The sequence below is a fragment of the Bubalus kerabau genome, chromosome 13, assembly GCF_029407905.1.
Source record: "Bubalus kerabau isolate K-KA32 ecotype Philippines breed swamp buffalo chromosome 13, PCC_UOA_SB_1v2, whole genome shotgun sequence".
Classification (NCBI taxonomy): domain Eukaryota; kingdom Metazoa; phylum Chordata; class Mammalia; order Artiodactyla; family Bovidae; genus Bubalus; species Bubalus kerabau.
Genome location: NC_073636.1, coordinates 32533374 through 33592500, shown reverse-complemented (window position 1 = coordinate 33592500; position 1059127 = coordinate 32533374). Strand labels below are relative to the sequence as shown.

The window sequence follows — 1059127 nt, the reverse complement described above, 5'->3', positions numbered from 1 at the left end:
AAAATAATGATGATTAAAAGTTGACCTGGCATGAATACTGTAACCCTTTTACATTATTTACAGTATTCAGAGCAGCTTAGTGACTAGCCATGGTGGGTTCTATCAATTCTGTCCACTTGAAAAGCTGTGGAAGAACTTATAAGCAAAAGAAACATTCTACAGAGAACTCCTTCCATCCAAAGTTGGAATAAAAGGTGCAAGTATTATAAGCTCTTATTATACAAAGAAAATGATGTCCCAGTTATAGATGCAATATTCACTATATGCCATTTAGTTCAAATTCTCAGCAGTTTGGAATTACAACATTTATCTGTTTAGTTCTTACAAAAATAAGGCATTCTCATCTATACGTTTTTAACATACATAAGGAAAAGAGCAAAAAACTTAGGGAATTCTCTGGCAGTCCAGTGGTTACGAGTGTGCACTTTCACTGCTGTGACTCGGGTTCAATCCCTGGTCAGGGAACTAAGATCTCACAAGTCACAAGGCATGGCCAAGAACAAACAAAAAACCCCCCAGAGAACCAGAAGGAAAAACACAAAGAAATAAGTAGCGAGCAGTGCCAGAGAACTTAAGTTAGACCTCTTATTTTCAAACAGCCCGAGCTTCGGTAACCACTCACCGTGGCACGGCATCTGCAGAGGATGACGACGGGACCTTGGAGACTTGACAGTTTGCTGCAGCAGCCAGCTTTAAGGCAGACGATGGGACAGCACTTAAAGTCCTAGGTATGTGTCGTGCATTTATGGGGGTGATAGAGTTTACAGTGGCAACTGATGAAGGTACAGTCAATCGAATGTTGTTCCCAATCAGAACCTGAGTTGTGGCGGAGTTGGCAGCGGTCGCCGGGTGACCCGGCGCACTGTGGGAACCCGCAGTCTGGGTCACGCTTGCAGGCTGCAGCAAAGCCGGCCCTGCCGTCGACGGACTCGTGTGGACAAGTGCTGTGGGTGTAGTACTACTGAGGTGTAAGCCCTTGTACACTCCTAGGGAAAAGGAAAGACGCAGCTGAACAACCGCAACTTTGCTTTTGGTTTATTACTGAAGTACGTCACAAAAACAATCTCGATTGCTGACATGTCTCTCTCCCTACCTGAGGCTGGAAGGACGCCGTTCACCCCAATTCCAAGCACCACATCCTCCTTCATCTTGAATCCCATCAGTTGTTCCGATGTCACCAAAGCAGAAGCAGCAAATTGAGCACTAGCAGAATCCAAAGTCTTGGACACAAAACCCTACAAAGGAAAACACAGAGCAGAGCTAATCAGCACCACTTAGTTTCCAACGAGTATTAAAGCTACACAGCTATATGCCAAAATCAGTCTGCATACAAACGAAAGTGGCAAACCACTGAAATATCTTCATATCTTCTTGACAGTCATAAATTTGATTAATGTTCAAGTCATCTTGTAACCCGAGGATTATAAATTTAAAAAATAAATTCTTTTTTGCTGTACATCGCATTTTGGACCTAGTTCCCAGGGACTGAACCAACACTCCCTGCCTTGGAAGGTGGAGTCTTAACCACTGGACTGTCAGGGAAGTCCCAAGGATTATGGATTTTGATCTTATGTGACAATATATAACATGGAATTACCAAAATAAACCTTTAAAATGTGGAAATGGTAAACCTCCAACACAAAGTGTTAGACAAGAAACACACTAGTAAAACATTTCAGTGATTTGCAATGAATCAATGCATGAATAAATTCATATAATGAATAAGTGCGTAGGCAAAATTTCCTTCACCAAACTTACACACATACATACACAACCAAAGGCAGCCAAGGGACAGTAACAGAACTACCCCTTTAGAACAGAAGAAACAAAACATCGATCACATCCTAACTCAGCCTAGAGATTAAGAAGCCCCTTGAATTTTTTAAATGACATTTTCCTCTCAGATGTCTAGAGACACAAATCTCAGCCTTCCGTTAAGTTCTATAAATGTGCTTAAATGGCCAATATTTATCATGCTTTAGGTTCAAAAGTGATTTCTTTTAATAGTAAAAGAAGTTATTTTAACATAATTTTTAATACATTTTAAGAAGAATTAAAAGTTCTCCAGATAATGAGCTGGGTGGGGCTGTAAGTTAAAGAGGTACATTCACAGACTACAAGATCAGGCTTGAAGACAGGGTCTCCATCTCATTTGACTGCGCTTTTAGGTTTTACTTTTTTACAGTAGGAAGCAGAGGGTGATAGCTTCTATACTCACCTGTAATGTTGTTTCTAAACCCTGTATAGAGTGGCTATGATGTGGATTCAGGCGAAAGCCACTTTTCTGCTGGTTAGATGCAAGGTTCTATGACAACAGTTGGTAATTAGAGATGAACTCTGGTGGGAAACAATGAGGGATAATCATAAGACAGACAAATCCCTCACCTGTGGCATGGTGGTGGAGGAATTACTCGTTGCTTGCTGTTGCTGAATTTGTGCAAGCTGCTGTTTCTGCATGAGTGCCAGCTGCTGTTGATGTTGCTGGTATTGTTCGGCTGTAAATGCTGAACATAAAGCGAGAGAACACTTTATAGAAATGCACAGCTATCACACGCAACTTACAATATATGAAAACAAATTTAAGCATTTAAAAAAATTTGTGCAAAATGAAAGCATTTGAGCATCCTGTTAAAGATCACTTCTGAATGAGAATTTCAGCATTTTTACAACCACGCTTGACAAGAGTGGCTTGAGTTTAAAGAGAAATAAAGTGAAACTTTGAGTTGCACATACCAAAGAGAAGTGCTCACTTCCCAAGCTCTGAAACCATTCTTTTTTGGTAAGCTGTGACACTTGTGCTAGACAGTGTAAAAGGTAATACCAGCTTTTTTCAACCGCATGTTGGAAATTCAGCTTTGCACTGAGCTTAAGAAGAGATCCAATAATTACCATCTGGTGTCTTTATTTATTCATACTACTGTCCTAATCCATTCAGATGATCTCCAGCAATTCTGTGCAGAAATACTAGCTGATCTACATAGTTCTGAATTTTAGTCATTACAAACATTTCCTCCATATGAAATATAAGGTTGTTGGTTTATTACCTTTTTTTTTTTTTTTTTAAAAAAGAACCCATCCTTTAAGTTTAACAGGAAGAAAAGAGGCTCCAAAGGTTAATTAATTTTCCCCACCCAATTAACCCACCTGGAAAAAATCCAGTCAATAAGAACGGAGTTGTTTATGTTGGCTTACTGTACAGAATGATGTCTGAGGAAAGACACTGTGTTATGCTACTTATGTTTGTCTATGGAGAGCTCAGTTCTAAAAAAAACAAACAAAAAAATGTTCATTTATTACCCCCCCAAAAAGTGTGTGCAGTTTTTAAAAAGGAAAACCTTTTTCTTTTTTTTTTTTGCCAATTAAAAAAAAAAAAAAGAAAAAAACGTACATACAATCACAACATCTGACTTTAAGGCTTCTTTAAGAAGCCTGTGGTGTTTGGGTAAGAATTATTTCAGAACAGAAAAAAAAGGGTTAGCATGCATCCTCAGTCACTAGGGAATCTATAAACCATGCACATTCCCTCAATCTAAGGTTTAATGTCTTCAAAATACTGTCAACTGATTTGTCATCTTTAAAGATGTTTTGATAATTTATTTAGAATATTACATCATCAAATTTTGCAATTTTCACTTATAACTCATGAGAATCTTTATCCTCTGGGGCAGAGTTTCTGCCTAGGACAACTAGAAAATACTTAGCTAGAAGTTAGGTAGACATTCTACCATATTTTAAACAAATCAGAAAATTGTGACATAATATTTCAGAAAACCTCTGAAGTTGCTAGTACTTACACAGACTTTTATACTTGAGCTGAACTAATTCCCTGGGTTACAAAGGCAAAAAATCATTTGTTGGAAAAACTCTACCATTCATTTTCCTATGTTTGGTGTTACAAATCTGTTTAGTTGATATATGTCCTTTGATGAGTTTCTTCTCCTTGTTATGTAGTCAGTCATACTGGATTCTTTTGCGACCCCATGGACTGTGTCCACAGGACCCCATGGGCTGTGTCCCCAGGCTCCTGTGTCCACAGGATTTCCCAGGCAAGAATACTGGAGTGGGTTGCCATTTCCTTATCTAGGGGATCTTCCCGGCCCAGAGACTGAACCCATTATCTCCTGATTGGCAGGTGGATTCTTCACAACTGAGCCACTAGGGAAGCCCTGTTTTTCTTCCTACTATGTTGGTAATCCTCAGATCTGAACTCTGCAGGAAAAATTCTTTTTTTATTGATAAATACATTTTTTAATTGATAAAAAGGATAATCCATAAATAGTGACATAAAAGCAAGTTTCTGTCAAAATGACCATTTCCATATAACAGAAATAAGTTAAATCAGAACTTAAAAAAATTTTTTTAAAAATAAGGCTGCCTTGAAACAGATTATAATTAACATAATATTTATCTTTATGCTTAAAAAATTTCATAAAAAGAAACTGCTTAATGCCAAAAAGACAATTTAAGTACTGCTAATATGTTTTTGCAACTTTTACTTTAATTTCCTAAGCTTGAGTGAGTTGCCTAAATCTTGAATTTCCTGGTAGGAGATGCTTAATAAACTTGAAAAAAAAAAAAAAAAGACCATAACTGGAAGGTCACGTCATTACACACCTAAAAAACAATAATTTAGCACTCACCGTAGAATAGATCTGTGTTTAGAACTCCATTTATATGAATGAAAATATTCTTTTGCAGAACTTTGCTGGTGTTTGTGACTTAAAATTAGCAATATTGAGTTAAAATCAGCAATACTGAGTTAAAATCAATTTCAATAAAGGTTCCAAATATTTTACCCTATTTAAATCAACGTTTCAGTCCTCAGTCTCTGAGGGTTTTGTGAATTTCATTTTTTAAACAACTGTTAACTTCCTAATACAGATCTAGAAATTTAAAAAAATGCAACTAACACTTTAGATCACTAACACTCACTGTGATTTTAGATCCCTGTTAGCTATTTCTTACATAGCTCTATAATCCAGAGTGTAGTTATAAAAATTTCCCTGGACATTCTGATATATTCTAGAAGAAATGCAGAGTAACATACGTCAGAAGTGATGGTAGTAAAAAAACATGGGTCTAGGGGCCAAGAGATCCTGATTTTTCTTTCATTCTCAGCTCTATCATAATTAGCTGAGTACACCTAAGGAAATTACTTAATCTTCTGGAGCTCAGTATGTTTATCTAAAATATACAAGTACTAAATCAGGTGATCATTAAAGTCCTTTTCAAGATATAACATGCTAAAGGGTTTTAGACTTCTTCTGAAAAATAACAATTCCAATCCAAAAGGCTGTATGAATGAGTAAGGAAAGCTTGGACAAAGGTCAGGTAATAACTGGGCAAATAAAAGCTGAACTGGGTTTCACATTGTTCCTTACACAGGAAACTAAGATGACCTTGGATGCCATTATAATTCAAAGCCTAATCAAATTCTAAGTGAAAATAAACCAAAATGACCATATTTCCCTAAACCTCTATCTAAAGGTTTTAGGTGGTATGTCTACCTCTAGATATGGTGTGGTAGTCAAGTTTACAATCCACACGAAGAGGGACAAGCTGGTCTGGTGAACAGATCACCAAACCTAGAATCAGAATCATTTCACAGAACCAAAGAATGTTAGATCAGGAGGGTTTCTTGGTGATTTCCTCTATAACCTCATAATAAAGATGAAGAAACTTTCATCTGAGATCACAAGGATTTTAGTAGTGGAAACTGCTAAACTACCCCGAAACCAATGAGATTTTAAATATAGAAAGAAATAGACAAAAGTTTGTTTTAGATTTAATATCATTTACAAAAAACAATCAGACGTTTTATGTAGCAACAGTGTGCATCATGCTTGCAGAGCCCAGAAACCACCACCATTTGGGTAGGTTCTAAGAATTCTCTCAGGGTAGGAATTTAGATGAAATAATCTAAAACTTCATGAATGCACTTCTTATGCAAAGAACTATCATGTGCCAGGTATACCAGCCCTGGAACAGTCTGGCATTCAGGCTGCTGGTCTTTAAGTCACATTCCTATAGCTGGAGCAGATCAATGGAATAATCGGGGGAGGTATGGGGAGAGTGACAGATAATTTCAAAAAGGAAACAATTTTAAAATTTGAAAATTCAGTCTGAGGTGATGGATTCTAGGTTACCAGAATATACACTGTGTTTTAAAAACAAACAAACAAACCCAAACATCTATTTTAAAAGATACTCATCAATTAGAAATTTCTTTGAGCAATATAAAGCAGAAAATTATTTTAATGCAAGAAAGAGAGGTCACTTTAAAGAAATAAACATATCTGAAATGACTCCACACAGTATTACAATATGACCCCTTAATCAGTAAGCTTGAATTTATAGTATGGAGGTCACAAGCACTTATCAGTTATCTAAAATACCCAATCTGAAAACAAAAATTTGTTGTAATTCATTTGGTAACAAACTACAACCAAACCTGAATTCATCTGGCTGCAAACGTCTTGAACACGAGATTCTTTGTGGTCAAACCTGCCACTGAGTGTGACTATTCTCGCGCTTCACTACACAACTGTAGGACTGTTAATGTATTTTACTATGGGCACCACCCTAGACTCTGCTGAGCAAGTAATTCTGAATTTTGAAACATATTTGGATAAGGATAAGGTTCTACAAACTTAAAAAATCTAGCAATGAAAACATTCAGTATTCAAATCTAGTTACTGTCCTACAATAAGATTAAAATTTTACGCTAACTAATAAGGGCCTACTACTGCACAGCACAGAAAACTCTACTCAACACTCCATAATGACCTATATGGGAAAAGAATCTAAAAAAGAGTAGATAGATGTATTCATATATGTATAACATTGTTTGCTGTACAGCAGAAACTAACACAACACTGTAAATCAACTATACTCCAATGGAAATCTAAAAAAAATTTTTTAATGCTACAAATAGAAGTAAACTGTGCTGCTGAGTAAGCTACAGATATGGAGACTTAGAAACTATCAATCTAGCTACAAATTTCCCATTGACTTACGAAAATAAATCTATCCTGCAGATATGGGAGTTTAGAAAAATGACTTAAAATGCTGATAAAATTTCACTGAGAAATAGGAATTCAAATCATGAATATATAATGGTGGTTTAAAAATCACTTTTCTATTTTCAGTCTTTCTGAATTAGAGTCCTTCCTAATTATGAAAAAAGGTATTAATCTGAATCCGTTATCCCTTCAAACACATGCAAATGAACAGTCATGTAACCAACAGTAAGTTTTCAAAGATTGTTTTTTTTCCTTTCGTCTGCACCTCATGGCGTGTGGGATCTTAGTGCTCTGGCAGGGACTGAACCTCAGCAGTGAGAAAGTGTCAAGTCCTAATCACTGGGCTGCCAGCGAATTCCTCAAAGACATTTTTGTAGATGAAAATATTAGAAAAATATTCTTGAAAATTGTCTAAATCACATTTTTTACTAAAGACTTTAAAATACACAATTTATCCTTAAGTACTAAAATCTAGTCCTAGAAGTTCTAACATGGTGTCACCCTGCTGTACCGTATTCAGAAGACCAAGCACTCTAGCACCTGACTACCCATCTGGCTGCACAGCTATGCAAAGTGGTGAGGACCGGGAAGCAAGCAAAAGACTCTGACGCTTGCCTACAGAAGCTGTGTGCTGGAGCGCACGCCCTGTGCTGAGAACGATGGGCTTCAGATGCCATCATGCAGTTCCTATTTGGAAGTGAGAAGAGGCACTTCTAGAGGATTATTTAGAAAAGGGGTAATCAGTCCAGAGGGCATTACTCTGTCACAGCACACATATAAATATTAATATTTAAAACAATGATAGAATAATAAAAAGTGGCTAAACTGATACCCACGTATTTGGCTTAAAATAGCAGGCAAGTGTATCAGCTGACTCGTATGTCACATAATGACTGGGTAAGGTCTAAAGTCAGTGTGGTAAATATTAACCCTAAAAAAACTCGTTTAGCAAGTAACATGATGAGTCCATCTCCTTCTTTCAGTAAGTCCAACACAGCCAGTTTTTCCTCTGGCATCAGACTAGATCAGAGTTTCTGTGGCTGAATTCCAGACAGAGTAGTTACGTTTGCATTTAGGGGCTATGACAAATGAAAAAAAAAAACTTCTTTAAAACTACATCAAACGAGATGAGATCTTAACAGAGGCTGAGGTAGCAATGCAGGCACTGATGCTGCAGAAGGAGCCGTAACAGACTCACTTCCCTCATTCCCAGAGTGGCTCACGCTTCTAGTTCAACTGTACTTAGAATCCTCTGTAACAGCTGAACTGCTAAAGGTTTTTTTTCTCCAGGGGAATTAAATGAAGTTAAAGGTACACATGACATGAGTTCACTGTTATATACTTAACAGCAAAAAGCTTTAGGTTTCTGGAATATTCACAAACATGAAAGAATAAAGTGTTACCCTAAAGCAATTCTGTAAGTATACAGAAAGATCTAGGAAATTTATGGGAAAACTGAGAATTAAGTGCAAGAGAAAACAAATGATAAACCCACCCATTTAATCTGATCACATATATAGGGGGAAGGAAATAATGGAAAAGAAAATTACACAGTTATTAAAGATTTTTTCAGCTAAATTTTCAGTAATACTACTGTTCCATATTCATCTTTTAACATTCATTGGCAAACATAAATCAAGTAAGTGTTACACTATCAATGCTCACTTAAGTAGTATAGCAAAACAATTTATGTGAAAAAGATCATATAAGATCCTTAGGATAGTTATACAACTTAAAGAAGTGGAGAAGATAAGAAATTGGTCCAACAAGCCAGTTTTCTACATCTAGTCCCAAAGAATTTTAAACAACTTAATCTTTATCAGGGAAGCATAAGTTTATACTATTAAAATCTCTACACTCATACCATATAAGACCTTCATGCTGAAAAATCCTTTTGACTTTTAAGACTATAAAAGCAGAGAGAAACTGAATCTTCATGATATAGACTCCAAAATTAATGGGATTGCAAGTAATCTGTTAGGTAGGCCTCAGAATAATTTAGATTATCTTCTACTTGATTTCTGAAATGGGTTTATATTTCTTATGAGCTGAAAGACTTCCCTTTCATAGAAGTACTTTATTACTAATCACAAAGAATATTAATTTATGGAACCTTTTCTGAAGGTAATGAGGCACATTTTCATGTTTCTTAGGTTTAACCATAGCCTTACCAGATAATTAGGGGGACAGATTAAATTATCTTTATTAGCCCTTTCAAAATCTGTATTTAAATTATCTTTATAAATATCTGCAGTAACAACTTTAACAGTGAATTTCTATAATCTACATGCCTCAAACAACTGGCATTTGCTTTAAAATAGAAAACTAAAATTTGGGGAATATTTTAAGTAGATGGCATTTATATTAGACCCATTTCACAGTGTAGGCATAATGCTAAAGTACATATTACCTGAAATGTTTCCAAATTATTAGAATAATCCTTAAACTTAGATGTCCTAAGTCCTTAAATGTCCTTAAAGTTAGTGTCCCTCTTATAAATTATTCTGAATTACTGTGTCAGCAGAGAAAGAGTGCCTATCTATCAAGTTGCTGGCTTACTTTAAAGCAGTCTAGTAAAAGCCCAGAGAAGTATCCACTATCAATTTACGGTCCATTTTCTTTCCATATTATTTGAAAATATAATAGCTGACTCTTGGTGGTTCACGAAGTGCAACAGGAAACAAATGCCATACATTATAAACAGCACTAAAATTCTTGGGTGTGCAGAAATGTTTAAATGAAGACACATGCACAATTGGGATTCAAATAAATTCTTAAACCTAGATTTTAAAAAAATATATTTTAAGAGAAGGGGACTTTTAGCTGTAAGAATAACAGACCACATATTCCCAAAACTGATGAACCCGAGGCTTCTACAGAGACGCACATCAAAACGAATGAACGTACCAAAGTGTGCTGAACCGCTGCTGCTTTTGCTTTGCGTAGAGGTACTGCATGTCTGGGTCCCGGGTTGTGCTGTGCCTGTTCGATTTACACTCCTATACAGTTTTCGACAGGAGAGTTCATCATTGTCACTGTCATGTAGGGATGGTGTCCGAGGCCTAAAATGCCGCCATCTACATGATTTGATATTGACGAGTATCTGACTGAGGTCTTTAGAGAAAGATTTGTCCGAGGTATTTGTTTCTGAGGTATTGGCAGACTGATTGACTGGAGAATGTTGTGGTGAGGAAAGCATGTCCAGATCCAGATGGCGAAACACGCCGTCGTAGTCTGAGTGCGCTCTGTCCAGTAAGACCCTGATAAAAATCAGTCAGAAAATGTATGTAGAACAGCTATTCAGAATTTACACAAGAGTTTTTTTTCTCTCCCCTCCCCAAGTCCCTCAAAGCCATCTCATAGCAAATATTTAAAAGCTATAAATTTGATTATTTCAGTATTTGGCTCCGTAGGCTAAACTCTCAATTTCTGTTAAGGTTCTTTCACTTTTTAATGGTTCGATTAGAGAAGAAAGTACTCCACCTTGAAGAATAAAGTAAGCTATCCAACTTACAACAGAAAGCCTTCTAACAATATGTTACTGTCACCATACAAGATAATTTGATCTTTCACTTCCATTACAAAGCACCAAAACATTTATGAAGCATTGCTAACGTATCTGTTCCTTAAGCAAAAAAAAATTTTTTTGAGGGAGTAGGTACGAGAAAAACAATAAAAGTATGTGATCTTTGGATATTTTACACTATTAAAATTTCTTACAGACAAAATATTTGAAGTCACCACTCGAGAGGATTTATTTTTACTTTATTTATATAAACTTTATAAATGAATCCATCTTAAAATGCTAACACTAACTAATGCTAGTATAGAATAAAATATAGCCAACATAGAGAACTTTCACTACTAATGATGAGGTTGAAAAAGCACTCAATAAAATGTGTCTTAACTGGATAATTCTAAACTGATGAAGTGATAACAACTGCAATTAAGATCAAAAATGAAAGAAACATGTGTAAGTCATTAATTTACTGTAAATCAGACCCTTAGGTTTCTTCCTGAAGGCAGCTTGATCTGTTTTGCCTTTTAATTTTTTTTCACTAATACCACACGAGTCTTTCTTTTCCTTCGCTTTCATGTGTTTGGCAATCCCTCCCCTCCCCACACAACTTCTCACCTAAAGACCTCCAGAGCATCAAGGACTCCATCAGGTCTAGACAAAGGCAGGTGTCCTGACAAGCTGAGGTCAAGATCAGGTCCCGCATGGAGCCAGGAGCCTTTCCTCTGATGAGTTAACTCAGTGTACTAGTTATACGACATTTCTTAGCCTATTTAATCCTTTTTCTCAGTATCTCCCAGAATGCCTAAAATAATTTTGGGTAATTTCTTTAATGTCATATGGGCTTCCCTAATAGCTCAGTTGGTAAAGAATCCACCTGCAATGCAGGAGACCCCGGTTCGATCCCTGGGTTGGGAAGATCTGCTGGAGAAGGGATAGGCTACCCACTCCACTATTCTTGGGCTTCCCTTGTGGCTCAGCTGGTAAAGAATCTGCCTGTAATGCAGGAGACCAGGGTTTGATCCCTGGGTTGGGAAGATCCTCCAGAGAAGGGAAAGGTTACCCACTCCAGTTTTTCTGGCCTGGAGAATTCCATGGACTGTATAGTCCATGGGGTCACAAAGAGTCGGACATGACATTTTTTTAATGTCATAGAATTTACATAATCATGATGTACACTTGTTTTCATCTACCTCTGAGGACGGATATCTGAGGTTTTCAATTTTGAGAAGAAAAGCAGATCCATTAGGGAACCACTAGTTATGCATTAAAAGCTACTGTTGTGTAACAGGTAACAAAGTGGCCAAGTATCTTAGTCAAAAAAAAAAAAACACAACAAAAAACAGTTAAGAGCAGGTGGGAACAAATGAGCTCTTTGGAAGGATCACCTCATTTTAAACTTTCCATCACCCACATCTAAGACATCCCTCTGCTAGGAGCAGAGATGCCTCACCTTCCACCGCGCCCAACCCGTCTTCGTGCAAATCCGATGCACCGCTGGGGCACAGTCAGGGTGGTCAGGCAGTATCGGTATCGCACATCCCCTATTCCTCCGTTGCTAGGACTAGTCCAAGGCCAGTTGCCAGTTTGGTCTAAGTGAGGCTTAAAAAGAAAAATCCGAATTGTTATTTATTTTTTGTCAACTAAAGGTAAACTGCTTGTTATTTACAAAGACAATCCACACTTACAGCATAGTACTGACAGCCTGCTTTCCTTCGGAAAGCAAAAGGGCCATCGGGATCATTCTCTTCCTCAGCTTCTGAAGAACCAGACAGAACCTTTAAATAAAAGGTAGTGCGTCAGATTGTGTGCCTTCCTATGTTCCTCATCTTGTTCACAGAAAATCCTTGCACTCACCTGGGAGAGAGGCTCTTCGTCCGAGCTGGGGAAGTCATACTGGTTCAGGTCTTTAGCGTTGAAAACCGGCAGCGTGGTGGGGCTGGCCTGTTGAGGAGCAGCAGCAGCAGACGAAGGTAAGACTTTGGGCTTCTTTTCATATTTACGTTTAGGTCGGATAAGATCGGCCTTATCTTGCTGCAATAGTCATGAATTAAACACCAGAAATCACGGTCAACAAACTCAAAGTTTGGGGGAAGTTTTAAAATAAGTTTACTGCTAACATGGACTCATAGGAGTTATAAGACTCTTACGTTTTGTCATTTTCTAATGTAAGTCTTAGAGGTCGTTCTCTGTGAAAACATGAATATGTTCCTACAACCTAAACATGATCATAAAATACTTTGTTTCTATTAAAGTAAAAGAAGAGAAGTTCTCCTGAAATCCTTTAACTACAATTAGTATTTACTGCTGGCTTCTGTATCTTTTTCTTAACTTTCTACAAAAATTCCAGGAGAGAATTTTTTAAAAGGAACTTTTAGTTAGTCTTCATCCTAAAGAATTAACAAATCAACACTGGGAAAGTAATAATGAAAACATATACACAAAGCAAACTTCAGATAACTGTTAACATAGTGAAAACAAATCCATAGTACTGAGGTATTAAAAAAATAAAGAGTAGTAAAGACTTGCTAGCTCTACAATGAAAGCAAATGGTGAGCAGTTTTAGAGGATAAAGATATGAAAGCACTAAAGCGGGAAACAACTCAGGGATAAAATACATAGGCACGAGTGATGAATACAGTTGCACATTAGAAATACACATGGCAGGTGAGGGCAGAGGTGAGGAGAGATATGAATTTGAGGTGGAGGCAACAGGCAAGGAAGATCAGAGGCAAAAGTGGTATTTGGTAGGAAGAAACGGATCATGGCGAGTATAATGTTTGTGTAAATATGCTAAGTATTTATATCAAGCTTTATGAGGTTTATAGCATTATGGTTTTTAAAGAAAAGTTAATGAAACTATAAGGTATCTCTCTTTACAATTTCTACTGCTATAGGCCAGTCTTAAATCAAAAGCTGGCTTTCATGGTAGGGTTTATAAACAAATTTCTCCTTTTTACTCTGATTCTAATGATAAAAATCAAAAACATTCTGATCACCTTATTAACTTTAAATTCCTTCACGTCCATCGCCTCCTGGTGTTTGAACTGACTGCTGTTGGCGATGGGGATGAGGGGGATGGTGTATGTGGGCTTCACTGGCTGCCTCTGAGCCATGACCTCAGACATGATCTCCCCACTGTAGTCACCCAAATTATACCTGAAATGGTATGAAAAGGTTTACAGAGTTAGTTCTTGTAAGCACTTACCGTCATGATGACTAATAACTAACCCAGATATTAACTATAAACCCTGATGAAACTTAAGGTAAGATTACAGGTAAACTACCTGATGAATGTTTATTAAAAGTAAAGATTACATAGTTCCTATTGCTTCTTTCTTTTACTTTTTGGCTTATGGCTTTATCATGCCACCATTAATAGATAACCATGGCGGGGGAGAGGGGGATTTAATTTTAACATAGCAATTTTGGTGACAGATTTGGTGGAGATGTTGAAATTCATGCCTGAAATGGTACTGAGGAACTTTCTGCTAATTTGAGTTGCCTGTGCCATAAAACTAATTTTTCTGAAATGAATCATAAGAAATTGAATAGTGATTTCCTTTGGGAATAGGGACCTGGAAACAGGGGAGTGTAGCCTGAAGTTTTCACTGTGCTTCTGCTGAAGGATTGTGTGTGTGTATTTCGTCGCTCAGTCATGTCCAACTCTTTAGCAACTCCATGAACTGTAGCCTGCCAGGCTCCTCTGTCCATGGGATTTTTCAGGCAACAATACTGGAGTAGAATGCCATGCCCTCCTTCAGGTGATCTTCCCAACCCAGGGATCAAACCCGCGTCTCCTGCACTGCAGGTGGATTCTTTACTGCTGAGCCACCGGGGAAGCCACACTGAAGGATTATCTAGGTATTAAGAATACGGGCCTTTCCCCCATCCCTGTTTTATACTTTTCTGTTAAAAAAAATCTCAGCATGTGTTAAGAAAAAATTCAGTATCATTTAGTAAACAAAATAAAAACTTTAGAAGTGACAAATGTTCTCTCCCTCGCAGCTCTGCACTAACTCAAGTTAAGTCTAAAAGAAAATGATTTTGAAATGGAAGTATCCTGCATAACAATTTTACTGAACCCAGTCACTTTAAAAGTGAAACCAGAGAGAGGAAGGCATGTAGAATTACACAAAGTACATCAACACCACATATTTCAGCAGTCTCTAACTATTATTAAAAGAATGTATTTCTGGAGTTACAGAAAACTGCTTAGGAAATAAATGACCTCTACACAAAATTTCTAATGGTGCCATGCTTCTCATGCTATTAAAACATACTTTACCTCTTTTCCATAATTTCCAGTGTTAAGTGCAATAGCTCTCTTTTACTCTTTTCTCTTCTTTTTATCATCTCTAGAATAGTAACAGCCCGGCTTAGGTCTCGACGCAGCTTAAGCATTTTTTCATAAGAGGCTTCATCATTTTTGCGATTCTGCAAGTATGAATTTGCTTGTTTAATGTCAGTAAGCATTTCTGAGTATAGCTGGTGACATATAAGAGTATATATATATTTGAAAGGTGAGATTAGAATTTAAACACACTGAAAGGGAACATGGATCACCGGGAAATCAATTTTGAATATGGTTTTTAATGAAACAACATAAAGATATATCATTATTAACTCAGTAATGAATTTTAAGGCAGATTCATTTTAAATTAATATTTTTCATTATAAAATGTAGAAAGTCTGTCTAAATACAAAACAGGTTTCTGATGCTGAGGCATTTATAACTATAAATAAATTTTCTTACATCAGAAAAATTACAAAAAAATCTCCCCAGGTTTCCTTACTTTCCGCGTCTGCATTTTTTCAGTTCGTCTTCTAAAAGCCACGTAAGGATCATTTGTGCTCGAACCATCTCGCTTCTCTTGTTTTACTGATGGGATAAGAGACGGACCTCGACAGTTTTTTCTCTTTTTAATCCAGTATTCATAAACTTCTCTAATTAATTCATCGTCTTCTTTTAGCAGTAGTTTGGCTTCCTGCAGACTGACTGGCTAAATGTAAAATCATTATGTCATTTTCATATAATACAAAGAAAAGGTTCAAAAGTACTTCTAATTTAAATGACAATCATCAGAATAACAGTATTAACAATAGCAAATATGCTGAGTACCTTGTACATGTCAGATAACGAGCTAGACGTTTTATGTAAATTATTGTATTTAATTTTCACAACAATCCTCTAATGTTTTTCATCTTTATTTTACACACTGGGAAACAGACACACACAGAAATTGAGACCTTATGCTGAAGGTTATATAGGCTAGAAATGGACAGAGATATGAATACAAGCTTGTCCAGAGCCTGCTCACTTACCCTCTTTCCACTGTTTTCACAGAAAGAGATATATACACACACACACACACACACACACACACACACACACATTCATTATATATACAATGAAGCTGTACCTGCTGACCACTGCCTTTTTCTAGACGGTCAATCATCTCCTCAAACTGCAATGGGCAGATGTCCATTTTCTTCTTCAGTTTATTCACAAATACTTCATCTTCAGAATCCAAATCATAATCGGGCTGCTCAGCATCCAAACTAAAAGCTGACAGAAGAAACCACACGCGATCATTTACCGTGTGGAAACACGGACAGAAACCTCTCACTGATATCTGGGTTATCTCTAGGGAAACAGGGAAGATTTTTAAAAAGATTTTAGTTTTCAGACTTGAAAACAATCTAAGCTTCCTGCATTTAAAGTTTAAGAAAGAAGACCATCTTTATTGTTAAAAGTGATAAAAGACTGCCTGTGACCTGTGACCCCATCCCACACAAAGCAAACTAGAAGCCCACTAGTAAAAACAGAAAGAGATTGTTAAATGCGCAGGGTTGAACTGAACAAAAATTATGTAGCTCAAAAATGATAAAATATCAGCAATTTCATGGGATTTAATACCATAATAGAAGGATAAGGGTTTTAAGTAAGATTGTTTCTAGAATGCTTAAGTCCTATTTTTTCTAGAATGCTTAAGTCCTATTTTGTAAATTATTGAACCGCTTCACTGACAGCTCGGGGGTGGTATTTGAAGTTGAAGTGTTAGCCATGGCCAATAAGGGTAACAGCTGTCACTCAGTGCGCTCATTCCTGCCGAGGTTTGTTCCCTCATGAGAATCACTGTCATAGTGAGAGAAATGGGAAGTTTTCCTTTCAAGGAAAATTTCCCTTTCAAAATTTGTCAAGATTTGGAAAAAAAAAAAAAAAAAGGGCAAGAACCTTTGCTTTACACAATACTGTCAAATGTTGTTCAATTACTTTGCAAAATTAAACTAGTTTGATAATAATGTAAGTAAAATATTAAGAAGCTTGATACCAAAATCTGTCTCATACCTTTTCCTTCCCTTAACAGTTCCTCCCAAGTTCCCACCACCTTCAAACCCACAACCGTGCAATTGTATGAGGCCCTTTCTGACAGGCCTCGCTAGTTGCATCTGCACATTATGACCCAGCAACATCAAATTCCGTTTGTTTCAAACAGCAGGTCCTCTCTCCCTGTCTTCAGGCCTTTACATTAGCTCTTTCCTGCCTGGTCCACCAGGCAAACAACTCATCTTTACAAAACCCAACCTGACATCAACTCCTGTGGAATCCTTTCTGGACTGCCCCCCACCCAATAAGTGGTTCCTAACTATTTTATCTTTTTTAGAAGTTACAAACCCTCTCTCCCCCAAAAAACATGGTGTAAACATATAGTATTTTACATAAGTTATAAGCAGAAAATTCAAATGTCCTTAAAACAGCTTGTGGCACTACGGTTAAAAAATTCCTGTCCTAGATCACTCCCCTTCTTTTGTACTACTGTTACACATACTTAACAATCTTATTTGCTAAACATTCAAATATGCTCAATTTTCTTGAGCGGAGGGATTGTATCTCATTTATTTCTGTCACACTGAACACTCAACTCCTCAGTCCTTACCAGGGTCTCACATCTAGAGGCACACAATGCTCATCTGTTTCTCATAAGTGGTGATAATTTTGGTCACCAGTCAAGAAACTGCCCAATATTCCACTGTGTTATCTCTGGCCCATGCCCTCCTCCACCATCTCGTAACTAATAAGCAGTTTGTGGGGAGAGCTTAAGACCATGCAAATACCCTGCTCCTCATAAAAATTTCCTCTTAGGTACACACATTGGTGATTCTTATGTGAGTCAGCCTCGATAATGTAACTGCAAAAATGATTTTCTGGGTTTCTTTGAATTATTATTCAAAAAAACTTTTATTTTGTATTGGGGTATACAGCCGATGTGATAGTTTCAAGTGGACAGCAAAGGGACTCAGCCACACATATACATGTATCCATTCTCCCCCGAACTCCCCTCCCATCCAGGCCACCATAAAACACTGAGCAGAGCTCTTTGTGCTATACAGCAGGATCTTGTTGGTTATCCATTTTAAATATAGCAGTGTGTACATGTCCATCCCAAACTTCCTAACATCCTTTACTCCACCATTCTCTTCGACATAGCACCATTCTGCTCTTGGCTGGCATTCTCTACTGTAAAACCGTGAGACTAATCTTCTCTACCACTTAGCACTTTGTTTATTACCAGTATGGAACTCAGGAATTTTTACTTTTACAATGGTTCACAATTCATTACTGTACTCAACTATTCCATTGCTTAAAACGTCCCCAAACTAGCCAGCAGAAACTCCGATGTCCTCCTGTGATATGCCTCTACCATTTTTGTGAGTTCTTAATTTCTGGCATAACAAGATGTTCAGGTTTATCTTGACTTACCCTCCCCCAGCCCTGGGATCAGCCATCTTTCCACATATTCTTGGTCCTATTTAGTGGTTACAGACCAGGGACTAGGTGTTAGATGTGCTTATTGCTACTGAATATTTTTGCTTCTTGGCTTTACCAGTGGACAGAACCAGAAATGCACAGATCTTTACACACACACACACACATTCAAATACACAAGAAGACTGCCTTTTAAGAGAGACTTCCTTTGAGGATAAGCAAGAGAATCTTGAGACTCAAATTTGAGGGGGAGGGAGGGGAGATTTGTTCCTGCCTATTCAGGTCAGAACTGTTTTGTCCTTTCTTACAGAATGAATAGGAAAGGAGAAGTCCTAGTTGTACAATCTCAGTTCAGTCGCTCAGTTGTGTCTGACTCTTTGCAACCCCATGGACTGCAGCATGCCAGGCCTCCCTCTCTATTACCAACTCCCGGAGTTCACCCAAACTCATGTCCATTGAGTCGGTGATGCCATCTAACCATCTCATCCTCTGTCGTCCCCTTCTCCTCCTGCCCTCAATCTTCCCCAGCATCAGGGTCTTTTGCAAGGAGTCAGTTCTTCACATCAGGTGGCCAAACTATTGGAGATTCAGCTTCAGCATCAGTCCTTCCAATGGAATATTCAGGACTGATCTCCTTTAGGATAGACTAGTTGGATCTCCTTGCAGTCCAAGGGACTCTCAAGAGTCTTCTCCAACACCACAGTTCAAAAGCATCAATTCTTTGGCGCTCAGCTTTTTCTATAGTCCAACTCTCACATCCATACATGACCACTGGAAAAACCATAGCCTTGACTAGATGGACCTTTGTTGGCACAGTAATGTCTCTGCTTTTTAATATGCTGTCTAGGTTGGCCATAACTTTCCTTCCAAGGAATAAGCGTCTTTTCATTTCATGGCTGCAATCACCATCTGAAGTGATTTTGGACATGTAGAAGCTTCCAGATCACCAATCAAAAGAGAAACAACATTAAGACCCCTTGGACCAGGAGATGTTGAACACCACTCTCAAACAGCTGAGGAAGTATTAACAGTTTGGAACTAAAGCAGGGATAATGGTTTTAAAACAGGTTTCTTCCTTCAGTGCTCTGATAGGATAAAAGGGAGAAAAGTACTATCTCTTTCCTAAACCTATTAAAGACAAGAATAACATTGAAGATTTTCCAAATAAATGTTCAATGAAATGTTAACAGATAATATGTAAAGAATACATCTGAAAAATGCTGGTTAAAATAAACTTTCCTTTTTAATTGCAAGGTTCCCAGAGCCTACAGAGTAATATGTATTGTAACTCTGGGGTAGAGAGGGAAATATAACATGCAATCATTCTCAAATGTTTCTAATCACTACTTTTTAAGGCAATACTATCATCTTGAAAACTCCAAGGAATAGTCTGTGTAAACATTAGCTTAAGAGTTTTATAAAACAGAAATTATAAGAATTGAAATGAACCAGTCTATATACATAATTTGATACAATGTACCCTTCATAAGCAATGCATTAGACTACCTGGCATTCAATGTTCAATTGCAACTTTGCAGAAATTTGTAATATAACTAGCCTTTTCTTGTGTATTGTAATATAAAAGTCAATACCAATTTTTAAAAAATTAACATCACTTTTACACAATCTCTTCCAGAAAATAAGAGGAAACACTACCTAACTTGTTTTATGAGGCCAATATTACTCTGATACCAAAACCTGACAAGACAAAGCACACATTCACAAAAAGATTAACAATATCTTTCACAAATTTAGATGGAAAACTTCTCAATAAAATCCCACCCAACAATGTATGGAAAACACACACACACACATACCCCCCACAGCCAAATGTGATTTATTCTAGGTATGCAAGGCTGGTTCAGTATTTGACAACCAACCAAGGAAACCCATCACATCAGAGAATAAAGAAGGCAGGAAAATCACATGACCTTATTAACTGATGCAGAAAAAGCAGCTGACAAATTCAATAGTCAGGATAAAAACTCCCAGTACACTAGGAACAGAGAACTTTCTAAACCCCCTTCAGGTGACATAATGCTTAACGGTGAAAGACTAAACTTTTTTCCCTTAAGATCAGGAACAAGGCAAGGATATCTGCTCTCAACACTGTATTCAAGTTCTAACCATTATACTAAGGCAAGAAAGAGAAATTAATAACATACAGGTTGGAAAGGGAAAGCAAAACCATTTCTATTTGCAGACTACAACATGATTTTTTTCCACTTAGAAAATCCCAAAGAACCTGCAAACATCTTCTAGAACTAACATGCAATTTCAGTTAAGGCCACAGGACATATGCTCAGCATACAACTGAACTGCATTTCTGCATACTGACAATAAACAGGTGGAAAGAAAAATCAAAAGTGCAATACCATTTTCAATTGTGTCAAAGAAAACAGGTATATAAAAAAAAAAGTACTAAAACACCATGGATCTTCATGATGAAAATTATAAAGTGTCAACTAAAGAAATCAAAGGCCTAAATACCTGGAGAGTCATATTGTGGTCATGGACTAGAAGACTCAACACAGAAAAGATGTCAGTTCTCCCTACAATGATCTATAGATTTAAATGCAATTCGTATCAAAATCACAGCAAGTTTCTTCGCAGACACAAACTTATTCTAGTGGTATTTTTAGGGAAATATTTACAGGGAAAAGCCCTAGAATGCCCAACACAATCTTGAAAAAAAAAAAAAAAAAAAAGGAGGAAGCATTTCCCCAATGTTAAGGATTATCATATAGCTGCAGTAATCGAGACAGTGGTACTATCTTGGGATAAACACAGGGATCAGTGGAGTAGAATACAGAACCCACAAATAGAGCCACATCAATATGCATAATTGATTCTTGTTGAAGAAACAAAAACAATCAATAGAGGAGGGATCATTTTTCAATAAACAGTGTTGGAGCAATTAGATGCCCAGAGTGGGGAGTGGGGGTACACACCGTGACCTAAACGTCACAGTCAAAATAGATCACACACTTAAATGGACAACTATGAAACTTCTAGAACAGGTCATAGGAAACCATCTTTGGACCCTGGGCAAAACAAAGACTATTCTTGGAGTTGATACTAAATGGATCTAACCAAAATTAAAAACTTCTACTCTGTGGAAAACTGTTAAGAGAATGAAAAGACAAATTATATACCGGGAAAAAATATTTCCAAATCACGTATGACAAAGACTTCTGTCTACAATATATAAACAAACAAAATACTCAAAACTTAACATCAAAATACTCTCATTAGAAAATAAGTAAGACACGCACAATCTTCACCAAAAAGGATATGTAGATGGCATAAAACACATGAAAAGATGTTTAACATATTAGTCATTTAGAGAAAAACAAATTTAAAGTACAGTGAGACATCACTGTATACCTACTAGAATGGCTAAAATTAAAAAGTGATAACCTCAAATGCTGACAAGGATAAAGGAGAAACTGGATCCCACATACACAGCTGATGATACCGCAAACAGGCATAGCCTTCTGAGATACAGAGTAGACATTCTTGTCAAACTAAAACTGGATGACCCAGCAACTACACTTATAGGCATTTAACCCAGATAAGTAAAGATTTATGTTCACTCAAAAATCTGTACATAAACGTTCACAGCAGCTTTATTTGAAATAGTCAAAATCTGGAAACGACCCAGTCTCTCTCTGAGTGAGCAATGCAACCTGCTGCAGAGCATGTTATGGAAGACTGCTCAGGAAGAGAAAGGAACGAACTACTGATACATGCAACAGCTTGAATGAACGTCAAGGAGGCTATGCTAAGAGGATAGAGTCAGTCTCAAAAGGATATACATTCATAATTCCATTCACGTTACCTTCATCAACAAACATAATTACAAAGATGGACAACAGATGAGTGGTTGCCAGAGGCTAGGAGTGCATTTAAAGGAGCAATAAGGTGGAGTCTTGTGATGGTATAACTGAGTATCTTAATTGTGGTGGTGAATATACAAGGCTTTACATATTCTGTGAATCTACAGTCATGTAAGACAATGTTAAAAGAAACTCAAAGTCAGCTAACACTCATTTGGCTGACAGTGTTTATAAACTTTCCAATGTAACATGTCTTTCTAAATTTGTACTGATGAAAAATATTTTTTCCCCAAATAATTTACAATTCTGCTTCCATTTTATTACTGTTATTTGATTACAATGTCAGCAGTCAATGCCTTTTTAAATATAGTACCCTGACTTTTCTGACCACAATTTAACCCACAAGCTACCAATAAAATGGAATTTGTGAATTCTGGTCATCAATAGAAAAGCACCTATTTGTAAAACAAGCATTCGAAGCTTTTTTTCTGATAGTAATGATAATGTAAATTGAGTAATGTAATTTTATCTTGCTCCATCCTGCTTTAACCTGATAGCATATATTCATGAAATAATACAGCCAGTGGCTGTGGAATGCAGTGTGGTCCTGGTTAACATATACAGCAAGGATCCATTCTGGAATTTCACACTGACATGACTTTCCAGAGAATTAAGGTTTTAGGTCCTATTATTGGTAAACTTTGTTTGGAATGTCTGTGTTTTATATGTAATTAAACACGAGTAGGCAAGAAAAACACACGCCATTTGTTTGGTTTACTTCAAAGTAACCTTTAATAAACTGGAAAAAATTTTTTTCTAAAGAAAAAATTTTTTTCCTAATGAGTACAAGCTGGAGGTAAAGGTGAAAAAACATCGCAAGTTAAAAACATCAAATGCTAACACAGAACTGGTAAGAGTCAATATGGGCATGTTTACCTGTGGTTTTCATTATGTAAGAAATAGTTTTTAAAAAATGCTTAGAACCCAGGACAAAAATTAGACCATATGGAGAAAATGATAAATGAGTTAGAAAAGTAGATAATAAGCAAGAAACTAGGTAAAGCTAGTTGCTCTATGTCCACAGAGAGAACAATACAAACAAAACAGATTTATACTGTTCTGTAAAAAGTTTAGACAGGCCCCTGGAAAAAGCTCTTGATCATAAAGACAAGACAAAAATGAAAGCGGTTAACACCTTTTCCTTAGCAACCCTGCAATTACACGTTTAGTGGTCCACAACATGGGGACCAAATGAATGAAATAAATTCACCTAAGTTTACAAGCTCTCAGCAGTTCATCATCAAATGTGATTAAGCTATCAAAGGGTCATTTCCACTGAAGACCTCTATCAGTACCAAGTGACACAAGTTACCAATTAAAACACGAAATTTTAAAAAAAAAAAAAAAAAAAAAAAAAAATCATGAGAATTCCCTGGGGGTCCAGTGGACTCCATGCTTTCACTGCCAAGGGCCCAGGTTTGATCCCTGGTCAGGGAACTAAGATGCCATGAACTTATGGGGCTTGGCCAAGAAAGAAAAAAACAGAAACACAGATGGGGCTGGCAAACTATGGCCTGTGGGCCAATACTGGACTGACACATGTTTTTGTCAAGAGAGTTTCACTGGAACACAGTCATGCCCATTTGTTTAAGTACTGTCTATTGTTGCTTTTGTCTGTAACTGCAGAGTAAAATAGCTGTGACGGAGACTGAATGACCCACAAAGTTTAAAACACAATCTGACCCTTTACAGAAAAGGTTTGTTGACTTCTGACTTCTACTAAGAAATTCTTTAAGGCAATTAGTATTACTATTTCTGAACAGTAAGAAAATGATTTCTACATCTAAAGGTATACTCTTTATCCTACTCATCTACAGTAGCAGAAGATGCCATGTTGAGATTAAGCTAAAATAAAAATCTAGGCTGAAACTGTGTTCTTTCTTGTCAGGCGGGAATCTCAAGCACAAGTGTAAAAGGTGAAAATGGCTCTGATAACTCTCAAGCTGATGCTGGTCAATGAAGGGGCCCCCAACAGATAAACATAAAAATCTGTTGAGATATGTAAGAACACAGTACAAGATACAGTCATCAAGAGAGTAATCACTTACGCTGTATGTGAATGAGCTGCTTTGGCATCTTGAATTCCCCAGGATATATAGACTCATAGTAAGCGATGTTACTTTCTGCTTCTGGGACTGGTATAACCATGTTATCCCTCTTCTCGCCATACACCTGCTGTGCTGAAATAGCCCGCTGAAGATGGTGTTCCTAGAAAGAGGGAGAAACAGGTACATTTACACATTAAAAAACGAGCAATCAGAACATACAGCCTTATGAAGAAGTTTCTTGTTTATTTATTTTTAAAGTAGAGGGATTTTTAGTGGCCTTGTAAGGATGCTAACAATATAGTTGTGGTGAAAAGATTTTGAGTATAAACAAGAAGATCTGGTTAGATACACTGTGTATTTCAATTTAAGAAAAGGCACTGCACTGAAATTGAGGATTAAATTATATAAGATTAAAAAAAAGGCTGACCAAAGCTGTTACTTAAAGTTTGCACTTTGCAGATGAATTTTTTTTTTAAAGGGGTAAAACATTTGAACTTATTGTATACAGAAAGCAGGCTATGTATAAAAAATATTTTATGGATTATAATCACTTATTCATACAGTGCTTCAGAAGAAGGGTACAGATTATTTTCTCCATTTTTAGTTGATGAAACTGACACAGATTCAAACCTGGTCTTCTGTCCCAAGGAATACCCTTTCTTATGAATTTCCAGAGCCCTTTTTGGACGGTAGTAAAGTACAGGGACTGAAAGCACAGGCTGCAGGGTCTGTGACTCCTGGCAAGACACTTCATTCCTCTAAGTCTGTTTCCTCCAGTAAAAGAAAAATCGAATCTTACAGGGTTGGTTGGGAAGATTTAAGTAATATAAATGTGCATTAGATGTTCAGTATAATGCCTGGCACCTAACAGGTGCTCAAAATGAGCTTCGGTTGAGTTGCCACACAGGAAGATTTTTTTACCAGCTGCCATAAAAGTACCTGTTCTCATCCACCCCTATCATCACTGAATTCTGGTAAACATTTCATTAAATTAAAACTAGTTTTAAAAATACTAGTTTTTAAAATATTTATATACAAGTTCAGGGATGAAAAACATTCCAACAGTATGAAGACAAAAATTTCAGTCTCCATCAGTAGCCTCTGGTAATTTTATGTATACGTAGATTTCAATTCACAGCTAGGAGTCTTCTGAGCGACCTGACATACCCTGACATATCCCCTTGACATATCCTGGAGATTGTTCCATACTGATACTTTTACTACAATTTGTGCAACAGCAGAAGTGCATTTCACTCTGTGGATGTGGAATACACACTCCATTAGTTACTTAACCAGACATTAACTGATAAGAGAAAAAAACAAAACCAAACCAAACCAAACCTGGAAACCACCTAACGCCTATCCTTCTCCCTGAATGCTGCAAACCCAACCCTGTACTATGATATATAGGAGATACCTATGTGGGCCCACGAGAGCCTCTGTAGGACAAGGAGAGATGCAAGTGCTCAGAGGGTACATGAGGTGACAACACCTATTCTGACCATTCTGTGTAGGAATCCTTAACATCTCTCTTCAATTTTAAAATCACCCATCTTGTTATTTTTGGTTAATTTCTTTACAGTGAGTTTTTCTTCCCTTGAGTGTTGCCATTTGCTCACTTTCAAAAGGCCTGCTTTCCCTTTTCTCATTGATGTTTAAATAGGTGGATTATTTTCCTTTTCAATATTAAGGAAATTAGCCCCTGCGTAATAAAATTGACAAATATTTTCCTGAAGTTTGACTGGTCATTTTAATTTTTTTCCTTGTAAGAAAGTTTCACTAGTCAAATTTATCAACATTTTCCTTGATGACTCTGTTATCCTTAATAACAGGTATAAATTGTACAGTTGCAAACACTGGTATGTAAACAAACCCTTTCCTTTTTATAATGCATTTGATCTCTGATTCTTGTGGCTCTTGGGAGCTGGTGGAAGCAGTGTGCAGGGGGCAAGAGGGGGGACCGGGAACAGGCTGTGGTCCCAGTGCACTGGCCCTGGAAGCCTGAGACGCAGGTGGGGAGCTGGTCACAGGCGTGCCCTTCCCCTCTCAGATACCCTCTCACGGCAAGAGCAATTTTGTGACCCATGCCCCCCCTCTACTTACACCAAACTCAAGGAGGGAGTGAGGGAGCAAGGCGCGTTATTCTTAATTTGCACTTTGTTCTTAATCAGTTAGCACGTCTCTGTGTAGGTGAACATGTGAGAGATGGTTGACCTATTTTTTGTATGTAAGGAGAGAGAGCAAGCCACTATCCTAATGTCTAGCATAAAATCATCTATTTCCCTTAATGACTAAAAAATGTCCCTTTATAACTTCCTCTTGCATTTGAGAGTATTTCCAAGCTCTTCCTCCTTATTCTATTCAAATGCCTCCTATGTCACTATTTAACGTGTTTTTTAAAAGCGCAGCCTCAGACTATTTATTAACTAGTGCTTTTTAAACACTAAATTCACTCCTCGCAATTCTTTTTCAAAAATTTCCGGGCTATTTATTTTTCTAGATGAACCACAATGAAATTTACTTTCTCAGCGTGAGATGGGACCACTAAGGCCTTTAGATGTTTTGCAGTGTGGTGGTGAAGAACAGGATTTGTATCAGGAGTGCTCTGGACTTGTATGTCAGCTCCACGGTCTACCAGTTCTAGGACTTTGGGGCTTGGGACAAGATAGTTATACCAGTAAGTTTTATTACCTCTAAGTGTACACTGTGTATCTATCATAGGGGACTGTGGTCAAGATAAAACGCCTGAGACATACTAATGTACCTTTCACTACTAGAGAAGTTGAAGTTTCCCATATGCTTGTTAATATTTATATTCTCCCTAGTGTTAACAGCTTTCTGTAGAAAGACTTTTCCTGATGTTCATATCCATTTTTCTATAATTGTGAAATCAAATTTTTGTTTCTCAATATTATAGTAAATACTGCTTTAAAAAAAACCTTACACATGGTTTTTGTTTTATAAAATATTTGACACAATTTCCTCATGCTTCCCTGGTGGCTCAAGTGGTAAAGAATCCACATACAATGCGGAAGACCTGGGTCTGATCCCTGGGATGCGAAGATCCCCTGGAGATCTTCCTCATGAGGAACTTCATAAGGACTCAAGGTATGTGTAATATACAACAAATAGGTTATGGTTTTCTAAGCCTGAAAAACCTCAATAACTGGGATGTAACTATAACTTTAAACTTTCCTATTTACTGTCACCCTGTGTATGTACAAGGACTTGAGGATTGAAGGGGGCCACACACAGGTGCCAGTGTGGCCAGAGTGTGGTGAGGGGCACACAGGGTGGTCAGCATCAAATCATGCAGAGTCATGGGCATGTTAAAAATTCATCCTTGTACTAAGAGCAATAGTGTCTGAAGGGTTTTCAGTTCAGTTCAGTTCAGTCGCTCAGTCGTGTCCAACTCTGCGACCCCATGGATCGCAGCACACCAGGCCTCCCTGTCCATCACCAACTCCCGGAGTTCACTCAGACTCATGTCCATCAAGTCAGTGATGTCATCCAGCCATCTCATCCTCTGTTGTCCCCTTCTCCTCCTGCCCCCAATCCCTCCCAGCATCAGAGTCTTTTCCCATGAGTCAACTCTTCGCATGAGGTGGCCAAAGTACTGGACTTGCAGCTTTAGCATCATTCCTTCCAAAGAAATCCCAGGGCTGATCTCCTTTAGGATGGACTGGTTGGATCTCCTTGCAGTCCAAGGGACTCTCAAGAGTCTTCTCCAACACCACAGTCCAAAAGCATCAATTCTTAGGCGCTCAGCTTTCTTCACAGTCCAACTCTCGCATCCATACATGACCAGTGGAAAAACCATAGCCTTGACTAGACGGACCTTTGTTGGCAAAGTAATGTCTCTGCTTTTGAATATGCTATCTAGGTTGGTCATAACTTTCCTTCCAAGGAGTAAGCGTCTTTTAATTTCATGGCTGCAGTCACCATCTGAAGGGTTTTAGTTCTTATCTAAAAAAATAGATCAATTTCTATAAAGCAGAATATGTGCAGCCTTTAAGTGGTTTAGAGTTAATATTTCAGTTCAGTTCAGTTGCTCAGTTGTGTCTGACTCTTTGCAACCCCATGAACTATAGCACACCAGGCCTCCCTGTCCATCACCAACTCCAGGAGTTTATTCAAACGCATGTCCATTGAGTCAGTGATGCCATTCAACCATCTCATCCTCTGTCGTCCCCTTCTCCTCCTGCCTTCAATCTTTCCCAGCATCAGGGTCTTTTCCCATAAGGGCAGGTCTTTGCATCAGGTGGCCAAAGTATTGGAGTTTCAGCTTCAGCATCAGTCCTTCCAATGAATATTCAGGATTGATTTCCTTTAGGATGGGCTGGTTGGATCTCCTTGCAGTCCAAGGGACTCTCAAAAGTCTTCTCCAACACCACAGTTCAAAAGCTTCAATTCTTCGGTGCTCAGCTTTCTCTATAGTCCAACTCTCACATCCATACATGACCACTGGAAAAATCATAGCCTTGACTAGACAGACCTTTGTTGGCAAAGTAATGTCTCTGCTTTTTAATGTGCTGTCTAGGTTGGTCATAACTTTTCTTCCAAGGAGTAAGCGTCTTTTAATTTCATGGCTGCAGTCACCATCTGCAGTGATTTTGGAGCCCAAAAAAATAAAGTCTGACACTGTTTCCACTGTTTCCCCATCTATTTGCCATGAAGTGATGGGACTGGATACCATGATCTTGGTTTTCTGAACGCTGAGTTTTAAGCCAACTTTTTCACGCTCCTCTTTCACTTTCATCAAGAGGCTCTTTAGTTCTTAGCTTTCTGCCATAAGGATGGTGTCATCTGCATATCTGAGGTTATTGATATTTCTCCCGGCAATCTTAGATTCCAGCCTGTGCTTCATTAAGCTCAGCGTGTCTCATGATGTACTCTGCATGTAAGATAAATAAGCAGGGTGACAATATACAGCCTTGACATATTCCTTTTCCTATCTGGAACCAGCCTGTTGTTCCAATGTCCAGTTCTAACTGTTGCTTCCTGACCTGCGTACAGATTTCTCAAGAGGCAGGTCAGGTGGTCTGGTATTCCCATCTCTTTAAGTATTTTCCAGAGTTTGTTATGATCCACCCAGTCAAAGGCTTTGGCATAGTCAGTAAAGCAGAAATAGATGTTTTTCTGGAACTCTCTTGCTTTTTTGATGATCCAGTGGATTTGATCTCTGGTTCCTCTGCCTTTTCTAAATCCAGCTTGAACAACTGGAAGTTCAGGGTTCATGTACTGTTGACGCCTGGTTTGGAGGATTTTGAGCATTACTGTACTAGCGTGTGAGATGAGTGCAATTGTGCAGTAGTTTGAGCATTCTTTGGCATTGCCTTTCTTTGGGATTGGCATGAAAACTGACCTTTTCCCGTCCTGTGGCCACTGCTGAATTTCCCAAATTTGCTGGCATATTGAGTGCAGCACTTTCACAGCATCATCTTCTAGGAATTTCAAGAGCTCAACCTGAATTCCATCACCTCCACTAGCTTAGAGAGTAATATTTAATGAGATGGAAAAATCCATCAACTTATTAAGTAAAAAGAGATCTGAAAATTGTATGTTCAGGATATTTGTCTTTAATCTTTTTTAAAAGAAAAAGACATAATTGAATGTACACAACTATAGCAAAAAGTTTCCAAGTAGCTGAGCACAATCCTCTCTACACTCTTTTATCTGTCTACCTGCTGTGTCTCCCGTGGCCTTTACTGTCCTCTGATGTCACATACTTGGCTTGTTTGCTGGTGTCACCACTTCCTTCCCATCCCAAACTAAGCATCATGAGGGCAGGGATTTTTGTCTATTTTGTTCACTGCTAAACAGCCACCCCAAAATAGTGCCAGGCACAATGCACGGCGCTTAAATATGTACTGAATAAACAAATATGTATGTAGGTATCTGTGAATATACAAAAACACAAAGAGCACAAAGGTGCAAGCATGCACACATTCCCGTCAAATTTCAAAGTATGTACACCAGTTAACAGATCACCTCCAGGTGATACAATTTTGAAACACTTCTATCATTTTATTTTCCTTATTTTCTAAAATTCTTTTTAGTTCTTTTTGACACGCACACAAAAATTGGGTACATCTCACTACATGATTTTCTAAAACAAACGTAATTTCTAAAAGATACAATTTATTTAGTTCAGCAAAACCCTTCCCATTTAAGTCAAGTTTAGTTCAAGAGTAAAAATTATACTTGTAGGCAAAGAAAGTTATTCTTAAAACCCCAAACTATATATACTTATTTCTAAGGGAAAAAAACCCACTAAATTATATTAAAGTAACACTTCAATTTTAAGTTAAAATGAAATTTTTGCTTTGAGTAGGAAGATGTATTATAATAAAATAGTGAAGTCAAGCAGCACATGAGATAAATTAGAATAAGATGAGCTGTGAATCCAATAATTACAAATTGAATGCTCTGACTAAATATCTAAGATGATCCTATCCTAAATTACAATTATATAAAAAGTCAGATGTTCCTGGAAGATAGTATCTATCAAATGAAACTTTTAAATACATCTACCTGCAGCACTGAGTAAGCCAGCCTGTCCCAACTGTGTTCACTGGAATACTTAATTTCAGATTATCAACAGGTAGTCTAATAAAGAGTCTGACAGTTTAAAAAAGAGATAGAACGAACACTGGATTTTTAAACTCTAGGAATGAAAGTTTTAAACATGTTAATGTAAACTGGTTGCTCATGAGGGAGGGTTCAGTGGTACCAAATTTACGACCACAGAATCATTGTTTCAGAATCTATTAATAGTTCATGAAGAGCTTCTGTAATACAGTGTGGGAAATGCTGGTTCAGGACAACAACTAGAAATACAGAGCAGAACAGCAGGGCTGGAGTCTGCTCATTAATTTAGTCTGTATTTACTAAGTGCCAACTGTGTGCTTGGCCTGAGAGCACAGTGGTAAATAAAACAGACGTGGTTCCTGACATTGTAATAGGGATGACAGATAGCAATAAAACAGTCCTAGGAAAAACTGCAAAGTGTAATAAGTGCTATGAAGGAAAAGTACAATGAGTTATGGGAAATATAAATAAGAAAGGGATTTCAAGGAGAGTATCATTTTCACTAGCGAAAAGTGACATGTAAGCCAAAATCTGTAAGAACAGGAGTTAAAAGATCATTTTAAGAAAAGGAAATAGCTGTGTTTGAAGACCATTTACTAGTCTGGCACCTTAGGAGGTGCCTGAAACTTTAATATAAAGTTTCTTTATATTAAAGAATATTTTACATATTAGGCTCAGTTTCAGAGTTAATCACCAAAGCACCAAGAACAATTGCAATTTTTCATGAAATAACAGAGGCACACCTCTCAAATCTGATCTTACAGGGAAAAAAGTAAATACAATTAAATAATCTAAAGAACTTTTTAATATTCAATCTTATACAAAATGGAATCAGATAAATTGTAACTTATGATTAAGCATGCTACTTTAAAAGTTTCTCACACTGCAAGTAATTATAGATAACGTTTTCTATCTATAGCAATGTGAACAATGAAAAGGAGGATCAGAAAAGACTGAACAATAATCTTTGTGTCTCCATGAACCCTGCAATCATGGGCTCCAAATATCCACTTTTGTTACCTCTGCTCACCGAGGGCATTGGAAGAGTGTGGGACTTCCTCCCAAGTCCAGCAGGTCACTCTGCTACTTATTTTTTTATTTGTAATATGTAATATTCCCCCTCTAACAATGTTTTTTTCTTTTACTTCCCTTGTTATTTTTGCTTACCCCTAGAAAATTTTTGCCTTTTCAGGTGGCTTTTAATAGTCTTTTGATAAATGCATTGGCAGTACAGGCATATCACATATTTGAGGCATCAGAAATATCATTTTCATTGAGTCAGTTGAGAGTGACAGCGGCTATCTGCAGATAAGATCCACCCGAAGGGAAGCACTATACTGTGTCTGCAACATCCATTCTGTGCCTTTGTTCACTGGGATGGACCACCATTCACCATGTTTCACCCCAAGCCCCTCAAATTTCCTCTTGTTCTTCAAAACCTGGTTTAAAAGGACCTTTCTTCTGCCTCCTGTAGTACTACATTCTCTACCTAAGAAATTGTGCTGTAATCATTTATTCATTTACACACTGATCTCCAAAATGTGAGCTGCTTAGATAGATGCTAGTCTAACTACCTTTATATTTTTTCCTTTAAAAGATGTATTCTCTTGTACTATTGGGGACCTCAATTCTTTAAAGAATGAGAACTAAATTACCTTTGTAATTTACTTAGCATCTAGAACTATATTTTGCTTTACTGCAGGCACTCAATATTTTACTCAATATTTTATAAAATATTATAGAAAAATGAAGATAAGTCTAAATTGGAAAAGGTATTTCTATCTGCTCTATAGGAAGTTCTAATAAATATTACCAAGCCAGAAACAATTATTCAAGGTTACACTGTGCAAATACCTATGCAAAGATTTAATTATATTCATTATTTATTTAAGCAAATAATGGCTTTAACAGTTAGCCGTAACAATTAAGACCACATTTATACCTTTTAGATTACTGAATTAAAAACAGCTTATTAAAAACAACAATATTGTGTAAGACTCCTTATGGGGACGTAAGTGATGACTCATTTGTAAGAAGCCACTTAAGAAGTTTAAACCCCTGATTATTTATGCATGGAGAGCCAGGCCCTTTTGCTGCCGGAGAGCTGAATCACTTTCTCTCCTGTCTCCTAGTGACATTTTGAAGAACCAGCCAGCAATGCCTAGGGCTCCAGCAGGGGCTCCTAGTTCCTGCATCCAAACACCCAGTTCCTGCCTGGCTCATTACAGCCTCCTGACTGATTTCTCTACTTTCGTCTGTCTTCATGGGAATAAAGAAACTAATAGTTAAAAATAGGTAAGTCAGGCCATGCCATACTTCCATCAAAATATTCCAATTATTCCCCACCCTCACTCAGAAAAAGAGCCAAAGTTCTTAAAACTGCTTACAAGGTCCAGTAGGATTGGCATTCCCCTTTCCTTGCTGCTCTCAGGCATTATGCTCCTCTTCACTCAATCTGCTCTCGTCAAACTGGATTCCTTACTCTTTGTCAAACTTATAAGAAATTAGCTTGCTTCCTCAATTTCAACTCCTGATTCAAAAGTCCCCTTTGTAGACAATTCTTTACCAGCTCTCCCACTCTGCACCCTCCAGAATGGCTATAACCGAAAAGGCTGACAACATCGTACAATCATAAGGATGAGGAACAACTTCAACTGCACACATGATCAGTGAGAAAAAGGGGCGCCAGATCTCATGAAACAAAACACACACATTCCACATGGCTCAGCCATCCCACTCTGAGGTATTCACCCAGGAGAAATGAAAACAAGACCACAAAAAGACCTGAATCAGAATTTCATGGGTTTTATTCACAAGAGCCTCAAAATGGAAACAGCCCAAGTATATCCATCCTCAGGAGGACTGGTGCACAAACTGTGGTTTAGTAACACAACAGAGGACCACTCAGCAACAAAGAGGAATAAACCACATACCCACAACTCAAGTAAGCTTCAAAAACACTAGGGTGAAGGGAAATAGCTTTGCACAAGAGTCCATACTCTTAGTCCATTTATGTGATGTTTAAAAACAAGCAAAATTAATCTTTGGTACAAAGAAAACAAAAACAAAAAACCTAGTAGCTGCTTCTGACGCGTGGAGGCAAGGATTGAATGGGGAAGGGAATGAAAGAGCTTTCTGTGATGATGGTAAGGCTCCATGTCTTCATGGGGGTTGGGTTATACAACCATAAGAATTTGTTACAATCCAGCTAACATACACTAAGTATTTGTGAATTTCTTTTCATGTAGATTTTACCTCAAAAGAAAAAAAAAGTCAATAAATACTGAACTCTAATGAATTATATGTATGCTGAAATATTTAGGGACACGTGCACTGATGCCTATAATTGACTTCAAAATGCCTTAAAAGATAAGAAGGACTGACTGACGGAGAGATAGCAAGTAGAGTAAAATGTTAATGGTGGAATCCAGCTACTGGGAATATGGGTGGTCACTATAAAATTCTTGAAACCTCACTGTATGTTTGAAATTTTTCATAATAAAATGTTACAAAAGTATGGAATCTCTTCCCTCTCCCCTCAATCCTACTGTATTCCCCGGCTCTGCTGTATTTTCCTGGATAGCACCTGCTTCCTCATAGACTACTGAATTTACTTATTGTTTTATTCATTATCTGTCTCTTCTTCCCAGAATATAAGACCCACAAAGGTAGGAATTTTTTGCTTTGTTTACCCCAAATCCAGAATTGTGCCTAACACATACAAGTAAACAGTAAATATTTGTTGAATAAATGAGCCAGTGAAATTACACCAGTTATTCAACGTCCACAAACTGTTCTGGTTTGAGACAGGTATTTCATTAAAAAAAAAAAAAATTTAAATTTCATAAAAGCAAAAACATAAAAAAGACAAATGCACTTTGCTTTTGTACTTAGAATACTCAGGATAAACAGTTAAAATAGCTGAAGACAGATTAGACTATTTGGCAAGAAAAAGAGCAGTTCGATACTTACATTTTCTACAGGAAATGAATGGTAAAAGATTCTCAGTCTATATTACTCTCCGCTTCTCCCAACTACTGTACTCTGAAATTAGTTTTACTTCTAGACAATGAAACAGTAAAAGAAGACCTTTGCTGAGGTACAGGTGAAACACTCCAGTCTTGTTATTTCTCTTCAGTGTGAAGTATCTGTCAATTTAGTATTTCCCTTATCCCTTATTTGTACCCCTGATATCCCTTTATGGATGCAAGCTGTCAGTAGCGTCCTTGTTAAAAGCAGGCCTACCTGATGCGGTGTTTGGTCATGTGAAAGGGAAGGGACTGAAATTAGTCTTTTTCTACTCTCATAAAGGTTACAATCTCATCAGAATGTTCCCCTAAATACTAAATTTTAAAAAGCTCAAAAGGCTCTGGGTTTTGTGTCAAACTTTATGCTGAGGATTTCTATACCTCCAATGCACCCCCAGAGAACCAGTAATCTGCTGTTATTTAAAATCTTTTTATCACACATTCAAGTAAAATACAAAGATTAGCACCCTAAAACAACAGTACTGAATAAACTGAACATCCAGTTCAAACTGATCTAAAACGAAACATGCTTATATAACCTAACACAAGCAAGGCTTGGTCCTTAGCCCTTTACATACTCGCTCCTGCAACTTCATCCACAATCACGGCTTTAACTACCATTTCTATGCTGATGACAAATTCAGAATCTTCCTCTTTAGCCCATATTTCTGTTGAACATTAGGCACATGTATAAAGACCTCTTATTACAAGTTCACTGATATATCCCATGTAACATCAACTCCCCACCTGCCAACTCTCCCAATCTGTCCCTCCTTGTGTACTATTAATTTCTGTGAATCACACCATCATACATCCAGTCACCCAGGAAGTCTTTATTTTTCCAGCTCCCTTTTGCTACCTATGTCCCTGTTTTCAAATCAGGCACCAGATCCTATCAATTTCTTCTTCATCTTATGTCTAGAAGTCTTTTAGTGCTTTCTCATCCCACTGTCACAGCCAGGCTGCAGTCAGCCTTCTTACCTCCAGCATCATACTACTGTCCACTTCCCTCTGTGGCTACTGCCAGTGGTCTTTCTAAAAGAGGAACAGGGCTTCCCTGGTTGTCCACACATTCACACTTAATCATTGGCTTTCTGTTGCCTTTATGATCTTGGCAAGGCAAATGGAGTCCTTTATGACTGAGCTCTAGCTAATTTTGCCAGTCTAACACCTTACCACACTCTACCCTGAATGTCCACATTCCAGCCACAGGGAGTGTCTAACAGAACTTTCCAATTACACCTATATGTGACACCTCGCACCCCATCTTTCAGTTCAGTTCAGGTGCTCAGTTGTGTCCGACTCTGTGACCCCATGGACTGCAGCAAGCTGGGCTTCCCTGTCCATCACCACCCCTGTCTTTAAGTCCACCCAAATCTATCATTTCTTCATAATTCTACTAGGATATCTCTTTTAGAGAGTCTTTGAAAACAGGTATATGACACTATCACGACGGTAACATACAAAAGAGGTACAGGTGATTTTCTAAATATCTATTCAATTAATATGTTTATTGGAAACCAAACAACTCTGAATCCAGAAAAAAATTTCCTGACAGGAGTTTCAGCCCTAAGCTACCTGCCTCACATATACCAGAAAGGAAGGGCATAGCAGGCAGGAAAGCACACCAAGACCAAGGTCAGGAAGAAGATACTCCACTCTCAAGAGGACGTAGGTTCCCCAAATTGCTTATTAGCTGCAAGGGAAAAGTAGCAACCATACAGTGGGGAAACCAGGCCACACCCTGACTGGACGACCAGAATGAACAGCACCAACGAGAGGCAAACAATATTACATGCCTCCAGAGGTGATACCGTGAGAATACAGCATCCCTTATACAATGTGCTAGCAACACCTGAATCTAATGGAGAACACAACACCTGAATCTAATAGAGAAAATATCAGACAAACCCAAAATGGGATCACTCTATTAAAAAAAAAAAAATCAAAGGGTCTCTAATCTTCAAAAATGTCTACATCACAAAAGGTGAAACACTTGTTAAAATATTTAAGGGTAAAGAGCCATGATATAAGCAACTAACTTCAAAAAAATCTGCGTGTGTGTGGAAAAAATTCTGTGTGTCGGGTGGGTGGGTGGGTGGGTGTGGGTGTGGGTGTCGGGTGGGTGGGTGTGTGTAAGACAAAAAGGGTGTGTGGAAAAACAGACAAAGCAAATGAGACACAATGTTAACAATAAGTGTACATGGATGTACTCCTCTTTTTCTTGCAACTTTGCTCTAACTTTGAACTCCTTTCCAAATACAGCTGATCCCTGAACAATTTGGGGGTCAGGAGCATCAATTAAATTCCCCATCAACTGAAAATCCAGGTATAACTTTGAGAAAAAATAATCATTGAAAAAAAATTTTTTTAATTAAAAAGAAAAGAAAATTAGAGTATAACTTTACAGTGGGCCCCCTGCATCCAGGGTTCTGCATCCATGGATTCAACTAACCACAGATCTATAGTGGTGTCATATTTATAGAAAAAAATTCACATTATGAGTAGACTCATACAGTTCAAACCTAAGCTGTTCCCGGGTCAACTATAATAACTGTTTCCTTTAAACTAAGAGCAAAAGGAAATTGGGTGGGAGGGCTGGGAAGTAGACTCTATAAGCAAGAGTAAGAGATGTAAGTTCTTCCAGAATTGCTGCCAAGTAACTGCATGAACTCCTAAGTCAGTGACACCGGGACAAGCCTCAGAGTACGATTTTCTGAATAATGGTTCTAGGGACATAACTAGGTGTTACATGATTAAACAATTTGCTAATAGACAGCAACAGACAAGGCTAACGGTTTCTTTACTGTTAGAGAAGAATCCGAGGATTCTCGGTGGTTTCACATTTGCCAAAATGCATCATGATTTTCCAAATGAATAAATCCAGCAGTCAACATTTCCTAACTACGCACTGACTGTTGTTAGTGTGATTTATATAAATGTTTGGTGGGACCAAGTTTTTACTTTTCAGTAATAAAAAGGTAAATATTAAAATAATGTTACAAGGTTTAACTGGGGTATACAAAAAACAGTGTCTTCTACAATAATGGATTTCATCAGTTTGGGGAAATATAGCCTCCTGGTTCCAGTGTTCAACTCATAGTGAGCTGGTTTTTTACTAAGTTTATTTTTAAAAAGGAGGGCTGTGTTAAGACTACGAAATCTCTGGCAACAGAGCTCCCTTTTACAGACAGTAATACAGATGAGGGATTGGCACATTGTTCCCTGAGGGGCAAATCTGGCTCACCACCTGTTTTTGTAAATGGTTTATTAGAACACAGTCAAACTGGGTCATTTACATATCACCCATGGCTGCTTTTGTTCAACAATAGCAGAGTGGGTGTGACAGAGACTGTAAGGCCTGAGAAGCCTAAAATATTTACTATCTGACTGGTTATGAAAAGTTTGCAGATTCTTGATCTGTGCTGTTTAATTTTCAAGATGCAGCAGTCTGGTGGATCACTGGCACACACAAAGCTTACTCTACCATTTACATGGTGAAAATGACAGAAGAGGGAAGTTCATTAAAAATTAGACCCCGAATCAGATACTTAATCTTCATTCTGAAAGCATATTATTTTCCTTTTCTATGTAATTGCTTTACAGTGTTGTGTTAGTTTCTGCTGGACTATAACATGCTCTAAATATACATATATCCCTGCCCTCTTAAGCAGCCCCACCTTCCCTGCTTCTAGGTCATCGCAGAGCCCTGGGCCGAGCTCCATGTGCTGCACAGCAGTGCCCCATTGGCCGTCTGTTTTACACCTGGTGAAATGCGCATGTTAACGCTACTCTCAATTCACCCTCTGACCCCTCACCCTCACCCTCGCCACCACCCCACCATGCACACACATCTTCTCTGCTTCTGTGCTTCTACTCCTGCCCTGCACACAGGCTCATCCGTACCATTTTTCCAGATTTCATATAATGTTAATATACAATATTTGTTCTTCTGACTTATGAAGGCATATTATTATATCAGTTAACACCTATTTCACAGGGAAAGTGAGGCTCAGTAAGGTAAATCACTTGCTCAAAATGGTGGAAGTAGGATTTGGACTGAGGTCTGACTCCAGAACCCCATCATCTTTCTACTGTAGTTTAATTCCTCCTTGTTGTCTTGCCTTTTCCATGAATGACTGAGTTCTGGCTGGTACTCAGGGGAGGACTCAGAATACTAACAGAGAAGCAGAAAGGACTTTAATCAGCTGAAGAAATGAGTGACAGCATCGTGGGGACTAGGATTATTCGGAAGCTACAACTGGGTAAGTCAAGGAAGGTGAAGGTGAAGTCGCTCAGTCATGTCCGATTCTCTGCGACCCCATGGACTGTAGCCTACCAGGCTTCTCCGTCCATGGGATTCTCCAGGCAAGAATACTGGAGTGGTTTACCATTTCCTTCTCCAGGGGATCTTCCCAACCCAGGGATCGAACCCGGGTCTCGCGCATTGGAGGCAGACACTTTAACCTCTGAGCCACCAGGGAAGCCCAAGTCAAGGAAGGAAGGGCACATTTCCTCACTTCTCTTACTCTTCCAAGTACTGTGCTAGATGAAAGCTCATCTAGTGACTTAACTACTAACAACACCCAGGCACCTGAATATGCAGGATGGGGCCTCTGCTTCCTTGTGCAGCTCACTACTCTTCATCATGCACAGGTGCAGAGGCTCACAGCAAAGGGGAGAGCGTACTCTTCTCTAAGAAGTACTGCATTATCTTGTTGAGTGGGCAATAGAAAAACACTACCATCTGTTACTTCTTCCCCTGGACTTGCAACACTTTGTTTACCTCCGACACTCCATTTACCAAATGTGGAGCCAAAATAATCTTCCTATAGAAATAATGAGTATTATGAGTTTCCCTCAAAGAAGGGAATCGACTTTCAATTAAAAGCAAATTATAAAGGAACCATTTGGCTTTAGAAGTACTGCATTTAGGTACATTTAATCTACTATAAAATAGTCAGAGGACAGATATCAAATGACTTACCACTCCAAGGAGGCTAAGGACTCTGTGTGATAAACTAATAAGGCTGAAACAGAGCCACAAACTCAGATTACATTTGACCATCCCCTGTTCTATCAAAAATAACAGGTTTATCTATTGTACTTTCCTACCAGTAAATGTTGCAACCAAGACTTGGCTGTTGACACATTGCTTTTATTAATACTTTTATCCCATCAAAAATTTAAAATTTTAAACAGCCTCAGACATAGAAGACAAACTTATGGTTACCAAACGGGACAGTGGGGAGGGGAGAGGCAAATTAGGACTTTGGGATTAACATATACACACTACTATGTATACACAGTAAGGTCCTACTGTATACAAGAGGGAATTATATACAATATCTTACATAATCTGTAATGGAAAAGAACCTGAAAAAGAATGTGTGTGTGTGTGTATGTGTGTGTTTGTGTGTGTGTATATATATATATAAAAATAAACAATCACTTTGCAATATACCTGAAACTAATATACATGTAAATTAACTATACTTCAATTTTTTTAAATGGTTAAAAAAATACAAATATATATAAAACTTTAGGGCTTGTATGAATGCATTTTTAAGGTAACAGGAAAATACTATAACACGGTTAGTTTGGGAAGAAGTGATAGTACATACATTGTACTTATTCACTTATGACCAAACCTAAAAATAATCTTAAAAAATTTTCTTCCTTTTCTTAAATAAAATCAAGTCTCTTGGTTTTACTAAAGCCATAAAACTCCCATGTAATTTCTGCAGTTATGCCTTCTGGAGTGGCTAAAAAAAGAAGGGTCTCTGATAATCTTAAAACATTCTTATTTATGTTTGTTTAAAAAAACACATTGTTTATTTCCCTCACTTACACTCACTCTTTAAGAAACAAACACACTGATAGAGAAAAATAAACATTTCATAATTTCAAATCATTCTAATTAATCTGTTATTTGGTGCCATAAAATATCAATATTTTCTTATATAAAATGTACTGTACAGAAAAATAAATTCTGACTTTATTGGAAGAGCCTGTTGGGTTCCCCTGGCAGTTCAGTTCCCTGGACTCAGTGCTTTCATTGCCTGGCGCGGGGAGGTGGGGTGGCACTCTAGCTCAGCCCCTGGTTGGGGAACTGTGATCCTATAAAGCCATGCAGTGTGGCCAAAAAAAGAGATACTGCATCAGATAAAAAGACATACTATTTAACAGCACACATTTTTATATGTCAGAAGCTGGATTAGGATTCCAATTCTCAGTTCAGTTGCTCAGTCGTATCCCACTCTTTGCGACCCCGTGGACAAATACAGCATGCCAAGCTTCCCTGTCCATCACCAACTCCCAGATCTTGCTCAAACTCATGTCCATTGAGTCGGTGATGCCATCCAACCAGCTCATCCTCTGTCGTCCCCTTCTCCTCCTGCCTTCAATCTTTCCCAGCATCAGGGTCTTTTCCAGTGAGTCAGTTCTTCACATCAGGTAGCCAAAATATTGCAGTTTCAGCATCAGATGTTCCAATGAATATTCAGGACTGATTTTCTTTAGGATGGACTGGTTTCATCTGCTTGTGGCTTAACATCTCTAAATCCTAATTTCCTTACTAGTGAAATGAGGTAACTGCCATTACAAGCATAAAATAAGAAATGCAGGTAAACCTCTTAGTACAATACCCAGCACACTTACTATATTAGCTCACTGTAATATAAATAATGAAACAAATTTAACCCTTTTTCCTACTAATAAAGGGCAGAAGAAGCTACCTAATTTACCAGATTGCACTGAGGATTAAATGAAGTTATAACCATAAAGCTCTGGGGCATTATTACTATATAAGGCTAATTATAATAATTTAAATTACTAAATTTCCTTCGCAGGAAAGTTATGACCAACCTAGACAGCATATTAAAAAGCAGAGACATTACTTTGCCAACAAGGGTCCGTCTAGTCAAGGCTATGTTTTTTCCAGTAGTCATGTATGGATGTGAGAGTTGGACTATAAAGAAAGCTGAGCGTCAAAGAATTGAAGCTTTTGAACTCCAACTGGGGTTGGAGAAGACTCTTGAGAGTCCCTTGGGCTGCAAGGAGATCCAACCAGTCCATCCTAAAGGAAATCAGTCCTGAATATTTATTGGAAGGACTGATGCTGAAGCTGAAATTCCAATACTCTGGCCACCTGATGTGAAGAACCGACTCATTGGAAAAGACCCTGGTGCTGGGAAAGATTGAAGGCGGGAGAAGAAGGGGACGACAGAGGATGAGACGGTTGGATGGCATCACAGACTCAATGGACATGAGTTTGGGTAAACTCCGGGAGTTGGTGATGGACAGGGAGGCCTGGCGTGCTGCAGTCCATGGGGTTGCAAAGAGTTGGACACAACTAAGCGACTGAAATGAACTGAAATTATTAATAGAAATTGTTTATTGTAGCTATATATATGAATCAGTAACTTAATAGGACTAACTCAAAAATTTACTCTGTTTTCTTAAAAGAAATCCTTTCTCCCACTAATCCTACAAAAAAAAAAAAAATTTCAAACCTCCAGTTAATTTTTTTTTGGGGGGGCCACACCAAGAGGTTTGTGGGATATCTTAGTTCCCTGACCATGGATGGAACCCAGGTCTCCTGCTGTGGAAGCTCAGAATCTTAACCACTGGACCACCAGGGAAGTCCCATCCGGGTAATTTTTCCTGGTAGACTGTCACTGTTGACAAAACAATCCTAACCTCTGAAGATAATCAAATCTCACCTGAGGACTTAAGGACTTTATACAACAAATTTAGGTACCACACTACAGTAACCATAGTCAGTCACTTTTTCAGCTTTTACAAAATAATGAGATCTCTCCACACACAAAAGAAGAAAATGCATTGTAGTCTATAAGGAAGCCTCTTTCTCACAAGTAAAATCAATGTAATTCATTTCAAAGATTACCTATACTACCCACTGTGTCCCACAATGGATATGAGATAAACTCCCTGGACATTTAACATCTTTTAATGCTACCTGAAACAAATCTCTTTCTTTTTCCTACTGAAATGAAAGAAAAATACTTAACCACTTTTATTCAAGGAGGAAGGATACATGGTTGCAAATCTTGAACATACTTAACAGCACTTTCAGGTCTAATCTTAACACAATTATTATCGCTTTTGTTGGTAAGTAAGAGAAAGGAAAGTATATTCCTTCTTGGCAGAGGTCTTTAGGTATTACACAAATTCTCATTATTTCACAGCTGAAAAAAATGAACTAACTAAATACAGCTTCCAGATAATATTTAAGACAAATTCCTACAAAAATAAGTAAACCATGCTAAAAAAGTTTGTATCACTCCAGGAGTTATATTAAAATTGGTCAGAATGAAAGGTTGATTCCTCTACACATAAACAAGAATAAGCAATGTACTTTCATGACCTCAACTTCAAAGACGCAAACTGTGGCAGACATAGGTAGTCCTTTTTTTTTAAACTCTATAAAAGGCAAAAAGTTGGCTTAAAACTCAACATTCAGAAAACTAAGATCATGGCATCTGGTCCCATCACTTCATGGCAAACAGATGGGGAAACAGTGAAAGACTATTTTTTTGGGCTCCAAAATCACTGCAGATGGTGACTGCAGCCATGAAATTAAAAGACACTTGCTCCTTGGAAGAAAAGCTATGACAAACCTAGACAGCACATTAAAAAGCAGAGACATTACTTTGCCAACAAAGGTCCGTCTAGTCAAAGCTATGGTTTGTCCAGTAGTCATGTATGGATGTGAGAGATGGACTGTAAAGAAGGTGGAGTGCTGAATAATTGAAGCTTCTGAACTGCGGTACTGGAGAAGACTCTTGAGAGTCCCTTGGACTGCAAAGAGATCCAACCAGTCAATCCTAAACGAAATCAATCCTGAATATTCATTGGAAGGACTGATGCTGAAGCTAAAACTCCAATACTTTGGCCACCTGATGCAAAGAATCAACTCGTTGGAAAAGACCATGATGCTGGGAAAGACTGAAGGCGGGAGGAGAAGGGGACGGCAGAGGATGAGATGGTTGGATGGTATCACCAACAAGATACACAAGAGTTCGGGTAGGCTCCAGCAGTTGGTGATGGAGAGGTAAGCCTGGTGTGCTGCAGTCCAAAGAGTCGGACACGACTGAGCAACTGAACTGAAAAAAGGCAAATTATCTTGCCAGTAGTAAATGGCACCAGAGGACCGGTGTGCACCTGAAATTAATTAGCAATTTGTTTATTTCAATCAGAGCATGACAAGCAAAACATGCCTTCTAGTGAGATATTTGTATTATAATTTGATGAATATGGTCAGAATGCAAAACTTCCTTTTTAAAAGAGTGAAGGACAGACTAGACCTTACGCTCAGAAAAGATACAACGGGGCCAGCTGGAGTTACAGCTTTGTCTTCACAAATGTCTTCTAAACATGGAGCCAGCGCGCTGCCAAAAATGCAGGGAGTTATAGGACATAATCTGTAATACATAATCCTTTTATTTTCAAAGATAACTACCGAACGTGTAACAGCCTTTAGTTTTGGACATCAAGTCGTTTCTGGCTGCCTCCCGAGGTACACAGTATGATCATGCTTTCTGGCCCTCCTGTACGTGCTGGGGCTAGGTGACTAATTCTGGCTATTGAGTTGTGAGTCAAAGTGACTTACGCTACTTCTGGTCCAGAGTATTTAACTACTGGTGGAAGATGCAAATTTTTCACAGCACTCCTCCCACTTGTCACCATGTTTAAGATGTCTGTGCATCAGCCTGGTTTCCCAGCTGACCCATGATAAAATGGGACACAAAAAAGAACTAAACTTTGAAGCTGTTTGTATACACATCATAACCTGGGTATCCTGACTGACGTAAACTGGTCTCAAAAGTGGGGTACTGTTATAACATAAAGACTAAAATATGTGCCATTAGCTTGGGAGTCAGGAAGCAGGGAAACTTCTCAGACGCTGGAAAGGTGGTGCTCCTTAGTAAACAGTACAAATATTTGGTAAAAGTCAAGTTATCATAGCTTGCAAAGCAGATCATTTAATTAATAAGCCTGTTCTAGGCTTTCCTGATGGCTCAGTGGTTATGAATCTGCCTGCCAATGAAGGAGATGGGGTTTTTTCCCCCCTGGGCCAGGAAGATCCCCTGGAGAAGGAAATGGCAATCCACCTCAGTATTCCTGCCTGGGAAATCCCATGGACAGAAGAGCCTGGTGGGCCACAATCCATGGGGTGACAAAAGAGTTGGACTTGACTTAGCAGTTAAACAACAACTCTAGGGAAAGAGGTTAAAAAACCTGGACATTAAAATGGTGAGTTGGTTGCTCTGGGTTTGGTATTACACTAAACAAATAAATTAAAAAACCTGACTAGTTTGTAAGCAGGAATGAAAGAGAAGAGACCAAAATTTTGAGAAATTGCAGTGTTTGAAGAGTGCTTCTCAACTCAAACAGTAAATCAAAAAATCAAGAGAAGGCCTTTGATTAACAAAAAGAGGGTAAGGTTCAAAGCAAGGTATGGCCCTGATGTGTGAAAAAGTTAAACTGTTAGTCGCTCAGCTGTGTCCAACTGTTTGCAACCCCACGGACTGTAGCCTGCCAGACTCCTCTGTCCAGGGAATTCTCTAGATATCCACAGTTAAAACATGAATGGATTAGAGTCTCAGAGCAGAGACCTAGTTAAAACTGGACACACAGGCAATGCTTTCAGTTGAACAAAATGCTCAGAGGAGAAAGACAGAGACAGACACTAAGGATGTGGCCCTTCCAGCAAAAGCAACAGGTTTCTGGGATTGACATTCAGGGGACAGAGACACCAGTAAAGACCCGAGAGGACAGGCCATCTTGCACACTGAGCTAAACGAAACATTACAAGCCTACAAGCTGCGCTGCCAACAAGCAAGCAAAAATGACGAGCCCAGATTAAAAATCAACGATTCAAAAGTACAATCAGGTCTCCTACCGTCCATGGGCAGGAAGCAGGCTTTGAAGCACTTTGGCCCCCAAAGGGCTTACTTTCCAGTATCTACTTCAGAGGAGGCTGAAGTAGATCTACTTCAGGGAAGATGATGGAAAGAAAGGAAGTCTCCCCAGATGTCAATGCCAAGAGCCACACAAGCCAACGGACTGGAAGCCACTCTAGGAGCTGCACTTGGCACCTGAACAAGCACATTCCCCACATACAGCGGAAGAAGAGGCTTATAAAGCCAGCTAGGTGGGACTCTAGGGATCAGGAACTGCTGTGTTTCCATTATCCAAAGGGGGGCGTTACTGTGGGGATCATGTATCTGTTATTCTCACGTACACTGGATGTGTGTGTGTGTGGCGGGGGGAGGGGGTGCAGACCATCTTTTCACTCACAGACCTCCAGGCCAAGGGGAAGCACATCCAAGCCTGATCTACAGAACTGTAGGACACCTGTCTAGCCGGGACTTTCCAGCCGGGCTCACGGAGGAAGAGATGAGTATATCTTGTCTGTGGGAAGGAGAGTGATCCAAATATTTGGTTGGCCAGAAGGGCAGATCTCTCATGACTGTTGTTTGCCAAATCATTTTGTTCTTTGCCATCTGGTCATATGGTAGGACTGCATTTCCTGGCCAACCATATGGTTAGAAGGAGCCATGTAACTTGTTCTGGCCAACGAGTTGTGAGTTGAGGTGACGCAGAACTTCACGTCTGGCTTCTGACCAGAGCATATGAATAACTGATACAAGATACGAGACCTCCCAGAGCTCTTTCCTCCAGCATGGTGTCCAGCAATATTGGGAATGGAGGCTGTCTTTGTCAGCTGGATCCTGGAAAGAGGGCACACAGAACAGGACCCCTAAATCAACCCAGGAGACAGTGCAGAGTTACAGTCCATCTCTGTAATAACGCCACTGAGACTTCACGGCACTGTCTGATAAATGGAGGCAACCCCTACCACCACTGAACATGAGTCAGAGGCAAGCTTACCGATCAACTAGTTCAAGTTCCTTCTACAAATGATAAACAGGAGATCTACAGTTAAGTCACAGATTTTAAGTGCCTTGCCTGGTCACACAGTAATTACACGGCAGAAGAATTTGACGGAACCATTATTTATTGTTGTTCAGTCACTAAGTTGTATCCAAATCTTTCATGACCCCATGGACTGTAGCCCTCCAAGCTCCTTTGTCCATGGGATTTCCTAGGCAGAAATACTGGAGTGGGTTGCCAATTCCTGACCCAGGGATCAAACCAATGTCTCCTGCATTGCAGGTAGATTCTTTACCACTGAGCCACCAGGGAAGCCAGAACCATCATGATCCTCAAGTAATTCTAAATTACAATGTGAGTTATATTCCTAATCTCTAAACACAGCTCTGGATAGACTCCACTATAAACATATGAATAAGTTAGTAACATGCCAATCCATTCATACACTCAACAAATAATGGTGGCATTAAGCTCCAACACTGAAGGTATCCTGAGCTCAGAGTCAGGAGCTACAGACTAATCAAGGATCTGCATGGTGGCCTCGAAGTTTACAAAAGGGTTGCTGTGAATGATACTATGTAACACATAACATGTAGCATGTAACAGAACTACCCTACTGGGTAGACAGCTAAGGAAGTGACCTTGAATTTAGATCTGAGGGATCAGTGGGATTACTAAACCCATTATAGAGGAATAATGTTTCAGTACCTGAGAATAAATGAGAAGTGATCCTATGGCTGGAGTGAACTGGAAGGCTCTGTAAGGACAAAACGGAGCCAAGGACCACATTTCACAAGGCCTTAAAGATAAGCCACTTTCAGAGCAATGAAAACCCCTCATAGGGTGTTAGCAGGAAGTGACACAGGAAGATTCCAGTTTACAAAGGACCACTGACTCAGTTAAGAATATTGGGAAGGGAGTACTGTGGTCTTGGGAAAACTTTTTAGGGAGTTACTGAAGTGTAGGCAAGAGATGTTAGCAGCCTGAATTAGAAGCAGCATTGAAGATGATGGGCTTCTCTGGTGGCTCAGCTGGTAAAGAATCCACCTGCAATGCAGGAGACCCTAGTTCGATTCCTGGGTTGGGAAGATCCCCTGGAGAAGGGATAGGCTATCCACTCCAGTATTCTTGGGCTTCCCTTGAGCTCAGTTGGTAATGAATCCACCTCCAATACGAGAGACCTGGGTTTGATCCCTGAGCTGAGAAGATCCCCTGGAGAACGGGAACAACTACCCACTCCAGTATTCTGGCCTGGAGAATTCCACGGAGTCCAAGGGGTCGCAGAGTCAGACACGACTGAGCGACTTTCACTCACTTCACATTGACGATGATAACGTCAGCTATTTAGGAAATTAAATATCACTACTACAACTGGAATTTTTATTCAAAATAATTTAAACTCTTGCTAACCTATCTGACCTTTCATCCTAGTTCTCTAATTTCTCCACTCTGATTCACAATAAATTCAAACACATTAAACTTAGTCAAATAATACCAATATGATAAGGCTAGCATAACATACTTATATCACCAACAGGTCCCAGAAACACTTCTAAAAGATACACACATTCCATTATTTCCCAAATAAGGCAGGCTAATTAGTGAAAACTTTCTAGACCAGAATCTTAGAAGTCACAGATTTTAAAAATTCAAATGTAAGATTTAATCCAGGAAGGATTTTAAATGGCTGGGCGCAGAAAAAGGGACATTATAGTTCTAAAATCGGCTTCTTGCTAGTAATAAAATGTGTAAGGCATCCTCAAGAAATAAGAGCTTTAGATATGAGAAAGAATTAATAAGGTTCAACTGAGAAATTTTATAGGGGGAAAAACCTAGTCCTAAAAATAGTAAGATTAGGGAAAAAATATTAACTCTATCATTCAGACAATAATTCTATATTCTGTTCGTCTTCAAGAAAAACAGAACAGGAGACTTCCCCGGCAGCGCAGTGGACAGGAGCCCACCTGCCAATGCAGGGGACACAGGTGTGACCCCCGGTCCAGGAAGACTCCACACAACACAGAGCAACGAAGCCCGTGCACCACCACCACCGAGCCTGTGCTCTAGCGCCCACACTGCAACTACTGAAGCCTGAAGGCTCCAGGGCCTGCAAGCCACAGTTGAGGAGCTCCTGTGCTGCAACTACTGAACCCCACGGGCCTGGAGCCCGCGCTCTGCAACGAGAGAAGCCACTGCAGTGAAAAGCCCATGCAGCACAACCGGAGAGGAGCCTCTGCCCACCACTACCATAGAAAGCTTACATGCGGCAACCAAGACCCAGTGCAGCCAAAATAAATAAAACAAACAAAACAACTTAACAAAAATGTTTCATCACTACAAAAAGACAGGAGGAATTTCTGAAGTATATTCCACAAAATCACAGTATAAAAGTTCAGACAAGAAAGTAGAACTCACAGATGTTTTAAACTGATGTACAGAAAAACATAAGACAAAGGAATCAAGGAATACATTTTTATGGAATTGATTCTATGATATTTCCTGGCATACAGAAAAAAAAGCTTTTCTATTTTATTGGAATTGCATTACAAAGGAAAAATTCACCGAGGCAAAAAAATTCATACAGAATTTTCACATCTAACAACAAGATATCACTATGATAGATGACAAAGGAAATTCAGAGAAGGTAATAAGATAATTGCTACCAAAATTTTGGTTCTCAAGACACTTTCAGATCTGAGATAAAGAATTGTAATGTAAAAACTTTAGAGTAAAATAATTTTGATTTTTGCAAGATTCTACCTATCTTTACTTCAAATAGAGGGAAGAAAAAAAGATGACTTTTCAGGAACTCAATGTTAGAAGTTGGCTCACATGGTTTTATTAAACTCTGAGTGATAACACACAAAATATCCAAAGTAAAAATAGATACAGAGACTTAAAAAGATTGCCTCAGATTAGGGTTTATTTACCATATGAACTATAAGTTCCTTAAACAAAAAGACATGTCTGTGGACCCCATAATTAGCATTATACTTCATAAGCCTAAGTTTACAAATATTTGATACATCAACACAATATAAAACGAGTACTTTTAGCAGATATTTCACAAAATTTACTTTTGGAAAGGCCATGACAATTTCTCTAGCTTAAAATTTTGGATCATTAGAATGTCTCATTGGAGAAGGAAATGGCAACCCACTCCAGTATTCTTGCCTAGAGAATCCCAGGGATGAAGGAGCCTGGTGGGCTGCCGTCTAAGGGGGTGCACAGAGTCAGACACGACTGAAGCAACTTAACAGCAGCAGAATGTCTCGTGTCCTCTTGATCTTAAGAGAAAAATACCAAAACCATAACTTAAATCCTACTTTTATTAGCCTACTCCAAAAGCTCAAAGGCAGTTAAGGCGGGTATCTGACTATCATTTTAGAATGTAAATAATCATAAAGTACCTGGATTTTTTCCAGAACTATATAAACATAAATTAAGGAAACATTTCTGCCAGAGGATATTAAGTTTTTGAGATACAATACTGTTTCTTCTTTCCAGGGGCTTCAAGTGCAGTGAAAGAAACATATAAGTGAATTTGCTTTCTAAAATTCCAGGTGACATCACTTAGGAAGGGTGAGTCAAGAGGGCTTCATAAAGCTGAATAAATATGGGGCCAGGAAAGGTATGTGGGGGTCAAGAGGCGCAGTGTGAGCAAAGGCAGGCATGCGGACCTCAGAGAACGTGGAGCACAGTATCCTGAGCAGCAGTCTCCAAGTTGCCCCGATGCACGTCCCCCTGACCCCACATGGGGCCAGCGCTGGTCTGTGTGACCCACAGCATGTGGCACAGTGCTGGCAGTCACCTCCAGGACAGGGTGATAAGATGGCAGATTCTTTCTGGGGCTCTCCTACCGACCTTGGCACACTTTCTTTTGGATCATCGGCTCTGGGAGGAGCCAGGTGTCAGGGCCTGGGTGATGACTGCAACCTCTAATAGGTTCTGCAGAGGATGAGCCAGAGCCACCTGGTAAAGTTGCTCCTAGATTCCAGACCCTCAGAAACCTAGATCAGTGTTTGCTTTTGTAAACGGCTAAATTCTGGATCAGCAGTTATGCAGCAACAGACAGTGAACACATGTGTTGGTACTGAGTGTCCTCATGAGTAACACAAATCTAAATTGTTGAAAGGGTCTGGCATCAGACCACGGTCTTCGAGGACAGTGTTAGTGAAGCTGCTGCTAATAAAAGGCCCACGGGGTTTCACAAGGTGAGGTGAACGTTACTAGAAACCAGGTGATTTAGCTAAGGAGGTTTCCACCAGAGAGCTCAAAGTGCTGCCTTGTTCTCCTGCTACATACAGCTGAAAAGGAGAGAGAGAAGAGATAAACTAAATGAAGAACAGTTAAGAGCGAGCCAGGATTGGATGGTTTGGACTGTTTGCAGTCTCCCCAGACTGCAAACAGTGCTCCTATTCAGAAATGGATTCTGAGTCAAGATCAAATGCAGGGCACTGACAGAAAAACATGCTCTAAACACTACGATGAGGGAGCGACTATACAATATTTTGTTAAGGCCTCAGAAAGATCAAAGATGCTGTCTTAGAGTACCATTTGGGCCAGACAAAACACTGCTAAACAGAACTGTGCGCTTCAAAGATTCTCTCAACCAACAAGGCTTTTAGGAAGCTTAAGGGTGTTTTCTCGCAGCAGGAGCTCAAGGCAGACAAAGGCTTATCTCAAAGAAGTTCATGGGTGCGACCTTCAATCAATGGAACAGACTCCAGTGAAATTCATATAAGATCCACAAAAGTTTTTAAAATAATTATAAACACAGAAACATTACCAGCTTGACTTAATGGAAACAAGAGACAATACAAAATGAAAAAAGGCCGTTAAGAGTCCTAAAATTTTGGTAGGAAGCAAGTTAAGAAAACTCAGTAGCAAACAAACATGTTTTATCTTCAGGATAAACAAAGGGTGAACCAAATGCCCCAAGGGCAAAACTGAGAGCATGAATCATACCCAGGAGCTGGCATTCAAGCAAGGAATTACCATCATCTGCCTGACGGGATTACAACAATGCTGAGGACCAGAGACTCCTGGTGCTTGCCAGCCCTACCCTCTGCCTCCCCTTGAATAGTGACATTCTGTACCCCAAGTCTGACCCAATACTGTAGACTGGTGGTGGCAGAGGGCGGGGGGCAGATGGCTCTCTAGCAGTGCAGGCTGAGAGGGATTTGTACTTGAGACACTGAAAAAATTACATTTGAGAAGCTCAACTGTACCTGAAACCAATCTGGATGAGATCCTTATACTGTAATGGGACGAGACTTTGGGGACTTTGGGAGCAATAATATTCTGCATGTGGTCAGCTGTGGCAGCCAGCCTCCAATGACCCCTGCCTACACTTTCCAGGGTTGGTCTGTGACCAACAGCATGAGACACAAGTGATGGTGTGTAACTTCCAAAATTAGGTCACAGAGGACTGTGCTCTCTCTCGGGTCCCCTCTCTCCATGGGAAGCCTGCTACAGCCCTGACCAACAGCTTTACTGGGACTCTATGAAAGACCCCAGGCCAGCATCACCTACATGAGCTGCTCCTAAGATTCCCAGTCCTCAGACACTGTCGGTTTGGAAGTAATCTGTTATGCAGCAGTAACCACTCCAGGGCTGAAGGAGGGGAAAGAAAACTGGAAATGCAGACAGTGGTCAGAACACGCAGGGCCCAGGGAACCCCGCTAAAAGGTTTCTGCATCTTATTCTATCAGAAAAAGGAACAATTTAAGAATTTTAGACAGTGAAATGACAACCAGACTCACATTTAAAAACACCACCTTGACAACCTTCGGCGGGTGTAAATTTGAAAACTAGAGTAGGGAGACCAGCTAAAGAGCAATTACAAACCCTTCAGAATTAAAAGATATCCTAATCTTTTAACAGATTTTCTTAGATTCAAATGCATGGATGTACGTAAAGGAGCCTCAAAATCTGTGGAGCAAAGACAACTACATGCAGTATCCTATGACAAACCATGATGGAAAAGAATATATTAAAAAAGAATGTGTGTGTATATATACACAAAACCCAGTCACTTTGCTGTACAGCAGAAATGAACACAACACTGTAAATCAATGATGCTTCAGTAAAAAACTGGTAAAAAGTAAAATGTCTAAACATTTTTAAAAATGAACCACAAGCATCCCCATGACTTTCCAGAATGTTCTGAGGGTGAGCAAATGGCAATGTTGAGAGGCACTGCAGAGGTGGGAGAGTTCTCAGACATTCAGTAACAACAGTTAAGGCCCATCTCCCGGGTCCTGAAACAAGTGTGCTAAACAGAAGAACTGTTTTTCAGCTATTTTTACACAACCATGCAGCAAGAGTGACAGGCCTCGAAGCTCATCCAGCACCGGCATCTACCCAGAGGGCCAACCCCTCCTTGGGCTCTAACCCTATCTCTAGTTGCAGAAGGGCATTTTCAAAACAGTCTTTATTTGACTGCATTGGGTCTTAGTTGCAGCACGCGAGACTGTTGTGGCACGCAGGATCTATTCAGAGTTCCCTGACTGGGGCTGGAACCTGGGCCCCCTGCCTTGGGAGTGCAGTCTTAGCCACTGGACCACCAGGGAAGTCCCTGCAGGAAGGTATTTTGTGCATCTGATGTTGGCTGGATAAAGCCCATCATTGTTCACATCCATTACCAACCGAGTTCAAGACTTAGCAGCATCACTCTAGCTCTTACCACCATTTTCAGCTAACGTCCCCTCATCTAACCCAATCTTCCCCACACTCCCAAACTTCGACTCTGTTCTCTAGAATTAAGATTTATTGGTAGGTAAATGCTTTACAGTCTCAAGTTCTCTCAACTTTCCCTCCTCTTCTAGCCCTATTTTTAGGCTGAAGCCCTTCCAAGCAGAAGCTGCTTATCTCCCCATGTCCCACACATGCATAGATGGGTAAAGGTCCTCCTTGCCTCCCATTGCCTCTCTGCCGTCCTTGCAGAAACCGTAACCCCTCAGATGTTCACACCATCACTCCTCCTTCCCGGAATAGCCGCATCCACCCTGTGCTGTCACAGAGCTCAGGGTCTTCTTCTCAACCACTCCCACCTCGGGCATCATCCTTAGGGATGGATGATACACCTATCATGACCCTCTCACCCTCAGTGACTTACTTATCCTCTATGCCCTCTCAGTCCCTGTTCCTGTGGTTGTTACCTCCAGACCTGCCTTAACCAGTAACTGTGATACCTCTGAAATCTAAGTTCAAGCATCTCACTCTAACTGCCACCGTCCTGACTTACGTCTCACTCATTCCAGAATGCCTCCTCCCTGTTCCAGGGCATCCTGCACCAGCTCCCTGAGGTCTTCTTCCCTCATCCCCCAGTTCAGACCCCATGTCTATTGTACTCGTCTATCTCACATACACGGGTAATCTCCTCATCCCTCTTTTCCCCTCCTTTGTACTTGTGGGGCAAACCTCAACTGTAGAAGAACCTTATTATATACCTACTTTAGTCTTGAACTCGAGTTGAATATCTGAATTATATGCCCAAGTGAGTGGACTGGTCTCAATTTAAATTATCACAAATACTGAGCTCCCAGCTGATTCATCAGTCTTGTTACATTTCTCTAGTAAGTGAGCATCTCACACTCACCTTTGTCTCACAGGCTCCCTCACTCTGAGGTGATGAGCTCACCTCATACATCATAAAGAAAAAAGAATCATAGGAAAAACACCCCCATCCTCCTACTGCCAATGCTCAAACCGGTGTACCACATCCTTTCTTACTTCTAAAAGGAAAAAGTACTTCTGCTCTAATCAGTGACCAATCCCTCCAAGAAATTAATCCAGGGAAAGACAGTAAACAGTTTTTATGAACAAAGCCCTTGAGCACAAAAGGAAATAGGAGTATCTGATTCTTTTTAAAGACATCAGTCCAACTATTATATTAGTTCTAATAACTTAGCTGTTTTAACATTTTTGTTCACTAATTCTATTATCTGGGTTACTTCTACACCTCTTTTTGTTGACTACTCCTTAGCTATTAGCTTTTCCAGCTTCTTTGCATATCTGGTGGTTTTCTTTTCAATGGACACCAAACATTTATTTTATGCTGTAGGATCTTCTAGTATTCCTTTAAGCACTGTGGGGCTTTCTTCTGGGACACAGTTATCTGAAATTAGTTGGCTCTTTTTGAGGATAGTGTTTGGTCTTTATTAGGGTGAGCGCAGAACAGTTTAGTCTAGAGCTCACTTGGCCCTGCTACTAAGGGAACAGCCCTCTGGGAACTTGTATCGGACGCCCCCTGCATTAGATCTTTTCCACTCTGGTCAGTGAGGACCCAACTCCCTGCCCCATGTGAGGTCCCAGGAACGTCCCTCCTCCCTTCCAGCTGCTTCCCCGCAGACAGGCTCAGATCACTTTTCAGCTGGAGAGCCCAGGGACTTCTCTGTAGACCTTTTCCTGTGGCCTGGGAACTCTTGAGGGAGTGGCCAGTGCAATGGAGGACTCAGCTTTGCTTCCCTGGTTTCTGTCCACTGGAACTTTGGAACTCACTTTTTAAAAAATCATTTGTTGATTTCCCCATCCCCTCCCCAGCCATTTTTTCAGCTCCTCTCATAGCAGAACTATTCCAAGGAGTCATCCAAACTTGCAATGACCCTTTACCTTACAGTATTTCTTCTGTCCCAATCACAGTTTCCTTCCCACCACACTGTCAAGATAGGCCAATGGCATGTATCAGGTTAAATGGTCACTTTCCCCTCACTCATCTTCTCAGTGGCCATAGTTGACAAATGTCCTGCCTTCTTGAGACAGCTTTAGACTCACTTTCTTCCTAATTCTCTAAGAGCTTCTCCTCTGAGCCTCAACTCAGTTTTAAGAAACACCCACATCCCAAAGGCTTTCAGATTGATAGTACAGCCCATGATGTCTGAATTGTACCTGCAGTGTAGACTGCTCTACAGCGTTACATTCTTGCACAGGCAACTAAATATGAATAAGAGGCACTGCAAACTGAGTAACTCCATCCTTCACACACCCTCCCTCTTGCATTTTTCCCTCCCTCAGTAAGCCACCTAATCACCCATCCACCCAGCTGCTCAAGGTAAAAATCAGGGATTACGACAGAGAATGAGATGGTTGGATGGCATCACAGACTCAACGGACAGGAGTCTGAGTAAACTCTGGGAGCTGGCAATGGACAGGGAGGCCTGGTGTGCTGCAGTCCATGGGGTTGCAAAGAGTCAGACACAACTGAGTGACTGAACTGAACTGAATCCTTGATTCTGTTTCTCCATCTAGTATATCCTGATCTGTCAGCCAAGCTCTGCTGGTTCTACCTTCAAAAATGTGCCTCTAGTCCATCTATGTCTCTTCTTTCCTACCACCACCTAGGTCAGAGCCACTCTTGCCCAGAACGACTGATTCTGCACACGACAGTGACAATAACCTTGAAAAACAGAATTCAGATCACGTCCTGCCTTGTCTGAAACTCTCTAGAGGCTTATTACTTCATTTCAAAACAATCCAAACTCCGTGTGAAGTGAAGTGAAGTTGCACAGTCGTGTCCGGCTCTTTGTGACCCATGGACTGAAGCACAGGCTCCTCCGTCCATGGGCTTTTCCAAGCAAGAGTACTGGAGTGGGTGGCCATTGCCTTCTCCAGAGGATCTTCCCCACCCAGGGATCGAACTCAGGTCTCCTGCCTTGTAGGCAGACGCTTTACCGTCTGAGCCACCAGGGAAGTATAGTCGCCTGTAATAACTCACCAGAAATGGGCCCGACTGCCTCTGGGCCCTTGGCTCACACTCCTCAACCCTCTCCACATTGCCCCCACTGCACTGGCCGTGTGTGCCCTGCGCCTCAGGTCTGCCTGGAGTGTTCTCCTTCAGATCTTCAGAGGGCTGGCTCCTCCCTCGTCAAGTTTCGGGGCCCATTCTTTGACCCTCTCACGCACAGAATTCTCCTCCTTCCACCAGAAACTCTGTACTGTCTTGATCCACTGCCACTTTTATTCATTTGCTTTTTGTCTGTGTCTTCCTATTAGAATTCAGTCATTCAATTAAACAAAGACTAGACACTTACTATGCGCCAGGCATGATTTCAGGTGCTGAAAATACATCCATGAATAAAGCAGACACAAAGTCCCACCCTCACAGAGCCTGCACGCTAAAACACAAGATCCATGAGAAAGAGAACTGTTTGTTCACTGTCGGATCCACAGGACCTGGAACAGTCCTGGGCTCACTGTAAGCACACAATAAATATTTGCACTCTGCAAAGTAAATGAAAATGGATTTATCTATATTTTCTTAAGTCTTTGTACAATATACTTCAAAAAAGCCGTATTTATATTTTCTTTCCCTTTCAGACTCTATTACTCTATAGTAATTACTTTTACAGTAAAAGCATGAATTTGAAACCATCAATACAAAATTCTGCCTCTAATTTCAAATTCTCGTAACAGTAAAAGTGTTCTGCACTCACTTATATTACGTCCTTTAAAACACAAGCTTTCTAAACTACACTGGAACTAATTACCCATGTACACAGACTACTTTTACTTCTGTATAAACTGTTTATGTGTGCAAATGAAGCCATCAACTAATTTTAAAAATTAATGGTTATTATAAAATGCATATGGAAACGGATCTAGTGCAGGGATAGTGTAATATACCCATTATCACAGGAAACTATCAGAGCCCTACTTCATCTTGCAGTTAAGAAAACCCAGGTGCACGAGAGCACACAAACTCAAGAGTACATATACATACACATGTGCACACAGCAGGAAGCGGGATGAGGCCTTAGGTCTAATAACTCCCAGTCTGATGCTTTCTCCAATTAATAATTACCTAAACTTAAAGACACAGCTTTCTGTACCATACAACTCTCTAGGGACAGGCGACACTTCTACACTAGACAATTCTAAAAACAAAGACTGTACAAATGTAAGTAGTTTTGAACAGCAACAGAAAGCAAGGCCACAATGAGTATTCAGTCAATATTTGGTAGCAGTGCAGTGTGTGTTTATAGCATCCTCACATACACCATCTGACTCTCCTGAGAGCCACCTCCCTCAGGAAGTAGGTCAGGAGAGGTTGGCGCACGAAGAGACTGAAATTCATCCTGGAAGGTTAAGCAACTTGTCAAAGGCCACAAATGTCAAAGTGCATCCTTCTCAGAGGATATACAACTGGTACTTGTGATTCTCTGATAATCAAAACAATTCATCCCAGTATAGAAAAAGATCTGAACCTATATTAAATCGACCACAGAACATTTTCAACCTCAGCTTATCTTTCCCCTGGACTTATTCTTAAGGCTGAGTCATATTTCTTCAGCTAGTACTTACTATACTGAAGGAAATTCAACCAAAATGATTTGCTTTAATAGCCTGCTGCAAAATTCCAAAACTCTCACCAGGAATATCCAAAGTTGAATCAACTGTTTAAAGATAATCTCTATAACAACACATAAATGAAGGGCTTTATCTTTTAAAGAAATGATTATATCTCTATTAATTAAAGAGAAAACAGATTATGGGTCACAGTAGATTTATTAACTATGAATTTTATTTTTGGTTTTCATCTACCTACAGTGAGGCTGGTGGATGAAATACAGTTCATATATTTAAAGGTGCAAAGTCAGGTATCTGCTGTTTAAAATGCTGCAATTTCTCAAAATCATTACCTACAGTCAAAGAGTCCTTAATAAACTTGATCAAGATAACTCCAAGTAATTCACTGAAAGTAGTTGAAATAAGTTGTCTAAAGCATCTGAATCACTTGTTTTCCTGGTGCTGTCCCCCCAAATTGATATATCCAGTTGTTGCAATATATTAATGTAAGTCACACCTTAAGGGTTCAAAAGCTTACTTTAAAAGACACAATCTAGTTCAGCCTGCATATTTCATCCTTTCAATACTGCTTCTGTACTTAGAGACTCAGAATTCATTTCATTCCCAAGTTACAATACAAAATTCTCATTTCCTTGTGGGTTGTCTTCTTTTAAGAAACAGAATCACAAACCACACTATCATTCCATGACATAAAACATTATCCTGTGCTTTAAAATTATGTTTTAACCAACTGCTGATAACAAATACCCTTTTCAGAAAAACTGAACCACAAAGTCAAGAATCCACACCTTCATATATATCAAATAGAACTCTTGCCATTACATACCTATACATCCTCTAATACTTTACCATTACTACTACTACAGACTATGATGTAGTAAAACCTAATCTGTTTTAGATAAAATATTAGGAATGGCTAGTTTAATATTTAATCTTGGCAACAAATTTATGAACCTGATTATTATTCCTTATTTAAAAGATTTAAGCTCTCCTTTGGTTAGCTGGTACTTTAAGTGCTGTTGAGTAACAGAAAGGGTAATAGTTCTGTATAAACTTCATTACAGGTCACAAGCACCCACCAAACAGCATTAGATGCACAAGCCCATTAGTTTTCAGTCTTGTTTTGTGAGAAAATGAAGTCTGATTACAAATGATACTAATCCAAAATCCTAAATATCAAACCGCACACTGAAACAAGAGCTAATATTAACACTTTAGGCACCACGTCTGACAGTTTTCAAGAGGCTCCTTTTGAAGGTAGGAGTCCTCAATCCTCCTACGTTGCTGATTCAAAAATATCTTGGGCAGGACAGAAAGCTGAAACTAGACTTTATTACTGCTTCTCAGTTACCTTTGATTTTAACTGATTATTTGCTACTTAATGGAAAAACCCCAAATATTCTCAATTCCTTTCTAATTCAAACTAGCTGTAAAAATTAAGCTTTGCTTTTGGTGCAATTGAGATTTCAAATATTTCACTTCCAATGCAGTGCACAGAATAAAGGAATCTAGATTCAGGACTAAGAAATTTTGGTTTTCAAAATTTTAAAGGAAAATAGGATTCTTAAAAAATGAGAAATCGAACTTTTAAACTTATCACAGTGATTTGTTTTTATAAAACAGAAAAACTATAGATTTTTAAATAAAGTTTTGAAAATGTAGTGCTTGACTACTTTTCCTCTTAAGAAAGATACGTACCTACGCCCAATTTAACCCCTAATTAAAAACAAAAAATACCTACCTGGCTACTTCATAAACTTGATTTTAATAACATTGTATACTGGGCCAGTAAGAACAGTTTGAAGAAAGAAAAGATAGGTGTCTGAGACTATTTTGTCTGGTGAGAACCCTACTAAAACTAAGTGTTGGCCTGTGATGGCTGGATCTTACTTCTAACAGTCCCAAAGGTGGCTGTGTAGGACAACAACAAGGCGAGATCACTATTAACATCTTAATTACATCACACATCTTACCAGAACCAGTCTTGGTGACAGAAGAGAGTTTAAGCCTCCACCCTTACAGTAAGAGTCACAGAGTCTGGCATCCCAGTGGGGGAAGAAAAAAACTACTATAGGAACCAAGCAGTTCCACTGTGCTGAGCATCACTTTAAAACCTCCTTTTTCAGAATGTCCTTTGTGAAATGAGAAGTATCCATAAAGGAGAATTTTAACAATGGAAAGCTCCAATTTGAACCAAAATAAGTCAACTTTTTAATAAAAACATTCTATAGTACTGATACCTTGGAAAAACTATCCTTTCATTTAAAGGTAAAGCCATAGCACTAAGTAGTATACAACATTTCTTACTTAGAAGATGATAAACTTAAAATGTTATAAAAATTACAATGGTGCAACCTCTGGCCCTGCTATTTAAATTTCTGTCCCTTTTAACCCCAAAGAGACTTATTTCATATTTAGAGCTGACAGTCTATTGATTTCCTATGGTTTGAAAATTGTTATTCATTAAACCAAAGCCCTTATCAACTGTTAACTTTTTGATGTAACAAGTTACAAGGTATCACATTATACCAATTCAGACAATAAATCTCCAGCATCTATGATTCAGTCAAGTCCTTTAATCCACTGCTGCTGCTGCTAAGTCGCTTCAGTCATGTCCGACCCTGTGCGACCCCATAATTATTTCTCAATCTTCATCAAAAAAAAAAGGGCTAAACAACTAAGTTCTAAAGTTGAGTAAAATTCATGTTTGGAGGGGACCTTCTACTTAAAAGTTGTTTTTTAAAAACTAAGAGATATGCCTTATTAAGGCAGTGCATTCAGCTTATAATGTAAAAATTAAATGAAAATACGTGTTATTTTCCGTGTTTAGACCTAGCATTTCCGTCACATTTACCACAGAAACAAAATACGTTAACAATTACCACGTATGGTCCACACAATTTTCTTAAGGTGACACACACACAAAACTATTCTCATCTAATTCTGTCCCATCTTTCGTGATCAACTCCTGACCCTAACTAACATGTCAATCAGAGGCAGATGTTTGTTTTAATCTTTTGTCTTTATAAGAAGCATATCCTTCTTTAGCGAATTATCAAAAGGACTGTTTTTCTAAGGCTAACTCAATATTCAGTTACCTTTATTTGTGCTTAGTATACGTTTTCAATATCAACATTCTACTTTTAATACTGTGATTTGAGCTATACAGCCTCCTCTGGCCGGTATGAACCGCAGGACTGGAGAGCAGCTGTTCCACCTGGGACTGTTTACATTCTTCTATTCAGTATTTATTCCTGAGGTCTCCGTTTCACTGGTCATAGTTTTGGTTGGATGTGAAGTGAAACAAATTCTAAACGGATGATAGGAGAAGGTAGTCTGAGGGGGAAAAAAACTCCTTAAAAATATGGACTCTACATGTTAGAAAATAATAAACGTCAAAATTCTTTCAGTGAATGAAAATTATCTGTAAAAATTTAATAAGCCTTGGTACTTCAGCTGGGCTCAGCTCTGATTTCAGGCTGTGGCTCTTGAGACAGTCCAAAGTGTTCAAAGAAGCCAGACCAGTATGTTTCTAAAGTGTACTGTGTAGTGCTGTTTTTATCAAAGCTCTGCAGTTCCTTGGGGGCAAAACAATAGCTACAACTTAATTTCCAGGTCAGTCTTAACACTGACACCCCCATCTTGAAAGCATTATTTGTAAAACTTAAGAAACAAAAATAAAACCAAAAGACAAGATTCTGCAGTCACAAGTACTTTAATTTTTAAAAACAAATCACTTATTTAAAAATAAACAAACGGCACCATTCTACTCTCAAAGTTGGTAACAAGTAAAAGAAATTAGGAGATTCTGTCTCACAGGTAACGTGCTCCGAGTCAGGACTAGACAATCTCAACTACTACACACGCTAAGGACACTGCTCTCCGAAGGAAGAGTCAACTGTCACAACTCTTTGACTTTAAAAGGTTGAACAACCCAAACAGTTTCAACAGCTTTATTTTCAAAATCAACAGTACAGAGCAAAATTTCTACATTAAAAAAATTCCGTACAGTACCAAATAGAGGTATTACAGTATAGTTTTCCACCACAAAATTGTAGTACCAATCCAGCGACTCCTCGACTTCTTGAACTGTCAACACACTGCCCCCTGTTTAAGTGGCTGTACCTGAAAACCAAGGTATGCAATTCCTTAGAAGGCATCGAATGACACCGACAAGGATCTGGGGGAAACGAGACGAAGTCTTGTGTCTGAGCCCAACTTCCACGACCAAGGACAGCCACAGCTACGACACAGTGTCTGGGGGCTGTCAACATTTAAACACTGAAGCCCACCCATGGAAAACATCTCCCGGGTAAGGTTTCACTCCACTTGAGTTCGGTGAGGATAAGAAAGAACCCTTTTTCTAAACGGAGGTCTGTTAACATCTACTTAGACTGGGTCTTGTCTCCCGTAGGTTGAGAAACCAGCAATCAGGCGAACTTAGTTTTATTAGGTAAAGAAATAATAAAGTTACACAGGCTTTAGAATAGCCACGGAGTTCCCTTCAGAATCTGCAACATGTTCTCAAGGATCAAAGAAAAAGTCAGGAGGAGCAGGAGTTGACAACCCTCCGATTAAGTAGGACTCGGAGAAATGGATGCAAAAGTCCCAGAAAGAGGACGAAGGACGCAGGTCGGCTCTGGGCTGGCTCGCCGGCCCCGACCTTCCGCTGCAGGACGCCCGCCGCCCCCGCCCGGCCTCTCGGCGGGTCCACGTGGGCCGCGTAGCCCCGCCACCCTGCGGGCCGCCGAGAGAGCACGGCCACCCGAGCGCCCGGAACCTGCGCTCCCGGCGCCGGCGGCGCGCGAAGGCCGAGCCGGCCCCAGAGCGCCACCCAGCGGTCCGCCGACAGGCCTGCAGGCAGGGCCTCCGCGGCCCGGCCGCCGCACCCCCCGCCGCCCGCCCGCTCCCTCTCCGGATGCACAAGGCCCAGCCCAAGCGCTCCGACCACAAAATGGCTGCCGGCAGCCTCGTCACGTGACCCCTTTGTGCCTTTCGGGCGCCCGAACTCCGCGGGCCCCGGGTCCGAGGGGCCAGGGTCGGCGGGTGGCCCGACAGGAGGCCTCGCCGGGCCGCGGCGGCCGGGGGTCGAGGCCGGGGGCCCCAGGGTAAAGGCCCGGCCGGCGACGGGAGTCGGCGGCGGAGAGAAGATGGCGGCCATTTTGTGTGGGTCTGCGCTCCGCCGCCGCCGCAGGCAGCGGAGGGAGCGGGGCCCGGCGGCGGGTCGGACAGGGGAGTTAACACGTACCGACTCCTCTTCCTTCTCCATTCCGGTGGGCATCTGCGGCACGGCCCGGTTTATCGAGGCGTATTCGTGCAGGTCGGGCAGATCCTCACAGCGGAAAACCGGCAGCGGCTTCGAGGCGTCTAGCGCCCGCGCCCGAAACGACAGTTTACTCATCTCAGGCGCAGCAGATACCTCTCCGCTCTGGGGAAACGGCCCCGGCCAGCGGGATCATGGAGAACCGGGGGTTCGGTCCCCACTCGCCCACCGCTGCCGGGGACTGGAGGGGCGGAGCGCGGAGCCCGCCGTCCGGGCACTCAGAGCCGCCTGGAGGTGGGAGGCCGAGACGCTCCGCTCCTCTCTCGCTCGCTCTCCTCAATACGCCATGGCCAACATGGCGGACATTAAAACTCCACTGTGCGCTCTTCAGCCAACCCCAGCCATTCCCCACACTGCATCGCGCAGCGGCGCGGGCACGCGGGGGGGGGGGGGGGACCCGCGGGCTCGAGGCCGGGCGCCGGCACGGAGCGCGCGTCCCGCCAACCCCCGGCGCCCGGCCCCGCTCCCCCGCGCCCGGCAGCTCGGCCCCCGCCCCCGCGGTCACGGGCGGACCGGCCGGGTCTGGGCGGCGCGCGGGGCACTCGGACGCCGGGGACCACGGCCGGCCTCCCGCCCTGCGCGCCCGCCGTCCCGCGCTCGCTCCCGCCGGCGCAGTTGGCTGACAGGCGAGGGTGCAGCGAAGCTACAGCCCCCACCGCGCGCCGACTCTCGGCGCGGCGGCGGCCCCGGGCACCTGTCAGCGCTGGCGGCCGGGCCCTGGATGAGGGAGCGGGCGCCCCCAGCCCCTGCCGGCGCGGCGTCTCAAGTTTTATAACGAAACTACAGACGCCATTCGGGCCGGAATGCTACTCTGAGTGAACTTTTTAACCGGCCATTATCTTTACGTGTAAGGAAACTCTGGACGGTATTTGATCGTCTCCGCTTGGATCCTGGGTCAGTTCCCATCATTGCGCTCAGTGTAAACAGGAGGCGTCCTACATCTGCGCCAACTAGGGTTTTGGTGGCTTTATTTTTTCACCCTGCATTTTTATCGACCCACAGTCAAGTTTATTGTCATCGAAGCAAAGGGAATAATAATTAATCGGGCACCGTAACCCTTAGGGAAAAAACATAAAAGCAAGACCTAGTTCACATTTTGAGAGCCGGATGATTTTTCTGCACTGGGAGAAAATGTTGCTTCAACGTAACCATGGGTTGACACTTATTTTTACCTTTACCTTATTTAACCATAGGTTGACACTTGTCCTCTGAAAAACTTTTTACAATTATTGAAGACTTATAGCACTCCTGCCAACCCCCCCTCCCCCCAAATTTAGAAAAACTATTAGAAGAGTATTTAGATGGATGTAATGACTACCATGTGGTTTATATTACACACGAAAATGAGTATCCAGAGAGCCCTCTCCAGCAGAATATTTGAAAAACCCGAAAGACTGTTGCGGTGGGTTTAATAGGTTTGGCAGCAAAAATTCAAATATTCACCGAGATCCAAAACTGCTCTGTACCTCCGCTTTTCTCCCCAGGGGACACATAATAAAAATAATCACTTCTTAAATACTGGGTTGGATGGGAACTGTTATTAGCTTAAGGCACAGAAGCAAGGTGCTATCTTTCAGTCTGGTTTAGCTACCACCTGGATGGGGTGGGGAGAAGGAAAGGAGAAAACGGGATTGCAGTTCTCCAAAATTATCATCAAACTCAAATACTGACAGCTCACTTCTGTGTAGCAGACATTCACCTGCAAGTCCTGTACTAAGAGGATGCATTTACTGAAACATTTTTTTGAGACCTCAGGGGCCCTCTGAGTACCTGCTAATTATTCAGTGGGGCTTCCCTGATGGCTCAGTGGTAAAGAACTGGAGTGCTAATGCACGGGACTTGGGTTGGATCCCTGGGTGGGGAAGATCCCCCTAAGAAGGAAATGTCAACCCATTCCAGTATTCTTGCCTCAGAAAGCCCATGGACAGAGGAGCCTGGCAGGCTACAGTCCACTGGGGTCTCAAAAAAACTGGATAAGACTTCGTGACTAAACAACAAAAACAAAGGATAATTACTCAGCACCCACAGGACTCCCAGAGGAGCTTAGTGGTTGGAGCAGGACTCATAGATGGAAGCTGCCACACCTGAAGTAAGTGTGAGGATGAAAGCTCAGGCTATTTGGGACCAGGCAGCAGTGGCACCCAATCCATGGGGAGCGGCTCTAATGAAAACATTCGGGAAGGATTTTTGGAGGAGGTAATATCAAGGTAAAAACTATGTAGGTTAAGTATGGGTGAAGGGTTGCAAAAAAGAAGAGAAGAAAGGTATCTTGGACCAGGTGAGCAGTTCATGGGAAGACCCAGAGCCCAGGGAGGGTGTGTCACACTCGGATCCTCACCACACCATGGACCATGACAGCTACTTAGCCACGTTTAACAATTCTGAAAATACTGGCTGAATATTTATTTGTATGGTAGGTCTCGCCAGGCTACATACTGTATTTCTGAAAATCCTTGCAGAATTCAGTTGATTTAGGAACCTAGAACTAAAATAGTCTTGTCATGACTGAAGCACCAAGAAAATGAATAAAACAACAGTCTATAGGGACTCCCTGGTGGTCCAGAGGCTAAGACTCCATGCTCCCAATGCAGGGGGCGGGGTTCGATCCCTGACCAGGGAACTAGATCCTGAATGCTGCTACTAAGAGTTTGCAGGCTGCAACTAAAGATCCTGAGTACCACAACTATGGCCCAGTAGAGCCAAATAAATAAATAGATAGATATTAAAAATAATAACAGCCCATAGATAACATTTTCTATATCCTACAATAGATCCTGCAACTCACTCCAGTATTCTTGCCTGGGAAATTTGTGAACAGAGGAGCCTGACAGGCTATATAGGGTCACAAAGAGTTGGACACAACTTAGCAGCTAAACAACACAAACAATAATGGGCACTATACAACTAAGTTCCTTGTCCAATAGAAATTCTAGACTCACACTTCATGGAGGGTTCAGAGAGATCCTTGCAAATTAAGCTTGCCTTTTGCAGGTGGTCTGCCTGCCAGGAGACATTTTTTTTCTGCCACTGATCCCCATTCAGCTCAATGCCCTGGATTTCTGACTTGCAGATCTTACTTGGTTCCCAAAGACCCACAGATTGCAGTCCCAAACCTCTTAGATTCAGTTCACTACCCTCCCTCCTATGGGGCAGGGAGTGTGGCAGTAAAGGCTCCAGTTTAATTTTCCTCAGCATCCTTTATCCAACCAAAAAGTCACCTGCAAGAATGACTAATCCTGCCCTGCCTTTCACTTTTTCTACTCCCAGCCAAAACTTCCTATTCTCCCCCTAAGTATCCCCAACAACAGTGATACGAAATTCTCCATCTTGCAAAAGATACATACTACTAACATGAAGCTGTATATATGAGCCTTTACCCACAGGGAAACTTTGGGTTGGGAAGGAATTTGCAGTATTTAATACAGTTTTGGATTGATGCCACAAATATTTATTATATAACTAGGCAACACACAGTACCATCATTGCAGAGGCTATAAATACAGTACTGATAAAGGGATGTCCACTTAACAAAATGACCAGGACCAGGCTGATTGTGACATGTAGTGCTCTGGGAGTTCAGAAGGAAAGCAGTCTAGGTGTGTTGATCAGACATTATGGAGCAAACAGCCCATTATTTGGTTCTGAAGGGTGACTACTATTCCAACTGGTAATGGGAACGAAATGGTAGAAGAAAAGGTCTTCATAGAAGAGGGCAACTCTATGGACAGAAAATGGGGAGGAGGCAACCAGCAGGCATGTGTGAAGATGAGAAGGTTGCCCTGGCCAGGGTTCAGAAGGAGATGACAACAGCCCAGGTGTGAGATAAAACTGTCAAGAACCTGGGCAGAAGGAGTAGGAGTAGAAAGGACAGAGACGTATTTTAATGGCAATAATAATCACATACTATCATCACCTTGAAACTTGATTAATTTCGATTGGTTTCAAATATAGAACGTCTGGGACTTCCCTGGTGGTCCAGTGGCTAAGTCTCCATGCTCCCAAAGCAGGGGCCCTGCGTTTGATCCCTGGTTGGGGAACTAGATCCCACATGTTGCAACTAAAGTGCCTGTGCACTGTAACTAAGACCCAGAGCAGCCAAGTAAATAAATGAAAGAATATTAAAAAAAAAAAAATACAGAATATCTGCTTAAACAACAATCGAGAATGTGTCAAATGCTATAGCTCTGATGCTGTACTTTGCTGTATACAATAAACCTGAAATACAGCTCCTTTTATTAGTTTACACCCAATATGAGCCCAAGTCTTAGTATTTCTTTGAAACTGCATCTAGGATTTGCATCCTTATTTCCATTCCCATTGTTTTCACCATCATCTCAGCTCTCATCACTTCCCACCTAGAAACAACCTCCAGTCCAAGTCCTCCTTCAGTCACTCATTCCTTCAATAAGCCTTGGTGAAGCTTCTACTTCATAGGAATCTGCGCTGTGCTCTCCTACCATTGCCTGGTGGGGATCAGCAGTGGCTGGTGGAGGCTGTGGTTCCCTGGGGCTGTGTAGATACAGTACACAGCTTACTGTGTAGATACAGTACAGACTGCCCTTCAGGGATTCGCAGTACCCTGCATGCATGCGTGCTCAGTCATTTCAGTCATGTCCAACTCTTTGCAACCTATGGACTGTAGCCTGCCAGGCTCCTCTGTCCATGGGATTCTCCAGGCAAGAATACTGGAGTGGGTTGCTGTGCCCTCCTCCAGTGGATCTTCCCGACCCAGGAACTGAACCCATATCTCCTGTGTCTTCTGCACTGTAGGCAGGTTCTTTACTCACTGAGCTACCTGGGAAGCATGCCCCCAAATCAAGGTGGCTAAAACCCCACTTCCGCCTGTGTCCTCCCTTCCCCAAGTCATTTATTCGTCTTGCTCATTAGAGCCATTTGTGGGGGGGCATGGTTGCCGAGGCCTCATAATTTTGCCTCACTCTCCAACATTATTTCTCCTTAGCGCTTAAGACCAACAAGCTCTTCACTCTGGCTGGTCCGTCTCATCACCGTCTTTAGAAATCAGCCAAGTCTTTCCTGACTCCAGATTTTCCTTTATTCCTTTCTCTCTGTTCAATCAGTAAGAACAGTAACTACCATTTATTGAACATTTACTATGTGTCAGGCCGTGCAAAAGTACATTTTAAATGCGTCATCTCCCTTAATTCTCAATATCTATGAAGTGCATCCTGTTAGAAAGGTTGCACGTTCTGCCTGTGATTACAAAGCTGGTGAGAGATAATGCTGAGTCCAGAATCTCTGGGTTCTGATTCCACATTGGAGCCTCAGAAACCAGATTAACTGAAGTGAAGAGTGAACTGAGAGTGAGCTTGGGTCAGGAGAAAGAAAGGAAGGATGTGTGTGTGTGTGTGTGTGTGTGTGTGTGTGTGGCTTTTCAGGTCATCACTTTTGTTGTTCTTGAAGATGGGAAAGATGTAAAGCAAAGAATCATGTAAATAGATTAACAGCAAAGAATCATGTAAATAGATTAACTTTAGCATGGTCTTCCTCTGAGAAAGGAGGGAAGGAAGGCAAGAATGGATAGTAATCCAATGAAGTTAAATTCTCATTGATGGGACAGTAAGATTAAAAAAAAAAATCATGATTTCAGTTTGCAAGCTGGAGTCCAGATTCTTCTTCCTTTCAAGCATTCAACAAATCTTTTCTGGATGTTTACTGAGAGCTAGACAAAGCTGAGAGCTAAGAATAAAGTAAGATACTGTGTATTTACTTTGGGAAATGTGAAATTAATTTCTTTAAGATGTGTAATGCACAATGCTCTCAACATTAAAAATGATACAGTGCTTCAATTGAGAGCACTGTGCCAAAGGACTAAAAACATTTTCATCTGCAATAATAATTTTCCTTCCCTTTCTTTTTATTTCATAATAAGCTATATAAAGAAATGGCAGCAAGTAATTCTTCCAACATAACATTTAGGAAAATAAAAAAGAGAAGCCTTTTATGATGTGCTGTATGTTGGAAAGCAAATGTTGCAATTAAACAGCAGCATTTTTAATAGGTTGTCACAGGAACAATATCTGAATGGCTGATTTCTCTACAGAATTGATTTATGCATGAAATTCTCTATATAATATTTAAGAACAATATCTTGTAGAAAATAGGATAGTTCAGAATACATCCAGAAACAGTCTGCCTCTACCTTAAAAGAATAAAAGGCAAATTATTAACCCTAGCAAACTACAGCAGGACAGACTCAAAATTATTTCAGTTTAACTGTGTCTCCAATATATATGACTAAAACCAAACAAGTCTGTCTGAGAATGAATTAGAATTTTATAAAATCCACAGAATGGTTTCAGCATTTCTACTGGGGTTAGAAAAAAAAAAGAAGACAATGAAATATGATACATCTTATTGTGTAACATAAAATCCTAAATTTATAGAAAACCTATTCCTAGCACAGCAAGGATTTTGCCAAAATTTAGACCACCATCCCAGGTGCCCTGAATCCAATCTTTGCTTCACCACCCTAGGTGCGCAGCTGAGGAGTCCTCTATGGCAGCATTTTAACGAGGACACCACTAGATGAAGCTGGGGAAGTGGCCACTGTGTGTGTTAGCTGCTTAGTCGTGTCCAACTCTTTGCGACCCCACGGACTGTAGCCTACCAGACTCCTATGCCCATGGAATTCTCCAGGCAAGAATACTGGAGTGGGTTGCCATTTTCTTCTCCAGGGAAATTTCCCAATCCTGCATTGTAGGCAGATTCTTTACTGTTTGAGCCACCAGTGGCAGGAGGCATAAATAGGAAATCATCTGGAACTTAAAAATTTAGTACTTGAGAAGAATGTCATATATATTAACTTTCTAGAAGAATAAAAGTCCATCTTAGAAAATTAGAAAATTTGAAAAAATTAAACCACATATACTAAAAAATTTTAGTAGTATTTCTCTAAACTGGAATTTGATAAATTATTGTTTATGTTATTGAATCCAATGACTGGCACTTACTGACAGACACTGTCTGTAGCCTGGGTGTAGGTCCAAGTTTGTAAAGGGCAGAAGGAAAAAAATGAGAGAGAGAGGGGACAGGGAAACATAGGCACCTCTGTGCCTTACAGCCTTGAGCCTGTAAAACATACTAGTTGAGTGTGATCAGTAATAGTATAAATGGTACATGAGGGGTGAAGGGGTGAAACTTAAACAAGAGAAAAAACTGCTCATGAAGTAGAAATTTGTGCTGAAACATTAAGTGAAAGTTACCAGTGGGTGGTAGACAAAGAAAGATGGACAGGGATGCGGACATTTAAGAGACAGACTGTGTGAATTCTCAATGCTCCCATGACCCAAGAAAGGAAATTACTTCTATTAATATAGTCCCCTGAAACATTAGTGAAATAAACATTTTACTTTCACTGGATGTATTCTTCTTTCCCATACATCGAGTGACACTGTCAATTGCTTAGATAAGCACCCTGGTGCATCCAGAGAAAGGAAGGGAAAGTGAGTGATTTCAAAGCTGAGGAGGGAGGTGACAGGTGTGAAGAATGATTCATGGAGCAAGGAGAAGGGGCTGGGGACGGGAGCCCCAGGGAACACTGACAACTGGGAGACAGCGGAGGAAGAAGAGCAAAGGAGGTGGGAAGAAGCCAGGTAGCCATTCAAGGAGGGGATCTATGAGGAGAAACCAAAAGAATGAGGATGTCCTTGGAGACAGAGCAACCCTGATTTCTATCAGATAGCGTGGGCAGGAAATTCACTCTGGTGAGCCGAGACAACGGTCGGAGTCACAGGCTGAGCCGTGCCTGAAACATGTTAATCATTTACCAGGCAAGTCAAGCCAGGTCAAGTTTTGAAGTGCCCTCTTGTGAGACTTTTCTACGTACTTGCTCACAGGAGAGAGAGCGCCTGGAGGGCAAAAAAAAAAAATCAGGTTCTGGGACACATCATCAGCACCTCCCATGTTATATATTAGGAGAAAATTAATTGCATTATGTCTCCAGTCTTCACAAAATCCTGGTATCAAGAAGAAGTAAACCATATCTTCCATCTTTAAAATTGCAGAAACTAAGAAACAAAAGCCCAATTGGACTTAAGTGAGTTACTGAGCAAGGTATATACAGCACATCTAGATCTTAAAATTTCTTCCGAATTAGGCTTGACAAACACTAGACTCATCAGCCATAAACAACTCAAGGACACTGTGGTAGCGCATACATTTGGACACATATTTTGACTTTAATAGATTTATTAATAAAGCCTGTTAACTTTTTTGGTGTTTTTATTCCTTCCAGTCTTTCATGGCTTTGTCTTTCACTTTCTTGTTTTATAACATTGGAATAATATTGTCTATTATCTTGTAATCCTCACTTCTCAATATAATTTGAGATAGTCCCACTTCATTCAATATTCTTCCCAGCTGTTAGCTTAGTGTTTTTCAGAAGTATGTTTCAAAAATCACTAATCTGAGAAATTATGTTCTGAGATGAGAGTTCCATAAAGAGTTCCATATAAAACCAGTAAGTGAGGGAAATAACTGCCTCTTTAAAATACATAGAGGCTCACAATGTACAGGCTCAAAGAAGTCTTGCAGAAATACTGATGCTTAGAACAGTATTTTCTAAAGTTATCTCACCTTGCAACCCTTTACCATGTACTATCAATTACTACCTTTCGTTTTATAAAAGTACACCTTGGGACTTTCCTGGTGGCTAAATGGATAAGAATCCGCCTGCCAGTGAAGAGGACATGGGTGTGATCCCTGGTCTGGGAAGATCCTACATACCACGGAGCAACTAGGCCTGCACACCACAATCTAGAGCCCATGCACCCCAGAGCCCATGCTCCGCAACAAGAGAAGCCGCCACGATGAGAAGCCTGCGCACCACAACTAGAGAGTAGCCCCTGCTCGATGCAACTAGAGAAAACCCGTGTGCAGTAACAAAGACTCAGCGCAGCCAAAGATAAAATAAAACTTCGAAAACGGTATTAAAAGAAAACGCACACCTTGGGAAATTCTAACCTAGGCAATTCAAGGAAATAGAAGTTTTTTCTGATCAAGCTAATTACTTAGGAAGTCTGACATGAACTTTGAAAAAACATAAAGTTCTTATAAATGTAAAAATGTATTTGTATTACCACTTCTTAAGATTTTTATCCTGCTAAAAACAGTGCAAGTAAGACAGGCACTAGAATTGTGCTCGGAGAAGGCAATGGCACCCCACTCTAGTACTCTTGCCTGGAGAATCCCTTGGACGGAGGAGCTTGGTGGGCCGCAGTCCATGGGGTCACTAAGAGTCGGACAGGACAGAGCAACTTCACTTTCACGCATTGGAGAAGGAAATGGCAACCCACTCCAGTGTTCTTGCCTGAAGAATCCCAGGGACGGGGTAGCCTGGTGGGCTGCCGTCTATGGGGTTGCACAGAGTCAGACACGACTGAAGGGACTTAGAATTGTGCAGGTTGCTATACTTTGGCAATGCATTTGGTGTTTGATACTAAATTAACTGAAATGCTTAGCTACATTTCTTTCTAAAAGTTTTTCTACTAAAAAGAACATAGGGAACTTAGATTCAGAGATGTTTTTTTACTCTAATTTAAGGAGAAGGAAATGGCAACCCACTCCGGTGTTCTTGCCTGGAGAATCCCAGGGACGGGGGAGCCTGGTGGCTGCGGTCTATGGGGTCACACAGAGTCAGACACGACTGAAGTGACTTAGCAGCAGCAGCAAGCTCTTGGAACTGCAGTTTCTTCATCCATAAAATGGGACTCCTAACACAATGTATCACCTAGGTTGTTATATTGATTCAATGAAATCATTAGCAAAGAATTTAGCATGGACCTGACACAAAAGTCATGCTCATTACACATGAGCTATTTTTTTAAAGGATATTTTTTTATTTTCTTCCTGTTAATAGGTCATTTTACTTTTCTGAGCTTTATTTTTGTACACTTAGTATAAAACATAACAGTGATTGTAAAGGTTTCAACACTCTTGGCTAAAGAAACAAAACTAAGAAATCCTCAAATGAAACCAGAAACCAAGATACATATATAAAATAATCTATGTAAACTATTATACCCATCTTCTAGAATCTTTCGGTTTTGTTTCTATGTATGAGTTTTGTTTTTTATGTTGAAATCTACAAGGAGCTCTGCAGTACCCACCCCTCCCCTCCCCCTACCCCGGTGCCCCCTCACTGACAACTGATTCACCAGGCTGTTGCCCAGTGATGGCTTAATCTCCAAATCTGGTCAAGCAAGCTCTCCAGGGGGTCAGGGCCTCTCTGTACAGGTTGCTACTGTTTCTCTCAGGGTGAGTGCTTTGTGTAAAAAGAGAGTCCAATGATAAACAACATTTTGCATTCAAAGTAGCAACATAGCATAGTGAGATACAGCATTAACTACTGGAGGGAACATTGGCTTCCACATTGAAAGATCCAGATGCTAATCTCAGGCCTACCCCTTACCAGCAGCATGCTAAGTCACTTCAGTCGTGTCCGACTCTGTGCGACCCCATAGACGGCAGCCCACCAGGCTCCCCCGTCCCTGGGATTCTCCAGGCAAGAACACTGGAGTGGGTTGCCATTTCCTTCTCCAATGCATGGAAGTGAAAAGTGAAAGTGAAGTCGCTCAGTCATGTCTGACTTAGCGACCCCATGGACTGCAGCCTACCAGGCTGCTCCATCCATGGGATTTTCCAGGCAAGAGTACTGGAGTGGGGTGCCCCACGAGCAGCATACGCCTACAGAAATGATTTCATCATGGGGCCTGCTTGGTCTGGCTTCCCAGGTGGCACAGTAGTAAAGAATCTGCCTGCCAGTGCAGGAGATGCAAGAGACTTGGGTTCGTTCTGTGGGTCAGGAACATTCCCTGGAGGAGGAAATGGCAACCCACTCCAGTATTCTCGCCTGGAGAATTAATGGACAGAGCCACAAACAGTCAAACATGACTGAGTGATATGACATGCTTGGTCTAAAGAATACTTTTTCTCCTCCTTCTTAGGCCAATATGAAGAACAAACATATGGTTTAAAAAAAAAACAAACTTTGATAACTGCAAAGTATTTTTTTTAATTTCCCACACAAATATACTAGGGAAGACTATATTATTTTATTTCAATTTCACCCTAGTGGTCAGGAAGGGCATACATATATTTGCTCCCAAGTAATACACTGAAACAGAAGATCCCTCAGCTGTTCAAATCATGCAGTTGATCACAGAAGATTTCATTCCTAGTCTAAGGCCCTTTAAGCACTTCCTTAAAAAGGAAATATTTACGGCAACACCAAAATTCACCCATTTTACCTATTTTCAGTAGTCTTTTTCTTTCACCCCCTTTAATTTATCTTGCCATATTTCTTCAACTATTTGGAGAGTGTGTCTAGTACAATATAAAATTTTAAGAAATGTATGGTAAGTTTGAATTATTTCGAGATAAGCAGGAGCTTTAAGAAAAATTGTTAAAAGAGTGTAATACAGTGGTTAGAAGTGCTGGCTCCAGAGTCAGACATGATTTGGGTTTGAATCTCAACTCTGATCTTTTCTAGCTCTGTGAACCTGAATAAAAATTTTAATTTCTACCTCTAATACTGAGATAATACATACTTCCAAGTATTGTTGTGAATAGATAAATAAGCCACATAACTAAAGTTACTGACTTCTTACCTTGGCCCGGGTGCTTTACATGTATGATCTCCCTTGTTCTTGTTGTTAGTCCCTAAGTCATGTTCCACTCTTTTGTGACCCCATGTACTATAGCCCACCAGACCGCTCTGTCCATGGAATTTCCCACTCAAGATCTCCAGGGGATCTTCCTGACCCGGGGATCAAACCCATATCTCCTGCTTGACAGGCAGATTCTTTACCACTGAGCCACCAGGGAAGCACGATCTCATTGAATCCCTATAAAATCTTACAAAATGGCTCCAATGCCTCCCCTTATGGTGAGATTTCAAAAAGTGTTTGATATTATTTCATCAAAAAGTCTGAGTATTGTTCTTAAAGATTAAGAAACAGTTTCCAGTTGAGGGTGGAAAACTGGTTGCCCAAGTACGGTGACCGAGGTCCTGATCACCTTCATTTTAACATAAACACTACACCGGGTTTATCCTATCTGTTCAGTCCTCCTTTCTGTTGAACAAAAACATACAAAACCCAAATCTTAAAAAGAAAGAAATACTATCTGAATTAAAGAGTGTTCCCTCTTGAATATTTTTTCTCACACACTTCTTCACATCAGGCTTTTATGGGACACTTTTGCATGTTTCTCCAGCATCTACCTACCCTTCTTCCATCTTTACAGAATCCTCTTTGCCTTTATTTTCTTGGGTGGTTTCATAATCTGTGCTCCCCCGCCCCCCTCCGCCGCCTCAAATAACTAAACTTTCATGTTGTCCTTGAAAAACAATGGTTCCTCAGCATTATTTTTTTTTAACAATATTCTGTATAGTGGCCTTTCTTAACTCTTCATGGGAATAACAAAACAATTGTAAATATAGAGAAAATATATAAAATTAGAAAAAATATAAATTAGACTTAATTTTGTGATAATATTGCTTCTATTATGTGAGTTTTTAAGGTTACTTTTAAAAGCAAAGAAGTTATTAAGCTCTGTTACATTTTTATAATCATCATCAATGAATTACAAAAATAATTCATGCTAGGCTGTCTCATCTGTATTACACAGTTACTTATGAGCATTTTAATTTAGAAGCTGGAGGTTCTAATCCTGGCTTTGCCACCAACTAGCTGTGTGATCTTGATTTTAATCTCCCTGGACTTCAGTATCTTCAACTTTGAAAAGGAGGACTAAGACTTAATGATCCTTTCCAAAACTTACAACTCTCAAATTGGATGATTATCTCCCCATTTCTATTGTTGGTAGGAAAAAATGAGGATACATGAAATTTTCTAAATGGAAAAAACTAACAAAAGAAAATTAGAGACATGAGATTTTTCGGAAACTATGTCTTCAGTGTTTCCTGACTACGTATTTACACAGTCTAGAAGGCCCTTGAGAAGACTGAGAGCAAATAAAGTCCTAGAAGATATACCTTACGGAGAGTAATTTCAGTGAGTGGGTCAAGATGTTATACTGTGGGATTCCCCTGGTGGTCCATTGGCTAAGACTCCACATTCCCAATGCAGGGTGCCTGGGTTCAATTCCTAGTTGGGGAACTAGATCCCACATGCCATAGAAAAGAGTTTGTATGCTAACTAAAGATCCCGCATGCCACAACTAAGACCCAGTTATATTATGTTATACTATATATGTTATACTATAATTAGTAATAATTGATGATCAAGCAAAAAGTAGTCTTGTCATTGTTTTTAGTATAGTTGCTAAGTTGTAACCGACTCTTTGCCACCCCATGGACTGTAGCCCACCAGACTCCTCTGTCCATGGGATTTCCCAAGCAAGAATACTGGAGTGGGTTGCTATTTCCTTTTCCAGGGGATCTCCCAACCCAGGAATCAAACCCACATCTTCTACGTTGGCAGGCAGGTTCTTTAGCAATGAGCCACCTGGGAAGCCCTAGTCTTGCACTGTATGTTCAAATGTGAGCTGAGAAATCCACGTAGCATACAAATATAAAAACTGAAATATAAAAACCATTAAAACTGAAAAATAAAGATTCATAATTAATATGAAAAAAGATACAAACTGAAACAAAAGCTAAAGCAGAAATGGTCAAAATAATTAAGTCTGGTAATCAAAGACTGTGTGGACAAGAACAAACTTCTTAAAGAGATGGGAATACCAGACCACCTCACCTGCTTCTCAGAAACCTGTACGTAGGTCAAGAAGCAACAGTTAGAACAGGGCATGGAACAACAGACTGGTTCCAAATCAGGAAAGGAGTACATCGAGACTGGAAATTATCACCCTGCTTATTTAACTTCTATGCAGAGTACATCATGCAAAATGCTGGGCTGGATGAAGCTCAAGCTGGAATCAAGATTGCAGGGAGAAATATCAATAACCTCAGATATGCAGATGACACCATTCTAATGGCAGAAAGTGAAGAGGAGCTAAAGAGCCTCTTGATGAAGGTGAAAGAGGAGAGTGAAAAAGCTGACTTAAAATGCAACATTCATAAAAGTAAGATCATGGTACTCAGTTCCATCACTTCATGGCAAATAGATGGGGGGGGGGGGGATGGAAAAAGTGATAGACTTTATTTTCTTGGGCTCCAAAATCACTGCGGACAGTGACTGCAGCCATGAAATTAAGACACTTGCTCCTTGGAAGAACTATGTCCAATCTAGACAGGATATTAAAAAGCAGAGACATCACTTTGCCTACAAAGATCCATATAGTGAAAACTATAGTTTTTCCAGTAGTCATGTACAGATGTGAGAGTTGGACCATAAAAAAGGCTGAGTGCAAAAGAATTGATGCTTTTGAATTCTGGTGCTGGAGAAGAATATTGAGAGTCCCTTGAACAGCAAGGTCAAACCAGTTCAATCCTAAATGAAATCATCCCTGACTATTGACTGGAAAGACTGATGCTGCAGCTGAAGCTCCAATACTTTGGCCACCTGATGCAAAGAGCTGACTCATTGGCAAAGACCCTGATGCTAGGAAAGATTGAGGGCCGGAGGAGAAGGGGGCAACAGAGTATGAGATGGTTGGATGGCATCACCAACTCAATGGACCTGAATTCGAGCAAACTCAAGGAGAAAGTGAAGGACAGGGAAGCCTGGTGTCCTGCAGTCCATGGGGTCGCAAAGAGTTGGACACCACAGAGTGACTGAACAACAAAATAAAAAATCTGCAACTAGGCTAATATTCTCACTGGAAAAGTGCAGACAATTTCTATGTAATAAACTAAGAAAACAACACAGTATTATTATCCAAGCACTGAGAGAAAATACCAAATAGCAACAAGAAGAACAATAATAGTAACAATTTAACCAATTTAACAATTTGAAAGTATGATGAAAGTACAAAGAGTACCTTTAAATCTTACATCAAAAAACTAGGTTATGTGTGAGGACTTCCCTGGTGGTTCCTTGACTAAGACTCTGCGCTCCCAACGCAGGGGGTCCGGGTTTTCAATCCCTGGTCAGGGAACTAGATCCCATATGCTGCAGCTAAAGACCCAGTGTAGCCAATGAATAAATAAATAATTTTTTAAAAGATTAAAAAAAAAGGTTATGTGTGGGATGAATTGGGAAATTGAAATTGACATATCACACTCTGTATAAAACAGATAAATAATGAGAACCTGCTGTATATCACAGGGACCTCTACTCAGTGCTCTGTGGTGACCTAAATGGGAAGGCAATCCAAAAAAGAGGGATATTAAAAAAAAAAAAAGAGGGGCAGAAGGAGAAGAGGGCATCAGAGGATGAGATGGCTGGACGGCATCACTGATGCAATGAACATGAACTTGGGCAAACTCCAGGAGATGGTGAGGGACAGGGAATTTGGCGTGCTGCGTTCCTGGGGTTGCAAAGAATTGGAACCGACTGGGTGACCGAACAACAACATGTGTATGTATAAGTGATTCACTTTGCTGTATAGCAGAAGCTAATACAACACTATAAAGCAACTAGAATAAATATGAAAAAAAAAAAACAAAAAACAGGCTTTACCTAGTATAAGTTTTTCTGACATTGTTTCATTTATTGGGCCCTATCTCTGTGCAAGCATTGTATTATGAACCATGGGAGACACAAAAGAAAAAAATGTTATTGCTCTTAATGAACTTAATTCCTATAAAAGCAAATAGGGTGGTATGTCTTGTGTGTGTATTCTGGGATATCCTGTTTTGAAAGGAACATTTAAAATAATTTTATATCATTTTATTTTCAGATTTACAAATGATTTGAATAAAATATACAGGAAATGTGTCATAAATTTACTTCACAAAGTAGTTTATTTTCATCTCTTTTCATGATACTTAACTAATTTTCAGGTTAACTATCTTAAACCAAAAGTTTATTCTTCATTTCAGATTTTCCATAATAAAGTTGGAAATCAGTATTTAACAATCATGCAATAGTCAGCCATCAATTTATGTGGCTATTCATTTAAAAACTCTATAAATAACACATGCTGAAGAGGATGTAGAGAAAAGGGAACCCTCCTACACTGTCGGTGGGAATGTAAGTTGGTGTAGCCACTGTTTGAGAACAGTATGGAGGTTTCTCAAACATCTAAAAATAGGATTACCATATGATCCTGCAATCCCATTCCTGGGCATATATCCAGGGAAAACTCTAATTCAAAAGAATATATGTAACCCTATGTTCATAGCAGCACTATCTACAATAGCCAGGATGTGGAAGCAACCTAAATGTCCATCAATAGAGGAATGGATAAAGAAGATGTGGTGCATATATATATATACAATGGAATATTGCTGCTACTGCTAAGTCACTTCAGTCGTGTCCGACTCTGTGCGACCCCATAGACGGCAGCCCACCAGGCTCCCCCATCCCTGGGATTCTCCAGGCAAGAACACTGGAGTGGGTTGCCATTTCCTTCTCCAATGCATGAAAGTGAAAAAGTGAAAGTGAAGTTGCTCAGTCGTGTCTGACTCTTCGAGACCCCATGGACTCCAGCCTACCAGGCTCCTCCATCCATGGAATTTACAATGGAATATTACTTAGCCATAAAAAAGAACGAAATGCCATTTGCAATGACATGGATGTAACTAGAGTTTCTCATACTAAGTCAGTCAGAAAGACAAATACCATATGCTATCACTTATATGTGGAATTCAAAATATGACAAATGAACCTATTTTTGCAATAGAAACATACGTAGAGAACAGACTTGTGATTGCCAAGGGGGGAGCGGATTGGCAGAAGGATGAAAGGAGAGTTTGGGTTTAGCAGATGTAGACTGTTTTATATAGAATGGATAAACAACAACATACACTGTATAGCAGAGAACTATATTCAATATCCAATGATAAACCATAATGGAAAAGAATATTTGAAAAAGAATATATATATATATATATGGAAATGGAATCACTTTGCTTTACAACAGAAATTAACACAACATTGTAAATCAACTATATTGTACTTCAATAAAAAATTTTGTTAAGTAATTTCTGTGGCTATTAAGGTGACAAGTAAAAGGTGTTAAGGCTGTACATGGAAAGAAGCATACATGACAAGGTGAACTGAGGGAGCGAAGAGCAGCACATGAAGGACCTACCCAGGGATCATGACCTCTTAAATGCGTACAATGGACAATGAGAGGATCATGAAGGAACAGAGAGGGAATGTTCCTCCTGCAGCGTGTGAAGCTGTGTGATGCCATCTTCCTCACACACTTGAGAGAGAGAGGGATTCTTGTTGAGTGCAATGGAGCATTTGCAGTGGTAAATTCCAGAGCTGAAAAAGAATGTACCTGGAAATTCCAATTTTCCATTTTTGGGGGGCCCACGCCATATGGCATGTGGGATCATAGTTCCCTGACCAGGGATGGAACCCAAGCCCCTTGCACTGGTAGCACGGAATTTTAACCCCTGGCCCACTGGGGAAGTCCTTCCAATTTTCCATTCTTAATATCACCAACCATTGGAATTTTAAGAAAGGTTAGTATGAGGTGAATTATGCCAGGAAAATGTTATGAAATTTAGTGTGGTTATTCCTGAATTTAAGATATAATAGAAAAAAATAGTTTTTTAAATAAAATTTTTGTAGTCCTGAAAATCCGAAATTTGAAATTCCACATGTTTGGCATGTAAAATAGAATGTACATTAAAATTTCTATTCCTTATTTAACTCAAATTTTATTCTCCAGATTTCCCCCACTGTATCACTAGTTCCTTTAATGTAGTATAGCTGAACAAGTGTGCTTCCAAAAAAATGCAAAGTCTTAAAGAGTCTTATAAAGGCATGTTTCCAATTGAAATGTATACTTTAAAAAAATTATATATTTGGCTGTACCACGTCTTACTTGCAGCATGTGGGATCTAGTTCCCTGACCAGGGATTCTTCAAACCCAGGCCTCCTGCATTGGGAGCACAGAATCAATGCCACTGGACCACCAGGGAAGTCCCAAAATGTATACTTTTACATTCTATACAAAATTCTGAGTTCTTATGCATTTGAAAGGAAATAATACAGCGATTCTTTACCAGCTGAGCTACAAAGGAAGCCCAAATAATATATAGACAACTGTCTATGTTTATGCTCTCAAATGAACAGCAATGTCATTCTGCCACTAGCCAGCCTGTTATTTTTCTTCTCTTCTCTTTAAATTTCTATTCATTTGGGGGAAAAGAACACTCAGTTATTATCAATAGAAGTAGCCTTATAAACTCACAGTTGTCAAGAAATAGTAAACAAGCAAATAAATCCCTTATGCACTCTTTCAGCTCTTCAGTGCTCTTATGCTGCCCCCTGCCGCCCAGCGTCCACACTTCACTGAAAACTGTCCCAAACTTTAAACCTTTTTCACTCTTCCATCAAAACTTAATCTGGTTAGAGATCTATACCACTGGAGTTTTCCTCTACTGGGCTAATGGGTAAACAGATGTCTATTAACAAAGAGGTAGTTCCTTCCTATTTATCCCATCACCATTTCCAGGGCATTTACGTTTTTGAACTGATGTCTAATGGGTAATGACCGACATCCTGATTCCCAAGTCCTCCCTGCGCTGGTTCCAAGGTACCATCAGAGGTCCCTGCCCTACCCCTCAGCCTCTAGCTCCCACACATCACAGCTTACTCTCTGCCCACACTGGACTTCCAGCTGGTATTCCTAGTGCCATGGTGTTTTGTTTCCTCTTTGCTTGTGTTCTCACTACTTTCTTTACTTGAATGTCTCCTCTCAATTTCTACCTGTTGAAAGCCCACCCACCTACCAAGCTCTGGTCAAAAGTACTTGCTCCATGAAGTTTCCTCCAACCCCCAAATGCTTCGCTTCCGTTCTCCCTTTAATCGTTTCAGACTCTGTCCAATATAGTTGTTGTTTTAATGTAGTAGAAGCTCAATAAGGATTTATTTAACAAGTGAAGAGCAGTTAACAGAGGAACCTTAATTCTTGGAGCAACTGATTTATCGACTTCATAAAGGACATGGGGGGGATGATGAGAGCCTCTCTAATACTGCAACAACTTTATATACCAGAGTGAGGTGAACGTTTTAATTTCCATCACAGAATGTAAGGGCAGTTCTGATCCCTGAAATCAGAGGTATCTGTGAAAAAATGAACTTAGTGCCTTTGTCATGTCAGGCATTACTCTAGGTGCTTTAAATGCAAATCTCATAGCAGTCAGGTGGGTAGGTAAGATCACTTTGATTCACAGAAGAGGAAACTGGGGGTCTGGACAATTAAGTAACTGTCCAAAGGTTATAGGCATAATAAAGAGCTGATCAAGGAATTCAGATCTGTCAAAGCTGGGTATTTAGGGACTTCCCCAGTGGGGAAGTGGTGATCCCGTGGTTAAGACTGCGCTTCCACTGCAGGGGGCATGGGTTCAATCCCTATTTGGGGAACTAAGATCCTGCATGCCCAGTGAAAACATAAGAAATGTGTATTTAAAATGTTCCTGTGATGTCTTCAACAGAAATGTGTATGGAGAGGCTTCAAGTGAGCTATCTGGAAGTTTAAAAAAAAAAAAAAAACTGTTAAAAGAATTGCCTTAGAAATTGTGACCACATAGACAAAAGCCAAGAGAGAGATTCAGTGTCAATTAATTATCCATTAATATCTGCAAGAGCTGATTGTCTTACAAGGCATAACGTAAAGGACTGTAGTAGTCTGCCAAGTTCAAAGGTCTATCAAGGACAGTTATATAATATTCTAAAAGATTAAGAAATGCAGAATCCAAATACTTGTCAGTAGATGTAGCCACTTGTGTGGGGACCAACAATTCTAACTTGACTGAAAAAAAGGTAAAGATATGACAATATCTCAGGAAAATAGGCTTTGAGAATACTTTTTTTTTTTGATACAGTGAACATAAATAGGTTCATTATGTCACAGTGTCTCAGGGATCTAATTGTGTTGTAATCAAAACTTGTGCTCATCAAGAAACTTCAGTAGACAAAAAAAATAAACTGGAGAAGGCAACACTCTAATTTTTTGGTAGGATATAACTCTTTTCTTAGTAGGTAAGAATCTTTTAACTTCATAAAGAGTTATAATAAGTACAGAAATGTTTTTAAATCGATGTAATTGTTGTTTCACATTTGGAGTAAGAGGTCAGCTTAGTACACTTTTAAATAGAATTCCTTTTTATATGCAGCATTGAAACATTAAAGAGAACTTAAGAATCACCATATTTAAAAGTTAAATGTATGAGGGGCTCCCCTAGTGATCCAGCAGTTAAGAATCTGCCTTCCAATGCAGGGGAGTTGGGTTCGATCCCTGGTTGGGGAACTAGGATCCCGCATGCCACAGGCAACTAAGCCCACGTGCTGCAACCAAGACACAGTGTAGCCAAAATTTTAAAAATAAATAAATAAACTTAAAAGTTAAATTTGTGAGATGGATAAGACCTTCTTAACTTCTTGAAAATGCCTGCTAAAGTACCAAAGTAAGCAATCGGATGTAGTAAAGGTAAAATGTATATAAAAAGTTGGGAGGTTTTTAATTAAATAATGCCATAAATGAGACCAAGTTTTAAAGGACCATGATATCTAAAATTTGCAAGATTTGTGAGGTAAATTTAAAAACATAAGGAAGAACTACCTTTGGGTATGTAACTTCAATACATTTCATATTATTTTTAAATAACTTGATTTCAGAATAGTCTTTCAATATACAAGACTTACTCTTGAGGGCATCAGGTAACTTATAATTGAAGAGTGGCAGCTGGACTGCTTTTCTTCCAGCTGAAGTTGGTATTCATTAAGCAGTCAGCACATGTGGACAGAACTGGTTTAACTGTCCAATTATTCTTTGAATCTGAATCTTCCTCTCTTCCTAGATGACTGTAGCTTTTGAAAGACTGAGATGAGAAGTAGCAACACTATCTACTAGTAGCCCCAATATCTGGCTTAGAGGCTTTGTTCCAGGGTCACTCAGCAATCCTCAACTCCAGCAGCATGTTAGAACCCCACGGAGTGTTTTTAGAAAATACTTATGCTCAGATTCCACCGAGATCAGCTAGAACCTCTGAGGATAGGGCACAGACATTTAATTTATAAGTTTTTGGGTGATTCTAAGTGCAGCCTCTTGATGAAAGTGAAAGAGGAGAGTCAAAAAGTTGGCTTAAAGCTCAACATTCAGAAAACTAAGACCATGCCATCTGGTCCCATCACTTCATGGGAAATAGATGGGGAAACAGTGGAAACAGTGTCAGACTTTATTTTTTGGGGCTCCAAAATCACTACAGATGGTGACTGCAGCCATGAAATTAAAAGACGCTTACTCCTTGGAAGGAAAGTTATGACCAACCTAGATAGCATATTCAAAAGCAGAGATATTACTTTGCCAACAAAGGTCTGTCTAGTCAAGGCTATGGTTTTTCCAGCAGTCGTGTATGGATGTGAGAGTTGGACTGTGAAGAAGGCTGAGCACTGAAGAATTGATGCTTTTGAACTGTGGTGTTGGAGAAGACTCTTGAGAGTCCCTTGAACTGCAAGGAGATCCAACCAGTCCATCCTAAAGGAGACCAGTCCTGGGTGTTCATTGGACGGAATGATGCTGAGGCTGAAATTCCAATACTTTGGCCACGTCATGCGAAGAGTTGAGTCATTGGAAAAGACCCTGATGCTGGGAGGGATTGAGGGCAGGAGGAGAAGGGGACGACAGAGGATGAGACAGCTGGATGGCATCACCGACTCGATGCACACGAGTTTGGGTGAACTCTGGGAGTTGGTGATGGACAGGGAGGCCTGCTGCTGCTGAGTCGCTGCAATTCATGGGGTCGCAAAGAGTCGGACACGACTGAGTGACTGAACTGAACTGAACTGAAGTACAGACAGAGTTAAGAAGCACTGGTCCACAGTGTGAGCCTACTGTGGTCTGAAGTTCCAATAGAATTTTCTGCGATTATGGACACTGCTATAGACTGAATGTTTATATCCCCCAACCTCCAAATGCATACACTGAAATCCTAGTCCCAGATGTGATGGTATTTGGAGGTGGGTTTTTTTGGGGGTAATTAGGTCATGAGGGTGGAGCCCTCATTAAAGGGATTAGCACCCTTGCCTGCCGTCTATGGGGTCGCACAGAGTCAGACACGACTGAAGCGACTTAGTAGCAGCAGCAGTAAAAGAGATCCTAGAGAGCTCCCTTACCCCATCCACTGTGTGAGGACACAGCTACAAACCAAGAAGTGGACCTTCACTAGACACAGAATTTGCTGGTATCTTGATCTTGGTGAAGAATCCACCTACAATGCAGGAGATCTGTGTTTGATCCCTGAGTCAGGAAGATTCCCTGGAGGAGGGAATGGCTACACACTCCAGTATTTTTGCCTGGAGAATTCCATGGACAGAGGAGCCTGGTGGGCTGCAGTCCATGGGGTTGCAAAGAGTGAGACACGACTGAGCAACTAACACTTTTTATTTTCACTTGATCTTAGATTTCCTAGCTTCTAGAACTGTGAGAAATAAATTTCAGTTGTATATAAGCCACCCAGTTTATGGTATTCTGTTACAGCAACCTGAACAACTAAGAAGCGTTCCACAAATTAGTTGTCCAATATGGTAACCAACAGCCAGGTGTAGCTACTGAATGTTTCATTTTAATTAATTCAAATTTAAACTTACATAGCCACAAATGGCTAGTGACTGCCATCCTGGACAGCACAGTTCTGGCAGATTTAGACCATTTTAAATGAGCTGAGTCTATTATTACCTAGGTGCTGAGTGATGTTTTATGATATGGATGAAAACAGCCCAGACCTGCCTCTTCGAGTACTTCATTCTAGCTTTTTGATGGGGTCTCCACGGGATGAAAGGATAACTCAAAGCTTATTCAGGCTTCTGAGAATGCTAAGGACATTGAATTCACTGATTTTTTTTTTTTTTTTTTTACTGATTTATGTTGGAGGTTTGTTTCTTAGACTTTATACTTTAGTGAAAAATGAGCAAAACTAAATTTTTTAAGTCTCAAAGCAGTGAAGCAATTAAACTCTTGGCTCCTTGGCACTTGAGAGTGTTTTTCAGTTGGAGGTTGTGACCTCTGTCTTAAGAGGATGGAGAGTTTCCAGTGGATTGGGGCAGTAGCCTGAGTTTCAGAGCTAAATATAGGTCACTGGCATGATGGCCTCTTTTTCCCAGTCTCATCAAAACCGTGTCGTTTTAATGAACATGGGGCTTTAGTGGGTGGTGGGATAAAATCTTGAGAAAACCCAGCAAGATGATGAGATACAGAAGTCTTTTTCATATGTAACTTGCTACTGAGCACAACTCAGTTCTGTTTTTACTTGCTTTTAAAAATAATTTGTAAATTATAGATTACTATTTAAAAAAAAAGCTAAAAATACACACAAATATGAGTTGCTGGAAAAATAATCTCAAATGTGATGCTCATGCTGAAACATAAGATGATTCCTCCTTCAAGTCATTGCTCTACTCTCAAGGAGGCTATCCTGACCACCTATTCAATCCTGCACATGTGTTTACTCATATATTTGCTAATTATTAAATTATATCCTTTAAAGTTTGGCATATTTCAAAGCCAAAATATTTTCCATGGCAGGTACCCTCTGATTCTCTAGAGCAAAGTCTCAAACGGTGATCCTCTGACCAGCAGCATCAGCAGCATCTGGAGGCTTCAACTTCTTAGGCCCCACCCCAGATCCACTGATCCAGGAACTTGAGGTATGGGCCCAGCCACCTGTATGTTAGGTTGTGCACACTCAAGTTTGAGGTCCACTGATCTAGGCTACATTGAATCCCCCAAAAATGTCCCAGAGGGGTAAACTTCCCTATATCCCAAGGATGGAAAAGGTGGAAACATCTTGTACATAAATGTACCTTGTAAGTTATGAAACAGAAGCCAATATTCTCTTTTGACCTAGTGTTATGAATCATGAATTTACTCACTTCAACAAAGCTTTCCTGCATCTTTATTCTCTGATCTTTTTTTTTTCTTTTCCTGATAGAATTGCAACTTCTTTTTTTTTTTATTTTAGAAATGTAACTTCTAAAAGAATTTTGGCGCTGCTCCTGAAGAGATGATATATGGTGCATGTATCTTCAGAAAATCTGACATACAAAAATTCAGATGTGTACAACTGATAATGTAGGTAAGCATTGCTCATGTCAAGAAAAGATTATTAGACTTTTAAATTATTCAACAGAGGACTCATTTAAATAGGAATATCATACAGTTTATTTAAAATATGCCAATCTGGGGACTTCCCTGCTGGTCCATGGGCTGAAACTCTGTGCTCCCAATGCAGGAGGTCCAGTTTGAGTCCCTGGTCAGGGAGTTAAATCCTATATGCCACAACTAGGACCTGGCACAACCAGATAAATAAATAAATATTTACTATATGCCAATCTACAGAAGATAAATTTAGAAATATCCAATGTGACAGTTAGAAGTCCGGTTCTGATTTCAGACTTCCCGGGTTCAAACTCCGGCTTTTTCATTAACTGTAACCTGGGCCAAACCTCTCTAAGCTTAGTTTGCTCATTTATAAAATGGGTATAATAATTATTCTATCTCCAAAGTTTGTTTGAGGATTTAAGGAGCTAGTTAATACACGTAGCATTTATCCTAAAGGCTGGAACATAGAAAGCTCTTATTAAATGCTTACTTTTCTAAATTAGCAGCATCCATGACCAGTCTGGTTTCTATGAAAACAGATTTTATCACTGAAGAATGTTTTTACAAAGCAGTTAAAGTTTACACAAAGCAAATGGGAGCTAGCCACACTGAGTACTGGAAACTAGGCAGGCATTCACCTTTTTAAGAGCGCCTCCCTAGCTAAACCAATTAGGGTAACGTCAATCTCCGAGACAGGGTTTAGGCATGAGCATTTCCTACAAACCTGGTCAAAGAACTGTAAGAAGCAGTTTGCTGTGGGCCTCTGGGAAAGATTTCTTTCCCTTCTAAGAAGATGCTTAAGAGAAACTCTGGAAATTACAGTATCAGGATATGATGCTTGGAGATGCAGCAGCCATCTTGTGACTATGAGGAAAGACACTGCTGACATTATGGCAATGTAAAAGAATGGAAACTAGCAAGGAACTTGATAACATTGTTGAGCTATGGAACCAGACTAGAAATGGCCTGACTCTTCATTATTAATTTAGTGGAAATAAAGGGTCCTCATTTTTTTTTACACAGGATCCTATGTTAGTACAAAAGCAAACTATATGATATAATACATTTAGATAGTATTTTAATTGGCTGTATGATAAAATAATATGCTGACTTCATTCTGGAGGTCATCTTAAAGCACACACAGAGAATTCTTAACGAATCGTTCCTTCCCTTCCAATTCATCTGTATATAACTGCAGTCTTACTTTCCTGGCTCCATATCTGATGTGCTTCACTAATTAACCATTAACTACATGTTTAATTATATTACCTTAATAAATTAAAATACAAATCGTTATTATAAAAATGTTTGTCATGTAAATACCCTTAGAACTATTTCAGACAATTAAAAAAAATGTTTTTATTCTAATGTAATCCTTTAACACTTAAATTCCCTGCTTCATTTCACAATTGTTATAGACATTGACATTTATTTCATGAGAATGAGAGCAAAATGTACAAAATGAGGCTTTACACATTAAAGAAAAAAAAAGTTTTCATTAAATGGACCTGACAAGGACACACCCAAAATTCCTACTACCAGAATGATCCTCTCCTCTTCTCAAGCAAATTACTTAATATTTTATTTTTCACTTTGCAGTAGTAATTTGCATTAGCTAACCATCTACGTAAACAGCATCTATTAGGGCTATATCTAAAATCTGAGGGCTATTTTCCCTTCAATGTCCCAAATAATGGTCCTTCAATAGAAGAACAGAAGGAGACTTGTTAAACCCTATATAGATTTATTTTTTTTTAAAAAAAGCTTTACCCCAGAAATATTATTTCACCCTTATTCTCAGATGGGGACCTCCCACATCTAAGATCTTAGATTTAAGAATTTTTAAAATGTTGAACCATATTGGACTGTAAACTCCCTGAGGGCAGGAATCCTTGCCTCTTTGTCTTAATACTGTATCCCAGCATTTTAGCATAGTAGCATGTAACAGAAGGAAAATATAAAACAAACCTCTAAATAGAAATAAATGTTGAATAAGTCAAGTATAAAGGCCATTCCTTTCATCTTTTTCTTAAAGAAATCATTATCTTTGTTTTCCTTCCCTTTAGAGTTTCCATTTGAGAATCTTTTCGGAAAGATAAAAAACAAAGTCATAACACAAACACCCATTTGATCTCTTGTCTTCCCCTGTCTTTTCCTTTGCAAAACATGTAATGATATGTCTGAGGAAAAGAAGAGGTAAGCACACACAAAAAGAGGGTGGAATTAGAAATAGACACAATTTCAAGTCTGTCTTCCACTTGGTTTTCAGAGAGCAAAATTTTTAGCTAATTTTCCTTCTCCTAAAAAAGTTTATTCCATGTTATATTAGATTGGTTCTGGCTAATGTTTTCAGCATTTTATGATGTCATCTTTATATCACTGTAAATGTTTCTTCTCTTTGTTACTGCATTTCCCCTAATAGGTTTGCTGACCTGAAGATTTTCCCAATCTTTAGCAATACTAATGAACACAAATGAATAAATTAGGAAATCATCTGGATTCACTACATTAAGTCTTAATAAAATGTTCAATTTATTTCCATTATTGACCAAACTCATAGTTTCAAGTTCATATTTAGGAGGTTTATTGTTTAGAATTTGATTTACACATCTTCTGTTTCTTTGGCATCATTTATTTCTTTTTTCTGCAAACTGGTTTTTGGCCATTTCACTACTCATTGACCCCTCCCCTCCATCAGAGGGATGAAGCAGGGTGAGAAAAAATGATAATGATATTTTAACATAGTCAGTGTTGCTCCTTTCTACTGTCTCTGATAAAAAGGTGTGCCAGAAAAAAATAAGTGTGTAATTGTTGACTGAAATAACATTTCAAGATTAAAAAAAATTCTTTATTGTTCATGATCTAGCAACTGTTACTATGAAAAACTGAGTTAGTTCCCTACATACTACATTTAATAAATAAGATTTTTTAGGATAAAACATAGTTTATTATAATCATTCTAATCATAATCTCACCAAACTCATAAACTAAATGCCTACAAAATGTTGTCAATAAAAAAATGTCTGAAGAATCAAGAGTGAAAATGAAGCACAAGGTGGATTTAAAAATGGAGAATAATATAAAACAATGAATTGTTTTTGCCTCACAGATTTAAACCTCCTTATTTAGTGATGTAAGAGTCATAGATAGAAGAATAGCTTTAACATAAATATCTATGGAAGATTTTAAAAAGTGAAGATGCAACTATAATGGTTACTCATAATCAATGATGTAATAGTCGATGATATAGGAGAACAAAGAACATTGCATAGCTACATATGGACTTCACAGAATCAGTTTGTTTTTAAAAGGGGGGCTTCATTAGACAAATATTTTTAGTTTTCACAAATTCAATGAACAAAGTCACCAGCTGAATAACAGAATATTTTAGCAATAAACATATTGGGAAGTATATTTTATTCAGTAGATTAACTTCAGAGAACTAAACTCTCCAGCACAATCAGAGGGTTAGAGAATATATTTACACCTGCAGTATTTCACTCTATAAATAATCTATAATGTCAAAACCAATCTTGATGGGAAGATTGAAATTTTATGATGAGATAAAATGTTACAGTGAATGTTTTCAAATTTTTATAGCAGAGTATAAACAATATATAGGCATAATTTATCATTATTTTTTAAGTTCAAGGAAAGGATTCAACACTGATAAGTAAATATGAGACACAAAAATCAGAAATACTATTCCTAGTCATTTTCACACATTCTTTTACTTGAAAATTTTAATGATTAGTGAAATGAGCATTTACATATTTCAAGTGAAAAAAAGATACTTTATAACTCCAAAAATGTTTACTCTCTAAAGAAATCATCTATTCAATCATATGAAAAGGTGGCCTAGGATACTATCTCACTTGTTTTTGTTTTACTTAGCAAAATAATTTGTTTTACAGTACAATTGCTGATTTTTTTCCTATGTTCTTTTTCAACTAAGGACATACTTACTATCTTCATAAATATCTAAAATTTTCACAGAGATCAGTAAAAACTATGTCATATCGTAATACACATTTTTGTTCTTAGGAGGCTTTGGGCCTAAAATCCTATATTCTCTAATCAGATAACTCTTAACAAGAACAAAGATGGAAAAGATTTACCCTGCACTTAGATATATGAATACCAATATTTTAAAAGTTAAAAGCAGTTGTATCCATATTCTTAAAAAATTAGCTCAATCTAAAAATATTTGCCCAAGGATATACATAAATTCAACTGAAGTATCACTTCAAAATAAAACAAACAACAATGTAAGCATTATTATATGTCAAACTCCTAGAAAATCCCCAGGAGAAACTTAGAATAGTTATTTAAGAAATCCCTAGGTTCAAAATGAAATTCAACTTTTACAACATTCAGTGAACTAAAACTCAAAACATTTTGTTAAATTAAAGATGTTGGATGGATGATATTGTAATAGAAGAAAAATACAAAATGTTCCTGAGGAAAGAAAGGATAAACAGACAGCTTATTATTGAAAAAAATTGTGATCTATAGATGATCAGATCAGATAATACACAACTGCAAACTGCACGCTTGGCCTGCTGCTCCCTGACGGGTTATGACGACGTGTCTCTTCTCACCCATAGTTCACAGTTCACAGAAAACAGTAAAACAATACAACTGAATAATTTCCTTCGACCAAATCAAACTTTCTTTAAGGAAATAAAGAGAGAAGATAATAGATCAAATGTTGCCCCACCTCTTTTTTTTTTTTCCTCCTTTTTTCTTTTAGTGAAACTGACATAAATTGTTGAGGAGAGCTACAGCGCCACCAACACAGATCAATGCAAAACAAAAAAGATCTCCCACCGTGTGCAAATAGAAAAAAAAAAAAATTAGAAAAATGCCAAAAATTACAAAATGTCTCCCAAATGTACCTTTCTGGAGAAAAACAAGCTAGATCTGCAAAGATTATCTAATGAGGAGCCTCAGGGAACTACTAACATGGAATACAAGTTTAGATCTGATCAGCAAATAAAAGATCCACTATTTAGTAACAGCCATAACTTAATATAAACCCGGTTATGTCAATCTCCACGTTCATTATACCAAGGGCAGCTTTTCTGTAGTTTGTATCTAAGCAATCCATCAAGAAAACTACAATAGGCCCATTTCACACCAAACCAAACTACATCTATAGTTTGCCTGCTGATCATTTAGTCCTGGACAAATTAGGTAATACATAATTTTTATAAAGAGGATATGCACATATTTGGCATTACCAACATTGCTGGCACAAAACAAGTCCATCTTGAGATAGCTGAGTTCCCTTTAGCTCATTGTAATTAAAGTATAATTTATAAATATTTTGCTTTAATCATGAGGTTAAAAAAATTTTTTTTTTCTTTTGGTAAAAATTAACCAGATAAGATTAGGTGGAAATGTGCAGAGATCAAAGCTAAAGAAAAACACCAAGACTGGTTTTGTGAGAAGAAACACAATGAAAATCCTTTTTTAGCTGGCGGCTCAGTCAAAGATGTAATGGCATAAATGTTGTAAAATGACAAACTTACCATTAGTGGAGGCAAAGAAGAAGCCAGTTCTGGAAAAAGAATTGTAACAATATAGGCTGGATACTTGTGTCCCTAGAAACAACAGCCTCCAGGCAGCGTATGGATCTTCCAACATCTTTAAAATATCTGGTAAAGAAAAAGTCAGACTTTCTTCCATTATCGGTGGCTGCATGGGGTGGCTTCCCCAGGATCTGTGGGCGTTTGGGAAAAAAATCGGAGAAATATCCACGAAGATTAAAAGCAGAGGAGGCAGCGGCAGCCAGAAGACTCTGGGGTTAACAACTTTGCGATGGCAAGCAGGCGGGCTCTGATTGGCTGGGCGGCCAGCGTCCCTACAGTCTGCACTATCCCCCGCTACCCCCGCCTCCTGCAGCTCGGAAAAAAATGCAGTGTGAGTGCCATTTTACACTGGGCTTTTAAAAACACAGCCACCCAAACGACAAAGTCTGAAGCTCGCTACCAAGTGACACTGCAAAACAATAGCGCCCACGACTGCCCGCGCTAGCTCGAGAAAATGCCCCCTTTGATGTCTCCAGCCACATTCTTTATTTCTTGCAATTTTTTTTTTTTTTTTTAAGGACGAGCACGCTTTTCTTAAGCAGCTTGTCATTCACCAACGTCGTGGTCTTCTTTGGATACCAGCGTGGCCAGTGAAAAATGATCCCCATCAAAACATTTTTTTAAATTGAACATCCCAAAGGTACCTAGAGAAGCCTTGCACCGAATTCACGTCGTCTCCAGGTCAGGGAGCTTTCACTCCTTGAAAAAAAAAAAAAAATTAGAATGGGTTAGCACTACTACTTCCTCTTGTTCAGAAAATACAAATAAAATAATGATTTTAGCGGCTACGTTACAAACAATAGGCATGCGTACTTTTTTCTCCTTCTTAAAAAATTGTTTCAGAAACCTTTGCTGACTGATAGAATCCTACCAGCCTGCCTTACAAACAAAATGGCTGTGGTACTGAGTTTTTTTGGATCCTCCCACTGTGGCTCCTCCAGGCCTCCAGGAAGTGGTAAAAATCCAAAATAAATACAGTACTAAAAGTACATTGTCCAGGCTGAACTCGGGTGAAGCCTTGGATGGGGGGATGTCTTTAAAATGTGCTGCTTTTTATTAGTTTTTTTTTTAATTGTTTTGAAAAGAACATCAATCACTAGAGATTTACTTGACTGTAATTTGAACTTCCTGTTTTACATATTTATAAGGTCTTTCACCTATCTTGGCAGGCTTTCAAATTAAGTGGGCTGGGAAATTTGATGCTCTGTGTCTAGTTGTGAGCTGAGTCAGGTATTTGGTGGTTGCAACTGGGCTTTTAAATAAAAACGAAGTCGAAAACTTAAAAAAAAAGGATGAACGTTAAATGAACGCTACAGTATGATTGATTGCAAATGTAAAGCCACAAATGTCAGCAAATATGGAAATATGTCAAATACCGCATACATGTGTTAATTGAACACATTCAGTATAAAATTCTTTGCCAGAGAAATTTCTGGTGAGCCAAGGGTAGTACAGGGTTTAAAGAAATCGAGTGAAGAAAGCAGCGAGCAAGTGCCTGTGTTCGACAAACCCTCCCCAACAGCCGCCCTCCGCCCCACCCCCCGCCTCTCCCCACGGTCTGGTATTTCTTCGGGTTTGGCGTTTTATAGGTAACATTCTTAGAAGACAGCTATAGCTAGGGTAACCATATAATTTATTGTTTAAATCGGGACATTTTTTGAGAGTGAATGTTTTATTTTGTAATCTCATCAGTAGTTACCTGATGAGAGCACATTTCAATGACGTGATTATAATTAGGAAAACATCCTTAAGAAGTCATCTAATGAAGAGAGTAGACTAAAATTCTTGATACTGTTTTAAGCAGTTTTCCTTGCAACAGAAAAAAATACCTAGGGGTCATTTTCATTATCTACCATCTTATCTTACCACCTCCCCAGCCCTGAGTTTTTCTCTCCCAACACTTCCCCCATCCTTATATATACACGAAGATTCATATATGTATAAATACATATAGTTATGTATCCATATATGCATATATGGGTGGGCATATACATATATACTTTTATTATCTATAGATTAGAATATTCTGTGCGTTTTCCATAATATGCATATTTTAAGTTATATACTTTCCTACCACAGAATTTTCTTCAGAATTTTCGAGACCATATTCATGATATGCGTGATTTGAACAACTTTTGTTTTGGTAAAGGTAAAATGTAGAGTGAGATGTTTTGGAAAAATTATCACTGAAAGACATTGGGTAAATAATTCTCACATTGTTTATTCAAATAGCTCTTGAGATTTTGGGATTCCCTGGTGACTCAGATGGTAAAGCGTCTGCCGACAATGCCGGAGACGCGGGTTCGATCCCTGGGTCAGGAAAACGCCCTGGAGAAGGAAATGGTAACCCACTTCAGTATTCTTGCCCGGGAAATCCCACGGACAGAGGAGCCTGGTGGGCTATAGTCCATGGGGTCGCAAAGAGTCGGACACGACTGAGTGACTTCACTTTCACTTGAGATCTTAGCGTGTACTAGGCATGATGCTCCTTGCTACATACACATTAATGGACAAGCACGAAGTTTCTCTCCTTCATGAAGCTCACAGTCTTGTGGAAAGACAGAGAAACAAGCAAGTAATAGCAAATTATATAAAAATAAATTTTTATAATTTTCAAATATTTTTTTTATAATTTAAAAACCTATACTTGGAAATTAATAATTGCCACCAAGAAATAAAGTGCAGTCTTCCAGAATAACAGGGAGGGAAAGACATAGAGAAGGGGGTAAGAAAGGTTATTTCTAAGCACATGGCATTGGTGCTAGACTTGAAGGATGAGAAGGGGCTAAAGTTGAAAAATAGGAGAGAAAGAGCAGACTAGGAAGTGGTTGTAGCAAGTGCAAAGGCCCTGAGGCAGAATGAGACTTGGAGTATTCTAGGAAGTAAAATGAAGCCAATAGCCCTGCAGCATATTGAGAGAAAGGGAAAATGACATCAAAAGCCAGATATGTAGTGACTTGCTACCGAAGTTTGAAAATTACAGAAGGAGTGAATTTTATTCAGAGAGTAAAATGCTGGAATTTGAGTTTGGAGGTTTCAGTGATGGTAAAATTCAAAGAAGTTGTGGTGAAATGGAGAAGAAAATCCATGCTAGTAATAATTTTGAACTTCAGTTCAGTTCAGTTCAGTTGCTCAGTCATGTCCGACTTTTTGCGACCCCATGAATTGCTGCACGCCAGGCTTCCCTGTCCATCACCAACTCCCAGAGTTCACTCAAACTCACGTCCATCGAGTTGATGATTCCATCCAGCCATCTCATCCTCTGTCGTCCCCTTCTCCTCCTGCCCCCAATCCCTCCCAGCATCAGAGTCGTTTCCAATGAGTCACCTCTTCGCATGAGGTGGCCGAAGTACTGGAGTTTCAGCTTTAGCATCATTCCTTCCAAAGAACACCCAGGACTGATCTCCTTTAGAATGGACTGGTTGGATCTCCTTGCAGTCCAAGGGACTCTCAAGAGTCTTCTCCAACACCACAGTTCAAAAGCATCAATTCTTCAGCACTCAGCTTTCTTAACAATCCAACTCTCACATCCATACATGACCACTGGAAAAACCATAGCCTTGACTAGATGGACCTTTGTTGGCAAAGTAATGTCTCTGCTTTTGAATATGCTGTCTAGGTTGGTCATAACTTTCCTTCCAAGGAGTAAGCATCTTTTAATTTCATGGTTGCAATCACCATCTGCAGTGATTTTGGAGCCCCAAAAAATAAAGTCTGACACTGTTTCCACTGTTTCCCCATCTATTTCCCATGAAGTGATGGGACCAGATGGCATGGTCTTAGTTTTCTGAATGTTGAGCTTTAAGCCAACTTTTTGACTCTCCTCTTTCACTTTCATCAAGAGGCTTTTTAGTTCCTCTTCACTTTCTACCATAAGGGTGGTGTCATCTGCATATCTGAGGTTATTGATACTTACATAGCTGCAAAAACAAATGAACAAGCAACAACAAAACAGAGAATTCCCTGGTGGTTCAGTGGTTAGGACTCCACACTTCCACTGCAGGGGACCTGGATTCAATCTCTGGTTGGGGAACTAAGATTCCACAAGACATGTGACCTGGTCAAAAAAAAAAAAATCCCCCAAAACCATAGCTGCATCACAGTGTTTTGGTATTGCATTTTAAAAAATTATATTTCATCTGCATTGGGACAGCATTGATTATGGCTCAGTGCATACATAAATATGAGTGAGAAACAAATATCTAAGACCATAACATTACTAACAGAATCAAAAGGAAGAATTCAGGCAACTGTTTGTTTTAGTTTTGTGCTTCTCTCCAGTAGTGTCAATTCTGGTATTTTTTATTCAAAGAACTTCACATCATATCAGTTGAACAAAGCTCAATTAACACTTTTTTTTTTTAAACAAATGAGGCAAAGCATTATTAAAGCTAGAATTTAAATCATATAACTGGAATATAAATAGTGTTTTTTTTTTAAATTTACTGATTGTTAGCAAACCAAATCCTATGTACACATGAGCAGAAATAGTATGTTCAATTTCTTAGATTCTAAGACTTAGAAAAAGCAAGTCAAATCAATGTAAGTAATCCTTTAAATGAGCTTCCATAGTTTGGGAAACTCTAAACAAATCAAATTGTGAACCAATTAGGTAATGCAAATTTTAAGATCTTTACCACTCAGAACGTATGGGGAAGAAAAATATGTTTTGGAATTCAGATTTTTTACAATAATTTAAAAATAATAACATGATGCATTATCATAATCACCCCATAATCAAGTATAATAATACATTGTACTGAAATACATGACCAGTTATACTAAATGGAGTAAAGACAAACCGTAAGTATCCCCATATCATTTTGGGTCAGCTTTTGTCACCAAACTGACTGCAACTTTTGAGGACGCCTTCAGTTTTCAAAGATTTGGAGAATTCATAATTGTGAATGAGGGATTGTGCAACCATGGGCTTTAATCCCATTTTAGTTCGTTCATTTTTTAAATCTATCTATTTATTTGTTTAACTCAGGGCTTTTTCAGGGAAAGCATGGAGTCCTAACTGCTGGACTACCAGGGAATTCCTTTTTATGTTGTATTGTTGTTTGTTTGTTTTTCTAGCTATGAAAACTCAAAATTAGCGTGGAGTTTCTTCTCCACTTCACCACAGCTTCTCTGGATCTTACCATCACTGAAACCTCCAGGCTCTCAAGTTTCCTCGTTACACTGCGTGGAGGCTACTCCCTAGTTGCGGTGCTCGGGCTTCTCATTGTGGTGGCTTCTCTTGTTGCAGAGCATGGACTCTGTAAGGCAGTCTTCAATAGTTGTGGTGCATGGGCTTAGTTGTGTAATATTCCTGGACCAGGGATTGAACTCGTGTCCCCTGCATTGGCAGGCGAATTCTTAGCCACTGGACCACTAGGGAAGTCCTCCAGTTGTTTCTTAAAAATATATTCTTAGCTTAAAACAAAGCTTATAATCCTAATGACTATAAACAGAGTTACAAAACAATAAAGTCCTACTGTATAGCACATGAAACTATATTCAATAAAAATAAAGGAATAAACAAAGTTACAATTTGGAAATGGCCAGATTTCCATATGTGGGCTCTAATAAATGAATATACATGGTACTAACAAATTTTTTTCACAGCATCATCTTTCAGGATTTGAAATAGCTCCACTGGAATTCCATCACCTCCACTAGCTTTGTTAGTAGTGATGCTTTCTAAGGCCCTCTTGACTTCACATTCCAGGATGTCTGGCTCTAGGTCAGTGATCATACCATCGTAATTATCTTGGTCATGAAGATCTTTTTTGTACAGTTCTTCTATGTATTCTTGCCACCTCTTCTTAATATCTTCTGCTTCTGTTAGGTCCATACCATTTCTGCCCTTTATCGAGCCCATTTTTGCATGAAATATTCCCTTGGTATCACTAATTTTCTTGAAGAGATCTCTAGTCTTTCCCATTCTGTTGTTTTCCTCTATTTCTTTGCATTGATCGCTGAGGAAGGCTTTCTTATCTCTCCTTGCTATTCTTTGGAACTCTGCATTCAGATGCTTTTATCTTTCCTTTTCTCCTTTGCTTTTCACTTCTCTTCTTTTCACAGCTATTTGTAAGGCCTCCCCAGACAGCCATTTTGCTTTTTTGCATTTCTTTTCCATGGTCCGTCTAGTCAAGGCTATGGTTTTTCCAGTGGTCATGTATGGATGTGAGAGTTGGACTGTGAAGAAAGCTGAGCGCCGAAGAATTGATGCTTTTGAACTGTGGTGTTGGAGAAGACTCTTGAGAGTCCCTTGGACTGCAAGGAGATCCAACCAGTCCATTCTAAAGGAGATCAGTCCGGGGTGTTCTTTGGAAGGATGCTAAAGCTGAAACTCCAATACTTTGGCCACCTCATGCGAAGAGGTGACTCATTGGAAACGACTCTGATACTGGGAGGGATTAGGGGCAGGAGGAGAAGGGGACGACAGAGGATGAGATGGCTGGATGGCATCACCGACTCGATGGATGTGAGTTTGAGTGAATTCCGGGAGTTGGTGATGGACAGGGAGGCCTGGCGTGCTGTGATTCATGGGGTCGCAAAGAGTCGGACACGACTGAGCGACTGAACTGAACCGAACTGAACTGAAGAAATTTTTTTAGTTATTTGTGTGGTCTTGGACAAACCCTTTAAATTTTACCCTTACAACTTTCCCCATATTTTTCTTCTGAAGAATAGTGAAGTTTACCATTAATTAGATTTTTTGGGGCAAAATATTTTCAAGCATCAACTCACCAGATTTTTTTCTTTCCCAAATGCTCAACTATTTGGCAGAAACGCTAAGAGTGTTTACTTCAGATCTCTTTACCCGTTGTGGGATGTCTTTAGATTACTTTCATTCACTGTAGGCCAAGTGGCATTTTCAAGGAGTCATTCCCAGGAGCAGTTTGTGACCTTCAGTGTGGCTGATACTGCTTGCTGACTAACCAGTATCCATCTTTCCTTAGTCCACTTAAAAAAAAAAGGCACAACTTCAGAGTTGTGAGTTAAGTTTTATTTGGGGCAAAATGAGGACTGCAGCCTGGGAGACAGCACCTCAGATAGCTCTGAGAAACTGTTCCAAGGAGGCAGGAGGGGGAAAGTCATTATAAATGTGATTTTGGTGAGGGGGGAATACTTATAATCAAGCACATATTTTTGCAGAAGTTTTCTGCTAGTATCATGAAGTTTTCTGCTAGTCATGAGGAATAGTCATCACCATGAAGGATTTTTAGTGGTTTTCTAGATACGAGGAGATATAGGAATTGGACTCATAAAATCAGCTCCTGAAAATATCTAACTATCTGAAGACCTGTCCTGCCAGTTCCTCCCCTCCCTCCCTTCCTCCCCCTATCCCCTCAAGCGAAGAGTGCCTCATTTCTGATCTTTACCCTGAACTCCTTTCAGGAGGTATTGGAGGTCAGCAGCTGCAGCAGCATGTGATTTAATCCTTGTAGAGGTAGATGGCAAGTGCCCATGGCAAGTGCCAATTTGTAGTTGGCACTTCCTAATAAAATTGGATTTTATATTGGGTTTGCCCCCTAGATGATCTAGGTTTCCCACATAGGTTTAAACAATGAGGTTTACACTCCAGTGTTCTTGCCTGGAGAATCCCATGGACGGAGAAGCCTGGTAGGCTGCAGTCCACGGGGTCGCACAGAGTCGGACACGACTGAAGCGACTTAGCAGCAGCAGCAGCAGCAGCAGCGGCAGTGATATAGGAAACCCAAGTGATCAGTTTAAAGCCACCCCCTGAAGAAGAGTCTAATGGATAACACCATTAGTAGGATTCAAATATAGTTGCTACTATAAAAATCATCATGTAATTTTTCACTTGCTTTAATTTTTTAAAAAATGTGTAAGGGTCCTCTGCAGTTTGAAATCTTATTCTGTGTTTTTGGCATTAATTAAATAGCTATTTAGAATAATTTAGTCTGCAAAATCCCTGTCTTGGTGAGAGTTATGCATGGTGTTTAAAAAAAATGTGGGAGGGGAATCTACCAACACTTAATAAAACGACATGCTCTTTTTAAAAAAAAAAAAAAACAACGAGGTTTAATCAGAGGTCCTTTGGTCAAGGAAGCTTGTGAAGGGGGCTGACTCAGCGGGAGGTGCCTTTTGCTCCTCACCTTCGCCCTCTTTTGCTGGGAGTGTGGTCGCCACACCTGGGTGGAGTCAGGAGCTCTGTTTTGACAACAGGGAGGAGAGCTCAAGGCTATGAGTAGCTGAACAGAAAAAAGAAAGCTAGGCTCTGTGGAGCCACCCTACCATGTGGATCTTTTTTTACATGAGAGAAAAAAAATTAGAAAACAACTAATTTGTTTTGAAGCACTGTTTTGTGGGGTCTCTTCCTCATAACTAAATGCAGTTCCTAGTACAAGAGTAATCTTCATTTTCTCTGTTAAATTCAGCTATTTTTCTTTTTTTCATTTTTGGCCTTCCAATATGTGGGATCTTATTTCCCCAGCCAGGCTTGATACCCGTGCCCAAGCAGAGGAAGCGTGGAGTTTTAACTACTGAACCACCAGAGAAGTCTCTAAATTCACTTTTTTTAAAAATGGTATTTATTTATTAATTTTTGGCTATCCTGGGTCCTGCCAACAAAGGTCCGTCTAGTCAAAGCTATGATTTTTCTGGTAGTCATGTATGGATGTGAAGGTTGGACTATAAAGAAAGCTGAGTGCCAAAGAATTGATGCTTTTGAACTGTGGTGTTGGAGAAGACTCTTGAGAGTCCCTTGGACTGCAAGGAGATCCAACCAGTCCATCCCAAAGGGAATCAGTCCTGAACATTCATGGGAAGGACTGATGCTGAAGCTGAAACTCCAATACTTTGGCCACCTGGTGCAAAGAACTGACTCACTGGAAAAGACCCTGATGCTGGGAAACATTGAAGGTGGGTTGAGAAGGGAACAACAGAGGATGAGATGGTTGGATGGCATCACTGAGTGAACTCCAGGAGTTGGTGATGGACAGGGAGGCTTGGTGTGCTGCAGTCCATGGGGTCACAGAGTCGGACATGACTGAGTGACTGAACTGAACTGAACTGAACTGTCCTGGGTCTTCGTTGCTGCTCACAAGTTTTTTCTAGGTATGGCGAGCAAGTGCTATTCTTCATTGTGGTGCTCAAGTTTCTCATTGCAGTGACTTCTCACCGTAGTGACTTCTTGGGGTGGGGGGCTGGGTGCGGGGTGCGGAGCTCCAGTAGTTGTGGCTCCCAGGGTTAGTTGCTCCATGGGACGTGGAATTTTCCTGAACCAGGGATCGAATGCTTATCCCCTGCATTGGCAGGTGGATTCTTAACCACTGGTCCACCAGGGAAGTCCTATCTACTTTTTAATTGCTTTGTAATACTAGGCTGAGAAGAGGAATGAGGAGCTTTATGGAAGGCAAGAAATTTGACTTAGTCTAGGCTGTGATTACCGGAGAAGGCAATGGCACCCCACTCCCTTGGTACCACTTGCCTAGAAAATCCCATGGATGGAAGAGCCTGGTAGGCTGCAGTCCATGGGGTCGCTAAGAGTCGGACACAACTGAGCAACTTCACTTTCACTTTTCACTTTCATGCATTGGAGAAGGAAATGGCAACCCACTCCAGTGTTCTTGCCTGGAGAATCCCAGGGACGGGGGAGCCTGGTGGGCTGCTTTCTGTGGGGTTGCACAGAGTTGGACAAGGCTGAAGCGACTTAGCAGCAGCAGCAGCAGGCTATGATTACATAGATATGAGATATGAACTTATACAAAGGTAGTGAAGGTGATGTAATTCCAGCTGAGCTATTTCAAATCCTAAAAGATGGTGCTGTTAAAGTGCTGCACCCAATATGCTAGTCAATTTGGAAAACTCAGCAGTGGCCACAGGACTGGAAAACTTCAGTTTTCATTCCAATCCCAAGAAGGGCAATGCCAAAGAATGTTGAAACTACTGCACAATTGCACTCATCTCACATGCTAGCAAGATAATGCTCAAAATCCTTCAAGCCTGGCTTCAACATTACATGAACTGAGAACTTCCAGATGTACAAGCTGGATTTAGAAAAGGCAGAGGAACCAGAGATCAAATTGCCGACATCCATTGGATCATAGAAAAACCAAGGGAATTCCAGAAAAATATGTACTTCTGCTTCATTGACAATACTAAAGCCTTTGACTGTGTGGATCACAAAAAACTGTGGAAAATTCTTAAGGTGATAGGAACGCCAGACCACCTTACCTTCTTCCTGAGAAACCTGTATACAGGTCAAGAAGCAGCAGTTAGAACTGGACATGAAACAACTGGTTCAAAATTGGGAAAGGAGTATGTCAAGGCTATATATTGTCACACTGCTTATTTAACTTCTAGTCAGAGTACATCATGCAAAATTGATGGAGCACAAGATGGAATCAAGATTGCCAGGAGAAATATCAATAACCTCAGATACGCAGATGATACCACCCTTATGGCAGAAAGTGAAGAGGAACTAAAGAACCTCTTGATAAAGGTGAAAGAGGAGAGTGAAAAAGCTGACTTAAAGCTCAACATTAAAAAAACTAAGACCATGGCATGCAGTCCCATCAACTTCATGGCAAACAGATTGGGAAACAATGGAAACAGTGACAGACTTAATTTTCTTGGACTCCAAAATCATTGAGAACAGTTACTGCAGCCATGAAATTAAACGATGCTTGCTCCTTGGAAGAAAAACTATGACAAACCTAGAGAGAATAGACATTACTTTGCTGACAAAGGTCCATATAGTCAAAGCTGTGGTTTTCCCAGTAGTCATGTACAGATGTGAGAGTTGAACCATAAAGAAAGTTGAGCACTGAAGAATTGATGCTTTTGGATTGTGGTGTTGGAGAAGACTCTTGACAATCCCTTGGACAGCAAAGAGATCAAACCAGTCGATCCTAAAGAAAATCAACCCTGAATATTCACTGGTGCTGAAGCTGAAAACTTTGGCCTACTGATGTGAAGAACTGACTCATTAGAAAAGAACCTGATGGTGGGAAAAATTGAGGGCAGGAGGAGAAGAGGATGTGATGGTTAGATGGCATCACTGACTCAATGAACATGAGTTTGAGCAAATTCCAGGAGCTGGTGAAGGACAGGGAAGCCTGATGTGCTACAGTCCATGGGGCCACAGAGTCAGACATGACTGAGCTACTGAATAGCAACAAATGTATTACAGTGAGCATATCAGGAGGCTCAAGTTCCACTGGAAGTTGAACATTCCGCCCTCCTGGGCCTAATCGATTCTAATCAGGTTTTGTTGTATTCAGCTTTTCTCAATGGCTGTGTCATTCTTTAAGGGTTGTACCATGCTCTCTTCCCTTCTGTCTCAATGGGATCTCATCATCTGAATATAGACAATGTTAAAGAGTTGCACAGATACAATTCTTTTAAAAAATATTCAATAATCTCCTTGATCTATATCCTAAGACAACTACTCATTTCTCTCATTTAAAAATGGTTCTCTTAATGTCTCTACATGTTTCTCCATGATCATGTTGCTGACACAGTGTTCTAGAACCACATATACCATCACTATTCACTCTCTGAATATTCTGTTTGAGAGCAATATGTATGTGTCCATCAGCAGCAGCCATATTCATTTTATGAACCCTTAGTCTTGGCTCACTCAACTTTCTTATTCCTATATGACTTATCAGAATTCTGGCCTATTGTGAACCTAGCGAAATGATTAAACAGCAAAACCTTAGGTTGGAGATTTTTTGGTAGTATGATATTGGAAGTATCAGCAAAAATACAACAAATGAATTTTTCGTCTAGTATTCAATATGAAAGTTATTCTTTTTGCTATTAAAAAGTTGGACTATATAGAACTCCTTCCCTTCCAAGACCACCTCACCAACCTCAGACTGCAGGGTAGTGATGAAAAAAATTACACATTGACACAGACCATACTGCTTAAAATCTTAGCATTGTTTATCATCAGAGAAATGCAAATCAAAAACACAATGAAATATCACTTCACATCCGTCAGACTTGTTATCATCAAGTAATCTACAAGTAACAAATATTGGCGAGGATATGGAGAAAAGGGAACCTTTGTATACTGTTGGTGGGAATGTAAATTGGTGCAGACACCATGGAGAACAGTATGGAGGTTTTTTCAAAAAATTTAAAATAGAACTACCATATGAATGGTATACTATGTATACCCAGCAATTCCACTCCTAATTATATATCCCCCCACAATGAAAACACCACTTCAAAAATAAACATGCACCCTGACGTTCACAGCAGCACTATTTACAGTAGCCAAGAGACAGAAACAACTGTGTCCATGGATAGTGAATGGATAAAGAAGATGTGACGTACATAAAATAGAATATTGCTGTGCAGTGCTCAGTCACTCAGTCATGTCTGATTCTTTACGACCCCGTGGCTTATAGCCCACCATGCTCCTCTGTCCATGGATTTTTCAGGCAAGAGTACTAGAGTGGGTTGCCATTTCCTCCTCTAGGGGATCTTCCCGACTGAGGGATTGAACCCAAGTCTATGTGTCTCCTACATTGGGAGGCAATTTCTTTAGTACTGAACCACCTGGGAAGCCCAGAGTGGAATATTCAGTTCAGTTCAGTCGTTCAGTCGTGTCCAACTCTTTGTGACCCCATGAATTGCAGCACGCCAGGCCTCCCTGTCCATCACCAACTCCTGAAGTTCACCCAAACTCATGTGCATCGAGTTGGTGATGCCATCCAGCCATCTCATCCTCTGTCGTCCCCTTCTCCTCCTGCCCCCAATCCCTCCCAGCATCAGAGTCTTTTCCAGTGAGTCAACTCTTCGCATGAGGTGGCCAAAGTATTGGAGTTTCAGCTTTAGCATCAGTCCTTCCAAAGAACACCCAGGACTGATCTCCTTTAGAATGGACTGGTTGGATCTCCTTGCAGTCCAAGGGACTCTCAAGAGTCTTCTCCAACACCACAGTTCAAAAGCATCAATTCTTCAGTGCTCAGCTTTCTTCACAGTCCAACTCTTACATCCATACATGACCACTGGAAAAACCATAGTCTTGAGTAGTGGAATATTACTTAGCTATAAAAAAGGAAATTCTGTCATTTGCAGCAACATGGATGGACCTAGAGAATATAATGCTTAATGAAATAAGTTAGACAGAATGTATGAGATCACTTATATGTGGAATCTAAAATTTTTTTTTAATGAATGAATATAACTAAACAGAAATGGACTCACAGATATAGAGAACACACTAGTGGTTATTGTGGAGAGAGGGAAGGAGGAGGGGTAAGATAGAGGTAAGGGATTAGGAGACACAAACTGCTGTGTATAAATTAGATAAGCAATAAGGATATGTTGTACAGCACAGGGAAATACAGCCATTATTTTTTAATAACTTTAAATTGAGTATAATCTATAAAAGTGTTGAATCATCATGTTGTACACCTGAAACTAAAATAATATTGTAAATCAACTATAGTTTTAAAAAATGAGTTTTACTAGAAGTATTTCCAAAAAGCGAGAGCATTCCAGAAAAAAACATACTTCTGCTTTACTGATTACGCCAAAGCTTCTGACTGTGTGGATCACAACAAATTGCAGTAGATTCTTAAAGAGATGGGAATACCAGACCACCTGAACTGCCTCCTGAGAAATATTTATGCAGGTCAGGAAGCAACAGTTAGAACTGGACATGGAACAACAGACTGGTTCCAAATAGGGAAAGGAGTATGTCAAGGCTGCATATTGTCACCCTGCTTATTTAACTTCTAGGCAGAGTACATCATGTAAAATGCCAGGCTGGATGGCGCACAAGCTGGAATCAAGATTTCCGGGAGAAATATCAATAACCTCAGATATGCAGATGACACCACCCTTATGGCAGAAAGTGAAGAAGAACTAAAGAGCCTCCTGATGAAAATGAAAGAGGAAAGTGAAAAAGTTGGCTTGAACTCAACATTCAGAAAATTAAGATCATGGCATCCTGTCCCATCACTTCATAGCAAATAGATGGGGAAACAATGGAAACAGTGAGAGACTTTATCTTTTGGGGCTCCAAAATAACTGCAGATGGTGACTGCAGCCATGAAATTAAAAGATGCTTGCTCCTTGGAAGAAAAGCTATGACCAACCTAGACAGCATATTAAAAAGCAGAGACATTACTTTGCCAACAAAGGTCTGTCTATTCAAAGCTATGGTTTTTCCAGTAGTCATGTATGGATGTGAGAGTTGGACTATAAATAAAGCTGACCTCCGAAGAATTGATGCTTTTAAACCGTGATGTTGGAGAAGACTCTTGAGACTCCCTTGGATTGCAAGGAGATCCAAGCAGTCTATCCTAAAGGAAATCAGTCCTGAATATTCATTGGAAGGACTGATGCTGAAGCTGAAACTCCAATACTTTGGCCACCTGATGCGAAGAACTGACTCACTGGAAAAGACCCTGATGCTGGGAAAGATTGAAGGCAGGAGAAGGGGACAACAGAGGATGAAATGGTTGGATGGCATCACTGACTCAATGGACGTGAGTTTGGGTAAACTCCAGGAGTTGGTGATGGACAGGGAAGCCTGGTGTGCTAGGGGTCGCAAAGAGTCGGACACGACTGAGTGACCGAACTGAATTGAACTGGCAAGAATTTCTGCATCGTATAGATTTGTGAGGTCAAAAAGGAACTGGAATAGCTATAGGGATAGAAACACAATTGATAAAGACTTAATTAAATTATGAACCTGAACAATCATACAAAGAGAGGCCAGAATTTTCTGTGTAAGAGATCATTAAAGTTTTCATACAAGGAAGACTATGTACTGGTATGGAACATGAATTATTATTTAAATAAAAAGAGCCAGCAAATAATTCAGGCCTAGGATGGCAAAGGAAGAGGAATTTAATAGGATCGAATTATAAATTATTTCCCTAGCTACATCTAGCTAAGAATTCTTATAATTCCTTAGTGTGGAGGGAGTTGGGTTGATGTTAATGACAGAATCTACACAGGTGGTTTATTTATTTTAATATTTAGCCAGTTATGCTTAATGAATTCTATTGTCTATATTGTATTGCATTAAAAGAACATGATAGGAATTGTTGTAATTTAGATTTGGGGACTGAAGAGCTCTCAACTGACAATTGCATTCAAAATTCTGGTGCTCAGTGTAGGTGGTTAAGAGAAGCAGTACCTCTTACAGAAAATGTGTTTTATAAGGCTTATTGCTGTCTGGTTGGGTTAACATCTTCAGGGGCTTAACCCTGGGAAGCAGGGGGCCTTGATTTTGCTAATTAAGTGTAAGTAGCAAAAGAGAAACAGTCCTTGCAAAGCTGGATTGCTGGTGTGATAATTGATTTCTACCTTTTGACCACTGAAAGAATCATTATTTGACATATATGTGTGATAAATATTTATATGTATATGTTTATACTCTACACACTATTATCCAATGTCAAATCTAGCTTTCAGATTTTCTTATTGATAAAAATAATTTTCTAAGTGACCTTTACTCCTGCATATTATTCTCTTCTATTAATACTATATTTATTTTCTTGTGGCACCCTGAAAGAGTGTGGATGGTAAAAGTAATATAAACTCAATACCAGCCATTTGGAAAAAATGGAAATTTGTCATGAAAATCACAGTAACCACTGTAGTCCCACTTCTTTGGAACTCTTTCCAATGTCTTTCCTTGTACTTCATTTTGTGTTGGCAAACTTTCAGAATCAAGAGTGCCAAGTCAGAGATCCCTATTATGTAACTGAAAAAGTATATATAATAGCAGTCACAAAAATAACTCAGATGGAAATTATTACATAATTAACACAATGGCACCCTCCTTTGATAAAGGGCAGAGATTTTGCAAGAGGCTTAGGAAGACTGTCCCTTCTATAGTTCTAAATCATTTGTCAAATCACAAGTACAGACTACTTTAAATGAAATCATCAGCTTGCTTTTTTGCTTCCTAATCATTTCTTAGATTATCTGAGCTGAATGAATGGGGTTACATGGGAATGAACACTGAATAGAGTGGTAACTTTGGGGCATGAAAGACTTGGAAAATGGGAAAATAGCCAATGGGCAAAAATGGCAATGGGATACTCCAAGGGGATGAGGGAGAAGAAATGTCAGGAGAGGGAACTGGGGCATAAAATAATATGGAATGATGCCAAATAGGGTGATCAGATAATTTAGATTAAAACCCAGAACATTTTCAAGAGTGAAAATGTCACTGTTAATTGCACTGGGACAACAGGTTGGATTCGGAGAAGGCAATGGCACCCACTCCAGTACTCTTGCCTGGAAAAGCCCATGGACGGAGGAGCCTGGTGGGCTGCAGTCCATGGGGCTGTGAAGAGTTGGACACGACTGAATGATTTCACTTTCACTTTTCACTTTTTCATGCATTGGAGAAGGAAATGGCAACCCACTCCAGTGTTCTTGCCTGGAGAATCCCAGGGACGGCGGAGCCTGATGGGCTGCTGTCTATTGGGTCTCACAGAGTCGGACACGACTGAAGTGACTTAGCAGCAGCAGCAGCAACAGGTTAGATTATACAGGATAAACAAGGAAATATGGTCATTTTATGTAAACTTAAAAAAAAAAGAAACAAACCTACAGCCCTGTTGGCAGCCAACAGTTTGCTTTTTACCAAATACATGACAAGTTTGATATTAGTATCCTTAAATTTTTGATCCCTCATCATTGACTGCTTTTCTGTTTTCACAAGCAAAAGGAAGGCCAGGTGGATCCTCACTGAGGGTTCTTTAAAGAGATTGATTACCTAGGAGTCAGTGTGAAAGGTTTTTGAACCCAAGATCAGGTTTCCGTCATCATAAAAGTGAGTTAAAGTCACTCTCTTTTAGGATCCAGGCTTCACTCTCAGAACTGCTAGTGAAGATCTATGCTATTGGCTCTTTGTTTTATGGTAATTCTAAGCTAGAAGCTAGTGTGGTGGATTCCGTCTTGTCCTATCTGTAGTGACTGTCACGTTATATTCAGTGTCGTGCTACAAGTCTTAAAATGTAAGGTCCACTGAAAGATATCTTAAGCTGCTTGTATTTTCAAATCAGTTTGCTGGGTTCGTTGTGCATATTTGGAAACCAATCCATCAAACCTCAGTCTGCAAACTGTTAACTTAAGGGATACACACACCAGGAAATAAGACTAAATTCATTTCTATTTTGAACCAGCCCTGAAGTGGTGCTTCTGGACCAGCTTTCATCTTGGGAAGGTGAATAATAAGGGCTGAACCCTTGTGGCTCAGCTAGTAAAGAATCTGCCTGCAATGAGGGAGACCTGGGTTCAATCCCTGGGTTGGGAAGATCCCCTGGAGAAGGGAAAGGCTACCCATTCCAGTATTCTGGCCAGGACAACTGCATGGACTGTATAGTCCATGGGGTCACAAAGAGTTGGACATGACTGAGCGATTTGCACTTCACTTGCACTTTAACAGGAATAGGATTTCAATCTTTACAGAGAGGTCCTCAGGTCACTTGCCTTTTTAGGAACACTCTGTGGTAGGATATCTCATTGAGAGCTGCAATCCTTCAGGCTTGGTACTCCTGAGCAGAGTACGATGCTGCAATTTGCTGTTGCCAAAAGAACCCCAAGAGCCCTAGGTCCCTCGGTGCTCCTTGGGCCACCATGCAGCATTCGGTACTATGGTGCATGTGTGCTTAGTCACTTAGTTGTGTCTGGCTCCTTGAGACTCCGTGGACTGTAGCCCACCAGGCTCCTTTGTCCCTGGGATTCTCCAGATGAGAATATTAAAGTGGGTTGCTATTCCCTTCTCCAGGGGATCTTCCTGACCCAGGGATTGAACCTGGGTCTCCTGTATTGCAGGTGGATTCTTTACCGTCTGAGCCACCAGGGAAGCCCCAGTTGGTATCAATAGAAGAGATTTTTTTGTAATCATATCTCTTCCTGCTGTTCCTCTCTTTCCACAGTGGTCTGTATCAAAACAGGGCTCACTTGGGACTTCCCTGGTGGTCCAGTGGCTAAGACTCCACACTCCCCAATGCAGGGGGCCTGGGTTCCATCCCTGGTCAGGGAACTAGATCCCACATGCTGTAACTAAGAGTTAGAATGTGCAACTAAAGATCCTGCACGCCACAATTGAGACCCAGTGCAGCCTGCTAAATAAATATTAAAAAAAAATAGGACTCAGTCTAGCTGGACTCACTACTCTAGATGCCCCTAAGAGCCGTGGGAGAAAGGGTTGGAACCCTGAAGAAGTGTGGATGGTACTGGGAGACTTCCTACTCTGAGTAGCAGGAGGGATGCTCCGGTACTGTGTGTCTGTCAACAGACTGAGATAGGTTTGAACCTCAGATTACAGAGAAGTCATCTGCTCACCTGCTTTGTAAAGAATATTCCAAAGAGCAATTTCTTGAAGTAGAGATTCTGATGCCTGTGAGCTCTCTGTGAGGATTTCTAAATTTTGCACTTTCATTTCAATAATAATTTAAAAGATAATATAAGCACATATTGGATCATATAAACAATTTCTCTGTATCCAAGCCTGGAGGACTACAATCCATGGGGGTGGCAAGAGTTGGACATGACTTAGCAACTAAACCACCACCCTGCAAGTTTAGTCTTGGGTTTGTGTTTATAATTGAGTCAGCACCGAGCAGTTCTGTTCTAATCAGGGAGCTAATGAGAAAGAACCAAAGCTGACTTAATATGCAAGTGATGCATTTATGCCAAGCGAAGGGCACATAATATCACAACAGGATGTAGGAACAAGTGGTTTACAGTGATTTGAATGAAAAAAAAATGATAGGGAGTTGTCATTTCACAGTACCTGGCCGTCACCTGTCATTCAAGTTACAACCAGAGATGACTGTAACAGTAACATCTGTCACATGAAATTAAACTTTTATTTTATTTACTTTTACATTTTAAAAATATTTATTCATTTTTGGATGTGGTGGGTCTTAGTTGAGGCATGTGGGTTCTTTCATTGTGGTGTGTGGGCTCCAGAGTGCTTGGGCTTTGTAGTTTGTGGCAGGAGCTAAGTTGCTCCATGTGGGGGATCTTAGTTTCCTGACCAGGGATTGAACCCCCTATATTGGAAGGTGGATTCTTAATCCCTGGACCACCAGGGAAGTCCCCCTAAACTTTCATTTTAAAACTTCCTGATTTTATTGCTTGGCTTATATTCACTGTACAAACTGGTATTTTTTGCGGTCACATAGCCCTGTAAGTAGGAGTTGCTATCTAGTTGCATGTGAGGACCAGGATCTTTATTTATTTTAATATAAATTAATTTATTTTAATTGGAGGCTAATTACTTTACAATATTGTGTTGGTTTTGCCATATATCGACATGAATCCACCACAGGTGTACACATGTTCCCCATTCTGAACCCCCCTCCCACCTTCCTCCCCATCCCATCCCTCTGGGTCATCCCAGTGCACCAGCCCCTAGTGTCCTGTATCATGCATCGAACCTGGACTGGCGATTCATTTCACATATATATTATACATGTTTCAATGCCATTCTCCCTAATCATCCCACCATCACCCTCTCCCACAGAGTCCAAAAGACTGTTCTATACATCTGTGTCTCTTTTGCTGTCTCGCATACAGGGTTATCATTACCATCTTTCTAAATTCCATATATATGCTTTAATATACTGTATTGGTGTTTTTCTTTCTGGCTTACTTCACTCTGTACAATAGGCTCCAGTTGCATCCACCTCATTAGAAGTGATTCAAATGTATTCTTTTTAATGGCTGAGTAATACTCCATTGTGTATATGTACCACAGCTTTCTTATCCATTCGTCTGCTGATGGACATCTAGGTTACTTCCATGTCCTGGCTATTATAAACAGTGCTGTGATAAACACTGGGGTATATGTGTCTCTTTCAGTTCTGGTTTCCTTGGTGTGTATGCCCAGCAGTGGGATTGCTGGGTCATGGGCTTGATAAAGGACAGAAATGGTATGGACCTAAAAGAAGCAGAAGATATTAAGAAGAGGTGGCAAGAATACACAGAAGAACTGTACAAAAAAGATCTTCACGACCCAGATAATCACGATGGTGTGATCACTGACCTAGAACCAGACATCCTGGAATGTGAAGTCAAGTGGGCCTTAGAAAGCATCACTACAAACAAAGCTAGTGGAGGTGATGGAATTCCAGTGGAGCTATTTCAAATCCTGAAAGATGATGCTGTGAAAGTGCTGCACTCAATATGCCAGCAAATTTGGAAAACTCAGCAGTGGCCACAGGACTGGAAAAGGTCAGTTTTCATTCCAATCCCAAAGAAAGGCAATGCCAAAGAATGCTCAAACTACCGCACAATTGCACTCATCTCACACGCTACTAAAGTAATGCTCAAAATTCTCCAAGCCAGGCTGCAGCAATACGTGAACCGTGAACTTCCTGATGTTCAAGCTGGTTTTAGAAAAGGCAGAGGAACCAGAGATCAAATTGCCAACATCCGCTGGATCATGGAAAAAGCAAGAGAGTTCCAGAAAAACATCTATTTCTGCTTTATTGACTATGCCAAAGCCTTTGACTGTGTGGATCACAATAAACTGTGGACAATTCTTCAAGAGATGGGAATACCAGACAATCTGACCTGCCTCTTGAGAAATCTGTATGCAGGTCAGGAAGCAACAGTTAGAACTGGACATGGAACAACAGACTGGTTCCAAATAGGAAAAGGAGTACGTCAAGGCTGTATATTGTCACCCTGTTTATTTAACTTATATGCAGAGTACATCATGGGAAACGCTGGGCTGGAAGAAGCACAAGCTGGAATCAAGATTTCCGGGAGAAATATCAATAACCTCAGATATGCAGATGACACCACCCTTATGGCAGAAGGTGAAGAGGAACTAAAAAGCCTCTTGATGAAAATGAAAGCAGAGAGTGAAAAAGTTGGCTTAAAGCTCAACATTCAGAAAACGAAGATCATGGCATCCGGTCCCATCACTTCATGGGAAATAGATGGGGAAACAGTGGAAACAGTGTCAGACTTTATTTTTCTGGGCTCCAAAATCACTGCAGATGGTGATTGCAGCCATGAAATTAAAAGACGCTTACTCCTTGGAAGAAAAGTTGTGACCAACCTAGATAGCATATCGGAGAAGGCAATGGCACCCCACTCCAGTACTCTTGCCTGGAAAATCCCATGGATAGAGGAGCCTGGTAGGCTGCAGTCCATGGGGTCGCTAAGAGTCGGGCACGACTGAGTGACTTCACTTTCACTTTTCACTTCCAGGCATTGAAGAAGGAAATGGCAACCCACTCCAATGTTCTTGCCTGGAGAATCCCAGGGACGGCCGAGCCTGGTGGGCTGCCGTCTATGGGGTCGTACAGAGTCAGACATGACTGAAGTGACTTAGCAGCAGATAGCATATTCAAAAACTGGGACATTACTTTGCCAACAAAGGTCCGTCTAGTCAAGGCTATGGTTTTTCCTGTGGTCATGTATGGATGTGAGAGTTGGACTGTGAAGAAAGCTGACCACTGAAGAATTGATGCTTTTGAAGTGTGGTGTTGGAGAAGACTCTTGAGAGTCCCTTGGACTGCAAGGAGATCCAATCAGTCCATTCTGAAGGAGATCAGCCCTGGGATTTCTTTGGAAGGAATGATGCTAAAGCTGAAACTCCAGTACTTTGGCCACTTCATGCGAAGAGTTGACTCATTGGAAAAGACTCTGATGCTGGGAGGGATTGGGGGCAGGAGGAGAAGGGGACGACAGAGGATGAGATGGCTGGATGGCATCACTGACTCGATGGACGTGAGTCTGAGTGGACTCCGGGAGTTGGTGATGGACAGGGAGGCCTGGCGTGCTGCGATTCATGGGGTCGCAAAGAGTTGGACACGACTGACTGACTGAACTGAACTGAATTGAAGGCAGTTCTATTTCCAGTTTTTTAAGGGATCTCCACACTGTTCTCCATAGTGGCTGTACTAGTTTGCATTCCCACCAACAGTGGAAGAGGGTTCCCTTTTCTCCACACCCTCTCCAGCATTTATTGCTTGTAGACTTTTGGATTGCAGCCATTCTGACTGGCGTGAAGTGGTACCTCATTGTGGTTTTGATTTGCATTTCTCTGATAATGAGTGATGTTGAGCATCTTTTCATGTGTTTGTTAGCCATCTGTATGTCTTCTTTGGAGAAATGTCTGTTTAGTTCTTTGGCCCATTATTTGATTGGGTCGTTTATTTTTCTGGAATTGAGCTGCAGGAGTTGCTTGTATATTTTTGAGATTAATTGTCAGTTGCTTCATTTGCTATTAGTTTCTCCCATTCTCAAGGCTGTCTTTTCACCTTGCTTATATTTTTTCCCCTCATGGTGAATAAAGGAATATTTGTTGTGCAGAAGCTTTTAATTTTAATTAGAGGACAAGGATCTTTAAAGAGCATGAACTTGGGGACCAAATTTCCAGGTATCAGTCATAGCTCTGAGTAACTTTGGAAATGTTCCTCCTTTTTGTGCCCCAGTTTCATCTCCAGTATTCTTGCCTGGAAAATCCCATGGACGGAGGAACCTGGTAGGCTACAGTCTATGGGGTTGCAAAGAGTCGGACGTGACTGAGTGACTTCACTTTCTTTCACTTTCTTCATCTGAATAGGCATAATGATAACATCTACTATTATCTTGAGGAGTAATTGAATACATGTAAATTATTAGTATAGTGCCTGGGCCTGCTAGGTATTCCTGTGGTAAAATAATTTAGCTCATTAGCTAAATTAGCATGCTAAGTGATGTAGGTCAGAAAGAGAAAGACAAATAACAGATGATATGACTCATATGTGGAATCTAAAATATGAAGTTGTCTATGAAACAGAAGCAGACTTACGGACATAAAGAACAGACTTGTGGTTGCCAAAGGGGAGGGGTGGAGGAGGAATGGACTGGGAGTTTGGGATTAGCAGATGCAAGCTGTTATATATAGGATGGATAAACAAGGTCCCACTGTATAGCACGGGGAACTATATTCAGTGTCTTGTGATAAATCATAATGGAAAAGAATATTTGAACAATGTATATGTAACTGAATCACTTTGCTGTACAGCCAAAATTAAAACAACATTGAATATCAACTATATTTCAGCAAAATAAATTAAAAAATGATTTAGCTCAGAAATAAGTAAAGATATAACTGTGTGAGAAATCTCTTCTGTTAGATAAATTAAGGTATATCAAATAATAAGTAACATTTACATAGTTTATCATGTTTATAAGAAAAAACTTTTTCAAATCCTGGGTTGAGAGGATTCCCTAGAGAAGGCAATGGTGGCCTACTTCAGTACTCTTGCCTGGGAAATCCCAAGCACAGAGGAGCCTACCAGGCTTCAGGGCATGAGGTCGCAGAGTAGGACATGACTGAACACACACGCACATTCTACTTAGGCTTCAACATCTACCCTGGAAACTAGATATTTTGTTGCTGTTATTATAAAGATGAGGAAACTAAAGCTTGAACAGTTGAAGTGATATACCCTGAAAAACATGTTTGCTATGAGCATTTGATCGGAGAATGCAATGGCACCCCACTCCAGTACTCTTGCCTGGAAAATCCCATGGATGGGGGAGCCTGGAAGGCTGCAGTCCATGGGGTCACTGAGGGTCAGACACGACTGAGTGACTTCACTTTCACTTTTCACTTTTATGCATTGGAGAAGGAAATGGCAACCCACTCCAGTGTTCTTGCCTGGATAATCCCAGGGACGGGGGAGCCTTGTGGGCTGCCATCTACGGGGTCACACAGAGTCGGACACGACTGAAGTGACTTAGCAGCATGAGCATTTGATATTTTCTCCCCTCATGGTGAATAAAGGAATATTTTATAACTGAACATTTTTCCCATTTTCTTTTGGGTTACTAGGAGGCCCAGAGCTAATTTTGTAGCTCATACATGTTAGTACTTGTGTAGTACTTATTGGTCTGGACAGCTATGTTAGATTTTCTGTCCTGCTCTTGATTTTTCTATTCTAATTTGCATTTTCTCTGATTCTGAAAATGTATGCCTCGTTTTATTATTTGGAATTCTGTCTAATCTGACTTATATACGTTTTGGAAAACTTTGAGCCATAAATAAATAAATTGATTCGTGATTGCATGACTAGTAACATTTAGATCTTGACGTGTGCTCTTTTGACTTTGTGGGAAGTCACATTTATTTAGCATCTAGTATGTCCTGGTACTTTAAATGCAGAATTGTATGCAGTCCCCACATTAGCTGGTGTGAAGTAGCTTAGTTGCTGCTGTCTTTATTTTCAGAGGAAGATACTGAAGCTTATAAAAGTATTAAGACTTTCCCAAGGTTAATAAATGTTCTAATTTCTGATTCTGTAAATGGTTAACAACTTAAACAAAAGCATGTCCTTCCTCTTCTAAAGCCAGATCTTTGTATCCATCTCCCCACCCTTTCCTCTCCCCCACAGCACCCCTTGCCCTTCCCACCTCCCCCCCCTCCACCACCATGTGGCTTTTCCTATTATGGCTTTGCCAAGAACAAAATTGCCATTCCAACTATCTGCCACTTAAGCTATTTATCATTTTTTAGTTAAAATAATACTTAGTATTACAGCAGGAACACAAATATTTGGCAAAGATGGTCCTCAGCTTACAGTATCCTTAGTAGACTTTCCGGGTTTCTTTGTGCCATTGTTGTGCACTTGCCCAGGACGCCTTCTAGAAAGAGACTGAATAAAGGGAAACTCAGAGATTGGTGTTCCAAGGGTGAGCTGGCACGCAAACCTATGTACGCTTCCTGATCCTGGCCAACTTGCCTGTTTCTTTTTTTTTCTTTAAGATTTATCTATTGGCTCTGGTGGGTCTTTGCAGCTGCGCTCAGACTTTCTCTAGTTGCAGTGAGTGGGGACTGCTCTTCCTTCCGGTGCATAGGCTTCCCATTGCGGTGGCTTCTCTTGTGGAGCTTGATCTCTAAGGCACTCGGGCTCAGCAGCTGTGGGGCATGGGCTTAGTTGCTCTGAGGCATGTAGGATCTCCCTGGACCAAGGATTGAACCCATGTCCCCTGCATTGGTAGGTGGATTCTTAACCACTGGACCACCAAGGAAGATCTTCCTGTTTCTTTAGTTAGTTAGTGTTAGTTGCTCAGTCGTGCCTGACTCTTTGCGACCCCATGGACAGCAGCCCACCAGGCTCCTCTGTCCATGAGATTTTCCAGCAAGGATACTGGAGTGGGTTGCCATTTCCTTCTCCAGGGGATCTTCCCAACCCAGGGATTGAACCTGGGTCTCCTGCACTGCAGGCAGATTCTTTATCGACTGAGCTACAAGGGAAGCAGGGCTTAAAGACTATCACACAGATTGGCTACTGTCAATAGATGCCCTGGCGATTCAAAACTGCTTCTCTTAATCGCTAGCCAGCAACAAGTGTGGTGAAGTCCTATGTTGATGGGATTAAGGTTGAATGGAAAGTTTCTTGCCATTGTGACCTAGATCTATGTCACAGGAAGTGCTGGAAGCATCATTAGGTGTCGGTTGTCCAGAGACTAGAGTGGATGACAGTAGAATCTCAATATCTCAGCCAAAATTATACACCAGTCTATATGGTGTTTTCCAGATAGTGGGGTTTCACAGACTTCAGTCATTTGATTACCACAATTTTTGCTTATCCTCATGTCACCTTCACTTTGTATGCTGTGCTGTGCTTAGTCGCTCAGTCATGTCTGACTCTTTGCGACTTCATGGACTGTAACCCTCCAGGCTCCTCTGTCCTTGGGGATTCCAGGCACAAATACTGGAGGGGGTTGCCATTTCCTTCTCCAGGGGATCTTCCCAACCCAGGGATTGGACCCAGGTCTCCCGCATTGCAGGTGGATTCTTTACTGTCTGAGCCACAGGGAAACCCAAGAATACTGGAGTGGGCAGCCTATCCCTTCTCCAGGGGAACTTCATGACCCAGAAATTACACAGGGGCCGCCTGCATTGCATGCAGATTATTTACCAGCTGAGCCACCAGGGAAGCCCCATCTTTATTATACATACATACACATATCACTCAGTCATGTCCTGCTTTTTGTGATCCCACGGACTATAGCCCACCACGCTCCTCTGTCCATGGAATTCTCCAGGCAGGAATACTGGAGTGGGTTGCTATTCCCTTCTCCAGAGTATCTTTCCAACCCAGGGATTGAACCCAGGTCTCCTGCATTGCAGGTGGACTCTACTGTCTGAGACACCAGGGATGTATATCTTTACTGTAATTTATTTCAGTGTTCTTCAACGACAGTTTTACTTATATACATTATTTTAAAAGGAAACTTTTAGTTGCTGCCATTAATGAGAAAACAGTTTCACTTACTATAATAGAAGATCATCTTAGAACTAATACAATAACAACCAGACTATCCTATCAAATTCTTTGCAGACACAGGGATTGGGAATTAGGAGGTCTGTCATTTATTTATTTTTTTTTAATTATTCTTTTGCTTTTGTTTTTATTTTTTATTGGAGTATAGTTGATTTAAAATTTTGTGTTAGTTTCTGCTGTCATTTATTTCTAACAGTCACATAAACTACTATGTAAACTATTAAACAGCATGCAAGAACTCTAACTTCTTGTCCCATCCCTTTCCCCATTTGAAAAAGCTTCAAAGCCATTTACCTTTTTCATCATAGGCCATTATCCATGAGGAAAAGCAGAGAGTTCCCTTTGCCAATTGCAAGATGTAACTGGAGACTGTAGGGCATTAGGCTGTGGAGGGAAGGGACTAATAGAGCTTTGAAACCACAAGGAAGGAATCAGTAGCTGACACAGTGCTGAGACAAGAGGGTACCAAGTGAACCCTACTTGCAGATTTTGTGTAGTAGGACCTGTAAAGAAAAGCAAAAACAGTGTCAGTTTAGAACAAAGGGCTTAGAAGCTGTTCAAAGGAGGAGAAATATCACAGCAGTAGAGAAATTTAAAATGGAAGAAGAAAAGATGATAAATGTTCTCAGCGGTAAACATGAAAAGTCCTGATTCCTAAGCAAAATTCTGCTTCCAATGATCATTCCAGATTAATTTCTTGATTTTGGAAATATACACATATCCTGAAGGGTTTCTTTACATTTTTATGGGCTTATAAAATACTACATGAGTTGCTTAGATGGTAGCTACACTTGTGGATGTTATTTTTGTCACTGGAAATGCATGTAGATCATATTCTAAATATAATTTGTTCTTCAATAAAATTCAAATAAATTGTCTATTGCCCAAATATAGGGATTATTTTATGAGAGCCCTGATTAAAATGCCATTGGGAATGAGTTTCAGGCATATTCATTCAATGATTCAGCTGCCAAGAATGAAAGCACATAACTTGGTTAAACCTTGGATAACTTGCCATGGAAGAGGAAAGCTGTGATTGATTTTGGAAGAAATATATGGAGAAAAAATGAAAACTGCTAGTTAGATATTATAACAATTCTATGAACGGGGTTGAGAATAAGGAATATTTGTAAATTATTGTAAAAGAGAAAAAGCTGCAAAGATGACACAACAGCGACGGAAAGCATTAGAAAAACGTTTAACCAGTTGAGCAAGATTTGAGTGTGATGATAATAATGTTGAGAATAAGTGGAATAAGCCATCACCCGTGAGTACTTTATTACAGAGCAGTGCTGCTGTGAGTATTTCAGCAGCTGCATACCTCCATTAAGTGTGGATCTTGGGAACAGTTAAGTACATGTTACCTTAAGATTAAATTGCTTCCTAGAAAGCCAAATGACAGTTCAAAAACTTTCCTGTGATTAGCGTTTTTTGAATCCTGCGGCAAAGAAAGAGATGAAGAAGTAAATCCTATTTCTCTCTTTTATTTTATTTCATCTTACTTTTGGCTGTGCTGGGTCTTCGTGGCCGTTCTGAGCCTTCACAGCTGTGCACAGGCTTTCTCTAGTTGCAGCGAGCGAGGGCTACACTCTTGTTATGGAGGGTGGGCTTCTCATTGCAGTGACTTCTTTTGTTGCGGAGCATAAGCTGTAGGGCATGTGAGCTCAGTAGTTATGGTTCCTGGGCTTAGTTGCCTGCAGCAAGTGGAATTTTCCCAGATCAGGGATTGGGATGTGCCCTGCATTGGCAGGCGGATTCTTAACTACTGGACCACCAGGGAAGTCCCCATTTCTCTTTTTCCTTCTCTCCAGAGCAACAAAAATCCAGTGTTTCCCTATCAATTTACATCCCATAGCTATGAATGTGATCATAGACTCATGTCATTTTGAAGGGGCAGAGAATCTCTTGGGGAATGTGGGGGCTTTCAAAAACATCTGCCTCTTCACACTAAAAGATGGAATATGAGCTCAGGATCTCAGTATGATTGAATTTAGTCTTAAATTCAACATTTTCAAGATGATAGTTGACTTTTCCTGCCTTCTGGAGGTGTCCACCTTTCATGATTGGTTGTCACCACCTCCTCAGGATGAGTAGCCTTGATGTTGAGTAGGTTCTCCATCACATATTAACAGTTTTGACTTGGGAAAGTTTTCTCAAAAATATGGGTATAAGCTTGGAGGCTCCTCACTTCCAAAAGTTCTCTAACATAGAATCGTATGCACTTGGTGTTAGAGAAATCTAAGTCAAATATATAAAGCTAAGTCTTGTCAGAGCAAACTGGCATCGGGACAGATGAGAAGACTTCTACCATAGCCACGGTCATAAAAAATTCTGACTTTTCCTGGATATGTTAGCAAGTGACCTATGAATGGCCTTTTGTCTCTAAAAACTTGTGGATCTAAAAACTTGTGATCCTTAAGGATCATTGGTGTTTCACTCAAGGAGACTTTTGGGTCATACTTATTTTATTGAATTTGACATATATTCTAAAAAGTATACAAATTTAAGAGTATATCTTGATGAAATTTTACAAAATGAATAGGACCCAGATCAAGAAACAGGATACTGTTAGAATTTTAGAAATCCCCCTTATGCCCACTTTCAGTTACTCCCCAACAAGTAACAACTATCCTTATTTCTAACACCAAACACTGGTTTTGCCTATGTTAGAACCTTTATATAAACCAAATTATACAATATATACTTTCATGTTCAATTATGTTTGTGAGATTCATTCATGTTGTTGCATATTACTCATTGCTGAATAATATTCCATTCTGGAATAGATCACAATTTATTTATCAGTTCTACTGTTGGCGGACAGATGGACACCATTTTGATCACTTGCTGAACAGACTTGGCCCAGAAATTTGACTTCTGAACTTAAAGGAAAGATTTCTAAAGTTGTCTTAGATGTGATATTGTTGAGGAAGGCTTAGATGAAAGATAAGTTGTTAGCTAAGGAGGGATCCAGATTATCATCAGGGTTTGCTAGGTCTTCTTTAAGAAGTGAGGAATATTATTCATATATTGGAATTGAGGTCTTCCAAGCATAATCAAATATTCATACTCACACAAGTTTGTAAGGTAATTTCCTATCTTTCCTCAAATGAAATTATGCATGCTTTAGAATTCTGTAAATTGCAGAGTCTGTTATCCATCATCATTACCCTGAAAAAGCCAGAAACCATCACTATTTATGCCTAAAAAGAATACCAAGATCTCTTCTAGGGAGGATGAAGGCCTGATAACCTTTTTTTTCACTTTAAAAATTTTTTATTATTTATTTATTTTTGTTGAAGTATAGTTGATGTGCAGTATTATACAAGTTACAGGTATATGATATAGTGATTCACAATTTTTAAAGGTTACACTCTTTTGATAACTAATCTCATCATCATTTCTTTCCCTGTGAAAGGTCCAACTCTTATCATTCTTTTGCAGAAAAACTGAATAAATCAATGTATTTTTCTCATTTGGTTACACTGTTGACCCATTTTCTCTCATGGTATAAACTCAAGATGTTGAGTGATTTTCTACCATTTTGCCCTCCTTTTATTCTACCTGGGTTTCTAGTTTTGAAATTTAAATTTCAAAGTTCTGTTTTCCATACATGGCCCTGATACTTTGATTAAGTTTGAGTCTGAAATTTTGTTCTATGCTGATCTCCTCTGGGTCTTTATTTTTTAATTTTTTCTTTCAATGCTCATAGCAACTGTATTTACCTTGGTTCTAAGCCCTGATAACTCTAATTTATAAAGGTATTGTTGTCTTTATATTTAGTCTCCAAAAGCCTGGGCTTTCATTATAAAAGCTTTCATGGGGGCAGGATGGTCTCCGGCATCATGTACAGGCTTCTTTTAATACAGCTATGGGGCTTCCTTGGTGGTTCAGTGGTAAAAAAAAAAAAAAAAAATCTGCCTGCCAATGCAGGAGACACGAGTTCGATGCCTGCTCTGGGAAGATCCCACATGCCGAGGAGCAACTAAGCCCCTGCGCTACAACCACTGAACCTGTGCTCTATATCTGGGAGCCACAACTCCTGAAGCCTGCGTGCCCTAGAGCCTGTGCTCTGCAGGAAGAGAAGCCACTGCAATGGGAAGCACGAGCCCCGCAACAAACAGTACCCCCCACTTGCCACAACCAGAGAAAAGCCCATGCAACAACAAAGCCCCAACACAGCCATAAAAAAAAAAAAATTAAAAAAAAAAACCAGCTCTAGTGACAGGGTGATTGATCATGGATGAGCACGTGAGTCTGAATTAGGAGAAATGTAACTGTGGAGGATTCATTATGGCTGAGCCACCAGGGAAGCCCAGTTAACACCCTCAACCATAATATCAGTGTTTACAGAAAAGCCTCCGTAGTTCCCCTTGACACGGTTAGTGAACAGAAGCTTTGTGTGGCTATGAGAAGCACAGACAGTTGACTACTCATCAGACTTCATTTCTCTTCCTATTAGGCACTGGGAAACAGTACTGAACACTTCCCCTTAAGTAAGCCTTTGGTTTTTTTTTTTTTTTTTAACAATCTGTAAGTGAGAAGACTTGAGGCAGAATTAGAGCCTCCTTTCCTCCCTTCATCCCTTCCCTCTGATTAGATCACCCTTTCTACCCATTCTTCTCCCTTATGGAGTCCCTGGAGGGCCAGGAGGCAGCTGGTATGGCAGACAGATCAATTACACACAGGGACATCGAGCCAACAAATACATACAATTTCTTACTGTTGGAGAAGGGATTTACAAGTACGGAAGGAGAGAGGCTGAAGAGAACCCCAAGGCACTGGATCAGAACTGGAAGTATTGGATATTTGAAATAATAAGTTCAAAAAATAGATACCCTGAGAGGTAGAGAAATACAGTTGTTTGTGGAGTCTATATGTTCGTGTGTCTGTAGGTACACATGCATTTATTTCATGGCTTGAGTCTCTGTTGTAGAAACAACAGCCCGGTAGAAATAAATGTTCTGAGTGCCCAGATCTTGGTTTTCAAATATCAACATCCACTGAAAGGAACCAAAACTTGTAAACGGTTGGCTCCAGGGTTGAAGTGGAGGAAGTACAAGATGATAGTAGGTCACCTGTTGCTCGAGAAAGTGAGGAAATACACAAGGAATTGTGGACACTTGTCAAAGGACAGAGAAGCCAGCTTGAAGGGGGTCTCTACTGGCCAAATCTGGGTCATTTTGAGAATCAAAGTAAGTAGTGATGGTAACACATTGTTGTTGTTTGTTGTTTAGTCACTAAGTCATATCCGATTCTTTACAACCCCATGGACTCTAGCTCGCCAGTCTCCTCTGTCCATGGGATTTCCCAGTCAATAATACTGGAGTGGGTTGCCATTTCCTTCTCCAAGGGATCTTCCCAACCCAGGGCTTGAACCCTCATCTCTTGTGTCTTCTGCATTGACAGGCAGATTCATTACTGCTGTGCCACCAGGGAAGCCCAGTAATAGATGACAAAACATTAAATAAAATAGGAATTCACAGGACTTCCCTGGTGGTCCAGTGGCTAAGACTCCATGCTCCCAATGCAGGGGACCTGGGTTCAATCCCTGGTCAGGGAACTAGATCCCACATGCCCCAACTAAAGATCCTGTGCCCAGTAACAAAGATCCCATGTGCTGCAGCCAAGACTCTGCACAGCCAAAGAAATTAAAATAAAAAAAGAAAGGAATTACTTGTCCATAGACAGGTGAATAAGTATACAGGGAGAAGGGAAAACTTTTCCATAGAGCAGAATGTTAAATTTTCTTTTTTATTTTTTTAATTTTATTTTATTTTTAAACTTTACATAATTGTATTAGTTTTGCCAAATATCAAAATGAATCCACCACAGGTATACATGTGTTCCCCATCCTGAACCCTCCTCCCTCCTCCCTCCCCATTCCATCCCTCTGGGTCATCCCAGTGCACCAGCCCCAAGCATCCAGTATCGTGCATCGAACCTGGACTGGCAACTCATTTCATACATGATATTTTACATGTTTCAATGCCATTCTCCCAAATCTTCCCACCCTCTCCCTCTCTCACAGAGTCCATAAGACTGTTCTATACATCAGTGTCTCTTTTGCTGTCTCGTACACAGGGTTATTGTTACCATCTTTCTAAATTCCATATATATGTGTTAGTATACTGTATTGGTGTTTTTCTTTCTGGCTTACTTCACTCTGTATAATAGATGTCCATCAGCAGATGAATGGATAAGAAAGCTGTGGTACATATACACAATGGAGTATTACTCAGCCATTAAATTTTCTATAAATCTGAAATTATTTCCAAAAAGGTAACTATGCACTATAAGCAAACAGTGTTTCTAACACAGAGTTCCAAAATTTTACAGTTTAAAAAAGACAACAAAGTGAGCATCAGTAGGATTCCAAGAAACACAGTGGCAGGAAAATAGCTCCTGGATGAGATAAAGGGGCATATTTTATTTTTTCAGAAGTGGGAGTCTTTATTCCCTTTGGATTGAGAGGTCCCAGAAAAGACTCTTCCCGTGCAGCCTCCCAACGAACACCACTCATAGCAAGAAAAATGTTTTTGTTTATTTTTTTTCAGTTGGTGTTGTTTAGTTGCTAAGTTGTGTCTCACTCTTTGCAACTCCATGAACTGTAACCCCGCCTGGCTTCTCTGTCCATGGGATTTCCCAGGCAAGAGTACTGGAGTGGGTTGCCATTTCCTTCTCCGGGACATCGTCCCGAACCAGGGATCGAACTTGCATCTCCTGTATTGGCAGGCAGAATTTTTTTACCATTGAGCCTCTGGGAAGGGCTATATTACCATTTCCTTTAGACAAATGAAGGAAAAGGCAAAATAAACATTGAGCTACTTATTTCTTAGGAAATGAGAAGTTGTTGGGCTCCAAGTTGAAAAAAGCAGAAGAGAGAGAAAAAGAGACAGAAAAACAGAGAGCGGAGTTGCTGCTGCTGCTGCTGCTGCTGCTAAGTTGCTTCAGTCGTGTCCGACTCTGTGTGACCCCACCAGGCTTCCCCGTCCTTGGGATTCTCCAGGCAACAACACTGGAGTGGGTTGCCATTTCCTTCTCCAATGCATCAAAGTGAAAAGTGAAAGTGAAGTCGCTTAGTCGTGTCCAACTCTAGCAACCCCATGGACTGCAGCCTACCAGGCTCCTCCATCCATGGGATTTTCCAGGCAAAATCCTGGAGTGGGGTGCCATTGCCTTCTCCGAGGGGAAACCTATTTCTTGTTTGTGCCCTGAGGTATAAATATGAAGTCCGTATTAGTTACAAGTCCTTCTGAATATGGGTTTGGACCACTGGGGTTAAGGTGGTAGCTAGAAGAAGCCTTCTGTCTCACCACTGGCAGGAGGCTCAGTTTGGTGCTATGAGTTGCTGGAAAGAGGAAGACAAGCATGAGCTTCAAGCTGGTGGTGGCCCAGTGCCTGTGGACTGCACACTGTCAGGCAGAGGTCCACTGCCTGGTGTGTAAATGCAGGCAAACTCTCGTCCCTGTTTATCGCCCCAGCCCCACTCTCTCCATGTTAGGCGCCAGCTGCCCTGGATGACTTGCATTCTAGAATATGACTAGAGGAATCAGGCTCCCTGACTTCAGACTATCCTACAAAGTTACAGTAATCAAGACAGTATGGTACTGGCACAAAAACCGAAATACAGATTAATGAAACAGGATAGGAAGCCCAGAGATAAACCTATGCACCTATAGTCACCTAATCCATGACAAAGGAGGCAAGAATATACAGTGGAGAAAAGACGGCCTCTTCAATAAGTGTTGCTGGGAAAACAGGACAGCCGTATGTAAAAGAATGAGATCAGAATACTCCCTAACATCATACACAAAAATAAGCTCAAAATGGATAAAGACCTAAATGTAAGGCCAGACACTATGAAACTCTTACAGGGAAACAAAGGGAGAACATTCTTTGACATAAATGGCAGCTAGATCTCTTTTGATCCACCTCCTAAAGTAATGAAAAAAAGAATATGATATATCGTCGTCACTTCTTCAGAAGGTAGCATTCTTGTCTTACCCTTCTCAGTATCTAAAATCCTCTCCTTGAACCTTCCTGCTGGCCAGGACTTCCAGAATAAAGAGTTACTGCATGCCTCAGTGTGTTTTTGAATAATATTTGCTCTGTCTTGTTTATTGCCAAGGGCCACCATCCATCTCAACAGATTGCGCTCGTTCTATTGACCGTGACCATAGCACTGAGATACTCGCTTGCCAGGCTGTGAGCTCACGTGGAACCCCGCACCTCTTATGGTACTTCTCATACCTTCAATTATTTAATGTGCATCTTTTCCTTGAGCTCTACGAAAGCAATGACTGTCTTGTTTACTACTCTGTGTTTAGGCTCAGCACAATGCCTGGGAATGATAGGTTTTCAGTAAATCCAGTTTTGACCAAATTTTCTAGACCTAAGTAGGAGTCTGTTCCTACACTGTCCCACATTGTTGGTGGTTTAGCTCCAAATGCCAACCTTTTCCAGTCTGCTCTGCCACCTGGAGAAACTGTGACTTACTTGGCTGTGTTCTGTGGTTGGATAGTGACAAAGACGGCATCAGAGATCAGATTTTGATTACCCGAACCATTACTCTAGTTTCAAAACAAGACTTCTGGAAAGTAACCCTGTGATTCTTTTTAAGGTTGCAAAGGATGTTTGCCAAGAGATTCAGTCTGATCAAAAGGAGTTTAAGCTCCTCGATGGCTCAGCAGGTAAAGAACCCGCCTGCCTTTCAGGAGACACAGGAGATGCGGGTTCAACCCCTGGGTTGGGAAGATCCCCTGGAGAAGGAAATGGCAACCCCCTCTGGTATTCTTGCCTGGAAAAATCGCATGAACAAAGGAGCCTGGCAGGCTACAGTCCATGGGATCGCAGAGAGTCAGACATTACTGAGCAACCAAGCGCAGCACAGCACTGTGTTCGTAGTTAATAAGACTGTATTATATACTTGAAGTTTTCCAAGAGAATAATCTTAAATGTTTTTACCACAAAAAAGAAATGGCAGTTATGTGACCTGATGGACGTGTTAGTTAAAGCTATGGCAATAATTACAGTGGAGTGTATAAGGGTATCAATTCAATAGATTGTGCATCTTAAAGTTACACACTGTTATATGTCAATTATATCTCAAGAAAGCCGGGAAAAAATACTATAACTGTTGCTGTGCAGCAAGGAAACATTAAACATAAAAATCTATAAAAATCATCATCAATATATTTAAAAAATGTATCTATTCTGCTGATGAGTTAGAAAAGGGTATGCGATGGCTTTGAAATAATGAATAAGTTACTAGGCTGTGATGTATGAACGTTCAGTGCTTTCATCTTCACTAGATGCTTTTGGCAGAGACTGATACTTATATGAGAAGGGACATATAATATGCTTTCAGGCTGGTATTTCAGTCTATAGTGTTTATAGTTCCTTTTAGTAATATAGAAGGTAAATGTGATTGGCAGGGAAAGTATAATCACAGCCAGAGGATGCTTTAAATAAGAAAAATATATATACATAAAAACAGTTAATGGAGGACTTCCCTGGCAATCCAGTGGTTAAGACTCCTCCTTCCTAATGCAGGGGTTGAGGGTTCAGTCCCTGGTCAGGGAACTAAGATCCCACATGCTGGAGTGGCCAAAATAAAATAAAATTAAAGTTAAACAGTTAATGGAGTAAAATCTGTTTGTAGTTACACTGCCTGGAAGACTTCTACGTAAAGCATATTTTCAGAGCCAGTTTTACAAAGTATTATAGATTAATTATTATTCATAAAATATTTACTCTACCCCTCTCCATCCGTTGACTTTACTCTCTTGCCGTTGGACTTGGTCAAAAGTCTTCCACTGGCTGATTCAATATGGTGAAGGTCATAGCCTGCCAGTTCCGAGTACAAGTTAAGAAATGCTATGGTTACTGTTCTTCCATTTGGGCGCCTACCATCTGCCACGCTCTAGGTAATCATTGGTCATTTAGCCTGAGTTCTAGAATAAGAAAGGCACTGCTGCTGCTGCTAAGTCGCTTCAGTCATGTCCGACTCTGTGCGACCCCATAGACGGCAGCCCACCAGGCTCCCCCGTCCCTGGGATTCTCCAGGCAAGAACACTGGAGTGGGTTGCCATTTCCTTCTCCAATGCATGAAAGTGAAAAGTGAAAGTGAAGTTGCTCAGTCATGTCCAACTCTTAGTGACCGCAAGGACTGCAGCCTGCCAGGCTCCTCCGTCCATGGGCACAACTGATCCCAACCTTCAGCCTGGAGCTAAGTCTGATAACTTAGTCAAATGTATCTGAACCAGAACTGACTTGTGGACCTGAGAGTGAGAAATGAGTGTTTGTGATTGTAAGCCACTGAGACTTGGGGGTTGTCTGTGATGCAGCATTATCACAGCAAAACTTGAGGAATACATTTCCTCAAACTTAACAGTATCTTTTCTTTCTTTTTAGTTTTGGCTGTGCTGGGTCTTCATTGCAGGCTTTCTCTAGTTGCAGCTGGTGGAAGCTACTCTCGAATTGCAGTACTTGGGCTTCTCATTGCAGTGACCTCTCTCGTTGCGAAGCATGGGCTGTTGGGCCTGTGGGCTCAGGAGCTGGGCTGCACCTGCCTAGTTGCCCTGCAGCACGTGGGATCTTCCCAGACCAGGGATTGAATCTGTGTCCCCTGCACCAGCAGGTGGATTCTTAACCACTGGATTACCAGGGAAGTCCCCAGAGTATCTTTTCTATTTTTACTAAAAACAAAAAAGAAAACCAACCAACCAACCAACAAAAAACCCCCAGAGGACTTGTTCCCTTTGTTAGTTCTTCTTTAAATTCACACATGACCTATAAAATATTAGTCAGTCTTCATGCAGGATACTGTTGGCCCCTCCAAAAGCACGCTCCATTCTCTCCCACCCTTACAGGCTCTGTGCTTTAAGAGGCTTAAGGTCAGGCTTGGCCAACAGGGAGCTTTGACAGAAGAGCAGAAGGAGGGGCTTCCCTGGTGGTTCAGTAGTTAAGACTTCACCTTCCAACGCAAGGGGTGTGGGTTCAAACCCTGGTCTGGGAGCTAAGATCCTACATGCCTCGTGGATGAAAAAACCAAAACATTAAAAAAAAAAAAAAAGAAGGGATAGTGTAACAAATTCAATAAAGACTTTAAAAATGGTCCACATCAAAAAAAAAAAAAAAAGGGGGGGTGGGGTGGGGGCAGAAGGAACAGAGAGTGGGAGTGGAAATATTTAATTCCTGAACGTCCTCCCTGTTGGGCCGCTGCAGTCTGGCTGCATCCAGGGGTCAAAAGTCATAGCCTCATCCAGGCTGCCCTCTCTGTCTGCATCTCAGTCATAGGTCACTCCTTTTGTCCATGCGGGCCTTTGGGTGGTGAGATTCTGGTCACTAGCCCCAAGGTCCCGCACCGCCCCTGTGGTTTCCCTGTAGCCTGCCTCACCTCCACACGAAGCCCCTTCAACCTCCGTCAAACGGCTCAGTCTGAGTGCCATCTGTTTCCTGCTGTGATCTGGACCATACACATTCCTTGGTTAAATTTTATAAAACGTATTTACTAAGTGGCAGAAGTTCAGTTTAATTTGGCATTCTGACTGGCATGCTTTATACCAAAAAGAAACTGAAGCCTGCCTATGTGAGAACTGTGCGTGGGTTCCCAGCCTTATTTTATTCTCCCCTGGAGACTCATTTTGTACTTGCTTAGGCTCATTTCCAGGGCACTCTTTTCTGTCAGGCACCTTGATTTTTACTCCCAGCTTCAAAGTTTTATGCTAATTAAGAAAATCATAGATTTTTCCCTGTAATTCTCTCCATAAATGCTAGACTAACTTGACTTTTCAACTTCTTCTCAGGATTCAGTACATGAGAAAGAGAAGTGAAAAGAGAGTGGAAAAGGGAGAATAATTCTTCTCTTAACTCTGTAAGAGAATTAGTTTCATTGTAATGACTTTTTTTCCCCAGTAATAGGCAATCCTGTTCTCCTAGGCTGCTGATCAGCTGTGAGAACTTAGGGAGCATATTCATTCTTTCTATACCCCAATTTTTTCAGGACAGTATGTCCAAGTGAGGACTTTAGAGTATCTATTTTCAGGTTTACTGTGTGAATTTAATACAATGGATGTAGAAGGACTTAGCAGTAATGAGCCTGTGTTGGGACCCAAGAAATGTCCATATATTTTTTCTTCCAACTGCATACTTAAAAGTAATGCATTCCACGTGCTTTTCAGGTTTACTCAGTCCTTCTGCAATTGGTTTTCAGGAAGTCTGGGTACTTGGTGAACTTCCTTTTCTTTTTTTCCTTACTTAAAAATTTTTTTTAATTGTGGAAAAATACACAACATCAACAATTACCCTTTTAAACATTTTTAAGAAAAGAGGTTCAGTACTGTAAAGTATATTCACATTGTTTTACAACCAATCTCCAGAACCGTTTCATCTCGCAAGTCTGAAATTCTATACCAATTAAATAACAATTGCCCATATGCCTCTTCCCCAGCTCCTGGCAACTATGACTATACTTCCCTCCTGCCAAGTCATAGTTTTGTTTGTTTTTTTTTTCTCATCAGAGTTTTTTTTTTTTTAATTGAACTATAGTTGATTTAGAATGTTGTATTAGTTTCAGGTGTACAGCATAGTGATTCAGTTATAGTACATAACCGAATATATATCTTTTTACATACATACACACACATATACATATGGTTACTTTGGTAACCATAAATTTGCTTTCTTTTTTTTAATTTTTAAAAATTAAAAAAATTTTGTCCACACTCCCCCCCAACATGTGACATATTAGTTCCTGGACCAGGAATTGAACCCATACGCCCTGCAGTGGAAGCATGGAGTCTTGACCACTGGACTTCCAGGAAGTCCAAAGTTTGTTTTCTACGTCTGTGGGTCTATTTCTGTTTTGTAAATAAATTCATTTTTATTTTTTTTTTGTTTTTGGATTCTACATACAAGCAATATCCTGTGATATTTACACTCTACTTTCTGTTTCTGTAAATGTGACTATTCTAGATATCTTAGATAAGTGAAATCATGGAGTTTTTCTTTTTCTTCCTCTGGCTTATTTCACTTACAATAATGTCCTCAAGTCTCATCCATGTTGTAGCATGTGTTGGAACTTCCTTTGGTGAGCTTCCGCTTAAAAATGAATTTTCTAATAAATACCAAAATCCCTGGGTGTCATTTAATGTTACATTTCTCTATGTGTCGAAGTTGCCCCAGCACTGCATATTACTATGGTGAAACTGCAAAAGTTGTAATCTATTCTTAGAAAGTATCCTCTAGTCACTAGTATTCTCCTTATGAATATCCCCCTTTGTTTGATCAATGTCCACATGGGGATATTTATTACCTTGAATCAGCCAGCATTCTCTCCTCTGTCAGCCCCCTTGTTCAGAATTGTTTTATGAAGTTTAATGAGCAAAAAGGAATGCTGTACAAAAGCATATCTCACACCTTAACCATGTAGACCCTCCATTGATTGGGGAATTCCTGAGCAATTTTAATTTAAAATGTGCCTTTTCCACACCCATTCCTCCTGCGACTAGATTCCTTTCCAGGCTCCACTTCAAGCCTGGCTTTCCATGTTCTTTCTTCCTGTTTGGAATGCACAGCTTCCCAGAGTTCCTGGAACTCTTCTGAACGTAGTGATTAGGGTCTCCTCTAAGGCCTTTGCTGAATGTAGATGCCACTGCTCACTGCCCCAGAGCCCGCTCCAGGGAATCAGGCACAAGGCAGGCTTGGTGGTTAGCAGAAAATATTCTCTGAGTCAACCTACAGCAACTATTATTCAATCTTTTGGCTGTTGGAATGATTTCTTTTCTCCCTCTGTCCCATGAGGTAGTGGAGATGGGGTGTGGGGGAGGGGGGTAACCCAGCTATGAAGAACACCCCAAATAGGGTCAACATTGGCCCCCTCTCCCAGTTTTACTGGGATATATTCATTGAATATAACCTTGTATTAGTTTAGGATGTCGAACATAATGATTTGAAAAATATACATATAGTGAAATGATTACCACAGTAAATTTAGTTAGCATCCATCACCTCACATGATCACAATTTTTCCCCTTTTAAGATGAGAACTTTTAGGATTTACTCTCTTAGCAATTTTCAAATATAAAACAGTGTCATTAACTTTACTCACCATGCTGTACATTACATCCCCAGAACGTATCTTATAACTAGAAGTTTGTACCATTTGACCACCTTCTCCTATGCCCCACCTCCACCTCATGCCTCTAAACCACCTGTTTCTACGAGTTGGGCTTTTTAAGGTTCTACATATAGATGAGATTGTACAGTATTTGTCTTTCTCCATCCTCCAAAATCACTGCAGATGGTGACTGCAGCCATGAAATTAAAAGACACTCCTTGGAAGGAAAGTTATGACCACCCTAGACAGCATATTAAAAAGCAGGGACATTACTTTGCCAACAAAGGTCTGTCTAGTCAAGGCTATGGTTTTTCCAATAGTCATGTATGGATGTGAGAGTTGGACTATAAAGAAAGCTGAGCACCAAAGAATTGATGCTTTTGAACCATGGTGTTGGAGAAAACTCTTAAGAGTCCCTTGGACAGCAAGGATATCCGACCAGTCCATCCTAAAGAAAACTGAACTCATTTTAAGGTCCGTCTAGTCAAAGCTTTGGTTTTTCCAGTAGTCATGTATGGATATGAGAGATGGAAACTGACACCGAAGAATTGATGCTTTTGAACTGCAGTGTTGGAAAAGACTCTTGAGAGTCCCTTGGACAGCAAGGATATCCAACCAGTCCATCCTAAAGAAAATCAGTCCTGAATATTCATTGGAAGGACTGATGCTTAAACTGGAACGCCGATACTTTGGCCACCTGATGTGAAGAACTGACTCATTTGAAAAGACCCTGATGCTGGGAAAGATTGAAGGCAAGAGGAGAAGGGGACAACAGAGAATGAGATGGTTGGATGGTATCACTGACTCAATGGACATGAGTTTGAGTAAGGTCCGGGAGTTGCTGATGGACAGGGAAGCCTGGCATGCTGCAGTCCATGGGGTCGCAAAGAGTCGGACACGACTGAGCAACTGAACTGAACTGAATGCCCTTAAGATTTGTTAATGTTGTCACAAATGGCAGGATTTCCCTTTTTTTTTAAATAGCTGAAAAATAATCGATATATATATATATCTCTCACATTTCGCTTATCTATTCATCTGCTGATGGACACTTTGGTTGTTTCTAATGTCTTGGCTGTTGTGAACAGTGCTGCTATGAACATAGGGGTGCATATATAATGTCTCTTTGAGATAGTGATTTCGTTTCCTTAAGACATATACCTAGAAGTAGGATTGCTGGATCGTATGGTACTTCTATTCTTAACTTTTTCAGGAACCTTCAAGCTGTCTTCCACAGTGACTATATCAGTTTACATTCCCACCAGTAACACACAAATTTTCCTTTTCTCCACATCCTTACCAATACTTGTTACCATTTATCTTTTTGATGACAGTTGTTCTAACAGCTGTGAGGTCATATCTCATTGATTTTTGTTCAATTTTTGTTCAATTTTTGTCATACTGAGCATTTTTCCTGTACCTTTTGGCCATTTGTATATCTTTGTTGGAAAAATGTCTATTCGGTTTTTGATCAGATTGTTCTTCTTGTATGTTGGAGTTGTATGAGTTCCTTCTATATATTTGGATATTAACTTCTTATCAGATATGTGCTTTGCAAATATTTTTTCCTTTTATATCTTTTCATTTTGTTGATTGTTTGCTGTGATCCCACTTTTTTTTTTTAAGATTTTTTTGATATGGACCCTTTTTTAAAAGTCTTTATTGAATTTGTTACAATAGCGTTTCTGTTTTATGTTTTGGCTTTTTGGCTGTGAGGCATGTGGGATCTTAGCTCCCCAACCAGGGATTGAACCCAAACTCCTTGCACTGGAAGGTCAAGTCTCAACCACTGGACTGCCAGGGAAGTCCTCCACTTTTTTATTTTCATTTTTATTGCCTTTGCTTTTGGTGTCATATCCAAAACCATCACCAAGACAGATGTCACAGGAGTTCCATGGTTTCAGGTCTTACATTTAAGTCTTTCATCCATTTTGAATTTAGGGGGAATGATGATCCAGCTGTAGAGAATTTTCCAAGTGGGGCCAACATTGCTTGTTGAAATATACCCAATATCTCTTATCATAGCTTTTCTTTGAAACATTTGCCAGTTTTAAAAGTTCATTTATTTATAAAAAATATTTCATGTTAGTGACCTTCAACCCTGGCTCTCTATCATATCCCTACTTTTTGTTTACTTTTAGGCATACCACAGAAGGTATTTTCCTCCTCCAGAAATATTTACCAAGTTCCATTCTATAGCTTTCACGTCTGTTAAAATTCATCTAAAACTCAACTACTTCAAGGATCTTTCCCTGATTAAAAGGTATTGCTCCCTATAGTAATCTATTTACAAGGAGGTGCATTACAGTTTATACAAGAGAATGATTCCTGAGACACTTGCAAATTACTTTCTTTATAGATACAGTATTTTAATGCACAGGCAAGTTCTGTGCTTACAAGAACTCTAGTTATTGCTCTATAATGAAAATAAATACCCTTTCAATTTCTCTGTTGTGTAAGAATGTATACATATGTATGTGTGTGTGTGTGTGTGTGTATATATATATATATATCTTAAATACAAGTGTTTGTATGCATGTATAGTCTTGAAGTTAATTATGCGTGTGCATGTGTGTTCAGTGTGTCTGACTCTTTGTGACCCCATGGACAGAGGAGCCTGAAGGGCTTTTGCCTTTTGCATCTCCTGCATTGGAGATTCTTTACCACTGAGCCACCAGGGAAGCCTGAAGTTAATTATGTGTGTCTGTGCTTAGTCGCTCAGTCACTTCCAACTCTTTGCAACCCCACGGACTGCAGCACGCCAGGCTTCCCTGTCCTTCACTATCTCCTGGAATTTGCTCAAGCTCATGTTCATTGAGTCAGTGATGCCATCCAACCTTGTATTTAATGCTCTTGAGATAAACTACCTGCCTTGTGACTATTTTGGTTGTGATGGGTGGTTAAGTGCAAGGACTCTACTACTTAAAAAAAAATTATTTATGTATTTGTCTGCGTTGGGTCTTAGCTGCAGCCACCCTGGCTCTCTAGTTGTAGCACAAGGGCTTAGTTGCCCTGCAGCCTGTAGGATCTTATTAATAGTTCCTGAACCAGGGATTGAACCCGAATTCCCTGCTTTGGAAGGTGGATTCCTAACCACTGGACCACCAAGGAAGTCCCTCTACTACCTTTTTGTGTTCCTCAGAAGCAGATGGCATACTGCTCAGGCTACAGCGGACAGCTAATTCCACAAATTTTTTGTTAACAATTGATTTTAATTTGGATTTCTAATTATGACTGGGGACCAGAGACTTATTTTCTACTTGTTTTTAAAGCATCTTTATTGAAATATAATTGAAATAGAGTAAGTTGCTATAAAGTACATACTTTAATGTTTTCATACACACATATATATACACACATCAATTATATCACAGTTAAGACAAGCAATATAAGCATTACTCAAAAAGTTTTCTGTGCCTCTTTGATTTTTTAAAATTAACTTTCTTGGAATCACTTTTATAAAAAAATATATATATATATTTGACTGCACCAGGTCTTAGTTGCTGCTTGCAGGATCTAATTCTCTGACCAAGAATCAAACCTTGGCCCCCTGCACTGAAAGTGCAGAGTCTTAGCCATTGGACCACCAGAGAAGTCCCTGTGCCTCTTTTGAATAGCCCTTTCCTCTCCTTTTTGCCCTTTACCCCACCCCCAGGGAAGTACTTATCTGTCTTCTGAAACTGCAGAGTTTTCTAGAATTTTCTATAAATGGATCACACAGTATGTGATGTTTTTGTCTAGCTTTTTTTCCCCACACGGCATTCAGAAGTAAAGTTACCCTCCCCCCCGCAAAAAAGAAGTAAAATTACTATAAATATTCATGTACAAATTTTCATTTCTCTTAAGTGTATACCAACATGTAGAATGGCCGGGTTGTACGGTACATATGTGTAACTTCTTAAGAAACTGTCAAAAGCTGGGTCTACTTCCCTACGGGCATCATATGAATATTTGTTATTCTACATCCATACTCACGCTTGGTATCAGCAATCTTTTTAGTTTTAGATATTTTAAATGTACGGGTCTTGATTTGCATTTTCTTTTTTTAAAATTCAAATCCCTTTCTTTTTCTTTTTAAATATTTATTTATTTGGTTCCACCAGGTCTTAGTTGCAGTATGTGGGATCTCGTTCCCTGACTGAGGATCGAATTTAGGCTTCCTGCATTGGGAGCATGGGGTCTTAGCCACTGGATCACCAGGACGTCCCTTGATTTACATTTTTTAATGACTGATAACTTCAAGTGCTTGGCAGCCATCCATGTATCTTTGCTGAAGTGTCTGTTCAAATCTTTTGCTGATTTTTTTTAGTGGATTGTGTGTTTATTATCAAGCTATGAGAGTTTTTGTATATTCTGGGTACAGGTTCTTTATCAGGCATGTATGTTTTCTTGCTCTGTGGCTAATCTTCTCATTTTTCTTGACTTTTTCAGGAGCAGAAGATCTAAATTTTCATGAAGTTCAATTTACTAATTTTTTGTTTTATGGTTATGCTTTTAAGGCAGTGTCTGAGAAATCTTTGTTTAACCCAAGCTTACATAGATTTTTCTTCCATATTTTGTTCTTGAAATTTTATAGTTTTAAGTTCCATTTAGCTCTATGACCCATTTAAATTTTATATGGTGGGGGTATGGATCAACGTGGGGCTTCCCATGTGGCTCAGTGGTAAAGAATCCACCTGCCAATTCAAGAGACACAGGAGTCAAGGATTTGATCTGTGGGTCTGGAAGATTCCCTGGAGGAGGAAATGGCAACCCACTCCAGTATTCTTGCTTGGAAAATTCCATGGACAGAGGAGCCTGGTGGGCTACAGTCCATGGGGTCACAAAGAGTCAGACATGACTGACACACTCACACAGACACACACACAGACACAGGCGTGCATGCGCACGTGCGCACGCACACACACACACACACACACATCCCTGTAATAGGAAGACAAAAATTTTTTTAAATGTTTATTTTTCCCCAGACTAAATCTTTTACTTTAATTGAGAGTGTGCCATTTTAGAGTAACATTCTTAAAAATTCATAATGTCTCTGGCTTAATTTGCTTCTCCATAAGTTGACGCTTTAATGTTTTGAAATGACCTCATAGATATTTTTACCATTTAATTTGAAGGCTATTGGGTTACATATTCTGAATTTATCTTTATACAATATGACCTCAGAAAAGATGTTGCTATAGATATATAGATATAATATTTCCATTTTCCCATTCGTAGTTTCACTTACACTGTATAAAACCAAATTATCATGTAGCACATTTGAACATATTCATATCTGAATGTCTATATATAAATAAATGTTAAAGGTATTAACTCATATAACTTCTTTTCTTGGCAGACATGCTGAAAGCATGTGATTACTTCAAAATATTTAAGCAAGGAAAATTAAGGGATACCCAGCTAGAGTTGCTGATTAAAATTTATATTTGTTTTTTGAGATCCACATGTTTTTATTTTCTGAAAATTTTTTTCCTTCCAGTTTTATTGGGATATAATTGACTCACAGCACTGGATAAGCTTAAAGTGTACAGGATAATGATTTGGTTTACATACATCATGAAATGATTACCCCAATCAGTTTAGTGAACATTGCTCGGCTCTTCCCACCAGTGAGCAGGACTAGCCCCTGAGCCACCTCAGCCCTGCCCACCAGCAGGCCAGCACCAACAATGAGACATCTTGGACACCTCAGCCAGTAATCTCAGGATACACCCTGGTTCACCAGCTTTTGAGCTGTGTCAGGAATTAGCCCCACCCATTTTAGAACTAACACCCAAAAAAGATGTCCTTTTCATTATAGGGGACTGCAATGCAAAAGTAGGAAGTCAAGAAACACCTGGAGTAACAGGCAAATTTGGCCTTGGAATACGGAATGAAGCAGGGCAAAGACTGATAGAGTTTTGCCAAAAAATGCACTGGTCATAACACACACCCTCTTCCAACAACACAAGAGAAGACTCTATATATGGACATCACCAGATGGTCAACACCGAAATCAGATTGATTATATTCTTTGCAGCCAAAGATGGAGAAGCTCTATACAGTCAGCAAAAACAAGACCAGGAGCTGACTGTGGCTCAGACCATGAACTCCTTATTGCCAAATTCAGACTTAAATAGAAGAAAGTAGGGAAAACCACTAGACCATTCAGGTATGACCTAAATCAAATCCCTTATGATTATACAGTGGAAGTGAGAAATAGATTTAAGGGCCTAGATCGGATAGAGTGCCTGATGAACTATGGAATGAGGTTCGTGACATTGTACAGGAGACAGGGATCAAGACCATCCTCATGGAAAAGAAATGAAAAAAAGCAAAATGGCTGTCTGGGGAGGGCTTACAAATAGCTGTGAAAAGAAGAGAGGCGAAAAGCAAAGGAGAAAAGGAAAGATATAAACATCTGAATGCAGAGTTCCAAAGAATAGCAAGAAGAGATAAGAAAGCTTTCCTCAGCGATCAATGCAAAGAAATAGAGGAAAAAAACAGAATGGGAAAGACTAGAGATCTCTTCAAGAAAATCAGAGATACCAAAGGAACACTTCATGCAAAGATGGGCTCGATAAAGGACAGAAATGGTATGGACCTAACAGAAGCAGAAGATATTAAGAAGAGGTGGCAAGAATACACAGAAGAACTGTACAAAAAAGATCTTCACGACCAATCACGATGGTGTGATCACTGACCTAGAGCCAGACATCCTGGAATGTGAAGTCAAGCGGGCCTTAGAAAGCATCACTACGAACAAAGCTAGTGGAGGTGATAGAATTCCAGTTGAGCTATTCCAAATCCTGAAAGATGATGCTGTGAAAGTGCTGCACTCAATATGCCAGCAAATTTGGAAAACTCAGCAGTGGCCACAGGACTGGAAAAGGTCATTTTTCATTCCAATCCCAAAGAAAGGCAATGCCAAAGAATGCTAAACTACTGCAGAATTGCACTCATCTCACACACTACTAAGGTAATGCTCAAAATTCTCCAAGCCAGGCTTCAGCAATATGTGAACTGTGAACTTCCTGATGTTCAAGCTGGTTTTAGAAAAGGCAGAGGAACCAGAGATCAAATTGCCAACATCTGCTGGATCATGGAAAAAGCAAGAGAGTTCCAGAAAAACATCTATTTCTGCTTTATTGACTATGCCAAAGCCTTTGACTGTTGTGGATCACAATAAACTGTGGAAAATTCTGAAAGAGATGGGAATACCAGACCACCTGATCTGCCTCTTGAAAAATCTGTATGCAGGTCAAGAAGCAACAGTTAGAACTGGACATGGAACAACAGACTGGTTCCAAATAGGAAAAGGAGTACGTCAAGGCTGTATATTGTCACCCTGCTTATTTAACTTATATGCAGAGTACATCATGAGAAATGGTGGGCTGGAAGAAACACAAGCTGGAATCAAGATTGCCGGGAGAAATATCAATCACCTCAGATATGCAGATGACACCACCCTTATGGCAGAAAGTGAAGAGGAACTCAAAAGCCTCTTGATGAAAGTGAAAGTGGAGAGTGAAAAAGTTGGCTTAAGGCTCAACATTCAGAAAACAAAGATCATGGCATCCGGTCCCATCACTTCATGGGAAATAGATGGGGAAACAGTGGAAACAGTGTCAGACTTTATTTTTTTGGGCTCCAAAATCACTGCAGATGGTGACTGCAGCCATGAAATTAAAAGACACTTACTCCTTGCAAGGAAAGTTATGATCAACCTAGACAGCATATTTAAAAGCAGAGACATTACTTTGCCAACAAAGGCTCGTCTAGTCAAGGCTATGGTTTTTCCTGTGGTCATGCATGGATGTGCGAGTTGGACTGGGAAGAAGGCTGAGCGCCGAAGAATTGATGCTTTTGAACTGTGGTGTTGGAGAAGACTCTTGAGAGTCTCTTGGACTGCAGGGAGATCCAACCAGTCCATTCTGAAGGAGATCAGCCCTGGGATTTCTTTGGAAGGAATGATGCTAAAGCTGAAGCTCCAGTACTTTGGCCACCTCATGTGAAGAGTTGACTCATTGGAAAAGACTCTGATGCTGGGAGGGATTGGGGGCAGGAGGAGAAGGGGACGACAGAGGATGAGATGGCTGGATGGCATCACTGACTTGATGGACGTGAGTCTGAGTGAACTCCGGGAGTTGGTGATGGACAGGGAGGCCTGGTGTGCTGCAATTCATGGGGTCGCAAAGAGTCGGACACGACTGAGCGACTGATCTGATCTGATCGGATCAGCAGGCTGAAGCTAGATTTGGGGATCCTGGCCCCACAGCTCCACTCCCCAGAATCTATCGGGTAAGAATGATTTTATATTTTATTTTTACTTATTGGGCTGCACCAGGTCCTAGTTGCGGCATGTGGGATCCTTAGTTATAGTATGTGAACCCTTAGCTGTGGCATGTGGGATCTAGTTCCCTGAGCAGGGATTGAAACCCAGGCCCCCCTGCTTTGGGAGTGTAGTGTCTTAGCCACTGGATCATCAAGGAAGTCCTAGAGAATGTTTTTAAATAGGGAAAGTAGTATGATTTTATTTGAATTTTAGAAAAAGTGCCCGAAAGGAAGTAAGGATTTAGGATGGATGGAGAGTATGTGTGTAGAGACAAGTTAGAAGTATTTTTAAGGTAACAGATGTCAGACAGGTGCTAGTCTGAGCTGAATTAGCAATCCCAGTGGGGTTAAAGAAGAGGGAATAAAATGTAGACTGAGAAGATCTTGGTAAAGATCAGATGTAGGATATGAGAACATGGGAAGATTTAAGTATCGTTCCTGCACTTTGGCTTGTTTGCCTAGATAGATTAGAAGCAAGAGCAGATTTAGATTTAAATTTAGATTTAGAACTGCAAAATTGGAAGTAGAGTATCTAGATGAAGATGTCTAGTAGGTAATTGTATTTACAGGCTTTTTTATGTCTTACAATCATTTTTGTATTATGTGGTAGATCTGTATAAACAAATGTAGCCATATTTAGTGCTATAATTAAAAAAATTTTTTAATTGGAGTATAGTTTCTTTAGAGTGTTGTGTTAGTTTCTGCTGTGCAACAAAGTGAATCAGTTATATGTATACATATATCCCCTCTTATTTGGATATCCTTCCCATTTAGGTCACTACAGAGCATTGAGTAGACTTCCCTATGCTATACAGTAGATTATCATTAGTTTTCTATTTTATACATAGCATCAATAGTGTATATATGTCAATCCCAATCTCTCAATCCATCCCACCCTCCCTTCCCTACCTTGATGTCCATATGTTTATTCTCTACGTGTTTCTGCTTTGTAAATAGGTTCATCTGTACTGAATAGATTCTACATATATGCATTAATATATGGTATTTGTTTTTCTCTTCCTGACTTACTTCATTCTTGTGACAGCCTCTAGGTTCATTCACGTCTCTGCAAATAACACAATTTCATTCCTTTTTATGACTGAGTGAAAAGGTTTGTAATTCATGATACATGGCTAAGAGAGCTCAGTATCTCAGTCATGTCTGACTCTTTGTGACACCATGGACTGTAGCCCACCTGGCTCCTCTGTCCATGGGATTCTCCAGGCAAGAATACTGGAGTGGGTTGCCATGCCCTCCTCCAGAGGATCTTCCCAACCCAGGGATTGAACTGGCATTTCTGGCATCTCCTTCATTGGCAGGTGGAGATATCTGGGATTCCCACATGGCTAAGATAGAAGTATAAACTTGTGACTATTAGGGTCTATGTAAAGTTTTAGGAAATCTGAGAATGAAATAACTCTAAGGAAATGAGCTGAGTGAGAAGAAGGAGAATAAGGAATCCTAGACATTTTTTTTGGTATTTAAAAAGTTGGATGAGGAAGTGGGAAAAATAAAAAAAAAGAAATACAAATAAAAGAAGAAGCAGTCTTAGAGGAAGGAGGAGACAGAGGAAATCATGTTTTAGTAACTAAAGAAAGAAAGCTTTAGCAGAGAGGGAATGATTTAAGTATGGTTCAGTTAAGCTCAAGTATGATGAATAAAAAATGTTCATCAGGTTATTGAAGACTCTGGTAAGAGTTGTAGTGGAATTGTGGGGTCAGAAGCTAGATTATAGTGAGTTGAAAGTACATGTCAGGGAAGGAAATCAAGATGGTAAATATAGATTATTCTTTGGGTTATAAAATAAAAAAGGTGAAGTATGAACTGGAGGAAAACTGAAGTTGGAAAGGAAGGCGTGTGCTAAGTTGAGAAATTTCCTGAAGGGAAAGAATGAGTAAATTGTCAATCTTTAGACTCTAGAGTCAGAAATAATTATGTTGAAATAGTCCTCTGTCATTTACTGTTTATATAATGCTGAGGAAATTATAAATCAGCAAGTTATCATGATTTCACAGTTTCCTTATTTGTAATATGGGGTTAACAATAATAACAGACGGGCATAGGTCCTAGTTTTGTGAAACCTTGAAGTTCATACAATTTAGGGGGGTCTTTTAAAGAAAAGGTATACAAAATAAAAGATCAGATAATGCTTTGAATGACTTGTGCAATTGAATGCTTCGAAGATTAAGGTTCATTAGCCTTACAGTCTGAGAAGGCAATGGCACCCCACTCCAGTACTCTTGCCTGGAAAATCCCATGGATGGAGGAGCCTGGTGGGCTGCAGTCCATGGGGTTGCTAAGAGTCAGACACGACTGAGCGACTTGACTTTCACTTTTCACTTTCATGCATTGGAGAAGGAAATGGCAACCCACTCCAGTGTTCTTGCCTAGAGAATCCCAGGGACGGGGGAGCCTGGTGGGCTGCCGTCTCTGGGGTCGCACAGAGTCGGACACGACTGAAGTGACTTAGCAGCAGCAGCAGCCTTACAATAAATATGCCACTGTTCATAAAGCTTAATCTCAGAGGATTAAAGGCTATAATGAAGCAGACCATAGTCTAATGCTTGGTACACAGAAAAGACTCAATAAATGTTGCTGTGACTATTATTTGAACCTGTTTATAGACTGATGGGTAGAATCTCTTGAGAGAGAGAGTGTGAAGATACAGGAGAAAGAGAGAGGCAGGGAGGGAGAAAGAGAGAGGCAGGGAGGAAGAAAGAGCGAGCAAGAGATCATTGATGAAGTCAGATCCAGGTGGAAATGAGATGTTAGAAAATAGAGATGGGGAAGAGAATAATGTTTCAGACGGCATAAGTTCTTAGTTTGATGAGAAGGAGGTTACAGATATGCACAAATAAAGCTTTTAGGTGTATAGGTATTCTTGATTCAAGAAACATGATTTATTACCTCTGTTTTACCAATAGGTTAGAGGCAAAATCACCTGTTGTACATAGAAGAATCTAGGTTGATGACATGTTGCTTTTAAGAGCACCTGGATTGGTTTCTTGTTGCTGCCTTAATGAATTGCCACCAATATAGTGGCTTAAGACAGCACAAATTTATTTTGTGGTCTGCAGGTCAGAAGTCTGAAATGGGTTTGCAGGACTGTGTTCCTTCTGGGGGCTCAGGGGAGAATCTGTTCATTGTCTTTTCCAGCTTCTGGAGGCCACCTGCATCCCTTGGTTTGTGGCCACATCACTCTGACCTCTGCTTCCATCATCATATCACCTTGTCTGATTCTGACCCTACAGCATACCCTTATGATTACACTGGGGGCCTCCTCTTAATCCAGGACAATCTCCCCATTTTAAGGGTCCTTAACTTAACCTCACCTGAAAAATCCCTTTGCCATTCACAGGTTCCAGAGGACATGGACATCTTTGTGAGGGGGAGAGGGGGCTATTATTCAACCTACCATATCATCTCGCCATTTCCTGGTGGCTCAGATGGTAAAGAGGAGAAGGCAATGGCACCCCACTCCAGTACTCTTGCCTGGAAAATCCCATGGACGGAGGGGCCTGGTAGGCTGCAGTCCATGGGGTCGCTAAGAGTTGGACACGACTGAGCGACTTCACTTTTACTTTTCACTTTCCTGCATTGGATAAGGAAATGGCAACCCACTCCAGTGTTCTTGCCTGGAGAATCCCAGGGATGGGGGAGCCTGGTGGGCTGCCATCTATGGGGTCACACAGGGTCGGACATGACTGAAGTGACTTAGCAGCAGCAGCAGCAGATGGTAAAGAATATACCTGCAATGCAGGAGATCCAGGTTCAACCCTGGGTTGGGAAGATCCCCTGAAGAAAGGAATGGCAACCCACTCCAGTATTCTTGCCTGGGAAATCACATGGACAGAGGAGCCTGGCTATCTACAGTCCATGGGGTCGCAAAGAGTTGGACACGACTGAAGCGACTACCACACACACAGGATAGAACTGCAGTTTCAGAACAAACATGCACCACAAGTATAAACTTTTGGAAGATAACAATTAATGCATAAGGCTCCCCAAGGAAGGAAGTAGTTCCAGACAACTCTAGAAAAGAGCCAAATTCAAACAGTAATGAATCGCGTCTATGATTTATCTAAGTTAATAGGTAAAGAGGCAGAAATATGGGTGTAGATACTGGTAGGTCCATAGAAAGTTGAAATTTATTCTTGATTCTTCTCCCTGCCCTCACACATCTGCCTAGTCACTGCTGCTGCTGCTAAGTCGCTTCAGTCGTGTCCGACCCTGTGCGACCCCATAGATGGCAGCCCACCAGGCTCCCCCATCCCTGGGATTCTCTAGGCAAGAACACTGGAGTGGGTTGCCATTTCCTTATCCAATGCATGAAAGTGAAAAAGTCAAAGTGAAGTCGCTTAGTCGTGTCCGACTCTTAGCGACCCCATGGACTGCAGCCTACCAGGCTCCTCCGTCCATGGGATTTTCCAGGCAAGAGTACTGGAGTGGGGTGCCACAACCTAGTCACTAGGTCCTGCTAAATTCCACGTCTGAATGTCTTTCACATCTACCCAGCTCTTTCTGACCTCATTCCCTGGATTATTGGAACTGCATTCAGATAGATTTTTCTGCCTCCATTCTTGTACCAGTTTTAGTCCTTTTTCCACAATCATCGGACGTGATCTTTTAAAGATGTGATGTGAATCTGAGCCTGTTACTCTTCTGCTTTGAATCTCTTTAATGACTTGACATTGGCCTTAGGATAAAGTTCTTCCTTGCTTATCAGAGCTAATAGGAATCTTCGAAAGTAGGGTCTGGACCCTCTCTCCAAACTACACTCTTGCAGGACTTTCCTAACAGTCCAGTGGTTAACACTCTGCCCTTCCAGTGCAGGGGGTGTGAGTTTGATTCCTGGTTGTGGAACTAAGATCCCAATGTCACAGGGTGTGACTCCCCTCCCCCCCCCAGAAAAAGCAAAACCAGAAACAACTATACTCTCGCCACTCAACCCCTCATATACTACATACCAAGTCTGCCCGAGACAGTTCCTTCTGGCTGGAACATTCTGATTTTGGTTCCTTTTCCTCTCCTTCCCCAGTGCTCCCCGCCTCTTCTGCCTGGCTAACTCCAAGTCAACCTTCTGGTTTTAACGTAACTATCTCTTCTGGGAGCCCACTTCTCCTTTCTGAAAGGCTTTTATGTTCTTTGATTCCATTTTAGATTAGATTAAATGAAATTTTCTTGCCATTTCCTCTTCCATGTACCCCATGTTTCCCTAGTTTGTAACATTCATCATATTTGTAACTGCTTATCAATTTTCTCTGCTTCCAAAATAGACTGAACATTATGGAGGGGTTTGACTGTCTATTCTCTAGCTGCTATACCTACATACCTAATGCAAGATTTGTTGCTTATATTTATATTTATTTGTTTTATAAGTTGCTAAATAAATATTTGCTGGATATGAACTGTAAATTATACTTAGTTATCCAATTATTTACCTATCAATATAGGGCCTAATGGGCTTCCCATCTGGCACTAGTTTGTAAAGAATCCTCTTGGCAATGCAGGATATGTAAGAGACTTTGGGTTTGATCCCTGGGTCGGGAAGATCCCCTGGAGGAGAGCATGGCAACCCACTCTAGTATTCTTGCCCAGAGAATCCCATGGACAGAGGAGCCTGGCAGGTACAGTCCATGGGGTTGCAAAGAGTTGGACATGACCGAAGCGACTTAGCACACATGCATGCATAAGGCCTAATATGTGCTAGGCACTGCCTTGAGGATGGAGCTACAAAGGTAAAACTGATGTGGAACGTGATGTCAGTATTCATCATAGTTCAACTTGTATTTTGGGTAGTTATTTAAGTGCCTCTATGTCTGCCACTGTGACCACTTATCTCACGTGCCCCCAAATATTATTATTATTATTATACTTCCAGGCCTAGGGCGGCTGAAGACAAAATTTGGCTAACATCTGTCCACTAAGTTGTTCAGTGCATCCAGGCTGTGATTGATGTAAGCTGTACTGCTGCTTGGGCAATACTGTCAAACTTTATTGTCTTGGAATTATCAACGATGCCAAGCCCAGGGGGACCATCACAAATCTAAGGAAGTGCTCTCAGGACTCATACCCGAGATGGAGCGCCTCCTGGAGGCATGCACACTGGCATGCACGCTAGGGGCCTCCCTTGCCTGGTCTGAATCCTGTTTCTGGGGGTCAAGATCTCTTGAGTACTACTCTGACCTTGTTGGCTACAAGGTGATTCTGGTTATTTCTATGCTTTGTTCTGTGTGTGAGTGTGTGCTCAGTCATGTCTGACTTTTTGCAATGCCATGGCCTGCCAGGCTCCTCTGTATGTGGAATTTTTCAGACAAGAATACTGGAGTGGGTGGCCATTTCCTTCTCCAGGGAATCTTCCTGACCCAAGGATCAAACGCAAGTCTCCTGTATCTCCTGCATTGGCAGGTGGGTTCTTTACCATTAGGGCCACCTGGGAAGCTTTTGTTGTAGAAACTTGATGAATTCAGATTCTACATGTAGGGTGGTCTAAGGATCCATTTTAATATGTGTTTATAGAGGTTAGTCTCCTGATAGGGCTTCCCTGGTAGCTCAACTGGTAAAGAATCTGGCTGCAATGCAGGAGACCCAGATAAGTTGAGACTGATAGATTCCCAGCCTTCTCTAGACCTTTTCCCCCTAATCCTCTCATGCCTTCTTTAATAAATTAAATATTGGGAAATAGGGTTTTTATGAGTTTTTTCTGGGGGGGTAATTAAAGGCAAGCCTCAGAGCATCACAAACCGAGATTAAGATCATAAGGTTATATCTAAGACTTTTTTTTTCTGCTCTCCCCACAGTAAGGGCCATATCACCCCATAGAACACAGAGTCCAAATGACCCTTTTATGGGTATATTCCTATAGGGGTCTTCTTTTGCTTAGACAATATGTATTTATTATTTCAACTCTAGATTTGTAATATGGACCAGTTTTAGAGCACCAAGAGACCTCTTCATCAACATAACTGTCACTTCAATAATGTCTAGCCTACAGAAAGACAAAATATCACATATGAAATCTAAAAAAATAGCACAGATGAATTTATTTACAAAAGAGAAGCAGATTCACAGACAAACTATGGTTACCAAAATGGAAATGTGTTGGTCGCTCAGTCATGTCAGACTCTTGCGACCCCATGGACTGTAGCCTGCCAGGCTCCTCTGTCCATGGAATTCTCCAGGCAAAAATCCTGGAGTGGGTTGCCATGCCCTTCTCCAGGGGATCTTCCTGACCCAGGGATCGAATCTGGGTCTCCTGCATTGCAGACAGATTCTCTATCGTCTGAGCCACTAGCAGAATGGGGGAGGGATACATTTGGAGTATGAGATGCACACTACCATATATAAAATAAACAGTAAGTATTCACTGCTTAACACAGAGAACTATATTCAATTTTTTGTAGTAAACTATAAAAAAAAAAATGTCCAGCCAAGGACTGTCTAAATGTCCTCAGCACTGTTGACGTGTGCTGAACTAGTGAACTAATATCCAGCAAATATATGCTGATAAGCACTTTCTTTCTCCAGTTTACAGAGCTATCCATCCATTTATTCATCTACTCCTTCAATATTCGAGTGTTTCTTATGTGTTAGGCACTCAGTATGCAACAGTGAGGTAAAAGTCTGCACCTTCTCCGAGTTTACAATCTAGTTTAACTTGTTCCTTCCTTTTTCTTATCTCCTAGATACTGATACCAAAGGTAACTGGTGCTGTGGTCACCATCTGAGGCTGCAAAAATTCTTTTGGAAAGGCCTGGTCTAGACATTTTCCTGATCACTTTCAGGTGACTTAGCCACAGAAGAAGTCCATAAATTTATGGAAGAAATATGCCAGGGTGGGAAGAATAGGTATTGGCTTTAGAAGCCAGGTGGTGATGGTCTTTATCCTGATGTTCTCAATCATCGTTAGAGTGTGTATTATACTTCTAAAAACATCTCTGTCTAAGATTTCAAGAGAAAAAGATTTAGGAAAAAATTTCCCTACAGTTCAGTGTTAATGACCACTGGATGTGTTTCAAAGAACACTGTCTCCAGACAGAAGAATTATTTCTAGTTTCCTATTTAAGGATAGGAAACTATGTCTTTCGTTAGGTCCCTTGTCCCTTTGAATTTTTTCACCTCTAACACAAAGATTACACCAAAGGTCTCATGGGCTTTAAAGGAGAAATCAACTCCCATACCGGGAACTGTTAGCCTTCCTTATTCAACTAACTGTAAAAACTATCTGTGTGTTTTGAAGTTTCACCTGAGGATATAAAGATATTAAAACACCATGAACCCAGCTTTAAAAAATTTGAATAATGTTGTTTATCTACAACTGAGATTAGGCCAGCAATCCTAAGAGAGGGAAGGACATTTCATAAAACTCAAAGGGTGCCTGAAGGGTTCAAGCAAACTCTGGTTTAATTCTTTCTTTGGAGGTTCAGTATTAGTTCAGTTGCTCAGTCATGTCTGACTCTTTGCAACCCCATGAACTGCAGCACGCCAGGCCTCCCTGTCCATCACCAACTCCTGGAGTCCACCCAAACCCATGTCTATTGAGTCGGTGATGCCATCCAACCATCTTATCCTCTGTCATCCCCTTCTCCTCCTGCCCTCAATCTTTCCCAGCATCAGGGTCTTTTCAAATGAGTCAGCTCTTTGCATCAGGTGGCCAAAGTATTGGAGTTTCTGCTTCAACATCAGTCCTTCCAGTGAACACCCAGGACTGATCTCCTTTAGGATGGACTGGTTGGATCTCCTTGCAGTCCAAGGGACTCTCAAGAGTCCTCTCCAATACCACAGTTCAAAAGCATCAATTCTTTGGCACTCAGCTTTCTTTATAGTCCACTCTCACATCCATACATGACTACTGGAAAAACCATAGCCTTGACTAGACGGACCTTTGTTGACAAAGTAATGTCTCTGCTTTTCAATATGCTGTCTACCGGTTGGTCATAACTTTCCTTCCAAGGAGTAAGCGTCTTTTAATTTCATGGCTGCAATCACCACCTGCAGTGATTTTGGAGCCCAGAAAAATAAAGTCAGCCACTGTTTCCCCATTTATTTGCCATGAAATGATGGGACCAGATGCCATGATCTTCGTTTTCTGAATGTTGAGCTTTAAGCCAACTTTTTCACTCTCCTCTTTCACTTTCATCAAGAGGCTCTTAAGTTCTTCACTTTCTGCCATAAGGGTGGTGTCACCTACATTTCTGAGGTTATTAATATTCCTCCCGGCAATCTTGATTCCAGCTTGTGCTTCCTCCAGCCTAGCGTTTCTCATGATGTGCTCTGCATATAAGTTAAATAAGCAGGGTGACAATATACAGCCTTGACATACTCCTTTAGCTAGTTGTTAACTAATTGAAAAAGTGAAAGTGTTAGTCGCTCAGTCGTGTCCGACTCTTTGGGACTCCATGGACCGTACCCCACCAGGCTCCTCAGTCCATGGAATTCTCCAGGCCAGAATACTGGAGTGGTTGCCATTTCCTTCTCCGTGGAATCTTACCACCTGGATTCAACCCAGGTGTACCTGCATGCCCACCACCCCGGCCCCCGCCTTTTTTAATCAGATCAGTACGACTCAACCCTTCCCAATTGGCACCCAGCTCTCTCCTGCCAGGTCTACAGAGAGCTCCACCAGTTTGCGGGCCGGAGGCAGCGCCTCCTCCAACCTCTTAAGGGGCGCCCGCCCAGGCCAGCCGCACCTGGACGCAACGCGGGTGGAGCTGGGACACTCTGGAGGCGTGACGTAGCGGTCATTTACGGCTGCTGATTGGTGGGCGGGGAAGGAGGGGCGGGTCACGTCGCCGGAACTGACGCATGCCGGAACCCGCTCTCTGCAGAGCAACCTGGGCTGCGCGTTTCGAAGTTGATGCCCCCGTGGTTTTGCACATCTCTGTGCAGTTGACAGCGGATTCACTCCTCACGATTCCCCGCTCACCCCGCGCCACGTGATTGGCATTGCCTCGCAGTGGTGTCCGTGAGCGTCGCTGAAGAAGTCCCGGGACGGGTTCGGTGGAGGTGAAGCCGCTCCAAGCTGGTCCAGCTCTAGAAGGCGTGGAAGTTCCTCCGCGTTTACTTTAACTGGGCGTGAGCCTCTCTCTTTTCTTTGGCATCGGATGGTCCTGGCACGTCGTGGGTGGTGTTCATTGCCCAGACGTTCATTGCAATTTGGACAGAGAAAAACCACCGTTTTCTGTCATTTCTCCTAGAGTAGAACTCAAGCAGTAGGAAAATGTCTGTTTTCCCTAAAATATCTTTGAGACTTGAAGTTGAAAACTATCTTAAAGCGGGCTTTATGAATAAGGAGGTAGGTCAGATAAATATATTAGGTGCTGTTTTCAGACATTCCAATATTTACACACTAGAGGGATAGGAAAAAAACCTAAAAGGCAATTAAATGTTTACAGCTGTTGTTTCTTATTACTAGCCTTTCCCAATGCATTAATATAATATGCTGATGTCTTTCTGCAGGTATGTAATGAATCCTTCCTGAGCTAAGAGATGTATGGAGTGTATTTTTTTTTTTTAAACATCTCAGAATGGGAAAGGAAGGAGGAGGAAAAGAGCTGTTGTGTGCCTGGAGACAGGTGTCGGGGACTGAAGGGGTTACAGGGGTGAGCAAGCAAAGATCCGTGTCCTCTGAGAATTATACGTCCTATAGGGAAGAAACACCTGTGTTCTTACAGCGCCTGCTCCGTACTCAGGTGGAAGGTATACTGTCATTCAGCGAGTGCTTGTTAAATGCCACTGGTTGTGCTAGGTGGTTTGCAGACCTTTAACTTGTGTGTGTGCTCAGTCATGTCCAACTCTTTGGGACCTCATTGACTGCAGCCTACCAGTCTCCTCTGTCCAGGCAAAAATACTGAAATGGATTGCCGTTTCCTACTCCAGAGGATCTTCCCAACCCAGGGGTTGAACCCACATCTTCTGCAGCTCTTTGCATTGGCAGGTGAATTCTTTACCGCTGAGCCACCTGGGAAACTCTACATCCTAATCTTAGCAGTCTTTTTTTGATATATATTTCATCCCCATTTTTACAGGTGAGAGAGCTGAGGGTCCAAAGAGTTGTGTTCCTGAATCAAATCTACATTGCTGTCATGGTCCTAATGTTGAAATCTGAAGGGAAAGAGCTTAGGTGTTAGTACAGTGGGAAAAGGAATCGATTTGGAACCCCAAGCCCCGTGGTTTGCATCTCAGTACGTTTTTACATCTCTGAAACTTGCTTTCCTCATCTGTGAAGTTGGAGGACATTTAACAGCACTAAATTTTCAGGGTTAAGGTATTAGTCATAAGGGTGAGCACCTGGCATTGTAGGTCCTCAACAAGTGTTCCTTCTGCGTGCTGCTGGCAGCCTTGAGCACAGAAGTCCTCAGTGAATGTTGATTGATTGCCAGGCTCATGCTCTCTGCCTTACCATCCTGCTTGTAGGCAACTTTGTATTTTCCAAATATTTGGTGTTGTATTCAAAGTAAAGCTGCACAAATGTTAATCATTTTCAAAGATGTTGGTGAAGCCATGACTTCTAGGTTAGATTTCTATGTTTTTATTCCCAAAGATTATGTTAAAGAGCATCACAGTATGGAAAGATAAAATATTCTCCTTTTTCTCTAAATATTTTATTTATTTGGCTGCTTTGGGTCTTAGCTGCAGCATTTGGGTCTTTTAGTTGCAGCATGTGGAATCTAGTTTCCAGACTAGGTATTGAACCCAGGCCCCCTGCATTGGGAGCTCAAACTCTTACCTATTGGACCACCAGGGAAGTCCCTGAGGAAATATCTTCTTGATTCCAAAGAACTTTAGGGAGGGTGTTAAGAGAAATAGAGGCAGTTTTCTCCCCCCAGAATTTTTGAAATGATTAACATTGTTTTATAAAAGAAGATTCAAATGTCTTTGACACACCAGTTCTTTTTCAAACATACTAACAGGATTTTACAAAAAGAAAAACTATCCCTATGTAATAAGTATCGAAAGTAGTGAAATATTCGGTTAAAAAAACATAAACACTGAGAAAGTGCTAATATTTTTAGGTTAGTGGATTATTAGGCTGGCAAGTGGTTTATGAAGATTCTGTGAGGCAGGGGATAGTCAAAGATGACAAAAAGTGGTGAAATACATGTCTTGAAGGCTTCAGTTAATTACAAGGAAACTTGGTCATTTGAGTCTTCATAACTCTTATTTCTGACAGGTATCTTGCTGGGTTTTTTTAGACAGTATCTGCTTATTACTTTTAATAATAACGTGCATGTTTGTTCAGTCATGTCTTGACTTTTTGTGACTCCATGGACTGTAGCCCACCAGGCTCCTCTGTCCATGGGATTCTCCAGGCAAGAATACTGGAGTGGGTTACCATTTCCTTCTGCAGGGGATCTTCCCAACCCAGGGATCAAACCTGCATCTCCTGTGTCTATTGCATTGGGAGGCGGATTCTTTACCACTACGCCACCTGGGAAGCCTAACATGTAGTATTACCATATTAAAAAAACTGATGTTGTGGGAGATTGTTGGGTGACAGTATCAGGTGTTACATTTTCTTAAAATACTGTTTACTGTTTTAAAAGGTTGCTAGCCAATTCGCTCTAGGATATGAGGTTAGCAGGGAACTAATTCTACAGAAGTGATGTAACAGTTAATATTTGTATAAATAAGTAGAATGAAATCCTGAATTTGTGTGAATAAATGTAGCAGATATGTTCAAAATGTTAATAATGCTTTGAGGTTGAGGTAGTGATTTTCTAATCCCTTTTCATCAGGTGTTTCAGTAGGTGTTTATTAGCATAACCCTGTGAAAAATCACCATAACCTTAGTGTTCTCAACATGTAAACAGAAAAGTGAAATGGAGCGTGATTGTGGAATGATGTTTCATCAGTTGGAACAAATGTATATGCATATATCTTAATATTTTTAATTTGTATTATGAAAGTGAAACAGTAACTTGTTCTTTTCTTCTTTTCAGATTCTGTCGGCTTTAGGTAAACAAGAAGCAGAAAGGAGGTTTGAAACTCTGTTACATAACTTGTCTCACCCTCCGTCATTCACCACGGTCAGAGTAAATACGCATCTAGCCTCAGTACAACATGTGAAAAATCTGTTATTTGATGAGCTTCAGAAGGTTGGTGCAGATTTTTGTCGTTATGTGCAGAAGGAGATTTCTCCAGCTTACGCCATGTTGCTCCTAACATCCTGTGAACGAAGCACTATAACAAGTTTACAAATAAGGAAATTGAGGATCACGAATGTTGTTTGAGGTTATATGGTGCGTGCTAATGCTAGAACTTGAACATAATACTTGTGATTCTGAATTTATTTAGTAACTGGATATGTTACTCAACCCCTCCGGGCCTCTCTTGTTTCGCTATCTTCATCCTTAAAATGCTGAGAGGTCTGTTCTAACCCAAAAAGTTTGTGCTGTGGTTGTAAGCAGCTTATAACGATCACGAGGGCAGATCATAAGCTGAAGTGAGCCCAGAGGTCAGGCGGTGCCTACTGATTACCTGTACAATTGTATTTTTAATTTTAATATAATAACAATATAATTTATTGGGGTACAGTTGCTTTATAGTGTTGTGTTTGTTTCTTCTGTACAGCGAAATGAATCGGCCATGCATATACATATATCCCCTCTTCCTTGGGTTTCCTTCCCGTTTAGGTCATCAAAGAGCATTGGGTAGAGTTCCCTGTGCTGTACAGTAGGTTCTCATCAGTTATCTATTTTATACATCATATCAGTAACGTATGTATGTCTATCCCAGTCTCCCAGTTCCTCCCACTTTCCCCCTTGGTGTCCATACGTTTGTTCTCTACGTCTGTGTCTGTTTCTGGTTTGCAAATAGTTTCATCTGTACCATTTTTCTGGATTCCACATTTATGTGTAATTACATGGTATTTTCCTGCTTCTGACTTATTTCACTCTGTATGATAGTCTCTAGGTCCATCCACATCTCTGCAAATGATAGTTTCTTTGCTAATTAAATATAATTTAATAAAAGGAAATTAAATAGCATAAAGAATGTATTTAAAAATAAGATAATGCAGACTTTTTTGGTTCAACTAATAAAATAGTTTTCATATAATACTCATTTTCTCTAAGTGACAACGGATTGTAAAATGCATAAGAGGTCTGTTCTAACCCAAATTGTTAAAGTTTCAAATAGATAATATTTGAATTTTCTTGTTTATATTGTCTTAATTGCTTTCAAAATTTGTACATTTTGTAAGTGGAATAAGTCAGAGAAAGACAAATACTACATGATATCACTTATATGTGGAGTCCGAAAAAATACAACAAATTAGTGAATATAACAGAAAAGAAACAGAGTCACAGATAGAACAACTAGAGGTCACCAGCGGAGGCAGGCTCTGTAGGGGTGGGGGAGGTAAGTTAGGTGTAAGATATGCCCAAGGATGTACTGTATAACACAGAGTATAATTAATATTTTACAGTAAGTGTAAGTGAAAAATAACCTTTGAAAATTATTTTAAAAAAATACCAGAAAGAAAACCCCAGAGCTGTGCATTGTGTGTTTCATACACTGTGCACTGAGATTTGCCCCCCAGGAAATGTAAGGTGGAGGAAAACAAGGTGCCTGACGCGGGGCAGTTTTAGTTATTCCGTTTTGCAGTTGTTATTACATCCTTCTAACAAATGACCACAGAAGGGTGTCAGCAGGCCTATTTCTACCTAAGTACCTAAATGAAAAGGAAAGAGATAAGCATAGTTAAAAGACTCCCGTTTGTATATCATAGTAGGCTGTGTTGTCAGTTTCCTCTGGATAGAACGTTCCGAAATTTTCAGAGCATCTTCACTGGTATTGATTCTTTTTATTTTATTGAAGTGTTGTCTGTGCTGTGCAGCAGAGTGACTCAGTTATATATATATACGCACACGCATAATCTTTTTCACTTGCTTTTGTTACAGTTTATCACAGGATGTTGAATATAGTTCCCTGTGCTATACATTACGGCCTTGTTGTTTGATTCATTTGTTTTTTGTCTTTAATATCACCACATCAGTGAAATGTTTATCATACTGTCTTTAAGAACAGTTCTGTAAACTTCAAGTTGTGAGGAGATGACCATGATGTAAGAAGAATCAGCTATAGTTTCTGTCTGTATGAAACCAGAACTTAGTATAATAATTATGTAAAACTTGGAGAAAGGTTATTCTGAATTTTAATGAGTGATAATTTTATTGACCGTATGAGGCATACAGTGTGAACAGTTCCTCTAAGCAGCTAAGATTATTACTTTTATATAGCCATGTGTATAGATTTTCAGCTTGAATAAAGGAAGCTGTTCTGTGCAAAACTCAGGCAGATCCAGGTGGTTTTCTTTTCTCGAAAATTATTCCTAGAGCTTAGATAACCTAGGATCCCAGTCTGATAGAAAGAAAGCTCAGGTGTTGTGTCTAAAACAAGGCAGATGAAATCATTCTGGGCTTTGAGTCCCTTTCTGTAAAGGTTGAGATGAGACTGAGAAAGTGGGGCTGTGGGCAGTAAGTAAGGACCTGGTGGTTGAGTCTTGCCTCTTGCTACCAGGAAAGGGGACTCAAAGGAGGTTTTAGATCACAGATGTTCGCTTTCCATGTCCCAAAGCTCACATGTATCCCGAAGGCATATCCTGAATGTTATACAAGCGGGTGCTTTGTCTCCAGATTTCTCTGGGTCACATATTGAAATTTCATCTTTTAAAATTTCATTTGACTAGTGAGGATGTGGAGAAGCTGGAACCTGTCTCCACTGGTGGGAAAGTCAAGTGGTCTGGCATCTTTGGAAAAGTCTGTGGTCTCTTAAAAAGCTAAACATAAACTTACTGTACAACCCAGCAATTCCACTCCTATATCTATCCAAGAGAAGTGGAAACATATGTCCATGCAGAGACTTGGACATGAATATTTTTAGCAGCATTGTTTGTAATAACCAAAAGAGGGAGACTGTCCAAATGTTCATTGACTGGTGAATAGAAAAACAAAACATGGTTAAGTTCACAGCATGGAACGGAACTCAGCAATGAAGGTGATGAACTAATACATGCTACCACGTGGGTGAACCTCAGAAACACCTCAGTGAGTGCAAGAAGCCAGGCACAAGACCCCCTGTAGTATGTGATCCTATTTGTATGAAATGTCTAGAAAAGGCAGCTTCTAGAGAAAGAAGTAGGTTAGTGGTTGCCTGGGGTTGTGGCTCGAACAGGGATTGACTGCAGATGGACGTGAAAAATCTGTGTGTGGTGATGGATAGGACCTAAAACTGAATTCTAGTGATGGTTGCACAATTCCATAAATTTACTAAAAAAAAAAAATCATTGAATTGTGCATTTCATATGGATATATTTTATGGTATGTAAAGTAAACCTCAATAAGGCTGTTTTAAAAAGGGCACAGGGTAGAAACAAACAGAAAAAGAGGCCTGTGGTATGTTTGGTTAAAAAAGTGTGTGGTATTTTTATGAAAGTTAGGCACACGTGGTTTTATGAAAGTTTTACTTCTGTATTGTTTTAATATCTGCTAGAAAAGGAGAGAAGGAAAATCTTGGCCCGAGCAGGGTTGATCTCTGTGTAGAATATCTCTGTCGTGTGGAGAGAGTGTAGTGCTTCCGAAGCAAAACAAAAACAAATGACAAAATTCCTTATCTTCTCCTTGCAAGGATCATAGTCTAGACACTGTAAGGCAGCAGTCCCCAACCTTTTTGGCACCAGGGTCTGGTTTTTCCAGTCTCCCAGTTGAAGACAGTTTTTCCGTGGACCAAGGGAGGGGGATGGTTTTGGAATGATTCGAGTGCATTACATTTATTATGCACTGTATTTCTATTATTGTTTCATCAGCTCCACCTCAGATCATCCTGGAGGTTGGGCACTCCTGCTAGGGTATCAGACAATGAGAGAACACGAGGAAGAGAGGGGGAAAAACACAGAGGTTTGTTTGAATGAGTTCACCCTCAAGATGTCTTCCTATGCTTTTGGGTATGGTTAGTTCAAAATTCCCTTTGCTCAGAGGAAGCAGAACTCAGAAGAGCTGTTGACTTGGTAGAAATACAGTCTGATTTACAAAATCTGAGGAATTTTTGTTCTCTTTCCTTTCCAACTTAGAAATAGGTTGATTTTGGGTTTTCGATAGCTAGTGTATTGATACTACAGTGCAGCACAAGTATCTGTTATTGTTACTGCTTTGGTGCAGTATGTGAAGATGTATGAGTCTAATCAGTGGCATGCACAGCAGAGACTTGTTTTCCAGTATTTGTGTGTGGCCCTCTGATAGACACAGAGTCCTTGCTCTCCATTCCCCTCTTTTATGGGGAGTGTCCAGTTGTCTTCTGTCTGTAGCCATGGTGTGCTGGTACATACCAAACAACCCCCTTTCTAGGAAAAATAATGCTGGTTTGTAGTGTTTGCTGTTTTTTGTGGTGTAAATGCTCCCACTCTGGTCAGTTTCAAGCTGCCAGCATGACTATTGACTTGGCAAGAGATGCACAGTGTTGGCTCCCATGAGACTGCTGCTGCTGCTAAGTCGCTTCAGTTGTGTCTGACTCTGTGTGACCCTGTAGATGGCAGCCCACCAGGCTCCTCTGTCCCTGGGATTCTCCAGGCAAGAATACTGGAGTGGGTTGTCATTTTCTTCTCCCATGCATGCATGCTAAGTCACTTCAGTCGTGTCCGACTCTGTGCGACCCTATGGACAGCAGCCCACCAGGCTCCTCTGTCCACAGGATTCTCCAGGCAAGAATACTGGAGTGGGTTGTCATTTTCTTCTCCCATGCATGCATGCTAAGTCACTTCAGTCGTGTCCGACTCTGTGCGACCCTATGGACAGCAGCCCACCAGGCTCCTCTGTCCACAGGATTCTCTAGGCAAGAATACTGGAGTGGGTTGCCATTTCCTTCTCCATACCCATGAGACTGGGAGTTGGCCTTAGCATCTATGCTGCTGGCCCTGCACCTGTTTCTAGTCTGAAGGCCAAGTATGGTGGAGGATACTGAATATATTCAGCCTTTGCCAGGAAGCATCATCAAAACTGACGTGGCAGGACTTCCCTAGTGGTCCAGTGGTTAAGACTCTGTGCTTCCACTACAGGGGGCACGGGTTCAATCCCTGGTAGGGGAACTAAAATCTCACATGCCACGGTGTAACCAAAAACAGACAGACAAGCAAACAAAAAACTGACATGGCATTCAGTGTTGATAATATGTAATACACAGCATTTAAAAATCTCAGTCTTTAATGTCCTATTCATGCAACTCTATACTGGATATGTGTTTTCAAAGTAGGTCACTTAAGGTCAACATGGTTTGTGTTTACAGAGTCAAACTAAACAAAATTGTGCCTTTCACTTGTAAAGAAGTCAAGAAACTTGAGAATCAAATTATAGAGAAAATGTTGTTTTGAAGTCTTTGTTTTTTTTTTTTTTTTTTGTAGTATCCCATGGAAAAAAATGAAAATAATCCTAAATCAAACTTTATGCTCTGTTAGGTAATAATAATGAAAAGCTCTGTAATTTGAAATTTACCCAGTGTGTTGATTGCTTTGTAATCCTCTGTGTTTATTTTCAACAGCAGTTTAATGGATTAAGTTTTCCTGTTCTTCAACATCCAGATCTTCAGGATGTCTTACTTATTCCTGTTATTGGACCTAGGTTTGTAACTATTTCATTTTCAAATTGTATTCTTATAAATAAAAATTTGTCACAGGTTCTTTTTTGTGCTGTTTGGTGATAGTACTAAGTTTCTCTATTAGTAACTTTATTTAGATAGGAATTCACAAACTTGATAAATGCTGACTAGATTGTCTGTCATGGAAAATACTACAAAAGAACACTGGGAATGGACTCTGCTATCTTGAGAGGAATGCATATTAGTTCCATTTAGTGGTGATTGATTTTTTTCATTCTGTAAGACATTTGTTTACTTGCATATCATAAGAGATTCCACTGCTGAATTAAAAATTTTTGGAGCTACAACAGAAATACAAAGCAACAGTGTTTCTTATTTTCATAACTGATATATTTGTAAAATTTTATTAATTCACGATGATGTTAAATTACTGTATTCTCTGAGTAGAACGGGCTACCATGGTAGCTCAGCTGGTAAAGAATCCTCCTGCGGTAGACCCCAGTTCTATCCCTGGGTCGAGAAGATCCCCTGGAGAAGGGATAGGCTACCTACTCCAGTATTCTTGGGCTTCCCTGGTGGCTCAGACCGTGAAGAATCGGCCTGCAATGCGGGAGACCTGGGTTTGATCCCTTGGTTCGGAAGAACCCCTGGAGAAGGGAATGGCAACCCACTCCAGTATTCTTGCCTGGAGAATCTCCATGGACATAGGAGCCTTGCGGGCTAAAGTCCATGGGGTCGCGAAGAGTTGGACACGACTGAGCAACTAAGCACAGCTAAATAGAAGAGATACTGTGTTTGGAAGGCATGTGTTTAAAAAAGGAAAAAAAAAATAATAGGCTTTTATATTATAATGGGAATTCTGTTCCCAAAGAGCATTTTAAAATCCCTAATTGTGATAAAAAAATTTTAATACCCCTAAGAGTAGTAATAAACACAAAAATGTTCATTTTGTTAAAGCTTTAAAGTATTGATAATTTAGTGGTCAACAGTAGAGCAATGGTTTTTGGTTTATCCATTCAGTGGAATATTATACAGCCTTTAATGTTGGAGAATTATATGTACAAATAAATGATGATCTTTACAATTAATGAAATACCCAAAGCATATACTATGTAGGATAATCACATTTCTTTTGCAATTAAATATTACAGATTTATGTATATTTATTTATACACAGAAAAAAGCCTGGAGGGTATAATATACCCAACTGTTAACAGGGATTAATTCTGAGTGCTTAACTCTGAGGACGTTGGGAAAAACTAGGTAAGAATAGCAATGGCACCCCACTTGCCTGGAAAATCCCATGGACGGAGGAGCCTGGTAGGCTGCAGTCCATGGGGTAGGCTGCAGTCCATGGGGTCGCTAAGAGTTGGACATGACTGAGCGACTTCACTTTCACTTTTTACTTTCATGCATTGGAGAAGGAAATGGCAACCCACTCCGGTGTTCTTGCCTGGAGAATCCCAGGGACCGGGGAGCCTGGTGGGCTGCCATCTATGGGGTCGCACAGAGTCGGACACGACTGAAGTGACTTAGCGGCAGCAGGTAAGAAGAGGCTCTAATTGTAACATTTCTGGTTTATTTTATTTTTCTGTAAACACGTATTACTTTTGCAGTTAAAAATTGAGTCTGTAAACTCCTTATTGTATATTTTTGTTAAGAGGAACATTGCATTAGTGAATGGAGGAGTCTTAAGTGTGCTGAGTTTTGCTAAATTCATACAACTATATAGTCAGGACTCACTCCCATCAAGATATACACCATTTCCATCACCAGAAAATTCTCTGCATTCTGCCCCTCATACTAGGTAACCACTGTTCTGATTTCTCTCATTCCTATTTACTTTTAAACCAACTAGTTACTATAGTTGATCAGTCACAGGTCTTCTGAGATCTGCGATTCATTTTGGAATACACTGGACGTCATTCCACGATGCCCATAGTTTTCCATAATCTGTGTAACTCTATTTCATTCTTCTTACTGGCTTCATAGTAATCCTTTCATCCTATTCTTTGTAGTGAGTAAGCTACTCATTAAAACATTAGTGAACTGTGTAACACAGACGGTGAGTTACAGGAAAGCACTAAGAAATCTTTTAGGATTGTGGATTCATATACCTACCTTTGATTTCTGAAAGGAGCATGTCAGCTGTTTTTTGTCTTTTAAATTCATCACCAGTTTTATTAGGTATCTTTTGACTTTCTACTATGAAAAATGAAGAAATTCTTATAGCTGCCCTAAAACTTCCACCAACCAGTTTTTATTTACTGTTAGTTTTTTTTTTTTTAACATTATAAAGCTTTGTAACATTTTTTATTCAATTCAGGTGAATGCAGTATTTGACTTGCAATAACAGTAGTTTATTTCTGAGTTCGTTATCTTGACTGATTGGATATTGTCATTTAGCATAGGGGTCCCCAACCTTCTGGATCTAATGCCTGCTGATCTGAGGCGAAACTGATGTAATAATAATAGAAATAAAGTTCACAATAAAAGTAATGCATTTGAATCATCCCCAAACCATCGACACCTCCCCCCCCCCGGCCCGGCCATGGACGAGTTATCTCCATGAAGCCAGTCCCTGGTGCTAAGAAGGTTGGGGACCCCTGATTTAGCAGGTCTGCAGCACCTGCTTCTCTTCTCCCAGGTACGTTTCTTGTATCCTCTCTTTACATTCTCACTTGAGAATTGCTTGTTGCCTTTATATTTATTTTAAATATTTATTTATGGCTGCGTTGGGTCGTAGTTGTGTCACACAGGCTTCTCTCTAGTTGTAGCACCTGCGTCTCAGAGTGCGTGGGTTCAGTATTTGTGATTCACAGGTTTAGTTGTCCCACATCATGTGGAATCTTAGTTTTTCGACCAGGGATTGAACCTGTGTCACCTGCATTGCAAAGTGGATTCCTAACCACTGACTGAACTACATGGGAAGTCTTTTTGTTTTTGCCTTTATGTGTAAGTAAGAACTTGGTTCTTAAACCAACTAGTTACTATAGTTGATCAGTCACAGGTCTTCTGAGATCTGCGATTCATTTTGGAATACACTGGACGTCATTCCACGATGCCCATAGTTTTCCATAATCTATGTAACTCTATTTCATTCTTCTTACTGGCTTCATAATAATCCTTTCATCCTATTCTTTGTAGTGAGTAAGCTACTCATTAAAACATTAGTGAACTGTGTAACACAGATGGTGAGTTACAGGAAAGCACTGAGAAATCTATATGTAGTCGTTTCAGGTCACATGTTATTTCCCTTAGAACTGTGTAGACACTGCTTCCACAATCTTGTGGCCTCATGTGTTGCTGTGAAAAAAATCTGAGGCCAAAAATATTTTCCCTTTTGCAACAAAGTCTTGATCTTTCACTTGGAGATCTATGAGACTCTTAGGCATTGGACTGTAGAAACTTGGCTGGGGGATCCCTTGATTTTGGTTATTCTCTTAATTTTGATTGAAACACAGTGGGAATTTTCAATGATAAGTCTTCTGGTAGTTTTTTGAAGATTTTTCCATTACATACCTTTGCCTTCTGTGTTAGGAGGACACTAATACTCTGTATGTTGGATTTCCAGTGAGAATATTCCCCATGTTGGGCTCTCCTAGACAGCCCAGGGTCAGTAATGAGCTGGAAGCACTCCCCAAAACTCAGCATCTAGTCAAGGATTTATTGGCAAGGATTTATTGCACGAAAGGGGTACAAAAACCATGCCAGCAAAGGGAAAAGGTGTATGGGGTAGAGTCAGGAGGAAACCAGGCATGAGCTTCCAAAAAGTTGCTCCCCATGGAGTTAACCAGGATGGGCTTCATTCTTTCAGCAGTCAGTTTTGACGTGAGTAAAACTGTTTGTGAGGGCAGCCCATTAGAGCCTCATCACCCAAGGTTTCAGTTGGCAGGCCCCCTCTGCCTGGCATGTGCCAAATTCCAGACTCCCAAAAGGAAAGCAGGTGTTCCGAATGACCACACTGCTCGTACAAACAGTAGCTGACTGTTATTAGAGCTGGTTTTATATCAGTGCTGGGAACTGTTTCCCAGTCAAGTTTTCAGATGCCAGCCAAGGGCCACCTTCTAAGCAGGCTTCTTTCAGAATAGCTGTCTCAAGTCTGTTTCCCAGTCAAGTTTTCAGATGCCAGCCAAGGGCCACCTTCTAAGTAGGCTTCTTTCAGAATAGCTGTCTCAAATCTATTACGTTAGCTCTTTAATTTCAGGAGATTTACGATCCTTTACTTGCTGAGCTAAGCTAGTTTGCTTTTCTTCTTTTTTATCTTGTTGTTGTTCTCTCTTTTTAAAGGTTCTTTTTAGTTTCTTTGGCTTTTTTTTAGGCTTCCCTGGTGACTCAGATGGTAAAGAATGTGCCTGCAATGCAGGAGACCTGGGTTTGATCCCTGGGTTGGGAAGATCCCCTGGAGAAGGGAATGGCAACCCACTCCAGTATTCTTGCCTGGAGAATCCCATGGACTGAGAAGCCTGGCGGGCTATAGTCCACAGGGTCGCGAAGAATCAGACATGACTGAGTGACTAACACACAACCCATTTTCTTTGAAACTATAGAGAGGTTATTTGAGATTTTGCTCTTTTTTGGTCTGTACAATTTGTTTTGCCTTTGGTTTATTATAGCTTTGTTTAATGCTACACACATCCCTTGGTGTTCATGGGCGATTGGACCCCCTCCCCCCCAACAAATACCAATATCCACAGTTGCTCAAGTCTTATATAAAATGGTATAGTATTTGCATATAACTTATGCACATCCTTAGCATACTTTAAATAATTTCTAGATTACTTGCAATACCTAATACTATGTGAACAGCAAATTCAAGTTTTGCCTTCTGGAACTTTCTGGAATTAAATTTTTTTTTTCCTGTCTGTGACTAGTTGAATCCACAGATGCAGAACCTGAGGGAGGGCCATCTGTACCTATGCATCTGTCCCACGTTGAATGAATACGCGAATGAAAACATTTACATAGAGTCACCTGGTCTGCACTTTGGGTCAAGCGTGTAACCGGATAACTCATCAGATGTGTTTTCTGAAAACACTTTCTCCACATCTTTTCTAGTGGCTTATCTCTAGTTCTGGTGAGCTGAGCTGATGAAGGCTTTGCTGTGAGGGTCGGGGGAGGGGGGTCTAGCTCATAGCTGTCTCGTTGGGGCTTTAACTTTTGGTTATGCTTAGTGAGCTCAGGGGAGGAGTCACAGCATTGATGGCACTTTGCTTTCTTCCCTTCACTTCAGGAGAGTTGATCCAGGTTTGTTAGAGAAAACTTGTCTGCTTGTGCCACTTCTGCCAGTCCACTTCCTCTTGCGGCTTTATCCGTAGGGAATGGGACTGACATGACATACGCAGACCTTGCTTTTTTCTGCCTGACCTTTGGTCCTGTTTCTGAGTAATGAATAATTGTTTGGGTATCCAAGAGCCTTTCCTTTTCAGAAACAGTCATACCCTATTGAGGAATTGGATTTGATCCAGCTTTCATTGTGTCAGCTAATTACTCTTCACTTGCATCTTAGCTGCTGCTTAGATTTCTTGCAAATGGAATTTTCTTTCAAATTTTTCTTCCCCCATTTTTGTGAGCTTTAGAAAAAGGAATATATGTGTACTTTTACTTGTTGACAAATTTTTTTTACTAGAAGCTCAACATTTCACAGAGATTTAGGATATCAAAATGTAGGTTAAACTATTTAAAGAGAGAACAATTCAAAAAGTAAATCTCACCATAAAATTCAGGTTCCTTCATTTTATTTAACATGATATTTAATTTACTGAGCAAATATATGTATATATATAATAATTTTTTTAAGTTTTTAAATTTATTTCAGTATTGCTTCTGTTTTTTTTTAATGTTTTGATTTTTCAGCACCAAGGCATCTGGGATCTTAGCTTTCCAACCAGGGATCAGACTTGTACCCCCTGCATTGGAAGGTGAAGTCCTAAGCACTGGACTGCCAGGAAAGTCTTGATCAAATATATTTTAATGTTAGGAAGGTTTTACCAATGGTAATTAGATTGAAGTAAAGTGGTACTGCTGAAGTTGATGGTATCAATGTCAACTATATTGAAAAACTTAAGAGAGAAAATTGAATGCCAGTCTTCTCTTGATCCAAAGTATTTTTCATTTTTTTAATTGAAATATAGTTGACTTACGGTGGGATGTTAGTTTCAGGTGTATAGCAGAGTACTTCAGTTATATATTCCTTTTCAGATTCTTTTCCCTTAAAGGTTTTTACAAAATATTTGGTTTAGTTCCCTGTGCTATACAATAGGTCCTTGTTGATTATTTATATTATATATATAAGTGTGTCTATGTTAATCCCAAACTCCTAATTTATCCCCCCATATAAGAGTATCTTTTTAAAATGTTTATTGTTGTATAGTTGATTTACAATGTTGTGTTAGTTTCTGCTGTACTGGACAGTGAATCAGTTATACATACACATATATTCACTCTTTTTTTAGATTTTTTTCCATTTCGGTCGTTACACAGTATTGGGTAGAGTTCCCTGTGCTACAGAGTAGGTCCTTATTATTAATAGTTATCTCTTTAACTTATAATAGTGTGTATATGACGGTCCCACTCTCCTGATTTATCCCTCTCTTGCAGTAGCCATAAGTTTGTTTTCTGCATCCATACAAGAGTATTTTAAACACCGTACCCCAACCATTTTTTAAAGACTGCATTTAAATCAGTGGAATTTTTTAGGCCAATATTCAATTTGTAATTTTTAAGAATCTCTTTATATTGTCTGTTGGTATTCTTTCCTTTTAGATAAAAATCTATTTCTAGCAGGTCAGAAAATTAACTTTCCCTAATAATTGAGTGTATAATTCAGTAGCAGAAATACCTTGAGATACAAATGAGATTGAGTTGGCCTTTCTCTTCCAGCCGTTCCATTTCCGTTTCTCATAGTTGCCTTGCTACCAGCGTTAGCACTTTGGTTTTCAATGACTGTTGTATGTATGAAATCATAGGGTGAATACAATGGGATATTCATGTAATTGCTCAAAGACTGCTTGGTTCAATTGGTTGACATGCAAATGAGATTTCATGATCGTGTGATATCTCAAAATTATATTCTGCAAATGAGATATCAGATTCAGTTCAGTTCAGCTGCTCAGTCGTGTCCGACTCTTTGTGACCCCATGACCTGCAGCACGCCAGGCCTCCCTATCTATCACCAACTCCCAGAGTGCACCCAACCATGTCCATCGAGTCAGTGATGCTGTCCAACCATCTCATCCTCTGTCATCCCCTTCTCCTCCTGCCCTCAATCTTTCCCAGCATCAGGGTCTTTTCAAATGAGTCGGCTCTTCGCATCATCAGGTAGCCAAAGTATTGGAGTTTCCGCTTCAACATCAGTCCTTCCAATGAACACCCAGGACTGATCTTTAGGATGGACCGGTTGGATCTCCTTGCAGTCCAAGGGACTCTCGAGAGTCTTCTCCAACACCACAGTTCAAAAGCATCAGTACTTCGGCACTGAGCTTTCCTGACAGTCCAACTCTCACATCCATACACGACCACTGGAAAAACCACAGCCTTGACTAGATGGACCTCTGTTGACAAAGTAATGTCTCTGCTTTTTAATATGCTGTCTAGGTTGGTCATAACTTAACTTCCAAGGAGTAAGTGTCTTTTAATTTCGTGGTTGCAATCACCATCTGCAGTGATTTTGGAGCCCAGAAAAATAAAGTCTGACACTGTTTCCACTGTTTCCCCATCTATTTGCCATGAAGTGATGGGACTGGATGCCATGATCTTAGTTTTCTGAATGTTGAGCTTTAAGCCAACTTTTTCACTCTCCTCTTTCACTCTCATCAAGAGGCTCTTTAGTTCTTCACTTTCTGCCATAAGGGTAGTGTCATCTGCATATCTGAGGTTATTGATATTTCTCCCAGCAATCTTGATTCCAGCTTGTGCTTCCTCCAGCCCATCGTTTCTCATGATGTACTCTGCATAAAAGTTAAATAAGCAGGGTGACAATATACAGCCTTGACTTACTCCTTTTCCTATTTGGAATCATTCTGTTGTTCCATGTCCAGTTCTAAGTGTTGCTTCCTGACCTGTATACAGGTTTCTCAAGAGGCAGGTCAGGTGGTCTGGTATTCCCATCTCTTTCAGAATTGTCCACAGTTTATTGTGATCCACACAGTCAAAGGCTTTGGCATAGTCAATAAAGCAGAAATAGATATTTTTCTGGAACTCTCTTGCTTTTTCGATGATCCAGTGGATGTTGGCAATTTGATCTCTGGTTCCTCTGCCTTTTCTAAAACCAGCTTGGGGGGGGGAGGGGACACACACACACACACAAAAAAAAAATAAAACCAGCTTGAACATCAGGAAGTTCATGATTCACATATTGCTGAAGCCTGGCTTGGAGAATTTTGAACGTTACTTTCCTAGCATGTGAGATGAGTGCAATTGTGCAGTAGTTTGAGCATTCTTTGGCATTGCCTTTCTTTGGGATTGGAATGAAAACTGACCTTTTCCAGTCTTGTGACCGCTGCTGAGTTTTCCAAATTTGCTGGCATATTGAGTACAGCACTTTCACAGCATCATCTTTCAGGATTTGAAATGGCTCAACTGGTATGCTATCACCTCCACTAGCTTTGTTCGTAGTAACGCTTTCTAAGGCCCACTTGACTTCACATTCCAGGATATCTGGCTCTGCTGCTGCTGCTGCTAAGTCGCTTTAGTTGTGTCTGACTCTGTGCGACCCCATAGACGGCAGCCCACCAGGCTCCCCTGTCCCTGGGATTCTCCAGGCAAGAACACTGGAGTGCATTGCCATTTCCTTCTCCAGTGCATGAAAGTGAAAGTGAAGTTGCTCAGTCATGTCTGACTCTTCACGACCCCATGGACTGCAGCCCACCAGGCTCCTCCGTCCATGGGATTTTCCAGGCAAGAGTACTGGAGTGGGGTGCCATCGCCTTCTCCGTGTCTGGCTCTAGGTGAGTGATTACACCTTCGTGATTATCTTGGTCATGAAGATCTTTTTTGTACAGTTCTTCTGTGTATTCTTGCCACCTCTTCTTAATATCTTCTGCTTCTGTTAGGTCCATACCATTTCTGTCCTTTATCGAGCCCATCTTTGCATGAAATGTTCCCTTGGAACTTCCAGATGTTCAAGCTGGTTTTATTTTTTATTTATTTATTTTTTGTGTCCCCCCCCCCGCCCCCTCCAAGCTGGTTTTAGAAAAGGCAGAGGAACCAGAGATCAAATTGCCAACATCCACTGGATCATCGAAAAAGCAAGAGAGTTCCAGAAAAATATCTATTTCTGCTTTATTTTCCTTGGAATCTCTCATTTTATTGAAGCGATCTCTAGTCTGTCCCATTCTGTTGTTTTCCTCTATTTCTTTGCATTGATCGCTGAGGAAGGCTTTCTTATCTCTCCTTGCTGTTCTTTGGAACTCTGCATTCAAATGGGTATAGCTTTCCTTTTCTCCTTTGCTTTTCACTTCCCTTCTTTTCACAGCTATTTGTAAGGCCTCCCCAGACAGCCATTTTGCTTTTTTGCATTTCTTTTTCTTGGGGATGGTCTTGATCCCTGTCTCCTGTACAGTGTCACGAACCTCCGTCCATAGTTCATCAGGCACTCCGTCTATCCGTTCTAGTCCCTTAAATCTGTTTCTCACTTCCACTGTATAGTCATAAGTGATTTGATTTAGGTCATACCTTAATGGTCTAGTGGTTTTCTCCACTTTCTTCAATTTCAGTCTGAATTTGGCAATAAGGAGTTCATGATCCGAGCCACAGTCAGCTCCCAGTCTTTTTTTGCTGACTGTATAGAGCTTCTCCATCTTTGGCTGCAAAGAATATGATCAATCTGATTTTGGTGTCAACCATCTGGTGATGTCCATGTGTAGAGTCTTCTCTTGTGTTGTTGAAAGAGGGTGTTTGCTATGACCAGTGCGTTTTCTTGGCAGAACCCTGTTAGCCTTTGCCTTGCTTCATTCTGTACTCCAAGGCCAAATTTGCCAGTTACTCCAGGTGTTTCTTGACTTCCTACTTTTGCATTCCAGTCCCCTATAATGAAAAGGACATCTTTTTTAGGTATTAGCTCTAGAAGGTCTTGTAGGTCTTCATAGAACTGTTCAGCTTCTTCAGCATTACTGGTTGGGGCATAGACTTGGATTACCGTGATATTGAATGGTTTGCCTTGGAAACGAACAGAGATCATTCTTTCGTTTTTGAGATTGCATCCAAGTACTGCATTTTGGACTCTTTTGTTGACTATGATGGCTACTCCATTTCTTCTAAGGGATTTGTGTCCACAGTAGTAGATATAATGGTCATCTGAGATAAATTCACCCATTCCAGTCCATCTTAGTTCATTGATTCTTAGAATGTCGATGTTCACTCTTGTCATCTCCTGTTTGACCACTTCCAACAACGGCAACCCACTCCAGTACTCTTGCCTGGAAAATCCCATGGACGGAGGAGCCTGGTGGGCTGCAGTCCATGGGGTTGCTAGGAGTTGGACGCGACTGAGCGACTTCATTTCACTTTTCACTTTCATGCATTGGAGAAGGAAATGGCAGCCCACTCCAGTGTTCTTGCTTGGAGAATCCCAGGGACGGAGGAGCCTGGTGGGCTGCCGTCTACGGGGTCGCACAGAGTTGGACACGACTGAAGCGACTTAGCAGCAGCAGCAGCAGCAATTTGCCTTGATTCATGGACCTAACATTCCAGGTTCCTATGCAATATGGCTCTTTACAGCATCGAACCCTGCTTCCATCAGCAGTCCCATGCACAACTGGTGGTGTTTTTGCTTTGGCTCCATCCCTTCATTTTTTCTCGAGTTATTTCTCCACTGATCTCCAGTAGCATATTGGGCACCTACCGATCTGGGGAGTTCATCTATCAGTGTCTTATCTTTTTTTCTTTTCATACTGTTCATGGGGTTCTTGAGGCAAGAATACTGAAGTGGTTTGCCATTCCCTTCTCCAGCGACCACATTCTGTCAGACTTCTCCTCCATGACCCAGCCATCGGCATGGCTTAGTTTCATTGAGTTAGACAAGGCTGTGTTCCGAGTGATCAGATTGGCTCGTTGTCTGTGATTGGGGTTTCCGTCTGTCTGCCCTCTGATCCCCTCTCAGTGCCTACCATCTTACTTGGGTTTGTCTTGCCTTGGATGGTGGTGTCTCTTCATGGCTGCTCCAGCAAAGTGCAGCCGCTGCTCCTTACCTGTGATGCGGGGTTATAAGATATCAGATTATATGTATACAGATGAGATATCATGATTGTGTGATATCTCAAAATTATATTATCTTCCTTTTATTGTAGGGTTGCTAATATATGCAGTTAAATACATGCCAAGTAATAAGTGTATTTTTTATATGCTTTTTAGTGGGTCATTCTCATAATCTTGACCGTCTCTTTAGTGGGTCTTTAATTCGTAGGCATCTCATTTTTAGCTGTTTTAATTAGTTTTCTCTTATTCTAAGCACCTTCTTACTATTTTTCTCCAGTCATTATTACTGTATTCTTGGAAAATCATCTTTCTTTAATGCTATTGCTTCACTCTTTTGTTTAAAAACATTTTAATAAAAATCAAGCTTTTAGTATTTTTTTATGGCCCTACATCGACTTTTATATTTCTCACTAAAACTTCAGCAGTGCTGATTTGCACCTTGACACTTGCATATATATACAATCTCACGTTCTTATACAGTTAGTACTTGTGTTGAAAGATTCCTGAAGACCACTCCCAGCTCAGTGATTCTCTTGGAGGACTCAGAGGATTCCACATGTAGTCATACTTGTGACCATGGTTTATTACAGTGAAAGAATCTGAAGCAAAATCAACAAAATAACAGCTGCCTGGGATGAAGTCTAGGGAAAACCATTTGTAAACTGCAGAGTCTTTTTCCGGTGGAGTCATGCAGTGTGCAGTTAACTCCCCCGGCAACAAGGATGACAATGCATGTGTGAGATGTCACCGTCCAGGAAAGCACCTTAGAGACAGGCATCCAGGGTTTTCTTTTAGGGCTGGTTGTGTGGGCACCTCGTGCCTGGTAGGTACCCAAATTCTGGCCTCCCAGAAGGAAAGTCAATGTCCACCATAAACCATATTATTTGTTTACAAATTGTTACAGATAATATAGGAACATTGAGCTACCCTTGGTGATGGCCAGGGAGGCCTGGCGTGCTGCAATCTATGGGGTTGCAAAGAGTCGGACATGACTAAGCAACTGAACTGAACTGAATCAGTTAAGAGTGGGAACTCCTCTGAGATGCTCTAAGGATCTCCATCCTTGAACTCCAAGAACTCCAAGAACTCCATCCAAGAACTCCAGGATGCTAGCCAAGGATCAGCCTCATCACCAGGCCTTCCAAAGGAAGGATAGTAGTTCTTTTTCACTGTGGTTTTTTGTGTTTTTATTTTTGGATGTGCTGGGTCTCGAACTGAGGCATGTGGGCTTAGTTGCCCTGCAACATGTGTGATCTTAGTTCCCTGACCAGGGATTGAACTCATGTGGATTCTTAACTACTGGACCACCAAGGAAGTCCCTGGCCTGCTATGTTAATGCTCTTCCCCATAGTCTCCCATTTTCTCCTTTCAATGAAATGGTTATTCTCATAAAAACTTTCTGATTAACATTACAGAGTTCCATTTCACAAAATATTTTTTGAAGATTGAGGGGCAGAAGGAGAAGGGGACAACAGAGGATGAGATAGTTGGATGGCATCACTGACTTAGTGGACATGAGTTTGGGTGGACTCCAGGAGTTGGTGATGGACAGGGAGGCCTGGCGTGCTGTGGTTCATGGGGTTGCAAAGAGTCAGACATGACTGAGCAACTGAACTGAACTGTGTGTGAGAACCAAAGATACTATACAGATGGGTGAAACATAGTCTAAAAGCAGGTGAATATTGGTACAAGTCAAACTGCAGTAGATTCCTGGGGAGGGATATGAATTAAGTACCATCCAAGCAGAGAAGAGGAAGAGCTGAATGCAAAGAAGTGGGGAAAGATTTTCTCCAAAGAGATGTTATTTCCGTTGAGCCTTGTAGGTGAGTGTGAAGGAGGTAGATGAGATAAAGTAGGCAAGGGTACACAAGGTAGAGAGAAAGTACATGCAAAGGTACAGAGGTGTGAAAATATATGGTGGTTTGTGACAAAAGTGGCTGGGCATCTATCAGTTTTCAAAAAGGTTGGTGGAAGAAGATGTTGAAGTTAGCAGAGGTAGAGTGAAATGTGAAGGATTCATTTTAAATTAGATTAATTTTTATTGGCGTATAGCTTTACAATGCTATGCTATTAATAGTTTCTGTTGTGCAGGAGAGTGAATCAGCTGCATTTATATACATATCATATATATGTATGATATGTATTGCCAATAAGATCATCTATACCATTTTTCTAGATTCTACGTATATGTGTTCATATACAGCATTTGTTTTTCTCTTTCTGACTTCACTCTGTATGACAGTCTCTAGTCCATCTACATCTCTACAAATGACCCAAGCTCATTCTGTTTTATGGCTGAGTAATAATTTTATTGGATATATGTGCCACATCTTTATTCATTCCTCTGTTGATGGACATTTAAGTTGTTTTCATGTCCTGGCTGTTGTAAATAGCACTACAGTGAACATTGGGGTACATGTGTCTTTTTGAAGGATTATTTTTTAAAACTAAGAAATGTTTTATTTTTTTGCACAGAATATAGGAGCCAAATAACTTTTATTACAGTCATGATTTTAGAAATATAATACTGGTAGTAGCATAAAGCTTTTTTTTCCAAACTGCATGTAGACCTTTACTCAGTAGGTTGTGAAATTTGGTTTAACTGGTTGTTTATAGTTTTTTTTTTAAGGAATAGGGATTTTATTATATAATATCCTGGAGTGTACATGGTAAGGTGTTTCGTGAAACATTTGCTATAAATGTAAGTGTGGATAGGCACACATGTGTACTGGGATGCCGTTCAAGTGTGTTTCTCACATTGGATTGCAGCCAAAAAAGCCTGAAAACACTTTTTTCAAAAGATGAATTGCAAGCCTGGAGCCGAGTTAGGGAGCTATTTTAGTCTTATCTCCAGCAGTATGGTGAACTAGATAACTTGAGAATGTTTCTGCTACTTAGGCCTAGGAACACTGAACAAAAAATAGGTCATAACATGCATAACAGAATGATTAAGGACCTTAGTGAGATACTCAGGGGTTAGAATGAAGGGTAACTGAAAATTGAGCAGTAAGTGCGTGAGCTAAGATTAAGGGTTGAGGGGTTTGAGGGAGAAGGTGCTTGGTCCCCTGAACTTAGTGGCGTTGGTTTTAACAATAGGCTGTTAGTGCTAAGAGGTGAGAACCATCCAGAAGTCAGTGCAGGGCAGTAATTAGGAGTTGGAGCTCTCTTGCCATGGAGCCTGGGTTGAGGGGAAAAAATCTATGAGATGCACAACTGCGGTTCCATACCTGTAAGGGTTTGGAGTTCAGATTGATACTACCCATGTGGTCTTGACACCTGTGGTTTGGGAAATTGCCATAAGAATTGGATCCTAAGCCAGTTCTTGAGGTGCTTGGCAAAAGCACTGCAGAGTGGCACCTGTCAGCCCAGGCCATGCTTCTTTCTTATAGTTAGAAGCTATACTGGAAATCAAACTACCATGAGTGAGAACCAGCATATGCAACAGACTGAGGGATTAGATTCCCCCAGAACTGTAGCCAGCCTGTGTGTACTCAGTCATGGCTGACTCTCTGCGACTCCATGGACTGTAGCCCCCGCCATGCTCCTCTGTCCTTGGAATCTTCCATGCAGGGATACTGGAGTGGGGTGGCCATTTCCTACTCCAGGGATTGAACCCACATCTCTTGCATCTCTTCCATTGGCAGGTGGATTCTTTACCAGCTGTGCCACCTGGGAAGCCCAGAATGTAGCAAAGAGAGCTAATTGGTAGGCACTATAAAATTAGTCTCCTTGAAAATGATTAAAAGAAAAAGGGAGAATCTAAAAGACCCTAAGAGGGGAAAAAAAAAAAAGAATTTAAAAAGAATTTCTAGACATTAAAATTTCATTAAAATGAAAAAGTCATTCAGTGAGTTAAACTCTAGACTCAACAGATGAGAGAATTAGTGAACTAGAAGATGGCTTATGGCATATCACCTAGAATACAGCAGGTAAAGGAGGTGTAAAGCAGTAGGAGATATGAAACTGAGTCATGAGAACAAGAATGAAAAGGTACTACTGTTCCTAATGAATCCCAGGTGTAGAGATTAGAAATAATGTGGGAGAGACAGTATTCAAAAATATAATGAATTTTTCAGAATTGATGAAAGTCAGATTTAAGAAATACAGTATCTGAAGGCAGAAGTAAAGATAAATACATGACTAGGTGCTTCAGAATGAATCTGAAGAACACCAAAGACATCAGGAGGATCTGAAAGCAACCAAAGATAAAACACAGAAGTTAGATCACTGGATAAAACAGTATCCAGTGACCAAATGATGCAAGTCTGATATCGGGGGTGGAAGGGCCTGGGAGATGTGTCAGAGAATTAGAGGAGGCATCGTTTGGTAACTCAGTGAATGTTGAGTTAGAAGTTGTAGGAGGAGATTCAAGATGATGCCAGGATTTGTGTTCTGGCTGCTCAGGTAGATAACGTCATTTTGACTGGAAACACAGGAGGATGAAGCTTTGGGCTGTTTCCAAGGATTTGAGGAGTGGATCAGGGAATCATAACATTGTTTAGGACTTGTTGAGTGTGAAGTAGCTGTAGGACGTCTATGCACAGCTGTCTGCAGATAATCAGTCTAGAAAGGCTGATCATTAGGTATGTGGGTTCACAGTGAGGTCCAGCTGTATAGCACAGGGAGCTATAGTCAATATCCAGTGATAAACTACAATGGAAAAGAATATGAAAAAGAATAGCTGGGTCACATTGTGGTACAGCAGAGATTAACATAACTTTATAAACAACTATACTTCAATATGGAGAAGGCAGTGGCACCCCACTCCAGTACTCTTGCCTGGAAAATCCCATGGGCGGAGGGCCTGGTGGACTGCAGTCCATGGGGTCACTAAGAGTCGGACCTGACTGAGCGACTTCCCTTTCACTTTTCACTTTCATGCATTGGAGAAGGAAATGGCAACCCACTCCAGTGTTCTAGCCTGGATAATCCCAGGGACGGGGGAGCCTGGTGGGCTGCCGTCTGTGGGGTCGCACAGAGTCAGACATGACTGAAGCGACTTAGCAGCAGCAGCATACTTCAATAAAATAAAGAATATGTAGGTTATCTTTGTAAGTGGTCACTGAAACCATGAGATTGCCAAGGTTTGGGATACAAAGTGAGAAGAGATGATGGCATGTTTGAGAACCTGGAGAAATGAACCTCGTCCAGAAATAGCTGGAGAATGAGCAGTGAGTGTGTGGGACCTGGAAGGAAGAGGATAAATCTGAGAAGCTTACTGAGATTTGATCAGTTGGAGATCTTGAAAAGAAAATGCACTTAATTCTTTGAATTCGCTTAAAATGCACTTAAAAATGCAAGGAGTTAGGACCATACATATGACATGTTGCCAACCAGGGAACCCCATCAGAAGTGCAGTACTTGAGATGTTTATTTGGGGCTCATCACATAGGTACCCCCGACCTTTGAGAAAGTCTGCTCTGAGTGTTAGAAGTGATACCAGGCTTCAGTGTTTCAAGGGATGGATGGGAAGTGAGAAATTGGAGAACACTGAAGAAAGTTGGATAGCAGAGGAAGAAAAGAAAATAACTTACTGTGCACCAGTCTACCACTTCAGAAATGTCTTTGCATTTCTCACTTGTTGTCTGTTTTAGTCTTTGAAGACAGAAACGTTATTGCTCTTCTCTCCTAATGCTATTATGAAGCATCAGTGCTTGTTAAATGATGAAGCATTTTTTTTTTCCTTTGGCGTTGTGGTTTTAATCTACATAGAGCTTCATTGGATTAGAATATAAACACTTGATCATGTCCCTTCTAACACAGAAGGCATCAGAGCTGGTGATGACAGACATCAGGCTGGGCCCCGAGGGCTGCCCTGGCCTGTTCTACCCTGTGTGTCATTTCCTGTGACCTCAGTCCTGCCTTAGTTTTTGTTTTTTAATTGAGGTATAGTTGATATAAGTTATAGTATACAGTGTAGTGATTCACAATTTTTAAAGGTTATGCTCCATTTATAGTTATAAAATATTGGCTATACCATAAAAAAAGAATGAAATAATACCATTTGCAGCAACATGGATGGACCTAGAGATGATCATACTAAGTGAAGTCAGTCAGAGAAAGATGAATACCACATGAAACCACTTGTACATGGAATCCAAAAAAAAACAAAAAAGATACAAATGAATTTATTTACAGAATGGAAGTAGACTCAGACATAAAAAATAAATTTGTAGTTACCAAAGGGGACAGGTGAGGATGTGGGATAAGTTAGCAATATGGGTTGAACAGACACTGCTGCTGCTAAGTCACTTCAGTCGTGTCCGACTCTGTGCAACCCCATAGACGGCAGCCCACCAGGCTCCCCGTCCCTGGGATTCTCCAGGCAAGAACACTGGAGTGCGTTGCCATTTCCTTCTTCAATGCATGAAAGTGAAAAGTGAAAGTGAAGTCACTCAGTCGTGTCCGATTCTTCGTGACCCCATGGACTGCAGCCCACCAGGCTCCTCCGTCCATGGGATTTTTCCAGGCAAGAGTACTGGAGTGGGGTGCCACTGCCTTCTCCAGAACAGACACTACTATATTTGAAATAGATAAGCAACAAGGTTCTGTTGTATAGCATAGGGAACTATATTCAATATATTGTAATAACCTATAAGGGAAAAGAATATGGAAAAGTGTGTGTGTGTGTGTGTGTATATATATATATATGTATGTATGTATGTATAACTGAACCACTTTGCTGTATACTTGAAACTTACTCAGCATTGTAAATTAACTATTTCAGTATAGAAAAAAAATTGGTTATATTCCCTGTATCATAGACTCTGGTAGGTTATTTTAAATAATTAAATAATTTAAATAATTTAATTTAATTAAAATTAAATTTAATTAAATAATTAAATAATTAAATAATTAAAATAATAGTTTGTACCTCTTAATCCCCGACTCCTGTCTTGCCCCTCCCAATCTCCCTCTCCCCACTAATTTGTTCCGTGTATCTGTAAGTCGGTTTCTTTCTTGTATTTATTAGTTGTATTTGATGAAGCAATTTTTGATGCCACTTACTACCTTGCACCAAGATTTTCGTCTCAAGTGCCCATCCTCTTTGTAATTTAAAAAAAAAAAACCAAAACCCAAGCTTTATTATTTATTTTTGGCTGCACCGTGTCTTTGTTGCTGCCTGTGGGCTTTCTCTAGTTGTGGCCAGCAGGGACTCCTCTCCGGCTGTGTGTGTGCTTCTCATGGTGGTGGCTTCTCTTGTTGCAGAGCACGTGCTCTAGGGCATGTGGGTTTGGTAGTTGTGGCACAAGGGCTTAAGTTGCCCCAGGCATGTGGAATCTTCCCGGATCAGGGATTGAACCCACATCCCCTATGTTGGCAGGTGGAGTCTCAACCACTGGACCACCAGGGAAGTCCTTCTTTGTAGTTTTTAAGAAATTATTTCTTGTGTATTTATCTTCTTTCTTCCAACTTTTCCTCATTTATTCATTTGGAATAATGAAGACTAAAGAGGTTATTAATTTAGGGTTAGTTTGAAACCCTGAAAAGGCTGGTTGGCGTTGGAGATGCATCGTTCTTTACACTTTAACTCCTTTTGCTTCTGTAGGAAGAATATAAAACAGCAGCCTTGTGAAGTTGTTGTTGGAGCCCAGTGTGGCAATGCTGTGTTACGAGGAGCCCATGTCTATGTCCCTGGAATCGTATCAGCCTCAAAATGTGAGTATAATGTTCAGGTTTCTCTGTAAAACAGCCGCTAACATTTATGTGTATCATCAAATTGAAAATTCATTAAATCCTCACTCAGATACATTTCAAATTTGCTTTAACAAAGAACTTTGCCAAGTTGTGCATTTAGTATAGCCCGTTGAGGTGTGTATCTGAGAAGGAGTAACAAATCAGGCATCCGTATGTGGGTTTTCTGCCCATTTCTTTTATTCCCTTTGAGGACATCTGTGATGATGTTAGAGGATCATGATTCATGAAAAGAGTGGAAGATGTCAGTGAAATTTTGTTTTCCATTCTTTACTCAATTGTGCTGAAAGCTCAGGCTGCTGAACTGTCGTTTGCAGGGGAAACATTCCAAGTCTGGAATCTTAATATTGGGATGAAACTGAGTATTTTTAATTTACTCTTTTAAGGAATGTTAGATTTGGGGAAAATAATTGAAATAGAAGATACCTTTCCTTTTCTGCTCAGCTAAAGGCTTCCAACTGAGGTTGGATGTTTGCTGTTTTTTTTTCTCGACCCTCGCAAGGCATGTGGGATATTAGTTCCCAGATTGGGGGTTGAACAGGTGTCCCTTGTATTAGGAGTCTTAACCACTGGACAGCCAGGGAAGTCCCTGAGGTTGGATGTTTTGAAGACTATTCTGCATCTTTGTTTTCCTAGGGAAAAAAATAGATTTATTGTTGTCAAACATTGGAAAGTAAACAGTTGTATTTTCTGTCAGAAGTTATAGTGAGACCATGAGCCAGGTTAGACTGCTTCGTGTCCACTACTGATGCCCCTAGGCTTCTCCAGTCTTAAAGCTTGAAGACTTTTCACGGTTCTGCCAAAGAACAGTTATGTCAGTGTAATATGACTTTCTTCTTTTCTCTAGTTATGAAAGGTGGAGATGATGTTTCCGTATACTCTGACATTAAAGGCAAATGTAAGAAAGGAGCCAAAGAATTTGATGGAACAAAAATATTTCTTGGAAATGGGATTTCTGAACTAAGCCGCAAAGAGATCTTCAGTGGGCTGCCTGAACTGAAGTATGTCAGCAACTGTTGTTTTGGGGAAAATAAGCATCCTTTTTGTGGTTTAAAGAAAATGTAAAAATATGTATAATTGCATTATATGACTAATTTTTTTTGTTACAAGTTCAATTGGAAAATACTTGTTTAGCACATTCTGCCATTTTTTGGGTGGGGGGAAATATGCTTTTAGTTAAAAGCATAAATGCTCAGATTAAGGAGTCTCTTAAGTTGAAAAGTTTTGCATCTTTGATAACATTATTTATCTTGATAAAGGATGAGTTAGATGGCCTCTCCAGATCTTTTTTAACAGTCTGTGTGAGAAAAGCTTATAGTTTTAATATTAAAAAGAAAAAAAAATTTTAACTAAAAAATGTACCAGAAAGCCAGTACTGATGTGAATACTTGTGGTTAAAAATTAACGTTTGGATTTACTCACACCTCACTTTTATTATTTTTTTAATTTAAAAAATGTATTTACTTATTCCCACGCTGGGTCTTCGTTGTGGTGCCCAGGCTTCTCTTGTTGAGGAGCCCCGGCTCTCGGCGCAGGGGCTTCAGCAGTTGTAGCCTCGGGCTGCAGAGCACAGGCTCCGTAGATGTGGTGCCCGGGCTTAGTTGCTCTGCGGCATGTGGGATCTTCTCAGATCAGGGATCGAATCTGTGTCCCCAGCATTGGCAGGTGGTTTCTTATCCACTGGGCCACCAGGGAAATCCTGCTCACCTTAATTAAAACAAGTTAGTGTAAAATCATCTCTGGTTGCTACAAGTGAAAGTGAAAGTCACTCAGTCACGTCCAACTCTTTGCAACCCCATGGACTATACAGTCCATGGAATTCTCCAGGCCAGAATACTGGAGTGGGTAGCCTTTCCCTTCTCCAGGGGATCTTCCCAACCCAGGGATCGAACCCATGTCTCCCACATTACAGGGGGATTCTTTCCTAGCTGAGCCACCAGGGAAGCCCAAGAATACTGGAGTGGGTAGCCTATCCCTGCCAGCGGATCTTCCCGACCCAGAAATCGAACCAGGGTCTCCTGCATTGCAGGTGGATTCTTTACCAGCAGGCGCTAAGCAAATTAAATCTGTGTATAATCCAGTTTCTTATAATTTTTAAAATCGAAATACAGTTGATTTACAGTGTTGTGTTCATTTCTACTATACAGCAAAGTGACTCAGATATACATATGTACATATTCTTTTTTATATTCTTTTCCATTATGTTTATTACAGGATATTGAATGTAGTTCCCTATGCTATACAGAAGGACCTTGCTGTTTATCCATCCTGTATATAAAACTTATATCTCTTAATCCTAAACTCCCAATCCACCTCTTGCCCCAACTCCCTCTTGGAAACCACAAGTCTGTGAGTCGTTTCTGTTTTGTAGGTAGGTTCATTTGTGTCTTTATTATTGCTTAGTGTTTTCAGGCTGTTTCAGAAATTCTGTAGACAGCTCTGGTTCTACAAAGTTGACAGCTAATGGAGACACACTGAAAGCTGTGAATTTATTCAGCTAAAAGAGAGCCACTTACCTGATTCCTGGGACAGTTTTTCATATTTCAGCAATTTGAATTTATAGTTGATGTTAATTCTTCTAAAGACATAGGCTATTCCCTCCATCTAGAGGTGGCAGTACTTTCCAGATGACCAAGAACAAATAAATTCTTCATCTTGGAAGTGCTTCTGAATATGAAGATTATGCATACATCTATGTGTTAATCTTTGGGTCTGTAATAGGGAGTTGATAGTTTGACTGCTTCCTTTAGTTTGTTATAGGCGGTACACATTTCATCTTCTTATTTGATGTGGTGGTTCCAGTAATTGGGTCCACAGACTTCTGAGTACTGTTCTCTTTGTTGATCGGAGTAGAATGTAGCCATCTTTCAAGAAACTGTTGATTTTTAGAAAAAATTCTTAATTTTTTTTGGAGTATAAGAATATTTACAATGTTGCATTAGTTATAAATGTACAGAAATGTGATTTAGTTCATATATCTATTTTTTGGATTATTTTCCCATATAGATTATTACAGAGTATTCAGTAGAGTTCCTTATACTCTATAGTAGGTCCTTGTGGATTATCTGTTTTATACATAGTTCAGTTCAGTCGCTCAGTTGTGTCCGACTCTTTGTGACCCCATGAACTGCAGCACGCCAGGCCTCCCTGTCCATCACCAACTCCCGGAGTCCACCCAAACCTGTGTCCATTGAGTCAGTGATGCCATCCAACCATCTCATCCTCTGTTGTCCCCTTCTCCTCCTGCCCCCAATCTTTCCCAGCATCAGGGTCTTTTCAAATGAGTCAGCACTTCAGGTGGCCAAAGTATTGGAGTTTCTGCTTCAACATCAGTCCTTCCAATGAATACCCAGGACTGATCTCCTTTAGGATGGACTGGTTGGATCCCTTTGCAGTCCAAGGGACTCTCAAGAGTCGTCTTCAACACCACAGTTCAAAAGCATCAATACTTTGGCACTCAGCTTTCTTTATAGTCCAACTCTCATATCCATACATGACTACTGGAAAAACCATAGCCTTGACTAGACAGACATCTGTTGACAAAGTAATGTCTCTGCTTTTTAATATGCTGTTTAGGTTGGTCATAACTTTCCTTCCAAGGAGTAAGTGACTTTTAATTTCATGGCTGCAGTCACCATCTGCAGTGATTTTGGAGCCCAGAAAAATAAAGTCAGCCACTGTTTCCCCATCTATTTGCCATGAAGTGATGGGACCACATGCCATGATCTTAGTTTTCTGAATGTTGAGTTTCATGCCAACTTTTTCACTCTCTTTCACTTTCATCAAGAGGCTCTTTAGTTGTTTTTCACTCTCTGCCATAAAGGTGGTGTCATCTGCATATCTGAGGTTATTGCTATTTGTCCCCGCAGTCTTGATTCCAGCTTGTTAATTCCAGCCTCCAATCTGTCCCTCCCTGTTGTTCTTCTCCCTGGTAACCATATTTGATCTCTAAGTCTGTAAGTCTGTTTCTGTTTTGTAAAAATGTTCATTTGTATCATTTTTTTTTTTTTTAGATTCTGCATATAAGTGATAACATATGATATTTGTCTTTTGTCTGACTTACTTAGTATGATAATCTCTAGGTTCATTCATGTTCTTGCAAGTAGCATTATTTCATTCCTTTTTATGACTAATATTCCATTACACACACACACCCCCCCCACATCTTTATCCATTTCTCTGTCGATGGACATTTAGGTGCTTCCATGTCTTGACTGTTGTGAACTGTGCTGCAATAGATATGGGGATGCATGTATCTTTTCAAAATATGATTTTCTTCAGATATTATGCCCAGGAATGGGATTTTTGGATCACATGGTGGCTCTATTTTTAGTTTGTTTTTTTAAGAATTTTTATTTTGTATTGGGGTATAGCTGATTAACAATGTTGTGATGGTTTCAGGTGAACAACAGAGGGACTCAGCCATGGATATACATGTATCCATTCTCCCCCAGACCCTGCCTCCCATTCAGGCTGCCACTTAACACTGAGCAGAGTTCTGTGTGATACTCAATAGGTCCTTGTGGTTATCCTTTTTAAATGTGTACATGACCACCAATCTCCCTAACTATCCCTCCCCGCCCAGCAACCATAAGTTCATTTTTTAAGTCTGTGAGTCTCTTTCTGTTTTGTATCTTTTTTTTTTTAGATTCTACATAAAAGACATGCATATGGTAATTCTTCTTCTCTGTCCGACTTCACTCAGTATGACACGCTCTAGGTCTATCCATGTTGCTTCAAATGGCATTATTTCATTCTTTTTAATGGCTGAGTAATATTCCATTGTATATATGTAACACATTTTCTTTATCAGTTCTTCTGTTGATGGACATTTAGGTTGCTTCCATGTCTTGGTTATTGTAAACAGTGCTGCAGTGAACATTATTGAGCATGTATCTTTTTGAAATATGATTTTCTTCGGATATATGCTCAGGAGTGGGATCGCTTTATGCGGTGGCTCTATTTTTAGTTTTTTAAGGAACCTCCATACTGTTCTCCAAATTGCACCAACTTACATTCCCACCAACAGTGTAGGTAGGAGGGTTCCCTTTTTTCCTCACCCTCTACAGCATTTATTGTTTGTAGACTTTTTGATAATGACCATTCTGACCTGTGTGAGGTGATAACTCATTGTAGTTTTGATTTGCAGTTCTGAAATAATTAGTGATGTTGAACGTATTCTTATGAGCTACTTGGCCATCCGCATGTCATTGGAGAAATGTCTGTTTAGATCTTTCCATTTTTTGATTGGGTTGTTTGATTTTTTGATATAGAACTACATGAGCTGTTTGTATACTTTGGAGATTAGTTGCATCTTTTTCTCCCATTTTGTTGGTTGTTTTTTTGTTTTGTTTATGGTTTCCTATGCTGTGCAAAAACTTTTGGATTTATTTAGGTCCAATTTGTTTATTTTTGTTTTATTTTCTTTACTCTAGATGGTGGATTCAAAAAACTGTTGCTGTGATTTATGTAAAAGAGTATTCTGCCTATGTTTTTCTCTATAGAGTTTTGTAGTATCCAGCCTTACCTTTAGGTCTTTAATCTGTTTTGAGTTTATTTTTGTATATGGTGTTAAATATATTCTAATTTCATTCTTTTACATGCTGCTGTCCAGTTTTCTCAGAACCACTTATTGAAAAGACTGTCTTTTCCCCATTATGTATAGTCTTGCCTCCTTTGTCATAGATTAATTGACCATAGGTGTTTGGATTCATTTCTGGACTTTATGCCCTGTTCCATTGATCTGTAAGTCTGCCTTTGTGCCAGTACGAGACTGTTTGGATGACTGTAGCTTTGTAGTATAGCTTGAAGCCAGGGTGTCTGATTCCTCTGGTTCTGTTTTTCTTTCTCAAGATTGCTTTGGCTCTTCAGGGTCTTTTGTGTTTTCTGCACAGATTTTAAAAATATATATATTTATTTACTTACATATTTATTTGGCTCACCAGGTCTTAGTTATGGCATTCAGGTTCTAGTTCCCTGACAAGGGATTGAACCTAGGCTCCCTGCATTGGGAGCATGGAGTCTTAGCCACTGGACCATCAGGGAAGTCCCTGCATACAAATTTAAAAAATTTATTGTTCTAGTTCTTTGAAAAGGAATTGCATTGAACCTGTAGATTGCCTTTGGTAGTTATTTGGAAAATATGTTGAAAATATTTCGAACCCAAGAACGTGGTATATCTTTCCATCTGTTAGTGTCATCTTCGATTTCTTTCATCAGTGTCTTACAGGTTTCAGAGTACAGGTCTTTTGCCTCCTTCAGTTCAGTTCAGTTCTGTCGCTCAGTTGTGTCCGACTCTTTGCGACCATCGCAGCATGCCAGGCCTCCCTGTCCATCACCAACTCCCGGAGTTCACTCAGACTCACGTCCATCGAGTCAGAGATGCCATCCAGCCATCTCATCCTCTGTCGTCCCCTTCTCCTCCTGCCCCCAATAGTTTATTCCTAGGTATTTTATTCTTTTTGATGCAGTGGTAAATGGGATCATTTCCTTCTCTTTATGATCTTTTGTTTTTGGTGCATAGGAATGTAAGAGATTTCTGTATATTTATTTGGTACCCTGTAACCTTACTGAATTCATTGATAAGCTCTAATAGTTTTTGGTAGCATCTTTAGGATTTTCTGTGTATAGTATTATGTCATCTGCAGTAATAGTTTTCTTTTCCAATCTGGATTCCTTTTATTTCTTTTTGTTCTCTGATTGCCATGGCTAGGACTTCGAAAACTGTGTTGAGTAAAAGTGATGAGTGGGACATCCTTGTCTTGTTCCTAATCTTAGAGGAAATGAATTCAGCTTTTCATCATTGAGAACGATGTTAGCTGGAGGTTTGTCACGTGTGACCTTTGTTATGTTGAAGTATGTTCCCTCTGTGCCTACTTTCTGAAGAGTTTTCATCACAAATGGGTGTTGAATTTTGTCAAAACCTTTTCTGCATCTACAGAGACAATCATGGTTTTTATTCAGTTTGTTAATGTGTGTGTCACACTTATTTACAAAAAAAAATCCTTGCATTCCTGGGATAAATCCCACTTGATCATGGTGTACGATCCTTTTAATGTATTGTTGCATTTGGTTTGCTAGTATTTTGTTCAGGATTTGTGTATCTATGTTTATCAGTGATATTGGCCTGTAATTTTCCTTTTTTGTGTGGAATCTTTGGTTTTGGTATCAGGGTGACAGTGGCCTCAGAGAAGTTTGGGAGGGTGCCTTCCTCTGTAATTTTTGGAAATAATTTCATAAGGATAGGTGTTAACTCTTTTCTAAACATTTGATAAAATTCACCTATGTAACCTTTTAGTCCTGGACTTTGTTTTTTGGAAGTTTTTCTTTTTTTAATTTTTGCCTGTGCTGGGTCTTCACCACTGTGTGTGGGTTTTCTCTTGTTGCAAAGAATGGGGCCACTCTCTAGTTGCAGTGCACGGGTTTCTTGTTGCAGTGGCGTCTCTTGTTGTGGAACACAGGCTCTAGGCACTCTGGCTTCAGTAGTTTTGGCTTGCTGGCCTTAGGGTGTGTGGGCTTCAGTAGTTGTGGCGCAGGGGCTCATTAGTTGTGGCTTGCAGGCCCTAGAGCATGCAGGCTTTAGTTGCTATGGCTTGTAGGCTCTAGGGCATGGACTCAGTATTTGTGGCAGATGGGCTTAGTTGCTCCGTGGCATGTGAAATCTTCCCAGATCAGGGATTGAACCTCTGCATTGGCGGACGGATTCTCATCCATTGTGCCAGTAGGGAAGTCCCGTTGGGAGTGTTTTAATCACAGTTTCAGTTTCGTTACTTGTGACTGGTCCTTTCTCATATTTTCTATTTCTTCCTGGTTCAGTTTTGGGAGAGTGTTCATTTCTAAGAATTTGTTCATTTCTTCCAGGTTGTTCATTTTATTGGCATATAGCTGTTTGTAGTAGTCTCTTGTGATACTTTGTATTTCTGTGGTCTCCATTGCAACTTCCGCTTTTTCATTTCTAATTTTATTGATCTGAGCTTTTTTCCTCTGTTTCTTGATAAATCTGGCTAAAGGTTTTTCGATTTTGTTCATCTTTTCAAACATACGTTTATCTTTTCGTTTCATTGATCTTTTCTGTTGTTCATTTCCATTTCATGTATTTCTGCTCTGATCTTTATGATTTTCTCTTTGATTTCTTCAGTGATCCACTGGTGGTTTAGTAGCGTATTGTTTAGCTGCTGTGTGTGTCTGTGTTTTTTTCCTTGTAATTTATTTCTAATCTCATAGTATTGTGGTTGGAAAAGATGCTTGATATGATTTGAATTTTCTTACATTTTCCCAGGCTTGATTTGTGGCCCGAGATGTGATCTATCTTGGAGAATATTCATGTGCACTTAAAAAGAAGGTGTATTCTGCTAGTTTCAGATAGAATCTGCTATGAACATAAATAAGTCCATCTGGTCTAATGTGTCAATTAAGGCCTATTTTTTCTTATTTTCTGTGTGGATGACCTATCTATTGATGAAATCTGTGTTAGAGTCTCCCAGTATTGTTGTGTTATTGTCAGTTTCTTCTTTAATGGCTGTTAGCATTTGCCTTAAATTTTGAGGTGCTCCTATGTTGGATGCGTGTATATTTACAATTGTTACATCTTCTTGGATTGATCCCTTGATTATTATGTAATGTCCTTGTTACTTGTAATAATTTTTATTTTAAAGTCTATTTTGTCTGACATTAGTGTTGCTACTCCAGCTTTTTTTTTGATTTCCATTTTTGTGGAATACTTTTTTTTTCCATCCCCTTACTTTTAGTCTATGTGAGTCCCTAAATCTGAAGTGGTTCTCTTATAGGCTGCATATATATGAATTTTGTTCTTGTATCCATTCACCCAGTCTCTGTCTTTTGGTTGGAACATTTAATCCAGTTACATTTAAGATAATGATTGATATGTATATATTTTTATTTCCATTCTGCTAATTGTTTTGGATTTGTTTTTGTAGGTCTTTTTCTTTCCCTTCTTCTTTTGTTCTCTTCTGTTGTGATTTGATGACCAAGTCTTTAGTGTATGTTTTGATTGCTTTTTCTTTTGTGTGTGTGTATATGCAATAGAAAATTTTTGGTTTGTGTTTCCCATGAGGTTTTGATACAGCAGTTTATATGTATTTACAAGATTGTTTTAAGTTGCTGATCTCCTAATTTCCAGTGGATTGTCAATATCCTGCATTTTACTCTTCTCACAGTTGCTGGTTTTGACGTCATATTTGTGTATGGATTATTTCCTACCTTTACTGGTGAGCTTTCCCATTCACAATTTTCTTGTTTCTAGGGTGGCCTTGTCTTTTCCCTCCAGAGAAGTTCCTTTGACATTTGTTGTAAAGCTGGTTTGGGGGTGCTGAATTCTCTTAGCTTTTGCTTGTCTGTGAAGCTTTTGATTTCTCTGTTGAATCTGAATGAGAGCCTTGCTGAGTAGAGTATTCTTGTAGTAAGATTTTCCTTTCATTGCTTTAAATGTATTATGCAGAAGCCCTCTGGCCTGCAGAGTTTCTGCTGAATAATCTGACAATCTTATGGGAAAACCCTTATCTTTTATTTGTTGCTTTTCCCTTGTTGATTTTAGTGTTTTCTTTGTTTTTAATTTTTGTCAGTTTGATTAATACACATCTTGGCTTTTCCTCCTTGGATTTATCCAGTGTGGTATTCTGCACTTCCTGGACTTAGGTGACTGTTTCCTTTCCCATGTTAGGGAATTTTCAGTTTTTATCTCTTCAAATATTTTCTCAGGCCCTTTCTCTCTTTTCTTTCTGAGATCCCTGTAATGTGAATGTTGGTGCTTTTTGATGTTGTCCCAGAGGTCTCTAGACTGCCCACATTTCTTTTCATTCTTTTTTCTATATTCTGTTCCACAGCAGTGCTTTCCAGCATTCTGTCTTCCAGTTCATTTATCTGTTATTTGTCCTCGTTTATTCTGCTATTGATTCCTTCTAGTGCATTTTTCATTTCAGTTATTATATTTCCAATGCTGTTTGTTGTTTAAATCTTCCAGGTGTTTATTAAACATTTCTTGTATCTTTTTGCTCTGTGCCTCCATGCTTTTTTGAGATCTTGGATCATCTTTACTGTCATTTCTGCAAATTCTTTTTCTGTCTCCTCTTCACTTAGCTGTTTTCCTGGTGTTTTATCTCATTGCTTCGTCTGGAACGTATTTGTCTGCTGTCTCATTTTATCTAACTTTCTGTTTTCTGTTACACAGACTGCAGGATTATAGTTCCTCTTTCTTCTGGTGTCTGCCCCTAGGTGGGTGCGGCTGGTCTAAGGGGCTTGTGCAGACTTCCTGGTGGGAGGGACTGGTGCCTGCCCACTGCTGGGTGGAACTGGGTCTTGTCCCTCTGGTGGGCAGGGCTTTTCAAGGGGTATGTGTTCAGGAAGACTTTGAAGTGTGGTGATGAGTGGGACTGTGTTTTTGCCCTGTTGGTTGGTTGGCCTGAGCTTCCCAACACTAGATCCTAAGGGATGTATTGGGCGGGACTGGGCCTTGGTGTCAATGAATACTCCCCAGCACCCCTGCCACCAGTGTCCTTGTCCCCACAGTGAGCTACAGGTGCCCCTCGCCTCCCCAGGAGACCCTCCAAGACCAGCAGGTAGGTCTGGCCCAGGCTCCTATGAGGTCACTCCTTTTCCAGCTGGGTCCCAGGGTACATGAGACCTGTGTGCCCTCTGAGAATGGCATTTGTTTCCCCCAGTCCTGTGACAGTCCTGTGATCAAGCCCTGCTGGCCTTCAAAGCCAAATGCTCTGGGGTCTCATCCCCCTGATGCCAGACCCCCCGCCTGAGGAGCCTGACATGGGCTTGGAACTCACTCCTGGGAGAACCTCTGTGATCCTGTTATTTTCCAGTTTCTGGGTCATCCATCCATGTGGTCATCCATCCATCCGGGTACAGGGTTTGATTACATTATGAGTGCATTCCCTTCTGCAATCTTGTTGTGGCCTCTTCTTTGTCTTTGGAAGTTGAACATCTTATTGGTGGGTTCTGGTTCTGGTTTGTTGATGGTTGTTCAGTATTCAGTTGTGATTTTGGTGTTTTCGTGAGAGGAGGTGAGCTCAGGTCCTTCTGTTCCACCATCTTGTCAGGAAATCAAGAAGCTGTTGATTTTTAAACTCAGCTTTCTGTTAGGATTTCTTTGTCTGCCTATGTGAAAAACATGCTTCTACAACAAAGAAATGCTGCATTTATATACTGCTTATATTCTTTTTAAACTTTAGAACCAACTTCACTAATAGTATATTTGAACATTCAGTTAGTGAATTTGTGTCCATTGGTTTCTCGAATGCAAGTTGTGTTGAATCATCCATAGGCTCAGATTGATTAATATACCAACAGATTGTTTATTCTATGAGATCTTATATTTTGCATTATTATATGGAGGTACATTGTACAGAAATAGTTTAAAGGGAAAGAGTAAACTCATACATGAGCAATAACTGGCTAAAATTATTCTTTTTCATGTTATTTTCAATTAAATACTATACAGATGGATACTTTTTTGCTGGTAGGTGTGGTCAGGAGGAGATAGTCAAAGGGGAACCAGATCCTGAAGTACAGGTGGGACCTGAGGTAGGATGGCAAGTATATGTTAGTTTCAGTATCTTCCAGAGGACTGGAGTCCTACAGGTCAGAGTCATTTGAATTACAGAGGAGTGATCATTCAGAGCATGCAGTACCGGTCTAGACTTTGGGGGTTGGGGCAAGGTGTTGATCAAGGTAAGTGCCCAGTTGTCTCAAGGAAGAACTGACTTTTGAATATGAGGCAGTGATGTTTCAAGTCTTTGTATTTTCTGCTAAGGGGAAGGAACCATTTAATTTAAAAGTGGTTTGATTTAATCCTGATTGGAGCAAGGACGAGACTTTTAACTCTGAGTGAAGGTGCAGATTTGGAGAAACCAAGTGTTAAACAGATGAGTGAGGGTAAAGGCACGGGGTGAAGAAGAAAAGGAGTTAACCTTTGTTTTCAGACCCACCGCAGTGACAGTCATGAATATCTACTGAAATTATGTCACTCTTACAGGGCAGCATAAACTTACTCTGCTGTGGCATAAGAAGAAATACATAGGGAATTACCTGGCAGTCCAGTGGTTTGGATTCCATGCTTCTTCCATTGCAGAGGCCTGGGTTTGCTCCCTGGTACGGGAACTAAGATCCTGGGAACTAAGTGCCACTCAGTTCAGTTCAGTTCAATTGTTCAGTCGTGTCCGACTCTTTGAGACCCCATGAACCGCAGCATGCCAGGCCTCCCTGTCCAGCACCAACTCCCAGAGTCCACCCAAACCCATTCCATCGAGTCCATGATGCCATCCAACCATCTCATCCTCTGTCGTCCCCTTCTCCTCCTGCCCCCAATCTTTCCCAGCATCAGGGTCTTTTCCAATGAGTCAGCTCTTCGCATCAGGTGGCCAAAGTATTGGAGTATCAGCTTCAACATCAGTCCCTCCAATGAACACCCAGGACTGATCTCCTTTAGGATGGACGGGTTGGATCTCCTTGCAGTCCAAGAGACTCTCAAGAGTCTTCTCCAACACCACAATTCGAAAGCAACAATTCTGCTCTCAGCTTTCTTTATAGTCCAACTCTCACATCCATACATGACCACTGGAAAAACCATAGCCTTGACTAGATGGACCTTTGCTGGCAAAGTAATGTCTCTGCTTTTGAATATGCTGTCTAGGTTGGTCATAACTTTCCTTCCAAGGAGTAAGCGTCTTTTAGTTTCATGGCTGCAGTCACCATCTGCAGTGATTTTGGAGCCCAGAAAAATAAAGTCTGACACTGTTTCCACTGTTTCCCCATCTATTTCCCATGAAGTGATGCGACCAGATGCCATGATCTTAGTTTTCTGAATGTTAAGCTTTAAGCCAACTTTTTCACTCTCCTCTTTCACTTTCATCAAGAGGCTCTTTAGTTCTTCTTCACTTTCTGTCATAAGGGTATGCACTTTCTGCATATCTGAGGTTATTGATATTTCTCCTGGCAATCTTGATTCCAGCTTGTGTTTCCTCCAGCCCAGCGTTTCTCATGATGTACTCTGCATATAAGTTAAATAAGCAGGGTGACAATATACAGCCTTGATGTACTCCTTTTTCTATTTGGAACCAGTCTGTTGTTCATGTCCAGTTCTAACTGTTGCTTCCTCACCTGTATATAGGTTTCTCAAGAGGCAGGTCAGGTAGTCCCATCTCTTGCCATCTCTTTCAGAATTTCCACAGTTTTTTGTGATCCACACAGTCAAAGGCTTTGGCATAGTCAATAAAGCAGAAATAGATGTTTTTCTGGAACTCTTTTGCTTTTTCAGTGATCCAGTGGATGTTGGCAATTTGATCTCTGGTTCCTCTGCCTTTTCTAAAACCAGCTTGAACATCTGGAAGTTCCCGGTTAATGTATTGCTGAAGCCTGGCTTGGAGAATTTTGAGCATTACTTTACTAGCATGTGAGATAGGTGCAATTGTGTGGTAGTTTGAGCATTCTTTGGCATTGCCTTTCTTTGGGATTGGAATGAAAGCTGACCTTTCTAGTCCTGTGGCCACTGCTGAGTTTTCCAAATTTGCTGACATATTGAGTGCAGCACTTTGACAGCATCATCTTTTAGGGTCTGAAATAGCTCAACTGGATTCCATCACCTCCACTAGTTTTGTTTGTAGTGATGCTTCCTAAGGCCCACCTGACTTCGCATTCCAGGATGTCCGGCTCTAGGTGAGTGTGAGTGATCACACCTTCGTGATAATCTGGGTCGTGAAGATCTTTTTTGTACAGTTCTTTTGTGTATTCTTGCCACCTCTTCTTAATATCTTCTGCTTCTGTTAGGTCCATACCATTTCTGTCCTTTATCGAGCCCATCTTTGTATGAAATGTTCCCTTGATATCTCTAATTTTCCTGAAGAGATCTCTAGTCTTTCTCATTCTGTTGTTTTCCTCTATTTCTTTGCATTGATTGCTGAGGAAGGCTTTCTTATCTCTCCTTGCTATTCTTTGGAACTCTGCATTCAAATGGGTATATCTTTCCTTTTCTTCTTTGCTTTTCACTTCCCTTCTTTTCACAGCTATTTGTAAGGCCTCCTCAGACAGCCATTTTGCTTTTTTGCATTTCTTTTTCTTGGGGATGGTCTCAATCCCTGTCTCCTGTACAATATCACGAACCTCATTCCATAGTTCATCAGGCACTCTGTCTTTCTGATTTAGTCCCTTAAATCTATTTCTCACTTTCACTGTATAGTCATAAGGGATTTGATTTAGTTCATACCTGAATGGTCTAGTGGTTTCCCCTACTTTGGTTTCCCCCAAATCTAAGTCTGAATTTGGCAATAAGGAGTTTATGATCTGAGCCACAGTCTGTTCCCGATCTTGTTTTTGCTGACCGTATAGAGCTTCTCCATCTTTGGCTGCAAAGGATATAATCAGTCTGATTTCGGTGTCGACCATCTGGTGATATCCATGTGTAGAGTCTTCTCTTGTGTTGTTGGAAGAGGGTGTTTGCTATGACCAGTGCGTTCTCTTGGCAGAACTCTATTAGCCTTTGCTCTGCTTCATTCTGTACTCCAAGGCCAAATTTGCCAGTTACTCCAGGTGTTTCCTGACTTCCTACTTTTGCATTCCAGTCCCCTATAATGAAAAGGGCATCTTTTTTGGGTGTTAGCTCTAGAAGGTCTTGTAGGTCTTCATAGAACCGTTAAACTTCAGCTTCTTCAGTGTTACTGATCAGGGCATAGACTTGGGTTACTGTGATATTGAATGGTTTGCCTTGGAAACGAACAGAGGTCATTCTGTCGTTTTTGAGATTGCATTCAAGTACTTCATTTCGGACTCTTTTTTTGACTATGATGGCCACTCCATTTCTACTGGGGGATTCCTGCCCGCAGTAGTAGATATAATGGTCATCTGAGTTAAATTCACCCATTCCAGTCCATCTTAGTTTGCTGATTCCTAGAATGTTGACATTCACTCTTGCCATCTCCTGTTTGACCACTTCCAATTTGCCTTGATTTGTGGACCTAACATTCCAGGTTCCTATGCAATATTGCTCTTTACAGCCTCGAATCTTGCTTTTATCACCAGTCCCACCCACAACTGGGTGTTGTTTTTGCTTTGGCTCCATCCCTCCATTCTTTCTGTAGTTATTTCTCCGCTGATCTCCAGTAGCATATTGGGCACCTACTGACCTGGGGAGTTCATCTTTTAATGTCCTATCTTTTTGCCTTTTCATACCGTTCATGGGGTTCTCGAGGCAAGAATACTGAAGAGGTTTGCCATTCCCTTCTCCCGTAGACCACATTCTGTCAGACCTCTCCACCATGAGCCGTCTGTCTTGGGTGGCCCCACATGGCATGGCTCAGTTTCATTGAGTTAGAGAAAGAAGGCCGTGGTCTGTGTGATCAGATTGGATAGTTGTTCACGTGCCACTGGAAGTTGCCAAAAAAAAAAAGTAGTATATAAAAAATTTGATCTTTGTCCCACGTTCCTGACCACTTGCTCCTAAAACCTGTGGAATCTTAGGAGTGATAAGAGTGTTTTTGTATCCCCTCCAGACAGCTGTATCCCCTTAAAGAATGGGGGCTGTTTGCCAAAGCAGCTAAGTGTGTGATTAGAAGGTTGGCACTTACAAGTGCCTTTGCTGTATCTCTGGGGAAGAAAAAGGGACTGAAGATTGAACTAAGCACCAGTGACCAGTGATTTAATTGGTCTAGTGTATGTAATGAAACTGGGCTTCCCGAGTCGCTCAGTGGTAAAGAATCGCCTGCCAGTGCAGGAGACATGGGTTCGATCCCTGGGTTGGGAAGATCCGCTGGAGAGGGAAAGGGCAACTCACTCCAGTTTTCTTGCCTGGGAAATCCCATGGACAGAGAAGCCTGGCGGGCTGCAGTTCATGGAGCTGCAAAAGAGTTGGGCCAATTGAGCAGCTACACAACAACAACAGTGTGATGAAGTCTCCCTAAAAACCAGTGAAGGACAGGGCTTGGACACTTTCCAGGTTGGTGAACACATCCAGGTGCTGAGAGGGCGGTGCTCCGTGCCCCCTCCCGTAACTTGCCCCGCATCCCTTTTGTTTGGTTGTATCCTTCATAATCAACTGGTAATCATAAATACACTATTCTCCGGAGTTCTGTGAGTCCTTCTGGTGGACTGTTGACGCCGAGGCGAGAGTCTGGTGACCTCCCCGTTCACAGCCAGGTGGCAGCCTGGGCAGTGCAGTTGGCACCCGGCTTGGGTCCAGTCTTGTTGGACTGAACCTGTGGATTCTGACGATGACCCCGGGCCGTGTGTCAGAAGGCAACTGAATTGTAGGTTATCCACCTGGTGTCTAGAGCAATTGAGAGTTGCTGGGTGTGAGAAAGAACCCCACACATTTGTTGTCAGAAGTGTTGTGAGGAGAATTAGCCCACCTGCCTACAGCAAGTAGGGTCCTCACCATCTGTGTAGGTGCTTCTCTGCCCAGACCAGTTCATAAGCTCTGAGCTCATCTCCCTGCTGTGTCTATAGGTTCTGGTCTTGTTCTCCCACCCTGGACTCTCTTCTCTGCTTGTACCCTTGAACTCATTCAAATCCTGATTCTTTTTTAATTTTTTATTTATTTTTGGCTGTGTTGGCTCTTTGTTTTTGCTGGATGGGCTTTTCTCTAGTTGCAGTGAGCATGGGCTGCTCTCTAGTTGCAATATGCAGGCTTCTCATTGCAGTGTCTTCTCTTGCTGTGGAGCACGGGTTCTAGGGCATGAGGGCTTCAGTAGTTGTGGCATGTGGGCTCAGGAGTTGCAGCTCCCGGGCTCTAGAGCACAAGCTCAGGGATCTTTCCTGATCAGGGATTGAACCTGGGTCCCCTGCATTGGCAGGCAGATTCTTTACCACTGAGCCACTGGAGAAGCCCCATGTCCTGATTCTTGTCTTTGCTTTTATGATCAGACCGTGCTTCCTTCTGTGGCCTCTAATCCTTGGAACAGCATGTCGTTTCCCCGTGTTCTCTCTCCCTCTGGTGTGGCCTGTGGACCTGGCCATGCTTGGCTTTTCTCAAACAGTATACTCATGTGCTCTGGAGAGACTCTGAGAATCTTTCTGACTGCGATACCTGTTTTGGTGGATCACTTTCCCCTGTGCTGTCCTGGTTCCTGGCCATTCCTTCTGTGGTCAGTTCCACCGCCACTCACAGTAGGGACAGAGCGGGTAAAGGTCAGCCCATGGATTGTGTCAGCACTGGGCAGTTACTCTCTAAAGAGTTGAGAGGGAAGCAGGGAGGCACGTTTGTAATGGCTTACCACCAGTGTGATTCTTACATAGATTTTTATTTTTCATACAAATACTGAGCATAGTGGCTGGCCAAATGAAGCTTTCACAAAATGTTTATTGAATCGAAAGGGCAATAACAGTGGTCATAAATCTCCTACCAAAGATGAGAAAGCATCAGTGAGTAAAGACTCAGAGGGTCTTTGCTTTTTAGTCTATTCACATCTCTGAATGCAGTGGTACCTAATGTGTCTTTATCCTTTTTAGTGCTCCCAGTGGCCTTCTCTATTGTGGGTAAAAATCCAGAAATAATCCACAGGAATACTCTTAAGTATCTTGTGCTGAATAGAAAATGGTTTTTAAAAGGTGGAACATCTTATATTTGACATACCAGTTGAGTGTATTCCTAGAAGTGGAGTTTGTCTTGTTCAGTCTCTGAGTCATGTCTGACTCTCTGCGGCCCTGTGGACTGCAGCATGCCGGGTTTCCCTGTCCTTCCCTGTCTCCTGGAGCTTGCTCAAACGCGTGCCCATTGAGTTGGTGATGCCATTTGATTAGACTGTTTAATTTACACTGAGTAATATTAGATTTCCATTTTTCAGAGGTGTGGGCGTAAGAATGACAGAGCCGGTGTATCTCAGCCCTTCATTTGATAATGTCCTGCCCAACTACTTGTTTTTACAGGTAAGTGTTTGTAAAAACAAATATTTAGTGACATTGAAATATCCTTCAGTGAATTATTTGAAATCTAAGGATTTGTTCTGTTTCTGTTAACTTTTTTTTTTTTGTAGTGTATTTGTATATTTTCTGATCTACCTTTGGTAGCAAGAAAAAGCTGAGATTTTCAACTACGTTTTCTCCCTTCCTTTGCCCAACAATGTTTTAATAGCTTATTGTAATGATTGCTTTCCATCTCAGCATATAAATCCTTAAATAATGCATGCATTTGCTATACATATTAGTGTTTCACGTGTGACAGTGAGATTCAAATGGTTTACTATTAGCAGATTTTGGTCAGATGGTTATCAATTGCTGCGATATAACAATTTGCGTTATCTAGTTTATGATGTACTTTCATATACAGTAACTGATATGATTTGTTACAATCTACTGGTTAGGTAGCAGCATTTATCATTACTGTTGTTATTATTTCCAATATAAGATGGAGAAAAGGAAAGATACAACAATATAAGTGTAGAGTTCCAAAGAATAGCAAGGAGAGATAAGAAAGCCTTCCTCCGAGATCAATGCAAAGAAATAGAGGAAAACAGTAGAATGGGAAAGACTAGAGATTTCTTCAAGAAAGTTAGAGATACCAAGGGAACATTTCATGCAAAGATGAGCTCGATAAAGGACAGAAATGGCATGGACCTAACAGAAGCAGAAGATATTAAGAGGAGGTGGCAAGAATACACAGAAGAACTGTACAAAAAAGATCTTCATGACCCAGATAATCATGATGGTGTGATCACCCACCTAGAGCCAGACATCCTGGCATGCGAAGTCAGGTGGGCCTTAGGAAGCATCACTACGAACAAAGCTAGTGGAGGTGATGGAATTCCAGTTGAGGTATTCCAAATCCTGAAAGATGATGCTTTAAACTGCTGCACTCAATATGCTAGCAAATTTGGAAAACTCAGCAGTAGCCACAGGACTGGAAAAGGTCAGTTTTCATTCCAGTCCCAAAGAAAGGCAATGCCAAAGAATGTTCAATCTACCGCACAATTGTACTCATCTCACATGATAGTAAAGCAATGCTCAAAATTCTCCAAGCCAGGCTTCAGCAATACGTGTACTGTGAACTTGCAGATGTTCAAGGTGGATTTAGAAAAGGCAGAGGAACCAGAGATCAAATTGCCAACATCCGTTGGATGATCAAAAAAGCAAGAGAGTTCCAGAAAAATATCTATTTCTGCTTTATTGACTATTTCAAAGCTTTTGACTGTGTGGATCATAACAGACTCTGGAAAATTCTGAAAGAGATGGGAATACCAGACCACCTGACCTGCCTCTTAAGAAACCTGTATGCAGGTCAGGAAGCAACAGTTAGAACTGGACATGGACAACAGACTGGTTCCAAATAGGAAAAAGAGTACGTCAAGGCTGTATATTGTCACCCTGCTTATTTAACTTACATGCAGAGTACATCATGAGAAACTCTGGGCTGGAAGAAGCACAAGCTGGAATCAAGATTTCCGGGAGAAATATCAATAACCTCAGATATGCAGATGACACCACCCTTATGGCAGAAAGTGAAGAAGAACCAAAGAGCCTCTTGATGAAAGTGAAAGTGGAGAGTGAAAAAGTTGGCTTAAAGCTCAACATTCAGAAAACTAAGATCATGGCATCTGGTCCCATCACTTCATGGGAAATAGATGGGGAAACAGTGGAAACAGCAGGTGACTTTATTTTGGGGGGCTCCAAAATCACTGCAGATGGTGACTGCAGCCATGAAATTAAAAGACGCTTACTCCTTAGAAGAAAAGTTACAACCAACCTAGACAGCATATTAAAAAGCAGAGACATTACTTTGTCAACAGAGGTCCGTCTAGTCAAAACTTTGGTTTTTCCAGTGGTCATGTATGGATGTGAGAGTTGGAATCTAAAGAAAACTGAGCGCCGAAGAATTGATGCTTTTGAACTGTGGTGTTGGAGAAGACTCTTGAGAGTCCCTTAAACTACAAGGAGATCCAGCCAGTCCATCCTAAAGGAGATCAGTCCTGAATATTCATTGGAAGGACTGGTGCTGAAGCTGAAACTCTAATACTTTGGCTACCTGATGCGAAGAACTGACTCATTGGAAAAGACCCTGATGCTGGGAAAGATTGAAGGCGGGAGGAGAAGGGGATGACAGAGGATGAGATGGTTGAATGGCATCACTGACTCAGTGGACATGAGTTTGATTAAATTCCGGGAGTTGGTGATGGACAGGGAGGCCTGGTGTGCTGCAGTCCATGGTGTTGCAAAGAGTCGGACATGACTGAACTACTGAACTGAACTGAACTGAAAGAAGTCAAGTAGAGATCAGATCAGATCAGATCAGTCGCTCAGTCGTCTCCGACTCTTTTCGACCCCATGAATCACAGCACGCCAGGCCTCCCTGTCCATCACCAACTCCCGGAGCTCACCCAGACTCAAGTCCATCGAGTCAGTGATGCCATCCAGCATCTCATCCTCTGTCGTCCCCTTCTCCTCCTGCCCCCAATCCCTCCCAGCATCAGAGTCTTTTCCAATGAGTCAACTCTTTGCATGAGGTGGCCAAAGTACTGGAGTTTCAGCTTTAGCATCATTCCTTCCAAAGAAATCCCAGGGCTGATCTCCTTCAGAATGGACTGGTTGGATCTCCTTGCAGTCCAAGGGACTCTCAAGAGTCTTCTCCAACACCACAGTTCAAAAGCATCAATTCTTCAGCGCTCAGCCTCCTTCACAGTCCAACTCTCACATCCATACGTGACCACAGGAAAAGCCATAGCCTTGACTAGATGGACCTTTGTTGGCAAAGTAATGTCTCTGCTTTTGAATATGCTATCTAGGTTGGTCATAACTTTCCTTCCAAGGAGTAAGAGTCTTTTAATTTCATGGCTGCAGTCACCATCTGTAGTGATTTTGGAGCCCAGAAAAATAAAGTCTGACACTGTTTCCACTGTTTCCCCATCTATTTCCCATGAAGTGATGGGACCAGATGCCATGATCTTTGTTTTCTGAATGTTGAGCTTTAAGCCAACTTTTTCACTCTCCACTTTCACTTTCATCAAGAGACTTTTGAGTTCCTCTTCACTTTCTGCCATAAGGGTGGTGTCATCTGCATATCTGAGGTTATTGATATTTCTCCCTGAAATCTTGAATCCAGTTTGTGCTTCATTCAGGCTGGCATTTCACATGATGTACTCTGCATATAAGTTAAATAAGCAGGGTGACAATATACAGCCTTGACGTACTCCTTTTCCTATTTGGAACCAGTCTGTTGTTCCATGTCCAGTTCTAACTGTTGCTTCCTGACCTGCATACAGGTTTCTCAAGAGGCAGGTCAGGTGGTCTGGTATTTCCATCTCTTGAAGAATTGTCCACAGTTTATTGTGATCCACACAGTCAAAAAGGCTTTGGCATAGTCAATAAAGCAGAAATAGATGTCTTTCTGGAACTCTCTTGCTTTTACCATGATCCAGCGGATGTTGGGAATTTGATCTCTGGTTCCTCTGCCTTTTCTAAAACCAGCTTGAACATCAGGAAGTTCACGGTTCACGTATTGCTGCAGCCTGGCTTGGAGAATTTTGAGCATTACTTTATTAGTGTGTGAGATGAGTGCAATTGTGCGGTAGTTTGAGCATTCTTTGGCATTGCCTTTCTTTGGGACTGGGATGAAAACTGACCTTTTCCAGTCCTGTGGCCACTGCTGAGTTTTCCAAATTTGCTGGCATATTGAGTGCAGCACTTTCACAGCATCATCTTTCAGGATTTGGAATAGCTCCACTGGAATTCCATCACCTCCACTAGCTTTGTTTGTAGTGATGCTTTCTAAGGCCCGCTTGACTTCACATTCCAGGATGTCTGGCTCTAGGTCAGTGATCACACCATCGTGATTATCTGGGTCGTGAAGATCTTTTTTGTACAGTTCTTCTGTGTATTCTTGCCATCTCTTCTTAATATCTTCTGCTTCTGTTAGGTCCATACCATTTCTGTCCTTTATCGAGCTCATCTTTGAATGAAATGTTCCTTTGGTATCTCTGATTTTCTTGAAGAGATCCCTAGTCTTTCCCATTCTGTTGTTTTCCTCTATTTCTTTGCATTGATTGCTGAAGAAGGCTTTCTTATCTCTTCTTGCTATTCTTTGGAACTCTGCATTCAGATGCTTATATCTTTCCTTTTCTCCTTTGCTTTTCGCTTCTCTTCTTTTCACAGCTATTTGTAAGGCCTCCCCAGATAGGCATTTTGCTTTTTTGCATTTCTTTTCCATGGGGATGGTCTTGATCCCTATCTCCTGTACAGTGTCACGAACCTCATTCCATAGTTCATCAGGCACTCTATCTATCAGATCTAGGCCCTTAAATCTATTTCTCACTTCCACTGTATAATCATAAGGGATTTGATTTAGGTCATACCTGAATGGTTTAGTGGTTTTCCCTACTTTCTTCTATTTAAGCCTGAATTTGGCAATAAGGAGTTCATGGTCTGAGCCACAGTCAGCTCCTGGTCTTGTTTTTGCTGACTGTATAGAGCTTCTCCATCTTTGGCTGCAAAGAATATAATCAATCTGATTTCGGTGTTGACCGTCTGGTGATGTCCATGTATAGAGTCTTCTCTTGTGTTGTTGGAAGAGGGTGTTTGTTATGACCAGTGCATTTTCTTGGCAAAACTCTATCAGTCTTTGCCCTGCTTCATTCCGTATTCCAAGGCCAAAATTGCCTGTTACTCCAGGTGTTTCTTGACTTCCTATTTTTGCATTCCAGTCCCCTATAATGAAAAGGACATCTCTTTTGGGTGTTAGTTCTAAAAGGTCTTGTAGGTCTTCATAGAACCGTTCAACTTCAGCTTCTTCAGCGTTACTGGTTGGGGCATAGACTTGGATTACTGTGATATTGAATGGTTTGCCTTGGAAACGAACAGAGGTCATTCTGTCGTTTTTGAGATTGCATCCAAGTACTGCATTTCGGACTCTTTTGTTGACCATGATGGCCACTGCATTTCTACTGGGGGATTCCTGCCCGCAGTAGTAGATATAATGGTCATCTGAGTTAAATTCACCCATTCCAGTCCGTTTCAGTTTGCTGATTCCTAGAATGTCGACGTTCACTCTTGCCATCTCTTGTTTGACCACTTCCAATTTGCCTTGATTCATGGACCTGACATTCCAGGTTCCTATGCAATATTGCTTTTTACAGCATTGGACCTTGCTTCTATCACCAGTCCCATCCACAACTGGGTGTTGTTTTTGCTTTGGCTCCATCCCTTCATTCTTTCTGGAGTTATTTCTCCACTGATCTCCAGTAGCATACTGGGCACCTATTGACCTGGGGAGTTCCTTTTTCAGTATCCTATCATTTGCCTTTTCATACTGTTCATGGGGTTCTCAAGGCAAGAATACTGAAGTGGTTTGCCATTCCCTTCTCCAGTGGACCACATTCTGTCAGATCTCTCCACCATGACCTGCCCGTCTTGGGTTGCCCATGGGCATGGCTTAGTTTCATTGAGTTAGACAAGGCTGTGGTCTTAGTATGATTAGATTGACTAGTTTTCTGTGAGTATGGTTTCAGTGTGTTTGCCCTCTGATGCCCTCTTGCAACACCTACCCTCTTACTTGGGTTTCTCTTACCTTGGGTGTTGGGTATCTCTTCACTGCTGCTCCAGCAGAGCACAGCCATTACTCCTTACCTTGGACGAGGGGTATCTCCTCACCGCCGCCCTTCCTGACCTTCAACGTGGGATAGCTCCTCTAGGCTCTCCTGCGCCCGCACAGCCACGGCTCCTTGGACGTGGGGTTGGTCCTCCCGGCCACCGGCCCTGGCCTCGGTCGTTGGGTTGCTCCTCCCCACCGCTGCCCTTGGCCTCGGGTTTAGGGGCGTGGGATAGCTCCTCCCACCCGTCGCCCCTGGCCTCCGGCTTAGGGGCATGGGGTAGCTCCTCCCGCCCGCTGCCCCTGGCCTCGGGCTTGGGGCGTGGGGTATCTCCTCTTGGCCACTGCCCCGACCTCGGACGTGGGGTAACTCCTTTCGTCACCGCCCCTGACCTCGGACGCAGGGTAACTCCTCTCGTCACCGCTCCTGACCTTGGATGCTAGGTATCTCCTCTCGGCCGACCCCCCTGACCTCGGACGCGGGGTAGCTCCTTTCGGCTGTTCCTGCGCCGTCGCGGTCTGGTACTCTCAGCCACTGCCCCTGACCTCGGACGTGGGGTAACTCCTCTTGGCCGCTGCCCTTCGGGCATGGGGTCCTCCTGGCTTCTGCCCCTGACTTCGGACATGGGGTGGCTCCTCTCAGCCGCACTTTGGTGCGCCCGTCGGAGCCACCACAGAAACATTTTATGGATTTGCATGTATCTCTGTTAGATAAATGAAAATGATTCCTGAAAAGTTTAAGATGGCCACCAACTTAAGGCAGTGGTATTTGTAACACATAGAACAGGTCATTTAGTAGTGTGTCAGATTTTGGCTTTTTTCTTACACTTGTACTTAAAATGTGAGTGCTCTCTTGTTTGAAATAATTTTTACTAAAACCTAAAATAAGAAGAAGCTACACAAGGACTAAAATTCTATTGAGATGACCACGATTTTAAGACCTTTCAGTGAACAAGCAAAAATCGCTGGAGGTGAAATGGAGAAGGCAGTAAAGAAAGAATCACTTTGTGCCTGCTTCTATTTCCCCACTGCCTTCCAGTGCCTTTACCACCCCCGCTTTTTTTTAACAATTAAAAAAATTTTTATTTTTGGCTGTGTTGAGTTTTCTTTGCTGTGTGGGCTTTTCTCTAGTTGTGGTGAGTGAGGGCTACTCTCTAGTTGTGGTGTGCGGGCTTCTCATTGTGGTGGCTTCTCTTGTTGTGGGGCACAGGCTCCAGGTGCACAGGCTTCAGGAGTTGTTGCACATGGGCTTAGTCTCTGTGGCACATGGAGTCTTCCCATACCAGGGATTGAACCCGTGTCCCCTGGATTGGCAGTGAATTCCTATCCACTGTGCCACCAGGGAAGTCCTTAGAGCCTTTAAATACCATCGTGTTAACAAGGAATTTATTTCAAACCACAGTCTGTATAGACCAGTTTCTATGTAGCTGTATTTTTTAAAAGCTAAAAAATGTTCGGCTGTTGCTGAAAGGCACAGATGTCAATCAGTTCATCAGAAATACCTTAAGCGTCGTCTGAACTCCTTTGCTCCTGATGTTCCTTTCAGATCACGACAAAAGTAAAAATGTAAAAGGTTTCCCTAGACCCAGATATCGAATGTTCCTTAGGATCCATCTCATCAAGCAGGCAGTGGACAAATTTATTTGCTTTCTTTCCTATCCATTGATTCAACATTAAAAAAAAAAATTACTCCCCAAGTGGTGTCCTGTGATGTAACGTGTTAGAAATGTAAACATTGATCTTTCCGTTCAGGTCTTTATATTTTGTGAGCAGCAGGTTCACTCCTGGTGTCTTCGACATCATTGGTTTAGCCCATCCAATAGAATTCTTTGTTGGGAACAAGATTGACAAAATGAGCAAGATGATTGGACATGGCATAAAAAGCTGAAATTGCAGCTATATCCCAGGTACCTTCTTGGTTGAGGCTGTGCACCTGCAGCTTTTTGAAACGGTCATCTGTTACATCATCAGCTTGGGAAATAGCGAACACCCATTCCAGCATTGCCTTTTCCTGGGCAGGGAGGTCAGACTTTGTCTAGTTAACGCAGACCTGGTCAGAGAGCGCTGGCTTCTTCAAGAAGACCCTTTACTGGGCACTGTGGATGACCACGCTATGTGACCATGTTGGCTAGGCTGATCACCCAAATGAGAGCTCCCTGTCAGCTTTGCTGCGCTGGTCTGTTTCCTTTTTCAGGTGGCATTGTAATAAGCAAAAAAGCTCTGAATTTCAGTGGCCGGTGAAACAGCACTTTAGATACGTTTGGTAAAAATCCTGTCATCAGCCGCACGACACTGAAGCTGCAGAGCGCTGACATGTGCGTTGGTCTTAATACTCGGTATACGCCCATCTGTGCACAGAGAGAAGGAGAGCTTGCTTGTCTGTGTCTCCTTCCTCACCATTGGTTTTCTCTTTTGAAGGGGTGATCTTGGATTCACTTGAGCACTGTAACCCTCTCAAGTTTCTGAGTACCTGTGAATCGATGTGTTTCAGCGTAAGAATGAATGGAAACCTTTGAACTTAAAAAATAGCACACATGTTGGATTTCCCTGGTGGTCCAGTGGTTATGACTTCATGCTCACAGAGTAGGGGGTACAGATCCAATCCCTGGATGCCTCATGGTGTGGCCTGAAACACTAAAAAAATGAATAAATAAAAAATAGCCCTATGTTTCTTAACCTCTAATTTTTTTTCCTGCCAAGCAATTTTTAAAATAAATGATTATGTAATGTTATTCTATCATACTGAAGACTGACCCGTCATCCTCCAGTCTTTATATAATGAATACTAATAATGTGTTAATAATTTAATAAAAATTTATACCTATAGATGGAGATATTTTTGGCTTATGTAATCTTTCATAATATATTTGTGAGTGCTGACCAGAAATAGCTAAAATGTTTTCACTTTCTGTTGCTGAAGTGTGGTCATGGTGGGGAGATAGGAACCCAGATATGCCTTTAAGAGGCATCAGTGGCATAAAACGAAGATTCTTAGGTCGGAATTAGCAAAGCACCTCATATGGCAAGGTTTTGTACACTTTCTGGGTAAAGATACAAAGCTGTGGCGGATTCATTTTGATATTTGGCAAATCTAATACAGTTATGTTAAGTTTAAAAATAAAATAAAATTAAAAAAAAAAAAAAAAAAGATACAAAGCTTTTTCACACTTATAAGACATCTCTTGCCTTCAGAATGTTGAGAACCACTGAATTGAAAAAGGACAGGGTGCATTTTTTGGTGAATTGGTTGGGGAAATGCATCGTGTGTGTGTGTGTGTGTGTGTGTGTCTGTGTGTGTTTGTGTGTATGGATGCCTTGTGAGATCACAAGATACTCTGGGAAATTGAGAATTTTCTGACACTGGTATATTTACAATAAAAATACTCTTGGCTGAGGATGTTGTACTGGGTTACCTCCGGTAATCTCTTCTTAAAATTATTTGTTTTTTCATGGCTGCTCTGGGTCTTTGTTACTGAGCATGAGCTTTATCTCATTGTGGTGTGGGGGCTACTGTTCAGCTGCAGTGTGCCGGTTTAGTTGCTCTGCGGCAAGTGGGATCTTCCTGGACCAGGGATCGAACCTATGTCCTCAGCATTGGCAGGCAGATTCTTAAGCACAGAAGTCCCTCCAGTAATCTCTACGTTCTCTGTTTCTGAAATTTAAAGTGATCTAGAGTCACTGACAGCCGATCATTTTATTTTTTCCTTATAGAATTTGCCATCTGCTGTAGTAAGCCATGTTCTGGATCCTCAGCCTGGAGAGAAGATTCTAGATTTGTGTGCAGCACCCGGAGGCAAAACAACACACATTGCAGCACTGATGCACGATCAGGTGAGGCCGTCCGTGCAGAGCTGCCCATGGTGTCACTGTCACGAAAGAGAAGTCTGTCCTTGGGCAACTGTAGCTCGGATTTTACTGCTTTTTCTTTCATGTGCATATTTGCTTGTGGCTTTGTAACCACTCTGTGCTTCAGCTGAGATTCTTCAGCTCAAGAAAAGTTTGCGAGTTGACGTTACCTTTCCTGTTTGTTTCAAATTCCGTAAAACCAGATGGTTCCTAAAATATACATGCTAGTAGCTTCAGTTACAATAGCTTTATTTCTTCAAAAAATTATTTTATATTGGAGTGTAGCTGATTAATAATGTGATAGTTTCAGGTGGACAGCAAAGGGATCTAAAATGAGGCAATGAACTTATAGCTTTCTTGATCAAGAGTCAGATTTTAATTGATTGCTGGACTGATTTTAAAAAAGACTTATCCTTACGATGAGTAGTGGGGTACACCAATAAACCAGAGTGACCAAAATGTCCTTCTTCATGGAGCTTACACTCCAGTAAAGGGACACAGATAACAAATGAGTAGAAGATAAGGCATGTGTAATTGTGGTGAGGGCTGCGGTGAAACACAAAGGGAGGGCCCTGGGGCTTGGGAATATGGCGAGACGGGAGAGTGAGTTTGCAGTTTCATGTGGGTAGCAAGGGAGAGCCGCCCTGGGAAGGTGGTATTTGGGGAAGATTTACAGGTGGGAAGGATGTTCCAGTGAGAGGAAATCATAAGGGTGAATGCGCTGAGGCTGGAGGCCGTCTTGACTTTTGGGGGGAACCTGAAGTAGTTTTGCTGTGTGGACTAAGTGATGAGGGAGAGAATCAGAGAGATGGGGTCAGGCCCGAGGCATTTTGGTGGAGGAGCTTTGCCAGGGTCTGAGGGGACTTTACACCTGCTCCAGAGATGGGAGCTTGCTTCTTACATTGGCCAAGGCCTCAGACAAGCTGTAAGAGGGAGCAATAGATGCAGAGAGACCACTTAGGAGACAGTAAGTCAGGGGACATCACAGAGCGGGTGAGAAGCTGGGCAGGTTCTGGCTATATTTTCAAGCTGGAGCTGTTAGGAGTTGTTGGTGGGTTGGACGTGGGTTGTGAAATGAGAGAGTAACCGAGGGTGACTCCTTAGGTTTTTGGCCAGAGAACCTAGAGAGACGGAGCTGCTGGATTGGGAGGACTCTGCGAGGAGTGCATTTGGCAGGGAAAAATCAGCCATGTTGTTGTTCAGTTGCTTAGTCGTGTCTAGCTCTTTGCGACCCCATGGACTGCAGCACATCAGGCTTCCCTGTCCGTCACTATCTCCTGAAGTTTGCTCAAATTCAGTTAGTGATGCCATCCAGACGTCGCATCCTCTGTTGTTCCCTTCTCCTCCTGCATTCAGTCTTTCCCAGCATCAGGGTCTTTTCCAGTGAATTGGCTCTTCATATCAAGTGGCCTTCGGCTATAGCATCAGCTTTGTTTAAAAGCAGCCACACAGCCTGGGTGGCTTACGGCTTACTCCTGAGTCCATTCTGGAGTCTGTGTGATTCAGTTGATCCCAGCCTGCCTGGCTCTAGCACTGGGTCAGTGATGGGTTAGCCAGAGGTTCTGATGACCTTGATGGGCTCACCCACTTGGGTTGGATGGCATTGGCTCAGCTGAGGCCACTGGAGTGTCTTGCTTCTGGTCCCTGCATCTCTCAGCTTCCTGTGGGACCAGGGTGTTCGCCCAGCAGAGGGCAGTAGTGATGGTCAGCAGTGGCAGAGGACAACGCAGAACCAGGATGCTGCTGGAGTGCTTTTCGCATCTCTGCCTACATCACCTTTGCTGTCATCCTATTGGCCAGTGGAAACCACGTGGCTGAGACCAGCTGGGACCAGCCGAGTGTTGCAAGGTCAACAGCAGAGGATGAGAATATGTGAAGACTTAAAAAATTGGGGCTGTTTAGGCAATGTCCCCGTGGGCCAGCACCCCTGGAACCTGAATAGAAATAACTGAGTCAGAATTGAATCCCAGATTTCATTACTGCTTTTGATTTGTTGTCATTGTTGATTTGTTTTAATGTAGTTAATCGGACTCTGTGTAAGTGTAGCCTCCTGGCTCACACTTCTGTAAAAGCAGCCTTCAGCCAGCATACTTTCTCCTTCATTGTAGTTACACTGGAACCTTATTCTGGTGGTTTTTGCCTACTTTTCCAGTTCCACTTGCTTGAAATGGTTTTCCTGTCCATCACGGTATTAATTGGAACTGTGCCGACTGCTCAACCTGGTGTCACCTCCAGGAGCATGATCAGAAAATCTTCAGTACTGTATAGTCTATGCAGTCGGTGCATATGTCACACAAGAAGGGAAAAAAAGAAAAATACAATGAAGAGTTTGTGTCACTATCTCTGCAGAACCATTTCACAGAGTGTTTTAAAATATGTGAATATCACAGTTCAGTTCAGTTGCTCAGTCACGTCCGACTCTTTGCAACCTCATGGACCGCAGCACGCCAGGCTTCCCTGTCCATCACCAACTCCCGGAGCTTGCTCAAACTCATGTCCATCGAGTCAGTGATGCCATCCAGCCATCTCATCCTCTGTCGTCCCCTTCTCCCGCCTTCAATCTTTCCCAGCATCAGGGTCTTTTCAAATGAGCCAGTTCTTGGCATCAGGTGGCCAAAGTATTGGAGCTTCAGCATCAGTCCTTCCAATGAATATTCAGGACCGGTTTCCTTTAGGATGGACTGGTTGGATCTCCTTGCAGTCCAAGGGACTCTTGAGAGTCTTCTCTAACACCACAGTTCAAAAGCTTCAATTCTTCAGCGCTCAGCCTTCTTTATGGTCCAACTCATCACATACATGACTTCTGGAAAAACCATAGCTTTGACTATGAATATCACAGCCTGTTCAGAAAACTGTAGCCTCTTCTCTTTAATGACTTTTTTAAAAGATTTTTTTTTTGATATGGACCATTTTTAAAGTATTGAATTTTTGCAGTATTATTTCTGTTTTTTCATGTTTTCTTTTTTTGGCTGCGTTGCTCCATGTGTGATCTTAGCTCCCCAGCTGGGGATCAAACCCGCCCCGCCCTGCCTTGGAACATGAAGTCTTAACCACTGGACTGCCAGGGAAGTCCCTATTGACTTTGACTTAAAGTGGTTCCATGTAAAATTATTTTTGAACTATTTTTTATAGTTCAGAACATTTTGCTGTGATACAGGATTATATTTTTCTGTCTTTAGTTGTCAGAATTCACATGAATTTTTGTTACGTGTACATAGCTCAGAAGGTACTGGGATAAAGGCTGGATTTTACAAGTAACATTCGTTTGCATCTCAGAGTTCTAGAAGGCAAATGTCTCAGAAAAACATGCTCTTCCAGAGGTGAGCAGGGCATATCAAATTGGTGATATTTTAATATTTATCTCAAATGGATATTTTAAAGTTTCTTTGTGTGATAAGTCGCTTCATTCGTGTCTGAGTCTGTGACCCCATGGGCTGTAGCCCGCCAGGCTCCTCAGTCAAGAACACTGTAGTGGGTTGCCATGCTCTCCTCCAGGGGATCATCCAGACCCGGGGATTGAACCCATGTCTCCTACATCTGTCTCCTGCATTGGCAGGCAAGTTCTTTACCACCAGCACCACCTGGGAGAAGATTGCTAACACTGCTGTTCAGTTTTGAGTTCTGTGGAGTAAAAGTAGATGGGCATTATAAGAAAATTATCTGGCAAGATTGTGTTCTTTAAAAGGAAATGCTTAATAGGTAGTCGATGTAAAGTTAGTATACATTTGGATGATGAATTCACCTTTAAAACTGGGGGAAACAGGAAAGTGGGGAAGAGTATAATCATGAGATTTTTTCTTTGATAATTTTCATGATTCCTTTGTATTTGCACTTTTTTATGTTTCTTTTTTTTCTTTTTTTTTTTTTTTAGGGAGAAGTGATAGCACTGGATAAAATACCCAAAAAAGTAGAAAAAATAAAGCAGAATGCATTATTGTTAGGATTGAATTCCATCCGGGCATTTTGCTTCGATGGAACAAAGGCCCTTAAACTTGATATGGTTAAGGACACAGACGGTGAGTTAAATTTTATCTTTCAAAGGCTTCTGTAATTGGCATTTACAGTCAGATTTTGCTGCCTTTGTGCCATCCCCTAAATATCCATAGGGCCTTGAAACTGTGTCGTGGGTCTAAGATATTTTGGCATAATAGATGTCTTTTTTGCTTTTCATCTCATCTTTGAATATCCGGTTTTAAATACAGAATCAAACCTCCAAGACTTGGTCAAACTCTTTGTTCTTAGCCTGTTTGTTTTAGTTTCGTATTACAGCTCAGGAAGTTGAGATTCTGTATAAGCCTTTCAGTTATATGATTCTTCGTGTTTCATTTTTCTTGAGGAATTGGTGATATGTAGAACTAGAAAGGAAAAACTGCAATGATTCTTGTTCTGGAATAAAATATTGCATTGGTTAAATCACTCTATTTCTCTATCTTTGTTTCTATTTAGACTTTATTTCATAAATTACTCAAGGAGTTTGCGTATTTTAATCAATTATGGGCGTTGTTTTCCTGGAATGTTTATTGATTAGATGCTGTTCGATTCATGTGATTTATAAAAAGCAATTTTTTAATTGGAGGATAATTGCTTTACAATTTGGTGTTTCTGCTGTACAACACTGTGAATCAGCTGTATGTATACACGTATCCCCTCCCTCCAGAGCCTCCCTCCCACCCCCACATCCCACCCCTCTAGGTCACTACAGAGCACCGGGCTCCCAGTGTTATGCAGAAACTGCCGCTAGCTGTCTGTTTTACGCATGGTAGTGTATATATGTCAGTACTACTTTCTCAATTTGTTTCATTCTCTCCTTCCCCTGCTGTGTGCACAAGTGTGTTCTCTACGTCTGTCTCTGCCTCTCCTGCAAATAGGTCATCAGTACCATTTATCTACTTTCCATATATATGTGTTAATGAATGATATTTGTTTTTCTCATTTACTTCACTCTGTGTGACAGACTCTAGGTTCATCTGCATCACTGCACATGACCCAGTTGGGTCACTTTTTATGCCCGAGTAATATTCCATTGATACATGTATCACATCTTCATGTGTTCGTCTGTCTGTAGACATCTAGGTTGCTTCCATGTCCTGGCCACTGTAAATAGGGCTGCAGTGAATGTTGGGGCACATGTGTCTTTTTGAATTACGGTTTTCTCAGGGCATGTGCCCAGTAGTGGGATTGCTGGGTCACATGGTAGTTCTATTTTGAGTGTTTTACAGAACCTTCATACTGTTCTTTGTGGTGGTTGTATCAGTTTACATTCCCACCAACAGTAAAAGAGGGTTCCCTTTTATCCACACCCTCTCCAGTATTTATTATTTGTAGATTGTTTGATGATAGCCATTCTGACTGGTGTGTGGAGATAACTCCTTGTAGTTTGATTTGCATTTCTTTAATAAGGAGGGATGTTGAGCATCTTTTTTTTTTTTTTGAGCATCTTTTTATGTGTTTGTTGACCATCTATATGTCTTTGGAGAAATATCTGTTTTGGTCTTCCACCCATTTTTTGATTGAGTTGTTTGTTATTTTGATATTGAGCTTCATGAACTGCTTCTATGTTTTGGAGATTAATCCTTTGTCTCTTGTTTCATTTGCAATTATTTTCGCACAATCTGAGGGTTGTCTTTGTGTCCTGTTTATGGTTTCCTTTTCTGTGCAGGGGCTTTTAAGTTTTGGTCCCATTTGTTTATTTTTATTTCAGTTACCCTAGAAGGTGGGTCAGAGAGGATCTTGATGCCATTTATGTCGAAGAATGTTCCTCCTGTTTTCCTCTAAGAGCTTTATAGTGTCATATCTTACTATAGGTCGTGGGTCTTATTTTACGTCTTTACTCCATTTTGAGTTTATTTTTGTGTCTGGTGTTAGAAAGTGTTCTGGTTTTATACTTTTACATGTAATGTGAAAGTGAAGTTGCTCAGTCGTGTCTGACTCTTTGCAACCCCATGGACTGTAGCCTTCCAGGCTCCTCCCTCCATGGGATTCTCCAGGCAAGAATACTGGAGTGGGTTGCCATTTCCTTCTCCAGGGGATCTTCCCGACCCAGGGATCGAACCCGGGTTTCCTGCATTCCAGGAAGACGCTTTAACCTCTGAGCCACCAGGGAAGCCCTGTAGCTGTCCAGTTTTCCAAGCACCTCTTATTGAAGAGACTGTCTTTTCTCCATTGTATATTCTTGCTTGATTCATGTGACTTAAAAATTTTTATTTTATATTGGAGTATAGGTGATTAACAACATGTTCGTTTCAGGTGTACAGCAAAGTGGTTGTTGTATATATCAGTTCAGTTCAGTTGCTCAGTTGTGTTCAACTCCTTGCGACCCCATGGACTGCAGCACACCAGGCCTCCCTGTCCATCACCAGCTCCTGGAGTTTACTCAAACTCATGTCCATTGAGTTGGTGATGCCATCCAGCCGTCTCACCCTCTGTCATCCCCTTTTCCTCTTGCCTTCAATCTTTCCCAGCTTCAGGGTCTTTTCAAATGAATCAGTTCTTCACATCAGGTGGCCAAAGTATTGGAGTTCAGCCTCAGCATCAGATGTATGTATACATGTATCTATTCTTCTCCAGTTTAGGTTATTACAGAGTATTGAGCAGAGCTCCTTGTGCTATCCAGTAGGCTCTTGTTCGTTATCTAATTTGAATATAGCATTGTGTGTATGTCAATCCCAAACTCCCAGTCGATCCCTCCTCCACACCCTTTCCCTTTAGCAATCATAAATTTGTTCTCTAAGTCTGTGAGTCTGTTTCTGTTTTGTAAATGAGTTCATTTGTATTGTTGTTTTGGATTCTGCATATAAGTAATGTCATAGGATATTTATCTTTGTCCGATTTGAGTTCATGGCATTATTTAGTTGTTTTTAATGGCTGAGTAAATACTCCATTGTATATGTACACCACATCTTCTTTATCCGTTCATCAGTCAGTGGACATTTAGATTGGTTCCATGTATTTGCTGTTGTAAATGGTGCTGAACATTGGGTGCATGTATCCTTTTGAACCATGTTTTTCTCTGGATATAGGTCCAGAAGTAGGGTTGCTGGATTATATGGTAGCTGTGTTTTTAGTTTTTTAAGGAACCTCCATACTGTTCTCCATAGTGGCTGTACCAGTACATTCCCACCAACAGTGTAGGAAGGTTCCTTTACCTCCACACCCTCTCCACCATTTATTGTTGGCCATTTATTGATGATGGCCACTCTGACTGGTGTGAGGTGATATCTTATTATAGTTTTGATTTGCATTTCTCTAATAATTAGTTATATTGAGCATCTTTTCCTGTGCCTCTTGGCCATCTGTGTGTCTCCTTGGATAAATGTTTTTTTTAGAGTTTTTTTTCCCATTTCTTGATTAAGTTTTTTTTTTTTTTTTGGATATTGAGTCATATGGCCTGTTTGTAAATTTTGGAGATTAATCCCTTGTTGGTCACGTGGTTTGCAGACATTTTCTCCCATTCTGTGGGTTGCCTTTGGTTTATGGTTTGCTTTGCTATACAGAATCTTCTGAGTTTAACTAGGTCCCATTTGTTTGCTTTCTTTTTCCATTACTCTAGGAGATGGATTGAAAAAGATATTGCTGTGATTTGTATCAGATAGTGTTCTGCCTATGTTTTTCTCTAACAGTTTTATATTATCCAGTCTAACATTTAGGTCTTTAATCCATTCTGAGTTTATTTTTGTGTATGATGATAAAGAATGTTCTTTAATTTCATTTTTTTACATGTAGCCGTCCCATTTTATCAGCACTATTTATGGAAGAGGCCACCCTTTCTCCATTGTATAGACTTTCTTCCTTTGCTGTAGATTAATTGCCCATAGATACATAGGTTTATTTCTTGGCTTTCTGCCTGTTCCACTGATCTGTATTTCTTTGTTAAATGCTGCTGCTGCTGCTAAGTCGCTTCAGTCATGTCCGACTCTGTGCGACCCCAGAGATGGCAGCCCACCAGGCTCCCCCGTCCCTGGGATTCTCCAGGCAAGAACACTGGAGTGGATTGCCATTTCCTTCTCCAATGCATGAAAGTGAAAGTGAAGTCGCTCAGTCGTGTCTGACTCTTAGTGACCCCATGGACTACAGCCTACCAGGCTCCTCCATGCATGGGGTTTTCCAGGCAAGAGTGCTGGAGTGGGTGCCACTGCCTTCTCCCATGTTAAATGCTAGTACCATACTATTCTGATCACTATAGCTTTGTAGTATAGACTGAAGTCAGGGAGCCTGATTCCTCTAGCTCTGTTTTTCTTTCTCAAGATTGCTTTGGCTGTTTGGGGCCTTTTGTGTTTCCATACAAATTTTAAGATTTTTTTCTCTAATTCTGTAGAAAATACCATTGGTAATTTGCATTAAATCTACATATTGCTTTGGGTAGTATAGTCATTTTGACAATATTGATCTTCCAATTGGAGAACATGGTATATCTTTGCATCTGTTTGTGTCGTCTTTTCTCTAGTTGCAGAGAGCGAGGGCTGCTCTTCATTGCAGTGCACTAATTCTCCTGATGGTGGTTTCTTTGTGGCAGAGGATGGGCGTTGGCTCAGTAGTTGTGGCTCAGTTGGCCCCTGGCATGGGGAATCTTCCTGGACCAGGAAGTTGAACCCGTGTCCCCTGCATTATGCTATGCTAAGTCACTTCAGTCGTGTCCGACTCTGTGCAACCCCATAGACGGCAGCCCATCAGGCTCTGCCATCCCTGGGATTCTCCAGGCAAGAACACTGGAGTGGGTTGCCATTTCCTTCTCCAGTGCATGAAAGTGAAAAGTGAAAGTGAAGTCGCTCAGTCATGTCCGACTCTTAGCGACCCCATGGACTGCAGCCTACTAGGCTCCTCCATCCATGGGATTTTCCAGGCAAGAGTACTGGAGTGGGGTGCCATTGCCTTCTCCAAATTAGCAGGTGGATTCTTAACCACTAAACCACCAGGAAAGCCCATGTTGGAAATTTTGGAATTGGGAATTATGAGTCTTTCAAGTTAGTTCATCTGCAGTTTCTTCTTTGCTAATCTGGATGCCTTTTGTTCCATTTCATTGCCTCATTGCCCTTTCTAGAACCTTAGTACAATGCTGAATAGAAGTGGTGACAGGGATCCTCCATATCTGGTTCCTGATTAGTCTTTTTTCAGGTGGCTTAAAACTGTAGGTTTCTCATAGTCAGCCTTTATCAGGTTGAGAAATTTACTACTATTTCTGGTTTGTTGGATATTTAAAATCATGAAATGGTGTTGGATTTTGTCAGATGCTTTTTCTGTATCTTACTCACATGATTGTGTGGTTTTTTGACCTTTATTCGATTACTTTTCAGATTTTTGAATCAACCTTTCATTCCTGAGATAAATCCCACTTGGGCATAGTGTATAATCTTTTTCATATATTGTTGGATTGAGTTTGCTTGTATTTCATTGAGAATATTTGTGTCTATGTTTGTAAGAGATACTGGTCTGTGGTTTCTTTCTTGGAATATCTTTGTCAGGTTTTGGTGTCTCTGGTCATAGAATGAGTTGGAAATTATGCTTTTCTCTTATGTTTTTGAAAGAATTTTTGAAGACTTGGTATTTAAGTTCGATGGATTCATCAGTGAAGTCATCTGGGCCTGGGCTTTTCTTTGTGGGATTTAAAAAAAATGTTTCAGTCTCTGCTTATTATGGGTTTATTCACATTTTCTCTTTCTTGTATCAATTTCAGTAGTTTGTGTATCTTTTTAGTAATTTGCCCATTTAAGTTATTTATATAGTTTATTGGAGAAGGAAATGGCAACCCACTCCAGTATTCTAAAATTCCATAGACAAGAGGAACCTGGCAGGCTGCAGTCCATGGGGCCACAAAGAGTCAGACACAACTGAGCAATTAAACAGCAACAGTACAGTTCATAGTATTCCTTTATAATCAATTTTACTTCTTTAAGACCAGGAGCAGTGTCCCCCTTTAATTACCGATTTTAGTATTTTGAATCTTCTTTCTTGGTCCGTCTAGCTAAAGTTTTGTCAATATTGTTGATGTTTTTCAAAGAGCCAACTTTCAGTTTTGTTGAATCTCTCATTTTTCTTTTCTCTGTTACATTAATTTCCACTCTAATTTTTATTGTTTTCTTTTTTTTTTTTCTGCTTTGTTTTTGCTTTGCTCATCTTTTTTCAGTGTCTTAAGAATGGAAGGACTGAGTTGTTGGTTTGAGATTTTTTAATGTAGGTATTTATAGTTATAATTGTCCCTCTGAACATTGTTTCACCACTTCCTGTAAGATTTAGTATGTTGTGTTTTCATTCACATCAGAGCATTTTATGATCTATACCTGTCATTTCTTTGACCTATGGTTATTTAGGAGCATGTTTTAAAATTTTCACGTCCTTGAAATTTCCTAAATTTCATTCTATTAATAATTTTATTTTCATTTCGTTTCAGTGGGAGAACAAATATTGTATGAGTTTAACCTTTGTTAAATTTGTTGAGCTTTGTAGTATGGCCTTGCCTATGGTTTGTCCTAGAAAATGATCCCTGTGCACTGGAGAGGAGTATGTATTCTACTGTTACATAGAGTTTTCTGTGGGAAAACCTTTCTGGTAGGTCTAGTTGGTCTATAATGTTGAAAGTGTTCTCTTTCCTTTTTGGTCTGTGCTTCTTTGGTCTTTTCATTAGTAGTGGTTCTGTTTTTAATTTTTTTTGAGGAACCTTTATACTGTTTCCCATCATGGTTGCATGAGTTTACATTCCTACCAACAGTGTAGGAGGGTTCCCTTTTCTCCACATCCTTGCCAACATTTGTTATTTGTTGTCTTTTTAACTATAGCCATTCTTCCCTGTGGCTCAGTAGTAAAGAATCCACCTGCAATACTGGAGACTTAAGTTCAGTCCCTGGGTTGGGAGGATCCCCTGGAGAAAGGAATGGCAACTCACTCCAATATTCTTGCCTGGAGAATCCCATGGACAGAGGAGTGTGGTGGGCTACAGTCTATGGGGTTGCAAAGAGTTGGACATGACTGAAGCAGCTGAACATACATGCATTCTGATAGATGTGAGGTGGTATCTCATTGTAGTTTTTATTTGTGTTTGCCTGATGATTTGTGATGTTGAACATCTCTTCATGTGTCTGTTGGCTATCTGTTTGTCGTTGGAAAAATGCCTGTTCAGGTTCTCTGCTCATTTAAAAGAAAAAGACTTATTTATTTATTTTTGCCCACACTAGGTCTTCATTACTGCATGCAGGCTTTTTCAGTTGGGGTGAATGGGGGCTACTCTTAGTTGTGGTATGCAGGCTTCTCATTGTGGTGGCTTCTCTTGTTGTAGAGCACAGAGTCTAGGGTTTGTGGGCTTCAGTAGTTGTGGCTCATGGGCTCTAGAGTACTGGCTCGTGGTTGTGGTGCATGGGCTTAGTTGCTCTGCAGCATGTGGGATCGTCCTGGATCAGGGTTCAAATCTGTGTCCCCTGCATTGGCAGGTGGGTTCTTAACCATCAGATCACCAGGGAAGTCCTCTGCTCAATTTTTTAATTGAGTAGCTTTTGGTTTTTTGATACTGAGTTTTATGAGTTCATTGTGTACTTTGGATTTTAACCTTTATGAGACAGCTCGTTTACTCCAATGAAGGTGTCTTTTCATTTTGTTGGTAGTTTTTTCTGTGCCAGTAGCTTTTAGGTTTGATTAGGTCCCATTGGTTTACTTTTGCTTTTGTTTTCCTTGGCTGAGGTGAAACAAAATTGCTAAGATTTCTATAAGAGTATACTACCTATGTTCTCTAAGAGGAGTTTTGTGGTTTCTGATCATACATTTAGGACTTTTATCCACTTTGAGTTTTTAAAAAAAATATACAGCATGAGAAAATGTTCTAACTTCATTCTTTTGCATGTTGTTGTCCAGTTTTCCCAAAGTCATTTATTGAAAACTTTCTTTTACTTCCTCTGTATATTTTAGCCTTCTTTGCCATAGGTTCATTGACTGTAAGTGCACGGGTTTATTTCTGGATTCTCCACAAAGTTTAGGAGAGAGGCTCCCTGGAGCCAGGATTCAAAACGCCAAGGAAAAGGGTGTTACCTAGTTGCTACTCAGGATTCAGAGCAGGTGATCTCAGGTAGCTGGAACTTGCCGCTTGAGGTGGGGGCTCTATCCGCTTTGTGATACTTCAGGGAAAAAGCTGGAAACTAGCTGCTGAGGCAAAGGGCTGTGCCTGGGGTTGTTTAGACAGAAACAACAACCCTTCGGGAAGGATCGTCTCCTGTCCTCCACCCCTCTTATTGTCCATCCTCTATCCACCTTCATTGCTTCTCTGCCTCCTGTTGGTGAATCTTGAAATCAGCAGGCAAAGAAGTATCGTAGTTCAGAGTTCCCACCTCAGCATCACACAGCAGAGTAGAAATGGGTTAACTTGGAGCTCAGGAAAATAGAGCTTAATTACGAGCATATTTGGAGCAGAACTTGAAATAGGTTCTAATATCTGTACAAATTTAGCATATGATAAAATTAGCATTTCAAACCCAGAGGGAAGAGTAAATTTGTCAATAAATAGTTCTGAGATGATTTTTTTTTGCACAGTGTGGGGAAAGGATTATACACAAAAGTAACTTCAACATGGATTAAAGCTTACTGTCAGGAATTAAGCTGGGATGGTAACAAGAAGCACATATAGATGAACATTTATTTGATTTCATAAGGGGGAAGATTTTGAAGCATGAAAGCAAACATAGAACTCAGCAAAGAAAAAGAGAAATTTAATGCCTAACATTTATGTATGTTTAAAAACCTATGGCAGATGGCAGATTGTGGGGAATATTTGTAAAATATTTGAGAAAGGTGAGATTAATATCCTTGATGTGCAAAGAGCTCTTCTAAACAAATCAGTGAGAAAAAGGTAACTTCCAGTAGAAAGGCAACAAAGACAGTGTGACCATATAATGGGGGGATTATAAAAGGTCTATAACATAATTACACTCATGCTATTGGTAGTATAAATTGGCATATCTTTCAAGAGGATTTTATCAGTGTGTATTAACACATTATTGACCAGGGAATTTTTGTAGAAACTAATGCCTGTGGCCAGCAATTTGTTAAGTTTCTGGTCAATCACATTCAGGTAACAAAAGATGTATTAATAAGTCTTTGGTCAATAAGTTGTTAAAAATTTTAAAAATAAAATTTTAAAATAAATTTTAAAAATGCTTACCTTGATAAGATATTTCTTTGGAGGCAATTGATAAGAAAGCAAGGATGGTTGTAGATAGAGAAAAGTTAAATTGATAAGAGCTTGTGTCTAATAGCTTTGCAGTCAGAGAAAAGCAGAAGGTTCTCTTGAGATGTGACTTGAAACATTGCAGTGGGTGCTGTAGGAAATCAGCTAACTTAGTGTAAAATCAGTTAGCAATAATATCTTACAGTTAGGTAGCATAAGCAGACCCATTTGGTTTCATGACTTTCTCCAGTAACACTAAACAGATGAGAAGTTGGAGTGGAGAAAGTTATGTAAGTGAATGCAAAGGGAAACCCGTGGGAGATCGGATTTGGGGATGTGTAGACTTGTTCTAGAGCACAGCCTTGTTCATGGCTACAGTAGTGAGGAGACCGAGGAATTGTAGAACTGGTATGTTTGGCTAGAACCTGAAAGGTACCCTCTCTTTCTGGGGCTGTCTGGAGTAAGATTTCTTAAGAAAATATCAGCCCTTAGAATGACTAGAATTAATTTCAGGTCCTAGCTCTGATGAAGTGTGGCTTCTGACATTGAGGATGCTAAGTCTCGCTTGATTAAACCTTGGCTTGTGCTATATCAGTTTATTCAATAATAATGACGTCTTTAACCTTTTTTTACATGTAAATCAATCAGCTTAACCAGCTACTTGGTTGAATGGAGAAATTGTTTCTCATTACTTTCTATTCTAGATTATGATATTAAATTCCTGATGATTGCATCTGCCTCAGGAGTTTTCTGTGTTAATAGGGCAGAGAGCAAATGAGTTTTTAAAGAAAAAAAAAAAAACTTTTACGGGAGGACTTCCATGGTAGCTCAGCTGGTAAAGAATCTGCCTGCAATTCAGGAGATCCCGATTTGATTCCTGGATCAGAAAGATCCCCTGGAGAAGGGATAGGCACCCACTCTAGTATTCTTGGGCTTCTCTGTTGGCTTAGATGGTAAAAAATCTGCCTGCAGTGTGGGAGACCTGGGTTTGACTCCTGGGTCAAGAAGACCCATGCCTGGAGGAGGGCATAGCAACCCACTCCAGTATTTTTGCCTAGAGAGTCCCCATGAACAGAGGAGCCTGGAGGGCTACAGTCCATGGGGTTGCATAGAGTCGGATACCACTGAGCGACTAGGCATAGCACACACATAGTTCCTTTCCAAGGTTGCATTAGTTTTAGGTGTACAGCAGAGTGATTCAGTTATGCAAATACATATACCCAACCTTTTTAAAGATTTTTTTTCCCATATAGGGCATTACAGAGTACTGAGTTCCCTGTGCTGCACAGTAGCACCTTGTTAGTTAGCAATATAAACAGTAGTATGTATATGTCAATACCACTCTCCCAATTTATCCCTCCTACCTTATCCCCTAGTAACTTTGAGTTTGTTTTCTTTCACTTCTGTAACACTACTTGTGTTTTGTAACTAAGTTCATTAGTACTCTTTTTTTTTTTTTTTTTTCAGATCCCATGTATAAGCAATATCATATTTGTCTTTCTGGGTCTAACTTATTACTTCACTCAGTATGACAATCTCTAGGCCCATTCATGTAAATGGCATAATTTTGTTCTTTTTTATGGCTGAGTAATATTCCATTGCATATAGGTACCACATCTTGATCCATTCCTCTGTTGATGAACATTTAGGTTGCTTCCATGTCTTGGCTTTTGTAAAGAGTGCTGTGATGACATTGAGGTGGTGCCTGTACCTTTTGGATTATGGTTTTCTGTGGATATATGCAGATGAGTGGGATTGCTGGGTCATATGGTGCTTCTATTTTTAGTCTTTTAAGGAACCTCCATACTGTTCTCAGTATTGGCTGTACCAATTTACATTCCCACCAACAGGGAAGAGGGTGTCCCTTTTTTCCATTCCTTCTGCAGCATTTATTGTTTGTAGATTTTTTTTATGATGGGCATTCAGACTGGTTTGAAGTGACACCTCACTGCAGTTTTGATTTGTGTTTCTCTAATAATGAGTGAGCCATGTTGACCATCTTTTTGGCCATTGTATGTCTTCTTTGGAGAAATGTCTTTTTAGGTCTTCTGCTCATATTTTAGTTGGGTTGTTTGTTTTTTTAATATTGAGCTACATGAGCTGTTTGTATAGTTTGGCAATTAATCCTTTGTCAGTTGCTTCGTTTGCAAATATTGTCTCCCATTATAAGGGCTGTGTTTTGTTTATGGTTTCCTTTGGTATGCAAAAGCTTTTAAGTTTATTTAGGTCCCACTTGTTTATTTTTGTTTTTATTTTCATTACTCTAGGAGGTGGATTGAAAAAGATATTGCTGCAATTTATGTCAAAGAGTGTTCTGCCTATGTTTTCCTCTACAAGTTTTATAGTGCCTGGCCTTACATTAAGGTCTTGAATCCATTTTGAGTTTATTTTTGTGTCTGATATTAGGGAAGTGTTCTAACTTCGTTCTTTTACATGTAAGTGGCTAGTTTTCCCAGCACCACTAATTGAAGGGGCTGTCTTTTCTTCATTGTATACTCTTGCCTCTTTTGTTACAGATTAGGTGACCATAGGTGTGTGGGTTTAGCGCCAGACTTTCTGTCTTTTTCCATTGATTTGTATTTCAGGTTTTTGTTCCAGTATCATACTGTTTTGATGACTATAGCTTTGTAGTATAGTCTGAAGCCAGGGCCTTCCTGCTGTTTTTCTTTCTGAAGATTGCTTTGGCTATTCAGGGTCTTTTTTGTTTTTATACAGATTGTAACATTTTTTGTTCTAGTTCTGTGAAAAATGTCATTGGTAATTTGATAGGAATTGCATTAAGTCTGGGGGTTGCTTTGGGTAATATAGTCATTTTCACAGTATTGATTCTTCCAATCCAAGAACATGGTATATGTTTTCATTTGTTTGTGTCATCTCTGATTTTGTTTATCAGTATCTTATAGTTTCTGAGTACTGGTCTTCTGCTTCGTTAGGTAGAAGTATTCCTAGGTATTTTATTCTTTTTGATGTGCTGGTAAGTGGGATTGTGTCCTTAATGTCTATTTCTGATCTTTCATTGTTAGTGTATAAGAATGCAAGAGATTTCTTTTGTGTGTGTGTGAGACGTACACGCTGCTGTATTTATTCGTTTTTGGCTGCACTGGGTCTTCATGGCTGCACGTGGGCTCTGTGTAATCGCCGAGAGCAGGGGCTGCTCTCCGTTGCAGCGCACAGGCGACTCTTGTGGCGGCTTCCCTTGTGGAGCACGGGCGCTAGGCGTGTGGGCGTCAGTAGTTGCGGTGTGCAGACTAGTTGCAGCTTGCTGGCCCGAGAGCATGGGTCTTCACTAGTTGTGGTGGACGGGCTTAGCTGTTCTGTAGCGTGTGGAGTCTTCCCAGACCAGGGATCAAACCCGTGTCCCCTGCATTGGCAGGCGGCTTCTTATCCTCTGTGCCACAAAGGAAGTCCAAGAATGCAAGAGATTTCTGTGTATTACTTTGGTATCCTGCAGCTTTACTGAATTCATTGATGAGCTCTGGTAGCTTTCTGGTGGGACCTTTAGGATTTTTTACGTATAGTATCATGTCATCTGCAGTGTCAGTCATACTTCTTTTCCAAAATGGATTCTTTGTATTTCTTTTTCCTCTCTGCTTGCAATGGCTAGGACTTCCAAAACTATGTTGAATAATAGTGGCGAGGGTGGACGTCTTTGTTTTGTTCCTGATCTTAGTGGAATGCTTTCAGGTTTTTACCATTGAGTATGATGTTTGTTGTGGGTTTGTCATATATGATTGTTCTCATGTTGAGATATGTTCCCTCTGTGCCCACCTTCTGGAGAGTTTTTCTCATAAATGAGTGTTGAATTTTGTTGAAAGCTTTTTCTGTATCTATAGAGATGATCATATGGTTTTATTCTTTAATTTTTTAATGTTATATATCACACTGACTGATCTGTGGATATTGACAAGTCCTTATTTCCCTGGGATAAATCCCACTTGATCATGGTGTATGGTCTTTTTACTGTGTTGCTGGATTTGATTTGCTAATATTTTGTTGAGGATTTTTGCGTCAGTATTCATCAGTGATAACTGGCCTGTAATCGTCTCTTTTCATGGTATCTTTGTCTGAAGGGGAGAAGGAAATGGCAACCCACTCCAGTGTTCTTGCCTGGAAAATCCCATGGACAGAGAAGCCTAACCAGCTACAGTCCATGAGGTTGCAATGAGTCAGACACAACTGAGCGACTTTTACACATTCTGCTTTCAGGTGGCTCAGATGATAAAGAATCCACCTGCCAATGCAGGAGACCCAGGTTCCATCCCTGGATCAAGAAGGTCCTCTGGAGAAGGAAATGGCTGCCCACTCCAGTATTCTTGCCTGGAAAACCCCACGGGCAGTGGAGCCTGGTGGACTACAGTCCATGAGGTCGCAAAGAGTTGGACACAACTAAGTGACTAACACTTGTCTAATGGTGGCCTCACAGACTGAGCCTAGAAAGTGTTCCTTCCTCTGCAGTTTTTTGGAAGATTTTCAGAAGGAGCGATGTCAGCTGTTCTCTAAATATTCAATAGAATTCACCTATGAAGCCATCTGGTTCTGGACTTTTTTGTTTGTTGGAAGATTTCTAATTATACTTTCCATTTCATTACTTGCGATTGGTCTGTTCTTATTTTCTGCCTCTTCCTGGTTCAGTCTTGGACCCATGGCTGCTACAGCCAGACCCGTCCCAGCTGCAGGAGCAGTTTTGGATGTTTTGTAGGTGCTGAGTTTAGGAAGCTGTCCACAGAGATGTGACTTGGCAGTTTGAGCAGCTGTGAGGAGGGATTTCAGCTCTTCTTCTTACTCACACAGCCCCTGAGGTTCAGCTGTGGTTTCAGCCCGTCTTTTGGGGAAATGTCTTAGGGGAGCTATTCGTGCCCTCCTGGGATGCCGTGGGCAGGTCCTAGCACTGATAGGTTTCCCAGTATGTATGTGGGGGGGAGTGGTATTTGCATCCTTATAGAACAGCGGGGTGGGTTCTGGCACCCACTGATGGGTTTCCTAGTTGCAGAAGCTTTCTGTGCCACCCCCACCCCCCAGGACAGCGTAGAAAGATCCTGGAGCCCTCTGGTGGAATTCCTAGCATGCTGGCGCTGTCTGTGCCCTTCCACAAATATGTTTATAATTTTCTTTACAGGAGAACCTCCATTCTTACCAGAATCGTTTGACCGAGTTCTTCTCGATGCTCCCTGCAGTGGAATGGGACAGAGGCCAAACATGGCATGTACTTGGACTTTGAAAGAAGTGATGTCCTACCAACCATTACAGCGAAAACTCTTCACTGTGGTATGTGATGCTACTTTGTTGTGGAAGAAAGGTGACCTAGTTTGATATTTTAAAGACTTAGAGCAGTTTTCATAGCAGCATTATTCACAGTAATTAAAATGTGGGAAAAACCCATATGTCCATCAGTAGATGAATGGATAAGTAAAATGTGGTTTGTACAAACAATGACATTTTAGCCAGCCTTGGAAAGGAATGAAATTCTGATGCATGCTACAACATGGATGAATTTTGAACATATTATGCTGAATTATATAAGCCAGACACAAAAGGACCAAATGGTGTGTGTGATTCATTTATATAGTGTCTAGAAAAGGCAAATTCATAGAGACAGAAAGTAGAATCTAGGTTGCCGGAGGCTGAAGGAGCAGGAGGACGAATCGGGAGTTAATGTTTCATGGTTCAGAGTTTCAGTTTGGAAGAGTTCAGGCGATGGATAACGGTGATGGTTGTACAACAGTGTGAATATATTAATACTTAATGCCATTGAATTTTACACTTTAAAATGGCTAAAGTGGTAAGTTTTATACATACCACACACAGAGCACCAGAGACCTAGTCTTCCTTTACATCGACTCACTCTCTCATCGCAGGCAGTAGTAGAATGTCTTCTCTGAGACATTGAATGAATTTGAAACATTCTGCTTTACCTTAAAAGTAGAGGGTTGTTAACATCAAGTTACTAACTGATGTAAAACATTTGGATATAAAGTAAAGTACTCCTGAGTCTTCCCTGGTAGTCCAGTGGTTAAGACTGTGCTCACACTGCGGGGCGGCACGGGTTCGATCTCTGAATGGGGAATTACGATTCCTTATGTCGTGTGGGCATGGCAAAATAATTAGATAAATAGGTAAATAGCTTTTAATAGACTTCCTAATCATCTTAGTGAATTAAAGGTGGGAAGTCCAACAGAGGTGAACTCATTCATGAAACTGGGACGTGACAGCATCCAGTGTAGGATGTAGAAGGACCAGGCCAACTCAGCAAGTCAGACTGGTCTCCAGGGTGTTTCACAGGAGGCCCTGATAAAACACGTGAGAATTTCTCTCAGCCTTGCAAACATGATTTCATGGATTTCCCAGGATGCAGACAGCATTGGATCGAAGACAGTCCCGCCATTTCCTCTCAGCTCTCTAATTATAAACATACAAGCTATAGCAACAGCGGATGTGCTCCGACGAGTCCCTCTCTGGAGTTGTCTTTGAGTGCCTTTCTCTTCAGCACTCTTGGTGTCTCCTTTCCTACCCAAAAGTGGCACTGGGAGTGAATTGTTTCAGCTTTTTCTTCTATACGGTCTTGAGAGAACGCATCCTGGAAGTTGAAACAGCAAGCAGAGAAGAAGAAGCTTTGCTTATAGCTACAACCCACTTTGACGTTTGGGTAAAATTTTGCTGCTCCTGTTGTTTAGTTGCTAAGTCATGTATGACTCTTTGCGACCCCATGGACTATAGGCTGCCAGACTCCTCTGTCCATGGGATTTCCCAGGCAGGAACACTGGAGTGAGTAGCCGTTTCCTTCCCCAGGGGATCTTCTTGACCCAGGGATCAGACCCGTGTCTCTTGCATTGGCAAGCAGATTCTTGACTGCTGAGCCACCAGGGAAGGCCAAGGATAAAAAATTAGGACCCTGCTTTAAGAGACTTGGCTTTTTGTTTGTTTCAGCTCATTTAGGCATTTTAAGAGGCCATTGGGAGGAGTGTATTGGTCTTAGTGACAAGGAGCCCCTGACCATGTGCAAGAGAGAGTAAAATCCAGCACATGAGCCTCTGGGTGAGGGTGGGAGTTGAGACTGTGGATACGGTGCCTCTGCATCAGTTACTCTGGATACCTGGGTTTCATGACTGAGAAATGGGGAGGATGCCTCCACCTGATGGGGTTGCCTCACTGGAGACCGTAACCATTCCTCTGGCAGTGATAAGATTTGTTGAGAAAAGCCATGTAATATGCTCAAATAGCAGCTGGCAAAGTTTAAATTTTGATCAGTCTACTATGGTTAAGAGATATTAGTATATGCTTTATTTTTTTAAGATTTTCATTAACATTTTTAAAAATTTTCATTAACATTTTTTAAAAATTTAGGGATTTGAAAAAAGCTTTCATTATTTGGGGCAGGCTCATTTTCATATTACACTTGATTTCGTGAACAAATACTTACTGGGCAGCTCCTGTGTGCTAGTTCTAGGTGCTGATGATGTGATAGTTAACCCTTGCCCTTTTACATGAGGTTTCTTTTCTTTTTTTCCAACTAAAGTAATTTATTTGTTCTTTTGGTACATAGAAGGCATAATTGTAGACAAGTTTTGATACATAAGAAAACCCATCTGTCCACCTCTGTTTGCTAAATGAATCATCACAGTAATTTTTACAATTTTTAACACAATACAGTTTCCTTGGACTGAAGCAATCGCAAGAACACATTGGTACTGGTCTGTTAGAGCTTACATGGGGTTTCTATTCTAACTGGTACTGTGCTTTGCAAGTCGCTTCAGTTGTGTCCGACTCTTTGCAACACCATGGAGTAGAGCCTGCCAGGCTTCTCTGTCCATGGGATTCTCCAGGCAAGAATACTGGAGTGGGTTGCCGTGCCCTCCTCCAGGGGATCTTCCTGACCCAAGGATCGAATCTGCATCTCTTACATCTCCTGCATTGGCAGGCAGGTTCTTGACCAATAGTGCTACCTGCATTTCTAACTGGGGAGGAATATAAACAGAGAGATGAGTAAGTGATTTTGTGTATCCAAGGTGTGACCCTATGGAGCAAACTGAAGAGAGGAGCTGGTGGGGGGGCACCCAAAGTGGAAGCAGAGAGACATGGATGATGCGCAGGGAGCAAGCCCTGCAGGGAAGGAACAGGCTCTCTGGGCTGCTGCAGAGGTCCTGAGTCAGGGGTGCCGCACCAGCCAGAACTGCAGAGGCTGGTGGGGCTCAGGCAGGACAAGCCAGGCACACAGAGGGGAAGGCTGCAAGGGGCTGCTGTACATACGTCGGGAGGGCCACTCTGAGGCTGTGAGCTTTGACTCCAAGTGATGACAAGGAATACTGGAAGGGTTTTTTGTTCTGTTGGCCGTCCCTTGAGGCATGCATGGTTTCAGTTCCTGACCAGGGATTGAACCCGGGCCCCAGCTGTGAAAGTGCAGAGTCCTAGGCCACCAGGGAACAACCCAGGGAAGGGTTTTGAACTGAGAAGAGGCAGTTTTAAAAGCACCACTTGGGTTGCTGTGTTGAGAATAGATGGGAGGAGGGCAGGGAACAAAGCAGGTGGGAAACAGTTGGAATAATCCAGGTAAAAAAAAATCATGAAACTAGGAGCAGAATGGCAGCAGTGGGAGTCGTGAGACTCCTGGGTCTGTTCTGAAGCTAGAGGCAAGAGGATTTACTGGACGGACAGGAACGTGAGGGAAAGAGGCGTAAAAGATGATCCAGGGTTGGGGCCTGTACCCCAGGAAGGATGGGGGGATCCTTCTCCGGGAGGCTTCAGAGGAAGGTAGGTGTTCAGTGTGGGATGGGAAAAATATTGAGAAAGCAGTTGAATATATGGGAACAGAAATCAAAAAGGAGTCTCACCTAAAAATGGTGAATTTTCAGCATAAAAATGGTATCTAAACCCATGAACGGAGAAGGCAGTGGCACCCCACTCCAGTACTCTTGCCTGGAAAATCCCATGGACGGAGGAGCCTGGAAGGCTGCAGTCCAAGGGGTCGCTGAGGGTCGGACACAACTGAGCGACTTCACTTTCACTTTTCACTTTCATGCATCGGAGAAGGAAATGGCAACCCACTCCAGTGTTCTTGCCTGGAGAATCCCAGGGACGGGGGAGCCTGGTGGGCTGCCGTCTCTGGGGTTGCACAGAGTTGGACACGACTGAAGTGACTTAGCGGTAGCAGCAAACCTATGAAACTGAATGATCATATTTGGGAAAAGTCTTGGTCCAGATGGGCTGAAACAGCTCTGAACTAATGAAATGCATCTGGTCTGGAACATTTTTTTTTTTCAATAATCGTATTTTTCTTTGGATACTTTTTATTTTGCCTTGTGGTATAGCCAGTTAACAATGTTGTGATGGTTTCAGGTGCACAGCAAAGGGACTCAGCCATCCATACAGATGTATCCATTCTTTCCTAGACTCCCCTCCCATCCTGGCTGCCATATAACATTGAGCAGAGTTCCCTGTGCTGTACAGTAGGTCCTTGTTGATTATTTACATATATAGTTGTTTAGTTGCTCAGTCATGTCCAACTCTTTACCGACCCCACGGACTGTATCCTGCCAGGCTCCTCTGTCCATGGGATTTCTCAGGTGAGAATACTGGGGCCGGTTGCCATTTCCTTCTCCAGGGGATCTTCCTGACCCAGGGATCTAATCCGTGCCTTCTGCCTTGGCAGGTGGATTCTTTACCACTGTGCTACCTGGGAAACCCATCTTATGTATAGTTGTGTGTGTATATTAATCCTGGTCATTCAGTCAGTTCAGTCGCTCAGTTGTGTCTTATGCTTTACGACCCCATGGACTGCAGCACGCCAGGCTTCCTTGTCCTTCACAAACTCCCAGAGCTCGCTCAAACTCATGTCCATGGAGTCGGTGATGCCATCCAACCGTCTTATCCTCTGTCATCCTTTTCTCCTCCTACCTTTAATCTTTCCCAGCATCAGGGTCTTTTCCAAGGTGTTAATCCAAACTCCTAATTTATCCCTCCCTTCCACCTTTCCCTGGTGGTTCAGAGGTTAAAGTGTCTGCCTGCAATGCAGGAGACCTAAGTTTGATCCCTGGGTTGGGAAGGTCTCCTGGAGAAGGAAATGGCAACCCACTCCAGTATTCTTGCCTGGAGAATCCCATGGACGGAGGAGCCTGATGGGCTACAGTCCACGGGGTCACAAAGAGTTGGACATGACTGAGCGACTTCACTTCACTTCACTTTCCACCTTTCCCCTTTGTAACTGTGTTTGTTTGTGAAATCTGACTTGTGTATATGTGCCACACCTTCTTTATCCATTGCTCTGCTGATGTTGCCTCTGTGCCTTGGCTATTGTAAATAGCGCTGCTATGAACATGGGAGTGCATGTGTCCTTTTTCATTTTGTGTTGGAGTACAGTTGATTTACAATGTTGTGCTTCAGGTGTACAGAAAAGTGAATCAGTTATACATGTATCTACTATTTTCCATATTCTTTCCCCATGTAAGTTATTGCAGAATATTGATAGGGTTCCTGTGCTATATGGTAGTCCCTGGCTGATTATGTATTATATATAGTAATATGTATATGTTAATTCCGCCTCCTAGTATATTCCTCCCTGCTGCCTTTCCCCTTTGGTAATCGGAGATTTGCTTTTGAAGTCTGTGAGTCTGTTTCTGTTTTTACGTAAATTCCTTTGTATCATTTTTTTGGATTCCACACATAACTGATGTCATACGACATTTGCCTTTCTCTGTCGGGCTTATTTCATTTAGTATTGTGGGTGAGCTCAGTATAGCTTCAGGCGTCCTGTCTGCTGATGGGTGGTGAGTCTGTGTGATCCTGTCTTGCTGGTGGTTTGGTTGGAGATGTTCCAACACTCTAGGCTGTTGGGCAGGGCCAGGTCTTGGTGCTAAAAGACCTCCTGGAGAGCTTACGCCAATCGGTATTCCCTGGGGTCTCTGCCACCAGTGACTCTGCTCCCACAGGGAGCCACAGCAACCCCCGCCTCCCCAGGAGACCCTCCACAACCCACAGGTGGGTCCGGCCGAGGCTCCTGTGGAGGCACTGCTTTGCGCTGGGTCCCAGTGCACCTGAAATCTGCGTGTGCCCTCCCGGACTGAAGTCTCTGTTTTCCCCCGTCCCGTGGAGATCCTGCATTCAAGCCTTGCTGGCTTTCAAAGCAGATATCCTGGGGGTTGCTCCTCTCGATGCCAGACCCTCAGGCTGGGGAGCCTGACGTGATGCTCAAAACTTTCACTCTGTGGGAAACCTCTGCGATATAATTATTTTCTAGTTAGTGGGTCCCCCACCAGTGGGTATGGGATTTATGTTGCGAAAGCGCCCCTCCTGCCGTCTCGCTGTGGCCTCCTCCTCGTCTTTGAAAGCAGACTCTCTTTACTGGTAGGTTCCAGTCCTTTCATGTTGGCAGTGGTTCGGCAGTTTGTTGTGGTTTTGGTGTTTTTGTGAGAAGAGAGGTCAGGTCCGTCTACTCCTCTGTGTTGTCTGGAATCGAGGGGGTGGATGCTTGCTGCCTGTTTCCTCAGTACGTGCTGGCCCTGGTTCCCTCGTTCCGGGTGTGCAGGTGTGGTGGCCACTGCTTGTTCCCGGGATAGCAGGGGAGTGACAGTGCCCGCTTGCAGGTCTTTCGGCGGTGGCAGTGGCCTGGGCCTGCCTGTGAAGCCCACAGTGGTGTTGGTGGCACACGCCCACCCCCAGAGCCTGTGTGACCATTGTCCTGTTGCCTCGGAACAGGCATGGGGTAGGCAGCTCTTATGGTTTCTCTGCCTCTCTCCTTGGGTGCCCCCCGCCGACGACAGTGCCTTGCCTCTCTGTCAGGCCCTGGCTGCTGCTGCGCGAAGCCTCACTTGCCACAATGCCGCCTCTTCAAGCTGTCCCCATGCAGCCAACCCTGGGCTTCTCCCTGGGACTGTCTCCAAAGCCCGAGCTTCTGCACCCAGTCTCCACCTGAACTGACAGACGGACATCTCAAACTGAGGAGCACGGGCTGGAGGTGCCAGCCTTCTGAGCGGGCCACTCCTCTGGGTGCTGCAGACTGGATGGGTTCTTCCACCGCCAGTGAGGGGACTTGCCAGGGCACAGGAATCTCTCCTCCTCCATTCACAGCTCTCTCCCTAGGGTGCAGGGCCCGTCCTGATTCCATTCTCTTGCCTTTTCCTTTTGCCCAGTTATGTGGAGGTTTTCTTGTCCCTTCAGAAGGCTGAGGTCTTCTGCCAGCGTTCAGTAGATGTCCTGTGCAAATTATTCCACTTCTGGATGTTATTTTGCATGTGCATTTCAACTGTGTGCTTGCTCTCCTGACGCCCGTGGTCTGACCGCTCTTGTCCTCAGGCGGTGGCGCTGCTGAAGCCGGGGGGCGTGCTGGTGTACAGCACGTGCACTGTCACCCTGGCAGAAAATGAGGAGCAGGTTGCCTGGGCCCTCGAGACGTTTCCCGGCCTTCAGCTTCAGCACCAGGTGAGGCCCATGGCAGCTCTCTCCAGGTGATCCAGTAGGTCACGGAAACGTAAGTGTGGTGATGAACCCAGAGAGTTACATGAAGGGATACGTCATGTAAAACTCCTGAAACAAATCTTGTGGCGCTCAGGGCGGTTTTTCCGATGAAAGCCGTTCCAGATGGTCCCGGAACATCTGGAATTTTCACATCCTGATCCAGGATTTCCAGGCCTTTACTCTTACTGACCAGAGATGTGTTAATACGTATTTTGTTATCCAAATGTTATTGACTGGAGACGAATTAGTATTCACTTACATAACGAATTGCCAGCCACAGGTGTTAATTTCTGCAAAAATCCCCCAGTCAGTAATGTGTTTAAATGACCATAGAACTCAGTGGATTTTTGATACATGTTTGACTTGTGGCTCTTGTTCATGTTATTTGGAATTTTGTTTCTAAAACCCTTTTCCCCTCTCTCAGTCCTGTATTTTTCTGGTTTGGGGAAATGGTGAGCATTTTTCTCATGACATATCAAAGCCCAAACAGGCTTTAATAACCAGGATTCAAAAGACTAGCCACACAGGGGAAGATAGTGCAGGTTTATCTCTTCCTTTGGTTTCTTAGATACGATATAGAACATTTTAAAAACTCCCTTGCACTTTCTTTTACTTAGCACTGCCTTTTAGTTCAGGTTTTTATTAAAATATATTTATGACTAGATTTTTCTGCCCATGATGTTTGAGACTAGGTTTAAATCTGTAGTGATGCTCACATTAATTCAGATACATTGGATGTTTAACTTCAGACTTTCTAGGACAGAATTCTAGTAAGTAATTGGATACGTAACTAGAAAGCAATCTGGAGATGCTTTCTAGACTCAAAAATTAAGATAATTACATTGGGATGAAAAGACTTGAGAATTCACTCCAATTTTGTGTGTGTGTGAGTGTATGCATATATATTCAATGTATACCACAAGAGATGGAACCCCACCATGCGTTAGTAGACAGTAGGTTTTCTGATATAAGCCTAAGAAAATGTATCTTCAGTAACATAAACATTTATCTGTGAAACGGTGCCTTAAGTTAGGCTTGTGCAATTTTTGGAGTAGCAGTTTGCACAGACCACTCAGTTCCTTATGATTCTTTATTCTTCTAATCAGCGCAGCCTTCATTTTCTCATCTCTTTAAATACTCTAGTACATTTAAAAAACAAAAAAAGAGAAATTTTTATCATCCCATTGGTATGGACCAGAGAGAGGCCTCCTGTCAGGTGCCTCCTGTCAGCTTTGGGAGGGTCTGACAAATAAAGCTGAATTTTCATCTCGTGATTATGCCCATGAGTATGTCAGGCCCACTGACATACTGAGTGCCCACTGTATGTCAGGCATGATATCACCTTATTTTAAAATACTGAGTATTTTATCTGTTTGGTAGATGAGGAAACAGGTAAGTTATTGTTCTAAAGTCACACAGCTAAGATGTGCAGAGCTGCACCTGGAATCCATGTGTTGCTGACTGGTGCTCAGGCCTTCTGCATGTTGTGGTCCTTGATGAGCATAAAGCCCATCCTAGGAGTTCAGTCATCAAGTGACTGCTCTTACCATTATCCTACTTTATTATACAGAAAAGCAGCATGTCCGTTTCTCTCTCTCTCACACACACACACACACAAAGGTATTTACTTATTTTTCTGTTTCTGGAATTGGTGGTAGTTACAACTCAGTTTGTCTTTTAACATAAATGGTGCACAGGCACTCTTAATAACACGAGGATGTCCATCTGTGTTTATTCTTCTCCTGAGCAGGACCCACAGGTGGGAGGAGAAGGGATGCTTGGAGCTGGCCTGTCACCTGAACAGTTGAAACGGCTGCAGCGATTCGATCCCTCTGCAATGCGGTCACTGGACCGTGACATTGGTTCTCTGAGAGACGCCAGCATAGAAGACCTGGTTTGGCTGGCAAATAAGGATTGTATAGGTTTTTTCATAGCAAAATTTGTAAAATGCAAAAGCACACAGTAGGAGGATCTTTAGAAATGAAGATTCCAAACGTGTGCCTGGTGGTTATTATTTTTTTTTAAACCAAACTCTCATCAAACCATGTGATTGATGTCATGGTTGCTGGAGAAAGAGAAAAGGCTGCCAGCTGTTCCACCAGTAATCAAGAGACTCTGCTTCACAGAGAAAGAAACTGGAGGGTTGGGGTGGTAGTGGGGTGTGTGTTGAGATTATATTTTGCGTTTTTAAGAAAATTTTTCCTTTATGGATTTAGAGTATAAAGAAAAGGAGGTGCCTGTCGATGTCTGGAACGTATTTTCATTTGGGGTCTTTGTTTTAATTTGTAAAGAATGCAAGTCATTTTTAATGTTAAAATGAGTGGATTTAACAAAAGGAGTAAAATTAGCAGTATTTAATTTGGTTATAAAACATGTTTTCTGTTACTGAGTTCCTAAGTATGAGTTCCTTCAGAATTCAGGGTGTGTAGTCCGTAACTTATTATCATGTACCAGGAACCAAGCTGAGGGTTTCACTTGACTTCTTCTGTTACTGTTTGGTATATCAGCCCCTCTTCAGATGAGTTCTGGATCACTCCCAAGTGACAGTCACCCTTCACTGTGTTTTCTTTTTCCTTCATGTTTTAAACTAAAAACTAAAATGAATTTTAACTCTGTAGATTAAAAATGAGACTATTATAGAATTTGGGTACCTTTCATCATCTAATGGAAGATACAGATTATTAGAGGTATGATTGGTGAGAAAGAGAAAACCATCTTGTGAGAGCTGGGAAGTGGCCAGGCCTTAGTGTTTTCCTGCCAACTCCATAGAACACCAACCCCAGACCATGCAGCTGTGACTAGGATAGATCAAGATAAAACAAGACTACTTCACCATCAAATCTGAAATCACCCAAACCACAGAGGTGACCAGACATCTCCCACAGTGGCCGGTATATGTGGACTGTCTTTGGCAAATGACTGTAACTGTGGGCTCGCTTCATCCCATATGCTTTTTAGATACGGTCTATTAAAATACCCACCATGGGTTAAAAGGTGTCTCATGTCATGTTAAATGGATCTGTTTTGTTAATTTGAATCACCTCAAAATTCCTGAGCCTTTGGGCATTTAAAGTGGATACCTAATAGTTTTTTTCCCCTCCCTGCCTTTCACAGGTCTCCACTGGGCTTCGTTGGTGGCTCAGTGGTAAAGAATCTGCCTGCCAATGCAGGAAATGCAGGTTTGATTCTTGGGTTGGGAAGATCTCCTCGAGAAGAAAATTGGCAACCCACTTAAGTATTCTTGACTGGGAGATTCCATGGATAGAGGAGCCTGGTGGGCTACAGTCCATGGGGTTGCAAAAGAGTTGGACGTGACTTAGGAACTAAACAACAGCAGCAAAGGGTCTACATTAGGAATTTCTCGAAACTCTTCTTGTGTAGTGAAGAGTGCAAGGTCTCAGATCAGGTGAGATCTTCAGAGGCCTCTGCTCTGAGCGAGCATTTCTTCACACTCTTTTCTGCAGCTGGGCCGTCTCTGCACCCCTTGGACTTCTGACTCCTCCTGTCCCAGCACTTGACACATCACCCTAGGGAACAAGGCATGTCCTTGACACCTGCCCCCAGGAAGGCAGGAACCTTGTCCTTTCTGTACAGCTTCAGAGCAGATCACTGTTACTCCCTTATTGAAGGAGGGAAAAACCACACCAAGTGCCCTAAGATTCACTATGTAACTGACTTCTTTCCATCCCTCATTCTGCCTCACACCCAGCAGGTGTCATCTGTCTAAAGGAAACACTGTTGACCTGTGTACTTGTTTCCAGGGCTCGGCATACCCCTGGAACTTTCAGTGTGATTTTAAAACACAGAAAGGCCATCCCTTCTCGTGCTCTCTGCAGAACCTTAGGTGCTAGGCTGGGATGGAAATGGTCGGGAAGGAGCCTCGCAGCAAACATGAGAAGTTTTGATTAATACCAGCAAACACCAAAATATAAACAGTACAGGCAAAACAGAAGAAAAAATTTGCATGTTGAAAACAGTAATGGCAGATAAGAAATAGGATTAACATTTGTTCCTTTAACAGACATTTTCCAGTGGTTTCTTTAAAAAAAAAAAACAACAACAACAAATTGGAACACAAAACACATTCAATCCTAAGGAACACAGACATTTAAGAAAAAATATGATAGATGGAAGAAAGGGAAGTGTGGAGGAGAACGAATACATTTTTTTTTAAACATATTTAATGTTGTCATAGTTATTTCTGAAACAGAAGCATTTTAATTCCACAGTGAGTACATTTTACTTCAAAACCGTGTATCACATTTTAAGTAGTAAAGTACAAATACTTAAAAATGTAACTTAGCCACAATTCAACCACTGACCCAGAGACATGTAATTACCTGTGTCTCCACCAGAGTGACTCTTGACCTGTTAACAAGATTGGACCAGCAGCAGCATGTCATTGAGCCAAGGACAAGGATTAAAATGAAGATCTGATGATGGATCAGTTTAAAAGGGAAAAAATAAAATTCAACATCAGAGGCAAGAATTGCTGAACACGTAAGGATAAAGGTGAGAGGAAGCTGACGTTGCTGTGCTCAGACCCCCGGAGACCTTTGACCTGCTGGAAGCTGGCACTTGTCAGCCGTCGTGGGGAGGGGACTGCAGCCCATGACCTCCCCGCCCCTGGAAGATGAGCCGCGTGAGGGAAGTACAGGTAAGTGTTCAACATACTTTCACCTGTAAGAATCACTCCTGAAATGGCAATTAATACTACTAATAGTAAACAGTGCAGAAGCCAGCTCTTTATTTGTTTGAATGACTTTAAACCAGGCTTGTTGAACAGTTTGGTGTAGCTGACAGTGAAGGTTTGACATGAATGCAGAGCAGACCATGTTCAAATGTGGCATTGTCCCGAAGTACAGGATCACTAAGACGGCCTACATTTAGCAGCACCTTTTTGTAACAGTAACTTAAATGAGCAGTAGAGAGAGAGCAGAGGGAAAACCGAAATGGGTTTGACAAGGAAAAAAAAAAAAAAACACCACAGAACTATTCAGAACATTTCCAGCATTTTCTAGGTTAACTACAAAAATCATGATTCTACAACCGAGTTGGTTAAGCTGAAACCTTTGCTGTGTGAAAAGACTTAGAATTTTACATTCTATGAGTCAGTAAATATCCCACTGTCCTTGGGATTGTTTCTTCATTTACATATTTCGCACACACCGTTTACACATACACCCACTATACAGTCTTCACAGATAGATGCGCTTATGTCAGATCCTACACTAGAGGTTTCCGAGGAACACTCTGATTTGGACTAATGTGTTTCACAGTAAAGTGAGAAACGAAAGGTCCAGGTACAAAATTTTTAAAAATGGAATCCGTTAATGTAGTTCTTTGAAAGGGATTAATGGTAGCAGCAAAAAAGATACATACCAGTTATACCTCTAGAATTTAAATATTCCAAAATCATGAACTGGGATGTAACTTTGTATAGGAAAGGTTGGGGGCCGGTGATTAGTGGACATCTTACTGTAATGGAAAGTTGACTGGAAGTATTTTATAAAAGTAACTTTAATTGGAACATGGTTTCCCAATGATGTGACTAATTTACACTGAAAATTTATATATTATGACTAGTGTTTTTATATTCAATAAAGGTATGAGTACAGAGCTAATTAACAGATTGAGGGAAATGGTTCCTCTATTATCTGATAAAACACTATATGTATAATTCATTTTTATAACTCTTGAGTTTTCTTTGGGGGAGGAAAATAAGGAATTAAACATGAGACAGTTTTACTTGTAAAGGTCCAAGGATATTTGGCAAGAACCTGGAATAACCAAAGAAGCGAAATAAAAATAGCCTTATTTAACAAAATAAGAATTTTTAATGTCCAGGTCTGAAGGTAGGCAATCATAGGAGTTTTCCAGGAACAGACTTCAAGTGCCAGGTCCGTGCACACCTAATACTGTCTTACCTGTCCATGCATTACTGGACAGATGGACACATAAGAGAGGCAGAGCAGGTTTCAGCCTCAGCGTGACAGCCAGCTCGCAGGCTGCCGACAACGTGTCCCTGACACCACGCTCAGCATCTTCTGGCTTCTCCTTCAGGGCAGGTGTCCCACGCAGGAAAACCTCAACATCTTTGTTCACTTCAGGTCACCTCATTTTGCCCTGATTTCTTCTGAAGAGCAGAAACTTTGGTTTTAAGAAGCACTTCTAGGTTTTGACGGACAGTGAAAGTGTCGGAGTGGGTGGGGGAGATGGGGATGGAACGGGAGGCGATGGATTGAGGAGATAAGAGGGGAACAGCCAGTGGGGCGGGAGGAATCAGGGTCTCTGATTTTCCCCTGAAATTATTCTACAAGCTGTGTAAACGTTTCTCCCTACGACAGACACTCGAACACACGAGAGATCAGACATTTCCAGTGGAACACTCACAGTTAAAAGCGGCCCGTATTTTTCCTCTCCAGGGGCACGACCAAGGAGCCAGCAGGTGGGAGCTCTCTGAGCGAGTCTCCTTTGGCAGCGAGCTCCCCGCTACGCCCCCTGGCGGCTCCGGCAGCAGCATAGTGAACGGCGGAGCCAGGTGGGTGTGCGCCGGTGGCCCAGGCTGGATGCTTCTTGCGTCTTCCACCCTCACACCCTCCACTTGCTCGCACATGCTCACCCCCAGACCCACACGGGTTCCAGCTCCTAGACTCCAGTGCTGTGACCTCAGACACGAGCTACGCAGGACGTGGTCGTCACAATCAGTGTGAACTGCACGGAGTAGAACAACCCTTGGAGTTTGGTTATATATTTCCCATAATTTATGGTCAGAAATGATAAACTTACAAGGATGGTGAAACATTCAGAAATCAAGCCTTTTCAAGTCAAGCAGCCACACGTATTTACAGTATGTACAGACTCTAGTGAACGGGGATGGGCGTCGAGTTGATGCTATTACAAATTTCCTGAAGGTGGGCTTTTCTAGTCCCTGTAATTCATAAAGCAGGTCTGCTGACTTGGCATTAAGACTCTAAAATAGTGTGATCAAACTGATATATATATATATATTATATATAATATATATAATTATCGTAAGAAGGTGTTTGCAGAAATAACATTTACAAACTGTCTATACAGTACACAATACTAGTACATAGAAAATAGATTCTGACTTTATGATCCCCTTTGTGTAAGGCAAGACTGAATCTGTCCCCAAATTTAGTCAGCCGGAGGTACAAGCAAGAAACAGTGGTCCATGGATGAATATGCAAATCAAGTGCCTACATATTAAAAAATCGGCAAGAATCAGGAAACTCCACTTTTTATCTGGGCCAGTTCTAGCCCACTGGATACATCAACCACATTTTCGAAAACATCAGCTATGCTTCTTAAAATACCAACGCCACTCAGACGGCAACAGATTTGTTCGAGTGGCAGCTACCCCAGACCGGGTTCTAGGTTCCGTAGACAGAGGCCTGCAGCCTTTCCAGGCCAATTGATAGAGCACTTACAAAAGAAAAAAAAAAGTGTATTAATACTCTATTTCATGCTATTGCTCTCCAAGCAACAGCAGTACAAAATATACAAGACAAATCACATGATTGCAGTGTAGACCCCCTTCCCCCCAAGATCGATGTGGGTGGGTGGTGGGTATACAAGACTTAAAAAAAAAAACAACAACACAAAAGGGCAGGAGAGTCATTGGCGGATGTAAGCATCCCTGTTCCAGTCCGCAGCCTCGTTGCGTCTCCGGGACGCCCCTTCCCCATCCTTGTCACAGTAGCGATCCTTGGATTTGTGGCGGCTCCGCTGTTTGTTGCACTCGTTGTGGTCCTGCTCTCGGTCCGGGTCCCTGGAGCGGTGCCGAGTCTCCCTGTGTCTGTGCTCACCGCCCCCGTGGGGCTCCTCTCGGTGGTTGTGGTCACGGTGGGGGGCGTAGTGGTCCGCGTGTTCGTGCGAGTACTCTTCCTTGGGCTCCACGTAGGCGGAGTCGCGACTCTCCTGCGTCTCCGAGTCCAGGGTGTCCTGCCTGGAGAGGCCTCGGCTGGTGCCACTGCGATGGTTGTGGTGCTGGGTGGAGGAACGATGCTGGGCTTTCTTGACTGGTTCCGGACACTGTTCTTCTTCAGCTTGGGAAGCAGAGCGGCCCGGAGCCCCACGATCCGTCCTCTGATCCCCTTGAGAACCCTGAAGACAGAGGAGCAAATACAGGAGAACCCCTGTCACAAAGGCAAGTCCTTTTAAGTCCAGTCCCTTTGCGCTGTCCTAGGCGCTTACAAATTAACATCAAATCCAATATAATATAAATGCTGAGATCTGTCTACACCTGGGTGAACACTGAGCCACACCTCTGCTCAGAGACAGATAGGAAGATAAATTCTGGGAATGTGGGCTTTAAGTAAAAAAAAAAAAAGATAAACAGTCAGATACTTAAATGGCACTTAATGAGACCAGCCCTAGCATAAGATAGTCACCTGTATCAAATTATTAATACAACCCTCCATGCTCCTCTATGAAGGGTCACGAGATGCAACCCTTAGGAGAGCCCCATGAGGTTGGTGCCATTAGATGCCTGAGGCACAGGGCCCGGGAGGGATTTGAACCCAGGCAGTCTTGAGTCCACAGTCTGTGCGGCCGGCCTGTAGAAAGTTTCTCCTCTCTTCCTGTCTTAATAGAGTTAGTGGTCTGTGGTAACCTAGAGCAGGGGATGATGGGAGGGCAGTCCAAGAGGAAGGGGATAGAGCTGATAGACATATAGCTGTTCCACTTCCTTGTAGGAGAAACCCATACAACCCTGGAAAGCAACTCTACACCAATTAAAAAAAGAATATGGGGAGAGGGGATTTACATTCACAGAATGCTGTTTACACTGCTTTTCTCACAGCTCTCTCAGGAGAGAGCTGCCCGATGGGAACAAACGCTGCGTTGGCACCCTGGGCGTGGACGAGGGCTCTGCTTACCTGTGAGTTGGAGGCTAGCGTGGGGCTGACGGGCAGGGTGGAGGTGGCTAAAGTGCGGCTGAGAAGGGGGTTGGGGAGACTGCTGCTGGGAGGGTGGGTGGCCTTCCAGTAGGCCTCCAGGTAGTCGGCCAGGTGTTCACAGGCGTCCTCGAGCTGGTTCTCATCCAGGATCACATCAAACAGCTCCTGCAGGGGCAGACATTACAGATGGCACCCAGACAGCAGCCCCCAACTCCCCCCCACCTTAGAGGAGAAAGCAGGGAGCCCCTTGGTCTCTGCTTGCTGCCTGACTCCTCCACACACTGTCCTCTGGAGTCAGCTTACAAGCATTGGTCCTCCTCTGGTACGTGTTGACACACGTGTATCAGTAGTATCAATGACTAGGAAGTGGACAGGTGTAGTAACAGTTGTTAAGGGCATGATAGAAAATTTGCTAATAGTGAAAAAAAGGAATTGGCCCTACGTTAGAAGAGAGATGTAAAAAAGACTGTAAGCCAAACAGTATAGGAAGAAGTCTGACAGAGACTGTGAAAAGCTGAATCTTGGAAATAGCTGCGGCAAGGGAAGGACATGAGGAAGCCAAAGCCACTTAGAAGGTAGGTTGGGAGGTAGGCAACATATGCATACGTATAGCTGGTTCACTTTGCTGTACAGTGAAAACCAACACGTAATTATCTTCTCATTAAAAAAAAAAAAAAAGCCAAAACAAAACTCAGAAGCGTAGTGTCCCAAAGCATGGTATGCACAACAGGGATTCAAGGTAGGAATGGGTTCAGGTGTCAGAATCTGCTTACTGACTGGTTTGGAAATTGGTGTCTACATGGTTTCAGATCAATTTCATAGATGGTGATAAAGAGCCAGCAACTTGCTCCCAGATTAGAAGTGAATAATAAACCAACCCCAAATAGATCCACCTTTCCAACCAAAGTTCTGAAACAACTGTGTTTCATTTACGATACTATGGACGTGTTAGATGTTAACAAAGCGACATCCCCATGGAACATACTGTAGCCGTTTGCAAGCCACGACCATGACCTAGACACGTGCTCATGGCAAGAGGTAGCCAGTTCTCCATTTTGGGAAGAAGCCCGCTGCTAATGGAGAGGGTTCTCTTCTGGACAAGTGTTTACCTAGTCTGTCTGGTTTTTCTTAACAGAAAGCGGGGCTGATGACTTCAAGTGGATTATACTGAACAGAGAGACTTACTGGAGGACACTGAGCTAGCTTATCTGCCGCCACCATCTGGACATTGAGGTGCTTCGCTTGAGATTTCCCTCGAGACTTTATTAACCTCTGTAAAACCTGCAAAAGACGAGGTTTTTAAACAGGAGTGTCTGTACTCAGGTAGACAACAAGGTTCATTATTCACTCTTTTCTCTGGGACCTTTTTCATACAGCACTCATGGTTTACTAGGCAAGAAAACAATATCTAAGATGATCTGGAAAATTAATACATCTCGGTGGCAAGCTTCAAAAACCACCAGGATGGGTATTATTCTGAACCTTTTTATGTGAACTAGAATATTTACATACTAGACATTAAAACTGAGAAATTCATTTAAGAATGACCAATAAACCTCTTGCATGTTAACTTACATCACTTATTTTGATAAAAATAGCTAAATTGTTTTTGCAAATTTCTCTACAACCTGACTTCACAGAAGATAACCCATGTTTCCTCTTTCTACATTTAATCTGCCACAGTACATTACTTTGAAATACGTGAAGAAAATCCAGCCTCTTCCAGATACATAATTCAGAAGAGAAGGACTATTTTAGTAACCTTTTCAGATAATTGTGGATATTCTTCTTTGATATTACAGTAAACAAGTGGTAGCTTTTTAAAGATTAGCTGCCATGTAACATCTGAAACCCTACTCTATTAAATTCCATTGATTTGTCCTGAAATTTGAATGGCATGTCATTGGTTCTTTCCAATAAAAATGGTGTTCTAAGATGATTCCACTAATCACACCAGTACTTGTCCTCAAATAACTGACTTTGAGTATGCAGCTGAAGAACTTGACGTGTACCTCCCATTTTGTTATGTAGAATATTAAAAAGGCTGGTAGCACCTTTTTGAAGAGTCAAAATTTAATTAATAAACAATTTTGCTACTTCAAAGTACCACAAATAACATTTTATTGATAAAATATTAAAATAACAAATAGGATATTTTTGGCTTAAATAAAATATATTCTTAAAACTAATATCACCAGTTTTTGTATTTTTAGTGTGGACACCAGAAATTGTAAGAGTTAATGATGGTAAAATCTTAATTCCTAGCACAGTTAACTTATTAATATTCAGACATTTCACGAGAATCCATCTAAAATCATAGGCAAAAGAGGCATCTTCTCATCTAACTTAAAGGTTGCCAGTAAAAAAACACCTTATTCTGACCTAGTCTGGGAAATAGATTTATATTTTAGTAATGCCTTTAGACAAGAGCAAGGATCTCCTGTCAAAATACATACCAGGAACTACTGTATCCAGTGTTTTCAAACTCCACTAAGAAAGTGGCAGTAGATGGATTTTCATTAGGACATTAAGTGAAACTCATGGTGAGGAAGAATGCCGCTGGTGCTGGTGTGGCCTTGCTTCCTGCTTCGACATTCCCACCACTTCTTTTGCACCATCAGTACAAAGGTCAGGCCAGTGGAAGAGGAGGACAATGAGGATTATCAGGGAAATGACCCTCTAGGTCCCCTGAAAGTGTCTCCAAGCCTCCCCGACCATAGGCCACACTTTGGAAATCATTGTTCTCAGCCACGAAACTTATCACTCTCTGCTTATATGAATCTTAACACTTCTCATCTACCACATCTCTCTTCAAATCCTTAGTGATGGATAAAGCAGCAGCCTGTTCTGAAAGCAGACTATAAGCACACATTTTAGTAAAGTTTCACTGCAGAACAAACGGTAACAGCCCTGCTTACCTTAGGAGAAGAAATCTTGACATACACTATAATAGGGGCCAGAGAGGTTTTACTGAGCTGGGCTGGGTGATTGATCGTGTCCGCGTCAAGGACCACCAGTTGCAGTGTTCTTGCAAGTTCAAAAATCCTTTCGATTTCACTCTGAACTTCCGCTGTAAAAGGTGAAGCAGAACTTGATTACTTAAAAGTTCAGCATTTCTAGACCAGATTGAGAGAAAGTAAAATGGTTACTCAGGCAGGTGAGCTGTGGTTGATGTCTACAGGTAAGAGGGCTGATAATAGGCATCGTTTGCAAAGAGCCATTCCTTCACAACACCTTGAGAATTTAGGAATTCCTCTCTCAACCAGTTATGAAATTTATTTCTAGTTTACCATGATGTCTGTGAGAGTCAAACTTTTTGGCTTTCTGTGCTTATTTGTTTTGGGGGCTATAAAACGTCACTCCATGGAGTCATTTTATTAAAATGTTGTAAAACAGAAACATGAGGAGAGCTCTTCCTTGTATGTGTTTCTGACCACTCAAGCCTAGCAGCCCATCACCAGCCTTCCTGTCACTGCATGGGCTTACCTGCGTTTACATGCCACCTCTTGGTATGGAGTCTAGAGATGTATATAGGCAAGCTGAACTATAGCAGGAAACAGATTTTCAGAATGTCTACGACAAACCTAGCCAGAAACACACTTCGTGTATTTTCCACCAACAAAAAGACGGTCCTGTAACATTCATGCTTTAAAAGGGCAGTTATGTATTGGAGGCAGCACCTCAGATATATAATCTGTCAGACTTACAGAAAAACATAAAAAAATTTACTTGAATGCCAAAGTATTTTCATTCAGTTCATCTATTTCTCCATTCTCTCTCTTGAGTGTAAAAAGGGCTGTCCTAGAATATTTTCTCTGATGATGGATATATACTGTATCACTGCTATGGAACACCTGAAATGTAATTAATGTGAATAACAAATTTTTGAGATTCAGATAAAAGTTAGATAGCCAGGAACTACGTTTCTAAATATCACAGATCTGTAAAGGATAATATGTAGTTTTCACTGCCCACTACAATCATGAAGGGCCAATCCCATGAGATGCCTGGACCTACAGGATACCATTTAGTTCTTCTTGTGCATTTGCATCCATGCAGAAGATTCCTGGAGGTAATTTTAACTTGTGTATTATTCCAGAAAAGGCAAGCCACTAGTCATCTGCCTCTTACCACCACTAAGAGTCCTTTTGTTTACCTGGATGTCTTTAAAATGCCCCAAACCACTAGTGATACGAGCTTTAAAGTAATATTTGGTCACATTACCACTCATGACACAGTTTTGCTAAAAGAAAAAAAACCTATTAAGCTTCTCAATAGACAAGTTTATAAGAAATACAGAGAACAGACAGTTGTGTAAACTACACCAGTGTAATGTAGTTAGCAAAATTCAGTCTCTGAATACCCTGCAGGATAAGTAGGATAACTGACCTAGTTTCTTAAAAAAATTACAAGGAGATAAAAGATATATGGAAAACAGGATTAAGAGATTCAAGAACCTAAGAACCAATCACAATGTGTGAAGTTTATTTGGATCCTGATTCAAACAAATAGTAATTTATATATTTTATGATGCAGAAGTGAATAAAATGCTTATGTGTATATATATATATGTGCGTGTGTATATAAAATGTATGTGTTTGTATCTATATAGTATATGACAGCTGGGAAATGATACATGGCTGAGTGGCAACCTGATGATACCAGGGGGTTATTACTAAGGTACAGTAGGGACTTCCCAGGTGGTCCAGTGATTCGGACTCCATGCTGCCAGTGCAGAGGCCCAGGTTTGATCCTGGTCGGGGAACTAGATCTTGAGTGCAGCAACTAAAACCTGGTGCAGCCAAATAAATATTAAAGAAGAGGTACAACAATGGCATTATGGTTTAAATAAAAGGGGTCTCCACTGTTCAGAAACACACACTGAAATATTTATAGATAATATAAGTATCTTGGATTAACTTCAAAGTAAATGGGTGAAACTAGGTAACAAGTGCCTGGGCTTTCTTACTGCATACTGTTCATATATATTTCTTTCAATCATTCCTTTTGTAACTATGTTCTAAAACATTACTAATACAGTTATTTGCTCTCTTCTCTTGCTTCTTACATTTTTTATTCCAATTATAACCTTGCTTCTCTGTGCCCTGTGTTTTCACAAGCCACTGATCACCAGTAGTAAAGTTCCAGTCTAAGTTTATTATAAGCATTAAGAAATCTGATTAGTTTACAGCTGACATCATACTCAGTGGAAATGCTAGAAGCTTTTCCTCTGAGATTAGGAACCACACAAGGATGTGCACTCCCACCACTTCTTTCAACATTGTATTGAAAGGCGTAACCAGAGCAAGTAGGCAGGAAACAAAACCAAGGCATACAGATTGGAAAGGAAGTAAAACTCTCTCTGTTTGTAGCTGACATGATGAGAGAGAGAGAGAGATAAGACTCTACCAAAAGACTGTTAGAACTAATAAATGAATTAAACTGCAGGATATAAAATTAGTATGCAGTACAGCTCAGTGGAATAAGATGAGTCTCTCTCTCTCTCTCTCACACACACACAATCCTGCCATTTGCAACAAGACTAATGGACCTTATCAGCTTTATGCTAAGTAAAATAAGAGACAAATATATAATCTTACTGAAATGTGGAACTGAAAAAAAAGCAACAAGTTCATAGATACAGATAACGGGGTGATGGAGGGTGATCAAAAGTTCAGTTAAGTCCCAAGATTGTAACTGGAGTTAGTGATACTATTTGAAAGTTGCTAACAGAGTGGATCTCAAGGGTTCTCCTCACAAGAAGAAATCTGTAACTACATAAACTTGTAAGTAATCTTTCTGTGATCGTTACACAGTATATACATGTGTCAAACCATGCTGTAGACCTGTCAGTTACATTTCATTAGAAATTTGATCACAAAGATTTTCATCTGTGTATCAGTTAATTACCGCTATTGACACAGTCACAAGAGTCCCATGCCTTAAAAATAACTTGTTTTTTAGAGGTTTGAGCACTATTAAAAAAATCATTATGAATGTAATTCATTGTCTAGTCCCCACGTCGTGTCCGACTCTGCAACCCCATGGGCTGGAGCCGGCCAGGCTCCTCTGTCCGTGGGCTTCGCCAGGCAAGAATATAAATGCAGTACTTGTTATTAAATCTGGGTAACAGATAAACACAAAATAATCCATTATCTTATTATATATCCAAAAATTATTTATGTCAATAGCTTAATATATGTATCATGGACATGTGTGTATATATGCATATATTCTAGTATTCTTAGATACACAGATACCTTCCACTTTTTAAATTAAGGTGGAAAATGAGATATTCTTTAAAAACTTAAAAAGATTTTTTTAGAAACCCAATGCAACATATTTGTAAATAAACCTTATAAAAAGATGACCAGTAAATTCTGAAGAAAATGCTTTTAACTTCCAAGTACAAAATGATGCTTTCAAAGAAATGTGCCCATACTAGTAGGTGGGCACACCAGTATGTACTCTCTGATGGGGTACATCATGCTGAGAATTTGTTTCAAAAAAGAAATGTCAGTGCTGCTGATGTTCATTTCTGAAACTGAAAAGCCTTATTTATCTGTCCAGATCCCAATCTCTTACACCTACTGAATTTAAACTTGCTGCTGATACTATGAAAAACAGTATAGATGGTCTGCAAAAAAGAGTTGCCATATGATCCAGCAATCCCATCCCTGGGCATATATTCAAACAAAACTGTAATTCAAAAAGATATGTGCACCCTTATATTCATATCAGCACTATTCACAATAGCCAACACATGGAAACAACCTAAATGTCTGTCAACATGAGCAGATAAAGAAGATGTGCATATACACAATGGAATACTGCTCAGCTGGACTCTGTGGGAGAGGGGTGGGGGGATGATTTAGGAGAATGGCATTGAAACATGTATAATATCATATAAGAAATGAATCGCCAGTCCAGGTTCGATGCCGGATACAGGAAGCTTGGGGCTGGTACACTGGGATGACCCAGAGGGATGGTATGGGGAGGGAAGAGGGAGGGTGGTTCAGGATGGGAAACACGTGTACACCCGTGGTGGATTCATGTTGATGTATGGCAAAATCAGTACAATATTGTAAAGTAATTAGCCTCTAATTAAATTTAAATTTAAAAAATAAAAAAGGTAAAAAGAGTAACGCCATTTGCAGCAACATGAATGGACCTAGAGACGATCATACTAAGCGAAGTCAGAAAGAGACAAATACCATATGATACTCCTTACACGTGGAATCTAAAATGTGACACGAACTTATCTATGAAACAGAAATGGACTCAGAGGGCAGACTGTCAGTAATGTAATAGTAGTTCCAATGCCATTTCATAATCACTAAACACAGATTTTTCATTTTGGCAACTTCTTTACTTAGCCTGAGAAAGGAAATCTGTTAAAGCCCTCTGTCAGCCCCGTCTCCTTTCCCCAGACCCAGGAAGGTTTTGCCTCAGGGCACCGACTTCCCAGGCACCAACATGGCTTCTTAATCCAGCTGTGTGATCCTTGGGTAACAAGGCTTAATTTCTCAGAGCCCCTAAGTATTCTTTTCTGAAACATGGAAATGAGGACTAAGTTTATCAATGTGCAAAATATTTATTTTGGTGCCTGCCTATAGGAAATGCTTAATAAATGTCAAATATTGCTTTGTGCCAACCTGCTAAGATGTATCACACTGTGTTTTGATGATATGACTGAAAACTTTTCCAACAGGCAGTGAACTGATAGGAAGACTGGCAATAATACATACTTACTTTGATTCTTTTCCTCAGGACAGTGCTTAGGACATACCTGGGACTCAAAAATTGTGTTGAAAGAATGAGTTAAAAAGGCAAAGAAAAAATATAATCATTGTGTGTGTGTGTATGTATGTATGTATATATATATAATGTAACAAATATTTGACTTTTAAAAAATTGTTTTTAATTAGAGGATAATTGATTTACAATGTTGGCTTCTGCTATACAACAGTGTGCATCATCGCACATCATTATCATTATACGTATGTTTATACCCCTTGCTTTTGGACCCCACCATCCCACCCCTCTAGGTCATCACAGTGCACTGAGCTGAGCTCCCTGTGCTGTGCAGCAATCTCCTGCCAGCTGTTTTACGCCTGGTAGTGTACATGTGTCAATGCTGTTCTCTCCATTTGTCCCACCCTCTCCTTCACCCACTGTGTCAAGTCTCTTCTCTGCATCTGTGGCTCTATTCCTGTAGGTTCATCAGTACCATTTTTCTAGATTCTGTATATCTGACAATATACAATGTGTTTTCTCTTTATATTTGCCTTTTTAGTTGACTATACATATATTAGAAGCTGCTGTTGTAGAAAAAAATGCATTAAATCTTCAAAAACATTAATCGTGAACTTGGCAGCCAAACTGTATATAGGTGAAGTACTCCCTTTGTGTGGAGATAATGTGTAGCTGGGCCATCAGAGCAATGTTGTGGAATTTAAAGTGTTAATTCCTTAAGATAGACATGGCTATGCCTGTAATGATTAATTAGATCAGGAGGAGGGAGGAAGTGAGATTCAGAAGATCAATAGGCCCATAAATTTTTTTCCTAAGAGAAGGCAGATGGTCAAGTAAAAGTAATCACATCACGCACAGCTCAGTGGAGGAAATCCTGGACTGGTACTCCGGATGCCCAGGGTCTAGCCTTAGTTTTAATCCTTAGTGCCTTACCTACACCATACGGATCCCTTCCCTTTCTGTGGTCCTTAGGTCCTTCACTGCACAGTGGTGACAAGATGGGTAGTTCTCAAACCCTAGCACGCACAGCAGAGTCACCTGGCAGGCTTGTTGAAACAGACTGCAGGGCCCTGCCTCCAGAGTTGCTGACTTCATAGGTCCGGTGGGGCCTGAGAAGGTGCATTCCTAACTGATGCTCCCAGTAGTGATGCTGTTGATGTGGAGGCCACACCTGAGGACCAGTGAGCGAGACGCATGCTCAGGTGTGCCACCCCAGTTCCACAGCCCCTGGTGTTACCAGCATAAGGGATGAGTTTCTCTTTAATTGACGCTCTTCCCGAGACAACTGTACATTCACAGCAGTTGTAAGAAATGACAGCTCCCAGTGCACTCTATTACCTAGTTTTCCTCATGGGAACGACCTGCAAAACTATAGTGCAACATCACAACCAGGATACTCCATCTTCCTCAGATTGCCTGAGTTTTATGTACTCATCTGTGTGTGTATGTGTACTGAGTTCTATGCAGTTTTATCCCATGTGTAGCTTCCTGTATCCATCACCATAGTCCAGAGACACAGCAGGTCCATCAGGATAAGGAAGAAGAGACCAACTTTTAACAAGTTATCTCAGCTGACTGTTCCACTGGGCTAAAAACATCTACCAAGCTGTAAACATTTTTGTCTGACCACCTGGTTGCTAATATACAAAGTGAATGAATGCCTCTTCTCCCATGCATTGTCTGTTACAACTACAGCCAAATGCCAACTACATCTAGAAACATCTATTTCTGCTTTATTGACTATGCCAAAGCCTTTGACAGTGTGGATCACAATAAACTGTGGAAAATTCTGAAAGAGATGGGAATACCAGACCACCTGACCTGCCTCTTGAGAAACCTGTATGCAGGTCAGGAAGCAACAGTTAGAACTGGACATGGAACAACAGACTGGTTCCAAATAAGAAAAGGAGTATGTCAAGGCTGTATATTGTCACCCTGCTTATTTAACTTATATGCAGAGTATATCATGAGAAATGCTGGGCTGGAGGAAGCACAAGCTGGAATCAAGATTGCTGGGAGAAATATCAATAACTTCAGATATGCAGATGACACCACCCTTATGGCAGAAAGTGAAGAAGAACTAAAGGGCCTCTTGATGAAAGAGGAGAGTGAAAAAGTTGGCTTAAAGTTCAACATTCAGAAAACTAAGATCATGGCATCCGGTCCCATCACTTCATAGGAAATAGATGGGGAAACAGTGGCTGACTTTATTTTGGGGGGCTCCAAATTCACTGCAGATGGTGACTGCAGCCATGAAATTAAAAGATGCGTACTCCTTGGAAGGAAAGTTATGACCAACCTAGACAGCATATTCAAAAGCAGAGACATTACTTTGTCAACAAAGGTCCGTCTAGTCAAGGCTATGGTTTTTCCAGTGGTCATGCATGGATGTGAGAGTTGGACTGTAAAGAAAGCTGAGTGCCGAAGAATTGATGCTTTTGAGCTGTGGTGTTGGAGAAGACTCTTGAGAGTCCCTTGGACTGCAAGGAGATCCAACCAGTCCATCCCAGAGGAGATCAGTCCTGGGTGTTCATTGGAAGGACTGATGCTGAAGCTGAAACTCCAATACTTTGGCCACCTGATGCGAAGAGTTGACTCATTGGAAAAGACCCTGATGCTGGGAGGGACTGGGGGCAGGAGGAGAAGGGGACGACAGAGGATGAGATGGTTGGATGGCATCACCGACTCAATGGACACGGGTTTGGGTGGACTCCGGGAGTTGGTGATGGACAGGGAGGCCTGGCGTGCTGCGGTTCATGGGATCGCAGAGAGTTGGACACGACTGAGCGACTGAACTGAACTGAACTACATTTAGCTTCACTTCCTTTACTCTTATTTGCTCGTATTTTCCTACTTTCAGTACATAGTTTTTGCTATTGTGTGACAGAAATAGGCCCCATGAAGCACAGTTGTGTATAAATGTGTGCAAAGATGTAGCTTATTCTCCTAAATTGACTTGTTCCTAGAAAACTGCTTGGGGTAAAACCAAACCCCAGTTGCAGATAGTATAAAGCTGGGCAGGTTAAAGACACTAAGGTGAATTACTTTATAAAGCAATAGTTAATTATCTAAGTTTATTATTTTTAAAAGTTTGGATTTGGAATTGGCAAATAACTGTATTACAAGAGCCTTTACTATTTTAATTCAAATAGTGTTTTTAGTTCTATAATGTATAGAAGTACATATTTGTGTGCACAGCTAATACACATATTTTAACTTATGATGCCTGACCAATATTACAGCTGAGAAAAAAAGAGAACTTTTTATGAGCCCATATAAAGACATCCATACATGCACAGAAGTCCTATACCACTCCGAAAATCTGATGATGTACATAAAGCTGCAAAATTTTCATGGTTTTTTCCTTCATGCCATATGGTGGCATTTTAATATAATCAACTCCAAATGCAACATACCATACTTTTGTTTATGTAATGAAAGTTTTCTAAAAGCTCAAGTATAAAGTAAATTTTTACCTATTATATCCTCAATGTACTGGATCGTTCATCCTTTCTTAAATAATTGCTGCAATTGATCTCATCTATTAAGTTTGAGGTCAGTTTTCTCAAATTTAGTTTTTACTAAATGTATACAAGAAAGAGATGCTTTTAAAATAAACTACCCCCACACCCTGCATTCAGCCCTACCTGCCCTTGGGCTCAAAGCACTTCCAGGATAATAAATAATGGTTGAAAAAAATTCTTAGGCATCCTCTCTGGCCCCAAACTTTCCTCTAGCATACAGTCTCCAGCTGTTTTACAAACACTACAACATTAGCACTGATTTAATTTGACCTAGATCTTTGAAATGCTAATATTCTTAAAAAAAAAAAAAAAAGGCAACATTACAGAGAACCCATTGTGCAGACTGAGAAGAATGTGCTACATAGAAATTGGTTTGTTTTTTAATTTATCTATTTACTTAGTGGGCTTCCCAGGTGGCACAGTTGGTAAAGAATCTGCCTGCCAGTGCAGAAGATGTGAGAGACGTGGGTTCGATCCCTGGAGTAGGAAATGGCAACCCACTCCAGTATTGTTGCCTGGAAAATTCTATGGACAGAGGAGCCTGGCCAGGGCTACAGTCCATGGGGTCACAGGGACTCGGACATGACTGAGCACATGCTGGCTATGTACTTACTAGTTACTAAAATTTTCAGTTCTAGCATATATTTCTTCTATAAAATCTAAATTAATATATACTTTAATGAGTAAAAGAATTATATAAACTATGCACTGTTTGAAAAATTAGAAATAAAACTAATAACAGCAGCCACCATTAACTGATCTGCTACACATGCCACGAACTACTTCATGTGCTTCTCACAATAATCCTAGTAGGTATCTTAGTAGTATCACCATTTTAGAGATGGGAAATGGATACAAAGACTAAATAATTGCCAGGATAAAAACAGTAAGAAGAATCGGAAAGATCTAAGAAAAGCAAGAAGAATTAAATAAAGATGGCGACATTTACAAATCAGAAGAAATGGTAGCATTTAGAACTATGCACAATCTTAATGCGTGTCTACACATGTACATATAGTTACATACCTGGAGTACTATAGGACCAGTTTTATACAAAGGAAGAATATCTTTTCTATAGGCTCCACATCACACCCATAACGTATTATTCAACATGTTTTATTGGTGGGGGGAGGGGGAAATCCGCTGATCATTCTCTTACCACTAAATTTTTTCTCTGTAAAATCACCTATTTCTTGCTGTACCCTAGGAAAAACTAAAAATCCTTGAAAGGCAAAACACACATAACATACTCCCCTTCTTTCAAAGCTACAGACAGCGCATGTGCACGGTGCGTTTCCTAGGTGACCAGACGACCTGTGTGCCTGTGTGGATTCCCACCCATCCTCAGGGTGGGCTCTGGTCCCAGGCCATCTTCCACGTGGTCTAAGGACTCTGCGCTCTGAATCCCCCTGCTTTGTTTGAGCAGAAACAAACCTGTCTAAGGATGGACATTCCCTGTCAGCAAAGTCAGTGCATTTGGCCAACCTTGTCGTTTCTGACCTTTCTGTAGCATGTGGGACATGAAACCTTCTCACTCCTCAGTGGGATCCATCTTTTCCATGGTTTCCTGTCCCTCTGTGCTCCCTATGCAGGTGCGGGCCCGGGGTTCGATCCCTGGTCAGGGAACTAGATCCCACATGTTGCAACCAGAGATCCCATGTCACAACTAAGACTCAATGCAGCCACATAAGTAAATAAATATTAAAAACATTTTTTAGAGAGAGACTTTTGCAGGCACTCAGGACACCATGTGCATGGCGGCAGAACACTGGAGCCCCCAACGCCCACAAGCTGAAGTTGTGCCCTCTGGTTTCACCTCTCGTGCTGTAAATATAGATGTTCTTTTTGTGATCTATCACATTCTTCTCATTTTTGTGCCTTTTAAAACAGCTTCCACGTGTAGGGTTGAAGTACTGTCTAGTGTTTCTAAAGGCAAGAAGGCGTAAGTGTTTCTTACGGAGAAAAATCTTTGATAAGCTTTATCCAGACATGATTTATAGAGCTGATAGTTGTGAGTTACATGTTAGGGGATCAACTATCTATCAAATAATGTGTGTGTGTGTTAGTTGCTGAGTTGTCTGACTCTTTACAACCCCATGGACTGTAGCACACCAGGCTCCTCTGTCCATGGAATTCTCCAGGCAAGAATAGTGGAGTGGGTTGCCATTCCCTTCTCCAGAGGATCTTCCCAACCCAGGGATTGAACCCAAGGTTATCCAGTAAGGAGTCTTCAAATAGAAAAATGATGCAACCAGGTGATGTGCAGGTCAGTGGATGAAAATGTGGGGACCAGGGGCTTGTAGGAACCTAAGCCTGCATTTCCGCTGAATTCACGAATTCAGTATTTGCTGTGACTTCATAGACTATGACACCTGTGAATACTGAGAGTCCACTGTGTGTTAAGCCCTTCCTCTCTGGGAAGTTCTAGCTTCGTGTCTAGTTTCCCGCTGGATATCTGGATGTCCCACAGTATTGCAAATCCAGCATGTGCACAAATGGAGCTGTCGTCTTTCTCATCCCCCTCCCCAGACTCCTGCCCTCCATGACTTCCTCATCCTGAGCCCCTTATCCCCAGAATAATACCATCTTCCTCAAAGCAAATACGCAGGAATCATCCTGGGGTTTTCTCCTTCATGTTCTCCATCCAGTAGAGAAATCCTGACTGTCTCACCTCTGGATTCCCGCCAGTCTTCTCCTTCTCTCTGTCACTAATTTACAGCCTCTCTTATTCTCTAACCTGAATGACGACAAGTCCCCTAGGTGACCTCCTGTCCAAGTCTTTGCCACACCCCAGCTCTGCTGAAGGGATACTTCGAAAGGCACCACTTAAAAGAAATTGCAGTATAGGTGCTGTGAAAAGTGAAAGGGAAGTGGAAGTGTCAGTTGCTTAGTCGTGTCTGACTCTTTGCGACCTCATGGACTGTAGCCTGCCAGGCTCTTCTGTCCTTGGGATTCTCCAGGCCAGAATACTGGAATGGGTAGCCATTCCCTTCTCCAGGGCATCTTCCCGACGCAGGGATCGAACCCGGGTCTCCTGCATTTCAGGCAGATTCTTTACTGTCGGGTTGCAAAGAGATGGGGAACATGAAGGAGAAGACTCTAGGACAATTACGGCATTATATAAGGTGCTCAGATGTACAACAGGGTGATTCAAGATTATATTCCATTTATAGTTATAAAATACTGGTTCTACGGGCTTGCCAGGAAGTCCAGTGACTAAGACCCCATGCTCCCAATGCAGGGGGCCTGGGTTTGATCCCTGGTTGGGGGATCAGATCCCACATGCTACAAGTAAAGATCTTGCATGCCATAACCAAGACTGAAGATCCAGCGTGCCACAGCTAAGACCCAGTGCAGCCCAATAAATGAATATTTGAATGTTAGCTCTGTTTCCCATGTTGTACAGTACATCCTTGTAGCTTATTTTATGCCTAATGGTTTGTACCTCAGTCTCCTCCCCTTATCTTGCCTCTGCCCTCTGCCCTCTTCCCACTGGGAACTGGTCTGTTTTCTGTATCCCATCAGCCTGTAGAGGCGCCGATTTTAGTACGTACCTACTCATCTACAGAATGTACTATTTCTCTCTGAAGCTGTTTCAGCAGAACAACAGAATCCTAATTTCCCTCTCCCCTCTCTCCTGCTTGTTCCTTTTCCCTTCTCCACATTTGTCATCAGAGATCCTTCTGCAATGCTAGTCACCTTGTGCCACCCCTCTGCTTCCATGCCTCTTCCTATCACATCCGCAGTTAAAGGCCCGAGAGTGCGACCCAGTCAGGCCCTCGACCACCTCTCTGATCTCACACCCTCATCATTCCACTCCAGTCACACCGGCTGTCCTGCTCCCCCTTCAGCCCACTGGACATGCTCCTGCCTCAGGACTCCCCTCTGCCTAGAACTTCTCTCTTCTCTCGGGTAGCTGCCAGGATAAAGAATTCATAACACAAATGATTCTGCTAAAAGCTCACCTCCTCGGAGAGGCCTCTCCTGACTTCCTCATATAAAATCACGCCCTCGTCCTCAGCCTACTCTCCACCTGTTGGCCTGTGTCTTTTTCCAGGACTCATCAACCACTGACACCGAGTGTTAACTGTCTGCAGCCACATCTAGTAGCTTCTGTCCGTATCTTCCCTGTGAAACGTGAGCAGGAAGATGTGCTGTCCTTCACATGTATGTCCTCATGCTCACCCCCCTCGTTTCACGGGGAAGATACAGACAGAAGCCCTCAACACAGGGGGCCCGGGTTCAATCCCTGGTCCAAGAACAAGATCCTGTGTGCTGCACTAAGAATTTCCATGAAAGATTTTGCATGCCATAATGAAGACTGAAGATTCCTCATGCCATAACTAAGACCCAGCGCAGCCCAGTAAACAAATATTAAAAAAAACCTAATAGTAAGTTACATGTGTAACAGCCATTAATGCCAAATAGATGGAATAGTTGCCAAAGCCATTTCATTTGATCAGATTAGTACTTGACAATAAACAGGATTCAAACACAAACCTGCAGATGTGTTAACTAAAATCTCCAAATTGTTTTTACAAATGAAACAAAAATGTTGACACTGATATAATTACTGATACAATCCAAGTATGAAGGGAGTTGGGGTTATAGCCATCGTTTATGGAAGTCGTACTATGTTTAATCTTTCCAGTAATTCCACAAGGTAGCTAATATCATCTCTTTCTCTCGTTTTTTGGGTTTAGATGAAGAAATGACACCATATCCAAGTCCGTGAGTCCTTGTCCTTTGAAATAAAAGACTTTTTTGCTTTAGTCTCCCAGGCCTCCCTGAGTCTCAAAAAGCTGACTTAAGAGTTAATAATTGGGCAAAAAATGGGCAGAAGCCCTAAATAGACATTTCTCCAAGGAAGACATAAAGATGGCCAAGAGGCACATGAAAAGATGCTCAACATGAGTCATTATGAGACTAATGCAAATCAAAACTAAAATGAAGTATCAACTCACACCAGTCAAAATGGCTATCATCAAAAAACCCACAAACAATAAATGCTGTAGAGGGTGTGGAGAGAAGGGAACCCTCCTACACTGTTGGTGGGAATGTAAATTGGTGCAGCCACTATGGAGAACAGCAAGGAGATTCCTTTAAAAACTAATAGAGCTACCATATGACCCTGCAGTCCCGTTTCTGGACACATATGTGGAGATAAAGATAGTCCAAAAGAATACATGCACCTCAGTATTCACTGCAGCACTGCTTACAACAGCCGAGACATGGAAGCAACCTAAATGTCCATCCACAGAGGAATGGATCAAGAAAATGTGGCACAGATATACAATGGAATATTACTCAGTCATTAAAAAGAATGAAATAATGTCATTTGTAGCAACATGGATAGACCTAGAGATTGTCATACTGAGTGAAGTAAGTCAGAGAAGGAGAAATATTGTATGACATCCCTTATATGTGGAATCTTCAGTGATACATAGAAACTTATTTACAAAAGAGACTCACAGAGAACAAATTTATGGGTGCCAGGAGGAAGAATCAGGAGAAGGGATAGTTAGGGAGTTTGGGATCGACATGTACACACTGCTGTATTTAAAATGGAAAGCCAACAAGGTCCTACTATATAGCATGCGGAACTCTGCTCAGTGTAATGTGGCAGCCTCATGGGAGGGGAGTTTGGGAAAGAATGGATACATGTATATTTACGGCTGAGTTCCTTTGCTTTCCACCTGAAACTATCACAACATTGTTTTTTTTTTAAAAGTTAATGATTGAGAAATGTGAAAATGTAGAATCAAAGAATAGCTGTTGGGCTGGGAAACTAGTAACAATTTAGACTATAAAGCAGCCACATAGCAGAAACAACAAACTCCCAGTTCTTGAAAGATATAAAGGCTGGATACACATTTCTGAATTGTTTTTACAGGAAGCAGACCCCCACCAGATGAAAACTGCTGACCGTAAGAACAGAGAAGCTAGACTGATTGAAACCAGAAGGTTGATGATGCTTGAGACGTCACCTTGATGCCAACCAATCCTAGAACTGTGCACGAGCTGATCTTCTCCCCTGCAGCCCCTCCCTCACACTGCCTTTAAAGCCCCTTCCCTGGAGCCATCAGGGAGTTCAGAGCATTTGAACATGAGCTGCCTGTTCTCCTTGTTTGGCAGCTGCAGTACATGCTGCACTCTCCCTCACCACAACCCTGCATCAGCAGACTGGCTTCCCTGCATGCAGGTGAGCAGAGCCGAGTTTGATTCAGTAACAGAAACTGAGCCTTAAAGAGATTAATGACTTTGCTTGTGACAACACTGTTGTCAAAGCGAGGAGTTTATTTAGAGTCTATAGACACCAAAGCTCAGGTTCGTGAAAACAGACACCATCCAAAACATTCATGCTGACAGCCTGTGGAATTTTCAACTCAAAAACTTTCACAACAAATCCTTCATACCCTGAAATCACTAAGACAGTAGCAGTGGCTGCTGGTGAGCCCTGTCTCTTCTGCCTGTGCACTCTGGCACACGGAATTACCATCTAGTCAGATCTGCTCACTGGTGGCCTCAGCAAAAACGGTTTCAATGGCTTCAGCTCCTCGGCGATGGACACTTACCTAGGCTTGACCTCGTGTTGGATCTTTCTATTATTGCATGCTTACTGGGATTGTTTAAGACAGAGCGTTTGGCCAGTGAGATGTCGGCGGTGACCCTTGTGATGGAAATCCTGTTGGCGAAAAAGCAACAGAAGATCTGAGGTTATTCACTGAATAAAAGGGGACAGAAATGCATACCCCAAACTCATCCAAGTATGATACATGAAGTGTGAAAGTTACTCAGTCGTGTGTGTCTGACTCTTTGCGACCTCATGGACTATACAGTCCATGGAATTATCCAAGCCAGAATACTGGAGTGGGTAGCCTTTCCATTCTCCAGGGGATCTTCCCAACCCAGGGATTGAACCCAGGTCTCCCACATTGTGGGTGGATTCTTTTACTAGCTGAGCCACAATATAGACCATATTTTCAACCAAGAAATGTTAGGGCACTTAATCATTCATTTTTCTCTTTAAACTTTTTATTTATTTTCTGTTGGGGTATAGCTGATCATTCATTTTAATTCTGTACCTAACTCAGCATGTATCGGTTGCTTACCAAGTGCCAGGCATGTCCTCAGCATTATCTCATTACCCGGATTAACTCATTAAATCATTCTAAAAACTTCAGTGGAGAGGATATTCTCCCACTTTTGTTGATGCAAAAAAAAAAAAAAAATGAGTCATGGGTAGATTGTTTACCTAAGGCTATATTGTTCCTAAAAATGATGAAGCTGCAATTTGAACCTAGAACTCCCGAGAGCCTATATTCTTAGCCCCTATGCTGTAATCCCTCCTGTTAAGTATGGTGCTGTGATCGGCATGAGGAATAAAAAGAACAAGACAAACAAGATCTTCTCTAAGACAGCCGAGCCGCACAGATGGGTCATAAATAAGAAATTAATAAAGTAGTACAGGTTAAGAGGACTGTTCTGAAGAAGACCCAGAGGGTGTTGTGACAGACAATCACGAGTCGAGGAGTGGGCAGTCATTTCAAATAGGGTAGACATGGGGACAACAACATTTGGGAGCTGGGCAGAGTAAATGACTTAGGCTGGAGACTGGGCTGAACGGACAAGCCAGCAGCAGGGAAAACGTGGAGTAAGACAGCTCATCAGGCCTCTGAAGAAGAAGGTGAAGGGGGCACCAAAAATAAGAGATTTGGTTAAAAGTCTGTTCCACAGTTCGACCCCTCCACCTCCCCTTTATTACATCAAGCCATAAGGTGGCCGTCCTTTTCCTGTGTGGTTTAAGACCACTGACTGGTCTAGTCTCTCCAGGAAGTAAAATAGGGCATCTGGCCAGGGGGTGCTACAGAGAGCAGGGACAGAGAGAAGAAAAGGATTCGAAACGTTGAGCCCCCAGTCCTCTTCCTCATCCTAGAATTTTGGTAGCCAAGGGTATATCCCCTAGGTGTCAGAATGGAAGATTCTTCTCTGGGGGAATCTGACCAACAAATAGAAAAGACCCAAAGAAAAGACTTTGGGGGTTTCCCATGGAGACTGCCCAGTGGGGCTGTCCTACAGGGAACACTGTGTCTTACGTGCACAGAATCTCCAGTTGATTATTTGATGTTCTGTTATTATACTTGAGCACACCAGTCATCCCTGGGCATCTCAGGAGAACTCCTCACATGAGAGACCAAGACAAACAGAAAAACCACCTATGACTAATGCCCAAAGCTGAATGCTAAGAGATGATTATACCTACGAAACTAGAACAAAATTCTATTTAAAGACTCAGACTAAGAAAGCATTTTTGGAGATTAAAAATATAACAGTAGAAATGAAAATTCAAAAGAGGGGCTGGAAGACCAAGTTAAGGAGATCTTCTAAAGAGTAAAACTGAAAAGACAAAGAGATGGAAAATAGGAGAATAAAGGCATAAAAACTACAGAATTACCCAGGAAGTTCAACTTCCAATAATAAGAGCTCCAGGAAAAAGAGAACAAGGAAAACACAAGAGAGGAAAGTTAAAAAAAAAATAGAATTAAGAGTCTGATTTTCCAAATGGAAAGGGGGAGCCCAGCAGAAAGGTTGAAACTTCCACATCAAGACATGTTCTTGTAAATGTCATGACACTGGGGACAAAGAAAAGCCTAAAAGCTTCCAGAGGAAAAGGTGGGTCCCCTACAAAGGGTCAGGAATGGAAATGCTTGCTTTTCTCAACAGCAACAACAGTTGACACAACACTATAGATCAACCACACTTCAATAAAAAATATTAAGATTGGAACCCCCCCCAAAAAAAACCCCAAAACACATAACAATGGAGACAGAAGGCAATCGAGCAAAAATCCTTACAAATTCTGGGCGGGGGACAGGGAATTATTCCAATCAGAATCCCATAACCATTTTAACCATTTATCAGTTAAATAAGAGGGCTGATTAAAGGCATTTTAAAAGACATTCAGGGTCTCAAAAGTTTAAATGTCCTCTTTCTAAAGAAACTGTCAGAGGATATTGTTGACAAAAATGATGGAGGTGAATCTTGACAGTGATCAGCTGATCTAGGGAAAAGGGGTTCACACCCCCAAAAAGGTGGTGATAGGCATAATGAGGAGAGCTGTCTCATAGTGACATATATGCACTCAACACAGAGACAAACCACCCAGGCCGGGGCAGGACAGGACATTCCTGGAGAGAGGTTCAGGAAGCCACAGCCGAGGGACACCTGGATGTGTATGAATCTATTGTGAGGAACTTGAAACAACCAGGGGAAGAGCGTGGGGCTGGACTGGCACCAACTATATAGAAAATTAAGCATGTGTGAAAAGCAAAATTATTCATCTCATAGATGCCACAAAGAAAACACATCAGAAAAAGTAATGCGAATATATGACATGGCTCATTGAAATCTTAATAATGCATCCAAAATATAGAACCAGCCAAAATTATGATGTAACTGTTGGGAGAGTGAAGGATGAGATGGATGCAGGTGTGTAGATATGAGAGACACAAACAGGAGGAATATGCATGAGGCAGCTAAATAGTCTTCATCGGAGCAAGTCCAGAGAGAATGCCTAATGGTGAATGAAGCCTGTGATGTAGAGGCAAGGAGTGAAAACTGAAAGAGTTAAAAGTTGTTGCCTCTGGAGAGCAGGACATTCGGTAAAGTGTGGAAAGGGAATTACTGGCTTTTGCAAAATAAAATAAAATAAAACTCTTTTGATTTATATACTGTAACCTTTACTGTGTACAGTTTCCTGAATTTGGACCAATTCATAAAGTCCTGTCTCCACCATCACATTCATGGCATGGAACAGTTCCATTAGCTTCCTGACCCCACCCCTGTCAATCATGGGCTGTTTTCTATCCCTATGGTTTTGCCTTTTCCAGAACATCACTGTGGCCTCTTGAGCTGAGCATAAGGGATCTGAGATTCACTCATGATGTTGTATCAATAGTTTATTCCTTTTTATTGTGGAGTAGGACACCTATTTACAAAAATTAAGTGTATTTGATTAGGTTTTTTGTATATGAGGACAATTTTACTTTACATGGAAAAAGCAATTACCAGAAAAGTAATATTAAACCCAGCCACTAATATTAAACACAGTTTCATTTTGACTTCCCAAGGCATTCACAAGTTGAGTTCAGATGACAGGTGTTCAGCAATTGTTTAAAAATGTCTTTATTTATTTGGGGGTTGGGGTGGTAGAGTAGAGTGATGTAACGATATTCCTTTCAGCGCCTGCATGGCATGGAGGGTATCGGTCATTCCACGCAGACTTATGAAGTGCCTACTAGGTGGAAATCTTCATTCGGAGCACTATTATGGAACTCAGATTCTTGTGGGGTGGAGGGAGGCAGGGATATAGACAAAGTCTGATGTCAGGTGGCATTAAATGCCATCAAAAAAACAGTGCAGGACAAAGGAATGAAGTTGGGTCATTTGTAGAGATGTTGATGGACCTAGAGTCTGTCATACAAAGTGAAGGAAGTCAGAAAGAGAAAAAGCAAATATTGTATATTAAAGCATGTATGTGGAATATAGAAAAAAGTACAGATGAACCTAGTTCCAGGGCAGGAACAGAGACGCAAACGTAGAGAACGGATGTGCAGACACAGGGGGAATGGGAGGGTGGGATGAACTGGGAGATTAGGTTTGACATAAATATACCACGTGGAAAATAGAGGGCTACTGGGAAGCTGCTGTCTAGCACAAGGAGCTCAGCTCAGCGCTCTGTGATGACCTGGAGGGGTGGGGCGGGAAAGGCTCAAAAGGGAGGGGCACACGCACACATACACGCGCGCACACACACACACACACACAGCTGATTCATGCTATCATACAGCAGAAACTAACAGAACATTGTAAAGCAAGTATCCTCCAATAAGAAAATAATGCATGACAATAAGGACATATGGGGATACTGTGGGTAGGGTTTTGTATGCAGAGGAGGAGTCAGGACCTGAAGTGCTGGGCATTAAACCAGGACCCCTGAGTGGGACCCAAGGCCTGCCGAGGACCAGGATCTAAAGAGCCCTGGACACTCACTGGGAGACAGGCTGCCCCGAGAGAGACGCCCTGGGGATACAGTGGTGACGAGACACACAAAACCAGGCCAGAAGCCCCTCACAGTCAGCCTGGGGGGATTCAGCCAGGGGACAGGATTTTCTTTAATGATCCAACTTCCTTTCTGCCACCCAGGCTTTGTTTTATCCGCACATGGTATTACTTGGCTGGGCTTCCACTGCCCTGCTTGTGTGATTTGCTCTATAGGCTGCAGGAGGAGAGCTACTGTCCTGCTGCAACTCCTTAAGTGATGCTTCTGGAATCGTCATTGCTTGAGGTTCCACCAAAAAACAGACCCTGAAAATCCTAAAGGCAAAAGTCTGGGGACAATTCAGTGTAGAGGAGTGGTCCTCAACACTTGCAGTGTATCAAAGCTGCCTGAGAAGACTTTACAGTTAAATCAAGTCCCATCCTAGACACTGGGCTTCACTTAATCACAGGTGGGATACAAGTCCATGACTTTTTTTAATTAAAATGCCACATGGGTTGCAGGATCCTAGCTCCCTGACCAGAGATGGAATCCTTGTGCCCTGCGGTGGAAGTGCAGAGTTCTAGCACTGAACCACGAAAAAGTGAAAGTGTGAAAGTATCAGTTGCTCAGTCGTGTCTGACTCTTTGTGACCCCATGGACTGTAGCCCGCAGGCTCCTCTGTCCATGGAATTCTCCAGGCAAGAATACTGGAGTGGGTAGCCGTTCCCTTCTCCAGATCTTCCCTACCCAGGCATTGAACCTGAGTCTCCTGCATTGCAGGTGGATTCTTTACTGTCTGAGCCACTAGGGAACTGCCAGGACATCTCCTAAGTTTGCTACATTTTAAAACCTCTGCTGGTTTTAAATCGGCAGCCAGGGTAGACAACCACAGGTTCAGAAGAACCTGCTGCACATCTAAGTACATTTTCCACATGACAAAGTGATGTAATGTTTCCCAGCATTGATTTCCAGTAAGACTCCTTAGCACAGGGTTCACCACGGACCCCTCCCTACAGAATTCAGTACACATGTCAAATGCTTCTGTGAGAAGACCTGACATTTTCAGAATCGCTGGAGAGGACAATTGAATTCATCACTGATGGTGGCTTTTCTTTCTTGCCCCCAATGTCCTTGTTAATTTACCTGTCATTGTCCTACTAAGTGAATAGGAAGATTGCTTTGTTCACGGGGTGACACGGTTGTTTAGGGTGGATCTGACTGAAATGGGCTTGTCCAGTGCACATAAGAGAAAGGACAATGACTCATCATCTCTTCTCTGACATGACACACTTAAGGCTATTTTAGCAATGAAGGTCTTGATTCTGACAACTCTCCAGGGCATCAACACATGAACCTAACTGGATTTTAGAACAAAAAATAATTCCTATCAAGAATCTTTTTATCCCCAATCCTTCCTTTCATATTTTCTCAGCCTCTTGGGCTTTACATTTTTTTTAAAAAAATATATACTTTGTTGAGTTTTCCCTGGTGATCCAGTGGTTAAGACTTCACCGTTTCAATGCAGGGGATGTGGGTTCGATCCCTGATCAGGGAACTGGGATCCCACATGCTGTGTGGCATGGCCAAAAAAAGTATTTTGCTTAATAGATAACACAGGAGTGATTAATTTTCCCCTCCTATAACTGCATATCTATTTAGGATTAGCCACACTCATACTTGTTATGAATTTCCACCCTCTATGGCTGTCTGGCCGACCAGAAGCAGACAGTGTGTGATTTACTAACTCTGGATGTCTTGCCTTGAGTGAAAGAGTTAACGTTTTGCATGACTTTTTTTTGAAATTCTGCTTTACAGACCCTATTCCTTCCTCTGAAAGTGAAAGTGAAAGTTGCTCATTCGTGTCCAACTCTTTTCAACCCCATGGACTATATAGTCCATGGAATTCTCTGGGCCAGAATACTGGAGTGGGTAGCCGTTCCCTTCTCCAGGGGATCTTCCCAACCCAGGGATCAAACCCAGGTCTCCCACATTGTAGGCAGATTCTTTACCAGCTGTGCCACAAAGAAAGCCCAAGAATACTGGAGTGGGGAGCCTATTGCTTCTCCAGTGTATCTTCCTGACCCAGGAATTGAACCAGGGTCTGCTGCTTGCAGGTGGATTCTTTACCGACTGAGCTAACAGGGAAGCCCCTTCTTTCCTCTGAGGATTTTTAATTGGTGATCACAGGCCTATAGTGGTGAATTCCAGTTTTAAGAGTTCAGAGGAACCATGGCAGGTCCATTCATAAAGCCACATGGCAACTACTTTGGGCCAGAAACAGAAGACTGATACAACACTGAAAATACTGTCTTTGTTTCTTAAATGAAATCAATCTGGATGGCTAACACTGTAGAACATGGGTCCATGATGCACCCTGTAGCTGGAGTCTATCTTCCAAGTTCAAAACTTAACTCAGGTTGAAATAGAGGTCAGGGAACCCATCTCATTCCCCCATCTTTGGCATTTAGAAAAGAGTAGTGGGTTAACTCAGTCAGAGAGAGTGAAGTGCCTGGTCTAGCAGAATTTTCTGGGTAAGTAGGTTCATGTAGACAATTCTAAATGGTGATAAATGACAAAGTCAAGAACACAGAAGTGAAAGCTACATGGGCCCAATTAGAGGTTGGACCAGAGCCTAGACCAAGCTGAAGGCCCAAACATCAAGCTGTGATTCCCAGCATGAAATAAATTATATTTTATAAAGCCATGCAAAGCAAAACTATCTACTGAGGAACATCTGATTAGGAAGACTCTGATTCTAAAGTCTTTGTTTTCTTAATTTTGGCTGTGCTGGGTCTTCATTGTGGGGCACAGGCTTCTTTTTGAGTGTGGCATGCAGGCTTAGTTGCCTCGTGGCATGTAGGATCTTAGTTCCCTGACCAGGGACTGAACCTGCGTCCCTTGCACTGAAAGGATGATTCTTAACCACTGAACCACCAGGGAAGTCTCGTGAAGGCTTTTTTGAAACACAGATTCTAGTTTTCATTTTCTGTCTCTTTCAGTACTTTGCTTTCAGTTCCACTACTATTCCAGTAGTCATGTATGGATGTGAGAGTTGGACTATAAAGAAGGCTGAGCTCTGAAGAATTGATGCTTTCCAACTGTGGTGCTAGAGAAGACTTGAGAATTCCTTAAACAGCAAGAAGATCAAACCAGTCAATCCTAAAGGAAATCAATCCAGGATATTCATTGGAAGGACTGATGCTATAGCTGAAGCTTCAATACTTTGGCCACCTGATGCAAAAACTGACTCATTGGAAAAGACCCTGATGCTGGGAAAGACTGAGGGCAGGAGGAGAAGGGGGCAGCAGAGGATGAGATGGTTGGATGGCATCACTGACTCAATGGACATGAGCTTGAGCAAACTCTGGTGGTTGATGAAGGACAAGGAAGTCTGGTGTGCTACAGTCCATGGGGTCACAAAGGGTCAGAAAAGACTTTGCAACGGAATTGAACTAACAATATCCTGCTATAAAAGCTCCCCTCTTTGCCCTGCCTCCCCTACTGATTCTGGCTGTGGAATAGATCTTGGTCCTTGTCTTTGAAGAAACAGTTCAACAAAGAGACAAAATTTATTGGAAGCACAGTATGTATGGAAAGCCCATGGGGGAACCTGGAGTAAGCTTGCACAATAGAAGGTTGCTTATTGGGGCAGTTTTCCAGGTTGTCTCTGGCTAATCATCTCGCTTGTGCCCAACTCTGGTCTTTCAAAGGGCAGCAGGATGCCAGCTTCAGGTGTTCAGCCTGGAGCCTATCTAACTCCTACCTCATGACCAGAAGTCAATATAAACATGAAACAGTCATGAAAGCTGGTGTGTTCAAGGAAGAAAGTGAGAGATTTAAAAGAACAGTGAAATCTACAGATTCCATTTACTGCACTTGTATTGCCAGAGAGGAAAAGGAAAGGAATGTGGAGAAGAGAGGCACCCAGTGTGTCTCATGAAAAATACAGAAATACACCCTAGCTCTGTCTGCTCCCAGGTTCCCAATAACCTATGCTTAGTTTACATTTGGAAGCTTCCAATTTAGATTCCAATCCTATCTTTGATGCTTCCGAAGTTGGCTGAAACGTTACTATGGTGCCTACTGGTTATTTGATTCAAGGCTGCCATTCAATACACCCCCAGTAAACTCTATGAAGCCAAGGCCCTTGTCTGATTTTGCTCCTCACAATGCCTGGCTCAGCAGAGAAGGGGAAGGCCTGTGACAGCTGTGTGGGTGGAGATGGGGAATGGGATCCAGCACCAGGTAGAGGGTTGGCCATCGCTCACAGTAACAGGAGAAAAGGCAGAACATTCAGGCAAATAAGCAAGGGGGATGGGTGTGCGGCTGGTGGGAACACCTGGATAGTCTCCTCTGCTTGCTTCGTTTGCTCAAAGCAACAGGAAGCCAGTTCACCAGGAAGCTCGAGAGGAGAAGGGTTTGATGAGAAAGGAGATTCTGTGAAAGCCTTTTAGAAGAGTAGAAAAGTAGATGGAAGAGGCACACAGAACATGACTCCTGGGCAGCACTGAGGGCCAGCTCGTCGTGAATTCAGGGGGAGACTCGTCAGCAGGGGTGTGACCAAATTCAGCTACAGACGCAGGTGTAGGAACGGAGAGCTGAGGTTGTGTGGAGTAAGTATGATAAATATGTACTGAATCAGATCGAACTGAATGGAACTTACATCCTGTCACCACAGAGGCTTGAGAAGCCAGTGTTCTCTTAGGATCCACCCGCCTGTCCCACCCAGCTTTCAGTTTCATCATCTTTAAGGAAAAGATCCACAAAACCCAGAATTCTGAAATACTCACCGCCCTTCGAATCTGTGTTTTAAAAAATCGAACAGTGCTTTTTGCATCATATCTGTGACCTGCAATTGAGCAAGCAATAAGACATGAAAAAAACATTACTAATTATGATAAAACAGTCTTATTCCTATTAATGTTAAAAATCCAGCCTTCCCATTGGGAAAAAGTAGCATGTGAGGGTCGCTCCCTTTTTCTGTGGCTGAGCTTTGATGTATTAACAATGAAAAAAGACAAAGTTCCCCAAACTCACTCTTGGAGGGACTAACAACATTGCAAGGGGCCTCCATCATTCTCCATTTGACACTCTCTCCCCAGACTGAGTCAACTGTGGCATGCATACAACTCCAAGGCAACAGCCAAGGAAACAAAACAGAACAGAACTGCAGCAATGCACCCGGTGGCTTGAAAACAACGTGCTTTGCTGCCACCAGCTTTTTTCCCAGTTCAAGAGTCAGGAGAGGGAGGTGTGCAAGATCAGGTCAGCATGCAAGGTCAAGGATGCGCCAGAGGGCAGCTACCTACCTCATACCCCTTCAGAGAGGGGCCCACCAGGACCACAGGTCGCATAGAAGGGACCACATCATACGGAGGGGTGTGCTCTGTCTGCAGAGAGAGGAGACGCCTTCAGATGGTTAAAAGGCAGAGGGAACTCAAATATATAAGGCACAAACTGTTCTTTCTCAACTCTGTGATACCAGGCACTAACTTCCGAGACACTGCTATTCTTTTTGCACTGGCTTCTTTTTCTAAATAAACCCAACCCAAGACTGGGTGGTTTTATTTCCTTCATGTTTCAAAGTGACTGAGTTGTCTACAGTTTTCTGGCTCTCCTCAAATGCTCCTGATGTTCCTAATGCAGGAGGGGCTGCTTTTGAAAAACTAGTTAGAACAGACAAAAACATGCCTCATGCAGGAGAGGTGCTTTTAAAAGCTTGACTGGAGGTTAATACTGCTTTTCAGATGCATTTGAGTTTTCCCAAGAGTGGAATGATCAGACCTCATGTGGTTAATGACAAAGAAAAGAAAGGTCTTTGGGTCTTAGATGTTGGTCTTACCTGGATAAAACCTTGGTCTTTTGTGACCAAATACTCGACAGTTTCTATTTTGCTGTGAGAGTTTGGAGGAGCCTGCATGCTTGTTTCAGTAAATGGAATCATGATCACTCTTCACAGCTAATGGATTTATATGTTTAGATTTTTGGTTTCTATCCTTTGGAACTTAAACACTTACAATGTCAGGTTTATGGGTCTTGGAGGGAAGCTGCTTCTGATGCGTTAAAATGCCCGAGCAGGCCTCCATGGCCTCACAAGTCTCACTGTCCTCCTGCAGTTCTCATGTGCTTCTCAAGAACTGGTTAGGAGGTGTTGCTGTTACATAACTAACTCATTCCCTCCCACAAGAATTTCTTTCTTTTTTAGAAGAGCAGGGGGAGGACCTAACTTTGTAGCCATTTCTAAAACTTGCAACAATTTTCAGCTCTTCTGCTTCTAATACCGTAATGACAAGAAAGATTTTCCCCCAAATTAGATAACTTATTTGTTTAAAGATCTTAAAATTGGCTATTTTAATAGAAGAAAATGTTAAAGTGACTGGGGAAAAAAATGACTTCTTTAATGTAGAAGACAGAACTATGGCCTAAGACACAGATAGACAAATCACGCTGGCAGGAGTCTTCCTGCACTGAGGAGTGTCTGAAAAATACATATATGTTAAGAATCACCCAGACCAAAAGAAAAATCTTCTCTGAACTACTGGAAGAATTTAGTCAATGTATTGCAAGTGTGAATGCCATTTTTGCATCAGGCTGTCGTTCAAGAACACATTACTGTTGCTTAAGATGGCCCTTTACCAACTTTCTGACTTGGATCGAATTTACTTTGCTTGGGGCATGGCGAGGGGATGAAAAAGCATTTCAAATTCAAAAGTTTCCACTGGATTTTTGCCCATTGTCATGGACAATAAAGACATGACTGTGACTGTGCTGTCTCAAAGCTTTCTCTAGTGCTCAGAATGAATTTTAATAGATACAATCAAGGTAGAATACATTTTTAAACAGAAAAACAAACCAACCAACCAACAAACCCAAGACAAACAATACAGCGACAGCACAAATGCCACACAAGCATCACTCTGAAAGCAAAACCTAAAACATGGAAACAATCTTACTGCTTCTCAGGTTGGTTTTTTTTTTTTTTGGTTTTGAAAAGTCTGTATTGAAGCTGACCACATCATTAATAACATAAGAAGAATGAATACCAGTGCCGAAGGCATCATAAGCATATTCATGAGATTATGACATGAAATTAATCCAGCAAAATTATTCAGTTATTGCATTTATACCACCTGGGATCAGATGGAAAATATTTAGAAGCCAAGTCCTTATAACTATGCGGTCTAAGAATACCTTTTCCATCATTATAATTAGGAATATCAGTTGCATGCATTTTAGCTTCCAAGAAATTTTATTTCAAGTCTTTAAATATTCAGTGGCCCAGGATTAGATGGGTCTTGGGTTCCTATGATTTGTGACTGCCAACTATTAATAGCAATGCTGCTAATCAATCAGCTTCTTCATCAGTAGGGTAGCTACAGAAATTACCTTATTTGATGGAATATTGGAACTTTATACCCTATGAATCAGGACACCATCCTTTTTTATCTATCCTCTCCTGCTAAGTGTAATTTGTTGAAATTATTTAGTGGAAGAATTACAATAAACATTTTTCATGTTTTGGAATTTAGGAGTCCGCAAACTTCAGAAAAACCTATCAATAAACACGGTTTTCATTCATGTTCCTGTAGGGTAAAGCTCGGAGCAGCTGAGCAATGCTGAATTTTTAGGTTTCTGCTGCTCTGAACCCTGTTAAGTCACCTGGCTCTAAGTTTTAGCGGCGACAAGAAGAAAGGACCGAGAAATGGACCCACTGTCGTGGATGGATAGTTGGCTGTGGCTTTCGGTGGTCACACAAAAATCCAGGGTTTTAATTTTTGCTTGGAGTATCTCGGTCTTCCACAATGAAAGCAAACACAGTTTATTTTTTAAAACAAAACAAAACATAGTTCAGCATCTGACACCTCACTGATGACTCAGTTCCTCCACAGGGCAGAATCCTACTGTACAGAAGAGAAGGGCTCAGGGTGTGGAGAGCTGGAGGCAGAGGAGGTTCGACTCCATGCCCACGTATGTCGTGAGAGGTTGTGCTGGACTTGCTGACATTAGAAAGAATGACTCTAAAGACAGCACAGCACAACAGGCGGTGGACAGTGGTATATAAAAGAAAGAAAGGAGTGGGGATTGTGGACGGGGAGATTATCCTTAAAAAATAATGCTTCAGAGCTACAAAATGTGCTTGGAAGAAACAGATTTTGGAGTCAAGAGAGCTCAGCAGTACCCTAGCTTCCAGTCAGGGAACCAAGAGGATCACTGGGTAGCATCTTGGTTGGCCAGTGGCAAAGGCTCTACGCATAGCCACCGTGTCACCGTCCGATGGGTGGGATGCTGAGATCTGAGTGACGGAGGAGGCAAGAACATGGGGAGAGGATTTATATATGACAATAGGAAGAACTCACAGTAAACCGCCAAAACAAGCCTGCAGTTTTCCACTGGTCTTGTTCATCTGCAGATTTTGCACCTAGTGGATTAGAAGTTTAAATAACTGACTAAATTAAAAATTGAAGAATTGAAAAAAAAAATTTTTTTTTTTAGTACAAGCTATGTATCTGGATATCATAAATCAGAATCTAATAATGGTTTTTCATATGCTTGATTATCAGTTAAATTTCTGGAGGAAAGAAAGTGATAGAGACAGAAGCATGCACGAGAGAGGTGCATTACAAATGGAGTCTTCAGCATTGGACGTTCTTAGAATGTTGGAACGAATGCCCTTGGTGGTAGCTGTTATTCCATCAAAAAGGCTAGGTACTGTAATGGTGCTTCCACAGGTCACTCACTGAATTTAGCTGGTCTGAATGGACTCAATTAGCTGCTTGATACATTCTTTTCTTAGGACAGAAATGATCGTGTTGAATGTTAACTGTGGGACTGAATGCTAATGATGCCAGGGGCAGGATAAACACAGCTTATGTCAATGTGAACTTACCGATTTCTGCTTCTGCTTAGCTACAGCAGCATGGAAAAGAAACAAAGAATAACAAAGCATGCATGTTATTGGCTTTATCAAGGACGCAGACAGTCCACAGGACTAGAAATGTGACGCAGTGCAGTTGAGCGCGTGGACAGACGCAAGCTTGGAAGTTCATGTTACCTTCTTAAAGAAGGGCATTCTTTTCTCTTTGGAGTGGGGTGACGTTACACTGTTTGCACTGGGTTTAGGGGAGCGGTGGTTTGCTGGAATATCATTGTCTTCTGCATCTAAGCCAGTAGCATCTATGTCTATAGCTATATACAGACAAACAATTCAAAAATCATCAGGTAGACGGGAGAGGAAAAATTGGTTATCAAAAAAATAAAATGAAAAGCAAACAAAACTAATCACAGTCAAAGATCTATCACACAGCGCTAAGCACAGTCAACAAAGTAAAGTTTCAAGGTCAAACACATAAAGAATGTTATCAAATTAAAGATCCTCTCATAATATCTGTGTGCTTGGATACATTGGTTTCATGCTCAATCTATAAGATTTTGTTTTTTAGAGAAACAAGTTTTTTAATTTGTAGTTTCAAATATAATATTGATATTTTCCAAATCAGCTGTCAGGACAGAAAACCTTCAATTCTTCCCATAGCTTAAACCAGCTTTCAGATAATCAGCAACCTTGATCACTTTATGCTTCCAATTTCTTCTTGAGCTTGGTTGAACATAAGGGCAGTGTGAAATGGTTCACTGAAATTATAAAAGGCATGTGAGGGACAGAGAGAACAGAAAATCCTAAATCCAGTGACATAAAGAAGTTATACACAAGACAAATGACTCCAGAGGGTCCCAGGATGGACCAGATGGAAATGATTTCACCATGATCTGGGCAATCTTGAGGTAGGTCTGATGGAAAACTAATTAGAAGCCACTGGATGTGATGACCTCCAAATGAGTCTTATACAATGGCCTAAATAGCCTCCTGATGATTTTATATAAATTCACTGGATTTACATGAGAGGCAGCAGCAGAAGGGCAGTAAAACCCAAGGGATTATACCACTGATCTCCTCATCTGGAGAATGAGGGGTTTAGGTCTGTGGTTTGACATGCTTTTACCTTTTAAACTCCTTGGCTCTGAAAACAGAGCACTGAAAAATTAACATCTTCAATGAAAAAGATTCATCATCTCCTTATGAGGTTTATACAATGCATCCACATGCAATCACTACAGAATTTGATCCATGGTAGAAACCAGAGCTGGAAAGTATTTGCATAATCAACGGCAACTCTCTTATTTCTCAAGACTGAAAAGATAAATTCTCAGAGTTGAAGGGACTTGTTTTTGGCAAAAGCTCAGTATCTACTTCTGCCTCTGTGGCGCTATATGCTCCACCAGGCTGCCTCTCCAGCTGAGATCCTGCAACGATCCTGGTGCTCTCATCCAGTTCCCTAAGCTTCCCGAGTGGGGTCATGTCCTCAAGAGTCAGGATTCAGGAAGACATTATGGAGTTGAGCCCACTGGAAAATTATTCTGTCCTTTGGATGGGATCAAGTAGAAGAAGAAAAGAAGAAATCAACTTGTCCCAGGAAAACCTCATATTATGTATGTCACTCTCTCTTTTCATGTCATTCTCTTAATATAAACCACAGTCCATTCAGATTTAAGGACCAAATTACTCTTGTGAAAGGACAGACAGCTTGGTGTTTCAACACCGTAGCTTCCATGCCCTGTGAAACACTGGCTGCCCTGGCTCACGACAGGCGCCGTGAACCTTTCCAAATGACCGGAGATCATCCAAAAGCCGTCACGTTATTTTTCAATGTTGAAGTTATTATGGATGTTAGATGATTCACTCAGCCTTTCAAAAATGAGCTGTCTTGTTGAATTGTTCCTCTTTATTTGATTAGGTCGAAATACTGGGATGGAGCAAACACCTGGCAGTTAGCACAGTGTTGCAAATACCAGCTCTTGCGTGCATGAAGCTGAGGTCGGGTGCTCTTTCTCCATGAGTCACAATGGTCTGCATTAGTTCCTGGTAGGTAGTTAGATATGCCCAGTAAATATGTCTTTCTCTTTATCCCATCTGTGCTTTTGGATAAGCTCTAGGATCAGCATGTGTTGTACAACAGAAACATTATGAAACATGCCCAGTGATTTGAACTAATGCTGACGTGTATACCACCCAATGAGGCTCTTCCTTGAATCTCAGTTTAGGGAGCATGTTATTCGTGTCTTCCTGCATAAGATGGAGAGGATGTGGGTCAGGTTTTCATTAGTCCCACAGTACAGTGGTCTCCCGCATTTGGGGACCAGGAACCAGTTTTGTGGAAGATAATTTTTCCATGGACCTGGTCGGGGGAATGGTCTGGGGATAATTCAAGGGCACTGCATTTATTGTGCACTTTATTTCTATTTTGTGGTAATCTCAAGATATTATGTCTTGACTTTAGGGGTTAGGGTTCACACTCCTATGAGAATCTAATGCCGCTGCTGATCTAACAGGTGGAGCTCAGGTTGTAACGTGAGTGACAGGAAGTAGCTGTAAATACAGATGAAGCTTCGCTGGCTAGCCTGCCGCTCACCTCCTGCAGTACAGCCCAGTTCCTAACTGACTAGGAATCCCTGCTATAGTACGTCTTAATCCAAATCAAGGGCTTCTCAGGTGGCTCAGTGGTAAAGAATCCACTTGCCAATGCAGGAGACACAGGTTCCATCCCTGGGTCAGGAAGATCCAGAGAAGGATCTTCCTTCCTGGAGAAGGAAATGGCAACCCGCTCTAGTGTTCTTGCCTGGGAAATCCCATGGATGGAGAAATCTGATGGGCTACAGTCCATGAGGTCACAAGAGAGTCTGACACAACTTAGCAACTAAACAACAACCACCCAAATCAGTTTCCCTTTTGGTGGTCAATTCCAATATGCTCTACCTTTCTAATCTGTTATTGGACTTATAAAGACTACATTCAAGGGACAGTACCCTTGACAGTCTCTCTGAAATTAAGGATACTCAGTGGTCTTTCAGAGTTGACAGGACCTTGGGATGGTAAAGTTCAGGAACTGAATTTTATGATTGGTCCTTTGGGTTTTTTATTTAAAGGAAGAGTGACAATGCATAAAAAGTTGAGCTGAGCCATAGACCAGATGTTTGGCTACACCCACCCACACATCCGCCCCCCTCCCCACACCCCCACCCCCACCCCCACCCCCACACATCCTGAGTCAGGTTTGCAATTTACCTGCATTTGGACATAAGGGCTCAAAATCCCACACTGAAGACTTCACAGTTTTCTAGTCCTGACTTTGGTTAACTTAGATCTAAAAGCATCTACATTTGTCCTGAGACACAGAATTCTAAATCATTTGGCTACTTTCAAAACACATTCAAGAAATTTACTAAAACTTGAGAAGCATGTTTGACTCTTTAAATGAGTCTATATACTTTAATAGGCTCAGATGGTTCTTATTCTGAGAGGTGTGAGATGCTCCTTTTACATTTCATGCTTGCATCAGCATACCTTGGCAAACATTAGTATTTACTTGGGAAAACTGTCTCCTTTAAAAGTGGTTTATTTTTGTCCTCTTCATGAGCATGCTTTAGTTTTAAAAATTATTTTGCTTTTGGCAGAGAGCCGTGGAAATGTTTTTTGAACTCTAAATTCAAATGTAATCTTAGACAGTTGGGTCGAGTTGAGTGATGTGCTAGGGTTGCACACACATGTAGGTATAAAGTATGCTTTGTGCAACCAGCTACTACCTCGTTCCCCAGGGGTGAGGTGGAAATTTTTTACTTTTTCTTTTTACGTTCATTTGTTTTCGGCTGTGCTGGATCTTTGTTGCTGTGGCCTGGGTTTCCTCTAGTTGTGGAGTGCAGGGGCTGCTCTCTAGCTGTGGTGTGCAGGCTTCTCACTGTGGTGGCCTCTCTTGCCGTGGAGCACGGGCTCTCGGTGCATGGGCTCCCGGAGTTGCGGCTTGCAGGCTCCGTAGTTATGGTGCGTGTGCTTAGTAGACCCGGAGCATGTGGGATCTTCCCAGACCCGGGATCAAATCCACGTCCCCTGCATTGGCAGGTGGATTCTTAACCACCGGACCACCACAGAAGTCTGAGGTGGAAATTTTTCCTTTCCCAAATCCTGGAGACCCTCCAATTATATTTACTTGGGGCAAGTGCTTCTATTCTTTGGTCTTATAATGGGTAAGCTTACTTGTAGACAGGGCCTTGGGAAACAAAAAATGATGATTAATCATTGGAGGCCAATCCACATTTGATAGGTTCAACAGGTTTCCCTGGAACCTCTCTATAGAAGATTGGGGGAACTGCTCTGTAGAATTTTCTTAGGTTTTCCTATTAGGTAAATTGTAGTATTGATACAAAAACACAGCCGGAGCCTAAGGTACTTATTAGGGCTTCACTGGTGGCTCACGGGTAGAGAATCCACCTGCCAATGGGGGAGATGCAGGAGACATGGGTTCAATCTCTGGGTCGGGAAGATCCAACTGAGAAGGAAACGGCAACCTGCTCCGGTATTCTTGCCTGGGAAATCCCATGGACAGAGAGGCCTGGAAGGTTACATTCCATGGGGTCGCAAAGAGTCAGACACGACTTGAGAGACTGAGCACTCACATGCCTACAATGTATCTATTACATATTTTGTAGGTGGTTAATATTTCTAGTTCACTTAGTCACAGGGTGGTTTGCACTTGGTATTCAAAAAAATGATTCCAAATTATAAAACTGTCTCTGTATAAAACTTGGGTGAAGTTAAAAATCTCTTTCTTTTCTTTACACTGTTTTTTTTTTTTAACCAAATAAAAATGTCAGCACTTGCACATTGTAAGGTGATGATGATGAAGAGATTGTTTTTCAAAAATTATCCATGTCTTAAAGAATATAATTTGTACTTTTCTCTTTTTAAAATTGAAGTATAGTTGATTTAACATATCATGTTAATTTCTCCCATGTAGCAAAGTGATTCCATAATACATTCTTTTTTATATTCTTTTCCATTATGGGTTCTCACAGGATATTGAATAAAAAGTCATCTTTATTATATGAAACTCTTAATTGAACTTGATGTTCAGGAATGACTAACGGGCATGGCAGTATTCTCCAGTTTTCCTGCCTGGAGAATCTCATGGACAGAGTTCATAGGATTGCAAAGAGTTGGACATGACTGAAGCAACTTAACACATACGCACATAACATCCAGCTACAGAAATGAAATGTTACTTTCGAAACACACTCACTTATTCTTCAAAATGCATGTTGTTAGCTCTCATTATATTGCCAAGATGATGAGAAGGCTACATTTCAATTAAAGGAAACAGAAAACTTCTGGGCTGACAGAAGTGGGGCTGCCAATCTGAGGGCAGGGATGCTGTTTAACACAAGGAACTGGCATTTTCCTATTTCAGGACCTAGTGACAGTTCTCAGGAGTCTCTGAGACAGTTTTGAAGACACAGAGGAAGAGAATAAGGTTTTCACTATAATCACTGCAACTCCACCCATTTGAGGGGTAGAGAGAAGCTTCCTTTCCATTGGGCACTCAGGGACTATCTAATCACCACCAATCAGGGGAAGACAACCTCACATCATACCTAAAGGGCTCTGATGTTTCATTTCAAACATACTATTTTACTTAACTTAGAATTATAGCTAGCTGTAAGTACTCGACTTTGGAAATCAATATACATTCTAAAACAATTGATTTCTTATTGTGCTCAGACTTTGCTCACTTAACAAATCCTCCAGTTTTAACTAAGAAGCTGGGATGGGTCTATGAAAGCTGCCAACATCGGGGAACAAGGTACAATCATCAGTAACAAGGGGGACCCTTAAGACCTGGCAGTCACGGTGCAATTATACTGTTCCTTCATTTCTCCACAGGGGCAGAATTCTCTGTCTTTGACCTCTTCCCACTTCTAGCTTCCTAGAAATCACCCAAAGGCTCCACTGGCCCATCCTTACCATCTTCCTCTGACTCTCAATTGCATCTCTTAGCAAACTAAGACTCCGATCATAAATTTTCACCTAATTCAACCCATTTGTCTCCTGTTGATACAGAACTCCAAGTTCAACACAGAATGGTAGAGTTGCCAGGCTGAGCAAATACAAATTCAGTTAATGAATTGCAGATAGACAAGGAATCATTTTTCAAGTATGTCTTGAACAATACTGACTTATACTAAAATAATCAGAAATTCACATTCTTCTTCAGGGCTTTGGGAAGAAAACAGTCATTACTCTTCCTGGAAGCGTTTCCATCTTTTGTTCAGTGTCTCTGTACGTCTTCTCCATGTTCCACGGAGCTTCCTGGGTAGAGTTCACGTCAGACCCATCAATCCATCATCACTTCATCCTTCTTTCTTCACTTTTCTAAACTTTTTAATCCTTCTCTTTTAATTTAACACTAGGGCCAACACCTCCCATGGCACTCTGATTGATGGTGAATGTTCATTCATCTACAGACCATGACAGTGTACCAGGGACCACCGTGTAGAGGGGACTAGAAAGTTAAATCTGCTCATCATCTTCTAAACCGTGAACACACTGACACCATGTCTGGGTTTTTTTTCAAAGGCAGAAAGTTGCCCATGTTGTTCCTAATGCCATTCTCATTTCTGCTCCCTCTGAACATCTTGAGGGTTAACGAGTGACTTGGTCTATGGAAACTCACACAACTAGGTAAGACGGAGAAAAGCATGAAATGCAGTATGCACTGTTCAGCACTTACTACCTACTTACCAGATGATGGAGGTGTAGATTTTCTGGAACTAGGTACTATGTCACCCAAACTGGATGATGAATTTCCTCCTGATTTACTGGAGTAAAGCAAAAGTTTATATTACAACTGACACTTATTTCAGAGATGAAGACATTTGTACTGCTCAATAAACATGATTACTCATTATGTTTTTATTGAACTTTAAATCTGCCTTGCCTCCAAGGAGGCAAAGAGTAATTTCCCAGTGGGTTCCTGAAGTGCTTGAAACATCTGTGTCAAGGTCTCTTGTTTCAGATTCAAGGCTTAATTTGAAAAGGCCCTGAGAGACTGAGGAAAACTAGGGTGCCTGCTGCACCCATCAAACTCTGCCAGGATCGCAAATAGATTAAGAGCAAAGATTTCCTTTGTTTCTCATTTTCAAGACTCTCGGAAGCAATGCATAGAGCCCGCAGGCTAACACCCAAACTTGTTTCTTTTTCATTGGGTTCCTGCTCCTTTTTCTTGTACACCAGAAGCAGCTTGCTTCTTTTTTGTGTACCAAGATGTACAGTACTCAAGTGTTCATGAGCAATCTATTAAAAAAAAAACAAAACCCAACAACACAGCAATAATAAAATTTGCCAACCTCTAAAACAGTGGTCCTCAACCTTTTTGGCATCAAGGACCAGTTTTGTGGAAGACAATTTTTCCAAGGAACAGAGGGTGTGGATTGGTTTTGGATAATTCAAGTGTGTTACATTTACTGAGTTCTTTGAGCAGGAGGTGGAGCTCAGGAGGTAATTCAAGTGATGGGGAGTGGCTGTAAACATAGGTGAAATTTTACTTGTGTGCAGCTCACCTTCTGCTATGGGACCTGGCTCCTGACTGGCCAGGGACTGGTACTGGTTCATGGCTTGGGGGTTGGGGATCCCTTCTCTAAAAGATACTTGAGAGAGCATGACAGTGTTCCATGATTTAACTCTCAGAGTATACCTTGAACATTTCTCAAACATGGCTAACATGGAGGGTTCAACTTGGCTCATTTAGGAATGATCTGAACTTCAGAACTACCAAATTCTGAAGTTTGATCTGAGACATGCTTTAGTGTCTTAAAAGCTTTGGAGTTAATATAAGATCAGTGGCATTGATGTTTTTACCAGTGATCTGCATGCAAAATGATACACTTCATGACCCCCTCACAGAGGTGGATGGAAAGGAATATTTTAAAAGAGTGACATGGAATGTCAGCAAGACAATCTTATGGCCAAACGTTTATTATCATTGCCAAGCCCAGGTCTAGTGGACATAATCTGCTACAGTGTCTATGTATCCAAGGGTGAGATTTTGTAAATATTTATATATGTTTAATATTTTATGAATATTCAGAAGAAAATATAAATTCCACTAAAATACCAGTGACAGGCTGAATTTTGTTGCTACCATCCTGGCATTTTAATGTGTAAAAAAGACAAACATCAAAAGCTTTAAGCAACCACCAGAAGGCCTCTGTGGCTTTTTAAGGTTCTTAAAAGATACGCTAGCATGTTTAACAAGGACACCAGACACCATGTAAAAGTAGTAAAAAAGTGGTATTTAGAGAAGCCATTTTTGGCAGTTATTTAAAAATACCCATTAGCAAGACCAAAACATTTTCTTCCAGAAGTTTTTTTTCCCCCTAAACTATTAAGTCTTTGAATTTATTTTACATTTCTTTGAATTTTCATAACAAAGTATTATTTGAGTTGTGTAAAACTGTGACAAACAGTGCAAAGAGTCAAAATGTTCAGAATGCAAATTTGCCCTTCACGTTTAATTCCATAAAAATGTCATGTTCTTGAGCCAGGCTCCAATTCTACTGCTTTTGATTTCTGCTGATTTTTTTTTTTCACCTACAAATCTGAGTTTTATAATACTGCTGAATTCTAGCTATGCCCTCAAAACAAAAAGTATATTTAAAATGTTTGGAGACAAATGTAAAAACCTCTGAATAGGAAAACAAGAAAACAATATTTTCACCTACTTAGGCAAAAAAAGAGAAAAAAAAAAAAAATACTAGTGAATGAAGATGGATGTTCCAAACCACAAAGCATCTTATATTTGACCTGTGTGTAGGCACTCAAAAAAAATTCTTGCTGACACTAAAATATGGTCTTTGACAAAGGATTTTTTGTCCTCATAGAAACAGATAATACATAAACTTCAGGAAACAAAAGCTTAGTGATTTGCATTAAAGAAAAGACTTGCCTATATCATATCCTCTCACTGGAAGAAGCATATCGTGTTCCTGTACTTGTCTGCAAGGGGGTCATTTTCACCTTTACTCCATATTCGAGGAGCCCTTCTAATGATTCTTGTGAGGGGCAAACAGCCTTAGGACTCCTAGGAAAAAAGACCATTTGGCCCCAGCTTATTACATAACTCATCTAATTGCTATCTGCAAGGACAATTTTAACTGCTTTCTTACCGAGTTTCTCTTTAAGTGTTAAGCAGTGGGTAGAACTGAAAATTGAGTTTCTTAAGTGAAAGTGAAACTCAGAGACCACAAGAGCTGGTCCTTGCTGGTCTCTGAGACTGTCATTTCAAAAACATCTTCCTACCATGCCAGGCAGCTCCGGATACTGGGATTAGTCACCACGATTGCTTGATGCCAGAGTATTTTCAGCAAGATTAGGGCTTCAGAATTTCCTCTGCACTAAAGCCTGAATTTAATACTCTATGACCTTAGCTCTTTTCTTTTCTTCATGGTAACACTTAATTTGATTCTCTCTTGAAGAGGATGAAAATGAGAGGCTGGGTGATGTTTTTAAAATACAGGATTTGTAATGCTCTCAGTAAACTGTATCACCAGTCTGAACTAAAAGAGCCCAAGAGTAATAAAATACTAGTGAATGGAGATGGATGTTCCAAACCACAAAGCATCTTCTATTTGACTTGTTTGTGGGCGCTCAAAAGAAATTCTTGGTGATACTAAAATATGGTCATTGACAATGGATTTCGCATCATTATAGAAACGAATACAATGTAAGTTTTCTAACACAAAATAAAGATTGGAGATTACAGCAACCAACGGTTCATGAATGATTGTACAGTCTGAACTCTGACACGAACACTTGATGTTTGTCTCCTACCTGGAGTAGAATTTCCCTTGCTTGGCTCTCTGTTCATGCTGTAGCCTCATGTTTTCTAGCTTGACTGGACTTGGAATGAATCCGATTTCACAGCCTTCTTTAACCAATCGCCCTATCCACCAGTCATTGTTAAATTTCTAAACAGAAAATCAAAATTGTTCAGATCAGCGCACAGAAGTTAAATGAATCTTCACATCCTTTATCTTCCCGGTTAACATTTTTCAGGGGAGAGAAGTATTATGACAATTACAGAGAACTCTGCCTCAAATATCACAAGTCAAGAAAACCTGTAGGTTCAGGTGTTGAGTATGCTAAAAATGAAGTATTTTCAGGATGCTCAACAATCCGTCTCTGGCTTGACTCTGCCTTCACTTTCCTCACCGTGAGATTTTCTGAATTCCATTGCAGCTGCTGGCACCACGAGGAGGGTAAGCTCTTCCTATTCAAAGATTAACAGCTCTTCCTGACAAGAGACCATTAGGAACTACGGAATGCTACAGAATGTCTTCCTCTTGTATAATCAGAGTAGTTAGAAGTATTATGAGTGAAAAATACTGACATTCACCTGAAATATCTGATGTCAGAGCAAATTGTATCTTTGTTGCAAACAGGTTTATAATGACCACAATCTGGTGTTCACAAATGATTTCTCGACTTATGTGAATGTTGGTAATTTCTCTCTTGTGTCTGGAATATTTATCCTATACCTTTAGGATCTGGTTTGATGTCCCTCAAATGAATAGTATTTTTCAAGCCCATTCTTGAACATTTCTGTCAACTACAAACTGGCACTGGCACTTGCCATCTGCCTCTGCAAGGATTAAATCATGTGCTGTTGCAGCCACTGACCTTCAACACTCCCTGAAAGGAGTTCAGGGTGGAGGACAGAAATGAGGCACTCTGTGCTTTGAAAAAACTGGCAGAACAGGTCTTCAGAGAGATATTTTCAGGAGCTGATTTTATGAGCCTAATCTTACATCTCCTCATATCTAGGAAAGCACTAAAGCTCTTCCTGATGATAACTGCTCCTCATGACCAGCAGAAACCTTCTGCAAAAATACGTGCTTAATTGCATGTACTCCTCCTTCACCAAAAGCACATAGATACTGGCCTTCTCCCCTGCCTCTTTGGAGCAGTTTCTCAGAGCTATCCAAGGTGCTGTCTCCTGGGCTACAGTCCTCATTTTGGCCCAAACAAAACTTAATTCGTAACTCTTATGTTGTGCTTTTTTTTTTCTTTTTTAAAGTCAGCATTTCAAAGAAGAAAATCCATTCTGTTTTTCTTTTCTTTCTCTAAGGATCAGCCCTTGGGATGGGAGCCTGGATTCACCTAACTTTCTGTTGTAAAGTGAAAGTTAAGGCTTGTTGTACTTCTGAGAATTTTTTCTGTTTTTCCTTCCTAGCCAAGGGACTTCCTTCCCTGGTGGCTCAGATGGTAAAGAATCTGCCTGCGATGCAGGAGACCCAGGTTCAATCCCTGGGTTGGGAAGATCCCCCGGAGAAGGGAATGGCTACCCACTCCAGTATTCCTGCCTGGAGAATCCCATGAACAGAAGAGCCTGGTGGGCTACAGTCCAATGGGGTCACAAACAGTCAGATACGACTGAGCGACTGACACTTAAACTTTTAATTTTTCCTAGCTGAATAGAAATAACACTCTTTTGAAAAGTTAAAGAAATGGTAGGCTCTATATTCTCTAGGCTCTTTCAGTGGCAGTCATCACCTCTTTCACTCATAGCCTTTAGTGCCTGAGCAGTTACATTGACAAATGCTCCCTAGGACACACTGTTCCCTAGATGGAAGTGTTCCAATGGTAAATTCCTACAGGTTCAAGAAAGTCTCACGCTCACAGCCTGAGAACATTATGGAGGGGAAATCTCTGGCAGAGCGGGCTTTGATAAATGTTGACTCAAAATAAACCTTAATTAAGAGTGAATTTTTTCCAATTTACAGACTGAGTCATTGTTAACAGAAAGTGGAGGCTTTTGGCATGGTGGAAAAGGGATGTTCCTGATATCTATTTCTTGTCTCATTGGCTCTAATTCCATCCATTTCTCCTTCCCCTATAGCATTTCACCACCAAAGAAGGAGAAAGTGCACCAGCGGCCTGAGTTTAGACCTTGTTAGCACAGAGAAGAGACCGTGAATTCTAGATACTATTATTAAACTCTCCCCAGATGCTTAAACTTGGGACATGAGCGGCAAATGACACATGGTCAAGGTTAAACATTAAAAGAAAAAGTACAGGTTAAGTATAAAAAAAGGATCATCTACTCCAGTGGTTCTCGATTTCTGGGTCACAGAGCCCAGGGGAGCCTTGAGGTTATTCCAAGAAGCCTGTGACTTTTTTCTTCTTTAAAAAGATTATATTTATTTTGGAAAAGGTTGAGAGGCACTGATTTCATGTGTATGTTATATAATCACGGCTGTACACGTGCTATTTCATAGTAATGAGAAGAAGTGATATTTCAAGGTAAAAAAAAAAAATCATGCAGCTAGAAATTGCAGTTACTCTCCTTACTTCCTTAACATGCAGAAAATCTTTTGCTTCAAATGAGATGGCCATGCCTGGCACGGGAACATCGTCTTCGTGGGCTGCACTGTAGCTGACATTTGTCCGAACTGCAAATGCAACGGGCTTTGTCTAAAATGGAAAAGGGGGAAAAAATAAAAAAAGAAACAAGTGTTCCTTCTCTTCCCCCCTCAAAATACAAACATACGCGCAATAATGGTTGTCTCAGTTGTTGTTTTTCTTCGATTTGGTTCTTTATGACAAAACACCCTCTTAGTATTTCCAACATGGGAAACCTTTGGGCGCTCAGCCACATACACCCATTTCTGAACTAGAAAAAGGCCATTGTACTTTATGAAAGCACTCCAAGCAATGAAAGTAAAGATGAACTACTGAAATATGTGTTTACAACATAAAAACTTGTAACAAATGGAAATCAGGAAACATACATGAGGTTGAAATGCCAAGTTCTTGTGTTTCAGTGAAAAAGACTTGGCCACTGCCATATCCACCCCCAAATCTACTTTAATTAATAATAGAAGATGGAACTTCCCTAGTGCCCCAGTGGTTAAGAATCCATCTTCCAATGTAAGGGACTCTGGTTTGATCCCCGGTTAGGGAACTAAGATCCTACATGCCATAGGGCAACTAAGCCCTCATACCGCAACTAAGACCCAATGCAGCCAAAAATTAAAAAAAAATTTTTTTTTAATGACATAATTCCAAAACATACTATGTTTTGCATGAAAAAAGAACCAAGGAATATATCTTATAACTATTAAAAACTATATTCATGGCTGCTGGGTATCATGAAAGCAATGACTTTCTCTTCTAATATTTGTCCTCCTTGAGTTTTCTCAGTCACTAAAGATGATAACATTTAATAAGTTATTTTTCATTATTTGATGCTTTGCAAATTTACAGATGCATTTTGTCCTCTATCAAGCAATACTTGCTTAATCACAAGGTTAAAAAAAAAAAAGGTAAACTCAGAAATAGTGAAAAGAGGTATTGCTCTAACTAGCACTGGGTTTCTTTCACAATGTGGGCAAGTGGATTTCTTCTGAGCTGTTGCTCCCTACTCAAAGAGCTCTTCATCAGGACTGCTCATGAAAGATGAGGGGGAACTGGAATAGAAAGAATCCATCTTCACTTCTGAATTTTCCATAGTTAATCTGTTCTAGCTGACTACTGTCTGGGTGAGGACTGAGTTTAGAAGAGCCATGGTTACATAGATTTATCCACAATATGCAGAAAGGAGGTCCAGGTCCTAGACAAAGGCACAGTAGACAGGAAGGGGACTGAAAGGCATGAAATCCGATTCGTGACATCCTTTACGAATTTTAATAATAGAAGAGGGCTGTTCCTCCTATGGAAATATGAACTTTAAAGAAGAACAGTAAAAGTTGCCTAATAGTTCTACCACTGAAACACAATCCTGGTTTTTTTTTTTAATTATTTATTTTTACTGGGAGGACAACTGCTTCACAATGTTGTGTTGGTTTCTGCTGTACAACAGCTGGAATCAGCCATAGGTATACATATGTCTGCTCCCTCCTGAGCCTCCCTCTCTCCCCACCCACCCCTCTAGGTCATTGCAGAGCACTGAGCTGAGCTTCCTGTGCTAAACAGCAGCTTCTCACTAGCTAGCTATCTTACACATGGTAGTGTATATATGTCAATGTGTGACAATGTGAACGGTATTTCAGGGGAAAAATGGAAATATCATTTTAAATAATATATAAATTTGTTTCCCATCAGATCAGATAAGCCAGTCGCTCAGTCGTGTCTGACTCTTTGCGACCCCATGAATCGCAGCACGCCAGGCCTCCCTGTCCATCACCAACTCCCGGAGTTCACTGAGACTCACGTCCATCGAGTCAGTGATGCCATCCAGCCATCTCATCCTCTGTCCCCCATAGCTATAACCATAATGTACCTAATTCATAACCAATTCTTAAAGTAACATAGTAGTTTTTCATGTGATACACTTCTTTTTACTCTACCATTTGAAAAATCACCTCGATAATTCAACCCCTTTTTCGATGTTTAGGTTTAGAGGTTTTTTCATTATGATAAATATTCTGCTTTGAAAAATCTTTGTACAAAAAGCCTTTTTCTATTTAGGATTCTCTCCTTGGGATAGATTCCCAGAGGTAGCATGAGTAAGCCATGAGTTATCAAGACCTTTTAAAATTCTATTCCAAACTACTGTCCAAATGGGCTCTGCCATTTTAAACTGCAATATATGTTGGTGCCCTTTTCCCTAAGATGCAGTTTTAATTAGACTCAGTTTTACTACTAGAAATAGGATTTTCTTGAGTATAATCAATCCACTATTGGAGAGAGTTTCTGATCCCTAAAATATAAATCCAAGATTTTTTTTTTTTTAATGACACAATCTCTCATCTCTCTCAGGGACTTCTTAAAAATTTCTTGGAGGATACAGAATTTAAGTGTAGCGCGTACACACACACACACACACACACACAAAACACATATATTTAAACCACTGGAAGACCTAAATTTTAAATGTACAACTCTGCCAGGAGCCGGTGAAGCATTCCACTCGTGACAAAGGTCATGAGGAAGGAGGCTTGGCATAGGCAAAGGCGGGATCGAGCCTCAGGAGTCCCCCTGGATATTCTCGAGCATCTACCCCCAAAAAACCAGAGTCTGCCTACTTTATTGCTTTGTGCTCTCACCTCTGACTTTACTGGGGGCTGTTCCCCACCACCATCTCGCTCTCTCTGTCAAAGAGTTAACTTACAGCTCCAATTAATAAAGTTCCTGGGCAATTAGGAGTGTTTAAATCCAAACCCCTCAGATAGCTCTCTAACTCGCCTGACAAGTTTACCCAGACTCAAGAGCATGGGAAGCTTAAGATATTCAAATAGCTTAGAGCCTCTCAGAGAGTTAGAAACTGTCAGAATAAAACTAGTAAAAGATTTCATTGATGAGCCAATGCTTGTTGCCAAGTTTTCACATCCCCTGAATTGTATCCTTGAATGTGTATTAATTAATATAGTTGGTATGTAGAAAAAATAAGTAGTGGCCTTGGTGTTAGTAACTTCAGACCCTTAAGGTAATAAATTCTTTCCTTTGTTGTAAACCCATTACACATCCGCCCTATAGGAATGCAATTTTATCTTCGGAAGATGGTGCCAAACCTTAAAATAATTACTCTTAGAGAAAATAAGTCTTTGTTGATAAATCTTTGTGTAAATCACCTAAACCATTTGTATACAATAAATTTGCAGGAAAGAAACCCTGGTTTTTGATAAGGATCAAAGCCTGCTGACTTTGCATCCCCTATTATCCTCTGTGTGTAACTTAGGGTATATAAGCCCCTGTTGAAAATAAAGCTATGGGCCTTGCTCACCAACGCTTGGTCTCCCCATGTCATTTTTCTCCTCAATTTCCAACTGAGTCTCCATCTGGAGTGCGGATATCCTCTGCGACCATGTATTTGCCTGGGCTTCTAAGACCCACTCAAGAAGGTGTCTAAGGTGGGGCACCTTCTGCTGTTCGAGAGGGCGCCTGCGGCCTCCGTGGTCAGAGCTAACATGGTGTCACGGGTTATATTGATTTTCCACGTAAACCAAGCTACTCAGCTTCTTTTCTCCACTGAATTTTCCTACTGAGCTATCCTCATTCTATTATTCTTTATATCTTTGATGAATAAATAAATAAATAGTCACCGACGCTGTCTCCCCTTTGAATACCCTGGATCAGCCGGGGCTGGACCCTGGCACAACTCTATATAGGATCCCATGAAAATCTCTTCTCTTTTTCCCAATGACCAACTTTTCAGACACTGGAGTGGTAGGAAGAGGGAACACTGAGAAAAGAAAAATAAAGAGGTGGTGAAGGTTAGCCTATAATAACCAGGACAACAAATGATGATTTTATGTTCTTAGATTAAGATTACAGTTCAGAGTGTGACTCCCCACCTGGCTCACCTCCTACAACCAACCATGCTTCCCTTAGATAAGGAGCTTTACACAGCAAGCTATATAGGAGCCCAGCTGGCAGGTTCAGGGGATGGACTGTGGGCAGTTCTGAGGCCACAGGACTTGATTTTCCCCACAGCCTAAAGAAGCTCCATTGGCATCTTAGAAGCCTGGCCCATGGAAGCCCCTAAACGCTGGTCAGAGATATGTTTTACGTTTATAGCGGGAGCAATTATTATTTTTTCATAGTCTTCTAGAATCACTAGACCTAAGGCTGTCAGAAAATAATTATTGTTAAATAGGAGATCATTAACTAAAAAATCTCTTTGGATCCAGCAATTCCACTTCTGGGCATATATCCAAAGAAAACAAAACAACTACGTCAAAGAGATATCTAGACTCCTAGGTTCATAGCAGCATCATTTACAATAGTCAAGACATGGAAACATCCTAAGTGTCCACCAACAGATGAATGGATAATAGAGATGTGAGATATACATGCACACACGCAGGAATACTATTCAGCCATGAGAAAGAAGGAAATCCTGCCATTTGCAACAACATGGATGGACTTGGAGAGCATTAGGCTAAGTGAAATAAGAGAAAGACGGTCTGCTCTCACTTACATGTGGAAGCTCAAAAACAAAACAAAACCCCCTAATCTCTGGTCATGAAGTAGGAAAAACAAATTATCACAAATTTATGGCTTTCTTTTGAGCTTGCCTCCCAAACAATAACTTAATGAATTAAGAGTGAAGCTAATCCTTTTAATGGCTACAACAATGTTTACATACAGTTAATTAAAAATGTGCTAATGATGGAATATCTACTGTTAAAAAGCAAAATGAAATTCACTCAAATAAGAATAAAAATAGAATTCTGATAATAATTAACAGTAACTTGAATTGTCAGGCATCAATTTCTTCATTTCTTAATAATTTCTTAATGCATTTTATTAATGTAAATAGCAAATTATGTTTTTCCATTTTCATTCAGAGACCATTAATAGTTAATAACATATAAGGGAAATCCATAGCTTGTTTTCGAGTCTACAATGGATTTTTCTTAAATATGAAGGGCTTCCAATTTGAAGTATTTTTAAAAGAAATTGAAAAGTGTAAAGAATTTAAATGACCCAGATGTCTATTATAAGAGACTGCAGAAAAGAGAGCTTAAAATTTTAATGAGTTTCTGATCCATTTTCCTGTACATAATAATTTCCTATAAAACTTGCTATGCTTTTCTATGATTTTAAATGACTCAAGTAGGACTCTAACCATTGAGTCTTACAATGGAATTACTCAGACAAAGATATGGTGAGGTACTTTCAGAAATAAGATCAGAGCTTTCTGCTTTATTAATACTTACCTATCATTGATCTTTTTAAAAATCTTTGGTAATTTATTATAAAGTATCAAGGGTAGTCTGAGAATTCTTTAATAGCAAATGAAAGCAAACCACAGTGATAAAAAGAATGTAACAACCATTTATGTATCCTGATAACTGAACACTGAATCAGACTGAATAAGCAAATAATCACAGATTTGTCATAAAATAAAATTTACATATGTAGTTAACTGATTTGAGAAATTCAAGTTTCCTATCTAAAATGGATTAATTTAATGAATATTTATTAAGTACATGCTTACTATCACATGTTCTTACCCTCACAAAGTTTAACCTATATTCCAGTAGAGGAGATATCATAAACAAGATAGTTGATGATTTCAAATAAGGAATAAAGTAAAACAAAGTTATATGAATAGAGTGGCCATGAGCAGAAGATGGACTGGCCGTGTGAAATGAGGTATTTAGGGAAAGCCTCTTTTGAGTTTTCAATTATCTCTTTATCCACCCACCCACGCATCTATCCATCCACCCACCCACCTATCTGTTCATCCATCCATCATTTATGTGCCAGGCACTGTTTTGGACAGTTGGATAACATCAATGACCAACAGAAACTAAGATTCCCTGCCCTCTAAGGGCTTACATTCCAGAGGGGGAGAGGCAGATTATAAATAATAGACATAATAATCAAATAAAGTATATAACCTGTTAGAGACAAATTCTGTGGAAAACATGGTAGGGAAAGCCAGGGTGCCAGGTGACGGGGCAGGGACAATTTTCCATGGTAGTATACGTAGCCTGCCTTGAAGAGGTAACGTTTGGACAGAAGCATGAAGAGGTAAGAGAATGCAGGTGCCTGAACTCCAGGCAGAGGGAAGAGCCAGTGCAGAGGCCCTAATGCGGGAGCAGGTCAGAGGAGCTCGGACAGGACAAGGAGCTCAGAGTGGCTGAGTGGAGGGGACCAGGGAAGCTAACAAAAGATGAGGTCAGAGCTCTCAGGTGATACCTGACTGTGTAGCTCAGAGTCAAGACACGTGGCTTTTATTCTAAGTGAGATGAAAATCACTGGAGGGCTGTCAGCAGAGGAGTGATGTAGTCTGACATGTTAAAAGGACTGTGATGGCTACTGAACTGAAAAGAAGATTTTGGGGACTTTGAATTAAAAACAGGGGAATCAGTTGGAGATGCTCACAGTAACTCACGTGGAGAGATGATGGTGGTTAAATCAGAGCAGCAGCAATAGAAATGGTATAAAAAAAAAAGTCCAATTCTGGATATGTTTTCAAAGTAGAATCAACTAAATCTGCTGATAGATTTGATAAGGGTGAGAAAGAGAGCCGACAATGATGCCAAAGGCTTTGGGTCTGAGCTGTGAGAAGGATGATGTACTCATCAGGTGATGCACAGGGGAGGGCTAAGTGCACAGGAGGCAAAAATAAAAAAGTTTACATCTCCTTTAAATCGAAGTATAGTTGATTTACAACATTATATCAGTTTCAAGTGTGCAATTAGTGATTCAATATTTTTATAGATTATACCAAAGTTTTACATGTTTTGAATGTGTAAAGCTTGAGATGATATGAAACATCCAAGTAGAATTTGGAAGAGGGCTCAAGGTCTGAAAGTTTGACAGAAAGATCTGGGCTAAAGATACAAGGTGGCAGGGACTTCTCTGTCAGTCCAGTCATTAAGACTCTGTGTTTCCACTAAAAGGAGCATGAGTTCAAGCCGTGCTCAGGGAACTAAGATCCTCCATGTAGCATGGTCAAAAGAAAAAGAATAGATATAAGTTGGTAAGTCTGGATGACAGTGCCAAGGAAATCAACATAAGTGAGGGCACTCCAACTACAAAAGTGCCTCAGCTTCCAGAGTGAAGAACAACTGCAGAGTGGAGAATGACTCCTGGTTTCCAGGAGGTAAGTGTCTCGAGGAGCAGGAAGTGGTCAACTGGGTCAGATACTGCTCATCAGTCAAATACTGAAGGCTGGCACCTGCCACATGGATTCACAACCTGGAGGTCGTTGTTGACAAGAGCCCACTCAGCTGCTTGCTGGAGATAAAGTCATATTGGAGTTAAAAGAGATTAAAAGGAAAGGAACTGGATACAGTAAGTATAGACAATTCTTTTAAGGACTTTTTCAATAAAGGGAAGAAATAAATGGGGTGACTGGTGGTAGGAAAAGTGAGTCAAGTTTTTTTTTTTTTTTTTTTCCATTTAAAGTAGGAGAAATAACAAATATCAATACTGATGGGAATGAGTCAGTAGAGAGGGAGAAAAAAAAATGTGACGATCTATGAACCAGAGGACAGAAGTGCTAGAACGTTGTTTTCGCTTTGACAGAGGAGGCAGTGAGATCCAGTGTGTAAGTGGAGGACAGGCCCCCAACAGAGGCAAGGGGGCAGCATGAACAAGGGCAAATTCTGGCCACAGAGGTGATGCGATGTCCTCCTCTAATTGTTTCCATTTCCCAGTGGAACAGGAAGATGGGAGTAAAGACAGGGCAGAAGGTATTGGAGGTTTTAGAAGAGAAGAAAAAACTCAGTGAAGTAATCCAGAGTGTGGAAGACTAAATGAACAAGGGCAGTAACTATGGTGGGACCGTCAAGCAGGACTAAAGCCCACTTGAGAGTCAAGGTCATGGATTTATAGGAAGCTAGCCATGCCATGTGGGAATGTCATGAGCATCATCACAGAGATAACAGATTAAAACCACTGCCCTCAGTTTTAAAAGATCATGGCCTTAATGACCTACTGCATAGCACAGAGAACTCTGCTCTATGTTATGTGGCAGCCTGGATGCGAGGGGAGTTTGGGGGAGACTAGACACATGTATATGTATGGCTGAGTCCCTGTACTGTCCCCCTGAAACTATCACAACACTGTTAACTGGCTATACTCCAATATAAAATAAAAAGTTAAAAGAAGATAATGGCCTTAAAACTACCATTCCCCATCTTGTTTTGAATTTTCTACAGCAATTTCATAGATGTGTCTATTACAGTATATATACAAATAAAGTTCATACATTTGGGAACATTTTAACCTACTTTCCTGAGATGATCTTTCAACTAGGTTATAACCCTTTTCAGGCAAATGATTTATATTCCTATTTATTTTTTATGCCAGCCTCCAAGCCTTTACCAAAGGGCTAGGTATACATTAATAATGGTTAAAGGACTGAACTAAAGGATTGATTCCTTTCTGTTAGAGGAATCAATCATCAGGAGCTTATCCAGCACCTACTCAAGGCAAAGTTCTGTTATCACGGCTCCAGGGCCCACAAAAATCGAATGGATGAATCATTATGGAACTAAGGTTGGTCTCATTAGGATTTTGTTTTAAATGATTAATATGCATATATGTAAGTGCAAGTGTACATATATGTTTATGAAATTGAAAATAGCTATATTAACTAAGAATCAAGCAAAGAAGCAAATGTTTGAAACAAAATGTGAAATAGTATCTCCTTAAACACCACTGAAATGAGTTACAATCCTGATATAAGTTAAATTTATTTATAAAGCAAAGATAAGGAATATCTGATTTTTCCCTTTTTCATAGATGATTAAAAAGTAGATAAGCTCTTGCAAACGTGTTTTGGGGAGTGAATAATGGTAATCCTTAAAATATTATATTCACCTGAAAAAACTGAATTGAAATACATTATTTCTGAATGCTGAAATCAGGCAGTACTCAAAGTTACAAAATCAATGTGCATGGTGAAGATCAGAATAATAATGATATATGGATCTATCTTTCTAGGTAGGAAGACATATAGCACCTTTCCCATTTGTTTATCAGAGAGCTCATCACTTTGGATCTGAGGTCATATAAAAGATTTAATTACCAGTCACCAGGAAAAGCAACCATCCAATAGATAAACTTACCAAAGGAGAAAGTGAAAGTGAAGTTGCTCAGTCGTGTCTGACTCTGCGACCCCATGGACTGTAGCCTACCACGCTCCTCCATCCATGGGATTTTCCAGGCAAGAGTACTGGAGTGGGTTGCTATTTCCTTCTCCAGGGGATCTTCCCAATCCAGGGATCGAACCCAGGTCTGCTGCATTGTAGGCAGACACTTTACCATCTGAGCCACCAGGGAAGTCATCAAAGGAGAAATTCTATACAAAGAAGAGAGAGAATATCTGCAATTTTGGTGCAGTCTGCCATCATTCAGTATTAGTAAAGCCTTCTCTGGACTTCCCCGGTAGAGCAGTAGGTAAGAATCCACCTGCCAATGCAGAAGACACGGTCCGGGATGAATCCACATGCCACGGGGCAACTAAGTCTCATGCCACAACTACTGAGCCAGTGCTCTAGAGCTGGGGAGCCACAGCTACTGAGCCCACGCACCACAACTACTGAAGCTTGCTCGCCCTTTAGCCTGTGATCTGTAAAAAGACAAGCTACAACCATGAGAAGCCCAGGCACCACAACTAGAGAGTAGCTCCCGCCTGCCCCCCCAGAGAAAAACCTGCGTGCAGCAATGAAGACCCAGTGCAGCCATAAAAATAAAACTCCACTTTCAATAACAGTGTACTGGCTGCATTTTCCCCGTGGAGCTGTCTCTCCCGAGAATGGCATCTTCAAAAGGCACTGCAGCTCCTCCAGGTCACTGGGGAAGAAACCAATATGGCGACAAAGTGCTGCACTTTATTTATTCTGGGTTATAAAATAGCTGTCTCCCAGCCTGAGAAGAAAGGTGAAGTCGTTTTCAAATAAGTCAACCGCTTAAGAAGAACAGAACTGTCTGTATTCAATTTTACTATTGATTAGTCTTACCAAGCAGGAGAACTGTAGTTCTTAAGTTATTTAGAATCTCATGGTATAAATTCAGGAGCAGGCAAGTTTTATTTTAGGCATGTTGTACAAAAAAAAAAAAAAAGAAAAAGAAAAAACTAAAATGCCTCAATTTGTTTTTTCTTCAGTTGTTATGGACTCAATGTTTGCTTAGAGATGGTCATAAGGGTGTGGCCCTAATCCGATGGGACTGCTATCCTTAGAGGAGAAAGAGGAGACCCCAGAGGCCTCAGAGGAAAGGCCATGTGAAGACACAGGGAGAAAGTGGCCGCCTATAAGCCAAAGTGAGAGGCCTCACCAGAAACAGTCTGTGATCAGAACTCTGAGAATACCCATTTCTGCTGTTGAAGCCATGCAGACAATGCCATTTTGTTACGGGAGCCCAAAAGACTAAACAGCTACCTTAAGCAAATCAATATGGGGGGGTCTATATTGCTAGTGAAATACACAAGTTTAATCTACATTATTTTAATATCAAAGTCATTTGCAACCAAAGATTACTTCGTTAACCAAAATCCCTATATACTTTTCAGAGAAAATCAGGAAAATGTCAAGTCAATCAAAATTCACTGCTTGGGACTTCCCTGGTGGTCCAGTGAAGAATATGCCTTGCAACACAGGGTACGTGGGTTCAGTCCCTGGTCGGGGAACGGAGACCCCACACGCCATGGAGCGACTAAGCCCACGCACCACAACTACTGAGCCTGTGTGCCACAACGTGAGAGTCCGTGCACCGCAAGGAAAGACCCTGCATGATGCCACGAAGATTCCATGCGCTGCAACTAAGACCCAGACCAGCCAAACAGATAAACACTAAAAAAAAATTCACTCCTTTTTTTCTAACACATCTTAGCATCTATTTTGTTTAAAATCCAACACCGCAAACTTCACAGGGCAGGATGCTACAGGATACAGGGTTCCTTCCTTAAGCCCATTGAGATCCTAGCTAGGAAACTTGTGTCTACAGCAGACCCAGCAGCTTCAGCTAAGGCAGCTGATAAGAGGCTGGGTTCAAACATACCTGTTCACTCTCTTTAGCTCTTGGTTGGCTACATTTTTGGTACAGCTGCTACCTCCAACTCCCGAATAACAACCTGACATTTCCATTCATTCTCTTTGCTTACCTGTTAAAATTTCACCCATGTGGCTGTTCCAATTTTTAGTTGGTTTTCCCTAATTTATACTATTTCTATTTTTCTGAAAAAGTAAAAACTTAAAAAACAAAATAAAAAGTGTGGTGGTGGAAGACCATCTCGACAGGGACTGAGCACAATGCTCTATGAAACACCTCAGTCCACAATGGGCAGCTCAGAATCATCCAGAATCTCTAACTCCAAGTGTTTTTTTTTTTTTTTTAATGTGTCGCCACCATGGTTCTCCTTACTATTTTTATTCCACGACAAGGAAAGGACTGAAAGAATTAAGAAGAATCAACAGGGGTATCCCTTCCAAACTACTGCTTTGCATTTAAAACTGTTATAAAAATGTCTATTCTGTACTGATTTAGAAAATTATACACTACAAAGAATACCCAAGGGAGCATTCTAAACAAGTACAAGGAAAGCCTTTACAAAGTACAGGCTGACAAATAGGGAGAGACACATTATATTTTTGTTTTAATTCTGTAATCTTCACTTTCTTCTTCCCTCCAACAGCTGCGATTTCAGTTAAGGCCACACAGTTCTAGGGATCCAAACTTAGGCAAGTCTGTTGTGTACTGACTTTGTTATTGTTTATTTCACACTGAGTGTTCTGTTTTTCTTCAATAGAAAAAAAAAAAAGAAAACAACCTTCAAAAAACCAGAGCAGAGTATCTCCAGGACCAAAACCAAATGTTTTGGCAGGGAATGAATCAGTGCAGAGAGCTGTGGGTGGCAAGTTCTGAACATGAGACCGTGTCTGGTCACTCTCTGGACACTTTAAAAATGTATGTTGCTACCCGTACTTATTGGTGTAAGATTTTCCCAAGCTTTGTGACTAACTAGCACTGTGCTGGAGAGGGTAGAACAGCATCCTGAAGGGATCCAAATTGAAAGAAGGCAGAAAGCAGCTTAAAGGGTGAATATTCTTCTAAGCATGACAAACGCTGAATATTAACTGGGTTGTATTTTTAGATGCAAAGTTATAATTTGAACACCTACCATTAAACTCTGACAATATCTATGTTACAGGATAAACTGAGGCATATAAAAATTTCCAAGGTTTTAAAATTATTTATTTATTTTTGCCTCACTGTGCACAACGTGGGATCTTAGTTTTGCTGATCAGGAATTGAATCCTCATCCCCTGCAGTGGAAATGCAGTCTTAACCACCAGATCACCAGGGAAATTCCTCAAGGCTTTATTTGAGCAAACATCGAAACAAATCAGGCAGCACCAAACCAAAAGTGTTGAGGGGCATTCCAACCAACAGGAGCTAGGCGTTCATAGAGAAAATACAGTAGCAAAACAAGGAAATCATGTGATTGGCTACAGCTTTAGTGTTGTGTTGTTTGGGAAAACCCAGTTGGCAGTTTGTGATTGATTGTACTTAAATTTTATTTTCTGGGTGAGCATGCACTTAGAAGTACAAGGCTCTGGCTTAGGTGTGCTTACCGAGGTTATCAAGTCATTAGAGACACTCGCCTAATGGCCTCCTGGTTTAATTACTTTAACACTTGTAGTTACTCTAAAGATTGTTGGTAATGGCATCTCAAAGATCTGCTCAAGACATTTTCAGTCAAGTCGGGGATATATCCAACTTCCCCATGACTTTCTGTGAGTCAAGGTTTCAGAGAAAGCAGATGGTTACTGGGTACAAATAATGTATTAACTGTGACTTACTTGAGCATATCCATGGCAATAGAAAGATATGGCTTAGCTTGGTAAACAGACTTATTTTCTCAAATATTATTAGACCACAATAACTAAGAGATGCTTAATTCATTGTGTACTTACTACATAGAAACAACTGAGTTTAAAAGCCTTTTAATCTCCATGAAAATCTTATACTCGTGAGTCTAATCAGTAAGAATCCAGGATTCAAATCAAGGTATTTTGGGGCTACAAAAGCAGATGTTCTTATGGACACTGTATTGTTATCAAGACAGACTACAGCCTCTTCTGTAACACCTTCATTTTCATTTATTTCTACTCATTCTTAAATTTTCCCACAATTCCTATTACATGTCATAATATCTCATGACAATACTGTACATGTGACTTATTTCATAACTTCTCATAAAGTTTCACTTATTCATATTTGCACCTACTTTTCAAATAATTTAAATTCAGTGTTCTTTCATTACAGCCTTTACACTTGTTTATAGTTTTTCATTGAAATTCTTATCCCCCACCAAATATACCCAACTGAACTGTTCCTTTAAAAAATCTTACTGCAAAATAGTGAATCAGAGAAAGAAAAGGTCATCTATAATTCAATCGCTTAACATTTTAGAGATGATACACAAGCTTTTTAGAAAACAAAAATACTAGTATGTCTCCAGTAGTCCCTTTGATTCGGGCACTCTTCCCACTCAGGAAGGCTCCACTCTCATGACCTTATCACCTCCCAAAGGCCTGCCTCTTAATAACTTCACTCAGCGGGGCTAGGATTTCAACATATAAATTTGGGGTCAGAGGACAAGAACAGTCTATTGCACACATCTAAAGTATTGGGCTTCCTTTGTGGCTCAGCTGCTAAAGAATCTGCCTGCAATGTGGGAGACCTGGGTTCGATCCCTGGGTTAGGAAGATCCCCTGGAGAAGGGAAAGGCTACCCACTCCAATATTCTGGCCTGGAGAATTCCTTGGACTGTATAGTCCATGGGGTCAGACACAACTGAATGTCTTTCACATGATGACATGAAAGTATTCTATCCTGGGAGGAGAGTTTGGGGAGAATGAATATATATATGGCTGGGTCCCTTTGCTCTCCACCTAAAACTATCACAACATTGCTAATCAGCTATACTCCAATATAAAATAAAAAGTTTAAAAAATTTAAAATAAACAAGTAAAAAAATATTCTATCCTTAATTATTTCTTTACATACATTTTTTAGATCAAAGGGCATTTATATCTGCAAAGATGTGATACATATTAACAAATTTTCCTCCAGAAGGATGTGCTAATTCTCTTGTCCACCAACAGGGTATAAGATTACTAATTGTCTCTTAACCCTGACCATAGATCCTAAGCTCTAGGAATCTAGATGATATTGCTCGGTTACTTCAGTTTTGTCTGACTCTTTGTGACCCCAAGGACTGTAGCCCACCAGACTCCTCTGTCCATGGAATTTCCCAGGCAAGAATACTGGAATGGGTTTCCATGCCCTCCTCCAGGGGATCTTCCTGATCCAGGGACTGAACTTGTGTCTTCTGCACTGCAGGCAGATTCTTTACTGCTGAGCCACTGGGAAAGCCCTCTAGATGATATGCTAGTGATATAAAAATTCTGAATTCTGTTATCTGCAGCTGAGCTGGGCTTCCCTGGTAGCTCGGCTGGTAAAGAATCCACCTGCAATGTAGGAGACCCCAGTTCGATTCCTGGGTCAGGAAGATCCACTGGAGAAGGGATAGGTATTCTTGAGAATATTCCAGTATTCTTGAGTTTCCCTGGTGGCTCAGCTGGTAAAGAATCTGCCTGCAATGTGGGACACTTGGGTTCGATCCATGGGTCAGGAAGACCCCCTGGAGAAGGGAATGTCTACCCCCTCCAGTATTCTGGCCTAGAGAACTCCAGGGACTGTATAATCCATGGGGTCGCAAAGAGTCAGCTACTTACATTTAGTAGAATTAGCTCACTAATCAAATTGTTTCCTCTTTAATTGATTGTATAGTTATTGAGTTCCTCTGAATGCAATATGTCCTCTTTATGGGAGCTCAAGAGAGAAAGTTTTTGCTCTATGAAGTTGATACCCTGGCAGAAGAGAAATAGTGAAGCAAAAATATTATTCATGGCATTGTGATATGTTTTAGAAAGGAGTTGCATTATATGTGATGGTGCATACCGTAGTCAGTGTTTAAATAGAAGGACTTATTCTAGAGAGTCAAGGAGAATCAGCCTTTCAGTAATCAGATTGGTAACAAAAAGAGAAAAAAAAAAAATCTCACACCTCTAATACTTAAAATACAAATTAAAGGGAACCTCCCTGGTAGTCCAGTGGTTAATACTTCGAGTTCCAAGGCATGGGGTGTGGGTTCAATCCCTGGTTGGGGAGCTAGGAGCTGGTCAAATAAACCAGAACATAAAACAGAAACAATACTGTAACAAATTCAATAAAGACTTTAAAAATGGTCCACATCAAAAAATCTTTAAAAAATGCAAATTAAAAAATGAACTGTGATCGTCAAATAATTGGAGTGATTTTTTCCCCTAACAAAGCAGATACAAACTTATGCAAAGTAGTTGTGACACCTTCAAGAAGGTATTCTTGGAAAATAAAATGTATGTTTATTCCAGGGTTTCTTCCACTGTTTGAAATTATTTAAAATTCAGTTTCTGAAAGCGTCAACAAAGTCAAATGTGTACTATTCTGAATGCTCTAAATACTGATAAGTCATTTTCCTTTGAGGACAAGTTAGTTTATCTGGAATAGCCCAGAGTCATTCAAAGCCAAGTTTAATGGATCATGATCAACCTGGGAGGTAAACTTGTAAAATTAAAAACATTGCTCGACTCTTAAAGTGATGAGCTGTATTCCTCATGTACTTCCAGTGTTGCCTTGAAGGACAGTCCTAAATAATTTGTCAATGCCTTTTGAGAGAGTTAGTCCCTACCATGGGGTAGGGACTGAAGTTTTCTTAATTATTTATGGTTCTCAAAAGTTGTCTTCTTGGAATTTTTCACTGGGCCGACCCAGAGGGATGGTATGGGGAGGGAGGAGGGAGGAGGGTTCAGGATGGGGAACACATGTATACCTGTGGCGGATTCATTTCGATATTTGGCAAAACTAACACAATATCGTAAAGTTTAAAAATAAAATAAAATTAAAAAAAAAAAAAGAATTTCAGGTATGCCTACAGAAATTTCTCACACAGGGCATCATAGACTCTCTGGTTATTTGTGTTTACTCCTGGCAGAATAAAATCAGGTAAAGGGTTTCAGTGGAGAAGGCAATGGCAACCCACTCCAGTACTCTTGCCTGGAAAATCCCATGGATGGAGGAGCCTGGTAGGCTGCAGTCCATGAGGTTGCTAAGAGTCGGACACAACTGAGCGACTTCACTTTCACTTTTCATTTTCACACATTGGAGAAGGAAATGGCAACCCACTCCAGTGTTCTTGCCTGGAGAATCCCAGAGACAGGGGAGCCTGGTGGGCTGCTGTCTATGGGGTCGCACAGAGTCGGACACGACTGAAGCAGCTTAGCAGCAGCAGCAGCAGCAAAGGGTTTCAGGAATAGATAAATATATATAAAGATCTCCAGCTATATCTATACCATTATCTATCCATCCAACAAAATTAAATCTTTTTACTTTCAAAAAGAAATGCTAAAAATTAAAACATTTTAAGCATCCAAGTAGCCCTAGATTTATAGGATTTTTTTCCCCTTCCCACATGTAATAGAAGAATTTGGAAGAAATGAATTACAATGTACATACTTCCTCCTGTATATCTTAGTCATTTTATTTAAATTCAGGTGTTCTAGGTTTCCCATAATTGTTCAGGCTATGAGTAATTTGCAGTGCACCCATGGAGGGAGCAGATTCCACATCTTCAATCCCATACCTCTAATATTTAAAATACAAGTTAAAAAATGAACTGTGATCCTCAAATGATCTGAGTACTTTTTTTTTTCTAATCAAGTATATATAAACTTATTCAAGTTAGTTGTGACACCTTCAAGAAGATATTCTTGGAAACAAAGTACATTTATTCCAGGGTTCCTTCCACGTGTGAAATTATTTAAAATTCAATTTTTGAAAGTGTCAACAAAATAAAAACATACAGCATGTGGTATACCTTAAATATTGATAATTCATTTTCCTTTGAGGACAAGTTAGTTTATCTAGAATAGTCCAGAGTCATTCAAAGCCAAGAGAATTTGAAGAGAGTTTTCTTTTCCAAGTACCCCCTTAAATAAAAAGCTCAGCTTTATCAACAATAGCTACGGATAGTCCTGTGTGTGTGAAAGTCGCTCAGTCCTGTCCGACTCTTTGCAACCCCATGGACTATACAGTCCATGGAATTCTCTGGGCCAGAATAGTGGAGTGGGAAGTCTTTCTCTTCTCCAGGGGATCTTCCCAATCCAGGGATTGAACCCAGGTCTCCCGCATTGCAGGTGGATTCTTTACCAGCTGAGCCATGAGGATAGTCCTAGAGAGAACTTTTAATCTAGATCTTTTTATAGACAACAAAAGAATTAAGAAAAATGGAACCTCCATTATGGAATGAAAAATATGCCCAACATATCTTGTTGCAACAGAAGCATGATTATATGTAAGAAAATTACAAATCACTCCAAAATTGTTGTGGATGGTGACTGTAGCCACAAAATTAAAAGACGTTCGCTCCTTGGAAGAAAAGCTAGAGAGCATATTAAAAAGCAAAGCCATCACTTTGCTGACATGGGTCTGTAGAGTCAAAGCTTTGGTTTTTCCAGTAGTCATGTATCGATGTGAAAGCTGGACCATAAAGAAGGCTTAGCACTGAAGAATTGATACTTCTGAATTACGGTGCTGGAAAAGACTCTGGAGAGCCCCTTGTACTGCAAGGAGATCAAATCCATCAATCTTAAAGGAAATCGGCCCTATTCATTGGAAGGACTGATGCTGAAGCTTCAATACTTCGGCCACCTGGTACAAAGAGCTGACTCACTAGAAAAAACCTGAATGCTGGGAAAGACTGAGGGCAGGAGGAGAAGGGGACAACAGAGGATGAGATGGTTGGATGGCATCACCGACTCGAGGGACATGAGTTTGAGCAAACTCTAGGAAGATAGTGAAGGACAGGGAAGACTGGTGTGTAGTCCATGGGGTTGCAAAGAGTCAGACACAACGGAGCAACTGAACAACAACAAATTACAAATGGTGCATTTCAGGGTTTTATACCAATTTCCACTTATTCTTTCTATGGGTGAGTGGCTCAGAAATCTATACAGTATAACACAACACCTCCTTTTCTCCCAAGTCTAGGCGAAACTGATACATCTCTGCCCAGGATGGCAGCTTCTGTTGTTTGTCTCTAAGACCCCTTAATACAATAGCAGCCTGTCTGCAATTGTCTGAAGTTTGCTATAAATATACACTTAAGAAAGTTTATCCAAAAATTTGTTTTTTTCTAGGGTTCTCTCTTAAAAAACAATACAACCTTATGCCAATTATTCAGAAACCAGAGAATGTTTTTCTTTTCTACTGTGTGGTCCTTATCGCTTCTTTTTCTCTGTGCTCTTCCCATATTGAGGTCTGCCTCAAGCTTAAAAATAGCCTGGATTGTCACGTTGATGTTTGGTAGAAATCAACACAATATTGTAAAGCAACTATTAAAAATAAATGAATTTAAAAAGTAACCTGGTTTGTATCCATATTCTGTTCTTGGTGAAAGAGGAGCTTCCCAAGTGGGTCACACATGGATTAACATGGAGCTCGCCATCACTGGGCTCCCTCCTAACAGCCTCCCCTTATAAGAGCATCAAGAAAATCTCCTACTCGTAAATTTCATGATCTAAATCAAGTGGCTGTGCTAATGGGCCACCTATTTTTCACTGTATACATTTCAAATATCTTAATGGACACATTAAAATATATCCAACAATCTCACTCATGGGCATGCATCCAGAGAAAACAGTAATTTGAAAAGATACATGCAACCCTATGTTCATAACAGCACTATATACAACAGCCAAGACATGGAAGCACCAAAACGTCCATTGACAGATGTATGAAGAGGATGTGGGTGTGTGTGTGTGTGTGTGTGTGTGTGTGTGTGTGTGTGTATAAAACAGAATATCAGTCAGTAAAAAGAATGAAATAATGCCATTTGTAGCAACATGGATGAACCTAGAGATTATCACACTAAGTGACATAAGTCAGAGACAAATACCCTGATATCATTTATATGTGGAATCTAAAAAAAAAAAATGATACAAATGAAATTATTTACAAAACAGGAACAGACTCACAGACTTTGAAAACAAACTTATGGTTACCAAAGGGGAAAGGTTGCAGGGAGGGATAATTTAGGAGTTTGGGATTATCATATATCCAGTACTATATATATAATAGATAATCAACAAGGACCTACTGTTTAGCACAAGAGAACTTGACTCAATATTCTACAATAACCTATGTGGGAATCTGAAAAAGAATCAGTTCAGTTCAGTCTCTCAGTCGTGTCTGACTCTTTGTGACCCCATGAACCACAGCACACCAGGCCTCTCTGTCCATCACCAACTCCCAGAGTTCACCCAAACCCATGTCCATTGAGTCCGTGATGCCATCCAACCATCTTATCCTCTGTCATCCCCTTCTCCTCCCATCCTCAATCTTTCCCAGCATCAGGGTCTTTTCAAATGAGTCAGCTCTCCGCATCAGGTGGCCAAAGTATTGGAGTTTCAGCTTCAGCATCAGTCTTTCCAATGCACACCCAGGACTGATCTCCTTTAGGATGGATTGGTTGGATCTCCTTGCAGTTCAAGGGACTCTCAAGTCTCCTCCAACACCACAGGTCAAAAGCATCAATTCTTCAGCGCCCAGCTTTCTTTATAGTCCAACTCTCACATCCACACATGACTACTGGAAAAACCATAGCCTTGACTAGATGGACCTTTCTAACTGAATCAGTTTACTGATTAAGACGTGGTGATTAGGTTTAGAAAAGTTGATGGCTCTTTTTTATGCAAAAAACAACTTTTTGCATAAATTTGCCGAAGTGTATATTTATTGTGAACTTCAGACAATTGCAGACAGGCTGCTATTGTATTAAGGGGCCTTACAGACAAACAGAAGTTGTCATCCTGGGCAGATATGTATCAGCTAAGCCTAGACTTGTAACTAACACTTGAAACTAACACAACATTGTAAATTAACTACACCCCAATATAAAGTAAAAAATAAATTAAAACAAAAAATATCTTCAACAAGTTCTAGAGAACATTAGAATTGGAAACCATCTGAAAAGGAATATTGAGATCACAAAATTCCTAATAATACTGAGCTATGGTTCATTAAAGGTCAGGCCTCTTCCCAGTGGTTCTGTGGGAAACAAGACATAGTCATTATATTACAGGGAAAGCCTGGACAGTCCATCCTTGCCATGAATGGTATGTGTGACCCAGTGCCCATCAACTTTTCTAAACCTAACCCCCACGTCTTAAAACAGTAAGACTGGCTTATCTGGGAGCTGGGAGGCAGGGTCAGGGGAAATACCAGTGAAATGCTTCTTGAGCCAAAGATCAATAATTGCTGGTTTAATTAATCAAGGACCTACTGTATAGCACAGGGAACTCTACTCAATACTCTGTAATAACCTATATGGGGAAAGAATTTGACAAAGTGTTGATATATGTGTGTGTATAACTGAATTACTTTACTATTCACCTGAAACTAACATTGTAAATCAACTAAACTCCAACGTAAAATAAACATTAAAAAAATTACAGCCCTACTCCTAGAATGCGGTCCAGGGCTGAGCAGGCACCACAACACTGAGCAGGCATCACTAGGTTACCAAAGCAACAGTGAGCCTGATCTTTCAAAGCGCAAACTGGAGGTTTCCCTGTTGCTTCCCAGCTACAAGCTCATCCCTGCACCGCCCCCCTTCCCCCAACCAGGCTTCGTCTCTTGGGAAAGCCGGACAGTCCTGAGTAACAGGGCATGAAGGAGGAAAATGGGGTGAGCTGGCATCTTCACTTTTGTACAGCTTGATCACGCTGCCTCAGTTCATGAACCTGACTAAGCCCCTGGCCTGGTTCCAGGAACCTATGACAGAACAGAGTCCCCAGTTCCTGGATGTCACCCTGCCTCTCTGTCCCTCGCGTCCTTGTATGTGAGGTAATAGATTTGTGGGTGCCTCTGAATTCTAACACGAGCTGATCCTTCAAGCTGTGGCCAGGTCTAGATTCACAAGGTTCCCCTCCCTCACCGTGAGAGCCCATTCCTTTCCCCAAAGTATCATTCTATATGTTCCAAAGGCCCTTTTTCTAGGTGAGAAATTTCAGTGAAATATGCTGAAACATAACATTTCATCATCTTGATGTTGAAAGCTAAAACAGCCTTTCATGAGCCTCATTTCCATGCTTCTCACTTTCAAAATGAAAAAGATGAAGCCCAGCAACTTGGGGTCTCTTTCAAGGTCATGGACGGTGGCGTGGCAGGAAGCAGCATCTGAGGTCCGAGCCCCTTGTCCAGTGACACCCTGGCTCAGGCTATGACACATCAAAAACACAGGAGAAACTTTCAGAGATGATTTTTAATTTGCCAAGGCAGTTTGCCATTGGTATTGTACAGTCAGCAAAAGACAAGTGTTTTGAAGCAGCAGGAACAATTGAAAAGTCAATCTCCTTCCTCACTCTGGCTAATTAAAGCAGGCGGCATTAATTCTCGGTGTGGCTGTGTAACTGACAGGAAGCAGCACACTTTGCTGGCACCACTTCCTGACACACCAGCGCACCAGATGAGTACTGATGGATGGCTTCAGACACTACTAAGTCCAGAGTCTGTTCCTAGGAAAATGCTCCGCATGCGTCATTAAGGCTATTTTAAGGCTTGCTGTCTTGAGCTGAATGTACGCTGGCGCTGGTGACTCTGAATTTACATGCGATTTCATTGAGGGAAGAAACAGCATCATATTATTTTCAGGGTTCGGTGGTAGCAATATCTCAAAAAAAAGAAGTGGTCGCAAATCTGCAGACTTACGAGATATTACATCTATAAATTCACTTTTTCCCAGAGATCTCAATTACAATTTTATTTGGGTGAATTTAAGTGTAATCTCTATTCTGTATGAATTACACAGTTGCAATCATATCTTAAGTCAAATTTTATATGCTGCTTTCACTTATGAGTGGTTTTCCCGCTATGCATGTAACAAGCTTAATATTCAATCACTATATAATATTTAACAACATGGATGCATTATTAATATAACCACTTACTTTAACCATTTCAGTTATTTCCATTGTTCACTATTATAAACACTCCTGTAAGATGTACAGAGCATGCAACAAAGATTGCACAAAACATTATCCAGAAGACACCCCTTAATAGTCCTCTAAAATCCATACTCTGAACAGCAATGTTACACCTATAAATTCTTTAAACAACTCCAATATTGCCCTTATATTTAATAACTTACTAACTTAAACTGGAATACTGCTGTCCCCAGCATGCATTTATTTCCACTGCAGATGTATCAGACCATAGTATACCAAAGAGAATGTCCTGTTTGTGATACTTTTTTAAAAAAAAAAGGGTTCCGGGCCCCACCTGAAAAGTATTGCACTTAAATGCCAGCAGGTGGAGCCAAACCACAGATTTTTTTTTTTTTTTTTTTAATCACCATGATTGACACACATCTTCAATTAAGAATCACTGATTCCTAGAACACAATGCAAATTTTCCTTTATCTCATTAACAACTCCTCATACTCAGGAATTGGAATCTCCACTTGAAGAGAGTGTATTCTATGGCGGTGATGCTTGAATTTTGTTTTGCATCAGATTCAGTTGCTGGGGGTGGGGCTTAGTAATAACACAAATGGCCAGTCTGATCCAAATCTAAAACGCTGCATTTTTATTTAGGACTTCCCTGGTTGTCTGGTGGTTAAGACTCGGTGCTTCCACTGCAGAAGGCACAGGTTTGTTCCCTGGCCAGGGAAGTTCTGCATACTGTGTGGTGTGGCCAAAATACAACACCCTCCCCCTGCCCCCCCCCCCCCATGCATTTTTAACAAAGCTATACAGAATACTCAGAAATACAGAGTTGAAGAATTAAAACCTTCTGGAAGATTTTCTAAAAGGCCACATGGTTTCTAAAAATTGAGCTGAAAATAGTAAACCAAGAAGTTATTAAGAAGATGTAACTGTCAGACACAATTTGAAACCAGACCTAATTGACACCAAGGCACTAAAGCTCTTGTATCAACTCCCTACACCTTCCCACAGTGTTAACATGAGGTTGGGGAAGTGGCTGACAGCATGGAAGCAAGCGGGGAGGGCAGATGGAATGGAAGGATGGATCAAGTGTCACAGAAATTGAAATTCCCTATTCAGAAATGCAGAGAAGGCAATGGCAACCCACTCCAGTACTCTTGCCGGGAAGGTCCCATGGATGGAGGAACCTGGTAGGCTGCAGTCCACGGGATCACTAGGAGTCACTTTTCACTTTCATGCATTGGAGAAGGAAATGGCAACCCACTCCAGTATTCTCGCCTGGAGAATCCCAGGGACGGGAGAGCCGGGTGGGCTGCTGTCTCTGGGGTCGCAGAGTCGGACATGACTGAAGCGACTTAGCAGCAGCAGCAGCAGCGTTTAGAAATGACTCAGATGGTCAATCATGGGGTTTAAGAAGATAGAAAGGGAAATGAAGGAAGGTATGTTCCACCAAAGAAAATTTAGGAACCTAGACTTCTAAAGTGCATCTGAAAAAGAATAGATATATGTGTATGTATAACTGAATCACTTTGCTGTATATTTGAAACTAACACAAAATTATAAATCAACTATACTACAATATAAAATAAAAATTAAAAAATACAAAAAAAGTAAAAAGAAAAAAGTATATCTGAGATCAAAGAGCTGATGGAGGGAACTCCCTGGCAGTCCAGTGGTTAAGACTCCATGCTTCCACTTCAGGGGGCATGGGTTTGATCCCTGGTCAGGGAACTAAGATCCCTCATGCCGAATGGTGTTGCCAAAGGAAAAAAAAAAAAGCTGATGTAGCTGATGGGTTTGAAGCAGCCATACAGACACAAGACTGTAGCTAAACAGGGAGATACTGGGTTTAACACATCTGCGGTGGGGGTGCAAATCTCTACTTTACAGAAAGCAGTGGTGGAGGTACTCCAAAGGCAGTTAAGCAGAAAACAAATGTGTCGTGCGTCATGATGCTGATGGCTTGGGCATGACGTCTGTAGAGGAACTGAAATGCCTAAGACATCTTTCCAAGTTCCTCTTTTACTACACACATCTCTTCCCCCAGCCATTTCTTCTGTGCCTCCAGTGAATTACAGATTTCAAGATCCCTTCTGAGTCAGAATGTCAACAGCTTTTGGTGTGTAAATGAAGTATAATTACTTCTACTTTGCATATGAAGAAAATCAGAGGGCAGGCCTCAAATCGCATGACTCTATGTGGCAAAGACTGGACTCTAACCCATAATTCCAACTGCACTGCACCATAATTTCTGCTAACTAGTGCTCCAGAGGAAGTGGAAAATCCAGAGGCTTAAACTAAGGGCAGTTTAGTAAAGACCGGAGGCACCCAGAAAATAACTTCCTTTCGTAGAGCAAACAGAATTCCTATTCTAGGGCTACTTAATTTTCTTTATACTTGATGACTACATGCCAATAGAGATCTCTGTGTTATTTAAAAATGCAAGGGACTTCCTTGGTGGTCCAGTGGCTGAGACTCCATACTCCCAATGCAGAGGACCTGGGTTCAATCCCTGGTCAAGGAACTAGGTCCCGGGTGCTGCAACTAAGAGTTTGCATGCCATAATTAGAGCTCCCACACGCTGCAAATAAAGATCCTGCGTGCTGCAAATAAACAAGATCCTGAAGACTCCATGTGCCACAACTAAGACCTGACACAGCCAAATAAATATTTAAAAAAATGCAATGTTGTAACCTCTCTTCAGGGCTCAACTTGTACCTGGTAAATTCATTCATTCCTCTATTTACTCATGCAGTGAACACTTTTCGGTGGTGGAGGGGGGTGGGGGGGGACACTCACAACATTCTAGGTACTATATGGGGCAGGAGGGATTCAAAGATAAACAAGAGAAAACCTATTGTTTCCATGAGTCAGAATCTCCAAGGAGAGACAGACATGCCAGCAACTGCACTGCATCCCAGGTACTTCAGCAGAGGCAAAGAGAAAGAACAGAAATGTTAGGGTTGCCAAGGAGGGACTCATCAACTGCCTGGCGAGGGGTGCAGGCGCATAGAAAAGCTCCATTAGGTGAAGCCACCTGAATGGGGTGAGAAGTCAAATAAACAGACCTTCAGGTTCCTAGTTGCTGCTGTTGGATGGAATAAATGATTCCCCAACCACTCTTATTAAGCTCACCAGATTTCCCCTCAGAAACCCTGTAGCATTTACTATGTATGTTACTTCATAAGGAGTTGACACTGACCTTTTTATAATGCTCTGTATCTTCTATGCAGGTCTTATCTTACACACCAAACAGTAAAGTTGTAGAGGCAGAAACCTCCTCTTATTATCATTGTGTTTCCAATGCCTGCCATAGGCTGGGCACTCAGTGAATATTTCTTGACCTCAAGGTTAGATTTTATGCTCCCAGAGAACACAGATGGTCTTCAAGGGGATCTTCCCGACCTAGGTGTTGAACCCAGGTCTCCCGCATTGCAGGCATATTCTTTACCATCTGAGCCACCAGGGAAGTCCAAATCATCTAACATTGAAGTTTAAATACGAGTGCTGACCATCATCCGTAAAGACTTGATGTCTGTGACACAGGAGATGGCAATGTGAATTTGTCATTTCAATAGAATGGCTTTAGGATGGATGATCTGGGACTCTCAAAAAAATGATAATGACTTTTTATATTATCTCACTTAAAACATTAACATTTGCAACAACATGAATGGACCTTGAAGGCATTATGAGAAATGAAATAAATCAGAGAGAAAAAGATAAATACTGTATGCTATTACTCATATGTGGAATCTAAACAAAGAACCGCCCCCCAAAAACAAACTCATAGAAAAACAGATTAGACTTGTGGTTATCAGAGGTGGGGGGTGGGGAAGGGGAATTGTAGGAAGGTGGTCAAAAGGTACAAACTTTTGCTTATAAAATAAGTAACTACAAGGGATGTAACGTATAACCTGAGGACTATTGCTAACACTGCTGTATGAGATACAGGTAAATTGTTAAGAGAATAGATCCTAAGAGTTCTCTTCACAAAGAGAACAGTTTATTTTCCCCTTTCTTTTCTTTTTATTGTTTCTGTATGAGAAAATGGACGTTAGCTGAACTTATGTGGTAATCATTTCACAACATATATCAATGAAATCATCATGCTATATGCCTTAAAAAAAAGTTAAGTCAGAATTATTTGGACATTACATGAATTTCACATTTTGTTTAGATTTATTTAAACCTGTGGTGCTTCCTTGGTCAGGCTTCCCTGGTGGCTCAGCAGTAAAGAATCCTCTTACCAATGCAGGGCATGTGAGATTGATCCCTGGGTTCGGGGAGATCCCCTTGAAAAGGAAATGGCAGCCCACTCCAGTATTCTTGCCTGGGAAATCCCATGGACAGAGGAGCCTGCTGAGCTATAGACCATGGTGTCGAGAAGAGTCGGACACAGCGACTTAACAACAACAAAACCTGTGGCCCAGTTTATGAACGTGTGTTTCTAATAGTTGGTCTAGAAGTTGTCCTACCACCAGTGAACCAGACTTTTTAGATGAAGATTGTGCTGGCTTAGTTGCTCAGTTATGTCAGACTCTTTGAGACCCCATGGACTGTAGCCCACCAGGCTCCTCTGTCCACAGGGTTCTCCAGGCAAGAATACTGGAGTGGGTTGCCATGCCCTCCACCAGGGGATCTCCCCAACCCAGGGATCAAACACAGGTCTCCCGCATTGCAGGCCGATTCTTTACCAGATGAGCCACCAGGGAAACCCAGGGAAGATTATCACATTAAAGAGGTCCATTAAAGTAAGAGTCTCTTATTCCTTCAGCAATTGTTGATACCCATGATAGATGATCAAATTAAGTGGTTACAAAGAATCTGGTTTTCTTCCTTCTGCCAAAATTCCAAGATAGAATCTTCCATGTGGGACTTTGATACAATTCAAAAATTAACAGCCATACTCATAAAATCAAGCCCATTGGGAGTATAGGTAAAACTGTTAGTCTCTCAGTCATGTTTGATCTTTGCAACCCATGGACTGTAGCTCACCAGGCTCCTCTGTCCACAGAATTCTCCAGGCAAGAATACTGGAGTGGGTTGCCATTCCCTTCTCCAGGGGATCTTCCTGACCCAGGGATCAAACCTGGGTCTCCTGCATTGCAGGCAGATTCTTTACCATCTGAGCCACCAGGAAAGCCCTTATAGGTAAAAGAGATGAAAACAGACCCCACTTTTAGTGCCTAGATGTTACAATCATTCTGACGGCTAAAAGGTTTCGTGTGCTACTCTGAGATTCTTGGCTTTGTGCACCAAAACTGGAATGTCAGATAAGCCATCCCCCGGGACAGGAGGTGTAACTGTATTTGTTTGTCAAGTGTTGTCACTCTCCTCCTAGGTCTCGATAATTGAAGATTGTTGAGTGCCAAAATGTTCAGCAGCAAAACCCTTATAAAGAAAGGGGACCTATGTACTTATCTTTGTGAATAACAAGCCTGAAAAGGTACAGGGGACATGGTGTTTCATTTTGCATGTATCCTGGGGAGGAGACAGCCAGGGGTAAATGGAGGGGCCAGGCAGCTGGAAGGAGACAAGACATGCAGACTTAGATCTGAAGGAAGAAACACAGGGAAGATACAAGGAGTCAATCAGAGGCTCAGAAGCAGAACTAACACGGTTCTTTTCTCATCTGTACAATTTCCCCAGGGGATTTCATCCACTTCCGTGGCTTCAGGTATAAACTGTAATGTTGATTCTTATATCTATATATTCAGCCCTGAAAGCTTGGTTTTATTTGTCTATATCCAATTGCCTCAAGAATATCCATCAGCTTATCCACAGTTCAGCGGGTCCAAGAATCAAGTCATCGAGTCAAAACCTTCAGAACTTCCCCATTTTCTTTCTTAGATTGCTTCCTCTTAGTTCTTTCCCACTGGCTTACTGCAGTGTGACAGTCCTACCTGTTGCTGCTGCTGCTGCTGCTAAGTTGCTGCAGTCGTGTCTGACTCTGTGCGACCCCATAGACGGCAGCCCGCCAGGCTCCCCCGTCCCTGGGATTCTCTAGGTAAGAACACTAGAGTGGGTTGCCATTTCCTTCTCCAATGCATGAAAGTGAAAAGTGAAAGTGAAGTCGCTCAGTCGTGTCTGACTCTTAGCAACCCCATGGACTGCAGCCCACCAGGCTCCTCCGTCCATGGGATTTTCCAGGCAAGAGTACTGGAGTGGGGTGCCATCGCTTTCTCTGGTCCTACCTGTTAAATATATATAAATATATATATGTAATGTATTCCTGGGGATGACAGAGGATGAGATGGTTGGATGGCATCACCAACTCAATGGACATGAGTTTGAGCAAGCTTCGGGAGATGGTGAAGGACAGGGAAGCCTGGTGTGTTGCAGTTCATGGGGTCGCAAAGAGTTAGACACGACTGAGCGACTGAACACCAACAACTTCCTCTCCTATTTCAGTGTCCCTGCTGAAATACAGATTTCGCCAATTTTCTCTAATTTTTCTTTTCTTTAAGATTTTTTTTTTTTTTTTTTTTTTGATCTTTTTAAAAGGGACTATTGACCTGGACCATTTTTAAAGTCTTTATTGAATTTGTTACAATATTGCTTCAGTTTAAAAAAATTTTTTTTTCTTTTTTTGGCACTTAACCTCTCCCCTCCCCACCCCTCACTGGTCCAGACTTTACCCCTCAGAATCGCAGCAACCCCAACAAATGGCTCCAAGGAGTTAAGGCAAGTGGGATCTTAACTCCTCGACCAAGGATAGAACCTTTATCCCTTGCCTTAGAAGCCCAAGTCTTAACCACTGGATTACCAGAGGTTAAGTAAAGAATTTAAAAAAATAAAAAAGTAAAGAATTTTACTTCTTTAACAAGCTGGAAAGGAGCAAGAGTAGGACAGAACCCAGATGTGAGATGACAGTGGTTTGGATTTGTGTGGCAGTGGTAAAGCTGGGTACATTTTGGAGGTGGAAATAAGAGGACTTATTGGTGGCTGAGACCATTCCTTAGATGGAGAACCTGAGAAAGGAATACATTGGGCCACAGTGGTAGGCAATCAAGTTGACTTTGACACCTGTGTGGACAGGTAAGTGGAAATGCTCTAGACAAAGTTGGAAATATCAACTGGAATTCAGAGTGGAGTGAAAAGAAAGAGCCAAGTTCTGTGCTGTAGAATTCCAACTCTGGGAGGCTCAGAAGAGAGGTAGGAGCCCACCCTAACACTCGCCCCACCCACCAAAAATACTCTCGAGGGATGGCCCAAAAAACATGGTGTCACAGAAGCCCAGAGCAGGCATTTCAAGTTGGAGGGTGATCAACCATGTGGAGTGCTGCTGACAGCCTGAGAACGGTAGCACAAAGCTTATGACTTCTTTGACGACACAGAGATTGTTGACTGGGCTTGGAGCCATTTGTTGGGGTTGCTGCGATTCTGAGGGGTAAAGTCTGGACCAGTGAGGGGTGGGGAGGGGAGAGGTTAAGTGCAAATGATTCGTCTGGGAAGTAGGGTGGAGATATGAACCTGTAGCTGGAGGACATGCGACGCAGGGTTTGGGGGCTTTTAGGATGGACACCTCCATACTATGTCATATATGAATGGTCCAGTAGAGAGGAAAGACTGGATGCTGTAGGAAAGAGATGATGACTGGAGGCAGGAAGTTCTTGGAAGGGGAGAAACTAAGCAAGAGGATTCCCACAGCAGGAGACATGCCTCTTCTATTCTCACATGAAGGGAGGAAGAAAACATGGATACAGATGAAGACTGGTGGTGGTAGGATGATTGTGGCACCATCCGCAAACTTGTGTTTTCTCAGTGGGGTGTGCAGTGAGGAGTGATGAACTGAATCAGTGAAAAGTATTCAAAAAATAACTAAAAGTGAAGGAGGATAAGAAGACTGAGGGGAGAGGAAAGGAGGGAAAATTATCTCGGATTAAATGAAAATGAACTATCTTGCTTAAATTAATAAATAGCTGGTGGGGCCTCCCTGGTGGCTCAGCGGTAGGGAATCCTCCTGCCAATGCAGGAGGCATGGGTTTGATCCCCAGTGCAGGAGATCACACATTGCATGGAGCAACTAAGCCTGTGTGCCGCAACGATTGAGCCTGTGCTCTAGAGCCTGGGCGCCACAACTACTGAGCCGGTGTGTCGCAACTGCTGACGCCTGTGCTACACAATAGAAGCAAGCATGATGAGAATCCTGTGCACTGCGACTAGAGAGTGTCTCCTGACACCCACGAAGCAACAAAGACCCAGCACTGCCCAAACAAACAAACAAACCGTCTCATTTGTTGTCTTACGGGCAGCAAAGAGAACTATTCCTACTTTCATATGTCCTCATAGTTTTCCACTGTGACTCCTCTGTCCCAGGATGCTCAGACATCCTGCAAGTTCTGGAAAAACTTGCCATCAAGAGGAGCTGGGAATCTCACACTACTGACTTCCGCTAGAGAGAAGAAATGGATGAGTTCTGGACCATGAGGGTGGAGGGGTATTTCTGGAATAAGTAAACATCCCAGATGGAAAAAAGAAAAAAAAGAAACCTGAGCCTTAAGTCCAGGAAGATTTCAGTACTCTGAGACAGCTATGCCTAAACTCCCTCCTGGGTAGTAACACTGGCTAGACTGAGGCCACTGGTTTTTCCCTACCCACACTATCTAAGGAGTTCCAGCCTTTGGCAGATGTATGTTGCTCAGTCACCAAGTCATGTCTGACTCTGTGACCCCATGGACAGCAGCATGCCAGGCTCCCCTGTCCCTCACCATCTCCTGAAGTTTCCCCAAGTTCATGTCCAATGAATTGGTGATGCCATCCAACCATTTCACCCTCTGTCACCCCTTTCTCCTTCTGCCTTCAATATTTCCTAGCATTAGGGTCTTTTCCAATGAGTTGGCTGTTCGCATCAGGTGGCCAGAAGTATATGGCCCCCAGATAGAGACCTTTATCAATACGCTGCAAACAAAGGACATACAGTCTGAAGATCTAATTTATCTAAATAGAATCAAGGGGGAAAAAACATGGACACTGAATTCAAAGGGAACTAGACAGGGGAAATGATCTCAAACAACGAGTAAAATTAAAAAGGAGTCAATCCAGGCAGGAGTATGTCCATAGACACAAAATCATTCTGGACAAAGGTCAGAAGACACGGCTGTACCATCCCTACTGCCCTGAGGACTGCGGTTTGCAGAAATGAGGGTCACTGAAGAAGGGACGCTGGGTTGGGAAATAACAACCCCAGGGATCCCATCTCAGGAGAGGGTTTCAACACATGGTCCTCTGCCGAAAACAGAATTTTACCCCAAATGATGGCTCAACCTCGATACAACTCAACCCCACACAAGTGTACATCAGAACTCCCACAGGGGAAAAAAAGATGAATAATTTGAAATACTCCTACAGGTATTAAAAAAAAATAAGTCCTATTTAAACATCAGAGCTGTGACTGTACAGCAATGAAGATGGGAAAGCCTTCCATCAGAACTAATTTCTACCCAACCTCTGAGAAGTCATCACTGAGACAAAGACTGAAAATGTGGAAGCAGAGTCCAGTCCATTAGGCTAGAAGTAGATGTCCAGTTCTTCCCAATCTGCTTTATGTTAATATTTTGAGAGCCACAAACAGAGAAGTAAAACGTGAATTAACATAAGACTCCAGTGGGATGAACTAAGACAGTAGCAGTGACATATATATACTACCATGTATAAAACAAATAGCTAGTGGGAAGCTGCTGTATACACACACACACACACACACAGGCATGATAAAATGTGATTTTCTTAAAAGAACCCCTGAATATCTTAGTATTCTGCGTTTACAAAATGCTGGAAAGTAAGAACTGCCCAGTTTTATCATGCACACTGTCTAGAATATTATGGATATTAAAGAAATTAATTTATTTTCTCCAGGCCAGGGACATCAATTTTTTAAAAGTCTCTATTAAATTCGTTACAATGCTGATTCTGTTTTATGTTTTGGTTTTTTGGCCACGAGGCATGCGGGATCTTAGCTCCCTGACCAGGGTCTGAACCCAGGCCCTTCTGCATTGGAGGGTGAAGTCTTAACAATTGGACCGCCAGGGAAGTCCCTGGATATTTTAAATTAGGAATAAATGGATAACAAAATTAAGTGGAGAAAAGATTATGGGCTATGTTGGTGAATTTCGGCATTGACTACATCATGAAACACTGCCCAGGTGAAGAGTTTTCGGCTCCTAACTGGCAGCATCACTGCATGGTCCTTCAAAACCTGAAGGATTTGGTGTTTCACAGAGGTGATCTGTCAGTGAGGGCCACCCTCCTCCAAGTAAAATAGTCAGAGTCCAGAAAAAAACATGTCCAGGTGGATGATCTGGGCCACTTCTTTCCTCTAAGAACTGTTCCAGAGGAAGGTGACATTTCTGCAGAAGGAACAGCCCATCAGTTAGGGTGGGGGGTTGTGGATAGGATTAGGGTTAGCTGGGAGGGGCAAATGACAATTCATCTCAAGTTCCTAATGCTATCAGTGTATGTGACATTTTTGTATCCACAAGCGCAGTTGTAAATTTCAGGGCAATTAGCCCTCTTTTTTTCTTTGGCTTTTTTACAAAAGCCAAGAACTATAGATTTAAAAAAAAAAAAAGTCATATAAATTCATAAAGAGAATCAGTCCTCAATGCTGAGTAACTACTATCAAGAGCAAAATATTTTAAAGAGCTTAGTAGAAGTTTGCCTTCTTAACTTGCTTCATACTAGCATGAGTAGACCATGAATTAGTTGGTGATCAAAGTTAGGATGACAATAAAAAATAAAAATCTTGATTTTATAAGTCATAACACCTATTTTTAGTCTTATATAGGACATTTCTTAAAATTCTGTTTATTAATTTTACTTTAAGGAACAAAATACGTCTACTGAAGAGCTTCCAAATGACACTGTTGGGATAAATCATTTGTTTGTATCCAATAAGTGTCATCTGTATACAATAAAACAGACAAGATTCCCATCTTTGTGGAGTTTATACACGAATCAATACATGGCGAAATTCACTACATGTCAATCAATTGTGGAACATGAAAGTGAATCAGGATAAAGTTTTCACATGTTTTCTAGACTGACACAGTATTTGTTTTGTTAAATATATTTTCCCAATAGGAGCTCAATATTTTATCTTGAATTGCTACTGTCTAGGAGGATATGAATTTGCTTGCAACTGAACACTTTAAAGAACTTTTTAAACTTAAACGTTTGCGCAGCTTCAAATGCTTATATACATTTAAAGGGAATATTTCATAAATGCAAGAAAGTTACAGAATTGGTAAAATGGTTCCCTTTGGCATCATTAAAATATTTCAAAAATAGTTTGCTGACTTAAGTGAAATGCATTTGTAGTCTAAGAATGGTGATTATCTAAACCAATTAGCCATGTTGAGAACAATATAATCAACTAAAAATAAGCTGATTTTTATTTTTAGTTCTTCAAACATTTCCCCCTAATCTTCTTTTACTCTATAAAGAAGCTGCTGAAAAAGAACATTATTCTATCAAGGGAAGCTGGTACATACTTAAATTTAAATTAAAAAGTACTATTACCTAGCAGCAGCTTAAAATGAAGTATTACATTGTGTAGGAGGAAGTCAATTTATGCCATATAGTATAAGGTAATAGCCTAAGTTTTCTGAATATAATTAATAGTGTTTCCTTTAAAAGTTCCTGGAAGTATATTGTACATCTTTGTTCATAGCAGCATTATTTACAATAGCCTAAAAATATACAGAAATAACCCAACTGTCCACTGACAGATGAAAGGATAAACAAAATGTGGTAGATACACACAATGGAATATTATTCAGCTTTAGAAAGGAAGGAATGACTTTGCTGGTGGTCCAGTGGTTAAGACTCTGTGCTTCCACTGCTGGGGAGCATGGGTTCAAGCCCTGGTTGGGAACTGAAATTCCACATGCCTTGTGACTTTGCCAAAAAAAAAAAAAAAAAAAGAAATTCTGACACATGATCCAACATGGATGAGTCCTGAGGACATTACGTTAAGTGCAATGTGCTGGTCACAAAAGAGTAAACGCTGTATGATTCCACTTACATGAGGTACCCAGAACAGCCAAATTTATAGAAACAGAAAAGAGAATGGTGATTGTGGGGGGGATGAGGGGAGGAGTGTGGAGAGTCAGCGTTTACTGGGTACAGGGTTTTAGCTGGAGAACATGAGAAAGTTCTGGATGGTGGTGATGGTTGTATAACCATGTGAATATATTAACAACACTGAACAGTATACTTAAAATGGTTAAAAACATTAATTTTGTTATACATATTTGTATATTTTACCACAATAAAAAACTGCACCCCCTCCAACATTATACAAAAATGAAAAAAAGAAACTTCTTTTTTGGGGCCATGCCACATAACTTGTGGGATCTTAGTTCCCTAACCAGGGATCGAATTCGTGCTCCCTACAGTGGAAGCATGAAGCCCTAACCACTGGACAACCAGGGAATCTCGCCCCCTCCCCACTACCCTGTACCCCCCCCTCAAAAAAAAAATACTCCTTAGAGGTGAGTTATCATGTTAATAATCTGTTAATGTGCAAGCAAGGGGAAAATTTTCCTAAGGGACAAACTGTCTATATGTTCATCCAAACAACTGTCATCCAATATCGTTTCTCATTTGTTAGTTAAGTGCTCAAGTAACAAGTGAAATTCACATAACATCCATTTATTTGGTGCAGTCAAGATGACATGTGTCTAGTGGGTCCATGCATACAGCGGTAAGCCATCTCAAGGACTGGAACACTGGTTGTATAAAAACAAGCTAAATCTTAAATGAACTCAGGAGGTAACTCGATACAATACCAAAGGAGGACTGAAATAGGGTGACAACCACCAATTCAAGCCCTGCTAGGACTCAGAGTAAGGGGTGTTCACCTTGTTTTGAAGTTAGTATGATAGGATTTGTTATATATGTAAGCCCAGATCTGTACACAGAATATGCCTAATAATAGAAGGCAGAGGTTGGGGCCTTCCTACTGAAGAAAACAGTAGGAAGGCTGTAAGCCCATGAAAGGGGACAGGCAGCTAAAGGGAACAGATGTTAAGAAAAAGGAACAGATTAGATCTTAGAGGTTGCTCTTGGAAAGAATAATGAAAAAGAAAAGCTTCAGTACAGAGTGACATGGGTCAGCCACTTAATGAGTTTAGCTGTCTGCAGGGAATACTACAGATTGGCAGGAAGTTCCTTAAGGGCGATGCATCATCCAAGGGATGATTTACATTAATCTGTCAAGAAAATGGGCTTCCCGGGTAGCTCAAACCATAAAGAATCTGCCTGCAATTTGGAAGACCTAGGTTCAATCCCTGGGTTGGGAAGATGCCCTGGAGAAGGAAATGGCAACCCACTCCTGTATGCTTGCCTGGAGAATCCCATGGACAGAGGAAAGTGAAGATGGCACTAAACAGATGAGGAAGAAGAACTGGGAAGAAGGAAGCTGATGAAGTGGGATACGGAATAAAAGTCAAGGATATAGGACCCCTCCTACACTGTGGATGGGAATCTAAGTTGGTGCAGCCACACTATGGACAACTGTATGAAGCTTCCTCAGAAAACTAAAAACAGAATTACCATATGATCCAGCAATCCCACTACTGGGCATATATCCAGATAAAATAATTCAAAAACATACATTCACCCTTATGTTCATAGCAGCACTATTCACAGTAGCCAAGACATGGAAGCAACCTAAATACCCATCAACAGATAAATGGATAAAGGAGATGCGGTACATATACACAGTGGAATACTACTAAGCCATGAAAAGGACAAAATAATGCGATTTGCAGCAACATGGATGCAACTAGAGATTATCATACTAAGTGAAGTAAGTCAGAAGGAGAAATCACATACCATATGATATCACTTATATGTGGAATCTAAACTATGGCACAAATGAACCTATCTCTGAAACAAAAACATTCACAGACATCGAGAACAGACTTATGGTTGCCAAGGGGGCAGGGAAGTTGGGGGAGGGATGTATCAGAAGTCTGGGGTTAGCAGATGCAAACTATTATATATAGAATGGATGAACAAGGGTCTACTGTATAGCACAGGGACCTATATTCAATATCCTGTGATAAACCGTAATGGAAAAGAATATAAAAAAGAATATATACATATGTATAACTGAGTCACTCTGCTATACAGCAGAAATTAACATGTTTCTTCAATAATAAAGAACACAACTGTACTTCAATAAAAGATAAAGGTAAAAACAAGCTAAGGATGTATACATACGTAAAACGAGGAAATATCTTGTCTCTTGTATAGCTGCAAAAACACTCCTTGGTATAAATAGGAACATCAACTTTAAAGGCACTAAATGTCACCCTTGCTGAGCATCCTTCATGGACCATCAGGCTAAGTCACGCCTCATTTCACTGCACATCAGGAAAGCTCCTTTTCACTTGGCTAATGAAAAGAAATCCTGCTAAAAGGACAGAATTAGAAGCCTGCCACTTTTAGGGGTTATGCCTTTCTTATTATGATAGTGAAGCAAAATCCCAATGTACTTCTCCAAAGTAACAGCTGGAATACAAACACGATTAAACCATCTAACCAACCTTAATGCAGTAACCTTCTTAAAATTCCTGATAGATAAGCTAGTGGAAAGTGTTGAGTGAGATATAATTTGCCCTTGGGCTAACTTCCATGATAAAAACTCCTCCCCCAGCTTTCTCCACATCACTTCTATACACTCTTTACTCTCCAAGGAATAGCCACCTGGTATTTACCTGTTTTAATGAACAGAACTGTTGCAAACAGAATTCACCTCCAACCATAGCAGCGGTAGGGTATAAGCCAGACTACTCACTCTTTTTCTGGACATGTTTTCTAATCTCCATGAACTTTGCACACACAGCTCTCCTACCCATAATTCTCCCAGGTAATCTGAGCAGCACTCATTTACCTAATCATTTAATTACCGTTTCTAAATCATTTCTTAGACACCACCTAAATCATCTTCCCAATATATCACCAAGGACTCAGAATCAACCAGCCCCCACATGTTCCTTTCCAAACTGTGTAATGATTACTGTACATTTGTCTGTCACATTTCCCCCTAAAAATACAAGTTCCTCTGCTGCATTCTTTAATGCTCTCGACCATACATTGGTGGATATTATTACATAAACTCCTGCTATGATTTTAATGGTGAGTTTTCACTCAATGAGCACATATATCACATTAAAAATTTTTTTATCACTTTTTCCTCCAAGTGAAAAAAAAAAAAAAAAACTTAAGAAAAAATACAGTACCCAGTCCATTTGACATTTAAAGAGCAAGTACTACAAAGACATATTAACTGCATTTTTTTTTATCAAAACTTGGACTTCTGATCTATATTAAATGGTTTAATACATGCATTTTCAATGGGAGAAATTTCATCCCCATCCCCAAGTGGGTAAGAATTTGCTCTTAGAAGATGACAAAGGTTACTCTTTTTATGTAAAAAGCATAGGTCTACATAGAATACATAAACAGATACACAGAGAAGATGGTGGTTAGCAAAATACTGTCTAGAAAACATTTCCCCTTAAGGGGGTAATAATAAAAAAAAAAAGAGGTTGAAAAACATGGTTTTGATGTAAAGATGATGAGAAATTAAATGGTAATACTGTAACCTCCAATCTAGTTATTTAATCTAGTTTTAGATCTTTGAAACTTCTAGACAACACTTCCTCTCAGAAACTTCCTCTCATTCCTAAGTATGTGGTACTGTTTCTCCAGGATATTCCTAGGATGTAGGATCCTTCCCACATCATCCCACCATTGTGCTGTATTATCATTGCCCACTAGACCATCCCTTCAATCCTGTTTACTTCAAGAGAAGGGAGATTATGAAGACAGTCTACTGAAAGAAAGGGCTTTCCTGGGCTTTTCCAGGGCTCAGCCCTGGAAGAACAGTGACAAACAAGTGACTTTAGAGCACTGGTCTCCTGGCACTCACATCCTACCAAGACAGACAGGAGAGAAACACACAAGATCCATAAGCTATTTTGTTACAGTTCTGCGGAGGAAACAAACAGAGTGGGATGACAGTGACGGAGATAAAATACATTACAGAACATCTCACATGCTAGTAAAGTAATGCTCAAAAGTCTCTAAGCCAGGCTTCAGCAATATGTGAACCGTGAACTTCCTGATGTTCAAGCTGGTTTTAGAAAAGGCAGAGGAACCAGAGATCAAATTGCCAACATCTGCTGGGTCATAGAAAAAGCAAGAGAGTTCCAGAAAAGCATCTATTTCTGCTTTATTGACTATGCCAAAGCCTTTGACTGTGTGGATCACAATCAACTGTGGAAAATTTTGAAAGAGATGGGAATACCAGACCACCTGACCTGCCTCTTGAGAAATTTGTATGCAGGTCAGGAAGCAACAGTTAGAACTGGACATGGAACAACAGACTGGTTCCAAATAGGAAAAGGAGTTCGTCAAGGCTGTATATTGTCACCATGTTTATTTAACTTATATGCAGAGTACATCATGAGAAACGCTGGACTGGAAGAAGCACAAGCTGGAATCAAGATTGCCGGGAGAAATATCAATAACCTCAGATATGCAGATGACACCACCCTTATGGCAGAAAGTGAAGAGGAACTCAAAAGCCTCTTGATGAAAGTGAAAGTGGAGAGTGAAAAAGTTGGCTTAAAGCTTAACATTCAGAAAACGAAGATCATGGCATCTATTTTCATGGGAAATAGATAGGGAAACAGTGGAAATAGTGTCAGACTTTATTTTTCTGGGCTCCAAAATCACTACAGATGGTGACTGCAGCCATCAAATTAAAAGACACTTACTCCTTGGAAGGCAAGTTATGACCAACCTAGATAGCATATTCAAAAGCAGAGACATTACTTTGCCAACAAAGGAACGTCTAGTCAAGGCTATGGTTTTTCCTGCGGTCACGTATGGTTGTGAGAGTTGGACTGTGAAGAAGGCTGAGCGCCGAAGAATTGATGCTTTTGAACTGTGGTGTTGGAGAAGACTCTTGAGAGTCCCTTGGACTGCAAGGAGATCCAACCAGTCCATTCTGAAGGAGATGAGCCCTGGGATTTCTTTGGAAGGAATGATCTAAAGCTGAAACTTCAGTACTTTGGCCACCTCATGCGAAGAGTTGACTCATTGGAAAAGACTCTGATGCTGGGAGGGATTGAGGGCAAGAGGAGAAGGGGACGACAGAGGATGAGATGGCTGGATGGTATCTCTGATTCGATGGACATGAGTCTGAGTGAACTCCAGGAGTTGGTGATGGACAGGGAGGCCTGGCGTGCTGCGATTCATGGGGTCGCAAAGAGTCAGACATGACTGAGCGACGGATCTGATCTGATCTGATTCTACTGCAGGGGACCTTGGAGATCTTCCTTAGCTCAATATTTTGGGACCAAGACCTAAGGTCTTAGTTGGACCTTTGTTGGACCGAAGGCAAAGGTAGAGAATAAAATGTTGGCAATTACTACCCACACTAAGAGTAGCAGACATTTGCCTTACTGTGAGCACTGTTCTTCCAGGAGTCTCACGTGACCCTGTGAGATATGGCACATTTATTAGTCCTGCTTTAGAGACGAAGAAACAGGATTACAGCAGAGACACAGCGGAATGGCTAAGACCATGGACTCTGGCATCACACCATCTTCTCTGACTGCTGACTCACTGGCTGTGACTTTGGGCAAGTTACTTCACCGCTCTGTTCCTGTTTCTTCACCTGTAAGATACGGATAATAGTATATCTGACTCATGTAATCATCAGAGTGGAGGATGTGAGAGAGTCAGCTGTGTGATGCAGAGGAGAAGATTCCAAGCCCGAGGGACAGAGTTTGGGAGGCAGACTGTGGAGGCAGCAAAGGGAGACGGCTCATGGGGACGCTGGTGTGGGGAAGTGAGAGGAATGCATGTTGGGCAGTCAGGCCAACGGAAGCCTTGGAAACCATGGTGAGGAGCTCTCTTTGAGCAGTGAAAAGTCCTGGTAGAATTCGTGCCGAGCCATTGATGTTTCTCCAGAACTATGAGAAAAAAGTCTGTTGTTTATAAGCCACCCGGACTATGGTATTCTGTTGTTGTTGCTGTTTAGTCACTAACCTGTGTCCAACTCTGTGCAACCCCATGGACTGTAGCAGCTAGGCTCCTCTGTCCGCGGGACTTCCCAGGCAAGAATACTGGAGCAGGTTGCCATTTCTTTCTCCAGGGAATCCTCCCGACCCAAGGATTGAACCTACACCTCATGCATTGGCAGGCAGATTCTTCACTGCTGAGCCGCCCAGGGACACCTCTATGATACTGTTCAGTTCAGTTCAGTCGTGTCTGACCCTTTGCGACCCCATGGACTGCAGCATGCCAGGCCTCCCTGTCCATCGCCAACTCCCGGAGTTTACTCAAACTCATGTTCATTGAGTCGGTGATGCTATCCAACCATCTCATCCTCTGTCGTTCCCTTCTCCTTCTGCCTTCAGTCTTTCCCAGCATCAGGGTCTTTTCAAATGAGTCAGTACTGTTACAGGAGCCCAAAGAGACAAAGATACAATGGCTAGAATGGGAGCATTGGTGAAAAAAGATGTTTATGTGGAGGGATTGGTGATGGGAAGCGGCGGTAAAGCCAGATGTGAGTTTGGACCACCTTTTTTACCCTGGTGACCTGAATTTATACAAGTGCTAAAAAGGAGCAGGTAAGGATCGTTCTTGCGCTATTTGGCTCCCTCCTGCTTATGTCGAAATGCTCTCATGACAGGAAGTGAGGAGGAGCACCTAGATCTTGGGGTTCCCTTGCCACCCACACTATCTCCAGCTGCAACCCTGGGTGAGCTACCTCATCACGTGACTCATCACAGTCTCCATGTATTCTTTCCCAATAATCACTAAAAGCACTAGTTTTAAGGTGAGGAGGTAAAATGTATCCAAAAGAAAAAAAAAATCCAACAAGAGGGGACTTCCCTGGTGGTCCAGTGGTTAAGAATCTGCTTTGCAATGCAGGGGATGTGGGTTCGATCCCTGGTCAGGGAACTAAGATTCCACATGCTGCAGGGCAACTAAGTCTGTGCCACAAGCACTGAGCTTGTACAACTAGAGAATCTGTGAACCGCAATGAAAGATCCTGCATGATGCAACAAAGATCCTGTGTGCTGCAGCTAAGACCAGATGCAGCTAAATAAATAAAGAAATATTAAAAGAAATCCAACAAAAAAATGAGAGAACCGAGATGGTGGAAGGATGCTCTCAGTCCCGTTGAACATGTTGCTGGCCCTACAGGGTAGGAAGAGCATTTTCTTCATTCAAACCACGTGATTCAGTATTGCTGGACTTTCTAAAATTAATTAAAAGACTTATTTTTATTTATTTGGCTGCGCTGGGTCTTAGTTGCAGGGCATGGACTGTTTTTTTTTTTTCTTCAGTTGCAACACACAGGATTAGTTCCTTGACCAGGGATTGAACCCGGCCCCCACTGCATTGGGAGTGTGGAGTCTTAGCCACTGGACCACCAGGGAAGTCCCTGGACTTTTATCTTTTAAAGAAGAGATATAAAGAGAAATGTAGCACATTTGCGTTTGTTGTAAATCAATCATTCCTTAGGATTGCTGGAGTTGTGTGTTAACAGTCCAGTTCTGGAGTTTACAGACTTAACTTGAGAAGGACATAGACCCAGAAATAGACAGAGAAAACAACAAATCCTTTTATACCAAAGAGAAATGAGGTCACTGAGTGGATGAAATGCATTCTGCCTAATGCCCCCGCCCTGCCCTTCTATTCTGGTGGGAAGGGGGTCTTTTGAGGGCTCTGAGTCTGTACTATGAGCCATTCTGTCTCATCCTGCCTCCTGCTGCAAAACCTGGCAGAGTGCAACACCGCGAGGGGCCTCTTTTCTACTCTGACGGCATATGTACTTCAATCGTGTTCAAGGAACTGCAGCTCTGGGATAATCCAGTAAGATGGAGCACAGCCCCTAGGATGCACTCCAAGGCCAGTCCCTGGGAGGACAGTCTCCTCATTGGGCACTGGCTCCCGGGGAAGCGACCTGGCAGAGGGGTGATGGAAAATCAAAATGCCAGGTCAGCTTGGTGAGAGCCTGTCAAGCTCCCCAGAGACTGTGCCTGGATTCCTTTCCTGGCTTCACCATTTACTAGTTGTGTGAACTTGGCAGACTCCTTCATTTCTCATGACCTCATTTCTTTAACTGTAAAATGGGGTAACAGTACCAACGTCACAGAGTCCCTGTGAGGATGAAAGGAGTTGGTACATGCCAAGTGCTGGGGAAGGGCTTGCTAGTCTCCTTAGATCCCCTCTGACTCTGCCTTAGCTGAAACACTAACTCAGCTTGATTACATAAATTCCCTCATGACTGTGTGTAATAAAGGCTGCGTGTTCTCTTACTCTTTTTAGCCAAATGAACTTGGTGGACACAGTAGGGGGTAAAGGGAGAGTGGGATGAATTAGAAGAGTAGGACTGACATATATACACTACCATGTGTGAAATCCCTGGGGAAGGGCATGGAAGCCACTCCAGAATTCTTGCCTGGAGAATCCCCATGGACAGAGGAGCCTGGCGGGCTACAGTTCATGGGATCCTAAGAATCAGACATGACTGAACGACTAAGCACAGCACAGCACATGTGTGAAACAGATAGACAGTGGGAAGCCCCTGTATAGCACAGGCAGCTCAGTGATGCTCTGTGATGACCCAGAGGGGTGGGATGAGGCGGTGGGTAGGAGGTCAGTCTAAGAGAGAGGGTGTGTATATATATACACACATATGGCTAATTCACCTTGTTGTACAGCAGAAAAGTAACAAACATTGCAAAGCAATTGTATTCCAGAAATAAAATAAAATAAGAATGAGCTCATATGGTCTTTGCTGCCCCTGATACAATTCCTAGACCACAGGACCCCACAGTCATAGCCTATCTAATATAAGAGACATCCCTTTCGCACGTGGCCATTGTAGAGACCAGAATGCTGCTACTGCTAAGTCGCTTCAGTAGTGTCCGACTCTGTGCGACCCCATAGATGGCAGCTCACCAGGCTCCCCTGTCCCTGGGATTCTCCAGGCAAGAACACTGGAGTGGGTTGACATTTCCTTCTCCAATGCAAGAAAGTGAAAAGTGAAAGTGAAGTCGCTCAGTTTTGTCTGATCCTCAGCAACCCCATGGACTGCAGCCTACCAGGCTCCTCCATCCATGGGATTTTCCAGGCAAAAGTACTGGAGTGGGGTGCCATTGCCTTCTCCGAGAGACCAGAATACGCCACCCCAAATATGCCATACTGGCATAAGGACTCTTTTAGAGCTGGAGGCATATGAGAATCAAGAGATGCAGAAACATACTTTGTTGTAGCTTCCTTTAAGTGATTAAAGGTAGAAACTTTGGATAAATAGGGACTGTCATAAGTCACTTCTTCTAGGGAGGCTTTATGGCCAAGAAGATGATGGGAAGTTGGTGCCAAAAGGACTTTTCCCAACAAACCTTACTTCATTGTTTTTCCCCATCTATTCACCTTCCCACAACTTGGGAATAAATTCATCCTAGAAACTCAAACTCCTTTTCTTCTGTCTTGTCCTTTCTCTGAACATCTATTGTCCTTTTCTTAAGATGCTATTGCAGCCCGAGTTCTAACCATTCCTTGAAGTCACTCACTCTTCATTGAGGTTTCCCTGGTGTGATGTATGCTGCCCATGTTAATCAACTGTTTTTCTCTTGTGATTTTGTCTTTTGTCAACCTAACATTACAGGGCCCAAGTGGGACAACCTGGGAGAGTAGAAGGAATGAGAATTTCCCTCCCCTACAAAGAATTTTCCTTCCTTGATGGTTTCAGTACTGGATTCAGAGCATTTTCTTCTGTCTTGTCCTTTTTTTTTTTTTTTTTTTTTGATGTGGTCTATTTTTAAGGTCTTTATTGAATTTGTTACAATATTCCTTCCTTTTTTTCCTTTGTTTTGATTTTTTGATCACAAGGTATGTGGGATCCTAACTCTCCAACCAGGGATTGAATCCACATCCCCTGCCCTGGAAGGCGAAGTCCCAATCATTGAACTTCAAGGAAAGCCCCTATTCTATCCATCTTCACTGCTGTTAGGGAAATTAAAATGGAGAAACTCTTGTTCAGGCTTCAGAGACAAGAAAGCAGAGCAGCCTCTGACCTTGCTTCTGACCTGCCTGGACACTGCCCTGATGATGTGTCTGCTGGCCAGAGGTCTGGCCAACCATGCTTGGGGTTTAACAAAAATCCTGTGACTCACAAGATAAAACAAACAGCACTGTAAAAAGGTTAAAGTGAAATTAGAGCTGCATTTTTACTCACAAATGATAATATAATCAGTTTATATTATCTGCAATAATATAAGCAGGATTATATTATTATAATAATTATATTATAATTAGGATTATAAGCAGGAACCCCCCAAACTGCAATTTAACGTCTAGCCCGTCAGATAGATGCACTGTCCGGGACCTTTTCCCCACTGGGACTTCCCAGCACCGTTTGAATCTGGATGTTAGTTGGCCCAGTTCAGTGCTATATGTGCTATTACTCTCCTCTAATGCTTCTATTTCTCTTTTCTTTTAATGACTATATATCGAAAGTAAGTTAGATAATTCTCTATCAAGTATTTAAAGTGTTTATTTGTGCATAACAAGTGGTTTCTTCTGTTAACGAATCCTTTGAACCTGAGACGAAAATTAAAACTTGGGGCAAAACAATCGTCAAAACTTCAGTATCCCCAGTCACAACTGGCTGGCTTCCATCGTATTCTTCAATTCCAGAAACTGCCATCACTGTTCTATCCTGTTTCAAAATTTTATGTGCCTTTATCCACTGTTTCTTCTTTCACTTCTGGTCATTTTCTCATAAACAGGTGTCTTTTCTCTTTCAAGGCTCACCTTCGATCGGCAACCTGGGTTCTGCACTCTCCCTTCTCTAGAGCAGAGGCTCTCAGATTGTGGTCCCCAGATCGACAGCATCAGGAACACATGGGAACTTGTTGGATATGTCAGTGGGTTCCGATATGTCAATGGGTTCGCAGATCTACTGGACCCAAAACTCTAGGCATAGGGTGGAGTGGTCTGTATTTTGTTAAACACTTTTTTTTTTTTTTTAACATGGACTACACTTTAAAGCCTTTAGTGAATTTGTTACAACACTGTTTCTGTTTTATGTTTTTTTTTTTGGCCGCAAGGCAAGTGGGATCTTAGCTCCCAACTAGGGACTGAAGCTACACCCACTACACTGGAAGGCAAAGTCTCAACCTTTGGTCTGCCAAGGAAGTCCTGGGACAGTCTGTGTTTTAACAAGACATCTAGAGATTCTGATGCAGGCCAAAATTTAAAAACTACTGATCCAGGAATTTAGTGGTGAAGCTAATATTTCCCTATCTCCCATTGATCCCTCTTTTCTTCTACTTCATCTTTTGCTTAATCCTTAAAGGAAAGTCTGAGTCCTACTTTCCCTAAAACTTACATTCAATATTTATTTCATTGATAACTTTCTCAGTACAAGGAATAAAATATACTTTGCCATCATGCTTTCTCTTTAAGTCGCTCCAAGATCTCCTAAACAGGGCTTTCATGTCTTATCACATTTTATTCAAACTATTCTTTTCAAGGTCAGTAACTTATCTTCCAAATCTTGAAAGTCCCATCCTTATTTCCTAGAAGAGTAAGATCCCAATTCTCCTTCTGACCAAGCCTTTCTTGGTCTCTGTTGCCATTTCTCTCTCTTCTATCTCACAGATATCCCAGAAAGTTTTCTCTTCTGAACTGATCTCACCTTGGTGGGTTCAATGATCATCTCTAGATGATAACTCCAAATTTATCTTTCTACCCAAACCTATTTTAGCGGAAGTTCCAAGAAATATGCACGCTTCTAGATGTTTCCAACTTGCATGGGCTCTGGCATCTCAAATTTAACACCTCCTATGTCAATGTTATTCTTTTAATCCAATCAAATTCTCACTTCAATTTCCAAGTTTTTATTAATCATGTCATCGTTCTCCAAATATAGCAGTGTGTGTGTTAGTTGCTCAGTCATGTCTGACTCTATGCCACTCCATGGACTGTAGCCTGCCAGGCTCCTCTGTCCACGGAATTCTCCAGGCAAGAATACTGGAGTGGGTTGACATTCCCTTCTCCAGGGGATCTTCCCAACCCAGGGATGGAACCCAGGCTTATTTATTAAGAAAATGAAAAAAGAATTTCTAAAAAGTTCTGCATTTTCAGAAACATAATTATTTTGGGATATAGGTCAAGCATAGTAAAACACGTCCCCAAACAATGTTTCGGAAAATGCAGGATTTTTTAGAAATTCATTTTTTAAAAAGATGTTTTTGTGGACAAATAAGTTTAGGGACTGGGACAAGGCCATCTTCTTTAAGGACAGTCACAGTGTATATTAGACAATTAGAGGTTTTTGAGAAATGTATAAATACAGAAGAAACCACCACACAGAGTTGCAACTTGATTTGGGCAAGACCATAATTTCTTTGGTGATGCTAAGTAACGTCATGGAGAACATCTACCAGTACACATTCAGGAGCACCATCTTTATTCTGGCTCATCTCAGCCCCTTACATCTGATGATTAGTCCAGGCTGGTTACCTTTCCTTGCAGAGATCTCATTCCCAGTCCCACGGTCCCCTCTCCACACAAGGTCCCTGCAACTTCTTGCCCAAGCATTGCAACGCTTTCATCTCACCTTCATCCTCTTGAACTTTTCTTTAATTGCTTTTTAACATGAACATTTTTAAAGTCTTTATTGAATTTGTTTCAATATCGCTTCTGTTTTATGTTTTGGTTTTTGGCCAAGAGGCATGTGGGATCTTAGTTCCCCAACCAAAGACTAAACTTGTACCTCCTGCACTGGAAGATAAAGGGAGGTTCCAGGGATCACCCTGCACATTGCCTGGATCACTAGGCAAGTTCCCAATCCTCTTGAACATTCCATGCAGCCTGATTTTTTGAGGTCCGATTACTTGGCTTCAAGTAAAGCTTAGGTCATTTCGCTCCTTGGTTCAATATCGTCTCTAAAGAATAATTGTCATCATAAAGAAAGTAACATTTAAGGTCCTCTCTAACCCAGGATAACCTCTATTTGCCATCCCTTTCTCTCCCTCCATTCTTCAGCTCCCTGTATTTCATCTCATATGGACACTGACCTTCACCTTTCCTCACATCCATGCTCTGGACCACACTCTTCTCCTGCTGTTTCATGAGAAGTTCTCCCAAAACATCGTGGCTTCTCAAATATGACTTCTTCTCTCCAGTTCAGCAACAACACCACCATTTCCAGGAAGGTTCTTGATGTCCCCAGTTATCAACTGTCACCACTCCTAAAATCCCATAGTGCTGTGCTCACCTCACTTGCTGTATCTGGTCTACGGTCTTCAGAATAAGACATGGTAAGGACATTTCAACCCTTTCTCATGCATATTTATCTCACCAGTACCTTGATCAGAGAGCACTAGAAATAACTGAATAAGGATCAAATCACATTGATCTGTACACAGAAAAGGAAAGGAATGCTCTTAAATTCGAAACCAATGACACTGGAAACTCTTTTAGCAAAAGAACATGGGTGATGGAAAAGAAAACTCTCTATGTTCTTCCCTCAAGTGCAAGCCTCTTTTAAATACTAAGTGCTGCAATTTCGTTAAATTGAGGCTCTGTGGCTAGCTGTAAATACCCTAGTTCAAGATAAACTATCAGACACAGCAATTTGCACCAGTTCTCAGAATGCCAGCTGCTAGACAATGTCCTCTGTTGTCCCTGAGGGGGATCAGATGGGGTCAGTTTCCCAGTGAAACCTGATATGGAACTGAGAAAAAGAGAATAACATTAAAGGACTTGTTGTTGTTTAGTCTCTATGTCATGTCTGACTCTCTGCAACCCCACGGACTACAGCCTGCCAGGCTCCTCTCTCCAGGGGATTGCCCAGGGAAGGATACTCAAGTGGGTTGCCATTCCCTTCTCCAGAGGATCTTCTGGGCCCAGGGATCAAACCTGGATATCCTGTATTGGCAGGTGGATTTTTTTTTTTTAAACCACTGAGCCACCTGGGAAGCTCTTCTCCTTATTACACAAGACGTTTCTATTAAAGAGACCAGGATCAACTCAATGTTATATAACCAACAAACTACAGGTCCTAGGGTAAAAACAAAACCCCAAACTCTGAATGACTAGTTCAACAATGGTTTTGAATCTTTCCAAAATATAAAGGTCAAACTAGGGAAACTTAGTCAAAGGGTTAGACAAAAGTCCAAAAAAAGCCTGTTCCTTTTGGTCTGTTTCTCACCACATCATTGTTTACACTTGTGCTCTGAATTTATGATTCCAACTGCAGTGAGTTTTCACCAATACTTCAGCCAGTTTATTTGTCACTTTATCCTCTAAGTACATATTTACTTACATATTTACATGTTACCTAATCCTCTAAATATATGTATATTTACAAATATATCTGTTATATAAGATGGACATATGATATATATTTTATATGTATGTATCTGTATCTATCTATATATGAATTGATGAAATAAAAGAACAGGAAACTAACATTTACTGAATTCTCACAACTGTTGTCAAGTAGTTATTATTGTAGAGTCCAGAAATCCACAGCAGCATAGCAGGGTAGGTTAAATACATTAACCCTGAGAATAATCAGGTGGATTCAAATTCTGCTTAGGTACTAGCTGTATGATTTTGAGCAAGTTACTTAACGGTCTCCCTTGAGAAAACAAGAATACCAATTGTACCAATTTCCTGGAGTTGCAACAAGTATTAAATAAGGTAATATCTTTAAAGTACTTAGAACAATACTTGGCACTTGTTAAGATCTTTATATAAATATTTGTTGCACAGAAAACACAACTGATGCAGGAACTTGGTTGAGAACTCACAGCTGGGTAAGTCAGCAAGTCTGAATTTTCACCCAGGTCTTGCTGAGTCTTTTCATGCCACTGTCCTCTGGAGAAAGTACCGCTTATAAATTAACCCAGGGAAAAACACAAGACTCTAGTCACCATCCTCTGTGCAGTGGCCTGTTATGAGTTGAACTATGTCTCTCAAGATTCACGTTGCAGCCCTCACCTCAGAACATGACCCGATTTGGAGGCAGAGTCTTTACAAAGGGAATCCAGTTAAAATGAGGTCATTATTGTGGGCGCTGATTCAATACAACTGGTGTCCTTATAAAAAGGGGGAAATTTAAACACACAGACTCACAAAGAGAGAAGACGATGTGTAGAGAAACAGAAAGAAGACTTATCTGTCTACAAGGAAAAGAGAGAGGTCTGGAACAGATCCCTTCCTCCCAGTCATCTGCAGGAAGCCCCCCAGCTTCTGCCCCTGGTTCAGCCACCCTAGACATCTCTGCTTGTAAGGACACCAGTCATACTGAATTAGGACTTAGGGCCTAGGTCCTAACTTATTTTTTTAAAGGCCCCATCTCCTAATACTGTCACATTCAGATATATATTGACGTTAGGGCATCTACATAGGAATTTGGGTGTAGGGGGTGTACCATTCAGTCTAGAACGCAGGCTGTGGGTACCCAAAGACTCGAAGAGAGAAACACGAGTCATTCCCCACCACTGTTCATTTTACTGAAAGACTTGTGAGCAAATGTTAAATACTTTAACTGCTAAGTATCTAAAATATTTCTCTTAAATCACATTTTGAAGTAAAGGTAAATTTTACATGGGGTTTTACTTCTTTATTAAAATTTTAAAAATATTTAATTGAAGTATAGTCATTTACAATGCTCTGTTAATTTCTACTGTACAGCAAAGTGACTCACATATACATATATACACACATATATATACACACACACACACCTTTTTTAACATCTTCTTTTCCATTATGATTTATCACAGGATATTGAATACAGTTCCTTGTGCTATACAGTAGGACCTTGTAGTTTATCCATCCTGTATGTAATAGCTTACATCTGCTAATCCCAAACTCCCACTCCATTCTTTCTCAACCACCTCCCCTTGGCAACCACCAGTTTGTTCTCTATGTCTCTGAGCCTGTTTCTGTTTTACAGATAGGTTCATATTTTAGATTTGTATTATAATTTAGATTCCACATATAAGTGAGATATTATATAGTATTTGTCTCTTTCTAATTTATCTTAGTATGATAATCTCTACTTGCATCCATGTTGCTGCAAATGGCATTTAAATTATATTTTTTTTTATTGAAGTATAGTTGATTTACAATGTTGTATTAGTTTCAGATGTATAGCAAAGTGATATATATATATAAATATCCCTGAAGTTGCACAAACTGAATATACTTAAGCTTTTTAATATTCTTCAGTATTGTCACCTTCATCCTAGGCACAAGAAAACTGAGTCTCACATTACCTCACTGAGCTAAAAGGAGGAGCCACATTCAAACCAGGAGTGTCTGCCACCAAGGGCAGGCCCTTTGGCTCCCTCACATTGGCTCTGTCCACTCATCTCACTGAGAGGACTGGTTTTCCAATCATGGAATGTTCTAGAAGGAATTAGGAAGTGCCTAGCTTGAAGGTACTTAGAAAATAAAGTCACAATTGCTAGGAGTCAGCAAATGCTGATGAACAACAAGCCTCATTAAGCAAGTCTTATTCTCTTTTTGAATGGTTACTCAATTGGTAGGTCAAGAAGCAAGGTAAACAAAGCTGTCTGGACAATGAATTAACTACTTGACTGTCCTGCCTTCACACTTCTCCCAGTTCCACAGGCTTTCCACAAAACAGCCAGTGCTTCACTTGCTCTTCTGTTTTCCTCTCTCCCCTTCTCCTCCCTCCCTTTTTCTCTCCCTCCCTTCCTCACATCCTTCCTTCCAATGTACAATTTAAATCAAATTACGTCCACTTCTTGCCCAACACCTTCCACTGGGCCCTCCAATACTCAGAGCAAAGTGCAAACTCTTCCCCATGGTCTTTGAGTCCCCATGTGACCTGTGACCTGCCTTCCCTTCTCTGAGCTCAGATGTGCTGGTTTCCAGCTGGACCCAGGAGGTAATTCTGAACTAGTGCCTGTCATCCCCTCTGCCCAGAACTCTACCCTCCAGATACCGGCATGTGCACACTCTAACCCCATCCAGGTCCCTATTCAAGTGCCACCCACTCAGAGAAGCCATTTTTGATCATTCCCCAAACTCTGGATCCTCCTGCCTCTTAAAATTTGGTTTTTAGCATGTTCTACTATGGAGTTGGGAGGCTGGGGGCGGCGGGGGAGGCATCAGATTATACCTTGAAGGGGGTCAGAATATGCTCCAAAATAAGCCTCTTTGCCAGAAGGATTATTTTGAGATGAAGGCAATTCAGCATCAGTAGACACAGTAAGGTTTGGTTTTCTGCTCTCCCCTTATCTGCCCAAGTTCGGGGTGTACTTTTTCCTCATGAGGTGTCTTCCTCTCTCAAACCAGGAACAGAAGGGAAACTCATTCGCAGAGGTGGGCACTTGGCCCCAAGCTGAGTCTACACAAACAAACCTGACTAAAATAGCCCTTATCTTCCACTGGTGTGCCCTATATAGTTCCGATTCACTTTCTATTTTGTTTGGGGCCCGAACTTCCTTTCCTTTGTTGAAAATGGTACACAAGCCCTTAGGTCTAACCAATTCTTTGAGTTTCACTTATTTTCTGTGAACTCTCATGCATGTGACATTAATAAAACTGGATGCCTTTTCTCCTGTTAGTCTGTCTGATGCTAGTTTAACTTGCAGGTCCCCAGAGGATAACTCTAAGAGGGTACAGGAAAAGCTTTTCCTCCCCAATAACCTTCACTTCATCACCATTCCTTGCGCCTTCTGAGTCCATTTGATTTAGCGCTTGACTAGATCACAATGAAAGTACTTAATTCAATGTGTGCTCTACTTTGGAAGAGCTGTATTTATAGCACGTTCAGATAGGAACAATCAGCAGAAGGGCACAAAAACATATCGTATGAGGACTTAGGGATCTTTAGCCCAGAAGATAATAGGTCTTAAGGAGGAGGTGATCATATACTTCACAGGCCCAAGGAACAAAGTACTGGCACCAAAGAGTTAATGTTAAAGCAAGACAGACTGCACTGTACATAAACCAGGGCTTTCCAACAGAGCTGTTGGCATTGGGCACCAGCTCCTGGGCCAAGAGGAGAAGACACAGCCTTTTGGAAAGAGGTAGGGCAGGACAGCAGATGGATAACTGGCCTGGATCACTACTGAGGGTGGACAGTGTAAACACAAGCAGCACACAGGTGGTCTGGAAAGGCGGGGTCTCAACTAACCCCCATTCCCACCAATCTGGCATCAGGTTCCTCATCACTAAAGCAAGGTGGATATTTTTTTTAAACTACTAAAATTTACTTCATTTTTAAAAATGTAAGTATTTATTTTGGGGGGCATTTGTAGTTTATTATGTTTTATTTATTTTTACATATACATGTATCTATTCTTTTTTCGTTTAGGTTATGACAGGATATTGAGCAGAATTCCCTGAGTGATATGGTAGGTCCTTGTTGGTTATCTATTTTCTTTAAAAACATTTTTTTTTAACTTTTTTTTTGTATTGAGGTATAGTTATGGCACCCAACTCCAGTACTCTTGCCTGGAAAATCCATGGATGGAGGAGCCTGGTAGGCTGCAGTCCATGGGGTCGCACAGAGTCAGACACGACTGAGCGACTTCACTTTCACTTTTCACTTTCATGCATTGGAGAAGGAAATGTCAACCCACTCCAGTGTTCTTGCCTGGAGAATCCCAGGGACGGGGTAGCCTGGTGGGCTGCCGTCTATGGGGTCGCACAGAGTCGGACATGACTGAAGCGACTTAGCAGCAGCAGCATAGTTGCTTAACAATGTGGTGATCGCTTCAGGTGAGCAGTGAAGGGACTCAGCCATACATATACATGTACCCATTCTTTCTCAGTTATCTATTTTAAATATAGCAGTGTATACATGTCAATCCCAAATTCCCAATATATTCCTCCCTCTCTTCCCCCATAACCTTAAATTTATTCTCTAAGTCTGTGAGCCTACTTCTGCTTTGTAAATAAGTTCATTTAAATCATGTTTAAAATTAGATTCCACAAATGAGCAATATCATATGATATTTGCCTTTCTCTGTCTGACTTACTTCACTTAACACTCTGTAAGTCCATCCATGTTGCTGCATATGGCATGATTTGATTCTATTTTATGGCTGAGTAATACTCTACTGTATATATGTGCCACATCTTCTTTATCTGTTTATCTGCCGATGGACAATTAGATTGCTTCTATGTCTTGGCTATTTTGGGGTGCATGTATCCTTTCAAATCATGTTTTTATCCAGATACATGCCTTGGAGTGGGATTGCTGGATCATATGGAAGCTCTATTTCAGTGGCTAGCAAACTCAGTTCCTCAATAGCTCATACAACAATAAAACAATAAACAACCCAACTGGAAAACAGGCATAAGACCTAAATAGAGATATCTCCAAAGAAGAAATACAGATGCCCAATAGACACATGAAAAGATGCTCAATCCTGCTAATTATTAGAGAAATGCAAACCCAAACCACAATAAGGTACCACCTACACTGGTCAGAATGGTCATCATTAAAAAGTCTATAAATAACAAATGTTGGAGAGAGTGTGGATAAAAAGAAACCCTCCTACACTGTTGGTGGGAATGTAAGTTGGTGCAGCCATTATGGAAAATAGTATGTAGGCTTCTCAGAAAACTAAAGATATCATTACCATATGATCCAGCAGTCCCACCTGTGGGAATATAACCAGACAAAATAATTTAAAAAGATGCATGCATCCCTATGTTCACCGCAGCACTGTTTACAATAGCCAAGACATGGAAGCAACCTAAATGTCCATCAACAGATGAAAGAATAAAGAAGATGTGGTTAATACATACAATGGAATACTACTCAGCCATAAAAAAGAACAAACTAATGCCATTTGCAGCAACATGAAGCAACTAGTGATTATTACACTAAGTGAAGTAAATAAGAGAAAGACAAATATCATATGATATCATTTACATGTGGAACCTAAACTATGACACAAATCAACTTATCTATGAAACAGAAACAGACTTATGAACACAGAAAACAGACTTGTGGTTGCCAAGGGGGAGGAGATTGGGGCAGAAATGAGTGGGAAGTTTGAGTTAGCAGATGTAAGCTCTTTTACATAGGATGGATAAAGAAAAAGGTCCCACAAGGTCTAACACACACAGGGGACTATATTCAATATCCTGTGATAAACCATAATGGAAAAGAATATATTAAAAAAGAATATGTGTGTGTGTGTATAAAACTGAATCACTTTGCTGTACAGAAGAAATTAACACAACATTGTAAAACAATTATACTTCAATAAAAAATAAAAAATGATAACAGTATTGCAAAACAGAGTCTGCACCTCCACGCCAATGCTCAGAGGAGAGCCACTCAGTGGATGTTAGATTGTGACAAACATGAGAAATTAATCTTTACCGTGTTAGACCAATGAGATTTCTATGATAATTTGTTAGAGCAGGTAGCATTACTTGTCCCGCTGGAAATGTCTATGAAAATTTTAGTTTTACACAATACTATTTAAATACCACATCATATATAAACTAATACAAAACAAATATTCCTCTTTCCAAACCCTTGTTCAGATTTCATAAATCAACCTTCTATAAGGCTTACACATGTCTCATGATTATCAGTGGAGACACAGACCCTTCTTACTCCTTCCCAGAGGAAATATCCATCCAAGTGTTTGGAAACAGTACTTTTTGGAATCTTTAGTTCACCATAGTCCATATTTATCACTGTGAGGTCATAGTCCCAGAAATTAATATTAAATTTCTATTTAAAATTTTAAGTTCAATTTATCAGGTGACTTATATAAATACCCCCCAATAAGACTCAGGCCAATGTACCTTCAGCAAACAATGTCTTGTTACTCAAAATACAGTAATTAAGGATGTGCTCGGGTTTCTCTGGTGGCTCAATGGTAAAGAATTTACCTGCCAATGCAGGAGACATAGGCTCAATCCCTGGTTTGGGAAGATCCCACATGCTGCAGAGCAACTAAGCCCAGGCACCACAACTACTGAGGTCTGCAAGCCTACAGTCCGTGCTCTACAACAAGAGAAGCCTGAGCACTGCAACCAGAGAAAAAGCCGGAGCAGCAATGAAGATTCAGCACAGCCAAAAAATAAATATATATAAAAATTTAAAAAAGTGCTCCCTGTACCAGAAGTGTTACTGAGGGTTCAAATATAAGGTGACACTCTCTTTCCTGAGGGAATTTTGGAGGAAAACGCTTCATTTTATATCCAGGGTATACGGGGCAATCTTTGGCAAATTTATATTTCTGAACATTTATTTTTGCAAATTTTCTTTCCAAGTGCATATGGAAAAAATAAACACAATTTATTCTTGTTTGGTTGTATAAGCTCATTTGGTTCTTGGCATCTACATGGAGTGGGAACCTGGTAACATCTTGTATGTATAAGAATCTCTGAGTATTTTGTCAGGTGCCTTTGTGTTGAGCAAATACCAAGCATGCTCTGCAAGCAACAGTACTTCTGATTATAAAGCCATATATGTTAGAGAGAACTCATTCACACATGTATATGGTCTAAGTAGCCCTTTCAAGGGCCAACTATTATCCACAAATCTTGGTCTAATTTTTCTTTACTGGTAGAGGGCAGGCAATGATGAAGAGAAACAAAACAGCACTGTTCTGGCTGGCAGATTAGGTTTTATTTATTAGTTAGACTCTGCTTTGTTCACCATGAATAAATTATTGCTGAAGGTTCACATTTATACTTTCCTACTAAAATTGCTGGCTTAGCAAAGTATGCTTGAAATGGTTTCTAAGATCTTGTTCAAATTTGAAATTAAGCTGACATTTCTCAACTTATCTACCAAAGAAGGGAAAACTTAATTAGTAGGCTAACTATTAATGAACAGACAATGTCAATTAATTCACTATGTGTGTTCTACTCTTCTTTTACTAAAGCTGGGTTAAAAATTTTCAAGGTAGTACCTAACTCTTATCCTTTGGAACATTCTTCATAGAAGGTAAAATATTCATTTTCATTTTGAAATACTCTGTTAACCTTACTGATTCACTAAAAATGATCTAAGAACACTCTAGATTTTTATGCTGCTTAAAAGGTTATTCTACAGTCAAGGCTTATAGGACAATGGCTAATATTCTGGGCTCACTGATGCTATGGTTCTCCAAATAGGATCAGAATTTGTGGGGCTCCTGGGATTTCTTCGGAAGGAATGATGCTAAAGCTGAAACTCCAGTACTTTGGCCACCTCATGCGAAGAGTTGACTCATTGGAAAAGACTCTGATGCTGGGAGGGATTGAGGGCAAGAGGAGAAGGGGACGACAGAGGATGAGATGGCTGGATGGCATCTCTGACTCGATGGACGTGAGTCTGAGTGAACTCCGGGAGTTGGTGACGGACAGGGAGGCCTGGCGTGCTGTGATTCATGGGGTCGCAAAGAGTCGGACACGACTGAGCGACTGATCTGATCTGATCTGAGGTAGAGCTCAGTGCTTTTGAGGTGTGTCTGCAGCACATACACAGATATGTACACAGAAAAACAGCACTTCAGGAGTGATAAATCTATTGACAATTTTTGGTGAAAATAGTCAAAGATTTATTAGGTCATTATTTCATAGCTTTATATCTGTCAAAGACTGAGACAAAGGGTATAATTGGGTAGGGCTTTGGGAAATTCATGAAATAGCAAGGCCCCTACCCTCATAGAAATGACCCTTCATGCAGATGCTCTAGTGTCACACTGGGTAGATTTTCATGGGTTTTAAATAAAATTGTTAGGGGAAATAGTGACTGAAACTACCTACTCTGACTAGGGACAACAATAACCATTTGCATGAGTTATTTTATGACAAGAGTTCCTGGTAAGGAACATGGAACTAACAAGCCACCATCAACTGGAAGAATTTGGAAGTCAAAAGGAGACTCCAATCCATCTGTCCTACCAACCTCCCAGAATCCTCCTCACTGGAATCCATCTTGGCTGAGCCATGCATGTGCCATCCGGAAGGACCCTGAGTCAGAATAACTAGCCAGAGACAACTAAGAAACTAATCCCATCACCATAAGAACTGAGACTGGGAGCCACATGGCAGAGCAGTTCCCCTGGGTTTCCTGACTCTCCTGTTCTCCACCTGGGCACCCCTTTCCAATAAAGTCTCTTGCTTTGTCAGCATATGTGCCTCCTTGAACAATTCATTTCAGACTGTTAGACAGGAACCAACTCTCAGGCCCTGAAGGGGGTCCCCCTTCCTGCAACAAAATGTTGTGTTGGATTATCTGTTGCCTGTTTGGCTCTGTGCCATTCCCCATACTCTCCCATACATCAAAGGGCATGGATGCCTGGGAATTACATTTATAGAACTTCTGCCAGCAAGAAACCCAGCTGGATTTCCTCAAAGAAAGGCACTTGTGTGAGATGCAGGAAGCAGGAGAGAAGCCATAATATTGCTCTATCATCAGCCATCAAGAGGTTTTCCAGTAAAATAGGTCAGCAGTTCTCAAAGTATGGTTCAAGAAACGCTAAAAGTTGCTGAGATCTTCTTGGGGGTCCACATGTTGAAAGTATTTTTATAACCACAATGAGCAATTTCTTAATTCCCCTAAAGCTATTAGTAAACCTGAGAACTGGTAGTTTTCTCTGACTTCATTTCTTTAGTTCCTTTACATTTTGTAAATTTCTAATTCCCTGTCCTAGATTCCTCCCTCTATGAAATATTTAAAGTGGTTTTTGTTTTCTTGACCAAACCATAATAGGATTGAACTGATGTTCAATATATGACACAATGGATTTATTTTTAATAAATCTTTAAAAATCATATGAAGTAGGAAATCTTTTCCTCACCTCCATCTCTACTCCCACTATGAATTAGAAGAATCTCCTCTCAAAACATTTCCTATTAAAACTGATGGTCAAAACGCTCAGTTTGTTCTGTTTTAAAATGGCTATTCTATATTAAACATGCTACGTGCCTTTCAGAGAAAGCTCAAAATTAACTTAAAAGCTTTACAGGCAGGCAATTCTACCAGAGTTCTTGTTGAAATGGACATTTTGTTCTAACCCAATACTTACATTCTGAGTTGTTCTATGCTACTTAAAAAAAAAACTCCATCTGATTAAAGACAATAGTTTTGATTGTGGAGAAAAAACTTAAGGCTAGAAAGTGCCAAATTCACCATAACATATTTATTCTTCCCAGGGGGTATTTATATAAGTCTAAAAGTTCATCTCCAAATATCACTCAGTTCAGTTCAGTCGCTCAGTCATGTCCGACTCTTTGCGACCCCATGAATCGCAGCACGCCAGGCCTCCCTGTCCATCACCAACTCCCGGAGTTCACTCAGACTCACATCCATCGAGTCCGTGATGCCATCCAGCCATCTCATCCTCTGCCGTCCCCTTCTCCTCCTGCCCCCAATCCCTCCCAGCATCAGAGTCTTTTCCAATGACTCAACTCTTCACATGAGGTGGCCAAAGTACTGGAGTTTTAGCTTTAGATCATTCCTTCCAAAGAAATCCCAGGGCTCATCTCCTTCAGAATGGACTGGTTGGATCTCCTTGCAGTCCAAGGGACTCTCAAGAGTCTTCTCCAACACCACAGGTCAAAAGCATCAATTCTTCGGCACTCAGCCTTCTTCACAGTCCAACTCTCACATCCATACATGACTACTGGAAAAACCATAGCCTTGACTAGATGGACCTTTGTTGGCAAAGTAATGTCTCTGCTTTTGAATAGGCTATCTAGGTTGGTCATAACTTTCCTTCCAAGGAGTAAAAGCGTCTTTTAATTTCATGGCTGTAGTCACCATCTGCAGTGATTTTGGAGCCCAAAAAAATAAAGTCTGACACTGTTTCCCCACCTATTTCCCATGAAGTGATGGGACTGGATGTCAGATCATCATCTGATTACATCTGTCATTTGCACAAGGAAGGGTTTTTCTTGGCTTATCAATACCAGTCAGCCTCAGCATATACAGATTCTTAGACATTCTTACCACTCTTGACCCATTTTCTGATTAACCAACCCAATTTAAGCAAAGCTGTTGAGCTGTGAAAACAACAGCTATATTGGGGGGTGGGGAGTTGGTCTTGATAATCACAACAATACTATCAAGAGATCAAGAGGAATCTGCACAATGTAGACCTTGATGCCTCATTCATCACATGGTTTCCACCAAAACTGAATTACAAGAAATGCTGGGTAACTTTACAAAATAGAAACTAGTTATTGGGGTCTCTTATCCAGTTACTACAGGGAGGGAACACAGCCCCAGATTGGATTAAAGATTTACTGAGCATGGCCTTGCCCACCAGAGCAAGACCCAGTTTTCCCCACAGCCAGTCCCTCCCATCAGGAAGCTTGCACAAGCCTCTTATCCTCATTCATCAGAAGTCAGACAAAATGAAAACCGCAATCACAGAAAAATAATCAAAATGATCACATGGATCACAGCTTTGTGTAATTTAATGAAACTATGAGGCATGCCATGTAGGGCCACCCAAGACAGACGGGTCGTGGTGGAGAATTCCAATAAAACATGGTCCACTGGAGAAGAGAATGCAAATCATATCTCGTCCCATCCCTTCATGGCAAATAGATGGGAAAAAAATGGAAAATGTGACAGACTTTATTTTCCTGGGCTCCAGAATCACTGCAGATGGTGACTACAGCCATGAGATTAAATGACACTTGCTCCTTGGAAGAAAAGCTATGACAAACCTAGACAGCATATTAAAAAGCAGAAACATCACCTTGCCAACAAAGGTTTGTATCATCAAAGCTATGGTTTTTCCAGTAGTCATGTATGGATGTGAGAGTTGGACCATAAAGAAGTCTGAGTGCTGAAGAATTGATGCTTTTGAACTGTGGTGCTGGGGAAGACTCTTGAGAGTCCCTTGGATACCAAGGAGATTAAACCAGTCAATCCTAAAGGATATCAACCCTGAATACTCATTGGAAGGACTGATGCTGAAGCTCCAATAATTTAGCCACCTGATGCAAAGAACTGACTCATTGGAAAAGACCCTGATGCTGGGAAAGATTGAGCGCACGAGGAGAAGGGAGCAATGGAGGATGAGATCATTGGATCACATCATCAACTCAATGGACATGAGTTTTAGCAAACTCTGGAAGATAGTGAAAGACAGGGAAGCCTGGCGTGCTGCAGTTCATGGGGTCATAAAGGGTCGGACACAACTGAATGACTGAACAAAAACATCCAGTTATATTAAACTATTTTCTGTTCTTACAACAAATATTCCTCTCTTCTGTCTTTGGGAGCATGATGACCCCCTTGCATAAAATATACTATCTAGATCATCTCTCTATCTTCAGCATTGCACACTGCCTACTAACAAATAGGTTCTCAAATAAATACAGAAATACATATATGTGTATGTGTTTGTATACATACATATTTTAATAAATAAATAGTATTACCTAAAATGTTACACCCTAATGAGATTCAACAAACAAGCAAGCACAGCATCATGTAGCCTAAAAGGAAGATATGCTTATAGATAGGATTAGGAAGGGGCTGACACAAGTCATCTATCTTTCGTTTCAATGGTGTTAAACATTTATTTTGGTTGGATTACCTATTGCTTTGAAATATAACACCAAATGAGTTTCTGTTTCCAAATTGTTTTTGAAAACTTATTTTTGTATTTTTATTTTTATCGGTAGTATTGAAGCATAAGTAGTGCACATGTGCACACACACAAAGTACAGTTTGGTAACTTAGCTTTTGTAATTAATTAATTAACTTAATTTTTGTAACTAATTTTTAAACTTTTGTAACTATATGGAACTACCACAATCAATCAAAACATGTCTCAGGGTATCAGAGGGGATGAGAAGAAAGGATAACAAAGGAGCAAGAAGAAAACTTTTAGGGGTGACAAATATGATTAATGTCATATTTAAATTTTAAATCTTATTTCAAATAGAATATATGTGGTATTTTTGTTCAATCTGTGTCTAGTTTCAGAGTCAAGGGAAAGTCTTAGAGAGTAGAAGATTTAAACAAGTTTTTGGAAGATTAAAACAAGTTTTCATTTATTTTTTCACAAGGCTTAGAATCACATTACAATTTCTAAAATGAATCTGGGGAGGGTAGTTTAGTCATTAAGTTATGTCCAACTCTTGCAACCCCATGGACTATAGCCCACCAAGCTCCTCTGTCCATGGGATTTCCCAGACAAGAATATTGGAGCAGGTTGCCATTTCCTTCTCCAGGGGATCTTCCTGACCCAGGGATCAAATCCAGGTCTCCTGCATTGCAGGTGGTCTTACTGACTGAGCCACAATGGAAGTGCAAAATGAATCTATTCTTCCTTAAAAAGATAATAATGATCTTGTATCAGATATAGGTTCATAGAAAGGACATGAAAGGGGTTAACAAAAAAATCCTTGGAGCTTATCCATTTTGTTTCTTGACTTTTATCAGAAGCGTGGACAGTAGTTTTGCCTTGGTTAATTTCCTTGATTTTTTGGCCCTTTCAAGGAGCAAAATATTGCTATTTATTTGTCAAACTTTTAAGCAAAGGGAAAAACATGGTTAGCTCTGTACTTGTCATATTATGGGTTATCAGAAGGAAAGCCTGTGTTTAAGTTGATATTTTCACTAACTTCACTGAAGTGTTTTCCTGATTTAAATAGAATATATTCGCTCTTAGAAGGAATAACCATAGTAAAAGGCCAAATAAGTTTTTTAGGTAGTGATGGGAAATTTAGAAAAAATAATTCAGGGCCTACTCTAGGCATCAGGAGAGAAGCAGATTCATTCTCTTTCCACAGACAAATGTAAATGGATGGGGAAGGCAAACAAGATATTGATTGTAAGCTGTTAAAAGCATATAAAGTCTCAGAAAAGGACACGTCTGCATATAAATAGAACTACACAAGCATCTGACTAAACCCAGATATAAATTATTAAGAAATTATCTACTTCAATCCTCCATTTGGTTAACATGTGAAATATAAATTTATAAATTCTTTTCCTGATAAAGAAGAATTGAATACATATGTACTTATCACACTTCTCCCAGCTCATTTATGGACCAGAATCCCATCTACTCTTTTTGCTCATTTCCTTTTGAAAACATGTCTCAACTCACAGTACAGTCCCAACACTTCACACTGCCCAGTCCCAGTTGAGACACTGAACTCTAATAAAATACTTTCAGAAGGTGACCAGCAATCACTGGACTTCTCCAGTGGCTCAGACGATTAAAAGTGCCTGCAGTGAGGGAGACCTGGGTTTAGTCCCTGGGTTGGGAAGATCCCCTGGAGAAGGAAATGGCAACCCACTCCAGTATTCTTGCCTGGAAAATCCCATGGACAGAGGAGCCTGGTGGGCTATAGTCCATGGGGTCGCAAAGAGTTGGACATGAGTGAACGTGTCCGGCAATCCACTAAAAAAATTCCTTACATGTAAATGCTCTGTGCTACTATGAAGCTCTAAGGTATGTTTATATGGATAAGTCTGACTCAATTTTATCATTTTATCTAATATTTTTTATGGGGACCATTTTTTGAAAGTCTATATTAAATTTGTTACAATATTGTTTCTGTTTTATGTTTTGGCTTCTTGGCCTTGAGGTATATGGGATGTTAGTTCCCCAACCGGTGATTGAACCTGTGTCCCCTGCATTGGCAGGTGGATTTTTAAACTAATGGGCCACCAGGGAAGTCCCAGTCTTATCATTTTAGAGGATCTCATATTAATCTTGGCCTACTTAAGAAGCAGTTTCTTTTTCCCTTTTATTTTGCGTACTATGACCCTTTTTAAAACATCTCAATTTTCTGTCTAACTTGGTAGGTAAATACGTATAAAATGAGTAGAGGATTTTACCAAAATCCAAATGCAATAATGTAGCTTTTCTCCCAAGCCTGACAAGAAGGCAAATGACATTTTGGACAGCCATTTCTTTAAAGAATAGCTAACAATGTTAAATTAATTATTGTTTTTGAACCTGTCAGAGATCATGGTTGAGAATTTTCCGGGCTAGGTAAAATACTCAAATCTTCTGATTTTAAGAGGTATGAGGAATCCCAAACAGAATTAAAAAAAAAAAAAAAAGGAAATCTGCATCTTGACAAAGCATACTGACATTGCAGAACACCAGAGAGAAGATCTCAGAGCAGCTTGGAGAAAAAGAAAGTGTATACATTCACGCTGAGAACTGACTTCTCAACAGCCAGAAGCCACAAAATGGTAAAATTCACCATCCCAGTGCTAGGAAAAAATATCAACCTAAATTGTTTTTAAGCAAAACTATCTCTCATCAATGAGTTTCCTTTTTTTGTCAGAAAAAAGAGACTTTCTCACCAAGAATGTTTTCATGGAAGAAACTAACAATGGTATCAGAAAGAATCCTTCATACTTGAAGGAAATGGTGAACAAAGGCAGGAATCATGAAATGGATAAATCAAAACAAATACAGAATTGATTTTAAAAGATAAGTAGTAATAATAATAATACTATCTATCATGTAGGATTAAAAAAAGCAGATAAGGTGAAATTATTAGCAGAAATATGTCAGAGAGGAGTTATCAGGCTTAAAAGTTCAAAAGTGAAAGTCAAAGTCTCTCAGTCATGTCCAACTCTTTGCGACCCCATGGACTATACGATCCATGGAATTCTCCAGGCCAGAATACTGGAGAGGGTAGCCTTTTCCTTCTCCAGGGGATCTTCCCAACCCAGGGATTGAACCCATGTCTCCCGCATTGCAACTGGATTCTTTACCAGCTGAGCCACAAGGGAAGCCCTAGAAGTTCTAAAGTCCCTATATTGTCCAAAAGGAAGGTTAAATTACTGATTAACTTCAGATTATTGTAAGAATTCACGCTGAAATTTCCAAGGTGCCAGTAAAAAACAGAAGTATAATGTATAACCTCCAAGTTAGTAAAGAGTAAAAACAGATTTAATTCAATCATCTCATATTAAGATGGGAAATAAAATAGAAATCTGTAACATACTAGAGGCACAAGGGCTTCCCAGATGGCTCAGTGGTAAAGAATCCATCTGCCAAGGTAGGAGATGGGCATTTGATCCCTGGGTCAGGAAGATCCCCTAGAGAAGGAAATGGCAACCCACTCCAGTTTTTCTGGTATGGAGAATCCCACGGATAGAGGAGCCTGGCGGGCTATAGTCCATGGGGTCACAAAGAATCCAGACATGACTTAGAGACTAAGCAGCAACAACAACAGATGTGATGCACAAAGGGAGATTGTGGTGCAAAATAAGAACAAGTATGTATAATCTTAATCAAAGGAAGATGATGAATTGCTATATTTTAAAAAGAAAAAAACTGTCATATTGAACCAAATAAATAGAATTGAGCCATGACTCATTTGAAACAGACCTAAAATCAAAGAACAGAGAAAGGTCAACAGTAAGATAACCTATACACATTTGGGAATTAGCACATTTCTCGATAATTCACAGCTGAAATAAGGAATCAAAATTAAAACACTTAAAACTGAACAATAATGAAATCCTATATGTCAAAATTTATAGACTAAAGGAAATATGGCTCTTCAATAGAAATGTAAAAGGCATATGTGATTAACAGAGAGGAAGAGAAATAATGACCTATGTGTCTGACTTGAATGAAAAAGAAAAAAGAAATCAGAAGGAATTTTTAATAGGGAGGATTAATAAAACAGAAAACAGAATTAAAAACTAAATTTTAGTCTTGGGAATTATTAATCAAATGGATAAATATTAATGAAAGTAATCAAGTAAAAAACTGAAAGGGAAAAAGGAAATGTAATATAGATACTACTGAGATTAAATAAGATAAACAGAATACTATGAATAAGTTTATGACTAAAAAGTCTTAAAACAGATGAAGTGGAAACAGAATTTAAAAGTTTTCTTTTTTAAGAAAAGAGAGATTACTTTTAACTAGAAAGATATTCTAAAGAATTGGAATCAATTGTTAAAAAAAATCTTCCCATCAAAAAACAAAAACCACAGCATGTATAGGAATTTTCCTAATGAGTTCTAGAAAATATTCAAGGAAAAAATGTTGAAACAGCATAAATACTCCCAGGGAAGAGAATTTAAAAAAAAAAAAAAAAACACAAAAAAACCTAACAAACCAATTTTACAAGAGTAACAAACTTCAATTTCAAATCACGTTAACAGTACAAAATAGGGGTATCTCCCCTGCAACCACACACACACACACACACACACACACATCTTAGACAGTTAAATCCAGCAAAATATCAAAGCAGGTTGTTTATCCCAATATGTAAAGTCAGTTTAACGTAGAAAATCTATTAATATAATTAACTACAATGAGACATTTAAAGCAAAAATCATATGATGATTACCTTAAAAGATGCAAAAAGGGGCATTTGAAAAAATTCAGTATCAGTTCCTGATTTTTTTTTTAACTCAACAAATTAGAACCAGAAGAAAACTTCCTGTTAAAGTCATCTATAGAAAACCCACATCAAATATTTTGCCTAAGAGTAAATTAAAAGCATTCTCTTTAAAAACTCCAACCCGTATGCCTACTATTACCATGGACAACCAACACTGCAGTGGATGGACTAGTCAGTACAATAAGATGAGAAAAAAAAATCGATAAGTTAAAAGGATTGGGGAGAAAGAAATGGAATTATCTTTATTCATGTGGTAAGACTGCTCTATCTATGTCTGACAGAAAACCCAAGAATCTACAGAAAATTTATTAGCAGTTATCAATTGCTTAGAAAGACTGATGAATATAAAGATTTTTCATAAAAAATCAACTCCATTTCTATACATTAGCAAACAAAAACTATGACTTGAGAGAGAGAGAGGGGAAGGAAAAAAGTGAGACAAAGGGACTTTAATAATGAGTAAAGAAAAAAAAGATACTTAGGAACAAATACAAAAAGGGTAAGCATAACCTTTATGGACAAAATAATAAAACATTCAAGAACTGAATTAATGGAGAGATGTTTCATATGCATGGATAAGATGACTCAATATTGCAATAAAGGCATTTTACCCTAAATTAAACCACACACTTAAATGAAATTCTAAATCTCAGTTAGGTTTGTATTTTTTTCTTTGTTTTTCAATTGAATTTCATACACATGTTATCTAAAATTTATATAGAAAAGTCCAAGAATATCCAACTCTGTCCTGAAGAATACATTGGGTTGACTTGTCCAATATTTAACAGTACAGTAATTAAGTAGTATAAGACTAACACAGGAAAAAGAGTCCAGAAACAGACCTACTCATATATTGAAAACCGATTTGTGACTGAGCAGGCATTTCAGACCAGCAGAGAGAGAGATCACACTATTCAAAAAACAGCTCTGGAACGAACAGATGCCTTAAATGAAATAAAGTCCCTATCTCATGTTATATACAACAATTAATTTCAGAAAACTACAGCAATTAAATATGCCAAGACAAAAGTTTTTAAATGTTAGAAATAAAGTTAGAAGAATTCTTTAGGCGCTCAGGATAGAGAAGTAATGGATGAGGACACAGAGAGGGCTGGCGGCACGATCACATGATCAGCAGACCACGCCAGACCAGAGCACATGGCTGCGGAAAGAAAGTGAACCTCTCAATGGAATCCTAAATCTTTGATAGGAAAATATCTCCTCCTGGGAACATTTAATATGTCATTTGTTTTTCCAAGAAGCCAGAAAGATGACAGGAGATTTCTGTCTAATCAAAGAAAAAAAGAACAATTAGGCAACGGAGAGCCAGAGCCTAATGTTCTGTAACCTGCAGGTAGGGTCCCTTCCACCTAGCTAATCAGTGTCCTGGTTATCCCATACCAACAGATAATCTAAGCAAAGAATGGGTTGGTGGTGGTTTTGGTTGCTAAGTTGTATCTGACCTTTGCAACCCCATAGACTAGCCCACCAGGCTCCTCTGTCCATAGGATTTCCCAGGCAGGAATACTAGAGTGGGTTGCCATTTCCTTCTCGAGATCTTCCTGACCCATGGATTGAACCCCTGTCTCCTGCACTTCAGTCAGATTCTTTATTGCTGAGCCACCAGGGAAGCCCTAAGCAAGAATAAACAGGAACAAATACGAAGATATTTTCTGGAAGCTAACACAAGATAAAGCAAGTCAGAAATTCACAGATCAGTAAACCAACCCAGGAAGATTCACTATCTTCCTGTGAAACTTGAAAGGACCTTTCAGTTGTGTGCCCCTTCCTACAGGTTACTGGAAAATATGAAACAAAACAGCATTGAAATCGCTCATCATTGACAACTGTTTAAACCAGAACATCCTTTACAGCTATACAGCACATAAAGTATTTAGAGTATTGTATATCTGCCCAACCTCTGCTTCCACACTAGACTAAACACTATAGCTGAAATGAGAATTCCGAGAAGAATGTATGTGGTCATTGCCTCAAGTATCTGGGAGCAAAGGAAAACACTTCCCAGAATTAGGACCATATCCCACGGTTTTGGGGACTTCCCTGGTAGCTCAGACCATAGAGACTCTGTCTGCAATGCAGGAGACCAGGGTTCAATCCTTGGGTCGGGAAGACACCCTGGAGTAGGGCATGGCAACCCACTCCAGTATTCTTGCCTGGGAAATCCCATGGACAGAGGAGTCCCGTGGGCAACAGTCCATGGGGTTGCGAAGAGTCAGACACAACTGAGTGACTAACACTACTACTATGCCCATAGTTTTTAGGATTGTCCAGGTGGCGAATTGGTAAAGAATCTGCCTGCCAATGAACAAGACTCGCAAGAGACACCAGTCTGATCCCTGGGTGGGGAAGATCCCCTGGAGGAGGAAATGGCAACTCACTCCAGTATTCCTGCCTGTGGAAATCCCATGGACAGGGCAGCCTGGCGGGCTACCACCCATGGGCTAGCAAAAGAGTTGGACACGACTGAGCACAGTGCCCCTCACTGCCCACCATCCACTCATGGTTTTTAAGGCATCAGACATTCTAACTGGAGGAAGACTAGGATTCTTAACAAAGGGTCTTCTTGTACTTTGTAAACTCGTAGGGTACATGGATTTGTTTCAGGGGTCTGTGAAGGCCACTATCAATGTCCTCATTCATAAATGGGCTAAGCCTTGTCATCCCTTTCTCAGGGTGTAGCTGCAAGGGCCAAGCAAAGTAACACACTGAGGATTTCAACACTGAGACACGGAATAAACATGAGCCGCTATTGCTGATGGTATGTGAGCTGACTGTTTCTCTGGAAAAGCCTCAAAGATTTCATCATATATTCAAGGGCATTCACAATCCAGAAAAGAGGAAGCAACTGTTTTTTAAAAATCCTTGATCTTCTGTACAACACAAGGAACCCTACTCAATATTCTGTGAAAACCTATATGAGAAAATAATCTAAAGAAGAAAGAATATATGTACACACATAACTGAATCACTTTGCTGTACATGAGAAACTAACACAACATTGTAAAGAGACTGACTATACTCCAATAAAATTAAAATATTAAGAAAACAATAAAAATCCTGAAAAAGTTTCCATATTGATGATGTTACAATAAACATTTTTTTTCAGCTAAGGAAATACCATATATATTTCAGGGAAATATAAGAAATTACTTCAAGACCTAAGATTATAAGGTACCCTGTTTTTCTAACTCAAATGGATAGTTTTTCTCAAAGAGTGACTGACCTTTATTAATATCAATCATTTTATTTTATTTAAAAATTAAAAAAAAATCTTTTGGGTGAACACAGGGAGCTCAGCTTGGTGCTCTGTGACCTAGAGGTGTGGGAATGGGGGGATGAGAGAGAGGCTCAAGAGAAAGGATATATGTATACTTAGGACTGGGGTCGCACAGTCAGACATGACTGAAGCAACTTAGCAGCAGCAGCAGGACCCATTCACTTTGTTGTACTTTAGAAACTAATGCAATGTTGTAAAGCAACTATACCCTCCCCCTCCTCCCTCCCCCACACAGAAAAAGCTCCAGGCAGTTCATAAACCTTAGCATACAGTTCTGAGAAGCTGTGGAAGCTGGGCTCCAGGGAATCAACTTGTCTCTTTCATTTTCGATTGAGGAGGTGAACAAGATTATACTGTATGTTCCTGTGGGGTTACTAGTTAAATGTCCTCTTAAATGAACTCCTGATAATCAGGGACCAAGGCTTAATCACTTTATATCCTCTAGCATCACCCATATTACAAGGGAGGTAACTGAATACTAGTGTGTCAAATGAATAATGCATTCACTTTGCATCTGGAGATTTCTGTCTATTTAAGGGATTTTTTTCTATTCCATTGTATATATCCATTAGAGGACTATCACACAAGTTAGACTACTTAAACTCACAGACTTAAGCTAGTAGCGTATGCCAATGATCCGCTATAATTCTGCATGGATGTGTGTGACATCAAATTGCCTTGTAAATCAACTTGTCCCTTGACTTTCATATGCAAGGAACATAGGTTGACTCAAACATACGGTTACAGTGGATCTAACAAGTACTTGATTCAAAGATGACCACGGTTCCTCTAAGAAGATAAAAGGAAGAGTTAAAGTGTTTAAAATCCAGGGAATGGATCTGGAAAGCAGAAAGACTGGACCACTTGACTGATGACTGACTACTGACATTTTTGCTTCCCTCCTGCCAAACACACTTCCTGGTCCCATTTTGGGAGGGTAGGGTAAGCAGAGTATTAGTCTCAGTCTTCAAGAACTTTTTTTTTTTAAAGCAACAAGTGTTAATCCTGCAAATATCAGTAGAAAGAACTATTAGTAGGGAAGCACTAGAACAAAAATAACTTTCACAGCTACTGGTATCTTCCATTTTTTTCAAGACAGGATTTAGTTAAAATAAACTAACACTTTCTCAAGCCACTAAAGTTTCCTCAAAACCATCACTAAGGCAGTTTCCTAGTTTTTCTTGACAACACATTCTCATCTCTCTTGAGTCAATTATAACATCTAATGTCACATTTTTGGATGCTATAATTTTTAGACCATTCTTTCACCATTTTTTTTTATCTTAGCAGGAAACAACACTTATGAAATCTCTTTTCAAATAGTTTCATTGTAATTTCAATCTTCTCTCCTTTGCCCCACTTAAAATGTTTCTTTAGCATTCTCCACCCAACCTGTTTCCTAGATGTTTGATTGTGTGCGCTCAGTCACTTCAGTCGTGTCCAACTCTGTGTGACCCTAAGGTCTGTAGCCTGCCAGGCTCCTCTGTCCATGGGATTCTCCAGGCAAGTATACTGGAGTTACTTGTCACGCCCTCCTCCAGGGGATCTTGTGGACCCAGGGATTGAACCTGTGTCTCTTATGCCTCCTGCATTGGCAGGCAGGTTCTTTACCACTAGCACCACCTGGGAAGCCCTTAGTTTTCCATTTCTCTAAAGGAAGACCCCAGTCAAAATTTTTTAGGTAATTCCATTTGGATCTCCATTTAACCAAGAATACAGTATACAACATATCCTGAATGCTACTTCTTTGGTTAGATTCAAGACATTTTAGCTCAAAATTTTTGTTTAAAGGATATTAAAAAGGTAAAAAAGCACCCATTCCAAATCAGTGGCATAAATATCATAAACTAAACTTAAAATGCAGGGGAAAAGAAGATATTTTGCTTGTAAACTCTAATTGTACTTACCTAGATACAATAGCAAAGGAAAAAAAAAAAAGCAGAGGTGGTGTTTTTCCTTTTAAACTTGTTTTAACAGTTGCCATGCTTTTTTTCTTGCTTTCATTATTTAAGATAACAAGTTGATCCCTTTAACTCCTCCAGAGCATGAAGCAAAGAGGCAACGTTAGTGCATTCTCGGTTTATATCTTTCTAAGAAGGGCTCACTGATTAGGTGAACATAGGAAAGACTCTTACAAAAGAGAAGCCTGGGGGCTTCCCTGGTGGCATCCCCCAGCCAATGCTGGAGACACGGGTTTGACCCCTGCTCTGGGAAGATCCCACATGCAGTGGAGCAACTATGCCGTGAGCCACGACTGGGCCTGTGCTCTAGAGCCCAGGGGGTGCATCTACTGAGCCCATGTGCCGCAACTACTGAAGTCTGTGCCCTAAAGCCCTTGCTCCTCCGCAAAGAGAATCCACTGCAATACGAAACCCACGCACTGCAACTAGAGCAGCTCTCGTTCGCCCCAAGTGGAGAAATGCCCGCACGGCAACAAAGACCCAGCACAGCCCAAAATAAATAAATAAAAATCATGTATAATAGGGAGAGAATCTTGGGTCCTTGTACTAATTCCACCACTAACAGCTCAATGAGCTTGGGCAAGACTCTTCAATGTCTTGAAGAGACATTGCCTTAATTTCCTCCTTCTTAAAACGGGGAACTCTGCCCTGCCCACTGAGTAGTTGCAAAGACCAAGCAAAGTAATACTTTGGGATATTGGAGATTTCAACACTAACACAACATATAAACATAAGCTACTGTTGGCTGATGGAAAAGTTTAACAGCATCATTTAAAAAAAAAAGTCCAAGACACACAAAAAATTTTTTATAGCATTATTCACAGTAGATAAGAGGAGAAAGCAGCCTACAACAGATCCCTCAGCATATAAATGGATGAAGAAAATGTGGTCTGTTTATTTGGTCTTAAAAAAGAAGGAAATTGTGTCACATGTTACAACATGGATAAGCCTTGAGGACATGATGCTGAGTAAAAGAAACCAGTCAGAAAAGGATAAATATTGTGGGACTTCTCTGGTGGTCCAGTGGTTAAGAATCTACCTCCCAATGCAGGGGTTGTGGGTTTGATCCCTGGTCAGGGAACTAAGATCCCACAGGCCGTAGGGCTACTGAGATCCAACAAAGCCAAATAAATAATAATTTTTTTTTTTTAAAGGACCAATACTGTATGATCCCATTTACACAAGATACCTCAGGTAGTCACAATCAAGGAAAGAGAAAGTAGAATGATGGTTTCCAGGACTTCTCTGGTGATCTAGTGGCCAAGACTCTAAGCTCCCAATGCCGGGTTGGATACCTGGTCAGGGGACTAAAGATCCTATGTGCTGCAATGAACACTGAAGACCCTGCAAGCCACAACTAAGACCCGGAGCAGCCAAATTAGAAAAAAAAAAAAGAAAGGTAGTTTGGTTGCCAGGGGCGGTAGGGAGGTAGAAAGAGGTGTTGGTCAACAGGTAGACAGTTTCAGGTGTGTAAGATGTGAAAGTTCTAGAAATACTATATAACGGAATATGGCCAACATGACTGAGCAGTACATACACTTGAAAATGGTAAAGAGAATTAAAAAGAAAAACACTTCAGTGCATTGATCGTTCAAGGTAAATTGGAATTAGATGGTATTTAAGCAAAATTAAGCCAAATAACGGCCTTTGTCGAGATCTGCAGTTAGCAGTCAATCTTGATAACCTTAAAAAAGGACATCACTGGTTAGCAAAGGTCTATCCCTGAAGAGACATCCACTGCACTGTGGGGGCCCCAGTAACCCCTATTTCTGGTCTCCAGCCCTCCTCCACCCCAGCCATATTTCCATCCACCTGCTCCCCATCCCTACAGGGTCTGGCTCACTGTTGCTGCTGTTATTTGCTCAGCTATGTCCGACTCTTTGCAACCCCAGGGACTATAGCCCACCAGGCTCCTCTGTCCATGGGATTTTCCAGGCCAGAATACTGAAGTGGGTTGCCATTTCCTTTTCCAGGGGATCTTCCTGACCCAGGATTGAACCTGTGTCTCCTGCTTGGCAGATGCAATCTTTACCACTGAGCCACCTGGGAAGCTCTCACAGTGACATGCATGTTTGGCATCATCATTAATCAGCCCATGAGTTTCTTGAGGGAGAAACCACATCGAACAGATCTCTGATATCCCTTCTTCTAGCTCCTAGCTCAAAAGCACAAAACCACCCATCAAATGTTTGCTAATTGAACAAATTCTGCTCTTTCACAGTTTTCAACATCTTTCACTTAGCTCTTGGTAGGGCAAAAGCTCAAGAGCAGAGAGACGTTGTCTATTTTAAGTGTTTAAAGGTCTTTGTGTTGTTCCCCGTTCATATATGATAGAGAGAAAAAGAGAAGAATCATGTATTTATAGCTATGTTTATAAAGATATCACAAAGATGTTCAGTTACAGCTCTTGACAAAAAAGAACGCTTGAGCAGCAAAGTTTATAATAATCCTTTCCCAATCCATTTATGGTTTTGAAACTGCCAGAAGTCTGTATTATGTTAACAGTCTTTATAAGGGTTCTTACACCAGAGTGCAGTTTGAATGTGGGCAAACCTCAGATTCCTAGAACTTCCATTAATAAAAACCATAAATCCACTGGAACAGAGTGTTGAATTCGAGTATCAGGTTCTCTTTTAAATATGTAACTCTTATCCATAAGAAACTTAAAACTCACTCCTGGGTAGACTGCCAAGATAAATATAACCATAAAGAAAGAAGGAACGGCATGTAATTTTATTCCTAAAATACTCAAGTGTTACTCAGGAAAGAGCCCATGAGAAGAGCAAGAGAGCATCGTTTGTTAACTTGCTCTTGATAACAGAGGCAGGAGTCTGCAACCATGAGATGAAGAAGCTTGTCCTTACAGTGTCCTTACACAGCATGAACACGTGTTTAGTTGCTCAGTCATGTCTACTTTTTGTGACCCCAAGGACTGTAGCCCGTCAGGCTCCTCTGCCCATGGGATTTTCCCGGCAAGAATACTGGAGAGGGTTGCTATTTCTTTTCCCAGGGGATCTTCCTGACCCAGGGATCAAACCTGCATATCCTGCACTGGCAGAGGGATTCTTTACCACTGAGGCATCAGGGAAGCCCAAGCCACTCAGTTGTGTCCAATCCTTTGTGACCCCATGGACTGTAACCTGCTAGGCTTCTCTGTCCATGGAATTCTCCAGGCAAGAATACTGGAGTGGGTAGCCATTCCCTTCTCCAGAGGATCTTCCTGACCCAGGGACTGAAGTCTGGTCTCCCACGTTGCAGGCAGATTCTTTACCATCTGAACCACCAGGGAAGCCCCTTTAAGAAACATAGAGCCTCTGCCTTTACTTTCAAGGGGCTTACAGTCTAGTGCTGGGGACAGGACACCACCTCAGTCCTGGGGATGGACAGGGGCTTAACTGGACCTCGTCGATGAGCTGTGAAGATCATGTGATAGTGCAAATGTTACACGGGGCAGCAGCCAGTACAGATGTGTTACTAAGGACCCACTACCGAGCCAGAACAACTCCAATATGGTAGCAACCAAGTAACAGAGCAGGGCCCTACAGGGCCTTTCCAGGACAGATTCTCCACCCCATGTCCTCCGTCTGCCTCTCATCTGTAGAAAAACTTGAGCCAGAGACTAATCAGAGACATGAGAAAATGTAGATACAAAGGGAAATGGTCAAAAAGACAAAATAATAAATAGTTTCATCATTAAACAAAGACAAGGACATTTAGTTCCTCGTCAGGAGCTATGGATAATATTCTGAGCCATATCCTTTGAGCTGTTTGGCAGAGAATGAAATGCCCACCAGGCGGAAGAAGTTAACTACATGATGACCAGACTACAGCCCTGATATGAACTACTCCGTCTTGCATAATTCTGAGAACTGACCTCAAGGAAACGGGAACAGAACCACTCTGGAACTGAAGATTAACTTTACTTAGAACAATCAAGATGACACTGATCAGACCACTATATGACCAATTTCAAGATGACTGTCAGAGTTGACTCTGCGGTTCTGCATGTAGCTCCCTTCCTCTGCTTATGCGCAGCCCTGCAACTCTCCTTTAAAATCCCCTGCCTCCTGATCAGCAAGGAAGAGTTGGTTTTTTAAGACGTGAGTCCACTTTCTTCTCAGGATTGCCAGCTTCCTCAGTAAAGCTATCTTTCCTTTAACCCAACACTTGTCTCTTAGTGGATTCTTGAGTGACGAGCAGCCAAATCTGAGTTTGGTAACATCCATATACAATGGCATATGGTGACCTCGCACAACTGAAAGGGGAATGAAATGAGGAGTTGCATCACTTCTAATACAGATACCCCACTAGACACTGATGTTGAAGGCAGGAGGAGGAGCTGCCTGTGCCCATCCCAGTCCCCTGCCTGGGAACTCTGCACTGGGCAGGCACCAGCTCATGCAGTTATCACTGAAACCAAGAGCATCACAATTAACTTATCAAAAGGTCAAGCAGTCTATGCAGAGATGGAATCCAAACCCAGGTTTCCTTGAGTTGAGTAATTGTGAGAGACCACATGACCCACAGCAACTAAAATATCTCTTATCTGACCCTTTACAGAAAAAAACCCTGGTGATGCCTGGACTAAGTCTATGGGTTTGGGAGGATGACATTAACACCGACAGAAATTTTTTAAAATGCAGAAAAGAAAAGGTTTGAAAGAAAAAATTGGGGAGCTAAATTTTAAATAGCTGAATTGATAGAGATCCCAAAAAAGGGAGATGTGAGATACTAACACTAGGGAGAGAGGTCAGAGGCAGAGGTACAGAATTAAAGAATGAAAGTGATGATGAACCAGTGTGAAGGATGAGATGGTAAAAGGAAAGATGGAAGTGATGTAAAGCTTGTTACAGAGGTAAAATTCTATATTGAAAGAAGAAATTACACAGAAATCCCAATATGTCAAAAAAAAATTAATAACAGAGTTGCTTCAGCTGAATCCAGGAGGAATGCACCAGAGCACAAGCTGCTAGGTAGCCCTCTGCCTCTGCTGTGGCTCCTGAGGAATTCACTGGTTTGAAAACCAAAGTCATGCCTCCAAAGATAAAAGCCAGTAGGTCAATGGAATTCTACTCAGCTATTAAAAAAATGAAGTAATGCCATTTGCAGCAACAAAGATGAAACTAGAGATGATCATACTAAGTGAAGTAAGTTAGAAAGAGAATGACAAATACTATACCATATCACTTATATGTGGAATCTAAACCACAACACAAATGAACCTATTTATGAAACAGAAACAAAATCAGGGCCATAGGGAATAAACTGGTGGTTGCCAAGGTGGGGGTGGGAGAGGGTAGGAGTGAGAGTTTAGAGTTAGCATATGCAAACTATTATATATAGGCTGGATAAACAATAAAGTTCTACTGTATAGCATAGTGAACTATATTCAATATACTGTGCTAAACCATAATGGAAAAGAATATGAAAAAGAATGTGTGTGTATATATAGCTATATAATATATATCTATGTATAACTGAGTCACTTTACTGTACAGTGGAACTTAACATTGTAAGTCAATTACACTTCAAATAAAAAATGAATTTTTAAAAAGTCAGAAGGTCAAGGTTGTTTCATTTGGTGGAACAAATTTCCAGACTTCAGTGGAGGGAAACAGTGAAAGAGATTGAAAAGTAAGAAGAGGTAATAGAAATAGGCTTGTGTTGTAACCAGGACCTGTCATTTCAAATAAGACTTAGTAGAGATGGAAAAAAAAAAAAGGCAAGGCTTACAAAGAAGTCCAGGGACCAGTTAATAAGAGGTCAGTGAACATCGCTAGAGACCATCAATAAAGAGAGACAGAAATTGGTTTCAAGGAAGTGGGGAAGAAATGACAGAAGAGGAAGTGAGAGCTAATGCTGGTATAGTTCAGGTTGGCACTAACAGGAAGGGAGAGATGTGGATGGGAGGAAGTCAGGGTTGTCAAAAGGTAGGGAGACATTTGTTCTTCCAGAGGGAAGGGAGAAAAAAAGAAGAGTGTGGCAGACAGTTTGCTGAAATTGGCTTTAACAATTACCCACCAGAATCCATGGCCCTGGGCATTCCCTCCCACACCCACTACAGGCTGAGAGTTTGAGCCAGAGGGTATTAGCACACAGGAAACAAGAAGAGACTCGAATATTGCACTCTGGGAGCTGTTCTCTCTTTCTGTGCTTGTAACCCTGAGAACACTGGGAGGAGGAGCCAGCCAGCCTGCTGGCGATGGGAGATCACCCAGAGGAGGAGGAGCAGCCCAACCTGACAGCTGCCAACCTACAGACACAGGCAAGAGGCCATCCCAGATCAGCCGGTCACCAGCTCACCTGCCAGCCAGCCAGTAATGCACAGAAGATCATTGTGACCTAAGCCACTGAATGGAGAGTAGTTTGTCCTGATGTAAAAGATAGTAAAGGAATTGATACTGTCTGTGTTACATGATCATAACTGCTCTGTTCAGTCACTCAGTCGTGTCTGACTCTTCGCGACCCCATGGACTGCAGCATGCCAGGCTTCCCTGTCCATCACCAATTCCTGAAGCCTCATGTCTCATGTCCATCGAGTCAGTGGTGCCATCCAATCACCTCATCCTCTGTTGTCCCCTTCTCCTCTTGCCTTCAACCTTACCCAGCATCAGGGATTTACTTGTATCTAGATAACTGCTCTCGGAGAAGGCAATGGCATCCCACTCCAGTACTCTTGCCTGGAAAATCCCATGGATGGAGGAGCCTGGTAGGTTGCAGTCCATGGGGTCGCTAAGAGTCGGACACGACTGAGTGACTTCCCTTTCACTTTTCACTTTCATGCATTGGAGAAGGAAATGGCAACCCACTCCAGTGTTCTTGCCTGGAGAATCCCAGGGACGGGGAGCCTGGTGGGCTTCCGTCTATGGGGTCACACAGAGTCGGACACGACTGAAGCGACTTAGCAGCAGCAGCAGCAGCAGATAACTGCTCTAGAGGATTTAAAAATGCTCTAGGATGAAGAGCTTTCCTTTTTCCTTTTCGAGCTTTCCAATTGTTTACAATGAACAGTAATCACTCAATAAGTGTCATTATTACTGCGTTATTACTATTATTGTCAACTAACATTTGAGATGAGTGGAATTATAGCACCAACATATATGATTGTACCTACCTACTCATATTTATGAGCTACACAGAAGCCTATCAGGTCCATGGGGCTTTCACACACTTTTTCTTTCTTACAGCCTAACCTAATTTATATTTGAACAACAAACTAACTCACGATGTTGGAAATTAGACATATTTTGCCAATTTTCTAGCACTATTTGGAAGGTAATTGCTATGAGTAAAAGAGGGCTGACAGTTTTTCAACGCAAAAATTAAGAGACAGTACTAAAGTGAGCAGTGGGAAAATAATCTGAGTCTAAAATATTTTCCAAAGAATGTCTTCCATACTTTATGTTTTTGATGATGAGACCTCTCTGCTGTATTTTATTTTGTACCAATTAAATGCGTTTTTTCCCCCTATGTGGAGTCATCTACTCTAATACCTGCCACATGGTCTTTGAATTCTGTCCAATAGTGGGTTTGCCACTATTGGACACACTTCTGTGTCCAATATCTTGTGGGTTTAAGAAACTATGTGATATAGGCATACACACATCTCTCCTACCTCCCACATGCGTTTCTCACTAAGATACATTTTTAGAAACATGTCTAATGTTTTTTGAAATAAAAATTCATCTTCGGGTTGAAGGTGAATGAACACATTCCTGTTGATTCATTCTTCTGAAAAGGCCAGGTAGGAGATATTTCCAACTGGATAGGATTCTCCCACTGTCTAAGGCATTTATAAACTAAGGTAATATGAAAAACATTTTTCTTCTGTTATAGTATGCTTATTGATAAATACTAAGATTAAAAACCTGGTGAATTGAACAAATGCTTCCTCCTGAAACTATTTTTTTTTCCGGTGTGTGAAAAAAGTCTAAACCCATAGCTTTAGGACAGCAAATGAGATGGAAGTAGACAAAACCTTAGAATATAGAAAACAAGAGGCAGTGGCAACTAGCAAAATAGAAAGAGGAAGAATTAAAGAGACCAGGGACTCCTCTGGGGACACTGACCAGATGAAGAGAAACTCCCTCCCACCACTACCCTATAAAAAACTAGCAGTCAAGAAGCTTTACCATCAGTCTGAAAGCTTCCACTCAGCTTTATATCTTGCTTTTAACTATGAATGTGCTTTGCGTACTCAGTTGCTCAGTCGTGTCTGACTCTTTACGACCCCATGGACTGCAGCCTATGACCCCATGGACTGCAGGCTCCTCTGCCCATGGAATTTTCCAGGCAAGAATACTGGAGCAGATTACCATTTCCTCTCCAAGGATCTTCTCAACCCAGGGATCAAACCTGCATCTCTTGTGTCCCCTGCATTGGCAGGCAGGATTCTTTACCACTGTGCCACCTGGGAAACCCTTAACTATGAATGGATAATCCAAAATCAAACTTTTGAAGAAAATCTCCAGATACATAAATAAAATCCAATCAAAAGTTTAAAAAAACACATTACATAAAACCTAAAAGAAATCTTAAGAGATATAAGAGAAAATATTATAGCCATAGAATAAGGAGGACAAGAAGCTATAAAAGGAGAAATGACAGGAAAGCTGTTGGGAATTAGAAATTTTCAAAAACAAAAAATTCAGTAAGTATGTTAAAGGTGGAGAAAAACTCAGAACAAAAAGACTGAAAGGATAGTAAGAAAAAAAAATGAATAGGGAAGAAAACCCAAACCAGACATCTGACAAATGAGAGAACCAGAAAAAGGAAAGCAGGGAAAGAAATGATCAAAAACAAATAAACAAATAACACACTTTCCAGAAGTGAAGAGACTGGCCCTTCACAATGAATATTCATATGAAATGCTGCTCACCAGGAATAACAAGCTTCACATCAAGTCCAAATTTCAAACAGCTCTCAAAGTATTAGAGAAAATCATGTAGAAATCGCACTCAGAGACAGAATGACACTGGCAATCACAACAGCAGTGCTGGATGCCAGAGGAAAACAAAACAATGTCTCGAAAATTCTGGGGGAAAATGCTTTTCATATATGAATATTATACCCAGCCAAAGCAGTAATTAAATAGGAGACTACAACAAAGACATCTTCAAGTTGGCAAGATCTCAGAAAAGTAATCCTTCCTCTAGAAGGTTCCATGTTTTCTGACTGCCAAGCCTTTCCTAATGTTGGCCATTCTTCACATTGCTTATCAAGTTTTCCTTCTTGTCCACTCCCCAGTTTCTACTTTACAACCTAAACTGCATCTATCCATATTGGAAGGTATAGTTTAAAGCCATCACCACCCCCAAGAAGAATTTTCTGTTCCTGCCAGCTGGGGGCAGTCTGTCTGGAGACCGAAATACTTCTACTCTGCTTCTGACTAGCGTGGTTTAAGGCCACAACTTTTCTCCCTGAACAAATATTAGAAGCCTTCTGCAGAGATATTTTGCTTATCTGTCTGTTTTTTCCTTATGGTTCTGGCCTTTCAATGCCTCTTCTACCCATCAACTGTGACTAATACACTTCAATACAATAGATATTTACTGGTAAGAGAACAATTGACTTAAAATTTCACATTAATTCATTTATCTAAGCATACCACACCAAACCTATTTCATTTCTGCCTCAGTGCCTTCCACATCCAGATTTCTCAACTCAGAATCTCTGCACAGAGGAAAGATCATTTTGAGGGAAGTGAAAGGGAAAAGAAAAAAAAAAACCTTTCAATAAAAAAATGATGATTTTAGAACCCAGCAATGTCCATGCAAAATTTTTACATGAATGTTCATAACGGCATTATTCAGTTCAGTTCAGTCACTCAGTCAAGTCCAACTCTTTGCAACCCCATGGACTGCAGAATGCCAGGCCTCCCTGTCCATCACCAACTCCCAGTTTAATTAAACTCATGTCCATTGAGTCAGTGATGCTATCCAACCATCTCATCCTCTGTCGTCCCCTTCTCTTCCCACCTTCAATCTTTCCCAGCATCAGGGTCTTTTCCAATGAGTCAGTTCTTCACATCAGGTGGCCAAAGTATTGGAGCTTCAGCTTGAACATTAGTCCTTCCAATGAACACTCAGGACTGATCTCCTTTAGGATGGGCTGGTTGGATCTCCTTGCAGTCCAAGCGACTCTTAAGGGTCTTTTCCAACACCACAGTTTAAAAGCATCAATTCTTTGGCGCTCAGCTTTCTTTATAGTCCAACTCTCACATCCATACATGACTACTGGAAAAACCATAGCCTTGACTAGACAGACCTTTGTTGACAAAGTAATGTCGCTGCTTTTTAATATGCTGTCTAGGTTGGTCATAACTAATCTCATGGCTGCAGTCACCATCTGCAGTGATTTTGGAGCCCCCCAAAATAAAGTCAGCCACTGTTTCCATTGTTTTCCCATCTATTTGCCATGAAGTGATGGGACTGGATGCCATGATCTTCGTTTTCTGAATGTTGAGCTTAAGCCAACTTTTTCACTCTCCTCTTTCACTTTCATCAAGAATCTCTTTAGTTCCTCTTCATTTTCTGTCATAAGGATGGTGTCATCTGCATCTAAAGTTATTGATATTTCTCCCAGCAATCTTGATTTCAGCTTGTGCTTCATCCAGCCCAGCATTTCTCATGATGTACTCTGCATATAAGTTAAATAAGCAGGGTGATAATATACAGCCTTGACATACTCCTTTTCCTATTTGGAACCAGTCTGTTGTTCCATGGCCAGTTCTAACTGTTGCTTCCTGACCTGCATACAGATTTCTCAAGAGGCAGGTCAGCTGGTCTGGTATTCCCATCTCTTGAAGAATTTTCCACAGTTTATTGTGATCCACACAGTCAAAAGCTTTGGCATAGTCAATAAAGCAGAAATAGATGTTTTTCTGGAACTCTCTTGCTTTTTCAATGATCCAGCAGATGTTGGCAATTTGATCTCTGGTTCCTCTGTCTTTTCTAAAACCAGCTTGAACATCTGGAAGTTCACAGTTCACATATTGCTGAAGCCTGGCTTGGAGAATTTTGAGCATTACTCCACTAGTGTGTGAGATGAGTACAATTGTGTGGTAGTTTGAGCATTTTTTGGCATTGCCTTTCTTTGGGATTGGAATGAAAACTGACCTTTTCCAGTTCTTGCTTAAAGATGGAAACAACCCAAATGTCCACCAACTGATAAACAAGTAAATAAAATGTGATAAATGCATACAATGGAATATTACTTGTCAAGGAAAAGGAATGGAGTGCTGATACATGCGAAAACAGGAATAAATGCTGAAAATGTTACTTAAATGAAAGTAGCCAATCATGACAGATCTCCTATTGCATGATTTCATTTATATGCAGTAACCAGAACCAACAAATCTATGGAGACAGGAAACTGAATAGTGGTTGCCTAGGGCTGAGGTGGGTGGGAAGAACAGCATGTGACTGCTAATTTACAACATGAGATTTCTTAGGGGGACAATGAAAATGTTCTTAAGTTGACTACAGTAATGGTTGCAACACTAAATATTCTAAAATCCATGGAATTGTACATTTTATTTTTTATTTACTATTTCAAAGATTTTTTTTTGGTGTGGACCATTTTTTTTTTCTTTTTTTTTTTAAATTTTATTTTATTTTTAAACTTTACATAATTGTATTAGTTTTGCCAAATATCAAAATGAATCCGCCACAGGTATACACGTGCTCCCCATCCTGAACCCTCCTCCCTCCCCACACCATCCCCCTGGGTCGTCCCAGTGCACCAGCCCCAAGCATCCAGCATCGTGCATCGAACCTGGACTGGCAACTCGTTTCACACATGATATTTTACATGTTTCAATGCCATTCTCCCAAATCTTCCCACCCTCTCCCTCTCCCACAGAGTCCATAAGACTGTTCTATACATCAGTGTCTCTTTTGCTGTCTCGTACACAGGGTTATTGTTACCATCTTTCTAAATTCCATATATATGCGTTAGTATACTGTATTGGTGTTTTTCTTTCTGGCTTACTTCACTCTGTATAATAGGCTCCAGTTTCATCCACCTCATTAGAACTGATTCAAATGTATTCTTTTTAATGGCTGAGTAATACTCCATTGTGTATATGTACCATAGCTTTCTTATCCATTCATCTGCTGATGGACATCTAGGTTGCTTCCATGTCCTGGCTATTATAAACAGTGCTGCGATGAACATTGGGGTACACGTGTCTCTTTCCCTTCTGGTTTCCTCAGTGTGTATGCCCAGCAGTGGGATTGCTGGATCACTTGGCTACAATATTGCTTCTGTTTTATATTTTGGTTTTTTGGCCACAAGGCATGTGGGGTCTTAGCTCTTTGCCGGGGATCGAACCTGTACCCTCTGCTCTGAAAGGTGAAGTCAATCACAGGACCACCAGTGAAGTCTCCAAAACGTTACACTTTAAATGAGTGAATTATATCTCAGTAAAGCTGTTCTACTAAAAAGATCAATGTGGGAATAAATTAAGCTCCTATATTATTTGCCTTTAAGGCAATATCAAAAAGGACCAGATTTAATAGGGCAGGCTCTTCAAAGTACAGAGAACCTGAACAAGATCGAAATGTGCATGTGGGATCAGAAAACATCAAGTTAAAGAACAAGGTCATGTGAGTTATTTGCCTCAAAATAAATATTGAATCTGTTCACTGTAGAGTTTACTAGTTTAAGAGAAGCTGTAACAAAGCAGTAGTGAAAAGTACTGGGGTTTATGCAAAGCACAGAGGGCCAGGTTATATAATCCTATGTAGGTCAGTTAATTTCAAAAGCTATTTTCTCTAGTTTCATTACTTGTCAATCACCTTATTTCATGGGCGTATTCTTAAGGCAATTAATGGATAATATATTTCATATTTACAGAGTGCCAGGGTCTGAAAATACCACTGAGGTTTATTTCAGGCACTTGCACAGGCTTTTTTTTTTAGTTCGTCTGTCTTTATTATGATTCCATGATTGTTTCTGGTTGAAAGATCAGTATTTTTGATACTGCACACACTTATGGCAAGTGATCTGCAGGGTAGGTGAGTTAAAAGCACCAAGATACAAAGGCTTTCTACTTGAAGGATGTTATAATAGGCACAAAATAAATGTAAAAAACATTTGCGTCTTTCAAAATGCTTGGAAAAAGTGCTTAAAATTATCTTAAAAGTAAACAATGATTTCATATATTTTTGAACTTTAAGGTTTCATTTTGAAATAGATCCCGCAAAGTCATGGTGATATATTGGAGGAGGAAAATAGATTAAAAACAGCCCAATGAATGACCCATGTATGATCCTTTTTTTTGTATACCTTCTTCAAAGAGATCAGAATTAAGAAATCAGACCTACCAAACCATGATTTTAACCAGAAGTACACTTAAATCCTACTCTTTGTTTCTTCTTTCAGAACATATTCAAATTCTCATTCACTTTAGTGTAACTCATATATTTGAATCCAGAGGTTTAAGATAATTGGCCTAATTTTAAAGAATAAAAATGAATGTAAGTTGTTTTCATTAAACATAGGATATAGCCCTTCAATTATTTTGCTTTTGTTTTAAATTCTTTTCATTTTCTTTCATCTTCTACTTCTCTTGTATCTATAAATGTTTTAGTCTGTATGACAAGTAACACAAATCTGGCTTGATTAAAGAAAACATTATGATCCATACTGGGTTGAAAGATACTAAAAAGTTCTGCCATATAACACAGGGAGCCCAACCCGCCTCTGTGATGACCTAGAGAGGTGGGATGGGGGCAGTGGGTGGGAGGCTCAAGAGGGTGGGAATATACTTATGGCTGATTCGAGTTGTTTTATGGCAGAAACAAACACAACATTGTAGAGCAATTATTTTCCAATTAAGACAAAAAAAAAGTTCTATGCAGCTGTGTCACTGAACTCAGGACTTAAATAGCAGTGAGAGACAAAAATGCACCAACAGATAACTAAAGACTTTGTGGTTGATGAAAAGCAAACCTACAAGACACTGGATTGTATGATGATGGGATATGAGCCGGAGAAACTGTTTAATTTTAGCATGTGAAAAATCACATGAATAAACAAGTGCAAATAGAACACTCTTATTTCTGGAATACAAACTGTTATTTAGTTTTTTTTCCTTGACTTTATTTTTTTTTTTTCCTTTGGCACCCTGGTGCAAAATATAGAATGCAGAATTAAGATTCTAAATTGCATCATATATTAGCTACAAGACAAATTTGGGGCAATTAACTTCATTGGTTGTACATTCATTAATTTCAACTTGGTAATTTTTCTATTGCAGTAGAACATTTACCAAGAAACCTATCCTTTTAATAATTTTTAAATGAAGAGCAGAACTGTTGCCTGTACTATATTCTAGACACAATGGTGTACAAGAGATCTCTAGGACTTATTCATCTTATATAACTGAAACTTTCTATCTGCGGAATCTCCCCATTTCCTCCTCCTCCAGTCCCTGGAAACCATCATTCTGCCCTCTGCTTCTAGGAGTTTGACTACTTTATTATTCTTTTATTAAAATTTTTTTTTTAAATTGGAGGATAGTTGCTTTACAATGTGTTGGTTTCTTCTGTACAACAACGGGAATCAGACAGAATTATATATATATATACACACACACACACAAATATCCCCTCCCTTCTGAGCCTTCCTCCTTGACTACTTTAATATCTCCTATCAGTGGAATCATAAAGCGTCTGTCCTTCTGTGATCAGCTGATTTCACTTAGCATATGTCCACCACTCTCACCCATATTGTCACATCATAATGTTTTAAATGGTTAACTTCAGCAGAGCAGATTGTTTGTGGCAACGGGGCCACACCTTGCTTTATCAGTTTTCTGCTTCTGCCCTTTATGAGTCCTCTTGCAGTCAAGACTGTCACACCTGGAGATGACTTCCCTGCCCGCTGAGGTGAGAACACGGTTTTGATGTCCAGAAGTACTTTTTTTTTTTTTTTAAGTCAAGGTCTCCTGGCAGCTCCTCTGCAAACTACTATGGCAGCTGGGCTAGAGGTCATGAATATTACATAAGGGCAGTCCATGTATTCAAACCAGCATCTCCAAGCCATGATTCCCATAGCAACACACAGAGATTTTACTCATCTTGGAGACGAAGCAGCCAGCAGAAGTATTCTAATGTTACCCTGGATTTTTTTTTTTTTTTTTTAGCAAGATCAACACTTACTCTTTTTTCAAAGCAGTGATTTTTTTTCAAAAGAAAACCAATGACCTCGTTAAAATAGGTTCATTTAAAAATTACCAAGTATCACACACACCAAGGCCCTTTGAACTTGAACAACAGCAGTCTATGCTTTAGAAATAGCTGCTATTTGAACCACTGCAGGGGAGAAAGAATCCAAATCATGGCAATGTGTGAAATGAAACAGTCTCAGCTAAATTCTGTACTTCTATGTTTCATATCTGGTTTCCAGTCCCCCTTCCACTTAATTATCACAGGATAGAGAAGAAAGAGCTCCAAAGGGAGGGACATCTTTAATTAATAAAATCCTTTCTTGCTTTCTTTCTGAAAAGCATAATGCAATCCATTTTTTTTTAATATAAGAAAAATACCATTATAAAACACCTAAGGAGTAAAAGTGAGGGGAAAGATTGTTCAAGTCTAAGAGAATAAACATCAGCTTGAAGAAAGTTTGTTTTTCTAAGCAGAGAAATGGTTTCCTGAAAAAACAAAACAAAACAAAGTAAATCCTTTTCCTATTAGAAGCCAGTTTTTCCTCTTTGTATATTCAGGGATCATTTTTCTGCATCTAAATAAACCATCCACCCATGGAAACAAGTTGCTTGGACTATAAAACAACATAAAAGGCAAGACCACTCATGTATTACACTGCCTTTTTCTACCAAGGGAAGACAATACATTCCACATCCTGTACCTCTTTACAGCCAATCAAGGAAGCAGGGTAACAGACCAGATGTACATTTCAGAAGGAATTTCCGCAGGTGGCCCACCATGGACTCAGCACAATGGACAAAGAGCTTGGCAGAGAAGGAAGGGTTTTACCTTTGCTTTTTCCAACTGGGCCTGGGCCTGTCGCTCTGCTTCTCTGCGCACTGCCTCCCGATCTTCCTCCAAAGAAACATCTGAATCGGATGGACGGCTGGTGTAGGAGTCTGCCGAACCCTGGAGAGGAAAATGGACATTTTAAAAGAGATTCCGTCTATGATGCTGGCCACAGAAAAGTCTCACTGACACTGCAGTTAGCTTTCTAGATTGTGCTGTCCATTCCTGAAAAGAGGAATAAAAATAATCCATTTTGGTGGCAAACCAGCTACACACATCCAGCTTTGGTTTGCAGACCACTCACTAGGAGAGTTACGCCGTCCAAGTTATTGATACCCTTCCTTCCTAAGTCTTATGGTCCAATTAGGAGCCTTTGTGGAAACCAGAACAAGTTCTCTCATCATTAGACCGACTGTGGTGCAGTGCAGTGAAGGACACACACACCGTTTTCAAGGAGAGCTTCAAGAACAGTCCACAGCTACATTGAGAATTTACAATTAGGAAGAAGATAGGCTAAAAAAACAACAACAACAAACATAAAGTCAAGGGAGTTATCAACTTGAACTCTCTGACACGCCACTACCATAGATGACCCTCTCTTTGATCTTAAGCATCCTTTGGTACCTCTGTATTCACCCAATGCCTCCTCTGACAAAATTGTAAGGCAACAGCTGCCAGCTTCCCTCAATCTTTAAGCAACATCTTTTTCAATCCCTTTAAGTGGATATTTCATCAAAGGCGTCTACGGGAAAACACCTGCCCGGGGGGAGCTCCTAGGGAGATAAACCACCGCAGAGGAAAGGGAGCTAGAGGATTAGAGGACTCTCTTCCGCTCCCTCTTTCGCAATCAGCATCATATTACTAATCACAGGAGCCCCAGACAGCCCTCACTTGTACCAGCGACAGAAACAACGACAAAATAACGTCTCCCCTCTACGAAAGCCCTGAAGCTTACACAGATATCCGAATTCTTCAGCCTTCCTCCCTTGGCGCGTTTCAGAAGCCTGATCCAGGTGGCCTTCATCAGCCAGACAGCGCCTTTCCCGTCCGCAGCTGCAGCCGCGGGCACCGATCCTCAGTGCGCGCTGAGCCCCGCAGAAACCCTGCTCGGTTCCCATCCATGCTCTGGGCAAACCCCCGCTTCTCCGTCCCTTTCTGCCTCCGGGGCTTTCACTTCCTACCCCGGAGGACTCCAATCCAAAGAGATTCTTATTTTCCCATCCCAGTGGGGAGGGGAAACAAACACTTGGATGCTTTCGATTGCTTTAAAGATAACACTTCAAGCGCATCCAAAGACAGGCATCAACTCGTCCTAAACTTCACGCATCTTATGACCCTTTCATCTTCCCTGTTCTTGCATTGTTCAAAGACATTAGTTGTGAGAGAACCTTAAGGGGAGAGGAAAAAAAAAAAAAAAAAAACAACCAACCAACCTAGTGCAAAACGTATGCAGTGACATTTGCAAGTGCAAAGTTCAAGGCTTATCTTCAGAGATCTGGAGGGGGAGGGCGGAGGACGCGCTCACCGCACTGGGCATGCTCCGTCTGTAGCCTTTTTACGCAGACGCTCACATCACCCGGTTAGTCTGTCAAATTGCCATTTTGCATCTGAAGTGTAAACAGCTGGAAAGGGCTTTTTGATTCTATAGTAACAGGCACCTGGGATGTTTGACATGCTTCTATTTCAGATGAAACGTCTCAAAGATGAAACCTGTACTCTCCCTTTTTCTTTTCCTCTTAACGATATCTTTCCATTAATCTGCTGCGGAAAGTATATCCTATGCCATAGGACAATTCATACATAATACATATGATATATGATATTGTTGGGCAATCGAAATCAAATCATGCTCATCCATTCAATATAAAGCCGCTCTTGATGGCTCCATTTCCTAAACAAAATGCAAGAGAGAGATTTGCTCGCTGAAATAGGACTTGAAAGTAACCACACCGCTAAGCAATGAATTTAACGGAGCTCAAAGTGACTTTGAACCGCTTCTCCAACTGAGCAACTACCCTTCCAAATAAAGTCACTGGGATAAATAACCATGTGAATTGCTATCACAGCAATTAGGAACAAATGTAAAAGCTTGGTTGATTTATTAGCTGGAGTTAATATTTATAGAACCATTTAGTCCAAACTCTTCTTATAAATAAAGTGACTGAGGCTTGGGAAAGAATCATACTTATTCATTTCCAATATTAATGGGATTACTTTTTTGAAAGTTTATGAAGAAGTACACACTTCCAGGTTTCCTAAAGTAAACATAAAATTCTATCACTGCATTCTAAACTATGTTTTGTTTGGGGGGGGCAATTATTTTGTAAAGTCTCGTGCAAATGAAAGAAAGCATTCTTAAGAAAATCTTCCTTACTTTTCCCCTCCCTCCTTCCACCCCACCACCCTCTCCCTTCTCCCCATCCCTATTCCTTTCATTTCTAGGTTAAGACCAATCTTCATGACTTAAATAGAAAATACAGGAGAGGCTCTAGAATAAACACTGTAGATCAAATGCACCCTCACTGTGGTATCATAACATAAATTAATAGATTACTTATATTTTTATTAAGTGAATATAAAATGCATGGGACACAGAAAATGCATTGCAATTTTTTGGTTCTTGTAAAATTCACAGGGTGATGGGAGTTTTTCTACACCAACACACATGCTAGGGTAATCCTAATTTTCTCAGAGGGGTTCCTATAGCAGGAATTGTTTTGTCCCTCAGTCATGTCTGACTCTTTTGTGACTATATGGACTGTAGCCCACCGGGCTCCTCTGTCCATGGGATTTCCCACGCCAGAATACTGGAGTTGGTTGCCATTTCCTTCTCCAGGGGATCTTCCTGACCCAGAGATCGAAGCTGTGTCTCCTGGATTGCAGGGTCTTTTTTTTTTTTTTTTTTTTAAACATGGCGCCATCGGGAATGCCCACAGCAGGACTAGCATAGTAGAAAATTACCAGGAAGCACAATTATATCCCATAAAGGACATTAGGCCCCCCACACGGTCAGGTCATACCTCAGGGAGGATACAAATTTCTCCTATTAACAAGCCCATAATGAGAGGAAGAGTGTAACACACACACACACACACACACACACACAATTGTGTGTGATCTTATTCCACTATGAACAAAGATTTAAAAATCCTTTGCTTATAATCAGATGACGCTTTTAATTACATAGTCATTTTGAGACCTGTTACCAGGTTGAAATAAGTAAGCAGCGTAAAATACCCTCTGCATTGAGTTTTGGCAATGATCTTTTGAATATCTGCAACAATATATTAACCTCTGACCACTTTACAATGTGAGCTGTGACTTGAACTGATGTCCTCGTGGCTTTCATTCTTTGGATCTGTGAAGTATGCTGCTGCTGCTAAGTCACTTCAGTCGGGTCCGACTCTGTGTGACCCCAGAGACGGCAGCCCACCAGGCTCCCCCATCCCTGGGATTCTCCAGGCAAGAACACTGGAGTGGGTTGCCATTTCCTTCTCCAATGCATGAAAGTGAAAAGTGAAAATGAAGTCGCTCAGTCGTGTCCGACTCTTAGCGACCCCATGGACTGCAGCCTGCCAGGCTCCCCCGTCCATGGGATTTTCCAGGCAAGAGTACTGCAGTGGGGTGCCATTGCCTACACTTTCAAAATATTTTTAATTATAGAAGTTACATGTATCCATCGTAGAATGAAGAGAGACACAAATAATCTCTGCCTGAAATTTGCCCACCCAAAAAGCCTCACTATTAAATGGTAGCGTAGTTTAGCCTCCAGAGTTCTTGCATTTTCAAAAGTCACCCTCCCAACGTGTGCCTTACAATTAATCTCCTTCCTTTAGGAAGTGTTGATTTATGCAGTTAGAAGTGGTGTATCTAATTAAGCTTTTGCCTTTGGGACCATAAGGACTTTCTGGGTCATTCTGCCTTCTGTCAGGAAGAGCTGGCGGTCATTTTCGTAAATCCAAATGAGGTTCATCACAAGCTGTACCCCTGATCTCTTGGGTTCCTTAAGTACGATTAGTTGAACTTCTGTAATATTTGCCCTGGCAGGTACATCTCAGAGTTCCTTTTCTATATCTTAATATTCTCATTCCTCATCATACAGTTCCAAAATGCAACCTGCTCCTAATATCTAACAATAGCTCATCTGAGATCACTTACTTATCTCCTCAGGACCTTTACTCCAAATGTGCATTCTTTACTTACAGGAAACGTTAGTTAATTGGATTAATTGATGCTTCTATTTATTCTTCAGTTTCTGTTGTTTTCCAATTTATGTCAAATATTTGCACACAAAGCATTGCCTTTTTCCTTTAACACATTTTCTTGGATTTAAAAGTTGGCTTTTTTCATGCTGCACTCTACTGTTTTGATCATATGTCTATTTCCATGTCTATTTTCACATCTTTCTTGAGTGCTCTTGTACTTCCTCTTTTAAAACCAAAAGGGTAAGAGTCGTTAGTCTATTGAGGAATGGCTTCCTGGATCCCAAGTGGGTCATCTATTCCTGTAGGAAATCTTCATATGAAGCCTAAAGCAATGCTCCTGGGCAAAATCAAATTCCTTATAGTATCCCGAGGTTACCTTGATTGTAGACCGAAGTGCGTCCCATCTCAGACACTCAAGATTTCAAATGTACAGGACTCACATATAGGACAATGCTAAGTCAGTGGCACAGTGGACTTCAATTGCTTCCCCCTGATCTTCTGTGGCAGCAGCACTTTTTGGCACCAGGGACTGGTTTCGCAGAAGCAAGTTCTCCATGGACTGAGGGCAGGATGGTTTGGGGATGATTCAAGGGCTTTCCTGGTGGCTCAGGTGGTAAAGAATCTGTCTATAATGCAGGAGACCTGCGTTTGATCCCTGGGTCGGGAAGATCCCCTGGAAAAGAGAATGGCTATCCACTCCAGTATTCTTGCCCGGAGAATTCCATGGACAGAGGAGCCTTGTGGGCTACAATCCATGGAGTTGCAAACAGTCAGACATAACTGAACAATTAACACTTTCACTTCCAAGTGCATTACCTTTATTGTGCACTTTATTCCTATTATTATTATATCAGCTTCATCTCAGACCATCAGGCATTAGATCCTGGAAGCTGGGAACCCCTGTTCTATGGCACAGATAGACAATCCATTTCCTTATTGATCAGGCCAACTTTTAGGGAAAAAAAGCAGAATGGGATAGACTTCCAAGGACAAAGACTAAGACGAAAAGGGTTCTTCTGTCTTGTATCATATGTTTGTCTTGGCTGGGGGAGATGATTCTTTCATTTCTCATACTGTCATCTCTTTTCATAGTTTTAGAAAAACTAACTTTTTCCCTGTGAAGTCATCTGAATGTCTCTAAGAAAATGAACTGCTGACCTCTGCTTTGTTGGTTTCTTTAGGAACAAAACCATAAATTGCCTATTGATAATCAGAGTTCTTGACTCAAAGTTCAAAAATGACACAAGTTATTGAGATGAAGCCCATTTTCATTAATATTGTTTACTTCGGTTTGCCAATGTCAAAAGTTACTATTCAAAACCATTCAGTCATGAAAGTCTCAGATGTGACTGGCCTGCCATTTGGATAAACTTGAAAATAGTGTCAGAGGTGATGGTAATAAATCTATGCAAGTTCAATCTGTTATGACTAAGTATCAGCTAAAATATTAGCTTCAATTTTCTCAGGAGCACAGGAAAATTTGTAAACTCTGTATAAGTTTCATAAGTACTGGTGAAGACATTATAGTTTGCCCCCAAACAAAACAAAACACCAAAACACCCACCACAAGCTTTTATTCAGTACTTAATACTTTGGGACAATAAGTCCTATAACGGTAAGTTAAATGCTAGGAATATGACCTTGTTCCCATGATGAAGCCTGACATTCTAGTGAAGAAGGTCAATTAAAATAATTACAGGGAGAAAACAGTGAACAGGCTGAGATGAGAGAATGATGGTGGGAAGATATGACTTTAATTGGGAAGATAAGATAATCATAAGAGATGATATTTAAGTTGAAATACCCCAAAAGATAAAGAAAAAACAAGTCAGCCTTGGGATGTGCTGGGAAAAGCAATATAGGAGAGGGAATGGCATATGCTAAGGCCCTGAGGACAAGGAATGAAGCACGATCAGGGACGCTAATGTGCTATTCTGCTGGTGTGTTTATTTAAGCTTCCTCCTCTTTCTCTCTCTGTAGGTAATACATGTGGAATGTGTACTCTGGGAATCTCTTCATTTATGTGGCATGACCTTGCAGAAAAACTTCTTACACAAGTTTGATTTTCTAAATTAGAAGTGGCATTTAAGTTGTCAGTAAATTCCACATTATGGGGAAAATCAAGTCTTCTAAGGTTTAAAGGGAATTCTCTCATTTTCTTCCTTCTAAATTAAGGGCTATCTCATAAAGGCTAATGTCAGGATGTTTTTGAGACTCTTCTATATTATGTGAATTCAAGCAGTCAATTTATTAAGGTTAGACAATGTAGACAAGTGATAATAACAATTGCTATTTAAAAAAAAAAATCTTTTAGCCTCACCATGGGGCATGTGAGATCTTAGTTCCCCAATCAGGGATCGAACCCATGCCCCCTGCATGGGCAGTGCAGAATCTTAACCAATGGGCCATCAGGGGATGCACATAACTGCTAATCTTGAATGAATGCCTATGCTGTACTAGGCACTGTGTGGATTTGCCAATATTACATAATTTAATCATTAATTTTTCTCCATTTTTCACTGATGAAAAAACTTTAGCATAGAGAAGTTACCTGAGAGAGGTTACAAAGCTAAAAACTGACGGAGATAGGGGTCAACCTTTAGCAATCTAAATTTAAGTTCCATATATGCAATCAGTTCAGAAAATTAAAAGCCAGAACAGATCCTAACATGCAACTCATCTTTCTGTTAATCAAAAATACATTTTTAAAAATTCTTTAAAAAGTTGAAGTATAGTTGATTTACAATGTTGTGTTAGTTTCAAGTGTGTAGTAAAGTGATTCACTTATATATTTTATGTTTATATGTATGTGTATATATATAGGGTTCTCAGGTGGTGCTATGGTAAAGAATCCACCTGCCAATGCAGGAGACAAGAGATGCGGGTTCCATCCCTGGGTCAGGAAGATCCCCTGGAGAAGGGAATGGCAATCCACTTCAGTATTCCTGCCTGTAAAATCCTATGGACAGAGGAGCCTGGTGGGCTACAGTCCATGGGGTCGCAAAGAGTCAGACATGACTGAGCACAAATATGTGGGTATATATTTGTGTTTGTGTGTGGGTGTGTGTATATGTGTGTGTGTGCATATATATTCTTTTCAGATTCTTTTCCGATACAGGTTATTACAAGATATTGAATATAGTTTCCTGTGCTATAGAAAACATGTTTCTGTCTGCCAGGCACACACATAACCATTTCTAAAGGTCCTAATTTGTCATGACGACTTTCAAGTTCTTAGCTCTATCTTTGCTGAACCTGGCACTCTCCCCACTCCCTTTCTCCCCTTCCCTTCTCCCCTCCCTTCTGACACACTCTCCCCCTCCAACCACTTCACACACACACCTTCACAGATTCTCCAATTTTATCTTCCCAAAGGCACAATGAAGGTGCAATGAAACAGATAATTTCTCATTCATCAGTGTAACACAATTTTGTGACAATGTGCCTGCTACCCTGAAATTTTCTTCACTTCAGAGCATCTCAACTGGAAAGCATTCTTTTTGTTACTTATCTACAATGGAAAGTAGGTAACTAGAATAGGAAAACAATGCAAGTCAAGAAACTGGCTATTGAAAACTTCCCCTTTTCCCTGAAAATGAACATAAGTTTGGCAAGCTGGTCTTCAGTAGCCTCTCTGGCAGCTACTCTTGTCTGAAGCTGGCTGGAATTCAAGTGTCTCCTGAGTAATCTTTCAGTTCAATAGGAACCACTGTAGTGGCACTGAAATTAAAATTATTAAAAAGTATAAATGGTAGGTCCAAGGCTCAGTGATGTGACTTACATATTTTTCAGAGTACATTACATTACAATACATTAAAACACTTACACTCAATTATTCTTTGAACCAAGGGTATGATGGGTATTTATGTTTTGTAGAAGAGCTTCTGTCCAATATTTGTAAAATTTGACACTTTCACAAAGAACCATTTTGAGAAAGCTAATGTGGCTCAGACCATGAACTCCTTACTGCCAAATTCAGACTTAAATTGAAGAAAGTGGGGAAAACCACTAGACCATTCAGGTATGACCTAAATCAAATCCCTTATGATTATACAGTGGAAGTGAGAAATAGGTTTAAGGGCCTAGATCTGATAGACAGAGTGCCTGATGAACTATGGAATGAGGTTCGTGACATTGTACAGGAGACTGGGATCAAGACCATCCCCATGGAAAAGAAATGCAAAAAAGCAAAATGGTTGTCTGGGGAGGCCTTACAAATAGCTGTGAAAAGAGGAGAAGTGAAGGGCAAAGGAGAAAGGGAAAGATATAAACATCTGAATGCAGAGTTCCAAAGAACAGCAAGGAGAGATAAGAAAGCCTTCTTCAGCGATCAATGCAAAGAAATAGAGGAAAACAACAGAATGGGAAAGACTAGGGATCTCTTCAAGAAAATCAGAGATACCAAAGGAACATTTCATGCAAAGATGAGCTCAATAAAGGACAGAAATGGTATGGACCTAACAGAAGCAGAAGATATTAAGAAGAGATGGCAAGAATACACAGAAGAACTGTACAAAAAAGATCTTCACGACCCAGATAATCACGATGGTGTGATTACTGACCTAGAGCCAGACATCCTGGAATGTGAAGTCAAGTGGGCCTTACAAAGCATCACTACGAACAAAGCTAGTGGAGGTGATGGAATTCCAGTTGAGCTATTCCAAATCCTGAAAGATGATGCTGTGAAAGTGCTGTACTCAATATGCCAGCAAATTTGGAAAACTCAGCAGTGGCCACAGGACTGGAAAATATCAGTTTTCATCCCAATCCCAAAGAAAGGCAATGCCAAAAAATGCTCAAACTACTGCACAATTGCACTCATCTCACACACTAGTAAAGTAATGCTCAAAATTCTCCAAGCCAGGCTTCAGCAATATGTGAACCGTGAACTTCCTGATGTTCAAGCTGGTTTTAGAAAAGGCAGAGGAACCAGAGATCAAATTGCCAACATCCACTGGATCATTGAAAAAGCAAGAGAGTTCCAGAAAAACATCTATTTCTGCTTTATTGACTATGCTAAAGCCTTTGACTGTGTGGATCACAATCAACTGTGGAAAATTCTGAAAGAGATGGGAATACCAGACCACCTGATCTGCCTCTTGAGAAATTTGTATGCAGGTCAGGAAGCAACAGTTAGACATGGAACAACAGACTGGTTCCAAATAGGAAAAGGAGTTCGTCAAGGCTGTATATTGTCACCCTGTTTATATAATTTATATGCAGAGTACATCATGAGAAATGCTGGACTGGAAGAAACACAAACTGGAATCAAGACTGCCGGGAGAAATATCAATAACCTCAGATATACGGATGACACCACCCTTATGGCAGAAAGTGAAGAGGAACTCAAAAGCCTCTTGATGAAAGTGAAAGTGGAGAGTGAAAAAGTTGGCTTAAAGCTCAACATTCAGAAAACGAAGATCATGGCATCCGGTCCCACCACTTCATGGGAAATAGATGGGGAAACAGTGGAAACAGTGTCAGACTTTATTTTTCTGGGCTCCAAAATCACTATAGATGGTGACCGCAGCCATGAAATTAAAAGACGCTTACTCCTTGGAAAGAAAGTTATGACCAACCTAGATAGCATATTCAAAAGCAGAGACACTACTTTCCTAACAAAGGTCTGTCTAGTCAAGGCTATGGTTTTTCCTGTGGTCACGTATGGATGTGAGAGTTGGACTGTGAAGAAGGCTGAGCGCCGAAGAATTGATGCTTTTGAACTGTGGTGTTGGAGAAGATCTTGAGAGTCCCTTGGACTGCAAGGAGATCCAACCAGTCCATTCTGAAGGAGATCAGCCCTGGGATTTCTTTGGAAGGAATGTTGCTAAAGCTGAAACTCCAGTACTTTGGCCACCTCATATGAAGAGTTGATTCATTGGAAAAGACCCTGATGCTGGGAGGGATTGGCGGCAGGAGGAGAAGGGGATGGCAGAGGATGAGATGGCTGGATGGCATCACTGACTTGATGGACGTGAGTCTGGGTGAACTCCGGGAGTTGGTGATGGACAGGGAGGCCTGGCGTGCTGTGATTCATGGGGTCGCAGAGTCGGACACGACTGAGTGACTGATCTGATCTGATCTGAATATTAGATGGGAATTCTCATATTATTGTGAGTTTTGGATTTCAAGCATAGGATAAGTAATTTCTCTTTGTAATTACAGTATTCATGTGTATGTGTTGGGGTAGTTTTTTAGGCTTATTATATTTACTGATAGTAATAGATGGAAAATGTTTTTCATGCTAATATAACTTCTTTAAAAATTCACTTTTCATTCATGAGAAAGGAAATCAATAGGCAAGAAGCAGAAAAATAGTGGCTTGGGAGAGTTGAACTTTCTCAAAATATTGATGAAAAAAATTGAATGAGAAAAAATGAGTGAATGAACCACTTGCAGGAAATTTGCAGTATAGGAATTCATGACAAGTATGGATACAGCCATAAACGCTGAGTGAACATCACTACCTTTAGTCTTCCTACTGAGTCTGCTCAGCATACACACATACTATTATTTCCCTTTGCGTAATCAATGTGATACACCACATCGACAAAAGAAAAGACAAAAACAACATGATTATCTCAATAGAGGCAAAAAAAAAGCATTTGATAAAAGATAACATCTAATCATGATTAAAAACTCTTACCAAATAAAGTGGGTATAGAGGAAATGTATCTCAACATAATAAAAGCTATTAATGGCAAACCCAAAACCAATTGAATACTCAGTAATAAAAAGCTGAAAGCCTTCCTGCTAAAATCTGGAAAGACAAGGATGCCCACTCTCATTACTTCTTTTCAACAGTATTGGCAGTCCTAGCCACAGAAATCTGATAAGAAAATGAAAGAAAAGTGTGTAAACTGAAAGGAAAGAGGAAAATCTGTCATTATATGCAGATGACATACTATTATTTCCTCTGCCTAGGAAGACCTCCCCTGAACTCCATTTTCTCTGCCAGTTTCTACCTCATTTTTTTTTTTTTTTTGCTCTCCTTTGTAGGAAAAAGAAAGCTCATGCTCACTTCAATTCTTCTTTATGGGTCTTTTTTAAAGTTACTCTCTCCCACCACTGCCCTCAAAACTGCTCAGGGTCATCAGCAATAAATGGTTAAATCCAATGGTCAATTCTCAGTGCTCATCTTACTTGGTAGGTTAATATCACTCCCCATCCTTTCAGGGCTTCCCTTGAAGCTCAGTTGGTAAAGAATCTGCCTATAATGCAGGAGACCTGGGTTCGATTTCTGGGCTGGGAAGATTCCCTGGAGAAGGAAATGGCAACCCATTCCTGTATTCATGCCTGGAGAATCCCATGGACCGAGAAGCTTGGCAGGCTATAGTCTGTGGGGTCACAAGAGTCGGACATGACTTAGCAACTAAACCACCACCGCCACCACCACCATGCCATCCTTTCAGGATTCCCAGGTGGCACTAGTGGTAAAGAATCTGCCAGCCAATGCAGGAGACTCGGGTTCAGTCCCTGGGTTGGGAAGATCCCCCGGAGAAGGAAATGGCAACCCACTCCAGTATTCTTGCCTGGAGGATCCTATGGACAGAGGAGCCTGGTGGGCCACGGTTCATAGGGCCACACAGGACGTGGCTGAAGCAGCTCAGCACAGCACCCATCCAATCATTCACTTTCTCAGAGTTGCTTTCCCAAACCCCTCTCTCGTGATCTTTCTCTTACCTATTGGCTGTTCTTTCTGAGTCTCCTTGGTTGGATCACCTCTCCCACCACCTCCTTTTTGCTTCAACCTCACTGAAGCACCTCATAGGCACCAGGAAAGCTTTGTCCCTAGATCATCACAGTACAATCACCTCCTTTAAGTCTTTTCTCAGCTGGCATCCTTTCTTTTCTTTTTTTTTTAATTAGCCCACCAAGGGTCTTAGTTGTGGCACATGGGATCTTTCCTTTAAGCACATGGACTCTGAAGTTGTGGCATGCAGGCTCCAGAGCATGCGGCCTTCAGTAGCTGCAGCACACGGGCTCTCTAGTTGTGGTGTGCCGGCTTAGTTGCTTGAGTCATGTGGGATCTTAGCTCCCCGACCAGGGATTGAACCCATGTCCTCTGCATTGCAAGGCAGATTCTTCACCACTGGACCAACAGGGAAGTCTTGGTGACTTTTCAATGAGGACTTTCCTAACCATCCTATTTAAAATTGCAATCCCCCAAGCCCTCCAGCATCTCTAATCTCCTTTAGCCTGTTCTACTTTTTAAAAATGGAGCTTTCACCTTCTAACATACAATATAGTTTAATTATGTTTATTGTTTAGTGTCTCTCTCCCTCCACTAGAATATAACATCCATGAAGGCATAGATCTTTTCTCCTGTTTAATTTACTCATTTATCCCAAGTGCTTAGAACAGTGCCTGGCACAAAACAGATGCTCTATAAACATGTGTTAAATGAATGACTAGGGTTACCAGAGAAAGAGAGCCTTTTCTTTCTCACATCCTAGATCTTGAAGCTTTTCTTCTGTATGAGGTCCTCTTTAGCATTCCTAAATGTTTCCAAATACTCTTAAAACACTCCTAAATATTCTCATGTCTTTTCCTTACTATTGGGTTGGTCAAAAAATCTGTTCAAGTTTTTCCCATAAGAACAAACTTTTTGGCCAATCCTCCTCCCCCAAAAAAAACCACACCCACAGAAATCTTACTGACTCATAGTTAATGGCAATAAATATTTGCTATGATGAGTAGAAGAATAAAACAAAAACTTCAGCCTGAAGATATATTTGGAATTTTATCATAAACCTCAATAAATACCAAGTTCATTAACTTAGTGTAAATGTCAACTCTAAGTCAGTAGATTAAATAAACATGTTCCATAACAAGCAAACTACTAAAAAGAGAAGACATTATACTTAAAATTTATATAGCATCCTTCTTCCAAGGAATGTAAGAGAGACTTTACGTTCTGAAAATGTGATTAACACTTACTTTCTATGAAGCTTCTTTTTCCATTAATTTTCCTCCCTCATTCCAGGGACTTATATTTCCAATCCTAAAACTGCTAATGACTCATTGTGTAGCCACAGGCAAGTTATGTAAATACTCCTCAGACTCATTGCCCCCATGCAATCTGAGTACAGTAAGTCAAAGCTACTAGAAAGAATATTCTTGAGAATTTTCTTACAGATGGTTGAATATACATTGTAAATATGACATATTCTATGACTGTTTACAGACTGTTACTTCTCATACACTACCCCTGCCAGTCCTAGGAGGATAGAGTTTAAATTCACAGCAGAAAAAAGCGTGACTATACATATAACTTCTAGTAAGATGGAATGTTTTAAAAAATCAAGCCAGCACAGGAAAAAGATATTTCTGCAAGCAATTTTAGAACATATATTTAAAAGGAATTCAAGTAATAGCTGGACAAATAAACAACTCTGGAACATCTTCACAGGCTCTCTACTACTAAATAAAGGTCACCTCAAAAGATGGCATGCCCAGCTGTGAGCCTTTTCTTGAGTGGCAGAACCATCAGACAATGAATCTTGGTTCCTGCCTTCCAGGGAAAATTTGCTGAGGTGACAATGAACCATCAATCCATAGACATTCAAGGACAGTCAGCACATGTATCCTCCAGGGAATCCCAGAGCTGTGAAAAGGATAGGGCTTCAGTCCTGAAAGATTTTACCCTCTAAAATTTTCTGTGCATACAGCAGTTATTCTTACTGGTACAAAACACAGTAAGAGAACAATAGACAAGCAGACAAAGGACATGGATACAAGATTCACCAAAAAATCAGCTGGTCATAAGCATCTGGAAAAAGTGTTCAGCATCACTAAATTAAGATGCATTTCCTTATTAAATGTGTACTGTTGCCAAAATACCAATTCATAGTGTTATGAGAAGACACTACAACCAACACTTTCACATGCTGTTGATAGTCTGTTTTACTTTAGTACAGCCCTTTGGGAAAATCACGTTCTTTTGGTTTCTATCTAGATATGTATCTTGACTAACAGGTATCCAGACTAATGATTGTACTTTAAACATTCTTGGACTTTTCTGGTGGTCCAGTGGTTAAGGATCTGCCTGCCTATGCAGGGGACATAGGTTCGATCCCTGGTCTGGGAGCATCCCACATGCCACGGGGCCATTAAGCCCATACGCCACAACTACTGAAGCCCCTGTGCCCTAGAGCCCACGCTCTGCAACAAGAGAAGCCACAGGAATGAAAAGCCCTCGTATTGCAACTGGAGAATAGCCCCAGCTTGCTGCAACTAGAGAAAAGCCTGCGCACAGGAACGAAGACCCAGTGCAGCCAAAAATAACTAAAATAATCAATTAATTAAAAAAGAATAAAATTTCTTAAACTATGGTTCATACACTTACATTATGACACAACCTTAATGATGGTTATAAAGGCTAAAAGGCATTATAGGCAAATGTTAATGGTGATAATATTTGGTTAAAAAAAAAGTAAAGAAAATTTGAAAACCTGAATCATTTCCATAATCATATACATTCATGTATGTAAAAATTCTGGAAGTACACAAAAATAACAGAAAATATAGGAGTATACTATTATTTTTTTAATTCCGGGGTTAATTAAAAATTTTTTTCTGTAACATTACCATTTTTCTGACTAGAAATAAAAACCTCATTCTTGTTGCAAATGAACCGTGCAACAAAACACTCTGAAAATATTTTTGGTGTTGCAAAAAGAGAGTTTGCAGATATACACTGTCCCTAATTTGTTAATTTAACCTTGAAAGTTTTTTGCATGTGGGGAAGGGAAGAAAACTTGAGACCTTCTGAAAAACTCTTGATGCACATTACAAGAAAAGAAATAGAGTAAATGTTGATGTGGGAATTATATCAGGTAAGAAACAAAAATGAAAAGAAAAGTACTTTGGCATGAAATGTTAACATTTTTAAGTATTACATTTCTCTGTAGACAATGTGTTAAAGTAATTATTTGAAGTTTCTGCTGAAACACTGGGCTTGTCTCATATGACTGCTTAAATAATTTTGTGGTACTAGGTGAGATACTGAAGCAGGCCAAATGACTCAGTAATTTGGTAATTCATTGTTAATATACTGCTCTCAAAGCCTAACCTTCCAGAAAGATATGACTTGGGTTCAAAGAGATTTAATATTAAAAATAGGCTACACGATCAGGGAGTTGGCTGAAAAAGGACCTGGTATGTAGTAGTTAGTAATAAAGTACCCTACTGATCCAAAACACTTACTGCCTCCTTTAAGCAGCTAACCTACCTTCAGGAAGTGATTTAAGAACTAGAGACAATTTGGTTCATACAAATCCATGTTTAAAAATATGCTGCAAATTTCAGATTGATTAGCTGGAAATATGCCATTGGTTCTATTAATTATTATTAATGTTAGAAAATCCAGACTCTATTAAGAATATTTCAGAAAACACTGGACATAGACTCTTGGTAAAATGCAATTCATGGGACTTCCCTGGTAGTCCAGTGGTTAAAAGAATCCACCTACCAATATAGGGGACAGGGGGTTCAATCCCTAGTCTGGGAAAATCCCACATGCCTCAGAGCAACTAAAGCATGTACCATAGCTACTGAAAGCAGACTGCCCAGAGCCTGTGCTCTGCAACAGAGAAGCCAGTGCAGTGAGAATCCCCCGCACTGCGTGAAGAGTAGCCCTCACTCCCTGCAACTCGAGGAATCCCGAGCACAGCACTGAAGACCCAGCACAACCAAAACATTTTTTAAAAAGGCAATTTATACATTTCATTTTTCACAAATAAGAAAGCATTTTTAAACTGCAAATATTTAATACATGGTGCCATAGGCTGAATGCTTGCATCCCCCCCAAATTCATATGTTGACACTGGATCCCCAAGGTGATGGTATTAGGAGGTAGGGCTTTGGGATGGTAAATAGATCATGAGCAGGAGCCCTCATGATGCGATTAGTGCCCTTGTAAAAAGACCCCAGAAAGCTCCCTTGTCCCCCCTACCAAGTGAGGACTTGGTGACAAGATGGCCATTTATGAACTAGGAACTAAACTCTGCCAGCACCTTGATCTCAGGCTTCCAGCCCCAGAACTGTTAGATATTTCTGTTGTTTATAAGCCACTCAGTTTCTGATATTTTAAAATAGCAGCCTGAATGGACCAAAAGACATGAAATTGTATGCTTTGCTTTAAGTTCCAAAGTATAATGAACTTAAATGATAATAAAACTTCCATCAGGCAGAGGAAAACACGGCTTGACAGTTTGGTAGGAAGACAGTTTGGTAAAGATTAGGGAAGACTTGGTGACTGCTGGCCATGTCTGCTGACCTTTGCCCTTTGGCCTGATGATACTGTTACCCAGATGCTACAGCATGCTTATGTTATATGCTAGAGGCTTCCACCGTGAAAACAGACACCAACCTCAAGTGCTCCAAACCAAAGATACACCTATGTCTTCTACTTCATTTAAATGACAATCATTTAATATAACATTGCAGAAAACTAAATATTATCTCCCTTCCCCCAACATCCACAGACATTAGAATCTAATGTCCAAGAGAAGGGCAGGGATTTTTTTTCACCTCTGTGTCCTCAACAGCAGTGTGTATGAGACAGACTGGAACCTGAGACCCTTTACTGCAGTACTTTTACCTGGACAAACGTCTCCTCGAGCCACAAAATACAAAGAAACTATAGCGTGCGCGTGCTGAGTTGTGTCTGACTCTTGTGCAACTCCATAGACTGTAGCCTGCCAGGCTCCTCTGTCCATGGGATTTTCCAGGCAATAATACTGAAGTGGGTTGCCATTTCCTACTCTAAGGGATCTTCCCGACTCGAGGATTGAACCCACGTCTCTTGCATCTCCAGCATTGGCAGGTGGGTTCTTTACCACTAGTGCCACCTAGAAAGCCCAAAGAAACTGTGAAGTGAGTGAAGTTGCTCAGTTGTGTCTGACTCTTTGCAACCCCATGGACTATAGCCTACCAGGTTCCTCCATCCATGGGATTTTCCAGGCAAGAATACTGGAGTGGGTTGCCATTTCCTTCTCCAGGAGATCTTCCCGACCCAGTGATTGAACCCGGGTCTCCCGCATTGTAGGCAGACGCTTTACCATCTGAGCCACCAGGAAAGCTGTAAGGGACTACAAATAACCATGTGCTTTTGCAGTTAGGACAAATTATGGACAAGAAGATACAAAAAGACCAAAAATCCAACTGCCATTTCTGAAGAGCTGGGAGCAAAAGCAGAGTGCTGGGGGGAAAAAAAGCAGGCTACTGCGCATGCCCCCTGCATAATCCACCACCTAAGGGGTGGGCAAACTACCTAAGCTACCCCTCCAGCCAGACTCCTGGACACACCCCTGCCCTCAGGCCATATAAGGAACCAGCTCACTCCTGCCTCGAGGACTTAATGGTCAAGGGAACTTGTTGTTATTGTTCCCCTCTGGTGCAGCAGTGGACCCCAAGAAAGCCTTGCCTGAATTTCCTGTCTGGCCTCTTATCAATCTCTATTGATTAAGGAGGCCAAGAACCCTGGCTGGTAATATGTACATCTGGGAAGAAGATAAGATTGGTGAGGGCGTGGGGTGGGGGGAGGGGGTCGACATTCTAGTGAGAGAGACAGATATGACAGAGGCAAATAATTCAACAATTGTTTTATGACTACTATATCATACAAGGTTGCTCTACATGGTCTTGGTGCCAGAGACCCTGGAATTCTCTGGCCAAATGGTCATGAGCCTGTTTCTCAGGACTGCGTGGGCCTCTTTTCATATTTCTCCTTCTCAGAATACATCTCTCCACCTGTGTGCAGACTCTTAGACCCAGGTCTGCTGAGTGGGGAGTGATGAACAGGGGCTTGAATGATTAGGCTTGGCTGTTGACTCACACCACACACCTTCAGAAAGCCTAATGGGACCTGGGGGCTGTGTGCCAGCTCTCTACCCCCTGCCATGCTCTCATGTAGAGCTCTGAGGACAATTAAATTCAGATCTGCCTTCCCAGTCATTATAAAGGTATGCACTCCACTGGTCTGCCATTGATCTTCCTGCCAACAAGGACCGAGGTCATCCTTTCCCCAGCAGAGAAGGGTCTTAACCACAAGGCCAGGGACTTTCTGTGTTAATATTTGGAGCTTCTGCTCCTGACTGATGAGCTGGCACCCACCTTGGTACTTATCAGGCACTTGATAAGTTATTTTGGGCAAATGAATACAGTGTGTGTCTATCATATCATACTCTGTGTACTACAGGGTGCTGCTGCTGCTGCTAAGTCGCTTCAGTTGTGTTCGACTCTGTGCGACCCCATAGATGGCAGTCCACCAGGCTCCTCTGTCCCTGGGATTCTCCAGGCAAGAATACTGGAGTGGGTTGCCATTTCCTTCTCCAAGGCATGAAAGTGAAAAGTGAAAGTGAAGTCGCTCAGTCGTGTCTGACTCTTAGTGACCCCATGGACTGCAGCCTACCAAGCTCCTCCGTCCATGGGATTTTCCAGGCAAGAGTACTGGAGTGGGGTGCCATTGCCTTCTCCGGCAGCCTGTGCTACATAGGTACAAAGATAAATTCTGCGACCTTGTAGGTGTTCCGTGGAACGTTTAGCCAATAAGATAGCATCTATATTTCTTCCCAGTGGGGCATCTAATTATGGGTAAAACAGTACTTGCGCCATCCAATGGTCTCAGAAAACAGAGGAAAGACACCACGCAAACTCAACAAGAAATCTTCAGTACAGAGAAAGAAAACCTCACTAAGTGAAGAGGAAAACAGTTCCTGGGGTGACGGGCATTTGCAAAGTCCATCAAAAGAGACAATTATTCTGAAAAAATCTCGCAAAATTTGGATGATGCTAGAAGATAGGAGATCCAGACTGAGGCTGGACGTGGTCTTTTTCCGTTCCTTTTTCTTTCTTTTCTCTCTCCTCTTCCTTCATTCCCTCCCTCATTTTTCCTTTTCCTAAGAATTTTAGCCTTCTTTAATAAGCTGAAAAACACAAATTAATATCAGAGCCCTAGTGTATACTGTTTATAAACATAAAAATTTTTTTGAGGACAATTTAACTTATATGCAGAATACATCATGCAAAATGCTGGACTGGGTGAATCACAAGCTGGAATCAAGATTGCTGGGAGAAATATCAACAACTTCAGATATGTAGATGATACCACTCTAAAGGCAGAAAGTGAAGAAGAACTAAAGAACTTCTTGAGGAGGGTGAAAGAGGAGAGCAAAAAATCTGGCTTGAAACAACACTAAAAATCTAAGATCATGGCATCCGGTCTCATCACTTCATGGCAAATGGAAGGGGAAAGAGTGGAAATAATGACAGCTTTTCTTTTTTCTTTTTAAAATTTTTGAATTGAAGGATAATTGCTTTACAGAATTTTGTGGTTTTCAGTTATACATCAAAAAGAAACAGCCATGGGCACACCCATGTCCCCCTCCCTCCTGAACATCCCTCCTCATCCCACCCTTCAGCCTGTCGCAGAGCCCCTGTTTGAGTTCCCTGAGTCATATAGCTAATTCTCATTGGCTATCTACTTTACATATGGCATTGTAAATTTCTATGTTACTCTCTCCATATATCTCCCCTTCTCCCTCCTCTCCTCTCACTGTGTCCATAGGTCTGTTCTCTATGTCTGTTTCTCCATTGCTGCCCTGAAAATAAATTCATCAGTGCCATCTCTTCAGATTCCATTTATGTGTGTCAGTATACGATATTTTAGAGAAGGAAATGGAAACCCACTCCAGTATTCTTGCCTAGAGAATCCTGTGGACAGAGGAACCTGGTGGGCTGCTGGTCTTGAGGTTGCACAGTCGGACACGGCTGAAGCGACTTAGCATGCACGCATACACTGGAGATGGAAATGGCAACCCACTCCAGTGTTCTTGCCTAGAGAATCCCAGGGACAGAGGAGCCTGGTGGGCTGCCACCTATGGGGTCACACAGAGTCGGACATGACTGACTTAGCAGCAGCACCATACGATATTTATATATACTTTAGATATATTATGATAGTATATTGTACTATTGTAATATGATATTTAGATATACTTTATATCAGTATCTCTCTGACTTACTTCACTCTGTATAATAGGCTCTAGCTTGGCCCACCTCATTAGAACAGATTCAAATGCATTCCTTTTTATCGCTGAGTAGTATTCCATTGTATATATGTACCACAGCTTCTTTATCCATTCACCTGTTGATGGACATTGAGGTTGCTTGCATGTTCTAGCTATTGTAAATAGTGCTACAATGAACATTGGGGTACATGTGTCTTCTTCAGTTTTGATTTCCTCAGGGTATATACCTAGGAGTGGGATTACTGGGTCAAACTTATATGCAGAGTACATCATGAGAGACGCTGGACTGGAAGAAACACAAACTGGAATCAAGATTGCTCGGAGAAATATCAATAACCTCAGATATGCAGATGACACCACCCTTACGGCAGAAAGTGAAGAGGAACTAAAAAGCCTCTTGATGAAAGTGAAAGTGGAGAGTGAAAAAGTTGGCTTAAAGCTCAACATTCAGAAAACGAAGATCATGGCATCTGGTCCCATTACTTCATGGGAAATAGATGGGGAAACAGTGTCAGACTTTATTTTGGGGGGCTCCAAAATCACTACAGATGGTGACTGCAGCCATGAAATTAAAAGACGCTTACTCCTTGGAAGGAAAGTTATGACCAACCTAGCTAGCATATTCAAAAGAAGAGACATTACTTTCCTAACAAAGGTTCGTCTAGTCAAGGCTATGGTTTTTCCTGTGGTCACGTATGGATGTGAGAGTTGGACTGTGAAGAAGGCTGAGCACCGAAGAATTGATGCTTTTGAACTGTGGTGTTGGAGAAGACTCTTGAGAGTCCCTTGGACTGCAAGGAGATCCAACCAGTCCATTCTGAAGGAGATCAGTCCTGGGATTTCTTTGGAAGGAGTGATGCTAAAGCTGAAACTCCAGTACTTTGGCCACCTCATGCAAAGAGTTGACTCATTGGAAAAGACTCTGATGCTGGGAGGGATTGAGGGCAAGAGGAGAAGGGGACGACAGAGGATGAGATGGCTGGATGGCATCACTGACTCAATGGACATGAGTCTGAGTGAACTCCGGGAGTCGGTGATGGACAGGGAGGCCTGGCATGCTGCGATTCATGGGGTCGCAAAGAGTCAGACACGACTGAGTGACTGATCTGATCTGATCTGATGGTGGTTTTATTCCTAGCTTTTTAAGGAGTCTTCATACCATCTTCCATAGTGGCTCCATCAGTTTACATTCCCACTAGCAGTGCAAGAGTGTTCCCTTATCTCCACACCCTCTCCAGCATTTATTGTTTGTAGACTTTTTGATGATGCCATTCTGACTGGTATGAGGTGGTATCCTATTGTAGTTTTGACTTGCAGTTCTCTAATAATGAGTGATGCTGAGCATCTTTTCATGTGCTTGTTAGCCATCTGCATGTCTTCTTTGGAGAAATGTCTCTTCAGGTCCCTTTCCCACGTTTTGATTTGGTTGCTTGTTTGTTTTTCTGGTATTGAGTTGTATGAGCTACTTGTATATTTTGGAAATTAGTTCTTTATCAGTTGTTTCCTTGTTATTGTTTTCTCCCATTCTGAGGGTTGTCTTTTCACCTTGTTTGTAGTTTCCTTTGCAGTGCAAACGTTTTTAAGTTTAATTAGGTCCCACTTGCTTATTTTTGTTTTTATTTCCATTACTTTAGGAGGTGGGTCAAAGAAGACCTTGCTTGATGTCACTGAGTGTTCTGCCTATGTTCTCCTCTAAGAGTTTAATAGTTTCTAGTCTTACATTTTAGATCTTTAATCCATTTTATCTTTGTGTATGGCAGTAGGTAATGATCTAATTTCATTCTTTTGCATGTAGCTGTCCAGTCTTCCCAGCACCACTTATTGAAGAGGCTCTTTGCCCCAGTGTATATTCTTACCTCCTTGTGGCAGCTTTTATTTCTGTGGGCTCCAAACTCACTTCGGACAGTGACTGCAGCCATAAATTAAAAGATGCTTGTTCCTTGGAAGGAAAGGTATGACAAATCTAGATAGTGTATTCAAAAGCAGAGGCATCACTTTGCCTACAAAGGTCCATATAGTCAAAGCTATGGTTTTTCCAGTATGGAAAAACCATAGTTTTTCCAGTATGGTTCTTCCAGTATATATGGATGTGAGAGTTGGACCATAAAGAAGGTTGAATGCTGAGGAACTGATGCTTTCAAATTGTGATGGATAAGACTCTTGAGAGTCCCTTGGATAGCAAGGGGATCAAACCAGTCAATCATAAAGGACATCAACCCTGAATATTCATTGGAAGGACTGATTTTGAAGCTGAAGCTCCAATACTTTGGCCATCTGATGCGAAGAGCTGACTTGTTGGAAAAGACCCTGATGCCGGGAAAGACTGAAGGCAAAAGGAGAAGTAGGTGGCAGAGGCTGAGATGGTTAGATAGCATCACTGACTCAACGGACATGAATCTGAGCAAACTCTGGGAGACAGTGGAGGACAGAGGAGCCTGGCATGCTACAGTCAATGAGGTCGTGAAGAGTTGGACATGACTCAGCGACTTAACAAAAACAATAATGTTAAAAATACTTGAACATTTCCTCTGTAATGGAAATTCCATCATTTTCAAGTTACCATCTTGTGATATCCATGAAGCTCTAAGAATGTTTCCACACAGTGTCCAGACAGATGCCCAGAGTGGGCAGTCTTTCTTGCCTGAAGCCGGCAGGATTTCAGAGTGCTGGGTGAGCTACATTATGAATGCATGGCTGTCCATGTAAACCACGCATTTTATGAAGGCCAGGCTCACTACTATGATTTTGGCCCTCTATACTCCAACCTCGGGAGGCAACTAAGTCACAGTGAAACCAACCTCCTGTTAGGGAGGAGGGGCAGGGACTCCTACCTGTTATTCCTGACAACACAAGAAAAGGACAACAGCCAGCAGTGCAATTTCCCCAGTGAGCACTGCCTCTGCAGACACGGTCTCCGCAGTGAGCCACTCTGCTGGTCCTTTTTCTTTCTACTTTCAGAGAATCCACTGCTCCCATTGGGAGTGCTGACAAGCACTGTCCCCCATGATGAGAGGGAAACATGTGGATTAATATAAAATTTGGATTATGTGGGGACTGCATGGAGAAAAGTCCACATAGTTTCTAAAAGGGGGATTCCCCCAGTTGGGATATTATTTCTTTGCTTTCCCATTTGTCTTGTCTTTAGTGATATAAAAAATTCAGAATAGCCTGATGCGCCTTCCTCTAAAAATAACCTGCAACAATCAGTTTCTCGAATGAATCATTTCTCACTTACTTTGAAAAAGAATTTTAAGCAGGACCTTCCTCAAAAATAGTTCTTGACCCACATGCAAAGAGTGCACTTTGGTTTTCATAGTTAGACAGTAAGACTCCAGGACTTTCAACTAATAAAACCTTTTATTGTTTGATTAAACCAAAGCTAAAATGAAAATGTGGCTTGGTGATCCAGTTAAGACTAATACATATTATATATATATAATATATATATATATATATTTTTTTTTTAGGATTTCCCTGGTGGTCCAGTGGGGCTTCCCCAGTGTCTCAGTGGTAAAGAATCCATCTGCAATGCAGGAGACACAGGAGATGTGGGTTCGATCCCTGGATCAGGAAGATCCTCTAGAGAAGAAAATGGCAACCTACTCTAGTATTCTTGCCTGGAGGATCCCATGAACAGTGAGCCTGGCGGCTACAGTCCATGGGGTTGCAAAGAGTCAGACATGAATGAAGCGACTTAACACACCAGTGGTTAAGAAGCTGCCTGCCAACGCAGAGGATGCAGCTTCAATCCCTGGCCCAGGAAGATCCCACATGCTGTGTAGCAACTAAGCCCATGCTTTACAACTGCTGAAGGTCGTGCGCCCTAGAGCCTGTGCTCTGCAACTAGAAAAGCCACTGTAATAAGAATCCCAGGCAGAGTAACTTCCACTCACTGCAATTAGAGAAAGCCTGCGTGCAGCAATGAAGACGCAACACAACCAGAAACAAATAAATTATAAAAAACTACCTAAAAGTTATATATATGTGTGTATATATATTTTAAAAGGAATTAGGAACACTTGTTCTTAAGATAAAAGCTTAAAACTGACTGCATTAAAGCTAGAAGTTTTCATTTAAAATTTTTAAAATAGCTTTTATTAAAAAAAATCTTGAAGGTATTATGCTGAGGACGGAGGCCAATCACAAAAGGACCAATACTATATGGTTCTACTTCCAGGAAGTATCAGCAGAGGTCACATGCACAGGGACAGAAAGTAGATTGTGGGTCCCAAGGGCTGGGGCCATGAAAGGGCAGGGAATTCATGTGTAACACACGTACCTGATGCCACAAAACTGTATACTTAAAGATGGTTAAAATAGTAGCTGTGGTACATATATACACTGGAATATTACTCAGTCATAAAAAGGAACACATTTGAGTCAGTTCTAAAGAGGTTGATAAACCTAGAGTCTACTATACAGAGTGAAGTAAGTCAGAAACCGAAAAACAAATATCATACGTTAATGCATATATATGGAATCTAGACAGATGGTACTGATGAATCTATCTTCAGGGCAGCAATGGAGATGCAGAGATAAGAGAACAGACTTGTCAACACACTGGGGGAAGAAGAGGGTTGGGCAGATGGAGAGAGGAGCATGGAAACATACACAGTGCCATATGTAAAATAGCCAGGGGGCATTTCCTGTATGACTCAGGAAAGTCAATGCGGGTCTCTGTGACAACCTCAAGGGGTGGGATGGGAAGGGAGGTGGGAAGGAGGTTCAAGAGGGAGGCAACATATGTATATCTGTGGCAGATGCATGTTAATATATGGAGAAACCAACACAATATTGTTAAGCAATTATCCTTCAATTAAAAACAAATTTAAAAAATGGTTAAAATGGTAAATTTTGCTACATATATTTTACCACAATAAAAAAAAATATTACAAGAAACCTCAACATGGTTTTGGACAGAGAAATTCTCATACGCTTTCAAACTTAAATAAGCTAACAAATATGATAGAAAGTCAGCTCTAGGAAGCAAGGCCTGCTCCTGCTTTTTTTTTGTTCTGGGGAGGCGGGGCGGGGTGGGTTGTAGGGAAGGGAGGAAGGGGAGATATTTTTTTCATTTCTTAAGTTGAAGTTTGAAATTTCAACCAGCCTCAAACTGTTCATAGGCTGAGTCTGGAAGATTTTTTTTTTTTTTTTACTACCAAGTCACCATGGAGTCTAATAATTACAGTTCTGAATTATTAATTGATCTACAGCGAGTGCCTCAAATACATTCTGTAAAAAAGCAATCACATCTAGAGAAAGAAATTCTGTGTGTGCTATATAATTATAAAAATCAGAAACCTTCAGATTGTGTCAGTGTTTTAGGTAACAAATAATTTCAGCACTAAGATACCCAATTAGCACTCATTCAGAATTAAAATGTTGACATATCACCAACTATGCTGTCTTGAGTTTTCTTTGTCACTGGTCCTTGTAATTTAATCCTCCCAGGTTTCTGCTCCTTCATACTACCCCCTCCCTGCTCTGCCCTGAAACACACACACACACAAACACACACACACAAGCTCATGGCTAGACCTTTCCTCTAATAATAATACCTTTCACAAGCAGTGGAAATATCATGTTCTTGGATTCCAATTAACATAAAGACAATGACCCATCCAAACAGCCAAAAGGAAGAGTTCAAGGACCGTGTGTATTTCATAATCATCATTTTCATTCAATTTCCAGATCCAGGTAGAAATTTAAACATGACATCTGAATTAGGAGCAAAGGTCATTTGTGCTGGCAAACATAATTTTTAGAAATCTTAAAAAAATAGCTCTTTACACAAGGACATCTATAGTACATTCCCAGATTTTATACCAGGCTCAGGGAGACAGCATTACACATTTCCTGGTATAAAAATATCTTCAGGACTCTAACCACACAGATTCTAGCAGGGACCTGCCAGCCCACTGCCTCTTTTTATACGCCTCGGGAGCTAAGAATAATGTTCGTAAGTAGCTCAAAACAATCAAGAGAACAATATCACATGACATGAAAATTACGTGAAATTCCCATTTGTGTATCCATAAATAAAACTTTATTGGCACACAATCACGCTCAGTCAATTCTACATTTCCTGTGGCTTCTTTTGCGTTACAAAAGCAAAGCTGAGTGGATAAGAGAGAATGTATGGCCTGAAAGCCCATAATATTTCCTATCTGGCCTTGACAGGAAGTTTGTCAACTTCTGTATTACTGTATTAAGTCTGATATGCCAGACTTAAAATTATACAGCTCACACAGTACTGATACTTAATCAAATTATTCTGTATTCCAATTCCTTTTTTTTTTTTTTTTTTACAAGAGCAAAAAGGGTTTATTTTTGGAGGACAATTCTGTGTCACAAGAAAAATTTCCTCCCTTCTAGAAATATTTCCTAATAGAAATTATTTATACTTAAATTAATATCTTAGTACAGATGGTTTTCAAACCAGTGACTGCTTCAATGGATGAGAAAAGAGTTGTCTTCTCCAAATTCATGTGCAAGGCATGTGGGGGCAGCTTCATGGTAGTTTTCAACACATTCTTAAATCAGGAAAATTAAACCATCCTTCAAACAGAGACACAGGCAACACCATTCATCCAGTCATTCACTGTCTGCATCTACTGATAATCACATCTAATATTCACTGGAAGGACTGATGTTGAAGTTGAACCTCCAATACTTTGGCCACTTGATGTGAAGAGACAAGTCATTGTTAAAGACCCTGATGCTGGGAAAGATTGAGGGCAGGAGGAGAAGGGGATGAGAGAGGATGAGATGGTTGGATGGCATCACCGACTCAGTGAACATGAATCTAAGCAAACTCCAGGAGATAGATAGTGAAGGACAGGGAAGCCTGGCATGCTGTAGTCCATGGGGTCTCAAGGAATTGGACACAACTTAGTGACTGAACAACTGATTATCAAGTCCAGGCCTTTGAAGACCAAGATCATTGCTCAGAGACCAGAACCCCATGCATCCCATATAAAACTCAAGGAGAACTGAATTTTCACTTCTCACTAGCAGTATTTTGTGATAAATATTGCCTTCTATTTCTCAGTTTCAAGGAACTAAATTACTTAGTAAAAAGTTTTGTTTTAGGTCTTCATCAATTCAGTTCAGTTCAGTCGCTCAGTCGTGTCCAACTCTTTGTGACCCCATGAACCTCAGCATGAACCAGGCTTCCCTGTCCATCACCAATTCCTGGAGTTCACCCAAACCCATGTCCATTGTGTCAGTGATGCCATCCAACCATCTCATCCTCTGTTGTCCCCTTCTCCTGCCTTCAATCTTTCCCAGCATCACGGTCTTTTCCAATGAGTCAGCTCTCCACATCAAGCGGCCAAAGTATTGGAGTTTCAGCTTCAACATCAGTCCCTCCAATGAACACCCGGGACTGATCCCCTTTAGGATGGACTGGTTCGATCTCTGCAGTCCAAGGGACTCTCAAGAGTCTTCTCCAATTAAAAGCTGCTTTTTCTAATTTCAAGTGCCTGACATTTTCCTAATGCACAGCTGTGAAAACAGAATGCAAAGAGTAAATAATATCTCTCAGAGAATTTGGAAAATGATTAATGATGAACTTCATCCTTATTAGCACATTGAAATAATCTTTACATTAATAAAGATACATGTATCTTTCTCCTTTCCAGCATTGATATACAAAGTGGGGAGGGTGGTGAAATTACAGGACAACAAATAAAAAAGAATAGCATGCAACAAAACACTCATCTCTCTGTCACTTTCAATCTCTAACATCACAAAAAGTAGGAACTGCTCCTCAGGTTACCTCTGAAACACAGCCTTCTGTCTTTACTAAAGAACTTGAAAAATTTTATTGAAGTATAGTTGATTTACAATGTTGTATTAATTTCTGCTGTATAGCAAAGTGACTCAGGTATACATATATATAATTTTTAATATTCTTTCCCATTATGGTTTATTACAGGATATTGAATATAGTTCCCTGTGCTACACAGCAGAATCTTGTTGCTTATCCATCCTCTATAAATTAGTTTGCATCTGCTAATCCCAAACTCCCACTTCATCTCTACCTTCACTTCTCTACCCCCTTGGTAACCACAAGCCTGTTCTCTATGTCTGTGAGTCCGTTTTGTAGATGAGTTCATTTGTGTCATATTTTAGACTCCACTTGTAAGTTATATCATGTGATATTTATCTCTTTCTGGCTTACCTTATTTAGCATGATAATCTCTAGGTCCATCTATGTTGCTGCAAATGGCATTAGTTCATTCCTTTTAATGGCTGAATAATATTCCACTGTATATATGTACATTCACTCTAGATAAATGAGATGAAAAGTTCCCCCATTAATCTCAAAGGGACTTTTCTTTAGGGGGCAGGGTAACAAATGTTAAACTTTACACTCTGTTGGGTGACACTGGATGCGTTACTGAACATCTTTAAGGCTGAGTTTCTGTGCCTGGAAAATGAGGAGACAGCACCCCCTGTATGGAGTTGTTGTGATGTTAAATAATACTTGGAAAGGATAGTGCGGGTACAGAGGTGCCCAGGAACGAGTGCCAGGTAGGGCTTCTCTGTTCTGTTATACACGACAGGAGGGGCTAAGTATGTCACTGAGAGGGCAATAGAATAAGGAAAATCCACCTGGTGACGACAAGAGATGTCCTTTGAAACAGGACTCAGCAATTCACGAGCTTTGACTAATTTTATTAGTGAAAGTTGCTCAGTCATGTCTGACTCTTTGCGACCCCATGGACTACAGAGTCCATGGGAATTCTCCAGGCCAGAATACTGGAGTGGGTAGCCGTTCCCTTCTCCAGGGGAATCTTCCCAACCCAGGGATTGAACCCACAGTCTCCCACATTACTGTCTGAGCCACCAGGGAAGCCCTCTCATCTTTATCTCTCAAGCTACCCTTTTTCCTTCACTCTAAACCAAAGAGCTACCTCCTCCCTTCCTTATTAACTCAGGATTAACACCTGAAGGAGATCTTATAATTCCATCTGTCCCTTGCACCCCTCCCCTCAGTTCTACCTGGCACCTCTCAGCCACTGTCCTTCCACTAAGCTTCTCTACCTTCTGGAAACCTCAAATGACATCTTGTGTTCACGTTTTTCTCCTTCATCAACTGTCATGCTTAGTATGGCTTTCGAGGTGATCCAAGCAGCCCTTTCAATGTCCTTCAAAACATGACTGTATGTTTTGTATCTTTACGGTTTCTATTTCCTCTGTCATTCTGTCTATCCTGAGTCACTAACTCACCCTGATGTACCTGTAATTATTTATTCTCTAAATCAATGCAGGCATTCAGATGCAAATGGGGTTAGGGAAGGAAGAAGGTTATTATTATTTTTTACAGTCACATCTATTCCTTTCAGGGTTGAACATCAGTATCTTCTTGGAGAGAATACCAATATGAATGTGTACCAATGACACCTGGATTTTCCAGGAATCTATGCGTAAAGGTGTGCTGTGCTGTGCTTAGTCACTCAGTCATGTCCGACTCTAAGACCCCACGGACTGTAGCCACCAGACTCCTCTGTCCAAGGGGATTCTCCAGGCAAGAATACTGGAGTGGGTTGCTATGCTGTCCTCTGGGGGATCTTCCCAAACCCAGGGATTGAATCCATGTCTCCTGCATTGCAGGCAGATTCTTTACCATCTAAGCCATCCCTCAAAGGAAATCAAAGACTGATAGGTTTCACAATTCTAAAACCTTAACCATGAAATAAAAACAAAAATCTCTAAGGAAAAATCTGAAAGAATATATAGGCTAACTCCTAAGGCTTAAGAATGCAAGTGGAGAAACCTTGAGAGGAGCGGCAAAGAACAATTGGAGGGTTTGATTTGACCAGGGGTTGACTTAAGTTTGAATTCTGGTTCTACCTTTTATTAGCTATGTGACCGTGGGCACCTTTGAAACTCTCTCCAAACTCAGCTTCCCCGTCTATAAATTGTGGATAGTAAAAAAAAAAAAAAAAAAAAGTTTTGAATAATCAGTATATGTAAATCACTTATATTAGTGCCTTACACATAAATATTCCATAAACAATAGCTGCTGTCTTTATCCTTCTCCTCTTCCCCACTCCCCTCCTCATCATCAGCTCTGCACAGCAGGTTGTGGACCTTTAAGGAAGACTGTCAAGCTTAGCTAGGGACAAAGAGAAACAGGAATTCAGAATATCAAAGTAGAATGAGATACAAATCAACCTGAGTTCAGGGCAGGAGGGAGTCAAGAACTGGCTTAAAGAAAGGGTTCGATAAATGTCAAATGATGAATGAAATAAGAGGGCTTGCTCTGCCTTCATCACAGATCATGAGAAACTTCTCCAAGAAGAAAAGAAGTTTCTTTGTGATCTCTGAATAGTATGGGCTGAGCTGAAGTTGCCTGGTCTGTAGGAAAACGTGATCTTCCTTCGGTCAATGATTTTGCATTTTATCACAAAGTTTTGTTCTCTTTTGCTTCCCCACCCCCTATCCCTCTAAATAAGAGGCTCTAGTGTGCTTCCTGATACAGAGAAAACCTCCAGGGAGAGCTGCACATAGTTTGGACTGCCAGTAGCCCGTTGGGCGGGCACTCAGTGGCTCCCAAGACAGAGAGGGTTGTAGTAGAAGATGTTGGTGGCCAAACTGTTGAGCTCCTTCACTTGGAAATTATAACCACAAAGCATGGTCTTTGGGGAGCATCAAGGGACTGAGAATTTCTCACTGCAGTTGTGTAGAACCAAATCAAAACTGGGAAATTTTTCATTGAATGAAATTCCTTTTTGGTTCATGGGGCCTAAAGGTGAGTAAAAGCAAAAGTTCTCAGTCCCTTAAGAGACTTCCCCCTTCGTGGTACACAGTCATCAAATAGGCAACACTCCTTGGGCGGAGCGTCAAATTGGGATTTGGAGATTGACATATATACACTACTATATTTAAAACAGATAATTAGAAACTTTCCTTCCCTGGTGGTCCAGTGGTTAAGAATCTACTTCCAGTGCAGGGGACATGGGTTCGATCCATGGCCGGGGAGCTAAGATCCCACAGGAAGCAGAGCTATTAAGCCTGAGGGCTGCAACCGCTGAGCCCGTGTGCCACAACTCAGTCCATGCGCAGCAACTAGAGAAAGACTTCATGCCACCGTGAAGACCCAGCACAGCCGAAAAGAAATATCAGCTAAAATAAAATAACCAACAGGGACCTACTGTATTTGTATAGCACAGAGAACTCTGCTCAACACTCTGTAATAACCTATGTGGGAAACAATTCTGAAAAAATAGATACATGAATATGTATAACTTAGTCACTCTGCTGTACAGCAGAAACTAACACAACATTGTAAAGCAACTATAGTTCAAAATAATGTAAAAATTAAAATAAAAAAAGGCAACACTCCTAAAATGTCAGGTAGGCCTCTTGGCCATACACACCCCCTAACAATGATCCTAACAGATGGCACATAACTTCTGCTGTGTGCAAAATTACTGTTCTAGATGATTTACATATAGATGGTTCTAGTGGTGGGTCTTGGGGATGGTCTTGATCCCTGTCTCCTGTACAATGTCATGAACCTCCGTCCATAGTTCATCAGGCACTCTGTCTACCAGATCTAGTCCCTTAAATCTGTTTCTCACTTCCACTGTATAGTCATATGGGATTTGACTTAGGTCATACCTGAATGGTCTAGTGGTTTTCTCAACTTTCTTCAATTTCAGTCTGAATTTGGCAATAAGGAGTTCATGATCTGAGCCACAGTGAGCTCCCAATCTTGTTTTTGCTGACTGTATAGAGCTTCTCCATCTTTGGCTGCAAAAAATATAATCAATCTGATTTCGGTGTTGACCATCTGGTGATATCCACGTGTAGAGTCTTCTCTTGTGTTGTTGGAAGAGGGTGTTTGCTATGACCAGTGCGTTCTCTTGGCAGAACTCTATTAGCCTTTGCCCTGCTTCATTCTGTACTCCAAGGCCAAATTTGCCAGTTACTCCAGGTGTTTCTTGACTTCCTACTTTTGCATTCCAGTCCCCTATAATGAAAAGGACATCTTTTTTGGGTGTTAGTTCTAGAAGGTCTTGTGGGTCTTCATAGAACTGTTCAACTTCAGCTTCTTTGGCATTACTGGTCGGTGCATAGATTTGAATTACTGTGATATTGAATGGCTTGCCTTGGAAATGAACAGAGGTCATTCTCTCATTTTTGAGCTTGCATCCAAGTACTGCATTTCAGACTCTTTTGTTGACTATGATGGCTACTCCATTTCTTCTAAGGGTTTCCTGCTCACAGTAGTACATATAATGGTCATCTGAGTTAAATTCAACCATTCCAGACCATCTTAGTTCACTGATTCCTAGAATGTTGATGTTCACTCTTGTCGTCTCCTGTTTGACTTCCAATTTGCCTTGATTCATGGACCTAACATTCCAGGTTCCTATGCAATATTGCTCTTTACAGCACTGAATCTTGCTTCTATCACTAGTCCCATTCACAACTGGGTGTTGCTTTTGCTTTGGCTTCATCCCTTCATTCTTTCTGGAGTTATTTCTCCACTGATCATTATATGCAGAGTACATCATGAGAAACTCTGGGCTGGAGGAAGCACAAGCTGGAATCAAGATCGCCGGGAGAAATATCAATAATCTCAGATATGCAGATGACACCACCCTTATGGCAGAAAGCAGAGAAGAACTAAAGAGCCTCTTGATGAAAGTAAAAGTGGAGCATGAAAAAGTTGGCTTAAAGCTCAACATTCAGAAAACGAAGATCATGGCATCCAGTCCCATCACTTCATGGCAGATAGATGGGGAAAGAGTGGAAACAGTGGCTGACTTTATTTTTCTAGGCTCAAAAATCATTGCAGATGGTGATTGCAGCCATGAAATTAAAAGATGCTTACTCCTTGGAAGGAAAGTTATGACCAACCTAGACAGCATATTCAAAAGCAGCGACATTACTTTGCCAACAAAGGTCCATCTAGTCAAGGCTATGGTTTTTCCAGTGGTCATGTGTGGATGTGAGAGTTGGACTATAAAGAAAGCTGAGCACTGAGAAATTGATGCTTTTGAACTGTGGTGTTGGAGAAGACTCTTGAGAGTCCCTTGGACTGCAAGGCAATCCAACCAGTCCATCCTAAAGGAGATCAGTCCTGGGTGTTCATTGGAAGGACTGATGTTGAGGCTGAAATTCCAATACTTTAGCCATCTGATGCGAAGAGCTGACTCATTGGAAAAGACCCTGATGCTGGGAAAGATTGAGGGCAGGAGGAGAAGAGGATGACAGAGGATGAGATGGTTGGGTGGCATCATCGGCTCGATGGACATGGGTTTGGGTGGACTCTGGGAGTTGGTGATGGACATGCAGGCCTGGCGTGCTGCGGTTCATGGGGTCTCTTTACAGTTCGCAAAGAGATGGACACGACTGAGTGACTGAACTGAACTGAGTGGTGGGTCTTCCCAGGTGATGCTAGTGGTAAAGAACCTGCCTGCCAATGTAGGAGGTGTAACAGATGTGGGTTAGATCGCTGGCTCAAAAAGATTCCCTGGAGAAGGTATGGCAACCCACTTCAGTATTCCTGCCTGGAGAATCCCATGGACACATGAGCCTGGCAGGATCTAGTCCATGGAGTTGAAAAAGAAAATCAGACACTACTGAAGTGACTCAGCATGCATGAGTAACTACCTTAGTCCTCACAACAACCCATGCAGTAGGTAAAACTACTTTTCCTGTTTTACAAGTCAAGTGAGTGTGCCTGAAATGTCACACAGCAAGTGACAGAGCCAAGGCCTGAACTCAGAGCAGGTGACTCCAGAGACTACTTCAATCACCGTGTTTATATTGATCTCTTTTTAAAATTAAGATGTAACTTGGTATATAACACTGTATTCATTGTAAATGTACAACGTAATGATTTGCTATATGTACCTATTGTGAGTTTAATTAACAGCCATCACCACACACTGGTATAATTTTCTTCTTATGATGAGAACTTTTCAGATCTACCCTCTTAGCAAATTTCAAATGGACAATAAAGTATTGCTAACTAGAGTCTCCATGTTGTACATTATACTCCCAAGATTTATTTTATAACTGGAAGTTTGTACCACCTTCACTCATTTCACACCCCATCACCCCCCAGCTCAGCCAACTACCAATCTGTTCTGAGTTGTTTTCTTTTTTAAGACTCCACATCTAAGTGAGATCATACAGTATCTGTCTTTCTCTGTCTGACTTATTTCACTTACTGCAGTGCCCTCAAGATTTATCCATGATGCCACCAATGGCAGGATTTCCTACTTTTTAATGTATGAATAGTATTCCATTGCATCAAATTAATCTTTTTAAAAGTGACAATCAATATTATAGTGAAATGAACTCAAACACTGCTGGTGGAAGACTTCTAAATTAATGCAATGTTTCTGAACAGCCATTTGTCAAGACATATTTCTCTTCTAAAAGTACATATTCAGTAATTCTGTTTTTTAGAATCTATGTGAAGGAAATAAAGATGCAGAAAAAAATTTATGTATGAGAATGTTCACCAGGGGATCACACACACATGTATGTAATATACACACATACATGTATGCATGTGCAAAGCAATCTAAATGTCCAACGATGACAGAATGGTTAAATCACAGAAAGTACTTTGGAAATTATATTCTGTAAGCATGGATGACTTTTTTAGTGCCAAAAGAATGATGGGAATTTTAAATAAGTATGAGCTTTTATTTTTAACTAGCAGACTGTTCCCACCCCCACTCAGGCTAGCTCCCTGATGAAGCTCCATTTAATAAAGATGAAAACTTGTGACTAATAGCTTGAGCTCACCCTGGGTTCATTCTTTTTGAAACAGAATTTGCTGAAAAGGAAAATCTGGCTGTACTCCCAAGGAGGCCTGCCAGACATATCCCTCCACACTGTGTAACCAGGACAGCAGAACTTACTTTGCTGTGACCCAACCATGAGTAAGAGAGGGGGCCAGAACTTTTAAGACATTTTTTTGGGGGGGGAGGGATTCCATAATCTCTAGCATAGGAAGGCAAAGAGGAATTTTAAAGGAATGAAGTGACTGCTTTGCTCTCTGATTGCCAGTTTAAGGACCCTTTGATGGTTCAAAGAGGCTGGGTCACTATTTCTCACTTTAATCCTAAATATAAAATATGTGAAAAAAAAAATCACACCAGAAGACTTCAGATCTTCTTTTCTTAAAGACAGGTAACCATCGTTTAGACTTTGCAAAGCTAATTGTGATTTGGAAGAAAGATATATCCAATCATCTAGGCCTGCTAAGTTTAGTCTGCTTATCTTACTTTGAAAGGCATGTAATATGCGTTAACAATAACAGCGGTTAAAACCAACCTTTAGGGCTTCCCTGGTGGTACAGTGGTTGAGAATTAGAGTGCCAATGCAGGGAACACAGGTTCGATCCCAGTCCTGGAAGATCCCACATGCCCTGGAGCAACTAAGCCTGAGTGCCACAACTACTGTGCCCATACACTCTACGGCCTGTGCTTTACCTGAGAAGCCACCGCAATGAGATGCCCATGCATGGCAACAAAGAGTAGCCCACGCATGGTAACAAAGAGTAGACCCTGCTCACTGCAAGTAGAGAAAGCCTGCGCATAGCAACAAAGACCATGCACAGCCAAAAATAAATAAAATAAAAGGAAAAAAAAATCCTTTATTGATGGTTTACTCTGTAAACACTTTACTAACATTATGTCAGTTCACCTTCACGGTAGCTGGACAGGTACCATTTCGTGAGAACCCCAATTTGACAGAAGGGGAGCTGAGGCTTCAATAGGCTGATTTATCCAAAGTCACTCAAAGCCAAGGAGTGGAATAGCTGGGTTTCAACTCCTTGTGTAACCTCAAAGTCTATGCTCTTAACCTCTCTTCCAATCTCAAAAATTAACTTCTCTGAAAGGAAACTGCAGACTTGAGTGAAATGGAACACTCATTTCATCTAACCATTGAGTCTATGTAAGAATGCCTTTCAGACCAGCTCTGCAAAATGATAATGACCTGAAGAATTACCTGACAAATCTCACTAGAATGTGGATTCTGTTTCAGTAGGTTTGGGGTGGGACCTGGGATTCTGCATTCCTAACAAGCTTGGATGTGATGCTGGAACTCCTGGTCTGTGGAGCACAGTCTGAGTAGAAAGGAGTCATTTGTCTGTCTGTCTGTCTGTCTGGCTATGCTGGGTCTTAGTTGTGGTATGAAGTATCTCTAGTTGGGGCATGCAGGATCTAGTTCTTTGACCAGGAATTCAACGTAGGCATTCTGAATTGGGAGCATGCAGTCTTAAATGGATTGCCAAGGATGTCCCAGTAGAAGCCATTCAGATTTAATCACAAATTCAATTTTTCAGTCACCACATTTCAAGTGCTCAACAGTCACTCATGGTTAGTGGCTGCCATATTGTCATTGCTCAGTTGCTAAGTCGTGTCTGACTTTTTGTGACCCCACGGACTGCAGCATGCTAGCCTCCTCTGCTCAAAGTCATGTCCAGGATGCCATATTGGACAGCATCTACATAGAAAATTTCCATCGTGAGGAAAAGTTCTACTGAACAGCACTGGCCAGAGAGTGACCAAAGCAGGATACAATACTTCGAGAGATGGGAAGTTGGTGGCTTACTTCTTAGTGGGTTCACTTATTATTTTTTAAACTGAAAAGCGACACACTTTCTCCCTTCTTCCAACTTTCACTATTGGCCCCAGTTCCAACCTCTTCAAGACAACAGGAAATATACCTTCTTAAATCAGGTAGTCCTCTCAAACGCAGCATTTTAAATATATTTCTTGCTAACACAGGGCTCTTATTAAAAATAAAATCACATTTGGAAATCTGGAATTAATTATACAAACCACTATATGTAAAATAGATAATCAACAAGGACCTACTTTATACTATAGAAAACTGAGTATTCTGTAACAACCTACATGAGAAAAGAATTTGAAAAAGAATACATACATGAGTATGTATAACTGCATCACTTTGTTGGATAACTGAAACTAACACAACATTGTAAATCAACTATCAGTTCAGTTCAGTCACTCAGTCGTGTCCGACTCTTTGCGACCCCATGAATCGAAGCACGCCAGGCCTCCCTGTCCATCACCAACTCCCGGAGTTCACTCAGACTCACGTCCATTGAGTCAGTGATGCCATCCAGCCATCTAATCCTCTGTCATCCCCTTCTCCTCCTGCCCCCAACCCCTCCCAGCATCAACGTCTTCTCCAATGAGTCAACTCTTCGCAAGAGGTGGCCAAAGTAGGTAACTGAAACTAACACAACATTGTAAATCAACTATACTCCAATATAAAACAAATATTAAAAAATAAAACTATATCAATAATCTTAAAGGAAAATGGCAATATTACTTCCTCACAAAAATAAAAATTCTGGTATGGATGCATTAAAAACATCAAAGTTTAGACTGCTGCTTCCTGTGCAACAGTAAAGTACAGAACATCTTCAATAATAATGACTAATCTTCAAAAAAAATTAGTGGCACAGATAGAATATTTGACTCAAGGCAGAAAAGTAGAAGATAGACTTCGGAATTAAATTGAAAAAAATTCTTTTTAAAAATATATATATAACTGTTCTTTATGAAGTCTAGTAAAATTAACCAGTTCTGGCAAGTTATAAAACCTAGAAAAATTATCAGGGTCAATTTTTGAAACAAGTTATGTAGATCTCACCTTATAGAACAAACACACTGAATTCTCAGATGTCAAAGAATATTCTGAGACAGTTTTCAGATTTTTAAAAACATTTCAATACTTAACACAAGAAATGTTCCAAATTTGGTCACAATCACCAAAATGGCCTAAGTTAAAGAATTTACGGCTTTAAATTAATAGCATACTTCAAATGAGCATCATATCCTTTAAGTTTCTGTTGTCACACTTAGAGCAGCACTTTAAAAAAATATATAGTGACTCATACTGTAACTGTTTAACACTATTGCAGACTTTAAATACTTTCTTCTTCATTATAGAGCATATGGTTTCTTAAATTATGCAAGAATTATGTAAAAAATGATGCAAATTATTCATGAAAAAACCGGCTTCTGTGAATAATCATATACAACAGGTGTGTATTTTATGGGGGTAATTCATCAATGTTTGTATTCCTAAAATACTCTTTGGGGTGTATTCTAGGAAGTAATTCCTGCATTGGTTTATAGTCTTTATCAGAAAAATAATGAAAACCTGGAACTCATTATCAGGAGTGCTTTGTTTAAAATGTTAACATCATTCCTCAAGATACTGGGTTGGCCAAAAAGTTTGTTCAGGTTTTTCTGCATCTTACCGAAAAACCTGAACAAAATTTCTGGTCAATCCATTTTCCTGTTTGACAGAACATGATTATGTGCAATTCTTAGATAGTTTGAAAATTCTGCCTCAGCCACACGCAATGGAGATAATGACAACAGAAAGTAAGATTTCAATACTGGATGCAATTCTGTATTATTATTTAGTAGGAGTTTTATATGTGTCATTCTGAAAACTTTTAACTCCACAACCACTTTAAATTCCTGGAAACACTCTAATGGCGTCACAGCCCAGTCTTTCAAAAAAAAAAGTTTGCTTATTATGATGGTGACCTGACAGCAAAGAACAAGAGACAAAATAACTTTTATTATTTATTATAACTTCCTATTTTTTATAATTTGTAATATACATAATCTTTACTGTTAAAATAATGGCCATTCCAGAGAAGACCATTTTGAAATTTCTAATGAAAATCTTCAACTCTCATTCTGAAATAGTGTAAGAATACCATTCTTAGGGACAGTATGAGAAAATCACATGAAATAGGAAAGTGTGTGATTTCAACTTACTCTGTTTAGAGTTCAGTTGCTTTGGGGGAGATTTTTGCTATTTGACAAGAAGTGAAATTACCTCCCTCTATTGTGCTCCTACACAAATCTACAAGGGAATTTGGTTTTCAGTAGACTATAACCAGAAAGCTGAAAGTCATTCTTTCACACAGGGCTATTACTTGACAGTTAAACTGTCAAACTTATACATTTTTCTAAAATTAGATCCAATTATCATCTCAATTCATCAAGATATTAAGGAACCAGAGATGTAATTATGGAATTTGAATTGAATGATAAAATATTTCAAAGTAATATATGGTTTAAAATACCTTTCTACAATTTCAAAAATGTGTCTATAACTCAAAGTTTAGCTTCAGTTTTATTTGCATATAAGAAACATTTACTTTTCCTTATATTCACTATGTATAGATTAATGTGAACTTTTACATATTTTATGATTGAGAACATGTGATATCATAATATGCATATGTATGTAAATACATATTTTTAATGTTTAAAAAAAAGCATTTCTTAGGGTAAGATTTTACTAATACTTATAAATGATCCAAAGAAATATAAATTGTTATAAATGAACTTATTTCAAAACAGAAACAGACTCACAGACTTAGAAAACAAACTTATGATTACCTAACCTAAGGTGGTGGGGGAGGGATAAATTAAAACACATAACCAATAAGGACCTATAGCACAGCACAGGGAACTCCACTCAATACCTGGTAATAAATTGTAATGGAAAACAATCTGCAAAATAATAGATATATAGTTATATGTCAGTGGTAAAGAATCTGCCTGCCAATGCAAGAGACATGGGTTGGATCCTTTGGTCAGGAAAATCCCCTAGAGAAGGAAATGGAAACCCACTCTAGTATTCTTGCCTGGAAAATTCCATGACAGAGTGGCCTGGAGGGCTGCAGTCCATGGTGTCACAAAAAGTCAGACACGACTGAGTGAGCACACACAACATGGATATGTGTATAATTGAATCACTTTGCTGTAAACTATACATCAATACAAAATAATTTTTAATTATCCATAGGAACTTTTATTACATATAAATCTCTCAATTCAATTACTTTCAATTATATTTAACATATTTTCACCAGGGAATTGAGATTTTTTTTTTAAAAGAATCTAAATTGCCTTACAAGGACTTTTAAAAAGACTTTTTAAAAAGACATGATAAGATATTGATAAGCATTTCAAACCCAAGTTCAAGTACAAAAATAATCTCAAGTACATCTGATACTAAAATTAGAAATTACATTTGTTAATTTCAAACTTTGTTCTGAACTGTTTCAACATTTGTGCTAGTCCCTTGGATACAGGCTATTTGTTTTGTATTACTGTAATGACATTAAGCACTTGGGAGCAAAGGTTAAAAACAAATTCTGAAATGATTGAAAAAAAAAAACTGATGAAAAATGCTAGATGTCAGTGAGCTGGAATACAGCTCCATACCACATGAGAATGTTCACTGCCATTGTGGTACATGTTTCCTACACACCATGGCCACAAAGAAGCCCTTTTATGGGAAGCTAGGGTGCATTACTACAGTGATACTGTTTCCTCAGCTGGAACACAGTGCTATTAGTTTACTATGCTTGGCAGTGCTCTTAAAATAGGCTCTCAGACACCAAAAGCCAAAAACCTGACTATTTGCAAGCACTTTAGAAAATGATGGGGCTTCCCTGGTGGCTCAGCTAGTAAAGAATCCACCTGCAATGCAAGAGACCTGGGTTTGATCCCTGGGTTGAGAAGATGCCCTGGAGAAGGGAAAGGCTACCCACTCTAGTATTCTGGCCTGGAGAATTTCATGGACTGTATAGTCCATGGGGTCACAAAGAGTAAGACATGACCGAGTGACTTTCACTTTTCAGGAAATGATGGTCTGGAAAACTGAGTGAAAATTCCACAACTAAACAAAATCAGCTTTTGATGTACAATAGCCATTGATTCCTAAAAGCAAAGAGACGAAAGCGAATGCTGGGCCAGGTGACACTCATTTATATTTCTGTTAAGTGGCTTGATCACATGCCCCAGCCATTTCATGGAGGGCTAGGAAGGACTATAATAATTATAAAACATTATAGGGCTTCCCTGGTAGTCTAGTGGTTAAGAATTCACCAGCCAATGCATGGGACATGGGTTAAATCCCTGGTCTGGGAGGATTCCACATGCCATGGAGCAGCTAAGACCCTTTGCCACAACTACTGAGCCCACATGCTGCAACTACTGAAGCCCTTACAACCTAGAGCCCGTGCCCCACACAAGGGAAGCCATCACAACGAGAAGCCCATGCACTGCAAAGAGAGTAGCGCCCGCTCACTGCAATCAGAGAAAGCCCATGCGCAGCAACGAAGACCCAGCACAGCCAAAAACAAATAATACATCTTAAAAAAATTATAGTAAGAATGTACTAAGAAAGACGAATTTCCCAGTTATTTAAAGAAACAAAGATTTTCTAGGAATTTAAAGGAAATTTGAGTGTTAGTTTGGGTAAAATTAAAGGACTTAGTAACTTACTGGAATTTATATCCTACACAAATTACCTAATATATTCTTATCATTCTTCTCTCAACAAAGATACTTCTTTACATTTCTTTTCTTTCTTCATCTGCATTTACTCCAAATTATGAATAATCTGTGTGGGAAGGTTTACAAAGAAATCCATGAATGATTAATACTACACTGGTCCTTAAATGAAGAAAAATGTGGCTCCTTTGTCCATTTTCAGAGGTAATACAAATGTCACATTGTTCTGTTGCAACATTGTGATCCAAAAAAAATATTTCATTTTCCTACGGTCTTTTGAAAAATGATAACAAACATCTTGCCAAGCATCCTTGTACTACAAAGACAGGATTTCCGCCAAGGAAGCTGTCATGTTTTAATTAGAAATAATTTAGCCAAATACTGCTGCTGCTGCTAAGTCGCTTAAGTCATGTCCGACTCTGTGCGACCCCTTAGACAGCAGCCCACCAGGCTCCCTGGTCCCTGGGATTCTCCAGGCAAGAACACTGGAGTGGGTTGCCATTTCCTTCTCCAATGCATGAAAGTGAAAAGTGAAAGTGAAGTCGCTCAGTCGTGTCCAACTCTTCGCGATCCCATGGACTATAGCCTACCAGGCTCCTCCGTCCATGGGATTTTCCAAGCAAGAGTACTGGAGTGGGGTGCCATTGCCTTCTCCGAGCCAAATACTGAACAAGTGTAATTGGTTGTACAGACTAAAATACGGTAATGCTGCAAAAGAAGTTCCACCTTGGGTGGCACTGGGAAAGAAACACAAGGGCATATTGCATACAAGAATCCAACTCACCTTGTACTAGTAAATAACTGGCCATCACAAAGCTGTTAAATATGATGGAGTAAATTCAAGTATTATAAAGATGGCCTGAAGAGTAGTTGGTCCTCTCCTTCTCTGAGAATCTGAAGGCCAGAAAGGTTAAGTAAATTCCTCAAAGTCAATCAGCTAGATTGTTTGCTGGGAACAAACAAACCCCTAGATAATGTCCTTAACTAAACTCTAAAAAGGGAAACACAATACAGTGGCTAGCAGAAGTGAAAAGAAACAAGAGTCCTAACACCCGAAACAGTCTTAACTATCAACACAGTCGGTAATTGACTTTGGGATCCAGGTCAAGTCACTTAACTCTCTGGACATTTGCTTTCATCTTTAAACCATCAAGTAGATTGGATTTGAAGCTATCTCCCTCCTGTCACATCTAACCGTCCAAGATTCTGGGCATACCAATAAAACAGCACTTGCCTAAAATGCTATCATAAAAAACAACACCAATTGTTTAGACTTCTGGATTTCTGCTGAAGCTGAAGCTCCAATACTTTGGTTACCTGATGTAAAGAACTGACTCATTAGAAAAGACCCTGATGCTGGGAAAGATTGAAGGCAGGAAGAGAAGGGGATGACAGAGGGTGAGATGGTTGGATGGCATCACTGACTCGATGACCATGAGTTTGAGCAAACTCTAGGAGTTGGTAATGGACAGGGAAGCCTGGCGTGCTGCAGTCCATGGGGTCACAAAGAGTCAGACATGACTGAGCGACTGAACTGATCTGAACTGGAATTTACGCAAATTCTTTTATCTCTGGTCAATTTTAAATCCTATTAGACAGAAGAACAAGAAAGAAAGCTGAAAAAGAAGAGGAAGAAGGAGGAGATAGAGGAGGGAGGAGGATGGGGGAGAAGTAGGAGGATAGGGGAGAGGGAGGAAGAAGGGAGGGAGAGGAAGGAGAGGGCAGGAGGAAGCAGATGTGGAGGAGGAGGCAAAGGAAGAAGAAAGCTGCATGAGAAATGGGATTTGACAGGAAGAGGCAAACTGGAAAAGAAGGGAGAGAGAGAGAGGAAGCAATAAAAACAGGCAGACACGCAGGAAAAAGATGTGGGTCACAGGTAACAGTATGTAGAGCACTAGGAGAGGAAAAATTAGGCTGAGGATGTTGAAAGAAAGACAGGAGAAAGCAGAAGAATTAACTGCATTGAAGGCCACTTTATTTCAAACAGCATTAATACATGTTTTTATTAATTAATATTTTATAGCAGCTTATGATATAGAATATGCATCCCCAAAACTGTTCCTTTGTTCTTAAACCAAATGTTTTTGTTGGTATTATTATGCTTATTATTCCAGCAAAAAAAAATGGAATTGATATTCAGAGGTTTGAGGTAGCATAGCCAAAGTCGCATAGGTACTAGGAGTACATAAAACAAGGGTATGAATTCAGACTCTCTAGTTCAGATATTTGAGCTACCATATCATGCTGCCTGTTTAGTTATACCTTTTAAAAAAGGATGCTCTTAAACACTGTATGACTAGTACTTACTATTAATAGTACTAGTGGTACTCAGGCTCATATCCAGGCTTCAGAGACAACACACTACTGACAATCTGAGATGGAACACGTCAGCAAATGACTATCCAGACAGGCAGAACTCAGCATCAGAAGATGGGCCTTCATGGGGAACAGAGAAGATCTCAAGAAGCAAGAGGATTTGAGCCAGGCCTAAGAAGACAGCTAGGGTTATTGGTACAAGAGATATACATACTTACATACATACATATATATATATATATCTATCTTGCCTTTTTTTAACTGGAAATTTGTATTGGAATTTTCTTCCTTTAATATTGCACCAAGAGCCAGAAAGCCTTGGAACATTGAACGAAGCCTAGCACTGACCTCTCCTAGAATCAACATATAGGTAAAATTTGTAGCATAAACAAATTCTTTATCCTAAAAGAGTTCCAGAAAAACATCTATTTCTGCTTTATTGACTATGCCAAAGCCTTTGATTGTGTGGATCACAATCAACTGTGGAAAATTCTGAAAGAGATGGGAATACCAGACCACCTGACCTGCCTCTTGAGAAACCTATATGCAGGGCAGGAAGCAACAGTTAGAACTGGACATGGAACAACAGACTGGTTCCAAATAGGAAAAGGAGTACGTCAAGGCTGTATATTGTCACCCTGTTTATTTAACTTATATGCAGAGTACATCATGAGAAACGCTGGGCTGGAAGAAGCACAAGCTGGAATCAAGATTGCTGGGAGAAATATCAATAACCTCAGATATGCAGATGACACCACCCTTAAGGCAGAAAGTGAAGAGGAACTAAAGAGCCTCTTGATGAAAGTGAAAGTGGAGAGTGAAAAAGTTGGCTTAAAGCTCAACATTCAGAAAACGAAGATCATGGCATTCGGTCCCATCACTTCATGGGAAATAGATGGGGAAACAGTGGAAACAATGTCAGACTTTATTTTTTGGGGCTCCAAAATCACTACAGATGGTGATTGCAGCCATGAAATTAAAAGACGCTTACTGCTTGGAAGGAAAGTTATGACCAACCTAGATAGCATATTCAAAAACAGAGACATTACTTTGCCAACAAAGGTCCATCTAGTCAAGGCTATGGTTTTTCCTGTGGTCATGTATGGATGTGAGAGTTGGACTGTGAAGAAAGCTGAGCGCCGAAGAATTGATGCTTTTGAAGTGTGGTGTTGGAGAAGACTCTTGAGAGTCCCTTGGACTGCAAGGAGATCCAACCAGTCCATTCTGAAGGAGATCAGCCCTGGGATTTCTTTGGAAGGAATGATGCTAAAGCTGAAACTCCAGTACTTTGGCCACCTCATGTGAAGAACTGACTCACTGGAAAAGACTCTGATGCTGGGAGGGATTGGGGGCGGGAGGAGAAGGGGACGACAGAGGATGAGATGGCTGGATGGCATCACTGACTCGATGGACATGAGTCTGAGTGAACTCCAGGAGTTGATGATGGACAGGGAGGCCTGGCGTTCATGGGGTCGCAAAGAGTTGGACACGACTGAGCGACTGAACTGAACTGAACTGAACTAGCTGTGCAATCAGCAGCAGGGGGCGCTGGGTGAAGTCCACACTGCTGATTTCCTTCCAAGGAGCATAATGCCTGGCTGATGCAACAGCCCAGCTCCCCTTGGCGGGGCTGTGATCAAGGGGCCAGCCTGCCTGCAGGTGGAGAGTCCCAAGCCTGGCTGATCAACAGAACTAGGTACAAGATATTCTTAAGTGAGTAGACTTGCTAGGTAGTAACCAATCACTCAGTCAATCAATCAACCAGATGGAGGAGAGGAGCGCTATGTGAACGTGAACAAAAAATGGGATAAGTGGTCAACTCAGACCAGCAGCCTTTTCTTCACTGGCAAAACCAATCAGCACCTAGTTTATGAACTCACTTAATGAAGAGTTTGCTGAGGATTCTGCTCTCATTAGCCATATTTTAGCAACATTTAACAATGCTACACACTATAGCAATATTTTTGTGCATTATTTTTATGTCTTTAAAATCTATTATCTCACAGGTTATTATTTTTGTTTATTCCATTTAAAGGATTTTAAGATCTATTTGCTTAGCAATTTTCAAACATACAATACAGTGTGATTAAATCTAGTTACCATGATGTACATTATATCCCTAGGATTTAGATACTTTATAACTAGAAGTTTGTACCTTTTGACCACCTTCACCCATGTCTTTACCTATAAAGTTCTTAAAAGTAGATCTTAAAAATTCTCATCACAAGGAAAAAAATTGTTACTATGTGTGGTGATGGATGTTAACTAGACTTATCTTGGTAGTCATTTCAAAATATCAGTTTAGTTCAGTTGCTCAGTCATGGCCGACTCTTTGCGACCCCATGAACTGCAGCACGCCAGGCCTCTCTGTCCATCACCAACTCCCGGAGTTAACCCAGACTCATGTCCATCAAGTCGGTGATGCCATCCAGCCATCTCATCCTCTGTCATCCCCTTCTCCTCCCGCCCCCAATCCCTCCCAGCATCAGAGTCTTTTCCAGTGAGTCAGTTCTTCACATGAGGTGGCCAAAGTACTGGAGTTTCAGCTTTAGCATCATTCCTTCCAAAGAAATCCCAGGGCTGATCTCCTTCAGAATGGACTGGTTGGATCTCCTTGCAGTCCAAGGGACTCTCAAGAGTCTTCTCCAACACCACACTTCAAAAGCATCAATTCTTCGGCGCTCAGCTTTCTTCACAGTCCAACTCTCACATCCATACATGACCACAGGAAAAACCATAGCCTTGACTAGATGGACCTTTGTTGCAAAGTAATGTCTCTGCTTTTGAATATGCTATCTAGGTTGGTCGTAACTTTCCTTCCAAGCAGTAAGCGTCTTTTAATTTCATGGTTGTAATCACCATCTGCAGTGATTTTGGAGCCCCAAAAAATAAAGTCTGACACTGTTTCCACTGTTTCCCCATCTATTTCCCATGAAGTGATGGGACTGGATGCCATGATCTTCGTTTTCTGAATGTTGAGCTTTAAGCCAACTTTTTCACTCTCCACTTTCACTTTCCTCAAGAGGCTTTTTAGCTCCTCTTCACTTTCTGCCGTAAGGGTGATGTCATCTGCATATCTGAGGTTATTGATATTTCTCCCAGCAATCTTGATTCCAGCTTGTGCTTCTTCCAGCCCAGCGTTTCTCATGATGTTCTCTGCATATAAGTTAAATAAACAGGGTGACAATATACAGCCTTGACGTACTCCTTTTCCTATTTGGAACCAGTCTGTTGTTCCATGTCCAGCTTTAACTGTTGCTTCCTGCCCTGCATATAGGTTTCTCAAGAGGCAAGTTAGGTGGTCTGGTATTCCCATTTCTTTCAGAATTTTCCACAGTTGATTGTGATCCACACAGTCAAAGGCTTTGGCATAGTCAATAAAACAGAAATAGATGTTTTTCTGGAACTCTCTTCCTTTTTCCATGATCCAGTGGATGTTGGCAGTTTGATTTCTGGTTCCTCTGCCTTTTCTAAAACCAGCTTGAACATCTGGAAGTTCATGGTTCACGTATTGCTCAAGCCTGGGTTGGAGAATTTTGAGCATTACTTTACTAGCGTGTGAGATGAGTGCAATTGTGCAGTAGTTTGAGCATTCTTTGGCATTGCCTTTCTTTGGGATTGGAATGAAAACTGACCTTTTCCAGTCCTGTGGCCACTGCTGAGTTTTCCAAATTTCATAATATATTTATACGTAATTGCTACGCTGTATACCTGAAACTAATGTCAAATTATATGTCAAATATATCTCAATTTAAAAAAAGGATTTTGGCTTCCTCCATGTCTTGTCTATTATAAATAGTGCTGCAATGAACACTGGGGTGCATGTATCTTTTTGAATCATGGTTTTCTCTGGGTATATGCCCAGGAGTAGGACTGCTGGGTCATATGATAGTTCTATTTTTAGTTTTCTAAGGAACTTCCACACTGTTCTCCACGGTGGCTGTATCAAAAATGCATGGATGCCAAGGGGAGGAAGGAGGGTGGAATGAATTGGGAGATTAGGATTGACATATATACATATTTATACTATGTATAAAATAACTAACTAATGAGAACCTACTGTATAGCACAAGAATTCTACTCAGCACTCTGTGGTGACCTAACTGGGAAGGAAATCCAAAAAAGAGTGGATATAAATAAACGTATAGCCAATATACTTTGCTGTACAACACAACACTGAAAAGCAACTATAATTCAATAAAAATTAATTTAAAAAATTACAAAAGAATTTAAAATCAATTCCCCTAAGGCTACTTCTGTGTTAAGGCTCTAAAGTGAACCTTCATATAATCACTTACAGGAAAAGAAACAAGGAAGAAACAGTCATCACACAATATAAAGGAATAATTAGACAAAACTAGTCAAAGTTTGATGAATTTTACAAGTACTTATTACTACAAACATTTGGAAGAAAAGGTCTTCAGATAAACATCTTTTAAGTAGTTGTTTAAGACAAAAATACACACAGTGCTAAATAGATCATTACTATTCTGAAATACAAATTAAGCTGAAATTTTCTTTTGTTGAAACAAACATCTTTAAGTCCTTCCAAGTAAAAAAGATGGCTAAAAAGAAAAGGATAACTGGATGGATATTGAAAACAACACTTAAAAGAGACTTAAATCATTAGGTGAACAACCATCCATCAGACAGACTGACCATTCAGTATTAATGAAGCTGACCTAGGCTTGTAGAAATATGCGATGACAATACAGATGTTAGACGTTGAATTGGTTTGGGATGGTTCCTAAGCTTTTGCTTCTTGCACTCAGGGGAGGTTATTAGAAAAGAACAATTAAGAATTTTACTTCAAGCATGCTAGCGGTGGTGGAGCAACCATGGAGAGATGTTGTAGAACAAGCCATTGCACTTATATGACTGGTTTTTTTTTTTTTTTTTTTTAAGTTTTATTCAAGGTTAGCTATGTAAAGGTGATGGTTGAATCCAGGGAGTACAAGAGACAGAGAGGACTCACTTTTAGTAGGTGTGGGGTGAGAAATGGAGTATTTCCTGCCATATCAGTAAACAACAATCTCACAGACATCAGCAATTACAGCCCTCCAACGTGAGCCAGTGAACCTGAGGAAACTCTGGAAGGAAAAGAATACCAGCCATCTAGCAGCCACCAGACTGCAGCCACTCCCTACAGTGAGTCCTGAGGGAACTCAGGATGTGAAAACACAAGATACTGGCCCCAGATAGCTGAGGTGCACATCAAAGGAATGATTTCAGTCAGCCCCGACTCCTGCATTTTCCCATGCCTTGTTGCTATTGTTGTTCACTTGCTCAGTCGTATACGACTCTCTGTGACTCCATGGACTGCAGCATGCCAGGCTTCCCTGTACTTCACTATCTCTCAGAGTTTGCTCAAACTCATGTCTATTGAGACAGTGATGCCATCCAACCATCTCACCCTCTGTCGTCTCCTCCTCCGGCCTTCAATCTTTCCCAGCATCAGGGTCTTTTCCAATGAGTTGTCTCTTTGCATCAGGTGGCCAAAGTATTGGAGCTTCAGCATCAGTCCCTCCTATTCAGGGTTGATTTCCTTTAAGACTGATTGGTTTGATCTCCCTGCTGTCCAAAGGACTCTCAAGAGTCTTCTCCAACAACATAGTTTGAAAACTGTGAATTCTTCACTGTTCAGCCTTCTTGATTGTCCAACTTTCACATCCATGGCTACTGGAAAAACCATAGCTTTGACTATATGGATCTTTGTTGGCAAAGTGATGTCTCTGCTTTTTAATATGCTGTCTAGGTTCGTCATAGCTTTTCTTTCAAGGAGCAAGCATCTTTTAATTTCATTTCCCAGGCACAGAAAAGTGCTAAATTCCTTAACTTGGGATATGTGGCTTTAAGTAACAATAATCTTTTCATGTTCTTTTGATGTTCCAACTATCTGCCCTTTGTTGCAAAACTTCTATTATAACACGGTTCCTTCCCCTTACTTCCTGGGAGTAGTTCTCTCAGGGTTACTTAAGATGTTGTCTCCCGGGCTTGAAGTCTTAAAAATTCCCACCGAGTGAAACATAACTCTCAACTTTTTGGTCGTGAATACTTTTTAAGTCCACAGGGGAAAAGCCAGCCAAGAGAGAGAAGTTATTCTCAGAGAAGGAGAAGGCAAGAAAAAACAGATCCTGATGAAAGAGAATGCACTTGAGGCTGAAAAGGAAGATTAAGAGGTGTGAGGATAGTGGACAACAGCCCTTGGCTTTGATGCTTAGAAGCCATTCATGCCTCCTTACTACAACCACTAGAGAATTCACTGGGTTTTCAACATGGAAAGTAGAAACAACGTGGGTTTTGAAATCTGACAACTTTGTTCTGTTATATGCTAGCTCTGTATCCAGCAGGGCCCCGACCTGATACCTGAGATGCCTTCCTTGAGTCCTGCCCTGCCCCTTCATATCTTAGCTCCATACCAAAGCTATCACTTAAAACTTCTGCACCTCAGTTTCCCTATCTGTAAAATGGAAATACAGACCCATTTCCCATGACTCTCTTAGGGATAAATAACTAATCATAAACACACAGTAAATATTTGTTTAAAAAACCAAAGTCTTTGAGCTTTAGTTTCCTTCTCGATACAACAGAGGGAAAAAAAATCACCTATTTCTGAGGTTGTTTGAAGAGCTGATGTCAAAGACATTTCAATTTTCATTCCCTTATTCTTCCAGTGTTGACTCACTATCAATTTATTAACGTAATAAATCTTTCCTGAGTGCCTATCCTGCAATAGCATTGTGCTACTTCACGCTCCAGGGATGCCGTTACTCCCAGCATTAGACCCTGTTCCAGAACTGATGGCTCACTTTGAATACTGAAGAGTTTAGTTTGCCTTTTGTGCTGGAGACTCAAATTTACAACCCCGGGCTCTTAAGTGCCACTCACAATGGCAGAAAGCATAAAAGTCAATCTTCACATCAAAAGAATTCAGAGAATAATATTTAAAATTCAAGAGTTTTGGCCAAGAAACACGCCAGTTTAAGAATATGAAGTAGCATTGAAACATACAGCACAGGGAGCTCAGCTAAGTGCTCTGTGATAAGGTGGGATGGTAAAGGATGGGAGAGAGATTCAAGAGGGAGGGGATATAAGTATACTCATGGCTGATTCACGTTGTTGTATGGCAGAAACCAATACAACACTGTAAGCTATTATCCTTCAACTAAAAATAAATTTTAAAAAAAAGGAAGAACATGAGTTGTAATCATGTCCAAAAATCATTTGAAACTGACATCTACTTTTGGGGGTCAGGGGTGGCGGCTTCTTAAAGGGGACTGGCAATTTTAGTCATAGGTTGTGCCAGCAAAGTAGCTCTCCAAACAAACTACAAGTGAAAAAAAGGAAAAGGTGGCCAGAGGTTTAATGAGTTATTAAGATCCCCCCAAGTATTTCTTTTCAGGAAAAATACAAAAATCAGATCAAACTCAGGGAGCCTCATCAGTGGGGTTCACACCAGATACTCTGATTATAACTAGAGTGCTTGGCTTGAGCGCAGCCTCTGCCGTAGTATAAAAAGAAATTAAATCACACTTGAATAAATGTCACCTGAATTTTTTCAATCATTTGTGTGATACCACTTATCCCGAGAACAAATTATATGTAAAATTAACACCCAATGATGAGTGACATATGGAAACTCTGGTTTTTAAAAACTTAAAAAAAAAATCTAATGACTTTTCTAAGAGTTTCCCAGGTGGCACTAGTGGTAAAGAACCCATCTGCCAATGCAGGAGACATAAGAGACACAGGTATAATCCCTGGGTCAGGAAGATCCTCTGGAGAAGGAAACAGCAATCCACTCTAGTACTCCTGCCTGAAGAAACCCATGGACAGAGGAGCCTGGTAGGCTACAGAGCACACAGCGTCACTAAGAGTCAGACACGACCAAAGAGGACACGACTCCTGACTTTTCTAAGGAGATTCATGCCTAGAAATTAAAAGCTACAAGTAAGATTTACAAAAGGAAATTCCTTTGTCTAGAACCCAAAAATCGGGAAACTCCCACGAGGTGTTAGAAGTATCATGTTAAGCACCATGACACATGGTAACACCTTCCCTTCAGAAGTGACTTCTGAAGACAGAAAGCACACGGGGTTCTAATGGGTTGTGTTATGGTTTCATTCTCTGAAATCCACCATAGGATATGTAGAGAGTTAACTTAGGTTCAGAATGAGAGAAGCTCTCTCCTCTTGTTTGCGTCCACTTACTTCTCCTAAGTACCCCATTCATTCTTCTGCTCTTGGGCCTTTGGCCCCACTGTGTCCTGAGACAGTTCTAAAGATGGCCTCCTCTTCTCCAGGGTCCTAATTGCAAAACAAACAAACAAACATGAACAGCGTCAGCAAAATACAAATACTGCTGACAGTGGGCACGACTGGGCAACTAAGCACAGCACCCAACACAACTGCCTGCTCACTTACACTCTTCTGCTCCCTTCAGGCGCCATTATAACCGTCTTGGCGGCATCGCCATTTTCGTCTCCTTAGGACTCTTTAACCAGCTTTTTGGCCTCTTCAAGGGCATAGCAAAGTGGTGGAGGGAGGACCTCCCTGGTGGCATAGAGGATAAAAATCAGCCTGCCAATGCACAGGACAAGAGTTCAATCCCTGGTCAGACACGGTTCCACATGCCTTGGAGTAACTAGGCCCAAGCGCCATAAATGCCGAATCTGCCCTGGAGTCTGGGAGCCGCAACTATTGAGCATGTGCGCTGCAAAGCCCATGTGTTCTAGAGCCTGTGCTTCACAAGAGAAGCCACTGCAATGAGAAGCCTGCGCCATCACAACTAGAGAGTAGCTTCTGTTCCCTGCAACTAGAGAAAGCCCGCGCAAAGCTACAAAAATTCTGCGCGGCCAAAAATAAATAAAATTATTTTTTAAAAAGTGGTGGAGGGACAGAAGGGGTGGAGGGTGAGCTGTGGGTTGGGACCAGGCACAGTGGAAGTTCTCATGGGACTTTATCGAAGAACTGTTCCCAAGGGAGGTCAAATTTCCAGGCAGGAAGTTTGTGCTTTGCTATATTCAAGATTTTCACATATATTTGATTCTTGAGGTCAAGAAGGCTCATATTATTTCTTGTTGCAAAGAGGAGGCAACTGACTGTCAGAGACAGTGGGGAATGTGTTCAGTGTCACTCATCTAATTAAGGCCTATTCCTTTTTTTTTAAAAAGAAACATAAATTCTACCCTAATCCTAATCAAGTTTTCATCAAGCTACCAGCCACTTGCTGGTATTAATAAATATCAAAAGCTTTCAAAATATTAACTGGAATACTGACAGTTTGACCAATGACTGGGAAGATTTATTGTTTATTGTAGGAATAAAACTTTGCTCGTAATATTTCATGATCATGCCTTTGGGCAAAGAAATAGATAATGGTTGTTGTCAGAGTGAATAGACTAAACAGACAGTCTAAGATAGATATGATTAACGTAAAACCATCAACTCCCACAGAGCAGTACAAGGGAATTTTTTTAAAGACTAGACTGGAAATCTAAATTCATACTCTCAAAAACAAACGTCAATAGTTCATAACCCCTGGAATAGTACATGCTCTCTCATGAAGCATTTGCTTTCTTTCCCCTTCAATTAGTTTTCGATGTCTTTGCGGTTCATTTTACTTTGATGTGGACCTAGTACTGAATCAACACAGAGCAGTCAACTGTCAAGAAAAGAAATGCTTACACAGTTCATAGCATAAAATTATTGTGTGAAAAACAGCTGAGAAGCATCATGCCCTTAACAAAAGATTTTTCTAAGTACATAAAAATAGAGATTTCCTACAGAATCATAAAATTTTTGAAGTCCAATGCTATTTTTAAAATGTAAGATCATCCAGAATCAAAGTGTCAGCCATATTACTGTTGAGGAATCATATTTCTCTAAAAAAAAATTACAAGAAGATTTTTCTCTTTCATTATTTTTTTCTTACTGAACAGATCACATTTTTCTGCTACATCTTAAAACATTTCATGAATAAGAAAAATAACCTTTTTTAAATATAGTACTGTAATTTACAGCTTTACTAGAGATGACATCCTACGTTTGATAGATTCAAAATATGCCCTCAGGCGGACTTCTCTGGTGGTTCAGTGGTTAAGAATCCACCTTGCAATGCAGGGGACATGGGTTTGATTACTGGTCAGGGAACTAAGATACCACATGCCACAGGGCAAATAAGCCCACATGCTGAAACTAGATAGTCCTTATGCCATAATGAAAGATTTCTGCATGATGCAACTAAAGTCCCAATGCAGCCAAATAAATAATAAATTTTTTAAAATTACAAAATTAAAAAAAGAAAACAATATACCCCCATTCTCATATTCCATTCACAGATTTTACTGATACAAATGGACATGTTCCTGTCTTTGCTCAGAAGATGAGAAAATCCAATATACTAGCCAATCACTTCAAATGCTGTTAAATCTTACATGTAAACACCCTTCCTTAAAAAATAGCTATGAAATGATACGAAGAAATGGTTCCTTTCTGACGTGAAACACTGGTCTCTGACTAAGCCTTGGTTTCCCCTGTCATTCATATGACAATTAAGTAAATACTTGGGCTTCCCTGATAGTTCAGTTGGTAAAGAATCTGCCTGCAATGCAGGAGACCCCGGTTCAATCCCTGGGTTGGGAAGATCCCCTGGAGAAGGGAAAAGCTACCCACTCTAGTATTCTGGCCTGGAGAATCCCATGGACTGTATAGTCCATGGGTTGCAAAGAGTTGGACGTGACTGAGTGACTTTCACTTAGAAAATAATGACGAGTATAATTAAGAGAGACTCTTTCAAAGCAACAAGCAGGGAGCATACCCAAGTAAGAGCGCTGATAAATGAAACACCAGGAATGTTTTTAAGCCATGTACTTGCTTATCATTTGCTGACTGTTACTGGCTTCTCTTTCACAATTTATCAATCCAACTGTTGTCTATTTCAGTACGTGTCCATGATAACGTGAGTCACTGACCAGATTCCATAACCTAAGAGCATTCGTACGGTGTTGACATGTGCTATCTTCATGGTCCCCTGTGATAAAGCAATTACATCCTCCTGGTGTTGTTAAGAATTAACAGCCCCAGATGCCATGTTTTCCCTGTTTCCCTACAGAGGGGCCCTGTAATGGGACATGATGTATAAAAGTCACCTCACTTCTTGCCACTGGAAGGAACACATGCATTCCAAATAAAGAGGCATTATCTTTCCTAAGAGTAAGAATGAAGTCTAATGCAGCTGAGTTGGGTGCTAAAATGTCCTTTTAGGCTGAATTCCCCTTCGGTGAATAAGACTCATCTAGCCTGTTCTGCTAAGGCCTTACACTGAATACGCTGAAAGAACAGACCTGTAAAAAATATCATCTGTCAGAGCTTGGCAAGCAGGTCAAACGCCTTATTAGGAGAAACTGAACTGGCCTTGAGAAAGCATCAAGAGGGGTGAGGACCTGAACTTCTGCGTGCCTATTTCTGTATCTTAAATGTCATAATTATTTTCCTCAGGTTTGTGAAAAACTGTCAGCATTCTGCCTTGCTGAATTGATGAACTCATCAGGAAAAACCTTGGAATGGAAATCACATTTTACAAGGGACTCGAGGACTTTGAAAGGAACATAAGCAGGGAATCTTAAATACTGTTAAAACGTTTCCTAATTCTGTAATTAAGAACTTGATTTACTTCATTATCGTGGCCTGTTATTTTGTTTCCTTTGTTCCAGATTAAGGGCAGAGAGAAAATTATGCAAATATGCTGGGTTGGCAATGATTTCTCTCAGCTGCTATGGACCATCTGGTTTTCCATGGTAGAAAGAAAAAGGTAGAAAATGGGAACAATGAAATAGCCTGTGTTCCCAGCAAGATTTTGAAAGACACGGAAATCTTTGAATGTAGCCTTCAATTTCATCATCTTGCCCAATTAAAAAATACTGGTAGATGGGACTTTCCTGGCAGTCCAGTGCTTAACAATCCATGCTCCCACTGCAGGGGGCACAGGTTTGATCCCTGGTTGGGGAACTAAGATTCCTCATGCCACAGTGCGGCCAAAGAAAAAAAAAAAAAAAAAAAAGAAAGAAAGAAATGTTAAGAAACAACAGTTAGTAGGTAGCAGAATCAGCAAAGATCTCTAACTCAGTTCAGTTCATCTAAGCACCTTATTCCTTATTTTATAAAACTAATTTTATTGCTGAATTGTCTTCTAATCTGTAATTCAACAGCATGATGGGGTATAGAATATACCTGATTCAAAGTCAGTAATTGCAAAAGAAACAAGTCAAAACAAAAATGAACCAAAAAAAAAAAACACCATAAGTGAAATCTGGTTAGAAATACAGATTTTAGCAATGAAAAAAAAAAAAAGAGAAACAAAGGTATATGTGCATTCTTTATGAAAATATCCTTATTTGGCTTTTACATCTATTCCTTTATAGGAATGAGTCTGTGTGCCTGTTTTTTTTGTTTTGTTTTGTTTTGTTTTTTTAACCTGAAAGTAGCTGGGACATTAAGATAAGGAAAAACTGTTTTTTAAAAATGTTCAATAGACCAGTCTAGAAGATAGGAAAAAAAAAAACATGTTATAAAGTGGCTTAAGACATGGAAGCAACCTAAATGTCCATTGACAGAGGGATGGATAAAGAAGATGTACATATGTGCAGTGGAATATTACTCAGCCATTAAAAAGAACAAAATAATGCCATCTGCAGCAACAAGGATGGATCTAGAGAGTATCATACTGAGTGAAGTAAGTCAGACAGAGAAGGAGAAATATTGTATGATAGCCTTTATATTTGGAATCTAAAAAGAAATTATACAAATGAACTTACAAAACAGAAAGACTCACAGAACTAGAAAACGAATTTATGGTTGCCAGGGGGAAGGGATAGTTAGGGAGTTTGGGATGGACATGTACATACTGCTGTATCTAAAATGGATAACCAATAAAGACCTATGGTATAGCACATGGAACTCTGCTCAATGTTCTGTGGCAACCTGGATGAGAGGAGAGTTTGGGGGAGAATGGATACATGTATATGTATGGCTGAGCCCTTTCTCTGTTCACCTGAAACTACTGTAACATTGTTAATTGGCTATCAGTTGCTCAGTCCTGTCCGACTCTTTGTGACCCCATGTACCTCCCTGTCCATCACCAACTCCTGGAGTTCACTCAAACTCACGTCCATCTAGTCGGTGATGCCATCCAGCCATCTCATCCTCTGTTGTCCCCTTCTCCTCCTGCCCCCAATCCCTCCCAGCATCAGCGTCTTTTCCAATGAGTCAACTCTTCACATGAGGTGGCCAAAGTACTGGAGTTTCAGATTTAGCATCAGTCCTTCAAATGAACACTCAGGACTGATCTCCTTTAGGATGGACTGGTTGGATCTCCTTGCAGTCCAAGGGACTCTCAAGAGTCTTCTCCAACACCACACTTCAAAAGCATCAATTCTTCGGCACTCAGCTTTCTTCACAGTCCAACTCTCACATCCATACATGACCACAGGAAAAACCACAGCCTTGACTAGATGGACCTTTGTTGGCAAAGTAATGTCTCTGCTTTTCAATATGCTATCTAGGTTGGTCATAACTTTTCTTCCAAGGAGTAAGTGTCTTTTCATTTCATGGCTGCAGTCACCATCTGCAGTGATTCTGGAGCCCCCCAAAATAAAGCGTGTCACTGTTTCCACTGTTTCCCCATCTATTTCCCATGAAGTGATGGGACCAGATGCCATGATCTTCGTTTTCTGAATGTTGAGCTTTAAGCCAACTTTTTCACTCTCCACTTTCACTTTCATCAAGAGGCTCTTTAGTTCCTCTTCACTTTCTGCCATAAGGGTGGTGTCATCTGCATATCCAAGGTTATTGATATTTCTCCCGGAAATCTTGATTCCAGCTTGTGCTTCTTCCAGCCCAGCATTTCTCATGATGTACTCTGCATATAAGTTAAATAAACAGGGTGACAATATACAGCCTTGACGTACTCCTTTTCCTATTTGGAACCAGTCTGTTGTTCCATGTCCAGTTCTAACTGTTGCTTCCTGCCCTGCATATAGGTTTCTCAAGAGGCAGGTCAGGTGGTCTGGTATTCCCATCTCTTTCAGAATTTTCCACAGTTTATTGTGATCCACACAGTCAAAGTTTTTGGCATAGTCAATAAAGCAGAAATAAATGTTTTTCTGGATCTCTCTTGCTTTTTCGATGATCCAGCGGATGTTGGCAATTTGATCTCTGGTTCCTCTGCCTTTTCTAAAATCAGCTTGAACACCTGGAAGTTCACGTTTCACGTACTGCTGAAGCCTGGCTTGGAGAATTTTGAGCATTACTTTACTAGCGTGTGAGATGAGTGCAATTGTGCTATACTCCAACGCAAAATAAAAAGTTAAAAAAAGTGGCTTGTTTAGAGACGGTTTTTTGAAACACAAGTGAATTTTGAGATGATCTTTATAGTGAGCTGGTTAGGTAATTTTCATGGATTCTGCCTAATAAAGCCAGGATGGAACTGCTTTGGGTTTTGTTGCTGGAAAGGCCTTTAAGGCCTGATTGACTCCTGGAGGGTGGGGGAGGGTGGCAGCCTTACCTGCTACAGGACTTTCAAGGCTCAAATGTCAAGGAGAAGCCCATGAACTTGGATCCCTATTCCTAAATGAAGACAACAGTAGTTGCCTGCTTGAGCACTTACAGTGCAATTATCTGAGGAAGAAAGAAAAGGAAGCCGTGCATAGCGTGCATGTGTGTGGGTGTGCGTGTGTGCACACGTGCAGCAGGCTAACCACTGGGCTATGATCTCTGTTTACATCACTATCCTCTGCATGGCCCTAGACTTGAGACATTGCTGGCTGTGCTCAGCTTCATGATCATGTCTCTCCTTCCCTAACCTGCTATGAAGATTAAATAAGATAATACCTAGAAAGTATTTGGCTTCATGTAACATACATGCTGCTGCCAAGTCGCTTCAGTTGTGTCCGACTCTGTTGGACCCCATGGACTGCAGCCTACCAGGCTTCTCCGTCCATGGGATTCTCCAGGCAAGAACACTGGAGTGGGTTGCCATTTCCTTCTCCAATGCATGAAAGTGGAAAGTGAACGTGAAAATGAAGTCACTCAGTCGTGTCTGACTCTTAGCGACCCCATGGACTGCAGCCTACCAGGCTCCTCCATCCATGGAATTTTCTGGGCAACAGTACTGGAGTGGGGTGCCATTGCCTTCTCCATGTAACATACATGCACACTAACAAATTTCTTTAAAATCACATTTTGTTTTTTACATTTTTTTAAAGGTTGTTTTTTGATGTGGACCATTTTAAAAATCTTTATTGAATTTTTTAATAATATTGCTTCTGTTTTATGTTTTGGTTTTTTGGCCCAGGGGTATGTGGGATCTTAGCTCCCCAACCAGGGATAGAACCCACACCCCCTGCGTTGGAGGGTGAAGTCTTAACCACTGGACCACTAGGGAAGTCCCTAAATTGCATTTAAAAAATTGTACTAAAATAGACACAACATACAATTTGCCATTTTAGCTATTTTTCGATGTACAGTTCAGTGGCATTAGGTCTATTCACATTGTTAGGCAACTGTCACAGCTATCCATCTGTAGAACTGTTTTCATCATCTCAAATGGAAACTCTGTCCCCCTTAAACACTAGCCCCTCATTTTCTACTTCCTGCAGCTCCTGGCGACCACCGTTTGCACTCTGTATCTCTATGAATCTGTTTCAGGTACCTCGTATAAATGAAAGCATACAGTTATCTGCCCTTTTGTGACTGACTGCTTTTCCATAGCATAATGTTTTTGACGTTAATGGCAACATGAGTGCTGAGAGGATGCTGCTAGAATGAAAAACAGTTCCAGGAGGGCAGGTACTCTCATTTGGCTGTAGAAATTAAACAAATACATATTTTCCGCCCCTGGTGGAGCAGTGGATAGGAATCTGCCTGTCAATGCAGGGGACACAGGTTTGATCCCTGGTCTGGGAAGAGTCCACATGCCGCAGAGCAACAGAGCCCGTGTGCCACAACTACTGAGCCTGCGCTCGAGAGCCCGTGCTCGACAGCAAGAGAAGCCGCTGCAACGAGAAGGGCTCCACCGCAAGTGGAAAGTAGTCCCCGCTCTCGGCAATTAGAGAAAGCCTGCGTGCAGTAACGAACACAAACCCAAAATAAAATACATACATAAAATACATATTTTCTCAACCCAAGAGCAGACAGTGCATCAGGAATGGGGAACATTTATCATTCACACAAATTATTTCTCATTATCTCTTATGAACACAGAGTTCCCTGACAACGGTCCTTTCTGGGCCTCTTTAAACAAACAACCCTCAGTGTTTCCACCAATGAGCCATTCCAGCTATGGTATCACATCTCTTAAAAAGTCATGTAGAAGTAGTCAAGTGATGGCTCTCAGGGGAGCTCTGAATCCTGTCACACTTTCCACAATGGCCTGTAAATTCCTACTCTTCCTATGAAAGACAAAACAGAACAGGTTGGAAATCTCTTTAAAACAGAAACTTTTACTGAGCTCAGTTTCAGCTACGTAATCATCTCAGATCTTCACATTCTAGCTTACAGTGAAAAACATACATAATTTAGCTAAATCCTATTAAAGAGATGGATGACAAGCTTATTGTTCCATGGTGGTTATGCTGAAGTGAATTCCATAACTTCTGAATTTTCAACCAATCTTTTACCCTGAGAATTCTCTAAACATCTGTGCTACTTATATTCTAGAGATCTATATTTCTTTATTCTTCAGTATTTGCATGTGGCGTACATATTTTTTCTCTTGTTACATTATCTGAATAAATATTAATTTCTCCAACAATAAAGATGATGTTTAAGTTTACCCGGGTCATACTCAACACACATCACTTGTATGTGATTGGTATTTCTGTCACTATCATGAAGTCGCTTCTTTTTCTTACGGCTATATTTGAGTGCATATGCAAACTTCTTTTAAAAAAATCCCCAAACATCAAATTATCATTAATTATTCACAGCCTACCATGGACCCTATTGTAAAATCCTTGGAAGTAGAGTGGTGAAGGATGCACAGAACTTGCTCATGTGGAACTTGGGTCTTGAAAAATTCTACTCACATATGCATTTTTAGTGAGCACTGAAGCTTATTATTAGGGTTTCCTTGGTGGCTCAGTGGTAAAGAATTCGTCTGCCAATTCAGGAGATGCGGGTTTGATCCCTGGGTCAGGAAGATCCCCTGGAGAAGGAAATGGCAATCCACTCCAGTATTCCTGACTGGGAAATCCCATGGACAGAGGAACCTGGCAGGCTACAGTTTACGGGGTTGCAAAAGAGTCTGACATGACTTAGCAATCAAATAAAAGCTTATTAACCTAAGTAATGGATGGTCATAAACCTCGACTCAAGCCCAAGAAGAATCTTGGTCTCATCAGGTTTCAAGCTGTGGAAACACCTGTATTAGTACAAGACAGAAGAGACCCTCCTCCGCCAAAAAAAAAAAAGAGACCCAAGGTTAAAATACTTGACTGAATAGATACTGATATTGAAAGTACATTCTTTAAACAATGGCTAGGGCTTCAAAAGAAAGACAAAACTAATAAACAGCTGTTCTGAGACACTTTAAGAATTTTGCATCACTGCTGATGGGCTGTCAGAGGCTCTCATGTTGAGCAGATGGAGAGATAAGAATGATGACTTTAATTTTATAGGTGATAAAGTGAGCCTAGAGATGTAAATCAACTGCTCCCAAACCAAGAAACCAGAGTTACCATCAAGAATAATCTTGTTCTTCTTATTTCAGTGCACTGAGCTTCCCATTGCATTCTCAAATCAAAGCCATTTTCTGTTTTTGAGTAGCTAAGAAGATTAGGAGACCCAGGATGGTACAACACTAACTTTGTAAAGGAGGCACTGGTATCAGAGTGTGGGGAACCTTCTGGACTGTGGCAGATCTATTTTGCATAATGCTTGCACAATAAGGATCTTAGATATGATTAAAGGGATCAGATTTTTCTCTTTTCTGATGTCTCAAATGCCACTAACAGGTAACAAAACTGCTACATAATTGGACCGAGATTTAAAGGCATTTAAGTAGCCTGGCAGGCTACAGTCCATGGGGTCATAGTAGTACGACACAGCTGAGCAACTGACAAAACTATAATTCAAAAAGATCCATGCACCCCTATGTTCATAGCAGCACTCTTCACAATAGCCAAGTAATGGAAACAACCTAAATGTCCATCAACAGATGAATGAATAAAGATATGGTATCATATATGTATGTATATATATATATATGTATATATATATATAAAGGAATACTACTCAGCCATAAAAAGAATGAAATAATGCCATTTGCAGCAACAGGGATGCAACTAGAGATGATCATACTAAGTGAAATAAGTCAGAAAGAAATACCATATGATATCACTTATAGATGGAATTTTAAATATGACACAAATGAACCTAGGTGTGAAACACAAACAGACTCACAGACACAGAGAACAGACGGGGCTGCCGAAGGGAGGTCGTCAAGATGGAGTGGGAGATTGGGGTTAGTAGACGTAAGCTTTTATGCGTAGAATGGATAAACAACAAGGCCGGACTGCAAAGCACAGGGAACTATATAACTATATTCAATATCCTGGGATAAACCATAATGGAAAAGAATATAAAAAACAATGTATACATGTGTATAGCTGAATCTCTTTGTTGTAAGGTAGAAATGAATACAACATTATAAATCAACTATACCTCAAGAAAAATATAAAGACATGTAAGTAATCTTTGTGAGGTTCACAAAGAACATCAGATAATATTAAGGTCAAGATGATGGCATGCCCCTTACCAGGAAAGAGTATAGAGAATTCCAGTTCTCCAACCCTAGGGGAGAGGGAGAGACAGGCCCTGAATGACCACTGGAAGGGGGAGCCAAGCAGGAAATCATAAGGGTGCAGGGTCCAGAGCCGTGACAGCCCTGATGTGCAAACACAGAAAACAAAGGGCTCTGCTTACCACCCAGTTCTAGGAGGACATTAGCTGCTGCAGCTGCTGCCTGAAGGCGCACCCTGGGAAGAACTCATGCTGAGAAAAAGGATGAGGCCCCCTGTGCTTTGGAAAAACAGGCCCCTTAGATAGTTAGATGTATGGGGATTCCCTGGTGGCTCAGATGGTAAAGAATCTGCCTGAATGCACGAGACCAGGTATGATCCTTGGATCAGGAAGATCCCCTGGAGGAGGAAATGGCAACACACTCCAGTATTCTTGCCTAGGAAATCCCATAGACAGAGGTTCGATCTCTGGGTTGGCAAGTTCCCCTGGAGGAGGAAATGGTAAACCACTCCAGTATCCTTGCCTGAGAAACCCCATGAACAGAGGAGCCTGGCAGTCTACAGTCCATGGGGTCACAAAGAGTTAGACACGACTGATCGACTAACACACAACATATTTCAGGAAGAATTTTATTGAACCTAGATTCTTGCATCTTCCCATACAGAGTAAAGTGCTAAAGTCATTATCTGGAGATCCCCATTCTTTGTGACCAGAAGTAATCTTTTACCAAGATGTATTCTTAACTGCCTGCATCCTCAAGCCAAAAATCATATAGAAACCAGCTTCTCCCCTATCTCTTCAGAGTAGTTTCCTCAGAGCTACTGAGAAGCTGTCTCCCAGGCTACAGTTCTCAGTAAGGTCCCCAGATGAAACCTGAACTCATCTCTTATGTTGTGCATTTTCCTCTAAGTCAACAAAATTATCAACAACTTGACAATCTATTGGACTTGCTGTCCTAAATGCAAAATCTATGACCCTCAAGGTGAGACAGAATACACTTTTCACATGAACTACAACTTGAGGCTGATGTTGTCATTTTCTTATTTGTATACTAGTTTTTTACTGCTGCACAAAATAAGATATCTGAATAAAGTCAAAAGCTTTGTATTCTACTTTCCAAAATGAAGTTTTAATCCTTTGACTGGCCTAGTGTCAATTTCTAATCAAATTAATATCCTATTGCCTAGCACTAATGTATCCTTCAGTGATATGAGGAGGGTCTCACAATATAAATATCCAATTAGTTTTTATGAAAGGAAATATTTTGATAGGTGAGACTGGATAGGGAAAAACCAACAGTTTATTCTTTACAGAGCTACTCTTACTATGTAACAAATAAAATTGATACTGCAATCTAAACACAGGAAATCTAATAAAATAATTTACACAGAGATGCAAAGAATATACAAATTTCTGATTAATACATACCTTTGCTAGTTAATCTCCTAAACAGAAATTAAAGTGATATGCTATATCATTATTTACATTTGAGGGCAATTATTAACACCTAATGTGGGGTGTATGGTGGCAAAATTAGCATATTAATAATATTATGCTTTCACTGTCGACTGATATAATCATTTTGAAAAGAATGATTATAGCCAGAGACATAAGAACATTCAAACCCACTCACTGTGCAAATAATTCCACATCTGAGAATTTATCTCAGAGAAGTTATTTGCTGAAAACCATATGCTCAAAATTGGTGTGACAGATTTATTTATCTATAAAAGAGAAATTATGGAATTAACTAAAATTAACTAACAATAATTGACCACTCTATTTGGAAGAGCTAAGGCATCAATAAATCCACACAATGCTGTATCATTATGGGATTAAAGTGATTACAGGGACTTCCCTGGTGGTCCAGTGGCTGAGAATCCACCTTCCAATGCAGGGGACATGGGTTCAATCCCTGGTTGGACAGCTAAGATCTCACAAGCCCCTAGGCTGCACACTGCAACTAGACAGACTCATGTGCTCCAAGTAGACAAAACTCATGGTACCCAGTGCAGTGCTTCCCACCCCAAAAATTATTAGAAAGTACAGCTGAAGGCAAAAGGCAGAATCCTGCAGTCTGTACTGTAGCTCCAACTAAAAAGTATGTATGCCTGTGGAAAAGGAATGGGATGTGATTTGCCAGAAGAAAAATATTTGACCCAAAGCAGTGAGATTCTCACGTGTTCCTATGCACATTTCCTTTAATATTTCTTCTATTTTTAATGCTAATAACTTCTAATTACTTTGACATGGAAAGCTCTCTTTCAAGGGTTTTCGGTTTTAACAATAAAAGTAATGTGGTAAATCTCTTTAGGATTGCAGATCCTTATTTAGGTAAGATGCGATCAAACATCCTGGCATCTCTAGGTGACAAACCATATATTCTTGTGTTCATCCTTAAAACTGGGGGAGAGGGGGTTTCCCAACCCCAGGCCAGGGATTGGTACTTGCCTGTTAGGAACCAGGCTACACAGCAGGAGATGAGCAGCAGGCAAGTGAGTGAAACTCCTCTGTATTTACAGCTGCTCCCCATCACTCACATTACGACCTGAGCTCTGCCTCCTATCAGATCAGTGCAATGAATCAGTGCAATGCAAAGAAATAGAGGAAAACAATGGAATGGGAAAGACTAGAGATCTCTTCAAGAAAATTAGATTCTCATAGGAGCTCATACTCTACTGCGAACTGTGCATGTGATGGAGCTAGGTTGCATGCTCCTTATGAGAATCAATCCCAAACCATAGCATCCTCTTCCCCCAAAGTCCATGGGAAAATTCTCTTCCATGAAAGCAGTCCCTGGCTTCCTTCAGCAGTCCCTGAGGGCTGCTGCTTTAAAGAATCCTTACAAATACTAGCCTCCAAGACTTTCTGACATTATACATCCATTTAAATACAAATTATACCTGAAAAATGGTGCAGAAATCTGTACCCTTAGATCACTGTTAGTTTTATAATATATGGGAATACAAGGGCTCCTTTCCCCCATCAAAAGTGCTTAACAGTATAAAGGTAAATAAAAAGATAGAGTAAAATTTCAAAAATTATGAGACTTCTTGGAATATTTACCCTCCAATATATTTTTTTATTCTCATGGGCTTATTTCCATTCAGGAGCTCTGGTTATTGAACCATTTGGAAGTTGAGCTTCTCTTGGAGAATCTTCCAATGCTAGGAGATGTTGACATATATTATACATGGACTCAAATATATGAATATAGTTTGGGAGGGTTTATAACTAGCCTCTTTGCCCCCTGGTACTGGATCCACTTAGGAGTCTCATTTCACAGGGTTGTTATTTACTTTAATCTTTCTATCTTTCTTCTAATATGCAAACAAGAAACAACTCATAACTTTCCCTTGCTGACTCTCCTGATACCATAGTTTGGGATCTCAGAGCTAAAGTCTTTTATTATTAGCCACTGAAGAAAATGTAGGTGAGTATGTGCATTCCCTTAATAAGGGTAGGTGCTATGCTAAACAGTCTATATGTACTGGGATTAAAAAAAAATCTTACAAATATTTACAAATACAAATATTAGCAAGGTGAAAAGACAGCCTTCAGAATGGGAGAAGATAATAGCAAATGAAGCAACTGACAAACAACTAATCTCGAGAATATACAAGCAACTCCTACAGCTCAACTCCAGAAAAATAAATGACCCAATCAAAAAATGGGCCAAAGAACTAAATAGACATTTCTCCAAAGAAGACATACAGATGGCTAACAAACACATGAAAAGATGCTCAACATCACTCATTATCAGAGAAATGCAAATCAAAACCACTATGAGGTACCATTTCACACCAGTCAGAATGGCTGCGATCCAAAAGTCTACAAGTAATAAATGCTGGAGAGGGTGTGGAGAAAAGGGAACCCTCTTACACTGTTGGTGGGAATGCAAACTAGTACAGCCACTATGGAGAACAGTGTGGAGATTCCTTAAAAAACTGGAAATAGACCTGCCTTATGATCCAGCAATCCCACTGCTGGGCATACACACTGAGGAAACCAGAAGGGAAAGAGACACGAGTACCCCAATGTTCATCGCAGCACTGTTTATAATAGCCAGGACATGGAAGCAACCTAGATGTCCATCAGCAGATGAATGGATAAGAAAGCTGTGGTACATATACACAATGGAGTATTATTCAGCCATTAAAAAGAATACATTTGAATCAGTTCTAATGAGGTGGATGAAACTGGAGCCTACTCTACAGAGTGAAGTAAGCCAGAAAGAAAAACACCAATACAGTATACTAACGCATATATATGGAATTTAGAAAGATGGTAACAATAACCCTGTGTATGAGACAGCAAAAGAGACACTGATGTATAGAACAGTCTTATGGACTCTGTGGGAGAGGGAGAGGGTGGGAAGATTTGGGAGAATGGCATTGAAACATGTAAAATATCATGTATGAAATGAGTTGCCAGTCCAGGTTCGATGCACGATACTGGATGCTTGGGGCTGGTGCACTGGGACGACCCAGAGGGATGGAATGGGAAGGGAGGAGGGAGGAGGGTTCAGGATGGGGAACACATGTATACCTGTGGCGGATTCATTTTGATATTTGGCAAAACTAATACAGTTATGTAAAGTTTAAAAATAAAATTAAAAAAAAAAAGAGAAAAAAAAATCTTACAAATATCTGGAAACGCAGATATTATTATACCCATTTTTTTTTTTTTTTTTTTTTTTTTTACAGATAATGAAACCAAGGCTCAGAGAAAATAAAAAAAACTTGCCACATCACAGAGTTATTAAGGGGATACTGTAGTATCCAAAATCAGGTCTCACTCTATACAAACATTTGCTCTTTTTCATTTTAATCCTTCCAATTTATTTTTATGTTACAATGGAGCTGAGTTGATGAACAGTGTTATATTAGTTTCAGGTGTACAGTAAAGTGAATAATGTATACACACACACACACATATATATATATATCCCCACTCTTTTTTAGATTCTTTTCTCATGTATGTCATTACAGATTATTGAGCAGAGTTCCAAACACTTGCTCTTCATCACAGTCAGATAAAGCTGAAATCACGGGTAACAGAACTAAATAAATGGAAAGACCTGCATAAATCTGAGAGATCATTTGTATTTGGAGGACGGAAAGGAGACAGAGGGAGTGACGACTATCTTGGTCTAAAAATAATGGCACATGTTGCTGTCATAAAGGATATTATGTTAAAGAAACTGACAATGCAATAATACCAGAATTCATAAAGAGATAAAAAGTATACTTAATACTAGTCAGAGGCATATTTTTTTGCACTTGGCAATGAAAAAGTAATTACTTCTACCAAACTGCATTGGTTTACTCATTTTATTTTAATGCAAGGTGAGTATTAAATGTATAATTTCCAAATGTGCTTTTTTATGCATTTACGGTTTGCCGTGACTTCAGAATGTACAAGTGATATAAAAACTGAAATCATACTTGACTAGAACAAAAATAAAGGCCACAGAGCTTATTTAATATCCTAAAAAATTATTCTATAATACATATACATATATATATGTTTAAAAGTCCTCTCCCATTTATTTTATTGTATGAATTGAAAGAAAAGTTTCTGTCATTGGGGAACTTTGGGAATGACTAGATGTAAGTGTTAAATAGCAACAAAATTAAGTCTTGATTTGTTCAAGTTTTGTTTAGTTGCTATGTCCAGCTCTTTGTGACCCCATGGACTGTAGCCCACCAGGCTCCTCTGTCCATGGGATTTCTGAGGCAAGAATAATGGAGTGGGTTGCAATTTCCTTCTCCAGGGGATCCTACTGACCCAGGGATCAAATCCGCGTCTCCTGCTTTGGTAGGCAGATTCTTTACTGCTGAGCCACCTGGGAAGATCTTATTCAAGTATAGTTAACTTAAAATACTATACTAATTTCAAGTGTACAACACAGTGATTCAATATATTTATATATTACACATCATACAAAGGTATTATAAAATATTGACTAAATTCCCTGTGCTATTATATCTCTGTGACTTATTTATTTTATAATTGGAAGTTAATACCTCTTAATCCTCTAAAGTCTTTGTAAAGATTTATTTTTAATCTATAACCATTAAAACAAAAATCCATGTATTTATCAGCCCTATTCAAACACAAGTGTTAGTTAAAATGAGGAGTGACTAGGCATTAGGAAATAAAACTCTAGGATTGGGAGAGAGGAAGCATCTTAAAAGGGTAAACATGCTTGTACAGATTCTCCATAAGACTTCAAGATAGAGATGAGATTAACTAACAGATAAATTATTTAAGTAATTATTCTAGCATCACATAGACTGACATTCCAATTTTTAAAACTATAATATTTTTTTGCACCCAATTTCATGGATAAAAATATTCAAAATGATCAGTGGAATAGATTTGGCAGTTTTGATGCTTGGCAATTTGGGTTATAGATTATAATTTTTTGAATTTATAACAGAATTCCTCGGCAGAAACTACTACTTTAGCAGCTTTGAGTGTCTGATGATGTTCTTAAAAAGCAGGCAAGTTTATGGAAAATGATGATTCCAGATGTCTTTCAAAACAAACAGGTATTGAGCAATCTGAATGAAACATGGGTGGCACTTGAAAAACTAAAAAACATGTGAAGTATCCAACACCTAGAAATCCTTTATAATTAGTGTGTACATTGCCAGCCATGTCAGAGCCTAAGAAATATAACTCAAGTGTACAAAGTCTAATGAGAGCCAACACAGGAAGGAAAACTGTGTCTCTGGAAAATTTCAAGTGAAATGCATTTTATATATACATATATGTATATAATGGATAACAACAAGGTCCTACTGTACAGTAGAGGGAACTATATTCAGCATCCTGTGATAAACCATAATGGAAAAGCATATGAAAAAGAATGTGTCTGTGTTTATATATATATACACACAAGAATTGTGTGTGTGTGTGTGTATGTATGTGTATATATATATATATATAAAACTGGCTTGGGTCTAAAGCAGAAATTAACACAACACTGCAAATCAGCTATATGTCACCAAAATAAATTAAAAAAAAATAAAATGAAGCATAATAAAAGATCACTGAAATCCAGTAGGTTAAGCAAAGCATCTTAGTGCCTGTGCTACACTTCTGTATGCTCCAACCCAAAACAAATGATTTCCAAACTACAGGTATTTCTTTGCAAGTATTTTTTTTCCCCTCTGTGAAATTAAATATAGCACAGGTTGGCACAATTAGAAACAAAAGCGGCAACCTAGAAAGAATTTTTTGACAAGCTGTACTTCATTGATTCTATAATGATATTTTCGTGACCTATTGCATAGATATCTCTAACCTTATGAATTTTACATGATACAATTCACATTTGGGTTCTAGAATTATTTACTTATTTTCCCAAAGCCTTCCCAGGAAGGGGACTAGTATAATATGCTCTTTACTTTAAAGGTTCTAAACTAAATCCAAAGACCCAAACACCACATCCCTGTGAGGTAAAGCTCTCTGCTTAAATATTTCAAACATTAGACTCTCATTTTTGAACTTCATTAAATATAAAAAAAAAAAAAACTTTTAATGTGACAAACGGCAATCAAATCTTAAATTGCAACCACATAGGATGTCACGTTATTCTGATTTACATAGAAAAGCCTCAGAAGCAGCTCAGTGGCTGGGCTGTCCCTGAAGCGACAAGTGACTGCCTACAGCTGGAAAAAGCATTTTCATTTTCCACCAAATTTCTCCGCCTCCCTCTCTCTCTCTCCCCGGCTACTAAATCGATCTCACTAAGATACACTTTTTACAACCAAATTCCAGTCTTACTGGCTTCCACTCCATGGACACTGAGGTAGTCACACTGTGAATGCCAACATTTCTGGCTAGATAAGAAAAGCTTTGGAAAAGCAAAGTCACCGAGTGATTTTTGCTTGAGTTCCTTTACAAGGCGGTACATCCCTGTTTTCCTGCAACCACACCGTGCATCTGGGCTGCCTCCCTGCCCGCAAGCTTACCCCAGGAAGAAGGCACTTAGTTTGAGGAGACATGAGGCGTCTGTCAAACATAGCAGCCCAGCTCCAAGTGGGCCCAGCTCTCCAGAGGCCTTCACAGGAGCAAGAACTCAGTAACAAAGCTCCGGGCAGCCAAGTCTTGTTTTGCTGACCAGCATTGCAACAGCTTTCCTTTTTCCTCGCTGGCTTGTGGGGTGTGCTGTCTTGGCCAGGGTGACTTTCGAAAGTTCCTCAGATTACAACAGTGCTCTCTGTTCCAGAACCACTTAGGCGGCCAGAGGAGTCCATCAGAGTCAATTAACTAACGCAAGTGGGAGGGCCTCTTTTCTTCTCTGAAAGACGTCAGCTGGCTTGGAATTGAGAAGCCTGCAAACTTGTGAAAGCCAAGTCATGTTTCATGAAGATCAGACGCATGCCTCCGGGCAGCCCTGTTCGAATCGGCACTTAGACACTGTCTTCACTAGAGAACTACAGGTTGCAGAACTGTTTCCCTTCAAGGAAATGAGTGGAACTGAAGAGAGTCTGGAGTAAAAGTGAGGAACATTCTACTTTCGCCCAGTGAAGAAATATTTCCTCTCTTCCCACCTCAGAAAGTGGTATCTTCCTTTTGATTTTTTTTTTTTTTAACGTGGACCATTTTTAAAGTCTTATTGAATTTGTTACACCACTGCTTCTGTTGTTTATCTTCTGGTTTTTTGGCCATGAGGCATGTGGGATCTTAGTTCCCAGACCAGGGGTCAAACCCTCATACCCTGCATTGGAAGACAAAGTCTTAACTACTGGACTGCCAGGGAACTCCTGGTATCTTCATTTTGTGGTTACCTTTCACATTCTCAATGTGTATGAAAAATATAATTTTTTTTTCACAGTCAAGTAAGTATCACTTGGATACATTCAGTTTCAATTTGAAAACTTTTCATCAAAAGATTTCCTTCAAAAGTGAAATCGTAACCACAATACGGTGAGAATATTTACAAAGCGTGCAACAAAGGATTACCAGCCAGAAAATAGAAAGAACTCCTATAAGTCAATAAATAAAATACCCACAATCTTAAAAAATATGGGGAAAAAAAAACCATGAAGAGATAAATCATTGAGAGAAAATCCTAATGGCTAATAAACACGATAAAATGCTTGACTTCACTACTAATCAGGAGTACAAATTAAACTCACAATTTATCATTTCATACTCAGTAGAGTGGAAACATTTAACATTTTAAAATTCCAGATCTTGGACAGGATGTCAAGCAGTGATTGGCAAATTATGACCGGGTTCCAAATCTATCCAGCTGTCTGTTTTGCATAACCCACATGCTAAGACTGTGTTTTATATTTTTAAATGGTTCAAGAAAATCAAAAGAAGAACTGTATTTGGGAACACATGAAAACGATACGAAGTTCAAATTCCAGTGTCCTTGGGTAACGTTTGTTAGAACATCGTCAGGCTCATTCACTTATGAACTCTCCATGGCTGATTGTGTGTGACAACAGCAGAGTTGAGTAGCTGTGACAGAGACCACGTAGCACTTCAAGGCTTAAAGCTCTCCTACTAAGGGGACTTCCCTGATGGTCCAGTGGCTAAGACTCCATGCTCCCAATGCAGAGCGTATGGGTTTGATCCCTGGTTAGGGAGCTAGATCCCACATGCTGCCACTAAGAACTCGCATGTTGCAACTAAGACTGGCACAACCAAATAAATTAATTTTTTAAAAAGCTTTCCTATTCAGTCCTTCACAGAGTTTTGCCAATCCCTGATGCAGAGCCACCAGACTTTTATGCATTGTTGGTGTGAGTATAAATTGGTACAGTCATGCAAAAGACTTAGGAGAATGTCATAGGAGGTAGACGTGCAGGCCCATTAATGGGCACTCCATTCCTCAATACGCACCCAGAGAAACGCTCACACAAGTACACAGGGAGACGTAGGTCCAGAATGTCCCTAGCAACACAGGGGTTATAGTAAAAAGTGGAAGCCAAACTCAATGTGTCTCAAGAGGAAAGTGGGTTAACACAGTTGTAGACGGTATTCAGCACTAAAAGTGACGGAATTCTAAGTACATAGATCACTCTCCACAAACATAAGGTGGAGAGAAAAGAGTAAGTTGCAGATCTTACCTTAAGAACCTGTGATGTGATTTGTACAGGGTTTGAAAATATGCAAAAATACCATTAATTGGGTTGGCCAAAAAACTCACTTGGGTTTTTTTATTTTATTTTTTTTATTTTTAAACTTTACAAAATTGTATTAGTTTTGCCAAATATCAAAATGAATCCGCCACAGGTATACATGTGTTCCCCATCCTGAACCCTCCTCCCTCCTCCCTCCCCATACCATCCCTCTGGGTCTTTCTATAAGATGTTACCAAAAAACCCAAGTGAACTTTTTGGCCAACCTAATACTTTATGGATGAGCCACAAATATAAAGATAAATATGAAAATAAGTACCAAACCCAGAAGAGTGGTTCCATCTGGACAGGGGGACATTTGGAGGGCTGATGGGGGCAGGGGCAGCTCTATGAGTGATATTTTCTCTCTTAAACTAGGTTGGATCTGCACCACTGTTCATTATATTGCTGTCTGCATTATTTTGTATTCTGAAAACGTTCATAATAAAGAAATGAATTAGGAAAAAGAGTGAAAAGAATCATGCTACAACAAGGGCCAGATTATTATAGAGACGTTAAAATAGATAGGATAGGATATGATCTTTGTTAGTAAGGAAAAGATAAAAAATAGCCTGATATTTTTTTCACATTAATTACTCCACTGTTAAAAATATTTAGGAAAAATGTTGAAAGGGGGGGACTTCCCCATTGGTCCAGTGGTTAAGAATCCTTCTTCCAATGCAGGGGACTCTGGTTCTATTCCTGGTCAGAGAACTAAAATCCCACATGCTGTGGGGCAACTAAGCTGGAATGCCACAACTAGAGAACTCACCCACGGCAATGAAGACTCAGCGCAGCCAAAATTAAAAAAAAAAAGTTGTAAGGGAACATATGAATTCTATTTATAGTGGCTGCATCTGGGTAGTGGTTTTGAGCATGGTTATTTTCTCTCCTCTTTAAAAAATTAGTAGTTTTAAAACTTTCTACAATAGGTTTTTATTACTTTTCCAACCTTAAAAAAGAGTTTTAAGTATTTAACAGGCAACCAAGGATTATCTAACTTTCTAGGGAAATTAGAAACTTGAGTAGTTACTATGGATTGGGATATTTTATGTCTCTGTGAGGGCAGATATTAACACGTAGGAAACTGACAGAAATGCAAATGAACTTGTCCAGAAGTGAATTTGTCTACTGCTAATGATTTCTGCATAAAAGATAAACACCTCGAATTTTTATTTCTTTGCCCTGCACAGCATTAACCAGTTTTGTATCTAATTTAACAATCTTAGCCCAGTATTTTTTCTTTCAATAGCTATAAGTACCCTGTCTCTCCCATAATCCTTTATTTTTTTTAATTTTATTTTATTTTTAAATTTTACATAATTGTATTAGTTTTGCCAAATAATCCTTTAAATGGACTTTACCGTCCTGCTGGTTCCCTCAATGAATGTCAAAAACACCGTCAGCTCATATTCATTCTCTATTTGTTTGAGAGAAACAATCTAAAATTTTTTGGAAATTATACTTGGACACCAGTTTTTCAATTTGAAACAGTTTATTTTCTGCCAGTGGCAAACACGATGGCTTGCTTTCCAAATCTGGCCCCACATTAGTATATCATGCCACTAAAATGCCACCACAATGGAAAAATATTTAATGCATACTGATGCCAGGCAAGCACAAGACAAGTGGCGTTTGAATAAGAGGAAGGTAAGGTATGGAAATTCTGAATGAGGCATACAAGGATTTCAAAGCCTTTCTAAGCACTGATAAACTTTCTAATGCTAAGCAGCAGTATTTTCTTATAGCATTCTTTTCACACTCTAACTCGGATTTCTTTTTCTTGCTTTCAAAATGGGATTAAAGGGTATTTTCTTGTAATCTCTGGGAAGACGATGAAGAGAGAAGCTGAGGAAGAGAGATTAGGGAAGAAGTTTAAGCGTCAATGACAGACTATTGAGAATGAAAAAACAGGCCTGGGGATAATTAAGGCGAAAATTAACAGGAGTCACTGAGAATTTCTTTGGTTATAAAGCATTTTCATTGTTGGGTACTGGAAAATAAAAAAGGAACCAAAAAATAAAAAAATAAAAACACCACCACCACACCATCCTTGCCACCCCTCAGGTTCCCAATCTTTGAAAAGGAGGTTAGACTCCTTTTCAAAGATAATGTTCAGGATTACATAAAACATTGAGTCTGTATCTGACATAATCAGAAATGCAAAATAAATATTCGTTTTTCTTGCTATAATTCAATGGTTCTCAACTGGGAGTGATTTCACCCCTCAGGGGACATTTAGCAATGACTAAGAAACATTTTTTCTTGCCACATGGGGGGTGGTATGGATGGAAGCCAAGGATGTGACAATGCCCGGGTCACCCCCCACAACAAAGATTTATCCAGCTCAATGCGGCAATCGTGCTGAGTCTGAGTAACGAGAAGGTACCCTCTGCATCAATGCCATGGATGGGAAGGACTTTAAATTATAACCCAAGACATGATGTGAGATTCCATTCGTTCTATCAGGTTGCCTAAATGGGGTAGGGGAAGGGACAGGAGAAGAGACCGCTGTGCGTGCGGCAGCTCCAGAACAGCTCCTGGGAGCTCAGCCAAGTGCCCGGTTATTCTATGATTCTCTGTGAGAGGAGCCCCCAGAGATGACTGAAGTTGCTTGGTGTCAGATTTCAGATGGAAGGCCCTGAAGTTTCTGCAGTCCTAACTGGCACGCATACCTCTAATCCTGTGCCTTCCAGTCTCCTTCCACCGCACCCCCAACTTGACCTCCAAGTCTTTGCTACACTGTGAAAAAAGCTTAATGAAAATGACATTTTAACCAGAGAACTCCTTGAGTGCTATTTTTATAACCAAAGAGGCAGGCTTGCTAATCTGCCAAGAGAAGGGTTCTTTTTATTGCTGTATTTGTATTCCCAATTGTTACTGCCTGTCTACGTAAACAGAAAAGCCTTGGAGGATGGCTTCGGTTGCACCAAATCCTCTTTCTGAGACAACTTTCCCATGTGTTGTTTTAAACTTTAAAACAGCAGCAGACCTTTCTGGATGAGGAGGTAGTGGCAAAAGGATAAATATGTTTTGTTGCCAGGAGACAAAAAAAAAAAAAACAACCCAGAATTCTAGAGGTCACATATTTCAAATGGCCACTCCAGACTTCAAAGTCCAGACTGTTTACCTAACCAGCAAGGATTATGAAAAAAAGAAATTCCCTTGATCACACCCCAGTTTAGAGTTTATGCCTTCAATAGCATTGTCTTTGATTACAAAAGGCCATGATATGTGTACAAATATGGATAATTATGGCATGCATTAACCAGACAGTGAATCATAATAGCAAAACAAATCTCTAACATGTGTCGATACTCTAAGCCTCACATGTGTTTTTTGTAAATAACAGCCAAACACATGGTTTTCTCAAGAAGTAAAAATAGGAAACAATTCCAAATGTCATAGTAAACAAAAACTAAAAAACAAAAACAAGAAAAGTCACATCCACAACTGAGTTTTCCTTCCATCTAAGTTGCTACTAATGAATTTTTTAAAATATTTATTGGAATATAGATGTGTTACTAATAAATTTTATTTATTTATTTTACTTCATGGGACAATTCTAACAGAGCTATTGGTTACTGACAGAGAAGAAGGTAAGCAAGAGGAAAGCAATTTTGTTCCAAAACTATACTATTTAACCCAAATAGTGGTACTACTGAATTTCCTTTTTCAGATTTTATTCTTCTAAGTCCCAATTCATATAAATGCCAATGAAAGGAAAATCTTCATTTAAATCAGAGCCACTCAAATAAAGGTCCTCTCTTTTTATTTCATAAAAGATTTAGCAGTGAGAACTCACCTCGCTTCTTACCCCTTTTTTCTCTTTGATAAAATAGCTGTCTTTTTCCATATCATAGACTTTATCACTAGTTAAGAATTTACACTGGCTAAACAACTTCCTTTTAGAGATGTGTTCATTTCAAACATATGGCAACCAACTGACCACAAAAGCTGAAAGGGACTCTCCTGCAGCACCCATCTTCCTGTTTGCCTTGTGACTAGAGAAGATATACTTGAAAATATCCTTGAGTATCGTTATTAATGAGAAGCCCCAGTAACTTTCAGCCAAAGCTGCCACTTTGAACAATTCTAGGAATAATGGAAGGGAAGAGGATGTTTTGAGGGCCCTCTGATCTCTTTATACCCTCTGACCTCTTTATACCCTCATAGGTCTGTTCCATTGTAAATTTGACCTTGAAAAGGTGTAGTTTGTAATTTTTTGGTACTTGCAATCTGCATTTAATATTGTAAAACTCTCTTTCCATTTCATTAAATGTCTTTCCATGGTTAAAGATGAAAGAAAAGCTGCTGGCATTATTTACGATAGCCAAGACACGGCAGCAACATAAGTGCCTATCAACAGGGGAATGGATAAAGAAGATGTGATATGTATATAGAATGGAATATTACTCAGCTATTAAAAAGGATGAAATGATGCCATGTGTAGTAACATAGATGGACTTGGAGGGTGTTATGCTAAGTGAAGTGAGACAGCAAAAGACAAATACTATATGATCTCACTTATATGTGGAATACAAAAAATAAAAAAATTAGTGATACAACACAAAAGAAGCAGACAGAGAGATAGAGAAAAAAAAAAAGTGGTTATCAGTGGTGGGGCATTACAGGGGTGAGGGAGCTGGAGGTACAGACTACAGAATATTGTCTTACTATTGTAAGACAGGCTTAAAGATGAATTGTACAACATGAGGAACACAGCTAATATTTTATAACAATTGCAAATGGAAATTAGCCTTTAAAAATGTATAAAAATTAAAAGAAATTAAACAGGAAAAAAAGAAAAATGGCTATCGTAGTTGAATGGATCTATATGTCAATGTATTATATTTAATGTTTCAATATTTCCCTTCAATACAACTGTCTTTGTATTATTTGCTATGAGGTGTGTCCTGGGGGATTAGGAAGGTTACATTACATGTTGGTTTTCTTCCCTACTGTTTTGAGATACCCCCTCTGGTCTCATTTCCCAATCCTCTTTCCCCAGCCTTTCTTTGTCTTGCTGTCTTATGGATTTTCCCCCTCAAATTTCCACTTCTCACCTGTGTTAAAGGAATGAGTACTTCCCACTCCTGGAACCCCTTCTTTCAGTATCTGTGAGGTGTGGTCCAAAATATTCAAGCCTCTGAGTTCCAGGCTCTTGGATTGATGCCAACTAGACACCTCCCCATGTTGATGAGTCTTTTTAAGAGTCTTACGTGCTTCTAAAAGAACTACTGATTCTTCCCCTACATGGGCAGTCTCGCACATTAGGATGAAAAGAACCCAGGGCCCCTCCTGTGATCCAGACCAAAAACTCATAAGCAAGTCCTGTCCACCCTGGCGGCCAATCTTCATTACCTGTTTCTTGACTTCCTTAGAGAGAATCCCTGATTCATGGCAGGGTTGCTGTCTGATCCCCAGAGAGAAGCCAAAGTGGTCTCCTTTTTTTAAAGCATGGATTTGCTTCTCTCACTCTGCTGCTTAAAAATCTCCTAGTAGCTTCTCATTTCAACTGATAAAACCATAGTGTTCATGGCTTGGTCAGAATGGGCTTCTGGCCACATCCCTGTCCTCAGGGCCCCTCACTCTGCCCTTTCCCTGCCACGCTGCTGCCACCCTGGCCTTCCCTCTGTCCACAGACCAGGCCAAGCACGTGCCTGTGTAAGGGCTCTGTACTTGCTCTGCAGCTGCTCAGAAAGCTTTCCCTGTTGACATGAGCCTGGCTGCCTCCGTCTTACATCACTCAAGTCTCACTTCAAAACTCATCTCTTTGAAGAAGCCTCCAACCTCTGGGACTGAGGTGCAACTGCTAACTATCACTTTACCCTATTTGATTTTCTTTAGAGTAATTGCAATAGTTGAGGGCATCTTATACAATGATTTGTACACCATGTTGGCCTTCGCACTGTGATAAGGGTAGAATTTATAGCTCATCAACCACGCTAGTTTCAGATTTAATGTCCCCACCATGAACACGCTCTCTTATTGTTGTTAGAGTCACCACCCGGTCCACAGTCCAGTAAAACCTGGATTTACAGTCAGGAAAATGAAGAGTACACTAGACTCAGAGCCAGGAGAACTGAGTTTCCACTCTGCTGCCATGAACTGACTGGTTAGGTGACTTGTGCACGAAGTCCGAGTCTTTCAATGCAAAAAGAGGTTGTTCAACTAGTCACTCAAATTGGAGGTTAATCACTTTGTCCCACTGTTAACAATTCTAAAACTATTATTTTAGTAAACATGTTCAATGAAAAAGTCTTTATGTAATACTCTCAGAGCTGCTAACGATAATCTCTAGGGCATTCACAATAGGATAAAAAAATTAGTTGGAATAACTAGTATTTGATTGGTTAATTTAATTTTCATCTAGTTTTTGTTTAAACTAAAGCCATTGCCATTTTCAGTAGTCATGTATGGATGTGAGAGTTGCACCCTGAAGAAGGCTGAGCATTGAAGAATTGATGCTTTTCAACTGTGGTGCTGGTGACGATTCTTGAGAGTCCCTTGGTCTGCAAGGAGATGAAACCAGTCAATCCTAAAGGAAATCAACCCTGAATATTCATTGGAAGAACTGATGCTGAAGCTCCAATACTTTGGCCACCTGATGCAATGAGCTGACTCATTAGAAAGACCCTGTTGCTGGGAAAGATTGAGGGCAGGAGGAGAAGGGGATGACAGAGGATGAGATGGTTGGATGGCATCACTGACTCAACGGACATGAGTTTGAGCAAGCTCCAGGAGATGGGTAAATGACAGGGAAGCCTGGTGTGCTGCAGTCCATGGAGTTGCAAAGAGTCAGACAATGCTGACTGAACAACAACAAAGCTGTTGCCATAGTGAATCCTGAAAGGAGTATACCTGATATCTAATTACATTTGCATTCGAGTATATAATATATACCCATATGGAGCCTGTCAAACATTTTAAGTATTAAATAATGTTATTTTAATGACTTATTTATGTTATCATTAAAAAGAACCTGGAATTCTTTTAAAATTCCAGTTTTACTATATATAATTGATGTGTAAAATTGTAAGATATTCATATTGTACATCTTGGTGATTTGACATACACATACTTTTTAATTGAAATATAGTCAACCTGCAATATTATGCTATTTTAAGGTATTCTATATAGTGATTTGACATTTGTATATTATGAAATGGTGACCACCACAATGAGTCTAGTAACTATCTGTCCCCATATAAAGTTATTATAATCTTACAGGCCATATTCCTTATGCTGTATTTTACATCCTCGTGGCCTACTCATAATTGGAGATTTGTACTTCTTAATTTCCTTTATCTATTTCCCCAGCCCCTAACTGTGTGGATCACAATAAACTGTGGAAAATTCTGAAAGAGATGGGAATACCAGACCACCTGATCTGCCTCTTGAGAAATTTGTATGCAGGTCAGGAAGCAACAGTTAGAACTGGACATGGAACAACAGACTGGTTCCAAATAGGAAAAGGAGTATGTCAAGGCTGTATATTGTCACCCTGTTTATTTAACTTATATGCAGAGTACATCATGAGAAACGCTGGGCTGGAAGAAGCACAAGCTGGAATCAAGATTGCCGGGAGAAATATCAATAACCTCAGATATGTAGATGACACCACCCTTATGGCAGAAAGTGAAGAGGAACTAAAAAGCCTCTTGATGAAAATGAAAGTGGAGAGTGAAAATGTTGGCTTAAAGCTCAACATTCAGAAAACGAAGATCATGGCATCTGGTCCCATCACTTCATGGGAAATAGATGGGGAGACAGTGGAAACAGTGTCCGACTTTATTTTTGGGGGCTCCAAAATCACTGCAGATGGTGACCGCAGCCATGAAATTAAAAGACGCTTACTCCTTGGAAGGAAAGTTATGAGCAACCAAGATAGCATATTCAAAAGCAGAGACGTTACTTTGCCGACAAAGGTTCGTCTAGTCAAGGCTATGGTTTTTCCTGTGGTCATGTATGGATGTGAGAGTTGGACTGTGAAGAAGGCTGAGCGCCGAAGAATTGATGCTTTTGAACCGTGGTGTTGGAGAAGACTCTTGAGAGTCCCTTGGACTGCAAGGAGATCCAACCAGTCCATTCTGAAGATCAGCCCTGGGATTTCTTTGGAAGGAATGATGCTAAAGCTGAAACTCCAGTACTTTGGCCACCTCATGCGAAGAGTTGACTCATTGGAAAAGACTCTGATGCTGGGAGGGATTTGGGGCAGGAGGAGAAGGGGACGACAGAGGATGAGATGGCTGGATGGCATCACTGACTCAATGGACGTGAGTCTGAGTGAACTCCGGGAGTTGGTGATGGACAGGGAGGCCTGGTGTGCTGCGATTCACGGAGTCGCAAAGAGTCGGACACGACTGAGCGACTGATCTGATCTGATCTGATTCCCACCCTCTGATAACCACTGGTTTGCTCTCTGTATTTAGTCTGTTTTTATTTTGTTTTTCAGATCTCACATAGCAACGCCATCATACAGTATTTATTTTCCTCTGCCTGACTTATTTCACTTAGTATAGTATCTTCTAATTTATCCGGCCATCATGTCACATATAGCAAGATTTTATTTTTTATGGCAGAGCACTATTCCATTGTACATACACCCATATCTTCTTGATCCATTCATCTATTGATGGAGACTTAGGCTGCACATCAATGTTCAATGCAGCACTATTCATAAGAGCCAAGATATATACCATTCAATACATTGTGAAAGGATTTCCTCCAAGTTGATTGATTATTATCTCTCATATTTACCTCTTTTTTTGGAGGGGCATGAGAACATTTATGTTCTACTCGCTGAAGAAATTTCAATTATACATTACAGTGTTTTCAACTATAGTCACCATGATTACATTAGAATCTAGATCTTATTCATCTTAGAGCTGAAAATTTGTACCCTTTCATCCTGTCATCCCATCCCTCAGCCCCTGGCAACTACCATTCTACTCTCTATGAACCTCTACATTTTAAAAGCACAAATTTATGAATTCAGTACAATAAAATAAACAAAACAGATCTGGAGTAAACAATGAATTCAGGATAAAGGTACTACAAAAAATATATAGGAAAAAGAATGTATATATGTGTATAACTGAGTCACTTTGATGTACAGCAGAAATTAACACAACACTGTAAATCAACTATACTTAAAGGAATTATAAGACTGCTAAAATAAGATTAAGAACTTAAATTAATAGTTCTTACCATGTGATTTCATTTTACTAATTCTCCAGTGAAGTAGAGAAACTAATCCTACTTTCTGGACATAAATTCATGTGAATCACAAAAATGTAAAAAAAATTGTTTACTCCCTGATTTTGACTACAAACATATATTTTTTAAACTTATATTTCCCCCACTCCATTATTTTTATAGTAAGAGATGACTTAGGAGAACCATCTCCAAGAAAAAAATATATTCCAATCACGTTTAAAAAACATGATAGGCAAGATTAATTATTTGCTTTTTTGAAAAGAAAAACTTGAGACTATTTGTTTTGTTTGCGGAACACTGGGATGTATTACAAGCAGAAACCTTCATGTTTTAAAATGAGATGAACAACTGCTTTGGACTTTATTTGGGCAAACTTTTCTTTCTCCTGAGTGTTTATCATTCTCTTTAGTAACACGGTTGTGTATCCATATCAACAGTATTTATTTCTAAATGGCTCAGAATACACACATTTAATCTGAACATATCCTAGACCACAGCTGAGGGAAGAAAAGATCAGAAAGGCAATCAAACACAAAAATAAAATCCTTACAAGCGAATGAAAGAGCACAGCGATCTACCACAAGTGAAAACTGGAAAACATTTCTATGTGTGGATTAGGAGTCCTGACTGCTTTCAAGATGCACATTCTTCCAGTAAGTGGTTCTCAAAGTGGCATCTGAGGACCCTGAGACTATACCTCAGAAAGTCTGTGAAGTCAAAACTGTCCTCTGAGTATCACATGAAAAACTAGAGATACTGTAAAAATAAGTGTTGGGGAGATGTGAAGAATTTTATATTTCTTTATTCTAAATATCAAATGAGATCATATACCACAAATCTCCAGCCTAGGGTCTGGTTTGTACGTGCAGGTCAGGAGCCCTGCAGCTTGCCTAACTCCAAATAATAGACAATTCATTTCATTGTACCCCATATCTAGGTCTACTTCAATGTAAGGAGTCTTTGCAGGATAAATGTCTTAGTGTGAAATACTAATACAGACTGACCTTTTTTTTTTTTTTTTTAATTATAGTTGACTGACAATACTGTGTTAGTTTCAGGTATACAACATAGTGATTCAGTTAATTTTTTTCTGATTATATTCCATCATAGATTATTACAAGGTACTGAATATAACTCCCTGTGTTCTACAGTAAAACCTTGTTGCTTATCTATTTTATGTATAGCAGTTTATAGCTGTTAATCCCATACTCTCAATTTGTCCCTCCTTCCCCCCTTTTGGTAACCATAAGTTTGTTTTCTATGTTTGTGAGTCTGTTTCTGTTTTGACTATAGATCCATCTGTATTATTTTTTAGATTCCACGTACAAGTGATAAAATATTGTGCTTGTCTAACTTTGCCTGACTTACTTCACTAAGTATAATATTCTCTAGGTCCACCCATGTTGCAACAAATGGCATTATTTCATTTTTTCTTATGATTTACATATTTATAAATAATATATATTTATATGGCTTCCCCAGTGACTCAGTGATAAAGAATCAGTCTGCAATGCAGGAGACATGGGTTAAATCCCTGGGTTGGGGAGATCCCCTGGAGAAGGAAATGGAGCCCACTCCAGTATTCTTGCCTGGAAAATCCCATGGACAGAGGAGCCTGGCAGGCTACAGTCCATAGGGTCACAAAAGAGTTAGACATGACTGAGTGACTAAAGAACAATACACACACACACACACAAACACACACCACATCTTCATAAGCCATTCATCTGTTGATGGGCACTTGAACGGTTTCCATGTCTTAGCTATTGTAAATAATGTTGCGGTGAACATTGGAGTGCAAATATCTTTTCAAATTAGAGGGTGGTTTTTTGTTTTGTTTTGTTTTGTTTTTTTCCAGGATATACACTCCTTTTAAATTAGGGTGGCAGAATGAGCTGTTTCTTAAAAAAGTCCCAGTCTTTGATATGTTTTGAGACCTAGTTAGCAGAACTCCTTAAGCATTATGTGTAGACCAACCACATAAGTATGACTTAAGTATTTTCAAGTATAATAGCGGTTAGCCTGTGAATTACATCGCGCATGATATGTAAGTGGATAATCCAAGCCAAAAGGACCAGGTACACACTCCCACTTTACAGTGTTTCTTGGCCATGTTACAAAGTGGAATCTCTGGGAAGCTTTAAGTTATACTGGTGACTCCATACCACCCCCTGAGAGTCTGATTTAATTGATCTGGGATGCAACATGGGTCAGAGAAGGCAACGGCACCCCACTCCAGTACTCTTGCCTGGAAAATCCCATGGACGGAGAAGCCTGGCGGGCTGCAGTCCATGGGGTTGCTAAGAGTTGGGTACGACTGAGCGACTTCACTTTCACTTTTCACTTTCATGCATTGGAGAAGGAAATGGCAACCCACTCCAGTGTTCTTGCCTGGAGAATCCCAGGGACGGGGGAGCTTGGTGGGCTGCCATCTATGGGGTCGCACAGAGTTGGACATGACTAAAGCGACTTAGCAGCAGCAGCAACATGGGTAGGTAGAGTTTTCAAAGCTCTCCAGGTGATTCTAACATGCAGCCAAGGTAGGAAACCAGTGCTTCAGGGCCAGGTATTTTCTCCTGTTTTCTCGGCTGCCTTTATCATTCATTGTTCAGTCTTTCAACCTTGAATTCTCTTTGCTCTTGAATTTATACCATGAAACCTAGCACATGATGCCTTTTAATATCCTTAGATGGCTGTATGGAGATTGCCATGACACAGACTGTCTCCAGGTGCCTTGGATCTTTTTAGGTTCTCTTTTCAGAACTGGCTATGAAGTCTCGTCAGCTCCCCACAGGAAGTTCTTTTTTGTATCTAGTCCTACTATCATGTTTCCAGCCTCTGGCACTTCTTATCTATCCTCAATTTCCATTTTGCCTTCACTTGGGTCTTTGACACAAATCTCAAACCAGCCCTGCAGGTTCCCACTCCATCCTGATTCCAAAGGCCCCAGCCTGCTGAACCCTGGAAGTTGGTCAGATATTGTCTTAAACTTCTGCCCTCGTCGACTACAGACACGAATGTGGTCATTAAAAAAAACACTGGAGGAGCAAGTAAGTATTTCCAGATGTGCTTATTTCCACAAGATAGCAGTGAAGTACATCTGATACTTTGGAGACTAAAGAAATGAACTGAAAGAGAATTATGCTGTTTTTATTATGAACACGTAATGGATATACTTACAAGAAAACATGTTCTTTATATAACAGTCATGCTCTTTTGTGGTCATTTGACTTGGACTCTGAAATCTGCAGGTGCTTTGGAATACCATAAGAACACATTTCCAGGCCTGATCTCCAATGGAATGAACAAATCAGGAATGTTCTCGAATATCAGTATTTAATATCATGGAAATCTGAGTCTTTTGTCTTCAAGGGAGGGTGGCCTAGGAAAGTGCTTTGAAAAATCATTACTTCCTACTCACTGAATTTGAAGAAGTAGAAGTTGAAAACTGAAGTGCAGCCCATGGTGTGGGGAGTAAAGCTCCATAGTCCACAGAAAGATGGGGATCTTTTAAGGCAGAACTTCTTCAAGCTGACTTGCAGTGTGTAATATAATGCCGTTAGATGGTGCAACAGTCCTGATGCAGTCCCACCTGCTCTTTTCCCGGATGGTAATACCATGCATCTTTTGTTTGTGGCTCTTGCATAAATGACCAAGAAAGAGCAGAGCTGGGTCAACACCAAATTGCACTTTGGGTAACCCAGACTGAGCAAAGACATGCTGGAATGTGATTTTGATTTCAAAGCTCCATTTGCTCCAGAGAAAGGCTTTACATCAACTATTTATTTTGGATTTCCACATTTAATTCAAGGTAGTGCTGATGAGAACCATGTTTCATTCATCCTCAACTGACTTTTCAATTTATTTTTCCTTTTCTTCAAGTGAGTTTCTTTTCTTTCCATTTCAGCATTCTACTTGAATTAATGATAGTTTCCCCTGTCTTCTACTGCTAATTTATCTTGAAAACGGAAAGCAAAAAAGATGAGCACAGGAGTGAAGCCAGTGAGAATCAACATCACAAAGAACTAGGCTGAGTCGACTCTTCTGCTGAACAGCTGTGTGGCCCAGGGAGACTAGTGACTGTTGTCGACAGGACCCAGTTTCTGCAGCTAACCAGTGGAGACACTCTGGGGTGGACACATAACTTGCAGTGCGCAGTGCAAAATGAAACTGTGACGCCCTTTGCTCAAAATTATCAAGAATTTCCAGCAAGCGTTAACAGATTATCAACTCCAAGGCAGGACCTTTCTAAATAGCATAGGTCGCATGCCTGTATGCACTAACCATACAGCTTTCATGGGGCTAGCATGAGGAATACCCACTCCAGTGTTCTTGCCTGGAGAATCCCAGGGACGGGGAAGTCTGGTGGGCTGCCGTCTATGGGGTTGCACCGAGTCGGACATGACTGAAGTGACTTAGCTGCAGCAGTAGCAGCAGCGTGAGGAATACATCAGTGACATACATAAAATGCTAAACACGTGTCTGGCACCCATAAGTCCCCAGTCAACATTAACTATTTAAAAAATATGAGACTGACATATATACACTACTATATATAAAACAGATAATTACTGACAACCTACAGTTTAGCTCAGGGAACTCTACTCAATGCTCTCTGGTGACCTAAATGGGAAGGAAATCCAAAAAAGAGGGGATATACATATACATAGAGCTGGTTCACTTTGCTGAACAGCAGAAACGAGCACAACACTGTAAAGCAACCATAGTACAATAATTTTTTAAAAATTTTTAAAAATATTTCTATTGCTGTTTATTCTTTTTTCCAATTGTCTTTCTCACTTCTCCTTAAATATTCCTTTATCATCTATTCACTCAGTAAGTATTAGTGCTGACAATGACAGCAACATAGTTGCACTGTGGGATGGACCTACCCCTTGGATTCCCTGGGCTGAGGTCAACCCATATTTTCAGCTCCAACTCAAGCTTCTCTTTCTTTTAGAAGATCTTGGATCTTCTCAGAGAAAGACCTTTTTGTCATCTTTGGCGTAATTCTCTGTTACGGCACCGATCACACTGCATAAGCAAATAGTTACCTGATAGGCTTCCCTTCCCCACTGGTCTGTAGCATGTCACGAGGAGAAACTCTGTTCACTCATATTATTAACAGTATCACTGGTGTCTAATACAGATGGTGCCTAATAAGTACACAATGAATGGCCTATTAATTCTTTGTAAGTGAAAGTGAAAGTAAAGTTGCTCAGTCGTGTGCGACTCTTTGTGACCCCATGGACTGTAGCCCACCAGGTTCCTCTGTCCACAGGATTCTCCAGGCAAGAATACTGGAGTGGGTTGCCGTTTCCTTCTCCAGGGGCTCTTCTTGACCCAGGGATTGAACCCAGGTCTCCCACATTGTGGGCAGATGCTTTAACCTCTGAGCCACCAGGGAAGCCCAAATTCTTTGTAAGCTAGAATATTAATCAAGATTTTGTTTACCTCCTTTGCTATTACCTTCACTCATATGTTCAGTTACATGTTTAAACTGGTATTTCTTCCTTTGTATATGACATCTTGTATATTTCCCTACATCATACCATTGTGCAAAGTGTTCTATCTATTGTCTATCAACAGGTTATTGACGGCATGCAATATGTCTTTAAGATTGCAATAACTGGACTGATGCTTTCTCATTTGAGTGTGTGCTAAGTTGCTTCAGTCGTGTTTGACTCTTTGCAACCCTATGGACTGTAGCCCGCCACGTTCCTCTGCCCATGGGATTCTCCACGTAAGATTACTGGAGTGGACTGCCATGCCCTCCTACAGGGGATCTTCCCAAAAGAAACTGCAGTTGTATTGCAAATCCTTAAAAACATGCCTGAAAGAAAGTCTCCTACATAGGATCCTTCAAGTTACAAACTTTCAGAGATGCAAACGTCTCCTACGTACAATCCTTCAAGTTACAAACTTTCAGAGATGCAAACGTGCCCAGCTGTTGTGCTGTACTACTGTACTTTTCAAGGTGCTGTGCTGTGCTGTATTATACTATGATTCGATTAATGCTTAGAAACTAGAAATAGCTCAAATGTTCATCAGCAGAAGTGGATATATAAATTGTGATATAGATTCTACAATGAAGTATCTTGTAAACCAATATCATAGATGAGTCCTGGAAACTGGTCCCACCTTGTAGTGATTAGGAAAGATTAGGAGGTCGAGGGTAATTTCCGAGGAAATGTTCTGTTTTTTAGACTTTTTAAGGGGGGAGTTACATGGGAACTATATTTAATAAATTTATGACTGCTGCATATACAAAACATTAAAGTGCATTAACCTAAATGACTTAGCCAGCTGTGGTCTCTAATGCGAAAATAAGACACTGGAAGAATTTATTCCTTTAATGTCATGTTTTGACAATGTGTCATTTACTTAGGCTGTAGGCTCACAAATACAGTCATTATTTCTTTCATGTTGATTCATTTTTTAAATCATAGATTACTATAACTAATATAAAATACCATTCCACTTTCTTCAGAAGAAATATAATCATGGAGTAGTTAGAGATATTTCATAGCCTTCAACTCATTGTTTCTTATCTGCTCACTCCATCTCATCCAAGGTCATTTTGTAAAATTAGAGAAATGTAGGATATTTCATAAGACAAAAGAATTGATACAAAAAAAACCACAAGCAAAACACTGAGTCAGTGAACAGCAAAGAATCTTAATAATCAACAACTACAAACCACAAAATATCTGCCTAATGTCTGCTTATTATAAATCATGAGGTTTCATCCATGAAAAGATAAGTCACTTTTTATCTGGGTGTTACTCAGCTGCTTTTAATGATTCCTACCATTAGCTTTGCTCTCTTGGAAATCAGAGTTAAATACTCTCAAGGGACTTTTGTGTTCTAGAAAGGTCTCTCCCTATTGATAAACCCCAACTTTCCAAAGGAAATCAGAGTTAAATACTCTCAAGGGACTTTTGTGTTCTAGAAAGGTCTCTCCCTATTGATAAACCCCAACTTTCCAAAGAAATTTAAAATAAAAGGACAGAAAGCAAAAAGCGCTTTGTTAATAAGCCAAAACTCATAAGAGGTCATGGTCCCCATGGTTAGCATATATCTGGACTATTAAAGTGACTGAAACACAGAAAAACAATTGCCTTCTCAGTCACTCATTTGTCACATTCCTGGCAACTAGTGGAAGAAGTTAAATTCCCAAAGTACCATGGCATTCCTGAATGCATGTGAAGAGCCAGAAAAAACATACTAAGACAATCTCCCAAAGTCTGGTTATATCACTGCGTTTAAAGTGTAAGTTGATCTAATAATGAATATAATTGGTTGTGTTGGGGGTAGAGGAGGGGGCGGTGGTTGAAAGGCTCAAGATCACCTTCTTGCTCACCTGAGAAAACATCTCAAGAGCTGCATAGATGCACCTGAATTTCACAGCTTGAAAGCAAAAACCAGAATTCTTGCCTTCCTGATTCCCTCTGTTTCTAAGGCACAAATTTTCCTCCTGGTTCCTCTTTAGGAATTATTGCAGTTTGTGGCATGTGGAGTGAAGAGTTTACTAACAGTCTCCTTAGAAGGAAAAAATGTGAGCTTTCTGTTGCTCTTTACTGCTGTCAACAGTAGTTTTAACCACAAATCAAGCAAATTGAGTAAGGCGATGATTCTTTTAGTCAAACCCTTAGTTTCTTGGCTTTGATGATTCTACTTGCAGTGAAGTGACTTTTGGGAGCACTCCAAAACTTGGTAAAAAAAAATCAAACAAGGATAGTTTGACACATAAGTGAAAATCAAGCACACTCCATTTATAAACTACCAAAGTACAGTATAAAGTTTTTTAGCCCATTAATAAAGAAGAGCCAGTAGCTATGGAGTTTTATGTTTTTTCTAGGACTTTATATGTATTTATTCATTCCACCTTAAAAAATAACTCTATGGGATGCATAAAACTATCCCCATTTTACAGACGAGAGGCTCAAACAAAGGCGTGAGAGGTTGAGAAACTTGCCCAAGGTCATGGTTAGTAAGTAGCAGTGCTAAGATTTTGTTCCAGAAGTCTAGGTCCAGACTTTTGCTCTCAAATATTATATTCTACTTTTTCTCATCAGATGTCATTTTTTGTGCAAGGGCTTAATTTTATAAGCTATGTTTAAAGCACTAGTTTTTTCACATTTTGGTAGGGCAATATATTTTAATGAAATACTTACTTGTTCAATTAAACAAATAATTATTTTGTAGTTATATATCCAAGTACCAAAACCCAAAGAAAAAACAACAAGAAAGCCCTTGCCCTTGCTGAAGAATAAATAAGATGAACTCCCTGTACTCAACAAGCTTCTGGGATGATTGAAAAATTGAAGCGTACATAAGGTCTGGGTATAAAAGGGTCAACATGATAGGGACAGAATAAGATAATCAAATAACTCAGAAACCCCATTAGAGGATTGTAGATAGAGAGGGAACTTTAGGGGGCTTTGGGAGACCACAACCACAGTAAATTAATAATCGCTCAAGAAAGCAGGTTTGCTTAACCAGAACATTAAGCAGAGTTGCTTAGCAACAAAACCCATGCAGCAGAAGAGACACGCCCCCAAACAATAAAACAATAGTGGCATGAGACTAACATGCTGCCCAGTGGGCTTGGTAAGTTAATGATTCCTAGACATGAGCTCTGCACACATAAAAAACAATAATTTATGGAAAGGTGGCATTTCAAAGTAAAAGACCTTCATCGTACTGAGACCTGAAATAATTTTTCCATAGTGGCATGATGGTCCTGACTTGATCATGTAGGCATAAGAAAATTCCCCTGTCCAACCTGGAGGAGGAGCTGAAGATGGAAGCATGACATCTACTCAAGAATAAGGAAAGAAAGTAGTTTTTTTTCTCCCTCCCCACTTTTCCTTTGATTATAAAACTGTAACCCATGAAGTTCTTGGCACATGTGACACCCTATTGCCTGCCTGCTTATAAGCCTCACAAGTGTCTTATTCTAAGTCACTTATCACTTTGCTTCTTGTTGAATTCTTTCTGTGCTGAGACATAAGGGATCAGAGCTCTCTGCTGCTGCTGCTGCTAAGTCACTTCAGTCGTGTCCAACTCTGTGCAACCCCATAGACGGCAGCCCACCAGGCTCTCCCGTCCCTGGGATTCTCCAGGCAAGAACACTGGAGTGGGTTGCCAGTTCCTTCTCCAATGCATGAAAGTGAAAAGTGAAAGTGAAGTCACTCTCTAGAGTCCCCCAAAACACCACCAGTTTCAAACAGAGTTTTATGGAAGAACCAAAGAGGAGGAAATTCATTCTAATAATGAGCAGTCACTTTATAGAGGAACTGACAGTCTTGAGGTAAAGATGATAAAAAGGACCAGGGGCTGACAGGAGGGAAATGACATTTAGCAGACTATGCCCTTGGAGGAGACTAGAGAAGAAAGCTAGAGAAGCAGAACCATGAATATAACCACTGCCTGCCTATCTGACCTCATATGCTGATATCCCCACTCCTGACCATCTACTCCAGCTACCCTGGCCTTTCTGTTTCTTAATTACACAAGGCTAAGCCCTGCTCATGGCCTTTGAACTTGCTTCCACCTCCAACATTCCTCCCAATAGATCAGTGAGTGGCTTTTCCTTGCCTTTCATGTCTTAGTTCAAAGGTCACCTCTAAGGAGAAGGCTTCACTTTATTATACAATTTGTTGATTCGGTTGTTTTAATTATTTATTGTCTTTCTCAGTTAAAATAGAACCTTTAAAAGACAAAGACTTGTCTGTCTTACTTGTGACTAATTTTCCATTGTCCAGAGTGATATCTGGCTCTGAGGAGAACGCAGTAAGCATTTGGTGAATTAGCAAATGATTAAAAGTAGGAAACTGTCAAGAAAGAATGAGGGTTCATCAGGGTCAAACTCTAGGAGGAAATCTGGTAGGATAGAGGCTACAAAGAGGTCATTAGATTAAGCCAGTAGAAGTGCGTGGAGACCTCTGTGAAGACAGCGTTGGTAAAGTGGGTCGTAGGGTAAACTGGGAACAATAAGCACCCTGCTATGTTCAAGAGCACTTGGGGGAGAAGGATGTTTCCTTTGACTCTTATTCAGTTGAGGAGGTGGCAGAAGAAGGAGCATTTGTTCCTGGAAAGGGAGCTCACCTTTGCTCATCTTCATTCTCCTAAGAAATGTAGTCTCCCTTGGTGTAGGTAATTATCAAAAATAACACCTGAGAATGAAGTTGGGAGGGTCTGTTGGGACCAAGGGTCCCTTTATAAAGATTTTGCATGATGCTAGGAAGGAAACCTGAAGATAATCCAGGGAGGAACCGTTTATTTATTCTCATGGGATTTATATGTAGACTAAGACCTTGACTATTCACAGATAGGGACTTCAAAAAATTTGTTAAAATTTTTATTGAAGTATAGTTGATTCACAGTGTTGTGATAGTTTCAGGTATACAGCAAAGTGATAATAATAGGGATTTTAAATTCAGAGATAATTTGAGGTAATATTAGCAGGGGCAAACTGAACTTTCTTTTGGTCTACCAGGCCTATTGTTTATATTTTTAAGATCAGTCAGTTACTCAACATTTACTGAGAACTTAGAACATGTCAGCTCCTATTTGAGGCACTAGACCTACAGAAGTGAAGAGATGTACACTAACAGTGAAGGAAATTACTTTAAAGTACTTGGGAAATAGGTGTTTTAAGTACCTAGTCACCTTTTAGAAAACGTACATATTGGTTCAGCCAAAAAGATTTCGGCTTTTCCATAAGACATTCCTAACTCTTTTTGTAAGATAAATGAACTTTTTGGCCAATTCGATACAACTGAAAAAAATCTTCGTGGTGTGTTCCTGGAGCTGGCCTCACTGATTGTTAAAATTTCAGAAAGTTTGAGAGGCCAATTTCAAATAGAGGATTACTGAACAGTCAATCATAAAATGTACAACTAAGGAAAATAAATAAAAACAAAGATTATACTTGAAAATCAAAATCTGGTAATTATTTTACTACACTTTGCTACTATCTATACTCTCAAGGTTATTTATGTTTATTGCACCTGTATGATGGAAATACCATAATATTCATATTAATAGATGTAAGGTGTGCTAGTGAGTAACTCTTTCCAGTTCCAATTCAGAGAAGTCACAATTATAGCTGGAAAGTGGCCAAGCAGGAGTATTTATAAGACAGAAACTGGCAAATGCTACAGATCAACACTTTTTTTGACAGGTTCATATTAAACATTTACTGGCATACCACTGTTCCTATATAGAAAAACCTTTGTATTATAGTAATTTCTTTGTTGTAATAGGTACAGTAGTGTTTGTATACTGACAAACATGTTACTCTATTATAAAAGTACTTGAAAGGTAACTGAGAGTAAAGGTAACTGATTGGCTTGGTAATTTTGGATGAGTGTTTAGTAGTTCACAATCTTTTTCCCACGAATGTGGGAAGATGAACCGTGGAATTTTAATTGTCTAAATACATTTTTACCTCTCGGTAAGCAATTTTCAGACTTGACCAAGAAGGAAAAACAGGAAAACAAACAAACAAACCCCTACAAACCTGATTTTCACTGATATAACAATTTCCTGAATAACTGGTTCAGATGGTAAAGAATCCACCTGCAATGCAGGAGACTTGGGTTCGATCCCTGAGTTGGGAAGATCCCCCAGGGAAGGGAACCCACTCCAGTGTTCTGGCCTGGAGAATTCCATGGACAGAGGAGCCTGGCAGGCTAAAGTTCATGGGGTCGCAAAGAGTCAGACACGACTGAGTGACTTTCACTTTAACTAACGATTTAATATTAGTTGAATTGTTCACTTGATAAAAAATGAACAATTTAACATTCAAACTCACTAACAAGGGAAATATTCCTTAGGATAATTTTATGATGGGTTGACCAATTAAATTGTTCCCTTTCCCCACATTTCAACTTTTAACAGTGGTATATAACAACTCCTTTTTCTAAAAGGAATTAACTACACTAGTGGGACTGTTTTGGGATAAATAAATATATAGAGTTTCTATGTGACAAAATCCAATATTTACTTATGTTCATTCATCCATTCATTCAATGTTCAATATTTACTGATTATAAAAAGCTCACAGCACTCTAAGGTTACTGTGTAATCATATGGTGTTTTACACTTCAAATTAAAGTATTTATTGGTTGTCCAGAATCCCTAGTTAATTGATTCCTTTTGTCAAAACCTTAAATATTTCAATGAAGAGGAATTAACTTTATCATAAATGGATGACCTGAAGCCATTATTTCTGTTTTAACCACTGACAGAACAGTTCTTTGAAAATGATTAACTAGAAAAATACAAGTTTTGCAGTAGTGTGTACAACTTCCCTCAGTGGAATACATTCAAAATTCTCTTAACCAACAACGAACTTAAGAAGCCAAGTCAGACTCGCAAGAATCTGATGGGTTATGGGAAACATTTCCCCCCAGTGGATTGATTCTTAACTTAAATAAAGTTTTGAAATGAATCTCAGTTACATGCACATCTTTAGACTCTGACCCTGGGAGCAAAAAGAAGTAATGACATGTTCCATGAGGCTTTTAAGGCAAAAGAAAGAATTCTCCAAAAATAGAAACCAAGTTCAGAGAAGTAAAAAGGAAAATACATTAAAAACAAACAAACAAAAAAAACTACACAAATGGATATCACTACAAAACAGTGGTTCCCAAACAGGGGCGATTTTGCCCTCCCCAGAAAACAACAGGCAAGGTCTGGAGATATGTTGGGTTGTCACAGCTGGAGAGGGTCTGCTACTGATGTCTAGTCGGTAGGGACCAGGCATGCTGCTAACCCTCTACAGAGCAAGGGACAGCCCTCCACAATGAAGAACTATCCAGCCCCCATGCTAGAAGTGCTAAGGGTGAGAAACTCTGCTAGAAAGCTAAATTATTTTTGTAATCATACTAAGCTAATAAAATATTATTCAAAACAAAGGGGAAAATAAGGGAGACAGAAAACACCGACCATCTAAGTATACACTTAAAAGGTTCTCTCTCATCTAAATATAAATGCAGCCAGAATAAATAAGTCATTATCACCTGGTGGTCCTTAGTATGGAACACTGTGCCATGCACTTGACTTGCATTATCTCGACTCAAATTCATGAAAGCCCTGTGATATCAGTGCTGTTATTAGTACAGAAAAATACTATTTATTGCATTAAGTATCCTCTAGAGGTCAGCAGTCACTTGTTCTGTTTCTATCAGTAATTATCAGCCGTGCGACCTTGGACATTGTGACAGAGAGTCAGTGTTATGAGAGCTCTCTGGAGCTCAGCTGGATATCATTTGAACACCCTCCAAGAGCTATGTGTTCTTAAGGATTTCAAAGTACATGAAAAGAAGGAAGGTTTTAGCAAAGGTATTTAGAGTTAGTGGAAAGACAAACACAGATCTTAAAAGCTACAGAGCGAGAGGAAAAAATCCAAACGCATGCACACAGGAGGGAGACCAAGGGACAGATGAAGGACTTGGATCACATGAATTTTAAGAACACTTCCTCTAAGTCAGACAGAGAAAGACAAATACCCTATGATATCGCTTATATGTGGAATCTTAAAAAAAAAAATGGCACAAATGAACTTATTTACAAAACAAAAATAGTCACTGATGTAGAAAACAAACTTATTGTTATCAAGGGGAAAAAGAGGTGAGGAAGGAATAAATTTGGGAGATTGGCATTGAAATATACACACTGCTGCTGCTGCTAAGTTGCTTCAGTCGTGTCTGACTCTGTGCGACCCCATAGATGGCAGCCCACCAGGCTCCCCGGTCCCTGGGATTCTCCAGGCAAGAACACTGGAGTGGGTTGCCATTTCCTTCTCCAATGCATGAAAGTGAAAAGCGAAAATGAAGTTGCTCAGTTGTGTTCAACTCTTCGCAACCCCATGGACTACAGCCTACCAGGCTCCTCCATCCATGGGATTTTCCAGGCAAGAGTACTGGAGTGGGGTGCCATTGCCTTCTCCGGAAATATACACACTACTATATATAAAACAGATAAAAAGGATCTACTGTATAGAACAGGTAGTTTAGTGTAGTAGGTAGTTTACCTGTTTACTGTATAAACAGGTAGTTTATTTCCCAGGTAGTTTAGTTGTAAAGAATTTGCCTGCCAATGCAGGAAATGCAGGTATTTCAATGCAGGAAATGCAGGTATTTCAATGCAGGAAATGCGATCCCTGGGTCGGGAAGATCCCTGGAGAAGGAACTGGCAACCCACTCCAGTATTCTTGCTTGGAAAATCCCATGGACAGAGGAGCCTGGCAGGTTACAGACCATGGTTGCAAAGAGTTGGACAAGACTTACTGACTAAAAAAATAACTACAACTGTATAGCGCAGGGAACTCTACTCAATACTCTGTAATAACCTATATAGGAAAGAATCTGAAAAAGAGTAAGATATATGTATACATATAACTGAATCACTTTGCTGTACAACAGAACATAACACAATGTTGTAAATCAACTATACTTTAATAATACTTAAAAAAAAAAAGAATACTTTCCTGTCCTGATCCACATGCTCATCCCACCACACATACACATTTAAAGGACACTGAGAAAGCGACCTTGAGAAAGTTAAGTGTATTTCATTTTAATTGTTGAGAAGGATTCATTTCGAGTCTGGGTCAATATTTCTGGTCATTATATAATCTTCACTGGTTGAAATGGGATGATATAAATTATTTTCTTGGTAGGTAAGTCTAGGAAAACTTAAGATGAGAATCATTTCACTGGCTGAACAAATATAATTACTATTTTGTTGCAAAGGAGGTTGTGCATCTTTCATATTGTATATATTTTTAAAGTTTAAGACAATTTGGCTCAGTGCAAAGAGATGAGCCTTTCCATTCCAAATTAAAATATATGACTATAATCGATTTAGACATGGGATTCCGAGTTGAAAATTTATTCATTTTATGAATGTACTGAACATTTAAGAGATCTTAAATTGTACCGTATTTATAATTTTAATTTATTTCATGAGATTTTCTTAGAAAGTTTGTGGCAGACAATTTACATGCTTTAAAAAGACAAGGGGTATTACATATATAAATACATTTAAAAGGTGTTGAGACTGAAGCACTTTAAGGTAAATACTGACATCCTCAAAAGCATGGAAAGGCTCTACTATGAGGGAAGGAAAAACAGGTCTTCCCAGGGGTGAACTACGCTAAGTGCTCCATCCTCAAGAGTTCAAGTCTTCCTAACTTGGGTGACTGTGGGGTTCCTCTCTGGTGGTTCCCTGATTACACACCCTACAGGGAAGCTTGACTGCCACCGAGACCTATCCATCTTTGCAGAACCCCAGCTGGCCCTGCAATTCAGAGATGATGGGCCTACTGGAGAAACAAAACTAAAAAAATTACAGACAGACCTTGGAGATATTACAGGTTTGGTTCCAGACCACTGCAGTAAAGCAAATATCACAATAAAGCAAGTCACATGAATTGGCTTCCCGGTGCACATAAAAGTTATGTTTACACTCTACTATAGTCTACTGGGAAACAGCATGATGTCTGAAAAAAAAAAATCAATGTACAAAATTTAAAAATACAAAACAAAAAATCAGTTGCCATAGTAACACTAAAGATCACTGATCCACAGAACAACAAAGCACATACAATAAAAATGAAAAATTTGGAAGTACGGCAAGAATTACCAAAATGGGACACAGAGACATGACGTGAGCAAATGGGGTTGGGAAAATGGCACCGATATATTTGCTGGATGCAGGGTTGCCAGAAATCTTCAACTTGGTGAAAAAACAAAAACAAAAACATGGTATCTGAGAACCAGAATACAATGAAATGCAATAAAATGAGGTCTCTGTAGGTACCTTACTCTGTAGGTAAGGTCATGTCACCTGCCTATATGAACCAGTGGAAGCAACCACTCATAAATATGAATGAATGAATAAGGAAAACCAGATGTGAAATATAAGGAAAAATACAGGCTAAAAGACAAGATGCAAAATAAAGAGAAAAACTGAGTCTTGAGGAAACATAAGCAAAGAACAAACAGATTTAAATAAAACAGAAATTCCAAATTAGTTATCTTCAGAGTCAAGAGATGGCTGCATTTATAAGAACAACAAACTATTAAAAAGTGTCAATGAGGCAATAAGAATATCCTTGGAAATTAAAATATACTTGCCAGCACACAAAAATTCAATGGTGAGGATAATTAATAAAATGGATGTGTTTGAAGACCAAAGTGGAGGTATATAAAACAACCACAAAAAGTGATAGAAAATATGGAAGAGGTTAATATGGGTCGCTCTTGGTGTTTCAACATTTATCTTTTAAGAGAATGAAGAAAATGTAAGAAAGATAGATGTACTTAGATTGAAATCTATCCAGTGCTCAACAGGATGATTGTGAAAAAGATTCAAGCCTAGACTTGTCCTGATGATAACTTGAAAGTCAAGAATAAAGGTAAAATATGAAACGCTCCCAGAGAGGGAAAAAAAAAGAATCAGGTTACTATAGGTTTCTTATCAGCAACCCTGCCTCCCTGAAGACAGTGAAAAAATGTTCTGAGGGGAAAATACATTTTGAAATTAGAATTTCATATCAAGATAAATGATTAGTCAAGTATAAGATCAAAAGGAAGAAAATTTTGAAAGTATACACATACACTATAAGTATATGTAATTAATATGCATAGTATAAATATACATTTATATATGAATATAAACAAACTTCTAGTTTTCAAAGGTTTTCCAGCAAAACAACACAAAAACGTCCAAGAACAAGGATCTCCTGTGACATTAACCACATGATCAGCTGAATGGAAGTAAGTAGAGGAAACTTGAAAGAAAATAAGAGAATCTGGCTGGAAGGTAAGGCAGCTTTTACCAACATTAGCTTAAACTTCCTTCTCCATGGATCCCATATGTAAATGCTATTCTCATAATCATGATCTTGTAAGTGCTATTAGTTTTCAATTAAAAAATCATATTATAGAATGATGCTAAAGGCTTAATTCCTGTTTCAAAACAGTGTAATTCAATAAAATAACTATCAAAAACTGGAAGTTATGAGAAGTAAGAGGTCATATGTTTCAAACTCCTCTTCTTTCAAAGTGTCTGGAGTTGGTAAATTACTAGATGAGGGAGAAATTTTAACATTTAAATCTATACTAGTATTTACTATATGAATTAAAATTTATAAACACCCTTAACAGTGGTTTTCCCTGAGGAGTAAAATTTAGGAAGGAATTGTGGGGTGAAGGGAGACATTTACTTTTCAATTCATATCATTTTGTTTTGACATTCCCCTCCACGGCATTCACTGTGACCAGAATAAAAAAAAAAAGAGGTAAGAAAAAAAATATATAGTGCAAGAACATAAAAAGTTGAGGGAAAAACTTTCAGAAAAGGATCACTGGAAAAATAACCTACATATTTTATATATCTAACCTTAAAATAAAAAAAAATGTTCTATGGCATGTTTTTCTTGGCTAACAGAGTAAAAACCTAATCATTACCATGAAAGCTGACTTCATTTGAGAGAGGGTAAAAAAATGTTTAGGAACTATAAAATCCAACCATAACTGGCAAATTCTAGAATTTCCAAGACTGAGCTTTAAAACATATTTCTGAAAATCCAACAGAAAAAAAGAAAGAGCTGTACTACTCCAAGTTTAGAAGAAACTGTCTGACAATAAAGCAGATACTAGAAACTTATAACTTAGCATTCTACAAATAGGCTTGGGTGAGTCACACTGCCCTCATTTTGGAATATTAACAGAATCATGCATCAAATTCTAGCTTCCTGGAGCAAATGTTGATGTGTGTGGTCAAATGGTACCTTATCAAGAGAGGCCTTCTCTGACTACTCTTAGAAGAAATCCATCCTAGACCCCCCTGTCATCATCTTTAATCTTCTTACCCTGTTTCTTCTGTCTTTACCACCTGCATATTTGTTTGTGTGTTTTTCTCATGCCTTTCCCAGCCCCCAGAAGAATGTAAGCTCCTCGAGAGCCACAACTTGGTCACATATTCCCCAGGACCCACGTCAGGTACTCCACAATCATTAGGTAGATGAAGAGAATAAATATTATTACAATATTGGGTTGGCCAAAAAGTTCATTTGGATTTTTCCATATTACAGAAAAACCTGAACAAACTTTTTGGCTAACCCACTATTTCTTCATATAACAACTGATCTCAGAGATACTCTTCTGTTTACCTCAAACTGGCAAATTGCATGTTCATTTTAGATTACTTCTCTAGCTGGATCCTAATTGTCTAATCAATAATCCATTTGTTACACGCATGATTAAAAACAGATGCCTGCTTCATTCTCAGTAGACTCTCAGGACATCCATTCTGAAACAAATAGAAATTCCTGCATCAAATAAAATTAACAGCTTCTTAAGGGTCTACCATGTTCAAGGCCTTGGATGGGTGAAGAAAAACCCACGTGGTTCTGACCCAGAACCACCGGTTTTCCAATTCTAGGGGAAAACAACTTCCTAGTCACCTTCTATCTTCAATGTAAAAATTCTTGGCAGCTGGTATTAATGTAACTGCTGGGGATGGTTTGACATTTTCTGTTTCTGAATATTCCTCTATTTCCCCTCTTTTTAGAAAATCCAGGACTCACTCTCATTTCTCCCTTTTATTTGTAAAAAGTATAAAAGACTTATAGTCCAGAAAGTTACCATCTAATATTACAAAATTTGGGGACCATGTCAGACAACAGTTTTCCTTTAATCCTGAAAATGCTAGTTTTAGTGGGAAAAAAAGTGGTTGACAATGAGAGGGAAAATACAACCCTATCACTTACAGTTCAGGGTGGGGAACACATGTATACCTGTGGTGGATTCATTTTGATATTTGGCAAAACTAATACAATTATGTAAAGTTTAAAAATAAAATAAAATTAAATAAAAAAAAATAAAGAAAGGTAATTCTGCGATGCTTCCAAACCAAATCAGAATTGGAGTAAGCTCATGTTCAAATATTACTCTTGTGTTAAAATGACATTTTGGAAAGTGCTTCATTTTCTGGCTGACATGAGCAAACACATCTGTGAGTTGATGACATTTCATACAAAAGGGACAACTTGTTCACCAAAAAAGCTGTCAAGTCATACCCATGGCTCATTTTGCCAAGAGCCAGAGGTGTCCAACATACCGTCTGCCTTCTGTAACTTCACTGGCTCTTGTGCTTGGCACATTTGGGGTTGTTTTTGGGAGGCTGGTACATATCCAACTCATGTGCATTATGACCCCAACAAACAGATCCCATGAGCTGTTGAAAGTGACCTTGGGACAAAACTCAACGGTTACCCAAGGAATTTCTGTGGCTGCCTCTACAGAGCTGCAGTTTTAAAATGCATTTCCCATTTCATAATGATTCTGCAAGGAATGTGAAAATCTAAAATGCTGCGGTATGGCAAATATTTTCAGGGTAGCCAATGTTTGAATTAATCATATTTCTTTTATTATAACTGATTTGGACATTTTTATCTTTTATGTTTTTATCAAGAGACGGGTGCTTTATTGCCACTTCCCCAACACTGCCCACTCCTTAGTGACCTTACATCTTTTTAAATCCACAACATCAAATTATGTGATCCCCTTTTCCACCTCTGTTGCTGCCTTTTAATTTGTGTAACATGTACTTACTGGTCATGTCTGTGGGGGACCACTGCTGTGCTAGGTAGGAACTAGTATTATATTCAAGTGGTGAAACAAATAGATAAAATATAATCTTTGTCTCCAGTTTAAGAGAAGAGGGATATCAAAAATAAACAGCTTGAACACAACTGCAATTAAGACAAGCATCATGAAATAAAAGTATGATGTCCATTTACTGATTTTGGAGGCATTTCTGCAGGTTCTTCAAACACTATTTTACCTCACCTTATTGACACGTCAATAAGACATGTCAACTCAAATTTCATAGCATAAACCACACATGCAAATTTCACACATTCATGTACATGTTCTGCATCTTTTTATAGTCTTAATTCTTTCAAAGGTTAACCCCAGACCTCTGTATTTGGTCTCATTGTCTTCCACTTGCTCCGGAAACATGTTCTCTGGCTACAGATATGCCCACATTTCCCTCAATTTACTTCCCTTCCAATGATTGTGGTTTACTTCCTCCTTCTGGACAATGTGGGGTGTATTTTGCTTGTTTCTAGTCTTTATCACCCACACATTATTTGTAAATCATTGCTCTTTTTCTGGACTGTCACTAACTCCTTTGAAGTTCCTCTTCAAAGATCACCAGTGATAAGCAACACCATTTTTTTTCCTTTGCTGTGTGGCATGTGGGATCTTCGATCCCAACCAGGGATTGAACTCATGCCTCCTGCATTGGAAGTGCAGAGTCTTAACCTCTGGACCACCAGGGAAGCCCCACCAATGCCCTTGAGACTAAAGTCATTTTGATCCCAGTGTATACCTCTCTTCTTCCTCCTGAAAACTCTCTATCTTTAGACAGTATGGTGTCAAAGAAGATCCTGTTTCTTGTTTTACCTCCCAGAGAGCATCTCATTTTTATTTGTAGCCTCTTAACATGTAAGAATGCCCTAGGAATCCCCCACCAATCCTCTTCTCTCCTTGCACTGGGCGTCATGAATGGCAAACATGAGCATATTCTGGCTTGACACGTTGGGGTTTTTAGTTTTTAGCGATGTCAACACTTTTATACTAGGAGGTGTTACATAAAACCTGGAATTTCAGTTTGTCTTGACAAATCATAATTCATACCAACCATGAAATAATGATACAAGAAAGAATGTCAAGGAGATATAAAAGACTGCTTGACTGCTAAGTAGGAATGAAAGAATCACTTCCCCTATCACATGGGAACCAAAAGGTAGGTTTACTGAAGATGTTGAGGATTTATGCTGATTCCCACCCATATTATAAGTTCATTCTATCAGTGTCAGACTTTTTCACATCTTCACTTCAGTCATCACAGTTATTTGCTTTATTGTATTCTCCAATCTTATTTCAAAAAGGGTTTGATTCAGAATCCTTTCGTTTACTTTTCCTCAGAATATTGAATTCTGAAAATCTGAGCTATGAAATAAGAGAGATGATAAAACAATAGATAATGTGAATTTCATTTTTTCCATTTGTAAAGGCTTTATTGAATTTGTTACAACACTCTTTCTGTTTTATGTTCTATTTTGGTTTTTTTGCCCACAAGACATGTGCAATCTTAGCTCCCCAGTGAGGGATCTAACCTTGGTCCCCCACACTGGAAGGTGAAGTCTGAACTACCAGACTACCAGGGAAGTCCCAATAATATGAGCTTCAAACTTCTAATTCTTTCCCAGTCACATAATCTACTTAGTCCATGAAGTAGATGATATACAACCCAAACACCATTCTTTATTCTCAATATTAGAGATGATAAAGTCTCAATTTTAGAGGTGATAAAGTCTCCATAGGGGAAAAATACAAGAAAATAGATAAAGGTGGAAAGGTATAAAAATTTCCATAAGAAAAGTCATTTGAATTATTCTCTTTTACTCCCTTGTATTAGATTAAAAAATAAACGTTTGGCAGTAATTAATCCTAAACCTCTATTTCCTGATGTTGATGCTTCAATTTCCATTACATCTGATTCCAAGAATAATGTATATATTTCTATGCAGAGGAATAAAAAGTGAGAGTGAAAAGTACAACGTGACCTACAAGAAAAAAAACTACCTCCGTTTTAACGAAGGACTAGCAGAGACAGATTTCTCCTTTGTACGTATCAAATGTTAACTAATAGACCATGATTTTAGAACTCCTAATAGCATTGAACTTTCATCCTGAAAGATGTACTTATGTTTGGAAAATAACAATCCACACAGCACACATGGAGGATGAATTTTCTGTCCAACGGAAGCATAAATCAAGGTTTTGTGAGCTGCATTTGATTTCTTCCTTTGGTGCTTTGCTAGCCCACTAAGCCTGGTTGCCAGGCAACCATGGCAGCTTTGCTGAATATAGATATTAACAGGTTTAGGTTACACTGAAAAACATGGAGTGAAAATGAGCACAGACTTATCCTTCACCTGGAAATTTGGGGGAAAAGCCATCTTTTCAACTCAATATTTGAAATGAATGTATTTATTATCTTTGGTTACACTCCATTCTCTGAGATGGTCAGAGGAGTTCAATTCCTCATTGGAGAGAATACATTTTTGTCTACTGTCTATTTTTTTGTTTTTTATTTTTTAAGGTTACTACAGAATATTTTTTCCATTGGAGTAAGACTGCTTTACAGTGTTATGTTGGTTTCTGCTGTACAGAAACATAAATCAGCTATAGTATACATATATCCCAGCCCTCTACATCGCCACAGAGCACCAAGCTGAGCTCCCTGAGATATACAGTGGCTTCCCACTAACTATTTTACATATGGTAGTATATATATATCAGTCCTAATCTCCCAGTTCACCTTACCGTCCCTGCATGCCCACATGTCCATTTCTCTACGTCTGTGTCTCTATTCCTGCCCTGCAGATAGGTTACTCTGTACCACGTTTCTAGTTTCCACATATACATTAATATATGATATTTACTTTTCCCTTTCTGACTCACTTCACTCTGTAAGACAGACTCTAATCCCCTGGTTCACTGCCATCATGACTTGAAACTGTGTTTAGAAACACTGGTGGTTTTTCTTGAAAGTGAATGGATTACAGTCTCATTTTCATAAAATAGGAACATGTTTGTGACATTTTTTAGTGTCAAGACTCTCTCTCAGAGGTATTTGGAACCATCTGAGGCAAGCAGGATAGAGACCTCTCCCCTGTGGATCAGACTAGAAACACTGTCTTCATGAAGATAAATGACTAGTGCCCCCGAGGTCAAAGGCAGAGCTGGAGTGGCACCCAGACGTTGAGCCTGTCTCAAGAGGCAGTCCTCCGGCACAGCTCTCTACAGTATTTTTCCAGGATGGTTGAGAAAGCGGCAGAAAATGAAGACACTCGTGTGAACTGTCAACAGTTTCTGAGGCTTCAGGTCTGGCTCTTACGGAGAGAGGCAAGTGTGTCATCTGAGACAGGTGGCACTGAAGTGTGTTTATTCTGGACTTTTTCCCCTCCTTCTCTCAAATATTTTCACATCCTTGTTTTTTCTGCCTGTCCTCCCTCACAGCCTTTAGGGAGATGAAGCTCTGTCTGTTCCTTCATCTCCGGAAGTGACAGCAGCAGCCGACGAGGTGCTAAGCTGACTTCCTTTACTATGAGTCTGCCATGGGGCCAAGGGTGCTAGAGAGACCCCGTCAAGTCTCAAAGTTTGAAGGACACCTGTTTACAGGTGTGGACCTATAACACAGCTGATGAAGAGAGCAGACTGCATCTGTGTAGCCAGACTGCAGGAGGCTGCAATCCACCTGCCAGTCTAGAAAAGTCTGCGCACACCTGGTTCACGTTTAAAATGTTGCTTACATTTGAAAAATATGTGCGTTCTGTGCTTTCCACTATGGAAAACAGTATGGAGGTTCCTCAAAAAACTAAGAATAAAATTACCATATGATCCAACAATTCTACTCCTGGGGCATATACCTGGACAAAACTAAAATTCAAAAAGACACACCCTATGTTCACAGCAGCACTTCTTACAATAGCCAGGAAATGGAAATAATTAAACTGTCCATCAACAGATGTACGGATAAACAAGAAGACGTGGTACATATGCATAATGCAATACTACTCAGCCACAAAGTACAAAATCATGCCATTTGCAGCAACATGATGGGACTAATGATTGTTATACTAAGTAAAGTGAGTCAAAAAGAACAAACACCATATGACATCACTTACATGTGGAATCTAAAATGATGCAAAGGAACTTATCTATGAAACAGAAACAGACTCACAGACATAAAGGACTGGCTCATGGTTGCCAAGGGGGAGGGGATCAGAGGAGAGAAGGGCTGGGAGTTTGGGGTGAGCAGATGTTAACCACAGTGAAGTCCTACTGCATAGAACAGAGGACGACATTCAATATCCTGTGATATATCATAATAGAAAAGAATATTTAAAAAAGAATAACTGAATGAATTTGCTGTACAGTAGAAATTAACACAACATTGTAAATCAACTATACTTATAATTTAAAAAAATAAATAAAAATGTGTGCTTTCATTGCGGCTGCTTCTGGTTACGTGGAGCAAGCAGCTAGGAAGATGACTGTGGTAACAAAAGCTCCAGCAAACTACTCAGACCAATTCCATAAGTTCCAGGGATTTCTGTGACAATGTCTCAGACCTCTAACTCCATTCTGATTCCTCTTGTGTCAAGTGGGGATGCCTGATACTGGTGATTTGGGGGGATCTATGTCAATGCCATCTCTTCCTTCTGCTTTGATAGGTTGGGAGTATTTTTATTCCCAGTCTGTTTTTGTGGCCACATTCACTTAAATAGAGCATAATTTGGGTTCTTTTCTTGGGCCCAGGGAAAGGCAAGATAGTCACATCCTTTCTCAGCAATAGACCAAGGCTCAGTAAATCCACAGCGTGGAGCTTGATTCACCAGAGGAAGAGAAGGACGAAGGTTGTCACCCACCTTTGGCTGCTTCCCTTCACACGAGTAGAGGGAAGCCAGCTCATTTCAGTCTCCTGATGTGACTTGGGAAGTTCATAAAGATCATCTATGTAAGAGCTAAAAACGAGCAAACTGTGCCGAGATAAAAATACCAAACCTCCCTGGTGAGGCGAATACTGATATGTTTGCACTCCTGAACTCATGAGCCTCCTTTTATGAAAGGCGTGGGACCTTCCCCTGCATGTTGAGAGTCTCTATCTAACTTTTGATTTTTTTTTTGGTAGGATGAAATTGAAATAGTGCTCTTTCCTCACTTATAGTCTCATTTTCTTGGATTAGCCTTAGTCCTTACGTGAAGTCCCTTCCTTCTTTCCTCCCCAGAAACAAGGGAGGAAATTTCTTTCTGAATAACCTCTTAATTTTTTTTCCCAGAAGTCCTCATATCATTACCGATGATAAAAACGTAGAAATTCTGCTTGCATTTCAAACATGTCAATTATTAATGACATAATGAACACCTAGAATTTTGAACTTTATTATAGTATGTTCTGCCAGTGTGAATGACATAAATGCAAACTTCCTTTACACAAGAGTGAGGGTAATTCTAATGATCTCTTTTACTTTGCATGACCTTTGCCAACAAGGCTTAGTTTGGAACTTGGCTCAGAAGTAGCAGCAATGAGATTTCAGGGGTGTGGGGGTCAACTCAGAGGCACACGTGTGAATACTTCAAGTGCGTTCAGAAAAATTGAGGTTCTATCTATGGAAGAAGCAGCAGTGGCAGGGAACCAGACTAGAAATTTACATGGAGATCGGACTAGACTTGACATTCTCCAAGGTCAGGCTAAGAAATCTAGATTGGCACCTGAAGTAATTTCATGTATCACGGCCAAGTAAAATCCTTGCCTAACTGCTCTTTCTTATGACATGACCCATCTCCTTCATGTATACTCCTTGCATTCTTAAGATTGATCCTCACACCACATGAGGTAAGTATACAGATCCTCATTTTGCAAGTAAAGAAAGTGATCCCTGAAGAAGTTAATTCACCGCCCGAAGACACAGGGCTGATGCCTTCCTGTCTGACATCAGCTTAGTCTGTCTATCTGCATTTCCCTACTCACACTGACCTTCAAGCTTGCACTTTCCCAGTCCTTCTCCCTATCCCCCTCCACCTTAATCATTCATTCATACTCTGTTGTAACAATGAGAGTGGTCATGTAATTCGTTGGCCAAACCAGAACACTTCTGAGGATGAAAGAAGACACTATTAATAATTGTGGGCCAACAGGTCTAATATGGGACTTCTGGTCACCCTAGGGTGAATGAATCCTTGAAACAGGATTAGCATTTATTTAGTAACTTAATTTGAAATCACTCACACTGGGATCTCTCCAGCTTTTTCTCCAAGAGTAGCATCCCTAACTTGTCTCCATCAAATTTCTCCAAGGGGTCCTCTAAACCCCACACAGCAGTTTTCTCAGGGCAGAAGTAACCACTCCAACCTCATCACGTCCATGTACCTTCTACCTATGTATAAGGAGGAGTCCCACGAAACAGTGGGACTGCAAGGGAATGTTTTCCCTGAAATGCTTGCTGATCAAGGCGGCTACTGCTCGCAGAAGCTGTTATTCCTAGCCAGCTTGCACAAAGGTCAGGACACTCAGAACAAAATCTCCCTACGGGGCACCAACTCAGATCCCTGTGAACAGATTGGGATTTGGTAACTCACTGCAAATTATGTCACCTCTTGATTTTAGAGAACCATTCCTCATTGGTCGTCTCATTCTTAGGCCCTCAAAGCCTCAGATGTGGCACTGAAGGTGAATGAGGATACAGACGGACATCTTCTCCCTGAAATGTCACACTTCTTATTCAGTCTGGATGTAGCATTCTCATTTAGATTTTGCATTATATCTTTCACGTAGGTGATTGTGTACACTCTCTCTGTTTTTTAACCTTCACCAAAATAGAAAAAGGGGAAGGGACTTCCCTTGTGGTCCAGTGGTTAAGACTTTGCCTTCTAACATAGGGGGCCTGGGTTTGATGCCTAGTTGGGGAGCTAAGACTCCACACGCCTCTTGGCCAAAAAACCAAAACATAAAACAGAAACAATATTGTAACAAATTCAATAAAGACTTTAAAAATGGCCCACTTTAAAAAGAAAAAGGGGGACAATTTCAGCAAAAATACTTAGTGACTTGTGGATAATTATTTGATTTTCCTCACCCTTCCTGATCTGCCATTCTGTTGGCCTTCAGTCATGATCTCCAGACTCAGGAATACTCAGGCAGAGATGCTACCCCAAGGGGAAACATGTTTGGAGCCAGGGTGAACCTCTGCATGAGAGGATTGTGCATTGCACTCGAAATGGAGCTGAACCTTTCCCTCACTCCCAGATTGTCTCCAGAAGGACCAGGGATGTCCTCCCAGCAAATGCGAAGAGAAAGTTTCACCAGTTGGAAGTTCATTTTGTCTATACCTAAGGCTCAAACCCACGGGAAAGAAGCCAGAGGAACAAGCAGGAGAGTCTTTGGCTCATCCAACCCCTGCTTCCAGACTTCTCAATTGTCTTCTTTGTGAAAGGAGTCAGTTGAATTCAGAAATGTTTAACTCTAGCTGTGGATGGTGAGGAATCTGTAAAGGATTTGATCTGACAGAGAATTGATGAAGATTTGGGTTTAGGGGCACTTGTTAGGAGAAGTGTTTGGAATGGATTAGAGAAGGGAAAATTTGGAATTTAGCCCTCAATATGAAGACTGCTACAGGTAAGGGTCTAGCAGAGACAAGATAAGAAATCCCTGGAACTTCTCTGGTGGTCCAGTGGCTAAGACTCTGTGCTCCCAATGCAGGGGGCCCAGGTTCAATTCCTGATCAGGGAACTGTTAATGGATCCTATATACTACAACTAAGAGCTCACATATTGTAACTAAAGATCCTGCATGCCACCACTAGGAGCTGGTGCAGCCAAATAAATAAATACTAAAAAAGAAATCCCTGAATTAGTGCTATACCAGTGGGACTGGAAAGCAAGGGACAGAGGAAAGAAGCAAACTGGAATTGAACACATTGTTTGTAAGAGTGAGCACTATGATTAGCACTTATACATATTATTTTAAAAATACTCCTATGATAAAAGCTTTATTATCCCCATTTCATAGATGAATACACTAAATCTTGGTGGTTATAACTTGTCCAAGATCTCACAGTTAGTGTGAGAACCAGATTCAAATTCAGAATGTCTCTGAAGTCTGTATTTTCTCCATTTTTGGTATACTGTCAACAAGGCTTCAGATGTTGGTGCATGAGAGAATATGATGTCATCAGAAACAGAAATATACAAATACACACCATAGAATGGTGCTCAGTCATGAAAAAGAATGAAGTAATTATTTGCAGCAACATGGTTGGACCTGGAGATTATCATACTAAGTAAAGTAAGCCAGAGAAAGTATTAGAATTTCAGCTTCAGCATCAGTCCTTCCAATGAAGGATTTTCTTTTGTAGATTGGTTCATTTGCTCATTTGTTGTATTTTAGACATATATGCCTAAATAATATAATTATTGTCTAAATAATATGATATGATAGAAAGTATATCTAAATAATATGTATAATTATAATTATAAAAGATATAATTATATCTAAATTATATATTATGTATAAACAACATGAGATAAATTATATGTATAAATAATATGATATCTGGCTTACTTCACTTAGTATTAGAATCTCTAGGTCCAACCATGTTGCTGCAAATATTATTTCGTTCTTTTTCACAGCTGAGTAACATTCTAGTGTGTGTGTGTGTGTGTGTGTGTGTGCGTGTGTGTATTTCTCATTTCTGTTCCTGGTGATATGAAGAGTCAACTCATTGGAAAGACCCTCATGCTGGGAAAGACTGATGGCAGGAGGAGAAGGGGGTGACAGAGGATGAGACGGTCGGATGGCATCACCGACTCAATGGACATAAGTTTGAATAAGCTCCAGGAGATGGTGAAGGACAGGGAAGCCTGGCGTGCTGCAGTCCATGGAGTTGCAAAGAGTCAGACATGACTGACTGAACTGAACAAAAGAAAAACAGACTCACAGACATAGAGAAAGACTTGTGGTTGCCAAGAGGGAGGGGCAGGGATGGAAAGATGGCGAGTCTGGGATTAGCAGATGCGAACTGTTAGAAGCAGGATGAGTACACAACAAGGTCCTACTGTATAGCTCAGGGAGCTACATTCAGCATCCTGAGACAAACCATAATGGAAAAGAATCGGAAAAGAATACATATGTGTAACTGAGTCATCTTGCTAAATAGCAGAAAGTAACACAGCATTATGAATCAATTATATTAAAAAATATGAATCAGGAAAGCAGAGGAAAGGCTTAGTTTGGAGACAGTGAATGACAGCTCCCTTTAAATATATGAGAGCTCTCTAAGTTAGAGAACTATGGTTATCTTTAAAATATGATTATTTTTAATATTAAAAACATAATTAACAGTAGCAGGCTTCATAAGATACACAGCTTTTAGTGCTCCATGACTCACTCTATAAAGTAACGTACATCAGTATTTACCAAGCCCAGACAGAGTCCTTTTCTTTAGTTAAAAAAAAAAAAATACTCATTGGAAGAAGAAATAGCTGTCCTCACATATGAATTTCTGGAAGAATCTTAACAGCTGTGAGCAAAAGTAAACAATTTATCTGATCAGACACCCTGTCACCAGACACCCTGATTTCCTATCAATTGTGAGTGAAGTTGAAAAAATTAAAATCTTCGCAAGTACTGGAAACAAGTTTAGTAAACCTTCCAACATACTTCAACAAGGAAAGAGAGGAGAGCAAATAAGAGGGAAATAGTATTTCTGATGACACTGGTATATGTTCAGAGCAGGAACAGATAAAATTAGATATTTTCAGAAACTGTTATTGTCTGAAACCAATAATCTGGATGCTGCAGTGAAATGTATATATCAAATGAAGCACAATCAATGAGAGGTAAGTCAGCTTTCGAGTCATCAAGATATCTACAGTGACCTACAGATATCTACAGTGATCAGGGAGGTTAAAAATGAGAGGAACAGTGATTCTTGACAATATGAGTGTGACATCCACATGGAAATAAGATGAAACATCTATGGAGCCAATAACCAAAGAAAGGTGATGGATTCCTCCCCTGGAGGACACCTCTTCCACTTCAGAAATGAGCAAGTGTGCGGAGTGTATTGAGTTTTCATGTTAGTCTTTTAGACAATTTCTAATAACACAAATTTTATAATAGAATAACATGCACATAATAATGCATTTGCTAGAAGTATCTTTAGAAAGCAGACCTAAAGTTCTGAGTTCTTATTTAATCTCAAGCACTTGGTTAAATGAGAGCAATTTCTTTATATTCTTTATTTTTTAAATGAATTTTATTAGTTTCTTATGGCACATAATCAAAACTGGAAAAACAACTAATAAAATACACTATATGCAGAGAGCAATTATTTTATATAAGACCACAGATTTGGAATAACAAACGGCTCAGTATGAGTGATTTCAGATCTTGAGGATTAAAAGTATAGCAAGGCAGTCTGCACAGTGACAGGACATGAAGTGGGATCTGTTATTTTTATATTTTGAGGGTGAAATGACTTTTCAACAAAGTAGGTCAGTCTGACATAAAGTCAGATCTACAACCTTAAGGCGTCCCTACAGCTTTTAGGAACAAATGTCCACAAGACCATGTCCTGTCCCCCACTCTGCCAAACAGATCTTTGGAAGAGTTTTTTATGGTCCAAGAATCCACAGAGATTTCACGATAAAGTTTTGGATTGCATACCTGTCCTCACAAAAAGTAAAAATTGCTCTTGGAAAAGCTGTGTTCCTTAAATCTGGATCCTTACTCCCCAATTCTCTGGCTCAATTCATTTCTGTTATGTCAAAGTTACATTACACTCGTCGGTGAGACTGTCTCAATTACATTAAAAAATAAGAAAGTTCTTGATTCTTAAGGGTCACGGGTAGAGCATGAGCGTGTCATGATGACCCATCCTCTCTCTGTCCTTGATGCTATCACCTTGCTGATTGTACAGGTGCCTAGGTGTACCGTCCTGTGAAGCCTTTATACACCATCTCTCCAGGGACTGGAAGGGAGGGATGTCAGTGTGCCTTCGAGTCCATAGGGAAACAATTACAAAGATAGACAAATGCATACCAAGACCCAAGGAAATTTCAAGAAGGTAAGCATAGTCCAGCCACACTGGCCGTCTTGTCACTCCTCACATGCTCCAGTCTTTGGACCTTGCACCTGACATCTTTGCTGGAGACGCTCAATTACTGTTTCCCCTGTGACCGACTCTGCTACCTTCTTCAGTGGGTGGCCATTCCTTCTTCCGTGGATCTTCCCGACCCAGGAATCGAACCAGGGTCTCCACATTGAAGGCGGATTCTTTACCAGCTGAGCTACCAGGGAAGCCCTTGCTTAAATAGCTGGACCAAACAACATGCAACAACTTCTTCCAACGACCAGCAATTTCTAACCCATTTCTTGCTTGACTTTTTTACTGAGGTATATAATGTTAATTTCTGCTGTGCAGCCAAGTGATTTATATTCCTATTTAGTGATTCTTTGTATACTTTTTTCCTTTATGGTTTATCCCAGTTCAGTAGTTCCCTGTGCTACACAGTAGGACCTTGTTGTTTAGCCATCCTATATATATCCTAATTTGCATCTGCTAACCTCAAACTCCCAATCCATTCCTTCCCATCCCCCATCTCCCTTGGAAACCAGAAACCTATTCTGTACATCTGTGAGTCTGTTTCTGTTTCATAGATAAGTTCATGTCTCTTGCTTGACTGTATTCTATCTCACACACTACTCATATATCTCCTGTTTCCCTTTACTAGAATTTCAGCTCTTTGAGGACACAGATTTTCAAGTACCTTACTCACTGCTGTTGACTCAGTGCTGAGACTATCATAAAAGAAGCAATTGATAAATATCTATTGAATGATTGTTGAACGCTTACACAGAGGACTTGCTAATTCTCACTGCATCTCAGAGAAATAATAGGTAGTTACTATGCACTTGTTTAGGGCTTCCCTGGTGGTTCAGTGGTAAAGAATTTGCCTGCCAAAGCAGGAAACACAGGTTCAGTCCCTGGGTTGGGAAGATCCATTGGAGAAGGAAATGGCAACCCACTTCAGTACTCTTGCCTGGGAAATTCCATGGACAGATAAGTCTGGTGGACTGCAGTCCATGGGGTAGCAGAAGAGTTGGATGTGATTCAGTGATGGAGCACACACACCCTCTTGTTCATCTTACAGCCAGGAAACCTCTCAGGCATGTTTAAACAGACACCCAGACCAGATACCACGATATTGGAAAAGAAAAGTGGTGTTTCACCCTGAGCTTGGGCTTCCCTTATGGCTCAGCTGGTAAAGAATCCACCTGCAATGCAGGAGACCTGGGTTTGTCCCTGGGTTGAGAAGATCTGCTGGAGAAGGGAAAGGCTACCCACTCAAGTATTCTGACCTGGAGAATTCCATGAACTGTATAGTCAGTCCATGGGGTTGCAAAGAGCCGGACACAACTGAGTGACTTTCACTTTCACCCTGAGCTTGTGATTTTCAGCAATACATATTTACATTTATCACTTTGAGCCAAGTATGTCTAAAGAATACTCGAGAGCAACAGTCCCCCAGCTTTCTGGCACCAGCAAGCTGTTTCATGGAAGAAACTTTTTCCATGGACCAGGGATGGGTGGTTTGGGGAAGATTCAAGCACATGACATGTATTGCGCACTTTATTTCTATTATTATTACATCAGATCCACCTCAGATCATCAGGCATCGGATCCTAGAGGTTGGGGACCCCCGCTCTAGAGGAAGCAGGGATGGAGAGATGCATGACCTATTCTCACCATCACAAAGTTCACGATGTAGTCTGAGACATGATGAATTATTTTATTCTCCTCTTGAACTCGAGTCTAAACAAATGTTCAAATGAAAACTGGCAATGGCAAAGGCAGGTACATTGGGTACATTTCACAGCACCTAATAGTCAAAGGACTCAGAGAAATGTCATTCACCACCTAAAACAACCACAACTGATTGAAATAGAACTTGAAAGTGTCTCTCTACACCCTCTATTCCAAATAAAGGCATTCTATAATATTCAGAAACATTGATTATTCATTCCTTGAACAGAAAACACACACCTCCCAAATGACAGTGTTCTCTGTAATGTCACACTCATAAAATTCGTAAACTTTGCTTTCGACAAACTCTGCTACAGAGACTAGTGTCACCAAATACAACAAACCAGGAACAGTCTATTCTAACCTAAGAAAATACAAGTATTCTGACTCTATGGGAAGAACTGCTTCTAAATTTCTAGCCAGGGACTTGAACTTTTAAAAAAATATTAGCATAATTGAGTCTGAAGGAACCCTAACCCAACAGTGGTCTAAGCTTTTAAAATGTTTCAAGTTTTGCCCTCCTGGCAGAAACACTCTGTTAAGCAGGCACTGTTTTGGGAGAATTAATCTTTTAGGAGGATTAAGCAGATGAAGGAGGGGATATACTTTTGAAATTACTCCTTTCTTCGGTGTTTATGTACCAGGAGAAAGTGGCAGACGCCCCTATGGGCACTGGAATTAGCCATTGGAGCCATCTGAACAGAGAGGGAATGAAAACTCACTGGTCCTTGAGTTTTCTCTCTTGATTATACTGTGAAGGGGGGCGAGGAGGAGGATAAAAAAGCCACAAAAGCAGTAATATCAAGATAAGAAATACTCATTTTTTAAATGGGATATTACGGTTGCTTTACAATATTGTGTAAATTTCTAGTGTACAATGAGTGAATCCACTATATGTATACTAATTTTTAATAATGAATAACCTGGAAAAGTTTGTAAACTTTTGGAGAGAATTTTGGGAGCTGTGTTTTAAACTAAGACATATGTCTTTGTTAAATACTCTAAAGAATATCCATAAAAGAAAAAAATCATAATCACTGTTTTCAGACCAATTGTACTATGTCATAAAATGTAAAAAAAAAAAAAAAAAAAAAACAACCCAATTAGTAAATTTCAAGTTAAGGTAGTAAAAATGATTTCTTAACCAAAAAGATGGAATCCTTTCTTTTTCTGAGTTAAGAAAACTGTGATCATAATCAGACACGTCAAATTCTGTGACAAGTATGGTTGGGTTGTAGGTGTGAGCAGCGGCTAAAACACTGGTGTAAGAGACACAGTTCATTTGTGAGAACTTGTGAAGTAGAGTAGAAGGGAGAGTAGAAGGGAATCTATTTGTCTGTTAATTTTAATGCATCAAGCTCAGGAAATTGGACGGCCAGGGAACTATAGTCATTCTTTTTTAGAAGTTTTCAGACTATTCTCATTATTTTGAGCTCAATCTAGTTTATATTTTTGGTAGGAAACTAATTTGAAACAGCATTAAGGAGTCAAATTTAATTAGGATTAACATACTGTTATTCCTGGAATCTTAAACTTTCACTATACATGTCTCTTATGGATTAACAGAAATTAACCAGAATGAAATTGAGAAATACCTATTTCTATCTTGTTTCTAACACAAAAAGAACAGTTTCCCCCAATACTGTAAACTCTACATGTGCTACCTTTAAAGTTTGACTTAATGCCCCTCCACAATATTGACCGTCTCTTTATCAAACCTAAAGAATTCTGGGATTAAAAACTTTGGATTCATAAATTTTAAGTTCTGGGTGTAGATGCGACTATGAGGCAACTTAAAAATGCCAAAACAAGTAAAGAGTTCATGTCCTGTAGTTTATATTTTAGCAAGTACACCATCAAGCTTTTACCAAAGGATGTCTAACATGTAGAAAGATCTTTCTGTGATTTTCTAAGGCAAATACTTTCTCCCAAACACGAAACCCCTAGATGTCTTTAAGTTCTCAAAGAATTTCTGTTTTAGATATATTTTGGAGAGAGAGGAAATCATTGTCTACTTACCCAAGAGACATTTTTACCCTTAGGTGTCTTTAGCATGGCAATATGCAGGGCTGAGGTGGCCAACAGCAATTTCACCAACATGGACAATCCAGGGAAGTAGATTTCAAAAGTCTCTGTTACCCAAATGCAAAAAGTTCCCTGGTTTGCCAGACACAGATATCATAAGTAAAAATAAAGATCACCTTCAGGGAGCCCATTTTTCTTCTCAGGGCTAAGCATGTAAACAGGCACATCACAGATCACCGCTGTAATTACCCAGCCTATGGAGGCAGGAGCTGCTGCATAAGGGTCTTCTCTATGTCCACAAAATGGACAAAATCCAGAGTGCAGTATCCCCTTAAAAAAACACAACTTGATTCCAGGTGGAAACGCCCCAAAACACAGGAATTCTTCCCTCCGCTGCTAAACTGCAACTCCCAAGGACTCCCCCAGAGTAAACAAAAGGTTGGCCGTGCTGGCTGACAGTTACTTAGCAAGAAAAAGAGGGAAAGCAAGTTGAATTTAGGAGACTTTGTAGGTTAGCTGCTGGCGGCATCCATTTTAAGAGGCGCCTGACTCCAGGGCTGCCCGGGAGGATAAAGAGAAAGCGGAGCTCAGTTTCAATAAATAATACATAGTCTCAGGTACAGTCTGTGCCTGGTGGGACCTTCTGCTCAGCCTCAGCCAGGAGAGATCGCTCTGCGCAGCCCGGAGCCTCCCTGTGCACCTGTTGTTGGTGAGGCGGCTCCGTGCAAGGCTGGTCTCCTAACGACCAGGAGCGTTTGTTTGTTAAGAGAAGAAAAAGAGAAGCCCCAAGAGGGGAGCAAATGCGAAGCCCCAGATGGAAGAGCAAGGCTGGAAATCAGTGCTGGTCCCCTCCCCTCGCTTCTGTGCCCTTGTGTCCCGTTCCTTTTTACCTCCTGTCAATCTAGATTAACTAAGCAGATCCAGGCTAAATTTTGCTACTACCAGTAGTGATTAGTTTGAGTTGACGAAATCGGATTATACAGGCGGGCCTCTGCCTTCTCCCCCAGGCAAGCCACACCAAGCGACTGGAAAGCTGCTGTCCTCCTCACCGGACTGGAGCATTCTGGAAGGTTCTGCCAGGGGAACTAGCTCACAGGAGAAAAGCTGGCTACCTGAAGCTGCTCAGATACAAACAGAGCAGGGTGAAACCAGCCATTTCACTCTGTACTTTGGTTTTCTTCCAAGTTCTAATGTTCTCTCTGATGGAAAGTTAAATTAGTACAGGAAAAAAAATAATGCGTAGCATTTTTCCATTTCATCAAAAATTGTATTCCTGATGCTAGATTTCTAATTTTTTAAAAATAGTTAAGCTACAAAGGTTTACTCTATAGCACAGACAACTATAGTCAATATATTGTAATAATCTATAATGGAAAATAATTTCAAAAACAATATATGTGTATATGTATAACTGAATCGCCTTGCTGTGCACCTGAAACATTTTAAGCATACCTCAATAAAATATGTATATTTAGAAAAAAATACTTTATTCCTGGCAGGGTAACTACCTTGATGGAGAGATGGAGGTCATGGGAGTCCACGGAAGGGGCTTCACTGGAAGTCACTTTTCTTAAGCATCTGTTATATGCAGGAATGGCATGAGGGAATTTATATAGTCTCATGCCAAATAATCCTGGAAATAAGTGTATCACTTTAAAGAGGAAGAAATTAAGATTTAGAGATGTTAAATCCCTTTCCACAAAGATATGTTGAGTTGAAGCATCACTGTTTAAATTCCTCTCTCTGTGAAATCAAATGGCATCTGGATTTTTTCCTCTGGATCTTTTCCAGTATATTATTCTATAATTTATAATTAAAATGTTTCTTCCTCCCAGTTTTATTGAGATATAATTGGGATACAACACTGAAGAAGTTTTAAGGCATACAGCATAGTGATTTAACTTACATATACCATGAAATGATGACCACAGTGACTTTAATGGACACCCATCGTCTCATACAGATACAAAACTAAAGAAATAGAAAAAAAGTTTTTCCTTGTAAAGAAAACTCAAGGGAAACGAAAGCAAAAGTAAACTGTGTGTGTGCATGTGTATTCTAAGGACCATATGTTGCTCTTAAGTGTCTAAGAATTCTCTGGAATTATGGTTCTTACTCATTTTGAAAATAACAATGCTATAGGGCTCCTCATAAGAAATACTTTGGGTCAAATTTTTGTAAAGTACAAAATAGCTCAAGTGGGGCTATACAGTTACCCACACAAATATCAGTGCAGCAAGCCAAGGGCCTGACTGGGACTCTGTGCTAGACCTTCAATAGGTATGTCAATAATAATTGCCGACATTTATTGAAAATGTGCTAAGTATGTTATCTTTTTGATCTTACTCAAAACAACTACCTTATGAAGTGGATTTCAAATGATTTTGGTTGAGTTAGTATAAATCAATAACAAATTTTTTAAAACTGATATTCCAATTAAAATGATAAATATGATCTAAAAAATCTCCCCCATTTAAAATCTGAAGAAAAATTAAAACAGACACAGGAGTAGAGATAAAAGGATTTTTTAGATGAAAAATTTCCCTGTAAGTCTGTGTGTGTGTGTGTGTGTGTGTGTGTGTGTGTGTGTGTGTGTAAATCTCATTTGTCTTATGATGCTATAACTCCTTAAGGACTTAGTCCATGTCTACTATATTTTTTCTCTTCAGGGAAACAGTACTCATGGTTGCTCAATAGCTGTTGTTGACTAATTAGTTGCTGTTCCATTATGAATTTTAAAATGGTCCTTTGAATATAATGTTCTGTTACAATTTTTTTTTTACAATACAATACTATCAAGAAAGAGATAAAGCAATGTGAAACTTAGTGTTTTGACTGAAACATAAATGCTAGGGATTCCTATTTAGATGTGTGTTTTTAGAGTTTATATTTCTTAAAACTCATGAAGGGATGTTCAGCACAAGTTGAGTGTTGGAGAAGGAAGTTGTAGAAAAGTAAGACCAGACCATGTAACTCCAGACATTTAATTTCAGATCTGACTAGAAATATTTGATTTCAAATTACAACTAACCTTTTGTTCTTTTGCATCATCATGGTCTGATGTTATGGGTTGAATTCAGTTCAGTCACTCAGTTGTGTCCGAATCTTTGCGACCCCATCAATCGCAGCACGCCAGGCCTCCCTGTCCATCACCAACTCCTGGTGTTCACTCAGACACATGTCCATCGAGTCGGTGATGCCATCCAGCCATCTCATCCTCTGTCGTCCCCTTTTCCTCCTGTCCCCAATCACTCCCAGCATCAGAGTCTTTTCCAATGAGTCAACTCTTCGCATGAGGTGGCCAAAGTATTGGAGTTTCAGCTTTAGCATCATTCCTTCCAAAGAACACCCAGGGCTGATCTCCTTCAGAATGGACTGGTTGGATCTCCTTGCAGTCCAAGGGACTCTCAAGAGTCTTCCCAACACCACACTTCAAAAGCATCAATTCTTCGTTGCTCAGCTTTCTTCACAGTCCAACTCTCACATCCATACATGACCACTGGAAAAACCATAGCCTTGACTAGATGGACCTTTGTTGGCAAAGTAATGTCTCTGCTTTTGAATATGCTATCTAGGTTGGTCATAACTTTCCTTCCAAGGAGTAAGTGTCTTTTAATTTCATGGCTGCAGTCACCATCTGCAGTGATTTTGGAGCCCCCAAAATAAAGTCTGACACTGTTTCCACTGTTTCTCCATCTATTTGCCATGAAGTGATGGGACCAGATGCCATGATCTTAGTTTTCTGAATGGGTTGAATTACATTTCCCTAAAAAGATATGGTTAGGTTCTACCCCCCATACTTCACAATATGGCCTTATTTGAAAATAAGGTCTTTACAGAGGTAATCAAGTTAAAACATGGTCATTAGGGTAGGCCCTAATCCAAAATGACTGCTGTCCTTACAGAAAAGGGAAATTTGAACATAGAGATAGACGCGCATAGAGGGAAGATGATGGATGACGTGCAGGAAGAAGACAGTCATGTGACTGAAGCAATGTATCTCCAAGCCGAAAAATGCCAAAAACGCTAGCAAACACCAAACACTAGAAGATGCAAATAGTCTTCTTCGGAACCATCAGAGAGAGCATAGCCCTGCTGATATGCAGATTTCAAACTTCTAGGTTCTAGAACTATGAGTCCATATATTTCTTACTGTTTTAAACTGCCCAGGTTTTGGCATTAACAGAAGGCCTAGCAAACTAATGTTGATGTCAATTCAATAATTCTTCCTTTCTTTTTCTTTTCAGTGACTCTCTGGAGTATTCCAAGCTTCATTTATTAATTTCCCTACAAAATCCTAAAGGTAAGAATGTCAGAATTTTTAAAACTTGAGTTTTAAAGTATACCTATATTATTTTACACAGTTGACTTCAATTTTCACTTAATTTGTAGATTATCTACACATTTCACAGAGTAAGTCTCCTTAACCTACGGTCCTTAGATCCCAAGGAGTCTATGAGTAGAATTTAGGAAGTTCAACACCTTGAATGGAAAAATTAACATCTTATTTTCAGTAATAAACTTCAGACAAAAATTTGGCATTTCTTTCAATTATGAATGTCAGCAAAAAACCATAGTAGTGTTGGCAGTACCTCTGAGGCCAGCAATAGAAATCACAGATATTTTAATATCAGATTATAATTACTCTAGATATCTGGAAGTATGTCTATCTTCTAGTTTATAATATACATGCTGAGTTATTTAGGGGAAACCTGCAATTTGCTTTGCAATTTACACTGACATGCATAAAAACATTAGGATGTTTTGATGATGCAAGGCTGGCTGGCTGGTTAGATAGATATGTGATAAAACAAGTATATTAAATGTTAATGGGAGAATCTAGAGACAGTACATAAGTATTCTCAGTAGAATCATCACTATTATTATTTAATATGTAAAAATAAGTCATATTACCATATTAAAGATTTGGTTTTTAATATATTTTGAAAAGTATATCATTATATGATTAGTTTCCCTTGTAATTCTACAAATTTCATATTACACACTTGAACGTACTGTTACAAGAGATAATTCTTAGGGATTTACCAGACTACAAAAGGGTCCAAGGCACACTAAATTTAAGGATTTCATCTATTTAGCCAATAGGCTATGAGAAGGTGCTTGTCATCACTTGGACCACCCTAATTATCAGAAAAATGCAAGTCAAAATTACAAATAGAACTACCATATGATCCAGAGATCCTACTCCTGGGCATATATCCAGATAAAACTATAATTCAAAATAGATAGATGCATCCCAGTGCTCACTGGAGCACTATGCACAATGGCCAAGACATGGAAGCAACCTAAATGCCCACTGACAGATGAATGGATAAAGACGACGTGCTACACACACAATGGAGTATTATTCAGCCATTTAAAAGAGTGAAATAATGCCACTGCGGCAACATGCATGGACCTGAAGATTATCATGCTAAGTGAAAGTCAGACAAAGACAAATATCATATGATATCACTTCTATATGAAATCTTTAAAAAATGATACAACTGAACTTTTTCACAAAACAAACAGATTCACAGACTTAAATGAACTCATGGTTATCAAAGGGGAAAGATGGGGGGAGGGATAAACTGGGAATTGGGATTAACACCTACATACTCTCATATTTAAAATAGATAACCAGCAAGGCCCTACTGTATAGCACAGGGAACTCTGCTCAGTATACTGTAATCACCAAAACAGGAAAAGAATTTGAAAAAGGATACATGTATATGCATAATTGAATCTCTTTGCTGTACACTTGAATCTTACCCAACATTATTAATCAACTAGACTCCAATATAAAATAAAAATTAAAAGAAAATGAGAATGAGGTATCACCTCACACCAGTCAGAACGACCATCATTAAAAAATCTATAAATAATAAATACTGGAAAGGATGTGGAGAAAAGAAAACACTCTTACATTGTTGATGGGAATGTAATTGGTGCTTCTACTATGGAAAACAATATGGAAGTTCCTCAAAAAACTAGAAGTTGCCACATGATCCAGCAATCCCACTCCTGGGTATATATCCAGACAAAGCTACAGTTCAAAAGACACATGCCCTGCTATGTTCACTATTTACAATAGCCAAGAAAGGGAAACAACTTAACATCCATTGACAGATGAATGGAAAAAGAAGATGTGGTTCATGTATACAGTGGAATACTGCTGCTGCTAAGTCGCTTCAGTCATGTCCGACTCTGTGCGATCCCAGAGATGACAGCCCACCAGGCTCCCCCGTCCCTGGGATTCTCCAGGCAAGAACACTGGAGTGGGTTGCCATTTCCTTCTCCAATGCAGGAAAGTGAAAAGTGAAAGTGAAGTCGCTCAGTCGTGTCCAACTCTTAGCAACCTCATGGACTGCAGCCTACCAGGCTCCTCCATCCATGGTATTTTCCAGGCAAGAGTACTGGAGTGGGGTGCCATTGCCTTCTCCACAGTGGAATACTACCCAGCCATAAAAAAGAATGAAACAATGCCATTTGCAGTGACATTAATGAACCCAGAGATTTTTATATCAAGTAAGTCAGAAAGAGAAGGACAAACACCACATGACATTGCTCACCTGCAGAATCTAAAATATGACACAAACGCACATATCTACAAAACAGAAACACACTCACAGACACAGAGAACAGACTTGGGGAGTGCCAAGGGGAAGGTGAAGTGAGGGAGGGGTGAACTGGGAGTTTGGGGTTAGCAGATGCAAACTGTTATATATAGAATGGATAAACACAGGGAGTTGTATTCAATATGCTGTGGAGTGGAGCTCCACTCTTTTCCATTCATAATGGAAAAGAATATGAAAAAATTATATGTATAACTGAGTCACTTTGCTATATAGCAGAAATTAACACAATGCTGCAAATAAACTACATTTCAATGAAAAAAGAATTTCATCTGTAAAAGTATCAAGAGGAAACTGATAAACAACATTACTCCACAAAGCTATTTCAACAACATTACTCCACAAAGGAAAAAAGAAAAGCATATCTTTAAACTGTCTTATAACAACCATGTGCTCAAGTAAAATTCTGATATCTGATAAATAATTGATTTATAATCTGTGCTAGGTAACTACTGATGTTACATACAATATTCCAAAGCTTAATGGCTTAAGTAACAATTAATTAATATTATCTCTCAAGGTTCTGTGGGGTCATTGGGCTCAGCAGAGGGGTTTCCATTTGGGGACTCCAATGTGGTTATGGTTGGATGGTTGCTGAGGTTGAGTCATCTGAAGGCTTGACTGGGGTGGACATCCCAGATGGCTTACTCATATGCCTAGCAGATGACACTGGCCATCTGTTGGGACCTCAGCTGGGGCTGGTGACCACAGCAAAACGTGCGACCTCTCCATGTGGCTACAGTGTCTCATGGCATGCCATGTAGGTTCCAAGAGACAGTGTCCCATGAGAAAGCATTCCAAGATACCCCAGGGGGAGATGCAAAGGTTCTTTCTTGACCTTAAAAATCACATAGCATTACTTAAATCATAGTTTACTTGTCAGGACTGAGTCACAGGACCAGTCCAGATTCAGAGGGAAGGGACAGTGCAAGGGCGTGAGTACTGGCCACGTGGCTCTTGTGGAGGGCAGAGGGGCACCTGTAGACACCAGCTACAACACATCCCAAACCACCACACACAGCTGGGTGAGGACCTGGGCATGTAAACCTGGATTTGATGGGATTTCTGCTACTCATGCTTACCCGTGTCTCCAGCATAGCTAATTATCTAGCTAATTATTTCTCAAAGAGTCCCAAATGAATTCCTTTCCTGGTAAATTTCTTATTTTGGCCCTGGGTGGTAAAAATGGGGCCAAATATGTGATTTAGTACTCCCTAGTTCTCCATTAGCTCTAAAATTCAATCATTCTCATTTAATTCCTTCAGTAAGAGAGATCTTTCTCAAAAACAAGAGATTAGTGGGGCTTTTTTTTTTAAGTCTTTGTACCCTTTCCATTTCAAAGATCAAGCATACTGCCAAGAACACAGAAGTGCCCTCAAAATGATCAAGCAATTTTCATCATCAGTAAATTAAGATGTGCAAAGGTCTCGTGGCCTTTGGAAGCTTTGGAGGAATACAATAGAAGTAATTATCAATATGAACTCACAGCCCATCTCAATTCCCATGCCAACTCTCCTGGATTAATTTCTAGGGAGAGAATGGGAGAAGTTTTTATTTCTTGTCATGGCTTAGCATTTTCCTTTTGGGCATATGTTTGCAAAAAAGGATTTGAGTTTTATTGTGCCCAACCGGGTATATCCCATAGATGAAAGATACTCCAGCAGATGAATCTCTTAACTGACCTTTTAGTAGAACTTTAATGAGCAGAAACAGATAAACTGTGTTTAACAAGTTAGACCTGTGTGTTAACAAGTTAGACTAAAGAAAAAAATGCTTAAAAATAAATTCCTGGTCCAGTTAATACAGGTCTTTCAGGGTCTGTATTTCCCCAAAGATTCCTGCTAAGAATTCTACAAAACATTATCTCATTGAGTTAATGAGTCTTCTTAATAACCTATATGACAGGGACTGTTACCCTTTTCATTTACAGGAAATTACAAATGACCACTGGAGCACCCAAATCTGACCCTGTATGGTCTGATGCCAACATCTGTCTGCTTGGTTGGTCCATCTTTCACTTATAATAAGATCAGCTGACCAGTACTGCCACCCACTGAGATCTGGGACAGATTTGTTGTATCCCATTCTCTTAACCCACCTCTGATTTCAGCCATGGCTGCCAATTACTCTGAGTCCTACTTCAAGCCCAAGCCAGGCAACTTCCCATTCTATTCAACTCATCAATTCTACCAACATCTGCTCAGTCCACCAGCCTGCCCAGAAGTTGGGGGTGGGGATTCACTGCCTCTAGAGTCAGCTGAATGAACAGAGGACAGGAGCTGGTGAACACATATTCCTGACTGCCATCAGCCTGAGAGTGGACAATTTTGGGAGGTTTTGGTACAGTTCTCAGGGAAGCTGGTGGAATCTAGTCCCCTTTGCCCACAACCTTGATAATGATCTGTAAAAATGTTTTTAAATTTATTTTTGGCTGCACTGGGTCTTCGCTGCTGCCTGCAGGCTTCAGTAGTTGCAGAGTGTGGGCTTAGTTGCTCCACAGCATGTGGGATCTTCCCAGACCAGGGATGGAACCTTTGTTCCCTTCATTAGCAGGTAGATTATTAACCACTGGATCACCAGGGAAGTCTGATAATGATCTTTAATATTGGTTTTCCTCATTCCTTATCTCTCAGAGACCACCAGCCCAATAGACTGCGTATACTGAATCCTTGTCTCAGACTCTGCTTTGGGGAAACAAGATATGTTATTATATGTATCCACTCGAATCAGTGGAGAGAATGGAACAGAAGTTCCAAATCTGTGAGTGTTTCTTCAGTGAATTCACTAAGTGAGCCCCTCCTGAAAGAGGTTTTTGGAGATTACTGAGTAGCTGTAGCTTTCACATACAGGCCCTTTAATAATCTTTTTAGACAGTGATCCCCTTGAGAGTAAGTGCTTTGACTTTCAGAGTCATTTCTCACATTGCACCCCAGTGGCTGCCTGGCATTTAATAGATGCTCAAGTAGTACAGTCTGACAAGTAAGTGGTTCTCCCTCTTGAAAGTATTACCACTTTATGTCCTATTCTGTTAAAAATGCAAGCAGTATCTTCCGTAGCATATCCTCCATAGGCAGTTTTCTCTTACTAAGCAGTGCTTTTTCCTAAACTCCAGCTATCCAACACTGATGAGTATTACTTCATAAGGACACATCTACCATCTAACAATCAGACTCAAGCATGGCAGAAAGAGCTAAGACTTGGAGTCAGACCAGGGTTGAATTCCGACACCTGCATTTACAAAATATGGAAACTAGCACAAAGTAATTAACTATATTGGACCTGTGTCCTTATCCACAAAGACTCCAGTTATACCAACGCCACAGAGTTTTTGTGAGCGTTTTATGAAATTACGTGTAAAGCATGTTGAATAGTAAAGCACACGATGGTTCAGTGCCCGAGATCTACCTGCTCCGGGGTTCTTGCTTGGTTTTCATGATGTATTTATTGTATGATCAATATATAAACCTGTTTGAGTCTTAGATTTCTCTATTGTAAAGGAAGGCTAATATTAATAACTTTCATATCTACCTAATGTGGCCGAAGCCAACATCAAATAAAATCATGCATGTGAAAGTTACTTGAGATTTGCAAAAGTGATGATAGGCAATGGAGGAAGTGGGGGTGGCGCTGCCATACACAGCCTGTGCACTGCACAAGGCCCTTCAAAATTAACAACTGACTCAGTCATTCAACATAAACCTGAGTCTATTCAAAACAAATCTATGTGTACACATGTTTTTTGAGTGAGGCCAGTTAGCAATATATACATTTACTTTTAATTATGTTGAATACTATAATGAATAAATTTATGGACTACTGAAACATACAAGTTATAAAAACTTGGCTCTGATGATTTGAAACAGCTGTCAGAATTGTTTTGTTTAGCTCAAGTCAGGGCTTTTAGTATAACACCAAGGACTCTGAAGAGCTCTGTATTTAGTTTAGATCAATCTGAGTGTTTTTTCCAATGTTTAATTTTTAATTAAATAGGAAATTTTGTCACTTACAAATAGATACCCAACTATTGCATAAGAATCTCAGTTGCATTCATATTTTGTATATCTGGGAAAAAATCATTTGGAAAGGCAATAAAAGTCAACCAGAATTATGATATTTTTACCATTTATTTATTTATCCCAGCATCTTCTAAGCATATTTTTGTGCCATTGGCCATGTCTTTCCAATCTGAATATTACTAGTAAGTTGCCTAACATTCTGTCAATAGGTCATGAGACTTCTTATGAAAAATTGGTCATCCTGTGATGACTTATCAACTAAATGCTGACCTTTTGTGGATGACAAATTCTTCAAGGGCAAGAACCATATTCATCATTTTAATATATACTACTATGACATATTATATACAAAAAAATGTTGGCTGAAATGATAATACAAGTGTCTGCCAAGTGAACTTCAAAGACACATCCCAGCAGAGCATGCCGCAGAGAGGGCAAGGAAATGACAAATGTCATAAGACAATGACTTTTCAAGCAAGGGGCTAACCACAGCTTCCTGCCCCCTTGGAGGGCCTCATCAATAATGATGTGTCATTCAGTAATAGTTGCAAAGCCATTTTCTTGCTCTTTCTGACTGAACAATGGAGAGAAGGGAAGAAGTGGCAATGAGGAAGAGTCAGGGAGGGGCTGTCTGAACTTCTTCCAGGAAGAACAGAACTATTTGTTTGTACCAGCCCTGGGACAGCTTTCAAAAACACAGCTAAGGCCATTCAGATTTCATTAATTTGGCCAACCAACTCAGTTAAAACGTCCTCAATAAGAAAAAAGGTGAAGGAATGGCTACAGTGAGAATTCATGAGCTTTGCAAGCATCCTCCATTTTAACCCAAATTTAACAGAAAAAATTTTAATTAAGAATTTCCAGAAGCAATTAACCCCAAATATGTTGTGAAAAGCAGAGTGACTATCTTTGGCTACCTTAACCATTTTCTATTTCCTTTATTATAAATGCAATTTCATTTAAGTAAACCATGACTGGGGACTTCCCTGGTGGTCCGGTGGTTAAGATTTCACCTTCCACTGCAGGGTCGATGTGAATTTGATCACTGGTTGGGGTGTTAAGATCCCACATGCCTCGCAGCCAAAAAAAACCAAAATATTTTTTTAAAAAAGCAAACAATATTGTAACAAATTCAATAAAGACTTTTAAAATAGTCCACATTAAAAAATCTTAAAAATAAATAAACCATGTTTTATGAGTAAAAATAAGAGAAACTAGGATCACCCTCTTTATATTTCTTTTCTCCCTTCTGCCAACAGCCACCATTGCTCAGACTTTTATCCTCTTACTATGTCATCTTGAGAATATCTGAGAGTGTGGTCCTCCTGACTTTCCCCATCTGTATCCAACTGTCTAAGCTGCCGAAAGTGTCTTCAAGCTTGAGTGCCTCTGTTCACATCAGGGTAAATTTACAATGGATAAGATAGCTTCTTATTTTTTCCCACATCAAGTCTTAATCCAAATCCTGCCTCTCTTTGGTTGCATGTGTAGCAGTTCTATGATTAGGCTTGAAATTAATCTAAGCAGTGACTGTCATATTAAGAACAATCATTTCCTTCTAATTAGATATGTGGATACACAAATCTTTACATTTGCCAGAAAATATCTATTTCTGAACAGGACTCAGGCTACGCACTTAGATCCAGGATTTGCGCCAAAACTTATGCATAAATAGCCACATTATAACTGGTTATAGGAAACTGGTTCCCAGACAAATGCCCACAGAAGATCTGTCTAAATGAGGATAACAGTCTGGGGATTCAAAAACAGTAAGATTTTTTTCATTGGAAGAGATGTTGTTTTAGTCTATGTTATATACTATTAGTGTTATACACTATTAATCACTATAATTATATAATACAATGCAAATTATATGAGTACTATAATTATATATGTACACTATTAATTACTATAAATACTATTAATATAAATTCCTTGAGGAAAGGGAATATTTGACTTATCTTTATGTGCCCCCTAAATAACAGAATCCAGTATGTGCTAGGCACTAGATAAATATTGAACAAATGAATAAACCTAAACATAAAGCTAACAATTAAATGTTTAAGTTTATAGTGCATGAGATATCACACTTTAATTATCACCTGTTTTATGAACTGCTATATATACATTTCATCTCTCCCTTATATAATACATCCTTATGTAAGTTTATGCTAAGATTTGGCATTCATTCTTGTCTCCTCGGTTGATTATGTTTTTTCCTTGCTTTGTTTGGTTGAAAAGGGCAGAGATCACTAAAGCCCCCGCCGTGCCCCCAAGAGGTGGGGTCTTGATTAAAGGATACATATTTGTAGGAACTCAGAAAAGCTGAACAATGGGCAGAGATCACTAAAGCCCCCGCCGTGCCCCCAAGAGGTGGGGTCTTGATTTAAGGATACATATTTGTAGGAACTCAGACAAGCTGAACAATCAGACTTTCAGAAAGGCTAGGAGCCATTTCACATCTTCAAACTCATGCCTCTAGACACACACACACACACACACACACACACTCTTCATCACATAGCTTCTGTCTCCTTATAGTACTGGGTTTACCAAAATGTTTGAGTTGTTCATGTTATGGAAAAACTCAAATGAACTTTTTGGCCAACCCAATCCTTATGCTCAAAACATTGGCTTGGCCCTGAGTCCAAATGACTATGACTCTCATGCACAACAATTTTTCAGCTCTTGCTTCCAATGCTAACTGAATCTGTGTCTTCCCCACTCAAATTTCTAAGCCAAACTTTTATCTTGATCCAACACATTTTGGCTGCCCCTTGGGGTGGGGTGGGAGAGAGTATAGTTCATGTGGGTCACAGAGGGCTGCCCTGTGGCAGGAACAATGAGTTCAGCAGTTTCACAACATCAAAGGCTACAGGCTGGCAAGGATGTGATTGACATTTCTAATAAGCTGACATAATTATTCACTTCTTTATATTGTTTGTGACTTCCCTAGTGGTTCAGACGGTAAAGCGTCTGCCTACAATGCGGGAGACCTACGTTCTATCCCAGAGTCGAGAAGATCCCCTGGAGAAGGAAATGGCAACCTACTCCAGCATTCTTGCCTAGAAAATCCCACGGACAGAGGAGCCTAGTAGGCTACAGACCATGGAGTTGCAAAGAGTTGGACATAACTGAGCAACTTCACTTTCACTTTCTTTCACTTTATATTGTTTATATCCAGTTCACTCTTTGCTTCTAAGATTAAGTTAATATGAAATTGTCTGAGTTCATTGTTTTTTTGCCCTAAGTATGCAACCATTCGAATATTTTATATGAATCTGAAAGCAATGCATGGAACAGTAATGTTTTGTATTTATGATTAGTTATTATTTGGAATGACTATGAAATATATTTTAAAACTCTGACTTAATGACACTTATGGAGGATTGGCCAGGAATGAAGAAAAGTTGAATCATAAGTTCTTGACTTAATCTGAACAAAGTCTCATACTCTGGTTGCAATTAAGTCCCATACTTTGAAATCAGAGAAATCAGTTCATATTACTACTAATAAAAGCTGATGGGGAAGCTTTACTCTGAAATTTAAAATCTTGAGTTTACTTGGGCTGCACAGCAATTTTTAGAAGCCATTAATAAAAACACTTATTATGTTAGTCTAGGTTTTACAAAAAGCAGAGCCATTATTTAAAATAAATAACACACTGAAAAACCATTCTTGCGTGGGAGAAAATGAATAGACTTTATTTTCCTCATGCAGCAATTCATTTACTATGAGAAATCTTCTCTCTGCATGCCCTTCCATCAGTTCCTAAGAGCTGATCTTCAAAAACACGTGTCATATCTATTGCCTGATTGAGGCTAATCTCTCCCCTTCATGAAGAAGTACTAGCATTAACAGGATAATGTTGGAAAATACATTCTGAAAGCTGGTGTTTAGATGGCATATCAGTACTTACATCTGACCCTTCAGAGCTCTAGCAGTTAACTATGACCTGTACCCTGAAATCTAACCATAGATGAAACTGTACCAGTTCTAAATGAATGCCATTTTCTGTAGGTAGTAATGGAGCAGAGATGATAGAAAGAAATCCTCAGCGACTTAATGAGCACATAAAATGCCATGGAGAAGTGCCAGTCTCATCAAGGACTTAAAAATGTAGAGTAAATATAAAATATCCAATCAACTCAGAAAAAAAGTCAAATGGTCATCTCATTTTTCATGAAGCTGTAAGGTAAACAGAACCCAAATCAGGGTCTTTTAAGAGTATTCTTTAATCTGATTATCCTGCTAATCACGGCTCAAGAGTCAAGTTCAATGGAAAAAAAATAGTGCAATAAAGGAGCAGACAAGAAAAATCAGAGAAGTACCCTCCAGCAGTGATGGCTTTTCCCTTTGAAGGAAAGATTCATTTCAAAATTTTTAGTGCTTCTTGGGCTGTAGAAATAATAATTCTATTATTTTTAAATGGTAATGAGTACATTATAATCATAGTTCAGAAATGAAAGTTCTATGAAATTGGTTTTATCAAGAGGGATTGATCAGAGTGCCTTAAAAGAATACATTTTTAAATCAGGAGAATTTAACTGAAGTGGAGATCTGCCCTATAAGATAAAAAGTACACAGATTTCTCTTTTAGAAAGTTTGTGATCCCAAAGGAAGAGAGGTCATGATCGGTGGAAGCTTTGACCTCTGCACCCACCTTCAGACAAAAATTAATAGGCAAACTTTGCTGAGAGTGCTCAAATACAAGATCACAAGTTCTAAGGTCTGTTTGTATTGCTGTCTTATTCAAATCTGCAGAGTAGAAATTTTTTTGTGTTGGTTTCTGCTGTACAACAAAGTGAATTGGCTATATGTATACATATATCCCCTCCCTCTGGGAACTTCTTCCCCGCCATTCCACCCATCTAGGTCATCCCAGTGCACCGAGATGAGCTCCCTGTGCTTTACAGCAGCTTCCCCCTAGCTACCTATTTTACACATGGTGGGGTGTGTATATCAATCCTAACCTCCCAATTTATTCCATCTTTCCCTTGCCCACCCTGTGTCCACAGGTCCAGTCTCTATGTCTGTGTCTCTATTCCTGCCCTGCAGATAGGTTCATCTGTACCATTTTTCAAGATTCCACATTTATGCATTAATCTTTCTTTCCTTTACACTTTAGGGCGTCTCACTTCCTTCTCTATTTTTTCAGAAGTGAAATTTATTTTCATCAAAATAAATGGACAGGCCAATTTACTTCAGCAATTTCCTTTTTAAGGAAAACTGTCAGTGTGACCCACCACACACCATCACCCATAGGGTATCCTATTTCTTTCTGTGGCATCTACAATGATATCACAATGAGAGGTCAGTAAAAATCCCAAATAGAACTTCCTAGAAGTACGACATCCACATTATCTCTCTCATGGTAGACGTTTACCAGAACTGTGTCTGCTCGGATCCAACAGTTTCAGTAAGGTCAGTGATACACGAGGAGAAACTAATGGCATGAACCAACCAATCAAGCAATAAAAGCTGTACCTTAGGAGGAGATAATATGTTATTTTACATTAGCTCTTTTATTGATAGACTCTTCAGTGTTAACTGATTCTATAAACTTCAATGGTAATTCAATATTATAATTCAATAAGTTGTCAATATTTATAGAATGTCTGAATAAAATCTTTACTGTCATTATTAGTTACTTAGATCAATTCAAATATTGGTCTTTACTCTTTTAAGTTAGTAATGAATTTAATAACAAAACCAGAGATGTACAGAAATAGACAATTACAGGCCTTTACTCTTGACAAGTTTTTATCAAGCACTAATTCTACTGTGAAGAAGGCTGAGCGCTGAAGAACTGATGCTTTTGAACTGTGGTGTTGGAGAAGACTCTTGAGAGTCCCTTGGACTGCAAGGAGATCCAACCAATCCATTCTAAAGGAGATCAGCCCTGGGATTTCTTTGGAAGGAATGATGCTAAAGCTGAAACTCCAGTACTGTGGCCACCTCATGCGAAGAGTTGACTCACTGGAAAAGACTCTGATGCTGGGAGGGATTGGGGGCAGGAGGAGAAGGGATGACAGAGGATGAGATGGCTGGATGGCATCACTGACTCGATGGATGTGAATCTGAGTGAACTCCGGGAGTTGGTGATGGACAGGGAGGCCTGGCATGCTGCGATTCATGGGGTCGCAAAGAGTCGGACACGACTGAGTGACTGAACTGAACTGAACTGAATTCTACTGGAAAGGCAATTCTGGATTTTTCCTACAAACTCCAGTTGCCATCAATTACCTGGTCCATAATCCCCGTTTATATAACTCAGAAACATCATCACTGCTAAGCTTGAAGATGTTCAAGCTTTACTTTCTAAGATTTAACAACAGGAAATTGTGGTGGTTCATTAAGAAAATCATATGATCATGTTCTTTGTATGTGTAAAGATCATCTGTGGTTTCTGCAATTTTGGATGTATTCTCTTTTCCAGAAACAAGATATAGAGTTTCCTTTAGAAATTCTCTTCCTCTATCATATGCTGGCTTGACAGGAGTCTGTCAAGTTTTTCCCTATTCTGGCCTGAAAAGATCCTCTGTGGTCCTCTCCCCCAGGAATGTGAACCCTGACACAAGCCAACTTGAGATGAGTTTTACACTCATCTCAGAAGAAGGGTCCAGCCATGATTTCCAACACTCCTATCCTGATTTTCAAATGTTCTTTGATTCTCTGAGCTCTCCTCAAACAATTCTGTGTACAGAAATCATACTGAGAGAAGAGCAAAAATTAAATGAAGATGGTCCATCCTGGAGATGCAGATTCTAAGGGTGTGGGTTGGTTCCAAGGATCTGCATTTCTTGGACAAACAATAATTTTTCCAAGAATTCTTAGGCCAGTGATCAGAGAACACACTCAAAAACACCGCTGTAAATTGCCGATGAATTCTATGTTTAAATGAAAAAGAGGTGATTTATGTCCTGTATCATTAAATTATCTTGTGCTGTGCTTAGTTGCTCAGTTATGTCTGACTCTTTGTCACCCCATGAATTGCAAGCCCGCCAGGCTCCTCTGTCCATGGGGATTCTCCAAGAAAGAATACTGAAGTGGGTTGCCATGCCCTCCTCCAGGGGATCTTCCCAACCCAAAGATCAAACCCAGGTCTCCCACATTGCAGGCAGATTCTTTACCATCTGAGCCACCAGGGAATTCTGACTTCCAGGCTCCTCTGTCCATGGAATTCCCCAGGCCAGAATACTGGAGTGGGAAGCCATTCCTTTTCCAGGGGATCTTCCCAACCCAGGGATTGAACCCAGGTCTCCTGCATTGCAGGTGACTTCTTTATCATCTGAGCCACAAGGGAAGACCTAAATTATCTTAAGTACTCTTTATAAAGCTTTGGAAAGTGATGATTAATACATAAAAAAGTGTGTTACCTTGAGAGAGAAGAGGAATTCTTGATCTTTTGATTGATTCTTTTTTTAAACTTCCCCTTTCCTGCCATCCTGCTCTCACCCCTTTCAATTGGAACCCTTGAAAATCATGAAGAAACTTCTGTTCCTGATGAGAGTGTGTCCTATTAATCTTTGTAGAAAAAAGGTTTCGATCTGCTCCCTTTGAATGACTATCACTTTATTTCATAGTCTGGTATCTGCTCAAAAGAACAATCTGATTTTCCTGATAATGAAATGACCAATGAGGACTCAATGATTCATTTGGGGAAAAAGTGAGAGCTAGAAACTCTAACATACTCAGGGCCTTAGAAACTCTGAGGCTTTGCTCAGAGTCCTTCATTCTGCATTGTTTGGAAATCAGAGTGGGTTATATAAATTATTTATTCTCTTGGTGATGGAGAGGAGAATGGTGAATGCCTCATGACAAAAGTACAAGGGGAAAAAAAACCCAGTAAACAAAAAAATGAAGCTGCTTCTGATTCAAACAGAAGAGAATTGGCTGTTGTGTCAAGGTAATACCAAGAAAGAACAAATAGAGGAGCCTAGCTCAATGGGAAGCAGATCTATTGAGCAGAAAGGTCATCTGGCAATAGAAGGCCTCTGAACCAACAGCACAAAAGGCTGCATCAGAGCACAGCTACCTGCCTGGGCTTCAGTGGGGGAAGGAGGATGGAGGCATTTCCTAAAATAGGTGTCCCCAAGTTATATATGGCAAAGACGTCAGGTAACACATAGAACCTTTAATTCAAGGCTTCAAAAAACAATATGGTGGGTTTTTTTATTTTTCAATGGCTGTGTTTAAAGACACTTTCAAATTTTAAAAAAATTTTAACTGGAGGATAATTGCTTAACAATGTAGTGTTGGTTTCTGCCATACAATGTGAATCAGCTGTAAGTATACATATATCCCTTCCCTCTTAAGCAAATATTTTACAAAACATTTTAAAAACATATTTACCTATTTGGCGAAAGGTGTTTTTTTTTTTTTCCTGGTCACAGAGCTTGCAGGATGTTAGCTCCCCGACCAGGGGTCAAACCTGTGCCCCCTGCAGTGGAAGCATGGAGTCCTAATAACCAGTGTTTTAAAATGAAGCTAGTTTGCAACATTTGGGTTAATCACAGACTGAATGGACATGAGTTTGAGCAACTCAGGCAGATGGTGAGGGATAGGGAAGCCTGGCCTGCTGAAGTCCATGGGGGTAGCAAAGAATCAGGCACAACTTAGCAACTGAACAACAACATCATTGAAATCAAACTCAGCTCTCTCCTATACTCAAGCAGGTCCTTGCTGTGGGCAAACAAGCTGATTCTTGCTTGAGATCATTTAAAGAAATAACGAGAATCTAACCTATACAATGAAAAAAGACCCAAAGAGTAAATGATTACATAGTTTCAAACTCTTGCAACAAAATTAATCTTCTGGTTTATAGATAAAAAAGAGACCAAGGAACCTAACTTTATACATGATCAGAAAACCGTGTATGTATATATGTGTACAACTATTTATACACATATACACATGTATATAATGCACTTTATGTAAATATAGGATTAAAATTGCATTATTATAATGACCATCAGAAAGAGAAGGGTGGTCATGGAAAAGTAAGAATTTGATAATATTTCTCTAGCCTGATTTATTTATTCAATAAAAATGTCTTGAACGTTGGCCAAAGGCAAGGCATTCTTGCTGGACAATAGGGATGTGACACTGCAAAGGGAACAACAGAACATGAACTTCAGAGGTGGGTGTCAGACACATAAAGGAGTGATTGTGATCAGATAGAGTAAGTGTTACTATTGAAAAAGAGCAAGGATGCCTGCCCTAGACTTGGGAGCAGACTCTATGAGAAGCAGAGGTCATGGGTGGTGGGAAGTGAATGACATTAATGCTTCTGGGACATTAGAGTGTGAAGATGCTAAGGGTTAAGGCCCAGGATACAAACAAAGGCTTGATCAAGGAGGGTCTTGTAATAGAGCTAGCATACGACCAAGCGATCCTACTCCTGGGCATATACCCGGAGAAAACCATAATTCAGAGAGATATGTGCAACCCAGTGTTCATTGCAGCCCACTGTTTACAATAGCTAGGACATGGAAGAAATCTAGATGCCCATCAACAAATCAATGGATAAAGAAGACGTGGTCCATACATACAATGGAACATTAGTCAGCCATTAAAAAGGAACGAAATTGGGTCATTTGTAGAGATGTGTATAAACCTAGAGACTGTCAGAGTGAAGTAAATCAGAAGGAGAAAAACAAATATTGTATATTAACATATATGTGGAATCTAGAAAAATGGTATAGATGAACTTATTTGCAAAACAGAAAGAGATACACAGATATAGAAAACAAATGTATGAATATCAAGCACAGAAGGAGGGGTAGGATGAATTGGGAGATTGGGACAGACATAAACACACTATTGATACTATGTATAAAATAGATAATTAATGGGAACCTACTATATAGCACAGGGAACTCTACTCCATGCTCTGTGGTGACCTAAATGGGAAGGCAATCCAAAAGAGAGGGGAGATATGTAAACATATGGCTGATCCACTTTGCTGTACAGCAGAAACTAACACAACACTGTAAAGCAACCATACGCCAAAAAAAATTAATTAAAAAAAGAAGGGCCTTGTATTATAACATGTTGCTTGGATTGTCCTGTTATTCCCAGGGAATGGAAATCCACTGAGGATTTTAAGCAAGGAAATACCATACTTACTTTTGAGAAAAATCACAACAGTGACTGCAAGGTGGAGAAAGGAATGTTGAAGAATGAAGGCTAAGACAGTGGGATGAGTCAGGAAGCTCCCACAGCAATGTGGGGGGAGATAACTGGAGCCTAGACGAGAGTGTAGCTAGGTGGAGAGACGAGAACAGATTCCAGAGTGATTGAAAGGGATGACTGGATCTCAGAGGCAAGAGAAAGGACAATGACTCACTTCTGGTTTGGACCACTGGGCGGATGACGATGCCTTTTAATCTGATCTGCATTGTGGAATTAGAGACGAGTTTTGGTGGGAGAGGGAAGGGAGAAGCAGAGATGAGGAAGACCAGAACAAAGGTGACTGAATTCCACCTTCATTGGCTGTGTCTGCAGTGTCTGTGCTGTTTCCAGATAAAGAAAAGAGGAGACTTTGGATGGTTCTATGGGTCTGAAACTTGGAGGAAAGATCTGAGCTGGACATACTGATTTAGCGGCCATCAGCACAGACATAGAATAGTCCCAGCTATCATTTTTGCCATTTCTACTAAGGCACTTTTCTTTAGCTTTTCCTTCTTTAAACCATTCCTCACATGTATGTTGGTATTCATCAGTTTCTCTAAGAATTGAAAACAGAGGTATGACCATGAAAACAAGTAACAGTATAAAAAGAAAATGAAAATCTATTCTGTATGGAAGAAGAAATAGGAGATATATGGAAACAGGCAAACGAAGCATCACAGAAGTGAAGAGAGAGATGGTTCAAGAGAGTCAGATGGGGCCAAAACCAACGGATCTGACTCTTTGGCCCATTTTGACTGGAGGAAGATGATTCACCAGGCCAGCATAAAATTAATGGAAATGTCTCCTCAGATGATTTATGTTACTCTGCTCAGACCTTGTATATCCCTTCAGACCTTCCATTACCTAGGAAATATTCTGACAATTAAGGCAATTCAGAGTGCATATGAATTCAAAAGGACTTGACCATTCTTCGAGAAACAGTTCTTAGACTGCAAAGCAAAGTGTTTGAGCCCTCTCCATTTTTGAGCACATCAACTACCCCTTCAAAAGACAGGCCTAAAGAATCAGCCAAAACTTAGCTTTCTTGTGTCAAAGTACTTGGAGAGCTTATGGAAATTTCTCAGCTAACAGATTCCTCCACTTCTGGATTATTTTCACTCCATGCATTTCAAGCAGACTGTTTTTTAATGGGCTAGGATAGGCGTTATATACATTATTTTATATCTTATAAGCCTTCCTGGAGGGAGATAAAGGATACAGGCATTTACCACATTCAATGTTTATTACAAAAATAAAAGTACTTGTTGTTAAAAGTCTAGCAACATAAACAGTAAAATCCCACCTGGTCCTTGATAAGCCCACTTCTGTGAGCCACCCACACACTGGTATAGCCTTCTTGGACTCTTCTTAAATACTGCTGCTGCTGCTGCTAAGTTGCTTCAGTCGTGTCAGATTCTGTGCGACCCCACAGACGGCAGCCTACCAGGCTTCCCCGTCCCTGGGATTCTCCAGGCAAGAACACTGGAGTGGGCTGCCATTTCCTTCTCCAATGCATGAAAGTGAAAAGTGAAAATGAAGTTGCTCAGTCGTGTCGAACCCTCAGCGACCGCATGGACTGCAGCCTTCCAGGCTCCTCCATCCATGGGATTTTCCAGGCAAGAGGACTGGAGTGGGGTACCATTTCCTTCTCCATCTTAAATACTGTATAGACATAAACACAAACACCCAAAGAGACATAAACACAAATACCCATGTAGTCATAAACAAAAATATCATATAGACATAAATCAGATCAGTCGCTCAGTCGTGGTCCGACTCTTTGCGACCCCATGAATCGCAGCACGCCAGGCCTCCCTGTCCATCACCAACTCCCGGAGTTCACTCAGACTCACGTCCATCGAGTCCGTGATGCCATCCAGCCATCTCATCCTCTGTCGTCCCCTTCTCCTCTTGCCCCCAATCCCTCCCAGCATCAGAGTCTTTTCCAATGAGTCAACTCTTCGCATGAGGTGGCCAAAGTACTGGAGTTTCAGCTTTAGCATCATTCCTTCCAAAGAAATCCCAGGGCTGATCTCCTTCAGAATGGACTGGTTGGATCTCCTTGCAGTCCAAGAGACTCTCAAGAGTCTTCTCCAACACCACAGTTAAAAAGCATCAATTCTTCGGCACTCAGCCTTCTTCACAGTCCAACTCTCACATCCATACATGACCACAGGAAAAACCATAGCCTTGACTAGACGGACCTTTGTTGGCAAAGTAATGTCTCTGCTTTTGAACATGCTATCTAGGTTGGTCATAACTTTCCTTCCAAGGAGTAAGCATCTTTTAATTTCATGGCTGCAGTCACCATCTGTAGTGATTTTGGAGCCCAGAAAAAAAAGTCTGACACTGTTTCCACTGTTTCCCCATCTATTTCCCATGAAGTGATGGGACCAGATGCCATGATCTTCGTTTTCTGAATGTTGAGCTTTAAGCCAACTTTTTCACTCTCCTCTTTCACTTTCATCAAGAGGCTTTTGAGTTCCTCTTCACTTTCTGCCATAAGGGTGGTGTCATCTGCATATCTGAGGTGATTGATATTTCTCCCGGCAATCTTGATTCCAGCTTGTGTTTCTTCCAGTCCAGCGTTTCTCATGATGTACTCTGCATATAAGTTAAATAAACAGGGTGACTATATACAGCCTTGACGAACTCCTTTTCCTATTTGGAACCAGTCTGTTGTTCCATGTCCAGTTCTAACTGTTGCTTCCTGACCTGCATACAAATTTCTCAAGAGGCAGGTCAGGTGGTCTGGTATTCCCATCTCTTTCAGAATTTTCCACAGTTGATTGTGATCCACACAGTCAAAGGCTTTGGCATAGTCAATAAAGCAGAAATAGATGCTTTTCTGGAACTCTCTTGCTTTTTCCATGATCCAGCGGATGTTGGAAATTTGATCTCTGGTTCCTGTGCCTTTTATAAAACCAGCTTGAACATCAGGAAGTTCACGGTTCACATATTGCTGAAGCCTGGCTTGGAGAATTACCCTCGTCCAAGGTAAGGAGCAATGGCTGCGCTCTGCTGGAGCAGCCGTGAAGAGATACCCCACGCCCAAGGTAAGAGAAACACAAATAAGATGGTAGGTGTTGCAAGAGGGCATCAGAGGGGAAACACACTGAAACCATAATCACAGAAAACTAGTCAATCTCATCACACTAGGACCACAGCCTTGTCTAACTCAATGAAACTAAGCCGTGCCCGTGGGGCAACCCAAGATGGGCGGGTCATGGTGGAGAGATCTGACAGAATGTGGCCCACTGGAGAAGGGAATGGCAAACCACTTCAGGATTCTTGCCTTGAGAACCCCATGAACAGTATGAAAAGGCAAAATGATAGGATACTGAAAGAGGAACTCCCCAGGTCAGTAGGTGCCCAATATGTTACTGGAGATCAGTGGAGAAATAACTCCAGAAAGAATGAAGGGATGGAGCCAAAGCAAAAAGAATACCCAGCTGTGGATGTGACTGGTGATAGAAGCAAGGTCCGATGCTGTAAAGAGCAATATTGCATAGGAACCTGGAATGTCAGGTCCATGAATCAAGGCAAATTGGAAGTGGTCAAACAGGAGATGGCATGAGTGAATGTCGACATTCTAGGACTCAGCGAACTAAAATGGACTGCAATGGGTGAATTTAACTCAGATGACCATTATATCTACTACTGCAGGCAGGAATCCCTCAGAAGAAATAGAGTGGCCATGATGGTCAACAAAAGAGTCCGAAATGCAGTACTTGGATGCAATCTCAAAAACGACAGAATGATCTCTGTTCGTTTCCAAGGCAAACCATTCAATATCACAGTCATCCAAGTCTATGCCCCAACCAGTAACGCTGAAGAAGCTGAAGTTGAACAGTTCTATGAAGACCTACAAGACCTTTTAGAACTAATACCCAAAAAAGATATCCTCTTCATTATAGGGGACTGGAATGCAAAAGTAGGAAGTCAAGAAACACCTGGAGTAACAGGCAAATTTGGCCTTGGAATACAGAATGAAGCAGGGCAAAGACTAATAGAGTTTTGCCAAGAAAATGCACTGGTCATAACAAACACCCTCTTCCAACAACACAAGAGAAGACTCTATACATGGACATCACCAGATGGTCAACACCGAAATCAGATTGATTATATTCTTTGCAGCCAAAGATGGAAAAGCTCTATACAGTCAGCAAAAACAAGACCAGGAGCTGACTGTGGCTCAGACCATGAACTCTTTATTGCCAAATTCAGACTTAAATTGAAGAAAGTAGGGAAAACCACTAGACCATTCAGGTATGACCTAAATCAAATCCCTTATGATTATACAGTGGAAGTGAGAAATAGATTTAAGGGCCTAGATCTGATAGATAGAGTGCCTGATGAACTATGGAATGGGGTTCGTGACATTCTACAGGAGACAGGGATCAAGACCATTCCCATGGAAAAGAAATGCAAAAAAGCAAAATGGCTGTCTGGGGAAGCCTTACAAATAGCTGTGAAAAGAAGAGAAGTGAAAAGCAAAGGAGAAAAGGAAAGATATAAACATCTGAATGCAGAGTTCCAAAGAATAGCAAGAAGAGACAAGAAAGCCTTCTTCAGCGATCAATGCAAAGAAACAGAGGAAAACAACAGAATGGGAAAGACTAGGGATCTCTTCAAGAAAATCAGAGATACCAAAGGAACATTTCATGCAAAGATGGGCTCGATAAAGGACAGAAATGGTATGGACCTAAAAGAAGCAAAAGATATTAAGAAGAGATGGCAAGAATACACAGAAGAACTGTACAAAAAAGATCTTCACGACCCAGATAATCACGATGGTGTGATCACTCACCTAGAGCCAGACATCCTGGAATGTGAAGTCAAGTGGGCCTTAGAAAGCATCACTACGAACAAAGCTAGTGGAGGTGATGGAATTCCAGTTGAGCTATTCCAAATCCTGAAAGACGATGCTGTGAAAGTGCTGCACTCAATATGCCAGCAAATTTGGAAAACTCAGCAGTGGCCACAGGACTGGAAAAGGTCAGTTTTCATCCCAATCCCAAAGAAAGGCAATGCCAAAGAATGCTCAAACTACCGCACAATTGCACTCATCTCACATGCTAGTAAAGTAATGCTCAAATAGACATAAATACAAACACCCAAATAGACATAAACACAAACACTGATATAAACGTAAAGACAAATGCCCATACAGACATAAACACAAATACCATACAAACAGAAACAAAAACCCATATAGTTGTTGTTGTTCAGTTGCTAAGTCATGTCCAGCTCTTTGCAATGCCATGGACTGCAGCATGCCAGGCTCCTCTGTCCTCCACTATCTCCCAGAGTTTGTTCAAACTCATGTCCATTGAGTCAAAGATGCTATCTAACCATTTCATCCTCTGCCACCCTCTTCTCCTGTTGCCTTCAATCTTTCCCAGCATCAGGGTCTTTTCCAATGAGTTGGCTCTTCACGTCAGGTGGCCAAAGTATTGGAGCTTCAGCTTCAGCATCAGTCCTTTCAATGAATATTCAGGGTTGATTTCCTTTAGGATTGAGTGGTTTGATCTCCTTGCAGTCCAAGGGACTCTCAAGAATCTTCTCCAGCACCACAATTTGAAAGTATCAATTCTTCAGTGCTCAGATAGACATAAACACAAATACTTATAAAGACATAAACTGAAATTCCCATATAGACATAAACACATGTATAGAGCACATGATTATACTATGTACAATGCTCTGCAACTTAATTTGTACATAACATATTCTCAGAATGTAGACCTCCTTCTCTATTGGTCTATACAGATCCAACTTTCTCTTTAATGCTGGTATTATTCCTGTACACATGGTAAGTCATTTGTTTTCCTACTGTTGGATATTCTTGTTATGTCAAACACATCTGTAGTGTTCTCATAAACTCCTTTAACTCCAGCATTAGGCTAGGCCTTCCTGAAGTATGGGATTAGGGGTTCAATTCCTCTCTTGTATTTTGAGCTTTCAGGATAGTCCTCAGCAAAGAGCAGGCACTGAATAATTGCTTCATGAATGAATGGGTGGATGATGATGACCACAGCTCCTGGTCATTAGATAAACTTTACAGAGGCTTCTTTAAAACAATGAACTCATCCTTCCAAAAGTGATGGCTCTTTCTCCACAACTTTCTTACCCCAGGAGAAGTAGTGCTCAGATGCAGGGGGAGGGGGCATGACAATGACTAAAACAGTTTACAATTAAGCACTTATTCCATGCCAAGTATTTTTATTGTCTAACTCATGTAATGTTTACAGTCAACTTATGGGTAAGGTTCTGCAGTTATTCCTTATTAACAGAAAGGGAAATAGAGGCACAGGGTGATGGAGTGACTTGCCCAAAGGCCTACAATGTACAGACTCTGTGCCCATGCTCCAGTCTGTCACACATATGTTAAAGCACATCTTCCTGCTCCCATGTTTACTGCATTATTCACAGTAGGGAAGACAGGAAACAGCCTAAGTGTCCATCAATGGATGAATAGATCAAGATGTGGGAAATATATATATATATATATATGTGTGTGTGTGTGTGTGTGTATATATATATGTATATGTATGTGGTCCATCTAGTCAAAGATACTATATTTTCCAGTAGTCATGTACAGATATGATAGTTGGATTATAAAGAAAGCTGAGCACCGAAGAATTGATGCTTTTCAACTGTGGTGTTGGAGAAGACTCTTGAGAGTCCCTTGGACTGCAAGGAGATCCAACCAGTCCATCCTCAAGAAAATCAGTCCTGGGTGTTCTTTGGAAGGACTGATGCTAAAACTGAAACTCCAATACTTTGGCCACCTCACTGGAAGAGTTGACTCACTGGAAAAGACTCTGATGCTAGGAGGGACTGGGGGCAGGAGAAGAAGGGGACGACAGAGGATGAGATGGTTGGATGGCATCACCGACTCAATGGACATGAGTTTGAGTAAGCTCCGGGAGTTGGTGATGGACAGGGAAGCCTGGCATGCTGCAGTCCATGGGGTCTCAAAAGAGTCAGACATGACTGAGCAACTGAACTGAACTGATATATGTGTATGTGTATGTGAGTGTGTGTGTGTCTACACACACCCACCACTGGATAATTAAGAATTGGTATACATACACACGGGGCTTCCCTGATGGCTCAGTTGGTAAAGAATCCGCCTGCAATGCAGGAGACCCCAGTTTGATTCCTGGGTTGGGAAGATCCTTGGAGAAGGGAAAGGCTACCCACTCCAGTATTCTGGCCTGGAGAATTCCATGGAATGTATAGTTCATGGGGTTGCAAAGAGTCAGACAAGACTGAGTGACTTTCACTTCACATACAAACATTCACACAATAAAGTATTATTCAGCCATGAAAAAGAAGGAAATCTTGTCATTTGTGACAACATAGTTGGATCTTGAGGGCATTATGTTAACTGAAATAAGTTAGAGAACAAACACTACAAGGTATCACTTACTTGTGGAGTTGAAAAAAGAAGTAAAAAACTCATAGGAACAGAGAAATAGTAAAGTGGTTGCCAGGGTCTGGAGGTTGGGGGAAATAGGGAAAGATTGGTAAAAAGGTACAAATTTTCAGCTCTGAGATGAATAAAGTCTGTGGATCTAATAAATGACATAGTGTCTTGAGTTGATAACACTGTCTTGTAGAATTGAAATCTGCCAAAGGAGTGGAACTTGAATATTCCCATCAAAAAGAAAGAAAGAATAAAGATAAATATGTGATGGATGATGTGTTCATTAACTAGATGGGTGGAATCCTTTCATGATTTATTCATTTATCAAATCATCACAAGGTACCCTTTAAAATATCTCATAGTTTTATTTGTCAAATATATACCTCAAAATAACTGAAAAAATTTAAATGTTATCTTCCTAAAAATAAATTCACAATCAAAACTGCCTCTCCAGTGGGAAGAAAAGCAGTGAGTGATAACGAGATGAGCTGAGAAGACTCGAAAGCAACTTAGAGGATCCCACGTCTCTGAAAATTCATCAACAAGCTTATTTTCAGTACACGCCCAGAGGTTGCAAACTGCTAACTTAATTTCATCTCCCCCCTCTGTACTCCTTAACATTTATAGGCCTGCTCATCTTTCTCATTTTCTATTAATAAAATGTCCCCATGTACCAAAGCTTATAATTAAAGCAAAATTTAAAGCTCTGAAAAACTGAAGTCGTCAAGTAGCATTTTAACTGTGAAATATTTTAAATACTCATGGTTGTCATTTCTGAAGCTGAGGTCTACTGCTCTGATATAAGCATCCATCATCTTAAGACTATTTTCACATTCCAGAAAAATGAGCATGAATTAAAAATATTTTTAGGATTAATGGCACTTGACAAATTTGAGGGATCGAATTAAGGATTTTAATATGGCCCAAATTAAAAACTATTAAAAACACATGTAGTCCCAAATCTTGAGAAATCTTGAGAAAATACCTTTAAGAGTAGGTCAGGCAAAATATGCATAAATTTGACTTTTAAAGGTCTTAAAAGTCAAGAAGTACCCTTCAAGGACATCTTAAAAAATAGCTGGAAAAGGACTACATTATTTAAGATATACAATATACAAATATGCATATAATATATATGTATGTAGATGGCATCACTGACTCAATGGACATGAGTCTGGGTGAACTCCGGGAGTTGGTGATGGACAGGGAGGCCTGGCGTGCTGTGATTCATGGGGTCGCAGAGTCGGACACGACTGAGCAACTGAACTGAACTGAACTGATGTAGATATATACATCTCTATTAAAACTTCTGTGCATATGAACTTTATTCCTTTATCTGTCGGGGAAAAAACTGATGCCTCTTGAAACTCTTTAAAAAGTCTTTCTGCCATAAAAACACATTTCCAGAACATATATAATAAGTTTTTAGCTTAAATTTATTTTCCCTAATAAGACAATTAGGATAATTTGGAAAAAGTATGAATTGTGAGAAAACCTCTATTAAAAAATAAATTACCTACAATTCTGCTAAGCAGAAATCTTTATTCCTTGAACTTTGGTACTTCTCAAGTTCAGTGATAACTGGGTTTTATACTCAAAAGCACTATAAAATTTAGTGTTAATTAAATATAATTATAATCCCATTATGTTTAAGTTACAACCACACTCCAAACGAGATGCCCAAAATGTGGTACATGGAAGAAAAATAAACTTCAGTTTGAATCTCACCTTGGCCCCTATCAGACTCCAGGGCCTGTGGCAATACAGTTTCTTCTCTCATTGGAAGTTTTCCCATCTATAAAATGGTGTTATCACTTGCCTTTTTTTTTTTTTTTGTACTCTTAAAGCTTGTTTTAACATCAAATGAAATGATAGGGCTCCAAGTATTTTGTTAGATAAAGAAGATGCACACACACACAGTGGAATATTACTAAGACATGAAGTTTTGTCATTTGCAACAATGTGGATGAACTTGGAAGGTGTTATGCTCAGTGAAATGTCAGACAGAGAAAGACAAAGACTATATGTTATCACGTATATATGGAATCTAAAAAAACGAAATAAGTGAATATAACAAAGCAGAAAGGAACTTACAGGTATGAGAACAAACTAGTGGCTACCATTGGGGAGAGGGAAGTGGGGAGGGGAAATAAGAGTAGGGATTAGGGAGGTACAAATGACTACGTATAAATAAGCTACAAGGATATATTATACAGCACAGGGGATACAGACCATACTTTATAATAAATCAATGAAGTATAATCTATAAAAATACTGAATCACTATGTTGTATGCCTGAAACTAACATAATATTGTAAATCAACTGCACTTCAATTTTAAAATGAGCAATTATCTGCCATTTTTCCTACCATCCCCTCCTGCTCTCTTCCTATAGTCCCTCTAACTCATGATCTCATTTCACTGTGGCTTGCAGAGTCTGAAAAACAACTGTGGAGCAGACAACTGAGGAGCTGACAAACAACATTTCACTTTAACTGTAAAATGAAAAAAAACTTTCAAGCTTGCCCTATTTTCCCAAATAGACAGATGAGAAAGCTAAAACTCAGAAAGAAAGAAAAAAAAAACCCTCCCCACTATTACATAGTAAATAAACGATGACATTAATAATCAAACCCAGATCGATTTGATTCCACAGTTTAATTCTGTCTGAATCTACCACGTTGTCACTAGTCATTGTATTATGCTAACCATCAGTTCCTTTTCCTTTTGTCAGTTCTTTTTCAAACAAACAAGCCTCAAAAGACAGAGAACCTAATAGAAAAAGAATCAAGAGATTCAAACAGGTACTTTACAAAAGAAGCTATTCCCCTGGTCAATAAATATACAAGAAGGTGCTTGATTTCAATAGTCATCAGAGAAATACCAAGTCAAGCCATGTATGGGGGCACTTGTTGACTAAAAGACAACTTCAGGTTTGGGTGAGACACTGGTTGCTAAGAGTGTAAATTGTTTCAACCACTTTGGAAAGCTCTTCCCCAGTACTGACTTAAGCTGAATATATGTATATGCCCTATGACTTGGCAATTTTATTCCTAGATTTATACTTGACAGAAGTGCATATGTAAGCATCAATAAAAGAATATGTCACAAATATTTATAACAGCAGTATTGACAATAGCCCCAAACTGGAAAATACCTGAAAGCCTCTCAACAGCAGTTATGGGTCATTATATTATGGTCTAGTCACACAATGGAATACTATACAGCCAGCAGGAGTAGCAGGAAACAGAGGTAACTATGTGCAACCATATGGGTTAATCTCCCAAGAGAAGGATGAATGACATTAACCAAACCAAACAAGAGTAGAGATGAAATAAGTCCATTTATATAAAATCTGGAAACAGGAAAACAGCTTCCATGATGCTGGAAGCCAGATTAGAGGGTACTGTGGAGGAACGGGGAGCTGACTGGCGAGGGGGGGATTGGATAAGGGTTCTGACAGTACTTGGATTCTTGATTTTGCTGTTTTTACACAAAGTTGTTCACTTTGGGAACTTTCACCAGATTTCTGCACTTTTCTGCATGGAAGCTACACTTCCATAGAGTCTACCCCAAAAGAGTCAGTGTCAATCTCTGCTCCCCCAAAGCATGCAAATGTCCATATTTTAGAAGTGTTGTACGAGATGCTCACTCAACTTACGAGGCTTCTATATCTTTTTATGTTTAAGAGTATTTATTCAGCTGACAGATTTTGTTGTCATTTAATAAAATAACAATAGAAGGACAGCTGAGATAAAAGTAGGGATTATGTCTGAGCTACGGAGCTGGGATCTAAAAGAATGATTGTTCGGTATAAATAAAATCTTGAAGACTTTATCATGAGTTCAAATACTCAATAATGTCAAAAAGAGGCTTATGCATCAAGTCTTACAGAGAAGGAGAGGGGCCACAGACTACAGGGCAGTCACTGGACAATTTTTGAATATGAAAACAACATTACACAAGTTAGGAGAGGGCTTCTAATAAAGGTGACAGCTGTGGAAGGGAAAAACCTAGAAACAAAGGACTATAGCAAATGTATGTAACTTTATTCAAAACCCATGGAACTTTCATATTCTTTCTGAGATGATGTGAGACTATAGGAGGAGTCCCTGAGAAAACTGTCATACTAAAATAAGGTATAAGAAGTAGTGGAGGATTGAGATACACATACAAACACATTATACTAATAACCGAATTATACAAATGACTGAATTATCCATTATACCTAATATATGTATTTTTACATATATACACACACTTAATGCCAAAGCTTCAGTTGGAATTTAATACTGGCATGGTCTAAGTCATCATCCCACTAAATTGATAATATATTAGCGAAAGGCCACCAGGACAGTCCACTTAGTGGACGAGGCCTCATCACTCCTGCTGCCCATGGGTTTGTGTGTCCTTCGCCCTGCTGCCCACCTGTTTATTCAATGAGCAGCTTCCCTTGCCAAGCACACGTTGTCTGCTTGGCAGGCAAGTGAGAATTCTCATGGTCAGTACATACATGAAGAGTCCTTTTCCTCCAAGGAAAATGAAATGTTTCAGTTTTAACATACTACAGCGCTGGGTTGACTATCTATAAAGAAAACGGCAATCCATACATTAAACTGCCAGAGAAAAGAGGCTAGAATAGCAGCAAGTGGGTTACAGGTTATAGTTCCCAAGAGAGAAATGGTCTAAAATAAAGGAAAACTTGTTTCTAGTGACCAAGGTATATGAATTTCTTTAATCTTCAAGGTATATTTGTGCTGTATATTTTGTGGCTCCTTCACCAAAATATAGGGTAAAAAAAGTTTGAAAATTAGCAGATGAACCAAATCTCTAACCTTTCAGTAAAGACCCCAGAAGATACGGTTTATGCCGTCTCTTCTATTTATTTACATGATGTCAGAAAAAGGACAAAAATAAGCTGGGTAAAAAAAATGACTATTTTGTTTGAGGCTTTCAGATTCTTTCAGAATTCCTCTAGTGAGAAGGCTACATATTCACAGATTTCTTCTCATTCATTATATAAGAACAAACAGAAATACATGAAACTAAGGAATTGTCAATCTTCATGAGTCTATAAAAATACGGATTTTAAATTTCAAATGATTTCTATCTTTAATTTCAAGATTTTCTTTATGTGGATAATTTTATACCTTAAAAACTTTCTAATACTTATTTCCAAATCCTATTTAAAAGCAATTAATCTTGCTGTTGGAAAAAATCATTCCTGCAGATGTCGTCTTTAAAAATCTTTGCTGGCACCTACTACATTTATTCCTTACATGTCAACTGTTGAGTCCAAATGACAAATGACCCTGAATAGATAACCGGTACAAAAACCTTTAAGTTAAAGAGACTTCGTAAGCTTTTACTATTGAATAAAATTGGATATTCTCCTTAAGATCTGATAGGAATACAACTATCCCTTTCACAGCCCTGGTCTCTAATAACTTTATTAGGTTGATCATATCAGATTTTGACCTTGTTTGTCCTGGACGTGTCACATATATCTCTCATAGTGGCCAATTTTCCAAGGTCACAGATTTCTTTACACTCTGCCCTTAAGTATTGATGAGCTCTTTGTCGATTTCCCATTTGTTTTGCAGCCAGGAATCTCAGATCAGTGTTAGCACCGCAGTTTGTCCAGCCTGCATAAACCTCTTGTTGCCTTTCACATCACTCCCCGAAAATCAAGTAGCCACATGCAATGCAAAAGGAGGCTGGAAATAAAGCCAGCACTTCCTCTGAGCTTGTCGGCTAGCATACTGCACTGCATCTTTCAATTAGCATCCAATCATTTTAAGTAGTGATACTTCAGTGTTTGTGTAAGCCTGCCTTGTAGAATTTAATACTCAGACAGCCATTTTGCAAAACACAGCAGGTCCATGAAATAAGGGCTATTTCAGTGAAAGAGTCACAGAATGATAAAGCTGCTGTAAATGCTGGCGTAACTGCAACAGCTGTGTCATGCATCAAATAATTATCATCTACTCTTTTTCTAAAGCTGTTCAAAACAGGATTTAAAAGGAGCTTCTGTGGCTATCTTTAATTTGACAAACTCCGTGGTATCTCTCCCTAAAAAGATTTTTTTTCATGCCATCATTCAAAGATGAAAACAGCACTACTCTACGTAAAAGAGAATATCAACTGGTTTGAACTGATACAGACCTCTGAGAAAATACACTTCCCAAGCAATCCCAGTGCAAGCTATTTCTGACCTTATCAAAGTAACCCGGCATGAAAGATACATTAAAAAAAAAAAAAAATCTCCGGAAAAAATCTCAGAATCTCATAGACCTCAGGTGGCTGGAAAACTCATTGTACAAATGATTGATTCTCTGGCTGATCCTCAGCACAGGGATTAAAAACATCTGAAAGAGGCAACATGCACCAGACAGACACGGATAGTATTTTCAGCCCCTAGCTGCAATTTACAGCAATAGAAACTTACATAGGACACCCGTGCTCGCCTCCGATGCACCAGCCCACAGCACTGCATGAAGAGCCGTGCAGAACGCAGTCAGCGTGTGGTTTCACCGAGCTGCACTGTGCCTCCTCTTCTCATCAGAGCCACTGTCCATTTCTCCCCACCTTCCACTCCCAGGTAAGAAGCATGGGCAAATCAACACTTAGCTTCTGCCTCCTAGGTAGTTTCTAAAGACACCACTGTTTCTGCAAGCATGCCCAAACTTTGTTTTTCCCTAATTTTTTTTTCTTTTTTCGGGGAATCCGATCTCTTCTTCTTCAGGGAAGAAACTGACCAGAAATCTACCCAAAGTATCATTTATTTTCCTGAAATGACTCTTGCTAACTTACACTTGTGACTGTCCGGATCATCAGAGTTTCTTGGCAACGTTTTGACAGTAGCCATTCTCAACTGGGGAGCTTTTCAAACAGCAGAGAACCTTTGCATCTCACGAGCCTGCAGGCTCCTGCTTTTTTGCAAGAGGAGGCCTACTCCTGATGGTGTTTATGTGACTGCCTCGGAGAACGCGGCTGCTCCCGCGGCTGCTCTGCCATGATTGCCTTCCTCCCCACGCACAGATTGGCAGCAGCATCCCTGCTTCAATGTTGCCTCTGTATCACTTTGGGCATATCTGATCTGCGACTTCTCCCTCCTCCCTTTCCCCTGAAAAATTACAGAGTCTAGACTTTAATTCACTCCGGATTCCCAGGACTACACAACCACCCTCCAAATTGTCAGATGCTTCGTCTTGCAGTACGTGCTTCACATTAACCGTAGGAAGGAGTGACTTCAGGACCCAACACAGTCAACCACTATAGCTACACAGATTTTTGTGCTTTTTTTTTCCTCACTGTCAAAATGCTCATTTTCTACATGAAAGCCCATTAAATAAATGTAACTCTGGTAAGCAAAACTGATCTGAGTCAGAGCTAATTAATTAATTAGCTAATATATCACCTGTGATTTAGATACGAGAAACCCAATAAGCCTGCCTTCCAAGCCCGTGATCTCACAAATGAATATTCCTCCTAAACTGTAATTTACATCTTTTTTCTAAAGACACAGTTTGCAGACAAGGAGTCAATCGCAACATTCTTTCTAAAAGTCCTTGTACACGTCACACCTGAAAAGAGGAATGATTATGGCATTTGGGGATTAAACTATTAATTTATATAATATCAACCATTCTGATAAGCAATAATTCATGTAGCCACAGCTATCGATCCACATTCACTCCCACACCCATGTCACTTCATATACTGTTGCCACTTGAGAAGATATTTTAACTATTTCATGTCACAAATTAAGATCCCTCACCATTAAGCTCTTCAGGCAGATGGAATGTGCAAGCCTATTAATTCTCAACATTTTATTGTTCTTTCCTGAAAACCTATGACTTAAAGTAACAACTCTATTATTATTTGTAATCTATGCTATAATGATGATGATGAGGATATAAAGTAACAACTCTATATTATTATTTGTACCCTTGAGTTGAAAAAACCTGCCTTAGTTCAATGTTTTTATTTGATTAATGAAGACCTGAGGCTCCAAATGGTCAAGTGTTTTGTTTATAAATGAAAATGAAAGTGAAGCTGCTCAGTCCTGTCCAACTGTTTGTGACCCCATGGACTGTAGCCTACCAAGCTCCTCTATCTATGGAATTTTCCAGGCAAGGGTACTGGAGTGGGTTGCCATTTCCTTCTCCAGGGGATCTTCCCAACCCAGGGATCAAACCCAGGTCTCCCGCATTGCAGGCAGACGCTTTACCATCTGAGCCACTAGGGAAGCCTCTTGTTTATAAGTAGCATAAGCAATCATATTTTAAATAGCTAGTAATTTATACAATTGAAAAAGTTTGCAAAAATTCTGTGGTTTTATCCTATACTGATTAATCCTCCATATAGCTGAAGATTCAAAAGGGAATCATGGATGGACTACAGACAATGAAGTTCCTTTTGTGAATATATCAGGAGCCCAAAGTAAAATAAAATTTTTGATTCATGTTGCACATTGCATTTTGAAGTAAGTCCTAGAAAAAAAAAAGCAACATTTTCTGGAACACATAAGACAGATTTACAGAAGGTAGGATATCACTCTAGTTTTTGAAATCAACTTTAGTAAGAAAAATACTAAGTAATATAAGAGAATGTATCATTTGAATTTCAGCTTTTTCTAAGGACCCTGTATCATCCTCAACCAGTACACATTTACTAGAATAAATGAATAAAAATAAAAAACAAATTCAAAGTTAGAATGAGAGGAAAACACTGGAAACTTGATCTCTTCCATGAATCTAATTTGGCATTCACTTAACTTCCTATCCACTATGATATTATTATACACAATATGAGAGAGATCCACAGTTCATTAGAGGTACCACTCATTTTGCCATTCTAGAATCCACAAGAGGAGGCCAAACCCTAATCTGAGTTGGGAAACATTGATAGAGCACCTCTACTAATACTTGCTTGGCACTGTCCTAGGTGCCCGGAGAAGGCAACGGCACCCCACTCCAGTACTCTTGCCTGGAAAATCCCATGGATGGAGGAGCCTGGTAGGCTGCAGTCCATGCTAAGGGTCAGACACGACTGAGCGATTTCACTTTCACTTTTCACTTTCATGCATTGGAGGAGGAAATGGCAACCCACTCCAGTGTTCTTGCCTGGAGAATCCCAGGGACAGGGGATCCTGGTGGGCTGCTGTCTATGGGGTCGCACAGAGTCGGACACGACTGAAGCGACTTAGTGGCAGCAGCAGTCCTAGGTGCCACAGATAGAAAATAAACAAAATACTGTCCATTGATAACAAGGACAGGAAAAGAGAACACAGCATCTGAGTGCTATGGGAATACCAACAACACAACCCTTACTTATCCCTGGAAGGAACACTGAAGACTTATTAGCAAAGGTGGGGTATTCTTTTTTTCTTTTTTAAGATTATTTTGGGATGTGTACCATTTTTTTAAGTCTTTATTGAACTTTTACAGTATTGCTTCTATTTTATGTTTTGGTTTTATGGCCAGGAGACACATGGAATCTTAGCTCCCCAACCAGGGATTGAACCTGCACCCCCTGCATTGGAGGGTGAAGTCATAACCTCTGGGCATCCGGGGAAGTCCCACTGGGCTACTCTTTGCAGAGTGGGTAAAACTGCATCCAGTGGAAAATGGGGGCTGAAAGAATTCAGGCAAGGGAGCAGAAAATGCAAAACCACAGATTATGTACAGAATATATACAGAATAAATCTTGTTTGTATAGGATGTAAAGAAGAATGTATACAGATTCAATATTTATGATACATTCAGACAACAGAGATTTACCCCAAATCTCTCCAACTGTACTGGGTTCTCTCTCCTAAGCTCACTCCTTATGTGAGCCCATTCCATCCCTAACACTTAGTGTGGTAACACAGACATATTAGGTATGATGGATATTTGGAGTCCACTCATCATGAATTCTTTACTTCATCCTGGGCAATAGAAATGGACCTGAGGCTCCTGGGCTATGCCAGAGAAATTGTTTTCACAGTTTGGTACGGCTGACCAGGTAACCAGCTTGTGTTCAGTGGGGTAGGAGCGGAAATAACATGTGCCGAAACTTAATGTCTTCCCTTTTCTCATTCTCCCTTTCTTGCTGTCTTGAATGGAGGTAAACTGCTGGGAGCTGGGACATCTGCCTACATTAAAGGATACTTCATGTTTAGAAGAAAAGAGCAACAAGACAGAAAGCCCCTAGTGCAGTGCAGCTGGCAAACCAGCCCTATGCCACTTACATTTGGACTCTTCCGTTTGTTTTTATCATTCCATTATTACCTTTTTAACAAATTTTAAAATTGAAGTATAGTTCATTTAGCTTCCCTGGTGGCTCAGATGGTAAAGAATCCACCTTCAATGCAGGAGACCTGGGTTCGATCCCTGGGTTGGGAAGGTCCCTTTAGAGAAGGGCATGGCAACCCACTCGAGTATTCTTGGACTTCCCTGGTGGCTCAGATGGTAAAAAATCAGCCTGCAATACAGGTGACCCAGGTTCGATTCCTGGGTTGGGAAGATCCCCTGGAGAAGGGAATGGCAATCCACTCCAGTATTCTTGCCTGGAGAATTCCATGGACAGAGGAGCCTGGTGGGCTACAGTTCACGAGGTCACAAAGAGGTGGACACAAGTGAGTGACTAACACTTATAGTTCATTTACAGTGTTGTGCTAATTTCTAATGTACAGCAAAGTGATTCAGATATATATATATACATACACACATGCATTTTTTAAATATTATTTTCATAGGATTTTGAACAGGTTTTATCATAGGATATTGAATAGAGTTCCTGTGCTATGCAGTCAGACCTTGTTGTTTATCCATCCTACATACAAAAGCTTACATCTGCTAACCCCAACATCCCAGTCCACCCCTCCCGTAACCCTCTCTTCCTTGGCAACCACCAGTCTGTTGTCTATATTCGTGATTCTGTCTGTTTCATAGGTTCATTTGGTACATATTTTTATTTTATAGAGGAGTATAAGTGATTTACAATGTTGTGTGAGTTTCAGATATACAGCAAAGTGATTCAGTTATACATATACAGATGCCTATTCTCTTTTAGATTCTTTTCCCATTAGTTTCCTGGGCTATACAGCACATAAAAGAGAACCAAACCCTATGCAGGCAGACCTCAGAGATACAGAGTTCACTTCCAGATCACTGCAATAAAATGGCTAAGGTAGCAAAGTGAGTCCCTGGAGTTTGTTGGTTTCCTAGTGCATATAAAGGTATGCTTATACTATACTGTAGTCTATTAAGTGTGAATAGCATTATGTCTAATAAAACAATGTACATACCTTAAAATACTTTACTGCTAAAGAAAGTTAACTTTCATCTGAGCCTTCATTGAGTCAGTCACAACATCAAGGAATGTTGACCACAGATCACCATACCAGGTAGAATAATAAAGAAAAAGTCTGCAATAATGTGAAAATTACCCAGATGTGACCACCAAGACACAAAGTAAATGCTGTTGGAAAAATGGCACCAATAGACCTGCAGGCTTGTCACAAACCTTCAATTTATCAAAAATGCCGTATCTGTGAAGCACAATAGAGTGAGATCTGCTTATACTGTTTAAGACCCCAGCCATAGATGCTAAACCTGTATTTTAAAAGTATTGGATTGGACAAGAAGTTCCTTCAGGTTTTTCCTTAAGATATTATAGGAAAATTCTAACGAACTTTTTGGCCAACTAGTACCTCAAAGCGTTTCTGGAATAAATGCTTAATCCACAGATTGTGGAGGAGGTGAGGGGATGGGAGTGGGAACAAGTGACAAGAAGGCAGTCTCGTCAGGAGACTGGAACAGGAGATTGAGCTGGGATGAGACCGTGGGAGTCTTTGAACATCACAGCAAGGAGTTTACACTTTATCGCACAGAACCATCAAAGCCTTTCAATATGAAAATTTCCGTGGTTCTATTAAGAAATAGGAAATAAAAAAAGCTCCATCCTGTTTGGCTGTAAAAACTAGTCGATCACTCTCTATCAGTGAGAAATTTGAAGTTATTGAACTACTGTGGTTGTCTGCCCTAAATGTCTGTCTACTAAATCATGAAATCAAATCAGGTCAATAAAACTAGCTATTGGGTTCATGTAGCCAAAGCACAAACCTAATGAACTGTTAAATTTGCTAGGTTGTTAAACGTGAGATATATTAAAAGTAAAATATTAAAAAGTGACAACAAGAGGTAGAATGACATAAACAACTCATTCAATAGAACTGCAAAGGAATGCCTAGGATGTCAAGGTCAGGAATTTGAAAAGTCCTAAGAGATTTATTTCTGGGCAGTCTTTATAAAGGATGAGGATTCAAGTTTATTTGCTGGTCACTTTCTCCATTACTAGTGGTTACAAGGGATAAAGTACACAGAGGGTGTCCAACAGGATAAAGTGATGCTTTGGAGAAACTCTTTGATGACAACGAATGAAACTGTATCTGGAGAAGCTTTCAGAGAGGAGCTGAAGCTTACTTGTTGGGGCTGATGCTGCCTGAGTGCTTATGACTCTTCTGTGGCTCTGGTTTCAGGAAATGAATGGCCCTCCTCTCACCAGAGACTGCAGCCCATATACATACTCAATGAACTCTTCCTTCAGACTATGTTGTTGTTATAACTGCAACCATTCTGAATCTAGCATGTTTTATTTTTGTTTTAATGTGGGCCATTTTTAAAGTTTTTACTGAATCCATTTTAATATTGCTTTTGTTTTATCTTCTGTTTTTTCAGCCATGAGGCAAGTGGGATCTTGGCTCCCCAACCTGGGATCGAACCCATACCTCATGCATTGGAAGGTGAAGTCCCCCAGAGCCTGGAGGTTCTTAAGGGCACCAAAAACTTCTCCACTATTTTTTTTTAATTAAAAAATTTTTAATATTTATTTTTTAAATTGAAGTGTATTGTGTTAGTTTACACAATATTTGTGTTAATATTGTGTTAGTTTCAGATGCACAGCAAAGTGATTTGGTTATATATATTACTTTTTCAGATTTTTTTTTTCAAATCCAGGTTATCTACTAATTTCAGTTAAAAACAGAAACAAAAAAAGAAGCCCAACATCTACATTCATTCATTCAGTCAGCAACACAAAGGGAGTGCTATTCGCCATGTGTGAGTGTCTGCTTTGGTCTTAGTGGATAAAAAGACCAGTGAAGTAATTGTGGTCTTGGACTACAGGGAGGGAGAAAGACAAATTGAGTCCATAATCAGGTAAACATAATTAGGCACCAGTAAGTTCTCTGAAAGTACAGAATACTATGAAAATGTAGAGCGAGCAGACACCCTCTAGAATCAAATGAGGCAGGAAACTTCCCTGAAGAAGAGCTATGATGCAGCTGTCTGAAGCTAGAAAGGAATTAACCAAATGGAGCAGGGCTGAGGCAGGGGAAGGGGTCAGAGTAGCCCTGTCCAATGGAAGGAACGTTATTGACAAAGGTCTTTGTGTCAGAAGGGAGATGCTCCCTGTAAACAGCTGGAGAACAAACTAAGAGGGAGACTGGGACAAAATGAGGATGGAGAGATAGATGATGGCCACATCAGGAGATGTGAGCTGAGGATTTTCACCTTTACATTAAGAGCAGTGGGATTCTATTCATACAGTCGACAGGCATGAGCATCATTTAAACACACCTTGGTGGACTTCCCTGGTGGTCCAGTGGTTGAGAATCCACCCGCCAATGCAGGGGACACAGGCTCCATCGCTGGTCCGGGAAGATTTCACATGCTGTGGGGCAACTAAGCCTATGCACTACAGCTCCTAAAGCCCTTGCACCCTAGAGCCTGCCTGCCGCAACTACTGAGCCCATATGCTGCAGTTACTGAAGCCCCTGCAGCCTAGAGCCCTTGCTCTCCAATGAGAAGCTACCGCAATGAGAAGCCCATGAACTGCCAGCTAGAGAGTAGCTCCCATTTGCTGCACCTAGAGAAAGCCCACTAGCAGCAGCAAAGATCCAGCACAGCCAAAATAAATTTATAGATAAATAAAAATTAAAACACACATTGGTGTATGGTGTTAGAAAGTGTTCTAGTTTCATTCTTTTACAAGTGGTTGACCAGATTTCCCAGCACCACTTGTTAAAGAGATTGTCTTTAATCCATTGTATATTCTTGCCTCCTTTGTCAAAGATAAGGTGTCCATATGTGTGTGGATTTATCTCTGGGCTTTCTATTTTGTTCCATTGATCTATATTTCTGTCTTTGTGCCAGTACCATACTGTCTTGATAACTGTGGCTTTGTAGTAGAGCCTGAAGTCAGGTAGGTTGATTCCTCCAGTTCCATTCTTCTTTCTCAAGATAGCTTTGGCTATTCAAGGTTTTTTGTATTTCCATACAAATTGGGAAATTATTTGTTCTAGCTCTGTGAAGAATACCGTTGGTCCATCAACAGATGAATGGATAAGAAAGCTGTGGTACATATACACAATGGAGTACTACTCAGCCATTAAAAAGAACACATTTGAATCAGTTCTAATGAGGTGGACGAAACTGGAGCCTATTATACAGAGTGAAGTAAGCCAGAAAGAAAAACACCAATACAGTATACTAACGCATATATATGGAATTTAGAAAGATGGTAACAATAACCCTGTGTACGAGACAGCAAAAGAGACACTGATGTATAGAACAGTCTTATGGACTCTGTGGGAGAGGGAGAGGGTGGGAAGATTTGGGAAAATGGCATTGAAACATGTGTAATATCATGTATGAAACGAGTTGCCAGTCCAGGTTCGATGCACGATACTGGATGCTTGGGGCTGGTGCGCTGGGACGACCCAGAGGGATGGTGTGGGGAGGGAGGTGGGAGGAGGGATCAGGATGGGGAGTGTATGTATACCTGTGGTGGATTCGTTTTGATGTTTGGCAAAACTAATGAAGTGTTTCAGGTTTAAAAATAAAATTAAATTAAATTAAACACACACACACACACACATTGGTAATGGAGCTGAAACTAGATGGAAAGATGTCCAGAGAAGAAATGGAGACCAGCTAAGAAGCTGGTGTAATAATGCATGTGAAAGATAACAATGCCTTGTCCCTGGTGGTGGATATGGTAGGTAAGGTAAGAGGAGGAATCTATGAGATATTTGGGCAACAAAAACAGACAGGTACAGAAAATGGAAAAAAGAAGCCCAGTGGAAAAGACACTTGTGGCCCAATTCTTTCCATTCTCGATACTACCATCCATTGTGAAGCGCAGCTTCTGCTAGGGCAATCCATGATACATCTTTATTTTCAGGTCAGTCCCAGTTTGCTCCTTTTCTTGGCCAATCCTCTCTTTAGCATCCTGAGCAGAGTCTCTATCTAGTCTCTATCTCTATCTAGTCTCTATCTAGTCTCTATTTCTATCTTGCATTTACACTGGACTTGACTCTTTTAGCCACCAAAACGCACCCCTGTAATTTATTCCAATTTCTACAGACTGAAACTTCTTTCTATTTCTCACCAAGGTGTCTGGGTTCTCTTTTTATGTGCTGTTCTGAGTGTTTGTTGTGGTTTTTCAGACCAACAAGGCATTTCTTCCCAGTAAAGACAGCATCATCATTTGCTTATTCTACTCGTTTTACAGAGAAGGGCGGAAGTAAATAAAATAACTCCATGCAAAGTAATTGGAGGAGATGAAGTCATACTTTTAAAATTAATAAACATGAAATGTGCAACGAACTTAAATGACAAGTTTAAACATAGTTTGTGTTACAAAGTTAGAATACACAGGGTGCAATTCAAGACTGTGAGAAAACTATGTAACCCTAATAAAACTCAGATCTCTTGTAGTTCAATCCTATTGAAAGAAGTACAATCCAACAACAAAAATCAATTGAACATCCAAAAGTCAATTTTTCATTGCATAGCTCAGAGTGAACATTAGAGAGAATCCTATACCCTACTGCAACATTTCTCAAAAAATCCCTTTCCTTCCCTCCCTAATTCCCTTCTACCCTAAAGCCCCTGATGAGGCTGCCTTCAATTCTGGACACAAACAGACACACCAAAAAACCCCCTTCCCAGCTGCCAGTTTCCAGATTCTTTCTCCCTTAACCTGCCTGCCCCAGCCTCATATTTGGTAGATTTGCTTAATTTCTGTAGCTCTTTACTTTCTTTCAATGCTGAATAGGCAAGATATATTCTCTTTAGTATAAGAGGTAGAGGCATCGAGGAAGAAGAGGGGGAACAGCCAAGAATGTTTTTGTGTTAAATTTTTCCATATGACACTATTTTTGCAGAGAATACATTGCATCCATTCCTTTCACTCATTATAGCTCTAAGGAAATACAATACGTATGTGAAAAAGAAACCACTGACCTTTGGGTGGAAAGGGGCTTCCCTGGTGGCTCAGATATTGAAGAACTTGCCTGCAATGTGGGAGATCCAGGTTCAATCCCTGGGTCAGGAAGATTCCCTGGAGAAGCAAATGGCTACCTCCAGTGTTCTTGCCTGGAAGATTTCATAGACAGAGGAGCCTGGCAGGCTACAGTCCATGGGGTTGCAAAGAGTCGGACATCACTGAGTGACTAACACTAATATTTTGGGTGGAAAAAGGCAAGACACACTATTTATGGTGTCACATTTCACAAACAAATCTATGATGCTAACACAATAAAATATTTCACAGAAAGTATTTTGCTTTTCTGTTTGTTTGGAAAGACCAAGAAAGAAAACACACATTTTCTCTGAAGTGGCCATGAAACACTCATAGATTTGAGAATTCTTGGACAGATATATAATCCATGTGTAAAATTTTTTAAAATACCTTACTTGTCATAAAGTAAACAAAGAAATTGAGGCACAATGAAGTTAAGTCAATTACCCAAGGAAATGGCAGAGCCAGGACTTCTATCAGGAGTTTGGCTCCTGAGCTCATGGTCTTATGCTCTCTATGAAAGGTTAAAAATTCATTTTATAAGCTGACCCTGGGGTTGTACACAAAGAATAAGCTAATTAACTAATCCAATCATACAAGACATTTCTCCATCGAGAGCTCAGTGGTTCCCCTACTGGCTTCCCAAATCAAACTTCCTTCATGCAAAACTTTCCCATCTTTGAACTTGTTCCTTTCTCTTTCATGCAAAATCTGAAATTTTACCCACTGGAAAATTCATTTGATAGAACAAGTATCTTCTGACAAAAATTAAACATCTTTTAGATAGACAAGCTCTAAGCCATTTATACAGGCTCACTTACCAGAAGCCTTACTTTATATATCTGTATCTATTTTTTCTGTCTTGGAAAAGGAAATGGCAACCCACTCCAGTATTCTTGCCTGGAAAATCCCATGGACAGAGGAGCCTGGTAGGTTACATGTAGTCCATGGGGTCGCAAAGAGCCGGACATGACTGAGCGACTTCACATTCTTTCTTTCTGTATTTTTCTGTCTATGTACGCCTCACCTTGCTTCAGCAGTTAGTTTAGGCAACTTATAAGAATAAAATGTAAAATAACATTTAATTTGCTTGAAAGAGAAGAGAGAATAAAAAAGTAAAACAATAAAGCAAAGGACACAAAATGCATCCCATAATAACCAATGCACTGCCGACAAATGAGCCATACATTTGGGTCTAAGCTTCCCAGCAGCCAACTCAAGAAGGGAAACTCGGTCAGTTATGTAATTTACTGTCCATGAGCTTAAAATAAACCAAATGCTCAGAAGGATGTCTCTGCTTGGCACTGACGTGGGACCCTGAATTCTCCTGGAGGTCCCCAAGAAAAGGAGAATTGTGGAAAGTGATAAACAGCACTCCTGGGGCATCCTTAAGGGGAAATGCCACTAATGGGTGGTAAAGAGTTGCTTCTTAGACTGACCTGGACTAGAAACTAAGTCCCACACCACAGGGAATTCAATAAAATACTCTGGGGGAGTCAGGGGAGAATGAGCTGGCCAAGACACCTAACTCTGTACAGATATGGCCTGATCCCTGAGTATCAACAAGAGCAATAACCAAAAGACTTAACATCTACTGATGTGGACGTTAGGACGCATTATTCCTTTACTCCTCATATTAACTTGAAGAAGGTATCATTATTATTTATCCCTAGATTAAAAATGAGGAAACAGACTTCAGAGATTAGGCCCTACAACACATAAGCAGTAAAAATTTGAACCCAGATCTGTTGAACTCCAAAGCTCTTGACCCCAAATACTAGGCCTCCAGCGTTTCCAACAGTGATGGACTCTGTCCTTCAAACAAATCCACTGAATACTATTTCTCATTGACTGATGACCTTCTGATAAAATTAAATGACAATGATCTTAAGACTGATTTTAAGAAGCTTGTTCAACACAGATTGAGTAATCAAGCTGGGTGTATTCAGTATAATGAAAGAGGAAAACACTTAAAACAAGGTCACCCCGGGACTTCCCTAGTGGCGCAGTGGTTAAGACTGTGCTCCAGTGCAGGGGGCACAAGTTTGATCCCTGAGAACTAAGATCCGCAGGCTACATGGTGCAGCCACCAAAAAAAAAAAAAAAAAAAGACAGGCCTACACCATCTCCATTTGCAGTTGTAGTTAAAGCAAATGGCTTTTCTTCTAACCCCTTCATTTTCATAGAAACATTTCAGATAACAGGAAAAAGAAAGTGGTTTCAGCAGATGTACACTCGGGGAATAAGAACAGACCTGGGAGGGAATTGGAGCTTATGCCTGTGTGATGTTGGGTCTTTCGATGAGGGCTTCAGAGTGCAGAGATGGGGAGATGGTAACAGAAGAAGCCCAAGTTCAAAAGGAATTTGCTGTGTTTTTCATTCTACACTCAACTACAGTGTGGCTATATGATGCTCACAACCATCTGGATATATTTAATCTTTAGTTTGTCCAAAAGTAAGGCTTAGGTTGCTGAAGCCTTTCCACATTTAGACCAGACAACTTCAAAAGTGATGAGCTAAAACCGAGGGCAGACAGGCCCGAAGGACTAGTTCAAAAAAGATGTGTTAACACTCAAACAGTAATGGCCTTGCAGCATGCCATGAAATTGGCCAATTTTCACATTTCTTTAAGACTGTTTTTGGAGGATTAGACAGAAGCTGGAAAAGGCACAGCAAAGTATTTGGCTGTCCGCATTTTAGGAGAAATGAACTACATTTGAAATTACTAACAAGTCTATATGATAATAAATGCCCAAAATCACTTAGCAAGTTCTCTAAAAAACAGACTACTATATTAGGCATTAATATCACCTTGGGTTCATTTTCTATTTTATAGGTTTCCTTTTCTTTTTTACTTTTTTTTTTTTGGCTAAGAGGTGCACCACGTGGGATCTTGGTTCCCCAACCAGGGACCAAACACCCATACCCCCTACATTGCAAATGTGGAGTCTTAACCACTGGACCAGCAGGGAAGTCTGTATTTTATAGTTTTACTAATGTGCCTTTTTTTTTTTTTTAAGCTTTAATGTGCTTTTCAAAGGAAAGCATGTAGTATTATTCTTTTCTACCCTAATATGAAACTGAGTGCTTCCAGATTAATTTAATTACTTCAGAAGATGAAAGGATTGTTCTAGGAGGCCCCATTCGGTTCCGGAAGATTACTGGGTACCTCCTGGGTGTGTGAGCTAAGAAGAAGTGCTAACTGGTCCAAGGGGCAGCCAAAATTCTGTAGATAGTCACTAAACAAGACTTTGGATAGCTCCACAAAATCCAAATTTTTCCATTTAGAAACAAAGTAAGAAAATAACACTTTTAGAGTCAAATTTTGTGCATACTCTGTTAAGAGTTTGCTGAGAATTTCATGGAAATATTCTCCCAGATTGCCAAACTTTCTGTTTTCTACTAAGCTCATCTGTGAAAATAACTGATATTTTTACTATTGTTGGGTCCTTTTCAAATTATGCTGTGAGTATGTAATATAGGGTTTTAATCATTGGTTTTTTGGTTAGATAAGTGAATGAATAAATACCTTGAAATATTCCTTGACATTGAAAACACCAGGCTAAAGTCAAAGGACCAAGAATAATATACAAACAAATTTAATGAGAAAAAAATCCCTTCAGAGAAAATAAATGCAAAAAGATAATTATTTATATTAAAATATAGAGGATAGGCAGAAATGAACTGGTAATGGGAAATTTTAAAAAACAGAAAATTTGACACATTCATGAAAAAAATAGAGGAAAAATTAAATCCAATAAGACAATTGGCGAGACAACAGTCTAGGGCTAAGTTTCCCAACATAAGTAAAAAATATTCAAAGAAAAAGATTAGGGAAGAAATGCAAAGCTGATGTTGAAGAATAAGGCCTTGGGGAAAGACAAAATTAATTGGGGTTACTAGCCTAAGCTAAGACTTAATTGCTGTTTCCAGTTATTTGCTGGGCAAATAATAATAATTTGTTGGACTTTTCCATTCACTCAAAAAATATCTCTAAGCACCTTCTGTGAATCAAGCCCCATTTCAGACAGTGGAGATATACCAGTGAACAACTCAAAACTTCAGCTTTCATGGATTCAGGCAGGCAATGGAAATGAAAACAAATGTTAAGAAGTGTCAATATGCATTTTTTCTGAATTGTGTAAAGAGAGATAAAGAAGAATAGTAGAGGTCTAAGTTTCTATTATATATAAGTTGGTCAGGGAAACCCTTTTAGAAAGATGAACTTTGAGCAGAAGAGTGAGACATATGACCACCTGGGGGGAAAAATCCAGGCAAATGTCTGGACAGGGAGTGTCCTGGATCTACAGGAGGAAGAGCAAGACGGTACCTGTGGTTGGAGCCCTGTGAGCACCCAGAGGCTTGATCATTTAGGATCTTCAGGTCAGTGTAAGGACTGGATTTTATTCCAGTTGCAAACAGAAGCCATTGGTGAGCTCTGAAAAGGACACACGATTTGATTTACATCTTACAAGTGGCTTTCCGTCTGCTGTATGAAGATGCCCAGGATCTAAGTCTTATAGCATTTTTGAAACTTTTGCAATAGTTCAGGTGAGAAACAGGGGCTTGGTCTGAAAGTATTTGTGGGGGAAAACATTGAAAAGTGGTAGGATGTTGGATCAGCGAAGGCACTGGTACCCTACTCCAGTACTCTTGCCTGGAAAATCCCATGGACAGAGAAGCCTGGTAGGCTGTAATCCATGGGGTCACAAAGAGTCGGATACGACTGAGCGACTTCACTTTCACTTTTCACTTTCATGCATTGGAAGGAAATGGCACCCCACTCCAGTACTCTTGCCTGGAGAATGCCAGGGACAGAGAAGCCGGGTAGGCTGCCATCTATGGGGTCACACAGAGTTGGACATGACTGAAGTGATGTAGCAGTAGCAGCAGCAGGATTTTGGATATATTTTAGAGGTAAGGTGACAACCATGTTTTTCTCTGAATATATGACCAGAAGAGGGATTGCTGATCATATGGTAGCTCTATTTTAGTTTCTTAAGGAACGTCCATACTGTTTTCCATAGTGGCTGTACCAATTTACATTTCCCACCAACAATTCAAAAGGGTACATGTACTCCAATGTTCATGCAGCACTATTTATAATTGCCAAGATACAGAAGCAACTTAAATGTTCATTGACAGATGAATGGATAAAGAAGATGTGGTGTGTGTGTGTGTGTGTGTGTGTGTATATACACACAATGGAATACTACCCATAAAAAATAATGAAATAATGCCATTTACAGCAACATGGATGGACTTGGAAGTTATCACACTAAGTAAAGGAAGTCAGATAAAGACAACACATGATATTGTTTATATGCGGAATCTTAAAAAAAATGATATAAATAAACTTACTTATAAAACAGAAACCGACTCACAGACTTAGAAAATAAACTTATGGTTACCAAAGAGGAAAGGTGGAAGGGAACTGACATGTACACACTGCTATATTTGAAACAGATAACCAACAGGGACCTAATGCACAGTAAACAGAACTCTACTCAATACACCAAAATCACCCAAATGGGAAAAGAATTTGAAAAAGAAGAGATACACATACACACATATATATAAAATTGAATCACTCTGCTGTGCACCTTAAACTAATACATGGTTACTCAACTATACTTTAATATAAACTAAAAATTAAAAAATAAAGGTTAGGTGACAGAATGGACTCAGAATTTCATGTTGGAGAGGGAAAAAAGAGGAGCCAAGAATAAGCTAATTTGGGAAGGGGGACAGATGAGGGTTAGACAACTATGTGAGTGGTAGTTCCATTTACTAGGAAGAGGAATACTTAGGGAAGAGCAGACTTGGGAGGAGAAAATGAACGAACAAAAAACAGTTTCAAGGGGGATATGGATTTGGGGAGACCTGCTGCTAAGTCGCTTCAGTCGTGTCCGACTCTATGTGACCCCAGAGACGGCAGCCCACCAGGCTCCCCCATCCCTGGGATTCTCCAGGCAAGAACATTGGAGTGGGTTGCCATTTCCTTCTCCAATGCGTGAAAGTGAAAAGTGAAAGGGAAGTCACTCAGTCCTGTCCGACTCTTCGCGATCCCATGGACTGCAGCCTACCAGGCTCCTCTACACATGGGATTTTCTAGGCAAGAGTACTGGAGTGGGGTGCCATTGCCTTCTCTGTTGGGGAGACCTAAAGGATACCAATGTGGATATGTCAAGTAGGCAATCTAATATAAATGAAAGAGGCTTGGGTTGAGCTATAAACTTGGAAGTCAGCATATATGATCTTTAGGACCATGACCTTTAGTGAAAGTCCCTAAAGAAATATGGACAGAGAAGGGGTCTGGAAACTGATTCCTGGGGCATGGCACCACTGAGAGGTCAGAAGAAAAGGAGAACCCAACAAAGAAGTGAGCAGTGAGGGAAGGAGGGAGAAAGCTGGAGAGTGATGCTCTGCATGGAGGGGAGTAACTGGCTTTGTTCAACACCAACCAAAGTCAAGTTAGATGTAGACTAGACTGAGATCTGACCATCGTAGAGGCTCCTGATGATCATGATAGACTGCAGTCAATGAAGGGGCTTCATCAAAAGTCTGACTGAAATAAGTTCCATTAAGAAAGAGGGAAAACAACTTGCTACAGTGAGTAGAGACAGCTGTTTTCAAGGAGATATTCTTTAGCGAGGAAAAATGAAAACATGGCTTCAATAGAATATGGGAATAAGGAATGTTTTCCTTTGAATGGAGATATTACAGGAAAGAGATGAGGGAGAGGGATGCTTCAGGAGAGATTGTAGTAGGAGCAAAGTACTTGGGTGGACCAGAGGGGATGAGACCCATGCACGAAGATGGGCTCTTGATCAGTTCACCCACTGTAACAGGAAGGAGGGCAGAGGGGCTTGGGTACCACCAGGTTTAATAGAGGGAGTGGGAGGAAGGGCTTTGGGGAGAGTTCTTGTTTTCTCAGATGAAATCAGAAGAAAGGTGATTAATAGAGTGAGAAGATGAGAAAGTATTGGAGATGGAGGACAAAGGGGAGGATGTGCAAGAGGCATCTTAGGAGTGGCCAAGTGAAGGGCCAGGGAACCAGGGCTGATGAGTGGCACTGAGAGCACGTTGACATTTGTGGTCCTCAACTTAGAGAAAACAGTCCTTACAGAGTGGTTTTTCCTTCTACCATGTTCATCGACTCAAGTTCAAGCAAAGGGTCCATAAGAGTCGTGTTTAGCCTGGCTTGGGTTTCCCAGGAGTACTGGACAAAGGCAGAGAGCTAGAATAAGACACACAGAGAGAATGAGAGGGGAGGGGAGAGGGAGACAGAGGGGAGAGGGAGAGAGCGAGCTGAAAGTGTTTGCATGATCACGGTACCTACACAGAGTCAGGAGGAAAGTGAGGACAATGGGAGGGGTGATGGACTATGAAAAGATGCTGGTCATAAAGATATAAAATTACAGAACAGAATAACAGGAAGAACTTCAGATATATCAAATGAGATCACAAACATTCCTTTCTCAGATGCCTTCAAAAGAAGTTCATCTTTTAATAATCCTGCACTAACAATGGAGCAACATAGAAGCAAAGAACTGGATGAGACAATCTCATTTTTTCCCTTCCCCTGTCTGGTTTAATTAGTTGAGGAGCCTACAAGAATGCTAGATGTAACAGAAAATGGTCTTTCAATTTTAAGATCAGAGAGAGTGGAACTTGGGGAGTGTCATCTGGTTAGGGATAAAGTACTTCCAAAAAAAAAATCATGTATTTGCCCAATTATTATTTCTTTTTTTTTATTATTTTATTTTAGTTTTAAACCTCAAACACTGTATTAGTTTTGCCAAACATCAAAACGAATCCGCCACAGGTATACACAGTAGTATTTTATTCTTATCATTTATGAACCAGATAGTTCCAAAAGCAAAATAACTGAACTATGAAGTCTCCTTTTTTGAAAGAACCAACTCATTATGTTTGACATAAACATTTTTCCTCCTTCGTTTGGGTCCTAACATCAACTTAATTGGCTCTGGAGAAGTAAGGCTTTCTACTGACTTTCTTTTTAAAATTTTTATTTTATATTTGGGGCACATATTTATATATGGGGCACATTTATATATGGGGCACAGCAGTATAACAATTGTTATGTTAGGTTCAGGTGTACAGCAAAGTGATTCAGTATCTATTCTTTCTCAAAATCTTTTCCCATTTAGGTTATTACAGAATACTGAGCAGTGTTCCCTGTCTACTGACTTTCTAAGCTTAAGTTTATAGATTTGAATTTCATTTTTTCTCATTCAGTAGATTTTGGAAAGTACCAACAGATACACCTATGATCATAGTGTATGATTTTTTTTTTTAAATGTGGGACAGAATGAATAGAATCATTTGAGCCATTGGCCACTCCTAACAACTGTTCCATATCCAACACTTCATATCCCAAATGGGGGCAACTCTAAAGCAAGTAAAACATGTGCTTCTCTGTCCATTGGTTCTCGTGGGCTTCTTACAAGAGGCAGAAGCAAAAATACGCTTGAATGTTCTTCGAGAATTGGTATTAGTGGGAAAAGAGGATGCAGGGTGTCTGAGAGATTTGGGGGCTGATCAAAGGAAAAGATGTGACCCAAGGTCACACAAGCTTTGTTAGGCAACTGACAGATTTGTATCTGGGGGATGTCCCTTCCAGCCGATGTTGGTCCAGAGCCTATGGCACACAGGGATTGCTACTCAGGAGGGGAGGATGACCAGGGAATTCTCAAAGGAGAGGGGGTGGAAGCAGGGCTTACAGTATCTGCGTGATGTCTCCAAGAACATGGCAAGGAGTCTCTGGGTCAGAGACCTCAAAGAGCTGTAACCTCCTGGAGCCTCATAACCACAAGGCTCTAACTCATCTATGGCTGGCAGATGTGAGGTGAGATTTTGTAGGTTATGCAAATCAAAGAGGCACAAAAGGGGTCAACATCTGCTCGTTTGGGCTATGTTTAAAACAACTGGATATATACAAATCTGAATTTGGCACCAGCCTGCTTTTGAGCTAACAGATTTCAGCTCTCAGCGAGGAAATAAACAACATAGGGATCAATACACAGGGGGCACCTTTGGCTTATTTATGTGACAGAGAAAGTAGGGAAAATATGGTAAAAAAATTTTTTTTAAAAAATAGAGAACTAGGAGCTTATTGGTTTCCCCTTTTCAAAATTCTGACGTTCTCCAAGGTTGTCAGCATTATAGCAATGGTTTAACATTTATGGAACGCTTCCTATGTGCGAAGCACTATTTTTTTTCTTGTAACTTTCACACCAATTGTTCAAGCTATATTTTTGTACCTATTCACCACATAGGAGGGCTTCCCAGTTCTCTTGTGGTAAAGAACCCGCCTGCCAATGCAGGAGATGCAAGAGACAGGGGTTCGATCTCTGGGTCGGTAAGATTCCCTGGAGGAGGGCATGGCAACCCACTCCAGTATTCTTGGCCAGAGAATCTCATGGACAGAGGAGCCTGGCAGGCTAGAGTCCATTGGGTCGCACAGAGTCAGACACGACTGAAGCAACACATATGCACGTACCACACGGGAAGGGCTTCCCAGGTGGCTCAGTGGTAAAGAATCCACCCGCCAATGCAGGAGATGCAGGTTCAATCCCTGGTTGGGAAGGTCTCCTGGAGAAGGAAACGGCTACCCACTCCAGTACTCTTGCCTAGGAAATCCCATGGATGGAGGAGCCTGGCAGGCTACAGTCCATGGGGTGACATGGAGTTGAGCACGACTTGGTGACTAAACAACTGTTACTACCACGCAGGAAAACTGAGCACAGAGTGGTTACTTAACTGGCTTAAGCTCACACAGCAAGGGGAAGTGGAGTGGGGCTTCAATGCTCAGAAGTCTGAATGGAGAGCTAATGTTTACCCAGTAATGACCCAGCCAATCACTGAAGGCTTTTTCCCTTGGGGAGCCAGGGGGCGCTGGAATTTTCCGCTTAGAGCCATTTTCTGGATTCCTGGAGTGGAACAGCCAATGAAGCATCCTTTCCGAACATTTCCTCCTCAGGTCACAGTGAATGCTCACTCTTCACATCTTTTCAAACCAGCACCACCCCAACACACACACCAGGGATACCCTCAGATTGCTTCCCAACTCCTGAGTAATATAAGAACAATGCATATTTGAAAGCACAGCCAAAATAAAAATAAATGCAAATTCTTGAAGTAGGAACACTTCTAACCCTATGCCTTGACCTCTCCAGGATTTTAAATTTATTTTTATTTGTTTACTTTTTGGCTGTGCTGTGTGGCACGAGAGATGTTAGTTCCCTCACCAGGGATTGAACCCGTGCCCCCTGCAATGGAAGCACAGAGTCTTAACCACTGGGCTGCCAGGATTCTAAACCTCTCTTAAATTAAAACTCTATGCTCTGCCCTAGAATATACCTTGCAGGAGTGGATAATGCCTAGTTGGAGCTGACTTTCTTGATTCTTGGTGGAAGAGAGGTAACCACATGGCTAACTTCAAAGACTAAACACATTCTGTACTCGTTTGGCCAAAAAGAAAAAAAAGAACACCGGCAACAACACTGCAGGTTTACTTCTGGCAGTTTCAGCCTGGTTCACCTAGAAACATACAACAGACACACGGTGGGTAGTTTTACATACTGTGTGCCTACATTGGTTTCCCACTGACAAAGGTCTGTACCGTCAAAGCTATGGTTTTTCCAGTAGTCATATACGGATGTGAGAGCTTGTCCATAAAGAAGGCTGAGCGCCAAAGAATTGATCCTTTCGAACTATGGTGTTAGAGGAGACTGCTGAGAGTCCCTTGGACAACAAGATCAAAGCAGTCAATCCTAAATGAAATCAACTCTGAATATTCATTGGAAGGACTGATGCTGAAGCTGAAGCTCCAGTACTCTGACCACTTGATGTGAAGAGCCGACTCATTGGAAAAGACCCTGATGCTGGGAAAGACTGAAGGCAAAAGGAAAAGGGGTGACAGAGGATGAGATGGTGAGATAGCATCATTGACTCAACGGACATGAATTTGAGAAAGTTCCAGGAGATAGTAGAAGACAGAGGAGCCTGGCGTGCTATAGTCCATGGGGTCTTAAAGAGACAGACACAACTTAGCGACTGAAAGCAACAACAAGCTGCTGTAACAAATGATCATAAATGCGTTGGCTCAAAGCTACACAGATTTATTACCTAACAGTTCTGGAGATCAGGAGTCTAAAATGAGTCTCACTGGGAAAAAAAATCAAAGTGTCAGCGGGGCTGTGCTCCTTCTGGAGTCTTGAGGGGAAAACTTGTTTCCTTGCCTTTCCCAGCTTTGAGAGGCAGCTGGGTTCTTGTTCTTTGGCTCCTGGTCCCTTTCCAACTCAAAGCAAGTGATTGCATCCCTCTGACCTCTGCTTCTATTGTCACCATCTCTTCTCTGATTCTGTGTCTCCTGTCATCCTTGTGATTACATTAGACCTGTTGGGATAATCTGGGATAATCTTCCCAGCTTGAGATCCTTAACAAGATCTGCCAAGTCCCTTTGGCCACATCAGGTAACATCCTCACAGGTTTGAGGGCTTCAGATGTGGACTTCATTAAGGGGACATTTGTCAGCCACTGGGCTTGTGTGTGCTGGGCAGCAAGTCCTCCTTCTTCCAAGGATGCTTCTCTAACCCTAATGACACTCAAGTCCTCCTAGATAAGGTTGACAAAAGGATCAGGGAGGCTGTGCAGAAATGTGACCTTTGCTAATGAAATCAAAACCCCCAGATAAAACTGCTGAGGTGTTAACGGAGGTCTCTGCTCTGAGCATGAATTGGTATCACGTTTCACCCGCAGACGCCTGGTGATTTTCTGAAAAAGATAGATTACTTTGCACATTAGGAAACCTCACATTCTTCAGGGTCCCCCATTGCCACTGACAATGGAAGTTGGGAAATGGTCTCACCATTTTAATGTGAGTTTTTAAATGATTTTGGTTCAAAAGTAAAATTCTAATATTTGAAATTCATTGCTGAATTCCATGATCTTATTCTATATGGATCTCAGCAAAGAAATCAGATATCTGTGGTTCTAAAGGAACTCCATTTTTTTTCTTTAAAAAAATCTTTTTTTATGTGAACCATTTTAAAGTCCTTATTGAATTTGCTACAATATTGCTTCTGTTTTATGTCTTGGTTTTTTGGCCATGAGGCATGAGGTGTCTCAGCTTCCTGGCCAGAGATGGAACCCACACTCCCTACACTGGAAGGTGAACTCTGGCTACAGGGCGTCCAGGGAAGTCCCTAAAGGAACTTTTTTGGAATGGGTTTTTTTTTTTTAATTCTTAAAATCCCTTTTGATTTTGTAATAGGCTTGCAGCCAAGGTCATTGCAGCAGACAGCAAGGACACTGTAGGATGGAGAAGCCAGGTGGCTCTTCCTAATTAGCACATTAAAACAGTCAATGACAAAAGCCAGCATCTTCCACCTTGCATCCTCTCTCTCCCCACAACACAGCTCTGCTGGTAGTACTAACTGGTTTCATAGTGGGGGACACAGGATTCCCAGGCAAAGTGACAGATCCAAGGACACCCTGATGAGGAGGGCCAGAGCTATGATTCCAGCTCAAAGCCCCTGGACATCAAAACCCTTGCTCTTTAAACTCTACCAGGCTGTCTTGGGGGTGTGGGTGCTTTCCTCTTTCTTCCTGTTTTCCCATTCTCCAATGTGGTCCCAGTAAGGAGGCAGGCTGGCCTTCTTGTTTCTTAGGCTTTCTTTTTTTATTATAATTAAGGAATGCATTTTAAAATTTTATTTATTTACTTTTGGCTGTGGTGGGTCTCGGTTGCTGCACTCAGGCTTTCTCTAGTCGCGGCAAGTGGCGGCTACTCTCTGGCTGTGGTGCCTGGGAGTCTCACTGCGGTGGCTCCTCTTGTTGTGGAGCACGGGCTCGAGGGCACCGTGGCTCATGGGCTTAGCTGCCCCGATGCCCGTGGCATCTTCCCAGATCAGGGATCAAACTCGTTCGTAACCTCTGGACCACCAAGGAAGTCCCTGGTCTTACTGTTAAACACAAAATTTCCTACCACACTGCTATCTAGGGGTCTAATGAATTACCATTTTTTAAAACTTAAATAAGTGTCTTACTAGGAACTTTGTGTTTATTTTTTGTCATTTTTAATATGAGAGCCAGTCTAGATTGCTTATGGAATTGAGGGAATTTATTAGCATTCTTGCCAAGTCCTATAACAAATTCTTCTCATATCTAGCAGAATGTTTGGTAAACCTGTTTCAGTTTTATTAAAAATGTTAAAATGATAGTTTATAAACTAAAAAATATTAGTATGTATATCAATATATAAAGTCTGATATTTTTTCCATATTTCAAAAAATTTAGCTATTTTTACTTAATTGCATTTATAACACTTCAATTTATCCAAGTCTCCAATGCAATCTACTCATTTGGAAGCCACCTATAGACAGTTGATCCTTCACTGTCCAATGAGGTCCATTTAGCCAATCTATCCATTTGGCCAATGTTCCCATCCCCCTCCAAGTCTTATATTCATATTTACCTTAGAGAGGGGGCCTCAATGAAGATGCTTATCTTGTAGCATAATTACGTCATACATACGTCTACGTTTATCCTTGGAAATCCAAATACACCTTAGGTTTTACATTTATTTTCCCTTGCCTCACTTTAATGCCTGTTGTTAATTAACTTTTAATTTCTGTCTTCCAAATACCTTTATAGGTCACCTGTATATTTAATGGAACATAGTACAGCACACAGAAGCAAAATGTTCTGGTTACAGCCTCTTCAAGGAATTTTAAAACCTCTCTTGTAGTAGTGTCTCATGTATTTTTTTTTTTTTGTATCTACCTCTGTTGAAACATTTTTATTCTAAAATGCCTTTCACTTGATAGATTTTATGAATTTTTAAATGGGATCATCCATATTTTTCCAATATTCATTTTTATTTGTAACTCATGTCCTGTTGCATTGTCTGAAATTTCAATATCAGTATTAAACATAATGATGATTTTGAGCTTTAAGTTTTTCCTAGATTTAAAGAGAGTGCCTAGATTTAAAGACAGTTTCCTAGATTTAAAGAGAGTGTGAGAGTACAGATTCCAAATCCCAGCGACTGGGTTCACATCCTCAGCCTACCACTTATAAGCTCTGTGATGTTGGACAAGTCTCTTCACCACTTTGTTCCTTAGCAGTCTCATCCACAAAACAGGGGCTAAAATAACACCTCCCTTACATGCTTGTTATGACAGCTTGGCTCTGGTTTTTTTGTTTTTTTGTTTTTTTTTTTCTGTTTTTTTGATAATAAACGCATAAATGCTTTCAAGAGAAATCAAGGTTATGACTGTTGCATTCCTGACGTGTGTAACTGTGTAACAGGTTAGTGAGAAGTGTCATTTTCTAAGGGAGAAAAGATCGGAAATAAGCCAGATCTAGAGGAAGTTCAAGGCGGGAGGAGAAGGGGACGACAGAGAATGAGATGGCTGGATGGCATCACCGACTCAATGGACATGAGTTTGAGTAAACTCTCGGAGTTGGCGATGGACAGCGAGGCCTGGCGTGCTGCAGTCCATGGGGCCGCAAAGAGTTGGACGTGACTGAGAGACTGAATTGAACTGAAATGAGAGGAAGTTCAGTTTTGGACATCACTGAGTCTGGGGCATCTCTGAGAAAAATCAAGAGGAGGTGTTCAGAAAGCAGTTGGAATTATTCCCTGGGGCAGGGGCGAGGGGCGGGAAAGATGCGTAAAGAGTTACCTGGTTATGCCCTGCACTTTCTCATCATGGCACTGCAGGCAAATTACCAAAATGCAGAGGAGGGCAATGATCCTTTTGAGTAGGAAACAATTTTCTTCAAAGACTTTAATCATCTTTTGGGTTGTTTTATAACTGCAAGAAAAGATGCTTAGCTATTTGAGTCACTGCAAATCTTTTGCAACATGTTTTTTTGGGCTGCCAACTAATATTGTCCAAGAGAGGGTCCAAGTGGAACCCAGCAAAATGTCAAATAGAATATGGTTTTCGGCATCTCTCTAATGTCAATAGAATACTCATACTTTCTGGGATGAGTATTCAGAGCGTGACCTATTCTTATGATTCCAGTCATTCAGTATTTTTATGAAGATAATACTCATGCTTAAGATTTTCAAATACTTTTTAGAATGAGGCTACTCAAGGGTCATGTAAGGTTGCCGCACAGAAGAGGTAGCTGTCTATGGCAGATTCTAAAGGGATACACAGAACAAATATAAGGCACACACGCCCTGACGGTGTGGACTCGGGGCCTAAAACCCGCAAGTCCTTCTAGGAGACAAATAAAAGCATTTAGTGCTTTGTAAGATTGGGAAGTCGGGGGGAGGTGGCATGGTGGGTGGAAAGGGGGTTGTCTAGAAACTAAAACTAGGATCTGAAAAAAATAAGGATCCATATTCATTTATAACAGCTTCCTACTTTTAAATAGACTCAAGGTTTTAAAAGTGAGTACAATAATTGTATTCAATGGTCAACTTGGGTTAACTGTATAAAGACTGTTTCCACCTTTGCCACCACTAGGTGGCAGACTTTGCCAAAAAATATGGCCATCCCTGAAAAGACTTTTTTTTTCCACCAGGTTCAGAACTTACTAAGAAAAGCATTTGGGTTATAGCTGCCATCAATTGGTAAAATATTTCCTCAGAGTATACACTGCTTCTGTAATTTAAAAAGAAACTCGGGATTGCACAACTGTAGACTTTGGAAATAATCTAATCAGACCCTCCTTCATTTTCTGGAAAACTGAGGCCAAAAATAGTTGAATGGTTTGCTGTTAGCTTAGCTGATGAGGCTCAGACTTCAGGCCTCTGCCATCTTCCTTTCGTACTTTTTTCCACACTGTTTTAAAAATAATAGCACTGTAACAGTTACTATTATCTGAATGAAGCTATTCTAGGCAAATGTGACGTCATTCTTCAAGGAGATCATGAAGGAATTTCGAATCACTCTCCAGCCACACCCCTTGGCAGACTCATTCAGGCTACACTATTTAAAACCACTTAGAAACAGTCCTTTCAGAAATTTTAGCAAATAGTTCCTTAGATTACCTTAGATTTTTTTTTTTCCAGGTTCATGTTAGGTGGAAAACATATTAGTCAGAAAAGATTTGGAAATATCCTTCATCAAATAATGAGAAACAAAAAGACTAAAGTGGGTTTGTGATAAGAAAATAAGAATTGAAAAACTGAACCAGTCCTCAAAACCCTGGCTTTCCACGGTGCAGAATAAATGCACCGTGGAAAGCCAGTCTTGGAAGACTAGCTATCAAATGTTTTGGTTTTGTTAAGTGAGGACTGGATTGGAATTGGAAGCAGAAACGGTGCCAAGAATTTGAGAAACAAAACAGATTTTAATCACGGTTTGGATCTGAGCATACCCTATGCCAATCAGAAGGTTGCGTCTGGGGCAGATGGGAGTTGCTATAGAAAACCAGATGCCAAATGCAAGGAGCAGAGATGTTTCAGAAAATAGTCTCCATATTTCACGTCTGAGAGTCAGCCTGCATCTGGCCAAGCCTTCCGTCTGGAAGAACTCCAGGGGACAAGGCAACATCAGGTCCAAACTAGGATATGCTCTAAGTTACGGCACGAGCAGCACCCAGAGCGTGAGAGGCTGCAAGTGCCTTTTCACCATCATTCAGCCACGAAATGCTCAGTGAATCAAGACTCCAGACGTCTTAGCATGGCACACACTCCCTGTCTGGGCAGATTCCTGCCTGTCCCTCCACCACCTCTCCCACTTACAGCTGCACTCTGCCCTGGAATCCGGGGGCACACCAGTGGGTCCCAGTACCTGGTCAGGCACCCCTCTGTGAGGGGTGTCTCTGTTCATTTTGTCCTCTGCCTCCACTTTCTGTGTTTGCTTATCCGTCTGCAGAACCATTTTCTCTCCAAAGGTTCTTAGCTTCTGGAGTGGCCCGCAAGTCCTTGACTTGCCTTAGCTTGTACATTTCTGCCTCCGTCTCCACAAGGCCATCTCCTGTGGACGCGTCTGCATCTCAGTTTTCTCTTCCTGTAAGGATGTCGATCATGTCGGATGAGGCCCCCTCCACCCTGACAAACGGAGTATGACCTCATCTTAATTTAATTACAGCTGCGGAGACTCTTTCCAAATTAGGTCACGTTCCCAGGTCCTGGGGATTGGGACTTCGACACATCTTTTTGGGGCAACACAATTCACAGTCTTTCCCCATCTCTCTCCTCAATAGTGAGTTGCTACTTTTTTTTGCTCTTGACCGTTCTTCCTGTATCTATAGCATATGTAACCATATTGGAGGTGTCCGTATCCCTTAGCCTGTGACATCCCCAGGTCAGCAGGGCCTCTCCCTCTTTCCCATTTTCCATTTTTGTGTCTGCCTTGCTTGGCACTGTGGCTGATGCACAGTATCCTGGGCCTATGAAAGAGCATACTTCTCTGTGGCTGGGCTCTGGAGTATATCCAGTTCTGTGGCACATTCCCTATTTGATAAGCTACCATGCCAGAATGAAACACTCTCCAAAAGGTGATCTTAGCTGAAGGATGGGCTCGGGCTGCAAAGTTCTGGGTAAGAAAGGGAAGGGGTGGGGAGATGGGTGTCTGGATTACTGAAGACCATATCTCCAAGGATGCTGAAGGCCTCAGGGAACAGCAAGGATGCTGGACGGTGAGTAGGTTAGGAGGTGCTCAATGTGTCTACTCTTTTGGGGGGTGCAGGCTTTTTCTAAATTTTATCTTATACTGGAGTATAGTTGATTTGGTACTACTGGCTTTTTTGGTGACACAAATACATGTCTTCTAGGAGAATGTGTCTTTTCTGCAACAGCTTCATGCTAAACCAGTAGATTTCATTTCCTTTATCCATGTTAACTAATACCAACACTTGACCTTCTGCAGAAGGTGACCCTGTGCTCTTAGGGAGACCTACTTGGATGGCTCTGGACCGAAGGATAAGATGAATGATTGTCGGGGGGCAGGGAGAGTGAGAGACTCTACAGCAGAGCCCTCTTCTCTTCTCTCTACTTCCTCTGCTCCTCATGGCTTTGCAATGTCCGGTGGCTCAGTGGTAAAGAACTCATCTGCCAGTACACCAGGCTTGGATTTGATCCTGGAGTTGGGGAGGTCCTCTGGAGAAGGACATGGCAATCAGCTCCAGTACTTTTGCCTGGGAAATCCCAAGGACAGAGGAGCCTGGCAGGCTACAGTCCATGGGATCACAAGAGTTGGACATGACTTAGCAACTAAACCACCCACCAGCCATACAAAAACGTTTACACCTATGCTCACAGTCATCGCCCCTCATTCTAGGGATCTAGAGTCTAATCAACCTAGATTCAATCTAAATCAATCTAGATCTAGCAACCAGGCTTGTATTAGACTGAATGATGTGATGGTATAGACCAGGATTACAACCCGGATCAGGATGCAATCCAACTGGAGCCAGAGGCTCAGAAGCCCTGACCAGGGCACTGCTAACCAGGCAGCACCCCATCCTCCTCTTGCTGACTAAGTCAATCACAACAAGACAGCCTGACATCCGGGGCTGGGCCAGGGGGACCAGCTGCCTTGCCTTCAGCTGTTGACAGGTACAGAGCAGCAACATCCCCCAGCCTGAACCAACCTCCAATCTCACCCATGTTGTATTAAATCTTTACAGTTTAACCAAACAGACCCCTCCTTTCTCCTGGAAAAGGAAGTTGCTTTCTTTCTTGACATCGACCGTTCTGCTTCCTCTCTTTGTGAACCTTGGTGCTGTAGGCACCTCACATGAAGAGAGTCATAGAGAATTTATCCTTTTGTAACTGGTTTATTGCACTGAGCCTAATGTCTTCAAGACTCATCTGTGCTGTAGCCTGTGTCAGCGTTTCCTTCTTTTTTCAAGGCTGAATAATATTCCATTGTATGGACAGACCACATTTGGTTTATCTACTCATCCACTGATAGACACTTGGGATGTTCAGGTTTCGGCTATTGAGAATCATGCTGCCCTGAACCTGGGTGTTCAGAGATCTCTCTGAGTTCCCCATCATTCTTTTGAATGTACACCCAGAGTGAAATTGTTGAATTATAAGGTAATTCTATGTTTAATTTTCTGAGGAACCACCATACTGTTTTCCATAGTGGCTGCACCATTTATATTCCCACCAAGGCTGCATTCTTTATTCTCATTTGAGATACATTGAAGATAAAAAAGTGATCCATACACCCTCACTGGGGACAAAGCCCATCAGAAAACAAGACCCCAATCACATCACCTGACAACCTCAGGTCAAGGAAAAAGAACATGTGTCTCTCCCAGATAAGTAGGGTAAGATATAGATATTAGACAAGATAACCTCTACATCTAGAGGCTAATGTCACAGCCTGAGCGTCAGAGCCAAGCCCCGCCTGCCTCAGGCCTTTGATGCATCTCAGTGCCAGCAAACAGGAATGTCTATTCTCGCCCTTTGGTCTGCAGTCCTGTGCTTACAGTAGCCCGGGACTCCAAAGCTCTGAGTAGGAACACACTGGAGGTTTGGGGGATTTTGGTTGGTTTGAAGGGTACCTATTTGCAGCAGCCCTCTTGGCCCAAGACATGGACACTGACCAATTCTCCTAAGCTTATTGCTGGTCCTGTTTATTACAGGTGAGGAGACAGAAGAGACATGGAGAAGAATCTTAACTCCAAGTTACTACTGAAATGAATTTTCAAATAAGATTTGTTGTAATATAGGTAGCCTGCATTTTGATGGATAAACTCTGGGAAAAGGCACCTTCTTTTATGTTCTTTCAAGCCCCCACAGAACCTGGGAGAGTACAACATCTTATGAAAAAACTCAAATGAATGTTTTGGCCAATCCAATACTTCTTTCACGTGTAGCTGGAGCTCAAAGAAGCCCGATGATAAAAGGCAATAAGCTTTTAAGGAATCTCACACTGTTCTCTATAGCGGCGGTACCAATTTACATTCTCACCAACACAGAAAGACAAGTATGATATTGCTTATATGTAGAATCTAAAGAAAGGGTACAAATGAATCTACTTTAAAAACAAGTAGAGTCACAGATGCAGAAAACAAACTTGTGGTTACCAGGGAAAAAGTGAGGGTGGGGGATGCATAAACTGGGAGGCTGGGATTGACATATACATACTACTATATACAAAATAGAGAACAAATAAGGATCTACGTGTATAGCACAGGGAATTCTACTCAATACCCTGTAATGACTTATATAGGAATAGAATCTAGAAAAGAGTGGGGGAACTTCCCTTGTGTCCCAGTGGCTAAGACTCCACACTCCCAATGCAGGGGGCCCCCAGGTTCGATCCCTGGTCAGGGAACTAGATCCCACAAGTCGTGACTAAGAGTTTGCATGCTACAACTAAGACCCAATGCAGCCAAAAAAAAAAAAAAAAAATTTTTTTTTAATAAAAAAAAGTAGGAAAAAAAGTCAATAAGCAAGAATATGGCACACCTCACAGTTAACGCTCAGTAATGGCCTGGCTCTTTCAGCAGGGACCCTCAAAGAGCTGACGCTTCTTCCTCAGGGCACCAGTTTTGGCAGAGGCTGGGATCAAGCCCCAGTCCTCAACTCCCAGTGCAGTGCCCCTCCCCCACCCCTTTTCCTTATTTCAGGACATGATCCCTTTTTTAAACCTAACACAAAGAAACCTAGACACAGTCATAGAAATAAACAGATGTTTCCACTAGAGACTAGCTCCCGAGTCTCAAGTGCTTACAAAAGTTTTTAAAACAGCACACAAAAATTACAAGTGAAGGTCACTAAACACATCAACGAGGCAGCATCGCTAATAAACTGAGAGACCTACTCGAGGGCTCCATCCTTCAGTGTAAACTGCGGTGTGGGAAGCCGCCTGTGGAACTTCAGTGCCTTCCTGGAGTCACACTACAACGATGTGGGGGCATGTCCGATTGGGGGGCGCAGCTGCTGTGCGGGACTCTGGCCAATGCCATGTCAAAAACACGTGTGGGTAATGTATCTTTGTGTTTTCCCAAGCTCTACAAACTATTTAAAAGATACTGGGAAACTCGGCCTTAGATTATTCATGAATACACGAAAGGATTATTTATTTATTTAACTTTCCCAAAATTCCGATAGGAAAAGAAGATGACTTCAGAGAATTCAGCTAAACCACCAGGTTGACACGAACTCACTCTGAGGTCAACAGTTCAAGTGTAATTCTGATACTCCCCCACCCCATACAAACACACAAAAAGCATTTTAAAAAAAGATTCGCAGATAACTCAATACACTTTTTATCCTCCCTAAAGTAAACACTGCAAGCATGAATTTGAGATTGAAATGACCCTTTTCCTATACTTTCTGTACCTTAAAGGACTGTAAGTACGCTGACAAAGCACATGGCCTCTGGAGCCAGGGCTGGAATCCAGTTCTTGGCTGAGTAACTGTGGACAAGTTTCTTAACTCTTGCTGTTTCTAAATTCCCTCTTCTGTAAAACCAGAACCATCATAACACCTTCTGGGTAGGGAGGTCATGAGAATTAGGTACGTGATTACATATAAAGTGCCATGGTCAGTAATATTGACATTGCTCCCTCCTCTTCCCTCCAGGTTAATTCTTCTTACTATGCTTTAAAATATTTCCTTCAATGATTGACTGCCAAAAAGGAAAAAAAAATCTATAAAACATTATGTTGTCTTCAAAACAGAGCTTGAAATATTTTGCAGAAATACCTCTGTGGTCGTTTTTATGTACTTGGGGAAGAAAAGTAAAATAAAACCAGTAGAGAAAAAGTTCCAAACTAAGGCATTAGTATATTTTACATAGGGGTTTGCAATATTCCAAATATGTATTTTTGCAGATAGTATCACTATTATGGCTAAGACTTTTACAAAGGAAATGTTTTTTTTGCTGCTTACAAAGAGCTTTAAGCTAGTGGAGTACTGAGGGCTGTCACTCCTAGTTTAAGTCTTGAACAAAGGGCACAGATAGGAATCAGAACTCCCGGAGAGACCAAGAGAGTCAGAGAGAGAATCTGACTTGGAAAGGTATGTCTTCATCACTCTTTACCTTTGAATCACATAGCTAAGGAACATAAAGCGCAGTTATTAATCAACAGTTAATAGATAATCCAGTTTTTAAGAAGTCATACTATTATATATATATATACATATACATATATATATAATAGATAACCAACAAGGACCTACTGTAAAGCATAGGGAAGTCTGCTCAGTAGTCCATTATAACCTAAATGGGGAAGGAATTTGAAAAGGAGTAGATACCTCTGTATGTATAATGGAATCACTTTGCTGTACACCTGAAACAACACTGTTAATCAATTATGCTTCAATTTATATAAAAGTTAAAAAATAAAGAAGTGCCACTTAAGGTGCCAGGTAAGGTGTGGTGGGCAGGAAACAGACTGTAATCTACAGCATAGATCCTGAATGAGTCTAGTTGAGGAGAGAGATCAAACACATACAAGATAAAACAGCTGACTGCAACATCATGAATCATGCATCACCAAATACCTAGGATTTGGGCCAGTATTTTTCAGTTAGCATTTATACTATTGCCAGCCAGAGCTATTTCTATACCTGTTGTTAGAATATTAAAAAAAAAAAAAAACAAAGCAAAACCAAAATCTCTTTGGTTCTTTCACTCCAGCCAACTAACCTTTCCTGTTAATTCCCTCACTGACCTAGGCTGCATATGATGCATATTGGACAATTTCCTTCTTTTATATTTTCTCCCTTGAGGAACTTCCAGCTTATTTTAAACCCCTCATGTGCAGAACTGTTGACTACAAGTTTTAAAAACAATGCAACTTGCCCCAACACTGGATCTCCTTCTCTTGGTTGAGTTCCAATTTTCATGGGGCTTTATAAATGATAATTTACAATTTTAAAGGAAATAAAGGCTATCATCCCATCTAGTCAGATGAGGAGATTTGACTAAAATGATGTCCAATATTCTTTCTATTGGGCTTCCCTGGTGGCTCAGTTGGTAAAGAATCCGCCTGCAATGTGGGAGACCTGGGTTCGATCCCTGGGTTGGGAAGATCCCCTGGAGAAGGGAAAGGCTACCCGCTCCAGTATTCTGGCCTGGAGAATTCCATGGACTGTAGTATATATAGCCCATGGGGTTGGACACAACTGAGTGACTTTCACTTTCATTCCTTCTATTATAGATCTAAATGTCTATGATTCTTTAAGAATCTTTCCTTTTTTTCCCAAGAACAAACTAGCTTTTTCTCATGATTTTTCTCTTATTACTATTAAGTATCATATATCCTGAAAATATTTTTAAATTTCAAGAAGTGAGCACATATACTAATGCTATTGAAAGTCCTTATTTACTGGAAATCGTTCTAATCATACCACAGGTGATAAACTTTTCCTCATATTAGGTTCATTTGTTTAAGAGTCATAGGTAACAGATACATGTGATAGAGGATGGTCTTCCCACAAGATGGAGCTCGCTTGTTTTGCTTTGCTTTTCTAACTTCAAGGAAGTTGTACATTATTGTAGACACATATGCTGTTGATTTCAGATGTTTTTGCGAGTTCTGCCATGTTTCTCCCCCTGTGTATTCCATTGTGGATGGCACTGCCTGTGCTGGAGAATTAGAGGGTTCAGGATGCTGTGATCTCCTCCCCCTTTCCCTCCAGTAATATATAAATTAGCCCTTTGGAAACTTCTATGTAGAATGTGATGCCAGCAATTTTCTCTGTTAGGAATTGGGAGTGGCTAGTCTTAGGACATGACCAATGAACTAAGAATTGGTCCTTGAGTGATTCAGATTAAAAATGACTGCTGTCACCTGAATTCACACACCCTCAGATTTGAGGCTGACTTACAGATGAAAACTAGTCTTTTCCATATTCTTTCCATTATGATTTATCACAGGATATTGACTGTAATTCCCTGTGCTACACAGGAGGCCCTTGTTGTTCATCCATCCTATATATACTAGCTTGCATCTGCTAATCCCGAACTCCCAATCCTTCCTTCCCCTTGGCAACCGCAAGTCTGTTCTCTGTGTGTGAGAGTCTGTTTCTCTTTTGTAGATATAACATCACAATTTTAACACTAGTCATCACCACACATAACTAGCAACTCAAGTGTAAGTGTAGAAATCCATAGCTTAGAATTAGGAACTTTTACCACAAAGGAGTGTTTTCTTTTGATATAGCCAATATGACATCTACTAAAGAAATTCCTTAAAAGAAAAATCTATTATGTTAATATTTTCATAGTTAACACAATTTTTATGATGCCAAGTATTTTAAGTATCATTATCATAAAAATGTAAATACATTCCTTAAATGATTTTGATACCTTACCAAATAAAACTCCCCCCCCCCCAAATTTTTAAAAGTGCACTTTCTATTTGCTTTGTACAGTGCTGCCTTAAACTATTTAACTCCATGAACTTTAAAATCCCATATTAAATTTGGCTGGGTACATATCTGTGGTCTTCTAAGACTAATTTTAGATCTCTGCTATTTTCCCAAGCAGAAATACAACTAAAGTTTTGAACTTCTGCCTCAACCCCTGAATATGGGAATAATCATTCTTGTTTTCTAAGAATAAATAAATAAAATCATGTCACTGCAGTTGTGGATTTAGTCTTTGGATTGGCAACATTCTGGTCTTTTTTTCTTTATTAACACACCAATATTACCCATACTAATGAAAAACTAATGTATCCTACTAATTATACCAACATTATTCACACAATTATGTAAGAAACACAACTGGGATATTTTATCTTACACATAGGTATTGTTTTCCTACTGTACAGATGCTTTTTAAAAATACAAAGAAATTAATTAAATGAAGAACGAAAACAAGAAAGGGGTGAAAATTAGGTTTTGCTTAAAGCACAACAGGCATGGGATTGAACCATAAACCATAGAATCATCCTCGCTGCCCGCCTCTGCCAGCACATTTCCAAGTGTTGTGACCACACTGTGTTATGTACCCAACGTCACACTGCAAGGACAGAGCAGAGCTGTGATTTCAGTCTAGGAATTTTGTCTCTTGAGGTCCTACCCTTCACTGCTCCTCTACGCTGCCTTGAAGGATAAACAGGATGCTTTCCATCTGAGTCTAAAAGGCATCATCAAATAATCCTACCTTTTAATTTTAAGGTTTGCATTTGTGTACAACACAATAGGGCTTCCCTGGTGGTTCAGTGATAAAGAATCCTCCTGCACTGCAGGAGACAAGCGTTCAATCCCTGGGGTGGGAAGATCCCCTGGAGAAGGGAATGGCAACCCACTCCAGTATTCTTGTCTGGGAAACCCCATGGACAGAGGAGCCTTGCAGGCTACAGTCCATGGGGATGCAAGACAGTGGGACACGACTTAGCAACTAAACACCACCACCAACACAGTAGTCAATGGGAAGGCTGCCTTCTCTTTTGAAAGGATCTAAAGATGTTGATGGCTGACATTTCCTTTTTTTAAGAAGGTACCTTGAAGTAGCAGGTACCTTTGAAAGTGAAAAAAAGTGAAAGTTACTCCATCGTGTCCAACTCTGCAACCCCATGGGCTGTACAGGCCAGAATACTGGAGTGGGTAGCCATTCCCTTCTCCAGGGGATCTTCCCAACCCAGGGATCAAACCCAGGTCTCCCGCATTGCAGGCGGATTCTTTTCTGGCTGAGCAACCAGAGAAGGCCCTTTATATTAGGTGTAATATAATGCAGGTACCTTTACACTGTGTATAATCAGACAAGATAGTTACTTAAGAAACATGGGAAATGCAGAAATGACTGCAGTGCGGCAGTAATTATGGCACACTTTTTCACTATTTAAGTTGGATATTTCTCTACATTCCTGAAATGATTTTTAGGTATTTTTGTAAAAGAAAAGCAGGCAGTGCTTTCCACAAAAGAACATGTACGTGACTTGAAATACAACAGATGAAGGCGATGCATGGCCTTCCAAGAAAAAAAATTTTTTTTGAAGACCTGAAGCAACTCTGTCTCCTTTTTGATGGAATAAACATCTTAAGTTTGTTATGATGGAATTAAGTACGGAACTGAGGGAATGCTAGCATCCTATTTCTGGGTTTTCTTCCTCTATCAGTCCACCCTCCCATCTGGGTCATGATTCTTTGACCATCCTTTGACCAAGCAACCTCTAGCACAGGAGCTTCTAGAAGCTTCAGACACTCCCCCACCTACACCTTTCCTCCTGCCCCACACTCCTCCCCTCTCTAACACCCTCCAAGTGTGTCTCCTATTCCCTACTCAGGAAGGAGAGTCTTGCCACTTATCCCTCTTTTGCTTGGGATAAATCTTGACTCCCTCAGGAAGACCCAGTTCCTCTGTGAAGTGTTACTGACCCCCATATATCATGCAGCATAAAACTCTTACTAAAAGTTTGTTATCATCATAGTCTGTTCAAAAGGAAGGTTTCCTTTTCTGCATCTAATGTGGCTCTTAATGCCATCCTTGGAGCTCTGAGCGAAGTGACAGTGACACTCAAGCAGCCAGTCTTTTGTTTTCAAAATCACAGCTACTAAGTAACCTTCCTTCCCTCTCCCTTTCTGTCCCTTATTTCTAGGCTGGACAGTAGCATCATCTGAAAGAACCCAGGAAAGGGGAGCCATGTGTTAATAATACCACAATATTTGGAGTCAGAAGACAGGAGTGTCCTGACCCTACAAGAATGTCTGTTCTTCGTGTGAAGAAGGATTGGTTGTGACATCCCTGTGTTTCTGGGTCAGATTTAAATGAGATGATAGCTGTGGAAGCTCTTTGTAAACCGTAAAACAATACGCAAATACAAGACAGAGCGTAGCCACTCAATCAACATTTAAGGGGTTAATTTACTAGTGATCAATTGACAGACCACAGGTTCACAAATCTTAAAAAATGCTGGCAGATGAAAGATCATGGTTTTGTATTTGGCCATGCCCTGTGACATGTGGGATCTTAGTACCTTGGCCAGGGATTGAACCCATGCTTTCTGCATCGGAAGGGAGAGTCTTAACCACTGGATCACCAGGGAAGTCTCAGGAAGATCATGTTTTAAACTCTACTTTCGTCACAAACAAGCTAGGAAGGGTCAGAGCAAATCAAGGAGCAGGAAGCAGAGATCTGGTCTACAAGAGGTGTTAAAACAGGGTTAAAATAATTTGGCAAAAGATCTCAGATCTCTCAGTAACTCTTAGAAAGCTGATAAAAAGATCCCAACTCCTGCTGAAATGGTGAATGGAGACAGAAAAGCGTTCCTCATCAGCCTGCTCCCCACTATGAAAATGTGTGAAATACTTGAGTATTGTTTGGAGGAGGATCATTGTCACAAAAACTGAGTCCATCCTGACTCAGATCATACTTCCAGAAACCCAGCTTCCAGTTCTGCTAAATGGGGAACAGAATGTTTATTGTGACAGACTGCTGTAGTATGTTGAAATGATATATAGGATATTTGTGCCAGGATTTAATAAAATGGAGGTAGTTTTAAAGTCACTTAGCCATATTTCTACTCTCTTCACCCTCATATCATTTGACCATGGGTTGTGTAATATCCAGTATTAAAAAGGTCCCATTGAAATGTAAATCAAGACTGTAGTGAGCTAGCACCTCACACCTGTCAGAATGACCATCATCAAAGTGAACATGAATGACAAATGTTGCTAAGGATGTGGATAAAAGGGAAATGGAACTGTCAGTGGAAATGGAAATGGTACAGCCACTATGGAGAACAGTATGGAGGTTTCAAAAAAGTGAAATAGAAGGATAAGCAATTCCTTTCTTTGGTATAAAAACAAAACATCTGGAAAAACAAAATATTAATTCAAAGAGATACATGCACCCCAGTGCTCATAGCAGCATTATTTACAATAGCCAAGACAGGGAAACAACCAAAACATCCACCAACAGATGAATGGATTAAGAAGATATGATGCATATATACAATGAAATATTACTCAGCCTAAAAATGAAAATTTGTCATTTGCAGCAACATGGATGGACCTGGAAGGTAGTATGCTAAGTAAGTTAGACAGAGACAGTCGAATACTATATGTCACTGATATGTGCAATCTAAAGAACAACAAACTAGCAAATATATTTTAAAAAAAGAAGGCAGCAGACTCACAGAGAGAACAAACTAGTGGCTCCCAGTAGGGAGCAGGGGTGGAGCAGGGGAAGGCACACACCACCGGGTAAGGTAAGCTCAAGGACGTGCTGTACAGCACAAGGAACATAGCCAATATTGTGTTTAAAAAAAGTAAATGGAAAGTAACCTTTAAATAAAGTTGGAACCATGCATTAAAAAACAAAATAAAATAAAAATTAATAATAATAAAAAATCCCCCTGACTTCTCCCAATATGGAGGAATATAATGGATTGCTTTTCTTTTCCCCAGCAATCCCACTCCTGGGCATACACCTGGAGAGAATCATAATTCCAAAAGATCTCATGTACCAGAATGTTCACCAAAGGAAGCAATGTAAATGTCCATCAACAGAGGAATGGATAAAGAAGATATGGCAGATATATACAATGGAAAATTAGCCATAAAAAGGAATGAAACTGCGCCATGTTGCAGAGACAAGGATGGACCTAGAGACTGTCATATAGAGGGAAGTAAGTCAGAAAGAGAAAAACAAACATCATATATTAACACATATATGTAGAATCCAGAAAAGTGGTACAGATGAACCTACTTGCAGGGTAGGAACAGAGATGCAGACAGAGAAGAGACATGTGAACACAGGAATGGAAGGGGAGGGCAGGATGAATTAGGAGATCAGGACTGACATACACACACTACAATGTGTAAAATAGATAAGAAGCTGCTGTACAGCACAGAGAGCTCAGCTGGGTGCTCTGTGATGACCTAGAGGGGAGGGATGGGGTGGGGACTGGGAGGAAAGTCCAAGAGGGAGGGGATATATGCATGCATATAGCTGATTCATTTCACTGTAGAGTGGAAACTAACACAATACGGCAAAGCAATCATATTCCAATAAAATGAGCAGATAGATAGGGGAAAAAGACATATGATGGCTTGCTCCAGATTTTGTAGCTACTCTTCATCAAAGAAGACAAAATTCAACAGTAGCATTAACTGAGCATAGTTTTGGGGAAGGAAAGCATTGCAAAGGAGGAATATTTTATATCTTGGTACAATCTGTTCCTATCACTAATCTCTAGGTCCATCTAAAAGGATGACTTAACAAGCTAAACCTATTACTAGAAATTAAAATAGGCCCACCGTTTTCAGGGCAAAACAATGAATATAAACAAACTTTAAAAATTACACAGTCCTCTCCTTTTAAGGTGGAGTCATATACTGCAAGAAGGTGGTGACTGTGTTTATGGTCTATTTTTTGCACACATTTCACTGGATAGAGGAGTTCCCATTTTCTAAAAAGTTTCAAAGTTTCTGTCTTATTAAAGAAAACACAATACCAAGAGGAAATTTCAAAGAAAAACATTGATATGATGGGATTCTGTCTCCAAAATTGAAGACAGGAATGCCTCTTAATGTGAGTGTAACTTTGTTTTTACAAAAACTAGAAAGAAATAAAAATGTTAATAGTGGTTGTGTCTGGTGACAGAATAAAGGCTTCTTTGGTACTTTCGATTTTTTTCACTAGTGATTACATAATATTTTTATTAAAGAAAAAGTTTCTTAATGTAAAAGAAAGGAATAAGGAACATTGTTTTTGCTTTTTCTGTAGAAGTATTAAAAGGTGCTTTTTTATTATAATGATTACTCTTAAAAATCTGGTAGAATTTGTTAATCAGTAATTAGTGAACAAGAAGAATATATTAAGAGTATAAAATTCTTTGGCTTTCACAACAAGTTTAAAATAATATTGGGTTTTTATGGAAACCCAAACAAACTTTTGGACCAACCCAATACTAAAAATATAATTTCATTTTTTCATTTAACATATACTGGCTGTATGCTTATTGCTGGCTATCATCTTGAAGGATATGATATCTATGGAGGTGTGTGATGGTTATTTATATCAATTATCAATATTCAGTATTATATAAGCAGGAGGGTTGAGTATATGACTAACCTATCATTCATAGTTGAAGACTGAAGATGTGAAAATTAAGAAAAAAGTACCAAAATAAAATAATTATTTGTGAAGCAGAATTAGTAATTCTCAGAATCCTATTTAAATGGTTCCATCTGTCTGTGTGTGATGCCTGTGATAGACGCATGTGATTGACAACGAAATATCAAGTGTTCTCTAGACTTGTGGTTGTCAAGGGGGAGGGTGGTTGGGGAGGGAAGGATTGGGAGTTTAGGATTAGCAGATGCAAACTAGTATATACAGGATGGATAAACAACGAGGTCCTGCTGTGTAGCACAGGGAACTATATTCAGTATCCTGTGATAAACCACATTAGAAAAGAATATGAAAAAGAACACATTTGGGTATAACCAAGTCACTTTGCTGTACAGCAAAAATTAAACACAACACTGTAAATCAACTATACCTCAATAAAAGTTTTTTAAATATCAAGAGTCTCTAGTTGCATTAGATGTTGATTTATGAATCAGATAGCAACACACAGAAGACTCAAAGAAAATACTTTAATAGTGGGAAATATAATTTTGAGACAGGTTTCACGTAATTTGTATTCTATGTCCTTTCTGATTTCAGCACAACTTGCTTTCAATTCATTCATAAATTTTTCAGCATGGATCTCCAAAAGATTAGAACTACTTAAAAAGAACCTAAGGCTTCCCTGGTGGCTCAGATGGTAAAGTGTCTGCCTGCAATGTGGGACACCCGGGTCCAATCCCTGGGTCGGGAAGATCCTCTGGAGAAGGAAATGGCAATCCACTCTAGTACCCTTGCCTGGAAAATCCCATGGACAGAAGAGATTGGTATGCTACAGTGCATGGGGTCGCAAAGAGTCGGACACGACTGAGTGACTTCATTCACTCACTCACTCAAAAAGAACCTAATAACAGAATCACTATGAGGCACTAAAGTTAATAGTGATTCTTTAACATTAGCAAATGTCCAATCTGTGTTCATACTTCACCTATCATCTCATACAATCTTTTTTTAACCTTTTGTTTACATCAGGATCTAAACGAGGTTGAGACACTCCAACTGGCTCCTGGCTCTCACATCTCTTTTAATCTTCAGATTTTCTACCATCTCTTTTCATCATCTCCCTAGCAGTTTGGTTATGAAGAAACCTGGCCATTTGTCCTGGAAAGTCTTACACATTCTGGATTTGGCATCCAGATTTTCATTTTACATATTTCAGTGTAGATGGTTAGCGAGGTCTAGAAGCTTGATCCGATTCCTGTTTGACTTTGGCGAGGACTCTTCATACTTCGACTCTGTACTCCTATCAGGAGGAATGTTATCCAGGTTCTACCTATCTTTGTCAAGGTAGCAACTACTAATATTGCCACTTACAGCCAGTCATCAATCATCAGGAATGAAGAACGATGAAATTCACAGTCTTTGACCCCATTTTCATTTATTAGCTGGAACACTTTTATACAGAGCAACTCTGCCTCAAAGACAACATGGTCCATGCTATTTTTAGAAAGCAAACATTGCAGTTTTGGAAAAAGATAGGACATGAAATGCAGTCCAAGATTCTGGGTTGGCTTCAAAGAAGAAAAGGAAAACTATTAGGGGAGAAAGAGAAATCCTCTTCAAACATTTTACCTCTTTTTAATGGATTTATAAAGGCCTTTTAAAATGTTTTTAAGTGCTCACAAGCAAAAAGCCCCTTAATTGAAACTTGTGACATATCTAATGAATTCTAATGGAAGAAAACAATAGTTCCAGGAATTAGAAAATGGCAGTGAGCCGTGAGCAGCACTAAATTCTTCATTTCCATATGGCTCTGTGACACAGTCAATATTACTGCTACTTGTCCATGGAATGAATTTTATATTTGCATGGAAAAGAAACAGGTATGAAGTTCTGAAAATTCTAAAGACTTAAGGAAGAAGGATGAAGACCTTTGGGAACCTCTGCAAGAGACCAGCAGGTTGCCTGGGATTCAGTATTTCCTCTCTCAGCTGAGCGTCTTTCTAACTAGAGCAAAGCAACCAGCCAGGCAGAGTTGCCCTGTGCCCCATCCATACTAATTTCTCTGTATCACAAGGGAGAGTGGATTTTCCTATAAGAGGGAAAAATTCAAACTTCATCCTTTTGAGTCCTCTAGGCTCTAGAAATAAACAGATAATGATGTCCAATAAGGAGTCAGTTAAGAGAAGCTAAGATGGAAAGTAAAAGTGCTGAGTGAAGGTAAATAATAGAAGCTATTGAACTTCAGGGAACTGCAGATGCAAAAAAAAAAAAAAAAAAAAAGATAAGGATATAATACCTGAATTTCCCCCCAAGGTTTTATACTCTAAAAGAGGCCCCAACTGTCTGTTTAATCTAGATGTGATACAGCCACACAGAATTTCTAATAGGTCTTCTGTGCTAGTTCATGCTTATCTGACAATTTGTTTTGTTTCAGGGTTGCAAACATCTGGAGGATGTGGCAGAAGGATCAGGAAGTGCATTTTCTGGGAACTATAACACTCGTCAACAGAGGGATGGATAAAGAATATGTGGCACATACATACAGCGGGATATTACTCAGCCATAGAAAGGAATAAAATCATGCCATTTGCAAAGATGTAGATGGACCCAGAGACTCTCAGAGTGAGGTTAGAAGGAAAAACAAATACTGTGTATTAACACGTATATGTGGGATCCAGAAAAATGGTACTGACGAACCTATTTGCAAAGCAGAAATAGAGACAGGGATGTAGAGAACAAGCATGTGGATACCAAGGCAGGATGGGGTGATGGGATGAACTGGGAGATTGAGGTTGACATATATACACTATTGATACTATGTATAAAATAGATAACTAAATAGGACTTACTATATAGCCCGGGGAACTCTACTTATTGTTCTGTGGTGACCTAAATGGGAAGGAAATCCAAAGGAAAGGGGCTATATGTTTAGGGATAGCTGACTCACTTTGCTGTCCAGTTGAAACTAACAACACTGTACAGCAACTATACTTCAATAATTTTTTTTTAATTGACAATATCTGGTCCTTAGAGCCTGACCTTTCTGAGAAGGTCAAATGTCTTTCCTAACAGCACCTGGAAATTAAAGATCAGGTCATCTGATTTCCACCAGTTTTTCACCACCAGCTCAAATCACGTATTCCCTACACCCCCACCACAAGAGTAGTGACTGCTGAGTCATTTTATATTTGAGGCAAAAAAGAAAAGTTTATCTAAACAACATATTTCTGAAATTCACTTGTCTTTTTGTAAGAACATGAGTGGAAAAGTAAAATGCTGAATTCTAGAGGTAGAATTTATAGTAAGAGTTAAATTTCTCTCTCTCTCTCTCTCTCTCTCTCACACACACACACACACACACACACACACACACACACACACACAGAGAGCTGATTGAATGGTTGTCCTGTATATCAGAAAAAACTCTGAGAAGTCCACATACTGCAGGAAAAATGTGGAAAAAATCCTGCATACCACAACTAAGAGCCAATGCAGCCAATAAATAAATAAGTTTTTTTAAAAAGGAGTGAGAAAAAGAAAAGGAAAAAACTCTCAGCTATTGAATAAAATGGTTACAACGGAGAACATTTCACACCCAATGGCATCTATACTTTGACAATTTTAAATTAATTGAACTGAAGGCGATTCAATGGCACCCCACTCCAGTACTCTTGCCTAAGAAATTCCATGGATGCAGGAGCCTGGTAGGCTGCAGTCCCTGGGGTCACTGAGCGTCGGGCACGACTGACCGACTTCACTTTCACTTTTCACTTTCATGCACTGGAGAAGGAAATGGCAACCCACTCCAGTGTTCTTGCCTGGAGAATCCCAGGGACGGGGGAGCCTGGTGGGCTGCCGTCTATGGGGTTGCACAGAGTTGGACATGACTGAAGCCATTTAGCAGCAGCAGCAGCAGCAGCAGGAGATTCAATGAGGATCAATATAGCAGGAAAACAAATCACTTTGTCTATTTGACTTAATCAATAGGTCATTTACTTGAATTGATTAGCCAAAATGATAGATGGTCATCCCATTAATGGCAAAAAATCAGCTTCAGGGTTTAGTAAGATAAGCTCTAACAAAAGAATGTAAATTTGTTACAGTTAGTCAAGCAAGACATATTTCTATTAAATTGCTAATGCCAGGCTTTGTCATCCCAGCCCCAGAGGGGAGGATCTCTTACAATTCAGCCTTGTTCCAAACCTTTAGAGGGTCCCACAAAATGTAACCCAGGGGATAAAAAGGCACATCAATTGTGACTTCCCTGGTGGCACAATGGTAAAGACTCTGCCTGCAATGTAGGAGACCTGGGTTTGATTCCTGGGTCAGGAAGATCCCCTGGAGAAGGAAATGGCTACCCGCTCCAGAATCCTTGCCTGAGAAATCCCATGGACAGAGGTGGGCAATAGTCCATGGGGTCGCAAACAGTCAGACACAACTGAGTGGCCAATACAGTCATGACACAGAATGATATCAACGATACAAGGGGTTCTTCATATAGTGTGAAATTCCTACTGAAAACTAGAATATGCTCAACCATCTGAAGCAAGGAAAGACCATTAAAGATGATTTGGGGCAGGCATTTCCTGGAGTGGAGACAGGGTGACAAGAAATGTTTTAGCCTATGTGCTGGTCTGGTTCCTTGCTCACCTCATCTCCTATGATGCCTTGGCTCCCTCATTCTCTCTGCCCCAGCCATGTGGTCTTCTAGGTGCTTCTGGACCCACCAGGTAAACTTCATCCTTAGGTCTTTGCAGTGGCTATTCCCTCTGCCTAGAAATGTACGTGACTTACTCCTCATATCGACTTTTGCTGAAATGACCATCTCTCAACCAGGACTATCCCAACCTCCCCACTTAAGCCTGAAATGCACACTCCCCATGCATCTCCCTTATCCTCATTTCCACTTTTTCCTGCAGTATTTCCAAGCTTTCGCCATACTAAACAATAGACTTATTTACAAGGTTTGTGGTTTATTACTATATCTCCCATTAAAATGTAAACCCACGTGGGCCAAGAATTTCCTGGAACAGATCCAGGATAAGGAGATATATACTTGTCCACTGATGCATCCCACTTGCCTGCCTCACAGCACATGTTAAGTAAATATTTGCTCAATGAATATATGAAGAAGTGAATGAAGATAAAGGATCTATTTACAGCCCAGGAATGATCTCTGGGTTATCTCAAGGCATTGATGAACTTGGTCCAAACAAACTGACTTGTTAAAGAAATGCACCTCCATTCTGACTGGGTTATGTGGTCACTGCTCACATAGCCCAGAAGGAAATCTAAAAAACAATAAATAGATTTATGTGAGTTTTTAAGAAGCTTTTCACAAGACCTTTGTTTTGGAATCTGAAGAGGGATGACTGAATTTCCAATACAGTGAGTCCCTTACATATGAATGAGTTCCCTTTGGAGAGCACGTTTGTAACTCCACTCTGTTCCTGAGTCCAACAAAGTTAGCCTAGGTGCCCAACTAACACAATCGGCTATATGGTACTATACTGTGATAGGTTTATATTACTGTTCACACAAATAATACATAAAAGGCAAACACAAAAAAACAGGGAAAACATTTTTAATCTTACAGTACAGGACCTTGAAAAGTACAGCGGTACCAGCTACATCACCCCTGCTTTTATGCTTGCTTCCGGACATCATGGGCTTGAAATAAAGATACCACAGTACTGCACTCTAGGCAGCGCTGTACCATAAAATACACAAAGCACTAACACTTGTAGAGGACTCACACACGTCAGTGTACATCAGACTCATGAACTGACTTAATGTGATCGGCCATGTGAACGCATGCTCTCGTTTTAAAAGTTCACAAGTTGAAGGTTCCTATGTAGGGGACTTACTGTAAAGTATTAAAAAAACAAACAACTAGAAGGGTTTTGTGAAAAAGGGAAGGAACCAGCAGATGGCGCTTCAGCCTGCTTCCCCCAAACCCAACCTACAGAAGATAAGCATTTATGCCACTCTGCACAAGCTTTCAAAATACACACACACACACATATACACATACACACATATGTGTGTGTGTCCACAACAACTAAATGTCTTAAAACCACTGAGACAGAGGCATTCTAGCACTCAGTTTTTGACATCACTAACCAAGTCAGGTACCAATAATGGCACAAAAAGTTCTCCAAAAACATGCTTACTACTGATGAAATAACTATATATTTCTCATTTTTGCTTAAAACTAAAGGGACTAAAGAACAAGTGAAAGTGTTATTCTCTCAGTCATGTCTGACTCTCTGTGACCCCATGGACTGTAGCCTGCTAGGCTCCTCTGTCCGCAGGATTCTCCAGGCAAGAATACTGGGGCGGGTTGCCATTCTCTTCTGCAGGGGATCTTCCCAGCCCAGGTATTGAACCTGGGTCTCCTGCACTGCAGGCAGATTCTTTACCATCTGAGCCAGTAGGGAAGAGACCTCTGAAAAAGCTCTTCTGACAGACTCAGCAAGAGACAATGTAATCCCCAAGATTCATTCTATTTATTAATTAATTAATCAGGCCTGCATGGCCTGTGGGGTCTTTGTTCCCTAATCAGGGATTGAACCTGAGCCATTGCAATGAAAGCATGGAGTCCTAACCATGGGGGAAATTGCCAGAGAATTCCCCTAAGACTAATATTAAGTTAAAAAGAATTCTAGAATGAGATCAATTGGAAATTTCAAAGATCCATAGTATCGCAAGCTCAGCTGTGCACAGCCCAGCAGGAGTGTCTCTAAGTAAGAAACAACTGAGAAAAAAAAGCATCTCCCTGCCATTAACATTAGACTAAAGCTAGAAACAGAAACCATCGTATACAGGCCATTCTTAAATATCAACATGGTCTCAGAGGTGGACGATGGGGTGGGGTGGCAGGGCTCAGGAGTAAAGGGTGGACAGGATTTGCAGCAACCTTTTATTTATTTTTTTAATGTTTTGACTGTGCCATGTGACATGTGGGATTCTAGTTCCCAGACCAGGGATCGAACCCATGCCCCTTGCACTGGGAGAGTAGAGTCTTACCCGCTGGGCTGCAAGGGAAGTCCCTGTAGCAACTTTTTTAGAAAGCTTCTTCTCTCTCAAATTCATTTACTTGGTCTGTGCTGTGTTCACCAAAAAGTACAATAAAATATATATTCATGAAATCCTAGGCATAAAAAAAATCTGATAATGAGCAGCAAACTTCAGAACATGTACAAGCATAAAAGATTTTGGTGATTTTCATTTTTTTCCTTAAGAGCTTTCCAATCCCATCTAATTCAAAATGACCATTTTTGTCAAAATGCATTAGCAGAAAGGGCCTGGCTTAAGCCTCTACCCCCACCCCCGACCCTTTTTATTAAAATAAATTTTGGGCTCACTTGTTAGTCTCTGCAAATCCTCAGATTGGTCCCAGCAGTGCATTATTCCCAGGGAACCTCTGGGCTGAGTGCTGTGTGGCATGTGGCCAAAATACAAGACAATGTCTGGCCTCCCAGGCCAACTTGTCCCAGTGGTCTCGAAAATCTGGAACAGACCAGGCCCCTGACTTAGATTCATGGGATCATGATGAAAGTCAGGCTCTGGGTGAATCATCTTGTGTGCAGGCTACTTTCTTTTTCAGGGCATATATATATATATATATATATAGAGAGAGAGAGAGAGAGAGAGACGGGCACTCTCTATTAGACACGTGCTATGCTATGCTAAGTCACTTCAGTGTCAGACTCTGTGCGACCCCATAGACAGCAGCCCACCAGGCTCCCCCGTCCCTGGGATTCTCCAGGCAAGAACACTGGAGTGGCTTGCCATTTCCTTCTCCAATGCATGAAAGTGAAAAGTGAAAGTGAAGTCGCTCAGTTGTGTCTGACCCTCAGCGACCCCATGGACTGCAGCCCACCAGGCTCCTCCGTCCATGGGATTTTCCAGGCAAGAGTACTGGAGTGGGGTGCCATTGCCTTCTCTGCTATTAGACACAAACCACTTTTAAATAACATTTTAAACTTTTTATTTTATATTGGCGTATAGCCGATTAACAATGAAAGGATAGTTTCAGGTGCACAGCAAAGGGACTCAGTCATGCAAATACATCTATCCATTCTCCCCCAAACTCCCCTGCCATCCAGGCTACCACATACTACTGAGTAGAGTTCCCTGTGCAATACAGTAGATTGCTTATCCATTTTAAATATAGCATATACACAAGCCACTTTAAGGAGTTGCCATACATTGTCTGATTTAATCTTTATAACTACCTGGTGAGTTAGGCAGCGATATCTCTATTTTATAGTAAGGAAATTGAATATGAGAGGAGTTCTCATCTTAGTGCTGGAAACATGATTCAATCCAAGTCTACCTGATTTTTTTTTCCCAGAGTTATAAACTTTTTATTCATGTAGCTGCATTATAAAGTATCTGCTGTTTTTTTTTTTATTGACGTATAGCTGATATACAATGTTGTGTTAATTTTTGCTGCACAGAAAAGTGACTTGTTTATACATATATATACATTGTATTTTATATATTTTTTAACATTATGGTTTGTCATCGGATATTGAATATAGTTTCCTGTGCTATGCAGGAGGATTTTGTTGTTTATCCATCCTGTTTCTAATAGCTTGCATCTGCTAACTCCAACCTTCCACTCCACCCTGCCCCAACCCCCTCCCCACTGGCAACCGCCAGACTGGTCTCTGTGTCTGTGCATTTCTTTCTGTTCCACAGATAGGTTCTTGTACCTTGTATTACAGATTCCACATGTAAGTGATATCATATGGTTACTTGCTTCTTTCTGACTGACTTGGTGTGATCATCTCTAGGTGCGCCCAGGCTACTTCTGAAATAAGCACACTTGGTCCAGAATCACTGCTGTCTTGAGAGGAGACACTAGATGTCACTGCTCCCATGAAACGTCGGGAACCTGCTGGTGATGTGAGAGGTTCAATAGCCCTTTGAATCCCATTATCATGCTTTGGGCTCTGCAGGGTTAGCACTGCACAGCCAAGAAGGTCCAAGGATCTGCCACAATTTTTTTTTTTTCTGAAAAACTCAAGACCTAGAGTCTGTCATACAGAGTGAAGGAAGTCAGAAAGAGAAAAATATCTTATATCAATGTGTATTTTAGGAATCTAGAAAACTGGTACAGATGAACCTATCTGCAGGGCAGAAACAGAGATGCAGAAGTAGGGAACAGCTGCGTGGGCCTGGGAGAGTAGCCCTGCCATATATCCATTACCATGTGTAACACAGCCAGTGGGAAGCTGCGGTGCAGCACAGGGAGCTCAGCTTGGTGCTCTGTGATGACCTGCGGTCAGGGATGGGAGGATGGGAGGCCTCAAGAGGGAGGGGATACATGTATTCGTATAGCTGATTCATTTCATTGTACAGCAGAAACTAACACAACATTGAAAAGCAACCACATTAAAAAAAAAAAAATCCTTACTGGTTCACAGTTACATTCCAAGCCTCCCCCCTCAGTCTCCTGTCACATCAACTGTCCCCAGATTCCCCCCTATCCAACAACTGAACTACAAGCTGTCACAGCAAGGCTATGGCGGGCGACTTCCCTGAGTAGCTGGTAAATATTTTTCAGCGCAGCTCTGTGTAAGGTAAAGATGGCTGCAAAAGTTCAGTTTCTCTGTTTTTAATCCAATCCAGGCAGAATCACTTGTTTCCAAGTTAGTCGTAGGATTCTCGGTAGTTAAAAAAGAAAAAATATATTGAAATAAAGTAATGGGAAGTGAGATGTATGTGCATTTCTGGAGAAGGGTGACTGCTTCCTCAGAAATGTTCAATCAAAAGATACAGGTGTGAAATAAAAGTTTAAGTAGATAAATAGCAGTATAAATAAGATCAACAGTACCCTTACCAGGAATAAGCAATGGAAGCAAAAATTCTGGAAATCCATTTATGTGATTTCCTGTGTGTTTGTGTGTAGAAGAAAAAATGGCAGAGAGATAATAACTTCTTGATCTTGGTTGTAGTCCTGTAATAATTCATTTCTCTGGTTCACTCATTTTAAAGTTCTTTGAATTAAAAAATCTAGGCAGTCAAGTATTTTTAAGGACACTTATAGATAAAAGTACTAGGGCTGTTTCATGAAAGACATGTAGTTTGAAGTCTGATGTGGAGTTTGAAAAACAACCTACCTTATCATTAACTAATTATTCTGTGTTCCCTGGTTGCTAACCTCTAATCAGAGGATGACAGGACATGAGTAATGGATGAGTATGGGTTTATACTGGATTTGTAGGAATTAGATTTTTACTAATAGAATTTTAAAGGAATACTTCTTGTTCAGAGAACATTTATGATAACCTGAGGAAATGATCAAGAATCAATCTTTTACTTATATTTATTTCATACGCTTAAGTCTCTTAAGTATTTTAGTCAATACTACTAGGAAAAATTCATATAAAATGCAATATTAAAAAAAGAACTTAGGACAAGAATGATCACATGGAAAATATCATGCAAGTTTCAGGGCAAGGAATCTATATTCACTTGCTAGATAAATCTCATAAAAGTTTCTTGTGTTTAAATTAAAAGAAAAAGAAGATGTACTGTGTTGAATAAAACATGCAATTTTAACAGCCAAGATGGCACGTGCAAATGAGGCAGAGTTGACCTCTTAGGAGTAATTCTACTCTGTATGAAGAAAACCAAGAAGTCTCACGTAACATATTTCTTTCTTGGTCTGAACTCTTGGCTTTTTGTTTTATTTGAGGCTGCATAAACTGAGTGACAATTACTTTCTTTTCCTCTACAGTCACTAGGACAATCTTCCACTTGGCACAGCAGCCTCACCCTACACGTGCCTCTGAAGATTCTTCCCTGTCTATCCTGTTATCTGGGGAAGGAGTCAGAGCTGGGGAAAGCAATATAATAAATAATTCTGTAATAATTTAACCTATAAGAGATGGAACCTGCTTTATCACACACACACATTAAAATGTGTCTTTTGGACATCTGACATTCCAAAGAATTTTGGGATTATATTATATACAAAAGTAGGTAAATACTGTAAGAGTATTTTTAATAAACTTTTCTATCTTTACAGTTTTTCACCACCTATAAATAATAAAAAGAGGAATCTCTTTTTAAAGATAAAATCTGATCCAAGTAAGTGTAGAAGCCAATAAAATTAATTCCGTGTAAAGAAATTTAAGAGTATCGGGAAATAAAATGGGAAACACCCACCGTCATGGGTAAAGAGTTCAGAGTGAGTTAGCTGATTTAATTCAATAAGTCAAGAATCATGGAAATACATCAAATAACACAAGGCGCTAAAGCATGTGATCAAACAACTTAGTATTTTACATATGTTATCTTATTAAAAATTCAGAACCAGGTGGATGAATTACTCTTATTATCTCCATTTCATAGGAAAAAGAACACTGAAAGAAGAAAATCATTTAATTCCACGAGGTCATCCTCCAAATTCATGACCAGTGAAACTCTGATCTGAGTCCGGATGGTTCTCTTGGCCATTAGGCTGTATTTCTTTAGAAGTAATCTAAAAGAGATATTTTGGGGTGTGTTAAGACCACAGTGTTATAGATCAAGAAATAATTTCCCACTCCAATCTCTACAGCAATGTCACACAGAAAGTCACAAAATATGATGTGTGTCACTGAAAATGTATCAATAAAACTGAACACATTTCTACCAGTAGAGGATTTTACCCATGATCTTCTGTTTGTAGGAGAGATGGCAAGAATACACAGAAGAACTGTACAAAAAAGATCTTCATGACCCAGATAACCATGACGGTGTGATCATTCACCTTGAGTCAGACATCCTGGAATGCGAAGTCAAGTGGGCCTTAGGAAGCATCACTACAAACAAAGCTAGTGGAGGTGATGGAATTCCAGTTGAGCTATTTCAAATCCTAAAAGATGATGCTGTGAAAGTGCTGCACTCAATATGCCAGAAAATTTGGAAAACTCAGCAGTGGCCACAGGACTGGAAAAGGTCCGTTTTCATTCCAAACCCAAAGAAAGGCAATGCCAAAGAATGTTCAAAGTACTGCACAATTGTACTCATCTCACAAGCTAGAAAAGTAATGTTTAAAATTCTCCAAGTCAGGCTTCAACAGTACATGAACCAAGAACTTCTAGATGTTCAAGCTGGATTTAGAAAAGGCAGAGGAACCAGAGATCAAATTTCCAACATCTGTTGGACCACAGGAAAAGCAAGAGAGTTCCAGAAAAACATCTACTTCTGCTTTATTGTCTACACCAAAGCCTTTGAGTGTGTGGATCACAACAAACTGGAAAATTCTTCAAGAGATGGGAATAACAGACGACCTTACTTGCCTCCTGAGAAATTTGTATGCAGGTCAAGAAGCAACAGAACCGGACATGGAACAGCAGACTGGTTCCAAATTGGGAAAGGAGTATGTCAAGGCTGTATATTGTCACCCTGCTTATTAACTTATATGCAGAGTACATCATGAGAAATGCCAGACTGGATGAAGCACAAGCTGGAATCAAGATTGCCGGGAGAAATATCAGTAACCTCAGATATATCTGCCTTATGGCAGAAAGCGAAGAAGAACTAAAGAGCCCCTTGAAGAAAGTGAAAGAGGAGAGTAAAAAAGTTGGCTTAAAGCTCAACATTCAGAAAATGAAGATCACGGCATCCTGTCCCATCACTTCATGGGAAATGGATGGGGAAACAGTGTAAATAGTGAGAGACTTTATTTTCTTGGGCTCCAAAATCACTGCAGATGGTGACTGCAGCCATGAAATTAAAAGATGCTTACTCCTTGGAAGAAAAGCTATGACCAACCTAGACAGCATTTTGAAAAGCAGAGACATTACTTTGCTAACAAAACTCTGTCTAGTCAAAGCTATGGTTCTTCCAGTAGTCATGTATGGATGTGAGAGTTGGACTATAAAGAAAGCTGAGTGCCGAAGAATTGATGCTTTTGAACTGTGGTGTTGGAGAAGACTTTTGGGAGTCTGTTGGACTGCAAGGAGATCCAACCAGTCCATCCTAAAGGAGATCAGTCCTGAATATTCATTGGAAGGACTGATGCTGATGCTGAAACTCCATGACGTGAGAAACTGACTCACTGGAAAAGACCCTGATGCTGGGAAAGATTGAAGGCAGGAGGAGAAGGGGATGCCAGAGGATAAGATGGTTGGATAGTATCACTGACTCGATGGACATAAGTTTGAGCAAGCTCCCGGAGTTGGTGATGGGCAGGGAAGCCTGGTGTGCTACAGTCCATGGGGTCTCAAAGAGTTGGACATGACTGAGTGACTGAACTGAACTAAACTTCTGTTTGTAAGATAATCTCCATTGTGAAACAAAGTGGATAAATTATTCAAAAAATAGTATTTCTGAGTCTTCTATAATTAACATTTATGGGACTTCCTTGGTCGTCTAGCAGTTAAGACTCCACACTGCCAGTGCAGTGGGCCTTGGTCGATCCCTGGTCAGGGAACTAGATTCTGTATGCTACAAGTAAGTATCTCTTGCCACTACTAAAGTATCTAATTCAACTACTAAAGATACCACGTGCCACAGCTAAGACCTGGTGAAGCTAAATATTTTTTTAACATTTATTCCAAACATGGCTTTCAAACATTATAAAATGAAACAGCACCAATTTTTGAAAGAGCAAAGACAACAGATTCTGAAAGACATAGGGTCAGCTTTCTGGTTTTACAGTGACTGATATTATACACAACTGCACACCACACTGAGAGACCAAAGGCATGAGAAAGTGTTGCTTAATAGGTGGGGAAACCACGGTCAAAGAGGTTAAGGACTCACTTTACTTAGTTGAGCCCCTGTCACCCGAAGGGTCTATCACAACTCAGTCCCCTTTATCTGCCCCAGGGGACTCCTCTGTATCCAGGCTCTGAATCATGTGAGCAGCTACCAAGAACCACAGACGAACAAGCCAGAAATGAGTTTTGACCACATTGCTCCCACAAGTGACCCTCTAGTTGTATGAGGTGACCATTTATACAGGCAGTGTTTTTCTGCCCTTTCTAGCTCATGGGCTTTTCCACAAACTCCCAAAGTGGAGGAATCTGAACTTGGGCTCAAACCCAAAACATCTTACACTTTTGACCCAGATCACATACACTGTGTATACTTTCAGTCAGGACCAGAGTACTTGCTCTCAATCTGGTCCATAACTCAGTCTTCCTACTTTCAACCCAGTGATTTTCATTTCAAGGAGAATTACAGGTTTTTTTTTTTTTTTTCTTTAGTCCTATTTCAAAAATCAAAAGTTAGCAAACTTAAAAGTAAAATCAGAGTCAGCGCTTGTTACAGAGCTGTCCTTTGCTGATCTGTGGGGGGAAAATGACCACTTGATAAGCAGCCCTGGGACAACTCATTATCCAAACAGAAAGCATTAAATTAGATTCCTACCTCATATCATAAACACAAATAAGAAATTTTTTAAAAACTATGTTTATTTATAAGAATATTTTTGTGCCCTTCTATTAGGGAAGCATTTCTTACAAGATGAGAAATGGAAAACATAAAGGAAAAAATTGTTAAAATTTAGAATTTCACAATTTAAAATTTATATGTATTCAAAAGTGTGGAAAACAACCTATGGACTGAGAGTAGATATTTGCAACACTTAGAACTGCGAAAAGGTTACTACAAGGAATATATAACTCAATATGAATCTATATAAAAAAACAGACTCAGATATAGAAAACAAACTTATGCTGCCAAAGGGGAAAGAGAAAAATGGAGAGATAAATTAGGAGTGTGGGATTAACAGATACACATTATTATACATAAAAGGAGATTGGGATTGACATATATACACTCTATGTATAAAATGGATAACTAATGAGAACCTACTGAAGAGCACAGGGAACTCTATTTAATGCTCTGTGGTGACCTAAATGGACAGGAATTTTAAAAAAGGGGATATATGTACACGTATAGCTGATTCACTTTGCTGTACAGCAGGAAATAACCCATTGTAAAGCAACTCTACTCCAATAAAAAATTTCAAAACAGAGATAAGCAACAAGGATTTACCATGTAGCACGTGGAATTACCTTCAATACCTCGTTGTAACTTATAATGGAATATAATATGAAAAAAACTGAATCACTTTGTTGTACACCTGAAACACAATATTGCAAATCAACTGTACTCCAGTTAAAAATAAAACTCAGCATGACTCAATACAAAATGCAAACAGCATGACAGATTATGGCAAAAGATATACATTTGAAATATAAAAGTAAACGTGGATCAGATGGACAAAAATGTGAACTGTCCAACATTTCCAAGTGTTGATAAGGACATGGGGGAGTAAAAACCATTATACACTGCTGTCTGGGATGTGGAAATGCCACAGCTATTTTGAGAACAATTTGAGAACATCCAATAAAGTTAAAATATGCATACCTTAGAGCTGGGCCATTCCACTCCAAGGCACACCTTGAGCAGAGCTTCTCAATTAATCTACTGCAGCTAAACGAGTTCCAGAAGTAACTAAGGTATCAATCCACTCTGCTTTAGGGGCAGCTGAGGTCTGGAAGCTTGGGCCAGTTCCTGAAGCTGTGAACAGCCTGCAAAAAATATTATTTTCTGGGTTTCCCTGGTGGCTTAATGGTAATGAATCTGCCTGCCAATGCAGGAGACAAGGGCTTGATCCCTGGTCCGGGAAGATTCTACATGCCATGGAGCAACTCAGCCAGTGAGCCACAACTATTGAGCCTGGGCTCTAGAGCCACGAGTTGCAACTACTAAGGCCACGCGCCACAACTGCTGAAGCCCGTGCACCCTACGGCTGGTGCTCTGAGACAGGAGAAGCCAGCACACTGAGAAGCCCTCGCACCACAACTACAGAGTAGCCACCGCTTGCCGCAGCTAGAGAAAAGCCTGTGCAGCAACAAAGACCCAGCACAGCCCCCAAAACTAATTAATTAAAAAAATCATTTCCTACATAAGCCATAACTCAGAGAAGGTTGGGAAACACTTCCCTAGAGAAACTCCTGCACATTTTTACCCATATTCATGCCCCTTGGTATTCATAGAATCATCACTGGTCATAGCCAGAAGGACAAAAGAGGGAAACTAAATGCCCATCTACAGAAGAAGGAATAAATGAATCGTGCTAAATTCACACAATATAGTACTCCACTGCATGAAAATGAGTGAACCATTCCTATGTGTAACATTATGGGTGAATCAGAGCCATACTGTTTAGCAGGAAAAAAAAGTGTTAGAAGCATACTGTAGTATTCCACTCGTTATATAAAACTGAAACATGTACAAACATCTTATAGGAAGTTGTGTAAGACTTTCTCCGTGGTGTCTGTTGCTTAAAAATAGATACATACATGCTAAAAATATGAAAAATCCATGAAACTGACTTAAGAAATTGAGGGCTGTGATTTCTGCCAGTGGCTGGGGGCGGTGGGGCGGTGGGGGGTGGTGTGTTACACAAAGAGAATCAAGCATGTTAGCAATAAAAAAATGAATCCACTTTATGAAGCTGGGTGATGGTGATGGGTATACTATGCTTCATTATTATTTAGGCCCTTTTGTATGTCTGTTGAACTGCATGATACATTTTTTTTAAAAAGAAACCAGTTATTTCCTAATAAATGTTTATCTAAGGAATGGAGAATTATGCATTTCAAAGACTAATGCTCCAGAGATGATTCCAATGCCTAAGGAGAAAGTCAAATGTGTATCTACTGTCACACTTCAAAACCAGCGGAGTCTCCTGCCTTCTGTTTTCCATTCTGGCTGCCATCGTTTCCCATTCTCCTCCTCTTCCACTCTTCTGTTTCTCTTACCCTTGCTCACCTGAAAGCCAGTTTACTGTATCTTCTCCCAGTCTCTTTATACACCAACAACAGTTATAATAGCTGACATTGATGGAGCTCTTATCATGAGCCAAGCCTCATTCTCGGTGCTTTGGATCTCACCTTATTTATTTTCACACAAATTCTGCAAGGTGGTTACAATGATGTCCGCGGACAGTTGAAGAAAAAGGAAATTACGAAGGTTGAGAAACTTGTCCAAAGGCACAGGAAAAGGGAGGACCCATGATCCAGACCCATATACTGAGACTTAAAGCCATATTCTTATCACCTCTGTTATTCCACTTTCCCTAATATGCATGCAACATATTCTATTAAAAAATTTTTTTTTCATTTTTGGACACACCACATACCATGTGGGATCTCAGTTCCCCAACCAAGGATCAAACCTGGGTCCATGGCAGTGAAAGCCGAAGTCTCAACCACTGAACCACCAGGGAATTCCCACATGCGACATCTTCTAAATATTTCATATTGATTAAAAAAAAATAAAACATTTAAGTTCCTTGAGATCAATTAAGATGACATAGTCTGAGAGGAAAACTTAACTGACTTTTAAATTTTGGCTTTCTAACAATAATATAGTCATAGTATATGGGATGGAGAAGGCAATGGCACCCTACTCCAGTACTCTTGCCTGGAATATCCCATGGGCGGAGGAGCCTGGTAGGCTACAGTCCATGGGGTCGCTAGGAGTCGGACATGACTGAGCGACTTCACTTTCCCTTTTCACTTTCATGCATTGGAGAAGGAAATGGCAACCCACTCCAGTGTTCTTGCCTGGAGAACCGCAGGGATGGGGGAGCCTGGTGGGCTGCCATCTATGGGGTCGCGCAGAGTCGGACATGATTGAAGCAACTTGGCGGTACATGGGATGTAAGCAACAAATCGAGGAAGTAAGAGTCCTTTACTATAATTGATTTTCTGGCAAGGAAACCAAGGTTTAGAAAAGGTAATTCTAACTTAGAGTTACAGTTGATGAGTAGCAGAGCCAGTGCTTAAATCCAGGTCTTCTGTACAATCCAAAAGTCCAGGTTCTTAACCACTACTACACTCCATTTATTGCCTCTACAGATTCACATTCCACCCCAGTTGCCACCAACTCTCAAAGTCTACTGGGAAAGAATTCTTCACCTTTGTCCAAAGAGGACTAAATTAAGAGTGGTGTACAGTAACTAAGCTTAATTAGCACACTATTGACAACTATGATAAAACTGCTGTTGTTCAGTCGCTCAGTCGTGTCTGACTCTATGACAGCATGGACTGCAGCACGCCAGGTATCCCTGTCCTTCACCATCTCCTGGAGTTTATATGTGTACATACACATGTAAACGTGTGACTGCTTATACTTCTTTCTACAGAAAGAGAGAGCTACATTATCTCCTTCACATCCTTACACTGGCTTAAAATTAACTATAGTCACCAACTTGAGTCTATGTCACTACAGTCTAAAAATCTGAGTACTCGCCTGGCATGTCCCAACCCTGCCACGCTCCCAAATGGAGCCCCCAAAAACGTGTGTAAGAACAGTTCACTTTCAAACTGAGGGATAGAACATTCTCTCCTTCTGTAAACTTAGACGGGATTTTTTTCCATCAACTTTAGCAAAGCTTAAGTGCCTCATGGTATTAAAAAAAAAAAAAAAAAAAAAAGACATCCTTTGTCCCCCTCTATCCATTTCAAAACTCAAACATTTATAAATAGCTTTTGCTAGTTGTCAATGACAAAACACTATTTTCTACTTTGCAGATCCAAGCTATTTTAATATTTTTATCTTCACAAAAAATAAAAGTCTTGATTTTTTTTCCAGATTATGTTTGATTTTTCCTGTTAAATGTGTCCAAAGTGATATTCAGCACATAAACTGCTCAAGAAAATTAATGGTTTTGGAAATACTAGTTTCTAAGTTTAAAGAAAAAAACCTCTATCATGTTGCCCTTAAGACAAATTTATTGGCACTAATTAAAACACTATAATGTTCAAAATATCATTTGAATATGCTATGTATAGTCAATAACTAATATATATAACTTCCTCCCAACTCAATAAAGCATAAATAAGTGAAAAGATTGCCATATTTTTATAAATCTGTAGATAGATCCTCTCAATGTCAGTGTAATTCAGTTAAAAATTAGCTATGAGCTTATAAAATCACTCAGTTCATGAAAAGATGGAAACATCTGGAAAACCACATCATTACTTCAATTTCCTGCTGTAAAAGTCAAAAATAGGTAAATCTGACCATTAAAACAAGGCCTTCCTTGAAAATGTAATAATCATTTGTCAGGTAAAGCAGAAAGTCCCTTGAGAAACATACCCGTCCACCAAAGAAAATTTTTAGGACTCTGTGCAGTTGATCTTGCTGTTAAACTGTTTCTTGCTGAAGGTAAGTGATTAAAAAAAAAGTTAAGCCACATTTTTGTGAGTGTGATGAAAACTAACTGTTAAGGTAGATCTCCCTAGACACATGAATAGGTCATAACATTTACATTATTTTCCACATGAAGTCAAGCCCATGACCCACACAGGCAAAGGAAGTATTGTGTAGGTCACGTGAAAAGACAGCTAATCTGGAAGAGAGTCTTTTGGTTTTGCATGGCATATTTCAGCTTCTGTTTAAATACGGGCATTCATTCTCCAGTTGACATCAAGCAATTTCATTGTCAACAAACAAGACAATGGGCATACACCATGGAATCTCACAGAGAAGCAGCACCCTGGGTTAATATGAAAAGGTCCATTTATCAAGTCCTCAGAATTCTTGAGAACGTGTCTGTGTTAAGTGCCTTTCTCTCCCTAAACATGGTACCTTCTGCAGCTTAGACTTCTAAAATAGTAAATTTGCTAGCTGCCTTTTAAGAGCTAAGATGACTATATAAAAGGCCTTCAGACTTCCCTCATGCTGGACTCCAGTCTATTTGCTGACTAAAACTTAACAAACAAGGTGATTGAAAAATAAGGAAGATTAACAATATGTATGTAGAAAAGTCACTCAGTCATGCCCGACTCTGCAACCCCATGGACTAAACAGTCCATGGAATTCTCCAGGCCAGATTCATTGAAAAGAACTGCCAATAAAATAGTTTTTTTGAAGTGCCCATAAATGTCTAAGAAAAAAAGCTTATTTACACATTTATAGGTCTGGGTCTTAGTATTTGTGTTCAACTGTTCTTTTAGTGTCCTTCTGACTTTAAAATGCATCTAATATTTGCATCTTTTAAAAATACAGGACTTTAAAAAGAATCTTTAAAAAAAAAAGCAGGAATACAAAATATGTACACATCAACTTGCTATGCAGAATTTGACATCAAAGCAATTAGTAATTTGCTTCTTCCCCCCTGTTGGTACAATGATAACTTTGTTTCATAGTAATCATTCTTAAGTAACAAATGAAGCTTAAGCTTCTTCTATATGCTATGCAACATAATACATCATGTAGATTAGAATGTACATGTTCAAAAGATTTGAAAAGATAGAACAGTAAATGAAGAGTCAAAAGGTAAATTAGTGTGTACAAATGATTTTCTAAGCCTTCCAGGACTGCAGGTGTTCGCATTAGAGCTTGGTGCACCATATGGCTTCCATATGTTATAAACTTTAATTTTTGTTAAGGGATAACCATATGTGTGAAGAGCCAACTCATTGGAAAAGACCCTGATGCTGGGAAAGATTGAAGGCAGGAGAAGGGAACGATAGAGGATGAGATGGTTGGATGGCATCACCGACTCGATGGACATGAGTTTGAGCAAGTTCCGGGAGATGGTGAAGGACAGGGAAGCCTGGTGTGCTGTAGTCCATGGGGTTGCAAAGAGTTGGACATGGCTGAACGACTGAACAACCACCACCACCATACATGTTGCAACGTTCTGGGATAAAATATTTATTATTAATAACTAAGACACACCAGTCTCTGTGCACAATGGATTTTAAAGTTTTACTGATATGTATATGGGAGCATTGGAGAAGGCAATGGCAACCCACTCCAGTACTCTTGCCTGGAAAATCCCATGGACAGAGGAGCCTGGTAGGCTGCAGTCCATGGGGTTGGTGAGTCGGACACGACTGAGCGATTTCACTTTCACTTTTCACTTTCACGCATTGGAGAAGGAAATGGCAACCCCCTCCAGTGTTCTTGCCTGGAGAATCCCAGGGATGGTGGAGCCTGGTAGGCTGCCGTCTATGGGGTCGCACAGAGTCAGACATGACTGACGTGACTTAGCAGCATACGGGAAGCATGTCTTACTTGACTTTCCGACAAGAAAAGGAGAATGTATCTCCATCCTGAGCTCTTGCCCACTCAGTCACAGTGCCAGCAGGAAGCACCCTCGCCCCCTGTCCAAGCAGTCCCTTGAGAGAGGGGGCAGAGCACGTTGTGGGGTTCATGGGAGAGTGTGGGGTTTAGGGCAAATGCATGGACACAGTTGACGTCTTATATATTTCCTTGGATGTGTCTTAAAGGAGGAGGAAGGCATGTTAAGCAGCTGTAGCCATCAGGGAAAAAAGGGAACATGGCAGAGAAGGGGGACCAGGGGAGAGGAGGAGCAGGACTGCAGGGCAGGGCAGCCCCTTGGTTCCATGTTGGCAGCGGCTGGAGGGATGTCTTAGCAGCAGCCCAGGGAAGAGGATTTCCATTTGAGGAGAAAGTTGGAGAAGAGGATTGCTTGCCAGTGTCAAAAGGAGAGAGCTGTCTTTTTCGAAACTCCTTTATCAAGGGCTGCCCTGATAGCTCAGTTGGTGAAGAATTCACCTGCAATGCAGGAGACCCTGGTTTGATTCCTGGGTCAGGAAGAGCCCCTGGAGAAGGGATAGGCTACCCACTCCAGTATTCTTGGGCTTCCCTTGTGGCTCAGCTGGTAAAGAATCTGCCTGCAATGTGGGAGACCTGGTTTGATCCCGATGAAATAAAGGTAAAGAATTGGCCTGCAATGTGGGAGACCTGGGTTCAATCCCTGGGTTGGGAAGATTGCCTGGAGAAGGGAAAGGCTACCCACTCCAGTATTCTGGACTCGAGAATTCCATGGACTGTATAGTCTATGGGGTCACAAAGAGTCGGACAGGACTGAGCGACTCTCACTTTCACTTTCACCATCAATGGAAGGGAGCCTGGGAAACTGAAAACCACACCTACTCGCTCTTTGGGAGCTGCCCACAGCCCTCAGCCTCCATGGATAGAATCAAAACAGGCCAGAGCAAGACCAAGGACACTCTCGCATGTCTCAAAGATGGTATAAAATCTTCACTGCCCTGAGTTCTCATCTAAACTACAGGAGTCTGGCTTTGATGAGGAACAGGAGAGAGTTAGATACCACCCTCTCCTTCCAACTCCAGGGAGCTGGAGTAGAGGGAAGAGTCGACAAACAGACCAAGCCCCAGCCTATCCCAAGACCCAGAAGTCTGGACTGGAGGTCGTGGAGACTAGACTGAAGCCTATGTGGGACTTTAAATTGCATCAGACATTTTTAAAAATGGCCTGAAATGACTGATAAGTTATCCGCCAAAGTTTATCAAGACATTTCCCCCCATGGAGAAGAGCTGGCATAGCACAGTTAGAAGCATTAAAGAGAAACATAAAATGATAAAACCCACAGATTTTTCCACAAACGAGATGCAAGCACATCCTTTCTGCATACATAGAGATTAACAAGTACTATTTATGGAGATTTCTTTCACCTAATGCTGTGCTTAGTACTTTATGAAGTGCTGTATCTTTACCTCATTTAATTCTTACCATGACTATATGAGGTAGGTATGGTTATCCCCACTATACAGATGAGAAAACTGAGGGTGAGCAATGAGAAGTAACCTTATCAATGGTGCAGAGATAGTATGTTTACATGAGAGTCTGTCTGATTCAAAGATTCATGCTTCTAAGCCCTGGATAGACAACTGTCTTGTTAATAATGTAACTTGAAAGGAAAGATCAGGAAATTTATATTCAAATATACACAACATGGAAACCAAAACAAAAATCACTTGAGATCTACAGATTAGTAAGATCAGAGAATTCAGAATACAGAATCATAGAATCCCAAGAGTCTACAAGCCAAATCTATGTACAGTGTATGGAGCCCAGCCGGAAGTGAAGCATTTACCACTAGTAGGAATTCAATAAATATATGTTGAATTAAGATGAAATAAATGTCTATTCTTGACATTGCTTTAACATAGAAACTATAGTAGGAGATGCCCGGGTGATTAGAAACCACAACTTACCTATTCATTCACACAACAAATACTTCTCAGTGTTTACTACGTTCCAGTCTCTTTTTTCTAGGTACTGTAATTGGGCTCTGAATGTGCAAGGATAATCAAAACAGGTCAATACCTGCTCTCCTGGAACTTACCATATATACATCTATTATGTCACAGTTTTCTTATTTTATTAAATCCAGAGGCTAAGGATCCGCCTAAGGTCACACATCAAACGTCAGAGCAAAAATTACCATGCAGGAATGCCAAATCCTGTTACAGATTTAACTTTCAGGAGATCTCATGCCTTAACGAGACAAAAAAAAATATCACTTAAGAAAAAAAATTCCACCTCTGAATTCAAGCCAGTTTTCCCAATCATATTAAAGTTCCTAGCCTGGTTAACAAAGGCACAGTGACATCTACAAATGATTTCAGGTCCACCTATTCTACTTAGTAACTGATGTTACTGGTCATGCATCATTTCATGTTACATTGCTGGTTAACGTGAAATCAATAGGCTTCATTATAAGGCCAGTCATGAAAAGCAAATGACACTCGGTACAAAAGTTTACATGCAGCAACCGCAAACACACCACAGCAACAAAGAGAGATGGATGAAAAAGGTTTGGTTTCTATAGCAACTATCGCATGGACCATCTGTAAGCCGAACCAGAGCAGTGAAAGCAAAATGAGCACTTGTAACATCTACAGTAGGTCCCTTTGTCTATTTCAACAGAAGGTTAAATTTTAATATTTTTTTCTCCTATAAGGATACGCTCCTCCTGTATTTGCTGTTTTGCAATCCGATTGCTTTTTGTTTGAATGAGCCTGTTTCTATTGAGCCTTACAAAAATGACTGTATTTTCCTGCTTAAACTTCCATGCATAAAGGAATAAGCACAAACACAATGGATAATTGGCAGAAGCAGAGAAACAGTGTGAACGTTTTTTATGTTTCCAAAGACAGTCTATAAAATGCTATATAAAAAGACATTTCTTTGTTTACTTAGTGTTTTGTATTCCAACAACTGGCTTTTTGCAATAGCTGTCATTCACAAAATTTAAAAAAAAGCAGAGTAGGGAAATTACAACATAATTACTGCGCCTTCTTCATTACCTTATATGTAATTGTACTACTCACTCTTCAGCCTCTGCTAAAATAATCAACGATCACTCATCTGTCACTTTAAAATTTCTCTCTCTATAGGTACACACACATATGTACATATGTATGGGTCTTTATTTACTTAGTTATACTATCTCCCTTATTAAGTCACCTTTTTTTTTTTTTTTTTGGAAGAAACTAGTTGAGGTCTTATGGAAAATAACAAAACATTTCAATCGGGGGGAAAAAATAACCAAAAACTCACCCACTACCTTTGTAATGAAAGATTTCTGCCCTCATTCATGGCGTGTCAACCCAAAGAATGTACACAGGAAAGGAGAAAGCCATCAAACAAGGGAAAATGGCTATTTCAATCACATGGGTGGACCCTGAGGACACTATGCTAAGTGAGATAAGTCAGACAGAGAAAGACACACATACTGTACAATATCTCTTATACAGGGAATCTAAAAAACCAAACTTGGTGCTGTTGCCTTCCAAGACAGACCGCATTCTGCCCGTGGAACTGTATCTCTCTAAATAAACTTGCTTTCACTTTAAATAAATAAAATTATATAAGAAACCAAACTTGAAAAAACAGGAGAGAGGAATGGGAGCTACCAGGGGTGGAGGTAGAGTGCAGAGAACAGGAGAGTTATTTTTTAAGGGCACAAATGTGCAACCAGTAGAAAAATAATCCTGGAGATGTAACACAGTGCAGGGATTAGAGACAACAAAATTGTATTATGAACATCAAACTTGCTGAAGGACTAGATCTTAATTGTTCCCACCAGTAGAAGAAACAATTATTTGACTCAAGAGGTGTGTCAGACAAGGTTACAATGGCAATCATATTGCAATATACATGTGTCAAATATAAATTCCATGTCAATCGCATTTCAATTTAAAAAAGGAAAAATGGCTAGTTACCAGCCAAGGTGCAAAACTCTGTTTCAGTCAGGAGTTCACGCTTCACACTATCCATACCAGTTGGCTGGCTTGTAAAGAGGGTGTGCCACTGCTCACAGCTTGCCCACTGTGATCCCACTCCATCACAATCCCTCCCTCCCTCAAGTCAGCCTGATTATATCTATGTCCCTGCAGTTGAGTGAAATATAGAAGGAGCCAATCAGATCTGGATGCTGTGGCCAGAGAGCATGTGCTTATTTCCTAGTGCCTCCTGTATACTTAGGAGACACTGCAGAATATTGCCAAAGCCTGCCCCCGAGCTACATGGTCTGATATTTTCAAAGAGTGAGTGATGGAAGCTTAAATACATAATGGAGACAGTGTTCAGTGATGGCTCTGTTAATGAGACCTTTGTTAACTGAGATTTCTAATCAACAGAAGCCTCCTCTTATTTAATAACGAGACAACCAGAAACTGATCTAATCATACAATGTCAGTATATATGTCGAGACAATGTTTCAATGTAAAAATATCAAAGGTTACAAAGTGAATGTCTCTTGAAACAAAGTCATCAGGGGCAAAGAACATGATGTTTCTAGAAGATACAATTCAGAAGGAGGTTACACCACACAGGCATCACACAGGATGGATCAACATCCCCAAAGAACACCTGAATGTGAATCTGGATCTGTGGACTCTGGTCCAGACTTCTCAGTTCATTCTATCTGGCTGCCATTTATTTAGCAAGTCTCTGTTTCAGGCACTATGCTAAATCCATAATCCATATCATCTCTATGTTTGTAAATCCTTAGCAATTGTGTGGAGAAGGCAATGGCACCCCACTCCAGTACTCTTGCCTGGAAAATCCCACGGATGGAGGAGCCTGGTAGGCTGCAGTCCATGGGGTCGCTAAGAGTTGGACACAACTGAGCGACTTCACTTTGACTTTTCACTTTCACGCATTGGAGAAGGAAATGGCAACCCACTCCAGTGTTCTTGCCTGGAGAATCCCAGGGACAGGGGAGCCTAGTGGGCTGCCGTCTCTGGGGTCGCACAGAGTCGGACACGACTAAAGTGACTTAGCAGCAGCAGCAGCAGTAATTGTGTATTGTTACCTTCACTTTATAGATGAGGAAAGGGAGGTTTTGAGGAGTTCAGAAAAAACTTGCAGTAAATAGAAGGGCTGATTTTTGGATACAGATCTCTCTAACTCTAAAGAGGCTGTCAACATTTATAACATTTGGTGCTGCTTTTGTCTGTTTGGGGGCCTCTATAATAAAATACCAGGGACTGGGTAGCTTATCTTTTCCCCAGTTCAGCAGGTCGGGAAGTCCATGATCAGGGTGCCAGCATGGTCCAGTCCTGGTTCAGAGACTGCCTTTTTGCTGTGTCCCCACATGGTAGAAGGAGCCAGGGAGTCCTGTGGGATCCCCTTTATAAGGGCACTAATCCCATTCACGAGGCCTGCACCCTCATGACCTAATAACTTCCCAAAGACCCCATGCACTGGGTTGGTTAAAAACGTCATTGGGGTTTTTGCATAAGATGTTACCAGACAACTCGAATGACCTCCTCGGCCAGCCCAATACTTAATACAATCACCTTTGGGTGTTAGGATTTCAACATATGAAATTTGAAGGGACACATTCAGACTCCAGCAGATGCCTCATTTGAGAATTGGGGAAACTGGGGCATAAGGAAGATAGTCTTCTTAATCATTACCAGAAAAGGAACTGGAAATTAGATCTCTTCACGCTGAGGACACTTGTCTTCCAAACCATGCAAGATGACCTTCACAGTTCTGTCCATCCCAACCAAAGGAATCAGTAAAGTTATCCTGGCAATGCTGGGAAGTCATCCATCATCTTTCTGTTTTTTTGTCTTAATACATAACGTTTTCATCAACTTCCTTCATCCAATAAAGATAGTTATACCTTCTGTTTCAGGAAACCCAAGCAGCAGGTATCACCACCAAACTGGGGAACCATCTCTGAACACAGAGTTAGTGAAATTTCCATGAAGGAGCCCTTCAACACAAATCAGTACTTTAATCATTTTCTGTTTAGTGATGTAATGAAATATGTGGTCACTTGTCAAAGAAAATCTGAGAATCAAAGCAGATGAACAGACACAGAGCAGGGAGGTTTGAAATTCCACCTGTTCTGTTCTACCTGGTCCTTAGATGGTATGAGAGGTTTAAAAATGATACTGGAGTCTGTCAGAAGGCTGCTGCTGCTGCTAAGTCGCTTCAGTCGTGTCCGACTCTGTGCGACCCCAGAGATGGCAGCCCACCAGGCTCCCCTGTCCTTGGGATTCTCCAGGCAAGAACACTGGAGTGGGTTGCCATTTCCTTCTCCAATGCATGAAAGTGAAAAGTGAAAGGGAAGTCGCTCAGTCGTGTCCAACTCTTAGCGACCCCATGGACTGCAGCCTACCAGGCTCCTCCGTCCATGGGATTTTCCAGGCAAGAGTACTGGAGTGGGGTGCCATTGCCTTGTCTGTGTCAGAAGGCAGGAGGTGAGAAATCTAATGGGCCAACTATTTTGAAAGTTCTAATGAACAAGCAAACACAGTTGCTAGCAAAAGATAGTGAATGAGTAAAGGAGTGATGCAGCAACGAATGGCTCTAACAAGTTAATTAGGGATAAGCAAAAAAAATTAACTCCCCTGAAGGGACATCAAAAAATTATCATCCAACAGATTGAATTTGGCCATAAACTGAAGCCAACGACCAACTAGCCTTACAATTCTATCAAAATCAAATTCTTACCTCATTGCGTAGAGTAAGCATGAATGTCATGGAGGTGAATTTCAGTGCAAAACATAAGTGAAGTGCCAAAATCTGCTGTTTCTAAAAGCAAGGTGTTCTAGCTGGAGGTTAACCTTGGGCATGGAGGCATGAGAAAGCAATTTCTCAATGGCAATTACTCATCTTGACATCTCTTAAACTGTCCCCACTTAAGAAATGGGAATAACAAACAACTGCTGCTTGACAATTATACAACTATTGTTAAAAAAGGAATTTAATACAGTTCTGAATTTCTTAGAAAAATCTGGTATAAAAATACTAAATATCTCAATTTGTAAGGAGGTTTATCAGGGGCAAAAAATGGACCCATTCATTTAAATAGGGATAATGATGAATAATCAAATCCTACAGAAAACATGCCTATGAGTTATAAAAACAAAGGATCATTTTTATAGGAGTTTTAGATTTTAATAGTTTAAAGTATTTATGTTCACTCTTGTGTACTCATTCAATCAAATTTCCCCTTTCTCTTACTAATGGAAACAAGGCATATTTAAATTTCAGGCAAGCCCAATGACATACCAAAGATTATATACCAAGCAGGATTAATTTTAAAAGTCAGTACAATATATGGATTCTATAAATCAAAATACTTTCAATTTACTCGTGACTCTTGCAATGAAGATTTTCGACACAGCAAATATTTTAAAATATAATTAAGGCAATGTAACAAAAAAGATGATTAAAATATAGAGATTTCAGAATGGCAAAGTGTCACCAATGCAAATGGTCACTCTAAGTCTGCTTTGATTTTATTTTGAATTTATTCAGCATTTTTAAATAATCTTGGAACTTTTGGACACATTTTCATAACCGTCATTTAAAATGTCCACTGTTTAGAAATGTTTATTTGATTTTTTAAAAAACATCAACTAAATTAAGTGTTCTATTTGAAGAGAACAGTCTTGTGGTTGCAAGGGGGAGGATAATGGGAGAGGGGAGGATGGGGAGTTTAGGATAAGAAGATGCGAACTAGTACATATAGGATGGGCAAACAATGAGGTCCTACTGTATGACATAGGGAGCTATACTCAATATCCTGTGATAAACCATAATGGAAAAGAATATGAAAAGGAATATATATGTGTGTAACTGAGTCACTTTGCTATTCGCAGAGATTAACACAACACTGTAAGTCAACCATACTTCAGTAAAAATTTTTACAACTATTCTATTTGAAAAGCCACTATTATCTCACTTATCTTCGAGTCTCTTTTTTATCTTTGTTGGTAATCAAACACACACCCACACACACACACCCCTGACTCTTTGCGACCCCATAGACTGTAGCCTACCAGGCTCCTCTGCCCATGGGATTTCCCAGGTAAGAATACTGGAGTGGGTTGCCATTTCCTTCTCCAGAGATCTTCCTGATCCAGGGATTGAACATGGGTCTCCTGCATTGGAGGCATACGCTTTACCATCTGAGCCACCCTCACATCTAATCCATCAGCAATCCTGCCATCTCTATCTTCAAGAACATAGAGAATCCAACCACTTCAACCCATCCTCACTATTAACATTCTACCCCAGCTACCCTCATTTTTCCCAGTTCTGCTATGATAGCCTCCTCTCTGGTCTTCTCCTCAATCTGGCTTTCCAAAAGACTCTTAAATTGATTCTCTCAAAATGTAAATCAGGTCAGGCCCCTGCCCTGATCGAAGTCTTGCAAAGGCCCTCCTGTGTCGATGAAAATTGAACTTCAGGTCTGGCTCACGAGGCCCTATGTTATCCAGAGTCTGGCTCCCCGGGTACTTTCACCTCCCATCACCCCTCCATCAGTGCACTCCAGCCACGCTAGCCTTCTTGCTTGCTCTCAAGCACACCAAGCAAGGTTTCTCCCCAGAGCTTCTGCTCTGGGCCTTCCTTCTGTCTCATATTGTTCCCTGGGGTCCCATTCAAGACTGTGATCAGAAGGCTTCCCTGCTAACTCCACCTGCAAAATATCAGCCCACTGTTGTCCTCTGATCCTCCTCTGCTTTTCTTCCCTGAGGTTGGCCTATCTGACATTTTATTAAACATTAAATCCCCTACATGTGAACTTTAAGTTGCAAACTTTCAAAGATGGGACAGTGTCCCTGTATGCCAGCTGTGGCGTTGTACTACTGTAATTTTCAAGGTACTGTAAGATTAAAAATGTTTCCTTTTTTGTGTTTGTTTTTTATGTCTTTTATCATTTGTGTGAAAAGTATCATAAACCTAATACAGCACTATACAGTCAATTGTGTTAGTTGGGTACCTAGCCTAACTTTGTTGAACTTACAAATAAACTGGACTTACGTCCATCCTCTTGGAATAGAATCTGTTTGGATGCAGGGGACTTTCTGTATATTAACTGGCTTGTTTCTCTACTAAAAACGCAAGCTCACTGAAGGAATGGACATTGGGTGATTCATTGCTGTAAGTTTCAGAACTGTGAACAGTGACTGACACATAATAGGTTATCAGTTAATATCAGTTAATATTTGATTTTCAAATTGCTGGATTGAACCTTCCTATTTTCAATGCCTTTACCATGGTTCTTTGTGACCCCTTTTCTCAGTGGGCACATATAAAGTATGCAGTGAGCACTAACTAGTTGCAAGACAGTAACTTAGCTACTGGAATCTGTGCTCAGTCGCTTCAGTCATGTCCAGCTCTTTGCAACCCTATGGACTGTAGCCAGACAGGCTCCTCCACCCATGGGATTTTCCAGGCAAGAATACTGGAGTGGGGTGCCATTGCCTTCTCCAGGGGATCTTCCTGACCCAGGGATCAAACCACGTCTCCTGCATCTTCTGCATTGCAGGCAGATTCTTTTCCACTTAGCCACTGGGGAAGTCCCAATGCATATATATCTTTAATTTTATCTTTAGCTAGACTAGAAAAAATTCCAAAAAAAAAAAATTATCCAATGCTACAAAGCAACACATGTTGAGTGCCAAGCTATCTTCATAAATGCTATAGATTTGAGAAGTGAGGCAGACTGATTCAAAGCCAAGTGGTCACAAAATACTTCAGAGAGAACAATTAATGATGGATCTTGAAAGCAAGGTTAGGGCTCTGATAGGCACAGAGAAGGAAAGCAATTCTTCCCTGTGGAGAAAATGACAGTACAAGAGCAATGGTATGAACAACATTATCAGAGAGTAATTAGTAAATCCATTTGGTTAGATTCCAGTTGTTTTATCAGTTCAGGCTACTGTAACAAATTATCACAGATGAGGTGACCTATAAACAACAGAAATGTATTCCTCACAGTTCTGGTGGCTAAAAGTCTGAGACTGGGTGCCATCAAGGTTGAGTTCTGGTGAGGACTCTCCTTCCATTGCAGAAAGCCTTCTTCTCATTGCCTCCTCACACTGCAGAAAGGAGACTAGAACTCTCTCTGGGGCCTCTGTTGTAAGGGCACTAACCCCATTCATGAGGGTTCCACCTTCCTGATCTAATTAACAACTAAAGGTCCCACCTCTGAATGCCATCATATTGGGGGTTAGGATTTTAATGTATGAATCTGAAGGGGACACACACATTCAGTTTATAGCACCAGCTTTAGATGCAAGAGAACTGGGTGATTGATCTGTAAGAATAAAATGGGATTGTCTTAATCAGAGGCTTCAACCTCAGAATATTTTCTAGGCAGCCTTGGGGGATTATTTAATGTCTTCATCAGTATTTATCATGAATGTCATGTTTCGGAGAGATTAATTGAATGGCTTTATATGGAAAGAATGAAAAGGAGGGAGGATCCAGAGGGAGGGATGCCAATTAGGAAGCTTTGCCAAGCTCCCTGTGGACTAAATATTATTGACAATGACATGCCGCCACCCCCCAATTCATCCCCCTTCAACACTCCCCACCAAGTTTACTCAGCTTAAGAATAATGGAATGGGTTGCCATTTCCTTCTCCAGGGGTCTTCCCCACCCTGGGATTGAACCCACGTCTCCTGTATTGGAAGTGGATTCTTTACCCACTGAGACATCAGGGAAGCCCCTCTACCCTCCATAAGAGGCCAACTTCAGGAGAAGCTGATACAACTGCATTTTTATCTCAAAGGAATCTCATCCTCCAGGTCACTGTCTGGTTCACAAATGAATCAGAATTCAGCAATTGTCTGGCCTCTGGAGCTAGTTCATGGGCAGAGCTGTGACCTGATTCCAAGTGATGAAATGCCAAGTGCTATTTCCTAGACATTTCCAGGAAAAGTGCAGTTTGGATGTTGCTATGGTAGGGTTTACAGATCGGAACTCTTTATTTTTTAATTTATTTTTAATTGGAGGAAGGGGATATGAACTCTCATACATCCTGCTGATGGCTGAAGGGAGGGCAGGACCAAGAGATTCAGAAAGAAACACTGCAAGGCTTGGACGAAGTCCATCTTGGGGCCTGCTTTGTCTCTGGACTTCCAGTTCTGTCAGCCAATAAAATTCCTGCCTGCCTGCCTGCGCCAGGTTGAGCTGTCTTTGCTGTTACTTACAGGCAACAACATCGAAACGTATATACCTTCGGCATGAAACTATAACAAGTGTCTGGAGTAGGTTATTGGCAGAGGGAAAGAAGGAAGAGGAAGGAAGGGATCTGCTCACTCAGTAAACATTTACAGAGTGTCCCTATGTGCCAGGCCCACATGCTAGGTGCTCAGTGAACAAAGATGATGAATAACACACAGCCCCGGCCATCAGAGAACTCTGAAAATTGTTGACCAATGCAATGATCATTACTGGAAAGCAATGCACAGGTAAAAAAGTGGGTGCCACATAAAGAATGAAAAGAGAGGAAAGGGGAGGGAGGGAATCCAAATGGAGCATCCTGAATTCAGGAAGAGCAAGGAGGACTCAGAATAGGATGGAATCAAAAGCCTCTGTACTGGGAAGGAGACACATGTATACCTATGGTTGATTTATGTTGATGCATGGCAGAAACCAACACAATATTGTAAAGCAATTATCCTTCAATTAAAAAAAAAAAATTTTTTTTTAGAGCCTCTGTACTGGAAAAAACAGGAACGTAGAGAACCTACCTGATCTTTGAAGCTTTGTTGCCCGGAAGACAACTGTTCTAATGCCTTCCTCAATTTTAAACAAAGTGGGCCACATGGACAGAGGCATTTCATTCATAGTGGTGGCATAAAAGAAGAGATAGGGACTTCCCTGGTGGTCCAGTGGATAAAAATCTGCCTTCCAGTGCAAGGGACATGGGTTCAATCCCTGGTCAGGGAAGATCCCACAGGCCATGGAACAACTAAGCCCACACACCACAGCTACCCATGAACCACAACTACTGAGCCCACATGCTTCAACTATTAAAGCCCATGCACCCTAGAGCCTATGCCCCACAACAGGAGAAGCCACTGCAATGAGAAGCCTGTGTACTGCAACACAGAGGAACACCTGCTTGCCACGAGCAGAGAAAGCCCACACAGCAATGAAGACCCAGTGCAACCAAAAACAAAAGCAAATAGTTAAAAAAAAATTTTTTTTAAGATGGAGTAGCCCATTGTTGGAGAAGGCGATGGCACCCCACTCCAGTACTCTTGCCTGGAAAATCACGTAGGCTGTAGTCCATGAGGTTGCTAAGAGTCGGACACGACTGAACAACTTCACTTTCACTTTTCACTTTCATGCATTGGAGAAGGAAATGGCAACCCACTCCAGTGTTCTTGCCTGGAGAATCCCAGGGACAGGGAAGCCTTGTGGGCTGCCGTCTATGGGGTCACACAGAGTCAGACACAACTGAAGTGACTTAGCAGTAGCAGCAGCCCATTTTGAGGAAGATGAGTTTTAGAAACCCATGAGATAAGAGAACAGAAAAAAGTCAAGTCTTGCTTTACCAATGGATCAGTATCAAGGCCACACTCAGAAATGTGTTCTTGTCACTGTGTCTGCACTGTGTGCTTGAACAGCTTCATATGGTGGGTGCAATTTTCTATCAAACTGTGGGATTTGAAAGCAATGGAATCTCTGTATATACATCGTAAATAAGGCCTGAATGCTTATGTGTGCTCAACTGTGCTCGGTTGCTCAGTTGTGTCTGACTCTTTGCGACCCCATGGACTGCAGCCCACTAGGCTTCTTTCTCCTGGGATTTTCCAGGCAAAAATACAGGAATGGGTGCCATTTCCTCTGCCAGCGATCTTCCCGACCCAGGAATCAAATCTGCAATCCTGCATTGCAGGTGGATTCTTTATCTCCTGAGCTATTGGGGGAAACCTTGTAAAATATGGATGGTCATACTAACCATAGCTTCCTTTGGACAGGTTTACTTTGAGGATCAAGTGAGCTTATATATATAAAACCTGCAAAACCAAGTCTGGAACATAGAAAGTGCTTATAAGTGTCACCTGTTACTAGCATTACTCTTATTACACTTCATGCTGTGGGCAGGAGGAACTAAAAATTCAGAATTTGAAAAAGGCACAGCAGAGATCACAGATGAAATTTGGTTTTCAAGAGTACTGATGTACTTTACACCTGGAGAAACTATAATTCAAAATGACACATGCATCTCAACGTTCACTGAAGTGCTATTTATAATACCTAGGACATGGAAGCAACCTAAATGTCCATCAACAGATGAATGGATAAAAAAAGATGTGGTACATATATACAATGCACTATTACTCAGCCATAAAAAGGAATGAAATAGCATCATTTGCAGAGATGTGGATGGACCTAGAGACTGTTAATACAGAGTGAAGTAAGAAAGAGAAAAACAAATATCATACATTAACCCTTATATGCGGAATCTAGAAAAATGGCACAGATGAATCTATTTGCAAAGCAGAAATAGAGACACAGATGTAAGGAACAAATTTATGGACACCCAGGAGGGAACATAGGGTGGGATGAATTGGGAGATTGGGATTCACACACACACACACACACACACACACATATATATACATATACTGCTATGTAAAAAAGAGGTAACTAACAAGAACTTACTGCATAGGACAGGGAACTCTACTCCATGCTCTGTGGTGACCTAAATGGGAAAGAAATCTAAAAAAAGAAGGGATATATATATAATTGGTTCACTTTGCTGTACAATGCGAAAGAATGTTCAAACTACTGCACAATTGTACTTATTTCACACGCTAACAAAGTAAAGCTCAAAATTCTCCACCCTAGGCTTCAACAGTATGTGAACTGAGAACTTTCAGATGTTCAAGCTAGATTTAGAAAAGGCAAAGGAACCAGAGATCAAATTGCCAACATCCGTTGGATCATAGAAAAAAGTAGGAGAATTGCAGAAAAACATCTACTTCTGCTTCACCGACTGCACTAAAGCCTTTGTGTAGATCACAACAAACTGAAAAATTCTTCAAGAGAGGAATACCAGACCACCTTACTTGCCTCCTGAAAAATCTGTATGCAGGACAAGAAGCAACAGTTACAACCAGACATGGAACAATGGACTGGTTCCAAATTGGGAAAGGAGTACAAGAAGACTGCATATTGTCACCCTGCTTATTTAACTTATATGCAGAGTACATCATGCAAAATGCCAGGCTGGATGAAGCACAAGCTGGAATCAAGACTGCTGGGAGAAATATCAATAACCTCAGATACACAGATGACACCACCCTTATGGCAGAAAGCAAAAAAGAACTAAAGAGCCTCTTGATGAAAGTGAAAGAGAAGAGTGAAAAAGTTGGCTTAAAACTCAACATTCAGAAAACTAAGATCATGGCATCTGGTCCCATCACTTCATGGCAAATAGACAAGGAAACAATGGAAACAGTGTCAGACTTTATTTTTTTGGGCTCCAAAATCACTGTGGATGGTGACAGCAGCCATGAAATTAAAAGATGCTCAATCCTTAGAAGAAAAGCTATGACCAACCTAGACAGCATATTAAAAAGCAGACACATCACTTTGCTGACAAAGATCCGTATAGTCAAAGCCATGGTTTTTCGAGTAGTCATGTATGGATGTGAGAGTTGGACCATAAAGAAAGCTGAGCACTGAAGAATTGATGCTTTTGAACTGTGGTGATGGAGAAGACTCTTGAGAGTCCTGTGGACTGCCAGGAGAACAAACCAGTCAATCCTAAAAGAAATAAACCCTGAATATTCATTGGAAGGACTGATGCTGAAGCTCCAATACTTTGGCCACCTGATGTGAAGAGCTGACTCCTTAGAAAAGACCCTGATGCTGGGAAAGATTGAAGCCAGGAGGAGAAGGGGACGACAGGATGAGATGGTTGGATGGCATCACCGACTGAAAGGGCATGAGTTTGAGTAAGCTCCGGGAGTTGGTGATGGACAGGGAAGCCTGGTGTGCTGCAGTCCATGGGATCACAAAGAGCTGGACATGACTGAGCAACTGAACTGAACTTGCTGTACGGAAGGAACTTATACAACATTGTAAAGCCACTATACTTCAATTAAAATTAATAGAAAAAGAGTACCAATGCACTGCAACTAATGAACAAATAATAGTTTGCTCTGTCCTAGAGGAGAGACTCTCATAGTCAATTCAAGTTCATGGATATTACACAGGATACAACAGCAGCTTTTACTCTGTCTTCCTTTAGCAGCAGCAGCCCTCAGAGAAACCAACCATGGCCAGAGTCAGTTGTAAGGGAGAGTGGGCTGCCAAGCTCGCCACCAAAGTCAGGTGTCACTCTGATCAAGAGCCGTCTCCACTGCGTTAGGCAATGACAGTCTGAACAGAGGACATTCTTGGCACGCCTGCCCAAGGGCTGTGGAGTGTCCTGCTGGCCGAGAGCCAGCGGCTCATAATCCACACTCTCTTGATGAGTGGAATGCTTTTATGAGACATTGACCAGGGTCTGGGACATCATCAGTGACCACAGAACAGAGTGAATCGAGCTGACTCCCGGGGACCTAGAAGCCAGCCCTGGCCTCTGGACCCCTCCTAGACATGCACCACCCCAGGCCCTCTTTAACTGCTGGGGTGAGTCGGCTTGTGTTCACGGCCTTGTCTGTGTGAGCGTCTCCTGCCCTGGAATGAGGGCCCATGCAGGCTGCTTCCGTTTTAAGCGCTGATTTTGTTCTCCTCTGTTTACACTGGAACTTCTCCTGTGGCATTTAAAGCCTCCAAATATGTAGTTTTATGTAAACTGACTAAACTGGCTAACAATTGTTTAATGACTGCCTAAAATAACCAAAGTGAAAAAGAGCAAACCCCATTACATTCTGGAAAAGTATTCTGGAGAAGATCTTGAACTCTTCCTTCGCAATCGCAGGATATTTAAAGAAATGATATTTAAAGCAACATCTTATCTTCATTATTCTGAGCAATGTATTTTTAAATTAAAAAAATTCAAATATAGAGACTACAAATTTACAGATCATCAGACGACATGCAGTTCTCTAAATGCTGAATGTCAAGCTACAAGTTTAAAACGGGAAGCACACTTCATTTCTGAAATGAACCATCTTATGATCAACTCGAGATCAGCCATCACTGTAAAGTCAAGCCATATCATGAAATCTATGCTGTGTTCCCCTGCCTACCATGATAGGGGCTGCTAAAAACATAATTAAAGGAATGTTTGTTGCCTAAAACATAAACTTCAGTATAGAATAGTGAAAGGTCTGTGAAGATGAAGTCAAATCTGGATATGGCCTCAGAGTCCTCTTTCAAGTGCAAATCTCCTGATGACAATGAGATTACAACCTATCTAGGCCATATTCCCCATGCCTTGCTATGGGCTGTTCTCCCCAAGCCTCACTATCTCCTAGCTCACTATCTCACTAGCTCCTGTCTCCAAATGAACAGTTTCATCAAAGGAGGAAACTGCAGAGAGAACCACCTTCAAGCCTTTGTTGGGGGCCCTTGGGGCACAATCCAGAAGCACAGAGGGTGTCTGAGAATTACACAGGATTGAACTCTCAACTGTAAATACGTCCAAAATCATCGAGGAGTTCCTTCCAGAGGACAGAGTGGAAAAAAAAAAAAAAAAATCCCTAACAATCTAGTGATGGCCTACAGTTCTTTAGAACTTTGCGTTTCTATCTCAGTTAAACTGAGAAGCCTTTGTTCACCTGGCTTCCCGCATCCCAGGGACCCAGAGCTGCTCAAGGCCCTCGGGTACCTAGACTTCCCCATCACTAATCAGCCATCATAACTAGAGACTCGCATGTGTGCTGAGCAAGGTGGCAGAGAGATGAGCGTCAAAAGATGATTGAGAGTTCACGAACAGATGGATGGATAAAGATGTGGTACACAGTTATACTTAAAATGGAGAACTAACAAGGGCCTGCTGTATAGCACAGGGAACTCTGCTCAATGCTATGTGGCAGCCTGGATGGGAAGGGAGTTTGCGGGGAGAGTGGATACATGTATAGGTATGGCTGAGTCCCTCTGCTGTGCACCTGAAACCATCACAGCATAGTTGGCTACACTCATCGTCCCACAGCAGGTTGACCTTAACTATCTAAGGAGGGTCCCTGCTGTTTTCATGGTGCACTGTTCCTGTGCATTCTCTGCTCTGCCACCAGATGCTCTTTCAAAACCAGATCTAAGGATGCCACACCCTGCTTACAACCCTACAAAAGTCTTCTATTGCTCTCAGCGCAAACTCCTTAACTGGCTTTAACACCTTTTATGATACATCCCCATCTTCTCTTCCCTGCTCTTGTCTCATTCACAGGAAACGTTCAGTTTCTGGAACACACTATGCTGCCTGAGTTTCCCCATCTCTCCACTTCCCTCAAACCCACATCCCCCTGGCTCCCACCACTGACACCTTCCCCAATCCTTGGCCTGGATACATTCTATTAAAATCTATCACAAGGTTTCAATAAGACATTGCCTCTTTCAGAAAATCTTCCATGACATCCGCCCTCCCCCACCAAGTCTCCCACACTCAATCCGGCAGGGGGGGTCACTCAGATGGGTGAGATCTCAGGAGCAGATAGAGAAAAATGGCAGGTGGGTGGCTGGCTGGTTGGGTCTTTTCCTATTGAAAGAGTAGCTGAAGGGAATATCCTTGAGGGGTTTGAAGCTACTCCTGCACCATCATATTCTTTGACCCTATGTATCTGGAAAAACCCATGTGAATATGTCTTTTTTATTACACAGATCTTTGTGCCTCTGGGTCATGGGAACAAAGCTAGTGTGAGAGTCCCTTTCTGATTAGCATTTGTTGAGAGTCTGCTATTCTAAAAAGTGCTGCTGCTGCTGCTACTGCTAAGTCGCTTCATTTGTGTCCAACTCTGTGCGACCCCATAGACGGCAGCCCACCAGGCTCCCCCGTCCCTGGGATTCTCCAGGCAAGAATACTGGAGTGGGGTGCCATTTCCTTCTCCAATGCATGAAAGTGAAAAGTCAAAATGAAGTCACTCAGTCGTGTCCGACTCTTAGCGACCTCATGGACTGCAGCCCACCAGGCTCCTCCGTCCATGGGATTTTCCAGGCAAGAGTACTGGAGTGGGGTGCCATTGCCTTCCCCCTAAAAAGTGCAGAGGATACTAATGTGAGTTAAACATCCTGGGTCCTCATGGAGCCCTAATAATGAAGGGGCTCAGGGTGGGGGGCAAGAAGATCATCCAAAGGCTTCTCTGTGATATTACCACAAGTCTATTGCTCATCTGAGCTTTACTGGAGCCTTAACACAGACACACAGTTAAAATGGTCTTCAACCAGGGTCTCTGAGCAGAACTATTACCAGCATGTACCGTGGCTTTGTTTCAATCAGCAAAGTTGACCTCCTCCAGAGAGACTAATTAAAAAGAAGCAACCCTTCCTTTAGACCAGCCAGAGAGACAGGTCAGTTTCAAGCCCTACTTGTGGGAGCTTAGCAGATCCTCCTCTTGCAGAGGAACCAACAAGCATGACCAGCACAACCACATGGAGTGAACAAGCCTCACCAGACCTGTCTCTGACCCACATCCCTTTTGGAGTATATAGTTGATTTACCATGTTATGTTAGTTTCAGGTGTACAGCAAAGTGCATCAGCTATATGTATACATATATCCACTCTTCTCAGATTCTTTTCCTTTATAGGTCATTACAGAGTATTGGGCTTCCCTTGTGGCTCAGCTGGTAAAGACTCTGCCTGCAATGCAGGAGAACTGGGTTCAATCCCTGGGTTGGGAAGATCCCCTGGAGAAGGGAAAGGCTACCCACTCCAGTATTCTGGCCTGAAGAATTTCATGGATTGTATAGTCCATGGGGTTGCAAAGAGTTGGACATGACTGAGTGACTTTCACAATTCACAGAGTACTGAGCAGGGTTCCCTGATTATACAGTAAGTCTTTATTAGTTATCTATTCTATATACAGTAGTGTGTATATGTCAATCTCAATCTCTCAATGTATCCCTCCCCCCACACATCCCTTTTTCATCTGTGACCACTGACCCACAATCCCACATGAAGAGGAATATGTGTGGTGCTCAAGGTTTCCAACTTACAGTCGGAAGGAAAGAAGGACCTGGAGAGTTAGTCTTCCCGTCAACAGGGGATAAAGTATCATCAACTCCTATAAGAAACCACCTCCCATTATAGAACTGTTAAAAATGGAGACTTGGACTCCACACAAAAGCTGCAACTGATTCTATCTCTTTTTATTTGTTTTGTTTGCATTAGGGATGTATTCCACCCCTGTTGAACAAATGCCAATCCTTGGAGTTAAATCAATGAGATAAAAATCATTATCTCCATCCTCAGGGCCAAGCGTCCTTTCTTTGTTTGCATAAGACACAAGAAAACTTGATCACTGATGCTTATTGCATCTTCATAGAGCCTACTTCCTTTCCCACCACATCTTTCCAACAGTGTTGAACTAAGATTATACCACTAAAAAAATATAACAAACCTAATAAAGCTACTCAACTCGGTCTCAGAGTCTGCCTCTCAGAGAACCCAATGTGTGACATTGACTGTGGTCCCATTTCATCAACTCATCAGCTGGGAAAAGAACACGACCTTATAGAATAAGGTCATAGGTTCAAAACCCATGTGATTCATTCATTTCATAGTAAAAGAAAGCCTTATTCAAGGAACATAGAACAAACACTTTCCATAGAATAATGGCTCTCCTCGAACCATCTTCTCCTGCAGGGAGATCCATATCTCTTGTAGGCATGGATCAGGATTATCATCTTCACAGTCACAGGAAAGCAAAGTGGCAGAGAATTACACACATATAAAAATGTAATTCTTTTAAGAACTAAGTGGGAGGGAAGAAGAAACCCTAGGAAGAGACAAATATTTAAAAGGTGATATCAATTAAAGAATATTTCCACAAGTGCCAACAATCGGGTTCAACTCTTTGCAAACCAATGGACTTTAGCCTGCCAGGATCTTCTGTCCATGGAATTCTCCAGGCAAGAATACTGGAGTGGACAGTCATCCTTCATATCCCATACCGCAGTCCACAATATCACCTTCACCAAAGGGGACGTTTCAGCTTGTTCAACTGTTTTGACCTAAAGAATGTCCGTATCTTGGGTGTATTTGTATGGTGGATGGGGAGAAGCTGATTTTCTCCCTTGTAGGTTGACAAGCTCCACTAGACCAACAAACATACTTTTCTTGGAGAGCTGCGATCACCTCTGACTTGATGCAAGCACATTTGCCTTTCCTGTCTTAGGTTCCAAACATTTGAATACCAATATTCAAGCTGTCCCAAAGCTCCCCTAGTTATAGGATTCTATAGCCCTTAAATATTAGCAAAAAATTGGAAATTTTGAAATTGAAAACATTTTTCATAAAATTTAACTTAAATCATTTTATGGCAAATCACACAATCTCCCCAAATTACAATAATTACTACTTACTTGATTGTTGTGGCTAATGGGAACACACCCTCAGAAAGAGTAAGTTTCCAGTTGAGTGGCATGTACACTCATCATGATGCAGAAGGAAATATGAACAGGTTCTGAATTCCCAGGGCTGCCTTTCCCAGTCTCTCCTATCAGAGAAGTCACCTCCATCTTGTTTGCAACATTGTTTGAGGTCATCAGCCAAGTGCTGAGGTTCAACAGAACATGCCCACAGGTCTTCCATAAACACTTGTCAAATGGATTGTGTAAAAAATATGGTATCAAAATGACCCAGATAAAGGAAAACCAAAACCAACAGATGTTTTCTTTGCCTAGTAGGTAGGCTAGAATTTAAAAGAATGATAATATCCAATGTTGATGAAGATGTGATAGAAAATGTGGGGGCAGTGTATCTACTGTTCTGGGAGAATAAATTGGCAATAAAATGTGAACTTTAAAAATATTTGTACTCATATGCTAAGCAATTCAACTACCAGAAGTCTATCTCCAGGCAATAATCTGATACCAATATTCACCATTGTTCTTCTTGTAATAATGTAATAATGGGGAAAAAATGAAGACAACTCAAAATGTTTTATAATAAAAATTGCTTCAACTACAGTACTATTAGAAAGTCAAATAGTATAGAGCCACTGAAAACCATAATAGAACATCTTGCTAAGCAAAATGGGAAAAGTGCACAATAGTCAACTTAAGGGAGGAAAATAAGTGATAGGATTATGCAAATAATATGAAATAATTTTGTTTAAAAATACACACATACTCTCAAGTATGTGCATCCAAAAAGAACATAAAAATGCAGTATCATAGGAGATATACAATTATGTTTACCTCCTTATTGTTCTTTTTAAAATTCCTCTTTAATAAGAATTATTGGTTAAATAATTTCATTTTTAATGGACTATTTGTAAGCATGAAGTCCTCTTTCAAAATAAAGCCCTCAACGTCACAACTAAAACTATGAAACTAGGCATTCTGAAAATGTCAGAATATTATCAAAACAGGAAAGTCCAAGATTTTCAAGATGCAGATACTTTGAAAGAACTGCTGTTTTTTTTTTTCTACTAGACAATCCTCTAAAGTTTATTTCTTAACTCTTCCCAGAACTCAGAACTACTGATCTGAGTTCAAGTTTTATAATACAAAACTCACACACACACCAGAAAAAAAACCATATCTTAATAGTGGGTATCTCATTACATATTAGCTTTCTTTTCTATACTAACTATATATTATTTAATATTTTTAATTTTATACTATAGCTGCTTTACAATGTTGTGTAAGTTTCAGGTGTCCAGCAAAATGATTCATTTATACATATATCCACTCCTTTTCAGATTCTTTTCCATTATAGGTTATCACAAAATACTGAGTAGAGTTCCCTGTGCTATATACAGTATGTCCTTGCTGACTATCCATTTTATATATAGTTGTGTGTATATGTTAACCCCAACCTCTATAAATTATTTTTATAATTATAAAAAAAACTATTTTCATTTAAAATATTCTTTTCAGGGACTTGCAAAGTGGTCCAGTGGTAGGGACTCCATGCTTCCACTGTACAGGTTTAGTCCCTGATCAGGAAACTTAAGGTCCCATATGCCACATGGTGTGGCCAAAATTTTTTTTTAAGATTAATAAAATATCCTTTTCATATGTTATAGGTAGATATCTTTTACTTTTTAGTAAAAGATGAAATTAGGTATCTTTTTACATTCCTATAGTCCCCAAAATTTCCAAATTAAGTGTATGTTACTTTTATAATAAAAAATTTGGTTAGAAATATACAAAGAAAGTGGCCCTAAGTTTCAAAGTTGATTGAAAATTTGAAGCTGTGGAAAGAAAACTTTAAACAGCAATTGGAACATTGAGGGGTGTGTCTGCTGTTGTTTTAGCTAATGAAAACCCAAAACTGAGTACAGTATGCAAATGTCACTAGACAAGGTCTGTCCACCTGCGAGGAAGGGTCATTATCCAAACAGGATAAGAACAGTCCAGGAAACTCACACTACCCTCAGCCCCTGGCATCATTCACCACCACCACTGGGATGAGCCCTTCATTTAATGACTCCACAATCACATCTTGATTTTCCTAAAAAGGCAGAAACATTTTAAAAGCCAGAGATTAGGCATTTTTGCATCCTTAGCAAAAGCATTGTTCAGTCTTTATAAAGTCATTGGACTTCGAGCGTGCTGTATCAAAACAGTCTTAAAAGTTGATGCACATCATTAAGTAACTGAATGTACTAGAGGAAAAGCTTTAAACAAAGATAATTCATTTTATTAGATAAAAAAAATCCCCTGAGGGCTATTTTGCCCATATTGTATAACTCAACAGCTCCTCTAAAATTTCCCCTAACACTCTTTTTTTAAAAAAGGAAAGAAAAAAAAAAAAAGAACCCTTTATGTGCTAAGTTATAGACTGTCTTCCCAAAAAGAATCCCTTCTTTTCCTTATTAAAGTAACCCTGTCATGTGATCTACCTCTCATTTTTGACTATTCAAACCAAGGATCAGAAAGTTGATACATAACAGGATATTTCAGTTATCTTTACAAAATTGAATGTACACTCTAAATTACAAAAAGTCCAAGCAAGTCAACTGGATGGTCTTTTTCTGATAAACTTACTTTCATGTGCTATCATTTACCGGGTATTTATAATGATTATTGTTGTTGCTGTTTTAGTCGCTAAGACACATCTGATTGTTTGGGACCCCATGGACTGTAGGCTCCTCTGCCCATGGCAAGAATATTGGAGTGGGTTGTCATTTCCTCCTCCAGGGGAACCTTTCTGACCCACGGATCGAGCCTATGTCTCCTGCATTGGCAGGTGGATTCTTTGTTGCTGAGCCACCAGGGAAACCTCATAACGATCAGAAAGGCCGTTTTCCAGAATCCGATGGCAGCAACTGATGGAGAACTTCCTGTTACTCATATGTAACTGATGCTCTAGCTGCTTCTGCCACTGCAAGTTTTTCCTCACAATTCTCCCTGGCTCCTGGTATCCATGATCCCTGGTCTTCCTCCAAAGCCCTATTCACTTCTGCCCATTCCACCCCTTCTGTTGCCTCTCAGTTTGTATCCCTTCTTCAAAGAAGCCTTCCGTGACCACCCAGCTTGACTGACTTCCTCTCCTCTTATGGCTCACAGCAACCTGTGCCCTTCCTTCCCAGCACTTCTCAGTTTGTTGATTAATTGCCACCCTGTCCCCACTCAAGGCAGGAAGTTCCTCGGAAGTGAGGACAGTGTACCCGACTGACCATTAAGTCCCCAGTGCAGGGCACAGGGACAGTGATATAGATACTACTCCATTCATTTTTGGAATGATTTTGATTGAACGAACTTCATTCCCAAGGGAAATCCCATGGTGTAGACATACCTTCAATCAGATACTTATCTGTGTCCCTGTTGAGAGGCTCACTCAAAGAGGTCTTTTTAGAACATCTCTCATGTACCACTATGGATCACCTGACTCCAATTTATGCTTTTTAAAACCACTTATCACCCCTGATACACATTGATCTGTTTATTGTCTGTGCTGGAGAAGACTCTTGGGAGTCCCTTGAAATGCAAAGAGATCAAGCCAGTCAACCCTGAAGGAAATCAACCCTGAATATTCATTGGAAGGACTGTTGCTGAAGCTCTAATACTTTGGCCACCTGGTGCAAAGAGTGGACTCACTGAAAAAGACCCTGATGCTGGGAAAGACTGAAGGCAAAAAGAAGAGGGCAGCAGAGGATGAGAGGATTAGACAGCATCACTGACTCAATGGACATGAATTTGAGCAAACTCCGGGAGACACTGGAGGACAGAGGAGCCTCGTGTACTGCTGTCCATGGGATCACAAAGAGTCAGACAGGACTTAGCGAACGAACAGCACCACCAGTATGTCAGCACCATGGGAATCTGTTTTTTTTCTGCTTTGCTGTCTGCTGTGTCCTGAGCACCAAGAAGAGTGTCTAGAGTGTGGTAGGCACTGAATACAGATTTGCTGAATGAATGAATGAGCTGAGTATACAAGGAAAGATGTACCCATCAGGATACCACTCACACATCCTCATTTCTGCTTTCTGATCATCTCTGCCCATCTGTTGCCAGCCTTCCGTCAAGGTAAAAGATGTATTTCCACTTTCCTTTCTGTTTTCCAAATGCAAGCTACTCTGACATCAGTACTATTTCAGTTAGTATATAAAAACAAGTACCCTGCTAGAAACTGTGTCCAAAACAGCCCGAGATGCCAGAACAAATTCATTCCTTTCAACATTTCCAGGGCAACAGCAAACCCAAGATGACCGTCTGGGTACCTTTTGCCAAAATGCACTATAGCCCAGCTCAAATCAACACTTACCACAAGCAGCTGATTACGTGTACCATATACACGTAATTTAAATAACATGTTTCCCATCTGCAAGTACTTTGTATACAATTTAAGGGAACTGGTTTGATGAATAAAGTTTAAGTGGAACAAAATCAAGCTACCCAGGGACTCTCTTAAAGTTAGTTGGGTGTAACCTTGAAAAGGGTGACTTCTTAAGAGCATGTCAATGAAAACTCCATTTTTAAAAAAAATTCCACTGGAGGACCATTCCACAAACTACATAAACGGTTCTCCTCAGAACTGTCCAAGTCATCAGAAACAAGGTCACGTCTGAGAAACTGTCACAGCCCGATGTGCCTATGGCAAGATAATGACTGAACAGAATGTAGTGTTCTGGATGGGATCCTGGAAGAGAAAGAGAACACTGAGGGAATCTGAATAAAAGATGGACTCTAATTGGTAATGATGTATCTGTACTGGTTCACTAATATGGTAGTGAACATATCATACTGACCTAAGATCTCAGTGGGGTTTCCCAGGTAGCACCATTGGTAAAGAACCCACCTGCCAGTGTAGATTAGATGTAAGAGATATGGTTTCGATCCCTGAATTGGCAAGATCCCCTGGAGGAGGGCATGGCAATCCACTCTACTCTTCTTGCCTAGAGAATTCCATGGACAGAGGAGCCTGGCAGGCTACAGTCCATGGGGTCACACAGATTTGGACACAACTGAAGCAACTTAGCTCGAAAGATCTGAGTACACAGGTGACATGGTGGTGGTCACGTGAGAACTCTGCATACCATATTCACAGTAATTCTGTAAATCTAAAACTATCTTAAAACAAAAAGTGAACAAAAGCTTTTAATTTCCTTCATTGTTGTGAACTTAGGTGCTTAATTCTTCCCCAAACCCTGAAGCCTCAGCAGTAAAATCTAGGATTTGCCATCATTTCAAGAAAGTAGCCTTCCTCCTGCAGTTTTCAACAGAATGCAATTAACCTCAACACCTATAAACTGAACACCTGCCCCAGGCCTGGCACTGGGATAGGTTGACAGTGACAATTAAGATGGTTAAGATAAAATCCATGCTTTCCTCAAAAATGAGTGCAACACTCAAATAACTAACCCTAAGGAAGTATGTTCTATGTAATAATAACTAACATTGGCTGAGTACTGTTTCAAGCATTTTTCATGGATGAGCTCTCTTCAGTGTCCTGACATCCCTATGAGGTAGGTACTATAACTATATCACCCCCCCAGAGGCGCACGTAGCACCCTAGAGGAGTTAAGTAACTCTCCCCAGGGTGCAGACCTGGTGAATGACAGAGCAAGTCTTTAATGTGGGGAGTTTGGGAAGGTGTCTGAACTCCTAATCACTGTACCACACAGCCTTCTAGAGGCAGCTAGAGGGTCATGTCTAGGAAAATCCCCCACATGTGGAAAGTTTCCACTGATGGGATAGCATTTCAAGTGAAATTTTTTTTGAAGTGTAGTTGACTTACAATGTTGTATTGATTTCTGCTGTAAAGCAAAGTGACTCATATATATAAATTCTTTTTACATATGTATATATTCTTTTTCTTATTCTTTTCCACTATGATTCATTCCAGGATATTGAATATAGTTCCCTGTGCTATACAGTAGGACCTTATTGTTTATCCATCCTAAATGTAATAGTTTGCATATGCTAACCCCAAACTCCCAGGCCAATGCTCCACCCCAACCCTTGGCAATCACACATCCATTCTCTATGTCTGTGAGCCTGTTTCTGTTTTGTAGACAGGCTTATTTTGCCATATTTTAGATTCTGCATATAAGTTATATCATATGGTATTTGTTTTTCTCTGTCTGAAATATATATATAATATATATCTAATATATTATATATAATATATATCTAATATATAATATATATATCTAATATCTAATATATATCTAATATATTACTAGCATGATAATCTCTAATTGCATCCATACTGCTATAAATGGCATTATTTTGTACTTTTTATGACTGAGCAGCTTTCCATGGTATATACGCACTACATCTTCTTTATCCATTCATCTGTCAGTGGACCCTTGGGTTGTTTCCATATCTTAGCAGTTGTAAATAGTGCTGCTGTGAACATAGGAGTCAAGTGGACTTTAAATGTCCAGTAGGACTTCTTTAAATGGTTAGAAGGACAGGCTACAGAGAGGGGACCAGAAAGCCTGCTGGTGGCTGCTTGCTCGGTTGCCATTTAGGGAACCAGGACTTGATGCAGGCAGGGCCCGGGACACTTTACAGAGAACCTCTCACCAAGCTGTTACAACTCCATGGTGTGTGCAGAGGTGCTGGTATCTACAGTTTACAGAGGAGAAAAGAGACACTCAAAAATTCTCTCCACCATCAGATAACGTTTTGCTGGATTCAAACACAGGTCTGTCCAAACACAGACTCTTAACCACCTTGCTCCTCTGTCTCTTACTAGTGAAAAAAAGGAAATGATACTGCAATTCTGTTTGTGCACTGTTTTCTCAACTCCTATATACATGTGTTACAATCATATATCAATAAGACAAAGGGATTCGGACAGAAAGATTCCAAGATATCAATAATGGTTACAACTCTTGGTGGAGGGAATGATGAATAATTTTTTATTTTCCTCCTGAAACTTTTTTAGACTTTTCTCACATTTTCTATTATGAGGGGGTGTTACATGGATGTTTAGGAAAAAAAACAATATAGAAAATTATGACAATGTTTGGAAAGTTTGTTTCCAAAGTTTGGAAAGTTTGCTACAAAATACTATCTGATGCTTTTTGTAATAGCATTTCTTATATTTTGGCCCATTTTATTTATTTTTATTTTATTTTTTGGCTATGTGGCAAGTGGGATCTTTGTTCCCTGTGAAAGTCGCTCAGTCGTGTCTGACCCTGTGTGACCCCATGGACTATACAATCCATAGAATTCTTCAGGCCAGAATACTGGAGTGGGTAGCCTTTCCCTTCTCCAGAGGGTCTTCCCAACCCAGGGGTCGAACTCAGGTCTCCCGCATTGCAGGCAGATTCTTTACCAGCTGAGCTACCAGGGAAGCCCAAGAATACTGGAATGGGTAGCCTAGTCTTTCTCCAGCAGATCTTTCCAACTCAGGAATTGAACGAGGGTATCCTTCATTGAAGGTGAACTCTTTACCAACTGAGCTATTAGGGAAGCCCTGACCAGGGATCGAATCTGTGGCCCTGCAGTTGAAGTGCAGAGTCTTAGCCACTGGACAGGTGGGGAAATCTGACTCTTGACTTAATATGTCTACCTATTCTACCTGAGTTTCAAAACCAGTAAACAAGCACTCTGGACCAAGTGGGTCAAAGAGAAGGCAGCCCATGGTCTACTCAGGGTAGGCTGCTCCCCCAGCCACCCAGTGGACCCCTAATAGCTTCCTACTCTCTGCCACTCACCCACAGATCTGTTCCGTGATACTAAAATCAGCCTGTAAATTGGTGTGATCACTATAAGAACAGTATGGAGGTTCCTTAAAAAACTAAAAATAGAGCTACCATATGATCCAACAATCCTACTCCTAGGCATATATCCAGAAAAGATGCAAACTCTAATTCAAAAAGATAATTGTGCCCTAATATTCATAGCAGCACTATTCACAATAGCCAAGACATGCAAACAACCTGAATGTCCATCAACAGATGAATGGATAAAGATGTGCATATACACAATGGAGTATTACTCAGCCATAAAAAAACAATGAAATAATGCCATTTGCAGCAACATGGATGGACCTAGAGATTATCATACTAAATGAAGTACATCAGAGAAAGACAAATATATGGGGAATCTAAAAAAAAAAAAAATGACAAATGAATTTACTTACCAAGTAGACTCAAACTTATGTTTATCAAAGGGAAAAGTGGGGAGGGGAAAATTGGAAATTTGAGATTAACAGATACACACTATAAACAAACAACAACAACAACAACAAAAACAAAACAAACAACAAGAACCTACTATATAGCACAGGGAACTACATTCGATATCTTGTAATAAAGTATAAAGAAAAAGAATCTGAAAAAGAACATATCTGAATCCTATTGTTGTACACCTGAAACTAACACCATTGTAAATCAACTACACTTAAATTAAAAAAAAAAAAGGGAAAAAATAAAGTCAGCCTGTATGAAAAAAGGCAAGCAGTGTGCTGTAAGAATGCCCACAGGCGTCACTAGGTTTTCTTAGGATTCACTTCACTGCTCTTAAAGATAACCTCACATTTCAAAACTCTGACTAGTGGCTTTGTGACAAAAGAGCGTTGAAAATTGGTTATCTTCTCTGAAGCCTAAAACTTAGCCGAGTATAAGTATTGTCAGCAAAATACCCAGTGCCACAAAGGGAAAAAGGTTTAAAGCCAAAGTTCTGGGCTTATATCTACTAACTATTAGGATTATGTTTGCTGACTGTGAGAATCTCTTACAGTCTCTTACAGGAGGGAAGCTTTGTGGGAGACAGGAGGAGATTGAGATGAGGTCAAGCCTGGTGCTCACTAAGATGGAGAATTTAAAGGACAAGATGACCCTGGGATGCCAGGCACAGAGGCAGAAGAAAAGGGAAATGGACCCCAAAGATACATTTGGTCTCTTTTTCCACCTTGGATAAAACCCTTAACATGGATTCTTAAGGAAAAGATTGCCTCGGCTCCATTTTCTTTTATTTCTCTCAGTTTTCAGGATTTGATTAGCACCTGATCTGTGCCAGACTTTACTTATAGTTTATATTACCCCTGCCCCTCATAACTGCCCTGTGAGGGGTCGACATAATTTTCCCATTTTGCAGATGGCAAAAGTGGAGATTGGGGAGGGGTGACCTTTACAACATCACCAGCTTCCTGACTGTAGGACCCAAGATGAAAGGCCAGTCTTATCTGGCCTGTGTTCTTTCCATGACATCACCCTGCCTGCCCTGGCATCATTCTGGGCAATCACTGGCCTCAGTGAAAACATCCAGGCCTCTGGTAATGAGAGGGAATTTGTGGTACTGTCCACCTGCAAAAGGAACAAATGACCATCTAGGGCCACTGACAGCAGTCCTGTTACCTGGGATGATGCCTCTGTCACTCATGCACTACTCTTATCCCTGTGTCGACTCTGCCTCATGCCTTTTCTACACCACCTGTGGTTTCAGTGAAGCTGGAGTAATGTGTCTTGTCACTCCATCCCCGTTACATTTCTGCATTGGCAAAATGTACTATCACTCTTCTTCCTGCAGAAGGCAAATGAGGCTACTAGGTTTCCCAACTACAGTCTTATATGGCCTCGGAGCTCTCCCTTGCATAAATACACACTGATACGCTAACTCAGAAGCCAAGAAGAGACACTATAAATAGCCCTGGTTCCAGCCAGTAGAGGAAGCCGACCCCGTAGTCATGCCAACTTGTACATACAAGCATAGGGATGGAATCTTCAGGATGCATCTTTTCTTAGAGCCTCATCTCTACCCAAGGAGTATACCATGGAGAGCATCACTTGCCAATGATAAGCCAAAGGTGGGTGGGTGTGTGCTTTTTTTAAAGACCCCTGGAGGGGAAATGCAGCTTGCATGACTCATCTGAATGCAAAGAGTTTTAAAGTCCTTCTTTCCTGGTAAAGTACCTCTTAAACATAAGCATACACATGTTTATTAATAAGCAAAAGAAAATAACCAATAGCCAAGAAGCCATCAGGCAAATATGTAAGGCCCAAACTCAAACACAAATGGTTCAGCTCAAGTCCTTGGGAGAAATTCTTGATTCTGTCTTTAAAAATTCACTGATATGAGTTTCACTTTGTTCAAAGATGTCAAACCATTTGAAAGAAAAGAGGTAAATATGCATGGCTCATTATGGGATGTTCTGATACCAAAAAAGGTGTATCTGACCCTAAACATCAAGGTTTCATTCAGCAGGAGTGAGCATCATGTTAGAGACTAAGTGGAAAGGAGAGTGTAGGGAAAGGACCATGAAAAGAAAGACGGGTGATGCCATTCACTGTGGATGCGATGATCCGATCACCCCGCTGTGACCCAGAGGCACAGAGGACACGCCTTAATGGTTGTTGAATAAATATCAATTTTCCACAACAATTTACAAGATAGCAAAGGCTACCGTCCAAGCTCTTTACAAGCTTTCTCACTCCAGACCTCACAATGCTATCATGTTTTCTGACATTCTGCTAAAAGGAGGTGAAGTGAAAAATTCAAGTCCCTGGTAATTTATTTCCTGGTAATTACATTGCAATGGAAATGTTGGTAGTTATTCAATCAGTAGGAACCCATTTGAAAATAAAGCCTAGAAATTGATGATTTGTTCCTGTGCCTGTCTCTCTAGAACACAGAGACGCCAGAAGGTCACTGTCTCTCTCTTTACAGAGTGAAGAGCCTGATGCTACTCTGTGATTTGGTTACTCCCTCGCCCCCTTCCCCACAGGGTTTGGTCCTTGAAACACCCAAGCAGTCCCCCAGGGATGCATTACCAGTCCTACTCGCACCACTTCCCTGTGGCTCAAAGGTTCTCAGAGTTTCAAATAGACTCGCTAATGGTGGCTCCTTCTAAGTCCCCATCCCCATGGCAACACCAAGGCCAGTCTTTATCAACTTCAGAAGCAGAAGGCAGTACAAGCAGAAAGGCTGATTTAGATTTCTCATCTGAATTTCTGCTGGCCTTCCACCTAAAGGATCTATGCACTCTCACCCCCAATATTCTCCCCTTCAGCCCAAGCTGTTTCTGTCAGTCATGCTAAATGAAACAATAAAAGGGGAAAGATCCCTCCACCCCCCATCAATATCTTTTTGGGGACCTTATCTTACCCTGATGAAATAAAAATAAAATGCAGTGAAAAAGAAGAGATTTTGTTGGTCAATCAGATCCTTGAGAATGCAACCTCTGTCTGATGAATTCCTCTGATTTTCAGGGTCTGGCATGTATTTAAATGACGATTAGCAGGCACTAAAAAGATATTTAATAAAAATTTCCGGAATAAGAATGAATCTCAGAAGTTTCATTATCACTTAAGCTTTAAAAAAGACTAATAACGTATGCTTAATGCTTAAAGAACCATGTGAAATGATTTAAAAATCACTAGGAATTGCTTGTGGAGGGACTGATTCCTTCATCAGTGTCTGAAATAGTGCCCAATGCAGAGCAGGCCCTCAATAAATGTGCCCTGACTTTGTGACAAAGATCAAGACCTCAATCCCTAGAGAACACATGGAGCATCCCCACAATATCCCAATTCAACTCTGCAACCTCAATAAGAATCACTAAACAATGGAGAGGGACGAGGATGAGCATGTGTCCCCTGCGAATCTGAGGTGAGGGATGGGGTACTCCATCTTACCATCACTCAGGTATCTTCTGTCCTCCCAGGATGGTTACCTGCTCTGTTAGATGGGCGTTTAGCTTCAAAAACACACACAATATGTCTCCAAAATACAAGCCAGCTACTTTCTGAATACCAGATGAATTCAATGCTGTATTGAATTGTATATCTGGAGTTAACCAAAAAGTTCATTTGGGTTTTTCCATATGGACAAACCCAAATGAACTTTTTGGGCCAACACAACGCATTCTGTGGAGAAGGCAATGGCACCCCACTCCAGTACTCTTGCCTGGAAAATCCCATGGACCGAGGAGCCTGATAGGCTGCAGTCTGTGGGGTCGCTAAGAGTCAGACATGACTGAGCGACTTCCCTTTCACTTTTCACTTTCATGCATTGGAGGAGGAAATGGCAACCCACTCCAGTGTTCTTGCCTGGAGAATCCCAGGGACGGCAGAGCCTGGTGGGCTGCCGTCTCCGGGGTCTCACAGAGTCGGACACGACTGAAGCGACTTAGCAGCAGCAATACATTCTGTATTTTAGAGGGGATTTGTAGAACTCTAAAGGGTTTCATGGGAAATAGATGGGGAAACAGTGGAAACAGTGTCAGACTTTATTTTTTGGGGCTCCAAAATCATGGCAGATGGTGATTGCAGCCATGAAATTAAGACACTTACTCCTTGGAAGGAGGGTTATGACCAACCTAGATAGCATATTCAAAAGCAGAGACATTACTTTGCCAACAAAGGTCCGTCTAGTCAAGGCTGTGGTTTTTCCAGTGGTCAGGTATGGATGTGAGAGTTGGACTGTGAAGAAGGCTGAGCGCCAAAGAATTGATGCTTTTGAACTGTGGTGTTGGAGAAGACTCTTGAGAGTCCCTTGGACTGCAAGGAGATCCAACCAGTCCATTCTGAAGATCAGCCCTGGGTGTTCTTTGGAAGGAATGATGCTAAAGCTGAAACTCCAGTCCTTTGGCCACCTCATGCGAAGAGTTGATTCATTGGAAAAGACTCTGATGCTGGGAGGGATTGGGGGCAGGAGGAGAAGGGGACGACAGAGGATGAGATGGCTGGATGGCATCACTGACTCTATGGACATGAGTTCGAGTGAACTCCGGGAGTTGGTGATGGACAGGGAGGCCTGGCATGCTGCGATTCATGGGGTCGCAAAGAGTTGGACACAACTGAGCAACTGAACTTACTGACTGAACTGAAAGGGTACTTCTGCTTCTGTATTTTTTTCTTCACTAAATGTCTTTACAACCTAAATCCCAGGTGCAAGGAGACCGCAATGTGAGTGAAATGCTTTTCCCTAGTCACTGTCTAAAATGGAGGGTATCTCCCCCACCCACCTCTACATCCTTCTCACTGTCTTTGTCATCAAATTCTGTGATTCTTCGTTGTTGTTCAGTTGCTAAGTCGTGTCTGACTGCAACCCCGTGAACTGCAGCACACCAGACTTCCCTGTCTTCGCTATCTAAGTTTGCTCAAACTCATGTTCATTGAGTTGGTGATGTCATCCAACCATCTCATCCTCTGTCACTCCTTCTCTTCCCCTCAATCTTTCCCAGCATCAAGGTCTTTACCAATAAGTTGGCTCTTTGCATCAGGTGGCCAAAGGACTGCAGCTTCAGCATCAGTCCCTCCAATGAATATTCAGGGTTGATTTCCTTTAGGACTGACTGGTTTGATCTCCTTGCTGTTCAAGGGACTCTCAAGAGTCTTCTCCAGCACCACAGTTTGAAAGCATCAATTCTTTGGTGCTCAGCCTTCTTTACGGTCCAACTCTCATATCCATACATGAGTACTAGAAAAACCACAGCTTTGACTAGACAGAACTTTGTCAGCAAAATGATGTCTCTGCTAAGCCCCACTCATCCCCTCTGTATTTTCTCTTATTTCTCCCTTGCTATCCCCCTCTGTCCCATGAAACTCTAGGCTGAAGTAGACAGACTGCCCATATCCTTCTCCTGTTAAGCTGAAATGGACCCAGGCTTCTCTGAGTTATAGCTACTCCTAGGGGACCCTCTCTAACGCAGCCCCCTCGAACAGAGAAGGTACTTCTTGACCATCTGTCTCCAACCTCTAAATGTGAATTCCTTTATCTGGTGTTCTATCTGTCTACCATTTCCTTCAACCCACCTTTCTACTCTTGCCTGTCATGAATTTTTAGTGTTCCCTGAATGCCAGGTAAAAGATTCCTCACTATTCTACAGAAATCAAGCTTCTCCCTCTGCCATGCCTGCATCTCCCTGGTCACTACTCCTAGAATGCCCTTCCTTTCCCACTGTCGGTGGATCACATCTAATTTCTTCTGCAATCCTTTTGTGATTCCCTAGTAAGAACATACGGAGAAGGCAATGGCACCCCTCTCCACTACTCTTGCCTGGAAAATTCCATGGACGGAGGAGCCTGGTGAGCTGCCATCTATGGGGTCACACAGAGTCGGACACGACTGAAACGACTTAGCAGCGCAGCAAGAACATAATCGTCCTTCCCTAAAAGAACACAATCTTCCAATACTCAACTCCAAAAGCACTTTATTTCCCTCTTTAAGACACGCCCACTCTCTTCTGCTGAACACAGTGTGCATATTTTAGCTCCTCTGGAAACCTGTAAGCTTCCAGGGATCAGAGACCAAATCGAGCAGTGTCCTCTGGTGGGTATCTGGTGGCAGGTCATTGTCAATTCCCCTCACAATCACTGAGGCTTTCTCTTTCCTCACCCTATGCATATGAAACCAAATATGAGGACACTCCCAATAATTACTCTTAAATAATAAGGTGAGTAAACACGATGTGGTCACGAATCAACGTGCAGTTTTCCTTGGCATACAAGAAATGACTGATGAAGACATAAAAGGTGTCCTCATCTCTAATGTGCTGAATTCTGAACTCAATCCAGTCTCAATGATCTGAAAGTGTCTGCTGCAAGTAGAACAGCAAGAACTTGCTCCTTACTCTAGGTTTCTCCTGGAAAAGTACAAAATGTGTTCGTTTTCTACTGGACAACACAGAGTTGAGGGCAGAGCAAGGGCAGATGGTTCTGAATTTAAAATCAAGAAGACTGTAGCTCCTAGTCTCCTGGCAATGACTCTGTTTATGTACTGATGTGTGTGTCTGTATGTGTGGAGACATTCCCAAAGGCTTAGCAAACGGAACCTTAACTTTAACAAAATGACCACTCCTCCTAAAACATCTGGTCCTAAATATTGACTTGACATTTCAATCATTCTCATTATTTCTTCAAAAGGGAAGGAGGAAGAGGGATAAATTAGGAGTTTGGGATTAACATATACACACTCAGTTCAGTTCAGTCGCTCAGTCATGTCCGACTCTTTGCGATCCCATGAATCGCAGCACGCCAGGCCTCCCTGTCCATCACCAACTCCCGGAGTTCACTCAAACTCACGTCCATCGAGTCGGTGATGCCATCCAGCCATCTCATTCTCTGTCGTCCCCTTCTCCTCCTGCCCCCAATCCCTCCCAGCATCAGAGTCTTTTCCAATGAGTCAACTCTTTGCATGAGGTGGCCAAAGTACTGGAGTTTCAGCTTTAGCATCATTCCTTCCAAAGAACACCCAGGGCTGATCTCCTTTAGAATGGACTGGTTGGATCTCCTTGCAGTCCAAGGGACTCTCAAGAGTCTTCCCTAACACCACAGTTTAAAAGCATCAATTCTTTGGCGCTCAGCCTTCTTCACAGTCCAACTCTCACATCCATACCTGACCACAGGAAAAACCATAGCCTTGACTAGACGGACCTTTGTTGGCAAAGTAATGTCTCTGCTTTTGAATATGCTATCTAAGTTGGTCATAACCCTCCTTCCAAGGAGTAACGTCTTTTAATTTCATGGCTGCAGTCACCATCTGCAGTGATTTTGGAGCCCAAAAAAATAAAGTCTGACACTGTTTCCACTGTTTCCCCATATACACACTACTACATATAAAACAGGTAACAAACAAGGACTTACTGTATAGTACAGGGAACTGTACTCAGTATCTTGTGTTGATAATAACCTATAATGGAAGAGTCCATAAAAAAGAATATATATATATATATGTAAAAAAAACTGAATCACTTTGCTACATACTTGAAGCTGACACAATATTGTATATCAACTATATTTCATTAAAAATTTTTAGAAATTTGGCTAGTGAGCATTTCCCTCCCAATAGGGTCTTGTTTTTAAATCCTTTTATGTAAATCTATAGAATCTTTGAATTAATAATAGCTTTATTCTGACCCAGTCCTTTGACTTGCATCCAACTTGCTCATTTAATATGCAACCAAGTCAACTGGTAGAAGGTAAGCTATAAATACATTCTTTTTTACCTTCTCTTCCATTATAGGTCATTATCAATACAAGATACTGAGTGGAGTTCCCTTGTTTGTTATCTATTTTATATATCGTAGTGTGTATATGTCAATCCCAAACTCCTAATTTATCCTTCATCCTTCCTTCCCCTTTGATAACCATAAGTTTGTTTTCTACGTTTGTGATTCTACTTCTATTTTGTAATTAAATTGATTTGTATCATTGTTTTAGATTCCACATGTATGTGATATCATATATTTGTCTTTCTTTGACTTATTTGACTTATTTCACTGAGTATGACAATCTCTAGGTCCATCCATGTTGCTACATCTGTTCCTAAATTTAAGTCTTGAAACAAAAGTTAAAAGTTTTGATTCTTTAAGATGAATTTTTTTTTTTAACATTTTCATTAGTCCAATGAAAAAATCTAAAGGCCATGCTCTGAGTCTAAATTCTATTTAAATCTGGAGTAATGATAGAAAGAACAGCTATCTGGTTCATATACTTGAGGAAAACAATAAAGCAAATCTGAAATCAGAAAGAAAAGTATCTCAACTTCCCCATTTTCAAAGGTGCTAAATTTTTATTCTCTAAAATAATGGTCAAATTAAACAAAGGTAAGGTATATTTTCAAAGCACTTAATAGGTAACTTATAGAACAGAAACTTAATTCAGTGGCTATTATAGAACAATCTCTTTCACTTTCTGTAAGTGTCTAACACTAAACTTCTAATCAAACTTAGTATACATTTACTCATTTAATACAGGGCATTTCAGACTAGCAGCTTCAGCTTGCTGCTGGAAAACTACCCCAAGCTTACTATCTGCAAGGATGCTTGTGGTACTTCATGGAAATGTTAAATCCAAACATTTGAAAGTCTCAGTGAATTGCCAAGAATTTTAAAATCCTACAAAAATCTAATAAGACACAGCCCAACCACAGGATACAAACATCTGAATATCTTTTGTGTTAAGAAAACATGTTATATTCGATAATAAGAAGCATCTCTCTCCATATTCAGAAACTTCAGTGACTCATCATCTACCTCTAAATTCAAAGGTAGAAAATGTTAAACCACAAACTTGATTTTTTTAAGGACTCCTAACCCACCTCCCAACATCAAAATTAAACCTAAATTTCCTATGGCCTACAGCTCTCAGGAACCTTTCTTAACATGTTCTAGAATCTTCCCATTACAAATACATCTGTCACCTGTGGGCATCCTGTAAAGATACATTTGTTGTTGTTGTTCACTCAGTCGTGTCGGACTCTGTGAAACCCCATGGATTACAGCACACCAGGCTTCCTTGTCCTTCACTATCTCCCTAAGTTTACTCAAACTCATGTCCATTGAACAGGGATGCCATCCAACCATCTGTCACTCCGTTCTTCTCCTGCCCTTAATATTTCCCAGCATCAGGGTCTTTTCCAATGAGTCAGCTCTTCACATCAGGTGGCCAAAGGACTGGCTACCTGATATCCTTCCAATGAATATTCAGGGTTGATTTCCTTTAGGATTGACTGGTTTGATCTCCTTGCTGTCCAAATGACTCTCAAGAGTCTTCTCTAGCACCAATATTCGAAAGCATCAATTCTTCAGCACTCAGCCTTTTATATGGTCCAACTCTCACATCCGTATATGACTACTGGAAAAACCATAGCTTTGACTGTACGGACCTTTGTTGGCAAAGTGATGTCTCTGCTTTTTAATATGCTGTCTAGGTTTGTCATAGCTTTCCTTCCAAGGAGCAAGTATCTTTTAATTTCGTGGCTGCAGTCACCATCCACACTGATTTTGGAGCCCAAGAAAAGAAAATTTACCCCTGCTTCCACTTTTTCCCCTTCTAAAGATATATACACTGACCTAAAACAAGCCATTGACCTGAATCTGTTATTAGCACCTTTCAAGCCAATATTTATACATTTACCTGATACCAGGCCAGGTGCTGTTATAAAGCAGAGTATTTGATGAATTATCTTTCCTTCATCTACATCAACATTTTCATTTCTTGAAACAGCTTAGTAAGAGAAGCCTTATAACTTTTCCCATTTGAAGAGAAACTGAAACTCACAAAGGGTAAGTAACTTGCCTGAAGTCAGAGAACTTGAAAGTTTGGACTTGACTTCAGGCAGTCTGATTCCAGAGTCTGTGCTGAAAATGGCTAGGTGATCTTGCTGCTAAGTGACTAATATAAACACACTAGTCTTAGCACTTGTCAATTAAGACAGATATTGTTGAAGGTAAAATAAAGTAGGTATCAGCTTTTAGCAGTGAATGCTTGTGACCCTAAGTATAAGATAAGAATAGAAACTTGACAACCAAGACAGCCTGGGGTGGTATGATGGGCATAGGACACCGGGGTTAAATCCTGCCTCTGGGGACTTTCTTGGTGGTCCAGTGGTTAAGAATTCTCCTTGCAATGCAGGGGACATGAGTTTAATCCCTCGTCAGGGAAGTAAGATCTCACATGCTGCAACTAAGACCTGATGCAGCCAAATAATTTTAATTTTTTTTTTTTTAATCCTGTCTCTGCCTTTTCCTAGCTCTGGGACTTTGGACCAAATTTCTTTGAACTTTTATTGCCATACCTTCAGAAGAGAATGTATAGTTGGAAAGAAATGATGTATGAAAAAGAAAAGAAATGATGTATGAAAACATACATGGGAGACAAGAAAGTACAACATGAATGGAATCTAAGACATTCGAATGAAGGAAAAAGTGAAATCCAAACTAAGAGAAAAGCATTTTCAATCAACTAGTCAGACAGAAGGGCTGGAGTTTCACACCTTGAAGAATGTTGGTTATGTAATTCCCGGGGAGAGTAGATCTTTTAACCTTTCCCCTTGCTTGACCTTTCATCTGGATCTGTGCCTCAAGCAAGGCTCTGTCCCTTCACAAGGAAGACAGAGGGAGTGATAAGGACCCATGTCTCTGAGATGGCTGCTTTCCTCTGTACATTGTGTGGGGCCAAAGCAATACTCATACAAGGCTTATGGGTAAGGGAAGTCAACTCTTTCCACTCATAATTGACTTGCCTTGCCTTCCTTTTTGACTTCTCATAAAGATCCTCCCACCCTCCTTCCTTAGTCTGCTCTTTCCCCACTCTAACCATACTATCTGCCCACCTCTGACACACACATTTGAACCAAACTGGTCCACCATAGTACTTCACCCTTGTCTTCAGGGTCCCAAAGGTGGTGCATGAACTAAAGCAGGTCAGTTAAGAGTCCTTCTTGGTGATTCTCTGAATTGGAATTAGAAAGGGCAAATAGGAAGAAACAGCCTTTTATTCTGTTATGAAAGATGGCAGGAAGGGAGCCTAGAGCTACCAGTTGTTATGTCCCTGCCTACATGATGGAATCTTGTCTGTGGGAGGAGAGACTCCAGTACTTAAAGAGGGAAACACAGTCCTACCAGCATCTTATTTCTAGTAATATCCACGCCTTTGACAGTTATGAGTGGCAACACGTTCCCTTTGGTTTATGTGAGTTGGAGATGGGGTAATGACATTCACAACCCCCAAATCCTTACTTCAAATATCTGACAACAAATATGGTATTTTTCTCTGGATGGGCGCCAAAGGTACTTTCACGACAAAGCCAGCGGTAACACACACAGTGCTTAACACCTCAGACACTGGCAAATGAAATCTTCCTTTCCCCTAAACTACGATTCAGCAAAAGTCCTCATTGCTCTTTAAAAAGCACAATCTCAATATGTTCATTTCCCCCGATAACTAAGATTCTCAAACATCTCATTAAATGTCTCAAGATGTCTAGTCTTGTGATAAAACCTGAAAACACTATATTCAAAGCTAAAAAAAAAAAAATCATCAAGAACACAACTTGCTGGTTTCTACAACCAGCCAAACTTTCCCTTCTACCTTGAGCCCATCACTAAGACCATAATAATTAGATTTACCCAGTCCTCTTGGGCTTCCCTGGTGGCTCAGAGGTTAAAGTGTCTGCCTCAATACGGGAGACCTGGGTTCGATCCCTGGGTTGGGAAGATCCCCTTGAGAAGGAAATGGCCACCCACTCCAGTATTCTTGCCTGGAGAATACCATGGACAGAGGAGCCTAGTGGGCTACAGTTCACGGGGTCGCAAAGAGTCGGACACAATTGAGCGACTTCACTTCACTGGTCTCCATAAGGGCTTTTTCAACACACATATAAAACACACACATACAACACTAAAACATTCAAATTTTATACTGGTAACTGGAGTGGTTTTACAACAAAGACTAAGATTTGATATTTCCAAAACTACAGGGGTGCCACACATGGTCATGAACACATATTTCTAGATAGATAAATGTACATATATGTTTCCAGGGAGCTATATTTTCTGAGATTCACTCATTCCTGATCCACCCCTAGGAATCTAAGAACAGGACTCTTAGGAGCTCACAGGGCAAAAGGCTTCATTTATAAGTAAATCTCTAATATTTTTTAACTACAAAAAAAAAAAAAAGGCTTAATTCACTCTCTAAAGTGGACCTCAGTTCTTTCTGCCACCGTTCCACACCTATTCACCCTTCCCCCAATAACAGACTTTGCGTATTTCCCCTGGGAAGTCACCACTTTTCTCCCACTTAGTCCACGTCGTGCCCTAGATGGAACTGAATTTTCTTCTCCTTCCTTCCCCGCCAAGTGAGCATAGGGCTTGGGTCTGGGCCATCAGTGAATCAGAAACCACAGCCTGAGTTCTCCATCCATGGCTGTACAATCATTCAGTTGGAGTCTACAACGTGCAAGGAAACATGAACTTGGAAGGACAGAGACCTGATGCTGTTGGGAACCATCTTGCCAGCACCTCGAGCTGAGGATGAAGCACCCATGGGAGAGAGCAGTGGTGAGAGATGGAGAGAGACCAAGTCTCCAAGGATAGAGGCGCCATTCCTGTCATGGACGCCTGGGCATGAAAGTTCAATGAGCCCCCGGCCCCAACCAATCTACTTTCAGCTTAAGCCAGCCTGGTTGTAGGTGCAGTCTCCTGCCACAGAGGATTCTAACCCATGTCTCTTCCAGAAAGAAGGATCTTTCTAAATATCAGCACAGGGAAATTAGAGGGAAGATGTGAACAAGGGGAAAGAATGGGTCCATAAACATTAATGAAGAAAGTGAAAGTGTTAGTTGCTCAGTCCTGTCTGACTCTTTGTGACCCCATCGACTGTAGCCCACCAGGCTTTTTGGAATTCTCTGGGCAAAAATACTAGAGTGGGTGGCCATTGCCTTCTCCAGGTGATCTTCCCAACACAGGGATCAAAATCAGGTCTTAGGCATTGCAGGCAGATCCTTTACCATCTGAGCCAACAGGGAAACCCTGAACAGCACGGAAACAAACACTGTGACCTAAGGAGTAAATTTTTTTTAGTAAAGGAGTCAGTCTACACCACCTTGTATAAAACATCCACCTTTTAAAATATAATCATTTGGACAAAAGTCTAAAATCGATTGAACAAAGTCCTCCAAATTAAAGTTGAGCTCAATCAGAGAACTTTATTCAGAGGGCAACATTGTCACCATTCCTCTTATCATGAATCTTTCACATGTTATTTTAAAATATAAACAGGTCTGGGTCATGGAATCATGTGCAATCTTTATTTTCTGAATTATTTTTAAGTGAGCATATATTAATTGTATATTCAGGAAAAAACCTATTTTTAATCATAAAATCAGAATGATACTAGCATATATTTTCAGCAAGTTTTCAAAAATATTACTTTATATTTTATTTAATATATAGTACACTATTACAACTTATATGTAGATTGTATTGGTCAATTGTATTTTTAATACAACATAGAACATGAACTGGAGAAGGCGATGGCACCCCACTCCAGTACTCTTCTTGCCTGGAAAATCCTATGGACAGAGGAGCCTGGAAGGCTGCAGTCTGTGGGGTCGCTAAGAGTCAGACACGACTGAGCGACTTCACTTTCACTTTTCACTTTCATGCATCGGAGAAGGAAATGGCACCCCACTCCACTGTTCTTGCCTGGAGAATCCCAGGGACGGCGGAGCCTGGTAGGCTGCAGTTATTGCGGTCGCTAAGAGTCGGACACGACTGAGCGACTTCACTTTCACTTTTCACTTTCATGCATTGGAGAAGGAAATGGCAACCCACTCCAGTGTTCTTGCCTGGAGAATCCCAGGGACGGGGAAGCCTGGTGGGCTGCCGTCGATGGGGTTGCACAGAGTCAGACATGACTGAAGTGACTTAGCAGTACATGAATATTATTTATAAAGTATACTTATAAAGTATAGTATATTTAAATCAAATAAATTCTCCAGATGACATGCTTCTGGCTGAAACATCTCAACTGACTAACATATGCAGTCTGGGGTAATAAAGATTTTGATGTAATTTTAACAATTTACATGAAAAATAGTTTTCATCTTCAGAGAGAGTAAAAGGATTTCATTTCATGTGTAAAATACTTTAGGATTTATACAAAATTGTATAATGTAAAAAAGAAAATTATAGCTTATTATAAATATTATATTTGTATTTTATTATTTATTTGAAACATAAAATAATGATGGTAGCCAATGTTTCAGGTGGAATCACCTTGTAAACGTACAGATGTCCTCATATACAACAGGACATATTTTTTCTAATCCATGTCACATTTATCAAACAATCTGTTTTTTAAAAAATTACTACCAATAACCCAATATTATCACTCCTGAATTTCTTTGAAGCTCTATGCTATTGCAGTTATTACTGGTATAATACATTTATCACATACACTTAAGATGGGGATTCTGAATGAACTGAACAGAAGAAAACAGTTGCTTTTCAAAATCTCTTGCTTGTGAATAGACCGTAGAAAAAATAACGTCTCCAGATTAAGCAGGTTTTATAAGGTCTTTGCAAGGAAACACAAGCACTGGTCAAATGATCACCACTGGCCTATGTAAAGGAGCCACAATTAAAAATCATTCCCCAGGTCTTACATGTGGGGGAAAATAATACACTTGCTTTTCAAAATGGATGCCTATAGTCCAACTAATTTTCAATTAAATCACCCAGGTCAGTCTCTCATGGTATTAAAAAAACAGCAGTCAAAGAAGAAAGCATGTCAATAAAAAGAACTGGGAGCTTGTATTCAATGTTTGAGTAGAATGTGAAAAACTGAATGGACAAAATGTATATTTTATGAAGGAGAAGGTAGGATGAATTGAGAGAGTAGCACTAACATATATACACCACCATGTGTAAAACAAGAGACCTGGGTTCAATTCCTGAGTTGGGAAGATCCTCTGGAGAAGGAAACGGCAACCTGCTCCAGTATTCTTGTCTGGAGAATTCCATGGACAGAGGAGCCTGGCAGGCTACAGTCCGTGGGGTTGCAAAGAGTCGGACGCGACTGAGCAACCTTCACTTCCTTCCTCATTAGTGGTAACCTGCCGTATATACAGCACAGTGAGCTCAGCTGGGTGCTCTGTGATGACCTACAGGGGTGGGACGGGGGCGGGCAGTGGGAGGGCAGCTCAAGAGGGAGGGGATATATGAATACATATGGCTGATTCATGATGTTGTACAGCACAAACTAACAACATTGTAAAACAATCCTCCATTTTAAAAAAATGGATTTTTTTAGCTGCTGAAGTCAGAGAATGAACAAAATGGCATTGAGAAGTAATTGGTGTATTCGAAATATAACTTCAGAAGAAAAAAGACTGGGGCGGGATTCAAATCTACACTAAGATCCCATCCAGAAATCCCATTTTTGCTTAAAGAAGGTCCTTTGATGTAAAACCCTTTGCTCAGAACTCATTTCTGGGGGAGGAGAAATCATATTATGTGTTGACTAAAAATTCTCCTAGTAGCTGGTTTATTCAGCAGCAGTGTCTTCAACCTGATGAACAGCCTCCTGAATTTCTTTGGCAAAGGAAGTCAAAATCAGACCATCAACAATTAAAAAAAAAATCCAAGTGCATGGGAATGTGGAACATTTGCATGAACCATCAAATGGTTCTCCCAGATTTTCCACACAAAAGGGGCTTAGAGGTAAACACTACTTGGAACAGGTGGGGGTGTGGGGCTGGGGGAATTTGTTGAGAAGCCTCACTGGTTTGGTAAGCAGGTAGTCTGCACTCGGGTGCTTGGATATGACATTTAACTTGAAGTTGCAATCACCTAGTGCATGTTCCATCTTCCCTTATAGCTGTGTTTGTGCTGATGGATATTAGAAGCAAGCTGAATGGCTTTCCTACCAGCCACCTGGCTCCTTTTTGTATTATGATCCTTCTTCCCAGAGCATCTGAGAGTTCCTGTAACTTTACCAGGTCACACAGGTAATGAAGAGCAGAGCCTCAAAGAGGATAAATACAGTTTCCCACAGTCAACCTAAGCATTTCTGAGGCAAGCTACAGGGTTGAGTAGCCCAATGAGAGAGAAAACGCTGGGTGGCCTCCCACCCCCTTGCACTCCCTGTCCCCATCCCCCAATCTATACCATTGTCCTCCTGCTTACAGGGTAGGAATAGAAATGCAATAATGGACTTGTGGACACAGAGGGGGATGGAGAGGGTGAGACAAACTGAAACAGTAGCACTGATATATATACACTGTGCACGCTAATTTGCTTCAGTCATGTCCAACTCTTTGCAGTCCTATGGACTGTGGCCCATGAGGCTTCTCTGTCCATGGGATTCTCCAGGCAAGAATACTGGAGTGGGTTGCCATGCCCTTCTCCAGAGGATCTTCCTGACCCATGAATCAAACCCACGTCTCTTGTGTCTCCTGCATTGGCAGGCAGGTTCTTTACTACTAACGCCAACTGGAAAGCCCACACTACCATGTATAAAATACAGAGCTAGTGAAAACCTGCTGTATAACACAGGGAGCTCAGCTCAGTGCCCTGTAATCACCTGGGAATGGGTAGGGAGGGAGGGGATATATGTATACATATAGCTGATTTACACTGTTGTACAGCAGAAACCAACCCAACACTGTAAAGCAAGTATAACTCTAGAAGATGCTAAAGGACAGTGAAGCCTGGTGTGTTGCAGTCCATGGGGTCATAATGAGTTGGATGCAACTTAGGGACTGAACAAAAACAAAAAAATTGAACCTAAGAATGATTCTTAATGACTCAGGTAACCACGATGGTGTGATCATTCACCTAGAGCTAAGTCAAGTGGACCTTAGGAAGCATCACTATGAACAAAGCGAGTGAAGGTGAGCGAATTCTAGTTGAGCTATTTCAAATCCTCAAAGATGATGCTGTGAAAGTGCTGCACTCAATATGCCAGCAAATTTGGAAAACTCAGCAGTAGTCACAGGACTGGAAAAGGTCAGTTTTCATTCCAATCCCAAAGAAAGGCAATGCCAAAGAATGCTCAAACTACCGCACAGTTGCACTCATCTCACATGCTAGCAAAGCAACCCTCAAATTTCTCCAAGCTAGGCTTCAACAGTATGTGAACTGAGAACTTCCAGATGTTCAAGCTGGATTTAGAAAAGGCAGAGGAACCAGAGATCAAATTGCCAACATCCATTGGATCATATAAAAAGCAAGAGAGTTCCAGAAGAACATCTACTTTTGCTTCATTGACTACGCTAAAGCCTTTGACTATGTGGATCACAACAAACTGTGGAAAATTCTTCAAGAGATGAGAATACCAGACCACCTTACCTGCCTCCTGAGAAACCTGTATACAGGACAAGAAGTAACAGTTAGAACCAGACATGGAACAACGGACTGGTTCCAAATCAGGAAAGGAGTATGTCAAAGCTATATATTGTTACCTTGATTATTTAACTTATATGCAGAGTACATCATGTGAACTGCTGGGCTGGATAAAGCACAAGCTGGAATCAAAATTGCCAAAAGAAATATTAATAACCTCAGATATGCAGATGACACCACCCTTATGGCAGAAAATGAAGAGGCACTAAAGAGCCTCTTTTTTAAAAAAATTATTTTTAATTGAAGGATAATTGGTTTATAGGATTTTGTAGTTTTCTGCCAAACATCAACATTAATCAGCCATAGGTACACCCATGAACGTGAGAGAGGAGAGTGAAAACGCTGGCTTAAAACTCAACATTCAAAAAAATTAAGATTGTGGCACCCAGTCCCATCACTTCATGGGAAATAGATGGGGAAACAATGGAAACAGTGATAGGCTTTATTTTCTTGGGCTCCAAAATCACTGCAGATGGTGAGTGCAGCCATGAAATTAAAAGACGCTTGCTCCTTGGAAGAAAAGTTATGACAAACCTAGATAGTGTATTAAAAAGCAGAGACATTACTTTGCCAACAAAGGTCCATCTAGTCAAAGCTATGGTTTTTCCAATAGTCATATATGGATTTGAGAGTTGGACAATAAAGAAGGCTGAGTGCTAAAGAACTGATGCTTTTGAACTGTGGTGTTGGAGAAGACTCTGGAGAGTCCTTTGGATAGCAAGGAGATCAAACCAGTCAATACTAAAGGAAATCAACTCTAAGTATTCATTGGAAGGACTGATGCTGGAGCTCCAATACTTTTGGCCACCTGATGAGAAGAGCTGACTTCTTAGAAAAGACCCTGATGCTGGGAAAGACTGAAGGCAGGAGGAGAAGGGGACGACAGAGGATGAAATGCCTGAATGGCATCACCAACTCAATGCACATGAGTTTGAGCAAGCTCACGGTGATGGTGAAGGACAGGAAAGCCTGGCGTGCTGCAGTCCATGGGTTGCAAAGAGCTGGACACACCTAGCGACTGAAAAACAACAGCAAAAGAATGATTCTAGGTACTGTGCTATACTGCAGTACTATAGCAGGGCTCAGTCCTGTTGACTCTTTGCAACTGCATGGACTGTAGCCCACCAGACTCCTCTGTCCATGGGATTTTTCAGGCAAGAATATTGGAGTGGGTTGCCATTCCCTTCTCCAAGGGATCTTCCCAACTCAGGGATCGAACCCAAGTTTCCTTTGTCTCTTGCACTGCAGGCCGATTCTTTAGGTGCTAAGCCATTAGGCAACTTTCCCTTTAAGAACAGGGTGGGGGTGGATAACAGGGGATGGGATAAGGCTAGCCTCAGGACTATAGAAACTTTCCAGTTCTAGTTTCGATAATTGGGAAGGAAAATAGGAAGCCAGTGGGATCTAGAAGAGACCTCAAAGGACTTCCCAGCTCTGTTCATTCCTTTCCTTCTTTCCCTCACTCTGGAGGGAACTGGGGACCCTCAATACTTTTCCCCTCCTCTTTCCTACCAGGGACTATACCTCATAAGGCAAAAGAGTTGGTGCCCAATAACTACCCTCAAAAGAAGAAAGTATACATAATCTCTTAAGGACATATACAGGAAGAGTTATGTCTGGAGATTAAAACAAAGGAACTTAAATAGAAGTGCTTATCCATTAATTCAGATTTGAACTGCCTTGATTTTTTAAGATTGATCACTGCTAACATATAACAGAAATACTTATGACCTTAATAACAATGTTAGATTATGTCTATTATCTCTAAAGTCATACATCGCTGGAAATATGTACACATTTATACACATATATGTACATATCTAGTCACATACATATTATGGATATAAGATCAAGTTCTATGTAGAGCCCAGCTGTCTCAAGAGATGCTTTTGACATGAAATCTAAAATAAAACACATTTGTGACCCAGAAACCTACAACTCTTCAAACACAGAAATGTAAACAGCCACGGTCAACCTAACATCAGCTTGAAGGGAAGTAAGAAGGCATATGGCATTTGTTAATATCCATCCTGCCCTTTAAAATGCCCCACACTTACAGAGAGAGCTATGAGAGAAAACCCTTATTTGGCGTTTGTTGAGATGGAGTAGGTTCTGAACAGTTTATTCTGAACTGATGGATGTGAATAAGTATTGGAAAGATACAGAAATATTTTCTCCGGTACAGAGGTGGTTCTGGCACGTCACACCACCAGCGTACTCTAGGGGGCGCACAGGGGCAGGGGTGCTGTTCCCCCATAACCTGGTTGGCCTCATCTTCTACCCACCCACCCACCAGCCACAGGAGATGGAATGTGCCATTTTTCTACCTTTGCTTTGACACAGGGTGAGCTTTTTAGCCGGATCCATCCTTCCCTATTTCTCCACCTTGAACAGCCACTCCCTAACCTTTTTGGCATCAGGGACCGGTTTCATGCAAGACAGTTTTTCCATGAGTGTGGCGGGGATGGTTTGGGGATGACTCAAGCACAATGACTTCCCTGGTGGCTCAGACGGTAAAGCGTCTGTTTACGACAGGGGAGACCCGGGTCCGATCCCTGGGTTGGGAAGATCCCTTGGAGAAGGAAATGGCAATCCACTCCAGTACTCTTGCCTGGAAAATCCCATGGACGGAGGAGCCCAGTGGGCTGCAGTCCATGGGGTCTCTAGGAATCAGACACGACTGGGCGACTTGACTTTCACTTTTCACTTTCATGCATTGGAGAAGGAAATGGCAACCCACTCCAGTGTTCTTGCCTGGAGAATCCCAGGGATGGGGGAGCCTGGTGGACTGCCGTCTATGGGGTCACACAGAGTTGGACGCGACTGAAGCGACTTAGGTACGTTGTTATTAATATTTCACTGAGATATAATTGACACATCACATTGGATTTGTTTCAGGGGTACAACATAATGATCTGATGTATGCATATACTGTGAAATGATCACCATGATTACCACAATAGGTCTAGTTAATATCTACCACCACATAAAGTTACAATTTTTGTTTTCTTGTGATGAGACTGTTGACTTAACTCTCCTAGCAACTTTCAAACATAGATAACAGTATTGTTAACTATAGTCACTATGCAGTCACTACATGCAGCACTTACCTAGGACTTATTTATCTTATAACTGGAAAGAACCTTGTTATTTTATTCTCTGTCTGGCCCCGTTTCTGGCAAAGACATGTTGCCTGTTGGTGAATAAATGAATCAATGAATGAACAAGCAGCTTTGAGGAACTGAGGGCCAGTAAACTTGGTACAAAGAAAGTCTGAGTCAAGAAGTACAGATATACTTGGTCTGTTTCTCATGTCATTTTCATAAACAACCAAAAAATGATCAGAGACATCATTTCATAATAAAGTGTCAATATCTTCAACCCTGAACCCAGAGTTGCTTTCTCTCTCTCTCTCTCTCTTTTTTTTTTTTTTTTTTGGTTTGGATAAAAAAGACTAAACACAGGTGTGTGGTCCTGAAATAATTGTGTTTGAAAATCGGGTTACATGCTGGGCTTCCCTGGTGGTACAGCACTTAAGAACCCACCTGCCAATGCAGGGACATGGGTTCAATCCATGGTCTGTGAAGATTTCACAGAACAACGAAGCCCAAGTACTGCAACTACTGAAGCCCACGTGCCTAGAGCCTGAGCTCTGCAACAACAGAAGCCACCACAATGAAAAGCCACAACTAGAGAGTAATCCCTACTCACTGCAACTAGACAAAGTCTACATGCAGCAACAAAGACCCAGTGCAGCCAATAAATAAATAAGAATTTTTAAAAGTCTGGCTATGTACAATCATTTTTTAATCATTAAAATAGCTTATTATATTCATAGGACATACCACATCTTCAGGATGCTGACGCTTCCTGCAATTGACACTAACTGCAATTGAGAGCAACTGTGGAAAATGCTAGTGAAGTTGTTTTGAACTGTTTTATGGGAATGTTGTGAACAGCTCCCCAAAGACCATTAGCATGCAGAGTTGTCTAACAGATACCAAGCAATTCTTCCAAAAGAGGGTAATTAGATAGGGTCAAGGGCAGTGTCTCTTGGTAACCAAATAACCTCATTTTCTCAAACAACTGCTCTCCCACAAATATATGGCCTGAGGCAGCAACAGAATGGCTGGTTCTCAACATTTAAGACTGCTAAGGACCCCTCCTACTCCAGGGGAAACCACTGTTAGAGAACCTGTTTAAAGGGTTTGTACAAATTCACTGAAAAAGCCACAACATGACATTCAGAGTAGCAGCTGTTTAGGGGCTATAAACCCTCTATCCTTCAACTTGATGAAAATGAGGAAAATTGTACTTGTATTGTGTTGGTATGTGGTTTTATTTTATCTGTTGGAAAACTAAGCTTGGTGCTCTGTGATGACCCAGAGGGGTGGGATTGGGGGATGGGGTGGAAGAGAGGTCCAAGATGGACGAGATATATGTATACATATAGCTGATTCACCTTGTTGTACAGCAGAAATTAACACAATGCTGTAAATCATTTTTTAAAAGGATTTTAAAAATGCGAAACTTTTAATCAAGTTGCCAGTAGAAAGAATCAGCCTCTGTCTGCCAGCTCTGCTTTGTCGGGTCCTTCAGTCAAGAAACATCTTTGAGGAGGTGGCAGGCAGGTCACGGCTATGGACTCCCTGGTGGGGCGACACTGCTTGTCCTCTGCACTCCTAGGGAGGCAGACCTTCACCAGCAACCGCTCTGACCGTGGTCCTGGGGTCCTGTTCTCTCTCGCAAGAGCTTTGGCCCTTTATTCCACCTCACACCCTGCCCAGATCCTCCCACCTTAAGTCTTCCTCTTGCCCCTGCTGCTAAGTCACTTCAGTCGTGTCCGACTCTGTGCGACCCCATAGACGGCAGCCCACCAAGCTCCCCCGTCCCTGGGATTCTCCAGGCAAGAACACTGGAGTGGGTTGCCATTTCCTTCTCCAATGCATGAAAGTGAAAAGTGAAAGTGAAGTCGCTCAGTCCTGTCCGACCCTCAGCAACTCCATGGACTGCAGCCTACCAGGCTCCTCCGTCCATAGGATATTCCAGGCAAGAGTACTGGAGTGGGGTGCCATTGCCTTCTCCGCCTCTTGCCCCTAGCTATTTTGAAATTTCTTAAACCTACAGAAAAAGTAAAAGACAGACACAATTAATAATACCTGCATAAAACCATAAGGAGGTACCACTTCACACTGGTGAGAATGGCCATCATTAAAAAGCCTACAAACAACAAATGCTGGAGGGGGTGTGGCAAAAAGGGAACCCTCCAACACTACTGGTGGGAATGTAAAGTGATGCAGCGACTATGGAGAACAGTACAGAGGTTCCTAAAAAAAAAAACAAACCTAGAAATAAAATTACCGTATGATCCAGCAATCCCAATCCCACACAAAACTGAAATTCAAAAAGATACATGCCCCCCAGTGTTCACAGCAGCATCATTTACAATAGTCAAGACATGGACACGATCTAAGTGTCCATCAACAAATGAATAAAGATGTGGTATACACACACACACACACACACACACACACACAGGAATATTACTCAGCCACAAAAAAGAATGCAATAATGCCAACTGCAACAACATGGATGGACCTAAAGATTATTACACTAAGTGAAGTTATGTCAAACAGAGAAAGACAAATACCATATGATTGATATCACTTACGTGTAGAACCTAAAATGTGACACAAATTAACTTATTTATGAGACAGAAACAGACTCACAGACATAGACAACAGATATGTGGTTGCCAAGAGGGAGGGGGTTGGAGGAGAGATGGAGTGGGAGTTTGGGATTAGCAGATGCAAACAATTATATAGAGAATAGACAAACAACAAGGTCCTAATGTATAGCACAGAGAATATTTAATATCCTGTGATAAAACATAATGGAAAAAAATAAGAAAAAGAATGTATGTACGCATACCTGAGACACTTCACTGTACAGAAGTTAAACACAACACTGCAAATCAACTATATTTCAATAAAATTTTTAAAGTAATACCTGTATAACCCCCACTCAGATTTCCTAACTGTGAACAGCTTTCTCCCTCTCCATATACATTCAATACAAAACAAATGACCCTCCTGAGTCTTTGATTGTGCTGGACCCTGAGGCCACCTCAGCCCTTCGGACCCAAGGCTATATCCAGTCTTGGCAGAGCCCTGGCTCAGGAGACTGGACCCCTTGCCTTACACCCTTAGTCAATAGTCATAGTCGCTGCTTGCAGCCCAATGACCCAGGACAGCCACACCACTTTCTTCCAGACTTTGAGCATCATCACTATTGTCTACATTTTCTCATTGCCCAACAAACATCTGAACATTTCCAAGAGGACACCAATTTGACCTAATAAATACCATGTACTTTTTAAGTGTATGAACTTGAGCAAATTACTGTTCTATCTAAACCTCGACTCATCCTCTCTTAAATGGGGGTACTAATGGTGCCCACCTCAGTGAGCTGTGCTAACAATGAAATAAAGTGCCTATCAGAGTGGCTGGCACATGGTCGCATTCAATAAATGTTAGTGATCACTATCATCTTTATTCAAATAGTTTCTTTGACACTGATTGCTTTTCCAATTAGCCAACTCATCAGTGCATTCTTGCAAACCTTTCCACACCTCAGGACAACACACTGTAATTCATCATGACAGAGAGGCCGCGGGGGTCTAGTGCCCTCCTGAGGCAGGAGTTAGCTGGGTCCCAGGCTCCTGTTGGTTGACACTTTTTGATAAAGATACAATAGGAGCAGAGCCCTGCTTGAGTAAAAAGATAAGGCAACCACATTTTTCTCCTCCTGTGGTCAAGGAGACCGTCCAGACCACACAGCCCACAGAACAGATCCTCGCAGGTCAGAGAAGGGGGTGACAGCCCATAATGTGTCCTGCCAAGCTTCCAGAAACCCTTACACTGGAATCCATCTTGGCTGAAAGATGCACGTGGACACAGGAGAGGGCCCTGAGTCAGATCAAACATGGGCAGGAGCAAGTTAATTGGCCAGAAGGAACCCAGAAAGCTGCCGCCATATAAGTGATTTGAGTCACTCCTATAGTGGGTAACTCACTCTGAGTCTACCTGGGTGTTCTTCCACACATACTTTGGTTCTAATAAATGCTCTACCTGCTTCACAATCTCTGTCTCTTTGTTGAATTCTTTCTTCAAAGAAGACAAGGGCCTGCTTCAAGCCATTGCACCCCATGATCCCCCGAGATCACTCCTTCACTTCCAACTTCACCTCTCATCCATCTCTCCATACACCCAGGCTCCACACACATAAGGTAATCACCATCTCAGAAACACACTGCACACTTACCTTTGAAATTTCAAATTATTAACTTAAAATTTCAATTTGAAATTAAGTTGTTAAATTTAAATTGAATTTTAAATTGAAAACTATTTGGGTGATACATGCTCAGATGCTCTCTCTCCTTACTGTTCAGAATAAAAGATCACTTCCTCAGGGCTCACACAGGATTTTCTTCTGTTCTTCTACTGTAGTACATACCACAAGTTCAGGAATGGTCATTTCTATGTCAGTAAGTCATGCCTTGGTTTACCACTTTCCTAGTAGTCACTGTCAACCTAATTTTTTCCTTCATGATCCATTCTGACCTCTTGATTCCTTTCAGGTAATAGTACTTGATCATGAAAGAACATCAGAATCCCTTGTGAACTATTTCCAAAAGGCACATGTCCTAGGACTTCCCTGGAAGTCCAGTGGTTAAAAATTTGCCTTGCAACGCAGGGAACGTGGGTTCAGTCCCTGGCTGGGGAACTAGGATCCCACACAGTGAGGAACAAGTCAAGCCTGAGGGCCCCAACTAATGAGACCATGCACTCTGGAGCCCATGTGCCACACTAGAGTCTGTGCACCATGACGATAGATCCCACATGATGCAACAAGATCCCGAGTGCCACAACTAAGACCCGACACAGACAAATAAATTTAAAAATAAAAATGCACATGTCCAGCTTCGATCCTAACAACACACTTGACGGTGAAATCATTTGTAGAGATTTTGTCTGGACTCCTTAAACACATCCTGCTCAGTCAAGGAACACCACTTGAAATCAGATTTAGAAGAAAGTAAATAATGTTCTTCTGTATAAGCCTCACCTTGGCAAGCCAGTAAGCATCCTCAAATAAATCAGCAAGAGAAGACCTATGAGCTTTGATTCCCACCCCCCCCACCCCGAGTCACTAACACGTAGCAGGACATTCTGGCCCACCATGTGGCTTTTCTCCTTGCTGCAGCTCTCCCTGTAATTGCCAGAGAGTAAGATTACATGAGGACGTTAATTCCTCATTTTTCTTGGTATTAAACATCTATAAGCTTGAAGTCATAACTGCAAGAATGCAGTGAACAATAATTCACTGTGAGAAATGCAAGTACAGAAATTATTTTAAAATAGTAGCTCCAATCTTGACACATATGATTTAGGTGTAAGATTATATTTTAAAATATGGCTGCTTTTAAATGAGAGGGAAAGGGTAAAAGGAAAACTTAGGTCACAGAACACACACTCACACATATATCTATAAATGTCTATGTCTGTGTACTCGTGGCTGTCATGAAGCTAAGTGCAAAGAAAACATCTACTGTGGGTGTGCAACAGTTTGTACACATTTTACCCATATGCTAAAGTGAGAACTGGATTCTGGGTTACACCGAGAAGTTGAATCTTTAAAAACCTCAAGCCTTTTATCATTTTACAGATATTGGCCATGTCCTTGGCTATAAGGGATCAAAGCCTTAGGAAGAGATCTTATACTCTGAAGAAACCGAATCATCTAAATAAAAGTTCATGAAATGATACAGAAAATTAAAGTGGGTTCATAATTAAGATGTTAATTTATTAGGTTGATTGCAAAGCTACATGGTTGTTCCATTTCTACATCAATCATTGACATAAAGAAGGAAATGCATCTCTTTATTCCTTTAATATTCTAGCAAAAAAATGTTTTTCTGTTGGTTTTGGCGTCCGTGCTTTTTAGTGTAAGTCTATTATTATGTGAAAAACTCAAGCTATAAGGAAACAAATTATATATGAAGCTAATTATATAAGTGTTTCTATCTGTTACAAGTTGGATTATGTCCCTACCAAATTTATACGTTGAAGTCCTGTCCCCCAACACCTCAGAATATGACTTTATTCGGAGACAGAGTCTTTAGAGAGGTAATGAAATTAAAATGAGGTCATTAGGATGGGCCCTAATCCAGTATGATTGATGTCCTTGTAAAAAGGGGAATTGTAGACAGACACACAACAAAGAGAACACCATGTGAACATGAAGCTAGCCACCTACAAGCCACGGAAAGAGGCCTGGAACAACTTCTTCCTTCCTTGCCAACACCTTGATCTCAGATTCTTAGCCTCTAGAACTGTGAGACAGTAAAGTTCTGTTGTTTAAGCCACCCAGTGTGCAATACTTTGTTACGAGAGCTCTGTTTATTTAACTTCTATGCAGAGTACATCATGAGAAACGCTGGGCTGGAAGAAGCACAAGCTGGAATCAAGATTGCCGGGAGAAATATCAATAACCTCAGATATGCAGATGACACCACCCTTATGGCAGAAAGTGAAGAGGAACTCAAAAGCCTCTTGATGAAAGTGAAAGTGGAGAGTGAAAAAGTTGGCTTAAAGCTCAACATTCAGAAAACAAAGATCATGGCATCTGGTCCCATCACTTCATGGGAAATAGATGGGGAAACAGTGGAAACAGTGTCAGACTTTATTTTTTTGGGCTCCAAAATCACTGCAGATGGTGACTGCAGCCATGAAATTAAAAGACGCTTACTCCTTGGAAGGAAAGTTATGACCAACCTAGATAGCATATTCAAAAGCAGAGACATTACTTTGCCAACAAAGGTCCGTCTAGTCAAGGCTATGGTTTTTCCTGTGATCATGTATGGATGTGAGAGTTGGACTGTGAAGAAGGCTGAGTGCCAAAGAATTGATGCTTTTGAAGTGTGGTGTTGGAGAAGACTGTTGAGAGTCCCTTGGACTGCAAGGAGATCCAACCAGTCCATTCTGAAGGAGATCAGCCCTGGGTGTTCTTTGGAAGGAATGATGCTAAAGCTGAAACTCCAGTACTTTGGCCACCTCATGCGAAGAGTTGACTCATTGGAAAAGACTCTGATGCTGGGAGGGATTTGGGGCAGGAGGAGAAGGGGACGACAGAGGATGAGATGGCTGGATGGCATCACTGACTTGATGGACATGAGTCTGAGTGAACTCCGGGAGTTGGTGATGGACAGGGAGGCCTGGTGTGCTGCGATTCATGGGGTCGCAAAGAGTCAGACACGCCTGAGCGACTGATCTGTTCTGATCTGAGCAAAGGAATACATTATCCACATTATTTTTCTTTAAAATGAAAAATTTGGTTGCTTGTTTTGGGTGGGGAGCATTGCTTAAAAAAAAAAAAAAAAGTGGTTGGCCATTTTTCAATTTTCAGATACAGCACCTGGACCAAAGAAATCAACATATCTTCCCGTGGGAGTAAACCTCAAGGTTACATCTACATGAAAAAGACCCCCCGAGTCAGAGAAAGTAGCACTTTCCAGGAAAGAGGAACTGGTGAGGTCACAATGCCCAGACACTCAGGATGGAGAGGAAAACAGTCTAGCTCAAGTGTCTTTGTCAGAAGTCCAAAGAGTCAAGCTGTCTCCTGGGCTCTCCTATCACCAGATGTCAAGTATAAGAAGGAATGGAAGTTGGTACTTTTCTATGTGTATCAAAGACATAAGGAAATACGAAGGAAGATGTAAAGCCCTAAGCCAAATAAACCTCTAAAATTCAGGACTAGCTTACAGAGATGACACAGATGATGAAACGGTAGCAAGGGACCTCCTGAAGAACTTTCTATTTTCTCCCAACTACAAGTCAATAGAAGACTCTATAATAAAGTTCTCCCCTCCCCCAGTGAATCATTTTCCTGTTTTTTACCCCCTCCTTTATCCTCAAACTCTAAAACAAGCAGAAGGTGAAAGGAAGCATTGTGATAAGCTCCGGGGCACGGCTGGGGCAATCAGTTCCTTTTCTCCATCTCAGGTCTTTGCAATAAAGACACACACTTGGTCACGAATGTGGAAAGATGATAAGATGGGAATACGTAATTGTTAAACTATTGCAAATATTTTCAAGACATCAGTAAAACTCTCAAAGAGGATTTCCTTAGCATCCGATAATCATCAGGTATGAAGATTTCAAAACATGTCAATAGAGAACAAAGATGCTGATGATATTTACATCTATGAAAGACAGAACAGGGAAAAGAGAACTATTTCTTGGTTGGACCAGACTTGGGTATGATGCCTGTGAAGACCTGAGACATGTGAATTATTAACCTAGAGAGAAGTAACTAACCATTTCAGCATGACTCCTTAAGTTCAGGGTTCAGCTGAAACACACACTTCTTGGAAATTCACTGTTTACTGTAAACCTATTTTCTTAGTCATTCTAATTACTCCATATTAGATCACTTGTACGTTCTTAATTAATTTAGGGGGCTAGTTTAGCTAGGACTTTGCATGGACTGGTCAAGCAGAAGACGAATATTAATGGAAGAAAATGGGGCATAAAAGGAAAGTATATTATAATTTGAAACGTATCTCAGAGTCTAAAATCTCAGAACACCTGCAGAAATGATTCTGGGTTGTAAACTGATATTTTTAACTCTGTGGGGAAAAGATAGGCAAAGATAAAAAACTGTGTCAATCCACAAAATTATTTTAATAATGAGGAACCTTAATCATACCTAGTTTACAGGGTAAGTGTTCCAAATACATGAAAACAAACTGAAAATGAGGAAGACTGGTATAGAACCATGCCCTTGTTCCGCTACAAAAAGTATCTTCAAAAAGACTGATGAACCAATTAGCAAGGAAGCAATGGAGGTGCAGACTGAGAACAGAATTGTGGACACAGTGGGGGAAGGAGATTGTGGGATGAATTGAGAGAATAGCATGGAAACATATACATTACCATATGTAAAACAGCCAGTGAGAATTTGCTCTATGATGCAGGGAACTCAGTCTGGTGCTCTGTGACTACCTAGAGGGGTGGGATGGGGTGGGAGATGGGAGGGAGGTTCAAGAGGGAGGGAACATATGTATACCTGTGGCTGATTCATGTTGATGTATGGCAGAAACCAATAACATATTGTAAATCAATCATCCTTTAATTCAAAATAAATTTTTTAAAAAGACATGTTAAGGCTAGTGATTTGTTGAAGTACAAAATCAAACATTTAAAAAATACTTTCTAAATTACTTATGTCAACTCAAAAATGTACAACATTCTCAGTAACATAAAGGCATATACCATGGAAAGGACAGAGAACTGTTTTATAAGGCTCAATATTCTTATACTGCCATATTTAAGGAAAATTCTTAAGAGAACTCAGAACCAATTCTGCCATTCACAAAATCTAAATGAATACTTAATAAGATATAAAGACATTTACAGGAAATCACAGTGGCAATAAATCTACTGCATTATTATTTATAGTTGTGTTTGTGATGAATACAGCCTAACACGGCAACAAGCCAGTATTTCAGGGCTGAGAGATTTACCCAACCTTAAACATATCAGTCCACACAGGCCTGGAGTCTGTAATCATTATCACAGTTTAATCTGTCTTCTGCAAAACAAAAACCAAAAAATAGACTGTGTGTCTCTGTGATTAATCATTCATATTTAAAGCCAATCGGAACGAAGAAAAGGTCTAAAATAGCAGCTCCAAGAACATGGTACTGGAAAGCAATGGAATGTGTTTAGAATACCGTGTTCCGAAAAGCGTCATGCAACCTTCTGTTAAATGTGTGGTTCATTCCATTTTGTCATCCTGATTTGTATCCTGGAAGCCCTTATACGTGATAGGATTACTTCCTGACAATCGTAGCATACACAGGTTGATGAGCAAAATCCGAGATTAGTTGCAAAGTTCCTCCCCTTGAACCTCCTCCCACCCACTCCCTTCAAATAATGATGCGTCTTACAAAGTCCAAGAAGACTTGTTGATTTCTAAGGTTCAACTTTCTGCACAAAGGACTCTAGTTGGTACTCTTGTGTGTGTTAGTCACTCAGTTGTGTTCAACTCTTTGTGACTCTATGGACTATAGCCCGCCAGGTTCCTCTATCCATGGAATTCTCCAGGCAAGAATACTGGAGTGGGTAGCCTTTCCCTTCTCCAGGGGATCTTCCCAACCCAGGGATTGAACCCAGGTCTCCTGCATTGCAGGCAGATTCTTTACCATCTGAGCCACCAGGAAAGCCCAGTTGGTACTCTAGGGTGACCTATCAAAATTAGGTGGGAAGAGCTGGTGAGTCCTGGATACACTTGGCAGAGTACAGCTGAGAGTTCGGAGGACCGGGTACCCTGAACCCCGAATGAAAGCTTCCAGGCTGAGGGATCATTAAAATAAAGCTAGCTGGCAGTTATCCCCTTACCATTTGGTGTTCATCCTAGGAATACTGCCAGGTACATAAACATAGCCAGGGAGAACATGTCTTTAAGAAAATGAAGAATTATCAAGAGAGGAAGAAGAGAAGAGGGTAGAAGAGAGAAGTAGTGGGACCGAATAAGCAGTTACTAACACTGCCACCCCCAACAAGCTGCTTTTCACTTTGATGACTAGCACTTCCTTGCAGATGTACATAGTTCTTCCTGACCTTGGCAGAATCCAATAATTTATACAGTTAGCCATTCTTGCACAATCTCCTAAAAAGAACAGCACAAATGTTCTATCCTTCAATGCCAGCAGGCCTTGCTGCTTCTGCCCTCCTATTTTTCTTCCAGTAAATTAATTTACTTGCTTAGGTACTGATGTAAAAATAAATGACCAGCTCTCCTCTCTCCCTCTGCATCTCTGACAACAGAAACTCAGATTTTTTTTTTCCTTTCTTTAGATGAAGTTGGGAGGAAACAGCTAATTTCTATGAAAACTTAATTATCTTCATCAACTAGAAATTTATGCTGGGCACGAAATCCAAAGGATTTTAACTACTGTAGCTTTTCCAGGTTTATTATTATGAGAAATGAAGTTCTCTTATTGATGGATCTGTTCACAGCACAGAGCCAAAGAGTACGAAGACTTTATACTATAATCAAAGACAGCCTGGATATCTTAATTATCTTAATAATAAATCCAAGATAACCACAGCTTGATATATTAAATAACTTTTAGGACATGAACACTCTGAGCAAAAATCTTCATTAATTCTAATTATGGTGCCTATAAGTCATGTTTAACAGTTTTCACCCGTTAGTAAATTAAAATTAAAGTGCCTATTTACAAAGCACTGGAGAAGGCGATAGCACCCCACTCCAGTACTCTTGCCTGGAAAATCCCATGGGCGGAGGAGCCTGGTAGGCTGCAGTCCATGGGGTCGCGAAGAGTCGGACACGCCTGAGCGACTTCACTTTCACTTTTCACTTTCATGCATTGGAGAAGGAAATGGCAACCCACTCCAGTGTTCTTGCCTGGAGAATCCCAGGGACGGGGGAGCCTGATGGGCTGCCATCTATGGGGTCGCACAGAGTCGGACACGACTGAAGTGACTTAGCAGCAGCAGTTACAAAGCACAGGCCCTAATGAACCCCCCTCCAAAAAAAATTTCTAAAAGAGTCTGATGTTAAACCCAGGTGCTGTATATGTGTCTAACTTTACCCAAATTCACAGTAAGAATGATTTATGGGCCAACATCAGCCTCAGTTAAACCTCAAAACCAATGGCATGATACTGCAGGTGATTCAGAGTTGAGTTCATTTTCAAATTTATCTTTTCAAAAAACTGAGGGAAAAAAACAGACTTTCACAATTCCAAAAAGTGCCTGTTTCTGTGACTTTCATAGTAGGAAGGAAAAAATAGACACTCTTCCAGTCATATTTCTCAGGGACCAGTAAGAGTGACAGAGTCTGCAAAATGGTGACACCAACTGGGAATCTGCACAACTTTTGAGGAAAGAAGAGGGAAATGACACTGTCTTCTTTTTAAAATCATGATGCGAGGGAAAACCGACAATGCTAGTGACATCCTCACCTTCCTGTAAGGAAGTTAAGAGAATACCTTTGGATTCATCCTAAAAACACTGGTAGGAATCTTTCTCCACATCTTCTTTGGCTGAAAGAAGGAAGCACTTGCAACTGATTTTCATTTTGACCTTTGTTACAAAGGACTGTAGCATCATCAATGACAGCACAGATTCAGAATCAGCCCCCTGGATTCCAACCTTACTTGTCATGTGACTGTGGATGAGTTACCTCTCTGGGTCTTATTTGTCTCATTTGTAAAATGGAGCTATAGATAGAATATACACAACAACCATTATAACTTCCTCTGCTGTGGTCTATTTTTCATTCAGGTTTTAACCAATGTTCTAAATATGGAATAATGTTTATAAGTAAGAATAATAAACTCTTAAATATTAACTAAATAAATAAACTTAAATAAACTATTAAATATTTCATCAAGAATGCCGAGCACCAAAGAATTGATGCTTTTGAAGTGTGGTGCTAGAGAAGACTCTTGCGAGTCCCTTGGACAGCAAGGAGATCAAACCAGTCAATCCTAAAGGAAATCAATCCTGAACATTCATTGGAAGGACTGATGCTGAACCTGAAACTCCAATCCTTTGGCCACCTGATACAAAGAGCCAACTCACTGGAAAAGACCCTGATGCTGGGAAAGATTGAAGGCAAAAGGAGAAAGGGGTGGCAGAGGACAAGATGGTTAGATAGCATCACTGACCCTGTGGACGTGAATTTGAACAAACCCTGGGCAACAGTGGAGGACAGAGGAGCCTGGTGTGCTGCAGTCCATGGAGTCACAAAGAGTCATGACTTAGTGACTGAACAACAACAACAAAACAGTATTAACTAGATAGCAGGTACCGTTCTAAGCAATTTACCAGTTTTTACTCATGTGATCCTTACAACCAACTTTTGATGCGGCCACTATTTCCCAGATGAGGATGCTGAGTACACAGAGATGAAGCCACTCGTCCAAGGGCCAGCTAGTAAATAACAGAGGCAGAACCCAGACTCAGACTGGCTTCAGAGCCCAGCCTCTTATCACTATCCTGCTTCTCTCTTTTTTTAAATGAATATAAAAAATGTATTGAAACAAATGTCCAGGTTGGTATAAACTCACTTTTTAAAAGGCTGGTATGGCACTCGTGAAGCAAGAACATATGTATCCTACAACACTAAACATCTTTTCATCCAAACTTGGAAAATCTGCCAGGCAAACACGGTTCCAGTCAGTGGGAAGATGAGACTAGACTGCAGAAGCGCCATCCGTTGTAGAAGGAAGATACAAAATACCTTCCCTGTAAATTATAGAAAGTACCTTTTCCAAAACGCATGCTGTAAACAGCAGATACTTTAACACAGAGCATTAATTATGCACCACATACTAACACAAATGACCTTTGAAATGGCAGACCCACATCCGAGCATCTAAGCTCCTCCATTTAAAAAAAATTCTCTTCCTGCCTCATTTCACCTAGTCACCATCATACTTTTTTACACGTGTTAATGTTACAAGGAAGTAAGCTAATCATATCTAGGGGTGAATTCTAACTAGTCAAAAATACCTTTGCTGGCATTTTCTATAAATGTTTAGCCTGTCTCCCACGCCCATACCTATTTACAAAGAAAGTCAAACTGACAGTAAAAACTAATCTTCTTCTTGAAGAAAAACCTTTGATATAAATTTGCTAACATCATAATTTACATAACATAGAACTATGGAAATTCTAAGTTCAGTACGTAATGAAACTATCTTGTATCTCGGTAACATTTTAAGTACAACACAAAGGAATGAGACTTAAAAAGCAAACAGATCAACCATAGTTAACTTTCCTTCTAATTGATGTTCCTCCTTGCAGTTTCCGAAAAGGAGTTCAATCTTTGAAATATTTGATATCCAAGGTCATCTAGGCTGCTACTTTGCAACCACCTTACACAGAGTAGAACCTTACACAGCCCATGGGAAACCCCACTGATATCAGCCTCACACAGCCAACAATCTGTGTGGACCATGACTGTGATGTGAACCTCAGTGAACAGTGACTCTCACTGATCAGAACTCAGACCCTTCCCTGAGCTTCAGCATGGAAACCACGTCCTGGGAGAAATGAACTAAGCTCATGAGGGAAAGAGCCTCTCTCATCCCCATCTTTGGAATATCATGGACTTTAAATAGGTTGATGATTTGAAGAACCAGAGCTGCATTATTTGGTTAGCTTAGGGCGAACTGGTCAACCAACACAATGGTGTTCTGATCTAGAAAAGAAAAGTTCTTTTACCGTAGCTGTTATCCTGTTTGTGGACCTAAAGCAGAAACATATCTATAAGCAATTGCTCCTTAAGACTAATGAATCTTCTGAAAGAATTATTTGGTGGTGGTTTAGTCGCTAAGTTGTGTCCGACTCTTGTGGACTGTAGCCTGCCAGCCTCCTCTGTCCATAGGGATTCTCTAGGCAAGAATACTTGAGTGGGTTGCCAGTTCCTTCTCCAGGGGATCTTTCCAACCCAGGAATCAAACCCAGGCATCCTGCATTGCAGGCAGATTCTTTACCAACTGAGCTATGAGGGAAGCTGGAAGAATTCCTTAGAGCAACACAAACACATGATGGTCAGAAATATACAACTAAAAGTTTGCAAAAAAGAAACCATGCTTTTTCCTTTCTACTTGTAGCCTTCTTTCCTTCTCATCTTCTATCATATTTCAATATGTTCCAACATATTCCAACCAATAGTTCTAATTTTCCAACAAACAGCTATAGGCCTGATTACAATGACTAATGGGCCATTTACCATAGAGAGTAACAAAATACTCTCATATGACTGTTCAGATTCTAAATTTATATATACATATTTATATATTTTATAATACATTTACATATATAAATACAGACTTCCCTGGTGGCTCAGATGGCAAAAGTGTCTGCCTACAATGCAGGAGACCTGGGCTTGATCCCTGGGTTGGGAGGATCCCTTGGAGAAGGAAATGGCAACCCACTCCAGTATTCTTGCCTGGAAAATTCCAGGCAAGACAGAGGAGCCTGGTAGGCTACAGTCCATGGGGTTGCAAAGAGTCAGACACGACTGAGCGACTTCACTTCACTTCTTCATACATTTATAAGTATATGCCACACAATGACACATATTTATATCACACAATACACCCTAGATCCAGCCACAGGTAAACTATGGCTTTGTTATCAAGGACATGGATATTAATACCACAATGAGCTATGACTACCCTATCTGTTGTAAGAATGACTGAAATGAAAAATCATTGACAATACCAAGTGTGGGTGAAACTATGAAACAACAAATACTGTTCTCCACTGCTTGAGCGAGTGCAAATTGGTGCATTCCTTTGGATAAATGTTCTGCAGTATGTACTTGAGTTACACATATAACCCAGCAGTCTATTCAATGAACAACAATGTATTCACATATAAGATCACAGGAAGATACAGGAATGCACGTCACAGCATGGCTGTCAATAACCCCAACTGGAAATGACTCAAAGTCCAGTAACAGTAGGGGAGATAAACCAATTGTGGCATGTTCACCCAATGAAATACCGTACAGCAAGGAAAATGAGCCAGTTATTGAAACATACAACATAGATGAATGTAACAATGGTAAGTTCGAATTAAAGAATTTAGTCAGAAAACAACTCCATTTATACAAAATCCACAAAAGAGGCCAAGTGAATTATGGTCTCAGAAGGAGGGACAGTGTTTGCTTACCTTTAGCATGAAGGAAGAATTACTGATAGAGGTCAAAGGGGGCATCTTGGGTGCTAGTAATACTGATACCTATTTCTTGACCTGGCAGTTAGTTCACTTTGTGAGATCTCAGACTGAACACTTACAATTTGTGTATTTTTCAGTATATATGTTACATATCAATAAGAATGCTTATTATCTTTTTAATTAAAATTTTTGTTTTGGCTGCACCATTCAGCTTGTGGGATCTTTGTTCTCGAACCAGGGATTGAACCTGGTTCCTCAGCAATGAAAATCCTGAGTCCTAACCATGGACTGCCAGGGAATTGCCAAGAATGTTTAAACATTAAAATTTTAAAAGTTAAAAATAAGGCTTTTACAGTTATTTTTTAAAACCTTTTAAAATTATATTAAAATTAAAAATAATATTTTTTAAAGAAAAAAATAGATCTACTTTCAAGCCCAACTGTCTACATATGTAGATAATTGTATTAGTTTACTAGGGCTGCCATAACAGAACAACAGAAATGTATTTTCTTACAGTCTGGAGGCTGGAAGTTCAAGGCCATGGTGCTGGCAGGGTTGTTTGCTGCTGAGATCTTTCTTCTTGGCTCAGGGACACCTACCTTCTCCCCACTGTCCTCTCAATGGCCTATTTCTTGTGCACGCACATTCTTGGGGCATCTTCTTTATAGGGGCATCAGATTAGGTCCCCACTCTTATGACCTCATTTAACCTTAATTACCTCTTTACTACCTTAACTGCCAAGTACAGTCACATCAGCAATTAGGGCTTCAACCTATGAACTCTGGGAGGGTTCCCAATTCAATCTATAATAAACTCTTGGACACTCTCTTAATTAAAAAAAAAAAAGAATCCTTTTCTTTATGTAAAATGTGCACATTTTCAACCTCTTAAATATTTAAATCTCATTATCTTTAAGACCACCTCAAAGTACCTGGTGTTTCCCAAGTACTTTAAAGTCTTCATCATATGCAGTTTGTGAAAATGTTTGTTTTCAAAATTACATGGAAATTATTTTTAATTCAAGGTCAGGGGAAAAAAACCTAATTATATTTTTAAATAGAACCCGGTTTTATTGACAAAACACCATTCCAATACCGATGATACACAAACTCTCGCCACAGACAAGTAATGAATTCAGATGCGGGTCACCTGTTTAACAAAACAACTACACGTGATAAGAAGGAAACATTGAGAAGGAGTACTTTCAAATGATTTAATGTAACACATACTTATTGTTACCACCTACCCTGCATTTCTGCAAATCCTCCAGTTAAACTTTAATCCATTAAATATTTAGTAATGCCAGGGTGGCTTATGCTTATTTTCAAATGATCGCAAAATATGAACGTGAGTCTAACAGAATAGAGAATAAATTATCCAAGGAAAAAATATAATGTCTGACTCAGCATTCTTGCCAAAGATCCTGGTTATCCTTCTGTGACAGGATCAACGGGGCACCTTGGGGTTCATGATGCCTATATAATTATACCCCAAATCTAGGTCACAGCAAGCACCTCATTACACTGAGATTCAAAGAGCTACACCTTTATTTCAAGGAGACAAACTTTTAGGATAGTCTTTTTTCCAATCTGCTTACATGCTCACATATGTTTTGGCAATATATATTTAAATTAATACTAAGTCACTTGGTAGCTCTCTTTATCATTTATAACTGTTTCATGCACATAATCTCATATATCACCAAGAACACAACGCAAAAGTTATCGGAAGGAAAACCAAAGTCCAGTTACTATACGCACTGTAGCAATCCCTATGGATTAAGTTACCAAAACTTCATGAAAGGAGAATTCAGAGTCAAAGGGACAAGTGGAAAATGGTGCCCAACAACTGTCTTAAAAAGATATTTTTAGAGTTCAATGAGTCCCAATTTATTTCTATCACAGTATCTTTGCTCACTAGAAACACTGCAGTTTTTCTTTCCGTGCAGTTTTGACCAGCTACCTGTCACTCTGCAGGGCTTTGCTGCAGCCTCTGTTTCCTAAGAAGCTTATTTCTTTCTGCTTCAGATCCTTCAGTCTTCAGTCCTGAGATGATTACTCAGAGTGTGGATTCTAGCCCTCCAGGGTCAATCTCCCAGTCCCAATGGCAGAATAAATATGGAGGCTTGAAATGGGAAAGGCCTTGGGTGATTTTCCTTTAACGGGCTCACCTAAGCCAAGTTTGAGGCTCTTGACTTAGACCCAGGACACCTGAATTCTACCCACGACAACATCAGGCCAACACACACACCCTTAGTGCCCATCACACCCTGCCCAGCAACTCTGCCACCACCAGAACGTGGTCCCTCATGTAGCTTCATCTTCCTTTCTATTTCTAAATGTCTTGGAGCCACAAAAGTTCCGCTCCTTCTTAACCAGCTGTCTTTTTCTAACTTCCTGCAACCAAAATACATCCTAGGTTGCAGAGACCAGAACCAGAGTTTTTCCAGTTGCCTGGAAAGTTACTGAGGTTACTCAGACTTACCGTTGGTGCCTTTGATGCAGGGAGCGGATGACTGAACTCGGGTCATCCTTTGTCTGTGTCGGAAAAGTGGAAGGAGGCAGCGACCAGCCAAAAACAAAGTCCCCATGAATGTAACAGGTCAACATGTTTGGGCTGAACAGCTGCTAACTAACTTGGGGGAAAGACAAGGGGAAAGGACCCGAAAAGTAGTGAGGAAATGGTTTCCTTTCCAACAGAGACGGAGCAGCTCTCATGGCAGCCGATCATCATCTCCAGGAGTGAGATCTCACAGACAAGAGATGATTTATGAGCCTGCTAACTAAAAGGGTGGTCCTTGCGCCAGGAAAGCAGAGCCACCCTAGCAAGCTCCTCCCACATCTCCCTTGCCACTGACAAGCATCAGCTTAAGATGCTTGTGTACCTGTGCCTGATGAGACTTTAGCCTCACCTGTAACCTATTGTCCTCAGAGATCTGGCTGCCTCTGCTCTTTCTCTGGGAATGAAAGTTCTTTCTGTAACCAAGGACAAGAGTGTTTTGATGTTAGGGATCCTGACACTGCTTAGGGGGCAGTCCCAAACTCCTGAGCAAGAACCCACACGAACTGAGATAAAGGCTTTGTCTCCAAAGGCAGTTTCAATTACGACTCCAAGATACCCTGTGCTCTATTTGACCTCGGTACCCTTGGCCTTTTCAAGGGCAGGGCTAATCTCTTTTCCAAGCCAAGCCCCAGCTGAGAAGAAGAAAACTCCAGCTGGAGGAACACCCTTGTCTCAACTCAGAGCAGGTGGTACGGATGCCTGCCACACCCCCCTGACCCCACCACCACTTTCACTTCCCCAATGAACCCCCCAAACCTGGAATCATTTCTACAGGAGTTCACTGTTATGAAGAAATCCTTTGTAATGAAGTTTGCATTTCTCTTTCCCCAACATGCTGGGAAAGAATGTAATTACAACATACAGTCTCACTTAAAATTTAAATATATTAATTAAGAAGCTCCAATACTTTGGCCACTTGATGTGAAGCACTGACTCATTGGAAAAGACCCTGATGCTTGGAAAGACTGAAGGCAAGAGGAGAAGGAGGCGACAAAGGATGAGATGGTTAGATAGTATCACAGACTCAATGGATATGAGTTTGAGCCAACCCTGAGAGATTATGAAGGACAAGGAAGCCTGGTGTGGTGCAGTTCATGGGGTCACAAAGAGTCAGACATGACTTAGTGACTGAACAATGAACGATTGTGACGTTCAATGGAACAACTTTCACTTCAATTAAAAGTAAGTACAGTAAGACTATATAAATCATAGGGATGACACTGTTAAAACCACCTCTTAAAAAAACAGAACTGAATTCATTTTCATAGACTTCTTCAAACTGTGAATTAAAAAGCTCCTTTACCTGACGAACGAAGCTATTTGAGGTAGTGTCAGAAGAAGTGCTCCCATCGGATCCTTTAAATCTGTTTTTCCTTCTGGCTCCTTTTCCATATGACTACAAAAAAGAAAACCAAAAGACAAATGAGATTATTATTAGACCCTCACACAGGAATCTAGACCTAGTTCCAGAAAATGTTCTAGATCCAGACAAAGAATAAATTGCCATCACATGAGCATGATTAAAAAGTGATTGGAGACCAGATATATTTCCACTTGTATGTGGAATCTAAAATATGACACAAATGAACATATCTATGAAACAGACTCACAGACAGAGAGAACAGACTTGCGGTTGCCAAGGGAGGCAGGTTGGGGAGAGAATGGAGTGAGAGTCTGGGGTTAGCAGATGCAAACTCATATTCAGGATGGATAAACGACAAGGTCCTACTGCACAGCACAGGGAACTATATTCAACATCCTCTATTCAACATAATAGAAAAGAAGATGAAAAAGAATGTATATATGTATATAACTAAATCACTTTGCTGTATAGCAGAAATTAACACAACATTGTAAGTCAACTATACTTCAATAAAATAACATTTTTTAAAAAGTGGTTGGTGGAATCACAAATATTTATTTCAAATCAGTGACTTTATAGGGAGGAGAGGGTTCTGGAAAAAGCATTTCACGGTTGGTGAACTGGGCTTCCCTGTTGGCTCAGTGGTAAAGAATCCGCCTGCCAATGCAGGAGATGCAAGTTCAGTCCCTGGGTTGGCAAGATACTCTAGAGAAAGAAATGGCAACCCACTCCAGTATTCTTCCCCGAGAAAGCCCATGGACAGAGGAGCCTGGCTGGCTACAAGTCCATGGTGTCACAAAAGAGTTGGTCATGACTTAGTGACTAAACAACTACAACAACTGTTGAATTAAAATAATTTAAGCTCTGTTAGCATATCTCTGGTCAAGAGGCAAAGGCCACTAAAGATAAGGCATTAAAAAAAATAAACATTTACGTGTAGGAGGGACTGGGGCAAAATTACTGTGAGAGGAAAGCAACTTGTCAAAACCCTTCAGAGAGATGAATGCAGTTGTTGCTGGTCAGTCACTCAGTTATGTCTGACTGTTTGTGACCCCACAGACTGCAGCATGCCAGGCTCCTCTGTCCTCCACTATCTCCCAGAGTTTGCTCAAACTCATGTCCATAGAGTCCATGATGCCATCCAACCAACTCGTCCTTTGTCGCCCCCTTCTACTATCCTCAGTCTTTCCCAGCATCGGGGTCTTTTCCAGTGAGTCAGCTCTTCACATCAGGTGGCCAAATTATTGGAGCTTCAGCTTCCGGATCAGTCCTTCCAATGAATATTCAGGGTTGATTTCCATTAGGATTGACTGGTTTGATCTCCTTGCTGTCCAAGGGACTCTCAAGAGTCTTCTCCAGCACCATGGTTCGAAAGCATAATGAAATACTGTTTCCCAGTGGTGCTGAACAGCCCCTTTTTGGTTCTTTTCATGTTTTAATTTGTAATTCCACAGGTATTCCTATACTGGTGTGGTCCTTGCACATGGTGGCTCAGGAACCTTTACAATACAAATTCTGACTACCTTTACATCTAGATAGATTAGTATAGGTTGATCAATCTAGATGAAATATGAAGGAAGCACAGTGTCAATTCTTCATATTGTATGGATTTAGAGATTGGTTTTGGGAAATGTTGAAAGAGCTATGGAAGTGGTAGTGAATTACATGAAATTAAAATATTTTGTACAATTTTTCTGGCCCATTGTTGTAATGTTTGAATATGATGTGAAAAGCTTGTTCTTTTGTTAATAGGAACAGAAAAGAGTTTTATTTGAGCCGCTGAGAACTACAGCCTGAAAGACAGCTTCTCAGATAGCTCTGAAGAACTGTTCTGGAAAAGCACTGTTTTCACCAGTTTTTTTTTTTAAATTTTATTGAAATATAGTTGATTTACAATGCTGTGTTACTTTCTGCTGTACAGCAAAGTGACTCAGTTATATATGTGTACATATATATACACACACACACATATATATTATTTTTTATATTCTTTTCTATGATGGTTTATCACAGTCTATTGAAGATAGTTCCCTGTGCTATATAGTAGGACCTTGTTGTTCATCTCAAAAGCCTGCTTTTTAATCACTCAATTATTCTGCTGAGAAGGCAAGAAAAATAAATTTTAGGGAATTGTAATAATAAGTAGTAGTAGTAGTAAGCATTTAAGAACAGGATGTTAAAGGTAAGACAGTTTGTCTCAGTAGTAGGATAAAGCCAAGCACAAACACCTACAAATGAACTTACTTTTTTTTTTTTTTAACTATATCTACAGCTTACTTTCAGAGCATTAAAAATAAACTATACATTCATCTACGGCTAATTCTAGACAGGAATAAAGTTACTGAGAAAATCACACATTAAAATATAAGTAAAAAATAGCTCAACACTGAGCTTTACTGGTAAATATACACAGGCAGGGATCCTGGTATAGCAGACCTTGAGCAAGTTTCTTAACCTCTCTAAACCTCAGTCTTCTCATCCTTAAAATAGTAAGACTTACCTTCCAGGTGGTTTTAGGTATTAAATGAAGGAATATATTTATAACATTTACTGTAAGACCTAGCACATGATAAGGGCTCAAAATAATATTATATAGAAGCTGTCACATTAGGGTGACAAAGGTGGAGAAAAATTGGGCTAAAATGTACTATGTGTTTAGAAGGCCCACAGAGACTTCATTGGATGATCAGAATTAACAAAATTTGCTTTTTTGAAAATCCCCATGTTCGGGTTTTGAAAATGCTACTTTTGTTATATTTTACACATTCACATGGTTTTCATTAAAATGGAAATATAAACCATAATATACATAGCACTTAGGCAAGCTGAAATCTCTTACAAACATTTGTGTTATGAGTAATTTAGATGAATTTGCAATCAGTGAGAGGGGTGGTATAATTTTAAAGCAAAAATTTGCCTTAAATATGTTTGTTCTCTTCCAAGTACTGAAGGGATTTATATAATACAAATGTGTTTCCATGGCATTTAATTAACTCTCGACTTCATAAAAGGAAAGACAATCTAGGCTGGGCTTTCATAATACAAGGTTCTCTTCACGTAACAGCATATTCTTCTTACTTTTGTAAACATTATGCAGTAAACTGTTGAAAAATAACATTCTTTCAACAATGTTCTTCCTTTTCCAACTATTATGGAAAGGTTCGCACAGAAGTGTCTTCCAAGGCCTAGCAACGTTAAAGTTTGAAAGTCTCCTTAAAATTAAAAAATAAATTTTTTATATTATTCCATGTGGTAAAATACTTATTACCTTGAAAGCAGTTTTAAAGCCTAACATATTTCCTTGAGGGAAGGTGAGGGCAAGTCTATGTTAAATTTACTATGTACCTTCATTTGGAGTATAAATTATCTTTGAGAATAAAAACAAAATATTCTATCATCCCAAATGCTGTTTGTGTCCAAACAGCATTGTTTGGACATGGGTGGAAAAAGCTTCTTTGAAGTCATACCATTATCATTTATTTTGGATTTTTAATGATAAATATGTTTTTACTATTCAGCTGCTTTGGAGTATAAGCTTTTTCATGCTGCTGACACTGCCCAGCAGGCACTGTGAGAACCACACAGTATTTAAGACAGCCAGTCCCAGGGGAGGCTGCTGTTCTCCGCAAAAAAAAAAATGAAACACATTTAAAAAGTCATTTTAATTTTTCCTGGTCCCTGGGGACACTGTTCATAAACATTATTTCAGGTGTACTTAGCTACAAATGCCATGTGTCTAAGTTGGATTATTGCAGGTTTCAACTGTACTATGACACAGCTGATACACTTAAAAAAAGATGGCATACTGAATTGCACACAAACTGGTGATAATTTATTTTTATTTTTATTTTTTTGGCCACACGACATGTGAGACCTTAGTTCCCTGGCTAGGGATCGAACCCATGTCCTCTGCATTAGAAGTGTGGAGTCTTAACCACTGGACTACTAGGGAAGTCCCCTGGTGATAGTATTGAGAAAAAAATATCTTTTCCTTCAATCACTTAAATGTATGAGGGATGATTTATTCAAAGTGTTTCTGCTTAACAGTGTTAAAGCAAGTTCTTATTCATTATATATGTTTACTAAAAGTCAAAATAGATATGCTTAATTACACTTCTATTCTATTTACTAATTTCAGCAGTACTTTCTCTCTTATAACCTCCTTTTTTTTAAAAAAATGTAACTGTTGTGTGATGCTTCAATAACAAGTTATTTCCTATAACAATACCTAGGATCAAGAAGAAAATAATTAAAGCTACTTTTGCAAAGCTAATAGTCCATCTTTACATGCTTTTAAAAAGGTTAGTGAAAATTTATACTACCATTCCCAAATGAAGCTACATTAAGTTCCATGCATATTTAAAATTGAGTCTAACTTGATAAAATGACTTCTGTATAAGTTATTCAAAATTCTGGAAAATGAGGATCAGAGTATTTCAGATGAAGGAATTAAAAAAAAACAAAAGTCAAGGCCAACCCTCACCCAAATGGTAAAAGACAGGAAAGAATAAGTATTCAAATATGTAGCTGCCTAAACTTGGAAAAGAAGTATAGTTTTCTTAACTGGCTACTTCAAATGCAGCTACTTTTATGAGCAATGGGGTTTCTAAATTTTTTTTAGCAACACTAAGTATCTAAACATCTGCTATTAAATATATGAAATGATTAATAGAGTTTCATGATGTAAAGGAAGAGAACACGGCCGGGCTGTCAAGACTGCCAAGTGTAACCCATAATACTCTCTAGGATACACACAGACCCCTACGTCCCTACAGTCTAAAAGTCACTAATGTCCACTCATTGCCTCTTATTAATAGTTACATTCGCTTAATAAGGAGAAGGAAATGGCAACCCACTTCAGTACTCTTGCCTGGGAAATCCGATGGACAGAGCCTGGCGGGCTACAGTCCATGGGGTCACAAAGAGTCGGACACCACTGAGCACGCACATAGCTTAATAAAACCAGTGAAGTCAACCACAGTAAATAGGAAAAAAAGAAAACTGTGTACAACATCACTCATTATTACAGAAATGCAGATCAAAACTACAATCATGTATCACCTCACACTAGTCAGAATGGCCATCAGTGAAAAGTCCACAAACAATAAACGGAGAGGGTGTGGAGAAAAGGGGACCCTCCGACACTGTTGGTGGGAATGTATATTGATGCAGCCACTATGGAGAACAGTATGAAGATTCCTTCAAAAATTAAAAATAGAACTACCATATGACCCAGCAGTCCCATTACTAGAAACATACCCCGAAAAAGACCCATTATTTTAAAAAGACACATGCATCTCAACGTTCATTGCAGCACAATTTACAACTGCCAGAACATGGAAGCAACCGAAATGTCCATGGGCAGATCAATGGATAAAGAAGATGTGGCACATATATACAATGGACTACTATTCAGACATAAAAGGAATGAAATTGGGTCATTTGTAGGAATGTGGATGGATCAAGAGTCTGTCATACAGAGTGATATAAGTTAGAAAGAGAAAAACAAATATCATATTAAACATATATATAGAATCTAGAAAATGGTACACATGAATCTATTTGCAGGCAGGAACAGAAACATGGCAGTGGGGGACAAAGGAGGGATGAACTGGGAGATTGGGATTGATATATGTACACTGTTGTTTTAGTCGCTAAAATGTGTCTGACTCTTTTGCAACCCTCTGGACTGTAGCCTGCCAGGCTCGTCTGTCCATGGGATTTCCCAGGCAAGAACACTGGAGTGGGTTGCCATTTCCTTCTCCAAGGGATCTTCCCAACCCAGGGATGGAACCTGCATCTCCTGCTTGGCAGGTGATTCTTGACCACTGAGCCACCTGGGAAACCCCCATATATACTCTGTGTAAAATAGATAGCTAGTGGGGAGTTGCTGTGTAACACAGGAAGCTCAGCTCGGTGCTCTGTGACAACCTAGAGGGGGAATAGGGGGAGGTGGGAAGTGATCTGTGTATGTGTATAGCTGATGCACTTTGCTATTCAGTAGAAACTAACACAATATTGTAAAGCAACTATACCCCCAATACAAAAATAAAAAAATAAATTACCTCTCCTAAAACAGTAGACAAGTAACATTTCAGAAACCAGAAAAAAATTTAAGAAATTACCACAAATATATGAATGGCATTAAAAAGATATTCACCAAGATTATGTTAATATCATCTTCATCTGAAAGACTGCTTTCTTTGATACTAAATAACTTTGAAAGTTGGATTGCAATCTTAAACTCAGCAAATGGTCACATGTCCACAGGTCATTGAAACCTAATCTCTGTATGATTGGAAGCAGACAGTAGTTAATTACAGAAGACACCAGTTAACTAGAGACTTCAGCCCAGTTTTGCACACAAAGTTGGCTTGGTGGCCCCTGGGAATAGTTTTGAAGATGTCAGCTTCTCTGGTTGAAGAATAAGGTAACAGTTCTCCTCCCTATGAACTGCTCCCTGTGAGCATAATGCTGATACCTGAAATTAGTTTCCAGCCCTCTTGATCAGCGTTCACTGATATTTATCCCTTCGAAATGCAGACTTTCCTCATCTTAGGGTCTGAAGCAAAGGCAACTAAAACTCAACGGAGAGGACTCAGACAGTTAATATCCTTATTTACCATCAGTTTTGGGTGAACGAGGCTATCAGATCCTTCACTAGGAGAGAAGGCAGTGAGATATCTCCTCCCTAGAAAAGGGAACAGGGCAAGTTCTCCATATGCATTGGTTTACACAAAAGCAGAAAGGAATCAATAAACAGAATAAATAGAGCTCTTCAGGTAGAGATGGGAGAGGAGACAAGGCCAGGGCGGGAGATGGTCAAGGGCCAAGCTTGCCTTCTTCACGGTTTACCTCCAGCCATGTTTGGAAAGAACTCTTAAGCCAGTCCCAGTCACTTAAGTGGTGTCATAATTAATCTGAACTCCTTGTCATTGTCAAAGTCCATGTTGTGCCATAAACTCTTGGCAGGTCCGAGACAAGTCCCCACAGTCACAAAATCTAGGAGGGCAAATTCTCTACACACACAGGATTAACATATTTTGCTCAGCTTCTCTCTCTTTTTATTTGAGTATAATTGCTTTACAGTGTTGTGTTAGTTTCTACTGTACAGCAAAATAAATCAGCTACATGTATGTCCACTCATTTTTGGATTTCCTTCCCATTTAGGTCACCACAGAGCACTGAAGGTTCTCATTAATTATCTATTTTATGCATAGTGTCAATAGTGTGTAGATGTCAATTCCAATCTCGCAATTCATCCCACACTCAGCTTTTCTTAAAAGGACCAAGACAACAGACTATATAATTCAATGCAACCAAATAGAGCAACAGGTAAACTAATTCTTTACATAAAAGGAAAATAAAAAAGAATAGGAACATAAAACCACAAAACCAACTAAACCTCCAGTCACTCAGATAGCCAGATATTGTGTTTTGAGGTCTAAAACGCACTCAGAAATCCTGATGAGCAGGTTTGTAAATTTCACCAAGGTACTGCCAGAACAAAATCCCATCAGAGAGGCAAGTGATGGAGGCTGGGGGCAAAGGTTAGACAAGCAAGGTTAGAGGGGCAAGACATGGAAGCCCAGGACCCAAGTCCATTATGCGAAGAGGCTGCAAAGGCTGAACTGAACCTCAGACCCCAAAAAGTCTCTGGAAAATGGTACTGACCTGGGGGAAGAGCTGCTGCTCTTTTTAGATAAAGCACCTTGCTGCATGATTCAGGATGTTGCCCTGACCAGGCTTTATTAGACAACGTGCTTGAGAAGCATCTGGCAAACTCTGATGGGGTGGAGCCAGCTGGGTTTCGTTGCCAGGAGCAAAACAAACAGGCCCTCTGCTTACTGTGGGTTCATCTCCAGGTGCAATTGGAGGTGCTGGTTACCAGCTCTTTGAGGCCTAAGTGCTGAGATCCTGCTCTTGCTTCACCCGTTTCCTCCTCTGCTGCATCCTGGTCTCAGTTCCTTTCACCCTGAGTTTGCATCCACCCAGCCTCCATCCAGATCTGTTCAACTCCCTGGAGAATTCCCAGTGCTGTGCTTTTAAACTAATGCTGTCCAATAGAAATAAAAGTCACCTACGTAATAAGAATTTTCTAGTAGCTCTATTAAAATGGTAAAAGGCAACAGAGCAAGTAAATTGTAATAACGTATCTGGCTAAATGTATCAAAGGGCATCCGCGGTGGCCCCGATGGTAAAGAATTCACCTGCAATGTGGGATACCTGGGTTCAAAAGATCCCCTGGAAGAGGAATGCAACTCACTCCAGTATTCTTGCCTGGAGAATCCCCATGGACAGAGGAGCCTGGTGGGCTGCAGTCCATTGGGTCGCAAAGAGTCAGACACGACTGAGTGACTTTCACTTTCATGTCCCTGTGATCGTATTTTTGATACTTTGTGCTGTGCTGTGCTTAGTCTCTCAATTGTGTCCTACTCTTTGTGACCCCATGGACTGTTAGTCCATGGAATTCTCCAAGGTAGAATAACTGGAGTGGGTAGCTGTTCTCTTCTCCAGGGGATCTTCCCAACCCAGGTATCAAACCCGGGTCTCCCACATTGCAGGCGGATTCTTTACCAGCTGACGCACCAAGGAAGCCCAAGAACACTGGAATGGGTAGCCTATTCCTTCTTCAGATATTCCAGACGCAGGAATCCAACAGGGGTCTCCTGTAAATTACAGGTCTCCTCTGAACCTCTGAATGAAATTGACTTTCATTGAGATAATATCCTTGAGATTTCTTCATCTGTATATATATTTTTTTAATTCATTTTTAATTGGAGGATGGCTTCCCCAATGGCACAGAGGTAAAGAATCCACCTGCAGTGCAAAAGACATGGGTACCATCCCTGGGTCTGGAAGATCCCCTGGAGAAGGAAATGGCAACTTGCTCCGGTATTCCCACCTGGAAAATTCCATGGACAGAAGAGCTTGGCAGGCTACAGTCCATGGGGTCACAAAAGAGTGTGACATAACTAAGTGACCGAGTAGACGCACAATTGGAGGATAATTGCTTTACAACGTTGTGCTGGTTTCTGCCATACAATGTGAATCAGCCATAAGCAGGCTAAGTTGCTTCAGTTGTGTTTTATTCTTTGTGACACTATGCAATGTAGCAGGCCAGGCTCCTCTGTCCATGGGATTTCCCAGGCAAGAATACTGGAGTGAGTTGCCATGCCCTCCTCCTCTAAGTATACCTAAATATATATATACATATATATGTCATGTGTATTTTGTATTTTTAAGTTATCTGCATTTTTAGTTGATTTGTACCTGCCTACTTATTTGATCTATATTTTGATGTCTTTTAAAATGTGTATTTTACACGTACAGTACATTTCAGTTCAAACCAGTCACATTTCAAGTGCTCAGAAGTCACACGTGACCAGTGGATACTGTGGTGGACGACACAGATTTGGAGTTTTGGAGGCACAGCGTTCGGTCAGCAACTTGACTTTGGAGGCAGACTGTGTCCAAGTTTGCACTGAGATTGTTCAACAGGTTACCTTAAAAGGGATGTGATGTGCTTAAATCTGAACTCTCAAGAATTTGCAGTTAGATTGTCACTTGCTTCTCATGTAAGAAATAGATCTATTTTGTTTATGACCATATCCTAGGGTTAGAGAGTAGGAGGGTGCCCTCTCCCTCGGCAGGATTTCTGACCGGAAAAAAGATCAGTGGGCAGTCTGTAGAGTTCCATCTTTTGCTTTGTTCATATAGAATGTGCAGTATAACCCAGAGGTGAAAGAGAAAGGATTCTTCAGACCAATGACTGCTGAGAGAGATATTTCACAAACGAAAACTCCATTTCTCAGGGGATTTACGGTGACTCAGTGTCGCAAAACAGAGGGATGCTCCAGAGACCGTCTTTTTTTCCCCAGGTGGTTTATTGCTGGCCTAGCCCGCCCGGAGACATGGAAGAGATGCCTTGCCAAGTTTTCATAGCCCTGTGATGACATGATTTATCAGATATCAAATAAACAAGGCAATGTTTCCCTCAGATAATGGCTGTGATATGAACACAATTCAGGGGGAAATGCTTTCATTTTTGGAAAGTAGAGCAGGGAGAAGGATGCTGATGCAGCTGAATGTTTATGCCTCTTACCTGCCTCTGTTATCCATTCCTCCCTGCCTCTATCATTCAATCACTTGTAATTCCTATGGACTGGGTCTCTGGACTGTGTCCATCCATAGTCCTGTCCTATCTATTATCTTTTCTCTCTTTTCAGTTTAGACCTCATTACTTCTTGTCCAAACCGTTACATCAATCTCCCCTCCAGCAGCTCTACCTCTGGACTTCTGAGACTCCCAACTGCCTTACAGCATGCTCCTAGGTGAATCTTCTCCATGAGCTGTTACACTGCTCCTTCCCTCAACCCCTTCCAAGACTTTTTGTTGTTCATTACATTTCAGGTTCCAAAGCCTTCAAGATGTGGCCTCAATTGCCTTGTCAGACTTCTGCTTGACTAAGCTCCAATCTGTACCTGTCCACGCTTTTCAAACTAGGGATTACAAATGTATCAGACTTGTAACTGCTGTTACTTGGCAGTCAGAATAGCTCCCTGAAGAGCTCTGGAGCATCTCTCTGATAATCTGCTGAAATCTGACCCAGACTCTAAATCCCTTCTCAAATGCCACCTCTTCCATGAAGTCCTTACAGATTACTCCAAATAGAGTATCTGTGATCTTTTCCTTAGCAACCATCTAAGATTCGGTATTTCTCTAGAGCCCCATGCCATACAATAGTCATCCATTCATCACCCTTGCAGCTACTGGAATGTACATTCTATAAAGGTAGCAAGTGCATCTTCTCCTTTCTGAATCACTTCCATGTTTGCAGCAACATCACAAATACTTGTTGCCTTACGTTTAACTACATAAATCAGTAAGTAAATTAGTGTCTCTTATCTGAATGCAGTCATGCTTTCTATTTTGCCCTAACTTTGATCTCCAGGAATTCAGGAACTCTATTTTTATCATAAGAATAAAAACTGGGAAAAAAAAAAAAACAACAACCCTGAAGGAAGATCAAAGAGAAAAGAGGATCTAAAAGTCCTTTTCTCTATCAATATTTAAGACCTTCATCCAAAAAAAAAAAAAAAAAGGAAGTCCCTGAGTACATTTCTTGCTCTCATCTCACCTAGTGAGTATCTAGATAAAATCAGGAGCCTAGAACAAACGTGACAGGTGTTGGTAAGAATTCAGGCCCACTGGCAGAGGCCAGATGGAAATGTAGGTTGTTAGTTACATGTCCCCACTCGGTTCTGGCAGCCTAACAGCCCAAGGCTGACTAAAATCTAGCTGTCTTACCTCTATGGAAAAGAATGAATTCCTCCTCAAAAGACGTGGATTTCTGATTAAACAAATTATTGGTTTCTACATTTTCCCCCCTGCATTTCAAATCAAAATGAATGGTGTGTTTTAATCTGCACTTTTAATTCCCAGTGATAAAGTTCAACAAGCTCCATGACCATGCCACTGGAGCTACCATTATTAACAGAATTAAAATAGCTAAAGCAGTCAGTTTCTATCACCTATGAAAACAATTAAGCAGCCAAACATTTTACTACTGTGGCCCACTCCTGCCCTCCTTACTACAGTAAATAAGACTAAGGCATTCTCTCCAGCATATACAAATATAAAGTACACAAATTATGTACTTAGACATTTGACATACATATAAAACTATAGAATCTTTCCACAATTTACAATCTAGCAAGCGGAGGTTTGAAATCAACAAGCCAGCATCACTAAGCAGAGACATTCTCCAAAGTGATGCTTGAAATGAAACCCTAACCTCTTTGCCAAGCAGCCCACAGTTAGGAGTCTTAAAATATTTCCCTGCTAGGAGAAAAGTTGAGAGACTCCTTACCGCTGAGAACTGGAGGTGTCTGTAATCCAAACTGTACCTGCCAAAGCCTTACGTAAAAGCCACCTTATCACTGCCCAGTGCCTACAACTGACATCTCCTATTTCACAACGAGTAGCAACCCGGAATTTCCCCAGAAACCGCTAATACTCATCAGAAGGTGGCCTCGGAGCTCTCTGAGATGGCTAACATTTCAAGACCAAGGAAAAAATAAAAACTTTCGCGTCCCCAACTCGCTCTCTTCTGCAGCGAGCGAGAGGTCCAGGTAAACCTGGCCAGTGCCAGGAAAGGAGCCGAGCTGTCCCAGCGGTGTAACGCCCGGGTGCCCAGGGGGGTCGCAGCTGCTTGTGGGGAGGCAGGGGCAGAGCGCCCCCTCCCACGCCCCCCTGCCCGCTCCCACCCCATCACACGCCCCCTACTCCCACCCCGGCTCGGAGCTGGTCTAAAAGGGTCGGCGTCGGAGCAGAGTTGTAGAACCCCCCCGCACCCCCCACCCCGACTCACGATCTTGAGCAGGTCCAGTCCGCCCGCCTGATTCATGGCTGTCCATGCGCCTCTCCCGGGAAGGGACGAGGAGGGCTGGCCTCGGGGGGCAGCCTCTGAGGACCTGGAGGTCTCCCCCGCCCCCTTCCCACTGGCTTTGGGGAAGCAGAGGAAAATGGAAGCCGGAGAAGAGCCGGGGGGGGGGGGGGGCGGGGGATAGAGCAGGAAGGCGGAGAGGAGCTGGGGGCGCCGGCGCCCGGAGAGGGAGAAGTGGGTGGCAAAGCGCGAGGGAAGGAGGCGGCGGCGGCGGGGAAGACCCAGGCCGGAGCGGACGGCCGGGCGAGGGATCCTAACAGAGCAGGCGGCGGGCGGGATGGAGCCCCGGCGCCCGGGCGGCTCACAAAGGAAGGGGAGGGCGCGGCGCTCTCGCTACCTGTGCGGCCGCTCCGAGCGCCCCCGCGGGAGCCGCGTTCTCCAGCAGTTCCATCTGGATCTCCTGCGCCACCGCCGCCGCCGCTGTGGGAGGCGACTTGGACATGTCGCTCTGGACCATTGGCGAAAAGTCGGCCGGGAGCCAGCAGCCAGGCCCCCCCGCCCCACACCCCCCGGCGGTGGGTCCCCTCCTCCTTTCCCCGCCTGCCCGCTCCGGGGGCCGCCCGGGGGCTCGAGGCGCTCAGGGTGTGGGGCGCGGCCGGGCCAGGTTGAAACGCAAGGCGCGGGGAAGCCGGGCGGCGGGGGCGCTGGCAGGGCGAGCGCCGAGCGGGCACGGGAGCCGCCGGCGCCTGGGCAGGTCCTCGCCGAGAGGGAGGGCGCTCCGGCCGCGCGAGCCCAGGGGGAGGCGCGTCGGCCGACGAGAGTGACAGGCCACCGAAACACCCAAAAGTTCCCCGCGGGAGGCGCGGGCCGCCGGGGCCCCGGGCGCAGCCGCCGCGCTTCGCCGTGGCACGCGCGCTGGAAAGTTTTCAAAGCCGCGAAAGCGAGGCCTCGCGCCCGGGGGCTTCCTTCCCCCGGCTGCCCAGTTCTACTCCCTCAGCTCCCCGCGGGCGGGAACAGGTCGCTGCGGCGGGGAACCCGCGAGGCTCCGCGCCAACCCTGCGCTCCTGAAACCTCTCGAGGCCTCGAGCAGCCCCGCAGAGCAAGTGCCTCCCAAGGACCTCCCATCCCACCGGCCGTGGAAATCACTGGACGACGGCAGGAGTGAGGAGCCGGACCAGACGTGGGGCTGATGGGTGTGACCTGAGGATTGCGGTCCCCCACCCGAATCTGCAGCTGGCCTGGGCTGCCGGTTCCAGATAGACCATTTCCACGTCCGAAGGTTTTTTCTTTACGACTCCGGTTTGTCTTCACCTTTGCAAACCGCTTCTTGACTTTTCGGTCGAGTTGAGAAGTCTTCCTGTCACATTTTGGGGAAAACAAGCATTTCCTTAGGATTCTGAATCTTGATCAGAGAGTAGCAGCCATAGTAAGAATGTTTCCTTCACAACATAACTTTCAGTTCTTCCTAGTAAGAGTGTATATATATTTATATATACACACACACACACACATAGACACACACACACACACACACACACACAGAGACACAAATAGGGTAGCTCTTATTTCAACAACTTTTACTACGGTGGAACTCTATAGAACAAGTTTTTCCAGCATCAGTGTTGTTTTGTAACAATAGAAAGTATACATTGGATACTGAAATATACATATGGAAATTTACTACAATAGGCTTCATTCAGCTGCCTTTTTCTTTCTTTCTTTTTTTTTTTAACCGTGAGATAAAGGAATCCGCCTGCAATGCAAGAGGCACTAGTTCCCACCCTGAGTTGGGAAGGTCCCCTGGGGGAGGAAATGGCAACCCATTGCAGTATTCTTGCCTGGGAAATCCCATGGACAGAGGAGCCTGGCGGGCTACAGCCCACAGGGTCGCAAAGAGTCCCCACGACTGAGCCACTGAGCGCACACCAAATTATTCTGGGATACAGTCCTTGTTCTCAAAGATAAACGTATCCATCTCCATCATACATTGTTTGAATCACGCTTAAAGAACTAGTGTTGGTATGATTAAAGATTTGGGCATATCCAAAATGTTATTGCTGGTTTTTCTAATCTTTGGTGTTAATATTGTCATTGTAATTTAAATGTTACTTGGTGTTCAAAAACAAACTTGTAGAATAAGAGGTTAGATATGTGGTTCCCAGAGGTGGGAGGGGTATTAGCTGAAGGCAGTCAAAGGTGCAAACTCCCAGTTATAAGGTATGTAAGCACTAGGAATGTAATGTACAACATGAGAAATATAATGAGCACTGCTCTATGTTACATGTGAGGGCTGTTAACAGAGTAAAGCCTAAGAGTTCTCATCACAAGGAAAAATTTTTTTGTATTTATATGATGATGGTTTTCACTAAACTTATTATGATAATCATTTCATAATATATGTAAGTCATATCATTATGCTGTGCACCTTAAACTTACGCAGTGTTGTAATTCAATTAAATCTCTATTAAACAGAAGCAGTGAAAAACTGGTTAACAACATTTCACAACAATAATAAAATCACATTTTGTAAAGCAACAGAGTGGGAGTTAGGAAGCTCTTGGTTAGGATATGGGTGGGTATCCAGCTAGTGAGGGAGGTGGCACTCTCTGCTTTGCAGCCATGGCTAACAGCCTTCTGAAAATCTTGGCTAAGATTTTTTTTTTTAAGTTTCATTTATAAAAATCAGCGGCAGTTTTGCATGTGTGCATGTGTATATGTATGCATGTATGTACATAAGAAAGTGGAAAAGACTAGGTATTTAAAGATTTTGGAGTTATAGTCTCTTTGAGCGTCATGATCTGCTGATATTTTCTTAAGAGAATGTTTAAATTCTTCTTAAGAACATTAAAGGACAGATAACATTAAATCTGGTTTTAGATTAGAGTGTAAATTCTGTGTGGGTAGGAGCCACGCTTATTCACTTGAGCACACTCAGAATCTTGATTAGAAGCATGGACAATGAAGATCAGGAATTTTGTAGTTTACAGTCTACTTAGTAAGCACTTAGAAATCAGTTAATGCATACTTGAAGGAATGAATGACAGATGCATTCTAATATTGTTTTAAAAATGTCAGGTTTGATGAAACTTGTTTCCCCATGACATCTGTTGGATTTCTTATAGTATACTTAATTATCTGTGCATTTGATTTTAATTATGAACATTTGGGAAGTAGAATTTTATCTTTCATCAGATTTTTAAAGAGACCACAAAATAGAAAAACAACCTTGCAAATCATTTAAAATAATGCTTATAGCCAAAGGGCAAGTCAAGTTTGAATTAAACGTTTAAATGATAGAGGGTATTTTATTCATTCCATTAATTTATGATACAGAACGGTGTTTTCTGTTTGTCTCTGCCACTAGACAGAGTTCTTGGGGGCAGCCAATTGGGTCTTACTCATTTTAGCGTCCCCTGCATCCAGCATGGTGTCTGACACTTAGCTGGAACCTGAAAACTCCTGTTGCATAAATGGATGAATGAATGATCTGTCTTCACATGTTTTAAAAGACAGCATATAACTTTGCAAATTTTAAGATACAAAAACATTTACCTAATCACAACTTTTATGGAAGGATTATATTCTTTCCTTATAACCTGTGTAATTTAATTAGCTTATATTGAACAGTAACACTATACAATGTACCCATTCAGTCTGTAGCCTGACTTGTCATAGTTTTCAAATAAAAAGTAACACCACATTGCACCTCCCTAAAAAAGGGAATAATGTCAGAATAGATGGGGGTGGGGGGTAAATTCTTGGGAAATTTATCATGGATGTTTTCTATTATGGTCAGTTTTGTTTTTAACTTGACTTGTGCAGTACTTAAAAGCCACAGATGAAACCTATAATTTGATATGGAAAGCCCAATTATTTTCAATGTTGAAAGGTATGCAGATGCTCCCCAGTAATAATGGATGTACAATCATCAGCCGAGGCATTTAAATGCAGATGACTAATTTGTTCAAGCTGTATGTGAACTCCGGTATGCTTATTAGTCATTGTAATGGACAGGCATATTCTGGGCATTATTAATGCTCTGAGATGAGAACAGAGGCAAAAAAGAAACACTGGCCAAGGAAGTCAGAAGTTTTATAAGAGTTGGGTTTTCCCCTCTTGTAAATGGAAGAACCAGTGATTATAATTACCTTACTTCTCTCTTGCCTGTAGATTTGTGGTTGTATTTAAGACCTTGGAGTAAGAGTTTTTTAGGACAGATATGCACCAGTGTGATTTCTCATCTTACTTAGTAAATAACTTTCCATCTCGTTTATGGTTCTAGATTTCAGACATTATTAATGGCATTTTCATAAGGGTATACCTGTATCAGTCACTGGTAAATGAATTGTTACGATACATTCCACTAAGTTACACACTTGCTTTTTGAGAAGTATAAAATGAATGCCCTGAATCATTAATTATTATTTAAAAGCATATAAAGATGCAAGTACATGCCATTTAAGAGGGTTGTACATGTGTGTGTGTCTGTGTGTGTGTGTTGTGTGTGCGTATAGTGAAAGGTTACAACTGAGATGTGTAAGTGGTTGGGGAAAGCTTAATTTCACTTCCAAAGTAAAGACTTCATTAGAAGTAATAAGATTTCATGAGTTCTTAAAACTATCCAAGAGACAGAGGTCTGGAATATCCAATGTTGTATAACTTTCTACTTTTTAGTTTCACATTGATTTATAATTTATGATTTGATTCTCATCCAAATTATAACTATAACAACTGGTACTTTGGCTTACATACAAGTTGCCAGGCCCTATGCTAAGGATTTATATATGTCATCTCATCTGTGAAGTAGGTATTACTGTTCCCTAAGTTAGCATAGGTCAAATTTCTATAACAAATAAGCTCTAAGTATTTAGTGGATTAGAGAACAAGAAATGCATTCCTTTGATGCTGGGGTAAGTGGTTCACCATCAGAAGGGGCTCTGCTTCATACTCACATTTAGGACCAAATTTTTGAGCAACAATCTACCACTTTGAAAAACGTGGCCACGGAACATACATGGTGGACAGGTGGAGCTTGCAAATTTTTATTGGCCAACCTTGGAAGTATTCTGGATCTCGCCTACTTACATTTTATTGGCTAAAACTCTATCCCATGAAAAACCTACAAGTCAAGCTGTGAACCATAGTCAGTTAGGAGAGTGAATTTTGATGAAGAATTAGCAAAGACTGACGTCACCAAGCCCGAATAGCTGACAAGTGGCAGGAATTACACATGAGTTTTTTACACCCCAACTTTATGACCTGTTTTCAGTTGCCTGGTGGACTTCGATTACTCTGCCACCCAGGTTAAGACTGCATTTCTGGTTGGAGAAACAGATTTTCATATTTCTATTGCTGCATGCTGTGATGACTACATTCATGTACTTGCTAGAGATAAGCCTGCTGTGAATAGTAGAAATGTTATTAATCCATGTCATTGTATATGTGTGTGTCTGCTATAATCCAGGGCAATAGAGATATTGGCATTGAATGAAGTAAGACTCCTACACTTACTGAATACACAGTAGACTAGGCAACACAGGTTATAAGTGAGTAATGCTTTAAATGTACAAGATGGAACCTTTGAAGTTATTTCTCTTTGCTGGGCAGTTACCCACATCTCACTGTTTCATGCTTGATCATTCTGCCCTCTGCCTGGAAGGACATCCTATTTCACTTAGCTAACACCAGTTGCTTTTAAAATTCTGTTCCAGGAAGCTTACCCTTATTACTCTGGTGTGGGATGAAATTCCTTTCCTTGCTTTAAAAAGAAAAAAGTGTTTTGTTTTGTTTGCACTTACCAGCTTGAAAGAAAATGACCATGTCTCTCTTCTGCACAAAACTAGCTGCTTCTGTTCATCTTTATTTTTTTAAATTTTCATTTTATACTGGAACATAGTTGATCAACAATGTTGTGTTTCAGGTGTACAGCAAAGTGATTCAGTTATACATATACAAGTATCTATTATTTTTCAAAGTTTTTTCCTGTTTAGGTTATTACAAAATATTGAGCAGTGTTCCCTGTGCTCTACGGTAGGTCCTTGTATGACGTGTTCATCTTTATACTCCTAGATCCCTTGTCCCACACTCACTAAAGATTAGCACAAACTTAGGGATTTCCTTGGCAGTCCAGTGGTTAAGACTGTGCTTCCAGTGCGAGGGGTTGGGGGTGGGTTCGACCCCTGGTCAGGGAACTAAGATCCTACATTCTGCATGGTGTGGCCAAATAAATAAATATCAGAGCTTAATAAACCATTTTTAAAGGCAAATTTATGTGAACACAACTGTTCAGAAGCAGCTAAACACAGATCATTTCAGATTGATCAACCCTCCTATTAATATGTCTGTAAGTGAAGTCAGTATTTGATTCTGATTCCTTGCTTTCAGCATATAACACATGATTCAATCTTTAGGGGTTTGCTCCATAAACCAGGGAACAGGAAGAAGAACTCTTTTGCACTTGGGGAATATAATCTTCAACCTCTAAAAAAATTCCTTTGGCCTTGGGATAGAGTGATGTAATGATAAAAAAAGAAAGTTCTGAGATAAAATCATATTTTTCTCCCAAACACAGATGCGTCTTTGTTCACCGCTCTTTCACACCCTACCCCCACCCACCATCACTGCTCCAGTATTCCTCTCTTCCTTTCACTCTTTCCTGGCTCACTCTTGGCCTCCCCAGTCAGAAATAAACACATCTCAGAGAGCAAACCAAGCTTTCCTTCCTCTGGTTCTCTTTTAGGTCCAGAAACAGGTACTGTCCAGAGCTCTGCATTTAAGTAGCTCATTTTAACACTCCAGACTTGTCATATTGTCAAGCTGAGGCAGGTCTTTTGAGTAGTTCCCTCCACAGTTGTTCATTAGCATCATTTAAGATGTGAGTACCTTGTGAGGTGTTTCATCTCAGTTTAAGAGACCAATTTCTCCAGGGGATAAAATGCTTCCCTGGTGGTCCAGTGGTTAAGAATCTGCCTTCCAATGCAGGGGATGTGGGTTGGATTCCTGGTCTTGGAACTAAGACCCCACATGCCTCGAGGCAACTATGCTCCTGTGAGCCACAGCTACTGGGGGTGCCACAGCTCTGCTCCCTCCACAACCACTAGAGAGAAGCTTGAACAATGCAACGAAGAGCCCGTAAGTACCAACCAAGATCCCACACGCTGCCACTAAGACCCAAGGCAACCAAAAATGAATAAATACTAAACAAAGAAAAGAAAAATGCTGCCGAGTTGTCCTAGCCAATTTAGTAGCCCCTAGTCTAGGGAGTACTTGAAATTTAACTAGTGCTACCTTTAAACATTTTTAAAGCAGTGAAACTTTCACTTTCAAACCAAAGTGAGGCACCCCACATGCATCCCACCCAAAAGACTAAAATATCTCATAAACAGTTTTACACTGACTCTATGTTGAAATGATCTATTTTGAGTACATTATGTTAAATAAATATGGTATTAAAATACATCCATTAATTATTAAAATCAATTTCACCTATTTCTCTTTGCATAAAGTGAAAGTGAAAATTGCTCAGTCGTGTCCAACTCTTTGTGACCTCATGGACTATACAGTCAATGGAATTCTTCAGGCCGGAATACTGGAGTGGGTAGCCGTTTCCTCCTCCAGATGATCTTCCTAACCCAGGGATTGAACCCACTTCTCCCACATTACAGGCAGATTCTTCTGAGCCACCAGGGAAGCCCAATACAATTACTAAAAAATTTGAATTGCTTCTCTCATTAGACACATGTCTTGCACTATATTTCTGTTGAACAGTGCTGTCTGAGAGGACTGAGGATTGTCTGCTTGAATTTCCCAAGAAAAGCAAATATTCTTGAACTCTAAGTTACAGTCCAAGTTACTGCTGTTATTTTTTTTTTAATTGGGATGAACCTCTTCTCATACACATTCAGTGTTTCTTTTTTTATTTTTTTCTGTGATAAAAGTGAAAGTGAAGTCGCTCAGTCATGTCTGACTCTTTGCGACCCCGTGGACTGCAGCCTACCAGGCTTCTCCGTCCATGGGATTCTCCAGGCAAGAATACTGGAGTGGGTTACCATTTCCTTCTCCAGGGGATCTTCCTGACCCAGGGATCGAACCTGGGTCTCCTGCATTGGAGGCAGACGCTTTAACCTCTTAGCCACATAGAGCAAATAATTTATCATTTTTAAGTATACAATTCTGTGGCATTAAGTACATTCATATTGTTATGTAACCATCAACATTATCCATCTCCAGAGCATTTTTCGTCTTCCTAGATGGAAACATCATACTCATTAAACTCTCTGTCCTCCCCTCCCCCACTCCTTGGCAGCCACCTTTCTACTTGATCTCTCTATGAATTGACTATCTAGTGGAATATTACAGTATTTGTCCTTTGGAGACTGGCTTATGTCACTTAGCATAACACTTTTAAGGCTTATCCAGGTCACTGCATGTGTCAGAATTTCCTTCCTTTTTAAGGTTGAATAATATTTCATTGTTCGTATCTACTGTTTATCCATCTATCCATCACTGGACACTTCACTTGCTTTTATCTTGTACTATTATGAATAATGCTGTGAACATCAATATATAGATACCTCTTTGAGTCCTTGCTTTTAGTCCTTTTGTGTATGTACCTAGAAGTGGAATTGCTGGATCAAACAGTAATTGCATTTTTAACTATTTGGGGAGCTTCCATACTGGTTTCCATAGCGGCTGCACCATTTACACACTCACCAACAGTACACAAAGCTTCATGCTTTTCCACATGCTCACAAGCACTTGTTATTTTTCTTTCTTTTTTAGTACCATCCCAGTGGGTATGAAGTGATATCTCATTGTGGTTTTCACTTGTATTTCCCTAATGATAGTAATGTTGAGCATCTTTTCATGTGCTTGCTGGTCATTTGTCTTATCTTCTGTGGAGAAATGTTTATTCAAGTCCTTTGCCTATTTTTCAATGGGTTTTTGTTTCTTTCTTGTGAGCCATAGGAGTTCCTTATATGTATGTATTCTAGATCTTAATCCCTTACCAGATGTATCATGTGCAATTATTTCCTCCCATCCCATGGGTTGCCTTTTAACTCTGTTGACAGTATCCGTTGATGCACAAAAGTTTGTAATTTTGAAGTCCAATTTATCTTTTTTTTTTATTGCCTATTGCCAAATTGAATGGCATAAAATGTTTCCCTTCTGTTTTCCTCAAAGAGTTTTACAGTTTTAGGCCATACCTGTAGGTCTTTGATTCATTCTGAGTTAATTTTGTATAGGGCATGAGGTAAGAGTCCGGCTTTTGGATTCTCAATGTATATTTTCAGATAATTAAACATTTAGAAAGTCATGAGACTTCCCTGGTGGTCCAGTGGCTAAGACTTGCACCCCCCATGCAGGGGTTCTAGGTTTGATCCCTGGTCAGGGAACTAGATCCCCCACACCACAACTAAAGATCCTGCATGCCACAGCAAAGGTGGAAGATCCCATGTGCTGCAACTACGGCCTGAAAAGTGAAAGCGAAAGTGAAGTTGCTCAGTCGTGTCCGACTCTTTGTGACCCCGTGGACTGTAGCCCGCCAGGCTCCTCTGTCCATGGGATTCCCCTTGCAAGAATACTGGAGTTGGTTGCCATGCCCTCTTCCAGGGGATCTTCCCAACCCAGGAATTCAAACCATGTCTCCTGCGGCTGCTGCACTGCCAGCAGATTCTTTATTGCTGAGCCCTCAGGGAAGCCCCAAACTCCATGGTACTTTTCCTTAAAAAACTCCCATTTTCAAAACTTAGGTAACTCCTCCTCCTACTGCTCCCTGGAAAAGACCTAAAATATGGAGCAAATATCAAGCAGAAATCTCAAGGAGATGGCTCTAGGATAGAGAGGGTCTTCTTTTCAATGTTTAATAGTTGTTGGCTCTATCCCAGGCAGTCTGCCTTACATAAATGATCTATTGTGATGCTTCTTACTGGCATGGAAGAGGATATTGTTATTTTCATCTTTTAATGTGTTTTTCTGTGGACCATTCTTAAGTCTTTAATTTGTTTCAATATTGTTAATGTTTCATGTTTTGATTTTTTGGTCACAAGGCATGTGCAATCCTAGCTCCTCAACCAGGGATCAAACCTGCAACCCCAGGATTGGAAGGTGAAGTCTTAACCACTGGACTCCCAGGGAAGTCTCTGTTATTTCCATCTCACGGTTGAGAAAACCAAGATTCAGGAAAGTTAAGTGATGCAGAATCTCAGCTCAATACACACTTCCAATTCTTGGCTCAGATATTTATTTCATAACCAGTAAAATGTAGCAAAATATGTATCTCTGTTTCAATAGGACTGGAAGAAATACGAGTGAAAACAATGAAGAATTCAACCTCAACCTTATTACAGACAAGTCCCTACCATTTGTTATGATTTGTTCATCCTGTCTATTTTTAACTGTTCCCACATTTCTATTGGCAAGTAGATCTGCAGTAAAATGCCACTCGAGCTGTCAGAGTCTTAATCTTTCTCTTATGTTTGTACTTTTGATTACAGCCATTCTAATGCTTTTAGTTGGATGAGTCTTCACTTAGCTTCAGGTTTTTGTCTTTATAAAAGGATACGTAAATAAACACTATTTTCTAAGTCACTAACACATATTTAGAACAAAAATTTTCCAGCAATTACTACGATATTTAGTGACATATTTGTGAGCCTCCGTGTTTTATTTTAGGCTAGCACATCAAAACTGGTACTTTAGCAATCTCTTTTTTATTAAGATAAAGTTCCAATAGGATAAAATTAACCATTTGAAAGTATCCAATTCAGTGGCATTTAGTACATTCACAATATTGTGTAACTATCACCTCTACCTAGTTGTAAAACATTTTCATTTCTCCAAATGGAAACTGTACCATTAAATAATAACTTGCCCTTTCTCTTTCCTCCCAGACCCTGGAAGCCTGTAATCTTTGTATCTCCATGAAGTTGCCTATCTTAGACATTTCTTTTAGTAGAATCATACAGTATCCATCCCTTTGTGTCTGACACTTCACTCAGCATAATATTTTCAAGGTTCATCCATGTTGCAACCTGCTTCAGAACTTCATTCCTTTTTATGGCTGAATAATAGTCTACTGCATGTAAAAGTCACATTTGTTTATCCATTTACCCATTATTAACATCCTTTTTTTTTCACTTTTTGACTGTTGTGAATAGTGCTGCTATAACACTCATGTACAAGTTTTTATTTGAATGCTGTGTGCTTAGTTGCTCAGTCGTGTTCAACTCTTTGCAACCCATGGACTGGGGCCTGCCAGGCTCCTCTGTTCATGGAATTCTCCAGGCAAGAATACTGGAGTCGGTTGCCATTCCCTTCTCCAGGGGATCTTCCCAAGCCAGGGATCGAACCCAGGTCTCTCACATTGCAGGCAAATTCTTTACCATCTGAGCTACCTCTTTTCAATTCTTATGGGTACATACTTCGAAGTGGGTTGTTGGGTGAAATGGTGATTCTAGGTTTAACATTTTGAGGTACCATAAAATCTTTTTCACAGTTGCTGTACTGTTTTACATTCCAAACAGCAACATACAAAGGTTCAAATTTCTCCACTTTCTCACCAACATTTGCTATTTTCCATTTTTCTGATTTTTTTTAATTTATTGGAGTCTAATTGATTTACAATGTTGTGTTAGTTTCAGATGTACACAGCAAACTGAATCCGTTATACATGTGTCCACTCTTTTTTAGATTCTTTTCCCATCTAGTTCATTCAGTTCACTCACTCAGTCATGTCTGACTCTTTGTGACCCCGCGGACCATAGCACACCAGGCCTCCCTGCCCATCACCAACTCCCAGAGTTTACTGAAACTCATGTCCATTGAGTTGGTGATGCCATCCAACCATCTCATCCTCTGTCATCCCCTTCTCCTCCTGCCTTCAATCTTTCCCAGCATCAGGGTCTTTTCAAATGAGTCAGCTCTTGGCATCAGATGGCCAAAGTATTGAAGTTTCAGCTTCAGCATCAGTCCTTCCAATGAATGCTCAGGACTGACCTCCTTTAGGATGGACTGGTTGGAACTCCTTACAGTCCAAGGGACTCTCAAGAATCTTCTCCAACATGATAGTTAAAAAGCACCAATTCTTCGGTGCTCAGCTTTCCTTATAATCCAATTCTCACATCCTTACATGACTACTGAAAAAACAATAGCCTTGACGAGATAGACCTTTGGAGTCCAAGTAATGTTTCTGCTTTATAATATGCGGTCCAGGTTGGTTCTAACTTTTCTTCCAAGGAGTAAGCATCTTTTAATTTCCTGGTTGCAGTCACCATCTGCAGTGATTCTGGATCCTGCAAAAATAAAGTCAGCCACTGTTTCCACTGTTTCCCCATCTATTTGCCATGAAGCAAGAGAGTTCCAGAAAAACATCTATTTCTGCTTTATTGACTATGCCAAAGCCTTTGACTGTGTGGATCACAATCACTGTGGAAAAACTATGGAAAATTCTGAAAGAGATGGGAATACCAGACCACCTGACCTTCCTCTTGAGAAACCTGTATGTAGGTCAGGAAGCAACAGTTGGAACTGGACATGGAACAACAGACTGGTTCCAAATAGGAAAAGGAGTATGTCAAGGCTGTATATTGTCACCCTGCTTATTTAACTTATATGCAGAGTACATCATGAGAAACGCTGGGCTAGATGAAGCACAAGCTGGAATCAAGATTGCCAGGAGAAATATCAATAACCTCAGATATGCAGATGACACCACCCTTATGGCAGAAAGTGAAGAGGAACTAAAAAGTCTCTTGATGAAAGTGAAAGAGGAGAGTGAAAAAGTCGGCTTAAAGCTCAACATTCAGAAAACGAAGATCATGGCATCCGGTCCCATCACTTCATGGGAAATAGATGGGGAAACAGTGGAAAGAGTGTCAGACTTTATTTTTGGGGGCTGCAAAATCACTGCAGATTGTGACTGCAGCCATGAAATTAAAAGACGCTTACTCCTTGGAAGGAAAGTTATGACCAACCTAGATAGCATATTGGAAAAGCAGAGACATTACTTTGCCAACAAAGGTTCATCTAGTCAAGGCTATGGATTTTCCAGGGGTCATGTACGGATGCGAGAGTTGGACTGTGAAGAAAGCTGAGTGCCGAAGAATTGATGCTTTTGAAGTGTGGTGTTGGAGAAGACTCTTGAGAGTCCCTTGGACTGCAAGGAGATCCAACCAGTCCATTCTGAAGGAGATCAGCCCTGGGTGTTCTTTGGAAGGAATGATGCTAAAGCTGAAACTCCAGTACTTTGGCCACCTCATGTGAAGAGTTGACTCATTGGAAAATACTCTGATGCTGGGAGGGATTGGGGGCAGGAGGAAAAGGGGACAACAGAGGATGAGATGGCTGGATGGCATCATGACTCGATGGATGTGAGTTTGAGTGAATTCCAGGAGATGGTGATGGACAGGGAGGCCTGGCGTGCTGTGATTCAAGGGCTCACAGAGTCATACACGACTGAGCAACTGAAATGAACTGATGGGACCGGATGCCATGATCTTAGTTTTCTGAATGTTGAGCTTTAAGCCGACTTTTTCACTCTCCTCTTTCACTTTTATCAAGAGGTTCTTTAGTTCTTCTTTGCTTTCTGTCATAAGGGTGGTGTCATCTGCATATCTGAGGTTATTGTTATTTCTCCTGGCAATCTTGATTCCAGCTTGTGCTTCATCCAGCCCAGCGTTTCTCATGATGTACTCTGTATGTAAGTTAAATAAGCAGGGTGACAATATACAGCCTTGATGTTCTCCTTTTCCTATTTGGAACCAGTTTGTTGTTTCATGTCCAGTTCTAACTGTTGCTTCCTGACCTGCATACAGGTTTCTCAAGAGGCAGGTCAGGTGGTCTGGTATTCCCATCTCTTTCAGAATTTTTCACAGTTTATTGTGATCCACACAGTCAAAGGCTTTGGCATAGTCAATAAAACAGAAATAGATGTTTTTCTGGAACTCTCTTGCTTTTTCAATGATCCAGCAAATGTTGGCAATTTGATCTCTGGTTCCTCTGCCTTTTCTAAATCCAGCTTGAACATCTGGAAGTTCACGGTTCACGTATTGGCTTGGAGAATTTTGAGCATTACTTTACTAGCATGTGAGATGAGTGCAATAGTGCAGTAGTTTGAGCATTCTTTGGCATTGCCTTTCTTTGGGATTGGAATAAAAACTGACCTTTTCCAGTCCTGTGGCCACTGCTGAGTCTTCCAAATTTGCTGGCATATTGAGTGCAACACTTTCACAGCATCATCTTTTAGGATTTGAAATAGCTCAACTGGAATTCCATCACCTCCACTAGCTTTGTTCATAGTGATGCTTTCTAAGGCCCACTTGACTTCACATTCCAGGATGTCTGGGTGTAGGTGAGTGATCACACCATCATGATTATCTGGGTTGTGAAGATCTTTTTTGTATAGTTCTTCTGTGTATTGTTGCCAGCTCGTTTTAATATCTTCTGCTTCTGTTAGGTCCATACCATTTCTGTCCTTTATTGAGCCCATCTTTGCATGAAATGTTCCCTTGGTATCTCTGATTTTCTTGAAGAGATCTCTAGTCTTTCCCATTCTGTTGTTTTCCTCTATTTCTTTGCACTGATCGCTGAGGAAGGCTTTCTTATCTCTCCGTGCTGTTCTTTGGAACTCTGCATTCAGATGCTTATATCTTTCCTTTTCTCCTTTCCTTTTCACTTCTCTTCTTTCTCAGCTATTCATAAGGCCTCCTCAGACAGCCATTTTGCTTTTTTGCATTTCTTTTCCATGGGGATGGTCTTGATCCCTGTCTCCTGTACAATGTCATGAACCTCCGTCCATAGTTCATCAGGCACTCTGTCTATCAGATCTAGTCCCTTAAATCTATTTCTCAGTTCCACTGTATAATCATAAGGGAATTGATTTAGGTCATACCTGAATGGTCTAGTGGTTTTCCCTAGTTACTTCAATTTAGCCTGAATTTGGCAATAAGGAGTTCATGATCTGAGCCACAGTCAGCTCCCGGTCTTGTCTTTGCTGACTGTATAGAGCTTTTCCATCTTTGGCTGCAAAGAATATAATCAATTTGATTTTGATGTCAGCCATCGGGTGATATCCATGTGTAGAATCTTCTCTTGCATTGTTGGAAGAGGGTATTTGCTATGACCAGTGCATTCTCTTGTCAAAACACTATGAGCCTTTGTCCTGCTTCATTCTGTACTCCAAGGCCAAATTTGCCTGTTACTCCAGGTGTTTCTTGACTTCCTACTTTTGCCTTCCAGTCCCCTATAATGAAAAGGACATCTTTTTTGGGTGTTAGTTCTAAAAGATCTTGTAGGTCTTCATAGAACCGTTTAACTTCAGCTTCTTCAGCATTACTGGTCGGGGCATAGACTTGGATTACCATGATATTGAATGGTTTGCCTTGGAAACAAACAGAGATCATTCTGTCATTTTTGAGATTGCATCCAAGTACTGCATTTTGGACTCTCGTCATTATAGGTCATTTGGACTCTTCTGTCAACATAGGTCATTACAAAGTATTAAGTAGAGTTCTGTGTGCTATACACTCTTTGTGATTTTCATGTGCATTTCCCTCATGGCTAGTGATGTTTAACATTTTTCATACATCTATCTGACCATTTATCCTCATTGGAGAACTGTCTAGGTGGTCCTCTTTGGTCACTTATAATTGAGTTGTCTTTTTTTGTTGATGATCTGTAAGAGTCCTGTATATATTTTGGATACTAAATATTTTCTCCCATTCAGTAGGTTTTTCCACTTTCTTGATAATGTCCTCTAATACACAAAAGTTGTTCATTTTGGTCAAGTCCAAATTATCTATTTTAGGTTTAGTTGCTTGTACTTTGGGTATCTTATCTAAGAATCCATTACCAAATGTATGTGGCCTTTGTTTTTATGGCCCACATTTGTAATTTAACAAGAAGCTCTCTGAATCACATATTTAAGGAAAATATCTCACTCATACTTGAAGAAACACCTAAAAGGGCTTTAAAATTAGAGTACTAATAATAGCATTTTTAAACCAAGATGGTACACTAAATCCAAGACCTCCAAAGAACTTTACAAATAATTGAAGCCTGAAAATATTTTGGCCAAGAAGTTACATATTAAGGATTTGGGGATGAATGATTTTGCATATAAAGGATTTGCAGAGGAATGACATACTTTTGTCACATAAATCATTGACATGAAACAGACACAGAATGCCACATGGCAATAATATAGAAAATGACATTTTTTCATCCTAGAGGATCTCAAAGGGTTTCATAAAAGGAAATGAATAGGCTTAAGCACAGCCCTATGTAGAGAGGACAGAAGTGTGCCTTTGATTACACACATTAATACTGGATAACAATTCAGGAAGCATTGTCGACTTGACTCCAGTCATAGGTACCTCATCAACAGGAAGGGCAGGCTAGGTGTAGATTACTAAGAGATAATCTTGTACAAAGGGAAGTAGGCAAGTTAAACCCTAAGCAACAGATATATAATATGTCAATGAAATGTATGCACAACTTGAACTTTTTCATTATACTACAAGCTTACTGGGCTACCCTGGTGGCTCAGTGGTAAAGAATCCATATATTAATGCAGGAGACACAGGTTAGATCCCTGCGTTGAGAAAATTCCCTGGAGAAAGAAACAGCAACCCACTCCAGTATTCTTGCCTGGGGAATCCCATGGACAGAGGAGCCTGGCAGGCTACAGTCCATGGGGTCACAAAGAGTTGGATACTACTTAGCGACTAAACAACGAGCTTACTATGCACCAGCAACCATGCAAAAGCTTCACACATTATTTAATGAAGTCCTTACAACAATTCTATGCAACAATTCTATGAGATGTGTTCCATTTTATAAAGAGGAAGAGACTTTTAGGAAGATGAAAAATCTCACCCAAGGCTAAGAAGATAATGGTGGCAAACAATGACTCTCTCTCCTCTCTCCCTCCCTCCCTCTCTCTCTCCATGTATGTATGTGTATATATCTGTATGTATGATTATATTCTGACCAGTATGCATACATACATACAGATATAGGCATACTATATATATCCTATATCTGTATGTATGTATGCATACTGGTCAGAATATAATCATTTCTACTATTGGTATTAGAGATTTGTCTTGGAATTGTCTAATTGTAAAATGGATAAACAAATAGTAATTCATGGTGAAATTTTGCCACCATCCAGCAGGGTACATGTATATTAACCTGTGAAACTAAGGTACTGATTCACAAGGAAGGAAGGAAAGAAGGGAGGGGGAGGGGAGAATGCTCTGCTGAAATCTTACTGGATCAAGACAGTTATTTAACAAACTTCACTATGAAATAAGCCTGGCTCTAAACAGGCCACATAGTCCAAGTTCTCTGCTCTAAATCAATCTCTACAATTTTCAAAATACCTAATGCTTTAGGACATTGGCTGAAGCACTACACGGGCCCTGGTCTGAATACCCACAAATACCATCCTGCTCTGAGTGGCCTTGGAGAAACCCTTTGCTCTCTCTGCAGATCAAGCTTCTTGCCAGAAATTAATGAAAAAAAATCTCTGCTTCCTGAAGTTGTGGGGACTCAATGTACTAATAAGCATAGAGACTTTAACACATGATAACCAGTTCATAAATAGTAATCCTTCTTCTCTATGCTTTCCTATTGGCTGAGAGAGAATGAGTGGAATTCCCCAAGGTTTGATTAACTTTCACTTATACACAGCAACAGTAAAGGGGCTGCTGCTGCTGCTGCTAAGTCACTTCAGTCGTGTCCGACTCTGTGCGACCCCATCCCTGGGATTCTCCAGGCCAGAACACTGGAGTGGGTTGCCATTTCCTTCTCCAGTGCATGAAAGTGAAAAATGAAAGTGAAGTCACTCAGTCATGTCCAACTCTTAGTGACCCCATGGACCGCAGCCTACCAGGCTCCTCCATCCATGGGATTTTCTAGGCAAGAGTACTGGAATGGGGTGCCATTGCCTTCTCCACAGTAAAGGGGCAGTAGGCATGAAAGAAATTCATAGCTGAAAGCTCTTATTAGTAATTCTGTTATGATTAATTCCTTCAATGTCTTTTCTGAAAGCATTAGCTGGCAGCTTGTGACTCCTTCAAATGCTGAGTCCTTTATGCAGTGATTCCGAGTCTTATTTGCCAATTGTTTGCAGGGTATGATCACTGCCTCTTTGTGACCAGTGATGAATATGGTTGCCCAAATATCTCTATTACACACATACACTCTCTCTCTTTCTCTGTCTCTCCCTCTCCAAAAGAAACAAGAGGAAACAAAGACATTCATAAAAAGTAGAGAACTGACCATGCTGACAGAGATGGGGGATGGGGGGATGGAACTGAGGCCCAAGAGGGAGGGGATATATGTATACACATAGCTGATTCACAGCAGAAATGAACACAACATTGTAAAAAAACCCATGTCCCAGTTTTTAAAAAAGTAGAGAATTGATACACTAACGTTTCTCCCACTCTTAAACTATAACACTAAGCCAGACACCAAGTAATTGTAAAGAGATAACATTCATTTTAATTAAAATGCATTATCACTGGAGCTCTAGATTCAGAACACAAAATATCATATCTTCATCTTCTCTGCCGGTGAACAAATTGAACTCTAATGAGAATGTAAATTGGTGCAGCCATGGTGAAAAATAGTGTGGAGGTTTCTCAAAAAATTAAAAATAGAGTTACCATATGATCGAGCAATCCCACTGCTGGGCATATATCCAAAAAATGAACACAATCAAAAAGATAAATGCACCTCAAAGTTCACGGTAGCATTGTTTACAGTTGTCAAGATATGGAAGCAACCAAGTGTCCAGCAACAGATGAATGGATAAAGAAGACGTAGTGTATCAGAGTAACATATTTGCAAAGCAGAAATAGAGTAACAGATGTGGAGAACAAACTTACAGTTACGAAGGGCAGAAGTGGGTGGTGGGATGAATTGGGAGATAGGGATTGACATACATACATGACTATGTGTAACATAGATAATGAATGAGAATCTGCTGTATAGCACAAGGAATTCTACTCAGTGATCTGTGGTGACCTAAATGGGAAGGAAGTCTAAAAAAGAGGGGATGGGGACTTCCCGTTAAGAATTCACCATGCAATGCAGGTGACTTAGGTTCAATCCCTGTTTGGGGAAATAAGAGCCCACATTCTACAGAGTAACTATGTTCACGTGCCATAACTTCTGAGCCAGAGTGCCACTAGGGAGTCCACGCGCCATGACAAAAGATCCTGGGCACTGTAACTAAGACCCAAATTGATAAATAAGTAAATATTGTTTTAAAAGATAAAATGAGGGAATATATGTATAAATGTAAGTGATTCACTTTGCTGTACAGCAAAAACAAAACATTATAAAGCAACTATACTCCAGTAAAAATTAATTTTTGAAAAAGAGAAAAAAGAAGATGTAGCACATATGTACAATGGAATATGACTCAGCCATAAAAACGAATAAATAATGCCATTTGTAGCAACATGGGTGGATTTGGGGGGTATTATGCTAAGTGCAATAAGTCAGAGAAAGAAAAATACTGAATTATATCACTTACATGGAATCTAAAAAATACAACAAACTAGTGAATATAACAAAAAGAAGTGGACTCACATGAATAGAGAACAAATTAATGATTACCAGTGGGGGAGGGGCATTATAGGGGTAGGGGAATAAGAGGTATAAACTGTTTGGGATCAAGTGAACTACAAGGATATATTGGACAACATGGGAATAGAGTCAATATTTTATAATAATTACAGATGGAGTATAACCTTTAAAATTGTGAATCACTACAGTGTACACGGTCACTTACATAATGGGCCTTTCTTGGTGGTGGTTCAGTGGTCAAGCATCTGCCTGCCAATGCAGGAGATGCGGGTTCGACCTCTGATCTGGGAAGATCCCCTGGAGAAGGAAATGGCCTGGATATTCATTAGAAGGACTGTTTCTTAAGCTGAAGCTCCAATATTTTGTCCACTTGAAGCGAAGAGCAGACTTTTTGAAAAAGACCCTGATGCTGGGAAAGACTGAAGGTAAAAGGAGAAGCGGGTGGCAGAGGATAAGATGGTTAGATAGCATCACAGACTCAATGGACATGAACTGGAACAAAGTTTGGGAGATAGTGGAGGACAGAGGAGCCTGGTGTGCTGGAGTCCATGGGGTTGCAAAGAGTTGAACACGACTTAGAGACTGAACAACAGCTTACATAATATTATACAGCAACTATACTTTGATAAAAAAACAAAAAATAAAATAAAACCAAGAAATCTGACCATATGGAAAATAAAAGCTTGTTACCAAGTCTTTAGAGTTCCTTTTCCACAGTGGAGATATTAGTCTAACTGCCTCAGCCAGAGCTCTACACATTACCTTTCTTCTCTTCCGTCTCTCCATCTGATCAGATAGGAAATGACATTAATTCTTCCTTAACAAACATCTTTCACAGCAATTCTGTTTCCTTCTTCTCACTGTAGTCAGTCAACATTACTGAATCAGGATGTCTCACCTTCAATTTGGAAACCACAGAGGGCTGAGCCAGAGGCCCCTCCCCCTCACCATTCACATCCGAGCACTGCCAACAGACTCACTTAAAAAAGAAAACAAAATACTCCTGGCGCCATGTCCCTCTTTTTTTTTAAAAAGAATTTAATAAGCTGTAATTCTTGTTAGTTTATTTTTTTCTTAAGTGTTACACAACTGATTTATTTTATATTGGTGTTTATTTGCTTTACAATGCTGTGTTAGTTTCAGCAAAGCAAATCAGCTATACGTATACGTATACTCTCCTTCTTCTGGATTTCCTCCCCATTTAGGTCATCACAGAGCACTGAATAGAGTTCCCTGTGTTATATAGTAGGTTCTCAATATTTATCTATTTTATACAAAGTAGCAAAGAGGGCAATGGCAACCCACTCCAGTGTTCTTGCCTGGAAAATCCCATGGACGGAGGGGCCTGGTGGGCTGCAGTCCATGGGGTTGCTAGGAGTCGGACACAACTGAGCAACTTCACTTTCACTTTTCACTTTCATGCATTGGAGAAGGAAATGGCAACCCACTCCAGTGTTCTTGCCTGGAGAATCCCAGGGACGGGGGAGCCTGGTGGGCTGCCATCTCTGGGGTCGCACAGAGTCGGACACGACTGAAGCGACTTAGCAGCAGCAGCATACATAGTAGTGTATATGTGTAAATCCTAATATCTCAGTTCATCCCACCCCTGCTTCCCCCTTTAGGTGTCCATATGTTTGTCCTCTAGGTCTGTGTCTTTATTTCTATTTTGCAAATAGGTTCAACAGTTCCATTTTTCTAGATTCCACATATCTGCATTAATATATGATATTTTTCACTTTATGACTTACTTCAATCAGTAGGACAATCTCTGGGTCCACTCATATCTCTGCAAATGGCACAATTTTGCTCTTTTTCATGGCTGAGTAGTATTCCATTGTATATAGGTCCCCATCTTCTTTATCTGGTCCTTTGTTAATGGACATTTAGGTTGCTTCCATATCTTGGCTATTGTAAATAGTACTGCAATGAACACTGGGGTGCATGTATACTTTGTAATTATGGTTTTCTATGGGTCCCATCACTTCATGGGAAATAGATGGGGAAACAGTGGAAACAGTATCAGACTTTATTTTGGGGGGCTCCAAAATCACTGCAGATGGTGACTGCAGCCAGGAAATTAAAAGACGCTTACTCCTTGGAAGGAAAGTTATAACCAACCTAGATAGCATATTTAAAAGCAGAGATATTACTTTGCCAACGAAGGTCCGCTTAGTCAAGGCTATGGTTTTTCCAGTGGTCATGTATGGATGTGAGAGTTGGACTGTGAAGAAAGCTGAGCGCCGAAGAATTGATGCTTTTGAAGTGTGGTGTTGGAGAAGACTCTTGAGAGTCCCTTGGTCTGCAAGGAGATCCAACTAATCCATCCTAAAGGAGACCAGTCCTGGGTGTTCATTGGAAGGACTGAAGCTGAAGCTGAAACTCCAATACTTTGGTCACCTCCTTCGAAGAGTTGACTCATTGGAAAAGACCCTGATGCTGGGAGGGATTGGGGGCAGGAGGAGAAGGGGACGACAGAGGATGAGATGGCTGGATGGCATCACTGACTCGATGGACGTGAGTCTGAGTGAACTCCAGGAGTTGGTGATGGACAGGGAGGCCTGGTGTGCTGTCTTTTTAGTGGAACATAGTATACATATAGGAAAGTCCACAACTCATGCGTTTACAGCTTAATGCATTCACATAACAGACACACACTTGCATAGCCAATATTCAATTTAAGAAAGAGAACATGATTAGCACCATTGGAGAATCCCTCAGTGTCCTATGCCTTTCACTAACCACCAACAAAGAAAACTACCATCATGATGTTTAACACTATGTATTAGCTTTCCTGTTCTGAAATATACCACTGGTATATGTACAGATTTGTATGTTGCTTCTTCCACTCAATGTTATGTTGCGAAGTTCCTCCACATTGCTGTAACTGTAGTTTTTTTTAATGCTCACTTCTTTGTAGTATTTCATTGTATGAAGCAATGAAATCTGTCTACAGCAATGTATCTGTCCATTCTACTGCTGATGGACATTTGGGTTGTTTTGTATTGGAGGCAATTCTAAAGAGTGTGTCTAGGATCATTCTTGTATATGGCTTTGGTAAACACATAGATACATTTCTGTCAGGAATAGAAATGTATCGGGTTCTATAGAAACCCAGGAAAGGAACTTACTGAGTCATGGCATAAATTGTTTAGCGTTAGTAGGTACTGTCAATCAGTTCCCCAAAATGGACGTGACAATTTACATTCCCAACAAGGAGAGTTCTGCTTCAGTTCAGTTCAGTCGCTCAGTTGTGTCCGACTCTTTGCGACCCCATGAATCACAGCATGCCAGGCCTCCCTGTCCATCACGAACTCTCGGAGTCCACCCAGACTCACGTCCATGAAGTCAGTGATGCCATCCAGCCATCTCATCCTCTGTCGTCCACTTCTCCTCCTGCCCCCAATCCCTCCTAGCATCAGAGTCTTTGCCAATGAGTCAACTCTTCGCATGAGGTGGCCAAAGTACTGGAGTTTCAGCTTTAGCATCAGTACTTCCAAAGAACACCCAGGGCTGATCTCCTTCAGAATGGACTGGTTGGGTCTCCCTGCAGTCCAAGGGGCTCTCAAGAGTCTTCTCCAACACCACACTTCAAAAGCATCAATTCTTTGGTGCTCAGCCTTCTTCACAGTCCAACTCTCACATCCATACATGACCACAGGAAAAACCATAGCCTTGACTAGATGAACCTTTGTTGGCAAAGTTAATGTCTCTGCTTTTGAATATGCTATCTAGGTTGGTCATAACTTTCCTTCCAAGAAGTAAGCGTTTTTTAATTTCATGGCTGCTGTCACCATCTGCAGTGATTTTGGAGCCCCCAAAAATAAAGTCTGACACTGTTTCCACTGTTTCCCCATCTATTTCCCATGAAGTGATGGGACTGGATGCCATGATCTTAGTTTTCTGAATGTTGAGCTTTAAGCCAACTTTTTCACTCTTCACTTACACTTTCATCAAGAGGCTTTTTAGTTCCTCTTCACTTTCTGCCATAAGGGTGGTGTCATCTGCATATCTGAGGTTATTGAGATTTCTCCCGGCAATCTTGATTCCAGCTTGTGTTTCTTCCAGTCCAGCGTGTGCTCAGTCATGTCCAACTTTTTGTAGTTTCATGGATTGTAGCCCACTAGTCTCCTCTGTCCATGGGATTTCTCCAGGCAATTTCTCCAAGAATACTGGATTGGGTTTCCATTTCCTACTCCAGGGCATCTTCCCGACCCAGGGGTCCAACCCACATCTCTTGCATCTGCCGCACTGGCACACGGATTCTTTACTACTGTGCCACCTGGGAAGCCCCACAGTTCACACAGAGTAATGCAAGTAAAGCCAGATGGCACCTGCATGAGCAGTGAGGCGCATCACAGGAGAGCAATCCTGTGCTTACGGGAACTGACTCTTTTAAAGTGGACAGTGAGCGGGCCTGCCTAACTCTAGAAGGAGATACTATCTTTATCTTCCGAGGCTGTAAACTTTTTAAACATCTCTGAAAAGGTAATTAGGGACAAGGCAAGCTCTCAAAGTGGAGTATTATTTCTGCTTGCAAAACACGCACAGGGACTTCCCTGGCAGTCCCATAGTTAGGACTCTGGGCTTCTACTGCAGGGGTCATGGGTTCAGTCCCTGGTTTGGAAACTAAGATCCTGCATGCTGTGTGGCATTTCCCAACCCAACCCCCCCTCCCCCCCAAAAAAAGACATACAGACATACAAGAGGTCCATGGAGAATAATCTCTCAATAATAGTATAAGTACATTAGGGTTTTCATTTGTACTTCACTGATAATATGGGGGGAAAAACTGAATCTTGATCCCTCCCTCACACCATAACATAAAAATCAATCTTAAATGAACTATAGGTATAAATATGAAAGATAAAATGATGAAACTTTTAGAAGAAACAGAATGTCTTTGTGACTTTGAGACAGGCCAAGATTTAGAAAAAGATCACTTTGAAAAGGATTACCATACATTAATCATAAAGGAAAAATGGATAAATCTGAGATAAATTTAATCTACATTAAATTATCATATTGAATCTTATATAGGCATCAAGTTTAAAGAAACTATATACTTACTGAAATTCTTTTTCCTATATGTTTCTTTCCAGGACCCTTTCAAATACTATAAGAAACTTAGGTTTGAAGAGAAAAGAGCAAGTATAAGAAGCAGCTTATAACCTCAGAATGTAACCCCAATAGCCTGGAAGGCAGGGCACTACAATAGTGGAGACTTTTTATACCTTGCTAATGAGAAAGAAACCCTAGCAATCTAGGTAGTTTTCTTTATTAGTGGACTCAATGCTTTTCCTGTTGCCAATGTAATCAGATAAACAAATATATCTACTAATTTGCTAGCCTGCTGTCAATATATTTGATGTACACATCATACTTTAATCAGGCTTTTGCTACAATGAAAATATCTCACACAAGTTAAGTGGGGTTTATTTTTAGGATGCTTACTGACTTGAAGAAAGCTCTGAACACCATTAAAAATCAAGCCTCTGTAGTGATTAGCAGGATTTTGTGTGAACTCAACGAAGTTTAAACTTTAAGGTCTATGACTGGCTTGGGTCTTTACCAAGAATTTGGGTGAGACTCTAGTGACTTTATATTTGTCATTTTATATTCTTTTTCTTATATAGGACCTTTAGAATTGTATAACTTTTAGGCCTTGAATACCAGTTAACCTCATTTTCTAGTGGGTGAAGCTTCTCTTATGTGGGTTAAAGTCTTCTTTCCATCAGTTGGTGTCTTAGGATTACCTTTATCATGAACTCAGCACTCAAGCCCATGATGGCTTCCCTGGCCACGCTTGTTTTCTTTGCAACTTTAGATTCTCTCTTATTAGTAAGTACCTAATTATTTCCATATTGCCTAGTTAAAACACAAGAGAAGGACAGGGATTGGTCCAGATTCTCCTTTTGTACTGGACCCCATCACAAATCACCAATCAACCTAAGAAACAATTGGCCTGTGTCAGGCTTCTAGTCTAAACACAGGAAGGTCCTACTGCCTACTTCTTCCATAGGGGCTCTGAGTGCCATCTCTCTCTCTCTCTCTCCGCTCCCCGCCCCCCGTCCCCTCCCCCCCTCACACACACACGGGGCATCAGAAGCTAAGGCAACAGAGAATCTTAGCTTTGGGGTGAAAGTTGAGAGCCTGAAATACAGGCTGTGCAAGGCTGACTGCATGAATTAATAAGGATGTGGTGAGAATCTGCAGCATTTACATATGTAAGAGAAAGCTTCAAATCCATAGAAGTTTGGCCTCAATTTGTATTGCCTGAGCCAATTGCTGGTCTCCAAATCCCTGAATTAGGGAAATCTTAAAATAGCCCCACATCAGCTCTTCTATGGAATCCATGGCTCTCCCTGTGATCCTGACCTGGAAAGATCAGGGAGATGATAGTTTTCCCCAGAGCAGGAAAATTTGCAGGGTGTGCCATTCATTCCCAGGCCCAGAGTCATCCAAAATCAAGCACATGGCTAACAGGTGAGATGTATCAATGATTACTCAATTATCTTTAAGGTACTTTAGTGGTGGTCTGATTTGCTTCATCATTAAAGATTCAGGCCAAACATTTTTTTTTTTATAACAAAGATATTTAATTGCTAGAAAATGTGAGAAAGAGAAGTTTAGAATGTCTCTATACAGTCCTCACCCAGAGAAGGCAATGGCACCCCACTCCAGTACTCTTGCCTGGAAAATCCCATGGATGGAGGAGCCTGGTAGGGTGCAGTCCATGAGGTCGCTAAGAGTCAGACATGACTGAGCTACTTCACTCTCACTTTTCACTTTCATGCATTGGAGAAGGAAATGGCAACCCACTCCAGTATTCTTACCTGGATAATCCCAGGGACGGTGGAGCCTGATGGGCTGCCGTCTATGGGATCACACAGAGTCGGACACGACTGAAGCAACTTAGCATTCAGTCCTCACCAGGGTTTAGAACAGGCTCTCTAGACACAGAACAGAAAGAGAACTCAGCAACACAAAATACACTCAAGTTTTATAAGGAAGATAAAAAGTTTGCCCCACAGAGGAAATCAGTCCCTGTGCGTGTGTGGGTGGAGAGACAGTTGGGAACACAGGGATGGAGCCAGAGAGGAAAACACTGTGGCATCAGAAGAGGGGGAGGGAAAGTGGGTGGGAGAACAGACCCTCTATCCATCGGCAACAAAGCCCCAGTGACGGAGGACTTTGGTTGATTGATAGCTAGGGTATCCTGAAGATGATGGGACTCTCCACGTGAGGCAGGGATAGAGAAGACATCATTTCCATCACTGCCAGGCTTTTATTTGTTCCAAAATTGAACAATAAATTTCCATGAAGTTTCATAGATTCCCCTCCCACCTCTCTCTCTGTCTCTCTCTCCCCACCACTACTGCCCTCTCTCTCTCCTCCTTATGAAAATAACATTGAGTGAACTAAGGGAATGAAGTAGAGTACAACAGGGTACAATATGGAAGAGAGAGGGAAGAAGAAAATTTAAAGAGTGTACATTTTTTAACTTCTCTGGTAGTCCAGGGGTTAAGAATCCGCCTTTCAATGCAGGGGACTCAGGTTCGATGCCCGGTCAGGGAACTAAGACCCTGCAAGCTGTGGGGCAACTAAGCCAGTATGCTGCAACTACTAAGCGCCTGCATTCTGGAGCCTGTGCGCCAAAACTAGAGAAGTCCATGAGCCACAACGAAGACCCAGCACAGTTAGATTTTTTCAAAAAAGTGTATGCATTCTTTTTTCTTTTCTACATTAGCAAAAGAACAAACAATTACATACAAATTCACTAAACACTGACCATGAACAAAATGTGCACTCATTCAGAAAAACAAAGATAGTCAAGATGAACCAATAAAGCCAGTGCTCAAGAGTTAGAGTTGACATCTTCTCACCTTCTCAAATATATGGAACCCCAAATGTTCCCACCTCTCTCCTATTTTATCTATCTCTACCCCTTCTTCTGGATCATCACCACCAGCACAAAAACTTAAACAAGGAAGCAGACAAACCAACAAATTCCCCTCAACCCACTTCCTCCGATGCCAGTTTCCAACCAATTTCTCTGCACATTTTAGCAAACTTCCTTAAAAGCTCTGCTAATACTCAAGAGTTATCAATTTCTCTCCTCTCCTGGTCTCTGAAGACCATTTTCATCAGGTCTTTCCCTGAATCAGCCTACAGAAGCTGCTCCTGTGCTCCACTCCTCAGTCTTTTACATAGTCAATCACCTCACTTGACTTCTGGGACAACCTTTGGTGTTTCCTAGTAACTTGCTGGTGGCAAAGAAATGAGAGTTGATTTAGAAGTAGGGTTGACAGGCGAGTTAACTTAGATTGGGTTCAGAATGACTCTGAGATTATTAACCAACAGTTTTGGGTAGATGATGATCTTACCAGCCAATGAGAGGAAATCAAGAGAATCAGGTTAGCAGCTAAGAGAAGGGCTTAAACATAATGTGCCCAGATTTTTAAATGCTGAGTTTGAATAGACTAAGGGACACTTGAGGAAGATGCCCAAAGAGCCACTGGGATACAAATCTGAAGCTCAGGAGAGCTGTAAATATTAAGTAGAGATTTTGGTGCCATCAGCAGATATGTGAGTGTTGAAATCATGGACATGAAAGGAGGTGATCTTCTAGGGACAGTGTGGAGAAGGAGACAAGAGATGCAAGGACAGGTTGAAGAGGTGTGCCAGCAAGAAGGAAGAGAGGAGGGTAAAGACTAAAAGATACCCAGAAGCTGTGTCAAGTCTCCAAATGATGGGTGTCTTTGACTTGGTCTCTCTCTCTCTCTCTCTCTCTCTCACACACACACACACACACACATACACTTCTCCTTTTATGATCAAATGAGGTCCAGAGTTCAAGCACTAAAGGCTGTAAGAGAACATTCCCCACTTTGCCTAATTCAGCCAAGACCTTAACATTTTAGCTAACTCCAGAGTGCCAGATTCTTTCAAGTTTTGTTTTTGTTTGTTTTTGATGTGGACCATTTTTAAAAGTCTCTATTGAGTCTGTTACAACATTGCTTCTGATTTATGCTTTGGTTTTTTGACTGCAAAGCATGTGGATCTTAACTCCCTGACCAGAGATGGAACTTGCACCCCCTGTGTTGGAAGGCAAAGTCTTAACCACTGGACACCACCAGGGAAGTTCCTTAGAGTGACAGATTCTAATCAGGGTCAGGCGATAATAAGAACAATAAGAACTAACCTTCATTAAGGGCCAGTTATTGAGCTAAGATTTTACACAGGTTATCTCATCTCAAGCTCATAACAACTCTATGTGAGTTTTACAATTTCTATTGAATATTCAAAAAAATTAGGCTCAAACACTTTGACACCAGTGGTCAAAGATCTGAGGCAGTGGCCAAGCTGCGATTTAAATCTAAACAGTTTGATGGTCCTTGCTTTGCCTTCTACCACAATATGTTACCACAATATGCTATGTTTCTTGTTTCCTGATAAGGCAGATTAAGAATCTTAATATATTTTGGTGGTAAGAAAGTTGGGAGATCTAAAAAAAATTTAAAATTCACAGTGATAGAAAGCAATGCTGGTAATCAATAAACCTGAGTGTGATAAAAGAGATTTTAAAACATGAGTAGATTATGGAAAGGCCAGAGTAATATAAATAATCTGAAGTGCTGGAGAGTATTTATTTATTGTATTAGACACACAGAAATACACATTTTCAAAGCACTCAAAACAGAAAGCTGGTCTTCATTCCTATCCTGTAGATCATTTTTAACCACTGCTTTTTCTCTTCCCTTGTTAAACTCCTAAAGCAGATAAATGTTTAGAGTTTTTCACTTTATCAGAGAACGTCCAAGTACCTGCACTTAAGCCCTTGCTACATTTCCAAAAAAGGATCACATTTCCTGTATTATGCTGGCTATTTCTGATAGAGGAATCTTCAGATATGTTCTCTACTGGTCTCATGATCCAAGTCTGTTTTTAGAAGGACATTTTTCAGTTTAAATAAATTAAGAGCAATTTAACTTCATCTGTTATTAAAGATTCGGAGATTTTTTTTTTCAGGACTCAAACTGCACTCTATTTATAAGATTTTGCCTCTCAAGATGAAACTGAGTTGTGGGTTTATAGTCAATCTTAAATATACTAAATTTGTTACTGAATAGGACTTGACTGAAGTGACTTAACTCAGCACACAGCATATCATCCCCTTAACAGGGTGAAACAAACCGGTGGGAAGGCCAGTCATTATAGAATCCTCCATTTCTGGATCACAAGATGTCCAAAAATAACTACTTTTTATGGTGTAGAAAATAGGGTAAGCTATATTGCAATGCCTGTCAAATATAAACCCATCTAAGAAATAGATTTATAGAGTTTTTCTAATTTTTAAATCCTTTACTCTTGTTGTTGTCCAGTCGCTAAGTCAAGCCCAGCTCTTTGTGACCCCATGGACTGCAGCATGCCAGGCTACTTCGTCCTTCACTATTTCCCGGAGTTTGCGCAGATTTATGTTCGTTGAGTCAGTGATGCTATCTAACCACCTCATCCTTTGCCGCCCCTTCTCCTTTTGCCTTCAATCTTTCCTAGCATCAAGGTCTTTTCCAATGAGTTGGCTGTTTGCATCAGGTGGCCAAATTATTAGAGCTTCAGCATCAGTCCTTCCATTGAATATTTAGGATTAATTTCTGTCAGGATTGATTGGTTTGATCTCCTTGCTGTACAAGGGATTCTCAAGTCTTCTCCAGCACCACAATTCAAAAGCATCAATTCTTTGGTGCTCAGCCTTCTTTATGGTTCAACTCTCACATCTCACATCACTTTCTTAATTTCCACCTTTCCCACTTTCTAACTAAACCATAATAGATAACAAAAACTCACTTTAAAAAATCCATCCCCAAAATAGAAACAAAAGATGCCAGTCATTTGGCCTTGCACTCTATCACTCAAATCTGACTGTAAGAGCAGATAAGAAGAGGCTGAGTGACATTTGGTTCTGGTCCAATGAGGAGGTAGAACAGAGGGGGCACATTTGCTGGAAGTCAAGAAACTGGGTTTCATTCCTGGAATTGTTCCATAAGTAATTGTGTGACTCTGGTCAAGTAATAACAATTGGTTATACAAGGTGCAGAAACAGATTTACTCATCCCTTCAACTATTCATTCAACAAAATTTAATCACCTGCTGTATACTAACTATTTTGCTAGAAGTTGGTGATAAGCTTTGGTTGGTGGTTGGTAGGTCTATATCCAAGCATGACTTCCCCACTGTCTTATTTTTATCTCCAAAATGGCAGATCCCTAAATATCCAAGCTCTATTGGTGAGAAATAGCCAGTGGAATATTAGTATGTCCCAGTATAAACCTTTCTTTAATAATAAAAGTAAATGATAAAATGAAGGGACTTCCCTGCTAGTCTAGAGGTTAAGACTTCACCTTCCAATACAGTGGGTCCCGGTTTAATCCCTGGTTGGGGAAATAAGATCCTACATCCCTCCTGGCCAAAAAACCAAAACATAAAATGGAAACAATATTGTAACAAATTCAATTAGGACTTTAAAAACAGTCCACGTGAAAAAAAACTCACAAAAATTCAGTTGCAAATATCATTTTAAAATTATGGTGAGCATATTTTTTCAAAGTTTGATCTTTTCTTCATACTTTTATTTACTCGTTACAGTAAGGAAGACAAAAATGGATGTCATAAGAAAAATAACAGAACATTTTAGAACTCAGAGAACTAATTAAGACTTAAGCAGGCACTTGTTATAACTTCTCTTGTTAAATTGGAAGTTATTGAGTTTTTCACTTATGATAAATCCAGAACCAGGCAGGACAGTCTTTGATATAAACGATAGCAATATTTTTTTGGATTTGACTCCTAAGGTGAAAGAAACAAAAGCAAAAATAAACAGATGGGACCTCATCAAACCTAAAAGCTTTTTTACAGTAAAGGAAACCATCAACACAATGAAGAGACAATCTGCTGAATGGGAGAAAATATTTGTAAATGATATGACCAATAAGAGGTTTAATATCCAAAGTACATGAACAACTCATACAACTCAAATATCAAAAAATAAACAAGGTGATTAAAAATGGGCACAAGACCTGAATAGACATTTTTTTCAAACAAGAAAGAAAGATGCCAACAGGTACATAAAAAGATGTTCAACATCACTAACCATCAGAAAAATTTCAGTCAAAGCCACAACAAGGTAAAACCTCACACCTGTCAGAATGGCTATCATCAAAATGCCTAAAAATAACAAGCGCTGGCAAGGATGTGGATAAAGGGGAACCCTTGCATGCTGTTGCTGGGAAAGTAATTTGTGCAGCCACTATGGAACACAATATGGAGCTTCCTCAAACAACTCAAAATAGGACTACTGCCATAATCCAGCAATTCCATTCCTGGGTATATATCTGAAGAAAACAAAAACACTAATTCAAAAAGATACACGCACCCCAATGTTAACAGGAGCATTATTTACTATTGCCAAGATATAGAAGCAACAAAAGTGTCCATCAATAGACAAATGAACTAAGAATATGTGGCATATATACACAGTGGAATATTAGTCATAAGAAAAGAATAAAATTCTGTCATTTGTAACAATATGGATGGACCAAGATGGTATTATGCTTAGTAAAATGTGTCAGACAGAGAAAGACAAATACTCTGTTATCACTAATATATAAAATCTAAAAAGTATAACAAACTAGTGAATATAACAAAAAAGAAACAGACTCACATACATAGAGAACTGACTAGTAGTTACCAGTGGAGAGAGGGAGAGGGGAGGGGCAAGGCAGGGGTAGAGGATTAAGAGATACAAACTACTGTGTATAAAACAAAAAAGCAACAAGAATATTGTTCAGCACAGGCAAATATAGCCATTATTTTATAACAGCTTTAAATGAAGCACAGTCTATAAAAATAGCAAATCACTATGATATACACCTGAATGTAATATAATATTGTAAATCAATTATGCTTCAATAATACATACATACATAAATTTTTTAAATAGCAGAGAACAAGAAAAAAATCCCAAATGAAGGGGAAATTTTCAAAGTGAATTTTTTTTTTGAAGAATAGCTATACATAACTTGGAGTCACGGACATGTTAAAAGGAAACAAAACACAAAAACACAAAGAAAACAGAAAAAAATCAGTGAGTCAGAAACGTATATTCCACTCAGCGTAAGAGAAAAAACCAGGTTGAACTAAGCAGTTATTAATATATGTTATTAATGAGAAAAGATACCTAAGCAACCGTATCCCTTTAGTCTTGCTTTAAATGATTCTATAAATATATTATGGTTTCTTAAATGAAGTTTTTTTTTTTAATTGAATCTTGTTATGATAGAACAAACACAGTCAGTTGGAAAGCTGAAATTCCTTGATTCAGTAAACCAAGGTCTTTGGGCCAAGATCCCCTGAATGGCAATTGCTCTAACATAAGAAAACCAAAATACTCAGGAGGAAACAACAGCCCCTCCTGGGATTCTGATGTTGCAGCTGCGAGTCTGCCATGTACAGTTCAAAATAAGAGTTCCAGTCTCATTCACTGTCTCAGACCTTAGCTTACCTTGTTGGTCTCAATCTTTACTCTGACCTTCGTGCACATGCATTCCTAGATTTACCTGGGACATTTGGGTTAAATTTTGGCCATACTTTTGATGCAGATGATTAACCTGTTATTCTTTACGTTTTAACCCACCAAATTATATTGCCAACATGGTTCGTTCAGGCAAGGAATCTTGGTGAGAAGGCACAGAATATCAAGTGTGTTAGAAACTGGATCGCTGTTCTAGACACATCTTAATGATTGAGAATGTCTCAATAACCACATGTTAAAACACTAGCTAGCCATTCACCGCGTTTTATCTATGTGCCCAGATTGAAGAACAGGCATCCTTAAGCAGTCATCTTCTAGACAAACAACGGGACAGGCCCATGCTCAAAGGAAATGTGGGGTGTCACACTTCTACAATGACAAATACTTGGACTAAGTGCATCAATACCAGCATACGGTCTTTTACGTATAGCAAGAAAAAGAATAGGGTCCATAGTCATAATCTGGAAGACCACCAACACTGTTGTTGCTCAAATGTGGGCATTTTCAGGGAATTTCTGGCTTTCCTGGTAGCTCAGACAGTAAAGAATCTGCCTGAAATGCAGGAGACCTGGGTTCAATCCCTGAGTCAGGAATATCCCCTGGAGAAAGGAATGGCTACCCACTCCAGTGGTCTTGCCTGGAGAATTCCATGGACAGAGGAGTCTGGAGGGCTATAGTCAATGGGGTTGCAAAGAGTTGGACACAATTGAGCAACTAACACTTTCACTTTTCACTTCTTGGTGGTCTAGTGGTAAAGAATCCACCTTCCAATAGAGGTTCCATCCCTAGTTGGGGATCTAAGATCCCACATACTCCAGGGCAACTAAGCCTAAGCATCACAAGTAGAGAAGCCTACAGTGAAGACCCAGCACAGCCAAAAAAAAAAAGTGCACATTTTCATCTCTTCTGTAGTTACTAGTTTACTAGCCCATCCTTCCTGCTAGACTGGAAACTTCTCTGGAGCAGTGATTTGTTCATTGTTACATTCTTAGTGATTCCATTGCCTAGCAGAGTAAATGCTCCAACAGTGTTGAATGAATGGTGTTTTGTGCATTTATTTGTGGATTCCACTGGGAGAGCTGTAATCAATGGTCAAATCCAGAGGAGGAATCTAAAATTTCCCTTCATAACATCTTCAGAATTTTTCATTTTTTTCTATCAGCAAGTATGGGCCAGGCCAGCAGAGGGCAGTATGACAGATTACAGAACATTTCTTGGAGGACTTTTAAAAAGGACACAAGGCTAGCAAGAGTTTGCTGGTATATGAGACTCCAGCTTATTGTCATTTGTCTATTGCAGAATCCATAGTGTTCAATCTTTTTCCTTAAAAATCATGGTACCAATGTGCTTTTGTATATTCAGTAGGATGTTCAAGAGAGGGGACCCCCTGTTTCTGGCTGAATGTCAACTCAAGGGGAAGACATCACTTTCCCAAAGTGAGTTGGGCCCTTTAGGGTCATGGGAGGCACATACAAATGAATATTACAAATTACCATATTGGAATATGCGTCTTTAACTGAAAGCACTCCCCAGGTTCCAAAGAGAGATTCCATGGTCATAAAAACAGGACCAAAAATAGAAGAAGTTACTTCAAACACTCCTGAATGATTTACTGTGTTTCTGACAAGGGGAAAGATAGAGGGCATTTATTCTCCCTGCCATGAACTCCAGAAGGTATTAACATTAATTTTGGCAACAGGAAAGAAAATGCAAATCATTGCTGGAGTTCATTCTCAAAACACTATATGACCGTTCATTTTCTAGAACATGTGAAAGCATTTTGGTCATCCTTTTTGGGACAAAGCACCAAAGGTCATTCTGAAAGCAAATCTATACCTGACAGTATTATTAATTTCTAGTAACTTCTACCAGTTACACTTTAAAATTTTTTTACCACCTCATTTTAATAATTATGGAAATGTTTAAAAATCTGACATGTTGAAGGCAACGTACCTTTTAGAGCATTCCTTAGTACCATCAATACAATAAACATTTATTTCTTACCTACAACGTGTTGCGCATTCTGCTAGTCTCATTTGTTCCTGTCTTCAAGGTACTCTGTCTTGTTTCTTAACACCTAGAATGAGGGTATAAAAAATAGAAGTTTAGCTGATGGAGTCCATTATTGTCCCAGGAACTAGACAGGGATGACAAAAGTAATAAAATTAATAAAAATTAATTTCTGCAATGTTTATTGATTTCTTAGTACTGGGAAGGGCATAAAAGGACTTTAGAACTTATTCAGCCTTAGAGAAATTCTGCAAATGGGGGCAAAGAATTAGCAGATAATGGAGTCTATATTTGCCTCATTGCAACTTGGAGATTATACTGTGATGGTTAATTTTGTATGTCAATTTGACTAGGCCACAGGGTACCCAGCTATTTTATTAAACATCATTCTGGGTGTGTCTGTAAGGTTGTTTTTGGATGAGATTGAATCAGTAGACTGAGCAAAGCAGATTGCCCTCTCTAATGTGGGCGGGTCTTATCTAAGGCTTGACTAGAAGAAAAGGGGTGGGCCATCCCATGAAGAAGAGGGAACTCCTGCCTTGGTGCAGGGACATTGGGGTTTTTTTGTTGTTGTTTTTGTTTCTTGCCTTCAGACTCAAATAGAAATATTGGCTCTTTCTTAGTCTTAAGTCTGTCAGCCTTTGGACTAGCATCATACCATTGCTTCTCTGGGGTCTCCAGATCTATCCACCTTTCTCGCTTCTCTCTATGTGTGTGTATGTGTGTATATATATATACCCATATACCTATATATATTTGACCTTTGGGCAATGCAGACTTGACTGTGTGGGTCTACTTAATATGCAAATTTTTCCAATACCTATGTACTATAGCATTACATCATCCACAGTTGGCTGAATTCATATGGCACTGCAGATCCACAGGGTCAACAATAACTTATACATGGATTTTCAGCTGTGCAGAGGGTAGCACTTCTAAGCCTAACAACATGAGTAGTTTGAGTGTCAGCTGTAAACATCCTTTTTACTGGTTCTATTTCTTTGGTGAACATTGACTAATACATATACTAGGGCCCAAACTGGAGTAATTAGGCTCTTCACTGCCTATCTAAGAGAAATTCAGAATTCTTGTTTCATATTGAAATTGAGAAAGGCAATGATTTGGGGCAAATAGGATGGCGTTTTCTTCCCATAATCACCATAATGAATCTACTTTAATAATTAAGAATGCCATGTACCAAAAATCCAAATCAATCTCCAGAATTCATCAATAAAAGATTAAGGAATTTTCCTCTATTGAAAACTAAAAGCATTTAAAATGAAGTCAATCTGGCTTTGTGAGGTTTATTCCATTTTGGTTTTTGAACCCACACAGATTTTAATAGATTGATGTTCTTATCTGTTTGTTTAGTGTACAGAGGATTGATAGTTCGAGCAATGAAATGGAAAAGTTGGCAGTTCACAAAATCAGCTAATGTTCCCCAGATTGTCTATGTCCCCCAAAGACAATAGGGGTCACAAAGAGTCGGACATGACTGAGCAACTAAGCACAGCACACACCCAAAGACAGGCTCCCAGATCAACTAGTCTGAAACAATTTTGTCTTAACCGCTAAACGAAAGACTGTATGTGTGTGTGTGTGTAAGTGAGCGAGAGAGACAGAGAGAGTAGGAAGGTTGTTTTTCATCCAATCAGCAGTGTCTAAATAATAACTGAATATACAAAGAATATTTCCACATACTCAGCTTCTTACTGGAAAGACTGTAATGTTCTCCTAGTTCTTAATAATATTTTATGCTCTAAAAGAGAAAAATATTTTTCTTTTTACAAAATGCATCCTGGTTTCTGAGAAGTTCTAGCTTTCTTTATTGAAAGGCCAAGATACCCCAGCAATAATTTTGAACATTGTATTACCTGCCAACAATTTCTAATCCTGAGGAATAATCTGTATGTGAAGGAGGAGGTGTAAGTATTGATGAGTCTGGTATTAGACTTGGATTTTAATCCTGAGTCTACTGTCTAACTGTGTACACTTGAGTAGGTTGCTTAACCTAACCTTCGGTTTCCTCTTGTAGAAAGTGGGTGTATAATAGTACCTACCTCAAGGCAATGGCAAGCCACTCCAGTACTCTTGCCTGGAAAATCCCATGGACAGAGAAGCCTGGTAGGCTGTGGACCATGGGGTTGCTACGAGTCGGACACGACTGAACAACTTCACTTTCACTTTTCACTTTCACACATTGGAGAAGGAAATGGCAACCCACTCCAGTGCTCTTGCCTGGAGAATCCCAGGGATGGGGGAGCCTGGTGAGCTGCCATTTATGGGGTCGCACAGAGTCGGACACGACTGAAGTGACTTAGCAGCAGCACAGTTGTTATGAGAAAGAATTGAGACCATGTATCTATGTGTTTAGTATACAAATGGACATGTGCTAAATATTCAGTAAGTGTTAATGATGATAATGATGTCTGCAAGATAAAACTTACACATAGTAACAGTTAGACAACATTATAAAACATAATAAGTGTGTCACTGGATATGGCATTCCCCTACCTCTCCTTAACTTAAGAAGTCACATATCATATTTTCAGTTCTTTGCTGTTGTTGTTGTTGTTGTTCAGTCACTAATTCGTGTCTGACTCTTGGTGACCCCGTGGACTGCAGCATGCCAGGCTTCCCTGTCCTTCACTATCTCCTGGAGTTAGTTACCATATCATCAACTCTACTGTCTCTTATTTAGTATTTTTAATTGACAAATGAATTTAGCTTTGGCATAAGCAATAGTATGTATGAGTCACAGATTTACCACATATCACATCCTAGGAACAAAGAAATAACAAGTGGATGTAAAGAAAAGCAGATAAACATATACAGAGGAAACCTTGTGGAGGAAGTGGAATTGAGCAGGGGCTTAAGCATAAATAAGATCAAAGACCCAGACAAGAAACAGTTGTAAATGAATGAACTAATCAGATTGTCACCAGGTCAACTAGATCTTAATGCATCAATAGAGCAAAGGAACAGCTCAGACACAAACGCTTGTCAATGGTTTTGACTTGATTTATGGTTCTATAGCTGATCAGAAACAGATTCCCATAGGCAGAAAACTTACAGACATTTTACTCTGTTCTTTTTGTGTAAAATTAAAAAAAAAAACAACACCTAATAATTTGTATAAATACTCTCCATTTCTGTCACTTTTTTTTGCCATGCCTAGTGGTGTGTAGGATCTTGGTTCCCCTACAGGGATGGAACCCACGGCCCTGAACTAGAAGCACAGAGTCTTAACCTTTGGACCGCCAGAGAAGTCCCTGCCCCTTTCTTGAAATGTGTCCTAGGTAAGTTACTTTCTCTAAGTCTTTGTTTCCTCATCCATAAAGTGGGGATAATAGTTGCTTCCCAGGTAATCATGAGGATTCAATGAGATAATATGTAAGACGTTTTCCATTGCCCTGTTGAGTTCTCAGTAAATGATGACTATTACTATAATTGTGAAGCCTCGTAGCTCAGTCCGTAAAGAATCTGCCTGCAGTGCCTGAGACCCAGGTTTGATTCCCGGGTCGGGAAGGTCACCTGGAGAAGGAAACGGCAACCTACTTCAGTATTTTTGCCTGGAGGATCCCATGGACAGAGGAGCCTGACATGCTATAGTCTATGGGGTTGTAAGAGTCAGACACGACTGAGTGGATGTGTAGTCTAGGCTATTATTGTAATTACTGTAACGATTTATCACAGTAATACCTATAAGTTTTAACAATTAGCACAAAGAAAAATACAATAGAGGATCCATATCTGGCAAAGGAAATATTCCTAGCAACTGTATGTAAGTACTCAAGGATGAAGGTAAAAAGCTGAGTTGTCTCTGAAAGACAAGTGTTAATTGTAACACTTCCGATGCACCAGTGAAATATGAGATCATGTTCGCCCTCTTCTCTAGAGGATCTTGGGTACTTTGAAGTGGAAATCCTGCTGACAAAATAATATACTATGCAACTGAATGTGCTCATATTTGTTTTGCATCCTGAGCATTCACTTAGGTTTATAACAGAGAAAGGTGCTGGTGGTTCTCAAGAAATTCTAAGTAAAGTTGATAAACATGCAAGAAATGCAGGTGACTCCCATGAGCTCAGGGAGGGTATTTTCTAGTGGACACAATTACCATTCCTATTTCAATCTGTTAGCAGAAGTGAAAAAGTAGCCATTTTGCTGTCCTTGATTTTCACAAACTACCACAAGCCTGAAAAGTCACTTAAAGGAAATAGTCAGAAGCAAGAGAATAAGCTCTTGAAACCCGAGAAAATCTACATGTACAAATATGCTTTACTGGGACAAGGGTTTTCTACTAATATGTTAAAAACAAAAAAAACAAAACAAAACAAAAAACACCTCCTGGTATTTCCCAAGCTTCCTTCTCTGAAGAGCTCAAAATATTTTGGAGGAGGGAAAAAGCTTTTAAGATTCCTGCAAGACAAATATGAAGACAAGACTCCTAGTTTGCAAAGAAGAGCAATCTTTACCTCCCTCCTGAGTTGAACAGTTTGAAAAATACGTTGCCTATAGCAACTATTCAAATCTCAGTGACTGAAAATATTCACCAGCACAAGCAAGGGATGGTCACCTCTTTAAACAAGGTCAGGGCAACTTTTGTGGCCTTTCTTTCAGTGCAAGGAAGCGTCCAGTCTAGGGTTTGGCCTCACCTTGTTTGTGAAAGACCTATTCTCACGAAAATCTCACTTTCCTTTCCTTTTTCTTCTTTTCAAACAATCCCATTCAGCATCTACCTATGATCACAGATCACTCAGTTTTCTCACAGATGAAGGGAGAGAAAACAAAGTCAACTCATACTGCTATTTTAGGGTATTTAAAACATCGCACAAACAGGTGCCCCCACAGCACCATCAGCTAAGCCTCTTCTGACCTCTTTAAAGTAACGGGGGCTTAGTGGTCTTGCGAGAAGTGTTGACGTGATGGATGAATGATACTGAAATAGAGTTCTCTTGGTTGTGCTTGAAAATGCTTTTAAAACGTGACCTTCTCACGGACATTCTGGAAATTCTTTTCCTAGTCTTGGCTTTGATGCCACTCCCTGAAATAGCAGTGTTTACAGAGAGTCCCAGGAAGAGAAAAGGCCTGTGAGTGGGGCAGTGGCATTATGTACATAAGTCAACATCCCAGGAAAATAATCGAACAGCAAACTCACCCTGAGTCATCTCTGCTGATGAAGGGGGAGGCGTGTATTCTCAGCCAAAGGCAGTTTTGTGGGTAGGATTCAAATCCGTGACTACTTGTGGGGGTGACGGAGGCTCAAGGCTGAGTCTACCTGCCACAAACAAATTCAGAATGTACTGGCTTTGAAGAGTGAGTACAGAGGACAGCACTGACCGTTCTTCCTTCTGATTCTTCTACACAGATGCTCAAAATTTAGAACTCCCACGCCAGAGAGGTGGTCAGAAACCAATGGGCGCAGTGTGGATCAGTCAGCATGATTTTATGGAATTGTGTCCAAGGAGGCTCCAAAAGAGGAAACCAAGTCCATGGCCACTGGGGACCATGCATCTTTCCCTGGAAAGATACAAACCTAATTACAGAAAGACGGGAGAGCCCAAGCCCCATATCCTTTCTTTTCTTGTTATGCCCCTAAAAAAAAGTTACTGTTTGAAAATCCCATATTTCCTTTTTCTAAAATTCATTTGTAGGCTCTGAGATCTAGTTTGTGATCTTGAGTTGGCCATTAGAGGGGGCAGTGGAAGTCACACTGAACATCCACCATCTGCCAAGTTCTGTGAATTATCTTTCTTTCTCTCTCTCTCATCTATCCTTCTATCTACCTACCTACCTACCTACTTATTTATTTACCAGCCTCCAAGTTTAGCTTGCTAACTCATGCCATCTCTCTGTATCTGTCTTATACTTAGCTCATGTATAAGAAATCACTTAGGGAACTTAAGAATTGACCATATTTTGAACAGTCAGTAAACATTGAGCTGGGATGAAAAGACACATCTGTTTGATCTGACATTTCTTGTCATTTTCACCTGACCAGAAGTGCATGTCTGATTTTGGTAACTTTTTTTGGTATCTTTCTGGTAAGGCGTTCCATAAATTTGCCTGTAGGGTGAAGCCAATTTGGGGTGGTAATTCTCAGTGAGGACTGATGAAGTTTGCACAAAGGAAAGGACAGAGTCTTTCCTCAGAGTCTGAGGAAAGATTTTCCTGTGCAATACTCTGACCCCTGCTCCTCGACCATCACCCTCACTGAGACCCCTTGACGAATCAAATCATCTTTGTCTCTGTTTCCACAAATGTCACTTCAGTCAACATGGAGATGGGGGCATCTTTCCTACCTTATCATAGAAATGATATTGTTATTTTATTTCAAAAAGAGTATTTATATGTTGGGTAAGTAAAGGATTCTCCGTTACTCTAATACCGTTGGACTGTGCCTGTAAAGCAATTAATGGTCTTGTCCATCAATCTATGGAAGGATTTATTCTGAGGAGAAAAGTTCTAATAGATAGATGATAGACATATAGGTAATAGATAGATAATAGGTAGATAGATAATGGATAGGCGGATAGATGGCTGGATAGGAAGGCAGGTAGATAGACAGGCAGGCAGGCAGGTAGGTAGGTAGGTAGATGACACGTAAATAGATGATTGATAGATATATGAATATATCAGATAGATAGAATGTTGGATGGGTAGATGGATGAATATATCAGATAAATAATTCTGGATGTAGGCAGATGTAAATATTTATAATGCTAATTCTGAGAACTTGATTTTTTATTTTGTAATGGGGCGTACCTGATTGACAATGTGATAGTTTCAGGTAGACAGCAAAGGGACTCAGCCATACATATACGTGTATCCATTCACCCCCAAGCTCCCTCCCACCCGGGCTGCCATATAACACTGAGCAGAGTTCCCTGTGCTGTACAGTAGGTCCTTGTTGGTTATCCACTTGAAATATAGTAGTGTGTACATGTCCATCCCAGACTACCTAGCTATCCTTTGCCCACATTCTTCCCCCCAGGACCTATAAGGTCATTCTGTAAGTCTGTAAGTCCTGAGAACTTGATTTAACTTTCAAATGCTAATGCAAATTTAAATTAAAACTTGGCTGATATAATTAGCAGATTTAGGGGTCCTTCCTATGACTTTATCAAACTTGTAAAGATCTCCAATCACTATTATCACACCATGTTATAGTTATCTGTTAACCTGTATTACCTGTTAGTACCCAGATCCTCCCTTTTCTGGGATCACTCTTTCTTTTAACATTCAAGTAAAATTGTTGTTGTTTAGACACTAAGTCATGGCTGACTCTTTTGCAACCCCCTGGACTGTAGCTCACCAGGATCCTCTGTCCAGCCAATTTCCCAGGCCAGCATACTGGAGTGGGTTGCCATTTCCTTCTCCAGGGGATCTTCCAGACCCAGGGATGGAACCCGCATCTCCTGCATTGGCAGGCGAATTCTTTACCACTGAGCCACCAGGAAAGCCCTCAAGTAAAATATCTAAGACAATTTCTTTGTGAAAGCTTGAGCACATATTCCCAAGAATTCTGTGGGGAATCCAAGTGAAGGGTGATTGTCTTCATGGTCATCTCTTCTTATCATGTCTAATTCCTGATCTATTCTCACTACTTACCTTTCTTAGCTCACAGTCTACAGTTTCTCAAAGTGGGGAAATGGCCCCCATCTTCCCATGTTGCTACTCCTCCTCTTCCTTCTCCTTTGTGAATGGGTAATTTTTAAAACTTAAACTGTGATGGTCATACAACCATAAAATGAACGTCTGCCAAAGATTTTACTTAACTTATTAAAACTGTTGAGGGAACCCATAGGCTGTTATCACTGCTTTAACTATGTATTTTTGAAAGTACATGCATATATGCTAATTTTTTTTTTTTTTTACAGATCAAAGCAAAAGTGGTCTGTACCACATGGCAATAATCAACTGTATCTTCCCACAATTTGCACATTTTTGAATAAGAATCATTCGCATTGCTGCTGCCGTCTACCTGGCAGGGCTGTCAAATTGCTCTAAGACAGTGGAAGCTGGTGATGACAGAGATGATGCTCTGGAAACAGTCATCTTTTTTTCCCACCATAAAACCTTTCATTCTGTAGTTATCCTTTCATTTTGAAGGATATCTCTTTCTTCTTCATTCTCCAAAGGAAGTTGTTATCTCTACTATATTTTATTGAAGTCTAGGATTATTAAAAATTGAGACAATGGGCTTCCCTGGTGGCTCAGTGCTAAAGAACCCACATCTGCCAATGCAGGAGACAGGGAAAAAATTGAGACAGTAATGACGGTAATGGATAATAACACATCTTAGAAAAGCAAGAGCTAACCTGGAATTGAATATTGCATGTCACCTGACTTTGAATCCCAAGTCATATGTAGCAAAGAGACTTTCTCAATGGCCATCTTTTTCCTCAGAGAAAGACTCTCCTTACTAACCTCAACTCTTCTCTCCATCCAGACATTATGGCTCCTTTTTCTACTGGGAAGCTCATCCCTCTTCCTCCTTCATCCAGACTGGCTCTGAAACTTACTCATAGCATCTAAAGGTCTGTTAGGTGCTTTCCCATATAAAGACCATTTTTCTACAAAAGCAGTATTCCGTCCCTCCAAGGCAGTTTGTCCAGAAGTCTGTCAGCTTTGACAATAAGAGGATTTTCCCTCTGCTCACTCCAACATTTAAGGTCTTTGAGAATATTTTTGAAATTTCTAACACTTAGCACATGGTAAGTCATGGGTAAGATCCTGTTATTTCATAACTTGAAAGAAAGTGAAAGTGAAGTCACTGAGTCATGTCTGACTCTTTGTGACCCCATGGACTGTAGCCAACAGGCTCCTCTGACCATGAGATTCTCCAGGCAAGATTACTGGAGTGGGTTGCCATTTCCTTCTCCAGGGGATCTTCCTGACCCAGGGATCGAACCCAGGTCTCCCGCATTGCAGGCAGATGCTTTAGCCTCTGAGCCACCTATTTCATAACTTAGGTAAACAAAAATCAAAGAAGTTCAATTTGAACTCAGAAACCATCCTTCCTTATAACCTAGGCCCTTGGCTTCCCACATCAAGATCTGATCTGGTTCACAGCTCTTTCTAAGTCTGAAGATACACTGTTCACACTGAGGAGAACTTACTCTCAGTGGATGTGGAAACAACCTCTTCTCCAACTCAAGTACCCTTTCAAGAGTCTGCCTTCCTCACCTAGCCTGCAGGTGGGTAAGGTTTAGACAGGAAACCTGGCTGGTCATTTGAAATAAAGACAATCAGAAGAGTAAGAAATAACTCAAATGCACTGTGTCTTATTTTTTCAATCAAACTGCTATTGGATGTCTTTCCAGAACATGACATGAGAAACACTCGACCTTGTTATTGCAGTAGCTAGGCTTTCTATTTTTGTAAAGAAAAAAAAAAAAATCCCACTTAGGAAAATATGAATTTGCTTATAAGATAACTGCAGCAAATACAGAGACATCCTTGATAAGATGGCCAAATGAAGATCTGATAAGAAGAGGCACTGAGAATCAGGATACAGAGGTGCGCACCTTCTTTTTCTTCTTTTTTTAGTGTTGTGTGTGTATGTGTGTGTGTGTGTGTGGCAAACTATAATATCTAGGGGTGAGAAATGCAGACAGAAAATTAAGTGTGTAAAGGGGGACTGGGGAAATGTATTTTTACAGATGGTATAAGTCCTGGGATGAAGGCATTGTAATTTTTTCTTGGCTGCATGGTACATCATGTGAGATCTTAGTTCCCTGACCAGGGATGGAACTGGTGCCCCCTGCAGTGGAAGTGCCAAGGGCCAACCATTGGACTGCCAGGGAAGTCCCAAGGCATTGTAATTTGAAAGCCAAATGCCTCCTTAAAACGGCTCCTACTTGGCAATTGTTGACATGGTCTATGACATGGGACTAAACATGCCAGGGATTCTGCAGGGTTTCATGACCTTCTTGAAAGAAGAAAAGGTAAGAGGTCTGAAAGTCTAGGAATCCTACTTACATTTGATCCTCACGATTATCTCAGGGAGAATTCTTATCTTAAATTTGCAGATAATAGAAAGTTAACTAAAAAAAGTTAATGGGTTTGCCCAAAATCACTCTACAAAGGTCCCAGGTTCTGGAATACAGGTTCCTATGACTCTAAACCATATATTTACATTTTATTTTCTATAATACACTGCTTCTGGTAGATTGATCCAAAAAGATAGAATCTGAAAAGTGCTCAGAAATTCAGAAAACATTACGTTACAGGCTCTAAAGACCTTATGTTATAGGGTCTGTAGACCATAAAAATGTAGGGTGGTGTCATCATTCATGATTCTTAAATTCAGTCAATGAAAAGGGTCTTCTAGTTTCCTTTCACACATTTCAATGATCTGACCTAAATCCCTACTCCCATTGTCAGCCTAGCCCAGGTCCTGCTCACCAGATGCCTGAATAGCTAAAGTAACTTCTCCCTAAACTCTGAGACTCAACCCAGGTCAACCCTTCCTGTCCCACCAACACACACCACCAGACTCAGATTGCTGGGCTGCTCTCCCACAGCACCAGCTTCATCCTCACTCCAGTGCCTTCTCATCCTTCCATGCCCAGGCTTCAGCCTTCCCAGACTGGCCCATCCCTCCCAGACATTCCTCTTCTCTGAATTTCTTCAAGTACCTTGGGTTCTTTCCCCTAGTTAGATGATGATCTCTTTGAAGGGACTGAGTCTCAGGAGTTGGCATGTGGTGTGGTCTGTTCTGTATGGTATCCAGCCCTGTGCTGAGCTCAGAGAAAATGATCAGTACATGCTGATGGAGTCATCGAAGGAAGTTTGAATGTTATCCAAGGATAAAATGTTTTTGAGGAACTTGCCTGGTGGTCCAGTGGTTAAGAATCCACCTTGTGATGAAGGGGACTCAGGTTCGATCCCTCATTGAGAAACTAAGATCCCACCTGCCATGGAGCAACAAAGCCTGCGTGACACAGTTTCTGAAGTCCATGCACTCCAGAGTCCCTATGCCACAACTAGAGATTCCAGGCACCACAACAAAAGATCCTGCATGACACAACAGAGATTCCATGTGCTGTAACTAAGACCAGATGCAGCCAAGTAAATAAATAAGTATTTTGAAAAATGTTTTTGAAAAGTGAAAAATGCATTATGCATCAATGGGAAGAAACAGAAATGGACATTTAAAATATGTATCTAAAGTTGGTTGAATGAAGCAATATATGAAAATGATTTGGGGACCACTGATTGTCATCTTATGGATATCAGGACAAAACATGTTCATCAATTTCTCTTTATAACACTTCTCAAAACTCAAAACATATAGTCAGAGGCTCTTCAGAGTTACTTTGTACCCTCCCAGTCCCCTGCCCACATTCTCTCTGCCATTAGTTGGCCCTGGCCATGCATGACTTTTCAGGTCCATGTCCTCCTTGCAAGTATGGAGCTCAGATCTAAAAAGTATGAGGTGAGTCTCAAGAACCACCAACTCAGTAAGCCTGGCTGGTGGTAGGGGTGAGACAGTCACAAGGTGGTAAACAATGGTTATACATGAACTGAGCTGACCTTAACTTGTTCCTCATTGGCTCCATGAGGAGACTCACCCAAAATGGCAGATGGGCTATTTACGGAACACCTAGCCTGAGCATCAGCTGAATGGAGGCCCACGCCAGGCTGCCTGGATGGAGGTCTTCTTGGAACAACTCCAACAGGTCTTCTTGGAACAACTCCAACAGTTGGTGTTGCCAGTTCAAATAGTCATGGTAAGAAAAGAGTAGATGAGAATGTATGGTGGAAACAGGACAGGGGACAGGGCAAGGTCATCTTGCAGGAATTCTGGGCAAACCCAGAGCCGGGCCTTGAACTCAGAGAGATGGTGACCTGACCTGTAATGTGTGTTCTTCTGCATATTTGCCAGGGGGCAGTCCATGAAATTATAGTCACCTAGTTCCTCTTGTCTTTACTTAGAAGCTCTCAGTATTGCCCCAACTTGTAGAAGATGCCATGTGACCCTCCCAGACCATCCAACTTCCTGTTTCTGGCCTTAATGGGCTTTGACTCAAACTACTTTTGCTCTCCATCCTCTGTCTCTCCTCAACCCACAACCAGTCGTAACTGCTCAAAGAATAACCAGACAATTTCTCCATGACATACTGAACTTTCCAAATATACAGTCTTTCCAATACTGTCTGAAAATAGCCTAAGGATTTACTCTTACAGACCCCCAAAGATTGTGCCTTTTAAAATGTGAATCCGCTCTGTGAATCCCTAGGGCAACCCCCCATGGGCTTGATGAAAACTGACACTTGAAAAAATATATCAATAAAAATTTTTTTGTTCGTTCATTCATTCATTCATTCAACAAACACATACTGAGCACTTACAGCCTGCCAGGTACTGTGCTAGACTCTGGGAAAACTGTTTACTAAGATAAAGTCATTTCCCTCAAACAGCTTCCATAATACCTGTTGGAGGACAAAGCTCTCAACTGTCTTCCTGTATTTCTGATTCCTCATTAATACACAAATAATTGCTCTGATTCCCTCACATATTACTCTAATATTGCTCATAAAAATCAAAAACCAAACACTGAGTTATAGTAGGTAATGATTGTATGTTATACACTTTTAAAGGAAGGTTTAAGGACAAGTTAGGGAAAATCTCTTAAAGTATCAAGTTAAATTCAAATGAATACATTTTTCTCTGCTCTTCTCCCAACTTCATACGTTTTCCAACCAGTCATCCAGTCTGAAATCTGCGTACATGCCAAGTTACAATCCTATCATTTAGGGGAAAATTCCATTATGAAAGTTTATATATAACTGCTCCTTTCTACATAAAACCTTTGTTTTGGTGACTCCATAATTTCTAAAGCTATATTATATTTTTCTAAGCCCATTCCCAAAATACAGGCTGGGTACAGCTGTTGATTAAAGGCAAGAGACATGGAGACCAGCATCTTCCCAAACATTTGGGGATCAGGCCACTAAACAAAGCACCCCCAGTTTTTTTTGTAATGATGGCTCTTTATCTCCTGGTTCTTGCAATCTGCTCAAAAAGGGAGCTTTGAACTCTTGCCTTGGGCACGTTTCCCAGGAGTTCCGAATATCTTCCTCGGCCATTGGCCAACGAACGACAGCTCAAGGACGGGGCTGGGCTGCGTTTGTCTGAAGTGCTCTGTGAATCCTGGCTCTGTGTTCCGGGTTGTCCACTATGAGTTGAGCTCTCTTTCTAGCCAATTGGAGGTCTTTTTTCTGAGAACAGTTTTGGCCCACGAATCAGAGCTCAGGTTCCAAGGCTGGCACTCTACCTTCCTTTATAGTTACTAAAAGTTCCAGAGAAAGTAACAGCTGGGTTTCCACATTAAATTAAGTGCCTGTGATAAGTTGTCCTGCTCCTTGGTGAAACATTTCCTTTAAAAACAGAATGTATCCTTCAGGCCATGATCAGCAAATTCTACCCTCTGAAACTAATAAACAAAGCTTATCCCACCAAAATAAAGTGGGACTAGGGCCCCCACTCGTGGTACTGGCTTGATGAAAACTGAACTGGAAAAAAAAAAATCAATGACAATTGTTCTAAAAAGGATAAACAACAAGGTCCTACTGTATAACACGGGAACTATATTCAATATACTAGGATAAACCATAATAGAAAATATGAAAAAGAATGTGTATATATACATACAAGTCAATCACTTTCCTCTATAGGAGAAATTAGACACAACATAAGTCAACCATATGTCAATACAATTTTAAAAATATACAATGTGAAACTGAATAACACTGTTTGAAACATATTGCCATTAAAATCTTAACCTATCAATGACTTGCCTTTCATGGCATTTTTTTTTTTTAATAATTCCTCACATGTTAGGATTTGACCAACTCATAAAAATAAGGTATGGCTGCAGCACTATTTACAATAGCCAGGGCATGGAAGCACCCTAAATACCCATAGACAGATAAATGGATAAAGAAGATGTAGTACAAACACACAATGGAATGTTACTCAGCCATAAAAGGAACAAAATGTGCCAGTGGAGAGATGTGGATAGACCTAGAGAGGGTCCCACAGAGTGAAGTCAGAAGAGAAAAACAAATGTCATATATTAACATGTATATGTGGAATATAGAAAATGGTGCAGATGAATCTGTTTGCAAAGTACAGACAGAGACAGAGAATGGACATGCAGACACCAAGGGGGGATGCGTGGGGATGGGATGGATTGGCAGATTGGGAATGACATGTATACACTGCTCTGCCTGGGACAGATAACTAGCAAGAGTCTACTGCATGGCACAGGGAACTGTACTCCCTGCTCTGTGGTGACCTAAAAGGGAGGGCAGTCCAGAAGAGAGGGGATATGTGTATACATCCGGCTGACTTGCTTTGCTATACAGCAAAAACTAGCACAATGTTGTGAAGCAACTAGGCCTTAGTGAATACATTTTCTTAGAAAAAGGCAAGCATCTACTTCCTGCTGTTATTTTGTCCCAGGGGAGGCCAGACTACCCAAGAGATTCTCCTGAGTCAAAAATAGCTTCCCTGGACCCTCTACTGACTCCATGTTTGTTTAGATCAATAAGCTCATCTTTTAAGCTGCAAACAACATGTGGGGAGAATAAACACAGCAGACTTTTTACATATAATGTCTACAGAGCTAACACACCCAGCAAATTCGGTTACCCTGAGGAAAAGGAGGTGATGATGGGAGGGACTCTTGACATAAATGTCTGGGAGGGGGCTGACCCCTGAGCCTCTGACTGGTGCAGTGGAAGCAGTACATTCTTTCTCACAATCAGCTTCTAGAAGGAGAGAGACAAGGCATGAGGAGACAGAAAAGGGAGGTGGAGCCCTTTCAAGGCAAAGCCTGTCTTCCTTGATATCTTCCTATCCCTGGTGGCCACCATCTTCTCTCTTAACACCCCAGGAAGATGGCCTCCCAATAGCTTTCTATAAGCAGAGAAATTATTCTTTAAGTTCCAGTGACTGATCTAGAGCTTTGTAAATTTCATGGAGAAGGTTACTTTGGAGGAAAGCAGAGTGAAGGAGTATGCCACATGGTTGCCTGGGGGATGAGCTTTCGAGGTAAGTCAGGTTTTATTAAAGCAACTCAATGTTCATCTCCAACTAAGCCCTGCTTTGTGTCGATCATTGTGGAAATAGGGTAAACTTAGATTCAGAAGCTGATCGGCCCAACTGTTTATCATTCCTGGAGGGAACAAGCCTGGCGTCTTCAGACAGATGGACAGTGCAGAGATCGGGTTGGAGAAGGAAGGTTTGACCTTGAAGAGCCCTGGATGTGACAATCAGGGTACGGGTGTTTATTCTGTGTGAGACAGGAAGCGTTGCAGGATTTTGAGCAGAGGCAGGAGCGTCCTGCTCTGACATGGACTTCAAGAGGTTCTGGCTGATGTATTGATGATAGTCTTTCTATAAGAACTTGGGAGGAATTGCTTTAACTCTATTAAATCCTGAATCAGCTCATTGTATCCATGCAAGATGTTATTCTTTAGCTACTCCAAGAATGTGTATCTCAAAAGCACCCAAACTAAGTACAAATCATGTTATATGTTTTATTTGAATATCTATGCTTCTATCAATTGACTAAATAAGGTATTGGGGACATGAAACCTGGTTTGTCACTAGATAAACCTGGATAATAATCTATACTCAGTTTCCTTATTCATCAATAGAAGCATATGAACTAGTATATGCATTCTTTCATTTTATCACATTTATAAATAAATATTTCTATTAAGAGCAGGAACTATGGCGGGGAAATATACCATTTCTCTTCGAGAAGATCATATTCTATGAGTGAGAGACTAGAACCAGTCTAAAGAAGGAAGGTATGTGCTTTGTTTGGTTTTGATGAGTAGAACTGAGGATTTTTCAAAAGTCTGATAAAAAGGAACTAGAAAATAGGAAGACATGGGAGAGTTGGGCAAGAAAGAAGAAAATATGTAGACTGTGCTGTCTGAAAAGGAGGGGATTTGCTCCCCAAGGTCAGGGAGAAAGGGGCATTCCTCTGTGATAAAGGTTTAATAAAAATACATGAAGATCACAGCTTTTCATGTTGGAAGGTAAGTTTTGCATGCTAGGTTGCTTCAGTTGTGTCTGTGACCCCACGGACTGCAGCCCGCCAGACTCCTCTGTCCATGGCATTCTCCGGACAAGAATACTGGAGTGGGTTGCCATACCTTCCTCCGGGGGATCTTTCCAACCCAGGGATCCAAGTCACATCTCTTACGTCTCCTGTATTGGCAGGTGTGTTCTTTCCCACTAGTACCACCTGGGAAGCTTGGGAAGGTAAGATAATGGTCATTAAAACAAGCTTTGATTTTCCCTCAGAAGAAGGTAAGGCCACATGCTGAGAGAGAAGAAAATGCTGTTGGGTAGAAAAACCTAGAAAAACAGCCAAGTCTTGAAATAACCACTGTGGAGAAAGGGACAATGAGTACTCAGGAGTTAATGCCTGGTTTTGCCAATCTGTACTTTTTGTGATTGTTTCCAAAGGGCAGGAGTGAGTGGAGAATGCAAACAATCCAGTGGGTTTGAAGCTGAGCATGATGGGAAGACCATAAGGACTGGAGGAAACTGGAAGAGAGTATTTGACATGAAGAAGCATGTGTTCTTGTGTGAATAGGGAGGTGAGAGAGGACCAGAGGAGGTGAAGGCAGTTGGGGTGGGGAGATGAAGGGAGCAGGTGTCTGAGGGAGACGGTGGCAGCTGCGGCAGGAACACCTGAGGGACCGGGGCCAGGTGCAGCAAAGAACACAAGGTGTGGATTTCAGGTTTCATAAAGGAGGCAGATGGAGTGACACATTATCTGGTATTGTGATGGGGTGGAACATGAGAGAAGGAGAAGGTTGTGGGAATTCAGGTGGTTCAAGAACTGAGAGCTTAGAGGTAGGATGTAAGGATGATGATGTGCAGACTGAAGGCAACTGGGACTTCCACAGGGTTGGGTGGAGAGGTCCTTGTAGCTCTAACAACATATTATGTGGGTTTAGTATAAAAGGAGGGCTTCCGTGGTAGTTCAGCTGGTAGAGAATCCACCTGCACTTTAGGAGCCTGGCTTCAATCCCTGGGTTGGGAAGATCCTCTGGAGAAAGGCATGGCAACTCCAGGATTCTTTTTTTTTTATTAATTTATTTTTTAATTGAAGGATAATTGCTTTACAGAGTTTTGTTGTTTTCTGTCAAACCTCAACATGAATCAGCCATAGCTATACATATGTCCCCTCCCTTTTGAAACTCCCTGCCATCTCCCTCCCCATCCCACCCCTCTAGGTTGATACATAGCCCCTGTTTGAGTTTCCTGAGCCATACAGCAAATTCCCATTGGCTATTTATGTTACATATGGTAATGTAAGTTTCCATGTTATTCTTTCCATACATCTCACCCTCTCCTTCCCTCTCCCCATGTCCGTAAGTCTATTCTCTATGTCTGTTTCTCCACTGCTGTCCTGCAAATAAATTCTTCAGTAACATTTTTCTAGATTCTGTATATATGCATTAGTATACGATATTTATGGAGAAGGAAACGGCAACCCACTCCAGTATTCTTGCTTGGGGAGTCCTGTGGACGGAGGAGCCTGTTGGGCTGCCGTCCATGGGGTTGCACAGAGTCAGACACGACTGAAGCAACTTAGCATGTGTGCGTGCATTGGAGAAGGAACTGGCAACACACTCTGGTATTCTTGCCTGGAGAATCCCAGGGACGGGGGAGCCTGGTGGGCTTTCGTCTATGGGGTCGCACAGAGTCGGACATGACTGAAGCGACTTAGCAGCAGCAGCAGCATACGATCTTTATCTTTCTCTTACTGACTTACTTCACTCTAAATAGGCTTTAGATTCATCCACCTCACTAGAACTGACTCAAATGTGTTCGTTTTTATGGCTGAGTAATATCCCATTGTGTATATGTACCACAGCTGCTTTATCCGTTCATCTGTCGATGGACATCTAAGTTGCTTCTATGTTCTAGCTATTGTAAATAGTGCTGCAATGAAGGATGGGATACATGTGCCTTTTTCAGTTTTGGTTTCCTCGGGGTATATGCCTAGGAGTGGGATTGCTGGATCATATGGTGCTTTATTTCTAGTTTTTTGAGGAATCCCCACACTGTCTTCCGTAGTGTCTGTATCAATTTACATTCCCACCAAAAGTGCAAGAGTGTTCCTTTTCTCCACACCCTCTCCAGCATTTATTGTTTGTAGACTTTTTGATAATGGCCATTCTGACCATCATCAGAATGTGTGAGGTGTGAGGTGTGAGGTGATATCTCATTGTAGTTTTAATTTGCATTTCTCTAATAATGAGCGATATTGAGCATCTTTTCATGTGTTTGTTAGCCATCTGTATGTTTTCTTTGGAGAAGTGTCTGTTTAGGCCTTTTCCCCACTTTTTGATTGGGTTGTTTGTTTTTCTGGCATTAAGTTGTATGAGCTGCTTGTAAATTTTGGAAATTAATCTTTTGTCAGTTGTTTCATTTGTGATTATTTTCTTCCATTCTGAGGGTTGTCTTTTCACCTTGCTTATAGTTGCCTTTGCTGTGCAAAATCTTTAAGTTTAATCAGGTCCCACTTGTTTACTTTTGTTTTTTCCCCCCATTATTCCAGGAGGTGGGTCATAGAGCATCTTGCTTTGATTTATGTAATCACAACTCCAGGATATTTAGCTGGAGAATCCCCATGGACAGAGGAGCCTGGTGGGCTTCAGTCCATGGGGTTGTAAAGAGTCAGACACAACTGAGTGACTAAGCACAGCACAGCAAGGCACAGAATAAAAGGAACCAACAAGTAAGTCAGTGGTGACTTTTAGTGAAGTTCAGTGAAGAGTACTGGATAACAGTTGGTTAAGAATGTCTTTATTTGGACTTCCCTGGTGGTCCAGTAGTTAAGAATCCACTTGTCAATGCAGGGAACACAGGTTCAATCCCTGGTCTGGGAATATTCCACATGCTGCTGGGCATCAAAGACCGTATGCCACAACTTCTGAGCTGGTATTCTACAGCCCAGGAGCCACAACTGCTGAAGCCTGCCTGCCCTAGAGCCTGTGCTTTGTAACAAGAGAAGCCACTGCAATGAGAGGCCTGTGTCCCACAACTAGAATAGCCCCCACTTGCTGCAACCAGAGGAAGCCTGCACTCAGCAATGAAAACCTAGCACAGCCAAAAATAAGTAAATCTTAAAAAAGAACGTTTTTATTTTACTAAAGCAACTCAATTTTCATCTACAATTAAATATTGTGTGTGTCATGTCACAGTGGGAATGGGATAAACTTTGACTCAGCAATTGATCGGACCAATCATTTACCATCTGTGTGGCTTAACTTCTTCAAGAATCTTTCCTTATTTGTAAATTAGGTATAGTAATGTTTGACACCTGAGATGGTTGAGATTTTCACATACAGGGACATAGATGAAATAGATGCCTGAGATGACCTTCCTGGTAGCCTTTGGCTCCTTCCCATCCCTGCCTGTCCTGCCCTGGGTCCACATGGGAGCTACTGCTCTGAGACAAAATGCCCCTTTCCCTGGTCCCAGTTGATTAACTTCAGGGTGGGCACCTGGCTCAGGTGAAGTTAACTGTACCCACCAACATTTTTCACTCAAGCCAGAGTGAGTGTGGTTTATCTTCCTCCCATGGCTGAAATCCTGGGGTGAAAAATACAAAATGAGTGAGTTTTCGGAGTTAAACGGAGCTCTCTGCAGAGAGGTGCCAGGGAATGTTCTCTTTTGCCTGAATGGCAGAGGTGGGTTTCTTAAAAGTGCCAGCAGACACTGTGTGTGAAGATCCATGGGAGAGTACTTGCGAGTTTGAAGTTTTATAATTGCTTTTATTTTTTTCCAGGTGTTTTGTAGGATAGAAATTAGGAGTTAGAAGTAATCTACATGATTTACCTGACACTTCTCTGGAGCATGTGCATGAGGGCAAGAAAGAAACAGACAGATACAGGGGAAGAACTGGGAGGCAGGCAAAACAGAGAGAAAGTATATGACACATAACCCCTGAGATGGATATCCCAGTTAAAAAGTCAACCTATCCTTTAGTGTAGCGGTCCCCAACTTTTTTGAAATCAGGGACCAGTTTCGTGGAAGACAATTTCTCCACAGACTGGGGTGGTGGGTGGTTTGGGGGTGATTCAAATGCAATACATTTATTGTGCTCTTTATTTCTATTTGCATTCTGTCTCCACCCTGTAGTTGAAGCTCAAGTTGCTAGTACTCCTAGGGAAGGAACAATGACAACATCAGATTATCTTAAAACCAGAAGGAAATGAGGGAAGAAACACAGTGATCCGGAGCTGAAGCGCAGCCACGAGGAGCCAGAAAACGGAGGAGGGTGACTGTTCTGCTGAAGATTGTACCTTCTAATTCAGAAAACTTAGTCACCAGACTGAGAACAGATAACAAGAGTAGGAGGAAGGACTGGGGAGTGTGGAGAAACGTTTCACAAAGCTCTGAAATCCGCAGCATGCAGAGCAAGCTCTTGACAAACTCGCAGCCTTCTGGAACCTTCGGAAAATGAAAATCCAACTCATAGGATAAAGCAAATAGCCCCACTGGGTATTTCACAGAGCATATCTAACTAACACCCATCGAAGCTCTGAACAGTGGAGATGGTTCTAAAAGCATCATCTACCCCTAGGCAAGATTATATTCAGTCCTCGAATAATCTCTAAAATGTGGCTCCATTTTGAAAATCACCATTTTGTGCCTAAATGGCATAATGGATAAAAAATTGGCTCCACTATTTCACTCAATCTAAGGTCCCCACTCCAGTACTCTTGCCTGAAAAATCTCATGGACTGAGGAGCCTGGTAGGCTGCAGTCCATGGGGTCACTATGAGTTGGACACAATTGAGTGACTTCACTTTCAACTTTCACTGTCATGCATTGGAGAAGGAAATGGCAACTCACTCCAGTGTTCTTGCCTGGAGAATCCCAGGGACGGGGGAGCCTGGTGGGCTGCCGTCTATGGGGTTGCACAGAGTTGGACATGACTGAAGCGACTTAGTAGCAGCAGCAGAGTCCCTTAGGAGCTTCCTAGATGTCTCAGTGGTAAAGAATCCGCCTGCCAATGCAGGAGATGCGGGTTGGATCCCCTGGAGAAGGAAATGGCAACCCATTCCAGTATTCGTGCCCGGAAAATCTATAGGACAGAGGAGCCTGGTGGGCTACAGTCCATGGGTTTGCAAAAGAGCTGGACACGACTTGGATGAAACAACAACAAGTTCTCTTGGAACTCTAAGCACAAGTTTAAGAAAAATCACCACTTTAAAAATGGCTCTACAGGGGATGAGCAAACACAGAAACTGATGTGGATGCTCATGTCACCTGTCAACACTGGGTTATAAGCATTCAGATGAGTCAGTTCTTATTTTAACTTTATACTTTTTCATCGGAATGAAAACAATTTTTAAAATGTTTATCAAGAAATGAATAGGCCCCAAAGAAGGTGTAACCAAACCCTTCCAGATCTGTGGACCACAGTTTTAGGTAGGGGAAGCCATGTCTGAGGCTGAGAGGCAATGTGATTTGACCATTTTGTTACAGGGAAGAGCAAAATCTGACTACATATTTGATCCTTTTTTTTTTTTTTTTTTCCATTTAAACTTTGCTTCTTATTGCTTTTGTTCACTAAGAGGATACGGCCCATACATAATGGCCTGCCTCAGGGAACCCTGACCCTCTGCCTGAATGCTAAACCAAAATGCCTTTAGTCAGGGAGATATCCTGACCCTGTCCACCTGTGAAAGGCTGCAAGAAAGAAATTACCATATCAGCTTCCTGAAGCTGACCATCCCGGTAGATATTTGCAAGACGTACGAACTTCCTCACCTCCTCCCCATCTCTATTCTATAAAAGAATCTAGAATTCTATAAAAGAATCTATCTAGACCCCAACAAGATGGTTATTTTGAAACATTAATCTGCCATCTTCTCAGTCTGCTGGTTTTCTGAATAAAATTGTTATTCCTTGCCTCAACACCTCGTCTCCTGACTTACTGGCCTGTCGTGCAGTGAGCAAAGTAAGCTCTGACTTGGTAACAGTTCCTTCCTGGCTCTGTGGAGTGTAAATGGGTGGGTGAGATAGGAAACCACATCTTTAGTAGCAACTGAAATAGCTGAGCAGAAGGTGAAAGGGCTGAAAGATGGGGAGGGGAGGGAAGTGGATGGGGGAGGACTTTGAGAGAAGGAAGGGAGGAAGGATCAACGGATCTTCATTGTTGTTAGAGGAAAAAAACAGATGTCAATAGTGTTTCTAAGTGGAAATCGCATAATATATCCATGTTTAGGTTTCAAGGATCCCAACCAAGACTCTGTTCTTGGAGACAAGCTTCTGTACACAACTGATTCAACAAAACTCTCTAGAAGGAACACTTAGTCCCATGTCAAGTGGGATTTGCCATTAGAAGCCTTGGACACTCTTCTGAATTCTGCTAACTGGAAACTGGAAGCTATGGTAACACAGGAAGCTGTTTCCTGGTCTGAAAAATTGTGGACAGGTGGGAAAGTGGATGAAATGTTAAAAAAAAGTCCCAGAGCAGCCTGACAGAAAGACCCAGGGGAAAAAAATGATACCAGACAAATTCATTCTGGAAATCCCTTTGTAAATGGTCTGAGCTGAAATGAACCTAGCCTTGAACAGAGAGGAAAAGATGGAGTCAGAGATTAGGTTTTGGAAAGTGATTTCAAATAACTGCTCTGTTCTCTGCCTACAGGAGTAAGCAGCTTGGCTTTCAGAAGACATGGCCATTTATGGCTGTCACCACCTAACAGGGCCACCTGCACAGCCACCCCGATTGCCCACACACATTTGAGTTTGTTCAAAGACACAGAAGGAATTTTCATACAAAAGAATCTTCTGGCCTTAGCAGTAGTTGAGTCAGACTGTGATGGAAGATCGACACATTTATATTATCGTCACACAGAGGTTTGATTTTTCTACTGGCACAAAGTATTCTGAAAAAGAATGGAAAATTACCCCTGTTTACTTCAAAGAGCAAGGCTGACTTCCTCGAAATCTGTAGCCCTTCGGTGTTGCTCAGGGCAACCTATTTAATTCAAAGAGAGCCTATCTGTGATTGACAGTTTAAGAAAAGTCAGGTTTATTTGTGAGAGATTTGCGATCAGATTATAATAGGGATGTAGAAAGATATCAAGCAGTTAGGAAAACAAGAGCAAATTTTAGATCTGTTTAGCAAGTTGAGAAAAATCTATTACAAAAAGCCTGCACTCTTGTGAGAATTTGCAGGCAAGCTATTGGATAATTTCTAAGAAAATATTCACCAGAGGCATAGAAATAACTAAACAAATCTGGCGAATGCATTTTCACAGAAGGAGCACATGTCACTAAATTCAGTCCAAAACTGAATCTAACCTAGTCTGAGATCCAAAGGCTTCTCAGACTAGGTTAGAAGTCAGACATTTAGTTCAGTTCAGTTCAGTCACTCAGTCGTGTCCGACTCTTTGCGACCCCATGAATCACAGCACGCCAGGCCTCCCTGTCCATCACCAACTCCCGAGTTCACTCAGACTCACGTCCATCGAGTCGGTGATGCCATCCAACCATCTCATCCTCTGTCGTCCCCTTTTCCTCCTGCCCCCAATCCCTCCCAGCATCAGAGTCTTTTCCAATGAGTCAACTCTTCGCATGAGGTGGCCAAAGTAGTGGAGTTTCAGCTTTAGCATCATTCCTTCCAAAGAACACCAGGGCTGATCTCCATAGGTGTTCAGAATACACATCTGTTAGCACAACAGACAGTTGAGGTGTGCGTGCTCAATCGTGTCTGACTCTTTGCATTACCAAGGACTGTTCTGCCAGACTCCTCTGTCCATGGAATTTTCCAGGCAAAAATACTGGAGTGGGTTGTCATTTCCTCCTTGAGGGGATCTTCCAAACCTAGGCCTCAAACCCAGGTCTCCTGTATTGGCAGGTGGGTTCTTTACCACGGTGCCATTGGAAATTCTATGAAATCCCCCCAATCCCAAATTTTATATCCTTTTTTACAATGATATATTACTGGGTATAAGTATAGTCACTGTCATTTTGTTAGCTTATTTTCCTTTTGAAGAAAATAAGCAACAGGTAAAATTCCAAAGACATGTGTTTTAAGCCCAAATAACATCTCAAAATGAACTGTTTATTGAATAATCCTTCTGATGAATTCTCGTTGACTTTGCTATATGACAGGAGTCATTACTGAATCACAGAGTGACTCTGATTTCAGATTGCACTCACAACTTGTCAGGAGCCATGGAACACAACTGCTACCATCATAGTTGTTCACTACTGTGTTATATGGGTTGCTCAGAAAAAATAATTAATACTATTGCATTCCTTTTGTATCATGAACTTACAGCATAGAAACTATGGCATTGTATTTCACTGAATTTTCTTCTGTATTTGTCTGCCATTTGCCTGAAAGCTTTCAAGAGCAAAACTGTGTGCCTTATCCCTCTATTTTTATAACCTGGACAAGTGCCTGGTATACCAGTAGCCCTCAATAAAAATTTATTGAATGAATGAATGAAGAATGAACAAGAGCTTCCTTCAATTTGTGCTGATCTTTACACATCAATGGCAACCCACTCCAGTGTTCTTGCCTGGAGAATCCCAGGGACGGGGGAGCCTGGTGGGCTGCCGTCTATGGGGTTGCACAGAGTCTGACACGACTGAAGTGACTTAGCAGTTACACATCAAAACTGAATAGTTTTTGAAAGCCACTGAAGGCAATCCAAATATGCCCTCCCCAAATATGCCATATTTTGGCATAAAGATTATTTTGCGTGGAAGACAATTCATAATCAATGGATGCAAGATGATTCTGTGCCCTGTCCTTCTCTGCCTAAATGGAGGACATTAATTTCCCTGTGAGAAGGTGTACCCCTCTCCTTTTTCTACCTTGTTTTGTAACAGAAAGAAAAGAGCAATTCATATCACTAGAGACACTCGAACCAATCTTCCCCTAAAGCAACCCTTATCTTCGGCTTCCCTGGTGGTCTAGTGGTTAAGACTCCACCTGCCAATGTAGGAGACATGGGTTCTTTCCCATGTGTCCAGGAAGATCCCACATGCCGTGGAGCGACTAAGTCCGTGCACCACATCTATTAAGCCTGTGCTGTAGAGCCTGGGAGCCATGACTACTAAGCCCTCCATGTGCTCTAGAGTCTATGCACCATAACAAGAGAAGCCACTGCAGTGAGAAGCCTGTGCACCACAACCAGAGAACAGTCCTCACTTGCCACAACTAGAGAAAAGCCTATGCAACGACAAGACCCAGCACAGCCAAAAATGAATAAAAAGTTAAAAAATAATCCTATCTAAAAAAAGAAAAAACAATAACAACCCTATCTTCCGTGAGTTCTCCCATATATTTCTTAGTTACTTCCCCATGATTTGTCATTTGTTGAAACTCAGCTCCCCCCTTTTGTTAAAAGACCTTGAGTCTTACCATTGGTTTGAATTTCACTTTTCTATAAACTCTTACACAAATGGGCTTCCCAAGTGGTGCTAGTGGTAAAGAACCTGCCTGCTGATACAGGAGACGTAAGGGACACAGTTCTGATCCTTGGGTGGGTATGATCTCCCAGAGAAGGGAATGGCTACCAACTCCAATATTCTTGCCTGGAGAATCTCATGGACAAAGGAGCCTGGTGGGCAACAGTCCATAGGGTCGAACAGGATTGGACAGGACTGAACTGACTTGGCACTTATGTACATAAATCTGAATAAAAATTGTGTGCCTTTTCTCCTGCTAATCTGTCTTTTGTTAGTTTAATTTGCAGGCCCTGAGGCACTCAGTGTAAGAGGGTAGAGGTAAAGATTTTCCTACCTGACATTATTATATTTATTCATACTTCTCTTTACAACTATCAGAGAAATCTTTCTCCTGGCGACATTCACTTTATTTCTTATCCTCTCTCTCCCCTGTTAACATTTCAAAGTAATGTATAAAAGCACAAACCTCTATCTTGACCACATGGGACTCTTTTTAAAGGCTTTTCCTTCCTGTTAATGATGCAACCTCAAAAATAAACTCCAGAGGTTTCCACTTGTCAGCCCCTGCCTTTGTGAATGACACCATTTTCTACACATGGGTACTGTAAGCACATTTTCATCCTTATATTACTTTTGTCTGTCATTTTGTCAATTTTCACTGTCTTAAACAACCTTTGATTATAGATTTAGCCAAGTTATTTTCTCCTTTCCAAAGGCTACACCAAACTCTCATCTTTGTTCAGGGTAACAGAACTCTCGGCATTGCCCAATTTTACCCAGAATTTGCTAGGTGAGGTAAGAGAATTCTCCCACTCCACCATATCTGATCACTTTGATATATGATTAAATTCCTCATCCCCACCACTCCCTAGGTGATGTCTGATCACCTCGGTTTGCTCACAGCAAGAATGTCAGGTCAGTTTAGCCAGAATTCCCTTTATCCGGGATTCTTCATCTCTGTGTGCTCCCATCCACAAACCCACACCCTCCTCCTCAGCTATAAAGCTCCATTTGTCCTTGCTGTCTTCAGAATTAAGCCCAGTTCTATGCTGAGGTCTCTCATCCCCTTGTGCAATTTCCCATGAATAAAATCTCTTTTTTACCATGTTACTGTCAGACTCTGATTTTCTTTCACAAGTTGTACAGGGACCGGGATCTGAAAAAGGAGCTCGTGCAAAGGAGCTCCCTTCTGTTACTTGCTGTGCTCTGCCAGAGTATAATTTTCAAAACATTGAAAACATAACTCGCATGCCTCTGCATCATCCATCTGGTTAGAATCACCAGAAAGACCATAAAACCAAATCCCTCATCATGGCTGCAACCAAGTGGAAATGACTTAGTGGCTTTGCATGAACTAGCACCAAAACCAAACATACGCATACTCAAAAAAATCCCAAAGAGTAGAGAGGATTAAAGAACCTACAGAAATCGAGAGTCAGCAAAGTTCAAGTTCTACTGCTTTTTGTTAGTCACTCTGGGAGCCAAGACAAGATCAGCCTGGGTTTATGTAGCCTGTGAGGTTTACTTTTCAAGCAATGCATTGCACCAGGCTTCCAGGTGAGTCCATATGAGTGTTGCACTGCAGCCTCCAAAATTTCTCAAATAAAAGTTTTTTAAATGTTAAAAATGTGCATCATATGCATAAATAAAAAATGAGCATCTGTCCAAGATTTTAACCAACTCAGTAATTAATGAAGGAACCAGTAATACTAGTTCAAAAGACAGTTGGAAGAACAGAGAGATGGACAGGCAAACAGATACATAGAGTCTGACAGACATTAATAAACAGATAGTTACAGACAGTCGGTTTAGAATGCTAGAATTTGTTAATAGATTCAAAGTGGGTTAATATCTTATGGGTCTAGTAAATCTAATGTTTGGGATTACCTTTAATATTTTTATTATAGAAATGAATTGCTTCTCTAGTGGAACAAAATTATTTGCATTGTTGTGGGCAAGAATCCTTTGCACTGATATCAGTTTCTGCAAGATAATATCTTCCCTTACAGAGATATAAAACTATTATTGTTCAGTCACTAAGTTGTATTCAACTCTTTTCAACCTATAGACTGTAGCATGCCAGGCTTCCCTGTCCTCCACAATCTCCCAGAGTTTGCTCAAATTCCTGTCCATTGATTCAGTCCTCTGCCATTCCCTTCTCCTTTTGCCTTGAATCTTTGAGTCAGCTCTTCTCATCAGGTGGCCAAAGTATTGGAGCTTCAGCTTCAGTATCAGTCCTTCCAATGAACATTCAGGGTTGATTTCCTTTAGGATGGACTGGTTGGATCTCCTTGCAGTCCAAGGGACTCTCAAGAGTCTTCTCTAGCATCACAGTTCGAAAGCATCTATCAGTTCTTCAGTGCTCAGCCTTCTTTATGATCCAACTCTCACATCTGAACCTGACTACATATTTGCAGCCCTTGAAACTATACTCTGTAATCGTTTTTCTCTATTTCCAAGTCTTGAACCATTTTTCTTTTGCATCCTTTGGAATTTTATTTTTATTCATTCTTTATTTCTCTCCCTTCATTCTTTCTTTCTTTCCTCTTCAGATATTTATTGATCATTTACTGTGTTCTAGATAAGCACTGACCAATAGAATTTTCTATGATGATGGAAATGTTTTCTGTCCCTGCTTTTCAGTATGGTAGCCACTAACCACATGTGGCTATTGAATAGTTGAAATTTGGCTTATAGGACTGAAGGGTTTTTAATAAATTTAATTTTGACTAGTTAAACTCTAAATAGTCATGTGTGACACTGGGGACCATCATGGAAGGCACACTTCTGATACTGTGTGTGATTCATCAATACATAATGTTCCATGTCCCTCACCTCCCATCCTTCAGCCCCTCTAAGGTGTATATGCTCACAGAGAAGTTAGGGCAGGTATGAAAGCTCTATTCTAGAAGGCAGAGGATGCTCTGTGATCTCAGAGGGGAGACTACATGCATCTATCTGGACTGTCCTGTAAAGCTTTTAAACAATAGTGGATGAAACTTCGACTTGCCAAGATATCAAAGAAAGATATTCCAGGAGGAGGGAATAGGATGGCAAAGGTAAAGAGATCCTTAGGGACTGAGGAGTCACACTGGTAGGCCTCTGCGCAGCTCAAGAAGGCAGGCTGGGAAACCTCAACTTTCTAGAAAGGAAGGGGGCTTGGAAACAGACTGCAAAGTCCTTTGAAATTGCTGATGATCTTAGAACTTTCTCCTATAAAAGTTCTGGGAAATCATTAAATGCCTGGGGCAGGGGGTAGGACAGGACCAGATTATTATTTTTTTTTACTATACAGTAGATCCTTGTTGGTTATCCATTTTAAATATAGCACTGAGGACCAGACCTTTATTATTAAAAAGCTTCACAAAGACAATGTGGAAGGTAGATTTGAAGGCAGTAGCCACTGATGTGCAGAAGGCTTGCTGGGAGGCTGCTAAAATCATCAACCCGTGAGGTCATAGGATCTGCATTAGAAGAGTGCTAACCAGTGAGGTGGGAGATATCCTTCTGCATTATTATAGACCAGTAGTAGGTTTACGTTTTACAAATATAAATCATATATGTGTGTCTGTGTGTGTATATATATATGTACATATATACACACATTTATATAAAACTATATGGAAATATATTTATGCATATTATATATTTAATTATCAATAATAGATTTTTTTGGAATAACACAGTATTTTAAGTGCTTTCAGACAGAATGACTATTGGGGATATACTTAGACATGACAACCCTGGTTCAAACAAAGAAGAGGAAGAATCCCTTTAGGTTCTAAAACCAACTTTGTGAATCTCATTGTGATTTTCAGAACAGGCTGTTGATGACATACACAGGGTCAACCCTGGACAAAATTGCTACATATGAAAATTTTAGAGTATTCAGTCTTTCTTTTCCCTGTCTACTCTGTATAACTAACATGTATTTGTTTTACTGATAATTCTTTATGTACCTGGCCCTTCATTAGGCTCTTTACATATTATATTAGTTTTCTGTCAGTTCGTGTGAGTTTTCTAGAGCTGGTATAACAAATTACAACCAATCCAGTAGCTTTAAAACAGCACACATTTATTATCTTATGTTTATTAAAGAGCACACATTTATTATCTTACAATTATGAAGGTTGGAAAGCTGACACAGTTCTCACAGAGCTAAAATCAAAGAATCAGCAGGGCTGTTTTCCTTTCTGGAAACTCTGGGGGGAATCCATGGCCTTGCCTTTTCTAGCTTCTTGAGGCTGCCAGCAATACTTGGCTCTTACTCCTTCCTTCATTGTAAAGAAAGAGATGGTGGATTAGGTGCTTTTCCCAACACTTCACATCACTTTGACCTTCTTGTCTGTCTCCCTCTTTTATTCTTTTTTTTGCCATGCTGTGTGGTGTGCAGGATCTTAGTTCCCCAACTGGGGATCAAACCTGTGTCCCCTGCATTGGGAGCATGGGGCCTTAACCACTGGCCCACCAGGGAAGTCTGTACCCTTTTTCACTTTTAAGGATCTTTCTGATTATAGTGGACCCACACAGATAATTCAAGATCATCTCATTATTTTAATAATTTCCCTGACTCGCAACCTTAATTCTCCTTCATCATCTCCCCATCTCACAATCCTTAACTGGGACCAACTGCAAAGTCCCTTTCAACACATGCAGTGACACATTCACATATTTCTGGGATTAGAGTGTGGGCATCTTTGGCGGAACATTATTCTGCCTCCTGCAAGTGTATTATTTCATTTGTTCCTCACCATACTGTTTCTGTGATTATCCCCATTTTACAGACTCTCATCACACTAGTTCAATGATGCTTCTGTGTCATAGGTAATGAATCCAAGACTTAGACAAGTTGAAGGCAGTGGCCTGTGGCTCACACAGCTTGTACATTGGTAGAGCTAGGACTGAATCCACATCTGTCTTCACATTTAATCTCTTCACCACTAAACCATACTAATTCTCACAAATGTCACTTTCTCCTGATTACTCTTTTTCTCCCTTAGAGCCTTATTCTCTCTAACCAAACCCAGAAAAGCATTACATCAGGAAGGGATGTAAAACTTGTTGAATTTCTAAAGTATCACACCTCAAATGATACCTTTCTAGGGGTACTTGTCTTTGGCAACATTGAAGTCTAGGGCTAAAGGTCAGAAATTGGCAGAGAAACTAGCAAATTTGGAAGGGATATTTTGAGCTTGGGGCTTTCTCAGAGCTTCTGGGCCATAGATGATTGTCTGCTTTGCTTCTTGCAGGGACAGCCTAGATCCCAGGCAAAGGCTACTTGAGAATAAGAGGTGACAAGATTTTGAGAGGGTCGTTATCTTAGAGTAAATTCAGACGGCGCCTTGCTGTCCTCCTCCTGGGAGCCATCCGCTTACAGCATCTGAAGACAGACTGGCCACACAGATTCAAAATTAGCTCCCACATAAAAAAAAAAATTAAAAGACAGAAAAGCTAAAATGCTGGGATGAATCACATATCACATATCCGCACAGACATTAGATGAGCTCATTATGGAAATTCAAAAGTATTAGGCACATTTGGAAGCTCATTATTTATTTATTTACTGGACTGCATTGGGTCTTACTTGTGGCAGGTGGGATCTCAGTTATCTGACCAGGGACCAAACCCACACTCGCTTTCATTGTAAGGTGGGCTTTTAACCAATGGACCACCAGCAAAGTCCAAGAAGGACATTTTTGAAAAGGCACAATCCTGTTACTCAGGTGAATATGTATGATGCTATGGTCCATCTGCTTGTTCTTTTGTCTTGACCTCCTACATCAGCTGAAAATGCAATCAATCCAGATGGGACTTGCTGGGTAACAGTCGGTCTTTTCCTAACAGTGAAAGCTGGTTGGGCAGGTGTGTTCAACCTGTGGGATTCAATCAAGCTGTGCACTTATGATCTGTGTGCTTTCTGTGCATTATGTACTAATCAGTAAAAAAACAAACAAAACAAAACAAAAAAAACAACAAAAAAAACAGATCTAATGATAGAGGAAGAATGAAGGAATAGTCTCAGTAAAGGAAGCAGGATTGCTGGGGAGCGGAGTCTGATTTATGCTGAAGTTATGAGACTTATTCTCCTGGCCTCTTACCACCCTCTGAGTTCCAATGAGTCTCAGGGGTAGCTGGGAGGAGTTGAATGTTCTAGGTGGGAAGAGGAAGGCAGAAATTGCATAAAGAAAATTACATAAAGAACCCTGGCGGTCCAGTGGTTAAGGCTCCACACTTCTACTGCAGGGGGTACAGATTCAATCCCTGGTCAGGGAACTTAAGACCCCACATGATGCTCAGTGCGGCCAAAAAAAGAGAGATGAGGACCTGAAGGATAAGAATCCAGTGATTTCTTCCCTTATTTAACACAGTGTCACTTTTCAATTTTAAAAAGCAAACAAAAATCAACTTAACACTATACTGTAGAGAAACTATATTCCAATAAAAATTCATAAAAACAAAAACAAGCCAACTCACCACTTACCCTTATAGAAATCACAGTGCTGTGATAGAAGCAGCCCTGTGTAAATGTGGAGGAAACACTACGCTGAAATCCACGTGAAGTGGATAAGAGAGATTGTTTGAATTACTGCTGTATTGATTTCCAAACAGAGAAGTGCCAAAAGTCCTGAGGGTTCTTGTGCATCCCCATGTCTTTTGAAAGTCCTGCCCTCATAGAACTTACTTTCTAAAGCAGGAGTGAAGAGTGCCTGGCAAAAATTAAAAATCAGCAAAAATGATAGCACTTAGAAAGTGACAAGTGCTATGGACAAAAGTAAACCAGGGAGCCAGGAAAGGGGGGGTAGTGGTGGTAGTGATAGAAGTGAGACATGAATTTTAAATAAGATGAACAGGCAAGTCTTCACTGAAAGATAATATTTAAGCAAACACCTGAAAAATTAGAGTCCTGTGATCATATGTGGGAATGTATCAAGGTGAGGGGAACAGCAGGTGCAAAGGCACAGAGGCACACATCCAGAAGCAGCCAGTTGCTAGAGTTGAGATGAGTGAGAGGTGATTAGAAAGAGAAGTGTTCAGAGTGAGCAGATCCTGTAGGCTTTCTAAGCCACTGTGAGGAGTTTGGCTTTTATTCTGAGTAGTTTGGAGATAATTTTATCAGACATGTAATTTAATCCTTTTGAAACTCAGTAACAACAAAATTTAAAAATGGACAAAGGATTCAAATAGGCATTTCTCTGAAGAAGATATACAAAGGGCCAACAAACACACAGGGAGATGCTCAACATCATTCAGTTCAGTTCAGTTCATACACTCAGTCATGTCCAACTCTGTGCGACCCCTTGAATCGCTGCACGCCAGGCCTCCCTGTCCATCACCAACTCCCGGAGTTCACTCAGACTCACGTCCATCGAGTCAGTGATGCCATCCAGCCATCTCATCCTCTGTCATCCCCTTCTCCTCCTGCCCCCAATCCCTCCCAGCATCAGAGTCTTTTCCAATGAGTCAACTCTTCGCATGAGGTGGTCAAAGTACTGGAGTTTCAGCTTTAGCATCATTCCTTCCAAAGAAATCCCAGGGCTGATCTCCTTCAGAACGGACTGGTTGGATCTCCTTGCAGTCCAAGGGACTCCCAAGAGTCTTCTCCAACACCAAAGTTCAAAAGCATCAATTCTTCGGCGCTCAGCTTTCTTCACAGTCCAACTCTCACATCCATACATGACCACTGGAAAAACCATAGCCTTGACTAGATGGACCTTAGTTGGCAAATTAATATCTCTGCTTTTCAATATGCTATCTAGGTTGGTCATAACTTTTCTTCCAAGGAGTAAGCGTCTTTGAATTTCATGGCTGCAGTCACCATCTGCAGTGATTTTGGAGCCCAAAAAAATAAAGTCTGACACTGTTTCCACTGTTTCCCCATCTATTTCCCATGAAGTGATGGGACCAGATGCCATGATCTTCGTTTTCTGAATGTTGAGCTTTAAGCCAACTTTTTCACTCTCCTCGTTCACTTTCATCAAGAGGCTTTTTAGTTCCTCTTCACTTTCTGCCATAAGGGTGGTGTCATCTGCATATTTGAGGTTACTGATATTTCTCCCGGCAATCTTGATTCCAGCTTGTGCTTCTTCCAGCCCAGCATTTCTCATGATGTACTCTGCATGTAAGTTAAATAAACAGGGTGACAATATACAGCCTTGGCGTACTCCTTGTCCTATATGGAACCAGTCTGTTGTTCCATGTCCAGTTCTAACTGTTGCTTCCTGACCTGCATACAGGTTTCTCAAGAGGTAGGTCAGGTGGTCTGGTATTCCCATCTCTTTCAGAATTTTCCACAGTTTATTGTGATCCACACAGTCAAAGGCTTTGGCATAGTCAATAAAGCAGAAATAGATGTTTTTCTGGAATTCTCTTGCTTTTTCCATGATCCTGCGGATGTTGGTAATTTGGTCTCTGGTTCCTCTGCCTTTTCTAAAACCAGCTTGAACATCTGGAAGTTCACGGTTCACATATCGCTGAAGCCTGGCTTGGAGAATTTTGAGCATTACTTTACTAGCATGTGAGATGAGTGCAATTGTGTGGTAGTTTGAGCATTCTTTGGCATTGCCTTTCTTTGGGATTGGAATGAAAACTGACCTTTTCCAGTCCTGTGGCCACTGCTGAGTTTTCCAAATTTGCTGGCATATTGAGTGAAACACTTTCACAGCATCATCTTTCAGGATTTGAAATAGTTCAACTGGAATTCCATCACCACCACTAGCTTTGTTCATAGTGATGATTTCTAAGGCCCACATACTTCACATTCCAGGATGTCTGGCTCTAGGTGAGTGATCACACCATTGTGGTTATCTGGGTCATGAAGATTTTTTTTGTACAGTTCTTCTGTGTATTCTTGCCACCTCTTCTTAATATCGTCTGCTTCTGTTAGGTCCATACCATTTCTGTCCTTTATCGAGCCCATCTTTGCATGAAATGTTCCCTTGGTATCTCTAATTTTCTTGAAGAGATCTCTAGTCTTTCCCATTCTGTTGTTTTCCTCTATTTCTTTGCACTGATCACTGAGGAAGGCTTTCTTATCTCTCCTAGCTATTCTTTGAAACTCTGCATTCAAATGGGAATATCTTTCCTTTTCTCCTTTGCTTTTCACTTCTCTTCTTTTCACAGCTATTTGTAAGGCCTCCTCAGACAGCCATTTTGCTTTTTTGCATTTCTTTTCCATGGGGATGGTCTTGATCCCTGTCTCCTGTACAATGCCATGAATCTCCATCCATAGTTCATCAGGCACTCTATCTATCAGATTTAGGCCCTTAAATCTATTTCTCAGTTCTACTGTATAATCATAAGGGATTTGATTTAGGTCATACCTGAATGGTCTAGTGGTTTCCCCTACTTTCAATTTAAGTCTGAATTTGGCAATAAGTAGTTCATGATCTGAGCCACAGTCAGCTCCTGGTCTTGTTTTTGTCGACTGTACAGTCAACAAAGATGCTTCTCCATCTTTGGCTGCAAAGAATATAATCAATCTAATTTTGGTGTTGACCATCTGGTGATGTCTATGTGTAGAGTCTTCTCTTGTGTTGTTGGAAGAGGGTGTTTGCTATGACCAGTGCATTTTCTTGGCAAAACTCTATTAGTCTTTGCCCTGCTTCATTCCGTATTCCAAGCCATTAGGAAAATGGAAATCAAATCCACTGAATCCTTCTGATATTGTATTGAGAGGAGACAGTTTGAGGGTGGAAGCAGGGAAAAGGGTTAGAAGCCTCAGCAATAACTCACGTAAAAGATGATGGTGCTCTTGGTGGAAATGTAACATGGCACACTCATTTTGGAAAACAGCTTGAGAGTTTCTCAAAAACTTAAGGTTGAAGTTACCATATGACCCAGAAATTGGACTCTTCAGTATATAACCAAGATCACTGAAACTGTGTTCACACAAAAACATGTACACAAACATTTGCATCAGCATCACTCAAGATAGTAAAAAGTAGAAACAAAGCAAATATTCATCAATTGATGAATGTTAAACAAAATATGGAACATATATACAAATGGAATATTATTTGACAACAAAAACACTACATAGTATGATACATAGCCTAACATGGATGAACACTGAAAACATGATGCTAAGTGAGAGAAGAAAATTAGAGATACCAAGGGAACATTTCATGGAAAGGTGAGCACAATTAAGGTCACAAATGATATGGACCTAACGGAAGAAGAAGATAATAAGAAGAGGTGGCAACAATACACAGAAGAACTATACAAAAAAGATCTTCAGGAGGCGGTGTGATCATTCATCTAGAGTAGACATCCTGGAATGCGAAGTCAAGAGGGCCTTAGGAAGCATCTCTATGAGCAAAGCTAGTGGAGGTGATGGAATTCCAGTTGAGCTATTTCAAATCCTTAAAAGATGATGCTGTGAAAGTGCTGCACTCACTATGCCAGCAAATTTGGAAAATTCAGCAGTGGCCAAGGGACTGGAAGAGGTCAGTTTTCATTCCAATCCCAAAGAAAGGCAATGCCAAAGAATGCTCAAACTACTGCACAATTGCACTCATCTCACACGCTAGCAAAGTAATGCTCAAAATTCTCCAAGCTAGGCTTCAAGAGTACCTGAACCATGAACTTCTAGATGTTCAAGCTGGATTTAGAAAAAGAGGAACCAGAGATCAAATTTCCAACATCTACTGGATCACCGAAAAAGCAAGAGAGTTCAAGAAAAACATCCACATTTGCTTTATTGACTATGCCAAAGCCTTTGACTGTGTGAATCACAACAAACTGTGGAAAATTCTTAAAGAGATAGGAATACCAGACTACCTGACCTGCCTCCTGAGAAATCTGTATGCAGGTCAAGAAGCAACAGTTAGAACTGGACATGGAACAACAGACTGGTTCCAAATAGGAAAAGGAGCACATGAAGGCTGTATATTGTCACCCTGCTTATTTAACTTATATGCAGAGTACATCCTGCAAAATGCCAGGCTGGATGAAGCACAAGCTGGAATCAAGATTGCCGGGAGAAATATCAATAACCTCAGATATGCAGATGACACCACCCTTATGGCCAAAAGCTAAGAACTAAAGAGCCTTTTGATAAAGTGAAAGAAGAGAGTGAAAAAGCTGGCTTAAAACTCAAAATTCAGAAAACTAAGATCATGGCATCTGGTCCCATCACTTCATGGCAAATAGATGGGGAAACAATGGAAACAGTGACAGACTATTTTTTGGGGCTCCAAAATCACTGCAGATGGTGACTGCAGCCATGAAATTAAAAGACACTTGCTCCTTGGAAGAAAAGTTATCACCAACCTAGATACCATATGAAAAAGCAGAAACATTGCTTTACCACCAAAGGTCTGTCTAGTCAAGGCTATGGTTTTTCCAGTGGTCATGTATGGATGTGAGAGTTGGACTATAAAGAAAGCTGAGCACTGAAGAATTGATGTTTTTGAACTGTGGTGTTGGGAAGACTCTTGGGAGTCCCTTGGACTATAAGGAGATCCAACCTGTGAATCCTAAAGGAAATCAGTCCCGAATATTCATTGGAAGGACGGACACTGAAGCTGAAGCTCCAATACTTTGGCTACCTGATGCGAAGAACTGACTCATTGAAAAAGACCCTGATGCTGGCAAAGATGGAAGGCGGGAGGAGAAGGGTACAGCAGAGGATGAGATGGTTGGATGGCATCACTGATGCGATGGACATGAGTTTGAGTAGGCTTTGGGAGTTGGTGGTAGACAAGGAAGCCTGGCATGCTGCAGTCCATGGGGTCGCAAAAAGTCGGACATGACAGAGCAACTGAACTGACTGAGGTGAGAGAAACCAGTTAAAAACCACATATTGTATAATTCTGTTTAAGTGAAATGTTCAGAATAGGTAAACCCACAGAGGTAGAAAGTAGATTAGCATTTTGCAGAAGTTTGGAGATGGGGGAGAGGGGGAGTTGTTACTGACAGGTACGAAGTTTCTCTTTGGGGTGATAGATTCTGAGCAGAGTGGTGATGGCAGAAAACATTACTAGAAACCACTGAATTATACACTTCCAAAAGGTATGTTTAATGTATGAAAAGTATCTTAATATTAGAAAGAAAAGGAAGAAAAAAGAATGAAGGTTCTCAAAAGCTAAGTTATTCTGGAAATAAAATTTATAAGGGGGACATGTATCAATTATTAAGACTTATCATAGTCAAAATAATAAAACCAGTATGGCATCAAAGGAGACCAAAAGAACATAAAAAAAAAAAAAATAAAAGGTCAGAGACAGATGCGTGTAGAGGGGAACTTAATGGATAGTAAAATAGCATAACTAATCAACATGGAAAGAATCCATTATCCAGTAGCTAGTATTAGGAAGAAAAATAAACCTGAATAAAAAACCTAAAAAAATAAATAAACCTGAATCTAGCACCAAATTTTTGGATATCAAGGGCATTAAAGACCTAAAGTTATTAGAAAACATAGAGAAATATTTTTGTGACTTGAACAGGAGAGAATTCTTAAAACCTAAGGAAAGCTAACACTTCATGTGTTTGATCACATCAAAACTATGAATTTCTGTTCAGCAAGGAACGTCACAGACAGAATTCATAGACTGACAGAATGGAAAAGTTATCGGTAATGCCTAGCACTGACAAAGGATTAATATCCAAGAATACCGGAGGCACTTTCATGAGAACCAAGAAAAAGATAACAACTCTAAATATAAAAGTTTACAAAGAGGCAAATTATAGCAGAGGAAAGCCACATGACTATAAGCACACAAAAAATGATGAATCTCAGTAATCAGAAAAGTGTAAATTAAAACAATAAGGAGACACTGCCTAATAAACTGATGGGCAAAAGTTAGAAAGTTGGAAAATGATAAATGTTGACAGGGATGTGAAGATACCTGGATCCTTAAGCATTACTGGAAAAAAAAATGTAGACTGATGCCATCATTCTGGGAAGTTACCAGGCACTTCTATTCCCTGACCTAGGAATCCCATTCCAGGTATATTCAAATAAATCCTCATAGAGGTCCATAAGAACAAGGATTTGGGTATAAGCGTTGCAATGTGGTTTTTGGTACCAGAAAGCTATAGGCAATCTTGCTACACCTCACTGGGAGAGTAGATAAGTAAGATGTACTCTTTCTAAAATTCACATGCATGCACACACATACATACCAGGTACAAGTAGACTTAATAACTAAATCTTTCTTTTTGTAAATCTGATTTGTCTAAGCCTATTTCTAATTCTAATCATAGAAAATCTCAAGCTTTTCTTAGGTCACAGCTCACCTGCCCCACATATTGCTTACCACACTAGGGTCAGATGACACAGTTTCCAAAAAATGCACTCTCCTAAAACACAGGTTGCAAGAACCATGCTTTTGCATCTTTCTACATTCTCTCTCTCTTTTTAAATCAATCTTTAAAAAAATTTTTTGGGCTGTGCTGGTTCTTCATTGTTGTGCATGGCTTTCACTAGTTGCCATGAGGGGGTGCCACTCTTCATTGTAGAGTGTGGACTTCTCACTGAAGTGACTTCTCTTGTTGCAGAGTACAGGCTCTAGAGCTTAGGCTCAGTAGTTGTGACACATGGGTTCAGTTGCTCCGAGGCATGTGGAACCTTCAGAGAAGGCAGTGGCACCCCACTCCAGTACTTTTGCCTAGAAAATCCCATGGACGGAGGAGCCTGGTAGGCTGCAGTCCATGGGGTCGCTAGAGTTGGACATGACTGAGCGACTTCACTTTCACTTTTCACTTTCATGCGCTGGAAAAGGAAATGGCAACCCACTCCAGTATTCTGGCTTGGAGAATCCCAGGGACGGGGGAGCCTGGTGGGCTGCCGTCTATGGGTTCGCACAGAGTCGGACACGACTGAAGCGACTTAGCAGCAGCAGCATGTGGAACCTTCCTGAACCAGGGAGCAAACCTGTGTCCCTGGCATTGGCAGGCGGATTCTTAACCACTAGACCACGAGGGAAGTCCTGTTTCTACAGTCTGAATGTATAATACAGGAACAAGCTGGTTCCTCTGAATACTGTTAGAGCCCTGAAGCCACACTTGATTCTTCCCAGTTTTCCTTCTCAGACATTAGACGTCCTTTAAAACCAGACCTTAAGTAGGAACTCTTGTTCTATTGACAGACTGTCCATGATGGCTGCCCACCTAAACTTTAAGGCATCAGTCATCTGGATCCTACTTTTTTTGAAGTTGAGTCCCTTGTAATGCAACACGTATGCTCACCAGCTCTTGACTTTGATCAGGATAGGAACCTGCTGAGTTTCATTAGACTTGAATTTTGCCTATGGAGATGAAGCCTAACTGGCACATGGGAACATCCTTTGCTACCTTGATTTAGATGGCTCACCTATTGTCAGGTCCTGGCCACCTATATCTTCTGCCTTTGATTCCTATTTGAAGAGTGGACCACAATGCCCAATGCAGCAGGCTAAAGAATGGGTCCTGTGTTAGGTCCTCAACCTCGTCCCTGGACCTGTGAATATTACTTTATATGGCAAAAGAGACTCTGCAGATGTGATTAATTTAGAGATCTTTAGATAAGAGATCATTGGAGAAGGAAATGGCAACCCACTCCAGTGTTCTTGCCTGGAGAATCCCAGGGACGGGGGAGCCTTGTGGGCTGCCGTCTATGGGGTCGCACAGAGTTGGACATGACTGAAGTGACTTAGCAGCAGCAGATAAGAGATATTATCGTGAATTATACAATGGGCCCAACATAACCACAGTGGTCCTTAAAAAAGGGATGAAGGAGAAGTTAGAGTCAGAGGAGAAGCTGGTGTGATGATGAAAGCAGAGATTGCAGTGATGCTTTTGGAAAATCGGGAAGGGGCCACAAGCCAAGGAATATAGGCAGTTACTCAAAGATGAAAAACACAGGGAAACATTGAAGCCTTCAAAAGGAACTGGCTCTGTCAGTGAGTTGACGTTAGTCCAGTGACACTGATTCTTTAGATCAGTGAGAGAATTTGCATTAATTTAAACCAGTGAAATTGTGGACTGTAGCTGAAGCTGAAGCGCCCAATACTTTGGCCACCTGATGTGATGAGCTGACTCACTGGAAAAGACCCTGATGTTGGGAAAGATTGAAGACAAAAGAAGAAAGGGCTGGAAGAGGATGAGATGGTTAGAGAGCATCACCAACTCAATGGATATGAATTTGAGCAAACTCTGGGAGATAATGGAGGACAGAGGAGCCTGGCATGCTGCAGCCTGTGGGGTCGCAAAGAGTCAGACATGATTTAGTGGCTGAACAAGTTTGTTGTAATTTTTTACAGCAGTAATAGAAAACTAATACAGCAATAATCACTCTCAAAATGTTATATGAAGACCTTCTAATCATAAAACTGAATGGTCTTTTCCTTTTTTCTTTCCTTCTTAAGGTCTCTTGGGGATTTTAAGGGGAAACACCCAGATCTGGTTCTAATTAGTGCTTCTATGCAAGAATTATTTCTTGGCATTTCTCAGAAAATTTATGTTTTCTGAATCCTGAGAATAAATTTGAGAAATTGAGGAAAGGGAAAAAGTATTATAACTCTCTAGAAAGAATTGAAGCTTAATCAGAGAGGAGAATTTATAATCTAACCAGTCTTGCTTGTTGTTGTTTAGTCACTAAGTTATGTCTGACTCTCTTCCAACCCCACGGATTGTAGCCCACCAGGCTCATCTGTCCATGGGAGTTCCCTGGATTCCATCCCTAGAGTGGTTGGCATTTCCTTAGCCAGGGGATCTTCCCAACCCAGGGACTGAACCTGCATCTCCTGCACTGGCAGGTGGATTCCTTACCACTGAGCCACCTGGGAAGCCCAGTCTTGCTTGAAGCTGTTGTCATAAGTGTTTGCTTCTGGCCCTGTCTGCTGCTAACAGTGAGTCATTCTGGCACATAAAATAAATATTAAGAAGTTTATATACTTTGTATGCTTTATTTAAATCCTATTAAGAATGATTTAAGAAATAGCAAGTTTTAGAAGCAAATAAATCCTTAAATTGGCTGTTTCTACACAAGATTCGTTGACATTCTATTAATCTTGCTAAGAGATCCAAATATTAACACTATTTGAGTATAAGCCAATATTGTTTGCTGGCATTTCCAGTGTTTGAATGTTCACTATACTTTATAAATACTACTAAATTTAATATTTCTTATTTATTAAACAAAAACTTTTAGATATCCATAATAATGAGTAATGTGCACAAAGAATGTTGGAAGTATTTTAAGAAAAAATTATAATTTGGAAGAAATCTTGAGAAAGCCTATAAATTATGATATCTCATTCCTGAACAGTGCCCCCCTCAAATATGTGTCTATTAGGGCATTGTAAGCATTGGTTCAAATCCTTCTTCTATTATTTTGACAGTTGCACAATCTTGGTCAAATTACTGTTTTGAGCTGAAATGTCCCAATCAATCAAAAGAGGACAATATTACCAAGTAGATTTGCTGCAAGAATAAAGCAACATTCAATATGCAAAGTGCCTGATGCATAAGTCTTCAAAAAAAATAGTTCAAGAATCCACAAGGGTACATTCTCATAATCTTGGAGTTGCCAATGGATTTTTAGATATAACACCAAAAAAACACAAGCAACTAAACATAAACTAGGTAAACTGAACTTCAGTAACATTAAAAAGTTTTGTGCAAGGACTTTATCAAGAAAGTAAAAAGACAATGGACAGAATGGGAGCAAATGTTTGCAAACTGAATCTCTGGTATACCTCACCATACATCCAGAATATATAAAGAGACTAATTTTCAACAAGAAAAACACAAACCACCCAACTTGTTTCAAAGACAAAAGATTTCAATAGATATTTCTACAAAGAAAATATACAAATGACCCATAAGCACATGACAGGATGCTCTCAGAGTCCTTCCTCCTTAAGCAAATGGAAATCAAAACCACAATGAGGACTCCCCAGGTGGTACAGTGGATAGGAATCTGCCTGCCAATGCAGGGGACACAGGGTCAACCCCTGGTGTGAGGAGATTCCACAGGCTGCAGAGCAACTAAGCCCTTGTGTCATAGCTTCTGAGCCCGAGTGCCACGAATGCTGAAACCTGCGTGCTGCAGCGCACGCTCTTGAGCCACAAGTACTGAGCCCGTGTGCCAGGAGCCAGTGCACCACAGCAACAGAAGCCACCACAGTGGGAAGCCCAGGCACCACAACCAGAGCGTAGCCTCTGCTTTCTGCAGCTAGAGAAAGACTGCGTAGCAACGAAGACCCAGTGCAAACAAAAACCAAAACAAAACAACAAAACCCACAATGAGATACCATTTACACCCACTAGGATGGAAATAATAAAAAAATTTTTAAATGGAAAACAATGTGCTGGTGAGGATGTGGAGAAACTGGAACCCTCTTACACTGCTGGTGGGAATGTAAAATGGCACAACGGCTGTTGAAAGCATGTTGTCAATCCCTCAAAAAGTTAAATACAGTATCACCATATGACTCAGCAATTTCCTTCCTGAGTACATACCCCCCAAAAGGATTTGAACAGATCCTTGTATGAGAATATTCACTGCAGCATTATTCACAAGAGTCAAAATGTGGAAGTAATCCAAGTGTCCGTCGATGGATGAATGTGAAAACAAAATATGGTATATCCAAACAAGGGAATATTGTCCATGAAAAAGACATGAAATATATATTCCATGTCCATGAAAATATACTCCATGAAAAGGAGTGAAGTTCTAATACATGCTACAATTTGGATGAATCTTAAAAATGTTATGCTGAGTCAAATAAGCCAGACGTAAAAGGATAAATATTGTATTAGTATATGCAATCTCTAGAACAGAAGAATTCAGAGCCATAAAGTAGATGAGAGGTTACCCAGGCTGGAAGGACATTCTTGCTTGCTGGCTAAAGAATTTCTGTAGGGGTAATGAAAGAAGTTTGAAGTTTAAGTGATCATAGTAGAATAATACTGTGCACATAAGTAATGCCACTGACTTGACACTTAGAAATGGTTAAAATAGCAACTTGTATGTTAAATATATTTTATAATAACAAACAAAGAAAAGAATATGGGTAAAAAACAAAAAACAAAATCCCCTATAGGCTAATGGATTTGAAATGTAGTTTGAAATCTTATTCTCATCCTTGCTCCAGGGCAGAGACACAAGTCCCACAGGTATTACCCCAGCTTTCTGAGGAAAAAAAACAGACCTTGAGATAAGGCATTTCTCAAAGGTATTTATTTTGGGAAGAGATCCCAGGAAATAGGAGGGGAATAAGGCAGAGGAAGAAAACAGAAAACAAGGGCAGCAGTTCCATGGTACATTCTGGGCTCAGCCATGTGGGATTCTCCTAAGAGCTGTGGATAATGTGCCCCAGAGGGTAACATTTATCACCCACCTGCTTCCCCATGGGGTAAAGGTTGCCGCATGGGTTAACCTGTTTGCACGTTGGGGCTGGCAGGATGGAATACTTGTGAGGGCCCTTCCTTCCCATTCCAGGTGCAGCATCAGAGAAGGTCCAGGTCAGAAAGGAAAAAGCATAGCTGAGGCTGAAGCAAGCGCCACCAGGTGATACTGGGATAATTGTGGGTCATGGAGGGGCCCCAAGTAAGCATGGTACACCCAGAAATGAGATTATATCCCTTCTCAAGCTGCAAAGCCTTTGTCAAGAAATCTTAAACCATATTTAGATAAGAAATCTCTAGTAGCTCCATACTGCCAGATGAAGTTTAAAACTATTAAATGAGATGTCTGAGACCTCCACAATTTTACCTCAATTTATCCATTCAGAATTCTTCCATATCTCCATTCTCTGACCTGTGTTCCAGCCCCATGACTCAGCAATCCCCAGAGATGGGACAATTTCCTGTATTTGCACTTTGTGTAGCTCATTTTCAGCATTTAGAAATCTCTTCTATCTTTTGAAAAATCATCTGCTCTTAAAGGAACAGATCAAGTCTCTCCTGTACCAAAAACGTCCTTCCTGAGTACAGGATGAGGAAGAATCAGGGCATGACTAGTGAATCAGGGCATGGCCAATGACTTATGGAGTGGTTAATAAATCAGGGTGGAGCTAGTGAATCAGGGCGTGGCTAATGAATAGGGCAGGGCTGTGTGTATGTGTGTGTGCTCTGTCATGTCTGACTCTATGCGACCCCATGGACTGTAGCCCACCAGGCTCCTCGGTCTATGGAATTTTCCAGGCAAGCATACTGGAGTGGGTTGCCATTTCCTTCTCCAGGGGATCTTCCCCACCCAGAACTTGAACTTGTGTCTCTTGCATCTACTGCACTGCAGGCAGATCCTTTACTGCTGAGCTACCAGGGAAGACCTGGGCAAAACTAGCTAGGTGAGTTTCCTGGAGCTCTGGACAGAGTAGTAGAGTGTGAACCCTACTGTATAAACAATATATGAAGTCAGGGGGGCATGATTATCACAAAGGCAGACATGAGAAAAATGGTTTAAGAAAAAATGGTCAAGAAGTTAAATGGAGAGGCAGGAGAGCAAAGCATTAAACAAGGTGGAGAAACCAGAGGATATGATAAGCACAGAACAGGAGCCAAGAGAATGGGGTGTCTGCCTGCAGGTGGGTGCATTTAAAGGGGCAGAACTGGAACTGTCACTGGCAGGAAGTTCCCTCTTCCTACTTTGGAGTCATCACAATCTGTGTGCCTCCTCTATCTCTCAACATACCTTGTATTACAGCTGCATCACAGCTATTTGCAGATTAGCTTTAATCTCCCTTTATAGGTGATAGGTTCCTCGAGAACTAGGATCATGCTTTTTATACACTACACAGGAAAATGCACAGTGTCTCTCAAAAGGGAAGTTCAAAAGATAAATGCTGGATTGGCTCAACATTACACACCAAAATAATTTTGGCAAAACAAAACATAGAACTAGTTTCATAATCCTTTTTGGTTAGTCAGATAGGAAAGACCACAAATAATAGCTGTCTGGGATATTCAGAAGGAGGCAGGGCAGAACTGATACTGTCTACATGTCAAACTCTGCGCCACATGTGTTCACATTAATCCTAGTCGTTGTACTATTTTACAGATGGGGAAACTGATGGTTTAGACACTATCTAGAGTTATACAGATAGAATGTGGCTAACTGGGCCTTCCCTGGTGGTCCCGTGGTGAGACTCCATGCTCCCAATGCAGGGGGCTGGGGTTTGATCCCTGGTAATGAAACTAGACCCCATATGTTGCAACGAAAGATTCCATAAGCCACAACTAACAGTCAATGCAGCCAAAAAATAAATAATAAATATTTTTTAAAAGGGGCTATCTGATCCCAAAGCCTGTAATCTTATTAGCACCAAAGATGTTCATGATGAGATGTCCATGAAAAAATGCATAAATCAGTGTCTTCCAACTTTGAGATAATCTCATAGCCAAGATAACTGTCAAACAGAAAAACCGAGAATAATGGCTGTAATGTCGGGGTCCTGTGATTGGGGGTGACTTTCATAAAATAAAAAGTTCCAAACAATCTGAAATTGTGTTGCATTTATGGTGCTATCTAATGCAAAAAAGAAGCCCTGGGCATTCTTCCTCATTAACAGTAAAATATCTTACTGGTGATGTTTTGTTTTCTTTTATTAGGCAAGCAGCACCAAAGACATCAGGGTGCAAGACCTTTGAACTTCATTCCTTGAAATTCGGCTTTGCTTTGTTGGTATTCTGATCAGCTCCAGCCCAAGCCTATTTTAAGAAGTATATGGGGTGGCATCTTCCAAGGAGGTTAGAATTAACAGGCATCATGGTAATCAGCAAACTAAGTCTCCTTATTTTATATGAGGAGTCTGGGAACCAGAGATCCCCAGTGAGGTGGGAGCCTGGAGTAAATGAAGACCTTAGGCCAGGAACAGGGCTTCTGATATTCCAGAGACACCAGCCTTGTGCAGAGATTGGGGGTGGTGACAACCCCCATCTTACCTGTGTCCACAGCCTTGGACTCCAGCTTCTTCAGCCAGTTCTTACAAATCATCTGAGACATCACAGTGCTTTGTACACATAACTGCTTGTTTTTTTTTTTCTGTTAAATGGAAAGGCAAAAAGAAAAATAAAGGAAGTTTAGAGCAGGAGAAAATAAGCTATAGAACACCACCAAGTGGGCAAGACACAGGACGTGTCTGAGGTTGGCTGATTTGCAGTATATGGAGGGATTGGATATTATAGATTGAATATTTACAAACCCACCAAATTTGTATGTTGAAAACCTAACCCCTAAGGAGATGGTATTAGGAGACAGGGCTTTGGGGATGTAATTGGGTCATTAGGGTGGAGCCCTCACGAATGCGATTAGTGCCCTTGCTAAAGAGACCTCAGAGAGCTCCATTTCCCCTTCTGCCCTGTGAGGACACAGTGAGAAGGCCATGTGTTGTCAGGAATCAGTAAGAGGGCCCTCATTAGAAGCCAACTGTACTCGTGCCCTGACCTTGGACATTCAGACTCTAAAACTGTGAGGAAGAAATTTCTGTTGGCTATAAAGAACCCAATACATAGAACTTTGCACCAAGACTCTGGGGATGCAAGGAGACCCCAGGTAGCATCTCTTCTCTGGCTGATCCAAAGTGATGTGGGAGCTGGGAGAAGAAGAAGAAAAATAATGAGTCGAATTCTGGTTACAACCCCTGATATTCCTCTGCAAACTGAGTCAAGCAGGAAGTGCTGTGAGAATGAATTGATCACCACACACTATTCTCATCTGAACACTCACTGAGAGAAGAGAGAATAAGCACCTAAGTGTTAAATGGGCTTCCCTGATAGCTCAGTTGGTAAAGAATCTTGCCTGCAATGTAGGAGATCCCAGTTTGATTCCTGGGTCAGGAAGATCCTCTGGAGAAGAGATAGGCTACCCACTCCAGTATTCTTGGGCTTCCCTTGTGGCTCAGCTGGTAAAGAATCCACCTGCAGTGTGGAAGACCTGGATTTGATCCCTGAGTTGGGAAGATCCCCTGGAGAAGGGAAAGGCTACCCACTCCAGTATTCTGGCCTGTAGAATTCCATGGACTATATATAGTCCATGGGGTTGCAAAGAGTCAGACACAATTGAGCGACTTTTAAAAAAAGTGTGAAATGACTGGCTTGCTACCATTCAAGGGGGTTACAGCAGAACTGGAGCCAGAACCCCAGGTTGTGTGTTCCCTTTATATCCAGAGGCTTCCCTAGCTCTGCTCCTCAAAGCCTCAGGTGTTTCCCAGGGGTGCTGTTCATAGTGTTCCATTTGAGAAGTGGAATATTTCCTGCCATGTCAATAAACAAGGAGGTCACAGTCCTCAGCAATTGCAGCCACCACAATGGTGAGCTGGTGAAATCTGAGGGAATTCAGGAAGAATACCTGCCCTCAGACTGCACCCAGTCCCTACCGTGAGCCCTGAAGAAAGGAAGCTCAGAATCTGAAAACAGGATACTGGCCCCAGATAGCTGAGGTAAATATCAAAGAAATGATTTCAGTGAGCCCAGATTCTTGCATCTTTACATACAGAGAAAAGCCTAAATTTCTTAACTTGAGATAACTGGTTTTCTTTCATTAACAATAGACTTTTGATGTTCAGACTTCCTGCCCACTTCGTTATAAAACTTCTATATAACCTGGCTCCCTCCATCTCCTCGGAGGAGTTCTCTCAGTTTATTTGAGATACTGTCTTCTGGGTTTGAAGTCCTAAAAATTCCCACCAAAAAAAATAGCTCTCAACTTTGAGGTTGTGAATATTTTTTAAGTTGACACACTCAACACCCTCCTTGAGCCAGAAAAATCCCTTTGAAGCTGGGGCTTCCTCAGGAGGTTTTGCTTGAAGGAAGGCATCTGAGCCACTTTCCCACTTAGTACTGTCCCTGGAGTACTTAGTATCCCCTGGCTTCACAAAGACAGATGTTTCCTGCACCCAGTGAGGCTTCTTTTACTGTTTAATGTTTCTCAGAACCAAAAAAGACCTGCAAATAGAACATACACAGAAAATAGACACCACTCAGCCCTACACGGGGCTTCCTGGTGGCTCAGATGGTAAAGAAACTGCCTGCAATACGGGAGTCCTGGGTTGGGAAGATCCCCTGGAGGAGGGCATGGCAACCTACTCCAGTATTCTTGTCTGGAGAATCCCCATGGACAGAGGAGCCTGGGGGGCTACGGTTCATGGGATTGCAAACAGTCGGACACGACTGAATCGGCTAAGCACAGTCCTACAAGACTCAGGAGAGCCTGCACACTGCCTGCTCCCTAGTCCTCAACAAGGCTTGGGTCCCAAATTAAGACAGGACAAAGGGACCAGGCTAGATTTCTGAACACGGTGTGAGACTCAAATTGTATTGACTCCTATTTGACATGCAGCCATTAAGCTTGGCAAAGTGGGAGGATGCCAGGAGAAAGATGTGGCTGTTCTTAGTTTTTCCGTTATATTCAGAAAAATTTCAGGACACCCTGGTAAGGGGAAAGGGGTGGGAAGGAAGACAGTGGTTTGGGGTCGACTCTGAAAAAGCAAAGGCCATGTGTCTCAGGCCCAGCACCCCACTGTCACCCCTGGCTGGCTGACTCTCCCTTTCTCTTTTTAACTTTTATTTATTTTTTGGGTGAGGTTTCATGGGGCCTCTTTCTTTTTTTAAGGCTTTAATGAATCTGTTACAATATTGCTTCTGTTGTTTTTTTATGCTCTGGATTTTTAGCTGCAAGGCATGCAGGATCTTCGCTCCCTGACCAGGGATTGAACCTGTACACTGTGTATTGGAAGGCAAAGTGTTAACCATGGGACCACCAGGAACGTCTCCCTGACTTTCCCTTTGGATTTCATTGCCACGGGAGACCCGGAGCACTAGCATGAGGCAGGGCCTCCTGCGGAGCTAACCTTATCTGAAAGGCATTATGTGATCAAGGGCGACTTGGCACCCCTCGAGGGGCACTCGGGTGCTGACGGCTCTTCGCCAGCTCCACTCGGCTCAGCTAAATGAAGGGCTGGCACACACCCCGTCGGTGTGATGACTAGAAGGACACAAACCAGACCCAGGCTTGCTAAGTTAAGTCCATTCAAAGCAGAAATATTTATATTGTACGTTTTAAATAGTCCCCAAGGGATGCACAATATGTTCTTCATCTTGCCTGGGTTTAAGAACTTAGCATCCTTGAGAAGCAAAGCAGGCCCCTTGAGCCGTGGATTCCAGTGACAGGGATGTTCTTATCGTTGAGATCAAGCCACAGCCTTCTGAGATGGACGAGGCTTTCTGTGCAGAGACATGTGGCAGAGGTTACTCTGGAGAAAAGGTAAACCATGGAGCAAGAAGAGGCGTGCATCCCATCACATTCCTGGCTGTCTGGACATGAGCAGAGAGAAGTTTACCTGTATCCCCATGCTGCAGCTGCGTGATTAAGTAACACACATGCACATTTCCAGGAATCCATTTCTTGAGACTCTGGGAAAATGATGTATAGATTTGTGCAGAGAGGGGATTAAGAACGTTCTAGGAAAAAAATCACAAAGGTGGTGGGGGGATGGCAGGTAGATTTCTGATCTGGGTTGACCTGCTATGTACAATGTGGATGAAAATGGGGTTATTTGAAACAGGAAAGCTCTTGAGAAAGAATGGTGACTTTTCAAGGTCCCCTGTGGGATCAGAAAGAGATTGGTGTAGTTCAGTTGCTCTCCAGAGGACCACCCAAGTGGATGAACAGAGCGAGCCCTGGGAGTGAGGGGGTTGGAAGAAGTCCGTATCTGAAGAAATGAGGGAGAAAGCTAACACGCAGGATAACTTGGTGTGTGAATTGCTCTCTTCATCTCCATCGTGGGCCAGCTTTCCACGCTGCCAGAAATACTAGACCTGTTTGTCACACTCTTCATGCGAGGCCTGCAGGAAGCCCACCAGAGCGTGGATCTCGGTTTTCTTCCTCTCTAGCATTGTGACTTTGGCCAAGTCATTTCATTTCTGGGAATCAGTATCTCTATCTGAGAAATGGGGGAAAGAATGGTATTTACCCTTTTAAATTTTAATAAGCATTTATAGCACTTCTTGTCTTCCCAGGTGGCACAGTGGTAAAGAATCCACCTGCCAATGCTGGGGATGGGGGTTTGATCCCTGGGTAGGGAAGGTCCTCTGCAGGAGGAAATGGCAACCTACTCCAGTATTCTTGCCTGGGAGATCCTATGGACAGAGAAGCCTGGTGGGCTACAGTCCATGGGATCACAAAGAGTCTGACATGACTTAGTGACTAAACAGGAACAACAAAGCACTTACTATATGCCAGAAACTAGTCCAACTATTTACAAGTATTTTTTTTTAATTTTTAATCACTTTACTTACCAGTATCTACACAATGATTTACTACCTTTAAACTGGTAGCAAAGGTTGTTGTGAGGATTAAATAATATAGGCAATTGTTGATAAAACAGCACCCAAAATATAGAAAGTGCTTGGCAAATACTGCTAATGTTGCTATTATTATTGCTTTTGAATGCACTCAATTTAGGTTTCACTCATTTTCTTGTAACTGGTCTGATAAAAGATATTAACAGAAGTAGCTATATAATAATAGCTATCATTTATGAACTCTTCATTACATGCCAGAAACTATGTACACCAACCGTGTGAGGCAGAAACTGTTACATCCTTGATGAGAACTGAGGTTCAGAGAAGTTAAGGAATTGCTTCAAGTTAACTCAGCAAGTAAGTGTTGGAGAAAGGCTTCAAAGACCAGGATCTTTCAATACTCCAGACTGGAAGGCAGGGTAAACACATTTTGTTATTGCTGAACAGACTGTGTGAAGAAGTAGATATATTCGAATTGTTGAATGATCTTGGATGTGGCTGTGTGTTCTGTAAACATCACATCAGAGCAAGTGCCACCAAGCAATGGAAATCCTCACAGTGCCAGATGAAGTGCCTGGTAGACATTTGGTGCCTGGCAAGTGTGGGTGGGGGTCACGTGCTGGCATGGGGGAATCCCTGTTCCCATTATGTGATAGGGGGCAGATGTGAAATTGTCCCCAAGCCTCTCATTACTCCAGTTATATAGAGTCACACCAATCATATTGTTCATCTTTTGCAATAAAAGTTTTTATGGAAGAAAGAGACAAGTGAGGTCCAGGAAAGACGACTAGAGCCAAAGGTAGACTTGACGCATCCAGAAAGCATGGAGGCCAGAGCAGGGGTCAGGACCGCTGGATTCTGGGCTCAGCTCTGCCCTCACAATTGCAGCACAATGGCCAGGACCATCTTGCAGCCCCAGCTTCCAGTTCCTGGATTCCCCAGTCCTCTGATGAGCCAGTCACACTTGGGAGTAGTACTGGAACTCAGGCACACCTGGTCTGCACCTGCGATGCAATGACCCAGCCATCCTCCTGGTTAGAGGCTGGAATCCCAGCCCATCTGACTCTGCTGTCTGGATTCCTTGATGCCAAATGGAGGGAAGGCTTCAGGAATTAAGGTTGAAGCTGGGGCACCCTTTCCAATATTGTGCCTGGAAAGCCTGTTCTCTCTCTCCCAACTCCGTTTCCCCAAAGCAGTTTCTCCAAACCCCTTTCCATAGTTTTCTTTCCTTTGTTACCAGCGCTTTATCATCCAGAACTTGACAGAATGTGCTTCTGACTACCAATAAGCCACCCTCTTATTGTTTCAAGTTCCACTTTTGTAAAATAAAGAAATTGAGCTGGAAGCCATAGACGGAGCCTTCCATACCTAGCATTCTATGATCCAGTACATTCTGTACACAAAGGTATGTATACTCACATCTAACATGTATCTCTGAGAAGAATTCTGTTTGACAATTAAGGCTCTGAGTTACCAAGTCAACAATGTCTTGAAATAGGACATAATTGGATAATTAAACAAATGCTATTACATATGCTCAAATTTGAGTGTGTCTCCTTTTGAAATAAGTTGTCAGGAATAAAATGATCTATTTGTATAGAGATTTACTGTTAGAAAACATTCTCAAATGCGTTTTGTCATTCTCCTTATACTAACCCTAAAGATAGATGGTATTAACCCCTCATTAATAACCTACAAACATCGGTACATTACATGTACTCATGTAAGAATAATTACCTCAAACCTGCATTGTGGCTTAAAGGAGAGATATCTATAATGCCAGAAAGAGTGCCTGGCACACAGTCCATGCTTAACAAATGAAGATGTGGTCCTACGGTCAGTAGTAGTATGGGACATAGTTATTCTCCTTATGTCATATGATGTAGATATGGAATGCTCCCCTCAACCTCATTTCTAATATACAATAAGATAACTGAACAGAAATCGTGTCCTGCTTTTTATCTTTTTTTTTTTTCAGGTTATCCATAAAGAAAATTCCTGAACAGTGGCAAAGCAACAGTTGAGTTCTGGACCTAACAGTAGCCTCTGTATTTGACTAAAGAATTGGTCACTGACTCATTATCACAGCCTTCCCTGAAAAAGAAGGTGTCTTAGTCTGTTTGCACTGTTGAAGCAACATACTAGAAACTGGGTGGCTTCTAAGCAACAGAAATTGATTCCTCCCAGTTCTGGAGGTTGGAAAATCCAAACCCAAGATGCTGGCAGATTTGGTGTCTGGTGAAGGACCACTTCCTGGAGTGACCACTTTGGAGCTGTGTCCTCTCAAGGTGGGAGGGGAAGGGAGCTCTCGGGTTTCTTTTATAGGGGCACTAACCCCATTCACGAGGGCTCCACTCTCATGACCCAATTTCAGATTTTGGGAGGATGCAAACAGCATTCAGTCAGGAGCACAAAATTAATAATTTTTATCCACCTTGTAACACTGTTGGCATATTAACAAAAAGATGTTTGTAATAAGTCACACACACACAAACAAAACAGACGCATCCTCTTGTACACCTATGGGTAAATACTTCAAGTGTCTTATTTGTTATCCCATCCAAAATGGGAGGCTGGCATTTCATTAGATTGGTCTCTTGTATTTTATTCAACAGGTTTCAGATATGGAGGGAGATTTATACTTTTTTGATTGATTCAGTCACTCATCACATAGTAACTGAGTGTCTTTTGTAGATCAGGTAAAGCTCAAGCTTCTGGAAATATCCATATGCATGAGAAAATGCAGAGATAGCTCCCTGGTGGGAAATAGGGCTATTTCTACAGAGATAAACCACAGAACTCAAGGTGCCATGATAGAGGTTGGATGGGAGGATGAAAGATGGTGACACAATCCCCTGGTTTTGGGGAGACCTGGGAGAATCAAAGAGTGGACACGACTGAGCGACTGATCTGATCTGATCTGAGGAGAATCAGGGAAGAACTTGTAGAAGAACTCATGCCTGAGGCAAGCCAAACAGAGAAAACATCCTTGCAAATTCATGGAGGTGAGGAACAAGAGTACAAGAACAAATATGCAAGCAGTCTGACTTGGTTGCGGACCAAAACACAAACATGGAGGGGATGAAAAGACAAAGAAACAGAAAGAAGACAAATCACAGAGAGCCTTTACTCTGTGAGGAGTAACTTGGACATTTTTCTGGAGGCAATAGGGAGAAACCAAATACTCTGAATAGAGTTATGATGTGACTGGATTTGGTTTTTATACAGTTCATTTTGACAAATTTTTATTTAGCACCTTCTGGGTAGTGGGCTAAGCTGCTGCTGCTGCTAAGTCGCTTCAGTCGTGTCCGACTCTGTGCGACCCCATAGACAGCAGCCCACCAGGCTCCCCCATCCCTGGGATTCTCCAGGCAAGAACACTGGAGTGGGTTGCCATTTCCTTCTCCAATGCATGAAAGGGAAAAGTGAAAGTGAAGTCACTCAGTCATGTCCGACTTGTAGAGACCCCATGGACTGCAGCCTACCAGGCTCCTCCATCCATGGGATTTTCCAGGCAAGAGTACTGGAGTGGGGTGCCATTGCCTTCTCCAGCGTGGGCTAAGCTAAAGGAATGCAAAACCAAGTAAGAGCTAGCATTTTACCCTAAAAGAACTAAAGTCTAGGAGACAAGAGACACAAGGAAGACTTCATTAAAAAGTCTCACTGAGAACCATGATGACCTGGATATTTGCAGAAAGAACACCCAGATATAGTTGGCAAACCCCAAATAGATCCAAAATTATATGGGAAAATGCATGTCTTTCCTGAGTTGTACACAGTATGGTTGAATCTTTGCAACAAAAGTCCGCTATCTTTCTTTATTCTTTCCAATAAAATGCCTCTGCATAGGCATCAGATCCCAGACTTGGTGGAAGACTTAGAGGTCATCTAAGAGTTCCATATCCCTTTATAGTAGTCTTCCTCAACCACTATCAAACCACCCAAGTCAGCTTATTCCACTGTTGGAAGTAGGTATGTTAAAACAGTGATTCCTGCATTGTATTTCAGAATTTCCTCTTCCAGTAATGTCTTTCCTATTCCTTTAACTCACCTGAGGCAGTATGTACAATAAGAAAAATCCCAGACCAGAGAATCACAATGGTTCTGTCATTCACTAGCTTTGTGGTCTTGGCTAAGTTACTTAAACTTTCTGAATCAAGTTTCTCAAGTCTGAATTGGTTTGATATGGGACTTAAGAGAAATACAAGTAAAGCAATAAGCAAGTACTTTGTATAATAAAGTTCAATAAATAATAACTGTTCAGTTCAGTCGCTCAGTCATGTCTGACTCTGCGACCCCATAGACTGTAGCAGGCCAGGCCACCCTGTCCATCACTGACTCCCAGAATTTACTCAAACTCATGTCCATTGAGTCAGTGATGCCATCCAACCATCTCATCCTCTGTCATCCCATTCTCCTCCCACCTTCAATCTTTCCCAGCATCAGGGTCTTTTAAAAATAAGTCAGTTCTTGGTATCAGGTGGCCAAAGTATTGGAGCTTCAGCTTCAACATCAGTCCTTCCAATGAACACTCAGGACTGATCTGCTTTAAGATAGACTGGTTGGATCTCCTTGCAGTCCAAGGGATTCTCAAGAGTCTTCTCCAACACCACAGTTCAAAAGCATCAATTCTTTGGCACTCAGCTTTCTTTATAGTCCAACTCTCACATCCATACGTGACTACTACAAAAACCATAGCCTTGACTAGATGGACCCCTGTTGGTAAAATAATGTCTCTGCTTTTGAATATGCTATCTAGGTTGGTCATAACTTTCCTTCCAAGGAGTAAGCGGCTTTTAATTTCATGGCTGCAATCACCATCTGCAGTGATTTTGGAGCCCAGAAAAACAAAGTCAGCCGCTGTTTCCACATCTATTTGCCACGAAGTGATGGGACCGGATGCCATGATCTTCGTTTTCTGAATGTTGAGCTTTAAGCCAACTTTTTCACTCTCCTCTTTCAATTTCATCAAGAGACTCTTTAATTTTTCTTCACTTTCTGCCATAAGGGTGGTGTCATCTGCATATCTGAGGTTATTGATATTTCTCCCGGAAATCTTGATTCCAGCTTGTGCTTCATTCAGCCCAGAATTTCTCATGATGTACTCTGCATATAAGTTAAATAAGTAAGGTGACGATATACAGCCTTGATGTACTCCTTTTCCTATTTGGAACCAGTCTGTTGTTCCATGAAGCAGAGAATTCCCTGATGGTTCAGACGGTAAAGTGTCTGCCTACAGTACGGGAGACCTGGGTTTGATCCCTGGGTTGGGAAGATCTCCTGGAGAAGGAAATGGCAACCCACTCCAGTATTCTTGCCTGGAAAATCCCATGGACAGAGGAGCTTGGTAGGCCACAGTCCATGGGGTCACAAAGAGTTGGATATGACTGAATGACTTCACTTCACTTTGTTGTTCTATGTCCAGTTCTAACTGTTGATTCTTGACCTGCATACAGATTTCTCAAGAGGCAGATAAGGTGGTCTGGTATTCCCATCTCTTGAAGAATTTCCCACAGTTTATCGTGATCCACACAGTCAAAGGCTTTGGCATAGTCAATAAAGCAGAAATAGATGCTTTTCTGGAACTCTCTTGCATTTTTGATGATCCATTGGATGTTGGCAATTTGATCTCTGGTTCCTCTGCCTTTTCTAAAACCAGCTTGAACATCTGGAAGTTCACGGTTCATGTATTGCTGAAGCCTGGCTTGGAGAATTTTGAGCATTACTTTGCTAGCGTGTGAGATGAGTGCAATTGTGTGGTAGTTTGAGCATTCTTTGGCATTGCCTTTCTTTGGGATTGGAATGAAAACTGACCTTTTCCAGTCCTGTGGCCACTGCCGAGTTTTCCAAATTTGCTGGCATATTGAGTGCAGCACTTTCATAGCATCATCTTTCAGTATTTGAAATAGCTCCACTGGAATTCCATCACCTCCACTAGCTTTGTTCGTAGTGATGCTTTCTAAGGCCCACTTGACTTCACATTTCAGGATGTCTGGCTCTAGGTGAGTGATCACACCATTGTAATTATCTGGGTCGTGAAGATCTTTTTTGTACAGTTCTTCTGTGTATTCTTGCCACCTCTTCTTAATATGTTCTGCTTCTGTTAGGTCCATAGCATTTCTGTTCTTTACTGAGCCCATCTTTGCATGAAATGTTCCCTTGGTATCTCCAATTTTCTTGAAGAGATCTCTAGTCTTACTCATTCTGCTGTTTTTCTCTATTTCTTTGCATTGATCACTGAGGAAGGCTTTCTTATTTTTCTTGGGGATGGTCTTAATCCTTGTCTCCTGTACAATGTCACAAACCTCCATCTATAGTTCATCAGGCACTCTATCAGATCTAGTCCCTTAAATCTATTTCTCACTTCTACTGTATAATCGTTAACGGAATTGATTTAGGTCATACCTGAATGGTTTAGTGGTTTTCCCTACTTTCTTCAATTTAAGTCTGAATTTGGCAATAAGGAGTTCATGATCTGAGCCACAGTCAGCTCCTGGTCTTGTCCTTGCTGACTGTATAGAGCTTCACCATCTTTGGCTGCAAAGAATATAATCAATCTGATTTTAGTGTCAGCCATCTGGTGATGTCCATGTATAGAGTCTTCTCTTGTGTTGTTGGAAGAGGGTGTTTGCTATGACCAGTGCATTTTCTTGGCAAAACGCTATAAGCCTTTGCCCTGCTTCATTCTGTACTCCAAGGCCAAATTTGTCTGTTACTCAAGGTATTTCTTGACTTCCTACTTTTGCATTCCAGTCCCCTATAATGAAAAGGACATCTTTTTTGGGTGTTAGTTCTAAAAGGTCTTGTAGATTTTCATAGTTCAACTTTAGCGTCTTCAGCATTACAGGTCAGGGCATAGACTAGGATTACAGTGATACTGAATGGTTTGCCTTGAAAGTGAACAGAGATCATTCTGTCAATTTTGAGATTGCATCCAAGTACTGCATTTTGGACTCTTTTGTTGACTATGATGGCTACTCCATTTCTTCTAAGGGATTCTTGCCCACAGTAGTAGATATAATGGTCATCTGAGTTAAATTCACCCACTCCAGTCCATTTTAGTTCACTGATTCCTAAAATGTTGATGTTCACTCTTGCCATTTCCTGTTTGACCACTTCCAATTTGCCTTGATTCATGGATGTAACATTCCAGGTTCCTATGCAATATTGCTCTTTACACATCGGACCTTGCTTCTATCACCAGTCCACAATTGAGTGTTGTTTTTGCTTTGTCTCCGTCTCTTCATTCTTTCTGGAGTTATTTCTCCACTGATCTCCAGTAGCATATTGGGCACCTACTGACCTGGGGAGTTCACCTTTCAGTGTCCTATCTTTTTGCCTTTTCATACTGTTCATGGGGTTCTCAAGGCAAGAATACTGAAGTGGTTTGCCATTCCCTTCTCCAGTGGACCATGTTTTGTCAGAACTCTCCACCATGATCCATCCGTCTTAGGCAGCCTTACACGGCATGGCTTAGTTTCACTGAGTTAGACAAGGCTGTAGTCCGTGTGATCAGATTGGCTAGTTGTCTGTGACTGTGTTTCTGTCTGTCTGCCCTCCGATGCCCTCTCTCAGTGCCTACCGTCTTACTGGGGTTTCTCTTACTTTGGACGTGGGGTATCTCTTCACGGCTGCTCCAGCAAAGCACAGCCGCTGCTCCTTTGCTTGGGCATGGGGTGTCTCCTCACAGCTGCCGCTACGGACCATGATGACTAAATCATCATTTCTGAATAGTCTCTGCCCTCACTTCTTTTTAACAAAAAACAGCAAAATTTTCATGAGTTCCCTCTCCAAATGTTGGTCCCAATATTGAGCTTATTACCTGGGTTCATCACAGGTAGTACAGTCACAGAATACTATCTCTCTTGAGCAGAAAAAAAATATTAGGGAATTTCAGACATCCACTTCCATCTATTCTTTTCGTGTTGAGAGCTGAGCTGGGTGACTTGGTCTCAGGTGAGAAATGGAATATTTCCCGCCATATCAGTAAACAAGGATGTCACAGTCATCAGAGATTGCATCCGTACAGTGTGAGCTGGTAAGTGCTGATGGAACTCAGAATGTGAAAACACAGGATACTGGTCCCAGACAGCTGAGGTGTCTTTCAAGGAAATGATTCTAGTGAGCCCAGACTCTTGCATCCTCCCATATGTAGAAAATCCTTAACTTGAGATATCTAGTTTTCTTTAATTAACAATCATCTTTTGATGTTCAGATTACCTGTCCTTAGCTTCCAAACTTCTATATAACCTGCCCCCTGTCTGTCACCACCCAGCCCTCTCAGAGCACCTGCCTCCTCAGAGCAGTTCCCTGAGGGTCACTTCAGATGCTTCCTCCAGGCGTGAAATCCTAAAAACTTCTACCAAACGAAACATTTCAGACTGCACATATTTTTTCAGTTGACACAGGTTAGCTTGATAACCAGGTAGTTCTCTAAGTACTTTTTTTAAGGGTGGTGCATTTAAAACTCCAAATGAGAAACCCATTTCTTACCCCAAATAATCACATTAGGTGACCTTGCATATTTAACATTTCACGATTGCTTCCTGGGTCGGTCAAAAGCTCATGATGAATAAATAGATTCATGGTGGTGGTGTCGGAAGGTCTTGAACTCAGTTCCTCCCACAGATACACTGAAATCTACAGCTATGTAAGGAATCACTTCCTCTGGACAAAAAATCCAAAAAAATCCAAAACTGACTGAATGAGAAAAAAACCTACTTGGAAGCGGGTAGGAGGGACTGAGACGCAATCTCAAGATGAACCCCACCACCCACATGGTGGTGACCCGCAATCAGGAGGGAACTCAAAACCCCGAGCTCCTCCTTCCTTCCCTGAGAGGAGGAAAGGGTTTGAACCCCACATCAGGCATCCAGCTCTTAAGACCTGCCTCTGAGAGATGAGCTCCCAAAACATCTAGCTTAGAAAGCCAACAGGGCTTATTACATGAGACCTGTAAAATGACTGCAAACTGAGAAATGACTCTTCCATTTTTAATGAGCTCTTATATTTTGGAGATACACATTAGCATATTAATGGATAAGACCATGTCAAACCATCTGAGAGAGAGTTATAGACATTGTGATATTTTATTCCTAAAGGCATTAGCATGTATCACCTAAAAGCAAGAGCATTCTCTAATCCAGCTATAATAGAGTTATAACACTTGGGAAAATTTAAACCGATACAATTTTATGACCTGATATTATATTTAATACTATTATCTAGTAAGAGTCTTTATTCAAATGTCCCCAGTTATTTCAATAGTGTCTTTCATTGCATTTTTAATCATCTAAGAGCCAATAAAGGATTACACATTGTATGTAATTATCTGTCTCTTTGGCCTCCTTTCATCAAGAGCAGTTCTCCAATGGAAGAGAAACAACACTTCAGGGGCTCATGTGCTGGGACTCTCACAAGCTTCAGGGACCAGGCAGAGGCAGCCACCTGAGAGGTGCCCAGACTTTCTGCAAAAGAGGCTTATTTGCTTATCTTAAAGCATCATACCAATGGGGAGAGCATCCAACACACGTAGAGTCAGCTACAATATTGGGTTGGCCCAAAAGTTCATTTGGAATTTTCCATAAGCTGTTAGGGTTACAAAAATACCCGAAAGAACTTCTGGGCCAATCCAAAACTTTCCAAAGACACAGGCCAGTGACTGCCATGTCTGGGCTCTGTTTTCTCCTCACTTCAGGCGGCCGGTGTTGTGACAGGGAAGAGCCAATTCTGACTCCCTGTTAGATTTGTTTCTTTGATTTTACCCCTTGCTTTTTGTTGCTTTTGTTACTGTAATCATATATAATGGCCTGCCCCCCGGGAACCCTGCCGCTTTGCTTGAATGTTAAACTAAAGCGGCTTTGTTCAGCTTACAGGGAGACAATCTACCCGCCTGTGAATAGCTGCAGAAAAGAAGAAATTGGGGCTTCCCTGGTGGCTCAGAAGTAAAGAGTCCACCTGCCAATGCAGGAGACATAGGTTTGATCCCTGATCTGGGAGGATCCCAATATTGGGAGCAGCTAAGCCCTTGCGACATGACTACCGCAACTGTGCTCTAGAGTCCCAGAGCTGCAACTACTGAAGTCTGCATCCCTGGAGCCTGTGCTCTGTACCCAGAGAAGCCACTGCAATGAAAAGCCTGCACTCTTCAACCGAAGAGTAGCCCCTGTGCGCCACAGCTAAGAGAAAAGCCCTTGCAGCAACAAAGACTCAGCACAGCCAAAAATTAATAAAATAGAAGTCTAGAAATTTACTTAGTATGTCTTCTATAATACAAATAATACATGCTCATTGGAAAAACAGAAATAAGATAGACATTTATAAAGGAAAAGTTTATAAACGAAGGATTTAAGAAGAAATGAACACATCCCTTCCTATTTTGCAAGATAAATGGCCTTTTCACTTTACTTCCTTACCTCCTCTCCCTCTCTGTTCTATAAAAGAAACTGACAACCAGGCCCTGATGTTTTTTTTGGAGACACTCATCTGCCATCTTCTCGGTCTGTTGGCTTTCCAAATAAAGTTGTATTCCCTGCCTCAACATCTCGTCTGATTCATTGGCCTGTCATGTGGTGAGGAGAGCAAGCCTGGACTCAGTAACAGTGTCTCCCCCAAAGGAGCTTCTCTCTCGTCTGGCGCCCTGACTTGTGCAACTGCTGCTCGGGAGCCTGTCTAAAGCTCCTGGCTCTGATGGCCAGTGACACCTACATTTGTGGGTCCCGCAGGATTGTAATCAACGGAGGCAGAATTCTTAACCACCGAACCCTCCTGGGGCACAGCAGAAAGGCGGTAGACAAGATGGTCAGTCTCTCTGTGAGACAGGTCTGTTCGGTTCAGAGCTGCAGCCCAAGGGGCAGGCTTCTCATCAGCAGTATTCAAAGGGCAGATGTCAGTTTTCTGAGACGCTGGAGGATGGATTCTCACTCTGCACAGTCCCTCTGCCCTGCTCCAGAGGGAGCTGGGACACACGCTTGGTGCTGTTTTTGTGGCCGCTGCCCAGGAGAGGCCCCTTGATTGCCTGGCTCTAATGATCAGCAGGATTTGAAATCATGGGCCTGGGACAGATGGAAAGATAGTTCTTGGCCTGCCCCTGCCCCAAGGCACAGTGCACATAGCTGGCTGAAACACACCCCCAGTCTTTCTGTGAAGGAGGCTTTTTTACAAGTCTTGGAGCTTTGTCCTGGGGGTAGACCTCGGGCTTGGCACACTTGTAGGGGTCTGCAAAAGTGCTTTCCAGGAATGGAGGGTGGGCGCGAGTTTTGCACTCTCTCTGCCTGCCTCCAGCTTGCTGGTGTCTCCCGTGAAGGAGCTTCTACACTGTCTGGTGTCCCAATTCTTGCTGCTGACACCCAGGGGGGTCCTTCTAGATCTCCTGGCTCTGGTGACCAGTGGGGCTCCCTGACTGTAACAAATGGAGGAAGAGTTCTTAACTAGCTCCCACCCCAGGACACCACAAGAAGTAACACCTGAGGCCCTCAGTATCTCCGTTTAAGAATCTTATTCGTATACATTCGGGCTTCCCTGGTGATCAGTGATAAAGAATCCACCTTCTAATTCAGGAGACACAGGTTTGATCCCTGGGTCAGGAAGATCCCCCAGAGAAGGAGATGGCAACCCACTCCAGTATTCTTGTCTGAAGAATCCCATGGATGGAAGAGCCTGGCAGGCTATATAGTCCATGGGGTCACAAAGAGTTGGACACGAGTTAATGAGCAAACAACAACAGTGTATATTCATGCCACACTGACAGGCAGGCTTCTAACTATACAAGCATTTAAGGGCTAACTATAATCCTCTCCTGGAGAAGGAAATGGTAATCCACTCCAGTACTCTTGCCTGGAGAATCCCATAGATGGAGGAACCTGGTGGGCTGCAGTCCATGACGTCGCTAAGAGTCGGACATGACTGAGCGACTTCACTTTCACTTTTCACTTTCATTCTTGGAGAAGGAAATGGCAACCCACTCCAGTGTTCTTGCCTGGAGAATCCCAGGGACAGAGGAGCCTGGTGGGAGGCTGTCTATGGGGTTGCACAGAGTCGGACACAACTGAAGTGACTTAGCAGCAGCAGCAGCATAATCCTCTCCAGATATACAGATGGTTAATAGGTACAAGAAAAGGTGCTCAGCATCACTATTTATCAAGGAAATGCAAATCAAAACCATAACAAGATATCACCTTACATGTGTTAGAATGTCTATTAGTTTTTTTTTTTTTTTTTAATGACAAGCATTGGTGAGAATGTAGAGAAAGGGAATCCTTATGTACTGTTCAGTGGAAAGTAAATTGGTACAGTTACTGTGGAAAACAGTATGGAGATTCTTCAAATAATCAAAAATATATAAGTACCATATGATCCAGCAATTCCACTTTTGGTATTTATCTGAAGGCAACACAAACACTAACTTAAGATACCTATACACCTGTGTTCACTGCAGCACCATGTACAATAACCAAGATATGGACACTCAAGGAGGGGATATATGTACACTTGTAGCTGATTCACATTGTTGTACAGCAGAAACTAACACAACATTGTAAAGCAATTACACTTTAGCTAAGAAAATTAATTTTTAAAAAAGATATGGAGGCAACCTAAATGCCCCTTGATGGATGAATGGATAAAGAAATTGTGATATATATGTAAATACCTGTACAAAGAAATAGAGCCATAAAAAAGAATGAAACATTGCCATTTGCAATAACATGGATGGACCTTGAGGGCATTATACTAAATGAAACAGGTCAGACAGAGAAATATAAATACCATATGATCTCACTTATATGTGAAATCTAAAAACAAAACAAACTCACAAATATGGAGAACACATTGGTTGCTAGAGGCAGGGGATAAAGGGTAGGCAAAATAGGGGAAGGGTGTCAAACTTTTAGTTATAAAATAAATAAGTTTTATGGGATATAATTCAGCATAGTGACTACAGTTAATATATTGTGTTGTATTTTTGAAACTTGCTAAGAGAGTAAATCTTAAAAGTTCTTATCATGAGAAACCATGTATGGTAAAGGATGCTAACTAGACTTGTGGTGGTGGACTGTTTAGCAATATGCACAAATACTGAATGACTATGCTGTGCACCTGAAACTAATAATGTAATATGTCAATTATATTTTAATTTTTAAAATCCTTTAATTAAAGAAGCCTACAAACCTTTCTGAAGCACAAGCTAGAATCAAGATTGCTGGCAGAAATATCAATAACCTCAGATACACAGATGACACCACCCTTATGGCAGAAAGTGCAAAACTTAAGAGCCTCTTGATGAAAGTGAAAGAGGAGAGTGAAAAAGTTGGCTTAAAACTCAACATTCAAAAACTAAGATCATGGCATCTGGTCCCGTCACTTCATGGCAAATAGATGGGGAAACAATGGAAACAGTGACAGACTTTATTTTGGGGGGCTCTAAAATCACTGCAGATGGTGACTGCAGCCATGAAATTAAAAGACGCTGGTTCCTTGGAAGAAAAGTTATGAGCAACCTAGACAGCACAATAAAAAGCAGAGACATTACTTTGCTGACAAAGGTCCATATAGTCAAAGCTATGGCTTTTCCAGTAGTCATGTATGGATGTGGAGAGTTGGACTATAAAGAAAGCTCAGCGCCAAAGAATTGATGCTTTTGAACTGTGGTGTTGGAGAAGACTCCTGAGCATCCCTTGGACTGCAAGGAGATCCAACCAATCCATCCTAAAGGAAATCAGTCCTGAATATTCATTGGAAGGACTGATGCTGAAGTTGAAACTCCAATACTTTGGCCACCTGATGTGAAGAACTGCCTCACTGGAAAAGACCCTGATACTGGGAAAGACTGAAGGCAGGAGGAGAAGGGGATGACAGAGGATGAGATGGTTGAATGGCATCACCAACTCGATGGACATGAGTTTGAGCAAGCTCTGGGAGTTGGTGATGGACAGGGAAGCCTGTCATGCTGCATGGAGTATATGGGGTCGCAAAGAGTTGGACATGACTGAGCAACTGAACTGAACTGAGAAACCTTTTGGAATTTTAGAACTTAAATTCATTCGTTTGAACTTCCCTGATAGTCCAGTAGTTAAGAAGCTGCGTACTCAACACAGGGGACACAGTTTCCATGCCTGGTCCAGTAAGATTCCCAATGCCGAGTAGCAACTAAGCCCAGGCACCATAACAACTAAGCCCTCATGCCTAGAGCCCATGAGCCACAAGGGAACCCACCATAAGAAGAAGTCCACGCATTGCAACAAGGACCTGGCTCAGCCAAAAACAAATAAAGTGATGCTTTAAAAAAATCATTTTTTAAATAAGTTGTAGAAAACTGTAACTTACAAAAAAAAAAAAACTTGCTGCATGGGCCATGGGCCATAGATCATCAAGGGGAGAAATTACCATGAACAAGAATAGGCAAACTCTCCTTAAATGAGACCTTAGAAAGGAGAAGGGCTGACCAGAGGGCAGACCAGAGAGGACTGGAAGGATTGTTAAGACTACTGGACCAGAAGTCAGAGATTTCAGTCTGAGTCCTTGGTCAACTCCTTTACTGAAATAAGACCTCAGGCCCTCATTTAGACTGTATAAACCTTTGTTACTTCTCTGTAGGGGCTGTGTGATACAGGCGTTAAGGTCACAGATTCTGGAGCCAGCCTACCTTAGCTCTATAATATTGGGCAAGTGAACTGAACCCTCTGGGTCTCAGTGTCTTCATCTTTAAAAGGGGTAAGAAAAGAGTGTTTCACCTTTACTTTTAGGGTTCTTAAGAGAATTAAATGAGTCTTATAGAGCATCTGTAATAGTGTCTGGCACCTAGTAAGCATCCTAAAAATATTTGCAACTATTTCACCATTATAAAATCAAAGAGTTGAATTAAATCTCTGAGGTTGGTTCTAGCACCAGCAAGACACGATGCTGTGGGCTGAGTCGAGGAGCACCCTGCATTGTTATTTAAGGGAAATGCTGAGACCACGAATTAAAATGAATGTGTAAACCAGACATTCCAGATACTTTCCCAAATTTTGTGTAAAGTCAAAAGTAGGCATAGGAATTAGTGTGAGACCAGGTGGGACCCAGCTGGCAGCACCTGTCTCTGTGGGCAGAGGAAGAGGATTATCTTTTTGTATTGTTCAATGTGAGTAAGGAGGTGAAGGGATTTATCTTACAGAGAAAGAAAGGTTCTGAGAAACAAGAGGCTTTGTCAAGTGAAGAAGCAGCATGGAGGAGAGTGGGCTGAGTGTTAGTGGGCAGGGAATGGTAACCCACTCCAGTACTCTTGCCTAGAAAATCCCATGGACAGAGGAGCCTGGTGGGCTGCCATCTATGGGGTCGCACAGAGTCAGACACAACTGAAGCAACTTAGCAGCAGCAGCAGCCACATGACAAAATCTGTCTCTGAGACCTGGAACACTGTGGTGTGGGAGGTCTGACTTGCAGGTATATAGCTCACAGGTCAGGTATCACTCACAGGTCCTTCGTAAAGGGCAACATCACTTTGGATTTGGGAAAGCCTCTTTGGCCTCTCCAACTTTCTGTGATTTCCACTGGGTTTTGAGAGGTGTCTATGAAGGTAAAAAGCTTGACTACGGTGGACGGGGATCACTCCCCCCACACAAGGGGTCGCTAGTGCAGGTATGAGCATCTGCTTGGTGAGTTGGCACTGCTGTCCGTGGTGACCTCACTGTCCAGGGTGGCTGTGTGTGCCCGCAGCTAGAGGGTGCCTGCCTTGTGTGAACATGCCAGCACTCCCGAGGGAGATGCCTGGTAGACCCTGGACTCTTTGCAGAGCTGGTCACATTCCCTCAGCAGGTGCATTGGCAACAGAGCAGTGGGTGAACTCTTTTGGGCTCTGACTTAAAATCAAGTTGTGACAACAAGCGTGACCTCAGACAGGTTCTTCTACCTCAGCTTCCATTATTCAACCTCCAGATCCTTAGACATGTGATCAGAGTGGAACATAGTAGATCATAACCTTGATGCATAAACAACAAGGACAGCACAGAGAAGTATACTCAATCAACTATACTCCAATATAAAATAGCAAGTTTAAAAAATATAAAGTGAGTGCCTCTGGGCATCAAGAATTCATAAATAAGATGAAGAATAAAAGAGAGGGGCTCACAGTGGGTGCAAGCATTATGACACATTTAAGGAGGCTTCCCTGGGCATGAGCAGGTTAGGGCCAACCAGAGGGGCGCCCCTATCTCTTAGGCTCTGGAAGTGAGTCAACAGAAAACAACATGAAGGACAGATTTGAGTGACTTGTGGGGCTGGTTTGGGGGCTTGAGTAGAAGATTATAAAAACATAAAAAGACATGATCTCCATTCTCTACCAGGAAAAGACATTTTCATGAGCCAAGGTGCAGCCCTGAGCAGTAAACTGTGAATATGTGATGAAAGAAGAGACTAAAGATACGGGTGATGATGATTCAATATTTATTGCATCATCAGTATTCTCCAGGCACTGTGCTTCATGAACAGTAAGCATCTCATATTGGCCCCACAATTTAATGAGGTAATGTCTATTTTCAGTCCTATTTTACAGAAAGAAAAACTGCTCAAAGAAGTTCTAAGGTAATTAAGTAGCATTTCTGGGATTTGAACCAACATTTCAGTTTAGAGCCTGAAGTCTTCATGATCACACAAGAGTCCCAACCTCATTGGTCCAGTCCACCCTCCAGATCGGCATCATCATGATCTGACCTAGCCCTTGCTCCAGCTTTGAAGAGGAAAGCAAATTGTCAAAGTGCAGTATCCTGAGATACACATCTTACAGAGAGGCGCAGTCTCACCACGGAAGACTGGGTTCTGGAAGGGGTGGGGGAGGGGTGGCTGTGACTATAACTTACGAGCATATTTCCATAACACCCCAGTTAGCCCACAGCAGTGGAAGCACCTTCCCAGGCCCTGAATTCAGCCTCACGGTGACATGACACCATTTTCCTTTCCCTAAAGAGGGCTGTGTCAGTGAGTGATGGATGTTCAAATAAGAATTCTGTATAACTTGCTCTTTGGCTTTTCCCTCCAGGAGCATTTCTAGTTCAGTGACGAAAATACAAATCAATCACCGAGAAGAAATACAGTGGAATCCTAAATTTAGGCCTAGTAAACAGAAATACTCTAACACTATTGAGAAATCTGGTTTCAAGGAAAACACCATTTACCCCAAAGCTCAGTGAGTAACACATAACTTAGATGACTGAAAGGGATGACCATGGTCAGCCATCCCAAATTTAGACTCTGTCCATATTTAGAAGGCAAGGAGTTGTCATAATATTTTTATCGTTACCACTCAGTCTGGAGGAAAAGAGAATTTCTAGCAATTTTAAGATTGTTTGAGGCTGGAGGCCCAGCTTAGGCTATTGGGTTGCTGGTGGGGATTAACAAAGAGCCAGTCATTTGCAGCAACATGGATGGACCTCGAGATGGATGTCATGGGTGTCATGCTGAGTGAAGTCAGAGAGAGGAGAAATACAGGACATCCCTTATATGCAGAATCCAAAAAAGAAATTATACAACTGAACTTATTTACAAAAGAGAAACAAACACAGAGACTTAGAGAACGAACTTATGGTTACCAGCGGGGAAGGATGGAAGGACGGGATAATTAGGGAGCCTGGGATGGACATGTACACACTGCTATATTTAAAATGGATAACCAGCAAGGTCCTACTGTATAGCACAAGGAACTATATTCAATATCCTGAGATAAACCATAGTGGAAATGCTTATGAAAGAGAATGTATGTGTGTGTGTGTATATATATATATATATATATACATATATGTATGTATGTATAACTGAATCATTTTGCTTTACAGTGGATATTAATACTTCAATAAAATTTAAAAAGAAATTAAACCCACTCTTAACTTGAAGGTTACAGGGTGAGTAGCTCACACCAACATGCTTAATTTAGCCAAGCCCCAAACCAACTCTAAACCTGAACTTGGAACAAAATCATCTGTCAGAGCTTTTCTAATTAAATTGGTTGAGGTTAAGGCTTGATGCCAAAATCAGAACGTGCTCATAGAAACCCAAATACGGTTGGTGTCAGGTGCTTCTTTCTGTCACCTCCACATGACGTCGACCTGTACAAAGGGGTTTTGTTCAGCTACACGTCATTCTCTAACAAAAGAACGGCAAAGCTCTACGTGGGGGGTCCACTTACCTTTCAAGGCAAAGATAAATAAAAGGGCTACCTGCACATCCTTCATCCGGGTAACTCCTGAGATGGATAGTCTGCTCACAAGCAAGTGGGAAAGAGCTTGGGGTTTCAACCTAGGAACTCAGGTCTCGCGTGAGGTTCGCAGGGTGTTAATCATCTTAAATGGGCAACACAGTCTTGCGCCTGCTCTTTTTCAACAACGCCAGGTGCACCTGGTATCAACAAAGCCAGTGAAGCTTGGGGCGGGGGCGGGGCGTTTGACCCGCAGTATTAGTATTGCCTGCAGACTGTTCAAAGTCAAGCCCCACTCAGACTTACAGCAGCAGAAATTCTAGGGATGAAGTTCAGCTCTCTACATTGGAACAAATCTTCCATTGGTCCTAACGTCTGCTGAATTTTCGAGAATTACTGCACTATATCATGATGCCTTAATTGAAGCTCTAAAGACAACTGAAGGAGAACTGCCTGCCCCGCCCCCCTCCATTTTGAAATCAAAGAAAGGTGGCTGAAGATTGTGTGTGTGTGTACGTAGGAGAGGTGTCGGAGAAGGCAGTGGCACCCCACCCCAGTACTCTTGCCTGGAAAATCCCATGGACAGAGCAGCCTGGTGGGCTGCAGTCCATGACGTCGCTAAGAGTCCGACTCGACTGAGCGACTTCACTTTCACTTTTCACTTTCATGCATTGGAGAAGGACAAGGCAACCCACTCCGGTGTTCTTGCCTGGAGAATCCCAGGGACGGGGGAGCCTGGTGGGAGGCCGTCTGTGGGGTCGCACCGAGTCGGACATGACTGAAGCGACTTAGCAGCAGCAGCAGCAGGAAAGGTGTATGTGACTGAGTGACACGATTCATTTTTTGGCAGTAAAATGGGATTTTCCCCCCTTGACAGGATATCTCATTTAAAAAAAAAAAAAAAAAAGTGAAGCATCTATTTTCTAAGAAAAATGACTAAAACCAGAGTTATTTTCTAGTTTAATAATTTTGGCTAGAGGGCTTCCCTGGTGGCTCAGTTTGCTAGGCTATCAGTAATGCTGCTTGTATATTTCATGATGTACCTACTGAAATAATGTTTAGGGTTCTATATTTCCTCAGAAAGAATAGAACATGTTTTGCATGTCAGTACTATTATTCTCATAAATATACTCTGTTAAATCCATGAGAGTTTACACAGTCATCTCCAGCCTTACTCAAGTTTTGTTCTGTTAAAAATTTTTGAACTTTATCTGTTTTTTCCAGTTTTCTTTACCTGGACTAGATTTCCTTTGGTGATTACAGAGAAGAGTGTTGACACAATAGCCTTTAAACTTCCCAGGCTTTGGGACTTCCCTGGTGGTCCAGTAGCTAATACACTGTACTCCCAATGCAGGGGGCCTGGGTTCAATCCCTGGTCAGGCTGGATCTTACATATTGCAACTGGTGCAGTCAAATAAATAAATGAATAAAAAAATAAACTTCCCAAGTTTGCTTATTTATGAGCATTTCTGAGTCAGTGGGTCATTCTCTTAAGTGAACTATATATATATATATATATATATATATATTTTAGTGTTGATATAGAATCTGACATCCAGTAACAAAAGGTAATAATACAAACCATCACATTAAAACTGGACTTTATTACATTTGTTTGGAATTTAGTTTGCTTATGGTTTGTAATTTCACATACACACAAAAATATATTATTGATATCAAAGAAGTTGAAACACATTGTATCCCAACAGACATCTGTCCATTTCAAATACTACAAACAAACATCTTTTACTAGGGAAACAATTCTTTTTGAAAGTTTACTAGAATTAATTTACAGCTTACCAATTACTAAAAAGGTGTGAGTTCCATCATGGTGTTGGAAACTTAAAACGAAAATTCAATTTATACACTACAGAAACAAAATTACATTATTAAATTAATAAGTTAATAAAGACACACATTTCACCTATGATAAAAATATTTAATTTATAAATCATTATAGAATATAATAAAAGAAATGAAGTGAGGCCAGAAAATTGATTTTTGAAGGATTTTGAGACTATAAACTTATATTTTAATATTTTGTTCATATATAGCCAAGAGGAAGAGAGAAAGCCAACCTAGGGTCAGTCCAAAGTTTTGCAGGAGAAACATCAACCAGGGTCGCTGTGTTTGAACATGAGTCATTTCAGGAAGCTAAAAAAAGAATAAAAAACCAGAATAAGATCCAGATATATTCACTGCTGGGAAAAGTTTGGTGGGAAAACATGAGAGACTCTGTTATTCAGAACTTAATAACCTTTCCAATTCCCCAAACGGTTACAAAATGTTTAATACCCACTCTCACCAAAATTCTAAAACGTCAGATAAATTGAACCATTAGAATGTAGTGACAAGGATCCTAGCAATGCCAGAAATCTTAAAATGACAGTTATCAACTGAAAGTAAATCTAATTCCGATTTTTATTTTTGGAAAATGTTTAAATGTGAAATATATAATAGATGAAAGGAATTCTTTTTGATGGTCCTATTGGGTTTATGAAATTGCTAAATGCACTGCCTATTACAAAGCATATATTTGTTTCTTTTCAAAATGATGACTGAGATCTTCCTGACCTTTGGAACAATAAAGGCATCATTTCCTAAGGCTAGGTTTTATTCTCAGAGAGAGAAATAGCAACAGATTTATGTTTGTGAAATGCTGTAACGCCATTTAGAGGGAAACATTCACTCAACATCTGTGAGTCATTCCTCAATCTGTTCATCTCACGTTCTTTCAATTCCTCACCCTGAGAAGGTCAGAGTCACTGTCTCTTTCACGACAATCATTTCCATTGGAGCATAGCCTCAGGTCAACAGAGATCGGACACTGAACTCAACCCTGGCACTACAGACACTCAGCGCTGGATACTTCTCTGTTGTGGGGGTTCTCCTGTGTGTTGCAGGATGTTTAGCAGCGTCCCTGGTTTCTATCTACTAGATGTCAGTTGTCCCTCTGCCCCTAGTCATGACAGCCAAGAATGTCTCCAGACCTTGTCAAATGTCCCCTTGGGGGTTCTCTCCTCTGGTTGAGAACTACTGGATTCATACCTAGCAAAAGAAAGGTCAAACATATAAAATATGCAAGGGCTTTAAATTTATAGCAATGGAAAACAGATTGATGTCTTTTTTCATGCCTGTATGGGAGCATCCTGGATGTTCTGTTTCGGTGTGTTTGAGATGGATATTTCTGTGTTTAAATTGGCAAAATAGATGGAAGGAGGAGTAAAATTATTGCATCCTGCTATCTCACACCCCAACACAGAGCCATGGAATAAAAGACAAAGTGGGATCCAAACTGCTATCCTGAATGGATGGATGGATGAATGGACAGATGGATGGATGGATGGATAGCCTTAAATTATGTAATATACATATGTGTCACATTCCTTTTCAGGTTCTTTTCCCTTAAAGTTTACTACAAAATATTAAGTGGGGTTCTGTGTACTATACAGTAGGTCCTGTGTGTATATCTTAATCCCAACCTCCTAATTTATCCTTCCCCCACACCCTTTCCCCTTTGGTAACTGTAAGTTTGTTTTCTATGTCTGTGAGTCTAGCCTCTTTCTGGTTTGTAAATAAATTCATTTGTATCATCTTCTCTAGATTTCACATGTAAGCAATATAGGCTTATACATATAGCAACATAAGCTATTTGTCTTTCTCTGTCTGACTTATTTCACTTATTATGATAGTCTCTAGGTCCATCCATGTTGCTGCAAATGGCACTCCTTGCTTTTTTAATTAAAACAATTTGCTCTATGATAACTTGCCATCCATTCAGGGGTATGTACATTTATAAACCATATTGAAGGCAAATGTTGCAATATCCAGTAACAGATCTTTAACGACACCAATAAGAAGCCATTTTTCAGAATAAAGATGGAAATAGACAAAGAAGTGTGAACTTAGGATGGCCCAGGAGTGTGAACCTTAGGTGTAGAAGAAGGAAAGACACCATCTTAGTTTCAGAGGATGTTCCATAAACCATCCTTTGTGTCAAGTCCTCCCTCATATAAAATTACTGCATGGTACATGATATTAGTATTTATCCACTTGCCTTCCTGATGTGCTTTAACATTCTCCATGAGCATTCACTTTTAAGCTTCAACTTGACTAGGAATACAATTATGTGGATGGAATCAAGTGTAAAACATTTATTTACTATCACTTGCTAAAATGTTCAGAAATCCTAATTAGCAGTTGACCATCATAACTACATCTCAGTTAATTAAGAGAACTTGCATGGACCATTATCTGTAGACCAGTTACAGTCAATATGTGGGCTTCGTGCATATCAGGGAATTTTTTTCCTATGCCTGATTGAAATTTTTAAAAAGAACTTCACAATGGTATGTTAAAGAGTTGCATCTTAAAGATTATTTTCCAGAAAATTACAATTACTTGACTGTCGTGTCTTGACATTCACTGATCAGATTTGGGGAACTTGCCAAGCATGGAGGTTAAGAACGAAGTTAGTTTCTGCTTCAGGATTTCCAAATATCTGGCAAAAGTCTGAAGAACATTTCTCCTAGTACTATCTCTAGAAGGCAAGGCTGTTTTGCTATCATTTCTCTTTTTTTCTACTTTTTACTTCAATGTTAACACATTCTATTCATCATTTCACCCCTCTAGTCTTAGGGTATGAATCAAGATCTGTAAAACTTCAATAACAGTTTAACTGCCCTGGAGGAAAAGGGGACTTTTCTTTTTTGAAAGCCAGGGAAAATGGTGGCATTTAAACTCTTGTTGGGTGTTTTTTAAAAAGAAAAAGCACAATATGTACTCTCAAAAATGAATTCCTATGGACTTTTATTTCCCTTCAAATTTGCTAACTGAAATGATTAAAAATATGGCTAGATTCAGAGCAAGTGAAATGCTGTAATCAGATGTGGTTTGAGCTTCAACATTTTATGCTTGTATCTTTTGGAAAGACTTTCTGTAGAACTTGCTAGTATTTTGGTATGTACCCAAGAGATATTACGGTTCATATGTCATCCATAATAATCCAAAACAGTGCCAAGTACTGTCTCAAAAGCAAGCTTAACTAGGCTTTCTTACCAAACCATGTGGACATTGGAAGTGCAGACAGGCCAATCAAATTACGATCAAAGCTTCCATGTCAGGGTGAGAATCTCTTTAAAGTTTTAAAATTTGAAATTTTCATTGTTTGTCTGTTTCTATAGACTTACAAAGTTAGTCTGTTACAGCTTTGTTCCAGTGCATACCGTCTGCCTTATAAACAGAAGCAGTAACATGCTATCTTTTATGACAAAGGCCGTGTGATATCTATGTATTCTACTACATATTTTTATCACATGCAGTGACTAATTGGACTTTTTAGTGTTGGCATTTTTTTTCTAGCTACTTAGAAATGTATTGGGCCATAACAGAGGTGAATTTCAGATAGAAAGCTGGTCTTTGGAGGTGTTTGTATATCCTCTACAATAATGAGATGATCTGGCTTCTTGTCCTGGTTCTGATGTCATGTCTACGTGCCTTTGGATAAGTCATCATCCTTCCTGAGCCAGTGTTTCCTCATAACTGAAAGGTGTTAATCATTTTACCTCTTGCAGGATTTTGAGGAGTAAATAGGAAAGAAGGAAAGATATAAGTAAAGGTGTGATTAAAAAAAGGATGTAAATCAAAGTAGATGTTACATAAGACTTTCCTCCAGAGCATCCTGAAAGACCTTGAGGAAAAACAAGCTGCTAGAAGGTACTGCTGAATGGATGGGAAGTTATCACAGAGCCAATTATTTTAATTTTTTAAAAGAAAGGAATGCCATTTGCAGCAACATGGATGGACTTAGAAATTATCATATGAAGTAATCCAGAGAAACAATCTAAAATAAATGGTGTAAATGAACTTATTTACAAAACAGAAATAGACTCAGACCTAGAAAACAAACATATGATTACTAAAGGAGAAAGGAAGCATGGGGATAAATTAGGAGTTTGGGATCAACATATACATACTACACATATAAAATATATAATCAACAAGGACCTACTGAATAGTACATGGAACTCTACTTAATATTTTGTGATAACCTGTAATGAAAAAGATTCTGGAAAAATAAATATATGTAACATAATTTAAGGCTATCCATCCATCCAGGATAACAGTTTTGGATCCAACTTTGTCTTTTATTTTGCTGCTCTGTGCTGGGGTGTGAGATAGCAGGTTGCAATAGTCTTAATCCTCCTTCTATCTAGTTTGCTGGTTAAAACAAAGAAATATCCATTTCAAGCACATCCAAACAGAACGTCCAGGATGCTCCCATAGAGGCATGAAAAAAATACATCAGCCTATTTTCTGTTGCCATAAATCTAAAGCCCTTGCATATGTTGTATGTTTGACCTTTCTCTTGCTGGATACAAGAATCCAGTAGTTCTCAACCAGAGGAGAGAACCCCCAAGGGGACATTTGACAAGGTCTGGAGACATTCTTGGCTCTCATGACTAGGGGCAGAGGGACAACTGACATCTAGTGGATAGAAACCAGGGACGCTGCTAAACATCCTGCAACACACAGGAGAACCCCCCCAACAGAGAATTACCAGCGCCGAGTGTCAGCAGTGCCGAAGTTGAGCTCGATGTCCCATTCATGTCGACCTCAGCCTGTGCTTCAGTAGAAATGACTGTAGTGAAAGAGATGCAGTGACTCTGACCTTCTCAGGGTGAGGGATTTGAAAGAATGTGAGACAAATTATGAAAATGAAAATACAACGTATCAAAACTAGTGGTATTCAGTGAACACGGTAAATAGAGGGTAATTGACAGGATTGAATGCATATATTGGGGGAAAATATATAAAAGCAATAATCTAAGTTCCGAATTCAGGAAACTAGAAGAAAACTAGCAAATTAAATCCCAAATAAGCAAAAAAAAGAGAAATAATAAAAACTAGAGCAGAAATCAGTAAAATTGAAAATAGGAAATCAATAGAGAAAAATCAACAAAAACAAAAGTTGACTTTATGAAAAGAACAATAAACTAGACAAGTCTCTTCCAGGCTAACTAAGAAACAAAGACAGAAGACACAAATTAATAATATCAGAATTGAAAGAGGGGATATCACTTAAAAAATCCATGGATAATAAAGGAATATTATGAATAACTTTATGCCCACAAATTTGATAACCTAGATGAAATGTACAAATTCCTTGAAAGATGCAATCTGCCAAAACTAACACAAGAAAAAAATAGACCACCTGAATAGGTCTATTTCTTTTATTAAAGATCAATAATTAATAATTTTCCAGAGCACTAGACCCAGATGTGTTCACTGGTGAACTCTATCAAACAGTTAATGAAGAAATTATGTCAGTTTTCTATAGTCTCTTCCAAAAGAAAGAAGCTGAGTAAATAATTTCTAATTCATTCTAAGAGATTAGTATTGTCTTAATACCAAAAACCAGACATATATGACAAGAAAACTATAGGTCAATATTTCTCATGAACAGAGATATAAAGATCCTCAACAAAATATTAACAAATCAAATCTAACAATGTATAAGAAAAATTATATGCCACAAAAAAGTGGGATTTATCCTAGGCATCCAAGGCTGGTTTAACATTCAAAAAATCAATTAATGTAGTCTATATTCCAATATCTGTCTAGTTAAAGCTATGGTTTTTCCAGTAGTCATGTATGGATGTGAGAGCTGGATCATAAAGAAAGCTGAGGGCTGAAGAATTGATGCTTTTGAACGTGGTGTCAGAGAAGACTCTTTGAGAGTCCCTTGGACTGCAAGGAGATCCAACCAGTCAATCCTAACAGAAATCAGTCCTGAATATTCATTGAAAGGACTGATGCTGAAGCTGAAATTCCAATAGTTCGGCCACCTGATGCGAAGAACTGCCTCATTTGAAAAGACCCTGATGCTGGGAAAGATTGAAGGTGGGAGGAGAAAGGGATGACCGAGGATGAGATGGTTGAATGGCATCACCAACTCGATGGACATGAGTTTGAGCAAGTTCTGGGAGTTGGTGATGGACAGGGAAGCCTGTCATGCTGTAGTCCATGGGATCTCAAAGAGTCGGATACGACTGAGGAACTGAACTGAACTGACATTCCAATATCAACAGGCTAAAGAAAAATCACATCATCATATCTATAGATGCATAAAAAGCATTGACAAAATCCAACACCTATTCATGATAAAATAAAAACTCCCAGCAAATTAGGAATAGAGAGGAGCTTCCTCAAATTCATAATTAGCATCTTAAAAAGCCTGCAGCTAACATCATACTCAGTGGTGAGAAAGTGAAGGCTTTCCTGCTAAGATCAGACACAAAACAAGGATATCCCCTTCCACCTCTGTTTTTCAACATCATATTGGAAGTCCCAGCAAATGCAGTAAGAGAAGAAAAGGAAATAAAAGTTACACAGATTGGGAAAAAAGAGATAAAACTCTGCTTATTTGTACTTAACACGATTGTCTATGTAGTAAAGCCAAAACAACAAAGCTCCCAGAACTAATAAATGCTTATATCAAGGTTGCAAAATACAAGGTTAATATACAAAAGTCAATTGCTTTTCTATTTACCAGGAATGAACAGGTGGATTTTGAATTGAAAACACCATTTATATTAGAACCCCAAAATGAAACACTTAGATATAACTCTAACATAATATATAAAACATCTATTTGAGGAAAACTATAAAACTCAAAGATGTCAAGGAAAAAGACTAAATGGAGAGAGATTCCATGTTTATGGATAGGAAAATTCAATATTGTCAAGATGTCAGTTCTCCACAACTTGATCTATAGATTGAATGCAATTTCTATCAAAAAGAAAACCCAGCAACTTATTTTGTCAATATTGACAATCTGATTCTAAAGCTTATATGGAGAGGCAGATGACACAGAATGTCCAACACAATCCTGAAGGAGAAGAATAGAGTTGGAGAATTTGATACTACCCAGCTTTAAGACTTACAATAAAGTTATAGTAATTAAGACAGTGTGGTATTGGCAAAAGAAAAGATAAACAGATCAGTGGAACAGAGTACAGCTCCCAGAAATAGACCCACATAAATACAGTCAACTGATCTTTGACAGATGAGCAAAAGTAATAAAGCAAAGATAGTCTTCCCAATAAATGGTGTTGGAACTATTGGACATGCACAAGCAAAAAAAAAAAAAGAATCTATACACAAAATTTTCATAAAAATTAAGATGAATCACAGATTTCAGCTAGTGCACTGGGACGACCCAGAGGGATGGTATGGGGAGGGAGGAGGGAGGAGGGAGGAGGGTTCAGGATGGGGAACACATGTATACCTGTGGCGGATTCATTTTGATATTTGGCAAAACTAATACAATTTTGTAAAGTTTAAAAATAAAATAAAATCAAAGGAAAAAAAATTCTTATCAAAAAAAACCAAAAAAAAAAACAAACTATACAGGTAAAACCCAGATGACCTTGGGTATGGTGATGCCTTTTTAGATCCACATCAAAGACATGAAAGAACTGATTGACAAGCTGAATGTCATTAAAATGAAAAACTTCTGAGTTCCCTGGTGCTCAAATGGTTAGGATTCCAGGCTTTCACTGCCTTGGCCCAGGTTCAATCCCTGGTTGGGAACTGATATCCTGCAAGCCACATAGTGTGGCCAAAAAGAAAAAATTAAAACTTCTGGTCTGCAAAAGATAACATTAAGAGAATGAAAATACAAGCCAGAGACTGGGTGAAAATATTTGCAAAAGACTCACCTAATAAAAGACTATTTAAAATATGCAAATAACACTCAGAATTTAATTCAATGAAAAGAAAACAAACAACCCAATATTTTAAATGAGTAAAAGAACTGAAAAGACGGCAAATAAGCACATGAAAAGATGTTCAACATCATATGATTTTAGGGAATCTCAGATTACACTGGCCGTGAGACACATGAGATACGTGAGATACCACCACCTACCTATTAGAATGGCCAAAATCCAAAACACTGACAATAGCAAATATTGGCAAGGATCTGGAGCAACAGGAACTCTCATTCATTGCTGGTGGGAATGCAAAACGATCCCACCATTTTGGAAAACATTTGGCAGATGTTTTGCAAAACTAAACATACTCTAGAAATTGTGCTCCTTGGTTCAGTTCAGTTCAGTTCAGTCGCTCAGTAGTGTCCGACTCTTTGCGACCCTATGAATCGCAGCACGCCAGGCCTCCCTGTCCATCACCAACTCCCGGAGTTCACTCCGACTCACGTCCATCGAGTCAGTGATGCCATCCAGCCATCTCATCCTCTGTCATCCCCTTCTCCTCCTGCCCCCAATCCCTCCCAGCATCAGAGTCTTTTACCAAGGCACTTCTTGGTATTCACCCCAAAACACTGGAAAATTATGTTAACAGAAAAACTTGCACATGGAAGTTTACAGCAGCTTTACTCATAATTTCCAAAACTTGGAAGTAACCAAGGTATCCTTTACTAGGTAAATGGATAGATAAACTGTGGTACATCCATACAACTGAATATTATTTAATGCTAAAAATCTGAGCTATCAAGACGTGGGGAAAATGCAAATGCCTATTACTAAGTGAAAGAAGCTAGTCTGAAAAGGCACCATAGTATAATAATTTCAACTATATGACATTCTGGAAAAGTCAAAACTATGAAAACAATAAAAAGATTAGTGGTTGCCAGGAATCACTGAGGATGCACACCAAGGATTTTTAGGGCATCAAAACTATTCTGTACGATACTACAGTGAAGGAATATATGTTGTCTGTCAGAATCCATAGAATGTACAACAGCAAACATTGTAAACCCTCATGTAAATATGGACTTTGGGTGATAATGATTTATCAGTGTAGTTTCATCAGTTGTCACAAACATAACTGTGGTGTGTGATATTCATAGTAGGGGAAGGTACGTATATGTGGGGGTCAGATGTCATGTGGGAATTTTCTTTATTTTCTACTCAATTTTGCCAAGAACTTGTAACTGCTCTAAAATAAAGTTTTTTAATTAAAAAAAAAATGCATTTCCTAGGATTCCTAAAAATCGAAATCCAAAATCCATTTTAATTAAAAACATTATATTTTAAGCACTCCATATGGATATATATGTGACATATGGATATAGCCACCATTGTAGAAAATGTAGACAAAATTTTTTTTATTATCTATGCCTGGTATAAATGAAATACTCATACCTTGGCCTATAGGCTTATTGGGAGAAAAATCACAATGATTATGGATCTTTTGGTATTGATTATGAATCTAATGATATTTCTTCTGTTCCACCTAAACATTCCTGTTTTCTACAAGTAGAAAGAGAAAAAACAAGGGGGGCAAGGAAAAAAATGAAGCATATTTTGAGTTGATTGAAAAGCCTTTGACTGTGTGTACCACAGCAAACTCTGGAAAACTCTTATAGAGATGGGAATACCAGACCACCTGACCTGCCCCTTGAGAAATCTGTATGCAGGTCAGGAAGCAACAGTTAGAACTGGACATGGACCAACAGACTGGTTCCAAATGGGAAAGGAGTACATCAAGGCTGTATGTTGTCACCCTGCTTATCTAACTTATATGCAGAGTACATCATGAGAAACGCTGGACTGGAAGAAGCACAAGCTGGAATTAAGATTGCTGGGAGAAATATCAATAACCTCAGATAGGCAGATGATACCACCCTTATAGCAGAAAGCAAAGAAGAACTAAAGAGCCTCTTGATGAAAGTGAAAGAGGAGACTGAAAAAGTTGGCTTAAAGCTCAACATTCAAAAAACGAAGATCATGGCATTCAGTCCCATCACTTCATGGCAAATAGATGGGGAAACAATGGAAACAGATGGTGACTGCAGCCATGAAATTAAAAGACACTTGCTCCTTGGGAGAAAAGTTATGACCAACCTAGAAATCATATTAAAAAGCAGAGACATTACTTTGCAAACAAAGGTCCATCTTGTCAAAGCTATGGTTTTTCCAGTAGTTGTGTATGAGTGTGAGAGTTGGACTATAAAGAAAGCTGAACACTGAACAATTAATGCTTTTGAACTCTGGTGTTGGAGAAGACTCTTGAGAGTCCCTTGGACTTCAACGAGATCAAACCAGACCATCCTAAAGGAAATCGATCCTGAATATTCATTGGAAGGACTGATGCTGAAGCTGAAACTCCAATACTTTGGCCATTTGATGTGAAAAACCTACTCATTTAAAAAGACCCTGATGCTGGGAAAGACTGAAGGCAGGAGGACAAGGGGATGACAGAGGATGAGATTGCTGGATGGCATCACTGACTCAATGGACATGAGATTGAATAAACTCCGGGAGTTGGCGATGGACAGGGAGGCCTAGCATGCTGCATGGGGTTGTAAAGAGTCAGACACGACTGAGTGACTGAACTGAATTGATTTTGAGTTACTGAATTGTTTGGTGGCTAAGGACAAAGTAGATAGTGCCATATAGAAGTGTTTCATTTATATTCATGACAGGAAGATTTTTTCCCAAGTCTTTTCCATATTCTTATAACACTGAAACACCTAGATTTTCTTTTTCTTTTTCCAATGATCATCACTGCTATGAAGAGCCACTGGAGTACACAGATGTTGTTTCTATGTTCTGTCATATGTTGTCAAACACATGAGAAAAAAATTAACTTTAGAATATTCACTCATCCACATATTTACAACGTTAACTTTTCAGTTAGTTTTTCTCTTGACTTTTAAAGGGTCATTTGATGATTATTTATCAATGACCTGTTGTCTAAGAAATAATTAACAAAGAGACATGTAGGAGTCCTGTTAAATAGGTAGGTAGATTTATTACAGTTAATGACACTCAAAAGTTCATCCAGTGTTTATAAAACCTAACCACTTAGTCTGTATAATTTTTTATGTCTCCAAGAAAATTTTCTGAACCTGTCATCCATGAGATCACAATTTGCTGAAAATCTGGTAAAGCAGAAAAACTGTTTGGCCTTCGCCACCCCAAGAAAGAGATGGACTGAATTTTATCTGTCTTTCTTCTCCCATGTGTTGGCTGGCCAACTTACTTATGTTAATAAGTGTTCTACCACAGACACAATCACATAAACTTTTTGCTTTTCTTCCAGACTGTTGACAACATACATAGGCTGACTCTTTATAACAGTGATCATCTCATGCATTCAGTAAATTTAGATGAATTGTAAACGACCTACGTTATTCTTGATGAGTAAGCAAGATTGCATTGGACATTCACTGTCACAAACTTTACAAAAACACCAGGGAAATTGCTCTAGTGAATGAAAAAAATCACCTGAGGATCAAATATATTATTCAGTTCTCAATAAGAATTTAGGAAAGCAAGCCAAGTATCCACTGACAGATAAATGGATAAACAAAATCTGATATACATATAATAGAATATTATTCAGCCTTAAAAAGGAAGGAAGCTCTGACAAACACTATGACATGAATGAGCCCTCAAGTTAGTATGTGAAGTGAAACAAGCCAGTCACAAAAGGACAAATACTGCATGATTCTACAAATGTGGGAGAAGGCAATGGCAACCCACTCCAATACTCTTGCCTGGAAAATCCCATGGACGGAGGAGCCTGGTAGGCTGCAGTCCATGGGGTCACTACGAGTCGGACACGACTGAGCGACTTCACTTTCACTTTTCACTTTCATGCATTGGAGAAGGAAATGGCAACCTGCTCCAGTGTTCTTGCCTGGAGAATCCCAGGGATGGGGGAGCCTGGTGGGCTGCTGTCTATGGGTTCGCACAGAGTCGGACACGACTGAAGTGACTTAGCAGCAGCAGCAGCAGCTACAAATGTGAGGTACCTGTAATGGTTAAATTCATAGAGAAGAAAGTAGAATGATGGTTACCAGGAGCTGAGGGTAGGTATATTATTGTTTAATGAGTATGGAGTTTCAGTTTGAAAAGATAAAAAATGTTCTGGAGAAGGATGGTAGTTGTTGCACAACAATGAGTGTACTTAATGCTACTGAACTGTACACCTAGAATTGGTAAATTTTTTGTTATTAATATTTTACCACAATAAACACACATGCACTCACTCACTCACTCCAAGGTTTCAAAAGCTTTGCTTTAATTCTTTAGCTCTTTGTTACTGAGTCACTAAGTCATGCCTGATTCTTTGTGATTCCATGAACTGCAGCACACCAGGCTTCCCTGTCCTTCACTATCTCCTCTATTCATTGTAATATTATCACAAATAAGAAAATATACAATAGGAATAATTATCAACTACTAAAGATTAATTGCATTAATTTTGTATTGAGAAACATTAAATTGTGAGTTATGTTTTGATAATTCTAGGTACTGTGCTATACTGCAGTACTATAGCAGGGCTCAGTCCTGTTGACTCTTTGCAACTGCATGGACTGTAGCCCCCCAGGCTCCTCTGTCCATGGGATTTCTCAGGCAAGAATATTGGAGTGGGTTGCCATTCCCTTCTCCAAAGGATCTTCCCAACTCAGGGATCAAACCCAGGTTTCCTTTGTCTCTTGCACTGCAGGCAGATTCTTTAGCCACTAAGCCATTAAGCAACTTTCAATACTGGAGTGGATTGCCATTCCCTTCTCCAGAGGATCTTCCCAACCCAGGGATCAAACCCTGGTCTCCTACATCACAGGCAGATTCTTTACTGTTTGAGCTACAGGGAAGTCCTGGCTCAGATGGTAAAGCGTCTGTCTACAATGCAGGAGACCTGGGTTAGATCCCTGGGTCGGGAAGATTCCCTGGAGAAGGAAATGGCAACCCACTCCAGTACTCTTGCCTAGAAAATCCCATGGACAGAGGAGCCTGGTGCACGCTCCTCTGTCCATGGAGTCGCAAAGAGTTGGACACGACTGAGCGACTTCACTTTCTTTCTTTCTTTTCTCTCTATGTTTAGATCTCAAGATCCTAGAGCATAAATATTATATTATAAATATTTTTGTTTCCTCAAAATTCATATGTTGAAAGAATACCCCTGAATATGATGAAATAAGGAGGTGGGGCCTTTAGGAGGTGATTAGGATTCGATGAGGCCATGAGGACAGAGCCCATGGGAATAGAATTAGTACCTATAATACAAATCACTATGTTGGCCCAACAATATCCTGAAATTGGGAGATGTGATCCCACTGACACAAGTACTATTTTGAATTTTTGTTGCTGTTGTTCAGCTGCCAACTCATGTCTGACTCTTTGCAACCCCATGGACTATAGTACATCAGACTCTTCTGTCCTTCACTAGCTCCCGGAGTTTGCTCAAATTCATGTCTATTGAGTTGGTGATGCTAACTAACCATCTTGTCCTCTGCCTTCTCCTTTTACCTTCAATCTTTCCCAGCATCAGGGTCTTTTCCAACCAGTTGGTGCTTCACATAAGGTGGTCAAAGTACTGGATTTTCAGCTTTAGCAACAGTCCTTCCAATGAATATTCAGGGTTGATTTCCTTTAAGATTGGTTTGATCTCCTTGAAATCTAAGGGACTCTCAAGATTCTTCTCCATCACCACAATTTGAAAGCATCAATTCTTCAGTGCTCTTCTTTATAGTCTAACTTTCATATCCACACATGACTACTGGAAAAACGATAGCTTTGACCATACGGACCTTTGTCAGCAAAGTGATGTCTCTGCTTTTTAATACACTGTCTAGTTTTGTCATAGATATCCTTTCAGTTCAGTTCAGTCGCTCAGTCATGTCTGACTCTTTGCAACTCTATGGACTGCAGCACAGCAGGCCTCCCTGTCCATCACCAACTCACAGAGCTTACTCAAACTCATGTCCATTGCGTTGGTGATGCCATCCAACCATCTCATCCTCTGTCATCCCCTTCTCCTCCCGCCTTTAATCATTTCCAGCATCAGGGTCTTTTCCAATGAGTCAGTTCTTTGCATCAGGTGGCCAAAGTATTGGAGTTTCTGCTTCAGCATCAGACCTTCCAGTGAATATTCAGGACTGATTTCCTTTAGGATGGGCTGGTTTGATCTCCTTTCAGCCCAAGGGACTCCCAAGAATCTTCTCCAACACCACAGTTCAAAAGCATAAAGCTTCGGTGCTCAGCTTTCTTTATAGTCCAACTCTCACATCCATACATGACTACTGAAAAAACCATAGCTTTGACTAGATGGACCTTTATTGGCAAAGTAACGTCTCTGCTTTTTAATATGCTTTCTAGGTTGGTCATAACTTTTCTTCCATGGAGGAAGCATCTTTTAATTTCATGGCTGCAGTCACCATCTGCAGCCATCAGCTTTCAGCTTTCCTTTAGGTTTTTTTTAAATTAGTAGCTATGTTTGTAAAACAACTGAATACAGTAGTTTTAATTTTCCTTATCAAGCAAGAAAGCAAGAGCCACAGCTCTCAGTGTGTCTGAGATCACCAAACAGGAAGCTTAAAAGGTTATTTTGAAAAATTCAGCATTAGATATTTTATTTGTTAAATACTCAAATACAATATTATAGGTTTCTACCTTCTCAGTGGTATCCCAAGGGAATTCAAGGAGCCATTTGCAACAGAAGATAAGTGAAAATTTCTCTTTTGAAAACTGAGTTATAAGACAAATATCCTATCACTGTTAGACATAATTCAGAGACACAACGATGTTACCTGCCTTTAACTTGCATTAAAAAATTCACTTATCCATTTTTTTCATTAGGGAAAGCGGTTGAGTTAGACAAACTGAATTATATAGCTCAGTAAAGACAGTCATCAGCCAGCTGTAGCATTTTCTTAAGAAATGGATTTCTTTGGAAGATATGTATGTATGTGTGTGCACACATGGTTTGAGAAACTAGCAAGAAGAAAAGAAACATGCAGAACAAAAAATACAAACATTTCTGGTGGTTACTTTTTAAAAATTATAAAGCTCAGCATTCATCAAAGTTTAGTCTATTAATAATTTCCTCAGTAGAAAACATCTAAGGGTAGAGTTTGACTGATTTTTACAGAAAGAGAATGTAAATCTTTCAAAACTGTTGGTAAGAATGATTCATACTTCTTGCTTTGTGAAGAAATCATTGTGAGTGTTAAATTACATTCATTGTGCTGCCTAAAAAGGCTTTTCAATTCTTGTCATGGATTTAAAGGATGTCAGTTACACGCATTGATTTCAAGTACAGTATTTGTTGAAAGCAGATGTGCATATCAAGATTATTCTATGTCTTTTCAAACAAAATATCTGTTTTTTATGGATGGATATTATTTAAAGGGCATTACACCTGGCTATTGCCAAACTTCAAAGTGAGAATAACTTACTAGTTTTCTGGATAAAGGGCTCATCTACCAGTGCCAACTTGGTGGTGATGGATTACTGATTGAATTGCACTTCTACTGCTAAGTCACTTCAGTTGTGTCTGACTCTGTGTGACCCCATAGACGGCAGCCCCCCAGGTTCCCCTGTCCCTGGGATTCTCCAGGCAAGAACACTGGAATGGGCTGCCATTTCCTTCTCCAATGCATGAAAGTGAAAAGTGAAAGTGAAGTCGCTCAGTCGTGTCCGACTCTTAGAGACCCCATGGACTGCAGCCCACCAGGCTCCTCTGTCCATGGGATTTTCCAGGCAAGAGTACTGGAGTGGGGTGCCATTGCCTTCTCCTGAATTGCACTGGATTTATTTAAATTCCCCTGACAAAGGAAGACTCAATTAAATGCAATAAATTGGAAGATAAAGAATGGGGAGCAGGGAATAGGATCAACAACCCCAAAGTGTAGGAGGAGCTTAATATTATAGTTGTTTTTCTAGTCTCTAAGTCATGTCCAACTCTTTATAGACCCCATGGACTATAGCCCACCAGGCTGCTCTGTCCATGGCATTTCCTAGGCAAGAATACTGGAGTGGGTTGCCATTTCCTTCTCCAGGAGATCTTCCTGACTCAGGGATCAATGCAGATCAATGCAATGCAGATAGCTTCTTTACCGATGAGCCACAGGTCACCTGATTTTTAAAAAGATCCAAAACCTAGGTAGGATGGTTAGCTGTTTTGTCAGCCAATTTATGTTCTTTTTACTCAATTCACTCTCTCAAAGCTGTTATTAGTCACTGAACTAAAATAACTGTAGAGAAGCCAGTGAATGTTCTTCCTCTGGACTACTAATAATCCTATTCATTGAGTAGGTGTCATAGGTAGAGCTTATTTTTGTGTGTTTGGATACATTTTCAAAACAGAGGCTCTTAAGTTCAAATTCAAAATAGTCTTTACCATGCTTTGCAAACAAAGAAAATTATTTGGTAATTGGAAAATGCTCCAGGCAAAAGGATGGCTGGGATATTACTTGGAGGATGTTAATTCCCAGAAGAGGGTAGATAAGCCAATTGCTCTAAGTGATTCCTCTACAATCTTGCTGTTTCCTCTCCCATTATTATGTAAGTAAGAAAGAAGTTTTAAAAAAAGATAAGAAACCCCCCCTCCAAAACAAAAAAAACAGCTGTGGAGTGGAAGAGGAAGCAACTCAGAGATATACATAGTAAGAAAGACTGGTGGAGGGAGAGGACTGGAAATAAGGTTTATTCTCAATTAACTCAACATGATGGGGACCTGTCTGGTGGTCCAGTGGTTAAGAATCCACTTTGCAATGCAGGGGATGTGGGTTTGATCCTTGGTTGAGGAACTAAGCTCCCATAAACCTTGGAGCAACTAAGCCCAAGCACCACAACTAGACCACCCGTATGTCACAGCCAGAGAGCACACATGACTCAGTGAAGACCCCAGGTACTGCAACTAAGAACCATCACAGCTAAATAAATAAAAAGTCACCTTGATATACAGGGAGAGGGCACAGGAGTTTTGTTTTCTTTCATTTTAGCATGAATTTGGTAGGCACAGCCTTCTCCTGAACCTCCTTCTCTGAGTTACATCTCCTCCACTATCAGCTTGGATGCTATTAACATATTGGATCCTGGGCAGCCGTCCAGTTATCTCCATTCTAGGGACATCACCATCGTGATAGCCCCTTGAGATTTCTATGAGCTTATTGCTATGGAAACAGTTTTACAGGATTTAAAACCTTAGGAAATGCCTAAAGGTCTGCAACTTGTTTCAGATCCAAAATAAATCTCTCCCTGGCATAACCTACTTAATGCTCTTCAAAATGAATTAACTCGTTCTTTAAATAAAAATCATATTGTTGAAAAATAAATTCTCTCTTATTGAAATCTGAAAAAAAAAATACTTTTGGGGCTGGTCTTTTCCTTCTGTTTGAGAGATTTTTTTAATTTTAGAGAGGGTGGCTATGAGAAGTTTCCCTGAATTTTTAGTTCTGGGAATTTTCATAGAAGGAATTTTCAGTTCTCATACAGAATGAGAAGCTCCTACACAGCTGCCTCTTGTTCCCAAGAGCATCTAAACCAAGGTTAGCAGCACAGGGATATATTAGCTTCCTACTTCTACTATCAACAAATTACCACTAACCTGTTGGTTTAAAACAACAAATTTAAAACACAAATTTATTTTACAGTTTTGTAACAGCAGAAATAGAGACATAGATACAGAAAACAAATTTATGGATACCAAGGGGGAAAGGGGGTCAAGACGAATTCAGAGATTGGGATTGACAATTATACACTATTGATACTATGTATAAAACAGGGCTTCCCAGGTGGCTCAGTGGTAAAGAATCTACCTGCCAATGCAGAAGACACAGGAGACTCGGGTTCAATCTCTGGGTTGGACACAACAGAGCACATAAAATAGATAATATATAAGAACCTACTATATAGCTCAGGTAACTCTACTCAATGCTCTCTGGTGACCTGAATGGGAAGAAAATCCATGAAAGAGGGAATATATGTATATGTATAGCTGATTCATTTTGCTGTACACAGAAACTAACACGACATTGTAAAGCAACTATACTCCAGTAAAATCAATGTGTTTGGAACCAAGCAGATTACTGTGGTCTCCACTCCCTCCTCCCCCAAGTAAAAAGGCTCCTCCATGTTTCTTGTCTCTTGTTTGTAGAAAAGCTGATGTCTCCCAGCCCTTCCTGGGTCCCAAAAGAGCAGGTTCAAGCAATTAAGGATTAGGACAACGAAGTCACAGATTCAATGTCTAATATACATTTCTGAGTTGTCTTACAGGTATTATAACTGCCACCAGAGGGGAAACGCCAACTGCATGATGACCAGACTGCAGCTGTGATATAAGCTGCTCCATCTTGAGCACAAATGAGTCTATGGTTAGCAGCATTCCAAGAACTGGCCTTAAGAGAATGAGATTAACACTACTGCTCATAACAATCTGTATTTTTGTGGGCATCAAAATAATTGCAGCTTGTTCTGCTCATATATGTAAACGGGCACCTAAAACTGTCAGCAAAGAGGTGCTTCAAACCCATGCCAACATCTTTCACATTAAGTCCTTGATGCCCTTACTCAGCATAAAGCAGTTATAGGAGATGGCCCTTCATCCCTAATCCCATCTAAATGGAATGATATCTGACAGGGGAGACTTGTAAGCAGTTCTTTGTGGAAATCGCCCACAGCAGGAAACCTTCTTTTCCATCAATTTAGCAAAACTATATTGTAACTAACTTTTAAATCATGTGCCCCTGTGTTCTACTCATTTCCAGCCCAAGCACCCCTATCAGATCTTATGATCACACAATACCTTGCCTAACTCCTTGGTGCTTTCTGTAGATGAAAGAAATAGAAAAGAAGAATAAGTAATGAACAGATGACCAGATCTCTTCCCTTGTTCCCACTTCAGTAATCTCATGAACAAACTGTGTGAACACGATAGCATCTAAAGAAAGATCACAAGAAGCCGACAAGCCTGTGTGCAGTGAGGGATGGTGATGACTCTGACCCCCTCAACTCAGTGATTAACTGTGTTGACTTCCTTTTTCCTTTAAAAACTTTCATGGCTAAGCAGAATCTTTGCAGATGGTGTTTGGGGGTACTGAGTCCACCATCTCCATAGATTACCAGCATTCTGATTAAAAGCAATTTTCCTTTTTACCAACAACTGTCTCTCAGGTATTGATTTTTGAGCAGCCAGACCTGAAGTTCAGTAACTTGTTGCTTAACTATTTTGGATTCTTCAGAGGAGAATCTGTCTCCTTGCCTTTTCCAGTTTCTAGAGGCTGCCTACATTCCTTGGCTCCTGGTCCCCTTCCTCCAGCCTCAAATTTAGCAACCTCATATCTCTCTGAATCTTCTTTCATCACATCTCTTTGACCACAACTGGGGAAGGCTTTCCACCTTTAAGAACTGGTGGTTAGATTTGGACCACCCAGATAATCCAGGGTAATTAAGAGAAAATGTTATGCATGGTTTTTTTTTAAACTATAAACCTTATTTTTTAAAAGTAAGATAGTTAACCTATGTCTAACACTGGAATATTTAGGAAATCAATCCTGAATACTTATTGAAAGGACTGAAGATGAAGTTGAAGCTCCAATATTTTGGCCACCTGATGAGAAGAGCTGATTCATTAGAAAAGACCTTGATGCTGGGAAAGATTGAAGGCAGGAGGAGACGAGGACAACAGAGGATGGAATGGTTGGATGGCATCACCGACTCAATGGACATGAGTTTGAGCAAGCTCCCAGAGATGGTGAAAGACAGGGAAGCCTGGTGTGCTGCAGTTTATGGGGTCACAAAGAGTCAGACATGACTGAGTGACTAAACAACAACAACCCTGGCTAATTTGAATTAGTCTAACAACCTCAGATAGCGCAGATGATACCACTCTAATGGCGGAAAATGAAGAGGAACTTAAGAACTTCTTGATGAAGGAGAAAGAGGACAGTGAAAAAGCTGACTTGAAACTTAAACATTCAGAAAATTAAGATCATGGCATTTGGTCCCATCATTTCATGGTAAACGGGAGGGGGATAGGTGGAAACAGTGACAAATTTTATTTTCTTGGGTTCCAAAATCACTGAGGACAGTAACTAAAACCATGAAATTAGAAAGTGCTTGGTCCTTAGAAGGAAAGCTATGACAAACCTAGGCAGCATATTAAAAAGCAGAGACATCACTTAGCCAACAAAGGTCTGTGTAGTCGAAGCTATGGTATTTTTAGTAGTCATGAATGGATGTGAGAGTTGGACCATAAAGAAGGCTAAGTGCTGAACAATTTATGCTTTCAAGTTGTGGTGCTGAAGAAGACTCTTGTAGTCTTCTTGTAATCCCTCAGACTACAAGGAGATCAAACCAGTCAATCCTAAAGGAAATAAACCCTGAATATTTGTTGGAAGGACTGATGCTTAAGCTCTAATACTTTGGCCACCTGTTGCAAAGAGCCAACTCATTGGAAAAGACTCTGATGTTGGGAAAGATTGAAAGCAGAAGAAGGGGATGAGATGGTTATATAGCATCACCAACTCAATGAACTTGAGCAAATTCTGGGATATGAGCAAATTCTGGGATATGGTGGAGGACGGAGGAGTCTGGCATGCTGCAGTCCCTGGGGTCACTAAGAGTTGGATATGACTTAGTGATTGAACAACAACAACAAAAGATTTGGCTATGAATTAGTAATTACAATTGTCAGGAATTTTATTTTTAAATTTTAAGAAGCTAAAATTTTCTGAAAATTACATTTTTGGTGTAGTATCTACACATTATAAGCCAAAAAACATCAAGTCTGTTTTGAATCCTTGTACATATTTTTATGTAGTTATAACTATTGTATCATTTTCATCATCATCGTTATTAATGTGCAAAATGGAAATGAGCACTTGTGCACCATCTTTATGAGAAACTCTGGGCAATCTCCCCATCTCCAGGTTCTAAACCTTAATCACATCTGCATAGTCTCTTTTGACATGTGAGATAACATATTCACGAGCTTCCAAGATTAGGACATGTATATCTTTGGGCAGCCACTATAATTATAAAGAACAAATCTCAGGAAACCTTTGTAGCAAAGATGAGAGTACGAAAAAGACAGCAAATCAACAGATCTGCTTATAAATAAGATTTATAGAAATTAGATAAACAAGATACATGGATGCTAATATATCAATCACAGACATTGCTGATTATATCAGACGTTTCTCTGTTATGTCACTTCAAATACTCTATCAAAGCCCCACCCCTTACTTTCCATATTCTATGCAAATAGTAAGCAGGAAAGCAGGTGTGACTATATTGACATGAGGCAAAGGAGACTACAAGACAAGAAATTTACTAAACATAAAGAGGAATCACGGAGAAGGCAATGGCAACCCACTCCAGTACTCTTGCCTGGAAAATCCCATGGGTGGAGGAGCCTGGTAGGCTGCACTCCATGGGGTTGCTAAGAGTCGGACATGACTGAGCGACTTCACTTTCACTTTTCACTTTCATGCATTGGAGAAGGAAATGGCAACCCACTCCAGTGTTCTTGCCTGGAGAATCCCAGGGACGGGGGCAGCCTGGTCAGCTGCCATCTATGGGGTCGCACAGAGTCGGACACGACTGAAGTGACTTAGCAGCAGCAGCAGCAGCAAAGAGGAATCATTCATCATGATAAAATTATCAGTTCAATCATGAAGACATAACAGCCCTATATATGGATGCGTCTAGTAACAGAGCTTCAAGTACATGAAACACAATTGACAGAACTAAGAAATAAGTAAACCCATAAATATTGGCCTGTATTCTAACTCCTTGCATAAAACAGAACTAGTAGAGAAAAAATTAATATAGAATTTGAAAATATGAATAATATCAACCAGCCTGACTTAATTGGCGTTCACAGAAACCCACACCCAATAGCTGCTGCACTCATGTACTTTTCAAGTGCATATGAGGCCATTTACCAGGTTAGACCATGCTCTGGGCCATAAAGCAAGTCTCAAAACATTTCAAAGGGCTAAAATAATACAAAGTATATCTTCTGACTAACCAAGTATTAAAATAAATTTAACTATAAGACATGTTTTTAAATTACAAATATTGAGAAATGAGACAACATACTTCCATACTTCCATACTTCTTACATGGGTCATGTAAGAAAAATTATGAGATGTTTAGAATGTTTAAAAACACTTCAAAATGATCTGCACTGGAAACAGAACATATGAAAATACACACGAGAGGACTTCCCCCTTGGTACAGTGGCTAAGACTCCATGTTGCCAATGGAGTTGATCCCTAGTCAGGGAACTAGAACCACAGGCTGCAACTGAAGATCCCACATGCCACAGCTAAGACCTGGTGAAGTCAAATAAATAAATATTTGAAATGAAATAAAGTACATGAGATTCAGCAAAGCAGTGCTTAGAGGGAAATTTACAGCTTTCAATGCTTACACTAGAAAAGAAGAAAAGATTTAAAATCAATGATACATCACTCCACCCCATAAAGCCAGAAATTGATCAGAAAATTAAATGCAAAGTGAGGAGAAGGAAGAAATAAGGGCAGAAACCATAGGGAAAATCATGGAACAATGGTATGTAATCACTGCCAGCTTTTCTGTTTGTAGAATTTGTGCTTCCTGTTCCTGAAAACTCTAGCACCATCAGATAACAGAGATCCTTATTCTTGAGGAGAATACACCAGGGAACATTTCTACTGAACTTGAAGTTATGACTACCATGTGGTCACTTGAGCACGTCATGCTGACTAATCAACTAATAGAGAAAAAGTTACTGTGCTGGTGGGAGCAATTGTCAATGGTCACCACGTGGAGTCAGGGTGACTGCTACACAATGGAGGCAGCAAGGACTGTATCTAGAGGCCTGAGAATTTCTTGGAGCCTCTCTTGGTGCTTCCATACCTGGTGACAATGGTGAACAGGCAACCACAGGAAATATGGCCTGACAGAAACAAAGCAGATCCCTATACGGAAGCCCTGGGTGTCCCTACCAGGAAAGAAATCCGAATCAGCTGAAGAGCTACCTGAAGGTGGGGAGAATCAAGATCGGGTGCTGGAAGAACAGAGACCATGAATATCAAATATTGCCTCAGGACTTCCCTGGTGGTCCAGTGGTTGACACTCCATGCTTTCAATGAGGGGGACGTGGGTTCAACCCCTGATTAGGGAAATAGGATCCCACACGTAGCATGTTGTCGTTTAGTTGCTAAATCGTGTCTGACTCTTTATGATCCCATGGACTGTAGCCCAACAGACTCCTCTGTCCATGGGATTTCCTAGGCAAGAATACTGGAGTGGGTTGCTATTTCCTTCTCCAGGGGATCTTCCTGACCCTGGGATAGAACCCTTGACTCCTGCATTGCCAGGCAGATTCTTTACCTCAACACTGAGCCAATAAGGTAGCCCCCACATGCCATGTGGCTTAGCCTAAAAATAAAATAAATAAATGAAATAATTTTTTTTAAAGTAAAAAAAAACCACAAAACTTCCTCAAGACCATTAGGGTTTAGAGATTGCTTCCACTGAGTATCTTGGGTTAACTCTTTGTGGAGTTTTTGACTGGCTACCACCATGCAGGGGCTTTGGTGTAGATGGAACTTTAAAGTCAAGGAGACCAAAACATATTTGGTGGTCAGAGAGGGTCAACTGCTAGTGGCCAGCACATGTGTGCTATTTTGCATTCTTTCAGCCCATCTCTCACCCCAGCTACTGCTGCAGAGACCAGTTCCAAGACGGCATTAACTATCCTGCACCAAGCCTTGCTTCAGGTCCATGCTACATTCTTCCTTCTGTTGCCATCCATGTGATGGCATGGAACTGCCAGTGAACGCCCTTGGCACTCAGGCATCCATAACCTGAAGTGTGTGCGTGGAGGGGTTACTTATGGCACAGATGAACGACAGGGATAGAAGCACCCTCAGAAGGTCTTGTGAGGAGGATGCCATGAGGCAGTGTTGAACTTAATAAAAACCTACTGTCTTATTGACTTTTTATCCTTCTCTGTTTCACTCCACCTGCCCTTCCCTCCTGCTTCCTGAGATCACCTCCCTAGTGAATTGACTTCACAGAGGCCTTTGTCTTAGACTCTGCTTGGGGAAACCCACATGGATCTTTCTAACAGAGAATGAATTTCCTCTGGCCACCCAGAGCTGCATTCATTCTTAATTTCCTTTAGAAACCATTCAGTGTCACTGGAAGTTGGTGTGCTTGGATAAAGCAACACCACTTTGGAGAATTTTAGGCTGGCTGACTGCCCTGGTGAAGACTTTCTGCTTTGTTGGCATCACTGCCAACAAATGGCCCAATTTTTTGAGTTCTTTTCTTTTTAGGAGTTTGAAATAACACAGCTGATTACTTTGAAACAAATAAGCAGGGCAAAAATATAGCTAATCTTTTCACATTAACCCTGCTCAGAAGGTGCTTGGTACATTTCCAAGGTTTGGTAAATAGCCAGGGTATGAAAGTATTCCTCCTTACCCTTTAGTTACTGTCATTTATTTTCTTTGCTGTTGTACAGTCTTGAAACCTTGTTTTCTTCCCTTGAAATGACAAGATTATTTTCTTTGGCACAGCCCCAGAGTACAACAACGGTTAAACTTGCCGCTATGTGAAAGGGCTGTATTTGTTTAGAAGTTACTCAAAAGGCCGTGAGAGCAGGCGACCTGGATTATAGGAAGTAGCCCCAGGAAACTCAGAGTATTTTCTTTCCTGTCTTTTTGCCAGGATGCTAGTTTTTCTTTGGCCAATAGTAATTTGCAATAAGGTCAGGATTTCTTCTAGTTGGAATTTCATAGGATGTCAACCACACGGTTTTCTTACAAGCAATTCTTTATTCTTACAAGACTGGGAGGAGAAACTTTTGAGGGGAAAAGGATGTATTTAGCTTAGGGCTCAAGTGGTTCCTGATAATCTTCTCAGGTCAATTTTGGGAGACAAAGAGAAAAGATTGACTTCATACATACACATCCATCATACTTGAAGAGAGATCCAGACCATATTAAGATACAAAATCAACTTCAAGTAATATAGAAATTGCCCCTTGATGAACTCAAAAAGAGGAAAGGAATTAGAAATACAAAGCTGAAAGTCAGGAGGCTTGAGAATGAACTTAAAGATGGATCTGCAGACATTTTAAACAGAAAGCAGGTCACAACATTCAGTGATTAGTGGCCATGTGTTTTGTAAGTCACACAAGGCTAGACATCCAGATTCCTTGAACTGGGAGAATGGTACAATTTGATAACATTGATTGCAGGTTGGGGATTGGGGTTCAGAAAAGATGGATAGAATCTGCTATAGTACTTTTGACTATCTTCACTATATGAGTAGGAAATTTCCTGAGTATCACAGATAATATGTAGGAACATTCCCAAACATGGAAGTACATTTTGGTGTTTACCTCACTTTTTGAATCTCATAAAAATTAAGACAAAATATCAAAGAGTCAGAAGCATTTAAGTGGTTTGTTTGTTTGTTTGTGAGAAATGGTATGTTTCCTGCCGTATCAGTAAACAAAGGATGCCACACCTTCATCAGTGATTGCCGCCCTCCATCGTGAGCTGGTGAGCCCTGAGAGAACTCAGGAAGGAAAGAATATCTGCATCTAGCAGCCATCAGACTGCAGCCACTCCCTACAGTGAGCCCTGAGGAAACTCAGGGTGTGAAAACACAGGATACTGGCTCCAGATAGCTGAGGTGCTTATCATAGGAATGATTTCATTGAGCCCAGATTCTTGCATCTTCTCATGCACAGAAAAATGCTGAATTCTTTTTGAAAGGAGGAATACTTTCCTTTATGAAATGAGGAATACTTCCATACCCTTAACTTGAGATATCTGGTTTCAATTTACAAAAATCTTTGGATGTTCAGACTACCTGCCCTTTGTTGCAAAACTTCTCTGTAAGCTGACCCCTCCCTTCACCTCCTTGGAGCAGCTCTCTTAGGCTTACTTGAGATGCTGTCTCCCAGGCTTGAAGTCCTAAAAATTCCCACTGATGAAAAGGTAACTTTCAGCTTTCAGTTTGTGAATATTTTTTAAGTCCGCATTTATTTTGGCCATGCCATGCTGCATGCAGAATGCAGGATCTTAGTTCCCCAACCAGAGGTCAAACCCAACCCTCCCCACCCCTGCCCTGCAGGGAAGCATGAAGTCCTACCACTGGACCACCAGGGAAGTCCCTACAGTGGGGTTGAAGATGATAGTTTACCTTGATGAGTCCCCTTCTTGAATTCTGCTTATAGAATGCACTGTTCTGGTCATATCAGTCCAGTTTCTGCCCTCCAGACTTTTTTTCCTTATGAAATATTCTCTTTACTTACTTCCAGGACAATTGTTGGATTCACTAGTCAATCCCAATGGTCCTATTCTAAACATGACCTTCAAGATTGTTTATTTTACTTTTCAGCTCCAGGATATGTGTAATTACATATTTTATTTCTGATCAGATTGGCTTTCTATTGATTTTAAGCCTGAAATATTTCTTTTGTTAGTTTATGCCATTTTTACTTGCCTTATTCTCACCCATGAGACAGGATAATCATTATGACTCTCAAGACATGTAAGTTGTAAGCAAGTCTAATAGAAGGTGACCTTAAAAAACAGGTTTATTTTGTAGAGATTAGAATTTTAGAGGCAAGAATGTGAAATTTCCCAGGTTCAATTCCTTCATAAGATTACAGAGGATGAAAAATGATGATTGAATTAAACATTGGTGTCAGCAAGAACATCTTCAGGAAAAATGTATTGCAAATTTAGAGATGCAATACATAATAATCTTTCTCATTTCACCAGCATGATAGTGCTTTAGCAATTAAAACTTAAATCATTTTTTAAAAAATAGGGTTGTTTCATTAAGCCAAACAGTTCTTTAACTTAATGACAAAGTCAGCTGAAATATTGGGTTGGCCAAGATGTCGGTACGGGAAAACCCAAACAAACTTTTTTTAGCCAACGCAATATTTGCTAATGTATAAACAAAATGGCTGGCTATTTAAAAAAACTTTTTGTTCTTTAGTTGGAAGTTTAGGCATCTTCTACAGATGCAAAGCTGGAGCAGAATGAACTGATGTTGCCTTTTGGAGAATTAGAAAGGTTTCATTCATTCCACTTAAATTGACTTAAAGAATGTCAGTATTTTCTGAATCTCAAATTATACTTCTTCTGCCTGACTTACTTTTTTTGGTTTACACAGAATACTTCTTTAGTCCTTTATGTTGTTATCTATAGTCTTCTTCTATAAGGATCAAGTTTCACCCTTGATCCTTCCATTTTGTCTTTTTCTCTGTTTTACATTTTTAGTGTTTGGAAAAACAAAACAGAAAACCCACAAACCTTACCATTTCCACCAAGGATAAATATAAGAACATCCCGGCAGTAACTGTTAAGATCCAGTTTTGAATACATGGATCCGTTGATACTGAGAGGCCAATATACAGTCCTATGAAGGCAGTTAAAGCACTTATAAAATTCATCAGGATGGCAATCTTAACCGGAAGTCCAGAGCTTAGGAGCACAGCAAAGTCTCCTGAAATTTAAGAGAAAAGAAAACAGAATTATCATTTAACCGATGATGCCTTTGTTCGAGTCCTGTGCTATTTTATTATGAAACCTGTTTTAAATTTCAGCAATTGGGGTTGATTTTATAAGTAAAATTGAATGGTTAAAAAAACACTGTCCTATATTTCTCAAGAATTTATAGCGCAACTCTTTATACTTTAGGAAGCTGCATTTCAAAAGTTCTATTCCTTTTACTGTTCCAGGAGGTAGTATATACAGAGAGAAGTGTGACATACTCTTAACTTCCTAATGTCCTAAGACATTTTCAACTTAGACAAATGCAAAATAAAGGACTTGCTACCCTGGGATTTCTAAATCTTTTTAGCTGGAAACTTGCCAGGCAAAATCCCAAGGTAGTAAACATTATGTGGGTTTTTCTTTTTCTTTTAACTTATGCAGGACCTTTTGTGGGGAAAGAGAAAATGATGACTTAATAGGAGATTTTTAAATTATTGCAAAAATTGGTTGGGAAAACACATTTTTCCTTTAGAAAATGTTTTACTGCCTCAGTTACTAGAGAAAAATGACCTTATTCTCTCCACACTTTTCCTCCAAAAGAAGGATGATCTTTTAATCTGAGAGGCTCTATTTCTTAGTTTTGGGGAATTAAGAAGAAGATGAAATTCAATAAAGACACATAATGAATAAGAATATTAAAAAGAATGTATATATGTGTATAGTTGAGTCACTGTGCTGTATAGCAGAAATGAACACAATATTATAAATCAACTGTACTTCAATAATTAAAGAAATAAGAGGCAGCCCGGGGACTCAGTTTTCCTAGTTCTATTGCATAATTAATCTTATGAACAGCTCTTAAGACATCCTTGTTGGCCTATCACAGACTGTCACCCACCTCTATTGGTTTTTATCACAGTAGTCAAAACAAGATCAGACATGGCTTCCAGACCATAAGTTTTGATGGATTCAGGAAGGACCTTGGATAAACTCCTTAGAGAGGAATAGTCAGTGATGATCAGTGACAGGACTTTGGGCAACAGACACAGAACCCAAGAAGAGGTCAGGGGTGGCCCAAGTGGACAATATAAACATGAAAGTGAGATGAGAAAGTGACTATCAAGAAGAGCCCTCTCTCAAGGGCACATGTGTATCTGGAACCAGCCTCTCCTCTTTCTGGACCTGTTTCAGAAATGTCTACTCCATCTCTTCTTGGTTTCTGGGAGGGAGGATTTTAATTACACGGGTTATTAAGATTATCCAGAAAGAGAGTCTTTTGTGCATCTGCTACCACATGCCTGTCATTTCAATGTTACGCTTGGCTTTAGACATTTTGTATAAATCAGGTTGATGAAACCATGGTTTGGCTTTAATTTAAATGTTATTGTATCTCATTGGCCTGTTTGCTAACATAATGGATCCAATTCCCCTCTTAATGTTTTCCCCACATTTCATATGCAAATTTGGAAGTTTTTGCTGATATTCTTCAAAAGGAGGTTTCTCTGAAAGTCTCTCTGCTGTAGAGAATTCTCCAGAATCCAAAAAGAGTCACTTCTGGCTCCAAGAAATATAAAGGAGCTTAATTGAATTCTATCTCGAGGTACAGGAATTTTCTTCCTTCTTCTCCGCTTTTGATGGTTTAAATAAATTATGAATGGAAAGTATTCATCTTTCAATTATGTGTTGGAAAAAGAAGGCTAGTAAATCATGGCAAGAAATACATTAGGATTTTCTCAACAAGGAGGCAGTGACTCTACTCTGACTTACCCATTTCATGGGGAATTTCATGACACAAGATAGCAATAGTCGTGGTCACTCCCGCCTCGGATGAAGATGAGAAGGCTGCTCCTATTACTAGGCCATCTGCAAAATTGTGCAGGCTGTCCCCAACCAGAATCATTATTGCTAGCAAGCTAATGGTTTTGCCTAAAGAACAAAATAAAGGTGTGAGAAGTATTAACAGAGCACAACACAGTTCATGAAATCCTTCAATTACAACCAATTTTCCCTTCCATCCTTGACATTCTTAAATTGCATCAGATTAAGTAACTCTATTTTGTTTCAGCTTTCAAAATAAGTCAGGACTAGAGATGCAATATGGCACTCTTGCAGGTATGGTCGCTGCTTTTCTAATGCATTCAAGTAATTAGGAAATAAACTATATTTGTTCTTCTATCTCCCTACTCAGGTGTGCCAAAAGAAGAAAATAAAAGTAATACTGTGATAACTTTTCAAAATACGTTCAATGACCTTTCCACATAAATCTTTTGTAAAGCATTTTTAAATAATTTAAGACCTTCTGGGCAGAATGTCGTTAAAATAGAGTCCTTTTTCCAAAACTGGCCCCTGAATCAGACTGTTCCTTGTGTCAATCTGCTGGAGTCAACTGTCAACCTCCTGCCCCTCTGTGATCATCCCCCTTTCTGGTTGGTGCTAAGAACCTCCCACTGCCCCTTCACTCCCTAAATGTGACTATGATAGAACCACTGCCAACACTTGTGATTCCAAAGTTAGCTTTGGAATGTTTTGTCTTTCAGAAAAATAATTCAGCACTAGATCACTCCAGTACTCTTGCCCTGGAAAATCCCATGGACAGAGGAGCCTGGTAGGCTGCGGTCCATAGGGTCGCTAAGAGTCAGACCTGACTGAGTGACTTCACTTTCACTTTTCACTTTCATGCATTGGAGAAGGAAATGGCAACCCACTCCAGTGTTCTTGCCTGGAGAATCCCGGGGACGGGGGAGCCTGGTGGTCTGCCGTCTATGGGGTCGCACAGAGTCGAACACAACTGAAGCGACTTAGCAGCAGCAGACCAACTAGATGCCCAATAAAGTAGAGAGAAGCTGTCTTCTTTGGATTCTATTATATCATATACATTATCTGATTAAGGAGACAACCAAAGAAATAAACTGGACCATAATGGATTTAATCAATGAAATAATTAGATCATTAATTGGGCTCAAGTTTTCAACAGGCAAAATTTCTGCTTTCAAAAACCTGAAATTGTATATTAGTATTTGGGGTGGAAGCATTAACAAGTACAAAAAGTACTTCAGGGATAAACACATATCATGACAGTGAACCACTTAGGTATACTACTTGATAAGAAGAGTCATTAAAATCAATTGCTGTAGTCTAAAAATTAATTAGTCAGTTGATATAAATAGTGTGACAGGTTTGAGGGGTTGCTATTGTTACTATTAGAACTGCACACAATATTCTAACAATTGGACACCCATAAAAATAGGAAGAGATCATCTCATTTCTGTTATTGGATCTGAGGTGGTGGAGGGACTATATTACAATATGATTTGTTATTTTATTGGGGGAATATGATGTAACATTTCATAGCCCACACTGTGAAAACAAGAACTTCAGTAAACAGCACACTAGCCCAGACAACTGGCCAGGAGGTAAGTGCGCTGACTGTGTTGTAAAGACATCCCAAGTATTTCACTTTTCAAAATCATTCTTTATTTAGAATCATCTCTGTGAGACTCAGTTCTATCGTTCTTGTGGTTTCATAATCCATTTTCTTCCTTAGTAAAAATGAGAAGATTTTAGGCAAAGGTCAGAAAAATACAGAATAAATATCAAATTATTGAATTAGAGAGAGTTCTTATTGGCATTGCCTGGAAGCTCTCTGAACCTAATAATGCAAACAGGTCACTTGAGCTGTTCCTGCCAATATCCAGAAGTAAAGCTTTTCTTTGTGGAAAAAAAAAGAAAAGCAATCGAAAGTAGTGCATTTGACAATGTTGTAGCATACAAATAAATTGTGATTCCCAATTTCTGTGTGTATGCCTACATACAGTTTTGATATTAATAGCATATATTCAGATGGAAAAATCTTTACCCAATTTATACTCTGCCAAGAAACAGTCCAACCTATTTTTGTAGCCTATTATTTTATTATCACTGATGTGGGGTTATAAATGTCAGATCATGACCATGTAACAAGCCACAGGCAAATACACATATTTGCATATAAGCTATAAGAAACACAACGTACATACTGGTTAAGACAATTGCAGTGCTATTCACTGGAAAATAAGACAAGCATGCATTGACAAGTCAATGTACTCACTATAGAACTATTGATAATATTCAATATTTTCCCTTTCCTAGGAACCTGGCAGTCATACTGAGTTCCACATTTCTGACTTATCAGAGGTTTTCCATGGGGATACATGGATTGGATATGGTATCATGTTGCTTTTTGTTTATTTAAATCAGACTGTGGATAGACCTTCACATCCTAAGCTCTACCAATGAGGTAATAAAAAACAAGGAATCAAATATTTGAAGTTAATTCAATATGTCCCTGGAAAAATGGCGGTTGGGTAATCAAATTTGGATTTGTTCACTGTTCATTCTGTATGCCAAGCTTCATATCTGAAGTGGAAAGATATGAGGCCTACAAAACATATGAATAAGACCATCGTTATTCCCTGAGCTAGCAACCAGTCTCTGCTCCTAATTTGACTAGGTGTGGCCTTTCCCCTTCCTTTTTTCCAAAAACAAATACAAAGAAATGTCTCTAATATAACTTCTAAGTGCCAGGCATTCTAAAATTTCTCCTGGAGCTAAAGATTCGGGAGTTAAAAATATCACTAGAAGTGTCCTGAAAATAGAATTGGAAGGACTATGTAGTTATATATTTTGAATCACAGAAAGAACTTACAGGATTTAAAACATCAAACACATTCCAAATAGTGATTGTTACCATCATGTTCATTGCTCTTAGCATTTAAATCCTCAAACACATTGCAAACTAGGGATAAAGACCATTCCTAATTTTATTTCCTGGTGCATACACAGTGCCTAAAACATCCATTTCTTGGATGGATGGATGAACGAATGAATGAATTTGAAAAAAATATAGGAATGCATGCCTGAAAGAATGATCACAAGGAAATTGTTGGTGCATTAGCATTCCTTAGTTCCTCAATGCTGTAGTCCTGGTCAGTGACTTACCCTCTCTAACGAGGGGTCTTTTCATTTGTATAAAATGAATATTAATTATTACTTCAGTAAAGTAAGTGTACGAGGATTAAATGAGATAATCCATGTCATGTGTTTAGCATTGTGCCTGGCATATAAGGACTCAATAAATAGCTTTCTTTCTTATTAGGTAACTTACTCTGGTAGAATGGGAGTAACTCACCATGACTATTTAACATTAAAATATTGAGAAGTATGTTTATAAAAGGGTAATATCAGAGAGAAAAATGGGGCAACTGATGAAAACCAACATGGATCTTTTAAAAAAAGAGTTTTAAGAATTATTCAGAAGCATGAGCAAAAGGGAAACAAGTCCTATCCACAATTGGTAAATCAAATTCAGAAACAGGGGCATTCCTAGAAAGAAAAAGACTGGATGTAAATTATATAAACAAGTGAATTTTACCATAAGTTGTGAATAATGAACTGGCACTGATTTGAACTTCACCATGCTAATAACTTCCGTGGTGGCTCAGACGGTAAAGCATCTGTCTACAATGCGGGAGACCCGGGTTCGATCCCTGGGTTGGGAAGATCCCCTGGAGAAGGAAATGGCAATCCACTCCAGAACTATTGCCTGGAAAAATCCCATAGACAGAGGAGCCTTGTAAGCTACAGTGCATGGGGTCGCAAAGAGTCGGACATGACTGAGTGACTTCACTATTCACTATGCTAATAACAGTATCATAAAGGAGATAAGACATTTGTGATGAATTATCAGTACACTGTTATAGAAGACAAAAAAACCAATCCTGATGCAGAACTTCATGGGAAGTGAAAGGTTCAAATCATCACATAAGCAGGATTTTAAAGGGGCCTTGATAACCACATAAGTATTTATACTAATTTAAGTTTCCAGAGGGCTTCCTAGGTGGCGCTAGTGGTAAAGAACCCATGTGCCAATGCAGGAGAGAGGAGACATAAATTCAATCCCTAGGTTGGGAAGATGCCCTGGAGGAGGGCATGGCAACCCACTCCAGTATTCTTGCCTGGAGAATCCCATGGACAGAGGAGCCTGGCAGGCTACAGTCTACAGGGTCGCAAAGATAAGCAATGGGGGAAAACATTTTTAAAGAATGGAGTAAAGTTGATATTAATGGTAGTAGTTTTCAAAGATAGGAATAGAAATGAGCCTTTATTTAAAATTTCATTGTAAAAGTTTTAATAATGAAATACATATCTACCTAATAGGAAATGAATATGGTTTTGACATATTTATTTCAAAGGAAATATAACCTTTTTTTTTAACGGCACTTCCTATATTTAATGTTTGGATTTTTTAAATTGATACTCACATTTTCTGTTGGGGGTGTTCACACTAGGTATAGGGATTTCAGCTGCTTGTGCATCTTCTGGGCCTTTCTATTTTAAATTAAAAAATAAAAGAGGAAAGATAAGCAATAGTCATCATTTTATCAAAAAACAAAACATCTGAGGAGTTATGTTGATTATCAGAAGACATTTTGATCCTCTGGAGTATATGAGAATTTCTAAATTTCATGGACAAACATAGAAGGTAGAGCCGAGACTCTGCAAGCTCGTTTTTTTCCACTATCACATTTAGATGAAAATAGCACTCTTACATAGATCAGAGTCTTCCATAGAGAGCTAGAGGCTACCTAGGTCATCTGTAATTCACTCTTAAATTATGAAAGCCTTTATGAAAGCCAAAAGCCATAGGAAAAAATGATTCTTGACTCTTGACCAAAGTTGACCCTGTTCCTGTATGGCAGATCGTGGATCTAGAATTCATCTTCTGATCTTTAAGTGGATTGTGGACAAGAAGCCCTTGTAAACCCAATATTTCAATTCATTCATTGTAGCATACGATGCTGTTACTGTTGTTTTCCAGTCAGTAAAAAAGAAAATCTTACTCATTAATAAAGGAGATCCACAAACTTACTAAAACAATATATTTGAAAAGGTCTTTCATCCTTTCACATGGCAGGGAAGTGAGATTTTGAAATTGACTTCTAAGAGTTGAGATGATGTGATATCATTTCAGAGACTGACTCATTTTCGATTTCAGGAAAGTCACTTTCCCTCCCTAGGCCTCAGATTCTTCTTCTGGCACATGAAAAGAATACTGCATGTCTGCCTATGGAGCATTTTTAGAAGTATACTCACATTACCCAAAATTGTGGAAACTTCGAGACAAATTTCATGTGAGACAAGCATCTTCTTTAAAAAGTAAAACAGAGAAGGTAAACCTAACATTCAAATGTTAGAATAACAACAGTTATTCAAAAGATGTAATGATAGGCTAATTTTGGAGGATGGCTGAGAAGAGGGGCTCTGAAGGATTAAAGGAGGTAGACAGGACTCTTGCCTGAAACTGGTAGATCTAGACACAAAAGAAAAATATGTAGATTTTAAATTACATCATATGAAAAGCCTGATTATAATCAAAAGAGTCTATATTCTAATAAAAGACAGGAGTTCAAATATTTATTCCAGGATTTTTTTCCCTCAAAAAGCTCTATATTGTCACACTATGTAAAGGAATTTACAGGCAAACATCCTTGGATGATTGGAAGGATTTGTGAGTTCTTCTCCTTCCTTAAAAAACAGGAAATTGGACCCATCAAACAATCCTAAAAGTTCATGTTATTCTCTCTCTTTTTAGGTTGATCTTGCAGCTTAAAGAACAAAAGAAATGGTGAAATCTCTTATTAGTGAGAGAGCACAGTCAAATTGTTCTAAACTCATTACGTTAGCATCAGAATTTTGCTTATTTGCATCTTGGGGCTCTGGACCCTTCATTCACACAGAAAGAATGAAGTTACCATTAAAGTAATTTAAAAACTAACCTCAGGGATTTCCCTGGCTGTCCAGTGGTTAGGACTCGGCACTTTCATTGCTGGGGCCTGGGTTTAATCTCTAATCAGGGAATTAAGATCCTGCAAGCCGTTCAGTGCAGCCAAAAACAAAACAAAACAAAAAGCGTGATCTCAGCTTGAAGTTATCTTCTTTCAAACCACATGTGACGTATCTAAACACTAAACACAATAAGGCTTTTTAAAGATATTATTTTAAAGAAATGTTTTATGCTCACATCTCTGAATTGGCTGTAACTCTGGAATCTACTCCCAGACTTGTGTTTTGCCAGGTTAATGTCTCAGGAATAACTTACTTCTCTTCACTCAGGAATCTACCCTTGAACTGTTACTCCCTCATTCAAGATCAGGGTTATGGGAGGCATGTTTTCAAACTGTGATATGCTTTCATTTTTTTCCTGTTCCTTTTCTTATGACTTTAAGAACTAGAATGAGAATATTGTTTTGAACTTGACTGGAGGTTGTGTTTTATTAATTAATTTATTTTTAGTTGGAGGATAATTGATTTACAATTTTTTGTTGGTTTCTGTCATACATCAACATGAATCAGCCATAGGTATACATATGTCTCCTCCCTTTTGTTTTGAGAATTCACATGGAAGGAAGACCTTTGTCGTGAAAAACTCAGTGTAACAAAAGGGACTTAACTATGAGACATCTTCTTAGGCAGAAGCACTCTCTCCTACATCACAAAATGAATGCCCCACTCCTAAACGCTCTAATTCCTTGCTCAACATTTATTTGGCCTCATCTAGTCATGACTAAAGGATTACTCAGAATGGAGAAATCTCAAGGTCAGCTGGTTTATGAAAACTTGTAAACACAGTGATGAAGGATATGTATGTTATGTCAATCTGATCCACATGTGTTTCAAAGAGGGGCAGATAGCAGTGACTTGAATCTATGGAAAATGCATTTACCCCTTGAAAACAGCCTTCAGGTGCTTGACAAAGTTTTCCAAATAGGATTTATCATGATCAAGAATAGGCAAATCAGGAGGGGATTCTACTTATCTAGCCTACTGATTTTCATCTATTTATCCAGGAATAAAAGAAAGAAGGTGACCAAATCAGAAGAATACTTCAGATCAGTAACCTACCAACTGGACAGTTGAAGCAGATTTGCCTCTGCCTGACTGGTCACTTAATTCAGGGTTGAATGCAAGATGGCGGGAATGTGCCACATGCCCATTAACCAATGACACGCCCTGCTGGATGAGGATGGTTTAAAATTAGTGCTGAAGCCAGAAGAACACAGGTGCAGCCTTTGTCAATTCCATGGCTCTATTTAACATTTTGTTTACTGGCCAAGGAGGTAGATGACACAAAAAGATTACTCAGAGAATTTCATCAGGATAAATACTTGCTAAAATGGAAAAGCACAGGACTGTGCTGAATATCATGCATATTTTCAGTGCTTGAAGAATGCAACCTCAAAAGTTTTAGTCATGATTTACAAAGGTTGAACAGTGGTAGTTTTTATATTGTCACTTTTATTTCCCACAAAATTAAATTACGAGTTCCTTCTGATGGAGAATGATATCCAAAAGGATGATAACTGAAACTGTATTACACCCTATAACTACTAAATTAATATCTCCAGAAAGACTTTCACCAATTAGAGTACATGTAGCTTCTAAAATATTCACATTTCTTTTTTTTTTTTTTTACAAAATATAATGCATCTTAAAATTACATTCTTAAAACTCATTTTAAGTTCCCTGACAAGTCCAAGAACAACCTGAAAAAAAGCATAATTTTTAGATATTCAGAATTTACTTCACTCAGTTACATCTGGTTACATTTCTAATTATTACACATAAGTCGATATATTGGCTTTGTAAATTAATTTTCCAGTCCAAGAATGGTAGTCTCTTGTGTGTAAATGGGAATCTTTTAGTATTGTCTTTAGTGCTTAGTTAGATTAGAACTCCTTTTGTGGAGGTTAAACCCCTAAACTTTTAGAGTAAGGGTTAGGATTGAATCTGCCATTTCTAATTCCTGAATTGTTATAGATAGCACTCTACTTGACCCCATGCCAAAGAACCACTTTGATTCATTAAAACAGAAATTATTTTACAGAATTTCATTTAAAATCCATTGTGAAAAGCTTCAAATATACAGAAAAGCTGAAAGAATTATGATGTCAACATTCAGACACTCACTACCTAAATCCTACCATCAACATTTTACACACCTATTTTATCATCCATCTATTTACCTACTATCCTTTATCCATCCATAAACCTATTTTTGATGCATAAAATAGAAATTTTGAATAAATCTAGGAAAGATAAACAAAAAGTGCTGACTAATGTTTGCCCTAAGACAAGCATTTTACAGCTATATGAACAGGTCACCCTGCTTATTTAACTTATATGCAGAGTACATCATGAGAAACGCTGGACTAGAAGAAACACAAGCTGGAATCAAGATTGCTGGGAGAAATATCAATAACCTCAGATATGCAGATGACACCACCCTTATGGCAGAAAGTGAAGAGGAACTAAAAAGCCTCTTGAAAGTGAAAGAGGAGAGTGAAGAAGTTGGCTTAAAGCTCAACATTCAGGTAGTGAAGATCATGGCATCTGGTCCCATCACTTCATGGGAAATAGATGGGGAAACAGTGGAAACGGTGTCCGACTTTATTTTTTGGGGCTCCAAAAATTGCTGCAGATGGTGATTGCAGCCATGAAATTAGAAGACGCTTACTCCTTGGAAGGAAAGTTATGACCAACCTAAATAGCATATTGAAAAGCAGAGACATTACTTTGCCAACAAAGGTCCGTCTACTCAAGGCTATGGTTTTTCCTGTGGTCATGTATGGATGTGAGAGTTGGACTGTGAAGAAGGCTGAGCGCCGAAGAATTGATGCTTTTGAACTGAGGTGTTGGAGAAGACTCTTGAGAGTCCCTTGGACTGCAAGGAGATCCAACCAGTCCATTCTGAAGGAGATCAGCCCTGGGATTTCTTTGGAAGGAATGATGCTAAAGCTGAAACTCCAGTACTTTGGCCACCTCATGCAAAGAGTTGACTCACTGGAAAAGACTCTGATGCTGGGAGGGATTGGGGGCAGGAGGAGAAGGGGACGACAGAGGATGAAATGGCTGGATGGCATCACTGACTCGATGGACGTGAGTTTGAGTGAACTCCAGGAGTTGGTGATGGACAGGGAGGTCTGGCATGCTGTGATTCATGGGGTCGCAAAGAGTCGGACACGACTGAGTGACTGAACTGAACTGAACTGAACTGAACAGGTAGAAAGTTAGGGAATAAATAGAAAACCATGAAGATTGCAGAATTGCAAGACTTAGTAGGGAGTTTGTTTTAGTCTCCTGGAGTTTTTTTGAAAGCATTTACCTTTTCGAAACATCCCACAAAACTGTTCACCTATTCTCTTATAGGATCATATATAAGAGCAAGAGGAAACAAAATCTATATAATAGCCACACTGCATCTTACATGTCATCATATATGTAGAAATTGATAAAAAAAAAAAAAGGCACTGTAAAAGCAATTACTCAAGCTGAAAAAAAAAAAAATGAGTTACCACCATTTCCATTCCTGAGTTTCTTGTTTTCATAATTTTAAATGTCATCCCCTAGAGGAGGGCATGACAACCCACTCCAAAATTCTTGCTTGAGAATCCCATGAACAGAGGAGCCTGGCAGGCTGCGGTCCATAGGGTTGCAAAGAATCACACACGACTGAAGCGACTTAGCATGCATACATGCAAGATAGAAAAAGGGCTTTGCAGATGACGCTAGTGGTAAAGAACCACCTGCCAATGCAGGAGATAAGAGACGTGGGTTTGATCTCTAGGTTGGGAAGATCCCCTGGAGGTGGGCATGGCAACCCACTCCAGTATTCTTGCCTCGAGAATCCCATGGACAGAGGAGTCTGGCAGGCTACAATCTATAGGGTTGCAAAAAGTTGGACACAACTGAAGCCACTTAGCACACACACAAGATAGAAAGTGACATGTGCTTTTATGAATTTTCAAAATCTTTGTTTGCTTTTTGTTTTGAGTTAGGAAAGATACCCAAAACACAGATTTGTAGCTAGACCTTTAAACCCCCTCATTCTCAAATGTGAAATAGTCTATTTCTAAGTTAGCCATGAAGGCCAAAAAACAGGTTATAACAAGCATAGTAATGGGCCAGCAACAGATGTTTGAAAAATTAATAATCATGCTTACAGGGATGCTGTCTGTCAGAATGATCTATGCATTCTAGAAATCAGAGCCTCACCCTTTAAACAGACAATCTCATGAAGATGCCAATTACTTTTGAACAAGTAGCTCTGAAATAAAAGACAAATATCATGAAGCTCTAAAGCAAAAAAGATAAATAAAATTTAAAATATACCTTGGCACCTGGTGATACAAGAAGAGTAAAACATTTTTCTATTAAGAAAAATCCATGGATGCCTCCAATTAATCCCAACAGTTTCCAAATATGCCCTTTGTTTTCATCGAAATCTCCAAACTCTGAGGTTTCCTGCATATGTAAACCAAGAATCTAAAAAGAAGAGACAGACATAAATTTTGGTGACCTAAATGTAAATGAGTAGATCCATTGTTGAATACATTCAATTTCCATTTTGGGGAACCCCATGACAACACCTGAAATCATTCACAGCCAGTTTACTTCTAGACGTATGAATCCTTCCACTATATGATTTCAGTTCAGTTCAGTCGCTCAGTCGTGTCCGACTCTTTGTGACCCCATGAATCGAAGCACGCCAGACCTCCCTGTCCATCACCATCTCCTACTCAGGGTCAAATAAGATGTGAGAAAAGAAAACGGAGCTTTTGGATAACCTCTGCCAAAGAGTAGACTAAAGCCTAAGCTTATCTCAGCAAGTGTGGCTTAAATTTTCATACATTCTCAGTCCTTTAGCTGAATGTTTTTCAGTTCAATCTGTCCCTATTTGCACAACAATGCTCTATAACAAATCAATATTTTTTAATATCCAGAACAAATATAAAGATACATTTCATCCAGGGTTTATTCTCCCCATGCCTCATAGCTATTAAAGCTGTTAATCAATGTTCAAATAAGTAAGAAATCCACCTGAAAGATTTTTTCCATTGAGTATGCCCAGCAACATTGTCAGCTCCTTGGGACATAAAAGGATACCAGAAAAACATTAGGAATTTTCCTTGAGTTGACTCATCCCATTGGTTGACCTCATGACTTCTTGTGAGCAAGTAAATTATAATGTATCATATTCCCTTCATAGGAGAGGACGGTTTGGTAAACAATTCAGTGGTCTCCACATTTAAGATGTTACTGATCATTAAATTTAAAAAAGAATTTATCTGTGTATATGTTCGTATCAATGTGTATAGATATTTATGTATGTATACATGTATATATGTATGCGTACATGTGTGAGTATATGTATAGAACTCCGTGTACACATTGAGTATATGGACATCACTAAAAACAAATACATATTAGCCCACTTTTTTTTTAAAGACTTTTTTTTAATGTGGACAATTTTTAAAGTTTTTATTGAGTTTATTACAATATTGCTCCTGTTTTATGTTTTGTTTTGTTTTTTGCCCATGAGGCATGTGGGATCTTAGCTTGCCAACTAGGGATCAAACCCTCACCCCCTGCACTGGAAGGTGAAGTCTTAACCACTGGACTGCCAGAGAAGTTTCCACATTTTCTTTTGGTAAAGACATTGAAGGACACTCCCCTAATATTTGTGATTACCATTATTTCACAAAACAAGGACACTGTAATGTCACAAAAGAAACAGGAAAACCTCATAATTTCAGAATAAAATGTAGATCTTGAAGTAGAATCAACATAGCTAGTTAAAAGAGGAAATGATGCCAGCGGGATTTTTCTCATTTCTATGCAGACCTTTAAACACTTGCCTTGGATCACGTTCAGGAACCACTGATTTTTCTAGCTTTCTGCCACAGTGGTACTGTGTCTGTCTTCCTCTTCTCGATAACTTCTGTCCTCTCTTTCTTCAAGTAAAGCAACTGCCTTCTTAGCTATGCTTTCCTCTGTAATATATCTTCGTAGGGCCAGTTGACTGTCCTTGGGCTGCCTTGGGCTCTGGGCTTTCCCACTGAGGGAGACCAGTGAAGTCTTAAGATCCTGTTGCTACTTCCCAGGATCCTGGGCTGTGAAGAGCTCTGCACCCACTACAGTGACATAGAAACAGGCTTCTGCCACTGCCTCAAGCAAATAAACCCTGAAATATTTCCAGAAAATTAGATTGCCAGGGAGATTAAAACTAATAATAGTTTGTTTCGTATCTACAATGCTCACTTTGCAATTTTCAGAACATCTAATAATTTTTGAGCCTGTAACCAACAAGAGGGACCCTGAAGGAAAATGCCAGAGGATTATGGAAAGTTTTAAGATCTCAGGTTTTGTGAGAGGAGGGCAAATCATTTGCTCATCATGATCCATCATAAGAGATCTCAGAAGGAACAGATAACCTCATCTGAAGACCCTTTTCCCTGAACTCTTGCATCTCAGGTCATAACCTTCCATTTCTGACAAATAATGAGCCTCCAAAGACTTCAACAAAGAGCCAGTTGCAGGAGCTTGCCTGTTTCTTAAAGGAAATCTATAGCTCAGGGGTGAAGAATCCACCTGTCAATGCAGGAGACATGGGCTTGATCCCTGGGTTGGGAATATATCCTGGAGAAGGACATGGTAACCCACTTTAGTATTCTTGTCTGGGAAATCCCAAGGACAGAGGACCTGGTGGGCTACAGTCCATGGGGTTGCAAAAGAGTTGGACACAACCTAGTGACTAAACAAACAACAAAACCAGACACTAATAGTTGGGCAAGAAAGAGAAATTCATTTTGATGGTTCAAATGAAGACAGTTCTAATGACGGTGCCATGACAGAGGTGTGGGCAGGGTCAAGGGTATGAATGAGGGATAATGAGACACCCCAGAGACTAGCAACCCCAGGAAACCATTACCACTCTTAAGGCTGAAAGGGCAAAGGTTGGAAATAATGTTACTGAACTTTAATGGGGGTGACGCTAGGATCCATGGGAGCTGCAATATTGCAGGTAATGAGCTGCTTTTAGAGACAGTGTCAGAGGGAGGGAGCAAGGAAGAAATACCCCTGCCATTCTCTTCTCCTACCTTGGCCTTTCTGTGGTGTCCCCACTGGGGGAACCCAAACAACAATCCAGCCTGCAGGGAGCTGAGGGGATACAGTCTTCTGGGGCAGAACACACAGCGGAGAAGAGCAGAGAATGGATCTGATGAGGTTGGGGGCCAGCAGAGAAAAACTAGTATATCTTATAGCCCATTCATTTTTATTTACAGATACTCACCCTTCATGAATTTTCCTTAATAGTGACAGGGACAGAATAAAGGGATAATGTAGGTGATTATATAGTTAATTGTACTACAGGGGATTGAAAGTAGAAAAAATATGGGAGACCCTTATAAGTTAATAATTACTCAAGAGAGCAGGTTTGCTTAACCACAAAACCAAGCAGACTTGTTTAGCAACAAAAGCACACAACAGAAGCACAAGACATGCCCCCCCAAACAATAAAACAATGGTGGCACGAGCCCCACATCCTGCTCGATGAGCTCAAAAAATTAATGATCCCTAGGACAAAAATCCGTAATTTATGGACTTAGCTTGAGCACGTAGGGACAAGAAAACTCTCCTGCCCAAGCTGGAGGAGGAGCTGATGATGGAATCAAGACGTCTACTCAAGGAATTGTTCTTCTCCCACTCCCCCTTATCCTTTGATTATAAAACCATAGCCCAGTAAGTTCTCAGGGCGTGGCAGCCCCTTGTAAGCCTCACAAATGTCCTATTCTAATAAATCACGTCTTATTTATCACTTTGCCTCTCACTGAATTCTCTTCTGCGCTGAGACATAGAGGACTGTGGTACCAAAGCTCTTTGGAGCCCCAGAAATGACACCCAATGGTTTCAATAGGAATTTGTATCTGATCACTCGTTTTTTAATTTCAAAAATAAGAATAACCCGGTGAATCGAATGACTGATCATCTCTTTTCTCCTGCAAGGGCTTTGGGGAAATAGCAGTGATTTCCAAGGAAAACACTGGCCACTGTATCTATGCATCCAGGTCGCTGTAAAATTCTTCATACACACCTCCAATGGCTAAACATAAATTGAAACTAGAAACAGTCCAGATGAAATGGAAAATAGCAGCTTACCTGAGGGATGAGGTGGAGCAGAGCATCCCCAGAAAGTGTCCCAACAGCCAGGCCCACAAACAGCTGTAAAATGAGCCTGTAGTTCTCCTTGCAGCTGTGGAAAAGGATCAGTGTTGTCCCAAGCATGGAGCCCAGCGTAAGCAGCGTCACCGCCGCAGTGCTGTAGCCATATTCTGAGTTAAAAAGAGATTGCAAAACCAGTCAGAGCCCCTGTGAGTGCTTCTGCCAGTGAACACGGTAAAAGAATCCATCCTATACTACAATAGCTAAGGATATAACATTGTTTTGTGAGTGCTATATTGGATTTAAGGTTTTAATTTGTAAGGCAAAGAATGAAAAGATTTTTACTAATTTACTCCATTGTTTTGAAGTTACCCTGATTTCCCCTTGTTAAAAAAATAATCACTGTAGCAAGGAGCTAGCTTACCTCCTACCCTCAAAGAAAATAGTTTCTCTTGCTTTAAACTACAACCTTGGGACTTCCCTGGTGGTCCAATGGTTGAGAATCCGCCGTGCAGTGCAGGGGACGTGGGTTCGATTGCTGGTCAGGGAACTAAGATTCCACAAGCCACAGGGCAACTAGACAAGACAGCAAACTATGACTGCTGAGCCCCGTGCACTCTAGAGCCCATGAACTGCAACTAGAGAAGCCCCCCATGCTGCAACTAGAGAAAATTCTACACGCTACAATGAAGACCCAGTGCAGACAAAAAAATTAAAACTAGAAAACAAACTACAACCTTCACAGACAGACAGTGGTAATATTTGTTATCTAACCACATTTAAACCTTCCGAAGGCAAGAAGCAATGGGACAGAAAGAGCATATGGTCTGGGCCACTGTAGACCTGTATTTGTGGACAAAATGAGTACTTTCTTCCAAAAGGTCTCATTATTATCAATATCAATATTGATCAATAAAGATTATCAATATCAAAAGTTTTTACTATTCTCTGTGACTAAAATGAGTGACTGCATTTGTAAAAACTAATCAATGAATGAATAAAGGGTGATAATATAAATTTGGACAGCCTAACTTTTCTTACAATAATTTTTCTGACCCCTAAAATATATTCCATATTTCTAAGATTCTATATTTTTAAAAATATTCATAAAGTACAATTTTTCACAATTATTCCAACAAAAACAAACATGTGGAAAGAGAGAAGAAATAAAAGAGTAAAGGAAGAAAGGAAAGAGAAAGATTAAAACAGAAAAAAATGGCTTTCAGAGTCAAGTGTACATTATTTGGGTATAAACCATATTTAAACACCATTTTCCACTGGTTATAAATATTCAGGGCAAATACTCTGTTTCAACTTATTTAGAAATTACTAACTTGTTTGTAAACAATGAAGATAGGTCATTACCACATTAAACTATCATTTTCTTTTATAACTACAAATAAGTGACAAATTAAATTGAACAATTCAATTATCATACTACTTAAAGCCCACTGAAGATTTTAAGAAATTACTCTCTTCAAGTTTGTTATAATTGAAGATGTTCCATCTTCATCATTCTTGTACTTTTGTCGAACGTTGACTCTCTATAGTAGATCATGTTAATGACACTAGCTAGTAAGATGATAATAGGCTTGTAATGTGAAGAGGACCTTTATTAAATGATACGCTCTGCCATTAAACAGAGATTGACCATTAAAACGAAGTTGGCAGCATACTTAGAGGAGGCTAAAAAACTTTCACACTTTGATTTTTTTTCCCACTGTCACCACAACTCCTTCGCAGCTAAGCAATCTCTACAAATTGGTTGTAGTTCAGTGGATACACAGTTTCAGTTTTGCAAAATGAAACAGTTCTAGAGATCTGTTGCAGAGCCATGTGAAAATACTTCACACTACTCAACTACACACTTAAAAGGATTGAGATGGTAATTTTCATATACTTTTTTACCACATTAAAAAAATAACAAGGGAGAATTCCCTGGTGGTCCAATGGTGGAGACTCCTTGCTGCCAATGCATGGAACGTGGGTTTGATCCCTGATAGGGGAACTAGGCTCCCGTACGTCATGCAGTCAAAAACAAGAATAGTTCAGAATGATCATACAGCTGCCTAAAGGTTTTACTTTGCTCTCATTTAATATCTATTTTATTTAAAAAATTCCTAGATATAGTTCATCCAGTTTCACATCCTACTTTTCCACAAATAGACTCTAAGTGGGAACATGATTCTTCTCAACTAACCTGTAAATTAAAGATATTTGAAGTTTAACATGAGCACCCAGCTGTCTAATCAAGTTCAAAGTTACCACACTTTTCTGGTAGGTACAAAATATCACCAAATGTCAAGAACTCACAAGGACAAATTAGGGGTTGATATTTCCTAGGCAAAACGCAAAGTTTCAAGTTCTTCAGTTCTTTTCCCTTTGTCCTGAGGGTGGCTTTGTTGTTCAGTCACTAAGCCGAATCTGACTCTTTGCAACCCCATGGACTGCAGCACACGAGGTGTCTCTGTCCTCCACTGTGTCCTGGAGTTTGTTCAGATTCATGTCCATTGAGATAGCAATGACATCCAGCCATCTCATCCTCTGTCATCCCCTTCTCCTCCCACCTTCGATCTTTCCCAGCATCAGGATCTTTTCTAATGAGTCTGATGCTCTTCGCATCAGGTGGGCAAGTACTAGAGATTCAGCTTCAGCATCAGCCCTTCCAATGAATATTTGGGGTTGATTTCCTTTAGGATTGACTGGTTTGATCTCCTTGTAGTCCAAGGGACTCTCAAGAGTCTTCTCCAACACCACAGTTCAAAAGCATCACTTCTTTAGTGCTCAGCCTTCTTTATGATCCAACTCTCACATCTGTAGATGACTACTGAGCTACAGTGTAGTTTTGGAAGACAAAGGATGGTCCATTCCTTAAGGGCTTGTAAAACTTTCTAGGTCTTCTATGAGTCAGATTTCACCTGCTCTCCTGTGGCAAGAATCAATCTGAAAATCATAAAATCTCTGACTTTTGTTGCCACCAGACTCGGCAGACTTACTCTAGTTCCCTATATAGTGTCATGGTGTCTTGATTGGACCCAGATTCCTTGTAAATGTTTCTCATCCTTAGAACAGAACTGGATGTACTACCAATTATAATAAAATTTTAGTCAATTCCAAGTAGCTTCTTTGAATAGATCTGAAATGATTTCTACTCAGCTATAACATTCTTTCCTGGAAATTCAGTTGAAGACAGCTCTTAGAAGTTGAATTTCAGCATACTGAACACTGTGTTCTTAATAACATCTTTTTGTGTCTTCCACTCTTTAACGTCTTACATTCCTGCACTTTCAAAAGGGCAACATCACAAGTCTCTCTCTTTAGTTATATGATGCAACATTTTAAATTGAGGACAGTGATTTTTTTTTTTTAGGTTCTTTAGTGAGTATGATTTATATGAATTTTTCTCAGGAAGACTGTTTCCTAGAAGGATATAGAAGTTAATTTAAATGAGAATAAACTTTTTCTTGGATCTTCAGTCCAAAACCCTGTTTCTGAATGGCCTGTATGACCAGACATGGTGTCAGGGAGTAGAAATAAATATGGGAGCTCCTAGATGCCATGATCCAGTCCTGTTCATCCATTTTTGAGCCATCACTGGCCACAAGGTATTGAATTATTTAGCTGCTCACTTTTAATGAAGTTTTTTTCCTCTCAGTGAATGTGAAGTCTTAAAATATATAGGCCTGGTATGATGAGTCACTTGATGCAGAATCTATTATGAGTTAGAAATAAGGGCTGAACAATTTGACTATGATGGGTGTTGCAGACTATCTCAAAGAAGAAAAGCAGTTCTGAAAAAAAAGGTAACATCCTCAGATCAAAGGTAATATTTTAAATATGGTTAACTGTCATATTTTTACTATTCATCATACATGTTCTTGCTGCTGCTGCTGCTAAGTTGCTTCAGTCATGTCCGACTCTGTGTGACCCCATAGATGGCAGCCCACCAGGCTCCCCCGTCCCTGGGATTCTCCAGGCAAGAATTCTGGAGTGGGTTGCCATTTCCTCCTCCAATGCATGAAAGTGAAAAGTGAAAGTCAAGTTGCTCAGTCATGTCCGACTTGTAGCGACCCCATGGACTGCAGCCCACCAGGCTCCTCTGTCCATGGGATTTTCCAGGCAAGAGTACTGGAGTGGGGTGCCAGTTCTTAGGCCACCATTTTTTGGTTATTTTTCTGGTTTTGTTTTTCCAAACTCTCTCAACACAATTAATTGAATGATTTCTCCACTGATTAAAGTCCCTTCTGGGATGAAGTTGTTTATGGATTCTCTATTCTGTCCAATTTTTAATCTAACAGTCCACATGCCATGTGTCCAGTTCTGCACAACATTTTATAACTACTTATGACTATAGTTTATTAAAAATGATAGGGCATTTTGGTAAGTGATAAGAAAAACATTTCCTCACTCTGAGATCATTTTGATCATCATTTTGGTCCTCATATTTATGTCTTCAAAAGATCTTTATGAAGAACTCAGGTAAATAAAATGGCATTTTTATTGCAATAAAATAAATAAACTTCAGGTGCTTTAAATTTATAGAACACACTTTTGTACATATTATCCCATTGGAATTTCACTGGTGTCCTGGAAGTCTTACAATAAAGCTCACCTACTGTGATGATGCTATGGGTCACAGGTGAGTGTGAATTCTTTTTCTTTTTTCTTTTGGCCGTACCATGCCACATGTGGGCTCTTAGTTCCCTGACTGGGAATTGAACCCATACCCTCTGCATTAGAAACATGGAGTCTTAACATCAGGACTGTCAGGGAAGTCCCAAGTGTGAATAGTGGTCCCTTCACTTCCTGGGGCTGCCACATCCGGGAGCTCGTACCTCCCTGGCCTGGTCACTGCCAGCCCAGAGCAATCTCTTTGGTTTACCCCAGCATGCCTTCATTATTTCATGTGTACCATGATGTGTGAAAGGATAACAAGCCTTGTGGGATCACTGCTTCCCACGGTGCAGGGAAAGAGACAGGCTTGAGAAATATAGACTGTAGAAGATGGCAGAGTTGGCTGGGGACAGACAGCATGATTCAACTCTGCATTTCTGATCCTGACACTGATATTCTTTCTCTTATACACTGGTATTTCTCAACTATTGACTTTTCCTTTTTTGCAGAAATGTTCATAGTAAGTTTTTCCAAACAGCTAAAAACAGAAAACAATCTGTTTTTTAAAAGGTGAATGGTTAAGCAAAATATGATATATTCATACCAAAGAAGCACTCCAGTTCATTTTCTCAGTCGTGTCCGACTCTTTGCGACCCCATGGACTGCAGCACACCAGGTTTCCTTGTCTATACCAACTCCTGGAGCTTGCTCAAACTCATATCCATCGAGTCGGTGATGCCATCCAACCATCTCATCCTCTGTCATCCCCTTCTCCTCCTGCCTTCAATCTTTCCCAGTGTCGGGGTCTTTTCAATGAGTCAGTTCTTTGCATCACGTAGCCAAAGTATTGGATATTCAGCTTCAGCATCAGTACTTCCAATGAATATTCAGGACTGATTTCCTTTAGGATTGACTGGTTGGATCTCCTTGCTGTCCAAGGAACTCTCAAGAGTCTTCTCCAACACCACAGTTCAAAAGCATCAATTCTTCACTGCTCACCCTTCTTTATGGTTCAACTCTCACATCCATACATGACTACTGGAAAAACCATAGCTTTGACTAGATGGTCCTTTGTCAGCAAAGTAATGCCTCTGCTTTTTAATATGCTGTCTAGGTTGCTCATAACTTTTCTTCCAAGGAGCAAGCGTCTTTTAATTTCATAGCTGCAGTCATGATCTGCAGTGATTTTGGAGCCCCCAAATATAAAGTCTATCACTATTGCCATTGTTTCCCCATCTATTTGCCATGAAGTGATGGGACCAGATGCCATGATCTTCATTTTTTGAATGTTGAGCTTTAAGCTAACTTTTCCACTCTCCCCTTTCATTTTCATCAAGAGGCTCTTTAGTTCCTCTTCACTTTCTGCCATAAGGGTGGTGTCATCTGTGTATCTGAGGTTATTGATATTTCTCCTGGCAATCTTGATTCCAGCTTGTACTTCATCCAGCCAGGCATTTCACATGATGTACTCTGAATATAAGTTAAATACGCAGGGTGACAATATACAGTCTTGACATACACCTTGCCCAATTTGGAACCAGTCTGTTGTTCCATGTCTGGTTCTAACTGTTGCTTCTTGACTTGCATACAGGTTTCTCAGGAGGCAGGTAATGTGGTCTGGTATTCCCATCTTAGGAATTTTCCATAGTTTGTTGTGATCCACACAGTCAATGGCTTTGGCACAGTCAATGAAGCAGAAGTTTTTCTAGAATTATCATGCTTTTTTCTACGATCCAACAGATGTTGGCATTTGACCTCTGGTTCCTCTGCCTTTTCTTTTCTAAATCCAGCTTGAACATCTGGAAGTTCTCAGTTCATGTACTGTTGAAGGCTGATTTGGAGAATTTTGAACATTACTTTGCTAGTTTGTGAGATGAGTGCAATTGTGCAGTAGTTTGAACATTCTTTGGCATCGTGTTTCTTTGGGCTTGGAATGAAAACTGACCTTTTCCAGTCCTGTGGCCACTGCTGAGTTTTCCAACTTTGCTAACATATTGAGTGAAGCACTTTCACAGCATCATCTTTTAGGATTTGAAATAGCTCAGCTGGAATTCCATCATCTCCACTAGCTTTGTTCGTAGTTTGTTCCTAAGGCCCACTTGACTTTGCATTCCAGGATGTCTGGCTCTAGGTGAGTGATCACACCCACTATCGTGGTGATCTGGGTCATTAATACCTATTTGTACAGTTCTTCTGTGTATTCTTGCCACCTTTTCTTAATCTCTTCTGCTTCTGTTAGGTCCATACTGTTTCTGTCCTTTATTGTGCCAATCTTTGCATAAAATATTCCCTTGGTATCTCTGATTTTCTTGAAGAGATCTCTAATTTTCCCATTCTATTGTTTTCCTCTATTTCTTTGCATTATCACTTAGGAAGGCTTTCTTATCTCTCCTTGCTGTTCTTTGGAACTATGCATTCAGATGGGTATATCTTTCCTTTTCTCTTTTGCCTCTCACTTCTCTTCTTTTCTCAGCTATTTGCAAGGCTTCCTCAGACAACCATTTTGCCTTTTTGCATTTCTTTTTATTGGGGTTAGTTTTGATCACTGCCTCCTGCACAATGTTACAAACCTCCTTCCATGTTTTTCACTCTATCAGATCTAATCCCTTGAATCTATTTCTCACTTCCACAGTATAATCATAAGGGGTTTGATTTAGGTCATACCTGAATGGCCTAGTGCTTTTCCCTACTTTCTTCAATTTAAGTCTGACATTTGACAATAAGGAGCTCATGATCTGAACAACAGTCAGCTCCAGGTCTTGTTTTTGCTGACTGTATAGAGTTTCTCCATCTTCAGCTGCAAAAAATATAATCAGTCTGACTTCAGTATTGACCATCCAGTGATGTCCATGTGTAGTCATCTCTTGTGTTGTTGGAAGAGGGTGTTTACTATGACCAGTGTGTTCTGTTAACAAAATTCTGTTAGCCTTTGCCCTGCTTCTACTCAGTAATTAAAAAAAACCAATTTATTAATACACAAAACAATCTAGATAGATTATAAGGAAATTCTGATGAGTGGAAAAAAACCCTAAATCCCAAAAGGATACATACTGTAGGATTTCATTTCTATAACATTCTTGAAATGATAGAGCTATTCAACTATGGTCTGTGATTCAACTATGGTCTATGACTGAGTCAAAGATAGGGGATAGAATCAGTTTATTTAAGTTAGCTACAAAATATAAAATATTCATTGAACTGTAGTATAGCATAGGTGGTAAAAACAAGGACTATGGGGCCACACTGCCTGTGTTTGAATCCTAATTCTATCAATTACTGGCTACGTGTCTTTGGGCAAGTTATTTAACTTCCAGGTACCTCAGTTTCATCATCTCTAAAGTGAAGATAATAATAATTTCTAGCTGGTAGCATTGTTGTAAGGACTCAATGAGTTGATCAAAGTAAAATGCTTAAAACAGTGCCTAGTGTACGGTACGTATCCTTCCTTCACCGTCATGAGTCCATTGTGTGGACTGTGTGCATTGCGTGCACTGGCTTTCTGAGTGAAGAGCCAGGACTTACTCTCCAGCGTGGTGGGTGCCATCTTTGCTTGTTGGTCCTGGGGCAGCTGGCAAGAACAGCTGAGCAATTGCTGAATGATTCCTGGACTCATTTGCTTAAAGTCCTCCTTAGAAATGGGTGAAAGCTTGTTCTGTAGAAATATGTTCACCAACTGCCCAGCAGAGAAGCAAGTCTGTAGGAGGCAGAACATACATTGTTACCAACCTCAGCACTGGACCAAATTCACCATCAACTACCATCCAGGAGGGATCAGGACTAAACTGGAAGGGTTCAAGTCAACACATGAAACCATTACTACATGTGCTTCCCTGCAATCTTCTGTCTATACATAATTCTTGAGGATTGCTTTTCAGCTCTGATTCAAGCCGCTGTATCTCACTTTCATTCTGAGTATTGTGTAGTAGGAGTTTTGCACATATTTTTCTTTCCTGAAAAGAGATGTACAGTGTTTTACAATGTGCTGGATGGTGTACTAACCAGCAGCCTAAGCAAGCCTTAAGACTCTTGTTGGGGGCATGGCTTTGTATTATTAATGAAGTTAAAACTTTATAGGATAAAAAGGAGCTCTGGAGGAATAAGATCATTGTCTTTAATATTATCTGATTTAATAAGTCTGTGTCGGCAACATGAATTTTCAAAAGCAATAAAAGTAAAGGTAATATTTTAAAAAGTGAATGCTGTGTCAACTTGCTGGTGTGTGAGCACTAAACGATATGGGGACCCATGTTCTTTGACAGTCCTTCACCACAAAAGCAACTGAAATCATTGTTATTGCCTACAGTTTTCACTAATTTTTATCTATTTTTTCATATTGTATAGGGATATTTATGAAAGAAGTAGCTAAACAATAAATGAAACAGATCTCTAACAACTGCCTGAAAACATTTGTCCACTTCAGAAGTGTTAAGGGCTGACATTTTATGCATCAAAAATTACATTGAAAAGTTTTCATATGTGGATGAGAAGGGTGTGTAGTTTCACTACCACAAACGGATGTCTTCTAATGAAATAAGACCCCAGTGCAAGAGCAGTGTGATCTGAGGTCACAGTAAGGTATCTTTAAAAAAATCAGTGATGTCCAAGGATTGATATGCCATGCTATAGAAAGTAGGGATTTTAAACAAAGACACATGGCTAATCAGAAAATGATGATGTTTGCTGGTTTTTCCCACATACAAATCCTCTGGGGTGATCCCAAAGGTTAAAAAGCTTTATCTTGATTGGGAGACGTTTTGTTGCATGGAACAGAGCCACTCAAACCACCAAACACCCAGAGGAGGATGTATTAAGGTTACAGAGGATGTCTGACAGGGGAAGGACAGCCACATTTTATGAGGAATTCAACTGGAAGCTGGAAAATGAAAACCAAAGATTTTTCTCTATTTCTTCAGGGCTCTGTATTTTCTCCTTTCTGTTTCCCCCTGCAAACATCTATTTCCCTTCATAGTCTGGCCTCTCTCTTTAATAAACACATGGCCAGTTACTTCCCTGGCAGTTCAGTGGTTAAGATTTCACCTCCCAGTGCAAGGGGTGTAGGTTCGATCCCTGCTTGGGGAGATAAGATCCTGTATGCCCCACAGGCAAAAAAAACAAAACAAAAACCAGAAGCAATATTATAACAAATTCAATAAAGACTTTAAAAGAGATCCACATCCAAAAAATCTTTTAAAAAAAAACAAAAACAGGCCGTATAAGCCCCAACCCATTCCATCTACCTGATGCGAAGAGCTGATTCACTAGAAAAGATCCTGATGTTGGGAAAGAGTGAAAGCAAAAGGAGAAGAGGGCGGCAGAGGATGAAATGGCTGGATAGCATCACTGATTCAATGGACATGAACTTGGGTAAACTCTGGGAGATAGTGAGGGACAGGGAGGCCTAGCGTGCTACAGTCCATGAGGTCGCAAAGAGTCAGACATGACTTAGTGACTGAATAGCAACATTATTCATTGTAATAGTATGCTTGTAACTACGAAATACTGTAAATAACTCATATGTTCATAAATAGAAAGAATGAATAAAGTATGCACACATGATGTACTAATAACACACACACACATACACACACAGAAGTCGCTCGATCCTGTCCGACTCTTTGCAACCCCATGGATTGTAGCCCACCAGGCTCCTCGGTCCATGGGATTTTCCAGGCATGAATACTTGAGTGGGTTGCCATTTCCTTCTCCAGGTGATCTTCCTGACCCAGGGATTGAACCCAGGTCTCCCACATTGTAGGCAGACGCTTTACCGTCTGAGCTACCAGGGAAGTCCATCAAAAACACAGAAGAGTAGTAGTAAGTTTCAAAAGGATGTCAGTTGAGATCTTTTATATATGAAATCTCTAATATGGAGTTATAAATAATAAAGATCGCTATGAACTCAAAAAAAAAAAAAAAAGATTGGATTGAGTCTGTAAGTCCTGACAGATCTGATTGTCTCAGCAAGGCCACGGATAGGTTTTCTTGTTACAGTGTTATTTGATTCCATCAGTTTTGCCCCCAAGACAGGAAATGACATCATACTGTTCAAATATGGCTGCTGGACTCAGCCCTGTGGGTGGGGAAGGCATTTCTCAGAAAGATTGGGCAAGAACTCCAAAATGTTTCTACTACAAGAAGCAACAACAGAAAGCTTAATTTGTAAATTTTCCCCCCTTTATCAAAATAATTTACACAAAAGGCAATAGTCTCTTTTGCACTATTTATTAATCATGGAATAGAATCACATCATCATTAAAAATACTGGCAACAATAAAGGGAAACTAACCATAAACATCTTATGATGAATCCTGCATAATAAATATTTTTAATGAAAAATGCCTGACTGGGAAATAAAAGAGTGGAGAAATAGACATGAAGAGAATGCCATGCATCTCTCCCCAGTTCATTGTCAAGGAATTGAATAGTTTCCAGAACACCTTCTTGTAGAGTAAGGTTATTCTATTATAAGCTTCTATGCCCTTGATATTTACTTGCTATTCCTATACTATTTAGGTTACTGTTGCATTACATTTCTTCTGAAATCACTAATACAAATGTCCTTAAAGGTGATTCATTATTTCCTTTAAATTTTGGCAAACTATTTTTAATAAAGAAGAAAATAGAATGAAAATTAGATGATTCAGTCAATAACCTTTAAAATAGCTTTATTCCTTTACCTAAAACTTCAATATACTTGTACACTTGTGTTGATGTCATAAGACCTTTGTGGAAACTTTAAAAACACGTTCTAAAGTGTCACTTCCTGCATTTTAGTTTTGAGAATCACTTGGAGGGCTAGTTAAAAGACAGGATGCTGGCCTCCACAATCAGAGTGTATAATTCAGTAGATTCTGGGGTGGGACCTGAGAATTCAACCAACAAGGTCCCAGGGACAACACTTTGAGACTGACTGGTCCAAATAATACAGGCAGGATCTTCAGATCTAGTCTCTTCCTTTAGGGTCCCCTCAAGAGTCACAAAGAAAGTGAATGTTGAAACAGATAATTGAGAAAGAAGCGCTTTTGTTTATCTTGCATAGTCATCACAGAAGATGACAGTTACTGTTCTTAGAAAATGCATGTCTTAAGTAAGTAATCCCTAAATTTTAAGAAATAACCTTCATTATTTATGCAAATAGGGTCTCCATCAGACAAATGAGTTCCCTTCCTAAGAAGAGCTGGCCCTGAAGGAATATTTAAAAAGACCTCACAAACAAGGATTAATACAGGCATCAACTTGTTACCTTTAGTGAATATACTGTGAGTTTAAAATAACTTTAATTGATGCCTTTACTATGTGGCCTAATTACTAGAAATTGACTTTTTAAAATATATCATAGCAAAAATATGCAATACTGCCCAATCATGTATTAATAACTTACAGGAACAACAGTCACTATTGTTAGAAATGTTTACAGAATTTTACTCTTTCAATATACAGATTTGTGCTTAATAGGAATAATAACTCATCCAAGATACAAATAAAAAGTAGTCTTATTTTCCTTAAATCAACATTTATTAAACAATAGCATAGTTGTTAAGAGCACAGAATATGCAATGGGACAACTTATGTATATATCCTCAGTTTCTGTGAACTGAATCAACTACTTATTAGTTCCATGACTCAATTTCCTCATCGGTAGGATGGAATCATTTAACCTAACCTCATACGGCTGTTGTAATAACTAAATGAAGAAATGCAAGGGAAACTTCAGTGTCTAATACATAGTATTCATTTACTCATTAAATATAAGCCATTATCATGGAATATCAATTTTCCAAGATTTTAAATGATAAGGGCAGAGAAGGTTTCTATGTGTAACAGAGTCTGAAAAATGCTGAATTCAATAAGACTAAAGAATTTTATTTACTGCAGGACCTCCCCAGGCATGTTAATATGCTACAGTGCAATAGATATCTCTATTTCCCAAACAGATTTGACAATAACACCCTTTTTAAAGAATTATCACAGGACTTCCCTGGCAGTCTAGTAGTTAAGGCCCTGCCCTTCTAATGGAGAGGGTATGAGTTCACTCCCTGGTTGGGGAACTAAGATCCCACATGCCATGAGGCAAGGCCAAAAAGAAAAAAGTATTATCCAGATTTCCCTGGTTGCCTAGTGATTAAGAATCTGTCTGCAGATGCATGGGACACAGGTTTGACACTTGGTCTGGGAACTTAGGTCCCACATGCCACAGGGCAACTAAGCCTGTGTGCCACAACCACTGAATCTGCAGGCCCTAGATCCTGTGCTCCACAAGAGAAGCCACGGCAATAAGAAGGCCATGCACCACAACTACAGAGTAGCCCCTTCTCGCTGCAACTAGAGAAAGCCCTAGTGCAGCAAAAAAGACCTAGCGCAGCCAAATAACAAACAAACAAGACAAACAAAAACAAGTATTACCTAGTAGACTAATGAATGTACTTTGGAACACAACTTCAGGAAGTAAGAATAAGAATATATTTATAGGTCCATATATCACCTTTTCTTAAAAACCTTCTTAGTGCCACCTACTACACAAATATTTCTCTGTTGCTCACAATCCAAAGTAATCTCATCATAATCCAATCCAAATTTGAAGCATTCATTCATGATTGTTTTTATATGTCTATATCTATCCACTATCCTGGTAGCTCCATAGGAGCTGTGCCTGTTTTTGTTCAGTTCTTTACCCCTAGTGCACACAATGGTGAATGATAAATGGTTGCATGTTTACTGAATTATTCATGAATTCAGTATGGAGGAAAGAGTAATATATACCATTCTCCTAAATATTTTGGCTTCAAGCTTTAAATCTGCAGAGATCTACTTGTAAAAGGAAAAAACCCTGACTACATGGTGGAAATAGAATATTTTACATTTAAGGAAATCTACATTACCCTTGAAGTTTTCTACACCCCTTAGAGAATGGTCACAGTTGCTTCCTTTGACAGTACAACAGTACAAGAGGAATAATGACAATACCTGATCCCAGGAAATTGGACCATCTTCTGATTCTGGGTCCATGGATACAGATAGATTAGAGTAGTCTCCATCATGAATTGTTAGGCTGTTTTGTTTCCTTCTAAACTGATGGATTTTATCTTTTCTGATACAGGTACTTTTAGTCCAGAGAGTGTTGAGGAGCTTGTCTAGTTCTAGAAATTTCATACAAAATTTGGTGTCAGAATAAAGACAAGCCAGTTTCAGAATAATCACAATTTCACATGGCCACAGCATAGATATGTTACTAAGTAAATTTCCAAGTTCTAATGAAAATCCAAGAAATTATTCTGAATAAGAATGAAGAACATTTATACTTCACATGGATATTGATTCCCTTATAACATCTTGCCTAAGCTTTAGAGCTGAACCTGATGAAATGGGCAATTCCATCAATGGAGTGCCTTCTGGTAAGTCAACTAATTCTTTTTCTAGGTGTTCCCTATAAAAATGAAAACAAAAGATGAAACTGAATTAATCCTTAGAAACTCTATTCACTTTAAGCACCATACATCCTTAGTACATTAACTATGATTTTAAAGTAAAGTCAATCTAATTATATCCTCTTAAATGTTTAATGTGGAAAGAGGAATTGAAAAGAAGCTGAGATTGTAGGGGCAAAATAGACCTCGTTTTCTAAGGCAGCTGTGGTATGGTTGTCAGTTTATAGATTGCAGCTTAGTTTCCCTTGCTACAATGTAGGCTTTTAAAAATTGATTGACACAGAGAATAACTGAATAAATATAATGGTGAATTTCTTCAGATTTATTCATCTTCTTACTTGTAAAAATATATTTCTGGTATTTTCTAAATGTTACCATCAGTATTAGGAAAATTACAAGCTAGAGTTGCTACAATGTTTTATTTTAAATGGCCAGTTTAAAAAAAAATTGTTTTGAGACCTGCAAAGTAACGGGGAAAGTGGGACCCAGACTTGGGCGAAAAAGCAGTCAATAAATATGCCCCTGAGATTTCCCAGATGTTGGATTTAGCAGACAAAGACTTCAAAGCAGCGATCATGAGTATGTTCAAGGAACTAAAGAAAATAATATTTGAGAAATTAAAGGAAAGTGTAAGAATAATAAGCTAACAAACAGCAACTTTTAATCAGGAGATCAAAATTATATAAAGTCTAAATGGAAATTCTGGACTAGAAGAATCAGTTCAGTTCAGTTCATTTCAGTCGCTCAGTCGTGTCCGACTCTTTGTGACCCCATGAATCGCAGTATGCCAGGCCTCCCTGTCCCTCACCAACTCCCTGAGTTCACTCAGACTCACGTCCATCGAGTCAGTGATGCCATCCAGCCATCTCATCCTCTGTCGTCCCCTTCTCCTCCTCCCCCCAATTCCTCCCAGCATCAGAGTCTTTTCTAGAATAAGTGAAATGAAAAATTCACAGCAGCATGTTGGGATTGCAGAAAAAACAATTACTGAATTGAAGATAAATTAATAGAAATAATCTACTCTGAAGAACAGAAAGAGAAAAAAGAACAAGTCTCAGAGACCTATGGGAAACAGCAAGTACACTGACCTATATGCAATGGCAGGCACTTGGAGAGGAGAGAGAGAAAGAAGTAGAAAAAAATAGTGAAGAAAATAATGGTTAAAAACATTCTCAATTTGGTGTAAAACCTTGATATACATGTTCAATAAGTTCATCAGACATCAAATAGGATAAATATAAAAAACAAGTCAAATACAAAGCTATATCTTGAAAGTAGTAATGGAAAACTGACTCATCACATACAAAGGAGCATCAATACAATTAACAGGTAACTTATCATCGTAACAATGGAGGCCAGAAAGCAGTGGAATAAGATATTCAAAATGCTGAGAGAAATAACTGTCAATTAAGAATTTAATACCCAGCATAACAACTCTTCAAAAACAAAAGTGAAATAAAATTATTCCCAGATAAACAATGAATGGTGAATTTACTGACAGCAGACCTGTCTTACAAGAAAGACTAAGTGAAGTTATTTAGACTAAAAAGAAATGACCAGAATGGTAAATTGAGTCCACAGGAAGAAATGTAAATATATGGATTAATATAAAAGACTATAATAAATACTTTTAATCATATGTTCTCTAAACTCAATGAGGAAACACTAGAAGCTTTTCTTTCAAGGTCAAAAACATGGTAAGGGTTCATTCTCAAAATATCCACCATTATATTGAGGTTATTAACTAATATAATCAGGTAACAAAGAAAATAGAGACACAGAATTGAAAAAGAAGAGGCAAATCTATATCTATTTGGTGATAGTTTAATTATATATCTGAAAACTCTAAATAATTAGGGCAAAAATAAAATGAAAGATTTAATCATGGAGTGAGTTACAAAATTAATCTAAAAAAAATCCCTAACCTTCATATGGACAAACAAAAACCAGTTAGAAGCTATAATGAAAGAGAGGACCCCAGTTAAGAGATACAAAAAGAAAGTTAAATGCCTAGGTATAAAAGTACCAGGAAATGTCTAAAACCTGTGTGAGGGAAACAATAAAACACTCCACAAAATAGACATGTAAACATGAACAAATAGGAAGACATACTATGGGATTTAAAAATGTAACATCTTGTAAATATCATTTCTAAGTTAGTTTATAATTTTTTCACAATTAGAATAGTATTATCACAAGGTTTTTATCCCTCAGAATTTAACAGTTAGGTGATATTTGTCAGTAAGAATGAACAAGCCAGGAAAACCCTGAAAAGAAGAGCAATGAAGAAGGCTAGCTCTACCAGAAATTAAAATATACTATAAAGCTGGTACACATAAAACAGCACAGTCCTGGCACATTTCTCCAACAAAAAGAAACTGCCACAAAATATAGTGGAGGGGAAGGCCATGACACCTTGAAAAAAACTTCAATGACATATCAACAATTCACATTTTATAGACCTTATTTAGATCCTAGTTCAATAAAAAATGAAAATATTTTTTAAAAGCTGAAAAATATGAACATGATAGAATCATTCACTTTTTTAGTTGCGATACTGCTAATAGATGCTTTTTAAAAAAAGCCTTCTCTTCTAGAGATTCATACAGAAATACCAACAGGTTGATGATTTGCTTCAAAATAATCAAGTACTGAGTGCTGAAGAATTGATGTTTTTGAACTGTGGTGTTGGAGAAGAGTCTTGAGAGTCCCTTGGACTACAAGGAGATCAAATCAGTGAATTCTAAAGGAAATCAATCCTGAATATTCATTGGAAGGAATGATGCTGAAGTTGAACCTCCAATACTCTGGCCACCTGATGCAGAGAGCCAACTCATTGGAAAAGACCTGATGCTAAGAAGGATTGAAGGCAGGAGGAGAAGGGGATGACAGAGGACAAGATGGTTGGAGGGCATCACCAACTCAATGGACATGAGTCTGAGCAAGGTCCAGGAGATGCTGAAGGACAGGGAAGCCTGGAGTGCTAGAGTCTGTGGGGTCGCAAAGAGGTGGACTGAGCAACTGAGCAACAATAATCAAGTAATGGGAGAGAATGGAGGGACGTATAAAATAAGATAATCCAGATTGCTGTTGCTTGTTGAGGCAGGGACTGTGTACATGGGAGTTCATTGTTTTATTGTTTCTACTTTTATTTATATTTGACAATCTCTATGATAAAAACATTAAAAAAAAAACCCACGTAAAAGTAGCAAACTTGTGCTCCTCCTACTCCAAAATGCAGTCAGTGTCAGTAGGGCCCTAGCTCAGAGGCAGCTGTTAGAAAAAATGCCTCAGGGCCTCTGGAACAAGCATTTAATTGTACTGAGATGGGAGGGAATTCTGAGTTCTCAAATGCAAACGTGGCTGCTTTGTGCCCAAACGAGTGATACTGAACATCTGTCACAAACATTATGTGGGTTTTTTATCCCAGGTCCATGATGGCTTCATGTGCAGACAGCTCGCCTGGATCTTACAGTACAGCTTGCCTCCAACCGTATTCTGTACTCCAGTGTCGAGCCTTCAAAGTGGCACAAATTTTTATTTGAAAAGTGGAGTAATTGCATTCCTTTGGTTGACATGGAAACTGTCCTGCTAAAACTCAGTCATCCAAAATCTGAATTTCGTAATCCCTGTTTCCCATATCAAAATCATTCTCAGCACAGCACGCTTTCCCCTGGTCTCTGTCCTAGTGATGGCAGCTAGGAAACACAACTGACTGGTACTTCAGCTTTCATCTTATTAAAGATTTTTTTCCTTTTTTTAAAAAATTAGTTTATTTTTAATTGAAGGATACACTGCTTTACAATATTGTATTGATTTCTGCCATACATCATCGAGAATCAACCATAGGAATACATATGTCCCCTCCCTCCAACCTCCTACCCATCCCACGTCTCCAGGTTGTCCCAGAGCACTGGGTTGAGCCCCTGAGTCATACAGCAAATTCCCACTGGCCACCTATTTTACATATGGTAATGCATATGTTTCCATGCTACTCTCTCCATTTGTCCCATTCTCTCCATCCCCCTCTGTGTTCACAAGTCAAATCAAGAGTCCTCAACCTTCAGGATCTAATGCCTGAGGTGGAGCTGAGGTTTAATAATAATAGAAATAAAGCGCACAACAGATGTAATGCCCTTGAATTATCCTTACATCATCCCCTTCCCCTGGTCCATGGAAAAACTCTCTTTCACGAAACAGTGCCTGGTGCCAGAAAGGTTGGGGACTGCTGGCTTTAAGCATATAAAATGAATTACAGAAAAACACATCTGTCATTCAATTGGTTATACAAACAAGTCAGGGAAAGTTCTGTGCAGATTTGGATGACTCCTAGCCCTTGATCCCTTTCAGAGTTGGAAGATTTATCTAGATCATGAGTGTGCTGCTGGCGTCTTGGAAAATTTGTATTTCTCTTCTGTGTTGTGACTTCCCAAGAGGAAATATGTTGGCAAAAGCACCAGCTATGAAGTGACACACCAAGTCCCCCTGGTGTGCCCAGAAAGCAGGGCGTTCTAATGCAGATGAAAAAATTAAGTCATTTCACTCTTAATGTCTTGTCGAGTACAAAGAAATGTGTGAAACACACATTCTGATTTCATTCCACGATGTCCTATTTTATTCTCAGATCCCTAAAATGCTGGCAGTCACAAATGCAGCCAGGCCACATATTTTACAATGCTTTTGTTTAACACGACACGACTTACTTTTATGGTTCCAAGAAAACTGCTAGCAAGCCTCTTGCAACATTTGGAATACCCTTTTATCCTTCTACACAAGCAGTCCCCAACCTTTTTGGCACTAAGAAGCAGTTTTGTGGAAGACAATTTTTCCAGGGACCAGGTGGTGGGGAGTTGGGGGGAAGAGAGGTGGGAGAGAGGGGGTGGTTTTGAAATGATTCAAACACATTACATTTATTGTACATTTTATTTCTATTATTTTATTACATCAGGTCCTGAAATCATCAGGCATTAGATCCTGGAGGCTGGAGACCTTTGTTCTACAAGATACTTTGTCACCTATTGCCCAGCATTTTATACCAAAAGAGACAGTACTACTAGGGTGCCCTCATTTGCAAAGTCATATCTGACTCATAGTGACCCCACAGACTGTAGCCCACCAGGCTCCTCTACCCATGGGATTTCCCAGGTAAGAATATTGGAGTGGGTTGCCATTTCCTCCTCCAGGGGGTCTTCCCGACCCAGGAATCGAACTTGCATCTCCTGCATTGGCAGGCAGATTCTTTACCACTGAGCCACCTAGGACGTCCCAATTAGTACTAGTAACAGATCATAAAAATCTCTCCTTTCAACTCTCTACCCACAATTTCATCATCCCTGCTCAAGGGTGCTGAGTTTTTGTTTTTGTTTTTGTTTTTTTTTTGCCTTATCACCCCACAGATGTCATAGCATGCTTGCCCTGACAAGGCCCCCTGGGCTGTCTCACTACAAGCTGAGATAAAAAGGGTGTTTAAAACATACCTGAACAAACTCGGTCACCACAATGCTTCCGCCTTTGTTTTTGGCACAGTTTATATTTAGCAGGTGTGACTTGGAAATGAAATTCATGAAAAGCATCTTTACCTGATAGGTGAAGAGTATTCGTACTATTCAAGGCACTGAAAATGTATTCTGTAAAATAGTCTGGGGGAGGCAAGTTTCTTGGTCCCAGACAAACACCTTGGAGGGACAGAGCAATGATTGTCGCTGCCAACTGGGGAAGAGTGTTTTCATCGGCACCATCACTGCTTAGGATTCCAGATTTTTTCTGCAGCACTTTGGTTTCCATACACTGAAATCAGACACAAAGTAAAAAGGAAATGTTAACTTCCGAAGCTATTCTGATTAGAAAATCTCTAGGGACTTCCCTGATGGTTCAGTTGTTGAAAATCTGCCTGCCAATGCAAAAGACACAGGTTCAACCCCTGGTCTGGGAAGATTCCACCTGCCATGGGGCAACTAAACTTGGGCACCACAGCTGCTGAGCCCTCAGGCCCTAAAGTCTGTGCCCCACAACATGAGAAGTCACTGCAATGAGAAACCCACACATGCACTGCAACAAAGACCCAGTACAGCCAAAATAAATAAAAAAAAGAAAAGAACATCTGGTGGCTCAGACCGTAAAGAATCCACCTGCAGTGCGGGAGACCTGAGTTTGATCCCTGGGTTGGGAAGATCCCCTGGAGAAGGGCATGACAATCCACTCTTGCCTGGAGAATTCTATGGACAGAGAGACCTGATAGGCTACAGTTCATGGGGTTGCAAAGAGTGGAACACGACTGAGCAACTAAACACAGCACAGCACATCCTAGCATCATTTTCTAGTCTCAGATAGAACTCTATCTGGAAAATATTTGTTTCTTTCATCTGCCATGACACTGAATTTTTCAACTCCCATCTCAGTGGTTCTTACCTATCTAATCTTTCTCATTATTCATCTAAAGATGCGTTTTCTCCAATGAGACTCTTGCCCTGACTACTTATGAAACAGGAGGGACATGACATAAACTGATTCGAATCAAATATGTCCAAGATGGTGGATAAGTCAACTTTCTCTAGAACTTGAGCCCCAGTATATACTCACTGTCACACTCAGCAAGTTGAGTGGCACACCCACAGTTGCCACGACAGTTCTAAGGCAGGTCAAAAAGTGGGCAGTGGCCCAATTCCTGGAAATTTCTACCCCTTCCCCAAAATAGCTGGACTACTCCTTCCATTCATTAGTCTATGAATTCATTTATTAGTCTATGAAATTACCCAGCCCTCTAAAAACTGACAACCCCACACCCTGGTGCCTATATTCTCAGATGGCCCACACTGTGGCGTATATTTCTCTCTAAATAAATCCACTTCTTAACTATCACTTTGTCTCTCACTGAATTCTTTCTGTGATGAGACCTCAAGAATCTGAGCTTCATTAGTCCTGAGAACAGGTGTGATCTCAATTAAAATAGCATACGTCTAAGTCCCAATCTGAGGTGCACAGTTTAACTTTCATTCTTTCAACTGGTCAACTGTTTTTCTCCAGCTTCAAGTACAGCCTGAAAGCTGATAACATTCAAATCTATATTCCTGACCTTGACTTCAAGCTGACTCTGCTGTCTTATATGATCACAGAGCATGCTCCCTTTCATATCTGCCTTCAACTACTTGGTTCAGCTTCCTCCTTACCAACCAAAACTTACTCCAGCCATAGGCTAGTGATGACATGGATTCTCTTTTCATTCCCAAAGAGAGGTTCTTCCCAATGGTAAGATACGAAGAGAAGAAGAAGGATCCAAAACAAAAATCTGGGTCATCAGCCATCTCACAATTTTTATAAATAATAAGTGAATCTACTAGCTGAATCAGTATCAAGTGGATGTTTGTGCGTGTGTGTGCTCAATCACTCAGTTGTGTCCAACTCTTTGTGACCCCATGGACTGTATCCCACCAGGCTCCTCTATCCATGGAATTTTCCAGGCAAGAATACTGGAGTGGGTTGCCATTTCCCTCTCCAGGGGATCTTCCTGACCCAGCGACTGAACTCCTGTCTCCTGCATCTCCTGCATTCACAGGCAGATACGTTATTGCTGAGTATCCTGGGAAGAGGGGAGCATGGTGAAGGCCAAAGGTTTACTGGCATGTAATGGAGTTTGCCCTATATCCTAAAATCAACTGGAAGCCAAAGGAGAATTTTGAGCAAGGGATTGGAATAGGGCTACAGGTCTAGTGTGTTTTGATGAATTCACTCTGGCTACATGGTGGAGAACAAGTAGACTGGAAAGGGAGTCAGTGATTCCTAGAAGCACAGTTGGAAGACTATTACAGTAATCCAGGTAAAAAACAGTGATGGTGATAATTGGAGAAAAGTCATCAGGTTATGACTATGCTATTTCAGGAGGAAATAGCAGTAGAACTTGGAGATATATTAGATATAAAGGTGGAAGAAAATTAGAAAATAAAATTTCTAGTTGGGCCTTTATCTGCTGACCTATGAAGTGACACATGAAGACTGGGTCTCGCTGGGTTGACTTATGGGTATTTTAAGTATGAGGTGCCTTTACCATATCCTTAAAGAAAAGATGCTGAATAGCTTATGTGGGTCTGGAGTTCACAGGAGTGTCTGGGATGGAGATACACTCTTGTGAGTCATCTTTAACTATAGATGTGCTACCCTGGAGGAAGCACAGGGAATGACAGGGGCTAAGATCATGCCTGAAAGAGCATTAATGCTTAAAATCTAGACACAGTGAACATAGGGCTGTTTTTGAATTGGCAGGTTTTTTTAGGTAAATAGTACGGGTGTTGCTAGATCATTTGGCAGGTAAATAGTACGGGTGTTGCTAGATCATTTGGCAGTTCTATTTTTAATTTTTTGAGGAAGCTTCATTCTGTTTTCCATAGTGGCTGCAGCGCTATAGGTAAGATATGGAAGAAACCTAAACATCCATTGATTGATGAATAGATAAAGAAGATGTGGTATATACGTATATACCCAATGGCTCAGCAGGTAAAGAATCTTCCTGCAATGTAGCAGATACATGATATGCAGGTTTAATCCTTGGGTCAGGAAGATCCCCTGGAAGAAGAGATGGCAACCCACTCCAGTATTCTTGTTTGAAAAGTCCCATGGACAGAGGAGCCTAGTGCCCTACAGTCCATGGGGTCACAAAGAGTCAGACAACAACTGAACATGTATGCATGTATACATATACAAAGGAACATAATGCAGCCATAAAAAAGAATGAAATCTTGCCATTTGCAACAAAATGGCATTATGCTAAGTGAAATAAATTAGGAGGCCAAGGACAAACACTATATAACCTCATTTTATATGGAATCTAAAAAACAAGTGAACCAAACAAAATGGAAACAAACTTATGGAAAGAGAGAGCAAACTGATGGCTGCCCTAGGAGATGGAGTGGGAGATTGGGTGAAATAGGTAAAGGGAAATAAGAGGTGCAACTTCAAGTTATAAAATAAATTATGGAGATAAAACATATAGCATAGGAATGAAAAAAAATCTACACAGAGAAAGAGAGATGAGCCTGCATAGGTGAAAATGGGGGTCAGAGAGAAAGAAAAACAGGAATGTGCAGCATCACACAAGCCAAAGTCGAGACTATTTCATGAGCTACATAAGCAACATCAAAGAAAGGACAGGTTCAGGAATAGAAATAATTACTTTCCATTTTAATATTGAATTTCAAGGGCCAAGGAAATAGCCAATGGAGAATTTTGAAAGGCAGGTGTTTATATGAGTTGATGGCTCAAAAGAGAGATCTGGACTGGTATGCAGCAGAACTGAAGGTCATCAGTGTTTGGGAGTGCTTGGCATTGTGTGAGTGAAGTGAGTGAAAGTCACTCAGTCGTGTCTGATTCTTTGTGACCCCATGGACTATACAGTCCATGGAATTCTCCAGACCAGAATACTGGAGTGGGTAGCCTTTCCCTTCTTGAGGGGATCTTCCCAACCCAGTTATCAAACCCTGGTCTCCCGCATTGCAGGCAGATTCTTTACCAGCTGAGCTACAAGGGAAGCCCAGCTTAAGGGATGGCAGGTCACATTCATCCTTCAAAGGAATAGCTGGACAAGTGAGAAGAAAACCAAGAGATGGGTGTGATGGAAATGGGAGAAAAAAACATGAAATGGGGGATGACAGAAATCAATGAGTGACAGGATTTCCCCAGTGGTCCCGTAGTTAAGACTTCACTTTTGAATGCAGGGGACACAGGTTCAATCTCTAGTCAGGGAACTAAAATCCTACGTGCCATATTGTGTTAGTCTCTCAGTCGTGTCCAACTCTTTGCCATGGTGCCCCTCATGGCTCAACTTTGGTTTTCCCTCTCCTCACTATATTCTTGTTACTTGAGATGCACTCACAATGCCAAGCACTCCCAAACACTGATGACCTTCAATTCTGCTGCATACCAGTCCAGATTTTTCTTTTGAGCCATCCACTCATACAGACAGACCTCATAGACTATAGTGTGCCAGGCTCCTCTGTCCATGGGATTCTCCAGGCAAGAATACTAGAGTGGGTTGCCATTTCCTTCTCCAGGGGATCTTCCCAACCCAGGGATCAAAACCACATCTCTTATGTCTCCTGCATTGGCTGCATGCTGCGTGGTACATGCGAAAAAAAAAAAGAAAGAAAGAAATCAATGAGAGAAAGAGAGCTTCCTGGAGATGGGACTTGACTTCAAAAGTGAGAGCACAGAGCAGGACATAAATGGTTTAGAAATACCATGTACAGGAGTGTGAGAAGGAGGAAGTATGTTCATCAAATGAGGAACTAAGGGGAGGTTTACTATGTCAATGCTGCCTTGTGATGCAGGACAATGGGGGAAAAGTGCTGATAAGATTTATTTACTGAAGTACATAGTTAATTTACACTATTGTGTTTAATTGTTTAATTTATGCTGTACAGCAAAGTGACTTAGTTATACACACACACACACACACACACACACTTTTTCATATTCTTTTCCATTATGGTTTAGGGCGGGGGTCCCCTAAGCCCAGGCCACAAACAGGTAGGGGTTCATGGTCTGTTAGGAACTGGGCTACACGTGAAGAGGTGAGCAGTGAACAACACTGGAAACATCTCCCACCTCCATCCATGGAAAAATTGTCTTCCACAAAACCAGTCCCTGATGCCAAAAAGTCGGGGACTGCTGGTTTAGAGAACTGTATTCAATAGCCTGTCGGGTTTTTTTAAAGTCTGTAATTGGTGAGTTTGGCAAGAGCCTATTCATAGCTATGGTGGGGAGCAGCATGGAAGGCTGAGAGGCAGTTATCAAACTTTAAACAAATTTGGAGAAGTAGCCAGAAGACTCATGAATGACAATAACAAGTTAAAATAGCAGAGAGTGTGTACAGCATAGAGGTGGGGTGGGTTTTTCATGGAAGCTGTAAAATAGTAATCATCTCCAAGTGCCACTGAGGACAAAGGAAGATTCTAAAGCTTGTTTCCATCCCTGAAGTCCTTAGGATGTGGTCACAAATATTCATGCTCCATATAAGAAGTAGGGTTAGTGGAAGACCAGGTACATTTACCATGGAAACAGCAAGAGCAGAAAGAACGGAGAGAGGTGGGTACATTCAGACACTGAGTCAGGAAGATGAAACCGAGTAGGAAGAGAAGGAAGGACTAAAGGGATGTTTAGACTCTGGACCATTAGGGAAGGTGGCTAAAACAGGGTATGATGGAGTAAGGTTGTCTCTCTTAATGAGCTGGTGAAGGCTCAGCTGGAGCTGCTGTTAGTGGTGTGACTTAAGGAGATTGAATCCTATGCAAACCAAGACCTGCTAGTCATTTTGGGCCTGGATTGCCAGAACCTTCTGTGACCTTATATATCCTCTAGTCAGAGAGCAGCAGCCTGCAGTGAGGTGCCAAGAGGCTTTCTGCAAAGTCCAGACTGACTGACATCCTAGAGGAACCCAAGTCCAAGTGCATGGGCCACAGGACCCAGGATCTGGAGACAATGATTTCCTCCATGAGATAGTTCCAAGGTTCAGCACAGGGTTATGATTCATAAGTAGCTCAATTCTTCTTGACTGAATATAAGAATAAAGTAGATATACATATAATTTTGAAGTAGTTTATTCTGTTACAGGAATGTTTAATCTCATACACACACACTCAGAAACTCAGGTATTTGCAGCATGCATTGCATAACCAGAAGTCTGCATTAAATATATACACTCCATCTGCCTTTAAATGCTGGCTTTCCATTTGCATTTAATATAGATCAAAAGACAGTAACACACAGGAGGCTAAAATCCCAGTGGCTAATTTGAACTGATCTTGTATTATATAGATAGATGTTGCACTGAGGAAATTCTCTGTAGGGACACCTCCTTATTTAAATAGAAAATTGAATTCTATAAAAGAACCACATTTTCTCAATTGGAAATAGAAAAAAATATAGCCAAAGTTTTGAGATTCATGTGATTTTGAGTTACTGAAATGACATCTACAAAGTTCTTAGTAAACTGTCTTTCCATTTGTTCTGCCAAATATGAGAGAAATTAAGCCTATTTACAGCAAATTGGAGGGTATGTTTTCTGGCATTAAGTTGCAGCATGATTGCACAGATACCTTTGAACTCCTAGAAACCAGAATTGAGGTGAAGAATTTAAATTTATCAATATATGTTGCCACAGAGAGAATGTTTGTGTCTCGCCCAAAATTCAAATGAAATCCTAACCTCCACGGTGATGGTTTTAGGAAGTGAAGCTTTGGGGAGGTGATTAGATCATGAGGGTGGAACCCTCATGAATGGAATTAGTGCCCTTATATAACACCCCACAGGTCTCCCTTGCTCCTGCTACCATGTGAGGACACAAAGAAAAGATGACTTTCTGTGAACCAAAAAGTAGCCTCTCATCAGAGATGATACCAATTCTACCCAGCACTTTGATCTTCCACTTTCCAGTCTCCAGAAGTGTGAGAATAAATTTCTGTTGTTTGTAAGCCACCCAGTTTATATTATATCAGCCCAGATGGACTGAGATACATGTCAATTAATAATTCAAGCAGAAAAAAAAAACACATCCTGCCACACTCTTCAAAATGTGCTGGTGGCTCCTTAATTAATTCTTTAAGAAAATATGGCTTAAAAGAGTTCATGTTCAGAGAATGTTATCAGCTTAAACTTTCCACCACAAAGCAGAAAGCAAAAAGGTAACTGAAAGGTCAGCTTTTACTGGAATAGTAATGAGGCAACAAGATGCTTGTTTCCTAAGAGTGGGAGCTGTAAGAGAAGAGACTTGGGACCGCTGAATATATGCAGCACCAATCAAAAGCCACAAAAGAGATAATGTCTGTGCTGACTGTCATGAATAAGGCTTTTTGCAAGCTGCATCCTCTGGGAAGTAACTAATAATAAATTCATCCCTTCCCAACTCTTACTACCTTCTCTTTCTCTCACCAGAAGGCAAGGCAAATAGACACACTGCAATCACTGCTAGAGTTCAGTCCTTGGAGACTGATCAAAAGTCATGAATCACATTCACTCTAGTGCTCAGGGGGACTCAGAATAGAGCTGCCTTGTTACTTGGCCTGTCTGCCCACCCTTCCACCCAGCTTCTGGCTAAAACTCATCTGACAACTGATTAATTGTTACATTCCCCCCTTCAGACTCAGAATTTTAAATTATGTTACAACATCCCATCACTAAAAACCACAACTACTTGCCTCTCTAAGAAGTTTTTGAGCATCTTACAAATATATTAGTGACAAAAAGTCATGCTCTGAGACTGTATCTTAGCAGCAGAGCTAGTTAACAATTCTGACTTTCTTACCTGGTTTCTGGAAGTGTCAAAGTACTGCCTGGTGAAAGCCAGAATATCTTCTGTCTCATTCTGTGAAAGGAAATAGGAGTCTTCATCCTGCCTGAGGCTGAGAAGGCTGTGCAGGTAAAATGTATACTCCTTATTACTCATGTTGAGCTTAGAAGAACAAATCTCTTCCTGATGAATGATGTAATAGAGGAGGAGAAGAGAAACTCGCTGAATCACTTCCTCTTTGAGCTGATCCTCGAAATCTCCTCCAGCTATTAGTAACAGGGCATCCGGTTCAAAGCACTGTGCAAAAATTAATAAATAAAAATAAACAGAAAGCTTGACAAATAGTCCCAGAACATTAACCACCACAGAGTCTCTGATGCTTATTATTTTATGAATAGGAAGGAAAAGTGGGCAGCCTCAATAGCCTAATTCAAGTAAGACAGTCAGGGTTGAACTTTTATATAAGGAAGCTCTCCCAGGAAGTCCTTATTTCCTAAATGCAGTCTTTCTGTCTTCAACTATGGTAACACAAGCTGTCAATTTGCTGCCTTGATTAAAACCAGCTGACTCTGGCTCTTAAAGTGATGCCCCATTGCATTTAGAATGAAATTCAAGTCCTTACAATTTTCTCCTCAGTCTGGCTTCTACCTACCCTATCTAGCCAACCTCATCTTATCCTCTCTCAACTGCTCTCACTTCACTTCGGCTTCTGTGACTTTCTGTCAGTTCCACCAGGCTCTATCCCACTTGATTTCTTGGGTCTCAGCTTCAAGGGCCAGCTCCTCCGGGATGCCTTCCCAGATACCCTGTCCAAAGTTGGAAGTCCCCATCCCTGCCCTGTGCTCTCTAGCACAGTGCCATTCAATAGAAATACAATGCAAGCTACAAGTGCTAGGCACACTTTAAATTTTCTGGTAACCACACGTTTTGTTTTGTTTTGGCTGTGCTGGGTCTTCATGGCAGTGCGTGGGGGTTTCTCCAGCTCTGGAGCATGGACAGGCTCTACAGCATGTGGACTCAGCAGTTGTGGCACATGGGCTTCTCTACTTGGGGTACACAGGCTTAGTTGCCCCATGGCATGTGGGATCTTAGTTCCCTATATTGGAGGGTAGATTTTTAACTACTGGACCACCAGGGAAGGCCCAAGTAGCCATCTTTTAAACCATAAAAGAAATAAATGAAATTAATGTGAATAATACATTTTATTGCAAGATACACATATATGCAAGATATGATCATTTCAACACACAATCAGAATTCTAAAAGGTATCAATGTGCTAGTTGACATTCTTTTTGTCACACTAAATCTTTGAAATCTGCTGTGTGGTTTACGCTGACCAGTATATCTCAGTTGGGATGAGCCATATATTAAGGGCCTAACAGGCTGAGGCAGCTAATGGCAGCTCTACCATTCACATTTTTGTTTTTTTTCATTTTTTCATGGAACTAGACTTCTAAGATTAATTTGTCTGCTTGTTTATTTTCTATTTCCTCTTGATGACAACTGGGCCACTAAGGCTGGATTTTGTCTGCTTTGTGCATAGCTCTATCCTCAGTCTCTAGCACCATGATGACACTTAAGAAGAATGAAAATGGAATATGTGTGCTCAGTCGCTCAGTCGTGTCTGACCCTGTGACTCTTTGGACTGTAGCCTGCCAGGCTCCTCTGTCCATGGGATTTTTCGGACAAGAATACTGGAGTGGGTTGCCGTTTCATCCTCCAGGGGAATCTTTCGGACCCAGGGATTGAACTCACGTCTCTTACGTCTTCTGTATTGGCAGCTGGGTTCCTTACCACTAGTGCCACCTAGTGGGTACCATCTGCTTCTCCCTTATCCCACCTAAGACAGCTGATGTCAGTACCCTTCTGAGATTCAGTCACTGCACCCTGCTGCTAACAGAGAGATTGGTGCTTTGAGAATTACTAAAAATGTTTCCACCATGCTTTGTTTCACAAGCCACAGACAGATGCCTGGCTTGTCTAATCAAGAAGTTTACTTGACAGAGGAAGGTGTTTGGAGAAATGTGTTGAGACAGTGGGAAAAAGAAAGACACATAGGTTGTGGAAGAGAAGCTTTCCAAGCAAGACAAGAACTGTCTTTCTTCAAAGACACTCGAGGAGCTTCTGGGAACACTCCCAGGATCCAAGAAGCAGTCCATGACATGGCACCAGCCTCAGAGTGAAGGCATTAAGTAATACCTATCTTGAGCCCCAGGGGAGCTGTCCCACTGTGGGATAATCTACTCTAACATCTTTGAATCTGTTCTCTGAGGTGGAAGTTTCAGGGGATCTAATTCCATGTCTGCTGTGCGTCCCACTGGGTAACATCTGGAAAATACCATCTGAGTCAGAAAGAAACATGTCATCCATCTGTAAAGCAAAGCATTAATCACATTCTTCACAAGCCAGGCAGATTCCAAGCTCTCCCCACTCAACTGCGAGGGGCCAAGAACTCAGCAAACAGGCGCAGGCTTCTCAATGAGACCAACTCTGAATGTCAAGGTTAAACAAACCACCAAAACCACACCAGCCCTTTTCTGTTCCCTAATCAGCCCTAGAGAAAAGTCCATGGGTCAGTAGCTATTGTATGGAGCTGACACCAGGACCCAGGGAGGTAAGTCAGATGAATCCTTCTTTGGACCAAATAACCTCCTGAAACTAGAATATCGGTAAAACTATTGGTCATACGGCTACCATTTACTGGAAGCCATGTGTCCGAGACAGGGCTAAGCACCTTCCATAATGAGTCATTCCTCAGTGTATAAGTCTCCTGGTTTCTGGAAAAGGTGTTGGATAATCAATTTTTCAAAGGGGGGAAACATTGCATCATTTTAAATGGAAAAACAAAATGTGCCCAGTTTATATCATTATCCACCAAATATTTCTGCACAATAGACAGCATTCAGAATGCTAATTGACCAATTATTTAATGTATAATGAGTTAATAGGTATATTTATATGCAGTATGCAAAGATTTAAATATGCACAGAATTAAGTATGAACTAAATTTTTCCTTCTACAGGAAGAGTCATCTCCGACTCTGTGCAACCCCATAGACGGCAGCCCACCAGGCTCTCCCGTCCCTGGGATTCTCCAGGCAAGAACCCTGGAGTGGGTTGCCATTTCCTTCTCAATGCGTGAACGTGAAAAGTGAAAGTGAAGTCACTCAGTCGTGTCTCTTAGCGACCCCATGGACTGCAGCCTACCAGGCTCCTCCATCCATGGGATTTTCCAGGCAAGAGTCCTGGAGAGGGTTGCCACTGCCTTCTCCGAAATTTTTCCTTCTATGAGGAAGAATACCCTTAGTATATGTGTAAGCCAAGTTTAAGAGAGGGTGAGTAATGTACTTAAAGCCACACAGTTGATAGTGGCTGCCCAGTCTTAATTCCTGCTCTGCCATTCACAGACTCCATATTCTCATTCCTTTGTTTTGTGTCATGGAAACCAGCTGTGGATCACCTACATATTTACTGTGCAGCCCCTTACCCAGTAAAATTGGGTCAATTAGGAGGTTGCTTGATAGCCCTGGATAGATGGGAAGAAGAGTGTCAAGAACACATAGAACCTCCGTGAGGCCACCAAACCACATTTCTGTGGCCCAGGTATGGCTGTGTGCTGGTTGCACACAGCAGTGTCTATGGCCACTCTTCATCCCATCCAAGCTGCCTGAGATCTTGGTCCACTCGTGGTTCCTTCTCCATGCTTTTGCTGTGGACCTTTCTACAGGTGGGGAGGAGGGGTGTGGCACAAGGTAGTGGAGAAGAGGGTAAGATCTGGGCTTTCCTGGTAGTCAAGTGGTTAAGAATCCACCTTGCAATGCAGGGGACACCAGTTTGATCCCTGGTCAGGGAACTAAGATCCCACATGCCATGGGATAGCTAAGCCCACGTGCGTTAACTACTGAGTCCACGCGCCTCAGCTATTGAAGCCCACGCATCTAAAGCCTGTGTTCCAAAACAAGAGAAGTCACTGCAGTAAGAAGCTCTTGCACCACTATAGAGTATCCCCCACCTCGCTGCAACTAGAGAAAGCCTGTGTACAGCAACAAAAGCCCAGCATAGCCAAAAATAAACGAATAAATAAAATATTTTAAAAAGAGGGTAAGATCTGTATTTATGCAGATGGTCATGCCAGAATTAGTTTGTAAAATGCTTACAACTTGCAAGGTAAATCAGTTTCTCACTTTGAAAAGCTTTTAAAAAGTTGTGGAAGCATTTCATTTGTCTGATTAGAGAGTTTGGTCATCTTGAACGACCGGAGGTTTGCCTACTCCCTGCTTTAGTTTTAGTTTTTTAAGGCCAGCTGAAATGAAACTTAATGGTGAATCAAAGGGCCATGGGCTGAAAACTTTGTGCTCTGATATTTGAATCTTAGACAAATTACCTTAATACAGAAGGCTGTGGCTTGAGGAAAGAACACTGCAGGGAGAATTAGAAGGGGTAACATAAGAAAATATGGATTCTCTTCTGGGCACGGATGTCACAGAAGGCCTCTAGAGGTTGGTGGGCGACTGGAATTTTCAGCTCATCACCACTAGATTTGTTTTTGTTGTTACAGTTTTCAGAAGTGCTTTGGTTGTGGTTTGAGAGGAGATGTTTAGTAAAAGTCTGCAAATAGTGGCACCCCATGGGCATTGGATCTGTCCCAGGCTCTGACTCCAGTGAACTGATTCTTTGTTAAAAAAGAATGGACTCACTCAGAAATAATCCACTGATTTCCTTCTAATCTTGTCAGGTGGAGGCATAAGGTTTAAGATGGGGGAAAAAAAAACCCCCACAGATTCTAAGAATTAGTTTTTCAACTTTATAAGGAAATAAACTTTGGTAAAAAGACTACTCAAAATGTGAGAAGCATTTTCTACTCAGTTAAATGGACTACTCAGATATTTGGTAGAAATTTTCTGTGACACCCTGGAGCCAAATCAAATTGCCTTCTCCCAGCTGCTTAATCCAGCTTTTCGTGTAATGCCTGTGTATTTCAGGCTCCAGCCTCAATGACAAAGAGCTGTATGAAATATTTTTTTTTACGCTAATGAAGCAGTTGTCAGAACCTGCAGGATTTTAAACCAAAAGACATTGAGAATTTGACTTGGAATTATGGGTAAATCTACTGCCTTCTTTAAGTTCTTAGATTTTTATAAGGTCTGCTTAGAAGGGAGGCGGGGGGTGCTAACAGTTGACTGTAAAACATAAGAGGGAAATTATATTTCTTCCTTTTCCTTTCAAAGAAAGATCTGGAATGATGTCAGCTGATGGTGGGCACTAGGTTTTTGTGGGTCTGTACTAGATTTAGTGGCATTTCTGAGTGACAGAAAGAAAAGTCTTAACTGAGAAGAGTTCAGATAAACTTGCTCCATAAACAAGATAAAGTTTGATCCTTTTCACACTTTACCCCATGGTAGTTCTGAGAAATCGGGGACAGGGAGGGAATTAAATGCAGGAGTTTAAAGCATCAATTCTCTTTGAATGTGTCTGAGAATCACCTGGAGATCTTGGTTAAAAACCCCAAACCTCTGGGACAGCTGAGGTGAGGCTGAGGGGCAGGCAGGAAGGGTATGCTGAGGAAAAGTCTGATTTTTCCAGTCTGATGGTCCTTCACAAACGCAGCTCTAATATACCAAAACAGGGTTGGTACTGGACATTTCTGTGAATACGTGTGGAAGAAGAGAGTTTGAGTTCCTAAATACATTCACAGATGGACATGTGATCTCACCAGCAGCCCCCAGGGGAGGGAATCAGCACCTCGGTGACTCAACAGTTAGAAGGTACCAGAACAAAGGGTATGCTCCTAATGTTGACTTCAAACCAGATTCTTTTCCCTTTACCATGCCTGAAACCCAAGCAGGGTCATGGTTCTCATCATTACCTAAGTGCAATCCATTCTCTTGGAGTATGGCAACCCACTCCAGTATTCTTGCCTGGAGAATCCCAGGGACAGAGGAGCCTAGTGGGCTGCTGTCTATGGCATCGCACAGAGTCAGACACGACTGAAGAGACCTAGCAGCGGCAGCAATCCAAAAGAAGGGATTAGATCTGATAGATCTAAGGGACTAGATCTGATAGATAGAGTGCCTGATAAACTATGGATGGAGGTTCATGACATTGTACAGGAGACAGGGATCAAGACCATCCCATGGAAAAGAAATGCAAAAAAGCAAAATGGCTGTCTGGGGAGGCCTTACAAATAGCTGTCAAAAGAAGAGAAGCAAAAGGCAAAGGAGAAAAGGAAAGATATAAGCATCTGAATGCAGAGTTCCAAAGAATAGCAAGAAGAGATAAGAAAGCCTTCCTCAGCGATCAATGCAAAGAAATAGAGGAAAACAACAGAATGGGAAAGACTAGAGATCTCTTCAAGAAAGTCAGAGATACCAAGGGAACATTTCATGCAAAGATGGGCTCGATAAAGGACAGAAATTGTATGGACCTAACAGAAGCAGTTTTTCTTTTGGTTTTTCCAGTGGTCATGTATGGATGTGAGAGTTGGACTGTGAAGAAAGTTGAGCACTGAAGAATTGATGCTTTTGAACTGTGGTGTTGGAGAAGACTCTTGAGAATCCCTTGGACTGCAAGGAGATTCAACCAATCCATTCTGAAGGAGATCAGCCCTGGGATTTCTTTGGAAGGAATGATGCTAAAGCTGAAACTCCAGTACTTTGGCCACCTCATGCAAAGAGTAGACTCATTGGAAAAGACTCTGATGCTGGGAGGGATTGGGGGCAGGAGGAGAAGGGGATGACAGAGGATGAGACGGCTGGATGGCATCACTGACTCGATGGACGGGAGTCTGAGTGAACTCCGGGAGTTGGTGATGGACAGGGAGGCCTGGCGTGTTGCAGTTCATGGGGTCACAAAGAGTCGGACACAACTGAGCAGCTGAACTGAACTGAATAGAAGCAGAAGATATTAAGAAGAGGTGGCAAGAATACACAGAAGAACTGTACAAAAAAGATCTTCATGACCCAGATAATCATGATGGTGTGATCACTCACCTAGAGCCAGACATCCTGGAATGTGAAGTCAAGTGGGCCTTAGAAAGCATCACTATGAACAAAGCTAGTGGAGGTGACGGAATTCCAGTTAAGCTATTTCAAATCCTGAAAGATGATGCTGTGAAAGTGCTGCACTCAATATGCCAGCAAGTTTGGAAAACTCAGCAGTGGCCACAGGACTGGAAAAGGTCAGTTTTCATTCCAATCCCAAAGAAAGGCAATGCCAAAGAATGCTCAAACTACCGCACAATTGCACTCATCTCACACGCTAGTAAAGTAATGCTTAAAATTCTCCAAGCCAGGCTTCAGCAATCCATGAACCGTGAACTTCCTGATGTTCAATCTGGTTTTAGAAAAGGCAGAGGAACCAGAGATCAAATTGCCAACATCCGCTGGATCATGGAAAAAGCAAGAGAGTTCCAGAAAAACATCTATTTCTGCTTTATTGACTATGCCAAAGCCTTTGACTGTGTGGATCACAATAAACTGTGGAAAATTCTGAAAGAGATGGGAATACCAGACCACCTGACTGGCCTCTTGAGAAACCTGTATGCAGGTCAGGAAGCAACAGTTAGAACTGGACATGGAACATGGAACAACAGACTGGTTCCAAATAGGAAAAGGAGTACATCAAGGCTGTATATTGTCACCCTGCTTATTTAACTTATATGCAGAGTACATCATGAGAAATTCTGGGCTGGAAGAAGCACAATCGGGAATCAAGATTTCCGGGAGAAATATCAATCACCTCAGATATGCAGATGACACCACCCTTATGGCAGAAAGTGAAGAGAAAGTCAAAAGCCTCTTGATGAAAGTGAAAGTGGAGACCGAAAAAGTTGGCTTAAAGCTCAACATTTGGAAAACCAAGATCATGGCATCTGGTCCCATCACTTCATGGGAAATAGATGGGGAAACAGTGGAAACAGTGTCAGACTTTATTTTTTGGGGTTCCAAAATCACGGCAGATGGTGACTGTAGCCATGAAATTAAAAGACGCTTACTCCTTGGAAGAAAAGTTATGACCAACCTAGATAGCATATTCAAAAGCAGAGACATTACTTTGCCAACAAAGGTCCATCTAGTCAAGGCTATGGTTTTCCCAGTGGTCATGTATGAACGTGAGAGTTGGACTGTGAAGAAAGCTAAGCGCCAAAGAATTGATGCTTTTGAACTGTGGTGTTGGAGAAGACCCTTGAGAGTCCCTTGGACTGCAAGGCGATCCAACCAGTCCATTCTGAAGGAGATCAGCCCTGGGATTTCTTTGGAAGGAATGATGCTAAAGTTGAAACTCCAGTACTTTGGCCACCTCATGCGAAGAGTTGACTCATTGGAAAAGACTCTGATGCTGGGAGGGATTGGGGGCAGGAGGAGAAGGGGATGACAGAGGATGAGATGGTTGGATGGCATCACTGACTCGATGGACGTGAGTCTGAGTGAACTCTGGGAGTTGGTGATGAACAGAGAGGCCTGGCGTGCTGCGATTCATGGGGTCGCAGGGTCAGACATGACTCAACGACTGAACTGAACTGAATCCCAAAGAAAGGCAATGCCAAAGAGTGCTCAAACTACCACACAATTGCACTCATCTCACACTCTAGTAAAGTAATGTTCAGAATTCTCCAAGGCAAGCTTCAGCAATACGTGAACCGTGAACTTCCAGATGTTCAAGCTGGTTTTAGAAAAAGCAGAGGAACCAGAGATCAAATTGCCAACATCCTGGTGCACCAGGCCCAAGCATCCTGTAATTAATTCATGGGATCGCAAAAAGTTGGACAGGACTGAGCGACTGAACTTAACGGAACTGAACTGAATCCCTCGTTAAATGTATTAAAACCCTCTTCTCATGCGTCTCACTAAAAGAAAAAAAAAGAGCCACAATCAGGCAAGAGTGTCTATTTTTCAAAGACAGCAGCTTGAATGGATTTATTTTAAAACACAGCACTCTCTAAAACTTCAGATCCGTTTTTTAAAAATTCAGTTTTTACCTAGATCTGAAATAAAATTGGGAACTTATTTCCTCCCCACACATTCAAGATACATTCTGATCTCTTTTTTAAGGACATGATCTCATCCCCTTGCCCTCTCTTCGGATAGGCCCCCTCTCAATGGATAAAGTCCCTAAAAAGACAAAAAAAAAAAAAAAAAAGAATTCAACAACAAGGTGAAGATTTGTGGTTTGCACAGAATGTGGGTATTTGTGAAATCAGGGAGTTTGTTTTTTGTGTGTGTGAATGAACACAGATTTCATGGACTCTTTGCTTAGATCATGGGTGTTTGGGTAAACTAGATCCTTCTGAGGAGGTGAAGCTGAGATTTGCCTTTTTTTTTTTTTTTTCCCAACTTTAATCTCTTAGAAAAAGAAACAGCAGCAGCAGGAGAGTAAATGTGTTACAGTGTTTCACTTCCTAGGAATAAGAATTAATTCAAACAGAAGCTAAATTGGCCAAACACTTGTTAATATCACAGAAAACAAAACAAAACAAAAATGTACAAACAACCTATTCCACCCCCACCCCTCCAAAAATGGAGAACAATCTTGCCTGTTGACATCCTCCCCTTACCCTGCTAAACTAATACTGGACCAGCCTTAATAAGGCACTTCATGTCGTTAGAGGAGAACATTTCTCTGAAGCAAATTCTCAGAGGACATTAATAAGATATGACTCCTAGTTATTTCCGGTGGGAAGTCTTCTGTTGCTATATATATAAATTAATGTCATCACAGATGAGCTGCCTCTCACAACACATGTTTTCTCTGGGAACCCTTGGGAGTTTTACTAATTATTGAATTATTTATTGTTTGCACAGAGCAGAGAAAAATTCTGTTAGCCAGACCCTTCTGTCATGAAAAACAAAAAACAAAACACTTGGCCAGGAAATGTTTCCCTCAGAACTAAGCGTGATTGAGAAAATCTGCCAAAACTTATTCTGGGGGGAAATTATTTCGCTTCTTTTATTTAGTCATGTCTTCATTTATTTACTTACTTATTTGTGAGGTCATTCTCAAAAAAATCTAATCAGTCAGGAAAGGGATGCTGAGAATGCTTTGGTCTGCTTTTTGTTGTTGTTGTTTGCAGTCATTTAAAAAAAAAAATGTTTTATTTATTTGGCTGTGCTGGTTCTATAGTTGTGGCATGCAGGATCTTTAGTTGCAGCAAAGAGTTGAGGCATATGGGATCTACTTCCCTGACCAGGGATCAAACCCAGGCCCCCTGCATTGGGAACTCGGATTCTTAGCTACTGGACCACCAGGGAAATCCCTGCGGTCATTTTAAAAACATAGGCTCTTACTGCTGGGGATGCTCTTGTCAAACTCCCTTTCCCCCATTGGAGACATTCTGATTTTACATTAAGTGTTGGTTTTTACATTAATTCTGATTTTACATTAAAGTGCCTTGCAGAGATTTTTTTTAAAAAATTCCTGGGCAAGTGAAATCTTGATGTCTGGAGAAGGAAGTTTCAAGTATTCTGAGTATTTTGTGAAGCCTGGCCAGGTGATGCTGATGGATAGCCAGGGTTTGAGAGTCACTTAATAGACTAGGAAATGGCTGGAAAATGGGCCTCTGGGACCCTGGATCTCATTTCAGCCCCCCTGATAGCACTTCTCTTCCCCAGCTCAGATTCCCCATTTTAAAGAAGACAATCATCCAATTCATCAATTCCCCATGATACAAAATATTAAAACACACCTACTGATATTTAGGAGAAAGTACTTAAAAATTCAATGTTAGACAAATAGTAGATGGTATTATTTGCCTCAGAAAACAAGCAGCATCTATCTAACCAATCACACTCAAGGTCACTGCAATAAAAAGGATTAGTAAGTCAGAAAGAAGAGGGAACTAAAAGTGCATACTTGCAAATACATACTTCTAAGCCTGCAGAAGGGTTGTAGCAAGGCTTATAGAAGGCTTATTATCATTTTAATATAAACAAGTTCTCCATGTCTTTAAATGCCATATGCAGACTACTGTATGATCTGGCATATGGGAGTTATTATACCGTAATGCATTGGTCACTCAGATATTGGAAGGTTTGCGTCTGATTTTGCTTTCCTGAAGTAAGTGACTGTGAAATGCATGGCTCTTGTGAACACACTCAGTCCCTGATCCCATTCTATCACACTAACCAGATTGCAGTCTCCTTGCCTTCCGTCTGTCCTCCGAGGGCACCCAGTTTTCTCCAGCAATGTTTTGATGAGGCTTCTTGAGTGGTTCAGGGGACGGGGGTCATCAGCAGAGAGAACCTGTAGAACTTCCGTCAGTTGCCCTGGACTCCAAGTACTGCTGCTGTCCTGAGTTGAGGGTTTTTCTGTCTCAGTCGAGGGATCAAGGCTGAGTAGAAGGAACAAGGACACCCAGGATACAGAAGGCTTTGTCCAGAAGCACATCTCCACTCTTCCTCTACCCCGAGTCTGCTCTGATGGAGGAGGATGGGTTGGTGTTCACGGTGTCAACTTGTAGCTGGAGGAATGTCAGTGGAAAGGGGGGAAATGAAGGCTTTAATTATTGTGCCTGCAAGAGGTTTGAAAAGATTCATTAACTGGGTGCTAAGTAGATTGGCAATGACAAGCTGTTTCTAAACAACAGGGGATCTGTAGGTTGTTCATAACCCCAGCTGGCAGGAAACTATGGTGGGTTTAAACTTTCAAACTGTACAACAGCCAAGAAGTGAGTTATATTGCCTCTCTGGGAACTAGACATAGAGTCAAAAGATAGGGAGAACACATTTCACTGTCTATCCTAAAGGTGCTACAAGTCATAAAACCCAGATGTATAAAATGATGACTAGTGGGAAGCTGCTATATAGCACACAGAGCTCAGCTCAGTGCTCTCTGATGACCTAGATGGGTGGGATGGGGAAGCGGGGTGAGGGAAGGAGGCTCAAGAGGGAAGGGAATATATCTATACTTATAGCTGATTCACTTTGTTGTAAAGCAGAAACTAACACAACATTGTATAGCAACTATACTTCAATTTTTAAAAAAGAGCAGGAAACACTCTCCATTTTTAAGTTGAGGTATAGTTGATTTACAATGCTGTATTAGTTTCAGGTGTACAGGAAAGTGATTCAGTTATACATATATATATATATTTTTTTTCAGATTCTTGTCTCTTAGGTTATTATAAGATATTGACTATAGTTTCCTGTGCTATACAGTAGGAATTCTTGTTGTTTACCTATTGTATGTACAGTAGTGTATACATGTTAATCCCAAACTCCTTATTTATCTCTCCACAGCTCCAACAGGAAACATCCTCATTTTAACCCATTGATTTATGGGCCCCATTAGTGAAGTAAGTCAATAAAAGTAAACAGAAAATAAATTTGAATACATTACAGATATCACATTGAGTTAGAAGATTTTCAAAAAGGAAAGGACGAAAACAGTAATGTCCAGAAAATACTGGTTAGTTTTCAGCTGATTAAAAGTACGAACTATCTTAGAAAAACAAGAGAGTTTCAAGTCCACATGAAGCATGATAAATCCACATATTTGGGGCTCACTACAGAAGTGAAAAGGACAACTTTAGAGCCAATCAGCTTTCTGGAAAAAAAATATTAATCTCTTCAACCGATTGCTTAAGGAATGCAAAATGTTAACAGCATCTCATGGCAGATCTTGGCCCAGAGATGAGCTAAAATGGCTGTGGGGTAGTAACAAAAATACTAGGATTACTTTTATGGTTTAAAAAGAGAGAGCAAGTTTAAGATTCTTATGTTAGCATTTAAAAAATGACAGAGGATGATACAAACATTTCTAAACCCAGTGCTTACCTTCAGAAGAAAGATAAATGATTATTTATCTGGAGCTCTGTGGCCTTTTAAATCTTGGAGGGTATTTCGTGGTTACGAAGTCCTCTGTTTTTAAAATTCCTTGACTGTGCGCTGGGAGCTAGAGAGGATTATTTCAGCCCAGAAAAGTTTTCAGTTGCTATGGAGAGTAACAATGAAGGTGGATAAAAGTGAGAACTTTCCGTCTGGCCGATTTTCAGGAAAATCAAATCGGTGTCACTAATGAACCCGACTTTTTATATCAATATTTACCAATTGTCTTAGAATTCTGAGAACAACCTTAGAATTTCTTACAGCCACTTGCCCTTTAAAGGATAGATTTAGGTCAAACGAGTTCACTTACAGAATGGAAAGGTTTTCATGTTAAATCAAGATTTCTTTTATTTCTCAGATGATTTTGTGATAACTGCTTTATCCACACTCAAACCAAAGATCTGTTAAAAAAAAAAAAAGGCTCATCAGAGCTTTATTTTATAAGGTACAGGATTTTAAACAATTTCAGGCGTTCTTAAGTCTATTTGAAAAAAAAAAAAAAAAGCATTTGCTAGAGGAAATTCTTACCTGGGACTTAAGTGGGAAACTTTAATTAGCTGTGTATATTCTGATCTCAGATTCTGTGTTATAAGTAATTACATCATGCCCTCCGGTGCTGTGAAACGAGCTCTCGCTAACTTATTAGGGAATAAATGACTGAAAGAACAAATGTGGTAAATTTTATAGGCGGTAAGACAAGTTAAACACCCAAGATTTCAGTGGGCATGGAAACAGTACAGAGGCTCCAGAGACACAAAATGAATCTGAAAAGCGCAGGAAAAGGAGAGGGATTTCTGAGTTGGGTTCTGAGGTAGTGGTTGGGGAGGGAGACCAAGGCAAAAAACAAAGAAGGTAAGATACTTCTTCTCAAATGTTCATCGGGTATGAAGATTGGAAACAAGAGTGAAATGATCCTAGGACAATGCTGGTAAGCCTGTTAGAAATACGGACGGCCAGCGCTTCCAGAAACCGCCCGGCTGCTCTTGACCCACACATTAGGGAACACTCAAGATTTATCTAAACTGTCAGGGGAAGGGCCGTGGCCTGTATCTCTCGACATCTGTGGGAAGATGTTCTTGAAGTAAGAGTCCAAAACCATGCGTCCAACAGAGGAGTGAGGAGGTGGTCAAGACCTTCCAGCCGTGGAGGTGGATGCAGAACAGGAAATGGACTCAGGACCAGAGAAGGCACCTTGGGCAAAGTTCCCCGCAAGCTCCTGCTCCCGATCTGCTGCCCACCCAGCAGCTAGAACCACCTGAGCATCATTTGTAGGCTCTGTCCCATCTCAGTCTCAGGGACCCGGTGAGCTGGTAACTAAGTAGCCCAAAGTCTACTGAGCGAATTATCCAGTCCTCTTGTCACCTGCTGCTTTTCAGAACTTCAGCTCTGCCTTATTTCTGGAATTAAGCCCTTGCTTCCTGGCCCACTTCCAATCATCAGGTTCCCAGATCGGCCCTCCTCGCCCAAGTCCCTCCGTATAATTTTCCAGGTTAGAGCAGAGCTGCATCTTGATTGGCTATGAAGTGGTCCTGGGAGAGCGCCCTCTGCTGGAACTTTGAGATCTTTCTCCGGATTTCCAGATGGATATCTGGCCTGAAGTCCTGTGTTTCCTAGTCTCAGATGCCCTGTGGCTAGGGATCCGCCCCTCTTAGAGCCCTAGCAAGTTACCTCCTGCAGGAATTCTCAAACACCCATTACTAGTCTCAGCTGATCCAGCACCTCAACCAGGCCACCCAGGAGCTAAGAGGCTCTCAACTAAGTGAACTTTTCCCTCAGGACACAGTCTGTATCATTTGCCTGGAGGCTTGGTCTCCCCTCGGAGTCATACCTAAGTCAGCCACCGACCAGATTTCTCTTCCTGTCTCAAAGAGAGACAGCCATTAGGAGGGGCAAGGAGAAGCCTTGGAGGAAGGCTGGAAGGCAGGCAGATCCCAAGGAAGAAGGAGGAAGCACTTGGCTGAACAGTGAGGTGTCGCTTTCTTCATCTGATCTGGGTTATAGCTGTTAACTCTTCATCCCCAACCTGCCTGCTTCCCCAACAACCCTGAAATCAACCTTGCTTAAGCATGGTTATATTTGCAATCCAAACCAACCTCTGGGGATAATGAGTTTCAAGTGTAAATTAACCCCCTTTATGTACAAAGAAGGAGCTCATTGACTCCTGGTTGATATTTACAAGGATTAACAAGGATTTACTAATTTGGAAATAGTTTCATCTGCTGCAGTATCTCCTGATAAGTTGTTGTTTAGTCACTAAGTCCTGTCCAACTCTTTTGCAGTCCCATGGATTGTTGCCTACTGGGCTCCTCTGTATTCCTTTTCCTAGGAAAAGGAGTACGCCAAAGCTGTATATTGTCACCATGCTTATTTAACTTATAAGCAGAGTACATCATGAGAAATGCTGGGCTGGATGAAGCACAAACTGGAATCAAGATTGCTTGGAGAAATATCAATAACCTCAGATATGCAGATGACACCACCCTTATGGCAGAAAGTGAAGAAGAACTACAGAACTTCTTGATGAAAGTGAAAGAGGAGAGTGAAAAATTTGGCTTAAAACTCAACATCCAGAAAAACTAAGATCATGGCATCTGGTCCCATCACTTCATGGCAAATAGATGGAGAAACAGTGGAAACAGTGGCAGACTTTATTTTTCTGGGCTCCAAAATCACTGCAGATGATGACGGCGGCCATGAAATTAAAAGACGCTTATTCCTTGGAAGAAAAGTTATGACCAACCTAGGCAGCATGTATACCTGTGGCAGATTCATTTTGATATTTGGCAAAACTAATACAATTATGTAAAGTTTAAAAATAAAATAAAATTAAAAAAAATAAAATAAAAAGAAAAAAGAAAAAATAAATAAATAAAAATAAATAAAAAGCAGAGCTATCACTTTGTCAACAAAGGTCCGTCTAGTCAAGGCTATGGTTTTTCCAGTAGTCATGTATGGATGTGAGAGTTGGACCATAAAGAAAGCTGAGTGCCGAAGAATTGATGCTTTTGAACTGTGGTGTTGGAGAAGACTCTTAAGAGTCCCTTGGACTCAGGGAGATTCAACCAGTCCATCCTAAAGAAAATCCGTCCTAAATATTTATTGGAAGTACTGATGTTGAAGCTGAAATGCCAATACTTTGGCTATCTGATGTGAAGAGCTGACTTATTTGAAAAGACCCTGATGCTGGGAAAGATTGAAGGTGGGAGGAGAAGAGGACGATAGAGGATAAGATGGTTGGGTGGCATCACTGACTCAATGGGCATGAGTTTGAGTAAACTCTGGGAGTTGGTGGTGGACAGGGAGGCCTGGCGTGCTGCAGTCCATGGGGTCGCAGAGAGTCAGACACGACTTAGTGACTGAACTGAACTGAACTGAACTGAGGCTCCTCTGTCCATGGGATTTCCCAGGCAGGAATACTAGAGTGTGTTTCCATTTCCTTCTCCAGGAAATTTTCCTGACCCAGGATCAAGCCTGCATCTCCTGTGCTGACGCAGGAAGATGTAGTAGACAGGAGGTGGAAGGGAAGCTGAAAGACATTAATCTGTCTTATCTTCAGCTCCAATTCTTTGCCGTGCTCTGTGATCTGAGTTTCAAACTTCTACCTCATTGGAGAAGGCAATGGCAATCCACTCCAGTATTCTTGCCTGAAGAATCCCATGGATGGAGGAGCCTGGTAGGCTACAGTCCTTGGGGTGCTATGAGTTGGACACAACTGAGCAACTTCACTTTCACTTTTCACTTTCATGCATTGGAGAAGGAAATGGCAACTCACTCCAGTATTCTTGCCTGGAGAATCCCAGGGACAGAGGAGCCTGGTGGGCTGCCGTCTATGGGGTCGCACAGAGCCGGACACGACTGAAGCGACTTAGCAGCAGCAGCATATCAATATAATGCCTTGACCTGGAAAGAATTTAAAGGGCCCCACCAGGTATGAAATACAAGATGGCAGCCACTTCAGAAGAGGCTGAATAAAGTGTAGAGCCATCTTGTATCATTCAGGGTGGCCATGCACAGTTTTGTAGGTTGTGTACTCTTCAACCCTGGGGATCATCATTTACTTCCATAATCATCACAGATTTATGGATTTATTATGTGAATATTCCAGCAAATGTCCTGAGGAAAGGAGACTCTGAGCTTGTGGTAGGACTGCATGTGTCCCTCTTCCTCAGCTTCCAGTTCACTCTGTGTGGGGCCATCTCTGGCAGTCAGATGAGGTCCTAAGACTCTGAGCTACTTCTGGGCCTTGCTTTCCCCCCTGTCCTCCCATTATGCTGTGTTCTTCCCTCTTTTCCAAGACTCTAACCTCCCTAAGTCATGACTAAATAAAGTTTATGAACATTTTTGAATTGTCTTTAATGCCTAGGCACTGGGCTAAATAACCTCACATGTATTTTCTCATGTGATTTCAACTGAACCTAATTAATTTCATTTTTTAAAATTTATTTTTGGCTGCACTGGGTCATCATTGCTTTGTGAGGGCTTTCTCTAGTTGTGGTTTTCGGGCTTCTTGTTGTGATACCCTTCTCTTGTTGCAGAGCATGGGCTCTAGGGTGCACACAGTTAGTTGCCCCGTGGCATGTGGGAGTACTGGATCAGGGCTCAAAACTGTGTTCCCTGTATTGGCAGACAGATTCTTAACCACTGGCCCACCGGGAAGTCCTGAACCTAATGAACTTCTCACTGTACATTTCTAAAATCCCCAGGTCACACAGCTAGTAGATGACACCAGAAATCCAGGCCTGTATTCCTCAAACTTGGTACTTATACCAGCAAGCAACTGTCCATTGCAATGTGATTCCATTTTTATTTGTTAAGTCTAGGTTTCTTTTTACAATGAATCATGGGCTACACAAAGGAATCAGGCAGAAGTCCATCATAAATAAAATAATCTTTTCCTGTATAGGTCATTATATAGTATTGGGTAAAGTTTTTTTTTTAATTTTAATAAAAAAATTAAAAGTTCATGTGATACAGATAGGTATTTTTTAAAAAAGAAAAAAATAATAATGATGTGCTACATTTTGATTTTTGAATTCTCCTCAAAACTCCTTCAGCACAAAAGTTCTCAGGGAAAAAATTTTCTTCAGAAAAGAAGTAAAACTTTAAAACAAACAGAACTTCAGGCTCTTGTTTTCTGTAATACATAATAGGTCTACCCACTAGGCATTTGAAATAAACACTACTCCTTCTTCAACTGTTTTCTCAGAGGAAAATCTGAATGTTCAATTGAAAGACAGCATCTACAGGGTAGATACTAGAGTCTCATTCATCTCCTGATTCTGTGACATCACTGTATCTCCAACAGTTAGAAGATGTCACCTGTTTTAAATGTTGACATTTAGATGATCTTTGATTTGGAAATAGTAAACATGATTTTTAAAAAACACGTATTTTATGTGCAACTTTCAAACAATATTTTCTTTTCCTTATGAAAACCATGTATAACTACTAGTAAAAAAAGATGTCTAAGAGCTTTAAAAAAAAAAGAGGGTGGTGTCTCTATCCAAGATAACAAATGGATTATGTTATATGCATAGTTTTGAAACAGTGTTTTTACTATTATATTGTGTCAGACCTGCTAAAAATGGCTTTATAAGTCATTTCAAAAATTCACCTTTTGGAATATTCAGTTCAGTTCAGTTCAGTTCAGTCGCTCAGTCATGTCTGACTCTGTAACCCCATGAATCGCAGCACGCCAGGCCTCCCTGTCCATCACCAACTCCCAGAGTTCACTCAGACTCCTGTCCATTGAGTCAGTGATGCCATCCAGCCATCTCATCCTCTGTCATCCCCTTCTCCTCCTGCCCCCAATCCCTCCCAGCATCAGAGTCTTTTCCAATGAGTCAACTCTTCGCATGAGGTGGCCAAAGTACTGGAGTTTCAGCTTTAGCATCATTCCCTCCAAAGAAATCCCAGGACTGATCTCCTTCAGAATGGACTGGTTGAATCGCCTTGCAGTCCAAGGGACTCTCAAGAATCTTCTCCAACACCACACTTTAAAAGCACCAATTCTTCGGTGCTCAGCTTTCTTCACAGGCCAACTCTCACATCCATACATGACCACTGGAAAAATCATAGCCTTGTCTAGACGGACCTTTGTTGGCAAAGTAATGTCTCTGCTTTTCAATACGCTATCTAGGTTGGTCATAACTTTTCTTCCAAGGAGTAAGCGTCTTTTAATTTCATGGCTGCAGTCACCATCTACAGTGATTTTGGAATATTATTCCACCATAAAAAGGAAAGAAATTGCGTCATTTGTAGTAATGTAATTGAAACTAAAGTCTTACAGAGTGAAGTTGAAAAGAGAAAAACAAACATCGCACGTTAACACACATATGAGGATTCCCTGGTGGCTCAGTAGTAAAGAATCCACCTGCCAATTCAAGAGACACAGGTTTGATCCCTCTGTCGGGAAGATACCCTGGAGAAGGAATGGTGACCCTCTCCAGTATTCTTGCCTGGGAAATCCTATGGTCTGAGAAGCCTGGCAGGCTGTAGTCCATGACATTATAAAGAGTCAGGCATGACTTAGCGACTAAACAACAACACATGTGTATGGAACCTAGAAAAATGGTAGATGACTCTAGTTGCAGGGCAGGAATAGAGATGCAGACATAGAGAATGAACATATGGACACAGGGGTGAGAAGGGGAGGGTGGGACGGACTGAGAGAGTAGCATTGACATATATACACTCCCGTGTGTCAGACAGCTAGCAGCAAGCTGCCGTACAGTACAGGGAGCTCAGCTCGGTGCTCCGTGATGACCTAGAGCCGTGGGATGGGAGGAGTTGGGGGAGGGTCAAGAAGGAGGGGATATATGTATGCATATAGCTGATTCATGTTGTACAGCAGAAAGTAACACATTATAAAGCAATTATACTCCAATAAAAATATAAAATAAATAATACGATCCCCCAAAATTTACCTTTCACTTTGGCTTTGATGATCCTCATTATAGCCAGCTTTTCACATCATTAATTTCCACTCTTTTTATTTCCTTCCTCCTTTTATCCCATCTTTCCATGGTTCTGTCTTTGGGATTGAAGCTTTGAGTGGCAGATGTTGCTAGATGTCTATCTGTTAACCATTCTTCCTGCCTTCATTTCTTCAGGAAAGCAAAGTGCTCAACTAAAAACCCTTGCTTCTCCAGACTCTTTAAAAGACAGGTGACACAGCTCTGAGATGATGTGAGTGGTGGTCCGCTGGGGGCATCAAAGGGGGCCTCCTGCCTGGGATGTAGAAGTGACACAGCTGTGGCCCCGGGGGAGGCAAAGAGCAAAAGAACAAGAGCCTCCCCCTTCCAACTGAAGCAGGAAGACAGAAGAAGAGCCTAGGCCTCAGAAGTATCACCCAAACCACCCTAGCAGCCCTGGCTGCCTATTCTTGGACTTGCCTATTCTTGCCTGTTCTTGAAATCCAGAAACCTCTATCTGTGAACTTCTTTCTGTTAAGTTCTCTATTGATTTGCACCAAATGTAAACACTGCCAGCCCTTGAGACAACAATGATATATCTTGCCATCTTTTTCTGCTTCCTTAAAAATTTTTTAGGGAATATAGTTGCTTTACAATGTTCTGTTAGTTTCTGCTGTACAACAACCTGAATCAGCTTTATGTATACATATATCCCCTCCCTCTTAAGCCTTTCCCCACCACCCCCGCCATCTCACCCCTCTGCTGTTGCTGCTAAGTCGCTTCAGTCATGTCCGACTCTGTGTGACCCCAGAGATGGCAGCCCACCAGGCTCCTCCATCCATGGGATTTTCCAGGCAAGAGTACTGGAGTGGGGTGCCATTGCCTTCTCCGTCTCACCCTTCTAGGTAATCACAAAGCACCGTTTTTGTGCTGCTTAAAGCAGTATTTTCAGACATGGAGAAAGCTCATGGAAATGGAGAGTTGGAATGAGGAGGCCTGGTGACCACTTAATTTCCCAGTTACTTCCTGAGTCACTCAGAGTGAATCACTGTGTAAACAGGTGTATGAATCATCTATTCTGTACCACACTGAACCACAAGCTTGGGCTATGGTTGACATGTTGATTATCCCACAATTTCTGTGGGTTGGGAGTCCAGGCGTGGCTCACATGGGCCGTCCACTCTAGGGTTTCATCAGGCTACAATCCAGGTGGTGACCAAGGCTGAGGTTTCTTTTGAAGATTGGACTGTGGAAGAATCCCCTTTCAAGCCCACGTGGTCCTTGGCAATCTAGTGAATTCTAATCCCAGGTGACACCACATATTGAACTGGTCAGAAGTGAATTACCTACACTCAGTAGGAGAGATATACTAACAGTGTGAATACCAGGAGGTGGGGTATCAAAGGGAGAAGAGTGGAATCACTTTGCTGTATGCCTGAAACTAACACAATATTGTAAATCAACTGTAATTTCATTTCTTTTTTTAATTTTGTTTGGCCAAATTGCACAACAAGCAAGATCTTAGTTCCCCAACCAGAGATAGAACCCATGCCCGCTGCAGTGAAAGCACAGTGCCCTAACCACTGGACAACCATGGAATAAATAATAAATTTTAAAATAATAGAAACTAATAAATATTATTTATTCCATTATTTATTCCCTATGCTGCTGCTGCTGCTAAGTTGCTTCAGTTATGTCCAACTCTGTGTGACCCCATAGACGGCAGCCCACCAGGCTCCCCCGTCCCTGGGATTCTCCAGGCAAGAACACTGGAGTGGGTTGCCATTTCCTTCTCCAATGCATGAAAGTGAAAAGCGAAAGTGAAGTCACTCAGTCATGTCCGACCCCATGGACTGCAGCCCACCAGGCCCCTCCATCCATGGGATTTTCCAGGCAAGAGTACTGGAGTGGGTTGCCATTGCCTTCTCCATTTATTCCTTATAGTTCCATTTAAAAAGGGAGAAGAGTGTGAAATGATGTGGGTGAATATGATGATTAACATTCCAAAGGCTATGGTTTGCATCCATGTTCTTTTTTGAGGAGGTAAGGAAAATGGAACTTCTGACATCTCTCTTCATCTCCTAATCACTCTCCAACTGGTTTCAAAGTCCTCCTGGAGTTAGCTATGTATGCTAAGTCGCTTCAGTTGTGTCTGAAGGTTTCAAAGTCCTCCTGGAGTTAGCTATGTGTGCTAAGTCACTTCAGTCGTGTCTGAAGGCAAGAATACTGGAGTGGGTTGATATGTCCTCCTCCAAGGGATTTTCCTGACCCACGGATCGAACCCAAGTCTCACGTCTTCTGCATTGTCAGATGGGTTCTTTACCCCTAGTGCCACCATAGACGTTACCAATCAAAGGATGTATTTAACATTTAATAATTCTTCAGAATCTTGAGTACTGGTCCAAACCACTGGGAATTGTGTCTTTTAAAAAATTCAACTTCTCATTTGTTTGATTCTAAAATTGAGAACTTATCCTTTGTAATTTGAGATTAAAAGATATTCCATAAAGTATACAACCATCAAATGTATTTTTTCTCCACACACTTAAAACATGGCAGTTTCTATAATATTTTTAGGAAAACAGTAGAATCCTTACTGAACATTTTATTCTGCTTTTAAGATAGAAACTTTGGTATTCATAGTTAAATATGTCAAAAGTATGTGACTTGGGCTAAAATTTGTATTTTGAATATCCTTTAACCTGATGACTTTAAAAAAAATGTGAACTCAAATCTTGCCAAGAAAAAATGATTCAACATTTATGTTGAATAAACTAATGACATTCAAGAGCATTTTACAAAATAAATTGTTCACTGCTTATTATTCAATGGATTTTCATCTTGGCATGAAAAGATTTCTAATATTTGTGTAATTATTAGGCACATTATATAATTAAAAAGTTGTTAAACACTTATGTATAATGTGATTTAGATCATAACTATGTCTAATATATTTGTGGCAAAAGTATTGACTATAAAGTATTAATTGTAGCTCCCCACTGGTTGTAGGAACATAGGTGATTTTTTTTCCATTTTCAATATTTTCCAAAGTTTCTATAACAAATGTATCATCTTGCACAATGGAGGAAAAATCATTTTTAAAAGAAAGGATTTGACTAAATCAATGACTTTCCTTTTTAAATTATTTGTTTTAGCAGCAAAACCCTTTTTTTGAAAGAAATTCTTAGAGGTCACCCAAATATGTAAATCTGAGAAGAGTGATGATTGTGTTTTGGAGGTATTCTTTATTGTTTCTGGATTCCATAACATCTGAGGGTTCTTGAGAACACATTTGAAAACCACTAGACTAGTTTCTAGAATTCCTTAAAGCAGGCTGTGCTGGTAATATGAGCCAGAGTCCTGTGGAAAGAATACTGAATACTGGCCCCAAGTAGGACTTCTTATGGGACCTCTGAGCTTCTTCTCTCCCTTTTAAGATGCATATATCATCTGCCCTTGGACATTTTAGTACCTGGCACGTATAGGGGCTCAGTCATCACACTGCAATCATTCTATAAGCTCTGTGATGTAATTCCATGTAATTCACTCTACAGTCCCTTCCACTTCAGTTCCTTCTTTTTGTTTCCCCCCCACCCTTTAAAAAAAAAAAAATTACTTTTGGCGGTGCTGGGTCTTCATTGCTGTGCACAGGCTTTCTCTAATTGCAGTATGTGGGCTTAGTTGCCCCGCAGCATGTGGAATCTTCCCAGGCCAGGGATCGAACCTGTGTCTCCTGCATGGCAGGCAGATTCTTAACCACGGGATCACCAGAGAAGTCTTCCTTGGCTTCTTCTCCAGGCCACTTTGCTTCTGTTACACTGAATTTCCCCAGGTTCTAGTATTCATGATATTCTTTCAAACTGGAAAAACCCTTTCTCCTCTCAGCTGCTGAGTCTAGTTTTTGTTTTCCTAAGGCCCAGCTCAAATACCACTTGTTTTGAAAAGCCTTCCATGATTCTCATGTGTGGTAGAATCTCCATCATCTGTGCCTTGTGATACTTTATCCCATTTGCCCCATGGTATGCTAATTCATGTGTTTACATCTTGTTACGTCTTAGCTGCACCCATCAATGGGGCACGGGTCGTAATCATTTTTGTGTTTCTAGCGTTACACACTGTATTTGATAAATAGGGGGGACCCATCAATAGAAAATAGTGACCACAAGCAGTAAACAATAATATAAACACTTCATTGCACTGACTTAAGATTATTAGTGGTTGCAAACAAAGAGAGGAATCCACATTTTTTGAGTCTACTGATAAATGTGGAATCAGAGTATGTCTTTGAATGGATGGAATTCTTACTGTTAGGAACAGGGAAGGACCTGGCAGTGGAATATGCCAGCATAGGTAAGATGCGGAAGTACGAGAGTGCTCTTGAGTCCTGAAGGTGGGCAGAAGTCCCACCCTTTGGAAACACACCTCAAGCCAATCCAGCAAGTGATTTTTCCCACAAGATGTCAAAATGTAAATCACTGGGGAATGAGAATCTATTTTTCAGTTAATTTGTTAAACTTATCTGTCCAATACTGAACAAAACTATTACTTTCCCAAATGGTTTAAATAGATTGGTTGATATTGATTCACAAAACTGTTGAAAGTCAGAGTAGCACCCATGTGCATGAGAAATATGGCTTTTTATATTCTTATGCTAACTCTAACTCTGAGCCTCCTTGTCAACTGGCTGGAGAGAAATTCCATCCTGAACTGGATCAAAAGTCCCAGGTCAAACACCAGGGAAACCTAATCAGTGATACCCTCTGGAACTGGCTAAGAATCTTCTCATCCTAATTCCTGTGGTCTGCTCTTGTTTAGTGCTTCTCCTGTTTCCATTGTGTGTGGGGCTCAGAATCCTTGCTGAGACTGAAGCTCTTCTCAGTTGGAGGCACTCTGATGTCTTGTCACCCCAAGAGAGCAAATTCAGGCCCTCAACAGATTGAATAATGATCCCTTCCCACATTAAGGAGGACAACCCGGTTTACTCAGTTTACTGATTCAAATGCTGATCTCATCCAGACACAGGTTCACAGACACACCCAGAATATGGGTTGTGTTGAACCACTTATCCGGGCACCCTATGGCCCTGTTGAGGCCTAAGAGTAACTATCGGGTCAATATACGATAATTTATGATTGAAACTCAGCTTCCAGGACTTCCCTGGTGGTCCAGTGGTTAAGACTGTCTTTCCAAAGCAGGGGCTCAGTTTTGATCCCCGGTTGAGGAACTAAGATTGTACTTGCTGAGTGGCATGGTCCAAAATTTTTTTTAATTAAAAAACAAAACAAAAAAAGAAATCCAGCTTTCTATTAAATTAGAATTTATAGACACTCAGCTTCTCTTTGGGGCCATGTAGCATTTCCCATGTGAACCTCTTTAGACTGTAGAATTTAACAGAGTACATCTCAATCTAGTGAGGGCCTGAACAAAACAAAAAGGCAAGGACTTCCCTGGTAGTCCAGTGGTTAAGATTTCACCTTCCAGGGCAGGGAGGGTGGGTTCGATCCCTGGTTAGGGGAGCTAAGATCCCACATGATTCAAGGCCAAAAAAGCAAAACATAAAACAGAAGCAATATTGTAACAAATTCAGTAAATGCTTTAAAAATGATCCATGTCAAAAAAATATTTTTTAAAAAAAGGGCAAAGGAAGGGAGAATTTGTTCCCTCTACTTAATGATCTCTGAGCTGGGACATTGGGTCTTTGACATCCTGAGGCTTGGCGCTGTGGAATACACTTGGTTGAAGACTGTCCAGAAGAACACAGTGGCTTGGATTCTTTGAAGATCAACTTCAGGAAAAGCTACCTGATACTGTCTGGCTTCCCAAGACATGTATTCCTTGCTCCTCTTGGCCCCCATGGAAACCCCAGAGAATTGAGATTTTCCTGCTTGTCGAGGAAGAGATGTGGCTAGGAGGAAGAGAAACAAGTCCAGTGATGGAACACATCTTGAAGATGAGCTCCGGGGAACACGGTGGCTGCACAAGTTCCAGTTGGCTGAGGCCCCTTGGAGGTTGTGCCAGATTCTCTGTCACTTGGCAGCAGAGTCCTTGTCAGCTGCTCAGGCTGAGGTCCCAAACTGGGTCTGCTTCCTTTAAGCTCTGCAAGTTTGGCTTGGGTGTCTTTGCTGGGTAGGGCGTGACCCCGGGGATAGTCAAAGTGTTATTGAGCCCAGGACTAGCTGCTCAGCCCTCAAAAGCCAAAAAAAGGCCAGATTGGTGGAAAGGAAAGCTTGCTTTATTTTATCCAAAATGCCAGTATCCACTGGCAACCGGAGAGTGTGGGACAGATGTCTGTCCAAAGGCTGACTGCCCGCGCCCCCTCCACAATCAGTGGGCAAGAGTTTTTACAGCTGGAAGGAGGGGGCTACGTGCAGGAACAGCACAGTCAGCTCTGACAGTCATCTTGAAATTGGTCATTGGTGGTCTGACCAGCATCATCCTGATTGTTTTAAGTACAGTTAATCTTCAGTTCCAAGGTTGATCAGTTTCCATTTCCTTGAGGCCAATCCTTGGAACTTCGGCAACTTTTGTCATGGCTAGAGACTGGTCACCATGTAGTTAACTTCTTCCACTTGGTGGGGGTTTCAGTATCTATAAGACAGCTCATGGGATATGGCTCAGAATAGTATATACAGCCATTGAGAAGGAATTAAATGTCCTTAACTATTCTTAATGACATTATTACTATTTGATCTCCTTTGATTATTTTCCTTTTTTTCTGCATTTTCTCACTTTTCTGATTAAACTTTTAATCTTTGGCTGAAGTTTTACCACAGATGAAAGGCAGGCTGAGGACACTGTGGGGAGAGGGGCAAGGACCCTGGGGTCCTGCTCGGTTTCAAAAGTGGGAGTCCCAGTACCTGCTTTGTGATGCATCCACTGTAGGGACTTGATATGAGCACAGGTATATCTGGCCAGGCTGTGGTTCATAAGGAGAGGTGGCTCACAGCACAGGTAGGGGGCTGGCGGGGTGCACAGTATATGGTAACAGACTTCCAACAAAAATAGTTCTTAAGTAATTTGTCTCTAGTTACAGCCTATGGACACACGGCACCAAAGGCCCAGATAGAAGCCTGGACAAGTCCGGAGAAAATAACGACATTTTATTATGAGACCAGAGATCAATAACACAAACTCATAGACTGGACAGGTTTAGCCCATTCTGTAGCCCGGTATTTCCTGGAGGGAGTCAAACCTTGCCAGGTGAATGAACTCTACCATTTGGAGAAGTAGATTCCTAGGCACTGTCAATCCAATACCCTCTTTTCTTCTCTACTGGAGACTTCAGATCCTCCTCCTGGATCCACACCAGTTCAAGAGTCAGGGCCCGAGTTGGGAAGTTAACCCCCAGGGTGGCACATGGCAGTAAGCAGAACACACTCCAGAACCAGCTGGAATTCATTTGATTGCCTGCCACTGGGCCTGGCATTCGAAAGGTACTTCATCAGTTTCCCTGTGACCTTTAGAGCCAAGTGTTACTCTGATTTCCAGAAAACTGGAGGAAAACAGACAGGATCTTCTTTGAAATATGGATGGCAATTTTTCTCAAAGAAGTTGATGAAGTTTCTCCTGCTCTCTCACATCTCAAGACAGCACAACTGGATTATAGAGTTAAGATGGTCCTGAGTGTTAGAAGGTTCCCATTCACTCCCTTTTAGAAGATGAGCAAACTGACCCAGGGAGACTGATGTTTCCATGAAGTGAGAGTCTCTATGGTGATAAACAGTTTTGTTATTACCGACAACACAGAGAAATGGTTCTTTTCCCAAAGATCTAGGGATCTGCCCAGGTTCACATAATGTCAGGCCTTTCCCCTCCTGGAGTTTATAGCCTAAGACTGGATAAGAGAGGCAAATTGTCAACTCACACATCCTCATTCATGGTGATTGTTGAAGGGATTATAAGAATGCTGCAGCCTTGGGAGAATATCTTAATTCATTTGGACTTGTATAACAAGATACATGGTGGCTTATAAACAACAGAAATTCATTCCTCACAGTTATGGAGGCTGGGAAGTCCAAGACTGAGGTGCCAGCAGATTCAGTGTCTGGTGACAACCAGCTTCCTAGTTAATAGAAGATGGTCTTCCCTTTGTGGGGTCTCTTTCATAAGGGCACTAGCTAATCCATTCAGAGGGGTTCTGCTTTCATGACCCAATCACCTCCCAGAGACCTTACCTCCAAGTACTATCACTTTGGGGGTTAGGTCTCAACCTATATGGATTTGGTAGGGGGATTGCGTATATTCGGTCCATAGCAGAGAGTATAAGGGAGTTCAGAAAAGAAGTAAAGAAGTGGATTTTAGCACCAACAATTTCTGATTAATAGAAAGAATTGAAAAACTGCAGTTTTCATTAACTTCCATGCTGTTTGGTTATATGGCTTTGACCTCTTGGATTATTTGAGATTTATAATAGCTTTGGGGAAAATGATACCTTCACATAAAAATGATTCCAGAATAGATTGCTCATCAAAATCACAGCCTGAGGGCATCAGAATCCCCTGGGATGCTTGTTGAAATGCAGATTCCAGGACTGGACCCACATCTACTTAGTCAGAATCACAAGCAGGGGCCCAGAGGACTCTCTATTTTAAATGAGCTCTCTGACAGACTCTTTTGCCCATCAAAGTTTGAGAACCCCTGCCAAAACCCTGAATTAAGAGCAAGCCCAGGCAGTCTTGAACTTTCCTGCCCTTGAAGAAAAAGAAAAAAAATTAAGTCACCAGAAAAACGAACATGGTAGCATCACAGGTTTCTTGAACTTTCATAGAGAACTGTTTGTACGTGAGCTGTAACCAGACGCACAAGGAGAAGGGTTAACTCAAACCCGCAGAGCTAGTTGAATGAGATCAACAGTCTTTGCCAAACCCTAACTGTGCAGACCTGCCATGAATAACTTGAGCATTTTAAAGGCCCCACAGCACAGCCAGGATCCCCAGCCAGCTCAGAAAGCCTTTCCAATGTCAGTGTCACCTTTTGTGGAAAAAAGTTGCCTGTCGGGGTCCCTTCTAAATGAAAAACATTATTTACAAAATGCTAAGGAAATTCTAATACCAAAATATGTGTTCCTGGTATGTTGTTGAGAGGTTTGGGCAACATTTCCAGTGTAAGAAGTCTCCTAAAACATTTTCATGATAACATCTAAAATCCAAAATATTGTTTTGAGGAAATTTTCTCATTTGATAGTTGGACACAATGAGAAAAACCAAAAGTATAAAAAGACACATTATGATGCTATTATTTTGGGTCAATCCTCTCTTTGTTAATAAAGTAAAAAGAAAATTAAGAAATAAAAGTATATTGAGGGTAGCTTTTCTACATCAGAAAATTCACTAACTGATCTCCCATAATTGTGAGTGACATTACTTTATTCATGTTTTCAAGAAGTTTGACCTCATAGGGAATCCTGAATAATTAACCTTCATGGAAGTATTATTTGACATTATTTTGTCATCACCAACTTTATGAAATCACCCAGGGAGTTCTTATCTGTTTGTTCTGTTTTGCTAGTCAAGCCAATGCCTGAGTCCCACCCCCAGGTTCTAGTTTCATGGGCCTGGAGTGGGACTCAGGTGTTTACCATATGCAATCAGTGTTGAAACACCCATTTACAGCCAATACAACAGATTTTTCTTATTTGCAGAAGATAAATTCTCAAAAATGTAGGTGGTTTATATTCTCAATAATACAAAGGTTTCTAAATTAAAATAGAATTTTCTTTTAATTTTGTTATAGAGACAAGCCAATAATTGTTCTATGCACCCCATAGTTATATAATCTAAGTCTTGGGGAGGGGGTATATCTGAGCCTAATTCTTTTTTTTTTGTGAGGGGGAGACTGTTTTTATTTATTTTTAATTTTATTATTTTCTTGTTGGAGTATAATTGCTTTACAATGTTGTGCTAGTTTCTGCTGTAGAACAATGTGAATCGGCTATATGTATACACATATCCCCTCTTTCTTGAGCCTCCCTCCAACCACCCCATCCCAGCCCTCCAGGTCGTCATAGAGCACGGAGCTGGGCTCCTAGTGCTGTGCAGCAGCTTCCCACTAGCTCTCTGTTTTACACATGGCAGTGTAGATATGTCAGTGCTACTCTCCCAATTCACCCTTCTCTCTAATCCTAATGCTTACTAAGTTTACTACAGTAACTTAATGGCCCCAAATTTGAGTGTCTCAGTGAAAAAGAAGTGTTATTTCTGAAGGCCTTCCTACATTAAGCCATGTCGCACATACAGCTTTGATCATTTGTGTTTTAAGGCAAAGTAGTAGTTAGGCCGTGTCCTTGGTCAGGTCAAGTGGGTAGAGCCTGACATGATATCAGGATGCTCTGAATGCAGGTCAGGTGTAGGGAGGACCAAACAGAAGATGACTTCCTGTCAGTATTTGAGGCAATTCCTAAACTCCAGCCCCTGCCACATGCATCTCACTTTCCTACTTAATGACAACAAGCTGTTTCTTATCTCAGTGGCTTTGCCCAAGTTCTTCCTCTCTCTGGTATCCATTCCTACCTTCCTTCCTTACACCTCAAGATTCTATCATCTCATCAGGCTCTGCTCAGTCTCCACCTATCAGAAGCTGTTCCTGACACTAAGAGTTGTTCTATAATGAAACAAATAAAGCTTAACCTTTGGGGCCCCTCACTCACATGGGTCCCTTCCAAACCCCTGGGAGGGACCATGGAAATATTTTCATGTGGTCATGTTTCTTAAATCTGCAGAAGTAAGAGATTAGAACCATAATAGATTCCGACTATTTTAACTAACCCCCTGTCAAACTTTCTCTTGTATTAAGCCCTGTTGGAAAGACCATGAGCATTTTTGAGAACCAGGGTAAATGAACATTGAATTTGGAATACATGTAGTCTGGGTTAAGTGGAATAACACATTTACAAATAATATAATTAGTGATGTCAGTATAAGAATGGCATATCAGTTGGATTCAAAGAGAATCAGTATTATAAAATAATAACATAGATAGACTGATGGTAGGTAATTGATAAATGAGAGATAGATAATACATAGATAGATATACAGATATAGATAATTGATAAATAGATGTATAGATAGACCTTTTAGTCTCACTGTCTGGAGAACCCTGCAAATAACAACGATCAGTTAAAAAAAAAAAAAAAAAGTGTTGTAGAAGCATGCTACAGGCTGAATTGTGCCCCCCTCCCCAATTCATATGTTGAAGCCCTAACACAGAACCTCAGAACGTGACTGTATTCAGAGACGGTGTCTTTCAGAACTAGATTATGTTAAAAATGAGGTTTTGGAAGCTCATACAACTCAACATCAAAAAAAAAAAACAAAACAAAAACTCAAATGAAAAATGGGCAGAAACCTGAGTATAGTTTTCCAAACAGGAAATACAGATGGCCAACAGTCACATGAAAAGATGCTCGGTGTCACTAATCATCAGGGAAATGCAAATCAAAGTCACAATGAGATATCATCTCGCATCTGTCAGCATGGTCATGATCGAAAAGAACACAACATTGGCAAGGATGCAGTGAAAAGGAAACCTTCACACACTGTTGCTGGGAATGTAAACTGATTCAGTCAGTGTGAAAACAGTATGGAGGTTTCTCAAAAAACTAAAATAGAACTACCATATGATCCAGCAATTTCACTCCTGGGTATATATCCAAAAAAAAAAAGAGAAAACATTAATTAAAAAGATACCTGTACCCCAATGTTCATACCAGCATTATTTACAATTGCCAAGATATGGAAGTCAGCAGATGAATGGGTAAAGAAGAAGTGGTATATATACAATGCAATATTGTTCGGCCATAAAAAAGAACAAAATTTTGCCATTTGCAGCAACATAGGTGGACTTGCCTGGAGAATCCCAAGGACGGTGGAGCCTGGTGGGCTGCCGTCTATGGGGTCGCACAGAGTCGGATATGACTGAAGCGACTTAGAAGCAGCAGCAGCAGCAGCAGGTGGACTTGGAGGGCTTAAGTCCATAGTCTAAGTGATAAGTCAGGTATAGAGAGACAAATACTGTACAGTATCACTCATACATGGAATCTAAAAGGTACAACAAACTAGTGAATAGAACAAAAACAAAGCAGACTCACAGACATTAAGAATAAATTAATGGTGATGGATCAGTTGGTAAAGAATCCTCCTGCAATTCAGGAGACCCCAGTTCAATTCCTGGGTTGAGAGGATATCTGGAGAAGGGATAGGCTACCCACTCTGGTATTCTTGGACTTCCCTTGTGACTCAGCTGGTAAAGAATTCACCTCCAATGCAGGAGACCTGGGTTCGATCCCTGAGTTGGGAAGATTCCCTGGAGAAGGGAAAGGCTACACACTCCAGTATTCTGGTCTGGAGAATTCCATGAATTTTATAGTCCATGGGGTCATAGAGTCAGACACAACTGACTTCACTTCACTTCAGTGGTTACCATTGGGGTGAGAGGGGCAACAACGGTAGGGGATTAAGAGGTATAGACCATTAGGCATAAAATAAGCTATAAAGATTATATTGTACAATATTGGGAATATGGTCAATATTTTATAATAATTATAAATGGAGAATAATTTTCAAAAGTTGCAAGCCATTATACTGTACACCTGCAATTTATATAATAGCATGCATCAATTATACATTAATAAAAAAATCCCTCCAAAATGATTGTGTGCCTGGACCTCCATTAGACTGTGTACTTCTTCTCGTGGACCAGCACAGCTTCTCACCCACATTTGAATCTCCAAGACCTAGCTCAAAACCTGGGATACGTATGAGATGCTGATGGTATATGTGATGAACAAATAGGTAAATATACAAACAGATGCCCAAGTGAACACTGAAAATAGACTCATCAAGAGATTCCCAGTCTCTAGAGATATCATCTTTATTTTTAGAGATCAAGTTAAAGACTATTCATATTGTTTTGAGTTCAACTGGGGAAAAAAATATCCTTTAAGAATCTTCTGACTGCCGAAACAAGTGCAAAGCCAGTGTGGAGAGCACTTAAACATTTAATCCCCAGAAAGAATTTTTGGTTAAAAAAAAAACAAATGGACTACAATCACCAAAACCAAAAATAAATGTAAAAAGCAAGCAAAATGAAACTACTCTTCTCCATTTTATAAAACTTCTCTACCCCCCCCAATATGCTTAATATGTTACTGAGTTTGAGTACATATATAGATACAGATGACATCTATTTGATTGTATGTTTGAGTGGATAATGTGAGGTGTATTCAGCATCCTACTGAATACAGACCGTTTCTTGAAAGGATAAGACATTTAAGTATGAGACAAACGTCTGAAGTCCAAAATACTTTCTGTGAAAATGTAGCTCCGAGTTCTAAAGAAAATGACTTGTGTAAAGAATTTGTAAATCATGCTCACTCTTATACTTCTCCTCTTTCATATTTCTAATTCTCTCTTGTTTCTCTTGTATCTTGAAAGAAAAAAAATACATATATAAAGTTTTTTCAGTATAATTAACCACACACTGCTATGACACTGTAGCCATTGTTTCCACTGGAACATCCTCAAATGGAACATGCTTTGTTCTTACCAAGAAAATAAAAGCAATTTGTTTTCTCCTGTCCGAGGCATGAGAGAAAGTTGTTTGTTCCCAGAAAGCTTTCTCACAATTGCCCACGTCTTACAACCTCATTTGGAGAAGGCAATGGCACCCCACTCCAGTACTCTTGCCTAGAAAATCCCATGGACGGAGGAGCCTGGTAGGCTGCAGTCCATGGGGTCGCTAAGAGTCGGACTCGACTGAAGTGACTTAGCTTAGCTTAGCTTACAACCTCATTAAGTTGGGGTATTGCAAACTCCATCTTACCTCCTAACCAATATGCTGCTTCTTAGTCTCTCTCTTTTTTTTTTTTTTTTTTTGGCTGCAGCACATGGGATCTTTTTTTTTTTTTTTTTAGCACATGGGATCTTTAGTTTCACCATGCAAGATCTGGTTTCCTGACCAGGGATCAAACTCGGGCCCCCTGCATTAGGAGCTCAAAGTCTTAACCACTAGACCACTAGGCAAGTCCTGTTAGTCTTTTGTGAGTTATGGACTTTCTTGAAAATCTAGCTATTTTCTTCCCAGGAAAAAAAAAAAGGCATAAACACAAATGGGGACAACATTTTGCAAACAATTTGAGGGTCTTCGTAGACCCCTTAATGCCATTTAAGGATCCCTGTTTAGCGACTTCAGGTAAGGAACTTCTGCTTGTGAGTAACCCCTTGGGAAAGGCAAGGATGAGTTGGAAATATGATACCGGGGTAGATGCGACACCTCTGATATATTTTACAGTGTACACAAAGCTTCATCTGAGGAAAAGTTTTTGAGCAAAAAGGAATTGTTAAAGTGAGGAAAAGATACTTAGAAACCTAATTCCCAATTAGGGAACAATGCCTTCAACTGTTGCATTCTGAGATCAGTCAGTGTTACAGGGGAAAGATCCAGAGAAATAGGCCAAGTCATTATAGCAAAAAATTAATTTTATGCACAGTGTTTTAGCAATCTATATTTTCCAAATACATTAAGAGCTTAATTTTAAAAATTCCTCTACTGATAATATCATTAATTTTCCAAGTAAAATGTAAAGTAAATGGATAAATAAATCGCAGTTAAAAGAAAATTTACACTAAGATCACCAAAATACAAATCTATTAAAAATACACCTTGTCTTTGATGTTTATTTCACATTATCTAACTACATACAGTTATGCAAATTTACATTTTTATTTCAAATCTTTGCATTCCTGATATACATAAAACAGGACAAAGAACACATTTGTAATGTTCAGCCTGGAAAATCTTGCTTGGGGCAGACAAGATTCTCAGCTGCCTTTTTCTTTCTGCACATGTACAAATACAATTCTGAATAACTGGAATTAAAAAAGTCAAGATGGGTATAAGGAAAAAGGTGACTAAATTTTTGTGTCACCTGAGGTTATATGTACTTGACTTTTAAAATGGTCTTCTAATTATCAAATAACTATTTCATGGGTAACAAGTCTTTGGAATCTCCTTAAATGATTTCAGGATACTTAGCTGGTTGTTTCTGGGGTTCTTGTATTTGAATGCAGTTGACATGAGCTGTACACTAATGCTGTATATTCATCTAAGATCTTCTTAAACATAGTAGTCAATGTCATTATCCCTCTTTTGTGAAAATATCTTGCCAGGCTTAAAAAGGAGCACTTATTTCTTCCACTCGGCAAAGGAAAAAAGACAGACCAGCGTAATACAGTACTATTATAATTTGAAAGGAAATAATCACATTGAACAAAACAAAAGACCTTACCATTTTAGTTATAATTTTATGAAATTCAAATATACCTAAATCATACCATGATACTAGATGGCCGCATGTTCATTCTGTTCAATGTTGCCCATGAGATCTTTCGTATCATTAGTTCCTGGACTTGATCCACTGTTAAAATACAGAGTGTTCTCAAAAGCGTCCTCTCGAGGCAAATGCACACGTCTTTTCTTATAAAAGAAGTACACAGCGAAGCCAGCACCCATTATAATCAGGAGCACCACGACGACTACTACTCCTGTCGCACTGGAAGACGGTTTAGAAGGTTCCATCTTCCTTGGATCAGCTATAAGTAAATATATTTAAAAAAAGGTAAGTGGAGGGAGGCAGAGAGTAAAGTGCCATGGAGAACAGTACAACTGTCTTAGAAAAACTAAAATGCATGAATTTCCTGTCCAGTGACATTTCCCAAACAGAAATTTAGGACATGAATGTAGAATTCCGTGGATGATTAATTCAAATGTTCAGATGACTATTCAGTTGCAAGAGTATTTCATGTATCTATGCAGCAGTAAGCTAGTATGATATTTTAAAATATTTATACCTTTTAAAAATAATTGAAGGCTGCTTACACATACATCATATGAAGATAAATGGAATAGTAAAAGCAGTGACAATAATAACAACCAAGGGGGAAAATTAGGGAAAAAAGAAAATGAATAGTGGAAATTTGAACACATGAGTATTAGTTAACAGCATGTAGGAAGTTAAGAGAGCTGCAGGCAAGCCACACACCTCACTTTTACTTTTTTTTAGCAGCAAACAACATAAGTGAAGGAGGTCAGTTCCTCATTCGAACTGTCCATAAAACTAAAATTTTAAATATTGCTTAAAAAAAAAGAAAACAAAGAAATCATAGGGATTCCTAAGAGAAATTTCTTCCCTGGGTTCTCATAGGGCAATTAGCGTAACAAAGCAATTAGTGCCCTCAGTAAGACCTAGAGTTCTTGCCTGGAGAATCCCATGGACAGAGGAGCCTGGCAGGCTACAGTCCATGTGGTCATAAAGAGTCAGACACAACTGAGTGACTCAACAACAACAACAACAAGACCTAGAATAAAAACACCAAACTGACTCCAAGACTGGCTTTTCTAGAGTATCATTCAAGAGCGATCGGTGCCCTAACAACAAAGGCTAGAGAGTGCGATGGGTGTAGGAAGGGAAAATTATGGTTTTTAAAGCAAACACACTGTATCAGTGTATTGCTAATATGGAACTTAAAAGTTCATGATGATCTTACCTTTTGTTGTAATTAATGTATGCGTAGGTTCAGCATCAACAACTGTTTGTAAAATAACAAAATAATTAAATAGTTATAAAGACCCATGATAATTGCATGTAGATAGTGAGCATTATTTGGTTTACAAATACATCAAATTATTCATGTTTGATTTATGGTGATATATGATATATATATATATCATATATTAGGTTCTTTCCCTGGTGGCTCAGACGGTAAAGCATCTATCTACAATGCTGGAGACCCGGGTTCGATCCCTGAGTTGGGAAGATCCCTGGAGAAGGAAATGGAAATCCACTCCAGTACTCTTGCCTGGAAAATCCCATGGACAGAGGAGCCTGGTAGGCTACAGTCCATGGGGTCGCAAAGAGTCGGACACAACTGAGTGACTTCACTTTCATTTTCATGATATATATAGACAATAATCAGATAGATGGGCAGATAGATAAAATCTGTATGTATATATACAGATTTTAGCTATCTATCTTCCTATAACTGCAACCTACAGCTGCACGGTGAATTTAAATAGACTGGAAGATCTGAAAACAGGAAAAAAAAAAAAAAACAAAACCCAGTTGCATTTGAGCCACTTACACCACAAAAATCTACCCAATCTACCCATAAAATAATGTATTCTAGGCTAGTGGTTTTGAAAATGGCTCACTGAAGCATAAGATATTACAAGGCATTTGAATGAAAAATAAAATAAGGAATCCAACACTGCACTAAAGGGTACAGTATCTTAGAACAGAGTTGTCAACGAATGAAGAACTAGCATCACCGACTCAGTGGAAATGAATTTCAGCAAATTCTGGGAGACAGTGGAGGGCAGAGGAGCCTGGCATGCTACAGTCCATGGGGTCACAAGGACTCAAACACAACCTAGCAACTGAACAACAACAAAATAATAAAACCACTGGGGATGGAGTATTACTTTATTTAGTTCATTTATTTAAATCTATTATCTAATTAATTTTATCTCTTGGTAAAGATACTATGTGAAGTAGAATGGCAAAAAACTATTGTGAATGTCCAGGTAATATCATATCATGGGCACATAATACTATTAATTCCCCCAATCCCTGTCCTGACATGGCCTGCCATTCAATCTCAAGAGGAAACTTAATTGGTCTTACATGATTTATTTCTTAATAAATTCTCATTCCTCCCACTGTCCACTTCTTGTTTGGTCAAGGTACATATTTTATCTCTTTTTCTCATATACCATAAGGCTAGATCTCCAAACTTCTCCCAACTTTACAAATCCATGTGCATGGATATTTCATCACATGTGTATTGATATACCAAAATCATTACTTCAATTAAGCAGGAAGTTTTGTGTTCACTCAAAGCGACAGACAGAACTAATCACCATGGCAGACTAGATTTCTTGCTTATAAAGAGGGAGAGTTTATAAGGAACCTGTAATCACATAATAATTCCACAACTAACATCTTCATATCTGCAAGAAAAGGGAGCCTAAAAACATATGTACCATAGGACAAATTCTTACTTACTTTTTGGTCTTTTACAAATGTATCCTTTGTAGGAAGAACAGTGAATATTACTCCATAATCCAGAAGATGCATATAAAGTGACACAATCATTTCTTTCACCAGAGGGATCACCTGTTTTCCAGTTGACAAAGGAGAGTGGGTTGTTGTTTATCCACACCCACATTCCTGATTATCAGAGGAAGCCAAAAAAATTACAAGTTAAAAATAATCCCCCTTAAAATAAATTCAACTTATTCATGTGAAATTTCTAAGCATGTTATTTTACACCACAATCAATAGCTATTTACACTTAAGAGTTTTAATAGGCAAGATAATAGTAATTAATAGAGGAAAGAAAACTGAGAATTATGTTTCTTATGTAATTTCAGTTGAAAATTTATTCCTAATTAGTATATATATGTAAAGTTATCTCCCCCTAATTTTTTTAATAGCAAAAGATAGAGAAAAATTTAATAAATTTTTAAAAATATTTTTCTTTAACTTAGCAACAGTGGATATTCCTTTTAGCAACTTTCAAGATAGCCTAATGTGTGAGTCACTTAAATATTCAGTTCTTATCTCAAATGAAACTATGAGTTTGAATTTTCAAATGTTTCACAAATTAATCATTAATTAAAGCAAGATTTTCTAGAACTGAAAACTTGTTTTGAAACACATTTGAAACATTTTGAAATGTTTCAACATTTTTAAATATTCATGATTCAAAAATCATGGTGCAAAAATTACCTTCAACATTTCTGTACAATCCTATCCAAAAATTGGTTTTGCTTTGAAGTGGCTCAACTCGATATGACAGGAAACTCAATTCAGCAGCACTTTCAATGGTAACCAGAGAGGAACCTACAAAGTACAAAAGAATAAACAAGATGGCAATATATTTAAGTAGTTGAAAACATTTTTATAATGATTGTGTTGATATCAAGAGCAATGAAAATCATCCCACTATCTCCACTTAAGGGGAAGAATTTCAAAGAGTGAACATTTGTCTTCTAAGAATTTGTTTCCATTCTGAAAATGTGATTTTTTAGGCATCATTTGTGTACAACCACTGGACAACTCACTGCAGGATACACAAAGATGAGTAGAACACAGAATACCTCAAGAAGGTTATGGTTCAGTGAATAGGAATGAGTTGAGCATATAAAGAAATGTATTAGAAAAGAAAATAAATATAAAAAGGTACTGACATGTCAAACAGGGAGAAGATTTGTTTTAGGGGAAGCTATTTAAAGGAAGCATGCAAGAAACAGAATTTAAAAATATTAGGGAGCATGAGATTTCAAGTAGAAAGAATAGAAAATAATTCTGAGATTAGGAAGAATAAAAAAAAATAAAGAAACAGGGAAGCACAGAGGTGGTTCACAAATGCACAGAATTCATGTCTGGTTTATAGTAATAAGATATGAAATAGATAGAAAGGCAGGTAGGTAGGTAAGTAGATAAGGCAATCTATTGGGGTAAATGAATAGCATTGATAGATAGTTTGGCTGGATGAATCTGGTCAATGGGTGAAAAAAGCCTTGGGTTAGGTCTCACTGCAGATGGCAGGAGACTGGTATTTAGGGTAATGTGGTGACTAAAAAACACTTAGATTTTTAGGCAGCAGAATGATGCACGCACTATAAAAGTATTAATCCAGCTGTTATGTATAGGACTGTACAAAAAGAAGACAGGAAACAGAAAGGCTGCTTGGATACTGCAGCATCTAGCATACCCAGTCAAAGACTGCTTCAGTGCCAGTACTGTATTTTATCGTAAAATTATAGAATTTTAAATAATAACAACTTAAACTATATTTAAGCTATTTCTACCAGATATTTTGCTTTGGGCTTTACAAACATGATCTCATTAACATTTTACAACTATCTTATTAAGTTAGTACTACTGTTACTCCATTTTACAGATAAGGAATCTAAAAGTCCAGAGGGTAAGATCTTTCAAGATCTTAATGAGAGTGGAGGGCAAAGTCATGGCATGATCCGGGCATCTGAATTTTGCCCTATACCTAACCACATGCCTGCATCCCACATGACTGGGACCTTGCTGACTATTTTCGTTGCATCATTTCATATTTTATTTTAAAATATATTTCACAGATGATAGCCATTTCAATATATATGGGATATATTTTGATGAATGTGAATCATTCATTTTATTTACAGGAAAACATAGTTATCTACAGTTGAAAACAAAGTTTCTACATATTCACTGCCAAGAATTTTTTTAAAAAATATTTAGCAACATAAAAGAAAAAACATTTAATTTAAAAAAGAAGGTTTCAAGTGACATCATAATGAATGGCAGAGGAAGAACCCTTGAAAATCCTTGAAAATCCTCTCCGCTACAAAAGCAATAAGAACACTAAATTTTTTTCAAATCAACTTTTTCAGAACACTGAAAGTTAACCAACAGCTTGTAACAGTCCAGGAAGTATTTATTCAAGAAAAATGACTGACTCTCAGTAAGGAAAGTGAGCTTCATGATGTTTTAACTTGTCCTAATCCCATAGTCTTATCCCTAGCTCTGTGATTGCCTTAAAAGCCAAAAGCCTCAAAATCACACTGAAGACCAGAAACCAAGAAGACACTGGGAAAGTCAGAATGGGATTGGGGTTCTTTCCAAGTCACATTCTCAAAGAATTTCCATTATTTGATCTCTGACAGTTCCCTGGAAAACCTCACTTGGCAGAACCTGCCTTAATTTGAACTAACTCAGAGCTCATCCAATGTAAACAGCATTTTCCTTGGGGGAATTTGTCAAAAATTAACAGTGGCAATAACCTAACAGTATAGCTGCCTGAAGCAGTGACAACATTTTAGGGAAACAATAAGCTAACGAAAAAGCTAAAAGGAAAGACTGTGGAGTAAAATGTCCATAGGGAACTTTAAGAAGCACCGACCTATTCCTGGGAATCTAGAAGGCCGCAGACATGCACTGGAGTGTGTGCATGCACAGGACTATGTGCATGCCGGTGAAAGATCTGAAAAGTCTCTACATTTTCACCTCTGGCTGACCTTGACAGTCTGCACAAGCAGGAAGTGAAGGCTAAGGTAGAGTTTTAAACTTCATGTAGGAATGTTGAAGACATGTCTTCAGATACAGCCCCTCAGTAAAACCCAGAAAACTTATTCGTTCTAGGCACTAAGGAAGTACGTTCACATCACTAGCTGACCACTAAACTAACTAGGTAGAGAATTCAGTAACTGCGCATGAAAAAGAATACATACTTTATAGAATTTATGAGGGAAAATTACTAAACAAGGAAAACAACAACAAACAGCAACAAAACCAAACCTTGTAGAGTGGAAATAAACTTATTTCTAACGTTGCTTATTTTATTATTTTCAATACATATTTTTCAATGAAAATTACAAGAAATTCAAAGAAACATGAAAATATGACCCATACCAAGAAAAGAAGCGGCCAATACAAATTTTTCCTGAACAAGTCACATCTTTGGCTTACTGGACAAAGACTTCTGAAATCAGCTATGTTAAAGATGTTTAAAGACTTTAAAGGGGAAAGTGTCTAAAGAACTAAAAGAAAGTATGAAATAATTGCTCACTAAATAGAGACTATTAATAAAAAGATAGAAATTATTTTAAAAATAAAATTCTGGAGTTAAACATTATAATAATTGACAGGAAAACTTCACTGGAGAAGCCAAAAACTGAATTTGATTAAGTAAAAGAAATAATCAACAAGCTTGTGGTTATCCAGTCTGAATAATGGGAGTCCTAGGAGAGGAGTGAGATAAAGAGACATAAAGAGTACTTGAAGAAATGATGGACCAAAAGCTTCCCAATGGTCCTTTCCCAGGACAAGTGCATGGCAACCCACACCTGTATTCCTGCCTGTAGAATCCCATGGACAGAGGAGCTGGTGGGCTATGGTCCATAGGGTCACAAAGAGTCAGGCACAACTGAAGCAACTTAGCACAGCACAGCACAGCACAATGGCTGATAATTGCCCTGCTGCTGCTACTGCTGCTAAGTCACTTCAGTCGTGTCCGACTCTGTGCGACCCCATAGACGGCAGCCCACCAGGCTACCCCGTCCCTGGGATTCTCCAGGCAAGAACACTGGAGTGGGTGGCCATTTCCTTCTCCAATGCATGAAAGTGAAAAGTGAAAGTGAAGTCGTTCAGTCATGTCTGACTCTTTGAGACCCCATGGACTGAAGCCTATCAGGCTCCACCTTCCATGGGATTTTCCAGGCAAGAGTACTGGAGTGGGTTGCCATTGCCTTCTGCCTTGGAGAAGGAAACAGACATCTAGATCCAGGAAGCATAAGGAGTACCAAATACAGTGAATCTAAAGAGATTATTGCCAAATTCAGACTTAAATTGAAGAAAGTAGGGAAAACCACTAGGCCATTCAGGTATGACATAAATCACATCCCTTATGATTATACAGTGGAAGTGAGAAATAGATTTAAGGGACTAGATCTGATAGATAGAGTGCCTGATGAACTATGGATGGAGGTTCGTGACTTTGTACAGGAGACAGGGATCAAGACCATCCTCATGGAAAAGAAATGCAAAAAAGCAAAATGGCTGTCTGGGGAGGCCTTACAAATAGCTGTGAAAAGAAGAGAAGCGAAAAGCAAAGGAGAAAAGGAAAGATATAAGCATCTGAATGCAGAGTTCTAAAGAATAGCAAGGAGAGATAAGAAAGCCTTCCTCAGCAATCAATGCAAAGAAATAGAGGAAAACAACAGAATGGGAAAGACTAGAGATCTCTTCAAGAAAGTCAGAGATACCAAGGGAACATTACATGCAAAGATGGGCTCAATAAAGGACAGAAATGGTATGGACCCAACAGAAGCAGAAGATATCAAGAAGAGGTGGCAAGAATACACAGAAGAACTGTACAAAAAAGATCTTCATGACCAAGATAATCACGATGGTGTGATCACTGACCTAGAGCCAGACATCCTGGAATGTGAAGTCAAGTGGGCCTTAGAAAGCATCACTACGAACAAAGCTAGTGGAGGTGATGGAATTCCAGTTGAGCTATTTCAAATCCTGAAAGATGATGTTGTGAAATTGCTGCATTCAATATGCCAGCAAATTTGGAAAACTCAGCAGTGGCCACGGGACTGGAAAAGGTCAGTTTTCATTCCAATCCCAAAGAAAGGCAATGCCAAAGAATGCTCAAACTACCACACAATTGCACTCATCTCACACGCTAGTAAAGTAATGCTCAGAATTCTCCAAGCCAGGCTTCAGCAATACCTGAACCGTGAACTTCCAGATGTTCAATCTGGTTTTAGAAAAGGCAGAGGAACCAGAGATCAAATTGCCAACATCTGTTGGATCATCAAAAAAGCAAGAGAGTTTCAGAAAAACATCTATTTCTGCTTTATTGACTATGCCAAAGCCTTTGACTGTGTGGATCACAATAAACTGTGGAAAATTCTGAAAGAGATGGGAATACCAGACTACCTGACCTGCCTCTTGAGAAATTTGTATGCAGGTCAGGAAGCAACAGTTAGAACTGGACATGGAACATGGAACAACAGACTGGTTCCAAACAGGAAAAGGAGTATGTCAAGGCTGTATATTGTCACCCTGCTTATTTAACTTATATGCAGAATGCATCATGAGAAATGCTGGGCTGGAAGAAGCACAAGCTGGAATCAAGATTTCTGGGAGAAATATCAATAACCTCAGATATGCAGATGACACCACCCTTATGGCAGAAAGTGAAGAGGAACTAAAAAGCCTCTTGATGAAAGTGAAAGAGGAGAGTGAAAAAGTTGGCTTAAAGCTCAACATTCAGAAAACGAAGATCATGGCATCTGGTCCCATCACTTCATGGGAAATAGATGGGGAAACAGTGGAAACAGTGTCAGACTTTAGTTTTGGGGGCTCCAAAATCATGGCGGATGGTGATTGCAGCCATGAAATTAAAAGATGCTTACTCCTTGGAAGGAGGGTTATGACCAACCTATATAGCATATTCAAAAGCAGAGACATTACTTTGCCAACAAGGTCCGTTTAGTCAAGGCTATAGTTTTTCCAGTGGTCATGTATGGATATGAGAGTTGGACTGTGAAGAAAGCTGAGTGCTGAAGAATTGATGCTTTTGAACTGTGGTGTTGGAGAAGACTCTTGAGAGTCCCTTGGCCTGCAAGACGATCCAACCATTCCATCCTAAAGGAGATCAGTCCTGGGTGTTATTTGGAAGGACTGATGCTAAAGCTGAAACTCCAATACTTTGGCCACCTCATGCAAAGAGTTGACCCATTGGAAAAGACCCTGATGCTGGGAGGGATTGGGGGCAGGAGGAGAAGGGGACGACAGAGGATGAGATGGCTGGATGGCATCACCAACTCAATGGACGTGAGTTTGGGTAAACTCCGGGAGTTGGTGAGGGACAGCGAGCCCCGGCGTGCTGTGATTCATGGGGTCGCAAAGAGTCGGACACAACTGAGTGACTGAACTGAACTGAACTGAACTGAAAGAGACCAACACTGAGACACATTACAATTAAGTTGTCAAAAATGGCAATTCACTCCAGCACTCTTGCCTGGAAAATCCCATGGATGGAGGAGCCTGAATGGCTACAGTCCATGGGGTCGCAGAGTAGGACATGACTGAGCGACTTCACTTTCACATTAAAGACAAAGAGTGATTTTTTTTTATTTAAATTTATTTATTTTAATTAGAGGCTAATTACTTTACAATATTGTATTGGTTTTGCCATACATCAATATGAATCTGCCACGGGTGTACACGTGTTCCCAATCCTGAACCCCCTCCCACCTCCCTCCCCATACCATCCCTCTGGGTCATCCCAGTGCACCAGCCCCAAGCTTCCTGTATCCTGCATTGAACCTGGACTGGCAATTCGTTTCTTATATGATATTATACATGTTTCAATGCCATTCTCCCAATTCATCCCCCCCTCCCTCTCCCACAGAGTCCAAAAGACTGTTCTATACATCTGTGTCTCTTTTGCTGTAAAAACAGTTAAACAAAAGCAACTTTTTACACATAAGGCAATCCCTGCAAGACTATGAAGAAATTTTCCAGCAGAAACTTTGCTGTCCAGAGGGAGTGAGAAGATACATTTAAAGTGCTTAGAGATAAAAGCTTCCAACCAAGAATACTCCACCTAGAAAAACTGTCATTCAGAATTAAATGAGAGATAAAAAGTTTTCCAGACAAATAAAACTGGAAAGAGTTCATCACCAATAGATCTTTTCCCTGATAGCTTTATTTTTGTCCTGATAGCTCAGTTGGTAAAAGAATCCGCTTGCAATGCAGGAGACCCTGGTTCAATTCCTGGGTGGAAAGATTCGCTGGAAAAGAGATAGGCTACCCACTCCAGTATTCTTGGGCTTCCCTTATGGCTCAGCTGGTAAAGAATCTGCCTGTAATGCGGGAGACCTGGGTTTGAACCCTGGGTTGGGACGATCTCCTGAAGAAGGCAAAGCCTACCCACTCCAGTATTCTGGCCTGGAGTATCCACGGACTCTATAGTCCATGGGGTTGCAAAGAGTCGGACACAACTGAACAACTTTCACTTTATAATAAATGTCAAAGGGAATTCTTCAAGTTAAAGTGAAAGGACTCTAATTAATAATATGAAAATATTTGAAAATATAAAACTCAATGGTTAAGGTAAATATGTAGGAAAATCCAGACTATTCTGATATAGTGGTAGTAGGTAAATCATCCAGAATTCTAGTATAAAGGTTAAAATACAAAGTATTAAAAATAACTATAAATACAATAATTTGTTAATGTATACACAACATAAAAATATGTAAATGGTGACATCAAAAATATAAAAGATGGGGGAATGTAGAAATATAGAGTGCTTGCATGCATTCAAAGTTAAGTTGTTGCCAGCTTTAAATACACTACTATAAGATGTTTCATATAAGCTTCATAATAACCACACAACAAAACCTATAGTACATATACAAAAGGAAACAAATCTAAGCATATCATGATAGAAACCATCTAATCACAAAGGAAATGAACAGAGGAAGAAAGGAAAAAAGGAAGGTCAAGACAGAAAGAAACAATTAACAAAATGGCAATATGAAGTCCATGCCTACCAATAATTGCTGGAAATGTAAATGGACTAAATTCTCCAATCAAAAAATACAGTGTGGCCTAATAGATTGAAAAAGAAGAGGAATAAAAAGAAAAAGCCCCAACTATATGCTGCCTACAAGAGATGCATTTCAACTTTAGGACATACATAGGCTTAAAGTGAAGGGATTAAAAAAAATTATTCCATGCAAGTAGTATTGAGTGACTTCACTTTCACTTTTCACTTTCATGCATTGGAGAAAGAAATGGCAACCCACTCCTGTGTTCTTGCCTGGAGAATCCCAGGGACGGGGGAGCCTGGTGGGCTGCCGTCTATGGGGTCGCACAGAGTTGGACACGACTGAAGCGACTTAGCAGCAGCAGCAGCAGCAGCATATGTCTATATGTTTGGAGAAGGCAATGGCAACCCACTTCAGTACTCTTGCCTGGAAAATCCCATGGACGGAGGAACCTAGTGGGCTGTAGTCCATGGGGTCACAAAGAGTCGGACACGACTGAAGCAACTTAGCAGCAGCAGCAGCAGCAGCAGTATTGAGAAAACTGACAGCCACGTGAAATAGAGTAACTAACTACTAACACTACACAGGAAAATCAACTCAAAATTATTAAAGACTTGGATGTAAGACCTGAAATCATGGAAGAAAATATAGGCAATAAGCTCCTTGACATTAATCTTGGTGATGATTTTTTTGTATTTGCCACTAACAACAAAGGCAAAAAAAAAGCAAAATTAAACAAATGGCACAACACCAACCTGAAACACTTCTGTATAGCAAAGGAAACAATCAGCAAAATTAAAATATTACTTACTGAATGGGAAACACATTTTGCAAACCACATGTCCTGCTGCTGCTGCTGCTAAGTCGCTTCAGTCGTGTCCGACTCTGTGCGACCCCATAGGCGGCAGCCCACCAGGATCCCCCATCCCTGGGATTCTCCAGGCAAGAACACAGGAGTGGGTTGCCATTTCCTTCTCCAATGCATAAAAGTGAAAAAGTGAAAGTGAAGTCGCTCAGTCATGTCTGACTCTTAGCAACCCCATGGACTGCAGCCTACCAAGCTCCTCCGTCCAAGGGATTTTCCAGGCAAGAGTACTGGAGTGGGTTGCCATTGCCTTCTCCGAAACTACATGTCCTAATAGAGGTTTTATATGTGAAATATACAACTTAAACAACTCAATGGCAAAAACCAAATAACTCCATTTTAAAAATGGGCTTAGAACATGAATAGACATTTTTTTTTCCATAGGAGACTTTCAAATGACTAAAAAGTACATGAAAAGTTGTACAACATCACTAATCATCAGGGAAATACAAATCAAAACCACAATGAGCTATCACCCCATACTTGCTTAGGCTAGCTATTATTAAAAAGATAAGAGATAACAAATGCTGGAGAGGATGAGGAGAAGAGAAAACCCGGTTAAGGTGAATATAAATTGGAACAACATGGGGGTTCCTCAAAAAATTAAAGATAAAACTATCATCACTCCCACTTCTCAGTATATATTCAAAGGAAATGAAATCAGCATCTTGAAAAGATATCTGCACTCCACGTTTACTGCAGCATTATTAACAATAGCCAAGATATGGAAACAACCTAAATGTCCATCAACAGATGAATGGTTAAGAAAAGGCAGTGTGTATATACAATGGAATATTATTCAGTCTTCAAAAAAGAAGGAAATCCTGTCATTTGCAGCAGCATGGATCAACCCGGTGGGCATTATTTTAAGGAAGTAAGCCAGAGACAAACAAGTACTATATGGTATTACTTATACGTGGAATTAAATAAAAGTCAAACTCATAGAAACAGAGAGTAGAATGGTGGTTGTGAGGGGCTTGGGGTGTGGGAGAAACAGGGTACAAACCTTCAGTTATATGATAAATAAGGTCTTGGGATCTGTTTAATATAGTGACTATAGTAAATATTGTATGATATAAGAGATTAGAAATTAAGTATTCTTACCAAAAAAGGAAAAAAAAGCAAATATGTGATATGATGGTTCTGTTAACTTGACACTAGGAATCCTTTCACAGCAAACACATGTATCAAATCATCACCTTGTATACCTTAAATGTATTATAATTTTATGTCCACTACACATCAATAAAACTGAAGAAAAAACTAAACATAAACGCAAAAAGAAGTAGCAAAAACTCCAGGCTGACTTTTGAAAGAACAAGAATATGAGAATATAACCCTTGCTCACCACTGTTGAAACAAGAGCCCTGACTTAGGGCATAAACAAACTTCAGTAACAAAATAATTCAGTAAAATATTTATTTGGATTAAAGTCAGTAAATTTGTTAATGTACCCTGAAAAGTTCAGTTTCTTTGATATTTTTATATCAGAAGGGAAACTTTCCACTTTTGTCAGATCTACTTGAATTTTCTTTCATATTTATTCACAAATAAGATAACCAGATCTAAATGCTTTTCTATTCATGGCAAAGCAAAATGGTTCCTGTGCACTTGTGAAGCCTGAGCTGATTAGTGATAAAAGGTGAACCCAACACTCTGAATTATAATCCCAGTGATTTAAAATACTAGGGCAGAAAGTAAGAAAGACTTCTTTAGCAAATCATTGCTTTCCATACCAGAATTCTTGAATCTTTTGAGGCTATAATGTTAGAAATTGCATTTAAGGGGCATGGTGTTAACATTTCTGTTACAATATGAATTATTAAGACAAGAAAGACAGATATTCTTACATTCCTTAGGTTTTAACATACAGGGCTACTATTATCATGGTAATCTAGAGTATATGATCATGGAATTTTCTGACAGTAAATGTGGCACTTACCCATTCGAAGACATTCCAGAGAAGCCTGGCCCCAGTTCCTTGTAAATGAAGATTCAATATAGTAGCAGTGACCATGGAAAGGAATCCACGCTGAGTGCTCTGTCTCAGGGCATCTGCCAGGCAGCTGTGGGGGTTCAGTGGCAGGGATTTCTGTTAATAAAAAGATATTTAAAATAAAGTAAGATCTGAAGCTTCTGTAGTACACAGAATAAAATATTAACAATTAAGAAAATTTTCATCATCTGTTATTATTTTTTTAAAGCCCTAATGGTAATCATTTAGATCTACCATTTCTATTACTGAGATTTCTTTTTACTTTATCATTATTTTATTTTTAAAATATTTAAATAGAAGTTATTGTGGTACAATGGCAATCAACCACATTCATAATTAAGAATATAGATCTAAAGATACCTACAAAGATATTAGTAAGTTCCCCAAAAATAATTTGCAAAGTGAGTCTTCCTTCTGGAAACTCTTCATTTTCTAGGATCCTTGCCCTTATAAAACCATCTTAGCTGTGACTGACATCGATGTTAAAACTAAGTGCTATAGGTAGAATTTTAGGACTTTATCACTGTCCAATTCAACTATATGTTAAGACTGTAATATCACTGACTCCAATGAATCTGCATTGTTGTTCATTCACTAACTCACATCCAGTGCTTTGTGACTCCATGGATTGCAGCACCCCAGGTTTCCTGTCCTTCCCCATCTCCCAGTGTTTGTTCAAACTCAAGTCCATTGAGTCGGTGATGCCATCCAACCATCTTATCCTCTGTCCTATCCTTCTCCTCCTGCTCTCGATCTTTCCCAGCATCCAGGTCTTTTCCAATGAGTCGGCTCTTTGCATCATGGGGCCTATGTATTGGAGCTTCAGCTTCAGCATCAGTCCTTCCAATGAGTATTTGGTTTTGATTTCCTTTAGGACTGACTGGTTTGATCTCCTTGTTGTCCAAGGAACTCTCAAGTCTTCTCCAGCACCACAGCTTGAAAGCATCAATTCTTTGGTGCTCAGCCTTCTTTATGGTCCAACTCTCACATCCATATGTGACTACTGGAAAAACTATACCTTTGATTATAAGGACCTTTGTCAGCAAAGGAATGTCTCGCTTTTGAATGTGCTGTCTAGGTTGGTCATAGTTTTTCTTCCAAGGAGCAAGTGTCTTTTAATTTCATGGCTGCAGTCACTGCATCACTGACAGTGATGTTGGAGCCCAAGAAAATAAAGTCTGTGACTATTTCCACTTTTTCCCTATTTATGCGCTGTGAAGTGATGGGACTGGATCCACCATCTTAGTTTTTTGAGTGTTAAGTTTTAAGCCAGCTTTTTCACTCTCCTTTTTCACCCTCATCAAGAGGCTCTTTAATCCTTCTTCACTTTCTGCCATTAGAGTGGTATCATCTGAATACCTGAAGTTGTTGGTATTTCTTTCAGCAGTTTTGATTCCAGCTTGTGCTTCATCTAGCCCAGCATTTCGCATGATGTACTCTGCATATAAGTTAAATAAGCAGAGTGATGAATACAGCCTTGGCACACTCCTTTCCCAATTTTGAACCAATCTGTTGTTCCATGTCCAGTTCTAACTGTTGCTTCTTGACCTGCATACAGGCTTCTTGGGAGCCAGGTAAGGTGTTCTTGTATTTCCATCTCTTTAAGAATTTTCCACAGTTTATTCTGACTCACAGAGTCAAAGGCTTTAGCATAGTCAATGAAGCAGAAGTAGATTTTTTTCTGGAGTTCTCTTGCTTTTTCTATGATCTAAGAAAAGTTGACAATTTGATCTCTGGTTCATCTGCCTTTTCTAAATCCAGCTTGAATATCTGGACGTTCTTGGGTCACATACTGCTGAAGCCTAACTTGGAGGATTTTGAGCATTACCTTGCTAGCATGTGAAATGAGTGCAACTGTATGGGAGTTTGAACATTCTTTGGCATTGCCTTTGGAATTAGAATGAAAACTGACCTTTTCCAGTCCTGTGGCCACTGCTGAGTTTCCAAATTTGCTGGCATATTGAGTGCAGCACTTTAGCAGCAGCATCATTTAGGATTTGAAAAAGTTCAGCTGGAATTCCATCACCACCACTAGCTTTGTTCACAGTGATGCTTCCTAAGGCCCACTTGACTTTGCACTCCAGGATGTCTGGCTGTAGGTGAGTGACCATACCATCATGATTATTTGGGTCATTAAGACCTTTTTTGTATAGTTATTCTGTGTATTCTTGTCACATCTTCTTAATCTCTTCTGCTTCTCTTGCTACTGCTAAGTCACTTCAGTCGTGTCTGACTCTGTGCGACTGACTCCATAGACGGCAGCCCACCAGGCTCTGCCTTCCCTGGGATTCTCCAGGCAACAACACTAGAGTGGGTTGCCATTTCCTTCTCCAATGCATGAAAGTGAAAAGTGAAAGTGAAGTTGCTCAGTTGTGTCTGACTCTTCGAGACCCCATGGACTGCAGCCTACCAGGCTCCTCCATCCATGGGATTTTTCAGGCACGAGTACTGGAGAGGGTTGCCATCTGCTTCTCTTAGGTCCTTGCTATCCTGTCCTTTATTTTGTCCATATTTGCATGAAATGTTCTCTTGGTATATCCAATTTTCTTAAAGAGATCTCTAGTCTTTCCCATTCCATTGATTACCTCTTTCTTTTCATTGTTCACTCAAGAAAGTTTCATATCTCTTCTTGCTATTCTCTGGAACTCTGCATTCAGTTGTGTATATCTTTCCCTTTATACTTTGCCTTTGGCTTCTCTTCTTTTCTCAGCTTTATGTAAGGCCTCCTCAGACAACCACTTTACCTTCTTGGATATCTTTTTCCTGGGGATGGTTTTGGTCACTGACTCCTATACAACGTTACGAATCTCCATCCATAGTTCTTCAGGTACTGGGGCTACCAGATCTAAACCCTTGAATCTATCACCTCCACTGTGTACTCATAAGAGATGTGATATAGGTCATAGTGAATGGTCTAGTGGTTTTCCCTACTTTCTTCAATTTAAGGCTGAATTTTGTAATAAGGACCTCATGATCTGAGCCACAGTTAGCTCCAAGTCTTGTTTTTGCTGACTATATAGAGCTATCCATCTTCAGCTGCAAAGAAAATAATCAACCTGATTTCAGTATTGACCATCTGGTGATGTTCATGTGTAGAATCATCTCTTGTGTTGTTGGAAGAAGGTATTTGCTATGACAAGTGCATTCTCTTGGCAAAACTCTGTTAGCTTTTGCCCTGCTTCATTCTGTACTCCAAGGCCAAACTTGCCTGTTACTCCAGGTATCTCTTCACTTTCTACTTTTGCATTCCAATCCCCTGTGATGAAAAGGACGTCCTTTTTTGGTATTAGTTTTAGAAAGTCTTGTAGGTCTTCATAGAACTGTTCAACTTCAGCTTCTTTGACATCAGTGGTTGGAGCATAGACCTGGATTACTGTGATGTTGAATGGCTTGCCTTGGAAATGAACCAAGATCATTCTGTCATTTTTGAGATTGTACCTAAGTACTGCATTTCAGACTCTTTTATTGAACATGAGGACTACTCCATTTCTTCTAAGGGACTCTTAGCCCCAGAAGTAGATAAACTGGTCATCTGAATTAAACTCACCCTTTCCCATCCATTTTAGTTCACTGATTCTTAAAATGTCGATGTTCACTCTTGCCATCTCCTGCTTGACCACATCAATTTAACTTGATTCATGGACCTAATATTCCAGGTTCCTATGCAATATTGTTCTTTATAGCACTGGATTTTACTCAGTATCAGATATACCCACAACTGGGCATCATTTCTGCTTTGGCCCAGCCTCTTCATTCTTTCTGGAGATATTTCTCCATTCCTCCCCAGTAGCATATTGGACACCTACTGAACTGGCAGGCTCATCTGATGTCGTATCTTTTTGCCTTTTCACACTGTTCCTGGGATTCTTGAGGCAAGAATACTGAAGTGGCTTGCCATTCCCTATTCCAGTGAACTACATTTTATTATAATTCTCCCTCATGACCTGTCTGACATGGGTGGCCCTACCCATGGCTCAAAGCTTCATCGAGTTACACAAGGCTGTAATCAATGTGATAATTTTGATTAGCTTTCTGTGACTGCTGTTTTTGTTCTGGAGGCTGTGGGACTATAGTTCTTGCTTCTTCTGTCTGTCCTCTGATGGATGACGATAAGAGGCTTGTGCAAGCTTCTTGAGGGGAGAGACTGGCTGCAGGGAAAACTGGGTCTTGCTCTGTAGGCAGGGCCATGCTTAAATCTTTAATCATGTCTGCTGATAGGTGGAGCTGTGCTCCTTCCCTGCTAGCTGTTTGGCCTGAGGCGACCCATTCTGATAAAAGTATTTTGATACAGCTGTGTTGTCAACATCAAAAGCAGTCATAATTTCCTGAGGACTGTGATATCATAGACTCAGAGGATAATCCCAAATAATAAAACAAATTAGATATGTAAAAATAAACTCCAGCAATGAAGGAAATTTTCTCTCTCTGACCTATATATATTTGTTTATTGCCAAGTCAGTCTTTGGTTAGGTGAAGGAATATGTTTTCCCTTATCCCTAAGTTACCCCCAAACATATGACTGTTTAAGAATATCAACGGTGGTTTGTATTAGCTTATTGAGAAAATTTCAAACCCTTGACTGTTTTTGTGTACTCGATTACCATCTGATCTTTTGCAGAGAAAATAAAAGCTTTCATTGCACTGTGCTGTCTTCCAGTAGCCATCAAGATCCATATAAGCACATGCTGACTTCAGTCTGGGCTCATCAGCAGCCCAATTAGTGTACCTCACCCTCCATTTATCAGTCCAAATGTAGTCATTATTGGTCTGTAAAGAATAAAAACAACCATTAACATCAAGCCCAGAGTCATTTAGAAAATACCAAAAGAACCCAGTGAGGAGTAAAAAGTATGTTTAAGACTGTGATTTGACAAGGAGTCTTCAACATTTGAGAATAAAAAGATTATAAATTACTTCTACCAACTCAAATTCAGGAAATGCAGCCTTTCTTAAGAAGAAAACTACTTCTTAAAGATACTCATGAAGACACCGTTAGAAGCTATTTTGAAAAACACCGGCTTAAAAACCTGTATCTTATTCTAGAAAACTCTATTTGCAGGCTTTCAGTGCAAAAGAGAGATTTTATCCTCAGAACAATACCTATTATACTATCGTTGAAATGATAATAGAGATTAAGTAGTTTTTATTGAACTCATCGACCCTTGAGAGAAACATGTACCTCTTTTAATCTTACTGTTTGACTGTTAAAACAGGGCCAATGACAAATGACTGTGCAAGGTGACATGAGTGGATAAGAGAGGAGCTTGGGTCTCCTGTCTTCCAGTTAGGTGTCTCTCAACCATAAGGAAACATGATTGCATTTTTAAAAGCTAGTTGTTTTGTTCAATTTGTATACTCAAATTCTTATTTAGTTAAACAAATTTATGGTCACATACAAATTAATTGATAACATCAAACATTTTCTTATCAATGATATCTTTTTAACAGTCTAAAAGAGATTTTACAGGTAAAGCCTACATTTTACAGATTCAGATAACTTTAATCAGAGATAAGTACTTTTTTTTGGTGTGGGGGGGGCTTCCCTGGTGGCTCAGAGGTTAAAGTGTCTGCCTGCAATGCAGGAGACCTGAGTCCGATCCCTGGGTCAGGAAGATCCCCTGGAGAAGGAAATGGCAACCCACTCCAGTGTTCTTGTCTGGAGAATCCCATGGACGGGGAAGCCTGGTGGGCTATAGTCCACGGGGTCGCAAAGAGTCAGACACTACTGAGCGACTTCACTTCACTTCACTTCAAGTACATTTTTAAACCATTCTAACAGTTATCACTTTCTAACTGCATTATTTAATTTACCAATGCAATTACCAAAGATTTAATTACAAAAGCAAAAGCATATGGTATTGCAACTTAGAATTTTGTAGTATTATACCATGTTTAATCAAATAATTATATAATCATTAACTCCATAGATATAATAAATATAACAGTATTGTTTTAGTTATAAATGTTGGTATAATGGAAAGCTATTTAAACTTTCTAACAATAAATAAATCCCTATTTCAAACTCTTAAGAGCATGGCAACCATAGCTATGAGAAGAAAATATATGAATTAGTATGCAAATTAGTTACTAAAAATAGATTCAACATAGATGTAAAAATGTCGTGCTTAAGTTTAAACACAGAAATCATTGTGGAATTACTTAGATTTTTTTCCTGCATTTTATTTATTTAATTATTGGAGTAGAGTCATTTTACAATGTTGTGTTAGTTTCTACTGTACAGCAAAGTGAATCAGCGGCATGTACATATGGCCCCTCTTTTTTGGATTTCCTTCCCATTTAGATCACTATAGAGCATTGAGTAGTTTCCTGTGCTATACAGTAGGTTCTTATTGGTTACCTATTTTATACATAGTATCAATAGTGTATCTATGTCAACCCCAATCTTCCAATTCATCCCACCCCTCTCTTTCCCCCTTAGGGTCCATATGATTATTCTCTATCTCTATGTCTCTATTTCTGCTTTGTAAATAAGATCATCTGGAACCACTTACTTTTAAATGTTCACTACACACACCCTAATTCAGGAAATAGTCATTGCATGATGTATAATATTCCATCTCTGCATCCAGGTAGAATAAGTCCTATAAAGTCTGACACCAGTCTGCTTTCCAGTTTTATCCTCTTCTATCCTTTTCTCTCTTCTTGGTACTCCTTCCTTACATTCCACCATCCTAGATTATATCTATAAAGTTTGATTTTCTCTGAGAAACTCTCTTGGTCCTCTCCCCCGGCACAAATGATCCTTTTCCTCTCAGGTCACAGCACTTCGTCTATATCCCTTTTTGACACTTGTATTATCTCCTAATTACTTATTGACATCTCTGTTCATTGTACTAGGAAGTTTATTGACTGACTAGTTAGATGGATAGACATATGGGTGGAGGAGAGATGGATCTCATGGTGTCAGAGAAGACTCATTTTAGGAAAATTTTGGCAACGCCAGCACCACTCTTAGTTCTGAACCTCATCCCTCATTCTACCCCATCCTCTGCCAACCTTCTTTTTCTGTTATAGAATCCAGAGAACTGACTGCAATGAAAATTATTCCATATGAATAGAAGCTGCACAACTTCAGAAAGGATAACAACTCTAGAATGATTTACCACAAAAAATAGGAAGAACCCCTCATTGCCCAGGAACTATGCCCCTGATGTTTTCTTTAACTCCTAAGGCATAGTTGTAATCATGACACTAAAAAGACTTAATGCATGAAACTGAATAGATGCAGAATCTAACTTTAATATTCAAAAGCACTATGAGAGTTAATGTCAGTTGGATAAGTCTTAGTTTGATTTCGGACACACATCACTAACTTGCCAGATCCTTGAAGGCACCATGAGGTAGAAAAACTGGGTCTCATATATGTTAGTATCATTTTCTTTTCTTTTTTTAATTTAGTTTTAACTGGAGGAGTATAATTGCTTTACAATATTTTGCTGGTTTTTGCCATTCAACAACATGAATCAGCTACAAGTATTCATAAATCCCCTCCCCCTCAAGCCTCCCTCCCACTCTGCCCCTCTGGGTTGTCACAGAGCACCTGGCCGAGCTCCCTGGGCCAGACAGTAACTTCCTAGTAGCTATCTGTTTGCACATGGTAGTGTATATATGTCAATGCTACTCTCTCAATTTGTCCCACCCTCTCCTTCCCTGCACCATGTCCACAAATCCATTCTTTATGTCTGCATCTCTAGTCCTGATATGCCAACAGGCTTATCAGTATCATTTTTCTAGATTCCATATATATCCATTAAAATACGATATTTGTTTTCTCTTTCTGATTTACTTCACTCTGTATAATAGGCTGTATAATAGGCTCCAGGTAGCAGTTTCTCTCACATAGTAAGTATTCAACAGAATGAACAAAAGAAAAATCAGATTCAATTACCATTTATCAGTCATGTCAAGTCACTCATGTTTCCAGCATCTTACCAAGTTACTGTTGAGGGCAATCCATACAGGTTCATTCAGTGTCTGCATATGCATCCAGGCAAAAGCATTACTATAAGGATCTAGAATGCTAGCGATGTGGGAAGTGTGCATCTTGCAGTAATCATCAGCTTCATGCCACTGCAGCTTTAATTTCATAAGCGAATAGCTACTTTCACCATATTTAATAAAACCATCTGTCGGAATTGTTGTTGGAGAACTCGGCAAGGAAGGGTCTGGAATAAAAAGAAATATTTTCACTAACACTAAACACAATTTGAGTGCCATCAGCACATGACTTCTATATTTCATGCATCCTAAAAAGAATCTAAAAAGCCCAAATTCAAACCATTGATGTTAAACACGTTTTCATGTGCCATTTCAAATGAGAACACAGTTCTGTTTTTTAATCTGTATGCCTGATTGAAGTCATTTCTAAACTCTATTTAGAATATTAAGAGAAATACATGATCAAGTTTCTAAACTATACAATGAAAAAGACTTAAAATACAGTGAGATCTAGGGTTTGAATGAAAGAAATGCCACAGTTTAAACCCACAAATTAGAGGACGTCTATCAGTCCGTCAATACTAATCTTTTTTTTTTTTCCACCTTGATTAAATTTTAAGGTCGAGAACAGTCTTCTTCTCCTTCCCCTCCCCCATTCTGTTCCATTCTATCCATGGAATTTGCATTTATATCTATTTGACTTCATCTGTGTGACTTCATCAGTTATTCATGTACCTTCAAGAGACTGGTTTATGCTCTGAAGTGAAGCCATATAACAGTTGCCAGTTCATTTAACCTTGATGTCAGGATCAAGCTTTATTCTTATGATGAGTAAGAGCATCTTATCTCCATGCCTTATCTAAACTGCAGCCTTTGCAAGTTAGAGTCACTCTAGCTTTCTGATCTTTCCTTCTCAATCTCTTAGAGTGGGTTTCTAATAACTACTCTAGACCCACCCAGACTTTGATCAAGACCCAAAAAAATCTTGTTTCTGTGTGCCTTAGTGGATGCCGAAGAGCAGAACAGAGGTCAGTGAGTAACAGCCAGAGGGTGAAATCTGGCCTGTTGTCTGTCTTTATATAGCCCTTGAGTTTTTTAAATGGTTGGGGAAAGAAACCAAAGAACAATATTTTGTGACATGTAAACATTACATGAAATTCAAATTTGTGCACATAAATAAGGTTTCAGTGGAACTCAGCCACGCTCGCTTGTTTATGGACTATGATCGCCCACGATCACAGCAGAGTTGAGTCACTGCAACAGAAACTTTACGGACAGCAAAGCCTGCAATATTTATAATCTGTCTCTTACAGGAAAAGGTTGCCAACTCTGATCGAGGGCTCCACATATCCTTGCCTACCAATGTTGTCTTGGCCAGTTCTCTGATCTGTTCCACTGTACACCAACCCAACCCACCATGCGCCTTGTTCTGTCACCCCACAAATGCCAAACTTTCCTTTGATGACTCAAAGGCAGCAATTTTGATTCAGCAAAGAGGGAGGACAACCTCCCCTTTCTTCTGCTGTTGCTGCCATCGTGTGTTGGTACAATAGCATTAGCCCAAGAGCCCCAGCCCAGGATCCTTACATGTTACAGCCAGCAGGAAGTCAAGTCCTATCTTTCCCAGCTTGGGGAGAGCTGGGTTTGTCTTAGTATCATTGGAACAGCTTTGGTCTGCTAAAAGTGACAAATGAAGCTTAAGATAAAGCTTTACAAAGCTGTATTAAAGCCTATATGCAGCCAGGAAATTACCTCCCTTGTCTAATTAGCTTATTTATTAAAACATTCATAGAAAAAATTGCAAGGAAAAACTAAACTTTTGAGAGGTATTTTCAGGTGCTAAGATTACGGGTAATTTTTTCTTTTTATACTTTTCTGTATTTTCTAAAATTTCATCAAGGAACATGTGTTTACGGATTGTGTAAGTGTTTTTTTATTCATATATTCATATGTATTCATTCATGTCAATATAAGTATAAATATATATATAGAGAGAGACAGTGTGTGAGAGAGAAATTTTTTTAAAATCCAGAAAAATACAATAGTACAATGAAGGAACTAAAGTTCTTAATCCCATGATCCACACACATCCACTATTTCTATTTTGATGCATTCCCATAGCTTTTATGTTCTTATTTAAGACAGTTCAAAGTGTTTTCTTGCATCATCAATAGTCTGTAAAATTTTATATTCTGCCTTTTTCACTTTCATACTGTCAACCTCTCCTTAAACCTAAATCATTAAAAATCTTAAAGATATTTTTTGTTGGCAGCAAATATCCGATCTCTTATGTTTACAGGAAGAAGAAAAAAATGGTTTTAAGTTAGTCTAGGGATTATCATTCACTCTTGGAAGGGGTCTCCCTTCTTTCCCCCAAGACCAGAAACACAGAAGTATCACTGGTAGCCTAAGGTTCTGGTGCTCGAAGGGCATAACAAAGTGAGAGATGCAACATGGCTCGGACCAGCTTTTGGATTAATAGAAGGCTAGAATTTCTGCAGAACTTTCCAATCATCTGAAGATATCGTTAGTGATTTTCACTCATTGTTCCCTGATTCCCCAGAAAGAACAGAAAAATTTGTTAGATCTGGGACAGCATGTACCTTCCAACTCAAACTCCTCTTAAGAGCTCTGCTCAGGATGCAACAACCCACCTCATCTCCAACCCTTGTCTCTAACCTAATCTTTTATTTTCTCATCCTCTTCTTAAGTAGCTAAACACTTTCTAATTTTACTTGAAACTAAAATGTACATAACTACAATCTAGATTCTTTGTCAATATCCACATATCTGTTCGATTTTCCTTGAACCACAGTCAGGCTTCCTAAGGTGAAAAAAAGGACCATAAGTAAGACAATTACTTTTCAAAAAAAATAGAATACATAACAAATACTGAGACATATATGATGTTTTGGGTCAATGGTTCTCAAATTACATGAATTTACATGAGGTGTCCCCACTCTTTTTTTTTTTTTTTTTTTTTTAAGCAGAGGTAAGCAAACATCCCAAATTTCTATCAAAATTAGAAAAAGTTTCAAGTTTAATCCATGCAGATTTTCTGGTAACAGATGAGTGAGCACATTCATCAATAAATTACAGAAAATATCCTTCTTGTCTGTCACAGGCATCCATGGATGAAAGTGTGAATCAAATAAACATATTGATGGGCGAGGGGTCATCTTTTTTAAGCAAAAATTTTTTTAGAGCAGTTTAAGACTCACAACAAAATTGAGAAGGAAGTCATTCTTAAAAAATATGTAAAAGCCCCAGCTCTTACAGGCTGGTGAGGTCTGTTAGGACTTAAAGCCGCACCTCTTGCAGGCTGGTGAGGCCTGTTAGGACTTAAAGCCGCACCTCTTGCAGGCTGGTGAGGCCTGTTAGGACTTAAAGCCGCACCTCTTGCAGGCTGGTGAGGCCTGTTAGGACTTAAAGCCGCACCTCTTGCAGGCTGGTGAGGCCTGTTAGGACTTAAAGCCGCACCTCTTGCAGGCTGGTGAGGCCTGTTAGGACTTAAAGCCGCACCTCTTGCAGGCTGGTGAGGCCTGTTAGGACTTAAAGCCGCACCTCTTGCAGGCTGGTGAGGCCTGTTAGGACTTAAAGCCGCACCTCTTGCAGGCTGGTGAGGCCTGTTAGGACTTAAAGCCGCACCTCTTACAGGCTGGTGAGGCCTGTTAGGACTTAAAGCCGCACCTCTTACAGGCTGGTGAGGCCTGTTAGGACTTAAAGCCGCACCTCTTACAGGCTGCTGAGGCCTGTTAGGACTTAAAGCCGCACCTCTTGCAGGCTGGTGAGGCCTGTTAGGACTTAAAGCCGCACCTCTTGCAGGCTGGTGAGGCCTGTTAGGACTTAAAGCCGCACCTCTTGCAGGCTGGTGAGGCCTGTTAGGACTTAAAGCCGCACCTCTTGCAGGCTGGTGAGGCCTGTTAGGACTTACCAGGGTGTGTCTGACATATATAACCTCGCTTACTGTCGCAAGTGTCATCCATCCACTTTCCCGCATCCCTTGTGTTCCCTCCAATAACAACAACACAGTCAGCCTGTATATTCATGGAAGAAAAAAAAGCCAAATATGGACCAAAAATTATTTAAACCAATCATTAAAAAGCAGGAAAAAAAAAAAAATCCTTAATCCCTAACCTCCAAATTTTAGGATAGTCCTAATTCATTCAAGGCAAAAGGAGAAGGGGGCAGCAGAGGAGAAGATGGTTAGACAGCATCACTGACTCAGTGGACATGAATTTGAGCAAACTCCAGGAGATAGTGGAGGAAGAGGAGCTCATATGCTGCAGTCCATGGGGTGGCAAAGAGCTCGACACGGCTCAGTGACTGAACAACAACAATTCATTGACAGCATGTTCGATTCATCCTGACTTTCCACACAATTGCACCAACTTCCATGCAGATCCCTCACACTGAACTCTTGCTATTTTAATTGAAAATTAAGTCAGTTCAGTTCAGTTCAGTCGCTCAGTCGTGTCCGATTCTTTGCCATCCCATGGACTGCAGCATGCCAGGTTTCCCTGTCCATCACCAACTCCTGGAGCTTACTAAATTTGGGGGCTGGTTCTGAGAAATGTTGCTGTCAGAAATGCCCAGAAAGCTACCATACCTTTCACTATGGCCAGAGTTATCTTCTCAGCCTCCCTGCCTCCAGCCTCATTATCCCATGAGCCTTAACTATCTGGAACCCTCTAATCCTACATTTCCAAGATTCTCCACTCATCCCTTCTTAGCTATTATCTTTCATTATCCTGGCTCAGCATCTCTGTTCTAAGCCAGGAAACTGTACAGAACAAGCATATTTCCTCTGCAAAATGCATGTGAACATTTTCTCTCCCACTCTCTTTATCAAACTCTATCTAATCCTCTTCATTTTAAAGGCTCTGAAATTGCAACAACACATGTGTTGATTTTTGTGTGTGTGAAATATAAACTTTATATTTTTATACAAGCTAAGAAAAAAATCTAGGAATAAAACTAACAAAAATTAACAAGTTTTTTGCCCTGTATGGTCAGTTTATAGATTAGTTTGTTTCTGTTGTTTCTCCTTTTCATTATGTTCTAAAAAAAAAATACCTGAGCCATAATGAATTTTGTTGTTTCAAATAAAATTTATCACTCATCCATGAAGTCTTTCTAAGCAAATCCTATCTCACTCCATTCTACTTTTCAGCCTCATTTATGTAATAAGGATTCAAAGAATTTCTCCTCAGAAGATCATTTACCCATAACCAGAATATATTTACCCTACACATAGTGACCAAATTAATTATTATAAAGATGCCATCCTGATCAAATCATTTTTCTGCTCAAACCTTTTTTTTTGTTGCCTGACAAAGTCCAAACTCTTTCCTACGGCATCTAAATTTCTCTAAATTCTGTTTTCCACCCTCTAAAGCTGACTCCTACTTCTTTTCTGCATGAAACTCCTGCTATATTCAAAGCCCTTTAGTCCTGCCTAAACCCAGCTTGTGTCTTTTTCTTGAAGACTTTGTTCACCTTTCCCACTTAACGTGACTTCCCCATCCCCTTGCCACATTCCCCTAATCATTGTGTTTTAAACATCTTGAGTGAAAAGACCCATAGCTGATTTTTCCTCATATTCCTTCTTCCCACCAAAGGAAAACTTCTGTAGATATGTTTCATATGTTCCATAGGATTAAATCACTCCATCCCATAGTAAGTTTCTTTCCTCCTAACTGCTATCATGCTTTATAGCTTCTTCTCATTACACATTTTCATTCTGTTACAGTCTTCTTTCTTTACAAGACTTGATATCTAGCTGAAGGGTAAGCTTCTTCAAGGTAAGAATAAAATCTTAAGTTCCTTCGTGTATTTTGAAATGCCTAATATAGCATTTAACACTGATTAGTTGGCTTTAATGATATAAGATCAAAAGTAGTGAAATAATGAACCCATCGCCTGCCTCTTAGATGAGTGTACAAAAGCACTTAGCAGACTGGCACATGGTCTGCACCCTGCAAATGGTAGCTCGATGATGATGATGATGATGATGATGATATCTTTAGAAGCAGTAGTAGTAACTATATCCCAAATACTACAACAGCTTCAAGAGTTTAGGGGCAGCTGATGTAAAGAACATTGGTAAGTCTGGGTTCAAGTGTACACGCTGACTACAACATAAGCCCATGTTGGACCTGACTTTCCCTATTCCTCACTACCATCACCATCTCCTCCTACCCTTAACCTAAAGATACAGAGTTCTTAGCTGAATTTATATTCCTTCGTTCAAGGCTGGTTCAGTCTGAAACAGTTAAAATCTATAAGAATGAATCAGATCAAAGTAGATTTTTCACAGAAGATTAAACACTACCATGGTGACCTGAATACAAACGGATAGTGTACAGAGAGGTGACCTGACAGTGATACTTACATCTTCATAAGAAAGACTGCTCCTTCTCCCACCAGGGTATCCTTTCCCCCAGTTTGTGTAATGAACTCCTCGTCCGTCTGTCCAAAGGAAGGTGTGTTCTGAATTGATATCATTCAGCCCAGTCCAGGCATTAAAAGTGGAGTTCTTCATATGATATGTAAGAAATGCTGAAAGAAAGTTTCACAAGATAATTTTTAAACTTTGGGGGGAAATACTCAAATATCAAAAATATTTAAAATACAAGAATTTACAAATACAAAGCACATGATTAAAGTCTTTATTATCATTTAAAAGTTTTACCATGAAAACAAACACATTCTAACCTGACCAGCATGTTATCACTTCAGCTTTGGACCTAGAAAAGCTTCTCACAATAAAAAGTCTAAGTTTTACCCTGGTCACTGCAGACAGCTGTATAGGTTGTGCTCTGCTCAGGGGTACTAGAGCACTGGGGAAGGGGCAGCTAAAATCCAACCCATGCCCCAGTCTCTATCTGGTACACCCAGATCTGTGTTGTGGTTGCCTACCATCCTGCACGAAGAACATTTTTTCTGATACAAGCAGTCATCCTATGAGTTAGCAGGTATCCTAATTAGATAAATAAGATAATCTGACTATAACAACTGGGGGCCAAAAAGAGCTCTTAATTCAGAAAAGTTCTGAAAACAAAAACTATCTATCAAAATAAAAAAGCATTAAGCTCTCAAATGATCACCACCTTGGATTGCCAAACCCAAAGAACTCCTCCAGGGTGGCCAACTCCTAGGGGTCAGCAGCCATCCATGTCCAGTGAGTGTACTTGGATCCAGGGGGCATCCTGATGCTAAGTGCTCACATCATTGGGAGAGAAATTCTAGAGAAATTTAGAGAGGGTAGGACAAATATGGCCTGCTGCTTCTTTACCAATTCTGTGGCAGAAAGGATGGTGGCAAATATGCAGCAGCTGTAAAAGGCTTAAGTGCAACATGTTCCCCATTGTCTCTCCAGTAGCCCATCCCCATGCCTCCCAAACCACAGCAGCTGTCTTCTGAGGTCAGCAATCTCACCTGCCAGGAGCCGTGGACACCTAGGACCAGATGGACACCTACTGGAAGAACCTTGACTCTACAACAGGGTCTCCAATCCCTGAGCCACAGACTGGTCCATGGCCTGTTAGGAACTGGGCCACACAGCAAGAGGTAAGCAGAAGGTGAGCAGGGTTCCCTATATTTATAGATGCTCCACATTGCTCACATGACCTCCTGAGCTCCACCTCCCGTCAGATCAGTGGTGGTTTTAGATTCTCATAGGAGTGTGAAGCCTTCTGTGAACTGCACATGTGAGGGATTTAGGTTTCATGCTCCTTATGAGAATTTAATGCCTGGTGATCTGATTTTTCATATGGTGGGTTATCTAATTATTTAACATTATATCACAATGTAATAAGTGCACAATAAATGTAATGCACTTGAATCATCTCGAAACCACCTCCCCACCCAGTCCGTGGAAAAACTGTCTGCCATGAAACCGGTCCCTGGTGCCCAGAAGGTTGGGGAGCGGGGGGTGGTGGTCACTGCTTTATAGGGCAATTTTCAAACATACACACTTAAGCACAACTCCTGAATGCAAACAGGAAACCAAATGACTAAGCACTTGCGTTACTAATACAAAATGTAAAATAGAAGGTCACCTACAGAGATTATCTGTTTATTCATGAAAAAAAAAAAGTTCCAGAGAAGGGCCACTGCTATACGCTTAATCTTCAGCAGAAAAGAAGATGCCACCACCCTGCTCAGAAATTTGCTTATTTCTCAACTAACTAAAAGTAAAGAAAAAATTCTAATATTTTCAGAAAGAAAAGTGCATGGACAGATATATATTTTGTTTTTATTTCCCAAACAAGATCATAACTCTTGCCCTATCCCCAACTCAAAATGAAATGTGGAAAAGCTCTACCTGCCAATATTTCAACACTGACTTGTTTTCTGCCAAGAACTACAATAAGAATTCAACGTGTGCCTGTTTTGCCAGGAATAATGTTATTTTATCTGAAAATTGTTTCCTTCTGCACATCTCTATTACCCAGGTTCTAATTTTGTGATGCCAGGAATCAGAACTCTGTGGTTAAGAGCGGAAATCAATTATTGTGTTTCTCTGCTGGGTAGCTAAGCCCAAAATGTGGTAGACTGGTTAGAGAAATGTGAATATTATACTCTTGAATTTTTTTATTGTGTGCTATGGTTTGACACTTTTATTCCAGCATCTGGCAAGCTGCTGAACTTGTCAAAGGTTCTCAGAGAAAGCTATGTTGATTTAGTGTAGAATGCATTCCGAAAAAGCACATGGTGGCATTCATGAACTGAAATTAACACTTGGGAGAGTGACACACAGGGTTCCAAGGTCTCTCTTCTTTCTTACATTTTTTGAGATAAACCATTTTTTTTTTCCAGTAAATGATTTTGAAAGTCAAAGAACCTCAGAACCAAAAGGGAACTTAGAAACCATCCAGTCCATATCTCTCCCCCCACAATATCTGCATAAATTCCTCTGTACAATAAATATTCATTGAGCATCTTCCAGGCTATATACCAGTCAACATATGTGACTCTGCAGCACCAACTTGAGTACCTTCTAATATAAGCATTTTTACAGTCCTTTAAAAATGCATGAAGCAACCCATCCAATTAACTCTAATTGTTGGAATAAGCTCCTAATTCTGAGATTAAATGTTTCCCTGTAACTGCCCCTCATGGGATCTAAGTCTTCCTTCTCGAGTCACATGGGACAATCCTTCAAAGTTCACATCTCTTCTGACTGTGAAATTTAGGGTCTTTCAAACAGTCCTTATTCATGGCTAGCTGTGGTTTCAAAACTTTCATCTGTTTGGTTACTTTCATCTGAATGGCCTGCAATTGGTCAACATCCTTTTTAAAGTAACTAAGCAAATATCTACAAATAAAGTGGCCCCCAAAAGACCAAAAGGCGTCAAGTACCTCCTATTGACAACAATATAATGAATTTTATTATCTGCTATATGGAAATGGTATGTTTCCTCCTCCTGTTCTTTAAAGCTCTGGCTTATCCTCATGTTTTCTCAAATTTTTTTTTTCTCAATTTGTTCAATGTTTGTATTGGAAAATTAGTTTGACTGAATTATAAGTTATAGGATCAAGTGATTAGAAGAGCAGTAAATGGAAAATGAGCAATTTAAAAGTTTTATTCCGAGAAACCTCTACTTCTTTGGCTCTTCTGTGAACAAACCGGTTTGGCAGAAAATGATAGAACTGAAGTTGGAAGACCCAGTTTGATTCCCAGTCCTACCCCTTCCCACCAAGCTCCTTGACCTAAGACTTTCTGAACACCACTTCCTCATTCACACTGGACTGATGATTCCTGCTTCAATAGATTCATTATAAAAATGGAAAGGCGATTTACACATAAGACACTCAGTATAGTGCCTGCAACTAATAAAATAGTTCTCAATAAGAGTTTGTTCTTTGTTCCTAGACTTTACTCTAGAAAATCAAAAAATCATTTACTATAAGCAACAGTCTATGATTTTTTAGGGAAAAAATTACATATTTATTTGCATCACTGACTATAAAACAGCCCACACACCTTGCTCTTTTTCATTGTATATGGATGCCAGATTTCCTCCAAATCCTATGCAATCTTTTCGTGCCTCTTGCCAATTTTTTCTTTCTTCTTCAACAAATCCAAAGATTTTGAAACACTGGGATGGAAGGGAAAAAAATCACAGGAATTACATACAGAGAATAGTGTGTACGAAAGAAATGAAAATGATTCAGAGCTAAATATATGTTTGCTCACCACCAATCAAAAATAGAGGAAAAAAAAAAAAAGTTTTTTTCTCCCTTGGGACAACAGGCATTTGTGTGTTTGGGTAATATCTTCAAGTCTACTCTCAATTCCCATAGAGAACGTAACATGGGAGCTCTTGCCTAAAATTCTCTTGAGTTGATGAGGTAAGCAAAAGTTAACTTAAAGCTGAAAGAGTTGCAGTGTCACTCTCCATATTGATCAGAGCCAGGACTACAACCAGGTTTTCTTAGTACCTTGTGATTGTAAAAGTTCCAACCTCCTTTGCAACCTCCTGGGGCTGACACCGTGGTCGGGACGGCTGTGGCATTGGTGCTGCTGTTTTGGCGCTGGCAGATGAAGGCATGTGGGTAACCGCAGTTAATGTCATTCCAAAACCCTGACAAACAGCAGAATGGCCATCTCAGATTTACATATTTACCTTTAAACCTCTTTTTTCCCCAAAACAAACAACTTTTTATTGAAGTAAATTTGATTTATAGTGTTATGCTTTGAGTATACAGCACAGTGACTCCATTTTATATATACTATAGAAAAGAATCTGAAAAAGAGGATTATATAAGAATTATATATAAGAATATCTATATATACTCTTTTTCAGAGTCTTTTCCATTATAGGCTATTACAAGATATTAAAATAGTTCCCTGTGCCATACAGTAGGTATTCATTGTTTATCTATTCTATATATAGTAGTTAAAAATACTTACAAAAAATGTGTTTACGTTGTATAAGGATTCTCAAAAATGATTCATACTACAAACATCATTTACACAAGAGACCAAAAAGATCTATGTGGATAACCTTTTGAGCTTTCACTTAAACTAGTAATAGTTCAATTTTAATCAAGTGTTTACTATGAGCAAAGACTATATTAGTTACACAATTATTTAAATAGCCAGACTTGCTAGTAATAATAATCTAATGATACCTAAACTTTATATATATAAGCATTTGCTTAGTAGTTTAGATGTATGATCTCCTCAATTTTCTCGACATCAAATACATTCTGTTGTTACTCCCATTTTACAGATAAAGACATGGAGATAAAAAATGTTTCATAAAATGAGAAGTGAGAAGACTGTGTCATTCATTAGCTTATTTATTTATAAGAAGAAAGAATGTAGTATCCATTCACCTTACAAACTGAACAGTTGTGTTGCTAAAATTAGAATTCTCCATTCTCTCTTTTCTTATCTGATGTAGCACATAACTTGCTACTTTTAGCCTAGGGATGTAGCAAATGACACATCATAGGACAGGGCAGATTCTACTCAGCCATAAAAAGGAACAAAATCGTGCCATTTGCAGAGACATGGATGGACCTAGAGTTTGTCATACGGAGTGAAGTAAATCAGAAGGAGGAAAACAAATATTGTATATTAATGCATACACGTGGAATCTAGAAAAATGGTATAGATGAACCTATTTGCAAAGTAGAAATAGAGACACAGACATGGAGAACCAATGTATGGACACCAAGGAGAGAAAAGTGGAGTGAGATGAATTGGGAGATTGGGATTGACATATATACTCTGAGTAAAATAGATAACTAATGAGAACTTACTGTATAGCACAGGGGGAAAAATGAAGGTATAATCTGTTTATAGGATATCTATTAAGTTAACCTTAAAAATGCATTCCAATATACTTTGCTAAGTTGCTTCAGTCGTGTCCAACTCTGTGCGACCCCAGAGACAGCAGCCCACCAGGCTCCCCCGTCCCTGGGATTCTCCAGGCAAGGACACTGGAGTGGGTTGCCATTTCCTTCTCCAATGCATGAAAGTGAAAAGTGAGAGTGAAGTCGCTCAGTCGTGTCTGACCCTCAGCGACCCCATGGGCTGCAGCCTACCAGGCTCCTCCGTCCATGGGATTTTCCAGGCAAGAGTACTGGAGTGGGGTGCCATTGCCTTCTCCCCAATATACTTTAGGTATAGGCAAATACTGCTTGATTCCACTTACACGAGGTACCTAGAAGAGTCTAATTCATAGAGTCAGGAAGTACATCGGTAGGTCCAGGGGCTTGGGGTGGGGGGGATGGGGGATGGGGAGTTAGTGTTTAATGGGGACAGAGTTTCAGTTTAGAAAGGTGAAAAATCAGGAGATGGTGAGAGTTTTACAACAGTGTGAATTGTACTCAGTGCCACTGAACTGTATAGTTAAATATGGTTAAAATAGTATCTTTTATATTATATAATTTTACCACAACAAAAAAAATTTTTTAGAAAGAAGCTTGTGATCTTGTCTACCTGAATTTGAATACATGGTTACACAGTTTTCATCATCATTTGCAAAATTGGGTTCACCTGTGGCCCAAGCCACATAATCCACTTTGCTTCCATCCATCCAACTGGAAAAGAAAATTAAGGTATTAGGCAAAAATCTAATTACAAGAGTTGGGAACTCCTAGTGGTGGGAACAGGCAAGTTAATTAAGATGAAGAGACCACAGCATCTTAAGCAAAGAGGAGAGGTTTCTACAGAGACCACTAGGAACCCCGGAAAGCTAGCTGCTGCTCCTGGGGCACTGAGATCTCCTGTAGCAACTGGATGCCTGACTAGTCTGCCTTCTTTCCCTCTGCAGAAGAGGTAAGTGCTTTTAGTCTTGAAGTGAGAGAAGAAATGGAGATTCCCAGTTACCCTAGAAATGGACTCAAAGTAAACATCTTCCCATAGTATATCTTTGGCATGATTCCCACAAAACAAAACTACCCACAGACAGACAGAGAATATAGAGTTTCTCATTGGGCCCCATTCTCTGATTTTCATGTTTACTCTGGTTTCTTCTAGGATAGGTGAAAGTGAAAGTTGCTCAGGCCTGTCCAACTCTTTGCAACCCCATGGACTATACAGTCCATGAAATTCTCCAGGCCAGAACACTGGAGTGGGTAGCCTTTCCCTTCTTCAGAGGATCTTCCCAACCCAGGGATCAAACTGGGATCTCCTGCATTGCAGGAGGATTCTTTACCAACTGAGCTACAAGGGAAGCCCTCTAAAATAGGTAAGCCAATGTTTATTTTCATAAATTATAGAAATTCTGAGGCTATTAGCTAGAAAGAGAAAGGAGATCATTGAATTCAACCTTCTCTTTTGGAGGTGGTTAAAATGGATGCTTGCCCAAAGAAACATCAAACATCCTGATCTTTAAAAATAATTTATGTGGGACTTTCCTGATGGTCCAGTGGTTAAGAATCCATCTTCCAATGCAGGGGACACAGGTTTAATCCCTGGTCAGGAACTAAGATTCCACATGCCAAGGGGCAACTAAGCCTGTGTACCACAACTAGAGAGCACTCATGCTGTAACGAAGACCCAGAGCAGTCAAAAGTTTTTTTAATTTCTAAATCTTTTTAAAAAATAATAATGAGAGTGAGTTTGGGTCTTTCCTGCCAAAAACAGCAATAGCAGTCACAATTGGTTCTGGGCACCAAAGACAGTCCCAATGGGAATAGTTTTTCAAATAAATTCAATATTCATATCTGGGTAATACATTTTCCTAATAGATGATTTACTAACAGGTGATGACCCCCTAAAACAGAGAGGTGACATTTTGTAAGTTTTAATCCGAGCTTGAGTTGTTTATCTGAGAACTATACTGTTGAAAATACTTAAAAGGACTTTTTAAAATTAGTTTTTTAAAAAGATGCTCTGTAGATTGAGAGCCCAGCAGGATTTTTTTAAATGCATTTAGCAAAAAGAAAGTCTGAAAATTGCTCTTTAGTGTTCATCACATCACTGTCCTTAGCAAAGTTGTTTTATTTTGATTTACTTACATAAATTTTTTATCCAAGCTGATCAATAAACCAATAAAATATGCCGGCTGTACATCATTCCTGTTCACCTAGAACATGTAAGTTTACATATAGTTCAATCTGTACTTATATGATAGGCAAATGTTAAATAAAACCTACAGGTTAATGAGACAGGCTGTTAGGGACTTTTCTAAGGAGGCAATCAAGCAGAAACTTTGTTGTACATTCAATGTTTTTCATAGAAATAAAATGGAAAAAAAATGCACATTATGTAACAACCTGTATTTATATAGCAAATACCTTAAGACATTCTCTGTAATATCAAATACCATTAGTAATTAGATATTATTAAAGATATTCTTTTAAACAAAGTAATCATTTGGTATTATGTGTCTAAGGAAAGACTTCTCCATCCACACATATATTGGTGCAATATTAGGAAATACCTTGAAATTTTCAAACCATGGTATATCTATGAAAATGGAGACGAATCAGACTACACTCCAAAACCTTCATAATGAAATGAATTCTTACTCTTTCATTACTGTTGAGTTTAATTTTTCCTTCTCTCTTACCTCTTTTCTGGATAACAATAAAGATGCCATGAAGATTTTTAAAAAGGACGAGTGAGTGAAGTATGCTTGGAAAAAATCAATTATACTTTAACTGTTAGCTGAAATTTCAGTATAGTCAAGAAAGTTTTATATGAATAATCAAGCTGTACTATCTATTGACCAAGAAACTAATCCAACTAAGACATAAATTAATAATCAACTTGCACTGTACACAAGGGTTCAGGACTGATATGTAACAACTAGTTAAGAATGATAATCTTTGAAAACAAAATTAGTGAAGTCAAGCCATCAAGTCTGGATTCTCCCAAAGCCCAGTCAGTCCTCCCAAAAAGTCTAAACACTGTTTCTGGGTTCTATGATTCTGCACTGAATATTCCAGCAATCAAGTCACTCACTTATGTGATGGACAACACCCTCCTCCCTTTCCCTGGGACTCATATCTTTACTCCTGACCTTAGGAGGTTCAAATTCAGCACATAATTGGAAATTGCACCATGAGGTAGCAATCGCAGACATTATTGTTGCTTATCACATGTCACTATTTCATTCTTAATCACATTCTTACATATTTCCATAGAAACTTCTTTTCACTTTCACTTCGGATAGAAACAAGATCACCAAAATTCCTCTTGCAAAATTCTCGTGCCTTGTCCATGGTTGCCTTCTCTTTGCTGAAATAATACTGGTAGTCTTTGTAAATAACCCACCCATCATCGGTGACTGGTAGATCTGAAAAATAAATGAAAAAGGTGATGAATTTTACTTAGACGAATTCAAGAATCTGGTATGTAAGCTACACAAAAGTGAAAAGGGCAGAGCAGCCCTTCAGAGGTATCTGCAACTCTGAGAACTCAGAAGGAGCAGAACATTTATGCCACTATAGACTGAACTACCTAAACCCAAATATCTACTTTCCAACAACTCTGTAAAAACTAAGTTCCATGTATCATTATTGGGTAAGAGAACTCCCAAAGTTACATTCATCAAAGAATCACAGAGCTGGAATGATTAACATACATGTACCCAGATGTTCTAGATTCAAAGAATAGAAGCCATGAGAAAGCAGTTTTCATCTCAGTGTAACAAAGAGGTTTTAACAGATGTACTTTGATGCTTCAGTGTATAATCGGAGAACTAAGGAATTCCCATACCCGGAGAGCTTCCAAGGCTTCTTCCCAACCAAAGAATTCTATGGTTCTGTGCTGTAGCAGGCTGAATAAGAGTCCAAAACATACCCAGGTCTTTTTTGTTTTTAAAATTGATTTGGCTGCACTGGGATCTTTAGTTGTGACAGTGTGTGTTCTAGTTCCCTAACCAAGGATTGAACCTTGGCCCTGCATTGGGAGCATGGAGTCTTAGCCACTGGATCAACAGGGAAGTCCTGATACCCACGTATTAATATCTGGAATCTGCAAATGTTATACAGAAAAAAGGTACTTTGTAGATGAGATTAAGTTAAAAACTTTAGATGGAGAGATTATCCTAAGTTTTCTAGGTAGGCCTCAAATGTAAATCATAAGTATCCTTATAGTGGGAGACAGAGGGAGATGTGAGTACAGAAGAAGGTGGCTTTGTGATAAATGAAGGAAGATGCTACATTGTTGGTTTTGATGAAGAAGGAGTGGGCCATTAACCAACAAATGTAAGGAATGCAGCTCTAGAAGCTGGTGACAACAAGGATATAGACTCTCCTTTAGAGCCTCTGGAAGGAGCATGGTCCTGTCCATCCCTTGATTTCAGCCCAGGGAAACTGAGATCATATTCCTGACCTCCAGAACTGTAAGAGAATAAATGCGTGTAGCCACCAAATTTGTGGTAATCTGTTACAGCAGCTATAGGAAAGTCATATATGAGGCCCTTGGATTTGATTCATGAACACTGAGAAATTGCATTAACATGCCTGATGCTTGTGCATGTCAGTATCTGTCTGGAGGAGAAGATGCAAGTTCTCATAAGATTCTCAAAGATATTAAGAATCTCTTCTATCTTCCCAGGGTAAGCATTCCACACACCATCCCCTCACCCCACTAAGAAAGCAACAAGAAAAAAAAAAATTATCAATATCAGAAAAGAAAAAAAAAGGCGGGGGTAGAACAAGATGGCAGAGGAGTAGGTTGACATGGAGTACATCTCTCTCCACGGATACATCAGGAATACACCTTCAGACACAGAAGTGCATGCAGAATATCAGCTGAGAGCAGACAGGAGCACCTAAGCAGCAGAAAAGAATACATAGAACCACACAAAACTCGGTAGGAAGAAGGAACTAGGGGGAAAGACGGGAGTGTTAGTAGGACTGGACCTGCCCTCGGTGGGTGGGGGAACTGAAGCAGGGGTCTGATCCCTACATCAGGGCAACTGTCTGAGTCAGAGGAGAAAAATTTAAGGCTGACAGCGAAACTGCTGATCTGTGGCAGTCTAAATGGAATGAGAATCAGACAGTCCTTGCTGCAGCCATACACACCCTGGACAGGGATGCAGGTCCTGTGGAAGGCGCAGCAGCTGGGAGCTGGAGTTTAGGGACTGTGGAGCAATCCCAAGGCGAGGGCTGCTGTTGACTGTGGAAAGATGGCGAGGGGATGTGAGGGAGGAGGTTGTGGGGGGAAATGCCTGTGGAGGAAAGCCAGGCAGCCATGGAAGCAAGGCGATACTGCTGAATCATGCGTAGGGGGTGGAGCCGTCACCACAGCCTCTCTCCCCATCTGCCAGCATCAGCAGCTGAACAATAGAGAGGTTGGCCCATCAAACATCTGACGCACTGAACTACAGAGTAGGACCCTACCCAGGGTGCCCCTTTAAGTGCCTGACATGCCAATCTACAGAGTAGGACCCCAGCCAGGGGAGCCACTCTATGTTCCTGATGTGCTGAACAACAGAGAAGGACCCCAGGCAAGGGAGCCCTCTAAGTGCCTGAACGGGTGGAGCTACAAACAATAGGTTACTGAAGAGATCAAAAGGGAAATCAAAATATTTCTAGGAAGAAATGACAATGAAAACATGACAACTCAAAACCTATGGGATGCAGCAAAAGTAGTTCTAACAGGGAAGTTTATAGCATTACAAAAGCTCTCACTGTTTTCAGATGACATGATACTGTACATAGAAAACCCTAAAGACAGTATCAGAAAATTACTAGAGCTAATCAGTGAATTTAGCAAAGTTGCATATACCTCAAAAAACAAGAAAAACATTGAATGGACAACCTAACTTAACACCTAAAACAATTGGAAAAGGAAGAACAAAAGAACCCAAAATTAGTAGAAGGAAAGAAATCATAAAGATCCAAGCAGAAATAAATGAAAAAGAAATGAAAGAAACAATAGTAAAGATTAATAAAACTAAAAGCTGGTTCTTTGAGAAGATAAACAAAATTGACCAACCTTTAGCCAGACGCATCAAGAAAAATAAAATAATCAAATCAACAAAATTAGAAACGAAAAAGGAGAGGTTACAACAGACAATGCAGAAATACAAAGGATTACAAGAGACTATTATGAACAATTATGTGGCAATAAAACGGATAACCTGGAAGAAATGGACAGATTCATAGAAAAGTTCAATCTTCCAAGACTGAACCAAGAAGAAATAGACATTATGAGCAACCCAATTACAAGCACTGAAACTGAAGCTGTGATAAAAAATCTCCCCAAAAAACAAAAGCCCAGGACCCGAGAGCTTCACAGGAGAATTCTATCAAACATTTAGAGAAGAGCTAATGCCTATCCTTCTAAAACTCTTTTCAAAAATTGCAGAGGAAGGAACACTTCCAAATTCATTCAATGAGGCCACCATCACCCTTATACCAAAACCAGACAAAGACAACACAAAAAAAGAAAACTATAGGCCAATATCACCGATGAACATAGATGCAAAAATCCTCAACAAAATTTTAGCAAACAGAATTCAGCAACACATCAAAAAGCTTATATAGCATAATCAAGTTGGGTTTATTCCAGGGATGCAAGGATTCTTCAATATACATAAATCAATGTGATACACCATATTAACAAATTGAAAGATAAAAATCATATGATAATCTCAATAGATGCAAAAAAAGCCTTTGACAAAATTCAGCACCCATTTATGATTAAAACTCTTCAAAAAATGGGCATAGAAGGAACCTACCTGAACATAGCAAAGGCCATATATGATAAGCCTACAGTAAACATTATTCTCAATGGTGAAAACCTGAAAGCATTCCCCCTAAGATAGGAACAAGACAAGGGCGTCCACTTTCACCACTATTATTCAACATAGTTCTGGAAGTGCTAGTGACAGTAATCAGGGAAGAAAAAGAAATAAAAGGAATCTAGGTTCAGAAAAGAAGAAGTAAAGCTCTCACTGTTTTCAGATGACATGATACTGTATATAGAAAACCCTAAAGACAGTATCAGAAAATTACTAGAGCTAATCAGTGAATTTAGCAAAGTTGTAGGATACAATATCAATACACAGAAATCACTTCCATTTCTATATACTAACAATGAAAAACCAGAAAGAGAAATTAAGGAATCAATCCCATTCACCATTGCAACAAAAAGAATTAAATATCTAGGAATAAGCTTACCTAAGGAGACAAAAGAACTATACACAGAAAATTATAAGACACTAATGAAAGAAATCGAAGATGACATAAACAGATGGAGAGATATTCCATATTCCTGGGTAGGAAGAATCAATATTGTTAGAATGACTATACTACCAAATGCAATCTACAGATTCAATGTGATCCCTATCAAATTACCAATGGCATTTTTCACAGAACTAGAACAAAAAATTTCACAATTCATATGGAAACACAGAAGACCCTGAACAGCCAAAGCAGTCTTGAGAAAGGACTGGAGCTGGAGGAATCAACCTTCCTGACTTCAGATTATACTACAAAGCTACAGTCATCAAGACAGTATGGTACTGGCACAGAAACAGAAATACAGACCAATGGAACAAGACAGGAAGCCCAGAAATAAACCCATGCACCTATGGGTACCTTATATTTGACAAAGGAGGCAAGAATATACAATGGGGCATAGATAGCCCCTTCAATAAATGGTGCTGGGAAAACTGGACAGCTACATGTAAAAGAATGAAATTAGAACACTTTGTAACACCATATACAAAGATAAACTCAAAATGGATTAAAGACCTAACTGTAAGACCAGAAACTATAAAACTCCTAGAGGAAAACATAGGCAGAACACTGACATAAATCAAAGCAAGATCCTCTATGAACCACCTCCTAGAGTAACAGAGATAAAAACAAAAGTAAACAAGTGGGACCTGATTAAACTTAAAGCTTTTGCACAGCAAAGGAAATTATAAGCAAGGTGAAAAGATAACCCTCAGAATGGGAGAAAATAATAACAAATGAAACAACTGACAGAGGATTAATTTCCAAAATATACAAGCAGCTCATACAACTCAATGCCAGGAAAACAAACAACCCAATCAAAAAGTGAGAAAAAGACCTAAACAGACATTTCTCCACAGAAGACATACAGATGACTAACAAACACATGAAAAGATGCTCAACGTCGCTCATCATCAGAGAAATGCAAATCAAAACTACAATGAGATATCACTGTACGCCAGTCAGAATGGCCATCATAAAAAAACCTACAAACAATAAATGCTGGAGAGGGTGTGGAGAAAAGGAACACTCTTGCACTTTTGATGGGAATGTAAATTGATACAGACACTATGGAAGAGAGTTCAGAGATTCCTTAAAAAACTAGGAATAAAACCACCATATGACCTAGCAATCCCACTCCTAGGCATACACCCTGAGGAAACCAAGATTGAAAAAGACACATGTATCCCATTGTTCATTGCAGCACAATTTACAATAGCTAGAACACGGAAGCAACCTAGATGCCCATTGGCAGATGAGTGGATAAAGAAGTTGTGGTACATATACACAATGGAATATTACTCAGCCATAAAATGAAATGCCTTTGTGTCAGTTCTGATGAGGTGGATGAACCTAGAACCTATTATACAGAGTGAAGTAAGTCAGAAAGAGAAAGATAAATACCATATTCTAATGCATATATATGGAATCTAGAAAACGGTACTGAAGAATTTACTTACAGGGCAGCGATGGAGAAACAAAGAGAATAGACTTATGGATATGGGGAGAGGGGAGGAGAGGGTGAGCTGTATGGAAAGAGTAACATGGAAATTTACATTACCATATGTAAAATAGATAGACAGTGTGAATTTGCTGTATGGCTAAAAATCTCAAACAGGGGCTGTTTATCAATCTAAAGGGGTGGGATGGGGAGGGAGATGGGAGGGAAGTTCAAAAGGAAGGGGATATATGTGTACTTATGACTGATTCAGGTTGAGGTTTGATAGAAAACAACAAAATTCTGTAAAGCAATTATCCTTCAATAAAAAAATTAAAAAAAGAATAACCTGTACACCAATAGTATATTAACACATACATATGGAATTTAGAAAGATGATAAGGACAATCCTATATGCAAGGCAGCAAAAGAGACACAGATGTAAATAACAGACTTTTGGACTCTGTGGGAGAAGGTGAGGATGGGATGATTTGAGAATAGCACTGAAACATGTATGTTATCATATGCAAAACAGATGACCAGTCCAAGTTCGATGCATGAAACAGGGCACTCAAAGCCAGTGCTGTGGGACAACTCAGAGGGATGCGGTGGGGAGGCAGGTAGGAGGAGGGTTAAGGATGGGGAGACACAGGTGCACCCATGGCCGATTCATGGTGATGTATGGCAAAAACCACCACAAGATTGTAAAGTAATTAGTCTCCAATTAAAATAAATTAATTAATTTTTAAAAAAGAAAACAAAAAACAGAAACACCTACTGTCGTGAGGAGCTGGTGTTGGCTCAGGTTTGGGAGTTTGTCCTGGAAAACAAGAGAAAATTAGATATAAAAGGTGATTGAATTTGTGCTATTTCATATCCTCTGGTTTCATTATTTTCATGGATTAATATAGCTAAAAGTTTAACTCTTCTTTCTCTTCCTTCCACTCTCCAATTTTACTATCATGTTGTGGGGGAAAAAAGCAAAGGGAAACAAAATTAGGAGTTTAAGAGTTCAACAAATTAGGTACAATACCACTAAAAATTGGAAGACAGTTTTCAAGCACAATAAGTAGCATTATATAAAGAAAGAAAAGAACACGAGTTTTGAAATCAGAAAATCTAGGTTCAAATCCCAGTTCAGGTTTAAATTTCTTACCTTTAATTTTCTCAACTACAAAAAGGAGTTGTCACCCACGTAAAGAGATGGGATAAAATATGCAAGTTATTGGTATTTAGAAGCTGCTCAATAGATGTTATTTTTACAGTAACACATCTTATAGTCAGCTGTGAAAGTATAAATTTTAGTTATTTGAAACCATTAGATATGAGCTATTTATTTATAAAATATAGTTTCTTCAAAAAAGCATATTCTTACTAAATGCATGTTTTATGAAAAGTTAAATATTTTTCTTTCCAAGTAGTTAATGATCTACCTGGACTTTGTCAGAATCTGATAAAAGGACTCAAGTTATGTAGCTTTTGGTTTAATGATTTTAACATCTGTAAGAATAGAGCTACCAATAACACACAAGGAAATTAGTCCTTGGGAGCAAAGAGACCTTTAAAGAAAAACTGGCCACTATTAATTCCTCCAAATTCCTGTGAAATGCCAGGCTGTATGAAGCACAAGCTGGAATCAAGATTGCCGGAAGAAATATCAATAACTTCAGATATGCAGATGATACCACCCTTAAGGCAGAAACTGAAGAGGAGCTAAAGAGCCTTTTGATGAAAGTCAAAGAGCAGAATGAAAAAGCTGGCTTAAAATTCAACATTCAAGAAACAAAGAGCACGGCATCTGGTCCTATCACTTCATGGCAAATAGATGAGGAAACAGTGGAAACAGTGTCAGACTTTATTTTCTTGGGCTCCAAAATCACTGCAGATGGTGACTGCAGTCGTGAAATTAAAAGACGCTTGCTCCTTGTAAGAGAAGCTATGACCAACCTAGACAGCATATTAAAAAGCAAAGATACTGCTTTGCCGACAAAAGTCCATCTAGTCAAAGCTATGATTTTTCCAGTAATCATGCATGGATGTGAGAATTGGACCATAAAGAAAGCTGAGTGCTGAAGAATTGCTGCTTTTGAACTGTGGTGTTGGAGAAGACTCTTGAGAGTCCCTGAACTGCAAGAAGAATCAACCAGTCAATCTTAAAGGAAGTCAGTCCTGAATATTCATTGGAAGGACTGATGCTGAAGCTGAAACTCCAACACTTTGGCCAACTGATGTGAAGAACTGACTCACTTGAAAAAACACTGATGCTGGGAAAGATTGAAGGCAAGAGAAGAAGGGAATAACAGAGGAGGAGATGATTGGATGGCATCACCGACTGGATAGAAATGAGTTTGAGCAAGCAAGAGTTGGTGATGGACAGTTTTGGAAGCCTGGCATACTGCAGTCCATGGGGTCGCAAAAAGTCAGACACGACTGAGCGACTGAACTGAATGGATTCATTCCTCCATCCTGAAAACACTGTAAACACTCATCTAAGCAAGAGTAAGGCAAACAGCAGGAGAGCAACACAGTATTTTCAGTAAGAGTTGGAGCTGTAGCCAAGGTTCCCAGACAGCAGAGGGCGATGTGGTTCTATTTATCTGTTGACAAAGGAGGAAATTATACATTTTGGTTCAAGGATGGGCCTATTTATCTTAAAAGAATCTGACTTGGCTATGTGGAGTTTTGTGAATCATTAATCATGACTGATACGTATGCATTGATCATTGTTGACCACCAACAACATGGTGGATCTTATAGCATCAGGGGCCTCAGAATGGTGCCAGCTCTTCGGATGAACATCCTTGAGAAATCAGTCTGCAGTATGTTCAGACTGAGGGAGATAGCACCTACTGAATGATGAATGTGGGTCAGAGGGTGAAAATCCCCCAACAGAAATCACACTCTATTTACTCTGCTTAGAGAGTCAAACATCTACCCACTCCCACGACTGTAGGAACTGAACAGGAACAGCAGCTCCTGAGAACTATTTTGGAGGCCATGCTCTGGTCCAGGATTCTGGGCTGTCCTTTTCATCCTCTGTTCCTTTGAAAGATTTATCTGTGTTCAGTGAGTTCACTCTTATCCTGTGAAATGATGGCCCTTGGCGGTCCCTTATATTATTCCGCTTGTTTGGTTGCAGAATAAAGGGAAGACTTTGGGATCACAGGAGGTTAGTATTCCAATCTGAGATAAAGCAGAGGGCAGGTCATCTTACCTTTTCGTATCTGGCAAATCCAGTTGTTAAGATGTTCACAGTTAATGTCATTCCAGGACATACCAGGGTCACCTTTTAACTCACCACAGTATTCAACATTTTGATAATTATTAGGTTCTCCATAAGCCCAATTTTCATATGACACCTATGTTAGAAACATTACATTACAACCATTAGCCAATACCAATCATCTATCCCTGGTGATTCACTTGGTAAAGAATCTGCCTGCAATGCAGGAGACCTGGGTTCGATCCCTGGGTCAGGAAGATTCCTTCAGAGAAGGAAACTGCAACCCACTCAAGTACTCTTGCCTGGAGAATTCCATGGCCAGAGGAGCCTGGCAGGCTACAGTCCATGGGATCGCAAAGAGTTGGACACGACTGTGCGACTAACTTTCACTTTCATCCAAACATAAAAGGAAAGATATGTTCACTTTTTTATTCTCTACTTTTTTTCACAATATGTTTGCTTTGAAAACAAGTTTGATGAGAAGAGCTGGGAAAGAAAGAGCTCCTATTACATGGAAACTTTTGAAGCTGAATAGACTATTTTAATTATTAAAAAATTTTCTTTACTCTTATTAAATGGAATGTATCCAGGACCACAAAAGTGGGATTTGTATATAGGAAAAACTTGGTATAGAAGTTTCACTTCTCAGTATTGGGATCTCCTAAATTTACAACTCATCCTGAAGGGATAACATTTCATTGTGATATTTGAAACTTTCTTTTATTAGAGGGGTAGGAGAAAGAAATGGAGAAGGAAATGGCAACCCACTCCAGTACTGTTGTCTTTAAAATCCCATGGATGGAGGAGCCTGGTAGGCTACAGCCCATGGGGTCGCAAAGAGTCGGACATGACTGAGCGACTTCACTTCACCAGGAGAAAGAAATAAAACTAGTTCTCCTTACAAACAAAAATGACTTCTGAATATTGCTAACAAAGCTACCAAACGTTACTAAGATGAATACTGGAAATAAGTAGAGGGCTAGGATTAGGTCCACTATGGTGTTTTCAGAGAGGAATCATAGCCTATATCATGACCTATTTTCCAGAGATCTAAATACAAAACCCTTGTTATCAATGGAGACATCAAATAATCCACCCTACACAAGTGCTTTGAAAAGCTGCTAATGGGCGGTAAGAGGAGGTAGAACTGAAATTACACAAAATCACTCCCTGCGATGACTGACTACATGTGCCATAGCCTCTCGCTTCCCCATTGCTGAGAATGGAGAAGTCTGACAAAAGTCAATGGTTGACAAAAGTCAATGGTTTCTAATAGAATATCAAAAGTTGTTTCCATATCTCCTAGTCTATAAGACATCATAAAACAGTTTTTAAGAAGTCTAGCTACTTACATACCAATTTGGCATGAGAGAAGGAAGACATTATTTTATATAAATTAGAAGAATGAGTTTCCTAATTTTTTTCAGTCTATCATGGTTCCACCTCAGGTGAACAGAACTGTCCTGGGTCAGAGGCAGAATAATGACCCTAACATAGCATTTATTTTGCATAGAAAAATGTCTCTAACTATCATCATAACCCATCTTACCAAAAATTTTGAGTAACCCAAAAAGATAACATCAAAATAAAGACACAATAAAAGTAAGAAAAGTATCTATGAAATCAAATTACTCACAGGGGATCCATCACTCCAAGTAAAGCCCTCGGAAGGACTTCCATATGTCAGTCCCAACCAAAATAGTTCATGGTAGCTTCCACTAGCCCTGCAACATACAAGATATAAAGGCAGCTTATGGTACTATATGAACCAAGTTTGGTTACCTATGAGTCCTAATCAAATTTGAAAATGACTCCCAAAATATAAATTGGTTAGTACACAGGTGAAGGATTAAATGACTAAATATAAGCATTATGCAACAGTTGCACATTTTGGTACAACTTGTAAATATCCTGAAAACAAGCTGCTGTTTGAAATAATTGTAAAGCATTGAGATATTCATTCACTTAATGAATAATAAGTGTCTTATGCTTTTATGGAGCAATTCATCTCGGGATTTATAGCTATAAAATTAACGCATTTGGAAATGAAGTGAAAGTCACTCAGTCGTGTCTGACTTTTTGCAACCCCACAGATTGTAGCTTGTCAGGCTACTCTGTCCATGGAATTCTCCAGGCCAGAATTTGGAAGTGAAACCAGGTCCCAGAGTGCCCACAGATTTGGAATACAGCATCACCAACTCAATGGACATGAACCTGGGCACACTCTGGGAGATGATGAGGGACAGGGAAAACCGGCATGCTGCAGTCCATGGGTTTGCAGAGTCGGACACAACTTGACAACTGAAAAACAACAACAAATGTGTACTCAAAGGGTCAAAGGAAGGAGTATTAACTAGAAAAGATACTTACGTTACTAATCGCCATATTGCTTGCTGTTCCTCCTTATTATTGATACTAGCTAGATCTCCACCCAGAGCTCTACAAAAATCTCGGGATTCAAACCATGTTTTCTTCTCATGTTTTCCTTTTGCAAACAGCTAAAAGTAATACAGATTCAGAATTTATTTTACACTTCACAGCTTATCAAACCAAGAGAAATTATTATCTACTTTTGACGAGATTTCATTTAGTGAAAAGCAAGACATTACAATGGCCCCAAGCAATGTAATTCTCTTGGCTGAAAATCAATTTGCGAGAGAATATTTGGGTAACAGAGTTTGGCAGATGATTTTGTTAAGAAAACTCTAGAAAATAGAATTATTTTATAGCACTGAAAAAGTGAGATTGAAAGATACAGACTCTTGGAGAAGACAGGATTAATTTGGTTAAGTGTCAACTATGCCATTCAGATGGAAAAGAATGAAAGAAACTTGATATAGAGAAAGCAAACATAAATAAAAATTTAAGGATAATAACCTAAGATAGTGCCATGGTTTTGTTATCCTGTTTAGCTTAAACACTGAATAACCTGGGAGTCTTTCAATGCTTCTTTGGTATGTTCTTAAAATTTTCTTATCATTTTTGCTTATGGTTGCATAGTTTAACAAAGATTGGAGGTCATGGCATGACAGACACTAATTGGACAGAGCATGTAAAAAAAATGGTATGTAAGCTAAATTTAATATTTATTTAGAATTTAGAGAATATGTCATATTACCCAGAGGACTGCTGGGGGAATGGAACCCACAGGGATCCATCAGGATGTAAGCAGTGGAGCAGTTTACATCATTGTATTCATCAATGTCTATAATTTTTATTCATTGCTTCTCATGAGACATGGCCTGTATCATTGTAGGCTTGTAGAAAAGGAGTTTATTTCCAATAGACCTGTGGTTGTCTAGTTCTCATCAAGCAACCTGAGGCGATCTTCACCTTGACCCTACTTGAGTTATTGGGACACGTGTGCCTTGAGCAACTTTTCATTGCAGTAACTCCCAAGACCTCTGTGAGTACCTCAACTTGTGTAGATGGTGATAGAAGATTTTATTTTTGTAAATCAATTTACTAAAATAGCTGAACTTTATTAAGAATTTTCACACCTTAGTATGTACAAAGATGGTCTATATATTTTCAGACAAACCCTACCCCAAGCACCTCCAAAATCATAATTCCTAGGGAAGCACACATTTGAATTTGTTAAACATCTACCCAGATAATGTCTGCTGGAACTCTTGGTTCATTTCCCAGCTCTGGAGAATTCTGTACTGTCTCTCAGAAATCCTGCAACAAATCTCCATAGCCTGCCATTTTCCCATGAATGGCTGTGTATAGGACGGACCTGGCCTTTGTGTAATAACTCAAAAGTTTCCAGAGGCAACAATAAAATACCTCATTTGCTTTGTATTAGTTTTCAACCCATTCGTAAAATCCTCTCTAGTGTTGGCCCAATACTTTTCCTTCTATGTAAATTATGCTTTAAGTTGGACTGGTTGATCTGTATTAAATATAGCTCATTAGTCTCTGTTACTGCTAGTGGTAGTTACCAACCAAATTAGCCCCTAAGTTAGAGACTAAACAACCTCATTCCAATACACATTAACAAATGAAGTTCTTCATCAGCTTTGTCTGTTTTACAAAACATGCCAGAGCCATATGCCTCAAAGGATGGAATAAAAGAGGTCCTGAGAACTGGCCATTAGAGAAAAATGTCATTAAGTGGTAGTTAAGTATTGGGTTGACCAAAAAGTTTGCTTGGGTTTTTCTGTAACATCTTACAAGAAAACCGAAATGAATTTTTTGGCCAACCCAATACATTGCTATATTGGCTAAATCCAACCTTCTCTAGAAAGAATATGATTTACAAGAAAGAAAAAGACCCAAATGCTTATTAATTCATTGGAGTTGGGGTATGTGTTTTATTTGTTTGGGTGAACTTGATTGCATAAAGAGAAAATGGGTGATCTCACATAGGAATGTACTAAGTGACTACAGGATATCAAACTGTCATTTACCAGTCACTGAATGGCCATGTACTCCCTACCTAACAGTCCTTCATCTTCCATCAGGCATCATAATCAGGGGTTAAATAAGAACAAAGGAATGTTCTCTCTAGAATCCCCATGTGGCTTGATTGCAGATTCGTTTATCAATTCACTTAGCCAAAAGCTAAGTGCTTGAGCTCCAAGAACAGAGCCAAAATGGGATGCCATAGAATAGCATGAGGTAGGGCAGGAATTTTTATTGAGAAAAAGAAATGTGAGCTCAGAAAGCATGGGAAAGAGGAAAGATGCCAAGTGTATGGAGTGATAAAGGCAGAGCAGGTGAAGAAAGGCTGGTGTGACTTCTATTTACAGTTATCAGTCATGTTTGTTGGTCTGAATGCAACTGGTTCTTATCTTTCCACCCAAGGAACGCTCTTTCAAAACAACAAGTGCCCAAGTCCCCTTTCAGATCAATAACATAGGAATTTCTATAGGCTCAACCCAGACATTGCTTTTGTTTTGTTTTCATTCCTTAGATGATTCTTAAGGCTGAAACATATCCCCAATTCTTGAAGAGCTCAGCAATGGATACTTACTTTGAAGCACAAGCTTGTTTTACTGGAGGCACCCCAATCCTCTGGACATTTGGGTTCAGGGGTGGTCGTGGGCGCTGGTGGGCGAGTGACTCCTTCTGCCCAGTGTTTGCACACAAATTTTGCCTTTTCTTCACATCTCAAGACATCCCACAAGCCCCCTGCAACCCCAGTCTTCATGGCAACACACCCGGCTTTCCGTCCTGCAGGTAACAAAGCAGAATTCACAACAGGTGATTGTGAAACCTGGCTGTGCTCAAAGAGCTCAAACCTGAGCCTCAAGTAGTGGGATAAAATCTACATGTGATAAGAAAATGTAGAGGAGACACTCTGCAGCATTTCACAATTGCTTTGTTCTATTTCTGAACCATTATTTGTATTTTATTTGTGTGGCCTATATCCCCAACTGAATTATCAATATAATCCCAAATGTCAAGGTTTGGCAGAAATAGAGACATAGATAGATGTAGGGAGCAAACATATGGACACCAAGGGGGGAAGGGAAAGTGGGATGTGTTGGGAGATTGGGATTGATATATCTATACTATTGATACTATGTATAGAATAAGTAACTGATGAGAACCTGCTGTATAGCACAGGGAACTGTACTTAACGCTCTGTGGTGACCTATATGCGAAGGAAATCCAAAACAGAGGGGATCTATGTATACATATGGCTGACTCATTTTGATTTATAGCAGAAATGAATACAACATTGTAAAGCAACTTGTATTCCTATAAAAAGCAATTAACAGTCACCAGAAGGTAACCCAAGGCCTTCATGTGAAAGTAACTCTGAAAAAAAAAATTGTCAGGGTTTTGGTAGCATTTTGTATTTCTAATATCTGGTGGGGTCCCCCCCACCGAACACAGACATAACAATACAATATTTTTAGTATGATAAAATCTATCATAACGACAAAAATAACGGGTTTTGTTTTACCAAGGAAGTTGTTTTTTACAATTAATTTTTATTTTATATAGGAGTATAGTTGATTTAAATTGTTGTTAGTTTCAAGTGTACAGCAAAAGTGATTCAGTTATACACACACTTATATACACTCTTTTTTGGATTCTTTTTCCCATAGAGGCCATTACAGAGTATTGAGTAGAGCTCCCTGTGCTATACAACAGGTCCATATTAGTTATCTATTTTATATATGGTAGTGTGTATAGCAATGGCAACCCACTCCAGTACTCTTGCCTGGAAAATCCCATGGACGAAGGAGCCTGGTGGACTGCAGTCCATGGGGTCGCTAAGAGTTGGACACAACTGAGCGACTTCACTCTCACTTTTCACTTTCCTGCATTGGAGAAGGAAATGGCAACCCACTCCAGTGTTCTTGCCTGGAGAATCCCAGGGCCGGGGGAGCCTCGTGGGCTGACGTCTATGGGGTCACACAGAGTCGGACACGACTGAAGTGACTTAGCAGCAGCAGCAGCAGCAGTGTGTATAGGTCAATCCTAATCTTCCAATTTATCCCTCCCTGCCCTTATCCCCTGGTAACCATAATTTTATTTTCTACATCTATAACTCTGTTTTGTAGATAAGTTCATCTGTGTCCTTAAAATTTTTTTATTTTATATTGGAGCATAGTAGATTAACAATGCTATATTAATTTTAGGTATACAGCAAAGTGATTCATACATATACATGTATATCTTCATTTTAAAATTCTTTAATGGATAAAGAAGCAGATAAAATAAAATGTGGACCTACTAAGCTTCATAGTTTATTTCAAAATATCATTAAAATAGAACTTGAAAAACATTAGGATTTCTTACTGCTAAGATGAGATAATCTTTGATTATTATACTTTTAAAGGCAGTATATGTTTAGTTTTAGAGAACTACACTTTCCCCAAAATATTTTCTCTATGATTGCTAATTCCCTATGACTGTGGTTTGATTTATTTTTATTCCCTAAGGATGTTCCTAGATTAATCTCTCAGTATCCTACTGCTAAATGATCAACACCAGTGAAATTAAGGCATGTTGTCTGGCAAGTAAAAATTATCACTCAAAAAAAAAAATGCACTCAGCTCTTAATATACTACCCTGTTCTTTCAAAATAAACTTAAATCTTACTATTTTCCAGAATGTTCAATTAATTAAACAGAAATCACACTATCCAAATTACTGATCTATTTTCCTTATTGATGACTGAAGATCCAAATTTTTAAAACTTCTGAAGATTTGAACTTATTAGGCCAAACAGTTAATTTGCATACTTAAGCTCTATTATTCCTTCCATAGCTTTTTAACTAGGCACAATGAAACATTTGCTGTAAGGATGTTGAATTTCCTGAGTGCAGTCATACTGACTTACATCACAGGCTATGTCACCAGTGCATAAAAAAAAGCAAAAAATAATTTGAGTGTCTATTTCAGAAGCTTCTTATTAATGAAGGCAAATAAAAATTTATAGGGAGAAAGGGTGACGTCCATGCAAACAGCATGGATTTGGGAATTACAAAGATCAGTCTAAATCCATGCTTATAAATTTTCCAAGTCCCAGTTTCTACCTCGACACGAGGAGGATACTGAAACTTAGCTTATGGGTTTTCTACAAGTATAAAACTAAATCCAAGTCATATATACTAAGTCCCCTACATACAATCAAATTCCATTCTGAGAGTGCATTTGTCAAGTCCAATTTGTTTGTAAGTGCAATAAAGTTAGCCTAGGAACCCAACTAACACAGATGGCTATATAGTACTGTACTATAATAGGTTTATAACACTTTTCACACAAATAATACATAAAAAAAAATAAAGAAAATTTTAACATGACAGTACAGTACCTTGAAAAGTACAATAGTACAACAGCAGGCATCCAGCGGCACATTCACATCTTTGAAAGTTCGCCACTTGAGGGTTTGTATGTAGGGGACTTATTGTAAAGAGCTAACAGGGTGGCCCGTTCAAGGTACTGAAATAATACATTCCACATAAGCACTCAGTCTTGTTCTACCACTGAAGCACAGTCATATTTCTGTTCATAGTCACATTGAAAGTTTTATACCCCCGAGGACAGTTTTAAGTCCTCAGAAATACGTGAATCAGTGGTCACCATGGAATCTTTCTGACCATTAAGGATTTCATCACTATTTCATAAATACTTCAAATAGAGTGGCACCAAATAACCTAGGAGTTTTCTCTTCCTTTTTATCTTAGACCACTGCACACTAATGGGAACATTTTTTAAAGAAAAAAGAGAGTGAAATAAAATATAATAAAATTTTAATAGTACAATGAATTTACAGAAGTCTATTTGGAAAGGTACATGAAGGAATCACAGGTTTGGCCAAATGGATATGTGGGGTGAATGGAAGCCTGAAACGGAAGCCCTGCACATACCTGGCATATCTGAATTCCAGTGTGTGAACTGAACGCCTTCCTCGATGGTCCACTGAAAGGTGCCTTTGTGTTGTACATCGGAAAGTCCTATCCAAAAATATCTTTCAGGCCTCAATCCAACCAAACTAGTCAGAAAGGCTTGTTCATATCTTAAAAAAAAATTTAACTAAATTTTAGGAAAAAAGTGAATTTTTCTAATTATCCACATGAAAAACATCTCAATTGTATGCCTGTGCTATCATTTAGTTGGCAAATCAAACCTATTATGTCCTATTTACTTGTCATTTAAATTATGCAAATTTTCGCTAAGGAAATGTGATCTTATGAAGGAAAAGTATCATACAGTTGATAGAATAAAATCATTCAAATGTACCCAAACTATTTCTCTCTATTTCTCATCAGTCCCTCTGCTTATCCTGTTGCCTTTTAAAATACAATGTTTGAAAATCAATTCACTTTTCAAATATTTCAGATGCTCTACACAATTCTTGGTGAAGTAAGTGGAGAGGCTGCAACATTATTAAAGATAATACAATTAGAAAATCTGGGTTGATTTTCCCCTCAATTTCATTCCCATTTCTCAGCTCTGAAACAACAGAGAAAATTATCAAGAAATATAGAGAACTAGAGATTCAATCTCTAGAAAGAACTGGGAGCAAAATCACAAGCTCCAACATTTTTTCTCCCTCTGGATCTCATCTTTATATTTGGCGTCACCTGGTAATAACACACTGTGGTTAGTAAGGCAAACAAAATTTGTCTTAATTGATAAATGACAGTGATGCAGCAGCATACGCAAAAAAGTCTCTCTTTGGAGCAAAAGAAAAGTGATGTTCAAAATTTCCAGCAACAAGGGAATTGTAGATGCCTCTAGCACGAGCAGAGAGGAAATGGAGAGAAAACCACAATAACAGAACATTGGTTTGACCCTAGTCTGAATAATTTAATTCCCTAAACTGAACAAACCAAAAAAAAAAAAAATTAAAAATAAGAAACTCAATTTTTCTTAAATGCCTAAACACCAAATTGAACCAAAGAGTTAGTGAGTTCATGAACACAAATATCACAGAAAACACACACAAAAAAAGCAAACCTAAAATAGAAAATCTAGGGACATCCATGCTCCAGTAGACTCAAAGACCAACAAGATAGACCAGAATATGCTCCCAAGGTACTTAAAAATGTGTAGCTTACTTCCAGGTCATACGATAAAAATTATCTATGTTCTGATTTTCAGAGGCAAGCAATGTATCAGACATTTAATTATACATGAAGAAAGAATGTTGAAATATAAGTTTTTTTATAAAGACTATATAAATTCTATGAACTCTATGATGTCTTTCATTTTATCAAAGAATTTTAATATTAATAGCTTCTTCTAGATCTTATTGAGCCTGCTTTGAAAGGTCAAGAAATATAACTTACTGTATTAAAATTCAATAATTTTTACCCATTTACTCCAAATCAAATGGACAATATAAAAAATTAAATTTCTTTTAAGTTTCTTGAAAAAAGTAGGAGAAAAATAAATACCGAAATCTCAAAGAAGGATGGAACGCTAGAAGTTAAAGGTTACATAAAATTCTCTATCTCCACATCATTTTCTGGACCTGCTAGTCTAGTAAGCCTAGAAAATCTCTCTGCTCCCTCTCACCCCCACTGGACTGCCAAGGGAAGTTCCTGTCTACCTTTTTTTTATGTTGGAGGTGGTAGTAAAAATAGAATGTTTGATTTCTTGAGATGATAAATTTTCCTTACTTTCTCTGCTTTAAAAACTTTGAGATCTACTACATTAAAAAAGTTAGATATATAAACAACATTTACTGGAGTATTAGCAAACTGTTCTTGTTTTTTGGTACTAAAAGTAGCAAAATATTTTTTAGTGTTTGAAATGAAGAATCCAAATAAAAATATGATTTTTACTGCTTCTATATTTAAAAACCATACTTCAAGATTCAGTGTAATTTACTCAGAAATTTAGAGCATACTGATATACTCTTCTGAAAATGTTTCATTATTTGATATATATATATATATTTAAAATAGAATAGTTGCATACCTGTCTTCAACAGTTGTTAGGTAAGCCTTCTCACTTACACAGGTTTGGTTTGCTTCTGTAAATGTTGAAAGTGTGTGTCCAATCAAATAGCAGTAGAATCCATGCCTTTTCCAGCCCTATTAATATTATCAAGCAGAATATCATGCATATTTATTATATAATATTATTTTAATAATTTCTATATCTTGAAACACAAATTGATAAACAATAGAAGCATGTAAATAACACAAATATCAGTAACTTGATATGCAATGAAAACAATTTATGTGAATAAAGAAAATGAGAGTGCATTGTTCCTCATATGACGAATTATGATACAAAATGGGGGTGAGGGGAGTCATTCTTTCCATTCTGATGCAATTTTCAACAAAAACGATCTGTGAAATGTTTACCAGAGAAACTGAATGAAATGGGTAAGTTCTCAGTTTTAGAATAGGAAGCCACAGGAACTAATTTGCAGAATAACAAGCCTAGTTACCTACTGAAGACAGCAGTAGATGGTGAGTACAAAGCTGTGCCATCTGGTCAAAGGTTGCTACTGCTAAGTAACTTCAGTCATGTCCGACTCTGTGCGACCCTATAGATGGCAGCCCACCAGGCTCCCCCATCCCTGGGATTCTCCAGGCAAGAACACTGGAGTGGGTTGCCATTTCCTTCTCCAATGCAGGAAAGCGAAGAGTGAAAGTGAAGTCGCTCAGTTGTGTCCGACTCCTAGCGACCCCATGGACTGCAGCTCACCAGGCTCCCCCATCCATGGGATTTTCCAGGCAAGAGTACTGGAGTGGGGTGCCATCGCCTTCTCCAGGTCAAAGGTTAGTACTTATCAAACTCCTGGCATCATAAATTGACATGGTTCCTCTCCCACAATTCAAACACATAGAAATGCTAAATAAAAACATGGCAATAAACAGAAAGTCCATACTAGAATTTGAGAGAAAGAAGGAAAAATCTTCAGGGTCAAAAATAAGTACTAGAGAACGAAAAAGCTGGAATAGAAAATGTACAAGCTGAGATTGTAGTTGCCCAGTCATATTTTAGACCAAGATTAAGGTTCTGAAGTTTATGGATTAGGGTTTTACTGTTCATACAGATTAGGATATTGGGCCATCAGCTCACCTGAGGCAGGGAGATAGAACTGATTGTTGTTGTTTAGTTACTAAGTTATCTCTGATTCTTCTACGATCCTGTGGACTGCAGCCTGCCAGGCTCCTCTGTCCCTGGGATTTCCCAGGTAAGAATACTGGAATGGGTTGCCATTTCCTTCTCTGGGGGATCTTCCCAACCTAGGGATTAAACCCACATCTCCTGCATTGGCAGGCGGGTTCTTTACCACTGAGCCATCAGGGAAGCCCATAGAACTGAAGTCCTTGTGTAAAGATGATACCCACTCATGGTAGCCCCTCTGTGAAAGGAGAGCAAGAAAACACCACCCACAAAAACAGGAAATTAAGAGATCCTTGTCACTTGCTTGGGGATTTGGATGCAGAAAGAAGAAACTTCTGCTGAAAACAAATACCAAGTCTGTGCCACACAGCTGGGTGCCAGTCCCAACTTTACACTATCCACACTGCGTGAGACTCCATAGTCAAAACATAAAAAATAAAATACACAAAAGGAGAATCTTACAGGTGCTTTGAGAATTAAAATGCAAAATCACACAACAGAAATATTTCCACAACCCAGGTCATATAAGACTATGACATTTGAGGGTAGGAGGAGATGGGACGGTGAACTAATTCACAACCAAAAATTATAAACCATGTAAGAAAAATGTCTCCTTTAAGGGAGAGTCAACAGTTTAACATAGTAAAACCAAGTGGAAAAGAAGCATGTTATGGCGATTTAAGTGACAAAGGAAGAAAGATAATCAATGAGGAAAGATCAAAATACTATGAACAAAGAAAAACAGGATTTGACTACACAAAAAAAACCAGAATTTCTAGAAAAGAAAAATATGAAGTTAAAAACTCAATGGCCAGATAAAGCATAGAAAATGTGGTTTCAGAAGATTAGTAAGCTGACTGAATGTGGAAGAGAGATGAGACTATGAAAAGATGTTTAAAATCATATTGATAGAAAATATAGAAGATACAGAGGGCTTTCCCAATGACTCAGCATTAAAGAATATACCTGCAGTGCCAGAGACACAGGAGACGTGACTGAAGCAACTGAGCATGCACATCTGCTGAATGAGGTTGAAAAGCATCCTGAGAGAAGTTTGAGAAGCATTGAATAGAATGAATGACTGGTAATTTTCAAGAATGGAAAGATACAAATCTTCAAAATGAAGAGATACTCCACACCAAATGGAACCAATAAAACAAATCCAAATCTCAACACATTATACTTACAGAGACAATGAAAAAACTCTTAAAATCAATCAGAGAGAAAATACAGATTATCCACTTTTTTAAAATAAAAAAAGAAGAAGAATTAGTCTAACAGGAATTCCAATGGCAAAAATAAAGATCAGGAGAAAATGAAATAATATATATAGTGCTGTCGGAAAACAGCTGTCAATCTAGAATTCTAAAATGACTTACCTAAATTACTATGCAGAGGGAAGATGAATTCAAGACATTTTCAAACACAGACAGAGAGTTTTCCACTCCCAAATCCCAGTGAAAAGAACTTCTAAAACATTAACTTTGGCAAGAAAGTAAAGTCAAGAGGAGTAAGTGAGCTAGAAGTCTACACTGAGCAAAGAAGTCAATAAATGTCAGTAAATCCAGATCTAACTGCCTGGACAAATAGCAAAGATAACTAATTGGAAGTGGGAAGCTAAAGAATGGAATAGTAACAAGATCTGTAGTTTAGTTAACCATATTGTATCCATGCCAACCACCTGTTGTGATCATGTACTCTGGTTAGATAAGACGCTATCATTGGCAGAAGTCGAGTGGGGACTTCTCAGTACTCTTTTTTTTTTTAACTTCTCGTGAGTCTAACATTATTTCAAATTTTAAAAAACTCTGAATTATAAGTGGAATAATAACATTCATTTTGTTCAGGAGGCAGAGAAAGGGACTGGTTAACTTCAAGACAAGAATGCATGTTAAAATTATAAGATTAACCATTTTGAAAAAAAAGGAGTAAAAATGTAGAATTTCCAAAAGGGGGCTTCCCTCGTGGCTCAGATTGTAAAGAATCTGCCTGCAATGTGTGAGACCTGGATTTGATCCCTGGGTCGGGACTAGCCCCTGGAGAAGGGAATGGCTACCCACTCCAGTACTCTTCCCTGGAGAATTCCATGGACAGAGGAGCCTGGCAAGCTGCAGTCCTTGGAGTCTCAAAGAGTCTGACACAACTGGGCAACTTTCACTTTTTTCAGAGGAGGAAAAGGGGGAAAATATATTCATTAGAACCAATGTGAACCAATGTTATGCACAAAAAGAAAAAAAAGAAAGAAAGCAGAATGGTAAACAAAATAAAGCACATAATAATATGGTAGGAACAAATCCAAATAGATTGGTATGCAAAACAAATCTAAGCTCATGTCTTCACCAGTTAAAAGCCAGAGTTCCTCAAATTAGATTAAAATGAAAATGCAGATACTCATTTACAAGAGCCATTCTTAAACTACAGCTACATAGCATGATTAAAAGCAATCAGCTGGAAAACAGGATTCTGGGCAAACACCAAACAAAAGATAGCTTCTGTGGCAATATTATTTAAAATTGACTTTGTGGTAAAAAACATTATTATGAATGAAGAAAATAACTACATAATTAAAGAACTGATTCTCCAGAAAGATATAAATACATATCAAAGTATATAAGACAAAACTTGATAGAATCACAATAAGAATATTATATCAAACAGATGAAATATTAGTAATATAGAATATCTGGATAATATAATTGCTAAGTTTTATCAGTGCTCATTCAGTCATGTCTGACTCTTTGAGATCCCACGGTCTGTATGAGATCCCATCTATGTGTTCAAGCATAGATGGAATATTTAGAAAAACTGATTATGAACTAGATAATGAAGAAAATCTCAACAACTAACAACAAAAACTTTATATGAGCACAATGCAGTGGAATGAAAATCAATAGTACCTCCCAATTATTTAGAAACTAAAACACAAAACTCCCATTACTGCCACCAAAACTTCCACCACCATGAAAACACACATACACACCCCAGTTCACAGGTCAAAGAATCTTAATGGAAACAAAACATATTTAGAATTGAATCATAAAGAAATCCCACATAATACATGGTGTCTGGTCCATGGTTTCAATTCCACCTTTTACTTCTCATAAGCATTTGAAAAAAACATTCACTTTAATGTCACATCCATTCATTCCACTATCTAAAGCTTATGATGGTATGTTTTATAATTTTGGATTTCAAACTCATCTGTGGGATTCTCAATCAGCCTGGAGAAGGGGTCTTCTAAAGAGGATTTACACGTGCATCTATCAGACATCCAGGAATATTAGCAACTCAGGACTACTTCATGTTAATTTCTTAAATCAAGGTTTCCCACAGAGATAGCAATGAATTGCAAACTGAATCTCAGATCTTGATCATAGAAGGTCTGTAGTTTTGAACTCTCAAAAATACTCCCAAAACACCAAGTACCCAGGCTCAGACAAAAAAAAAAAAACACCAAACCTCTCTGTTATCTTCTTTTGCCAGCAAGTGAATTTTTTTCCTAGTCTTCCCAATGATTTGAGGAAACCACTGCCTAAAGCATGTGTTTTTAAAAACTTGCCAAATTAATATCTCTAAGTCTGTGCTTCCTCCCCTATCTAATTAGAAATGTAATATTTATCTTTTAGGGCTTCCTTGGTGGCTCAGTGGTAAAGAATCCGTCTGCCAATACAGGAGAGTTGGGTCCAATCCATGAATCAGGAAGATCCCTTGGAGAAGGAAATGGCAACCCACTCCAGTATTCTTGCCTGGGAAATCCCATGGACAGAGGAACTTGGTGGGCTACAGTCCATGAGATCACAAAAGAATCAGACATGGCTTGGCAACTAAACAACAAAATTTATCTTTTAAGACTATTGAAAGCAAAATAACCACACTCAACAAACAATTGGCTGATACTTTCTTCCTTTTCTTATTACCAACCTAATGATTAAATTGGATTTTTATCAGTGATTGTAGACAGTTAATAGAAAAAATATATATAAAAAAATTTTGATTGCATAGAAGTAATAAAATTTACTTTCTCGGTGGCTCAGACAGTAAAGATCTGCCCGCAATGTGGGAGACCCAGGTTCGATCCCTGAGTCAGGAAGATCCCCTGGAGAAGGGAATGGCAACCCACTCCAGTATTCTTGCCTGGAAAATTCCATGGACAGAGGAATCTGGCAGGCTACAGTCAATGGCATCACAAAGAGTCGGACATGACTGGGCTACTTTCACTTCACTTCACTTTAATAAAATTTAAGGATTGGTTTATTAATTACAGAAAGTTACAATAATACACAATCTCCTGTATACACTTAAGTAAAGAATACCTAAGTGTACTGGTAGTGAAACCAGCAGTGAAAGTGTAAGAACTTGGCAGGAGACTTGGGTTCTTAACTTCCCTCTGTGTGACTTGAAAAAGTTATCACTTCTCTGGCCGAAATTTCCAGAATGCAAAATTTAAATGGGGGTTTTCAATAGTCACTAAGATACTTTTTCTATCTCTCACATTCTGTAATTTTCTGTGTCTGCTCTATTTTTCTTTATGGTTTAATGGTATAGTACTCAATTATGTTTCATGAATTCTGGTGTTTGTTATAAGATAATTTGATCATAACGTGACACTCTTGGACAGAAAATCAGTTGCTACTTTATTTTTATCCAAGAGAAGTGAGAAAGGAAAAAAGAGGAAGATGGGCAACTCAGCAATCAAACAGGAAAATGATAACCATACACCCTGTGTTTTTGTAGCTTCTTTGCATTTTCAGAAACTGTTTCACAGAAATAATCTACTTTAACCTCAAAGAAAGATAAGACTTGCTAGGAGGTATCACTAACCATGGTGCACGTGAGATTAAAGCACAATAGGATTGCATGGCTTGACTTGGTTTAGCTGAATTACTACTAGCTACTACCAGCTGGAATGTAGACCTCCTGCCTTCTAGATCCTCAGAGATTTACAGAGATGAATCCCCACCAGAAACAAGGTCACCAGAAATATTAAAAATGGAAAAAATGACTAAGGATAATTTGCTGGCTACAACTTAAGGTTATCCACTAGAGATGTCCTTGACAATGCACTGGGTCAAAGATTAGCAATATCTTGAAGCTGAAGCATTTGGCTACTATGACAATTAAGTACTTCAACAGACAAAAATAAGCTAAGTCTATCACATCGACTTTGCTGATCTGAAACCAGGGGGTGCGTTCTATACTCACTTTCTGGCAGCCTGCTTCCACTTCCACTACTCCTGGAGTTTGGGCTTGTGATTTCATCTTACAGATGTAACCAAGAGGCCGTTCGCATGCCCGATCTGCCCAGTACCCATCCTGCAGAAAGCAAGGGGGAAAAAAATCTTAATGATTATCAGTTGTTTGACCTTGATGCTATTTTCTTATAATTGTGCCTCTGAAAAGGGAAACAAAGATTCGAGAGAAAAAGGCATCTATGAAGAGGAAAAGTAAGTGGATATTTTACCAGGAAACTGCAAATTTGACTTCGGCTACAAAGATGTAGCCAAATCAAGATTGCTGGGAGAAATATCAATAACCTCAAATATGCAGATGACAACCACCCTTATGGCAGAAAGCAAAGAAGAATTAAAGCCTCCTGATGAAAGTGAAAGAGGAGAGTGAAAAAGTTGGCTTAAAACTCAACATTCAGAAAACTAAGATCATGGCATTTCATCCCATCACTTTATGGCAAATAGATGGGGAAACAATGGAAACAGTGACAGACTTTACTTTTTTGGGCTCCAAAAGCATTGCAGATGGTGACTGAAGCCAGGAAATTAAAAGACGCTTGTTCCTTGGAAGAAAAGTTATGACCAACCTAGACAGCATATTAAAAAGCAGAGATATCACTTTGCCAACAAAGGTCCATCTAGTCAAAGCTATGGTTTTCCCAGTAGTCATGTATGGATGTGAGAGCTGGACTATAAAGAGAGCTGAGCACCAAAGAATTGATGCTTGTGAACTGTGGTATTGGAGAAGACTCTCGAGAGTCCCTTGGACAGCAGGGAGATCCAACCAGTCCATCTTAAAGGGAATATTCATTGAAAGGACTGATGCTGAGGTGAAACTCCAATACTTTGGCCACCTGATGCCAAGAACTGACCCATTTGAAAAGACCCTAATGCTGGGAAAGATTGAAAGCGGGAGGAGAAGGGGACAACAGAGGATGAGATGGTTGGATGGCATCACTGACTCAGTGAACATGAGTTTGAGTAAACTCCGGGAGTTGGTGATGGACAGGGAAGCCTGGCGTGCTGCAGTCCCTGGGGTCACAAAGAGTCGGACACAACTGAGCAACTGAACTGAACTGACAAAGATGTAGGAAGAAACTGTAGCTACAGTTTGTTTTTATATCTTCACTGTCAGGTCACAATGGAGAGAGACCTAGATAGAAATTAAAAATGCTCATAAGCCCTTAAGTGATGGTTCAACAGAAGATTTGCACACAGCCTCCTCATCCATCCCTACCAGCAGCTGTTTTCAAGTTAAGTGAGTACATGTATTTATTTATTTATTTTTAGCCAAACCATGTAGTATGCAGGATCTTATTTCCCTGACCAGGGATTGAACCCAAGCTCCCTTGCAGTGAAAACCTGGAGTCTTAACTGCTGGGCCACCAGGGAAGTCCCAGAGTACACATAAAGCCATACAGAAAGAACACTCCCATGCAACACACCCAACCTGAAAACAGTATCCTTCCCTCCCTTCTTCCTATTTCTATTGATGAGGGTCCTCTATGAACTTAAGGTGGCATCTTTCATTCTGCTTCAAATTCTACCTTTTCTATCTTCCCTAGAGATTTCACATTAAATGAGTGCTCATCCCCTTCCCTCAACTGCTAAACACCTTGAAAAGTGGTTTTCTGTACTCTTTGACTTAATCCTCACATCTCATTCAGTCTCAGCCACTACAATCTGGTACTCAGCTCTTCAGCCAGCATAATATTTGCGAACTGCAGATTTGGTTTGGCTGCTCCTGGGCTAATGCATGTTTTCTCATTGCCAGTACTTTTCCTACCCACCTCTCCACCTCTCACTCCATGCTTTCAGCCATACTGTCTTTCGAGTTCTCAACAAGAACAAAGCTCTCTGGTTTCCTCTTCCCAGGACACTCTTCTGCCTATTCTTTCAATAATTAATACATATTCTTTCCTTAAGCTTTCCATTTTTCACTGTGAAACGAACCACAATGACAAAAACTGTAGCTAATACTTATTGAACACCAAGTTTGGGCCAGGGACAGTGCACATTATATGTGTTAACCCATTTAATCTTTATACCCACCATGTGAGCTGGGTACAATTATACTCATTTTACAAACAAGGAAATGTTTTGCATTAAAACCCAGCCTCTTAACCACCATGTTCATTAACAAAAAATAACTTGATGATATACTTTATAGCTAAACTGCCTGATTTCCAACATGGAAGCCATGGTTTCATAGTTGACACTTCTGTGTAACCTAAAATAAAAGTTGCTCTCCAAGCACAGACTCAAGGTTGTAGGACCCAGGGTAGATCTAACCAGGTCTACATCCACTCGGAGCAACCAGCTGAAAGTAGAACCAAAGTTCTGAAACTTGTTTAATCAAGCCATATAATCATATGGCACAATTTAGAACCAAACACAAACAATATGAGCATTCGTATTGGTTAATTTCATCTTTGAAATGACAGTTTATCTGCTGCTTTTCTGGTCTTCTTGAAAATGAGTTGGCCAAGATACTCAAGAGACTGAATCTGAATTCTAGTTCAACTTTGATCTATGTCAACTCATTAGGATAGAAACAATGGAAACAATGATATATAATAAGTGGGGCAAAAGGAAAATTTTCCTGTGGCTTTTGCTAGATATCAGTAATTAAAAATGTCTTACTTTGCCTTTCATCACTGCACAGTCTTCCTGCCGGTTGTTTTCATGACTTGGTTCTCCACGAAGCCATTTGGTAAAAGTTACAGGGGTGCCATCACTCCATTCAAAGTACATTTGAATCTTGATGTCGTTTAAGCCAATCCATAACTCATCACTTGGCTCTAAACAGGAAGAAAAGCACAGAAGCAATTTACACAAAGTTTTCTTTCCAAAGATCAAAAGGTTATCAGGAAAGGAAGGCCCCTTCTTTATCAACAACTCTCTTGCCATTACAACCATCATAATATACCATCCACTTGCACGTTAAATGGATCTACCTCTGTAGCCTGAGATGTCAACGACATTTTGTGTTGTCAGTTTTAGTTTAAAATATGTAATGTATGGGGAGGGAGGAGGGAGGGGGGTTCAGGATGGGAACACGTGTATACCTGTGGTGGATTCATGTTGATGTATGGCAAAATCAATACAATATTGTAAAGTAATTAACCTCCAATTAAAATAAATAAATGTATTTATTAAAAAATATGTAATGTATTCTTCACGTTGTGAAGGTGACTGTACTTTTTTTGTGCGACTGCAGATTTAATCTCCTGTGAGTTGTTAAAATGAAACTGAAGTAGATCTATCATTACCCTCTATTTTGTGAAACTGTTTATTTTGTTATAAATAATTTACTATAACCAATCAAACTCATGGTGCTGGAAATATGTAGTTTATTTATACATAAATCTATTTGACTAGTATTAAATCTTAGTGTAATGAAGGTTTTAAAATAAAAACTTTAAAAACCACTTCTATTTTACGAACAAGGTTGTTATCAAGAAAATTCTAGGTGTTTCTGTTAAAGTTTAATCACTGTAATAGAAGTTAAGATGATCCATACAGTAAGAAGATATATCAACTGAATAAATGGACTCTCTTGGCATTTAGCACTTATTAGTCTATAAATATAAATGAATCCATCATCACTGTCACCACAAAATACCAGAAAAACCCAAACAAACAAAAGTTAAAATAAAAACTACCAGGTATAGATATAAAAGGTAATCATTCTGTTCTGAAATTCTATGAAAAGCATCATTGATTTTATCAGGAACTATAATTCTAAAAGCTCTAAATAGCATATGCATAAATGGGATAAAATTGAAGGCCTGCAATCTCACAGCTAAAATCATACACATTTCCACATTTTTAAAAATTGGAGGCATACACAATTCAACATGTGTTTAAGTTACCTCCCTGGAATTCCATCATGGATGCGTGATCTATGTTCTTTAAACAGTTAAATAAAATTAATTGTCAACAGATTGTAAAGATGTTGTATTAATAGTAGAAAGTGAGAAATATGCCACATCTTATAGGAATTTCCCTAAATGGTGTAGTCTCTTCCTCCTAAAAGCTGTCACTCAGCTTTGCTTTTGGAGAAGTCCCTGGCTGGCCCAGTGTCAGCCCCAGCAGATGTTTCCAGCACCATGAAGCATGAATGGCTTTGCCAAGATGATCCCTTTTCCTTTCACTTAATTTGGCAGATCATGATCTGTGAGCAGCAAATATAGGCTCCAAAATGACCTCATGTAACTCCTCAAGGTTTTTAGGTTCAAGATCAATGGAAACCTAAACTCTCAAGTCCCACAATTATAACAGAGTGATGAGGGTCCAATAAACATTTTTCTCACTAAACTGTTCTTCCATCTAGCTTTTGTGGTTCATACGCACAAACTTGATCCTATAAAAATATTTAAGATGTGAGCATAAAGTTGTTAGACAAAGTTTTTTGTAAATCTGTTAAGTAAACTGTCTTAATGGAGTCAAAATTTATATATGTAGGTTCCAACTTATCTACTGTATTTCCATGATTAACATGAAAGATATTGTCTCAACTAGCTAAAAAAGGTTTTCTAGGCTTTGACTCAGAAACAATTTTGTTTTCAGAGGTTAATGAGGGAATTTTTAATTAAAGTGTAGTTGGCAAGTTTGACATTTTAGGAAAAGAAACACTAATTTTAACTTTATTACTTATTTTTTATTACTATTATTTGCATGGTTTTAAAGAAATAAATCTATCAATAATAAAAAGGGAAGGTTTCTCCAGTGAAAATTTACTAATTCTCTAGCTGAGTTTAAAAGCAACCCTCCTCATCCAAATTCAAAATAACTACAGCAACAAATATATAAGGTTCTCCTTTATAATAGACCGTATTATATAAAGAAAAGAAAATTTGCACATTAGCCCTACAGCCTCTTAAACTGTTTTCCACTGACTCATTTGAAAAGTTTATCACCTACTATAAGCATCATGCCATCTATGTCGTGATATTATTCAGATATCTTGGTTTTGATTACATTATTATTGTGTAGTATAGGTGTTCCAGGATAGGTAAATATACAGTAATTAAGAAATTTACGAGTTAGTCGAATGTCATCATCACCCTACTAAATTCAGTGAGGTGAGCAGAGGAGGAAGGAGTCCATTCAGCCAAGCACTAACAGCAGCAGTGTTGGGGATCTTTTGTACTTGTCTGAGACTAATTTATCTTATCTGTTTGTTCACTGTCTTTTTCTTCTCCCCTACCCCCACTCCTATCAATTTTCATACAGTAAGTGTCAGGAAGCATTCCCAGCATCACCATCATCCATTTCCTCTTGTTTTGCTCTCTGGAAATGAACAGGTCCAGCTATTCAGCAATCTCATCAGTGGAAGAAGAAAATGATCATCGTTTAATCAGCAAGTACCACGGGGTGTCCATCATTATTATATCCTTCCTCACCCTCCTCCTCTTCAGGATAAGCATTCCCAAGTCCTTTACCCACTTTTCAATTGTTTCTGATAGAGCCAATTTTTGAAAACTTTACAATATGTTAGTTTTCTATATTTTCTACATTTTCTCTGTATCTCTTATAGTCCTAAAGTGGATATATAACTACTTCGAAAGGTTTAGGCCACTATCTAACCACTCCAATCAAACATCTTGATTTTTCTGCTCATCATTCTAGCAGCATCAGCTAGATTAACAGAGAAAATAAACTCCAAAGGATGAGATAGTTCATTTAGAGATCTTTCCTGTGAGAGAAAATATCGGCCTTAAAATAGAAAATACCTCCACACACACAAATTCCAATAAGTGAAATATTGTTCACAAGTTTAAAGAAGACTGCTCTAAATCCAGGTTTTATATAGAAAAACAATATTTTAAAAGCTATGCATAAGCTGATTCCTTGTTAAAGGTAAAAATCAAATGTTCTCTCAGTGATAGAAATTCTTTAGGTTACTATGCAATTTTTATATTTTAAGCACAATTAATATTTGTCACTAAGTTTACTGAATTGTTAATTTGAATTTATCTAGATTATAAAATTTAGCATTTATGATTAAATTTTCCAGAGATGGATTGTAAGTCGGGAAGACAAGAGACAAGCATATTACAGATGGAAGTTCTTACCATAGCCCAGCTGAGAGATAATAAAGTCAAATTCCTCAATGCTGTGGATACTTGCTAGGTCACCACCCTCCTTCCTACATGCTCTTAAGGCATCTCTTTGGATTTTCTTCTCCTCTCTGTAAATCTTGTAACAGTGACCTGCATATGGCCACCACTGACTTGGGCAGTTGGTAGGCACATCACTTTCTAGAAAAAAAAAAAAAGAGTTTGGAAAACACTTTAAAAGAGTTTTAATTGTAACAATATTTTCTATTAATATCATTCTCTATAGTAAACAGTTCATTATTATAGGCAAATACAGCTAATAATTATTTTCTATTTTTTGGCATAGGTATTCATAAAACATAGAGAAGAATGTGTTTGATATTAGACTAAAAATGATATGGAAGCCATCTTTCACTATAAAATGAAGCCAAATGAGAAATCTATTTTACTTTTCAATTATGCATACAAGTCCACATGAAGATACAATAGATCATCTCTTTTTGTATTTTATCATCAGCAGACCTGTCCTAGCCATGTCCTATAAATATATTGGAGGCACAGATTTCAAGGGGACTTCCCTGGTGGTCCAGTGGTTAAGAATCTGCCTTGCAATGCAGGGGACATGGGTTTGATCCCTGGTTGGGGAACTAAGATCCCACATGCCACGGGGCAACTAAGCCTGTGTGCCACAACTGGGCAGTCCGTGCTCTGCAACAAAGATATTGCATGCTGCAACTGAGACCCAGTGCAGCCAAATAAGTAAATCTTTCAAAAAGATTTCAATGTACTTCTCTTCTATGGACATTAGGGAGCCACTCATTCCTCAGAGGAGGGCAAAACTCATAATGCAATCAGGAGAAAAATGTGTTGACACAGGGCACAGAATGGGTAGGAGGTAGGGGGGTCACCAAGGAGCTTCTGAAACCATGGTACTGTGAGCTGGCCACCTGTGCCTCTGAACCAACTCACTGCCACTGACTTTTTCCCAGAAGATGACATGTGACATTGCAGAAATCACAAGGATTTCAATTCCAAAGTCTTTCAGCCAAAATCTGAATTTGCCATGAGCAAATCACATCACATGAACCAAACTATCCATATATATAAAAAATTGTAAATAATATTAATACTAATATTAAACTACCCATCCTCACTGTGTTCTTCTGCACTGGAAAACATTTGAGATAATATGACTATAAATTATAAACATGACAACAATGATGATTTCATCAAATCAGTACTAGTGACCAATATCCTGTTTGTTGCTACTAACAGTTAGGGTCAAATTTCATAACCTTGATGATTGATACATTACAAACATGTTCTATAATAGTAATGAGTGGGGGAAGGGACAGTAACGACATCTGAAGGCAGGAGACTCACTTTATTTGTCCCCATACGTCCTAAAATGACATAGGGCCTGGCACAGAATAAATGTGATGAATATTTGTCAGGAAAATAATTGAAGTTATATTTAATACACAAAGCTTATTATTACCATTTTATGGATACTATTTTAGAGAGCAACTGAGCAATATATCCTGCTTAAAGAGGAACTATATTGTCAAATAAATGTCAATCTCTATAAGTTTGATATGAAATATTCTCAAATGTACTGCCTTAGTAAAGTTTCAATATAAGGTATCTTTGTCATTTGTTTGATGCATTGGTCCAATATTCTCTCAAAGTCTGCGACTGTTTGCATCACCTTTGTATAGGCTCAAGATTTTGTGTACAATCATCATTCAAGTAAATAGCAGTCCTGATATTCAAACACTGTATTATTATAATAGAAAAATGCATATGTTAATTGTTAACTAGAATATAATTGCTTTACAATGTTGTGTTTATCTCTGCTATACAACAGTGGGAATCAGCTGTATGCATACATACATTCCCTGCCTCTTGGACCTCCCACTGCCCTCATCCCATCCCCTAGGTCATCACAGAGCACCGGACTGAGCTCCCTGTGCTATGCAGCAGCTTCCCACCAGCTGTTTTACACATGGTACACATGTCAGTGCTGCTGCCAATTCATCCCACCCTCTCGTTCCCTTTCACCCCATATCCTCAAGTCTGTTCTTTACGTCTGCATCAAAAAATGCATATTTTTAGAAAATACTCCTTCTACACAGTTCCAGTAGTTACCAAGAAAAAAAAAGTTTAGTATTTCTCTGGAGCCCTCTGGTGGGATATTTTAATTTTGCTGCCCAAGAAGCTGAAAATAATGCCAGCATATTCTAAGGGCTTCAAAAACTAAACAGATAAACTTCTAAAATATTAAAAAATATGAGAACAACCAATGAAGAGGGGTTACCTGGGGCAGACACAAAAGATGGCTTGTTTCTCTAGAGCAATGCTATCTGATTGAGGCATAAGGAAATCCACAAATGGAAGCCACCTATGGAATTCTAAATTTGCTAGTTCCCAAGTCAAGAGAAACAGGTAGCTTTCATTTTAAATATATCTTATTTAACCCAATATATTCAAAACATGATCATATAATCAATTAAAAATAATGAAGTAGTTAACTTTTTTGTCATGCTCTGTCTTGGAAGTCCAGTGCATATTTTATACCTATAGCATAACTCTCTTGGAACTAGCTGTGTTTCACGTGTTCAGTGATCACATGTGGTTAGAGGCTACTGAACTGGACAGTATGGCCCCAGAGACCCAGGGATCATGGATGAACAGGGAGGCATTGCAAGGACAAATAGTACGTGAGGTGGAACTCTTGCCCAAGAGAGTCACCAACTGCGTGTGCTTCATAATCCTCTTTGTTTTTTCAAACTCAGGCTTATTTGAGTGTATAAATAAGACAGAATGCTAATCCAGGAAGTACAGAAAATTTAAAAACTAATGAAAAGTGAAAGTTAACAAGTGAAGTAAGGCATGTAACCCAGCAGGACTTTATGGGGCCTTCAACAGACCCCACTCCCACATCCTCAGCTGTAACTTGTCTCTGAAATACCTAGACAACAGTGTCTTCTGAGTGTTTAATAAGTTGTTTTACAGATGCTAAAACCACCACCAAATGAAAGAAATTAACTACTTGATTATCATGGGCATGTAGCCCTCAGACCTGTTGGTGCCCAAGGATTGATAATATTAACCCCTGTGACCCTGCCCTGATACCTCACTATCAACCAGAGAATTGTACCCGAGCTTATCACATACCCTGCAATCCACCTCCCTTACGTAGCTTTTAAAGATGCTTTGCTGACCTGCTGTATAGCACAGGGACCTCAGGTCAGTGCTTTGTGATAATCTAGAGGGGTAGGATTGGAGGGGCAGGGAGTTGACAATGGAAAGGAGACTCAAGAGGGAAGGGGTATATGTATACATATAGCCAATTCACTTTGTTGTGCAGCAGAAACTAACACAACATTGTAAAGCAATCATACTCCAATGTAAATAAATAAATAAAAATGCTTTGCTGAAACATACTGAGGATTTAAGTGTTTTGCACACTAGCTGCCCTAGACTCCTTGCTTGTCACCTGCAATAAACACTGCGCTTTCCTTCACAGCAACCTAATGTCAGTACATTGGCTTTACCGTGCATGGGCTAGCAGACCCAAGTTTGGTTCGGTAACAGGCCTTGTAGAGATATAAGAATAATGGACTGAGTGCTTGACAATATAAACAAGTATTCACAAGGAGAACAAGTATTATTAGTATTTCTACTTAATAGGTAGGAAACTATAACTGGAGGGTTAAGGAACAAAGTCAAGTTATAGAATTCTGCCTACTATACCAGGGATGATAAAACCACCATTCTCCTCTTTCCCAAAGTGGCAATTCCAAATCTTCTGAAGGAGAATTATATGAGCTCTTCCAAGAGGGAGGATTATACTATTTATCATATAGAAGGAAGAGAGGAGATGAAATATAAAAATTACTGAAGTCTCTCTAAGGCATGCCCACAGTTATAAGGGTGAACCTGTAAAGTATAATCAAACCCAATAATGGGACCTTCATCTATATCCATTGGCAATCTCTGCCATATTTGTATCCATTAAAGTTCCAAACACACCTACACTCTGCTTCAGCAATTCCACTTCTAGGAATAATGAGACACATGAAACCACATAGGTATGTTTGGCAAAACTAATACAATTATGTAAAGTTTAAAAATAAAATAAAATTTAAAAAATAAAAAATAAAAAAAATAAAATTATTCACTGTAGCATTGCTTATAAAAATAAAAAAATGGAAGTAAACTAAAGCTCCATTAAGAGAGGACTAGTCAAAAAAAAATATGGTCTCTTCCTGCAATGGCTAATGTACAGCCATAAAAATGAACATAGAAGCTATTTATGTTCCAGAAGGAATAACACCCAACATTGTTATTAAGTGACAAAAGTAGAGCAAAGTGTATTATATGCTGCTATTTGTATAAAACAGACAAAAATAATTACAAACATATTTATTTATATAGTCATAGAATAACTAGGTAAGGATATACACTCAGACACAGTTATTCAGAGAATAAATGCATATTTGAATAAGACATTGGAGGAAATTATTATTTATCATGTCATACCTTGGACTTTCTAGCCATGTCAATCCTATTTTAAAATAAATGAAATTGCTTTTAAAAGTCATAGAGGAAAAAAAAAGTCAAGAATGCCACACTATCAGATTTCCCAAGCAGAGAACATACATACATGCGTAAGTCTCTTTGAAGTTTTAAGTGTCTCTCCGAAACAGCTGATGGTGAAAAAAAGTGTAGTTAGTTTGCTTTTGCTTAGTGTGAAGAAGGAATGCAGTCTGGCCTTGGTGGTTTAATTCTTCTATAAAATTATAATAGAGAGCGTAATTGCCCTTTTTCCCTCTGGTCTAGCCTGTATATAGAATTCAGTTACTACTTCTGGGATGTTTTACTATATTTCGGTGAAGACTTCAGTTTATGTTAAACAAATAGCACTGGCTCCCAGATAGGCCATGACATAGCGAGGACATGATAAAACATCCTTTTCAGATATTGATTTCCTAGCTTGGGTTCCAGTCCTGTCACATGTGCACATTTTTTATAGCCCATGAATATCTTTTTCCTCACTGAAAATACATGAATAATAATACCTATCACCTAGGGCAGCTGTGAAGATAAAATTTTTATTAACAATTATTTATTTATTAAAATTTTTTTTATTAATGGATTTACTCCTGCTGGAACACTCGAGAACACTCTGGAAACGTTAGCAACCAACACAAAGACATTTGTAGGAATATCATTAAGTTACCTCCATAAATCATCAACCAAACCTGGCATTGCCGACAGTTAGGACTAGGCTGTCATTTGATCTCTAAATTATTTTATGTACTTCAGATCAAAAAGATCACTTACCTGAGGGAATAACAAAAGGATTTAAGGTGGTGTTGCCTTTTTTACAAATATAGCCTAGTTTCTGAACACACTGTAGATTTTCCCATTTAGCATTTTTCCCAGGATTAAGTGACACACAGCTTTTTCCTGGTTCTGCTGATGGACTTCCTTTGGAGAAAAAAATAAAATAAAATTAGGATAACTATAGTACGACAAGTAGATAGTCCCTCACAGCCTCATGTGTTTATCCTTGGCATTTAATGGATCCCCAGTTTTTTGCTACACATTCACAAAGAAATATTTACTGCCTACAGAGCAAAAGCTATGTTGGATACTATTTCTCTTTCCGTTGTTGGATCATCCCAGTACTTAAAATGTTGATTATACAAGTTTATTTCTTTGTTTTTTTTAAGACTTTTTTTTGATGTGGATCATCTTTACAGTTCTTATTGAATTTGTTACAATATTGCTTCTGCTTTATATTTTGGGTTTTTTTTTTTTTTTTGGCTGCAAGGCACATGGGATCCCAACTCTCTAACCAGGGACTGAACCTGCACCCCATACACTGGAAGGCAAAATCCCAACCACTGGCCCAAGGAAGCCTCAGTAAGTTTACTTCTTTGAAATAACTTTTTCCCCCAACGAAATTAAATAATAAAGCTAAATCTTAAACACTGAACAATTTTCACACTGGGCTATTTTATGTGTGAAAGTGTTAGTCACTCTGTCGTGTCTGACTGTTTGCAATCCCATGGACTGAGCCTGCCAGAATCCCCTGTGCATGGAATTTTTCCAGGCAAGAATACTGGAGTGGGTTGCCATTTCTTATTCCAGGAGATCTTCCTAAACCAAGGATTGAACCCAGGTCTTCTGCACTGCAGGTGGATTCTTTACCATCTTAACCACCAGGGAAGCCCCTCATTTTATGTATGATAGGGGGGTAAATAACAAGAGTTTGTTGTGTGGATCACAACAAACTGTGGAAAATTCTTAAAAGATGGGAATACCAGACCACCTGGCCTGCCTCTTGAGAAACCTGTATCCAGGTCAGGAAGCAACAGTTAGAACTGGACATGGAACAACAACTTTCCTATTCCTTCCAAATAGGGAAAGGAGTAAGTCAAGGCTGTATATTGTCACCATGCTTATTTAACTTATATGCAGAGTACATCATGAGAAATGCTGGGCTGGATGAAGCACAAGCTGGAATCAAGATTGCTTGGAGAAATATCAATAACCTCAGATAAGCAGAAGACAACACCCTTACGGCAGAAAGCAAAGAACTAAAGCACCTCTTGATTAAAGTGAAAGAGGAGAGTGAAAAAGTTGGCTTAAAACTCAACATCCAAAAAACTAAGATCATGGCATCTGGTCCCATCACTTCACGGCAAATAGATGGGGAAACAATGGAAACAGTGACAGACTTTACTTTTGGGGGGCTCCAAAATCACTGCAGATGGTGACTGCAGCCAGGAAATTAAAAGACGCTTGTTCCTTGGAAGAAAAGTTGTGACCAACCTAGACAGTATATTAAAAAGCAGATATATTACTTTGCCAACAAAGGTCCATCTAGTCAAAGCTATGGTTTTTCCAGTGGTCATGTACGGATGTGAGAGTTGGGCTATAAAGAAAGTTGAGTGCTGAAGAATTGATGCTTGTGAACTGTGGTGTTGGAGAAGATTCTTGAGAGTCCCTTGGACTGCAGGGAGATCCAACCTGTCCATCCTAAAGGGAATCAGTCCTGAATATTCATTGGAAGGACTGATGCTGAAGGTGAAACTCCAATACTTTGGCCACCTGATGAGAAGAACTGACTCATTTGAAAAGACCCTAATACTGGGAAAGATTGAGGGCAGGAGGAGAAGGGGATGACAGAGGATGAGATGGTTGGATGGCATCACCGACTAAATGGACATGAGTTTGAGTAAACTCCAGAAGTTGGTGATGGACAGGGAGGCCTGGCATGCTGCAGTCCATGGGGTCACAAAGAGTTGGATACAACTGAGCGACTGAACTGACTGAAGAACACAATATTTCAAACTAGCCATATTCTACATAGTCAATACCCTCCCAAAAACCTAAGTCAAGCTAACTGTGAGGAACAGCTTAGAGACTACCTGGACATGGGAAAGTTTTCTACAGTTAGAAAGAAGAGGCACGAAAGATGGCAATAGGAGGAGAAAAAGAAAAGAATGTCACCAAAAATGCAAGTCCGTGTGCCCCGATGCACAGGGAGGACAAACAATACTAAAAACATTGGAGTTTGGAACAGAGAATTGTTTACTGTAGGACCGTGTAAGAGGATAGGTGTCTCATGCCCCCAAGAACCCCAAAGTTACTGAAGTCCCCACTTAGTCCATCAGTCATGTCCAACTCTTTGTGACCCCATGGACTGTACCCCACCAGGCTCCTCTGTGGGATTCTCCAGGCAAGGGATCTCTGACCCAGCGATTGAACCCATATGTCTTGGATTGCAGGCAGGTTCTTTACTGTCTGAGCCATCAGGGAAGCAAATATGTACCAAACAAACGTTATTCTCTGTCCTGATAAAAAAGGCACAACTTTGACTCTCCAAGGTCCCAGTCCTGGCTAAGCAGAAGCAGAGCTCAGTTGATGGCTCCCAGTCCTGGCTAAGCAGAGGCAGAGCTCAGTTGATGGCTCCCTCAGGGCCAGGTCCCCTGACTCTGCCCAGCTGTCATCTCTGAAGGGAGCTAGGTATCCAGCCCAACTGGCCCTCAGGCTCCTCAGGCCACCCAAAGAGGGGAGACCAGGTCCCACAGACTGTGACCCAGGCAGACTGCCACCACCACAAGGTCGCAGAGGCAGGAATGGGGAAGAGGTTCACCGCTGCCTCAAGGCCCAGGCCAAGGCTAGTGGCTGGCCTTGGTGGGGGCTCTGGAGCCCAGCAAGACACAGCCCCCAGCCCTCTGGCCCAAGGCCAAGTGAGCTGAAGGGTCTCAGGGAGAAGACCGGGATCTACCTCAGACCACCACTCCACTGTTGTCTGAATCTCCTCACTGACTGTCCTTTCTTGATGGTTGGTTGCTTGTGGGCAGGGCCCCACTACAGCACCAACCAATGACTGAGCAGGACCACTAACGGGTGTTCCTTGACAGTTGGTTGCCAGTGGGAAAATTCCACTGAGGCACTGACCAATGGCTGAGCAGGACCTGTTGCCTGGTTACAGACTACAGAGTAATGACGGGCAGCAATGGCTGCTGTGCTAAGGGCTGCGCTTCTCTGCATGCACTTACAGGAAGAGCTGCTAGAAGTAGCAATGTGTGTTCAGTTGCTTCAGTCATGTCCATCTCTTTGTGACTCCATGGACTGTAGCCCATCAGGCTCCTCTGTCCGTGGGATTCTCCAGGCAAGAACACTGTAGTGGGTTGCCACACCCTCCTTAAGGGGATCTTACCCACCCAGGGATCAAGCCTGCATCTCCTGTAACTCTGCAATGCAGGTGGATTCTTTAGCTACGCCAACTACTTCTAGGCTTCCCTAGAAGTAGTAATATGCCACCCTAAATGCTGACAAAGTATTCCCAAGAGCTCAGACTCTCTCTCAAGATTTTAAACTCAGCCTATTGAAGAATATTTTTAGCAGCTAACCTCTCATCCCACTGCTTACTAGAAAATGATTAAAACACCAGGTCAAGTCAGCTTGGCGAATGCACTTGATACAAGGATCAATACCCACATTTCTCATGCTTTTCTATCACTTTAATATATGATTTTAAAACCAGGACTGGAAAAGCTAGCTGCAGCTCCCAAGAGAAGACAGGATAATGAGTCACACTTTCTTTATGACTCTGCTTGGTCACTTCTGACATGTATACAAACTGGGTCTGGGCCACACTTTCCCTTCCTGCAAGATGGAATCACATTACCTGTTCCACAAAACCTTTGTCAAAAGTGTTTGGAAGTTGCTTGAATAGCACAGAAAGAAAAAACTGTTAGTGATGAGGATAAACCTTTTTAAATGTGTTGGTATTATGGCCAAACTTCCACTATAACTGAACTAACAGATAAGGTACCAGTACTAGAAAGAAACTTTCAAGAAACAATATTTTACAGCTAGTAGTACTTAACTAATATATAAACTATTAAATCATAGTGATATAGCTATTAACCAATAGAACACCAATACCAACTTTAATATATCAATTATTTGTCTTAAATGGTTACTATAGTTACATATTTGCATTCACACTTCCATGTCATTTGTATAAAATATTGTTACTTAAAATGTAGATGCACTTTAATAGGTGTATTACTTCGGAAGTACTAAACTGAATGCTGATTAAACAGTTTATACAATTAACCACTTCTAATATCCCACAAGGTTTCTAATTTTTGTTTGAAGAAACTCTCATTTCAGAAGTTGACTTAATCTCAAACCTATTTCTCAGGAATTTGATTTAGTAAGAAAGGACATCTCTTTTCTCATTAATATTCCAATTTTATTCCTCACTTTCACCAAAGTTAACCCCTCAATTTTCTCACTGAACTCTTAGAATGCAAGTGGTTAAATCTAACAATAACTGTCACTTCAAACTGAGTAATAAAATGATCTAACAATCTATAACAATTAAGCAGCAAAGAATAAACTCTAATCCTCCAATAAATTATTATTATCCAATCATCTGACTGAGTCAACTGGAAGTCTCCAATTTAATTTGACTGAATCAGAAGGCAGACAAATCAAATTCTCACTCATAAAAAAGCACATCTTATATTCCCCTGCAGCAACGCTTACTTCCCATATCCAGAGGAGAGCAGAGCTAATGCTAATGACATACTTGTGACCATCATGCACTGAAGCAATACATTGAAAATCAAATTGCAGAGTAAAATCTAATATTTAAATCAACATATCTCCTCTAAAAAATCCCCTCTCACGTTTTAGCATATTCCAAATATCACCTACTTATTTCAAAGCTTTTCTTTTTCTTTTCAATATCGTAAGACTGTAACATAGAAAGTGGAGAGTTTAATCCTCTAAGCCAAAAGCAAAAATCATTCAATGGCTTTAAAAAGAACTCCGATCATATGAAAAAACACCACACCAGTATTTTCCATCACAGAAATGATAAATAGACATGACCCATCCTTTCCCACACCTACTGCAGACGTCACTAATCCTTTCCTGCACACTTTCCTAATAAATCAAGATTAGTACAGGATGGAGTGTGGGTTGGGAGTTTAGAATCATACTCAGTAGAGAATGCCTCAGGGGTCCCCAACTTCAGGGATCTAATGCTTGCTGATCTGAGGTGGGGCTAATATAATAACAACAGAAGTAAAGTTCACAATAAATGTAATGTTCTTGAATGACCCCCAAACCATCACTCCTCCTTCTTGGTCCATGAGAGAACTGTCTTCGACAAAACCAGTCCCTGGTGTCAAAAAGGCTGAGGACCACTGCCTCAGGAAGTGACTAACAAGGGTTGATATTGGTGGATAAGATGGAAGACTTTTTGTCATCACTGGTCCTTTGTTTTCTCAGAATAATTGCTGTATATGTAGTTGCATCTTTATCATTTAGTCTCCTTTTATATTCTGTTATCTCTCTGTCAAAGCTATGGTTTTCCCAGTAGTCATGTATGGATGTGAGAGTTGAACTGTAGAAAAGCTGAGCGCCAAAGAATTGATGCTTTTGAACTATGGTGTTGGAGAAGACTCTTGAGAGTCTTCTTGGACAGCAAGGAGATCAAACCAGTCTCTTGAGAGTCTTCTTGGACAGCAAGGAGATCAAACAAGTCCATCCTAAAGGAAATCAGTCCTGAATATTCATTGAAAGGACTGATGCTGAAGCTGAAACTCCAATACTTTGGCCTCCTGATGGGAAGAACTGACTCATTTGAAAAGACCCCGATGCTGGGAAAGAATGAAGGTGGGAGGAGAAGGGGATGACAGAAGATGAGAAGGTTGGATGGCATCACCAACTCAATGGAGATGAGTTTGAGTAAACTTCAGGAGTTGGTGATGGACATGGAAGCCTGGCATGCTGCAGTCCATGGGGTCACAAAGAGTCGGACATGACTGAGCAACTGAACTGAACTGAACCTCTATGTTATGACAATGAAGAAATTAGTTCAGAGCCTTCTCTGTCCTTCAAAAAACTGGAAAGCTATTGCAGGCTTGATTGTCCCCTGTGTTTTTTGACAACTAAACTACAAATTGTTAATAAAATTGTTCATGAATGATAATGTTAGTATGGAATATTACAACCTGTGGCTGGAATTATTTTTAATCCAACTCTATTTGATTAAAAACAGGAGAAAATGGTGTTAGCGTAGACTTTCAGATCATGATCACGATGACAGAAATATGGCAAATATCTCATGGCTCAAGATAATGAGAAATTCTCCAGCCCAAAATAATTTAAATTTCTTAAATTCATAGTGTGTGTATATGTAAATAAATATGCATAAAATCTTTGAATATAATATGTAGCATTATATATTATATAATATCTCATAAATATAAAATAAAATATTTGAATATAATACCTAGAGAATCAAGGATACTCTGAGAATATATACTTTTGAGTCCTGTATTGATTTGTGCTATAATTCTTCCAGACAAGTCCTTCTCCCAGAAAGCTGGAATATCCTTATAATTTTAGTGTATTCAAATCTAGCTGGCAGGTTTCTAAGCAAGGTAAGAAATGGACTGCATTTGATGAAGTCTCCCAGTTATGCCGTTCATGATCTACACGTGAGCTGATGGAGATCTCCTAGGTACCAAGATAAATTAAATGGATATGAATTCAACCAGCTTAATCCCACGGAGTAAATCAGATGAACTTAATCCTACCTGGTAACCAGTTCAAATATCGGAACGGACTGCCCCCACTCCACTGCCATCCACTGTTGAAATTTAGACTGTTTAGTCCAATCCAGAGTCCTGAAGTCAGAGAATTGGTTAAACCTATATGACAGAAGCAAAACAAAAACTGTCACTCAGAAAAGATGGTGAAATAAAATTCAGAATTAAGTACTTGAATCAAAATTTATTAGAGAGAAGTCATGAAAATCATGTCTTGCAAATCTCCTCTGAGTAGCCTAACAACCTAAAAGCAAGTACAACTGTTACCTCCACTGACAGGAAGAGAAACTAAGTTAAGAACATAGATAAGCAAGGAATGTCCTTGTTGGGAGTCTAACTCAGATATGACCAGGCCTCAGCCCCCATCATGTTGATGACTATTACAGGATCATGTGAACATGCTTTTAATTTAGAGAAGACTCTCTTAGACTATTTTCAAACCAAAATATGTTTAGTACATTTTAGAGAAAAAATAAGATTGATTCTGTATAAAAGTCACCATTTCCTATCATGAGAAGTTGAATACACATTTCAATCCATCACTCTTATTACCCTGCCCTCATATTTCAGAACTTACTCTCAAAATCTTTTATTGATATTTTTAAAAATCAGTTTTTTCCTCATGAAGATGATGATTAAAATCTAAACACTATGTGCTTGTTCTCCTGCAAACAATGTTTTATTTAGGTAGTTGCCCGTACGTGCTTACTTGCTTCAGTCCTGTCCGACTCTTGTGACCACATGGACTGTAGGCTCCTCTGTCCATGGGATACTCTAGGCAAGAATACTAGAGGGAGTTGCCATGCCCTCCTCCAGGGGATCTTCCCAATCCAGGGACCAAACCTGGGTCTCCTGCGTCTCCTGCATTGCAGGCAGATTCTTTACCATTGAGCCACTAGGGAAGCCCATTTAGGCAGTTAATAAATCCTAATTACAATGCTTCAAAGTCTGTGCTTGGCTTGAGATGGAATAAAAAACAAAACAGAAGCAACATGGACCTCAGCCCTCCTATGTTAAAAAACTCTAACCTTTTATTACTTATAACTTAAAAAAAATTAGATCTGTTGTTCTCTATATATTCTTTTTAGTTGATTAAAGAGTTAATGATAGCACATTGAAAAGCAGAGACATTACTTTGCCGACAAAGGTCCGTTTGGTCAAGGCTATGGTTTTTCCTGTGGTCATGTATGGATGTGAGAGTTGGACTGTGAAGAAATCTGAGCGCCGAGGAATTGATGCTTTTGAACTGTGGTGTTGGAGAAGACTCTTGAGAGTCCCTTGGACTGCAAGGAGATCCAACCAGTCCATTCTGAAGGAGATCAGCCCTGGGATTTCTTTGGAAGCAATGATGCTAAAGCTGAAACTCCAGTACTGTGGCCACTTGATGCAAAGAGTTGACTCATTGGAAAAGACTTTGATGCTGGGAGGGACTGGGGGCAAGAGGAAAAGGGGATGACAGAGGATGAGATGGCTAGATGGCATCACTGACTCGATGGACGTGAGTCTGAGTGAACTCCGGGAGCTGGTGATGGACAGGGAGGCCTGGCGTGCTGCGATTCGTGGGGTTGCAAAGAGTCAGACACGACTGAGTGACTGAACTGAACTGAACTGAAGTGGCTCAGTGGTAAAGAATGCATCTGCCAATGCAGGAGACTTGGGTTTGATCCCTGAGTCAGGAAGATCCCCTGGAGACGGAAATGGCAACCCACTCCAGTGTTCTTGCTTAGATAATCCCATGGACAGAGGAGCCTGTCAGGCTGCAGTCCATGGGATTGCAAAGAGTCAGACATGACTTAGCAACTAAAACCACCACTCCACGCTGAATTAGAGTTGACAAAAAGTGCAACTGACAAATTTCAAACTCTGTGTTAAATATGTCACTTAAATCTGATGAGTATCTTCCACAATTTTTTCTCTAATGTGTTTGTAATTTCATAAAGAAGATTACCAAATGTTTTTAGTATTATTACACAAAGCATCAATTCCACATGCTAAACTTTTTAATGTTTAATTTTTATGTATGCATTGTCTGAAACAGTTAATACTTACTTTTGAACTTAGTTATAAGACATAGTAATGTCCAATATTACACCATATTTTTCTTTTCTATACTGTGGTCCAATGTGTTCTCCAGCTACCACCATAGGAAACTGGCAAAAACAATCAGAGTAAACAAGCCAGTTTCACTTCCTGTATCTTATTTCAGTTCTGCAAATCCTATTTGTGCACATACATAGTTATAAATCAGTTTCAAGAACTGAAGATTTAATTGAGTGTCCCAACATTTTTGAGGGCAGAAGTAGAAGAGACAATGAAGTGACGATGGGTGATGTAAGAATTGGCTGCTGGGCAGAAGCCGTTAACCCACCTGCTGCTGCTGCGGCTAAGTCGCTTCAGTCGTGTCCGACTCTGTGCGACCCCATAGATGGCAGCCCACCAGGCTCCCCCGTCCCTGGGATTCTCCAGGCAAGAACACTGGAGTGGGTTGCCATGTCCTTCTCCAATGCATGAAAGTGAAAAGTGAAAGGGAAGTCACTCAATCGTGCCTGACTCTTAGTGACCCCATGGACTGCAGCCCACCAGGCTCCTCCATCCATGGGATTTTCCAGGCAAGAGTACTGGAGTGGGGTGCCTTTGCCTTCAGCAGATAATGTGAAATCAGATTGCCAGTTTACTAGAATGAATTTTCTAGAACAAGGGGCTGTTGACATCTAAATTAAGAATTCTCCTTCATGCATTGGGGACCATCAGATCTTTGCTTATTTTGTGAGTGAGACCTGGGCAGAGTATAATGGAAAGACAGAGCTGAATTCCAATTCAGTTATTTTCTGAACATCTGGAATAAGGCAAAATTCTTAACTCATCCCTCCTTCTGTTACTTTGTCTATAAAGTGAAGACAGTAATTCTTATTTACCAGTTTTAGCATCAGCTTTAGAAATAAAGCTGTGTCTGACACACAAAAGCTGTTTAATAAATAATAGCTGATTTGATCTCAGAGTCATTAAAGAGGCTTATACCTTTGTGTCAAATGAAATTTACTCTTAAAAATTCTCACATAAAATAAATCATATTTTATTTTAAAAGTATAACTATTGTATTTGTGGCTTTTAAAAAATTTTAGTGATCTACTTCCCAGAATGGAGTGAATGACAATCCCCTACTCACACCTTCATTTTCTAGAGTCTTCGCCAATTTATGCCAATAAATTCCAAATGTCATGAATACCTTCTTTCCAGAAAAACAAAAGTCTGTATTAATTTTTAAATTCTCCCTCAGACTCCTTTTGTCCCCTCATGCTTGGTATTTCTGACTTAAGGAAAAGCAGAAGGGACTTCCCTGGTGGTACAAAGGTTAAGATTCCGTGCTTCCAATGCAGAGGCATGGGTTTGATCTTTTGTCAGGGAACTAAGATGCTGTGTGGTATGACTAAAAATTTAAAAAAAAAAAAAGAAAAGAAAAGGCAGGAAATGCTACACATCTCATTGGAGAAGTCATTCTTACCCGGATTTCAATTCAAATTTGCTGACTGAAATTCCAGAGGCTTGGATGAGATTCAACTAAGTATCTGAGGTGAACTCTGCCTCGAAATCTCTTTGGGCTTGTTTGCTCCCCTAAGGACACAATAATAGCCCTTGCTGATTAGGGAAGCATTTCCTGCAGCCAGCGCCTGATAGCAGAGCTGGAGCCGGAAATGTGGAAGTGAGTGGAGGGCTGGGGCAGTGATGCTGTCCTGCCCACGTGGCCCCTTTGCTCTAGGCAGCCGGAAAGAGAGTCCAAAAGTAACCTGTGCTCTGTCCCTTCGCTTCTGGAAAGCCAGAAAACAAGCAAAACTCAGAAGAGTCAAGATAACACAACACACAAACAGATCCATTAAAAAAAAAAAAAAAGCCAAGTGAAACCATTTCAACTGATAGAGTTTTCTCTCACCCATGCAAGCCAGCACACATCACAACAGGATTGTCTCAGCTCATCATTTCTCTTCCTTCATCGTCTACATAAATTTCATCTATCTCTGTCTGTTTTCCTTTTCTCCTTATCTTGATACATGGTTATAAACATTGATCCCTCTGTACTTTGTCCCAACACTACATACAAAGGCCCCAAAGACCAACACAGACCAGGACAACACCCCTAGTGAGGTCACAGTGCTTTTCTGTCATCAGTTTCCTTAATAACGCCGGAAAGAAAATGGATGCTGCAGTTACTCTACTAGGAAAAATGTTGTACTTGGTGTTTTCAAAGTTGTACTTGGTGCCTAACTATTGCAACAAAGCTTTCATTACAGTGGAGCCAGTTTTCATGATTTAGTCCTCAGAAATGGGCAAGAAGCAGAAAAATCTTTCCTAATAATGCCTTGTATATTTCACAAAGTTGTACTAAAATATAATGCATGTTACTTTTTTTTCTAACTAAAATAGGATGCAACCAACATCTTCAAATTCAGTTTAAAAATAGTAACTTATAGGAGAAATGTGTTTCACTTGATGGAGATATCATCCAAAAAGAGTTGGAGAAAGCAAAGTCCTAGATAATGAGGTAAGGCTGAGGACAACTCTGTCCCCCATACCAGGTAACACACACTTTCCTCCCTTAACAGATGATGTCACTGCAGCATAGACGCCTCAGGTATTACCCCCAAGGCCCCCCACCTTCACAGATCAGGGGCTCAGGCAGTCAGGCTCCTAAGTCTGTGCCCTACACCTCTGAGCTCTGCTGCCTGCTGTCCAGGTAGATGGAATCAGTAGGTGTTTTTGACACAGCGGGTACTGAATATAGTGTTTTACCAAGTGTGGTCCTCATCCACTTGCCCCAGAATCACCTGGAAAATTGATCATATGCAGATTCCTGGGCTCCCACATTACACCTACTAATCTACATTCTCTGGGGGTGTGCACCCAGGCAGCTTCACTTTAACAAAGTTCCCTAGTGATGGATAAGCAACTTCACACTTAAGAACCACTGTCTTCTTGCCATAAACTGACCACTGGTCCAAATGTGAGGCTGAATTTCTAAATAATTGCTTTTCTTGTGCTGCATCCTCATTTGTCAGTTAGCAAATATTCTTCAATACTGTCTTCCTTGGAAGGTTCTGCTGTGAATCTCTCTGGGGGTGGGGACATACCTAGTCACAAGACATCCCTCACTTTCAGCTGTCTGCTCCTCCAATCCTTTTTCTACACAGCATTCAGTTTGCTCTCTCCGTGGCATTTAATGATAATTTGTATTTATTTGTTTGTTTTCTTGTTTATGTGTTTTCCCTATTGAACTTTAAGCTCCATGTGGACAGGATATGACTGGCGTTGGTATCATTATGTCCCTAAGACCTAGAACAGTGCCCCATGCACAGATACCACCTTGTAGAATGATGAATGAATTTAAAACGAATGAATATTAGGGGAAGTAGAACATATATAAGTAACTTTTATAAAACTGGTAGACAAATAAGAGAAATGCAGACAGAAAGGGAGAAGATGGCCTTTCAACTGGATAACATGTGGGAAATCCCAGATACAAAAAATGCCATGGAAACAGATGTGGAGGTGAGAAAGTATGAGACATTAGATGAGAAATCCAAAACTTTTCTTTTGTCAAGACTGTGAAAAGCACAATGGGGAGCAGCACTCAGTGGACAGGTGACAGCCCTTGGAAGTCAGGCAAAGATGTGTTGTTAATTATTTGATAAGAAACGAGAAGCCACTAAGGGTTTTTTCAACATGGTGGTGACTGGAACAGAGATAGATTAAGCTAGAAGCAGGGTCAAGGTGAATGAGAGGAGAGATTCTAGAGCAGGAAATGGGGGATGCTCTTAATCTCATACTTATTTCTGGTCCTGATCTCTCTGTTCCCCGAGTGTGGATTACAGAAGTTAAAACAGAACTTCTCATCTCAAGCAAAGACTAATTCTTTTCATTTTCACATATAAACAAATGCTTAAAAAAAAAAATTGTAGAAACAGTAAGACCTGAAAACCAGTAGTCTGGGAATTTGAGAGCTAGGAGGTCAAAAAAAAAAAAAAAACCAGCTCTTGTCCCTGTTTGTGGTGGGAGTAAATTCTTCAATGCTAATGGAAAACCACTGACTTGAGGCTACACCTAGAATACCTGACCTGTCTGGCACCCATGTCTTGTGTCTAAAACATTGCTAACTGATCATGGCATCTTCTACTCTGAGCCCAGATTAATCCTCAGAATCCTTCTCAGCACAGGTTCCAGACACTGTCACAACTAATAGAAGAAAGCTGGCTACGTTCAAGAGGGAGGGGACATATGTATACCTATGGCTGATTCATGTTGATGTTTGACAGAGAGCAACAAAATTATGTAAAGCAATTATCCTTCAATTAAAAAGTAAACAAATTTTAAAAAGTTGGGTCATGAGACAAAACCTATTTGTCACTTCAGGTGTCTTTTACAGGTTTCACATTTGTCATGCCTTCTGCACCATCTGTTTAGGACTGACTCGATCATGATATCTATAATTATTTGTGCTATCTGCTTTTAAGTTAAACTGCAACCCACTCCAGTATTCTTGCCTGGAAAATTGCAAGGACAGAGGAGTCTGGCAGTCCATGGGGTCGCAAAGAGTTGGACACAACTGAGCAATTGAGCATGCACGCACACATAGAAAGACAACAATCATGACCTCACAACTTTGTTTTCATTTCACATCATTACCTGTCAGGTATGTCTGCTCGTGTATCTCTGTGATGCTCAAGAGTTCGGCATCCTGTTGTTGGCAGCTCTTCCTCGCCTGGTGCCAAGTTAAAGCAGCTTTGGAATTTATCTGATAGTAAATGCTGGTCAATGGATCCTTAGTCCATAAGCTTTCACTGCCTTCAACTGCAAAAGAAGCCAAAAGGAATTGATTACATTACCCAGGGAAAGGATTTTCAGGGAACAATATTGTTTAAACAATCTTGGTAGTACTAACGCCTAAAACATTGTATTTCTTTTCCTTTTATTCTTTCTTTTACTTAGGTTTAAAGTGACTATGAAATTGTCTTGACTTCTGAAATGAAGATGGGGAATTTTCCAAAGATCCACCGCATTGCATTTCTTTCATGTGCCTTAAGAAAGAAAGGAAAGATATTTGTCTGTTTTTCCATTAGGATGCTAGGGGTCAGATGAGTTGAGAAGTGAGGCAAATACAAAGATTAAGAACAGTGGTAACAGGGACTTCCCTGGTGATCTGGTGGCTAAGGGACTCACTTCCAGTGCAAGGGACTTGAACTCGGTCGGGTTCAACCCCTGGTCAGGGAACTAGATCCGGCATGCCTCAAGTAAGATGCGGTGTAGCCAAATAAATGTGTGGTTCTTTAAAAAAAAAAAAAAAAGAATAGAGATAACAACCCAACTTCCTTAATCTAGAAAAACAAGAAAGAGAAGAGAAAATAAATATGTCTTCTTGCGTCAATGTATATGTCACCTGCACATTCTAGTTTGGTCTTTTTAGACCAAAAACACAGGCATTACAGGCAAAGGCCATGGATTCTACAGACTGAGCAGAACTTGCCTCCAGGCTCTGTCACTCACTCATGATTTGATCTTTAATTAAATCAATAGCTTCTGGAGTCTCATTTTCTTATCTCTAGAATATATTACACATTGTGGTGGTTTAGTCGCTAAGTTGTGTCCAACTCTTGAGACCCCATGGACTGTAGCCCACTTGGCTCCTCTGTCCATGGGATTCTCCAGGCAAGAACACTGCAGTGGGTTGACATTTCCTTCTCCAGTGGATATTCCTGACCCAGGAATTGAACCTGGTCTCCTGCATTGCCGGCAGATTCTTTACCAACTGAGCTACAAGGGAAGCTATGCTATGCTAAGTCACTTCAGTCCCGTCCGACTCTGTGTGACCCCATAGATGGCAGCCCACCAGGCTCCCCCGTCCCTGGGGTTCTCCAGGCAAGAACACTGGAGTGGGTTGCCATTTCCTTCTCCAATGCATGAAAATGGAAAGTGAAAAGTGAAAAGTGAAAGTGAAATCGCTCAGTTGTGTCCGACCCTCAGTGACCCCATGGACTGCAACCTTCCAGGCTTCTCCGTCCATGGGATTTTCCAGGCAAGAGTACTGGAGTGGGGTGCCATTGCCTTCTCCATTCATATGCATATAGCCAACGTCATATATTGCATACAGTCTACACTATATATGTATATAGCTTACTCTCTATATACACATATAGACTACACTTTATATATGCATATAATTGCAATTCTTTGTATCTGACAAGGAAGTGACCTTTTTCATACACTTACCACACAGTATGATATGAAATTTAAGGTCCATGAAACACTAAAGAGGAAGATAAATATGTCAACAGTTCATCTGGGCAACAGCAGAGACATTTCTAAGATGTTTTAACTATAAAATCATTATATTTTTATATAAAAATAAATTTGAGTTAGTAATGTTAAATTTAACTTAATGTAATTTGAGATCTTACTAGTTTAATGTGTAAATGGAATTTTCTCCATGTAAGTGAGATGATTCAAACGAGACTGATTTGAGGTTTATTTGAAGAGGAAGCTATTTTAAATAAATATTTTTAGAAACTTGGAGGTTTGGCTTGTATTGTGGTAGAAAGTGTGAAATATAAAAAAAGGGGGGATGATTTTCTCATCTAGGAATGAAGAAAAGGGATATAAATGAGCAAAGAAAAAATACAAGACTTTTCTCTTCATTTAAAGAAAGAATATTTTTCATTTTAAATCAGGGAACTAAAACTTATTTCTCAATGAATGCATAGGTTTGCTGACCCTCTATCTCCCCAAATTGTACAAATTCCCACAGTAAACCAGCACAACAGATACTGAAAACTAAAATTGCAAGCTATGAGGAACTGAGAGAAAGGGGGCTTTTCCTTTTCCTGTTGCCCTGATACTTGAAAATAAATGTCTAAATAGAAGGAAAACATTACCATAAACAATAAAAAGGACAATGAAGAGCATATACGAAATGTCACTAGGTCAATAGCTGGGACCTCATCTTCCTGGATTGAATCTGCTAGTTGAAGGCTAACATAAAATAAAATGCTCTTTTGAAAGAAACACAAAGCAAGGACAATGAAATAGTTTGGGAAACTGCAAAACTCTTTAAGAAAGGCATAAATTGTATAAAAGGTTCTTTAAAATCATAATGCATGCTGAAATCAAAAGTGTTTTAAATTTCTACAGTAATTTCTCTTTTATAGTTAACTGGAAAAAATATATAGTTTGCTTTAAGACATAAATTGGAATCAATGAGACTAAAAACTTATTCTAGAAGATACTCAGTTTATCCCTCCAATGCACGTCTAGCCAAGGTGGTGAGTTTTCACTTTTTGTGCTTTTTTTTTTTTTTTTAATGATTACTGGCTCACCATTTGTCTTCCACTTAATGATTCATTAAATCATACGTACAACCAACAACACATCTGTCAACACCGTATAAGTGTAAGATGTTGAGCTGGACCCATGAGATCTGTAGCCCCAAGACACTACATGATAACAGATTTAGAAAATACTATTCCTGCAAAGTCCAGGACAAAGATGCTCCTCCATAACTGGAAAACAAATACTGCTTTATCTTATGGGAGGAAAAAGGTTAAATTTAGTTTTCAGACAGCAAATCTTCTAATACAGAGATCAGACATCAATCAACTTTCATGGGAATCAAACCTTTAGTTATAGGGGAGTTCCTTGGGAATACAGTGGTTAAAATACTTGTCTTCCAATGCAGGGAATGTGGGTTCAATCTCTGATAGGGAAGCTAAGATCCCACATGCTTTGTAGCCAAGAAAAAATCAAAATGTAATACAGAAGCAATATTGTAACAAATTCAATAAAGACTTTTAAAAAATGGTCCATGTAAAAATATCTTTAAAAAAATTAAATAAATAAAGGTTATCATAAAAGAGAAATGCATTTACCTCACCCAAGAATGGGAGAGTGGTTCCACTATGAACACAGGAAGACTGTGAGGTTTTGTGTGTGCTCAACCAGAAGAGAGGGACTGTACCCAGAGGGGAATTGCAATAATCTAAGGGGCTGAGAAATCAAATTAATTTTTACTGTGATTTTTAGGAATTAAAAATCAAAAAAGAGGTAAATAAACACGACTCTTGAATTTTGGCTTTACAAACTAAGATACTTTTGTAAACTGGACTGTTTTTTTCACAATAATCCTTGGAATACTGTGATGGTAGGTGGATGTGTAGTCCTGAAAGTTTAGTGGTAAGCAACACTCTTACCATGCAAATGGTCTCACAACACCCCAGACTGCCTCTGAGGCTCTGCCCATGCACCCAGCCCTTGGCAGGAGAGCAGAAAACAGGAGCTCTGATTCCATAGAATCTGAATTAGCAAGAGTAAGAAGTTCAGGGGGAAGGAAAGGATGAGAGCAGCTGGCAGCAAGAGGTGTAATGGAAAGGGAAGCAAAGAACTCTTGTCTCTCTGCATTTTTCACCCCTCTCTCTGCCTTCCAACACAAATGCCCTCCTCCATCCCACCCAAAGTCTGCTACCCTGCTTTCTTTTTTTGTTTTTTGGCTGAATGGTGTCGTATGTGGAATCTTAGTTCCCCAACCAAGAACAGAACCCCATGCCCCCTGCAGTGGAAGCATAGAGTCTTAACCATTGGACTACCAGGGAACTCCCACTGCCCTGCTTCTTAACAGATTCTTGAGCATGGAAAGGACACCAAGCATTTTGATGGCCCCTCCTATCAATATAATACAGTGCAACTTATTTTGCATCATTCCAATAAGACTAATATTTTCATTTTAGAACCCCTTCAAGCATAGACATAACTCACTTCCATTGAAACTATGTTAAATTAAATGATAACTCTTTTTAAACTGAATTTAAGAAGAGTAGCATTACTATCATTTTCACAGTAAGGAACCCTTTTCATTACATTGACACAAAATTCAGGCATCCCTCACATCTCTCTCTCTATCAAACTTCATGCTGTAGCATTGCTTAAATTTTATTTTTGATCTATAGTTTAGTAAAGGTAAACCACTGGGGGGTTGGAAAATGGAATGACCACCTCTGGTATTAAGTATATACTGTATCATATACCATATAATTTGCCTTAAAGTCTTAGAAAATAACTGACAGTAACAGTGGAATGTAAAGAGAAGAAGTATTTAGTGAAAATGTCAGAAGATGTGAGTTGTGGTCTTTAACCAATACAGATCGCTCTCTCCATGAGAAAATGGGGACAGTGACATCTGTACAGGGTTGTGCTGGTGTATGATCTGAGATAATAAATGAGAAATCACATAAAGGAAAAAAAGGAAAAAAGCAAAAAAAATACACAAGGTTTTATCACTAGGTTGCCATATTAAATATGCCAAAATTGTCTTAAAGTTACTTACACTTCAATGGACAATATCCAAAGAGCCTATCCGTGTCATAATCCGTAGTAGTTCCACACCACAGCCAGCCGTCGGATCGTCCAGCCTTTGTGCACTCCCCATACCACTTGTTTTCAAACTTGAATGGAAAGGCACAGGTTGCCCCATTGGCATTGCCCAGGAGTGTGTACATGGCTAGAAGAGACACACCGACTTGCACTTAGAAATGATGTGAATCTCCTGAACACTGACTTCCCAATCAGAAGGTTACTGTAAGAACTGGTCTTACTCTTCTAATGACACCTCATGCCCCACACAGGGAATTCCCCTGTATTTCCATTCCCTCTCGACCCCTGTCTTTTGCTCATACAGCAGTGTGTCCTCAGGAACAACTCTAGTACCGCTTCTGTTCCGCTGTCTTTGGCAATAGGTTTTCCTCTTTGCTCTCGCAAGCCAAAAGTAGTCAGCTCTACTGCCAACTTTGACTTCTGCCTTTCCTCCAAATAGAGAAAAGGCTATCCTTCCTCTTGGTTGAAGTTGGATAATTATTGAATCTCTAGATTGAAAAATAACCTTATAACCATGGAACCCAAACACAAAGTCAAAACTTCAGTCCCCTCCAACCACTCCTACCAAGACACATTCCACTCAAGTCCCTCAACAATGGCCAAGAAAGGGTAGGAATTCTCATATAAATCTCTGATTCGCATCATGGAAAAAAGCACTCAAAACCGTTAGATACTATCTATCATCAATATTTGTCTTTTTCAAAAAAAAAAAAAAAAGGGGTCCAAACAGATCAAAATGAGAAGCTCTAGGTTTACCTAGAAAAGGAAGTTGAAACAAATATAGAACCATTGTGGATTACGGTTTGGCTTAAGCCAAAAGGATTAGAGAAGGTCACATCTCCATTAAGAACCAAACCACCCATGTAGCTAAATTCTCCAGTACGTTCAGATTAACTCTGGGAGATAATAATCTTCTATACTGAAATATTTAGTCTCTTGTGACCAGTTGATATTCAGAATTTTTTCTAGATAAGAATACTCTTTTCCTAATTGTTTCATAGATCTATGACTTTAAAAAATTCTTTAAAGACATCTTAAAAGTTATTTAGATAATATAACAGTTGTAAAGCACATAGCATGGCACCTACTGTACATAAGTAAAGTGAAGTGAAAGCCACTCAGTCGTGTCCAACTGTTTGTGACCCCATGGACTACACAGTCCATGGAATTCTCCAGGCCAGAATATGGAGTGGGTAGCTTTCCCCTTCTCCAGGGGATCTTCCCAACCCAGGGATCGAAGCCAGGTCTCCCACATTACAGGCGGATTCTGTGGCTCACCAGCTGAACCACAAGGGAAGCCCAAGAATACTGGAGTGGGTAGCCTATCCCTTCTCCAGCAGATCTTCCCAACCCAGGAATTGAACCAGGATCTCCTGCATTGCAGGCAGATTCTTTACCAACTGAGCTATCAGGGAATCTCAATGTACATAAAGAGCACGACAAAAATAAATGACTTACCTCTTTTCCTTTTCCTTTATTCATACTTATCCAGTCTACCTTAAAAGCTAGGTTTATTTTCAATTCCCTCAAAATTACTTTTTTCCCAATTGAAAAGTGAAAGTGAAGTCACTCAGGCGTGTCCAACTCTTTGCGACCCCATGGACTGTAGCCCACCAGGCTCCTCCATCCATTGGATTCTCCAGGCAAGAGTACTGGAGTGGGTTGCTATTTCCTTCTCCAGGGGATATTCCCTACCCAGGGATTGAACCCGGGTCTCCTGCATTGTAGGCAGACGTCTTACTGTCTGAGCCACCTAGCTGTTAGTAAGTTTAAAATGTGATTCTAAATTTGGCCCCACTAAGTTATAGGACTATTTTTCCAAATCATAGATTGTATAAAAATATGCTGGATTTGTAATAATTATGTCATTGCTCTTTTGTATGAAGTAAACCTGATAATGGAGAAGGCAATGGCACCCCACTCCAGCACTCTTGCTGGGAAAATCCCATGGATGGAGGAGCCTGGTAGGCTGCAGTCCATGGGGTCGCAAAGAGTCGGACACGACTGAAGCGACTTAGCAGCAGCAGCAGCAGCAGCAAACGTGATAAAGACTACCTAGGGCTAGTCTCACTGCTTATTAAAGCAGCCAGGGAATTTTCAGAGCTCAACTTATAAATGCCAATCAAAAATGGCTTTTTAAGGACTAATTCAATGTATTTATTTTGTTAAAAATTTTGGCCGCACCACAGGGCATGCTGATCTTAGTTCTCTGACCAGGGATTGAACCCACGCTCCCTGCAGTAGAAGCGCAGTGTTGTCCACTAGTCCCTAACTTGATTTATTAAACAAAGCACTGATGAGGCCAACTTCACTAACAACTCATGACACAGCACTCATTGCCTCTTCCTCTTGTGGTCCACTCTTCCAGACAATCCTCAGATGCTTTCAAATCTACAAAATCTAATTCTATTACTCAAAATTAAATCTTTGGTCTCAGACAGTATTCCTCCCCAAATCTTTTTTAGAGCGACAAAGAATCTCCATACATCCTCTCTGCCTTGTCTTTACTTCTAACATATATTCCAATGAATGGATTCCAAGATCTCTCTGAAAGGCTAGATCATCTAGCAGGAATACCTTACGTACTGGGAGAGAGTTAGGGAGTATGCAAAGTTCGGTCAAGGGACTATTTGTATCCAACCACCTAGGTGTTCGTAAAAATAATTCAATAGATCCCTAGGCCCTTCCCCCAATATGCTAATTTGAAATCTAGTGAGGGAGGACCTTGGGATCTGTATTTTTAACAATTTCTCCAGATGTTTCTTAATCACGTTAAAATTTGAGAACCACTGTCTTAAATCCTATTCATATTTTTCTGAAAGCAAACAGAAGATCAGAAAGTGTGGGCAGGGAGTGGGAAGGGGATTGTAGAACTTCAGTGATATCTTTTAAAATAAATTGAGAATTCCCATCTTTTAGCACGAAACTTCCTTGTGTTGAATTCCTCAATTAGAACTATTGTCCTATCTGTGGAATTTGACTCAGTCAACGTTTAGTTCACCTTTGTCCTGCCCTACAACTATCCGTCAAGTTTCTCTTGAAATGCTATGCTACTTTGGTTGTCTCTCACATACTTTCTAAATCTACATTATTTTCGAAAAAGACCTCAGGATAACTTTTTTCTGAGCCCTCTTCCTCACTCTTCTTTAATTCCTACTTTGTTTTTCTCTTTATAGAACATAGAAGGAAAATGGAAAGCTGATAAATCATCATCTCGCAAAGAACTGAACTCTGATGCCCTGCATAGCTGCCATCAGACCAGTTCAACCAAACTTTGCAGCCTCAGTAACATAGTAACTTTGGAAACAGGTTAATCTCTAGTCCCAAAAGGCAAACTCTTTCTCTGACCTTGAGGATGTTCTAGATAGCACTACACAACAACCAAATGACCCATCCTAGAATGTGGCTACATCATCGTCTGACTCAAGAGGCCTTTGTAAAGGACTTCAAGTTCTTTTTTTTTGTTTTATTTTTTTCTGTGCGGCTGCCAGAAAATGAAATTTGGCCTAGCACTGGTGACCCACTCCAGTACTCTTGCCTGGAAAATCCCATGGATGGAGGAGCATGGAAGGCTGCAGTCCATGGGGTCGCTAGACTTAGACACAACTGAGCGACTTCACTTTCACTTTTCACTTTCATGCATTGGAGAAGGAAATGGCAACCCACTCCAGTGTTCTTGCCTGGAGAATCCCAGGGACAGGGAAGCCTGGTGGGCTGCCGTCTGTGGGGTCGCACAGAGTCGGACACGACTGATATGACTTAGCAGCAGCAAGAGAAGACTAGATACTCTGATTTTATTTCACCTTGAAGAGCTAAAGGAACCAACTACATATAAAGTAATTTTCTGTCCACTGGTTGCTATCACTTTCTAAAATAGCAGACTAAACATGCTAAAGGTTAATTTACAAGCCAATGCCTCAGCTTTGCTAATTTTCTGATTATTATATAATGTTTCTAAATACCCATAAGGTAACAAATAAATTAGAAACATTTAGAAACCCAAACTGTCAATGTCAAGATTTCATGCAATCTGAGTTATTAAAAAATGTGTTTCCATAGATCATTTGTTTAGAGATGACTTAAACCAAAGGAAAAGAAACATTTGGTTACATTCATTTATCATGACAATCACACAGTATTAAATCCAAAACTCTGAATTAAAGATGACAGTGAAAAGTAATTTCCAAAAACAATAATAGTTGTTAGGAAAAATTTTAGCAAAAGTTAAAAGTAATGTCTTCCCATTAATCACAAATAGCTAAAGTATCACTCAGGACTTTTTAACTGCATTTATTCACTCACAGAACACACAATCATTCCAAATTCAAAAGCAATCAATATTTCTAGTACAGACTGAACAAGAATATGCTTATTTTCTTGAATTAGTTCTCAAATAAGAGGATGAGAAAAAATGGACAGAAAGACAAAAGAAAAAAAATTCCAAGCTTCTTACCTTCATAACCTCTAGAGCACAGATCATCAGTGGTTCCATAAATCTTCCATCTGCTCCATAAACCTGATCCCTTGTAAAGCATAATGTTCTTTTCTTGTCTGTTGCCATAGTTAAAAAATAAATCTTCTCCTTTGATTCCTAAGAGCGTGTCATTTTTGCACTCCCATTTCTGAAATTCACTCTTAGAGTCACAGGCATACAGAGTGACAGGAACCCAATCAGTTTTTGATGGTACCCCTAAGCATAATTTAAGTGCAACGCTCATGATCTGGGATTCAGACACCCATCGGAATTTCTGAGCTTCATTGTTCGGGTCGCAAACTGCAGTTTGGACTGCACTGGGACTTAATGCTTCCACACAACGCTTGTGATCTTCATTGTATATTAAAAATGGCCTAGTGTCTGTTAAAAAAAGAGAAAGGGTGTTTAAGTGGACACATAGGATGAAGGCAATATTTTAGTTCAAAAGTTCTTAATGTTAAATAGATAACAAGGACCTACTGTATAGCACAGGGAACTCTGCTCAATGTCATATGGCAGCCTGGGGGTGGGGGGTTGGGAGAGAATGGATACATGTGTATGTGTGGCTGAGTCCTTTTGCTGTCCACCTGAAACTATCACAACAGTGTTTATTAGTTATAAAATAAAAAGTTAAAGAAAAATAAGTTCTCAATTTTTCCATTTCCCTTAAAGACCTATGATCACAAGAAAAAGGATGAAATTGACCCTGCCTGGGCCACCTCGGCTCCTCCAGAAGGGTCCCTGAAGCTGGAAAGACTGGGTTGAGGGTCCTCTCTCAGGAGTACATGGCTGCCAGCTGCCAGTAATTAACTGGAAATCTTCAGGATGTCCTAGTTTTTGGACAAGGAACCTTATGAAAAGGCTCAAATGCTTGGGGTTGCACAGAGTCGGACACAACTGAAGCAATTTAGCAGCAGCAGCTGCAGCAAACATAAAAGGGGGCTTCCCAGGTGGCACAGTGGTGAAGAATCTGCCTGCCAATGCAGGAGATGCAAGAGACACGGGTTCGATCCCTGGGTCGGGAAGATCCCCTTAAGGAGGAAATGGCAACCCACTCCAATATTCTTGCCTGGAGAATTCCATGGACAGAGGAGCCTGGCAGGCTACAGTTCATGGGGTTGCAAAGAGTTGGACACGACTAAGCACAAATACAAGCAGGCACAAACATAAAAGATAGGTAATAGAAGAAGAAATAACACTCATCTGAAAAAAACAAACTTGGAGATAAACACAATAAAGTATAAAATTAAATATTTCTGTGTCCTAGAACAGAATTTTGAAGTCTGACTACCCTTAGCCTCTTTGAGATAGATGAAACCTATAGAGCGACTGAACTGAACTGAACTGAACTGATACACAATTATTCTAACACTGGGAAAGTTTCCTGTGTCTAGAAAAACAATTTTATTTTAGGAATTTTTACCTTCATTTAATGGCCAGCAAATCTGTGAGCTAACAGTCTGCTGGGTAGCCCCGGTCTGGGCAACTAGAGAGCTTTTCTGTTTTGTTTCCCATCCAACAGTTGGCACCTCAGACATCTAGTATCTGTCGTTTCATTGACATATTCAACTTGACCTTTGTATTAAAAAATGATACAAAATGCATTTGAAAAGTGTAATAATTTGTGAAGTTTGCAGTAAAGGTTGAGTACGTTACGTTTTTATATTGTTTAAGGTAATATTTATAAGAGAAACTTTACCAATAACAGTGTTTTTTTATGCTTGCAACTTGGGGTTGGTACTTTAAATAAATATGTATACATGGTTTATTCTTGTAGTACATAGCTGCTATCTGGCAAAACTCAACTTCCTCTTGCCAAAAAAGAAAAGAATAAAAGGAGCTAGTAAGCACATTTTTATCCTTTAAATCACAATTGAATTCAAGTTTGATCGTTTAAAGGTTTTCTTTTTTGCCTATTTTTTAATAGACAAATGAAAGGAATTAACTATTTGGGGGGCACAAATATAAATTAAACACTTTTTGTGAAGTTTGAGTAAATTCCTTCTACTTAAGAGCTTCTTTCAAAGTGAGCTAGTATAGTATTACAGATGTTTGAGGGTTTGGCTAAATGAGCTTGTTAATTTTTTTTACATTTGATTTCAACTTTATTTTTTTCATTCATTGAAGTATAAGTTGATTTACAGGGAAGCCTAGCATGCTGCAGTCCATGGGGTCACAAACAGTGAGACATAACTTAGCAACTGAACAACAAATAGATTTACAATATTGTGTTAATTTCTGCTACAACAAACTGATTCAGTTATACATATATATAGTCTTTTTTACATTCTTTTCCATTATGGTTTATCCTAGAATATTGAATATAGTTCCCTCTGCTATATAGTAGAATCTATTGTTTATCCATCCTCTATACAATAGTTTACATCAGCTAACCCCAATTTTAATCAGGTCATCCCAGTGAAACTATCAAATAATCATAGTATCACTAAGAGAGCCCTTTGCTGTTTACAAAGCACTTTCACAAGCGAAATTCTATTTACTGTCCTCAACATCCCTGTGGCTTGGCAACACTCACACTCTGAGATCAGTCTTGGACCATCAACTTTGAGGTCATAATAGATCTTTGCCTCAAAAGATTATGTTCTCTTGCCATATCTGCTCTTGTCTACACTTGGTAGAGACCTCCTGCCTCTGTCTTGCCTGGGTTCCTAATTCAGAGCTACTTTGAACCTCTGCCTAGATTCCTTGGCTGGGTTCCGCATGTCTGCTGGTTCCACTTCTTGGAATCGGGACTCACTAGAGCCTGAATTCAGAACATCTGCTTCTGTTGGCATATCTGGAGTTGACGTCTGTCAACAGAACATGCAGTGTCAACGCAATCTCCTCCCATCTAACTGAAGTCCTTCCCAAGTTTGATCTTTGTGTGGCAACACAAGTAACTTTGTGCATTGGTAATACAATTAAAATTTTAATAGTATTGTGTTTTACTCACACAGGAAAACCCAGGAAATAGGAAGATAAAATGTTCTTTAAATGGATAATGTACCATACAAAAATTTATATCTGGCTAAAAGGGTACTGAACTATGAAAATGTCGCCATAGATATTTGTAGACTCATCTATACTGACCTTTACATTTAATTTGTGTTGGCCATTGCACCTATTGTTTTCTTCTCTAGACTTCTCTTCCACATTACACATAGTTTTGCTTAGTACCATCCTGACGGAATCTATCTTCCACCTTCTACTTCAGTCATTTGATCGTATTGTTGAGTGGCCAACACTTACTGTCTAAATTCAGTCAACCAACCAGCTGGTAACCAGCCATTTAAAGTAAGGTCTTTAGAAGTCTTTATGCAAGAATAGAATTCCTCTTTCAGAGGTTTTTATACTTCCTTGAGTTTTACTTCATGTATTTAATTTTCATCTGTAGCTCCATCTTAACTTTAACTATGATGGCAACATCCAATATTCTTTTTTATTAATGGCACCATCATCCATCTAGATCTACAAGCCAAAGACCTAGGAGCCATCTAGATTCTCAGCTTTCCTTCACTTTCTAGGACAAAATTATAATCTGTTGGCTCTCTTCAAAAATGTACCACAATGGTTACTTTTATGTGTCAAATTGGCTGGGCCATAGGATCAAACTTATTGGTCAAACACTTGTCTGGATGTTGCTCTGAAGGTTGTTTGTGGAAGTTTTTTGTTTTTTGTTCTAGTTCTAGAAGATTAACATTTAAATCAGTAGACTTTTAGTAAAGCAGATTATACCCCATACTGTGGGTGGGCCTCATCTAATCAGCTGAAGGCCTTCAGAGAAAACAGGCTGAGGTCACCCAGAGAAGTGGAAATTCTATCTCTAGACTATCTTTGGACCTGAACTGCAATATCCACTCTTTCTTGAGCTACCAACATGCCAACCCACCCCTGTAGATGTTGGACTTGTCAGCATCCACAACTGCATGAGGCAATTCCTTAAAATAAATCTCTCCCAAAAAATATTGATAGAGGATAGGTAGAGAGATAGGTACATAGACAGAGAGAGAGGCAGAGGTGGACACACACATACACATTCTATTGGTTCTGTTTCTCTGGAGAACCCAACTAATACATATTCCCTAAGCCAGTCTTTTCTCTGCATTTCCACTACCTTACCCCGGACCAAGCCACCATGGTCTTGCCCTGATTTTCCTCTGTTTGAAATGGAATCATTAGCGATAATGCCTGATCTCCCAGTTTCCTGGGTGAGACAGGCTTAACATGTCACCTGACCCCAGACTGCAAAATCTACTTGATGCCATGAAATATTTCTACTTGGCCATATAAAAGGGTCAAATTTCTCTGTTTCTGCAGTCTCTTTAGTAGATTACCAATACATGTCACATTCTGCTTGAATACTTATTCAATAATAAAATTATTTTTTCTTTTTCTTTTGGGGAGAGGTTTTCCAGGATGGAAGAGATTTTGTTTTTCACCATATCTCTTCCCAAGTGTAAACTCTTCACAAGGACCACTGAATACACAGGAACAAAACCCTCCAGTTTCCATGTCACAGCTCACTAGATGTGACACCATCCAGGGGAGCTGCTCCTACTCTCACCTCCTCCCACCCTTGCTCTCACTCACCACCTCCCAGCCACAAAGCCTTTCCGTTCCTCAAAAACTTGAAGCTCATTTTCACTTTACAGACTCCGTATTTCAAGTTCCCTTTTCTTGAGACACTCATTAAGGTTCTAACTCAATTGCCAACTCCTTAGTGAGCTAACAACTCTAATTTTACTCTTTTATTTTCTATATAATATTAATAACCACTTTAAAATATATATTCTTAAAATTTTGTTTACTTTTTTATCTGTGTCCCTACTGGAATGTAAATTCCCTGAGTAGAAAGACTTATCTTTCCAATCCATCACCATATTCTCTCTTTTCAGAGCATAATAGGCCCTCAACAAGTATCTGTTGAATGAATAAGGGAATAGTTATTAAATTTGAAGCATCTCCTGACTGTTAACCCAGGTACTTTCTCTTATTTAATGCTTGATTCAAGATGATGGACCTATTTCATATGACTTTTTACCCTGAAAGTTTATTTTTCCCAAAGAGCAATTTATAAATGTTTATAACAGAAGTACTTGCAAATGAAAAGCTTCTATTTCAATACAAACTTATCTCTTCTTATTTCCTTTATGTATCTTGGACACTAGGAAGCAGTGCAAGTTTGATCTTGCTTCTGCCAGACAATAAGAGGAAATGTAAAATTATCACTTTATGATCCTGTGTTCATACGTTATTCTTCTCCTTGACGCGTCAACATGTGAGTTTTGCTTGTATCACTGTCTCTGTGCAATGTCTCTGATTTAAAATGTCATCTGTCTTCCTCTGAAAGTGATTCAAGACCTTGACCAAAAGACAGCTTATGGCATTTCTGTCACTATGAACCAGACCAATGTTGTATTTGGATAAACACTTAATTTTTGTTGTCTATACTATGTTTTTGTAACAGAAATATTGTGAAGCTGAACAAATGAGAATAGATGGTACTTATACATCAGAAATGTATTTACCGAATTGATGAAACCAGCCATCCATCTTAACTCAGTCTTACTAATCTTTTATTTTTCAACAAATAGATATCAGGCACCCTGCTGGTGACAATGTAAAGACAAACTAGAGACCAGTTCCCTGATATACAGAGCCCACACCTCAAGGGGAGAAATATAAAAAGTCAGACTGCATTTAGGAAAGAAGTTTCCACGCAATGTCTCAGGTTAAAAATGCCTGAAGTCTGGCCATAAAAAGGAATGAAGTTGGGTCATTTGTGGAGATGTGGATGGGCCTGTGAAAGTGTTAGCTGCTCAGTTATGTCCAACTCTTTGTGACCCCACGGACTATAGCTTCTGTCCATGGAATTCTCCAGGCAAGAATACTGGAGTGGGTTGCCATTCCCTTCTCCAGGAGATCTTCCCAACCCAGGGATCGAACCTGGGTCTCCTGCATTGCAGGCGGATTCTTTAACCATCTGAGCCACCAAGGCTGAACCTAAAGACTATCATACAGAGTGAAGTAACTCATAAAGAAAAAAAAAACAAATATCATATATTAATGCACATATGTGAAATCTAGGGAAAATGGTATAGATGATCTTATTTACAAAACAGAGACAAAGATGTAGAGAACAAATGTATGGACCCCAGCACGGGAAAGGGAAGGTGGGTGGGATGAATTGGGAGACTGGGATTGACATGTATACACTACTGTGTACAAAATAGGTAACTTTTGAGAACCTACTATATAGCTTAGGGAACTTTACTCAATTCTCTGTGGTGACCTAAATAGAAAGGAAATCCAAAAAAGAGGGGACATATGGATACACATGGCTGGCCTACTCTGCTGTAACAGCAGAAACTAACACAACATTGCAAAACAACTATATTTCAATAAAATTCAATTTTAAAAAATGGCCAAAGCCTGGATATCTAACATCACGGGTACAAATGTTCTTTTAAGCACATTTTAACTGTTTTAAATGATAACACTAAGCAAGTCATTAAATTTTCAAAGTGAAAGTAAAAGTTACTCAGTCATGTATGACTCTTTGCAACCCCATACAGTCCATGGAATTCTCCAGGCCAGAATACTGGAGTGGGTAGCCGTTCCCTTCTCCAGTGGATCTTCCTGACCCAGGAATCAAACTGGGGTCTCCTGCATTGCAGGAGGATTCTTTACCAACTGAGCTACCAGGGAAGTTCAAATTTCCAAATTTACTGGCAAAGAAAGTGAGGTTATTAAAGGTGACAATTTAGAGATATAACTGTCATAGGCTGTATTTCCTTATACATATTTAGGCTTTCCCCACCATCTATAAATAAAACACTGACATGAAAACATAAAAGCTAATAACTTGTGGAAGAAAGGGAAGCTGGATAAGAGGAAAGTAAATGGGTATTTTGTAGTGGATGCTGCCAGAAACCCATTTATTTCTCTTGCCTTTTGCTACTTCAGTGAGTACCGGCTCCACTCCCCAGGGGCAGCCCCACATCTCTGGGCCTGGGGACGTTTTTTGGACCATCAGAGCCTCCTTCACCCACTGCAAAGACCAGAAGGGTCAGAGAATGAACACCTCCTAGAAGCAGCCCTTCACTAGTGACCAGTGGGTGTTGGAGGAATGAACAGCCCTAATCCTTACACCAAGAAAGGATGATTCTGAGACATACATTCTACCTTGTCACCCAGGGTACCCTGGAAGGCTGAGCTCATCTGCCCACAGGGCTCACTTGCTCCTTCACCCACCCTGGTCTCACAGCGCCCTCCTCAGCCAGTTTTTCCCAAGATTTTTCCCAGTCTTGGGAAAAAAGTCACTGTCAGAGGTCAAGTCAAGTCATTGTCAAGTCATTGTCAGAGGTCACCATCTTGAGTCAACCAAACCAAGAATCTGTTCATTAGCCCCTGTCAGTGACAGTACACCCCACAAGTGTGTCTCCAAAGAACTGAAATTAAGCTAATAAATATTTATTTATGTAAATGTATTAGTTAAAAATAAATATTTATTATGCATTTACTATACACAAGGACTTCCCTAGAGACTCAGTCAGTAAAGAATCTATCTGTAATGCAGAAGACCCAAATTCAATCCCTAGGTTGGGAAGATCCCCTGGACAAGGAAATGGCAACCCATTCCAGTATTCTTACCTGGAGAATCCCATGGACACAGGAGCCTGGTGAACTACAGTCCATGAGGTCACAAAGAGTCGGACATGACTGAGGGACTAACCCATCACTACCATACACACGCGCGCGTGCGCACACACACACACACACACACAAACTATAACAATTGCTGGGGGCAAGGGGGAAACTAAGGATCACATGATTAGGTTTAGTGATACTGAACAAAAGGATAAAGAAAAAATTGAAAATGATTTTATTTTCCTCTTAGATCCTTCATTCATTCATCAAATATCCAGAGAACCTACCAATTAAAGTCACTGCATTTGGCTATTGGGGATTCCCAAGTGGCTCAGTGGTAAAGAATATGCCTGCCAGTGCAGGAGACACAGGTTTGATCCCTGGGTCAGGAAGATCTACTGGAGAAGGAAATGGCAACTCACTCCAATATTCTTGCCTGGGAAACCCCATGGACAGAGGAGCCTGGCAGGTTACAGTCCATGGGGTCCCAAGAGTCAGACACGACTTAGAGACTAAACAACAACAGCAACAACAATTAGGCTACTGGGGGAGGTGCAAGTATTAATCCAATACGGACTATGACCTCAAGGAGAAAACAGTCTGGGAGTAAGTAAGGAACACTGCCAACTTCCTGCCTCCCTCCCTAAAGATAGGAATACCTACTCCCTTCCTGGACATTCACTCCCATCTCAGGAGCTCTCCTGCCACCTGCTGATCCCAGACTTATATGCTGGATTCCATTCTCAGCTGCCACTTCATTCACCATCCTTCCCTTTCTCTCCTGATCTTCAACCTCAAAAATCCAGCCTCTCTGCCAACTTCAAGACAAGCAAAACATGTAGGTAAGAAGCTGAGACTACACAATTTTTCTTCTTCCACTCATAACCAGGCAAATTAATTTTTATGCATTGTGTCCACCTGACTGTAACATAATTGGAGCGCTACTGCTTACTGAGTGACCTTACTCAAGTATCTAAACTACTCTGTGCTGCCTTTTCCCCCTGAAGAATGAGGAGGAAAGTACAGGACCTGCTGGTCGTGTGAGATTCAAATTAGATCATCTAAACACAGCGCTGAGAACAGTTCCTGACACACAGAAATTGCTTGATGCATATTAGTATATTCTTATCATTAGCTGGGGAAAATCAGTATGGTAGGCAATGTGAAATGGTCCAGAGCAAGATGAAACTAGAAAAAAACAGAGAACTGTTGTAAAGACACAGACAGAAGGATAGAGACCCCAGAGTTCCCATGTGATGTGGTGGAAAGAAGCATGTGTTTGCAGGCCAGCAAACTTGCAATCAAATGTTGGTTCCACCAAGTCCTAGCTGTGTTGCCTCAGTTAAATTAATCATTCTAGCCTCACTTTCCTGATCTGTCAAATGGGATAATAATGTTCTCTGATAGAGCTGCTGGAAATTTTCTAAATATTTTTTAGAAATATTTAGATATATATATTTACAGATAATTTAAGCAAAGCACCCAGAAAATCATTTTGCAGATAGTGAACCCTCAAAGGTTACTGTCCCCTTTCCCATCTCCAAGTGAAAAATCTAAATAATTGATCCAAATAGAGGGACTAATCCCCTTTTTGACATACTGCTGTTTTGAAGCACGTTTATGTCTTTCCTGATCAATATGCTCCAGCTAGTAAATTACATCTTCTTAGCCTCAGAACCAGAAGACCACAATTAAGAACTGGTCAGGTCCTTACTGGCTAGCTGACTTCTGAGCCTTTCATGTAGTAAAAGGTGGATGACTTTAATAACACCCAACCAATCCATCTCATGGCTTCCCTGATGGCTCAGACTGTAAAGCATCTGCCTCTAATACGGGAGACCTGGGTTCTGTCCCTGGGTCAGGAAGATCCCCTGGAGAGGGAAATGGCAACCCACTCCAGTACTCTTGCCTAGAAAATTCCATGGATGGAGAGCCTGGTGGGCTATAGTCCATGGGGTCGCAAAGAGTCAGACACGACTGGGCAACTTCACTTTCACTTTCAACCCTTCTCATAGGGTTGTTGTAAGGATCTGATTAAGGATCTGAAAGCAATTAATTGAAGTGGGTAAGGATCTGAAAGGGCTCTGTAACCTTAACTTGGTTTATAATCAGAAGAATCTGTCACACAGTAAGGGGCTTCCCAGTGGCTCAAGTGATAAAGAATCTGCCTGCCAAAGCGCCACAGGAGATACAGGTTTGATCCCTGGGTTAGGAAAATCCCCTAGAGGAGGTAATAGCAACCCACTCCAGTATTCCCGGCAGGATAATCCCATGGATAGAGGAGCCTAGATGGCTACTGTCCATGGGTTCATATACCTGTGGCGGATTCATTTTGATATTTGGCAAAACCAATACAATTATGTAAAGTTTAAAAATAAAATAAAATTAAAAAAAAAAAAGAGTCCAACACAATAGAAGAACTGAGCACACATGCACATCCTACAATGTCTCCTATGCCAGTTTCAGTTCTTTTTCAAAGGGTATTTGCCTTCCTATCTCCTTCTGCTCTCAATTTTATTACCTGATTTCCATGAGTTCCCTCTATGGATCAGTGTAACTATATGATGTTTCCATTCAACAGAGCTTGATGCTTACCAGGAGGCAAGAGGACCCTGTTATTCTCACATTGATAGCAGTTTTGTTCCTTCTCTGCCATGCAAACAACACACCACTTAAAAGGCTACATTCCTTCTGTTCAACTCCCCTAGTGGCTCTGTGACCTCCTGGTTCTCCTTCAGCTGCTCAAGATTCAGTGTCAGAAACCAGGTTTCAGGAATACTTGTCATCACTGTGATCTCCACGTCCCTTTGAAGACAGGGTCTTTGTCTATAACTGAGGTTGAGTGTGTTTGATTCTTTTTTTTCTCCCTTACAGGTTGCCTTCCGTATTTTGTTTTTTAAAAATATATTTTATTGACGTATAGTTAATTTACAATGTTCTGTTCGTTTCTTCTGTACAGCAGTAACTCAGTTATACATATATACATTCTTTTTCATATTCTTTTCCATTATGGTTTATCCCAGGACATTGGATATAGCTCCCGGTGCCATACAGTAGGACCTTGCTGTTTATCCATTCTCTATATAATAATTTGCATCTATTAATCCCAACTCCCGGTCCATCCCTCCCTCATTACCCCTGCCCGTGGTAACCACAAGTCTCTTCTCTATGTCTGTGAGTCTGTCTCCGTTTCATAGATGAGTTCATTTGGTTCATACTTCATATTCCACACATAAGTGATATTATATGGTATTTGTCTTTCTCCTTCTGACCTACTTTAAGTGTATTTAATTCTTTAACACTCACATTTAACCAGCAGTGATTCTTCCTACCTAGAAATTAGGTCCAACAACCTAAGAAGGTGCTGAAATGTCACACAACAAAGCAACTGTCTTCTCACCTGTATCTGCAATATCCTACACCGACAGGTCTCCAACGCAGAATCAGAGAAAAAAATCAGAAGTCATTTGGGACAATAACAAGAAAAATAGACAACTATCAGAACAGCTGAAGAAAGAAAGAGGACAAAAACTTGGTTTTGCTCAACAGTGTCAGAAAGTATGTGTTAAATCTGGTACCAAAACAAGTCACATGTATAAAGGAATAAATGAGAGAATGAAAGGAAAATATAAATATTAACAGAAAATTTTATGAAAACTAGTAAGGGAGCGGTCAGTGGGCAACTGTTCCTCAAAGACATCCTAGATTAGTATTAACACCAATCTAAAGGGATAGTTTGGGAGCTTGGGATAGACATGTACATGCTGCTGTATTTAAAATGGATAACCAGCAAGGTCCTACTATATAGCACAGGGGACTCTGTTCAATGTGAGGTGGCAGCCTGGATGGGAGGGGAGTATGGGAGAGAATGGCTAAGTCCCTTTGCTGTCCATCTGAAACTATCACAACATTATTAATTGGCTATACTCAAAAAAAAAAAAAACAAAAACACACAAAGTTTTAAAAAAAAAAATGAATGTAAAAATATCCCAGTAAGCTTTATATTGATGAATGTTGACTAATAATATTTTGGATACACTGGGTTAAATAAAACATATCATAAAATCAGTGTCACCTGTTTTTTGTTTGTTGTTGTTTTTTTTTTTTTTACCTTTTTAAACATGGCTATATAATGTGGCCAATGATGTTTCCATTGCCAGGTTAGAGTACAGGTCTCATTCAGGGTCTGTCTGAAGACCTTTGCTAAGTTGCTTCAGTCGTGTCCGACTCTGTGCAACCCCATAGATGGCAGCCCACCAGGCTCCGCAGTCCCTGGGATTCTCCAGGCAAGAACACTGGAGTGGGTTGCCATTTCCTTCTTCAATGCATGAAAGTGAAAAGTAAAAGTGAAGTCGCTCAGTCGTGTCCAACTCATAGCGACCCCATGGACTGCAGCCTACCAGGCTCCTCGGTCCATGGGATTTGCCAGGCAAGAGTACGGGAGTGGGCTGCCATTGCCTTCTCCTCTGAAGACCTTTAGTGAGAGAAAACTTTCTGCTACGCAGAACATTCTATTTGAGACAGTGAAACCTTTAGAAGATTGTCACTGGTCTTAGTTTTAACCTTTGGGGTCACGAAGAATATATTAATCCTCTTGCACAAGACAGTCTTTCAAGATGAAGACCAGAGTGATATGGAGCCTGCTATCCCGTCACCCTTCTCCTTACTCACTAAGAGATGTGCTTTGTAGCCAGGACTCAGGTTAAATAAGAGCTTCCCTGGTGGCTCAGTGGTAAAGAACCCGCCTGCAAATGCAGGAGACTCAGGTTCTATCCCTGAGTCAGGAAGATCCCCTGGAGAAGGAAATGGCAACCCACTCTAGTATACTTGCCTGGAAAATTCCATGGACAGAGGAGCCTGGCAGGGTTATAGTCCATAGGGTTGCAAACATGACTTAGTGACTAAACAAAAACAACAGGGAAAATATCTCCTCAGACTTCAGGACTCCTTCCTCTGTATTGTTTCTTGGAAAACCTTTCCTTTAAATGCTAATTATCCTGCTTTCACTGAGCTACTGATTGCTACCATGGGGGAAAAAATAGTCATGGTTATGAATAGCTAACATTTAGTAACTATTATGAGTCATACTATGTTCTAAATATTTTACATAGTTTAATTCATTGAGTCATTGCAACAACTGATGGGACAAGTAATATGATGCTTCTTAGTTTATATACTAAGAAAGTTTATAATTAAGGCACAAAGAAATTAAGTAGCAGGGTCCATTTACAAACTATACTGCCTTTGCTTGTGTTTTTATCATCTCAGCTATTTCATGGTCATGCCGATTTGTTTTCTGTGGTTGAACATTCTCCCTGGAAAGCTTCCTGGTTGTCAGGAGTTTCTGTCTCATCCATGATCCCCTCTCCCCAGCACCTGCCTCCAACATGTTGGCAGGGCATGGAACACCCTTGGCACAGGCTGGGCAAGGTGGTATTTGCTGATTTGCGAAAAATGAAAGGGGATCAGAAATACAAAATTTCAAAGCTGAAATCCCATCTATTTCATCTCAAAAGAGATCTGGGAATAAACATTCCTCCAGATGCTCTCAGCTCTCATTCCGAGGGTAAAGCAAGATGTGTTTAAAGAAATAGAAGAGAGAGACTTCATACTGTCTTCAGGCTTCTGGAAAGCTCTGAGTCTGGTCCTCATGAATTATCATCCATTTCCAAGAAAAAAAAAAGGAAGGGATGGAAGAATAGGAATAAATCAGTTTGAACAACTTAGAACTGAGAGAAGGATCTATGTAGAACATCTAAGGATGAACTGTCTGGTAATAAAAACTAGGACTGATCAAAATGCTTCATTCACTGCTGAGTGAAGTAAGTCAGAGAAAGACAAATATCATATGCTATTGCTTACACGTGGAATCTAAAAGGGGATACGAATGAACTTATCTACAAAACAGATATAGAGTCACTGAAACAGAAAATAAAATTTATGGTTACCAGAGGGTAAGGGGTGGATGGGGAGTAGGGATACATTGGGAGATTGGGATTGAGGTATACACAGTACTATGTCTAAAACAGATAACTAATAAGAAGGTGCTGTGTAGCACAGGGAACTCTACTCAATACTCTGTAATGACCTATATGGGAAAAGACTGTAAAGAAAGAGGGGATGTATGTATATGTATAACTGATCCCAATTACTGTACACCTGAAACTAACACAACACTATAAATCAACTCCAACTTAAAAAAAAATTTTTTTTAAGGTGCATTCACAGAAAAAAGATGAGTTGTAAAACTCTCATGAGATCTTTGGGGGGTACTATCTGTGACCCATCCTTAGACCCACGATAAAGAGAGACACCAGCGCTGCCCTCATTTTGGTCAAAAACGCTCAGAAGAGATTGGTTGAGAGTTAGATGGAAATGAAAACAATAATTCGCCAACCGGAGCGGAAATCACTCCAAGAATATATAGCAGCGAAGGGGCAGTGGGAGACGAGAGAAGAGGTGAGAGGAAGGCAGGGTTCTGAGGGGCTCAGATCAGGCAGCCCCCCTGACCCGAGGAGGAGCCGCTGCCTCCTGCCAGTCCCCAACTTCCAGGCCTGGGAACCCGGAGGAGCTTCCTGCAGAGCTGGTGGTGCTGTAGCCCGGCTTCCTCCTCACGCAGGTGTGGAAGGAATCCCTTAACACTCTCCCCCAAAGGAGGGGGTATCATAGACCCCAGGCCCCAAGTCAGGAAGCTCAGACCTCATTAGCCTACTTACCCAGGAGCTGCACGGCTACCGGAAGAAGAAAGAGGAGAGGCAGGAGTGGGGACGGCCTCATGGTCCAGAGTTTATCCTTTTCTTCCACGGATGGGGAGAAGGGAGCGGGGAGGACCAGGCCAGTGAGCCCCCAGCTGTCCCTGCCCGCTCCGCCCTTCTCAGAACTGCCCAGCTGAAAAGGAGCGTGGAGGAAGCGCCCACTTTTAAAGGGCTTCTGAAATTAGGGAAAACCTCCAATAAGGAGATATCCTGTCACATGAGGGTGGTTGGAAAAACAGGAATTCAAAGTTACAACTTTGCTTTGTAAGCTAACTTCTGAGAAGAGCAGACACAGAGGAAGGGGAGAGAGGGACACGTGTGGGAGAGAGATGAGGAAGAGGGTGGAGGCGACTGGGCGCCTGTGAGAACCCAGGAGCCAGGGCCGGCCTGCTGGGAAAGGGGGGAAGTGAAACAGCGCTGGACCTCCCGGCTCTGCTTGGATGCGGGGGAGGGCAAGCTGGAGGCCACTACCTGGGCTGGAAAAGTGAGATTCTCTCTGGGCAGCAGCTGAATCCGGGGACCTTCAGCAGACAAGCCCTGGAATGTAGTGGAGATGGCAGGCAATAAAGAGAACAGTTTTCTGGACTTCCTTAGCAGTCCAGTGGTTAAGACTCTGGCCTTTCAACACAGAGCGGGCACAGGTTCAATCCTTTGTAAGAAAATTAAGATTCCCACATGCCACATGCTGCCCCTCCTCCAAAAATGAAAATTTTAAAAATCCTGAATTATACCAATATGGCATTACATCTAAAATAATAAACTATTTTTTAAAGGATAGTTTTCTGCTGGAAATGTCTTCTTACGCGCTGAAATGGATCCCATCCTACTCTCCATATTCAACATTTAGTTTCCTTTTTTCTTTGAAAGCTTCGAAAGTGGCTTCATATGGAGCTTTGTTCCTTTCAGCCAAAAGAAATGTAAAATAGAGACTAAGCTTAAGAAAGAAGCTCAGTTGTAAAAGGAAGGAGAAAGTTCTAGAAGTCTTTTTCTAGAAAGTTCTTAAGAGATCCAGAGAAAACAGTGACAGGACTTGCAGTAAAGCCCCACTGCCCATCCTTAACAATAGTGATCCTCTTCAGGTTTACAGGGGTCGTCTTGCCAGGAGGAAGTCTGCTCATTTGGTCATTTCATGATAGGTGGAATAATTTCTTTTTAAAGAAATGAAAACATCTTTCATGAACCATCATATTAACCCTACATATCTATTGTGTTATTTTTCAGAAGTAAAGCATGAATTAAGAACATTTTGAAGCAGATATCGATAATTAGATAGCCAGCTCACAACTGGAGTGTGGGAAATGTTAGCCAAACAAAAGGAAGCTGCTGGAGTATTTCTTGAAATTTTATTTTAGTTTTTTAATTTAAATTTACTGATTTTAATTGGAGGATAATTGCTTTACATTATTCTGTTGGTTTCTGCCATACATCAACATAAATCAACCATAGGTATACATATGTCCCCACCATCTTGAACCTCCCTTACACCTGCCACCCCATCCCACCCCTCTAGGTTGTCACAAAGCACTGTATTTGAGCTCCCTGCATCATACAGTAAATTTCACTGACTGTCTAATTTTACATATGGTAATGTATATGTTTTAATGAATAGTTTGTCTTCAAGTGGAAAGCTCGAAGATTCACCATCTTTGTGATACTATAAACTTTTCTTCCTAGTAAGAAATGTGATATATTTCTCTTACTGATTTTTTTTAACTTTCTAAATTTCAGATTACTCTGACAGGATGAAAAATATGATGAAAATGTAGGACACAAAGAAAAATGTTTCTTTTTCATTAAGCCAGTGTTTCACTGACATAAAAGATTGGTTACAAAACACAGCAAATGAAACAAAATATTTCTTTCTAAAACACTGCTTCACTGATTTATCGTGAGAAAAAAAATATTTTAAATGAGACATTCATGGTTTTTAAATGTAAATCAACTATATAAATTCAGAAAGTTTGGCCTAATTTGGATTTACATTAATTTCAGAAGCAGATAAAACTTAACTGAATTTTCTCTACACTCACATTCAGGTTTTTTTAAATCACACAAAATGTGTCATATGGCCAACCAGGATCAGTGGTACAATCTGTGATTTTGAAACAATAGGAGATCTATCATCCCACAAAGAATTTACCCCATGACCTTGACCTTACTAAAACAAAGATTTAACAGGTTAAAAGAGGTGACCAAGCTAAAAAGAAAGCCAGTTCTTGTGGGAGTGATAGTGGAATAAGAAGCTTTAGAAATCCATCATTCCACTTCAACACCTACTAAACTGGGCAGAAACTGTCTGGAGTCTATTTTAGTATCCCAAGTAACTAGCAGAAACTTAGGAGGATCCAGGGGAGAGCTTGATGGAAATGCTGGTACATATCAGTGAATTTCAAGCTCTTCCTTGGGTGGTGGCTATCATCTTCCACTCCCCCATCTTTGTGGCAGGTAACAGCCTTTTTTGCACCCTGATGGATCCAGGATAGCCCTTCAGAGGACTCATCTTCCAAATATCAGACTTGTGTATTCTGAAGAGTAATTAAAGCTTTTAATTGCTTTCACAGCTTCTATTCAACATGGCAAGAAAAGTTCCAACCAGAGCAATTAGTCAAGAAAATAAATAAATAAAGGCATCCAAGTCAGAGAAAAAGGAGTAGAAGTATCTTTCTTCCAGAGATGACATTATTTTATACGTGAAAAATCCTAAAATGTCTACCAAAAAGGAAAAAAAAAAAAAAACAAAAACCCACCTGCTAGAGCTAATAATCAAATACAACAAAATAGTAGAATACAAAATTAAAACACAAAATTTGGTTGTGTTTCTACACACTATTAATTAAAAATCTGAAAAGGAAATTAAGAAAGCAATTCTAGTCACAATAGCATCAAAAAAGAATAAAATATTAGGAATAAATTTCACCAAGGAGGCAAAAGACTTACACAACAAAAACTACAAAACATTGCTGAAAGAAAGAAGACCTAAATAAATGGAAAGCTATCCCATGTCCATAGAGTTGAAAACATAATATTTTTAAGATGACAATACTTCCCTAAGAGATTTACAGATTCCATGCAACCTCTATCAAAATCCCAATGATGTTTTTTTGCAAAACAGGAAACCCCATCTTAAAATTCATATGAAATTCCAAGAAATCCCATATAGCCAAAACAATCTTGAAAAAGAACAACGTTGGAGGTCTCACACTTACTGATGTCAAAACTTATTATAAAGCTACAGTAATCAAAATCATGTGTGGTTCTGGCATAAGAGAGAACATAAAGACCAATAGAATAGAACAGAAAGCTCAGAAATAAGCACTCAAATATGAGGTTAGTCAGTTTTTTACAAAGGTACCAAGACCATTCAATGCAGAAAGTACTCAAAATGCGTCAAAACCTAAAGTTAAGGGCTAAAACTATAAAAATTTTTGTAAGAAAACATCAGGAAAAATCCTCATGACATTCTATTTGGCAATATTTTTCTTTTTGGACATGACACCAAAAGCAGAGCTACAAAAGGAAAAAGTAGATTAAATTGGGGTTCATCAAAATTAAAGAGGACACTATCAAAAGAGTGAAAAGAATGAGAGAAATGAGAGAAAATATTTGCAAATCATATATCTGATAAAGAATATCCATAATGTGTAAAGAAATAGAACTCAACAGCAACAACAAAGCAACCAATTTTTTAAATGAGCAATGTACTTGAATAGACATTTCTCTGGAGAAAATATACAAATAGCCAATAAGCACATGAAAAGATGCTCAACATTGTTGTTGCTGTTTAGTTGCTCAGTCATGCCTGACTCTTTTGCAACCCCATGGACTGTAGCCCGCCAGGCTTCTCTGTCCATGAGATTTCCCAGGCAAGAATATTGGAGTGGGTTGCCATTTCTTTCTCCAGGGGATCTTCCCAACCCAGGGATCGAACCCACATCTCCTGCAATGCAGGCGATTCTTTACCACTTAGCCAAGGTGGAGAAGACCATTCAATATCGTTAGTCACTAGAAAATTGCAAACAAAACCACAATCATATATCACTTCATGACCACTAGGATGGCTGTTATCAAAGAACAAAAACATAAAATAACAAGCATTGATGAGGGTGTGGAGAAATTGGAACTCTTGGGCATTACTGGTGTGAATGGTAAACTGGTGTAGCCACTATGGAAAAAGGCTGCTCCTATCCCTAAAACATTAAACGTGGAATTGCCATCAGATCAGATCAGGTCAGATCAGTCGCTCAGTCGTGTCCGACTCTGCGACCCCATGAATCGCAGCACGCCAGGCCTCCCTGTCCATCACCAACTCCCGGAGTTCACTCAGACTCACGTCCATCGAGTCAGTGATGCCATCCAGCCATCTCATCCTCTGTTGTCTCCTTCTCCTCTTGCCCCCAATCCCTCCCAGCACCAGAGTCGTTTCCAATGAGCCAACTCTTCTCATGAGGTGGCCAAAGTACTGGAGTTTCAGCTTTAGCATCATTGCTTCCAAAGAAATCCCAGGGCTGATCTCCTTCAGAATGGACTGGTTGGATCTCCTTGCAGTCCAAGGGACTCTCAAGAGTCTTCTCCAACACCACAGTTCAAAAGCATCAATTCTTCGGCGCTCAGCCTTCTTCACAGTCCAACTCTCACATCCATACATGACCACAGGAAAAACCATAGCCTTGACTAGACGGACCTTTGTTGGCAAAGTAATGTCTCTGCTTTTGAATATGCTATCTAGGTTGGTCATAACTTTCCTTCCAAAGAGTAAGCGTCTTTTAATTTCATGGCTGCAGTCACCATCTGTAGTGATTTTGGTATATGATCCATCAATTTCACTTTTAGATGTATACCCAAAAAATCAAAATCAGAGATGCAAACAAATATTTGTACACCAATGTTTATTGCACATTATTCATAGTAGCTAAAAGGTAAAAAGCAACACAAATGTCTATCAATAGATGAATGGATAAAACAATATATATACAATGGAATATTATATATATTAATATTATTCTATTCCATTGTAATAAAATAATATATCTAATGGAATATTATTAAGCCATAAAAAAGAAATTCTGATACCTGCTACAACACTTACAATCTTGAAATAACACAGACATAAGTAATACACAAAAGGACAAATACCTCATGATTTTACTTATATGAATGTAGAATAGACAAATTCATAAAGACAGGAAAAATACCTCTATTTTTACCAGGGACTGGTGGGGGAGGGGACATGAGTGTTATTGTTTAATAAATTCAGAGTGTCCACTGGGGATGAAGAAGAGTTTTAAAAATAGTGGTGATAGTTGTACAACATTGCAAATACACTAAAACCACTGAGTTGTACATGAAAATGATAAATTTTATGTTATGTACATCTTATTACATTAAAATAAAATCTAACTCTTACCATCCTCTTATACTTCTACTAAGTTTTGGTTCTGGTTTTCATTTAGCTTTTTGATGGTTGTTTTCAACTAGTACTTCCTTCAAGCTAAAGGAGGATTTATATAAAATAAAGGAAATCCTCTTTTTTTCCTAATTGGTGAGACAATTGGTGAACTACTTCATTTCCTCTTAGATGCTCTCAAACATTACGTACCTCACACCCACTCAGTTCTATGAAAGATGAACTTAGTGACTCCTTTGTTCTGAAACAGTTCCAAGAAAATCAGCTCAACAAATTATTTGGTAGTCTATTCCATCGTTTCTCCTAGTTTAAACTGGTGATTTATACAGAAGTTTATTTGGTTTAACCATGTCTATCTTTTAATAGGAAAATTTGCTCAAATGATACCAAGATAATTTTTACTCAGAAGGAAAAAAAGATATAATGATGCAGTAAAGTAAAAACTTAAAAATTTTAAAGATAGAAAACTGGGGTTTTAATTGTTCTTATTCTTCAATTTTCCAATCCTTATCAAAATACATCAAAACACCAATAATAAATTGCTTTTGCAATTTAATAGAAAGTAATTAACTTTATAGGAATGAAAAATCTTTGTATTGGATTATTTATCTAAAATTTGACTTTAGTTTATAATATTCTTCAGATAGTATATTTAGATTTACTGTAATGTACAGACTATTTGAAGAGCCAGTGTTTTGTTTGGCATGGCACATGTCTTTCAAAATAATTTAATTATAAGATTATTTGACATATTAAAAAGATCATACATTATGACCAAATGGGCTTTATTCCAGGGATGCAAGGATTTTTCAATATTTGCAAATCAATAAAACTGATACACCACATTAACAAACTGAAAGATAAAAACCATATGATTATCTCAGTAGATGCAGAGAAAGCCTTTGACAAAATTCAAAACCCATTTATGATAAAAACTCTCCAGAAACCAGGCATTGAAGAAATATACCTCAACATAATAAAAGCCATATATGATAAACCCACTGCTGCTGCTACTGCTAAGTCGCTTCAGTTGTGTCCACCTCTGTGCAACCCCATAGACGGCAGCCCACCAGGCTCCCCCATCCCTGGGATTCTCCAGGCAAGAACACTGGAGTGGGTTGCCATTTCCTTCTCCAACGCATGAAAGTGAAAGTGAAGTCACTCAGTCATGTCCAACTCTTCGCGACCCCATGGACTGCAGCCTACTAGGCTCCTCTGTCCATGGGATTTTCTAGGCAAGAGTACTGGAGTAGGGTGCCATCGCCTTCTCTGGATAAACCCACAGCAAACATTATCTTCAAAGGTGAAAAATTGAAAACATTTCCCCTAAAGTCAGGAACAAGTCAAGGGTGCCCAATCTCATCACTACTTTCAACATAGTTTTAGAAGTTTTAGCCATAGCAATCAGAGAAGAACAAGAAATAAAAGGAATCCAGATTGGAGAAGAAGAAGTAAAACTCTCACTGTTTGCAGATGACAAGATCCTCTACATAGAAAACCCTAAAGACACACCAGAAAATTACTAGAGCTAATCAGTGAATATAGTAAAGTTGCAGGATATAAAATTAGTACACAGAAATCCCTTGCATTCCTATACACTAACAATGAGAAAACAGAAAGAGAAATTAAGGAAACAATCCCATTCACCATTGTGAAGAAAAGAATAAAATACTTAGGAATAAATTTACCTAAAGAAACAAAAGACCTATACATAGAAAACTATAAAACACTGATGAAAGAAATCAAAGATGACACAAATAGATGAAGAAATATACCATGTTCATGGATTAGAAGAATCAATATAGTGAAAATGAGTATACTACCCAAAACAATCTATAGATTAAATGCAATCCCTATCAAGCTACCAATGGTATTTTTCGCAGAACTAGAAAAAATAATTTTACAATTTGTATGGAAATACAAAAAACCTCGAATAGCCAAAGCAATCTTGAGAAAGAAGAATGAAACTGGAGGAGTCAATGTGCCTGACTTCAGACTATGCTACAAAGCTACAGTCATCAAGACAGTATGGCACTGTCACAAAGACAGAAATATAGATCAATGGAACAAAATAGAAAGCTCAGAGATAAATCCATGCACCTAAGGACACCTTATCTTTGACAAAGGAGGCAAAAATATGCAATGGAGAAAAGGTAATCTCTTTAACAAGTGGTTCTGGGAAAACTGGTTAACCACCTGTAAAAGAATGAAACTAGAACACTTTCTAATACCATACACAAAAATAAACTCAAAATGGATTAAAGATCCAAATGTAAGACCAGAAACTATAAAACTCCTAGAGGAAAACATAGGCAGAACACTCTCTGACATAAATCACAGCAAGATCCTCTGTGACCAACCCTCCAGAGTAATGGAAATAAAAGCAAAACTAAACAAATGGGACCTAAATAAGCTTAAAAGCTTTTGCACAACAAAGGAAACTACAAGTGAGGTGAAAAGACAGCCTTCAGAATGGGAGAAAATAATAACCAATGAAGTAACTGACAAAGAATTAATCTCAAAAATATACAAGCAGCTCATGCAGCTCAATATCAGAATAATAAATGACCCAATCAAAAAACGGGTGAAAAAACTAAACAGACATTTCTCCTAAGAAGAAATACAGATGGCAGACAAACACATGAAAAGATGCTCAACTTCACTCATTATCAGAGAAATGCACATCAAAAACACAATGAGGTACCATCTCGCGCCAGTCAGAATGGCTGCTATCAGAAAGTCTACGAATAATAAATGCTGGAGGGGTTGTGGAGGAAAGGGAACCCTCTTAAACTGTAGGTGGGAATGCAAACTGGTACAGTCACTATGGAGACAGTGGAGAGATTCCTTAAAAAAAACTGGAAATAGAACTACTATATGACCCAGCAATCCCACTGCTGGGCATACATACTGAGGAAACCAGAATTGAAAGAGACACTTGTACCCCAATGTTCATCACAACACTGTTTACAATAGCTAGGACATGGAAGCAACCTAGATGTTCATCAACAGATGAATGGATAAGAAAGCTGTGGTACATATAGACATTGGACTATTACTCAGCTATTAAAAAGAATACATTTGAGTCAGTTCTAATGAGGTGGATGAAATTGGAGCCTATTATACAAAGTGAAGAAAGTCAGAAAAAAAAACACCAATACAATATATTAACCTATATATGGAATTTATAAAGATGGTAATGACAACCCTATATGCAAGACCAGTCCCATCACTTCATGGCAAATAGATGGGGAAACAGTGGACACAGTCGCTGACTTTATTCTTTTGGGCTCCAAAATCACTGCAGATGGTGATTGTAGCCATGAAATTAAAAGACACTTGCTCCTTGGAAGGAAAGTTATGACCAACCTAGACAGCATATTAAAAAGCAGAGACATTAGTTTGCCAACAAAGGTCCATCTAGTCAAGGCTATGGTTTTTCCAGTGGTCATGTATGGATGTGAGAGTTAGACTACAAAGAAGGCTGAGTGCCGAAGAATTGATGCTTTTGAACTGTGGTGTTGGAGAAGACTCTTGAGAGTCCCTTGGACTTCAAGGAGATCCAACCAGTACATCCTAAAAGAGATCAGTCCTGGGTGTTCATTGGAGGGACTGATATTGAAGCTGAAACTCCAATCCTTTGGCCACCTGATGTGAAGAGCTGACTCATTTGATAAGACCCTGATGCTGGGAAAGATTGAGGGCAGGAGGAGAAGGGGACGACAGAGGATGAGATGGTTGGATGGTGTCACGGACTTCATGGAAATGGGTTTGGGTGGACTCCGGGAGTTGGTGATGGACAGGGAGGCCCGGCATGCTGCAGTTCATGGGGTCACAAAGAGTCAGACACGACTGAGCAACTGAACTGAACTGAACTAAACTGATATGCAAGACAGCAAAAAAGACACAGATATAAAGAACAGACTTTTGGACTCTGTGAGAGAAGGTGAGAGTGGGATGATTTGAGAGAATAGCACTGAAACATTATATTACCATATGTGAAATAGATGACCAGTCTAAGTTCGATGCATGAAACAGGGCACTCAAAGACGGTGTACTGAGACAACCCAGAGGGATGGAATGGGGAGGGAGATGGGAGTGGGGTTCAGGATGGGGGACACATGTACACCCATGGCTGATTCATGTCAATGTATGGCAAAATCCACCACAATATTGTAATTTGCAGATCCAATTATAATAAATTAATAATAAATAAGGTTTATATTAATAATGTTATAATTAATATATTTATAATAAATTAATATTTAAAGGCTTGTTTGACCCATTTAATATTTGAAAAAAAAATAAGAATAAGGCAAAAAATGTATTTTTATGATCTGTAAATGACCCAGATTTTAGAGATGGAAATCAAGACACAAAAACAGAGGGTATCTTCTTCAAACTACACCAAATATGTAATATTACCTATAATTGTAAGCAATTTAAAAGGTAATTTTTTAATTTATGTAATAAAATATTCTGGAAAACCTATTTTCTAAGGAACCTACATCTTTAAGAGAAAAATAAAGAAATACATTGTAGAAAAAGAAGACTTTCCTAAAAAAAAAATCCATTAATATTCCAATTTCAAAGCAAAAGAAATTATGAGATTTTTATTGATAATCAGTTAGTTCAGTCACTCATTTGTGTCCAACTCTTTGCGACCCCATGAATTGCAACACGCCAGGCCTCCCTGTCCATCACCAACTCCCGGAGTTCACCCAAACTCACATCCACCGAGTCAGTGATGCCATCCAGCCATCTCATCCTCTGTCGTTCCCTTCTCCTCCTGCCCCCAATCTCTCCCAGCATCAGAGTCTTTTCCAATGAGTCAACTCTTTGCATGAGGTGGCCAAAGTATTGGAGTTTCAGCTTTAGCATCATTCCTTGCAAAGAACACCCAGGACTGATCTCCTTTAGAATGGACTGGTTGGATCTCCTTGCAGTCCAAGGGACTCTCATAGGCACATCCTAAATATTAAGATTTGTATATGTATAAATGCCAGTTTAAAAACAAATATTACTTTGGAAAATATTATCCCCAAAACATATTTTAAAAGTTTGATGTATTTAAGACTACACTATTTTTTTTGCTTTCGAATTATTATGCTGGAGAAGACTCTTGAGACTCCCTTGGACAGCAAGGAGATCAAACCAGTCAATCCTAAAGGAAATCAACCTTGAATATTCATTGAAGGACTGATGCTGAAGCTCCAATACTTTGGCCACCTGATATAAAAAGACAATTCACTGGAAAAGACACTGATGCTGAGAAAGATTGAAGACAAAAGGAGGAAGGGGCGGCAGAGGATCAGATGGTTAGATAGTATCACCAACTCAATGGATATGAATTTGAGCAAATTCCAGGACATACTGGAGTATAGAGGAGTCTGGCATTTTGCAGTCCATGGAATCGCAAAGAGTTGAACACGACTTAGTGACTGGATAACAACAACACTACTACTTTTTTAGGAAGACATTTTTTTGTTTGAGCAATTTTAGGTTTACAATAAAATTGAGTGGAAATTACAAAGACTTCCCATCTCCTCCCCTGTTCCCACACATGCATAGGTTTTGGTTTTATTGGTTTTTTCTCTATTGATTTTGTTTCAATTTCATTTATTTCTGCTTTAATTCTTATTATTTCTTTTCTTCCCCTTATTGACATTTGATTGTTCTTCTTTTTCTAGCTTCCCAAGGTGGAAACTTATTTTACTATAAAGTGAAAGTGAAGTCGCTCAGTCGTGTCCGACCCTCAGCGACCCCCATGGACTGCAGCCTTCCAGGCTCCTCCGTCCATGGGATTCTCCAGGCAAGAGCACTGGAGTGGGGTGCCATTGCCAACCCCATACATTTGGATAAGGTTTGTTTTCATTTTATTTACTCCAAAATATATTTTAATTTCTGGTGAGATTTCTTCTTTGACCCATGTGTTATTTAGAAATGTGCTGCATAATCTCCATGTAATTGGGAATTTTTCTATTACCAGTCTGTTATTGATTTCTAACTTAATTCCCTTATGAGAAAAGACTTTATATTGTTTTTATTCTTTTAAATTTGTTGAAGTGTGTGTTATGCCCCAGAATATGGCTTATCTTGGTAAATGTTTCTTGTGAGCTTGAGAGAATGTGTATTCTGCTGTGGTCAGATGAAGTAGACCTTAGAAGTCAATGATATTCAATTAATTGATTAGTGTCATTTAATTCAACTCTGTCTTTACTGATTTTCTATCTGCTGGAACTGTCCATTTCTGAGAGATTGGTGTTGAAGTTTCCAACTATGATAGTAGCTTCATCTATTTCTTTCTGCAGTTCTATCAGTTTTTGCCTTATGTGGCTCTGTCATTAGGCACATAACACACTAATTCTCCTGAGAGAATTGACTCCTTTATTATTATGTAATAATCCCTTCCTTGAAAAATTTTCCTTACTTTGAAGTCTGGTCTGTCTGAAGTGAATGTTAGTGCTGCTTTCTTTTGATTAGTGTTCAGATCAGACCAGTCGCTCAGTCGTGTCCGACTCTGCGACCCCATGAATCGCAGGACGCCAGGCCTCCCTGTCCATCACCATCTCCCGGAGTTCACTCAAACTCACGTCCATCAAGTCAGTGATGCCATCCAGCCATCTCATCCTCTGTCGTCCCCTTCTCCTCCTGCCCCCAATCCCTCCCAGCACCAGAGTCTTTTCCAATGAGTCAACTCTTCGCATGAGGTGGCCAAAGTACTGGAGTTTCAGCTTTAGCATCATTCCTTCCAAAGAAATCCCAGGACTGATCTCCTTCAGAATGGACTGGTTGGATCTCCTTGCAGTCCAAGGGACTCTCAAGAGTCTTCTCCAACACCACAGTTCAAAAGCATCAATTCTTCAGCGCTCAGCCTTCTTCACAGTCCAACTCTCACATCCATACATGACCACAGGAAAAACCATAGCCTTGACTAGACAAACCTTTGTAGGCAAAGTAATGTCTCTGCTTTTGAATATGCTATCTAGGTTGGTCATAACTTTCCTTCTAAGGAGTAAGCATCTTTTAATTTCATGGCTGCAGTCACCATCTGCAGTGATTTTGGAGCCCAGAAAAATAAAGTCTGACACGGTTTCCACTGTTTCCCCATCTATTTCCCATGAAGTGGTGGGACCAGATGCCATGATCTTCGTTTTCTGAATGTTGAGCTTTAAGTCAACTTTTTCACTTTCCACTTTCACTTTCATCAAGAGGCTTTTTAGTTCCTCTTCACTTTCTGCCATAAGGATGGTGTCATCTGCATATCTGAGGTTATTGATATTTCTCCTGGCAATCTTGATTCCAGCTTGTGCTTCTTCCAGTCCAGCGTTTCTCATGATGTGCTCTGCATATAAGTTAAATAAACAGGGTGACCATATACAGCCTTGATGTACTCCTTTTCCTATTTGGAACCAGTCTGTTGTTCCATGTCCAGTTGTAACTGTTGCTTCCTGACCTGCATACAAATTTCTCAAGAGGCAGATCAAGTGGTCTGGTATTCCCATCTCTTGAAGAATTTTCCATAGTTTATTGTGATCCACACAGTCAAAGGCTTTGGCATAGTCATCATAGACATAGATGTTTTTCTGGAACTCTCTTGCTTTTTCCATGATCCAGCGGATGTTGGCAATTTGATCTCTGGTTCCTCTGCCTTTTTGAAAACCAGCTTGAACATCAGGAAGTTCATGATTCACATATTGCTGAAGCCTGGCTTGGAGAATTTTGAGCATTACTCTACTAGCGTGTGAGATGAGTGCAATTGTGCAGTAGTTTGAGCATTCTTTGGCATTGCCTTTCTTTGGGATTGGAATGAAAACTGACCTTTTCCAGTCCTGTGGCCACTGCTGAGTTTTCCAAATTTGCTGGTATATTTAGTGCAGCACTTTCACAGCATCATCTTTCAGGATTTGGAATGGCTCAACTGGAATTCCATCACCTCCACTAGCTTTGTTCATAGTGATGCTTTCTAAGGCCCACCTGACTTCACATTCCAGGATGTCTGGCTCTAGGTCAGTGATCACACCATCGTGATTATCTGGGTCATGAAGATCTTTTTTGTACAGTTCTTCTGTGTATTCTTGCCATCTCGTCTTAATATCTTCTACTTCTGTTAGGTCTATACCATTTCTGTCCTTTATCGAACCCATCTTTGCATGAAATTTTCCTTTGGTGTCTCTGATTTTCTTGAAGAGATCTCCAGTCTTTCCCATTCTGTTGTTTTCCTCTATTTCTTTGCATTGATCACTGAAGAAGTTTTTCTTATCTCTTCTTGCTATTCTTTGGAACTCTGCATTCAGATGTTTATATCTTTCCCTTTCTCCTTTGCTTTTCACTTTTCTTTTTTTCACAGCTATTTGTAAAGCCTCCCTTGGATGGATAAAAATATGCCATGATTAGTGTTAGCATGGTATATTTTTCTCCATCCATTTTCTTTTAATCTATATGTAACGTTTGTAACTTTTTATAAGGACACAAAAGCTGCACGGGTCTTAAAAAAAAAACCATTAGAAACAATGAGAATTGCAATGTAATTTTAATAGCATAACTTTTAATCACAGAGTGTATAACAACCAATGCTTTATTAGCATAATTTGCTGCAATGCCTGTTAAATACCATAGACAAAGTTTATAAACACGCGCATACCCTTAAAACTATTAAATTACATTAGGTACTCTGTAATTTTCCTCCTACATGGAGTCTTTTGTACATGCCTTCATTATTTATACAGTGTTGTGACTCTCCAAAATATCAGGCACATTCATGTTCAAATATTAGGTGCAAAATGCATTCTAAACTCCAATAAGTAATACTTCCCAAATTATCTGAGCGTTGTTCACTGTATAAATTCCAATACAAAGGTAAATATAAATGTACATAAAATATTTTCATATTTAGGAATATTACAATCAACTACGTAGTTATATCGGAGAAGGCAATGGCACCCCACTCCAGTACTCTTGCCTGGAAAATCCCATGGACAGAGGAGTCTGGTGGGCTGCAGTCCATGGGGTTGCTAAGAGTCGGACACGACTGAGCGACTTCACTTTCACTTTTCACTTTCATGCATTGGAGAAGGACATGGCAACCCGCTCCAGTGTTCTTGCCTGGAGAATCCCAGGGCCGGGGGAGCCTCATGGGCTGACGTCTATGGGGTCACACAGAGTCGGACATGACTGAAGTGACTTAGCAGCAGCACACAGTTATATATTCTTCTTAATAAAAAATAATCAGGTATAAATTGAAAGAAATTATTTGTATGATAATCTTGTTTTAGAGTTATAAGCATTATAAGTTTCTATGGGATTGACAGAGGAAGATAAAACGCATTGTTAAACAAGATATGCTCAGGCCTTTCTTTAAGGAATTTAAAGATTAATGAGGAACTCAGAAAAGCAAACACCCAATGAAAGTCTTTAAAAGTGCTATAGTTAGGGTTCTGAAAGAACTCATAAGAGGGACACTTTGATGTCTGATGAATTAATACCTACATCAAGTTTAAGTCTTTTAAAATTTTAACCTTTTTCAAAAAACATTTATTTATTTGGCTCTGCCAGGTCTTTAGTTGCAGCATGCAGGATCTAGCTCCCTGACTGGGGATCGAATCTAGTAGCCTGCACTTGGGAGCATGGAGTCTTAGCCACAGGACCACCAGGGAAGTCCGCTTACATCAACTTTAATCTCTATATTCAGTAGATTACTCACTTCTAAACATAATACTATTTGATGAAAAATTATAGTCTGAGGTAACCTGAAGATTTCATATATTATTTTTCACAAGTGTATGGTTTAAATTGTTATTCCCAGAGGGTAAGCAAAGACACAGAAAAGAAAAAAATAGGAAAATTAAAACAATGCATCAAGCTACCTGTTTCTCTGTAGGGATTTGATCCAATTAAAAGTCTTAGCATTTATCAGTTATTATAGTTAGCCAGACAATACAATGAGAACACTCCCTATCTAGTTAATCTTCTCAGACCTATAAAGTACTATTTAAGCTTATTTGTAGCTCAAACAGTAAAGAATCTGCCTGCAGTGCAGGAGACCCGATCCCTGTGTTGGGAAAATCCCCTGGAGAAGGGAATGGCAATCCACTCCAGTATTCCTGCCTGGAGAATCCCATGGAAAGAGGAGCCTGGCAGACTACAGTTCATGGGATCGCAAAGAGTCACACACGACTGAGCAACTAACACTACTAACCTTATTAAAGTACTAGTAATATACTCACTTTTGGATGTTTGCCCCAAGTCATAAAACCAGAAGTTAAGCTTTTAGCAACTGTGAATAGACCTTATCTTAAGTATAAGGAAAAACCATAAAGCCTAGGGGGAGAGTGAGACTGGAGGATTTGGTGGAGAGTTGGAGCGGCAGTAAATTCAGTTATTCATTCTTTAAGCTATTTGTTACCGCAGATCACTGAAGAGACTGCCTGTATAAAACATTATTCTGCACATGTAAGACTCTCAGAAATCTCTGTAGCATCGGTAAATTTATATAGAGTGGAGAGCCCCTGCTATGCATATCTGAGGGTATCCCAACATATGAAATCAAATCACATTATTCCATATTTAATTATTTAATGTCAAGATAACTATTATATATTATCACAAAAAACACTAATGCACTTGCTGTTATATTTGTAAGTTGAACTTCTAACTTTAAACAGGGCTTGCACCTTGCTTTCATAATGGTTTCAAATTCCACAAATAAATATTCTTTTACTTTGAAATTTCCCTCTTCAATTAAGGGCTTCCTGTTATAAAAGTTTATCTATATCTTACCTTAACTTCATTACATTGGATTGAGTCAAATGTCTGTGAATTTAAATTGCTTTCTCTGCTGAAATCAACTGACTACATAAAAATCTCTTGCCACAGTGGAATAAAGAACATAATTACATGTCTGAAGGAGACTCTTAAACAATTCAATTTTTTTTTTAAATACATGAATCAGCCATGGGTGTGCATGTGTCCCTAGTCCTGAACTCCCCTTCCACCTCCCTCCCCATCCCATCCCTCAGGGTCCATTTGTTAAAAGTATTGATAGAATCTAAACTTATTTAATAATAACAGGCTTATTTCCTAAAATTAATTTTAACAAATTCTTGTAATGCCCTTTCTGTCAACAGTAAAAAAATCTCATTCTTGGACTAACTTAGCAGGAAGACATGTTCTCATTTTTTAAGATGCTTTACTGAAGGGTACTTTTAGAAAAAATGCAGAATACATAACAAAATTAACTACTGACATTTTCTACAAATCGAGGGGAACCAACTTAGAAGACTACAACTTTGCTTACATTTAGCACCATTTGCATACATTTAAAAAATTGACATGTTATAGTTTTTAAATATAGTTTTTTCTCTAGCATCTATTTCTTCATTTCTTCCTAGAGCGCAAAGTAACGTATGCCTGCCCCCCAAAAAGATCACAAATGTATGCATGTGCATAAAAAAGAGGTTTGACTATAGGACATTTTCTCCTTAAAAAGACCTCTCAAAGGTAGAGAACATCCTGAATCTGGTTAAGAAATTGAAGTAAACATAAGACAGAGTCACCAGCACATTTTTAAAAAGACCCAATACGGGTGTGATTGTTCCCAGGACAATGATTAAACTCAGTCTAACAAAGATAAAAGGTAGATCCTGGAGAAGGATGGAAAGGGAATTCAGAAGCGGGTTCCGGGGAGTGAACATCATTCGAAGAAGAGAAATGTAACTGAAGATGTAGACCGCGTACACCCAGCCTGACTTGTACACCCTGGGGTGTCCGGCCACCCGCACCATTTCTATGGTGTCAGCCCACAGCAGAAAGCTCCCGAGGAAGATCTCTGCACGCACGTCCTGTTGGGACAGCGTTCTCAGGATTCCCCACTCAAAGGTGGGCTCCTGGGGTCCCTCCAGCTCAGGAGAGGAGTTCCCTGTGGCGCCTCCTAGTGGCCGTGACAAGTGAGTCCTGTTGGCTGGCTGCGGGCGAGTCGAGTTTTCTTCATTTTGCTTCGCTTCACATGTCACAGTTCTTATTTGTTGCAAATTGGTCGTATGGATGTGCCTGTCTTCATTACCTGCAACAAATTGATTTATTTAAATTTTAAATTTTTATTAAAATGTAACGTTTCATTCAATTTTATTTAAACTTACAGGGATTTCCCTGGTGATCCAGTGGCTAAGATTCCATGCTCTGAATGCAGGGGCTTGGGTTTGATCCCTAGTCAGGGAACTAGATCTACAGGCTGCAACCAAAAGGTCAGGCACAGCTGCAAGGAAGATGGAAGGGCCCACAGGCTGCAACCCAATAAATAAATGACTGTGTGTGTTACTGGCTCAGTTGTGTCTGACTCTTTGTGACCCCATGGGCTGTAGCCCACCAGGCTCCTCCATCCATGGGATTTTCCAGGCATGAATACTGGAGTAGGTTGCCATTTCCTTCTCCAATAAACAAATAAAAGAATAAATATTATAAAATAAATAAATGAATATTACCTTATTTATATTTGGTGCAGTCAAATAAATTTAGAAATAAATTTAAATTTTAAATGCTTTAAATTTTTAAATTTTAAATAAAAGTTAACTTTTCCTTCAATTTGTTTAAAATTTAAACATTTTAAATTTCAAAATTTACTTAAACATAAAATTCTTAAATTTTTATTTAAAGTGAAATTTTTATTTAAACTTGAAAATGAAATATGAGTGATCTCTTATTTGAGGTCTGTGTCACACATGGAACTTCAAGATAGCAATTGATAGCACAATGCCAAAAAATGTAGAGGCAGAGAATGCTCTTTATGTCTTTGCATTTCCTCAGGTATGGATCCTAAGTCATTCTTACCATTTCAAAATAATACCCATTACTGATTACTGAGCTAAGTAAGCACTTTCACACATTGACTCATTTAATCCTCAGGAAAAAGTTGAGAAATAGGGATTACTATCCCAGTGGATAAATATGGAAACTGGAGTCTAAGAGATAAAATGACACCTGAATTCAAATACACAGTTAGGAATGAGCAGAGCTGGAATTCACACCCAGACCTGTCTGACCCCAATTGACAATCTCTTAACTTTATCACTTTCTAGAGGCAATACATCAAGTGCTAATTATAAACCATACACATATCATAAAATCAAAAAAATCAAAAGTTCAATGGTTTAGTCTTGTCACTTTATAAGAAGCCTACAGGAATGACTACAACCCAGATCTCCAGGTTTAGAGTTTGGTGCTAAGAGGGTCTTTTTTTGAGCATGAGAGAGTCTTAGTGAAGGGTAACATACTGAATTCAAGACTTTTAAGCTGTTTTTTCCCCCGAAATTTTTGAACTAGTCAGTATGATTGTTTAGACAAGTATCTCATTTGTGACCATGAAGCTGTGGCTGATCAACAGGTCAGTCATCTGAATGAGTAGGGTGTTCCTCGTCAGCATCACAAAAGTGTGTGTGTGTGTGTGTGTGAGAGAGAGAGAGAGAGAAAGTGAATATGTGTGTCTCTCCATACACACATGGGTATTAAGGTTGTGATTATGAGGGAATCTCAGATCTCAGAACTTACTGCGGATAATAGGATTTTTCTATGAAAGAAACAGAACATTGTTTTCCAAACATTTAACCACTTAGGCACCATTTTCACTGCTAAGAATTTCTTAGCTCTTGACACAGTTTACTCAGCCAACAACATGCTGAGCTGTCACATTCCTTGATAAGATAAAATTTAAAGAGAGTCATTAGACAGAATAACTCTAAAGGTTAAAGACACAAAGGCAATAAAATTTGTTGAAATGTACTGAGCAGAAGTGAAAACATTTTAAAACAAATAAGTTATTATGATTAATGACTAACAAAGGGCTTGATGACTATAAGTAGGAGTTGTTTAAAGAACAAACTTCAGTTTTCTTTCTATACAATTATTTTAAAATTGTAAGTGTGAATTGAGTACATTTATTAATTAAAAAAATAAATTTTTGAGATATTACTTCCTTCTGGTATGAATTATTCATAAGTGTTAGGACTCATGACCCTTAGAAACTTCCTTATCAAACTTAAGATGTACTTAAGATGTCATAGTAGCATGAGTAAGAATCGTTTTTTTATTAGAATATAGTTGACTTATAATGTTATGCTAGTTTCATGTGCATAGCAAAGTGATTCAGATATATATATACCTATACAGTGATTGAGCTACCCTGCATCCAAGGTCAGGGGCGGCAGCCGAGAGGAGCTACACTACATGGAAGGTAAGGAGCAGCGGCTGTGCTTTGCTGGAGCAAATGTGAAGAGATACCCCACGTCCAAGGTAAGAGAAACTCAAGTAACACAGTAGGCACTGAAAAGGGCATCAGAGGGCAGACAGACTGAAACCACAATCACAGACAACTAGCCAATCTGATCACACGGACCACAGCTTGTCTAACTCAATGAAACTAGGCCATGTCGTGTGAGGCCACACAAGACGGACGGGTCATGGTGGAGAGGTCTGACAGAATGTGGTCCACTAGAGAAGGGAACAGTAAACCACTTCAGTATTCTTGCCTTGAGAACACCATGAACACTATGAAAAGGCAAAAAGATAGGACACTGAAAGATGAACTCCCTAGGTGGGTAGGTGCCCAATATGCTACTGGAGATCTGTGGAGAAATGACTCCAGAATGAATGAAGGGATGGAGCCAAAGCAAAAACAACACCCAGTTGTGGATGTGACTGGTGATAGAAGCAAGGTCCAATGCTGTAAAGAGCAATATTGCATAGGAATCTGAAATTTTAGGTCCATGAATCAAGGCAAATTGGAAGTGGTCAAACAGGAGATGGCAAGAGTGAACCTCAACATTCCAGGAATCAGTGAACTGAAATGGACTGGAATGGATGAATTTAACTCAGATGACCATTGTATCTACTACTGTGGGCAAGAATCACTTATAAGAAATGGAGTAGCCATCATAGTCAACAAAAGAGTCCAAAATGCAGTACTTGGATGCAATCTCAAAAACAACAGAATGATCTCTGTTCGTCTCCAAGGCAAACCATTCAATATCACGGTAATCCAAGTCTATGCACTGACCAGTAACGCTGAAGAAGCTGAAGTTGAATGGTTCTATGAAGACCTACAAGACCTTTTAGAACTAACACCCAAAAAAGATGTCCTTTTTATTATAGGGGACTGGAATGCAAAAGTAGGAAGTCAAGAAACGTCTGGTAACAGGCAAATTTGGCCTTGGAGTACAGAATGAAGCACGGCAAAGGATAATAGAGTTTTGCCAAGAAAATGCACTGGTCATAACAACACCCTCTTCCAACAACACAAGAGAAGATTCTACACATGGACATCACCAGATGGTCAACACTGAAATCAGATTGATTATATTCTTTGCAGCCAAAGATGGAGAAGCTCTATACAGTCAGCAAAAACAAGACCAGGAGTTGACTATGGCTCAAATCACAAACTCTTTATTGCCAAATTCAGACTTAAATTGAAGAAAGGGTGGGAACCACTAGACCATTCAGGTATGATCTAAATCAAATTCCTTATGATTAAACAGTGGAAGAGAGAAATAGATTTAAGGGACTAGATCTGATAGATAGAGTGCCTGATGAACTATGGACTGAGGTTCATGACATTGTACAGGAGACAGGGATCAAGACCATCCCCAAGAAAAAGAAATGCAAAAAGGCAAAATGGCTGTCTGAGGAGGCCTTACAAATAGCTGTGAAAAGAAGAGAAGTAAAAAGCAAAGGAGAAAAGGAAAGATATACCCATTTGAATGCAGAGTTCCAAAGAATAGCAAGGAGAGATAAGAAAGCCTTCCTCTGCAATCAATGCAAAGAAATAGAGGAAAACAATAGAATGGGAAAGACCAGAGATCTCTTCAAGAAAATTAGAGATACGAAGGGAACATTTCATGCAAAGATGGGCTCAAGAAAGGACAGAAATGGTATGGACCTAACAGAAGCAGACGATATTAAGAAGAGGTGGCAACAATACACAGACGAACTGTACAAAAAAGATCTTCATGACCCAGATAATCACGATGGTGTGATCACTGACCTAGAGCCAGACATCCTGGAATGTGAAGTCAAGTGGGTCTTAGGAAGCATCACTACAAACAAAGCTAGTGGAGGTGATGGAATTGCAGTTGAGCTGTTTCAAATCCTAAAAGATGATGCTGTGAAAGTGCTGCACTTAATATGCCAGCAAATATGGAACACTCCACAGTGGCCACAGGACTGGAAAATTTTCATTCCAATCTCAAAGAAAGGCAATGCCAAAGAATGCTCAAACTACCACACAATTGCACTCATCTCACATGCTAGTAAAGTAATGCTCAAAATTCTTTAAGTCAGGCTTCAGCAATACGTGAACCATGAACTTCCAGATGTTCAAGCTGGTTTTAGAAAAGGCAGAGGAACCAGACATCAAATTGCCAACATCGGCTGGATCATGGAAAAAGCAAGAGAGTTCCAGAAAAACATCTATGTCTGCTTTATTGACTATGCCAAAGCCTTTGACTGTGTGGATCACAATAAACTGTGGAAAATTTTGAAAGAGATGGGCATACCAGACCACCTGATCTGCCTCTTGAGAAACCTGTATTCAGGTCAGGAAGCAACAGTTAGAACTGGACATGGAACAACAGACTGGTTCCAAATTGGGAAGGGAGTATGTCAAGGCTGTATATTGTCACCCTGCTTATTTAACTTATATGCAGAGTACATCATGAGAAACGCTGGGCTGGAAGAAGCACAAGCTGGAATCAAGATTGCTGGAAGAAATATCAATAACGTCAGATATGCAGATGATACCACCCTTATGGCAGAAAGTGAAGAAGAACTAAAGAGCCTCTTGATGAAAGTGAAAGAGGAGAGTGAAAAGTTGGCTTAAAGCTCAACATTCAGAAAACTAAGATCATGTCATCCGGTCCCATCACTTCATGGCAAATAGATGGGGAAACAGTGGAAACAGTGGCTAACTTTTATTTTTGGGGGGTCCAAAATCACTGCAGATGGTGATTGCAGCCATGAAATTAAAAGACACTTACTCCTTGGTAGGAAAGTTATGACCAACCTAGACAGCATATTAAAAAGCAGAGACATTACTTTGTTACCAAAGTCCATCTAGTCGAGGCTATGGTTTTTCCAGTAGTCATGTATGGATGTGAGAGTTGGACTATAAGGAAAGCTGAGCGCAGAAGAATTGATGCTTTTGAACTGTGGTGTTGGAGAAGACTCTTGAGAGTCCCTTGGACTGCAAGGAGATCCAACCAGTCCATTTTAAAGCAGATCAGTCCTGGGTGTTCATTGGAAGGATTGATGTTGAAGCTGAAACTCCAATCCTTTGGCCACCTGATGTGAAGAGCTGACTCATTTGAAAAGACCCTGATGCTAGGAAAGATTGAGGGCAGGAGGAGCGGGGGATGACAGAGGATGGGATGGTTGGATGGCATCACTGACTCAATGGATGTGAGTTTGGGTAAACTCCGGGAGTTGGTGATGGACAAGGAGGCCTGGCATGCTGCAGTCCATGGGTTCGCAAAGAGTCAGACATGACTGAGCCACTGAACTGAACTGAACTGATGGTGATTGACTGAGTCCTCATTCGTGTCTGACTCTTGTGACCCCATGGACTATGGTCTGCCAGGCTCCTCTTTTTCAGATTTTTTCCCATATAAGTTATTACAAAATATTGAATAGAGTTCCCTGTGCTATTACAGTAGGTCCTTTTTAGTTATCTATTTTATATATAGTAGTATGCACATGTAAATCTCAATTTCCTAATTTATCCCTTCCTGCCATGTTTCCCCTTTGGTAACCATAAGTCTGATTTCGAAATCTGTGAGTCTGTTTCTGTTCTGTAATAAGTTCATCTCTGTCATTTAAAAAATAATTTTATTTAATTATTTTTGGCAGTGCTGGGTCTTGGTTGCCGCACAGGCTTTTCTCTAGTTGCGGCAGGCAGGGGCTACTCTCTAGTTGTGGTGAGTGGGCTTCTCACTGCAGTGGCTTCTCTTGTTGCAGAGCACAGGCTCTAGGGTTTGCAGGCTTCAACAGTGGGCTCAACAGTTGCAGCTCCTGGACTCTAGAGCACAGGCTCGATAGTTGTGATGCATGGGCTTAGTTGCTCCGTGGCATGTGGAATCTTTGCAGATGAAGGATTGATCCCATGTCTCCTGATTTAGCAGGCAGATTCTTTACCACTAAGCCACCAAGGAAGCCCTGCATCATTTTTTAAAATTAGATTTCACATATAAGTGAGACCATATGACAATAGAATACTACTCAGCCATAAAAATAAATTAAAAAAAATGAAATAACGCCATTTGCAGCAACATGAATGGACCTAGAGATTATCATATTTAATGAAGTCAGACAGAGTAAGGAATCATTTTGATAAATTACACTCAAGAGAGAAAAATACACTTATTTTTCTAACTTCTATTTTTTGCAAGATATTATTTTAATAATCATAAAATCATCTTTTAAAACTCAGATGCTTACTTACATCAATTGTATCTCTTATTTTACCAAAAAATAAACCAATGTAGAAATAGTGTGTTGTGTCTTAGAGTACACTCCTTCACCTCTCTTAGTAGATAAGTGTTCAAGTGAAAACCCAAATTCCTTTGTTAATATGAAGAACACAGCATATAATACAGGCTCTTGAGGATGACTGCAAATTCAGCATTGTTTCAAGGCCAGGAAGTGCCATCTAAGAAGTGACACATTAACAGTTTTTAAACAGTGAGGGTCATAATATCTGAGGATAAGAGCTGTTGGTTTGAACAATAAATTCTTATCTATTTATTTTTAATTGAAGGATAATTGCTTTATAGTATTGCATTGGTTTCTATCAAACATCAGTATGAATCAGCCATAGGTTTACCCATGTCCCTTCACACTTGAACCTCCCTCCCATATCCCCCTCATCCCACCCCTCTAGGCTGTTACCAAGCCCCAGTTTGAGTTCCCCAGAGTCATACAGCAAATTCCCATTGGCTATCTATTTTACATATGGTAATGTATGTTTCCATGTTACTCTCTCCATACTTCCCGCTCTCATCTGCCCCCACAACACCCCAGCCGTGTCCATAAGTCTTGAGCAATGAATTTTTAGGTAGGGTTCATTTTTAATGAAATGAGAAGAAGGCCTTAATCCATGTGTATTTGGTAAAACCAGGCCTGGAAGCCTCCCATTTCTCCATAGCTCATTAGGGACTAGTTTAGATTTGAGGACTAGCTTAGGAGACTAGTCCTCTTACCAAGTAAAAAACACTATAACTAAGAGCTGGAAAGCTCTGCTGGCCTCTCAGAGGGGAGGGCAGAGTTGAGGATGCCAAGAAATCATCTGGTCATTAGAACAGACCAGCAAATTTATCCTCTAGTCGCGTAAACCTTCATGTATTCGTTACTGTTTCCTTAGGCTCCATGATCACTTTCCCTCCAAATTAGTATTTTTTAAAATTTCCACTCGCAGTTGAAATTCTTTTCATTGTTGCTGTTAATTGTCAGGGTTCTGTTTGGGGAAAACTATGTTAATTTGTGCAAAATCGGTAAAAGATATAAACACAAAGAGCAGTCTGTTCACTTCCTGAAAGGCTCACATTCTCTGTAAAAAGCACAAATAGCAGCCATTCTGTGCAGTTCCCCACAGCTAAAGCCAGTCACCAAAACTTTTTGTCCTCACTGTGCATGCTATATAATTAAAGAAATGCAATTTTGATAACAGAAAAATGTTTAAGTAGGTAACATACCCCTTTTACTTTATTATTTCTTTATAGTGATGTATTTCTATCTCTAACTTTTACCCCAAAACTTTTTCGATCACTTCCAGGGAAAATGTAAGTACAATATAACAAATCAGTAGGGAGGAATTTTCCACAGTGAGCATGTATTCCTCTTGCAAAGAGAAAGAGAAAGCAAAAAAAGTTATTTTTCTCTTCATTTTCTTTATTTTCTCTACTCATGTTATTTTAGGAACTAACACAAGCTGGAATCGAGATTGCCAGAAGAAATATCAATAACCTCGGATATGCAGATGACAGCACTCCACGGCAGAAAGTGAAGAGGAACTAAAGAGCCTCTTGATGAGAGTGAAAGAGGAGAGTGAAAAGTTGGCTTAAAGCTCAACATTCAGAAAACTAAGATCATGGCATCTGGTCCCATCACTTCATGGCAAATAGATGGGGAAACAATGGAAAGAGTGACAGACTTTACCTTTTGGGGTTCCAAAATCACTGCAGATGGTGACTGAAGCCATGAAATTAAAAGATGCTTGCTCCTTGGAAGAAAAGCTATGACCAACCTAGACAGCATATTAAAAAGCAGAGACATTACTTTGTGACAAAGGTCTGTCTAGTCAAAACTGTGGTTTTTCCAGTAGTCATATATGGATATGAGAATGGAATGTGAAGAAAGCTGAGTGCCAAAGAATTGATGCTTTTGAACTGCAGTGTTGAAGAAGACTTCAATGAATATTCATTGGAAGGACTGATGCTAAAGCTGAAACTCCAATACTCTGGCCACTTGATGCGAAGAACCAACTCACTGGAAAAGACTCTGATGCTGGGAAAGATTGAGGACAGGAGGAGAAGTGGGGGACAGAGGATGAGATGGTTGGATGGCATCACGGACTCAATGGACCTGAGTTTGAGTAGGCTCCAGGAGTTGATGATGGACAGGGAGGCCTGGCGTGCTGCAGTCCATGGGGTTGCAAAGAGTCGGACATGACTGAGTGACTGAACTGAACTGAACTGAACTGAAAAGTTACTTAAATAAAAAGAGTAAGAGAGAGAAGGATCACAAGAAAAGGCAGCTAAAAACAAGGCAGGAATGAAGCTGCTACTAAGACTGCACTTTTTAAAAGAAATCAATATTTTTATTCATTCCAAAATTTCATTCTGTGTAGCTTAGGGGTAAAACAGCATTTTTGAAGAAAAATGGGGGCTGGGATCAAGTGCCAACAGCAGGCAAGTGCTAGGTCATGCCACTGGCAGGGAAGAGGCGTCAATACTGCCTCTGCAAACAGCGGCTTCAAAACTGCTCCTCATGGTCCAGTGGTTAAGATTCCATGCTTCCACTGCAAGGGACACAGGCTCAATCCCTGGTCGGGGAACTAAGATCACCACATGGTGCGGCCTCAAAACTGCTCCTAATATTGGCTAAGGGCTGAATCAATTGGACAACCAAGCTGTCTGCTGTGATCAGACAAACTGTAGAGTGCTGTTCCAAGCTTAGACTGGGTTTTGAGAACACTGCAGCAGGTAACGTGCCCACCTTCATCACCCTGTCTCCTGACATCACATCAACAGGCACAGAAGAATAAACTGTGGCAGGGCTCTCAAAGGAAGGTAAGTTCTGTGATGAGAGACTACCCCAGGGAGTCTGAATTAGACTGGCAGTCAAGCACAGCTCATCTCCGAAGTCACAGTTAAAGTGAAAGTGAAGTCATTCAGTTGTGTCTGACTCTTTGTGACCCCATGGACTGTAGCCTACCAGGCTCCTCTGTCCATGGGATTTTCCAGGCAAGAATATTGGAGTGGGTTGCCATTGCCTTCTCCAGGAGATCTTCCTGACCCAGGGATTGAACCCTGGTCTCCCGCATTGTAGGCAGATGTTTTACCTTCTGAGCCACCAGGGAAGATTGACAGTTAAACACAGACCTAAAGAATGCATGGGAATAAATTATGTGAAGAATGGAGAAAGAACTTTTCAGGTGGTAGAGACAACAGGTGCAAATATCTTTCAGCTAAAGGGACTTCCCTGATGGTCCAATGGTTAAGAATCCGCCTTCCAATGCAGGGCACAAGGGTCACAGATTCAATCCCTAGGCGGGGAATTAAGATCGCACATGCAGTGCACTAAGCCTGTGCACCACAACTAGAGAAGCCTGTGCACTGTCACAAAGACCCAGCACAGCCCCCCAAAAGAAAAAGATCCTTCAGCTAACATGAACTGAAAGGAGAGTGTGATGAGGGGGAAGCAGACAGAGAAGAGTGATGAGGGGGAAGCAGACAGAGAAGAGGAGAGAAGCTATGATTTATGCAGGGTTTTCTATATACGAGGAACTGTGTTAAGCCCTTTCTATGCATCCATTCACTTAATCCTTATAAAAACTGTATGATGTGGTTACCAAAGGGGACAGTGGGGAGAGGGATAAATTAGGTATATGGGATTAACAGATACACACTACTGTATGTAAAACAGACAAACAACAAGGATTTACTGTATAACACAGAGAACTATATTCAACATCTTGCAATAAGCCATAAAAGAAAAGAATTTGAATACATACATATCAATATATTGATATATAACTGAATCACTTTGCTGTACACTTGAAACTAACACAATATTGTAAATCAACAAAGGTTCATTAATAATAAGCCTCTATGATGTAGCTACTACTATTTTCCCATTTTATTTTTTAATTTATTTTCTTTAAAGATTTTTTTTTTATGCGTACCATTTTTAAAGTCTTTATTGAGTTTGTTACAATATTACTTCTGTTTTACAGTTTTTGGCCATGAGGCATGTGGGATCTTAGTGCCCCAAGCAGGGATTGAACCCACATCCCCTGTATTGGAAGGGGGAGTCTTAACCCCTGGACCACTGGGTAAATCTCCTATTTTCCCATTTTAAAGATAAACAAACTGAGGTAGGGAGAGACTAAAAGTTGTTTCCAGGGTCACACAGCAAGTAAGGAGAGGGATGGAGCATGAAACTCAAACATCTGACCATTAGACCACATGATTATTGGGCATGATAAAGTTTGTGGACTTGATCCTAAGTTCACTGAAGATGGGGACATTGGAGGGCAGGAGAGATGACTTGGGGATTCAGTAAAGAGGCTGTTGAGGCTGTCAAGGCAGCCAATGCCCCATTAGATTGTTACTCAACTCACAGCAACCAGAAGATGAAATTAAAGACTTGGTCAGAAAAAGTATGATAGGTCTTGATGAAAAGTTTCCAAAGTTAATTTTGCCCTGAGATAAAAATGATCTAGAGAAAGCAAAATGCTAATAATTTAGATATAACATGATGAGAGAAAAAAAAATCTGGAAAAGAAGAAAAGCCACAGTCTTATGGAAGATTTTTTTTTAATATATGAAACACACAAAGAACTTTTAGTCATAGTACTTTAAGAGAATAAAAAATAAAACAGCATCTAAAATAAACACTTTAATATATCTAAGTGTTTAAAATACAGATTATAACCATTGTTATTTTGACCCTCTCCAAACCAGTCAATCCTAAAGGAAATCAACCCTAAATATTCATTGGAAGGACTAATGCTGAAGCTCCAATACTCTGGCCATCTGATGAGAAGAACTGACTCATTGGAAAACACCCTGATGCTGGGAAAGATTGAGGGCGGGAGAAGGGGGAGACAGAGGATGAGATGGTTGTATGGCATCATTAATTCAATGGGCATGAGTTTGAACAAACTCCGGGAGATGGTGAAGGACAGGGAAGCCTGGTGTGCTGCAGTCCATGGGGTCGCAAAGAGGGACTGAACAGCAACTGACTAAACTCACTGATCTGTGTCTACACACAGTCTCCTTTGAGAAGCATGTCTGAGGTTGGGAAGACAAGTACTACCACTGCCAAGTAATAAATGATGAAACCCAGCACCAACCTCCCAGCGTGATTATGATGAAGAATTGAAGCAGTGTTTGTAAAGCATTTAAAGTAGTGTCTGACACAGAGAAACAGTTAACTTATGTGTTAAATAAGTAATGGGTAGCCATTGCTAAATCATCTATTGTTTCAAATGAATTAGAAAAGAATAGAAAATAGAATGCAGTAAACAGTGATTACAGTTTGTTCAACTTTGGTTATAGTTACACTGCAACCCAGCATCCCATATATCAGGAGAGGTTAAAAAGTTGGAGACAGAGTGTCACACTATAGAGCCTGATTCTTTCATTCTTAGATTTGCCTGTCCACGTGACAAAGCCAAAAACTACTGCATGGATATACCCTACGCAGGCAGAGACAGCTTGCACCAGCTGACAAGAGCATGTAGTATGTACTGCTTCTCAATTCTGTGATCAGTGATCAGCGATACCACCTTGGTATCTGGAAATTGATTATGATGAGAGTATTCACACTAGAAAAGCTGGCAAATGCTATCCATAAGGACTTTTACCCCTCCTCAACCAGGAGAGAGAGTTTAAATACTGGCCAGCATACTACTACCTCTCTGCTCAAAACTGTATACAAGTTTTCATAAAATAATAATAATAATGAATCCAACCCATCATCAGTTCTGCAGAATCTCATGGGCATACATTCTCAGCAGTGAGACAATGGTGACAACTTTTTTTAAAAAGGCATTGGATCCAGTAAATTCAATACCCTCAATTCAGTTTCAGTTCCCTGCTAGACATTGCACAAATCTGAGAAGAAATATTAATAAATGCATGATTTCTTAATTTTAGGCAATGTGAAATTCTAAGAGAATTCTTTTGTCTGAGGACACAGCAGGAAGGCTTGGTAGTTTAAAGGCCATCTTTCCCTCTATAGACTCATCTAACACTGGACAAGAGCTGCTAAAAACATAAAATTATTGATTTTTTTAAACCCCATTTTTTAAGATTGTGAAAACTTTCTTAGTATTCTAATCTTCAGTTTTTCATTTGAGATATTCTGGTCCTTCTCTTTGATAGGTGTTTAGATCAGAGAATGTAATTTAATTAACAATATATAAATAGAAAAATTATTTTCTACATTTAATTAATATATAATATATTATACACTGTAATAGTCAATTATGTTAATAGGGAGAAGGCAATGGCACCCCACTCCAGTACTCTTGCCTGGAAAATCCCATGGACAGAGGAGCCTGGTAGGCTGCAGTCCATGGGGTTGCAAGTCAATTATATTAATTATGCTGATAATTAACATAATAAACACATAATATATTAATATGCACTGTGCACGTGTGTGTCTGTGTGTGCTTTCATTCATGTCCAGCTCTTTGCAACCCCATTGACTGTAGCCCACCAGGCTCCTCTGTCCAAGGGATTTCCCAGGCAAGAATACTGGCATTATTATACAGAGTGAAGTAAGCCAGAAAGAAAAACACCAATACAGTACACTAACGCATATATATGGAATTTAGAAAGATGGTAACAATAACCCTGTATACGAGACAGCAAAAGAGACACTGATGTATAGAACAGTCTTTTGGACTCTGTGGGAGAGGGAGAGGGTTGGATGATTTGGGAGAATGGCATTGAAACATGTATAATATCATATATGAAACGAGTCGCCAGTCCAGGTTCGATGCACAATACTGGATGCTTGGGGCTGGTGCACTGGGACAACCCAGAGGCATGGTACGGGGAGGGAGGAGGGAGGAGGGTTCAGGATGGGGAACACGTGTATACCTGTGGCGGATTCATGTTGATATATGGCAAAACCAATACAATATTGTAAAGTTAAAAAATAAAATTAAATTTAAAAAAAGCAGAAAAAAAAAAAAGAATACTGGCATGGATTGCGATTTCCTACTCCAGAGGATTTTTCCAACCCAGGGATCCAGCCTGAGCCTCTAGCGTCTCCTGCATTGGCAGGAGGATTCTCTACCACTAGCACCACTTGGGAAGCCATATAATACACATTAATATACAACAAACATTAAATAATCCTAGATTTTGAAATGGTTTGATGTTCCTCTACTAGTTAAGTGCTTGGATATAGACCAGAGCTAGAAACCCAGCCTGAGACCGTTCTAGGTGACAAAAAACGGACACGTGTGGGAATGAGCCTGATTCCTTGCCTTCAGAACACTTAGCTTTAACTATATGTATTTGTTAGTATAGTTTTAGAAACCTGCTATTGCACCCACTAGACTGTGCATGCATGCTCAACCACATCTGACTTTTTGCGACCCCGTGGACTGTAGCCAGACAGGCTCCTCTGTCCATGGAATTTTTCAGACAACAATACTGGAGTGGGTTGCCATTTTCTCCACCAGGGGATCTTCCTGACCCAGGGCTGGAACCCCAGTCTCCTGCATTGGCAGTTGGATTCTTTACCTAATCAGCCATCGCGGAAGCCCCACTAGATGGTGAGCTCCATGCAAAGGGGACTCTGTCTGCTTTCACCACCTCTCCCTTTCACCACCACTGTACCCTCAGCACCTAGTGGAGTGTCTGGTATGCATCAGATCCTCTATAAAAATTTGCTGCATAAACGGTAGGAGGGGGACTTCCCTCGTGGTCCAGTCTAAGACTCTGGCTTCCAGTGCAAGGGGCCCAGGTTCAATCCCTGGTCAGGGAACTAGATCCCACATGCCACAACTAACAGTTCATATGCTGCGACTAAGACAAATAAATAAAAGATATTTAAAAAATAACAAAAAAACGGTAGGAGGGACTCCTAATACGGAGTTCTATAAGCATGAGGGCACCATGGGCATTCTGGTGGGGAAAAAAAAAATCTGCACTAGGGGAAGGAAGCCCAACTATCAAAGCTAGGCTGAATAATAATCCCTCCCTGGGACCCCACCTCTCCCACGTTCTCAATCCTCTCACATCACAGGAAAACTTTTCGAGTCCTGCAAGTGGTCTACCACTCAGATAGCCCTCTGCCTCAGGGTCCTAAAGACAGCTCTTGAAGCAAGATGAGAAGCTTTGGAAGGCATTTGGAATTCCTGGCAGTGCAGCCTGAGTACCTTCCAGCGACCATGGCCACCACAGAGCATGCGCATGAGCAGTGTGAGCTCACCCAGCCTCTAGGGCCCCGCGAAGGTGGCGGGGACTTAAGGTTTTCCAAAGCCTCCCAGGCACCAGCAGCGACAGGAGTGACCGAGCACGGGCAGACGTGCCAATGAGTGATTCCAAGAAGAGTTTGTGAGTTCACAGGAAGCAGCCTTTACAACACCCACTCCACCCTAAACAGAGTCTGAGCAAACTATACACAACTTAAAAGGCTCTCTGGCCATCAGCTCCACAACCTGTCACTCTCTTCAATCCTATGCAAGGAAATTTAGATACCAAGAATCCATGACCTATCCCTTTAATTTCTAGCTGGGGCCTTAAATTTTTGTTGCTATTATAAAATAATGCATGCTGGATTTGCTTCCACACAGGGGGCATAGGTTCCATCCCTGGTCTGGAACTAAGATTCCGCATGCCCTGTGGCCAAAAAGATAATAAAATAAAGTCAGGTTAAAAAAAATAAAGTATTGCCCACTGAATTCTTTATGTTCTCTTTCTCTTACCAGACCCTGAAAATGTTTATTTTGAAAATACCTTGCAATTCTCAAAAACTGCACTTTATATATTAAAAATGTTCATACATTTTACTTCCTTCCTAGAGAAAAAAAAAAACAATTAAATGCCAAATTGCTACGATCACGTAAAGCTGTCCTACTCAAAGGGAGTCAGCTCAGACCTGACAGCACCTGATGCCCCATGTCGTTTGGCACAGGGACCACGGCAGTCTAGTTTCTGGCCGGGTCTGCGCTGACCTAATCCTGACAGCTGGTGCTTCATTAGAAGTTATAAATCAGAAACTCTACCCTTCTCTCACCCCCAGTCTGGTAAATGGCTACTTGTTTCTTGAGAAGGGGGGAAAAAAATCCTAGAGCTGACATACTTTTCTGAAACTTCCTTCTTCTAAACAGCAAAGGGAGAGTATAAAAGGAAATGCCTCCCTCCCCTTCTTGGCATGGCTGCGGACTCAGTGTTCCTCTTATGTGCTCTCTAACCACATTGCAAAACACGTTATGGAAACCAGTGAGCACATCGGGTTCAGACTGTGTGATAAGCTTTTTCTTAAAAAGAAGCAAAGGGGAACTCGAGATGCCATTCATTTTATTCAGAAAAAAGCAGTGTCCTTTTTTTTTTTTTTTTTTTTTTTTAATTTCTTTTCCCATCTCTAACATGCCATTTGGTTATGCAGTGATAAGTTCCATTTCAAAGAAATCTGAGATGAAAATTCCTTTCAGAATTTGGATTTTATCTCTTGGGTTTTAACTTGCTATTGGTCTCAGTTTCTGATACTTTCTATGGTCAAAGGCTCTCAATCAGGGTGGGCATCAGAAGTGCTTGGAGAACTTTAAATAAATTACATATGCCAGCCTTAAAACCCTGCATAACCTTTGAGCGTGAAATTGCACATGGAGGCATTTCACTTGAAGAAATGATCATCTGTGCTGCTGAAGTGCCTGCAGCACTTGGTCCAAGTCTCTGGGTATTAAAGAGACTACACCGAAGGAACTGGAGCACAGCCACTGAGAGCAGATTTATTTGAAAACCTTACACTGCCAACATCATACCTGGCACCTCTTACTGATGTGACAGTGGAAACCGCCTCCTCTGCAGGGCTATGATGTTTTCCACTCAAATAGCCTGTTGATCTCACTTCTAGCAAGTCACGTCTGACTCTGCAGCAAAACCTCATGGAGCAAAACCATCTTGCCACCCGACTGGTACAATCCCCTGTGGCCCCTCTGTGTTTGTCCTCATGAGCAGCCAGTCCATAATGGTCCCTCTCTTCTGCCTAGGGCTGTTGCCGAGGAGTCTGGGCATGTGCGATGCTCAGGGTCTTCTAAGGACAGTGTCTGTGGTCATCATACTGATATCATTCGGCTGCCGTCCAGCAGCAGTTAACTCTATCTCCAACCTCTGCTGGGCTAGACACATCATGGAGTGAGTGGCTGCTGACTCCTGTACATGGCAGAGGGTCCCCGCAAACAGAGACCCCCTGCACCATCCACACACCTGTAACCTAACTGGGCACATCTCCCCTGCCCAGCTCAAATACACAGCATCTTATTCATTTTAACGATATCCTTGTCCTTTTCTTCTCAACCCTTTCACTTTTGAAAAAGTCAGAACAATAATGTTTGTAGTAGCTAAAAACTAGGAGGGGACATCTCTGGTGGCACAGTGGATAAGAATCTGCCTGCCAATGTAGGGAACACAGGTTCAATGCCTGGTCCTGGAAGATTCCAAATGCCACAGAGCAACTAAGCCTGCGTGCCACAACTGCTGAAGCCCACACACTCCAGAGGATATTCAACAGTCTAGACCAACAAATGAGACCATGGGAGATACATCTTGGGTCTAGTTTAAAAATGGGAGAGAGAATAACACGGAAGGAAGAAGAGAGATGAAGTCTAGTCACTAAGAGGTTAGGACCAAGTTAGCAAAATTCAGATGGAAATGTTAAAGTGTGCTCATTTGTACTCACAAATTAGTAAGAGCCACTACCTGGTGGCTCAAACAGTAAAAAATCTTCCTGCCACACAGGAGACCTGAGTTTGATCCCTGGGTCTGGAAGATCCCCTGAAGAAAGGAGTGGCTACCCACTACAGTATTCTTGCCTGGAGAATGCCATGGACAGAGGAGCCTGGTGGGCTACAGTCAATGGGGTCACAAAGAGTCGGGCACGATTGAGTGACTAACATTAGTAAGAGCAGGAGACATGCAGGCTATATCTTGTATTTTTATTGTTTGCTCACATGACTAGGACTTGACACTATTAGGTGCTATGGGCACCTGTGACATTACATGCCTTGGAGATCTGTGTTCCAGAAAATATTCCCAACTGAGCCACAGTCTATGGGAAATGACCCACTTAGACATTATAATGTGGTAATCACTTGATACTTTGGCATTTCAACTGGTACTAGGAAGTTAGCAGAAAGGATCCCTTGGGCCAGTGAAGATTGGTTTAACCATATATCAAATATAGAGCTTTTATCATTTTTTAAATTTAGAAAAAGAAAAGCTAAATGAAGATCAAATTTTGGTGGCTTGGAATTAAAGAGTTAAGACAGTTGGGGAGGTGGGAAGGGATAGAATGGGAGTATGGGGTTAGCAGATGCAAACTAGCATATATAGAATGGTTAACACCAAGGTCCTACTGTATAACATAAGGAGCTATATTCAATATCTTGTGATAAACCATTATGGAAAAGAATATATAAAAAAGAATGTTTATATATGTACAACTGAATCATTTTGCTGTACAGCAGAAATTAACACAACATTGTAGATCACCTATACTTCAATAAATAAATATACTGATGCAACAACAACAACCAAAGATAATTAGGCTAGTGCGAGAGTATCCATTAAGTCCAAGCTTTGTAGAATACCTTAGTTTCATCTAGCACAAGGTGAAAACTGCAACAACTGGTGTGTATGCATTTCAAACTATCTGGAGAGAGCAAAGAACAGAATATATTTTCTTTACCGACACTTCCTAAGGGAAGTCAAATTAGTCTGAACTCTGTCCCACATCCCTATCCTACCACTTTGATGCTAAGGTAGCATATGCAGTGAAACCATATTTATGCTTATGTTCAGATTGATGTTTTATAATCTATGTTTATGAATTTACATATTAATATTCCAGAGGATAAATGAGAATACCCCATTGATTCAAAATTCATACAATTGATTTAATTAGTAGCCTGTTAAAATGAGTATAGGAGACTATTTGAGTTCAAATTTTACACAAAAATTAAGTATACTTATAATTAATATTTATAAAAGTATCTTGAAAGAATGATAGTTTTTTAAGTGTGACTTTATTAAAGAATGGAGCTACTTAACTAGACATTAACCCTCCTAAGTTTGAGCAGAGAAGAGCTCAAGAAAGAGGCTCTTCAACTAAGAAGCAGCAATTGGACAAGATGTTCTAGAGTCTTCTCCCCAGGACTGACTTCTTCCTTGGGGTTCTCTTATTTTGATTCTTTTTTCAGCATTATTTCTGAATACCAGGAAAATTTCCCTTTAAAAAAACAGTTCATCACTTAAAATATAAAATGCCAATAACTTATGCTCAGAAATATACATGTGCATTTAAAAAAAAGAATTTTCACTAAAAACTTAGAAAGTTCACATTCACATGGAAAATACAGACTCATTAAAAACAGTCCAATTTCAAAATAGGCTTGTGTCATTAAGGAGTCTAAAAAAGTAGTCAAGGGTTTGACAATTCTCAAACCATCTCAGTTTAAGACAAAACACTCAGTTCAGGAAGGCAGGTGTACCTTGGGAGTACCTTTTCCTCCACAGACTCATTGGCTGCCACTGTCATCTTCTCTGCCTTATCACCTGTGTTATTTTAAACATAACAGCCTCTCGTCCCCCACCAAAGGACAAAGTGCAAAATATGAAACTCAGAGTCTCAGATTTCATGGTGGCCTCCAATTCAGTTCTGCTTTTCAAACTGAGGAGCAAGAGTGGCCAGAGGGGTGGTGGCTCACTCTTCCATAAGGAAGGGGTGGTGGCTCACCCCTCAGTCATAAGAAATGACTGTCTAGTGTTTTCCTTCCTGGTTGTAGTAGTCACCTTGCTCTCCCAAAGCATTCTCCTACGACTCACTCAATTTACCCCCATCCACCCCATCAGTCCGGGAGTGACGAACAAAACGTACCAATTTTAAATGCAAAATCTTTGCCACCCAATAACCACACCATGCAAATATTGTACATCGAACACAGATACTATCACATAAAACTAAAGTGGAGGGGACTTATGACTGACCAAACAAAATATTCAGTTAACAAAATACTTTTTTAAAAAGGCCAATTGATATTTAGTTTCAACTGTTCCCTTTGGAAAAACGCGGCATATCTTGGTAATCTTCAGCATTTTGACAATTCACAATCATGAAGCAACTAAATTTAAAAAAACACATAAATCTCCAGGAAATATCTGCAGTAGTCATATTAATTCCCATATCAAAAGTATCCAGACTAAAAAGTGTGTTAGTCACTCAGTTGTGTCCAGACTAAACTTCTTATTTATTCATCTAAACTTAAGGTTTTGAGAGAGTTCCTAAAATACAAATGTATAATAATTTACTTATGTAATTTTCTTGTTAGAGCAAACATTAAAGATTTAGTAGTCAATATTTAGTAAGTTTATTCATTTATAAGTACTATCAAAATCAAAAAAAGAAAAGAACTGTATAGCTATCAAAGTAGGTTTAAAAATAATGATATTTAGATATCTTTATTTGTAATCTTCTAACTACAATGTTAGCTCTTAAAAAATATCATGAAACATGTCAACAGATAACAGAATGGGAGAAAGTTGAATTATATGTTAAACTTTTAAAAAATATTTGTATTTAAAAGAATACTTACTCTTTTGCCTCCCTCTAAGAGGATATATCCTGAGTTTTTCAATAATATCAACCACAATCAAGCAAGTCAGAACTAGGGAGACTGGCAGGTCAGGTAACATATCCGGTAACACATCAGTGGAACCATTAATATTCTTTTGAACCTGTTTTCAGAAGACCATTAAGAAGCATTAAATTTTTGTACTTTCTTTGTTCACAGTTCTTTGAGGAGTCTGAAAGAAGTACTAAATTAATTATACATACATTTGCTAAAAGATCAGAAGCATGGTTTTCAGCTTTTTAGGTGTTCAATCCCACAAAGTTTTGAACCATTTCTAAAGATGTCATTAGGATCCATGTTAATGGAAGACAGAACTCTATCAGTTAAAGACAGACTTCAGTAAATGTGCATTAAAATTTAACAGTAGGAATCTCTCCCAACCCAACAGCTATACAGAGCCTCTGAGAGTCCTAGCTCAAAGATGTAGGGAGACAAATATTAGAGTGTAGGGTCTTCTAAGAAGAGAGAGCTGGGTAAACCCAGCTAGGCTTTGGAGCACTTGCTTCATCAGTTTAAGGTATCCACAAAAAAACCTATGGCAAAATCAAGTTAACCGCAGTACATTAAGAGTTTTCAATACCTCTGAGGACAAGAATAAACCAAAGGTTACACCATTACCATTTCTATTCAACACTGTACTGAAGTCCTAGCCAGTATAATGAAGCAAGAGAAAGAAACGGTATTTAAGTATTAGGAAAAAAGAGAAGCAGAAAGTCATTATTCATAGACTATATGATTATAAATGGACAAATCTCCCCCAAAAGGACAAATTATTTCCTCATACCAAAAACAGAACAGTTATAAAAAAAGATTTTTAAAAATGATACCATTTGTTACAACCTCAATAAAATTCCAACTTTTCTGTGGAAAATGATAAGCTGATTCTAAAATGAACATGGAGATTCCTTCAAAAACTAGGAATAAAACCACCATATGACCCAGCAATCCCACTGCTAGGCATATACCCTGAGGAAACCAAAATTGAAAAAGATACATGTACCCCAATGTTCATTGCAGCGCTACTGACAATAGCTAGAACATGGAAGCAACCTAGATGTCCATCGACACATGAATGGATAAAACAGCTGTGGTACACATATACAATGGAATATTACTCAGCCATAAAAAGGAATGCTTTTGAGTCAGTTCTAATGAGGTGGATGAACTTACTGCCTATTATACAGAGTGAAGTAAATCAGAAACAGAAAGATAAATATTGTACACTAACATATATATATATATGGAATCTAGAAAGATAGTACTGATGAATTTATTTTCAGGGCAGCAAAATAAAGAAAAAAATAGAGAACAGACTTATGGACATGAGAGGGAGAGGAAGAAGGAGAGGGTGGGGTGTATGGGGAGAATAATACGGAAACTTACATTACCATATGTAAACTAGATAGTTAATGGGATTGCTGTATGACTCAAGGAACTCAAAGAGGGACTCTGTAACAACCTAGAGGGGTGGGATGGGGAGGAAGATGGGAAGGAGGTTCAAAAGGGAGGGGACATATGTATACCTGTGGCTGATTCATGTTGATATTTGGCAGAAAACAACAAAATTCTGTAAAGCAATTATCTTTCAATTTTAAAAAGTGGAAAAAAAAAGAAAATACAAAGAGCAAGACATTCTAGAAGAAAAGGAAAACAGGAAGGTTTACTCTTCTGGATACAAAGAGCTATTATAAACATATAAGAATTAAGATATTGTAGTGTTGGCACAGGAATAGAAAAGTAGGCCGTGGAACAGAACAGAAAGCTCAGAATAGACTACGGACACACACATCTGATTTATTAACTACAGAGAAATGTGACAAGGACAGACATTTTAATAAATGGTGCTCAGTCTATTAGCTATTATTTGGGGGAGAAAAAAAAACAATCCCTTACTGCACAACACACACAAAAATTAGTTATGGGTAGATTGTGAAGTTCAAAGAGAATTTCAAAATGTTATATAGGAGACTGTCTTTAGGACTTTAAGGTTTAGATTCACAATATGATAAAACTGTTTCAAACAAGTAACCAAAAGAAAATACAGCAAATAAAGTGACACAGTGGACTATTGGCAAAACCAATACAATATTGCAAAGTTTAAAAAAAAAAAAAAAAGCTTTTATCCATCAAAATATACAATTAAAAGCATGAAGTTACAGAATGAGACGTTTGCAATACATAAAATCAACAACAAACAGCCTGAAATCTGAATATAGAAATAATTCCTCCGAATCAATTTTTAAAAGATAAGCAACACATTAGGGGGGAAATGGAATGAAAAATATGCTCAATCTCATTAATTATTGGGGAAATGAAATTGAAAACTATAATGAAATTCAAGAATATTCTCACCAGAATGGTTAAAATAAAAAGGCTGACAACGCAAGTGCTACTGAGGATGGGGAACACAAAGACTGCTCATTCTCTGCTGCTGCTGCTGCTGCTAAGTCGCTTCAGTCGTGTCCAGCTCTGTGTGACCCCATAGACGGCAGCCCACCAGGGTTCCCCATCCCTGGGATTCTCCAGGCAAGAACCCTGGAGTGGGTTGCCATGTCCTTCTCCAATGCATGAAAGTGAAAAGTGAAAGTGAAGTCGCTCAGTCGTGTCTGACTCTAGCAACCCCATGGACTGCAGCCCACCAGGCTCCTCCGTCCATGGAATTTTCTAGGCAAAAGTACTGGAGTGGGGTGTCATTGCCTTCTCTGCATTCTCTGCTAGTGGAAGTCTAAATTAATATAATCTCTTTGAAAAACTGACACTTTTAGCTATAATTGAGTACTTGAATATCTTGTGATCCATCAATTCTACTCCTGCACATTTAACTAACCCAAATGCTTATATATGGCACCAAGAGACACGTTTAAGGATGTTCACAGCAGCAAAAACTGGAAACTGAAATGACCATCAAGAGTATAACTGACGGGAGTTCCCTGGTAGCCAAGTGGTTAGGATTCCAGTCTTTCACTGCTACAGTCCGGGTTCAGTCCCTAGGCAGGGAACCGAGAGCCCACCAGCCAGGTGGCGTGGCCAGAAAATAAAATAACACAGAGTAGAACTGATAGAGTGTGATATATTTGTAAAATGAAATACTGTACAGGAATAAAAAATGAAAATGAATGAACTACATCTAAACAGAAAAACAAGAATAGCCCATATTTTGAATGAAAGATACACAGACAGAAAGATCATAGACAGATAGACAACAATTTGATTTCCTTTTATAAAGCTTTCAAAAACAGATAAACTAACCTGTGAAGTTAGTAAGGTAGAAGTGACCTTTAGGATAGAAGGAAAGGTAGCCAATAGAGATGGCCTTTAGGGAGCTGGCAAAGTTTTATTTTTTGAACTGAGTAATGTTTCCACAGGGGCTTCCTTTGTAGTATCCCATTAATATTGTCTATATTGTGTGAACTTTTCTGTTTGTGTGTTACACCTCAGTGAAAAATAAGAAAAAAGTAAACAAAAATATGCAACAATGGGTGAAACATAATGAGAAAGTTGGCCCAAAGGGGCCATAGATAGTGCACAAACCATAAATAGTGCATAAACCATAAATAGTGCATATAGTTTATCTATGATAAACCACAGACAGTGCGTCACTGTGACAGCAGTGTTCCTTGAAAGGTCATACCCTGCATTTCCGAAGCTCATAGGCACCTCCCAGGTGCTTTACAAGGTCCCTAGGGGGGGAAGAAGAGAAAATGACAAATCCAGATGAAAATATTTGTGGGTTGCCGTTTGATGCAAAGTCCATCTCTGTAGCCTTCTGAGGATATTCTGTGTGTTCATATATTGTCCTAATGCTGCATCTAGGACACGTTGCCAAGTCATGTAATTTCTAATGATGTCATCCATTACCTGGTGTACATCTCTCTCATAGCACTAAGCAGACCTACTCTTGCTGCCTGGTTTTTTGCTCTACCATCAGTTTAAAAATTACTGAGGGCTGTGCGGATGTGCTGTCGCTTCAGTTGTGTCCAACTCTTTGTGACCCCATGGACTGTAGGCCACCAGGCTCCCCTGTCCATGGAATTCTCCAGGCAAGAATACTGGAGTGGGTTACCATTCCCTTCTCCAGGGGATCCACCTGACCCAGAGATCGAAGCCGTATCTCCCGAGGCTCCTGCATTGCAGGCAGATTCTTTACTGCTGAGCCGGCAGGGAAGCTCACTGAAGGCTAGAAACTGTCAAATTTTCTGAGTCCTCTATCCTCGGGATCTAATTTCATGTAATATGCACTTAGTGACTATCTACTCAACATGTAAATGAAAATTTTATTAATAAATTAAAAATTTACATCTTTCAAGCACCTTACAAATAATAAGATTAGCAGGGCATTCTGCTTTGAATTACTATCTGGGTAATAAGAGTTCTCACAGCCTGAAAGTTGTAGCTATAATATTCCTGTTCTGCAGATACCCATCCATCAGAGTCCCTTGGGAGCTGCCTTTGGGTGAAACATAAATTCAAATTTATTTTCAAATAAACATCACATGCAAATTATTTGGCAACAGATATCTTATCAAAGGTCTTATCATGTGAGTGGCTGTTCCCTGAGATACTATTCTATTCTCTTTAAAACCAAGAACACTCATGAAAAACATCAGGTTAGAAGAAACAAAATGTGGATCTTCTCTCAAATTCCTTGCTTTTTTATTATTTTCAAGTGACATTCCTTTCTCCCCACCCCTCTACACAAACACCATAGATTTTAAAAAATTGGCTGTTAGACCTTCCTCCACAATCACAGAGATAACAATGATCTAAGACTGGAGAAAATCAACTTTAAGAAACTTGTTGGGCATACCATTCTGTGAATTTTAAGAACAGGGGAACATTCTAAAATCTCAAAATCTTACAGGCAGGAGAAGAAATCAAAATTCCATACCTCAGTCACTGCTATAGAAAAGCTGAAGCTGGGAAGCGTGGTGAGTACTACACACATCATCATAACAGGTCTCCTAGCAAAGGGGAAAAAATAAGCAAAAGCAATAATGTACAAGATCAACAGTTCCTGTTCCATTTTGCCAGTTGTGCAGTTCTTGCACTCCTTTATAGTTTTTCTAAGAAGCCACTGCTTCCCTATTTCCATTTCCCAAATGTTTGAGTATGGCAAAGGGGAACACACAAAAAACCAGGATGTTTTTCTAGAATAAGAGGGTGAAAGGTTTCCAAATAATTAACAAACCGTCGATGGCTAAAAGCATCACAGCGCAAGACAAATGACGTTCAGTATTTTCATAACTCATTCATTAGAATCCTGTCCAACACGTCAGGCTCTGGTGACCAGTTGAAAAAAAAAGAACAGCATGACTCTCTCTAGGGATACTATAGCCCATGCTGCAAAACTGATCTTTCAAAAAATAAATTAGAAACCATATACCATTAATTAAAGGTGACAAATCTGGATTTTTCTTACCTGAGGGGGGGGGAGAATTTTATATATATATATACATACACACATAAAAATCACATAGTTTTTCATATTTGTTTTTGGACCACCTTTTAAGCCTTGCCTGGAGAATTCCATGGACAGATCGTGTAGTCACAAAGAGTTGGACACAACTGAGTGACTAACACTTTCACGTTTTAAGCCTTGCATGATCAAGCAATCAAACAGTTATTGAGATATAACATATAAATATTTTATGACAGAGAGAAGTAACACATATATTTAGCATTATCAATTCACAGGAAGATACTGTAAAATACACTTAAATTTTTCTATAATGAACTATTTACCTCCTCTCTCCTTAGTTAAGAGTCAGAGTCAGAAGAGTTAAAGTCGGCTCAGTCGTGTCCGACTCTTTGCAACCCCACGGACTGTAGCCTACCAGGCTCCTCCCTCCATGGGATTTTCCAGGCAAGAGTACTGGAGTGGGGTGCCATTTCATTTATAGGATAGTGTGTGTTTAAGCACACAATGTTGGAGTCTTTCAGAAGACTAAGAATTTCTGCCTGCCATGTCCCTCTACTTCAGCCTTATCCTAGATTTTCTAGGTATACACATAAGATAGGGGTGAGATAGCCCAACTCTCATAGCCAGACCCAGAACAACCTGCTAAAACCAGAGGTATGATGAAATTTTAAAATTGGTAGCTTTGCCTCTTGCTCTGAGCCCAGATGAAGATTCTTGAAGCACTCAGCTCTCTGAGGCTGGCAAAGGCATTCACAGAGTCCTCTTCTCAGCTTCACCTTTAAGAGTACCTCAGGAATTATTCCGGCACCTCTTCTTTTTCTATGTTATTTGCCTGATATCTCGGCCAATCCCATCATTTAAACATCACCGACTAGCCCAGGACTTGCAAACAGATTCTAGAATATATACAATGGCCTCTGTCCTGAGATCTGGAGTTGGACACCCACCCATCTATTTGGTACCTCCATTGGATGTCTAATAGACAACTCAGGCTTAACAGATCTGAAAAGGAACCCATACTCATTCCAGTCATCATCCAACCCTGCATGATTTACTGCCAAAGTGCATTTCAAATCATCGTCCACTAACACAGTAGCTCATTCACTATCATCTCTTATCTGCAGTGCTTCGTAACCAGTTTCCTGTTAGTGTTTCTATTCTTGCCAAGCAATATTTTTCCCATAAAGCAAACGTCTAATTTTGTAAATGTAAAACACATCTTACTACTCAGCTCAAAATCACCAGGGCTGGGAGGAGTGGGGAATGGGGAGTTAATGTTTAATGGCTATAGAGCTTCAGTTTTTCCAGATGAAGAAGTTTCTGTGGATGGATGTAGCACACCAATGTGTATGTACTTAATGCCCATGAGCTCTACATTTAAAAATCATTAAGATGGTAAGTTTTATGATAGGTGTATTTTACCACAAAATATATTTGTGGATTTAATAAATTTTCTAAAAATCTCCAGTGGATAAGTAATTAAAATAAAATTGAAACCTAGCACCATTGTCTACATGTTCTCCATGATGTGGTTTCTCTTATTTCTTTTACTCTCTTCACTTAAAATGATCTGCCCCTTCCCCAACATCCACTTAACCCCACCATACTGCTGCTGCTGATGCTGCTAAGTCACTTCAGTCGTGTCAGACTCTGTGCGACCCCATAGACAGCAGCCCACCAGGCTCCCCCGTCCCTGGGATTCTCCAGGCAAGAACACTGGAGTAGGTTGCCATTTCCTTCTCCAATGTATGAAAGTGAAAAGTGAAAGTGAAGTCGCTCAGTCGTGTCCGACTCTTAGCGACCCCATGGACTGCGGCCTACCAGGCTCCTCCATCCATGGGATTTTCCAGGCAAGAGTACTGGAGTGGAGTGCCATTGCCTTCTCCACCCCACCATACTAATAACATCTAATAACATACTAATAACATTTTGTTATTCTGTGATCATACCAACCTTGCCCCACCTGCCAGATTTACACTGGCTATTCTTTTCTGACAGGGAGTCTCTGGATGATAGACCTAGTCTAGGTCATAAATCTTTCATGTCTGACTCCTGTTTGCCTATTTCCAAGGTAAGTTCCATGGGACAAGGTACCCTATCTGAGTTGTTCATTACTTTATCTCCAGCATTTAGAACGATATTTCCAAACCATTTTTATACAATAAACTTTCTGGGAATCTTGTAAATCCTATGGACACTTCTCAGAATTTTTAAGTACATAAAATACATAGACTTATACAACAAAGTAATGAGGCTGAAAGACAGTTATCCACAATCTTTTAAAATTTTGATTTAGTAATTTACATACCTCAGAGTAGGAAACGGCAACCCACTCCAGTATTCTTCTCTGGAAAATTCCATGGACAGAGGACCCTGGCAGGCTATAGTCCATGGGGCCGCAAAGAGTCAGACACGACTAAGCAACTGAGCACACAGGCAATATATACCTAGCTAACGCCTACGCCTTGGAAGGAAAGTTATGACCAACCTAGATAGCATATTCAAAAGCAGAGAGATTACTTTGCTAACAAAGGTCCATCTAGTCAAGGCTATGGTTTTTCCTGTGGTCATGTATGGATGTGAGAGTTGGACTGTGAAGAGAGCTGAGCACCTAAGAACTGATGCTTTTGAACTGTGGTGTTGGAGAAGACTCTTGAGAGTCACTTGGACTGCAAGGAGATCCAACCAGTCCATCCTAAAGGAGACTAGTCCTGGGTGTTCATTGGAAGGACTGATGCTGAGGCTGAAACTCCAGTACTTTGGCCACCTCATGTGAAGACTGACTCATTTAAAAAGACTCTGATGCTGGGAAAGATTGAGGGCAGGAGGAGAAGGGGACGACAGAGGATGAGATGGCTGGATAGCATCACCGACTCAATGCACATGAGTTTGGGTGAACTCCGGGAGTTGGTGATGGACAGGGAGGCCTGGCGTGCCGCGATTCATGGGGTCGCAAAGAGTCGGACACGACTGAGTGACTGAACTGAACTGAACTGAAGAACATATTGTCTTATTTTCTTTGACATACTCATATCCATATTGCAAAAGATGCAGAAAAGATGAGAGAGCACATTCTGGAGAAAACAATTAGGGTATGGCTTGTGAATCCAATCAACAATCTGAGCAGAAACACTAACTGCTTGCACGGAAGGGCGACAGAGACAGGACAAGATGAAGAAAGGCTGTGAGACTTCCAGGATACGACAGGCAGGAAATGGGCTAATACAGAGCTGTGCCGTGCCATGTGTGCATGCTCAGTCCTGTTCAATTCCTTGGGACCCCATAGACTGTAGCCCACCAGGCTCCTCTGACCATGAGATTTCCCATGCGAGATACTGGAGTGGGTTGCCATTTCCTTCTCCAGGGGATCTTACCGACCCTAGGACTGAATCCACATCTCCTGCATTGGCAGGTGGATTCTTTACCACTGAGCCATCTGGTAAGCCCAATACAGAGCCATTTGGCTGCAAAGATGTGCCATCATTAAGAAAAGGGAAGAATGACTCTGGGATGCCTCAGAGGCCAGGGAAGCTGCCACTTCTACCATGGGCCCAGGGGTTCCCTCCTCAGATGCAGAGAGCAGGCCTGTTGCCCGTGGCCCAGAGGGTGGAGCCCTTACTCTGATAGGTCCAGAGGATAGAGTGTCCACACACACAGGTTGGTTGTCAAGCCTTAAACCTTAGAGCTGCAGGCTAAAACCAACATACAGGCAGACCTTGTTTTGCTGTGTTTCACATTACTGTGCTCTGTAATAAACTGAAGGTTTGTGGTATCATAGAGAGTACACTCAGACATTAACAAGTCAGCTAGCATCCCAAGGAGATATCACGAAGAGTAAAAGGTTCAGAAATCACAGGACACAGAGAATAACTGATGGGACTTGGACACTGGAGAAAACTTCTTAGCAGACTAAATGGGATATGGCTGAAATGACTGTGATGAGCCCATCTTCAAATATTTGAAAAGCTTCAGTATAGACACAGTGAGCTCAGAAAGGAAGTCACCCTTAGAGACACAGTGTGGACAGCTGTCATCACACAAGCGACAGTTTATGAGAGCCGACAAGAGAGCTTGAAAAGCAATAAAAGGGGACATATGTATCGTATAGCTGAATCACTTTGCTGTACACTTGAAAATAACAGAACACTGTAAATCAACTATACTCCAATAAATTTTCTTTTAAAAAAAAAAGGAAGAAAAAAGTGTCATGCTACTGAGAGTGACCATTACATGTGGCTAATTAATTACTGGTAGCCATGCCAGCATAATTTCATAACAAGGACAGTACTCTGAAATTGGTGAGTGTTGAATCACTGAAAATTGGCTGATTGATTGATTGATTGAAGCCAAATTTTTCTTTTTCTTCTTCTTTTTAAAAACTCTTTTGGCCCCACCATGCAGCATCTGGGATGTTAGTTCCCCAACCAGGGATTGAATATGGGCTCCCTGTGGTTACAGCATGGAGTCCAAACCACTGGACAGGATATCCCAGAAGCCAAACTTTTCTATGCAAATTAAAATATGCAACCTCCAAATTAAAATGCTTGACACATAAAAAAGAAAAGCAATAAAAAGAGAAAATCAGGGGGCAATGGGTAGGGCTCCCAGCCATGGCCAAATTCATTGGCATCTAAGGCAGGGCATAGGATGTGACAGCTACAAAGAAGACAGGAAGGAAGCTACACATGGCAGAGTTTATTTCAATACAAGGAAATAAGGAAGACTATCCTCATAATTTCTTCCCAGGAGCCACTAGTGGTAAAGAATACGCCTGCCAATGCAGGAGATGCAAGAGATGTGGGTTCAATCCTTGGGTCAGGAAGATCCTCTGGAGAAGGAAATGGCAACCTACTTTAGTATTCTTGCCTGGAAAATTCCATGGGCAGTGGAGCCTGGTGGGATACAGTCTATGGGGCCTAAAGAGTTGGACACAACTGAGCGAGTGAGCACAATACAACACATTCTCATAATTAGAGACACAAAAAGTCATGAAGCTCCTTTAAAATCAGAGGCAGACTGTCTGTACTGTGAGAAATAGTGTGATAGATGGACACTAAGGTGTCTTCAGCTTTCAGATGATTCCAACACTGAATTCTAAAAGCAAGGGGAAGAGTAGAGTTTTAGAGGTGGAACGGAAATGCAGGCAACGTTTTTCAAGGTTATTACTCTGTCAACAAGGACATGGAGGGAATGAGAGGGACAGAGAGGCAAAAGGAAGGACAGCTGTTGGTGAAGGTCTCCAGAGCCCCAGGAGGTTCATAAAACGCTCTCTGTGCCTCCTTGAGCAAAAGCAACCAGAACAAGGGATCTGACGCTGGACGTGAATAGATCAAAAGTTGGCGAGCCATGCCAGAGACTCAAGTGCACAGTGGCCCTGGAAATCAGTGCCTGATTGGGGTGAGGAAAACAGTCATGAGAACAAGATGCTGAGTCGATAGAGATGAAAGAGGAAGAACTCATGGAATCTGGTGACTGCATATGCAGGAGAGAAAAGCAAAAGTGAATCCACTCCTGCTGACTGACTGGAGGCGGTGGGAGAAGCAGAGAAAGCCTGTGGTCAAGGACAAGAAAGTGATCAGTCTTGGTTTTCAGAAGATGACAGACAGACTGAGAGAAAGAGGGTTCTCTGGGAAGAAGTAACTGTTAAATACCACTGGTTATCTCCTGGTAATTCACCTATGACCTTCTCGGAGGTGCTGGAAAGAGTGAGCTCTGCCTCCTCAGGTGAGCCGGTCACTCGTGTGTGTTGCTGTGCACCGTTAAACTGCTCAGACTCAAGACAAATGGGGTTGGTCTTGACTCCCTACTCACTGGGCAGGTGGTCTTTTAACCTCTGTGCCCCAATTTCCTCACTCATAAAACGAACACTGTAAATGTTCTTCTTCATAAAAGAGAATTAACTAAAACAACACAGGCAGTGTGTTTACAACTCTTTTTGGTACATAGTAATTGTTCAATCAATATTTACTCTTATTTTACTATGATGACAACTAGAACTATTACTGCTATGACTTCCACTGCCACCAGAAACAAATCAACAGCAAATTTTGCAGTGTAAGTTAAGGATGTCAACAAAGGAAAATGTTCCAATTGGAGTCTTTCCAACTTGGCACTGCCTAGGATGGCCGACACGTCATGGTCTGAGGCAGGGGTCCCCAACCTCCAGGATCTAATGCCTGATGATCTGAGGTGGAGCTGATGTAATAATAATAGAAATAAAGTGCACAATAAATGTCATATGCTTGAGTCATCACAAAACCATCCCCCACCATCCTAGTCCATGGAAAAATTGTCTTCCAGGAAACCGGTCCCTGGTGCCACAAAGGTTGGGGCTGGCTGGCTAAAGAAATCATACTCTGCAAGACTCGATAGAATTCCTAAAATATCACCCCAATCCAGTCTGGGAACCCCCAAAAGTCTTCTAGGATTATCCTTCCCCAAGGTACCCTCTCGGAGGAAATCTACTTCAGTTTCAGGTTAGTTTGTAGCTCAATGGTTTCACCCATTCACTGATTAGTCTATACCTCAATGGTTTCACCCATCCTGTGATATCCTAGGCAAAGTTTCCTCTTATTTACTGGGATATAAAATTTGGGGTGGATATAAATAGTTTTTCTTCTTTTCCTCAAACCATGTCCCTAGTTTATTATAAATTATGACAGGCATCCCTAAAAAGAACAGTCATTCCAAAAGAATGAGGAAGTGTTTAACAAGAGTAAAAGGAAGAACACCGGATTAAAGTTCAGACTTCTGTTGGTTTAAAGTGTGCCCTAAACTTTCTGACCTTGTTTCCTCCCTTATAAAATGACAATTATATCCATTCCCTCAACTTTACAACACTGAGTGCAGGCCAAATGAGAAAATGAAACGTAAAATCACACTCTAGTATAGAACAGTCTAGTGGTTGTCAAGAGGGAGAGGACTGGGGGAGGACTGTATATGGCAGCTGCAAACTGCCATATACAGTATGCATAAACAACAAGGTCCTGCTGTATGCCACAAGGAACTGTATTCAATATGCTGAGATACAGACTTCCCTAGTGGTCCCGTGGCTAAGACGCCACACTCTCAGTGCAGGGGACCCAGGCTGGATCCCTGGACAGGAAACTACATCCTGCATGCTGCAATAATTGAAGATTTCACATGCCAGAACTAAGACCTGGCAGAGCCAAATTAAATAAAATATATATCCTGAAACAAACCATAATGGAAAAGAATATAAAAATATGTATATATATGTATAATTGAATCACTTTGCTGTACAGCAGACATTAACACAATATTATAAATCAACCATGAAAAGTGAAAGTGTTAGTCACTCAGTCATGTCCAACTCTTTGCAACCCCATGGACTTTAGCCCCCCAGGCTCTTCTGTCCATGGAATTCTCCAGGCAAGAATACTGGAGTGGGTAGTCATTCCCTTCTCCAGGGGATCTTCCTGACCCAGAGATCAAACCCAGGTCTCCTGCATTGCAGGCAGATTCTTTACCATCTGAGCCACCATTCTTCAATTCTAAAAAATAAATAGAATCACACTATGTATAGAATAGAATCACAAAATATAAGATATTCATCATTTCACTCTATCCACCTTCCCTACTCTCAAAGGATAAAATAAACCGAGAAGATTCTCTGGATACACAGAGTATCACTTCTAGAATTTTCTTCAGTTTTATCATCACTTGTCAGAGTCATTCTGAGGATTAAACCAGATAATGTTTTCAACAGATACTAAATTCAGCTTGAGATAATAACACTAACATTCACCGGGTCCTTACCATGTGCTAGGCATTGTGCTCAGAAGTTTTCATGCATAATCTTACTCAATTTCTTAAAACAACCCAATAAAGAAACTAGCTTGTCCCCATGTTGCTCATAAGAAAACTAAACCTTAAAGAATTTAAAGGATGATCTCACAATCAGGGCCAATGCTGGAATTTCAATTCAGGTCTGTACCCCTCAGCCACAACGTCAGGAATTCACTAGCTGGATGACTCACTCTCTCCTGAATACCAGCCACATAGGACCCATGGCACCGGTGTGGATGTACAGAGAGATTCTCAAATAGGCCCATCAACAATGTAGCTGTGAAAGCTAACAATCTATGAAATCTCACATAAACAACTATTTAAGTATTCTTCAAAAATAATTCATACTTTCAATTCCTACTTTCTGTAATAGCAATTATTTTTGCATCATCTTCCTCTAGAAATCAAGTTATATGACACACACTATGTTACCAGATATATTAAAATATTCTATACACATTTTGGGGGATCACATATAATATCCAAATATACATCTTTAGGGAAGATGTATTCTAATGACACTAGAAAAACTGCATTTTTTTTAAACATACTTAGCATTCAAAGTCAGAATATTTTAAAAGTTGCATAAGGTGGAAGAAACAGCACAGAATCAGACCACTCTGGGCTCACAAATTCCAGCTCCACCAGTTATAAACTTTATCACTAGCCAAAGTTAATCACTTCTTCAAGTTTCCATTTCTTTATCTATACAACAAGACTATTAATGGATACCTCACTGGGTTGTCATAAAGTCTAACAGTATGGAATGTGTAAGGTTCCTTGAATAGTACTTAGTAACAATTTCTTCTTTTCTAGGCCAGTAAGCGATAACAATGGCTCGTAAAAGAGGTCATGGAGGGAACAGTTTCACTGAAATCATAGATAACATGCCATCCACCTAAAACTATTTAGAATACATATGACCAACCACACCCATAAATAGAAATAAAAGACTGGAAGAGTATTTTCCAAAAGGAATCAATGAAAGATGTAATTATTGTGACAGCCCAAGACAACTTAGCACAAGGGAAGTAGCTGGACCAGATGTACAAAGAAAAACAACAAACAAACAAAAACACAGACACTAAGGAGCAGAAAGACTGCTGCCTTCTTTCCTTTCAATTGCCCCCAGAGATTGGGACCTCACCCTTCAAAGAAGCAGTTCAGGGCAGTGGTTAGAAGGACCAACCACAGAATCAGACGGACCTGGGTCCAAAGTACAGTCCTTTCACTCACTTGTCAGCTGACCATGTAAGTTTCTTAACCTCTCCAATCTTCAGTTTCCTCTTGGGAATAACAAACTCAAAAAAAGACATACTTCACAGGGTGGTATGCAATGAAATGAAACTGATAAGTTCATTTTATATTACATAATAAATAATCAGTAAGAAGTAATTATAGCTTAATAATAATATATATTAAATACATTATTTAAAAATAATAATATTTTTTCAAGTTTTTTAGGTGGACCATTTTCAATGTCTTTATTGAATTTGTTACCATATTGCTTCTGTTTTATGTTTTGGCTTTTTGACCATGAGGCATGTCGGATCTTAGCTCCCACATAATAATAATAAGCAATATGGGAAGGTTTGCTGCCTAAATGATATTCAGACCTAAAAGGTCCTAGGGATTAAGCCAATGCAGAAAAAGAGAGCACCTTCCTGGGCTGGTGTGGCCAGCTTCCTACTGGTTTACTCCTGTTGTGATTTAGACCCTCCTTATCCCTCAAACACTTCTCGGCCTGGTCAGGAGTCTTGAACAGTTGAGGCAACTCCTAGTAGGTATGAGGGGTGGAGGGCCCAGCTTAGCTTAGTTGATCTTGAGGATTTGGGTCAAGGGTTGGAAAACACCTAAACCCCATTGATGAAAGCAATGCCAACCACATGATTTATTTTCAGAAACCACTTAGGACATCTGTCCTCCAGGAACTGAAAGTCTCCTAGTGTGTTAGGGGGTGACATCAAGTATCAGGCGTTAAAAAGCAGATCCTGGGCCCCACCCTCCCTGGCCACACTCTCCCTACAGTGTTTCTCACTATACAGCTGTATAGCTGTATCTATTATTTTTACATTTCTGTACTTGCTTGAATTAAAATTCCCAGCTCCTTGTTTTTCAAATGTATTCTATGTATCTCAGATGACAAGAACCAGATCTGAAGATTTAAAAGAAAAAATACATTAGGACCGGAGATTATTTGTTCTCAATACCTTTACATGGATCAATATAGTCATTAACCTGAGTTCAATCCTTATTAAGCCATGATTAATTTAAAATATTTCTGTATTATTATTTGAATACGTACCCTTCTCACCACTAAGGTAATAGAATTTATCAATACAATCAAAGTATTATTATTTTTTTAATCTAAATAAAGGAACCAGTTTGCTTAAAAATTTTAGTTGGTTAATGATCAAAGGATGCCTTAGAGTTATAAAACATTGCAAGGTAAACATATAGACATTACTTTTAGCTTTAGACATTACTTTCAGGTTTATACAACAGAAAATTCTATATTAGAATCTTATGATTATGATTTCTGTAAATTAACTATGATAACTTCATGCACTTTAGTGTACACAGGAATTAGTACAAAAACAATCACTACTCAGAGTATCAGAGTCTTAGGAATACATGTAAGTTGCAATTATCAGTCAGCAAAAAAATGACTCTTTAAAAAATATATGGAAGGAGACTTCCCTGGTGGTCCAATGGTTAAGACTTTGCCTTCAAATGCAGGGGCTGTGGGCTCAATTCCTGGTCAGGGAGCTAAGATCCCATATCTCATGGCCAAAACATAAAACAGAAGCAATATTACAAAAAATTCACAAAAGACTTTAAAAAAAATTCCACATCAAAAAAGTATTTTTAAAAAATACGGAAGATACTTCCATACTTTATACAACTATGAATACATTGATTGAAACAGTGGTTATTACTTCTCCTTAATCTCACATTACACACCTGTGTGTTATGCTAGCACCCTTGCCCAGAGAACATGAGACAATCTCTTTGAAAGCATCCCAGGGGGTCCCTGCGAAGAATTCTTTTTACTCACCATCCTTTGATTTTTTGGTAAAGATGACGTTTCTTGTACAAGAGAACTTTCACAGGAACCCAAATCAAGAGAGACACTGAAGCTACATAGGCAATTGAACAGGAAACAATCAGCCAATAATGTGTTTTGTCAGGCGGACGCCTCGTGGTGGAAGAGGCAACAGCAAACTGTTCCATTATCACCAGCGTGGGGACACAGAAAGCAGTAAACTCAAGCAGCTCAAACACCAGCAGCTTGATTAGTTTTCGAGAAGCCATCCTGGGAGGCCGAGCACCCGGGGACCACAGTCTCCTCCTCTGACTGTGAACAGCATATGGACTCACAGATACTGAACTGGGGTCAAGTTCCTTGTACTCGAATCGCTCACCAGTGACTTTATTCTTTTATTGACCCTCATATGGTTCAGTGATCTTCCAACTTAACAACCGAGGTCTCTTAAAGAAACAGAGCCGTCATGGAAGTGATCACTTAATGTGTTTGCAGATCCGTTACTAGAAGTCAAATGAATTTCAGAATATGCTTCGGAACATCAGTAAAAGTGCGGTCTTTTAATGTAGTCTTTATTATGAATTTGAGCACAAGAAAACATTTATTTAATATTTAACACTTGTTAAGTAGAACCATTGCAATAATATAATTTTAGTTAAAAAAGAAGAAAAGACATAATCCAATCCCCTATTTTTATAACTGAGCAGATCCAAGCAAAGAGAAATACTCAAAGCTTGAGAATTTGTCTAAGAGAGTGACTTCTCATTTCTCTTCAAAGTGCATGAAAAGGGAGTTTGGATTCACTTTGCCAATTTCCCAACCAGACTTCCTCCTGGTACTTGAAGTATTTATTTGTTCTTGCACATTAATTGCTATGCAACACAGATTAACATTATTTTTATTTTGCAGGTCAGGAAACTAATGATGATATGAGAAACATGTTATCAGGATCAATACATGAAGAGTTATCTATATCTAGTCTAAAAGCATATCAAATATTTAAAAAACAATTGTCCCCATGAATATCTTTCCTTCGCACAAGCCACTTTTGAGCAGCTGTGATGAGCATTCCACTGGGTGTGGGGTGGTTCAATGTACGTGTGACAAAGCATCCTTCCCTGCAAACCCTCACAATCCATAGAGGAAACAAACCTATGGGCAACAAAAAATAACTGCAGTCAGAAGTCTAACCTAAATGCCATGATACAACAGAGGAGACCTTCCTCTTTGGTTTTGGGAAGGGGAGGGAAAGATAATGATGATGCGAGCAGATGGTGGGTGTTGGGGTGTCAGTGACATTTCAGGAAGAAAAAAACAACTGGGAGGGAGGCATGATGATGAAGTCTGGTGTGGCATGGCAGGACACAGGGGAGGTAATGCTAGGAAAATGAGCTGCACTCAGAACACCCATATCCCATGAAGGATGTGTGTGTGTGCGCATGTAAATGTGTGTGTGAAAAGGCATTTTCTAAACAGAGGATCAGCTGACTACTTGGAAAGGAGGGATAGTGCTGATGTGAAGGCAGGGCTAGAGTGGTGTGGACCTAGAGATGGGGAAGCCACCTGGGAGCCACAGAGGAGCCTACGTAAGACAGAGCCTTGGCTACTACAAGTGATACAGGGGTGACGCACCCACACAGGCTGGCTCAATCCCTCCTGTCTGCTGGCTTCATCAGATGGCTCCTCTGTGCCTGTGTCTGAGACACGTCATATTTCTCTTGGCTTCTGTGTCTCAAGGCCCTTTTCAGAAGGGATCCCATAGCTGCCTGGTTCTTGGGATGCACCTAGGATTCTGAGGGGTGGGTCTGAGGATTCACACCTCCTGCCCTCCCACAGCAGGATAATCAGACACAAGGTTCCTTGAGCTGCCAGGTGATTCTCTTTGACCTCGCAGCCACTGAAGTGCAGCAGAGGACTTCCCTGGTGGTCCAGTGGTTAAGACTCCACGCTTCCACTGCAGGGGGCACAGGTTAGATCCCTGGTTGGGGAACTGGGATCCCACATGCTGCACAGCAGCAATAATAATAATAAAGTGCAGCAGAAGTCCTCTATATGAAAAAAGACATCTGGAAGAAAGGTGGCAAGAATACAAAATGATGGAGCAGTAAAGCACCTAAGCAGCAGTTCTGTTGGCAACTGTTTCTAACAGCATACCATTGACATCAATGCTGTTATCATCCCTGAAAAATGTTCTATTTAAATGATACTGGATACAGACTAGATTTTAACCTTTTAACCCTGGGTCTTGGGTCATCTAGTGCTACAATGTATTATAATTTCTTCCACAAATTTTGTTACTAACTGGAATTGTGATCTGAGAATTTGAAGATAGTTGTTGAATAAAAACAGTCTGGCTCTTACCTGGACTGGAATTCTGTTTATTTACATATATGGGAATTGAAAACTGACACTCACTTTATATTTCTCACCTATCATCTTCCTCCAGTTCCTATTCTGTAACTTTAGCCTCAAAGATAACACCAAGTGGTGTTACATTCATGGAATGGGACCTACTGTTCTCCACCACAGGGAATGCCCTGATAACTAGCTGTGCTTCTCTTGAGCAGGAGAGAGTTCATGGCTGTTGTCCTCTGTTCACAAGGAGCCCAACTCCATATAAAGGGATGTAACAGACCACAGGTCATGGTAGAGGCATAGTGACTGACTGACCCTGTGATTGGGGAGATGACCAGATGCGCATGTAGGACCCGAGAAGGTGTGTGGAGTGAGCTGGACAGCCCTACCCTGCCCAGGCTGCCACCCACTCCACCAGACATGTCTGGATGAACATTCTGGCCACAAAATGTCCAGCTGTCTAAGAGTGGCCTGGCATGACCTGGGCCAATCACTTTCTCACCCTTAGGAATATGAATTAAAACACATGTGGAGAAATTGACAAGTGGAGTTAAAGGAGGCCATGATTTTTGAGTCAGAATCAGAGCAACTCAAACTGTATGTGCCAGAACCATCTCTGGCTTGTGGTTGAATTCTGTAATTTGTTGAATGAATGAACATATGGAAGCCAAATGGTGAGGGAAGAGAAGAGTGAGCAGAGCAGGGAGGCCAATCCAGACAGTAACAGTCAGGACAGATCTATGGGGTTATGCAGGCACACCAAGGAAGACCAGCCCCCTAGTTGCTTGACTCCCCAGCTCACCTATATTCTCACAAAATGGGGCCTTTGTTCTTTGCAACCAAAGGGCTTAAGTATAAGGGGAAAAAAAGGTGTTTATGATCGGGGCCAAATATACAGAAACAATATGTAAAATTACTGGATGATTCAGAGGACAGGATTGAAAAAAACTGAAGTCAAGTTGACTAGAGAAGGTGAATTTTGGCCTGTATTCATTTATAAATTGACACATGATAATATCTCTATATTGTTACAGCAATCTTCTCTTTATAGTGTATCTTATTTTAAAAATAGTTCTAAGAATTTTCATGATGCAGTGAGTTGGGGAGAGGAGTGGCAGAGAAAAACAATGGATTTTTGTTTTTGAAATATTGTAGTTGTAGATTTAAATGTAAATTTAAAATCCAGGAAGATAGCAATCAAACAACAGCATTATCCCTGGGGAATGGGTGAGGTGGGGCAGAGAGGGTTTTTGCATTTTTTAATATTTGCATAGTTGGAATATTTCACAAGCATAAAAATTAGAAATCAACTTTAGTAAATAGTCAACTGAACAAAGAAATTTAAACTTATTAAAAATTTTGTGCTCTTTTAAAATGTTCCCTACACAATTTCCCCCCCTACTTCCAAGCAGAGGCAGAATGAACAAATTTTACTTTTGCCTACCCCCGCAGTGGCTGAACTAAGCAGGGACATAGCTAAGAGGCAAGCAGGAGATGGGGCAGTGGAGGGAAGCTGTGAAGGATTGTTTTCTGGCTGGCAGTTGGGGTTGAATTCAGATATTTTCTCCTGATCTCACAGGAGAGTATGAATAAGTGCCATCTTCACTCCTCAGCCCCAGATTAAGGATTTTCATTTCTCAGAAATCTTCTTTCACTCTCCTTCTTCAAGTAGAAGTGAGTAATTCCTCTTGAGTGTAAAACACTTTTTGAGGGGATTTCCTTGGCTGTCCAGTGGTTAGGACTCTGCATATCCACTGCAGGGGGCCCGGGTTCTATTCCTGGTCAGGGAACTAAGATACTGGATGCCGCATAACTCAGCCAAAAACAACAACAACAACAACAAAAAAAACCCAACAACAGATTAAAGCTACATATAAAACACCTTTTGAATACTCTTGTCTCCCTAAGATGTCTGCACATTGGGTTCCTATGAAACTGAAAGTTCCCTGAAGGCAGACAGCATGCGCTCTTGTCTTTGTACCATCATTTCTTGGCACAACACTCAGTACATAATCGGCCCTTAGTGTACATTTGGGGAAGGAAGGAAGGAACAGATGATGGGTAAGAGAAGTGGCGGGCAGCAGGGAGAATGTGCTGGGCTGTGAAAATGGCTACCTTGTTTTTATTTCAGGGGAATGCTGTTTCTAAACTGACTGCAGGGGGAGAAATCATATACTACGAGCTCCCATACAATCTGTTCACTCAGCCCATGAGGTTCAGTGTCCTTGAGTGGCCCCAATGACAGCAGCCATGTCTCCTTCCTCATTAGCCATGGCTTCAAAGTCAAAGACCCTGGGGATTACAGAGCTTCTTAATCCCACAACGCATGTTTGGGAAAAGAAAACTTGCAAGCATTCACAAAGACTTTCTACATCCCAATGTTAAAATGTCTTTCCTAACATTTTCCAACACACGTGCCCTCAAGAATGCATATCCCATGATGGATTTGCATTGTTAACGAAGGTGGTTGGAGAGGACTGTCTGGTAATCATCTGGGCCAAGGCACAGTCTTCAATCATTTCAGGGTCCTCAGCCCCTCTGAAGTATCATTTGTCTAAATTTTCTGTAACAGATTGAGAGGCATGGAAATCTCCCTCATGAGGGATAGAGTAACTAGCTAGTTTGCCAAAGGAAAAATAGAAAGCTTCAATGCCAGCTTGAAGCTATGGGTAAAAAACAATGCCACACCCCTGACAAACGCAAAGGGATATAAGAGAGGGTTTGGGATCCCTACCCCGCCTTCAGCTGGGACCAGTTTCTGTCAGTCCTAATTCTGTCGCTTCTAAGTCCCCTGACAAGTCCACCATGCAACTGTACTGCCAGTCACTGGAAGGACACAGAGGGGGACATTTTCAAACCACCTGAATTCTTAACTTGGATTTATCCCAGATTGATTCGAGGAATTCTACCCCTGAGTCTGCTCTTGAATGCTGTGTTTAACAACTTCCTGGTAGGAAACAGATTTGGTTTTCTGAAGCGGGGTCTGTGGTGGAAAGACTGAGTCTTGTGGTTAGAACTCACTTCCATGTAGGAGTGTTGATGCAGGGGTTTTTATTTTAGTAAGCAGAAGATATCATGCTGTCCAGGGTGACACCTGTTCTCCACACTTCCAACTGTCATTTCCTTCCTGCAGCCAGGAAGTCAAAAATTGAAAGTTTCTTAAATTGTTAGCAAGATCATTTGTAATCTCAAGGTTTTCTCATTGTTTTCGGCGTTTTGTTCCGTGAAACAAAATGTACAAACTGCCAGGAATGTTCTGGCATGTCCATGGCTGGTTTCCTGTGATCGTGTGGTGTTGATATGCAGCAAGGCAGGCTCTGGTGGCAGTGAAACTGCTCCGGGATCAAGCAGGATCTGCGAGGAGCCCAGACAAGAGGCAAAAGCGTGTCCCCACCCAATTTACTGATTATTTATCATTTCCAAAGAGTATTTCCAAAATACATTACTGATCCTAACAAGAAGAGGTCACCAAATAAATAACTTGAAGTAAACTCACTAAGATTATGCCCCATGTGATATAAACTCCTTTTTACTAATGTTATGCTGTCATAGTCCAGACTATACTGAATTCATATTATAGGGAAAGGATTAATTTCAGCTCTCTGGCTATTTATAAACAAGTAACTTTGTAAGAGTAAAGACCACAGCATATCCACTCTTGTAACCCTTTGAATATCTATCTGGTATCTAGTGATTCTGTTCTTCAAAGTAACAAAATGTATATAATATCCTTACTTTTTAAAAATAATGGTACCAGATCTCAAAAAAAGCAGGAAAGAAATGAAGAAAGAAAACTTCCCACTCCAGGACTTACCTGGTAGTCCAGTGCTTTAAGACTCCATGCTTCCAAGGTAGGGGGCTTGGGTTCGATCCCTGGTCAGGGAACTAAGATCTCACATGCTATGTGGCACTGCAAAAACAAACATACCAACCAACCAACAAACAACCTTCCCACTCCACTGGGCTTCCCTTGTGGCTCAGCTGGTAAAGAATTCGCCTGCAATGCAGGAGAACAAGGTTCGATCCCTGGATTGGGAAGATCCCCTGGAGAAGGGAAAGGCTGGAGAAGTCCATTGACTGTATAGTCCATGGGGTCACAAAGAGTCGGACACAACTGAGTGAATTTCACTTTCACTTTCCCACTCCACTATATAATCATCACACAAACGTGCATAGTGATATATAAATGGGAGTTAAGAATTAGAACATTAAAAAAAAAAAACAGAAAGTCACTTCATTCTTAACAATAATTCTCAGATTTTACTTTTTAAGGGACTGCAATAATCTAGTTAGCCTTTCAGCATTCCAAAATGACAAATTTAAGCAAAGAAATAAAATCCATTTAACTGAAGATGCAGCCCTAATTCATTACAGTACATCCCCAAATTCACAAGAATAATTTAACCTAAATTCTTGTTGGTTAAGGATGTAAGTTTGAGCTTTCCAACTGTTCCTTATTTTAAAAAAAAAAAAAAAAAACTTGAAAACGATGTTAGTAGACACACTCATATCTTCAGAAAGTGAAGAAATTATAATTGTCCAGTTACTTTGTTCAATGTATCAATAGTGAGATCAAAATCTCCAAGCAGTTTGCCTTAATGGGGCTGCTGCTGCTGCTAAGTCGCTTCATTCGTGTCTGACTCTGTGCGACCCCAGAGATGGCAGCCCACCAGGCTCCCCCGTCCCTGGGATTCTCCAGGCAAGAACACTGGAGTGGGTTGCCATGTCCTTCTCCAACTCATGAAAGTGAAAAGTGAAAGTGAAGTCTCTCAGTCGTGTCCAACTCCTAGCAACCCCATGGACCCTAACTCCACTGCATGGCGCAGGTTTGTTTTAAGTGGGTATTTTTTTTTTTTTTTTTTTTAATTTTTGGCTGCACCGTGTGGCCTGTGGGATCTTAGTTCCCAGACCAGGGATCAAACTGGCACCCCCTGCATTGGAAACACAGAGTCTTAACCACTGGACCGCCAGGGACATCCCTTAAGTAGGTATTTTTAAAGATATTGTGCGTTTGGAATCTTCTAACCTAAATTACCACTTAGACTATAGAGGTACATAACTAATATGTCGTCTTGAACTATATACATGTGGTCCATTTAGTTTGATGAGCATTTAATGAAAGAAAGAGATCAGCTGATCTCTTCTCTGTCAGAAACCTTCCCTGGGACTTCCCTGGGGTCCAGTGGTTAGGTCTCTGCACTTCCACTGCAGGGGGCATGGGTTTCAATTCCTGTTTGGGGAACTAAGATCCTGCATGACCTGTGTCATGTGTCATGGTCAAAACAAAACAAAAAAAGGCCCTCATTGGCTTCCCATCTAATTTAGAGTAAAAGTCCACAGCTTTACCAGAATTTTCAAGGTGGCTACCACCCAGCATATTTCTCTCTGACTTAATTTCCTATTTCTTTCTCATCCTCCTCCTCAATCTTCTTCAAACACATTAGGCATCAAGGCTTACTCAGCCTGCCCCCTTCCTGCTCTCACCTGAAGATGCCCCAAAAGTCAACTACCTCACTCTCTTTAGGTCTTTACATAAATGACACTTTGTCCATGAGACTGCTTGCCCAAAATTCTAATAGTCTCCCCTCTAAATTTCCTGTTCATCTCCCTACTTTATTTTTCTTTTTACTTACTAATAGCATAATGTTTACTTGACTAATTCATTGCATTAATTGCCTGCCCTTCCAATTGTTCCGTTGTGCTCAGTTGCTCAGTTGTATCCGACTCTTTATGACCCTATGGACTGTAGCCTGCTAGTCTCCTCTGTCCATGGGGATTCTCCAAGCAAGAATACAGGAGCGGGTTGCCATGCCCTCCTCCAGGGGATCTTCCCAAACCAGGGATCAAACCCAGGTCTCCCGCATTCCAGGTGGATTCTTTACTGCTGAACCACCAGGGATACGTTTCTTTAGGGGCTTCCCAGGTGGCACAGTAGTAAATAATCTGCCTGCCAATGCAGGAAATTCAGGCTCAATCCCTGGGTCAGGAAGATCCCCTAGAGGAGGAAATGATAACCCATTCCAGTATTCTTGCCTGGAAAATCCTGCGGACAGAAGAGTCGGGTGGGGTACAGTCCATGGGGTTGCAAAAGAGTCAGACATGACTAAGCAACTGAGCATGCATGCATGCAAGTTTCTTTAGGACAGGAATTTTTACCAATTTTGATCTGCTATATACTTATACTAGGCTAGTGTTTAGCACATAGTAAGAGCTTAGTAATTATTTGTTGAATGAGTAAATGACAGAATGAATTTACAAATAAACAGAGTGGACTCTCTTTGCAAACTATGACACTGATGCAGAAGTACAAAGATGACAAGCTCTCTGCCCTTACAGGTTATGATCTGGTTGAAGAGACAGATGGATCCATGGGTCATTTCAGTACAAGTGCAATGAGAAATGTGTGTCCAAGACATCATGGGGGCAGAGAGGAGAGGTACATGGTCAACCTAGAAGTTCAGGTGAAGTTTCCTGAATAAAAACAGGCACTTTCTTGAGTTGAAGAACCTACTCTAGCTAGAGAAATAGAATACTGTTTCCAAGTTGTTTTTTTTCTTTAATATTTATTTTTATTCATTTGGTGTCACTGGGTTTTAGTTGCAGCACATGAGATCTTTAGTTGCAACATGTGGGATCTAGTTCCCTGAACAGGGGTCAAACCTGGATCCCCTACATTGTGATCGTGTTGTCTTAACTACTGGACCACCAAGGAAGTTCCTCTTCCAAAGGTCTTAATAGAATAGACTTTTAAGTTTTGCTCCAAGGTGTGACATCAGCAAGATGGTGGAATGGGAAGTCCCCAGCCCTGGTCTCCCAACAGAAATGCCAATTTAGTAACCATCCACAGACAAGAATGCCTTTGTGAGAATTCCAGAATCCAGGGAGAAGACTACAGCACTCTGATAGAGAGTGTGAAAACTAAAATCAGAAAATCACATTTAAAAGGACAAGAACATAATTTGTGGACAAAGACTTACAGACAAGTGCGAAAGTAAATCCTCTTTTGCAACCCACAACTCATTGTTCAGTATGAGTTTTGATACAGATAAGAAGGAACATGATCCATAAAATGGATGTGTATTGATGAGCATAAAGATTGCTTCCAGGGCTGTAAAGCTAAATAAGCTTCTAAATTACCAGGTATATTGATCCTAGTACTCAGTTTTAATGTTGACATAAAACAAACAAAGATGGCCTTCTTTTTTTAGGCTTTTATCTTCGGAATACAGTGTCTGGATTTTGCAAAGATATGTCTAATGCTTTAGGTATTGGCATATCCCAATGATCTGTGTCAAGTTTTAGGGTGTGATAACTTAGGAATTAATATGATTTGAACTTGAACTAGACAGATGCCATCTCCTGACCCTAAACAGGAAAGATGAAGGAGTAAACACCATTGTACTTGCTATATTTAACTTCTAGGATCCTATAGTAAACTTCTTGAGGATATTGGATCTTGAAGATTACAGGTGGCAAACTTTGAAGTGAACTCCACTGAAGATCTAAGAGGCCCAACTAAAACTGTGGCATCACAGCTGTGGATTGAGCAGAACTTTTTGAAAGGGCTACCTTGAAGATGACAACCTTAGAGGAGCTATGGTGATTGGCAGTGGAAAGAATCAGGACGTGTGAAAAATCCTTAAAAATTTATTGACTTAAATAACTTTGTCTATGTTATGAATAAAAAGAAACCTTTGTGCAGAAAAAAAAAAAAATAAATAAAAGGACAAGAACAGCTTTACTATGTTTGCAGTGCCCTCACCACCCCCCTCACCCCCCCTCACCCCCACCACCCCAAGCCATCAGCACGGAGGAGCCCCTGGGCCCGTGATTTCTCTAGTAGAGAAAAGACCAAGGTACAGATTCAACTTTCCCGGCATTTCAAGGCACTGTTCAAGAGGCCCACTTCTGTCTCACCTCATGCAGAAAACTGAAGACACTGGCACAGCTAGACCACCTAGGATTGTTACAAAGTAGGAAGGGATGGCTAGTGCATACAGACCTCCCACAGCCCACCAACAACCCTGACCACGACCTCCACCAGCCAGCCCCAGCCAGCTATAAATCCCACTAGCCAATCCTGACCAACCACAAACCCCACAGCCACTGTTGAATTACATAACCCAAGGACCCTGGAATTGAAAGACCCTGCCTGTGGACGATCCCAGGATTGACTGACTGATAGTGATGAAGTCCTTTCCCTGTTGAAACTCTCTTGAAATGCACAGACACCAGTACAAGGATACAAAGACCACACAGAATCAGGGAAACATGACACCACCGAGGGAAACGTAAAACTTCTAGTGCACGCATGCTCAGTTACTAAGCCATGTCCCACTCTTTGCGACCCCATGGACTGTAGCCCGCCAGGCTGTCCCCGGGATTCTCCAGGTAATAAAAGTGGAGTGGACTGCCATTTCTCTTCTAGAGGATCTCCCCAACCCAGGAATCGAACCCACATTGTCTCCTGCATTGGCAGGCAGATTCTTTACCACTGAGTCACCTGGGAAAATCATAAATTTCTAGTAATTGACCCTGAAGAAATGGAGTTCCACAAACTGACAAAGACTTTAAACCAGTCATCTTAAAAAAACTCAGTGGCTACAAAAGAATACAGATACACAACTAAATAAAATCAGGAAAAGACAGGAATGAAATGGGATGGAAAAACATCAGCAAGATGGCAGTATTAGAATTCCCAGGGCCCATCCTTTCCCAGAAACATCCACTGGAACAACTATCCACATGAATTTATAAAAATACCTTCAGAAGACATAAGCATTCCAGGTGAGGGATGACAGCACCTGGGCAGAGCACAGAAATGAGAAAAGAGGCATTGAAGATGGTGGGAAAGGTAACTTCACATTATGTCTATGATCCTCCTCTAAACCCAGGCAGCCCATCAGGGAAACAAACATCATCCCTGTGGGAGGGAAGTGACGTGAGCACCCAGCACCACTGCAGACCCCAGCATGGTCCCTCAGCACCACCATCCCTAGGTGGCTCTTGTGGTACAAGGTTTCTGGTGGGCTCTTGTAAACCCAAGATCCCACCCATCCCAGCACTGGATTGGAATCTGCAGCTCTAGGCACCAAATTGGCCTCTGTGAACCCAGGCTCCAGGCAGGCTCCTATTAATCCAGGCTCCCAGCCAGGCCCAATGCTATGTCAGCTATCATAGACCCAGGCTCCCAACCCACCCCAGCACCATGTTAGCTCCATGAAGCCAGATGCCCAGCCCAGAACCAGGCTAGGACTTGCAGACCCAGACACTGGGCTCACCCCAGGTCCATAGCACTTAACTGGTTCTGTAGAACCAGGATCCAGGCCTGATCCCATGGATTCAGGCACTGGAATTGCCAGCCCAAGGACTTCATCAGAAAGGTCAACCACAGACACCACCCTGTAGGGCTCACCCATAATATCTCACTGGTAATGGGCTTTCCTTGCTGAAGCCACCCTGTAAAGACTAGAAGAGGTGTCTACTTCTTCAAATGTACAGAAACCAACACAAAGTCACAGGGTCATTAATAATCAGGGAAATATGATTAGCTCCAATGACGGACCCTAAATTAAGGGAGATCTATGAACTGTTTCACAAACAGTGAAATCCTTCAGTCAGAGTAGTCAAAGAAAAATGAATTTAAAAAAGAGTGAACAAAGACTCCAAAAACTGTGGGATACAGAAGCAATCTATACATTACTGGAGGAAAAGAAGAAAAGAGGGAGAAATGACAGAAAGCTTATTAAAAGAAATAATGACTGAGAACTTTTCAAATCTGGATAGAGATCTGGATACCCAAGTTCATGAAGCTAACAGGCAATCCCCAAATTTCAATTCAAAAAATTTTCTCCAAGATATACATTATAATAAAACAGTCTAAAGTTGAAGATAGAGACAAATTTAAAAACAGAAAAAGAAAGATTAAGTTCTCACATATAATGAAACCTACTCAAGTCAATCAGTGAATTTCTCAGCTGAAACCTTGCTGACCAAAAGAGAGTAGATGGTATATTCAATGTGTTGGGAAAGAAAACACAAAAACAAAACCAACCAAACAAGAATACTTTACCCAACAAAATTCTCTTTCAGAAATGAAGATCGAGACTTTCCTCAAAAAACAAAATCTGAAGGAGTTCATCACCATTAGACCTGCCCAGTGAGATACTAAAAGTAGTTCAAGTTTTTTTTTTTTTTCAATAATAATAGGAGATTATCATACTTCATGTTCAACAATGGATGTATCTTTCAGATGGAAAATCAATAATGGAACACTAGACTTGCACAACACTATAAACCAGCTTTGCTGTTGCTGCTAAGTTGCTTCAGTCAAGTCCGACCCTGTGCGACCCCAGAGATGGCAGCCCACCAGGCTCCCCTGTCCCTGGGATTCTCCAGGCAAGAACACTGGAGTGGGTTGCCATTTCCTTCTCCGATGCATGATAGTGAAAAGTGAAAGTGAAGTCGCTCAGTCATGTCTGACTCTTAGCGACCCCATGGACTGTAGCCTACCAGGCTCCTCTGTCCATGGGATTTTCCAGGCAAGAGTACTGGAGTGGGTTGCCATTGCCTTCTCCATGACTTAACAGCATATACAGACTATTCCAAACCAAGAGCAGTGGAATATATACTCTTTATAAGCATACATGGAACATTTTCTGGGATAGATCACATGCTAAATCACAAAACAAGTCTCTACAAACTTAAGAAGGCTAAAGTATGTAGTGAAAATGAGTATACTACCCAAAGCAATTTATAGATTCAATGCAATCCCTATCAAGCTACCAACAGCATTCTTCACAGAGCTAGAACAAATACTTTCACAATTTGTATGGAAATACAAAAAACCTCGAATAGCCAAAGCGATCTTGAGAAAGAAGAATGGAACTGGAGGAATCAACCTACCTGACCTCAGGCTCTACTACAAAGCCACAGTTATCAAGACAGTATGGTACTGGCACAAAGACAGAAATATAGATCAATGGAACAAAATAGAAAGCCCAGAGATAAATCCACGCACATATGGACACCTTATCTTCGACAAAGGAGGCAAGAATATACAATGGATTAAAGACAATCTCTTTAACAAGTGGTGCTGGGAACTCTGGTCAACCACTTGTAAAAGAATGAAACTAGAACACTTTCTAACACCATACACAAAAATAAACTCAAAATGGATTAAAGATCTAAACGTAAGACCAGAAACTATAAAACTCCTAGAGGAGAACATAGGCAAAACACTCTCTGACATACATCACAGCAGGATCCTCTATGACCCACCTCCCAGAATATTGGAAATAAAAGCAAAAATAAACAAATGGGACCTAATTAACCTTAAAAGCTTCTGCACATCAAAGGAAACTATTAGCAAGGTGAAAAGACAGCCTTCAGAATGGGAGAAGATAATAGCAAATGAAGCAACTGACAAACAACTAATCTCGAGGATATACAAGCAACTCCTACAGCTCAACTCCAGAAAAATAAATGACCCAATCAAAAAATGGGCCAAAGAACTAAACAGACATTTCTCCAAAGAAGACATACAGATGGCTAACAAACACATGAAAAGATGCTCAACATCACTCATTATCAGAGAAATGCAAATCAAAACCACTATGAGGTACCATTTCACACCAGTCAGAATGGCTGCGATCCAAAAGTCTACAAGTAATAAATGCTGGAGAGGGTGTGGAGAAAAGGGAACCCTCTTACACTGTTGGTGGGAATGCAAACTAGTACAGCCACTATGGAGAACAGTGTGGAGATTCCTTAAAAAACTGGAAATAGACCTGCCTTATGATCCAGCAATCCCACTGCTGGGCATACACACTGAGGAAACCAGAAGGGAAAGAGACACGTGTACCCCAATGTTCATCGCAGCACTGTTTATAATAGCCAGGACATGGAAGCAACCTAGATGTCCATCAGCAGATGAATGGATAAGCAAGCTGTGGTACATATACACAATGGAGTATTATTCAGCCATTAAAAAGAATACATTTGAATCAGTTCTAATGAGGTGGATGAAACTGGAGCCTATTATACAGAGTGAAGTAAGCCAGAAAGAAAAACACCAATACAGTATACTAACGCATATATATGGAATTTAGAAAGATGTTAACAATAACCCTGTGTACGAGACAGCAAAAGAGACACTGATGTATAGAACAGTCTTATGGACTCTGTGGGAGAGGGAGAGGGTGGGAAGATTTGGGAGAATGGCATTGAAACATGTAAAATATCATGTATGAAATGAGTCGCCAGTCCAGGTTCGATGCACGATACTGGATGCTTGGGGCTGGTGCACTGGGACGACCCAGAGGGATGGAATGGGGAGGGAGGAGGGAGGAGGGTTCAGGATGGGGAACACATGTATACCTGTGGCGGATTCATTTTGATATTTGGCAAATCTAATACAGTTATGTAAAGTTTAAAAATAAAATAAAATTAAAAAAAAAAAAGAAGGCTAAAGTCTTTTTTACTTTATTTTATTGTACTTTTCAATGAAATAAAACTAGAAATCAATAACACAAAGAAATTAATAAAACACACAAATACATGGAAACGAATCCATTCTTGACCAATCACTGAGTCAAAGGAGAAGTCAAAGGGAAATTTTAAAATATTTTGAGACAAATGAAAACAATAATAAAATATACCAAAGCTTAGGGGATATAGCAAAAGCAGTACTGAGAAGGAAGTTTTTAGTGATAAACACATTAAAAAAGATCTCATACAACCTACCTTTAAACCTCAAGTAAACATAAAAAGAACAAACTAAGCTCAAAATTAGCATAAAGAAGCAGATAATAAGGACTAGAGCAGAAATTGATGAAATAAAGAATAGACAACAATACAAAAAACAGAGAAAACTAAGAGTTATTTTTTAAAATATAAACATAATCAATAAACCATTACCTGAACTTACTGTAAAAAAGAGAAAGACTAAAAATCAGAAATGAAAGAGGAGATGTTACAACTTATGTCACAGAAATTTTAAAAAATCACAAGGGACTATTATGAACAATTACTTATTAACAAGTTGGATAACTTAGAAGACACATTTGAAGAAACCACCAAGACTGAGTCAAGAAGTAGAAAGACTGAACAGATCAATAACAAATAATGAGACTGAATCAATATCAAGAACCTCCCAACAAAGCCCAGGACCAGAAGGTTTCATAGGTAAATTTATCATCAAATATTTAAGAAAAATATGCCAAAGCCTTTGACTGTGTGGATCACAATAAACTGTGAAAAATTCTGAAAGAGATGGGAATACCAGACCACCTGATCTGCTTCTTGAGAAATCTGTATGCAGGTCAGGAAGCAACAGTTAGAACTGGACATGGAAAAACAGACTGGTTCCAAATAGGAAAAGGAGTACGTCAAGGCTGTATATTGTCACCCTGCTTATTTAACTTTTATGCAGAGTACATCATGAGAAACGCTGGGCTGGAAGAAGCACAAGCTGGAATCAAGATTGCGGGGAGAAATATCAATAACCTCAGATATGCAGATGACACCACCCATATGGCAGAAAGTGAAGAGGAACTAAAGAGCCTCTTGATGAAAGTGAAAGAGGAGAGTGAAAAAGTTGGCTTAAAGCTAGCATTCAGAAAATGAAGATCATGGCATCCAGTCCCATCACTTCATGGGAAATAGATCGGGAAACAGTGGAAACAGTGTCAGACTTAATTTTGGGGGCTCCAAAATCACTGCAGATGGTGACTGCAGCCAGGAAATTAAAAGACTCTTACTCCTTGGAAGGAAAGTTATGACCAACCTAGATAGCATATTCAAAAGCAGAGACATTACTTTGCCAACAAAGGTCCGTCTAGTCAAGGCTATGGTTTTTCCTGTGGTCATGTATGGATGTGAGAGTTGGACTCTGAAGAAAGCTGATTGCCGAAGAATTGATGCTTTTGAACTGTGGTGTTGGAGAAGACTCTTGAGAGTCCCTTGGACTGCAAGGAGATCCAACCAGTCCATTCTGAAGGAGATCAGTCCTGGGATTTCTTTGGAAGGAATGATGCTAAAGCTGAAACTCCAGTACTTTGGCCACCTCATGTGAAGAGTTGACTCATTGGAAAAGACTCTGATGCTAGGAGGGACTGGGGGCAGGAGGAGAAGGGGACGACAGAGGATGAGATGGCTGGATGGCATCACTGACTCGATGGACTTGAGTCTTAGTCAACTCTGGGAGTTGGTGATGGACAGGGAGGCCTGGCGTGCTGCGATTCATGGGGTTGCCAAGAGTTGGACAAGACTGAGTGACTGAACTGAACTGAATACCAATCCTTCAAACTCTCCTAGAAAATAGAAAAGAGAACATTTCTAAACTCCTTTTATTAGGCCAGCACCACCTTGATAGCACAGCCAGACAAAAAACAAGAAAAAAAGTGCAAAAACTATATAAGCTAATAGTCCTGATTAACATGGACATAAAAAATTCTCAACAAAATATTAGCAAACTTAATTCAACAGCACATTAAAAGGTTCATAATGACCAGGTAGGACTTATCCCTGGAATGTAAGGCTAGTTCAACACATGCAAGTCAATGTGACAACATCACGTTAAGAGAATGAAGGACAAAAATCACATGATTATTTCAATACATGCAGAAAAAAAGTATCTGACAACATTCAACACTTTTTCATCAGACTCCAAAAAAAAAAAAAAAAAACCAAAAACATTAAGTGTAGAAGAACTTACCTCAACACACAAAGGCCCTATATGAAAAACCCACAGCTAACATCATATTCAACAGTGGAAAAACAAATTTTTCTCTCTAAAATCTGGAAGAAGACAACACTTGTCAAGATAGCTATTATAAAGGGAAAAAAATATATAGTTGGTGAGGATGGATATGGAGAACCTGGAATCTTTGTTGTACACTGTTGGTGGGAATGTAAAATGGTTTAGCTGCTATGGAAAATAGAATGGAGCATCCTCAAAATATTAAAAGTAAATCTACCACATGACTATGACTTCTGGGACTGAACTGAAATCAGATCTTGAAGAGGACCCAGCCCCGGCTGATCCAGGGTATTCGAAGCGGGGATGGCGTCGGCGACTTATTTAAATATTAATTAGAGATATAAAGAGTAATAGAATGAGGATAGCTCAGCAGGAAAATTTAGTGGAGAAAAGAGGCTGAGTAGCTTGGTTTATGCAGGAAACCAATAAAACTTCAAGACAAGAAGCTTGCACCACTTATGTAGGCCGCAGGCGTCCTTCCATTCTCCCGAAGGAGAGGAGACACTGAGGCCTCCCCGGTCAGATCT

At 40.2% G+C, this 1059127-nt stretch overlaps 6 protein-coding genes, 1 long non-coding RNA gene and 1 other non-coding gene across 31 annotated transcripts in view; 3 read left to right on the top strand and 5 right to left on the bottom strand.

Annotated features, from left to right (window-relative positions):
• The window catches only part of EPC1 (enhancer of polycomb homolog 1), a 96904-nt gene extending 2751 nt beyond the window's left edge, over positions 1-94153 (bottom strand). Inside the window, exons 1-16 of one of the 4 annotated variants that reach the window (XM_055543967.1) lie at positions 94004-94153; positions 93835-93889; positions 93131-93256; positions 24258-24417; positions 15963-16108; positions 15336-15542; positions 14828-14976; positions 13539-13698; positions 12397-12573; positions 12228-12317; positions 11993-12141; positions 9930-10282; positions 2386-2504; positions 2219-2305; positions 1094-1235; positions 623-986 (exon numbers count right to left, since the gene is read on the bottom strand). In XM_055543967.1, coding sequence (XP_055399942.1) covers positions 623-986; positions 1094-1235; positions 2219-2305; positions 2386-2504; positions 9930-10282; positions 11993-12141; positions 12228-12317; positions 12397-12573; positions 13539-13698; positions 14828-14976; positions 15336-15542; positions 15963-16108; positions 24258-24417; positions 93131-93133 — 2306 coding nt within the window. In that variant the 5' untranslated portion in view covers positions 93134-93256; positions 93835-93889; positions 94004-94153. Of the gene's footprint in view, positions 1-622; positions 987-1093; positions 1236-2218; positions 2306-2385; positions 2505-9929; positions 10283-11992; positions 12142-12227; positions 12318-12396; positions 12574-13538; positions 13699-14827; positions 14977-15335; positions 15543-15962; positions 16109-24257; positions 24418-63356; positions 63785-93130; positions 93638-93834; positions 93890-94003 lie in introns of those variants that run through there. The other 3 variants (XM_055543966.1, XM_055543963.1, XM_055543964.1) reach the window with 3 other exon arrangements.
• Positions 94154-151566: 57413 nt separating this feature from the next.
• Positions 151567-235311, top strand: NSUN6 (NOP2/Sun RNA methyltransferase 6). 6 transcript variants are annotated; one of them, XM_055543959.1, is made up of 11 exons: positions 151603-152171; positions 154819-154974; positions 160412-160488; positions 179211-179320; positions 180204-180357; positions 197155-197236; positions 206595-206714; positions 210601-210745; positions 224987-225135; positions 232153-232278; positions 234065-235311. In XM_055543959.1, the coding sequence occupies exons 1-11, from the start codon at positions 152097-152099 to the stop codon at positions 234278-234280; spliced, it is 1410 nt and encodes a 469-aa protein (XP_055399934.1). In that variant the 5' UTR covers positions 151603-152096; the 3' UTR covers positions 234281-235311. The 6 variants fall into 6 exon arrangements, with proteins under 6 accessions (XP_055399936.1, XP_055399934.1, XP_055399932.1 ...); XM_055543957.1 differs by having other exon boundaries at positions 151612-152171; positions 160409-160488; XM_055543958.1 differs by lacking the exon at positions 151603-152171 and adding an exon at positions 152328-152478 and having other exon boundaries at positions 160409-160488.
• Positions 235312-237039: 1728 nt separating this feature from the next.
• On the bottom strand, positions 237040-665838 carry CACNB2 (calcium voltage-gated channel auxiliary subunit beta 2). 6 transcript variants are annotated; one of them, XM_055543956.1, is made up of 15 exons: positions 651327-652562; positions 537157-537264; positions 423757-423852; positions 371642-371761; positions 284791-284913; positions 282271-282407; positions 279184-279260; positions 272611-272744; positions 268868-268948; positions 268349-268407; positions 259093-259202; positions 244157-244308; positions 242424-242519; positions 241218-241403; positions 237040-240444 (listed from the first exon to the last, which is right to left on the bottom strand). In XM_055543956.1, exons 3-15 carry the CDS (start codon positions 423772-423774, stop codon positions 239956-239958), a joined length of 1782 nt encoding a protein of 593 aa, XP_055399931.1. In that variant the 5' UTR covers positions 423775-423852; positions 537157-537264; positions 651327-652562; the 3' UTR covers positions 237040-239955. The 6 variants fall into 6 exon arrangements, with proteins under 6 accessions (XP_055399931.1, XP_055399928.1, XP_055399925.1 ...); XM_055543953.1 differs by lacking the exon at positions 537157-537264 and adding an exon at positions 578198-578361 and having other exon boundaries at positions 651327-652552; XM_055543950.1 differs by lacking the exons at positions 423757-423852; positions 537157-537264; positions 651327-652562 and adding exons at positions 652708-652800; positions 665553-665838.
• A 54031-nt stretch (positions 665839-719869) lies between these two features.
• LOC129626235 (uncharacterized) lies at positions 719870-722333 on the top strand. Its single transcript, XR_008701849.1, has 2 exons — positions 719870-720097; positions 720549-722333. It is a non-coding gene; the product is annotated as an uncharacterized LOC129626235 (long non-coding RNA).
• A 48496-nt stretch (positions 722334-770829) lies between these two features.
• SLC39A12 (solute carrier family 39 member 12) lies at positions 770830-856717 on the bottom strand. 10 transcript variants are annotated; one of them, XR_008701478.1, is made up of 16 exons: positions 855223-856199; positions 855005-855095; positions 854644-854800; positions 852995-853328; positions 841889-842170; positions 834078-834387; positions 828140-828312; positions 822698-822869; positions 814559-814731; positions 810731-810883; positions 807464-807574; positions 804823-804889; positions 800291-800449; positions 798346-798533; positions 772236-772293; positions 771262-771399 (listed from the first exon to the last, which is right to left on the bottom strand). XR_008701478.1 is itself a non-coding variant. In XM_055543941.1 (15 exons), the coding sequence occupies exons 4-15, from the start codon at positions 853253-853255 to the stop codon at positions 771271-771273; spliced, it is 2178 nt and encodes a 725-aa protein (XP_055399916.1). In that variant the 5' UTR covers positions 853256-853328; positions 854644-854800; positions 855005-855095; positions 856523-856717; the 3' UTR covers positions 770830-771270. The 10 variants fall into 10 exon arrangements, 9 of the variants coding, with proteins under 9 accessions (XP_055399916.1, XP_055399915.1, XP_055399914.1 ...); XM_055543941.1 differs by lacking the exons at positions 772236-772293; positions 855223-856199 and adding an exon at positions 856523-856717 and having other exon boundaries at positions 770830-771399; XM_055543940.1 differs by lacking the exon at positions 772236-772293 and having other exon boundaries at positions 770830-771399; positions 852995-853379; positions 855223-856196.
• Positions 856718-876064: 19347 nt separating this feature from the next.
• On the bottom strand, positions 876065-988221 carry MRC1 (mannose receptor C-type 1). 2 transcript variants are annotated; one of them, XM_055543937.1, is made up of 30 exons: positions 987634-988192; positions 973247-973648; positions 968747-968920; positions 964063-964227; positions 957376-957489; positions 950579-950725; positions 945245-945430; positions 941808-941965; positions 939139-939249; positions 932773-932888; positions 930714-930862; positions 927359-927558; positions 924751-924878; positions 924017-924104; positions 922372-922516; positions 919936-919977; positions 913658-913821; positions 912539-912606; positions 911016-911116; positions 909005-909147; positions 908547-908661; positions 904950-905116; positions 902490-902592; positions 898550-898782; positions 895198-895363; positions 890543-890692; positions 880393-880506; positions 879667-879831; positions 878150-878191; positions 876065-877195 (listed from the first exon to the last, which is right to left on the bottom strand). In XM_055543937.1, the coding sequence occupies exons 1-30, from the start codon at positions 987692-987694 to the stop codon at positions 876945-876947; spliced, it is 4368 nt and encodes a 1455-aa protein (XP_055399912.1). In that variant the 5' UTR covers positions 987695-988192; the 3' UTR covers positions 876065-876944. The 2 variants fall into 2 exon arrangements, with proteins under 2 accessions (XP_055399912.1, XP_055399913.1); XM_055543938.1 differs by lacking the exons at positions 876065-877195; positions 878150-878191; positions 879667-879831; positions 880393-880506; positions 890543-890692 and having other exon boundaries at positions 895230-895363; positions 898506-898782; positions 987634-988221.
• Positions 988222-1004121: 15900 nt separating this feature from the next.
• Positions 1004122-1041753, bottom strand: TMEM236 (transmembrane protein 236). The gene is made up of 4 exons (XM_055543936.1): positions 1041497-1041753; positions 1030099-1030171; positions 1025172-1025313; positions 1004122-1005137 (listed from the first exon to the last, which is right to left on the bottom strand). The coding sequence occupies exons 1-4, from the start codon at positions 1041751-1041753 to the stop codon at positions 1004557-1004559; spliced, it is 1053 nt and encodes a 350-aa protein (XP_055399911.1). The 3' UTR covers positions 1004122-1004556.
• Positions 1041754-1050772: 9019 nt separating this feature from the next.
• On the top strand, positions 1050773-1050899 carry LOC129626286 (small nucleolar RNA SNORA40). The gene has a single exon (XR_008701898.1). It is a non-coding gene; the product is annotated as a small nucleolar RNA SNORA40 (small nucleolar RNA).
• Positions 1050900-1059127: the final 8228 nt, after the last annotated feature.

Bases quoted from the DNA above. Each gene is read 5' to 3' on its own strand.
- NSUN6 (XM_055543957.1), top strand. From the start codon at position 152,097: ATGTCTGTTTTCCCTAAAATATCTTTGAGACTTGAAGTTGAAAACTAT. The intron at 160,489-179,210 runs GTTTGTAACTAT...TTGCTTCTGTAG, and splicing joins ATTCCTGTTATTGGACCTAG to GAAGAATATAAAACAGCAGC. The intron at 206,715-210,600 runs GTGAGGCCGTCC...TTTTTTTTTTAG, and splicing joins CAGCACTGATGCACGATCAG to GGAGAAGTGATAGCACTGGA.
- CACNB2 (XM_055543950.1), bottom strand. From the start codon at position 665,672: ATGGTCCAGAGCGACATGTCCAAGTCGCCTCCCACAGCGGCGGCGGCG. The intron at 268,949-272,610 runs GTAACATGAACT...CTCTCTCTGCAG, and splicing joins GAATGCCCTTCTTTAAGAAG to ACAGAGCACACCCCTCCGTA. The intron at 259,203-268,348 runs GTGAGTATTTCA...TTTCGCCAACAG, and splicing joins AAACACAGATTCGAAGGGCG to GATTTCCATCACAAGGGTCA.
- SLC39A12 (XM_055543941.1), bottom strand. From the start codon at position 853,255: ATGTGCTTCTGGACAAAGCCTTCTGTATCCTGGGTGTCCTTGTTCCTT. The intron at 800,450-804,822 runs GTGAGTATCAAT...TTTGTTCTTTAG, and splicing joins GAACACCCCCAACAGAAAAT to GCAAAACCATTAGCTTGCTA. The intron at 798,534-800,290 runs GTAAGTCAGAGT...CTTAAATTTCAG, and splicing joins TGAAATTCCCCATGAAATGG to GAGACTTTGCTGTGCTCCTA.
- MRC1 (XM_055543937.1), bottom strand. From the start codon at position 987,694: ATGAGGCCGTCCCCACTCCTGCCTCTCCTCTTTCTTCTTCCGGTAGCC. The intron at 968,921-973,246 runs GTAAGAAGCTTG...TGTCTCTTCTAG, and splicing joins GTGCTCTAGAGGTTATGAAG to CCATGTACACACTCCTGGGC. The intron at 950,726-957,375 runs GTAGGATTAAGT...TTTTCTCCAAAG, and splicing joins ATATTTGAACTGGTTACCAG to GAAGTCCATCAGCAGAACCA.
- TMEM236 (XM_055543936.1), bottom strand. From the start codon at position 1,041,753: ATGGCTTCTCGAAAACTAATCAAGCTGCTGGTGTTTGAGCTGCTTGAG. The intron at 1,030,172-1,041,496 runs GTGAGTAAAAAG...CCCCTTTGCTAG, and splicing joins TACCAAAAAATCAAAGGATG to GAGACCTGTTATGATGATGT. The intron at 1,005,138-1,025,171 runs GTAAGTATTCTT...AATTTGTTGCAG, and splicing joins TCTTAGAGGGAGGCAAAAGA to GTAATGAAGACAGGCACATC.